Source organism: Moschus berezovskii, chromosome 25, assembly GCF_049115385.1.
Source record: "Moschus berezovskii isolate FMDL1 chromosome 25, NW_MosBer_1.0, whole genome shotgun sequence".
Lineage (NCBI taxonomy): Eukaryota > Metazoa > Chordata > Mammalia > Artiodactyla > Moschidae > Moschus > Moschus berezovskii.
Window position 1 is genome coordinate 2,867,863 of NC_142484.1, and position 1,136,708 is coordinate 4,004,570.

Consider the following 1,136,708-nt stretch of genomic DNA (forward strand, 5'->3'; position numbering starts at 1 on the left):
GAGGGAGACACGACCTAGCGACCGACCGAACAGCTACAGCAACAAGCCCCCGGGGTAGTGATTGGCAAGCTGGTGTTTGCCAAGGGGGAAGAGAGTTGAGAAAAGGACCAATAACCATATGAAAATGTGCTCAGCATCCTTATTGTCAGGAAGGTGCAGGTGAAACCACCACCCTGGGTGGGGGGAGTGAAGATGAAACGGCCCAGAAGCCCACCTGTTGGTGAGGCTGTGCAGCCTCAGGCAGTCTGCCCTGGATGGCGGTGCAGACTGGGACGGCCCCTTCAGGGAGGAGTCTGGCAGCATCTCAAAGCCCAACACCTGTGTCCCCTCAGAGTGACTCCCCTCGCCAGGGTGGCCTCCAGGGACCAAGCGTCTGTGCTCACAGCAGTGTTCACAGTGGCACTGCTCACAAACAGGAAGGAACCTGACAGCCTGTGGACAGCAGAGTGAGTGACCCGGGTAACGCCCTCCCCCAGGCTACAGCGCATGGGAGACTCATGTGCACGGGGCGGAGTGAAGGAAGCCTGACCCAGGAGGAAACACTTCCAGCAATTCCAAGGTCAGGCCGGCCATGTCATTGCAGCAGGAGACAGAGGGTGGTTACCTCCAGGGCTGGCAGGGCTGTAGCCAGAGTGGAGGGTACAGGGCAGCCCTTCTGGGGACTAGAAATACCTGAGTCTGTAAATCCGGTTACACAGGGACAGCGAACATCAAGGTCATCTCGGTGTGCCCGTAAACGCATGTACTCTGTTACCTGGACATCACATCTTTCCACAAAGAAAGAAAGGAGTCAGGCAGCTCCTCTGCATGGACACACAGAGGAAGGGCTGGTGCAGAGCCCCTGAGGGTGGAGAGATAGGCCATCCAGAGGCCTCCGGGAGGAAAGTGCCAGGCGAGCAGGGGGCAGCTGTGCTGCAGATTTTGGCAGAGACCCTCTGAGTGCAGTGGGAGGTGGTAAAGGGACAGACGCCCTGAGCAGATGGACAAGCGGGAGCCACAGAGCCCCCGTGCTGAACGGTGGCCGGCATTCATCACACACGTGCATTTAGAAGTCCATCCCTTGCAGCCACTCACTCACCCCTCACCTAACCAGGTGGGTCTGTGCATCCAGGCAGCCATTCCGAGGTGTTCATGGAGACAGCGTTAGGAGCAGATCATGGACTCAGGGAAGCTGGGCTGTTACAGCTTACCCCATTGGGCCCCCGTGTTTGCACCCCGCGTGCCAGAGGCTGTGCCATGATCCTCTGAGCAGACGTGTTCCAGGAGTCCCGTCACCCCTTGCTTGTGGGATCCCATCCTCTGGATGGGAGGTCCAGAGCTGCCCCGCTCCCTGCCTCACCAGATACGTGCCCCTTCAGTCAAGGTGCTGGGATGTCCTGCCCACAGAGAGGACTGCACTGCTTCTGCCCCTGCCTCGTCCAGGCCAGGACACGTGCGTCCGCCAGCCCGTTGCCTTCCTGCCCAAGGCTGAAGGCATCTCTGTCTAATAGTCAACTCTCCTCCAGTGCCCGAGGCTCACATCCCAGGGGCAGGCCTCGGGGGTCTGGCGGGGGCCTGCGTCTCCATTCTTCTGCAGCAGGGCCGATTCCTGGAGGGCCCCACACGCCAAAACAACCACAAGAGTGGATACAGGAAAAGCAGAAAGGAGGTCACAAACACTGGCCGGCAAGCCAGGACCTGGCAGGCTGGAGCTGACGTCAGGGCAGGACCCTGAGGTCACAGCTTTGTCACAGCACAGTGCGATTGTCCTGCATCATGGTGGCCCCAGGCCACCAAGACAAGGTCACCCCACAGCCAGCATCCTTGGTGAAGCAGGCAGGCAGGCTTGTGTGTTTGCAAACGTCTTGTGCACGAAGCTTCGCTTGACCAGATGGCTCAGCTTTTTGGCAGGTCTTCTCTTGGGGGGGCGGGGTGGGGCCGTCACTGGTGGGCTGCACTGTCTGACGGCCATTCGGCTCTTTGTTTCGGTATCTCTGGTTCGGCCTAGATGCTTTCACTGTTTAATTAGAGGACTTTGACATCTTTTTCCTAACAGAAAGAGAAAGGCTGCTGAACAAGACTGAGGACTCAGCACTGGATAAACGGGAAGCCCTCCCCTGAGAACCAGGCCTGCCCCGGCCACGTCTCTTCCCCAGGAGCTTGGAGGTAAGAGGGGGCTGGTCGCTTTCCAAGGAGCAATATGTGCTTGGGACTTCCAAATTTCTTGCTGACTAAGGTGCGTGGAGTTACGGCTATGGTCTTTCCGTAGTCATGTGCGGATGTGAGAGCTGGACCATGATGAAGGAAGAGCACCGAATAATAGATGCGTCTGAGCTGTGGTGCTGGAGAAGACTCGTAAGAGTCCCCTGGACAGCAAGGAGGTCCAACCAGTCCATCCTCAAGGAGATCTACCCGGAATGCGCATTAGAAGGACGGATGCTGACGCTCCAATACTTTGGCCACCTGATGCCAGGAGCTGACTCACTGGAAAAGACCCTGATGCTGGGAAAGATTGAGGGCAGGAGGAGAAGGGGGCGACAGAGGATGAGATGGCGGATGGACATGAACTTAGTTATTCAAACTCCGGGAGAAGATGAGGGCCCGGGAGGCCTGGCGTGCGCGGTCCACGGGGTCACAAAGAGTTGGATACGACGTAGCGACTCAACAACAGCAACAAAATGAATGGTTTCATGTTTTCTCTTTTCAAAAAACAAAAAATCAAAAATTTTATTTTTGGCCACACGGGGTCTTTGTTGTGGTGGGTGGGCTTCTCCCTGCAGCGGCTTCTCCTGCTGTAGAGCACGTGTCCGAGGGCAGGTGGGCACAGGAGTTGTGGCGCACGGGCTTAGTTGCCCCATGGCCTGTGGCATCTTCCCAGACGTGGGATCGAGCCCACATCTCCTGCATTGGGAGGCAGATTCTTAACCAGTAGTCCACCAGGGAATTCCTCATCAAGGTTTCTCTTGATGCTTCTTTTAATCTTCTTCCTTCAGATATATATATATATAAGACTTCTAAGCAATTACTTCTGAAATGGTCTGGAATTCAATTCTGAAACTTTCAGGAATTCCCCGGTTTTTGTGAGTCTGGGCATCTGAGCAGACTCCCAGGCCCCAGAGTCAGGGGCTCCTGTCAGGACACATAGCAAAGCAGCCTGGGTTTCTTCTCCTGTGTCCAAACAGCCCTGTGCATTCACATTTAAATGAAGATTCTGTTAAGGAGAAGAGTCCATTTGGGGCTGCTTATGGCCACTGGTAAATGAAAATACGTCAGCATTTTCTTCCAAATGTCTATTTAAAATTCACATGTGGAGAGAAGGGAACCCTCTTACACTGTTGGTGGGAATGCAAACTAGTACAGCCACTATGGAGAACAGTGTGGAGATTCCTCAGAAAACTGGAAATAGAACTGCCATATGATCCAGGGATCGCACTCCTGGGCATACACACCGAGGAAACCAGAATTGAAAGAGACACATGTACTCCAATGTTCATTGCAGCACTGTTTATAATAGCCAGGACATGGAAGCAACCTAGATGTCCATCTGCAGATGAATGGATAAGAAAGCTTTGGTACATATACACAATGGAGTATTTCTCAGCCATCAAAAAGAATGCATTTGAATCAGTTTTAATGAGGTGGATGAAATTGGAGCCAATTATACAGAGTGAAGTAAGCCAGAAAGAAGAACATCAATACCGTATATTAACGCATATATATGGAATTTAGAAAAATGGTAACCTGAACCCTGTATAAGAGACTGCAAAAGAGACATAGGCATTTAGAACAGTCTTTGGGACTCTGTGGGAGAGGGTGAAGGTGGAATGATTGGAGAGAATGGAATTGTAGCATGTATATTATCATAAGTGACCAGTCCAGGTTCGACGCATAAATTTTCCTCTGTTCATTTCTTTGCATTTGTGCTTTTTTAATAAAATTCTTTTTTAGAAAAAGAAAAAAAATAAAATAAAATAAAATAAAATTCACAAGCATTTGCATTTCTCATCAGTGACACAAGCCAGGGTGATACAGGTGAAGAAATCTTTAGTGGAGGTCAAAGGACTTCAGGGAGCAGAGCCTTGACGTAACAGCAGGTGCAAAGCCAGACCCAGGTTTCCTCTCCCTTTCCGCGGGCCCTGAGCAGGCGAGGTGGACACTTCATTGTTGTTCTTTCTGGAGGATGAGTTTGGCCTCCAGCACTGTCAGGGGACACACGTGGGTGAGGAGAGGGTACCTGTGATAAATTGCAGTCTAGCAGACAGGGCAGTTGTGTTGAACGGGTGAAACTTTGGTCCAGATGGTGGGCTTGGTGTGGAAGCTGAAAAAGAGTGAGATGCTGTTTTGGGTGGAAAATGCGGGTAACTGGCACGACTATTGTCCAAACTGAAAATACTGAAGCTCTCCAAGGTTGAAAACATCAAGCATCTTTTCTGACCAGAAATAATGCCCGGCACACAGTAGGTCTGCAATAATTTTTGGAACAAACTGATGAAAAGTCAAATCCACAGAGGAAACTTCTGTCCAAGCCAACCATAGTCCATTTTGCAGGTGTTGCCATGAACCAATGCACCCAGGAGTGGGCAAACGTTTTCCAGAAAAAGCCAACTAGGAACTCCTTTAGGCTTTGTGGGTCAGACAGCCTCTGTCACAACTGTTCAATGCTACTGCTGTAGTAAGAAAGTGCCAGAGATAATATGTAGACGAATGGGTGTGGCTGGGTGCCAATAAAACCTTAAGAAAACAGACAGAAGCTGGAAGCGGCCCATGGGCCAGGCGTGTGGCCCTCTGTACTAGATGGACTAGTCACTTCTACAAGATAGAGATGGCACCTTTGTATTCTTTCAGGACCCAGAACTGGATGTTTAAGTTAAGTACAAATGTGTTAAATTTGCCTCTCCCATAGGGAGCCCTCCTACACTGTTGGAGAGAAGGTAAGCTGATGCAATCACCATGGAAAACAGCATGGAGTTTCCTCAAGAAACTTAAAAAAGAGTTACCGTGTGATCCAGCAACACATTCCTGGGCATTTATCCAGACAAAACTCTAATTTGAAAAGATAAAAGGCTTCCAGTGTCCACAGCAGCATTATTTACAATAGCTAAGACATGGAAGCAACCTAAGTGTCCATCGACGGGCGAAAGGGTGAAGGAGGCGTGGTCCAGATACACACACAGGGCAGTACCGCTCGGCCGTGGAAAGGCGTGAAACAACGCCATTCGCAGGCTGGGCCTGGAGATGAGCAGACATGTGATATCACTTACACGTGGACTCTAAGATGCGACACAAACGATCGCCCCCGCGAGGCAGAGTCAGCCTCACGGACCAGAGGACCGGCCCGCGGCTGCCGAGGGGCAGCAGTTGGGGGCGGGAGCGGGAGTTTGGGGTCAGCAGACGCAAGCCATTCCACTCGGAATGGATAAGCAGCACGTCCTACGGGGCAGCCCAGGGAACTCCAGCCACGGCCCTGTGATGAGCCATAGAGGATAAGAGTGGGTAGCTGAATCACGGTGCTGTAGAGCAGAGACGAGAACTTTGTAAATCAACTGCGATTTTAAAAAGAGAAGCGGAAAAGCTGCCTCTCCTCTCCCCTATTGTACTTAAAATTGTTTTAATGTTGTCAAATTACTCTGCATTGTGTTAGAGGTCAGTTGGAAGGCTCTTGGCTCCGGAAGGAAGAACTTGTGAAATCTTTCCTAACTTGTATCTCAGAGCTGTGGTCTAGTGAGCGGCCACCAGGGGGCAGCCAGGACACACAGGAAGCAACTGCTCTGCAGGAAGAAGCGGAGCAGAACCCAGCGCCTTGGAGGGCCGCACCGTCCCAGGTCGCATTGTGTGCCCTCTTGGGGTGCAAGACCTGGGATCCAGGGTGGAAAACGCTGAGCCAGAAGCCTTCTTCTGTTGCCACCCTCTGCAGATGGTTTGCTGATATATATTAACTTATCCATGTGTGCTGCTGCTGCTAAGTCGTGTCCAACTCTGTGCAACCCCACAGACAGCAACCCACCAGGCTCCTCTGTCCACAGGATTCTCCAGGCAAGAATACTGGAGTGGGTTGCCATTTCCTTCTCCCAACTTGTGCATACAAATACTTAATTCTAAATAGATAACACTGATGTCCTCTGGACTAGACCAAGAAGCCTGGCATCCTAGGAGAGCAAGCCAAGATTGCTTTGGGCCTCATTACTTAAATAATTAACCTCAACATTTGTTTCGGGGAGAGGTCAAGTGCTGTGAGGGGCACACGGCGGTGCTGAGCCTCACCTGGATGTTGTTGTTGTTTAGTCACTAAGTCATGTCTGACTCTTTTGTGACCCCATGGACTGTAGCCCCCCAGGCCCCTTTGTCCATGAAATTTTTCAGGCAGGAATACTGGAGTGGGTTGCCATTTCCTTCTCCAGGGGATCTTCCTGACCCAGGGATTGAACCCATGTCTCCTGCATTGTCAGGTGAATTCTTTACCACTGAGGCACGGATGTATATCATCATAAAATAGGACAAAGAGAAAAAGAATACTCCCCCCTCTCCTGTGAGTCTGAGGGAGCAGCTCCTTGTCCAAGTCCTCCCAGGCCGACTTAGAACATTGCCTCCTATGCACAGCCCTTATCACATCACATTAAAGTGATTTTTAAATAGCTTTATTTAATTTCGCTGTGCTGTTGCTCTGTGGGCTTTTTTCTAGTTGCCGTGAGTGGGGGGCTACTCTCTAGTTGCGGTACATGGGCTTCCACTGTGGTTGCGTCTCTTGTCGTGAAGCAGCGGGCTCTAGGGTGCGTGGGCTTTGACAGCCGTGGCAAGCAGGCTCAGTGGTTGCAGTTCCCGGGCTCCAGAGCGCAGGCTCAGGAGTTTAGTTGCTCCTCAGCATGTGGGATCTTCCCGGATCGGGGACTGAATGTGCGTCTGCTGCACTGGCAGGCAGACTCTTTAGCACTGAGCCAGCAGGGGAGCCCCAGCCTCTTCTCCCAATGGTCTGAGCCTTTCCCTTCCAGTCTCCGTAACGCCCTTCGCAAACATCTCTGTGTTGATGCCGAATACTTAGACTCACAAGTGACCCCCGGCTCCACAAGCATTTGGGGTAAAGCAGGAGAGCGCCCCTTCGGGGACTGTTCTGTCCTGGGTTCAGCAGCCCTGCCCCATCGCCAGTGGCCAGCAGGCTCCGGAGTCGGCCGATTGGAGGCAAATCCCTCCCCTCTCTGAACCACTTCTAGGGTGGGATTTCCTTCTTTATCCTTCTCATGTTTTCCAAACTTGCCAAAACCTGGAAGAAGTTGTCTGGAAGCCAAGTGGAGGGGAGGGATTGATTTAGACCTGGGGCCAGGAGGTGCGGGAGGCCTCCCAGGAGAGGGGTTGGGGGTCTGGCCGTGACACCAACATGCAAACCACCAGGGCCACTGTACCTCCCAGGGCTCCCTGGCCAAACCCCCTGGCTGGGCGAACGGTGAAGGGGCTGCTTCAGGAGACCCCAGTGAAGCAGGTCACGGGCCTCATCCAGCAAAAGCCACATGGCTCCAGGGCGGCCAGTGCAGGTGGTTATTGGAGAGCCTGGCCGCTCCAGCAAACTGCCCAGTGCATCCAGACGGCAGCTCACCCCGCAGGCAGGCCAGAGCCGAGACCCTACCTGGCACTGCAGCTGCCCCTCAGGTGGGCACCTTGCAAATGGCACAAACAGCCACACCCTCTGTCTTCCCTGCAGCTGGCTCACACGCGGCGCCATGAACGTGCCCCTCATCTGTGACTACGGCTCGGGCTTCAGCAAGGTGGGCTTCGCGGGGACAGAGGCGCCCCTGGCCGTGTTCCCGACCATCCTCGGGAAACTCCGCCACGAGGTGAGTGCCGGGGATCCTCCCTGGGGGCCGCAGCCCCTCCCCAGCTAAGATTCAAAGGGCCTGAGCCTTGTCCTAAGACATCCCATCTAGAGGACCTGGCTCAGGACCGCTACGCACTGCTTGTCTTTTGCTTTGTGTTGCTTTGCTGGAGCTGCTGGGACAAAAGCCCACAGCTGGGGCAGGTTAAACAGCAGACAGTTATTCTCTCCAGCCTGGAGGCTGGAATCCCAGACCCAGCTGTGGGCGGGGCTGGTCCTCCCGAGGCCTCCCTCCTGGGCGTGGAGACGGCCGTCTCCTCCCCGTGTCCTCACAGGGTCGTCCCTCTGCATGTGTCCGTGTCCTGACCTCCTCTTCTTAAAAAGACACCAGTCCTGTGGGTCCAGGGCCCCACCCTCGTGACCTCATTTTACGGTAATCATCTCTTTAAGGGCCTGGCTCCCGATACAGCCATACTCTGAGGTCAGGGCTTTAGCACAGGGTTTGCTGGGAGGGCACGCAGTTCAACTGACAACATGCTTTATGCAGTAATGAAAGGTGTCCTCTCTTGGGGGGACAGGAAGTACCAGCCTTGCCCTGTCTGAGCCCCTTCTCTCTGAGGCCATCCCCTCCCTCCTTCTGCGTCTCCTGGCTGCCCCTCCATCCGTGTCCCCTGGAGCCAGGTGGGCCTGTCCTGTGCGTCCAAGAAGCAGAGAGAGGAAGGGCGGGGGGTGGGAGGAGGCAGGGCTGCCAGAGCCAGAGGCAGGGGAACCTGTCGGGTGTGCAGGTCTCCTTGGAGCCTGAGCCACCCGACCTCCCGGAAGAGCCGCCCAGGCTCCCCACGTCTAGCCTTTGTTGCTAGTGGTGGCGGCTGACTTCTGGTCCCGTAGGCTCCAGAGTCTGGGGATAAGAAAAGGCTGCGAGAGCCCCGCTTGATCCACTTACCACGGCTCAGCTGGGTGAGAGAGGGGTCCCGACACCCCTCCAGGCCGCCCTCCCAACGCACAGCTGCAGGCAGAGCTCTGGCCACCGTGACAGCTGTCGGTCAAGGCCGAGGAGGAGCAGGCTGTCCATCGGCCCCTGCCCTCCTCCCACTGCGTCCCCAGAAGCAGGGGCTCGGCCCGGGGCCTCCCCTGGCTCCTGCCTCCCAGAGGTTCGGGGCCTTCGAGCCCCTGTGCTGTCCACTCTCTCTCTCGGAAACTGAACTGTCTCTGAATAATTCCCCATCAGCCTCAAGAGGATGGAAATGTATTTACCCCCCCACTCGCCCACCCTGCTTTTTAGGGGTTTGTCTACTCAATAGTTGGGAGTGGGGAGTGGGAGTTAGCTGGGGGCGCGTGGAGGAGGGAGGCTTATGCTTCATCTCTCGTAACTGCTGCTGGGTTAGTGCCCTGGGGCGGCCATGACCGAGGGCTGCCGTCTTTGTGCTGAAACAGCACAGCTTCGGACCCTCCTGGTTCTGGAGCCCCAGGTCTAGAATCAAGGTGCTGTCAACGGAAGCAAAGAGTCAAACCAGCACAGCCTGAAAGCTGAGAATTCTGTTTGTTCGGTGGACTTGCTGAGGGACTTCGGTCCAGTAGACAGGCCCTCAGGTCGCTCTGAGGATCTGCTCCGAGGGGTAAGGGAGGAGCCAGGACATATAAAGGGTTTTGTGACGAAAACCAGGTAGTTGGTACATCACAAGATTGCTCTTAGTTAAGGAAAAGCACATATCTCAAGTCAATAAATTTAGCGGTCTTCTCTGTACGGGAAGAGGTAAGAGTCCGGGCTCGTTGGAATCTTTCTGTGATGTGCTTTTTGACTGTCTGACAGCTGGTGCAGAACCCGCCTGCCAATTCAGAGATGCAGGTTTGATCCCTGGGTCGGGAAGATCCCCTGGAGAAGGAATAGGCTACCCACTCCAGTATTCTTGGACTTCCCTGGTGGCTCAGACAGTAAAGAATCCTCCTGCAATGCAGGAGACCTGGGTTCTATCCCTGAGTTGAGAAGATTCCCTGGAGGAAGAAATGGCAACCCACTCCAGTATCCTTGCCTGGAAAATCCCCGTAGACAGAGGAACCTGGTGGGCAACAGTCCGCGGGGTCACAAAGAGTCGGACATGACTGAGCGACTAGCACTTTCAGCTGTCTGGGGCCAGCATCTGCTTTCCTCCATCCGGGGTCCCCTTGGGGCGCACAGTCGGGGCGCTGCAGTGGCTGGGGGCCTGTTGGCCGCGACACCCTCTGTTTACTTATACGGCAGGTGACAGCATGTCACAGGGCCACACTCTCCAGGGTCCGGGGGAGGGTCCTCCGGGCGTCTTCGCACTCCCGGTGGCGTTCACGGGCCTGAAGCTGGATCTCTGCGGCCTCTGCCTCCGTCATCCCGTGGCTCCTCTCTCCTCCTTCCGCTTCTCCGCTCACTCTCCCCTCCCTTCTCTCTCGGGCCTGCCCTAAATCCAGCCGCATGCCAGATCCCTAAATGAGTCACATGGGCAAAGACCCTGTCCCTGAACAAGGTCGCACTCGCATGGGTTCTGGGGGCTACACATGGACCTATCTCAGGGGCTGCCATTCAAGCCTCTGCTCTGCTCTGTGATGCTGGAGCCGGGGCTCCTCTACCAACCAGCCCCTGAGAGTTTCTGCAAGTAGGAGGCACCAAAGCCACACGGAAGGTGGCAGGCGGGGGCAGGCGTCCTGTTTTCCCATGCTGTTCAGCCCACTGCCCCCCAGCAGCAGGTGGTCCTCACCCTCCGTGGATCACCCTGCAGCCACAAGAGAGCCTCTCCCAGCCCCGAGGGGCCTCCTCTGAGCCCTTGTTCTGCAAACCCACTGCCCGGTTCTTCCCACAGCCAAGCGGCCTCCAGGGGTCCTACTCTCTGCCCTTTATGTGCTTTCAAACTCCCAGCACGGTGTGTAACCGCCTCCCTGTATTCAGTGCCTCTGTTTGAAACCCTTGATGTGACATCTCTTGCCCTGACAGGTGTGATCATTTGTCCTGCAAGGGGTGGGAAAGGGAGTTCCAGAGGGAAGGGTTATGTGTGGAACTAACGCTGATTCATGTTGATGTATGGCAAAACCCATCACAATATTGTAAAGTAAATATCCTCTAACTGAAAGAAAGAAAGAAGTAGCCTAAATCCTAAAAAAAAAAAAAAAAAAAAAAAGAAGAATTAACGTTGGGCCACAGAACAACATTCTACAGCCCCAGGGAGGATAGAATACCTACCTGTCCACTCCACAAAGAGGTTCAGTGAGAAACAGAGTGTAGGTTACACACCTGGGGAAGCACAAGATTACTGCAAAAAGTTCAGATCCCTCACCGAAATGGCAGCGTGTGACCAAGACACATGGCCGGGCGGCAAACCCTCTATCGGGGCTGCAGCCTCCGGGGGTCTCGGGCTTTGTGTTCTGCGAGGCATCTCGGGGCCGCCTGTCCGGGCTTCGGGCGAGTCCCTGGTGAAGCTTCTGCCTCCAAGAGGGGTCGGCACATGGCAGAATGCTCCGCGTGGACTCATGTCCTCTGTGCCAGCCATGCCACGGCCCCTCCCCGGCCCTTCTGTGTGGCAGCAGGAGGGCAGGGAGACCCCTTGTGGTGGACCTCTGGTCACAGAGGGGCGGGACAGGCTCTGCCCAGAGTCACTCAACCGCTGTAACCAAAGCGGTCGTCAGACCTGAGCACTGTCCAGGTCAAACCAGGACGAGGCTGCCTCTTCTTCGTTCCCGCAGGCACCCCTGGTCCCTCTCCCTCCTCACGAAGGTTGGGCTGAGCTGAAATCTGCCCCTTGCATCAATGGATCCTTTCGGTTTATAAAATGTGTTCCCAGCCACAGACTTACTAGACTTGATCCCTGGCAACCCTGTGGCCAGATGCAGGGCCGGCCGGCCATTGTCACACTGACCAGAGAAGGAGGCGGAGCTCAGAGAGGGCGGACTCCATGCGTGAGGCGCTCGACCTCTTCCGCCTAAAATACAGATTCCTGAGATGGAAGAGTTCTGTGCGGAGGAGCTGTGGTGCTCCCTGAGGGGGCCTCTCTCCCAAATCCACTACAGCAGGGCAGCCTGGCACCCCCAGGCCATTGGATCACCAGCATCACTGCCGCATGCACCATCGCAGCCTGGCACCATGCAGCATGACCCCACCACACCCCACCCCAGCCCTCCGCCTCCGCACCAGTGCCAGCCTGCCCCGGGACACCAAGGCCATGCTGCCCGCAGATGACTTGTAGCCAAGAACGGAGCACGGCAGGGACACCCAGGCAGACCCGCTTCTGGGAGACACGCATGGATGAGTGACCCTGGTGAATGTCCTCGGCTCAAGGACTCCTCCAGGCCGCCCATCCAGCCCACTGTCCTGAACCTGGCCTCAGAATCGGACAGCAGCCTGGTGTCTCTCCTCATCTGGCGTGTTCCCTAACAAAATCCTTGTACGGTTCATCTCGTCTTGGTGTCTGCTTCTGGGTGGACTCAGATTAACACACAGCTGACTCTCAGATCGTTTCCAAACGATGGAATGCATGGTTTAATCTGCATGAAAGTAGATTTGTCTTCCCCCAAAATAACAAATCATATTAAATTGGAGGCTCTACCTGCTTACTTTCCAAAGCAAAGATAGAAGCCACTGTGTCCGCGCCTCCACCTCCGGAGCCCCTTCCTTCCCACCCTTAGTCTCCTTACCTACAAAGTGGGCACGAGCCTGTCCCAACAGGGGTTCCTGGGTGCACCTTCTGCTTGCATCTTGCAGGTCATCTGCTGAAACCCCAGCAGTATTTTGACACAGTGTGGGGGTCTGAGGAGGCCACCAGCAGCGGTGCTGTGACCCAGAATGGTCCCCAGCATTACACTGGGGCTCCCTGCCGCCCGCTGTGCACCCACAGACCAAAGTCGAGGGAGATGCTGCTGAAGGCAGACGCGGCCTGGCCTGTGTTTCAGAAGCTGTTGGTGGGAGTGGAAGAGGAAGACTGCTTCATCGGAAACGAGGTTCCGAAAAACCGAGAGAAGCTCAACCTCTTATACCCCATCTCTCGGGCTGCCATCACCAACTGGGACGACATGGAGAAGGTAGGCTGCGGCTTCTGTTGGGTGGGATGCACTCAAGGGCCCCCACCAACGCCTGGGGTGGCCTGCTGCCCAGCACCTCGGCAGGGATGTACTGACAACATCCAGGGCTTTCCCGGCGTCTCCCAGCCCTGGGTCCCTGGAGACACTACATCACAGCACTCACCGTACAGGTTTTAGAATCACAGACCTGGACCTCAGTCCCGTCTCCATCACGCGTGACCTGCATCATTTTGGACGCATAATTTGGCTCCCTGGTCCTCAGTTTCCTAATCTGTAAGAAAGGGATCTAACTTTTCCTACCGTGTAACGCTGTTGTGAGAATTAAAGGAGACAATGGATTTAGAAAATGCAGGCACTCCACACCTATTAAGATGGCTATTACCTTAAAAACAAATAAACGCCTCAGCCCTCACCCTCCACCAAATGACAAATGTTGGTGAGAATGAGGAGTCAGAAATTTGGAGTTCTCAAACACTCCGGGTGGGATGTAAACCAGTGCAGTCTCTACAGAGAACAATATGGTGGTCCTCAGAAAGTCATGCTAGAATTATCGTGAAGGTGACCATGCTCGTCATCCAGTCGCGTCTGACTCTTTGAGACCCCATGGACTGTAGCCCGCCAGGCTCCTCTGTCCATGGAATTCTTCAGGCAAGAAGCCTGGAGTGGGTTCCCATTCCCTTCTCCAGGAAATCTTCCCGACCCAGCGATCGAACCCAGGGTATCCTGTAGATCAGTCAGTCTCCGGAAGATTCTTTGCTGTCTGAGCCACCAGGGAAGCAATCCCCCTTCAGAGTGAATCCCCAAAGACTTGGAAGCAAGGCCAGGAAGAGATATTTGTACACGTGTGTTCATAGCAGTAAGATTCACAACAGCTAAAAGGTAGAAATGACCTATGTGTCCTTCAGTGAATGGCTGGATGCTCACAATGTGGTCCCTTCCGCACGGTGGAATATTCTCTGGTCTTTAAAAGGAGGAAATCCTGACACACAGATGCTCAGTGAGACAGGCAGTCACAGAAGGACAAGAATGTGTGATGCCGCTTCCTGAGGACCGAGGGCATTCGGGGTCATAGAGACGGAGGGCTGGGGGTTGGGGACCAGGGGCTGGGAGGGGCTGGAGAATTAGTGTTTACTGGGGACAGAGCGGCAGTTCGGGGAGATAGAGAGTTCTGGAGATGGATGGAGGTGACGGTTGTACAACAGTGTGCATGTACTTAATGCCCCTGGACGGCACACTCGGAAAAAGGTTACAATCGTAAAGTTTATGTTCTGTGTATTTTTGTTGTGGTTCAGTTGCTCCGTTGTGTCTGACTTTTTGTGATCCCATGGATTGCAGCACACCAGGCCTCCCTGTCCCTCACTGTCTCCCGGAGTTTGCCCAAGTCCATGCCCATTGAGTTGGTGATGCCATCCCACCATGTCCAGTGCAGTAGGATGGGATGGACACAGCTAACCTGAACCACTCTCTCAGGAACTGAGGGCTCCACGTGTAGCTGAACAGGTTCACACTGCCTCGGACGATACGTTAACCCTCCAAGGCTTATGGTCATCCCGACATGGAGTGGCTGAAAACAGAGATGGTCACCTGTTACCTCCCACAGTTTCCGTGGGCCAGGAACTTGGGGGCAGCTTAGCTGGGTGGTTCTGGCTCGATTCTCACGGGGTTGCAGGCAGGTGTTGGCTGCGGCTGGGGCGTCCAAAGGCTCGACTAGGGAGATGTCGCTCTGCAGGGCCAGCAAGGTGGCCCCTCTCGACGTGGACTCTCTGTGGGGCTTCCCTAAGGTCCTCACGGCCCTCGGCTGGCCTCCTCCAGGGTGGGCAATGGTAGAGGCCGGGGTGGGGGCTGCAGGGCGCTGACAGCCGCACCCCCTCTCTGGTCAGGTCTGGCACTACTCCTTCTACCAGATGCTCCACGTCGCCCCAGAGCAGCACCCTCTGCTGTTGGCAGAGCCGCCCTTGAACTCCACGTCCAATAAAGAGAGACTGTCACAGGTAAGAGGCCAGGAGGTGAGCTCAGAGAGGGGTCAGAGAGCTGGCTGGTGGAGGGCAGCAGGGGTCCCCTCCCCAACCTTGGGGAGGACAGAGCCACCAGCAAGACCTGACCCTTTCGACATCAGCAGTAAGAGTGACAGCTTCCACAAGAGGGCTCACCAAACCATCGAGCACAGGTAAGCTGTTGAAGCTGAACCGTTTCATCTAGACCTGCAGCCACGCTATGTGCAGGGCGCTTATGTGCCCCTTTGGGCAGGCAGGGAAACTGGGGCTTCCAGGAGCTGAGGAGGTCATTGGCTGAGGTCACACAGTGAGTGTCCTGTGGACACACCCAGACCCCCGGGGTCTGTGTTCGCAGTGTATTCTCAGCATTGATGCCTGGTGTGTCCGGCCTGCAGGTCTAAGCCTGACTTAAAGCTCCAGGACCTCCTCCATCTCTAGGCCTCACCCCCGACTTGCCCCCCAACCCCAAAGTGTGGGTGGTGTGTGCTGGTTGGATTACCCCAGCTTGAACTGGGTTGAACTGGGTGACAGAGCCTATTAAGGCTGATGGGGAAAGGGGGGTGCACCCCCAGTGCAGATGGCAGAGCTCTCCTCAGGGCTGGCATGGGGTCCAGGTGGGGCAGGGGCCACAACAGCTGCCTAATGAGGACATCGGTGAGCTAATTAAGCAAGCAGCCAGGTTCTGCCACCTGGCTCGGACTCCCTGGAGCCCAGTGGCGTGTCCTGCTGTGAGCGGTGACCCAGTGGGCATGCCCAGCGGCCCGAGGCACCACCTGCCCAGGGAAGAGGCCCCCCCGTGGCCCAGAAACAGAGCAGCGTCCATCGCAGCACAGGTGTGAGCGCCGCCTCATTTAACACAGAGCTCGGGGTCGCCGACGAGTCCTCCCCTGCACGCGGACGGTGGGTCGCAGAAATGGGCCACGCTGGGCGGCACGTGGACCCGGCACCAGCCTCAGTCCTGTATGGCAGACAGCAGCCTCGAGAATGCCCAGTGCCCGAAGGGGCCCGTGAGCTGGAGCGAGAAGAGAGACAGAAGCATCCCTCCCCCGAGGGAACGTGCTGCTCCAGACAGTCCTGTTCGGGGCTCCCCAGGGAAGCAGAACCAGGAAGAGACACACAGAGGCAAGGGATTTAAACCCGTCACTCCTAAAGGAAATCAACCCTGAATACTCACCTGGAGGACTGATGCTGAAGCTGAAGCTCCAATCCTTTGGCCACCGGATGCGAAGAGACGACTCCTTGGAAAAGACCCTGATGCTGGGAAAGACCGAGGGCTGGAAGAGAAGGGGTGGCAGGATGAGATGGTTGGACGGCATCACCGACTCAGGATCCGGGAGACGGTGAAGGACAGGGAAGCCTGGTGTGCTGCCGTCCACAGGGTCGCAAAGAGTTGAAAGCGGCTGAGGGACTGAACGACAAGAAGGAGAAATGTATATTATTGTAAGGAGTCAGTGAAGATCATGGGAGCCGGCAAGTGCCAGCGTCTGCAGCCAGCAGGATGGACCCCACGACAGCCGTTGCTCTAAGTCCCAGTCCAAAACCACAAAAAACTGATGTCCCAGGATTTCCTGAGGGCTCAGTGGTAAAAATCTGCCTGCCAGTGCGGGAGACACGGGTTCGATCCCTGATCTGGGAAGATTCCGTGTGCCTCAGGCAACAAAGCCCGTGTGCTACAACTACTGAGCCTGTGCTCCGGAGCCCGGGAGTTGCACTTCCTGAACCTGCAAACCCCAGCACCTGGGCTCCGCAAGAGAAGCCACCGTAGCAAGAAGCTTGTGCTGGCCGCAACTGGAGAAAGCCTGGGCAGCAATGAAGACCCAGCACCGCCAAAAATAAATGCAACAATAATAAGGAATTAAAAAAAAAAAGACCGGATGTCCCAGCTCAAAAGCAGTCAGGCAGGAGGAATTCCCTTTCCTTCAGGCAAGTTCAGGTGTTTTGTTCTAGTCAGCCCTTCAGCTTATTAGATGAGACCCACATTCCCTGGTGGCTCAGGTGGTAAAGAATCTGCCTGCAATGAAGAAGGCCTGGGTTTGATCCCTGGGTCAGGAGGATCCCCTGGAGAAGGGAACAGCTACCCACTCCAATATTCCGGCCTAGAGAATCCCACGGACTATAATCCCACGAGGAGCCTGGCAGGCTACAGTCCATGGGGTCACAAAGAGTCCAGCATAACTGAGTAACTAGCACTTTCACTTTTACGTACTCACTTTGGGAAAAGCAATCTGCTTTGCTCAGTCTACGGGTGGCCCTAGTGGTAAAGAACCAGTGCAGGAGACTTAAGAGACACAGGTTCAATCCCTGGGTGGGGAAGATCCCCTGGAGAAGGAAATGGCAACCCACTCCAGTATTCTTGCTTGGAGAATCTCATGGACAGAGGAGCCTGGCAGGCCACAGTCCATGGAGCTGCAAGAGTCAGCAGCGACTGAGCACGCTTAGCACATGCACTTAATTGCCAGTCTCATCCAGAAACACCCTCAGACACACCCAGACCCGTGTCTGACCCAATGTCTGGCCCCCTGTAGCCCAGACAAGTCGACCGCCCTCATACTAACTGCAGTGACGGCCACAAGGCCTGGCTCAGGGGCTTCCCCGCCACTCCCAGACCTGCTCCCTGCCTTTCTGCCATGACTGTCTCTGAATTTACTCCCTAATTGTATCAGGATCCCAGCAGGAAACCAAAGGACGCCTACATGGGGTAGTGTTGGTGAGAGTTTATTGAAGAGCCGACATACATGGGTGAGCCCCAGTCTCAGAACAGTCACAGGAGAGGTGCAGGGCTCCAGGCTGGTAGCTGGAGCTGACACACGCCCGGGGCTGAGTGGGCAGCCAGTGGGCCAGCACCCAGACGGGCCAGGAGGAAGGGAGCGGGGACGTCAGTGATCCCCTGCCTTCAGATCCCAGCGGGTCACCCAGGACAGGGGAGCCTGCGAGTACAGCCCAGGACAGAGCAGTGCTGGAGGGCAGGGGCTTCTGCAGATAAGCAAGAGGCAGCCGGCCGTGGTGGCCTGCACTGAGGCCCCGGAATGCCACCTCCCTGCCAACAAGGGACTCCTCCACATCTGCGGCTCTGCGCTGAGCTCCCCGCCCTGCCCCGCCCTTCCAGTCAGTCCCCTCCCTGCAGCTGGCCCTCGGTTCAGCAGCTGATCCAACCGGGTCTCCTCCTGGAGACAAGCAGGCTGAGGACTGCGGGGCTGGTTCTGCTCTGAGAATAAATGTGTGTCTGGAGAGGATTTCTGGGGTCCAGGTCCCAGGACAGAAACCAGTGTGGGGAACAGCTCAGCACACAGGGAAGTGTGTGGGCTGGCATTGAGACCCCCAAGTGCTGGCCCCGCAACCTCGGGTGGGTGACTGGTCCTCTGGGTGTCCTGGTGCCCCCCTCAGAGGATGATAACTGTGTCACCCCGGGGCGCTATGGAAATGAGATGTGTTAACGCTGTAAAGCACGAGTCCCGATGCTTAGCACCATCAAGCACTCACTAAATGCTGGTTCTTGCCCCTAGGCCTCTGTTTTCTCATCTATGAAATGGGAGCTTGACCTCAGGATCCCTGAAGACCCTTCCAAGCTCTTGCCAGCCCAGGGGGAGTGGAGCTGGGTTTTGTCTTTGTGTTTTTAAGGGGGAGGGTCTCTAGGTGAATCATAAAAGCTGCCCTCCCACCTCCACTAGGATCCAAATTCCAGGATCCAGTCGAGGGGGAACCCAAGAATGGCACAGACTCCTGAGGACATGTGTTCTCACTGCTCTTGGTAAACCTTCAAGCCCCCAGACCCTGCTCTGTAATAACCCCCTTAGAGGGTAGCTTGCTTTGTGAGTAACACACTCAGTGGTGTGTGTTCTGTGTATCATGTTGTTTAAAAAGGCTGTCTTGACCTGGTTTGGGGTCTTGGCTAGAGGCTGGTTAATTTCCCTCTTGGGCAGTGGATTAAGGCCACACCCCAGCCACTCCCCTTGTGGTCCTGTCATACACCCCAGGGCACTAATCGTTTCAGAGCCGGGTACTAGACCTTTAGGGTCTGCTTCTATGCCCAGGAGCCCATGACCTTAGGCAGATGAGATCCAAAGGGTCTCTTGAAACCGGGCAGACCACCCCGCTGGCCGCCAGTGCCCTGTCCCCGACAGCTCCAGCTCACTCCTGCCCTGTTCCTGGGTGCACCTGCTGTCCCACCCCCATGGCGCCGCCTGGCAGTTGTCCCTGGTTTGGAGCTGCATGTGACAAAGTCTGCCTGCCATCTATCCGAGAGACACCACGTTGAGTCCCGCCATCGAAAGAACCGATACAATTTCCCTGCTGGTCCAGTGGTTAAGAGTCCTCTTGCCAATGCAACCATGGGTTCAAAGGGGACACAGGTTTGATCAGGGTCCAGGAATATTCCACACGCCGTGGGGCAACTAAGCCTGTTTACCACAAGTACTGAGCCCATGCGCCTGGAGCCTGGGCTCTGCAACAAGAGAAGCCACCGCCACGAAACTAGAGAAGAGCCCCCGCACCCAGACCAGAGCCACGCGCAGCAAACCAGCCCAGCCAAAGAAAAAGAAAAAAGCAAAAGTGGTTGCCTCTGGAGAGTAGAGGCAGGAATAGACTTAGGAAGGACTTGAGGGAACTTTAAAAAAAAAGAACCCGTAGTCCTGTGGACCCCAGTGTCACCATCTTGCAGGAGAATCGTTCACTTACCCTACCAAGGTCACAGAGACAGTGTCCCGGCGTGTCCCGCAGCCCGTGCTCACATCCCACTCCTGCCACCTGCTCCCTCACGTTCCTGCCCACTGGGCTCTCATGTGGATGGGGTGTGGGGGGTCCTACGTCACATCCACCAGGGGGCCGCCACCGTGGGCCATAAACACGAGGCTGTGCCTGCCCTGTTTGCTCCTTCCCCCCTGTACATAGCACCCAGGAGAGATTTCTTGACCAAGCCGTGTCTGGACTAAGTGCCTGGCCTATAGTTGACACACAATAGCTGTTAGCTTTCATTAGTCCACCGTGATGAAACAGGCGAGTTGTCCCAAATCCAAGTGTTGGAGTTTCGATGACGTCTGGAGACAGGAGGCCCTGGGACCTGGCTGTGGTGCTTGCACTGAGACACACCTCTCCTTGAGCGAAGAAACTCTACGACACCAAAATTAACTGCATGCCATGTGCAGTGGGGACAAACTCTGGACCAAAAGATACAGAGACCGAAAGACTCAACTGCCACTTCTGAAGAGCTGGCAGCAAAAAATAAACTGACGGAAGCTGGGCCCTGAGCGTACCCGCTGCTCTCAGGCCCTGAGCGTACCCCCTGCTCTCAGCACCACGGAGGGTGGGCGAGCCGCCTACACCAGGCCTGCTCAGCCCTGGACACACCCCGGCCCGCCCCCGCGCGAGGAAGCAGCTCGTCCCCACTCAGGGGGAGCCAGGCGCCTGTTACTTGTGCTTGCCACCCGCCTTCTGCAACATGGGCCCCAATCAAGCCTCCCTGAATGCCTTGTCTGGCCTCTGATTGATTTCTATTGATTGGGGAAAACCAAGAACCCTGGTCGGTATGGGTCTGCCCGCCCTCGGAGAGAGGAAAGAAGGGTGTACTCAGCGGAGGGACCAGCAATGGCTTCTCAGAGGCTTTGGGAATCTGCATTTTCCCCACTGTGAGGAAACGGTGGCTTACAAGACGGTGGGATGCTCTCTAGTCGGTCCTGAGACGGGGCAGAAGGTGCTCACCCTTTTGGTACCTGGGAAGGGTGCGGGCCCATTCTGCAGACGGGGAGACAGGGTGCCGTAGAGCTCCTCAGGGCAGGGCTGGGATGAAGAGTGGCATTTCTAGCCCACTGTCTGGATCCCTCGGGGGGAGTCTCGTGCCTCTGGCCAGAGGGACTCGTGTGCTCACAGAATTTAGGCACACCACCCCTGACTTTTCCATGCCTCTCGTAGATCCTGTTTGAGACCTTCAATGTGCCTGCCTTACATTTAGCCAACCAAGGAGTCCTTCCTCTCTATGCCTCCGGCCACACCGCTGGTGAGTGGCCCCGAGGAAGCCCGCCCCTGGGAGCCACACCCAGCCCAGCCCTCTGGCTGCCCACTCCCTTGCTGCCAAATAAGAAAAGAAAAATTCATAAAAGCCACTTACGAGCCCTTTCCATCCCTCCTGGTTGCACCTTCCCCCTCACCTTCCACGCTGAGTCACTTTTTTCCTGAGCATCTTTATTGAGGTATGATTGACATGTACTGAACTGCAGTGCGTGCAGCTGGATACACCTTGAGGTGTGGATACACTCTGAACCCACCCGCACAGTCAAGAGGGCAGACTTGTCCATCACCCCACACACTTCCCTCCCACCCCACACGCTGCCTCCTCTAGTCTGTGTCCAGACAAGCACCATTCTGTCCCCACACACGGGTCTGCGTCTTCTGGACTTTCGTAGCAGTGTCATTCCGAGCGGGTGCCCTTCCCTGCACCGCTGTTTACACTCACCATGAGTTCACCTGTGTTGTTGTTTGTATCAACCACTCATCCCTTGCTCCTGCTGAGTAATGCTCCTTTGGGTGAGTGCCCACACTGCATCCATCCCCCAGGAATGGACATTTGGGATGTTTCCAGTTGGGACCTTTATCAGTAAAGTTTCTGCGGACATTTGTGTACAGGTGTCCATCTGCGTACATTTGCACGGACACTGTTTTCATTTCATTTGGGTGAATACCTAGAAGGGAGGTGACTGTGTTACACGGTAGGTGGATGTTTAACTTTTAAAAAACTCGGCCAGACTAGTTGCAGAGTGGGGTTGCATGGGCCGTTCTGTGTGGTCCCACACAGCCATCGCGAGAGGCCCGGTTCCTCCAAGGCCTTTGGTGGGTCAGTCTTTCATTTCCGCTTTTGAACAGGTGTGCAGTGGCATCTCACTGTGGTTTTCATTGGCATTTCCCTGAAGACCAATCACACTGAGCATTTTTCACCTGTTTATTTACCATCCATAGATCTACTTCAGTTTGTTCAAATGTTTTGCCCAATTTTTTTTTATTGAGTTGTTTATCTTTGAGCTTTATGAATTCTTTTTGTATTCTGGGTACAAGTCTTTTATCAGACAGAAGTTTTATAACTATTTATTCCCAGTTTATTACTTGACTTTTCACCCTCTTCAAAGTGTATTTTGAAGAGCAGAAGCTTTTAACTTCAAGGAAGATCAATTTATCAATTTAGTTTCTGTGGATCTTATTTCGAGTGTCGTATCTAAGAAATACATGCTGAGCCCAAAACGTTTTCTGCTGTTTCTTCTAGAGACTTTGTCGTTTAGTTTTCCACTTAGATCCATTTCGAATAAATTTCTGTTTATGGTGTGAAGCATGAGTGAAGTGTTGTGTGTGTATAGAGGCCTCGTTGTTCCCACAGTATTTGTTTAAAGACTATGCTTTCTTCACTGAATTGCCTTTGCACATTTTTTAAAAACCAGTTGTCTGTGTGTGTGGGTCTGTTTCTGTGCTCTCCATTCTACTTCATCAATCTATTTGTGTGTGCGCAGTCGCTAAGTCGTGTCTGACTGTTTGCGACCCCATGGACTGTAGCCCGCCAGGCTCCTCTGACTATTGGGTTTCCCAGGCAAGAATACTGGAGCGGGTTGCCATTTCCTTCTCCAAATCTGTTTGTGTAGCTGTAGGATAACACTACATCGTCTCGATTGCTGTAGCTTTGAAAGGGTTAGTCACTCAGTCATGTCTGATTCTTTGTGACCCCATGGACTATAGCTACCAGGCTCCTCTGTCCATGGAATTCTTCAGGCAAAAATACTGGAGTGGGTTGCCTTTTCCTACCTTAATAAGTCTTAAAATAAGAAAATGCTGATGCCATGCCCTGTTGTTGTTCAGCTGCTAAGTCAATCCTACTCTCTGCGACCCCGTGAACTGCAGTGCGCCAGGATTCCGTCCTTCACCAGAGTTTGCTCAGACTTATGTCCATTGAGCTGGTGATGCCATCCAACCATCTCATCCTCTGTCATCCCCTTCTCTTTTCTTCTCCTCAATCTTTCGCAGCATCAGAGTCTTTTCCAGTGAGTTGCCTCTTATGATCAGGTGGCCAAAGTATTGGAGCTTCAGCTTCATCATCAGTACTTCCAATGGATATTCAAGACTTATTTCCTTTAGGACTGACTGGTTTGATCTCCCTGCAGCCCGAGGGACTGCCAAGAGTCTTCTCCAACACCACAATTCGAAAGCATCAATTCTTCGGTGCTCAGCCTTCTTTATGGTCCAGTTCTCACACCCATACATGACTGCTGGAAAAACCACAGCTTTGACTATACAGACCTTTGCCAGCAAAGTAATGTTTTTGCTTTTTAATAAACTGTCTAAGTTTGTCATAGTTTTTCTTCCAAAGAGCAAGCGTCTTTTAATTCCATGGCTGCAGTCACCATCCTCAATGATTTTGGAGCCCAAGAAAATTAAATCTGTCACAGTTTCCACTTTTCCCCCATCTGTTTGCCATGAAGTGATAGAATAAGATGCCATGATTGTCGTTTTTTGAATGTTGAGTTTAAGCCAGTTTTTTTCCTCTTTGGCCCTCATCAAGAGGCTCCTTAGTTCCACTTTGTATTCTGCCTTTAGAGTGGTATCATCTGCATATCTGAGGTTGTTGATATTTCTCCCAGCAGTCTTGATTCCAGCCTTTGATTCATCTAACCAGGCGTTTCACATGATGTACTCTGTAATAATTTAATTAAGCGGGGTGACAATATACTGCCTTGACATGGTCCACTGCAGAAGGGAATGGCAAACCACTTCAGTAGTCTTGCCTTAAGAACCCCATGAACAGTATGCAAAGGTTAATACCTGAATGTCTGATTTAATTAGAAAACCTACAGGCTTCCTCTCCAACACATTTAGCCATTGGTCTGACCCAGATTGGCACCATCCTAGCACATTCTCCTGCAGGGAAAGAAAGTTTTCTCCTCAGATCCCTTGTTTTCCCATCTGGTCACTTGCTCCTCTGCCATGTCTTCAAGCAGATTTGACAGTTGATAAGCAATGCCCTGTACCTGACATTATGACACCAGTGTGCTTTCTTGCCTAGGAATGACGGTTGAATCTGGAGAAGGAATGACATACTTGGTGCCCATCGTTGACGGCTGTCCTTTGCACCAGTCAACCTTCCACATGGACATTGCAGGCCAAGACCTAACCTTGTACTTCCTACATCTGCTGTCAGGAAGTGGACACTCATTTGTGAGCACAGGTAGGACGTGGCTCTTCTCAGCCAGGTAAGCCAGTCTTTGGGCTGTAATGGCCTCCTTAGCTTCCTCCACCTGCAGCCCTCAATTTATAAAGAAAAGGCTACTTTATCATCATTCTAGTTCTAAAAAGCAATGCCCTCTATGTTTCGGGACGTTGAGTACATTGATGTTGGCAACAAGGATGATGGTGCGGATGAGGATATGATGGTGGTGAAGGTGGGGATGCGGGGGCAGCGGTGGTGAGGAAGGCTGATGGCGCTGCTGCTGGCGGTGGTCATGACGATGATGGTGGTGAAGCTGGTGGGATGGTGCTGAGCTGATGCCGGCACAGACGGTGACGAGCTAAGCTGTCAGCTCAGTTCAGCTCAGTCGTGTCCAACTCTCCGCGACCCCATGAATCACAGCACGCCAGGCCTGCCTGTCCATCACCAACTCCCGGAGTTCACTCAAACTCATGTCCATCGAGTCGGTGATGCCATCCAGCCATCTCCCTGTGAAAGGCACCTGGCTAAGGAAATAGTCTGCACACATTCCCTCATTGCTTTATGCTTCAATACTCTGAGTAGAAACCATTACCTCCACTGCAAGAGGAGTAGGTTTAGGAAAGTTAGGTGACTTCAACTTCCCATGACCAGTAGGTATAACTGCTGGGAAGGGAACCCAAGGGCTCCAGACAAGGAGGTGCCTGTCCACTCTTCACCTACTTCCTGGACTAAGTTCCCAGCCTGTAGACCCTACATGACACCCATTCCCAACAAGCCTATAACCCGCCTTGTGGTTTCTAGTCTTTTCAGGCGAGAGGTCTATATCCAACCATGCAAAGTACGGAACCCAGAAGAATAGTGGCAATTAGAGGAAAGCAAAGGACAGTGGTAAGGATCGGCTGGGATAGACTCATACATTTTACTGACCCCTCACACTCAGCAAAGTCACATATGCATTATTTCATCTCATCCTTGTCCCGCTCTTGAAGACAAGGAGAGGGAAGGTTAAGAGGATAATGAGCTTGAAAGTGAAGTGAAAGTTGCTCAGTCGTGTCCAACTCTTTGAGACCTCATGGACTATACAGCCCATGGAATTCTCCAGGCCAGAATACTGGAGTGGGTAGCCTTTCCCTTCTCCAGGGGTTCTTCCAAATCCAGTGATCAAACCCAGGTCTCCCGGATTGCAGGTGGATTATTTACTAGCTGAGCTACAAGGAAAGCCCAAGAATACTGGAATGGGTAATCTATCCCTTCTCCAGAGGATCTTCCCAATCCAGGAATCAAACTAGGGTCTCCTGCATTGCAGGCAGATTTTTACCAACTGAGCTATAAGGGGGCTTGGCACTTGGTAAATGGCAGAGTTGGAAGAGGTAATTTGAACATGTACTTGTCTCACCAAAGCCCAAACCAGGCAAAGAAGGGGAAACTATATGTTGTTACCCAGGAGGCAAGGAAAGAGAAGGGTGTGACCAACAGCATCAGTTGTTGGAGGGAAAGAAGTCAAGAAAAAGTCTACTTTCAAATTTCACCTCTCCCGCTTCTGCCATTACCAAGTGACAGATTCATCATCCTGGTTTTGGTGAAGTGACAAGGTGGAGGTCAGATGTCCATGGGCTGAAGAACCAGTGGGATTTCCAGGTGAGCAGATGCAGGGAGAGCCCTCTGACCCAATCGCAAAAGCAATGATGGATGAAAAATAGAAGTCTAACACCAGGAGATGTAGCTGAGTCTGAAACCAGTTGACAGCAGTCCAGAAGGTGGGATGTTTCTGGAATAGGGGCTTCCGTTGTCTTGGGCAGTTCCTCAGAGGAGGGGGCAGTTGTGAACTGTTTGGAGGCATTATTCGTCACCTCCTAGATTAATAGATAATAAAGTTGAACTTGATTATCCAGCCCCCAAAGTACACGGCATATAAAATGAAGACACTTCTCAAACATTTGCATTTTAGTTCAGAACATCCCTAGTCCACCCTTCTCAAGCACAGACCTGGCCCCAACACATGTTACAGATCAGCAGGTACTAGAGTGTTGTTGTTTAGTCACTAAGTTGTGTCCAGTTCTTTGCGACCACATGGACTGTAGCCCACAAGGCTCCTCTGTCCATGGGATTTCCCAGGCAAGAATACTGGAGTGGGTGGCCATTCCCTTCTCCAAAGAATCTTCCCAACCTAGGGATAGAACCTGAGTCTCTTGCATTGCAGGAAAAATCTTTACACTTAGCCATGTGAAGCCCGGTAGTAGAATACAAGATGAAAATAGAAATTGCCGCTGCAGTGGTTCTGTCTGGTCCCCCCACCTGCAAGGAGCTGAAGCTTTAGAAGGAGGCTCCTGGAGAAACAAATCCTTTTGTGAACTCAACTTATAATCAGACCCTTTTCATTTCTTCCACAGCTGATCGGGAGTGTGCGCGGGACCTGAAAGAGAAAAATTGTTTTGTGGCTTTGGACTTTGAAAAAGAGAAGGAAGAAGCCAACTCTCCCTCCTACCCACAGAAGTGTCAGCTGCCTGACGGCCAGGAGATAGACCTTGGGAGGGAGAGGTTTTTCTGTCCCGAAGCGCTTTTCCAGCCAAACCTCATAGGTGAGTCTGTGGATGCGGACAGACAGATGAGCACATTGCAAGGCAGAAGGTTGCCAGGAGGGCATTCTATTTTGAGCAGCAAATAATAGCAAGCTGACACCTCATTTCAAAAGGTCCCCTGATATCAACCGTCACTTGTTAAGCACAAAACACAGTTTACCACTATTTAAGAAATAGTTTCCAGGACTCCCTTGGGGGCTCAGCAGGTAAAGAATCCACCTGCCAATACAGGAGACCTGGGTTCGATCCCTGGGTCGGGATCATCCCCGGGAGAAGGAAATGGCAACCCACTCCGGTATTCTTGCTTGGGAAATCCCATGGACAGGGGAGCCTGGTGGGCTACAGTCCATGGGGGTCACAAAAGAGTTGGATATGACAGTGACTAAACAGCAATTAACAACATACCCGTCACGCTGCTGACCATTTGTACGTGGCTTGTGTCCTTTCAGCCTTCTCCAGATCTCACATTATTTCATCTTACAGATGAAGAAACCTCCTGGAAAGTGTTAGATCATTCTTCAAACGTGATGAGATACTGCCCTGGACAGCAACTCTTTTTCATTATGTATCATTCATGCTCTACCTACTTACAAACTACTGTGGAATATAGAAATTGAGACAAAGCAAAGAAGCAAAACCCATGGGATTTGAAGGAGACTTTAAAAATCTGGCTGATCTAGAGATTTTAAATGAAGGCTGAGCTGACAAAGCTCTCTGGCAGACGTGGGAGAACAGCACAAAAAGTGATGTTATAAAATTCCCTTTGATGGGAAAACGAAGTCTGCAAAGTAGTCAAGGAAAGCCAGCTCTTGCCTGAAATCAAAACTTAAAGATAATTGGTTACATTAATAAGGGACAAAGGGGAATAAAAGAGAAGTAAACGTCCCCAGAATTAGTACCTAGTAAGGGCCCAGCGCTTTTATCTAGTACAGGTGCGCCGGGTTCTGTGTTCCCCGACAGGCTGTGTAGGGGGTGAAGGTTCAAAGCACGCACACACCTCCAGACACTAAGGGTACATGAAGAAGCCGTCGGATGGAGTCTCGCCGCAGTGTGAACGTCCTCTTCCGGGTCTAGGCAGGCTGCAGCTTTGACGGCTGCTGCTGGTGCACGTGTCTACACGGCTCCTGTGAGTCAGACTTTTCAGTCCTTATCCCAGGGTCACGCGGCAGGCACCATCGCAGCTGGGGACACAGTGACAGGCACCAGCCATCCCTCCCAGCACCTCACAGTCTCCGACAGACGGGACCACAGCGCACAAGCCCCTTAGGTCTGTTCTCACTGCATCTGAGGCCACACAGGCGAGGCGAGTCAGGAGAGGAAGGACGAGGATGATCTTTCCAAGGCCGCCTGAGCGAAGGCCCCGCGGCTACAGGAGTCCTTTCACCGGGCAGCTGGTGCCGACGCACTAAAATCGAATAGCTCGCAGACAAAGAGGACAGACACGGACAGCAAGGGGGAGGGATGCACGGGAGACGGGGGTTGACACGGACACGCTGCTGATGCTGCGTGTGACACCGACGACCACCGGGAGCCCACTGTGCTGCGCAGAGAGCTCAGGGCTCTTCCGTGACCGAAATGGAAAGGAAATCCAAATGAGAGGAGAGACAAGTATGAGCAGAGTTGATTCACTTTGTTGAGCAGTAGAGACCGACAAACAACACCGTAAAGGAACTATACCCAGTGAAATTTAATCTAAAGAATTTTAAAACATTAAAAATGAGTAACTGTCGGTCACATTTCGAGGCGCTGTCTCCCGGATGAGCAAGGAGGGTTAGCACTCATCTCTGTGGTCATGGGCAGTGGGCCCCACGACGGCACTGGGCAGGTCACGTACTTTGCTGTGTTGAACCCGTAAGGGCCTCGTGGTCAGCGGTGCTGTTTGTCCGCTGCACTCGAACTGCCTGATACTCGGGGGCCCCTGCCTCCCTGGTCCCTGCTGGGGAAGGAAGGAGCCCAGGGGTGCAGCCACTAGGCCTCTGGTCCCCTAAGTTTCTTCCTTGTTCCATCCACCCTGACAGAGCGGAACAACCTGGGCATCCACATGAAGGCATTTGAATGCATCAGCTCCTGCAACCCCGCCCTCTGGAAGGTCCTTTTTGGCCACATCATCCTGTCGGGAGGTACGGGCACCTGTTCTGGCCTGAGGTCCCGGCTGCAGAAAGAAATGTCCACCCTGGTCTCCCCGAAGATTAACGTGAAGGTAGGGCCCCTCCACCCACCCTCTGGAGCCCAGCGGTTTATTCCACAGATGTTCCTGGAATGCCTCCGTGGTGCCAGGCGCTTGCAGAAGCCTCAGTTAACAGGAAGTGACAAAACCCACGGAACTTACATTCTAGTGTGTGTTGGGGGGCGGTGATAAGGAGTAAGCAATACAGGTCATATGTACGGAGGTAATATGCTGGGAAGGGCTAGGAGCCTTGGGGTCGGGGAGACAGAAAGGAAGGAGAAGGGGAGAGAGGTCAGGGCAGGGGCACTCCTAGATAGGTGGTGTTGAGTGAATATTTGAAGGAGGAGAGGGGAGCATGGATATGTGGGGAAGAGCATTCAGGCATAGGGAACAGCCCACACAGCGGCCCAGAGGCTGGTTTCTTAAGGAAATACTGGGAAAGGTTGGCTGGGCTGAGAGGGAGTGGGGTAAACGGGGTCAGAGAAGCCACGCGGGATTTTACCATGAAGGAGACTGGAAACCAGCAGGCGGTGTGGGCAGAGCAGTGACAACAACAGGCCAGGCTCTGGAGCAGGGGGTCAGGCTGCTGCGTGGTGGGTGGGCTGTGCGGGTGCAGCTGGGAGGTGATGCTGGGGTCCAGGTGAGGGATGCTGGTGGCTCAGAGTCGGCAGCACGGAGGGTGTGGGGAGGTGGCCGAATTTTGAGCTCACACTCAAGGCAAAGGCAATAAGATTTTCTGGGAGATGTCAGGTAGTGCTGAGACAGAGGAACCCTGGGCGGGTCCTGAATTTCTACCTGAACAACTGGGGAGTCAGAGGCGCTGTGGCAGAGATGGCTGAGGTCACCAGAGGGGTTGCCAGGGGAAGTCTGAAGTGGTGTTTTGGACGCGTCCGCTTTGGGATGTCTCCTGTCTGTCGGGGAGCAGAATTCAGGAGGGATAGAGCTCAGAGGTGGGAGGAGGCTGGGCTCCAGCTCCACACCAGAGACTTCATCAGAGGCAGGATGCCTAGAGACCAGGGGCAGGGGTGCAGACAGGGTACGGGGCTGAGCTCCACACGCAGCCCCCTCAGTCCATCGGGAGAGGCTGGAGGAACAGGGGTGCCCCAGGAACCGGAGCTCCAGAGGACAGGCAGGAAAGGAGGAGAGTGGGCAGCCCTGCTGGTAGCAGAAGCTGGACTAGAAATCCTGCAACATTGGCGGGTGGGGCAAGGCTGAAGACTGGCCCCTGGGGGCCTGGGATTCAGCATCTTCTGTCCGGTGAGACAGACCACCTGGAGGGCCAATACAACCGATGTCTGGAGGGGACTTGAAGGACTTTTGCTGCAAAGAAGCACAGAAAGGCCAGGCGACAGCTGGGATGTGAGATCAGAAGGGGTTTTGCGGCTGTGATGGCGGTGGTTTTAAGACGGGAGAGCTACCTGCCTGTATGACCTCAGTCGGGGATTATCTGAGGGGAGACGAAGCTGACAGTCCAGAGAGAGGTCGACGCAAAGGCTCCCCCTCTTCCCCCACCCCCACCCCACTTCCTGGGTCCAGGTCTGCAAAAGGCAGGTCAGCTTCCATGCACCTCGGGCTTTAGGAAGCCAGGGACCCTTCCCTGCCTGGCCCTCCACCCCTGCCAGGGGGATTCCTGCCATGCTGTCACCACCATGTAAATGTTACTTGTTTACTTTCAAATTCACAGCCGTTACTTTTAAGAGCAGTCTTAGGTTTACAGAAAATCCGAAGAGGAAAGCGAGTTCCCGCGTCCTCCCCGTGCACCCAGTTGCCCCGTGAGCCCATCCGTTGCTTTCTTCTGGTGCGCTGGTTATAACCGATGAACCGGTTGTCACCTGAAGTCTGCAGTTGACATTAAGCTCCACCCCTGCTGTGTGTGTCTGATGGGCTTTGAGGAATGTAGAAAGTCATGCAGCCGCAGATACCCCATCCTGTAGAGGAAGTGATTCCACATCCACGGTGGCTGTCACAGGATAGTGCGTGTTAATAATGCTCTGGGCGCTGCCCACTGCTCCCCACCGCCCCCGTCCCCGAGCAACGACGGATGATTTTAACGTCCCAATAGATTCGCCTTTTCCAGAAGGCCATGTAGCTGGAATCAAGTCGTTGGAAGCTCGTGTGGTTGGAATCACAGAGCACGTAGTCTTTTCATGTGGGCTTCTTTTCGACGCCATTTTCAAACCTTTTCTTTCTTTTTTCCCCCCTGTTTATAAAAGTAGTTCTAGAAGCAATGTTTATGCACTGGGTTTTTTCTGCTTCTGTTAGGTCCATACCACTTCTGTCCTTTATTGTACCCATCTTCACATGAAATGTTACCTTGGTATTGAAAGGATGACAGGCAGGAAGGCCAGGGATCTCCAAACGGAGGAAATAGGCTGCAAGTATCAGACACTTTTTTATCTCTCTCTTAAGCAGCAGGAGGAAACAAACTAGTTTACATTTTTCCCCCTTCTCTACACAAATTTGAAAAGAGGTTTCTCTTAAAATTCTGTGTTGCTATAATGACACTTGGTTCCACCTGAACTTAACTTTTCTCAAACCTTGAGCTAACCAATGCATTTTTCTTATGGAAATGTTTGTCTTAAGCTATGTGAATGTGCTATGCCTTTACCCCAGACTCTGTCTTCAAGTCATAAAGGCTCAGAACTGACTTGACAAATAGTATGTTATACATTGTTCTCCTAATCTATCTATCAATAACCTCAGATATGCAGATGACACCACCTTTATGGCAGAAAGTGAAGAGGAACTAAAAAGCCTCTTGATGAAAGTGAAAGAGGAGAGTGAAAATGTTGGCTTGAAGCTCAACATTCAGAAAACAAAGATCATGGCATCTGGTCCCATCACTTCATGGGAAATAGATGGGGAAACAGTGGAAACAGTGTCAGATTTTATTTTTTGGGGCTCCAAAATCACTGTGGATGCTGATTACAGCCATGAAATTAAAAGACGCTTACTCCTTGGAAGGAAAGTTATGACCAGCCTAGATAGCATATTAAAAAGCAGAGACATTATTTTGCCAACAAAGGTCCATCTAATCAAAGCTATGGTCTTTCCAGTGGTCATGTATGGATGTGAGAGTTGGACTATAAAGAAAGCTGAGCGCAGAAGAAATGATGTTTTTGAACTGTGGTGCTGGAGAAGACTCTTGAGAGTCCCTTGGACTGCAAGGAGATCCAACCAGTCCATCCTAAAGGAGATCAGTCCTGAATATTCATTGGAAGGACTGATGCTGAAGCTGAAACTCCAATACTTTGGCCACCTCATGCAAAGAGCTGACTCACTGGAAAAGACTCTGATGCTGGGAAAGATTGAAGGTGGGAGAAGGGGACGACAGAGGATGAGATGGTTGGATAGCATCACTGACTTGATGGACATGAGTTTGGGTAAACTCCGGGAGTTGGTGATGGACAGGGAAGCCTGGAGTGCTGCAGTCCGTGGGGTCGCAAAGAGTCGGACACGACTGAGTGACTGAACTGACCTGACACACTGGGTTTGGAACTTCAGTTCCAATTTGGGCCATGAAGAAGCATCTTCCTGACTCTCCCTCTAACTGTAACGAACCTGCTCAGTGTGAGCCCAGGCTGGGTGGCTGGGGGTTGGAGGGATGGGCCTCCACGTGCTCCTGGTTATAGAGGGGCCTTCATCACCCCTCCGAGACCGAGGACCGAGGGTCGCCCCCAAGCACAGCAGTGCTCCTTGCTTAGAGTGTTCTCTCTGCCTCCTCCTCCAGAGCCATCAGGCCAACAGGGAAGACTCAGGAATTTCAGGGAAAGATAAATGTATCAGGTATTATATAATCAAGTCAGGCTCCCTTCCAAAGTCAGCAGCCCTCTTGTACAAACATTATATATATACTCCATTATTATTATACACACCCATGTAATACTGGAAAATTCATCCCATCCCTTCCGTCCTAAGACTGCAACCCTCATCATAAAATAGGGCCCACCAGGGCACACACTCACACTGAAGAATGGTGCCCCCGCCTTTGCGCTTCCTGAGGCTGCCGTCTTCTTCACACAGTTTCGTGTGATGCCACGTGAATACAGGCAACGTTGGAAAGTTGTTACTGACCCGCTTGCTCACCTCCCAAGGCTGCAGCCTCCTCCCACCGTCTCACACGAGGCGAGACTTTACATGATTACCAGAAAGCTCTCGTCTCACGCTTCTACTCTGAAGTCCTCCGCTTTGCTCAGGAATGCGCTTCCACTGCTCCTCCTCTTGACCCTCCGAGTTCCTACCCATAAAAACCTTGCATCAAACCAGGAAGTGAAAGTGTTGGTAACTCAGTCATGTCCGACTGTGTGCCACCCCATGGACTGTGGCCCGCCAGGCTCCTCTGTCCATGGGATTCTCCGGGCAAGAGTACTGGAGTGGGCTGCCGTTTCCTCCTCCAGGGGATCTCCTGACCCAAGGATCAAACCCTGGTCTCTCACATTGCAGGCAGAGTCTTTACCGTCTGAGCCCCTAGGGAAGCCCCTAAACCAGAAAGGAAGGCGAGCTTAGCCAGGATGGAAAACAAACAGAAATGTGTTCCAGTCTCTTTGTGTTTCTTGACCTCCATTGCAAACATCAGCCTTCACACTGTCTTGCACTGGCTTTGCCCACCAGCCTGTGGCTGGACTGAGGTTTGAACCAAACTCTCCCATCCCCACTTCTGAGCCCTCAAGTTACCCCCCAGCCCGAAAACTTCTCCATATGAAGCTTGAAGGCATCGCCGTTTTCCTGTAACCTTATTAAAACTTAGCTCTGTCTCTGCCCAAGTTCTCTCCCATCTAGACATCTCTGGAAGAGAAGGGAATGTGGGTTCACCTTTTGTCATCCACAGAGCTCATTATATTGTCCCCTAAAGAACAGAAGGATGCTCTCCCTAAAACAGACTCATCTCCCTTCAGAGAACAGCTGGTTTCCATGGGGCCAGCGTTTAAAATAATAGCTTCTCCTGACAACCTAAATCTTGCTATAATAATGTTCTTGTGCCGTGATTTCCTCTTATTTCTTTAGGAGAATTTTCCCCCCCTTAGAATCCATTGCCAGATGGGAATTTCCTGAGCCAGAACCATATGCACTGTTAAGGCTTTTGGAACCTATGGCCAAGGTGCCCCTGAGAATGGCCAGCCTCCAGTCCTGTCAATGCCGGGGAGACAGTGTCTTATGCATGCTGTTCCTTCAGCACCAGTTCAGTTCAGTCCAGTCGCTCAGTCGTGTCCAGCTCTTTGCAACCCCATGGACCACAGCACGCCAGGCCTCCCTGTCCACCACCAACTCCCGGAGTTTACCCAAACTCATGTCCATCGAGTCGGTGGTGCCATCCAACCATCTCATCCTCTGTCGTCCCCTTCTCCTCCTGCCTTCAGTCTTTCCCAGCATCAGGGTCTTTTCAAATGAGTCGGCTCTTCTCATCAGGGGGCCAAAGTATTGGAGTTTCAGCCTCAACATCAGTCCTTCCAATGGGGTCCATCATTTTTAAAACTCTTTCCCAAGTGGGTAGATGAAAAATAACGTTTAATTTTGTTTCTTTAATGACTAATGAAGGTGAGTCTTTGGCAGGTTTTCTAGTTGTCTATGGTTTTTCTCTTTTTTCCTTTTTAAATTGAAGAACAGTTGATTCTCAGCGTTGAGTTCATTTCCGCTATACACCAAAGTGATTCAGTGATACACGTGTATTCATTTTTTAATATTCTATCCCATTATGGTTTATCCCAGGATATTGAATATAGTTCCCTGTGCTATATACCTTCTTGTTTATCTTCTTTTATTTTAACATATTTTTGTAATCACTTATTCCAACCTTCTGGCCACTTTTTTCTACTGGGAGCTTTGCTCTCTTTTGAATGAACAGACCTCATTTTGTGTACACCTTTGCCTGGTTTTGTTTGTTTAGACAGGACATAGATGGGGTTTGTGGCTCATCCAGGGTGGCAGCTTATTGATGGAGAAAAAGTCAGAACACAGGGTCTCAGGCACCTGTGTCCAGCTCTTTTCTCAGCCTGATGCCTGACCCTGAATATGCTCTCCCAGGCCCTTTGTGACCCTTTTCCTTGTTTTTTTTTCTCCCCTTACAATTTTAGCAGTTTTTCTTGTCTTAACCAATAGTAGCAGAGGGTTTCAAAGCCAAGCATGGTTCTATGAAATAGAGTCAGAAACTTCCCCATGACTGACTCTGATAACTCATCTTCCCTCATTCCCACTTCCAGCTGGACTGCGGGTGTTTGGAATCCTCCTCCTAAATCCCTTTGCCCTGCAGTGGTGTGTTCACCCCGCTGTTCAGGAGAATAAACACGCTGTACCGTGACGTATCTAAGAGCCTGAAGGGAAATCAGTGACCATGTGAGGATGACTCCATCTGACCTGGAGCAAGTGAACTGTCCTTCAGAGCCTGGCGAGTGGGTGTGGAGACGGTTACCTGCTCCATCCAGGGGTGACCTGACTTGGATAAGAAACACCGCTATCTGCCACACGCGTGGCTAATGTCAGTCTAACAGTAAGAACAGAGCAAAAGCCAGAGAAAGTCTTGGGGTGATGCCCAGGCGGTAGACGAGATCTTCTCCACGTGGTCTGATTATTTGGATTTTTTTTTTTTTTGCTTAGTTGTATTTTTTCTGCACAGTAATGTGCGCCTTTTGCACAGTCTTCATATGCGTATTTCAGAGTGATTCCAAGAGTCAGCTTGCGTCCTTTGTGTCTTATTCCTTTTATCCTATAACTTTAAGCTACAAGCAGTGGGACGAGGGCCATGAAGCATCTTTAAAGGCTGGAATAGACTGTGCTTGCTGGGCGGGGGGAACGGCTGCCTGTGAAGTTCGCTCAGGTTGGCATTTTGTGTCCCCAGTTTGTGAGTATTTTGATCCAGATTTCTCTCCCTCTCTCCCCTCTGACCCTCCTCCTGCCTCACCCTCCTCCCTTCCCTCCTCCACGCCCCATCTCTGCCTGCTCCATCCCCATGCAGGTGTCCACCTGTCCGTATTCCGTGTATGGTGCGTGGGTAGGTGGCTCCATCCTGTGCTCACTCTCCACCTTCAAGGACATGTGGGTCACCAGAGAGGAATACGGGGAGATGGGCGCCTCCGTCGTCAGGAGGAGGACCCTCTGATCCATGGCTGTCTGGACCACGTCACCTGTCTCACCAGCTCCAGGCTGAGCCTCAGCTTGACTGAACTGATAAGAGCTCACAACAGACTCAAACGTGGGCCTGGCCCTTCCTCCCCCAGACTTCAATTAAAAGGGTCAATAAAGAACAGACAGCCTCTTTGAGCAAGGCTTGCAGTATTTTGGGAAATGCTCACAGGGCTCTCTCTGCATCAGAGCAGAGGCATGAGCGGAGGGGATCTCTGGCAACTGTGTATCAGTCTGAGTGGTTAAGCTGTGCTGCAGAAACAAACATCCCCCAAGACTCAGTGCCACAGAACGAAAGTCTGCTTCTCACCGGTGTTGCGAGCCCACTGAAGCTCCCAGGGACTCTCTCCTGCTTCCCCCTCACTCCCGAGTCAGGCTGACAGCTGACACCATCAGAGCACCGTCTCGCCCTGTAAGTGCATACGGTGCCCTGGAGGACCTTTCACTGGCAGCAAAGGTACACGCCGCATATCTACCCACAGTTAACTGTTCAGAGCAAGTCAGTGTGGCCCCAAACCACCATGGGGGCTGGGGAGGGCCACCCTGACATGAACTTGACCTCCAACATGGACGCTCTGGTTCCTGAAAGCACAGTTAAGTTCATGAAAGCATATCCTTAACGTATTTATTCCACATAAATCCCAGTAAAATTGCTTTGTATGTCTCCGAGTTAATACTTAAAATGGCACACGTCCTTTACCAACTCTACGGTTTCAAGTAAGGATTTGATCACCGTAAAACATTAGTTTTAAAACTGCATGATATGAGCGTGGTTAAAAATCACATGCGTTCGTATGTGCTAAGTTGCTTTATCACGTCCAGCTCTTTGCAACCCTGTGGACGGTAACCCAGCGGGCTCCTCTGTCCATGGGACTCTCCAGGCTAGAGTACTGGGGTGGGGTGCCGTGTCTTCCTCCAGGGAGGGATCAAGCCTGCACCTCTGTGTCTCCTGTGTTGGCAGGTGGGTTCTAGTGCCACCTGGGAAGCCAAACGTCATACGCTTCTTATTTCTGTTTGTTAATCCCACCTGTGCAGTGGTGCCAGTCTTTGCTCTGTGTATTGTCCTGTGTTCTCGCGTGCAGGATTTTTATTCCTTTAAAACTGTGTACATAGTATGTATGCGGTGGAAACAGTGTCAGACATTTTTTGGGCTCCAAAATCACTGCGGATGCTGATTGCAGCCATGAAATTAAAAGACACTTACTCCTTGAAAGGAAAGTTACGACCAACCTAGACAGCATATTAAAAAGCAGAGACATTACTTTGCCAACCAAGGTCCGTCTAGTCAGGGCTATGGTTTTTCCCGTGGTCATGTATGGATGTGAGAGTTGGACTGTGAAGAAAGCTGATCGCTGAAGAATTGATGCTTTTGAACTGTGGTGCTGGAGAAGACTCTTGAGAGTCCCTTGGACTGCAAGGAGATCCAACCAGTCCATTCTAGAGGAGATCAATCCTGGGTGTTCATTGGAAGGACTGATGCTAAAGCTGAAGCTCCAATACTTTGGCCACCTCATGCGACGAGTTGACTCACTGGTAAAGACTCTGATGCTGGGAGGGATTGGGGGCTGGAGGAGACGGGGACGACAGAGAATGAGATGGCTGGATGGCATCACCGACTCGATGGACATGAGTTTGAGTGAACTCCGGGAGTTGGTGATGGACAGGGAGGCCTGGCGTGCTGTGATTCATGGGGTCGCAAAGAGTCGGACACGACTGAGCGACTGAACTGAACTGAACTGAAATTTAAATATCAATATTTTAAAAAAGAATATGCGAAAGCTGGTGGTCATTGCTGAAGAGAGATATTACAGACTTTGCTTTCCGAGAAATAAGTCTGTGAGATTGGCTTATTCAAGCCAATTTCGTGGTGCAGGAGCCGAAGTTGAGAGAGGTTCATGAACTTGAGCAAGGTCATTTTGACAGGGCTGGGTTTAAATCGGTAAAGAAGCCCAAGTAGGGGCACCGGAGAGCAGGAGCAGAGAACTGAGGAAAGCAAGTCAGCACGAGCTTCCGGAAGCCCCACCTGGAGGCCGAGTTCCCCCGCCCCGTTAGCAGCCCGTTGCACCCTCCTCTCCCGCAGCGCCGGCAACCCCGCCTGCTCTCTGTCCCTGCGGGACTGCCCTGCGCATTTCATAACAATGCGGGTGCGCAGGGCTTGGCCTTCTGTGTGTGGCTTCTTTCAGGGGCTGTGTTTTCAAGGTGCATCCGTGTTGCGGCCTGTGTCGGCAAATTCATGCCTTTCGTCGCTGAAGGACATCCCACTGTGGCTGGACCGCGTTTCGCTTCTCCTCATCCTTGGACGCTCCCCGCTTCCATGTAGACACGTGAGCGCCACCCACACCCCCTCCTCCCTCCCTCCTGCCTAGATTGGAGCTGACCTTCAGCTGACCTTGGGAGCCCTGGCTTGATGGAGGCTGGGTCCTGGAAACCCTGCTCAGAGAAGAGGCACTGAGACTCTTAGATCACAATAAACAATAATAATCAATAATCAATAAACAGACTCACCTTGTGTTGGGTTAAGCTGCCAAGACCAAGGATCATCAGTTGAAGCAGCGGGTGTTTCCCTAAACGATATGTATGTGGAGGGCACAAGCAGGGGAAGGGGTTTCATCCTTTGGTAGCTGAAGCCAGCCAGCCCTCAGGTTTTCAGTTAATGACATAAGTCACACCCCGTTTTTGTTACAATTAAGCCTCAACTGAATCTTTCTTTATCTCTTGGGAGCCAAACCAAGTGTGCTTGATGCAATTCACAAAAACCAGTTAGAAAATAAAAGGATAAAGGGTAACCGAATCCTAGAGAAGAAAGTAAACTAACAAGAAACGTACGAGACTTCCACTAAGAAAACCGCAAGCTTCGATTGACTGACTGACTTACTAAAGAAGTTGCCAACACAGGCAGGAAATAACAGGCTTGAGGGTAAGAAACGACATATAAAATGTCAGTTCTCCCCAGTTCACCCAGAAAGCCAGTGCGACCCTAATCAAACCCCACTGAGATTCGAGTGGAATTTGGCAAGACGATCCAAGGGTCATTCAGAAGAGAAAATACCAAAATTACCAAGGACCGCCCCAACAGGCTCCTTCTTGGGGTGTCCAGAGCCGCCCCCTTCACAACAGCCAGCAGCACACCCAGACCATAGCCCAGCCGCACCCGAGTCTTGGTGCTTCTCAGAGAGCCACTGCCCAGCGCCCTAGGACGTGGTCCTGGCTGGTCAAGGTCCCCAGGGTACAAAGCACAGCATGTCGGGACAGGACTGATACATTCCTTGTCCAGCCCTCTTTCTCCCTCTGGGTCTTCCTTTGGGGGTGGCTTGGATGAAGTTTACACCTACTCTCTCCTGCAAGTGTGGGCGTATGACCAGAGCCTGGCTGACCAGTCCTAGTGGAATGTCACCCAGGCCAGGTCAGTGAGACTCAATTCCAGGACATTAGCTGTTGGAGAGCAGCTCCCATTGTGAGGGAGCTACCCTCTTAGAAGTCTAGAGCTGCTGACTACAATTACCCCAGTGGAGAGCCTGCGTGAGAACTAAGCCGTTGCAGAAGATCCTGGGGTGGGGAGAGGAGAAGGAAAGGGTGGAAGAGGAAGAGACACACAGAGAGAAACAGAAAGAGATTCTGGTGCCTCACAGCCCGGCTTGAACCAGCCAAGCCTGAAATCCGCCACAGAGTCATTGTTGGGAAGCCAGTGAATCTTAGTTTTATTTAATCTAGTCTGTAGTTAAAGATGATTCTTTAATACAGAAGAGGTCTGGGAACCAACCTTAGGTGTTGTGAATAAATTCATAAAAATAAAATCCTTTCCTTGTCAGTGTATTTGGGACAGAATTTTGTGCTGGGATTTAGACTTGGATAATCTTTGTGAGTTTGAGTGAACTCCGGGAGTTGGTGAAGGACAGGGAGGCCTGGCGTGCTGTGATTCATGGGGTCACGGAGAGTTGGACACGACCGAGCGACTGAACTGAACTGAACTGAATCTTTGGCAAGGAGAAGAAGGTGATGACAGGGGATGAGATGGTTGGACGTCATCAACCAGCACCAGCTCAATGGACCTGAGTCTGAGCAAGCTGCGGGAGATGGTGAAGGACAGGGAAGCCCAGTGTGCTGCAGCTCATGGGGTCACAGAGGCTGAGCGACTGAGCAGCAACAATCCTCCCAAATACCTGGCTGTGGAGCTCACTTCCTCCCGGAGGCGCATTATCCACTCACTCTCAGGCCCGCAGCCGCCCCACAGCCCCTTTCTCCCAGGAGTGGGCTGGGGAGGGTTGAAGTCAGGAGGGCCCCTAAAGTCTCTGTTCTTCCATCTGGGGAAGGGGGTGTCACACGGCTGGCAGGTTGGGTGAGGTCTTATTTTCCTGGGGAAAGGGCCTCGGTGCCCGCGGGTAGGGCTCTCAGTCCTGACAGCGTCACCAGCAGGGCTGTGCGCCCAGGCGGACTCTCCAGCAATGCCAGCCCGCAGCGGGAGGCCTCCGGCAGCTCTCCCTCCTGTCCCCGCGCCTCAGCCGCCAGAACAAGCACAGGCTGTGGACACGGGAGCGTCCTCACCTCCCTGGCCTTTCTTCCCTCTGTTCTCATCATCATACGGCCAGTGATTAGAGCAGGTGTCAAGTTGAATGCTCAGGATAGAGAAAAGCGTTGACCTTGCTCTCCAAACTCCCCAAATAGCCAAGAGGCTTCCAGTGCAGGTGTGGGGGGCAATGCTGGTGGGATGCTTACAGAGAAGATTCCCACCTTGTATTCCACGGGACAGAAGCAAAACCCACCCTGTGGTTGCAAACGGAGGGCGTGTCTGACTGGAGAAGTGGAAAGTCCATTCAGGGAGGTGAACCAAGGGGAACTTACGGCTTCACACACAGAAATCCGGCTTGCCTGGGGAATGTAGTTATCAGCATTCAGCAAGTGATTTACATTAACTCCTTGACAGTGAGTTTCTCCTATTAAATACACAACAATTAGTGATCCTAATAGTCCATTACGACTAAATTGGATGCTGAAAATGGCTTTGTTAAAAGCCAGTTGAGAGATTGGGGCAAATAACTGTAAACTCAGTCCCCAGATGACTCTCCTGCCCCTGGAGAGTTTGGGCTCTGCCTTTGGCTGGATTCTCAATCCGGGCCCAAGGAGTCGCGTGCCATGGGCAGCTCTTTGGAGCTCAGATTCAGTTCAGTTCAGTTCAGTTAAGTCGCTCAGTCGCCGACTCTTTGCGACCCCATGAATCACAGCACGCCAGGCCTCCCTGTCCATCACCAACTCCCGGAGTTCACTCAAACTCATGTCCATCGAGTTGGTGATGCCATCCAGCCCCCAATCCCTCCCAGCATCAGAGTCTTTTCCAGTGAGTCAACTCATTGCATGAGGTGGCCAAAGTATTGGAATTTCAGCTTTAGCACCAGTCCTTCCAATGAACACCCAGGATTAATCTCCTTTAGAATGGACTGGTTGGATCTCCTTGCAGTCCAAGGGACTCTCAAGAGTCTTCTCCAGCACCACAGTTCAAAAGCATCAATTCTTCAGCGATCAGCTTTCTTCACAGTCCAACTCTCACATCCATACATGACCACGGGAAAAACCGTAGCCTTGACTAGACGGACCTTGGTTGGCAAAGTAATGTCTCTGTTTTTTAATATGCTATCTAGGTTGGTCATAACTTTCCTTCCAAGGAGTAAGCATCTTTTAATTTGATGGCTGCAATCAGCATCCGCAGTGATTTTGGAGCCCCCAAAAATAAAGTCTGACACTTTTTCCACTGTTTCCTCATCTATTTCCCATGAAGTGATGGGACCAGATGCCATGATCTTTGTTTTCTGAATGTTGAGCTTCAAGCCAGCCTTTTCACTCTCCTCTTTCACTTTCATCAAGAGGCTGTTTAGTTCCTCTTCACTTTCTGCCATAAGGGTGGTGTCATTTGCATATCTGAGGTTACTGATATTTCTCCCGGCAATCTTGACTCCAGCTTGTGCTTCTTCCAGCCCAGTGTTCCTCATGATGTACTCTGGGGGGCTGTTTATGTTCCAGTCTGGACAACAGCAGTGAGGGAAGATGGTTCAGCTGGAGCCATCCCGACACTCCCAGGGCCTCCTGACTTGTGATCATTTCAAGTGAGCCCCCTCCCAGCTCACTCAGGGTGATACTGCCACTCTGGGAGCCATCCCTGGGCCAGCCCAGCCTTTATCTGTGTGCTTCATGTGCTGGGTGCTCAGGAGTAAAGAGTCCAGGCTAGAGGTGGCCCAAGGGCACTACTTCATGTTCTTTATTTGCATCCAGCTGGCCAGCCAGTCAGCCCTTCATCCATCCGTCCCCTTCACCCCTTGCTCCCTCCCTCCCTCCCCTCCTCCAACTGTCCATCCATCCACTCCTTCAACCATCCATCCATCCATCCCTCACGCATTTGTTAAATACTGAGGTCACACCTCATAAGTGTACAAATTTGCAGTGAAACGCTTGGATTTGAAGTCTGGTTCAAACAAGCTGTATGACCTTATGCAAGTTACCTAACTTTATAGCACACTTTCTTCTGCTGTAAAGTGGAGAAGACAATAGAATTGCAGTGGATTCAAAGAACTGACCCATATAAGGGGTTTAGAAAACTGCCTTCTGTGTAAAAAGTGCTCAGTAAATTTTTTGAGCACTTATTTTTTTCTGTCTTTTTTCAGCCTTTATTATTTTTTTTAACTGAAGTGTAATTCACATAAAAATTTGACAGTTTTCAAGTATACAATTCAGTAACATTTGGTACATTCAAAAAGTACAGTTACCTTTTATGTCTTTTTCTGCTCTGATTGCTGTGGCCAAAACTTCCAGAACTATGTTGAATAGTAGTGGTGAGAGTGGGCACCCTTGTCTTGTTCCTGACTTTAGGGGAAATGCTTTCAGTTTTTCACCATTGAGGATAATGTTTGCTGTGGGTTTGTCATATATAGCTTTTATTATGTTGAGGTATGTCCCTTCAATTCCCACTTTCTGGAGAGTTTTTATCAAAAATGGATGTTGAATTTTGTCGAAGGCTTTCTCTGCATCTATTGAGATAATCATATGATTTTTCAGTTTGTTAATGTGGTGTATTACGTTGATTGATTTGCGTATATTGAAGAATCCTTGCATTCCTGGGATAAAGCCCACTTGGTCATGATGTATGATCTTCTTAATGTGTTGTTGGATTCTGATTGCTAGAATTTTGTTAAGGATTTTTGCATCTATGTTCATCAGTGATATTGGCCTATAGTTTTCTTTTTTTGTGGGGTCATAAAGACATAAAAGGAATACAAATTGGAAAAGAAGAAGTAAAGCTTTCACTGTTCGCTGATGACATGATCCTCTACACAGAAAACCCTAAAGACTCTACCAGAAAACTACTAGAGCTAATCAATGATTACAGCAAAGTTGCAGGATATAAAATCAACACACAGAAATCCCTTGCATTCCTATACACTAATAATGAGAAAATAGAAAGAGAAATTAAGGAAACTATTCCATTCACTGTTGCAATGAAAACAATTAAATACTTAGGAATATATCTACCTAAGGAAACAAAAGACTTGTACATAGAAAACTATAAAACACTAGTGAAAGTAATCAAAGAGGACATGAATAGATGGAGAAATATACCGTGTTCATGGATTGGAAGAATAAATATTGTAAAAATGAGTATACTACCCAAAGTAATTTATACATTCAATGCAATCCCTATCAAGCTACCAACAATATTTTTCACAGAACTAGAACAAATAATCTCACAATTTGTATGGAAATACAAAAAACCTCGAATAGCCAAAGCAATCTTGAGGAAGAAGAATGGAACTGGGGGAATTAACCTGCCGGACTTCAGGCTCTATTACAAAGCCACAGTCATCAAGACAGTATGGTACTGGCATAAAGACAGAAATATAGATCAATGGAACAAAATAGAAAGCCCAGAGATAAACCCACGCTCCTATGGACACCTTATCTTCGACAAAGGAGGCAAGAATATAAAATGGAGAAAAGACAGTCTCTTTAACAAGTGGTGCTGGGAAAACTGGTCAGCCACTTGTAAAAGAATGAAACTAGAACACTTCCTAACACCATACACCAAAATAAACTCAAAATGGATTAAAGATCTAAATGTAAGACCAGAAACTATAAAACTCCTAGAGGAGAACGTAGGCAAAACACTCTCCGACATAAATCACAGCAGGATCCTCCAAGACCCACCTCCCAGAATATTGGAAATAAAAGCAAAAATAAACAAATGGGACCTAATTAAAATCAAAAGCTTCTGCACAGCAAAGGAAACTCTAAGCAAGGTGAGAAGACAACCTTCAGAATGGGAGACAATAATAGCAAATGAAGCAACTGATAAAGGATTAATCTCCAAATTATACAAGCAGCTCCTGCAGCTTAATTCCAGAAAACTAAGTGACCCAATCAAAAAATGGGCCAAAGAACTAAACAGACATTTCTCCAAAGAAGACATAAAGATGGCTAATAAACACATGAAAAAATGCTCAACATCCCTCATCATCAGAGAAATGCAAATCAAAACCACAATGAGATACCATTTCACACCAGTCAGAATGGCTGCTATCCAAAAGTCTACATGCAATAAGTGCTGGAGAGGGTGTGGAGAGAAGGGAACCCTCTTACACTGTTGGTGGGAATGCAAACTAGTACAGCCACTATGGAGAACAGTGTGGAGATTCCTCAGAAAACTGGAAATAGAACTGCTATATGATCCAGCGATCGCACTCCTGGGCATACACACCGAGGAAACCAGAATTGAAAGAGACACATGTACTCCAATGTTCATTGCAGCACTGTTTATAATAGCCAGGACATGGAAGCAACCTAGATGTCCATCTGCAGATGAATGGATAAGAAAGCTTTGGTACATATACACAATGGAGTATTTCTCAGCCATCAAAAAGAATGCATTTGAATCAGTTTTAATGAGGTGGATGAAATTGGAGCCAATTATACAGAGTGAAGTAAGCCAGAAAGAAGAACATCAATACCGTATATTAACGCATATATATGGAATTTAGAAAAATGGTAACCTGAACCCTGTATAAGAGACTGCAAAAGAGACATAGGCATTTAGAACAGTCTTTGGGACTCTGTGGGAGAGGGTGAAGGTGGAATGATTGGAGAGAATGGAATTGTAGCATGTATATTATCATAAGTGACCAGTCCAGGTTCGACGCATAAATTTTCCTCTGTTCATTTCAAAAAAAAAAAAAAGTACAGTTACCACCCCTATTTAGTTCCAAAACATTTTCATCACCCTGAAAGAAAATCCTGGGCTCATTAAGCAGTTGCTCCTCATTTCTTTCTCCCCCAGGTAATCACCAATCTGTGCTCTGTCTATATTTATGCACCTATTCTGGACATTTCACACAAATGGAACCATATACTATGTAGTCTTTTATGAATGAATTCTTTCATTGAGCATGATATTTTAAGGTTTGCTTACGATATAGCATTTATTAATAGTTTGTTATGTTTTATTGCCAAAGAACATTCTATGTATGAATAAAACACATTTTTTTGAGGAATTACTTGGCAGTCCTGTGGTTAAGACTGCCCCTCAATGCAGGTGGCATGGGTTTGATCCCTAGTCAGAGAGCTAAGATTCCCAAGATCCCACATGTCTCAGGTGGAGCATTATTATTAAATATTCACCAAGAGTTACTGTAAACCAGATTTAAAGAGAGGTTTTAAAGAGAAGTCCAGAAAAAGTTTTGGAGTTCAGAGAAGGTTTCACAGAGCTTGTGGCATTCTAAGGAATTCTATAATGCTCAAGCTTGCTCAGACTTTGCAAGACAAGGAGCTTGACTCGGGAATGTGGTAGTTAAATGCTTCCAGAGGAACGTTTTTGCTGCTTTGAAATAAAGACAATACTGTGATCTTATTCTTATGTTTTATTTCTGTTCAAGGCATTGTTGAAAACTTGATGCTTTTTTAATGCAAATCATGACACTGCATTAAACTAAAAACTTCTCGATGAGAAAGAAGACTGGTTTAACATACTGGTATTCTTAATTGCCAACATTTTAGTGAGCAAAGCAACTCACTGTTCTGTATCTCCATACAGAGACAGACCCAGATGATCTTCCAGATGTCTTCTAACTGTGGACAAAGTTGGGGTGCGTGTTAGATTTTCCAGCACCAAAGCTCACTGATTTATAGAAGATGTTGAAATCTGTGACTAGATGTCCCTTGAGAAAAAGCCATGATGTCAGGGGAAAATGGATAATTTAAAGATAAAAGCTGAGCTGTGGAGGAGCTGGAGCCACTTGGCAAGTATCAGGTTTGCTGTCTGCACCTCCCACCAGGTGGACCGACCGCCAGGCTCAGCAGTCAGAGAATGGGAGAAGGACGGGGAGCGGAGAGCTGGTCTACCCGGAGCAGCTGCAGGCTCAGGGCACAGCGCGCCACCACAGTCAGCGTGACTTGCAACCTCAGGCTCATGGTGCCGCTTTGGCTCGCCCTACGCGGGCTGGAAGCCTGAACTTTAAAGGAAAAGTCTACATAATGCAAAGAAGACACCACTGGCTTCTCCTCTCACACAACTCCCCCCTTTCTGGAGGAGAATGGCACGAGGGGGAAAGAGGACCTTCGCAGGCATGGCTGAGCTGCGACCTTGACCTCGGGCAGGTCGCATGATCATTCTGAACTTCCCCGACCCAGCATCGCCCTTTCCGACCTCCTGTCTCTATTCCTGTCCTTACTTCTGCGTCTGCCTCATCTCTTACGCTGGGGAAGGTGATGGCAGACACTCCAGAGCGTTTGCCTCGAGAACCCTATGAACAGTATGCTCTGAGAAACCCAGACAGCATGTTAGAAGCCAGAGACATCACTTTTCCAACAAAGGTCCGTCTAGTCAAACCTATGGTTTTCCCAGTAGCCATGTGTGGATGTGAGAGTTGGACCATGAAGAAGGCTGAGCGCCAAGAAATTGATGCTTTTGAACTGTGGGTCTGGAGAAGATTCTTGAGAGTCCCTTGGATAGCAAGGAGATCAAACGAGGCAATTCTAAAGGAAATCAACTCTAAATGTTCATTGGAAGGACTGTTGCTGAAACCAAAACTCCAATAAACTGGCCACCTGATGCGAAGAGCTGACTCATTGGAAAAGATCCTGATGTTAAGAAAGATTGAGGGCAGGAGGAGAAGCGGGTGACAGAGGATGAGATGGTTGGGTGGCATCACCGACTCAATGGACATGAGCTTGAGTAAACTCCAGGAGTTGGCAATGGACAGGGAGGCCTAGCATGCTGCAGTCCTTGGGGTCGCAATGAGTAGGACACAGCCTAGTGACTGAACACCCTCATCTCTGTCTCTATGAGCGGAGCTGTTACAAGAACGAGTAAGAAATGACATGTACAAATAGTAAAGCTGTCTGTAAGCACAAGGCATTGGAATAAACCAGGGGTCCTCAAACTGAAAACGTCTTTCTGGTGACGGCCGTTCTGGCAGGTGTGAGGTGATATCTCATGCTTTCGATTTGCATTTCTCCAATACAAACTCTTTTCTGGTGTTGAGCAACCTTTCAAGTACCTGTTGGTCATCAGTATGTCTTCTTTGGGAAAATGTCTATTCAGGTCTTCTGCCTATTTTTTAATCGACTTTTTAAAATATTGAGTTCTATGAGCTGTGTGTATATTTTGAATATTAACCCCTTATCTGTCATATCACTTGCAAACATTGTCTCCCATTCCATGGGCTGTCTTTTTGTTTGCTGAAGGGTTTCTTTGCTGTGCAAAAGCTTTTAACTTTAATTAGGTCCCATTTGTGTTATTTTTTCTTTTATTTCTTTTGCCTTAGAATATGGGACCAAAAAGATATTGACCTCAGATTTTAGGTCAAAGACTGTCCTACCTATGGTTTCTAGGAGTTTTGTGGTTTCGGGTCTTGTGTGTGCTAAGCTGCTTCAGTTGTGTCCAGCTCTTTGTGACCCCGTGGACTGTAGCCCGCCAGGCTCCTCTGTCCATGGGACGCTCCAGGCAGGAACACTGGGCTAGGTTGCATGTCCTCCTCCCGGGGGTCTTCCTGACTCGGGGACTGAACCTGTATCTCTCAGCTCCACCTGCACTGGCAGGAGGGCTCGTTACCACCAGCACCACCTGGCAGACCCTTCAGGTCTTACACGAGGTCTTTAATTCACTTTGAGTTTATTTGTGAATATCAAAAAGACCAAAACTAGCAAATGTTGGAGTGATGCGGAAACAGGGGAACCCTGTGCCCTGCTGGTAGGAATGTAAATTGGTGCAGCCACTGTGGGAAATGGTGTGACGATTCTTCAAAAAACGAAAACTAGATCTGCCATATGATCCAGCAATTCCACTCCTGGGCATTTACCTAAAGAAAACGAAAACACTAATTTGAAAAGATACGTGACCCTCAATGTTCATAGCAGAATTAGTTACAACAGCCAAGACATGGGAGCAACCTAGGTGACCTTCAACAGAAGGATGGATCCAGAAGATGTGGTGTATATGTGTACAATGGAATGTTGCTGCTGCTGCTAAGTCACTCCAGTTGTGTCCGACTCTGCGACCCCATAGCCGGCAGCCCACCAGGCTCCCCGTCCCTGGGATTCTTAGTCGTAAGAAGGAAAGAAATATTGCCGTTTGCAACAATGTGACTGGACCTAGAGAATATTGTGCTTAGTGAAATAAGTCAGGAAAGACAAATGCTGTATGTTATCACTTATATGTGGAATCTAGAAATTAAAGCAAAGGAGTGTACATAACACGCAGAAACATACGCACACATGCAAAGAACAAGACAGTGGTTCCATCTCTCCCGTCTCCTCCCGTCCCCAGCCGCTCTCTTCCTGGGTAAACTTAGAGAAAGTCTTTTTAAAATTTTTTTATTTATTTTAATTGGAGGCTAGTTGCTTTACAATACTGTAGTGGTTTTTGCCATACATTGACATGAATCAACCATGGGTGTACATCTGTTCCCCATCCTCGTTCCAAGCATCTTTTCTGGTCATAATGCAGTAAGATTAGATGTCAACTATTCGATGGACATGAGTTTGAGTGAACTCCGGGAGTTGGTGATGGACAGGGAGGCCTGGTGTGCTGTGATTCATGGGGTCGCAAAGAGTCAGACATGACTGAGCGACTGAAATGAACTGAACTGATAGGAAAAAAAACTATTAAAAATTCCAGCATATGGAGGTTAAACAACACGCTTCTGAATAACCAACAAATCACAGAAGAAATCAAAAAAGAAATAAAAATATGCATAGAAACGAATGAAAATGAAAACACAACAACCCCAAACCTATGGGACTCAGGAAAAGCAGTGCCAAGGGGAAGGTTCATAGCAACACAAGCTTACCTCAAGAAACAAGAAAAAAGTCAAATAAATAACCTAACTCTACGTCTAAAGCAACTAGAAAATGAAGAAATGAAGACCCCCAGGGTTAGTAGAAGGAAAGAAATAATAAAAATTAGGGCAGAGATAAATGCAAAAGAAACAAAAGAGACCATAGCAAAAATCAACAAATCTAAAAGCTGGTTCTTTGAGAAAATAAATGAAACAGACAAACCATTAGCCAGACTCATCAAGAAACAAAGGGAGAAAAGTCAAATCAACAAAATTAGAAATGAAAATGGAGAAATCACAACAGACAACACAGAAATACAAAGGATCATAAGAGACGACAATCAGCAACTATATGACGATAAAATGGACAACTTGGAAGAAATGAACAAATTCTTAGAGAAAATCTTATATCTGCCCTCATCAACATTTTGTGTTGCCTTCTTTAGGAAGGTTGTGAGCAGGAGGGTGGGCGTCCAGGAGGGGCCACTCTATGGAAAGATGCATAAACTCATTTCTCCAGAAACAAATACAAAATGATAAGCCTGACTCTGCTCTCTTTAAGGCACTGACAAGTTCAGAAATCCACCGTACTGCCTGCTTTGCCCTAAGGAAAGATTTCACTCTGATTCTGAACTCGTAAGAACTATTGGAATGGTTGCACCTTAAAGTTACTGACCTGGGGTTTGTCTCCTACAGTAAGTGGATGGGGAGCTGATATTGTCTGGGAAATAGAGAGATGCAGAGTGCAGAGCAAGGTTGTGAAGACCACCCTCTGGCTTAACCTTCCCCAGCATCTTCCTCGGAGAAGGCAATGGCCCCACACTCCAGGACTCTTGCCTGGAAAATCCCATGGATGGAGGAGCCTGAAAGGCTGCAGACCATGGGGTCGCTGAGGGTCAGACACGACTGAGCGACTTCACTTTCACTTTTCACTTTCACACATTGGAGAAGGAAATGGCAACCCACTCCAGTGTTCTTGCCTGGAGAATCCCAGGGACGGGGGAGCCTGGTGGGCTGCCGTCTATGGGGTCACACCGAGTCGGAGACGACTGAAGTGACTTAGCAGCAGCAGCATCTCCCTGGTTGCATTTCCCACACTCCCTTGCAGTGAGTGGTCCAGCTGTGATGTGGGCGTGACCCATGGATACATTTCCACCCAGCTGAAAGTGCATGTAAGGCAAAGGCTCTACCACCACCGCTGGATGTTCTTGCAGGTAAGCACAAATCTGTAGCTTTCCTATTGGCAACTTCCCAACCCAGGTGGTTTCTGGAAGTTTTCTGATGGCAGCAGTGGTGGCCTGATTCTAAAGCACAAAGGATGTCGCAGCAGCTTCCCAGCCAAGCAGGTGGCTTCCAGTGAGCAAGGAGCCGCTTGGTTGGCCCAGTTATGTTTTCAGAGTCATTCCTGAAGCCACAGCTCAGTATCTGTTTCCTCAGCATCTCCTATCACCCCAGTGCCCTGCTAATACCCCATGATGATCTCCTCCTGTCTAAATTCAGCTGGAGGGAATCCCGTTCTCTGCAAGAGCCCCAGTACATACAACATGGGAGTGTGCTTTCTGGGGAGAAGGCCCATTGTTTTCCTCAGCTTCTCAGTGGGGCTATGACCCAAGGGAGGCTGGGAACATTCCCCATTGGTGGTCCACAGGACGTGCCCCCGGGTCACAGCAGGTGTCCCAGAACACTGGTGGGCAGTCAAATTACTGTGAACTTGGCATCTAAAGGAATGTTCTGAAAAGCACTACTAATTTGCATGCTACCCATCTGGAGTTTCAGATCCTGAGTCTAATTAATACACTGCTCACCTGCAGCCATTTTCACTTTCAATTCCATTCAACAAATTCAATGGCTTGTTTAAAAAACATTTACCAAGTAAGACATAAGAGACACAGGTTTGATTCCTGGGTTGGGAAAATCCCCTGGAGGAGGGCATGGCAACCTGCTCCAGTATTCTTGCCTGGAAAATCCCATGGACAGAGGAGGCTGGCAGGCTACAGTCCATGGGGTCGCATAAGAGTTGGACACGACTGTGTGACTGAGTATACATGTGTAAGATGCATTTCCCCAGATGCTTTGCTTGGAGCTGCTGCTGCTGCTAAGTCACTTCAGTCGTGTCCGACTCTGTGTGACCCCATAGACGGCAGCCCACCAGGCTCCCCCGTCCCTGGGATTCTCCAGGCAAGAACACTGGAGTGGGTTGCCATTTCCTTCTCCAATCTTTTGCTTGGAGCTGGGCAAATGGATTGTTGTTGTTTAGTTGCTAAGTTGTGTCCGACTCTTTGTGACCCCATGGACTGCAGCACGCCAGGCTTCCCTGTCCTTCTCTATCTCTTGGAGCTTGCTCAAACTCATGTCCATTGAGTCTGTGATGCCATCCAACCGTCTGTCTCATCCTCTGTCGTCCCCTTCTCCTCCTGCCTTCAATCTTTCCCAGCATCAGGGTCTTTTCTAATGAGTCAGTTCTTCACCTCAGGTGGCTAAAGTATTGGAGCTTCAGCTTCAGCGTCAGTCCTCCCAACGGGTCTTGAGGGTTGATTTCCTTTAGGATGGACTGCTTTGATTCCCTTGCAGGCCGAGGAACTCTCCAGAGTCTTCTCCAACACCACAGTTCGAAAGCTTCGATTCTTCAGATGCCTGTGACATAATTCCAGGGGGACCTCCACCACCGTATAAGGAAGAGAAGCCCCAGAAAGGGAAGCCTTGCCATTATGGTCACAACAAGCATGTACCCACCGAGGATGAGGCAACAGACGCCCCAGGTCTTGTGAGCGCCTGTTGGGGCGGATGGCAAACCGGTCAGGGTCCTTCCTTGATACAGGTTGGTCATGTGACTGACGTGGGCCAATAGGTGGCGAGCAACAGCAAAGGGGACGCAGGCTTGAGAAGCACACGTGCGTCGGGCTTGCCCTTAGAAACGCTGCAGCCTCCACCTGGTAACTGGTGGACACACTGGGCTGATGGGAGATGCAAGGCCTAGGGACCCCCTAACTCCGGCTGACCGTCAGCCAGTCAGCAGCCGACCGTCAACTCCAGAGGTGAGCCACTGACCACCTGCTGGCCACAGACAGTGGGGGGTCCAGGGAGTCCAGCCCACATCCCTGGGGCACTTGTGCATGGGTGCTAAGTTGTTTCAGTTGTGTCCACTTCTTTGTGACCCCATGGACTGTAGCCCACCAGGCTCCTCTGTCCATGGACTTCTACATGGCAACAATACTGGAGTGGGTTGCCATGCCCTTCTCCAGGGGATCTTCCCAACCCAGGGACTGAACCTGGGTCTCCCGCATTGCAGGCAGATTCTTTACCGTCTGAGTCACCAGAGAAGCCCAGAATCTGAGTATTTTTCCAAAGACAGAGGCCACTCAGGACCATTTTCCCTTGAGGAGGGGCTGATTAGAACCAGGGCTCAGCCAGCTCCCTGAGAGACAGATTCATAAAGGAGGCAGATTTCAAGAGAATTCACTGCAGGCCACCAGCTCATGGTCCTCCGCGACACCTCCCACCGCTTCCTACAAGACAGAAACCCCACCCTCCCCGCATGGAGCAGGGTTGGGGCTGTGTGTGGGAAGGAGGGACGCTCAATTCCAAATTCCACCTGCTCCCTGGGGGACCGAGACCAGGACGAAAACCAGCTCTCAAGGCAAGAAGGCCGGCCACCCAGAGTCGCTGTGAAGGGCGCCGTGCCTGTGCTGGGGACTGAACCACGTCCCCTGCTGTCTCCCCCTCCCCGCCCCCTACGCACGCAGCCCCCGTCTCCCCTGGCCTGTGCGTCGGTTCAGGGTGCTGACTCTCTCCCGGCTTGGCTCGCTGTCTGTCGCTGGCTGAGTTTCTGCCCAGCTCAGCGAGGTCCAGAAGCACTAGCAGGACCCTCGGGCTTGTGGAAACGCAGATCCCCGGCCACCCCAGCCCAGACTCGGGATTCCTGGGCAGCGGCCAGGCCGAGAGTTAGCAGCACCCGGGTCTCTGGCCAAGTCAGGGCCAGGCCGGGCTTCCCAGGTGGCTGAGTGGTAAAGAACCCGCCTGCCAACGCAGGAGACTTAAGAGACGCAGGTTCGATCCCTGGGTTGGGAAGATCCCTTGGAGAAATGGTAACCCACTCCAGTGTTCTTGCCTGGAGAATCCTACGGACAGAGGAGCCTGGCAGGCTACAGAGCTTGGGGTCATACAGGGTTGGACATGACTGAAGTGACTTAGCAGGCACACAGGGCCTGGAACGCCATTCAGGGCGGTCCCTGAGGTTCAGAACTGACCAGCAGGTGTCGCCCGGACACCAGCCTGCATGTTGGGCCATCCAGCAGCTCTTGGCCAAGCTGCTGAAGATCGGTGGGCAATCACCTTCGGCTGTGCTGGCAAGGCTGGCCCTGACCAGGAGCAGGAGGGCGTCTGTGCCTTCAGTGAATGAAGTCACTCAGTCGTGTCCGACTCTGCGATCCCATGGACTGTAGTCTACCAGGCTCCTCTGTCCATGGGATTTTCCAGGCAAATTACTGGAGTGGGTTGCCATGTCCTTCTCCAGGGGATCTTCCCGACCCAGGGATCAAACCCAGGTCTCCTGCATTGCAGGCAGATGCTTTACCGTCTGAGCCGCCAGGGACAAGGAGGCGTGAGCTCCACAAGTGTGTCCTTGACAAACACCTCAAACCAGACCTGGGAGTGGGAGGTGGGGCAGCTCTCTGGCCTTGCTGCCCTGGTGAGCGCTGGGCACCCCGGGAGGCCTCGTGGGGACCCGTTTTCCCCGGGGGACTGTGGCTGCCCCATCACAGCGAGGGTGCAGACTGGCCGAGGAGGGCATGGGGAGCCTGCGGCCTCAGTGAACTCCAGTTCTGGTCACCCTGGTGGGGCAGGGGCATGTTTCATTTGGCAGACTCTCCAAGCACCCCTCAGGCACCAGGCACGGGCTCATTCAGAGCTGGAGAGACGCTGCCACCCGTGAGCTGGGGCCCCGAGGGGAGTGAAGGGACCAGGAGTGAAGCCGCTCGGAACTCCCTCCTGCCTCTGAGGCCCGGGTCCCTCCCGTCACTGCCTGGCATGGAGACAGTGTCCAGTCGCTGGTCCTTCCCGCCAAGGTCAGGGCACTGGGACCATTCCCGGGCCGGCTCCGTCTCCTGCTAGGACCCCATCCTAGACAGAGAGTGAGCCTGGCCAGGATTCCCTTTCAGAACCACTTTCCTGGCAGGAGGAAGGATGCGGGGGGGCAGGGCCAAAGCAGAGGGAGTTAGCATCCAGAGGTCAAGACCAAGGCCGTGTGAGCCAGCGGGGGTGTCCGTCCTGGGTGGTGGAGCTGGCGAACGTCTCAAGACCACAGAAAGTTCATCAAGCACATGGACCAGCACTGCTCCTGGAATCTTCCCTGAAACATGGAGAGGGGGCTGCTTATTTCACTGAACAAGCTTGGTCTGATTCATTCTCTGGCAGGAAATTCCAAGGACAGCGACCCTTGGGAGGGAGGGTGACCCCGCCCCCCCATCAAGGCATCTTCCTGCTGCTCCTGGCCCCACCCCAACATTGCACCAGGGAACCTGTCCCGGCCTCCGGTGGCTAGTTGATGAGGGTGGTGGGCAGGAGCCACGAGGAGGGCTCACCCCTTCCAGGAAGGTGACCAGGGAACCAAGGGCAAGGCCTGGACCACACTAATGCCTGTGCTACCCACCAGGGGTCTTGGCCCCTTAATCAGTAGAAACTGACTAGAGGCCAGACAAGAAACTCAGGCAAGGCTTTACTGGGGCCCCTGTTGCAGCATGGGGGTGCAAGAACAGAAACAGGTTCCCTTGCTTCCTCCCCGAAGGGGGATGGCTGCTTCCTGATATGGGGAGAGGGTAGGGGCATGTCCGGGGAGCTGGCCAGAAGGGTGGGTTAGACGGTCTGCCCACCCTTTTGCTGGTGCTGAGTGCAGGCACAGTGCCCTGCTCTGTTCCCAGCTCTTCAAAAGTGGCAGTTGGGCTTTTGGTCTCTTTGTGTCTTGTTGTCCAAAATTTGCCCCAGTTGCACGTAACTGGGCTGCCCTGGTGGCTCAGAGGGTAAAGAATCCACCTGCCAATGCAGGAGATGCGAGTTCGATCCCTGGGTTGAGAAGCCCCCTGGAGAAGGGAATGAACCCACTCCAGTGTTCTTGCCTGGGAAATCCCAGGGACAGAGGAGCCTGGCAGGCTACAGTCCACGGGGTCTCAGAGTCAGACACGAGTGAGCGACTGAACTGGCAAATGAACAGAGCACATGCACACGGTTATTTTTAGTCCCTTACAGTTTCTCTGTGCGCTTCCCTGTGGCTCCGACAGTAAAGAAACCGCTTGCAATGCGGGAGACCTGGGTTCGATCCCTGGGTTGGGAAGATCCTCTGCAGGAGGGCATGGCAACCCACTCCAGTATTCTTGCCTGGAGAATCCCCGTGGACAGAGGAGCTGGCGGGCTATGGTCCATAGGGTCACAGAGAGTCGGACACGACTGAGTGGCTAAGCAGAGTTTCTTTGTACTGTGTTGCTCAAGGATACGTTCTTCCAGGTGCGTGCACTGCAGGAAAGGGTCCCCGGTCCCAGCCTGCTCACCTGGAGAGCAGATCCTGCCCGTCCACCGTGTCGAGCCGTCAGGTGCGGTGCACATGGAACTGAAGGCTGAGAGGAAGTATGAAACCCTATCGTCACAGGCGGGGAAGCAGAGGCAGTGAACCCAGCCGTCCTGCATTTGACCTGTGACTTCACACACCGGTAGCCGGGTGTCTGGCATCCCAGCCCCTCCCGTCTGCAGGTTGGGGACAATGTCAGGCCCCTGGAGACTCACAATCCAGCCTGTGAGATGCCGGGTAGGGCACCCCCACTAAAGGCTCCTTGCCTCCCAGAATTGAAGGGCTGAGCCAGCAGAATCTCTAGGAATGAAAGAGGAAGCAAAGGCCCAGGAGAGGCAGGCGGGCAGCTGGTTGAGTGGACAGAGAGAGATGGCAGCTTGGAGGCCACGTTCGGCCCCACTGCTGGGCGGCACGGCAGGGCCCAGACTGAGCTGCTGGGCCCGCGGCCTCACTGGTGACCCAGGAACCCCGGGAAGGCCCTGCAGAGCTGGTGGGAGTGGGAGTCACATACGGAATGTGCGCCTGGCCCGGCGCTGGGTTCCCAACATCACTTAGGCACTAAGGACATGGGCACAGATGCCCCAGCCCCTTCTCACGGTCCAGAGGCCACAGGCAACTCGGAGCCGGACGGTGCTGGGTGCTTCTGAGCAGCCACCCCAGGTCGGGGGACCGCGGGGCTCCGAGAACTGGGCGGGCGGCCGGCTGCTCCGCCGACTACAGGCTCACCTCCACCGAGAGAGCTCAAGAACTTTCTCGATGGCTTGACGGTTTCCGTGGGCCCTCTGAGGGGACCTGCGGCCGTGGACTGAGCTTCGTCCTAAAGGACCAGTGTTTGTTACTGGAAGGGGCACGCACACCCACCCCTGCAGTCTCCTCCCGCTCAGCAGGCTACAGGCCAAGCCCAGCTGAGGTCTGCGCGGGCCCACAGCCCTTGACCGAGCACCTGGGCGTCTCGAGCAGGGCCCCGCATGCCCCGATCAGCGTAGGGAGCACCTTCATGGCTGTTGGCTCAGGTGGTGCAGGGACAGGTGCTGGGGGTGAACAAGTGTAGAAATCATGGCAGACGGGTGGTCTCTGCGAGCTCACCCAGCTGGTCCGAGGACGAGGGGAGCCTGTGAGGAGCAGGGGAGCCCGAGCCAGCCCTCGAATCGGGTTTCCACCTCTCCCCGCTCCACGTTCAGCTTGGATTCCCCTAAAGGAGCCCTGCACACAACACACAGCTGAGTTCTGAGCTCACAACACCTGCAAACAGCATCTCAGGGGTTTATCTCGTCTTCATTCAAGTCGGCATCCTCCAGGAGTCCAGAGGTCAGCACGGGGCTCTCTGTCCCCCTGTACATGTGGCCTCACTTTCTGCTCTGTGACCCTTTTCCCCAAACCAACATAGAGATGCCTCTGATGGAGGGCTAGATTGGGAGAATAGATGGATTAGCTAGCTAGCTAGCTAGCTTGAGAGAGTGGATGGAGGACAGGATGGATGGATGGGTGGATGGACGGATGGATAGATGGGTGGGCGGGTGGATGGATGAGTGGATAATGGGTGGCTAGGTGGATGGGTGGATGGGTGGATTAGATAGAAAAATAGATAAGAAAATATTGATAGATTATAGATAGAAAGGCAGACAAGCAGATAGATTGACAGATGAGCAGGCAGGCCTGTGGGCATGCATCATGAAGATCACCCAGCCCCCTCAGTGCGGGTTGCCCCTCCCACCCCGGCCCCAGGGCCCCTCCTCCAGCCTTTTCTGCAGACTCGGGATGTTCTTGTCGCCTTTCCCCTGGTGTGAGGCTTCTCTGTATGGATGTGATGATGAGGCCTGTGGTGGAAACTAATACAGGGTAATTATACTCACTAATGATGCCCTTTATCAAGCCCAGACTGAGAGCTCACACTAACAGAGCTAAGCAGGAAGCCCTCTTCCAGGAAGCCTCTGCGGCTGCAGTCCGAGCGAGTCCATGCTGACCAAGGCCATGGGTGGACAGTCCCCTCCGGGCTGCCCCGAGTCCTCAGGCCCTGGCTCTGCTGCGGCCGGCTGTGTGACTCGGGGTCAGTGACTCAGCCTCTCTGAACCTTGGTCCTCCCAGCACCTGCTGTGCTTCTCCAGCGTGCTGTCAGGAACCAAAGGAAACACAGCCTCTGCCAACTGTGCTGCTGCTGCTGCTAAGTCGCTTCAGTCGTGTCCGACTTTGCGACCCCATGGACTGTAGGCCTCCAGGCTCCTCCGTCCATGGGAGTCTCCAGGCAAGAATACTGGAGTGGGTCTCCATGCCCTCCTCCAGGGGATCTTCCCAACCCAGGGATCGAACCTGGGTCTCCTGAGTCTCCTGCAGTGGCAGGCGGGTTCTTTACCACTAGTGCGATTTGGCATGTTGAGAGATACTGGTTATTACTGCTCTGCTGCGCTCTTCAGCGATGTCCCGAGACCAGTTGTGAGAACAGTGATGCTGACAATCAGGTCTGGCGCTGGTGGTGACAGTGACAACAGCGACAATCCCGTCATCTCCCGATCGCCGATCGGTCCGTATCAGGGAGGGTCTCTGCCAAGCGCTTCCTGTGCGTGACTTCAGGTTATCCCCTGGGGAGGGAGCAGCATTGCCCCATCATTGGGATGGGAAAAGCAGATCTCCAGGAGGTGAATATGTGGATGATTGCGGGTCTCCAGACCCTGGCTCTAGAGGACACAGGCCCTGGACACTGGGGACAGTCTGGCTCTCCTGAGTTGGTCCCTCATTCGGATCCTTAGATCAGTGGGTTCTAGAAGTGACTCCCATGAGTCTTCCCATCCCTAGCCTTAGGATCTACCTCTGAGAGGAGAGCAGAAAGGACTGGCCCAGTTGGGTCTGGAGCCTCCCCCAAGTCTCCCCCAGAAGGGGACCCCACTCAGGCCACGCTTCACAGTCCTGGGAGACTGCTAGCCTTGCAGGTCCACCCTGACGGGGCTTCCTCTGTTTCAAGGTGGAGGGTGAAGTGCTGAGTGAGGTCACCATGATTAACTGGTGAGCCCGGCTCGTCCTAGAACCGAAGAGGAAACGGGTCACTCTCAGAGGACCCAGGTGAAAGCATGCGCACGCCACCTCTGAGCCTGCACATGTCCCCAGCCAAGGGGAGGAACTTCTGGAAGGAGTCGAGAAGCAGGTGGCTTTGAGGGGTAGTTGACCTGAAACCTCAGGAGGGTGGCAGGCGGCAGGCGTGGTTGCAAGTGGCTCCACAGAGTCAGAATGTTCCCTCTAGCTTACTCTGCCCACGGCACCCCATCTCGAGTAAGACTTGTCATTGCTGTTCTTCAGCTGCTCAGCTGTGTCCGACTCTTTGTGACCCCCATGGACCAGGCTCCTCTGTCCATGGGACTCTCCAAGCAAGAACACTGGAGTGGGTTGCCGTGCCCTCCTCCAGAGGATCTTTCCAACCCAGGGATCAAACCCACCTTTCTTACATCCCCTGCATTGGCAGGCAAGTTCTTTACTGCTAACACCACGTTGGCTTAGTCTGAACATGTTTATAGATCCAGATACAAAGAGAGATTCACGTATATATAGATTCAGAAGAAGTTTGAAATAAATGTTTGCATGAGACCCTTCAGCCATTGCCAAGGTGACATGGAGGTGGAAAGAGAGCTTTGGGTTTGTTCTTAAAGAGATGTAATCCCAACTAAACCAAACCAAAGTGGAAAAAACAAAGAGATTATGTTTTGTCTTGCATAAGTGAAAGGTCCAGGCATCAGTTCTGGGTATTAGTTAAGTTCAGGCAGATTTGTTGTATAACAAAGCATCTCTTAACTCCACGACCACCATGGTGTTATTGCTCATGAGGCTGTACGTCCACTGGACAGTGTGCCCTTAGCCGAGGCCATGAGACTGGGGACCGGTGGTCCAGGATGTCCTGAGTCACATGGAGGCCGGGTGGCTCTGGCGGTCAGTTGGAGCTGAGGGCCAGCAAGATGGTGGGGGTGACTGGGCCATGTGTCTCTCAATGCCTTGCAGGCCAGCCCAAGAGCAGCCCGACATCCAACCCCCTTCCTAGTCTCTGCCTGGGTCACAGTTTCCACTGTTGCGTTGACCCAGGCAGGTCATGTGGCCCAGCCAGCCCAGATTTTAGTGGATGGACGAAGGGACTCGACTTACTGGGAAGACTCTAAAGTCACAGAGATGGGAAAGATGTTTGGCCATGTTTGCAATCTACCAACGGGGCTTCAGGTTAAGCTGGACCCAGGAGCTCAAGCAGCATCTCTGCTTCTTCCTTGTCAGAACCTCTCTCAGGCTGGCTCTCCCAGTGGCTTGGCAAGCTGGCCACCAACAAGAGCAGCTCTGGACTCCACCTTCCCAGCTCAGATCCATGAGGATGAAAGACTCTCACGCGGGTCCAAGTCCTGGCCTTGCCTGACCCTGGCTCTGACTGAGTCACGTGCCTGTCTCCGAGCAGACTGTGTTAGAGGAATGTGATGCTCTGATGGCCTCTTTCAGGGACCAGAAGGGAAGTGACATCTGCTCAGCACGTGGACAGAGGGCGAGGCCAGAGTTTTCTTTTCTGGTCAAGAAAACCAGGGGCCAAGACCGGAAGCCTGAGGATGCTCAGTGGGCAACTGAAACTAACATCTGGGCAGTGTTGGGCGGCCAGTGAAGTGTCTGTTCACGTATTTTGCCCATTTTTATTCAGGTTGCTTGTCTTTCTATTGAGTTCTTTTGGGGCTTCCCAGGGGCTTCTTTTGCTAGCAGTAAAGAACACACCTGCCAATGCAGAGGAGGTAAGAGACACAGGTTCCATCCCTGGGTTGGGAAGATCCCCTGGGGGAGGGCATGGCAACCCACTCCAGTATTCTTACCTGGAGAATCCCATGGACAGAATCCCTGGAGCCTGGCAGACTACAGTCCATGAGGTCACAAAGAGTCAGATACGACTGAAGCGACTTAGCACGCACACAGGACTTCTTTATATAGGCTGGATACGAGTCTATGGTGAGATACGTATTTTGTGAATATTTTTTGACATTTGTGGGCGTTCCTTTCATTTTCTTTTTTTAAGGTGTTGTTTTAATTTTATTTTTTAAGTGACTTTATTTGCTTATTTATTTTTATTTTTTGATTGCTTTGGGCCTCCGCTGCTGCGAGGGCTTTTCTCTAGTTGCAGTGAGTGCGGCTTTGCTCTGGTTGTGGTGGGTGGGCTTCTCTGCTGCAGAGCTCGGGCTCCAGAGCACAGGCTCGGTAGTTGCGGCTCCCGGGCTCCAGAGCACAGGCTCGGTAGTTGCGGCGCACGGGCTTAGCTACTCCACAGCATATGGGATCTTCTTGGACCAGGGATCAAACCCGTGTCTCCTGCTTTGGCAGGTGGATTCTGGGAAGACCAACTTTCGTGTATAAGGTGCAGTAAATGATGAGTTTCATTTCTTCCAAATAGATCTCCAGTTATCCTGGGACATCCAGGTGACCTTCTGTGGCCACAGTGGAATTAAATTAGAACTTAACAACTGGGAGAAGAGTAGGAAAATCTCAAGTATTTGAAAGTTAAGTAACTCATTTCTAAATAACCCATGGATCAGAGGAGAAATGATAAGGGAAGTTAGAGAAGGAAAGAGACAGCCCTGATCGCCAGGACAAAGCTGGGACTCAGCACCTCCTGTCTCCATCCCTCCGTCCACACAAACTCTCCTGATGTCTCCTTGACAAAGAGGTGAGTGACGCGCCTTCCAGAAAACACAGCAGGCCTCCGAGAAGCAGTGCTGCAATGCAGTGGCTGGTATTTGAAAGAAGCATCTGGGGGTGAACTTCATTTTCTCGTAAGCCTTCTAATTTTTAAAATTCTAATCATGCATCCACCCATCCACTCAACAAATACATGTTGAGAACCTTTCTCGAGCACCAAGAAATCACAGCCATCATAATCCTTGTTCACAGGGAGCCTCCAAGCGAGGAACACAGACAAAAATAAATCACCAGGTAAATAAAGGGCTGACTGACTGGGAAAGACCCTGATGCTGGAAAAGGCTGAAGGCCAAAGGAGAGGGGGCAGCAGAGGATGAGACGGTCAGACAGTATCACCGACTGACTCGATGGATGTGAATTCGAGCAAACTGCAGGAGACAGTGGAGGACAGGGAAGACGGGCGTGCCGCAGTCCATGGGGCTCAGAGTCGGACACGGCTTAGTGACTAAACTGCAGCAACAAATAAAATAACTGCAAGAGTGCTGCCTTCTATTAAGGAAACCTGGACCTCCTTGCCAGGGAGCGAGGGAAGACAGGGCCGGCCCATATCCCTGACTTTAGGTTGAGCCTGTAAAAACACTGGTTCCTCTCTCTACCTAATATTTCAGAGGACTTTCTGTCTCTCCACATATACTAAGAACACAGACACCAGGGACTTCTTCCAAGTCTGCAGCGGGGGTCTCTCTCCCTCCCAACCCAGGGGCTGGTTCAGGGCCCCCTTGGGGCCTCTCATCCATCTATTTCTGCCTTAGATAATAAGCCTGTTGCCCAGGGCCTGGTTCTGGGGAGACAGTCGTTGCTGAATGTCATTGACTCCACTCCCCATCCTCGGGTCTGGGTCACTGAGGAACAGAGCGGGAGACCAGGAAGGGCAGCCCACTGCAGGGGTCAGTGGCCAGGGCGTGGACTGGGCGTGCCTGAACTTCACGCCTTCAGCCTCCAGCAAAGCTGAGGCCTCCAGGACTGGGCTTCCCAGGGGGCACCAGTGGTGAAGAACCCACCTGCCAATGCAGGAGACCTAAGAGATGAGGGCTCTATCGCTGGGTCAGGAAGAGCCTCTGGAGGAGGGCATGGCAACCTACTCCAGTATTCTTGCCTGGAGAATTCCATGGACAGAGGAGCCTGGTGGGCTACAGTCCATGGGGTCACAAAGAGTTGGACAGGACTGAAGCGAATGAGCACGCCAGGACTGGAGGGAATTTAGAGGCCATTTGTTCTGAGCTCTCAGCCAAAATTTGGGAGGCCTTTATCATGCTCACAAGCGGCCATCCAAACACCCTTCGATCACCTCTGCCATGGAACACTCTTTGATCCCCAGGTCAGCCACACCATCCTGGGAGAGGTGACGGGGAGCCTGAAGCTAGGGAAACAAAGTATTCCAGGTGGGGTAGATGCTTCATTAGACAGTCAACACTAGAGAAAAAGTACTTTATAGTTTTCCAAACATGCCTGTAACTTTATCAGAGAATTCTACATTTTCCGTGTCACTCAATGGATGAATCAAAAAAGCCAACTCATGTCTTTCTCCTAGGGTCCTGGGATGAACCTCTACCTCGAGTCTGGTCCTGAGGGTCTGGTGAATTCGGGAGGTGTCCCAGGCTCCTTGCATGGATTTGGACAAAGGCTTGAGTTGGAAGTCGAGGTAGGAACCCCCTGAAACCCAAGGGCCCAGGTGGATGATCTGGGCCAGCAAGTAGGCTCGTGCACCACCTATTTTGAGAAATGGGGCATCAAAAATAGAAAGGCCTTAATTCCACAGCCTGAGCGTCTCATCCGGCAAGCTGGTGATAAGCGGAGACAATAAGTCCCAATCCTGTGACACTGCACAATGGAACCTTTTTCTCAAGCACCTTGGAATCGTTGAGGGAAAAAATTGGCTAAATTGTCTTTAAAGACAGAACAAAAGTTGCCAGCAATCTGGGGGCAGAATAGCCTGGCAAAGGCATGAAGGATGGCCCCATTCACCCTTTCATGGTGAGGCCGCCGTTCTCCCGTCCCAGGGAGCCTCATGCCCCGGTTTGACATGGAAGCCTTGAAAACGCAGCAGGAAGTTGTTTGGGGGAAATTCTGGGAGAATCAACCGAGGTCAAGTGTTTCTATTGGTACTTGGTCAATACTGGCCCAAACCCAACCGGGCATCTCTTTACAGATAAGCGACAAATATTAAAGAAGAAGGAGGCGGGCGGACGGGGAGAAAGAGTCTACAAGCTCTGGAATTCAGGGAGTTCGAGTGGTTGTTTTTTCTCATCTCAGACAGTTCCTGGGAGGCTTAGTTTTGGCTGAGCTGAATCGTACACAGAGTTAACACGGAATGAAAGATGTTTGCCAAGATCCGTGAGAATAAGAGACATCCTTTATTTTTCCTGATTTCTGAGAGCACCATCGGGGTGGAGATCGGGTCTGGAGACCCCTCGCCACGACACTCGGGGGATGCCAATCAGTGTTTGTGAAATATTTGTCGAATAGGGGCTTTTGGCGAAGCATTGTGATGGAGGCTCCCTGGGTTGTCGGCAGTTCACATTCCAGGGGAAGGAAAGACTGTGGCGGGTACAGCGAGCTGTGTGCTGTGGTGGCAAGAAAGGGAGGTAGCAGCTTAAAAGAGAGCCGGTCGCGAAGGGGAAGAGAGGCAGAGGCTGCCTCGGCAGAGGGGGGCTGGGGGTTTCGCTGGCGGGGACGGGGTGGAGGGGCCGTCAGGTGGGGGGGAACACCGAGGGAGGAGGAGCGACAGAAAGCAAGCTGGGCAGTGGTCACAGGACGCGTGCCGTTCGTTCCCTGGAGTTACTCAAAGAGATGCTCGCTCGCGTCAAAGCTGAGCCTGGCCTACGGATTAAAACATGTTGCAAAAGGGAGGAACACGGCAGGGAACACGGCAGCACAGGTCTTCACCAAATCTGCAGGGCGGGGGAGACTCTGAAAGCACTGCCTCCAGTCCCTGCAGACGGAACGGGGACCCCTTTCCCCACCAGATCCCCATCCCCGCCCGTCCACAGTCCCAGATCTCAGGCCTCGAGAGCAAAGATCCAGAGCAAATCAAATGGCTGGAGGGACCCCAGAAGAAAGGGTGCAGGAGGAATGGAACTAAGGGCAGCCTGATGGGCTCGGCACCAGAGGAAACTTGCCTGGAGAGGCTGCTGGCGTGTGGGAGGACTTAGCCACAAGCGGATATGATTTAAAAAAAAAACCCAAACAACTATGGATAAAAAAGGCAAGTATTAACTCCAGGAAAAACAAAAAGTTGCGTAAGAAAAAAGAAAAATCAGTTACGCTTGACTCAAAAGCAAATGGCATTTACCTAGTTGCAATAATGAAAATGCAGAATAGTGATTGGTCCAAAATTTGGGCTGCAGCCACACTGAGGGACTGGGAGAGGAAGTGATAACTTAAAGAGAGGTAAGTACCTCAGCGTTCTGTAATACTGCCTAAAGCTGTTGAATCGAGAGACTGTGAGGAAAGCAGAGTATTTCTTTAAGAGCATAGATGACATGAGTATTCAATACTTACAGGCTTAACTGAGAGTTGGAAGCCGACGCCTCGGAGGAGTTGGGGTGGGGGTGGGGACGGTTGTTTATTTGCCCTTTAGCAACGTTTGACTTGCTGCGTGTTTGCTAAGTCGCTCCAGTCGCGTCGGACTTGGTGATACTACGGACTGGACCGTAACCTACTAGGCTCTGCATTCATGGCGTTCTCCAGGCACGAATGCTGGGGTGGGTTGTCTTGCCGTCCTCCAGGAATAGTTGACATATATGTCCTCTTAAATGTGTATCTGCATACACACACACACTCTCACACACATGTACACGCATGTCCTTCTTACAGAAATATAAAAAGGAGGAATGAAAAAGAGCAAGCCCCTGCCGTCTAGGAGGGAGTGTGATGAAGGGCAACAGTATGACAAGGAGCTTAGAAGCTGGCAAGGGCATCTCTGGAAGAGCCCAGATCTTCTCATCTAAAGTGGATCATGACATTTTAAATCCTCATTTTTGCCTTTAAACTTTCCAAAACCATGAAGGAAACCATGCTGCCCCTGGGGCAGGTGCCCGAGAGACTCAGGAGTCGCTGAAGATCTGAGCTCCTGATTTTGTCGGCGTGTTGCCTCCTTAGCTGAGAAGCCAGGGTCCAGCCCCTTTGACCTCTGCCCGCATCCCATGCCTGCTGTCGGGGGCTGGTGGCACCGTCGTAGCCGGCGAGGGGACGCGTCTGATCATCTTCCTCCTGAGAGCGGGCAGGCTCGCCAGGACAGCGTCACAGTCTCTCTGTTCATGGGAGGCGAGACCGTGATGTCGAGGGTGGGGGCGAGCACTGCTGGGCTCACCGTGGCAGGGGCCAGGGACTCCGAACCCCAGGAGGGTTTGGGGCCAGACAAGGACCCGTGACCCCTGTCCTTGCTCAAAGACAGGTGATGACATATAATCCCCACTAAAGACATTTACAGGGAACACAGCCCTTGGCCAAGGCTTCCCAGGTGGCTCAGATGCTAAAGAATCTGCCTGCCAATGCAGGAGACTCAGGTCTGATCCCGGGGTCAGGAGAATCCCCTGGAGAAAGAAATGGCAACCCACTCCAGTATTCTTGCCTGGAGAAGCCCAGGGACAGGGGAGTCTGACGGGCTGTAGTCCGAGCGGTCGCAGAGGGTCGGACACGACCGATGACTGACACTTTTTCACTAGCCCTTGGCCCTGCTGCTCGTTCTTCAACACCGTTATTTCCCACCTGCCGCCCGTCTCACCTTTCCGGAAAGTCTAACCCCGCTCCAGGTTCAAAGGCAGCACCGCTGACTCACGGCTCTGCTGGGAGGTAGTGATGGGACCAGAGCTGACATTTTGCAGCCACTCAGAAACGAGCGATTCCCAACTCAGGATCTTAGCAAACCCCCGGGGCCCCCAGTCTCCTCTGTGAAGTGAGAAGAGAACGCAGCTCCCGAGGTTTGGGCTGAGACTCTCTAAAGCGGGAGCTCGGAGATCACAGGCTCCAGAGAAGCCCCTGCCGGCCTTCCCCGGTGGCCGGCTGCCTTCCTCACGGTTTCTCTTGCCTCTTTTTTTCTCTCTCTCTCTCTAAGATAGTCCTCGATGTGATGGCGAATTCTCAGAGGCAAATGCACAGACAAAAATCGCACGTTTCCAAACACCACGTTTCACCTGGGGAGACGCACGACCGTGTTTTCTAACACGTTTCTCTCTCGGCAGAAGGTGGTAACGCAAGGACACTGCAGCTGAAAGAGCAGAGACTCTGGGCCCCAAGCCGGCAGGGCGCGCCTCCTACCGAGCCTCTTAATAGCTGTGAGCCTGGGAGCGGTGTGTTCACAGCCGCAGTGACTCAACAGTTGGAGGGAGGGGCAGGCAGGGGAGGAGAGCACAGAGCAGGACGGGGACCTGGAGCTGGGGGGTGGCGGCAGGGTGATGGGGGAGGTGGCACCCTGGTCTGGAGCCTACAGGACAGGGGCATCTTTTTGAATGCTCCCCGGTCTGGAGGGGGCTCTGCTATCTGCGTCCTCTGGGAGGATGTTCACACTAGCGAGTTCACACTGTTGGCATCCTCTGGAGCTAGCTCCCCTCTGACCCTGGGGCTGGTCTCTTTCTCCTGGGACAGGTGGTCTGTGGCCACTTGGATCTGTTTTCCCAAGGAAGCAGCAAGACCCCAGGGATGGTGGTGATAAGGACCACCCCCGGAAGAGCTATTTCTTCTAGCCCTTCTCTGCTCCGGGTCAGAGGAGTCTGTGATCACCGCTCTAGAGCGGTCTAGTCTCGCTGGCTCGTCTGCGCCACCTCCCAGTCTCCTGAACGCCCTCCGCCCCCATCGCAGCTGCCCTTCTCATCAATGGACCCAAATCACCCTGGTCACATCACCAACCACTGCATCTGGGCAAATCCAGGAGCCAACTCTCAACTCACCTTCCCTCCAGCACTTGACGCACAGATCATTGCTTCTGGAAACACTTAGCTCTTGTGTCTTCTAAGGTGCCATGGTCTACTGCGTCAGGAAAAATAGGTAAAGACTTTAAATGGGCAAAAAACAATCACCAAAACTCCCTATAAATTTCCTGAGTGTCTTGTCTACTGCACCGGTCTGTTTTTTTTCCCTCTATTTTTACTCAAGTTCTTTTACAAGTTGCACAAAACTGTTGTGGAAAACAGAATAATGAAAATGATTCGCAGGCATGGAAATGCAAATTAATTGCCGCTGCTGGAATGAAATTGGTTTTCGCCCTGTAGACAGAACCGCCAGGAGTATGTGTAAGTTTGATGTGGAATCCTTACGTCCTCTATAATGCTCTTTAAATTCTCCTGGCTGTACCGTCTGACTGATGTCTTGTTAATTAGCAAGTCAGAGAAGACCTTGGGGGTTCATTTCATACTCATATGAGCGTCCCCAGTCCGTGCTTTGTTTATTCTCTGCTCCTGCCTCCCTGGCTGTTGCTTCTCCTTCTCCGGGGACCCCTCCCCTTCTTCCCAGCTTTACCCGCGGCCCCAGTGTTGCACCCGGGTCTTTGTTCTCACCTATCAGCTCTCCCCGCCCCCACCCAGTGACGCTGTCCAGCCACTGACTTAGCATCCAGAGGTGTTAGAGGCCCTCGGATTCCACCTCCCAGCCCCGCCCCCTCCCACGGGCCCCAGACTATCAAATAGTGTCCCCCACATGGCCATTTGGCCACCTGCCAGGCTCCATCAAACTGGCCACCCTCACCTCTTCCTGGTCTTGGACGGCTGTCACCCCCAACCCCACCTGCCCTTTGACTCAGCCAGAGGGTGGGCGGCTCCACACACCTCCCCAGCCTCCCTGCCTCAGTCTGCCCGTTACTCACTGCTCTTCACACTTCCGGCCTTGGCACTGGCCTAAGCCATTTGTCTAAAGACACTGTTCCTCTGCACGTGTCCTTCCCTGCGCCATCTGCCTGGTGAACTTCTCACTTTCTTCAGATGTCAGCTCAACCGTCACCTATTCCCAGACTTTTCTTCCCCTTCCTCTGAAAACGGCATCACCTACCACCTACCAGCCCTTTCCCCAATTAACCTTTCTTCAGGGCATATGGCGAACCTCACAGAATTTGATGTCTTAATGTGCTTTTTCTTGCCATCTTGTCCAGTAGAATATAAATACTTCTGTCTGTTTTGCTCATCACTGCAGACCCAGAATCTAGAAACATGCTTGGTACATAATAGCCTCTCAATAAGTAGGTATTGGGTGATTGATGACTTTCCCTACAAGGCAGCTCCCTTCTGGGAGGGTATGCACATAATAGGGTTAGATGGGGACTTAGAAGATGAAGTAAACACTGCAAGCAAAGGAAGACGCACGAGCAAAGTCACACAGGCAAGCAGCCTACCACGGGTCTCCCGAGTACTTGTCTGTCTGCGTGTGTCCCATTTCAGTTCAATTCAACACGTCTTTTGAGGGTCTTGCATGTGCCAGACACTGTTCTGGAGCTGAGATCTAGAGATGAGTAAACCCTAATCCCAACGCTTGAGAAAGAGTGCAGTGAGAGGTCATGGTGTGCAGACCGCTGATGGCCAAGGAGCCGTTGCTCTCATTGGGGACGAGGCGAAGGAGAAAGGAGGCACAGGGCCCATTCATCCTGAGGAGGCCAGGACAGGCTTCCCAGGGACAAGCGACTGGAGTCTTCAAAGACAGACAAGTCTGAGAGTGGAGTGGACAAAGTATACGTAAGAAACTGTCTAAAATATTAAGTCACCTTGTGGGATGATTAATATGTATTGAGAAGAATTGGATCAGTCAGGGTAACCGAGGTTATGCTGAAGTAACAAGCATCCCCTAAGTCCCAGGGGTTTCAACAGCGCCGGACAGTTTCTTCACTCAGGTAGTGTGTCTATCACGTGTCAGCAGGATCGGGAACAATGAGCAGAGAGGCTGTTTGTTGTAGTCACTCGGGGCCCCGGGCTCAGGGAGCAGCTGTGTTCTCAAACCCCGCCAGCTGCTGTGCAGACGGAAAGAGCCCTGGAGAGCCTCAGGCCGGCACTCCAAATGCTTGACCTACTTCTACGCACAGTTCATTGGTCGGACTTGTTCCATGTCTCCCAGTCCCCACAGAGAAGACAGGACTGCAGCCCTGCAAGTCGAGGGGAGAGGGCCCGGCACACGGGGTGTGCAAGGCAGACTCTGGGGGTGCCCAGGACCCATCTTAATCTCCTCTTCACAGCAGAAGCCCAGTGGGGAGGGGGTGGCCTCCAGCCCAGCTAAAAGCCTGTGTTTCCCAGCTCCCGTCCCTCCAGCTACAGCCACATGAACAATGAGACATAGTGATGGTCTGGGGGAGCTTCTGGGAAAGGGGCTACGAGGGGTGGACCCAGCCGGCCCCTTCTCCTCTCCTCCTGCCTGGGCCACATGAAGGGGACAGTTAGCCTAAAAACGCACGACCACCAGCACGAGGACAAACTCTGCACACAAGATCTGGGCAGCTCGCTAGAAAGCATCCTGGTCACACACCACCCCTGGACGATCTGCCTGGCACTTCTCGTGACGTGGGGAGAATAGATCACTTCCTCATTAAGCCCGGGCTTATAAACCGGATCTCTGATCCAGCACCCGGAGATTCTGACTCATGGCTCTGGGGTTGGTCCAGGAGCCTTCTTCCCTAATAAGCTCCCGAGTGAGTGATGGGAGTGCAGTACTGCTGACCGTGGACCACACTTTGAGGTGCAAACTAACGGATGGGGGAGGAGCAGGGGACGGGCCTGAGGCAGAAGAGGGAAGCTCAACCTGGTCCTGGAAAAATCGTGTCCTTCCTGGTTATAAACCGATTAACCCATGAGCCCGCCCAGGTGGGGACCGAGTTCAGCTCATCACCAGGCTCAGTCACCGAATCAGTCTTTTCTTCTTCAACCCCCTCCCGAGCCCATGAGTGTGCTCGCCCACCAAACATGCGTGTCCGGGGAACAGAATGAGCCGCTCCCTCTGCAGCCCGTTTTTTAGAGCTTCTTTGTTTGTTTTTGGCCACACCACGTGGCCTATGGGACCTTAGTTCCCTTTAGTTCTCACTTCTCAGGGGCTGGCCCCAGGTCCTCGGCAGCGGGAGAGTGTGGAGTCCTAATCACTGGACCCCCAGGGGGTTCCCCTCTGTGGTCCCGTTTTGAATCCCACCTTGGCCCGGCACTGAGTCCTGTGCCTGGAGGTGGGGCCCGCATTCGTCCTTAGAGCAAGCGCCCAGGTGACGCCCATACGGCTGGTCCGCAGACCACGCCTGCAGTAGCGGGGGCCAGGGCGTCCCCTCCCTGGTCAGTATACAGGTCAGGATACAGACTGGGGCTGAGCCAGCGTGTGCCTGTCTGGGGCTGGAGGGGGGAGCATGGCAGTCCCTCCACGTGCCCCCCAGGCCAAGGCGCGCTGTCCAGGAAGCCCCCACCAGTCCCAGTTCCCTCTACCCGGCTGCGGCTGACAGCATCTGCGCGCTCACGGCAGTTCCTGAAGTTCATCTCTCAAAGCCAACCACCCAGGGCTCGTTCCTTCTTTAAGTTCCAGCACCACCCCCCCTCACCCCGTGCCCTTCGTGGGGCCCTGATTAGGAGGCTGCAGAGGAGAGAGCCTTCCAGCTGTGCAACGATGTCTGCCAGAATCGCTCGTGTGAACTGGACTTTTCAGCCCCAGCTCCCAGGATGGGAACCAGCACAGACGGGGAGCAAAGGTCTGGACCCCGGGAGAGTGAAGACACGAGGTGGGGCGGGAGGCCAGAAGGGGCGCGAGGTGGGACCCGGGGGCACCCCTCCGTGGCAGCTGTGTGGCCCTGCCTCTGCCTTTCAGGGCCGCTCCTCACACAGCCCTGCTGCATCTGCTCACTTCCATCATGCGTGGCCTGGAATTCCTCATCTGACGATCAACTGCAGCCCGTGGTCCCCCTCTGTCCCCTCCTCATAGCCGGAGCTGCCCCAGCCCCCAGCACAGGAGTCCTGGCGCGTGTTGGGGGCCCAAGAAATGTTTCTTGATTGGACTGATGAAAGAACCGCAGAACTGAGGCCTGAACGGACCTGCCCGGCCAGGCTCATGATGGGAACTCGTTTGGCAACTTTGAAATGGGCGGCAGTGAGGACTTTTGGGGGCGTGACCATCTATGTGTTTTGTGACTTATACTCAGAACCAGCATCACAGAGCCCTGTGAGCGATCACAGTAAATTAACCTCAATCTCGCTCCGGGACGGCCCCTGCCCGGCACTCCCTTTCAAGACTGCTGTATCTGCTTTGCAGGAACAATGCAGCACAGGAGATGCTTCCCCAGAGATGCTGACTAGCCTCCTGAAATGCGGTACCCGAGGCCCACAGTCACAATCAGGAATCCTGTCTGAGCCACCAGCTCTGCGGCCTCCGGACAGAGCCCACAGGCAGGGGGCGCCTCTGACCCAGGCACCTGCAGCTTTGTTCTCCACGCGGCTGGAGGTCACCACATAGCTCCCACCAGGCTCTGCCTTCCACGTGCCACTTTGGGAGGGAGACTCTTTTCCAGGCAGCTCAGTTCAGGAAATGGGCTCCCTCCCGGGGTGATGCAGTAAGACCTCACGAGAAGCATCCGTGTCTGTCTGGGGGAAGCAGACTAGGAGGTTGAGGCTTGTCGAGCAAATGTGTTCTTCTCTCTGGCCGCAGTGGACAGAGGGGCGTGCATAATGGACCTGGACTGAGCATCGCTGTGAGGGACGGGGCTGGGTTGGTGGGGGAAGGATCCCAGGCACCCGCTGAGAAGCAGGCTCTTTGGGATGCGAAAATGAGCCCTAATGAGCCGGAAGGGTGTTTATGCTTCCTACTGGACTCCCTGTGGTGAGGCGCGTGAGAGCGCTGGCAGTTTCATTATTGAGACACCATTGGTTCCGGAACACGGCCGTGGGTGCGCACAAGTTCCTCATTGCTGTCAAAATGGCCTGACCTAATACGCTCGGAGTGAATGCAACAGGCGTTCAGGGATGCATCGGGTAATAGCCAGTGATGGTCAGCAGAGCCCTTGCAAAGTGCAGGCTCAGTGAGGGTGTGGGAGATGAGCTCCCAAGGAAGCCAAGGTGCAGGTGGCGGACAAGCGCAGGGCAGCTGGGTACCCTGGCACTCAGACAAGCCACTAATATGCTTATAGTAGAAGTGTGTCCTGAATATCGCTTGGAACATACTTATGCTGTAAAAAACGGTTGTCTGGGGATTTCCTGGCAGTCCAGTGGTTAGGACTTGGTGCTTTCACTGCCGGGCTCTAGGTTCAATCCCTGATCAGAGAACTAAGATCCTGCAATTTACGAGGGGTGGCCAAAAGTAATAACAACAATAAAATTAAAATGGTTGTTTGTCAGAGAGTCCAGTGTATCAGGGTTCCTGTATTTTAGTTGGCAAACCTACCTGGGAAGCAAACCTCCTCACGTGGGCTCTTAAATGGACTGCAGCATGCCGGGATGCCAGCACACCAGGACCCCAGGGACTGCAGCAGGCCAGGCTCCCCTGTCCTCCACTACCTCCCTGAGCTTGCTCAGACTTGTGTCCATTGAGTTGGTGATGTCACCCAACCATCTCATCCTCTGTCGCCCCCTTCTCCTCCTGCCCTCAGTCTTTCTCAGCATCAGGGTCTTTTCCAATGAGTCGACTCTTCACATTAGGCAGCCAAAGTATCAGGTAACCAAATCCTCTTAAATAGTTTGACGTATTGTTTCTGATAGACATTTTTTGTTTCTGAAAATGTTAACCTCTGGACAGAAAGGCGATTAATAAGCCGGCTAACAAGCTGTTATTTAGCAAGGTAGCTTCTGCAGCTACACTTCTGTCCACACTGCTCTCATGGGTTCTCCAGACCATGCAGGTGGCCCAGGAACACACACACAGCACATGTCTTAACCAAACCTGCCAGGGGGTTCTCGTCCCATTTTACGAATACTCACTTAAGGCTCAGAGATTGGTAAGACTTACCCAAGCTCACACAGTGTATTTTGGTTGTAAGCAAGAAAAGCAATGACAAACCTAGACAGTGTATTAAAAAGCAGAGACATCATTTACCGACAAAGGTCTGTTCTGTCAAAGCTATGGTTTTTCCAGTAGTCATGTATGGATGTGATAGTTGGACCATAAATAAGGCTGAGCACTGAAGAACTGATGCTTTCAAACTGTGGTGTTGGAGAAGACTCTTGAGAGTCCTTGGACTGCAAGGAGATCAAACCAGTCCATCCTAAAGGAAATCAGTCCTGAATATCCATTGGAAGGACTGATGCTGAGGCTGAAGCCCCAGTACTTTGGCCACCTGACACGAAGAGTCAACTCATTAGAAAAGCCCCTGATGCTGGGAAGGATGCTGGAGGGCAGGAGGAGAAGGGAGCAACAGAGGATGGGATGGTTGGATGGCATCACTGATTCAGTTGACAGGAGTTTGATCAAACTTGGGTAGACAGTGGAGGACAGGGAAGCCTGGTGTGCCGGAGTTAGTGAGGTCACAGAGTCGGACACGACTTGGCAACTGAACAACAACAAAAGGGAGAAATGGATATGACAAATATGTGCAGAACAGAAATGGATCAGAAAAATGAGGCCCAGCACACGAGACTGCTAGGAGGAAGGGAATATGCTGCTCCAAAGGTGTGCAGACAGAGCTTCAGAACAGGTCAGGCGAGGGGACTGCGGCCAAGACCCTGAGGCCCGGATGTCCCAGCCAGGACACCTGCAGACTGGCCCAGATCGGAACAGTCACACCTGACTGGCCAAGTAATTCAGAGCAGGCACATCTGGTTGGGCTGGTAAGTTCAGGGGAAGTCTATCAGGTTGGCTGAGAAGTTTAGGACAGTTCCGTCTGATTGGCCACATGATTCTGAGCAGATGCAACTGATTGGCTAAGTAGTTCAGAGGTAGAACATATGATTGGCTGGATCAGAACACTTTGCACGCCCAGAGCCCAGGAAGCCTGGTAAAGCCTGAGCTTCCTTCATAGTATTCTCAGAGGGACAGTAGTCTTGAATCATCTTATTTCTCTGTCCAGGGATTGAACCTAGCCTCCAGTCCTCCAGGGGCTAGAAGCTAGAAGCAAAGTTCCCTGAGTCTTACTCCGTCTGAAACCAAGAATGTTTCAAGGAGGCAAAAATCTGCAAAACGGATTCCAAGTGTATTGTTAGAGATGAAGTACAATATTCGGGCGAGCGCAGAGAGAGACAGTTTCATTTACTTATGTCAGAGGCAGGGCAGAGACACGCACCAAAAGAGGAACCCAAGCGTCCTGAGTAAGGAGCCCAGAAAGGAGGTGATTTACATCACCTTTTATAGCACAGTCCTTCCGGGTCTTTTCCTAGCTGTGGCCGATTAACTTTTTCGTTCTCCACACCTGACTGGTCTTAGACCCTCCCCAAGATGCATGCGCAGCTTTTTTCTGAGATGGATCCCTCCGCAGAGGCCTATGGGTGCATGTCCACACTTACGGGGTGGAGCCCACTCCCTTTTCGACGCCCAAGGAGCCTTCCTGCGCATGCGCAGACAGGGAAGTCTTCCTTGACCTCAGGAGTGCATGCTTCATCTCTGTACTTTAGCAGAGCTCAGCTTTTGCCCCTAGCTCTGTCCTGGGAGTGTCCTTGGTGGGGCCTGTCCTCCCCGCCAAGACCCAGGAGGGCAGGAGAGGGGAAAATCCACGCCAGCGAACACCTTCCCCACTCGGCTGGTGCACTGTGGGCTGGAAACGGACTTGAACCCGGGCAGCCCATGTCCGAAGCCCTATCCTCTCCATTCCACCTGCTGCCTCTCTGCGAAGCTGGCTGCCGGGCGGGCACGCAAGCCACAGGTTGTCTCGCTGTGTAACTGCCCCCAGGCCACACAGCCAGAGCTCAGCTGCCTGTGGGATCAACGAACCGGCCACCACATCGCGGATCTCGGATGGCGGTGCTGTCCTGGTTTCCCAGCCCTCCTGTCCGTGTTTATCGTCCTTGCAAACTGCACCGACATCACAGCAGCCACAGGTCCTGGTTTGCCAACACCATCCCTGCTTTACGGGCTTCCCTGATGAGCTCAGCTTGTAAAGAATCTGCCTGCAATGCAGGAGACCCCAGTTTGATTCCTGGCTATATAGTCCATGGGGTCACAAAGAGTTGGACATGACTGAGAGACTTTCACTTTCACAGGAATCCAGACATACCCAGTTAAGGAACTGAGTGCTTTTCTGTGTATGGGAGGGCTTCCCAGCTGGCACTAATGGTAAAGAACCCACCTGTCAATGCAGGAGGCGTAACAGACATGAGTTTGATCCCTGGGTCGGGAAGATCCCCTGAAGGAGGGCATGGCGACCAACTCCAGTATTCTTGCCTCGAGAATCCCCATGGACAGTGGAGCCTGGTGGGCCACAGTCCGTAGGGTCGCACAGAGTCGGACACGACTGAAGCGACTTAGCATGAGGATGCGCTGTGTATGGGAAGATGCAAGTGTCTGGGCTCACTGACATCGTGCCTTCCAAACGCGTCAGCTTCCTGGGGCCAGGATCGTGTGTCTTTCACACCCAGAGTGCCTCAGTGCTCACCGCAGGGAGGGGCTGCAACTTGATGGCTGAATGCCCTGGAAGGCTGGAATCGACGATGACTCTGACACCCTTGTGCACTGATCGGGCAGGAGGGATTCCGTTTCTCACACCCTCCCTCCATCCGGCACTACGCTGACCTAATCGTCATGGTCCGCCAGCCAGCTCAGCTCAAGTTTACTGGACACTCACTGTGTGGCCACTGGTCCTGGTGCCGAAGAACCACCTCCTCTGTTTCTCCCAGTAGCCCCTGTCTAGAAGTTCTTGACCCCACTCATTGCAGGGAGGGAACCGAGGTTTGGAGAATTTGTAACTTGCAGAATGGGGAAGGTGGAGCCCAGGTCTGACTGCAGATCCTGGCTCCCCGTCACCCAGCACTCAGTGGCTCCCTAATCTGAGAGCAGTGCTGATGTAAGGAAAGGCCGGCCATTCGGAGCACAAACAGCCAGAGTGAGCGGAGGTGCACTGGCCTTTCCTGGGCCCGGCGGTGCCCAGCTCACCAGGTGGGGTTGACTGGTGCATTGGCCCATGGCCGTTCCAGCTGCCTTCTGGGGGAGCCAGCCTGTACTGCAGAAGCTGGGAAACTGCAAACTACATTCCCCAGGTTCTTCTCCCACGTGAGGTAGGAGGCAGACGGGCTCCAGTCTGAGCAGCTTGAGTTTCTCCCCTGCAGACAGATGCTCCAAAATAGCAGAAGTGAAGAGAGAAGACCTGAGCCTGCCCAGATAAGAGACAAAAGACCATATATTCCTCATTCTTTAGGTCCAGGAGCCCTTCCCGACTACCTATGCAGAAAGGCTCCTTGAAGGTCAAAAGGGGAGTGATGTCAACTACCCATAGGCCTCTTCATCAGAGTCCACCTTGGCTAAGAGCTGCATGCACGCACACAGGGAGGACCCTGAGATGAACCAAACACGGAGCAGAGCCAGGTAACGCAGACAACTGGACAGACCCGGAAGAAACGCCCCAAATAGGTGATCCAAACGACCATGAGGGCGTGGCTGCCACTGAGGCCGCCTCTGGCTGAGCCACACACACTCTCTTCCTCCCAGTAAAGACTTGACTGTGCTTCCCTGGTGGTTCAGACGATAAAGGATTCCCCTGCAGTGCGGGAAACCTGGGTTTGATCCTTGGGTTGGGAAGATCCCCTGGAGAAGGAAATGACTACCCACTCCAGCATTCTTGCCTGAAGAATCCCATGGGCAGAGGAGCCTGGCGGGCTACAGTCCATAGGGTTGCAAAGAGTCAGACACGACTGAGCAACTCAGCACAAAGATTACTTGTTTCACTACTTTCTGCCTCTTTGTAGAAATTCATTTTCTGCAAAGGTGACGGGCCAGGGCCTTTTCACTGATCACTGTCCCTGGGGGTCTATAGGCCAGGATTTAGCACCGTGACTTCATTCCCTGGCCAGGGAACCAAAATCCTGCTTCACGCTGCTGCAGGTTGAGGCCACCCGAGATCACATGCAGCTGGGGTTCTGAATGAAAGTTTTGCTGAGTGCAGATTTGCAATCTCCAGTTATAGCCACGTGTGAGCCATGAACGGCCTGTGTTTCTGCTGATGGACGCAGCTGTGGAGCTGTGGGTGCTGTGGCCTGGCCACTGGTTTCATGGCTGTTGAGGGGTGTCTGTGCATGTGGCAACAGCCGACCCCCACATCCCAGTCCCAGGGGACATTCTAGAAATCAGCACTTCCAAGGGCATCCTGATTGGGCTCTTCCGGACGTGCTCACCTAGAGGCCCAGCCTGGGACTGTGACTCCAGCCAGTCCAGGATCCTTTGTCTTAAAACCTAAATCAAGAGTGGTATTTGTTTCCTGCAACTGAAGCTTAACTGATGACTCTGGGAATTTTTCTAGAACCCGAGACACGGAGGAGAAGCAAAGGTTGACACTGTGTCCTTTTTTAAAAACATGTTATTTTTATTTATTTATTTGGCTGCACCAAATCTTAGTTGCAGCATCAGTGATCTTTAGTTGCAGCTTGCAAACTCCTAGTTGCTACCTGTGGAATCTAGTTCCCTGACCAGGCATCAAACCCGGCCCCCCCTGCATTGAGAGCTGGGTGTCTTAGCCACTGGACCCCCAAGGACGTCCTGAAAGTATGTCCATTTTATAGATTAGGGTCCCAGGCAAAAGAGGCTAATCAACCCAGAATCCCTCACGGTGCTAAGACTACTCATGGGCTCTTAACTCCAGGCCAGGAGGGGTGCAGTGCAGACTAGACTAAAAGGAAAACCTGCTGTCAGTATGTGGACCCCTGCCTGACTTGGGCCTCAAAGTATTTCTTCCCAGAGGAGCTTCGCTGGCAACTCTGAGCCTAGTATTCAGTGTGATCCCATTGTTGAGCTCCCAGATAGCGGGATTCATGTCACCTGCAAGAAACAATACAAATGCGGTGGGACAAAAAGCGATTGTTTTGGGTTGATTATGCAACTTACGATCCGTTATAATAGATGCATATAATATGCAAATGTATGCCCACACTTCCGAATGTGAAACTGACTAACGTCTTACCTCACCCTTCGAAATCTCTTTGGCAAAATGCGGTGTCGGCATCGGGGTCTGTTTGGACATCAAATTGAGCTCAAATAAGGAGATTAGAGAAAAGGGAACTGCCAGCCTGTCTTTTTCCATCTCATTTCTCGGTAATTTCATGGATCCATCTTCAGGATCAAGGCAGGATGCTCTTAATGCCTTTAATGCAGGCTAAGAGCCTAGAAAAGCACTAGGTGGTCCCATTTGCCGCTGCAGCCACAGGCTTGGCAGAAATGACCAGTGACCAGGGTCCCATCAGGCCTGACCCCTGCTTAGAGCCCTGCAGGGCAAGAAGCTCTTGGAGAGGGGGCTCTCCTCTCCCCTCAGCTTCAGCAGGTATCCAGGGTGGGGGGCGAGGCACAGGATAGGGGATGCCTGGCATCATAGCTGGATGGGGAGGCCCAGGATCGGGACTAAATCGGGTGCTACCCAGTCCTCCAGGGCCCCTGGTGGAGCCTAAGTCAGTGGGGGAGGGAACTAGGACTTGCCCCCCTCACCCCGGTGGTCCTGCCGTCCACTGCCAGGTGCCCAGGACAGTCCTGGAGCCTCCCCTACCACCCCTTGCACAAGAGCACTTCCCAGTGGGGCCCAAGACAGGAAGGGAGGGCGAGCCGGCCGGCCGTTCTGCAGGTGGGGAACAGGTCAGAGCAGAACGGCAGGCAGGCCTGCAGCGGGTCCCTGACCTGGGTCCACCCGCCATAGCTCCGGCCTGTTCCTTCCCCGAGACTGTACACCCCCCCCTCCCCGAGCTCCAGTGTGAAGCCTGACCCACTTCCCTGGCTGGTCCTGGCACACTGGCTACTTCTCCTAGCCTCTGTGCCCACTCCCCACTATTGACTGAAAAAAAAAAAACACAACCTAAACATGGCTTAAAGCTCAACATTCAGATACATTAAGATCATGGCATCCAGTCTCACCACTTCATGGCAAATAGATGGGGAAAACAGTGAAAACAGTGGCTGACTTTATTTTGGGGGGCTCCAAAACACTGCAGATGGTGGCTGCAGCCATGAAATTAAAAGACGCTTACTCCTTGAAAGGAAAGTTATGACCAATCTAGATAGCATATTAAAAAGCAGAAACATTACTTTGTCAACAAAGATCCATCTCGTCAGGGCTATGATTTTTCCAGTGGTCATGTATGGATGTGAGAGTTGGACTGTGAAGAAAGCTGAGTGCTGAATAATTGATGCTTTGGAACTGCGGTGTTGGAGAAGACTCGTAAGAGTCCCTTGGACTGCAAGGAGATCCAACCAGTCCATCCTAAAGGAAATCAGTCCTAGTTGTTCATTGGAGGGACTGATGTTGAAGCTGAAGCTTCAATACTTTGGCCACCTTATATGAAGAGCTGACTCATCTGAAAAGACCCTGATGCTGGGAAAGATGGGGGGCGGGAGGAGAAGGGGATGACAGGATGGCTGGATGGCATCACCGACTCGATGGACATGGGTTTGAGTGAACTCCAGGAGTTGGTGATGGACAGGGAGGCCTGACGTGCGGAGGTTCATGGAGTCACAAAGAATCAGACACGACGAAGCGACTGAACTGAACTGAATCAAAACATGGAGAGCTATGTTCTATTTGATGGACCAATCTGAGGACTTAAGCCCCCGACACAGCATCTCAAACAGTTCTGAGGGGCTCCTCTGATGAGCTGTGGGGGAAACCAGCATATACAGGGCTTTTTGCAACAAAGACCAGGTAGTCAGAACATCAAAAGATGACTCTTCGTGAGAGTCGGACCACAAAGAAGGCTGAGCACCGGGGAACTGATGCTTTCATACTATGTTGCTAGAGAAGACTCTTGAGAGTCCATTGGACAGCAAGGAGATCAAACCAGTCAATCCTAACGGAAATCAACCCTGAATATTCATTAGAAGGACTGATACTCAAGCTGAAGCTCCAGTACTTTGGCCACTTGATGGGAAGAGCTGACTCATAGGAAAAGACCCTGATGCTGGGCAAGATTGAAGGCAGGAGGAGAAGGGGATGACAGAGGATGAGATGGTTGGATGGCATCACCGATTCAACGGACGTGAGTTGAGCAAACTTCAGTAGATGGTAAAGGACAGGGAAGCCTGGTCTGCTGCAGTCCATGACGTTGCAAAGAGTGGGACACGATTGAGCCACTGAACAACAGACACCTCCAGGTAAGGAATTTAGTGCTTTTCTCTGAATGGGAGGATGCAAGAGCCTGGGCTGAGAAGACTCCTTTGATGCGCAATTCATCTCTTGGCCGCTTTCCTGTGCTTTCTCATCCTGAGTTGCCTTAGGGCTCACCTTCCAGCCAGGCGGGTGATGGTTTGATGGCTTCAGCACCCTCTGTTCACTGATGTGGCAGCAACAGTTTTCATTCACACCACCCTAACCTGGAACCCCCTCCCAGCCTCAGAGCCCGGGGCTCCCCTTCCAGTCCCAACTCTGAATGTCTTCAGGCCTCTGTTTCCTCGCCTTGAGCACCGAGAGATTAATCCTACACCCAAGAGATGATATGAGAGGGGAACCTGGGAGGAGCTTTACAAAGGGCGTGCAAACTCGGTTCTGCAGGATGAACGAGTGAGCCCTAGAGAGTGACTGCCCAGCACAGGGCCTGTTGACAGCAGAGCCGCACCATGTGCTTCCAGAGGGTTCGAGCCCTGGGCCAGGAAGATCCCCTGGAGAAAGGAATGGCTACCCACTCCAGTTTTCCTGCCTGCAGAACCCCACTGACAGAGGAGCCTGGAGAGTTTACAGTCCATGGGATCGCAAAGAGTCAGACATAACTGAGTGACTAATTCACACACACACACACACACACACACACACACACACACAGTTGCTCGGAGGATAGATCTCATATTAAGTGTCCTTGTCACAAAGTAACAACTCAGAGAAGAGGAAGCTTCAGAGGTGATGGGTGAGTTCATTGCGTAGATTGTGGCGAGGGTTTCTCAGGCGTGTCTTAAAGCTCATCAGGTTGTATAATTTATGTACAGCTCTTTGTATTTCAAAAATACTTACTTTTATTAAACAATTTTTAGAAGAGATGCTACTAGAGAAATCTTGCAGCTCCCGCCTGGCACACAGCAGGTGCTCATGAAATGTTGGGAACAGCGTGTCTCTTCAAATATTTTCGTGTGAATAGTTCGCTGCTGTTGCTTAGTAGCTAAGTTGTGCTCTTTGCGACCCCATGGACTGTAGCTCACAGGGCTCCTCTGTCCATGGGATTCTCCAGGCAAGAATACTGGAGTGGGCTGCCATTTCCTACTCCAGGAATCTTCGTGACCCAAGGATCAAACCCACATGTCTTGTGTCTCTTGAGTTGGCAAGTGGATTCTTTATCACTGAGCCACCTGGGATGGATAGGTTAAATTATCTAATAGACAGGTGTTAATAAATTGTCAAAAAGTGATAACCATAGAACAGAAGAGGGCTGTAGACGGAAGGCTTACCCCCAAATTCAAATATTGAAGCATTACACCCCAGTGTGGTGGTGTCAAGAGGGGGAGCCCTTGGTGGAGATGAGATGAGGTCTGGAGGGTGGGGTCCCTGTGATGGAATTAGTGCCCCGTGAGAGATGGTTGGATGGCATCACCGACTCGATGGACATGAGTTTGAGCAAGCTCCAGGAGTTGGTGATGGACAGGGAGGCCTGGCGTGCTGCAGTCCAAGGGGTCAAAAAGAGTCGGACACGACTGAGCGCCTGAGCTAAACTGCACTGAGAGTCACATGAGAGCTCGTGTCCCCGCGTGCTCTCTGCCCCGGGAGGACACAATGAGAAGAAGAGCTCCCAGACCACCTTACCACGCTGGCACCCTGACCTCGGACTTGCAGCCTCTAGACCGTGAGCTGTAAATTTCTGCTGTTTATAAGCCACGCCGTCTAGCATTCTTTTACAGCAGCCTGAGCTCATCAGACAGAGAGCAGAGTGGGGATGCTCTGGGGTGCACGCCTTGCTGGAGGCGGCATGTTTAAATGCGGGGTCATGGTGGGGGCGGCTCGTGGAGAAGGTGCTGTGTGAGCCCAGGCTGTGAGGCTGTGTGGGAAGAGCATGCTAGGCAGAAGGAACAGCCCCTGCGAAGACTCCTGGGCGGACACGTGAATGTGAAGTTCTGGCAAGGACTGGAGGCGGGGGCGGGCTGAGTTGGGGGAGGGAAGGAGATGAGATTGGGTGGGGGCTCTGCCGGTCCCCTCAGACTCGGGGTCTCTAGAAGCACGCTGACTTTTACTCAGAGCAGAGTCCCATGGTGTGACGTTTACCTTGAAGGGTTACCTGCAGAGCCACGAAGGACAGGCGCCGAGGCAGCCAAGCTGGGGGCAGACTCCTGCAATGGTCCAGGCCAGACACAAAGGCAGCTCAGCCCTGCAGGCCGTGGTTGGGGGCTGAGGAGTGTCCGGCTGGGGACTTCCCTCCAGGTCAGAATTAACAATCGGTGGACAGATCTGACGTGGGGCGTGACAGGAGGAGAGCGGCGGAGCCTGACAGTTCGGAGGTGTCCGTGCCCGGGATGGCGCGGGCCTGAGGAGACGGTCGGGGGCTGGGCCGGGTCCCTCTGAGCGGGCGGTGCTGGTGGACACATCCCCAGGAGATGAGCAGGTGGCTCTTTATAAGAAGGCCAGCCGGGCAGAGGCACAGAGATGCAGGGAGAACCATGGAGGGCAGGGGCTGGGGGAGGCATGCCCAGGGTGGTCGGCAACACCAGGCGAGGGCGGCCTCGACTGGAGTCCCCCTCACGGGACCAGCCTGCCGCTCTGTGACTTCCAGCCTCCAACTGCGAGGCAGGACGTTTCTGCTGATTTAAGCGCCTGGTTGGCGACGGTGTCCTGTGGGCAGGCGCGGTGGTCCTGCCGGACAGCCCGCCCTCTGGCGCCCCCGCCGCGGACCCTCCCCACTCCCAACGCCTCCCCTTCCACCCTTCCTCCACGGCCGGAGAGACTGGCCAGCCCCGCTTAGTGTCCGGCCTCACTCCGTTTGTCCAACCCCGCTGAGCACTCCGCCCACAGAGCCCAGCTTGACCTGCTCAGGTGGGAGATGAGGCAGCAGACTCGCTGGACCCCAGGGTGGAGCGCGGAGCAGCCGGCAGTCCTGGGCCCGGGCTGCGAATCCACCGCCCGCCTGGCGCTCCCTTCCCGTAGGCGGTCTGGTCGGCACACCCACACCTGCTTGTCTGAGCTTGGCTTCTGCAGATTTCTCCACACGGGGTCACCCGGGCCCTGGAGCCGGACCCCAGGCCCAGCTACGCGGTCCTTCCTGGCAGGCGTCTCTGACCCCGCCTCCCTCCTGCAGTCTGCGGGGCCCCTCTCTCCACCTGCAGCCCTGGGCCTGGCCCTGCAAGTCCTGCATCTCAGGCGGGCTCACTGCTGGATGGGGAAAGGCTGCTCGAGTCTCCCCCGCCCCGGCCTCACACTGACTGTCCGCCTCCTTCTCAGCTTTGGCCCGTCCAGTACCTGTGGATGCCTAAGGCAGAGTCAGGGCTTCCCTGGTGGCTCAGATGGTAAAGCATCCGTCTGCAATGTGGGAGACCCAGATTCCATTCCTGGGTTGGGAAGATCCCCTGGAAGAGGGCATGGCAACCCACTCTAGTATTCTGGCCTGGAGAATTCCTGGAGGGCTACCGTCCACGGGGTCGCAAAGTCAGACATGACAGAGTGACGAAGCACAAGTGCTTACACAAGGCAGACTCCGAATGAGGAGGGGTGGTGACGGTGTTCTCGCGCGTCACCTGCTGTTAGCATGGAAGGATGGAAGATGCTGGCCGCCCACAGAGGGGCAGGTGTCCGCACGCACTCCTGCACGGTGTGCGTTCTGCCCGGCAGACTGTTGGCTTTGTTTTCATGTCTGTCTGCCCTGCCCTCCACCCAGCCCAGCACAGACCCCTTTGCACCCCAAGCTCAGGGCAGGAATCAGAAACTGCAGGGTGTCCACAGGGAGACGTTTTGGAGATAATGAGGTCAGGCCAGGTGCCCCCTGCAGGGGATGGGGGAAGGGCAGTCTCCACATTAGGGTCTCCCCAGTGCTCTCCCCTGAGCCCCTGAAGACCTGCTTCTGGAGGCCGCAGCCCCAGGCCACCATGTGCCCTGGGAGATGGTGACGGGGAGGAGGGGACGGAGGAGTCTCAGCCCAGCAGGGCTTGCTTGCCCAGCACCTGGAGGCCAGGCAGGTTGGGGTTGATTTAAAGGACGTGAAGACACGTGATCTCCTCACACTTCTGGGCTAAGACCCGGATCTGCTGTAAAGAGTCAGAGACTCAGGTCAAAACAAAGGGGTATGTGTTTGCTCCTTGATACATCTGGACAGTGTCTGATGGAAGCTGATCCAGCCACGGAAGTCAGAAGTCCTTGAAAACACCCGACAGAAGAATCAAAATTCATGGTCCATTTTCGGACCCCTGGCTGGGGGCCCTTTCTTGGGTGGTTCTGCTGTCGGGAGGCACTGAACTCAGGACCCAGGGCCTGGCATGGGGGCCTCTGTGTGGGACCCACAGGTGGGGGTGCTGGGGCTGAGGGCTGGGAGCAGAGGCAGAACCTGAAGCCGCCCCAGTGGTCAACCCTGCCAGCCGGGGAGCGCCCGGCAAGCTCAGCAGAGCAGCTAATTACACCCGGCAGAAGCACACGGTCCCAATCGATGGCCCCGGAGTCTAATTCGACAGCCATCAACGGCGTCAGACGCATCCAGTCTGTGTGGCCTGGCTCCCGTGACAACTGGACCGAAGCTGGTAAGTGTGAGATCAGTGTGTTGCTTCCAGCCCTGTCACCAGGGTGAGTGCGCATGTTAGACTTGTAATTCCTTCCAGGCTCTTTGTACCTGGCCCAGCAGTCAGTCTGTAGATGAGAAGGGGGGAAATTACCTTCCATGTGGCCAAAGGCTCACTAGAAACTGTTGACACAAAGGGGCAAAAGATGGCCTGGTCACCCCCCGGTGGTCCCAGTGGACCAGAGGGAGACTCACCAGGTCCCGTGCAGCCTACGCTCGGCTGACAAGTCCTGGTCCTCAGATGGCCTGCGACGGGGTTGTTAATGACGCATACTTCGTGCACAGCCTGGCTCTAGAGACTTCGGTATCCAGGAGACAGTGGATCCGCTTTGAAGATGGGGAAACTGAGGCAGGGGGTGCGTGGCTTTCCCCAGATCAGCTGGAGGGTGGAGGGTTCTCATTGCAAACCCTTTTCTCCCCATGTCACCCTGCATTTTGACCTTGGCCTGGATGAGACCCCTGTCCGCCGCCAGCCTGGCTCCACCCACCAGCTGCCTGTAATCAGTGCACAAGAGCCTCCGTGCACACACTGCTTGTTACATGGCTTTGTTGTTGCTTTTTGTGTCTTTAATTCTTGGTCGCATCAGGTCTTTCTGGCAGCGTGTGGGGGCTCCTCTCTAGTCATGGCGATGGGCTTGGTTGCCCTGCGGCGTGTGGGATCTCAGTTCCCCAGGTGGAGTTGGAACCCGGGTCCCCTGCATTGGAAGGCGGAGTCTTAACCCCTGGACCACCCGGGAAGCCCCGCTTGTCACGTGTTATGGGTGGGATATTTGTGCCCCCAGTTTCATATGGTGAAGCCCTAACTCCTGAGTGGCGATTCAGAGCTGGGGAAGTACTGAGGTTAAGTGAGGTTGTAGGGGGGCCCTGGCCCGGCGGGTGAGTGTCTTTACCCCGCGCTCTCTGGCTTGCTGTCTTCTTTCCCTCTCTCTTTGCCCACGCGTGCTCAGAGGAAAGGCCGCGAGGCCGCGATGAGAAGGCAGCATTCTGCAAGCTGGGAAGACAGCTCCCTTCGGACACAGAATCAGCTGACACCTGATCCCTGAGTTCCAGCCTCAGGGTTGATGTCTGTTGCTTAAGCCCGCAAGTCTGTGATACTTTGTTACGGCAGCTGAGTTAAGACATGAGGCTTCGGATAACAATCTCATTTAAGCCACTTTATAAGCAAAGGTCACTGAGGCTGAGAGGGTAGGGGACCCCTGCATGCGGGGGGCTTCGGTGCTTTCTGAGAAGGCAGGTGCAGGCACAATGGCCCCCAGCTCCCCAGACCCTGGATTCTGTCGCTGTTCCCCAGCATGACCACTCCCAACACCGAGGCTCAGGCGTCCTGGGGGTTCCGCAGCTTCCCCTCATGTGTTTTGCCTTGTGATCATTTCCCACAGAAGCAGAGAGTGTAGGGCTGGGGAAGCAGCGGTGAACAAAAGCAGGCACTCCCCTGCCCTGGTGGAGCTCAGCGCTCCAGTGCAGAGAGGGGCTCAGAGACCCCAGTCTTGTGCGTCAAGGATTAAAGCCCTGCCGGCTTGTACTGAGCACTCAGGCTTATAATTAACACTATTATCATTAGCATTTATTGCATCCTTTTTAACATATGTTGAGGTGCATTGTTGGAATATTAATGTTTACTGAACATTTATGCTCCTAGAAGCAGGCTTTGGGAATTTAGTAGAGAGACTCTTTCTTTCTGCCCGGCCCGTTCCAGGGCTGGGTAAGCAGCTGCAGGCATGCTGTGATTTCAGAGCGTTGGAGACCTCGTGGTTTCCTCCATTGATGGCCAGAGCTGTGATAAAGGGTGAGGCAGAGGGAGGCAATGGCTCAGATGGACCCCAGGCTCCCTCCCCGCCCAGAGCTGGCAAAGCTCTACCCCTTCCCTTGCTCATAGGTGAGGATGCAGGATTCTGGGCTGCCAGCTCACCACTCCCTGTGAAACTGGAGTTACTTACTTGAACTTTGCTCATGCTTCAGTTTTGATGAAAGAGGACTTCTGTGTGCTGACTCTGATTCCCTTGGAATTTGTTGGAGACAAAAGAAGGGATGTCGAACACTCTCCTCAAAATGGAAGGGGCAGGAGTTTTTTTGTGTGTTTTCAGGTTTACCAGATGGCAAAATCGACCCTGTCAGTCCTGTGTCGGGCCAGGGTTCTGCCTGGGCTTCCCAGAATGTAGGAAGAAGGTCTCAGGCTGGTGTGGGCTGGCAAAGAAGGAGCAGAGTTGTAGCATCAGCCAGTGAAGTGAAAAGCCATTCAGTTGTGTCCGACTCTTTGTGGCCCCATGGAGATACAGATTCTCTAGGCCAGAATGCTGGAGTGGGTTGCCGTTCCCTTCTCTGCCAAGAAGCAAGAAAAAAACACAGCCTGAAAAGATAGAGCAACCATCAGAGCAAGACTCAGATATGGCACAGATGTTAGGATTTTCTAACGGGGGAGTTAAAACAATTGTGATTAATACGTGAAGGCTTTGACGGAAAAAGTAGACAGTACACGGGTAATGTCAGCAGAAAACGGATAATGTCAGCAGAGAGATGGGAAGTCTAAGAACCGGTCAAAAGGAAACACGGGAAACAAAACCCAGGGCAACAAAAATGAAGAGTGTCTCCAGTGGGCTCATCACGAGCCGTAAGGCAGCAGAGGAAAGAGCCTGAACTTGGAGAAAGGGCAAGAGAGCCTCACAAAACGAAGCTCAAAGAGAAAAGAACCGTGAAGACGCAGGCTATGTAAGAGCACGTGTGTCTGCCCAGTCGCGTCTGACTCTGCGCAACCCTACGGACTGTGGCCCGCCAGGCTTCTCCATCCATGGGTGTTTCCAGGCCAGGATACTGCAGTGGGTGTCCATTCCCTTCTCCAGGGGATCCTTCCGACCCAGGGACTGAACCCGCGTCTCTTATGTCTCCTGCACTGACAGGCAGGTTCCTCATCACTAGAGCCACCTGGGAAGCCCATGTGATCCAGAAAGTGTACTCTGGGGTGTTTCTGCAACTGATTCAAAAACGTATGTCCACACAAATCTCTGCATTTGAAAGTTCACGACTCTACTCATTATCACCCAAAATGGGAAGAAGCCAAGGCATTCTTAATAGAGAAATGAGTGAATGAACAGACGTGCGTCGGTGCCGAGCACCACCCGGCAATGCACAGGAGTAATCTACAGAGCCACAGAGAGATACGTGCATGCTGCTGAGCGGAGCGCAGGTCTAGAAAGGTGGGAAGAATTATCTCCTGTGTAGCAAAAGAAACTACCAACGGAATAGAAATGCAGCCTATAGGATGGGAGAAAGGATTTGCGAGCCATGCAGCTGGGACGAAGTTAACACCCCTAATTTATAAGGAATTCCTACAACTGAATAGCGAAAACCAGTAAATAAACCAGTTCAGTACGGAAGCTGTGGTACATGCACACGATGGAATGCCACTCAGTGCATTGAAGAACGCACTTGCGTCAGTTCCAACGAGGCGGATGAACCTGCAGCCTGTTACAGAGCGAGGCCAGTCGGAAGGAGAAGCACCAGCTCTGTGTGTTAGTGCATAAAGGTGGGGTTCAGACAGAGCACCAACAGCCCCGCATGCACGACAGCAAGACACGCGATGGAAAGAGCAGACTGTTGGACCCTGCGGGGGAAGGCGAGGGCAGGACAGTTGAAGAGAGCAGCATTGAAACGCGGATATTCCGTGTGTAAACTAGATGACCAGTGCAAGTTTGCTGCATGAAGCAGGGCACTCAAAGCTGGTGCTCTGGGATAAGCCAGAGGGACGGGGTGGGGAGGGAGGTCAGGATGGGGGGACGCATGTACACCCATGGCTGATTCATGTCAGTGTATGGCAAAACCCACCACAATACTGTAATTAGCCTCCAATTAAAATAAATTAATTAATTAAAAACAAAAAATAAACCAGTTCAAAACTGAAATACTTAAATAGACATTTCTCCAAAGAAGATGTACAAATGGCCAACATATGTGTGAAAAGACACTCAACTTCACTAATTATCAGGGAAGTGGAAATCAAAGCTACAATGACTCATTACCTCTAAGATAGCTGTTATCAGAAGAAAGGTAAGTGTTGTGAAGGTACGGAGAAACCGCAGCCTTCTGCAGTGTTGGTGGAAATGTAAAATGGTGCAATGGCTGTGGAAAACACGCAGCTGCCGTGAAATTCTCTAAAAACAAGATCGCCGAATGACCCAGCAATCTCACTTCTGGATATCTACCCAAAGTGTTAAAATCGGGATCTTGGGGAGGTCTTTGTACGTCCATGTTTGCTGCAGCATGATTCACAGCGGCCAAAACAAGCTCCCTCAGCGAATATATGCATAAATAATATGCAGTAACTGCTCAGCGGGGTATGACTCAGCCACGAGAGTGAAGGGAATCCTGCTGCGGACAGCAACGCAGATGAAGCTTGAGAACAGTTTGCTACGCGAAATAAGTTGGTTTTAGAAGAACAAAACCCTTATTATTCTACCTCTATGAGTTCTCTAAAATAGACTCAGTGATAGAGGGCAAATTTGTGTCACTGGGGTGGAGGGGAAGGGTAAACGGGGCCATGTCTAAGAGGCGTAAAGTTTCAGTTAAACAAGATAAATAAGTCCTGGGCGTCTGCTGTACAACACTGTACCTCCCGTCAATGATGCTATATCCTGCATGTGAAACTCTGTTAGTGGGTAGACCTCTGGCCATTTGTTCTAGATATCTTCTTTTAAAGGAAGAAAACGTCCATCATACATCAATGTGGTGGATTTTTTTAAAAGGAATCCTTAAATTCTCTACAATTTTTGCTCCTTTCTTGACCCAGCTACAGAGTGCCTAAAGGGCAGTACAGACCCACGCTTTCTGGAGTGGGCAGTGGTTCAAGTCCAGTGGCATCCGGGGTTAGAGGGCCTCTGCCCATCCGGGGTGCTGTTGGGTGGAGGCCAGTTCCCAGGGGAACTCTGGTGATTCACACTGAGGACTGTGGCTCCAGGCCAGCCGTCCACATTCCGGAAGCATCTTCTCAAAGTGCAAACCAAGGGCGCGTTCAGGAGGGCTCGCAGGCAGCCTGGGGACGAGAAGGAGCCTCCAGACCCCTCGGGGGTGTGTCTCAGCTTCCTCCCCATTCCCTTTCACATCCCACATGTAGAAAGCGACGTCGGGGAGTGAGAGGGCCTGGAGCCTGGTGGCCAGAAGCCGGAGACCTGCCTGAAGACCATGAGCCCAGGGAGACACGTCCCAGCGAGCAGCTCCTGGGTGCCTGGCACTGGGCTGGGTGCAGGCTGCAATGAAGATGGTACACTTCACGAAATAAAATCAAAATCTGAAATGCCCCTTGTTGAGCACCTGTTTTCTTCCTGACTGTCCCTTTTTTTCCCTTCTGCTGCCCCGCTCGGCTTGTGGAATATCATTTTCGCAACCAGGGATTGAACCGAGGCCATGGCAGGGAGGGCACTGAGCCCTAGCCACTGGCCAACCAGGGAGCTCCCTTGATGGTCTTTTTGCACACAGAGCCTGGTGCTATCAAAATGTCATTGAGTGTTTATGTTCCCATAAGGAAAGCCCGAGACCAGAAGCTTCCAGAACAAGCCCAGGGTCCCACGGCGGGCCAGTGCATGCCCCTCCTCCAGACCCCAGGCTGGTAGGCTGTTTCCACCATGCCTTCTGCAGCCCGGGGCCCACCACTGGGGGCAATTCTGCCCCCCAGGGGACAATGGCAATTATCGAGAGACATCGTTGATTGTCAGCATTGGGAGGTGTCACTCGGGTCTAGTGGGTCGAGGCCAGGGATACTGCTGAATATCCCCGTGCATAGGACGGCCTTCACTCCAGAGAATGACCCGGCCCCGAATGCCAGGAGGGCAGAGTTTGAGAAACCACTTTGCAGTTTAACGCCCCCCTAGCAACCATCTCTAAAGGCTTGAGGATGAACAGTATTTAAAAACAGAAAAGTTGGTCAGACTAGACAACAATTTTCCCAGCAACATCCAGCCTGGGAGTCAGAGCAGCTGTTTCTGGCACTGCTCGAGGGGCCTCTCCCTGCATGGGCGTGGCTGAGACCAGCTTCTCTGGCCAGAGTGGGTCTGGAGAGAGGAGTCGAGTCCTCCTCACAGGAGCATCCCTCAGTGAGCCGCTGATTTGGCAAGTTGAGTGGTAAACCCCCACCAAACACCCATGTCCTTGATGCTTTCCGACTGTGGTGCTGGAAAAGACGGTCCATCCTAAAGGAAATCAACCCTGAATGTTCACTGGAAGGACTGATGCTGAAGCTGAAGCTCCAAAACTTTGGCCGCCTGATGCAAAGAGCGGACTCATCAGAAAAGACCCCGATGCTGGGAAAGACTGAAGGCAGGAGGAGAAGGGGAGACAGAGGATGAGAGGGTTGGATGGCATCGGCGACGTGAGCAAACTCCGGGAGTTGGTGATGGACAGGGGAGGCCTGGCGTGCTGCGGTCCATGGGACTGCAAAGAGTCGGACACGACTTAGGACCTGAACAACAATAACAGCTCAGCCTTGAACCTGCCAATGTGACCTTGTATGGAGAAAGGGTCTTTGCAGATGCGGTGAAATTAAAGGTCTTCAGATACCATCACTCTGCATCGCTCGTGTGTGTGTGCTCAGTCACTCAGCCCAGCTCTTCTGCAACCCCAGGGACTATAGAACGCCAGGTTCCTCTGTCCATGGGCTTTCCCAGGCAAGAATACTGGAGTCAGTTGCCGTTTCCTCGTCCCAACCCAGGGATCTAACCTGTATCTATGGCGTCTCTTTTACTGGCAGGCAGATTCTTTACCACTGCACCACCTGTGTGGGCCCTGAAAGCAATGACCGGCATCCTAACAAGAGACGGAAGAAGACACAGGCCCACAGGGAGGGGAGGAGGCCGTGTGAAGGCAGGATAGGCTGGAGGGGTGCGGCCATGAGCCTGGGATACCTGCAGCCCCCAGAGGCTGGAAAATGCGGGAATGACCCTCCTGTGGAGTCTCCAAAGGAACCACGGCTCCAGGACTCCCCGAACTGAGGCAGGATGAATTTGTGATGGTTTAAGCCCCCAGTGTGTAGGAAGTTGTTGTGACAGCCTCAGAACACTTGTAAGACAGTCTTTGCCTTTTGGTTTCAAGTGCTTCAGGGAAACTGCCAGAGGATAGCAAGCATTCAGAAACATCCGTGAGTGTTTTCATCTAGGATCTCAGGTCCCGGCCCACCGTGTGTTCTCAAGCGCCTTTCAAAACCAGCCGCCACTGGAATGAACAGGTTGTCGCAGAATGAAAAAGGCTGTTTGTGAAGCACCTTCTCTGCTAGGTCACAGTCGGCAATGATCTGATGGAGACGTACCCTCCGCTCCGTGTGCACGGTTCTTGCCAGCCTTGCATTTAGCGGCTTTTCGCAGAGCCCAGCAGCCTTGCGTTGTCAGGCAGGGCGGGAACGCGGCATCTCCACCCCACGGATGGGAAATTGACACCCTGGGACCAAGAAGCGGGAGACGCAGCTCACAGTGGTTCAAAGCCAGTGGCTCAGGCGGCTGGAAGCTGAGAGCCAGCCAAGCACTGGAGGACAGTCAGTGAGTCTCCATGTCTTCTTCCCTGTGTATCTCCCGGCTCCACTCTGCGCCTCTTCTCAACGTGATCCTGGGGTTGTGACGTCCCTCCCTGGGCACACGACGGAACCCTGCCATGTGTTCTTATATCAAGGGCTCAGAGCTGGCACGTCTTAGAAGGGCCCCGCCTTGGTCATTGCTGACTTGAAATTCTCAAGAATGTGTCTTTGAATGTGTGTTTGGTAACTGAAGTCCAACGACACAGTGGAGCACGCGTGTGGCAAAGGAGACGTGGGCAACATGCCTGCCCACCGTCCTGTGTTGTCTCCTCTGACGTAGCATCTGTGATGGCCCCCGAGAGCTGGGGTCTGGTGGACCCGTAGTGAGGCGCAGGTGATGAGCAAGACTCAGTGAGAGGGAAATGGAACTGTGTTACATCTGGAGACCTGTAAGCGCAGCCGAAGAATTGATGCTTTCCAACTGTGGTGCTGGAGAAGACTCTTGAGAGTCCCTGGAACAGCAAGGAGATCCAACCAGTCCATCCTAAAGGAGATCGATGCTGCCCATTCATTGGAAGGACGGGTGCTAAAGCTGAAGCTCCAATACTCTGGCCACCTGATGCAAAGAGCCAGCTCATTGGAAAAGACCCTGATGCTGGGAGAGATTGAAGATAGGAGGAGAAGCAGATGACAGAGGATGAGCTGGTCTGGTGGCGTCACCAACTCAGTGGACCTGAGTTTGAGCGAGCTCCAGGAGACAGTGGAGGACAGAGGAGCCTGGTGTGCTGCAGTCCATGGGGTTTCAAAGAGTCAGACACGACTTAGTGACTGAACAACAACGCTTCCTTAAAACCTTTGGGATACCTTGGAAAACCTACCACAACCTTCATGAATCACACATCCACCTGTGTGTTTAATCTCCGTCTCCCCAGAGACTCTGAGTTAACGGGGGCAGAAGCATACTCCTCTGGATCACCGCTGTGTCCACAGAGTGAAGAGTGGTACCTATGACCAGGAAGCAGTCCATTCTGGAACGTGACAAGAATGGTGAGATTAAGATACTCAGGAAAGGTCACACCAAGGGCTACACCAGGTCTCCTGCCTAGCAGTCCAGCGTGTTTTCTCTCTGACCACCCTCTCCTCTTTGGTCTAAGATCAGGAATGCCTTTTAGGACTCCCTGGCACCAAGTGTCCACGTGGCCTGACACTGTGGACTCACCCTAATGGCCTAGCCCCCAGAGCAGGACCTGAATGGATGGCTTTCCTTAACCCAGCTTCTACCTTCTTGGTGATCCCACCAGTCAGCCCATTCTTACTCCAAATCAGTGTGTCAGGCCCCCATGCTGGGGGCATCAGGGTATCTGACTTGGCCGGGGGCAGGGAGCGTATTCACAGAGGCTGGATCTCAACCCCCCCGCGGGTGCTGCAGCGTCTCCTGAAACGGACTTTGTAGCAGAAAGTCTCCTGAAGCTGCTGTAGACTCACAGGCCGACACATTGCATAAGCCCCAAGTCATTTGGTCCTCCAATAATGCTCGTTTAGAAATTAGTCAATAATGATTAAAAAGTAGTCATTTGCTGGCCAATAGGCCAGTGTCAAGGGGGAAGAGTGCTGATTTCAGCAAACTGCTTATTACGCAGAGTGAACGGCGGGGGTCTGAGTCCCCTGGTTCCCCGCTAGGACTGGCATCCACAGGCCTCCACTCCTCTGCCCCCGCTGCCCTGCTCTGGTTTCCCAGCATCCTCCGGTCGCCCTGAGGGCCCTTCCGTGAGCAGCTGTTGCTGCCTGGGGTGGGCAGGGGAGCGCCCGCCCTCCGCTGCCTCCACGTGCAGGCTGCCCGGGAGTTCCTGCTGGGTTACGTAACCCTGACCTGGGAGAGGGAAAGCCGGGCCTGACCCTGCCGCTCAGCGCCCAGCCCAAAGCCTGCAGGAGTCCCCAGGGCCACTGCAAGCTGCAGGGGGAAAGACAGCTCTGGCTGTCGTGCCCGCAGAGCAGGTAACAAACAGCTTGATTTGGTTAAAGAAAAATCTAAGTATGAATGAAACTCTCAGGTATGTATGTTTAAACCTCAAGGAATACGGGGTCTCAGTGAAGATTCTGATGGTGTTGCAGGCACACGTGTGGGTTTGGGGGCAGAGAGAGTGGGGTTTGAACCGAGGACTCGTGCTCCCCAGCTCCACCCACCCTGCAGATGGGAAGACTGAGGCTCAGGGGCCAGGTCACAGGATGGCATCGCACTGACTTGTGGACTCTCCACTTCCTGGAGGCTGTTTCTGGGGTTCCCTCTGTGATCTCGAAAGGCCAGAGGTGACCCACCTCACTTCCTCCCAAAAAGCCAGAAGGAAAGGCTGACGGCTTAAACCATGACTGCGAATCCTTCAACGCCCCGCCGTCAAGACTTGGGACTGAATTTCACGCCCTGAATAACAGTCGTCTGAGCAACTCGTGTCTAATGAGCAGAATGTAGCGGATGAGAGGCTGCGTGGCTTCTGGGGCCAGAGGCTAGGTCCTGAGAGGCAGTCCAGCCTCTGCCAGCTCTCATCCCCGCTTGGGACCCAGCTGCCAGGCGGCCGGGAAGCCCGGGCCCCGTGGAGAAGACACAGGTTGGCATCACACACCAACCACACGAGCAAGGACGCCTCCGAGACGAGCCAGGGCAGCCCCCGGCCGTCCGCAGCACACGAAGGACCCCCAGTGAGCTCGGTCACCCCTGCTGATGCTCGGAAGAGAGGAATGAATGACGCTGTGGTTTTCGGACTCTACTTTCTGGGGTGGCTCCTTGCTCAGTAACAGATTCCTAGAACAAGGTTCTGATGAGCGGCTCAAGACCCTGCGGCCCGTGGGGGAGGGGCAGACACACAAGAGGGGCGCCATTCAACGGCCACCTTTTACGCTATGACCCTGGGCGCTGAATCGACCTTCCAGAGGCCCCACTGGCTTCCTGCTCACCCCCTTCCAGATTTTCATACATGCTCTGTCAACCTCTGACCTTCAAAGTCTTGTTGAAAAGGATGCCACATTTTAAAAATGCATTTACCACCCAACCCACAAGTGAAGAGCAGCAGCTCCCCTGAACTTGGCAGACTTCTGTTCTCCCCTGGGTGAGTCCGGACTGCTCGCCAAGCTCGCTCCATCGTTTTGCTTCTCAAGGGGCCTGAGACATGTGTGTTTCCAGGATAGCTCTTCTGTCCCCCACCCCCCACGCCCCTGCCCTATCCCCAACTGGCATCCCTTTCATATCCTTGCAGTTTCCTGATCCCTCCTTCTTCCTCCATGGACCGGAGACTTTCTGTATGGTTCTCGGCAGTGATGTCCTGCCTTTGAGGCTGTGGGGGCCTTCATTCTGGGGTCCACGCTGGTGGAAGAACCATCTTGTTTCTCCCATCCAGTGACTCTGAAGCCACAGCCCCTCCATCTGCTGGGTTTGCCGAAGAATCCTCCTTCCAGGAGGCAGGGAAGTCTGGCCCCACTTAGAGTAACAGAGTCTCTCATCCCGGGCGGGGGCTGCGGTGGCCCAGGCCCTCCCCTCCGGGGCCAGGTCCGTCTTAGCTCTCCTGACTAGCCTGAGCCGGCCCCCAGCAAGGAGGACTGCCCTGGACATAGCGTGAGGGGCGGGTCTTTCCTGGGGACGCAGCCCCCCTCCCCTACAGCCCTGCGGCCCCCCCCACCCCGCAGCCCCTGTGCTGCCCGAAGGCCCCCAGGATGGCCCATCCCTGTGCCGTTTCACCTAGTCTCGTGTCCCACGAGGCACGGGTATTCACTTTCTGTGTCTAGTTTAACGAATCAGTACAAACCGAGCGACTCAGAAATACCAGGAATCGGTTCTCTCACAGCTGTGAGCAGAAGTCCGGAACCGCTGGGAGCTGGCCGGGCTCCTGGAGGCTCCCAGGGGCCTTGCACCTGTCCCTGCCTCGTCCAGCTTCCGGGGCTGGCCGGCGATCCTCGGCATTCCTGGACATGCAGACCCACGGCTCCCGTCTCTGCTGCCATCCCCACCTTGGCTCCCTCTGTATCTCCGCATCGTCCCCAGTTCCCATGAGGACACCCATCATTGGATCTGGGCCCCCCCAGATCCAGGACCCCCTCATCTTGAGATCCTGAGCTTTATTACATCTGCAAAGATGCTGTTTTCAAATGAGGTCACATTCATTCATACCAAAGGTGAGGACTTGGGAGGGGTGACATTTGACCTCTCACGACATGCTTTGTGCTTTCACGTTTTCCTTCCTACCTTTTCTTCTTTTCTTGTTCTTTTTTTAAAATTGAAGTATCGTTGATTTACAATGTCATGTCAGCAAAATCATTTAATTACGCGCACATATGTATTCTTTTTCAGATTCTTCTCCATAAGTTACTACAAGATACTGGCTGAAGCTCCCTGTGCTGTCCAGCAGGTCCTTGTTGTTTATTTGGTATCCAGCTCCTTTCTACGTTTTAAAAAGCTGTTTACTTACTTACTCACTCTTTCTGGCCACGTCGGGCCTCAGTGGTGGCACACAGGGTCTCTGCGGCTGCGGTGTGCGGTTGTGCTGTCCATTGCCCTCATCACGTGAGATCTTAGTTCCCCGACCAGGGATCAAGCCTAAGTTCCCTGCATTGGAAGGCAGGTTCTTAATCCCTTTACCACCAGGGAAGCACCCTCCACCCCCCTGGCCTCCTGCTTTTTGATAGAGAACTTATGAACCAGTTCATACTAGGGTATGAATTCTTGATCACTGCTCAGCAAAAGCGGTATGAATATTCTGACTGCCTTATCAGTGACAGCAGTCCAAGAGAAAAACACGCCTTGGCCTTCAATGTGCTGGCTTTGGGCACATGGACCTTGTTCTGCTTGATTCCAGCGGGACGGCCCTCTCGGGCTGTAGACACAGCGCTGGTTCCCTGAACACTCACGACCAGCCTCCTGGGAGCAGCACGCCTGGGCAGGCTGCGTTCACAGAGGCCCATTGCCCTGCGCTTACTGCACATCGGGCTGCGTCAAGCTCTGGACAGGATTCTGGGGTTCCGAAGAAAGAAAGGTGAGAAAGATGCGGCATTCCTGGTTTTAAAGGCGGAGGAAGGACCCATAAGCCAAGAAATGGGGCGGCTGCCTCTAGAAGCTGGAAGAGATGAGGAAATACATTTTCCCCTGGCGTCCCCAGAAGGAACACAGTCCTGCTGCTCGGAGCCCAGTGAGATCCTCGTCAGACTTCCGAGTTCCAGAACCGTGGGACATAAATCCGTGCAGCTTGAAGTCACCTAACTCTGTGGCCGTGCGTTCCAGCGGCTGAAGGGAACTAGGACCAACCAGGGCTGGGTTTGAGAAATACCTGCCATGGCCCAGAGCGGGGGTGTGACCCCTTCCCAGAGCGCAGTGACGGGTGGGCTGGCGCAATTCCTCATTTTGGGGAGAGAATGAGAAAATCTTTACATGCATGAAGGACATCAGTTGCATGAAGGATGTCAGTTGCGTGAAGCTTTGTGAGCAGAAGCACAGTTTGTTTTTTCTTTCGGCAGGGATGTTGCGGATGTGTGTACAACAGACGAAGGTGAGGACCGAGCCAGTCATAAACCAGAGGGCTCCCAGCGCTTTGTGAAGCCGGGGCTGGGGCTCCGCCAACCACGCCATCACTCCCGGGAGGCTGTGCCCCTGGGGATACCCCAGGGGGGGTTGCGGGACTACAGGTGCTTTCTGCCTCTGGGTGCATCTCCCAGCAACGCTTCTGCCCTCTGTCTACAGCAGGTCCTTCCCGTGACACGGCTGGTGCGGTCTGCTGACTCCCGGGCTTCTGCAGAGCCAGTGACACTGTACCCCTCTCTGTGACGCCCACTGGGTCAGCCAGTGTTCCCTCCTCGGAGGTTGGAGACTGAGCTTGGAGGGGCAGCTGTTCTCCGTTTCCACCTTCCCCCGTTGGAGTAGCCTCAGAGTCCTCATGAGGCCCCCATCAAGCGGATCTAAAGAACCTGACCCCCAGGCAGCCTCCTCCCGCCTCCTTCTTGAGCCAGTTCTGCTAAGGCGACTGCTAGGTTTCTGGCTCCTGACTGGGCCTCTGCTGTGTTGTTCAGTCACTCAGTCGTGTCTGACTCTGAGACCCCATGGACTGCAGCACGCCAGGCTTGCCTGTCCGCCACCAACTCCCAGAGCTTCCTCAAACTCATGTCCTTAGAGTTGCTGATGCCATCCAACCACCTCATCCCCTGCCTCCCGCTTCTCCTTTGGCCTTCATTCTTTCCCAGCATCCAGGGCTTTTCCAATGGGTCAGCGCTTTGCATCAGGCGGCCAAAGTATTGGCGCTTCAGCATAAGTCCTTCCAATGAATGCACAGGGTTGGACCCCTCGCAGAGTGTTACGTGTGATAACAGAGGCACAAGTGCGTGTTTGGGGAGAACCATGGAAGAAGCGATTTATCCAGCCGGGCTCCCCGGAGAAGGGGGTTTCAGGACCACGGGGAGAGGAGAGCTCTTTGGGGTGGGTGCTTTTTGAGGTGGGCCATCTCTTATCCTGGCGTCTCCAGACCGACACGGCACTCCTCTGTCGGGGTCGCCCTGGAAACTTCCCAGTTGTGCAAATGTCTCACTGTAGAGGCAACGCCGACTGAGTCCTTTAGATGGTGGAGCAACACAAGAGGACCAGCAGGTGGAGGGGACGCAGCCCAAACCCCGGATCCAGGGCCTGGGGGCCTTCAGCCGCCCAGTGTCTCCAAGCATCCTGTGATGTCAGAGTCTGTCCCTCCCTCGCGAGGGGCCGCCATCAGCACTCCCCAGCAGAGGTGGGCTGAGGTCATCACCTTGGCAAATGGAGACATTCTGAAAGGCTGAGAGCGGAGACCTAACGTATCCTTAGAAATGTTCACGTCCCTTAAGAAAAAGCAGTTTCCGGGAAAACCAGTGGTGCAGATAAATTCCAACCCTTGCTCACACCTCCTGCCTGCGTTGGATTTGCCCTGTTGGCGCCTCTGTCTCTCAGTTTCTCGCAGGGAGCTGTGCCTGCCCCTCTGCCTGCCCCAGGGCCATCTGAACGGCCCGGGCCCCTCCCTCCCGCCGGGGTGAGCAGACATCCACAGTCTCGGGGGTTTCACTGACATCATTTGGAGAGCCGGGGCCACTAACTTGGCTGACCGGAAAGAGCTTATGATGATGCTGTTCTGTCCTTCTCTGGCCCCTAGAAACTTGAGCTTATGCAACATGTTCTTTTTTGGTGGAAAAAAGGAAAATCTTCATTGATCACCGTCTGGGTGGCAGAACAGGCAGAAATGTGAAACCCATTTTTGTCTGCACTGTGTGGCCGCTTCACCCTCCTTGTTTTCTGGTTTCCTGGCTGTGATGAACAGCTCAGACCTCGTATTCCTTGGTCTGCCCTCCAGAAACGGTGCTGCGTTTGTCCCATCCTGGCTGGCTCGTCTGGAGGGGCCCCGCGCACCCACACTTCACCTGTACCTTTTCCGTCTGGGGGTAGTTACTGTAGCCGCTGTGACAAATGACCACAAAGTGAGAGGCTTGAAATGACAGGACTGGATTCCCTCGCGGCCTGGAGGCCAGAAGCCTGGAGTCGAGGTGTGGACAGGGCTGCGTCCTTCCGGGGCTCTGAGGGGGTCCCTTCCGGCCCCCCGGGTGCAGGTGAGGGCCGGAGTTCCTCAGCTGTGCCCCTCCCCCCATCTCTGCCTGTCCTCACGTCACCTTCCCCTCTCTCCTCTCTAAGGACACTGGCCGCCGAACTGAGGGTCCACCCTAATCCAGGTGGATGGTGTCATTATACATCTGCCCAAAACCATGGAACGTGCAACACCCGGTGGGCCCTGAGGTGAACTGGGGGCTTTGGTGATGATGCCACGTTACTGTAGGTCCAGTCACCTACGAACTGCTGCTCTCCAGTCGCTAAGTCACGTCCGGCTCTTTGTGGCCCCATGGACTGCAGCATGCCGGGCTCCTCTGTCCTCCATTACCTCCCGGAGTATGTTCAGATTCATACCCAGTGAGTCAGTGATGCTATCCAACCCTCTCATCCTCTGCCACCTTTTTCTCCTTTGACCTTCAATCTTTCCCAGCATCAGGGTCTTTTCCAGGGAGTCAGCTCTTCACATCAGGTGGCTGAAGGATTGGAGTTTCAACTTCAGCATCAGTCCTTCCAATGAATATTCAGGGTTGATTTCCTTTAAGAAGGACTGGTTGATCTCCTTGCTGTCCGAGGGACTCTCGAAAGTCTTCTCCGGCACCACATTCCTCCTGGTTGAGGATGTTGATAGTGGGGGCTCTGTGTGGTTTTTAAAGACAGGGTGTGCAGGGTAAGAAAACCTTGTGCTTTCTGCTCATGTTTGCTGTGACCCTAAAATGAAACAGCAGAGGATGACGACAGGTAAAGATTTTTAAACACTGAGTGCACGGCCAGATCTGAATTTCAGATGAGGAACACGTGGCGGTGTGGTGCGCGCATTACCTGCCGTATCTGGGGCCATAGTCTACCTGCTGGCAAGCTTACTTTGGAGAGTGATAGACGAGGCTGCAGACTCGGGGGAGGGGCACTGTCTCTGGGAGGACCGTGGGTTTCCCGTCTCCAGGGTCGCCACCCTCCTTGCTGTCTGCTTCTCCCAGACGGAGGTTATAGGTTTCCGTGCTGACGGGACGAGGTCACAGCCCTGGACCTGACCTTAACACAGTGTCGGAGGTCTGCGGAGTCTGCGGAGGTGGGGAGGTCTGCGGAGTCTGCGGAGGTGGGGAAGTCTGCGGAGTCTGCGGAGTCCCACTCCAGCGACCTCAGTGGGTGCGGACAGTGTGCCCCAGCCTGGTGTCGGCGTCACCCACTCAGCTGGAGGGCGCAGCCCCGGGACAGGTTTCCAGAAGCAGCTGCCCCGGATTTCCTCCTTTTGTCATCCATTCCAGCACCCCTGAAGTCTTGGGGGATTCCTCTCCAGGCACTGAGCACTCGTTTTGCCTTTCATCATTGTGTTGACAATTTATTTATTAATTTATTTTTATTTTATATTGGACTGTAGCTGATTAACAATGCTGTGTTAGTTTCAGGTGGGCAGCAAAGTGCTTCATTTATACATATCCGTATATATATTCTTTTCCAATTCTTTTCCCAGTTAAGTTATTGCAGAGTATTGAGCAGAGTTCCCTGGGCTATACAGTAGGTTCATTTTGGTTATCCATTTTATTTTATATATTTTTTCTTTTAAAAAATGTTGATAGATAATTTCAATGTTGTGTTTGTTTCAGGTGTACAGTGAAGTGATCCAATTATATATGTATACACACACACACATATATATATATATATATAGAGAGAGAAGGTCACTCAGTCCTGTCTGACTCTGCAACCCCATGGACTATACAGTCCATGGAATTCTCCAGGCCAGAACACTGGAGTGGGTAGCCTTTCCCTTCTCCAGGGGATCTTCCCAAGCCAGGCATTGAAATCAGGTCTCCCACATAGTAGGCAAATTCGTTACCATCTGAGCCACCAGGGAAGCCCAAGAATACTGGAGTGGATAGCCTATCCCTTCTCCAGCAGATCTTCCCGACCCAGGGTCTCCTTGACTGTAGTCTCCTGCGTTGTAGGCAATTGTTTACCAGCTGAGCCGTCAGGGAAGCCCTATCTATCTGTATCAGATTAAACTCCACTATAGGTTGTTACAAGACACTGAACACACTCCCACGTGCTCTGCAGTAACTCCTTGTTGCTTGTCCGCTTCACGAATGGCAGTTTGGGTCTGTTCATTCCTGCTCCTAACGTGCCCCTCCTCCCTCTCCGTTTGGTAAATTTGTTTTCTGTGTCTGTGAATCTGTTTTGCATAGGGATTCATTTGTATTATATTTTACTTTTTATTTTTCAAGAAAGTCTTCTTCACAGCTGTGTGTGCATATCGGTCCCTAACTCCTAATCCATCCTGCTTCACCCTTTCCTCTCCACTGATAACTCTAAGTTTGTTCTCTAAATCTTTGAGTCTGTTTCTGCTTTGTAAATAAATTTATTTGTATCATTTTTTTTTAGATTCTATTAATAAGGGATCATATGACATTTGTCTTTCTCTGTCTGACTTGAATTTCACTTAGTATGATCATCTCCAGGTCCATCCAGCTTGGTGCAAACGGCATTATTTCCTTCTTTATAACTGTGACGACAATTTAAACTGGACGTTTTTTGAATCTCACTATCTGGTTGCTTTCAGATCCAGCCTTTAAAAATCCTGCACGAATCCCCCAGTGTTGAGAGCTGGGCTTTAAGGACCAGATGTGCCTGGCTGCCGTGATGGTGGCCGGCCAGCCTCCTGAGTGACTGCCCCATCTAGCTTGTCAACAGCTCAAGGAGCAGCTGGACTGACCACCAAGTGAGTTTAATGAGCCTCGCCAGGCTCAGGCCTGCGGCTCTGCCTGGGCAGGTCGTGGGGCGCAAGGGCCGTGTCATCCCACTGGCCGCCCAGCCCAGGCCCCTTCCTCGGCTGCATCCCAGAGGCCATGGACCAAGTTCGCACGCTTGCTGCTGTGACAGCACAGAACATCTGGAAAGACAGCTGTAGGGCTGGGCCTGACCTCCAGCTGCGTGTGGGACACTACTCCCATTGCAGGTCTGCTTTCGGTGACAAGTAAGCGGAGATCCTGCAGTTTCAGTGACAGAGGCATGGAGGGTGCTTTAAGGCTGATGTCTATGGGAGAATGGTTCAAGAAGGGAAGATGGCATGGAACACGTACCAGGGACGAGACGATCAAATCTACCCGTGCTCAGAGAATGCGAATGTGGGCTGGGAAAGCCCTCTACACCCGGCAGATCTGTAAGGCTTAGAGGGTGGCCAATGCCCAGCACTGGGGAGGTGGTGGGAGGCAGAACCCTCCAGAAGCGCCCACCATGGGGGCAGACCCGGAGCACAGCAGACTGGAAAGGAGGCACAGGACCCTGTGGGTCTGCGGTCCGGCAGTCAGGCTGGGCGAGAGGAGTCTCCCTGCAGCCTCCCCAGCAGGGCTCACACCAGGGACCCGCGCAGCCCCGCCTGTGGCAGGGAGCCCGTGGGCCAGCCCGGCATCGCCGTCAGCGCCAGGGCAGAACATCGCGACGCGGAAGATGGACACGGCTCCTCGCTCCCCGGTGCAGGTGTGCCCACAGCAACGTGGAGACAGTTCGTAACCACAGTACGTGCCCCTTGGCCAGCGTGTGGAGAAATCAGAGCCTTGTGTGCTCTTGGTGGGGATGGACAATGGTCCAGGCTTCCCGGGTGGCTCAGAGGGTGAATAATCCACCTGCCAATGCAGGAGACCAGGGTTCGATCCCTGATTTGGGAAGATCCCCTGGAGAAGGAAATGGCAACCCACGTCAGTATTCCTGCCTGGAGAGCCCCATGGACGGAGGAGTTGGCAGGCTGCAGTGCATGGGGTCGGACACAGCTGAGGGACTAGCACTTGCACTTTCACAGCCACTGTGGAGAACGGCATGGTAGTTTTTCCAAAAATTAAAAATGGAGTTACCATAGGATCCAGCCATTCCACCTGTGGGCAGGGCCCAGAGAAGACCCCACAGCCTTGCTTGGCCTGAGAAAGCCTCCAGGTGACAAGGCTGCCCCTGGGCTGCTGTGTGCTGCTGGCGAGGGGAGGGCTGGGGTCTGGGGAAGGGCTGACTTGTAGAATTTACTGATTCCCCACCACAGGCAACTTCAGGGACCATAGTGTCTCCCCAGAGAAACAGGACCAACAGGGTGGCTATATGTGCACATGAAGGTATGAATTAGAAGGAACTGGCCCGCATGACTATGGCTGCTGAAAAGGGCAGGCCCCAGAGAACCGATGGTGCAACTTCCAGTCTGAGTCCAAGTTCAAAGGCAGGAGAAGACCAATGTCCCAGCTCCGAGACAGTCAGGAAGAGAGAGTGTCTGCTCCCTTCCTCAGCCTTTAGTTCAAATCAGCACCTCCCTCAACTGATTGGGCCTGGCCCACCCACTTCAGGGCAGGTGATGTGCCGGCCTCAGTCTGCTGATCCAGATGCTAGTCTCGTCCAGAAACACTCTCCCAGGCAGACACTCATGTCTGACCCAATATTCGGGGCCCCCGTGGCCCAACTGAGTGGACACATAAACTTGACCCTCACATGTACTGGACCACAGTGCTGGGAAGAAAAGTGTCCAGCTGACTCTTGAGCCGGCGCCAAGCTGCCCAGGCACACGGCAGCCGGGCCCCATCCCTATGCCCTCCGGCCCGGCTCCTGCTTCCCTCTGGGTTTCCCAGGCTCTGTGCATTCCTGAGCAGACCTCTTGGTCCGGTGGGGTCTTTCTCACAGAGCCTGTCCAGCATCTCCGAACAATCCTGCCCTGTTTTATTGTTTGCAGTAAACAAGCTGGATTATGAAGAACAACTCCTTCTTCCTGATTCTTGCCCCACACAACCCACCCAACCAGCCGGGCCTGTTCCTCACGACACTGGCCCTGAGAAGCTGGCCTCCGCCTCCCCGCAGGGCTGACAACCCTGCAGCTGCCCCTCCTTCTGCGGGACTTTTGAGGTCATGAGATTCCTTAAGAAAGCTAGTTTCGGGGTGAGGGTAAATTAAGAGTTTAACAGATACACACTACTGTATATAAAATAGACAAATAGTAATAAGGACCTTCTATAAAACAGAAGGAACTTAATAATTTGTAATAACCTATAATGGAAAATAATCTGACAAAGAATGTATGTATGTATATGTAATATATATGCTGTGTACATATGGGCTTCCCTAGTGGCTCATTTGGCAAAGAATCTGCCTGCAATGCAGGAGACCTAGGTTCGATCCCTGGGTTGGGAAGATCCCCTGGAGAAGGGAATGGCAATCCACTCCAGTATTCTTGCCTGGAGAGTCTCATGGACAGAGGAGCCTGGTGGGCTATAGTCCATGGGGTTGCAGAGTTGGATACGACTGAGCGGCTAACACTTTTATTTTTCATATACACGTGTGTGTGTGACTGAATGATTTTGCTGCACAGGCTGAAACTAACACAACATTCCAAGGCAACCGCACTTCGCTAAAGAAAGGGAGAGTGGGAGAAAGAAAGAGAGAAAGAAGGCCAGCTTCGTCCCGCCCTCGCCGAGCAGGTGCATTCAGCACCCAGCGCTGGGCACATCTCTGAGCCAGACAATGAGGCCCAGCACTGAGGGTTCAGAAGTGGCCGAGACGCAGATGCTCCCTCAGTCTAACAGGGAGAGACCTCTGCCGGAGCAGGTGGAGGACTGGGTGGGGTGGTGGTCCCCAGGGATGCCACCCAGCCTTGGAACATCAAGGCAGGCTGCCCAGAGGGACCCCTGTCCCAGAAGAGTCCTGAGTCCCCCCTGGTTGCCCAAGGTCAGTGGGAAGGGCATTTTCAGCAGAGGAAACAGCATCGGTAAAGACAGGATCTTCCAGGGCGTGTGTGGTTCTCCTGGAGCTCAGCGGGCAAGGCTGGAGGGCTGGCAGCCTCAGGGGATTCCAGAACTGGTGCCAGGCCACTGCCTGCCTCTGTTCCGGGGGCCCAGGATTCATCCTGCAGACAGCAGGGGCCTCATGGTAGGTCCAGGGCATGGTCAGAAGCGCGGGCTTCTTTCTTGACTTCAAAGGACCAGAAATGTGCTCCTTGTTCCCAGAGGACCACAGGTCTGGGAAGGGGGGACATCCTGGAATTCCCTGGGGTCCACTGCCGCCCTGCCTGCCTTCTAAAAGATGCTGTCAGTTGCTGCTGCATCTTGTAGGGAAAGCTGACCTTGGGGGGTGACCAGCAGGTGCCTGAAGTCCAGAGGACACACAGCTCTTGGCACCCTCTGGGACAGAAGTGGGCCTGAAGGTGCCACGGATTGTCACAGTGGGGAAAGCAGCCCTACCCCCACCCAGCACTGGATTCTGAAAGGCCCCGGGACAGTGTGGGGACAGAGGTGTGGTGTTTGGCTGCAGCGGCGGCCTCCTGCCCTCTCCCCAGTGAACAAAGAGCTGATTGAACACTGGCTTCCTGCTTCCTAAGCCCTCTCCTATTTGTCTTCCTCAAGGTGCAATCGAATCAGGGAAAGGGAGGGCCCGGGGGGTAAAGCTGTGATGACCAGGTCTGAACTACAGAAATGTGCCCGGTGAGCAATCCTGAACGGGTCCTGCCAGGCACAGAGCCCAGACTCCGGGGCAGCCCTCGAGAGGGGGCCTCTGATCAGACCTTCAAGCTGCGTCAATTTCCCTGAGTGTTTTTGTGGCCGAAGCCCAGTGAACGATCATCTTTGCCAATGCGTAAATTAATCTTTCTCTACCTTAAATCATATCAGAGTCATTATTTCCTGTTGGGAGTCAGACTGAAAGTCAGGCCTCAAGGTCATCCCAAGGTCCTTGCTACGTACAGATGAAGGGACGGCCAGGGCTTCTCCTCTGCCCCCATGGGCCTGGGACCATCACCTAAAGACTCCTAGGTCGCTTTTACTGGGTCTGCTGGTTTCTGTAAGACTGGAGTCCAGTGAAAATGTCTTTTCCATGGATGATTTATCGAGTTCCTCCCCTGGTGGCAGAAGTCAGCTCCCTAAGCCTGAGACATGGAGCCGTTCAGTCTCAGGACCTTATTTCCTGCAAAGCAAAGCTGGGAGGTAAATTTCCTCATCGCCCGATTTTCAGGGCAGAGACAGGCACAAAGATCGATCCTGGGTGTTCATTGGAAGGACTGATGCTGAAGCTGAAACTGCAATACTTTGGCCACCTCATGCGACGAGTTGACTCACTGGAAAAGACTCTGATGCTGGGAAGGATTGGGGGTGGGAGGAGAAGGGGACGACAGAGAATGAGATGGCTGGATGGCATCGCCGACTCTATGGACATGGGTTTGAGTGAACTCCGGGAGTTGGTGATGGACAGGGAGGCCTGGTGTGCCGTGATTCATGGGGTCGCGGAGTGTCGGACACGACTGAGCAACTGAACTGAACTGAACTGAACTGAATGTCTCACAGCCGGCCAGTGGCTGGACAGGGCTCTCATTACTTTCCAACCTTATTGATGAAGATGATGTACAATAAACTGCCCCACCTTAATGTTGTACAACTTGGTGGGTTTTGACAAATCTACACAGCAAGGTTTTAGCCTCAGCACGATTGGCATTTGGGACTGGACCATTCTTTATTGTGGGGGAGGAGGGTCTGTCCTACACGGTATAGGATGTTCAGCAGTGTCCCTGGAGGCCTCTGTCTGGGAGACACCTGTCCCCAGGTGTGGCAACAGAACCATTTCCAGACAGTGCCACACAAGGGGCCACAGCGTCCCCACGTGAGGACCACGAGTGTGCTGCACACCCGTGAAACCAGCGCTGAAACCACAACCGTGCCCGTGGCCAGCGTCCCCTAAAGTCACGTCCCTGCCTTGTGGTCCCCTCTTCCCAGGTAACTGCCACCCAGACAGCTGCCCGTCACCTGCTGCTATAGATTTTTCTAGTATTTTCTAGGCTTCTGTATAAATGGAATCATACAGGATGGATTTTTTTCTTTTGATTCTGAGCTTCATTATTTTCAAACTGCCTATAGCTCACCCCTCTTTATTCCTGAGTTGTCTCCGAGGTGTAAGAGACAGCCACGCTTGGCTTTTCCATTCACCTGTTGGTGGATGTCTGGGTAGCTTCCAGCTTTCGGCGTTTACAAATTGAGCCATGGTAAACATTTACGCACACGCCTTTGTATAGACACGTGCCTTTGCTTCTCCTGAGAAAATACCTTGGGTAGAGTGGCTGCATCATGTGGAGTTTATTTTCTGTTTTAAACTGCGATTTCATTGTGGGTTTTCTTTTGGGGGGTGGTGCTGCGCCGGGTCTAACCTTTAGTGGTGGCATGTGGGACCCGGAAGCCCTGCATGGAAATGTGTAGTCTTAGCCACTGGATCACCAGGGACGTCCTCAGAGGGGTGAGTTTAAAGTTTCAAGAGCTGCCGCCCTGTTTCCAAGGTGGCCACAGCTCTGACTCCAAGTTCCTCACCTTCCACCTTGCTCCTCACTCAGGAGTCTCCAGGAGAAGGCAGACCTGGTGGGTGGGGTTCCTGGGGACCTGGAGACCTGCAGGGGATTACAGATCATCTAGAAAAATGCCAAGAAGAGGAGACTGAAAAGCCTGGTGAAAAGCACCAAAGACACCCTCGGCTGGATGGGCCAGCGCAGACCCCAACCAGGACCTGCCCCAAGCTGGACCCCACACCTCATTCCACAGGTCTTACCTCCTACATCCTTTATGGTGAAATTGCCTTCCTGAGAGCCTGGGGCTTCCCCTGAGCCCAAGACAGGTCATGTTCCTTGGATGAACTAGCCAGTTTCAATGACTTAAACTCTTCAAATCGGGAAATACGCTCCACTTAAAACACACGCTCCTGTCATCAGGGGAACCTACTTCTGGCTCGTCAATTTCACATGATCATTTCACATATCGATCGTGCCTGGTTCTATTTGAATTTTTCCCTTCGGTTGCTTCCACGAGCAACATATTTGGATCACAGAGATGAAGACATAGTAAACTTCCAGAGAACCTAATATGTCAAGTTACTTTTCTTTCCATTCACATGGCATCATCTCTTAACTGCAAATTCCACTAAGTGGAAAATTTTTTAAGCTACAAGGTAAGCCTGGAAGTGCTGGAGAACTGACCAGTCCTTATGAAATTTTTTCTTTTCTTTAAAATCCTTTACAAACTATTTCAAAATGGATCTAATGACACAATAGATAATCCTGCATTCTTGCATTAAATGAGATTTATTTTTTCAAAGATAAATATAAACCTTTCAACTCAGTAAACAAGTCAGAGTACAAAGAGTTTTCTTATTTCTAGAAACGTGGGGATTAACATTTGATCCTTAATTTTAATGAGAAACAGATTAGTTCTGTGTAGGACATTAAGAATTAGTCCTGGGTATAATATTATTTTAAACCATAAGTTCTTTCACTCAGACATTCTGGTGAAACTTTAGCTTTTTAGCTAGATAGTGAATCAGAGTCATTTGAAAATATGGCTACTATGGAAAATTTCTAGAATGACACCAAGAAATTATGATCTCTAAGTGAAACTGGGGGTCAGACTAGGAGAAAAACTGATTTTATTAATTGTATATCCCTTTCATTATGCTTGGAAATTTTTTTACCATCTGTGCAATCAATTTATAATTTAAAAAGAATGCAGAACACGGTTTTTGAGGCATCACCCATAATTTCCGATATTAAGAGGCAAATAATGTTTATCTTTTAGAATTTATTTTCCCAGGTGACTTTTTATGCATTTAAGTATACATGCATGTGAAGTTATGAACAAACATATAATAATCAAACATTTTCAAACACCAAGTTTCAAGCTACAGCAGATGGAAGAAGTGTTTCTGTATTAGCAAATCCATCTTGTTTAATGCAAATCTGGACGGTCAGCCTGGGATCCAGACATTCTGAGTGTGTCAGTCAGTTTCTTGCCACAGTCACAAGCAGCCCTGAACTCTCCGTGGCTGTCTGCCCCAGAGTGTGTGCTTCTTATTCCTGGAGCATGGGCGGTGGCCTTGGCTCCTCCAGGCCTCCTGGGCTCTGCTGGGCTGGGTCCAGGCTGTGGGTCGGATGAGCCCCAGGTTAGCTCTCCTCATTCTGGCACTGAGGCTGCGGGAGCAGCATGTGTGGGGTCTGTTCTCCTGGTGGACATCAGGAAGGTGGCGGGCCAGCAGGCACGCAGGCTGCACTTCCACTGTCAGCCCAAGATGACAGGCCCCATCACCCACTGGACAAAGCAGGACAAATCAGGAGGGTGGGGAGGGGTGCTCCACCTATGAAGGGCAGGGTGGGTGGGAGTAGCTGTTCACGGAACAAAACGACACTCCAGCACGCATTTGGAAAGCACGGACAGAGGAAGCTGGGGTTCTATGGGGTAAGCAGCTAGCCGTGACACTTTGTGGTTGGCACACCAGCTCTTTAAATCTTGTTCCATATTGGTTTTGGGGCTTGAAAGGTGAGCATGTTAGTGAGCAGAATATAGTTTGTGCTAATAATAATACCATCATGAGTAGCTAAGAATAACTCACCTTTTGAGCGCTTATTGTGAGCATTTTACTTGAATTATTCCAATCATGAACCAGATAAAATGGTCATCATTATTATTCCCATCTGAAAGATAAGAAAACTGAGGCTTAGAAGGTTAATTTAGTTGTCCAAAGTCACATGACTGGTAGGTAACAAACTCAGCTCTGTTTGGCTCCAAGACAAGCTCCTTGACGCTATAAATTCTGAGGCCACTGTTTAGAAGCATGTGTGTGCCTGTGAGTTTAATATTCTCTTCCTTACTGATATAGGAGGGGAGTATATTGCCTGCTCCCAGGGAGAAGAAATGACCCACGTCAGAATAATCCATTGAGTGGTGGATGCCACGAATGAAGGCTCGGTCCCTAAGAAGGTTGTTTCTGCATTTCTGTATAAGACATGGCCTCACCATAAGCACCGCTGAGGCTGGTCTATGCTATTTCTTGTTCTCCTCCCTTTCCTGAACACATCCCAGAGGGCTCTGTGTTTCCCAGCCCCCTTCAGGTTGGGCACGGCCACGTGACCAACGTTCCTTAGTCAACAGGGAACAAGCATCAGCAGATGCAGAGGAGGTTGAATGCTCGTGATGGCTCTCCCTTTGCGGTGACAACTTAGAGGCACATGAAGGACAGCTTTCCTGGAAAGCCGCCCAGACCCACACTGGTGATGGAGAAGCAGCCTGTGATTGTGTGAAACCAACTGGGGTTGGGGGATATTTGTTATCACAGCACAGCTCAGCCTGCACTGGCTGATGCAAGTTCCTCCTGGCTGTCTCCAGCGCCACACTTCTCTCCTCTTTTGAAGGCTTGATCTCCGACCAGGTCATTTAAAAGAAATATTTCTTCATCTATTATGTCAACAAAAAAATACGAGCCTACCCTGCCAGCTTCTTTCTCTCTGATCTAAACCCAGCTCCCTGCTGGCAGCCCTGTGTCTGCCTGCACTGTGCAGGATGGAGTCCCCATGGTAGGGATCTCAGTGGGGGCCCCCACCCAGCACTGCCATCTCTGGACAGGGCGGGCAGCTGTCCCTGAAGCCTGTCCAGCCCCACAGGCGGGTCCCTTTGTACAGCTAACAGGTCTCAGGCTTGTATTTCCAGCCACGTCTTAGAATTGGGATAACGATGCCCCCTGCTTTCAGGGGCCACTGGACTGTCAAGCCTCAGCAACCCAACGAGACCCCAGCTTTCCTCATGCAATAACCATCAGCTCTTCTCCACAATGTGCTGGGCATGCTGTTCCACAGCCGTTTCAATAGTTATTAATCCCACGACCCAGGGAGACATGTTAAAAATAAAGCAACTAAGAGCTGAAATTAAATCTTTGGAAGCAAGTCAGGGTTCCACGTGGGACGGTATTTCAGCCCCATGTCATGGCCAGTGGGTAGAACACAGCCTCTCCTTTGCCTTCGCACGATAGGACCCACCTCCCACCCCGGAGACAGCATGTGCCCTCCATCTTCCCCTAAGGTTCTGCCTGGGGAATCTTAAGCCAGACAAAAGCCAGCTCCATCTTGCTGCTTTAATTTTTTCCAACCAGGCCTTCCGCTTAATTTGCTATTTTTTCACAACACACGTGGCAACAAAAACTCATCACCTTGCAAGCTCTCATTATGGAATCAAAAATAAAACCGAATAAAAGAATTCAGGTATGGAGTCTATATTCAGTGCCTGTGAAAAGCATCAGTGGAAGCTCCACAGTTGCCTTTGCGTCTTTTGTCCGTCTTCACTTAGGTTAAAGCTCCTCTTTCTTTCGCATCTCTTATGGCGGCAAAATCCGGTCCTCTCCCAGCCTGTGATGCTCTTAATGTCAACCCTGCAGCTTTCACGCTAAAAGGCACTCAGGGAATCCGTGGGAAGGAATCATTAAGTGGAAGACACTGGTTATAATTCTTTGTAATGTGCCTTCCGTAATTAAGTTATTACTGGACCAATTAACCTTAATGCCAGGGCCTATCGCGTGAAAAGACTCGCGGAGGGAGCGCATTAATCATTCGTAATGAAGCAAGCTTGGGAGGACCTCTGGGTGGCCCAAGGATCAAGCTGAAACTCCTGTTTGTTCTCGGAGGGTACCGCCCTTGGAGGGTTAGGAAGCCCATCTGCGTTCCTTGCTGACTCCTACAGCCAACACGGGGAGGCCCGCTACAGCATCCGAACTGGGCCCATTTCACTTCCACCAGACCCTGTGCAGCGGTCCAGGGGGCTCCCCCAGAGACAGTCCAGTGCGTTCCTGAGGGGAGACTGACCCGGCTCCGCAGGGTCGTGCCCTGGTGGACCTCACACCTCCAGGAGGCACCCGGGAGACTGTCTCCAGCCCAGTGAATGAATGGTGACACGAACACTTTCCACCAGGGTGGGCACAGTCATGCACTGTCTTTCAGACAGAATCCAGGTTGGAATGGGCCTGTGTGAGGTGGGCAGCCAGCTACACGCACTGCGGACGAGAAGGAAGCACACGGCATGATTGTCCAGCAGCCATCGAGAAAGACCACGGCTCCCAGAATGTAAGACTGTGGCTTCCTGGGGCTGGGAGAACAGAGGGAACTGCAGTCGCCATCCTGAGGTAAACTGTAAAAGAAAAGAACATGAAAAAGAAGATGTGTGTGTATAACTGCACCACTCTGCTGTGCAGCAGAAATTAACACAACAGTGTCAGTCAACTACTGCTGCGTTCAGCCACTGGGTGGGCAGACCCAGTCTGCTTGGCAGAGACTTTGGCAAGAAGTGTAAGGGGAGATTTTACTACTGTTAAAAAAAGTCATTTACTTAAAATATTTTTTCTTTTATTTTTTGGAATTGAAAGAAAATTCACTGAAATATAGTTGACTGCTAAAGCTGAAACTCCAATCCTTTGGCCACCTGATGCTAAGAGCTGACTCACTGGCAAAGACCTGACCCATGGGCAAAGACCCGACTCATGGGCAAAGACCCAGATGCTGGGAAAGACTGAGGGCGGGAGGAGAAGGGGTGACAGAGGGTGAGATGGTTGGATGGCATTACTGACTCGATGGACATGAGTTTGAGCAAACTCTGGGAAATGGTGATGGACAGGGAGGCCTGGCGCGCTGCAGTCCATGGAGTTGCAGAGTCGGACAGGACTGAGTGGCTGTATTGCTATACAATACGACCTTGCTGTTTCTCCACCCTATATAAGGTAGATTTTTGCATCTGCTAACCCCAACCTCCTACTCCTTCCCCTAACTTTAATTGAACATGTAATTTAAGCGTCCGTTCACTTTACTACTGTTAGCAAACCAAATCTGTGTTCTCAGAATTCTGAAACATGCTTCTAAATCAGTCCCCAACGTCCCCCTATGTTCCACCCCAGATTCTTGAGTTTGAAAGTGGACCCTGAAGGCATTGCCCCAGGGACCCTTGACCTGATGTCAAGGAAAGTTCTTTGTACTGAACCCAAATTACGAGAGTGAGACAAAGCCCAACTCTGCTTCTACCAGCATCTCCTCAGTGACTCGATGGCGGCCCTAGCGCTTCCTTCTGCTTCTAGATCAAATATCTTTAATTCTAGCCGATTCTTCATAATGACACCAGCAGCACTGAAAGAGCTCTGTCTTTGTGGCAGGCTCTGTCTTAGCCACCTCCTGCGCCCAATTTCATTTCCCCTCGTAAAATGCAGTGAAACGCATACTCGTACCCACCGTAGCTGACACAAGGGCTGTGGGCTCAGCATGCATCAGTAAGCCCCCAGCCCACCCCGACCCACCCACCAGAAGCTCCCTCTCTTAAAGGCGGCTTCTGCTCTCCACCTCCGGGTCTCCTGAAATGTACGCTTTCACTGACCCTTCTTGTCAAATATGTAACAACCACACAATTTCACGTTGTTGATGGGCTGTGGATGGATGGAGTGTTTTGAGGTCCCCAAAGGTGCAGGTCACAATTAGCACCAGCTGCATTGTCCACCGGAGAAGGCAGTGGCACCCCACTCCGGTACTCTTGCCTGGAAACTCCCATGGACGGAGGAGCCTGGTAGGCTGCAGTCCATGGGGTCGCTGGGAGTCGGACACAACTGAGCAACTTCACTTTCACCTTTCACTTTCATGCATTGGAGAAGGAAATGGCAACCCACTCCAGTGTTCTTGCCTGGAGAATCCCAGGGACGGGGCAGCCTGGTAGGCTGCCAGAGTCTACGGGGTCGCACAGAGTCGGACACGACTGAAGCAACTTAGCAGCAGCAGCAGCAGCAGCAGTGTCCACAACGCAAACCAGAGACGTCCTGGAATCAAGGAAGTTTGTGTAGCCCACCTTCCCCCCCACGCCAGCTTCTCCTCCCCAGCTCCGCTGCCCCCACACCCCCTCCTTGGCTCCTATTGCTCCTCCTCCTTCCCCTTCCGAGACTCCTTCTCTCAAACTCAGGCCTCCCCCACGCTCAGAGATGCGCCTGGACCAGGGAGCCGGGGAACACATTCCGACAGGGCGAGGTGGTTTCCACCTGAGAGGTACTTTGTATCTTTCTTGTCTGCCGTGACAAAAATCTGCTGTTCTATTACTCTGTCATTTTAACTGTTGTTGTTGAGTTGCCAAGTCGTGTCCGACTCTTTGCGACCCCATGGACTGCAGCACGCCACTGTCTTTCATTATCTCCCAGAGCTCGCTCAAACTCATGTCCATTGAGTCGGTGATGACATCTAACCATCTCATCCTCCGTTGCCCCTTCTCCTCCTGCCTTCAATCTTTCCCAGCATCAGGGTCTTTGCCAATGAGTCAGTTCTTTGCATCAGGTGGCCAAAGCTTTGGAGCTGCAGCTTCAGCATCAGTTCTTCCAATAAATATTCAAGGCTGATTTCCTTTAGGATGGACTGGTTTGATTATTTTAATAATTAACAATAATGACAACAATGCATCAGTGTTAAAAACAGTGACAACAATATAACAAAGATAATCATGCAATAATAATGACAATCACAAGATATGCAAAAAGAAGCTTGACTGCGTAGCACCCTGTTCACAGCCCTGTACAGTTCCACATTTCCACCTCCCCGGGGAACATCAGGTCAACGCAGGAACAGTGCAATGGGGTAAGGTCATGGATCTCCTTTCAGGCTCCCTCCAACCTCCAAGCTTCCGCCATTTCTCCATTCCCACCTTGAAGGTCAGATTTTGAAAACTGAAAGTGTTGGTCACTCCGTCATGTCCAACTCTTTGCAATCCTGTGGACTGTAGCCTGCCACGCTCCTCTGTCCATGGGATTCTCCAGGCAAGAATACTGGAGTGGGCTGTCATTCCCTTTTCCAGGGGATCTTCCCGAACCAGGGGTCAAACCTGGGTCTCCTGCATTGCAGGCAGATTCTTTCCTGTCTGAGCCATTATAACCCATGTGTTTGGAGGAATTTGACAATCTAAGAAATGAGGTTTCAGAACCCACCACAGAGCAGTGTTCCCCAGAGGGGAGGCTCCCTTGGAGGGTGTGAGATGATTCTCGGGGTGCCCAGACTCCCTGGCTGCCCCTGACACCCGGTCACGAGCACTGCAGTGGCCCAGGCTTGTCTGGCACAGTGGGTTGCTGGGGTGGGGGCCTGCCCTGAGCAGGGGGGTGGTGCTGTTTCCAGTCCCCTGGGCAGCAGACCAGCAGGAGGAACTCAGACCCCTCAGGTGGGACTCTGGGGCTCCCCTGACTCCAGCCTGCGAGCCCTGGACATGGTCTCTAATTGGAGGCCCCCACACCCAGCCCCTCCCAAGTGGGTGAGATGGGGGGCGAGTAGCTGGCATCTTGTTTCCCTAAAACCCTGCAGATCCTACCCACACCCTGTCCTGTGTGCACACCGCAGTCCAGAGAGAGAAAATTCAATCATGTTAATAAAATGATTCCATAGTCTGCTTCCTTTGTCCTAAGGGTGGACCCTGGGTGGAATTAGAATACCCGGACCCTCCAATCCAGGCTGTCAGCGGAGAAGGCATCCATCTCTCGCCCAGAAAGTCAAATAATTCACCGCTGACATTTTCTTTTGACTTTTATGTTACCTCTTCCTTCTAGAATTAATTTCCTTGACTCTGACCGGGGAAGGGAGGAAGGAGAAGGCTTTGTTACAAGCGGGAAATCTACCAAGTAACTCCGGTTACTGCCCAGGCGGTGGCAACAGGCCAGATTCTTCGCTGAAGCCATCACTCACTTACCTGAAATGAAAATGTTTTACCCTTTTAAATATGATTGCCTTCAGAGTACTGGATGCCTGGAAGTGATCTATCAGCTCTGCACACTTGTGAAACTTCAGCTGTCATGGGACTTGCTTTCTGGACACGAGAACCCCAACGGTGCGGTCAGTAGGAACACTTCCTGGATGGCCCCACCCATCTGGAGTCCCTGAGCCAAGGTGGCCTGTCCGCTTTGTCGGGGCCTGTCTCCTCTCTGTGATGGATCGGGACCCGGAGATGTTTATGCTCGAATGGGTGAAGGGGAGCCCTGTCATCGACAGCGCCTCAAACACTGGTCCCTCGTAAAGCTCCATCACGCTTCTTACACTGAATGACTTCAGAGACCCGGTGGTGGGGGAGGTCACCCAGAGGGTGTGGCCGCAGGTTGGCCCATGAGTTAGTCCCAGGCAGCTGGCTGTCCCTCACCATCCCCTGTGCCTGAATGTGTCCTCCGCCCACCTGGCCCGCAGAGGGAAGGACTAGTCTCTGTGTGCCATCAAGGTTCTCTGAAGGAAGGGGCCTGTAAGCCAGGCTCTGGAGCAGATGGGGACAGAGGCTTAGGTCTCTGAGAACCTCACAAGGAGCCTAGAGCTGACCCAGGAGGTCTGGGAGCCTACAGGAGTTACAGCAGGGGAAGGTTCCCATCAACCCTCGGGAGGTGGTGAGGTGCAGGGCTGGAGGAGGCTCAGAGACAGCAGCAGGTGACGGAGGTCAGGGTTCAGGCACCTGCTGAGTTGGGGAAGCATGTTGGATGCAGGGCAGCTGAAGGAGAATGCGAGGGGCTTGGAGATGTGAGGGGCTGGGGTGGGGGACCAGGGGTCCCAGGGGCCTCCAGGTCCCCTGCCTGGAGCACTGAAGCTGCTACCAACATCCATACAGTAACATTTTCCATTTCTGTCGGGTAAATTTGTGTTGTTCAATCACTAAGTTGTGTCAGACACTTGTGACCCCATGGACTGCAGCACACCAGGCTTCCCTGTCCTTCACTGTCTCCCGGAGTTTGCTCAAATTCATATCCATTGAGTCAGTGATGTCATCCAACCATCTCATCCTCCATTGTCCCCTTCTCCTCCCACCTTCAATCTTTCCCAGCAGCAGGGTCTTTTCAAATGAGTCAGTTCTTCGCATCAGGTGGCCAAAGTATTGGAGCTTCAGCTTCAGCATCAGTCCTTCCAACGAATATTCAGGACTGATTTCCTTTACGAGTGACTGGTTTGAGCTCCTTGCTGTCCAAGGCACTCTGAAGACTTCTCCAGCACCACAGTTCGAAAGCATCAGTCCTTTGGCGTTCAGCCTTCTTTATGGTCCAACTCTCATATCTATACATGACCACTGGAAAAACCACAGCTTCGACTATATGGACCTAGGTCGAATATATTAAGTGTATGTTTAATTTCAGGAGGAGTTGCCCACATATTGTCCGAAGAGCTTGTCTGCTTTGACGTTGCCATCAGCAATGTGTGAAAGCTCCAGCCATTCCGTGTCTTCAGCACCATTTTTTTAGTCATTGTAATGGTGTGTAGTTTACACCTGTCTTTCTTCACTGGTTAATGGAATCGAGCGTCCTTCCAGGGCTCACGTGCCCTCTTTTCCCTTTGGTGAACAAGTTGTCTTCATCTTTTGCCCATGGTTTCCTTAGGCAGCCTGTTTGATTATTCCTGAGATTTTCAAGCTCTTATTTCAAATATCCGGATCCAAGTCCTTTGGCACATCTGTGACTTGCAGGACTCTTCTCCCAGTCTGTCTTGCTTTTCATCCTCTTTATAGTATGTTTTTCAAAGAGCAGAATTTAAAAACTTTGATGAAGTCCAGTGTATCCATTTTCTTTTCTTTTATAGATCATGCTTTTGTTGTCATAAGTAAAAACCCTTTGCCTAACTCAAGACAGAAGAGACTTTCTTCTAGTTTTCCTCTAAAAGTTGTCTAGTTTTATCTTTTATATTGAGCTCTGATCAATTCTGAGATCATTTTTATAAGGTGTGAGGTTCACTTTTCCCCCCATATGGATGTTCAGTTATTTCAGCACCATTTGTTGAAAAGACCATTTAAAAAACCTTTTAAAATAAGTTGTCCTTTTCTGTCATTTATCCATTTTTCAGTTAGTGTTTTTAAAGATTTCTACTCCTTTCTAAGCAGACATTTGGTCTGGAAAGAATCTACGTATTTATAAAATGTAGGCAGGATGGGAAACATGGCTGTGTATGTTTGTGCTCGTGTCCGACTCTTTGCGACCCCTGGACTGTAGCCCTCCAGGCTCCTCTGTCCATGGAATTCTCCAGGCAAGAATGCTGGAGTGGGTTGCCATTTCCTTCTCCAGGGGATCTTCCCAACCCAGGGGTTGAATCCGTGTCTCTTGCATCTCCTGCAACGGCAGGCAGATTCCTCACCACTGATGCCACCTGAGAAGCCAGGAGACTAGGCTAAGTCCACGCAGTTAGTAGCTCTGGAGCTTGAGCTGGTTTAACAGCCCCTGTTCTTAAGCAAAACCCTGTACCTGCCCTTTATTTAGTCTTGTGTTTTTTCATTCTCTCCAGACAGCTTTTCATTCCCCCCACCCCCAAGTCTCATGGTTTTTATTTCCAACTGCTTATTGTTCATCAACAGAAAAGTTGCAAGTTTCCTATCACCCCTTACTAAACTCTTTCATGAGCTTTCAGTTTATTTCCTTAGATTTTTCACCTAGAAAATCATAGCACCTCCCCAAATGGTAAGTTTCCCTCCCTTTTCAAATAGGTATATTGTTATTTCATTCCCTTATCCCATTGCATTGGCAAGCAATCCTAGAGAAATATTAAGTGCTGGTAATGTTAGCAAGCTCTCATATCTTATTCCTGAACCAAATGAAAGTGATTCCGTGTTTAACACTGAATGTCACCCTGGCTTTAGCTTGATGTTTAAAACAGGACAATATCAAAGCAATCTCAAACAGTTCATTTTTGTTTACTAAGAAGTTTTGTTTGATCAAACGTATCTCCTAATAGATTTGCTTATAGTGAAACCTTCCAGCCGTATGGGAATAAACCTCAGTCACAGTGTGTTGTTTCTCCAGAACCCTGCTGTATTCCGCCTGTAGATAATTTAAAAGGTTTTGCCTAAGTTGCCTGCTTGCTGAGCAAACCCTAAGAGCCTCTGAGCTGGTTACAGGGGGACCTTCCGACAGGCTTCATTTCCCAGTAACAGCCTCTGGCAGCGCCTGCTGTCGTGCATGGGGCCGGTCCCCTCCCCCTTCAGGGGACCTTTCCTGGCCTCAGGTCATGCTGCCTCCAGGCTGACCTCAACAGTCCCTTTGGGCTTCACCTTCAGGGACACCTCACGGGATCACAGACAGCATTCGCTTTGTCTGGGGTTTCCCCAGAAAGCTTTGTATGGGAGAAGGACTCAGACGAGGGATGCTGTCTTTGAGAGTTGGTACCTGGAGTCAGTAGTGAGGGCGTCAAGATGGGGAGACACAGAAAAAGAAATCCCCAGATAAAGGGGTTTCGTTGAGGTCCCAGCCGTAAGCATGGGAGGCCCCAACGGCACCGCTTAGAGGCCTCAGCATCCCCAGCAGGACGGGTCATTCTCTGGGGAAGGCAGAGACTCTCCATCTCCAGTCTCCCAGGATGCTTCTGGGAAGGCCGAGCACCGCCCTCTCCACCCCCGGGGCCGTAATTCCTGCAAGCTTCAGGCCGCACTGATGTCCGCAGGAGGCCCAGGAAATGCGCTGCAGCAGAAAGCAGGAAGACGCGGGCCTGGAGGAAAGCCTTCGTCCCCTTGCCCATGGCTCCCCCATCTTCCAGTCCAGCACGAAAAGCTCCTGACCAGCCTCTCTCACCATCGCAGGTTCCAAGGGGAGCCAGCTCCCCCTGGGTGCCTGCCACGTGAGCAGCCCGGACTCTCTGTTCAGACACCAGTCCCAGGAGGCTTTCAAAAACAAGTCCATGGAAAATAACTTCGTGGAAAATTAACAGAGAGTAATAAAACTCCTAGCTGAGATACAGAGGGTGCATGGGAGACATGTTGGCAGGGGAGTTAAGGGATGTGCGAGATCTGGGTATATTCTTATAGCATCAGGTTGGGGACCCAGCTAGAAATTGTCATAAAATTACAAAGAAATGAACAAGTGGTCCGATATTTGACGTGAGGGGAACATGAAGGAAGTAGACATCTTGTTATCTTGGAAAACACAGGGGAAAAAACTGCAGAAGTGTGGGAGTCTGGCAGGGATGGGGGAATGGGGAAAACTTGCTGACTGGAGCACCTGCCTCTACCTGGCTCTGACCTCGTCTTCTCCTGTGAGTCCCATAACTTCTTGCCCCCTAGTTTAAGCTGGAGGGCTCAGCTAGTTCCTTCTCACCTGGGCAGCCTAAGACCTCTTCTCTGAAGAAGGATTCTGGCCTGTAACATCCCAAAGCCAGGAACTTTTCCAAGTGAGGGACAGACCAGGCCTGCTGCTGAATGCAATGAGCATCTGGGTTAATCAAAGCCACAAAATAATTTATAATGTTTTTCCCCGGACAGAGGAGCTGGGTGATTTCGCATCTCTTCACAGTACGATGCCCCAGTTTCTAGTTCTCTGTAAAGCAGTTACTCTTTCTGGGAAATCCTGGCCTGCCTCGTGCTCAGGGGTACAACACAGAAATATGGCGACTGATAGCCAGATGCTTCATGTTTTACAGGGAAAAAGAAATGCTCAGAGGTGGAAAATATCACATCTTCCATTCACACATCATCAGACGTGTTGGGGGTGGGGGTGGGGTCCAGGAAAAGGCAGCTTCCAGAGACAAAAACAGGCAGTCCTGACCAAGAAGAAAAACAGTGACCTCCCTTTTCCCACCCTGAGATGGAGCTAAGGTGCTCTGAGACGTGACCACGCTGGGTCCACCAGGAAGAAGACAGCTTCCATGCGGGAAGTCTGGGGGGCAGACTACTGGCAGGCCCCGGCTCTCCAGGGCTGAGGGTATCCCCTACGCGTTCTCGGGGCACTAAGGAGTGAGGAAAGGCACCGCTGCATGGGTTTTGGGTCCCCAGTCTTCTCACAAGAGAAGCCTGGAAGGACATGGTCTCATCCGCGCGGGGCTGAACTGGGTACCGAAACGGACACAGAGAAACTGGGACGAAAGCAGGGCACTGCCCTTAAAATGCCGAAAGATGTGCTCGCACAGAGGCCCGCTGCCAAGCAACAAACAGGTCAGAGGGGCTGGAGGGGTGGCCGACAGGCGTCCAGTGGGGTGGACAGGCTGGTGGAGGCCTGGGCCCCCAGGGAAGTGTTTCGTGAACACAGACGGGTTCTGGCATTGGCCCCCTCTGTGATAACAGCCACTTCCCCTGCCATCTGCAGGGTGGTTCTAGAAATCTGGGCAGGAATCTGATTGGGGGGAGTGATACGGTAGGGCCTTGAGTCACAGTTGTAGGGCAAACAAGGCGTTAAAAATGTATTTTATGTTGAAGGGCTTCCCAGGCGGTGCTAGTGGTAAAGAACTTGCCTACCAGTGCAGGAGACTCAAGAGACACAGGTTTGATCCCAAGGTCTGGAAGATGCCTTTGAGTAGGAAATGGCAACCCACTCCAGTATTTTTGCCTGGGAAATCCCATTAGCAGAGGAGCTTGGCAGCGGGCAGAGAGTCAGACAGGACTGAGCAGCTAAGCACACACAGTTGATTAAGTTGTGTTAGTTCCAGATGTACGTGAAAGTGACACAGTTCTGCACATAAGTGGACCTACTCTTTTCAAACTCTTTCTGCACATAATTGGTACAGAATGCTCAGCAGAGTTCCCTGCGCTACACAGGAGGTCCGTGTCGGCTATCCATTTTAAATACAGTAGGGGCAAACACCAGTAACATGTTTTTTATTTGGGATGGGGGTGGGGTGGGTGGAAGAAAGCGCTCTCCCCACCCCCTCACTCTCTGTAAGCCACTTCCCAGAACTGAAGACCCACCACGGAGGAACCCAGAGAACAGGAGAAGGATTGGTGGGCCAACCCCACCCGCTAACACTCCCCTGCTTCCAGGCGGAAGACACTCCACCGGCAGGATCCTGCCAGGCCTTCATTCTCCCCGTTTGAAGGATCATTATTATCCGATTGATTGCCTCCTTTATTCATTCAGCAAATATTTTATTAGATCTCATGCTTAAGGGAGCAGAGGAGAGAAAGGAGTTTGCATCCGGCAGCTGCCCTAAAGGACTTCCAGTATTTTACCCCCATGTGTCCTGAACTATCAGGCCCGAAACACAACTTTTTAAAAAAATCTAAGTGCTTTTAAAGACTTCTTTGAAATGTGGGACAATTATGCAATCAGGAAAAAACAGATATCTAGAGCAAATATTTAACTTTGCCTTCGGTATGCTGAAGTCACTGGCCCATGCAGATCTCTCAGGCATGTCCTATAAAATTGACTTAAAAAAATATATGTATATATTCTTCACGGCGAGAAGTGGATTGAGGTTTGTATAGGGGAAGGCTTGCTGAACGTCACAGCCCAGATGCTGGGGTTTGCCAACCACCCACCCCCCTCCCCCAAAACGTGCGTGCACACTTTGGCGGGCGGAAATGCTTTCCCTTGGCAGAATACTGGCAATCTCACGAGTTAGAAACCTCCCTAGCGTCCTCAGAGACAGGTGGCGTGACCAGTGAATTATCAGGGTCTTGAGAAAAGTTTTGAGCCTGTGGCTTGGACCCCCAGGTTGGGAGGAGTAAAGCCACCTTCCTAGCTCGGAGCCGGGGGCTGGGGGGCAGGGGCTTAGGACACCCGCCTTGGGGTTTTGGCAAACCTAGCGCTGCCAGGGTCCTGGATAATAAAAGGATTCCCCGGAGGGTGCCTCCTCGGAGCCGCGGGCTGGCTGGGAGGGCCCGACCCTCCCGGCACGGAGGCGCCCATCCAGGCGGACAGCGGCGCGCTGCCCAGGCACAAAGTTTGCATCTGCCCCGCAAACCTCGGAGGTGCGGGCGGCTCTGCATTTCCGAGCCCTGTAAACAGGAAACGCTCCCGGGCCGGAGCCGGCCGCGCAGAAGGACCCGGGCTTTACAAAATCCAGGGACGTTCAGGTCCGCTGGCTTGCACCGGCTGGTGGGCGGCGAGCCACGCTGCCCAGGGCGGGGCGGGGCGGCGGGCGGAGGCGGCCCCGGGCTCCCGCCGGCCCCCCGTTGCTACAACAGACCCCGCACGTCGCGGCCGAGTCGCCACCGCGCGCTGCAGCTGGACGGGGCCCGGTGCGGAGGGGTCGACCGTCCTCCGCGGGGCGGCAGGAGGCCCCAGGCGAGGGGCGCGCGGGCGTCCCTCGGCGCCAAGGGGACGCCCCCACCCTCGCTGGCCCCGACCGGGGAGGGGCTGTCCGGCCGCCGCCGCCCGGAGCCCCCGGCCGCCTGCCGCGCGGGGCGGGGCCGCGGCGTCCCCCGCCCCCTCCCCGGACACCTGAGCGGCAGCGGCGGCGGCTCCCGCGCCCCGGAGCCCGCGGCCGAGCCCCGAGAGCGCAGACGCCCGCCCTCCCTGGGGGCTCCGACCCGCCCGGACTCCCGGAGCCGCGCCCCGAGCCAGGTGAGGCGGAGGCGCCGGGGGTGGGTGGGGGCGTCGCGGGGCGCTGCGGTTGCAGGGTGGGGGTGGCGGGGGCACCGTGTGCGGCCGGGAAGGGCAGTGGCTGGTCCTTTGGGAGCCCGGCCGTGCGGATCAGCTGCCCTTTGGGTGCTTGTGGCGAAGCACCATCCACTGGGTAAGCGCGGTCGTGGACTCACAGAGGCTGAGGGTGGGGGGTTGGGAAAGGGTCCTTCGAGTCCTGGTGGGACGCACTTCTCTGTAGAGACATCCCCACCCAGCAGCCCCCACCGTTTCGTTCGGGACTAGGGGTCGATTTAAACTGCTTTGGAAGCGGCGTGGGGGCAGAGCGAAGGAGCCTCTTCGTCCCCCGCACCCATGGACCCCCTTCACCTCTAGCGCCTCTGCTTGGGGCACCGCAGATGGACCTACCTCCGCCTCTTGCCCGGGGTCTCCTTGCCCTAGGTCGCCGCCCACTGGCGCGGGTACCTGGGCCCGCATGCCCGGCGGTGAAACTGGCACGGGGCCGCCAGAGGGCGCGCCGGGGGCGGGGATCCGTGCCGCGGTCGCAAGGTCTCCGGAGACCCTGCGTCGCCTACCCCGGCCCCGCACCGGTTCCCAGAGCCCCCATCCAGGTGCGCGCGGCCGGAGCAGCGGGCTCGGCGAGGCCGGGGCCGGTGCACCTGGCGCAGGCCGGGGAGTCGTGGATGGACCCCTGGGTCCCTGGGGTCGAGCAGAGCCCCCGCCAGATGCCCAGCCTCTGCCCGCCGCGCGCCCCAGCCGGGTTGGGGGGCCCGACTGAGGCAGGTGAGTGGCCCCCCTTGCTCCGCCGCCGCCGCCCGTGAATTATGCAGGAGGCTGGCACCGGCGCGCTCGAGTTGCTCAAGTTTCCCTGGCAACTTTCGCCCGGGCATCCCTCCCCGGCTGCCGGGCAGCTCCGCCCGCGCAGCGCCGTGGCCCTGGCGCCTCCGCAAGGTGTCCGGGGCGCGGGGGGCGCTTGGAGACCGCGACCGCGCACTCGCCGCCTGAGCCGGGGCCGCTGGATTTTGCGAGCAGGTATGATTCCGGTGGAGGGCCTCGCCGCCTCTGATCGGAGGGTGGGGGCGCCGAGGTGGACCTGGCCCCCCGTGTTCGGAAGGTGCCGGGGACGGGGTGGACCTCGCCGCCGGAGTCCGGAGGGTGCTGGACCGCCGCGCGCCTCCTCCCGTGCGTAGGTGCGCCCACACGGCGCGGGATGGGAGGGTGGGCGCGTTGGCGAGGTCAGTGTTTCCGTGGGGCTGGGGGTGTCCGAAGGGGGCTAGGCCGCTGCTGGTGACAGTGGGCTTTCCAGGCGGAGCTTTTAAAGCGACCCTGGGCGGCTGGATCTGAGAAGTCGCTTGGGCCCCCAGATGGGAGCTCAGCCCGGGGTACCTGGGGGCTCCCGTGGGCGGCAGCTATGGGCACGGTCCCAGGGGTCCTCAGAGAGCTTCCGAAAATAAAGCGGTTCCCGTGTGGAAGTTCGAGGTAGTAAATTGGATAGTTTCATGACCTCTTTTTGTTTGAAACTCAAGTTCCAGCGTTAATGAGGTCAACCCGCTAATTAAATTAAGCTGCAAGAAGCAGGGAGGTAATTTCGGAAGTCTTCCGCGGAGTGATGGCGGCTCGGTCTCTGCCTGGGACTTGCCCTTGGCTGGGCCGACCCGGCTGTGGGGAGAACCCCTAGGTGCTGGGTCCGGCCTGCATGCCAGTGTCGTGCTGGCCGCGGTCAGGAATCCTTGGTGACCACCTGTTCCGTGCCAGGGGGCTTCGGGAAGTCCTGAGAGCCCTCGGAGGTGGCTGCTTTTGGAGACCTGAGTTTTCAAACCATTTGACCGCGATAACAAGGGTGCTATTTGATAAAAAGGGTGAATGTCTGTGTGCCTGGAACTTTGTACCCACTGAGGGCTTGGCGGTGATTAAATGGGGAAGGTCAAGGTGGCTGTTCAGTCACTAAATCTGACTCTGTGGCCCCATGGCCTGCAGCACACCAGGCTTCTCTGTCCTCCACTGTCCTCTGGGTGTGTGTGTCTGTGTGTTAGTCGCTCAGGCGTGTCTGACTCTTTGCGACCCCATGGCTGTAGCCCGCCAGGATCCTCTGTCCATGGGGATTCTCCAGGCAAGAATACTGTCTTCTGGGGTTTGCTCAAATTCATGTCCCATTGAGTCGGTGGTGATGTTATCTAACCATCTCATCCTCTGCAAATGCCTTGCCCTAAGGGGGATTTATAAGTGGTAGCATGGACCTTTGCCCAGGAAGTCACAGTATCCTTAAGGGGGCCAGAGGACGACCCTGTCTTAATAGGAATTAGGCCGCTTTGCAAGTGGCTAGATGTAAAACTCCTGGGGTGTAGGCTTCTCCTGGAACCTGGTTCCATTATTGTGCTGGGGAATTTCTGCTTTTCCAAGAAGAAAGAATTGAGTGGAAAGCTGGTGCTTCTTTGGGCTCCTTTGGAAGAGGCTGTAATTCTTCTGGAATCAAAAGGAGTCCTTGATGAATAAAGTGATTTTGCTTGTAAAGGTGCTTCCCTGTGGGCACTGTTGACAGCACTTGGCTGCTCCGAACAAATCAGATCCCTTTGGGGGGTGGGGGAGGGGAGGGATTCTCTGCCTCCTGGCTCCCAGCACAATTGCTTTAGAAAGCTCTATTCATATGCAGGTGTGTTTCCCAGAGGTTTTCCCTCTTTAGTTTTTCTGAAGTGCTTGGGGCTGTGGGCACAGCCCCCCATACGGCATCCAGACCCGAGGGGTCACCTTGGGCAGGCGATTTGGTCCAGGCCTCTGGGGGACCCCTATGTAGGAGAAGCCCTGGACCGTGGGGTCAGGTGTGAGGCTTGCCACCAGGAGGAGGAGGAAGGCATTCCAAGATAGCGCTGCGTTTTGTATTTCATCAGTGATGGGGAAAAGGAGGGAAGAAAAAGCTTGAAATAAGAAAAAGGTGCGGGGAGTTAACCGGTGTGCAGGAAAACAGTAGTCACACTGATTTTTATTGAAAAATAATTCTTTATCTTACGGCCTCTATTTCCAAATGGTAGAGTTCTGGTGTCCTTGTCACCTCGGGTGAGTGCAGGAGGCTCTTCCAAAGTGGGGCTCAGTTTGGGAGGTGCTGAGGGAATTGTGGGGTGCCTTCACTGTGTATCTCAGCCCCTGGTTGCTGAGCTCAGTTCCCCAGGTTTCCAGATTCTGCCTGGTAAACCCAAGGCCCAACTTGGCAACAGGCTTTCGGACCTGGAGTTGATAGTTGCTCCTGGAGTCGGGGTGGGGAGTGTGTGGCTGGAAAAGCCTGGAGAAAAAGGTACAAGCACAGCCTCCCTGCGCCTCGCACTGTCCCAAGCCCCAGGGAGGGAACATTTAGGATCTTCCAGGTCACCCCCGGGGCCAGTGTATCGAATCTTCTGCTTTGAGGAGGAAAACAGCCCAAACACAGGTCCGAGCGTTTTCGTCTTGGAAGCCTCCTCGCCCTCACCTGGGGCTGACTGGGTGAAGGGCTCAGAGCCAGGCCAGGGGACCCTTGTGATCTGGCCGTGACTCGTCCACCCGAATAAGGGGCCGGGCATCACTCAGAGGTGATCTCGGTTATACTGGATTTTCTCTGTGTCTTGCAAACGTGAGCCCATCAAACAGTCATCTGGGGGCCTAGAACTGGTCACAGGGGGCCGCCCTGGAGGTTCCAGGCTGGAGGGGAGAAGGGAGGGGTCAGACAGTTAGTGCTGGCATTACAGGAGCCGTGATGGAGGTGACCATTGGGTGCCGTAGGGCACAGAGAGGGTCCCAGCCCAGTCTGGGGATCTCAAGGTGAGGGGGATCTAAGAACACCTGGACGAGGCTGGGGTGTCAGATCATGTTGCTGTGATGCCCCGGGACCTGGCAGGAGTGTTTTGGTTCTTATTCTGGCCGCTGTAATTTTCTCCCCTTCTGCCCCACACGGCGCTGTACCCTGCTGTAGATGACCTCATCCACGTTTCCTGAAACTCTAGGAAGAGAAGGAATCCCTGGTGGTCCAGTGGATAAGACTCCGCTCTGCACTGAAGGGGAGTCATGTTTAGTCCCTGATCTGGGAGCTAAGATCCCACATGCCTCCGGGCCAAAAGTCTGAAACATAAAGCAGAAACAATGTTGCTGCTTTTGGCTCAGTCCCCTGTCACCGGATGGACTGTAGCACGTCAGCCCTCCCTGTCCTGCACTGTCTCCCAGAGTTTGCTCAAACTCATGTCCATCGCGTCGCTGGTGCCATCCAACCATCTCATCCTCTGTCGTCCCCTTCTCCTCCTGCCCTCAATCTTGCCCAGCATCAGGGTCTTTTCCAATGAGCTGGCTTTTCCCATCAGGTGGCCTAAGTATTAGAACTTCAGCTTCAGCATTGTAACCAGTTCAATCAAGTTTTTTAAAAAATGGTCCACATCAAAAAAAAAAAACCCTCCATAAAGAGATTGGTGCAATTGGTTATTCCCATTTTACAGATCAGGAGCCTGAAGCCCAGAGGAGTGAAGCCACTTGCCCCAGACCACACAGCAAGGGAATATGGGAGCTGGGGTCGCACCAGGCAGCCTGGAAGAGCCCAGCCCTAAGCCTCCACACCGCACATGTCACCCAGCGGGAAAACTCATCCGTTAGAAGTTTATTTTTCTTGTTACTATGGTGTGAGAAAAACTGTAGCCAGTAAATGAAAACCAGAGTTTCTGATCACACTTCCTGATGTGATAGACCTTTTTTTTCTCTTTGAAAGCAGATACAAGAAATGCTTTGAAGGGGCTCAAAATGTTACTGTCACTGGCTCCCGTGGTCATTCTGAAATGGGTCTCTGGGCAGCAAGGATGCATCCAGCACAGCCCGGCCACCACTGAAGGGGATTCCAGCCTTGGTGGAAGGGGAAAGGGAGCCTGCGTCCCCACGGGGCAGACCTGAACCGCCGGCCTGGGGCTCGGGGCCAGTGGGCTGGGTCAGAGCAGACAGATGTGCCCCGGGATGGACCAGCTGAGGCTCCTGTCACCTCCTGAGGGGTAGTGGCAGAAGCCAGTGCAGGGAGGGGCGGGACAGGGCTTGACCAGAGTCCTGGGGAGGTTTCCAGGGTGCGTCCTTTGACTCTCGGGACTGAATGAAGCCACAGGCTCCAAGGTCAGAGCTGCCGAGTTCCTCCGTTCCTTCTTTCCTCTCCTTCCCACCTCTCTCTCCCCCTTCCTACCATCCAGCCTTCCCCGTCCCTCCCACTTTCTTCCCTTCTTTCTTGTCTTTTTTCTTAGGTGATGAGTCGTCTTTATTTTGATTCATGAATCCGTTCGAAACCGACACACACAAATCCCTTCATTAAGCCATCAAGATTCTCCCGGGCTTCTGCTTTCCACTCATTGAGAATCCACGGTTTTCTTGAGAATGGGACGTTGCCGGGGGAAAGGCCAACATCCGAGTGTCCCTATGACACGTCCCTACCCCGTCGGGGGCCTGAAGGGGCCTCAGGGCCTCCCAGGTCGCCACGCTACGATGTCGTCACACACCTGCCCACACTCAGGTGTCTTCTGCGATCCCTTGCACGTCAGTGGGCACCTGGTGACAGAACGTTCTGTTTCTCTGCTGGCTCTCGCTGGGCAAGTCCAGGGTTATATGCTGTACCCAACCTTAACGCCGTTCAATTATCCAGACTTATCTTCCAGAAAGAGAGTGTTACTCACTTTTGCCAACTCTCCCTGCCAAATAAAGGGCCCAGAGCATTAAGTGTATTTTGTTTTTGAAGATTTTTTGATGTGGATCATTTTTAAAGTCTTTATTGAATGTGATGCTCTTTTACGAGTGTTGATGCTTTGTCTGAGAGGCATGTGGGATCTTAGCTTCCCGACCAGAGACCTAACTCGCACCCACTGTACTGGAAGGCGAAGTCTTAGCTGCTGGACCACCAGGGAAGTGCCCCCACTGCATTTTCAAGTCAGCTTCTAAAGGTGTGCTTCGCCGGTTTAAGTATTTGCCAAGGACGCAGAGCTTGGTCTGGGGAGTAACACTGACATTTGGAGAGGAGCTGTCCCAACGTTAACCGCATCTGCTGCAGCCTGAAGTGTGGCTTGATACCCCCTTTTTCTTGACAGGTAACTGAGGGGATGTTCTTTGCTCCTCTCCTTTCCTGGATTTATACCCCCTGCTTCCCTGAGGCGTTTTACCCTGATGTCATAGACTCTTATCTTTGTTGTTGAGTCGCTAACTTGTGTCCAACTCTCTGCAGCCCCATGGACTGCGGCCTGCCAGGCTTCCCTGTCCTTCATTATCCCCAGAGTTTGCTCAGATTCATGTCCGTTGAGTAAAGGATGCTATCTGACCATCGCATCCTGTGCAACCCTCTTCTCCTCTTGCCTTCGGTCTTTCCCAGCATAGGGATCTTTTCCAGTGAATCGGCTCTTTGCATCAGGTGGCCAGCGAATTGGAGCTTCAGCTTCAGCATCCATCCTTCCAATGAATATTCAAGGTTGACTTCCTTTAGGACTGACTGGTTTGATCACCCTGTTGTCCTAGGGACTCCCAAGAGTCCTCTCCAGCTTATTGGTCTTTATGCTTGTCGGTCTCATGTTAACTGATCAAGCGTAGTTCTCTGCAAGGAAAATATCCATACATTGACTTTAAAATTTTCCTGTGACCTCAAGCTGCTAAGTATTAAAAAAAAAAACAACCCCTTTTGGATTGAGATAGCCCTGCGATCAAGCAGTGTAAGTGCATCGCAGATTTTTAGAAATGGAAAATGTTCCTGGAAATGCCTCTCTTAGCGATTAGGAGGTGGGTGTTTCAGGTGTTTGAATTAAAGCCTTTGTTTGGGGTTCGGGAGTCTGCTCCCTGCAAGATTCAGAGAGGGCTGGAAAGCTTTTCGTAGGTAAAAGGTGGGAGGGGCTGCTGGGGAAAGGGGGGTGTCCCAGGCCCTTCTGTGGCAGAGTGGTCTCGGGGAAGACTGATTCTCTTTAGACTGGGCCCCTTGAAAAGGGTCACTTTGGAGCCCCTGCAGGAGAGGAGGGGGGTGGGTAAGATTCAGCCCAGCCCTCCCGGTTCTGGCAGGTGGTTCCCCACTGCAGACAGGGTATCTTGCCCCAAACTGTGCTCACTCAGGGCTCCTCCCAGGGCTGCACAGGAGAGAGAGAGGCAGGGCCCATCGTCCCGGCCGGCTGGGAAGCGGCTCCCCCCAGGACCCTTCTCGGGGCTCTCAGGGGCCCATGGCGTGGCTTGAGCCTGGCGAAGGGCAGGACGGAGCCGTGGGACCGTGGTCTCCAGACTGGGTCCCGGGAGGGGCCCAGGGAGAGGGTCACACCTGCTGGGGCCTGGCTTGGAGGAGGGAAATGAGCCCTGGAGCCTTCCTGGAAGTTCTGGGCCCCCTGCCCTGCAGAGGAGGCAGGCTGGGTGAGTGGTGGTGAGGGGTGCTTCTGCCCGCTGGACCGCGCCCCTCAAAGCCCAGGGCACAGCGGCTCGTTTCTCGGGATTTTCCTGATCCCCATCCCCGTCACCCTGGATGGGGGTCTGGCAAGCTGTTGTGCTGGCCTGTGCTGCGTGGGGGACCCGTCACCAGGCAAGCAGGTTGCCAGGGAAGGACCAGGTCTTGCTTCTTGGTTGCCCAGGGTCGGGAGGGCACCGGTTCAGAGTATCCCTTGTCACGTGGCTGGATGGCATCAGCGGGTCCGGGCTTCCCCTCCACGTGGGTGCCCAGCTCCCAGGCAGGCCGTTGGCCACTCTTTCTTGGCGTCACCCTGACGATTCAGACCCGGCGACAGTCTGGCCGCTCCCTGCCACCTGCCTCCAGGATGCCGGGTTGTGGCAGGTGGCACGTGGATTTACGTCCACCCGGAGGATCGCCAGGGTGTTCACAAAGCTGGCGCCCGGGGAAGTGGGTGGGGGCAAACCTTCTGCTGTGGTTAAATGGTTTTGTTGTTGAACACGGAGTCCACGTGAAGCTGGGGGTGGAATTCCTGAAGACGGCTGTGGCGAGCTTGGTGTGTGTGGTTAATGATTCTCCAGACATGGGGTGGTAATTGGCATGCTCTGGGTTTCCAAGGGTTTCAAGGCTTCTTGGCTTTCCTGCAGGGAAATGGTCTAAAATTGCATTGGGGGCCGACTGCTGTGGGTGTGTCCTGATTCTTTGGGGTCCTTCTGGGTGTGTCCCGGGCCGGTGAGTGACGGCAGGGGTGTCTGGATTCTGCTGTCTCTCCATCAGCCTGTTTCTGGTGAGGTTTTTTTGGGTTGAGGGGGGTGGACACCCACTCAGACCAGGGTCAGGGGTGTATTAGGGGATCCAGGCTGTCACTGTCACTGCAGGGCCAGACGGGCTCCCAGAGTGGTCTTTCCCTCTGTCTCTCTTTCTCGGTGGCCCATCTTGATGACTTTATGTCGTGAAAATCAGGGATATATGTATACCTGTGGCTGATTCACGTTGAGGTTTGACAGAAAACAACAAAATTCTGTAAAGCAATTATTCTTCAGTGAAAAAATAAATTAAAAAAAGAGGGTAACAGTGAGTGTGTGGGCCTGCAGGGTTCCATGCGTGGACACACCCTGTCCTTGATGCAGTCCTGACAAGTGGGCACTTGTGTCTTCATGCCCATTCTCCGGGGAAGTAAACCGAGGTGGAGGGAGCCAACCTGGCTGCCAGGACCTGCACCAGGCAGCTGTCCACTCCACGGTGCAAAATTAGGGACCCTCCCTTCCCTTGACTCTACACATGGACATCACCAGATGGTCAGTACTGGAATCAGATTGATTATATTCTTTGTAGCCGAAGGTGGAGAAGCTCTATACAGTCAGCAAAAACAAGACCTGGAGCTGACTGTGGCTCAGATCATCAGCTCTTTATTGCAAAATTCAGACTCAAATTGAAAAAAGTAAAGAAAACCACTAGGCCATTCAGCTATGACCTAAATCAGATCCCTTGTGATTATACAGTGCAGGTGATGGATAGATTCAAGGGACTAGATCTGGTAGACAGAGTGCCTGAAGAGCTATGGGCAGAGGTTTGTGACATTGTACAGGAGGCAGCGACCAAAACCATCCCCAAGAAAAAGAAATGCAAGAAGGCAGAGTGGTTGTCTGAGGAGGGCTTCAAATAGCTAAGGAAAGAAGAGAAGTGAAAAACCAAAGGAGAAAGGGGAACATATACCCAAGTGAATGCAGAGTTCCAGAGAATAGCAAGGAGAGATAAGAAAGCCTTCCTCAGCGACCAGTGCAAAGAAATACAGGAGAAGAACAGAATGGGGAGAGTAAACTGGGGATACCAAGGGAACACTTCATGCAAAGACGGGCTCAGTAAAGGACAGAAAGTAGGGACCTAACAGAAGCAGAAGATACTAAGAAGAGGTGCCAAGAATACACAGAAGAGCTGTACAAAAAGCTCTTAATGACCCACATAATCATAATGGTGTGGTCACTCACCTAGAGCCAGACATCCTGCAGTGTGAAGTCACATGGGCCTTAGGAAGCATCACTATGAACAAAAAGCTAGTGAAGGTGATGGAATTCCAGTTGAGCTATTTCAGTCTTAAAAAACGATGCTGTGAAAGAGCTGCACTCATTATACCAGCGAATCTGGAAAACTCAGCAGTTTCCACAGGACTGGGAAAGGTCAGTTTTCATTCCAGTCCCAGAGAAGGGCAATGCCAAAGAATGCTCAAACTACCGCACAATTGCACTCATTTCACACGCTAGTAAAGTCATGCTCAAAATCTTCCAAGCAAGGCTTCAACAGCATGTGATTTGAGAACTTCCAGGTGTACAATCTGGATTTAGAAAAGCCAGAGGAACCAGAGATCAAATTGCCAACATCCGCTGGATCATAGAAAAAGCAATGGATTTCCAAAAAAAAAAAATCTACTTCTGCTTCATTGACTATGTTAAAGCCTTTGACTGTGGATCACAACAAGCTGTGAAATATTCTTAATGAGATGAGAATATCAGACCACCTTACCTGCTTCCTGAGAAATCTGTAGGAAGGACAAGAAGCAGCAATTAAAATAGACATGGAACAACGGACTGGTTTCAAATCAGGAAAGGAGTACGTCAGGCTGTATATTGTCACCCTGCTTATTTAACTTGTGTGTAGAGTGCATCATGCAAAATGTGGGGATGGATGAAGCACAAGCTGGAATCAAGATGCCGGGAGAAATACCAATAACCTCAGATATGCTATGATGAATCCACCTCAAATATGATACCACTTCAGTGGCAGAAAGTGAAGAGGAACTAAAGAGCCTCTTGATGATGGAGAGTAAAAAAGCTGGTTTAAAACTCAACATTCAAACAACTATGATCATGGCATCCAGTCCCATCACTTCATGGCAAGCAGATGGGGGAAATTGCTGGAAAATGATGGAAACTGTCAGAATTCATTTTCCTGGGCTCCAAAATCAGTGTGGACAATGATTGCAACCATGAAATTAAAAGATGCTTGCTCCTTGGAAGAAAAGCTGTGACAAACGTGGACAGTGTATTAAAAAGCAGAGACATCACTTCCTGACAAACGTCTGTGTAGTCAGGGCTGCGGTTCTTCCAGGAGTCACGTATGGATGTGAGAGTTGGACCATGAAGAAGGCTGAGCACCGAAAAATCGATGCTTTAGAACTGTGGTGGAAGACTTGAGAGTCCCTTGGACTGCAAGGAGATCAAACTAAAGGAAATCAGTCCTGAACATTCGTTGGAAGGTCTGATGCTGAAGCTGAAGTTGCAGTCCTTTGGCCGCCTGGTGTGAATAGCTTACTCTTTGGAAAAGACCCTGATGCTGGGAAAGATTGAGGGCAAGAGGAGAAGGGGTGACAGAGGATGAGATGGTTGGATGGCATTACTGACTCAGTGGACATGAGTTTGAGCAAGCTCTGGGAGATAATGAAGGACAGAGAAGCCTGGGGTGCTGCTGTCCATGGGGTCACAAAGAGTCAGACACGACTCAGAGACTGAATGACAACAGCAGCCCTTTCCACCCCCTGTCATCTTAGGGGTGATGCCCAAGCTTCCCTTTCTGCTCCTTGCAGGATGAATGCAGCAGGGTAGCACAGGGCTTCTCAAACTTTTGGTCTGAGGATCCTACTCCCCTATTGGAAGAGTTTTAGGGACCCCTGGGAGTTTTTTATGTGCATTGTATCTGTGGATATGTATCCTACTAGAAGGGCTTCCCAGGTGATGCTAGTGGTAAGGAACCTGCCTGCCAGCGCAGGAGATGTTAAAGATGCAGGTTCATTCCCTGGGTTGGGAAGAGCTCCTGGAGGAGGGTATGTCGGCGCAGTCCAGTATTCTTGCCTGGAGAATCCCATGGACAGAGGGGCCTGGTGGGCTACAGTCTATAGACTCGCAGAGTCAGACATGACTGAAGCGACTTACATGTACACACACATACTGTTAGAAATTTAAGAAGGTAATTTAAAAATATTTAACAGTGCATTTAAAAATGACAGTAGCTAAACCCGTACATGTTAATGTAATTAATGTCTTTTTATGAAAAAACAGCTATTTTCCGAAACAAGACTTAATGAAAAGTATAGCATTGATCCAGAAGGTCATCAGGTAGTCCCCGCCCCATGGGATGGGCCTGCTGCTGGTGGGATGTGGGCTCAGCCAGGCCAGAGCTGGTTCGATACACAGCTGGGGTTCTGTCTGACTCTTTTTCGACCCTGTGGATAGCCTTATGCCAGGCTCCTCTGTCCATGGGATTCTCCAGGCAAGCATACTACAGTGGGTTGCCATTTCCTCCTCCCAGGGATCTTCGCAACGCAGGGATCGAACCCTGCATTGGCAGGCAGGTTCTTTACCTCTGAGCCACCCGGAAAGCTAGATGGTGTGGCGGTGACAGTGGGGAGCCAGGCAGTTCCTTAGGTGAGAAGACTGTGTCTCGATCCCGCAGGGGGACCACGTGCAGAGGGACGGGTGGACAGAGGCGGCTGGGGGCCGGGGAAGCCCCCGGGAGGACGGCAGACTTCACCTGAGACGAGAGGTCTCCCCACACTTCTTCCTTTCCAACCTGGGTGCTTCTGTTTCACTGTCTGGCCCAGGTGCCCTGCTGGAACCCTCGGTCCACCGTTGAATGGGGGTGGTGAGAAGGTGCACCGACTCTGGCTCCTGATCTCGGGGAAGCCTCCAGCCGTTCACCGTCGCTTGCGATGGCAGTGGTGGGCGCCATGCGGGTGCCCTCTGTCAGGCTGAAGAGGGTCTCTTTTCTTTGCTAAGCATTTACGTCATGAAGTGGCGCTATGTTTTGTCAAGTGCCTTTTCTGTATCTCTTGGGACGATCAGCTGCATTTTGTCATTTATTCTATTAATGTGGTGTCTTACATTAATTGATATTTCGATGTTAAACTATGCATTCTTGGGATAAATCCCACTTAGTCATGGTTTATAATCCTTTTTATAAGCTGCCAGATTCAGTGTTCTAGAATTTTGCTTAGCTTTTTTGCATGTATATGCATAAGGGTTTGATGTTGTCTTGTGACGGTATCATGGTAATATCGGCCTCATAAAATTATTGGGGTGTATTCTTTTCTATTTTTTGGAAGAATTTGCAATGAGTTGGTATTAATTCTTTTTTTTTAAATTGAAGTGTAGTTGGTTTATGACGTCATAAATTTAATTTCTGCTGTACCGCAAAGTGATTCAGTTACGCATGTGTATAAATCCTTTTTGGTATCATTTTCCATATAAATATAGGTTATCACAGGATATTGAATATAGCTCCCTGTGCTGTACAATGTGTGTGTAGATGTATCATGCTCAGTTGTGTCTCTTTGCGACCCCGTGGACTGTAGCCCGACGGGCTCCTCTGTCCATGGGATTTCCCAGGCCAGAGTACTGGAACAGGTTGCCGTTTCCTCCTCCAGGGGATCTTCCTGACCCAGGGACCACCCTCGACTCTCTCGTGTCTCCTGCACTGGCAGCTGGGTTCCTGACCACTGAGCCGCCTTGTCTTCTCCAGCCTCTGTAATAGTTTGCGTCTGCTGACCCAGGCTCCGAGCTCCGCCCCCTTCCTCTTCGCCCCGCCCCCCCCCTCGGCAACGGCACGTCTGCTCTTTCTGTCTGTGAGCTGCTTTTGTTTCACAGGCACGGTCATTGGTGCCGTATTTTCCGCTCCGCGTGTAAGTGGCATCGTATGATATTTGTCTCTCTCTGACTTCACTTAGTATGATAGCCTCCAGGTCCATCCGTGTTGCTGCACACGGCATTGTTTCATTCTCTTTAATAGCTGAGCGATATCCTGTTGTATAGATGTACCCCATCTTCCATCTGTTCCTCTGTCAATGGACACTCAGGTTGCATCCGTGTCTTGGCCGTTAAGAATAGTGCTGCTGTGATAAGAGGACCTGTATGTTTTTGAGAAATGAATTCTCTAAACGTTTGGTAGAACTCACCAGTGTGGCCGCCTGGGCCCGAGCGGCTCCTTGTGTGAAGTTGTGGATTTGTTAACTGGCTCCCTATCTGGTCCGCGTGTGCCCAGCTCTTCTGTTTCTTCCTGAGCCCCCACGCTTGGTTTGCACTGACATCTGCCTGATTCCTCTCAGCACCTAATTCATTGTCCCTCCGTCATTCTTCGCGTCCCCTTGTCGTCCTCTGTGTTCCCTTGAGGCTGCTAAAAGTGTGCCCCCATCATGTCTGAGTTTGGCGGTTTGAGCGTTTCCGCCTCCTGAACATCCTAAACGAACAGTCTGTCAACTTTATTGACTTTTCCAAAGAACCCACTTTGGTCTCATTTTTCGCTCTGTTTTTCTATGTTCGTTTTCATTAGTTTCCACCCTCACGTTTATGATTGGCTCCTTTCTGCTCACCCAGTGTTAGCTGTAGCCGGAGGAGACAAACGATGAGAAGAGGGTTGGCAGAGAGGCGCCTGCGTGGCCCAGTGGGAAGCAGAGCCTGGGGAGGGGTTGGGATGGAGGGCGGGCAGGGTGAGCCTCCCTGAGGAGCCGCACTTGAGCCTGACTTGAAGGCAGGGAGGGAAGCAGTGAGTGAGAAGTAAGGAATTGGCTGGAAATCGATGTGGAAAGCACTTTTTTGCACTTAACATTTTTAAGTTCTGCTGCTGCTGCTGCTGCTGCTGCTGCTGCTAAGTCACTTCAGTCGTGTCCGACTCTGTGCGACCCCATAGATGGCAGCCCACCAGGCTCCCCAGTCCCTGGGATTCTCAAGGCAAGTTATGCTAAGATGTGTGTAACATAAAATTTACCATCTTAACTACGTTAAGACGCTTAATCACCATCTACTCCCCCAGCCCCTGGACCCTGCCATCCTGTGGTGCTGGAGAAGACTCTTGAGGGTCCCTTGGACTGCAAGGAGATCCAACCAGTCAATCCTAAAGGAAACCAGTCCTGAATATTCATTGGAAGGACTGATGCTGAAGCTGGCCACCTGATGCGAAGAGCTGACTCACTGGAAAAGACCCTGATGCTGGGAAAGATTGAAGGTAGGAGGAGAAGGGGGCGACAGAGGATGAGATGGTTGCATGGCATCACTGACTCAATGGACATGAGTTTGAGAAGCTCCGGGAGATGGTGAAGGTGGGAGATGGTGAAGGTCGGGGAAGCCTGTTGTACTGCAGTCCCTGGGGTCACAAAGAGGTGGACATGACTGAGCGACTGAACTGGCTCACTGACTGAACTGTGTTAGGCCCACAGCTCAGAGGCTTTAAGAGCATTCATATTGTCATGCGACCGTCACACCACCGTCTCCAGAGCCTCCCGTCGCCCCAGACTGACGCTTTGTCCCCGTAAACACTTACTGCCCGTCCCCTCCCGCAGCCCCTGGCCCCCACCATCCTGCCCCCTGTCTCTGTGGGTTTCATGACTGGAGTCCTCATACAAGTGAAAACATACGCTACCTCTCCTTCTGTGTCTGGCTCGTTTCACTGGGCATAGTGTCCTCCAGGTTCATTCGTGCTGTGGCTTGTGTCCGAATTTCCTTCCTTTTTAAGGCTCAATAATCCCTGGTGGCTCAGTGGTGAAGAATCCACTTGCCAAGCAGGAGACTCGGGTTTGATTCTTGGATGGGAAAGATCCCCGGGAGAAGGGAATAGCCACCCACTCCAGTATTCCTGCCTGGGAAATCCCATGGACAGAAGAGCCTGGCGGGCTACAGTCCATGGGGTCGCAAAAGAGTCGGATGGGCCTGAGCGACTGAGCAATAGCAACCGCCTTCCATTGTGAGGATGGCCACACTTTGTGTATCTGTTCATCCGTCCATGGACACTCGCTTGCGTCCACCTTTTGGTTGCTGTGAGTGGTGCTGCCGGGGATGTGGGTATTCAAGCCCCTCCCTTCAGAAGGCAGGTTTTAAAGTGGTGAGCAGCCCAAGGCCCGTCTGGTCTCAGGACGGCAAAGATGAGGCTCCCTCACCACTCTGCTTAGCCAGACTACTCTCCTACAGGAAGAGGCCCGCGTTTCCTCCTGAGTGTCTCCACAAGGTAGGGGTGACCTCACACCACGTCCAGCGTTCCCACCCCCAGGGAGGAAAGGTGCTTCTGCCTGGGAGTCTGGGTCTCCCCTCTGCAGGTCCATCCGGGACTAGGACAGGACCAAGGAGGGCGGGGACGCCTCCTGCGTGATGTCACTCATTCACTTCGTTGGTCAGTTGCTAAGTCGTGGCCAACTCTCTGTGACCCCATGGAACGCAGCACCCCAGGCTTCCCCGTCCTTCACCATCTACCAGAGTTTGTGCAAACTCATGTCCATCGAGTCGGTGACGCCATCCAGCCATCTCATCCTCTGTTGCCCCCTCTCCTCCTGCCCTCAATCCTTCCCAGCATCAGGGTCTTTTCCAGTGAGTTGGCTCTTCCCATCAGGTGGCCAAAGGATTGGAGCTTCAGCTTCAGCATCAGTCCTTCCAGTGAATATTCAGGGTTGATTTCCTTTAAGATTGACTCGTTGGATCTTCTTGCAGTACAAGGACTCTCAAGAGTCTTCTCCAGCACCACAGTTCGAAAGCATCAGTTCTTCAGTGCTCGGCTTTCTTGATGGTCCATCACATCCGTACATGACTCCTGGAAAAACTGTAGCTTTGACTGGACGGGTTCATTCGCTGACTCTGTGCCTTCTGATGCCCCAGGATTTCTCTGCTCCTTGTCATTCCGAGCCCGTTGCCATGAGACCTCCTCCTCTGCTCTCTTCTCATCGTTCCTGTGTTTTGCCGTGCACTCGTGTGGTGTTTCTTCCGTCAGGACTTAGCCCTTGTGTCTAGTACTGGTGTGGGTCCAGTTTGTCCGTTTCAGCACGGGAGGACCCGCCCCCTTTCCTGCTGGCTTTGCCCCTCCTGCTCTGTTGTGGCTCCAGCTCCTGCAGTCATTTGGGGATTGCTTTTCTATCAATCCGGCTCCAAGTCCACCATGTGTGTTTACAGTCCCTCCGAAGGAAGCTTTGATGCTTGGTGGTATGATCTCCTTTAGACCGCGCACAGCCATGTTGCAAGTCATTCCCTTTTGTGGTTGAGAAAAGGAGTCTGTTCAGAGGGATGGGTCAGCTCAGGGCTCCCCATCAGGGAGGATCAAGCTTAGACAGGCCGGACCCCCAGGCTCAGCCAGTCCAAGGTGGTGCCGGAGCGCTGAGCCAGTGTCTTACCTTGTGTGTCTGGGACCGTTGCCTCCTGGATGAGATACCCAGGTCGGCACTGACCAGCTCTGTCTGTTCAGTATGGTGGAGCCAGTCCCATGGGGCTACCGAGCCCTTGAAACATGGCTAGTGCCGCAAGTTGAAATGTCAGTATTTTACATGTTTTGGATTCCAGAAAATATAAATATTCATTTCAACTGGTTTTCTTCTTTTTTCTGTTCGAAACATGGCTGCTCGGAAATTGAAAATTATATTTGTGGCTTCAATTCTGTTGCTGTCTGCGCAGACTTGTAGCACCCGTCACTGCGGGCTGGGATCGGCTTCCTTATTTCCTTGTCCCCTGCCCCTCCGCCCCCAAGTCCCTCCTGCTTCCACCTGGCATCCCACAGTTTTGTTCTCAGATGGAGCCTCCTTTCTGCAGAGGCGATTCCTGGCTTTAGCAGTAGGACTTCCCTGGAGGAACAGGGAAGGAGTGAGAACTTCTGTTCTGTCAGCTTTCTGCTCCAGGGTGGGCTCAGTCCCACCTCTCAGAAAAACTGGGGGTAGAAGGGACCCCAGAATTAACTAGGGTGGATCAGGGTTCCAGAATGCTGGTGCTTGGGGGCCCAGGTCCCGCCTTTGGGAGAACACTGGGCCTCAGAAAGGAGAAGGGCCTCGCCAGGTCCCAGTAGGTTTCCTGCGGGACCCCGAGCCCCAGGGCTGAGTGGCTTCCCCTAAACCTTGAGGCCAGTGTGGGTTAGTGTAGACGCTCCACCCAGGCCAGGCCCAGTGAAATAGCTTTTGGGGTTTCTTCTCAAAAAAACCCAGAAATGCCTGGATTCTTACCGGAAGTGTCTGGGAATAGTAGTAGTATTATCTAACATTCATTGCTGCCCCTGGACAGAACAGGATTATTATTATGTAACACTTGTTGCTGCCCTGGACGCATGGACAGTTTGCTGGCCTCCACCGGAGTGTTCGCACAGCACTCTGTCGGGGTGTGCAGTCACCTGAAACGCCTGGCAGATTCCCCAGCAAAACGTGACCCGTGCTTGGCTGTGGGGTCAGTGACCTGCGGGAAGGAGGGGTGCTTTAGGGCTTTCCCAGAAGACAGGAAATACCTCCAGGGTAACGGACCACTCAGCCAGTTCCACGATGCTCCACGTCTTGAGGCAAAAATGGTTTCTTCACTGGGCTTATGTAATTGCATTGTAATAAACAATGCCATTACATAAAACAGAATAAGATAAAATAATAAAAAAGTTATGTATATCTTTGTGGGTAGCTTGATTATTATTGCTGCTGCTAAGTCACTTCAGTCGTGTCCGACTCTGTGCGACCCCATAGACGGAAGCCCACCAGGCTCCCCCGTCCCTGGGATTCTCCAGGCAAGAACACTGGAGTGGGTTGCCATTTCCTTCTCCAATGTGTGAATATTATTTGCATTTTATTGCCAGCTTTTGTCAGAGTACATGTCTTTTCCTACCTGTGCCATTCACTTCCATGTCTGTGATCTTGTGGCATCTTCACAATCCACCCTGGGGGTGGAGGAAGTATTTTTATACCCATTTTACAGAAGGGGAAGCTGAAGCCCAGAGAGGTGCAGTGACTGGGGTTTTGAGCCCAGCAGTTGCCCTTGTGCCTTGACCAGGCCAGCCTCAGAGCTGGAGGGACGTGAGTGTTTTGTCCTGCTTCTCTCCCCAAGTGTCTGTCCGTTCTGATGTCTCTGCTGACCACTTACTGTGAAATCTGCCCAGTGCCTCTGTGTTTGGATAGCCCCGTCCCCTGACCTCTGGGAGGAGGGATGAGGATGAAGGCAGGTTCAGCTTCTCAAACATCCTTCTGACTCCAGCAGGTCCAGACCCTACCTTTGTCCTGGCAGGAATGAGTGTGTGTGGTGATCCAGAGCATGCTCCTCCAAGGCTGTGGTCGGGGGTGTCCAGTGCCCATGTGGGGGCACCGCGGCCCCAGGATGGAGCAGGGCTCCAGTGGTTTTGCGTCTCTGTTCTTGCTCCTGAGTCTTTGCCGCTTTGGGAAGTATTTGACTGGCCCTCGTACATGCTTGTCCTCCAAGCAGGTGGTGCCTCTGCTTGGACATGTGACTGCTGTGTGACCTTGGGGCCAGCCAGCTGACCTCTCTGGGCCTCAGTTTCCTCTTCCTTAAAATGGGGTAATGACATATCTCTGGCGACGTTGACCATTAAATGAAATCCCCTACATAAAGTTGAGACTGTTGTTACTGACCAGGGTCCTTGGCCTCCTTAATCAATAAAAATTGATCAGAGGCCAGACAGGAAATCCAAGCAAGTCTTTATTGGGGCCCCTGCTGCAGCCAGGGGGAGCAAGAACAACCAGCATGTTCCCTTGCTTCTTCCCCGAGGGGGAAGGAGCTAGTTCCTTATATGAGGTGAGGGTTGGGGTGTGTCCAGGGGTCAGACGGGTGACTTGGGTGGCCTGCCTGCCCATTAGGCAGTGCTGGGTGCAGGGGCGTGCGCAGTGCTCTGCTTTTGCTCCCTGCTCTTCAGAAGCGGCAGTTGGGTTTTGCTCTCTGTATCTTCTGTGCAGAATTTGCCCCAACTGCCCATGCAGGGCTGTTTCTAGTTCCTGATGGTTTACTTGCTGGGGCAGAGGTGCGTCCAGGTGCAGGCACCATGGCAAAGGGCCCCAGGCCCCTGCCCGTCTCCCCATGCTCCGTCTGCGTGTGCCGTGAGCCGCTCCCGTCACCGTCGTTGGCAACACCTGTCTGTGCTCGAGCTGTTCTGATTGGACCTGGGCCACGTGTGGGTCGGAGTTGGTGAACTCCCTTCCCCTCTCCTGCCGGGACCTCCTGTGCAGGCCCCGTTGTGAGTTCCTGCCCCGTCTGGTCTCTGCAGAGCCTCTGGTCTGAGCTGTGAGTGCATTGGGTTTATGGGGGGCTCAGGGTGATGGGGTGGGGCAGGGACCCAGCAACCTCTCTGGGTACAAGTTGCCCCTGCAGGGGTCCTCAAAAGCCTTGGGGACCCACCCGAGCTCCTCTGCTCCCTGGTGCATTGGGGAGGTCCCCTGGGGGGCTCCCAGCGGGGCTGACACCCCCAACTCCCCAGGATCTCCAGGGAGAGGTGGGGACTGTTCCAAGTGGGTCTTTTTTTGCCGTGCTTTTGCTCATTTGAAACTTCATCCTGCCATTGTTTATTGAAGAGGGAGGGGAGGGCCTGGAAGGTGGGGGTGGAATATATATTAAATTAGTGATACGGTTAGGAGCCCTTTCTGGAAAGCCTGCACGGTGATGGGGTAGGGCCTTTGGTGTTGGACAAGCCACAGTTCCGTTCTGCTTTGTTGGCCGCTGCCTGCGTGAATCACCTGTGTGATCTTGGGCGTCAGCTGCTCCTCCACCGTGTGGGGCTGGTCACGCCGACCTAATCAGCAACAATTAGATGGCGGTCTGTCAGCTACCAACCTGCGTAACAAAAGCCTGCAGAGCTCAGGGTGAAATGACGACTGCTCATTTCAGGGCCAGAGAGTAAATCTTTTTTGCTTTATGCTGTGAAGTCTCCGCAAGGCAACAGCAGTCACAGACACTATGAATGCGTGGTCATGGCTGTGCCCAGTGAGACTGCTTAGAGAAACCAGCCAAGGCCAGATTCGGCCCAGCCCCTGCTTTACGTGTCTCACAGTTCAGGAAGTGGACCACTTGAGCAGGAGGACGATGGGTGGTTCTTGTGGTCACCGAGTTCAGCTGTGGGCAGCTGGGGAGCAGGCTTCACTCACGTCTCTGGGGTGGGCTAGCTGTTGGCTGGGGGTGGGCGGAAACTGCGTCCATCATCCAGCTCTCACCGCCCCCCTCTGGCAGGCCAGCCTAGTCTGGTCACTGGGAGGTCTCAGGGTCCCTGAGAACAGCAAGAGGAAGCAAGCTCCCATACGTCCCTTTGCTCTGGCCCGTTTGGCTGAAGCAAGTAGAATGGCCAAGTCCAGGGTCACTGGGAGGCGCTGTGTGGGTTCGGTGCGGCCCTGTCTGCATCGAGTCCCCTCGCTGCTGGTCGCCATCACGCTCACGAGCGGAGGGCCCAGCTGGGGTTTCACGCTTTCAGAGGTCGCAGGCTCTGTGGTTCTGCTGGCGGGCGTAATTAATATTTTAACTTCGTTCCTGAGTGATCTTATGCGGTAGCTGTTACGAAGCTGGTTTCCTCCTGCACTTTTGCCCTCTCTGTCATGGAGCCAGAGCAGAAGCAGAGTTCAGAGCGTTCTCTGGAGGTCAGGGACCCACAGGGTCTTCTTTTGTGATGAGCGATTTTCCAGAGGGAGCGGAGGGGCTGTGGCAGAAAGGTAGGAGTGGTGGTCCTGACGGGGCTGCTCAGCAGCTCTGAGAGCCCGGCCTCAGTTTTCTCTTCGGGAGAATGGGTAGCTCAGATGAAGTCACGTTGTCGCCTCCCCAGACTTTTAAGCCGTGGCACACAGTACGGAGACGAGGCGCTGTCCCCACTCTGGCACTCCTGGAGGGTCCGGAAAGGTCAGCCTCAGAAAGGTGCTGTGACTAAAGCTGAGGAGAAGAGACGATTTCCCCGCTTTCCTCCTCAGCCCTGAGAGTGTTGGCATTTCGCCTTGTTTTCAGGTTTTCTCTCCTCCCTCTGTCCATGAAGTGGGCTCTGAAACCTTGTGAGCTTTTGTGAATGCGGTTCCTTTTTATTATTGAGTGGGATACACATCAAACCAACCGTTTCCCGCTGTACAGCTCGGTGGCATTTTCTAGTTCTGTCTCCCACGAACAGGCCCATCCTCGCAGCCGCCCGTCTGCTTCCTTCCGTCTTTGCGGACTGACCTGCTCTGGACGTTGCACATAAGTGGCTGGTAGGACGGGAGGCCGTTTGTGTCTGGCTTCTCTCAGTGATTAGAGCATTTCCAGCGTTTGTCCACCTTGTGGCCGCGTCAGGGCGTCGTCCCTCTTGGCTGAGTTCTCTGCCCTTGTGTGGGTGGAGCACGTTTCCTCTGTTCTTCTGTTGCGGCTTCCCTGATGGCTCAGTGGTAAAAAATCTGCCTGCCAGTGCAGGAGACACAAGAGACTTGGGTTCGATCCCTGAGTCAGGAAGATCCCCTGGAGTAGGAAACGGCAACCCACTCCAGTGTTCTTGCCTGGAGAGTCCCATGGACAGAGGAGCCTGGAGGGCGACGGTTCATGGGGTCGCGGAGTCAGACACCGAGCAGCACCACTGGCCACCAGCTTCTGTCGGTGGACCACGGGTTGTTTCCACTTTTTGACTGTTGTGAATGATGCTGCTAGGAGCATTCATTCCTGTTCAGTTCAGTTCAATCGCTCAGTCGTGCCCGACTCTTTGCAACCCCATGAACTACAGCACGCCAGGCCTCCCTGTCCATCACCAGCTCCCGGAGTCCACCCAAACCCATGTCCATTGAGTCTGTGATGCCATCCAACCATGTCGTCCTCTGTCGTCCCCTTCTCCTCCCGCCTTCAATCTTTCCCAGCATCAGGGTCTTTTCCAGTGAGTCAGCTCTTCGCATCAGGAGTATTGGAGTTTCAGCTTCACCATCAGTCCTTCCAATGAACACCCAGGACTGATCTCCTTTAGGATGGACTGGTTGGATCTCCTTGCAGTCCAAGGGACTCTCAAGAGTCTTCTCCAACACCACAGTTCAAAAGCATCGATTCTTCGGCTCAGCTTTCTTCACAGTCCAACTCTCACATCCATCCACACACGTGTCTTTTTCAGTTTTGGTGTCTTCAGAGAATATGCCTAGAAGTGGTATTGCTGGGTCCATTCCTGTACTTTAGTTTTTGATGAAACAGCTTCTTTTCACCTTTGGCAGAACCAGGTTCTGCCCTCTCAAAAAGACCTGCAGTTATGGGGCCATTCCCACTGCCTTTCTGGATCAGAGAGAGATGGTGACATTTCCTCTGATGGGGACCCTTGGCGGAAGCCTTCTGTGCCTGCTCTGTTAATCCCCAGGGCTAGGGTGACTCGCATGCATTCCCATCTCACAGAATTAGCTGGAACATGGTCAGGGGTGGCTGCAGAGTAAAGCTGCAGACCAGGCAGCTGGATTCCAGGAACTCTGCTCGTGTGGAGGGGGTCCCTGGGGATGGGGTGGCCGGGTCTGTCCGAGGCACAGGCTGGTATCTCCTGCCTCGCAGCCCAGGACACTGGGCCGCTCTTTGCCCGGGGTGAGTCCTCAGGTTACAGAGCTGTTTCAGGGCACTTCACAATTATGATTTCCATCTCCCCAGGAATGATGAGCACTTCTAAAAATAGCTGCAGAATGCTGAAGGCTAGCATTTTAAAACAGTTCAATAATTTAGTTATTCTCCAGCAGGGACAGAGAGGATCACCGTAAAGCGGGTGCTTTTAAAATTTCCTAGAACCCAGTAACTGCTTGCTTTCTGCCCCCCAGCGATGTGAGATGTAGCTTGCATGCCACGCAGGCCACACAAAGGGTAGAATGCACTGCATGCTTAGTAGATTCCTGGCTTGCTCGGCCATTACCACAAGTAATTCTGGGACATTTTTGTCCCCCTTGAAACAAACCCTGTACCTGTTAACAGTTTGCCCCTGACTCCCGTCCCCACCTCCCCGGCCCCCCGGCAGCCTCCCGTCTGCTTTCTGTGTCCCCGCGTGTGCCTGCTCGGAGCACCGCTGTGACTGACTTCTTCACTTAGCGTCGTGTTTTCAGGTTCACCCAGGTGTGTGGTGTGTCAGTGCGTCGGGGCTGCGTGCGGCTCCGCTGCGTGGCTGGATCACATTTTATTTATGTTCGCGTGGGTTGGTGGACATCAGATTACTTCCACTTTTCGGCTGTCAGGGAGAGGGCTGCTGCGAAGATTAGGGGTCGTGTTTTGCTGCGGGCATATGTTCCTTTTTTAAGCTGAAATGTTTTTAAACTCGTTTTTGGTTGCGCTGGGTCTTCATTGCCACGAGGGCATTTCTCTAGTTGCGGCGAGCAGGGCCACTCTTGGGTGCTGTGCTTGGGCTTCTCACTGCGGTGTATCTTGCTTGTTGCAGAGCGTGGGCTCCACAGCTCATGGGCTTATTTGTTGCTCGGGGGCTTGTGGAATCTTCCCAGACCAGGGATCAAACCCATGTCCCTGTATTGGCAGGTGGATCCTTAGCCACTGGACCACCAGGGAAGTCCCGGACCGAATGTTCTCATCAAGTTTAGGTATATGCCTTGAAATGGAATCATGTATCTTTGGTCACATGGCAGCGCTGTGTAACTTCATTTGTTTTGTTTTCCACAATGTACTTTATAAAATAAAAAAGACCTCTTTATTTTAGCAATAATTGCAGTTGTAAGAAAGAATACAGAGCCGTCCTCCGTACCCTCTACGCTGTCTGCCCCACACGTCGTACCCTGCAGAACCAAATGACAAGATTTAGTAGGACGCTGACAATGTCACGGTCAAGGTACAATAGTAGGACGCTGACAGTGTCACGGTCAAGGTACAAGTATCGCCATCAGCACCAGGGTCTCATGCTGCACTTTTATAGCCTCACAGACTCCCTTCTGCCTCACCTGCTTTTCAGCCCCTGGCAACCACTAACCTGTCTTCCATCTCTATAATTTTATTCCAGTAATTATACAGAAATGGAATTATACAGTAAATCAGCTCTCTGGAGTTGGCTTCTCTGTCATCAGAACTCTGTAGAGGGACTTCCCTGGTGGTCCCCTGGAGTAGGAGGTGGCTCCACTCCAGTATTCTTGCCTGGAGAAGCCCATGGACAGAGGAGCCTGGCAGGCCAGAGTCCATGGGGTCACAAAGAGTCGGCCAGGACTGCGCGGCTGATGCTTCCACCTGCACTTTTCGAGCCTTCATGTTGTGGGTTTTGTGCGAACGTTTGTCCTCCCTTCTCTGGGACATTTGTGCACGCGTGCCGTCTCTGGGTGGCACAGTAGCTGTGTGTTTGGATTTGCACTTCCCTGCATCGCCATTTCATTTTGCACCCCGTCAGCCATAATTGTGCACGCGTGCCGTCTCTGGGTTGCACAGTAGCTGCGTGTTTAGATTTTTACTTCCCCGCATCGCCATTTCATTTTGCACCCCCGTCAGCCATAATTGTGCATGCGTGCCGTCTCTGGGTTGCACAGTAGCTGCGTGTTTGGATTTTTACTTCCCTGCTTTGCTGTTTCATTTTGCACCCCTGTCAGCCATAATTGTGCACGTGTGCCGTCTCTGGGTTGCACAGTAGCTGCGTGTTTGGGTTTGCACTTCCCTGCATCGCCGTTTCATTTTGCATCCCCGTCAGCCACGTGAGCTGTCCAGCCTCTCACCAGCGTCCGGCGTTACTGTGTCTCCCACGGGCCAGGCAGCTGTCGGGACGTCTCCCTGAGGTCTTGCTGCTGAGCTGAGTCACTTCAGTCGTGTCCGACTCTGTGTGACCCCTTAGACGGAAGCCCACCAGGCTCCCCTGTCCCTGGGATTCTCCAGGCAAGAACACTGGAGTGGGTTGCCATTTCCTTCTCCCTGAGGTCTTAGTTTGCCCCGTTTAGAGGCTGATGATGTCTTGGACATCTTCTCCTGTGCCCCTGTGCCTCTCGCTGCTTCCTCTGTAAAATGTCTCTGCATGTCTTTTGTCCCTGTCTTAGCTGCGTGGTCCGTTTTTCACTCCTGTTGAGTTTTGAGAGCTCGTTACACCCTGGACGGGTCCTCTGTCAGATGTGCGCTTTGCGGACATTTTCTCCCAGTCTGTGATTTGTATTTGTTTCCTCTTTTTCACAGAACAAAGGGTTTTGATTTTTTTGAGGTCTGATTTATCCGTTTTTCTGTGTGGGGCTCGTGCTTTTGGCATCCTTTTCTCATTCCTAACCCTAGAGCCTAAAGGTTTTCTCCTATGAGAATTTCTTTTCCAAAGTTTTATATTTTGTATTTTAAATCTAAGTTCATGATTCATTCTTTTTTTAAAAAAATAACATTTTATTAAAAATTTTTTTAAATTTATTGTTTACTTATTTTTAATTTTTTACATTGCATTGTACAGCATGTGAGATCTTATTCCCTAACCAGGGATTGAACTGATGCCCCCTGCCTCGGGAGCTTGGAGTCTTAACCATTGCATCACCAGGGAAGTCCCCCATGATCTGTTTTGAGTTGATTTTCTAAAGATTGAAGTATTGATGATGATTAACAATGTTGTGTTAGTTTCAGGCGTCCAGCACAGTGACTCAGTTATGCAGTATTGTTGCTTAGACGCTAAGTGGTGTCCACCTCTTTTGCGACCCCATGGACTCTGAAGCCTGGGGTCCAAAGCCAGGCTTCTCTGTCCATGAGATTACCCAGGTAAGAATACTGGAATGTGTTTCCTCTCCAGGGGATCTTCCCGACTCAGGGGTCGAACCTGTGTCTCCTGCACTGGCAGGCAGATTCTTTACCACTGAGCCACCAGGGAAGCCCTCAGTTATACATAGATGGATAAGATGGATATATATCTACTCTTGTTCAGGTTCTTTTCCATTATAGGTTATTAAACATATTGAATGCAATTCTCTGTGCTGTGCAGTATGCTTTCGTTGTTCATCTATTTTACTCCAGCATTCTTGCCTGGAGAATCCTGTGGACGGAGGAGCCTGGTGGGCTGCTGTCCATAAGGGTCGCACAGAGTCGGACACGACTGAAGCGACTTAGCACGCATGCATACATTGGAGAAGGAAATGGCACCCCACTCCAGTATTCTTGCCTGGAGAATCCCAGGAACAGAGAAGCCTGGTGGGCTGCCGTCTATGGGGTCACCCAGATTCGGACACGACTGAAGCGACTTAGCAGCAGCAGCAGCAGCAGTGTATCTGTCTCCCCTGGAGAAGGAAATGGCACCCCACTCCAGTGTTCCTGCCTGGAGAATCCCAGGGACAGAGGAGCCTGGCCGGCTACAGTCCATGGGGTGGCAGGAGTTGGACACGACTGAGTGACTAAGCCAGTGTATCTGTTGACCCTAAACTCCTGATTTATCCTCTCGCCCGCCCCTTCCCCCTTTGGTAACCAGTTTGTTTGCTGTGCCTGTGAGTCATTCTGTTTTGTGGATAAGCCCCTCTGTGTCATTCTTTTAGAGTCCACACGTGAGTGCTGTCAGATGCTGTTTGTGCTCCTGTGTCTGGCCTGCTTCTCTCAGCGTGTCAGCCTCTGGGTGCACCCGTGTTCCTGCGAGTGGCATTGTTTCCCTCTTTCTTGAGGTGAGTCATATCCCACTGCATGTATGTGCCACTGCTTCTCTATCCGCTCCTCCACTGATGGACACTTAGGTTGCCTCCCTGTATCTTTCTGAGTCAGTTTCGCCTGTGTGTGTGCCCAGGAGTGGGATTGCTGGGTCATCCTCTAAGCCTCGGGTTGGTGGTGGTGGTGTAGTCGCTAAGTCGTGTCCGGCTCCTGCGACCCCGTGGACTGTAGTCCGTCAGGCTCCTCTGTCCACTGGATTCTCCAGGCAAGAATCAAGGCTCGGGTTAATGGCTGTCATTTTGTCTGTCAGTGTCCAGTTGCTCCCGCACCCTTTGTTGCGGGGGCCATCCTCCCTCTGTTGAGTTGCTTTTATGTCTTTGTCGAAAATCAGTTGCATGTGTTTGTGTGGGTCTGTTTCTGGCCTCTCTGTTGAATTCTGTTGATCTGTGTCCCTGCCCGTCCTCCAGAACTCCACAGCCTTGATTGCTCTAGCTGTAAGTCTTCAAATTGGGTGAACTGATGGCTGTCACTTTATTCTTTTTCAAATTTGTTTTTAGTAATTCTAGAGCCTTTGCTTTCCTATATAAATTTCAGAATAATATCGTCTGTATCTCCAAAAAAAAAAGTCTTGCTGGGATCGTGTTTCACCCAAGTGTTTTCAATTTGGGGAAAGTCAATGTCTTGACTGGGTTGAATTTTCCAACCCATGAGCAGGGTTTGCCTCTCCACTACCTTGAAAAGTGAAAGTGAAATTGTTAGTCACTCAGTTGTGTCCGACTCTTTGCGACCACATGGACTGTAGCCCTCCAGGCTCCTCTGTCCATGGGATTTTCCAGGCAAGAGTACTGGTGTGGGTTGCCATTCCCTTCTCCAGGGGAGCGTCCCAACCCAGGGATCAAACCTTGGTCTCCTGCACTATAGGCAGATTCTTTACTGTCTGAGGGCTTCCCTGGTGGCTCAGCTGGTAAAGAATCTGCCTGCAATGCGGGAGACCTGGGTTTGATCCCTGGGTCGGGAAGATTCCCTGGAGAAGGGAATGGCTACCCACTCCAGTGTTCTGGCCTGGAGAATTCCACGGACTGTACAGTCCCTGGGGTCAGAAAGAGTCGACACGACTGAGCGACTTGCACTTTCTGTCTGAGCCACCTGGGAAGCCTCAGCCCTTAGATGTTCTTTGATTTTTCACTGACTTCTGTAGACTTCAGTACAAGTTTTGTTACATTCACACTAAGTACTTTTCTGAGAAGTTATAAATGGTATTGGATTATACACTTGGTTGTCCACATGTTCATTGCTAGTATAGGGGGATACAGTTGACTTTTATATGTTGGTGCTGTATTTTGTGACCTTGTTCAACTGATTTACTATTTGCAGGAAGTGTTGTCTTGGAGAGTCCTTGGGATTTCCTACAGTCTTCTCATCTGCAAATGGGGGCAGTTTTATTTCTATCTTCCTGATCAGGGGGCTTCTCTGGTGGCTCAGACAGTAAAGCATTGCAGGAGACCTGAGTTCGATTCCTGGGTCGGGAAGATCCCCTGGAGGATCCCACGGACAGAGGAGCCTGGCGGGCTGCAGTCCGCAGTGTTGCAGAGCCGGGCGCGACGGAGTGACTAACGCTGTCAGTTTCCTGATCTGTACGCTTTATGCCTTCTTGCCTTTTCTATCACCTGGAACGGCTCCTGCTGTGTTGAGGGAAAACCATCAGAGCTGACACCCTCATTCCTGGTCCCAGAGTACAGTGTTTCGTCTTTCCCTGTTTGGAATAACGTTAGCTGATTACATGAAGTTTTGCAGATGCTCTTGATCAGGTTGAAGAATTTCCCTTCTTCCTTTTGGGGGGGCGGATTTTGTCACAGATGTTGAATTTTGTCAAATGCTTTTCCTGCATTGATTGCTTTGACTGTGATTTTCCTTCTTTAACATATTGGTAGAGCATATCACATATATTAATTTAAAAAAAACCTTGAACCAGCCTAGCATTCCAGAAATAAACCTTCCTTGTCTTGATTTATAATTCTTCTCTTGTACAGTAATTGCTTTACTCTTATTTGTTAATATTTTGTTAAAGATTTTTTTCCATCTGTATTTGAGGGATATGGGCCTGTGATTTTCTCTTTGTATAGTTTTAGTGTCAGTCATATCGGTTCCATAAAATCGATTGGATTCTGTTTTCTGGAAGATACTGTACAGTGTGTATTCAATCATTCATCGTGTCTGACTCTTTGCAGCCCCATGGACTGCAGCCCGCCAGGCTCTTCTGTCCACTGAGTTTTCCACAATAATACTGGAATGGTTGCCATTTCCTGCTCCAGATATTGTACAGAATTGATACTAATTCTCTGAACATTTTGTGGAATTCTCTGGTGAAACTATTTGGGTGTGATTTCCTCTTTCTTACAAAAACATGCGTTTTATAATGAGGAACTCAATCTTTTTAATAGCTGTAGGGCTTCTCAGATTACCTATTTCATACAGAATGAGTTGTAACTGTTTGCCTTCTTGAAGAATTGGCTTCTTTCATTTATATTGTCTTAGTGTGTGGGGCTGTTTATCCTTTCAGTGCCTGCAGGGTCTATAATGATATCCTCTGTTTCATTCCTGGAATTGGTAATTTGAGCCTTTTCTCTCTTTTTTGGGTAGTTTTGTCAATTTTATTGACTTTTACAAAGAGCCAGCTCATCATTTCATTGATTTTCTCTATTGTTTTTTTGGTTTTGTTTTTATTTATCTTCACTCTTTTGATTATTTCCTTCCTTCCTTCAAACCTTAGCTTTGGATTTATTTTCCTCACCTTTTACTAACCTCCTGAGATGGGAACTTAGACTTTGATTTTCAATTATTCTTTTTTTTTTCCCCCCTCTGTGTTTTCTTTTAAAAAAAATTTTTACTGGAGCATCGTTGTTATTTAGTTGCTCAGCCATGTCTGACTCTTCATGACCCCATGGACTGTAGCCCACCAGACTCCTCTGTCCATGGGATTCTCCAGGCAAGAATACTGGAGTGGGTTGCCATGCCCTTCTCCAGGGGAGCTTCCCGACTCAAGGATCAAACCTCCGTCTCTTGCGTTGGCAGGCAGATTCGTTGCCACTGAGTCAGCAGGGAAGCCCTTCTGTTGGAGTATAGTTGATTTAAAACATCGTGTTAGTTTCTGTTGCACTGCAGCATGGCTTTCTGATGGTGTGAAAGTGACACATATTCAGTAGAGACTCTACTTTGAATCTTGAATTCTGATCTTTCTGGGTCTGTGACACGTGGAACCCTCCTCTGTCGTGGGTGGGAGCAGTGAGCCACGGCTCCCGCCAGCCACGTGGTCACAGGGGTGAGCGGCCAACACGCAGCCACTCTGTACCAGGATGACCATTCTGATTTTCACTTTCAGGACAGTTTTCAGTAAATGTAGTGAGACAGTCAGCATGTCCTTATAAAACAGGCTTTGTGTTAGATCACTTGGTCCAACCACAGGCTAATGCAAGTGTTCTGAGTATGTTGAAAGGCGAGACTGAGCTGTGATGTCTAGCTGGGTGTATTACGTGCATTTTCGAGTTACGGCATTTTCTACTTATGACGGGTTTACCCAGATGTCGCCCCATCATATGTCAAGGAAGACCTGTGTTTCCGTGTTGAGGCTTTCTGTTCTTTTCCCCACGAGGTTGTCTGTGTTTCCGTGTTTGCAGTGTGTGCACGATTAGCGTGTCGAGGCGTCTGTGCTTTTGCCGCTGCAGACTCCGTTTCAGCGCGGACGCCTTTCTCCCCCCAGTGTTGCCATCCAGCAGTTGTCCTTCACCCGTTTGAGATCTTCCTGGTTGGGGGATGATGAATGGTTCTCAGTGGAAATGGGCACAGTTCCGTATTCTGTCGTGGGTCTCACTGAGCCTGCTGGTTTAGCCTGTTTGTTTGGACATCGCAGGGAAGGCGTGCCGCCTTGTTCCTGCCAGCAGACGTCCAGGGTCCTCGGTTGACCCCCGCTGATACCCCAGTGGGGAGGCTCCTTGCTGTTGCTGTGGGGGGATCTGCTCCCACGTGGTCTCCACGGATACGAGGTGGGGGTGGCCTCACTTGCTGGTGGTGGGGAGGGTCCTGACTCCCTGTTAGCCCTCTCTGACCTCATCCACTGAGATGGGGGGGGTGCCGTGTGCGTGCAGAAATCCAGGCTCCATGCCGTGTCTGCGTTGATACACTGGAACTGGAGGAGGATGCGTGCCTGCTCGGCGGGGAAGAAAGGCCCAGCTCCTTGGTTTATCTGACCCCTCCCTCCCCGGGGAGGTTTGAGTGCCTGTGACGGCCACGCGAGGGCAGGTCCAGGCTCCCCACTTGCCCTCTGCTCCTGGGACTCAGGGTGGGGGCCGCAATTCTTCTGTGACATCCGGGTGGAGTAGCGGAGTGATTGAACGTTTTCTTCCTGTTTTGCTGCCATTTTCCTGTTTCTTTTTTCTGGAGAGAGTAGTCATTCTTTGCAGCTTTTTTCCCATGCTTCTACTGGTGTTTCAGCTGAAGCTCCAGTCCTTTGGCCACCTGATGTGAAGAGCCAACTCTCTGGAAAAGGCTCTGATGCTGGGCAAGATTGAGGGCAGGAGGAGAAGGGGGCGACAGAGGATGAGGTGGTTGGATGGCATCACTGACCCAATAGACATGAGTTTGAGCAAGCTCCGGGAGGTAGTGGAGGACAGGGGAGTCTGGGGTCTGCAGTCCATGGGGTCACAAAGAGTCAGATATGACTAAGCAACTGGTGTTTCCGGCTGTCTGGCTTCTTAGCTCCCAATCTGAGTTATGAGGCAAAAACCCAGCTCAGAGGACCAACCACTGTGCCATTCCCTGGGTCCCTGCCTTCTCTCTACCCCTCTGAGTTTTAGGTTTGTCTCTTGTACAGCATCCTGGGGTTTTCGTCGCGCGTCTTGGAGGAGTGGGGAAAGTGCGTCTATGCTATCCTTCACGAAGCAGAAATGCAGCTGCTGGTTTTCAGCTCAGGCATCACAGCGCCTCTAGTTCTGGGAGGAGTGGGGAAAGTGCGTCTATGCTATCCTTCACGAAGCAGAAATGCAGCCGCTGGTTCAGCTCATGATCACAGCGCCTGTAGTTCTGACCCTGCCTCCTTGGGGAGCCTCGGCCTGACCGCGTCCTGGTTTTCTCTCACAGCTCTGGTCGTGTCTCCTGTCTCCGTGCCGTGACCCATCGGAACGCAGTCGGTTCTGGTTCCGAAGCCTCCTGCGGGGCCAGTCTGCCAGCGCCTCTGGTGAGTTAGAGCATCTTCGGCGCCGTGGTGTGGGCCGCCTGCCCCTTTGGCACCCCGGCCAGAGGACGGCGGTTCCTCGTGGCCAGGGCCCCAGTGCCTGTGTCAGAGTTGGAGGGGGGTTGTCCTGGGTGCTGGAAGAACACGCCTGCCCTTGCTGCCCAGTTAGTGTGACCTTGGGGGGACTCACCGGGACTGCGGCTGAGACCCCAGTCTGGCTCTTCGTCTCTGCTCCGAGATGTCCTGGCTGGCTTCAGCTGGCACGGCAGGGTAGATGGTAGAGGAGGTGTGACAGGCGCCCTGCCTCCGCTGTTTCCTGGACCAGGGGACGCCTGCTTGTGTCTAGAGCGGGGACCACAGAGGGAAGCCCACAAGCTGCGGTTAGGCAGAGCTGAGACGCGCTCTGAGCTCGAGTCTGACGCCCGTTGCTGGTTGCGTGTTGACCATCTCCTGTGTGCTCCTCTGGTGTCATTTATCTGTAATATGTGTTTGTAATCAGCATTTTCTGAGTGTTGCCTGGATGTTGGGCTTTACTGTGGCCGACCTCGTGAGGCAGGGGAACTGACCACCGTCCTCGGGTGAGGGGCTGGGCCCCAGCGGTGAGACCAGCTGCTCCGGGCCTCGCTGTTCCCGAGGGGCTCCTCCCGGCCCTGGCTCTGCACACCCTGAGCTCTCTCTGCTGTCACCCCCGGCTGCCCAGCCTGGGGCCCAGAAAGGCAGGTCTGTGAGGTCCACTCCCACTCGGACATATTTTTCAGACTTTTGAAAAAAAATATATCGCCTATCTAAGGAGACGTTTTAGACCCTTGTTCAAAAGTGTCCATCCCATCAAGATGTTAATACATGGATGTGCTGTGTATCTTTTTATGGTCTGCCTGTATATCGCTGCTTTCTGCTTAAGAACACTGAGACTTGTTGCACCTTCCGAGATTCCGATGAGAAGGAGAACATCCTAGGGTCACAAATACCCCACACAGGAGTGGAATGTCGGGCCACTGCCCCAGCCCTGGTCACCTTCGGCTTGTGGGGGGGCACCTGCTACCCCTGGCTTTCCAGGCCTCCAGTCCTGCCTGGGATCCAGTTCAGCCCTCTCCCTGTCCTTGGGCAAGCCTTCCCGTGAGGCCATGGTCCCCTGTGTGCCCCACGTTGCTTCTCTGGTCCCTGTTCCTGGCCCCCTGGGTGCGCATGGGCACTGTCCTGGCAGGCGGGCGGTGACAGGGCTCTGGGAGGACCAGCCCCACTGTTCTGGCCGAGTGGGCAGAGCCTGTAGTCCCCTCGTCCTTTGTCCGTCCAAGAAGCTGGACGCAGTTCCCTTGTGGGGAAGCCCCTGGCACCAATCCCCACGGCTGCTCACTCGTATGGCTCTGCGGAGAGCTGACAGGTGGGCACACACCGCGGGTGACTCGAGCGGAGGCTGTGGCAACCCTTTCCTCTAGCGGCAGAGCAGGCTCAGAAAGGAGCTGTCCAGGTTTGCGGGAAGGTCCCGCACTCGGCTGAACTGCGTGGCCTTGTCCCCACCCTTGGGCTCTGGACCTGGGCCCAGATACCAGGCTCCTCTGTCGTTCACCATGAACCCTAAGGGTCCTGTGATGTACAGATTACCCAGGATTATCTCATTGGGCCTTTAATGCCATCACAAGAGGCCTTACAACAGGCAGGTCTGAACAGAGGAGACCCCGTGAAAGCAGGGACTGGGGGACGCAGCTGTGAGCCCCTGGAGGCTGGAAGAGGCAGGAAGGCCCCTCCCCGAGAGCCTTCAGAGGGAGCCAGCTCTGCGACGCCTGGATTTTTGTCCCGTGAACCTGGTTCCAGACTTTCGGCCTCCAGGATTGGGAGAGGATACGTTTGTGTTGCTCTGAGCAGCCCAGCCTGCGGCCCTTTGTCACAGCAGGCCCTGGACAGTCATACACCGCGTGAATCCCGATTTCACTGCGGTTGGGGACAGGGTCACATTTCAGTGAGGAGGAAGGGAAGTGGGGCCTCGCGTGTGGCTGGGGCTCAGGATTTGAACAGGCTTACCTCGATGGCTAGCTGGTCACCACGGGGAGACGTGATGCCCTTTCCCCAGGTCACCGTGGCCCAGCTGAAATCTTGGGGAGTGGGCTTCGCACTGGCATGGGCAGGGCTTCCACCCCCTGTCAACGTCTGCAGGACGCGCCCCCAGGTAAACCGCTGGCAGAGGCGTTCGGTTCAGTGGAGTTCAGTTCAGATCCTCTGTCGTCCCCTTCTCCTCCTGCTCTCAATCTTTCCCAGCATCAGGGTCTTTTCCAACGAGTCAGCTCTTCGCATCGGTGGCCAAAGTATTGGAGCTTCAGCTTCAGCATCAGTCCTTCCAGTGACTATTCAGGACTGATCTCCTTTAGGAAGGCCCTGAGCACCCCTGCTCTCAGCCAGACTGAGCCTGAGGGCTGCATGCCGGGCACACACTGCTGAGCCCCACGGAAGCACCCCGAGTGTTTAACACATTCAGAGTGTCCCCCACGAACATCCGCTTTTGGCACTTCCACCTGCTTCCAAGGCCTGGAGGTCAAGTGGGCATCCCAAGCCCTGCCCACACGCCTCCTGCCTTTGGTCTTTCTGGGTGGGTACATTCTGCTCCGGCTGCCCCAGGACCTTCATGTCTTACCAGGGCAGAGGGAGCAAGGAGGCCTGAGGGGTCAGGGAACATTCCAGGCCACGCCCACCCCTCATGGCAGCACGCGGCTCCACTGTCCATGGGCGTGTTTCCCGTGTCCAGTGGCTCCACCCCAGACACGTGGTTCTCACGTTTGCTCTGTGCGCCTCCCCTCCTGCTTCCCGATCCCTTGACTATCTGGAGACCTCACCTCCCAGGAGGGTTCCCCGTCTCCACCCTTGCACGCTCTCTGAGACCCTGGCCCCCAGCTCCCAGGGCCTGCACAGGACGCACTGCACCCTCGGGCGTCTCGGGGCCCTTGTGGGAATGAGCCCGGCGCCCCTGGTTTCCTTCTGCTCGTCTGCCCCCCGCCTCCTCCAGCCACGTTAGACCTGGTTGCCCACTGAGGCAGGTGGGGAGGGAAACATACCCCCGAGTCGGGAGGGGAACCCGAAGAGCTGATGCCGGAATGACCTCGGGCTTCACAGAGCCCCAGGTTTGGAGGGTGACATCGAGAAGGCCGCACGGGTCCTGGTGGACCAGAGTCTCCACGGGAGCGGCTGGTCTCCTCTGAGGCCGAGGGGGAGGCCCTGAGGCCTCGGGAAGGCGGTGCTGGTCGTTGTGCTCTCATGCAGATCCTCCCGATCTCTCAGCCAGGGACCGGACCGTGTCGTCACCTCGGCAGGCGGAGCCCTTCCCCCGGGCCGCGTGTGCGTGCGTGCCAGCCACACCTGCCTCAGCCCCTGAACACAGCACCTGGACCACCTCACCAGTGCTCCCTGCAGGGGTGAGGATGATCGAGGATGAGGAAGAGCTGGGTGTGTTGACCCAAATGGGTCCTCTCAGTCCTAGGAAAAGGGCTGTGTTATTTTGCTTTTGACTTGGAACCTGAGCCAAGGAACGAGAACTCTTGGGCGTCTTGTTGAAATCGCAGGTTCTAAGGCCTCCTCCAGTTCAGTAGAAATCTGCCTTGTTAGTTTACTAACCAAGTGATTCTGCTGAAGGCCCCACTGAGAACTCTGCTTTAGTGTTGGGTCACTCTGTGCTTAGTCGCTCCATCATGTCTGACTCTTTGGGACTCCGTGGACCGTTAACAGTGGGTTAAAGACCATTAAAACTCTGCAAAACCATCAGGCTGTGACCAGCTCCTGGGATGGCAGCGTGGCTTTGCAGCCACAAGTGTGCTTAATCTCTGAGCCTCCTGGCAGTCAGGGAAAGATGAGCTAGCGGAGCTGTCTCTTCTAGTGTGAGTTCACCAGAGGACAGGTTTTCTTAGTGTTCTAGTCTAGGAGGAATATTCTCAAGTGTTGTTTTCAGTTGGTGTTTGACCAAAAATGCCCCAATAGTTTTCATATACTGTTTGACCTCAGTGAAAGCTGAGGACATAATAAAACCTTTTCTTAATTATTATTTTGGCTGTGACAGGTCTTCATTGCAGTGCGTGGCCTTGCAGCCTGTAGGAAGCTTAGTTCCCTGACCAGGGATCAAACCCACGTCCCCTGCATTGCACGGCAGATTCTCAATTGCTGCACTGTCAGAGAAATCCCATAACAAAAACCTCTTTGAGATGGACACTACGCTGAGAGGTTCAAGTGTATTATAGTCTTGTATTTTGAAGTGATTCAGGCGTAGAATTCATGGAACCATGGGCAGTGCTATCTTTGCCCAAGGACAAGGCTTTTTGCAAAAGAGAATTGAAGAAAAGAGATAAAAGAGAGTTGACTGATTCTATAGCATGTGATTCTATTTTATATGAAATGCCCCCAAAAGGCAAATTTGTAGAGACAGAAAGTCATGGGTGGTGGGGCTGGGGGTTTGGGAGGTGATGGCAGAGAATTACAGTGTTCTTGAGACTGTGTAACTGTTTTAATATGGACACATGATCACAGGAGAGCCCGCTGAATTGTACCTTCCTGAGAAAACTGTATGCAGGTCAAGAAGCAGCAAAATCGGACATGGAACAATGGACTGGTTCCAAATTGGGAAAGGAGTACATCAAGGCTGCATACTGTCACCCTGCTTATTTAACTTATATGTAGAGTACATCGTGAGAAATGCCAGGCTGGATGAAGCACAAGCTGGAATCAAGATTGCTGGGAGAAATATCAGTAACCTTGGATATGCAGATGACACCACCCTTATGGCAGAAAGTGAAGAAGAACTAAAGAGTCTCTTGATGAAGGTGAAAGAGAAGAGTGAAAAAGCTGTTTTAAAAGTCAACATTCAAGAAATGAAGGTCATGGCCTCTGGTCCCATCACTTTGTGGCAAAAAGATGGGGAAACAATGGAAATAGTGACAGACTTTATTTTCTTGGGCTCCCAAATCACTGCAAATGGTGACTGCAGCCATGAAATTAAAAGATACTTGCTCCTTGGAATAAAAGCTATGACAAACCTAGACAGCATATTAAAAAGCAGAGACATTACTTTGCAGACAGAGGTCAAAGCTGTGTTTTTTTCCAGTAGTCACGTATGGTTGTGAGATATGGACCATAAAGAAGGCTGAGTGCCGAAGAATTGATGCTTTTGAACTGTGGTGTTGGAGAATACTCTTGCGAGTCCTTTGGACAGCAAGGAGATCCAACCAGTCCATCCTAAAGAAAATCAGTCCTGAGTACTCATTGGAAGGACTGATGCTGAAGCTGAAACTCCAATACTTTGGCCACCTGATGCGAAGAGCCGACTCATTGGAAAAGACCCTGATGCTGGGAAAGATTGAAGGTGGGAGGAGAAGGGGATGACAGAGGATGAGATAGCTGGATGGCATCTCTGATTCAATGGACATGAGTTTGAACAAACTCAGGGAGACAGTGAAGAACAGGGAAGCCTGGTGTGCTGTAGTCCATGGGGTCGCAAAGCATCGGACATGACCGCGCGACTGAATAGCAAGTGAGTTGTATGGCATGTGGATTACATCTTCACCAAACTGTTTTCAAAAAAGAATTGGTGACATGTTTGCGTGTTACACTGAGCCCAGGATTGTGTGCCGGAGAGTTGGAAAGAGATGCTTTGTCCTGACGGAGCCCCATGTAGCTTCTTTGGGGCTGCAGCTTCCTGGGAGGCCTCTAAACCCTGGCCCCAGAGCAGCAGGCCAGCCCTCAGGTCAGCGCGGCTCCCGCCCTGACCCCAGGGTGTGTGTCGTGTGTCTGAGGATCCCAGGTGCTGATTATGTGTTCTCACGCGTTGCTGTCTCTGTTCCCCGAGGTATTTTTACCTCCAGGCCCAAGGCTGCTGAGCGAGATCTTTGGTGCATGCTTGCCTACATCGAGGTGTGGAGGGTGGTTTCTCTGAGCAGAGCAGGCTGTGTGTCCTGGGTTCTCCCAGCAGAAGCTGGGTCTGTCCACTGAGCCCGTGCTAAGCGAGTGGAAGTAACCCGATGGAATGAGTTAGGATCTGGTCTCAGGGTGGGGCTGGATTTACTGAGGCTCATAGAGACAGCTTCCTGGTAGGAAAGAAGTCAGATGAGCGTGAATGCAAGTAAACTGATATTCATGTGACTGTAAATGTATATGTTTTTCACTTCAGTACTCTTGCCTGGAAAATCCCGTGGACAGAGGAGCCTGATGGACTACAGTCCACGGGGTCGCAAAAGAGTCAGATATGACTTAGCAACTAAACAACAGAGCACCGATGACAATCTGTTTCAGAAGAAAAAAGTCATGTAGCCAAATCAGGAATTTTCCAGGTTTGGTGACACTGGGCGTTAATCACACATTCACAAGGGGATGGTTTTTGTGAAACAGAGCTCCAAGGGGCTGTGTTGCGGGAATCCGATTGAGAACCTGGTGTCTGGAGCTCCCTGCTGTTCTACAGGCCTGGGATGCACCCAGCAGAGGGTCCCTCACTAGCCCCGGCTGGGCGGGGGGCTGATGGCAGCCTGTGGTCCAGTTCTCCAAGGGTCGGCTGCCGTGTGGCTTTATTACTGCGGGGAGTCCCCAACTTGTTGACCTCACCTTTCCTCGGAAGGAACAAGGGAGAGGTCAGAGAGAAGGTAGCTCACCAAAACAAGCACATCAAGCTTCCCCCGAATGAGGCCTTTCCTCTCTCGGACGGTTGGAAGTAAAACTCAGGTGTTTGCATGGATGCAGATTGTCCCCTTTTCTTTCTTTTTCCTTTCTTACTGTTGACATTTTTATTCTATTACAAATTATCGCCTGTGTGCCTAGGTAGCGAGCCAGTCTCTGTAATTTTGCTGTGGTCCCTTAGCCATGGCTGGAAAATAGTGCAATTCACCTTCTGTCAGAAGGAGGGAAGGGCTGCTGCTCCACGCTCTCTCAACGTTTACGCTCCTGTTCCTCTTTTGTATTTATCCCTTCCACCCGAATGGCAGGTACACAGTCGCCTTCCAGCGCTCCTTCTGCCTGGATGTTTTTAGAGAGAGTGGTTCCACTGGTCAGAGCTGTTTCAGAGTCACGAAGTGGATTCAAAGTAACATTTAGTCCAGCGACTAGGACGTTGCCATGTGGTTCAGGCCGGTTGGGTGTTTCTTTGCACGTCCTTTTGTTGTTTGGAACGTCCCTGGTTTGCGGTGCTGTGTTAGCCCCTGCCGCGCGTGGCGGGAGTCAGCCGAGTGTGCACGCACCCCCTCCTGTGGCCTCTCTCGCGCCCCTCCTTCCCGCTGATCTAGGTCATCGCAGGGCAGCGAGCTGAGCTCGGCGTTCCCTGCTGTCCAGCAGCCTCCCGCTAGCTGTCTGTGTCACACCTGGTAGCGTGTGTATGTCAGTCCTAACCCCCAGCTCACCCCACCACCCTTTCCCCTGCTGTGTCCACAGGTTCATTCTCTACGTCTGTATCTCTATTCCTGCCCTGGGACTAGGTCCATCTGTACCACTTTCCTGGATTCCACGTATATGCATTAATGTATGATATTTGTTTTTCTCTTTCTGACTAATTTCACTCTGATATTATGATAGAGTCTAGGCCCATCCACGTCTCTACAAATGATCCAAATTTCATTCCTTTTTTTATCGCCGACTAAGTCCCTTGTACTGCAAGGAGATCCAACCAGTCCATTCTAAAGGAGATCAAACCTGGGTGTTCATTGGAAGGACTGATGCTGAAGCTGAAACTCCAATACTTTGGCCACCTCATGCGACGAGCTGACTCACTGGAAAAGACTCTGATGCTGGGAAAGGTTGGGGGCGGGAGGAGATGGGGACGACAGAGAATGAGATGGCTGGATGGCATCACCGACTCTGTGGACATGAGTTTGAGTGAACTCCGGGAGTTGGTGATGGACAGGGAGGCCTGGCATGCTGTGACTCATGGGGTCGCGGAGAGTCGGACACGACTGAACTGAACTGAACTGAATATTCCACTGTGTATGTGTGCCACATCGTTATCCACTCATCTGCTGATGGACATCTAGGTTGGTTCCATGTCTTGGCTCTTGTGAACAGGGCTGCTGTGAACATAGGCCTGCATGTATCTTTCTGAATGAAAGTTTTCTCTGGATATACGCCCAGGCGTGAGATTGTTCGATCATACGATATTTCTGTTTTTAGAGGAATCTGAATTGCTGGGTCATGCGGTAACTGTTTTCTGAGGACTCTCCATACTATTCTCTGTAGTGGCTGCATCTCTTTGCATCCTCACCAGCAGTGGAGGGGGCTCCCTTTCCCAGGAGATGTTTCTGTGGCATCTGTATCCTGCATCCCTTGCCCAGGACTGGCTCTGTGGCTCCATGGCGGCATCCAGTTCGTGTGATGGGAAGCATGCCCCTGGGCTTGCTTCTGTGTCTCTGATCAGGCCGTGGCTGAGGGGTCCAGGTGAGACCTGAGTGGGGCTTGCCCTAAAAGTGCAGCGGTGGCTGGCGTGGGACAGACGCCCAGTGTGTGTCTGGAGTCCTGGGCAGCACCATGTCCTGTGTCTTCACGTGGGGAGCCCGTCACCTGAGAACTTGTCCATGGGAACCGGGTCCCTGCCTGCACAGGCTCACCTTCCCTGGGAGCTGGCAGTTGTTCTGGGCAGTGCAGATGGGAGGCGAGTTGGATCCCGTTACCTGCCCTGGGGGTGGGAGGAGGCATTGTTCTTGCAGCCACCTCGAGCCAGGAAACGTGCCCGTAAGCCAGGGCCCTTGCCCTGGTCCTCCGGTTACTCTGGGAGCAGGCTTCTCCAGATTTCCTCTCTGTGGTATTTGATTCTTTTTTTAGATTTACCTGTTTTACTTTTATGCAAGTGACCTACCTGCTGGTACAGGTGTCAGATTCCCCACCTCTCCCATGCAGCTCTGCTCCTGAGAACTGCAGTCGCCTTTAGAACTGGCTGTTCAGGGGCCTTCAGACCACCCTCAAGTTCAGCTATTCTCGAGGAGGACTCGCAGGGCTCAGCCAAGCTGAGGTAGTCACACTCATTACAGATAGCGGACACAGGTGAAATCAGCTGATGCAGAGGCTCATGGGCCAGGGTCCAGGGGACCAGGCGCCAGCTCCCAGCTGTCCTGTCCCAGAGGACTCTTGCAAACGACACTTGACTCTTCCAGAAGCCCTGTGTGACAGCACACGTCAGGTGCTGCCAGTCAGGAATCCCCCCCCAGGGAGCATTAGGGAGTCCAGGGGTTTCGCTGGGGGTCGGTCGCAGAGGCATGGTGGACCACCTGCAGCCTGAGCTTAGTCTCCAGCCCCTCCGTCAAGCCCGAGGCCCTCCCCATAAACCTTGTTGTTAGTATAAATGACCTGTTGTGGCCCCTGGCCTCATATAAACACAGTCTCTCTTCTCAGGAGGACGTTTCAAGGGCTCAGAGGTGCCCTCCCAGGAGTGCCGTCAAGGGTGTGGACGATCCTGACCAGCTGTGCCCACCCTTCACGGCACAGCAGTATTTCAGAGCGTGGACTCTGCGTCCAGCGTCGCGCCTCGCTTCTGCCGTGCCTTGGTTCTCTGGTTCTTGTTCTCTCTCTTTGTGTCTCTGTCTCCTTATTGGTGAGACGGGGGCGACACTGGATGAGCGTCGGGGAAAAGAGCTTGAAGACTGAGCAGCAGCTGATGAAGGAGAGTGGCTGTTGCAGCCACGCCGCTGACGCTGGAGAAGACGTGACTGCCCGTGGTGGAGGGCAGGCTGCAGGTCCTCACGCAGTGAAGCGGACCCAGCGGCTCCACTCGTGAGCACATACCCGAGAGGCATGAACACGTGTCCGCCCAGGAGACATGGACACGTGTGACTCTTCCCAGTAGCATTTCTTCCAGTAGATCCCAGGTGTCAGAGACACTGATGGCCGCCCACACACGGTGGACGAACACACTCTATCCATACGGGGGAGTATCACTTATCCATGGAAAGGTGTGAAGCCCTGACACTCGCTACAACAAGGATGAACCTCAAGAACGTTATGCCAAGTGAAAGAAGCCGGACACAAGAGGTCTCACACTGTGTGATTCCAGTTATGTGAAGTGCCCTGAATGAGACAGTGGGGTTCACGGTGGGGAGGGCCAGGATTGGCTGGGGCGGGATTTGGAGGAGGGAGGAATGGGGAATGAATGTGATGGGCTTGGGGGTCTCCATTTGGGTGATAAAAATGGTCTGGAATTAGACACTGGTGATGCTCGTACGAAGCACCTGAAAACCACTGAGCTGTCCTCTTTAAATGGTGAATTTTATTTCTGTATAAAAATTGCTAAAATGAACCTCAAATGCCACCACACGCCTAGGAGAATGGCCCAACCTGGAGTGTTAGTGCCAGATACGGGGAGGATGTCAAGCAGCGGGAACTCACTGTTGCTGGAGGGCGTGCACAGTGGTGTGGCTGCTGCGGAAGACAATTCGACGGCTTCTTACAAAACTAAACACAGTCTTACCGAGTGTTCCAGCGATCGTGTTCCTGGGCATTAACCCAAAGTTGAAAACTTAATCCACACAAAAACCTGAACACAGGTTTTATTTATAATTGCCAAAAATTGGAAGCCATGAGGTGCCCTTCAGTAGGTGGGTGGATGAACCGTGGTCCATTCGGATGATGAAATATTATTCAGCAATGGGAAGAAATGAGCTGTCATACCACAGGAAGACATGGAGGAATCTTAATGCTGTGACTGTATGGAAGAAGCCAGTCTGGAAAGGCTACCCACTGTGTGTGTGTGTGTGTGCGTATGTGTGTGTGTGCTCAGTCTTGTCTGACTCTGTGGCCCCATGGACTGCAACCTGCTAGGCCTCTGTGGTTTGCCATTTCCTACTCCTGGGGATCTTTCCAACCCAGGGATCAAACCTGAGTCTTGCGTCTCCTGCATGGGCAGGCTGATTCTTTACCACTGTGCCACCAGGGAAGCCCGCAATGTACAGCTCCGATTATATAAAATTCTGGAAAAAGGAAAACGGTGGAGACAGTGAAAGCATCATTGGCTGCCAGGGCTGGGAGTGTGGCGAGGGGTGAGCTGAGAGTCCTGGAGGGTTTTTCAGGGCAGGAAATCCTCTCCGTGATGCTGCAGTGGTGGATACATTAAACATCTGTCTGAACTCACAGAAGATACAAGACCAAGAGTGAGCCCTGGTTTAAACTGTGGACCCTGGGTGATGATGACGTGTCCCTGTAGGTTCATCAGTGACCGATGGGCCGCTCTGGTGGGGACGTCAATGGTGGGGGAGCTGTACCTCTGGGGGGGTAGGAGGTACACAGGAAGCCTCCCTTCTTTCTTCTCAGTTTTGTTGTGAACCCAAAACTGCTAAAAAAAAAAAAAAAAAGTTTAAAAAAAAAGACAAATGAGAAAAAAAACCCTGCATGCCTTGAGGAAGAATAATCTGTTTTGCAGTGAGATGCCGTTCTCTCTTTGGGGCGGGGGAGAGGCCTCCCCCGAAACTTTTGCTGTTTTCTCACATCCTTGGTGCCTGAGACACTGTTCCTGATAACACAGTTAACGGGCAACCCTTGCCCAAGGTCCGCTCGTCCTGGACGGGGTTGCTGGCTGTCTCTTTCAGCCACAGGGTGTTGGAGTTCCGCCCGGCAAGGCGTGACGTCCTGCCAGGGTTGCCAGTGAGCCAACCTGCTGTGGAGGCATCCTTGGAGGGCTGGCATTGGGGACCCTCGCTGGCAGTCACGCTGTGCCCCTCTTCCCCCCAAGCCTGTGCCCCCTGCAGGCTGTTACCCGGAGACCATGCCGAGGAGCCAGGTCACCTGTTGCTGCCTGGGGCTCGCTCCCTCCATGGAGCACCTCTTAACAGGGCAGGCCCGCGGGGCGAAAGGATGGCGTGAACTGCCATCCCCGTGGTTGGGGATGTCCGCAGGCCGGCTGCTGCCTGCCCTTCCGCTGCAGTCCATTCAGTGCAGACACCAGGCTTCCGCCCACAGCTGCGGCTGCTTTGACTTAGGGATAGCAATTTGTTGCCGAGGTGCTCGTATCCGGATAAGAGCTCGTTTTCATCAACTATTTACATTTATTTGAGTCTGACTTCCATGCTGGCCTTTGTGCTTTAGCCAGAAACAGAACTTGAAGTTTACAAAGCGACTCTGCAGAGATCGTCTGATGAACTCAGATGATCTTCTGAACTCAGGACAACGAGAACTACAGCTTCGTGTGACAGGTGAAGGGGGGAGGTTCAGAGAGGTCGAGGGGCTTTCTCAGAGTCACACAGCGAGTGGCAGTACCGAGGCTGGTCCCTGATCGTGACGCACAGGGAGCATGGGCCCCACGTTGGCCGTGGTGGGTGGGCAGGTGGCCGAGGCAGAAGAGTGGGGTGGAATTCGGGGAAGTGGTGCGTAATGGCCAGTGCTGGTGTGATGTCACAGACCGCTGCGCCCTGCAGGACGAGCCTGCCCCGGCCCGTGGCTGTGGGACCAAGAGCACAGCTGCACACCCCAGGGCTCCCTCTCCCCAGGCAGAACCTCACACTTCACACGAGCACTTTGTGGGCAAAAGCGTCATCACCTTGGGCGGTGCGCCCTGAGGGGCCAGAATGCTGACTCCTGACAGCTGAGGTTCATGTCAAAGGAGTGAGTTCAATGAGCCCAGACTCACAACTTCCAGTGCAGGGAAAACCGCTAAATTCATTAACTTGAGCTAATCTTCTGATGCTCCAACTACTCGATTTGTTGCAACGACTCCTGTATAACCTGGCTCTCCCTTACCTTTTCAGAGCAGTCCCTCAGTGATCTAAGAGGCTGTTTTTCCGGACGTAAGTCCTCAAAGTCCACCAAATAAAGCATAATTCTTAATTTTGAGGTGTGTTTTCAGGAGACGGCTGGCTTTCCTTGTTGGCAAGCAGTCTGCCCTTACGAATTTCCTTTTTTTTGCCCCAGCAAAGGTTTCCCATGAAGCAAAGAGAGCCTTCAGTTATTTGTGACTTTAGAATCAATATTGAGTTTATTCAAGGTGCATACCCTAAGACGTAGCTTTCCTAAAGCTCATGAATTTGGTTTCCAGCTGTTCCTCTATTTATGAATCGAGGTAATTTCACAATCCCTTACGAAGAGTGAGACTTTGGCCCTCCCCCATGGTCCGTGGTTAAGACTCGCCTCCGGTGCAGAGGCAGCAGCTTCAATCCCTGGTTGGGAGCTAAGGTTTCACGTGGGGTGCAGCCTAAAAGTTAAAAAAGAGTGGGCCTTTGATAACAGTGGGCTCTCACTTATAAACTCAGATGCCCATGAATTTTAACAGAAATTCTGTTTCAGGGATGAAAGTCGTTCTTTCATTATTACTTTGATTAGTAAGTGTAACCTAATTATTCTGAAAATTGGGGAACTCACATTCTCTGAAACATCCCAGACATTTTTGAACTTTCTTTAAATTATACTTTGGGTGCAAAGTCTTATGACTAAACCTGCTATTCTGTTGCCAATTTTGATTGGGATGACGAGTATAAACAGGTCCAGGGTGTAAAAGTAAAACCTTATTTCACTTTAAGATGATTTAAGATGTTACCAAAAAACCCAGACGGATTTAAAATGTTAAGAAAAACCCAAACAAACCTTTTGGCCAACCCAGCGTGATACTGGTTAGGTGCTTTTGGTATTTTTCTTGTCACCTATATGTTTAAGGCTTCTTGGGGTTACAGAGCATTGACCCACAGACCAGCCCAGCAGTGTGGCCCTTTCATCTCAGGCCTGGGGTTGACCATCACCAGGGTGTCGCTGGGACCAGGCCCTTGTGGCTTTGTCCAGTCCTACCTGACTCTGAGGCCTGGACCCTGCAGCCCAGCAGCCCAGGGCCAGCTCAAGTGCAGAAGGTGGGGAATTGTGAGCACTTTGAATCCTCCATCCTGGCTCCTAAGGAAGTTTGTGGCTAACTCCCTCAGTTGCTTGCTGCTATTTTGTATCTTTTTTTTTTTTTGCTCTCTTAAGCCTCTGATTACTTCCAACCTGGCTCTGAATGGCCATTTCTTCAGGTCCTTCACACCTGCGTGTAACTTACAGCTTTACTGGGCCTGGATTCCGCATTCTTCTGCATCTCTCTGGCTGGCCCTCTCCTTGACATCAGCCCCCTCCCACCCTCGTCTGCCCTTTGGATCCAGCAGTTAAGTGGTGTTTACTGGCTTGATTCTGGTTTTCCTTTTTGAATAAAATTTGAATTTAAAAAAGAGAGGTAATTCAAAGACGACCAGGGATTGAACAGCTTTGGGGCCTGAGATCCCGACAGTTTGTGGGTAGCTGAACGTGGAAGGTGGGGGCTGCAGGGTCCCCGAGTGAACTCCCAGCCCTGACTGCCCAGCGCCGTGCTGGAGTCAGGGCCCATGCCGACTCCCACGGTGCCTGCTTCTTAGGGCACTTGAGGCCCAGGCACCTGCGGACAGGCCTCAGATGCAGCCTTGGGGGCCACCTGGGGAAGCTTTGCCTGTGAATTGTCTGGACACCCACCCTTCCCACTCTCCCACCCTGGAGTTGCTGGGGATCTCTTTCGTGTTATAAGGCTTTGGGGTTCTCTCTGTGCAGTGACGTCCCTGTAATACAGAAACGGTGCTGCCCTTTGATCTGGTCACTCCGGGGACAGTGCTGTCATAGGCTGGACTGCGTCACCCAAATTCACGGATTAGTGTCCTAACCCCTGTATCCAGGAAGTGTTTAGTTGCCAAGTCATGTCTGACTCTTTTTGACCCCACGGACTGTAGTCCGCCAGGCTCCTCTATCCATGGGATTCTCCAGGCAAGAATACTGGAGTGGGTTGCCATTCTCTTCTCCAGGGGATCTTCCCCACCCAGGGATCAAACCCAGGTCTCCCTCTTTGTAGGGGGATTCTTTATCATCTGAGCCACCAGGGAAGCATCCCATCTCCAGATCCAGAATGTGACTCTGTTTGGAGCTGGGCTTTTAAAGAGGTGATCTAGGTAAAACAGGATCACTCGGGTGGGCCCTTATCCAGTGTGATTCCTGTCCTTATAAGCAGGGGGAGTTTGGAGACAGACGTGCCCCCGGGGAGAAGCCAGTTGAGCGTGAAGACGGCCGTCCACAGGCTGAGGGGAGGGACCTCAGCTCCTACTCTGTCAGGTCCCACGTGGAACCTGACACGGCGATCTTGGACGTGCAGCCCCGAAGCTGAGAGACAGGAAGTGTCCATTGTCACCCCGTCTGTGGTGCTTTGTCTTGGCAGCCCCAGCAAACTCCTGCAGGTGCCAAGGGGTCAAGAGATGGATAGGGGCCTCCAGGCAGAGAGCTCAGTGTGGAGGCAGGGACGTCCAGGGGCACGCTGGCGCCCAGCTGCACCGGGACCCTGGTCCTGATGGCCGGGCGGTGCCCTTTGACCTCGGAGAAACGGCAGGTATTCCCCAGCTCAGTTGTCCCATGTGATGGTGATCCTGGTCCCTCTGCCGTGAGGGTTCAGGAGGAGTCTCGCAGCAGGTCTGGCTCTGGGGGATGGACTCTCTCTGTGGACAGTATGTAAACCCAGGGAATGGGCATCTCTTTCTGACAAAAAAAAAAAAATAAAGTCCTTGGACTTGGGATTTCTGCAGGGCTGTGTGAAGCAGTATGGGATCTGTGCGCTGGAATGCTAGGGGGAATTCCCCATCCATCCCCTCCCGCGAGAGTCACTGTCATGTCCGATCCCAGCGGCTTGTGTGACTTGGCCGTTAAGTGTGTCTGGCTTTGGCACAGCCTCTGCTCCAGTGTTATCTCTCAGTATCACCCAGTGAGGCAGCCGTGAGAAGGATTTTATTCCTCCCTTTCTCTTTTCCTAATACTTTCCAAACAACCAGACTCCATTCTCTAGGCTTTTTAAGGTAGTGAGGAAGAGGGAGGGCTTCCCAGGTGGCACTGTTGGTAAAGAACTTGCCTGCCAGTGCAGGAAATGTAAAGAGACGCAGGTTCGATCCTTGGGTCGGAAAGATGCCCTGGAGGAGGAAGTGGCAACCCATTCCAGTATTCTTGCCTGGAGAATCCTGTGGACAGAGGAGCCTGGCAGGCTGTAGTCCATGGGTCGCAGAGTCAGACACTGAAGTGACTTAGTATGCACGCAGAGAAGAGTGAGCTTATACGGCTTTTGTTTGAAGTGGATGTTTACTTTTGGCGGAGCCTGTTCCCCCGCTGGAGGTGTGGTATTTTGGAGGAGGTGCTCTGTTATTTCCTCGGGCGCCCTGCACACAACTTAATTAGGCAGGCTTGATTGCCTTCTCTGGGTCTCATTTTTTCTGTCACCTTTATGAGCCGATAGCCTCCTGATGGCTTGATAAAAACTCCAAGAAAAAGAAAGCCTTAATGAGTATAGATTTCCTTGCAATTTGCATTTGTAAGTGAACATTCTAGTAATGACTGAAGGCGGAAAGTGTAAAAGTGGATTGACTAAGTAATTTTCCTGATCAAGGCGCGGCTCTTCCATTTCAGCTGGTGCAGCCAGTCCCATTAACCCTTGCCGTGAGTTTCCCTTTATTTATGACATCTTCGCAAAGGTTCGGGTTCCAGGGGGCAGCTTCGGAGGTCACAGCATTGTCTCGTTCCATTCAGGGGCACTGGGTTCCAGCCAGTGATTGGAGTGAGAGTTCATGTAGGTTGTTCTGGTACTTTCGCCTTAAGCATCTTTGCTCCACTTTCTTCCTACAAGTGATGGGCCATAGGGCAAATGTGCTGTAAAAGATAAAGGAGGGACACTGAAAGGGACGTAATGAAACAGGAGAAATGAGTAATAAAAAAGGCTTTATCGTGACACACAAAACATTTGAAGAAGAGCTGACTCACTGGAAAAGGCCCTGATGTTGGGAGAGATTGAAGGCAGGAGGAGAAGGGGACAACAGAGGATGAGATGGCTGGATGACATCACCGACTCGATGGACATGAGTTTGAGCACGCTCCGGGAGACAGTGGAGGACGGGGAAGCCTGGCGTGCTGCGGTCCGTGGGGTCACAGAGAGTCGGACACGACGGAGCGACCGAGCAGCATGTGTGTAGGCTCATGGCAGCGCTGCACGAATGATGGATTTTATCACGCTGGTTGTACCTGAGCTCTTGTCTTCCAGGTAGTTGTGTCTACAGGCTTTTTGCTTGTTAATTGTCTCCTCATTTGGCTTCGCAGAGTTTCTCTTCTCTAAACGTCTCCTTTGTTAGGAGAGGGGCGTGTGCATGCGTGGTCAGTCACTCAGTTCAGTTCAGTCACTCAGTCGTGTCCGACTTTGCGACGCCTGTAAAGAGACGGTTCAGGTGAAGTGAGGTCATGTGCGTGGTCATACATGAGGACTGATGTCCCCATAAGAAGAGGAGGTCAGGACACAGACACACAGGAGGACGACCCTGTGAGGACACGGGGAGGAGACGGCCATCTGCACGCCCAGGAGAGAGGCCCCAGGAGGACCTGCCCCGCCCACACCTGGATCTGGGATTCCAGCCTCCAGGACCAGGAGGAAATGGTCTGTAGTTTGAGCCACCCAGGCTGTGGGCTTTGTTACAGCTGGAGCAGTCTCACACGAGAACGGAGCCCACTGGGATGATACACACAGCTTCACTTCAAGTGCAACTAAATCGCAATCATTCAGTGAGTACCAGCTGTGCTGAGTGTGTTGCATACATTTTTTTTTTTAATTCTTGCCTTCTCCAGTACCATCGGGGCTGGCCGCCCACCTTACAGTTGAAGATGGTATGGCTGGTTCTCTCCGGCCACTTGGCCAAGGCTGGGGAGGTCAGCTCTGTCCAGCTTGAAGGCCGGAGCCATCTCCCTGTCCCTGAGTATTTCCTGTCCCCTGTTCTGTCAAGTCCTGCTGGAACGTCTGGCTGTCTGGACATCCGTGGTTGGAGAGGGGAGATGCCTTGAGGGGCCGTCTCAGCCCCACCGCCGGGGAGGGTGGTGACTGCACTTGGTTTAGAACTGTCGACCACCCTCAGGTTCCACCATCGCAGCGGCAGACAGCGGCCATGCATCATCCGTTCGCCGGAGAGGTGGCTAAGATCTCCCTTGTCCCTGCCGACATCCTGGCCTCTGGGGCTCCCTCACTGAGTCCTGACCCCACCCCCAGGGCCTGGTTGTTGATTAAATGCTGGGGGCACGCAGTCTTCCTGAGTGTGACTGCGGGCGCCTGCCTGTGGTGTTGACGAGGCTTTTCTCTAATGTAGAGAAAGACCAGACCAGAGCCTGGACTGGAGAAACAGCAGTGGCGGGTGGTGCTGACTCAGCTTTGCTGGCCGCGGCCCTTCTCCGCGTGCACCTGTGGGCCCCACCTGGACACATCTGCTGTCCCGGGGCTTAGGGTTGACCACTTGCAGCATCTTGGCAGACGAGGTCTGTGCTGGGCGGGGACAGAGAGCCGCCCTGCTGGACAGGCCTGGCCCTTCCCTGTCCTGCCCGAGGCTCTGCTTTCTGCCCTCTTATCTTTATATCCAGGCAGCCAGCCCCTCCCCCGGGCTCTGGGCATTGAAATCTGTGAGGTGGAGGAACCCCAGGCCTTCTCCAGCTTCCTTTGTCTCCCCAGAGAAGCAGAGGTCCATCAGTCAAGGGTTCAGAAGGGAGATCTGGGTTCAGAATCTGTGTCTCAGTTGTGTAGCGTTGGACACGTAACTCGCCCTCCCTGGGCCCCGGTGGGCTCGGGTGTTAAGCCAGGTGCTACTGAGTCTGTGCGCTTTATCACTTATGTGCATGCTCACAGCCCACCCGTCATGCCAGGCACTGGGTTAACGCTGCTGAATGGGAGGTGGGATTCGTCAGTGGCAGTGGGGGGTGGACGGTGCCTGGGAAACCCTTGGAGCCATCGGGGCATCTGGCAGGAGGCGGGGACGCCAAGGTCAGGAGGTGGCTCGGGAGCAGGCAAGGTGGCGGGAGGGTGGGTGGCTGATGGCCGCCTTCATCACCCAACCCGAGCGTCTTGTCCGTGGGACCGGAGACCTCGTCCACGTCTGCTCGTCCATGGTGACTGGTCCTGGTCTTAGCAGGCATGCCCCATGGTTGGCAGCTTCCGGGGTCTCAGCCTTCATCCAGGTGGGAGCCGTGCTCTGAGAAGCCCCTCCTGCTAGAGAAAAGCTCAGGGTCCCCAGGACACAGAGTGGACCCGAGCTCCATCTGGTGACATTGTCCGTCCACAGTCTCTGGGAGTGGGAAAGGCTCTGATAGGGGAACAGCCGACACTTGGGCGCCAGCCCTGTGCCTCCCGGCCCCAAGCCCGGCCCCTCCGGACTCCTGAGCGCCGTGCTCTCCGCGGCGCTACCTGGTTGCCAAGGCAATTCACGCGGCCACGGCGACCTCTGTCTTTCACTTATTCACACGCCTGTACGTCAGCTGTAATAATTGTATTTTCCTGTTGCCTTGCACAGGCGCCTCCCTCCCCGGAGGACCCCTGCGGGTCCCAGTTGGAAACCCTCAGCCTGCAGGGGCAGGGAGCGGGGACGGGGACGTGTTTGGGGGGGCGGGTGGAGAGCTATGGGAGCTTTTCTGGGCCTTCCTGATGGTTCAGGATGGGGAGGGAGTCTGGGGGCCCGGCATGGGGAGGCGTGCTCTGCTCCTGTTCTGAAGATGTTTTGATGCAACTTCTACCCCCGAGGCACCTTACAGAGGTGACGTGATGTCCGTCGAAGCCTTGGCGTGTTCTCTGAATGCACACGGTTGAAGGCCGTGCCCAGCACTGCCAGCAGTCAGCAGACTTGACCCTCCTCCTTTGGAGCGAATTCCAGTCTAGCCAAGAAGTAGATCTAGAATGTTCTCAGGTCACCTGCTGCTGCTGGAGAAGCAGCCCCGAGTGCAGCCGCTTTTCTTGCTCATGACTCTCTGGGCTGGGCTTTTGGGCTAGGCTGAGCTGGTGGTACTCTTGCCCCTCCAGAATGTGGTCCCTGTGTCGCGGGGGGCTCTCCGGGGCTCAGGTCGGTGGGCTTCTCCCGTGGGAGCTGACTTCCCGGAGGTGGGTTGTTCCAACAAGTAAAGACGGGAGCCACAGCTCTCAAGCTGCCTGCCGAGGAGCAGGATGAGGTCACTAGGCTGGGCCCAGGCCCGTGGGCCTGGTGTCCTTCTGAAGGATGTCTGGGCCCAGATGCAGGGGGCAGGGGGTGTGAGGAGGCGGGAGGATGAGCCCCACCTGTTCTCCGCACGTCCTTCCGGAGCTTGCTCTGGTCTGGCTGTGAGGTCCTTGGGCTGCTCTCAGTCGTGTGGTTACAGCGTTAACCGTCCTCCACCTCTTTGCCTGTTTGTTCTCCTTCCTGGAGATTCCCCCAAGTTTATCCGATATTGTGTTGGTTTCTGCCAGACATTATGAATCAGCCACAGGCATACCTGTTGAACCTCCCTTCCACCTCGACCCCAGGCCACGCCGATTTGAGCCCCTGCGTCACACAGCAGCTTCCCGCTGGCTGTCTGCCCTCCACGTGGAGACGCCCCTGCTCCCGTGCTGCTGTCCCCGTTTGTCCCTTCTGTCCCCACGTCTTTTCTCTGTGTCTGTCTGTCTGCTGCTGCTGCTGCTCAGTCGCTTCAGTCGTGTCTGGCTCTCTGCGACCCCACAGACGGCAGCCCACGAGGCTCCGCCGTCCCTGGGATTCTCCAGGCAAGAACCCTGGAGTGGGTTGCCAGTGCCTTCTCCGCTGTCTCTGTGGCGGCCCTGCGGATGGGCTCCTCAGTACCATCTTGTAGATTCCACAGGTGTGCGTTCGTACATGACATTTATTTTGCATTTATTTTGACTTTCTGACTGACTTCACCCTGTGTGGTAGACTCTGGGTTCATACGCCTCATTAGCACTGACTCAAATGCCTTCCTTTCCGTGGCTGAGAGATGCCCTCTGCCTGCACGCACCAGCGTCTTTATCCACCCACCTGGCGATGGGCGTCTGTGTTGCTTCCGTGTCCCAGCGATCCGCAATACTGCCGCAGTGAACACTGGGACACACGCGTGTCTTTTTCAGTTATGTTTTCCTCAGGGTTTATGCCCAGCAGTGGGATTGTTGGGACATGTGGTCATTTTACTCCTAGATTTTTAAAGGAATCTCCATATTTTCTTCCACAGTGGCTGTATCATTTTACATTCTCACCAACAGTGCAAGAGGGTTCCCTTTTCTCCACACCCTCTCCGGCATTTATTGTTGGTAGATTTTTTGAAGGTGGCCATTCTGATCGGTGTGAAGTGATATCTCAATGTAGTTTTGATTTTCATTTCTCCAGTAATGAGTGATGTTGAGAATCTTTTCCTGTGTTTATTAGCCATCTGTATGTCTTCTTTGGAGGCATGTCTGTTTAAGTGTTCTGCCCACTCTTTGCCTGGATTGTTCGTTTTTCTGATATTGAGCTGCTTGAGCTGCTTATATATTTTGGAGATTAATCCTTTGTCATTTGTTTTGTTTGTTATTAATTTCGCCCATTCCGAGGGTTGTCTTTTCACCTTAGTTTCCTTTGCTGTGCAAAAGCTTTTAAGTGTAATTAGATACCGTTTGTTTATTTTTGTTTTTATTGCCGTTATTCTAGGAGGTGGGTCACAGAAGATCATTCTGGAACTTATGTCAGAGGGTGTTCTATGTTTTCCTCTAAGAGTTTTATAGTTTCTGGTCTTACATTTAGGTCTTTAATCCATCTTGAGTTGATCTTTGTGTATAGTATTAAGAAGTATTCTAATTTCATTCTTTTACATGTAACTGTCCAGTTTTCCCAGCACCACTTACTGAACAGACCGTCTTTTCTCCACTGTATATTCTTGCCTCCTTTGTCAAAGATAAGGCGCTCATACAGGTGTAGGTTTGTCTCTGGGCTTTCTGTCTTGTTCCGTTGGTCTCTATTCCTGGTTTTGTGCTGGTGCCATGCTTTATTGAGGACTGTAGCTTTGTAGTATCGTCTGAAGTTGGGAGGGTTGATTCCTGCAGCTCCATTCTTCTTTCTCAAGATTGCTTTGGCTATTCAGGGTCCTTTGTCTTTCCATACGAATTGTGAAATCTTTTGTTCTAGTTCTGTGAAAAATCCCATTGGTAATTTGATACGGATTGTGTTGAATCTGTAGGTTGCATTTGGCAGTGTAGTCATTTTCACAGTATTGATTCTTCCAACCCAGGAACTGAGTTCACGAGCTGCACCAAGAGAAGCCATTGTGACGGGAAGCCCACACATTGCAACTGGAGAGTAGACCCAACTTGCCGCAACTAGAGAAAGCCCACACACAGCAGTGAAGACCCACTGCACCCAAAAATAAGTTAAAAAATTAAAAAAATACAGGTGCCGAGGCTCACCCCCTCGTGAGCCTGGGGTGGGGCCAGGCATTGGTTTTTCTCTTTCAGGCTCTCAGGTGGTCGGAGTGTGTCGTCATGGGATGCCTCTCCACCTGTTTATGTCATCTCTGATTTCATCAGAGTCTTACAGCTTTTGCATGTTGTATAGTTTCTCTTCTGTCTCCCTGCTGCTGCTGCTGCTGCTAAGTTGCTTCAGTCGTGTCCGACTCTGTGTGACGCCATAGACGACAGCCCACCAGGCGCCCCTGTCCCTGGGATTCTCAGGCAAGAACACTGGAGTGGGTTGCCATTTCCTTCTCCAATGCATGAAAGTGAAAAGTGAAAGCGAAGTCGCTCAGTCGTGTCCGACTCTTAGTGACCCCACGGACTGCAGCCCACCAGGCTCCTCCACCCATGGGACTCTCCAGGCAGGAGCACTGGAGTGGGGGGCCACCGCCTTCTCCGTTTGTCTCCTTAGGTCCGTTTATTCCATTTTATTCTTTCTGTTGCAGTGATAAAACAGAGTTTGTTTTAAGCAGAGATTGAGTCCTTAATTTCTCTTTCTGATTTTTCATTGTTAGTGTATAGGATGCAAGTGATTTCTGTGTATTGATTTTATATCCTGAGACTTTATTAATTTCACTGATTAGTTCTAGTAATTTTCTGATAGCATCTTTAGGGTTTTCTGTGTATAGTATCATGTCATCTGCAAACAGTGAGAGTTTTACTTCTTCTTTTCCAATCTGTATTTTAAAATTTCTTTTTCTTCTCTGATTGCCATAGCTAGAACTTTCAAACTATGTTGAATAATAGTGGCAAGAGTGGGCACCCTTTTCGGTTCCTGATCTTAGAGGAAATGCTTTCAGTTTTTCACTATTAGAATAATGTTTGCTGTGGGTTTCCCCACTATATATTGCACAGAATTCTCCAGGCCAGAATACTGGAGTGGGTAGCCATTTCCTTCTTCAGGGGATCTTCCCAACCCAGGGATTGAACCCAGGTCTTCCACATTGCAGGCGGATTCTTTACCAGCTGAGCCACCAGGGAAGCCCAAGAATACTGGAGTGTGTAGCCTATCTCTTCTCCAGGGGATCTTCCTGACCCAGGAATTGAACCAAGGTTGCAGGTGGATTCTTTACCAGCTGAGCCACCAGGGAAACCCTCTTATTGTATATGGCCTTTAGTATGTGGAGGTTCTTCTGTGCCCATTTTTGGAAGAGGTTTTTTTTTTTTTTTTTCTCCTCCACAAATGGGTGCTAAATTTTGTTGAAAACTTTTTCTGCATCTGTTGAGATTATCATATGGTTTTTTATCTTTCAGTTTGTTAGCGTGGTGTAGTACATTGATTGATTTGCATATAGTGAAGAATTCTTGCATCCCTGGGATAAACTCAACCTGAGGGTGGTGCATAATCCTTTCAGAGTGTTGTTGGATTCTGTTTGGTAGAATTAAGTGGAGGATTTTTGCCTCTAGTCACCAGTGATATTGGCCTGTGGTGTTTTTGTGACGTCATTATCCGGTTTTGACGTCAGGGCGATGGTGGCCTCCTAGGATGAGTTTGAAAGTGTTCCTTCCTGTGTAGTTTTTGGGGAGGGTTTCAGAAGCACAGGCATTAGCACGTCTCTGAATGTTTGACAGAATTCGCCTGGGACGCCTTCTGGGCTTTTGTGTTTGGGGAGATTTTTGATCACAGTCAATTTCAGTGCTGTGTTCGGCTTGTTCATAATTTCTGTTTCCTCTGGGTTCCATCTTGGAAGGTTGAACTTCTCTAAAACTCTGTCCATTTCTTCCAGGTTATCCATTTTATTGGCATAAGGTTGCTTTTAATAGTCTGTTATGATCCTTTGTGTTTCTGCATTGTCTGTTGTAACCTTTCCTTTTTCATTTCTAATTTTGTTGATTTGATTCTTCTTTTTTTCTTGATAAACCTGCCTAATAGTTTGTCAGTTTTGTTTATCTTCTCAAAGAACCAACTTTTAGTTTTATTAGTCTTTACTATTGTTTCCTTCAGTTCTTCCTCTTTATGATTTCTTTCTTTCCACTAACTTTGGGAGATTTTTGCTCTTTTCCCAGATGTTTTAGGTATAGAGTTAGGATGTCTGTTCGTTATTTTTCTTGTTTCTTGAGGTAGGATTGTATTGTTATAAACTTCCCTATTAGAACTGCTTTTGCTGCATCCCATAGGTTTTGAGTGGTAGTGTTTTCATTGTCATTTGTTTATAGGAATTTTTAAATTTCCCTCTTTATTTCTTCAGTAACCTGTTGGTTATTTGGAACTGCAGTGTTTAATCTTCATATGTTTGTGTTTTTTACAGTTTTTTTTTTTTTTTCTGTAATTGGTATCTAGTCTTACAGAGTTGTAGTCAAAAAAGATGCTTGATACGATTTCAGTTGTCTTAAGTTTACTGAGGCTTGATTTGTGACTCAAGATGTGGTCTGTCCTGGAGAATGTTCCATGGGCACTTGAGGAGAAAGTGTATTCTTCTATGTTTGCTTGGGATGTCCCGAAGAGATCAGTTAGGTCTGTCTGGCCTGATGTGTCACTAAGGTCTGTGCTTCCTTGTTTTCTGTTTGGCGACCTGTCTGTCGGTGTGAGTGGAGTGTTACAGTCCTCCTATGTTGTGTGACTGTCAGCTTCCCTTTATACCCGTTCCGTTCAGTTCAGTTGCTCAGTCTTAGGGTTTGCTTAATGCGTTGGCGTGCTCCTGTGTTGGGTGCACAGTTGTGTCTTCTTGGACTGATCCCTTGTTCATTATGTAGTACGCTTCCTTATCTCTTGTAATATTCTTTATTTCACAGTCCATTCTGTCTGTTGTGAGAATTGCCGCTCTGGCTTTCTTCTCCATTTGTATGAAATATCTTTTTCCATTCTCTCACTCCCAGTCTGTATGTGCCTCTAGGTCTGAAGTGGGTCTCTCGTAGACACCATATGTGTGGATCTTGTTTTCGTATCTATTCAACCAGTCTGTCTTTTGGTTAGAGCGTTTAATCCATTTACATTTAAAGTAATTATTGATATATATTTTTCTATTGGCATTTTCTTAATTGTTTTGGGTTTGTTTTTGTAAGTCTTTTCCTTCTTTTGTGTTTAACATTTGCTGGTTTGGTGGTGCTAAATACTCTTTTAATATTTGCTTGTCTGTAAAGCTTTTGATTTCTCCATCAGTTTTGAATGAGATCCTTGCCAGGTAGCATAATCTTGGTTGCAGATTTTTCCCTTTCAGTACTTTAAATATATCCTGCCATTCCTTCTGGCCTGCAGAGTTTCTGCTGAAAGATCAACTGTTAATTCTATGGGTTTTTCCTTGTATGTTAATTGTTGGTTTTCCCTTGCTGCTTTTAATATTCTTTATTTGTGTTCAATCTGTGTTAATTTGATTTGTATGTGTATCTGTGTGTTTCTCTTTGGGTTTATCATTTCCTTTCCCATGTTAGGGAAGTTTTTGACTATAATCTCTTCAAAAATTTTCTCAGACCCTTTCTTTTTTGTCTTATTCTGCTGCTGCTGCTGCTAAGTCACTTCAGTCGTGTCCGACTCTGTGTGATCCCATAAATGGAAGCCCACCAGGCTCCCCCGTCCCTGGGATTCTCCAGGCAAGAACACTGGAGTGGGTTGCCATTTCCTTCTCCAATGTGTGGAAGTGAAAAGTGAAAGTGAAGTCGCTCAGTTGTGTCCGACCCTTAGCGACCCCACGGACTGCAGCCTACCAGGCTCCTCCATCCATGGGATTTTCTAGGCAAGAGTACTGGAGTGGCTTGCCATTGCCTTCTCCGGGGCCCCTATAATTCAAATGTTGGTGCATTTAACATTGTCCCCGAGGTCACTAAGACTATGCTCAATCGTTTTCTTTCCTGTTCCTTTATTCTGCTCTTCAGCAGTTATTTCCACCATTCTGTCTTCCAACCTGCTTATCCATTCTTCTCGTTCAGGTATTCTGCTCATGGTTCCTTCCAGGGCTTTTTAATTTCAGTAATTGTGTTGTTCATCTGTTTATTCTTTGTTTCTTTCAGGTCCTCGTTAAGTGCGTTCACTGATTCTTGCATTATCTCCTTTCTGTTCTCTAGGTTTTGGATCATCTTCACTGTCACTGCTGTGAGTCCCCTTTCAGGCGCTTTGCCTGTTTCCTCTGCTTATTGGGTCTTGTGAGGTTTTGCCTTCTTCCTTCCGTCGTGCCGTGTTTGTGTCTTTTCACTTTTCTGACTTCCTGTGTTTCAGGCCTCCTTTCGCTCCTCTTTCGTGTTGTCTCCCTTTTCCCTTTTGGCTTCTTCCCTCAGTTGGCGCGGTCAGTCCAGTGGTTTGTGCAGCGTTCGTGCTGGGAGGGCCTTGTGCCTGCGCCCTGGTGGGCGGCGGTGAGCTCTGGTGGGCAGGGCTGTGTGCGGTGGCCTGTTTTGGGGTGTGTGAGCTCTGGTGGGCAGGGCTGTGTGCGGTGACCTGTTTGGGGTGTGTGAGTTCTGATGGGCAGGGCTGTGTGCGGTGGCCTGTTTGGGTGTGTGAGCTCTGGTGGGCAGGGCTGTGTGCGGTGGCCTGTTTGGGGTTTGTGAGCTCTGGTGGGCAGGGCTGTGTGCGGTGGCCTGTTTGGGGTGTGTGAGCTCTGGTGGGCAGGGCTGTGTGCGGTGGCCTGTTTGGGGTGTGTGAGCTCTGGTGGGCAGGGCTGTGTGCGGTGGCCTGTTTGGGGTGTGTGAGCTCTGATGGGCAGGGCTGTGTGCGGTGGCCTGTTTGGGGTGTGTGAGCTCTGATGGGCAGGGCTATGTGCGGTGGCCTGTTTGGGTGTGTGAGCTCTGGTGGGCAGGGCTGTGTGCGGTGGCCTGTTTGGGGTGTGTGAGCTCTGGTGGGCAGGGCTGTGTGCGGTGGCCTGTTTGGGTGTGTGGGCTCTGGTGGGCAGGGCTGTGTGCGGCGGCCTGTTTGGGGTATGTGAGCTCTGGTGGGCAGGGCTGTGTGTGGCAGCCTGTTTGGGGTGTGTGAGCTCTGGTGGGCAGGGCTGTGTGCGGCGGCCTGTTTGGGGTGTGTGAGCTCTGGTGGGCAGGGCTGTGTGCGGTGGCCTGTTTGGGGTGTGTGAGCTCTGGTGGGCAGGGCTGTGTGCGGCGGCCTGTTTGGGGTGTGTGAGCTCTGGTGGGCAGGGCTGTGTGCGGTGGCCTGTTGGGGTGTGTGAGCTCTGGTGGGCAGGGCTGTGTGCGGCGGCCTGTTTGGGGTGTGTGAGCTCTGGTGGGCAGGGCTGTGTGCGGCGGCCTGTTTGGGGTGTGTGAGCTCTGGTGGGCAGGGCTGTGTGCGGCGGCCTGTTTGGGGTGTGTGAGCTCTGGTGGGCAGGGCTGTGTGCGGCGGCCTGTTTGGGGTGTGTGAGCTCTGGTGGGCAGGGCTGTGTGCGGTGGCCTGTTGGGGTGTGTGTGGGGATCCTGTCTTCCGACGACCGAGCTTGTGTTCCTGTCTGGCTTGTTGTTTGAGTGATGCGTCTTCACTGGGTGCTGCTGGCAGTTGCTTGACACCTGGTCTTGGATGCAGGTGGAGGCCTTCCTGAGAGTGCTCACAAACGAATACTCCCTGGGGTCAGGAGTTCTCTGGCAGTCCAGCATCCTGGGCTGAGTGCTCCACTCCCAAGGCTCAGGCCTGATACCCGGCTGGTGAACCAAGATTCCACAAGCCTTTTGTTATGGCAATAAAGGGGATTAAAACAAACACAAAAACAGACAAAGAAACTAAACAAGAAACAAAAAATGCACCCTGACAAACAGTAAATACAAAATCAGACAAATAACAAAAACAAAGGAACACATACACACTCACACACACACACACGCGCACACACACACACACGCACAGAAAACAGAAAGAGTCCAAAGAAAAGAAAGTACAAGAGAGTGACCTGGTGAGCAAAGAAAACCAAAAATTATATCGACCAATTAAAAACAAAACTAAAACACAAACCAGAAAATAAGACCAAAGAAGAGTGCCAGCTGGGGAGGAAAGCAAAGAAAACAAACTAACAAACACGGTGAGATAAAGAACAGGAAGAAGAGAAAAGAAATAGAAAAGCAAAGTTAGATAGAACTATATTAAAAGAGCTATATATGTTAAAGAATAACTGCAGCAGGAAAAGTACAACAAGAAAAAGAACAAAAAGCCAAGAAATATTAAAGAAAAAACCCATAGAACTGCGAAAAGCCAAGGGAGAGGGGCTCAGTCGCTCAGTCATGCCCGACTTTTTGTGACCCCATGGGCTGTAACCTGCCAGGCTCCTCTGTCTATGGGATTTTTCTGGCAAAAAATAAGTTCTCAAAAGCTTAGAGTTAATAATTGTAATGCAGTCAACAACCACAGCAACAGAGAAAAGAAAAGCCAACCACAGAGCCAACCACAGAACATTGTAATCAAAATGTGAGAATAATCATAACTGTTCTTCTCAGATCTCAGCTATTAGCATCCTTTCCCTTGCTCTGAGTCACAGACCACCGCTGCCTCCCTAGGATGCCCTCCATCACTAGGCTCGTCCCTGGGCCTCTGTGGGGACAGCTCAGACTCTACTCTGGCCCTACCCCTGCGTGTTCTTTTCTCAGTGTCCAAAGCTGCCGGAACTAGAGCCTTTTCTCTTGCAGGAACGCTCATTGTCCTGTTACATGCTTCGTAGACAGTCTGCCTGGTTGCTGGTGTGAATTTAGTCTGCAGCCTGTACAGCTGGCAGAAGGGCTTTCGATCCTCTTCCCTAGCCACACTGCCCCTGGAGTTCATTTGTGGTTTTACCCCTACAGAGGTGTGGGCCATCCATAGGGGTTTGCTCCTGAGGCTGCCCTGGAGGACGTGGGTCTGCCCCAGTGAGGACCAGGTGTGGAGGTGGCACGGCCTTTTCGACTGCAGGGGCCCTGGCAGTGCCAGGTATGAAGGGGAGCTGGTGGCCACAGACACAGGAGATGCGGCACCGTTTTGAGTCGGTGCAGCCTTTAGCAGCTCTGCCCCAGTGAGGAGCCAGCGGGAGGTGGCCGGCTGCGTGGACCACAGGCGCCCTGCTGGCACCAAGCGTGCAGGGCTGCCGGCGGCCTCGGGCGTCTGCGCTGTGGCTCTGTTAGCCTTTCTGCAGCCTCTGGCAGCGTTCAGAGGGCCTTCCTGACCGGCCCTTCTCTGTTGCTTGGTGCAACAGGCCCTCCACGGCCGCCCAGCTGGGGTCCTTCTCTGCTGTTCAGCGTATCAGGTCTCAGCTGGCCATCCTCTCTGGAGTCTTTCTCTGTTCTCAGCTGCCAGTGCCAGGGGATTCCAGGGGAGAGAGAGGCTACAGTGGTGGCTTCACTCCCTGCGCGTGACTCAGCAGTATCTCCTGGCCTCCATGGCCGCTGGCCTTGCGTCCACCATCATCTCCCTCGTGTCTCCTCAGGCCGTCTCCCTGCGGTCGGGAGCCGACAGCTCCCAGCCACTGTGCTCCAGGGGACTCGCGTCCCTGCCCAGGGTACATAGGGCTGCAACAAGGATTGTGTGGTTCTCACTCTGCAGCAGCCTCAAATGCTTGCCCTGTGTCCCAAACCGTTGCCCCGTTGTGGGGATCTGACCCCTGCCCACCCCGTGGGTACAGGTGCAGGCCTGCTCACTCTCATCTTTTCTCCTTTCCTTCCTTTTGCGAGGATCTGAATATCCCTTGCTGGTGGTCAGGGACTCCTGCCTGCTCTCAGATCTCCCACGTCTGAGGATGTAACCCTGATGGACCCGTGGAGAGTCCACCCGCTCTTCTGCCACCTTGTCTTCTCTTATGATCTCACTTTTAATTTGCTCGAAGTCGGTCTGTCTTCAGCTGTTTATTTAAGGTGGATTATTGGCGATGTGACGGGAAGGAGGGTCGATGGTGGGTCATCCCACGTGGCGGCTCAGAGGAGGGGATGGACCGTGTCACTGGGGAATCCCGACATCTGGAAATGAATCTCTTCTCTTGGGTTCATTAAGCTCCTCAGAGACATCTTGAGTTCAGGGTTCCCAGTGAGGGGAAGGGGCCATGGTGGGGGACAGAAATCCTGCTGTTGCACCCTTGTTCCCTGCGTGGTCCCACCCCCGCACGTTCAGGGTCTTCCTCCAGAATGTCCACTTTCTCTCTTTCATGCGTTGGGGATAAGGACAGGCAGCCAGCTGCCCAGTGGGAGGACTGGACCTGGGGGTCTGGCTGTTACCTGACAGCCTTTAAACTGGTCTCCCTGCCTTCGGCCCACTGTGAGAAACCCTTGGGTCACTTCCGAGCCCTTCTGGAATTCCATGCTGCAAGCTGGTACCAGTTCGCCCCTGGTGCCAGCCACACTCACCAGCCTTCGGTCAGCGAGGAGTGTCTCCTTTGCTGTTCTCGGTGCTCCTTTTCTGTCTGTCTTTGTGTTCATGTGTGTTAAAAACAAAATCACTTTCCTTTTCTCGCGGGGTTTCAAGGGGAAGCAGGGGTGTGGCCAGTCTGCCCTTAAGAGTGGAGGTTTGTTCTGTAATGCGGACTAACTGGGCGGCCAGGACAGGGCTATGACGAGGGGTCCTCTGGAAGGAAGGAGGGGCTGTGTGATGATCCGTCCTCACCCCCCACCCCCAGGATTTCTCCTTTTTAAGTTTTCTCCTGTTTGAATTGAGGGATAGTTGGTTTGCAGTGTTATGTTAATTTCTGTTGTACAGAAAAGTGATTCAGTTATACGCATGTATGCATTCTTTTCAGAATTGGTTTCCATTGTGGTTTGTTTGCAGGTCGCTGACTAGAGCGCCCTGTGTTTTGCGGTGGGACCTCTACCCGTTCTACCTGTAACAGTTTGCGTTCTACCTGTAACAGTTTGCGTCTGCTAACCCCACACCCGCACTGCCTCCCTTTCCCCACCCCACCCCCTTGGCCACCCGGGGTTTTTCTCCAGCACTCCTGAAGTGTCATGGGCGGTGACTAGGGATTGTACCAACCCCATTGGGTTGTAGTTCCAGCACTTTCTAGAGGCTTGAACCCCTGGGCCGAAATTAATTTGATCCATGTTGGCGTGTGGGCGAGCGCGGTGTGGTTTATTTCTGCGGATTGACAGGCTTCTTCAAACATGCCATCTGCAGGGCTTTCCTAGAGGCATGTGTCTATTTCAGTTAGGCCCCGAGTTGTTTTTGTTTGTTTTTCTGACTTGGACTTGAGCTGTGGGCTCGTAGGTAGGAAGCGTTGTTAGACGGCCTAGGGCGGGAACTTGATGTTTTCTTGCCGTTCTTTGGCTCCCACCCTGGCAGGAAACGCTATTTTAACCGCCCAGACCATCAATTAGCCACACTTGTCACCTCCTCCACGTTCTTGCGTGGAAACCGCTTCCTCTGATCTCTTTACTTCCACCCTGTACCTGTTGATCAAAAGTACCAGTAGGCAGCATCCGTTAAATAAAGCAAAGAGCATCCCACGCCCTGTGGTTTGGGGTTGCGGCCACTGTGGGGCGATCTGGTGGGGGGACCTCTGGGAAAAGGATCCCCAGAGCCAACTGCTTCAGCGCCATGTTTTTCTGTAAAATGGAAATAACGACATTTGTTCCCAGGAAAGTCAGCTGAGCTCCCTGTCATCCCCACATTGCAGGGAAGCCCCGTGCTACCTGGTCCCTGAGCAGAGATTGGAGCAGAGATTGGTGACAGCCTGAACCTTGGGGCTCTCCCCTAGTGGCCGCCTCTGGTTTTCTGAAGTCTTCTCTCAGCGCTGGGTTGTCCTTTTGAGTGTGAGTCTTTCACAGCCTTTGTCAGGTTTTCCCCAAAGCACATCATATTTTTGGTCAGTGTTATAAATGGTATCGTCCTTAAGGTTCAATTTCCAGGTGTTCCCTGCTACTCTGTAGAAACACAGTGGGTTGTTTTTTTTTTTTAAAAAATATTATTTATTTTGGCTGCACCAGGTCTTGGTTGGGGCATGTGGAATCTAGTTCCCTGACCAGGGATCGAAGCCCTGTTCCTTGCATTGACTGTGCAGAGTTTTAGCTCCTGGACTACCAGGGAAGTCCCCACACGATTGTTGTATATTCATCTTTTATCCACGAATTTTGCTTAAATCACTTACTAGTTCTGGTAGTCATTTTGAGGATTCTGATGAATTTTCTGCATGGACCATGGTGTTGTCTGCAAATAAAGACAGTTTTATTTCTTCACATCAGGATGTGTTTTATTTATTTTTCTTCTTATTGAGCAGAAGCTGTGAAGTTGGGCATCTCTATTTTGTCTCTGATCTTTGGAGGACTTTTTTCAGTCTTTCACCATGAAGTGTGGTGTTTGCTGTGGGCTTTGCTGAGACGCCTTTTGTCAGTTTCTTTCTGGCCCTAGTTTACTGAGAGTTCTTGTCATGAATCAGTGTTGGGTTTTGTCAAATGCTTTTTCTGCAGCTGTTGAATTGATCTTATGGCTTTTATTTTTAGTTTGTTAATATGGTGAACTTCATTGATTGGTTTTTCAAATGTTAAATCAACCTTGCATTCCTGAAATAAATCACCCTTGGTTATGAATAAATCACCTTGATTTCCCACAGTTTTGCTTAGAATTTTTGCATCTACCTTTGTGAAGGATATCAATCTGCTTTCTGTTTAGTATCAGGGTAGTAATATTGACCTCAGAGAATAATTTGGGAAGCATTCTTCTTGTCAATTTTCTGGGGAAAAAAAATGTAAATTCTCTAGTTTTCTTTTGATTAGCATTAAACCGGTATGTTTTCTACTAGCTTCTTTTCCTCTGTTTTTGTCTTGATTTTTAATGTGCATTTGTTATCAACAACTTAGAGTCATATTTAATGTGAAAATGATAATAGTTTGATTTCAATCTGTCCTCCTGCTATTTGTGTTCTCCTTGTCCCATCTGGACAGGGAGGCCTGGCGTGCTGTGATTCATGGGGTCGCGGAGAGTCGGACACGACTGAGCGACTGAACTGAACTGAACTGTCCCATCTGTTTTCTCTCCTCCTCTTTCTGCCTTGGTGTAGAGTAGCAGAATTTTGTCATTCCGTATTATTTCCTTTGCTGATGTATTAGCTGTGACTCTGTTTTATTGTTTTAGTGGTTGCTTGGGGTTTCTCGCGTGCGTCTTACCTTCTCACAGTCTTCACTGATATCACACCGGCTCGTGTTTGGTGTAAGCACCTTGCGATGATGCACTGCCCTTTCCCCTTTGCAACTCTTGTGCTTTTGTTGTCATATATTTTTTCCTACATATTTAAAAACTCCTAAATGTGTATGTTTATAAATAAATACATATTTGTAAATACATACGTTTAAAGAGGTCTAAGCAAGAGAAACTCGTGTGTCTGCCCATGTGATTGCCGTTTCCTATTGTCTCCATTTTTTTGTGTAATTCCATTTTTTTCTGGTATCATTTCTTTCTGCCTGAAATTTCTCCTTTAACGTCTCTTCCAAGGAAGACTTGAGTTCTTTCAGCTTTTATACGTCTGAAGAGTCTTCATTTTTGAAAGGTGTTTTCCCTGGTTAAGTAATTCTCGTTTGATTTTTTGAGAAAATGCTTTAAAAGCTTTGCTCCATTGTCCACTCACTTGCATTGTTTCCAACCAGGAATCCGCTGTCAGTCTTAAGTTTGTTTTCTGAATGTAATGTGTGTTTATTTGTTTTTTCCTTTCTCTGTCTTTGTGATTTTCTGTTTTTATGATTTTATCTTTGGTTTTGATTTGTTATGATGTGCCTGGGTGTAGTCTTCTCTGCGGTTCTTATGCTTGGGTTTCATTGAGCTTCTTGAGTCCGTGGGTTTATAGTTTTCATCAAATGAGTATTATTTTGGGCCAAAATTTCAGATAATTTTTTGTATTCTTTGTCATCAGGAACTGTAGTTCTATATGTATCAAACCGACTGAAGGTTCATAGCCTTCTGATAATCTGTTCTCTTCTGCTGCTGCTGCTGCTAAGTCACTTCAGTCGTGTCCGACTCTGTGTGACCCCATAGACAGCAGCCCATCAGGCTGCCCCGTCCCTGGGATTCTCCAGGCAAGAACACTGGAGTGGCTGTTCTCTTCTAGTAATTCATTATTGTCATTGTGTTGGTTTTCTGCAATATCTTCTATTTCATCATCTTTTTATCTGTTGTCCATTTTGCTGTGAATCTTATCTGGTGTATTTTTCATTTCAGATATTGTCATTTTCATCTTTGAACACTTGATTTAGGCTGTTTTTTTTTAATCTTTCATGTCTCTGCTTGCCTTTTTGAACATGAAGAAATCAGTTAATATAATTTTTAATGCTTTTTCTGCTGATTATAATATCTGACTCAGTCTTGTTTTGACTGGTTGGTTGTATTCCTCATGGTTCGTACATTCCTGCTCCTTTACACACCTGATCATTTTTTATTGTTTCTTTAGTGTAGTAATATTTTTATTGCTAAGCTTTGTAAACTGTGGATTTTTTTGTTGAGTCTGTGTACTTTTGAATTTGGGTAAATGTTCTTGACCTTTGTTCTGTTGATTTTCTTTGTTAACATTCAGTTAAGTTGCTTAAAGACAGTTTGATCTTTTCGGGTCTTGCTTCCTGTGTTTGCTCTTTGGGGGATAGCAGCACTCGGTCTAGGCCTGGGTGTTTCTCACCGTTGAGGCCAGCTCTCTGTGTGTTCTGCGTCCCATAAGTCATGCGGTTTTCTGGTTTGTCCAGTGGGAGCCAGCGGTGTTCCTGGGCCTGTGTGACTCCTGCACGTTGTGACCTGTAGATCCCCTGGTAGGCTGTTCGCGTTGTATGGGCTGCTCTCATCCTTCAGAACGCTCCAAGGAGCCACTGCAGGTCTCTAGTGGCCTCGGTTCCCGTCTGTCCTCTCCTGTTCTCAGTCCTGGGGTGGTTGTAACCTTGGGGCCCCTGAGTTCTCAGCCTGTTGCCTCCGCTCAGGGAACTCACCCAGCATCACTTGGTCCCTTCTTGGACCGTGGCCCAGACACTGTGAATGCAGGAAGCTGAGAGCAGCCCCAGGACTCACCTGGTCTGTTTCCTGGCTCTTTTGCATCATGGTCCTGCATGTTTGAAAACCATTTATCATATATTTTGAGCACATTTTGCTAGTTTCAGGCAGGAGGCTAACCCAGCACCTGTTGCTCTATCTGCCTGGAAGTGGAGGGCGCTCTGTCTATTCTGCCTCTTCTGCACCTCCTGTGTTGTGTTCTTGCCTCCACCTTCCTCCATCTGGCCTGGATTCTGTTTCTCCCCACTTGCTTGCCTTCCCCTTGCTCTATTGTCACGTTCCCTCTCACTGCTCCAGCATCTGCATGACCGCCATTGGCAGCCTGGGCTTCCTGGTCACCCCACCTCTGAGGCTCAAGGGTAAGAGGTTTTACATTTTCTGGAGAGAACTGTCTTGCCCCAGTTGTGTTGATTGCAGGTGCTCCTACAGCCCCGGACCCCATCACTGTTTATTTATTATTCTTCAAACTTGTCCTCAGTTGGACTAGGTGCTAAAGAAGCAGCAGTACAAATAGCAGTCTCCATCCTGGCTGTCCTGATAGTGACAAAAAATAAAAAATACACAGGTTTAACAAAAACCAAGGTGTTAATTTCAGCCAGGGAAGCATGTGCTGTGTTTGTGTGTTTTGTAGCTTGAGAAAGGGCAGTCAGGGAAGGCGTTTCTGAGTGACTGGGAGTAGGAGCAGGGAAGGGTGTGCTCTAGGTGGAGGGAACAGCAAATGTAAAGGTTGATGCGTTCACTGCATCCTTGCCCAGGGGCTTCAGCGTTGAGACCCAATCTGTGCAACTCCCCCAAAGCCTGTCTCCCTTCTGCCTGTTTCCCGTCTCTGTGGCTTTGTTAGCCAGTGGCTTCCAAGGGCCTTTTGTTTTTTGGCTGCAAGGCACACGGAACTTCTTTGACCAGGGATTGAACCCATGTCCCCTGTATCAGAAGCACAGAGTCTTAACCACTGGATCACCAGGGAAGTCCAAGCGACTTTATATAAATGCCAGTGTGGTTATCTATTACTATGATTGTTTCCTTATTCTGAAGAGGTTACAGGGTGTGTGATTTTGGTTGTGTGGTTTGCCCAAAGAAGAATCAGTTGAGAAGAGTCCTGAATGGTGCTACTCCCCTGAGTATAAATCCTTGGCATATTAGTTTTCTGTGGCTATTGGAGTAAATGGCCGCAAGGTGGTGGCTTAAAGCAGCAAAAATTTATTCTCTGACAATTCTGAAGGTTATAGTCCAAAGTCAAGGGGTAATCATCTCACTCCAGGGGAGAATCCTTCCTCACCTCTTGCAACTCCTGGTGGTGGCTGGTAACCTTGACTTGACCTTGACCTGTGCACACATCCCTCCAAACCTCTGCCTCCATCATCCTCCTGGCCGTCTCCCTGCCTCTCCTGCCTGTGGTCTGTTTCTTCCCATGGCTTTCTTGTAAGACCCTCAGTAATGGATTTAGGACCTACTGTCTTCCCTGGGGCTTCCCTGGTGGCTCAGATGGTAAAGAATCTGCCTGCAAGGCAGGAGACCTGGGTTCACTCCCTGGGTAAGGAAGATCCCCTGGAGAAGGAAATGGCTACCCACTCTGGTATTCTTGCCTGGAGGATCCCATGGACAGAGGAGCCTGGTGGGCTGCAGTCTGTGGGGTTGCAGAGAGTCGAACATGATTGAGCAGATGGCAGATGGCAGGTACACTTTCACTTTCCTCTTGGCTTGTGGGTGTGAAGTAGCCTTTCTCTGGGGTGTTGGCCTGGCTGATCAGGGGAGAGAATTCCACAGTAGTCCCTCTTTGTGTGGCAGCCGAGCGGTCCTGGGGGATGACTCACTCCCAAGCATCAGGAAGTGGTACAAACGCTGAAACCAGCACAGCAGTCAGCCTGCTCTGCGGCATTTGGGACATTCATCTTCCTTCCGCTCAGAAAGCTCAGATCACAGTGGGCCCGCCCACCTGTGGTCCCAGCTAGAAGGAGAACCAGATCTTGAATTCTGGAATTGATTTCTTCCCTCTGCCACTCTTTTTTTTTTTTTTTTAAACTGTGTCCTCCATGAGTGTTGAAAATGATTTTCCTTTTATTGTTAGTGAAGTTGACAAAAGTCGAAATGCTTAAAAATTAATGAAGTAGATTTACTGTCAGACAAGTCACCATCACTCTTCCCACGTGGGAGTGACTGTGTGACGTTGGGTGGGGGACAGCGTGCTCCCTTCTCAGCCCAGGAGGCGGTGGGTGTGACGCGCAGCCCTTACACGTGTCTCTGGAGAGTCCCGAATCCGTGCGTGTATGCATTTTCCATCACGGTCTCCGTCTGTGCGGGCTCTGGGAGGCATGTGGAGGGGCCACTGTGCCCAATGCCCGCCTCTTCCTGCCTGCCATGCGGGGTCAGACCCTGACCTGTAGAGCTGTGCATTGCCCTGGTGTCAACTGGGCAGTTTTCTGGAAGGAGCCTGGCTTCATTCTCTCCTGGGGGAGCCCACGGAGAAAGGTATACGTGCTGATAACACAGCTCATCCGCTTGTAAGAGCCCTTTCCGAGAAAGCTATTCGAAATATGGGAGAGGATGCTTAAAAAGCGGTTTCTTTTTCTTAATATATATATTTTGTTGAAGTATAGTTGACTTACTGGAGAAGGAAATGGCAACCCACTCCAGTGTTCTTGCCTGGAGAATCCCAGGGACGGGGGAGCCTGGTGGGCTGCCGTCTATGGGGTCATACAGAGTCGGACACGACTGAAGCGACTTAGCAGCAGCAGCAGCATAGTTGACTTACAGTGTTTCAGTGGGCAGCAAGGTGATTCAGTAATGCATATACACATATATTATTTTTCCGATCATTATCCATTATAGGTTATTACACGATATTGACTAGTTCCCCGTGCTCTACAGTAAACCTTTGTTGCTTGTTGCATATCTGTTTTCTTAAAATTAGAAGTCTAGCATTCTATTCATAGTAAGTCAAACAAGTGGAATAAAAATATCATAAATTTTTTAATTAGGCAAAAATTCATAAGTTTTCTAAAATATTTATATTATGCATACTATAATATGTATATATAGTATGTGTGTATGCATACTATTATATATACATACACAAAAGCTTTTCTACTACGCTTGATAAGGCTTGAGAAAGAAATAAAAAACAAAGAGATGGAGAAATGGTCAAGCATCAACCAAATGAAATGGGAACACCGAATATGAAACAGAAAAGTGAAACAAACGAGATAAAAGTAAAGGATCCTCATATAGTCCAGCTGTTTTTAAACATGGCTGCTCATCAGAAACACATCTGGAGCTTTGGCGGGGGGAAGCAATACCTTGGCATTTGTATTTTTCAAAAAATTCCAGGATAATTCTGATCTGCATCTGGCTTTTTAAAAGGTAGTTTCTTTTCAATGAAGTTTCGGGAGAAGCTGTGCCCGTGGCCCCCCGTCTGTGTTCTTGGTGTCAGAGCCTCTCCTGGGCATCCTCCCGTCCTCGGTGTGAGGTCAGGCAGGAAGCTGGCGGGTGGGGATGGCGGCTGCCAAGGTGCTTGGTGAGCCTCCTTTGCTCCGGGGGCTGGTGAGTGCTGGGCTGGAAGTCCTGAGCGCTCTCAGCCCCGTCTGCCGACTCCGTCACCACGTCCCAGGGTGGCGTCGAGCAGGTGATGCTCGTGTCCTGTTGGAGCCTGGAGCACTCGTGGGGGTCCTCTCCTCATGCCTGCTCCTGCAGCCCTGAAACAGGCCTCCCAGCCTAGAGCTCCAGCATGGGCCCAGCGGGTGCAGGAGCTCGGGAACAGAGGTGGACCTTCCCAGATGGTGTGAATTGAACATTTGTGTTCATCTGTTGAAGCCCTCACCCCCAATGTGGCCGTGTTTGGAGATGGGGCCTCCCTGGATGTCATTGAGGTTAAATGAGGTCATGAGGGTGGAGCCCTGATCCTATAGAATTAGTGTCCTCCTCTGGGTTGGAAAGAGTCCCCTGGAGAAGGAAATGGCAACCCACTCCAGTATTCTTGCCTGGAGAATCCCATGGACGGAAGAGCCTGGCGGGCTACAGTCCATGGGGTTGCAAGAGTCGGACATGACTTAGCAACTAAACCAGCACCCCAAGAAGAGACCCAGAGCACCCCCCTCTCTGCCTGCGAGGATACGGGAGGAGACACCATCCACAGCCAAGAGGAGGGTCCTCACCAAGGGAGTGAGCGCACCAGCGCTGGACCCTGGGCTGTGTGCTGGGCACCCGTTTCCTGCAGCCCCTGAGACTATGCACAGGCCAGTCTGCAGTCCCGGAAGAAAGCTGCTCCCCTCTTGTTCCTGGGGATCTCCGAACTTTTACACGTCAACTCTGCTGAGAGCTCAGTGTGAGAAGTGGCCCGCACGCCACCTCCCAGCAGGTCTGTCTTATTATTCAGGGGTTGGAGCAGGACTCCAGATGGAGTTCGACAAGCCTCGTCCTTCCTATTTAAAAATCATAAATCAAGCTGGCAAGCTGTTAGATAAAATATGTTTTCTCCTTCTGCTTTTCACAGATTAACCTTCATAGTGACATAAATTTAAAAGTGTCGACATTTACCGTTTTATATGACTGATAGCTGGCAATATACCAATGTGACTGGAGTTAATTATTATTTGTACACTTGGGTACTGTGTTGATGCCCAATGATATTCAGATAAGTTATAAACATCATTTGTTAATTACTATATATTCCATAAAATGTAATTTTCTTCCCTTCTGTTTAGCAAAATTACTATGCGTGTTGTTACAATCCAGGTTTTTTTTTACATAATTTATGTTCCATTGAGAGTGATCATCTGAATAATTAAGAATTGGATATGTTCACAGTGTACAGAGCCTGGATGGATTTTCATAAAAATGTAAATTAACATAAATTTAAGCATTGAGCTTTTTTCCAAAGGGTTGCAGACACAAGAGCTCCTAAAATTTCTAATCACCCACTCGGAGGCAAAATACTTATTAACATTAATGACCGTGGTAATTTCAAATCACAGTACTTTAACCGGATGTATTTAAATTCAGATTTCTGAAAATTTAATGTCGTCGAATCTTTTTATGAACCTAAAAGGAGTCTCATTTCTGCCACTCAGGTGTCGTGTCTTTCAGTTGCAGCGTGTGAGATCTAGTTCCCTGCGTGTGTGTGCGAGCTCAGTTGTGTTTGCCTCTTTGTGACCCCATGGGCTGTAGCCGCCCAGGCTCCTCCGACCATGGGATTTCCCAGGCAAGAATACTGGAGTGGGTTGCCATTCCCTTCTCCAGGGGATTCTTCCCAACCCAGGGATCAGTCCCAGTCTCCTGTGGCTCCTGCACTGGCAGGCGGATTCTTGCCACTGCTGCCACCCGGGAGCCTCTGTCGTGTCTAGACTTCCGTAGATACGCATTTCGGACGCACGTGGAGTCTTCAACATTGTCAGACGTTCCTCGGAGGCCCCTGCACTGCTGTGACTGTCGTGTCCCTGTAGGGCAGGGATGGGAAAGGAAGGTAGGAGTCATGCCCAGCAGCTCTGTGGGCTGCCCCACCGTGCTCCCACCGCTTCCCTGCCGTCTGGAGAGACGTGGCTTGTGGGCCTGTCTCATGCCTAAGCACTTCCCCTGCTCACGTTCTCTGCAAGCTCAGACGTCCTGTCCATCAGTCTGTCTGTCTGTGCAGCACCGGAGGGTGTGGAAGAGCCGTCCTCCTGTGGAGGTCATCAGAGGACAAAGGGAAGGTGGTTTCCCGCCGGGGGTCACGGAGATGCTCCCTGAACATAGCTTCCTTCCAGGAGTCACCGAGACGCTCCGTGACCTGGCCTGGGCCCCGAGCAGTGGGTGGGTGGGTTGTTGGGTCAGCCAGAGGACAGCATTGCAGGGGGATGCTCACGGTGAGGGCTCTCTGCTCCCGGGAAAAAGCTGGATGACATCCTAAGACGTGCATGAGATTCTCCACCCTGGTCGGCATGAGTGCCTCCTGGGGGCACCTGACGGGGAGTGACTCCGGCACCCCAGGACAGCCTCCTGTTCCCGCATCTCAGCGAGGCTGGGAGCCCCCGGGACAGGCTGAGTGCAGGGGTTCCAAGGAGATGCTCTGTCGGCTGGGTGATCTCTCTGTGGGGTTCCACCAGGTTATGCTGAGGTGAGTCGGACCCAACTTCTGGGCTTGGTGTTTGGACCTCATTCTCCTGGCTGTAGGGGGAAGGCCCTTGGGCTGTTGGACACACATGTCCATTAGGGGGGCTTACCCAGAGAGTGTGCAGGACCAGCTCACACTGGGAGGGTGGCTTGGTGGCCTTAAACCCCTGGAGGGGAAGGTATTTCTTTAAGATCCTTTCCTGGGAAAACAGAAGAAGAAAATGGAAACCATGGTTGCAGGTTCCCTCAGCTTGGGATGATAGGAATTAGACAAAACCCATCCTCAGCTTAAACACTGTCATTACGGGGGATCACAGGACTGGGCTAGACGCAGCCTCACCCAGGGTGCAGCCATGGCCATCCCCCAACAAGTGACCACAAAGCTTCCCGCGGGGTCAGGGACTTGGCGCCTGGACAGAGTACCTCCCCCCAACCCAGGCAGCACCTGATGCCTGGTGCAGAAAGCTATTGGAAGCTCCCATGCTGGATCTGAAAAACTGAACGCCTTTCTGTAACAGACTCATCTGGGTTTTAAGATCTCAGGGACACTTCATCTCTCCAGGATGTCTCAACTTCGCAGCCTTGTTTGATGTGCCCGGTTCCCAGGTTCATTACCTTGACTGCTGCCGGTAACCCATAGTTTGGCTTCCCTGGTGGCTCAGACGGTGAAGAATCTGCCTGCAATGCAGGAGACACAAGAGACTCAGGTTCAACCCCTGGGTCAGGGAGATCCCCTGGAGGAGGAAATGGCAACCCACTCCAGTATTCTTGCCTAGAGAATCCCACGGACAGAGAAGCCTGTCGGGCTACAGTCCATGGGTCGCAAAGTGTCAGACACGATTAACCGAACTAACCCACAATCCATAGATTAGGAAGGGCCTCTGTCAGCCCTTCAAAAGCCAGAGCTTGCTGTTGAGCTGGAACTGCCTTCTGCCAGCCTTCCGTCCAGGGACTCTGCTGTGGTTTGTCCAGACTGAGTGGGCAGCTGGGAGGTGAGCCTGGCAGACTGTTGAGTCTGTTTCATGCCAACACCGTCAGCCAAGCTAGACGCGGCTCACGTACAAAGAGAAGGCTGGCTAATAGCAAAAGGGCACACACCGTGTCCTGGATTCTAAGAGCTTGCAGGCCCTTGGGGGTGCTTTGTCTGGGTGGGTGACGCCTCCCAGGGGAGCCCCAGGGTGTGCGGCTGCACTCCCATGGGGTTCCAGCAGGGGCAGCAAGGAAGGAGGTGCCCTGGCCCAGACCCCAGGCCCCTCACCCCCATCACAGTCTAGTAGCCAGAACTCCCCAGGGGGACCCACACCAGCTGCAGGAGCCTAGGGGCTGCAGGGCACCCAGTGTCTGGAGACCACCAGCCATGAAGGCCGCAGAGGCATGTTTGGATATTGCCTTTTGTGTTTGATCCTGAATACTCTTCAGAACCGGAGGAACTAGATGGGACTAGAGACCTTTGTCCTGACTTTCAGAACTTGGCCCAAGAGAAACTGCCCAGGAGGCTGGCCTGAGGCAGAAATGGCCCAGGAGTTAAGGAGGACCTTGCTTATCTGAGCAGGACCAGGGCAAATCCCTCTGTGCTCTCAGCCCCAGGTCCTCTCAACCTAGCGTGCTGCAAAAAAAGAAAATGTCACCCCAGAATATTATACATGTTTTAATATATATGGGTGAAAATTTTATGTTTCTTTCAGTAATATTTTCATAATATATTTGTTTCTACTGGGCTTCCCCGATGACTCACTGGTAAAGAAACTGCCTGCCAACGCAGGAGACCCAGGTTCGACCCCTGAGTCAGGAAGATCCCCTGGAGAAGGAAATGGCAACCCACTCCAGCACTCTTGCCTAGAGAGTTTCAGGGACAGAGGAGCCTGGGGAGCTACAGTCCATGGGGTTGCAAAAGAGTCGGACATGACTTAGCAATGAAAAAAATGATACTATTTGAGTGGTGGTGGTGGTGGTTTATTCGCTAAGGCCTGTTCGGCTCTTGTGACCCCATGGACTGTAGCCCACCAGGCTCCTCTGTCCCTGGAATTCTCCAGGCAAGAATACCGGAGTGGGTTGCCATTTCCTTCTCCACAGGGTTTGAATGTCTGTTAATACTTAATAGTATTATGTATGAATAGCATATGTAATGTATTTTATATAAACATGTTAGTATGTTTGCATAATACATTTTAATGATATATATTGCATGTATGTAACATTCTGCTTTCTATCCTTCGTCTTCCCTGAGAAATAGGATGGTGCTTGGTTCCCCAGGAAGGAGGTTATGAGACCATCACAGGCAGAGGTCATAGTCCTAAATTGTTTTTAAGTTTTTATCTTTAATTAGAAACATTATACACATGAAAAGTAGAAAAACATAGCAACAGTTCTATTGTGGTTGTTCGGTCATTCAGTTCAGTTCAGTCGCTCAGTCGTGTCCGACTCTCTGCGACCCCATGAATCGCAGCACGCCAGGCCTCCCTGTCTGTCACCAACTCCCGGAGTTCACTCAGACTCACGTCCATCGAGTCGGTGAGGCCGTCGTTAAGTCCTGTCTAACTCTTAGGGAACCCAGGGACTGCAGCATGCCAGACTCCTCTGTCCTCCACAGTCTCTCGGAATGAGTCGGTGATGCCATCTAACCGTCTCATCCTCTGCTGCCCTCTTCTCCTTTTGCCTTCAATCCTTCCCAGCATCAAGGTCTGTGCTAATGAGTCGGCTCTTTGCATCGTCAGGCAGCCAAAGTGTTAGGGCTTCAGCCTCAGCGTCAGTCCTTCCAGTGAATTTTCAGGGTTAATTTCCTTTAGGATTGACTGGATGGATCTCCTTACTGTTCCAGGGACGCTCAGGAGTCTTTTCCAACACCACAGTTTGAAAGCATTCATTCTTCAGAGCTCCGTTTTCTTTGTGGTCCACCTTTCACATCTGTTGATGACTACCGGGAAGACCATAACTCTTTGACTGTACGACCTGTGTTGGCAGAGTGCTGTCTCCGCTTCTTAATATGCTCTGTAGGTCTTTGGTCAGCTGAGTCTTGGCCCCCAAAGACACTAGGCTGTAATCTCTGGACCCCACAAATGGGACCTTATAGTAAATCCCCTGCGTACCAATGAGTTTCTGTACTGAGAACACATTTTTAAGTCCAATTTATTCCAGCAAAGTTAGCCTTGATACCCAACTAAAGCAATCTGTATATAGTCCTGTACTGTAATAGGTTTATAACACTCTTCACACAAATAATACATTAAAAAACAAAACAATAAGGAAAATATTTTTAATCCTAACAGTACAGTACCTTGAAAAGTACAGTGGTAGGGTACATCAGCTGGCATACAGGGGCTGGCGTCGGGCGAACAGGGAAGGAGAGTTACTGACTCAAGGAGGGGGGGAGGCGGGCGATGGCAGAGCTGAAGGGCGGCCAGAGCAGCAGGTGGAGGGCCAGCTGCGCTTTGACCACACCTGACGCTGATGGGCCGCGTGTCACATCTTTGGAAGTTTGCACCCTGACGGTTTGAATGGAGGGGACTTATATTAAGGCAGAGGGGGCTTTGTGAGTGTGATGAAGTTCAGGATCTTGGGGTGGGGGGATGTTTCGGACGATGTGGGGTGGCGCTGACTGTAATCTCAGGGGTCCTCATCAGAGGAAGGCAGAGGGGGTTTGGCAGGTATAGGAGGGCGAAGGCAAGGTGATAGCAATGCAGAGACTGTGAGCGGTGGAGTAGTGGCGCCCCAGAATCTGAGAAAGGCGAGGAGACAGATTCTTCCCTGAACCTCGAGGACGAACCAGCGCTGACCGCACCTTGGCATTAGCCCTGTGTGGCTCGCTTGGGACTTCTTCCTCTAGAACTGTGAGAGAATACCCTTCTGTGGTTTTATCCCAATAATCTGTGGTTATTTGTTACAGCAGCTGCAACACCGCATCTGTTGAGCATCCCAGATTCCTGGAATAAGAGATCTTGTATTTTTTCCTTCTAGACGTTTGTAGTTTTGTTTTTCCATGCTTAAGTCTTTAGCGTGTGTGGCGTTGGCTCATGTGTGGGGAGGTGGGCTCCGTTTCTTATACTTTGCGTGTGAACGGCCCTCGGTGTCAGCATCATGCGTTTATCGGTTCTTTTCCTTCCAACACATGGACACACGTTGCCTTCCCGTGTTTAGAAGGCCTGTCCTGAGTTCTCTGCTCTTCCCGTTGATCTGTGTCTGTCTCTGTAGCAAAGTCATCCTGATCTCGTATTGTAACTGTTGAGGAAGAGTTCGCATCACTTTGTTTCCAAAGTTAGTCCTGGTATTTTTAAAAAATTATGTTTTGACCATGCTGCAAGGCACGTGGAATCTTTGTTCCCTGATCAGGGATTGAACCTGTGCCCCCTGCCTTGGAAGGGTGGAGTCTTCACCGCTGGACTGCCGGGGAAGGCTCTTTCTCCTCTTCTGCAGACTTTACGACCAGAATCAGTTCTGTGAACAGTCCTGCCAGGGCTTCTGTTGGAAGTTGCCTCAAATCTGTTAGCAAATCTGATGTTAAACCCTAGCCTCCATGATTATGGTGGATCTCTCCATTCATCTGGTCTTCCTGTGAAGACCTGTGTCTTTCTTTCTTATTTCGTTGTTCTGAATAATGTCCTGTTAATTTTCTCCATAAAGGTCTAGCGTAGGTTGCTTTAGACACTTTTTCTTATGTGTCTGTGGCTATTGTTGGGACTCTGATAGAATTTTTAATGTTTTTAAGTTATTTATTGCAAATGTAGCAACTTAGTTTACTTTGTGTATTAATTTCTTATCTAGCACTTGCTGAACATTTTCACTGGTTTAAATAATCTATTTCCAAGCGCTCGTGTCTTTTCCATGCAGAGAAGCCCAGTGTCTGAAAAATGGTTCTCTCCCCGCACCTTTTTAACCTGAAACAGTGTATCCATGTTGTTGGCTTGTGTGTTGGTTATATTGATGGCTGCTACAGGATTGGGGCAGATTCACTGTTCCAGTTAGGGAAATGCTCCTTTGTTTTGATCTTCTAGATGTTTGGGGTCTGACTGAGGGGGTTTCCTTTCCTAGCCCCCTGACATCCACCCTGTGGCTGTCAGAGTCCAGGCCTCTGGTCCCCACGGATGCAAGGGCTATCGAACAACAGCTTGGGTTTGAGAGGGGCTGGGTGGGGCCGCTTCCCAGCAGAGAAGGTCGTGACCTGTTAGTCCTCGTGTCCTAATATCCCAGGGAGCCCTTTTCTTAAGTGTGAATGGATTCTTGCTTCTGCAAAAGTGTTCGATGAGTGAGCCACGTGTTTCGTGATGAGGTTAGGGGCGGGGTCACTGCTTGGTCAGAATCGCTTCATTTATGCTGGAAGAAAACCAAACTATGTGCCTATGATAGAAAGCAGGCCTTCGTTAGAATCGCGTGGCCCTGTTTACACTGGAAACAACCCTGACCCTGGAGAAGTTCGAAGGCAAGAGGAGGAGGGGGTGACAGAGGATGAGATGGTTGGACAGCATCACTGACTCAGTGGACAGGAATTTGAGCAAACTCCGGGAGAGAGTGGAGGACAGAGGAGCCTGGCGTGCTGCAGTCCGTGGGGTCGCAGAGTTGGACACAACTGAACAACATTTACAGCAGAAGCTCAGATGGGAGCCCCCTGCAGCCCCAACTGGAAACCCAGCTGGCTCTCTCCAGGAGGCGGGGAGCCGGAAGCTGTGGGAACCCCGCTCCTATAGTCCAAGGAGCACAGGCTCCTGAGGGAATTCTGCCGCGTGGAAGTGAAGTGAGTCCATCTTGTGAACGTTCCAAATCCCAGCCTTTCTGTTAACCCACCCAGAAGGCCTCTCGATACCTCGCACGCCAGTAACCACACAGAACACACCAGGAAGGCGCATGATCCTCCTCCTTACCGTCAGTGATCCTCAACGGAGACATTTTAATTCAAGCATCTGGCTCGTCAGTAGCTATTTTTCTGATCTGGGGAGGCCGATTTTGGCCCAAGGATATTGAGTAGCGGTAATACCCCTGGAGCCTTTTTCCTCTGGGCAGAGGGGTGGTTCCAGTTCCCTGCCGTCCAGGTCTTTACCCAGTAAGCGTCCAGGGCGGTTGTGCTCGGCAGGGAGCTGGGCTCTGCGGGACATGCCCTGGAGGCATGAGACACATCTGCTGCGGGAGGTGACATTTGTCCGCTTCAGGAACAGGTGATTCAGGGGTTAAGTGGTTTTGGGAAAGTATTGCATCAGCCAGTCTGAGAGATGACCACAGAAAGCACTCCAGTAAATTCTGCAGTAAAGTGATTGGGCTTCTCTGGTGGCTCAGACAGTAAAGAATCTGTCTGCATTGCAGGAGACCTGGGTTTGATTCGTGGGTCTGGAAGATCCCCTGGAGAAGGGAATGGCTACCCACTCCAGTATTCTCGTGTGGAGGAGCCTGGCGGGCTACAGTCCATGGGGTCTCAAAGAGTCGGACGCGACAGAGCAGCTAGAACTTTGACTTTCAAAGTGATTGGTGCATGTTTGTTTAATCTAGTTACGTTTCCCAAACTCCTGTGGCCGGGGATGGACTGGAGTGTCTATGATGGCGTGGTTTTCGGGACACTAGGTGAGAGCCATCGGAGGTTAACGGGGAGGTGTGGACAGCGGGGCTTCCCAGGAGAGAGGGAAGGAAGGTGTGTGTGGTCTGCTGAGCCAGGTGTGAAGGAAGGACTCGGGGAGCTAGGGAGAGACTCAGGGCAGACGAGGTTACCAGCAGTTCATGGAAGAGAGAGGACAGCTATCCTTCTTGGAGTTCATCCGCAGATGCAGGAAGGGACAGACATGGAGTTTATTCTAGACAGTGGTTTCAGAAGAAAGCCCGTCTGGATGGCGATTCTCCTCAGAAATGTGGTTCCTTCGTCTAGCTGAGAATGTCCAGAGGTCCTCACCCTGTTCCCATTCCCTGTGGTTGCCATAGCAAAGGCCCACAGCCTGGGGGCTTAGACAGCACACACTGCCTGTCTCCAGGCCTGGAGGCTGGAATCCCAGACCCGGGTGTGGGCGGGGCTGGTCCTCCTGAGGCCTCCCTCCTGGGCGTGTGGACGGCCGTGTCTTCACAGGGTCATCCGTGTGTGTGTGTGTGTGTGTGTGTGTGTGTGTCCTCACAGGGTCATGTGTGCGTGCGTGTGTGTGTGTGTGTCCTCACAGGGTCATCTGTGTGTATGTGTGTGTGTGTCTGTGTGTGTGTCCTGACTTCCTTGTCTGATAAGGACACCGTGTGTGTGTTTGTGTCTGTGTGTGTCTGTGTCTGTGTGTCTGTGTGTGTGTGTGTGTGTGTGCCCTGACTTCCTTGTCTGATAAGGACACCGTGTGTGTGTCTGTGTGTGTGTCTGTGTCTGTGTGTGTGTGTGTGTGTCCTGACTTCCTTGTCTGATAAGGACACCGTGTGTGTCTGTGTGTGTGTCTGTGTGTGTGTGTCTGTGTGTCCTGACTTCCTTGTCTGATAAGGACACCGTGTGTGTGTGTGTGTGTGTGTGTGTGTGTGTCTGTGTATGTGTGTCTGTGTGTGTGTGTCCTGACTTCCTTGTCTGATAAGGACACCGTGTGTGTGTGTGTGTGTCTGTGTGTGTGTGTGTCCTGACTTCCTTGTCTGATAAGGACACCGTGTGTGTGTGTGTGTGTGTGTCTGTGTGTGTCTGTGTGTGTGTGTCCTGACTTCCTTGTCTGATAAGGACACCGTGTGTGTGTGTGTCTGTGTCTGTGTCTGTGTGTGTCTGTGTGTGTGTGTGTGTCCCGTGTGTGTGTCCCCTGTGTGTGTGTGTGTGTGTCCCCTGACTTCCTTGTCTGATAAGGACACCGTGTGTGTGTGTGTTTCTGTGTGTCTGTGTCTGTGTGTGTGTGTGTCCTGACTTCCTTGTCTGATAAGGACACCGTGTGTGTGTGTGTGTCTTGACTTCCTTGTCTGATAAGGACACAGTGTGTGTGTGTGTCTGTGTCTGTCTGTGTCTGTGTGTGTGTGTGTGTCCTGACTTCCTTGTCTGATAAGGACACTGTGTGTGTGTGTGTGTGTGTCTGTGTGTGTCTGTGTGTGTGTGTCCTGACTTCCTTGTCTGATAAGGACACCGTGTGTGTCTGTGTGTGTGTCTGTGTATGTGTCTGTGTGTGTGTGTGTGTCCTGACTTCCTTGTCTGATAAGGACACCGTGTGTGTGTGTGTGTCCTGACTTCCTTGTCTGATAAGGACACCAGTCATTGTTAAGTCACTGAGTCGTGTCTGACTCTTTGTGACCCCGTGGACTGCAGCACAGCAGGCTTCCCTGTCCTTCACTGTCTCCCAGAGTTTGCTCAAGTTCATGTCCGTTGAGTCGGTGATACCATCTGACCGTCCATCCTCTGCCGCCGCCTTCTCCTTTGCCTTCCATCTTTCTAGCATTCGCTGGGGAGGGAATGGCAAACCCCTCCAGTGTTCTTGCCGTGAGAACCCTGTGAACAGTACAAAGAGGAACGTCAGACAGGGCCCACCCTAGTGACCTCATTTTACCAAGATCACCTCCTGAAAGTCCTGAACTCCAAACACCGCTGCCTTCTGGGGTGCTGGGGGTCAGGGCCCCAACATGTGAAGTTGGAGGTGGGGGGACATGGCTGCTGCCACGCTGGTGGGCAGGGTCTGCGGTCACACCTCCCCCTGGCCTGCGCTGTGGCAGAGGACACTGCCCTCACGGGTGGGGTGGCTGCCGTGTGGTGCCAGCTGGGCTGCAGCTGCGGTCCCTCTGCTAGGAGCAGTTGGGAGAGCGGCTTCCCGCAGGGGTCCTGGGAAGAGGCGGCGTGTGACCTGAATCCTGGTGTCTCCCCGCCCTCGTGGGTGTGGTCTGATCCAGTTACTGGGGGGCTGGCGCAGCAGAAGCTTCCAGGGCCGCCCCCACCCCCACCCCAGGAGTGCTGCAGTGCCTCCCGTCCCTTCTCAGTGAGTGTGCTGTGTGGGTGCAGGGGAAAGTGTGTGTGTGTGCTCGGTCGTGTCCGACTCTGCCACCCTGTGGACTGTAGCCCCCAGGCTCCTCTGTCCCTGGGATTTCCCAGGCAAGAACACCGGAGTGGGCTGCCGTTTCCTTCCCTAGGGGAATCTTCCTGACCAGGGGACTGAACTTGTGTCTCCTGTGTCTCCTGCATTGACAGGTGGGCTCTTTACCACTGAGCAACCTGGGAAGCCCGAAGGGAAAAGCAGTGCAGATTTAAATGAACACCGAGACACAGGCGTGATTTTCTCTCACCTCCCAGGTGCCTTCAGCCTCTGCCTGGCCCGCTGCCGCCGAAAACCCCCTGCTCTGCACCCCCAGCCCCTGTCAGCCTGTGTTAACTTACCGTCATCTGTTAGTGGCTTTCCAAGGGTGTGGCAGAGCCTGGGCCCCTCCCGAATCTAGTTCTAGACCTACCGGTTCTGGTGGAGGCTGTTGCCAGTCCTTGGCCATGACCTTGACCTGAGTTCTCACGTCTGCACAAAACCCCAGAGCAGCCCCTGGGAGAGCAGGGTTCCACTGCTGTGAGGACCAGCCGGTTTAGTATATTTGGACGTACAGAGTAAATGAATAGTCACAAAACCTCGCTTCCAGTATGTTAAAGATGTCAGGTGTCTGTTTGAGATTCCACTTGAATAAAAGCTTTTTTTTTTTTTTGCAAAAAACCACATTTGTGTGTGTGTCTATTAACCGTGGCCCACCAGGCTCTTCTGTCTGTGGAGTTGTCTAGGCAAGATTACTGGAGTGGGTAGCCATTCCCTTCTCCAGGGGACCTTCCCAAGCCAGGGATCGAACCCGGGTTTTCTGCATATCAGGCAGATTCTTTACTGTCTGAGTCAGCAGAGCAGCCCCATATATGTACACACACACATGTAAAATAAACCAGAGCTGATGGAACCTCTGCCTTTTTATCGGTGACCTTCACATGTGTGACTCTTGCAGCTTTGACCCTGGTAAAGTCCTTCTGTTTTTACTGTGTCTTCTGTCCCAGGTCAGCTTTCAGATTTTCTCTATGTCTGAGGAAGAAGCCAGGAGGAAAACTTAGCTACCTGTTCCTCACGGGTGTTAGGGGACTCAGGAGACAGTTTGAGATTTTATGTTTTCTTGGAACAATTGTGTGCTTTCTTGGAACATTTCTGCAGCAAAATGTGGAGTTTTTGTTAAAATTGCTTTTCCCACTGTTACTTTCTTTTGAGCTTATTAATAGTTGCCCAGCAGGGCCAGTGGAGCAAACACATTCCAAGAGATGTTGAACTTTATCGGCTTGAATTTGTATAGTTTGGTATTTTCCCTGAGAGGTAGTTACACTAGAAATGTCTGCCCACAGGTGGTGAGTGACCTTCCCTTGCGGGCCCTGCTGCTGACTTTTCCTGGGGAAGCTGGTTTCCTCTCCTCAGAGCATCTCCCCCCCGCCACAGGCTGGAGAAGCCCTTCCACCTGCCATGGCATTGCCTCATGAGATGCAGGACACCCGCTTCTGTGTGAATTTCAGATTGCTAGTGTTTTAGTGCGAGTACCTGATGGCTCAGCAGGTAAAGAATTCGCCTGCAGTGCAGGAGACAGAGGAGTTGTGGGTTTGATCCTGAGTCGGGAAGACCCCCTGGAGAAGGAAATGGCAACCCTCTCCAGTATTCCTGGCTGAAAACTGCCATGGACAGAGGAGCCTGGCGGGCTACAGTCCAATGGGTTACAAAGAGTCGGACACGACTAAGTACCTTGCACCCCATGTCCTGCCCGGTATTTAGGAAGTACTTAGGATAAAACGTATCCGTTGTTTATCCAAACTGCGAGAGTCCCCGGGTACCCTCTGTGTCACCCACGGCCCCAACCACAGTTAATAATTAAGCGTTTCCCCAGGTGTTTGCTTTTCCCGTGGATCAGCTGATCGAGTTACGCAAGCTCCTTTTTAAGGTCAGGACCAGCCTGCTGGGGCTTTTGGCCTGAGCTCCCAGGACGTCCTGGGAAGAAGTGGGCGCGGGTCTGCCTTTTCCCCTCAGACCCGTCCAGTGGGTTTCAGTGGCAGACGTGTCCATGCGTGAGCATCTCCCCTAAGCTGATGTGGTAGCAGCGGTGGCTCCTTGTGGCCAGGTGAGGACTGGGTGACAGGGGTCTGGGGGACACAGGGCGCCTTCCCCTCAGCTGTCGGATCTGTTCCCAGAGTTGATGTGTGTGTATTGATTTGTGTGTGACACAGACATCCTTAAACCACCCCCACCCCTGCCTTTGGTTTTCTGGAAGGAAGACCTGGGTCAGGTACACTTTACTGTCCAGACTGAGTGTCCACAGTGGGTCACCAGCCTGGGGGCCGCGGCTGCAGAGCCACCCTGGAGAAACAAGGCGTGGCCAGCGTCTGGACAGTCCCAGTGTTTGCCTGTCGTCTGACCTGTCTCAGAACCACCTCTGGACCTGGACCCGCGGGCTGTTCCCACGCCCTGTGCCACAGCAGCTGTTGGTTAGTTGCTCGGTCGTGTCTGACTCTTTGCGACCCCTGTGGACTGTAGCTGCCAGGCTCCTCTGTCGGTGGAATTCTCCAGGCAAGGACACTGGAATGGGTTGCCATTTCCTTCCCCCAGAGTTTGCTCAAATTCGCATCCGTTGAGTCGGTGATGCTCTCTGACCATCTCATCATCCACTGCCCCTCTCCTTTTGCTTCAGTCTCCCCCAGCATGAGTCTCGGAGCATCTAAAGGTCACATCCATCAGGGGGACTTCCCTGGTGGTCCAGTGGCTAAGGTGATGCACTGCCAGTCCAGGGGGCCTGGGTTCCATCCTTGGTCAGGGAACTAGATCTCAAATGCCCTAACTAGCACCTGGCGCAGGCAAATAAATATTAAAAAATAAGGATAATGTCGATATTGGGGCCTCACCTTGACCAGTTGAGTCAGACCTCCTGGCACCACCGTTTTTTAGAAGAAGATCCAAGGTAACTTCCTGTGCAGCCAGGATGAAGAAACACTGCCCTAGAGGATTGCTGTTCAGTTTACAAGTTGTGTCCGACTCTAACCCTGTGGACTGCAGCACACCAGGCTTCCCTGTCCCTCACCATCTCTTGGAGTTTGCCAGGTTCATGCCCATTGAATCGGTGATGCCATCCAACCATCTCACCCTCTGCTGCCCGCTTCTGCTTCTGCCTTCAATCTTTCCCAGCATCAGGGTGTTTTCCAATGAGTCGGCTCTTCGCATCAGGTGGCCAAAGTATTTGAGCTTAAGCATCAGTCCTTCCAAAGAATATTCAGAGTTGGTTTCCTTTAGGATTGACTGGTTTGATCTCCTTGCCGTCCAGGGGACTCTCAAGAGTCTTTTCTAGCACCACAGTTTGAAAGCATCACTTCTTGGGCGCTTGGCCTTCTTTATGGTCTGACTCTCTAGCCCACGGCAGTAAACGTGCAGAGTGGTAACCACTGGACCACCAGGGAGTTGGCCTGTTCTAGAGGATATTAAAACCTGGAAACCTAGTTGGAAATGATTATATGTATATATGCAACTCTATAATGGTACTTCCCTGGTGGCTCAGACGGTAAAGAATCTGCCTGCAACATAGGAGACTCAGGTTAGATTCCTGGGTCGGGAAGATCCCTGGAGAAGGAAATGACAAGCCACTCCAGAATTCTTGCCTGGGAAATCTCATGGACAGAGGAGCCTGATGGGCTACAGTCCGTGGGGTCGCAAAGAGTCATACATTACTGAGCAACTAAAGCAACACACACAATAATGTAGTACATAATTTATATTTATAATATATTATGATAATTGTGTGTATATAATTATCACAATATATTATAATAACATACAATTATTTCCATATTACAATTATAATTGTAACTGTGTTCTGTATTATATAGTATATATGTGGCATATAATTATGCCAGGCACTTATTTTTTCCTGTGTCAATGGTGAATGAGTGAAGGCAGGAATGGACGTGTTGGTGGAAGGCGCAGCCAGGCTGGCTGGGACCTCCCTAAGGTAGAACTCGGGGTGGCCGGACCCTGTCCTCGGCCTCAGACGCTCCCTGCTGTCTCCAGTCTGTGCTCTTGTATGGTTGGAAAAATAAGAAACTCAGATGGCAGAGGCGTTTGTCAGTGAATTCAGGAGTCACCGGGTGCTCTGAAGTTTCAGTGGAGGATGGGATGTACTTTGGAAATTTTAGGCTTCCCTGGTGGCTCAGATGCCAAAGAAGCCACCTCCAATGCAGGAGACCCAGGTTTGACCCTGAGTGGGGAAGATAACTCTGGAGAAGGGAATGGCAACCCACTCCAGTGTTCTTGCCTGGAGAATCCACGGACAGAGGAGCCTGTGGGCTACAGTCCATAGGGTCAGAGTCGGACATGACTGAGCGACTATTTTCACTTTGTATTTTACTTTAAGAAATGAAACCCTTCCTGGGTGATACTGGTAATCTGCTGTCTGAGATGTTTAACCGGGGACCCCTCACGGGAGGTGTGAAGTCAGAAGATCGAGGAGGAGGCCAGGCTGGGGGGTTGGGTGGATCAGTTCGTGGCTACGCAGACTTGAGGCCCGCGGGCCAGGGAGAGAGCTCACAGGAGGTCTGACTGTGCAGAGTGTCTTGGTTCTGGGAGGACCTGGGGAGGAGGGCCGGCTGGCCTGGGGAGTCGCAGCAGCTTGCTGCAGCCCCGGGTGCTGCATGGCCGACCTCAACCAGGCCAGATTTTCCTGGTGGTCAGGATGAACCAGATATTGGGCTTTTCATGTGAACCTTGGGTCAGGGCTCATTCAGCCCCCCTGTAGGTCGGGCATAGCAGTGTTTATGGACCCCATGTCCGAGGACGATCTGGGTGCTCTTGGCGGTAGGGGAGCCCCTGACCTAGTCATGCTCTTGCTTTTCCCTGGGTGTGGGGCGGGTGCATTTTCCGGGGTGGCGTCTGCACTTTGCTGGGCTTTGTGTGTCTAATCAGTGGCTGGGAATGTCCTGGGACCTGGTGGCCCAGCAGAGAAGCACTTCCATGGGTGTCCACTGACCTTAAATGAACTCTGGAGGTCAATGGTGGGCGTCAGCCTTCTCAGACTGGACACCGAGTTGGCCCTGGCTGAGCTGTGTCCTGCCTGGGACTTTTCTGAGGCTCATCACCCCAAAATGAATGGCTTCCGGGGGCCACGCAGCCCAGCCGCTGGGGTAGTTGGCCAGGTGACCATCTTCCTCCCCTCCCCTCCCTCTTGCTTCCCACCCCCCTTCTACTGTGAAATATTTCCAGCGCAAAGAGACGCATGGAGAACAGCGTCGCAAGCGTCTGTGGCCCACGCTTGTTGAAGTCTGGCTTTCTGTCTCGTCACCTGGAACCGTTTCAAAGAAACCGAAGTTACAAGTGACGTCTCAGGCGCTGTGACCCCCTTTCTGCTCCCCCCGCCCCCAACTTGGGCATTCCTATCGCTGTGGGTGCGTCTGCCCCGTCACTCACGTCAGGTGCACTTCAGGCTCCAGACGGGCCTGCGTCTTCCCAGCCTTTGTGAACAAGCCCACTGTGTCTGAATGGCCCTTTCTCAGGGTTCCATTCGGGGCCCTGCCTGGGTCGCTGGGGTCCATGCTGCTCTCAGATGGGCTGTCCGTGGGGAGAAGAGACCACACCTTGGGCAGGCAGACCTGGAATGTCTAGGGTGGCGTGTGAGCTGGGTTAGCCAGTACACCCCGTTTTGCAGGGAAGAGCCTGGGACATCTTTCTTGTTCACGTGAGCTTGAACTTTGACTTCCTTTACAGAGTTCACACAGAAGTGCCGTTGCTGGTTTGGCATGCACACCCCCCAGGACCCCTGGTTATCTCAGGTTTTACCCTGACCTTTCTGACCGCTGCCTACAGAGCTGGGGGTGTCCCATGGGCAGGTTTTAGCCTGACCTTTCTGACTCCTGCCCACAGACCTGCGGGGTGTCTCGTGGGCAGCCTGCCCCCCAGTTCTGTCCTGCTAACGCCCGTGGAATGAGGTAGCAGTTGGCCCCCTCACCTGTCTTCGCCGGGGGGCTTTGATTGCACTCGATGGTGAGGGAGCTGCCCCCCCAGCCTCTGCAGGCTCTTGGGGACCCCCCAGCCCTCCCCCATCAGCCTGCCCCCATCAGCCTTTGGGTTCTGCTGTGCTCCTGGGCCTGGAGATTATCTCATTTCTGAGCCTGGCCCTGCGTGCTGGGTCTATTTTTACACAGTACCTATCATTGCTGTGTTTGAAGCAGAGGGGGTTATTATAGCAGGAGCTCGCTACCCTTCTGACCCAAAGCCCGCATCTCTCTTCCTGCTGCTCTTCCTCCAAGAAAAACAAAGAGAGCTGTTCCTCTTACTCCCGAGTGTTGCAGACCGCCCCACCGTCCCTTTGGTCCGTCCCCGTAAGCTGTGGCTGCGGCCGCAGTGAGTTCGGGCTCCTTTTAAGCGCTGGGTTTCCAAGCGCCAGGGCAGGGCTCTCGGGGGCCCCCACAGGCCCTGACTTGGACTCCGGGAGGGGGTGGGGGTGTGTGGAGGTGTGTGTGTGTTACCCACGCAGGTCGCCCAGCCTGCGATCACGCCTCCGACACCGGTCTCCGCCACAACCCCGGCTTCCTCCTCGAGCCTCCCCTGATGTCTGTCTCCCTCCTCCCCTCTCCGTGCAGACACGTGCAGCCATGCCACGGAGCCCCACGTCCAGCGAGGACGAGATGGCCCAGAGCTACTCAGACTCCTCAGAGGAGTCGGACTCGGACAGTTCCAAGGAGGAGACCATCTATGACACCATCCGGGCCATGGCCCAGAAGCCGGGCGGCGCCAGGGTGGAGGAGGGCCAGGCCCACACGCTGGTGCTGCGCGTCATCATTGAGGACCTGCAGCAGACGGTGAGCCCACCCGCCCGCCGCCTGCCCGCCCTCCTGCCTTGCGGCCCACGGCAGGCGTGACCTGGGCTCCAGGGGCCTCTGCTTGCCCCTGCCCCGCCGGTTCTGAAGGCCCTGCTGCTCCTGCCCCCTCCCCACGAGCGCCCCGCCCAGCCCCTCCTGCTGGGTCCTCCTCCCCCTCCCTCTCCCTGCTCGCTGCACCTACTATGTGCAGGGACGGAGCCCAAGCCTCTGAGCACAGAGCCCAGCCTTGCAGAGGCAGCGAGCACAGTAGGCGCCTTAGTAAACGAGCTGCCCGCCCTGGGTAGGCCCTGCCGCCTCCCATGGCACTGGGGCTCCTGCTTCCTGGAGTCTGCAAGCTCTGCCCAGCATGCCCTTCCCTGCCCTGCCCGCTGGCAGCCCCTGAATCGTCCCTCGAGGTCCAAGCCCCGTTCTGCCTGAGGCACACAAGGGGGACATTCTTTCTACAGTGAATTTGCATGAGGCCCCTGTGGCCACAGTGGGCGCAGGAGACGGGTCTCCCTGGCCGTGGTGCTGTTTCGGGGGCCTTGGAGAACGCAGGAGAGGCTCCCTCTGGGGTGGGCAGGACAGGTGGCAGGGCGGCACGCTGAAGCTGGGTGGGCGGAGCCTGGCTGGGGTGGGGGGCTGCACCAGGCATGGGGGCGTACCCTTCGGGCTGGGCGAGCCTGTACCTGAGCCCCCTGCAGAGTCACGTCCAGGGTCTGGCTGATGGATATGGCGTCCAGGCCCGCTGGGAGGCTGGGAAGGTTTGGTGACCCCAGGAGGGGCCTACCAGAGTCTGGCAGGCGGCGCACAGACCCACAGTCGGGCCGAGTGGGCGCCTCCCGGTGGGGATTCTTGTCTCTTGGAATCAGGTGACTGGGGTCTTAGCGCATGCTGGGTGGGCTCCCCTCCGGGGCATCTCCTTTCTTGTCATCTCTGCTCCTTAGGTCTCTGTGGGGCTGGTGTGCCCGAGAGGACCCCTTACGTTAGAGTTTAGAGAGGAGGTGGGAGAGGCAGGGCTGGGAAGGGTGCAGACTGGGCTGGGGCGGGTGTAGACAGCCTCTGGGAGGCCCCAGTCTGTGAGCTTGAAGGCCCTGCTTGGAAAGGGCCTGGCTGGGATCGGAGGGACTGGGGAGGCCTGCGGCGCCACCTCCTGGCCCACTGGTGCCAGTGCGGCCCTTGGGCTCTGACCGCAGGCCCAGTCTCCTGTGCCTCCGGTCTCCCAGGAAACCCCTGCTCCAGGGAGGGGCCCAACCTGGGCCGCGGGTGCTGTGCCCCGGGGTCATCTCACGACCCCACCTTCCAGGGAGGGCTCGGGAGGACCTGAGCCCTAGAACTGGCCTGGCAGCAGGGCAGGCCCAGCGTTCATTCTTCCGTGTCATCTGACATCTCTTACGGAAGTTACGTGATTATTATAAAAGCTTCAGATCATATGGAAAAGCACAGACGCCAGCTCCAGGAGCGGTTGTCGCTGATGTTTCATGAACATTTCAGACGTGTCTCTCCAAAGGGTTGCAGGTAATGGGTATTCTGGATAAGCACAGACTCAAAGTACACACGCTGTTAATAAAGCAGCCTCATTAAGGTGACTTAATTTGAAAGTAAAAGGAGAAAAAGTCAATGAAGAAAAGCTGGACTTTAGTAATTTTCTTTTCCACAAGAGAGACTGTTTCCAAATGAATCTATCAAGTTAAAAGAAATGATTACAAAAAACACTGGAAGGCTGATCTCTTTATTGGTTTTTATTTTTGATTACAGTATTTTTCCTCTTTTTTTTTTTTGGCTGTAAGGAGCTTAGTGTTCTCTCCCTGTGTATTGGGGGTGGATTAAACTAATTGCTGTAATAAACAGCCCTCCAAACCTCAGGCACCTGACACATAGATGTTGTATTTCTCAGTCCCCTGGGGATTGGCAGGGATGAGGAGGGGGTGGTTCGCATCCATGCAGCCATTCAGGGACTCAGGCTCCCTGGACTCTGGAGTCCTTCTCGGGTCTCTCAGAGGGAGGGAAGGAGGAAACTCCTGGACCACATCTCTCTTCCCGTCTTCCTGTGCTCTTGACCTGCAGCTGACCACATGCTTCTGCACCTGACCCATGCTTTTGACCCATGTACCTGGCCGCAGAGGAGGCTGCAGAACGCAGTTGAGCTCTGAGGCTGGGAAGGAAAAGGTCAGTGTGTGGAGAACAAGCAGCTGTTTGCACGTGCCCACACACACACACAGACACTCACACACTCACACACACACACAGACACACACACTCACACACACGTACACACACACATACACACAGACACACACACTCACTCACACACACATACACACACACACAGACACACACTCACACACACACATACACACTCACTCACACACACACACACTCACACACACACTCACACACACACACACTCACACACACACTCACACACACATACACACACACACACTCACACACACACACATGTGGGGCCTCTCCTCCCCACCTAGCACACACACACACACACTCACTCACACACACACGTACACGTGGGGCCTCTCCTCCCCACCCACCGATTCTTGCTGGTGTGGAGCGCTCTGCCCGGGGTCACCGTCCACCCCACGTGACGCCTGTCCTGCTGCAGCCTTCAGAGCCCTGGGGTCTCAGTCCCTCTCCCAGGGTCACTGCTCATTGTGGGGTGCACAGCGGCCTCCTCTCGTCACTGCTCTGTATTCCGCCCCACCTCTTACGTGGATGGAGCTGACCATCCAGGGTTTTCCCAGGAGGAGGTCTTGGGGGCAGTGCTTCCCCAGTGACCGGCCCGCTGGTCTCACCGCTGGTGGTCGTGATGCTCTTTGAAGTCCATTGCCCGCGGGGGCTGCAGTGAGCGAGGGTCCCGAGTGCCTCTGGCTGCATCCTCTGTGGGCCAGTGCACAGCCCTGTTGCGTCTGCGTTTTTGTGTCAAGAGTATTATTTAATACATATGGCTGACTCAGGATTAGCTCCAGGCTCACGGCCAGCAGCCTCTGACTCACACCTGGAGGAGCTCACCTGACACGTGATCTCTCCCCAAGGCTCATCACTGCCTTCTTGTCCGTGGACACCAGACCCCGCTTCAGCTCTGTGCCTAGGGGCCATTTTAAACCTCAGAACCACCAACAAAAAGCCCCAAAATGCAAAACAGGGCCCTGAATAGACCTGGATAAAGACACTTGTTAATAAGATCGCAGCGGACACAGAAGGGAGCTAGCTGGTCCTCTGCTCAGACCCGGCTGGGGACCGGCATGTCTGCTCTGTGTCTGCAAGTGGTCACAGCGGTGCTGCTCATATCGATTTGAGGTTACCAGTAAATTTTAGCAAGTAGGCAAATCCCCAGATACATAATCCACAAAGAATAAGAACTGTGTACATGGACATGTCAGTTTGTATGTGGTTTTCCTGTGTAATCTTTGAGCCATAGTTCCTGCCCCATGTCACCCCAGACCTACAGGGACGATAGTCTGCTTGCCCTGAACTTGTGCTAGATGTATCTTGTACAGGACTTGATTTTTTTCCTTTACTGGATTCCTAAAGAGTTGACTTCAGTTACTAACCCAGGTGGCTCAGATGGTAAAGCATCTGTCTGCAGTACGGAGACCTCGGTTGGATCCCTGGGTGGGGAAGATCCTCTGGAGGAGGGCATGGCAACCCACTCCAGTATTCTTGCCTGGAGAATTCCATGGGCAGAGGAGCCTGGCAGGCTGCAGTCCCTGGGATCACAAAGAGTCGGACATGACTGAGTTGACAAGCGCCCAGGAAGTGTTTGGTGCCGGCCATTCTGTTTTTCCTGAAGAAGTCTGCTTCCCAGATTTTCCCTTTTTCCCCTTTCTCCCTCTGGGAGCTGTTCTCTGTTTTAATGACAGTTTCCCCTTTTTATTGAAATACAGTTGACTTACAGTGTTGTGTTAGTTTCAGGCTTATAGCAAAGTGATTCAGTTACACACATACATACATCAATATGCTTAAATATCTGTTCTCTTTCAGATTCTTTGCCCTTAAAGGTTATTGCCAAGTTGAGTGCAGTTCCCTGTGCTCTGCTGTAGGTCCTTCTTGGTTGTTTTATGTGTGTGTGTTGGTCCCAAACCCTTAATTTATCCCTCTCCCACCTTTCCCTTTGGTGCCATAAGTTTATTTTCTATGTCTGTGAGTTTGTTTTCTGTATGAGTTCCTTGGTATCTTTTTTAGATTCCACGTGTAAGTGGTATCCTGTGGTGTTTGGTGACTTACTCCACTTAGGATGGGCATCTCTAGGTCCATCCACGTTGCTGCACATGGCGTTATTTCATCCTTTTTGTGGCTGAGTGTATTCCATTGTGCGTCTCCTTTGTACATATATCTGTGATGGGCACGTAGGTCACTTCCAGGTCCCGGCTGTGGTAAATGGCTCTGCAGCTCACACTGAGCTGCACGTGTCTCTTTGAATTGTGATTTCCTCCAGACGCGTGCCCAGGAGTGGGGTTGCTGGATCACATGGTAGTTCTGTTTCTAGTCTTCTCGCGCCTCCGTCCTGTTCTCCGTCGTGCGAGTGCAGTCACTTTTGATACCGGCTTTCCCTCCCCCTGCTGTGTCATCTTTCCCTCTTTGCTTTGGTCGCCCAGCATTTCCCGTTTGTCCTTTCTTTATGGTATTTTCAGGCACACCCGTTCTGACTTCTGGTTGATCCCTGATCACTGTTTGTTTTTGTAGCCCCGCGCTTGCTCTTTTTGGAAATCATTCTTCCGAGTTGTTGTTTGTTTGGAGGAGGTTTCGCGGCTTATTATTTTCCCCTGGCACAGCGTCCTGAGCTCTCTCTTTTCCTAATGGGGTGTGTTTTCATCCAGAGCAGGTGAACCTGTGTCTGATTTTTACATGCCGTCCTTCCTTTTCTCTGTTTCTTTTCCTGCAACACCGCCCTTATTTCTGCAGTTTCTCCTGACCTGCCTCTGGTTTGTCAGTGACTGGAACTTCTGTTTGTTCTGGTCTCGAGAGTGAGTCAGACTTGGGGGTCTGTCTGTTGGCCCCTTTAGACACAAGGCCCGGGGGCAGGGAGTGTTGAGTCTTTTTAGAAGGTCCAGTCTCTCTTTTCTGAGGCTTCCTGGTGCAGGGAGCTGCCCTCTTCTTGTGGAGGGACACCCCGGACACTTCCACTCAGAAGCCCTGCCAGGAGGGGTCTGTGCAGGATAGTCAGCCCCAGGGGGCTCCTTTGTCCCGTCAACCCCTGCTCAGTCAGAGGAAGGAAGAGAAGGACCTTGGGTTCACATCGGTCAAGATTTGAGTATCGTAGTGCATAATGTCTGGATTTTTAGATACTTCCCTTGCAGTCCAGTGGCTAAAAATCCACACTTCCAATGCAGGGGGTGAGGGTTTGATCCCTGGTCAGGGAACTAAGATCCCACATGTCACAGGATGTGGCCAAAAGAAACCCCCAAGAAATACCTGGATTTTTGTCCCCGCCACAAACTTTGGGGGATTCTCCCCTCGGAGGGCTCGGTTTCCCTGGAGTATCCAAGGGGGGTTTCTGGCCATCGGTCATGCCTGTTTAGACTTTGGATACTTTCATTGTTTGGGGTCACTGGGTCAGACTGACTTCACCCCTTCTTGGCCCCCGGGTGCAGCCCTGCTTATCCCGGCGGGGCGCTGGAGTGGGGACCTGGTGACCCCTCCCCGCCGCCCCCGGCGTGGATGGATCCTCACACTGCAGGTTTAACCCTCTGAGCCCCTAGATCCTGTTACTGCTTATCGATACTGGAGGGTTCAGAGACTGGGGAAGCTCTCCCCTCAGATTTCAGGCTCCAGACCCGAGACTGAACGGGAAGGCCGAGGCTGGGGTGAGGACGGAGCTGCTAGGGTGATGTGCCCCTTCTCTGCCGTTTCCCCGAAGAGGGCTGCCCGTGGCCCTGGGCACTCAGAGTCTGCACGCCTGGGGGCCCCTGGCAGGTGTGCAGTGAGCCAGGCGGGCTGGACTTAGAAATGTCCGTGTCCTCCATGGCTTTCCCTGGTGAAAGCCCATCCATCAGCACCGTCCTCCCAGGGAGGCCCTTTTCCTCGCAGGGGGAGGGGCCGTCTGCTAGCCTGCCTGCTGAGAGGTTCTGAGGGCAGCCAGCCAAGCATATGGGACGTCAGGCCAGGCTGTCCCAGGCCTGCTGATGGGGTTAGAAGGTGTTCTGTCCTCAGGTCATGGGCTTTGGGGACCCATAGGGGGCTTCCCAGGTGGCGCTAGTGGTAAAGCATCTGCCTGCCAACGTGGGAGACCCAAGAGACTCAGGCTCGATCCCTGGGTCAGGAAGATCCCCTGGAGGAGGGAATGGCAGCCCACTCCAGTATTCTTGCCTGGAAAATTCCCTGGGCAGAGGAGCCTGGTGGGAGGTGCCTGGTGGGCTACAGTCCGTGGGCTCACAGAGTCAGACACGACTGAGCGACTAAACTGCCAAACCATCGGGAGTTACTGGTGGAGACACACCCTCTCTGCAAAAGGAAGATTTTCTCCAAAGGAAGATCCTTTCAGGGTCTGGACTCCACTCCCGGGGCATAACTGTTTCCAGAACCTTCTGCAGACCACTTCTCTTCTCTTTGCTTTGTCCGAGACAAAGGCCCTGGAGCCTGAGACTAGAAATCCCATGGGTGTGAGCACTCGGGACAGAGCGGCCCTTGTTCCCATGAGAAGGCCCTTGCTTTGGTGATTCCTGGAGGCGGGGACACGAGACCTGCCTGGAATTCCGCCCAGAGGGCTCTTGATGCTGCCGAGCAGGTTCCTCAGCCCCGCGCCCGCCCGTGGCTTCTCAGGGGCCCACGCGGCGGTGCCGCTTCTGCACTAGGTAGGGTCCCTCCCAGGTGGGATCTCTCCCCAGGTGGGGTCTCTCCCCAGGTGGGATTCCCTCCCCAGGTGAGGGTTCCTCCCCAGGTGGGGGTCTCTCTGCAGGTAGGGTCTGGGCATGCTTCTCGGCCCACGTGACCCCTCTTTCTGCATCTCAGTGGGACTGGAGTGTTGAGCTTTGGGTGGAGAGCACTGGTCCTCCTTCCAGGAATGCCCCCTCAGGTCGCTGCACACTCTTGTGATCAGAGTCCTGGGTGTAGGGGGTGCTCAGGTCACGCCGGGTGCCGTCCAGTGGGCTCCCGGGTGTGGCGGGCGGGCACTCCTGCTGTTCGCTGGAGCATCGCAGATGCACAGGGAGCCCACTGTGGGGTTGAGGGTTGGCACGTGTCCATTAACTTGGCCTTTTAAGCAGGAGGCGTGCGCCAACATCAATAGAAACTGTAGCTCTTGTGTTCTTTCTGTTTGGGGCACAGCAAACAGAGACATGGGACCAGCGCTGGCACCGGGGCCCTCACAGTCCTGCCCAGCCCTCCCTGAGTGTGACGTCACACGGACGGCGCAGAATGCAGAGGGCATGGGGATGCGCTCTCTGGGTTCCCCTGGATGTGTGTGGCTTTAGACCCCTTGCCCACCTCCACCTATCCAGTCATTCATCCGATCAGCCAACGATCCATGCATCCGTCTGTCCCTCCATCTGTCCGTCCACTCATTCTCTTTGCCCCGCTGGAATGTATGGTTTGGATGTTTCTCTCTGCTTTGGGCCACCCTGTTAGGTCCTTTGTAGTATGCATTTGGGTCACTGGGTGGGGACAGAAGCGTGGAATCTGGTTCTCTTTGTGGTTTCGTTAATTGGTTGCTAAGGTCAAGGAGAGCCCCCTCCCCCTGGTCCCTGACTCCCCCCTGCCTCCAGTTTCTCTGTGACGTGGTGATAATCAGCCTCACTGTCGTGAAGTGCAGTGGTTTACACCTCACGGTTTTAATCAGGAGATTGATGCATCATCGGTTGTTTAAATCGAAGGGGAAGGTTCCAGGGCTCTCTGGTGAAAGCCCGCGAGAAAGTTGGGCTGGGACCGAGCTGGTTGTCATTCACGTCCTGGGGCGGCTTGCTGAAGGCCGGGAGGACCTTTATTTTCATAATTTCATACGTATCATTAAAGAAATCAAAAGTCTGTTTAACCAGCCCCAGCTTTGTGTGTTGTAAGGATTCTGCACTGCCTCTTCCTGCTAGATGTGGGGCTCACGCTTTGTCTGTGAGCGTGATTGGTGCTGCTCTCGGGAGCTCTGCAGCCCGGATGGCAGATGTCTGGCGTGGTGGGCTCATCTTCTTAAGCTGTGTGTTAATGCCCATTTAAATCCCTTCAAGAAAATAATGCCTGGCTCTGGAATTATCGCACGTCCTGTCAGAAGCTTCGTAAATCCCACATCGTGGTGGGAACACTGTGGTTCAGAGACCACCCTGGGGAAGAGTGGAGCTCTCCTCCCCCACTGCGTCGTGTCCCGGGCTGAGGAGAATGGTCCAGAATGGGCAGAGAGAGGGCATGAACCATCAGTGTTTAATTCTGTGTCAAAGCCGAGGGGGAGGCCCTCGGATCTGTGGTTGGAGTTCTGTGGCTCCCAGTTCTGATGCTCCGCTCACACCCTCCCTTCTAGGTGGACGGACGGGAGCTTGGTGGGCGCAGCGTCTGGCCCCGGGCGCTGGGCCACGCCTCCCCCGTCTCTCTCTTTCCCCTGGAATCCACTTCACGCCCCCCACCCCGGGTGAACCCTCCCAATTCGCAGCTCCATCCTGTGCTGTGGGGCCAAGTTGAAACACCTCAGCCCTCAGGTCCCTTCATTCCAGCCCCGCCTCTGGCAGCTGTGTGATGCTGGGGGCAGCCCTGAGGGTCCAGGGTGTTCCCTTTTGGGCTTGGGGCTGCTGGTGCCTCTGCCAGGAGCATGCGGGGAGAAGATGATGGATTTGACGCAGTTTCTTCGCTGGGCTGGCAGGCACATGGGGAGCACTTTGTGTCTGCAGTCAGCCTCAATCCTCCTCCTTCTCTTAACGTTTCTCGGAGGACCTCTTAGCTGGCGTCAGATCCTCCACTTTGCTCTGTGCTTGCCGGAAATCATAGGGACCTACAAGGAAAATGAACTCACCTCCAGGGAGGGCGTGAGTCTCTGGCGGAGCCCAAGCGAGTGCCTCTCAGGTGCCGGGACCTTGATGGTGCAGGGGACCGTCAGCTGGCCCCTCAGAGGTCACCAGGTCTGCCCACCACTTCATCACCGCGTCAGGGGCAGCTCTCAAAGTTCTATTCTTTGAAAAACGTTATTCTGGTTGGAAATACCCTAACCCGTGGCCACTTGGGCCTTTCTTAGTGTTTGAACATTCAGAAGCACCAGTGTGGCTCCTGGCCGTCACCTTCCTTGGACCAGGCTGTCCTTCTTGGTCCAGGTCACCCACGGTTTTCCCCCTTCTGTATACATCCCTTCATGTGTGACCTGTGACAGCATTTGGCTGTTCTCCACCACGAGTCCAGCCTGACGGATCTTTGTCCACAGCAAAAAGCTTCACTTCATTTGGGCAATTGCATTTGGAAACCGTCCCAGTCACGGTCTGGGGGGCGGGCAGAGGTTCGCAAGTGGCAGGAGAATAGCTAGGCACCCCTTGATGCACCTTGAAACAACTCCTGGCAGGTTCTGTTTATTGAGAGTCTTTGAAATGCATCATGAAAGCATTGAGGAGGCCATGAAACGTGCTTCTTTTGCAATGAAAGACGTGCTCAGAAACAGGGATTTCTTTCAGAATATCCTGCTTTCTTGCTGAAAGCACTGGGCTCTGTTTCCAGCTCCGTATCCGGAATGGGGTGTTGCGGGGGCTCCCGCAGCATGATGACCCCCAAAGGCTTTGTCAGTTCCCCTTCCCTCCCCCTCCTGGCTTTTTCCTGGAGAAGGTCAAGAATGAGCTGACCTTAGTCTCACCTGAGGACTGTGAGCCAGCCGGGGAGGTGATCTGGACGGATACGTAATTCAGCCTGTGTTGTTGATGGTCTTCCCTTGGCCCCCAGACAGCTCACTCTAACGACGCATATTTCACGCAGTGTAATATTTACCGTTCTTTCAAGCTTTGTGTGTTTCAAGCTTCTTACTCCTATAACATCTTACACAACAACCACTGCTATCATCTCCGCTTCTCAGGGCCCAGGACAGATTTGCAGAGCAATTTACTGTCTTACATAGAATTCTCTTGCCACGTTTTTTTTTTTTTCTTTTTTTCAGTTTTGTCTGAGTACTTTTTATTTATTTCTAAAAAAAATTTACAATTTTTATTAGAGTATAGTTGGTCTACAATGCTGTGTTAGTTTCTGCTGTACAGCACAGTGAATCGACCGTATTAAGCATATATATATAATATATATATATATGTCTCTTCCTTTTTGGATTTCCTTCCCATTTACATCATCACAGAGCACTGAGTGGAGCTTCCTGTGCTATACGGTAGGTTCCCACGACTTATCTGTTTTATACATAGTTGAGAACGGTATACGTATGTGTCAGTCCCAATCTCCCAGTTCACTCCACCCCCTTTCCCCGCCTTGCTGTCCCTGCTTTTGTTCTCCACATCTGCATCTGCACTTCTGCTTTGCAAATAAGATCATCTGTGCCATTTTTCTATGGGCTTCCCTGGTGGCTCAGTGGTGGAGAATCTGCCTGCCGATGCAGGAGATGCCAGTTTGATCCCTGGGTTGGGAAAATTCCCTGGAGAAGGAAATGGCGACCCACACCGGTATTCTCGCCTGGAGAATCCCATGGACAAAGGAGCCTGGCGGGTCACAGTCCATAGGGTCTCGAAAGGGTCAGACACGACTTGGTGGCTGAACGACAACATGCCATTTCTCTAGATTCCACATCTGTGTGTTAATGTGCAGTATGATGCAGTATTCATTATCACCACCGTCACCACCATCATCACATCTTCACCTCCACCTCCACCCAGTATCGTCATGATCATCGCGCCCTACTAGATAGACTCGGAGCTCCTTAAGGAGTAGGAACCCTTATCTTTTTGGGGAGGGACGCAGTTCAGCCCTAACAGCACATATTATCTATGTTCTATGTGATGCTTACAACAGACCTCCAAGTTATGTAGTTGGGATGGTTTTCATCACAGAAACAAGGCAACTGCTGAGCGGGTGAGTTTGCCCAGGGTCACAAGGTTAGTGTATGTCGCTGGGTTGTAAACCCAAGCCTTTCCAAGCTCCTGTTCCTGCTAGCGGTTTCTCAGTGGGGCCCTCCTGGCATTTTTGGCGCAGGACAGCCTTTCGTTGTGCAGAGCCAACCCACACAGTGCACGGAGGCAGCCTCCCCAGCTCTGCCTTCTGAGCGGCAGTGGACACCGGGGATCTCTGGGACCACCTGCAAACGCCACACAGACCCCCGGCGCCTGAGTCCCAGCCTGTGCTCTGCTCAGCACCCCCCTGCTGGCAGGTGCCTTTCTGCCGGCCACAGGGGGACTCTCAGGCACTCTGGACGCTCGTGTCTAAGGGAACTGGAGGAGGCCAGCAAGGATTCTCCAAGCAGAATAGCGGAGGGATGCACAGCCCCACTTGGTCACAACTGGGAAAGCTCAGATGGGCTGGGATTTCACAGACACTCTTTTTCCTCAGCTGGAGGTGGCGGGGGGTGGCAGGCAGTTCCTGAAGTGAGCAACCGGCCCCCACCCATCTTGCAGCCCCAAGACGAACTCTGAGCCTTACTCTCTAGTTCAACCTTTGCCATTGGAGAGGGACAGATGGCACATTCATGCCCGTGGGGTCAGGTTTCCTGGCAGTGGGATTCCGGGCTGCCTGCTCCACCAACCTCATTGTTGAGAAGCAGGATCCTCTTACCTCCCGGGAGGCGCGGCCCAGGTCAGGGAGAGAGAAGGGCCTTGGTGCCGCCTCGGGCGTGTGGGCACCCCTGCGGAGACCTGGCTCCAGGCTCATGTGCTCGTCCTGTCCGAATGCTTTTACAGCGAGTAAGCAACGTTTTGAGCCCCTACTGATGGCAGTGCAGTAGAACATAGGTTTAATTCAGTAAAAACTAGAAGTTGCAGTCAGAAGTGGATTCGGCCCAGCACTTGTTTCCTGGCTTGTGGGCAGGTCTCATGGACGGGGCCTGGGAGTGTGACCAAGGCGTGTGTTCTGGTTCCGAGCAGTGCTGTCCTGTTCTTGAGAAGTGTTCACGGCCGGTCTGCGGGAACCGTCTGTACCATTTAACCTTTTCAAAAATTAACTTTCAGGGCAACAGATGCGATTTCTAAGTCAAGCCCTTTCTCCTGATGGCCTTCCTTTATGGTTTGGGAGGGGCTCTCTCAGTGCTTACAGCCCTGACGTTCAGAGTCAGGTGGGTGGGGCACAGACGCCGGTGCCCCGGGCTCTCCCATCAGTGAAGTGAGATGTCCACGGAGAGCCGTCGGTGTAGAAATTCAGCCGTGCTGTAATTTGCTCGAGCCGTGGTCCTCAGTCTGTTTCCTGGACCGGCCGCAGTAACATCACCTTGAAACTTGCAGCTTGTGGTCGGACCCAGACCCACTGCATCGGACACTCTTCTGGGACGGGGTGGGCTCATCCATGTGTTTTAACAGCAGGGAAGTTTGAGAAGCTCTGTCCAAGTGAGAGAACTGCCCAAGGCAGGCTGTGATGGTAAGTGATGACCAGAAAACACAGCTGGTCCCAGAGATTGGAGCCAACAGTGAGAGCCCGGGCCCTGGAATCGGTGATTCCCTCTGAGCTTTTCCACTTTTATATTTGCCAAGGAAACCAGAAGGTCATGGTTTTCACCGTAAAGCCAGGGAGTCCAGAGCTCAGAGGAGGCCCCAGGATGGAATGGAGGCCCCTTGGGCATCTCTGGCCACCTGCCCCGGGGTCTTCCTGCTAACCAGGGGTCTTGTCCTCCCCTGCAGAAGTGCATTCGATTCAACCCGGATGCGACGGTGTGGGTTGCAAAGCAGCGGATTCTGTGCTCGCTGAACCAGAGCCTGAAGGACGTCCTGAACTATGGGCTGTTCCAGCCGGCCAGCAACGGGCGCGACGGCAAGTTCCTGGACGAGGAGCGGCTGCTGCGCGAGTACCCACAGCCCGTGGGCAAGGGCATCCCATCCCTAGAGGTACTACTGCCCAGAGCCGGCGTGATGGAGCAGGGTGCGGGGGTGTGGGAGGCGCCTTCCCAGACTCCGGGTTTGACTCCTACCCAGAAATCACTCTTAACTCAATAGTTTGCATTCGTGAGCTCGCAGGTGATTCTGTCCTGGTCTGCAGACCAGGTGGCACCCGTGGTAAAGAACCCACCTGCCAGTGCAGAAGAAGACGTAAGAGATGCGGGTTGGATCCCCAGGTCGGGAAGGTCCCCTGGAGGAAGGCAGGACAGCCTACTCCAGTGTTCTCACCTGGAGAATCTCATGGACAGAGGAGCCTGGCGGGCTACAGTCTATAGGGTTGCAAAGAGTTGGACACGATTGAAGTGACTTAGCCTGCACACATGCCACATTTAGCCATTTGTTTTCTCACTGTGGATCGGACGAACCTGTTGGAGGGACGTCCTGCTGCAGGGATGTCTTGCTGTGAGCGAACCGTGGGTCTGACTCAAGCTTATGTCCCCGGGACCTTTGAGTCTGAGGGTGCAGAGTGGGGTTAGCTTCTGCCCCACTGAGTCTCTCCCTGGCACGGGGTGGCCGACAGCCGTCCAGCTGTTGTCAGAAGCATGAGTCTCAGGAGCGACCAGGGGCTGTTTGAGCCTCTGTGGCTGGTCAGGTGCTCCTGGGTGGGCGGGCTGCCTCGTGATGTTCGGGGGCATCCACTGGCAGCCTCACATCCACAGAAGGCGTGTCCCCAGACCCTTCCCCAGGGGAGCCCAGGTTTAATATGGAATTCCCACATCGTGTATTTTTAAAAATTTTTTAAATTATGAAAGTATGATAGCACATTTACAGGAGACTTGGAAAATACAGCACAAGGTTACATAGAGTTCCACAATATGTTGCAATTATTTTTTAAGTAGATAAGTTAAGATTTTTTAGTTGGAGTTTCAATATCAAGCTCTCAAAAATTAACAGAATGAAGACAGGAAAGTAGAAGGCTACAGTAAACCTGAAGAAAACCACGACCAATTCAACAGAATTAAGATTTATCCGATTTTCACACAGCAGCGGGATACAGATTCTATTCGAGTTTTTTAAATTGAGTTTTACTGAAGTACTGCTGAGCTGCGGCGCTGGGTCAGTCTCAAGTATACAGCAAAGTGAATCGGTTATTCATTGCACATACCCGCTCTTTTATAGTCTTTTCCTGCAGAGGCCGTTGCAGAGCGCCAAGCAGCGCTCCCCTACTGCGCAGTAGGCCCTTGTTAGTCACCCACTCCATGTACAGAGGTGTGTCGGTCAGTCTCCAGTGCACCCCTCCCCCCCAGTGGGAGGAAACGTGGGCGTCTCTACAGGCGCCACACGTCCCCCTCGTCATCACGTGATGGTGTTTTTCAGCCTGGTCGACTGTGGGAGCCGGGAGTGGCATCGTGGGTGGCATCTGGGCCACCATAGAGGTTACTCTGAAGTCACAGACTTCATGGACCGAGGCTGCACCTCACCCGCACGTTCCCAGGCCTGATGGGGACTTCAAAGCTGAGGTTGTGTGATCCCCAATGCGCCCTGGGCCAGGGAGAAGGTTTCCTGCAGAGGAAAAGCTGACATGCCTCTCAGGAGTCAGGTGGGCCCCTGTCCCGGCCTCGGTTTGCTCATCCATGAAGTGGGAATCCATCGACCAACCCCTTGTTGGGGGTCTGCCTGCTCAGTACCAGCCCTTTCTCGACACAGAACAGTCAGGGTTCTGGTCTGATGAAGCTTACACTCTGTGGGAGGGGACAGGCCAGGAACAGTAAACACACAGCTCCTTTAGGGGCTGATAATCCATAAAGACAGTAAAACAGGTGGGAACAGGAAGTTCAGAGCCTACTCTTGATCGGAAAGCATTTTGGAGAAGGCTGGCCCATCCCATCCCCCTGCCCCTGAATAAGAGGAGGCCCGGGAGAGCCTGGTGGAACTGGGCAGGGCTATGTCCTGGCTTTCAGAACAGCTGGCACCTGTGTCCTTTGGGGACCATGGGAGCTGGGGCTGTGACCTCAGACAGCCTGGGTCCCGTCCTGGCCGCTGAGGGACCCTGAGTGTTCCCCATGCCCAGCCTCTCTGAGCCGCGGATCCCCAGCTGTGAAGGCAGGGGACGTTTGGGCTGCCTTCTGCAGGGCTGTGAGGCTCGGGTGAGCTGCTCCGCAGCTCAGTGCTCTGAGCACATGGCCTGGGGACGGGCGAGCCCGAGCGGCGCTGCTGCAGCTGCCCCTGCTGTCCGCTCTTCCTGTCGTGGAAGTGTCATTCACACGTGCCTTCGTTCATCTCCTTGGACCATCGTCTTGCCGGGTGATCCGCTGTGCGGGGCTGAGCCGGGCCTGGCGGCGGACATGCCAGGGGCAGCGTGGATCTGAGCCTTGGATCGTTGCAGTGGGGCACGGTTGGCTGCCTATGACGCGTGGAGAGAAGGGCAAGAAAAGGACATGTGTTTCTGAGCCTGGGTCCTCTGTAGCCACACGTTGCAAACGATTGACTCTGGAAACGGGCATTCTCCTGTCAGCGCTCACCCTCCTGCCGAGAGATGTTATCGACCCGAGCGTGTTTTTTTATAACTGGAAGAAGCACCCACTGACTTGAAGTCCTACAGATCCACCAAGTTAGCAAACTGTTATATTCTCTCATGTCACTCCCAGGGGCTTCCCAAGTGGCTCAGTGGTAAAGAATCTGCCTCCCAATGCAGGAGACGTGAGTTCGATCCCTGAGTCGGGAAGATTGGAGGAGGAAATGGCCACCGACTCCACTCTTCTTCCCTGGGAAAATCCCACGGACAGAGGAGCCTGGTGGGCTACAGTCCATGGGGTCGTGAAGAGTCAGACACGACTTACTGACTGAGCAGAGGCACTCGCATGCAGCTGCGTCCCCAGGGCCATGGGTGAAGATGGCTGGAGAAAACAAGCAGTCTCCACTTGGGTGAGGATAAGCAATAGGGAGGTTTCACAGCCGTTCCCAGAACGTGGTGTCCCGGTTGACTCTAGAACCAGAGGGGCAGAATCCTAAAACGGCCTGCATCTCCTCCCACAAGGTCAGCTCAAGAGGATGGACGCTGACTGTTCTCGACAGCACACAGGATCCAGGAGCTGGGTGCTGCCTGCGTTTCACAGGATTTTCTGATTACACTGGTTTATTTTGGCACCTAAAAAAAAAGAACAGGTTTCAGTCTGTGGCACCGAGGACTGTGGTTTCTTACGGGATTGCTCTTTTGTTTGGAGTTGGGGGGAGGCCATAAAAAGGGGTCACTCTGGAAACTTGAATGGAATCAGTCCTTTAGAGTTAGCTCACCCGCTGCTCTGAGCCTTCATGTCACGTCCATGGTTATTTAAACTCAAAGGAACTGGGAGCGGGAAGGGTGAGACATCGCTTGCCCAGCTCTGGTTCTGGGCCAGGAAGCTCACGTTCCTTCCCCGGGCACCCTGGGAGCTCTGTGTGTGACCCCCGTGTGACTGACAGGGAAGCGGAGGTTCCGGTGAGGCAGGTGTTCCGCCCACGACTCAGCTGCTAGTGAAACGGGGCAGGACCGTGTGGTCCAGGCCCACATGTCCTCTGCCTGACCTTTGCCTGTGGAAACACTTTAGCCAAAGAATAAGTTTAATCAGAGACACGAGAACATGCGGAAGCAAAGGGACGCACTCAAAGGAGATCGAATAGTAAAGGTTAGTCTCTCGGGAAAGTCAGGGACTTTCCGTTCTTCCTCAAGGACTATAGATGCTGTTCTGAGCTATGTCCTGGGAGCTGTCTTTTAGGTACTGAAACCCCCACCAGGTGGAAGAAGTTAAGTACACGACGACCAGACTGTAGCCGTCACATTCATCCTTGCACGTGTGTGTGCTAAGACTTCAGTCGTGTCTGACTCTTCCTGACCCTCATCTGTAGCCTGCCAGGCTCCTCTGTCCGTGGAATTCTCCAGGCAAGAGTACTGGAGTGGGTTGCCATGCCCTCCTTCCCGACCCAGGGATCAAGCCCGCGTCTCTTACATCTCCCACACTGGCAGGTGGGTTCTGTATCACTAGCTCTGCCTGGGAAGCCCAGCTGTGACATAAGCTGCCACAGTTCCGGGAACTGGCCTCAAAGAAATGGGAACAAACCTACCCTTGGACAAAAGACTGCTGCTGCTAAGTCGCTTCCGTTGTGTCCGACTCTGTGCAACCCCATAGACGGCAGCCCACCAGGCTCCCCCGTCCCTGGGATTCTCCAGGCAAGAACACTAGCTGTACCAAAAACAACCAAGATGATGCTGGTCATCAAACAACCACCGATGACCCATTTCAAGATGCCTGTCAGAGCTGATTGTCCATGTCGCCCCCTCCCTCCGTTGGTGAAAGCTCTTGCCCACCGACTGTTCAGGAGGGGAGTCCTCCTTTGAAGAGGCACCTGGCCCCCACGCCCGGTTGCCAGCATCCAAAATCAAACAAACTCCCCTTTCCACCAGCCTGGCCTCTTGATTGGCTTTGAATGGCGAGCAGCTGGGCCCCACTTTTGGTTACCCTGGGACAGTGGTGGGGCTGGAATTGGAGCCATGTCTTGACCTAGAAACCTAATGATGCCCAAGCTGCCAGCATCTTCCCAAACCCACCCTAGTGCGTCTACTACAGAAGCGTCCGGGGCACCTGGGAGAAGCGGGGCATCAGGCGGGTCGCTGGGGATTCAGAAGCAGCCTGCAGCCCACTGTGCCCTCCTGGGCACCACCATTGCACCTGCCCAGGGTGCACCCTCTGTCCCGTCTCCTCCAGGTTAGCGGAGACACTGACGTTTGAGGGAGTGAGGCTGAGCTCAGAGGTCCCAGGTGGAGACTGCGCGCAGGCGGCTTCACCAGGCTGGGGATTCTGTTCAGTCGCTCAGTCGTGTCCCAACTCTGACCCCCATGGACTGCAGCACGCCAGGCCTCCCTGTCCTTCACCATCTCCCGGAGCTTGCTCAAACTCATGTCCATTGAGTTGGTGATGCCATCCAGCCATCCCATCCTCTGTCATCCCCTTCTGCTCCCACCTTCAATCTTTCCCAGCATCAGGGTCTTTTCCAGTGAGTCGGCTCTTCCCATCAGGTGGTCAGAGGACGGGCGCTTCAGCTCCAGCATGAGCCCTTCAGTGAACATTCAGGGCTGGTCTCCTTTAGGATGGACCGGACGGATCTCCTTGCAGTCCAAGGGACTCGCAAGAGTCTTCTCCAGCGCCGCAATTGGAAAGCATCAATTCTTCGGCCTTCTAACGTGTGTTTAATAAAGGTGGCCGATGCTGGGGACATGGCCGGTGTGAGAAGTAGGTCCCGATTTGGTGCCTCGCGGGCAGCAGGGAGACTGGCTCACTGACCCAGGAGGCAGAGGCGAGCAGAGAACACTGGGCTCCTGGGGGCTCGTCCCTCCGGATTGCTCTCCTTCCTCTTAGGGACTTTCCGGCAGCATCTCTGCAGGAGTTGCTCGTGCGCTGTTGCAGCCCCTGCGCTTCGAATACGAACGGTCTGTTTAACGCCGCAGGGTTTGCTCGGGAGCCCCTGCCGTGGGTGAGATGGCCACGGAAGAGGCCGGCTCTTGCTCTCTGTGGCCAGCCATGTGAAATCCTTACCTGGTTTTCTTTTCTTCTCCCTACCCTGCCCTGTTTCTTTGTCTGTGTCAGTTTCGCTACAAGAAGCGGGTGTATAGACAGACCAACCTGGACGAGAAACAGCTGGCCAAGCTGCACACTAAGGTAAGCGAGCGGTGTTTGTGTCAGCTCGTGGCGCCGTTCCTGTGGCATCGTCTTCGGAGATCAGGGCAGTTCTCGGACAGAGGTTCTTCTTCCCGGCAGATGTTGGGGCTGAAGAGGCCCCAGCAGCCGCCAGAGCTCCGTTAAACACCGCCGACGTGTCCTCCCGTGTGAGGCAGGCTCGGTAGATGCCCGTGCAGAAGGGAAGTCGCGTCATTGAGAGGAGACTGGGACCTGCTTTCCACCCACCTCCCCCTGGTGTTTCTGGAAGGTGGGGGTGGCCATTCCCTCTGAGCTGTTGCTGACCAGACAGGGGACAGACCGTGGTAGGTGTCTGCTGCTGCCGCCCTCGTGATTAAAGTGCTGTTTACATAAGCTGCTCGGAGGCCAGACTGCTGCGCAGGGGCGGCAGGGTAGAAGGAGAGAATTAGCAAAGATCCACGGGCTGCTGTGCAGACACGGCTGTGCCCTGCCAGGGATGCTGTGCGTGTCCAGGGTGCACAGGAGCTGGAGCGTGTGGCGGGCACGTTGCCCAGCACAGAGGACACAGTGTGATGCCCAGGGATGCCCTCCCCGCGCCCCTCCCCTCCCCAGGGAGTCTGGAGCATCTCCTGTGGAGCTCAGGGAAGGCCAGCATTGGGTCGCTGCCTGACAGCTTCCCCGAGCCGGCTCTGACCTGCCCAGGTGAGTTCACCTGGAGCCACAAGCACACAGGGGGCCTCCCTGCCCTTCTGGGTCCCCCGGTTTGTGTTTCATCCCCCGTTCGTGTCAGGCAGGACGTGAGGATTTTCACCATGTTCAGTGGGTTGTCGGCTGCCGGTTGGTTATTTTTGTGCTCAAGTTGTCCAGACGTGGCTGGTGGCCCTTCCGCCTGGCTCTCCACCCCCTGGGCGTGTCCCCACTATGCTTTCAGTGCTGGCGGTTTTCAGGCACAGGACAGTCAGGCTGCTCTTGGACTTTCTCTGCCCAGCCCTGGGAGCCACCCGCACAGGGGTGTTTAGGCTCCAAGTGTGGGCACTTCTGATTTTTTAATTACCCTCCAGTGTGTAGATGAAAGTGATGAAAATGTGTTTGTGCCTAAAATAATGTGGATTAGTAAACAGCAGTGAAGGTGTCCGTGTCACCAAGTGTGTCCTCTGTCCTTGGATATTTGTGAATTTGTATTCTCACAGTGTGCAGAAAGCGTCCAGGTGGAGATCCAGCCCGTGTCCCTGGGCTGAAGGGTCCAGGGGCTTCGGGGTGTTTGGGGGGGAGGGGTGTGGAGTGGAGGCAGAGGACTGGCCAGCCAGAGCCTTAGGTTCATCCGACAGGGCTATCTTGGATTCCGTGATTACGATCAAACAGCCGGGCTGTCTGCCTGATGGACGGATGATCATTATTTCCCTGCAGGTGTGGCTGGCGGCCCCGACAGGGCTGAGCCCCTGGTTGTTCTGATCTCTTGAGGAGTGACTGTCTCCTTCACCTTGACTTGCTCAGATTAAGCCAAGTGAGCTGTGTCCTTTTGCTCCCCATTGAGCCTGCCACTTTAGAGATTAAGAAGCGCAAATACCAGTCCCTGGGCCTCACTCACCAGGAACGAAGTCGGAAGACCCGGGGTGCGCCCTGGAAAGTGTTGTTTTCAAAGTGGTCCAGGATGCTCAGCCTTCTGAAAGTGAAGAAACGTCCTGTGACTTTATGCAAGGACAGGAATCGGTGGGGGGTTTCCAGAACATTCATCCAGGGTGAGCTGATGGCATTTTCCATGTACTGGGCTCTGAGCTTGGCCCTGGGGTTCCAGACACACAACAACACTACCTGGTGATCCTGGGGTCTGCAGTGGGGCCCCATCGAGCGGTATCTCTCCTCCCTGGCTAGGAGGCCAATGTACCCCCTAACAAGGAGCCTTCCCGTGGTCTGTAGAGATATTTCTCCGTAAAACCACTTTTACTTTTCTCTCCAGACCAATTTGAAAAAATGCATGGATCACATCCAGCATCGGTCAGTGGAGAAAATTGTCAAGATGCTGGACCGAGGCCTGGATCCGAATTTCCACGACCTGGAGACTGGAGGTAGGGCTGGTTGGAGAGACTTGGGGAAAGCTCCCTAAAGCGTGGGCTCAGGGAGACGAGGCGATGCTGCCGCTCAGGCTCCACGTGCACACGAGCGTCAGCCTTTACTGGGTCTTGATTGCTTTCTCGCCGCTCCAAGGGCCTGTGTTTTACCTGGAGTTGCCAGCAGTTGGGCAGCACCTGGCAGGCGGAAGGTGCTCAGTACGGGTCTGAGTTCAATAAGTGAATGAAGGGATAACAGAGCTGCTGTCTCCTGCCCTGGAAGACGGGCGTGCACTCACAGGTGTCTAGCTCCCCCCGCTGGAAACCAAGTCTGTATGCGTGGGGCCTCGATCACATGTGGGATAGAACCGTACAGGCCGCCACCCTCCAGCTGATTGACCTTGGGGCTGGACGAGCCTTTCTATTTTTTACCAGTTCCAAATGGGCACTTTTACTGAATCTTCTCTTTTCTCTTTTGGTTTCGGGCTTTATGGCTAAGCAATTGACACAAAACCTTGCATTAATTTTCAGTGTGAGGTGTAACGATTTGGTTTGTAGATACACTGGCGAATGATCACTGCAACACATCTAGTTAATATCCAGCCCCACCCACAATTCCACTTTTTGTTTTTCTTATGATGAGAACTTTTAGGAGCTACTCTCTCATTGTTGTTCAATCACCAAGTCACGTCCAGCTCTTTTGAGACCTCGTGCACTGTAGCCCTCCAGGCTCCTCTGTCCATGGAATTCTCCAGGCAAGATACTGGAGTGGGTCGCCATTTCCTTCTCCAGGGAATCTTCCCGACCCAGGGATCGAGCCTGCTTCTGCTTCTTCGGCAGGCAGATTCTTTACCACTGAGCCACCAGGGGAGCCCATCTGCTTTCTTAGCCACTTTTAAATATACACAGAGTGTTTTTTCTGAGCCGTACAATGCCATGTGGCATGCGGGATCTTAGTCCCCCAACCAGGGGTTCAGTCTGTGCCCTCTGCGTGGGGGATGCAGAGCCCTGACCACTGACCCTCCGGGGCCTCCTGACGGCACAGCATGATTAACTGTAGTCCCCGCGCTGCCACGGCATCCATGCCACTTACTTATCTTACAGCTGGAAGTCCGGACCCCGCCTGCTGCCCACCCCCGCCTCCTGCCCGGGGCAGCCAGCAGTCTGCTTCGTGTCTCTTGTGAGTTTGGTTGTTTTAGACCCCACGTGTCAGTGAGATTGTTCAGTGTGTGTCTTTCTCCGTCTGACTTACTTCACCACAGCGTCACAGCCTCACGGTCCATCTGCATCCTTGTGAATAGTGGGGTTTCCTCCTTTCTCATGGCTGAATAATATTCCATCTGGGGGCCAGGCAGTTTCTTTATGCTGGGAGCTATCCTGTGCATCGAAGGATGTTTATGGCTTCCTTGGCTTTCACCCATGAATGCCAGGAACTCCCCCACCAGCTGTGGCCACCAAAGATGTCTCCAGACGTTATGCAGCGTCCCCTGGGGGGAGGCACCGTCGCCCCAGGGAGAGCCCTGTGCCCACGGGACACGTGAGCTCAACCAGTGGAAGTGAGGCTGTTGTGAGAGCCGAGAGCAGCTCAGGTGAGGGTCTCCATGGCAACTTAGGGCTCCCCCTCCACCTGGCAGGTGGGTGATGCTGAGCAGAGAGCATTCGCCTTGGACTCAGCGAGCACGGCCTCCCTCCCCTCTCCTCCTGGGATGGGGCAGCGCGCCCTCCCCGTGTCAACGTCACATACACAGGTGGCCCTCACAGTTCCTGAAGCCACGGCAGGTGTGTTTGCCAGCCGAGGAAGGGAGCTTTCTGATCACTCTGGCGGCTCCTCTGACCCCGATGCTGGGCAGGACCCACCCCTGTGCTCCTCCGGCTGTGTCGGTCCCGTCCACACAGAGGTGTCCATGCTGGGACCACTGTCAACGCCTGTCCCCTAAATTTAGCTGCGCAGCGAGAGTGCAGGGCTGCTGGCTCATCAGTGACACAGCTTCAGTGCCCCAGTGCTGTGGGACAGGACAGCGGCAGTGGGTACTTGGAGGGGTCAGGAGATCGCAGGCCTAGACGGGGGTGAGTGCAGAGGCCTGGCTGAAGGTGAGCAGGTTACCAGCCCAGCGGACGTGGTGAGACGGCGAATCCCGGGGGGTCTGTGTGCTGGGGCGGAGGGCAACATGGACAAGCCGGGCTCCCGGCTGTCCTGATGGGTGATGTGGGCATGAGGCTAAGGGGGGCTCCTGTGGGTGGGGACCCCTGGAGGAGGAAGCTGTGCCATGCCAGCAGGGGGCTGACCTTCTAAGGGCAGGGTTGGTGAGGTGAGGCCCCAGGGCTGGGGAGAAGGGCGTGTCCCAGGCGGCAGGTGGGGGAGTGGCCTCTGTGAAGAGTCTAGATGGAGAGCAGGGGGCAGCAGGGGTGGGCATTCCATCCGCAGGGGAGGCAGGGCTGGCATTCCGTCCGCAGGGGCGGCAGGGATGGGCAACAGGAGTTCTGACTCCCAGGGTCTGAGCACCAGGCCAGGGTTGGGGGCAAACAGTAAGCACATGCTGGTTCTGGCCCCGTGGTGAGCGGACTGCTCCTCTGGGCCTGGTCATCTAGGCTGACGCCCAGCTTGTGGCGGGGTGGGGGGGTCGGGTCCATCATGGTGACGTGGTTCCCGGCACTGAGGCTTGGACCACAGACGGGTCTGTGGGTTCTTGAGCGTGAACCTGAGCCTTCAAGGACAGTCACAGACCTGAGCCAGGCCTGGGGTCTGTGGTCCCTGACCGGGCTTCTCTCCTTGGGTGGCCTTTGGCCCCTCTTGACCTGGCTGCATCCACAGCTGTTTCCTGATGGTTCTCTGGGCTGAGTACCACCCCTCCCACTGGCTCCTTCCCACCGTGAACCAAGCCTGCCAGCGTCTTGGGATTCCAAGAGTTTGAAGTGACTGTTATTCCAGAGCTGACCCTAACGGAGCTTCTAACAACATGTCAGCGTAGGCCCCAGATTGCTTCCAAACCGGGGTCAGTGGGCATTCTCTTGGCCTCCCGCTGGAGTTTAAAATGCTGTCCTTGGATTTCCCTGGTGGTCCCACAGTTAGGAATCTGCCTGCTGATGTGGGGGGGGGGGGCACAGGTTTAATCCCTGGTCTGGGGAGACCCCACGTGCTGTGGAGCAGCTAGGCCCATACGCCACAGCTGCTGAAGCCATTGTGCCCCAGAGCCCATGCTCTGTGAAGAGAGAGGCCCTGCATTGAGAAGCCCACACTCCAGGGCTGGAGAGAGCCCACGCCCAGCAACGGAGACCCAGCGCAGCCAGAAGTAAATCAAGGTTAAAAAAAGCAACCAAACAAACAAAAAAATAATAAGTCCTTGTGATGATGGATGGAGTCATCGTGAGAGCAGATGGATTGGAGCCTCGGGGACGCAGGAAGGAGGAAGACAAAGGGGGATATTCCCTACTCTCCCCTGAAATTGAAAAAGGCTCAACCTGCCTGCAGCAACCCATGGAGAAGGTGGCATTGGGTCAAATAAACGCTGGGGTTTCCCAAACCAGCCCCGTAATGACGGCCTCTGGACTCACTGAGCTGGAAGAGCCAACTCTGAGAAACCCGTTTTCCCCTCCAATCTGTATAAACTAGTGCCTGGAAAAGCACAGACTTAAGGGCAGGGGCTCCAGCAAAGGCTGAGACCAGGCTTCCTGCCAGCAGGTGGGGGAGCAGGGGCAGGACCCTACCTCCTGGGCAGACGGTCCTGTTCCAGGACGTTCCAGGGTCTCAACAGTAATCAGAGGATATGGGGTGGGTGGTTTCTGGGGGAGTCTGGGTAGATAAATTATAAATTTTTATTTATTTTCACTTTCAACATTTAAAGCAGAATTATTGCCCAGCTTTCACAGTGAGGCTGCCAAATGGTACCTTTCTACATCAGTTTTACTTCTTGTAGCTGCTAGTCTCTGTATAGCAGACTTTTCCCTTCCCCCAAAAGTGAGATTGTCAGTCGCTCAGTCGTGTCCCACTCTCTGCGGCCCCCTGGGCTATCGCCCGCCAGGCTCCTCTGTCCAGGGGGTTCTCCAGGCAAGAAGACTGGAGTGGGTTTTGCCATTCTCTTCTCCAAGACATCTTCTCAACCCAGGGATTGAACCCGGGTCTCCTACATTTCAGGCAGATTCTTTACTGTCCAAGCCACCTTAGATGTTATTTTTTAGAGTAGTTTTAGGTTTACAGAAAACTGAATGGAAGGGACAGGGGTTCTGTACAAGCACTCCCCTCCCACGGCCGACGTCTGCCATCAGTGTGGCCGGCTGATGAGCCAGTGTTGATGCCTTAGTGTTAACTCCAACCCACTCCCATCAGGGTCCCCTTGGCGTTGTACATTCTGTGGGTGCAGGCAAGCATGTACGCACACGTATCCACATCGAGCAGAGTTCAGTTTTACTGCCCGAAGAATCCTCTGCGCTCTGCCTGTCCATCCCTGCCTCCACTAACCCCTGGCAGCCACTGTTCTTCCTACTGAATCCGTAGTTTGGCTTTTTCCGGAATGTAATGTGCTTGGAATCGCAGAGTGTGTGGCCTTTGCAGAGCGGCTTCTTGCACTTAGTCACAGGCATTTACATTTCTTCTGTGTCTTTTCATGGTTTGATGGCTCATTTTTTTATTATAGTCTATTCACAATGTTGTGCCAAACTCTGCTCTCCAGTGAAGTGACTCAGCTTTACACATATAGACGTTCTTTTTTTATATTCTCTTCCATTATGGCTTAGCCCAAGATATCGACACAGCAAGAGCTCCCTGTGCTGTACAGGAGGACCTGGTCCACCCATCCTGTGTTTAATAGTTTGCATCTGCCCGTCCCACACTCCCAGTCCTTCCCTCCCTCCTTGGTGCCCTTTTAGTTCCAAAGAACATTCCACTGTCTGGTGCGCCACAGTTATTTATCCATCCACCTGCGGAGGAGCACCTTGGCGGCTTCCAAGTGTTAGTGATGAAAGTTGCTATAAACGTCCATGCAGGTTTCCGTGTGGACAGATCTGACGGTGATCAAGCACAGTGGGTTTCTGGTTTTTTGTTTTTTAAAGTCAGCGGTCTTAGGGCCATTTTTAGAAATTACTTGGTTATCTGATTTCGGCTGTGCTGGGTCCTCGGTGCTGTGCACGGGCTTTGCGCAGCTGCCGTCAGCGGGGGCGGCTCTCCCATGGGGGTTTGTGGGCTTCTCATTGCGGTGGCTTCTCTCGTTGCGGAGGACGGGCTCCAAAGCGTGGACTTTAAGTAGTCTCCGAGCTCCCGGAGCAAGTCATCCACTGCAGCCCCAGGGAGGCAGAGCACCCCCAGCCCCTGCTTTATTCCAGGTCAGATGCTGCGCGGTCGTCCTCCGCAGCTCTGATGATCCCAGGGTGAGCCCATGTCCTGGCGGCTCCTAGCTGAGATCTGTGGCTTCCTCAAAAGCAAGCCACCGAGAGGCAGAGTCCGAAGGAGAACCAGACTTCACTCCCGGAGCAGAGAGATGGACGCGGCTTCCTTCCCAAGTGCAGGAAGTGCAGTGAGGATGCCTGCTGCAACCTTGCACGTGGGCTGCGTGTCCTGGGGGCGCTCCCGGGCTGAGCGTGGGGGCCCGCGCGGGGCAAAACGGCACTTCTGGACCAAGGGACGCAACGGAGATAATTAAACCCGGAGGAACAGCCTGTCAATTAAAACAAAGCAGCCCGGGTTATTCCGACTGTCTGGTCCCCTTTCGGATGGAAATTTGATTAGCTAACAGTGAAAGTAGCCAAAAGAAATAGACTCGTCCAGTGGGATCTTGGCTCATCTCCTGCTTTGGTGGGAACCTCTGGGACGAGATGGATGGTGTTTCGAGCCCTGAAATTAACAACTGGAGCAAAACTTAGGGCTTTTATTTTGTGCTGTCTTCCCAAACTTGAAAGTTAGCCCAGGCACAGCGAAGATAGGGCTGTAATAAAGCTAGAAACGTCTCTCAGCCCTGGAAGAATCTTGATGAGAAGTAGAAATTGAATATGCATTGATTGGACTGGTTTTGTAGAGCCCCTGCGGTGAGTCCCGGCCTCATTTCTGAGCTCCAGTGATGACATTAGCTTCCAGGCGGTGGAAACTCATCATCTGGGCCAAGATGTGCCTGGCGCTGCCACGTTCCCCTGCCCAGCTCCCTCACGGCCCAATTAGAAGGTGCCTTGGGCAGTGGATCCTGGTTTAACAATGATGGTGGTCCTTCGGTCCACATTCCTGCTGTCTCGTCCTCGCCTGTGAATGAGTCCGGTGAAATTCCCCAGAAGTAACAGCACCTTGAGGACACAGTCCTGGGACCTCGTGAACATCAGTCCGCAGAGGGTCCGAGATGCACTAAGTACCCGGTTCCGATGGAGGCCGCCTGAGGGCCGCCGAGCCGTGACCCCGAAGACACCTGGATGCTTGTGGCTCGTCAGGTGCGGTTTCTGGTTCGGAGAGACCAGCGTTCAAGTGAGAGCTGCAGCAGCACATGTGACCCTTGCCGACGGTTCTCGTTTGTAACCCGCCGTGTTTCAGAAAGCATCATACGTGGGCTCACAAAGTGAGGCCTGTGCATTGCTCTTCTTCCCTTGGCAGTTACTGACTGTCCTTCGCGCCCCCTTGTGGCCTCCATAAATTACTTGGACTCCTTCAGTGTCCTCTTCTGTTTCCGGATCCCGCATGACAGCCTTCCTGTCGCTGTGGCCCCCTTGCTTATGGTGCTTTGCAGGGCTTTCCTTGTTTTCGATAACCTTGGCCACCTGGAGAACTCGTCAGGTGTTTTGTGCATGAGCCTCTGCTGAGGTTTGTCTGACGTTTGGGTCGTGATTAGACGCGGGCACGCAGGTTTGGGAGCAAGGCCACAGGCGGACCCCTTCTCATCACACCGTCTCGAAGGCACACTCGTCACTGGGATGTGGGCCTTGCTCCCCTGGCTGAGCTGTGCGTTCAGGCTTCCCCGCCCTGGTTCCTCCTGTGCCTCCTTTATCCGCTGTCTTCTGGAGAGTTACAGAGCCCCGCCCACACTCCAGATGAGGGGTTCTGCTCCGCCTCCTCCCGGGCAGAGTGGATTCCATCAACTGCTTGGAATTCTCCAGCAGATGAAATTTGTCTCCTCTCTCCCATTCATTTATTTTTACCAGCGTGGACGCATGGATATTTAATTCATAATTTGAGTTTTAATAAAATAGCACTTGGGCTTCCCCGGTGGTGCGTGTGCTAAAGAACCCGCCTGCCAGTGCAGGAGACGTAAGAGATGTGGGTTCGATCCCTGGGTCGGGAGGGGCCCCTGGAGGAGGGCCTGGCACCCACCCCAGTGTTCTTGCCTGGACAACCCTATGGAATGAGGAGCCTGGCAGTCCATGGGGTTGCAAAGAGTCAGACACAACGGAAGCGGCTTAGCACACAGGCACGCACGCACAGTGCTACTTTGTGTATTTTGCTGTTCGGATGGCTCCAGCCTTGGCCGCCAGGGGCTCTTGCATCTGGCTCCCTGTCAGCGTGGATCCTTCTCCTTCTCCTCCTGCCCCTCCCTCGGCCCCGCCTCGCCCTTCTTCTTCTGTCTCCTTCTCACACCACTTTCCTGCTTCTGGGCACCAGAAGGTGTCCAGGCTCATCCTGTGTGTTTCCTGCTCTAGTCATGGAACCTGCTGTTCCTTTAGCAGTCCTGGGAGGGTGGTCTTGGAGACCAAGGTCTGGGCGCTGGGTGTGCTCATCGCCTCTGGGGAGTCGCTGCTTGTGTCCTTTCTCAGAGGAAGGAGCAAGGAGATGCATGTGTGCGCTTGTTCGTGAACAGATCCAGGTCAGTTTCCGTGTGTACCCATCTGACGCTAGAGTAAACTCACCATGAAGTCATACTGATGTCCCCAGGCCTCATCGGTCGCCATAAGGATCATTCCAGTCCCCAGCCCTTGCTTTTCTGTAACAGCCCACACAGACAGTGAGAAACCTGGCTCTGTTCTCAGCCGTCTGTGTCTGTAACTGCTCTTTTCCAGAGTAGAGAGAGATACGGTGGTTCCCAGGTTGTTGACCTGCCCCCCACAGTGGAACACGGCTCCATCCACGAGAGAGCAGTGCTTGTGTGACGCTCTTTCTGCCTTTGCTCACTCCCGCAGTCACCTGAGGTCAGCAGTTAATTCCCCACCTCCTCCGGTGAGGTTGTTTTTTACGTTTTTAATACAGTTAGACTCTTGTCACATTCTGCATTCCATCCTGGGATCCCACATCTCCTAAATGAACTTTTAAGCTTTATTTTAAAAATTTGCATACCTTGAGCATCCCTCTTTGCAGAGTTTATGGTTTTGACAGATGTTTGATTCTCGTATTCACCATTACAGAATCATACAGAAAAAAGAAAGAATCATACAGAATGGTTTTGCAACTTAAAAAAAAAAAATCCCCTGTGCTTTTTGCCTCTTCAGTCCTGCCTCTCTTTAGAACCCTGGCAACCACTGATCTGTTGAGCATCCTCATAGTTTTGAGTTTTCCAGAATGTCTCGTAATTGGAATCAGGCAACACATAGCTTTTTCAGACTGGCTCCTTTTGCTTAGCAACGCGCATTTAAGATTGAGCTGTATCTTATTAGGACTTGATACACTTTTCTTTTTAGTCACTAAATAATAATTTGCTGTACAGATTTTCCAGGTTTGTTTATCCTGTCCACCTACCAAAGGACGTTTTGGTTGCTTCCAGTGTTTGGCGGTTAGCAGGTGTTCAGAGCAGAGGGTCTCAGACTCAGCTGCAGGTTAAAAGCCACTTGGGGAGGTTGTACCACCCACTTGGGGAGGTGGTACCCCCCTGATTCTTGGGTCATGCACCACAGTGGTTACATTAGTGTCTGAGGTGGGAACCCTTGACGTCGCTGTGTAGCTGAGTCTGGGAAGCCATGTCCTTCAGCAGAGCGAGCCCTTGAGCTCCTAGAGCTGCGGTTTCTCAGCCCTTCAGTCCCATCGCACCATTTCTGGGAGCGGAGCCAGTCCCCTTTGCATTAACGAGCCCTCTGAGTGACGCGCATCCCAGCCAGAGTCTGAGAACTGTTGCTCTAGGGGGTGAGCAAGGGCTTTCTGAATCCCACGTTTCCTCTCGCTGGTCCTGGGGAGTTTTGAGGAGTCACTGAGGTCCCTGGATTCGTCATAGAAATGCGGACATGTCCCCCTGTGATGTTGTGACATTTGGGGCCGTGTCAGTTTTGCTGGCATGGAGGAGAGATACGGGCAGAAGGGCAAGGCCAGGAGTGTTGCCCCCAACTCTCTGCTTTTTGGATTGTATGAGTTTCTCAGGTCTCCCCTTCCAAGGAGACACCTGCATTGTGGGGACTTTTAGGACATTCTAGGCTGCTTCTCCCCTGGGTTTGGCAGCCATGGTCTCAGATGGGAAGGTGTCCTGGGTCATTGTCCGCAGTTCTGCATTTGGGTGGCAAAATTTCAGTGTGACTTAGAAGGGATGTGTTGTGTTTTAGAGATGCGTGTTTTAACCAAATGGATTGTTTTAGGAAAGTGAGGTTGTATGAACGTGAGCAAAGGCAGAAGCCCCGAGTCCACTGGAGTACTGTGCCTCTTGCGAGTGTAGTGGGGACTCAATTTCCAGGTTAAACTGGTACCGTGATTCTTACCTGTCCCATCACCGTGGATCCTTTGCTCACTCAGGTGAAGCATGTTCAGAGCCATGGCTTCCTGTGACCCTTCGTGTGGGCGGGGCTTTGCAGAACAGACAGGGAGCCCATGGCCTGTAGGGCTCAAGCTTTCTGTCAGAGTCATAGCTGAGCCCAGGCTGGAACTCAGTGGTTCCATCCCAAGGTCAGGCTTTGCGGGCCTGTGTTGTTCTGCACGAGGCAAACAGGCCATGGAATGAGGTGGGCGTGATCTCTCAATTAGGAGTAACTCAGTAATGGGTTTTGTATTCAGTGATGGGTTAATTATTTACAAAGGTAAATCGAGTGCGTGGTTTACATTCCCTCAGTCTACCTTGAGACCAAATCTTAGCCCTCTGTTGTTCTGTTCAGCTCATTCTTAGCTGTGCACGATTGTGGCGTCTCTGTGTATGCCATCGGCCGTCACTTTTCTTTACCCATCCCTTCCTCCCACCTTCAGGTGTACCCACCTACTTGTCCATCCACCTCCCTGCCTGTCTGTGTAGCCGTCTGTCCTGTAAGAGTTTGAGGAGACATACCTGGTCCTCCCTGCTGGGGCAGCTGCTGTCCCCGCATGGGGCGGATCACTTAGTAGGTCTGGGAATGTTCATTTCACTTGGTCTGTGTCCTGGGACTCCACGACTGTCTCTCACTGAGAAAAGAAAGAAAGTCTCATGGGCTTTGTGCCTGTCCAGGGGGCGGGGGGATGTGGGGATAAGTATTGGCTTCACGGTTCATTTTAGAAATTACTTTTATGATTATATAATAATAAAGGCATTGCATAGGTTTTAAAAAACACTGAAAAAGGTGCTGTTGTTCGTCGCTCAGTCGTGTCCAACTCTTTTCCGGGCTTCCCTGTCCTTCAGCATACCAGGTTTGCAGCACGCCGGGCTTCCCTGTCCTTCACCATCTCCTGGGGTTTGGTCAAGTCATGTCCACTGAGTCAGTGATGCCATCCAACCATCTCATCCTCTGTCGCCCCCTTCTTCTCCTGCCTTCAATCTTTCTCAGCTGCTTTCAGTCTTTCTCAGCATCAGGGTCTTTTCAAATGAGTCAAGTCTTTGCATCAGGTGGCCAAAGTATTGGAGCTTCAGCTTCAATTGATTGAATATTCAGGGTTGATTTCCTTTAGGATTGACTGGTTTGATCTCCTTGCAGTCCAAGGGACTTGCAAGAGTCTTCTTCAATACCACAATTTGAAAGCATTGGTTCTTTGGTGCTCAGCCTTCGTTATGGTCCAAGTCTCACATCCTTACGTGACTACTGGAAAAACCATGGCTTTGACTAGATGGATTTTTGTTGGGAAAGTGATGTCTCTGCTTTTAATACCCTGTCTGTGTTTGTCAAACAATAATAAAGAGAAGAAAACCCATTTCTAGCCAAATCCCCTGGAGAAACTCTGACTGTGGGCCAAGTACTGCTCTAGCATCAGATGTGGCATCTGATCCTCCCAGAGCCCCATGAGGTGCCGGTCCCACTTTGACTCCCATCATATCGGTGTAGAAGGGCTTCCCAGGTGGCTCACTGGTAAAGAATCTGCCTGCCAGCCAGGAGACGGAGGTTCGATCCCTGGGTTAGGAAGATCCCCTGGAGGAGGAAATGGCAACCCACTCCAGTATTCTTGCCTGGGAAATCCCATTGACAGAGGAGCCTGGCAAGCTACAGTCCATGGGATGGCCAAGAGTGAGACATGACTTAGCAACTAAACAGCAGTAACATAGGTGTGGACACTGAGGCCCAGAAGGTTTGGGACACATGCTGGAGGCTGCCCAGGCTTTTGGGGAGCAGAGCTGGGTGGTGCTGCCCCTGTGGGAGGTTCTCACCAGGCTCCCATCCTTCTGAGGTCTTGGCTGTGCCCCCTGAACCGGGGCTGGTGCACACTGCCAGCTACGGGGGTTGGCAGCTGTCCCGTGCCTGCACAGTGTCCTGCTGCCTGCCTTCTACCCGCCGGGCCTCACCCCGCAGCCAGACAGACCGGAAGCCCTGTAGTTGGTGTCCTCCTTCTGGGCTTGTAGGCGCCACCCATGCTCATGGGCGAGAACCTGCCTTTCAAAGCATGCCCCGGTCATTCCTGGAGCCAGAATTCCATCAGGCAGTTTGTAGGTTTAGAGGGGATGCTGTCTTCAAAAAGTCACCTCCAAAGATGAGAGAGACTTGTCTCATGTGAGGTTATATTCACGGAGGTTCCAGTGCATTTTTTAAAACTTAGAAAATTTCAAAATGCCAAAGCAGAAATATTTTCAAAGAACCAGGCTGTCAGGCGATTGCCATTCCCAAGCGTGCTGGAGGCGGGAGCACAATCCCCGGTTATAGACAGTGCAGTCCTGTAGGGCCGCATGGGTGAGCTGGTTGACGAGCATCTACTTGGTGCCCCCATCCGCCCACGTGGGGTTTCACTGGACATCCCCTTCTGGAATGGGAGTCTAAGCTGGGGGCTCTCCTGACCTCACCAGGGTGGGTCCTGGCTGGGTCTGAACGTGCCAAGTCTGAGGTATCGGTCGACAAGGGGTCCTGAAATTCTTAGGACATGGCTCTGTGTCCCTCAGTGTCCCTGAATGGCATCCAAGGGCTGAGGTCACGTCTCGTGCAGGAGACACGCAGCCCCCGACGGGATGTCTGCTCCCCTCCACCTGCCTGCGTGCCCAGTGCTGGCCCCCAGGGGGCGGCTGGGCCAGAGGGCTCTGTAATTTGGAATGTCACCATTTACCAGCACCTCCCTCTTAGACAGTGTTCTCAATGTAAAGTGACATTGAGGTTGTCAGCTGTGAAAACAGTGCCGCAGAAGCAAAAAATTTCTCCTTTGCACCGCCTGGCTTTGGCATTGGGCAAGAGCAGACCGTCAAATAAGAAAGGAAAAGCCGAATCGTTTGGAAGGTTGACCTTGCCCTGGGCTCTGCTGGCTCGGATGTGCACTCACATCACACACGAGGAGCCTTGACTTTGGAGGGTGGTCGCTGGCGGCTCCTGACGACCCCATCCTCACGCCCTTCCCAGGTCACCCCTCACCCACACCCTCCTACAGGATCCCTTCTGTGCCGGGTGTGGCTGGGGTGAGGCAGTCTCCGGCGGGTGGGGGTCTGTCTCTGAGTCTGCTTCTCTCCGCCCGTTGGCCCTGTGTCCACACCCATGGATCCCAGCCGGTGACCCAAGCTGCCCATGATCCCAGCCGGTCTGGATTCCCAAACGCCCTCTCGAGTCCTGATTTCCTTGCCTTGCTGATGTTTTTGTGTAGGGAGTGTGCCCGCTGTCGCCACAGTCCTTCAGTTGTCCCTGCAAACTCCTTTGTTTAAGTATCTCTCCATGAGAGGGTGCCTCTGGTAGATCTTCAGCAGGGGTACATCTGTGGCATTTGTGAGTGTCATACCATTTCTCTTGGAAGAGAACACATAAGTTGTGTGTTCACACACTCTGGGGTGTGTCTGCCTGCTGCAGACAAGTTACAAGGAGCAGGTTAAACCCATGGGTGTCACCACGAAAAATCAAGGCACAGAGGGATTCGCAGTGCGTTTTAAAAGCCCCCCAAACAAAGCCCATTTGCGGATAGATCGATGTTGGAATTACAGAGAGAAGGGAGTCATCAATCTGAATCTGTGATGAAGTTGCCTTTTCTCAGGGTGCAGGGTGCTGTGACGTTGACAGGTGGTCCGAAGGGAATTCTGCCTCCGGGTGATAACCCACTTCTCTTACTCTCCAAACTTGCTCGAGGCTAGAACGACTCATTGTTAACTATCAGTGTTTCAGGGGGACCTGCGTGTTGTCATATTACTTTTTCCCCTTTACTGTAAGTTAAGAGCCTCTCAAATTAGCCACACCAGAGTCATGCAGTCTGCTCGACAGGGCTGATGGCAGGAACTCGAGGGACACTGAGCAGAGCCGACTGGTGACAAAGGCTGGTCCTCAGCTGCAGCCCCCTGCAGACTGGCCCACCTGCCCAGCGTGGGGCTCCTTCCTGACCCTTGTCCCATGCAGGGGGACTTCAGCCTCTGTCCCCGGGATTTGTAGATTGGTCCTTGTTTGCGTTGGTCCCCTCCCATCGTGATGACGGTCGGGGTCTCTGTGCTGGCTCAGTGGAGACCCCTGGGGGCACGAGCCTGTGTCTTAACCCACGTCTGTTTCCCTTTAGCTCAACCCCTGGCGTCTCCCAAAGTGCCTGTAGACGTCGTGAAATTGACATGAGAAAGGCGGGCGTCTGCCTTTCCAGTCTTTTAATTTTGTTTTTATTTACTTTTTACTTTTTGGCTGCACCCTGCCTCATGTGGGATCTTAGTTCCCCTACCAATGATTGAACCTGTGACCCCAGCAGTGGAAGCGTGGAGTCTTAACCACTGGACTGCCAGGGAAGTCCCTTCCTTTGCATGTTTACCTGCAGCCCTGACTGATGGCTCCTCCTATAGGACAGCGGTGGCTAGGGCTGTGGGATTCTCTGAGGGCAGAGGCAGCAGAGGCCGCTTCTGAGGCTCAGGGCCCACGAGGCGATGAGGTTGAGTGTTGCCTTTGCCCCTGTTGTAGTTTGCACGTGACCCGAGAGTCACCGCCATCATCTCTAGGGTTGCCAGAGCCAGGCTGGAACTGCACAGACGGCTGGGGTCGGCAGGTGGGTGGGGGCCGTGTTACTTTGGGGGAGTCAGTTTGTCAAGCTCTTTGGGATGTTTGAACTTGGCCGTGGGGATGATCTGACTTGGCTGGTTCTAACACATGTGTGTTTGGGCCCCCAGAGACTCCCCTGACCTTGGCCGCTCAGTTGGATGACCCCGCAGAGATGATCAAGGCCCTCCGGAACGGTGGGGCCCACCTGGACTTCCGCGCCAAGGATGGGATGACAGCCCTGCACAAAGCCGCCCGCACCAGGAACCTGCTGGCCCTGAAGGTAACACAGGGCCCATCTCACATGGGGATGCCCCCTCGCCTGACCCCCTATCCTCCTTCTTGCTCCACAACAGCCACCCCAGGGTGACCCCAAAGTCATGTTTCCATTGGAGCTTGGAAGTGCAAGCTGATCAGAAAAAGTCATCTTACCCTTCTGTTTCAGCCGAAGGGCTCATATTTTCAGCTCAAACCTACCTCCCTCCCTAGAAAGGGGGCTGCAAACCCATCCCGAGGCTGCTGAGCCAGCCTCGCTGCTGCTGCCAGTTTCCCAGACACTGGGAACCGATGCTGGGGGGCAGGGGGTGGACCTCAGCCCCATTTCACTCCCCACACTTATTTAAGCATGCTCTACCAGCCCAGGCTCTGTGCTGTGCCGTGGAGTGCGGGACAGCAGGGCTCAGGCCCCGGGCCCTCTCTCTGTCAGGGCGTGGAGGGGAGGGTACCCACTCCTGGGGGCGGAGGGCCCCCAGGTGGTGCTCTTCTATAAAGCAGATTTCTTAACTTCATAGCGGCTGCCCCTGTTCAGCTGGCTTCCTTGGAAATCGTGTTTATGACGACGCTGGCTCGTTTCGCCCCCTGCAGGACGCGCGCAGAGATGGTTTACACTGTACTTTTAGGTTCAACAGGACAACCCTTTCCTGCAAATGTCATCTGCCCCCTTACTCTCCACTGGTCCGCGGGGGTCTGCCAGGCAGCAGGTAGTACCTGTGCAGAGCGCCTCCATCCCCTGGGTGTGTAAGCGTGTGCCTGCCTGGCACCAGGTGCTATTTCAGTTCCAGGAGGCCAGGAAAAGTACAGGAACCCGGGGCTAATGGTCACCTTGGCCTGGGAGTGGGGAGCTTGACCCTCCTCTTCCTTCTTGATTGAGTCACTCCTGCAGGAGGGGCCGTAAGACCAGTGACCTAACGTTTGGTGTTTTTTTTTTTTTTTTCAGACCCTCCTGGAGCTTGGTGCGTCCCCGGATTACAAGGACAGCTACGGCCTGACCCCGCTGTATCACACGGCGGTGGTCGGGGGCGACCCCTGCTGCTGTGAGCTGCTGCTCCATGAGCACGCGGCTGTGAGCTGCAAGGACGAGAATGGCTGGCACGAAATCCACCAGGTGTGCGGGGCTGCCCTCACCTGCCAGCCGGGTGGATGGGACTGGGGTGCTGGGCGAGCGCCCCTTCATAGGAGCCATGGGTGCTCCGGCTGCCCCCCAGCCCGGGCTCCCTACAGAGCCTGGGACCCCAGGGGCTTTCTGATCCGGTTAAGGGCCCGATGTCCTTGCACGAGGCACACGTTTCCAAGATCCCCTTGCAGCAGCGGGGTTGGGGGAGTGTTGGCTGCGGTCGTGGCAGAAACCGAATCTACCTTGTGGCTCCGATGAAGCGTCGTTAGTGGATAGAGAGCATGGAGAGGAGACTGTGTTCAGGGAGGCAGGCGGAGCCTGCAGAGGAGGGCGCCGAGAGCTGGGCAGAGTCACGGAGGGTGTGCAGAAGAGGTACCTGCTGCTCCGTCCTCCCACCCTCCCATTGGCTGAGTCCCTCCAGAGGCAGCCAATCAGAGAGCCTGGTGGCGCAGGGCTGGAAGTGAGGGCCTCCCTGTGGATGGAGTGGGTACAGCGGATTTGGGAGGAAGGGTCAGGGATATCTTACTAAGAGGTCACAGAGTGGGCTCTGACGGTCCCATGCTCGGCCTTTACTTTGCAGTGACTTTCACTGCTTCTCAGGCTACCTGTCTTTCCCTTCGACTCCCTCGCTTTACACACCTGCCATCTCAGCAGGTTGACGCACCCACGCACTGCAGGCGGAGGGGTGCGGAGGTGCAGAGGTGGGCCTGCCCCGGCCTGCCGCGCCTAGTGTTCAGTTCTGGTGTGTCCGCGCAGTCTGGAGGAGCTCCCGGTTCCCTGCCGCGCCTAGTGTTCAGTTCTGGTGTGTCCGCGCAGTCTGGAGGAGCTCCCGGTTCCCTTCTGTAGTGTGAGCTGGGGGTGGCAGGCCTCTGAGACCCTGCTTACCAGGCCTCCATTTGCTCATCTGTGAAGTGGGCTTAGCAGGGCCTCCCACACCCTCAGGCAGTAGAAAGGATGGAATGCTGGCAAGAGCGGTGTTTTCCAGAAAGGTCCCGCCTTCCTTCTTTGCCTTCTTGGCTGAGGCAGTCGCTTCTGCTGGGAAAGTCATGACCTGGGCTCCCAGCTTTCCTAGCAAGGCTGTGCACAACCTCGAAGTCCGCGTTGCTGTGTTTGCAGAGTCCGTAGGAGCCGAGGGCCACGATTGTCCACAGTGACGCTGGGCTGTGCATGGCATTGTTCTGGGCTGGGGCGGGAGGGGGCCTGAGCTACTCAGTGGACATGAGGGTTGAGGGGGTAGCATGGACCTCGCCAGTGACTGGCTCCAGGGCTTCGCCTGGAAGGTTCGGGGAGGAGTCACCCCTCCCCTGGCAGTGTTGTCACTGGGCACCTGGCCTTTGGGCTGGAGGGCGTAGTCCTGGCACCAGAGCTCCCAGTGGGCGCGGCCGGCCTGGGCAGGTGGGATGGGCTGCCCTCAGGCACCCGTGTGCTGGAGGCTTCCCAGGCCTGGAAGAAGAGAAGTAAGAATGTGAGCCTCCCGCTGAGGGCCTCAGGGATGCCCGGGGTCACATCCCCAGAAACTGGGAACGGGTGGCAGGGAGGGAGGGAAGGCCGCGTCCGAGATACCCCCTCGGCAGACACCACCTTCTGAGCTGCTGCCTTCCTTTGGGTTTGGGTTTGTCCCATGAAAACACCGTGTTCTCAGGAGCCATGGGTCCTGTCATGTGACCCCCTTGCCCTTCAAGGAGGCACGTGTGTCTCTTGCCGGCCGGAGGGTCAGTTTCGGGGGAGCGAGGCTGCGAGGGGCCTGGGAGGCTGGGGGGTGGCCGGTGGAGCTGAGGGGCAGGCGGTCTTCACTGGGGGCCTTGCTGCTGGCGGGAGGTCTGGCCCCCTAGGAGAGGATCGTGCTCTGGGGTTCTGCCTCCTTTAACTCAATGAAGCAGACAGATGCTGGAGACCCCGATGCGCCCGGGACCTAGATCCTGACTGTCACGGAATCAGAGTTCTCCATAACCACTCCCAGGCCGTGGCGTTCGGGTGCCAGGCAGCCACCGTGAGCCCCTGAGCCCAGGGCCCTGGCTTTGCAGCCACACCGCAGACCCCCCTGCCCCCCCGCCGGCATAGGTGTCACCTCCTGTGTCGTGCCTGCCAGGCCTGCTCAGTGTCCTGGACGCTGAGCCCAGCGGTGAATAGTAACGTCCCATCCTGTGGGTCTTCCGTCCATGTGGCGGGGCCAGTGAGACAGATAGATGTGAACAAAGATCACAGACTCACACGCGCCCACTCGCACGCACACATCTGCCCGGCCGTGCTTCATGTCTGCCCAGGAGGGTTTGGGCCGTGCCCGGGCTGGGGCAGGCCAGCGGTCCCCCAGGCTCGGGCAGTGCTCCGTCTGTTCATCTCGGCTCATCACTGCGCTTGGCCCTCAGCTCCGTGTGTGTGTGCTCAGTCGTGTCCGGCTCTTTGTGACCCCCGTGGACTGTAGCCCGCCAGGTTCCTCTGTCTGTCGCATTTTCCAGGCAGGAACACTGAGCGGGGCGTGCCATGTCCTTCTCTAGGGGATCTTCCCGACCCAGGGATCGAGCCTGCATCTTCTGCATCGGCAGGCGGATTCTCTTCCACTGCCCCACCGGGGAGGCCCCCTCAGCTGCCCGCTGACCATTAAAAGACCAAGCCTGTCATCATCACTCGTGGACTTTGCTGAGGATGTGAAAGGGGACAGTTTCAGGCTCTGCCAGCAACTCCCAAGGGGGTCCCAGCCCTGTTGCCGAGGGCAGCCCTGGGGGCCGTTCCACCCCCGGGTGACCTGTGAGCAAGGAGGAGGTGCAGGGCCGGGTGATGGGGCCCCATCACCGCGGACAGAGCGCCCTTTCCTCCTCGTGACCCTCGGAGCCTCGGGAGAGCTGCTGGCCCAGGGCACCGGGCTGAGCTGCGAGTCCAAGGAGACAGGGTCAAGCGGAGTGGCCCCCAGGCCTGGCGCCCCCCCCCAGGCCCGTCCCCTGACCTGGCCCCCAGCCCGGCCCCCTGGCCCGTCCAAAGGAGGAACCGGGCAAGGTCAGCCCCACGCCTGACACTCCTTTCAGGGACGCATCCGAGAGCAGTCTGCCCATCACAGAGGAGCGTCCACAGAACAAGTTTCCTTTGTTGCCTGAGCCCCCCAGGACATGACAGGGGCCAAATGCACATACGACCTGGGAACCAGACCGTCCTACCTGAGAACGCTTGCATGCTTTTTCTGCCAGGATTTACCCACCCTTTAGACATCATTATTTCGGTGGTTTTGCAGAGTTTCCTTTTTGAACTCCAAAAATGTGCATTCAGAATATAAAGTCCTTAAATGAGGGACGCAGGGGGAGCGCATTTGCCCCGAGCGGTCACAACACTGGGGCAGAGTCCGTGTCCCTGGGGTGGCAGAGCCAGTACCCTGGGTGGTGGGATAGACCTTAGGCCTTCCCTGGCACATGTGCAGTTTTATCGGCGTGTTTTGGAAGACTCCCTAGGGACCCTGTATGTCCATGTGCTGGGCATCTGCTCCTCAAGCTGCGTTTCCCACCCCCCCATTAAAGTGTAGCTTTTTCTCCTGTTCAGGTCTGCTGAGGCCAGCCCATCGCAACGTGGCTGCCCATGAAAGATGGTTGTTACTCACAGACCTTAGAGGAGGGACACAGCCCGCCAGGCACCACCACGCAGGGAGGGCAGGGGGGCCTGTGGGCAGAGCCTTTACTGTGGTTTTCAAGGGAAGGATCGGGTGAGGTCAGACAAGCAGGCTGAGGGACCCCAGTGGCCCTGAGGCGCAGGGTCTGCCCTGGCTGTCTGGGACCCTCCCTGGGTGGTTAGGGCAGGGTTTGGGGCCCTGAGTGTGGGAGCCCCATGGAGGAGGGCCGGTGAGGACTCTGCACGGCGGCTTTGTATTTGTGCTCCTGGCTGCATCCTGTCCGTTTCCGGGAATCAGCTCTCCCTGGCAGGGCAGCCCCTCCAGTGCCCGTAAGACCCCCGATGCCAGAGCATCAGACACACGGAACCCCAGACAGCAGAGCGCACTCAGCTCCTATCGGCTACCCCTTGCTCAGCAGGCTGGCTCCGCCTCCCACCTTCCTCTCCCCTCCCGCCTCATCCGGGCAGGTGATCCACCCCATCCCTAGCCTGGACAGCCTCACCCTGAGCCCAACGCCTTCGTCAGACGCAGGGGACGGTTATGGCAAGCTCGCGTGTCTCCTGGGAGGGCTGTCCCCACTGGAGGCAGGGTGATCGTGTCTGTTGGTGTGGCGGTTCACTTCTGTGGTGCTGCCTCCCACACTTGTGGCCCCTGAGAGCCCCTGCGTGGATTCTGAGCATCTGGCACCAGAGGCCACCCAGCCTCGGGGGTTTGCAGCCCTGCCCCCAGCAGTGCATTTGGAAGGCGGAGGCATTAACCCCAGCCGTCCCATCCTGCTCCCCTGTCATCCGTCAGGGTCCCTACACCGTCCTCCGGTGGTGGCTTTCTATTCCATGCGAGTCCTGTGGAGGCGCCTGCTTTATTGGAGCTGCTGGCCATCCGCGGAGCCGTGGCCTTCAGCAGGGTTCGCGCAGGAGGCTTAAGCAAGGAGTTCAGCACAGTGTGGCCCTCCGTCCCCGATTATCATCCTCAGTCAGGGCCCCATTCACCCAGCAAACGCTGTCCTCCCCATCTTTTCACACCCCTCCTGCAGCCCTGGCAGAAACCTGCTGGGCTCCGAGTTAGCCGGGCCCAGACAGGGTGGGTGACCTGCCCAAGGTTCGCGGCGTGCCCCGCATTGGAAGCCTGGTGCTGTGTCCGGCCTCCAGGGCTCCCAGACGAAGCCACCCCTCCAGCAACAGTGCCCTGGTGGCAGAAGGAGGTCGAGAGCAGGCGGGTTTGCATCGCCCAGACTCTTGGAGAAGCACCACGGGTTTCTGGGGTCTACAGTCCCCTGTGCGTGGCTCCCGACAGCTCCTTTCCGCCTGCTCCCAGGTATTACCGGCGGCTCGGTTGCCGTCGGCTGACGGTTTACCTGCAAAGTGAGACCTTCAGATCCAGCCCGCGGGCCTCGCGACTGGGAACACACGCCCTCTGCAGGCTGACTTTGGAAGAGCACACGTTTTTGACGTGTCTGCAAACCTTTAAACTTGGGTTCACGTTAGTCTGATTTCCATTACTGAAGAAGTACGTGCTCAACATAGAATTCTGTGAAAATGTGAAGAATCATAAAGAAGTAAAAACCACCCAAAGGCATTCCCACAGCTCGGCTATTGGGTCGGATTAGGGGGCTTCAGTGCAGTTTTGTGTTAGTCGTTCAGTCGTGTCCGACTCTTTGCGACTCCATGTACTGTAGCCCACCAGGCTCCTCTGTCCATGGAATTCTCCAGGCAAGAATACTGGAGTGGGTGGCCATTCCCTCTCCAAGGGATCTTCCCTACCCAGGGATCAAACCTGGGTCTCCTGCATTGCAGGTGGATTCCTTACCATCTGAGCCACCAGGGAAGCCCACATTTCAGCGCAGTTTTAGTTGCTAAGTATTAGTACTTTCACGTCCACTAGTGCAGCGCCAGGCATCTTTCTCTGGCCTGAGTGATGGTGGGTTGGCCATCTCAGGACTCCAGGATGTGTTACTGGTGAGGCTGAGGGCCCAGTGAGAGGACAGCTGCTTCATGTTAACACGCACCTTCATGAGCAGCTTTGCCCACAGGACTGGCCCACGTGGGGCATCTCACTCTCTTCCTCCTTCCCTGATTCTGTCTGATTCTATTTGGGAGATGTGAAATTTCTTCCTTGAGCTGTCAGTACAGTTTATTCTGGGCTGGGATTGCAGACCCCCCTCAGCATGGCCTGGGCCACCTGAGCAAGTGGTTTACCCTCTCTGAAATTCTTTGCTAAATCTCTGAAGTTGGCTCAGTAACAGTTCATAGGTAAAATGACACGCTTCCCATAGTGCCTGGCATCTAGTAAGTGCTGGTAAGTGCTGGCCACGCCCCTGTCCTCATCATCATCACCTGTCCACGCCCCACCATCCCCATCATCATCTGGCCACACCCCCATCACTCATCCTCACCGTATCCTCTGGCCCTGTCTGGATTTGTCTCTAAGGAATGATACTTGACAGAGAGCACCTAACCCGTTTGCTCACAGGCCTTGACACAGATCTCATCTGATTTCCTGCAACAATTTTCTTAAGGATGTTTACCTTTTGGTCTTAATTTGTTATTGGTTGCTGTTTATTATTTATCATTTTCAAATGAGAAGCCTTAGTGTTAAGGAAGTTACAGTTCTGGGCCACCACTCCCTCCTGTCCCACTTCTTCACTGGGCTGACGCCTGCTCACCCTCAGACCTGGGCTCCGAGTCCTTGGTGCTTCCCCTGACCCCACAGTAATGGTGCAGGCCCCCCGGACGTTCCCCGATGGCACTCACAGCAGGGTGTGGTTCTGGGCTGTCTGTGTGGGCACTGCATTCTGACTGTTCTGCTGTCATATCTCCAGCTTGTCTTACAAAGCACATGCTGCAGGAGAAATGCCTAAGTGTGGTGTGGACTGAGGTAATTTTTCCTGTGGCACAGACCCAAGCAGAAGCGTTTGCAATGCAATCAACTCTGCACTGCTCTAGTTGCACTGCACAACCCCAAGCACTGTTCCACTTGCTGTAAATTTAGGCTTGTAGATGTATCACAGCAGGTGTCCAGCAGGTGGCAGTGCAGTGCCTGGAGGAAGGAGCAGTCTTTTCCCTCATTTACAGGTATCCTGTTGGCTGGTCGGGGGAGGGGGACGCTCAGCATAGGTGAGGGAATGCCAGATCTCAGATTCTGTGGGGAGTCGCCTCCAAATGCACCTGCCCCAGAGATTAGCAGGACGTGGTAGTGGGATGGAGCCCCAGACACTTGCATTTTCCAAAAAGCGTCTCAGAAGAAAATGGTTAAGCTACATGAGTGTAGGGGGTGCTGTTTTTCATTCTAGTTACTTTCTGACCTCTGTCAGTCCTTTTAATCTGTCTCCCAAGGGCCAGAAAGCACAACACCCTTTTCAAATAAAGGACAAAGGGTTAGCACGACTTATCTTGGGGGAAGACACATTTTTAATAAGCTTTGAGGTCTTTTTGTCAAACAAGTACTAATTTCTCTTTTTTAAAAAGCTGAGTGAATATTTTAGTTTCACACTTAAAGAGGGCTTGCAGGAGCAAATACAGACAAACCTATGTACTCAGAGACCACATCTGAGTTTTTCCCTTGTCCCAGTAGTGACCGGATAGTAAAAGGACACGGGGCTTCCCAGATGGTGCTGGAGATAAAGAACATGCTTGCCGATGCAGGAGACATAAGAGATGTGGGTTGGTCCCTGAGTCGGGAAGATCCCCTGGAGGAGGGCATGGCAACCCACTCCAGTATTCTTGCCTGGAGAATCCCATGGACAGAGGAGCCTGGAGGGCTACAGTCCACAGGGTCATGAAGAGTCAGACATGACGGAAGTGACTTGGCATGCACGGTAAAAGATCCAGTCTGGGACCCTGCAGGAACCCTTCTATCTGGCAGAGTTCATCCGTCTTCCCTTGGTTCTCTCAGGGGCCTCTTCCGAAGGTTACAGGGTGGTCGTGTGGAGACTGTCGCCTGGTGTGGACTTGCTCAGTGTTTCCTGGCGATGAGCTGCATGAGGGGCGTTTTTGCAGGAACATCATGGAGGGGACGTGTGTTTCTGGCGGTCCAGTCGGGAGGCAGTGGTGGCCATTTGCCGTCGCTGGTGACGTTCACTCTGACCCCCGGTTCTGGAATCTGCGCGGTTCTCCACCGCAGTTTTCTCTCCCCTTTGCAGTCAGGGAGTCTTTGAGGAAGCCTGTTTCCCCATATCCCTCTCGCCTGCTAGTTCCAGCGTGCATGGTATTTCTTGCCTGAATTAAGTAATCAGCTGCTAGATGGAGATTTTCCTACTCCCATCCTTGCTTCTCACACTAACTATCCAGCTTTCTGTTCTCAGAGGGAGCTTTCTCTTCCTGTTTATTTGTTCACTTATTTGTAGTAATGTGGTTTCGTGGATTTCTGTTTTTTCGAGAGGTCTGTTAATGTTATCCCCCGTCAGGTCCAGGGAGCCCCTTCAGGACGGCCCGTGTGTCCTGTGGACACATCCTCATCCTTTTTCCTTCTGGCTCAGCAAGGTATTCCAAGCTCACCTTGTTTTCTCGTGCCTCACCCCTCGAATCAGCCGTCTCTGTCAGGAGTCCCGATTCCTTTGAGTCCTGAGTGGTACTTAGAACCCACGGTCTGGGTATTAAGTGCTCTCTCTGCTCCTGGGCTGTTACTGACTCCAGGCCCTCTCAGAGGGGGTTCTTGTTTAGTCTCCCAGTCGTGTCTGACTCTTTGCGACCCCATGGACTGTAGCCCACCGGGCTCCTCTGTCCATGGGATTCCCCAGACAAGAACATGGCAGTGGGTCGTCGTTTCCTTCTCCAGAGGGTCTTCCCAACCCAGGGACTGAACCTGCACCTCCTGCGTCGGCAGGCGGGTTCTTTACAGCTGAGCCGCCAGGGAAGCTTCTGCCCTTCTGTCCCGCCTCTAAGTGGCGGGTGCCCAAGGCTCTGCCCCTTGTTCTCTCCCCTGTAAATGCCCTCCCTAAGCGACTGCATTCAGACCGCGGCTTTAAATATCATCTCTTGGACTGAACCAGCGGAACCACCATCATGCAGCCATTTTTGACTAAAAGTGACAATTTCACACGATTTCAGTCCACATCTGCCAACAGATTCCATAACTTGATTCAACTCTGACTCTCCTTGAAACTCCAAACTGGCACATGCGAATACCTAGGTGGCATCGCCACAGAGGAGTCTCATAACCGTGGGATGGCCTGTTTTTGTCAGAACAGAAAGTTTGATTTATCGTTTCTCCAGATCTTCCGTTCTCATTTTCCATGTGTAGGTTACCACCACCCTCGTCCAGTCTTCTGCCGAAGCCAGAAACTCAGGTGCGTGTGTGCTCGGTCATTTAGGGGCGCGTGTCCACTTACGTCCAGGTGTACCTACACAGTTACTCTTTTGGTTTTCTATTGAAAACCGAGAGCTCATGCTGAAGTACCTCCTGTGCCGGTCCAGCGCCACAGAGTTTCCTCTCGTTTCTCCTGCACTGCATCACTGACTCCCTTCTTTGACACTGGGAAACCCGCTCCCGTTTTCCTTCGTTTATCTACCTGTTTCTCGGCCCACCCCCCACACTGACTGCAGCCGGTCTGCTCACCCCTCTGGCCACCGCCTCGCCCAGATTCCCTCCTCCCTTTCCCGCGCGCCAGGCCGCTTCTTCAGCAAACATGGCTTCTGTTGCGTAACAGTTCAGTTGCTGAGTCGTGTCCGACTCTTTGCGACCCTGTGGACCGCAGCACGCCAGGCCTCCCTGTCCATCACCAACCCCCGGAGTTCACTCAAACCCGTGTCCATTGAGTCGGTGATGCCATCCAGCCATCTCATCCTCTGTCGTCCCCTTCTCCTCCTGCCCTCAGTCTTTCCCAGCATCAGGGTCTTTTCCAGTGAGTCAGTTCTTCCCATCAAGTGGCCAAAGTTACATAACAGCCAGTGGCTGAGGAGAAGAGATGAGGAAAGATGATCCTTTAGAAAAGTGATTATGGGAGTTTGTTGTTGTTCCAGCATGTGTCTGAATTTTCTGGTTTTGCTTGTTTTCAGACACTGGGCTCTGAGAAAGACAGGGGTGGGAAGGAAGCCCTTAAGGGGGTTCTTTCCCAGACAGTCTGCCCAGAGTCAGCGGCGCTGTTTGATCTCTTTCTGTTGATCGTGTCGTGACCCTTGGTGAGGAGAGCGAGACACAATCCCATGATGTCACATAAAACCTACCATTTCCGATTAACTGCGGGAAGGGGGGGTGGGTGTGGAGTGATTGTTAAGTGTGCTTTTTTTATGCCAATGCAGGTCTCTGCTTCTGACTATAGAATAGTTAAGCCGAATCCAGTCTTGCTTCCTGGAAGGCCTTTGGAGAGAGTGGTTTGGCAAGGGCTTCTTTAATTTGAGGATCAAAAATCTCAAACTGATAAAAGGAGAAAATTAAAATTATGCCTAGGTTTACGTCCTGAAGAACCCAGCAGCGTTTTAGCTGAGAGGGGTTCACAGGGTGTTACCTTGGCAATGTCTGTGTGTGCCTTTTTTTCTGTGTGTGTCTGTGTCTCTGTGTGTGTGTGTGTCTGTGTGTGTGTGTCTCTGTGTGTGTGTGTGTCTCTGTTGTGTGTGTGTGTGTCTCTGTTGTGTGTGTGTCTGTGTCTCTGTTGTGTGTCTCTGTTGTGTATGTGTCTGTGTGTCTCTGTGTCTGTGTGTGTCTGTGCGTCTCTGTGTGTGTGTCTCTGTTGGGTATGTGTCTGTGTGTCTCTGTTGTGTATGTGTGTGTGTGTCTCTGTGTCTGTGTGTCTCTGTGTGTCTCTGTTGTGTGTGTGTGTGTGTGTCTCTGTGTGTGTGTGTGTGTCTGTGTGTGTCTTATTTTCTCTCTCCTGCCTTCAGCTCCCACTTCTCCCTTCCTCTGCATTGGTGGCCCCGGCAGCTCTGAGCTTCTGTGGCTTTTTTTGCCGACCCTCCTGGAGGAAAGCGAGAACTTCATTACTCCGTCGTTCTGACAAATGTTTCAGCCTCCGTCTCCGCGGCTCCCGAGAGTCACTTGGGCATCCCCAGCCCACGCCCGTGGCCAGCAGCTCGAGAGTTCTGGGTGCGCTGTGGGCGTGGGGAGGAGCGGGCCCCCAGCCTCTGGGAGCAGGGTCGGGGCCCCAGAGGAAGAGGCAGGCGCTGTTGCCATGGAAAGGGAAGGTGGGCAGGCAGGTGGAAGCAACCTTATTCTGCTGACGATCTGCTCTATAAGCGGCGGCGCCGGGGTTGAACATGGGTGTTTCTCGGGGTTTTCCTTTTAAGCTCATCCGGTTACTAGTCCCCGAGCCCTCCCGTCCTCTCTCCTGAGTTAACTGGTGGGATGTGGCGCTCTTCTCTCGCACAGCACAGAGGTGGAGGCTCCACTCAGTGGGTCTCAGTTTTCAGAAAGGCAGGGCTAACAAGCTGAGAGCGCCAGCCCGACCCCGAGCCCCCGCGGCTGCCCATCCTGGCCGGGCCAGCCACCTGCTCTGTGCCCGGCGCTCCCTGGCCTCCGTGTGCGCAGTCCTGGGGCAGGACCCCGCTCTGTGGCCTCTCGTGTCTCCCCATCTGCATTGTCGCTCCGACGCAGGGACAGTGGGTCTCAGCACCTCGGCGCTGTGCACCGCTGGGTTTGCAGGAGGCGCTGGTGGATGGGGTGGGGTTAGTCGGATAGGACCTGCTGCCCAGGGTCAGGAGACCCCCGCAGCCTCTGAACGGCCCCCGCTCCCCCCCAATCTCAATGCCAGGCCTGCCTGCTTGCTGTGGGGAGTGGGGGGCTGGCCTGTCCCTGAGCATCACTGGGGGTCTTTTCAGGCCCCGTGTTCACGCAATTCATGAGAACCCCTTGAGGAGTAGGGTTTCTGTTGGCTCATGAAGACATAGGCTCGGAGTGAAAGTTCTGGAAAACCAAGCCAGATCTGGTTGACCACAGAACCCTGTTGGCTCATAAATCCCACGTCACCCCCTAGAAGGGCTCAGAAAAGGGTGATTCATGCTGTGGGGCCACCTCCCCTGCCGCCTGCACCCCTTCAGGGTGGGTTCATGTTAAAGTCTTAGCCGGGCTGCCCCTGCCCGGAGGAGGACAGGTCAGGTGGGCGGGGTCTCTCCCCAGGACACAGCAGGTCCTTGCCCACCCACAGATGTTCTCATGCGTCATCCTGGGGTCCAGGGGGCTTGGATTAGCAAGGCCAGGCACGGAGCATCCTGATCCGCGTTTCCTGGGGCCGGTCGCTGTGTCTAGGGGGCAAAGACATGCCATGGTGTCTTTGGGGTTCCCCTCCTGTGGGTCCAAATGAAAGGAATGGGTGGCCCCTATGCAGACCCACCACTCTGTTAAACAGCTGAGCGCAATCCTCAGTCCCATCATGAGCCCCTCTCCTGCTCCCCACCCCAGGGTCTGTCCTGTGTGGCCCAGTCCATTTGCAGGAGCAGGCTGTGCACTGTGCCAGCTGCACCATCGGTTCTGGGGACCCGGGCCAGATGCAGGAGCGGGCTGTGGGCAGGAATGGGCTGTGCGCTGTGCTGGGGCTGTGGGCTGGAGTGGGCTGTGTGCTGTGCCGGCTGCTTCATGGTTCTGAGGGGCCAGGTCCAGCTGCAGGAGTGGGCTGTGGGCAGGAGCGGGCTATGAGCAGGAGTGGGCTGTGGGCAGGAGCGGGCTATGAGCAGGAGTGGGCTGTGGGCAGGAATGGGCTGTGCGCTGTGCTGGGGCTGTGTGCTGTGCCAGCTGCTTCATTGGTTCTGAGGGGCCGGGTCCAGCTGCAGGAGTGGGCTATGGGCAGGAGCGGGCTGTGGGCTGGAGGGGGCTGTGCGCTGTGCCAGCTGCACTGTCAGTTCTGGGGGGCCGGATCCAGCTGCAGGAGTGGGCTGTGGGCTGGAGCGGGCTGTGGGCAGGAGCGGGCTGTAGGCTGGAGGGGGCTGTGCGCTGTGCCAGCTGCACTGTCGGTTCTGGGGGGCCGGATCCAGCTGCAGGATGGGGCTGTGGGCTGGAGCGGGCTGTGGGCAGGAGCAGGCTGTGGGCTGTGCCGGCTCCTTGTCGGTCCTGGGGGCCGGGCGCCCGGGCGGCTCCACTCAGTGTGGGCTCTCCTTCCAGGCCTGCAGGTACGGCCACGTGCAGCATCTGGAGCACCTGCTCTTCTACGGGGCCGACATGGGTGCCCAGAACGCCTCGGGGAACACCGCCCTGCACATCTGCGCCCTCTACAACCAGGTCAGTGCGCTGTGCTCGCGCCCCACACCCTCCGTAACTGCATGCCAGGCCGGGGCTGTGCTGAGCGCTTTGCAGTTGGGTGTCCAGCTCTAGCTGCTGTAATGAAGTCCCACACACAGGGCAGCTTAAACGGCAGATATTTATTTCTCACAGTCCTGGATGCACATTCCAGATGAAGGGGCCACCCTGCTTGGGTCCAGGGCAAGGCTCTCTTCCCGCTTTGGGTTTGCCTGGCCCCTTCCAGCTGTGTCCTCCCATGTGCAGACAGAAACAGCCCTCAGCTGTCCCTTCTGCCAAGGACGCTAATCCTATCAGATCAGGGCCCCACCCTCACAACCTCTTTTAACCTAATCACCTCTTAAAGACCCATCTCCAGACAGAGTCACACTGGGGGTTAGGGCTTCAAGGTAGCTCAGATACTCAGTGCTTAGCTGGGAGAGGTCCTCACCAGCTTCTTTGAGGATGGTTATCCCTATTGTACGAGCTTTCCAGGTGGTGCTACTGGTAAAGAACCTACCTGCCAAATGCAGGAGACATAAGAAAATCAGGTTCCATCCCTGGGTTGGAAAGATCCCCTGGAGAAGGAAATGGCAACCCACTGCGGTATTCGTGCCTGGAGAGTCCCATGGACAGAGGAGCCTGGTGGGCTGCAGTCCATAGTGTCACAAAGAGCTGCGCCCGGCTGAAGCAACTTTGCACGCACGACACGCATCCCCCTCCTAGAGGGAGAGCCTGAGCCGCAGGAAGTCAGAGGAGGGTCCTGGTGAGGTCCGTGCTGGGCTCAGCCCCCCGGGCAGAATCTGCAGGCACCGCGCCACATGGACCCCAGAGCGGGTCTCCCCTGGGCCGGGAGGGGGGCGGCTGGCAGAGCCCCCAAGATGATTTTGGCACCCACTGAAGGCTCACTGGAAAAGACTCTGATGCTGGGAAAGGTTGGGGACGGGAGGAGAAGGGGACGACGGAGAATGAGATGGCTGGATGGCATCACAGACTCTGTGGACATGAGTTTGAGTGAACTCCGGGAGTTGGTGATGGACAGGGAGGCCTGACGTGCTGTGATTCATGGGGTCGCGGAGAGTTGGACACGACTGAGCGACTGAACTGAACTGAACTGAACTGAAGGCCAACGGGACCGCCGTGTAACAACAGCAAGCCTACAATCACATGTACGCACACGTCCCCAGTGGGCCTTTTCTATTTCATTCCTTCTTGCTGCTAAGTCGCTTCATCATGTCCAGCTCTCTTGTGACCCCATGGACTCCAGCCCTCCAGGCTCCTCCTGTCCATGAAATTTTCCAGGCACGAATACTGAAGTGGGCTGCCATGCCTTCCTCCAAGAGATCTTTCCTACTCAGGGATGGAACCCACATCTCTTATGTGTCCGGAACTGGCAAGGCGGGTTCTTTACCCCGAGCACCACCTTGGAAACCTAATTCCTTCTTCACTGTGGTTAAGTAAGTGAAACAGAGCGAGTGTTTGACCGTCTTCACTGTGCGGTTACGGTACGCCTCTCAGCGTTAGGGGCTCTCACATGGCTGTACAGGCGTCGCCCGCGTCTGTCTGCAGAATATTCCACCTCCCCAGACTGATGCTCTGACTCCATTAACCTGCTCACTGTCCCCGCCCCCAGCCCCCACCGTCTGCGTTCTGTCTGTGAGCCTGACGGCTCCAGGGCCGTCCTCCGAGTGGAACCGCATGGCGTCTGCCCTTCTGTTCTCTGCTTCACTCCGTGTGCTGTGCTCAGGCTCATCCAGGTTTTAGCTGTGTCACAGTTTTCTTCCTTTTTAAGGCTGAGTAAGGCAAACCATTCAGTATTACAGTAATCCAAGCCTACACCCCAACCAGTAACGCTGAAGAAGCCGAAGTTGAATGGTTCTATGAAGACCTACAAGACCTTTTAGAACTAACACCCAAAACAGATGTCCTTTTCATTATAGGGGACTGAAATGCAAAAGTAGGAAGTCAAGAAACACCTGGAGTAATGGGCAAATTTGGCCTTGGAGCATGGAATGAAGCAGGGCAAAGGCTAATAGAGTTTTGCCAAGAGAACGCACTGGTCATAGCAAACACCCTCTTTCAACAACACAAGAGAAGACTCTACACATAGACATCACCAGATGGTCAACACCGAAATCAGATTGATTATATTCTTTGCAGCCAAGGATGGAGAAGCTCTATACAGTTAGCAAAAACAAGACCAGGAGCTGACTGTGGCTCAGATCATGAACTCCTTATTGCCAAATTCAGACTTAAATTGAAGAAAGTAGGGAAAACCACTAGACCATTCAGATACGACCTAAATCAAATCCCTTATGATTATACAGTGGAAGTGAGAAATAGATTTAAGGGACTAGATCTGATAGATAGAGTGCCTGATGAACTCTGGACGGAGGTTCGTGACATTGTACAGGAGACAGGGACCAAGACCATCCCCATGGAAAAGAAATGCAAAAAAAGCAAAATGGCTGTCTGAGGAGGGCTTACAAATAGCTGTGAAAAGAAGAGAAGCGAAAAGCAAAGGAGGAAAGGAAAGATATAAGCATCTGAATGCAGAGTTCCAAAGAATAGCAAGGAGAGATAAGAAAGCCTTCCTCAGCAATCAATGCAAAGAAATAGAGGAAAACAACAGAATAGGAAAAACAAGAGATCTTTTCAAGAAAATTAGAGATATCAAGGGAACATTTCGTGCAAAGATGGGCTCGATAAAGGACAGAAATGGTATGGACCTAACAGAAGCAGAAGATATTAAGAAGAGGTGGCAAGAATACACAGAAGAACACTGTACAAAGGAGATCTTCACGACGAAGATAATCAGGATGGCGTGATCACTCACCTGGAGCCAGACATCTTGGAATGTGAAATCAAGTGGGCCTTAGAGAGCATCACTACGAACAAAGCTAGTGGAGGGGATGGAATTCCAATTGAGCTATTTCAAAACCTGAAAGATGATGCTGTGAAAGTGCTGTACTCAATATGCCAGCAAATTTGGAAAACTCAGCAGTGGCCACAGGACTGGAAAAGGTCAGTTTTCATTCCAATCCCAAAGAAAGGCAATGCCAAAGAATGCTCAAACTACTGCACAATTGCACTCATCTCCCACGCTAGTAAAGTCATGCTCAAAATTCTCCAAGCCAGGCTTCAGCAGTATGTGAACTGTGAACTTCCAGATGTTCAAGCTGGTTTTAGAAAAGGCAGAGGCACCAGAGATCAAATTGCCAACATCCGCTGGATCATGGAGAAAGCAAGAGAGTTCCAGAAAAACATCTATTTCTCCTTCATTGACTATGCCAAAGCCTTTGACTGTGTGGATCACAATAAACTGTGGAACATTCTGAAAGAGATGGGAATCCCAGACCACCTGACCTGCCTCTTGAGAAACCTGTATGCAGGTCAGGAAGCAACAGTCAGAACTGTACATGGAACAACAGACTGGTTCCAAATAGGAAAAGGTGTACGTCAAGGTTGTATATTGTCGCCTTGCTTATTTAACTTATATGCAGAGTACATCATGAGGAACGCTGGGCTGGAAGAAGCACAAGCTGGAATCAAGATTGCTGGGAGAAATATCAATAACCTCAGATATGCAGATGACACCACCCTTATGGCAGAAAGTGAAGAGGAACTGAAAAGCCTCTTGATGAAAATGAAAGAGGAGAGTGGAAAGTATGGCTTGAAGCTCAACATTCAGAAAATGAAGATCATGGCATCTGGTCCCATCACTTCATGGGAAATAGATGGGGAAACAGTGGAAACAGTGTCAGACTTTATTTTGGGGGGCTCCAAAATCACTGCAGATGCTGATTGTAGCCAGGAAATTAAAAGACGCTTACTCCTTGGAAGGAAAGTTATGATCAACCTAGATAGCATATTAAAAAGCAGAGACATTACTTTGTCAACCAAGGTCCGTCTAGTCAAGGCTATGGTTTTTCCCATGCTCATGTATGGATGTGAGAGTTGGACTGTGAAGAAAGCTGATCGCCGAAGAATTGATGCTTTTGAACTGTGGTGCTGGAGAAGACTCTTGAGAGCCCCTTGGACTGCAAAGAGATCCAACCAGTCCATTCTAAAGGAGATCAATCCTGAGTGTTCATTGGACGGACTGATGCTAAAGCTGAAACTCCAATACTTTGGCCACCTCATGCGACGAGTTGACTCACTGGAAAAGACTCTGATGCTGGGAGGGATTGGGGGCAGGAGGAGAAGGGGGCGACAGAGAATGAGATGGTTGGATGGCATCACCGACTCAATGGGGGTGAGTTTGAGTGAACTCCGGGAGTTGGTGATGGACAGGGAGGCCTGGCGTGCTGTGATTCATGGGGTTGCAAAGAGTTGGGCACGACTGAGCGACTGAACTGAACTGAACGAATGTTCCCTCATCATAGCTTTCAAAAGCTGTGATAAACCTAGACACCATATTAAAAATCAGAGACATCACTTTGCAGACAAAGGTCCATCTAGTCAAAGCTATGGTTTTTCCAGTAGTCATGTATGGATGTGAGAGCTGGACTATAAAGAAGCCTGAGCGCTGAAGAATTGATGCTTTTGAATTGTGGTGCCGAAGAAGACTCTTGAGAGTCCCTTGAACTTTGAGGAGATCAAACCAGTCAATTCTAAAGGAAATCAACCCTGAATATTCACTGGAGGGGCTGATGCTGAGGCTGAAGCTCCAATACTTTGGCCATCTGATGGGAAGAGCTGACTCACTGGAAAAGACGCTGATGCTGGGAAAGACTGAAGGAAGAAGGAGAAAGGGATGACAGAGGATCAGATGGTTGGACGGCATCGCTGACTTGATGGTCGTGAGTTTGAGCGGGCTCCGGGAGATGGTGAAGGACAGGGAAGTCTGGCGTGCTGCAGCCCATGGGGTCACAGAGACTCGGACACGACTGAGCGACAGCAGCAGTCTTCCCTTGTGTGGATGGGCCACGTTTTATCCTCTCACCCATGAGGGGACACGGGCTGCTTCCATCTCTCACCTGCTGCCAACAGTGATGCTGTGAACACAGGAGTGCAGATCTCTCTTCAGGACCCTGCTCACTTCTTTTGGCTTCACGAGTGGAGCCTTGATGTGAGCAAGTTTATATGAAGCCCTTGCTCTCCCTGTGAGAAGGACTGAAAACTCAGGCGAGCTGGGTGCGAGCATGGTCAGAAAGCAGCAGGGGTGGGATGCCACCCCCGGCCGCCAGGCAGGACTCCTAAGTGACGGGAGTCACTTTGCCCTGGAAAACGCCTGTGCATTCTCCAAGACCCAGTTGAGATAGCTGCCCTCAGTCAAGCCTTTCCTTGATGAGCCCCTGGTAGAGTGAGTTGTGCTTTTCACTCCACAGCCCTTTGCAGTACAGCCCAGTGGGACTGCCCAGGGCCAGGCCGTTATTAGGCCTCACCTGTCTTCCCTGAAGGCATCCCCTTGCCCCTTGGGCCCACCTTCTCAGGGACACAAACCACCATCTCTCAGAGTGTCCCCTGCTCCTGGCACAGGAGAGCGGCTCGGCCAGATGAGGTTGGGGAAGCATTTCAGTCTGACTTCAAGGGATTTCCTGAAAGCTGCTGGCCAGCTCCTTAATGAAAGCATATTGATGGGATTTGCACACAGCTGGGGCCCTAGGTGTTCCAAGGCACGTGGATGCTGGAATGGATTTATGAGCGCGGGGATATCCTGCTCGACTGGGCTAGAAAAACGCACGTCATGAGACTTGGCTTTGGCTGGTAAAACATCTGTGCCAGCATGTGCTTCTTAATTATTGCCTTAGACGGGGAAAGCATTCCTTAATTTTCCCTGGTAGATTTTAAGCATATTTTATCGTGGGGAAAAAAAAAAAAAACCTAAACAGAAAACCATGTTTTCTGTCTCTTGAAATAATGGAGGACAGGATGATCTTTGAAAGTGTAACCTTCTTTATTAGAATGTTGGGAATCCGTATTCTGAGTTATTTGTGGGGCTGGGTTCCCTCTGTGTTCTCTGGACCTGTCCCCACCCTTGGCCGATGGCTTTGGGATGACCCAGAGCCGCCCAGGGCTCGTAGGAAGATCCTGACTCTCTTGCCTTGGATTAGAGAGGCCGGCAGACTTTTTCTGTAAAGAGTCAGTGAGTGAATATTCTGGCTTTTCAGATCACATGGACTTCTTCACAGCTACTACACTCTGCCTCTGCAGTGTGAACTTAGCCACAGATGATATGCAGATTAATGTGTGGCTATGCGCCAATAAAACTTTATTTATAAACCAGGCAGCAGGCCAATTTAGCCTGTGGGCCCCAGTTTGCCAGGCCCAGGCGTAGAAGGCTGCATCTAGTCTCTTACCAGACGTAAGTTAAGGACAGACTCCCTGCTTCCGGCTGAGTACCTTCCTCTCAGCCTGCTGGGGAGCCTGGCCAGGGCGTGAGAGCTGTCCCCTGTCCAGGGTCCTGGGACCGTCACAGCCCGCCTGCTGCTGTCCAGCCCTACCCATCTGACCCTCCACAGCAGCACGGGTAGAAATGCCTTTGGGGCCCCTCCTGTTTTGGATACCCAGCCTTGCGTTCTGTCCCAGAGGCCATCATGGAGGGTCACAGACTCGCTTGGTGGCCCGTGGGTTCTGGACAGCACGTCCAGTTGGGGGCCGGCGAGTGTTCTGGGATCCAGCCTCCTGAATCCCTCATGCCCCTCCCTGGGATACTAGTGTGACCTTTAATCTTTTCCATCAGCGTGCCCTCTCCCCTTCCCAACCAGTGAGAAAAGCTGGTTCAGATGGCATCTCAGTATAATTCAGAGACACTCGGCTACATATACACTAGCGTCCTTCTGATGAGCCGTCCTCGGGGGGACAGAGGGGTGGACAGAGGGATCGAGGGTCCCCCGGCCTCTGTCACACACACCTGGCAATTGTATTGATACCTAACCCGAGGCCCTGTCCTCCCCAAGTCACCGATGTGCTGGCCTCCTCGCTGAGTCCACTTCTTCTTCTGCACACATGGAATGTGTGAGGCCGGACTCTGGGCCAACGAGAGTAACTGGTTCAAGCAGAAGGAGGTGCTGTATAGGGCTCTCTGGAGAGTGATGCTGAGAGACAGACTCTCCTGGGGTGGGAACCTGGTGCCTTTGGGTCAGGACAGGAGCCAGGGAAAGGGATTAAGAAGCCGCCTCAAGATAGAGCTGCAATGCAGGGAGACATGGCAGTCTGGGTTCCAGAAAATCCCTCCTCTGTAATGTGGAGATAATTATACCTAGCTGGCAGGGCTGCTAAGAGGCTTAAAATAGAAAGCAAACATATGGTATGCCTGGCATGGGTTGATTTTTCAGTAACAGTGACTATGATGGTGATGATGGTGGTGGCTATGGTGATGCTAGTCAAAGCTATGGTCTTCCCAGTGGTCACGTGTGGGTGTGAGAGTTGGACCATAAACAAAACTGAACATTGAAGAATTGATGCTTTTGAATGGTGATGCTGCCGAAGACTCTTGAGAGTCTCTTGAACAACAAGGCAATCAAACCACTCAATCTTAAAGGAAATCAGTCCTGAATATTCATTGGAAGGACAGATGCTGAAGCTCCAATTCTTTGGCCACTAGATGCAAAGAACCGACTCACTGGAGAAGACCTGATGCTGGGAAAGACTGAAGGCAAAGAGTTAGAAAAGGGCGACAGAGGGTGAGGTGGTTGGGTGGCATCACCAGTGCGATGGGCATGAGTCTGAACGAAGTCCAGGAGACCGTGAAGAGCGGGGAAGCCTGGTGTGCTGCAGCCCATGGGGTCGCAAAGAGCGGACACGACCGAGCGACGGAACGAGAACACGTGGTGGTGCTGATGGTGGTGAAGGTGGCGATGATGGTGATACCACGCGCACTACTGTTAACTTGACTTAACAAACTTCTCACTAAATGTGAAAACATCAGCTGTATGGGCTGATTGCGTGTTTTATCAGTTTTAGGCAGACCTCATCGTACACTTCCAGTAAAACACACTGTGATCAGAATATTCTCTCGTCTTCTTTTATGAAGTCAACTAATTAGGGCTTTGATTGTCAGCAGCAAACTGCATCCCATCTTCCGGCTCCCTCAGTCTGTTGGCTGGCTTTTCAGGAGCCCCAGAGGGAGGCGGGGAGTCAGCCCACTGTTTGTTTTCTACCCTGGATAATGAAGGGAGGGAGGGAGGGAGTTTGAAATATCAAGTTACTAAGCCAGGCAAATTTGTCTGGAAGGTTAAAAAGTAAACAGGCCCTGCCTCTCTGGAGCAGGCCTCTTGAGACAGGCTGAGTTCTGTCTGGCCCGTGTGCCCATTCCACACCCCACCCCGTGGCTGTCAGCATCTGGTGGGAGTCTCTGCGGGGCCCTCACAGGGGCGGTCGTCCCCTGGGCGTTGAGGGTGTGCAGAAAGGTGTCCTGTAGTCCTTCCCCTTAGATTCCTCCCAGCCTTTGGGGGCTGCTCTTGCTTGTCATTCTCTTGTGCCAGGAGTCGCAGGCTTCGTCCAAGCGGCTCAGCTATAAACGCCAGAGCCGGGCTCAAAACCCAGCCTGTCTCTCTCCTCCCCCAGGTCTTGGGGATGGGTTCCTCTAACCCCTTGACTGGAGGTAGGAAGATGCTCCACTGGGCACAAGTCAGGTGAAGCCATGTGTCAGGGCACGTGTGTGATGTGGTCCTTGGGGCACTGCTCTTCAGAGCGGCTCGGTCTTTGGAGCCAGGTTCCCACCCTCGCCCTGGTGACAGCAGCGTCCCAGCTCTGCACTTTGCCATTTGATTGATTGCACACATCCGGGCCCTTCCTAGATTTATGTCTGTTGGGACAGACTCGTTTCAAAGGGATCATTTAAACTGGAAACAAATTCCTGACTCATAATTTGGAGTGCTGAGTAGTTCGTGTCTGTGACATTTAAGCGACTATAGTCACGTCTCCAAAAGTCATCCCTGGATAATAATTGGATATTCTTTGGCCCTCAAAACATGCAAGGTGCGTCTGTGTCTGCACTCGATGGACTCCTTTCAAATGAGGAAGACACACCTCAGTGTGTCCCACGAGATCCCCTTGCAAGGGGACTCACAGGGCAGCCAGCAGCCACGCTCTGGCACAGCGAGGCTCCCTCTTGCAGCTTCTCTGGGTCAGGACTTCTCCTTTTGCTCGCTTCCTGAAGCTGCAGGTTTTCATTCAAGCCTTCCTGGCCTCTGCTGCCTTACCTGTGAAATGGGCCTCCTACTACCTCTAGCAAGGATGCTCTGAGGGTGGAATCAAGGAATGGAGAGGTGTGTTTCTGAACTGCAGAGCATCCGTGTGTGCACACACATACCTGTGCTCACATGTGCGCACAAACACAGCCATCGGTACGTACACACACACACACACACACACACCAAGTGTCGTCGTTTGTCACGTGAACCACTTGCCCTTTGGTTTTGAAATCTCTCCCCCTTCCAAGTCTGGCAGCTATTAGAATGACAGGGTGTGTGCCTTGAGCTTGGTTAATATTGACTCAGAGCCGTCCCTCTGTGGGTGAGCGGAGGAGTTCTCTGGGATCCTGGCTGGCTTCCTCCTGGGAGGGTGTGACTGGCAGTGCCTGGCAAGGGTTATTCTTAGCTTTCTAGGAGATAAACCTCCCTGATGGGAGTTTTCAATGGAAGTCCTTGCGGAGCAGTGGGGAGCGGTTACACGGAATTGCCGGGTCAGACTCTCGCCGTGGGTTCTGATGGGCCCCGGTGGCTCCGGACATCTGGGACGGTCGCCTGGCAGGTCCTCCCCGGCCACCCTGGAGCCGGGCCAGGGCACACTTAGGCCAGTGTGAACTCAATTCCGAATGAGCCCCCAGGCAGCCTTCAGGCCCCCGGAGTTCATTCTCTTACCTGTTCCCCTCACATGCCGGGTGGTAACCTACTGAAATCCCACTCATCCGTGAGCCCCGTGTCCCCTCAGGGCCAGGACTTTCTCATATACCCTTTCCCCTTTTCTCTCTTTGCAGAATACTGCTCAATGAGGCAAGATAACACTGTTGTTTTAAGTAACTAACTTACTTCGGGTCATCATGAGTGAGCCCCAGTTGGTGGGGTGGGTTCTGGCGGCCCGACCAGGGGCCAGGAGCCTGGGGTGGGACCCAAACGCTCAGGAGCCCGAGTTCCAGTAGCAGCCGATTCACCGAATCAGCAGGGCAGGAGGTGAGACCCCGGAATCAAATGACAGGACCAGCTTCAGTCCGGGGCGTGTGACCTTGATCTGGGATCCAGGGCTCATCTGCCCTGGAAGTAACGTCCGGGGCTCTTCTTTTACAGCCTGGGATTAACTGTACCCCAAATGTGAAAGGTGTGTTTGCCAAGCATAGGTCCATCTTTAAAATTTTTCTTTCAAGTGTTTTTAGTTACTCAGAGCACCGCCTGAGCGCAGGCTCATGGAAGAGGTGCAGACAGTGTAGATGGAGACGGGTTTCCCTGCAGTTTCCACCCGTCAGCGTGGGGCGGGCCTGCCCACCGTCTGAACCGAGGGCACCGCATGCTCACGGCTGTGTCAGCGGCGGGCTCCCGGCCGAGTGTCCTTCCTTCCTCTTCTTCCCTCCTAACCGCTGTCTGCGCGTGTCCTTCTTGCCACCATGGAGCCTGCCCTCCCTCCCAAGGGCCCCCGTCTCTCTGCCTGCCTTGGGGACCCAGCCTGAAGTGGTCCCCAGGCCCTCTCTCCAGCCACAGCGGTCCCCGAGGGCAGCCTCCATCCAGGCCCTGCGGCGTGCACCCCGGGTCTGCAGTGACCCTCACGGCCACCCAGCTGTGCCACTGAGGCCCGGGGCCCCGGCCGCCCGACAGCAGTCTCTTTCCCGCAGAGCTCGGGGCCGTCCCGCCTGTGCCCGGTGGGTTTGTGAGCAGACCCCTCCCTGCCCCGTGTGTCTGCCGGACCGCGGCTCAGAGAACGAGGGTCCTGCTGCCTCGGCTCCTGTTTGCTCCGTGCACGGGTGTCCCCCCATTAATATTGTCGTCCTGCGGTAGAGGCCCTGGGGCCCTCTCCCAGGTCTCGGGGGTCGGGGCGGCCCCAGCGTGCTCCGGGCTGGGCCTGGCGGGCACAGAGCCAGCTTCCTGCCAGCGTCCTCCGTCTGTGTCTCCTCGTCTTTCTGACCCCGCGGCTCCCCTGATCTCTGTCTGTCGTGGTCTCTGACTGTGTTCATGTGACTCTGATTCTTTCCTACTTCTCTATTGATAATATTTAACACCGTTACTGAGATTTATCTCACACACCGTACAGTTGGCCTAGCTAAAATATACAATTCAGTGTTTTTCAGTCTGCTTACACATTGGCTAACCACCCCCGAGTTATTAGAATGTTTTCATTGCCCCAAACCACTGCCCCGCCCCGGCCCCGCTCCGGCCCCGCCCCGGGCAGTGCCCTCCCCTCCTGTCTCCGGATCTCCAGCCTCATCTCCAGACTGCTGTTCGCCCAGGTCCTCTGCCTGTGCGAGTGTCCTGGTCTCGGCCCCTGCCCCTCCTAGGGCAGCGGGTCCCCCGGGGCTGGGGTAGGACTGCTGGCCCGGCCCCGTAAGCAGGTCCCTGGGAGGAAACTCCCGTCGGTTGCCATGGACTCTTCATTCAGCAGTTACTTACCAAGCGTCCAGCCTGGGTGGCCATGCCTGTTGCCTCTGCTCTGGACTCTGTAGATGGCAGTGGACCAGGGCAATGGGCCTGGGGCGGGGGCTTGCCGTGAAGCGCCGGCGCCTGTGGGCACTTGAGCGTCTAAATACTCGTCCCCAAATGTAATCTGCTCGTTCGTAACGGCCCAGCCGCGTCCGTCAGGCAGAGGACTCCTGTCATCCCCGCTTCTACGTCAGTCTGCTTCCGCTTGTCTTTCTTTCATTTCACTTGGCCCTCCTTGCGGCTCTCAGGATCTCAGTTCCCCGACCAGGGATTGAACTTGGGCCCCAGCAGAGAACTCACGGAGTTCTCACCACTAGGCGACCCGGGAGCTCCCCTCACGTGTCTTTTTCTCTGTGAGTATTTGTCCCCACCCTCCCCATCAGGACTTCCAAGAGGGTTAGCCTCTCCAGGTGAGGTAGAGGCTCACTACATGGGCAGGACTAGATCCCTTTTCACTGTACAGATAACACAAGAAAAGAACATTGGCTGTCTCCTAAAGACATTAGAAAGTGTAAGCACAGAAAATAACAACAAAAGATTCCTTCTGTTTACTCCCTCAGCCTTTCTCCTTCCTGAGAAAGTAATTCCTGTCAACGGGTAACTTCTTTTCAGAATTATTCATTGCTTTCTAAAATATAGACTTTAAAATGGAAGTGAAATTAAGCTATATTGTAGTTCTGAGACTCATATTTCCTAGTTAGACATTTTGGATTTTTTTATAGTCAGTTTATTATTGGCGTATGTTGTTTTTCTTGTTTTGATTTTGCTATCACTGCCTCAGCAAAGAATTTTCTGTGGAGAATATTATGGAGGTTCCTTAAAAAACTAAAAATAGAGCTACCAAAGGATCCAGCAATCCCGCTACTGGGCATGTTTCTGGACAAAATGCTAATTGAAAGAGATCCCTGCACCCAGTGTCCACAGCAGCACCATTCACAACAGCCAGGAGATGGAAGCAACCTAAATGCCCATTGACAGAGGAGGGGATAAAGAAGTCGTGGTACATATATACCCTGGAACATTACTCAGCCATAAAAACAGTGAAATAATGCCATTTTCAGCAACATGGATGGATCTAGAAATTATCATACTAAGTAAGCCAGATAAAGATATGTATCACTTTTATCTGGAATCTGAAATGTGGTACAAATCAACTTATTTACAAAACAGATTCATAGATATAGAAAAAAACATGGTTACCAAAGGGGAAAGTGGGAGAGGGATAAATCAGGAATTTAGGATTAACAGATACAGGTCCTACTAAACATAAAACAGATAAGCAACACGGACCTGCTGTATGGCTCAGAGAAGTGTATTCAATATCCTGTAATAACCAGTGATGGAAAAATGTCCGGAAAAGAACGTGCGTCTGTGTGTGTAACTGACTCACGTTGCTGAGTACCAGAAACACCGTAAACCAACTGTCCTTCAATAGAAAGTTGCTTTGAAAACAAAGAATATTCCAGAATGATTCCCGCTTTTCCTGTTTTAGAGTATTTCTGCCATCTCCACATTTTCTCCTCTTTCCTTTTGTACTTTACTTGCGGTCCTACAGTTATTACATATTTTATGTGCATGTGCAAAGCTCTCTCTAAATGTGCTCACTTGCTCTGTCACGTCTGATTCTTTGCCACCCAATGAACTGTAGCCCACCAGCCTCCTCTGTCTGGGATTTTCCAGGCAAGAATACTGGAGTGGGCTGCCATTTCCTTCTGCTTGTATCAGTTCAGTTCAGTTGCTCAGTCGTGTCCGACTCTTTGCAACCCCCTGGACTGCAAAATGCCAGACTTCCCTGTCCATCACCAACTCCCAAAGCTTGCTCAAACTCATGTCCATTGAGTCGGTGATACCATCCAACCATCTCATTCTCTGTCGTCCCCTTCTCCTCCCGCCCCCAATCCCTCCCAGCATCAGAGTCTTTTCCAGTGAGTCAACTCTTTGCATGAGGTGGCCAAAGTATTGGACTTTCAGCTCCAGCATCAGTGAATATTCAGTGTTGATTTCCTTTAGGATTTACTGGTTGGATCTCCTTGCAGTCCAAGGGACTCTCAAGAGTCTTCAGCACCACAGTTCAAAAGCATTAATTCTTCCGCACTCAGCTTTCTCCATGGGTGAAAGTGAAAGTGAAGTCACTCAGTCATGTCCGACTCTTTGCGACCTCATGGACTGCAGCCCACTAGGCTCCTCCATCCATGGGATTCTCCAGGCAAGAGTACTGGAGTGGGTTGCCATGGGGTGTGTGTATGTGAAATTTTTACAGATTCTGCTGAATCGCTGTCCCAAGTCTTTGCAGCAGTGAAGGTTCAGCTGACAGCGTCCGGGCCATCTGCCCTCCTCCTGGTTGCTCCAGTGAGCAGAAACGCCCTCCTGTTCACTTTGCATTTTCACATCTCTGAATTCCTGCAAGCTCACCCTGTGAACAAGCTCCTTTGGAAGATGTATGTGCCATGATTTGCAAACATCTCTTCTTCCCTCTGCAGGACAGCTGTGCTCGCGTGCTTCTCTTTCGAGGTGGAGATAAGGAACTGAAGAACTACAACAGCCAGACCCCGTTCCAGGTAAGCAGGCTCCTCCAGCCCCTGCGATGCCCCCATGCCGTGGGCCCGCACGTCCCCTCCACATTTCGGCGAGCGCCCGGCCCTGGTGTCGGGGGCAGGGTCTGTGTTTGGAGCGTGACCCTATTTCAGTTGCCTGTCCACAGCGGCTTCCTTCCAATCAGAACGGACAGCTAAGGCAGACATGCCTCCGGGGGCGATTCATGAAGGCAGTTTGGGAAAAGCAGAAAGGCGGACGTTGTCGTTGCAGCGGTGGGCAGTGCTGGCTTCGCTGCCCATTGTGTGAATGGGGACTGTCTCTGGGGGCGGAGGGTGGCTCGCCATCCGTCCAGTGCTCCCACCTGGCCTGCTGTCATGGGTAGAGGGTCAACAACCCAGCTTGGAGTGGCCATGGGGTTGCGAAGTGGAGAATAAAGCCGGGTCCTGATTTTTAAATTGTGGTTAAAATATGTGTTACAGCAAATGAGCCATTGTAGTTGTGCAGTTCGGTGGCCGTGGCATGTGGCGCGGTGTGGCAGCATCACTTCTGTGTGGTTTGTCATCAGCCCACGGAAACCTCTGGACCCAGGAGAGTCACTCGCTGTTCCTCCCTCCCGCGGCCCCTGGACAACCGCTCACTGTGCTCTGTCCCTGGGGATGTGCTGCCTCTGGGCGTTTCAGAAGCGGAGGAGCCTGCACCATATGTGGTCTTTTGTACTGAGCTGCTTTCACTCGGCACGGCCTTTTCAAGGTCCATCTGTGTTGTCGGGCGTATCGCTGCTCCATCCCTTTTTATGGCTGAGTAACACCCCACTTTATAAACGTGGGGCTCATCGAATTTTGTTGCAGCTGACCGGATGGTTTAGGATGAAAGAACTTTTTATTTTTTGGCTAAACTCCTGAAGTTACAGAAATGCTTTTTCTTCCCAAACACAGTCAGCTCTCTCTCCTCAAACTGAACATCGAGGTGACTGATTTCTTTTCTCTGGAAAGAGTTTTTAGGCTTCCTGAGCAGAGAGGTCTCCCATTTCGACCTGGCTTCCACGGGCGACTTGGCTCATCCTCTCAGTCACTGGGCCAGTGCTCAGTCGTGTCCGACTCTTTGCGATGCCGTGGACTGTGGCCCAACAGGCTTCTCTGTCCGCGGGATTTTCCAGACAAGAATACTGGAGTGGGTTAACCATTTCCTCCTCCAGGGGGTCTTTCCAACCCAGGGATGAACCCGCATCGCCCGTGTCTCCTGCATTGCAGACTGATTCTTTACCCGCTGAGCCATCAGGGATTCCTCCACTCAGATAGTCATGTAAATGGGTTTGAGATCCTTTTAAAAATTATTTTTGGCTGTGCTGGGTCTTCATTGCTGTGTGTTTTTGTTTTTTGTCTGTGGCAGCCACTTGGTAACTGTGCTGTGTGGGCTCCTCATAGCAGCAGCCTCTCGCTGAGCGCGGGCTGTAGGCGCCCGGGCTTCAGTCGTCACAGCACGCAGGCTCTCAGGCAGACTCAGGAGTCACGGTGCCCGGACTTCGTTTCTCCAAGGCGTGTGGGATCGTCACAGCCCAGGGATCAAACCCGTGTCTCCCGCATTGGCAGGCAGATTCTTTACCACTGAGCCACTGGGAAAGCCCTTGATGGCTTGAAAATGAGTCAGCTCAATCCCCAAATGGAGCTGGGTGTTTAACAGTCGTCATTAGTAGGTTTGCTCAGCTCATGAGCAGCGGCGGGCTTGGGTTTTACTCTGCGTCTGTGGCTTAAAGGTATTTAATGTGAAACGGACCGTGGAGGCAAGTTCCTGGTGTGCTCTTGGGTCTACAGAGACTGTGCATTCTCCCCAAAGCATGTCCTCTTTGCAGTGGTGATATGAGGGAGCTGTCGGCTCTCGCCACTTCGTGGTGGGACTCATCCGTGGGTCGGTGGTCTGGTTTAAATATCTTGTTGCTATTAAGTGATATATTTCCGTGGCCCTTTTTTTTGACGTCAAACAGTACTTAAATTGCTTAGAAAACAGCAGCTCATGCCCTTGGCTGGGAAAGATTGAAGGCAAAAGGAGAAGAGGGCAGCAGAGGATGAGATGGTTGGATGGCATCACCAACTCAGTGGACATGCATGAGCTTGGGCAAACTCTGGGAGCTGGTGAGGGACAGGGGGGCCTGGCGTGTTGCACTGCATGGGGTCACAAAGAGTGGGACATGACTGAGCAACTGAAGATCAACAACAGCAGTGCCCTTTGCTTCGGGTTGGCACATGGACGCCACCACAGAGCCATTGCTACCCTTCTGGGCAGAGGTTTGTAACCACCACCTGACCCCCCTGGGGAGTGAGTCGTGCGTGGCATCCAGGACAGAAGGTGACTGTTGGCAACCCCCACCTTGAGTCCCCACTCCTGTCCTGTCCTCTCCCCACAGGCAGTGTCCACCTCACGGGAATGCCCCCTTCTTCCAGGAGTCCTGGAAGGAACCCTTGTACATCCGACCCCTCCCCCGCAACAGATCCACCCCAGCTCACACCCGAGGCCATCTGTGTCGATTTTGCTAACAATAATCAAACAAGAGCCCCAAATGGTTCGGGAAGACAATTACCCCTGAATAATAGGGCTTTGTGCCCTGCAGACATTGTTCATGGTCGGAGCAGAATCAAAGCCTGGGATGCACACTCTGCACACCCAGTATGGCTCTGACTGTGCGTGTGTGAGCTGGTCTCCCTGCCTTGCGTGTCACCAACTCCATGGTACATGTTTCCGTGGCACAAAAAGACTTACTTCAGCCTCTGGAGCCTCGCCTGTAAAACGTCCCCAGCATTCATGTTGCATTCATGATCCTTCCCCTCCGGGGGATGAAAAATGAACCCCTCACTGTTGATTTCGGGGGGACTATTACCTTGCCACTGCATTTAACGGGGCTCAAGTGTGTCCACCTGGGAAGCCTTAATGGTATTCAGCTGCTGTTGTGAGCAGGGGCTTTTCTAACAAACCGTGGGATATTTGACGGACTTCATCTGGCTGAACTTTGCTTGAGGATTTAATCCAAAGGCTGGAGCAACAGCAGCAGGACTCAGGAGCTTGAGAGAAATGCAAGTTCTAAGGCTTCCCTTTCGGTTCAGCTTCCCTGAATCCAAAGCTTGGGGGCAGGGCTTTGGGTCCTAAGTCCTCATAAGTCCCCTAGAGACCTCAGCATCTGCTCAGGTTTGAGAAGCGAGAGACAGGTGATGTTTTGAAGGAAGAGAAGGAAGAGCAGGAGAAGGAGCATCTACAACATTACTTGGATGTTTCTTAAATAGCAGCTGTCGTGATTGTGATGGTGGTGATTGTCTGAGTCACCCCGGGCCACCTTAACAAAGTACATGGACTGGGGGCTTGAACAGCAGACGTTTACTCCTCTCAGTCTGGAGACTAGAAGTCCAAGGTCAAGGTGCTGGCAGCTGCAGTTTCTGGGAGGGCTCTCTTCCTGGCTTACAGATGGGCACCCTCCCTGGCGTTTCTTCAGTGTACTGTGAAGATGGGGCGGGGGGGCTCCTGTTGTTTCTTCCTCTCCTCCTAGGAACAGCAATCTTATCCGATTAGCTGCCCACGCTTAAGACCTCATTTAACCTTACCTCCCTGGAGGCCCTGTCTACAAACATCATCACAATGGGAGCTGCAGTTCAGTCACAGCATTAATGCTGGTGAAGATGCTGGTGAAGATGCTGGTGAAGATGCTGGTGAAGATGCTGGTGCTGATGCTGGTGCTGATGCTGGTGAAGATGCTGGTGAGGATGCTGGTGAAGATGCTGGTGAAGATGCTGGTGGTGACGGTCTCCAGCATATTGATGATCATAGTGATGATGACTCTTCCCAATTGCACAGAATCTCAAAGCTCACAAATGCTCTTCTGCACATTTTCATTTAATGTTCGACAACCCAACGAGGTGGGATGTTTATGCCCAGTTTATGGGACACATGGACTTAGGGATGGATGCCTAGGCTTCCTGAATCAGTTAAGTGACCATGTCCATGACCTCCAGGCCATCTGAGGGCCATCCCGGGCTCTGTCTGGGGAGAAGGCAGGCACGTCCTCTGGCACGTGACTGCTCTTCCATCCTGGCATGGAGTGAACAGCAGCAGGGAATCCTTTGCTTTCTGGATCACTCAGTCCAAGGAAGTAAGCATGTCCTGCTTCCAAAGTGAAAGGGAAATGGGATGGAAAGAATTCTAAGGAGGTGGAAGGTCTAAGTGAAGACAGCGTGCAGCCACTGGGGAAGTGGGGAGAGGAGTGGGCTTGGCTGGTGGGATGGCTGTGGTGTCCGCTGGGTTAGGCTCCAGTGCTGTGAAGCTACTGTAGGTTCAGGTCGGCTGACTCAGTTGAGGAGGTGAACCCTCCATGATGTGGGTGGGCCTCTCCCATCAGTTGGAGGCCTTGGGAACAAAAGCTGGGGTTTCCCAGAGAAGAAGGGATTCTACTCCAGACTGTAATACAGAGACCCCCCCTGGGTCCCCACCACTGCCTGCGCACAGACCTCACACTTGCCAGGCCTCACCATCTCGCGAGCCAGTTCCTCAAAATAAATCAGTGTGTGTGTCTACACATCCTGTATGTCCTTCCCTGGAGAGCCCTGGCTGGTGCCCAGGAGGATGGAGTTGGGCCCTTCCTGCCCGCCGGTGGCTCCATGCCGCAGGGGCTCCGTGGTTCTGGAGGGCAGGCCTCCAGCCCGTGTGTGTTTGGAGAAGCAGCGTCCCCCCAACCCACGCGTCACTGATGTGTTCGTCCCCAGGCTGCCCTCTGCAGCTGCTCTCCGATGTCAAGAAGCAGAGAGGAGGAACAGGAGGGTAGGCCAGGCCGTGAGCGTCATTTCGGACATCGGACTCCGGTTCTCCTCCAGGGAGGGACTTGTGAGAAAGGCTCAGAAGCAGGGGTGGGTGGGGAATAGGGAAGGCCCTGCGGGGGTCTTTTCAGTGAAGGTCATGCGCAGGGAGCAGAGCTCTCGGCCCCACCAGACGCTTGGCCTTTAACACACGACACTCGTGATGCAGGTCTCCATCGGCCCCTCCGGATGAAGAGGCGGGCGGACGCCGGGGTCCACAGCTCGAAGGGGATGGTGAGGGTCGCTCATGGCCTCGGACCCCGAGTCTTTTCTCCACTGTCACTCGGGATGTGACAGGATGAGAAAGGCCAGCACCAGGAAGGAGGGGGTTCCCTCCTTGGTTCTCGGGCGGTAAATCACCGAGTCAAGCCCGGTGCTGGAAGACGGACCGTGAAGTCCATCTCCTCGAGCCCTTCCTCCTGTGACGTGCTGTCTGATGCCCAGGCTGTGGCCGTGGCACTGTGGGTTCTCGGGGGACACGTGGTTCATGGGAATGACCCTGGGTCCCCCCTGAAGTGTCAGATCCTGGCTCTTGTCCTTCAGACTTACGAGCATCTCCTTCAGCTCCAGCTTGGCTCGCTCATCCCGGGACACAGCCAAAGACGGACAGTCTCCCAGGTCACATTCGATGTTGGGCGGGGTGGTGACCCCTTGCGAGTGAGCGAGTCTCCTGTCCTTCTCCGTGAGCTCTGAGCCACTGGGTTGGGGGATGGCCCAGCACCAAAGGCAGCTTGACGTTCGGGGGGTGGCATCCGGGTTCCAGGTGCTGTATTTTTTCTGGGAAGTTGATGAAATCCACTCAGCAGGCACTTGGGTGCTGTTTCCTCCGGGCGCCTGTTCGGACGTCTTTCCTTGTTAGTGACTTGACAGTAGGACTGTTCAGCGGTGTGAAGTCATGTAGAAATCCACATGGACTGGAGTGCAAGGTCACGGTGGTGTTCTCCCCACAACCTGGCATTTCCCTGGTGCGGGTCGTGGGCAGGGTCCCAGCCCCTTTCCTGCGGGACTGCCTTCTCTGCCACAAATGGAATGAGGTGCCCTGGGGGAGTCCAGAGTTAATGTAAAACTATATCAAAGGCATAGAGACACGCAGACACACACGGACATGCACACACACACACACACGGACATGCACACACAGATACAGAGACTACACACACACGTGTATACGCACAGACACACATCAGCACACAGACACATGGACACACATGAGCACAGACATGGACATGCACACATAGATACAGACACACACTGCACACATAGATACAGAGACTGCACACACACGTGTATACGCACAGACACACATCAGCACACAGACACATGGGCACAGACATGGACATGCACACACACTGCACACACAGAGACACACATACAAACACAGACACACAGAGACACGTGCATGCACACAGACACACATGCACACACACCAACACATAGACACACACTTGCACACACACGGACATGCACACATAGATACACATATAAACACAAACACACACACAGACACACAGAAACACGTGTGCACACAGACACGCACACATAGATAAGGACACACTGAACACATGTTCACACACAGACGCACGTGTGCACACAGACACGTGCACACACACGGGCACACTCATAGACATGTACACATGGATACAGACACACACTGCACACACAGAGACACACATACAAACACACAGACACACACATGCACACACACAAGCCCTCTGGAGGAGCTTATCTAGTTGAGGGTTCAGAGTCCGTGGCCATGCCTGTAAATTCAACTCCGATGGCGTCCGTACAGCCTTATCCCCCGGGCACACGGTGGCTCCTTCCCTCATCCTTGGAGGTGGTCACGGGTCCTCCTCCTCCCCGTCCCCAGCTCAGAAGGACCACGACCCACGTGACCCCTGCCCACCACCCAGGATCGACCCAAAGAGCGATCCCAGCTTGACCTTCAGCTCACTGGGACCGGTGCCCCTGAGCCTCGGGGATGCCCTGGGTCTGGTGGGCAGAGGGCCAGGGGAGGGGCAGGGAGTGTGGTGAGAGGGGAGGGACCAGCCCCACGTGGGCACGGCCGCCCCTGGGTGAGGGGGGCACGTCACGGCAGGTGACAAGATGGGAAAGCAGGGCCGAGTGTGGGGCCCGAGGACCCCTGTGTGAGGGGACCCCACGTCAGACCCGAGCCGAGACGTGGCTGCCGCTGGGGAGCTGGCCCTGCTCTCCCGAGGACGGGGCAGGAGCCAGGGCCCAGGGCATGAGGTGACCTTGATGATTCTGGGCACGGGGTGCCCCCGAGAGAGGCACGTGACGGGCACTGCAGGGGGCCCACCCCACAGGGCAGGGGGCCTGTGCTGGGCTAAATAAGGGCCCCAGGAGAGGTGGGTCCTTACCTCTGGAACCTGCAGCTGTGACCTCATACAGCAGGGACTTACCAAGCGGCTAAGGATCTCGAGGTGGCAGTTAGTCTGGATTATCTGGGAGGGCTCAGCGTCATCTCTAGGGTCCTTCTACGGGGGTGAGCACAGGGGAAGGGGCCCCGTGAAGACAAGGAAGAGACTGGGGGATGCAGCCACCAGCCCAGAGCTCCTGCAGCCCCCAGAGGCTGGAAGAGGCAGGGAGGACCCTCGGAGGGAGCCAGCCCTGCCCACAGCCCAGGTCGGGCCCCGCGAGCCTAACTTTGGATTGTGGCTTCCAGAACGGGGTGAGGCTCTGCTGCTCGAAGCCCGCGGTGTGTGGCCCTCCACTCCAGCTGCTGCGGGGGTCTGCCACGAGAGCCCATTGGTGGTGGGCCAGCGGCCAGCTCACGGGATCCCGCTGCCCACGCCCTGAACTGCTCAGCCCGGTGCCCTGAGCCAGGCTCCCGCCTCGGTTCCCACGGTGTCCCCTCTGCCCTCTGTGGCGACGGTCACCAGCTCGGGTGCGTCTCTGCACTTTGCCACCAAGGAGAGCCACTGGGGACGCCATGGTGTGGGAGCTGGACCCCACAGCTGCATGATCACGGCCTTTGTGCTGCCCGTGGTGTGTCAGACTGCAGGGCCGCTCGGACAGGTCCCACAGACTGGGCGACTCAGACAGCAGGTGTTTGTTTCTTGCGGTGCCAGAGGCAGGCCAAGGTCAAGGTGCCAACCCTCCGGTTCCTGGTGAAGGCCCCTTTTCCGGGCTCGCAGATGGCCGCCTTCTCAGCCTCTCCACTTTGAAACCCCCTCCACCTGGGTTCTGTGAGAAGCAGCATTTAAACCCTCGCAGGATGAGTGATGAAATGCCAGGCTTCATCTGAGCCCTTTCCACGAGTGACAACAGAAAACTACGTTTTTCGGTCCTACTGGATTCTCTTCTTTCCGCTGTGCGTGTGTTTCTGGGGTGTTTGGAAGCAGCTCGGTGGGGCAGGGGCCGGCATCGTGGGTGCCCGCCGCATGGCTCGTGAATGCTGACCTTCCACAGGACTGGGTGCCCAGCTCTTGGTGGAATAAGCCACAGCCTGCAACCCAGGGGGTGGACCTCAACCCAGAGACTTAGACTGTGGCCAGGTCACATGGCATGTGGGATCTTAGTTCTCTGACCAAGGATTGAACCCATGCCTCCTACATTGGAAGTACAAAGTCTTAACCACTGGACTGCCTGCCCAGACTTTTTAAAAGCTAGATTCTTTGCCAATATTTAAATATCCTCCAATTTCTTATAAGATTCCAATTTCCAGCTACCCTCGAATAATTGGGAAAAGCGGGCACGCCAGGCAGCTGTCGTGTGTATTGGTGTTTGGCTGGTGTCGGGAGCTCTGCCTCTTTGGGAAGCTCTGCAGTCGCCACCACCCCCCCCCCCCGTCCCAGCCCCCACCGCTCCTGACTGCCCGCCCCCGCCCGCCTCTTCCGCTTCGCTGCCTGGCCCTCTGAGCACTTCCCCTGACTCCCGCTTAGGGCATGTGGTCAGGGAAGCCATTCATTTTTAAGTTGTTTCTTTTAAAAGTTCTTATTTGGGATTCAGACTCTTGAGTTTCCATAGAAACAGGGAAGAGGAAGTCGTGTTTCTGGATCAGGACACAGAAACCCGGGAGATTCAAGTTTGGGGCTGATGGACTGTGCTTACCTGTGATGGAAAAGGGTCAGGTTTCAAGTTCATTGCTCCAGAGAGCACACGCTGAGTTCCCGGGAAGAGCCACGCTCTCATCTAGGTGCCCGGAGACGCATCAGTGAGCAAGGACGCCCCTGCTCTCATGGAGTGTGCATTCGTCAGACTGATGATTAACAGTCAAACAGATAGATGTGTCCTGCGTCAGGGTTGCTAAACTTCTTGAAGAGAGAGAAGGCAGGGTGAGTGAGTGGGGACGGAGGGGCTGGAGCTCCTGGAGCCAGTGTCTTCAGTGATGGGGGCCTTGCGGGACCTCTGACGTTTCAGCGGAGGCCAGGATCGAAGGACGGAGGAGGCAGTGGGCCACGCAGACGCCTGCGGGCAAGAACTGGTGCACCCAAAGGCCCTGGCTTCAGCACGCACCTGGCCAGTGTGAGGAGCAGAGCGGATCAGCCAGCTGGCGGGTGGGTGAGTGAAGACCACGGAGGGCCCCCACGACTGGGGGAGGACTCTGGGCTTTACTCTGAGCGAGACGTACAGGTCCCACAGGACAGAAGGAAATGGAAACGGACATCCAGTGGCTCAGCTGGTAAAGAATCTGCCTGCAGTGCAGGAGACCCAGGTTCCATCCCTGGGTCAGGGAGATCCCCTCTGGAGGAGGAAATGGCAACCCGCTCCAGTATTCTTGCCTGGAGAATCCCAGGGACAGAGGAGCCTGGCGGGCTATCATCCATGGGATGGCAAAGAGTTGGAAACGGCCAAGCAGCTACCATGTACCACACACGTGATCCTGCATGAAAAGCAGGGCTGACATTTGCCCCTTTCGTGGCATGAGTGAGGGGCGCCTCATGAACTGATCCAGCCTGGGGTCAGGACAGGGAGATTCTCCTAATTAACTGATTGATTTGCAGCAGTGAGGGAGGGGTGATGAAGCGGAGCCCAAGGCTGGGAAGGAGCTGGCTTGAGGTCAGAGTCATCAAACGTGGGGACTGAGGGCTCCAGGGAGCCCCGGGTGGACGCCTGGTCTGGGTAGGGGAGGTCGAGTCCTCGGACCTCTTCCCTGGAACCCTCGCACCGCAGCTGAGGCGGTGAACCCGGGTCCACAGGTTTAAAGTTCCGGCACAGGCTGTCCCCCTAAACAGAGCACTGTGCAGCCGGCCTTGAGACCCCCAACCCGGGCACTTGGGCAGGGCTGGGCTGGACCGGGGGCTCGGTTTGCAGATGCTGCTCTTCACAAGCTGAGAAAAGTACCCTCAGTCGCCAGGGATCGTGTGAAGGTCAGGATGCATGTGGGCGTCTGACCCTGTTATGTAAGAACAAAGGAGAGGCGGTCGCCGGTCCTCAGCTCCAGGAAGGGGAGTGAAAAGAGGTGAAGAGCGTTGGGGAAGCCACACCGCTTGCCACCAGCGGGCATAGCTGGGAGCCAGCCAGACCTCAGGTCAGCACCCTGGAGACGCCGAGTGTGGGGATACAGGTGAGACTGGAAATGGTGTTTCGGTTGAACCTGCTATGCCTGAAGGCCCAGGCTCGTGGGGTCCTTGCTGACCTGGTGTGTGCTCAGTTGCTTCAGTCGTGTCTGACTCTGTGTGACCCTAGGGACTGTAGCCCACCAGGCTCCTCTGTCTGAAATTCTCCAGGCAAGAATACTGGAGCGGGTTGCCATGCCCTCCTCCAGGGGATCTTCTCGACCCAGGGATCAAACCCACGTCTCCTCCATCTACCTACATTGGCAGGCAGGTTCTTCACTGCTTGCGCCACCAGGGAAGCACACTGCTTACTGCTGTCACAGCTCCCAGCTCACTCCCTCTGCCCCAGACACCCAGCCTCCTGCTGCTCCTCAGGCAGCCAGACACACGCTTGCCCCAGGGCCTTTGCACCTGCTGTCACCTCTGTGAGTAGAACCCCTCCCCCAAGCACCCTGTGTTTCATTCCCCCCATGAGGGCCCCCCCGGGGCATGTCCTCCCACCGTAGGACCAACTCACCACATCCAAAGTTTCCATCCTGTATGCAGACACTTCAAACTGAAAATGGGAACAGATCGCTGAGCATCACCAGCCATTAAGGGAAAACTGCCATCGGGAAAGGCAGACACCAAACAGGCACGAGTAAAGACGCGAGATAGAAAGTGTGGAATTCAGAGAACAGGAGGGGACTTCAGAACGTGTACCCCGTATCCACAGTGTGATGGGAGGCTAGGGCATCGTGAAGTGGGGGTTCGGGGGGCCCATGAAGAGTCGTGATGCAGGAAAGCCGTGAGCCCAGAATCGCTGAGATGGACGGAGTCTCTGAGAGAGCAGAAGTCAGCAAAGAGTGTTCAAGACAGTGCTGCCAAACAGGGAAACGGGATCCCCCCTGGAAGGATCCCTCCATTTGCAGGTCAGATGGGGACAGTTGTCAGCAGCAAGGACAGGGCTCAGGAGAGCTCAGAACTTTGGGAAGAAAAATAAAACTACGGTTCTTAAGTTTCAAGAAGGAAAAAAGCAATTTCTGTGTAGAGGTCCAGGGGTCAGGCATTTCCGCAACGTCTTGGAAGCTCACGTACCGTGAATTTCATTCTCCAGGGTGCATGTCACCTGGAAATGAAGGCGGCAGAGAGGTGGCTGAAGTGTTTGCACCCGGAGAGGAGGCTGTTGTCAGAACCTGGTGACCCACTGACTATAGGTCATTAGAAAAGCAGATTTTTAAATGTTGCTCTTACTCACTCGAGGGAGAGAGACTCATAGTTGGCTGGCGCTTCCAACTGTGGGGAAGATAGACTTAGCCATCCTGGTGTAAACACAGGGTGATGATTAGGCAAAGCTGGGATCCGCCTGTGCTGGGTTGTGTGACAGGGGAGCTGAGCCTCATCTTTCCTGACAGGACATCGATAACTAATATTTAAATGGAAAGAAATCACGGCAGAGCACCAGGAGTGTGCTGGTTAGAAGCAGGGGGTCCAGGGGTTAAGACTCCAAATGTCCATTTCTGGGGGCACAGGTTCGATCCATAGTTGAGGAACTAAGATCCCACATGCCATGAGGTGCTGCCAAATAAAAAAAGAGAGAACTCTGAGGCTGAGGAGTGAGGACGCAAGCAGGTGTGGGTGTGGAGGGGGCGTGGGTGTGCAGGTGGCAGGTACGGATGCAGTGTAGGCGGTGGGGGTGTGGACAACCATGCAGAAGAGTCTGACTTTTCAGACCACCCTTCTAGCTGTGTGGCATTGATAAAAGCAAAAGGTTGATTTCATTTTTTAAAGACAGTCTTTCCTCCTCCCCGTTCCTCCTTCCCATGAGCTCCCCTCTGCCCGGTGAACTCCTATTCACCCTTCAGAACCAGAGCTCCTCATCTGCAAGCCGTCTCCCTGCAGCCTTGGGCAGCCCCCAGGGGTGCCTTCCTTTTGATTCTGGTTACTTGATACACGCCTGTCACACATTCTCAGCCTGCATGCTTTTGGCATCAGTCCCCCAGCTACACTGTAAAGTCCGTCTCTTCGATCTTTCAAGTCCGAGTGCCCAGCACCACCCCAGAAACAACCCAGCTGGAGAAGAAACGAGCTGTGATTGGTCTTTGTTTTTGTTAGTCAATGACCAAGTCGTATCAGACTCCTCGTGGCCCCATGGGCTGCAGCACGCCAGGCTCCTCTGTACTATCTCCTGAATTTGCCCAAGTTCATGTCCATTGCGTCCGTGATGTCATCCAACCATCTCATCCTCTGTCACCCTCTTCTGCTGCCCTCAATCTTTCCCAGCATCAGGGTCTTTTCCAATGAGTCTGCTCTTCCCATCAGGCGGCCAAAGTATCGGAGCTTCAGCCTCAGCATCAGTCCTTCCAGTGAATATTCAGGGTTGATTTCCTTTAAGATCAACTGGTTCAATCTCCTTGCAGTCCAAGGGACTTTCAAGAGTCTTCTCCGGTACCATAATTCAAAAGCATCAATTCTTCAGCACTCAGCCTTCTTTTTGGTCCAGCTCTTACATTCAGACCTGACTACTGGAAAGAAAATAGCCGCGACTGTGTGAACCTTTGTTGGCAAAGTGACGTCCTTGCTTTTTGACACGCTGTGCAGGTTTGTCAGCTTTCCTGCCAAGAAGCAATTGTCTGCTCATGTCATGACGGCAGTCCCTGTCTGCAGTGATTTTAAAGCCAAGAAGAGGAGATCTGTCCCTGCTTTCACCTTTCCCCCTTCTGTAGCCTTGAAGCGATGGGACCAGATGCCATGATCTGACTTTTTTTAATATTTAATTTTAAGCCACCTTTTTCATTCCCCTTCACCCTTATCAGGAAGCGCCTGTGGTGTAGTCCTTGTAATTCCCCACACTGGCCACTAAGTGGCAGTGTTGTCTTGGGACAGCTCGGTCCAGGAGTGCAGGTTGGGGAGCCGGGGTGCTCATGATTGATGTATTATTTCTGTCCTAAAGAAATATCGGGCTTCCCTGTGGCTCAGCTGGTAAACAATACTGCCCGCAATGCAGGGGACCTGGGCTCGATTCCTGGAGAAGGGAAAGGCTACCCACTCCAGTATCCTAGCCTGGAGAATTCCACGACTGTATAGTCCCTGGGGTCACGAAGAGTCGGACATGACTGAGTGACTTTCACTTAAAGAAATATCTGTCCTGAAAGTCAGTCCTCTGATTGTTCATCAGTTCGAGGTGGGAACGACCCCGTATCAGTCAGTTCAGCTGCTGTAACAGCGGATCACAGACGGGGTGGCTTAAAGAACAACATTTGTCTCTGTTGGCTCTGGAGGCTGCAGGTTCCAGACCAAGATGCCCGCCCCCCCAGCGCCTGCTGAGGGCACTCTTCCCGGCCTTCGGATGGCCGCCTTCTCACTGTGTCCAGCAGAGGGTGCTGGGGCCCCCTCTTATAGGGGCACTGACCCCATCAGGGGCCCCCTCCAGCCCTCGGTCCCTCCCGAAGCCCCACCCCAAGCACGCCCTGCTGGGACTTAGAGCCTCGGCACAGGAATTTGTGTGGGGAGGTCACAGTCCTTAAACCCGAACAGCAAGATGGGGAGATATTTTGGGCCAAGGCTGTACTAAGGCGTTTTCTCAGTTGGCTGTGATACTTCTGCTCCCTGTTGTCTCCCGGTGTCTGGACAGCACCTCGCTGTCTCTCTGCAGACATGATTCTGGGCGCAGACGTGCACACTCGTGTGTGTCAGGCTAGGAGACCCCCAGCCCGTCAGGAAGCGCCCAGCAGCTTTCAGGAGAGAGGGAGGAGGATGGAGAGGCTGGTGTTTACCGAGCGTCCTCTGCGGGCCACGTGGGAGCTCTTAGTGGGGGAGTGTCGTCCTCGGATACCCTGCGGGTTTAAATACCGTGAACGCCTTTTCCAGATCGGCTAGTAAAGCCAGAAGTGACATTTGGGCTCAGTCTCCCCATTTACATCTCACTTCAATCACCCCGTCTGCCTACTGGGAGTCAAGCTGATGTTCTGTTCCGTTCAGTTCAGTTGCTCAGTTGTGTCCGACTCTGAGACCCCATGGACTGCAGCACGCCAGGCCACCCTGTCCGTCACCAACTCCCGGAGTCCACCCAAATTCATGTCCATTGAGTCGGTGATGCCATCCAACCATCTCATCCTCTGTCGGCCCCTTCTCCCACCCTCAATCTTTCCCAATATCAGGGTCTTTTCAAATGAGTTAGCTCTTCGAGTCAGGTGGCCAAAGTATTGGAGTTTCAGCTTTAGCATCAGTCCTTCCAATGAATATTCAGGATTGATCTCCTTCAGGATGGACTGGTTTGATCTCCTTGCAGTCCAAGGGACTCTCAAGGGTCTTCTCCAGCGCCATAGTTCAAAAGCTGATGACCCCCTGATGACTCCCTGTTAACCTTGGCCTTGAATTTCCCTGGCGGTCCAGTGGTTAAGGCTCTGCACTTCCTCTGCAGGGGAGTGGGTTCCATCCCTGGTGGGGGGGCTGAGATCCCACACTCCATCATTGCATAGACAAGGAAATAAATAAAAATCTGAAAAACAAAAACAAGAAAGATGGGAATTCCATGTCAGTCCAGTGGTTAGGGTTCTGTGCGTTCACTTCCAGAGACCCAGATTCAACCCACTGTTCGGGAACTGAGATCTTACAAGCTGTACGGCACGGTCAGTAAATAAATAATTTAGAAGCATCTTGGCCTCCCCCAGAGTGAACGCAGCCTCACTGTGGCCATTGCTCCCAGGAGTGCCCTTGCAGGCGGGCTGATGAGCGAGGGGCCCCCACTTGCGCTTGTTCGTCTAAGCCGATGTTTCTCCCCTTTCTTTCCCGATCGCTACTCCCCTCTCCCCAGGACCTGTCTACGCCGTGGATGTTCTGTGAATTTTCTCAGGTGCTGTCCCTGTGGCTGCACTTCATGCGTGAAAAGAGGAAGGTATCTTTGCGCCCCTAAGAACCAGTCTTCACCTCCTCTGAGAATGGCTTAGGGCATCTGAGCTTTCTGTTTGGGGGAGAAAGTGTTTGTACTCAACCAAGTCAGTTCTTTTGGGGATTGTCACCAAAGAAGGAGGAAAGCAGGTGAGGGACAGAGACACGGGAGCTCCTGGGCTGATTCTCATTGCCGCCCGCTGGGCAGTTAGGAACAGCACAGGGCATCTTCTCACAGTCTGGAGGCCAGAACTTTGAAATCAAGGTGTTAGCATGGCCACACTCCCTCCCAAAGCTCTGGGGGAGGGCCCTTCCTGCCTCTTCCAGCTCCCAAGGTCTCCAGGTGTTCCCGGGCTTGTGGCCATGTCCCTCTGGCCTCTGCCTTCGCCTCATCTGTACTCAAATCCCCCTCTGCCTCTGTCTTAGAATGACACCTACGATGACCTCAGGGGCCCACTCGGGTCATCCTGTGTCCGCATCTCCGCATCCTCAACTTCATCGCACCCTCAGACCCCCTTTTTGCTGTGTGAGGTCACACAGGTTCCAGGAATTCTGACCTGGTATCTCTGGGGGGCACGTTATTCTGTCCACATGGGAGGGACGGGGTACCAAGTGGAGTACAGGCTTTCTGGGTGGACGAGGGCAGAGGGCCTCCGCCTTGGAAGTGTCTTCCCGGACCTGGAGGGGAGGGAACAGAGACACGAGAGGTTCTGTAGGTCCAGGTGCAGCAGGGAGGCCAGAGTGACCAACATCCAGAGGCCTCGAGGCGTGGATGGAGTCCCAGGTACTGGGGAGGGCCCCGAGGTGAGCAGGCTGCGCAGCGGCCCCTGGGGCTTTTCCGGGGAAGCCTGCAGCCAGGGATGGGAAGCGCCGAGGAGCCACCTGGGGCTTGGTCGTGTTTAGGACATAGAAAAATGCCCCTGGACCCTCAGAGTGCCTGCCACCCCTGGAGTCCCCTCCTAACGCCTCCCTCCTGCTGTCCGGGCTCTTGGACCCGCAGCCCTGAGCCTGAGTGTGACGCGCGGATTCCACCAGCCTCTGCCCTGCTTGTACCTCCGCCTCCTCCACCGCGCCCCCTCCCCGCCCCGTGCCCGGCCTCTCCGGAGGCACGCGGACCGGGCCCTTTGCCTCCCCTTCCTCCCTGGTGACGCTGACCTCTGGGACTTCGCAGCTGCTGTCCCCGCTGTCTGAGCTCCCCTCCGTCCCCCACTGCTCCCCCCAGGTTCATGTGCCCACGTTTCCCCCCGGGAGACTCCAGTCCTTCCCTGAAGCGGGGTGTGGTGCCCCCGGGGCCCTCCTCACCGGCATCGCCGCTGCCTCCGGGGTCTCTGTCTGCCTCCCCCGTGGGCAGAACCCTGTCGCATCCCTGTGGGTCCTCGGCTGACCCTCCCCGGGTGGCCGGGAAGTGTCTGCTGGTTGGTTGAGTGTCAGTGAACCCTGCTGACTAACCTGGGCTTTCACAGGTGCTCCAGTGGCCTCTGCCCTTTAAGCCGAGTGATACGCTGACCCACCCAGAGTGAACGTGAGTGTCCATTTTGAGGGACTTGCATTCCTTGTGGGGGAGGACGTCCTCTGTTTCAATAGGATCCCAGAGCGTTAGCTCGATTGATGACCTTCACGAGGGCTGCCTGCCTTCCCTGTTCCTGGTTTAGTCGCTCAGTCGTGTCCAACTCTTTACAACCCCCTGGACTGGAGCCCACCAGGCTCCTCTGTCCATGGGATTCTCCAGGCTAGAATACTGGAGTGGATAGCTGTTCCCTTCTCCAGGGGATCTTCCTGACACAGGAATTGAACCCGGGTCTTCTGCATTTCAGGAAGATTCTTTACCGTCTGAGCCGCCTTCCCTGCTCAGTGTCACGCAGTCTGACCGTCTCTTCCAGGCACGGGGGTTGCAGACGTGCCTGGGACTATCACCCGCTGTGATGCTGGTCTCCTGGGATTCTTCTGGGGCCCTGTTCTCACTCTTCCCCACCCCCCTCACACACACACAGCTGTTGCCTCGCGCAGCCCACAGACGACTGGCTGACTCGGGGCCAATTGGGTTTTGTCCCCTAGGAAACTGGGATGAGGGGGGCCCGGGCAGGGTCCTAAAGACCCCTTGGCAACCCTGACCCTCGGGGAGCAGCGGGAGGGGGCGGTGGGACACACCGAGTGGGGGAAAGCAGCCCAGAGATGGTGTGGATCGGGAGAGTAAGACGGACACACACACTCGCGCGTGTGCACGCGCTCCCGCACGCTCATGCAGATGAAGAGGTCAGGCGTCCTGCCCAGGTTTTCCTGGGATTCCCCCAAAAGCTCCCTCTCTGGCTGAGCCAACCCGTGGGCTTGTGTTCATCAAGGGCAGGCAGCTCCGGCTTGAACAGGGTGGCGCCTGTGGACCCAGGGTTCTTCCTCCGAGCCCCGTCTCCGAGTCCCGTCTTGGCTCCCCGTGCCCGCCTGTCCCTCGGCTCCCACGTCTTTCCCACGGCCGTCCAGCAAGCCACACCCAGGGCCCGGCTCGGAGGGTGCTCGGGGTGCGCGCGTTCGCCTGGGATGAGAGGTGAGCGCCAGGTGCATGGAGGCGGGAACAGGTGAGGCCGAAGGTCGGCCCCAGGCCCGTGCGGCCACAGGGAGCTCTTCCCCAGGGCGTGTCTGGCTCCTCCAGAGGCTCGGGGCCAGGGAGACACCCAGGGGCTGATGATGACCCAGCCGCCTGCGTCCATCCGGGGCTCCTCTGCGGAGGGTCGCGTTCAGGCCCAGGGGTACCACGCTGGGTCCTTGGCGCAGCCAAGCGACAGGTCTCGGAGGAGCTCTCTGCGTTTGGGTTTTAGACGCTTGGCCATGTGGCATCAGGACTTTTGTAAAATATCTGGGTGCTCCATCGCCAGTTCCTCTCGAGGGACGCTTTCTTCCGCCCCCTCTCGGGTTTGAAAGCATCTGGTGTGTGTTGTTTTAACGCCCCTTCCAGACGTAAGCAATCATGATCCTATTGCTTTATTAAAAGCCTGGAGTCCCTTTGCATAGCGTCTTAGCTCGTCCAGGGCCGGCACGTCCTGTGCCAGTGCCAGGCGGAGGAACGGGGTTTGGGCTGGACAGAAGTGCCGATCTAATGCTGAGATGCCAGCAGTTTAAAAGCTGCAGCTTGCAGCGACATTTCAGGAAAAGTCATACTGATCAAGAAATCCCGGGGGAAGAAAGGGACATTAAAGAGAGTTCCTACACGGATGGAGGTTTCTCCCAAGAAATACAATGTGGACTAAATCATCTCAGGGACCGACAGTGGGCACCGGTGTAACTTGCCTGCTGTTTGGGTTTTTCAGGGATTTTCACTTGCTCTTCATCTCTGGACCCTCTTATTTAGGGAGGGCTGTCAGGGGTGGGGGTAAGTAGCTGGGCCCAGGGAGGTGGAGGAGGACAAGACACAGGCCCCCCAGGGCTCACCCGGCCAGCACCAACGCCCCCGCGGTGGAGAACGGTTTTGGTCATGCCATCTGAGGACTGACATGGTCATCAGAAACCAAAAGTATTGCCGACAAAACAGATAAATAGCCAGGACAGACAGAGGCGGGGCTCTCTCCTTTTGCCTGTTGTTTTAAAGGTATTTTTAAAATCTCAGGTTGGTTTTCACACTAGGATTCTTCCCCTGACGGTTTTTAACGTTTTGGGAGTCAGCTCTAGAGAGTTGGCATTTATGGAAGGATGTTTATTCGAAAGAGAGGAAACTCAGCCAGCTGTGACACTGATAAGGCCTAATTGCTTTCGATTCGTGTGAGACTTCAGCCTGGGGACCCAGGAGTGAGTCCCAAGATGAGGTTTTGCCCAGTGACGCTGGCGGGGGGCCCTATTGCACGTCAGCCCCCAGCTGCCTGTGGTGGTGAACTCCAAACCTGTGTTTTATCAGGGACAGTTCACAATAGATGGGCCAGACTAAAATGACTGTTAGCATCACAAAGAAGAAACTCGGTATAAAGATTCATTCTGCTTTTCAGAACTAGCAGTTTTAAAGTTGTCTTGGAATTTTTGGGAAAATGCAAATGCCCAAGTATTAAAAAAAGAAAAATGTTAGAGAAAAATACAGTCTCACGTATATATAGGTTTTGTCAGCAAATGGTTTCTTTCGTAAGCATACGGTATTACTTCTGTTAATTGATAAATGATGTCTATTAAAAATGGTTCTCAACAGCACCTGTCACCATGCACTGAAGCTCAGTCGTGTCCAGCTTTTTGTGGCCCCATGGACCGTAGCCCACCAGGCTGCTCTTTCCATGGGATTTCCCAGCAAGAATACTGGAGTGGGTTGCCATGCCCTCCTCCAGGGGATCCTCCCGATCCAGAGATCAAACCTGCATCTCTTGTGTCTCCTGCATTGGCAAGTGCCACCTGGGAAGTCCACGTTCCCCCACAAATAAAGTTAAATTAAAAAAGGAAACAAAATAAGCTTTGCAAACAAGGATATCTTATACATCAAAGGGAGTATAGCCAACGTTTTATGATGATTATACATGAAATATAGCCTTTTGAAATTGTGAATCACTATGTAGTATATCTTAAACTTTTGTAATATTGCCCATCAACTATACTTCAATAAAAACAAATTAATTTTAAAAGGGAAAATAAATAAAAAGTATCATCAAGCTGCCTTCTCGTGGCTGGTTTTCTCATCTTAGAAAGTCACCTTCTGAGGCAGAGTCCGTGTTTTATTCGTCTCTTAATTAAAGCCAAGGACTCGGCTCAGGGCCCAGCACAGAGTAGGGTTCTTGTTGACTGAACCAATGAATAAGAAATAAGTTAGCTTCCCGGGTTTGGAGACGAGCTCAGGCCCAGACAAAGTAGAATTAGTTGTTGCTTTAGATTTTAGGGTTTTGGGAACATAGGTGTGACCCAGAGTGACCTGCTAAGATGGATTCTGAACAGCTCAGCAGTATCTTTGAGCCCATAGGCCTGGCTGGGATTCTTACTGTTGCCCCCAGCTAGCCATGTCATCAGAGCTAGTTACTAATGTGGGACTCAGTTTCTTTACCTGTGAAATGGGACTGGTAAACACTGGGGTAAGTGGAATAGGGCAGCTGACATGGGTTCACACTGCAGCTTCCTCCCTTTGGTTTATAGACCTGGTCCCAGCAAGATGCAGGCAGCTCGAGACAGGAAGGGTCTAGGTGGTCAGTCCAGTTGTCACTGTGACTGGCCTTTGCTGAGTCGGAGCAGCTTGTCTCCTTGGTAACGTGCGTGCGTGCGTGCTACCTTCTGAGTCATGTGCTGGGTCTCCTCTGTGCTAAGGGGTCCCTTCTCCCATTAAATCATTGCCATCGGTGCTTTTCGATTTAGCCTCTTTCCTGTCATTGAGCAGAAACTGATGAGCATCGTGCGGTCGGAGGGGTCTTGTCTTTGAGGAAACGTGGCCGTCACAGTGGCCGTAGATGCTGCTGGGGGCGGGGATGTTCGCGAGGCACTTGGTCTGGGGTCTCAGCAGGCTTCCCTGGGGAGAAGCATGTTCTCCAGCATCTGAAGCCTGAGTCGCAGCTCAGAAGCAAGAAGGCCGATGGGGGCTGTGTGTTTGGCGGTCCCCATCAGGAAGATGCCGGCTGTGCATGGCGGGGGTGGGGGTGAGCCTCCAGAGGAGGGGGCGCTGGTCCAATGCGGGGCGTGTCCCCTGCGGTACTGAACGCCGTGGGTGGGTTCGGGATTTGCAGTAAGGGGTGAACGCCTGGTTTTCATGTGCTGCCTTTTTGTTGTTTTGTTATGCCTGCTTTTTGAAAATTATGGTAAAACGCATCCAGTGTTGCTAGATCGTCCCGCTTTTTAAGGGAATTTAGAAATTCAGATTCTTTTCAGTTGTGGTAAAATGTACACAATGTAGAAATTACTGCCTTCACCGTCTCTGAGCACACAGTTCAGAGGCGTTCAGTACATTTACGTTGTTGGGCAGCCACCCCGATCGTCCAGCTCCACAGCCTCTTCATCTGTAGAAACAAACACTGTCCCCATGTCACAGTCACTCCCCAGCCCCAGGCACCCACCTTCCTACCATCTCTCTCTGAATTTAATGCCCCCTGGAGACCTCACATGAGTGGAATCCTATAGGATCTGTCCTTTCGTGTCTGTCTTATTTAACTTAGCATCATGTCCCCGAGGTTCATCCACGTCATGCCATGTGTCAGAATGTCCTTCCTTTGTAAGGCTAAAGTACTGTTTCTTGGGCTCCAAAATCACTGTTGATGGTGACGGGAGCCACGAAATTAGAAGACGCTTGCTCCTTGGAAGAAAAGCTATGACAAACCTAGGCAGCATATTAAAAAGCAGACACATTAGTTTGCCAACAAAGGTCCGTCTAGTCAAAGCTATGGTTTTCCCAGTGGTCGTGTATGGATGTGAGAGTTGGATTATAAAGAAAGCTGAGCGCCGAAGAATTGATGCTTTTAAACTGTGGTGTTGGAGAAGACTCTTGAGGGTCCCTTGGATTGCAAGGAGGTCAAACCAACCAATCCTAAAGGAAATGAACCCTGAATACTCATTGGAAGGACTGATGCTGAAGCTCGAATACTTTGGCCACCTGATGCAAAGAGCCAACTCATTGGAAAAGACCCCTATGCTGGGAAAGATTGAAGGCAGGAGAAGAAGGGGACGACAGAGAACGAGATGGTTGGATGGCATCACCGACTCAACGGACATGAGTTTGAGAAAATCCAGGAGATGGTGAAGGACAGGGAAGCCTGGCATGCTGCAGTCCATGGGGTCGCAGAGTCGATGTGACTGACCAGCAGCAGCAGTGACCCATGTACAAATGGACCTCATTTTGTTTCTCTGCCACCCATCATGGACACTTGGCTTGCTTCTACCCCTGGGCTACAGAGAGTAATGCTGCTGTGAACACAGGTGTGTAAGTGTTCTCGAAGTCCCTGCTTTCACGTCTTTGGGGTAAATATCCAGCAGTGGGGCTGCAGGGTCACGTGGTGATTGTATGTTTAGCTTTTTGAGAGCCCCCCATACTGTTTCCGCAGCCGCTCTGTTTTGTCTCCCCACCAACATTGCACAAGGGTTGTTTCTCCACACCCCTGCCGACACTTGTGCTGTTCTGTTTTGTTTATGTATCAGCCATCCTGATTGGGCTGAGGTGGAGTGCGACGTGGAGTAGTGATTTTGTTTCTGTGCCAACTGCCAGGATAGTGTCGTAAGGAGGCAAGAGCCGCAGCAGGGGGCCGGTTAGGAGACACCCCCAACCCCGGGTGGTGGACGCCAGGTGGGGCATTTGAGGGCCTGGTTACCTTTGTACTAACAGAAGACCATACACCTGTGAGCGGACACCTGCTCAGACCCTGGGGCTTGGTGGCCCAGCAGCCCGGCTGGGAGAAGTGGAAAATGGAGCTGCCTTCCTGGAAACTGGCAGGAAGTTGGTGATGCGGGAGAGCCATGCTCTCTGGCCAGCTTCTCCGCACCTGGGGTCCCCTGGCTGGCACAGCAGAGTCATGAGACGCATCAGAGCCTCGTTTCTGTGGCTAATTGGGTTTGCGATCCCTTCTTCATCCTGCTCCTGGGTGTCTAAGGTGATACCCCGCTTTGTGTAGGGGTTCTGGGGTTCAAGTTAAAAACTGGTGCACCTGGAAACTAATGTTTCCCATAGCTTCTGTCAGAGACAATGATTTGGTTTCCTGAAAGGGACTTTGCTTTTGTGGCTGAAGTCTGTCTCCAAAGCAGAGCCAACACTTCTGTTCTAGAACCAGATGTCTCCAAAATGTTCTCTTTTCTTCCAAAACATCACGATTTCAGCTGGAAAAAGCCATTTCTAATGGAAACTACAGTGTCACAGAGATTATGATAATTCTAGGATGTTTTGAGGGGCCTTATGGAAGCAGGTAATAAATATTGCATATAGAGACTCTTCCAGAGTTTTCTAAAAGAATAATATTTGTTATGGTAATTTTGAATCACCAGGGTTTCTGCTGGCTTGAAAACGGATGATGTTTTTCATTCTTTTGAAACTGTTAGGATGATTTTCACTTTGGAAAGATAATCAGCATAGTTGAGAGTGTGTATCTGTGCAAAGAGCCCTGCCCACCAGACAGGCAGCAGCTTCAGCCTGCCAGGGACTTGGGAGGTGGTTCGACGTTCGTGCCAGCTCCCAGGCCGGCAATAACCTTTTTAAAGATTCATTTGTTTGTTTATGTAACTGCCCCGGGTCTTAGTTATGGCATGCCAGATCTGTTTTTCAGTTTGCAGCACATGAGACCTTGAGTTGCGGCTTGCTAACTCTTAGCCGGGCCATGTGGGATCTGGTTCCCTGACCAGGTATCGAACCTGGGCCCCCTACATTGGGAGCGCAGTCTCAGCCACTGGACCACCAGGGAGGTCCCCAGTAGTGACCCTTAACTTAGCGGCTTCTCAGGATACTTTCTCTTCTAACTTTGAAAGATGTCGGTCTTAAAGATGACCCAGAAAACACTGACCCCTGGTAAAAGGCACCTGAAGCCAGAGCACCATCCTGACTTCTCCTGCCCTTGTCTCCACCTGCTGAGGCCGAGTCAGCCGTTTCATTGAGATGCAATTCATGTGTCGTACAACTCACCCGTTTACTGTGTATAATTCAGCAGTTTTCAGTATGTTCACAGAGGCCTGCGGCCCCCATTGTGGCCAAGGATGGATCACGTTCCACACTTGAAAAAGAAGCTCTTGCCTTGTCATTCTTAACCCCACCCCACCCCGAGTCCCTGGCCACCGGGAGCCCGCTTCCTGTCTGGGTGGCTCTCCCGCTTCTGGACTTTGCGTGTGAACCGTTCTCCAGGTTCCGTCCTTCTGTGTCTGTCTGCTTCATGGAGGGAGCAGCAGGTCCTCAGGGTTCATCTGGCTGTAGCCTGTGTCAGGGCTGCAGTCCTTTCCGTGGGAACAGTGTGTTATTGTGTTGAGGACCATAGTTTGTGTATCCATTCACGAGCTGATGGCTTCTATGCTTTCTTGCTGTTACAAAAACGCTTTTAGTTTGGCTGGATCAGCCTCCATGGACAGTGACCTCTTCCCAGACCTGCCAGTTACTTGGGAATGGTTAAGCCTCTGCATCCAGTGCTGGCCAAGTGGGATGACGGAAAGAGCCAGAATAATAAAAACAATAAGCAGAATAATCCTGACTAGCACGTGTTACTTGCATCGGTCAGCTTAGACTAGACACCCCCACATTTTCATTGGCTTCCAGCCATGGGGTGATGATGCTTAAAGGCTTCACCCCAGTTTAGCCTTGTCCCAGGATCCAGACTGAAGGAGATACAGTCATCCTCTGGGCAGAGGGATGGAGCACAGAAGGCATCAGAAGGGCCTGGAAGGATGTGCCTCCATTCCCGGGGGGTACCTGCTAGTCACCTGCGGTGGGCACAGATGTCCAAGCCTCCTCCAGGCAGAAGTGGAATGACTGGAAACAAGAAAACTCTACCCCAGGCATCGGGCCAACTGCAGCCACATCTGGCCCATTGCCTCCTCTTTGCCAATGAAGTTTTATTGACAGCTGCGCCCATTTGTGTGCGTGGGAGCTATGGCTGCTTTTGCCGTATGGCAGCCGAGTGGAGTAGTCGCGATGCAGACCCTCTGGCCTGCAGAGCTGGAGACGTCCACTCCTGTGCTCACCAGCCCCGTCAGCATGGCGTCCCCGTCGTTACTGGGGCAGGGGCAGCTCACACTTCTGCGGCCAGCCTGACTGTTTGGTGGTCGTGTTGTTTAGTCCCCTTGGACTCTAGCCCACCAGTCTCCTCTGTCCATGGGTTTCTCCAGACAAGAATACTGGAGTGGGTTGGCGTTTCCTCCTCCAGGGGATCTTCCCAATTGAGGGATCAAACCCAAGTCTCCTGTATTGACAGGTGGATTCTTTACTGCTGAGCTACCAGGGATATAAATATATATGGATCTGACTGCTGTATATGCTGTGGTCAGCCGAATAATGATCCCCCAATGATGCCTGCATCCTGATCCCCAGGCCCTGTGATGTGACCTTAACATGGCAGCAGCAGCTCGCCGAGGTGCTGAGGTTCAGGATCTTGAGATGGGATGAACTGGGCCGACTCAGCATCAACAGAAGGGGCCTCAGAAGAGGGAGGCAGGAGGGTCAGAGTGAGAGGTGGGGATGTGATGGTGGGAACACAGATCAGAGGGGAAAAGGGATCTGAAGGCACTGAGCTGCCGGCCGTGTAGCTGGAGGAAGGGGACCACAAACCAAGGATGCAGGTGCCTCTGGAGGCTGGAAAAGCAAGGAAACTGATTCTCCCCTGGAGCTTTCACCCGGATTCAGCCCTGATGATGCCTTGATTCCAGGACTTCTGAGCTTCAGAACTGGAAGATAATCAGAGTTGTTGCTTTGAGTTGCTCATCTGGGGTCCTTTGTCTCAGCTGCCACAGGAAACTCTTGGCCCGGTCACTGAGTCCTCACAGGCCCTTTGGGCGGGTCCTGTCCTTGTTCCCCTGTGACAGGGGAAGAACCAGCACAGGCACGTCAAGTATCCCCGTGGGGGCAGAGCTGTGTTCACACCCAGGTGTCTGCTGGCTCCAGGGCACCCCTCAGATTTCTCTGTAAAAAGTTACTTCCTCGTTATGATCCAAGCTGACGAACAGTGGCTGTGGATAAAGTCACACTGGAGAAGATTAAAGACATGATGAGCCCTTGGACACAGGGCTCCTCCCGTGGATGCCATTTCTTTTGAAAATGACTTTTAGCTCCTTTTACAAAAGTGCTTACTTTTATGTATGTATTTGGCCACGCCGGGTCTCAGTTGAGGCCTGCGGGATCTAGCTCCCCAAACAGGGATTGAACCTGCGGCCCCTGCTTTGGGAGCCTGGAGTCTTAGCCTCTGGACCCCCAGGGAAGTCCTGATGCCGTTTCTTTTCGCACCGGAAGCTCCCCAACCCTCTCCTTCTACTTTTCATCAGTGAGCTTCCCCAGGGCTGTGTTCCCCTTAGCGCCCCCGTTAGAATCCGTCTGCTCGCCCTTCCACCAGCCCCACCCACCCAGGAGGTACTGGGAGTCACTTTGGGGTCACCCCGCACCCTCTGTCCTGTGTGGGGTGTTCTGACCCCCATTTCTGGCACAGGCTGGGTGTGGGGGTGACGAGGGACCCCCTGGCCATCCAAGTTCGGGGTCACAGGCAGAGTCCCACCTGCCGGCATGTGAAACTTTGTGACGCGCCTATGAAGTTTCCCTTCCTTGCTCCCAATTCTGCCCTGTGGGTGACTTTGGAGGAAGCTGGTTCTTGCCCCAGGAAAGGGCACCACTGGTGCCCCCACCCTGTCTCAGCTCCTCCCAGGGATTGGCTTTGAAACAAACCACCTTCACCTTCTGCCGTGCGATTTCTCTCCATCTCGAGGCTCTGAGGTCCCATCCCATGTTCCAGATCAAAGCAGGCAGAGACCCCTGCAGCAGTGCTCCCCAGGAGGTCCCTTTCTGAAGGTGAGTTTGCCATGGCAACCACATGGCTTCCCATCTCGCGAGCACACCTCAGGCCTGCCCCAGCACGAGCCCTTCATCCGTGGCTGGTCCACCTGGGAGCTGGCTTTTCGCTGAATTAGATGTCCTGGCTCTTTGGCCAGCTGTCTCTGGCCTCAGTTACTCTCCCTGCAGATAGACAAAACTTTTCTTCTAGACACATTGGGAGCACAAGGGTTGGAGAGGACAATGCCAGGCTTCTCGGAGTCTCTCCCAAGTGACCAAGGAATTGTGGAATCTGAGCCATCCCAACTGTGGGGACGGCGTTAGTAGGAAGATCCTCATTCACCTGAGTCTCAGGACTTGTGATTCATTGTGGGTAGATGTCTTTAGGACCACCTGGACCTCCCTGGGTCTTGATGGCAATTACCATATCCTTAAGAGCCTTTCTCCCTCACTTGAACTCCTGCAGAGATGGGGCGCTCATGTCTTCCCCCTGGGGCCTGCAGCCAGGCTCTCATCCCTGCACAGACTTGCACTCTGCCTCCCCCGTTTCCCCCATCACTCCCACCTTGGCCCAGACTTGTCAGCCCCACGGGACAAGCCCACCTCCTCTCACACCAGGCAGCGCCATGACCCAGAACGCACAGGGAGAGAGAAGGCATAGCAGGAATATTTAATTGTGAAATCTTTTCTTGAGATGGAGTTCAGAATTCTCATGAATATTTAACTGGGATTCAGAGTCAGTGTTCAGGGATTCTTACTCATTTTAACACCGTGGGAAGTTTTAGTGTTTATAAAATAGATTCAAAGAATCTTTTGTCTCCATGTGTTTCTTCTGAGTCTATTTCTCCTTGTGAGCCCTTATTTTTTTAAAACAAAGAAGCTAACATATTGAGATGCCTTAACAAACATATGATGTGTACTTACCTGGGGCTCTCCTTCCCAACCACACAATGGAGCAGAGGCTTCCCGTCGTGGGTTTTTACCTCTAAGTGTTGTAGGCGGGTGGGGAGGAAACAACCAGGAGACAGAACAGAGACTAGTGATTGATAAGAAATAAGGATGAGATGCCTCCTTTCATCAGGATGGGCCAGACCAGGCGATCTTGAAAACCTCTGTGCCGTCTGTCTTGTTATTCATCAATTCCGTATTTGCAAATTCCCCTGCTTGCTAAAATTTACGTTTAACCCCCACATAAAAACTTGAAGCGCTTTTCTCATTTCTGTGCTTTTTGTTGGTGATGTGAAATGAAAGTCGCTCAGTTGTGTCTGACTCTCTGCGACCCCATGGACTATATAGTCCATGAAATTCTCCAGGTCAGAATACTGGAGTGGGTAGCCTATCCCTTCTCCAGCGGATCTTCCCGACCTAGGAATTGAACCGGGGTCTCCTGCATTGCAGGCGGATTCATTACCAACTGAGCTCCCAGGGAGGCCCTTTGTGGGTGATGGTGCTGCGTAAGATTGCCCCCCAGCTGTGGCGCTGAAGAGCTGTCTAGTGTCCAAAGTGCATGAAGCCTGCCTTGTGCCTTTTGGAGAAAATATTAACACGTGCATTAAATAGGCTTCGTCCAGGCTTGAGTGCTGGTGCTGCTAGCTGTGAGTTCAGTGTTAATGAAGCAACAGTGTGTATTAAATATGGAGTCTTTTAACAGAAACACACTTAAAGCTAGGCTATGTCATTATCAGCTGCTGAAGATGTGACCGTGAGCCTTTATCTCTGTGAGGAGCCCTGCTTCCAGGGTGTCTACACTCGTGTTCACAGGGACTTCACGGGACATAGCTGCCGTGAGTGTGTGACAAGGGACCATGTGTGACAAGGGACCATGTGTGCCCACAGCCCGGTGAGAATCTGGGTCTGGTCCACGTGGCCGGACAAGCAGGGGAAACCCAGCTCCCCCAGGTTCACGGTGACATCATCCCTGGTCCGCTCACCTGTTGAGAATCCAGCCTCTCTTCCCACCAGGTTCGATCCGCAGGGCACGTGATGTAGGTTTGCTTTTATTTTTGAACCCTCACACAGGCGCGTGGGCAGCAGGGGTCTGCCTCCGATGTTTCCTCTACCAGGTCTTACGTATCTGGCTTTCACACAGGGATGTGTCGGGATTTCTGCCGTGTTGACTGTAGGTGCAGCGGGTGGGCCCAGATGAAGCACACGATGGAAGGACACGTTCTGTGCACAGGCTCGCTCCTCGTTACGTGGCCTGGAGAGTTCTGCGGTGACCGGCACCTCATGTGCAAGTGTTCAGAGGGCCGGTGGGCAGCCTTCAATGACATGCATGCTTCTTAGGTTGGACTCAGAACAGCAGGATACCCTAGAAATGTTTATTCCAGAACGTCCCCGATGAAATGGGGCATCTGTTTAATCATTGCTTTCTTGAACCTACAGAGACAGCTTGAGGATGTTGATTCACGCAGGTATAAATAGTGGCCCCACTGTGAAGCCCCGCACGCCTTCCCTCTGGGCTGTGGACCATCATCTCATAGCTGGCTTTGTTGGCTTCCTTACCCACTAGTGGAGGGAAGCCTAGGAGAACAGCCTGGAATGGGCAAGGGTGTAAAATTCCAGTTGCAAAGATTTTGCCCTTCTCGGGGGCTGAGTGGCGGTGGGAGGGAGGGTTCAGTTGACCTTGTAGGATTGGGGGTGGGCAATGGCTAGATATCAACAACTCTAGAGAACACCGTGTCCCCAGAGTGTTGAGTTTGGGGGTAGACAGAAGCCAATCCCATAGTTGGTTGGGAGAAGTGCCATTTTTCCAAGAAGACTGCAGCCTGCCTGTGTGCATGGGATGGGGAGTGCTGAAGGAGGGAAAGAAAGAACGTGAAAGAGAGGCTGGTGCAACATTCTCACGCCGGAATCTTAAGGTGGTCTTTGAGAATCATGAGTCATCTCTGGTGACGTCTGCTTGGATGAAACTTCCTGGCGCGTCTGCCCACAGAAGCCACGTGATGGATGGAAAATGCTTTAGCCAAGAACCTGAGCTCCTCCGCCAGGCCCTTTTCCCAGAGCAGAAGCGGGAGGGACCCTGACCCTTGCACATCTAAAATCCAGTGTTTCTCAGCAGCACCCGAGACCTGCTGGGTGATTGGCCAGCTTCACGTCCCCTGACCCACCCACCGGGTGCAGGCAGAGCTCCCTGCACCTGTCACTGGGCGGTGATGGACGAGTCTGGCTTCTCAAGCCTGGGTATCAAAGGCTGGAAGAGAGGGGCTGCTGACTGAGCTCGTCAGAGTTCAAGCAAAAGGATGCTGGTGCTTGGGAATGTGAGTGAAAGCTGAGGGTCCAGGCAGGCAGCAGTGTGGGGATCGTGTTCCCGGCTGTCACGTCCTGTTCCGCCAAACACAGCCCACCTTCCATTGCATCAGCCCCTCCCACCACACTGTGCAGGCTTTTCTTCCCCCTTGGATGGTTCCTACCACCCATTTGGCACCCACTGACTCTTTGGTGTGGAGATTCCCCACTGAGCTTTGCCTGTTTTGGGGTTTGGGTTTAAGCCTCTTTGTTAGGTTTATAATCATGTAATAGGTATTATGCCTCTTACCAATCAAAGGTTATAGATTTTTTTTTCAAGTTAATGTTTTCCTTTGCCTTTCCTTGTCTTTTTCTTTAAGCTCAGAAAATGTTGTTATGTTTTGTTTATTTTTTAAATGTTTTTAAAAACAGTTGAGGAGAGCCGCTCCGTGTGGCATGTGGGATCTTAGTTCCCAGACTCGTGATGGAACCTGTGCCCCTGCTTTGGAGGTGTGGAGTCTTAACCAGTGGACCACCGGAGAAGTCCCTTAAAATTTTTTTAAGTTTGTTATTTTTTTCTGTCACCACTTTCTCCTTGTCTCCCAGCCCTGGTGACACATTCGGGAGTTTCCCACCCTCGCATTTGAGGGCTCTTTATCCCTTGCTCATTTGTTTCCCGTTTGCTACATTTTCATTCTTCCCTGATCCCCTGGGTTTCTTGTGGCAGCATTTTCCTTTTGCTAAAAGGAGTCCCTTTTTTATTTCATGCTACTTAATTTATTTTTATTTCAGTCCCTGTTTAATTTCAAGCAGAGATATAGACTCTCTGCTCTGAGTTTTCTGAACACAATCTGATTCTGTGTCGTTCCTAGAGGAAATCTTTGTTAGGTGTGGGTTCTACCCTGGCCATTGTTTTCCTTAAGTGTTAACTTTGAAAACTATTCTGCCAGCGTCATTGTAGATAATGGTCATTTGCTATGGCTACTTTAGAAACTTTTTCTTTGTCCCTAGTTTTGAGCATTTGTGGGTCAAGATGTAGTTTTTCCTGTGTTTATTTTGGTTTGAGATTCATACAACGTTTTGGGTCTTTGGGTTTGTGTGTTCCATCAGTTTCAGTTCAGTTCAGTTCAGTCGCTCAGTCGTGTCCGACTCCGCGACGGCTTCATGTTAAATAACGCTTCTGCCCCTTTTCTTCTTTTCTCCTAGGTCACACAAATGTCAGAGCTTTTCATGAAGTACGGATTTCCTTCCCTTCTATTCCATTCTTTCTTCTCTGTGCTGTAGTTTTTGCCTTTTTTTTTTTTGACCTGTTTATCCAGTCTCTTCATCCATCTTCTATGTGTAATCTGATTCTAAGTCCACCTTGTAGGCTCTTAATTAGAGATACTGAATTTTCAGGTCTGGAGTCTACAGTTGACTTTTTTTTTTGGTGCATTTCAATTATCTGGCAAAATTCAACCATCTTTTCAGCTGTTTTTTCTAGTTCTTCCTTTATTTTCTGGAGGATATTATTGTTTCCAAGTTCTCGCCAGGCCGTGCTAATGCCTGGACTGTCCACGGGTCTGTTTCTCTTGACTTTTTTTTACCTTTGTTTTCCAGTGTTGGTGCTGTCTCTGGGAATAACTAGTGCGTGTTTGTAGAGCATAGTACTTGCATATATTTACAGAACTATAGGGACTGCGGGGGACATATTTTCTTTCAGAGAGGATTATCCTCTCTTGTGCAGGGTGGGTGCTTTGTGGGCTTCTCACCTTCATCTGTTTGGAGACTGGTCTGAGTCAGGGCTGGGTTGCAGTTCTCCAAGGATTCATCCCTCAGCTGAGCCCTGAGATGTTCCAGCCGAGAGCCTGGGGTGCCTCCGTGTCACACCCCGGTGGGTCCTGGCCTCCAGCTCTCATAAGTGGAGTTTTAGCCTCTGCGCCTCTCAGGCTCAGAGTTTGCTGAGCATCTTGAACAGACAGCCGCTGAATGTCTCTTTCAGTTTCCCACTCGTCCCTTCCCACCCTGGCTTTGGCGCTTCAGGTCTGCAGTTTTGACTACTGGGCAGCCTTACTTGATGGCTGAAACCTTCACTGATTTCTCCGCACCCAGCAGGGACTGGCCCTCAGATCCTTGGCGGCGTTACTGAGTAGAATGTGCAGGTGCTTCACGTCACTGCCGTCCCCTCTCAGAGCTCTGCATTCTGTCCTCTGTCCTGTCTGCAGCTCTCTGATGCTTTCCAGAGATGTCCGTTGTGTTGTGTTTGCTTATTTTCTTCTGTTCTTGGCAGGCTCGTGCATCTGATGCTAATAGCTTCACCATAACCTGTCTGTGCTCAGTGGAGGCTTATTCAGATTATTTTCTGATTCCTTTTGACCTGACCTCATAGTTCTTGAGGGCATTCTTATTTTCTGGTGTGACCAGATGCTTCATGCTCCTCTAGTAAATTTCTTGTCTCAGACATTACATCAGCCATTTTTCTGCGAATGCCCCATTCCTTTTATTGCAAATGGGTGTTAGGAGCCATGTTCCAAGTGCCAGGAGAGCATTTTTAAATTTTATTATTATAATTTTTTTGATGTGGACCATTTTTAAAGCTTTATTGAATTTGTTAAAACATTGCTTCTGTTTTATGTTTTGTTTTTTTTGGCTGCGAGGCGTGTGGTATCTTAGCTCCACAACCAGGGATTGAACCCAGACCCTTTTCACTGGAAGGCAGATTCTTAACCACTAGACCACCAGGGAAGTCCTGGGGGGAAAGGGGGGTCTTATTTTAAAGATGATGAGTATTACTATATTGTAGTATTATATTACAGTATTATTATCATGGGCTTATGATAAAGGTCATGTATTTAAAGATACATCATGCGTCTTCCTACTGTTCCTGATCCTAATTCAGGATAAGTTTATACTTAATCTCCTTGAACCTCCATCTGTGTCTCCTTAAGCCACACCAAAAACTGCAAGTTTCATCAGTCACGTCCCTCTTATCCTGGTTTCTTCCGCCAGGTACACACAGAACTCTCCTGGTCATCATGCCAGCATTTCCACCAACGATATCATGCTCACGTGGTTTAAGATTTCCATTTGCAGTCAGGTTTTTTTTTATCTGAGTAGCTCTCGTTAGGGATGTGCAGTAAGATTACTGTGTTTAATCTCTATTTGTGTATGCTTTGCATATAGGTTCCTTTGTTTTTATTCTTTAATGATTGTTTTTTAAAGTTTTAATGTTTTACTAACTATATAAAATTTTCATATCAAGTCTATAAAACAAGGTAAATGCAAAGAAGTTCATCATTTCTCCCTCCCTTTTCTATTCTATTCTTTTTCTTCCCCTTAGGTAATGATTTTTTAAAACTTATCCTTCATTGTTTACAGACAGTGATTTTTAAACTAATAATTATTAAGTGCCTACCATTTATGGAGTACATATACGTTAGATGGCGTAGCCAATAGTCTGCAGGCACTGTTTCATTTTAATTGACAAGATACCTGTGAGGTGGGCTCTAATATTCCTCCTGTTTACAGATGAGGAAACAGGATCCGAGAGGTTAACGGACATAGACCGAGTCACCCGGCATACTGACCTCACGTGGAGCTAGAAGCAGGGTCTTCTCCGCGCGTGACCGCGGAGCTGAGTTTCCGTAGCTTCGGGCACGGTCAGTCCCCAGGCTGTAGCTGGTTGCTGGTGATAAATGCTGTAAAATACCCACATGGTCTTCGGACACGGTCAGTCCCCAGTCTGTAGCTGGTTGCTGGTGATAAATGCTGTAAAATACCCACATGGTCTTCGGACACGGTCAGTCCCCAGGCTGTAGCTGGTTGCTGGTGATAAATGCTTTAAAATACCCACATGGTCTTCGGACACGGTCAGTCCCCAGGCTGTAGCTGGTTGCTGGTGATAAATGCTGTAAAATACCCACATGGTCTTCGGACACGGTCAGTCCCCAGGCTGTAGCTGGTTGCTGGTGATAAATGCTGTAAAATACCCACATGGTCTTCGGACACGGTCAGTCCCCAGGCTGTAGCTGGTTGCTGGTGATAAATGCTGTAAAATACCCGCATGGTCTTCGGACACGGTCAGTCCCCAGGCTGTAGCTGGTTGCTGGTGATAAATGCTGTAAAATACCCTCATGGTCTTCGGACACGGTCAGTCCCCAGGCTGTAGCTGGTTGCTGGTGATAAATGCTGTAAAATACCGACATGGTCAGTCCCCAGGCTGTAGCTGGTTGCTGGCGATAAATGCTGTAAAATACCCGCATGGTCTTCGGACACGGTCAGTCCCCAACTGTAGCTGGTTGCTGGTGATAAATGCTGTAAAATACCCGCATGGTCTTCGGACACGGTCAGTCCCCAGGCTGTAGCTGGTTGCTGGTGATAAATGCTGTAAAATACCCGCATGGTCTTCGGACACGGTCAGTCCCCAGGCTGTAGCTGGTTGCTGGTGATAAATGCTGTAAAATACCCGCATGGTCTTCGGACACGGTCAGTCCCCAGGCTGTAGCTGGTTGCTGGTGATAAATGCTGTAAAATACCCGCATGGTCTTCGGACACGGTCAGTCCCCAGGCTGTAGCTGGTTGCTGGTGATAAATGCTGTAAAATACCCGCATGGTCTTCGGACACGGTCAGTCCCCAGGCTGTAGCTGGTTGCTGGTGATAAATGCTGTAAAATACCCGCATGGTCTTCGGACACGGTCAGTCCCCAGGCTGTAGCTGGTTGCTGGTGATAAATGCTGTAAAATACCCGCATGGTCTTCGGACACGGTCAGTCCCCAGGCTGTAGCTGGTTGCTGGTGATAAATGCTGTAAAATACCCGCATGGTCTTCGGACACGGTCAGTCCCAGGCTGTAGCTGGTTGCTGGTGATAAACGCTGTAAAATACCCGCATGGTCTTCGGACACGGTCAGTCCCCAGGCTGTAGCTGGTTGCTGGTGATAAACGCTGTAAAATACCCGCATGGTCTTCGGACACGGTCAGTCCCCAGGCTGTAGCTGGTTGCTGGTGATAAACGCTGTAAAATACCCGCATGGTCTTCGGACACGGTCAGTCCCCAGGCTGTAGCTGGTTGCTGGTGATAAACGCTGTAAAATACCCGCATGGTCTTCGGACACGGTCAGTCCCCAGGCTGTAGCTGGTTGCTGGTGATAAACGCTGTAAAATACCCGCATGGTCTTCGGACACGGTCAGTCCCCAGGCTGTAGCTGGTTGCTGGTGATAAACGCTGTAAAATACCCTCATGGTCTTCGGACACGGTCAGTCCCCAGGCTGTAGCTGGTTGCTGGTGATAAACGCTGTAAAATACCCGCATGGTCTTCGGACACGGTCAGTCCCCAGGCTGTAGCTGGTTGCTGGTGATAAACGCTGTAAAATACCCGCATGGTCTTCGGACACGGTCAGTCCCCAGGCTGTAGCTGGTTGCTGGTGATAAATGCTGTAAAATACCCGCATGGTCTTCGGACACGGTCAGTCCCCAGGCTGTAGCTGGTTGCTGGTGATAAATGCTGTAAAATACCCACATGGTCTTTGGACACGGTCAGTCCCCAGGCTGTAGCTGGTTGCTGGTGATAAATGCTGTAAAATACCCACATGGTCTTCGGACACGGTCAGTCCCCAGGCTGTAGCTGGTTGCTGGTGATAAATGCTGTAAAATACCCGCATGGTCTTCGGACACGGTCAGTCCCCAGGCTGTAGCTGGTTGCTGGTGATAAATGCTGTAAAATACCCTCATGGTCTTCGGACACGGTCAGTCCCCAGGCTGTAGCTGGTTGCTGGTGATAAATGCTGTAAAATACCGACATGGTCAGTCCCCAGGCTGTAGCTGGTTGCTGGCGATAAATGCTGTAAAATACCCGCATGGTCTTCGGACACGGTCAGTCCCCAACTGTAGCTGGTTGCTGGTGATAAATGCTGTAAAATACCCGCATGGTCTTCGGACACGGTCAGTCCCCAGGCTGTAGCTGGTTGCTGGTGATAAATGCTGTAAAATACCCGCATGGTCTTCGGACACGGTCAGTCCCCAGGCTGTAGCTGGTTGCTGGTGATAAATGCTGTAAAATACCCGCATGGTCTTCGGACACGGTCAGTCCCCAGGCTGTAGCTGGTTGCTGGTGATAAATGCTGTAAAATACCCGCATGGTCTTCGGACACGGTCAGTCCCCAGGCTGTAGCTGGTTGCTGGTGATAAATGCTGTAAAATACCCGCATGGTCTTCGGACACGGTCAGTCCCCAGGCTGTAGCTGGTTGCTGGTGATAAATGCTGTAAAATACCCGCATGGTCTTCGGACACGGTCAGTCCCCAGGCTGTAGCTGGTTGCTGGTGATAAACGCTGTAAAATACCCGCATGGTCTTCGGACACGGTCAGTCCCAGGCTGTAGCTGGTTGCTGGTGATAAACGCTGTAAAATACCCGCATGGTCTTCGGACACGGTCAGTCCCCAGGCTGTAGCTGGTTGCTGGTGATAAACGCTGTAAAATACCCGCATGGTCTTCGGACACGGTCAGTCCCCAGGCTGTAGCTGGTTGCTGGTGATAAACGCTGTAAAATACCCGCATGGTCTTCGGACACGGTCAGTCCCCAGGCTGTAGCTGGTTGCTGGTGATAAACGCTGTAAAATACCCTCATGGTCTTCGGACACGGTCAGTCCCCAGGCTGTAGCTGGTTGCTGGTGATAAACGCTGTAAAATACCCGCATGGTCTTCGGACACGGTCAGTCCCCAGGCTGTAGCTGGTTGCTGGTGATAAACGCTGTAAAATACCCGCATGGTCTTCGGACACGGTCAGTCCCCAGGCTGTAGCTGGTTGCTGGTGATAAACGCTGTAAAATACCCGCATGGTCTTCGGACACGGTCAGTCCCCAGGCTGTAGCTGGTTGCTGGTGATAAACGCTGTAAAATACCCGCATAGTCTTCGGACACGGTCAGTCCCCAGGCTGTAGCTGGTTGCTGGTGATAAATGCTGTAAAATACCCGCATGGTCTTCGGACACGGTCAGTCCCAGGCTGTAGCTGGTTGCTGGTGATAAACGCTGTAAAATACCCGCATGGTCTTCGGACACGGTCAGTCCCCAGGCTGTAGCTGGTTGCTGGTGATAAACGCTGTAAAATACCCGCATGGTCTTCGGACACGGTCAGTCCCCAGGCTGTAGCTGGTTGCTGGTGATAAACGCTGTAAAATACCCGCATGGTCTTCGGACACGGTCAGTCCCCAGGCTGTAGCTGGTTGCTGGTGATAAACGCTGTAAAATACCCGCATGGTCTTCGGACACGGTCAGTCCCCAGGCTGTAGCTGGTTGCTGGTGATAAACGCTGTAAAATACCCGCATGGTCTTCGGACACGGTCAGTCCCCAGGCTGTAGCTGGTTGCTGGTGATAAACGCTGTAAAATACCCTCATGGTCTTCGGACACGGTCAGTCCCCAGGCTGTAGCTGGTTGCTGGTGATAAACGCTGTAAAATACCCGCATGGTCTTCGGACACGGTCAGTCCCCAGGCTGTAGCTGGTTGCTGGTGATAAACGCTGTAAAATACCCGCATGGTCTTCGGACACGGTCAGTCCCCAGGCTGTAGCTGGTTGCTGGTGATAAATGCTGTAAAATACCCGCATGGTCTTCGGACACGGTCAGTCCCCAGGCTGTAGCTGGTTGCTGGTGATAAATGCTGTAAAATACCCACATGGTCTTTGGACACGGTCAGTCCCCAGGCTGTAGCTGGTTGCTGGTGATAAATGCTGTAAAATACCCACATGGTCTTCGGACACGGTCAGTCCCCAGGCTGTAGCTGGTTGCTGGTGATAAATGCTGTAAAATACCCGCATGGTCTTCGGACACGGTCAGTCCCCAGGCTGTAGCTGGTTGCTGGTGATAAATGCTGTAAAATACCCTCATGGTCTTCGGACACGGTCAGTCCCCAGGCTGTAGCTGGTTGCTGGTGATAAATGCTGTAAAATACCGACATGGTCAGTCCCCAGGCTGTAGCTGGTTGCTGGCGATAAATGCTGTAAAATACCCGCATGGTCTTCGGACACGGTCAGTCCCCAACTGTAGCTGGTTGCTGGTGATAAATGCTGTAAAATACCCGCATGGTCTTCGGACACGGTCAGTCCCCAGGCTGTAGCTGGTTGCTGGTGATAAATGCTGTAAAATACCCGCATGGTCTTCGGACACGGTCAGTCCCCAGGCTGTAGCTGGTTGCTGGTGATAAATGCTGTAAAATACCCGCATGGTCTTCGGACACGGTCAGTCCCCAGGCTGTAGCTGGTTGCTGGTGATAAATGCTGTAAAATACCCGCATGGTCTTCGGACACGGTCAGTCCCCAGGCTGTAGCTGGTTGCTGGTGATAAATGCTGTAAAATACCCGCATGGTCTTCGGACACGGTCAGTCCCCAGGCTGTAGCTGGTTGCTGGTGATAAATGCTGTAAAATACCCGCATGGTCTTCGGACACGGTCAGTCCCCAGGCTGTAGCTGGTTGCTGGTGATAAACGCTGTAAAATACCCGCATGGTCTTCGGACACGGTCAGTCCCAGGCTGTAGCTGGTTGCTGGTGATAAACGCTGTAAAATACCCGCATGGTCTTCGGACACGGTCAGTCCCCAGGCTGTAGCTGGTTGCTGGTGATAAACGCTGTAAAATACCCGCATGGTCTTCGGACACGGTCAGTCCCCAGGCTGTAGCTGGTTGCTGGTGATAAACGCTGTAAAATACCCGCATGGTCTTCGGACACGGTCAGTCCCCAGGCTGTAGCTGGTTGCTGGTGATAAACGCTGTAAAATACCCTCATGGTCTTCGGACACGGTCAGTCCCCAGGCTGTAGCTGGTTGCTGGTGATAAACGCTGTAAAATACCCGCATGGTCTTCGGACACGGTCAGTCCCCAGGCTGTAGCTGGTTGCTGGTGATAAACGCTGTAAAATACCCGCATGGTCTTCGGACACGGTCAGTCCCCAGGCTGTAGCTGGTTGCTGGTGATAAACGCTGTAAAATACCCGCATGGTCTTCGGACACGGTCAGTCCCCAGGCTGTAGCTGGTTGCTGGTGATAAACGCTGTAAAATACCCGCATAGTCTTCGGACACGGTCAGTCCCCAGGCTGTAGCTGGTTGCTGGTGATAAATGCTGTAAAATACCCGCATGGTCTTCGGACACGGTCAGTCCCAGGCTGTAGCTGGTTGCTGGTGATAAACGCTGTAAAATACCCGCATGGTCTTCGGACACGGTCAGTCCCCAGGCTGTAGCTGGTTGCTGGTGATAAACGCTGTAAAATACCCGCATGGTCTTCGGACACGGTCAGTCCCCAGGCTGTAGCTGGTTGCTGGTGATAAACGCTGTAAAATACCCGCATGGTCTTCGGACACGGTCAGTCCCCAGGCTGTAGCTGGTTGCTGGTGATAAACGCTGTAAAATACCCGCATGGTCTTCGGACACGGTCAGTCCCCAGGCTGTAGCTGGTTGCTGGTGATAAATGCTGTAAAATACCCGCATGGTCTTCGGACACGGTCAGTCCCCAGGCTGTAGCTGGTTGCTGGTGATAAATGCTGTAAAATACCCGCATGGTCTTCGGACTCGGTCAGTCCCCAGGCTGTAGCTGGTTGCTGGTGATAAATGCTGTAAAATACCCGCATGGTCTTCGGACACGGTCAGTCCCCAGGCTGTAGCTGGTTGCTGGTGATAAATGCTGTAAAATACCCGCATGGTCTTCGGACACGGTCAGTCCCCAGGCTGTAGCTGGTTGCTGGTGATAAATGCTGTAAAATACCCGCATGGTCTTCGGACACGTTCAGTCCCCAGGCTGTAGCTGGTTGCTGGTGATAAATGCTGTAAAATACCCGCATGGTCTTTGGCACTTTCCCCCTGATTGCTATTCCGCTTCCGAGCCTCCCAGGCTGGGTCTGGCGTGGACGATGAGCTAGGAGTGGTTGGCAGCCTGCTGGTTCTAGGACAGAGCTGTGTCAGTGAACTTGGTACTGCCGGCTTCTCCCCATGGAGAGAGGAAAGCTGTGACAATTTATCAAGAGTGCGTCTGAATTGTGTCCTCAGAGCTGGTGCAGGAGCCCCTTCGGGTGCCCCATGACCTTCCCGCCCGAAGCTCCTCCCCCGCCAGCAGCACTCCTCCGTCGTGTGGCTGGAGGCAGAGCCTCCTGCCAGCTTGGCTCTCGGTGGCGGAAGTGGGCGGGCGCCTGCCTGCGTCCCAGCACCTGCGTTTCTTTCCTGGTTCTCATGGCGCAGCAGTTTACAGTGTGGGCTGGCCCGACAGCTTCCAGGGCTCGCCAGGGGCGACCTCTGCAGCTGGCAGGACTGCTGAGCTGCCTGAGGCCCGCGCGGGACCAGCTCCCTCCCCCTGCCCTGCCCATGATGCGCTGCCTGCTCACCTTCCCCTGTCACCCTGCTTTCCCACTCCCACAAAAATGAAGTAAAGCAGCCCAACATGCTGGCTGGGTGTCCTGAGCACCCCCACCTCCACAGGTATGTGCAGATACCTATACACACACACACAAATACACCCATACACATGTATACCCCCTCACATACACACAACCCCTACACACACACACAGATGCACACATACAGATGTATACCCCCTCATGTACACACAACCCCTACACACACACACACACATACAGATGCACACATACAGATCTATACCCCCTCACGTACACACAGTGCCTACACACACACACACACAAATACACACATACACATGTATGCCCCCTCACGTACGCACAGCCCCTACACACACACACACAGAGATACAGATGCACACATATACACAAGCAAGTAAAAGTCACTCAGTTGCGTCTGACTCTTTGTGACCCCATGGACTATACAGTCCATGGGATTCTCCAGGCCAGAATACTGGAGTGGGTAGCCATTCCTTTCTCCAGGGCATCTTCCCAACCCAGGGATGGTACCTGGGTCTCCTGCATTGCGGGCAGATTCTTTACCTGCTGAGCCACCAGGGAAACCCAGGAATACTGCAGTGGGTAGCCTATCCCTTCCCCAGCGGATCTTCCCGACACAGGAATTGAACAAGGGTCTCCTGCATTGCAGGCAGATTCTTTACCAGCTGAGCTAGCAGGGAAGCCCACACATAAACATATACACATATACCCATATACACCATGCACACACGCATCCTACACACGCATACCCAAATACACATACACAGATGTATACACACCACACACACACGTGTACACACACCACACACATATGCACACACATACACACATGCCCATACACCTCACACACACACACCCAAATATACATACATATACACACACACCACACACACATATACACACATACGTACACACACCATGCACATATGCACACACATATATGCACACATATACACATATACACACATGCCCATACACCTCACACAGACACACATACACCCTTACACGTCCCACACACGCACACCCAAATACACATACAAACACACATGTACACACTACCCCCACACATGCATACACACCACACACACACACACACACATACATATATACACACATGCCCATACACCTCACACACGTGCACCCCCACATATACAAACATATACACACACCACACACACACACATACACGCATTTGCATGCATATCCACATATGCACATATACCCCCACACACATGTACACAGACACCACACACACATACACACCCCTTGCCCCGGACCTCAGGAACCGTGGGGACTTAGAAGCGAAGCCCCGCTGTTGAGGCAGACGCTGGGCTTCCGTCTCTCCCTGGACCCGTCGGGTCCCGGCCCCCTCTCCCCAGGCTGCCGCCCCAGACATGCATGTGTGCAGGCAGGGAGGAGGTGCAGACGCTGCCTCAGTCCTCCGCGCGGATAGCAGGGAGATGCTGAATGGTGTGCAGGCCGCGGGGGGCAGGGAGACCCTGCCGCGTGAATGACGCACGTGGATAATTATACCCTGGTCCTGCCAGTGACTCAGGCTCCATTGGAATTCGGGAAACCACTTCTGCAGTTTGCTGTGCCGGGGGAGGGACGGGGCAGCGTGTGTGTGCGAGTGTGTGTGCGGCTGACGCAGGATTGAGCATCCCTGGTCTCTGCCAGCCCTGTGTTCAGAAGCCCTGAGGATGTATGTGCCTCCGTCCAGTCTGACCACGTGACAGGTCAGCAGAGGAGATGTGGGTGGGCTCTTCTATTCCAGCTCCCACCCTGGCCCTTCTTGGTTGTGCTTACGTCCTCCAGCCTTTCCCAGAACAGCACCCGTGAGGATGACAGCCGGCAGGAAAGGCCTCGGGGCCAGAGCATGCCTGGCCCTGTCTGCCCTCTGCCCGGGGAGCGGTGGGTGGTGGAGGGGGAGATCTGTCCTGCAAGATCCGCAGGGAGGCGCCCCGCTCACCTTACAGCGCCCTCGGGCAGACCGCTGATGCGGTCGCATTGCTTTAGTTCTTCCTTTTCTGCAGAAAGTATTTCTGCACCACGTAGACCTCCCTGGACGTGTCGACTGCAGAGAAGGGCTACAGTGCCCGGCAGAGAGTGTGCAAGGAGGCCCAGTGGACAGAGAGCATGACACAGGTGTCTGTGGCCCAGCTGTGTGTTCTGAAATAACAGGGTACAGGCAAGAGGATGGAGTTTATTTGTTAGAAAGTGATTTGCTCCAGGGTGATCAGTCAGGTAGTCCACAAGGCTTTGCAGCATGACCTTGAGTTTACAACCTCCCTTTCACCCCATGCTGTGCTTCTTCACTGTGGGCCCCCTTCACCCCAGCAGGTGGGCAGGCAAGGTGGGAGCCACTAGAGGGGGAAGCCTCCATGGGTCTCCCTCCTTCCCAGCCTCCCGAGGCCCCACGCGGGCGCTCTCAGGGTTGGAGGACAGCTCACAGAGACAGGCTCAGAACCCGGACCTGCTGTTCTGTCCCGCCGGGTGCAGCGCCCCCATGGACCCGGACCCCGCCATAGGTGGGCTGCAGCTCTGCTGAGCAAATGCCTCGGAGCTATTCTTGGATCCCTGTCTCATTATCTGTCCGCAGACCGCACCGTGAATCATAACGAAGAATTCAAATGTGCAGCACCGGCCCGTTGTTGCTAAGGGATTTTATTTCTTGGGGTGGGGGGTAAGGTCTGCTAACACGTGCCGGCAGATATGGGAGCAGCAGCCGTGTGCATCTGAGACAGGAGTCCCAGGGGCAGCAAATGTGTCTCCAAGGACCGAGGTCTAGGTTTAAAAGAAGGCGTCCGGGTTTTGATCCGTAGCACTGAGACCAAGGATGGGCTTGTAATGCAGGAAGCAGTACCTGGACCCCACCCAGAGGTAGTGGTGAGCTTGAGCCGCTGGTGCGGAGAAGCCAGCTGACCCTGCAGCACGTCGCAGAGACGAAGGAGGCAGCAGCCAGTGCTCAGATTGCGATAGATGAAGGATGTTTCGAGAGTGGGCGGTGCTCTGGTCTCAGGGCTTCCCGAGCCTTGCTGTTGTTTAGTTGCTCAGTCGTGTCTGACTCTGCGACCCCTGGGACCATAGCCACCAGGCTCCTCTGTCTGGGGAATTCTCCATGCGAGAATACTGGAATGGGCTGCCATTTCCTTCTCCAGGGGATTTTCCCGACCCAGGGGTCGCTCCTGTATCTCCCACATCTCCCGCATTGCAGGCGGACTCTTTGTCGCTGAGCCACCAGGGAAACCCCATCTGAATGCTTTCAGTGGCCAAGTTTTCTTCCTTTTCGTAGACTCATCCTTTCACATTTGCTTGCAAGGTAGTTACATGCAGAGGCCATTTGGTGCCAGCTCGGAGTTTTCGATCTCACTCTGGGTTTTCTTGGGCCTCAGATGGGCAGGTGGGGAGATTTTCCTCCAGCCCTGCCCTGGGGAGCTGCCAACTCCCTTGGTGGCCGGTGACCACCAAAAGAGAGACCCAGAAAGTCAGGGAGAATCACTGTTGGAGCCGAGGATGTCTTTGTTCAGGTGGCCCTGTGTGAGCCGAGCTTCTGAGGCCGACAGGTGCCTGAGCGTCTCCAGGTCCCCAAATGGTCTCGGATCTCACACGGGCAGGTGAGTGGGGCTCCCGACGTAAACGCTTCACGGCCAGGGCTCCCTCCGTGGGCTGCGTGCGTGTGTGTGTGTGTCTGTGTGTGTGTGTCTGTGTCTGTGTGTGTCTCTGTGTGTGTGTGTGTGTGTTAGCCGCTCAGTCGTGTTTGACTGTTTGCAACCCTGTGCACTGTGGCTCACCAGGCTCCTCTGTCCATGGGATTCTCCAGGCAAGAATACTGGAGGGGGTTGCCATTTCCTTCTCCAGGGCAGCTGCACCCATGTAAATATGATAAATCAGATAATTGAAAAGCAATTAATTGAAAAGCAATAAACCCTCTGCTTTAGAAGTGTGGTGCTGGAGAAGACTCTTGAGAGTCCCTTGGACAGCAAGGAGATCAGACCAGTCAGTCCTAAAGGAAATCAACCCTGAATACTCATTGGAAGGACTGATGCTGAAACTGAAGCTCCAATACTTTGGCCACCTGATGGGAAGAGACAACTCATTGGAAAAGACCTGATGCTGGAAAAGCTGAGGGCAGGAGGAGAAGGGGCGACAGAGGATGAGATGGTTGAATGGCATCACTGACTCAGTGGACGTGAATCTGAGCAAGCTCCAGGAGATGGTGAAGGACAGGGAGGCCTGGCGTGCTGCAGGCCGTGGGGTCGTGAAGAGTCAGACATGACTGAGTGACTGGACAACGGCAACAAAACCCTCACGTGGCTGCTCTAACAATAGCGTCCTGATGTCCGCTGCTTTCCCTGAAGAAGCAGAGTGAGCATCATCTGAACACTTATCAGCGGTCCCCAGCCTTTCTGGCACCAGGGACCAGTTGCATGGAAGACAGTTTCTCCCTGGCCTGGGGGCATGGGGGTGGTTTGGGGTGATGCACGCACATTATATTCATTGTACACCACCTCAGATCATCAGGCATCGGATCCCTGAAGTTGGGAACCTGTGACTTGGATGCTGGTACAGTTAAACCAAGCGGTGTGTTCAGAGGGGAAAGGGCTGCTCTGACTGGGCCAGCCAGCAGTTACGGCAGGGCCCTAAGTGTGTCCAGTTCTTTCTTCCCAGCAGAAGACCCTTAGGGGTTATGTTTCAGCGTGAGTTCTGGGGCAAGTCTTAAAATGCGCCAACATCCAAACACAGAGTCATCTCTTTTAGACCCCAGACCCCAGTGTGGGAACATCTGAGTCCTTAGCTTCTCTGTTTAGGGGTTTGAAACAAGGCTTCTTCAGGGAAACCACCCCTTTCTTTGCCATCTTTCCCCCTTTCCTCCCTTCTGGCTGAGTCCTCTGTGTTTTTTTTTCCTTCCAGACTTTACCTGCTGTTTACAAAGAACCGAAACCACCACCCCCAGATTTTTCCTAATATCTTGTGTTTCATTGCTGTCTTGTTTTATTCCTAAAGGTATTTAAATACAATTTTCTGTTACTTAATCGTGTTGAATTTAATTCCCGTCCATCCCATACATTTAGCAGGTAGAGTCCTCTGGGTATTCAGTGTATCCTCCCCTGAGTGGTCCACGTTTTAATAATAGGAGTTGTCGTGTGGGATGCCTTCAAGAAAAGGGGGAGAAAGCACTCTTTATGTAATGTTTCTTCTGAGGCAGTGGGATTCTTTGTCAGTTGATGGCTTTTTTGTCTAAAGGACGTGACTTAGGCTGAATGTATCTGTAAACACGCTGGGAGGAGTTGAGGGAAGGGGAGAGGACAGATGTGAGAGTTTTGCTTCCTTTTTCGTTTCTCTGCTGGAGAGGTGGGGCAGCCCGTGGTCTGAACCTGGGACTTGCCTTTGAAGGTGTGTGATGAGACCACAGCCACTGGGGAGCTGAAGACAGAGGGCAGATTCCACCGAAGATCCTCAGACTTCGACAGGAGCACTTCAGTTCAGAGCTCAGCCCGTCCCCCGTGTGACACGTGACAGCAGTTTTAGTGGACATGTTTGTCTGGTTGTTTCTTGTAGAAGGTGAGCCAGTGAAATTTCTCCTGAAGACCAGAGCAGCGCAGTTTCCTTACAGCCTTCTGTTACCACACAAGCATGATTTTCAGCTTTTATAATTTAATTTGTTAACCTTTCTTCACATCCTTGAATAAAGTGAAACATGCCGTGTGTGTGTACGAGGTCACCTTGGACGTTTTATCGCCACCTTCATAAGCTGATCCTGCTACCGCTGCCCTCTCTTGTTACTGGAGCGGGGGGGAAGAAGTGATGTTTCTGGGGAAATAGTGGTGGCTTTTCTTTTATCGCACACCCCCTGGCCCTGTGGAAGCTGCAGGGACAGTTTTACTAGCAGCAGCTTAAGTGCCGTTGAGTTTTTCAGTTCTTGGTCTGAGTCTTGGAATCATCATCTTTTCAAACTTCTGGGGAAGTGGAAAGTTCTTGTTATTTTTACTGATGTATAGTTGATTTACAGTGTCGTGCTGGCCTCTGCTGTGCAGGACAGTTAGACATAGACAGATGGTCTCTTGTAAGTGTATTTTCTTTTCCATCATGGCTCATCACAGGATGTTGGCCGTGGCCTCCGTGCTGTGCAGGAGGACCTTGGTGTTTGTCCATCCTACACAGAGTGGTTTGCACCTGTGCCCAGACCCCCAGGCGTCCCTCCTCCACCCCTCCCCCTTGGCAGCCACAAGTCTGTCGTCTGTTTCATACACACATTCTTTTGTGCCGTGTTTACTGCTCAGCCGTAAACAAGGATGAAACGATGCCCTTGGCAGCAGCAGGGATGCAACTAGAGAGCATCTTATCAGTTCACTTCAGCTCAGGCGCTCAGTCATGTCTGACTCTCTGTGACCCCAAGAACCGCAGCACGCCAGGCCTCCCTGTCCATCACCCACTCCCGGAGTCCACCCGAACTCATGTCCATCGAGTCAGTGACGCCATCCAGCCATCTCATCCTCTGTCGTCTCCTTCTCCTCCTGCCCCCAATCCCTCCCAGCATCAGGGTCTTTTCAAATGAGTTAGCTCTTCACATCAGGTGGCCAAAGTATTGGAGTTTCAACTTCAGCATCAGTCCTTCCAATGAACACCCAGGACTGATCTCCTTTAGGATGAACTGGTTGGATCTCCTTGCAGTCCAAGGGACTCTCACGAGTCTTCTCCAACACCACAGTTCAAAAGCATCAATTCTACGGCGCTCAGCTTTCTTTATGGTCCAACTCTCACATCCATACATGACCACGGGAAAAACCATAGCCTTCATTAGACGGACCTTTATTGGCAAAGTAATGTCTCTGCTTTTTAATATGCTGTCTATGTTGGTCATAACTTTCCTTCCAAGGAGTAAGCGTCTTTTAATTTCATGGCTGCAATCACCATCTGCAGTGATTTTGGAGCCCAGAAAATAAAGTCAACCACTGTTTCCACTGTTTCCCCATCTATTTGCCATGAAGTGGTGGGACCGGATGCCATGATCTTCATTTTCTGAGTGTTGAGATTTAAGCCAACCTTTTCACTCTCCTCTTTCACTTTCATCAAGAGGCTTTTTAGTTCCTCTTCACTTTCTGCCATAAGGGTGGTGTCATCTGCTTATCTGAGGTTATTGATATTTCTCCCGGCAATCTTGATTCCAGCTTGTGCTTGCTCCAGCCCAGCGTTCCTCATGATGTCCTCTGCATAGAAGTTAAATGAGCAGGGTGACAGTATACAGCCTTGTTCCACGTCCAGTTCTAACTGTTGCTTCCTGACCTGCATGCAGGTTTCTCAAGAGGCAGGTCAGGTGTTGGTGGAAACGTGGAGTAACCAGAGCTCTCGTGTGATGCTGATGGGGCACTGAACGGCACCCTGACTTTGGAAGGAAGGCAGCTTGTGAAGCCAGAGCTGTGCTGCCCCCGTCTGCAGCCATCGCCCTCCTGGGAGGCTGTGAGCCAGGAGAGCCACAGCTGCGGCGCCCAGCAGGCTGAGTGGCGCTCGCGAATGGCACGCTTGGAACAGAAAGCAAAGCACAGAGCGGCCAGTAGGCAACGTGTGAGCTCACGCGTGTGGCGTCCGCCACAGACACGGGCAACATGCGGCCACCTGCTCCCTCGGTCGGTGAGGGAGAGGGAGGAGATTCACTAGAGAGGGGTGAAGGAAATGCCCTATTTCTTTTTTTAATCTGATTGTTATTTTATATTGGAATCTAGTTGACTTACAATGCTGTGTTAGTTTCAGGTGAGCAGCAAAGTGATTCGTATGTAAATGCTTATGTCCATTCGTTTTCAGATTCTTTTCCTACGGAGCATTGAGTAGGGTTCCCTGTGCTGCACAGTAGCTCCTTATTGTTTATCTGTTTTACACACGGTCATGTATGTGCTGATCCCAAACTCCTAATTTATCCCTCCCCCCTTTTCCTCTTCAGTAGCCGTAAGCTTGTTCTCTTTGCCTGTGAGACTCTTTTCTGTTTTATGAATAAATTCATTTGTATCATTTTTCAGATCGCATGTATAGGCGATGCCGTATGATACTTGGTTTTCTCTGACTTAGCTCACTTACCGTGCTGGTCTCCAGGTCCATCTGGAATGCTTGATTTCTTGACGGGAGTGCTTATGGGGTGTGTGTGTGTGCTCAGTCATGTGTGACTCTTTGCGACCCCATGGACTGTCGCCTGCTGGGCTCCTCTGTCCATGGGCTTTCCCAGGCGAGAGTACTGGAGTGGGTTGTCGTTTCCTCCTCCAGGGGATCTTCCCGACCCGAGACTGAACCCCTATCTCTTGTCTCCTGCAGTGGCAGGCAGATTCTTTACCACTAGCGCCACCTAGGAACCCCCGTGCAGTCATCAAATTGCATACGTACCTTCTGAGCATTTTGCTGTATGCACTTCGACCTAAATGAAAGCAATTTGAAAATTGTGGGGAAAGAGGCCCTTGGAGAACTCTGGGTATGGAGTGGTCTCTAGAGGATGATCTAAAATGAACGCCGATTTTCTGATCATGACCGTACGTGTAGGAGGAGGTCCTTTGTCTGTGAAGATGATGGGATTGTTTGGAAGGAGAAGCGTCGCGGTGAGTTAGCCAGAAAAACACTGCACATAGGTGCGGGTCCACTCGCCACGCCAAGCAACGCGGAGACCGTCATGTAACCGAGCTGCGTTACACAGTGGACGGATTCTTTGTGCAGGATTCCTTCAGCTTCTTAGATGTGTTTGAGGATTCTCTTAAGGTAATTTTGGGGGTGGGGGAGACAAAGGCTCTGTGTCAGAGAATGCAGTTTCTGCTCCTGCATTTCATCCCTGGCAGTCGTCCCCAGCCCCACCATCTGCATCCTAAACACAGACCACGTGCAGGGGATTCTCCAGCCGTGTGTGCCCCTCACACACCCGATCTGGGCATTTGCTGGGGGACCGTACATGTCCAGGTGGAAGGAAGAGACTCCCTGTGTGTGCTAATTAATCTAGGTCTTATGAGCTGAGCTGTGTCCCCTTCCCCAAATACCTGTGTGGGTGTCCTAGCCCCCAGGACCTTAGAATGTGGCAGTGTTTGGAGCTGGGTGTTTAAAGGGGTGATTCAGGTAAAATGAGATGACTAGTGTGGACACTAATCCTATGAGTGTTTGCTGTTTTAAGTTGCTTCAGTCGTGTCCAGCTCTTTACGACCCCATGGACTATATAGCCTGCCAGGCTCCTCTGTCCATGGGATTTTCCAGGCAAGAATACCAGAGTGGGTTCTTCTCGACCCGGGGATTGAACCCATGTCTTTCATACCTCCTGCATTGGCAGGTGGGTTCTTTACCACTGGGACTCCTGAGACTTATGTCCTTATAAGAAGAGATCAGGACTCAGACACACCTAGAGGGACCCTGTGAAGATGCGGGCAGAAGATGGCCGTCTACACGCCCAGCAGAGAGGCCTCAGGAGGGACTGGCCCTGCCCCACCCTGGGTCTAGGATTCTAGCCTCCAGGCCTGGAGACATGAACGCCTGTTGCTTTCGCCGCCCTGTCTGTGGGGCTTGGCTCTGATGGCCCAGCTGATTCATTCATGGGTGTCTGGTGGCCTCATCTGTCAATCCTTTCTTTGGTTGCTGACCTGTGGAAAATGGTGCTGAATTTCTGCTTCTGAATCAAATCTCATTATTCATCTCTCCTGGACCTCTTTTCAAGTGAGAGGGTGTTTCAAGTGAGTTGGCTAAGCTCCGGTGCAGAATTTTCTGGGATGAAATCCATGCGAGGCTGTGTACGGGCACTGGGCTACGCCCCAGGTCTTTGGGGTCAGACGATGAGGTCCGCCTTCCTGACAGGAACATGTCCGACTTCCTGGAGCTCTTAGAACCTGTCCCTTCAGCTGGGAAATAGAAGACACAGCAGCCCTCCTTCCCAGACATGAGGATTAAATAAGATTCTGCATTCAGATGCTCAGGCGAGTGTGTGTGTTGAATCAACGTGAGCCGACTTCATTGCTGTTATATTAGCTTGATCACTGTGGACATCTTTATTACAGCGTGGTAGAGGCCGATCTAGGAACATCTGTAATCCCCCAGATCTCAGATTCCCACCACACAGTGGTCCCATTCATTCTGCCCCATGAGTCGGGGACTGAGGAGACAAATAGGAAAAAATACACATACCCAGTGTGTTCGTACCTTTCCTTCCTGTGGTCCCAACGGGAGCTGCTCTCTTGAAGGTTTTTTGTTTTTCTTTTTCTTCTTTCAAACATTGAAGAACTGTTTGCTTTTTATCAAGATTCCTGGGAGCAGACGGTGTCCTTCACAGCCATTGCTACTTCAAAGAAGAAATTTGCATTTTATTGGCAGATCCATCTGGGAGAAGGACGATGCTCTGGGTCCATAGGAAGAAATCTTTGTGTGCACGGTAGACTTTTACACCTCGCTTCAGATGCCTTTCAAGTCTGTTTTTCCCTTGACGATCATGAATATTTAAACAGCTGAAGACTGGATAATCCTGCATCGAGGGTCTCTTGTGCATCAGAGGTGTTGGGGTCGCAGTCGCAGGCCCTACCCAGGTGGAGCCTGGCAGCTTTCTCCCTACTTTGGCATTGCCACAGCTGGCAACTGAGAAGCTAAAATCAAGGTAGATCAGTTGGATCATTGTTCCACCTCCCGTGTTGACTGTTAAGCTATAGACTTCTGAATGTTGAAGATGGGTTTTTTCCCACAAATGTGAATTCTCAGCACCAACCTTGGGGCTCAGAACCTCCCTTGTGAGGGGCAGTTCTGATGCTGGTCCTCAGCCTCCCTGGGTGACAGCTCACAGATGCCAGCGCCCTGATTCCAAACAGCTGTAACCTGCCAGCACTGTGCACAACACCGCGGAGTGTAGAATCTGGAGCCCTGAAGCTGATCCTGAATGGCTGTGTGACCTTGGGGACTTCCACCTGGTCTCTGGTGCAAAAGGACAAACCAGACCACCCCCTGCCAGGGAATGTGCCCATGCTGTGGTCACTGGCAGGAGTTGTTGTGGTTCAGTCACAAAGTCATGTCTGACTCTTTGTGACCACATGGACTGCTGCACACTGGGCTCCTCTGTCCTCCATTATCTCCCGGACTTTGCTCAAACTCATGTCCATTGAGTCAGTGATGCCATCAAACCATCTCATCCTCTGTCGTCTCCTTCTCCCACCCTCTGTCTTTCCCAGCATCAGGGTCTTTTCCAATGAGCTGGCTCTTTGCATCGGGTGGCCAAAGTATTGGAGCTTCAGTTTCAACATCAGTCCTTCCAGTGAATATTCAGGGTTGATTTCCTCTAGGATTGACTGGTTTGATCTCCTTACTGTCCAAGGGACTCTCAAGATGACAGTGCAGAGTGGAATTTTAGGAGACTGAGGAGCACGTCTACAGCGCCATGCAGCCCATCCCACAGAGAGGAGTGTATTTCCCCTCATGCCTAGACTCTGGTTTTGTGCTTTGACCAGTAGAACATTCCGGAAGCCATGCTACAGACTGACGTTCCAGAGCCTGCCCTCTGGAGGCTTCACGGCTTTAGATTTTGCCCACACAGAACACTGTCCTGAGGCCCCCGTGGAAGGGAGCCGGTTGGCTCTATTGAGGCTGGATGAGCTAGTGGGAGCAAACATGTGAGCCGAGGTCAAGGCTGAGGCACATGGTGAAGACATCACACCTGCTGGCTCATCTGGACCCCCACTTAAGGCACAGGGAGCCCACACTGGGGGTCCTTGGAGCCCCGCACCACTTTGCTTCCCAGAGGCTTCTTGGCCAGGGAGATCCTTTGTTGATGCGATGGCAGGTTGAATTCCCTTTTATTCCTAGTCTGTTAAGTTTTTTCATGAATTAAGTTTCATCAAATGCTTTTTGATAAAGTATCACAATTGATAGTCGCTGCAGCCATCAAGATGATCCTGTAGAAGGACTTCCCTGGTAATACAGTGGCTAAGATTCCGTGCTCCCAGTGCAGGGGGCCTGGGTTCAATCCTGGGTCAGGGAACTAGATCCCGCATGCTGTGCAACCAAGATCCAGCGCAGCGGCATTAATTAATTAATTTTTTAATTAAATAAAATTTTAAAAAAAGAAATAAACGCTTTTTAAAAAGATGACCCTGCCCCAGTTTCTTTGAGTGTGGTGGATTCCACTGATGGTTCCTTTATTCCTGTAAGAAGCCTGCACAATGGTGTGGTCCTCTTCTTTGAACAGATCCCTGCATTGATTTATGGGCTTCCCCGGTGGCTCAGTTGGCAAAGAATCCACCTGCAATGCAGGAGACCCCAGTTTAATTCCTGTGTCAAGAAGATCCACTGGAAAAGGGATAGGCTACCAACTCCAGTATTCTTGGGCTTCCTTTGTGGCTCAGCTGGTAGAGAATCCGCCTGCAATGTGGAGACCTGGGTTCAATCCTTGAGTTGGAAGATCCCCTGGAGAAGGGAAAGGCTACCCACTGCAGTATCCTGGCTTGGAGAATTCCATGGACTGTATAGTCCATGGCGTTGCAAAGAGTCAGACACGACTGAGTGACTTTCACTCATTCACTGCATTGATTGCTGTAGTTTGGTCAGGATGCCAACCTCTGCGGGGAGAGGACTCCTGCCCCTGTGGACCCCTGGGACTGGGGTCTTGTTGGCCTCGTCCATGGGGTTGGGGAATTCTCCCTCTTCATTCCTGGAGGAATTTTGGTGAGACGGGTGTTCCTGCTTATGTGCTTGGAGACTTCATCTGAGAAGTCTCCCCAGGCCTGGGTTTTCTTTGTGGAATGTCAGGCTCTGTTGTGCGCCATTTATCAGGATGAACGATTTTAATCCTCCAGGCGTCACAGAAGAGCTAGGCTTGCAGTGATCCCCAGTTACAGAGGAGTGGTGTGCCTTGTCTGTGGTCTCCATTCTGGAGGGATCACCCCCGGGGAGGCTGTAGTCATGACCATGACACCACACTGCCCGCATGAAGTCTGACCACTGCCTAGGGCATACCCTTCATTCCTGGGCTAGGGGACGAGGAGGCCATTTCATCCCCAGCCTTGGGGGTACAGCAAAGGCAAGGCCTCACCTGGGCAGGTCTCCCAGGAGTGCTCAGCATCCCCCTTTAGCCTGGAGAGACTATTGGGTCACCAGCATGGCACTGCCCATGTGGTAGCCTTGGCGGTGCCCCGGCTGCTTCCTCTGGCTTGGGGCCCAGCCCGAAGCCCCTGGAGACGGGCCTTCTGATGATACGGATGCTGCTCGCCTCCGCTGCCCAGCAGGCACTCCCTCCAAGCAGCCCACTAAGGTTGGTGTGGGGTCCCCAAGCTCCCGGGTAACACATCAGTTTGCAAAGGCTCCTGGCTCCCTGGGATTTGCCCAGGCCTCAGAGCTGTGGTCTGGAATCTGCACAGTTGCCCACTGCCTGTCAGGCTCCGGGTTTCAGTCTAGAGATGATGGACACCATCCTGGAGTTAGTCTGGTGGAGTTTGTGACCTCTGACCCCCTAAGCCTGGGACCCACTTCCCTCCCCACATGCTTGCAGGATGCTCAGAATTCCGACACCTTCCTAGGCTCCTGGGTCTCTGGGTGTCGGCTACTTCCCTATTTGTCATCAGAGCCCAGAGCAGGGGACGTGGTCATCTGGAAGGAAGACCAGAGAAGGGGCGGCCTGAGAGCGCAGTTTCCATCACTGCCGCGCAGAGCTGTTTTCCAGTTTTGGTGAGGACGTGCCAGGCTCTCAGAGCGCCTATAAATAGCTCTCTGTGTCGGGAGGCACATTTGGTTTTGGCGAGAGGAGGAGGCTTCATTCAGGGTGGGGGCGTGGGTTTCCGCCACATACTGGCTGCAGAGCCCAGGAGATGACGGTTTCACCAGTGATGAGAACAAAGCAGCTTCTCCTTCAGCCTGGTTCCAACTTCAGTGGGGTTACAGCAGCACCACACTCAGAATACACAAATCACACACACACACACACACAGATTTATTATGGGGCCAAGGAGTCCAAGATCTGAGGTTTTAGTGAACTGAAGGTCCAGCATTGCCAATGGTGTAATTTCCAATCCAAAAGCCAGCAGGCTCAGAACCCAAGAAAAGCTGATGTTGCTCCAAGACTGAAGGCTGGAAAAGACAGATGTACCAACTCACAGGTGGGCAGAAGTCTCCTGTTACTTGACTTTTCTGTTCTAGGCGTGTCATCAACTGATTGGATGAGGCCCACCCACGCTGGGAGGGCAATCTGCTTTACTCAGCTACTAATTCAGATGCTAATCTCATCCAGAAACGCCCAGGGTAGCTTTTGGCCAAATGTCTAGGCCGTCTGTGGCCCAATCAAGTTGACATGAAGAATTAACCATTAATCCTGCTTTCAGATCCCCCGGGTACAAATCCCCAGAAGCAGAGCTGCTGGATCATGTCTATGTAGGATTTTTTTGAGGAACTTCAACACTGTTTTCTACAGCAGCTGTACCATTTTACATCCCCACCCGCAATACACAAACCTTCCAATTTCTCCATATCCTTGCCAACACTTGTTATTTTCTGTCTTTTGATAGTAGCCATCCTGATGGGTGGGAGTGAGTTTTACCTTTGAGAGTTTGGCTGGAAGACAAGGAATGATGCTTTTTTTTTTTTTCTTTAACTGCGCTGTGCAGCTTGCGGGATCCTAGTTTCCTGACCAGGAATTGAACCCAGGCCTTTGCAAGGAAAGCGTGGAGTCCTACCCACTGGACCACCAGGGAATTCCAACAAGGAGTGACTCTGGCCAGTTGTCCCCTAAATGACACTGGGCGACATGTCATGGGTCACCCTGTAGACCCTTCCTTTTACGCTCACGTCATAAAGGGTGACAGACTAGGCCGCTGGCTGCTCAGGGCCTCTGTGGGCCTCCTGCTTAGGTTCCTAACCTCTGTCCTGTGGTGTTTATTTCTTTCTGATGTGGACCATTTTCACAGTCTTTATCGAATTTGTTACAGTTTTGTTTCTGTTTTACCTTCTGGATTTTTTTGGCTGAGAGGCATGTGGGATCTTAGCTGCCCAACCAGGGGTCAAGCCCACATCCCCTACGTTAGAAGGTGAAGTCTTAACCGCTGGACCACCAGGGAAGTCCCCCTGCTCTGTTTCAAGGATCCACCGTCTGAAGCCTGCATCCAGATGGTTGGTCACCCTCAGGAGCCTGGTGAATTTCCATTCACCAGGTGCTTCTAAACCTGCTTCTGCGTCTTCAGACTGTGTGTGTGTGTTGCTCAGTTGTGTCCAACTCTTTGCGACTCCACGGACTGTAGCCCACCAGACTCCTTTGTCCATGGGATTCTCCAGGCAAGAATACTGGAGTGGGTTGCCATTCCCTTCTCCAGGGGATCTTCCTGACCCAGGGGTTGGACTCTGGTCTCCCACATTGCAGGCAGATTCTTTACCATCTGAGCCCCCAGGGAGGCCCCACAGGGCCTGTTGCTGAAATGGCCTTTGCTGTCCAGCCCCAGGACCCCCGCCTGCTGCAGACAGGGCTGCCGTGGCTCCCCTGCGTTAGCAGACCGGAGAGGAGGCCGACTCTGTCTCCAGGCTGTTCTGGTCAGCGGCATCCTTGCTGGACACCAAGCATCAGGTGATGCCCAAGAGCTGCAGTCAGTGTCGCCTCCACGGACAGAGGCCTGGGGTCTGCGGCACCACGGCCCCCGGCCCCCACATGGAGCCATGTCAAGCAGGTTTCTCCAGGGAAGCAGAGCTGGCAGGATGGAGACACGTATGTTTAAGAAATTTCTTGCAGGAATTTGGCTCCCAAGACTGTGGGGACTGGCAAGTCTGCAGTCGGAAGGGCAGGCTGGGAACTCAGGCAGGAGCTAGTGGTGCAGCCTCGAGGCGGAATTTCTCCTCCGGCAAATCTCAGCTTTTGCTCTGAAGGCCTCCGAAGGATCGGGGAAGGCCCACCCACATTATCGCTGCCAGTAGACTGATGGTTGACATGTGTGTCTGCAGGCTTGCATCTGAACGCCCGGCTCATTTGAGGGCGGAGACGGCCACCCCCCTGGGCCCAGGACTACCCGTTATGGCACAGAGAGCCCTGCCCACGTGAGCTCTGCATCAGGTCTCCCCGGGGGCCCCGGGGCCACCCCCAGGGCCTTTGTCTTTGCCTGCCTGGCTGCCTCAGTGCATCACGGACCACTTGGCTTCTTCGCTTTAGTCACTGTGTCTGTGTGGCTTGAGCTGGACCCTTGCCTGTAGGTGCTGGTTTATGCTGTGCATAGGTGGAGTTTTTTCTGCTTCACTGAAACCCAGTGAAGAGCTGTGAGTGGTTTTTGAGATTCCCTGTCCCTCTAGCTATGGGGACCAATCAGAGGAATGGATGCCCTCCCCCCACCTCCAGGGAGCGTGTTGGGACCGGACAGGACTGGTGGGAATGCAGCACGCTGTCCGGGGGTTTCCAGACTCAGTCCCGTGATCTGCCCCCGCCGTGGCCTCCTGGGCAGAGGACTGTCTCACGTAGATTCTCGCAGAATGATGGTGTCGTGGTGGCAGAATGGCCAGGCCCCTGGGAAGGGGGCCGAGAGGGAGGAGGTGCCCCTGGTCGGGCTGCTGGGTGTGCTGGTCCACACCGTGCCTGGTGCACTGTACAGGCCTTGGGGGCCGAGGCTGCCCGAAATCAGACAAACTCTGTACCATCTCACTGTGTGGTGGCATCTAAACAAACTCCTAGAAACAGAGATCAGGTTTTTTGTGGTTCCTGGGGCGGGGGCTGGGGAAATGGGTGACGACGGTCCAGATTTGGACTTCCGGTTACAAGACAAACTGGCCCCGAGGACGTCATGTTCAGCACGGTGGTTGTCCAAAGCACTGCCACGTGGTTCACTTGAAAGCTGGAAGAGTAGATCCTTCAAGTTCTCAGCACGAGGGAAAAAGTTTTTTTTTTTAATTTTCTGGGTCAGTTGTTCACATTTGAAGAAAGTTTACTTATCTGGCTGCGCTGGGTCTCAGCTCAGCACGCGGGTTCTTTGATCTTCCTTGCAACACGCAGGATCCTTTTTGGCTGCAGCACGTGGGCTCTAGTTCCCCGACCAGGGATCAAACCCCATCCCCCTGTGTTGGGAGCGCAGAGTCTCAGCCACTGGGCCGCCAGGAAAGTCCTAGGGAAGAAACTGTGTGTGTAGCCGTATGAGGTGATGGACGTTAACGAAACGCACCGTGGTCATCGTTTCACAAAATAAAGTCCAAGTCAAGTCATCAGGCCGCACACCTTCAACTTAGTGCTGGCTGGATCTCAGGAAATCCGGAAAGGGGGGCTGTCTCCTATTTTGTCAAAAGGAGCTCTGATTGGACTTTCGCTCTCGGCCGTCAGCATGTGCAGTGTGTCCCGCACTTGGCGCTCTAACGTGATTTCCTTTTCTGGCAGGTGGCGATCATCGCCGGCAACTTCGAGCTGGCCGAGTACATCAAGAACCACAAGGAGACCGACATTGGTGAGTCGGCTGGCTGTCTGCCAGTGAACCACGCAGGGGCTCCGGTCGGTCACCTCGCCGGATTGGTTCGGAGTCTGCTTTTAGCCAAACTTAATGGGAACAGAGTCTGAGCATCTGCTCCACCTCTGTTGCTGCATCTTCTTGGTGCGTGGCGGGCTTGGGGTACAGAACTTAGATGTCAGGCGAGGGCGCTGGCGATGGCTGCAGGGCCTTGCCGTCCGACCGGAGAACCAGATCACCTTGCGACTGATTGAGATGGGTTTGCGGGGGGATTCTGTGACAACACGCGATCCCATTTAGAGTCGGAGGTGGCGCTGACCCGAGGCAGGAAGAGCCGGGGGCGGCCCCTGCCCCTTCCCGCCTCTGCTTCCCTGGCTCTGTCTGCTGATGACCACCCCCCTTTTCAGTACCCCTCGTGCCAACCAGGAGGACTGTCCCTGCGGCTCCTCCGCTGTCCCGTCGCCCTGCCGGTGGCTGGGCCCAGTCTTGCATCTTGGAAGAGCCCTCTGGCCTGTTCCCTCCGGCCCCGGGCTTACACCGGACATGCAGCGGGGAGCAGGCCCACTGGACCAGCAGCGGTGAGATTTCCAGATGGCGCCATCCCATCCAGGGGTGGGCCGCGGGACTCCAGGGCGCCTGGAGAAGTCGCCAGGTGACCTGTGTCTTGTTGCCTGGATCATTCCCCCCGTATTGGGCGCTGAGGGGGTGAGCGATCCCGTGTGTCTGGCTGTCTGGTCTTTTCCGTGTCGAATGTCTGGCGGGCACCCAGCTGCCTCGAGAATCACACAAGGATGTGGAGCTGGATGTCTCGCTTACCTCGTCCGGTCCCCTGTGCCGAGCATCGGGGCCTCCTGCACCCGATGTTGATGCGAGTCCTCCTGCGAACCAGGGCCAAACCTCCTAATTGCTCTGAGATCCAGGCGTCCTGCAGGGCTGCGTCAGCATCTCCCTAAGGACACTATGCAGATGGATGAGTTCATGTCTGCAAAGTACTTTAGAGGATGAGCTGAGCCCTCCCAACTCTTCTCCTCCCACCACCCCCTAATACGAGAGAGCGGTACACAAATACCAGTTGCCATGAAGGGAATTAGAACTCTTGTCGAGCGGGGCAGACTGCCAGGAGGCGGTATCAGGCCCCGCCCATGACCCCAGGGTGGTTAGTGATCCCAGGGATCCAGGATCTCTGAGTTCCTGCAATGGTGACAAACTTGGGGCTACCATCCTGATTTCCCCTGAGTCGTGAAGGGGCTTCCTTACCCCGGCTGGCTTCGGGAGGGAGACAGGAGAAACTAGAGACTCTGCCTCCCGTCCCCCCAGCCCGGCCCTACAGATTCACTCCCCTCCTCGCCCCAGTCACGAACTCAAAAAGTGCCGATTTTAAAACCCAGATCGAGGAGGTTTCTGTCTTGTCTCTCCTGTTCCTTATCTGGGATGTAAACGCCTCTCAACAAACATATCTTCTTATTATAAGAAGAATACCTGTTTGTTGGGAGAACACATCTTAATTACCACTCACCCACTCCAATCAATGATTTCTTTAAACTGTGAGGGCTTGCCCTGTCGAGAGATGGGATGGTCACGGCAGGCACGTGTGACATCCATGGTTCCAGCTGTGGGGAGTGAGGTTGGAGGCCTTCCTGCTGCACCTGTGTAGACGCCCGGGGCTCTGGGAGAAAGGGGGGTGGCGTTTACTACCAGCCCATGCTCTGTTACCTGCGCCGGGGCCTTTCCCCGGTGTGTCCTAAAGGGAAATGTTAGTACAGGAAATCTGTGCTCCCGCGCCGGGTCCTTTCAGCATCTCCAAGGGAGGGGGCCACGGAAAAAGGCTTCTTCTTTTCTCTGACTTGTCTGACTCAGCGTCTCTGACTGTGAACTAGCAAACTGTGCCATTTAAGTGGGTTCTGTCGAAGACCTCGCAGAGAGGTTGCAGGTCCTTCACGGGGGCAGACGTCACTCGGTGCGTTCATTCTCAGACTCACAGTAAATCCGTCCTGAGGTCTCACCTCTAGGTTTGAACTCGTTGTTTGCTCTGTGCCCTGTGGCCACCCCAGCTTTCCATCTGCCCTTGTTACCGGTGGGGCCGGATGCTGGGTGTGTGGCGGGAAGGGTCTGGCCCTGTCCTGTGCCCCGAGTGGGTCTTGCTAAGTCCTCTGCGGGGGTCTGTAGCCCCTGCCTCCGAGAGCCCCCCTGCCTCTGGGTGGATGAATAACCCCAGGCAGACATCCGACCCTTGCTGAGCCTGCATGCCCAGCATCTCATGGTCCGTCGCTCCTCCAAGGATGTGTTGCTGTCTCTGTGTGACCGAGGACAGATTTGATGTAGGACACATGGCATTTGGGTCGGGTTTGCCCAGAAGCAGACCTTGGAACAAGGATGTGAGGGGTGGTTTGCCATGGAGGGGGTGCCAGACAGCGGCGGGAGCACCGAATAACTCCAGGCAGACAGGAGGCCAACCTGGTGCTTTGGTGAGCAGGTGCTGCAGGCAGCTGAGGCCAGGTGTTGTCAGGACCCCAGGGGGTCATCTCGTCTCACCCTAGGGCACTGGTGTGTTTACCCACCGCCTCAAGTTCCTGTTGGTTCAGGCTTGCTCTGTGCTGGGGAGGACCCTCTTCTGGGCGGTGCAGTGCCTGTGGGGTCACGCAGAGCGCCAGGGGGCGTGGGCAGGGTCCAGGGGCATCTCACAGGCAGGAGTCCCCCAGAACCGTGTCCCAAGTGAGGGGCCGAGCCAGGCTTTGAAGCCAGGCCCATCTGACTCTGGGGGGCTCTGGGCTCTTCACCGCCAGGCTCCCCATCTCCCTGTGTACCCACAGAAACAGGGTCACACTTGAGAGCTTCAGGCAGCAGTGCAGGCTGGGGCCGGGGAGCTCGGGGGGTCTTCGCAGAGGCTGGTGTTGGAACCAGGGCTGGACAAGCGGATGGAGGGAAGGAGAGGCAGGGAAGAGGGTTCTTGGGTCCAGACCACTGACAGGAAGTCCCGCCCTGCAGGAAGCTCTCTGCTCCCCTGGTCCTGGCTCAGGACTCTGTGGTCACCAGAGCTGCGTATCTGTCTGCTGAACTCTGCTCCCCAGATGGGCTGAGAGGGCAGGGTGGGCGTTGGAGGAGGACACTTGGGAGACGGCTTGAGGCTGGGCCTGGGGCTGCAGAGGGGTCGTCAGAATCAGTAGGATTAGGACTAGGGTACAGGCACTGCAGGGGCTCCCAGGTGGCTCAGTGGTGAGGAACCCACCTGCCAATGCAGGAGACTTGGGCTCAATCCCTGGGTCGGGATCCCCTGGAGAAGGACCTGGCAACCCACTCCAGTATTCTTGCCTAGGAAGTTTCATGAACGGAGGAGCCTGGCAGGCTGCCGTTCATGAGGTTGCAAAAAAGTTGGACACAACTGAGTGACTAAGCGCGCACACACAGGATCCAGGGCTGCCGCCAGCCTGCTGGAGGCCACTCGTGGTGCTGTCTGACTGTCCCTCGGGACTGGAGGCCACTCACGGTGCTGTCTGACTGTCCCTCGGGACTGGAGGCCACTCGCGGTCTGACTGTCCCTCGGGTCTGTCTGACTGTCCCTCGGGACTAGAGGCCACTCGCGGTCTGACTGTCCCTCGGGTCTGTCTGACTGTCCCTCGGGACTGGAGGCCACTCGCGGTCTGACTGTCCCTCGGGTCTGTCTGACTGTCCCTCGGGACTGTTCCCTGTCTGCTGCATGGGGTTGTTCAGTCGGTCAGTCATGCCCGACTCTTTGTGACCCCACCCCCTGGACTGTAGCCTGCCAGGCTCCTCTGTCCTCGGGACTTCCCAGGCAAGAATATTAATGTGGCTTGCCATTTCCTCCTCCTGGGGATCTTCCCAATCCAGCCATGGGACCTGTGTGTCCTGCAGGTCTCCTGCATTGCAGGCCGATTCTTTAGCGCTGAGCCGCCGGGGAAGCCTGGTGCACAGTGGGGCCTTGGTACCTGTCAGCTGAGTGGGCGACCCCTCCCTCTGCCAGTGTGCCCACTCCACCTTCAGCCCCGCTCTCTCTCCTCAACATAAAATCCTGGCCTCGTGGCACCTGGAGCTGCAGTCGAGGACCCGAGTCTCGTGGGCACGTTGGTGCTGGGTTGGGTGCCTTTGCTGGAGTGTAAGGCCCTGATCTCCCTGAGCATGGTCTGAGTGGGGAGCACGGGACAAGCGGGGCGTGTGGGGCGTGGGGGCTGTGTTTCTGCCCACAGCGGGTCACTCTGGGGCTGTGTGAGATTGGGGGTCTCTGGTGGGTCGTGTGTGAAGGTCTGTGGCTATGTGGCTTTCCCATTCCAGCTTCTGTGAGTGTCTTAGCTCCGGACCCCACCTCCTCCGTGACCTGTGGGCGTGCTGTCCGTCTGTCTGGGTCAGGGTGACCTTTTGTCTGCCCCAGACTCTTGCGTGGTAGGCGTCTGGTATGATTGCGGGGGGAGCTCCAGGGGCCATTTGCCACAGCCTTGGAAATCATGGTGGGGTGCTGGGGAAGGGTGGGCGGGGGCTTCTTTCTACTTTATGATCTTCAGCAGATTTTGACTTCTGAGCTACACCGTGGTGTAGAAGGCACACAGCAGAGTGGGGTCTCCGGTCCTGCATCTGAGGCTTTGGGCTCTTTACTCTGCCAGGACCAGCCCGTGGTGCTTGCTGCCAGGGTTGTCAGACATGTGGTGGGGCTCAGTGGGGGCTGGGGCAGTGTTTTGGGGGACCCAGCTTTGCGTGTCACGATCCTGCACTCAGAAGAGATAAAGGTAAGACTCAGCATTGCCTCCGTGGTGTTGGGTTGAATTTTTGGAGATAAAGCATGGTGGAAGGATCCCTGGATTCCAAGTTGGGCGTGGGGTTGATTTTGACTCTTCAAAATGAGTCCATTAAAATGTTGCTGACTTTCTGCCTATAGCCCAATGAGGTGCCTTCCTGGAAAAGTCCCTTGAACTGCTCAAGTATTCCCCCTACCTCAAGCCGTGGAGCCTGTTTTCTAGACACAGAAGTGTCCCGCCGAGAAATCAGGGTACTTTAGAGGTTCTGGTGTGGCGTTGGGGGGAGGACACTAAACGTGTCGGGTCACAGTGAGCTGATGAATGGGCCCTCCGAGGTCTGCGGAATCCGGAAGTGGCTCAGGCTCGCCGAGTGGATGCCACCCTATCCCTTTAAAAGAGAGATTGCATCTTGTCGTGAAGCATTCTGTTCACAACCCGGCCAGCGTGCAGGTTGCTGCTCACCGGTGCTGTGCTGCAATTTTTTTCTTTTTTTTTTTTAAAAAAAAACAACTCCCTCCCTCTTTTAAAAAATTAATTGTGACCTCCATTGGGTGGTTTTATTTGCCCACTCGGAGAAAGTGATGGTTTAAAAGCGACCGTGAATACCAAAGTTAATCCTGCTTGTTGTGATCCACAGCTGAGCTGCGGCTGAGTCCATGAGCCCAGCAGGTCTTAAAAGCTTTTGCCATCGAGCGTTTGCGATGGCTTCTGTGGGATGGAGGTCCCCCAAAGCAAGGCTGTCGGGGAGCTGGGGAGCTCGAGTCCGAAATAGTCATGCAAAGATTAAGCGTGTTGCAAGCTGATAAGCTTTGGACTGAGATAACCTATTTTTTTTTTATCACCTTTGTTATTTTTGTTTCTGCCTGGCTCTATGGGGACATGCACTGTCAGATGGATTAAATGACATGGGTTGTTCTTCTTCAGCGGAACAAGGTTTGTTTTCCTATATCTTGTCCTTCCACAGCTACGGGGGAGAGAAGCGAGAGGTTCTGGTTTTTTTTAAATGAAGCCCATTGAGCTGATGTGTGAGTTTGGGTGTCTGATGAGCCGCCCGAGGATCGCTTGGATACTGTTGCTAGGTTTCGAGACCGAGTGTCTATGTAATTACGCTTTAGATATGTATAGATGATGAAGAGAGGGTGGTGTTTTCAAACAGATTTGTTAATGCATTATTTTGGGTGTGTGTGTGTGTGGCTGTGTGTTTATGTATGAGAATGTAAAATCCATGCTGATACGGAGCCATGATGCTTTGAAGGAAAAAAAAATACCTGTTTGGTAGCTGTCACCTGCTGTGAAATAAAATAGATCCGATTTGAAAGAAGTAATCAGGTTTCCTGGCTTTCGGGCTGTAAAATGTGCCACTTACCATGAGACGTAGACAGTGGTATTAAGTAAACACGGCATCCTTTGTTTGCCTGGAGAGCCAGCAGGTCCTGGGAAAACCCAGCGTTCTAACCTGCTTCATCTCATCAGATCGGCTCGTTTGGGGTCAGCACTGCTGTGTGTCTCCTCTCCAGGGAGTGAGGAGCAAGGCTTCCCCGGGCTGGTCTGTTCCCCGGGACGGTGTGGCCATCACAGCTGCAGCCCACATTCCCAGAGAATATTTTCAAAGCACGTTGCTGAGGGGAGGAGGTGTGATGGAGCCCCAGCAGACGCGGCTGCTGAGCGGATGTGAGCAGCCCGCCGTCAGCCGTCACGGCTCATCCTGCTCCGTGTCGCCTCCCTCTCGGGGCCAGGGGAGCTGTGGCGCGCGTGCCGGCCGCCCGTGCTGGCTGCCTGGCCACCCGTGGGCGCGTGGCTCCCTGTGTGCCGAGTCCCGTCCACCGCCGGGGTCTCCGCCGTCCTCCTCCTCCGGGCTGCGGTCATGTGTCTGCTGCTGTGGCTCCCCTCCCCCGCGCTTACCATCAGGTGCAGGAATTATCCCCAAATCCTGGGAGGTAGCTGCTGCCCGCTTGTGACCCTGTGCACCAGTCGCTCTTGAGTTCCGTTGGGATGAGGTTTTCACCGGTGGCTGATGGCCGGTGAGCGTCCAACTCGGGATGCACGGTGGCCTCGGTCTGTCCCAGACGCTGTGTTTGCCGGCCTTCCGGGGACGCTTGTCTCAGTCCCGAGAGGGCATAGCCGCGGCCATACGGCCTTGACCTCCTGTGCCCAGCGTGCGTATAGAAGTCACACACTGCTGGTGTCCTGCCTCTGAGGCTCCCCTAGGCCTCCCAAGCCACCCCTTCCCGTGCAAACGGCCTGGGAATGCTTCTGGAGGCAGGCCAGCCTGGGGACGCATCCCCCAGCACAGCGTCCCCCGTGCAGGGGACAAGAGCAGAGCGCCTATCCCACCAGAGGTGCCTGGAGGAGCCGCCCAGCGGCCCACACGCAGCTACTGCTTCTCGTTGTCTGGGTTGAACAGGTCCCCAAACCAGAGTCTTTCCGGGCTCTCTGCTTCCCAGTCCTCAGCTGTGTGGGCCCCTGGGGAAGACCCCTCCCCTGCTCTGTCCCACGAGGAAAAACGGCAGTCCCCCGTCTTCCGCAGCCTCAACCACACAGTCTCTGCAAGACTCCGTTCAAGGTGAGCCCGGCCCTGAGCCCCCGAGGCCCTGGCGCCTTTGACAGCCTGCACGGTGCAGCCCCACCTTCAGGGTCCTCCAGTGAGATTCACAGATGAGATAACCTAACGCGCGCGGAATTTGTAAAGATCAGCACAGCATCCTGACTGCCCAGGAACAGGAAGCGGAGAGGGACGGGTGGGCAGTGACCTGTGTGTCCCTGAGAGCGTCCCACGCAGGGGGGCCCAGTGTGGGGGCGGGGACCGGCCCCCTCCGAGCGCACTTGCCCTCAAATCCCAGAGTCCCCCCACCCCACCCCGGGCAGCTGGGACATCCCCAGGGCCCTGCCAGCCCCTGTGGTTTACCTGGCATCGTGTGTTCCGCTTAGCAAAATTCTGAACCAAACACCACATACGTGCTTTCACTTACGTGGCGTTTGCGTTTTGGGAGAAATTCTGCAAATACCTATGTGAAAGGATCTGTCTGTGAGTTGGAGTTGGGGGATTCGGTTTATGCTTTGCATCTACACGAATGTCTGGTGATCATTCATAATTCATCCAGTTGTCCTGTGACAGCTGGACATTTAAGGAGTCTGGCCCTTGCCCACCCCGTGACAAGTAAATCTTCCCACCCCCCAACTAAGGACACAGTCCCCAAGGCCCCCCACCCAGGTGGACACCAGCCTGTGTGGGAACCACAGCTGCGGGGTTGAGGGGGTGGTCCCGGCACAGGTCGGGGCAGCAGCTGACCGCAGGCTGCCTTGCCCCTGCCTTCCCACTGAAAGGCTGCCCTCCATCCCCAAGTGCCCGTGAGCGCTGCACCCCCCACAGGTCTGGTCCTCTGCCCGCAGCACGGCTAGGATGGCTGTTCTCCAGCCAGGGGGTCTCTAACCCAAGGGCCCGCCTCTGACCCCGTGACCTGGGGTCCCCATCCAGGGCCCTCTGCCTGTCACAGGGACGCCGGGATGCAGGGAGTGGACAGGGCGAGCACAGACACCTTTCCCGAGGGTGAGGTGCATGGTGGCTGGACACGGGTGGTGGCGAGTCCGTGCTCGCCCGCCTCCTGCCGCCTGGGACCCTTCATCATTTTCCCATCTGCCCCAGGGCCCAGCGCAGCCCCGGCAGGCCGGTCCTCTCCTTCTGCGACTCTGCCCTGGTTGCAGGTCCCAGAGGGGAGGAGGCTCGCCTGGGGCCCAGGCTGAGTCTCTCAGCTGCTTTCTGCTCCCTGCCCGCTCCCTGCCCCCTCCCTGCCCGCTCCCTGCCCGCTCCCTGCCCGCTCCCTGCCCCCTCCCTGCCCCCTCCCTGCCCGCTCCCTGCCCGCTCCCTGCCCCCTCCCTGCCCCCTCCCTGCCCCCTCCCTGCCCGCTCCCTGCCCCCTCCCTGCCCGCTCCCTGCCCGCTCCCTGCCCGCTCCCTGCCCCCTCCCTGCCCGCTCCCTGCCCGCTCCCTGCCCCCTCCCTGCCCCCTCTCTGCCCCCAGCCCTCTGGGCCTTTCTCCCCCACGTCATTCTTCTCCCGCCGCGACCGCCCTCCCGGTAGATGCCCTGGCCGGGTTCTGGACACAGTCAGGGCCAGGACTTTGTGTCCCAGCTGGAGGACTGGACTTTGGGTGGCCAGTTCCCTTAAAGATGGAGAATGTCTGGGCCTGTGGGAGGGAGTAGGGAGGGGCTGGAGTCAGCATTAAGGGGGCCATGGAATCCTAATTGGCTGTAGAGTTGGGACAGCTTCCTGGAGGAGGAGGCCACAGGCCACCTGTCTTGATCTCGATGGCAGAAACATGCTGTTTCGCTGCCTTTTCGTGCCTGGCTTGGACTCAGTGCTTTCGTGTGGTCCCTGCCAGGGAGGTGGCGCTATCCCCATTTTACAGGTGAGGAGAGTGAGGCTTCAGGCGCAGACGTGCGTTCCATGTCCAGGTCACGTGGAGCTGGGGTTTGGACCGGACCCCGCCTCACCTGGGCCCTACCCACCATGACGCTGGCCCCCAGCCTTTGTGCATCTCTCTCCTCACCACTTCATTTCCTGGACCTGTCCCCCACATTGCTGTTCCCCTGCAGTCCTGCCTCCTGGGGGGTCAGCAGGTGGCTCCCCAAAGCTTGGCACAGAGGCACTCTTCCCCGAGGCCAGGCTGCCCCTTCCAGGGGGGCCCCGAGGGCACCGTCCTCCCCGGCCCCCGGCCCGTGCTCTTGGTCGACTTTACCGGTGTGTCTGGGTTCTGCCGGCCGAGCCCACGCCCCTCAGCATACAGCAGCCCCGTTGCCTGACCCCTGTTGTCCTGTCTCCTGATGACTCCAGGTTACCAGGTCCCATCCCAGAGCCTACTTGGTGGCCATGAAACCTTCCAAGGAGAGCAGCCTCCCACCCCCAGCCACTTCCGGCCTGGTGTCTTTATCTGAGCCATTTTATCCAGGAAAACCGGTTTCCTGGCTGCTCCGAGATACACGGAGTGAGTGGCCTTAGGATGAACAGCAGTGCCGTTTACCCTGGGCTCACCGGCCCCCACCTGCCCATCCCTGGGGCTCCCCACTTCTTTCCAGGGAGCAACCCCTTCTCCTCCCCCTCCCCCATCTCCTCCATCTCCTCCAGGTCGGCTGACCTGTCCCCCAAGCCTGGTCTCAGGGTGTCCCTCTGGGGGTGGTTTCCAGACCCCCCATTAATGTGAGTTAAGCGCGTCTGTGTCATGGACGAAGGGACCAGTACATCGGAGGGAGACCAGGTTCTGGAAGTCCCTGCCCACCCTCGATCCCCACGTCCGGAGAGAAAGTCTGGCAGGGCCTCCTGGGAGGAGACGAGGCCAGTCTCCTGGGAGATGCGCCCCATCTTAAGATTTGTTCACCCCTTCCCCATCTTCACAGTGAGAGCTTAGAAGGCCAAGGTGTTTGGGGAAGTAATTGTCCCCTGAGGGGTGACAGTTGGTGACCCCAGGGAAACCCGGACTTCCATATGAAGGAGTCTGTGTAAACGCCTCCAGAACCCAGGCCGCCCGGGAAGGTTGTGGGCCCAGCCTGAGTGGGGGGACGGGAAGACCCCCCCGACAGGAAGCAGTGGGACCCCACCAGGTGGCCTCACCTTCTGGGGATGGGAACCTGCAATTCTGGGGAACAGGGCTCTCAGGAGGCTGCTCAATCCACGGCCCTGGGCACTGAGTCATTTCAACCTGCCCGGGGCACCCCTGTGGGTGGACGGACCAGCCAGACCAGGGCCCTCGAGCTGCCCTGGCCCACACCCCCAGGCCTCCCTAAGAAGACCCGTTCTCCTCCTGGTGAAAATTCCTCCGTGGCCCCCGCATGTGTGCCTTCTCTTCCAGGCCCTTCCACGCAGATCAGACGGCGGCTGCCCATCCGCCCGCCACCCTCTGTCCAAGCCGCGAGCTTCCCTGCAGCACCCAGCCCCCTCCATGGGTCACCTCCGCCTTCCCTGTGGGTCTCCCAGCAGGCGCCCCCCACCGTCTCCTTCAGTGTTCAGTGAGTGTGTTAGTCGCTCAGTCATGTCCGACTCTTTGCCACCCCACAGACTGTAGCTACCCAGCCTTCTCTGTCCATGGAATTCTCTAGTCAAGAATACTGGGGTGGGTTGCCATTCCCTACTCCAGGACATCTTCCCGACCCAGGGCTCGAACCTGGGTCTCTTGCATTGCAGGTGGATTCTTAAATGTCTCCAGTCACCTGGAAAGCCCATTCAGAGTAGAAGCTTGTTTCCCAGAAGTCAGGGTGCATGGTGCCCTGGACTGAATGGGGAGCCCCAAGAGCAGGCTCTGGACCCTCCCCATCCACAGCTCCTGGGACCGGACTTGTCCCTGCAGAGCTGCCTGGCACATCGTTGCTGAATGACGATAGAGCAGGTGGCGAGCAGGCAGGCGCACAGTGGGCGGCCGCTTCCCAAACATCTGGCGAGCCTCAAGCCCTGGAACCTTCCTCTGCCGCCACGGCGAGAGTGCAGGGTCCCATCCGGGCTCCGCTCCACCCTGACCCCTCACCTACGTCCTTTCATCGCGGGGTCCCTGACTCACCAGGTCTGGGAGTGGTGACAGGACCCCAGACAAGGCCCAGGATGGGCCGTCATCCTGATGCCCGCAGAGGGGGTCCCCGCCCCCGTGTCCTGATTTTAAGGACCCATCTGTCCCAAGCGAGCCTGGCAAAGCCCCATGTGGCCTTTAGGGAAGTACGCGCAGCCTGGAATTTTTGGACTTTGTTGCGTAGAACTACCTGGAGCATGTCCATCTCAGCTATGTCAGGAAATAGGTGCAGGAAGCTTCCTTGTCATGAAGGCGTGAAGGCGGCTGTGTAGGGAGACCAGGAAAAAGCATTAGGCCAAGTGCCAGAAGGATGTGGGTTCTATCTATCTGGACTCGTCCCCGAGATGCTGGGGGAGCCCTGAGCGTCTCTCCCATCTCAGCAGCCCCTGCAGACATGAGTGCTCTCTGCACTCTGCACCATGGCTGTGCCCAATGCTCGTGACTAGGCCTGGATTCAAATAGACAGAACCAAGCGTCTTTTCTTGAAGTTCCTTGGGGCTTCACAAGCATTTGAGCCTCATACGCGGGCCGAGGGTTTGGAAGACTATGTGGGGTGGAATTCAACTGAATGCAGAGAAGGTTTCTATTCTGGGTTTAATGAGCCTGAGCGGAAAGGCGCTGAGGTGGTTTTTGAGAAGGAAGAAGCCGTCCACGTGGGCACAGAAGTGTCGATTTTAGCCAAGCTGGAAGGGGCACGTTGAGGAGCTCAGGGAGCAGCAGGTGCGCAAAAATGAGGCCGAAGAAGATAAAAGTCATCCCGTCTTGGCTTGTGGGTGACGAGTGTCCGGTCCTTAGTCATCCAGGTCCAGGCACAAAACAGACACCAGTTTGCACTCATCTCCGGGGCCATCAGGCTACACTGACCAAGGAGGCCACCCAGGTGGGGGTGTCTCCAGGAAAAGGACCATAAGTAGCCCCAGAAAGTGTCTTCTAGGGAGGGCTATAGGGGTCTGGAAAGGGAAGACAGGACAGATACTGTGGCCTGGGAAGTGGCTGGGGCAGGATGCGGCTGGACCCGGGCTGGGGGCAGGACCAGCCCTTGTCTTAAACTGTGGTATCTTCATTCATCACTGGCCAGCGGCCAGTCCTATGTTCTGTGGTTATCCTGCGGCCAGCGGGGTCAGGAAAGGATGCTACGCCAGAGAAAGGCAGGTGACACGGTGCTGGGCACAGTAGGTGGTTCCTGGGGAAATTTGGTCCAGATAGCTCAATCGCTTGTCAGCTGGGGTGAGGTCGGGGTCCAGCCCAGGTCTCCCCACTCTACCTCTCGTCCATCATGGGCCCAGCTTTCTTGTAGATTTTTCCACCAAGTGGAAGACAGATTCGACATAGATGTGCTTCAGGGGGAAAAGTGCTCAGAACACTGTACTTTGCTCCTTTTTTTTGCAAATTTAGGGCTTCCCAGGTGACTCAGTGGTAAAGAATTCACCTGCCATTGCAGGAAATGCAAGAGACTTGGGTTCGATCCCCAAGTCGGGAAGACCCCCTGGAGGAGGAAATGGCATGGAGAACCCATGAATCCCTGGTCACACTGTTTCTCCCACCAGAGGAGCCTGGTGGGCTACAGTCCATGGGGTCACAAGGAGTTGGACGTGACTTAGGGACTGAGCACGCACGCACGTTACAACTTCATCAGTATCCTTTTCGGTGCCCAGAGCAGATGATGAAACAGCAGTGAGGAAGGGTTATGACGGAATTGTATGGCCAAGGGCTCGGGGTGGGGGTGGGGCGTAGGCGATAGTCTGCTCGTTTCTCATGGAGCCGTGCTGAGACTCCACTTGTGAGCATCTGTGCCCCTCTGCCAGGTGAACAGATCCTGGACAGCACCAAAACCGGTGTGAAGGACTGCTGAGTCCTTCTGGAACTCTCTAACGCTTGGGGGTAAGGGTCTTTGTCGGTGTTTGGATGGACCAGGCTAAGCGGCGGTCAGAGCTTTGGGGTGGCCAGGCCCGTGGCCCCGAGAGTGGAAGTCTTGCCTCTAAACACTTGCTTAGCTGAGCTGCTTCAGTAGAATAGCACCACTGTTGCTCAGAGCTGGGGACGCCTGTGGTTGGCAGCAAGGTCATGAGTGTCCTTTGCCTGCAGGGCTGGGGACAGAGTGGGCACCCGATAAATGTCGGGGGAGATGTCTAGACGTGTATTTTCTTCATTCCATCGCAAGCAGGCCTTGTGCTGAAGCCCCGCCTCCCAACCCCCTCCCCAGACCCTGCCGTCTTTCCGGGCACACGTGTCTCTGTCACGGACCATCCAGTGCTGGGGAGGACGGTTTGCCCGTCAGGCTGGCCACAGGTTGCAGATGCTGGGAACAAACCCGATTTTGTCTTCTTGTTGTCACCAGTTAGTGTCCTGATCCTGTGAGGTGCTCATGGAGAGCAGCAAAGTTTTATGTGAACTGGCAAAAAAGCTGGGGAGAACAGCGAGAGCAAGGCGTGATGGTGGCTCCATGGGCACTGCCCTCCATCGGGGTCCTGGCAGTGAGCTCCCGGGTGGTCCCGCTCAGTGTCTCTCATGAAATAGCCTTGGATATGTGCAGCATTTCCCACCTGCCCCAAGCCATTGGCTGAAGGGTCAGGGATCCTGGCCACTTCCGGCCTGAAATCTGCCATTTCCGTTTTCTTATTTTGCTCATTCCATGTCTGGTGCAGCTGCATCCGTTTGTCTCGTGAGCACAAACCGCTCCTGGGGGGCTTTGTGAGTGTAGAAAGACTGGAAGACTTCCCTCTTCTGGCTGCTCAGGGGTCTTGCTGCAGAGCTTTCACACTGCCGGAGCCAATCCGATCAGATGCGTGTAAAGGTAGAGCTCACGGCTCAGTGTCTCAGAATAGCCCCTGAGCTCTGGGATGCTACGGTTGTCATGGCAACGGCTCTTTGTTTGGGGAACCGCAAGCTATTAGCCTGTGAACAGCATGGATCCAAACTGCAGGTTTTGCCTTCCTTGGGGGCTGAGGTACCGAACGGACTTGGGGGGCTGTCTGCCACCTCCCCTTTCTGGAGGCGTCCGAGGGTATCTTCAGTCTGTCTGATGTTTGGGGCTGAATGGAGGATGGTGAGTGCAGAGGGGATGAACAGCAGAGGTGTGCTCGGCCTGCCCCAAGGGTTCTCTGGGATATCGTGGGTTCCCTTCCTGAACCAAGAGATTCCCACACTTTGCCAGCTCGAGTGTGGCCCCAGATTTCAAGACCAGGAGGAGGAGCCCACGCGCGACGCTTACGACAGTGGCAGTGAAAATGGCCACAGTTCAGTTTGAATTGGCCCTGCAGGGAGTGAGGACGAGTCAGGTGGTGTCTGGGGCTTGGAGGACACACACCAGAGGGCTGGTACGCGCGCGGACCAGGGACAGGTCACCCCTTCCCCGTGGCCTCTGCATGGAGACTGCGGTCCGTGCAGGGCGTCTGTGTGGCCCTCACCGTTCCTGCCGGGCCCTTCCTGGAGACGTCCTTGCCCTCCCACCCCGAGCCCTCAGCTCACTGCCTCTCCCGCTTGTGTTTCCTCTCCAGCCACATGTTTTCCTTCCCTTCTTGCTGTTAACGCTCCTCTGCGAGCTTCAGGGACCTCTAGGGTAGGGTGTCTCCGCTCCCACACCCTACTGTCCACTCCACAACCCAAGCTCCCTGCTGGCCAGTAAGGGACAGCCGTCAGAAGATACAGGGTCCACACCCTTCGTCCAAAAAAGGATCTCAGAAGTGAGAGCTTTGTTCCTGCCTCATCGGCAGTCAAACTTGAACTGATTTGAGGCTATTTATAGCCTTTATTTACCCTACTTAGGGTGACGATCCATCCGTCCACGCCCTGCAGGAGCCCGCCTGTGACTGATGAGGGGACCCGGCCCAGACCCACCAGGGGTGCTGCGTAACAGACAGCATATGGGCTGCACGTCATGACAAAGCAGCAACGGGAAGATACCCACACACGCCCGCCCCGCGCGGCTCAGCCACAGCGCCCTGGATCCGTGTCTGCTGAACGAACAAGTGTTCTTAACCTCAAAATCACCCTGGGTCTACCTTTGAAGGGTTTCAAAGGATCCTTTCAAGGTGGTGTTGCCTCCGAGGATGGGGTCGTCTTTGCTTTAAATATTAAAGGGAGTCTTACATGGAAATCGCAGAGGCCTTCAGACTCTCTCCGTCAAGGTCGGACAAGGACCTTGACTCTTCCCCTGAACACCCTCAGCCCCCTCTGGCCCCACGTGTCTGCAGTTTCCCATTAAACCCCGAAGGGCCCCGGGAGGGCTGGGTGTGGCTCCCTCTGCTGGGTTTAGGGTTTCTTCTCTTCCCATCGGAGACACTGTCATTATTTTTATTTCTTCACACGCCCTGCAGCCTGAACGCACTTCCAGCACTCAAATCCTGTCGTTCTGCTTGACCTGAAATCCCCTCCGTGGTGCCCTGGGCGTCCTCTTCCCGTTAGGACACCAGTCACGGTGTCAAACCGCATCTCAACTAATTACAGCGGCCAAGACCCAGTTTCCAGATAACGTCCTGTTACAGGTTCTGGGGGGACACAAATTTGGGGAGGGGGACGACACTGTCAGACCCAGTGCAGGAGTCAGCGTGCATCACGTGTGGGGGTTTCCTGGAGGAGGGGGCCCAGGGGCTTTCAGCAGAGGGATGGGATACAAACCACTGGAAGTGACAGGCGACCCCCCTGCAGCAGTGGCAGAGCAGCAGGGCCGTGGTGGAGCTCCAAGGGGAGCTCCTATCACTCAGCAGCCCGATGCCCTGCTCACCCACGTCCAAGGCGACGACTTGGGCATGATGTACCCAAGTCACTCGGCAGTCACTGAGCCCCGGCCACTAAACCCCAGATTCAGGGAGGGCAGGAGCTCTGTGCCCTGGAACCTGCGTGGGAGCGGATACCATGGGCATCCAGGTGGGAGAGGCAGGCTGGGTGGCACACAGGTCTGCACGGAGCTTGGCCCCTCACAGAGCAAGCCTGGTCAAGAAGCTTCAGTCCCACCCCCAGGGTGAGACGCGTGAAGCTGGGGGTCCTGACAGGTCTTGTAACTGCAGGGTGGCACTTCCCCTCTGTCTGTGCCTGGGGGCACAGTCCCCATCCTTCCTGCGGGTCCAGGACTAGCCCAGGCCTGGGGTTCTGTGGTATACCAGTCAGCTCCAGAGGCCACCCCGCGGCTCAGACTGGGATCTATCCCTCCCAGTCCTGGAGGCTGGAATCCGGCATCCAGGTGTGGGCGGGGCCGGTCCCTCCTGAGGCCTCCCTCCTGGGCGTGTCCTCCAGGTCATCCCTCTGAGTGTGTCTTGTCCTGACCTCTTCCTGTAAGGACCCCGGTCCTGTGGGTTTAAGGCCCACCAGAATGACCTCATAATTTACCCTAACCACCCCATCAAGGATGTGACATCCCCGAGTAGTCACAGTTGTAGGTACAAGGGTTAGAGCTTCAACAGGTGAATTTCAGGGGGTTCAGCCAGAAACACACTGTGCCCACCTGGATGCGGCCTCTGCCTCTGGGAGCCCCACCCCCCGGTCCCAGGACACTGGCACTTTGGGTGGGAGGAAGAGACTTGCCAAGGGTGAGAAGGAGCCCCCCCACGTCCAGGCCTGTCTGCCTCGGGGCCCCTGGCCTGCAGTGACGCCCCAGGCCTGGCACAGGCAGTTCCCAAGAGGTGGTCCTCCTCCTGGATGGGGGTGGACGCTCCCCGCAACCAGGCGTGGACACAGCACAGCTGGACTCTCGAGCTATGAGCACAGACTCTGGAGCCCGTCTTGTCCTTCTGCATCTCACCTCTGCCCCTTGGGGGTGTGTGACTTTGGACAAGCTACTCACCCCACCGGTGCCGCGGTTATCTCCTCTGTGTCTCGGGGATAAACAGCTACCAGCCCCCTTGGGTGTTGGAGTTGTCGGAGCCCTGCCTGGCGTGCAGCGGTAGTGTTGGAGGGACTCACCGTCGTAGTATAAGCCCCGCTTCACAGATGGAGAGACTGAGCCCTGAGAATTGACACGACTTGACTCCCCGTGGAGGGCGTGGGGGGAACCCAGGCTTGTCTGAGAGCAGGTCACACAGCTCTGGGATCAGGGCCCATGTCTGTGAGTCACCCTGACCCTGGGCAGGTTCTTGGCCACACAGTTGACAGTCAGAGAGGAACAGTCTTCGTGTCACGCTGGCTGTTTGTGTTTTCATCGTGCCATCCGATGCCCGCGGGCTGCCGGATCTGCATAATTAGCGTGGGGGGTGGAGGTCCAGCTGACAGTCCCACCCAAGTGCTCACCCAGAGTTGACATGGATGGAGCCAAGTGGTGACAGACACGCCGTCGATGTGGCAACCAGGTGGCGGGGAGGTGGAAAGGAGGGCCAGCCATCGCTGGCACCACCAAAACCCACCAGCCGCATCCCTGCATGTCCCCCAGGACGTGGTGACTTTCGGTGGCCGTCGGCAAGAATGGACGGTTAGGAGCCTCGTACCCGCCTGGTGCTCCCCTGGCCAGAACTGCCCATAGCGCACTGGAAAGGACTCGGGAGCTTCATGCTGCGCACTTCCTTTCTGCAGAAGCTGTCGGGTGGCAGTGGTGACCGGGCAGACCCAGGAAAACCCGCACCCAGAGGGACCTGCAGTGGGTCAGTTGGGTGGTTGGCTCCTGCCTCCTTTCATGAACTGATAAGACGTTCTTGCTCAGTGACTGTTGATGGCTTTTTGGCTGCGCTCGGTCTTCATGGCAGGGCGTGGACTTTCTCCAGCGGCAGCGAGCAGGGCTTCTCTTGCTGCAGAGCAGAGGCTCCAGGGTGCTTGGGCAGTAGTTGTGGCATGTCAGTAGTTGTGGCATGCGGGCTTAGTTGCCCCAAGGCACCTGGACCAGGGATCGAACCCGAGTCCCCTGCGTTGACAGGCGGATTCTTAACCCCGGGACCACCAGGGGTTTCATTGTCCCTCCTTGGAGGTCACTGCCCTCGAGCCCTCAAACCAGCCGAGGTCGGCAGCAAACTGTGATTGTGACTTTCTGAAAGTCCAACGTGAGGGAACACTTGGAACTCTTCGTAGCCAATTGTCAGCCCTGGATGTTCCCGGGCCTCATCTGCCTGCTGGTTTGCGTTTCTATCGCGTTGGCCCCGGAATGCTAATCGCCCACTTCTCGCCGAGGTGTGTCTCGGCTCCTCTGTCCCTTCTCCTGGTCTCAGGTCTCCTGAACCATCTCCCCACTCTGGTGCCAGAGGGAAGCATGGGGCTGTGGCCCCGAGTTCTCTCCTGTTCCTGCTTTCCCGTTGGCAGGGATCACGCAGCCCGGCTGTGCCGTCTGCGGTTGGTGCCCGTGTTTGGCTGAGAGGCTGTGGACCTGGACGGCTCCCTTGTGATGTGTGCCTCAGAGTCCACTCCAGGACACGGGCCGCCACAGGGACGTCACGCAAGGCAGGGACACATCATCAGTGTGGCCCCCTCCCATGGTAACTGCCGGGCGAGGGAGAGGGAGATGCCGGAGCCCAGGGGCGGAGCGGCTGCTGGGGGAGCCCCTCGAGGGCTGGGACCACCAAGGAGAGGCCCCCTGACCAGTGCTCCCAGGTGTTTTATCTGGTGAATAAAGTCTCAGGGCGAGAACCTTGGGCATCATCCTTGCAGACCCAGAGGGTCTTCGGGGCCAGGCAGCCCCTGGCCTGGTCCCTTCTGCCCCCAGACCCCGTCATCTGCCTTGGGAGCTGCCCTGCGCTTTGCATGGCGGCTGCCTGCCCGCCCTGCAGTCTCCTCCGGGTTGGAGCACTTATTTGTTTTTGAGCTTGTTCATGGTCTGATTCTCAGGACGGGGCCGCGTCCAGCTTGCTCCCCGCCCTGACCCCCTGGCATGAGTCAGCCTCCAGCGGGTCTCTCCGTGATGAACGGACATGCAGCTGCCCTTCCGGCCTGGGGTCTGTGTCCCACAGCCTGTCGTGGGGTGTGGCCCCTGCGGCGGTGCCTGTGCAGTGCTGGGTCTGCTCCCGACTGCAAATTCAAAGATGGGGACCCCTGGTTCTGAGCAGGGGAGAGTTAACTGTTGTCAAAGAGGCTAGTTCAGGGCAATTACTCCCAGGAGTGGCATTTTAACACCAATTCTAAAACCTATTTTCCACCAAATAAGACTTCTGATGAGCATTTTGATGGAATCATACATTCTAAGGTGCATTCAGGTGTGGGTCAGGCTGGCAATTTTTTCACAGTCAGAGGGCCCAATTATTCTGCGTATTTCAGAGCCCGTTTTGATGCTGTTGATGTAGGAAAACGTATGAATTTCTATCTCAATATACTTTTGAGGCGTCGGAGCCTTCCCAGACCTTATTTTGTGGTATTTTTAAAGCATTAGTCCTCACAACCCATTTTAAAAGGACGTTTGGAGGAGTAAAACCGTTAGTAGATTTGGGACCTATTTACTTCCAAGTGGAAGCAGAGGCTTCATAGCAGGGCTCGCTGCGAAACACGGTGCTCCAAGGGCAGGCTTGAAACTCGCAGGCGAGAGGCAGGAAGTATTCCCCCAGGGTCTGACCGAGATGCCTGGCGGGGTTGCCACCTCAGACTTGCAGGGCTTGTGGACTCCGCACATCGGCCTCTCCCCTGAGCATGTGGAGCCCAGAGGGCCCGCACTGTCCTCGGGGAGGCCCGCAGGGTAGGCGGCGCCGGCTGTGTCATCTCCCGGGTCCTGGGGCAGAGCCTCGTCTGAGCTGCACTCGGCCTCCCAGAGAAGTGAGCTGTCTGAATGCAGGGCATGGTTCGTGGGCCTGTTTTCCCTATTGGCTTTCACTGCCCCTCACTAGGGAGAAGGCAATGGCGAGCCACTCCAGTACTCTTGCCTGGAAAATCCCGTGGATGGAGGAGCCTGGTAGGCTGCAGTCCATGGTGTCGCTAAGGGTCAGACACGACTGAGTGACTTCACTTTCACTTTTCACTTTCACACATTGGAGAAGGAAATGGCAACCCACTCCAGTGTTCTTGCCTGGAGAATCCCAGGGACGGGGGAGCCTGGTGGGCTTCCGTCTGTGGGGTCACACAGAGTCAGACACGACTGAAGTGATGCAGCAGCAGCAGCCCCTCACTAGATGATATCCTCCTTGGAGGAGGTACCATTCATGACTTCATCCTGAGTGCTTAACACAGTGCGTGGCGCACAGTAGGTGTTGCTGGATGAGTGACGGACGGGTAATTAGGTGGACAGACATGGAGCTGGGGAGATGGATGAGTGGGTAAGTGGACGGGAAGGCGGATGCGAACTTGTATGGAGGGAAGGAAGGCAGGAAACAGACACTGCTGCTGGTTTAACCTGGTCCAGCTGGGCTGGAACACGGCTCCTTCCCGAAGTTACGGTGAGAGAAAGGGCTGGAGTGAAAGATTTAGCAGCTGAAGAACCTGGCCAGGCATCCCACACTGCCCCACACAGCAGGTCATAGGAGAGACTCGGCAGCCACAGTCTTGTCTCAATGTCAGCACCTTTCTGAAACTAGTGATCCACGGTTCCACGTCCTCAGCTTGACTCCGCGTAAGGGGTGGTGACGGCTCATCTGCGTATGCTTGTGTCCATCCACCTGTCCACTCTCCTGTCTCTCCACCCCCTCACGCATCCAGCCTCCTAACCACCCATCCGTCTCTTCATCCTCTGACACAGAGCAGTAGGTACTAAGTTCTGTTAACTGTGCCTGGCACCAGTGCTGCGCTGGGGGTGAGCACAGCTGGAAGTCACAGGCAGAGAAGACTGCTCCCCATTCAAACAGAATCCTCACGGAAGCCTTTATGGAGGGGCGCTGTGTGGGCTGGACGCTGTCTGGAGGGAGGAGTCAGCCGTGCAGAGCTGTGCAGTCCCACGTTGCCAACACCGTGGTGGGAAACAGCTGCCTGGGGCTGGCCTCAGCGCCTCGGGGAGCCAGGCGTGTGTGTTTGAGCGGGGAAGGGGTCCACAGTCCTGGGGGAGAGCTGGGTCCTCAGGGCCGCCTCTTCCAAAAGCAGTGGTCTGGGTTTCGTTCTGTACCTGCCGAGAAACCCTGGAGGGGTTTTGGTGAAGGGGTCACCCCGATTTGTATTTTCACAAGGAGCCCATGGGCTGCCCTGTGGACAGTTGGCCTTTTGGGAGGCGAGGGAAGCAGGGTCTGTGTCCGGAGGCTGCTGCGTCCCGGGAGATGAAGCGGTGGCAGGTTTGGAGGTGGGGAGTGGGGCAGGTTGGGAGTCTGCCTTGCTGCCTAGGATGGGGTGCGCAGGGTGACGTCTGGGCGGACTGCAGAGCCAGGGGAAGCGACGGGCTTGGCAATGTTTACAGGCACGCGTGTCGATTTAGACCCAAGTCCCCGCTGCCTCTGCCCACCCGACGTGGCAGGCTACAGATTCAACGCAGCAGCAGCCTGACCGCACAGCGCTATGCAAATTCCATGGCCCGGGCTACCGATCTTTTTTCCTGCGAACGTGATGCTGAATTCTGATGGCTGCATTTAAAGCACGTCCCGAGCAGGGGACAGGGAGTAGACGCTCCGGGTGTCTCCTGAGCTGTGCCTGCGTTCCCTCTCTCTCTGTCTCTCGACAGAGCACAGGCCGGGTACAAGCCACACCCTAATTTTAGCTCCTGGCACAGTTGGGCTGGGATGAAAGCTGAGAAGCACAGGTCATGGGTGTGCTCTGATTTGAATAACGCCCCCTCCCCCTGGCGTCTTGCCATCTGCCGTGACAGTTGAAATGCGGAGGTGGGTCGGTGGGGCTGCAGACATCCCCTGAGCAGACACGCTCTGGTCCAGGGACCCCTGTGATCGCTGGTTGCGGTCACGCAGTGCCGGCCCGTGTACGTGCCCCCTGGTTGTTACCTGCAGTGCTGCCTCCGTCTGACCTTCAGGTGAACTCGTGGAGCTCGGAGCCCGCCGTGAATGGGGTTCCAGAGTCTCTCCAGGGACGCACGTCGCCGCGGCTCACCTCTCCTGCCACGCCTCACGACTCCTCCTGGGGAGTCCCGACCACCTGGGCTCAGGTTTCCCCGCCATGCTCCATGCCGCCCTGGGCAGCGCATGCTGGGCCCCGGCCTGGACTGCAGTGCTGGGAGCCTAGGGTGGGGGGTGTTCAGGACCCCCGATTGCCCGCCAGTGAAGGTGGTGGGTGACCAGAGACCCCCAGGGAGACCGAGGACAGCAGGCAAAGTAGTGCTAGAGGTTCCGGGCACAGACAGACAGACGCGGGTGTGTCTGAACCCCAGCTCTGCCGGTGGCTTACTGCGTGGATTTTCTGAGCTCCTGGGAACAGTGATTCGAGAGAGCAGGAATCGGGTGCCTCATCGTAGGGCTGAAGGCACACTGTGCAAACAGCGGGGACGGGGGAAGCCGGCCAGGCAGAGGGCAGTGTTCCTCTGCACACACAGCTGCTCTGGGTTTGATTTTCCCTCCTTTGAGAGAGACGTGCAGGTAGAGTCTTTCCCTCTCCCTGATGCTCCAGATTGCGGAGGCGTAGTGAGAACCTTTCGGGGGTGGTCCCTGGTGCGCGGCTCTGGCTGGAGGGTGCCGTGCAGGAGCGTGGGCGGGGTGCCACCAGGTCGTCTAGTTGTACACGTGTGTCCAGAAGCATAGGCTTTGCGTATGGAATATCTCAATGTGCATGTATTAGTGACCTATTAAAATGAGACCCTTGGACTTGGCCTCGGGTTTCCTATCTGCAGCCCCTCTGAAAGATGTTAGCGTAGAGCCTGACAGAAACAACACTGTAATTTTTAAAGCACTCATCCTCCCACCTGCTCATCCATTCATCCACCTGCCCACCTGTCCCTCCATGTATCCATGCGTCCGTTTACCCACCCACGTACTCATTCAGTCTTCCAACCGTCCATTCAGCCCACACACCCGTGTGCCATTCACCCCTCCATCTCTGCTCCCACCCACCCACCCACCATCCATCTCTCCACCTGCGCTCACCCATCCACCTGCCTGTCCATCCCTCATCCCTCCATCCATCCACCCAGCCGTTCTCCCGCCCCTTCATCCATCTGTCTGTCCATCCACCCACGTATTCTTCCTGCTTTCCTTTCTCCCTTTTTCCCATCATCCACTCTCCCACCCATCCATCCGTCCCACCTCCGCTCTGAGCTTGTGGCCACATCTGCCAGGCCCTCTGCTCAAGGTTGAGGCCGTGGCCTGTATGCAGAAGGCAGCTCTCCTGCCTTCAAGGGCGGCCAGTTTATCTTCACCCACTGTCTGCTATGAGCTTGGGGGCCAAGAATTGAACCCAGGAGTTCCCGCACTCCTATTTTCTCACCGCTGTTCATGCCCAAGGAGCCTCCTCACAAGTCCTGTGCCCTGGACCAGCGGGAGGCTGGGCTGGGCAGTGGCACCCAGCATGTTTTCTGCACGCGGCTCTGCCCTCACTTTCCCAGCCAAGCTTTGACCTGTTCCACAAACATGATTCCCAAGATCTCTGCCTGTCAGTCTGTGTGGCATGCGTGTGGCCCTGCTCAGGCCCTTCAGGGGGGCAGAAAGAGAAGCCGGCAGGAGAAGGGCGCTGGGTCCCACTGGGCTGCGTGTTCTGAGGGTCATCCAAGGGCCAGCCACGGTGTCCCCTGCCAGGTCCTGTCCTGGTAGTCGTAGGGGGCCAGGGTCAGGGTCCGCTGAGCTTCTGTACGTAGAGGAGGGCACTGGGGACCCAGGTGGTGGGGACTTCTGCTTCAGTAGGTGCCGAGTACCTGGGACCCCCTCGTGGGATGGTGGAGTGTGGGGGTTGGGATTCACACCCGCCCCCCATGTTCCTACGAGGGTCAGTGCACGCGTACATGCTAGAGACGTGCCTGACCCACCGCAGGGCTCAGCATCTGTTACTGTCCCCGCAGTGTTCTGGGGTGTCCCCAGCTGGAAGGCAGGGCTCACTCACACAGGGTGGTTGTGGTGGGCGATGCTGTCCCCTCGTCCAGGGACCCATGGAGGATGGATGGCACCGTGTGTGAATCGGGGGAGGAGTAACAGGCAGGTGGGTGGGTGGGGCCAGGCTGCGGGAGCCCTGGGCGATTTCCGAAGCGGTGCCCTGGTTGGAGCTGCATTTGAGGGACTGTGGACTCAGTTGGACCAGGAAGGAATGTGGCCTGACTGAAGGGCCACCATCCACAGGCTGTTGGGATTGTTGGGAGGACGGGACCTGAGCCGGGGCCGTGGAGGGCAGAGGGGTCCTGCCATCATCTGTGACTGGGGGGGTCCGAGCCATCGGGTTTCCAAACTCCTGCCCCCGGAGCTTCCAGCGGCCAGGCTGACTTCTCAGCCAAGAAGAAGCCGCCAGTCTCCTGGGCTCAGAGCTCCTTGTTTGTTTCCATGGCACTTTCGTCACTTGACCAGGGTGGATGCAGGAGGAGGCGGGAGCAGGGCAGGCATTTTTAATTATCACTTGTAATGAAGTCGGTGGCAAGCAGGCGAGCCCTCCGTGCACACGGCCAGGGCCACAGGGCTGTCCTTTCCCCGAGACCGGCCACCAGAAGCGTACAGTGTCCCCAGACCTCAGCGCTGCTTGGATGGTAATTAGAACCTCCAGGGTTGGGTTTCCGGCGATGGGGGCTGACACGTGCTTCTGACCTCCTGCAGAAATGTGATTGAGTGTGGCCTGTGCCCCATCCCCCTCCTGAAGGGGGCCATGGGTGCAGCAGGTGACCCAAGTCCTGTCCCCTCTCTGGGCGGGTTGGCCGGGGATGGGGCTTGGCTGCCATGGCGCCTGCTCCCAGCCGGGCACGGAGATGGCTTCTGCAGCTGGACTATCCCGTAGTTGCCACTAGGGGGCTGGGCCTTGCCACCCACACTTCCTGCATCTCTCTAGAGAAAGGGCCCTTGCTAGCTCTGCCCTGAACGGGGGACGAAGGTTTGCCGTTGGGGTCAGAGCCTCCTCTGCCCTTGGGGCTTATTTGGGTAGTGGTGGCGGCCATGGCTCTAAGGCAGCATGCTCATCTGGTCACCTTCTCCTGGGTGGACTCATCAGGATTTATGCCGGCATTCCTGTGGGGGTGGGAGGGGGTGACTTTCCTTCAAGTCATGGTTTACAAAGGGCCTTGGGGACTTGAAACAATTTGGCTTTTGATAAAAAATGTATGTGTTTATTTAAAGAATTCATATGTGATCTTCACAGAAATTGCACAAAGATAGATTCACCTGAAATCGCCCAAATCCCCGCTCCTCTGAGATAATCATTGTCAATACTGAGATGTCTCATCTCTGGGAGGTCTCACGGGGTCGAATAGCGTGTGCGCGTTCAGTCATGTCTGACTGTTTGCAACCCCATGGATTGTAGTCAGGCAGGCTCCTCTGTTCATGGGATTTCCCAGCCAAGAATACTGGAGTGGACTGCCACTTCCTCCTCCAGGGGATCTTCCCGACCCTTGGGTCCAACCCTCATCTCCTGCAGTAGTGGAGGATTCCTTCCGACTGTGCTACCTGGGAAGCAGGTTGAATAGTGTGTCCCCCACCCACCCAAAAGAAAAATTTCTGTCTACCCAGAACCTCCGAATGTAACCTTATTTGAAAATAAGGTCTTTGCAGATTTAATTAGTTCAGTTAAAATTAGGTTGCACTGAATTAAGATGGGCCTGAAATCCATTCGCTGGCGTCTTCATAAGAGAAAAGAGAGGATGACTTCCCTGGTGGTCCAGTGGCTAAGATTCGATGCTCTCACTGCGGGGGGGCCTAGGTTCCATCCCTGGTCAGGGAACTGGATCCCACGCTGCCGCAGCAAAGACCTGGTGCAGCCAAATAAATGAGGAAATGTTATTTTAGAGAGGAAAGAGAGGGACTTCCAACTCAGAGACCTACAGGTATGCACACAGAGAAGACGGGACAGCGGCTGGAGGGACGCGGCCACAAGCCAAGGGACTCTGGAGCCCCCAGAAGCTGGAAGAGGCAGGAGGGCTCCTCCCCTGCACTCCCCCGCAGGGAGCTGGCCCTGCTGACACCTTCATTTCGGACTTCTGGCCTCCAGAGCCCGAGAGAGTGCATCGCCGCTCTTCTGCCCAGCTCTTTTGCCCGGCTCTCCATGGCAGCCCCAGCACGTCGATTCAGAGACCACGCCCAGATGTTAATGTTACCTCCTGCCTTGACTGGGAGTTGACGAGGACGCCCAGACTTCACCCCACGTGAGGCCAGCTCCAAGCTCACGGAAGCTGTTTGTGCGCCACACCTGCCTGCGTCCTGTGGGCCAAGGAAGAGCCGTGCGGGACCCGCCAGCCATAGAGAACGCGGGAGAGACGCCGCAGGCCTCCCCAGGCCCCGCTTTCATTCCCAGTCATCCTCCTGGGCAGGGAACATTCCCTGCGGTGCTGGAAGTTTCTGGAGCTCCCAATGCCCCGAGCAGCAGGGCTGTGGGAAGCGCTGGGACCCCTGGCCCAGCCCCACCCACCTGGGGTTCTGGAGTCCAGACCCTGAACAGTCTGGCTCTGTCATCCCCTGTCAGACCTGCCGAGGTTCCGTCCATCGGTGCAAATCCAGCCCCAGGCATCCGAGATTGCTCCTCCCCGCGACCTCCCTCATCGCTGGGCCAGGGGCCGTCACCGTCATCTTGGGGACAAGGATGCGGAGACTGGCCGGCTCTTGGCCTATCCACAGTGACCGCCTCCCTGGACCCCACGCTGGGTTCTTCCTGTAGACACACGTGTGCTGGCCGCGGGTCTCAGGGAAAGCACTGCCCGCCCAGAGCCCTGGGCTTCACAGATCGCAGCCTGCCCCGCTGCCGGCCTCGGGAGGGGACGCGGTCAGTCCTCTCTGCCCTCCGCGGCCCTCCTGCCGGCCCTGCATCATGCAGAGCCACGCCCTTAGCCCTCAGTGCCCCAGGTCCCAGGGGAAGTGAAAAGTCAAAGTGTCAGTCGCTTAGCCGTGTCCAGCTCTGTGACCCCGTGGACTGCAGCCCGCCAGCTCCTCTGTCCATGGGGTTCTCCCGGCAGGGATGCTGGAGTGGGTAGCCGTTCCCTTCTCCAGGGGATCTTGCCCACCCAGGGACTGAACCCACATGTCCTGCATTGCAGGCAGATTCTTTACCAGCTGAGCCCCCAGGGAAGCCCTAAAGCACCTTCTAAACCAGCAGTCCCCAACCTTTTTGGCCCCAGGGGCCAGTTTCACGGAAGACAGTGTTTCCATGGACCAGGGTGAGGGGATGGTTTCGGACTGATTCTCACAAAGGAGCGCACACCTTGGGTCCCTGGAATCCATAGCTCACAGTCGGGTTCACACTCCTGTGAGAATCTAGTGCCCCTGCTGACCTGAGAGGAGGCGGAGCTCAGGCAGTAACGCGAGTGACCGGGAGCGGGTGTGAGTACAGGGGACGCTCGCCCCCCGCTCACCCATGCTGTGCGGCCTGCTTCCTAACAGGCTGGGGGCCTGCCCTGGGGGGTTGGGGACCCCTGTTCTGCATCCTCTGCGAGCAGCAGGGTGCTGTGTCTGGGTGACAGTGCTTGTCTCCCCTGCAGACCCCCAGGTTTCCCTCACGGTCAGCAGACACTGCAGATTCCACCTCTCTGTGTGCAGAGTGGCCTGTAAGGTCTTGCTTTTGAAAGAAACTGTGTTTTATTACTTTCAAGAGTGTGTAGGAACTGGCGCAGAATGCCCGTTAGACCTCCCTCGGTCAGTGGTTCGTATTAATTGATCATATTGTGTTGTAATTATCTGTTTAGGACTCCATCTTTTCCACCAGACTATGAGGACAGTGGCGGACCTGACCCTTGAACCCACTGAGGGGAGCTGAGCCCCACCCTTGGGTCCAACTGGCCCCAAAGCACCTAATGACTCTACCCTTCCTCTCTTGGGTATTAGAAAATCAGTGTTTCCAGCCTCTAATAGTTGTGATGAGATCTGGCTATGAGTAACCATTTAATTCCAAAAGTTTCAAAAGTTTGTGTCTTTCCAGTACAAGTTCAGCTGTGTGTTCCAGCCATGGGGCAGTGTTCCATGGTGTCTGAGGTCCAGTTCCTTCTATCTTATTGCCCTGCTATATGTGGACTTCATTCCCAATTTCCCTCGTAGTCCAAAGTGGCTGCTTCAACTCCACCCATCACATCATTGTTCTAATCAGCCAGAAAGAAAAGGGAGTAGGAAACAGGCATGTCCCTACCATGTAATGACACTTCTCGTAAATAGGAACATTGCTTTTATTTGCATCTCAGTGACTAGAACCTTACCATACAGCTCCCTCCTAGAAGGGAAATACCATCTTTCTGGGAGACCAGGTGACCAACTGAAGGGCCAGGTTCTATTAGAGAGGAAGAGAGAAGGACAGAAACGGGAGAGACGGGCAGGAGCCTGAACCACGCCAGCCCTTTATTCTGCCTTTACTGAGGAGCTCCTTTCCAGAGGAAGGTCTGTCCTTTCCCAGTGAGGTTTTGTGGTTTGGATCTAAGGGTTGGAGAGGAAGGGCTCGGTAGGATGGAAAGTCTGGAGACCTGGGCGTGATCAGCAGGAGTTCTGTGCGGAGACTGGCAGTAGGAGCAGCCAGGACGTGTCTTCGGCAGCTCTGGGCTCTGGCTGGGGTGTGGGAGGCAGCCCTGTAAACCAGCCGCGCCTGCTCCAGCAAACGCCAGCGTCTCATTCACGGAAAATTCAGTGAGAACCGCTCCTCCTCCCGGTCCTCGAGGCGCTGAGGCTGGCCAGTGCCGGGTGCGGCTTGCAGCAGACGTTCCCAGGGTCCAATCCCAGATGGAGCTGGGTGACCTTGGGCATATTGCTTGACCTCTCTGAGCGACTCTGGCCCTCTGAGTATCAACCTCCTAACCCTGGTGTGAAGGCTCAAGGGGATCAGGGAGGAAATTCTGACGCCTGCTGCCACAAGACCTAGAGGACAGGCTGAGGGAAGCAGGCCAGTCACAGAGGGACAAGCCCTGCTCGAGTCCACCCGTCAGAGGACCTGCAGTCATCAGCTCAGAGAGACAGAAAGTAGATGGCGGGACCCCGACCTCCGAGGGATTTGTGTGGTTAGTGGCGAAAGGGGACAGAGGGTCAGTCTGGGGAGACGTCCTCCAGATGAATGGTTGCACGGCAGCGTGAATGTAATTAATGCCACCAAGCTGTACACTTAGAAATTGTAAAAATAATAATAATAAATTTTTGGACGTGTATACAGCTTTCGGGATCTGAGTTCCCCAAACAGGCATTGAACCTGGGCCCCAGCAACAAAAACCCGGAATTCTAACCACTAGGCCACCACAGGACTCCCAGAAATGGTGCATTTTATGTTGTGTACATTTGACCACTATTAAAAATAATTGCTTTAAAAGAAAATAAAGTAGAGAAGCTCTGGTAAAGAATCTGCCTGCAATGGCAGGAGATGCAGGTTCAACCCCTGGGTCAGGACGATCCCCTAGAGGAGGAAATGGCAACCCACTCTGGTATTCTTGCCTGGAGAAGCCCATGGACAGAGGACCCTGGCGGGCTGCGGTCCAGAGGGTCTCAGAGCCGACACAACTGAGCACCTGAGCCACACACACAGGTAGTGGAGCATTTACCCCATCATCGGCCGGAAGACTGGATAAATGGCAGCTGTCAGTAGCTTTGACGTGACGCTCCTGTTTGCATATTTTCTCTTTGGTTTCCTTCTGGCTGCATAAATGCCACAAGAAGAATGTTCAAAGGGAGGACGGAGCCAGTAATAGCTGACGTGTGTGTCCACATGTTTCATCCTGACTCGAGTGCTTCAGTTTCCCATTTGATGGAGGAGCAAACCGAGGCCAGGAGGTTGGTGCGCTCCAGTGGAGTCAAGGCCCTCTGTCCCCACAGTGGGCGTGCCGGCCTGCTCATCATCCTGAGGGCTCAGCTCAGGCTGTTTGCACCACCAGTCGTGACTCGGGGCCCCAGTCGTCCATGCTCCCAGGGCATGCACCCCTGAATGGGGGCCCCAGGTCAGCAGGCCCGTGTGTCTGCATGGCACCGGTCCCCAGAATCAAGTACCAGTTTGATTGCCTGGGGGTCTCCGACGGGGGCCGGGGTCAGGCTCATCCCATGGGGCAGGGCAGGGCTCTGATTCTGAAGTGAGATGTCTGCATCCCGGGGGGAGCCATGGGAGGGCCTGTGTCTGGGGGGCCCCCAGCCTGTGCCCTTGGTCACACGGGCAGAGTCCTGGCTTCTACGGAGCTCCCACCGGCTCTGCAAGACACAGGTCCACAGCAAAAGACTGCTGGAAACACTGCCTACTTTGTCCTCTTCCTGGACCCTCAGGACGTGTTTAGAACATCAAAGGCCCAGTTGGAGCCTGCAGTAAAGAAGACCCCAGCTTTGTTTGACCTGGTTTTTCCCGAAACTTGACTGCAGAACCTGTTTTGCACCATCTGCCTCCAGGGCCCTCAGGGTCCCCTGGAACTCACTTTGGGAAAGCCACGCGGAGTCAACACCAGAGTCACCGTGTGACTGCTGGGCCTGGGGGGCTGCCCGGAGGTGGGCTAGGGGACCCCCTTCCCTCTCCAGGGGTTCTCAGAGAGCGGGCAGCTGTCATTCAAAGCCCCAAGTCCCCAGATTCCCAGCGGCTCACGGCAGATCATTTCACCCGTACTGTAAGACACGTTTCGATAAAATAGTCACTCGTCGCGGCATTTGAAATGAGATTTTCTGTAGAAATCCAGGGTGCCGGCTTCTTTTTTAGGAAGTCGTAATAATACTGCCGTAGCTAAGAGACTCAGGGAAAGCGCTGTCCTGGGAGAGGCCTCCTTCTGCTCCGTGGGCTGGAGAGTGAAGCGCCTCGGACCTCACGCTCTTTTCAGCAGCTGAGGATGCACGTGGCGGCGCCCCCAGCCCAGCCTGCCCGCCTCCTGGAGCCCCAGGGACGCGCAGCCCACCCTGGCCGGTCCCCTCCGGCCCAGCACCCCACCCCGGGGCCCCCTGGGCATGTTTCCAGGTCCTGTCCTCAGCTTTGGTCCACACCTTCCCAGGTGACCTGCTTGGGGGCCAGACTATGAAGGCCTGGGGGGTTCAAGGGGTGGGGGTGCCCCCCAGGCAGAGCCAAGTTAATTCATTTATCTGAAGACCCCAGGGCGTGTTCAGATGGCTTAGACACGGCATCTGTGACCCGGGGCCCTGAGTTAATGGGGGGCTGGGCGCGGGACCTGGCGCTTGGCAGACAGAGATCAGGTGCCATATAGGGGGGGCTGCCAGGGCAGAGACGAGCCCCCATGGGGTGTGGGCGCCGGGCCCCTGTCTAGAGTAATTTCAGGTGGATTTGTGGCGCCTCTGTTGGAAGGGGTGGGGGCAGTCCTGCCCCGATGGGTGATCTGGAAGCCAGGCATGCCCCCCACACAGGTAACGCCAGCAGCAGACTCCGGAGCCCACCGTGCTCCCTAGGCTTGTGTTCTTGCTTAATAGCACAGAGAAGTCAAGGGCCTGAGAGACAAGGCCGCATGGCGGGACCCCCTCGTCAGAGTGGTGCTGGGGGAGGCAGGATGCCCCGCCCCAGCTGCCGGAGGAGCCCTGCACCCCTGGACAGCTCGGCTGAGGGTCAAAGCAGAGGCCAGTGCCTCGGTCTCCCTGAGGCCATCGCAGGACCCTGCAGGGGGTGGTGGGGTACCCCTCCTGCACCCCTCCCCCATGAAACCACGACTTCAGCCAAATGCTCCAGGACCCCGACGGTGCAGCCAAGGTAGAGCCCCTGATCAGAGCAGAGGAGGAGGCCTGGCCCTCTGGCTCGGAGCTGTTCAGCAAACTGGGATCATTTCCCAAATCCCATCCTGCTCCCTGGGCACGCGTGTCCTCCTTGCCGGGGACTCACCAAAGGCTCCAGGCTTGGATCATCCCCTTCGGTGCCCACGGCTCCCGCTGGGGTGGGTCCTCCAGGCACCGGAGCGCATGCTGGTTTAAGAGAGCAGACTCCGGGCCCCTCCTCGGCCTGCATCCCGGCTGTGTGACCTTGGGTGGGTTACTGACCCTCGCTGAGCAGGAGTCACCTTCCTGGTACCATGGGGCCGTGTTGCTCCTTGTCGCGCTGGTGCTGAGATGAGGCCTGCGTGGTGCTAAAGCCGGGCTGGGACTTGGTCAGCAGAGGGTCGGCGTCAACCAGCGTCAGCATCACCGTTGTTACTGTGACTGATTCACAGAGGAGCAGCCTGAGGCCCTGAGGGCTCAGTTGTCGCCCCAGGAGGCCCACGAAAGGGGGGTACAGTCCTTTTCTGCCCAGATAGGCGGGTCTCTCCCCTACTCTCTCTATCTGACTTTGTACGTGGCTACTGTCCTCCTGAAGGCCCGTCCCAGACCCCCCATCCCCCCTTCCTGCATCTCCACTTTGCAAAAGACATGAAACCCAATGTTGGAGGGTACCTGGCTGCTGCCCTGAGCCGCCTTTATCCTGGGGGAGACGGGGACCGTCTGCCCTTTGCTGCCCCGCTGTGAGCTGCTGGCAAGCTGGAAATGTACACCGTCTTTTCCTCCTTTGGTCTAGCCCCTTATTTTCCATCTCTCGATGGGATGTGTGGGAAATGTGCATTCATTCACTCAGGGCCACCTCTTTGATTCTTTTTTAAATATTTATTTATCTGGCTGCGCCGGGTCTGAGTTACGGCGTGTGGGAACACTGTTGTGGCGTGCAGGCTCAGTGATTGTGGGGCAAGGGCTTGGTTACCCCACGGCTTGTGGGATCTCGGTTCCCCGATCAGGGGTCCGACCCTCGTCCCTTGCATTGGCAGGCAGATTATCAGCCACCAGAGCGTCAAGGATGTCCCCATCTGTTTGATTCTTAATCTCACTGGGCATCTCTCTCTCTCTCCGTTGCCCGAGTCCTGTCTCCTATGGGATCTCAGGTTTATGGTGTTGCCCTGAATCCTGCCTCAGAGGCCTGGGAACGGTCTGTGTGGATGACTCGGTGGCGTAAGAACCCGCCCTTCCTGTCTATCCGTCTGTGCCCTTGGGTCCACAGCAGCCTCCTGCCCCTTCCAGTTCCAAGGTCAGAGTCATCAGCTCAGCCTGTGCTGACTCTGCAGAAGTCCATGAAGCCAAACAGGAAAAGCTCTGTGGACTTAGCTGATGACCTGGATGGGCTGGTGTTATCATAGCCCACGTCTCAGCTGGAAGGAGAGGCCTCTGGTTGTGATGGAGGAGCCCCTCCGCGTAGAATCACGTCTCATCCAAAAACCCACTCCGAGCGTGAGGGCTTTTATTAGCTGCTGGTGTTCTTGTGCTTCTTAATTTACTGTTGTCAGGTTGAGACACATTTTCTTTATTTCTCTCTCCAGAAATGAATTTTTTTTTTTCTTTTAAGAGAAAATTCGTTTCCAATGGCCCGGTTGTATCACTAATGTAACTCTTTGGGGAAAGTGGTTTAGCAAAAGTGTATCCATAACTGTAGAAACCTTCAGACCTTCCACCTGGCAATTCCACTCCTACGAATAGAATCGCAAAATGTTCTCAGCAGTGTTGTTTATAAAAGTGAAAAACCACCTCAGCCTGATGCAAGGGAGTTTGTCACATAAAATCAGGGCGTGTGGACTCGCTGGCATTCTGTGACACACCACGGCACAGCTCAGAATGCCGGGGCTGTGGGTAGTTGCTTTGAAGGGCAGAATGCAGGACCAAGCTCACCTCCCCACCTTTTCTACTAGGAGTGGACAAGTCTATGCCGCAATGGAAACACGTGCAGCATCTTAAACAACTCTCTTGAAGATGTAGCTACGGTGGGCTCGACTCAGAGTTTAAGGAGCAAAGTTATCATGGAAAAAATGTGTGACCATTTGAGGCAGAAACAGAGCTGTCTGGTGGTGACTCTGAACAGCTTGTGTTTGGTACACGGGAGCGGTTGCTGACCCCATTAGGAAAATGGGGCGTTTGCTGGGTTCTTTTAAAGCAGAGTAATAATGAACTGAACCAAGGCCGTGGAGGACGCGTTAGCTGGGATGACGGCGCTGGAGGTTCTGTCCATCCAGAGACATGGATGGAGGCCAGCAGGGCTGGGCGTGCATGGACCCTGAGCAGCTCGGGCTTCCTCCCCCAGCAGAGACTCGGGGGGTAACTGGGGGGCGCAGAGGCTTTGTGGCCCCTCCCAAGGAAGGCTGAGGGTCCCTGGGGAAGAGTTCCCAAGGCCCAGCCTCCCAGCCTCGGGCAGGATGAGGGTGGCACGACCACTCACCCACGGAATTGGAATCTAGGGACGAAAACTTGAAGCCCAGCAACATGGGGAGGGTCCCCCTTCCCAGGACAGGCCCGCAGGACGGAGCTCAGGGGGTGTGGCTTGGAAGGGCCTTACCATCTCGTGGGCCTCTGCAGTGAAGCTTCCTTCAGCTTTCAGGCAGGGCTCGGCCTCCTCCCTGAGCACAACGTGAGCCACTGGCTCCCGGGAGGAGCTGGGCTCGGTGAGAGAGACGCCCTGCACTCTGCTCGGCAAGGAGGACTGCTGAGGTGGCCACGGGGCCTCGGCAGGCAGGCTGCAGACCCCTCCCCTCCTCCCACTTCTTCCAGGGGAAGGGGCCCCTGAGAGGTCCTGTGTGCAAAGGGCATCATGGCTTGGCCTGTCCGTGGCTGCAGAGCCAAACCTCGGCACAGGTGAAGCCGGCACTTGGCAGATGGCAGGCCCCTTCCAGGAACTGTTGTGGCCTTGAGCCTTCATGGCTCACAGCTCGACCACCTCGGGATGGCCCATGGTGTCTCTTAGAGGCTTGGGAGCTGACCCAGGCTGCTCCCCTGGAATCCTGCTACTCAGCCCCGAGAACCCTCTGCACCTCTCAAACAAGGATGCTCCACAGGGCCCTCGGATTTGCCAGCCAGGACTTTCAGGGGACATTCTACTTGGCCCCTTGTGGACATAAGGGGAAACTGAGGCCCAGCAGAGGCAGGACCCACAGCCCAAGCAGAGGTGGGGTCAGGAGACACACAGATGATTCAGCTGGCTTCCTCCCTCATCACCCGCCTCCCAGGTGAGCCCCCTGCCCTCCCCCCGTAGGGTCCCACCCAGCTCTCACCCGTCTGGCGGTCAGGACGCCACCGCCTGGCATTGGCCCAGGCTCTTCTCTGGTTGTAGGGAGTGGGGACTGCTCTCTAGCTGTGGGGCGGGGGCATCTCTCGTCATGGATCACGGGCTCTGGGGCTCGTGGCCTTCAGTCGTTGTGGCTCGTGGGCTCAGTAGTCGTGGCTCCCAGGCGCTAGAGCACAGGCTCAGTACTCGTGGCGCACGAGCTTAGTTGCTCTGCGACACGGGGGATCTTCCCAGACCAGGGATCGAGCCTGTGTCTCCTACATTGGCAGGCAGATTCTTTACCACTGTGCCAGGGAAGCCCACCGTCCGGCTCTGGTGTTGAGATGGAGGTAAAAGTGAGGTCAGTGCTGCCCCGGAGTGACAGGCAAGGAAGAATTCAGGCAGTTCCTGAGCCTCGGTCTTCACATCTGTAAAGTGGGTGTGAAAGGGCCCACCTCACTGGGCTGCAGAGAGAACAGAAAGTGTAGCAGGTCCCGCCCTGGGCTGCACCGTATGGGCATTCAGAGTGGGGGCCACGGTGGTGACACGGGTTAGTGTTAAAGAACCGACCACCGCTTTGACCCTCAGAGCCCTCACCCTGCTCCTCCCCGGCTGCTCACAGGAGACAGCCGCCGTCCCCATCTCGTCACCCTGCTTTCCGAGGCCGCTGCCCACTGACCAGCTCACCATCCTGCTGCACACTGACTGCTGCCCACTGACCTCCTCTCCCCTCCTGCTGCCTCTGGACATGGAGGTCAGGGACTCACTGCTACACACTGTGTGTGCATGCAGGTGTGTGGTTGGGAAAACCCCCATGAAAGAGGGGGTCCCCTGACAGAAAGTGAGTTCCTCTGGGTTGAAGATTCAGCAGTTGGAGGTCACGATCAGGGCTGCATGAGGAGCTGGAAATAAGGGGAGAGTTCCCAGATCTGCACGTAAATCCCCCTAAATCCTTGAATGACTTCTGAACTACTTGTCCGAAATGAGAGTCCAGGGATCCCAGTGGAACACAGTAACTTAAAACTCAAAGAGCCAAGGAGAGACAACAGGAAGCTGAGCTCTGTCTTATTAAAGGAGTTTGGCAAACACTTGAGATTTTCTGCCAGAACCCCAGAAGGGCCCCAGAAGTCAGGACTTCCCACAAGGACCCAGCCAACAGAGATTCCCTACAAAAGCATCAAAGCCATGCCTTCACAGAACAGAGTGATAATTTTACTCCCTGCTAGAGAAACTCCACATTCTTCAGAGGAAGATAACAGAACCCAGAGTCTCCACAACATATCAAACACAATGGCTGATACAGAATCAAAAATAACTAGACAAGCAAAGAAGCAGGAAAACAAGACGTGTAACTAAAGGAAACAGCAATTAACGGACGACCCAAATACGAACGGACCCACATGTGAACGGACCCAAATACGAACGGACCCACATGTGAACGGACCCAAATGTGAACGGACCCAAATACGAACGGACAGGCAAGGACCGGAAGTATTAAGAAGTGGGACGTGTATTTCTAAGCTCCCAGTTTGTGCCAGGTCTTGTGTCTTTTGTAAGCCTCTGCCCTGCCCCATGCCTTCCAGCAGGTTCCAGCTGTGGGGAGGAAGTGTTCGTGGTGGGAAGAGTTCTAGAAACACACGCAGCGAAGGCCGCAGTGATGAAGTCCAGGAGGTAAGGGGGAAAGTGCATCCTTTTGTTCGTTCATTGACTGAATGCAGGTATGAAGCACAAATGCCCTGTGAGAGGCTGAGCTGTGTTCTGGTGATGGTGTAATGAATCGGACAGACTCGGGACCTCCTTGGTGGTCCAGTAGTTGAGAATCCACCTTCCAAGGCAGGGTACCTGGTTCGATCCCTGGTCGGGGAACTGAGATCCCACATGCCGTGAGGCAACTAAGCTCACACCTATGTCGCAACTGGAGAGACTGTGCGTGCCAGGATAAGACCCAGTGCCGCCAGAAATTAAAAGGTAAAAGAAAGACTTTAAAAACAAAAAAAATAAGGCAGACTCAGTCCCTGTGGATAAAATACACCAGTATAAGCAAACTCACAAGTGCTGTGATTTCAGATTTTGATAACTGCAGTGGAGGAGGAGTACCACAGGGCTAACAGAGGACTAAGAGGGTTGTCCTTCTAGAAAGGACAGTCAAGACACACTTCTGTGATGAGACGGCCTGGAGAGTGATGCTGAAGAGCTGGAGTTGGAAGAACCAGGGCAGGAGGGGAGGGTAAAGGAGTCCAGGTAGAGGCCACAGCAGAGGCGATGCCCAGAGCTGTGTACGGTGCGCCAGCAGGGCTGGGAGCACCCTGTGGCAGAGGGGTGTGGAGGAGCTGGGGCAGTGGACATGACAGCGTGGAGACCCCCGGGGCCTGCAGGGGAAAGGAACACGGTCGGTCCCGTGTGGTATCTTTGAAGGTCAGGCTGTCTCACAAACCACCACAGGCGGTGCCTCGAACAACATCTGTTTGTCCCTCACTGAAGCCCTGGAGGCTGGATGTCCAAGATGAAGGTGCTGGCCAATTCAGTTCCTGGCAAGGGACCTCTTCCTGGCTTGTGGATGGTGCCTTCTTGCTGTGTCCTCATGTGGCCGAGAGAGAGATGTCTCCCACATCTCTGGTTATAATTATGGGCACTAATCCCATCACCAGTGTGGCTCAGACGGTACAGAATCTGCCTGCAACGAGGAGCCACGGGTTCTATCGCTGGCTTGGGAAGATTCCCCGGACAAGGAAATGGCAACCCACTCCAGGATTCTTGCCTGGAGAATTCCCTGGGCAGAGGAACCTGGAGAGCTGCAGTCCACGTGTCACAAAGAGTCGGACACGACTGAGCGGCTAACGCACAGCTCGATCCCGTCACGGGGCCCCACCCTCATGGCCTCATCGTGTCATCTCCCAAAGGCTGCGCCTCCCAGTGCCGTCACCCTGGGGACCGGGTATCAGCACGTGAATTTGGGGAACGCAGCATTCCGTGTCTAGCCCATGGCCACCCTGGCTACCCCCCAGCCAGCTCTGGGGCTGCCTTTCAGCAAATCACCCTGTGTGTGGTTAGCTCTCCAGCGTGTCCAGAGACGTGGGTGCTCCGTGGCCTCGGAGGTTCTCTCTTTGTGGTCCCAGCACCTGTAGTCCAGACCTGACTGTCCAGGTGCCCGGAAGACTTCCGGAAGAGGTGTCCATGCCTGGCCTTGGTTGGTTGGTTCGGCGCCCTGAGCCCAGGTCCCTCTGTGGGACGTCCAGGCTTCCTCACCACTGGGCTCTCAGAGGGGCCACCAGGGTTGCCCTGGCATTCTGTATGAAGCCGCTGCCCTGCCCACTGCCCCACACAGCCGGGTAAGAGCGTTGGCCCAGCACATAGTATCTCTCCAGGACTTGAAGCTGCTCAGAAGGAGGAGATGGGGGGCAGAGTTTGGAGTCTGAGGTCCTTCCGGAATGCACCTGGGGGACCCTTATCCTCCCTGTGGTCAGCCCCAGTTCAGCCCTCCAAAGCCCCTCTCCCTGTGCCCGCTCTGACCTTGGTCTTGGCACTAGAGCCCTGTGTCAGGGCTGGTGCGTAGCCCCTGCCAGAGTCCCTGAGCTCTGCCACCATCAGCCCCGAGCCTGGCGGCCCTGGAGGGAGACCCCCACCCTGGGGGGCAGTTCTGCAGTCCCTTCATCGGTGCCCCTGCCCCCTACCCAGGGGCCTCGGCGGATCCTCCAGGAGCAGTACCTCCCTCCCTCTGCAGTCCCAGCTGCTGGAACGTTCTACCTCTCGCAGACACCTCCATGCTGGCTCAGGGATAACCCCCGCACTATTGCCGAGACGCCTTTTTATATCTTCTGTTATTTATAAACGTATGATTCATTGAACAATGATTGTGAGATGGAGAAATGTTGCCTACTAATATTTAAATCGCAGTTATCTAAAGCGACGCGGGAAGGAAGCGAGGTCTGCTGTCTTGGCTCAGGTGGGGAGTGGGCAGGAAGAATCCAGGTCTGGCCCCACAGACCCCCCCTGGGGACCCACTGCCTCCCTGCTCCCTTGAGCCGGGCGAGGAGCTTGCACACGTCGGCTGTCTCCTGCTCGGCAGTTGGTTGTCACTTCTGTAAGACAAGGCAGAGGGTGGGGCTGGTGGGCCACTGAGACCCTCTGGAGTTTCTTCTCTTTTCAGTTCCCCACGGGCCTCCTGTCTGACAAGAGGCTACAGCCGCCTCCGCAAGTTTGCATTGAGGCAGAAATAGACTCAGGGCCTCTCCTGCTTACCCAGCCTGTCTCTACCCCAGCCGGCTCTCCCTTCTGCACCCCGCTACCAGGAAGAGGAGGTGGGCCCTGAGTGAGTCCCCAGGCCACTCGGAAAGAGAAGGGGAATGGCCCCCATCTCGGGGACTTCAGGATCCTTGGCGACATTCACGCCCCAGCCCCACTGGCTTGTCCGAGGGGGTCTCATTGAAAACGTCGCTCTGGCTGTAGATGTGGGGAGGGATGGTCCTGAAGGACTTCTGTGGCTCCCGGGGGGCCGGGGCTGGGAGCTCCATGGCCAGCCTGGTGACCGGCCACACGCGGCAGCTCTGCGGAGCCAATGCTGCCCTGAGCTGGATCGGAGCCCTGCGGCCCGGCCAATGCACCCCTGGGTCAGGGCCCCGGCCGTGCGTCTGGTCACCTGGAGCCCTGGCAGCCCTCGAAGCCCTGGGATGACTCCAGCTGCCTGCACCCCCAGGTGGGCAGGACACAACAGGGATGCTGAGGACCGGGCCTGCCCGATGTCCGGCGTGCCTGCCCATCGGGTGAGGCGGGCCTCCTGCGGTGCCCGGCTGGGCGGCTTCCTTGTGCCAGGCAGGACCTGGGCAGATGTGGCGGTGGGTGGAAGCAGGATGGGGCACAGACAGGAGGAGGTCACAGCCCAGGAGACCGCCTGGGGGGCCTGGAACAGGGCCTGGGAACACTCCAAACAAGGCGGAAACCGGATGGGCCGCCTCCTTCTTCTCTGGTTCTTTCACTCACGTCCAGAGCTATGGAAGCACCACTCCCTTCCCTCATTTGCAGAGTGATGGGGAGCTGGACACTGGACCCGCCTGATGTCCCATGGAACCGAGAAATGCCCCCAGGGAGGACTGCTGGCCTGACGACCCTGGGTGGCGGGGCAGTGGGAGGAGTGTCTTTCCAGGGACTGGATCCCTCAGGGAGACTTCCTGGAGGAGGTGGCACCCAAAGAGACCGTGTAAATGCATTCTAAGGGACTTGCGAGGTCTTATCACAGACACGGAGCCGGAGTGGGGGCCAGGGAGACTGACTCGCTGTTCACGCACAGAATTTTTTGTTTTTAATTAAATGTGTTTATTTAGCCGTTGTTGGCAGCCTTCAAGCCCAGGCACTTACAGATGTTACCATTACTGATTTGCTCCTCGCCTCCTGTGTGGCAGCAGCATGCACTTCCCCATCAATGGAAGAGGAAATGGGGCAGAGAGAGGTGTGGTGCATCCCCCGGGGTCACAGAGCTGGGAGGTGGAGGCGCTGGGACTCAACCCAGAAGGCTGATCACCCTGCTCCGTGCTCCAGACACGACTCGTGCGATCCCACAGCTGACACTGGGAATGTGCTGGGCTGTTCCCACCTTGCAGGTGGGGAATCCGCGGGCTGGGGTGTCTGGCCAGCCCAGGGCTGCCGGGCAGTAAGACACAGAGCCGGCCCCTGGGTTGGATGCTGGCCGTGGCCCCATGTCTGGCGCTCGCCTGCTGGCCGGCATGGGGAAGGAGGTGGGCTGACTGTCCCCGCAGAGCGGCCTTGCAGACTTGCACCAGGCGTGTTTATAACACCTGGTGCGTCTTCCCTGCCAGGACTTCATAGCGTCTTGAGATGTTCTGATGTGCGAAGAGCCTTTTTTATATGAGAAATGAAATTATTTTCAGCCTGTTGTCAGGCAGTCGTCAAAAGACGTGGCAAATGACGGGCTCAGACAGTGAGGGCTTGGGAGGCGGGTCTGAGCGAGGGGTGGTGGTGGGAGGGATGCAGAGGCTGAAACTGTGCAGGTCCTTTGGGGAAGCGGGAGTGGACGGAGGTGCTCATGCAGAGTTTATTGTTGGTTTATCACCTCCTACCGAGGGCTTGGCACCGGACTTGGGCTGGCTGGGGCCAAGCTGATGGCTAAAGGGCTGGGCCAGGCGGCTGACAGTTTGGGGTTCATTCCAGAGTGACCTTCTTCCTTCCTGGAAGCTGTCTGGTTTGGGGAGGCTCCATCTAATTCTTCCTCCTGCTTTTTGTCCTTTGAACAGCCCCCCAACTCAAAAGATGCTCAGTCATCCTTTGGGGTGGGTGGGCGGGTGAGTAGATGGACAGACTCACCCCATGCCATCCCTGACCCCACCCACTGCCACTGCCCACCCACCCACCTTACCCCAGCCCAGCTCAGAACCAGAATCTTTGCTCTCCCTTTTCCCCCTCATTTGGAATGAAGTCCAGTTGAAACCGAACCTCAGCAGTGTGGCCAGCACAGCCTCTAGTGGTCACGTGGTTGCTCCATGAAGGACCCCGGCCACAGAACAAAGGGTCTAAGAGTTGTTGGGAGGAAAGCTCAGCCATCTGTTTGTGTCTGAGCTCTGACACCCCCAAACCTACTTTACTTCTTGGGATGAAGTCTGTGCTCTGAACGCCTCAGCCTTCCCTTCCAATCAGTATGTGGCGGGTGTGGAAATGGTGTTGGTGTGACGGGAAAGGAGACTGGTGTGTGTGGACCCAGAGCCAGTACATGGGTAGTGAGCTCCCCTTTGCTGGAAGTATTCAAGGAGAGCATGCCTGCCAGTGGGGAGGAGCTTTACTTGGACAAGGTGGGTGGAGTCAGGAATGGACCGCCTCCCTCCTGGCAGGATTTCTGGTCCAGGGCCGGGCACACAGTAGGTCTGCATGTGAACCTAAGCTCTTGCTGCTAATCTCGGTGAATTGTTTGCTTGGATTCCTGGAAGCAGTGATTGGGAAGGCTGTCTGCTTGTTAGAGGAGTGGTCATGGGAATCTTCGGGCTGAGTGCTTCCCAGGGCCCCTCACATCCTGTTATGTCCAAAGGCTGCTCTTACGCTCCCACCCTGCCCCTCTTGCAGCCTGGGAGGGAGCCGGGGTCTCCATCTTGCTCACTGCCTCGTCCCCTGGGCCTGCACAGCCCGGGTCCACGCGTGCCCCGGAACGTGGAACCTGGAGGCGGGGTGCTCGGGAGCCGGGGAACCCCCTCTTCCCCCGGCCGGCCGGCCTCTTTCCGGGTTCTGGGATTTGCCTCAGACTTGTCTCACCTCTTGGGCGAGCAGCAGGGGGCCCTGTCGTTTCCAGACAGCTCCTGCTGTTGCAGCCGCTCAGTCGAGCCCAACTCTTTGCGACCCCGTGGATTATAGCCCACCAGGCTCCTCTGTCCATGGGGTTCTCCTGGCAAGAATCCTGGAGTGGGTAGCCATGCCTTCCTTCAGGGCATCTTTCTGACCCAGGGATTGGACCTGTGGCTCCTGCTTGGCATGTAGATTCTGTGCCAGTGAGCCACCAGGGAAGCCAGGATTTGTCTCAAAACGGCCCGCCCTTGGGCCGGGCAGCCGGGGGCCTGTCATTTCCAGGCTCTGCCCCTACTGTGGGCAAAGGAACCGGGAGGAGCCGTCACTCTGTACAGAGGGCCGGGGAGGCGGGCTGGGAGTGTCCCCCCTGGGCCCCGGGTGGATGCTCTTTGGGCGTCTCCAGCTCTGCTCCCAGCTCGGGGGCTAGGGGTCCTCCTCCCTTGGAAGAGACGCGGGATGTTCGCGGGGCTCCTCCCCACCCGCTCCTCCGCAGGCCCACACAGGGAGCCAGCGAGGGTGGGGGCACTTCCGGCCTTGGGCTCAATTGCTGCCCGTCGGCCCTGGACCACATGCGCTCCCTGCAGACAGCAGAGGCCAAGAGTGTTGCAGGGGTTTGGTGCGGGAGGAGGCCCGCGCTCTGGGGTGGCATCGGCTCAAGCCTTGCAGAGCCTCCTGCCCGCTCCCCAGAGGGTTTCCTGGGGCCCACATGGCAGGGCCTCCACCTCCGGGGGGGATCTCCCCCAGGTCACTGTCACTGGGGCATCCTGTCAGATGCCTGGGGCAGACAGCCAGCACACCCCGATAAACTGGACATCCCCACCTTTAAGATCCCTGACAGTTCCTACACCGGGGGGGCACAGAGGCAGGCTCCCCAAGCAGGAGTGATTGTACCCTTGTTGGTTTCTGCATCTGAGAGAGATGCTTCTGGAAGCTTTGCAGCCTGGCACCCACTTCCAAGGACAGCCTGCCCCCTGCTGTCACCTCCTCTGTCCCCCAGGGATGCGAGCGGCACGGGGCAGGTCGTGAGGTTTTCGTGGGTGAAACGCACCAGCGGCTGAGTGTCTTAGACGTGGTCTGGGCTCTGGCGTGGCGGGCGAGGGTCACCCGGGGCGGAGTTCGAAGGCAGCTCTAAGCCCTGCAATGGGGCATCATGGGTGTGAAACAACGCCCAAGTGCTCGGCTGGTAACGGGCACCTGGTCAGTGCTCTCGCCACCCTGGATGCGTCCCGCCAGCCCCGGGCGTCCCATGGAGAGAGGCTCCCAGAGCTTCTGCCGCTGCCGCTCTTGTTGACACAAAGCGAGCCGACCAAATGGAATTCCACTTACAGGCTCCCGGTGCTTTGCCTCGTCTCGTCCCATCTTCCTCTCTCTCTCTTTTTTTCCCTTCAAATTTCAGAAGCAGCTCTCTTAGCAACCGAAAAAATGCACACTTAATTACAGCCCCAGCAGCAAAGGCGGCAGAGCCTGCTTCCTGGGATGCTCCGTTAAGCTTTCGGAAAGACCTTTCTCCTCGAGTAGAAATAACCCCGTGCCACCTGCTGTGGGGCTCCCCGCCACGGCCCCTCCCTCTGTGTTTGTCGCTCGGGCAGAACTTTTTCCCTGCCGCCTCTCCGTGTGTCTCCTGGACTCCTGTAGGAAATGTGCAGCCTGGCTCAGGATGGGCTTTTTATCAGTGGCCTGGAATTAGGGCGAGCTTTGGCTCGGCTGCAGTTTTAATTGTTTCATCTGTCTTTTGTTTCCAAAAAAAAAAAAAAAATTAGGAAGGGGGATGGAAATACTGTTTTCTCCAGGGTCATTACCTCCATGGGGGGGAGCCAGAGAAGTAATGGGTCCTTGTGTCTGATTCTTGCCAACGGAAATCTGGGTCACGTTCAGAGATTCCAGAAGACTGGCACTGGCTGCCCAGTTAACGCGGGTCTGGCTCGTGGCTTATCTGGAACCGGGACGTTTTATCTCCGGGACCGACTCCCCACATCTGCTGGCGGACAAACAGTGGCGGCGGCGGCAGCAGCGGAGAGCGAGGAAAAACTTGGCTTTTTCTTTTGAATGAAAATCAGCAAAGCACAGGTGCCGTGCTCTGTCGCCCCGGGCAGGTCTGAGCTGGAGCAACCCGAGCCCCAGCCCCAGCGCCTGCCCTTGGATGGTCAGGGCTCCGGGCTCACCGATGCCTCCCGCCTGCGAGCCTCCTCCCCGATGTACTGATCACAAAAGCAGGGGAGCGCGGCTCACATGACGGGCGCGGGGAGCGGCAGTGGGCTCTGAGAGCAGCCTCAGTCTACGCACGCTTGGTTCCCAGCTGACAGACAGAGTATGGGGTGGGCTCCGTCACCAGCGCGCTGGGTCTGGCCTGCCCAGCTATGCTCGGAGGCAGGCAGTGGCCAGACGCCCGCCGCCGCTCCCCGGGACCAAACTGCTCCGGCACCCAGGGGCCGGGCAGCCCTTCCCTTCCTCCCAGTTGAGAAGGTTATATAATGAGCGGACCGCTGCCAAAGTCGGAGGGAAAATGAAGTCTTTGTTAAATGCCTTCACCAAGAAGGAAGGTAAGCGGACAGCCAGCCGTAGGGCGCGGAGCCACCCAGGTGGTGGGGGTGGGGGAGCCGGGGACTCCGGGTCCTCCTGAAATTGCCGGTTCATTCATTCCTTCCTGCTGTGTTAAGGGAGTAGTTACTTCTGCTGGGCGATCAGGCTTTGTTGTAGTTGGTCTGGACTGTTAACCCACTGGAAGGTGCCGATTTCATTCTTTTTTCCCCCAAGTCTCCAGCCCCTTGCAGAAATGTCGCTTGCACATCGTTAGGGTATCCAGAGCCTAACTGTTAAAGAACTAAGTCCTGTGGAAAATAGCAAGTTTGGCTCTAATCAGTCCGCTGCCTGGAGGCTGCTGAGCACTCGTGCAGGAGCAAGGAGCCCCAGGACGCTGCTGGCTGCCCTGGCCAAGTGGGCGCTTTCAGAACCGCCGCTCGGAGTCCCTTGGCCATCCCTAGGTTGCGGTTTCGGGGAGCGGGTGGGAAATGCACTGTGGCAGACTTTGAAAGTGCATCTGCTTTTCTGCATGCCTTGTGTAATTTGTATTGTGAAAAAGAAATGTATAAATACACACATGGAAGGCTAAGCTAAGAAAATATCCACCCACTTAGAGTTTGCAGATTGCCTGAAAGAAGGAAACAGTTGGGTGGAATATTAATCATTTTCAGACAGGAAAAGAGTTATTTCTAACCCTTTGCACATTAAAAAAAAAAAATAAAACAGCAACAACATTTCCACGGCTGGTTCCGGTTAGTTGGTTGAGACAGGGAGCTCTCATTGTATGAAACCGGGAGGTTTATGAAGATGTGAGGTTAGAGGAATTAAGGAGATACTTCCCAGCCCAAGCCAAAAAATAAACATGGAAGAAATTTCCAATTACACCACACAGGAAATGAACTTAATGTGAATCTTGGTAATTCAGTGAGATAACGTTCATTAGAATGATCACCGAAACGTCACCTATGGGAGTCCAGCTGAATAGCTCACTGGCTCCTTGGGGCAGAACGTATTTGCAGAAGTCCCAGCTCTTTTATCCCTTAATCTTCCGAGGGCAGCCCCCCGCCCCCGCCCCGTGAATTGCTGCCACTCTCTGAAAGACCTCTTCTGCCTGGCTCTCAGGAACGTACAGAAAAGACAGCGTTTGTCTGAGCACACGATGAGCCCAGATTCACCTTCTGGGGCTTTGATCTTGGCGAAATGTGCTCAGCATGGGTGTTTCAGTTGGGGGCATGGCGTTCTGTTCTCTGTTCCCTTCTCCCCTAGACTGTTCTTCCCCTTAGGAGTCTGTCTTGGCTAGTGGCAGGGCTCTCCCCAAATTCCATCACTTTCCATTAAGGGCATTTGTACTCGCTTATATCTGTCAGAAAAATAGAATTGGCTGTAAGGTCAGGGGAGCTGGGAGCCTCAGCATGAGTTCGCATCATGGACTGCGGGTGTCTCCTGGTCTGGGGGAGTCCCCTCCGAGCTGGGGTGACCCTCCGCTCCATCTGTGCGAGCTCCGGCTTGCCCTCGGGTGGGGGCAGGAAGTTGAGGGGGCTCTGTCGCGAGCATCTGCTCGAGAGGCTGGCTTCCTCTCAGTGCCGTGGTCCTGCAGCTGACGATCTCGGCAGGAAGAGCATCTCTCTCTGAGATCCTGGATCAGCCGTCCTAGTGAGGTCTCTTGTCCCCCCGCCCCTCTGCCGGGCGGGGCTCAGGTCACCCTCAGTCCTTCCAGAAGTCTTCTGGCTGCCGTCTGGTGCTGACAGTGGGAGTGACACGGGGGTAGTTTCCCCGGTGGCCGGCAAAGACAAACTCGGGACTTTTCCCCAAAACAGACTTTCCCCCCAAACACTGGACTGACTCCCCAGGGGCCGAGCCCTGAACAGGGCAGCCCATCGGGTCCACAGAGCATGCCTTTCCTGCTCCCTGCCTCCCTCCCGGCCGGGCTGGCACTGAAGAGCTTCTTCGCTTAGAAGAATTTGGAGTAGAAACGATGGTGTGCCTTGCCCCAGGAGACGGGCTTCAGAGGAAGCAGCTTGGCGTCACTGCTGGAAACAGCGTGACCTCCCCCGTGGGTCACTTCCAGGTTCTCACGACCACACCAGCCAAGATGTGAATTCCGAGCGTGCATCCTTGGGAAGCTCCGTGCCATTTCCCTGCGGCTCCCCCAGGCTGGCTGCGTGTGTCTGCTTTCCCAGGATGGTGCTGCCTCCGGGGAGGCAGCGAAGGGTGGTCTGGGTCGCAGCTGTCCCGGTGGAGCTCTGCCAGCACCACCTCTGTCCCCGTAAGCCCAGCCCTCCAGCGTGGCTGGCAGCAGGGGGTCGCCCAGGTTCCGGGTGGGGTGCAGCTGTCCTTGGTCCCCGTGACGAACTTCACCACCTCTGACCTCGGGCAGCCGGGGCGGTGGACCATGGGGGACTCGGTCCTGAACTCACCTTTCTCCTCTGCGATGCTGGTCTTCCCACGTCCCAGTCAGCCCTCCAGGAGGGCGTGTGTCTGTCTGTCGCTCCGCAGTCCGGTTTGTGGAGGGCCAGCTCGAGGAGACTCGTGTTCTTTGCTGCCTGTCGTGGCTGCTGTGTTGCTTCCCTGCAGCCCAGAGGCTTGCGTTCCTTTAGATGCCTCTTCTTGCAAAGGACGGGCTTCCCTGGTGGCTTGGCAGGTAAAGAATCTGCCTGAAGTGCAGGAGATGTAGGAGACATGGGTTCCATCCCTGGGTCAGGAAGATCCCCTGGAGGAGAGCATGCAGCCGACTCCAGTATTCTTGCCTGGAGAATCCCATGGACAGAGGAGCCTGGTGGGCTACAGTCCATGGGATCACAGAGTCAGACACGTCTGAAGCAACCGAGCATGCACACACTTGGACAGGACACTCTATTTCTGGCTCCAGCCCTTGGAGAAACCCAGGGTGCTGACCACATGGGTTCCAGCCCTCGCAGTCCCCGAGGACCGTGTCCTTGTTCTGAGCCCCTGGCTGGGCTATCACAGAGCGAGGGGCTGCCTCTGGTCTAGAACTTGATGAGGAGCGTGGTGAGGTGTGTCCACCGCCTCCTGTTTGATGCTTGCTGCCAGGTCCCGGTTTGATGGGTGGGGAAAGGAGCACACTGGGGTTTAGGCAGACGGATTCCCACCGGTAGAACCAGGGAGCCACGCGTGTTTGCCCTGCCTGCTGTAGCAGCCCCCAGACGGGGCGGCTCAAATAGTCACTGTCTCCAGGCCTGGAGGCTGGAATCCCAGACCCAGGTGTGAGTGAGGCTGGTCCTCCTGAGAGCCCCCTCCTGGGCGTGCAGACGGCCGTGTCCTCCCTGCGTCCTCACAGGGTCGTCCCTCTGAGTGTGTCTGTGTCCTGATCTCCTCTTCTTACAAGGACCCCAGTCCTGTGGGATTAGGGGCCCCCCAGTGACCCCATTTTACCTTAATCACCTCTTGACCCCATCTCCAAAGACAGCCACATTCTGAGATGCTCGGGGTCAGGCCTCCAGCATAGGGATTTGGGAGGACACGATCCAACCCCCAGTGCAGGTCGTGGCGAGGAGGAGGAGGAACTCCACGGCTGCCTCTGTGTCCACCCGTCCTTGCTGTGAGCCGGGGCAGCCAGTCTGTCCACGGTCTCTGGGCTGCTGGAGGCGTGGGCGCCGCACGGATGGAAGTGGGACCCAAGCCCCTTCCATCTCGAGTGTTGGCTTGAGCCTCCATGCAAGGGGGTTGCTCCCCACCTCCACCCGTGTCTGCTTCTGTGTCGGGGCGAGCTCTGCACACGCGGGGGCCCTCAGGGGCTCAGCACAGAGCTCGCAGCGTCCGTGTCCTGGGCAGCTGAGGGGGGAGGGGGCGGGCACCCTTCCTGGATGACGGTGCCACGCACGCTCACCCGTGCATCTCTCTCTCTGACCCAGTGCCCTTCCGAGAGGCCCCGGCGTACTCCAACCGCAGGCGGCGGCCCCCCAGCACGCTGGCCGCCCCGCGGCTCCTGCTGCGCTCCAACAGCGACAACAACCTCAACGCCGGCGCGCCAGACTGGGCCGTCTGCGCGGCCTCCTCCCACCTCAGCCTCTCGCCCCAGCTGCTGCAGCAGACGCCCAGCAAGGCCGACGGGGCCGCCAAGACCCTCGGGAGCTACACCCCTGGGCCCCGCAGCCGGTCGCCCTCGCTCAACAGGCTGGGTGGAGCCGGCGAGGATGCCAAGAGGCCCCGGCAGCCCTGGCACGTCGGGTAAGGAGCGACCTGGGTGGGCGGTGGAGAGCGCGGGAGGGCAGGGGCTCCAGAGGTACCGGGGAGGGGGCGCCTCTGTGCACGGGGCCCTGGATTCTGGACCTCGGGGCGCCACGAGAGGTTGAGCAGGACGCCTGCTTGATTCCAACCTGGATGCTGAGAACACTTGAAAGCCAGAGCCAGCGACTGCACCGGGCAGGGTGGGCGCCCCACTGGGCTCCTGGGCAGCTTGGGCTGCGGCGGGTGCCCGGGGCTGTTTCCTTAACTTGTGCGTCGGCTTCGGAGTCTTAAAAGTGAAGTGTGGTTGGAGAAGGAGCTAAGGGCGCCGGCCCGCTCTGGGCTGAGAGCTCCTCCAGGGGCCATGTGGCAGGTTTTGTTTGAAAGAGTGGGTTTACAGCGTTGTGTGAATTCCTGGCGTACCGCAGAGTGGGTCAGTTATATACGTTCTTTCTGTATGTTCTTTCCCACTAACGTTTATCCCAGGAGACTGGGTGTAGGTCCCTGCACTACGCTGTAGGGCCTCGTTGTTTATCCGTTCTGTTTGCAACAGTTTGCTCTGCGAGCCCCAGGTTCCCTCTCCATCCCTCCCCTGCCCCTGGCAACCACACGTAGTTCTCTGTGTCTGTGAGGCTGTTTTCCTTTCATAGGTAGGTTCACAGGCGCCACAGTTTAGGTTCCACACGTAAGTGATATCACACGACTCTTGAGTCTGACACACTCCACTTACTGTGATCATCTTTGGGTCCATCTGTGTTGCTACAATGCAGAATCCACCTGCACTGCAGGAGACCCTGGTTCGATTCCTGGGTGGGACGATCCGCTGGAGAAGGGATAGGCTACCCACTCCAGTAATCTTGGGCTTCCCTTTGTGGCTCAGCTGGTAAAGAATCCACCTACAGTGTGGGAGACTGGGTTCGATTCCTGGGTCGGGAAGATCCACTGGAGAAGAGAAAGGCTGCCCACTCCATTCTGGCCTGGAGAATCCCATGGACTGTACAGCAACCAAGAGTCGGAACGACTGAGCGACTTAAAATAACAAATGTCCCTGCAGATGGCGCCCTTTCGTCCCTTTTATGACCGAGTAGCGTGTCACTGTGTGTGTACCGCATCCTCTTTACCTGTCCCTCTGTCGCTGGACACTTGGGTTTCTCCACGGACCAGGCTTCATCGTGCGTGGGCCTGAGCCTGAGTAAGCGCTCACATTCGTGGCCATGAGGAGCCCTGGCAGAGCTGAGGGTGTGACGAGCCCCAGCCGGGGCAGTGACAGCCCTGCCCAGTCCTGTTCTGTCTGCCCGCGAGCCAGGGGTAGGGACGGGGCGTGCGTCTCAGCAGACTCTGAAGCAGCCGGGGCTGGCAACCCCATTCTTGTCCCCTTTCTAGACAGGGAGATAAGGCCAGCAAAGGCCAGACCCAGCATGAACCCCCAGGCATCTCTCTGGGGCTCTGGGTTCTCCCTGTTCCATCTCCCGCGCCTGCAGGAGGCTGCAGTCCCACCCGGAGCTCCAGCTCCCAGGCACGTCCGTCCCCTCTTCACATGGCCTCCGGCGTTTGTCTGTCCAGGCTGAGACTTCCTGGGCGTGGACTCCTGGCCGGGGCCTCAGTGCTAGTCGGAGCAAGCAAGCAGCGCTGTCTCTGACCTGTCATCCCCACCCCCCGCTGTGTCACGTGGACCCACATGCTGCTCCACGTGCCTCGGCTCACCCCGTCGTCCTCCATGGAAGACCCTGCGTCCCCATTTCCCAGATGAGAGCACTGAGGCCGGGTCCTGGAGCCGGCACAGGTCGTGAGAGTTTGTCCTTCTCGAGCTCTGCCCTCACCCTTGGTGGTCCCAGGAGAGCAGGCACGCTGTGTGTGTGGCCTGGCTCGGCGTGTCTGGTGAGGGGCGAGTGCCCTCTCTGGTCCAGCCGTCTGCCCGGTGACGCAGTTCCCCATCCCGCTGCACACCATTGAGTTGGGCTCGCCTAGCCTGCCTGCGGCACCTCCAGCCAGCCGGGGTCCTTTCTGATGCCACCCCCCCAGCTCCGATCAGGGATGCTGGGGAGGGGGACCAGGAATCTGGGTGGAGGGGTCAGTGTTCCAGGCGGCCCTGGGGGAAGGCTGATTGCTGTGACCGGGAGCAGCAGGCCAGCTGTCCAGGCTGCGGCTGTGCGGGTGCAGGGAGAGCCTGCCCGTGGGGACCCCAGTTTCCTGGCCCCTTGGTGCCAGCACCCCCCAGGCACGGCTTGGCGCTGGGACCCATGCACGCCTCCCCCTGCAGCCTCATTCTCAGACCCAGGAGCCCTCCTGGCTCTGGTCTAGATTCCCGCTCCGAGTCACCCCAGGGAGAAGCGCCAGGTGCCGGGAACCGCTTAAAGCTGAATTAAAGGGTTCCCCAGAGGCCTCAAATTCCACTTCACACAGTTAGCTGGAATTATGGCTGTAATTTTAAAGAGAGTGGGTCCCCTTCCTCCAGGACGAAATCTGATAAGATCCTGAAGGCAGCGTGGCCGGGGACTTGCAGAAGCTGCCCAGGGAACACAGCTGGGGAGAGAGCCTGGCACCGCGTGCTGCCGCGCCCCGTCTGGTCGTCCCCGATGTCCCGTGCGGGGTGTGCCTGCGTGTGTGTCTGTGCGTTTGCACCGTGTGCGTCAGTGTGTGCATGCCCTGGCACGTCTGTGTGTGTGTGTGTGTGTCGCTGTGCGTGTGTGTTTGGGGGCCTGCATTTTTGTGTTTGTATTTAGATGCTTGTGTGTTTGTGTGTGTGTGCATTTTCCCTTTTTATGTCCAAGTATGTGCGTGTGTGTGTGTGTGATGGTGTGCGTGGATGCTCGCACTTAAGTCTCTGGGTGTGCCTTGTGCATGCCTGTGTGTGTTGGGTGTGATGCTGCACTGTTTGCATGGACGTGTGTGTCTGTGTGTGTGCGTGTGTGACGGTCACAGCCCCAGCCTGTCCTGAGTGCCCGCTGCGGGGCTTGCTGAGCACGCGCCCTGGACTCCTTCTGTACCCCTGGCGCCTCCTCTTCGGCGACTGAAATGAGAACCATAGCGCAGCGGCTCCCTGGCTGCTCCCAAGACCGAGCACATGACTGCACAGCGGTCCTCGCGTGTAACAAGCCCGCGGTCCGAGCCGCAGCTCAGCCATGTGTCCACCCGGGGACGGGGCGCCTGGCCCGGCAGTTCCTGTCGCCCCCTGCTATGGTTGCCCCGGGAGAGAGAGGCTGCCGGGGTGCGGGGCTCTCAGCGCTGACGCCGCTGGATGTCCATCCCCGTCGGGGAGAGCTGTGGTCCCTGCCCAGCCAGCCCCGCCCTCCCCGCTGATTCCCACCCTTCCCTCCCCAGCCGTCAGGGCCTGCCTGGCCCCTGTCCATCTGCTCAGGACTGTTCACTCATCCATGACAGCCGCTGCGTCCTGACAGGAGCCTGCCCCAAGACCCCCCTGTGCCCGTGGGAACCTGCCAGGCGCCCTGGCTCCTGGGGCCGCCAGGATGATGGTGGCATTTGAGCCGCGTGCAAGCTGTCTGCTTCCACGCCCGTGCTCAGATGTGAAAGTGGCCACACACGCCACCCCAGTGATGGAGAGCCTGTGCGCGGGCACCGCGGCGCAGAGCCCAGCGCTTTCCCGGGACAAATGGAGCCTCTGGAGGGAGGACTCGGCTCCCAGCGTCGGGGCGGCCCAGGCAGCCCCAGAGCTCTTTCTGGCTCTTGCGGAACCTGGAGGGGGCTGGGGGCACTCCCCGGCCGTGGTGGGGGAGCCCCGGGCCCACACGGACCGCTCTGTCCCGAGGTCCTGCCTCAGTGGGCAGCCGCCTGACTGCTGGTCGTGTCCAGCTCTGTCTCCTTCCTGCTGGGTGACTTCAGGCTAGTCGCTTGACCGTCCTGCGCCTTTGTCTTCTCGTATGTCCAGAGGGGCTAATGGGTTTGTGACGAGGGTGAAGCTGAGTGTAGCAGCTGCCACACACCAGGATGTGGCTCTCACTAAGTTATCCAGGAGTGCTGGCCACTTCGTGTCATCGTCACCAAGGACATCTTGAAAGACTCTCAGCCGCTGCGGGGCGGGCACAGGAAGGTCGTCCTGGTGGTGGCCGTGGCTTGGGCTAAAGGGAAGCGGAGAGCGGCAGGTCAGTCGAGTCCTAGCGTCCCAAGCACCTGGGGGTCCCCTCTGGCCGCCTCCCACCACGCCCTCTCCTTGCTCTCTTGCTGCCCTCAGGAAGGCTAGCCACTGAGCACCCCGGCAGGTACAGCCCTTAGTGCCCACTTGAGGCCCCGGAAGCCTCAGCCAGGCGCGTGACGGGGACCTCTGTGTGGCCAGCACCAGCTTCAGGCCCAACCTCAGGTGCAGACGGCCTCCCCCACCGACCCAGCCCCCCTCACCCATCCCTGGGCCCCTGCAGCTCTGACTGAGCCTCCTGGGCTGGGTCGGCCTCCCCGGGGAACCACCCTCAAGAGCCACTGGACCCTAGTGCCAGGCAGAAGAGGGAGGAGCTGTCCAGAGTGGATGGGAGCTGTGTACCCACTGCCCTGGCCGGCATCCTGCCTCACCTGGAGGCTCTGCGTGCACCTGCCCGAGACGCCCTCTAGCGGCGCCCACTGGCATGGCCGGTCCACGTCCCTGGGAACCAGCCTGAGAGGGGGCTTTGCTGGGTGGCTCCATCATCGCCCACCCTCTGAGCGTGGAGAGGAGTAGGACCCCTCCCAGCTGCCTGGTTCTCAGAGCAGCTCTTGATGCATTTTTGCAAAGCCTGGGCTCTGGTCCTGAGGGCTGCCCTGGCCTCACTGGCCCCGGGGAGCATGCGGGCCACCCTCCCATCAAAGGAGCCATTCCTGGGTGGGTTCGGCTCAGCAGAGAGGAAGCCCGCTGCGTGCAGGCCGGGAGGCTCACTGGCCAGGTCTCTTGCCCATGGGGAGACAGCAGCACCCGCCGGCCGCACAGGTGGGCAGAGCTGGCAAGGCTTTCACCGCCAGACAGATCCTGGCAGGGGCTGGGCCAAGTCCACCTCGCGTCTTGCTCTGTTTCCTTCCCTGAATTGGGCTGTGTGGGCCGAGCTGGGGCTCCCGGAGGTTTTGGGGTGGCGGGACCCTGCCCTGCCTTGCACACTCCTTCTAGGGGCTGTTCCCCCGCTGGGCAGGTTGAGGGGTGAAGGGCGCCCTGAGGTTCCTCTGGAGCACATTCTGTTCACCTGCTGGCACCCTCTCCCGCCTCCTGGGGACACGGGGACAGGAGGGCAGAGCTGTGTGCCCCTAGGGCGCGGGGGCCTGGTTTCCTCTATGAGAACCATGGGGTGCTCCCTCCCGCGGCCACACGGACCCAGAAACAGGGTGGGGAGCAGGCCAGGTGGGGGTGAGCCGGGCTGTCCCCTGACCTCTCTCTCTGCCATCTGGCCCAGGCTGCTAGGGGCATATCATCCACACATCAGGAGTAGGGGGTCCATGAGGTGCTGGCACCCTGGCACGGAGGCGGGGCCTGGGGAAGGGTTACCCCGGGGGAGCGGGTGGCTCCCGCCTGCTGGGGAATTGGGTCCAGGCGCCACACGGGCTGCCCTTGCCTGTCACTCGGTCACCCCGGCACGGCTGACACTCAGGGTCTGCTCTCACTTGGGGGCATGAACGCACAGGAAGGCTGGCCTCCAGTGCAGCAGTGGATGCCCCAGACAAGTCAGCCCCAGAGCTGTTGTCAAGGACGGGGAGCCCCTAACAGACCCCCCGGGAATCAGAGCTCATGCAGGTCACCCCTCCTGGGGTGAGGGGGCCACCTCCCAGGGTGAAGAGAGGGTCCAGCCAGGCCTCGGGGAGAGGCAGGGCATCCTGGGTGACTGGAGCAGACCAGGGGAAGCTTTAAGGGAAGAGGTACCTTCCAGACTGTTCCCATCCCGTGGGGGCTCTAGTGCCCTTCCCCTGCTTCCTGGAGCCGCGGTGGCCTTGGGGATGCAATCCGGCAGCACCCCAGGGCCGGTGGCCGGGGGGGCCCTGAGGGTGTTGGGCAGCGGGCCCCGAGGCGGGCGCGCCTCTGAGTCACAGCGGCCCCCGCTTCTCTGGAGTCCGTGAAAGCCTCCGATGTGCACGCGCGCCCCGGTCGCGGCGCCCTGGCCAGCAGGGGTGGGGGGCATCCAGTCACTATCCGTCCCCGCAGCACTCCTCCGGACTGCGTGGGGAAGCCGTGGAGCCGGGGTATGGGCCCCAGGGCCACCCCAGAAGCCCAGGAGGGCCCACGGGGCCTGAGGCCACATGCGGACTGAGGGCTCCGGCGCTTCTTCCCGGCCTGAAGGCGGGGAGGGAGACGATGCCGACGGTACAAGGGGCGGCGTGGGGTCTGAGCTTTTACGCTTCGGACACACTGTCAGCGGGGCCAGGGCCTTGTGCAGGAAGCCACCCTCTGACAGAGCCGCCCACAGGCCACCTCCAGCACCCTCTAATCCACCCATCTGTTGTGAGCCTGGAACCTGGGAGACACGCCGATGTCTAGTTCATCCCAGCGCAGAGTGGGGAGCCTGCAGGCAGCCCTGGGCTGCGGTTAGCGAGCCAGGATGTGAGGTGAGGCCTGAATCTCTGTGCCTCAGAGCCTCTGTGTTTTCACCTGTGAAATGGGGCTTCGCAAGGCCCAGATTCACCTGGCGTGCGAAGGTGCTTCAGCATCTGTGTGGGACCACACATCACTGCTGGTACCTAGAACCACGGATGCACACTGATCTTCAAGGACCAATTTCTTCCTGTTCTTAAGCAAAGGTTTCCTGGGCTTGGACTGATGCTCCCAGGCCAGAGCTGTGTTTGCTTTGACTTCTCTGCCCAGTAACACATACTCTGGAGCCGGGTGAAACCAGCTGGCTGACACATGCATCTTGTCACCCACTTTTCAGCTGAAGCAGAGTGGTAATGGCCCGAGTGTTCATACGACACCTGTGCAGAGTGGTTCCTGCTGACTCACTCTCGGGTCTCACCAGATCATCCTGTCTTATCAGATGGGGAAACTGAGACTTCCAGAGGTTAACTGACTTGTTCAGAATCTGATGGTTAGTGATCAGCTGGGCCTTTGGCAGGGTTCTTGAGAAATTTGGATGGAAGGGTGGATAGGTGGTGTTTGTGCAAGTGGTAAGAAGGATGGAGGGTGGTGAGTGAGTGGATGGATGGATGGTTGGATTCATGGTTGGTGGACGGGTGAGTTGATGGATGATGAGATGGAAAGCTGGATGGATGGATGTGCATGGATGATTGGATGCCTGATGGATGGTTGGATGGATGGATGGTTGGATCCGTGATGGAAGGGGTGGGGGGATAGGTGAACTGATGGATGGATGGCTGGATCGATGGCTGGATGGATGGATGGATGGATGGGTGGATCTATGATGGAAGGGGTGGGGGGATAGGTGAACTGATGGATGATGGATGGATGGGTGGATGGATGGATGGATGGGTGGATCCGTGATGGAAGGGGTGGGGGGATAGGTGAACTGATGGATGATTGGATGCCTGATGGATGGATGGATGGTTGGATCCGTGATGGAAGGGGTGGGGGGATAGGTGAACTGATGGATGATGGATGGATGGGTGGATGGATGGATGGATGGATCCGTGATGGAAGGGGTGGGGGGATAGGTGAACTGATGGATGATGGATGGATGGGTGGATGGATGGATCCGTGATGGAAGGGGTGGGGGGATAGGTGAACTGATGGATGATGGATAGATGGGTGGATGGACAGTCAGATGGAAAGGTGATAACTGCTATCGAGGTTGCAGGGATACACCTGGTGGGCGCTGGGGAGGTGGGCTCCATCTGTGTTCCCTCACTGATCCTCCCAGGAGCCCCATAAGGCAGACCCCACTTGGCCATCTCTCAGCACCCGTGGCAGGTGCGTCAGGGGAGATCCCAGCACTGCTTTTGGAGGCTGGGGCAAGGAGGGCCTCTGAGCCTGGTATGGGTGTCCTCACAGAGCCTCCACCCTCTGCTGACCCCAAGCCTCTTCCAAACCCTTGGATCTAGGTGGAAAGGCTCCAGGAGACGCTTCCCGAGGAATTGAGTCCCCTTGGTTACCAGGACTTGGTTACCATCCTCCCAGCTGGGAGCTGGAGAGCAGAGCCTGGTGATGCCCAGCCCCTCATAGTGAAGGCGCTGTCTCCCGCCTCCGGTCCCAGCCATGAGTCAGGCTGAGTTGAGGCAGGTTGGATGAATGGATCCGCATCCTAACGGGCAGGCCGGCGGGCCGTCCTCTCCAGAGGGAACTCTGAGAGTTCTGGCTTTTCCTGGGTTCTTTCCCGCCGCAGGCAGGGGGCCTAGTTTGTGCTTCCTCTCCGTGAGTCAGCCATCCTGCCAGCTGTCACCTGGACCAGAGGCGGTCACATAACCTGGCCCTTGTAGGCGTAGCTGTTCTGGGCTCTGGGGTGTTTGGGGTCAGTGACATCCGTGAGGAGGGAGCCTCCGACCCTCAGGGCGGGTCTTCCCATCTACCTGTCGACCTGTACCTGGTGGAGGGGGAGGAGGAAGTGAGGAAGTGCAGGGTAGCCGCCTGGCGCTGCCTGGTGCAGAGTTCCCGGGCGTCTCTTTCCAGGATGCTGTGACCTCTGTCTGTGGTTTCAGCTAGGTCAGAGAAGCCTGGAGTAAGGGTCAGGCAGAGGAGGGGCATCCCTGGGGACAGAGGGCATGCGGACACGGGGCTGCGGCTTGTCACCACGCTGTGTCCTGAGCCCAGGTGAGCACTCAGGAAAGGTCACGTGCCTGCCCTCTGCTCCCGTTGTTTAGGGAGAGCTCTGGGCTTTGGGGTCAGGCTGGCAGAGCCGGCGATCAGTCCTCCTCCCCTGACGAGCATAAATTGTGGTGTCAAGCGAGCACGTCACGTGTGTAGACATGGGCTCCCCGCTTGCCTAGCTCTCACAGTCATGACCTTGAGCGAAAACATAAGAAGCGCAACTAAATACAGCACTGTCACGCTTCCGTGAATTCTTGCAAGCGAAAAGCAACCTATGTTATTTATCAGGAATGCTGATGTGGGTAAAGCAAAGCCCAAAAGGAATCAGGGGGTTCACATTAAATCCCCGAAGTGAGTGGTCATATTGTATTCTAGAAGCTTCCCTGCAAGCCTGTTTCACACCTTGCAGAAAGCTCACGGTTCCGTCTGGGGGCTCCCAGGCTCCCGTTGGGGACCCCACCCTTCATGGTGATGAATCTGTGACATGGATAAACCCCTCCGGAGCCTCAGATGTGGCTCCCCAACATGGGAATCTTCCCCCAGGGTTATTAATCCTCCTTCTCCCCATCGCGGGTGGGGTGCCCTCTTGGGAGGACGCCAGCAGGACGTGAACGCTTTTCCAGGAACCTTTGTAGCATCCTCCGTAAACCCCTGCCCAGATTCATCCATGTGTGTGTGGCTCTTCTAAAGACCGCCGTCCTCACGGAGGAGAGCTCAGTGTGACACCTCAAGGTCACCCCTGATGAGCGCGTGCTCTCCTCTCCTCCCAGAAGTCAGCCCTGGTCACCCGTCACAGACATGGATGTTGTTTCGGAAGCCACTGTGCACGTTCCTCTGGGAGCTTGTGCTTCTCTCTCTCTGTCGTCCGACCACTGCGCCCAGTTAGGCAACCACTCTCAGTGTCAGGCCTGGAAGTTACTGTGGAAACACACACTCTTTGTGAAATCCATAAAACGGGAACACATTCAAGTCCCACCTGTGAAATGTCCCTGGGGCAGCCGGGCTGGGCCGCCTGCCCCACGATGGTGAAACCTTGTGCCAGCGGGTTCTGGGCGGTGCCTCGCCTGGCGTGGCTGACACTTACCGTGGGATGGTCAGACGGCAGACACCCGGGGCCCGCCTCAGTTGCCGCTCCACTGGAGTCTCCGTATTGGAAAATGCACGGGAGATTTACCACCGGAAGCATTTTCAGGTGTGCGGTTCAGTGGTGTTAAGTACATTCACGTTGTCACGCACCTGGCCTCCCCACCTGTTCCAGAACTTCCTCCTAAACCGAAACCCCGTCCCCACTGAAGGCTCACTCCCCAGCCCCTCCCTGCCCCGCCCTGTTTGTGGATCTGACTGCACGGGGTGCCTGTCGGGGTGGAATCAGGCGTCAGCTGTCCTTCTGTAACAGGCTTCCCTTAAGCAGCGTGATGGCCTCAGGTTCCATTCATGTTGTCGCCTGTGACAGAATCTCCCTGTTTTAAGTCTGACCGATATCCCACTGTCCGGATGGCCCGCATTTTGGGCATTGGCTCATCCGTCAGTGGACACTTGGGTCATTGTTTGAGAGTCATGCTGCTGTGCAGATATCTGCCTGAGACCCTGCTGTTACTCCTCGGGTGCCTTCCCGGAGGTGGGATTGCTGGAACTACCTGCGTCTTTTAACCACAAATGTGTCTTCATGGCTCCAGCCCCGCCTAGAACCCGGAGCTCTGCTGTGACTGCTCGGGGCTGGACACTTGTCCTGAACGGACGGGCCGCGGGTCTGCAGCGTCCCTGCTGTGTCTCAGGCCGTGACCCCCTCTCTCTCTGTCCCCCCTTCCCTGCCGCAGCCCAGCTTTCCCGCCAGGAGCCAACAAGGACGCGCTGACTGCCTTTGAGTACCCGGGGCCCAGAAGGAAGCTGTACAGCGCGGTGCCTGGGAGGCTCTTCGTCGTCGTCAAGCCATACCAACCCCAGGTCGATGGCGAGATCCCCCTGCACCGTGGCGACAGGGTCAAAGGTCAGTGTCCACTCTGCTTCTGGGGCGGGGTTAGGCCGGGGTGCCTTGGCCTCAGTTGACCCCCAGGGCATTGCTTCCGTGGGGCCCCCTGTGGAGACACGGAGTCCTGGGAGGGCAGAAGGGGATTCGAGTGGTCCTTGCAGTGCAGCCTGAGCAACCCTGATGCCCATTGGGAGGGTCAGCTTGTGCCCATCTGGCAGGGGGGCCACTGCAGAGACGGCAGGGAGGGACAGGCGAGGTGTCGACGGGCAGCCCCTTTCCATGCCCAGGGCTTCGGGAGCGGGTGGTGCGGGGATCGGGCTGAGCACCGGGCGGGCTCAGGCACGTCTCGGGGCTTCGGGAGGGGCATCAGGAGACCGGTTCAGCCGGGGGCCTGTGACATTCCACTGGGTAAGATGTAAGGATGCCCAAAGCAGAATCCTGGGAAATGGAGGTGAGAAGCCTCATGCGCGCCAAGTTAGACTCTGTTCCCAGGGTACTGGGGAGCCAGCGATGGTTCTCCAGGGAGAGGAGGTGTGTGAGGCCCTTAGGGAGATGGGTGTTGTACAGGCGCGAGTGGGAGGCTGGCGGTGGCGGTAGCAGAGCTCTGCTGTCCTGGAGACCACAGGACAGAGGGAAGGAGGGTCAGGTGTCCATGTGGGGGTGGCTGAGCTCACCGCGGGAACAGGAAAGGGCTCACCCCACCCCACCCCGTTGCTGGAGGACAGGCTTCCGGAAGACACGTGGCGGGCAGCAGAGTGTGCCCCTTGCGGGCTCAGTTGGTCAAGTTCAACCCATCTGGCCTTGACCAGGCGGTGACCTGCTTCCTCCTCCACGTGGTGCAGTAATCTGGCCAACATCACCTGGGTTTATACGTTTCCGAGGACAGCTGGAGCCCCGTTCTCCCTCTCCGCTCCTTCTGTTGATCCAGATGCGTGCAAACGTGACCATCTGGTGGCATCAGCAAGTCCCAGCGGCTCTGTTCATTTCATTCCCATCGTTTTTTTTAACCTCAGGTCATTCCTATTGGTCTGTTTTCAAGTTCACGTGCTCTTTCCTTCGAAATGCCCTCTTCTCTGTTAAGTCCATCTTGTGAATTTTTCAGTTTCGAAAATAACGTGTTTAAACCCTACGGTTTCCACATGTATACTTTTTTATAGCTTCTTTCTATTTGCTAAGCCTTCCTGTTGCTCTGTTGAGATTTTCACTCTTTGGAAGCACGTGGTGTTTAACCCACCCAGCGTGGGTGGGTGACATCGTCCCTCTGAAATCCCCATCTGTCGTCTCTCCATGAGGGTCAGGTCAGGTCCACCAGCTTTTCTCTTCTCCGGAGCATGGGCGCCATACTCTCGGGTCTCTGTGTCCGGTAATCTTCCGTTGCGTTCTGGACATCAGGGTGTTAAGTTGTGGCGACGGTGGCTTCAGTTCCTTCTCTTTCTTTCATTTTGGAGGGTTGCCTGGGTGACAGCTCAGGCCCCCAACTTGAGCTGAACCGCTTTGCATCTGTTCAGAGATGTGGGGGTGCTGAGCGTGCCAGCCCCTCTCTGGCTCTTTCCCTTGTGGGGACCCCTCCATTCGTTTCCAGTTGGCTGCTTTCCTGGCGTCCTCATTCTGCTCCGGCAGCCGACTCAGAGCGCGGCTTTCTCCTCATGTGTCCCCCGACAGCCCTGCCCTGGGGACCACCCTGAGTCCCTACCAGCCGTGCAGAAGGGCCTTCTTTGCCAGCTCCCCTCCCCTTTCTCCTCAGCGAGCATGCTTCCCACCAGGCCCATGTACTTCTATCCACATTCTGTGGTAAAGAACCCCCCTGCCAGTGCAGGAGACTAAGAGACAGGGGGTCGATCCCTGGGTCGGGAAGATCCCCTGGAGGAGGAAATGGCAGCCTACTCCAGCACTCTTGCCTGGAGAACCCCCTGCACAGAGGAGCCTGGTGGCCTACAGTCCATGGGGTTGCAAAGAGCCATACAGAGCTGAGCGCACACGCACACACACAGGGTTTATGGCTGCCTCCAAGGGTGGGGTCCAGGGGGTCTTTGAGCATTGGAAGTCCCTGATTGTCTCTACATAGTTTAACACAATAATTTTGCTAACTTTTAAGGTATAAGCATTTAAATTACATGACCTGCAATGTGGAATTTTAATACCAGAGCCCATCGCGGGAACACTTTTTTTCCCCTGCATGTGGACTAATTTTCAGTTGACCTCGCAACAGCCCCCCATCTGGCCAGCTCACCACCTGCCCACAGGGGACAGCCTTTGCCAACTGGTTGGCTGGCACCCAAGGAGGTGCATGCCCGCAGCTTCGTGCCGAGCGCAGGCGGAAGGCGGCTAAAAGGCCCTTGCTGAGCATGTGGCCATCCCTAGACAAGAGCCTCCTGACAGCGGCGTTAGTTCAGAAAGCTGCTACTGCCTGGGGAAAGGGCGGGGTTGGGGGGGGGCGTCTCTCTTGCTGCCCCAGCTTGCAGTCCAAGGGAGGGGCAGGTGTGGAAAGTGCCCGAGAGCTACCTTCCCACAGAGCTGGCAGGCCACAGGGTGCCAGGAGCCAGAGATGCCCGGGTCCTGCGGGCCCTCCTGCAGCTCTCATGGGGGGTCCATCTGCTGCGGCCGTGACCCCCACTACCCCGCCCTTCCTCCCAGGCGGAAGGCAGGCAGCGTTCCCCGGCCAGGAGAGCCGCCTCTAGGGGCAACCACTGTTCCGAGGAAGCCGGGAAGGGCAGGCCTGCGGGCTCACTGTGCTGAGCAGCTGTTGCCTGCTGACCCTTGGGCGGTGGTGATGCTAAAAATAACTGCATCTCTTCCTGGAGGGGTGACCCCTGAATCTGCAGAGTCAGCCGCCCCATGGGGTAGGGGTCTGGTGGCTCGTGTGAAGGTGAAGCGGCCCGAATGGGCTGCTCTGTCTGCACGCACCCCCTCAGCCGGGGCCCCCAGATACGGAACACTGGGTCTCCTGGCCCCGCCCAGCTCTAAAACTAGCTAGCCCGCAGCCCTGGGCTTTTACCCCACCGTGGGTCCATCCGTCCACCTCGCTGTCCCCTCAGGCCCAGGGGGGTGACCTGCAGCAGGCTGGACTGGGAAGGGCTGGGGAGCCCTCCCAGTGACCCAGGGGCCGCTCACTTCATGTCTGGGGGCCGTGTGTCCTTGTCCCCGTGTCAGAGGTGATAACAGAGGAGGTGATGCAGGTGGAGACTCGTCGGCACCTGCTGTCGGTCACGCTCACTGCTGGGGACAGCTCACGTTTTCCGTGTAAACCTCCCAGCAGCCGCGGGCCGCAGGCATCGGGCCCATCATTTGAGCGGCACAGGCCACTCTGACAACAGTCCCCAGACCAGGCAGACTCAGCCTCGGGATCCACTCTCTCCAGTTCTGGGGTCCGGGTGGCAGGGGGGTGGGCCCTGGGGGCCTGCTGCCCACCCACAGCTCTCATTCACAGCTTTTCTGCTCAGCCCTACAAGGCTGGTCTTAATGTTCCCAGTGGACACTGAGCCCGTGCCCCTGGGAAAGTGTGTCCCAACATCTCCCTGAACTGAGGGGTGCCTGGGCACAGGGCACTGTCCTGCCCCTCCTGGTGAAGGTGGCTGGAAGTCCTATCCGGGACTGGGTGCAGAATGCGGGCAGGCCTGCGGCTCTGCTTTCTCAACCCAGAGGCCGGCCCCTCCCCTCAGTCGGGTCCTTCCTCGGTGACCAGGCAGGGTGGGCTGGGGTGGGGGCGGGGGGCCTGTTAACTTTGCCAGCCTAATCCAGCATGACTGGTTATTATTGTTTTTCTGTTTACGAGGGAGGGTGCGTGTCTTTGGGGGACAGGGCCGGGCCTGGGGGCAGCTTTTGGGGCGGAGGCTCCCCGGCACCTTCTCCAGCCAGTTCATTTTAGCCTCCGGGAGCTGGCTGACCTGTAAAGGACAGTGAAGACCTTTGCTTCTCAGGTGTGACGTGTTGACTTTTCAGTGACTTAAAACTAGAATTCGTGCGTCAGCCCAACTCAGCTCCCTCTTCGCTGTACCAGGGTCACCTGGCCTGGAGAGTGATTAAGCCCCTCCCCAGGGGTGTGGGTGGACAGACCACCCAGAGTGCAAGCCCACGGTGAGGCCGGATGAGCCAGCAGACCCGGCTGCTGGACTCACCGAGGGACAGAATTGAGTCCCTCCCTTAACACACACCCTAGTCCAGACAGGACCCCACGCTCATTCCCTTCCTGCCTCCTGCCCCAGGAAAGAGGACCCCCAGCTACCATCGCTGAACCAGAGAGCCAGGACCAATCTGGGCACTTTCTCCCTCCCTCGCCCACAGGCTGTGGCTCCTCTGTCCCCCGAGGTCACTGGGAAGGGGCCCCGAGTGGACCACGTCCTCCCACACGCCTCCTCGCTCTCGAGTCAGCTGTCCATGGCCGGTCATTCTCTCCGCGATCTTGTACTAACGGTCACACCCAGAAGCATGTTCTCGATATGGATTCTACGTGGGTCTGGGTGTGTCATCCGTGTCAACCCTGGAGGGGGCCAGAAGCAGGCGGAGACAGTGATGGCTGGGGGTCCCTGCTGTGAGGTTAGCATGTCCTTTTCACACCTGGGGCTGCTCTGAGCTGGGGAGCATTTTCCTGCTCTGACAGGTAGAGAAAGCGAGGCAGGCATTCCGGGAGCTGCCCGGGGGTCTCCTGGGATGGCCCCTCCTCCCCCAGGCCTGCTCACGACTACCACAGAGGAGGAGTGTGGGTGGGCACTGTCCAGACAATGCCCTGTGGCAGGTCCCTGTCCTCCGCTGTCATCCGGGGCAGCGCTCCGAGATGACCCTCTCACGTCTGAGCTGGGCCCCCATGATGTATGTCAGCAGGGCTGCACGGAGTGCGAGTCCAGCATCGATTTTTGGAGAAAGTGGTCCGAGGGATTACCATCATCCTGGTCGGCGGGGAGCTTGCCCGTCTCATTCGTTCAGGCCGTTTCTTCGAATTATCAGGCAAGGACTTTAAGACTGATGTTCTCTGTGCTGTTGACCTTCAAAACTCTTGGGTCCAGGCACCCTTTATCTGGTCTCAGAGATTAAGATGAGGTGTGTGATCATGGTCCCTCCTCCACCGCCCTGGGGCCTGGGGCTCCCGGGTAATTTACAGAAGCTTCAGACGTGCAGAGATTATACTGACCTCCTGAGGCACAGCCGAGCTCTGAGGGAGCTGGGTGTTGTGGTGGGGCGGGGAGAGCCCCCAGCCCAGCATCACAGGCCTTAGAGACAAAGGCCCTCCCCACCCTCACCACCGAGCTCTTATCCCTGCCAACCCAAACATCTGTCCAGGCGGTGCCTGGGCCCTCTTGTCTTTGGATTTGCATTGCTCAGCATCGGTCACGTTTAGAAACAAATACGCTTCATCCTCGTCTGAGGCCTTGTACACCCAGCGCTGAGCCCAGGGCGGGGGAGCCAGCGCGCTCAGCCCTGCAGGCAGAGCAGCTGTGTCTGTCCCGCTGCCCTTGACCTTTGTTTTCACTGTGCACAGTGGCTCCCTCCTGCTTGTCAGTCAGCTTGGCCGCTCAGTCGTGTCCGACTCTTTGCAACCCCATGGGCTGCAGGACGCCAGGCCTCCCTGTCCATCACCAACTCCCGGAGCTTGCTCAAACTCATGTCCGTCAAGTCGGTGATGCCGTCCAACCATCTCATCCTCTGACGTCCCTTCTCCTGCCCCCAATCTTTCCCAGCATCAGGGTCTTTTCCAAGAAGTCGACTCTTCACATCAGGTGGTCAAAGTGTTGGAGCTTCACCATCAGTCCTTACGTTGGATATTCAGGACTTGTATGTTGTCCCCTGCTGCTTGTAGCACCAACATAATCCATAGATTCTTCATTAATAAGCCAGCTGAAGGCCCGGGACTGCCCGTGTGGGACATCGGCCAGTCCGCTTCAAGTCCGGGTGGTGTCTTGTAGACGCCAGGAAGGCTGCTTCTCCATCTTCTGCTGTGAATTCTGTTTCATCAAACTAACTTGGGACATCCTGTGAGCCTGGACTCTTGCTCCGCCGCCCCCAGCTCGGGACCTTATGGTTCCTTCTCTTCATCGGGATGGCCTGTCCCCCGACTCTGACACCTGAAATAAGTGATGATGAGGACTTGGAGGCCCCCACCCTCCTGTCTCAACTGGGACCCAAGGGACAGGACACAGGGGCCACATGCCTTGTGCTGCAAGATACGAGGACGCCGGGATGCCCCGTGCTTGCATCCTCACACCCAGGCCTAACAGGCAGAGGGGGCTCAGAGGCTCCGCACTGCCCCTTCGAGGGATGCTTTGCTGGGCCCCTGGGCCCCCACTGAAGGGGGCGTGGTCAGCCGGCAAATGGACCAGCGCCGCCCGTCCTTCCCGGCCTCATCCCCCAGCCCCACCCACTAACCCCGGCCCTTTCCGTGTGCAGTGCTGAGCATCGGCGAAGGTGGCTTCTGGGAAGGCAGCGCCCGTGGCCACATCGGATGGTTCCCCGCTGAGTGTGTGGAGGAGGTCCACTGCAAGCCCCGGGACAGCCAGGCAGGTAAGCGGACCCCGCCCTCGTGGTCAGCGCCGTTGGCGATGTCCAGTGCGCGGCAGGTACTCGCAGGAGGACATCTCTGACCCTCGGAGCGGTGGACGGCATCCCGCCCGCTTTTGTTCGAACCAGAAACCGGTGCGGCAGGGAGGAGCAGCCTGGAAGCGTGTAGTTAAAACGCCGCTCAGTGCACTTGGACCATGCGTTCGAGCCATTGGAAAAAGGCTTCAGGGGTTGATTAAACGCTTGAAACTATTCTATCGATCTCTCACTCCAACTTTCATAACAGACAGCTTTGCATTTCCCACCAGCTTCTGCCAGGCCCTCCCTGAGGACTTGAGGTTTGATGTCTCAATGAAAACTGCTAGAAAGAGGTCAGTGCTTACCGAAGCAAGTCATTCCAGTCCCCCGCCCCCAAGCTCCCAGGTACAACTCCGATACCGCCCTGAATGTGGTTGCCAAAAGAATGAGTGGATTAAAATGTTATGACGGCTCCACTTATATAAAAGGGTGCTGAGATAAAATGGATGAGCTGGAGTCACGCAGAGCAGTGGTTTCTTGTAAGAGCCTGGTCAACACATGCCCTGCCCACTTCTGGTAGAATCCCAGTCTTGGGACGCACATGGCAGGAATAGCCACATTTGCTTTGCAGCCAGTAGCTTTGCTGTGTCCAGGGGCAGTCTGGTGGCTCTGACCCATTCAAGGTTCCCAGTCCAGGTCTAGCTGGGCCAACCCGACCGGGAAATTAGCTGTCCTGAACAGGCGAGCTCGGAAAAGCGGGATGTTTCTCTGGTCTGCGGACATGGAGGGCGCCCAGCTGGTTCCCTTTCTGAGAATGTGATTCTATGAGCGTGTCGGTCTGTGCTAAGCTTCCCACAGTCCTGCTCAGGTTAAACCCAGATGGGGATGGTCACCTTTGCCCTCTTGTAGGGGTGTTGAGGTAAGAGCTGTCACCCACTCGACCCTGAAAGGGAAGACTGGTTGTGCTGGGCTAGGTGGAACGGCGGTCAGCAGGCAGATGGGAACATGTTTTCTTGGGTTTGGCGATGATATTCTGAGCCCCTGGTACAGGCTGGACTTCCTGACCCTTGCAGTGCCCAGCACCCGCTGGCCCACAGCTGTGCCCTCCTGTGAGCAGCCGCCCGGCCTCTCTGGTCTGGAAAGGGCAAGGTCGCAGCCCGTGAGCTTGACCTGCCTTCCAGGTTGCTGGACACCTCGCCCCGCCCCTCCTGACCAGGAGGGAATCCAGCCCTCCCTCCCTCTCCCAGGTGACAGCTTCGGCGCCACTGGCTTCCTGCCCCCACGCTTCCTCCGGAGTCTCAGCCATGTTGGTGCCTGGTATTGCTGGCGATCTCACACCTGGACGGAAGAGCCCAGAGCGACCACGTGTGAGGGTCATTTGGGCCTCCCTGCGCCCTGCGTCCTCCAGGAAATACCAGCTTCCTAGAGGGAGGGAGGGCTGTTATTCAGCCGCTCAGTCGTGTCCAGCTGTTGGTGGCCCCGTGGACAGCGGCGTGCCAGGCTCCCCTGCCCTTCACTACGTGGACTTGGCTCAAATTCATGTCCATAGAGTCAGTGATGCCATCCAGCCATCTCATCCTCTGCCACCCCCTTCTCCTCCTGCCCTCAGTCTTTCCCAGCATCAAGGTTTTGTCCAGTGAGTCAGCTCTTTGCGTCAGGTGGCCAAAGTACTGGAGCTCCAGCTTCAGCATCAGTCCTTCCAATCCATGCTATATGTGGATAGCCACATTAGTGTGTTAAAGATCCACACTATGGTTAAAGATCTTGGGAGCTGGACATTTTTTCCACGAACATGGTGGCTTCAAAGACATGTGTGATATCCTGTGGTTCTGGAGGTCAGGAGTGCAGCAGAGGGGATGGTGGTCTCATGGTGGTGTCAGCTGGGCTGTGTTGCTTTGTGAGACCTCTAGGGGACGGTCCATGTATTTGCCTTTTCCAGGTTCTGGAGGCCACCACATCCCTTGACTGGTGGTCCCTCCTCTGTCCTCAAACCCCCTAGTTGTGGGCTAGGTCTCAGGCTGTTTGTCTGTGACCCTCGCTTTGCCTCCTTTCCTTCACTTTTCAGAACTCAGAGGAACCTGGTGGGCTACCGTCCACGGGGTTGCAGAGAGTCAGACATGACTGAGTAACTTTCACTTTTCACTTTACTTTGGGTGGGGGAGTCCAGAGTGCCTCCTATTGGGTTCTCTTTGCCTTAGGCTTTCTGAGATTGTGATTTAGCAGCATCTTTTATAAAGGTGATGACTTACATGCAGTAAAAGTGCCCACGTGGTAGGAAAGTTCAGTGCGTTTGGACAAATGTGTACACATGTGTCTCCAACTGCAATCAAGAAAACATATCCATCGCCCCAAAATGGTCTCTCTGGCTGCATTCCTGCCACTTACCTGCCAACCAGAGGCAACCCTGGTTGTAATTCTTTTACCAAACCAAACTTGGGTCCACTCACCCAACATGCATCACAGCCAACCTATTGACACCGGGTTGTGGTTAGGGAAAATGCAGCGTTTATTGCAAGGCGTCACAAAGCAAGGAGAACGGGCAACTCAAGTTCAAAAACCCCACGTGTGAGGGAGAGGGTCGTGGGGGGCGTGGTCAGCTCATTCGCAGTTCTCTGATTGGTTGGTGGTGAGGTAACCTCATGATGTTCCTGGAATCTCAACCATCGATGTTATGGCTTCATTCACTCCAGAGTCTGTGTGCTTGTAGGCAGCAAGCAGTTAATGTCTTCCGCCTGGTGGGGGTTTGAGTATCTGCAAAACAGCTCAAGAATGTGGCTCGGAATGTCACCTGTAGCCCTTGAGGAGGAGCTGAAGGGCCTTGACTTTGTTTTACAGCAAAACTATTATTATTCCATCTGGCTTGACTGTTTCCCTTTGGTTTTGTATTTCTCTGAATTAAATTTGTGCTTTGGAACTTGGGGAAGGCCTGGGAAGCTAAAGCTTTCCTACAGACAAGAGGCCAGGTACACCAGGGGGGAGGGGTCTGTCTCCAGGAAGTCCCCACAGGGTTCTCCTCAGCTTTAGCTTGCCACCAGAGATCAGTGCAGCCTGCGGTTGTTTCAGAGCTGGAAGTTACAGCACATACTCCTGAGCCCGGCGTGTTTCCTGCTGCTGAATGCCGTTGCAGGGGTGTAAGTCAGGGCTCTGTAAATGTTACTGTTGGTGAGTGTTCCATTGTATATTTATGCCACAGGATGTTTACGCGTGCTCCTGGTGATGGACGTTTGGGATGCTTCTCAATCTGGTCTCATGACTGAAGATGCGACGCACATTTTTGTACAAGTCTTTCTCCAGATGTCTTTTCCTTTCTCTTGGGGAAGCACCTAGGGCCACAGATAGGAGTGTGTTTAGCTTTATAAGAGACTGTCAAACAGTTGTCCAAACTACTGTGCCATCTTGTACTCCAGCCAGGCGTGTGTGAGCATTCCAGTGGCTCCACTTCTCAGCAACATTTGGTAATATCAGTCTAATTTCAGCCATTCAGATGGGTGAGGAGAATATCTTACTGTAGGTATGAGTTACATTGTTCTGATGACTAATGTTATTAAACACCACGCAGGCCCATATAGTCAAAGCTATGATTTTTCCAGTAGTTATGTATGGATGTGAGAGTTGGACCATAAAGAAGGCTGAGCAATGAAAAATTGATACTTTCAAATTGTGGTGTTGGAGAAGACTCTTGAGAGTCCCTTGGACTGCCAGGAAATCAAACCAGTCAATCCTGAAGGAAATTAGCCCTGAATATTCACTGGAAGGACTGATGCTAAAGCTCCAGTGCTTTGGTCATCTGTTGAAAAGAGCCAACTTGTTGGAAAAGACCCTGATGCTGGGAAAGATTGAAGCAAAAGGAGAAGGGGGCGGCAGAGGATGAGATGGTTCGATAGCGTCACCGAATCAATGGACATGAAATTGAGCAAACTCTCGGGGATAGTGGAGGACAGAGGAGGCCGCAGGAATGGTGTGCTGCAGTCCAGGGGTCACAGAGCCAGACACGACTTAGTAGCTGAGCAGCACGTGCTTACTTACCTTACTTGGAGCTTCTCTCGAAAGCATCCGGTCAAGTGTTCTGCCCATTTTTAAGCGGGCTCTTTATCGTGCCATCGCCAGCTGAAGGGGGTCCTCTGCAGGCTCCAGCATCAATCCTTGGTCAGGTGGCTGTTGCAGAGGCTTTCCCAGTCTGTGATAGCGTTTTTACTTTCCGTGTCTGTTAACAAGCGGAAAGTTCTTTACGATTTTAAACGAAGTCCAATTTCTCCATTCTTTGCTTTCACAATTAGCACTTTTTATAGCGCCTGTTTTTTAATGTTGAAAATTATGTTGAGTATACATAGAATCCAGAAGACGGGAGAAGATAATTTTTAAATGTTTCCATGCAGCAAGCTCCTTCTGCACAGAGTTGGCTGGCTTGAGCCCTGAGAAGCTTTCTCTTTGGTGTAGGACCACTTTTATATCGGTCTTCGCTGGTGGTTCAGTGGTAAAGAACCAGCCTGCCAATGCAGGAGATGCCGGTTGGGACGATCCCCTGGAGGAGGAAATAGCAAACTGCAGTATTCTTGCCTGGGAAATCCCCTGGACAGAGGAGCCTGGTGGGTTACAGTCCATGGGGTCACAAAGAGTCAGACATGACTAAGTGACTAAACAACACTTTTGTATATTGTAAGCGAACATGTTGCTACAAATCTCACCCACATGCACTCAACGACAGGTGAATGTTTCGGGGAAGGAACAGCGCGATGGAGAACCCTGCTCAAGGCACTTTTTGCCTGTGAGCTGGACCGACTGATTTCTCGTCACCTAATGACAAGGGTAGCCGAGGCCAGACTGAAACGGTGGCCTGGGGTCGTTGGGTGGTTTGTCGATATTTAATATAAGCTCCACTCGGTTCCGTGAAGAGTTTGGTGGTTTATTTCTCTCACAAGTGCCGCACTTGCTCATCTTGACCTTGCTTCTGATTTCTTAGGACCGTGTGTGTTTCCGGCAGGCTTTTCTCTGTGGTCTCTTGTCTGGGCGGGGGCTGATCCTTTCAGACTTGTAACGCTTTGTGCTCTGGCATAACCCTGCATTCGGGCAGCCCTCCACTGGGTGCCCAGCGCGGAATCCCGATTAATCCCCATGTGGGTCCGCCTGGAGCGATGGGGACTCGGGAGTCCTGGCTCCTTCTCAGTCCCCTGGCTCCCGGCTGGCTTCTCCCCCAGGGGACGCACGGTGGCTCTGCGCGGGTTTCTTCACCCAGGAAGGATGTGAAGGCTCCAGGTGATGCGTGTGCAACATTGGAGGGGGGAGCACGGTTGCAGGAGGTCTTGTTTCAATGCGGGAGAGACAGGGGTGTGTCCCGACTTATACAGACACACCTGTTTGCATGCATCAGCCCAGAGAGCTGACAACTAGGTGCCATGGGTAGTGACGTTACCGTGCAGTGTGTGTGTGGAGGACGGCGATCTGGGGGACATGGACAGTTAATTAGGTACATGCCCGCCCCCCACACCAATCTCACATTTATCATCAGCGTCTACAGAGTCCGTGCCCCAGTAGCCATGATGGAGTGCCAACCCCTTCGATGCTCTGAGGGCACGTGATACTCTGGACGGCGGGAGAGGATCCATATCGTGCTGGCTCCCCCCACCTTCCCCCAGCCCCTGTGGGTCTTGGTCTAACCGTCCCTCCCCCCTGCATTCCAGAGGTGGCCAAGGTGACCGCAGGAGGACTGGCCGGCTCTGGGTTCCGTGAGGTGCCCCCCTCCTCCAGAGCTGTGATGAGGCGCAAAAAGCCGGTGGGAAAGAATCAACTCTGTGTTGTTAGCCTTGGCGGTGAGGGGCTGCTCGCCATCCCAGCTCTGTTTCTCCTTAGCAGTTACCCCGGTCCCGCGGCCCTGCCCCACTGCTGCGGATGCCTGAGTCCCCTCACCCTTAGGGGGTCACTCGGGCCGTGGTGCAGACCCATGCCCCAGGTTCTTCTCCAGGGCGGCGGGAGGCCCAGCCCACCGGGGACTCCTCTGCTGACAGCGAGACCCCTGCTCTTTCACCCCCCACCCGGAAGCCAGACGATCCCTGAGGCAGACGGGGCATTTGAGCATTTGTTTCCTTGCTCCCAGTAAACAGCAGTCCAGCTCATCTCTGGTTTCAGCTGCTGTGACCTGGTGGGAACAATGCCAAGGCCACGGCTGGTCACTGTCAGCGCAATTGCCCCATATGCCCCAGACCCAAATGATCCTGCCTGCAGAAGGTGTAGATGGAGCCCCTGGAGCCCCCAAACCCCTGGGGCTGCTCTGGGCCCCCAGTGCCCTCTAGAGACCTCCCTGTACACCACTGCAGGCCTGAGTTTGAGGGTGGGATGGTGAGCGGATGTGGGGCCCAGCACTCCTGGCCCAGGTGCCCCCAGAGTCTGTCCTGGCACAGAAGCCCCTTCCTGCAGCAGCGTGCCCTGAGGTCCTCCCTGCTGCCCTGTCAGGCCCATAGCCTGGGGCCACGCTGCAATCTGGGCTGAGCCGGGCGGAAACCTTCTGCATGCCTGGCGGCTTTCTTCTCCAGGCAGCTCACTTCTCAGCCTGGGCCTTGGCGCCCTGGGCTCAGTCCACCTCGGTCCCCGTCCAGCAGAGAGCTTTCGATAGGAGACGGCGTCTTCCTCCCTCCTCCTCAGCAAACGGCCCAGGCCTGGCCCTGGTTAGGTTGACTTGGCTTATCCGTAGTCCCCCACCCGGAATCGGTCACTGCGGCTGGCGGGTGGGTGTGACTGCGTGCCAGGCCTGGGCAAGGCTGAGGGAGGGGGTTGTGCCCAGGCCAGTCGTGTGCTCCACCAGCCAAGGGGCTCCGCGTGCTCAGCCGTGACCACCCCTTCAGCTGAAAAGCCAGAGTCTCTCGGCTCTCTGACCGGGAGAGGAGGCCATGCCGTGACCCACTGTCCCCCTGGGAGACGAGGTGGGAGCTGTCACCGTGTCTCCCCGTGGCTCTGGGTGCGGCCACGGGGGCAGGGCCCAACGCAGTTGCGCTTAAACGGACGTGCAAACCGTCTGCAACACGCCACATTGGGCACGGTCGGCTCCAAAATAGCATGTTTGTGTTATCTTTAGAACATTTAAAAATACAGGCAAGTGACTCTATTAGCACAACTGTAATCCAAAATATTAATAAGCGACGGGAGAGCCGGCTTCCAGTTACTGGCTGTTCCCTAACGGAGCATAAAACAAACATGCGGACTCATTGTCCTGGCTGCTAATATGATCGTGTTTTTGTTAAACAACCGTGGCAGAAGCACACAGCCTCCCCCACCCCCCACCGCCCTCTTTCTTTTACGCCATTTTATTAAAATACACTTGGAGCCTCGCCGCCTGGGTGTGTGCGCCTTGACTCCAGGCAGCTGCTCTGTGTTTTAAATACCAGTTTCCATGCTCGGGCTCGCCCCCAAAATAGAGCTCTGCCAGGTCTGTCTGCTTCTTTCAGGAGGATTCAGTCCTTGGTGTCACCCTGGGACCCAGGCCCTCTCCCCTCCCTGCGGCGGTGGTGGCCGGCCCTTGGTTACCGTGGCAACCTGCTGATGCGGGTACCAGCCCTGCCCTCCTCCACGGCCCCTCCTGGCGCCACTGGATGTGGCGTCTCCAGCTCTGTCCACAGTCCCCTCAGCCTCCTGCACAGTGGCGGTCCCTACTGGCCAGGCTTCTGGGGTTGGGGTCCAGGGTCTCACCCGGGGTGGGCGACAACTCTTGCTCCCACCCTGGGCCTCCTGTGTGGATGGCAGTGGGCAGAGAAGGGCTGCTGTGACAAAATGCCACAGACCAAGGGGGCTTAAACCGCAGCTGTTTGTCTTCCTGAGTTCCGGAGGCGGGACTCCGAGGGCCAGGTGCAGGCAGGGCGGATTCCTCCTGAGACTCCTCTCCTTGGCGAGCTGGCGGCCGTCTTGTCCCCATGTCCTCACGAGGCCTTTGTGCCGGCACACCCCTGGTGTCTCCCCTCTTCTCACAAGCACACCGATTCTGTTGGCTGAGGGTCCACAGTTATGACCTCAGTTCAGTTCAGTCGCTCAGTCGTGTCCGACTCTTTGCGACCCCGTGAATCACAGCACGCCAGGCCTCCCTGTCCATCACCAACTCCCGGAGTTCACTCAAACTCATGTCCATCGAGTCGGTGATGCCATCCAGCCATCTCATTCTCTGTCGTCCCCGTCTCCTCCCACCCCCAACCTTTCCCAGCATCAGAGTCTTTTCCAGTGAGTCAACTCGTCGCATGAGGTGGCCAAAGTATTGGAGTTTCAGCTTTAGCATCAGTCCTTCCAATGAACACCCAGGATAGATCTCCTTTAGAATGGACTGGTTGGATCTCCTTGCAGTATAAGGGACTCTCAAGAGTCTTCTCCAGCACCACAGTTCAAAAGCATCCATTCTTCGGCGCTTAGCTTTCTTCACTTAACTCTTTTTTTTTCCTTTTTTTTTATTGGAGGCTAATTATTTTACAATATTATATTGGTTGGATTAACTCTAATTATCTCCTTAAAGACCCTGTTTCCCAATGCAGCCATGTTGAGGGTTAGGGCTTCGACCTGTGAGTCTGGGACACTGTTCAGTCTGCGACAGTGGTGAAGACTGGTATTCATGAGCCGTGCTCTGCTCCGCGTGGGGCTCTCTACAGACGTTTTCCCTCCCTGCTCCCCCTCTTGCTGTACAAACCATTCCCCGTGGGGCCGTTCCATTATCTGAGTTTCAAGGACAGCAGCTGTGCTGTCTTGTCTGGAGACTGTTACCTGCCCAGCTTGCAAGCTGACCTGCCAGCATTTGGAAATCTCTCAGGGCCAGGCCCAGGGCCGTCCTCTGCTCTGGGGCAGATATAATCTGCGTACTTGGTGCCAGCCAAGGGGATGGAAGGAGCGGGCCTGTGAGTTAGTTTGTAAATATGATTTGTAAGGTGAGTTGACTGAGGTGTATTACCCTTCCACGAGGGCAAAGAACCAGGAGGATACAAGTAGTTCACAGCGGCATTCCCCATACAGGACGCGGGGTCTGAAACGGACCAAGTGCTGAGAAGGTACTCCTGGGATGGGTGAGTAGATGAGGGAGGGGCAGTCAGTGCACAGCTGGGTGAGGGTCTGGGAGGCTGGGCGGATGGGCGGATGGGTGGAGAAATGGATGGATGGGTGGATGAATGGAGGGATTGGTGGATGAAAAGATGGATGAGTGGATGTGTGGAGAGACTGGATGGATGGGTGAATGGACATGTGGGTGAAGGTTTGTGTGGGTAGATGGATGGATGGATGGATGGGTAGATGGACATGTGGGTGAAGGTTTGTGTGGGTAGATGGATGGATGGATGGATGGGTGGATGGACATGTGGGTGAAGGTTTGGGTGATGGAGCTTCTCTCACTTTAAATCTCTCCATCTCTACTGGATGAGGTCCCTTTAAAACCATCGAGTTTGTGGACCGCAGGGAAGGTGGTGGGCCACTCGGAGACCTAAGGAAGTACCAGCACTCCGGGCCATGGTGTCTTTGAGTCTGGCTCCTGGAGATTGTTCAGGGAGCTGTCCCTTTACTGACCCAAAGTCAGTGATCTCTCTCTCAGCCTGCCCTGCCTCACCCCAAATACAGGGAGCTGGACCCCTCTCCCCCTGCAGAGCTGGCAGAATGGTGCTGGGGCTTGGGCACCCTGTTTAGGTAACTGGCTGTCCCATCCTCATCATCCATGAGTGATGGCCTCTTAAGTGCCCCAGAAGATGGTGTTGTCATGCCCTGCAAGATGTGGGATGCTCCCAGGATGTGCAGGCGGACCCTGACCCACCATCTGTCATTCTGGAGAGGACAGACCTGCAGTCTCTCCCTCGGTACCCAGTATAGGGGTGCTTAGCCAGGCCGGGAACCCCCCTCTAGCTGGGGCACAGACAGGAGCCAAGGGCCGCCCCGCCGAGTGAGCCGTGGCTCATTTTGGAGAACGAAAGCCATCAGATGGTGCTCTGTTATTGAGTTAAGATGTTGTTTTTGGCTGCTCTGAAATAGACGATAGGAAACAGATCCGGGGATAATGAATAAACATTGGCTTATGGGGGCTGCATGCTGGGAAAGATGAAATCTCACATTGGCAGATTACATGGAAGACATGCATATGTAAGGAGACATGTAAGGGCCAGCTCCTGCTCCTGCAAATCGAGGAGCCAAGGAAAGCATCTGGGAGGACGCTGTGTGTCCCCAGTGCCTAGCCAGGTGGGGTCTGGGTGTGTGGGGGAGCCAGGAGGAGGATGAGGAGCCTGGGGTCCCAGGGGACCTGGCCCCGGACAGCCAAGGAGACAGGGCAGGAAGTGGCTGCCTGGGCACCACTCACAGACATAAATCAACAGTCAGCCCTCATCATCAGCAAATGTAGCTTCCAGAAGCTTCCAAGTGGTTAATCAAGGAACTTCCCTGACGGGTCCAGTGGTTAGGACCCATGCTACTGCAGTGGATGCGGGTTTGATCCCTGGTCAGGGAACTAGGATCCCACATGCCATATGGTACAGCAAAAAAAAAAAAGTGGTTAACCAAATCAGGTTGTAAGATTAGTGCTGGATGGTCAACTCTTTCCCATCTCAGTTTACTTCCCTCTACAAGCTGGAGGACTTCAGATGTGGCACCTTGCTTTCTGTCTCCTTGAGATAAACTTCTCAAACTGTAAGATTTACCCTTTTTAAGCATAGAATTCAGTGGTTTTAGTCTGTTCACAAGGGTGTGCAGACATCACCACTAATTCCAGAACGTTTGATCATCGCAAAAAGAAACTCATTCCATTAACAAGCACTCCCCATCCCCCACTTCCCTCGGCCCCCCAGGAACCATTCATTTCCTTTCTGTCTCCATGGATTTGCCCATCCTGGACATTTCCTACAAGTGAAAGACTCCTGTATGTGGTCCTTGGTGACCAGCTTGCTTTCGCATAATGTAATCAGGGTTCATCCGTCTTGTAGCCTGTGTCACAATTGCATTTCTTGTTCAGTTGGAGTAATACTCCCTTGTGAATATAGACATCATTTTGTTGATCCATCCATCAGTTGGTGGACATTTGGGTTTCTGTTTCTTGGCTTTAGCAAGTGCTGCGGTTCATGGGGTCACAAAGAGTTGGACACAACTCAGCGACTGAACTGAACTGAACTGCTATGAATGGGCTTCCCAGGTGGTTCAGTGGTAAAGAACTCGCCTGCCAATGCAGGAGATACGTAAGAGATGCTGGTTCAATCTCTGGGCCAGGAAGATCACATGGAGGAGGGCACAGCGTCCCACTCCAGTATTCTTGCCTGGAAAATCCCATGGACAGAGGAGCCTGGCAGGCTACAGGTCATAGGGTCGCAGAATCGGACATGGCTGAAACGACTTAGCATGTACCCACTGCTAGGAATATTCATGCACAGGTTTTTGTTTGAGTACTTGTTTTCAGTTCTTTTGAGCACACTTAGGAGTGGGGTTTCTGGGTCATGTGGTAGCCTTGTTTCACCTTTTGAGGAACCTCAAGACTGTCTTCCATTGTCCATTCCCTCCAGTGGGATATGAGAGTTCTGATTTCTCCACATCCTTGCCAACGCCTATTTTCTGTTTTTTTTTGATAATCGCCATCCTAGTGGGTGTGAGGTGGTATCTCACTGTGGTTTCCACTTGCGTTTCTCTGATGACCAGTGACGTTGAGTGTTGTTCTTCATGCCTCCTGGCCACTTGCATGTAATCCTTGGAGCGGGGTCCACTCTTGAAATTAACATGTTTATCATCCTCGTCGTCTTTCCTGATCGCTCAGTTGGTAAAGAGTCCATCTGCAATGCAGGAGACCCCGGTCCGATCCCTGCACTAGGAAGAGCCCCTGGAGAGGGGAACGGCTAGCCCCTCCAGTATTCTGGCCTGGAGCATCCCATGGACGGGGTCGCAGAGAGTCAGACACGACACTTCACTTCCCACACATCCATGCTTGGCCCTGCAGTGAATTTGGGAAACACAGAAAGGTATAAAAAAGAAAATGAAACGCACTCACAGTCCTGTCCCCATGTTGATAACCACCAGTCAGTCCTTCTTTGACTATAAATGCCTAGTAAACAAAATTGAATGCACCCTTTAAAATTCTGGATCTTACTTTTGCTCTTTCCCAAGTGGCAAAGGACATGGTGTCGTGGACTGAAAGTTGTCTTCAGAAGCCCTGTTTCCAGAGGCTCTCGTGCTGTCCTGGAGGAGCCACTGGTATACAGTTTGCATCGCTGAGGTCACCGATGTGACACTGACATGACCTTGGCCATCCAGCTGCCCGCTTTGCTAGCGCAGGTAGCACATCAGTGAGCAGCCTCTCCAGTTAGAGCTTCCGTGTCCGTCTCAGTATGCACCTCCTTGAATCGGCTCGCCGGGGCCCTCCCCACAGCTCGAGGCCACGTCTTTTCCGTCTTCAGCCCTAGACCTCCGCTGACGTCTGGGACAGACGTCTGGCTGCCTCCCATCTGTCTCCTCCAGGGAGTCCCCGAGTTTCCTCCCTGGGTGCAGCTCTCAGAGGCTCCCTAGAGATAGGACCTGCCCACAGCCCTCGGGGCAGAGGACTTGGGGACATACAGCACACCTTTCCTCGGATCAGCAGGGATTGTCTTCATGGGCAGGCCACACCCACCGGTGCACGGGCAGTGTGACACTCTCAAGTCACCGTCCTGGAATTCTTAGTCATTTTTGCGCCACCCCGTTTTCATTCTGCACTGGGTCCCGAAATGTTCATAGCGGCTCTGCCAACCTAGAGGTGCCACCCCCTGCCTCCACTTGATGCTTGAGGACACGTGTCTCGTGCTCACACTCAGAGGTCTTCACCCTCCAGAGAGTTGCCAGCTTTAAACAAACACACTTTGTTTTGAAAACTCACAGGGTTTCCTAATTCCTGATGGCACAGGCCCGGTGACTTGGGAGTTTTTCCTGTAGCTCAGCTGAAGCTTTGATTTGGGATTTGGCATTATTTATGCAACTGCCAAAACCCGAGGATGGAGCTCTAAACTCTGGCAGTGGCCAAGCTGACCACACTGGGCCAGTCTCACCACCTGCTGGCATGGGCACGGGCTGGCGTCCTCTCCCGCCCAGGCAGCCAAAGCCGGCGGTGCCTGAGCCCTGGCTCCAGTGCGCCTCTGCGGCGGGAGCCCCTGCCTCTAGGTTGTTTCGATAGAGATTCGTGCTGTGCAAATGCTGCCGAATGCAGCCGGATCCCCCAGGAGCGTGGTGCAAGCCGGCACAGCTGTTAACGGCGGCGAACGCGCCCCAGCAGCCTCTGCTTGTTTAGCCGAGATGTAAATGTGCCCTTCGCTCGAATCCAGGAGGTTCTCCATGTGCGCTCCCTAGGTGTGCGGAGGGGGCTCCCCTGGGCTTCTCCGTGGAGCCCCATTTCCCAGGCTGAGCACCTTCCGTCGGCGGGTGCCCAGGGAGCCAGCTGCATCTTCAGCATGGCCAGCGGGGAGCATGACGCCCACCCCCATCCCTCCCTGCCCGCCTTTCAGGACCAGCCAAGGGTCCCATGAGCCTGTTAGCTCCCGGAGCGCTATGTGGGGAGGAGGACCGAGCTCATGGCGGGGGGGTGGCCTGCACGTGGTTCAGTTCAGTTCAGTTCAGTCGCTCAGTCGTGTCCGACTCTCTGCGACCCCATGAATCACAGCACGCCAGGCCTCCCTGTCCATCACCAACTCCCGGAGTTCACTCAAACTCATGTCCATCGAGTCGGTGATGCCATCCAGCCATCTCATTCTCTGTCATCCCCGTCTCCTCCCGCCCCCAGTCCCTCCCAGCATCAGAGTCTTTTCCAGTGAGTCAACTCGTCGCATGAGGTGGCACGCGGTTACAGCTCCTCAAAGCGCCAGTTCTCTTTCCCAGTCTTTTCCTCAGGATGCAAGGGGCCAGCAGCCCACCTGAGGGGCTATTTTACAGAGAAGGACCCTAGCGGTTAAGTCACTTTCTGGTGATCACGCTGGAACCCAGGCTCTCTGGCCTTCTCACGCACGGTGACATCAGTCCGGATGGGTCTCTTAGGGCCAGCAGGAGTGGGGGAAGTTGTCAGATCATTTAGCCAAACCACTCCCCTCGACTGCCTGACCACGACCTTGATGGGCTCTGAAAGCTCCCTCCCGAGCAGGTCAGCAGACAAGTAAGGGGAGCGAGGCTGTAGCGGTGTTAGCTATTACTCCCTCAGCCTGATTGTCTTCCGAGGTTGTGTTATTGGAGGCAGGATTGGGCTGCCAGTTCCATTTCCGGGAAGGACTCCCAGGGAAAGAGCAGGAGAGACGGCCACATACTGGGTACTGGGCTAGAACTTTCTCACCCGGTAGACCAGAGCTTCATCTGACCCGATCTCTCCCGGCCCACTGTCCAGCAGAGATGGGGGCCCAGGCCACGCCACCCCACTGCTATGACTTGCCCCCCAGAGGTCACACCCTCACCGCGGTCCTTTCCACGGTCCCCGTCGGAAGCCAACAGCCTTGTGTTTCCAGCTTCCTGGGTCTACAGGAACCCGTGGGTATTGGAGCCTCTCCACGGGCACAGATCAGAGCCTGGAGGTGGAGGGGTCACGGACCTTCACTGAGGGTCAGATGAGGGCTGCCTACACATGTGTGCACACACACACATCTGCACTTGCTCACCTGAACGTGCAGCGTGCACGAGCTCATGGGGCTACATGTGTGTGCACACACGCGGTTCTGTGGGCTCTTCCGGAGGCTCAAGGAGCCTTCCCCCCTCTTGGGCCCTGACTGCACCATATGCCCCTTGAACCCCTGCCCAGGTAAGCGCGTAGCTCCTGCATGGCTTTGGGGCTGGGCTGTCCTTGAGCCGGGCCCAGGGACAGAACCCTAGCGACGATCTGACCTAGTTCCTGTTCCTGAAGCGCCTGGCTTCGCTTGTGGATGCTCCTAGAAGGAGTCTCACTGCCAGGGTGACCGTATCATTTATCATCCAAACGGGGACACTTCTGGGAGCAAAGCAGGGCAGCTGGCACCACTTGCCAGCTGCCAGGTGCCCGGGGCCGCCCTACTTACTGCAGGAGCAGAGGCGTGATGGGTCCAGCTGGGAGGAAGCTGGAGCCAGAGCCACTGGGCTGCTCACACACCTGCTCCCGCGTTCATTCACCCTGCCACCCTCGCACTGGCCGACACCTGGGGTCCCATCGAGGAGAGCCCGCTCCTGAATTCCAGGAGGGGAAGGAGAGACGTTTATCAGGGTGAACAAACCGCCCGGGGAGCCCCAGAGGCTAACAGCGTGACACCCAGCACTGCAGGCGCTCAGCACACGCCCCCACTCTGACACTGGCAGCCCGCCTGCAGACACTGGTGGGGACTGGGCACCGGTGGGACACATCCGGTTGGGATGGGACAGATCCGGGTCCTGGGGCATCGCTCGGGGCAGTGGGACCAGACGTGTCACCTCTGGATTTGTGTCCGATGACCCTTTGTGCCTGAGGGTGACACTGATGACCCCCCTACCCCCAGGGTCCGTCTGGAGGGGCACCTCACAGGGGCACAGTGGCTTGGGTGTCTGTGTCTCTGCACTGGGGACCCTGGCTTGGCCCAGGGACCTGGGGACGCCACCTGCCTTCTCTCTGTGCTCAGTCCCTTCGCCTGCACACAGTCCTGTGTCCAACCCGCCCTGGGCCTGCAGAGAACTCAGATGACGCCCGTAAAGGTACCCAACATCTGCTCGTGGCTCAGGGGCCCCGGTCCACTGCTGCCCGACAGTCAGGGTCCAAGCCCCGAGTGGCCTCCCAGGTCCGGGGTGACCCGCTGTACAGCGTGGCCAGGCCTTGCACTGTGCATGCTAGGGCGGGCCAGCCGGGAACCGGCTGGGGCCCTGAGGCCGGCTTTGCACTGCAGGCAGGAAGGACCCTGTAGCTTCCTCCCCAAGACGCATGCAGCCAGCCTGGGGCCTGTACCCTTCCCCCGGGCAGTCTCCACGTCTCCATCAACGCTGGCCTGGGGACTGCTGCCCCTGGAAGCTCTCCAGCCTCGCCCTATTGTGGCAACAAGCACAGTGCGTTTGGCTGTCTGCTGTTTGCGGTCTGTGAGCTCTGTGTGCAGGGCCAGGCATAGGCTTGCTAAATCCAGGGTGGGGAGTCAGAGAGGGCCAGGGGATGGAGGGAAGGCCCCCCAGGGGAGCACATGCCACCTCCGCAGTGCCCCCTCCCCATCCTAGAATCCCTCCCCACCCACCCCAATCCCTTCCGTTGCTTATTGACCCATCGGGAGTGCAGTATGGTGCCTGCTGGCTCTGCAGGGGCCGGGGGCCTCTCTCCTGCAGAGACCGGCCGGTCTGCTGGAATGAGGTCTGCTCAGAGCCCCGCCAGGGCGATCTCCCTCGTGCCCACACCCCTGCCTTGCCTCACATGTGCTGTGCTAGCTCCAGGGCCCTTCCGCCCGGCTCGCTCCTTCCCAGCCTCTGATCTTAGCGCAGACCCTGCATCAAGGGCCCACCTGCTCTACTCTCTGCAGGATTAAACTCCTTGGCTTGTTGGGGTCTGTCTTCATCCTCTGCCCCCGAGTAACAGCGGGGACCTCGCCGCCTCACTCAAGGCTTTGTCCCCAATCCGGGTCTTGTGCAGATCCTGCACTGGGTCACCATCAGCTCCATGAATGGACCCACCAGCAGGTGTGACCCTGCCCTTGGGGACAGGTGGGCAGGGAACAGTGTGGGACTTTCTCCACTTGACAAGGAGGAAAGAGGCTCTAGAAGCTCTGCAGCTTTTGGACGGACCCCCAGCTAGCAAGTGGCCACCCCTGGGTCTGAACAGGCCTGGGTATGGTGTCTCCATCCCCAGCCCCACCCCACCCCCACACTGCCTCTCGGCCCAGGGGGCTGAGCATCGTCAGAAGAGACCCAGATGACCCGAGGCAGTGACCCAAGGAGTGGGTGCTCAGAACCCCAGGTAGAATGTTCTGGAATCTTTTTTTTTTTTCTTTTTTAGATGTGTTTAAACTGAAGTGGAATTCACACAATGTAAAATGAACCAATTTAAACTGAACAGTTCAGTGGCGTTTAAAATACCCACCTACTTGTGCAGCCGTCACCACCATCTAATTTTGGAACATTTTCGGGACTTCCCTGGCCGTTCAGTGGTTAAGACTCTGTGCTTCCGCTGCAGAGGGCGTGGGTTCGGTCCCTGGTTGTCAGGGAACTGAGGTCCCGCATGCCATATACCACCAAAATAATATTATCATTTTAGAACATTTTCATCACCTGCTAATCTTCTTTCTGTCTCTGTAGATTTCCCTTTTCTGTACATTTCACGTAGAAGGGATCACAGAACGTGCGGGCCTTCGAGTCTGACTTCTGTCACTTAGCGTAACGTTCTGAAGGTTCATCCGTGTTGTAGCGTAGATCGTTGCATCGTTCCTTTTTAGGACAAAGTGACTTAATAGCCCACCGTGTGTGTGCGCGCTGCAGTTTGTCTATCCACGCATTCATCCCTCAGTGGACACTTGGCTTGTCTCCACTCCTTCAGCTAGTGTGAATGTGCCTGAGTGTCTGGTTGGGTCCTGTTTTCAGTTCTTTGGGGTCACCCCTAGGAGAGGAATTGCTGGGTCATATGATCACTCTTAGGAGCAGTGACTCAGATGATAAAGAATCTGCCTGCAATACAGGAGACCCAGGTTCTATCTCTGGGTCTGAAAGATCCAGGGAAGATCCAGGAAGGTTCCCTGGAGAAGGAAATGGCAACCCATTCCAGGATTCTTGCCTGAAGAGTCCCACAGACCGAGGAGCCTGGTGGGCTGGTCTGAGGGGTGGCAGAAGAGCCGGACACAACTGAGAGACTGACACTCCCACGATCACTCTATGTTTCATTTTCTGAGGACCTGCCAGGCTTCTCCACACTCTGAAATCTCGACCCTGCAGAGAAAGATCAGATGGGGGGTGCGTCATAGAGCGGGGGCAGGGCCATGGGCTGGGTGGCGGTGGGGATGCTCCCCCTACCCCCGCCCGGCCTGGCACCAGCACATGGGGCACGAAGCCCAGCCCCTGGGTGGACATCTGCAGTGATGCTTACCCAAGTCCGTGTCCCCATCTCCCGACTGCATACCACTCCCCAGGGCAGCGACCCTGCCTGCCACCTCCTAGTGACCTGGGTGGGTGCCCAGGAGGCACTCCACACCACCCGCCACATTGGAGCTGGCCGAACGGACAGCCATCGGAAAGAGTTTGTTATTTGCTAACGACTGTTAACCAGCCTGAAACAGATTTAGAATTCAGTGTGGTTAAAAATCATCAGTCTTATGCCGTTTAAAAATTGCTTGTCATTTTGTGTGCCAAGAACTCTTCTAGCAGCCTACTTTTCCAAAATGATCGCTGATTGGAACAAAAACATTGCCACTAAAATTAGAGTGACAAAATGGAGTTGTTATGAAACAAAAAGGAAATCGGCAGGTACATTTTAACAAGGGAGGCACACCCCCCCACACACCTGTGGGAGCACCACGGGGTTGGCTGCCCCATATGCTCCCCAGAGACTTCATTTCCACGTGTGGGCTGTAAGGTTTGACTGAACCCTCAACGAGAACCCATCCGGGAAAGGGTGGTTGCTTAGAAGTGGAAACTTTTAGTGAGTTGAACCAGGGCCTGGAGATGAGTAAGGGAGGCCTGGCTGGAGAACTCTAATAAATAGGATGCTTTTCAAATTAGCATCAAAATCCAGACACTCGTATCTTGAAAGAAGAGACCCTCCTCCGCACTGCTGTCTCCCTGCCCCTCCACGCGCTGCCCCGTGTGACAGGAGAGCACACGAGAAGCGTGGCTTCCGTGGGGTGGAGGTTTGTTTCCCTGTCGTGTCTGAGACAGAGGGAGGCGGTCCAGTGCTGGGGTGGGGGCTCCAGCCCAGCGTAGTGCCCGTCACGTCACATCTGGACAGCCTCCACCCCCATCTCTGCCACTCCAGGCTTTTCCTTTTTTGCTGCTCCATCATCCTTAACAGGGCTTCCCTGGTGGTTCAGATGGTAAAGAATCTGTCTGCAATGCAGGAGACCCAGGTTCGATCCCTGAGTTGAGAAGATCCCCTGGAGAAGGGAACGGCTACCCACTTAACAGTATTCTTGCCTGGAGAATTACACAGACAGAGAGCATGGGACTGAGAGCCCCGGTCCATGGAGTCACAAAGAGCCAGACACAACTGAGCGACTAATACATCCTTCACAGGCTGCCTCATGGTTCAGAGCAGCTGCTTAGATTCCATCCGTTGCATCCACATTCCAACAGAGGAAAGGAGAAGAAACAAACCATGGTCCCTCATTTTATATAAAGTGTCCACTACTCTTCCAACTATCAGCCACAGCATAATCTCAAAGATGTTTGAGAGCTGTAGCCCTTATTCCAGACAGCCTGAGGAAAAAGTGGAGAATGGATGTTGGGGGAGACAGCTGGCCACTTTGCCATAGTACAGTCGCTCCAAGGTATAGCCTTCTTCCTGTTTCCATCGTGCAGCCACATCTGGACAACCTGCCCCCTGACCCCACCCCCAACCCTAACCCTAACCCTAACCCTAACCCTAACCCTAACCACTTCCATCTCAGCTAGAGCAGCTTAGGATGCAAGGCATAAGGTTTCATTTAGGTAAAGATTTGGGATGCTGTAAGTAAGGAAATACTTTGGCCACCTCATGCGATAAATTGACTCACTGGAAAAGACTCTGATGCTGGGAAAGGTTGGGGGCGGGAGGAGAAGGGGACGACGGAGAATGAGATGGCTGGATGGCATCACCGACTCTGTGGACATGAGTTTGAGTGAACTCCAGGAGTTGGTGATGGACAGGGAGGCCTGGCGTGCTGTGGTTCATGGGGTCGCGGAGAGTCGGACACGACTGAGCGACTGAACTGAACTGAACTGAACTGAAGTAAGGAAAAAAAATTTATTTTTCACACAGGGGAGCGGAAGCTTGTAGAGTGGAAGGGACCTGCCCAAGGTGTCAGTGCCTGCACACTTACTCTAGCCGCCCTGGGGGCCCTGACTCAGATTTCAAAGTCCCCTCAGATTTCTCACCTTCTGAGATCCTGGACCTCATACCAGGTCAGAACCTGTGTCCCAAAGCCAGGAATATTGCCCCTTGTATCTGTCAAGCCTCTTGGTTACAAATGATAAAAATCAAGCTCAACCTGGCTGGGGTCCAAGAAGGAATAGAATAACTTGAAAGGTCAGGAATAAGGGCTTCAGGCATGGCTGGATCCAGGTGCTTAGTGAGCATCAGGCAGCTCTATTTCCACCTCTTTTCTCTGGTTTCCTGTGCATGAATTCTGGTTTTGGCAGCCTCTCCTCATACCTTGGGGAAATGGCCACCACAGCGCCAGGTTAAGGTTCAGCTACTTTTGCAGCCATTGAGGGAGAGTGCCTCTTTCCCAGTCATTATAAGAGAAGGCTCAGGGCTGAGTCTCGATGAGCTGATTTAAGTCATGTGACCAAGGGGGTAGGGTGGACCCACCGACCAGACCAGGATCCTATGCCCATCCTTGGGGGGAACTGGGCATGGCCCACACACTAGACTTGGGCTAAGTGTGTCTCCCCAGAATCAGAAAATGGACCCTGGTGGGCTGAGCACAGCCTTCCCTTCTACCCCTCCTCCTACACCCTGTGAGTCCTGCCCTGACTCTTCTCCCCTCAGTAAAAACAGAGCCGTCCTTGGCTCCTGCCCTCAGGGCCTTGCTCACAGGCTTGTCTTCTTATTTGTAAGGCTCTTCCTCCAAGTGCCTGAGAATCTAGCAGGATAAGGATTGTGATACCCTCTCTGGACCCTCAGTGCCTGCCCAGCCCAGAACTTGGTGTAGAACAGGTGCTACTCAGTGTACAGTGGCCAGTCGGTAGAAGGAAGGACGGGCCGGTGGATGGAGGGACGGGTGGCCAGAGTGATGCATGGATAGGTGGGTGGGAGGATGAAAGGATGGATGTTGGATGGATGGATGATAGTTTGGTGGGTGGTGGATGGATGGATGATGGATAGTGGATGGATGGATGGTAGATGGTGGATGGGTGGTAATGGATAGCGGATGGTGATGGATGGATGGGTTTGTGGGCGATCTAATTACCAGCTGGGAGAAGGAAGAATTTACTGGTGGATCACACAGGCCTGATTAACTCCATGCAGTTTGATGTGGTGATATCATTTCATACCAGCATTTAACTTTCAGACATTCAGTACTTTTAAAAAGCATTTGAATAGTGAAGATGTGGCAGGAGACCCAAGCCAGCCGAGCGTCCCTCCAGAGCCGGCGTGAACTGGAGCTGTGTTTGCACGGGTCCCTCGTGCTGACTCGGGTCCCTGGTCTTGCCCAGGCCCCTCCCACCTCACTAGGTGTGATCCTGGTGGGAAACACAGCGTCCCACCAGAGTGCCTTCCGTCCGAGTCCTCTCTGTGACGTGCAGCCCGGGTCCGTCACCAGGGATGCGTCCGTGTGGCCCGGCAGGGGGAGCTCTCACACCAGGTGTGTCCTGCTGTCTGGTCACCCCACGCTGTCCCCGAGGCCATCGTGGTGGAACTCGCTGACTCAGAGCATATGCTGTCCTCCCATGTGACTGACTGCCGGGCCTAGCGTGGGAGCAGAGGGTGAGGTGGGTGCCCTTGCACTGACCACAGGGAGCCTGGCTCACCGGGGGCTCAAGGACTCCTCCTGCGTGTGCCGGGACTAGGGCAGGCGTCATGTCACGGCCTCAGCTCGGTCCATCAAGACCCCCAGGCTCCGTGCTGCCTCTGCCCCTCCATCCTTTGGTGCCACGTAGACAGAGTGGTCCTGTCTCTCTGCCTTGTTCTGAGGGTTACTGAAACAATCCCATGATTATAAAGCCTCTGCACACAGTTGACACTCAGTGAACAGTGTCCCTGAGGGTTTAGCCTTGGTTGCAGTTGTAACTTAAACCCGCCATCCCACATCACTGGTCTCTATTCTCTGCACGAAGGAGTGGAGGCTCAGAGAGGTTAAGTGAGTTCCTTCCCATCATACAGCCATCGACTGGCAAAGATGGAGCTTGGCTCCAGAGCCCTCAGGGAGTTCCCTCTTCAGCATGAGAGGGGAAGTTGGGGGCCAGGGAGGAGCTTTCTTTCTGCCAGCTTCCTTTGAGCTGGTACGTGATGGCCCCAGGGCCTCCTGCACAGCCCAGGCAGGGTGTCTCTTGACCTGGGGCTCTCGGCCGAGCGGGGCCTCACGGTGGTGCCGGGTGGGAGTTACGTGGCCTGACCGTGGGCCTTGACTTCAGAAAGATGCTTCTTCCCTCCCCCTCTCCTTCTGCGCCCCTGAACCAGGCCACCACCGGTCAGCTGTCCCTTCCTCCTTTGGGGCAAAGTGAGGGCACGTGCTGGGGTGGCCCCTGCGGACGGCCGGGGTGACCGCGCCTGTGCTCACGTCTCACCTCCCCAGGCGAGCGTCATTGACCGAGAGGCCCTGGGCGCCCCTGCCTCTAGGGCAGACGGAGCCCCGGGCATCCAGGAGGGCACAGGCTGACAGGGCGTAGCCTCCGCCGCCCAGGCGCCCGCGCGCCTCTGTGGTGGGCTGCCCGCCTCGTATCCTGGACCATGGCGGGCACCTGTGGCAGGAAGGTGCTGTGCTCACACCCCCAGAGCCTGCTCAGAGCCGCGCGCCCTGGGACTCACAGCATGGCTGCCCGACACACCGAGGCAGGGACGCCTGCATCCAACTGACCTCTAATTTCACCACTCGGCCCCAACACCAGTGAGTCCCCCCGGGGACCCCAAGAGCAGTGATGCTCGGAGACCTGCCGCCTCTGCCCCTGCACTCGGAGGACCGTGATGGACGTGGGCCTGCTCGTCCCTCCACTTCAGAATAAGCCCGTTTAGGCCGCGTGTGGGAAATGGCAGCACTTGGATAACAAATGCGATGACTTGGGCTTCGCTTTGGTGGAGCGTTGCTCTGTATTGTCGGTTTCCAGATGAAAGATTCACGAGGCGCTGTGGGCAGGTGGAGAAGGAGAAGGCAGGAGGCATGTCAGGGGCTCCCAGGCACCCCCGCCAGGGACTGCCGGGTGGCCTGGGCCACGGCCAGCAGCTCTCTGGCTGTGCTCCCTGACGGGCCACCCCTGCAGCGCTTCACCCAGGAGCTTGTCAGAAGGGCAGATGCGGGACTTCCCCGTGGCTGAGCCTCCAAGCTCCCAGCGCACAGGATGCACAGGTTGGATCCCTGATCGGGGAACTAGACCCCGCAGGCTTCAACCAATAGCCCACGTGCAGTGGCTAAGACCCACTGCGTGCATGTGTTCAGTCCCTTCAGCCCTAGAGTAGCCGTGCAGACTACTGCTAACCCGCCAGGCTCCTCTGTCCATGGGACTCTCCAGGCAAGAACACTGGAGTGGGTAGCCATTCCCTCCTCCAGTGGATCTTCCCGACCCAGGGTCCAAACCCACATCTATTGCGTCTCCTACATAGACAGGCAGGTTCTTTACCACTAGTGCCACCTGGGAAGGCCAGGACCTGGTGCAGCCAATTTTTAGTGCAAAGAAAAGAAGAGAAAGAAATGCAGGTGCTTGGGTTCTGCTCCAGAATTGAGAATTCCAGGGTTCCAGGTATTCCTTGAGTCAGGTCCTGGCTTAACCAAGTCAAGGGCCATCGAGGAAGGTTCTGCTACTCAAAGTGTGGTCCACAGACCACAGCATGGGCATCTGATAGGAATGCAAGATCCCAGGCACCTTGGACCTACTGATGGATGCATGTTGACAGAGTCCCTGTGACTCGTGGGCACAGTGGGGTTGGGGGTGAGTTCAGAAGGCTTGAGCATCTTCTCTGGGGTCGGGGATGACGTGGTGGGCCCAGGACGGCCCAGGGACCCCAGCCACCTGCCCAGCTTCCCTTCCTGCTGACCCCGCTCGCCCTCCCGAGCCTCCCCTTGCCCTGCCCCACCCCATCCAGATGAAATGTGCCCCCTGCACACCTCACACCCCATCTGACTGCCTTGAAGAAAGGGGGTGAGCAGTCACGGTTCTGAGAGATTCTCAGCCTCTGTCTCTGAACCAGCTTTTGGGAACACAAAGCCACTTCCGCAGGATCACACAGGCTGCCCCCACTAAGTCGTCTGGGGACAGAGGGTTGCCCCCAAGCTGGCCAGGTTACAACTTCATCTTGTACCAGGGCACGTGTTGGGGTAGGCGGGGTCTGGTTATTCAAAACTCAGATAATCTAAAGCTGTTTTGTTACTTGGAAATAACTACCAGTTTCCAAACAAGGGGAAAGTGTTAGTGGCTCAGTTGTATCCGACTCTGCGACCCCATGAACATGACAGGCTCCCCGGTCCATGGTATTCTCCAGACACAAATACTGGGTGGGTTACCATTGCCTTCTCCAGGGGATCTCCCCCACCCAGGGATAGAAGCATAATGCAGAAGCTGCTCTAGTGTAACCCCACCTCCATCATCCTCCCAACCACCCCCTCCGAAGCCTCCGCGTTGGAGGGACCCCTGACCCAGTGACCTCACCACCACCCCTTGCCATTTCTCTGGACCTTTCAGGAAGTGGTTCTGGTTCTGTGTTCCCTGTCTCAGCCACTAGATGGCAGCGGTGGGGCGCAGAAGCCACCGAGAGGGGTGTGTGGGTCCCTGATCCAAGCGGAGCCCTGGGAGACTGTTCTCCAGGGAGTCAGGCAGCCCTCCACCGGGATTTCTGGGGGAGCACGTGTTCAAGGTTACTATTTGGAGCAGCTGGCGGAGTCAGAGGCCTGCAGGCACTCTGTGGGCTCTGCAGGGCTGGGCTGGGGACACACCAGGAGGCTGGCGGGAGGATGGACCGTCCCGACCCAGGGACAGGGCACTGGGGATTGGGGAAGAGGGTCAGAGCCAGCCCTTCCGCACACACTCACCTCCAGGAAGCCCTGGGGAGGCTGCATGTGGATTTTCTGTTTGTTCCAGACCCTCCGCGAGCTCGGGAAGCAGGCACTGAAACGCCCACACCACACAGGGCACGAGTGGCGGGGGGCTTTCATCTCAGACAGGTAGCGTGGGGTGAGGCCGTGGAGCCCAGAGCCTGCCCCCGCCTCACCCCTGATGGTCCCCACGATGTCACGGGGGCCAGCTGGGCGGCCCTTCTGCTTCTCAGTTTCCAGGTGTGTAAAAGATGGTGGAGGGGGCTTCCCAAGCGCCACTAAAATGGGAAAGAACCCACCTGCCAATGCAGGAGACGTGAGAGACACAGGTTCGATCCCTAGGTTGGGAAGATTCCCCTGGAGGAGGAAATGGCAACCCTCTCCAGCATTCTTGCCTGGAGAATCCCATGGACAGAGGAGCCTGGCAGGCTATAGTCCATGCGGTCACAAAGAGTTGGACATGACCGAAGCGACTTAGCACGCAGCTCACAAAAGAGGGAGGGCAACAGACCTTACCCTGTTCCATTGGTGGAATCAACCAGTCTTCAAAACGTAGAGCAGGGGGTTCCCTGGCTGTCCAGTGGCTAAGACTCTGTACTTCCGATACTGGGGGCCAAAGTTTGATCCCTGGTCCGGGAGCTAGACCCCACAGGGAGCAACTAAGACCCAGGGCAGCCAAAATAAATAGATAATTTTTTTTTAATATAAAGCTGTCGGCACAGCAACTGGCCCAGTGTAGGCAGGTGCTGTTATGTGTGATATTAGTAAATGTTGTTATTATTAAGGACAGGGAAGCCTGGCATGCTGCAGTCCATGGGGTCGCAGAGAGTCAGACACCACTGTGTGACTGAACAGAAACAACATTGAGTGTCACTAATTCACCAGCCACCGTTATTATTTACTGTCTTATATGGAAAACGGAGTTTAGGCTGACATAATTACAGACAGGGTCTTCACGTCCAGGGGGACTGTGCGGGACGTTTCAGGCACTTCGGGTAGTTTGCTTTTCTTATCCCTATCACTGCGATTGCATAACAGTAATTGCTGCTGTGATTATTATTGTTGTTATTTTCCTCTGGGGAGACCCGGCACCCCCTGTAATCGATGTCTCTCCTGTCCGGGGCCATTTTTTTGTTTTTTTAATTTGGCTGTTTTGGGTCTTGGTTGTGCATTTGCGATCTTTGTTGCAGCATCTGGGATCGAGTTCCCTGGCCGGGGTCAAACCCCGGCCCCCTGCATTTGAGAGTGCGGAGTCTTAGCCACCCACCGGACCACCAGTGAAATGCCCAGGGCCATCTTAGATCCAGGCATTTTAAGTAGGCCTTGCTAGCCCCGCAATTCAGCCAGTGTTTCCTGGGGAACTGCTGTCTCTAAGATGGTCAGCGTGGCCTCAGGCACCCTGGTTTTTCTCACCTGTGCCTTCCCGCTCCTGCCAGCGAGCCGTCTCCACTAACCCTCAGTGATCTGCACTGTTCAATTTACATGGAGGCCTTGGAGAGCCGGAAAGCCCCCATCTCCCCCACATCCTGCCTCAGCCTTTCCCAAGCCACTGGAAGCCAAAATATGGGAGTCAGGGACCTGGGTCCCAGGCCTGGCACACGCCCGTCTCTTATGGACACAGTGAACTTTGTCAAACACTTTTTCTGCATCCATTGGTGTCATTATGTGTTTTTCAGTTTGTATGGTCATTTGTGTCCATTGATTTTTCAGATATTGAACCGGCCTTGCATTCCTGCAGTAACATTCACTTGGTCATAAAATGTTAGTCTTTTTATACGTTGCTGGGTTTGGGTTCCTAGTATTTTGTTGAGGGCATTGTGAGGCATCCTGGCCTGGTTTTCTGATGCTGCCTTTGTCTGGGCTGGACTTCAGTGTAATGCTGTCTCCATAAATTAAGTTGTGATGTGTTCCCTCCAATTCTTTTTTCTGGGAAAGATTATGTAGAATTGGTGTTTGTTTGTTTGTTTGTTTTTCTTTTTTCTTGAAATGATTTGTAAAATTCAGTGAAATCATTTGAGTATAAAGACAGCTTTTTTACTGTTTTTTAAAAATTAGTAATTCAATGTCTTTAATAGATATAAGGCATTTCAGATTATCTACTGCGTCTTGGATGACTGGGCAGTTTGTGACTCTCAAAGAATCAGTCCGTTTTAAACTGTCAAGTTTATCTGAGTTGTTCATAGAGCTCCTCATTGTCTTCTCACCGTCCCTTCTGAAGTGATAGCACCTCTTTCTTTACTGATATTGGTAATCTGTGCCTCCTGTCTTTTCTTCTTTGCCAATTTTGCTAGAATTTAATCCATTTTATTGATATCTTCAAAGAACTAGCTTTCAGTTCCATTGATTTTCCTCCTTCCTTTTTCTCGCTCACCGATTTCTTGCTTTTATTATTTTCTTCCTCTTGCGTGCTTTGAATTTATTTTGCTCTTTTTCTAGCTTTATGACTCAGAACTTGTGTTCTCGTTGAATACTCTGTATGCATTGAAAAGACTGTGCATTCTGTGGAGTGTTCTATAAATGCTGGTTAGATCCTATTGATGTTATTTTTCAGAAATGTTTGTGCCTTTTGACTTGGCCCTGTACTAGCTCTATTGATTGCAAAGAGAGGAATGTTGACATTTTCTAATATAATTAGGCACTTGTCCATTTTTCACTTTCAGTTCTGTCAGAGTTTGTTTCGTGTGTCTAGAGTTCTGGTGTTGGGTGCATATTTATTCAGGACTTATGTCCTCTTGCTGGACTGATCTTTTTATTATCATTTAATGCTTCTGTTCCTCCCTAGTAATTCGCACTTGCAGGATGTATCTTTTCCATCCTTTCACTTCAAACCTGCCTGTGCTATCATAGAAGAAGCTGATTTCCTTGTAAGCTGTGGATCATTGGGCAGTTTATTAAAATTCCTTTCTAACAACCTCTTATCTGATGCGTCGAGACTAAATTTTATCTAATTATTAATACGTTTGTATCTACCATTTTAGTTCTTGTTCCCTCTGAATTTTGTTCTCTTCTTTTTCTTTCCTTTTTTTTTAAAAAACATCTGGATTGTTTACTTTTCCATTTTAACTTACTCACTGAAGCTTTTACTCGTATATCTTTCTGTGTGTGTGTGATTGCTCTGGTTACTTACCTTTCTGCAGTTTTCTGAAAGGTAATGTTTTGCTGCTACAAGTACAACATGAAAACCTGACCAGTGCGCTGTTCCTCCTGTTCGCCCCTTTCATGTTCTATTTTTCACGTGTATTAAATCTGGATGTAATGAAAACCCTACAGTATGACCTAATGACTGTTACTTTCAGCCATCCTAAATGTTGTGAAGACTGTCAGAAATGAAGGGCTTGTTGTTCAGTCATTAAGTTGTGTCCACCTCTTTGCCGCCCCATGGACTGCGGCATGCCAGGCTCTTCTGTCCTCCACTGTCTTCTAGACTTTGCTCAGATTCATGTCCATCGAGTTGGTGATGCCGTCTTCACCGTCAGAAGTGAAGAATATCCTATTACCGAGGTATTTACCAGTTTTATCACACGTCCTTTAATCCTGATCTTCAGTCTCTCTCTCGTATCATTTCCATTCCACGGAAGCATCTCCTCTAGCATTCCCATTAGAGCTGGCTTGCTGGCAACGAGTTCTCTTGGTTTTTCTTCATCTGAGAATGTCTTGATTTTGCCTTTATTCCTGAGAGATATTCATTGGATATAGAGTTTTGGGTTAATGGCACTTTAAACACACTGTTCCGCTCCCTTTTGACCGCCGTGTTTTCTGATGAGAAATTTGCAGTCTTTCAAATGACTGTTTGCCTACCTGAGATGAGTCACGCTTCTCTATCTGTCTGTGGCATCTGAGTATGGTGTGTCTGGGTACGAATTTCTTGAGTTAATCCAGTTGGGCTACACTGAGCTTCTTGAGTTTGTGTTTATGTGATCCTCTCTGTCAGGCTGGATATTTTTTATTGATCTATCTTCAAATTCTTGTTCACTGATTCTTCCTCCCATCTTCTGTTTTTGAGCCTGTCCAGTAACTACTTTTATTTCTGCTGTTTCCCTTGAGAGTTGGCGTATTTCTAGTTCTTTGTATGCCAGCTGAGTCCAGCGTGTATCGTGGAAATTTTGAATATTTTGTTGTAATACTCTGGGTCTTGTGTAAATCCTCTGAAAGGTTGATGTACCAGATTACTTGGTTGGGGTCAGAGCCCAAGTTCCAGCCACTTTTTCATGGGCGTGATTCCAACCTCAGTTTAGTTTTCAGAGCTTTGCTGTTCAGATATGCCTCATATACACACCAACAGGGACCAGTCTTGGAGATGGGTGACGGATCACCTCCTAGGCCCGTTCTCAAGATCCTTGACATGCTGGTTAAGGTCCGATCCACACATCCTCAACCTAAAGCAAGCCCAGAAGTTCATACACCACTTTACACAATCACGCTTCTGCTCCCCCCTCACCACAGTCTCCCTGACACTTTCCAATGCTCTGGGCAGCCTTGTTGGGTCCTCCAGACAGAAAACTGAGACCTTAATTCCCCTGCCTTGCCATGAACTCACTGCAGATATGTCTTCTTCTGGGGCCATGTGGCAGGAGAACAGAGAGAAGAAGAAAGTGGTGAAGATTCATCCCGTTTTGGAACCACAGCTCCTGTGGTCAGAGAAGGTCTGCACCCTCCCCGTGCCCCCTGCCACTGTGCCCCTGCAGGACTCCCTGGGGCCGTCAGTGGGAGAAAACGCAGTAAAGATAAAAAGGACGGTACGCACACACACACCCTGAGCCCCAGGATTCCTTTGTCCTACTCCTTGGGTCAAAAGAAAGTCTCATCTCGAAGCTCTTTTCATCTGTACTTGGTGTGTAGGCCTGGCCTTCAGGTGACCTTGGAGTCCAGCCAGCTTGTACCTGATGGAAAATAAGTGGAAAACTCACAGCCTGTTTATTGGTGCTTTGAAATCTGGCCTCCTTCCCCAGCCTGCCTGCTGCTATTTTTAGTCCACAGATAATTAGCCCAGCATCTGCTAGGTTTATAGCTGCATTCACTGGGGGGGACGCAGGGCAGCATGTGCTCACTCCTTCTTTCCAGGAACTAGAGCCCCTCGCTGAACTTGCACCTGTGTATAGTGGCATCGCCTGCGGACGGTAACAGCTTTACTTCTTCTTTTCCAGTTTGTATTTCTTTTTCTTCTCTGATTGCCGTGGCTAGGACTTCCAAAACTGTGTTGAGTAACAGTGGCAAGAGTGGACAGTCTTGTCTTTCTCCTGATGTTAGAGGAAGTACTTTCGGTTTTTCACAATTGAGGATGATGTTTGCTGTGGGTTTGTTGTTTGTGGCTTTTTTCTATATTGAGATAGGTTCCCTCTGGCCACTTTTTGGAGAGCTTTTATCGTATGGTTGTACATTGTACATTTATTTCTTTCATCAGCTTTAGGAAGTTTATATCCATTTCTTTTTTTCATTTTTTATTGAGGTGTAGTTAACATATGTTGTTGTTATTTAGTTGCTAAGTTGTGTCTGACTCTCTGCAGCCCCATGAACTGCAGCCCACCAGGCTCCCTGTCCTTTGCTATCTCCCAGAGTTTGCTCAGACTCACGTCCATTGAGTCAGTGATGCTATCCAACTATCTCATCCTCCGTTCCTTAGTGCCTTTCCAGGTGGCTCAGTGGTAAAGAGTCTGCCCTCAATGCAGGAGACGCAGGTTTGATACCTGGATTGGAAGGATCCCCTGCAGAAGGAAATGGCAATCCATGCCAGTATTTTTGCCTGGGAAATCCCATGGACAGAGGAGCCTGGTGGACACGACTTCGTGGCTAAACAGCAATAATTGACACATAACGTTATGTTGGTTTCAGGTATACAGTGATTCAATATTTACGTCTGTTGCAAAGTAATCACCACAGTAAGTCTAAAGTTATTATAACATATGGCACCACACATAGTGACGAAATTTTTTTTCTTTTGGTGAGGACATTATTTCTTGAAGTATTTATGTTTTTTGCCTCATTCTCTGGAACTCTGTTTACCCAATTATTATGTATCTTTTTATCTGTCCTTTGAAACCCTGATCCTCTCTTCATGGTTTTCAGTCTTTTTTTCCTCTTTATTTCATATCAGATAAGTTCTACTGACTGATCTTCAGCTTCACGCACCCTTTATCATCTCTGTTCTACTGTCTAAGCTCTCCATTGAATTTTTTCCAGATTTTGTATTTCTAAGTTTTTAATTTTCCATTTCATTCTTTTTACTGAAAATACCAACTTCATCTCCCTTTCCTCAGGGAAATGGTTATAATGATAACATTAAAGTTACTGTCTACCGATTCCAGCATCTGCAGCATCTCAAGATTGGTATCTATTGGTTGTCTTTTCTCTTGAGTGTGGGTCCTGTTTTTCTGGAGATTATTTTTCGCTCGACATTGTATGAGGTTGTGTAGACTCTGGGCTCTGTTGTATTCCTCTGAGAGTCTTTCTCTTCAGTTGAGAGTTACTCAAGCTTCAGCTGCCTCTCATCATCAGCGGGTCACGTCTTTGCTCAGCGATTTAATCTTTTGCTGAACTTATCTGAGTCTGACACACACGCTTGTGATTCAAGGTCAGGCTGAAACTTCTGTGGACACACCCAGGATTAGGGATGCCTTTTCTCTGGCTTTCCTCCCTGCGGGACTCTCTCCTCTGTCTCCAGTACCAGTTACAGCTGCCTGAACTTTCCCCGCGTTCCTCCAGCCAGGGAGATGGGCGGCTTTCTGTTAGCCTTCTACCTGTGTGTGCCTCCCAGCTTTGTGTCTGCAGCATGCCCCACAGAGTGGAAACTTACCCCTGTTCCAATCTGTTGTTTTTTTCTACAGAATCCCTGGGTCATTGTTGTAGGGTCGGCAAGGGGGCAGGGGCTGGGGGTTCATGTATCTTTATTGCCCAGAGTCGTGGCTGTGACCAGTGGGAGGGTGGTTCTGTAGCCGTCTCACGCCGCCGTGCTGAGAGCAGGGCTCTCCGGTGCTGGGGTTTCATCTGGAACTTGACCAGGAGCCTTCCTCCTCATCGGTGCTGACAGCAGCAGGGCCGCTGGGACGGACGTCACCTGCTTATTCTGCGTTTGTGGCTTCACATCCGTGGTGACTCTATATACAGGTATAGGGATTTCACATTGAAATGCCGATAATTTCACTGTGAGCTGCTTCCTTGTTCTAGTTCGCCTGAGGGTTACAGTCAGAAGGTGTGGATGGTACTGGGATTAGCGATACAGGAAAGGCGCATTGTCTCTGAATTTCACATCTGGAGGGTACAAGGGGTAGCATCGGTTTCTAAAGGTGGTCTGTAAGGTCTGAGAAGATCAGGGACTGATGGATCCGATGCTGTGCAGCAGCCCCCTGAGGACTAACCCCCTCTGATTCTGGGCTCTCTCTTCCTTCCCCTGGACCAGCAGTCCCTATGGGCAGCACTAGAGATTAGCACAGCGTCCACCCAATGCTATGGGGAGCAGAAAGGGAATGGCCAGGTTTTCTGGTGAATGAATGTTTGTTGTTGAGTTATTCACCCTTGTCCAAAGGACCCTGGGCTCCAAGGAATCCATCTGTGGGGCACGTGCTTCACCAGTAATTTGAGGAACTACAGGGCCTCGTGCGGGCTTCCTAGGTGGTGCTGGTGGTAAAGAACCTGCCTGCCAATGCAAGAGACAGAAGAGACACAGGTTCAATCCCTGGGTCGGGAAGATCCCCTGGAGGAGGGCCTGGCAACCCACTCCAATATTCTTGCCTGGGAAATCCCATGGACAGGGGAGCCTGGTGGACTACGGTCCATGGGGTCGCAAAGAGTCGGACACGACTTAAGTGACTTAGCAGCAGAAGCAGCAGCAGCAGTGCCTTGTGGGGACTTAATCTGGGTGAAGCCACCCCCGTGGGGCTGTTACATTGCAGCTCTGTGCGTGGCTGCGTCTGCTGGTGGGCGTCCTGAGAGTAGCTTGGGAAGGAGAAGAACCTCCCGGGTCGTGTGGTGCTGCTGTGGGTGGGGTGCCTGCCAGGCGCCAAAGCCTAGGATGCTGCCGTCTGCCGAGATCTGTGTCATCTTGGCCAAGTCACTGATGCTCTTTGGCTCTTCTGACTGTTGAATGGATTGATGGGCAAGGTGGTCTTCAGGCTACTTTCATCTCTCAGGACTTACACACTTTCTGTCTCCTTCCCTTCTTCCTTCCCTACACCCTTGGTACTTTCTGTGCCAGGCATGGTCCTGGGCTACAGAGAACCAGGCATGCATATCTATGGGTGATGAGGGTGGAGGTTTGTGGACGGGAGTCAGGTTGGCGTGCCCTCACGTGTGCTCTGAGCATCCCTGTTGGGATGGCCAGGCATGGATGGAGTGAGGCGTCTGAGCAGTCCAAGAGCGGGGTTGGGGAAACCCTTCCAGAAGGAGAAAACCCCAATCTGAAGGGTGCCTGGGTACAAGTCACGGCTCCAGCGTCATGCCCCGGTGCTGCCGGGATCTGGCTGCTCCTTCCCGGTTGCCCTCAGAACAGCCCAGAAGCGGCACAGACCCCGGGGCGACTGCAGCACACGTCTGTCGGGCACATCCTGGGCGGGCATGCCAGCTGCTCTCCTGAGACCCTGCAGAGCCCTGTCCTCAGCCCCACACGCGGGCATGATACACCCATTTCACGGGCTGAGCATTGTATGAATGATCAGCTGTCCAAGTGGTCCCTTTGGATGAGGGTCGGATCACACACAGCGCACACCAGGGGACCCGGAGGTTGGCCAGCCACCTGGAGAGCCAGGTCTTATTTCAGTGGACAGAGCAGTCCTTTCCCCACGGGGCTTCCCTTCCGCTGTCCCTGGCAGTCAGAGCAGGAAGCTGCAGGCACCAGGGTTCCTTGTCACAGCCCAGCAGGCCCTCTGCAGAGCCGGGGCTTGGCCCGAAGACCCCCAGCCAGGGTTCTGGGAGCTGACTGCCCTGGCAGTGTTCAGAGGCTGGCACCGGAAATGGGGCTTTTCGGGGGGGTGCCCAGGACCCCCCGTCAACGCCGAGCAGCAGGGGCGACAGTTCACGGTGTCCGTGTGTGTGTACGTGGCCGCATCGTGCTCGTGAGTGTTCATGGGTGTGCTGAATGCAGATGAGCGTGTGGGGGGTGTGTGTGCCCGAGTGCACACACTTGTGGCTGGGTCTGTCCCCCCTCCTGGCACTGCCCCCCGGTTATCTCACAGCCCTCGGAGGTCACCCCATCAGCCCCTGGAAGCCTTGTCTGTGACCCTGCCCTCTGACCCTGCCCTGGCCCAGGCATGGCGCGGCTGTCTTCTCTCCTCCTGTGACCTCTGCTGAAGCCCTCTTCAGGCCCCTGGCTGGCAGAGCGGGCGTGTGGACCCACAGTCTGGTCAGCAGGAAGGTAGGACAGCAGCACGCACGTGTTCTGCTTTTCAAAGACGTGTTTTCCGTGAATGTGCCCGCAGCTCTCACACTTAAGAGGTTTTGTGACCACTGCAGGATTGCAGCTAGGAGAGAGGCAGGCGGTGACCCCTTGCTTGAAAGCTAACATGTGGCAAATGGAGATGTGAGGCTGCCTTTTGAACCAAAATTGCATTCCCATCTTCAGAAGTGCCGGGTGCACTTGCACCCCCAAGGTTGCTGGTGAGAGAAGGCCCGCCCAGGCTGGGCAGTTCACAGGAGTGTAGGGAGAGGCTGCGGGCATCCTGACCCACCCCCCGCACCCAGCCCATCACAGAGGGAGCCTCTCTCCCTGGGGGGGCTGGAAGGGGGTGCGTCCGATGGATGTTTCAGGAAGATATCTCTGCGGGCGGGCTGGAGCAGGGCCTGTGGGCCTCGGGGGGCCGTGGAGACTCTGGGGGTATTGCTTGAATCCTGTTGCAAAGCAGAGAAGGGGATTTGGTGGAGAAAGACATTTTAGAGTGGGAATCCACCGGGTTTCGGGGCATGAGGCCCCTGGGAGAGCTGGGCAGAGCTGGCTGTCCCCTTAGTGTCCCCCGGAGGAGGGAGACGGTGGAAGAGTGCACCCTTCCCTTCAGGGCTCCCCGCCTCTCCTGCGGGCCGGCTGCCATCTGCCCGAGGGGCGTCCCCTAGCGCTTCGATTGTAGCACCTGCTTGTCCCAGACAGTCAGCATGGATGAATCAAGTGCTGGCTGTGAATCGTGCCTTGTATGTACGAGTAACAAAGAGCCAAAGGCTGCTGTAACAGTTCGCCAAAGACCAGGGGCTTCCACAGCAGGCTCTCACCGTCTGAAGGCTGGGAAGTCCAAGGTCAAGGCGCCAGCTGTTGGTTTTGGCGAGAGCCCTCTCACTGCTCTGCAGACGGCTGCTTTCCCTGTGTCCTCACATGGAGGAGAGGAAGCTTTCTCGTGCCTCTTAGAAGGACACTAATCCCTTCATTGGAGAAGGAAATGGTGACCCACTCCAGTATCCTTGCCTGGAAAATCACATGGCTGGAGGACCTGGCGGGCAGTACCCCATGGGGTCGCAAAGAGTCGGTCGTGACTGAGTGACTGACACGCAGTCCCTTCCCGGGTGTCCCGCCTTCCTGGCCTCATTGCTTCCAGAGGCTCCGCCTCCGAATCCCACTGCTCAGGAGGGTGGGGTTTCGGCATCTGAACTGTGGGCCCGTCCACCTCCACTCTGCAGTCCCATCTCCTGAAGCCTGTTTCCCTGGCCTTGTGCTGTTGGTGGGGGCTGGGAGCGCTCCCTGCCCCCACAAGCCCCCCCAGCCCTTCATACCTGCGTTCTGGGGTGCCCCCCACAGCTGCACGTGGCGTCTGGGTCTTTCCTTCCTTCCTCTCCCGGGTCCGTATCCCTTTCGGATCTGATTAGCTCTCCAGGTAAGACGTGTCTGAGGTTCCTGGAGAATCCCGGGTGCCAGGAGTCCAGGCTAAGACCTGACTAGGCTTGCAGACTGCAGGTGAGTCATTCAAGGCACGAATTTCCCACCGTCAGCCCGTGGCAAGAGTTCTTCCCGTTTCTCTTATCAGTGCCGCTCACACCTGGCAGGCAGACTTCAGAGCGCAGCTGTCCTTCCCACTGCCCCACCCCAGGCGCAGAGCACAGCCCGGAGCCCAGCGCCCTCCCCTCCCTCCTTATCTCTGCCAGCCAGGGGGGTGGCCGCAGCCTCTCTGCCGAAACAGATTAGGGCTCGTGTTGCTTCTCCTCCCGGGCCTGCCTGTCTGTCATCCGGGAGCTCTTCGCGGTGGGGTGACAAGACCAGCTGGTGGAGTGTGGTTTCTGAAGCTGGTGTCCCAGGCCCCCGTCCTACTTGGTCAGGGGTGATTTCTAGTAAGAGGAAGGGAATCTGCCCAGTACGGGGCCCAACCTGGGCAGGGAAGCAATGTTCCTCCCATAGGAAAAGCTCCCCAAGCTTTGCACAGCGGCTTGAGGGGCAGGGGAAACCCCTTGGCCTTCTTCATTCAGCCCAGCAGGCTCCTGGACAGCCGTGACCGCCCAGACAGGGTGACAGCCAGCCTGGGTTCTGAGGGGTGAACAGGAGTTGGCCAGGAGGAGAGGTTCTCCGTGTTGCAGGGAGAACTGCAAGCCATCTGCGTCTCTGGCCCCTGAGGCCCCCAAGGCTGTATGGCCTGGAGACAGAGCAGTGGTCTCCAGCGCTCGAGGCTGCCAAAACATGCAGCTGCCATGGTGGCCGGTTGAAGGGGCAGCAGGTAACGGTGGATCATGCAAGATGGTCTTCGTTATCCTGTGCTATGCAGGAAATGGAGTCTGAGAGGTCCAGCCCCTCAGCGGGGACAGCACAGGAGCCAGGGAGGGGATCTGGGACTCTGGACACTGAGTCTGTCCTTGAAACTGTCCTGAGTCCACTGCCACGAGGACTGCTTCCCGGGGGGCCCGCAGGGGGAGCAGACGGAACCCTGGGTGCGGAGTCCAGCAGGCATCCCAGGCCTTGGTCTCCCTTTGCCGGGTCTCCCGGGGAAAGCAGGAAGGACTTTGATAACTGCTTAGTGAGATAACGGAAGCAGCGTGTCCAGCACGTACTAGCTGCCCCATTAGCGCCCTTCCTTCTCGAAGGGCTGAGCGTCGGCTGCTTAAGTTAGGGTGAGGAGTGGGATGCGGCCGGGCAGGGGCCCGCTGAGGGGGTGGGGAGGGCCCAGAGACTCCTACCAGCACATACTAGCTGCCCCATTAGCGCCCTTCCTTCTTGAAGGGGTGAGCGTCAGCTGCTTAAGTTAGGGTGAGGAGTGGGATGCGGCCTGGCAGGGGGCCCGCTGAGGGGGTGGGGAGGGCCCAGAGACTCCTACCAGCACATACTAGCTGCCCCATTAGCGCCCTTCCTTCTCGAAGGGGTGGGCGTCGGCTGCTTAAGTTAGGATGAGGAGTGGGGTGCAGCTGGGCAGGGGGCCCGCTGAGGGGGTGGGGAGGGCCCAGAGACTCGTACCAGCTGGGAGCAGTGAGTAGGCACCCCATCTTAGAAAGGAACTGGATTTAGCGGGAGGGGAGAGATGTCCCTGGTGGCCCAGTGGTTCTGACTCTGCACTTCCAGGGCAGGGGCGGGGGAGTGACTTTGATCCCTGGTCAGGGAACTAAGATATCCACATGTCACACAATCAAAAGATAAATGAATTTTTTCCAAAAATATTGCGTAAAAAATGATAGGAGAAAGTATCTGGTGGGTGCTTAGCGAACAATAGGTGAAGGTGTGGGAAGGATTGGCGGAAAGGGAGATGGATGGGTGGGTGGGATGTTGGGATGATGGACGGGTTAGCAACACCTCTAGGAAGCTGAGTGGGTCTGATGGCGGGAGAATATGCCTGGTAGATCCACAGTGAACAACAGATGGATGTATGAGGTTGATGGTGGTTGATGAGAATGGGTGACTGGTTGGATAGATGAATAGGTGGCGGATGGGCGGATGGGTGGATCGGTGGACGGATGAACAGATAAAGGACTTTTTAGTGGTTCAGTGGTAAAGGATTCACCTGCCAATGCAGGAGACATGGGTTCAATCCCTGGATCAGGAAGATCCCCTGGAGAAGTGAATGACAACCCACTCCCAGTATCCTTGCCTGGGAAATCCCATGGACAGAGGAGCCTGGCGGGCTGCAGTCCATGAGGCCACGAAGAGTCAGACAACAGCAACACAGATGAACCTCCTCCGCTCGCCTTTCCTGCCCATCAGCGCTGTCTTCATCCGCGGCTTTTCATCCGTGGCTTGTCTTCCTGGCCGCGGCGAGAGCGCCACCTGCCCTGGGGCTGCAGGTCAATGAGGAGCTTTCCCTCCACGGTTCCCCCTCTGGCACCCCGCCTCTGCCTGACGGAGGCAGACTGGCTCTGGGTGCCTGGAGCACCCAGGGGACCAGCCCCCTCCACCTGCTGCCGCCAGGGTGTTCCAGCTGACGTCTCCTCCAGCAGCTCTGCTGTAGGCGGGCCACAGCTCCCAATTAAACTGTTGAAGTGACAAAAGACCCCGGGTGATCATGTGATTAAAAATAACCGGGGCTGGCTAAGGCTGTTGCCCAAGAGCCTGTCAGCGCGGGCAGGGGTGAGGGGGAGGAGAGGGAGGGCTTCAATCCCGGCCCTCTGCCGCCATCGCCCCGGGGGAGGGTGCTTCTGCCTCTCCCTGTTTATAGCCGCAGGATATGTGAGACCCAGAAACGACTGGGTTTAACCACTGATGGAGGGTGTTCTGGGGCGCTGGGTGCGGGGAGGGTGGTCCCAGCATGGAGGACTCCCAGGCCACAGTGACACAGAGCAGAGGTCAGGATAGGTGAACCCGCGTTCACTGAGCACCTTCTGTGTTCCGGGCCTGGGGTGTGGCCCTTTCCTAGGGGCTGTCTTAAAACTTCAGTGCGGTCAGACGTTAAAATGTTCATTCACACGAATGTGAGGCCCATAGAGTCATTTATCCAGCAGGTGTTCACTGAGCACCTAGGTGCCAGGTGCTGTTCAAGCTGTTGGGGATTGTTGCTGTTCAGTTGCTAAGTTGTGTCCGACTCTTTGCGACCCCACGGCTGCAGCGCGCCAGGCTTCCCTGTTCTTCACCATCTCCTGGAGCTTGCTCAAACTCATGTCTACTGAGTCAGTGATGCCATCCAACCATCTCATCCTCTGTCGTCCCCTTTTCCTCCTGCCTTCAGTCTTTCTTAGCATCAGGATCTTTTCCAGTGAGCAGGCTCTTCACATCAGGTGGCCAAAGGATTGGAGCTTCAGCTTTAGCATCAGTCCTTCCAATGAATAGTCAGGGTTGATTTCCTTTAGGATTGACTGGTTTGATCTCCTTGCAGTCCAAGGGACTCTCGAGAGTCTTCCCCAACACCACAGTTCGAAAGCATCAATTCTGCAGCGCTCAGCCTTCTTTCTGGCCCAACTCTACAAGACTACTAGAAAAACCATAGCTTTGACTATCCAGACCTTTGTTGGCAAAGTGATGTCTGCTTTTTGATATGCTGTCTAGGCTTGTCATAGCTTTCCTTCTGAGGAGAAAGAGTCTTTTAATTTCATGGCCACAGTCACTGTCCTCAGTGACTTTGGAGCCCAAGAAAATAAAGTCTGTCACTGTTTCCATTTTTTCCCCTTGTCATGAAGTGATGGCACCAGATGCCGTGATCTTAGTTGGGGATCAATCAGTGAGCAAATGCAAACACTCTGCCCTCAGGAAGCCCCTTGTCTGGCTGGTCCTGTGGTTGATCATCCAGGGTCTCCATCCAGGAAAAAAGGCCAGGCTGGGGTCCTGTGCCCCCTCCCATGGTTTGTTTCAGGCTCATTACCTGAAATACAGCACATTCCCTGGATAAGAGCAGCTCTGTTGTGACAGCCGGCTGCTTGGGTAGGAAGCCGGGGGAACTTTCCTTTCTGTGTCCTTAACCAACTAGGAACAGACACCAGGAACCAAATTGGCTTCAGGTCACAGGGTAAAAGTGGAAAGGGACCTTGTCTGGTCCAGCCTGACCCCGGCCTGTGGCTGCACACTTTCTGGCCACCTCTCAGGTCAGCCAGTTCCTCAATTCAACACTGAGCACAAATGTGCCTCCTGTTGGTTTTTACACGTTGGACACAACCTCTCTTCCAAGGTCATGAGCAAAGCACCATTTTCACAGAACAGACCACCGAGTTCATCTTTTAATTATGCTTTATTGAGGTGTTTTTCTTTCTCTAAAAATAGTACATTCCTCATAGAAAATTTAAAATATTAAAAAAAATTAAAATCGCCCATTACGCCACCATTAAGAGACACACATTGTTAACATTTCAGCATATTTTCCCCCGCTTTTTATTTCCCAACCAAAACTTCCCTGGTTCTTTCCACAGCTCCTCGTCTAAAAGGGTTGAAAAAGTGAAAGTGAAAGTTGCTCAGTCGTGTCCGACTCTTTGTGACCCCATGGACTATACAGTCCATGGAATTCTCCAGGCCAGAATACTGGAGTGGGCAGCCGTTCCCTTCTGCAGGGGATCTTCCCAACCCAGGGATTGAACCCATGTCTCCCGCATTGCAGGCAGATTCTTTACCAGCTGAGCCACCACGGAAGCCCTCTAAAAGCGTTTCCAGACTTTTAATCATGATGGCGAAAAAAAGTTTGTCTGGCCCTTCCTCACCTATGGAGGCCACTCAAAGTGAATATGACGTTCCCAGATTAGGGCCGAATTAAAGGGCGTTGGTTTTTTTCATTGGCAAATATTAAGAGAATTATAAGGTATCTGGGAACTCCCTGGCAGTCTAGTGGTTGGGATTCCACACCGTCTCTGCCGGGGGCCTGGGTTTTCATCTCTGGTCGGGAGCTAAGGTGCCGTAGCCGCGTGGTGCAGTTTTCAAAAGTTGCGATTTCGTGTGTGTGTCCATGAAAGGATCCCCACTCTGGGTTAATGATCCCACCCTTCACCTCACTTGTCTCCTGTGTGTCTCTTTTTCGGGTGAGAAACATCCGAGTTTATTCTCTTAGCAAATTTCAGTTTTGCAACAGTGTGATCAGCTGTGGTCACCATGCTGTCCGTTAGATCCTCAGAGCTGAGTCATCTCATTCCTGAAAACTGGTCCCACTGCCTGCATGTCCGTCTCCCCGGCCTAGTCCCTGGCAACCGCCATTCTCCTTTCTGTTTCTATGAGGTTTGTTGTTTGTTTGTTTTTTTTGTAGATTTCACATATAAGTGAGGTCTTGTGGTATTTGTCTTTCTTTGACTTATCTCACTTAGCAGAACATCCTCCAGGTTCACCCGTGTTGCCAAGTGGCAGGATTTCCTCTACTTCATGGCTGATTCGTACCCTCCCCTGCACGCACACGGCATTTTCTTTGTGCGTCCATCCATCTGCGGATGCTTCGGTGTCTCCGTGCCTTGGCTATTGTGGAAATTCGCCGATGACCTCGGGAGCGCAGCCGTCTCCCTCAGATGGTGATTCCGTTCATTTTGGTTGAATACCCGGCAGTGGGATTGCTGGGTGATACGCTAGTTCTCGTTTTAATTTTCGGGGGAATCTCCATACCGTTTTCCATCGTGGCCACACCAGTTTGCATTCCCACTGACCGTACACAGAGTTGAAAGGGAACTTTTCTTGGGCACTGGGGAAATCCAGGTGTTGAAGCTGAAAGACCGGGGACTCTGGGATACGACAGACCTGGGTCTCCACCCTGGTTCCCTTGATGTGTGATTCCTGGGCTCCAGGTGCACCCGTCTGTAAAATGGAGGTAATCACGTTTTCTTTGAAAGATTTCAGGAGGCAGATAGGATTGTATGCAGAGTGCTTGTGGCCTGGTATGTACAGATCAACAATTATAATAGTAGCTAAAAAAATAAAAGTAAACCAATGGCTTCGAGGCCCAGGGCAGCCTTACTAGGAAAGCTGGGTGGAGGGGGTGCATGGGGCTCTGCCCCAGTCCCCTCAGGCTGCCGGTGCGGAATCTCACAGTTAACGTCTGGTCGCTCAGTCGTGTCCGACTCTTTGCGAACCCATGGACTGCAGCACGCCAGGCTTCCCTGTTTTCCGCCATCTTCCGGAGTTTGCTCAAATTCATGTCCATCGAGTAGGTGACGCCATCCAACCATCTCATCCTCTGCCACCCTTTCCCCTTTCGCCTTCAGCAGACAGCGTGCGTTTATTTTCTCCCAGTCCTGGGGCCGCAGTCTGAGATCAGAGTGTGGGCAGCTGTGGCCCCTACTGAGGCCTCCCTGCCTGGCTTGTGACGCTGCCTCCTCGCTGTGTCCTCACGCGGTCATCCTTCCGTACCCGTGCATCCCTGATCGCCCTCTGGGTGTCCAGAGTTCCTCTTCTTGTGACCCCAGTCCTACTGAATTCAGTTCAGTTCAGTTCAGTCGCTCAGTCGTGTCCGACTCTTTGCGACCCCATGAATCACAGCGCACCAGGCCTCCCTGTTTAGACCCGTCCATGTGACCGTGTTTAACCTTTGTCACCTCTTTGAAGGCCCCATCTCCCAACCCACTTACATTCTGGGATGCTGAGAGTTTGACGTATGCATTCTGTGCTTGCGTGCATGCATGCTTAGTTGCTCAGGCTGACTCTGTGTGACCCCATGGACTGCACCCCACCAGGCTCCTCTGTCCCTGGGGAATCTCCAGGCAAGAATACTGGAGTGGGCTGCCATGCCCTCCTCCTGGGGATCTTCCCCACCCAAGGATCAAACCCATATCTCCTGTGTCTCCTGCACTGCAGGCGGATTCTTTACCTGCTGAGTCATCAGGGAAGCCTTATGCATCGTGGGTTGGTGGGCAGAGGGGAACACAGTTCAGCCCAGGGCAGCCTCTTTGGGATCTACATGGCACTGGTTGATGTCACCCTAAAAGGCTTAGTATCTGGAGCAGAACAGAACACACAGCCCCTCCAGAAGACACAGACCTGAAAGGGTGAGAGCTGGTGAGAAGGGGGCCTGGATACGGAGGCCGGTGCGTGTCCCTGCCCTGATGGCCGCACGGTCTCCCCAGGGGTCAGCAGGCGAGGACAGGAGGGCCTTGTTGCAGGTAGGCTCCTGCCTTCCTCTGGGAAGAGGAGAGAGGATGAAGGGAGACCAGCCCAATGTGGGCCTGGGGGTGTGTGCACCCCGAGTGCACGTGCCCTGATGCCTCGGGCCCCTGGTGGGCGTGGCTCCATGGGCTGCACCAAGTCACTGGGTAACAAGCCAAGTAGGTACATCCCGCCACCAGGTGTCCAAACCAAGATGCCAAAAGAGGCAGCGTCTTGGCTTAGTAGCCTTGCTCGTCAGCACCACAAGGGCTGTCGAAACCCCGTTCGGCCCCAGTTCTTGGGTTAAAAGTCCTTCGGTCAGGCCCCGGACCCCTTCACTGCCTTGGACCTGCTCTGTGCCCCCGGGTCCTGATCCCCATTTGGGGTGGTGGCGGGACGCCTGGGGGCTGATGGGCAGTGCGTGGACTTCGGAGCCTCCCAGAATCTGTGCCGTCCTGAGCATCGCTGGAGGGAGTGTAACGCTTACTTTACTGACGCTACTGTATTTACCACTTCCGCCAAAGAGCTGCATGTTTTCTGGCAGGTTGAGCCTCCAGCTCATCCTCCACCCTCCCTGCTTCCCATCTGTGTGGTCAGGATGGCGGGCTGATGAGCAGCCCACTGCGGAAAGACGGAAGGGGAGCACCCCATGGCTGTCGTTCACCGCCTCTTGATGTGTTGAAATAGGAGGATGAGTTTGACCAGAACGGGTGTGTACACCAGGTGTGCAGACTCCAGGGCTGTCCCTGCGCAGGGGACAGGCTGCCTCTCTTCACGTGTCCTAGGCCACACCAAGTGCCTTCCGCGAGGCTCTGGCTGTGGCCTGCAACCAGGCCGTGAGAGCAGCCCTCCAGGGGCTGTTGTCAAGATGACCAGACCGTGTGTGTAATGTAGAGGTCAGCACGCAGACGGTACATGCAGCTGGGTTTTCCTGCCAAGCCGCACCTGCCTCCCTCTGCAGGTCTGCTTGTTCTGCAGTTGAAGGGTCTGATCTGCCAGGTCTCTCAGCACTTGTGAAACCCGTGTCCTTTCTGTGAAGCCCCTTCCGGTCTGGTTGTCTTGCCCTTGGGGCGGCTGTGGTGTCACGACTTCCAGGATGGCCTTTGGACCCACCGCGCGTGTGAGCCGCTCCGTCCCTGGGCGCAGACATCCTCCTTGGCCCCCAAGGCTCCCGTGGCTGTGGCCTGGCGTGGTTCCCACATTCCGGGTGCTACAGGCCACTGTGCTTCAAGCACCATTCCTACACTTCTCTCCTGGCAGACCCAAGCAGGAAACACTTCTAGAAGGTTCCCTTCACGGGTTCTCAGCCTCCATGGCTCAGGTCAGAGTCACCTCCACCTCCAGCCCAGGTGAGGGTTTGCCGTGAGCACCGGGAATCAGGGCGCAGGGGCCCCCATCCAGCCCCAGCACCTCCCTGCTGGGATTGAGTTACGGCATCCGCTTCTCTGGACTAAATTCCTTTATTATTCCAACGGAGCTTTAATGAGTTTGGGAAACTCCTCTGTCATGCGCCCTTAAGACCACATGGCTTCATTTTGCGTGAAGACCGTGGGCAGGAGGAATGCGACCCCGAGGGCCGTCCCGGACCCCGGCTTCCGGCTCAGACGCAGCCTCTCCTCCGGACCGGGACCGGCTTCTGCTTGCCTGCAGGCACTCCTGCCTCCTCCACTCCTTGGATGCAGAAGGGCGCCAGGCCGCAGCCCCGAGGGTCAGCCCAGCGGAGGGTTCTGGAGAAGCTACAGCTCACTTCTTGCTTGGCGTCTGCGTGACCTGAGTCAGCAGCCCTGCTCCCAGGCCTCGGGTCCTGTCGTGTTGGCCAGGGCCGTGCCACTCTCCTAGGACTCGGTCACCAGGAGGTGCTCGGGCCCTGGCATCACGTGGGCCTCACACCCGGCGCTGGAAGTCAGGAGGCCTGAGCTCTCGTCCCGATGGAGACCCAGGCCCTCCATTCCCTGGGTCCCGCTGGGCATCCTTCTCTTTGTCCTGCCTGCTCTCCATGGAGCCTTCTTAACAGATGTATCCTTTGTCTTTTCGTTTTCGTGCCAACTTTTGTTACTGATGGGGAGCACGTGACAGGCCATCTCGCCATCTGCATGCGGGAAAACTGGCCCCGTGGGGCCCTTCCCCTAGAATCGTCGGTCCTCTGAGCACTGGAGCTGAAAGCGTGTGTGACTGGATGGCGGCCGTGCCTTCCTGGACGGGAGCCAAGGCTGCGGCCCCACCCTGGGCGGACTGTCCCCCGCAGGCCCCACCCGGGGCCGGCCGCCGCTCTGGCCAGTTAGCACCGAAAGCATTTACAGACGTCTCCTAGGAATTGGGACATGCCCTGTATTGGGTGCCCAACCTCTTCCCCACCCAGACCAGCTAAAAGAGCATCTTTGTCAGAGAGAAGAGGACTCGGGAGGGTGGGTGACCCCCTCGGGGAGGACCCCAGAAAGGACAGGTGCCCACCTCCAAAATGCTTGCCAAGGGTCCTCCCCATGCCAAGGGCCCCTGGAGCCTCCTCTGATCAGCAGGTACCAGGAGCCATGCTATCGGGGGCACCCCCTGGCACTCTGCTCTGCTGCACCCATCTCGCGCTCCAAGGCCCCACCCTGTGCTCTGGAGCTGTGATCTGGGAGAAGAGTGTCCGTTACGAGTCTGCTCCGTCCCCAAGATGCCAGGGAAAGGGAGGGTTTTTCTTAAGTTTTATTTATTTTCGGCTGTGCTGGGTCTTCGTTGCCGCATGGGCTCTAGAGCATGGGCTTCAGTAGTTGCGGCTCTTGGGCTTTGTTGCTCCACAGCGTGTGGAGTCCTCCTGGACCAGGGGTCGAACCTGTCTCCCCTACATTGGCGGGCAGATTGTCAACCACTGGAGCATGAGGGGAATCCTGAGATTTCTAAGCCACTATTTCAGAGACCCTGGTCCTTCCAGGTCACTTTCTGGGGAGCCCTTAGGCTCAGCTGCCCTCAGACACACTGTTGTCATCATGGGGATGTTGGTGTTGAGAGTCCGTGGCGTTCACAGGTCATCATAGGTCATTGCCTGGCCTGAGTCTGACTGTCTGCTCTTCGCCACCAACCCTCATGAGGCTGCACAAGTCGGTTTTCCCATCTGAGACCTGGGGGTACCGCCAGACCTTTCTCATAGGGCTGCTGCGAGGTGCAGGTGCGTTTCCAGTGGAGCTTTCAGTGCAGACCCCAGTGGGTGCTCAAGGTGGGCAGAGCTGACGCATTTCTGGCTGGGGCAGGGACAGTCTGAGCAGCTGAGTGTCACCATGTCCTGGTGTGGCAGAGAGAGAAAGCCCGAGCTCTAGTCTTCCTCCTCCTCTTACAAGGGCACTAACCCCATCCTGGGGGCCCCACCCTCATGACCTCATCTAACCCTAATCCAAATACCATCACGTTGGGGTGTATTTAGTACAGGAATTGTGGGGACAGGAACATCCAGTCCACAGATCAGTGACAAGGTTTCGGGGTCAGGGTGGGGCGGGCATGTGTCAAGGATGAACAGGAAAAGCTCAGTGAGGCCGTGGACTCAGAAAGACAGTGCATGTCATGGGTCCATGGCCCAGACCACTGTCCCCAAAGATGCAGCCTTGCTGTTTCAGAAACAAGAGCAGAGCAGCAGGAAGAGCGGGGAGGGGAGGGCCAGAGCTGGACATCCAGATGAGTGGCCACATCCGTAGCTGGCATTGCTGAGGTCTGAGCGAGGGCAGGGTGGCATAAAGCAGCTGCCCAGGCCGCCCCTCTGTGAGGCTCACCCTGGGACGCCCAGAGTCCCACGTGTGGCTCAGTGCCAAACAACCCCCTTCAGGTCCCCTTCTTCCTGGGGGTGTGTCCTTGGCACCAGAACCCCTGGGCGTCTCAGTCTGGAGAATGGGCTCAGTGATGGACATGCCCAGCAAGTCCTGCCTGTCAAGTGCCTTGACTGTGCCCGGCACCCACAAGCCCACTGCATCAGTGTCCTGGGGCGGCCGTGACAGATGCCTACACGCTGGGCAGAGAAATCAATTCTGCCACAGTCTGGAGGCGGGAAGTCTGAGATCAAGGTGTCGCAGGGCCACACTGCCTCCCAGGCTCTGAGGGAGGGTCCTTCCTGCCCCTCCCATCTCCTGGGAGCACAGGTGTCCTGGGCTGTGCCCGTGGCCCTCCAGCCTCTGCCTCCGTCTCCGGCTGTGTCTCTTCTGTCCCTTTACAAGGATGCTTGTCATCAGATTTAGGGCCCACCTGGCTCACCCAGGATGACCCCAGTTCAAGACTGTGACTTATCACAGCCGCAGACTTCTTTTCCAGAAATGGTCGCGCTGACCAGCAGCACCTTCCTCCTTTCTGGAGAAACTCTCAGTGACATTTACAGGTAGAGACATGAGCTTTCAAATCTGCCTGCGGTCACCAGCTGAGCTCCCACCTATCCTGGCCAGGGGCCTCTGCCAGTCCTTTGCCTCCAGGGTCAGCTGCATCCTCACCCAAGAGCCTCAGCCATGGACCAGCATGGGTCCATCTGGGGTCCTCTGATGAGGATGTACCATTTAACGAAGGCTGCCCTGTGGTGACTATGGAGGAAGACGAATGGCCTGGATCAGGAGAACCCAGCAAGCGGCAGAGTGGCCTGAGGTCATGTCATAAGGAGTATATGTCCAGGACAAGGGAGGTGAAAGGATTACATACAGCCATCACTCCCTCTGCACACTTTCTAGTCATGCTGGGCAGGAGCTGGCTCAGGGACCCCAGGATCCCCTGGGGTGGTAGGTTCCCTCTTGGAGCAGGGGCTCCCAGAGCAAGGGCCCATAAAGCTGCCCACTCTGGGCAGCCGTAGCCACCTCCACCTCCCCACCCTGACCCCCATGATGGATCCCTCCGTTGGCCGCTCTAGCCCAGACTCAGTACAGGCCTCTCACTGAGCATAGATGCTCTGCGGCCGCTGAGGCCTGCATCCACCCCATCTCCAGGGTAACGCAGATTTCCCCCGTGTGCTGCTTAAAATACCCTGCCGTTCCCAGCCACACAGCGTGTGCTCTGTTCTCAGCCGGGCCGCCTCCCCTAGGGCCCTGCTCTCCCAAGCAGTCACTGGGCAGGCCCCAGGGCCAGCAACCCTCCTCTCCCCTGTGTGGCTGTGTCCTCAGCCCCTGGGGTACAGTCCACTGTCCCACGTCCTCTCCTGATGGGAGGGTCGATGCTGGTCCTCCCTGCCACACCCAGGAACACCTGTTGTGTCCACATCCTCCTGGGCCCTGGCCCTCTAGACTCTCAGCAGGGACACAGCTGAAGGACTCCGTGTCCTTGTCACCCCAGGGTCCTGCTCCAGGTCGGCGGAGCCCACCTCTGTCTCACCAACCTCACTGTGGACGTGTCTGCGTTCGGCTGGGAGACTCAGGCTGTCTGTCACTCATCACGATATGGGCTTCTAGATACGCTTTTTAAGTGTGACCTTCACGCACATTGCTTTAACATCTCTCAGATTTTAATTATTCTGGCTCTTCAAAACCTGCTCAGAAGCATCAGGCCAAGACATTCCCAAGTAAAGCAGCTGCAGCACCTTTGCTCCCAGCCCGAGCTCTGTCCAGGGGCTCCCAGCCCGAGCTCGTCCAGGGGCTCCCAGCGCGAGCTCGTCCAGGGGCTCCCAGCGCGAGCTCCGTCCAGGGGCTCCCAGCCCGAGCTCGTCCAGGGGCTCCCAGCCCGAGCTCGTCCAGGGGCTCCCAGCGCGAGCTCCGTCCAGGGGCTCCCAGCCCGAGCTCGTCCAGGGGCTCCCAGCCCGAGCTCGTCCAGGGGCTCGCAGCCCGAGCTCGTCCAGGGGCTCCCAGCGCGAGCTCCGTCCAGGGGTTCCCAGCGCGAGCTCCGTCCAGGGGTTCCCAGCCCGAGCTCGTCCAGGGGCTCCCAGCGCGAGCTCCGTCCAGGGGCTCCCAGCCCGAGCTCGTCCAGGGGCTCCCAGCGCGAGCTCCGTCCAGGGGCTCGCAGCCCGAGCTCGTCCAGGGGCTCCCAGCCCGAGCTCCGTCCAGGGGCTCGCAGCCCGAGCTCGTCCAGGGGCTCCCAGCCCGAGCTCCGTCCAGGGGCTCGCAGCCCGAGCTCGTGCAGGCTGCCCTGCAGGGCCAGCCCCATGTCTCTGCCCGGCCGTGCCCACCTCGCCCCACCTCCCTTTGCCAGCAGTTCCCTCTCCTCCCCTCTGTACCTTCTGCCTCCTGCTGTGAGTGCGTCCGCGGAGGGAACCCAGCCCTTTCTGTTTCCATTCCCTTAGCCTGGCGCACGCCAGGCCCAGAGAGGCACCAGGGCTCCAAGTGTCGGAGAGTCACCTCCCCACGCCTCAGAGCCCTGCCCTGAATCCCGCTCTGCACCACCCCCTCTCAGCCCTACCCACCTACCAGGACCCCCCAACTCCAGGGACCCCACCTACCTCCAACCTGCCTGTCCAAGCTCATCTCCATCCCCTGGGCCAGGGCTCCCTGAAATCTGCCTTGAAGGGCCAGAGGGCAAACGTCTGTCTCTGAGGGCTGGGGCTTCTTTGGGGCAACGACCCCCTTGCATTGGAGCACAGAAGCAGCCCCCACACAGTACATGGAGAGTGGGGGCGACTGTCCCAGCAGAACGTCAGTGACAGAGCAGGCGGCCTCACCTGCAGACCCCAGGGTGGCCAGGAGTTCAGGTCAGGTTCCAGTCCCGGCTCTGCTTCCAGTAGTTGTGTAGCTTCCGGAAAGAGACAGATCCTCTCAAAGTCTCAGTGTCCCCGTCAAAAATTAAGATGGTCATTATACCATCACGCAGGGCTGGAGCGAGCCCAGACAAGGCGGCCCAGGGTGGGCGTTCGTTGCTGAGAAGGACCGTTATGATCAAGGCCGGCCCCGTGGCGCCTCGCCTTGTGAAGATGTGCCCTGTTTTCCCCACCTCTGTGTCTCTGCTTATGCTGTCCCTCCTGCCCGAGATGCCCGTCCCTCACATGTCTGTCTGCCAAACTCCTGCTCATCCTGCGAGACCCAGCTGGGCGAGTCCGTGCTCTCCTTTGCCATGTAGAGCACGACCCCTCCCCCTGCCACAGCCCACCCCTCTGCTGTGATGAGCTGTTCCGAGTCTGTCTGCCCCGCCCTCCCCCAGCCTGCGCCTCGCCTCAGCTTAGTCATCTCTCCGTCCCCAGCATCTGACACAAGAGATGCTCAGACTCATTCATTCAGCAAAGATCACTCCTGCAGGCTGTGTGTGCCAGACGCGGTTCCAGACATGGGGTTCCGGCAGCAGGCTGGGAGGTGGGGGGTTTAGCGCTGGGAAGCAGAGAGGCAGGCTGCGTGCAGCAAGGCCACTGGTCGCCGCATGGCGGTGGGGTGTTCAACCTGGAGGAGAAGAGGGGTGAGCTGTGCAGACGCAGGGTAAGGGTATTCCAGGCAGGAGCAGCAGGTGCAAAGGGCCTGGGGCAGGGACAGGCTTGTGTTTCAGGACCAGCAAGGAGGGTGTCATGGCTGCAGCATGGGTGGGAGGGGGATTCCACTGAGAGGTGGGCTCAGGAAGCCTGTGGGCTGCAGTAAGGACTGTGGGGTGTGTTCTGACGCACAGGGCCATTCAAGGGTTTGAGCAGGAAATGATGTGTTGGTGGAAAGTAAAGGCTACGTTATTCAGGAGGCCAACAACCTGGGAGCAGCTGGACTTACCAGAAAGCCAGCTCCCCAGTGCCAGCTGGGGCTGGAGCTTTTAAAGGGAGCGTTTCAGGGGTGCACAGCAGAGGGATGGGGCTACATGTAGAAAGAGCACAGTCAGCTCTGACAGGCATCTTGAACTTGTCGTGAGTGGTCTGACCAGCATCACTGACTTTTAGGTACAGTTCCAGGGTTGGTTTGCTCCCATTTCCTGGAGGCCAGTTCTCAGAACTGTGGCCGCTTTTGTCATGGCTACAGTCTGATCATCACTTAGGTAACTTCTTCCACCTGCTGGGGTTTCCAGTATCTACAAGGCAGCTCGGAATATTACCTGTAGCCCTTGAGAAGAAACTCAAAGTGCTTAACTTTCATGGCTAAAATGTTGTTGTGTTGTCCTGTTTGTTTGGCCACTTTTCCTTTGCTTCTGCATCTTCCCACTTCTCTGGTAACGTTTATTCTTTGGCTGAAGCTTCTCTACAGACAAGAGGCAGGTGGAGGACGTGCGGTTGGGTGCGATACTGTGGCGGGAAGGGCCTTCTCGATATCGGGGCTGCAAGCAGCGTTGGTGGCGAGTGCTCGGAGTGAGCGAGCTGGGGTGCAGTCCCCGCTTGCCCTTTGCAGGCTCCTCCCCTCTGCACGGGGTGGGCACCGTCCCAGATGAGGAGAGCAGGGCGTGGGGAGGCCGACCCGCTCGCCCGAAGCCTCAGAGCCGTCTCTGGCAGAGCAGGACCGGAGCTGAGGCCCAGGGCGGAGACACCCACGTGATCGATTCCTTAAAAAACAACAATATTTATTTAGCTGTACTGGTTCAGACGGCAAAGCGTCTGCCTGCAATGCGGGAGACCCAGGTTTGATTCCCGGGTCAGGAAGATCTCCTGGAGAAGGAAATGGGAACCCACTCCAGTATTCTTACCTGGAAGATCCCATGGACAGAGGAGCCTCTTAGGCTGCAATCCATGGGGTCGCAAAGCGTTGGACACGACGGAGCGGCTTCACTTCACTTCTCTGGTTTTAGTTGCAGCATGTGGGATCTAGTTCCCCGACCAGGGATCGAACCCAGGCCCCCCGCATTGGAGCTTGGAATCTTAACCACCCAACCCCCAGGAAAGTCCCTCTGTTACTTTCCTATAACAATTATTGAGACGTCATTCAAATATCATAATAACCGAATGCATGCATGCCAAGTCACTTCAGTAATGTCTGACTCTTTGCGACCCCGTGGACGGTAGCCCGCCAGGTTCCTCTGTCCACGGGGTTCTCCAGGTAAGAGAACTGGAGCGGGTTGCCATTTCCTCCTCCAGGGGATCTTCCTGACCGAGGGCTCAAACCGGCGTCTCTTACGTCTCCTGCGTTGGCCAGCGAGTTCTTTACCACCAGCGCTGCTCTTTGAGAGTGCACAGTTCATGGTAGTTGGTGCATTTACAGGATTGCACCACCATCACGCTGTCCAGTTCCAGAGCATTCTCCTCACCCCAGGAAAGAGCCTGGACCCGTTGGCAGGCTCTCCCGTCACCCTCACCTCCAGCCCCCGGCAATACCAGCTGGCTTCCTGCCTCTGGGTTTACCTGCTCTGCACCTGTCATGCCAACGCAGCCGTGCGTCTGGAGGGCACTGCCTCCCTCGGCGAGCATCACGTTCCATCAGGAGTGTGCATGGGGTGGCGTGTCAGTGTAATTGGAAGTGTTCCATTCAGTTCAGTCGCTCAGTCGTGTCCGGCTCTTTGCGACCCCATGAATCACAGCACGCCAGGCTTCCCTGTCCATCACCAACTCCAACAGTTTACCCAAACTCATGTCCATCGCATCGGTGATGCCATCCAGCCACCATCCTCTGTCGTCCCCTTCTCCTCCTGCCTTCAATCTTTCCCAGCATCAGGGTCTTTTCCAATGAGTCGGTTCTTCACATCAGGTGGCCAAAGCATTGGAGTTTCAGTATCAGTCCTTTCAGTGAATATTCAGAACTGATCTCCTTTAGGACGGGCTGGTTGGCTCTCCTTGCAGTCCACGGAACTCTCTAGAGTCTTCTCTTGGAACTTGTTTTTGTTTAACAAGGACCACAGAACAGCTGCATTACCCAAGTGCTCATTTGTTCTGGGCTTATGTGTTTGCAGACAGCTGTGTCGATTGGGTAGAAATTCATTTTCTCTGCCCATGAAGCTAACAAGCCCAGCCCCATTCTGCCCAGGTGACCTGGAGTCCTGGTTTTCATGGGGTTTCTTGGAGGCCTGGGTATTGACTCTACTTTTCCTGACAACTTGTCCGAGTCTGTGTGGTGAACAGGCCAGGGGCAGGCTGCCAGTTTGTCTTGAGTTAATTGGTAGTCGGGAAGGGCTGCCTTCTACCAGATGAATTCTGTGTGACTGCTTCAGAGACGCCGTGCCTCGGACCAGCACACTGGCTGAGGATGGATCGGTTCCCTTCTTGCTCATCCCAGGGGAAGGCTGTGTGATGCTCTGAGCATCCCGCCAGGTCCCATCTGCGTTTGTGGAGGCGTGCGGCTCTCCTGTGTCCTCAGCGAGCAGATGGAGTGGCCTGGGCACTGGCTGGGTACCGAGCCGAGAGCATCTTGCCCTACGTTGGTTACCAGGCGCTGCCCTCTCTCCTCCCAGCTCTGTCTCTATGGCGATAGTAAACAGCGAGCTGGGAGGGCGGTGTGGGCTCTGCCCGCACCTGCCCGTTCTCGCCCTGATGTGGAGCGCTCGGGCCGTCCTCTGTTCTTTCTGTTTAACGCATTCGTGGCGCAGAACAGGAAACTCAGTAAGAGCCCTTGTCAAGCCCTGAAATAAATAACTCTTGAAAAATGTCAGCCAACAAAATGGTCAGAAAACCTCTCTGCCTGCTTCCCCCACAAGAAGAGCGTCACCCCGTTGCTTTGCAGCTTTCCTTTCGTTCACAGCACCGTTCACGGACAGAAGTGGAGACCAGCCCACGGCCTGCAGGGGACGGTGTGCTGGGAGAGACGCCTGCTTCTGCCGGGCTTCCAGCTGAATGAATGTCTGCGGGCCCGGCTGGTCTTCTTAGGACCCAGGAGGTCACGTGTGGGGAGTCGTAACTCAGAGTGGTCCTGAGTGTTGACCTGGGTTTTCTCATCTTACTATACCTGTCCTGTGTGGGGTGCAGAGCTGGGATGGTGGCATGCATTTTAAAAGCGAGGAAACGGCTTAGCGAGGGGAACACTCTTGCCCAAGGGTGTCAATTATGAAGCAGCTCTGATTCTGCCTACAGAGCCAGAATCTAACACCTTCTCCATGACTGCAGCTCCCAGGGTGCACACTGCTCTGCCTCAGCGCCTCCTCCATCATAAAACACATAACCCGCCACCTTAGCAACCAGAAAGCATTGGAAACTCCCCAGAAGTCAGTGAAGACTCAGCATCCCCACAGCGGGCCCTGCAGGTGGCTCTGCCATTCACTGGAAGAAGACAGAGAATGTGGCAGTGTGTACATGAAGCATACCCAACCACCCACCCTGCGTTTTCCAGGCCCATCCTTGTGTTTTTTTTTTTTGTCTATGCCACGCAGTTTGTGGGATCTTAGTTCCCTGATCAGGAATTGAACCCAGACCTTCGTCGGTGAGAGTGCAGAGTCCTAACCACTGCACCACCAGGAAACTTCCCAGACTGTCCTTCTAATGCTAACGCTTCTCCCCTTGGTCTCCTCGAACTTTAAAATCTGCAGTGTGCTTCAAACGGCTCCCTGAAAGGGGCGTGACTTGTCATCCCTAGTGAGGTGGTGAAACCACCTCCAAGTGATGGAGTGAAAAGTCAGGTAACTAATGTAGCGGTCAGCAGCTGCTGCACAAGAAGCTGCCCCAAACTTAGTGGCTTGAAACAGTAACCACTTATGTCATGACTCGGAAAGTCAGCAAATTGGGCTGGGCTCTGCCGGGAGCCTCTGCTGTCATCACTAGATGTGTCTCGCATCTGTAGTACCAGTTGGTAAACAACAAGCAAGCTGGCAGGCATGCTGGGGCGCTAGTCTCGTGGTCTGGCGGTCCAGTCCAAGCTTCTCGACCTGGCCGCTGGGCAGCATTCAGGACAAGCAGAAAAGGCACAGCCTCTGGAAATCTGGACTCAGAACTGGTACAGCATCACCAACACTATGCTCTGTTGGTCAAGGTTGTGGGGCCAGCCAGGACTCACGGTCTGGGAAGATAAACCTTGACTCTCATGGCAGGAGCTCAGAGTCACATTGCAGATGGGTGTGGACACAGGGAGGGAATAATCGCAGCTATGTTTGTGAACAGTCTGCCACAGCCCACCGCCACCTGCCTTCCAGGGTGATCTTCGTCTCTTCTTCCCTGAAAACCTCCCATGAGCCTCATAGACAGAGACGCTCGCTCCTGCCTGCTGGTTCCTGTTGGCTTTATTCATACCTCTGTTCAATCTCTGATCCCAGAAGAGTCTGATTTTATCTGCCTGCCTAGCCAGATGGCAGCTGCTTCACGGCCAAGACCCTGTGTCTCCAACCCCTGCCTAAAGCCTAGCCACAGAGGGCTCCACGAAGCTCTGGTGGGTAGATGTGGCTAACCACAGGGGTCTGGGCCCCGGTCTGGTAGCTGGACCTCTGCTCTCCCAGCCTCCGAGACCACTGAGAGCCCTCACCCCCAGCTTCCACACTAGCCCCTGGAAGCCCAGGTCCCCTCAGGATGTCAGTGGGAGCTAAGTGGACTTCCTCCTTCACTTGCTCTGTGCGTGAGAAGCTAGGATTTCACCGATCATGGCAGGCTTGGAAGGAGATTTAAAAGTCCCCCATGAACTTGAAAGAAGTACAGCTCAAGGAGCTCAGGCGAGCCTGGGCAAAAACACATGCAGCTGAGACCAGCATGTCTGAGTTGGGTCTCAGCCCTGCAACTGCCGGGCACCTTCACACCCACTCATACGGGCGTGCGGCCCTTGGAGGTGACCACATTGACTGTCAGATGGGACTGGTTATTAGAACGAGCCCGCCTTGGGTGAAGCTGAGCATGGATGCCACAGCACAGGAGGGCCCTGCATCTTCCCTACATCCCTGCTCTTCCTGTGTGTCTTTTCATTCACTTCAGTTGTCTGCAAAGGATGATGGGAGAATCCGTTAAGATGGGGAATTCAGTACAGAGGGTGCCTGCCATGTGCTAGTAGGAAGTGGACCCCAGCAGCGGGCTGCACTCCCTGTTGTTATTGGTACTAAGATGTTTAAGCAGATCCTGACAGGTCTCGCCCTCGTGGGACAGTGGCCTGAATCCAGCTGAGGTGGCGTGAACGTGCCCACAGGTCTGAGTGATTCAGCCTGTAATGAGCCTTTTCAGGTGTCAGGCCCTCACTCTGACCCCAGCAGCTCGAAGCTCTAGCCAGCTGGTGGCAGCGGAGATGGTGCATCCGGCACAGGCCTTGGAGGGGTGTCATCCTGGGCCACTGCTCGCTGGCAAGCTCTCAGCTCTCTGTCACGTTACCCTGATATCCGACGAAACTCCTCCTGCGAACTCCGCTTTTAATAGTCCCCAAATGTTGCAATGTGATTCACGTTAAATATGGCACAGAACCAGCTGCAGATAAGTTAAATGTTGCTGGTTTGGGGTGTTAGTGGCATTTATGAATTTTGTAGGAAAACATTTACTCACTGAAATTCCACAGTTAAAAAAAAAACACTCCCCTAAGTACATCCTGCAACACTCATTTTTGCCTGTGAGGCTAATGACAGTCTTCAAATGAGATTCAGGATTTTTCTCCCCCAAAGAATCTCACTTTAAAGCACCATCTTACTTTTACGTTTCTTTTACTTTCTTACCTATGAAAGCTCATGACACGTGGTGAATCCGATCAGTCACTAGACCAGCTTTTCTCAGTAACCAACCCCAGCGTGTTCCTCACCTCTTGGTTAAATAAACCCTTCAGTCTCCTGAACCTTCCCTGAATTTCAGAAAGTCTGGCCCAAGGGTTAACGATCAGAGGAGAGAGACCACGCGGTGACGAAGAACAGCAGTCCAGCGGGAGAGCTCGTAACGGTTTAAACGCCAGACCAGCCACATAGCAGAGCTGCAGGACCTACAGTTCTTCCTGAAGGACCTGGAAACCAATGTCTGATGTGCATTCCTCAGTTGTTTTTGCAGAAACCAGACTCCCACCAGATGGAAACTGCTCTCCACCAGCAAGTAGACCCCAGACCAGTTGGAACCGGAAGGTTGGCTGGTGCCTAAGATTCCTGAATCTGCACTGTGCTGCCTCACCATCAACCAGCCAGAAAACTGAATACGAACTGACTGTGCACTCGGAATCCCCTCCCTCACCTTGTCTTTAAAACTGTTCCCCCAAAGCCAGCAGGGGGTTCAGGTCCTTTGAGCTTGAGCTGCCCATTCTTCTTGCTGGGCGCCTGCAATAAACACTGCCCTTTCCTTCACCACAACCTGGTGTCAGTACGCTGGCTTTATTTTGCGTGGTCGAGCAGTTTCGAGTTCGGTTCAGTGATGACAGCTGGCACTCAGCAAGTGTTGGTTTTCTTGCCTTGAGACTGAGTTTTTTCTTGAGTCTGGTTTTAATGATCATGGAGACTTTTTATTTCTGTCTCTTCATTCATCCCCTCTGAACTGCTCCCCTGTAAGGGTGCGTGGGCGTAAATGCATAAGCCACCCGCTCCTAACTGGTGCTGGCCACCTGATCAGCTCCTTATAGACCTTGACAGATCGCCGTTCCCAAATGCCGAGCTTGTGGGTTCTCTGAACCCAGAATTAGCCTGGCTTCTGGCTGCCTCTGGGCTGGTGTCTGGACTCAGGACTGCCCAGACTCGACCTGACCACAGGGGCCCCCAGTGCAGCTTGGTTTGGGGTGACTGGCAGCAGCTATATGGTCACCATGATTTCTTAGGGAAATTCCAGCCACTTGCATCCTCTGAATACATGTCATCTGACTTTCTAAAAGGCAGTGTTAAGAAGTCAAAGGAGAAGACAGCCTAGCTAAGATCTGGAAGGTCCTGGGGATGCTGAGGGCTTCTTCTGGCAGTTATAGGTCTTGAGAAAGTTTGTGCATATTCGTAAACATGCACTCACACACATGCATGGGCTTGCACACACATGTATACACAAACACGCACATGTCCACCCAGAAACTTGCACATGAGCGCACTCCTGCACACACAAACATCCCGAAACACACCCCCAAGCCTGTCTTTCTTCACTGACCAGGTGAAGACACACCTCTTGATGACGAGTCCAGGGTTGGCTATGAGTGTGGGGTTTTTTCCACGCACCCATTGATCGGGCCAGGGGTTAAGCCATGAGAAGGCTCTGTGTGCCACTGTGACCCCAGAGTGCTCAGAAAAGCAGAGGAGACAGCTGGCCCGTCGCCGCTGCTCAACAAGCCACCATTATTTTTGTCTCTTAGATTTGCTCCTCGAGCCCTGCCTGTCCGCCCCTTCCTCATCCCCACACTTACTATCGCCCTGAAGAGAGAACGGGACCTGAAGAACGTCTGTAGCGTGTTACCCGAGCGCAGATGTTTGGCTCTGAACTCTAAACGGCCTGGGATTTGTTGATCACCTGTTGCTGCAGGGCAGTGTCACCGCAGATCGCGAGGCTCACTGCTTGTGAGCTCACGGCCTCCGTGGGTTGGGCTGGGCACAGTTCTGCTGGCTCCTCTGCTGGGCTTCGCTTAGCCAGGTGGCCAGGCTGTATCCTCGTCCAGAAACTAGCCTGGGGAGGGGTTTCCAGCCATCTTGGGTTGTCAGCAGAACTGAGTCTCCTGGGTTTGTAAGGCTGAATGCTTCTGTTTCTTGCTGACTGGAGGCTCCAAGCCCCTCTCTACATGCAGAGGCCACCCCCTGCTCCTCCCAGGTGGCGTTCCCTGAGACGGTCACCTGCTCCATCCCACAGGCAAGAGAGAGGCTCCAGCGAAAGAAGCTCAGCAGCTCCTCAGTGACAGGCACATGCTCAGATGCAGCCTGTTCCCTTTGCCATGTTCTGCTGGTCAGAGGCACATCACAGGTTCCACGCTCACGGGGTGGGAATCTCACTGGGAGGTGGGATCCTCAGGGCTGCTTAATGGCCTGCCTGCCACAGAGACGGTCAGCGTATTTGTCAACCCCCAGTGGGGTCTGATGGTACTTGGTAGAGCATCCTGTCACGAGAAGGAAAGTAGGGACCAACAGAAGAGTGTCAGCCAGGGCTCTCCCGCGTCAGAGGCGGGGTGTTTCTCTGCCTGGGGTCCCTTGGGGAGCTTTGGTTATTCCAAGCCTGTGTGTTGGAGGCGTCGAGTCTTCCAGAGCCCGTGGTCCCCTGCTGCTGCTTTTCCTGTCATCGGTCCTGCTTTTGAGCTGAGAGATTCTTTGAAAAGCTCTCCAGGTAAAAGCCCCATGAGCCTTTGAGGTACAGCAGGGTGGGAGGTGAGGTTCTGACTCCTGTTTCCAGCTCGGTTCCTCTCAGTTCTTTAGGAGACCGTCTCTCACGGCAGCTCTGAGAGTCCCCAGCTCTGAGAAGCACGATGCACCCCTTTTTAAAAGCAATTATGTGCGAGGATCCCTTTCTCTTTCAATGAAATTCTTGTATTAAAAACCCATAATATACCTCATTCCAAAAAGATTCACATCACACTCTTTATCAGCCAAAGCCGGCTGGGAGCAAGGAGACACCTCGGCAGGTGCTTCAGACAGAGAGGGTGGAATACAGGAAATTGTTTAAAAAGATTTTTACTTTGATGTGGACGATTTTTAGTCTTTATTGAGTTTGTTACAATATTGCTTCTGCTTTATGTTTTGCTTTATTGGCCACAAGATCAGAGATAGAACCCGCACCCCCTGCACTGGCCCAGCAGGGAAGCCCCTGGAATGCAAGAAACTGATTTCAAAAGTGTTGCTGGAGAATCCAGTGTGTTTCTGTGACAAGACTGTAGAAAGGGCGAGAGGAAGAGAAGGGAGGAGGTGATGCCACCCAGAGACAGGTCACCGCAAGAAGCCACCGCTACCCTGAGTTAGGGCAGCGGAAAGACCCAAGAGGCGTTCCTCGGGGAGTGTGGGGCCCTCCCACCAGGGACATGCAGAGCAGTGGTGCCTCCCTGCCGCCCTGCACAGGGGTCCCCTCTCCAGAACCTGGCTGCCGCCCCGGCCAAGGCGTCTGGGAAGCGCAGTGTCCACAGTCACTCCCCATCAGGGTGCAGAGGGTGGGAGGGGCGGGGCCCCCGGGGGGCACACGTCCCCGCTGGGGTGGCAGCGACTGTGAGAGCGGCTGTGGCAGTGCAGCTGTTTCAGAGTGTGCGCGCTTGGGGGCTGCCTGTCGGATGGATGCTCCCGCCCAGATGTCGCCTGAAATGCTCACACCCCCTGAGGACCCCTGCCACCAGGGGTGTGGTATGGGGACTCGATAAGCATCATCAAAAAGCTCCGGATGAGCAAAGGATATTCTTCTCTTGATGTTGAAGGCACTGGCATTTCTGGAGAGTCCAGTGTGTTTCTGTGTGTCTCGTGTGATGAAAGTGTAGGATCTGCGCTCGGAGGGTTATGAGAAGGTCTTCCATCCACCTGGAGGTAGCTAAGGACTGACCGCACCCGGCCCTGCCAGCACTTGCTCGTAGGACCTTCCAGCACTGGGACCATGGACCTCCAGACCACGCCCAGACACAGGACTGCCCGCCATGAGAGCACCGCCAGGGGTCCTGCAACTTGCAGAGTGGTTCCCGGGGTCTGATTCCGCCTACAGCTGCTTTCAGAAAAAAAAAAAAAAGTGGCGCTTCCCTGGAAGTTAGAATTTGTACATCGTTGAGGTTCTGTCGACCTCAGACCCTATCACTCCCTACTGTCTGATGCCTGCTCCTTGACGCATGGCCTGCCTGGAGGCGTTTGGGTCTGGGGCTCCTGCTTATGACTTTGGTTTGTGTATTAAACCCAAGGGACATCGTATAACTCCTTGGGAACCGAGCCAGATGCCAGGGATGAAGTGTCAGAGATCGGGAATGCTGTGAGTGCCCGTGAGCAGCTCACATTCCAGCAAAACCCCTGACGCCCTGACACGCACAACTGTTGGCTGTGACACGCGTGAATGGGACTTGAGAGGGAGGCTGGGGCCCCCCGGGAATGAACATAGGACCTGCCTGGGAGACCGGGTCTGCACACGACGAGAAGAGACATTGCAATGTCCTGGGCAGTAACTGGAGCCAGGGAGATGCCAGGCAGGGTCCAGGGAGGCGTTGACCTCAGTCCTGCCTGGAAGAGGGGTCCTGACATCCCAGGAGTGTGCACTGAGCTCCTTTGGTTTCTGGAAAGGAGCTTTGAGTTTTAGGTCTCCTTGGCAAGTAGACGAATTCCAAATCCCCCGCCTGTGCTCTGTCCCCGCCACAGTGTGTGTGTGCGTGCGTGTGAATGTGTGTGCACACACAGACGCACCTGAGCCTCAAGAACGCACGACTGTCGGTCCTGCCGGGTTCTAAGTCATCAGAGGCCGGTGTTCGGCTGAGACGTGAACGCGTCTCGGTGTCCTCAGTCTCCCGCCCAGCCGATGCCGGAACACGCTTCTCTCATCTGCTGGGGCTGCACTGACCGGGGCTCACACAGCAGATGTTTACTTCTCACGGTGCCAGAGGCCGAAGCCCAAGGTCAAGGCTCCAGGTGAGCCCCTGGAGAGGGCTCTCTTCCTGGTTTGTGGGCAGCCACCTTCTCCTGGGCCCTCACAGGCTGGAGAGAGCCAGCTCTGGTCTCTGGCCTCTCCTTAAGAGTGAAAATCGCTCAGTCATGTCCATCTCTGCGACCCTATGGACTATACAGTCCACGGAATTCTCCAGGCCAGAATACTGGAGTGTGTAGCCATTCCCTTCTCCAGGGGATCTTCCCGACAAAGGGATCGAATCCAGGTCTCCCGCATTGCAGGCAGATTCTTTACCAGACCAGGGAAGCCCCTGCCTCTCCTTATGAGGACGCTAGTCTCCTGGTGGGGTCTCCACCCTCGTGACCTCCCTCTGACCTTCATCACCTCCACAGGCCACCCACAGGAGGGGCTTAGGGCCGCAACATATAAGTTTGAGGGGAGGAGGATACAGTTCAGCCTGTAACACGGCACAGAGAGCCTCAGGAACGTCCCTAAAGTCCCGGAGCCTCTGGGCGTCAGGTCGGGGGTGCAGACCGAGGCCCTTGTGACCGCATAGGGTGGAGAAAATCCTTTGTCATCTCTGGAGTCCTGGGCAGACGAACCCCATCTGCGTGTGTGTGACGCACGGGCCACGTCCACCTCTGTGATGGGCGGTTGGACAGGTGATGACCCCACATAACACTTTACAGTTTCTGCCGAGTGCTCACGTGTGCACTGGGCACCCGGGGGTGTCTGCAGGCCACAGGCCTGGGGATGCAGGGGCGTCCGGGTTGGACCGCCTCCGCCACCGGAAGCCGCCCCCCGCCAGCCAACTCATGATTTTCAGGTGGCCCTTCCATGAGGATGTGTTCTCACCTGCCCATTTTTCCTGAAGCTGAATCTCAGAGAGGGAGAAAAATCTGCGGAAGGTCACAGATGAGAAAGGGCCAGCCCTGCCTTCAGGGCCTGGTTTGCCCACCGAATGGGTCAGCGACCTGGCAGGAGTTGAAGCCGCGAGCGGCTCGCCCCCCAAGAGGGACAGGGCGCCTCCAAGGACACGAGGCTTTGAGCCACTTGCGGGAGGGGACATGGGGCTGAAGGGCGTGTGAGCAGCGTGGAGCGCAGAGAAGGGGCTGGGCTGCAGTGGGCAACCCGCACTGTTTTTACCCTCCTGTCTCCATGCTGCCTCTGAAGGGGTCCCTCCCAGGGAGTGGCGGCCGCGGCCCCTGGGCCTCCAGCGTGTCAGGCACAGGCTGTTTCTGTGACCCCCTGCTTTGCCCAGAGAGCGGTCAGAGTGCCGGTGGAGGGACGGGGCCCTGGAGATGCAGGAATCCACTTAGGTCTGGGCCCCAGGGGGGCAGGATCGGGAACCAGCATATCTTCCAGGACACCCAGCTGGGGACATCCCTAGCTGGGGTGAGGGAGGAAGCCCCCCTTGGTCTTCATCCCCGGCGGTCAGCTGAGAGCCCTGCGTCCCTGGGGGTGCGCGGCAGGAGGTAGGGATACGGGCAGGCACAGGGCTGGGTCGAGAAGTTGCAGGCTCCCCTCTAGCTGGCTGGGTGCCCTTAGGCCACTCACTTAACGTCTCTGGGCCAGTGTTCTCATCTATGAGTCTTCATGGGGCATCCGCCCCAACACGGCTGGGTGGACAGCACTCTGAGCGTGAATCACACCTTGAACCAGGAGGCGTCCAGCCTTAGGTCTACAGGGAGCAGAGGTTTTGTGTTCTTCACGTTGGCGCTGAAACAAAATTATTCACAACCCCAACATCCCATTTTAAAGATTTATGTATTAATTGTTAAATTAAGTAATAAGTAACTGGTTTAATTCATTGATAATTAGCTTTAGATAATTCATTATCATCACCCCATCTGACAAATAAGAGGCTGGACCCGGGCCATGCAGCTGGCGGGTATGGGACCTGGCTCCTGCTTGTCCGCTGGCCACATGGTCTGCCTCTCAGAATCCAAAGGACGTTGACTGAGAGTCACCAGCCCTTCAGACCCATGGAAATCCTGCAGCTCAGAGGTGAGGGGTCCTGTCTGGGACCACACCGTGAACTCGTGGCAGCTGTTTAAGGGAAGAAGTTGATGACAGAGGAGAAAAAGGAACTCTAGCCTGGCCCTACCCCACTGAGCCTTCCCAAGCAAGAGCCATGAGTGAGAGGGCGTCTCTAGGAAGGAGGCAGGCTCAGCCGCCCGCCCGACAGCAGGCCCTGCCTGCAGCCCGCTCCCCACCAGCCTTCATGCTGAGTGTGCAGAGTGTGTGCATGTCCCCCCAGTCCCTCCGAACACCGGAAGACCCCTTCCCCTCCTCCAGGGATACAGGGACCAACGGAAGGCCCAAGGGATGCCTTCAGCCAGACCCGCTTCAATGAGGCCCTGTCCCTTCCTTTGACCTTGGCTCCGCCGGGCGGTGCGGTCAGAATGGACTTCTCCACCCGGCCGGCTGCCCCACAGCACTCAGGGCTCAGAAACCGCTGGGACCGAGAAAACCCTGTGTGGCAAAGTGAGAAAGCAATTCCTCAGGACAAGGACGACAGCAGGCTCGAAGTTACCTCGGCCCCGTGCTAATCGCGGGGTTGAATCATTTTCCTCTCCCCGCTAATGGCATGCGTAATTGCACTGGTTTTCCAGGCGTCCTTCACCCGTACTTATTTAGACTAGTGACTGATGCGTTGCCATGGAAACCAGCACTAGAGGGAAAAAAAAACCATCCCCGGTACAGTGGGAAGTGAAAGGATGCGGGCTCCAGCCTGGAGCTTACAACTTGTGTCCAAGAGCCGGATTTTCCGCCGATCCTGGCTTGCGGTCTCCCAAAGTCGAATCGGAAAACCCCCCTGCGGATTAAACACTTGGAGCCATCTTTCTTCTTCCTCTTTTTTTTTTTTCCCCTTTTGTTCCGAAATTCTGACCCCAGAGGGCTGCAACTTTTTTCCTCTTGGATTAACAGACAATAGTAGATGAGGCCGGCCTTGCAGATGCGGGCTCCGCATGGACCCAGACCAGCAGCGGGACCAGTCTGAGTGAGATGGTCACACCCAGGTTAGAGACGATGGCTGAGAACTCCCGGTTCAAGAAGAAAGTTCATTTCGGAGGTACGGTGCGGTCTCCCGAACCTGCTCCCGGCGGCCGCGCAAGGCTTTGTTCTTGACCCGCTGGGGCTGGCGCTGGGCGAGACTGGGTGGCTGGCTGTGGAGGCGATGGCTCTGCGCTGGGTGTGTTTGAGAATTACTGTATGGCTGGTGGCAGTGTTTCACCAGGGAAGGCTCTTGTTTCCCTGACGGCTTTCTACTGCTCCCAAGATAGAAGAGTAAAAGCAAGGTAGCCGCCAAGTCACCCGGGCAGATGAGCATCTTGGGTACTGTTAGTGTCCCAGGGGCCTTTCCAGATTCTCCAGAGTCCTTTAGAGCTGCCATGGGGGCCGGGGGCGGGGGGAGCTGCAGGGAGTTAAGACCAACTGGAGCTTCTATTCCTAGTGAGCGCTGTTGTTAAGTTCCAAGGGCGGACGACTGCATTGTGAATCGCTGTGACTTAAAGGCATAGATGTGTCCAGGATTCCAGTGTGTTCCCCCTGACAAGCTGGATGGCCCGCCATCCAATTGGACACGGGGCAGCGCGCCGCCCAACCCATCCACCTTGCCCTTCTGCAAAGAAAGCATGGCTGGTGTGCTTTTTAGTTCTGTGTGTGTGTGTGTGTGTGTGTTTAAATCAAGTGAACTGGGTGCTTCTCCGGTACGGTAGCCTCTGAGACAAGAAAACTCCATCTGTATTTTCAGCCTGCATCGCCTTCTTCAACTTCTACAGTAGGTTGGTGCCAACTGTGCCCTCTCGCCCCCAGAAGCGGAGGGCAGGGGACACAGCTACCTTGCGAGGGCTCCGGCCAGGGCGCTCAGTGATCCTTGAAGGACCGCCCCCCTGCCGCCTCCCGGGGGTCCCTCCGGGGTTGTGTACGGAGACATTGAGCCATGAATGGCTGAGGCTCCGGCACGCCCGCCCCCCCACATCTCACCCGCTTTCCTTACCCCCTGCCAGTCTCAGTATCTCACAGACCCGTAGCATTTTTGGGGGGAGGGTTGGTGGGTTTCAGGGAATGCGCGCTCAAGAGGCTGGTGCCATGTGTAAGGTCACCGTCGGGGTGGGTCATCGTGTGATCTGTTGGCGCCACCTAACCCTGGATCCTCCTGAGCCCCCCAGAGCCGCCCTGGTCCTTGTCGGGGTGAATCCGGTTACTCCCTTGGTCCTGAACTGTGCCGCGTCCACGGTGTGTCTGCGTCGAGGCCGAGCTGGGACGTCTCAGTGACCTGCCCACACGATCAGGGCGGTTTCCTGGAGCTCAACAGGTCCCGTTTTTCTCCGTGTCCTATTTCCTAAGCCTCAGCTGCCAGGGCCCCTAAAAAAGATTTTAAGGAACTAAAAAGAATCCTTCCGCCCCCAGTCGGTTCCTGGGTTTAAATCCAGCTCTGCTGCTCACACCTTGTGTGTCCTTAGGCCTCTCCATCACCTTTCCGGGCCCCTCCAAGGGGAAGGGGGCCGAGAACCCTGCCTCGAGGGAGGGGTTGTCATCAGGATGGGGAGAGGGGCTCCACAGTGGGGGCTCCCGTGCACCTCGGTTCTCCGCCAGGCACTGCGATTGGCAGGGAAAGGCTGCAGTCAAGTGGGACCCAGGAGGAGGTGCTCCCCGGGGAGGGAGGGGACTTGATGGTGGAGGCTGTGGACTGGGGAAGCACCGAGGGGGTTGGTCCAGGTATCCTGGCTGGATGAAGGGAGGAGGGCCGCTGCCCTCCAGGGCCTGGCTGCCGGATTCGGTGCCAGGAGGCTCCCAGGTCCTGGAGTGTTTTCAAGCACCCTGCCCCTCCGCGTGGTCACGCCAGCCCTGGGCTGCTGGGCCAGGGCAGCTCGGTCTCTCCCAGCCGCCCGAGTGCTCCCCATGATGGAGAGAGATGAGGACAGCCTCCTTGGCATGGATGCTCCCGCCAAGCTTAGCAGCAACATGCAATCAGGCTCCGAGTCCTCCATTTACTGTAATTTCCACTTAAACTGCCTGTCTGGCTCCATGGATCGGTATAAATGCTTCCACTGAGCCGCCTGGGCTGATTTAAAAAAAAAAAAAAACCTTCTAATTACTGTAGAGCAGAGAGCGACTCATTGACAGCCAGCAGCTCTATTCATTTGTCCAGACAATTTGGGAGGCTGGAGACGGGGAAATGTGGCTAGGAACCCGGCTTACTCGGCCTCCCCCGAGTGGAACCTTGGCCCGTGGGTGGCAAGACAGGGAGAGAAGCGGGTAAAGCAGAGCCTCGGACCTCTGGTCACAGCACCGGGCACCTGGGTGGGAGGCATCCGCTCGGGTGTCCCCATGCCCTGCCCTTGAATGGGGCCGGTCCCACTCATCCTCAGACAGGGCTCCTGAATCTGAAATCCCGGGGTCCAGGTTTCCTGCATTCCCTAGTGATTTTCAAAGCGCAGCATCGTAAAGCATCTCCCTCAAGGAATGACTCATCTGGAAGGCTTGTCCTGTACAAACGTGATGAAAGGGACTCAAGTGTGAGCCATGCCCTTGAGCCAGGCTAGGGTCCCAGCTCTGCCACCCTCAGGCTGAGTGCCTTGAAAATGGTCCAGTTGTGTCTGGTGTTCTGGCCGAGCCTCGTGGAGGCTCCTCATGGAGCCGCTGCAGGCGGCGACAGCAGAGGCATTCAGAGAGCAGCCTAACAGCCAGTCCGGCTATCCCTTGAGAGCTGTGTGACTTGGGATTGTCACTTAACCTCTCTCTGCTTTGATTTTTCTGCCCCTGGAACAATAGCATCTGGTTCATGGTGCAGTGGTTGATTAAACCAGAGAAGATGTGGCCCTCGGAAGCGCTACCCTCATGCACAGGGCTTTCCGTGTCCTGCCCAACAGGAGGGCGGGTTCAGACCCGGCTTCTTCCGCCGGCTGTCCTGGCACCGGCCCCCCCCCCCCGGGAAGGGGCGGTGCGGCTGGACTTCCACAGTGCAGATGGGAAAGGGAGCGTGCCCTGGGGGGACCTGGTTTGGGGAAAGGAAGCCCCTCCCAGCAGACGCCAGCTCCCGCCTCATTGACCGAGACCGCCTCATTGACCGAGACCCGGTCACATGGCCTCCCCCGGGAGGAACCTGGGGACGACCTCTGTTGGCCATCCCAGTCCTTTGGAGGGAAAGGAACTGGGAAGTGGGTGTCTAGTGGCCGACAGAGAGCGCTGGTGAGGAGGAAGGCCATCTCAGCACGGGCAGAATGTGCTGGGCGGGGTGGGGCGGCGGATGGGACGACCAGCCTTTCCCTGTGATTCCCCGCAGTGGGCAGGGAAAGGCTGCAGGCAAGTGGGACCCAAGAGGAGGTGCTCCCTGGCGAGGGAGGGGTCTTGATGGTGGAGGGGCCGGTGGGGTGGAGGCCGCCAACTGGGGGAGCACAGAGAGGTCGACCCACCTAACAGTTCCTAACGGGGATTCCAGGTAGGAATCCCAGCTGCCGCTCAGCCTCGCCTGCGCGGTCGCAATGCGGGTACCACAGCTGAGGGCACAGGGTGGCTGCAACACCCCAGGGAGCTCGCGTGTTTTGCACTTCACGCGCGGCCCCTGGGGGTCACCTGTGATGGCGATGGTGGTGACGGATGTCCGCACAAATCAGGACTGTGATGGTGGCAGTGGCGCCCCTGGGATCCTCACGGCCCCCGCACACACCCCGTCCTCGAGCGCTGCTCTGGAAGTCCAGCCTCCCTGCCACTTTAAAGTCCCCCTGCCTGTACACCGAGCATCCTGGCTGAGCCACAGCCACAGCCCTTGCCCCCACCCGCCCTTGGCTCCCTGGCACGTGGGCTCATCTCTCCCGAGGTGGAGTAGGTGAATTTGGTGCTGGCAGGCCTTGGCGGCTGGGCCCCCCGAGCCCGGCTACCACTGGGTTCCGTGGAGGCTTCGCAGCGCGCCTGGCGTGGGGCAGGAAGGCCGCTTCCTGAGTCACCGCCGCACAAGCAGCCCCGCCTTCGCTCAGCCGAGCGACTGCTGCTCATCCCCCAGGTGTCCTGTCGTCTTACAGCCGGCAGCGGGCTGGGGTGACTAAGGAGAAACAGGCATGCTGCGTCCAGTCCTCTACAGGGCTCTCCGCTCGTCCTGGAGCTCAACACCAGACACGTCTCGGCACCGTCCTTTCCTTTGGGTTTTGGCGTCTGCAGGTCTGGCTCTCATGTGGTGCCAGCATGTTTTGGGGACCCTACGGGACTGGTGATGACTGGCACTCCCCATGCCCACCTGCCCATGCCGCTCAAAAGTGAATTCATGGCAAGTTTTTGAAAACTTTGGACGGCCCTTGCTGCTCAAGTCCTTACCCAGCTGGATGAGCCCAGGGCTGGAAGGGAGAACAGAGCTGAGGACACACGGCACATGTGTGCACCCTGGGGCACTCCAGGGAGCTGAGAGTTAAGAGAACCAGTGGCTCAGGTGTGTGTTGGCGCTGGAGCCCACTGTGGAGGCAGCCTGGACCGCCAAAACCAAGACGCTTCAGGGGTAGAGCACCTGACCCCAGCAAAAGTGGGGCTGCAGGCCTCAGGGGGAAGGGTTGTTGTTTGTCCAGAGGCTGGTCCTGTTCACCGAAGGGACCTCGGGCACAGGTCAAACCGTTTATCTCCCTTTACGTATTAAAAAGTAGAGACATCACTTTGCCAGCATAGTTCCATATGATCAAAGCTATGGTTTTTCGTGCTGTGATTCATGGGGTCGCGGAGAGTCGGACACGACTGAGCGACTGAACTGAACTGAACTGAACATGTACAGATATGAGTTGAACCATAAAGAAGGCTGAGCGCCGAAGAACTGATGCATTGAAACTGTGGAGAAGACTTGAGAGTCCCTTGGACTACAAGGAGATCAAACCAGTCCATCCTAAAGGAAATCAATTCTGAATATTCGTTGGAAGGACTGATGCTGAAGCTCGAATACTTTGGCCACCTGATGCGAAGAACTGACTCATTGGAAAAGACCCTGATGCTGGGAAAGATTGAGGGCAGGAGGAGAAGGGGCCGACAGAGGATGAGATGGTTGGATGGCATCACCGACTCGATGGACATGAATTTGGGTAAACTCTGGGAGATGGTGATGGACAGGGAGGCCTGGCGTGCTGCAGTCCATGGGGTCACAAAGAGTCAGACACAACATGGCAACTGAACAACAGCACAAAGGAGAGGCTGAGGGTCAGAGGAGCTGGTGCCCACCTGGGTCACCGAGATTCTGCAGAGCCAGCCATCGACCTGAGCTCGGTCCTGTACCTGCAAACAGAGAAATACCCTTGCCGCATTGTTCTTTCTCCTGGGGAGTGTTTGACCTGAGAGCGGGATTCTGAGTTCCTTAACTGAGGGGTTTAAACAGTGTCTGAGCAAGTTTGGCCCCACTGTGCTGTCCTGCAGGAACAGTCTCTCCGTGGTCATGGAGGGCAGGTGATGGCCAGAGACGTCTGTGTCCTGATCCCTGGAACAGGTGACTGTGTCCGGATACGTGGCCAAGGGCAAGGAAGGCCACAGATGGAAAGAAGGTTGCTAGTCGACTGACTTTAAGATGAGGGGAGATGGTCCTGGGTCCCAGGGGTCCTTAAATTGGAAGAGAAAGAGAGACAGACTTCAGAATCAGAGTGATGGGAATTGGAGGGTTCAACCCACAGAGCTGGCTTGGGAGGTGGAGGCAGGGACCATGAGCCAAGGAATGGGGAAGCCTCTAGGAGCCAGAAAAGGCAAAGGGACAGGCTCACCCCAGGAGCCTCCTACAGGCAGGAGCCCCGCCACACCTTGATCTTAGCTCCTGAGACCCCCAGCAGATCCTGACATATAGAATTGTAAGGTCATAGACTTCTGTTCCTGGCCAGTAGATTTGTGGTCACTTGTTACAGCAGCCACAGGAAGCTAGTCCCCAAACCTTAGTGGGGGCGTGGGATGAAGCTCAGCTGTCTTTGAGGAACAGGGTCCCTATTTTCCCTCCCCTCCCCCACAAGGCCCATATCAGGCTCCCGGAAGGTGCTGGATGCTTGGTCTGCTGCTGATGGAGTGACTGAGTAAGCGAGCCAGGCTGCTGCGGTGTGACCATGAGGAGTGGCTCCAGGTCAGAGTCACGCCCCTCAGCCAGTGGTCCTGGGAGGTGAGGCCTTACCCCCGTGCCCAGCGGTGGGGTGGGCACCAGCCAGCCGAGTGCGGTGACCGTGGTGGTGGAGCTGGGCGGTGAGCTCCCTGGCCCCCCCGCCCCCCACGCTGCGCGGGCTCACCAGCCCTTCACACTGGTTTGCCCGCTTTCATGAGTCCTGGGGTCTGGCCCCAGTGGGAAATGATGGTGAGCTCGAGACCCCGGCCCGCCCCCCATACCTCCTCTAGGCTGCCCGCCCGTGCCCACCGAGACGTCTTTCCACACGCCTGTCTCTGGTCCGCCACTGCATGGAGCCCCCGGGCATCGTCGGTTTTAAAACAGAGAAGTTCTTTCTGTCTCCATCCCCGTCGGTAATTTCTTTCCTCCTTGTGGTTCGGAGCCTGCCCTTGGCTCACCGGCCCAGGTGTAGCCTGTACGGTGTCTGATTTACAACCTGCTGGAGATGGTGGGAGCCTCGTGGGCAGGAGGTGTGTGGATGCTGCGGGCCCCGCGGCCTGACTCCGGGCCGGAAGCGCCGCCTCGCGGGCTGGCCGGGTGCCGCGTGGTGAGGGTGGGGGGCCCCCCTGTGCAGGGGTCCCCTTGGTCCTTTCTGCCTCTTTGGGGCGAGGGGCCGACACTAACAGCTGAAAAGACGTGGGGTCCAGGGGAGGGGGCGGGGGAGGCGTGGAGGCTCGAAGTCCGCTTGCTCCTCTGTGCGTCTGTCTCTCCCCGTGTGTGTCTCTCTGTCTCTCTCCCGCTCCGTCTCCCTGTCCCTGTGTCGCTGTGGACGTCTGTCTGCCTCTCTGTCCCTGCCTCTGTCTGACTCCCCTTTTGCTGGGCTTGAGGCTCAGCTCCAGGGGACACACCCAGACAGGACTCTGAAGGCAGCGGAGGCCCCCGTCTCTGAGTTTCTGCCCTGCACCGCGAGTGAGCTCAGCCAGTTGTCAGCTCACAGGCCTGCGGGGCAGCAGGGCAGGTGGGCACACCTGGGTTCTGGGCTCCCCTCCCTTGGACTCCACGCTGTCTCAGGCGCCTGGAATCAGAGTGTCACTGGGCTGGGCCACACTGGGGTCCCTGGGGAGCACACTGAGTTGCGGGGGGGGACGAACTGGGCAGCGTGACCTGGAAATGTTGCATCGTCTTTGCGCTGAGTCTCCCGTTCGTGGCCAGTCTCGACTCTCTCACAGAGCGGGGAGGTGTCTGGACCTCCCCATCCCCAGTGGCCTCCCTCTGGTCGTGCTGGTCCAGGGACGCCTGCCTGGGGCCAGGTTGGAGTCCTCCCTGAGGGCGTGCTGCCCCCGGGGATGTTAGGAACCCTGCACGTTATCACAGTCAACACAGAGCATAGGACCTGGAGGCAGGTGTCTGCGGCTGCCCTGGCCAGCTGCACCATCGTGGTGGACCCGCCACCCATCCGGACCCCTGGGTGAAATCCAGAGACGCTGCCTCGGTCCACAGGGGTGACAAGAGTTTCTGTCCAGGACAACAGAGGAGCTGGAAGACATGCAGGGCTCTTGTGGTTCAAGAGCTGTAAAACCCACGTGAGCCGAGTCAAAGGAGGAAAGCTTGCCCCCACCACCCCGTAGGGACACAGCAGCCTCTCCTGGAGCCCGAGGCAGAACGTGTGGCCCAGCGGGTCCCAGAAGCAGGTTCTGGAAGCAGGATGTGGGGGGCTTTTGGGAGCCAAGCCAGCTTGGCCGTCTCTCTAGGCCCACACGTGTCACCACTGCCTGAGCCTCCTGCCCCAACGTCCAGTCTTTCGTGGCCCCGATGAGGTGAGCCCACTGACAGCCTCGGCGCCCAAGCAGAGGCATCCTCTGTTTACACGGGGAACAGAGACTGGTCGCTCCTATTCCAGATCTTTCCTGGAGGGGCTCTGATGAGTCGGGCCGGCAGTTCTGGTCAGGGTGTGACGTTCTGAGTACAGACGTGGTTGGGTTCTTCCTCTGTCCCAGGGGCAGAAGGATGCTTTTAACAAGACAGCTTCCTGGAGAACAGCAGTGGCCGACAGCCCATCAGGAAGGGACTTGGACCCTCCCCACAGGCCGTAAGGTTCATTCTGCTGCTGGCCCTATTTTACAGATGAGAAAACTGAGGCTTGGAGAGGCTCTTTCCTGCCCAGGGCCGTGCCGCTCACTGGGACTAAAGCTCACATTGCCTTGTCCAGAGGCAGGCTTCCCTCCCTGCCTGTCCTGGCCACAGCAGCTCAGGAGCGAGGGGGCCACCCAACGTGGGAGCCAGGTGGGGGTCGGGGCCTGGCGCTCACGCAGCCTCAGCCCTGCTCTGGTGTTCTCACCCTCTCCCCATGGCCAATTCTTGCTCCTACAGCCCACCTCCTCCCCACGGCAGGCTTTGAGTCCTTTTTTGACCTTTCAGAGTCTTAATCGGTTTCTTTGAGAAGATTCCCCTGCTTGTTTCCTTTGCCAGAAACTCAGTGATACTCAGCGACACTCAAGGCCCAGAGGCCACGAGACCTTCCCCACGAGCTGGAAGGGATCCTCTCCCAGCAGCTCTACGCGAAGGGCTATTTTAGATGCTGACAATTTGAATCTCATCATGCAATCTGTCACTCCCTTTCACGAGTCGCAAGAGGTATAGGGAATGGAATTTCTAGGGTTGTTTTTTTTTTTCCTCTCAATGTAGATTTTTCTAGGCCATATTCCAAGACAAGCTTTCAGGGCACACCAGCTTAATCACTTTGTGGCCCTCTTCCGGGCCAAGGGTGGTGGAGGGGGATGGGTCACCCTGAGGAGGCAGGGCGGTTGTGGGGTCATTTCATCCAAATGTCTGGCTGGATAGTGGAGAAAACGAGAGCCCGGGACTGCAGGGAGCAGTCGCAGGGCGTTGCCCCCAAGGTCAAGACTAGGACTCCAGTTTCTCAGTTTGCAGGGTGGCCGCTTCCACTCATCAGCGTCAGAATTAAACTCACAGTCTTCTGCACAGTACCCTCAACTTGTTCCATTTGGCCGTGCCAACGCTGGAAAAGAACAAAGGGGCCAAGAAGCGTGGCTTTTTTCCCCTGGCTTGGTTACTCCACAGCTGTTGAGCACCTACTCTGTGCCAGGCTGTGCAGTAGGAGCTATGGACCCAGCAGTGCAGTGAACTTTGAGGTTGGGGAGGAATGTCTCAGAGAGAATCATGCAGGGGCAAAGGCCCCGGGGTGCCAGTGAGTTTGTCAGGTTCAAGGAAGAAAAGAAAGTGTTAGTTGCTTAGTCGTGGCCAACTCTTTGTAACCCCTATGGACTGTAGCGCACCAGGCTTCTCTGTCCATGGGATTCTTCAGGCAAGAATTCTGGAATGGGTAGCCGTTCCCTTCTCCAGGGGATCTTCCCGACCCAGGGATCGAAGCCCAGGTTTCCTGAATTGCAGGCAGATTCTTTTCCATCGGAGCCACCAGGGAAGCCCAAGAGGAGGTTTATAGAGCAGGAGGGAAGAGTGAGCGGAGAGGAGAGTTCAGAGGCAGACGGGGCCTCGTCGCTACAGACCTGTGTCCTCAGGGGCACAAGGAGGCAAAGGCGGCTCTGATTTCATTGGGAAACCGTCGGAAAATGGTAAGCAGAAAAGTGGCGTCAGCTGATACATTTTCTGAAGCTCATTCTATATAGAGGTTCGGGAGTTGATGGTCATTCAGACTAGAGTGGTAGTGACTGCTGGCCTCCAAGCCAAGTGGGACTAGACATTTCCATATGAAGCACTGAGCCTGAACCTGGCCCAGGAGGTGGGCCTGGTTGTGAACCATTCACTTCGAGAAGCTTCTGTGTGGTTTAGGAAATGTGAGTCACTAGTTCCCGCTTAGTTGGTCAGTGTTTCCGCCTCCCTTTTCATAAGCAGAGAGGCCTCCCTCTCCGATACTCAGAGGCCTGTGATGCCTGCCAGGCTCTCTCCGTGTCCAGTGGAGTGTGTTTCTATTGCATCTTGGGTGATTTTCCACTTTCTTCTAGAAAGAATGGGCATCCTCCCAGACAAGGGGCCAAACTCAGCCTCTGCCTTGATTTTTGTCTGGTCTCCCTTTCTACCCTTGCCAGGACTCTTGGTTGCCAGAGAGCCAGTTCTGCCGGGCTTGAGCAAAACATAGAGCGTACTGACTTGCATGACAGGGAAGACCATGCGTGGTGTGCATCAGGCAGCTTGTCGGGGAAGCTGCAGTAACAAACAGGCCTCTGATCTCAGTAGCCTGAAACCATAAAGGTGTCTCCTACTCACACCACCTATGTCTCATGCATCCCAGGGGGCACACGTGGGGACCCAGATTCTTACGACAAGCATCATCTCAGACATTTTGGTTGCCATGCCCATGGGCAAAGAAACAGTATGGAGGTGAAGGGGGATGGGGGCACGGGGAATCTTGGATTGGTAGCTATATGTTCCATCCATCCAGGAAGTGACATGAGTCAATTTTGGGAAAGCTCATTTGGACAAAACGAGTTTTGAGGATCCATCCAAGCTCACACCCAGAGGGAATAAAGCCACAAATCCTGAGTGAGTAGCCTTCATGACCACCAGAAGCGAAAATCCAGGGATTGTCAGTGACAGGCCAGCGTGTCCCTCTGTCCCCGGGCCCAGCTCTCAGCCCTGCCTCCCGCTATGTGCGGGCTGCATGGACAGGCTGGTTCTCCCTGTGACGTGCTGTGATGCCCACTGGCTGCCCACAGCCCGCGTCCTCCCACCTCACGGCCAAGATCGCCTTCCTCAGCCTCCAGACCTCAGAACGTCTCAGAAAAAGGCCAGTGCCCCTTTGTGGATCATGGATGGGTTGCTGGTGAAGATGCCTCCTCCCAGGGACCCAAGCAGATGCTGACCCACGAGGCTGTGACTCGCAGTGGCTTGGGTGAACCTCACCCTCCTTGCTTGTCAACCAGGAGCAGTACAGTATTGAGCTGATGCAAATAAAGCATTTAGAATGTGTGTGGATGTTTGGAAACACAGGAGCTGTTGGCAACTGTCAGCCAGGCTCCAGAGGCACAGCGCTGGGGGTCTGCTCTCACAGGATGTGTGACCTTAGAGGCCTCCTTGAGGAGCAGAGGAGGAAGAACCAGATAACAGAGTGCTTCCCACTTGCCAAGCACTGTTGCAGCATTTTCCATGTCTTAATTCATCTACTCCTCAACCACTTCCCTGTGAGTAGGAACTGTTGCCATCCCCACTTTACAAATGAACAGCCTGGCGACCTACAGCCAGTCGACAGCAGAGCTGGGCTCTGAATTCAGGCCAGTGTCGCCTCAGAGCCCACATCCCTCATCATGGCACTGCTGCTTCTGCGAAGCAGCGGCAAGAAATCCACTTAGCCCTGGCTGCTGCCGGAAGACTAAATAAAGTGAGAGACTTCATTTACTGAAAAAAAAAGAGCTAGTTTAGTAGAGCTGCAGTGATGAGAGTAATGATGGGAATGATGTTGATGGTGATGGTCGGGAGGTGCTGACTGATGGTGGTGATGAGGAGGAGGCCGCGGCGAGGCTGACCATCAGAGTGATGGCGGTGATGGTGAAGACGATGAGGCAGGCGGGGGTGGGGGTGGTGACGATGGTGGTGTGGCCCTGATGATCATGACGGTGGTGATGGTGAAGATGCTGCTGCTGCTATGATGAGGCCGATGGCAGTCGCTCTGGTGACGGTAATGGGGATGATGGGGATGGACCCCTTTGCTGTCCCTCGGGGCCATATCTCAGAGCGGCAGTCTCCCTGTGTCCAGAATCCAGAGGGCAGGGAATGTCCATGCAGTGGGAGTTTTTCACAAAGCAGTCAGAGATAATATGATCCCCAAAGCTCCCTCTTCTCTTATAAGACAATTGTGGTAGCGGAAGGGAACCCATTGTTTTTAAGGCCAGATTAAAAACTTGGTAAATCTCGTGTTAGTTTACATCCTTCTCCCTTTTGTCTAAATTCTTCTTGGTCCACAAAATCCCAAACTCTGGGAACCCCTGGCTAGCTGATCGAGAAACAGTCTCTTTCTGAAACATTTGTTTCCTCTGGTAAACACATGGACATGTACACACACAACACGCATACACATTGACTACACGCTCTGCTCCTGTGACCTGGAACCTCTGACCCCAGCCAGCGGCTGGCACCAGCCAGCTCTCAGAGCCCAGCAGTTCCCTAGACAACCAGCCCAGAGCCTGCACATGGGGCTTAAGCAACAGGAAATAAGCAATTGTAATAACAGTTAACAGCCCATCCCCACGGTCGTTCAATGGTTTCCTGAGCTGCGTTGCTTAACCCCACAAACGGGTTCCAATCCCACTTATCCTCCAGGGCCTGGGGAGTGTGTTGCCCCACTTGGATGTCACAGGGCTGGCCTGGCCAGATGTTCTGCCTGCCCCACATGCTCCCCCCTCCCTTACACAGTTATCTGACTCCTGGGGCCCTCAGCCCAGCCAGCATCCCCACCCCGCCCCAAGATCCTGAGCCCCAGAGAGCAAAGCCCCCACCCTCTGTGAGTCCTTCTAATCCCCTCATGTGGGGCACAGGGCCTGGCCTCCAGGTGGACCTGAATGGTAACTAGACATGAACATAAGTGTGGTGCAGGATGCCAGGGAGGAGGATGGGGAGCACCTAGGCACGTGCGGTCTGGCTGCCAAGCACAGCAGACATGCATACAGCCCGGCTGGACCAGTGGCCCCGGGTCCCTCCGACTGTGTGCAGCGTGTTTCTATTTGCTGATTTACAGTGGACTGTTGGGATTAGGTCTGCCAGCTTCGATGTCTGCCAAGAGTTAGACAGCAGAGGTGATGCACAGAGAACTAAGGCTACATCCCTGCCTTTAAGCACCGAGAGGGCACTCAGCCCTCACCAGGGACCCGTTGGTGTGGTCTGCTGGTTCTCAGCCTGGCCCTGGAGCCCGTCTGCTGGCCAAGGACCCGTCCCAGCCCTGTTGTTTGGCAGGCGTATGCCTCGGCCTCGGCAATCTTCAGCAGACACATGTGTAAAATGGGTCCAGCAGTCTTACCTCTCTCACCAGGCTTCTGTGACCAACAAGTGGGAGCTTGGAGGGGCACAAATCTGTGACCCAGGAGAGGGACTCAATAGATGCTAGTGAGGACAGAGATGTTACAGACCCAGGTTCTTGGACTCTTTAATCAACAGAAATGGATAAAGAGGCCAGATGAGGATCAGGCCAGGTGTTACTAGGACTCGTGCTGCCCCACGAGGGACAGAGAACCAGAAACTCGCTCCCTTGCTGCGCTGCAGGGGAGCGAGCTGGTTCCTTAACCGGGATGAGGGTAGGAGCGGGTCGGTGGGTTGGGCCAAAGGAGTGACTGAGGTGGTCTGCCCAGCCCTCGGTGGTGCATTTGCAGAGATCACGCGTGGCGCCTGCTTCTGTTCCCTGCTCCTCGGAAGGGGCTGTTGGGCCTTCGATCTTTTTGTACCTTGTCCAGAATCTTCCCCGACTGCACGTGCGTGTGTTGGTTTCCAGTTCCCTTGAGTTTCTTTACATCTGTCACTCGAGGAGACGTTTGTCCGGGTGTAAACGTTGCAGTGGCTGGTGCCGGCCACCCCAGCCTGTCCCAAAGGCAGTGATGGCGAGGACACACGGGGATGGGAAGGGCGGCATGAGGTGGACCAAAAGCAGGGGAGCACCCTTGGCTGGACTTGGTGGGACCTGCAGGGTGGGGGCCGTGATGGTCAGATGAGGGTTCAGGAGCAGCGCTTGGAACAGCGCCTGGGGCCCAGTCAGTGCTCAGCGTCAGGGACCACGATGGGGGTGCAGCTGTTACCAAGATTCAGGGAATTTTAACTTTCGTATCATTGGAGCCTCAAGTGGAATGACGGGAAAGGCTGGAGGAGCTGGTCCCAGAGAACCTTTAAGGCAGTGTTAGCTGCTGTGACACGCAGGTCCCTGGAGTGTAGCACAAGGCAGGACAAGTGTGCTGCCCACTTTGACAGCTAACGCACAACAACGCAGGCATTGCTAGGAACGCTTGAGGGCCCCATCCCCCTCTCAGGCCTGGGAGTCCTAGCTCTGAGCTGGGAGAAGCAGCAAGAGCGGGAATGGAGGGCTCCTTGGCCTCCGTAGAAGCCCAGCTTGGAAGGGACACACCCCCCTCCCCTCCCCGCCTGCAGTGGCGTGTGCTCAAGTTCCATTGGTGAGAGCTGGTCACGTGGCCATGCCTGGCTGCAGGGGGTGCTGGGAAATGTAGTCCTAAGCTGGCCACGTGGTCCGCTTGGGCCCCCACCAAAGGCAACACCACACTTTATATTAATAGAAGGGGGTGTGTATATTTGCTGCATCAGCTGCCTCTGGGCCTGAAAGGAGTCAACTGTTATCAGGCATACCCTTCTCAATGCCCTGCAGTTCACGTTTCCACTGAAAATGTGCTTTTGGGTTTGGATAAAATTACGTTTGCTTTGAAACGTGGGGTCAGGGAGACGGACAACAGAGTTACAAGGGTTTACATGAGATTTGAGCCATCCTCCTGAAGCAACCTCAAAATTTCTCTGTATTTTTCCCAGGGTTTGGGAAAGAGGGTATGCAGGAGGTTTGTGGGGAAAATATCTAAACAGTAAGTCAGAAGCAGCCGTATTTCTTGCATTTGTGCTATTGTGGGTTTTTTCCCCTCCAGCTCCGAGCTATCAGTTAAGTCTAACTACACCATTCATATAATTTCCCGTGAAATTTACCTCAAAATCTGCTGAGTAAGACAAGCAAGCAGAGGACTTAATTAGGAACTTAATCATATTTGTCTGGTTTTTGTTTGTTTTAGGAGAAAGTAACGATAATCAGGGGCTTCCCAGGTGGCACAGTGGTAAAGAATCCACCTACCAGTGCAGGAGACGTAGAGATGCGAGTTCAATCCCTGGGTCGGGAAGATCCCCTGGAGAAGGAAATGGCAGCCTGCTCCAATATTCTTGCCTGGGAAATCCCATGCACAGAGGAGCCTGGGGGCTACAGTCCATGGAGATGCAAGGAGTTGGACACGACTGAGCAACTGAACACACACACCCAATGATAATCAGCAAAATAGCAATAAACATTCTTTTTTCCCCAAAGCAGTCATCCATAGCTTCTCATGTTTCCTGGATGGCTGGACAGCATCACTTGAGAATACAGTTCTAGCAGATTCCATGTGCCGAGTGGGCTGCCACTGCTCCCGCTGGGACCTGCATGGCCCTGTCTTCTTTGCAGAGCTTGTCCTCTACCACCTGGGGACCCTGGGCCTCAGCCTCCACCGGGGACCGGAGCGCGGGACTCTCCAGCAGTCATCCTTGGCATTCATCGGCATCCCCCACAGTTTGCAAAGTTAGGCCACAGAGCAGGGCCTCAACTCTCTCTCCCAGATCTTTCCCCAGGAGAAGCGGGTCCCACACTTCCGAGGTCAGACAAACGCGGGGGCCCGGCCAGCCTCTCGTGGTTTCAGCGTTTGGGGACCGTGACTTTCTAAATGATGTCTCTCTTCCCTCTCTGTGCAGAAACTCGTGCAGACCGCAGCAAGAAACTCTTCCGGCACTACACAGTCGGCTCCTACGACAGCTTCGATGCCTCCAGGTAAGACGTGGTTCCTCCTGCCAGGCCCCCTCCGCTCAGAGATGCTTGTAGGTGTCAGGAAGGCGCTGGACCATCCTGCATGGAGCACTCGGGTCCTTGGCTCGTTCCCTTCTGTGTGACCTGTCACCCCGCCCCCGTCACCCTGTGCCCCCCACACCTGTGGACACGGGCTGGAATGCTGGAGACCACCATCTTCCAGAGGACCCTCTCGAGAAGTGGTTTCTGGGCCACCTGTGGCTTGCAGTCGGGCTGGAGCGCACGGGTGGGGCGGCCAGGGGAGAGGAGGAGGAGAGCCTGGCCTTGTTTGGGGGCAAAGCAGGACAAGTGGCAAGATGGCCTTGCTGGGCCGCAGGAGCCTGGAGGTGGCCCCACGTGGCAGCATCTTCCTGGGGGACATGAAGGTACCCTCCAACTTCCACCTCCTTTGCATCTTCCCTGCTTCTCCAGCCACTGAGCCATAGATTTGATCAGAGGAGGGCTCATCCTGGTGACCCGAAAGCCGGCAGACCTTGCAAGAGGGATGGGTTTGCTTTCTGGATCCTTCAGAAGTGGCTTGTTTGATTCCTGCAGAGAGCATTGTGGCATGGGGTGGGGGTTCTGATTTTCCAGCAGAAACACACTCGTGTAATGCAGGGAGCCCTTCCTTGGGTCCCTGGCACCTCTGCCTTTTAGCTCTGGGGGCCATGGAGGTGGCTGGGGTCCTGCTGGGCGAGGGGGAGTGCCGTTTTGGACCGTAACTCCAAGAAGAGCTGGGAACGAGTGGCACTTCTGGCCCGTGTTCCCGCTGTTGTGTCAGCTTCTCTGGCTCTGACTATCCCCAAGCGTGAAGTTTCTCTGTCCCCCAACCCAGACTAAGGGTTCTTACTGGACGAGGCAGGGGCAGGGCTCAGTGAGGACCAGCCTGGGAAGCAGAGGAGGCCAACTGGGGGCCCCTTCTGGCGCTCCCTGCCCACCCCACCTCCTGAGAAGCTCCGGGCTGGGGAAGGATCCGGACCCCCTGCCCTTGGTTCTCCCCGGACTCTCTCGGTGGGGTCTTAATGCTCGTCTGCCTGCCGAGGGGTGGAACCTGGTTTCATGTGTTTGTTTTTACTGAGTTAAAATTTCCGTAACCTAAAGTGACCATAAAGCGCCCAGTTCAGCAGCATTGAGTCCCTTCACAGTGTTGTGCAACCATCACCTTTATCGGGCTACCCTGGGGGCTCAGCGGTAGAGAACCTGCCTGCCAGTGCAGGAGACACGGATTCCATCTCTCATCCGGGAAGGTCCCCTGGTCAAGGAAATGGCAACCCACTCCAGTGCTCTTGCCTGGGAAATCCCATGGACAGAGGAGCCTGGTAGGGCTACAGTCCGTGGAGTCACACAGTTGGATACGACTTAACAGCTAAACAACACCACCTTTATCTGGTTCCAAAGCATTTCTGTTGCCCCGAAAAGAAGCCCCTAACCCATGAAGCAGTCTCCACCCTTCCCTGCCCCATCCCCCTGCAGCCACCAATCTAAGGATTTGCCTGTTCTGGACATCGCCCAGAAATGGAATCCTACAGTGTGTAGTCTTCTGCGAGTGGCTTCTTTACTTAGAATATTTTCAAGGTTCATCCATGCTGTAGCATGTGTCAGCACTTCATCCCTTTTTTTCTCTAATTTTTTATTGAAGTGAAATGCAAGTGGGCTTCCCTGATAGCTCAGCTGGTAAAGAATCTGCCTGCAATGCAGGAGACCCTGGTTCGATTCCTGGGTCAGAAAGATCTGCTAGAGAAGGGATAGGCTACCCACTCCAGTATTCTTGGGCTTCCCTGGTGGCTCAGCTGGTAAAGAATCCTCCTGCAATGTGGGAGACCTGGGTTCAATCCCTGAGTTGGGAAGATCCCCTGGAGAAGGGAAAGGCTACCCATTCTCCAGTATTCTAGCCAGTATTCTAGGACTGTACAGTCCATGGGGTCGCAAAGAGTTGGACACAATTGAGTGACATCCACTTTCAGTGCAAAACGCAAGTAACATAAAATTTTCCATCGTAACCATGTGTAAGCGTGTAGCTCAGTGGCATTGGGTACCTTCACATTGCTGTTGTTCAGGCACCCAGCCGTGTCTGACTCTTTGCGACCCCGTGGACTGCAGTTGCTGTTGTTCAATCGCTCAGCCGTGTCCGACTCTTTGCGACCCCGTGGACTGCAGCTCGCAGGCCTCCCTGTCTCCATCCCCCGGAGCTCGCTCAGACTCATGTCCTTTGAGTCAGTGACGCCATCATAACCGTGTCTGGGTGCGCAGCTCAGAGGCATCAGGTACATTCACGTTGTGCAGCAGTTACCGCCGTCCATTGCCGGAAAATTGTCATCTTCCCAATCTGACCCTCTGTCCCCATTAAACATTCACTCCCCGCCCCTCCCCCGGCTCACGGCCCCCACCATCCTGCTTTCTCTCTGAGAATCTGACTGCTCTAGGGGCCTCCTTGTAAGGGGAATCACACACTAGTTGTCGTTTACTGTCTGGCTTCTTTCACAGAGCATAATGTCCCCAGGGTCCATCTGTGCCACACCAGGTGTCAGAATAGCCTTCCTTTCTGAGGCTGGATAATATCCCGTCGTGGGGAGGGACCACGTTTTGTGTATCCTTTCATCCGTGGATTGGCACTTGAGCTGCTTCTACCTTCCGGCTGTTGTAAATAGGCTGCTGTGGACACTTGCGCACAAGTATTTCTTTTTGAACACCTGTTTCTAGTTCTTTTGTGCGTAAACCTAGGCGGGGAGCTGCTGGTTTTAGTGTTGCCCTGTCCCAGCCTCCCTTCTCTCATAAATAAGGTGTGCTGGAACAGAAATGTGATTCCAAACAGAGTAGCCAGTACCCTCTTTCAGGGGGCTTTTGGGCTCTTCAGACCTTACTGAGACTGCCCACCTCTGGACCTTAAAAGCCCAGGCTGTGATCCACAGCTTGGCCTCCAGCACAGTCCAGAAAGCGTGCTCAGAGAAGCAATGGTTTCCAGGGAGTCAGGCCTGCCCCTGGCTTCCGCCGATGAGCCTCTATCTGGGCCAGATGAGTCGTTTGTGCCTTAGCAGGAGGCCGCCCGCCAAAGTGGACCCTGGGCCCATGTCACGGTCAGTACAGTGTCACGCTTGGCTTCCGTTCTAGCAGGAAAACTCTGGGAGCTGTTGCCATGGTGACTTGGAGGGCTGTCCAGGCTGGGAGTGGGGCTTTGCGGGAAGGGGGCCTCTGAGAGCTGGGAGGGCTGGGCGTGGCTCACCCACAGGCTGTGGCCTTGGCAGAGCCGTGTCCCCACGAGATCTGTCACCAGCAGAGTAGCCAGCAGGCCACCCTCAGCATGTGTGTGTGTGTGTGAGGGCGGGTGTGTACGCACACTCAGTGCTCGAGACGGGCTGGGCTGCTTCCCCACAGAGGCCCCGTGGAAGGGCCTGACTTGATTGAGCTGGGAGGAGAGAAGACCCTGCGGCTGAGCGGTCTGGGCCACATGTTCTGTGACTGAGAACAGGTCCAGAGAGCAGCAAGGAGGTCTACCATAGCTCGGCCAGCAGAGGATGTGTGGAGCCATCCTGGCTACTGAGTGGCAGCACAGAGCCTCCCCCCAATCTGGGGAGGAAGTCAAGCAGGGTGGGCATCGTCTTGGTGGAATGTCACAGAAGTCTGGACCAGATGACCTCTGAGATGGGGGCCAGGTCAGCATCCCTGTTTTGGCCGCAGATGAAGGCTTGGGTTCTCCCTGTGTACTGAGCACCTGTTGTGGGCCAGTACCCGGGGTCGCAGAGGAGGACTGTAGGCCATGCCTGGGTCACATGATAGCTGCTTAGCAGATGGCAGAAGCTCTGGCCTTGACCACACTTTAGAAGCCAGCCCTCCTTTCCCACAAGGAGGAGTCACACAGGCCCCACGTGGGCCCCAGGTAACGTGGTGTTGCCACAAAAGAAATCAGAATGACAATCGTTCTGTTCGTTAACTTCCTGCCACGTGCCAGCCACCTTGCATGGATCACAGCACCACTGACCAGTAGCCCTGCCAACCACTTGGAACACTGGTGTCATTTTCTGCTTGGCACGAGGACTCTGGAGAGGAGATGGCTGGGGTGAGGGGCAAGTTAAGGACCTGGCGTTCAGCCGCATGAGTGTCTGAGTATCAGAGTACACAGTCCACGCCTTTATCACCCCTTCTTCCAGGGTGAAGCTGTTACTGCCCCGGGCCGGCCCAGAGACCAGCCTGGGATTGAGGAAGATGGGCGAGGGTGAGGCCAGATTTTCCATCAGGACAGAACCACTGCCCCGTGGTGGGTGTTGGGAGGTGGGAGCAGTGACGTTACCTTGGTTACCACAGCACCTCTGAGCTTTTCCATAAAGGGTGCAGGGGCCCACCTGTGGGATCCTGTCCCGGCCCCCAGCTGACCTTATCCAGACTGTGAGCTTGGCAAAGGCATTAGAGGGCAGGCAGTGATGCAGCCTGGTGCCTCTGGGTGCCATCGTCTCCCAGGCCTGGCAGGGGAAGCTCCAGAGTGGATGTTGAAGTGAGAGGCTGACCTCTGGTCCTCTGGGTGAGCGGCGAAGAGCGTCCAGGGGGCTTGCATGCCGTAGTGTGGCCTCACACCAGCTAGGCACTTGTTAGCCCGCTTCCAGATTCACGTTAGATGCAGAGGTCTGGGGGCCGCTGCAGCCTCCGGGCCAGTTACTCACGGTGGGCAGTGGGGTGGCAGCCTGGACCGGTGGCTCAGGGCTCAGGCCTCCCCTCGGCAGATGCAGATGTGATGAAAGAAAATGCCGCGGGAAGCAAGACTCAATGGAGACAGTTTCTGAATCAGTCAGGAGGTTTCTCCCCTTCCCACCCATCTTATGTCAGAAACTTGACTGGGAGGCTCAGAGCTGAGAGCACAAGGGCACAGACACACCCGGTCATGGCTGAATGTGTCCGGTCGCTCGAGCTGATTCCTGTCTCAGATTCCCTGCCATATACCCACCCTGCACATGACAGAAGGATCTAGAAACGTGGACATGTGTCCAGGTCAGAAGGCAGAGGACCTGGGACCTTTTCTACAACAGAACCTTAAGGTAGTTCAATGTCATAGTTTAAAACACTTCTCAACACAGGAAATAGGATCTGAAGTTCTCAGTGTTCTTAAATTGGATCCCCAGCCTCATTAGGGTGGGGCATCCAGGGGAGGTCTCCCTGGGAGAGGCAGGGGGGACTTCAGGGTCTCACCCCAGGACAGTTAGACTCCATCAGTCCATCCACCCATGTGCCCGCCAGGTATGCATCCATCCAGCTACCTGTCTACGCAGCCGAACAGCCAGCTAGCTGTCTTCCCAGTCATCTACCCATCCATCCATCCAACCACCCACCCGTCCATCCAGCCACCCACCCGTCCATCCAGCCACCCATCCGTCCAACCACCCACTCATCAATCCAACCACCTATCCATCCAACCAACCACCTATCCATCCATCCATCCATCCATCCAACCATTTACCCACCCATCCATCCAACCACCTACCTGTCCATCCATCCATCCATCCAACCACCCACCCGTCCATCCAGCCACCCACCCGTCCATCCAACCACCTACCTGTCCATCCATTCATCCATCCAACCACCTACCCATCCAGCCAGCCACCCACCCGTCCAGCCAGCCGCCCACCCATCCGTCCATTTGCCATTCATCCCCCCATCCATTCATCCCTCCATCCTTTGTCCATCTATCAGCCAGCACTCATCAAAACCTAACTATTCAGATGTTAAGGATATGGGAGTAAACAGGACAAGCTCAGTCTCTGACCTCGTGTAGCTTAAAGTCTAATTAGTGAAGAGAACAACAAGCAGAACAAATAAATAAGCCAAAAAAAAACACCCCCTTTGTGGTTATGCTGTGAAGCGGATCAGTGGTACCATCAGGCAGCCTCTTGGGCAGGTTGAGGAAGGCTCGCTCTGGCTAGGGAGCCAGTGAAGGGCTCTCAGAGGAAGTGACTTTTGAGTTGAAACCTGCGTTGTTATTGTTGAGCTGTTAAGTCACGTCTGACTCTGTGCGACCCCATGGACTGTAGCCCGCCAAGCTTCTCCGTCCATCGGATGCTCCAAACAAGAATACTGGAGTGGGTTGCCCTTTCCTCCTCCAGGGGATCTTCCCAACCCAGAGATCAGACCCGCATCTCCTACCTCTCCTGCATTGGCAGGTGGGCTCTTGACCACTGGGCCAATAGCAGGGGAGCCCGTGAAGAGTGAGGAGGGATCAGCAAACGCAGAGACGCTGGGGTGGAAAGAGCCTGATGGCGGCAGGGAGCCCGGAGAGGACGAGGTCAGGGCAGGCCTGGGGCTTCGTGGAAGGAGTGTGTGTTTCTCACACTTGCAGCCGGGGAGACTGGAGGGCTCCAAGCCCAGGAGGGACATGGTCTGGTCCACTTGGCCACAGGAAAGCAGAGGACGAATGGACAAGTTCTGAGACCTTCGCCGCCATTCTGGTGTGGTTTGGCGATGGTGGGTTGGGCTGCGGGGGAGGTCAGGGTGGAAGGGTGGATGGAGTCAAGGGACGGGGTGACACTGGAGTGGACGGGCCGCGCCGAGGCCCGGAGGTAGGAGTAACGGACAGCAGGGTGGGGGCCCGGGGCCCTCCCCCTTCCCTTGGGCTTTACAGGGAGGGGCCCCTAGAGGTGAGGGGGTCAGACCCAGTCCTTCCAGCAGCTCTGCCTCACGGGCAGCTTCTCACCCACTCAGAAGGCTCGTGCTCCCAAACAAGGGTCTGCAAAGGGGCTCGATTTCATTATTCGTCCCCCTGAATGAGACCAATTTGCTCCTAGAGATTGAATTAACAGGGTGGCAAATCTTGCCTGTCCACCAATTGAACATCATGGTCCGCAGCTACTTATTCTCATGGCTTTCAGACATCATAGTCCAATTTTTATCTTTTGAAAATGGAAATTGGAAATAGATACACACGTTAAAAAGTTCACCATCCCCACAAGTGCTACAGAACGCAGAGGGCGCCTGCCTCTCATCCTTACCACGCAGCCGACTCTCGCCCTGGGGAGAGCCTCTGTTACTGGTCTCCTGAGGCTTTTTGCAGAGACGGTCTCTGAGTGCCTGCACACCGTGTGCATACTCAGTCGCGCAGTCGTGTCCGTCTCTTTGAGACCCCATGACTGTAGCCCACCAGGCCCCTCTGTCCATGGGATTCTCCAGGCAAGAATACTGGAGTGGATTGTCGTTTCCTCCTCCAGGGGCTCTTCCTGACCCAGGGATCGAACCTGCGCTCGTGCACTGGCAGGCAGATTCTTTACCACTTGAGCCACCTGGGAAGCCCCAGGCGGTGCATATTGTCTGAAGCCCTTTAAAGCCCTTGAAAATAGAGCATCCTGAGTCTTCAATCTGACTTTCTAGCCAAGTCCCTGTGTGACCCTGGGCGACTCGCTGTCCAGCTCGGCGCCTCGGTCCCTGAGCCCTCCCCCAACCTGGTTCACAAAGTGCAGATCATGGTCCTGACTCGTGCCGTGTCCCCAGCGTGTTCATGTCAGGATGAATGAGGAGATATGTGTTTGGTGCTTGCAGCTCCTTCGAAGCATGTGCTATATAAATCCAGAGGGATGCTGGATGTGAACGCGTGTGTGGGTAGCTGGCTTTCCTTTGAAACCCTAGCTCTGTGTTCTGGAAGACTGCCTTGGTGTGTAGGTAGTAAGAACTGAATGGCAAGAGGCACTGATTTTCCCCCATTCTTCCTCCACCATCATTTTATATTTCTACATTTTTATTATACCTTAGACTCAAGAAGGAGGGAGCAATCTCTGAGGATGAGCGCTAGCTGGGTTCATAAGGAAAAACACTCTTGTTCTCCTCTTCTTAATTGATGGCTGGACCCAGGGGTTGGGCATGGAGCCTCTGGGGCAACTCCTTTGGGAGAGGGAAAGAGGTGGTTTTACTTTTCAGTTGGTACATATCTGTATTTTTTAATTTTTTAATTTGTACACATCTGTATTTTTGTGTGCATGCGTGAGTGCTCGGTCCTGTCAGACCCTTTACAACCTTGTGGACTGTAGCCCGCCAGGCTCCTTTGTCCATGGGATTTCCCAGGCAAAAACACTGGAGTGCATTGCCATTTCCTTCTCCAGGGGATCTTCCCGACCCAGGGATCAAACTAGCATCTCCTGTGTCTCCTGCATTGGCAGGCAGATTCTTTACCACTGGGCCACCTGGGAATCTCTACATTTTAATTTCTTAAATGGCATATTTATTTTGTAATTTTGTGAAATCAAGGGAGAGAGGGTTGCCTCTCGGGGCAAAGTCAGAAGTCACCCCAATTGCGTGTCCCTGCCCTTCCATCTCCCTCTCCCAGGGTGGTCGCCTGCGTAGGTACGGCAGCTGGGGGCCAGGCCTCCATCAGCACCAGTCCCAGCCCCAGGGAACATGCCCCGGTCTGAGCTGTTGTGAAGGGAAAATCGCTCAGTCGTGTCCGACTCTTTATGATCCCATGGACTATATGGTCCACGGAATTCTCCAGGCCAGAATACTGGAGTGGGCAGCCTTTCCCTTCTCCAGGGGATCTTCCCAATCCAGGGACTGAACCCAGGTCTCCCGCATTGTGGGCGGATTCCTTACCAGCTGAGCCACCAGGGAAGCCCGTGTAAGTGAAAGTCACTCAGTCGTGTCTGATTCTTTGCAACCCCATGGACTATGCGGTCCATGGAGTTCTCCAGGCCAGAGTACTGGAGTGGGCAGCCTTTCCCTTCTCCAGGGGATCTTCTCAACCCAGGGATCAAACCCAGGTCTCCCGCATTGTGGGCGGATTTCTTCCCAGCTGAGCCGCAGGGGACGTCCAAACCTGTTGTGATTCTGCAGCAAGCGCTCTTCTCTGCCATTGGCTCCTCCTCCCTTTCTGCCCGCTGTCCTCCTCACCCAGCTCATCACAAGGGACTGAGCAGCCTACCCTCCTCCCCACCCCTGCCACTGCAAGTCGGCCCCCCAGCACCTGTCCACCCTCTGACCCTCCACTGTCTGACAGCACAGAAGACCCGCTCCTTACTCCCTCTCAGGCTAAGATTTCCCCTCCCTTCACAGATTTTGCTTCAAGCGCTACATACGTATAACAAAATAAGTCACCAATGTAACTGAATCACAAGGCAGGGCTGGAAAAGGAAGGAAGTGTTGTCTTTCCACCTCCCCCAGCCTCATCCACACAGCCCCACATGGCAGAGTCGGACAGTCAGTTCACTCCCTCAGTCGTGTCCGACTCTGTGACCCCATCGACCGCAGCACACCAGGCTTTCCTGTCCATCTCCAACTCTGGAACTTCCTCAAACTCATGTCCGTCGAGTTGGTGATGCCATCCAACCATCTCATCTTCTGTCATCCCCTCCTCCTCCTGCCTTCAATCTTTCCCAGCATCAGGGTCTTTTCCAATGAGTCAGTTCTTCACATTAAGTGGCCAAAGTATTGGAGTTTCAGCTTCAGCATCAGTTGTTCCAATGAATATTCAGGACTGATTTCCTTTAGGGTAGACTAGTTGGATCTCCTTGCAGTCCAAGGGTCTCTCAAGAGTCTTCTCCAACACCACAGTTCAAAAATCAGTTCTTCACTGCTCAGCTTTCTTTATGGTCCAACTCTCACATCCATACATGACTACTGGAAAACTCATAGCTTTGACTAGACAGACCTTTGTTGGCAAAGTCATGTCTCTGCTTTTTAATATGATGTCTAGGTTGGTCATAGCTTTTGTTTCAAGTGATTTTGGAGCCCAAGAAAGTAAAGTCAGCCACTGTTTCCACTGTTACCACATCTATTTGCCATGAAGTGGTAGAACTGGATGCCATGATCTTAGTTTTTTGAATGTTGAGTTTTAAGCCAGATTTTTCACTCTCTCTTTCACTTTCATCAAGAGGCTCTTTAGTTCCTCTTTGCTTTCTGCCATAAGGGTGGTGTCATCTGCATATCTGAGGTTATTGATATTTCTTCTGGCAATCCTGATTCCAGCTTGTGTTTCATCCAGCCCAACATTTACCTGATGTACTCTGCATATAAGTTAAATAAGCAGGGTGACAATATACAGCCTTGACGGACTCCTTTCCCAATTTGGAACCAGTCTGTTGTTCCATGTCCAGTTCTGACTGTTGCTTCCTGACCTGCATACAGGTTTCTCAGGAGGCAGGTCAGGTAGTCTGATACTTCCATCTCTTGAAGAATTTTCCAGTTTGTTGTGATCCACATAGTCAAAGGCTTTGGCGTAGTCAGTAAAGTAGTAGATGTTTTTCTTGGTTTTTCCATGATCCAGCAAATGTTGGCAATTTGATCTCTGGTTCCTCTGCCTTTTCTAAAACCAGCTTGAACATCTGGAAGTTCATAGTTCACGTATTGCTGAAGCCTGGCTTGGAGAATTTTGAGCATTACTTTGCTAGTGTGTGAGATGAGTGCAATTGTGTAGTAGTTTGAACATTCTTTGGCATTGCCTTTCTTTGGGATTGGAATGAAAACTGACCTTTTCCAGTCCTGTGGCCACTGCTGAGTTTTCCAAATTTGCTGACATATTGAGTGCAGCACTTTCACAGCATCATCTTTTAGGGTTTGAAATAGCTCTACTGGAATTACATCACATCCACCAGCTTTGTTCATAGTGATGCTTTCTAAAGCCCACCTGACTTCACATTCCAAGATGTCTGGCTCTAGGTAAGTGATCACACCATCGTGGTTATCTGGGTCATGAAGATCTTTTTTTGTATAGTTCTGGGTATTCTTGCCACCTCTTCTTACTATCTTCTGCTTCTGTTAGATCCATGCAGTTTCTGTCTTTTATTGTGCCCATCTTTGCATGAAATGTTCCCTTGGTATCTCTAATTTTCTTGAGATCTGTAGTCTTTCCCATTCTATTGTTTTTCTCTATTTCTTTGCACTGATCGCTGAGGAAGGCTTTCTTATCTCTCCTTGCTATTCTTTGGAGCTCTGCATTCATGTGGGTGTATCTTTCCTTTTCTCCTTTGCCTTTCACTTCTCTTCCTTTCTCAGCTATTAGTAAGGCCTCCTCAGACAGCCACTTTGCCTTTTTGCATTTCTTTTTCTTGGGGATGGTCTTGATCCCTGCCTCCTGTACAATGTCACGAACCTCCGTCCATAGTTCTTCAGGCGCTCTGTCTATGAGATCTAATCCCTTGAATGAATTTGTCACTTCCACTGTATAGTAGTCAAGGATTTGATTTAGGTCGTACCTGATGATCTGGCGATTTCCCTACTTTCTTCAGTTTAAGTCTGAATCTTGGCAGAGAGACCACTTTCACTGTTTTCACTTTGCTCTCCTGACGGCTGCCTCTCTAACTCTCCAGTTACCCGCTGTGTCTTAACTGTGTGTGTGTTCCATCGCTCAGTCATGTCCAACTCTTTGCAACCCCATGGACTGTAGCCCGCCAGGCTCCCCTGTCCATGGGGATTCTCCAGGTAACAGTACTGGAGTGGATTGTCATTTCCTACTCCAGGGGATCTTCCAGACCCAAGGAGCCTCACGTCTCCTGCATTGGCAGGTGGGTTCTTTAACACCAGCGCCACCTGGCAAGTCCATGCCTTCACTGAACAATGTAAAGCGTCATTGCCTCTTTCCTATAAAAGATGAGACTTTCATCTACCTACCCGTCTTCTCCCCAGTTTTGAACAGTTGCTGTTGATCTGCTGATTACCTTTAAAAATCCATTCTCAAACTCCTCTCTTGCTAAATGAATTTCAGACAGGGTCACTTAACCCCTCTCTTACATTTATGTCCATATTTAAGTGTTCCAGTTTCTGTCTCCCAGTTGGATTCAAAAGTTAAAAGCCAGGACTTTGCTGGTGGTCCAGTGTCTAAGACTCTGCTCCCAATGCAGGGAGCCCAGGTTTGATCCCTGGTCAGGGAACTAGATCCCACCTGTTTTGACTAAGAGTTTTCATTCTGCAGCTAAAAATCCTGCATGATCCTGTTTGTTCATTCCTCACATCATTTGTGACTCTTTATGACCCCATGGGCTGCAGCACACCAGGCCTCCCTGTCCTTCACCATCTCCTGGAGCTCACTCAAACTCATGTCCATTGAGTCAGTGATGCCATCCAACCATCTCATCTTCTGTCGTCCCCTTTTCCTCATGCCTTCAATCTTTCCCAGCATCAGGGTCTTTTCCAGTGAGTTGGCTCTTCCCATCAGATGGCCAAAACATTAGAGCCTCAGCTTCAGCATCAGTCCTTCCAATGGATATTCAGGACTGATTTCCTTTAGGATGGACTTATTTGATCTCCTTGGTGTCCAAGGGACTCTCGAGAGTCTTCTCCAACACCACAGTTCAAAAGCAGTGAAGACCTGGTGCAGCCAAATAAATATATAAATAAAATGCTTTAAAAAGAAAGTTAAAAACAGAAAACAGATTATTATGATAACATTAACATTTATATGAGCACAGGAATGGGGCTCGAACTCCAGTTCTACTTTGTAGTCGCATGAGAAGGGTCTTTCTAGCTGCACAGGCAAGTGGATCCTTTTTCTTCCCATCCATCAGTTTGTTCCAGATCATGACACATTTTAGCTTAGTATTAGGGTCATGATGTTCGTGTTGCCTTTCTTCTTTTCTTATGGAAGAATTGTCTTCTTTAGTGTGTCATCAAAATATCATCCTGTTTCTCGTGTTCCACTGGGTCCCTGACACTCTTGTCAGAGCCCTCTGGCTCTTGGCTCTGATACAGACTTTCCAGTGTACAGTTGCTGTTCTGAGAGTCCCCTTCGTGAGCTGCTGGATGAGAGAGCTGTCTCTTGTTCTGATGGGATGTGTATTCTAGTAACAACCTCAAAAAAGGTACCTAAAGTATTAACTCTTGTAACGGAAGTCTCTGATTTTCACACGTGCTCAGTGTTGTAGAATTCCAGATTCAAGACGCTCATCCTGAAAGACACAGGCAGTGCCTGCTTTTCATCTCCCCTTTCCTTTTTACCAACGACAAGTTACAGTGCTGATTCTTTGCTTCTTCCCTGGAACTTGGTAGGAAAATCACTGTATCTATGTTCCCTGGATGCTCTGAAATGCCCTGGTGATGGATCTGGGTGTGAGTCTTTTTTTTTTTTTTTCAATTGGATATAGTTGCTTTACAAGGTTGCATTAGTTTCTGCTGTACAACGAAATGAATCAGCTGTGTGTGTGCGTGTGTGTGTGTGTGTGTACGAGCATTGTGTGTGTGTGTTCAGTCGCTCAGTCGTGTCCAACTCTGCAGTCCCACGAACTGTAGCCCACCAGGCTCCTCTGTCCATGAGATTTTCCTGGCACAGATGCTGGAGTGGGTTGCCATTTCCTCCTCCTGGGGATCTTCCTGACCCAGGGATTGAACCCAAGACTCCTGCATCTCCTGCATTGCAGGCGGATTCTTTACCATGTGCATTAACGTACGATATTTGCTTTTCTCTTTCTGACTTACTTCACTCTGCATGACAGACTCTAGGTCCATCCGCGTCTCTACAAATGACCTGATCCATTCAGTTCACCTCCTGGAGGCTCCTTCAGACTGAGGCAGCTTCAGATTTGTGAATATCCTTGCATTCTCCTCATGAATCCCCCCTCACTTCTCTGTCTCCATCTTTCTGGATTCCCGGCTGGACCGTTTGAGTTCCGTTCCCCTCGTCCCTCCTTCTTCCTCGTGTTTTCTGACTCTGCCTTTTCGCTCTGTATTCTGAGAACTTCCCTCAGCTTCCCACCTGTCCCTGTAACTTATCGTTTTGTCCATTGCATAGTGATGTTCCAGGAACTTTTCCTTTCAGTGATGGGATAAGCTTCCCAGGCTTGAGAAAGTGCTTTGGGGGTCTCTCTGGGGACAAACTGGAGAGCCGTGCGTGGGCAAGTCTTCTGTTCTCAAGGCAGAGGCCAAGTCCACTGCGTGTTCGTTCCTTCAGATCAGAGACCAAAAGGAGAGGAGCCAGAGGCCTGTTCCTTGCCCCACTCCTGCCGGGAGCTCAAAAGCAGACAGACTCTGGCACTTGCACGTGTGTGCAGGATCAGAAGTAGGGTCCAAATTGGAGGCTGAGGAGCCAGTGTGTTTTCATTCTGGAGTGAGCATGCACGATGGAGCCGGTGCCCAGGGGATGATGAGAGCAGGTCCTGGGGGTGCTGGGTCCACGCTGGGTGGTGGGCAGGGAGGGCGCCCTCTGCTCAAGGAGGGGTGCTTGGTGCAAAGGGCTAAATCCTTGGGCCCCCTCCCTGCCTCGCCTCACCAGCCCTGTGACCCAGACCAGAGCGTCACTCTGCTCCACCTGGTGTCCAAACCCAGTAATTCAACTGCTGAGACTCGGCCTGGTCACAGAGCCTTGAAAGTGGGGCTGAGCAGAGAGCTGAGCCGGCAGCATGGGCCTGGCTCTTGGTATGTGTCCTGGGTATGTGCTGGGTCCCAGCCCCTCGGGACGGCTAGGGGTCGCTGGCTTGGTGGGCCAAATGGCCTCAAAGCACTGGACTCAGGGCTTGGGGTCTTCCTGGTGTCCCCAAACCAAGCTGAAGTGAAGTTGCTCTAGCTGGGGAAATACCCAGACCCTCTACAAGGACAGACCTGGGGGCTGTCCTGACAGCTCGGAGGCTGCCCTGCAGTGGGTGGGGAGCCCTGGGCCCCAGGCTGGGGGAGGGGCACGTGAGCAAAATTGCTGAGCCTGGCCAGCGGGGACCCCAGGACCACCTGCTCCAGGGGCAGAGAAGCAGGGCTCTCTCCTCAGCCTTTGCAAAAAGGCCCTGGAACCTTTATTCTGGACCGGGCAGCCTCTTCCTGGGGGCCGGGAGGCAAGTCCCTCCCTACAAGGGAGGCGCCTGGCTCCACGCTCCCTGAGGCCACATTTAGAACATGCCCAGGTGGCCAGTGGGTGTGTGGGCCAGGGGAGTGCAGGCAGATGGGGGGACAGCGGAGAGACAGCTGAGGAGGAGCTGGGGGAGGCTGGGGTTCCGGCCGCACCCCGAGGCTGGGCCGCACCTGCCTGTCCTCCACAGGGGAGGAGCAGGTGCCGGCCGGCGCATCGCACGAAGCTGCCAGCCCCCATGCCGCCTGGCCGGTTCGCATCGGCCCTGCCTGGCCACGGGCTTCCGCGGTCCCTGCCGCCAGAGCAGCTCTGCTCTGTGCGTCCCTGCACCGTCTGGCCTCCACCTGCCCCTGCCCTGCCTCAGCCTGCTTTGCAGCTTGTGCCAAAGTCCATAGCGTGAATATTCCCTCCCAGGCCGATGGCAGGCTGCCAGTGTGAGGCCCCTGAAGGCAGAGCCAGCCCTGTAAGCTGGTAGGAGACCCCGCCTCCACCCCCAGCCAACATCCACGTCCTCCACCCTCCGCGGTCCTGGCTCAGGGTCTGAGACACAACAAGCCCTAAAATATGTCATCAGGCGCGCTAGCCTGAAGTCCTGGGGGCAGCTTCAAGCCCAGGCCTGCTGGGTCAGATGCCAGCATCCCAGTCTCAGCTCTGACACCGGCTGCCTGCCTGGGCCTTACCTTCCCCACCTGTAAAACCGCTGCATCATCCCCGAGGTGTCTCCTGGTTACAGACTTCTGTACATCCTGCCGGAAACTGCGGTCACCACCAGCCCGTGGGCACCTATGGGTGACCCTCCTGGAAACTGCAGGCCCCGAGGTGTGGGCACAGGCAGTCAGGGAGCACCAGGCCAAGAAGAAAATGAGGAGGCTGTTCCCTGAGTGTCCCCAAGGCTGTGTTGGCACCCAGTAGGCCCTCGGGAGATGCCTGTGCTGGGTGCCCACCTCTGGGCAGTGCCTGGTGTTTCGAGTCTTCCTCCAAGAAGCAGGGAGGATCCAGAAGAGAGGCAGTCAGACCCCCGTCACCTGAGCCACGGGGTGGAGGCTGCTCTGCCTTTGCCCCGTCCATCCTGCACCTGCCACGTCTGTCTTCTCCAGGACAGGACCGGGACTGACTCGAACCTGTCATCTCGTCCCTGGTAGCTGGTATGCTGCTGCTGATGCTAAGTCGCTTCAGTCGTGTCCGACTCTGTGCGACCCCATAGATGGCAGCCTACCAGGCTCTGCCGTCCCTGGGATTCTCCAGGCAAGAACACTGGAGTGGGTTGCCATTTCCTTCTCCAGGTAGCTGGTATAGAGCCTGGCAACTGCTTAGTCCTCAGAGAACAGGAGCAGGGTGGGGGTGAAGAGGGTACAGGGGATGCCGGGACGGGAAGTGGCTGAATGGATGAGGGATGGATAGGTGGGTGGGTGGATGGATTGGTGATGGGTGGGTAGATGGATGATGGATGGACAGATGGTTGATGGTGGATAGATGGATGGACAAGTGAATGGGTGGGGGATGGGAGAATGGAAAGATGGATGAACAGATGAGCGGATGGGTGAATGGATGGAGCATGGATGAGGGGATGGAGGGTGGATCGGTGGATGGGTTGATGGATGGTTGGTTGAGTGGATCGTTGGATGGGTGGATGGATGGATGGTTGGTTGGATGGGTGGATGGATGGATGGTTGGTTGAGTGGATGGTTGGTTGGATGGGTGGATGGATGGATGGTTGGTTGAGTGGATCGTTGGATGGGTGGATGGATGGATGGTTGGTTGAGTGGATGGTTGGTTGGATGGGTGGATGGATGGATGGTTGGTTGAGTGGATGGTTGGATGGATGGATGGTTGGTTGAGTGGATGGTTGGATGGGTGGATGGATGGTTGGTTGGTTGAGTGGATGGTTGGTTGGATGGATGGATAGATGGTTACGTGGATGGATGAATGGAAGTGAATGGATGGGTGGATGAGTAGATGGATAGATGGATGGGAGAGTGGATGGTTGGCTGGATGGATGGATAGGTGGATGGTTGGTTGGATGGATGGATGGTTACGTGAATGGATGGATGGAAGTGGATGGATGGATAGATGGATGGGAGAGTGGATGGTTGGTTGGATGGATGGATAGATGGATGGGAGAGTGGATGGTTGGCTGGATGGATAGATGGATGGTTGGTTCAGTGGATGGTTGGATGGATGGTTACGTGAATGGATGGATGGAAATGGATGGAAGTGGATGGATGGGTGGATGAGTAGATGGATAGATGGATGGGAGAGTGGATGGTTGGTTGGATGGAGGAAATGTATGGTTGGTTGCCTGAGTGAGTGGGTTTGGTGGGTGAGTAAATGGAAGGAAGGCAGGCAAGCCAGGGCTCTGGCCTCCTCATGTGGAGCACAGACATTCTCGAAGCAGAGGTGGCCGGGTAGCAGACTGCAGCCGCTGGCCTCTCCCTGGTAGGCAGTCAGCCTCAAGTCCTGTCAGTTCCCCTGGCCGGGCCCCCTGCCCCATCACTGCAGCCTGGGCGCCCCCCTCACCTGGACTGGGCCTCCACCCTCGGGCTCATCTCCTGCTGCCAGGAGCTCTGTCCCCTCACAGCGCAGCCACTCGCACAGTATTTCAGAAGCGTGAGTTTCCCGCAGGCTCGCAGCCTGCCCTGGACGCGGTACCTTGGGCAGCTTCGTGGGTCGTGCAGGAGCCTCGTCTCCCCGCAGGCCGCCTGCCCCCCGGGGGCCCCCGTGCCTTTGCCCTCGCTGGTCTGCTTCCCGCGCGCACGCCCCTGGCTGTCCGGGGACCCCCTCCCCGGCCTCCGTCCGGTTTCCTGCGGAGGTCTGCACACCCGCTGCGTGCAGAGCGCAGCCAGAGAGCTAGCTTCCAGTCCTTGCGCAGACGCGGAAGCTGAGGCGCGGCCATTCAGCGCAGCCCCAGCCCTGCTTCACAGCCTCTTCCCGGCACCTCCTCCGGGAGAAGGCCGGCGGCGGTGCCCCGCCCTGCGCGGAGGCGACCCTCCGCGGGGCAGCGGATGCCCAGCCTCGGCCCTGCAGGGCTCACAGCACTTCCCCCGGCTGGGCCTCCCCCTCGTCACTACGGCCTGGGCCCTTTTACAGCCATGGTTTTTTAACACGTGTCTCCGCTGTTGTTGGATTTCCTTCCCACCTAGGTCACCACAGAGCACTGAGGGGAGTTCCCCGAGGTATACAGTAGGTTCTCACCAGTTATCCGTTTGATGCGCAGTATCAATCCTGTGTGTGCGGCAGTCCCAGTGTCCCAGTTCATCCCAGCCCCGTTTCCCCCCGGCGTCCATGTTTGTTCTGTCTGCCTCTCTTTTTCTGCTTTGTCGATAGGTTCATCTGTACCACTTTAACTAGATCCCACATATGTGCGTTAATATCTTTACCTCTGTTTAATTCTTCACTCTGTATGACACTCAGTCCACCCATGGTGCCGCGAGTGGCCTTACTGAGGGAGAGATGCTCCATTCTATATATGTACCACGTTTTCTTTATCCCTTGCTCTGTGGAGCCCATCTTATGCCCAGTTCTGATATGTTACATTCTGCAGGGTCTCTTTCTTCCTTTGTGTCTTCAAGAAGCATTGCTGTGGGGCGTGCCCACCTCACAGGCAAGGTTTCCACTAGGGGTGATGAATATTCTGGAACTAGACAGAGCTGGTGGTTGCAATGCACGGTGATGCTCTAACTTCCACTGAAATGTTGACTTCACAGTGGTCAATTCCCCATTTTATATACTGCACCTTGGTGGTTTTGAACAGAAAATAATCCAGCTTTTTCTAAAGATGGGTTTAGTCCAAATGACAGGCAAGCAGGACTGGTCCCAGGCAGGAAAGCAAAGGCAAAAGGCAAGGGCCACGTCCGGGGCACAGCGTAAGGAAAGAGGCCTTCGGGAACCCCAGGCTCCTGGCTCGGCCCCCAGGACCCTGGCCTGTAGGAAGGCATGGCCTAGAAGCCCTGCAGCCTCTTCTCCTGAAGGTGCATTTCATGCTCAGCAGCCCCAGGGTGTCTGAACACGCTCCGGTGGCTGCCAGCTGGCACACATGGCTTTGCTGATTCCAGCCCAACTGATGAATCAAGGTCAAAGTGGAGGCTGGCGTGGCGGCCGGAAGCCGGTCTGGCAGATGGTGCCGTCATGCCCCTGGTCCCTGGCCTGGAGTCGGCCCTGTGGAGCCCAGGCTGTCTGTGGACGAGTGAGGGCTAGAGGCTGAGCTGGGGGATTCTGGGGGAGGGGTCAGGAGAGGTGAGCCCCCCGGAAGGTTGGAGCTTCCGAAGCTGGGTTCCGGCTGGCGGCCGGGAGGGTCTCCGGTCCTGTTCCTGGGGTGCGGCCTCTGCTGCTCACCAATCTCCTTTTTTGCCAAGCCTCTCAGGCAGGCAGGGGTCCCCCGGCAGCACCACCTGGGGATGTGACTGGGGCTGGGGTCAGGGACCTGAGGCAGGTACCGTGGAGGTTGGGGTGCTTGGCTCCGTCTTTCTGCATCACTTCGTCTCCCCTCAGGGCGTGCAGAGATGTTTAACCTCTTCCCTGACCTTCTCCTGTCCTGGTGCTCAGATTCCCTGATCTCCTCCCATCCTGGTGCTTAGAGCGTCTTTTTCCTGATGGGGATACTGAGGCAGAGAGGCCTATAACCCATCGGACGTGCCCCGGCCATCACCCCTCCCCTGGAAGGACAACAGGGGCACCCGTGCGTCCTGCCAGGCGTGGCATGGGGTGGGGGGGCGCCTGTGACCTGCCCCAGCGTTCTTTCCATGGCCTCACTTCCCTGACAGGGGAGAGTGTGAGCGAACGTGTGAGGCCGTCTTAGGAAGCCAGGGAGCAGGTCTCTGAACGTGTGCATGTCAGGCCCTGGGAACCGCTTCCCGCGTCTCAGGATGGTGAGTGGATAAGGCGATGGCTCCATGAAGACCTTGGGGAGGGGGCGTGGGTACTGAGAAAGGGGAGCACAGATGGGGACCCAGCACATCCTCCGTCTCTCGTTATGTGTTCACAGAGAAAACTTGTGTCATCCGTGTAGGGATTGTATTTGATGTAAGCGGCGTGTGTGGTCAGCTGAATTATGGCCCCCAAAGATGTCTGTGTCAAGTCCCCAGCACCTGTGAATATCACCCTATGCAGCAAAAAATGTGGGTCTTTGCCGGTGTGATGAAGGATGCTGAGATGAGGACATTTTCCAGGAGTATCGCGGAGGGGGGTGTGGGTGGTGTGCTAAATGCCATGACAGGTGTCCTTGTAAGAGGGAGGCAGAGGCATTGTGAATACAGACGAGGAGGAGGAGGCCAAGAGATGCTAGACAGCGGCTGGAAGGACGAGGTCAGAAGCCCAGGGTCGCCTGGAGCCCCCAGGAGCTGGAAGAGACAGGGAGGACCCTCCTCTGGGGTCCCTGGCAGGAGCGGTCCCAGCTAACGCCTTGATTTTGGCCTGGTGACGACTGACAATGAACTTCTGCTCCAGAAGAGTGAGACATTTAGCTTCTGCTGTTTGAAACCACCCAGAGTGTGGTCACCGGTCCAAGCAGCCCCAGGACACTCTGACCAGACCAACGGGAGGTGACAGGCTCTGCAGAAGCAACAGAAAGTGGGTGCTGGTCAGTGAGGATAGGGCCAGGCCTGCATCTAACAGAGGCCCCAGGTGGACTGCCGCGAAGCTGGGGGTGGACCAAAGACCAGGGGAGGGGGAGCCACAGCGGACAGACACCTGGGTCGGGCGCGAGGTTGAGCCACCCCTGGGCGAAGCCTCTCCTCCGAGCCCCCGATGTGCCCCATATGCTGTCTCACCTCAGACATGTCACCCTTGGTGCCTGGGTTTCCTTCCCTGCGGGATGACCCCTGACCTCCAGGCATATGGACTCCACCTGCCCTCTTGGAGCCCCTGGATCCGATTCCCCGGCATGGCTGGGGCGTGCTGACTTGCAGTGACATACCTCTCTCAGCCTTGAGGGAGACGATTCCCAGGGGGCCTAAGTTCCATCTTTATCTAATTAGTTTCTGTGCTGGGAATCTGATGGGCTCTTTAAGGTCGTGGTCCCCAGGGTACCTGGTGGCCTCCTCCCAGCGGGCAGCTCTGTCCCTCCCAGTCTGGGGCGCACAGCAGGGTCACCATCCTGCACCCGTCCCCCTGTGCCCTGGAGGCTGCCTTTCTCTCCAGCTGGTCCCTGAAACCACGTGCCTGCTCACCTGCCCTGCCGTCCACTTCTCCCCTGGAGACTTGGGTCTGCCTGTGCTCTGGGCAGCAGCATGGGGTCCGTTTCTCTCCAGGGAAAAGCAGCTGCCCACTCCTGGAGGAAGCCCCCCCGACCCCACCCAAGATGGGGTCCCCACAGGGTTCAACCTACACACGTCCACATCCTGCTCCCGTAAACCAAGGACGGTGAGCCATCAGGTCCTCCCGCGGTCAGCACAGAACCTGCGTGTTCAGGACAGCGGGGCGCGGCGGGGGTGGGGGGCTTCTGTCACTGTAGTCACGAGCTCCAACTGACAGACCAAGAGAGGACGGGTGTTCTCTGAGGGGCACGTGGGCACTTCCTGTCCTCACCCTGGGTCACCGTGGTGGCGGCCTAGGCTCAGACCACTTCTGAAACCAAAAGGACTGAGCAGGTGGGAAACGGTGCGACCTGGGCAGACTTCAGACCTGCCAGCTCCCCCGCACAGATGGGGTGCATCCCCCGCCCCAAGGAGGCGGTGGGAGCCCCTGGATCCGATTCCCCGGTGTGGCTGGGGCGTGCTGACTCGCAGCAATGTGCCTCTCTCAGCCTTCAGGGAGACGATTCCCAGGGGGCCCGGTTCCATCTTTATCTAATTAGTTTCTATGCTGGGAATCTGATGGACTCTAACCTTGCAAGATGAGATGCCCGCCAGCCCCGGCTGAAATTTGTCAGTGTCACACAGTGGCTTAGAGTTGGGTCTTACAAAGAATTTTCTTCCGAATTCTCCTCCTCTGGGGACCTGAGAACACAGACACACCTCCCCCATGCCAGCCATTCACAGGTCCTCTCCAGGGCGACCCCACTCCAAGGAGCAGGGGCCCCTGAGCTGCCCAGGTCACCACCCGACTCTCTTCCCAGCCAGGGCAGGTGACAGCAGAGCCAGTGGCAAATGGCACAGTCGCCGTTTCAGCAGGTAATTGCATGTGGTCTAATTACTGGCCTGGCTTTGTTCCTCCGACCCCGGGAGAGCGTGGCTTACAAGGAAAGAATGCATGAATACTTCTTCCGCGGTACCATCTGCCTGCTCCCCAGTGCCCATGCCAACCTGCTCCTCCCTGCTCCCCAGCAGCTCCCCAGGCAGGGCCTGGGACGCGATGAGTCAGCCCCAGATCTGCGGCAAGCTTCGGTGGAAACACCCCCGGCCTGCGTGTTGAGCGGGGCCGCTCTCGCCATCTCTGCGTGGGAGGGGAGGGGCGGCCTGGATGGTGTGGTGGTCCGAGTCCTGGCCCCCAGTGACACCCGTGTCCTGATCTCTGAGCATGACTGTGTCATGGCCAAGGAGGACTAAGGTTGCATGTGACACCTTGTTACACGTGGATGTTAAAGTGGTAGTTACTCAGTGGTGCCCGACTCTTTACACCCTAGGGACTGTAGTCCACCAGGTTCCTCCGTCCATGGGTTTCTCCAGGCAAGAATACTGGAGTGGGTTGCCATTCCCTTCTCCAGGGGATCTCCCGAACCCAAGGATCGAACCTGGGTCTCCTCCATTGTAGGTGGGTTCTTTACCATCTGAGCCACCAGGGGAGCTGTTAGCTATCAGCTGACCTTGAGACTGGAGCATGACACAAGCTTCTGGTGTTGATCGCGGGGTCCATGTTAGGGAGGAGGGACAATCAGAAGGAGGAGAGGGGAGGTACGCTCAAAGAGCAGAGGATGGAGTGATGGAGGAAGGGGCCAGGAGCCAAGGGGTCCAGGCGGCCCCCAGAAACAGAAAAGCAAGAAGCAGATTCTCCCCCGGGTGCTCCTGGAGGAGGCAGCCCTCAGACACCTTGACCTTAGCCCAGTGAGGCCTGTGACCTCCGGCAGCGTGAGAGAATAACCCTGCATTGTAGATGCTGCCCAGTTTGTATTAAGTTTTTCCAGAAGCATCAGAAACTAATACAGGTGTTTCGAGCCTTCAGAGTGCTGAGACAGAGCAATGAGAACAGGCCCTCTGATCCCCATTTCACCTTGAGACTGGCAGGGAGAGCCCATTCTACAGGTGGGGAGACTGAGGCTGCAGGAGTTCCAGCCGCTCTCCCCAGGCCAGGAAGGGACTCGTGATCCCGGCTTCTCTCCCAGACTCTGCCCACTGCACCCCTTCCCCCCGCTCACTGGCCTCCCCGTGACCCCCTACTCATCCCAGAGGCTCGCGGGCCAGGAGATGAGGTCTGGGCTCGTGTGCCTGCTGGGAAAACCCACGGGGGTCCCCCGGCTCTGAGGCTGTGCTGGGGTCCACCGAGGAGGAGGTATGTCTTGGCTGCCGCAGAGCCCACTGTGTCTGGAAAGAGGCGCTGGCGGGGGCCCAGGGCACGGGGTCAGGGCTGGACCACCAAGGCTGGACTTACACGGAGGCCGCCTGTGACCAGGGTGCCATCGGGGCGGCACCCAGCCTGTTCCTCACTTGGCATCTCAGTGCTGCCTCTCGAGGGAGCCGGCCACGCCCGAGCAGGGTGCCGGCTGTTCCAGGAGGCTGGGGAGACCGCAGGGCCCTGAGGGACCCACGGAGGCCCCTGCACCCGCACAGAGGTCTGTGTAGATGGAATGAGGAGTTCGCGGCCCCCACCCTGAGCAGTCTGCGGCCGCCTCGCCGAGACTCCCCCTGCATGAGTGGCCTGGGCCGTCCTGCGGGTGGCCGCGCCCTGGCTGACTTAGACAGCATACGTTTGCCCGATCCTGGCGGTCTGAGAGCAGCGTGTGGGCAGGGCTCACTCCCCTCCGAGCTCTGGCAGAGGGCCTCTCCTGCCTCTTCCAGCTTCTGGGTCCCCGTGTCCCTGAGCTTGTGCCCACGCCCCTCTAGCCTCTGCCTCACGGCCTCTGTCTCCTGCCTCCGTTTTTCTGGCCACACCACACAGCGTGGGGGATCTTAGTTCTCCTATCAGGGGTCAAACCCGCGCCCCTACCTTGGCAAAGTGGAGTCCTGCCCGCTGGGCCACCAGGGAAGTCGCTCTGTCTCCCCTCTTGTAAGGACTCCTCTCGTGGGTTCAGGGCCCCCCAGATTCAGAATGACCGCTCCTCAACCCTTCCCCTCACTACTTCTGCAAAGACCCCATTTCCAAGTAGGGCGCATGCCGAGTCTGGGGGGGATGCTGGGTCGGTGATAAAGAATCCACCTGCCAATGCAGGAGACCTGGGTTCAATCCCTGGATGGGGAAGATCCCCTGGAGTAGGGAACCCACTCCAGCATTCTGACCTGGAGAATTCCATGGACAGAGGAGCCTGGTGTGCTGCAGTCCATGGGGTCGCAGAGTCGGACACGACTGAGTGACTTTCACCATCCACTCTCTGTGCCCTCTGGCGTGGCTTTTCTCGGGCACACGTGTGCCCTGGACAAGTGTCCAGAACTGGGACCCACTGACCCCCACCCTCCGCTCTTCCAGCCCCTTGTGCTGAAGCCTGAGTCGCCGTTCCCACGGGGCTCTGGGTGAGGCCTGTGCACCACCCCCAGAGAGGAAGCTCACACCCTGGGTGGGCCCTGGGGGCTTGGAAGGGGGTCACCATGCGTGTTGGCGGATGGACAGCCAGGGGCCATAGCGCACTGGGAGGGTGGCGGGCAGTGGGCTAGGAAAGGCCTGGGGCCGGGTCTGGGCTCCGGGGGTGTCAGTGAGGTCACACGTAGATGCCAGCACCTTGTGCCCTGTGTGTGGAGACCCGTAGGCTCTTGGAGAGCAGGGACAACAGGAGGGACAACGCCCCCATCTCCCCCAGTGCCAGGGCAGTGGGGGTCTCCAGGGCCGTGGGGATGGTCCTCAGTGCCCTGGAGTGACGGGATCAGTCTGGGGACATGGGGCTGGGGGGTGGGGGCTTTCCAGGGAGGTGACATTAAAGCTGGACCTGCAGGGGGCCTGCAGGCCCATCCCTCCCGGCTCCCTCACTGCTCTAGGCCTGAGGCTCTGGTCCCTCAGCAGCCCCGTGTGATGGTCCTGGGGAGACAGGATGTGGACCCAAGCCCCCGAGTTCCGCAGGCCCTGGGGCTGCCCCGCATGTCCCAAAGAGGGTGCCGAGGGCCAGGGAGCAGCTCTGTGGTCTCCGTCCGCTGGCCGAGGGGGCTCTGCAGCCCAGACCCTCCACTCAATGCCCAGCTCAACCCCCACGGGGGCTGTGTGACCTCGAGCTAGTCATTACACCTCTCTGAGCCACACCATCCTTGCTGGAAAAGTGGGAGGAAAACCCGTGCCTCCCTCCTCTCCTGTGAGAGAGAGGGTGAGCGTAGGGGCTTCTGCAGACCCAGCGGGTAGAGAACAAGGCCTGGTCGCCGTGGATGTACTGCTGTATCATCTGCAGTTGCTCTGATAAATCCTGCGGTCACCGGTGGTTGCACTGTCTCCCTGTTCTCAGTAACGTGGGAGGAGGGAGGGTGGTCTCCATAAGTACTCTGGGCTGTGCGTGCTCAGTCACTCCGTCAGTCGTGTCCAACTCTTTGCGACCCCGTGGACTGTAGCCCGCCAGGCTCCTCTATCCAGCGGATTTTCAAGGCAAGAATGCTGGAGTGGGTTGCCATTTCCTATTCCAGGGGATCTTCCCAACCCAGGGATCCAACCCATGTTGGCAGGTGGATTCTTTACCACTGTGCCACCTGGGAAGCCCCTCGTAAGTATATTTCAGCAGAAATCTGTCTCGATAAACTCAGACAGCCTAGGATCCTCTGATGGATGCGTGTGAGTGATCTGGGGGAGGAGAAGGGAGAGTCAGTGGAGAAGGCACCAGGGTGGCCATCTTTCAGAAGACAAGCAGGAAGGGAGGAAAACAAATGCAGATGCCGCCTGGCCTGGCAGACAGGCGCCTGGAACCTAGCAGGTAACAGTCAGAAAAATGTCTGTTTGGGGCAAACTAGAAACAAGCAAATCATCATTAGACCTCTAGGAGGAGAGGTGAGCTGCCCCTGCACAAGGGAACGGCAAGACGGATGGGCCGGCACACAGCCAGCCATGTGACGGGACTCTGGCTTTAATAAAGAATAATGAGGAAAATAAGGGAGAATTAGGAGATCTTAGAGACCAGGGACGGGGAAGGGAAGGCACCAGCTGGGCCTGGAGCCCTAGGAAGCTGAAAACATCTACAGCCTGGTGACCTGGAGGCCCAGCCAGCTGTCCATCCACATCCCACAGCAGGTGGGCTGGGAGGTCCCGCCCAGCTGGGGACAGCACCTCCGTCGTGAGACGTGTGCAGATGGCAGGTGCTTGGGAAGTAGTGTGAACAGCAGTTCGGCTCACAGGGGGACCAGGGCATTTCCCCTACAGGAGCCGTGCCAGGGGTGTCTCTCCGGCTCAGAAGGAGCCTGACTTCTGGAGCTCCGTCCGTGTCAACCCTGAAGGTCAGAGGGCGCGTGGGGTTTGGTTCAATTAAGTGCGAGACCTTGCACCATCGTGGGGGCTGCCGCCTGGGAAGTGCCAGCACCAAGCCTTGGGCACGCTTGGAGGAGAGAGAAGGCACAGAGTCGCCTGCTGGCTTCAGAATAAGAAACGACGCTGCCCCACTGGGTCAGCTGGAGCGGAGATTTTCCTGGGCGTCAGGCATCAGTTTTCCAGAATGGAAGCCCCGCGTGTTGATGAGCTCGGTGGTGGAGGCGGGGGGTGTGGCGGAGGACACAGAGTCTTGGCCCCACGATGGCTTTGCCAGGTCCAGCCCTCAGCCCTCACCTCCCCTTCTCTAAGGCAAAGGATCGGGTCCACACTGCCGCCGAGCGCCTGTGTAGGTCTGTTGTTGTTCAGTCGCTCCGTCGTGTCCGACTCTTTGCGACCCCACGGACTGCAGCACGCCAGGCCTCCCTGCCCTTCACCATCTCCTGGACTTTGCTCAAACCCATGTCCATTGAGTCGGTGATGCCGTCCAACCATCTCATCCACTGTCGCCCCCTTCTCCTCCTGCCCTCAATCTTTCCCAGCATCAGGGTCTTTTCCAGTGAGTCAGCTCTTCACTTCAGGTGGCCAAAGTATTGGAGCTTTAGCTTTAGCATCAGTTCTTCCCATGAATATTCAGGGTTGCATTCCTTTAGGATGGACTGGTTTTATCTCCTTGCTGTCCAAGGGACTCTCAAGAGTCTTTTTCAGCACCAGAGTTCCCAAGCATCAGTTCTTCAGTGTTCAGCTTTCTTTATGGTCCAACTCACACTTCCGTTAAGTCTAAAATCCATCATTCTTTGCTTCGGTTCACTTTTTGGACATTCCCCAGCTCTGCCATTTCTTTCTTCCCTACCATACAATGCCCTTGTCATTGCCACTGTACGTTTTAAAGCATATTTATTTTTTTGGCTGCACCGAATCTTAGATGTGGCATGCAAACTGTTAATTGCAGCTTGTGCGATCTAGTTCCCTGACCAGGGATCAAACCCAGGCCCTTTGGGACCTGCAGTGGGGATTCCTGGCCAGTAGACCAGCAGAAAGTCCCTGCTGGCGTACTTTGGATCAGCCAGCATGTTTAGGGAGTCAGTGTTGTAATTACTGGGAAATTAGTCTTGGCTAAGACCAAGAAAAGTCACTTTTATTTTGCTCTCCGCTTCTGAACTGAGTTCGCCTGAGACAAGGGGCTGTCATCAGACCTTCCTTGGGAATTGAAACTTGGGCAGGACTTGAGGTCTGTTCTACCAGGGCTCCTGAGTCCTCATGGCCAGCCGGCAGTCCGCAGAGGAGTGGGGCCCAGAGGACTCTTTCTCAGCCCAGAATGTGAGTTGAAGGCCACTGGGTTTATCAGGAAGTTTTGCATCCTGATATCTACACATGGGCCATATCCTCTAACCTAATCCACCTCCCTCCCTTCCTCTCCAGCCTCTGAAAGTGTGAAAGCATTAGTTTGCTCAGTCGTGTCCGACTCTTTGTGACCCCATGGACTGTACCCTGTAGCCTGCCAGGCTCCTCAGTCCATGGAATTCTCCAGGCAAGAATATTGGAATGGATAGCCGTTCCCTTCTCCAGGGGATCTTCCCAACCCAGGGATCAAACCCGGGTCTCTTGCATTGCAGGCAGATTCTTTACCATCTGAGCCACCAGGGAAGCCCCTCTCCAACCTCTAGATGTCTATTAAGAAGTTTGGGCTGCAAATAATAAAAAGCTCACTAACGCTGGCTGAGACCACCCTGGTGAGTCTGGAGGAAGGCGTGGCCGGGGTTTGTCCCAAGGAGCAGAGGCATCTCTGCAGGCCTCCTGGCCCTTCCCTCAGGGCTGTGGATGGTAGCCACAGCTCCACCTGTCATATCCTCAGAGCAAATCTCATGCAGGAGCACAGGAAAGGGACTTCCCTGATGATCCAGTGGTTAAGACTCCACGCTTCCACCGGAGGAGGCACAGGTTCCATTCCTACTTGGGAAACTAAGATCCCACATGCCACAGGGCATGGCCAAATAAAAAAATAAAAATGGATGCAAAAAAATCCATCATGAACAGAAAATCGAAATTAAAACAAAAAGGAGTATATAGGAAGAAAGCATCAGGAAACACTCTTCTGATCTCTTAACGCACAAGTAAAATATTCTCTGCAGGGCCCCAGGAGACTCACCCTCAGGGCTTATTGGCCATAACTGTGTCCGGTGACCATCCATAATTGCAGTGGAGGCTGGGAAAGCAAGGATCTCACTTTTCCAACCTTGACAGTAGAAAGCAGGCTGGGGGAAGGAGCTGGGTGTGTGAAGGATAAGGCTCAGTGCCTCTAAGCAACAAGGATGCTGTAAAAGTGATGGCTGTTGAAGTGCGTTTTGAAGGATGAATAGGAGTCTGGCATATAGTGACAGCAAGCCTATAGAGTGTGTTCTGGGCAGAAGTAAGAGAATGAGCCCAAGAACAGCACACTTGTCAGCCAGGAAGACCTCATTTGGCCGATGGCCCGTTCACAGCAATTTTAAGGCACGGCACCTTCATAATTAAACACGCTATTCCGACACTGAACCTTCACCCCGCAGGTGTTCCTGCGCGTTTTCATGTGTCGTGCCTCCCCTTGGTCTTGGCCCTGCTCACACCACTGTGCTCTTCCTTGCTTGTGTTCAGCAAAGCGTGTGGACACCATTTCTGCTCTCACCCTTTCGGCGTAAAGCAGGATGTACCAGCAGAGTCTCCCCAGGGCACCCCTGGGGGCTCTCTGGGCAGCTCAGGAATTGACAGGAAGTCCAAGATGCCTTCTCCAGAACGTGCTGCTAGAACCAGCCCTCCCCCACCCCCTAGTCCTTCCCCACCGGGCCAGTGACCCCCGCCCCAAGCTGCTTGGTGTCCGGCCGTCCTGGGACACAGTGCCAGCCCCAGACTTCCCAGCTTCGCCTCCAGCTGTGTGTTCTCATGCAGATCAGTCCACCTCCCTGCGTCTCACTGGCCACATCCAGAGAGTGGGAGTAAGCACAGCACCTCCTTCCTGGGGTCGTCGTGAGGATTCAGGACATTTAGCACGGGAAGCGCTGGCAACCAGAAGTGCTTAAAGACTGGGCGTAGTACTTATAACATCTGCAACTTTTGTTGAAAAAGTGAAAGTGTTAATGGCTTCAGTTCAGTGCAGGCGCTCAGTCGTGTCCGACTCTCCGCGACCCCATGAATCACAGCACGCCAGGCCTCCCTCCATCACCAACTCCCGGAGTTCACTCAGACTCATGTCCATAGAGTTGGTGACACCATCCAGTCATCTCATTCTCTGTCGTCCCCTTCTCCTCCTGCCCCCAATCCCTCCCAGCATCAGGGTCTTTTCCAGTGAGTCAACTCTTCACATGAGATGACTTAGTCGTGACCCCATGTACCAGAGCCCACCAAGCTCCTCTGTCCATGGGATTTTCCAGGCAAGAATACTGGAGTGGGATGCCATGTCCTTCTTCTGGGGATCTTCCCAACCCAGGAATAGAATCTAGGTCTCCTGTATCGCAGACGGATTCCCTACCATCTGAGCCACCTTACTTATCCGTTATTACTAATTAAGTCAGAATTCAGACCTCCTCCCACTTTGACCCAAAGAAGCACAAAACCCTAGACACAGTAAGGGGGTGGAGGGTGTCTCTCTGCGTTTCAGAAAGGTTTCTCTGTATGATCCTTCTGAAACTTTCTAGGGCATCTCACAGATGACCCCATTTCTAAAGAGGTTTTTTTTTTTTTTCCCCCTTTTTAAAAGAAAAGCTCAGATGTTGTATCAAACCAGGCACCTTTGTGCGGTCATATAAGTGTTGCTTGTGTGGGAGAATTAAGACTTTTCTTAGCTTTTGTTATATGTACGTGCATGTGGGTTACATTGAGATAGTCACAGACGTGTATTATTTGTGTCAATTCGAATGTCTTTAGGCCATTTAGAACACGTCTTTATAACCAACGGCCCACAGGCCCAGTCGAGCCCACCAATTCTGATGGGAAGCTGTTTTTGTAAATAAAGTTTCGTTGGAACACAGCCCCGCCGAGTCATGTGCATAGTATCATGGCTGCCTTTCAACCACAACGAGCAGAATGCGTGCCGCGACGGGAACCATGTGGCCCAGAAAACCTGAACTGTCTGCTCTCTGGCCCTTCACAGAAAGAGTCTGGCAAACTCTGATCTAGAACATTTGCCGAGCTCCTTTCAAAGGGGCTCCATCCACCTGAAAATGTGCCTCCTTCCCCTTTTGAGGAACTTTTAGAAAAAACTTCCCCTTCAGTGATCTCTTATCTCAGCCACAGCACTTGGAACAAAAATAAAATGCTCCTGTGGTGGGAGGTTGGTGGTCCGTGGTGGACAGGAGCGATGGCCAGACCCTCCCCTCCAGCCAGGCCTGACCTCTGAGGTCAGTGCCCTCCCGATTGGGCGGGTGAGCCTGACGCAGGGAGCTGTGAGCTCAGGGTGAACCTCCAGCCCCTCACCCTGCTGGGGTTCCACCTCCTCTCCAAAGCCGGGGTCACTGAGCGACACCCACGCTCAATCTGATTCGGTGGCTTTCTCACTGTGGACAGCGCCCACCTCCCACAGAGGGACTCGGGGGTGGCCTTGCCAACCAAGCTCGGCATCTGTCCCCCAACCCATTCAGCGTGATCTTTGGGGGCAAACTCGAGGCGGACAGATGGGCGCCTGGTGTGTCAGTTGGGATCACCAGAGGAAGGGTCGTCACGGCAACACCTTTCTGCACTCCCAGAGAAATGCCAGGCGCTCGACCCGTTCCCCTGGTTCTGGTTTCTTCATGCCTTTCGTTTTTGCTTTGTTTTTTTTTGAAGAATATTCGGTTCAGGGTCAAAGGCCAAGGTTGACGAGTTGGCCAGCCCTGCAGCCCTGAGCAAACCCTTCCCCCATCAGCTTCATGGACTCGCAGAACGATCCCATGGGCCTGTAGCATGCTGAGGGTCTCAGGGAGCAGCAGCCTGGGGGAGCGGCTTAAACAGGGCCATGGGTACCACCCTCCCCCTGCAGATGGCTGAATGGGGGCTGGCCATCTCTTCCTGGTTTGCCTGGGACCAGCCTGGTCTTAAGACAGAAAGATCCCCATGTCTGAGGAAACCCGTCTGTCCCCAGGTGGCCCAGGACATGGGTCACCCTGTCGGCATTGCAGGCCAGACGCAAGAGCCGCGGACCTGGGTTTCATTCACTGAGTCAGTGAGCATCATTCACGTGGCTGCTGGCGTGGTCTGATCGTGGCAGATGGGGAAACCCCAGCCCAGAGTGGCTGAGCACCCTGTTCAGGGCCCTATTACCAGCCTTTGCCATAGCCAGGACTAGAAAGTAGGCTAGAAAATGAGGCGGGCAGGACCAGGCTTCAACCTGAGGGCACTCACTCACTCCTGGGAGAATAGGTCACAGTGAGGCCGGAACAGGGAGAATGAGGAGGAGCCCCAGGGTTCAGATCACAAAGGGTCTTGGCCACAGTGGGAAACTTGGGTTTTTACCCAATTCTTATGGGAAGCTGTGGGAGTATTTTAAGGGAGGAAGATATGACCTGATTTAAAGTTTTTATAATAAACAATGCATTCAGAGGAGACTTGTTGGCAAGCTTCTGTGGTCCTCGGGTGACAGATGCTGGGCCTCGGGACTTGGGGAGGTCAGGACAGGTGTGAATGCCAACTGTGTCCGTGTCCTTGTTGATGGCGTTTGCTGATGGGTTGGGAGGGAACAGGGGCTTCGGGAAGACTCCTCGGGTCGGGGTCGGCAGCTGAGTATGCTGCCTGCCACCTGCATGGGTACCCAGGCTCTTTTCCTCTGGTCCTGGAACCCAGAGCGTCTTTTCCCTGGGTTCCGAGGTGCCCGTCCTGCAGGGCTGAGCTCCCCTCTCTTCTGGTGGCACGCCATCAGCCATGGTTTGTGGGACAGCATGCAGCATCTACACAGGCAGAGCCCTGGGGGCCCCCACCACTCCGAGAGCACAGGGAGGTGCCTGGGCGTCCCTCCCCAGAGCACCCCCTTCCTCCTGGGTTCCTAACTCACCGGAGGGTCCTGCTCTAAGTGAACCCCCGTGGAGGCTGACCAGGTACACCTCCCTTTATTGCCCCTTGCCTGATTGTGTGTTTGACAACTTGAAGGTTTGCGGGCACTCTGTGTCCAGCGAGTCTGTTGGCGCCATCTTTCCAACAGCAGACACTCGCTCACTTCTTGTCTCCATGGTGGGTCTTCCCAGGTGGCGCTAGTGGTAAGGAACCTGCCTGTCAATGCGGGAGATGCAGGAGACACGGGTTCAATTCCTGGTTAAGGAAGCTCCCCTAGAAAAGGAGATGGCAACCCACTCCCGTGTTTTTGCCTGGAAAATTCCATGGACAGAGGAGCCTGGGGTGGACTGTGGTCCATGGGGTCACAAAGAGTTGGACACAACTGAGCGACAAACACTTCTGTCTTTCTGTCTGTCTCAGAGTCACCTTTTGGTGATTCTCCCAACATTTCAGACTTTCTCATGGTGATTACAGCTGCTACAGTGATCCGTCTTCAGGGATCTTTTCATGTCAGTATTGCAAAAGGATTACAGCTCTCTTGGCTCAGATGATGGTCAGCGTGCTTTAGTAACAAAAGTTTTTATTTGTTTCCTTATTTATTTATTTGACTGTGCCCGGTCTTCGCTGCTGCGGGGGCTTTTCTCTAGCTGTGGCGAGCGGGAGCTGCTCTCTAGTTGTGGTGAGTGGGCTTCTCTCCTTGTGGTGGCTTCTCCTGGTGGGGAGCACAGGCTCTGGAGCTTTGGGGCTTCAGCAGTTGCAACTCCTGGGCTCTAGAGCGCAGGCTCAGTAGCTGTGACACACGGGCTTAGTTGCTCCACGGCAGGTGGGATCTCTGGACCAGGGGGAGAACCCCTGTCTCCTACAGGGAAGTCCTAAAGTATTTTTTAATTAAGGTATGTACGTTGTTTTTTAGGCATAATGCTTTTACACACTTTGTGGACTGCAGTATCGTCTAAACATCACTTTTATATGCACCGGGAAACCAAGAGCTCGTGTGACTCCATTTCCACATACACTTTATTTCCGCGATCTGGAATGGCATCCCCAGTATCTCTGAGGTCTGCCGGTACCTTTAGAAGGAAGGAAGCCTGGGGGCGCTCTGCAGACGTCACCGGCAGGTTCTTTTATGTAGGGAGTGGGTAAAAATAATTCAGTTTACAATGAACGTTTTCAGAGTGAACGCCTAAGGTACCTTCTCACTAGCTGATCAAGTCTGCCACCCTCTCTTGCATGTCACCGTCTGTGCTGTGTGCTTTTTATTATTATTATTATTATAGTTGATTTACAGTGTTGTGTTAGCTTCAGATGTATAGCACGGTGAATCTGTGAAATACACACACACACTTTTCCAGATTCTTTTGCTTTACAGATTATTACAAGACATCAGATGTAGTTCCTGTGCTATACAGTAGGTCCTCATTGTCTGTTTTATATATACTGGTGTGTATCTGTTAATCCCAAACTCCTAGTTTCTTTATTTATCCCACTTCTTACCCCTCTGTGATGTTTTCAAGGCTGCGATTGACATCCAAGGTCACAGAGCTGGTTTGGTGAATCGGGACCCCCTACTCAGGCCTTTCAGGTTCCTGCGCGGCCGTTTTCCCGTTTAGATCGCATGTCTAACCCTCTCCTGGGAGCAGTGATCACCTCCCGTCATTTCCGCCGTCCCTCTCTCTCCACCAGCCACTTGGCAGGTAACATAGCCGAGTTGTGCTTGGGAGATGCTTTGTGGTGATTTATCACAAAACAAAGAGACTGTTTAATTTGAATCAAGTTCTTTGCACATTATTGCTTCTATTAGGAAACACGTGTCGCTGTTTATCATGTTAGTGATGAGCAGGGAGATGCCGCTATCCACTCGGGCTGGGATGGTTCTGCTTCAGTGTTCTGAATTTCCTGTCTGAGAAACGGCTCCCATAAGAGCGCATCTCTGCGGGTCGGGGCTGTGAGTTGCGCAGGGACGGCCCATCGTCCGCACCCGTGGGGCTGAGACAATGCCGCTCCGCGGGCAGGGCTCCCACAAGCCGTGGGCAGGGCTCCCACGAGCCAGGAGCCGTGTCAGCTGAGAGCGAGCTGGCCACCTTCATCATCACAGAGCAGTCGTGCGCCGCCCGCCTCTTAGAGCGCTAGGGTGGCACGGGCTTCCTTCCTGTCCCCTGGGAATGAGGGCGCTGCCTGCTCACACAAGTCAGGGAGGGAGGGCACCAAGTGCCCTCCAGCTGGACTGCAGGAAGCAGGATTCAGGGAGAAGCTGAGACGTGCCCCTCTGGAGGCGAGTGACAGGTGACTGAGGGACCCTTCGCACCCACTCATGACCCGCTCACCCTTCCCAAGGACTGGGACGTGGCCCCGCCTGCCCATGGAGCCGGCCCTCTGGGTCACCCCACCTCCAGGGAGCCAGGCCTCCCACCCACGCCTGGCGTCTCTGCCCAGCTGGGCCACCTGTTGAGGTCCCGGGCATCCCCCTCGGAAGAGCTGACGGGCTCTCTGTTTAGCCTTATCCTCCCTGATTGGCAGAGCCCAGAAATTTCTAGGACAGCCACTGCCATTCAGTCCCCGGAGGCCCCTCTTTCTAACAGTGTCCCAGTTCCCAGCTCCATCAGGCTCTGTCACCGGAATGTGTTTCCACGGGGAGTGATGTAGACAGTTTCTCTCGGGCTGGACTCGGCTTCCCTGCCCTGGACGGGGCCCCGCCCCCGACAGCTGCTCCAGGAAGGAGCTTTCGGAGACACCTCTCTCCCCGGCTCTCCCCAGGCACGGCTGCGCCCACAGCCTCCGCTACTTCAGAAAGACCCCCTCCACCCCCTGCTGGGGCCCTGCACCCTGCATTCCTGTTGCCCCAGCCCAGATCCAATCAGGTGTGTTCATCACACCCACAGCCCACCTTCAGCATACCTTCTTAGCACACGCACACGAATGCAGAAATGATCTTGGCAGTCCTGCCTTTGGACCCTTCTTCCCCTGAGTCAGTCATTGCAAGAAGACCCCCCCAGTGGCTTCTGGGTTTTCGTCGCCTTGAGCCACGTCTCTGAGAAGTCTCTCCCGGTGAGAAAATCCGTCTTGCACGTTGTTTTCACGTGCGAGGATGTGTGATGGATACGAAACTTAGCACGTAATGAAGTTGACCTCATGTTCAGTTTCAGAGACACTTCATTAAACACAGAATTATTTCCTTGTTGTTTGCTGTTTGGATTTGGGGGCAAGTGGGTTTTCCTTTCCAGCTTGCAGATATGCTTGTGGGGTCCTCAGAGCTTGAAGGCTGCTGGGGACTGGGCTGTAGGGCCCAGTGGCTGAAACCACCCTTCTGCCTGCACCCGGCCCTCACCACCCCTTTCCCTGCAAAGCTGAAGGGGGTCAGCGCTTCTGACTGAGACCCCCGCATCCAGGGCACGTGCCCCTCCTGCTGTGTCTCCTACAGCCCCGTGTGTGCCTATCCAGCGTCCTCTTCAGCCACAGGGCTCAGGCCGTCCTCACACCCTGTAGCTTCTGCTGGTGCCTGGGGAAAGCTGTGACATCAGCTATGGTGGACCTTTGTGTATGATGCACTGAGCAGGAAGCATGGCTGTGGGACACGTGTAAGCCGACCTTGGGTCATCCCAGCGGGATTCAGGCCTGGCTGGGAAAAGGCTAGCTTGGAAGTAGTGGATCAGCTGCTTGTTATCATTTTGGCCTTAGGTCATACTGGGGGAAGCAGGTGCTTTTCTGGTTCTGCCTGAAGCTGAATTCCAGCCTCAGGCCACCCCTGGACCTTGTCCTGAGTGTGCAGGCGGCCCTCAGCCATGGCCCGGTGTGATCGGCCCCTTCTGCCTCCCAGGTGGGCCTCAGGATGTTTATCTCCGAGGTTCTATCTCTGTCTGGAATGTTCTCCTCTTTCTCTTTCCCCTTCCAGCCTCCCAGCCCACTCACTCCTATTCATACGTTGGTCTTCCTCCTACAGGAAGCCCTCCTCCCCTGTTCTGGTTCACACAGCACCATGTCCTGCACATTTGTGTAATAGTTAGGTTCATATGTGACTTGCCACTTCTCCGTGTGTGAGTTTCCTGATGCTGCTGTAAAATGACCACAGACTGAGCAGCTCCAAACAGCAGAAATGTGTTCTCTCCCAGTTCTGGGGCGGGAAGTCCAAGGTCAAGGTGTCAGCCAGAACGTTGCTCCCTGTGAAGGCTCCAGGGGAGGCCCTGTCCTCCTCTCTTCCAGCTTCTGGTGTGCGCCAGCGGTCTTGGTGCTTCTTGGCTTGTGGCTGCATCCTGCCTGCCTCTGGCTGTCTTCGCACAGCCTTTTCTCCCCTGAGCCTATCTCCCATCTCCCTCTTTTCTAAGGACCAGTCATCAGGTTTAGGGCCCTCACTAGATGATCTCCTCTTGAGATCCTTAACTCATTACATCTGTAAAGACCTCATTCCCAAATAAAGTCACAGATGGGGGAGCTGGACTTCAACATGATTTGGGGGTCTACCATTCAACCAACACACTACCCTCGACGTGTCTACCAAGGTTAGACTAGGTGTGGCCTGTTCCCTCCAAAAATGCCAACTACCCAGTCTGTTGCCTGACACTTAGTAGGTATTCAGTAAGGAATGAAGGTGTCAATCACTCAATCGCGTCTGACTCTCTGTGACCCCATGGACTGTAGCCCACCAACCTCCTCTATGAAATTCTCCAGGCAAGAATACTAGAGTGGGTTGCTATTCCCTTCTCCAGGGGATCTTCTTGACCCAGGGATCGGACCTGGGTCTCCTGCATTGCAGGTAGATTCTTTACCATCTTAACCACCATAAAGAAATGACTGCATGGATTGATGAATTAACATGGTAGCTTACCCTTGGCCCCAGTTGTTTCTGAACTTTAATTCAAGACCAAAACCTAATCCCAGTAGAGTAGGAAGAAACAGAGCTGTTTGAGTTGTCCGAGTGAGGCCATCTGGTCTACCCCAGCGGTCCTTGTGTTCAAAATTCAAATGCCCACAGCGAGCCCTCCCACGTGGGACAGGGCAGACAGAGCCACCCGAGGGCCCACCTGCTCACACATCTTGGCTGCCAGGGCCTGGCTTCCTGTGGCTTCAGGTTTACACCTCCTCCAGGACCAGACACCACTGCCAAGGGAGCTTGTTCAGTGACTGACAAATCCTAAATGCCAGCTGTCATCACTGGCATCTCTACCATCTGGACCCAAGCGAAGAGCAGCCTTCCCTTCGTGGGGCCACAGTTAAGGCCACTTGAGGCCCAGCCACCTGCAGTCTTACAAGGCAGACGCCAGGGGAGTCTTCAGGCCTGCTGGTGGGGTGGGGACCCTGAGGCCCTCTCTGTGGCTGACCGTACTCCCGCCTCACTCCAGGTGTATTCAGCACTCTTTCCTGCCAAGTGCAGGACTGTCGGGGGTGGAAACATGAAAAGCTGGCACAGCCTCTGCTGTGTGGGTCCCAGGAGACTTACAGCACAGGGCCATGCCTCCCAGTGTTGATGTGGTTCTGTGAGGCTACCTCTTAACCTCCACAGCAGCCCGTCCCCCCAAGGTAGACATGCGTCTACAGATATCACGTGCATTCTGCACATCTGTGGCCTGTACTCCATCTTTGCATGAACTTGAAAAAGGTACCTGCCCCTTTCTCAAGGCCCTTTACTTGCAGCTGAGAGCCGAAATCACCACCATAAACATATGGTTCTATGACGGCCATGATCGAATGGTAGCCTCTGTAGTTGTTCTGTGAGCAACCCGCACATCTGTACTTGGCGGGGCTGAATGCCCACCACCTTTGCCTTCCACGGCACCCACTGCAAGCAGCTTCCAGAGGAGGGTCCATTTGGGGTATGTTAAAGTGCTCTCCTGCCCCGTTCAGAAAACACTTTTGAAGAGAGCACAGCTGGAGCACAGACTGTTTTCATCACACAGGATCTCACCAAGAGATCCTGTGCCCTGTAGGGAGATTCAGAGAGAATGGGCATGATGTTTGCCCCTGAGGAGCCCACAGGTGACAGCTTCGCAGGTGAGAAGGGCTCCACCAGAGGCTTGGGCGAGGCTGGAGGGGACCCCCGTGTAAAGACTGTGTGGGGGCCCCTTGTTAGGAGGATTTGGAAGGAAAGAGACTCTCATTTGGGGAAGGCTCCTTCTTGAGGCCCGGGGTGTGGGATTTCCCAGTTGGAGCCCATACCCGGGGATTGTACCATTCAGACAAAATCGGAATGAGCTCATTTTAAGGGAATGACTCTTGGCGTTGGAGTTTCTATTGCTTTTCACGGATTGCTGCCGAGATTGCGGGTTTCCATCAGCATGAGCCTGCCTTTCCACTTCCTAGGCCTAGCTAGCTGCATATAGTAGGCACTCCACAATGCTGAACGGCCCTGCCCTCTGTGATAATGGGGACTGACCCGGAGACCTCTTCACTTGAAACCCTGTGGTCTTCCTTCAGCCCTGAGGCTGCCACCCCTGTTCTCAACGCTGTGTTCCTTGCCCATTTTGCTCCACTCCACGCGGCTCCATGCTGGGTAACCCCCAGGATGCAGTCACGGTCTCCTGGGGAGATCCGCCGTGTGGGAATGCTGATGAGAGCACTTCTCCCTGTTGTAGGGGGGCACTGCCCTCACCTGCTCCGCAGCGTCCCTGCAAGGAAGGTATGAGTGCTCCCATTTTGCAGATGGGAAAAGTGAGGCTCTGAGAAGCTAAGCTGTTGAGTGCCTGGATCGGGATTCAAGCCCAGGTCTGTCTGTGAATGAAACTGAGATGGGTCATGATGGGCAGGGAGCCGGGGGCTGTTCAGTTCCTGAACTAATGCAGGAGAGAAGAGTTTGGGCCGTCCTTCAGATCAGAGACGAAGGAGTCTGGCGTTTTCTCAGAGAGCAGGGTGGCATAGACACAGGTCGGGGCAGCCTCGAGTGAGGCAGGAGTTGTTCAGTGACTTAGGAGCTGCTGAGAGGCTTAAGAGGGAACCATCAGCTGGGGGTACGGGGGTAGGTCCTTACAGGAGGAGGGGTGGGCACATGCAAATGATGACCCTCCCTTAGGATGGTTGGCGTTAACATGTGCTGCCTAACTGGGCTCAGGTGGGTTCTTTGCTAACCCCTCCTGAAGTCCACGAGGCGTGCCTTGCGATTATTCCCACTTTGCCAAGCAGGACCTTGAGATTCCAAAGGTCGGAGTGCCCTTGGGGTCAGAGCAGAGCCAGGATCTGAGCTGGGCCCTGTGTGACCCCCTCCCCCACTACGCCCGAACGTCCCTACCCTGTGAGGCCAGTAGGGAGGGTGCCAACAGCAACCAGACAGCCACACTGTCCCCAACAAGTTTCCCCAGTGTGGGGGACAGCTGAAAGGCTGTCGGCGGGGAGGGGTGGTGTCGTCTGTGTGGTGGACAGAGGAGCTGGCCCACGGTAGGGCATCATGAGGGAGAGCAGGACAGGTTTGCCTTGGAGAGGGGTGTCAGCGACCACATGGGTCCCCAGGGAACCACAGGGCTCCGGCCCCTCGGAGCGGGCATCGTCGTGGCAGAGTTTTGAAGGGCTTCTGCAGGGGGACGAGCAGGGGCAGAAGGCGAGGTTGTAGCAGCCTGGGGAAGTGGCTGGAGCAGGTGGCGGGCTTGTACCCGAGGAGCCAGGGTGCCCTCCAGCTTGAGGAGTTCGGAGGCGTGAGAAGGGGTGGTCGGGAGACAGTTGTGTCTATGTTCTGGTTGGGGAAGGCGCGGGATGGAAAGTGGAGAGGCTAGTGGGGGGTCCACCCCCTCAGAGCACCGCGTGCCCAGCTCCTCCACCCCCCTCCTGCAGGTCCCAGGTGCTGGCTCCCTGCCAAGTGGATGGCGGTTAACCCGATAGCTCCCTGGGGCTCTCAGGTCCCACCGCAGGCTGTGGGCATCCTCCAATCTGACCTCACAGGAGTCCCAGGAGGCCTGCGGCTTGTTCTCAGCACGCTGTGATGTGAGAGGGCCTGAGGCTCAGAGAGCCGGGTCTCTGACTAAGGCCAGGCCAGCACGTGACCTGCCCACAGGCTCCCAAGCCTGGACTCCTGGCCACGTTCAGCCCTCGTCTGGTGAGCCGCGGGGCTGAGCTCCCAGACCTGGGGCTCCTGTACCGACCCAACAGGTCGACCCTGGGGCTGGAGGCAGAGCCAGTGCCCAGGGATTCAACCCCTCCTCCCAAGTTCCTAGACCCCCCTGGACTGCGGCCATCCAGGATGGTGTGGTCTGCCCGTCGTCTAGGTGTGTGTCTGCCGCGCTGGCCCTTTCCTGGAGGTCAGGGTCACACCCATGAGCTCCTTCGTGCAGCCTCCGATGTGCAGGCCGAGGGCTCGGGAGTGGGGCAGGACACCTGTGCGTTCTCGGGCGCGGCCCCCCACCTCTCGGGAGCTCCCCGGCTCCTCCGTCCCTGCAAGGTGATGCTCTCCATTACTGCCCAGTGCTGGGTCCCAGCAGCCCTGTCCCTACTCCTCCTGACCGCCCACCCGGGTTGCAGGGCTGCTCCCGCAAAGCTGAGGCCGCGGGCTTCCTGCAGGTGGCAGACCCAGCGCTGGGCAGAGCTGACCTTCAGTGCTGGGACCTGGAGCCCCGTCCGAGCGTTCGCAGTCGGGCCAGGGCCCTTCCCCCTCACCCTGCCCTCCCACCAGCCCGTCCCTAAGGACCCTGGAGAAAGCCTCCTCTCCGCCCCCCACTGACTTACTTCCGGGGCAGCGGGGACTCCTGGAGGGAGGCAGCCCCGGAAGGTGGGGGGGCCGGGGGGTTCCCCTGTTCCCGGTGCTGGGTGTTGCGGGACGGCGATCAGCTGGCGACGCGCCCGTCCGGTGGATGGTGGGAGGCTTGGACCACCGAAGCAAAGTTGGAGCTTTGGGGTTTCTTTCCTTTAAGAAAAAAAACTGTGCCAAACGGCGGCTGGTGTGGCTGCAGGGGGAGCCCGCAGCCCCTTCCTCCCGCCGCCCCCCGCCCCGAGGAGGCCGGGCTGGAGTGAGCTGCCCGCTTCCGCTGGAAGCCCCCGCCCCGCCCGCCGGCCGCCCCCTCCGCCGGCCTGCGGTGCCTCTGCGCGGCCGCCGTGACGCCGCGACCGCCGGCGGCCTCGTGGGCTCCGCGCGCCCCCGGACCGGAGGGAGGGGTCGCCGCGCCTCCCGGGGCGGACGCGACCGCGAGGGAGCGCGGAGAGTCGGCGGCTTCTGTTAAAAAAGCACGCCCTCGGGAAGAAAAGAGAAGGGAAAACTGCCGCCTCATGTCCCCGCCGGCCGGGCCCCGCGCGCGCCGCGCCCCCCCGCGCCCCCCGCGCCCGCGGCCGCCCGCCGCGCCGGGGCGCCCGGGGCCCGCCCGCGCCGCCGCCGCCGCGCCCGCCGCCCGCCTCCCGCCCGCGCCCGCGCCGCCCGGCCGCCCGCCCCGCGCCCGCCCCTCGCGCTAGCCGGCCTCCGCGGCGCCGCGCCGGCTCGCCGTCCCCACGCTGCCTGCCTGGGCCGGGCGAGCTGCGGGGATTAATTGGCTGCGACGATGAACGTCCCCGGCGGGGCCCCGGCCGCGGTGATGTTGACGGGCTTCAGTAATGGGCGCTGTCCCCGGGACTCTCTCTACAGCGACTGCGTTATCGAGGAGAAGACCGTGGTCCTGCAGAAGAAAGACAATGAGGGCTTCGGATTCGTGCTCCGAGGGGCGAAAGGTAAGAGCCGGCGGCTCCCGGCCTGGCTGCCTGCACATGTGTGTGTCTGTGTGTGTGCACGCCTGTATGAAAACGTTCCCCTGCTCAGAAAGAAGCCCTTTTCCTGGGGGTACTCGGTTGCTAGACAACCATGTTCTTTCACATCCTGCCTTTTTAAACACCGGGGCTTCCTTTAGGAATATTTCCGATGTTCGGTACACAGTACTGCTCCGAACAAGCTCCTTCTCCTTTCTCTCTCCCTCCCCCCACTTTTTTTTTTTAAAAAAATTCATGGGTTTCATCTGTGTTTTGTGGCTTGGTTCAGTCCGGTTGTGACTGGCTTCAGAGCTCCTGGTCGCTGTCGCCCAGAATTACCCAGTCCCGAGTTTCCTTCAGGGATTTCCAAACTGCCCCGTTCTGGGAGTGGGCTTTGGCCCCCGAGTGCAGCAGGCGGCTGGGTGCCCGCCTCTAAGGTGACTTTGCAAAGGGAATGTGGCAAGATGGTCCCCTCCGCCGTGGCCCAGCCAGCGGCACACACGTCACGTGGCCCACAGTGGGGGTCTCCGAGAACCTGGTCCACGGCAGTGTGGCCCCCCCAACCCCTGAACTCGGGAGGGCCTCCCCCCCCTGCCAGAATGAAACAAAATGGCATCGCCTCCCCGTGAGAGGAGACATCTGTGCCCCGCGCGTGTGGGGAAACCATGTGCAAGTTTGATCTCGGAGCCTCGGGGCTGCGGTGGGGGCGTCCCGCACGGTGCTGCGGGGGGAGGCCTCCTGCTCCGGAGCCAGCCCCACCTGCTCCAGGCTCCAGCTGCCCAGGCAGCGGCCCGTCCACAGGGAGGGGGAGATCCCTCTGCCCCGGTGCGTCCATGGCTGTGTGGTGTCTCCCTCTCCAGGCCGAGGCCAGCTTCCTCCCCCTATGGCCAGCTTCCTCCCCCTATCCCCCACCCCCAGCCCCTGGGGACCACGCAGGAGCGTCCACCTCTTGCCCCAGAGTTTGGCTCCGTGGCTCTGGGCCCCCCAGAAGCCAACACTGGCTCTGCTGAGCAGCGGTACCCCAGCCCTCCCGCAGACGCTAGCCGCAGAGTGGCCACAGGGAGCCGGGCTCCCAGCAGAGAGGGCTCATGAGCGGATTCCAAATCTGCAGCCACCCACTGGGTCAGCGTTCTGTCCCGTCCACACTCCAAGTTGAATTCCCTTGGTTGTGAGTCTCTATAGATGTAAATTTGGCAAGCGGTTCAGTGTGGCGTTTCTGTATCTCCATGTGGTTATGGGGGGAACTTTTCCATTTTTAGAACTGAAAATGTTTAGTCACCGATGCTTTTAAAGAAAATGACAGGCATATGCATACAGACATGGGCCAGGGAGCACGGTGTCCGTGTGTTTTCAGCACAGAGGCCGAGAGGCACCAAGAAGCAGTTGGGTCCATTGCTTCAGTTGGTGTTGGCCCGTGACCATGAGTGTCAGCCCCTTCCCGGGGAGAGCTGGCCTGGGCCACCTGCATCCCACGGAGCCACAGGGCCTACTTCCTCCCAGGGTCCCATGGGAGGCCTGGGCTACCAACCTGCAAACATCTCCCAACCTTGTAACGAGGTATGCCTTGTCTTCCCAGCGGATACGCCCATCGAAGAGTTCACGCCCACACCGGCGTTCCCAGCCCTGCAGTACCTGGAGTCTGTGGATGAAGGCGGGGTGGCGTGGCAAGCCGGTCTGAGGACTGGGGACTTCCTGATTGAGGTAGGGACACCGGCTTTCGTCTCCTTCTGCCTGGGGAGAGCGCCGGCTCTCTTGGGGTTGGGTCTGTGGTCTTGGCGGCGTGGCCAGTGGTCCAGGCCAGGGCACGTGTGGTGACTGCCTTGGATGGGGGCTTCCTCAGCTGTTCCCACCGACGGTAGATGCCGTTTCCTGCGGACAGTGCATTGGGATTGTCTTTGAGGCCTTGGCTTTATCTCTCTGGAGGCTGGCAGTGTCTGCAACTTGGCTGTTGATCTTGAAGTAGAAGGTAGAAGTAAGAGGAAGCTGGTTGCCCTGATGTCAGGGACCTGTGTGGATCTGTGGGTGCCTTAGCTGTGACTGTATGAATAGAAACAGAGAAGCCACAGCCCATAGTTGTGGCCCGTGGGCAGGTGGAAAGCACGGCGCCGTGGGTCTCGCTCCCGTGAGGTCTGTAATGTTGGTGGTTGAGAGTCTTGATTTTCATGTTGAAGTAACTGGCTGTCATATGGGTGATGGTCTTCAAGGACTGAGGAGCCTAGGCAAGTCGGGTGCCTGGAGCTCATGGTGCCAAAAGGAAGCTTGTAAATTTAGATGCTGTGAAAACCAGCTTTTGCTAATAGGTGAATGGAGGGAGCACTCTCTTCATTTAAAAAAAATCCCACTAGACGTGAGTTCCAGCTGCTTCAAGTCTTACCTGGAGTTGCCATGTTGGTGTGCACGAGGCGCCAAACTGCTGGCACACCTGAGCTCCCTGCCTTTTGCGGGTTTAGGTGTTACTTTCAAAGGAACGCGTTACTCTTTGGAAATATCAATAATAGAAGAATATGCTGTGCCTTGAAAATGTCCTGAGACGCTCAGTAAGCTCAGATGGCCCCCAGGGAGTTCACGTTTCTGGGAAGAGCGTTCCTTGGGGCTCACTCTCAGCCCTGTCTCGTCTGCTCTGGAAAGGCACCCGCAGGTGGGAAGAATGGGTGCACAGTCTCCAGCCTGGCGCTCGGGGCCTCCGCCGTGGGGCCGGCCAGACACTTGTTCATTCTGGAAAGGAGGAGATTCAGGCCATTGGCGAGATGGCTGCTTGAAGCCATTCATCTCTGATATGCCTCCGCTTCCAAGAGTGCTTTCTGAGCTGCAGTTCTGTTCATCATCTCCTGGGTGCTTCTAAGGAGGATGTTTCTAAGGATGGAAATCCAGAAGGAAAGATGCTATTAGAAGAGAGACCCAGGTAAAATGGAGAAGGTGCTTTACCTTCTTCCAGGCATCGTGTGTTGGTGTCCCTTTATGTGCTGGAAAAAAAAAAAATGTATTTAAGTGCTTACTGACCAATCAGAGCCTGGCTCAGATGAAGACTCGTGCTTCTTCAGGTTTTTGTTCATTTAAACTGTGGAATGCATATCCAGCATGGTAGCGACTGGAGCCCGCGGTGATTTCACGGGTTAACTCGATTTGTAACCTCATGAAAATGCAGAGAGACTGCGTTGAATCATCTTCTGTAGGATGCAGTTGTGATGTAAGTTCCCTCCGTGTGTGTGTGTGTGTGTGTGTGTGAGAGAGAGAGAGAGAGAGAAGGTTCTTGGTTTTAAATTATAAATGAGGGGTGCAGATACAGGAGCATTCCTGGTAATGAGGCTTGTCGGATTGTTTCCTTGATAAACTAGTGAATAAAGAAGTGTGGGGCAGCCGTGGAGCGTGCGCTAGGCCCACCCCTCTCCCAGGCAGCAGAGCCGCGCTGGGTTGGCAGATGGGTCCGCAGCGCTCGCCTGGGCCGGGGGAGAAGGCGGGCCGCCTGGGTCGGCTGGAGGGCTCTGTGGAAATCAGGAGCGTGAAGAATCTGTGCCCTTCTGTTTTCAAAGCACCTCCTCTGACATTGCTTTTAGCCTCTGATATGCAAGCATGTTTGCCATTTTGGAACAGCTTTCATATTCCGGGTGACCTCTGAATTCCAGGATTCCAGGCATGGCTGGCCCAGAGCTGCCTTAAGGTTCTCTTGGTCTTCTTTTGACCTGAAGGAGGAATGGGCCCCAGACAGCCCCAGGCCCTACCAGTCTGCTCCCCAGGGGTCCTCCTCTAAAGAGGGCACAGGGCAGGGGCGGCAGGAGGCAGCACTGGGAACCCGCTCCTCCTGTTTGATGCCAAGGTTTCATTCATGCTGCTAAGTCACTTCAGTCGTGTCTGACTCTGTGTGACCCCATAGACGGAAGCCCACCAGGCTCCCCTGTCCCTGGGATTCTCCAGGCAAGAACACTGGAGTGGGTTGCCATTTCAGGCGCTCAGAAATTCTCCTTCAGGTGCTTGGGTTTGAAAGACCGAGGCTTTCCATTGAGTTACTTTCCTAGCTGCCCCATCCCACCCCTGGAATAATAAAATCACATAGAGCCCTAGAGGTGCATGTTTTTTCCAACAGAAAATTTTTCTGTGATTTTCAGTGAAAAGCTTCAGCCTTGGAAAGATTGTTTTAGACAGACTCACATGCCTTGGTGGATCTTTGGCTTGAATGGAAGCCGTGCTGGAGGCTGGGGTTTCTAGGCTCTTGGTCAAGTGCAGGGTCCTGGCTTGAAGCTGCAAGTGTGGATGAACTGGCCACATCTGTCCACATCCCTTCCTCCCACACAGAAGCCTTCCTTTCTCTCTGCTGTTGGAAGGGAGCGCAAAGCCTGTCTGATATTTATTTTCTCTATAAAGACCCATGCAGCAGTTTGAACTTCAGGACCGAGGGGCAGCTTCTGAAGTGAATGGCCCCTCTCTAAAGTCTTCAGTGCCTCCCGAGTGTCATTCTCCCCTCTTTGTCAGGATGCACACACGGTCATCTGGCCTGTGTTGACCACTGTCAAGAAGGGTTTCCTTTGTGCGTGCATTTCTGGGGTGCCCACTCTCTAAATTTTCTCTCTCTGCCCGACTTTTGGGAAGAAGGAGCCTTTCTTTAGCTGTTGGTACTGTTTCTTTGATGACCACGCCCCTCCCCTCCCGCCGATAAGCCAAACTCTTCAGTGGAGCTCCGTGGAAAAAGTCTGTCTTCCAGCTGGGGATGGATCTTAGTGTGAGCAGTGTGAAAAGTTCCCTCAGACTGGAGGACAGGGAGTGGGTGCTCCATGCATGGGGATGTTCAAACAGGTGGCTCTGCAGACCATGCGTGTTTGCCGTTTTCGGATCAGTTTGATGGGCCAGAGCCCCCTGGATGGCCAGTGACACTGAAGCTTCCCCAGAGAGCTCTTAGAGGTGGAGGGAGTAGGCAGAGTGGGAGCCGAGTGTCCCTTTGGGACCTGGGGGAGGTGATGCTCAGAGGGGTGGGCGGGGGCAGTGGACAGCTCAGAGAGGGAAGCAGGTGGCGGAGTCAGGGCACAGTTCCTTGCTTGCAGGTCAGATGTGAGGTTGGGGCCACCATCCGTCCAGGGATGATTCAGGCCCACATCTCTTTTGGTTAAAACAGGAAACCCAATTAAATACTGGCGAGGCTTGCTGGAGAGTTGAAATTGAAGAGTCCAGAGGCAGAGTCCGCCTCAAGCGCAGTGTGTTGAATATACTCTGTCTGCTGTTTCCTTGAGATTACACGAGGTGGGGCAGGAGGGGTCATCCGGAGGAGTAGATGGCACGGGTGACGGTTTCGCGTGCAGTAATTCAAGAGACTGGAGGTGGGGTGTCATTTGGATTCCTGCAGGGACTCAACAGACTGGAGCAACCCCCAGCCTCGCCCAGTGAAGCTCGGCTGGGCGCCAGGGTTACCTGCAGACCTCCCAGAGACCCTGAGACCTGGGCTCAGCCCAGACCTACACAGTCAGAATCGCAAGGCGGGAGCATCAGTGTTTTTAGGGTGCTTCAGTAATGATGCCCGGGGTTCCAATGGGCAGGCAGGATGAAGACCATCTGGCCTCATCGTGGTGGCTCTCTGAACCTTTTAATTTAGCATTCTAACAAGAAATTAGAAGCAGGCACTGTGCTTGTCTTGTCTCAAGACCAGGACTGGCTTTCTTCCACAGACCTCCCCGTTTGGAAGCCTGAGTTTTGTTTCCCGCTTTGCTTTAGTATAAACTGAAATATCTTATATCTCAAAACTTGCTCGTAATACAGCTAAACAGTAAACATCAAAAGTGCAAACAGTAAATACAACAAAAGACTCATATCCTTATTTATAGTCAAGGTTATGTCTGCCAGGCATTTCACTACCCGTCCAGCCTTCATAATAATCCCGCAAAATAGCATCTGTGTCATCTCCGTATTACAGATGAGACTGGGGCTCAGAGAGGTTCAGTCACTTGCCCAGGGTCACACGGCCGGTGAGCTGGAATTCCAGCCCAAGCGTCTGAGTCAAGAACACCGCTATTCAGAGACGCTGGGAGATGCTCTGATGCACTGGATGTGTGCATAGGCAAGCAGGAAGAAGAGGTACAAGCAGCGAGATGCCAGTGTTACTTTCAAATTAGCAAACGCTTTTTTTAAAAATTACTGTGCCCATCGCTGGTGACAGCACTTCTAGGTTGCTACACGAAAAAATAAATGGCCATAAACTATTTAGAAATGTACTCCGGGAGTTGGTGATGGACAGGGAGGCCTGGCGTGCTGTGTTTCATGGGGTCGCGGAGAGTCGGGCACGACTGAGCGACTGAACTGAACTGAACTGATGACCGTATGTAGTAAGAAATGTAAAGCTGAACCAGGAATTCTACATCTAGGAACCCATCCTAAGGGAGTGATCCTAAAAGAGAAAACCAGGGTGAGATCACCGTGCCTCAGAAAGAAAGGGGTGGCAGTCGCAGGGAGTGGTCAAGGGGGTACCATGCATCTGTTGTGGATGTATAAGAAGCATCAAAACTTAACTCTTGCAAGAAGTTCTTCCTACCAACAGGAAACAGTTGTCTTACATTGGGTGAAGAGGGAAGAATTAAAGTTATCTGCACAGCATCATCTGAATTGTACCGCCTCCCCCCAAAATAACCGTAGAAAAAATAAGGAAAGAAAATGTTAGCCCGTAGGTGATGGGATTGTGTGTGGTTATTTTCTGTTTGGCAGACTTCTATCTATTTTCTCAGATTTTCTAGAATGACAATATTAATTGTTGACAGGGATTCATTTCATAAACAGCAAATTATTCCTTCGAAGAAGCCGTCTCACGCAGATGAGCGCTGTCTCAGCCTCCATGCCCCAGGAGTTCTGTTTGCTTTCAGGGCAGCACTTTTCCTGGGCATTAATTATATTCCTGGGGCTACCCCTCCCCAGCTCACGCAGTACTGGAGACTCCCGTGGTTTTTGTGATTGTTGTCTTCGTCCTGAAGTGGCCAATCTCGGTTTTGTGTTCATTTCCCTAAATAGGTTTTCCCTTGCAATTAAAGCAGGTAGCAATATCCTTCATCCTTGAAAAGTGATGCTTGAGTTTGCTAATTACTTTTCCTTGTACTAAAGACGGCCTGGAACTGTATTATAATCTCGGTTTGCGTTGAAGTGAGGACGCTGAGGGAGGCCCTGGTGTTTTCCTTAGGGGCTGTTTGAGTACCTTATAAAATGTTTGTCAGACTGCTGCTTGAGAACAACGACTTGGAAAATGTCATGCAGACCCTAGAGCCTGTTTGTCCAAATCGTTACTTTCAACCCAGCTGGAGGTATAAACAATTGTTACAACCTGGTGATAATGGGTCAGTCTCCTCAGCTTGAAAATTAAGTATTACAGGGAGGAGAGTAAATAAAGTCCAGGTGATTCCTGATCGCTGGTTCTGCATGTCCGCAGTCGACACGCGTTCCCTGGGTCTCGGCATCCCTGTCAGCAAAATGGATGGTTGTGTGAGCTCGGTCAGCAGAAACCAACTACAGTCATCCCTGGGTGTGTCTGCGGGGAGCAGGGGGGTGTTGATTCTAGCACCCACCACAGATAGCAAAATCTGTCAGTGCTCAGTGCCATGGTCAGTCCTCTGTATCTGGATTCTGTATCCACGGTGTGGGACCTGCAGGCGTGGAGGGCCGACTGTATATTCATTGAAAAGAATACACGTGGACTCACACAGTTCAAACACACGTTGTTCAGGGGTCCACTGTACGTGCCACCTGAGTTCTAAACTTGCGGGCTGCTGTTAGCTCGTCTTGTTGGCTGGGAGATCGTGGAGGGCCAGCAGTGCTGGGCATCGTATCCTGTCAGGATTTGTGGCTGATCATCTTCTTGTCCTTCATCATCATTAATGATGCCTGACTCAGGAGACGAAGCCAGTGACAATGGGCTGAGCCGGTAATAACGTCATACACAGAAAACAAACACGGCTGCCAGGAGGGTGGGGCGGGATGAAGTGGGAGTTTGGGGTTAGCAGACGCAAGCTGTTATATATAGGGTGGGCAAATAACAAGGTCCTCCTGTACATTGGGGCTTCCCAAGTGGTGCTGGTGGCAGAGAACCCGCCTGTCAGTGCAGGAGACGTGAGAGACGAGAGTTCGATCCCTGGGTTGGGAAGACCCCCTGGAGGAGGGCATGGCAACCCACTCCAGTATCCTTGCCTGGAGAATCCTATGGACAGAGGATCCTGGTGGGCTACAGTCCATGGGGTCGCAAAGAGAGACTGCTGAAGTGACTTAGCACGGCACTGTACAGTTAGAGAACTATGTTCATATGCTGTGATAAACCATCATGGAAAGCATATAAAAAAGCATGCACGTATGTATATGTAAACGTGTATAGCCGAACTGGGCTTCCCTGGTGGCTCATGGGAAATGAACCCACCTGCCAATGCAGGAAGATGCCCTGGAGAAGGAAATGGCAACCCACTCCAGTATTCTTGCCTGGACAGGGAGCATGGTGGCTACAGTCCATGGGGTCACAGAAGAGTCGGACACAACTTAGAGACTAAACACCACCAAAATAACTGATCCACTTTGCTTCACAGCAGGAATTAACACAACCTTGTAAATCAACTATACTTCCAGAAAAAAAAAATGTTGTAATGATGACAGGTGGTTGTTACCGCTGTCCTTTCACACGTGTAGCCATTACAGAGCACACCCACCGTGGGCCAAGCACATACAGCTGGGCACTTCCGGCCAAAAGTGCACTGGCTGTAGCTTCCTGGTGCCTCTCTGTGGAAAGGATGCCAGCTAATGCAGGCACCTGCCCCGCCCCACCCCAAGCCCCAAACATCCTTGGCAGGCATACCTTCAGATTTGGCTTGAATTTCTGCTCCCCGGGCACTCACTGCCTTGCTCAATCCTGTTTTGGCACAAGCCTGCCTTTTAGGTAATCTTGGAATTTCTGCTCCTGATTCCCATTTTACCCTCTAGTGACAAATCCCAGGGCTGAGGCCAGAGCCCTTTGTGACTTCCCCAGTGCCAACACCCTTGTCAGCCATGCCACGTGGCTCACATTTCTCTATCCTGCCTTCCAGGATATCGTGAGAGGCTTTGTCACATGTCCTACTGGTGGCCTGCGTGGCCAGTCCAGGAACTCTACCACTCCCCTACCCCGCAAAATTCTTAATGTCTTATTTAAGTCATTAAAAATGGGTATTTAATTCAGTAAGTTGAAGAGCAAATCCCAGCTGATGTTAGCAGGAAGCTAGGGCTACTGGTGAATTCTTGACCTTGAATCACATCAGTACTTTGGTGGTCAAATTATGTCCATTTCATTTTAAAGACAAGCAGGCCCTGTGATTGTCCTGGGTCCCTCAGAGCACAGAGTGTTTCTGTTCTGAAGCCCTGCAGCTTCTTGCTCTGCTAGTTTTGGAAGAGCCCTGGGACCCCTGGTAGCTTCCCAGTCCAGCTCCCCAGCACCTGGGCTGCCAGCTCCTGAGCCACTGCAGGGGAGGAGGCAGTGGCCATCTTGATCTGCCTCTCCATCCCCTTGCCTGGCCTTTGGTGAGGTCTGAACCTCCAGTCATCTTCTCAGTGATGGTTGAGAGACATCCCTTTAGTAGCAAATAAAAGTGAGCACAGAGGAGTTCAGCTGATTTTGTTGTTTGCCTTCAGAAGATACCAGTGCCCAGGGCAAACTGCTGTCATCCCAGTCTTTGCCCTCCAAGGCTCCTACCACTGGGATCTTTGCTGTCTAAGGCCATAGCACTGGGGTCTTTGCTGTTAAGACTCATTGCACTGAAGTCTTTGCTCTCTGAAGTTTTAAAGAGGCCACTTCTCTAAGGGAAGTGCCTGGGAGGCTGGACCCCTTTCCTGCACATAGACGTAAGCCCCTCCTGTACTGGAAAATAGTTCCCTTTGTCCTCCATATTGGCTGAGAACAGGTGGTCCAGGCTGAAGAGCAGCCCAGAATCCTGCTGAGAAGGTGGATGCGGGCGGTTTAGCTATTGCAGATCTGAAGTCTTGGCTCGTTCATTTTGGGGTTCTAATTTGAAGCATCAGTGATTTCAATTTCAGGCTAAAAAAAGATTCAGAATCACTTCAGGGGACCACGGCTGCTGTGCTCAAGGCTCCGTGGGACTGGCAGATGGCAGTGCACGGGTTGGATAGAGCCAGAAAGGAGCCGCGGTCAAGGGCACAGGCTGTGCAGTGTGATCTGGGTTTGAATCGAGGCCCTGTTGCTCCTTCACTCTGTGAACTTGGGCACATCCCTTCATCTCTTGGCCTCAGTTTCAAGCTAAATAAAAATGTGTGTGGAGCATGCAGCTTCTGGCAGAGTGAGCTCTCAACAACTGGTGGCAGTTGTACAAATCATTTTTGCAACTTCATTCATTCATTTCTGCAGCACACATTGGGTGCCCATCAGGTGCTGGGCTGGCATGTGCTGTCGGGAGAAAACATATGAATCAGACACGGTTCCTCGAGAAACTCAGTCTGGAAGGAGGGCAAAAGGAGAATATGGTGACGGCCCTGATTTATATCAGGAAGAGGTCTTCATGAAAGAAGTGGTGATGGCTCAACACTTGGATGAATAAATGGGGTTCCTAAGGGCAGAACTGGAGAAGGCAATGGCAAGCCACTCCAGTACTCTTGCCTAGAAAATCCCATGGATGGAGGAGCCTGGTAGGCTGCAGTCCCTGGGGTCGCTAAGGGTCGGACACGACTGAGCGGCTTCACTTTCACTTTCACACATTGGTGAAGGAAATGGCAACCCACTCCAGTGTTCTTGCCTGCAGAATCCCAGGGATGGGGGAGCCTGGTGGGCTGCCGTCTATGGCGTCGCACCGAGTCGGACGCGACTGAAGTGACTTAGCAGCAGCAGCAAGGGCAGAACAGAAGAGGGCAGGGGGCTCCAGGGAAATGTCGGGAGGTCAGAAATATTCAAGGCGGGTTTGAGGAGCGCTCAGATATTGCAGAGCTGAAGGTGTCTGGGGCTTTCTTGTCCAGAGAAGGTCTGCAGTGTCAGTTTGAGTAGGTGTGACTGTATGGCTGGTCAGTGGAAGAGCGCAACAGAAGGAACGGTAGCATGGCCGGACCTGTCCAAGGTGCTGGAGCTCGCAGGACTTGGATCTGTCCAGGGTGCTGAAATATATCCGCGGGGAGGAGTGGGTGGGTGGATCTCTCCAGGGTGCTGAACCAGAGAACTGAGAGGATGGAGCCTCCCATCAGGAGGAGCCTGGTGAAAGGGCTCAGCACTTCCCCTCCCTCATTCTCCTCTCATCTCTGTGTCCTCTGTCCTTGGCCTTCCTGGACACAGCAGCTTATGATTCAGTCAGTGTGCTTGTCTGCTGGGTGGAGACCTCTCTTCTGTGAGGAGGGGTGAAGGGATCAATGTGATTAAGCATCTGTGCTGTTCTGTGCTCAAAGCCAACGTTCCCTTTACCACTGCCAGCTTGTCAGGGAGGGCTTCCAGGCTCCCTCTGGTTGCCCCCGACTCTAATGCTTACTCTCTGTGTTTCCTTCACTGTCAGAATCTTCTCATGTGTTGGGCGGTTGACTGCTGTCTGTCTTCTTCCTAAGACTACCTGCTCCCTCTGGGCTGGGCAGTCTGCTGACCTGGTCTTTACTGTGTGCCCAGTGCCTGGCATAGTATCTGATGTATAAAAGAGACCCCAAACCACGTGCTCAATGATGGACACTCCAGGGAAGTAGGTGTTTTATGCCCATTTTGCAGATAATGAAACAGAGATTAGTTAGCCTGCCAGAGCCCCACAGGGAGATTCTGAATCTCAGCTGACTCCAAGCTTGAGTCTGGATTATGTTCTGGGCTATTGAAATGTAATGTTATAATGATCTTTCTCAACCCATGAAGGATGCAGTACACCCATCCCCAGTGTAGACTGGGGTGAGGTTTGTAGAAAGCATCGTGAGCTGAGATCGCCACATATGAAGCTTCTGGTTCAGGCTTCTCTGATGGGCCTCTTGATTTGCCTGCAAGGAGCCCTCCTGGGTCTTTTCCACCTGCCCTCCCTCCTTCCCTTCCTCCCACTCACCCACCTCCCAGTGAGCTCTGCAGGCTCTCGTTAGCGTTGATTTGTCTCAGTCTGCAGTGCCCTTTTGTGGGGAGTCTCATGATACAAGTGGTTAGGTTGGCAAATGAACTGAAGGAAGGCCTGTGCTAAATACCTTGTAGGGTCTTTTAATTGACAGAGTTTGTCAGTCTTGGGAACGAGAGGGTGTGTGTGGCAACAGTAAGTAGAACTGAAGTAGGAAGGGGTGGGGAAGGGGATGCGGAAGGCCAGTTACTGTCTAATGCTGCGAAATCCTGAGAATGGTCTGCTTGCTTTAGTGACGTGAGACCATCCCCTGCCTGCCAGTTTTCCGCTTCTGTCTTCCCCGGGACATTCTGTTTCATACAGCACAGTTTCCAGTGTGCCTCCTCTGCTCTCAGCCCTCTGTGGGCAAGGCTGGGGGTCTTGGAGATGAAAAGAGGCCATTTCTGCCTTGAGGGGCAAAGTGTGGAGGGGGGCAGAGAGGCCTGTAAACCTGGCGAGGGTGTAGAGGGAGGAACGGATTACTCGGATGAGCGGGGAAAGTGGCGGATCAGCCTTGATCCTGGCCGTCTCTGCCTGGTCTTCCAGATGTGCTCCATAACCCCTGCCTCTCTCTTTCTCTCACCACCACTCCGCGCTCTCTCTCGGGGCATCTCCCCTCTTCCACCTCCTCCTCCTCCGCCAGGGCAACCTCAGCACACCCTCAGCCCTCTGCCCAGCGTCTCCTCCTCAGGGAAGCCTTCCCAACATTTCCAGGACATCCACTCTGCCTGGCCGGTCATCAACCCTGCCTGGCCTGAAAGCTCCATGAGATAAACGACCATCATGGACTGGCTAAATGCTTGGAGGCAGGAATGTGTGAGAAATATCAGTAGGCCCAGGAAGGATGAGGAAGATGGGTCCTGAAGAGCAGGGAAGGCCTTGAAGGCCAAGCTGAGTAGTGAGACTTCACTCTGTCATGGAAGCAAGTTACCTCGGGCGTTTTAGCAGGGATGACCGTGGCCTGTGAGTCCCTTGGCTGGGGCCTTGTGAAGAAAAGAGGTGAAGGTTGAGAGACAAGACTGGGGGCTGCTGCCCTTGAGAAACAGGTTAGAGCAGGGATTAAAAGCACAATTCCAGGAGTCGGCCCACCTGGATCCAAATCCAGCTCCTCTGCCTGTGTGATGTGTGGCCTTGGGCAAGTCACACAACCCCTCTGTGCCTTAGTGTCCTCATCTGCAAAGACCCCTAGTCTGCACAGGGGGAGTCATTGCTATTATTGTTGCTGTTGTTGTTAGCCTGAGGGAGCCTTACAGAGCCAAGCACCCCCCGCCTCCCCACTAGGCAGGGTCTCACTGCCTGGTGACCTGTCCACCATGGGACTCACCATGGTGAGGTCAGGTGTGAGCTCTGGGACCCCCAGTGCCCAGCACGGGCCCTGGAGAGCTGAAGCTGGGACTGGGAGAAAGAGGGCAGGAGGGCAATGCTCCACCCTCGAGCTGGCCAGAAAGTGACGTGTGTCCTGGTCACTCCTGGCTGCAGGCTGCTAAGAGCCAGGCTGGTACTTGGTGGCATGGTTTCTGGTACAGCAGCCCAAGCTTCTAGATTTCTCCCAAACAGGAACACTGAACTGGACACCCTCCCCGGCCCATTCCTGTGTCAGCTGCCATTGCTGACGCATATCCCTGAGTTTTCTGCTGTGTACCAACCTGTTTAGGCCTCATCAGAAACTTGAGAGATGGGTTCTCACACTGTCCCCATTTCTCAAAGCAGGAAACTGGGGCCCAGAAAAGTCACCATAGCAGGCTCGGAGTCCCAGAGCTGCTCCAACGTGAGGGGGCCCCAGTGCCACGCTGTGTCACAGTCCCGCCTCTCAGACGCTCCTGCCGTCACCTGGGGAGAGTCAGGTGATTCTGCCAGGAGATACGGTTACTGTAACAAGGTTTATTTCTTCATATGTATCTGTTAGAGATACGTTTTGTTACGTGTGTGCCGCGTGTACTTTATTCCTCGTGTATATCATTTTTTATTGTGGCCAAATACACACATCACTTTGCCGACAAAGGTCCACCTAGTCAAAGCTATGGTTTTTCCAGTAGTCGTGTGTGGATGTGAGAGCTGGACCATAAAGAAGCCTGAGTGCCAAAGAATTGATGCTTTCGAATTGTGGCTGGAGAAGACTCTTGAGAGTCCTTTGGATGGCAGGGAGATCAAAGCAGTCAATCCTAAAGGAAATCAGTCCTGAATATTCACTGGAAGGTTCTGAAGCGGAAGCTCCAATACTTTAGCCACCTGATTCAAAGAGCTGACTCATTGGAAAAGACCCTGGTGCTGGGAAAGATTGAGGGCAAGAGGAGAAGTGGGCGGCAGGGGGTGAGATAATTGGATGGCATCACCGACTCGATGGACATGAGTTTGAGCAATCTCTGGGAGATGGTGAAAGACAGGGAAACCTGGCGTGCTGCAGTCCATGGGGTTGCAAAGAGTAGAACACAACTTAGCAACTGAACAACAATAATTTTAAACATACAATCCAGGGACATTTTGGTACATTCCCAATACTGTGCAACCCTGACCTCAGTCTAGTTCCAGAACCCATTGTGTCACGCCAAAAAGACAATCGCATACTTACTTAGCACACACTCTCCCTTCCCCCACTCCCCTCAGCCTCAGGCTACTGCTGACGTGCCTTCTGTCTCTATGGATTTGCCTCTTCTGGACTTTTCATATATGTGGAATCCTGTGGCCCATGGCCTTTTCACATAGCATAGCGTTTCTAAGGTTGTGGCCTGTCTTTTCCTTCCATGGCCAAATAACATCCCAATGATGGATGAACCATGCTTTGTTGATCCATTCATCGGTTGATGGATGTTTGGGTTGTTTTCACCTTTTGACTATTTGTGAATAACCCTGCTGTGAATGTAAGTGTACACGTATTTGTCTGAGTCCCTATTTTCAGACTTTAGGTGTATGAACCTGAGAGTGGGCTTGCTGGGTTTGTCTGAGCTGCTCCCTGGACCTTGGGTGGAATCAATAGGTGTTCAGTGAGCACTTAGCGAATGACCATCTTGATGCTGGGCCTGGAGGAAGAAGCCAGGAGCAGGAGGAGGAGAGAAAGCCCCGGCCCATGGAGACAGAGCTCAAACCCGCTGGCAGCGTCACTGCTGGACAGCATGTGTGTGCTCAGTCAGTCAGTCGTGTCCAGCTCTTTGCAACCTCGTAGACTGTAGCAGCCCACCAGGCTCCTCTGTCCATGGAATTTTCCAGGCAAGAATACTAGAGTGGGTTGCCGTTTCCTCCTCCAGGGGATCTTCCTGACCCAGGGACTGAGCCTCCTGCATCAGCAGGTGGATTCTTTACCTCTTGAAACAACCGAGAAGCCCATTTTGGAACCAGTGTCCTGAGTACAGCCACCTGTATGACCAAGGGCGCTCAGCTCCTAACAATGTGAGCTAAGAGCTATAACCAACTTGGAATTTCTGGAAAGAGAGTTTGTACTTAGGTTGCATGTGCTGACCACGAGTAACACAAACAACAGTGTCAGCAGTGACAGTGGGAAAGGCGCGGATTTCTTGAGTCCTTCCCGGGCACGACAGGCTCGGTTTTCAGAATTTCACACGCATGAACCACCCTTAGCGCTCAGTTGAGTTTGGATATTCCAATCAGCAGCTTTTTCTGCACGGAGAGGCTGGGGCACAGAGGGAGACTCACTTGCCCACAGACACACAGTGGGTGAGTGGCAGGGCCGGGCTGTGGCCCAGGCAGTGACTGCTTCCAAGCCCACGCTCTGAACGCCTCCACCATGCAGCCTGGAATAAGGAATGGAGTAAAGGGACTCGCCAGAGGGGAACCGTGGTGGGCTGGAGGGTCGAGGAAGGCTTCCTGGGGTGGGAGAGAGGAACAGAACCTGCTTCCCAGGAGGGCGTGGGATGGTCCAGCCTCGCAGAGCATCTTAGCCAGCATCCCGAACACGACGAGCCGAGGGGCAGGGCCTCGGGAGTTGGGGGCCAGGGGGCCGGTGGGATGGGGACATCTCCCAAGGCTGACGGGGCACCCAGGCTGGTCATGCCTCACAGGGCTGCACCCGCCCCGGGCGCATTGTTTCTGCGAAGGAGGCCTGTAAGCCTGTAGCTGCTGGATTTACAGAGGCTGAGACTGGGGCTGGTAAGGAGGACGGGGCCAGAGGGACCAGATGACCGCCAGCCTGGGTGGCGAGGAGGACAGTGAGGACGGGATGTGAGGGCTGCAGACACCAGGTTCTGGGTGGCCGACCATCTTGGGGGTCATGGGTAGGCCGCCTGCCAAGAGGACCAGAGGTGGGAGAAATGGGCAAGCCGAGAAAAGGGACGCTTTGGATGATCAAGGCATGGGTCACGCGTCTGAGGGGACAGCGGTGACAAAAGCAGGGAGAGCCAGTGCAGCTTTGAGTGACGGACAGTCACCCAAACACGGGGTTCCTGGCTGATTGGTCAGCATATGTGTCTGCTGTTGCTGCTGCTTCTGGTCAGCTGTATGCAGAGGGTTCATTTCACACTCCTCCCAGCAGCAGGAGGTTGCTGGTCCCATTTTGTAGATGAGAACGTTGAGGCTGAAAAAGACCACGTGATATGCCCAGACTCACAGCTCTCACGGTGGGTCTAGGCTTGAACTCGGAGCTTGGGGTCAAGGGCTGCAATGCCCCTTGTCACATTTCCAGGGGTCCTACTGCCCAGCCTGGAGGCCCAACTGGAGGTGATGAAATAGTTCAGATCTTGAGGGGAGGTACCGGCTAAGCAGATTGAGTCCATGGAAGGCAAAGGTCATCACTGATTAGAAGATCCTGGGGGACTTCCTGGAGGAAGTGAGGGGAGCTACCTTACGGCATTAAAGGAAGTTGGTTAAGGATGGAAGCAAAGCAAAAGTGCTGCATCTCCTCCATCCTCCCCAACTGTGTTATTCCAGAACTTTCCCTACAGCGGACAGAACTCAATCCAAACTGGTTCAGCATGCAAGGGGTTTGAGTAATTGAAAATCCCAAAGAAGCTGGGCTTCAGGCCCGGCTGGATCTAAGTGCTCGGTGATGTCCCCAGGATCTCACTCCCTCTCTCAGTCTTCCTCCTGGGGAAGGCTTCATTCCCAGGTGGGTTCTCGCCACAAGGGTAGTGGGCTCAGTCGCTAGCAGCTGAAGGTTCTCGTCCTGTCCATCGAAGAACCCCAGCAGAAAGAGCATCTCATTGGCCTGCCTTGGGTCACATGTCCATCCCTGAGCCGAGGATTGGCTAAGCTGATGGAAAATGCTGATTGCCCAGGTTGGGTCACATGCCGTCCCCAGACACCTTGGGCAAGGTCAGCCCCCTTGGCCACAACAGGCAGGCATGGCAGGGCAGGCTCCCAAAGGAAGGTGAGTTTCAGGTGTGGACCAGACCCCATGGGATCAAGGGTCTCTGGGTTACATATCTACAAACTTATTTCGAGCAACCATTATGCAGGGCCAAGCGTAGTTGCTGAAGCTTCAGTAGTCTGGCTGCCTGATGCAAAGAGTGGACTCATTGGAAAAGATCTTGATGGTGGGAAAGATTGAGGGAAAGAGGAAAAGGGAAGACGGAAGATGAGATGGTTAGACAGCATCACTGACTCAGTGGACATGAATCTGAGCAAACTCCAGGAGACAGTGGAGGACAGAGAGGCCTGGCTTGCTGCAGTCCGCGGGGCCGTAAAGAGTTAGACAGGCGACCTAGCGACTGAACGACAGCAACAAGCCTGGAGGCCGGAGAAAACAGGGCCTGGTCCTTCTTCCCGAAGAGCCTGGAGTTAGACTCTCCCCAAGCCTCATGCCCGAGCAGAGGGCGTCCTTCACAGACCGTGTTTCCTCCACCAGTATCTTCAGGGGGGAGGGAAGAAGTGAAAATATGATCAGGAGGAATTGGGAGGGCAGACCTCCTGCTGCAGCAGGCAGAGATGAGCAGGCAGCCCCTGGGGACTCCGTGTTGGGAGAGAGAAGCTGGGCCACACTGGCCATTCATTGCGCGGGTGGGGGTTGAGCACCTGTGCTTGGCGGGAGGCAAATGTAATAAGTGAGTGTTCCGGTCAGCTTGCATGCGTGGCAGCTTCAGTCACGTTGACTCTTTGCGACACTATGGACTGTAGCCCGCGAGGCTCCTCTGTCCCTGGAATTCTCCAGGCAGGAATACTGGAGCAGATTGCCATGCCCTCCTCCAGAGGATCTTCCCCACATCTCCTGTGGCTCCTGCATTGCAGGTGGATTCTTTACTGCTGAGCCACCAGAGAAGCCTTTCGGTCAGCTTGACTGTTGTAAAAATTACAGTCAACAGGGCAGCTTACACAATCGACATCTGTTTTCTATGTTTCTCATTTATTTCTGGAGGCTGGGGAGGCCAAGATCAAGGTGTCAGCCAAGGGGACCTCCTGGGGGTCTAGTGGTTAAGACTCCACGCTCCCGATGTGTGTGTTGGGTGGGGCGGGTAGGGAGTTGGGGCAGAGGCCCCGAGGCCCCGTCCCTGGTCGGGGAACTAAGATCCTACATGCTGAGCCGCACAGGCAACAGCAGCAGAAAGGTGCCGGCCGCTTTCCCTCCTGGTAAGGCCTCTCTTTCTGGCTCCTGGATGGCTGCCTCCTTCCTTTGCCCTCACACGTTGGAGAAGGGAAGAGATCTCCTCTCGGGCACCTCTTCTTTGAAAGTGAAAATGTTAGTCTGTCATGTCTGACTCTTTGTGACCGCATGGACTGTGGCCCACCAGGTTCCTCTGTCCATGGGCTTCTCCAGGCAAGAATACTGGAGTGGGTTGCCATGCCCTTCTCCAGGGGATCTTTCAGACCCAGGGATCGAACCCAGGTCTTCCACACTGCAGGCAGATTCTTCACCGTCTGAGCCACCAGGGAAGCCTGGTAAAAACTCATCCTGTTGTGGGGGCCCCACCCTCATCTCACCCGAATCACCTCTTAGATGCCCTGCTTCCAAACACCATCACTTCGAAGTCAGGGCTTCCACTAAGGGTGCTGGAATAACACACGTTCCGTCCATGAGTGCATGTTCGGGGAATGAGCCCCTGGGACCTTTGAGCTGCCACGCAGAGTGAGGCCCCGTCTGATGGACAGTCTGTCAAGCCCGAGACTCAGTCAGCTACACCAATGGCCTCGTTCAGAGAGGGGCAGCCGCCAGGGAGACCAGAAACACGACCATTGTGGCCACTGGCCTCCAGCCCGTGAGTCGCTGGGGTTCACATGGGGCTGGATACTCCACCCTTCGCTGAGCACTTGCTTTGTCCTATGAGGGGGGTGACAGAGGTGCCCTTTGCACCGTAGGCTCTGGGGGCTTGGTCAGCATGACGGCCTTGAAAGGGAGGGGCCGGGCCGGACTCTAACCCACGTCCAGCTCCGCATGCTGTATGGCCTTCTCCCGAAGATGTGACCCTGAGCGCTGGCGGGAGCCGGGTCGCCTGGTGCAAGGCCCCAGGCTCTCAGGTTCAGGCCACCTCTTCCTGAATGGCCCAGAGAGGGGGCGTGTCGGTCCCTGAGCTTGAGGTGACTCAGCCTCGGGGCTGGGGGCGGGCACAGGCATCGTGACCTTGTCGCTGGGCAGCAGTACAGCCCTGCAGCGCCGAGTGGGCCGGTGGCGATTGGTTCCCATTCTCGTGTCTGGCCCGGCCTGGTCTATTCCAGGAAGAAATTTTGTTTGTTGTCAGTTAATTTCCAGGAGTCTTTTTTAATGAACCTTCTGGATGTAATGGCCCGATTTGGTTTGATTTGGCTTTTTTGTTTTTTGAGAACAGGCTGTGTGCCCAGCAGTACCCCTGGCCAGCCCTGTTCCAACCTAGAGGGCCCTGTCCCTCTCTCACCCAGACTTTCTGATGAACCTCTTGCTTGCCCGTCACCTCTGCTCGGTTGGGGTCACCTTCAGTGGCCAGTGACCTCCTTCTTCACTTGTTTATTGAGACATAGGTGCAGGTCTTGGCACAGGGTGTGGGCTGTTATCTGGGAGATAAAGGCCTGATGGAAGGAATTAATTCAATGATCACAGCAAAGCAGGGCTCGGCAACCAGGAGGCCCAGCCAGCAGGTCTGGGCACAGATTCTGATGCTGTGGTCTCTCTGGCTTTGCTCAGATTAAGCCTGTCTCTGGGAAGATCCCCTGGAGAAGGGAACAGCAATCCACTCCAGTATTCTTGCCTGGAGGATCCCCATGGACAGAGGAGCCTGGTGGGCTACAGTCCATGGGGTTGCAAAGAGTCAGACACAACTGAACGACTAACAGTTTCACTTCACTAACAGTTTCACTCATGTGTGGAAGGTGTGCCTTCACAGATCCCCCTCCTCTTTACTTCCAGCAGGAGGGAGCATGGCCCTCCTTCCAGCAGGAGGGAGCCTGCAGGCTCTGCCCTGGGATGCAGGTCCTTCTTTGTTCATCTCACTGCTTCCCCGCCCCCACCCTGAGGTGTCAAGGCTAGAAGGCTTCCAGAAACGGACGGGGACCAAGAATTGCCAAGTTGGGGTAAAAGAAAAGGAAGGCTGTATGATTCCATTCATAGCAGGTCCCTAGAGCTGTCAAACCTGTAGAGGGAAGTGGCTGCTGGGGAGGGGGAGGGGGATAGAGCCTGTTTGGGACCTGTCGCTCTGGAGATGGACTGGCGGATGGTGGCACAGCAACGCAAATGTCACTGAACTCTGCGCTTAGAAGCGGTTAAGATGGTGAAGTCTGTGTTCTGTGTACTTTACAATTATTATTTTTTTAATTGTTTATTCTTCTGGAAAAAAAGGAAAGCAGTATTGTGACTTTTAAAAAATACTTTTTGAACAATAAGTCTTTACTGTTTAGACCACAGGCATGTCATAGCTGTTCCTTTTGCTCTGAACCAGATCACCGATACCTCCACACTGGTGCGAGTGGTCCTGGGGTCACACGGGGCATGGAAGTAAGTGCTCTGTGCCAGAGCCTGTTCCCCCGGGGGCACCTGCCTCTCAAGTGAATAAGCACGTTCCCTCCCTGCGGCTTCTTTGAAATGGTGGAAAGATGGGCAAGACCGAAGATCCTGGGGGCCCCTCCCTCTCCCCAGACCCCATCTCAGAGGCCCCCAGAGGCCTCCCGGCTTGCAGCACTCCTCTCTTCCCCCACCCCCAGCCCGTTGACCAGCTTCCTGTGTATTCAGGGCACTCAGCAGCACAGGCATAGTTTGCATGCATATTTAATTGTGGGTCAGTCTCAAACCGTCAATCCTAAAGGAAATCAACCCTGAATATTCACTGGAAAGACTGATGCTGAAGTTGAAGCTCCAACACTTTGGCCACCAGATGCGAAGAGCCGACTCGTTGAAATGGACCCTGATGCTGGGAGAGATTGAGGGCAGGAGGAGAAGGGGACGACAGAGGATGAGATGGCTGGATGGCATCACCGACTCGATGGGCGTGGATTTAAGCGAACTCTGGGTGAGAGCGGAGGATGGGGAGCCTGGCGTGCTGCGCGCCATGGGGTCTTAGAGAATCGACATGACTTAGCGACTGAACAACAAAGGCAGGCTTCCTGGCCCCCGAGGGCGCTAAACTCTCAGAGGATGAAGCCTTTGTCTTGCTTGCTCACCTGGTGTGTAGGAGGTGCTCAATAAACCCTTGTCAGACGCAGGAGAACGGTGCAGAAGTTCAAAAGAAAAAGAGCAGCACAGTAAGTCCCCTGCATCCAAACGGACCTTCAGGGTGTGAACTTCCAAGGGCGCACGGGCGTTCCCTCCCCAGGTGAATGAGGTCGCCGCTGGCCCACTGCCTCCTGCAGCTGACGGCCCTTCAGCTCTGCCTTCTCCCACCTCCTCTCCCTCCCCCAGCCAGGAGGTCTCCTTGCCCCTTCACCCGATGCCAGCCCCTGTGTGCCGCTGTGCTCCGCAGGGCGCTGTGCTGTGAGCTTGAAAACGTTTATGTTTGTTTGTTATGTATCATTTGTATGAAAAGTATTAAGAACCCACTTCAGTACAGTTCTCGACAGCCGAGTATGCTAGTTGGGTGCCTAGGCTGGATTGGACTTAATAGCAAATTGGACTTACAAATGCACTCTCGAAACAGGACTTGTTCGTATGTTGGGAACTTACTGTACATACTCGCAGGCACAGGGCACCCCCCAAAACCTGAAAGACAGAGGTTTTAGGACCATCACTGTGGTGTGGAAATGTTCATACTTTCTCTAAAGTATGCAAAAATACACTATTTATTCCCCACACTCTGAATTTTCCTTGGGAACATCAATGTGTTTAAAAAGTTCCATGATTCTAGAAATTGCTTGCTAAAATTGTGGGAAGGTGGTTTAGAAAGGACTGGGAGGAAAGGGTTATCAAGGGACACGAGGAATCTGTTGATGGTATTGGGTATCTCTGTTATTTTGATGTGTGGCCTCATCAGATATACCACAATTTTTTTATTTTAATCCATTCGCCTGTTTGTGGATCTTCCCTGGTGGCTCAGACGGTAAAGCGTCTGCCTACAATGTGGGAGACCTGGGTTCGATCCCTGGGTTGGGAAGATTCCCTGGAGAAGGCAATGGCAAACCAGTCCAGAACTCTTGCCTGGAAAACCCCATGGACAGCGGAGCCTGGTGGGCTGCCGTCCGTGAGGTCGCGAAGACTGGACACGACCGAGCGGCTTCACTTTCACTTTCTGATAGTAGATGTTTGGGCTCTTTCCAGTTTGTGGCTGTTACAGATAAAGCTACTGTGAAGATCTGCGTGTAAGTTAAGAAAAAACAATGCTCCGTAGTAACCAGGTTACCTGGGAGGAAGGGACGGACGGGTCTGGGGCTGAGTCAGAGAGGCAGCCCTTAGGGAGAGTGAGTTTCTCTAAAATTCTTATTTGTTGCCTGACTAAAACTGAACAGTCCGGCCGGATTCCAGCTGCAGAGACTGAGGGTTGCTGCTGCGTCTCTCCGGTCTCTTGAAGGCCCTAGAATCCTGAGCCGCCTTCAGGGGTGCGACTCCTCTGCTGGCTGGAAATCCCCAGGAGATGGTTGCAGGCTCCAGTCACCTGCTGTTTCCCAGAAGACGGGGGAGTGCGGGCAGTGGTGGCCGGCTTCCCCGCCTGGCTGATGGGCGCCCGGAGAATGCTCCTCGGCTTCCCGAGAAGAGCACTCAGGAGGCCTTGGCCACGGCCCGCAGGAGTCAGCAGAACTTGACTCCATTCACAAAAGCGGTTCCCCCGGGATGTCCCAGGGAACCTCTGCACACTGGGGGTTAGTGCTAAGCTGTCCCTCTGTCGTCTGCTGTCTGCACCTGGTCATTTCCCCCCAGTGCTGCCATTAGGGATTTAAGTTTAAATCAAGCAGGAAATCACAGTTTTAAGGCCCGTGGCGTTTTCAGCCGCAGACATGTACCTGGAAGGCAGCCTGAGTGCCCGATGCTCGTCAGGATGGTTTGCGATCAGGGGATCAGGGCCCAACGCAGAAAGTATGGAGATGGCTTCTTCTGGTTTCCTTTTAGAGACCCTGATGGCAAAGCCTGTGAATCTGCCCACAGCAAAATACCCACGAAATAGCCTCCCTGAGAGGCACTGGGGACACACTGCAACCCTGGTCTCTGTTCTCTGACCCCCCCCCCCACCCTGACGTCCCGTCCCATCTGATCCTCCCCCCAGCCTGGGATCTCCCGAGACAGAGTGTGAACTTGGTCACCAGAACAGCCGGCCCCGATGTCAGCCATCATGCTGGACCCTTCCCTGGGGGCTGCCTTCACACACTCCAGCCATAGCTGGAGTTCTACCAGGCGCTGTAACTAACAGACCGCGGGATGAATGAGGCTGTATTTTGCTTTTTTGGCTGTGCTGGGTCTTCATTGCTTTGAGCGGGCTTTCTCTAGTTACAGCAAGTGGAGGCTACATTCATTGCAGAGCACGGACTCCAGGCCCTCAGGCTCAGTAGTTGCAGCTCACGGGCTCTAGAGTGCGGGCCCAGTGGTTGGGTTCTGGTGCATGGGCCTAGTTAAGCGTGTGGAATCTTCCTGGATCGAGGATCAAACTCGTGTCCCCTGAATTGGGAGGAGGATTCCTGTCCACTGCACCAACAGGGAAGTCCACGGTTGTGATTTGAACGATGGAGGTTATTTCTTGCTGCTTTCAAGCCCCTAAAGGGTGCTTCCAGAGGGCAGCCAGCCCTCATCCACGCTGTGGCCAGAGACCCAGGGTGTTACCTTCTCCTGGCTCCTCCATTCCTGACACGGGGACACCCTGGTCTCCAGGCTCCACTGTGTCTGGCTGGCCGGTTACTTCCACTCGCGCACCATTAGCTGGAATCAGAGTCCTGAAGGGGAGGGGGGCCCTGGTCTCACTGGGCAGTCGGTAGAGCGAAGGGTCAGTCTTCGCAGATGGCTGGGGAGTGACTTCTAGAGCCTATGAGCAGACTTGAGCATTTTTCAAAGAAATGCATCGAGGAAAAACTTAGCATTAAAAAAATATCTGTGCAGTAACTATTGATACTTTTCGCAAGGGAATGGCCAGTATGTGATTTTAGCTGAAATTTTATAAGTGAAGCAAGGAGGCTCTTCCAGACCCTCTCGGTCCCGTCCCAGGTGGTCACTCTATGGAGCTGGTCACTCACACTGTCGGATTAGCGTCCACATTCCCATTTTACTGGATTCCCTGGTGGCTCAGCAGGGAAGAATCCACCTGCCAATTCAGGAGACATGGGTTCGATCCCTGGGTTGGGAAGATCCCTAGAGGAGGAAATGGCAGCCCACTCCGTTCCTGCTTGGAGAATCCCACGGACAGAGGAGCCTGGTGGGCTACGGTCCATGGGGTACCAAAGAGTCAGACACGACTGAGTGACCGAATAAGGGCAACAACCCCATTTCACAGATGAAGATGACGATATTTCAGGGACCAAGCGGCTCACACAGGGTTCAGAGCCCAGACTCAAGAGCATTCTGCAGGAGGAGGACAGGGAGGCGACCCCCTGCATGGCGGGGGACCATCTCCTTCCTGACCTCCAGCCGGAGGGGCAGCTCTGTGGTCAGGCGGGCAGGGCAGGTGTCCCTGGGCCACAGTGCTCACGGGGCAGAGGGACAAGGCGCTCTCTGGGGTCTCCTTGATCAGGGCGCTGATCCCGTTGATTAGGGCCCCACCCTCGTGACCTAATCGTCTCCCCAAGGTCCCTCCTCTACCACTGTCACCCAGGGGGGTTAGGATTTCAACATAGGAATGTTTGGGAGCAGGGGACACAGGCACTCAGTCTATAGCAGCCGAACATCGAGGTTTGTCCGGGAAATCTCCCCACTGCTTTTGTTGGTAGTCGTTCAGATTGTCTGTTCTTATTATTACACAAGAAACTCAGCTGATGGAAAAAAAACAGAAAAACGGGCTCCCGTGGCCACCTCTGATTCAAGGGAACGTCTCCCCAAGTGGTGGTCCCTGTCTCCCGAGCCACCTGGACTCATTCTCTGCTTCAGTCGAAAGGGGAAGGCGGACAGGCTGACTCACCTTAGACCCCAGCTCCAGGAGTGGTCACTGGGGAGACCGGGGCCAGTCCATAGACCCAGCCTGAGTGTCCACATCGGTACGTGAGGCCAGACAGGCGGTGCTGTGGGGTCAGTGACCGCAGGCCCGGCCGGTCCCCCTCAGAGCCCGTCCTCAGTTGCCAGGGCCATTCTTACCCCAGCCTTGGCTTTGGGAAGTTCCCTTCCTGGCAGTGGGCTCTTCACGCTGGCAACTGGTGGTCTCTCCACCAGCCCACTCTCCCCAGACCCTGGAGCACAGACACTCCCGCTCAGAGCCGCGCAGCGATGATCAGTGTATTTACCAAATTATGGGATCAGCTTCTTTGCAGGAGAAAATTAGCCCCAGTTGCCATATGCATCCCAGCCCACCATGGGCTGCCGTTGACCCCAGGGCGCCCTCCAGGTTCCTCTGCTGGGCGGGGAGCGCTTACCTGCAAGGGGACCCACCCCTGGGGGGCTCTCAGGTGAGCTCCACAGGCCTGGATCCACAGGTAAAGGGTCTTGTGGCTTGCGGGCCCCACGGGAGACTGCCAGTCACAGAGCACAGGCGCTGGCTACCTGGGGGTGGACCCAGGCACCCAGGTCCCAGGGTGGCTACTCCTTGGCATTTTCCGGGTTGCTGGGGGCGCAGGGGGTCAAGGTCGGGGCACCAAGGCTGCTGGGATTCTGGAGTGCAGGGGGCCAGGATCTGGGGTGCAGGGGGCCAGGGTTGGGGCACCAAGGCTGCTGGGGTTCTGGGGCACAAGGGGCCAAGATCAAGGGTGAAGGAAGCCAGCATTGGAGCACCAAGGCTTCTGGGGTGTAGGGGACTGGAATCCGGGGTGCAGGAGCCGGGATCTGGGGTGCAGGTGGCCAGGATCTGGGGTGCAGGGGGGCCAGGGTCAGGGCACCAAGGCTGCTGGGGTTCTGGGGCACAGGGGGCCAGGATCTGGGGTGCAGGGGGCCAGGCACACTCAGTGCTCCGTCTTTCTCTGCCCGGCCCCCCCATCCCTGGCAGCATCCCCTAGAGCAAAGGCCCTGCCTCCCCGTCTGTGAAGAACACACAGGGCCCACTTCCTGTAGGCACTGAGTCTGATCAACCTAACTGCGCCGTCCTGCATCTGAAAGGGCTGGATTCCGGCTCCCTGGTTCAAGTGCAGAGCGTCCATGTGGGAAACTGTATCGAGAGTCAGTTCTTGCCCGATGAGGGGCTGGGCAAAGATCAGGAGAGCCCGGTGTGCCGGAGGACTGGAGCACACGGTCCACAAGCGCCAGGACGGGGTGGTGGTGATGGTGAGAGGGAAGTGGGTTTACACACACACACACGTCCTCATATGGGCAGACACACACACATGCATCCTCGCTCACAAACCCTGCAGTAGGGCTAATACGGGCACCCAGCGCCTGTATGCATCACCTTACAGGGAAAGGGGTCTTAGAAGATGTGATGGAGTAAAGGACCTTGCCGTGGGGGGATGACCCCAGATTATTCAGGGTGTTAGTTGCTCGGTTGTTTCCGACTCTTTTCAACCCCATGAACTGTAGCCTGCCAAGCTCTTCGGGCCGTGGGATTTCCCAGGCAAGAACACTGGAGTGGGTAGCCATGTCCTTCTCCAGGGCAACCTGCCCAACCAGGGATCGAACCTGGGTCTCCTGCATTGCAGACAGCTTCTTTACCATCTGAACCACTAGAGAAACCCCCTAGATTATCCAGGTGGACCCCAAAGGCCATCTCAGGGGTCCCTGTAAGAGGGCACAGAAGGTAGATTTGACAGATGAGGAGCAGGAGGTCCTGTGAAGTCAGAGGCACAGGCTGGAGGCACGCAGCCACAGCCACGGGACCTAAACCCACCAGAAGCCGGGAGAGGGAGGAAGCGTTCTCCCCAGAGCTTTCTGGGGGAGGTCCGCCCTTGATTTCTGAGTTCTGGTCTCCAGGATGAGAGAATCTATTGTTTTAAGCCCCCCAGTTTGGGGCAGTGTGTTGGCAGCAGCCCCAGGAAATGAATCGACACACACACGCGTGCACACACTCACGCACACACCTGCTGGGATGTGGTGACTCAGAAGAGTAGGGAGAGGGCCTTCACCCTTGGGTGGTCAGGAAAGGACCCCAGAGGGGGCAAGATTTAGGTTGAAACCTAGAGGGTGAGGGTAAGGCTCGGGGAAGGGCAGGCTGGGCGGAGGGGGTTGAGAGCTCTCTGGGAGGGGACAGGTGAGGTCGGAGGAAGATCCTAGGGGGATTTTAAGATGCAGTGAGGCCCAGGGTGCTGGGAAGGCACTGGGTCTTTGAGCAAAGTGGGAGTGGGGTGGAGGATTTCTGAAGCCCCACCTCTTCCCTGGTGGCTCAGATGGTAAAGAATCCACCTGTGATGCAGGAGACCTGGGTTTGAACCCTGGGTTGGGACGATCCCCTGGAGGAGGAAATGGCAACCCACCCCAGTATTCTTGCCTGGAGAATCCTATGGACAGAGGAGCAGGGAAAGGGGTCTTAGAAGATGTGACTCTGGCTGCAGTCCAGAGTCACATAGAGTCAGACACGACTGAGCTACTAACACACACACCTGGACACCTGGCCTTCCAGAAACCATCAGTTCAGTACAGTTCAGTCGCTCAGTCGCTTAGTCGTGTCCGACTCTTTGCGACCCCATGAACCACAGCATGCCAGGCCTCCCTGTCCATCACCAACTCCTGGAGTTCACTCAAACTCATGTCCATCGAGTCGGCGATGCCATCCAGCCATCTCATTCTCTGTTGTCCCCTTCTCCTCCCACCGCCAATCCCTCCCAGCATCAGACTCTTTTCCAGTGAGTCAACTCGTCGCATGAGGTGGCCAAAGTATTGCAGTTTCAGCTTTAGCATCAGTCCTTCCAATGAACACCCAGGATTGATCTCCTTTAGAATGGACTGGTTGGATCTCCTTGCAGTCCAAGGGACTCTCAAGAGTCTTCTCCAGCACCACAGTTGAAAAGCATCAAGTCTTCAGCGATCAGCTTTCTTCACAGTCCAACTCTCACATCCATACATGACCACGCCTTGACTAGACGGACCTTGGTTGGCAAAGTAATGTCTCTGCTTTTTAATATGCTATCTAGGCTGGTCATAACTTTCCTTCCAAGGAGTAAGCGTTTTTTAATTTCATGGCTGCAATCAGCATCCGCAGTGATTTTGGAGCCCAAAAAATAAAGTCTGACACTGTTTCCACTGTTTCCCCATCTATTTCCCATGAAGTGATGGGACCAGATACCATGATCTTCGTTTTCTGAATGTTGAGCTTCAAGCCAACCTTTTCACTCTCCTTTCATTTTCATCAAGAGGCCTTTGAGTTCCTCTTCACTTTCTGCCATAAGGGTGGTGTCATCTGCATATCTGAGGTTATTGATATTTCTCCCAGCAATCTTGATTCCAGCTTGTGCTTCTTCCAGCCCAGCATTTCTCATGATGTACTCTGCATATAAGTTAAATAAGCAGGGTGACAATATACAGCCTTGACGTACTCCTTTTCCTATTTGGAACCAGTCTGTTGTTCCATGTCCAGTTCTAACTGTTGCTTCCTGACCTGCATACAGGTTTCTCAAGAGGCAGGTCAGGTGGTCTAGTATTCCCATCTCTTTCAGAATTTTCCATAGTTTATTGTGATCCACACAGTCAAAGGCTTTGGCATAGTCAATGAAGCAGAAATAGATGTTTTTCTGGAACTCTCTTGCTTTCTCCATGATCCAGCGGATGTTGGCCATTTGATCTCTGGTGCCTCTGCCTTTTCTAAAACCTGCTTGAACATCTGGAAGTTCACGATTCACATATTGCTGAAGCCTAGCTTGGAGAATTTTGAGCATGACTTTACTAGCGTGTGAGATGCGTGCAATTGTGCGATAGTTTGAGCATTCTTTGGCATTCCCTTTCTTTGGGATTGGAATGAAGATTGACCTTTCCCAGTCCTGTGGCCATTGCTGAGTTTTCCAGATTTGCTGGCATATTGAGTGCAGCACTTTCACAGCATCATCTTTTAGGATTTGAAATAGCTCAATTGGAATTCCATCCCCTCCACTAGCTTTGTTCATCGTGATGCTCTCTAAGGCCCACTTGACTTCACATTCCAAGATGTCTGGTTCCAGGTGAGTGATCATGCCATCGTGATTATCTTCGTCGTGAAGATCTTTTTTGTACAGTTCTTCTGTGTATTCCTGCCACCTCTTCTTAATATCTTCTGTTTCTGTTAGGTCCATACCATTTCTGTCTTTTATCGAGCCCATATTTGCATGAAATGTTCCCTTGATATCTCTAATTTTCTTGAAAAGATCTCTTGTTTTTCCTATTCTGTTGTTTTCCTCTATTTCTTTGCATTGATTGCTGAGGAAGGCTTTCTTATCTCTCCTTGCTATTCTTTGGAACTCTGAATTCAGATGCTTATATCTTTCCCTTCCTCCTTTGCTTTTCGCTTCTCTTCTTTTCGCGGCTATTTGTAAGGCCGCCTCAAACAGCCATTTCGCTTTTTTGCATTTCTTTTCCATGGGGATGGTCTTGGTCCCTGTCTCCTGTACAATGTCACGAACCTCCGTCCAGAGTTCATCAGGCACTCTATCTATCAGATCTAGTCCCTTAAATCTATTTCTTACTTCCACTGAATAATCATAAGGGATTTGATTTAGGTCATATCTGAATGGTCTAATGGTTTTCCCTACTTTCTTCAATTTATGTCTGAATTTGGCAATAAGGAGTTCATGATCACAGTCAGCTTCTGGTCTTGTTTTTGCTAACTGTATAGAGCTTCTCCATCTTTGGCTGCAAAGAATATAATCCATCTGATTTCGGTGTTGACCATCTGGTGATGTCCATGTGTAGAGTCTTCTCTTGTGTTGTTGGAAGAGGGTGTTTGCTATGACCAGTGCGTTCTCTTGGCAAAACTCTATTAGCCTTTGCCCTGCTTCATTTCGTGCTCCAAGGCCAAATTTGCCTGTTACTCCAGGTGTTTCTTGACTTCCTACTTTTGCATTCCAGTCCCGTATAATGAAAAGGACATCTTTTTTGGGTGTTAGTTCTAAAAGGTCTTGTAGGTCTTCATAGAACCGTTCAACTTCGGCTTCTTCAGCATTACTGGTTGGGGCATAGACTTGGATTACTGTAATATTGAATGGTTTGCCTTGGAAACGAACAGAAATCATTCTGTCGTTTTTAAGATTGCATCCAAGTACTGCATTTCAGACTCTTTTGTTGACCATGATGGCTACTCCATTTCTTCTAAGGAATTCCTGCCCACAGTAGTAGATATAGTGGTCATCTGAGTTAAATTCACCCATTCCAGTCCATTTGAGTTCACTGATTCCTAGAATGTCGATGTTCACTCTTGCCATCTCCTGTTTGGCCACTGCCAATTTGCCTTGATTCATGGACCTAACATCCCAGGTTCCTATGCAATATTGCTCTTTATAGCACCGGACCTTGCTTCTATCACCAGTCACATCCACAGTGGCTCCATCCAGAAACCATAGCTTGAGCCTGATCCCTCCATCCCCTCCCTGTTTCTTTTTTTTGCAGTTAACATCCACTTAATGATTTTTAAATTGCGGTGAGATGCACATGGCAAAGTGCACCATGCTGTCCACCTCTCAGTGTGTGGGTCAGCAGCTTTCAGTCCATTCAAGATGTGCAGCCATGCCCTCCCTCCGGCTCCAGAACTCGTCTTGCAAAATGGGGAAGCTCAGTCCCCACGAAACTCTCATCCCGCCTCCCTCTCCTCCCGCCTGCCCCCAGCCTTGGAAACCACCATCCTGCTTCCCGTCTCTAGGAATCGGACTCCCCCAGGGACCTCCTAGAAGCAGGGTCCTGCAGGATTTATCCTTTCCCGGCTGGCTTCTCTCACTGAGCAGCATGTCCTCAGGGCTCATCCACGTTGTAGCCAATGCCAGGATTCCTTCCGCTTCTCAGGCTGGAGAGCATTCCGGTCGCGGGGATGGACCACATCCTGTTTATCCATTCCGCCGTCCATGGACACTTGGGTTGTTTCCACCTTTTGACTGTTGTGGATCATGCTGCTGCGAACATGGGTGTGCAAACATCTGTCTGAGTCTCTGCTTTCAGATTTTGGGGGTGCAGGCCCAGAGGTGAAATCTCTGCATCAGGTGGTAATACTGTGTTTAGTTAAGGAGCCACCGAATTATTGTCCACAGCAGTCGAGCCATTTTCCTCCCCCACCAGCAGCGCACAGGGTTCCGTTTCTCCAGCTGTTGTTATTCTGGCTTTGTTTCTCTGAAGCCATCCTTGGGGGTGTGAGGTCTTATCTCATTCTGGTTTTGATTTGCATAATGACTGGTGATGTCAGGGGTCTTTTCATGTGCTTATTATTGGACCTTTGTATAAATCCTCTTTGGAGAAATATCCATTCAGGTCCTTCCCTGCTTTTTAAATTGGATTTTGCTTTGGTTGTGGCTGAGTTGTAGTCTTTGTATATTCTAGATATTGTTCTTTGTATATTCTAGATATTGATCTCTTATCAGATAGACCATTTTCAGACGTTTTCTTGTTCACTGGTTGCCTTTTCGCTCTGTTGATTGTGCCCTTTGATGTACAGAAGGTTTTTTGGTTTTTTTTTATGTAGTCCAGTCTGTTGTTTCTTTTGTTGCCTGTACTTTGCTGTTATAGCCAAGAAATTGTTAGCGCCCATCCACCCCTTTCTTTTCTCTTCTCGGTTTTCTCGGCAAGTCCCAGGCGTCGCGTGACTTCCCCTGTAACCCTTTAGACCGAGTTTCTCCCCAGCACAGCCTCCTTCTCCTGAGGCCCAACCGCAGTGCCCACATGAGCCTTTCGGCACGGCCCCCACAGCCTCATGGGAAACCCGCACACTGACACCTTTCTCCGCAGTCGTATCGGAAACGTCCCGTCAAACAGCGACTTGGCCCAGGGTGGGGTGTGGCCCACGGTCCCTCTTCCCGGGAGTTTCTTTCAGTGTCATCCGTTTTCCCTCCTCCTCCTGCCATTGCTGTGTTCGGGGCCGGGGCCGGTTGCCGCGCGCCTGGATGTGCATCTCTGCCTCCCGAGCTGTCCCTGACCTGCTCTTCTCTGCCTCCCGTAGGTGGGCGGGAGCCCCGGCAGCCCGTGCACGGGGCCCAGCCGCCCACTGGGGCCACCACACACACGGTCCATGCGCATCCCATCAGCAGCCACAGCGGTCTGGATTCCCCATCCTGAGTGGCGGAAGCTGGGGTCAGGTGGTGGCAGCTGCCTCCCCCTTTGAGGAGCCCCCCACCTGATGGCTTCTTCCCGACACCAGGCGTCCCTGCCTGCGTGGCTGGGCAGCGTCCTCTTTCCGGCCGGGCCTGTGTCCTCACCCGGTTGCCTTCCAAATCACCACCTTATCTCAAAACATTTTAAAGATCAATAATAATTTTTTTTTTTTTTCTGAAAAATAAGGATTGCTGTACATTTACCCTTTTTGGTTTCTGTGCCATGATCATCCTAGTTGCTGTCTTTGTCGAGTGCCCACCATGTGTCGGACCAATACCAGTTGGAAGAGGGCTGTCTCCAGGCCAGCGTCAGATATAAGTGGGGGAGGGGGCAGTATTTGTTGTAAAAGAAGATTCTATAAAATAATCAATCTAGACTGTTATCAGTTAAAGAAAGGAGCCACTGGGTGAACCAAGAACGTGGGTCTGACTCAGAGGTGCTTTGCCACAACCGACCTGGGTCGGAGCCACATGGAGGGCCATTCAGACGTCAGAACAGAACCAGGAGGAGTGCACAGCGTGCGTGCCCGTGGTGAGGGCTGGTCAGTCCACTCCTGTCAGTGTGAAGAACAGATCTCACCAGAATAGTTCGTGCTTTAACGTAACCTCGCTCAGGAGAATGGACATTTCCATTGTGCTTTCTTTGGTTTGTTTATGTTGTAATTTTTATTTTATTTCGGAGTGCTGGGTGAACAGTGCTGTGCTAGTTTCAGGTGGACAGCAAAGTGATTCGGTTATACGTGTGTGTGTCCAATCTTTTTCAGGTTCTTTTCCATATAGTTTATTATAGAGTAGCGAGTAGGGTTCCCTGTGCTAGACAGTAGTCCTTGTTGATTATCTATTTCATATGTATTATGTTGATCGTCTATTTTATATAACAGATAGTCATAGATGTACAGTGTGTATCTGTTCATCCTGAACTCCTAGTTTAGCCTTCCCCCACGCCTTTCCCCTGTGGTTACCCTAAGTTTGTTTTTGAAGTCTGTGAGCCTGTCTCTGGTTTGTAAATGAAAACCACTTTAGCCTCTCAAACTCATAATTTTTTTTTTTTTTTCAAAAATAAGGGGAAATCTAATTAGTCAACTTCCCCACGTGATGCTGAGAAATATAATAGAGATAATTACCTCTGGAAGCAGCCTTCCTTTTCGGAGACTTGTGTTTTCCACAATGGGTGCAGACGGGCGGTCAGAACGAGCTGGAGGGTGATCCAATTACCCGGCAGATTTCAGCTGGGTCTCGGGAGGCCTGGTGGTGAGAAGGGCGCCTGAGAGAGGCTGATTAGATCAGGGGACTGGCTCCGTCCTGCTCAGGATGTGCGTATTGACAGCCCCACCTGCCCATCCAGGAAGCGCCCCTGCACGCCCAGCCTGTGTCCCCACTGCTGGGGGCCCCCGCACTGCCCTCTCCCTGCACCCTTTCCAACCACCCGCCTTGCTCGGAGCTCGGCTGTGTGCCTGGCTCCCCGAGCCCGGGAGGTCAGTGTCCACCCAGCGACCTCGCTGCGCTGATGAGAAGCCCAGGCCTCAGTGGCCTTCCCCACGACGGGGACGCCGGTACTGAGCAAAGGGGGCAGCACCGCGGTTTTGTTTGGAGAGGGTGGGGAGGGGTGTGTGCCCGCCTGCATGCCGGGGAACAGTCTGATGACAGGGCCTCTCTCGGGTTGCATCTAGATGTGTCACTTGCACAGAACCTAAGGGCCCAGGGAAGCCCTCGATGTCCTCCCCTCCTTGTGAGACTGGGCCGCCTTGATTCTGAAGAAATCAGCCCTTCTCTGTAAAGGACCGGCAGACGGGACCTGCCTGCTGCTCCTGAGTTGGTCGGTTGGTCTACAGTGTTCCTCCTCGTAGCTAATCCAAAGTGCTGTTCTTGCTGGCGACTTGCTAAGGCTGAAGCGACTTAGCAGCAGCAGCAGCGTTCTGTCCTGGGCTGACTGGCCCTCTGGGGCTGACCTGCGGGCACCCATGTGGTCAGAGCCAGCCCGCTGGGGTGGTTTCTCTCACTCCAGGCACAGGCCCCCGCCCCACCCCTCGAACCTCGGCTGACTGCCCAGCGTGGTGGGGGAGCAGGATGTGAACCAGCGCCCGCTGTGGTCACATCTCAGGCTCAGGCTCGCCCAGTGTGGCCCTCTGTCATTTTAGCATGCGTTGCCTTTGGTCCCGTCATGGACCAGGGGCGGGCCCCCATGGGGTCTAGGGTCCCAGCAGGGACGATGCGGGATGCTCTGGTGTCTGCTGGTCAGCCGCCTCCATCACCCCTGCCCCAGGTCTCCCTGTGAGGTCTCAGAGCCACCCTTCCCCCAACACACTCCCGATCACCCCTTTGCTGGGGACGCTGCCACGGTCCCCTGCCATCCTTAGGACACACCAGGCTAGGGCTGGTCCCTCATCTCCCTGTGGGCGGCGGGGATGACAGAGCCGGGGGCAAGGAGGCCAGGAGGCGCTGTTCTTAAGGCATCTTACGGTGTTGTGCAGGCATCACCACTGTCTAGTTCCAGAACATTCCCATCCAGTAAAGACACCTCGTGCCCGTTAGCAGTCACGCCCCCCAGGCCCTGGCAGCCACCAGTCTGCTCTCTGCCTCGGTGGACTTGCCTATCGTGGGCTTTTCCCACAAGTGGCGGCACACACCCTGTGACTTTTTCTGTCCAGCTGCTTTCACTTAGAGCTGTTGCCGTTTGCCCTTGGAATGAAGCCCTTTCCCCAAATCGGGGTAACTGACCCCCCCATCTCTCAGTCCCATCTGTGAAATGGATGTAGGAGAAGGCTGGCCTCACGTTACTATTGTGGGATGAGATCCTGAGAGCTGAAGGCTCAGAACAGTTGCTGCCTTAGCAATAATAACACAGTTGTTTTATTACCGTCTCTGTGCAGAGCTTGCTTTGCTTAGGAGTTGCATGCAGTGGCCAGGAACACACCTCAGGGTCTCAATCCACAGAGGGAATGCATGGCTCTCATGGGGCCAGAAACCCGGGGACAGTACCGAGGTTCCGTGCTGCCACCAGGATCCAGGCTCCTCCCGGCTGCTGGCATGTTGCTGTTGTTCAGTTGCTAAGTTGTGGCCGACTCTTTGTGACCCCGCGGACTGCAGCACACCAGGCTCCCCGTCCTTCACCATCTCCCGGAATTTGCTCAAACTCATGTTCATTGATTCAATGATGCTATCTAGCCATCTCATCCTCTGTCACCCTTTTTCCCTCCTACCTTCAATCATTCCCAGCATCAGGGTTTTTTCCAATGAGTCGACTCTTCACATCAGGGGGCCAAAGTGTTGGAGCTTCAGCTTCAGCATTGGTCCTTCCAGTGAATATTCAGTGTTGATTACCTTTAGGGTTGACTGGTTTGATCTCCTTGATGTCCAAGGGACTCTCGAGTCTTCTCCAGCACCTAACGGCTGTTGGCATGGCCATCCTCGGCGTGGGGCCGCCACGAGTCCCATGATGCCCGTTCCACCCCTGCAGGTTGTGGGTGTCCAGGCAGCAAGAAGGGGAGGGCCAGGGCGAAGAGTGAAGGCCAGGTCCAGCCTGGGAAGGTAGGCTAGGAGAGATCTTGAGGGTCCGTCCACTGCCCCCACCCCCAAGATGAAGCTGGGGGTTCCTGGCGTGAAGAAGAGGAGAGTGGAATGGGTGTCACGGAGTGGTCTGCCACAGCTCTGGGGAAACTGAGGCCCAGAGGTGGGGTGGGCTTCCCAGTCAGGGGTCAGTGGGTCTTCAGGCTCAGGGTGGAGCGGCAGAGCGTCCAGGGAAGGTGCACGAGGTGGTTCTGTTTGCCCCACCGCCCTGCCCCTGCCGCTCTGCATCTGGTGGGTGGGTAGTGGCCCGGCAAGGTGGTGTGGGTGGGGGACATTTTAGTAGGAGGACGGAGGGGCCTGGGGAGAGGGACCAGCTCAGTGGAAAGCACGTCCAAGACCTTCTGGGCAGGACGAGAAGGCCAGGGCCTCTTCCTGTGCCGGGATGTCGGAGTGGGCTTGGGGTGCTAATGGGGGAGGGTAATGCTGCCTTGGGCATCCACTGGGCTGCACGTCCCCCCAGATTCAGGCTGCAGTGGCCACGTGAGCAGCGGCACACACCTGCCACCCGCCCTCTCCAAGCGTTGGCACTTCCCTCCCAAGCTGGAATCCACTCCAAGATTAAAATTAATTTCTCTTCCGCTTCACAACAACAACTGCTCGGCCTCTCCCTAGTACCTTCTGTCTTTGATTGCACAGAACACGCTCTGTCTTGTCGCGCTGGGGTCCGGAGCCCCAGAACCGGGATTATATGCCCAGCCAGAGCCTCAGGCCGGCCGCTTGTGCTGCCACCCCTGTTCACCCTGCCAGTCAAGCGCTTCTCCCAGGACTCATCCTGGGTGGGGGGGGTGGCAGGCAGGGCGCTCCGCAGCCTCTCCCCACCCGGAGACCCCACCCATGGCTGGAGGGAAGGCAGAACTCAGGGACCTGCAGCTCAGGAGATCAGAGATGCCACGTGTGAGTTCTGCCTGCAGTGGGCTTGGTGACCCCAGGCTAGCCACCAGGTCTCTGTTACTTCTGCGAAAGCAGCCAGATACTCACGTCTCAGGGGCTTCCCAGGTGGCGTTAATGATAAAGAACCTGCCTTCCAATGCAGGAGACACAAGAGACAAGGGTTCGATCCCTGGATCGGGAAGATCCTCTGGAGGAGGATGTGGCAGCCCACTGCAGTGTTCTTGCCTGGAGAATCTCACGGGCAGAGGAGCCTGGCGGGCTACAGTCCATGGGGTTGCACAGAGTCAGACACGAGGGAAGTGACTTAGCACTCACGCACTCACTCACCTCTTGAAGCTCCTGCAAGACTGAACAAGATCCCTGTGAAACTTGCATATTTGTTTACTGAAGCTCCTGCAGGACTGAACGAGATCCCTGTGAAACTTGTATATTTGTTTATTGAAGCTCCTGCAGGACTGAACGAGATCCCTGTGAAACTTGCATATTTGTTTACTGAAGCACTGCCCTGTGCTGTGCGTCAGGTCCTCGGTGTACAGAGTCCTCCCACTGGTCTTCACCAGTCACTGTGCAGGGCAAGGGTGACTCTGCCCATTTTGCAGGTAGAGAAACTGAGGCCCAGAGAAGCATGGCAGGGAGCAGCCTGGGTAGGAAAGAGGAAGAGGGGGAATGTGCGTTTGCTACCCACCTACCTTCCTCCTTCCCTTCCATCACGTAACAAGCATCCCTGCCGTGTCTGCCCCTGGTGTCCACCTCCTGCCTCTGCGGCCACCTGCTCTGGAACAGCCCCACTGGCCCCCTTCAGGACTCAGCTCATCTCCAAGTCCCCTTTCTCCTGCTTATCCTGTGGCCTTCCCCACACACACCTGGGCTTCAAGAGAATATCTTCAGTTTTAAGAAATCACCCCTTTGCCAGGGATGTTGGCATTTTAAAGGGTGCCCTTGATGTATGATCCCCACCTAGCCTGTAGCAGTTAGCACAGCTAGGTCTGGCTGCAGTAACAACAGCCCCAAGATCACAGTGGTTTATTTCATGCTCGCCCTCATGGCCTGATGGCCCTGCTCTGTCCCACAACATCCCCGACTAGGAGCCCAGGTGGGTGGAACCCCTGCGCACTGGCCGTCACCAGCTGCTGGTGGCCGGGGCGACTGGAGGGGGAGCCTGGTGAATGGCATGGTGACTGCCTAGGTGGATAACTTTTCACATCAGCTCCGCTCTCGTTGGCCACACCTAGCCTCAGAAGGGTATGTGCCTCAGGAGGGTAGGGCCTTGCATATGCCCAGGTGGAGGCAAATGGGGATTCTGGTGAACAGAGCCCCAAAGCAAGAAACTTTTGTGCTAGAATTCCTGGCCAGATGGAGGGCTGGGGATTGGAGACGCTTCTGGGCAAAGCTCCTCACCACGGCCGTGCCACCGTCCTAACCTGCGAGCATCTGTCTGACTTGCTGTCTGTGCCAGCTCCCTGGGGTCCCCTAGGTTGAGGGTTCCCAAAAATGCAATATGTGCAATCAGAGGAGCTGGTGACCAGCATCTCCCCCTTGCTGGCAGTCTCAGATCTCATCCCGTGCCTGCTCGGGGCCTTGAGGTGTCAGGATGGGACTCGGAGAGAGATGTTTCTCCATACAGCAGCGGAGACACCCCCAACCCCGCCTTGCTCCAGGGTGGGCGCTGCCAGCCTTGCTTGGTTTTCCGTGAATCTGCTGAGTGTTGGACTCGGTGGCATGTAGCTTTCTGCTTGGGATTTGATCGGATGAGACAAAGTCCTAAATCAGCCGGGAGTCCCAGCCCGCCCGTGATGAGAAGCGGATTCTCCGCCAAGACGTCTCCCTGCGTCTCAGTCGCAGCCTTCATGCTGTATTCGGTGCAGACATGGTGATTACTGTGTTTGTTTCACAACTACCCCCTAAAAACGGAGCGCCTGCTACGTGACACCGCGGGAGAGAAGACCCTTCAAATGTTTGCACAAAGGCTGAGGCCTGGAGTGGACCAGAAAACATGACTAAATGAGCCCGGCAAATTGTGTTGCTGGGGGTGTTCTCCATCGCCAGCTAAGTTGTGACTCTCAGCAACGGTCTCCTAGCAACCAACCACGGGTGCGGGGTACCACGCTCAGCCGGGATGGGGGACTGGGACCGAGGCTGCCAGGCAGGAGATGCTGGCAGGGTTGTAGGGAGGAGGGGGCGGCCCTGGCGGCCTGGGCTCTGCACATGAGCAGGGGTCCACTGAAACTCCAGACCCCCATGGACCACTGGTCTCCATGAGGGTGAGCGGTGGGGACCACTCCCTCTGCTCCTCATCCTTCTGTGTGGGCATTTCACACACGAGCATGTCCTACTTTTCCATTTTTACACAAAGGGCTTTTATTCCGTTTCCTGGTTTTGTTGGCAAGCAGCGGGGCTGGGGTGCACCAGCACGGGTGTGATGGAGTGGGGCCTGGAGGTTTGAGGGTCCTGCTGAAAGGGCAGTGGGGCTGAGCCGTCAGAGCTCACTTCCCCTTCTGCTAGGACTCTGGGCAGCTTCCCTGATGTCTGGGCCTCAGTTTTCTGACCCAAAGAGAGGTCCGGTCCTTGCCTCCCGCTCTGGGAGGGCATCTCTGGGACCCAGGAGCGTCCTGTCCTGCCTGATACACGTCTTTGTCGGCTGGGGCTTCAGACACATGATCTGACAGTGTGGTCTGTGATGGGAGCTTGGGGCCACCCCACTATCAGTTTTGACCTCTGGGAGAGACTGGAGGGTGAACATGTTAGCCTGAACCTCAAGGGATGTGGGTTCGATCCCTGGGTGGGGAAGCTCCCCGGGAGAAGGGCCTGGACACCCACTGCAGTACTCTTGCCTGTAGAGTCCCGTGGGCAGAGGAGCCTGGTGGGCTACAGTCCAGGGGGCCGCAAAGACTCGGACATGACTAAGTAACTGAGCACGCCATGGTCACCAAGGAGCCGTGTGTGATGGAGCCCAGGATGGACTCCCATGCGCTGATGGGGACTGTGTCTGCATTGGGGGTCTGGGTGGGCGTGTCCTCCAGGCAGCACGCAGACAGAGATGGCTCTCGGCTGGTGGTACTTGCTGGAACTGACCCTCACGTGGGCGCTTAAGGACCAGGGCAGGAGGGGGTTTGTCCAGAAAGGCATCATTGGAGCCTGAGCCGGGGCAGCCCTTCCAGACCCGGGAGAGATATTGCCGGTGGAGGGAACAGCCAGTGCAGAGGCCTGGAGGCAGGCAGGGGCTCCCAGGGCGTGTTCTGGGGACCAGGAGCCCTGCGGGAAGCCGGCACGTCGTGACAGGGACAGCGGGGGGTGACACAGGGGAAGCAGAGGCAGGAGCGGGGCGGCCCGGGACCTCATCTAAGCTGGGGGAGGTCCGCTGGCCGTGGGTGGGGGGCAGACTACAGGAGAGCCCACCGAGTCAAGTGCAGGCGTGGGGAGGACCGGTCAGAAGGATGGTCTGGAGGGAGAGTGGACGGGGCTTGTGGACGGTCTGAATCTGGGGGCGGGTGACAAAAAGGGGAATCAGGGTGACTCCTGGGTCAGCCTTGAGTGGCCGGGAGGATGCTGGGGCTTGCATGCTGTGAAGGTGAGGCCAGGACAGGTGTGCGGGGAGTGTCAGGGGAGACCCGGGGCCCCACTCTCCAGCTGTGTGGCTGGAGGTGCTTCCTGGGCCTCCAGGTGAGGGGAGGGTGCCAGGCCCCTGGGTGACTTAAGACGTCACTGGCTGGGCAAGAGGACAGCGGCCGGAACCGAGGGGTTCGTGGGAGAAATGGAGGCGGCATCCACAGGGCCCCTGGGTCAGGAGGACGGGGAGCAAGGGGGGACGGACTGCTCGTGGGGATTCTCTTTGTAGAAAAGACCAGAGAAACGCGGCCTGGTGGCTGGGAGGGCAGTGGCATTGGGCAGCCTCTCTACACCGAGACTCTCTCGGCATGTGGGACCAGTCCCACAGCGTGAGGTGTCAGGCCCCTCCTGATTGTGAGAGCAAGACTGTCTCCAGGCGGTGCGTGGTGTCCCCTGGGGACAGGCATGGGGGTTCCCTGGGCCAAAGACCCTGCGTCACGCAGGGGTGGGTCCATGTCCACTTTTGTTCTTCATCAGGCTGTGGGCCACGGGGCGTCTACTTGAAGGCAGGACTGGGTGCTGAAGGGAGAAGCGGATGTGGGTCCTGCAAAGGTGGGGGCTGGGGGGCAGGGGAGACCATTGCTGCCCGCTGGGAAGGGTGGTGTCCACCGGGCCCCCCAGGGGGACCTCTCCCGGGAAGGGGAACCTCTCCCGGGAAGGGGGACCTCTCCCGGGAAGGGGGACCCAGTGTTACCCTCCTCAGGGACCATTTGTCTCCTGGAGAGGAGCAGGACGTGCACCTCCTCCACCAGGACTCGGGCCGCCCCTCCCCCATGGGGCCTCTGGTCACCCCCTCCCCTCCCCCATCCATTATTCTCAGCTCTGGGGGCTGCACATCCCCCCACCAACATCCCCATGCTCGCCCCTCTGAAGCCTGGGAGCCTCAGGGGAGGGGGCCTGCCCGTCTGGGGATAGGATGGGCCCAGGAGGATCTGGGCAGGCAGAGGCCGGCCTCCCCTGTCCCCCACCCCTCCCAGGGCACACCAGGTTGTCCTGCCGAGGCGACCACACACTCCTTCCCTTTCCATGCAGGAGCAGAGGCCCCGTGGTTCCCCTTTCCGGGACGTCTTCCCCTTTCTTGGTGATCGGTCTCAGTGTCTGCCCCCTTAGGACTGAGGCTGGGGACTGTCCCCTTAACCTCAACGTCCCGCACAGCCCAGCAGTGTCTCCTCCACGTCCAGCCTGGCTCCCACCTGCCTGGGAGGGAAAGGAAGTTTGGAAGACAGGCCCAGGGCCCCTCGAAACACTGACGGCCTCTGATCCTCTCTGGTTCATGGGTCTGGAGCAAGGCGGTCCAGCGGAACTTTCCAGAGATACGCATCTGCGTGATACAGTGTCACTGGCCACCCATAGCTGTTGACCTCTTAAAGTGTGGGCATGTGAGGAACTGAATTTTTATTTTTGTTTCATCTTAAGCAATTTAAACTAAAGTATGGGGAGAGGGTGGGGGAGGAAGGGAGGTCCAAGAGGCAGGGATGTCTGTGTTCATCCAGCTGAGCCATCTCGTTGTACAGCAGAAACCAATACGACATTGTAAAGCAATTCTGCTCCAGTTAAAAACAATAATTTCTGAAAAGCGGGAAAAAATAGAGTATCCACAAGTAGCTGAGTTACTTTATTGGACTGACATTCAGTGATGCCTTGCTGTTGTTCAGTAACTGAGTCGTATCTGACTCTTTGTGACCCCATGGACTGCAGCACACCAGGCCTCCCTGTCCGTCACCATCTCCCGGAGCTTGCTCAAACTCATGTCCATCGAGTCAGTGATGCCATCCAACCAATTCATCCTCTGCCAGCCCCTTCTCCTCCTGCCTTGCATCTTTCCCAGCATTGGGGTCTTGACCGGTGAGTCACTCTTAAGGTCATGGTTCTCTTAGAAGAATCCCCAGCTGCTGAGCTGAGGCTGGCGGCTCCCCATCCCCCAGGGAGTGGCCGCAGGGGGGCCCAGAGGTGGAAACTGGCGAGACCTTTGGTGGCAGGAGGCCCAAGTGTGGGGACAGAGGTGGGGAGAGTGGGAGAAGTGGGCACAGACCCCTAAGGGCAAGGTGAGGAATTCAGGTTTCATTTTAAGGGCGGCAGAGTTTGGGATAGACGGTCACACAGGGGTGTGTGTGTACATCTCAGTCTGGCTGGCTTCCATGAGAAGAACAGTTTGAGGGGTGCAGTGGGTTCCAGAGTGTCCCCCCAAACCTCACTCTGCTGGCAACCTCATATGGAACTAGAGTCTTTGCAGGTGTGATTATAAGGGTCTTGAGATGAAATCGTCCTGCATCTGTGGACCCTAAATCCACGACTAGCGTCCTTCTGGGAGGAGAGACCACCTGATGCGAAGAACTGACTCATTGGAAAAGACCCCGATGCTGGGAAAGATTGAAGGCGGGAGAAGAGGACGACAGAGGATGAGACGGTTGGATGGCATCACCGACTTAATGGACTTGAGTAAACTCCAGGAGTTGGCAACGGACCGGGAGGCCTGGCGTGCTGCAGTCCATGGGGTCGCAAAGAGTTGGACACGACTGAGCGACTGGACTGAACTGGGAAGAGGAGACACAGGAAGTGGGAGAAGCCCCGCGTAACTGGGAGGGGCTGCGACCCGGCTCCTCAGCGCCTCCAGAAGCTGCGGTTTCAGGCCTCTGGCCTCCGACTGTGCCCTGTGGGGGAGGGATGCCCGCTAGACGGCCCGCTGGCTCCAAGAAGTGCCAGGGAGCCACCAGCAGTTGTTTTTGTCAGCGGGCCCCCTGCCAAGCCCGGCAGTGTGCTTTACCCTGACTCGCCTCGGTGCACCGGCAGAGCAGGCCAGGGCCCCTTCTAGGGGAAGCGGGCTCAGCTCCGGGAGCTCCCAGCACGGGGTTGACAGATCCAGGAAGTTTGTTTTAGCTCCAAGAAACCAGAGGTCAGACGCTGATCTTCGCCCAGGTTGAGGGAGGGGCTGCAGATGACCTTGGGCAGGGGAACCCCCACCCCTCAAATCCCTTCCCTCTCCCCAGCAGGGACCGCAGGCTCCTGAAGCCTGGGTACAAGCGTGCCTTCCCCTGGCAATACTTGTCAGGCAGTTTATCACGTTCTGCCATGAAGTCATATGTCGTGTGTGTCCTGGATAGTTTACGGGTGTTGCCAGGAGAGTCATAGCGGCGGTGGTCCTCATCCATCTCCAGACTGCCTCTAAATCCTCCTCACCCACGTGATCTGGCAAAGCTGCCTCCATCCACGACAGTCGCCACCCTGGGTTGCCTGCTTGTGTTGCAGTCCAGACCGGCCCTGGACTGGAGCCAGGTCTGTGGATTCAATAGGTCTGGGTTTGAGTCCCGCCTCTCCGGGTATTCCCGCTGTGACCTTAGGCAAATTCTTTTTCCACTCCTGCTTGTTTCCTCGGCAGTAAGTTGGGGATTGGATGGCGGGACATTAAGAGAGCAGAAGTCTCAGAGTGACCTCCGGCCTCCTGGGAGGGCACAGGCACAGCCTTGCTGCACCGCAGTGTTGGATGGAAGCCCCCTGTGGGTCTTCCTGCACTGCCATGTGAACACTCAGAGGGACAGTCGGAACATCTCATTCCCCTGCAGCCTCTAGAGCAGGTGCTGTTCCCACACCCCCTTACAGATGGGGAAACTGAGGCCTGGCAGGTCTCACACCTGCCCCCGCAAGTGTCTGCATCAGCTCAGGCTGCCTTAGGCTGGCAGCTCAAACAACAGACATTTCTTTCTTCCAGTCCTGGGGGCTGGAAGTCCGAGATCCAGGCGCGGGTAGGTTCATTTCCTGGTGAGGGGTCTCGTCCTGGTTTACAGATGGCCACCCTCTCACTGTGTCCTCGAGTGGCGGGGAGGAGCAGGGAGGACTCTGCACTGATGTCTCTTCTCACTGAACGCTGACCCTGTCAGATCTTCTCACTGGACGCTGACCCTGTCGGATCTTCTCACTGGACGCTGACCCTATTAGATCAAGGCCCCACCCTCGTGACCTCAATTAACCTTAATTACCTCCTCAAGGAGTCCGTCTCCAAATGCAGTCACATTGAGGGCTGCTGCTGCTGCTGCTAAGTCACTTCAGTCATGTCCGAGTCTGTGTGACCCCATAGACGGAAACCCACCGGGCTCCCCCGTCCCGGGGATTCTCCAGGCAAGAACACTGGAGTGGGTTGCCATTTCCTTCTCCAATGCATGAAAGTGAAAAGTGAAAGTGAAGTCGCTCAGTCACGTCCGACCCCTAGCGACCCCACGGACTGAAGCCCACCAGGCTCCTCCATCCATGGGATTCTCCAGGCAATAGCACTGGAGTGGCTTACCACTGCCTTCTCTGCATTGGGGGCTGGGACCTCAACAAATGAATCTGGGGGGACACACACATTCAGACCATAACAAGCACCCTTTGCCCTTAGCCTGAGGGCAAGCTGAGCTCGGATGAGCAGCCCAGCTCCTGATTTCAGAGCCACGGGGAAAGAAGAACCCCACGATGGAGTCTCTTGGGGGCGGGACAGGTGCCCACAGGTGGTGGCAGCACCGCCCAGAAGAGGCAGGTCTCTGAGTTCCTGGTGACCCTGATGGGGTTACCTGTTCTGCTTAATTCAGTCTTTCATTGACAGCCCCTGAAATCTGCTTTTCTCTCAGCCCAGCAGAGGCTTCTTAAAGGCAGAACAATTTGTTGTTGCTGTTACAAACAAAAAAAGGGGGCTACAGCAGAGAAATGATGCTTCTGCCATAGGAAGGAGGGCTTCCCAAGTGGCTCAGTTGTAGAGAATCTACCTGCAAGGCAGGAGACGCAGGACATGTGGGATCGATCCCTGAGTCAGGAAGATGCCCTGGAGTAGGAAATGGCAACCCACTCCAGTATTCTTGCCTGGACAGTCCCGTGGACAGGGAAGCATGAGGGGCTGCAGTCCGTAGAGTCCCAAAGAGTCGGACATGACTGAGCACGCACGCATGCACACAGCCATGGGAAAGACTGAACCGTGTCTCAATTTGGCTGGCTAATGTTATCTGGGAGGCTGTGATTTATTAGAGAAGTTTACAGTTTAGGCTCCCAAAGTGCCAGGCATTGTGGGAAGATCTTAACTTGCCTTCTCACCTGGAAACCCCATGCCACCCCATGTCACCTCTGGGGGATCGAAGGTGAGGTGGACGTGGAGCAGGTGCACTGGTGACCCCAGGGTGTGAGTACCTGTTCCCACCCAAGCATGGGCACCAGGGAAGAATGAGCTGAAGGCAGGTGCATTCTGGACCAGGCAGATCCTCACATTAGGGAGTTTTGGTGCCCAGGGACCGAGGCCACACCAAGCCCAGCCCAAGGGCCAGTCCCAGCAAATATTACCAGCCCTAGGACCCTAGGGGGTCCCCCGAATAGAACAGCTGTGTATCCCTGCGGGCGGCTGAATCACGGTCCCCAAGTCATCTGTACCCTCATCCTTCCAACCTGTGAGCATGTTGCCATCCGCAGCAGCAGGGACCACAGATGTGATGAAGTCCAGGATCCTGAGACGGCAAGATGATCTGGGATTATCCATCGCAGGCCCGGTGTCATCACAAGTGTCCTTCTAGAGGGAAGTGGAAGAGGATCTGAATACAGACGGGGAGCCAGCAGAGGTGGGGTGTTGTGGCCACAGCCAAGGGACAGCTGGAGCCCCCAGAAGCTGCAAGAGGCAGGAATGCTCCCCCCGCTGCCCCTGGAGGAGCCTCCAGAGGGAGCCAGGCCCGCCCACACTTGGGTGTCACTGACAGTCGAACCTACAAAGCTCTAAGATGAGTTTGTGTTAAGCCACTGAATTTGTGATCATCTGTTGGAGCCTCAATAAGGAGCCTAATGCCCTGGCATCTGGGCTGAGAGGCCTAAGTGATTAGGCCTAACATTCTGCAAGAGCTTAGAGAAGCGCCTGGGGCGGGTGGCGGCTGCTCTCTCTGAGGCCTGGTCGCATGGGGGGCGTGGAGGACGCTTGATGGAAACCCAGGAAGAGGCAGGATGGGGACGACTGGGCAGGTAGGCAGGAACCCCTGCCTTGTCCATCTCCTGGCTGTTGCTAGGGTGTCCCTGGTCCCCACAGAGCTCACCACTCTGATATGTGTAACCGGCATCCATGCTTCCAGGCCTTTCTGCCCAGTTCCCCAGGCCCGGGTTTGTTTTTGCCAAGTTCTGCATGGTGTTGGCATTGAGATGTAGGCTCACGTACCCCAAAAGTCTGGTCCTGCTCTATGACCCTGGGTTAATTATGCTGGAGAACGGTGTTCGTAAACTGCATGCCTTGCAATTCTCGGAGCAGCCAGACTTGTGCTCTGGGACTTCATTACAGTCCCAGCCCCAGGCCTGGGCTTGGGTCAGGGGCCCTGCCGCTTTGGGGGATTCTAGCGGGAGGATTGCCTAGGAATTGTGCAGCTCTGTCCGTGGAGAGCAAGGCGGGATGTGAGTGCCTATTAACCTGGGGACCTGGGTCCTGAGGCCCAAGGACTTCCTCCTGTGGGTCATTTTCACTGTGTCAGCACCGAGTAGAATCTCCCCCGCCGTCCAGCACTTCAGCCTCACACGTGCCTGACCCGGTTGACCTCACTGTGCGATCCTGTGTTCTGGCTTGGGTCGTGTTTGTGGACGGTGACCCCCACCCCGGTACTGAACATCTGGTCTCCGTTCCGGCCGCTCTCTCAGTTTCCAAATCCACCCTGAACTTGAACTTGCTTCGGGGGCTCATGGGTCCTGGAAACCTGCAGGGGCTACTGCGTTGCCTCTGGCTTTAGATGATACCCCTCCCCTTTGGGGGCGGGGGAGCTTCCCTGGTGGCTCAGATGGTAAAGAATCCACCTGCAATGCAAGAGACTCAGGTTCCATCCCTGGGGTCAGAAAGATTCCCCTGGAGAAGGAAATGGCAACCCACTCCAATATTCTTGCCTGGAGAATCCCATGGACAAAGGAGCCTGGTGGGCTACAGTCTGTGGGGTCACGAAGAGTTGGAGACTACTTAGTGACAGACTTTCACTTTCTTTTTTACCCAGCCGCCCAGGAAGGTCGAACTGGCATCCAGAGTCTGTAATCCAGAGTAAACTGGCATCCAGAGTACACGTGTGTCCCGTCCAAACAACCCTTGGTTTTGACGACCTGCTCAGTGCCTGGTTCTTTAACAGTTTTCTTTTATGGCATGTTTGGCAAACTGTAGTGCTTCCCAGGTGGTGCTAATGGTAAAGAACCCACCTGCCAATGCAGAAGATGCTAGAGATGTTGGTTTGATCCCTGAGTCAGGAAGAGCCCCTGAAGAAGAGAATGTCCACTCACTCCAGTATTCTTGCCTGGAGAATCCCAGGGACAGAGGAGCCTGGCGGGCTACAGTCTGTGAGGATGCAAAGAGTTGGACACGACTAAGGGACTCTGCGTGTACGTATTGGCAAACTTGTCAGCTTTGATCCACCAGGCGTTTTGGTGCACCCTGCAAGCAGGCAGGGTCTTACATTCTTAAGAGTTGTAAACACACACACAGAAGGATATGCAACCTTGACCCTAAAATACCTAACCTCTGGCCTTTGCAGGTGACGCCTGCATCCCTCTTGCATGACAGCCGCTATGTGAGTTTCCCTGCAGGAGAGGCGGGCTCCTCGCCTAGGGGCCATTCGTGTGGTGGTCTTGGCAGAAGGCCTGCCTGGAACCCATTCAGACTCTGGGCCCCTTGGGCCTGGAAACGCATTCCAGCCCCGACCCAGCAGCCCCGGCCTCCCTCCTCCCAGTACCCCCCCATCTCAGGTGTAATATCTTTACTGGAAGGAGTCGCCTGGGACCCAGAGCTGGGTGCTGAGCGCCCGACACTGGACCTGCAGGAAGCAACGTGCGCCCTCCCACCCTTGCGGTCCGGTCCCACCTCCTGTCTGTCCCTTCTCCCCCCGCATCTGCCTCCGAGTCACGGCCCAACCTCTCTCACGGATTCTCGAGTCTCATTCCTCTGCTGAGCTCACCCTCCAGGGCGGGGGATGACCTCCTCTTGGGGTCCCCCGGGCCCGTCCCCAGGTCTCTGCCAGAGCTTGGCCCTACATGGGGGTCACCGAGGGCCTTTCTGCCACAGTGGGCAGGGCGTGGCTCATGCTCTCTGGGGCCTCCGTGTCGATTTACTGGGGCAGCGCGCTGGGTAAGGCGTCTGTTAGGCTGAACCTTTTCTGGCTGCCCCCATTTAACCAGCTGAGCTATGACAGCGGCGCTTTCCTGGGGTCCCACCCAGGGAGAAACCGACGGCCTTCCCGGTGCAGGCTCCGATGCCCACACCATCCTTCATCCTGAGATGCGCCTTGGCCTACAACAGGCACCAGGAAACACTTCTCTTACCCTCCTGTCACCACTGACCCCTGAGGGGAGCCCACTCCCCCATCTCCAGCCCCTGGGTCCCTGGTCAGGCAGGGACAGAGACCTCCCTGAGCACCCACAAAGCTGGCACCGCGGGTCTGCGAAGCTGAGCTCGGTGGGCAGGCGGCAGCTGCTGCTGCTGCGGAGCCCAGAGCTGAACAGGCCAGTCTGACGACCGCCACCCAGGCAATCAGTCCTCACTGTGGGGGGCAGACGGGGATGTCCCAGCCCCACTTCCCCTCTGAACCCACCCCGTGGCGGGCCATTCCTCCCCTGCCTCCTGAGCTCTGGGCTCAGAGACAGGCCAAGGGCGTCCAGCCTTCCGAAGGCCTTGTCTGCAAAGGGCTGCAGGCAGCACGTGGGTGACGGCCCTGTGTGCGGTGGGGATCGAAGCAGGCTGTCTTTCGTTCCTCCCTTCTGCCTCACCAAACTTCTGGGACTACAGTCCCCCAGCCAGGAGCAGAATAGTTGTCCCTGTCCCTTCTCGGGAGCCTCTGATGCAGGGATGGGAAACACAGGCCTTCGTGCTGCTAAGATAGAGCAGTGGAGTCCAGCGGCTGCAGAGCTGTGTTGGGAAGGATTCCGATGCTCACTGCCTGCTCGGGGGACGTGCAGACCCCCGTGGATCCGTGGAGGCTCCTACCATCCTTGCTTTCACTGCACTGGACCTGTTTGGTCACAAAACAACGACTGAACTGCAGGGCGGGCCGGGAGAGGACTGGAATACTGCATGTGTTAGTGTCTCAGGGGCTGTAACAAAGGACCGCCAGCTAGGGGCTTAGAACTCCCGAAATAGGTGGTCTCGTCATCCTGGACGCTAGAATTCCCAGTTCGAGGGGTCAGCAGGGCCGCATGCCCGCTGAGGTTCAGGTGAAGATGCTGTCTTGGCTCTCCTGGCTTCGGGGGGCAGCTGGCCATCCTCAGCTTGTGGCTGCTTCCCTCCTGTTTCAGCCTGTGCCATCGCATGGCCGTGCCCCTCTGTCTGTGTCAGCGTCCACATTTCCCTCTTGTTATAAGAACAGTGATTGCTTCTGTCTGTGCCAGGTGGCATTCAGAATCTTAGCTCTCCAGTCAAGGATCAAACCCATATCCCCTGTGATGGAAGCACAGAGTCTTAACCACTGGACCACCAGGGACGTCCCCAAGAAGAGTCATTTTGGACTCAGGGCCCGCCCTAACCCAGTACAACCCCATCTTAACTTCCATCCTCATTACATCTGTTAAGACCCTATCTCTAAGGAAGGCTACGTTGACAGGTACTGGGAGCTAGGACTTCAGAGTATCTTTTCGGGGGAGACATTCCTCCACCCACGGGCTTCCCTGGTGGCTCAGCAGTAAAGGATCTGCCTGCCAATGCAGGAGACGTGATTTCGATCCCTGGGTCAGGAAGATCCCCTGGAGAAGGAAATGACACCCCACTCTCGTGTTCTTGCCTGGGAAATCCTATGGACAGAGGAGCCTGGTGGGCTGCAGTCCACAGGGTTACAAAGAGTCAGACACGACTGAGCGACTGAACTACACCAACAATTATCTCCATCCACAGCACTGTCGCACAAAGCCAGGCCTTTCAGAGCCTTTTCTGGTTTCCATACTTTGTTTTGGGGGAAAAAAAATACATGAAAAAGACCCCAAATCGCAAAGTCCTTGGGAAATAATTGTCATTATCCACGAAAATTGATAATGTACCAACTCTAAGGCAGCGGTTCACTCTGGGCACACATACGAACACCCGGTACCACACGCACACACGAGCTCGGGGGACATACACGAGAAGGCTCCGCGCCGCTCCACTCACAGGGGCAAGAAATGGGGAACGACACATGAACGTGTTAACAAGAGAAACGATCGAGAAGCTGTGATGCGGCCGCACAGGGCCTACCATCAGCAGCGAGAGTCTGAGCGTCAGCCGTGCCCGCCCGGGGGAAATCTCAGAAGCAGTATGGAGGGAAGAGAGCCGGCGAGGGACGCATGAACTATGATCGTAATCTGTGCAAGCCTCTCTAAAGTGGCGGCAGAATGGATCCGTGGGTTGTTCGCGGATACGAACATGTGATCACACGCGGCAAACCCAAGTGCAGCATCCCAGTCACCTTGGGGTGGAGGCGAGGCTGGCTGGGGAGGCACCTGGAGGCCTCAGTGTTTTCACAGTGATCTGATAGGGAGCGAGGCTTTGTCAAAGTGTGTGTGTGTGAAGTCCCTTCAGCCGTGTCCGATTCTGCGACCCCGAGGACTGTGGCCTGCCAGGCTCCTCTGTCCATGGGACTCTTCAAGCAAGAATACTGGAGTGAGTAGCCATGCCCGCCTCCACTGAGTCTTCCCACCCCAGGGGTTGAACCTGTGTCTCTTACGTCTTCTGCATTGGCAGGCAGGTTCATTATCACTAGTGCCATCTGGGAAGTCCTCACAAAAGTATGCATTTATCTAAATAAGCTTATAATCGTGGAAAGGAGGAGAAAAGTCTTTGAGAGTCCCTACGCGTGTGTGTATCTGTGTGTGTTTGAGTAAAGGCATCTGAGCAGCCACAGATGGACCTGAAGGCGTCAGAACACAGACCCTGCTGGCGTCTCCCTGGCCACCGGGGAATGGATGGCCCCGGCTCTGGCCCTGGCGGTGGGGAGGCAAGCAGGGTCCCAGGAGGCAGGGTTCTGTGCTCCCTGGGGCTTTGCGTTTGCACCCCTTTCATTGCACTTTCCACGGGCATGTGCCCGAGCAGCGACTGCTTCCTGAAAGTTCACAAGCTACAGCTGCGCTGTTTGGTCCTTTCTCGAGTTGCCTCAGCACCCACTCGGGGCCTCGTCCTCAAAGAGACCCCCACCCAAGCCAGGGCTGCTGCCTGGGCTCCTTGCAGCTAGGGGCTTGGGAACCTGCAGCACCCGCCCGTGAAGCACGCCTGGGAGTGCCCAAGCAGGGCCTGAGTCAGGACACCACGCGTGCGAGAGGTGGGCGTCCAGGGCTCTTTAGAGGGCAGCCCTCTTGGCTCCAGGCCTGGGTCTGTTCTTGGTGAGAAGGTGCGTCTTCCAGACCCTCCCTGCCGTGGCCTGAAGCCCCACCTGGAGACCCGGGCCCGGTCGGCCGGATTCCAGGTGCTCACCAAGAATTGTACCACCAGGGTCAGAGCCGGGGGCGTCGAGAGTGGGCTTCTGCAGCCCTCTGGGTCATCCTTGCTGGCCCACCCCAGTGTTCTGTCACTCAGAGCCTGTGTCAGGCGGGAGGGGGCACCTTCACGGCCCTTTTTAGAGTATGTACCCCAATAGCTGACACAGGAAGCTCCCCCCAAACCGGCACGGAACCCGGGGTCCCCAGGCAGGAGTCGCAAGTGGCCTTCCCGTCCCCCATCCGCCCTCCCTGCGTCCACTCACACCCAGCACCCCCTCCTTGGATGCTGAGTAAGACGCTCCCCCCAACAACCGTCTCAGTACTCACGTCCCCGGGGTGTGGGGGTCGGGGGCTTTAGCAGCATGCAGGCGAATTTGGGATGAGGCTTTTGGTTCCCTTTCAGCAGCAGCCTAGTTTCATGATACTTAGGTGCCTGGGAAAAGAACAGAAAATTGCCTTTTTTCACCATTTTCAGTAGAAATGAAGACAGTTTTCTAAACTCCTTCCTTCATCCTGAAAGGCCCATCCTGGGTTCCCAGAGACCTACAAGTTCTCCCTAAAGAGTTAAAGGAGTAAAAGAACCTCAGATGACACCTCCCCCAGAATGCCCTCCTGAGTTGCCCCTGGCCAACAGGTCCCCTCCCTCTGTGGGTTTTTAGCTTTTCCAAAACCACGGTCTGATGTGGAACCAAAATAAAGTGCAGGAAGATAAACGCAGAAACGCCCTCAGACCTGAAGTGCTCTGTCCCTCTCCCACGCAACTCTGCTCTGTGGTGCTGTCCAGGGTGGGGGGTCCATGAAGGATGAGATACAGTTGGTGATCAAGTGCCTCGGGCCGCTGAGGGACCAACGCAGGGCAAACCGGGGAGGCCAGGTGGGGAGCTGCTGGGGGTTCCAGTTGGACCTGTGGATTCAGGGGTTATGATGCTCTCTGGATCGACCCTGGCCTGTCTCACTGTGCCCTCTGAGAGCAGGACCCTGACCAGCACCTGTGAACTTGCCCTTGGCAACAAGTTCACTCAGAGCCTGTGTGCAGGCGGGAAGGGGCACCTTCACTGCACTTGTTAGAATATGTACCCCGACAGGTGACACAAGAAGCTCCCCCCAAACCAGCACAGAACCCGGGGTCCCAAGGCAGGAGTCGCAAGTGACCTTCCCATCCCCCATCCGCCCCCGCCGCGTCCACTCACACCCAGCCACCCCTGATGAAAGTGTGGGAGTCTGTGAAACAGCCCTTTCCTGCCCCGTTTTATTGTTTAATATGTATTTTTTGGTCTGGGCCGGGTCTTCATTGCAGCTTGTGTAGTGAAGGGATCTAGTGCCCAAACCAGGGATCAAACCTGGGCCCCCTGAACTGGGAGCTCGGAGTCTTAGCCACTGGACCCCCGGCAAGTCCCTGCCGTAGTGTTGCGGTACCAGCCCTGGGAAGTGGTGTCTGTGGTTTGAGAAAACTCATTTCAGTTCAGTCGCTCAGTCGTGTCTGACTCTTTGCGACCCCATGGACTGCAGCACGCCAGCCTTCCCTGTCCATCACCAATTCCCGGAGCTTACTCAAACTCATGTCCATTGAGTCGGTGATGCCATCCAATCATCTCATCCTCTGCCATCCCCTTCTCCTCCCACCTTCAGTCTTTCCCAACATCAGGGTCTTTTCCAGTGAGTAAATTCTTCCCATCAGGTGGCCAAAGTATTAGAGTTTCAGCTTCAGCATCAGTCCTTCCAGTGAATAGTCAGAACTGATTTCCTTTAGGATTGATTGGTTGGACCTTGCAGTCCAAGGGACTCTCAAGAGTCTTCTCCAACACCACAGTTCAAAAACATCCGTTCTTCGGTGCTCAGCTTTCTTTATAGTCCAACTCTCACATCCATACATGACCACTGGAAAAACCATAGCTTTGACTAGATGGACCTTTCTTGGCCAAGTCATGTCTCTGCTTTTTAATATGCTATCTAGGTTGGTCATAACTTTTCTTCCAAGGAGCAAACGTCTTTTCATTTCATGGCTGCAGTCACCATCTGCAGTGATTTGGGAGCCCCCAAAAATAAAGTCTGTCACTGTTTCCTCTGTTTCCCCATCTATTTACCATGAAGTGATGGGACCAGATGCCATGATCTTAGCTTTCTGAATGTTGAGTTTTAAGCCAACTTTTCACTCTCCTCTTTCACTTTCATCAAGAGGTTCTTTAGTTCTTCTTCACTTTCTGCCATAAGGGTGGTGTCATCTGCATATCTGAGGTTATTGACATTTCTCTCTGCAATCTTGAGTCCAACTTGTGCTTCATCCAGCCCAGCATTTCACATGATGTGCTCTGCATATAAGTTAAATAAGCTGGGTGACAATGTACATGCATGATGTACTCCTTTCCCGATTTGAAAACAGTCTGTTGTTCCATGTCTGGTTCTAACTGTTGCTTCTTGACCTGCATACAGATTTCTCAGGAGGCAAGAGGTCTGGTATTCCCATCTCTTGAAGAATTTTCCTCAGTTTGTTGTGATCCACACAGTCAAAGGCTTTGGCATAGTCAATGAAGCAGAAATAGATGTTTTTCTGGATCTCCAGTGTTTTGAAGATCCAGCAGATGTTGGCAATTTGATCTCTGGTTCTTCTGCCTTTTCTAAATCCAGTTGGAACATCTGGAGGTTCACGGTTCGCATACTGTTGAAGCCTGGCTTGGAGAATTCTGAGCATTACTTTGCTAGCGTGTGAGATGAGTGCAATTGTGCGGTAGTTTGAACATTCTTTGACCTTGGTTTTCTTTGGGATTGGAATGAAAACTGACCTTTTCCAGTCCTGTGGCCACTGCTGCGTTTTCCAAATTTGCTCTCATATTGAGTGCAGCTCTTTCATAGCATCGTCTTCTAGGATTTAAAATAACTCCACTGGAATTCTATCACCTCCACTAGCTTTGTTTGTAGTGATGCTTCCTAAGGCCCACTTGACTTCACATTCCAGAATGTCTGGCTCTAGGTGAGTGATCACACCGTCGTGATTATCTGGGTTGTGAAAATCCTTTTTGTACAGGTCTTCTGTGTATTCTTGCCACCTCTTCTTAACATCTTCTGCTTCTTCCATACCTTCCGTATCTTCGTAGGTCCACACCATTTCTGTCCTTTATTGAGCCCATCTTTGCATGAAATGTTCCCTTGGTGTCTCTGATTTTCTTGAAGAGATCTCTAGTCTTTCCCATTCTGTTGTTTTCCTCTATTTCTTTGCATTGATCACTGAGGAAGGCTTTCTTATCTCTCCTTGCTGTTCTTTGGAACTCTGCCTTCAGACGGGTATATCCTTCCTTTTCTCCTTTGCCTTTCACTTCTCTTTTTTTCTCAGTATTTGTAAGGCCTTCTCAGACAACCATTTTGCCCTTTTGCATTTCTTTTTCTTGGGGATGGTCTTGATCACTGCCTCGTGTACAGTGTCACAAACCTCCATCCATAGTTCTTCAGGCATCCTGTCTATCAAATCTAATCCCTTGACTCCATTTGTCACTTTCACTGTATAATCGTAAGAGATTTGATTTAGGTCATACCGGAATGGTCTAGTGGGTTTCCCTACTTTATTCAATATAAGTCTAAATTTGGCAATAAGGAGTTCATGATCTGAGCTTCAGTCAGCTCCCGGTCTTGTTTTTGCTGACTGTATAGAGCTTCTCCGTCTTTGGCTGCAAAGAATATAATCAATCTGATTTCAGTATTGACCATCTGGTGATACCCATGTGTAGAGTCTTCTCTTGTGTTGTTGGAAGAGGGTGTTCCCTTCCCTTTGGGCTTCCCTTGTGACTCAGCTGGTAAAGAATCTACCAGCAATGCGGGAGACCTGGGTTTGATCCCTGGGTTGGGAAGATCCCCTGGAGAAGGGAAAGGCTACCCACTCCAGTATCATGGCCTGGAGAATTCCTCCATGGGGTCACAAAGAGTTGGACACGACTGAGCGAAAACTTCAGAGCTCTTCTTAAAAGGGCGCTGCTTCTTATAAATTCCAAAGCCTCGGCATTTGTGGATAAGCTGGTCTTGGATTATAGATATCTGAAAACTCCAAGTTGCCTATTAGTCACTATGGCGACAGGTTCAACATCCTTCTCAGGGTGCCCAGAGGTTCCATTTGGAAGCAGCATTCATCTTTAAAGAACCATTTGTTTTTCAAAATCAAGGAGTTTTAAGATGAGAGAGATTTCAGTTGTTCTTAGCTAGCGTCATATGGATCCCCAAGGGGCCCCTCGCATAGCCCTGGGATTTACAAGCTGCTTTAAATATTCAGAAAGCCTAAAGGAGCTGGAAAGGCTGCCTGGGTACCCCAGGATGCCAGCTCTGTGTCACATTCCTGTCTGGGCAAAAACCACATCTGCTAACTGGAGAGTCTCTGGACCTGTTCTGTCCACTGGCACTAATCAGCAGCTCTGGCTGGCAGTTAGTTTGTCTTTAATTAATATCAAATGGAAAATTAATTATTTGCAAATGCAGCCTGCTCGGAAAGCCATCGTCCTCGAAATCAGGGAGCAAAGGAACTCCTTGGAGCCTGGTTCAAGCTTCAGTGTTCACCTTTGAGAAGCCTGAGGCTGAGACTCCAAGCCCAGTGGGGACTGCCCCGCAGCCCCTCTGGCAGGGCGGCATCAGACCAGACTCGGGCATGGAGTAATTCTTTACCAGTCAGGCTGCAAGAGGGGCCTGGGAGCCAGGTGCAGGGCTCTGTATGTTGGAGGCAAACATGTCCACTTTCCAAATGTTAGAATGAGCCAAGCTGATGGAATTTTGGGAACAGTGAAGCACCCTTCTAAGGCCCCATGGGTCCTGTAACTGGTTGGTTTTTTTTTTAATTGTGGTAAAATACATATAAAATTTCCACCTTAGCATTTTAAAGTGAACAGTTGCAAATGGTATTAACTACATTCTTTTTTGTCTTTTCATAGTGCAAAAAAGAATTTTTACAAAAGGAAAAGATTGAAGGCAAGAGGAGAAGGGGGCGGCAGAGGATGAGATTGTTAGATAACATCACCGATTCAATGGACATGAATCTGAGCAAACTCCGGGAGATTAGATAATGAAGGGCAGGGGAGCCTGGCCTGCTGCAGTCCATGGGGTCTCAAACAGTCAGACACGACCGAGCGATGTTAAGTGCATTCACAGTCTGGTACCACCATCACCACCATTCAGCTCCAGAACCTTCTCATCACCCCAGAAGAAAACCCCATTCCCATCAAGCAGCCCTTACTTGCCCCTCCCCCAGCCCCTGACAACCATGTCTCCCATCTCTGTCTCTCTGGAGACCCCATGGGCTGTAACCCACCACATTCACATGGAAAGTCCATGGGATTTTCCAGGCAAGAATACTGGAGTGGATTGCCATTTCCTTCTCCAGGGGATCTTCCCGACCCCGGGATCAAACACGCATCTCCCGCATCGCAGGTGGATTCTTTACCTCTGAGCCCCCTGAGAAGCCCGTACCTTGTTGCTTATCCATCCTAAAGGGTTGGCTAACCCCAGACTCCCACTCTATCCTCCCCAAACCCCCCACCTTGGCAGCCACAAGTTTGTTCTCTATGTCCGGGAGCCTGTTTCTGTCTTGCAGATAAGTTCATTTGTATCTCTTACAGCCAAACACTGTTCCACTGTGTGGCGGGCCCCTCTGGCTTCTGTTGTTCTGGTGATGGACACATGCGTTGTTTCTCCCCGTTGTGGATCGTGCAGTTCTGAACACACAGGTGCACACGTGTTTGGACGCCCACTTCCGGATCTTCGGGGGCACATCTCCCAGGAGCGGAGACCTAGGTCCTGAAGTGACTCTGCAGTTATCTTACTGAAGACCCGCCAGACTGTACCTGGTGGGTTTCACGCCCCCCGTTGCATCTCTCTGGGGGCCCGACTTGCACAGACAGAGCAGCCTGCTGGGAACTCTCCCCACAACTTCTGCAGCCCGGCCCCCAGATTTCTCTTCTCTTCTTTCGCTCGGAAGATCATGTGCTCAGTGACCCCGTGGACTGTAGCCCGCCAGGCTCCTCTGTCCATGGAATTCTCCAGCCAAGAATACTGGAGTGGGTTGCCATTTCCTTCTCCAGGGAGTCTTCCTGACCCAGGGATCGAACCTACATCTCCTGCATTGGCAGGCAGGTTCTTTACCTCAGAAAATATCCGCCTTCACAGGCAGTCCAGATGCTTTCATTTCTGTGTGTGTGTGTCTGTGTGTGTGTGTCTGTGTGTGTGTGTTTAAACGCCCTCTGAATCTCTCCCCATCCTGAGGCTGAGGGATGAGCAGGCTCCTGGCCCCTCTCAGTCTGGTCTATAAACAGCCATAAAGCTGCTCAGTGCATTGGGTTTTCCTGATTGAGCCCCACTGACCACAGCCGCCCTGGGGCAGCATCCTCTTCAAGCAGTGAAATTCATTAGCATCAATTTGAGTTTCCATTACCTCGTATTCAAAACCAGCAGCTTCCTTCCGGAGGATTCCTGGGGTCTGTGTGCTGAGGGTTATTTATAGCCATCCAAGTGAGGTTGTGCGTACTAAACTGCAGTGAGCTGAGTGGCCTATAATTTGAGATCAAGTTCTCTCGTCTGCTGTAAACAGACGAGACTAAACAGAACAGACTATTTTTTCATGCTGAATGGGCCTCTGTGCATGGTGGGGGCCCGTGCCCAGGTGGCCGTGTGGGGAGCTGAGTCCTCAGAGAGAGGCCAGGGCAGGCGGAAGAGCCCAGAGCTGACTGACGGGGTCGTGGCTGGCAGGAGGAGACGGAACAGCCCTCACTGGCTCCCTCCGCCAAGCATGGGCTGGGTCCTGGCCCTCCCTCGACCCATTTTCCTGATGTAGAAACAGGCTCGAGAAAGGATGGGTGATGTCGACCGAAATGAAAGACGCACAGCATGAGCACTGTGGCCTTCCATTTCATTCAGGGACTTACTCAGGACCGCAGCCCAGGAAATAGCAGCTGAGAATGCCCCGAGGAGCTGCTCTGAAGAGCTGGGGGGAGCAGCCGGCGTAGACTTGATTTTAGCCAAGGGAGTTCATGCAGTTAAGCTCAGGTTTCCTTAGAAGGTTTTGACTAGCACAAGGAACAGACATGTCAGTTCATGATTTTAGTGCTTTTCCACATATGCGAAGGTGTAAGGATTCAGGTTTGTGAAATTTTTTCTGAAATACAACTATCCGAGGGCCTGTTTTGCCTTTTGTCCCAAAGCACAGAGTCCCTCCCCCTGCCCTCCATGCTGACCTCCTTTCAGGGTGTGCAGTAGGTCAGCGCCCGCAGTGGTTCACAGCTTGATCCTCATAGACCCGGATGGTGAGACTCGTTCCTGGCTTTGCAGTGACCTGCCCACAGCCCCCGGGTGTCAAATCTACAGAGCTGTGCTTGAACCCAGCCCTCCTCTCAGATCCGTGGGCCCCCTCACCATCCCCAGGTGGCCCCCTACCTGGCCAGCTAAGTAAATCCTCATGCAGCCCAACCAGTGGCTGAAAAACTAGCAAGAAAAAGCCCCTTGCACATCAGAGAAGATTCCAGCCAAAGCTGGAAGTTCACCTTCAGCTCTTCTTTGTAAAATGTGGTGGGAAGTGGTCAAGATACCTGCTGCTGCCTTTGCTGTGTGACCCTGGGAGAGTCGCTCAGCCTCTCTGGTCAGAGTCAAGTGGACAGTAGGCAGCTACTCACCCTGCCCCACAAGGACAGACCAGAAACGGATTTTTCTTTCTAGGAGAGGGGCTGCTGCTGCTGCTGCTGCTAAGTCACTTCAGTCGTGTCTGACTCTGTGTGACCCCATAGACGGAAGCCCACCAGGCTCACCCGTCCCTGGGATTCCCAGGCAAGAACACTGGAGTGGGTTGCCATTTCCTTCTCCAATGTGTGAAAGTGAAAGTGAAGTCGCTCAGTCGTGTCCGACCCTTAGCGACCCCACGGACTGCAGCCTACCAGGCTCCTCCATCCGTGGGATTTTCTAGGCAATAGTACTGGAGTGGCTTGCCGTTGCCTTCTCCAAGGAGAGGGGTGGAAGGGTTTAAACCCTGTCCAGCAAGAAGAACACTGGGCGACCTCCTCCTGACCCGGGGCTCTTTTGCTTGTTCTCTGAGCCAGACGCTGGCTTCCTAAGGAACAGGCCAGGCTGGGGGCACATAGTACAGCTGCTTCCGAATGAAGCGTGTGACTTCGTGGGTGTGGGCCCGGGGACCACTTGAGGGCCACCAGCCTCTCCTCCAGGCCAGTCTGCCCAGTCCCCTGGTGGCTGCAGGCTTTCTCTGAGAAGTCTCTGGACCAGTGGCCCAGCAAGGGCGTGTGTTCACTGGGGGTGGGGTGGGGGGCGGTGGCACCAAATGAGAGCACCAGGAGGGGGTTTGATGGTGACCAGGTCCCCAGGGCCTTGGCATCTGCTAGTCCACCACCTCTGACCTTCCAGGGAGGCCTGGCCCAGAGTTTAGCCCAGAAACCATTTCACTCAGTAAAACACCCCCAGGCCCGTGCTGTGGGGCCTGGGCAAGTTGCCAGTACCCTGAGCCTGGACCACTTCTTTTCCGGCTTGAGGAAGGCGCGTTGCCTCGTGGTCTCGGGATGCGGCTGGACGCCTCCTGGAGAGTCGTCTCCCTCTGAGGGGGATCTTACGTCCTGGTGTGAATGTGAGACCCATCTGACCCCAGCTCTGCGGAGAGGCTGGTGTGCGAGCTGGTGCCCTTGCTGGCCGCAACCCCACCCAGGTGCCTCATCGCCGAGCTGAAACTCAGGCATCGCAGCAGGGACCTGGGGAGTCACTAGCCAGAGGCTGAGCCTTGCCATCTCCAGGGCCAAGTCCAGGGGTAAGGACGTGGCGAGAACAACTGTTATGCCCTGAGTCCAGTCCCCCCATACTGGTAGAATAAGACACTCGCAGCAACGCAAAAGCAAGAATGGGGTTTATTTCTAGCTCGAGCTAGGGCTCATGCCTCCTCCAGCGCAGTGGATTGCGGACAAGAGCCCCGAGCCCAGGTCACAGCGGTTTTTATAGTCTCAGATTACAGAAGCACCTATTTTTGTTCAAAAGATCAAGCTGGCAGAAGCTCATTGGCCAGTTCATGCACGCACAGGGTTTTTCTGGGGGATTTCCCTTTTTCCTCTGATTGGCCCAATTTTTGGTGCCGGCGGGACTTTTCTAGGGAGGAGTTTCTTATTTTTGGCGCCGGCGGGATCTTCTTAGGGAGGAGTTTCTGTGAACTTAGCCTCCACCCTGTCTCCAGGAAATCGAAACTTAGGCCTAAGCAAGGTCTCAGGCCTCTCCTGGCTACTCAGATGTTAGGGCTCCTAACACAAGGCCGCTCCTACTTGCTGCCTGGCCCTCCTCCCTGCCAGTGTCTTGCTGCTGCTGCCTGATGGGTCGGGGCTGGGGGAGTACCTGAAAACTGGGGACACGTGAGGTCTGTGCCACCTCACCACACCTGGCTTGGGTCCAGGGGGATCAGAGAGGCAGCCAGGACTCGGCCTGGCCCTCAAGGATGGGAGAAGGGGGCCACATGTTGTGGGTAATTGTGGTGCCGCCTGGTCTGTGATGTTTGCAGGCAGGTCCGTGGAGGAACAAAGTAGCCAAGCCTCTAGAACCTCGGACTCCAGACACGGCTCTGGGGAAGCAGCCTCAGCATCACTCTGGAGCCTGATTGAAACATATGACTCAGTTCTACCCAGCACCTGCTGAATCCCACCCTGAGTTCCAACGAGATCTCAGACAGTTTGCTTGAACATTAAGGTGGTAAATGCAAGCTAAGATCTCAAGAGAGTGGGTAGGAGTCCCTTAGATGGAAAAGGTGGGCGGAAGACATTCAGAGGAGTCAGAAGAGCAAGTGCAAAGGCACTGGGGCAGGAGGTAGTCAGACTTGCTAAGGCTGTTTCTGAGACCCTCAGTCCTGGTGGAGAGCAAGGAGATGCTTTACAAATAATGGATGAGCTGGTTTTCAGATGAGTCTTGACAGTCATGGGGTAGCTCAGATCATTCTTTGGGTGCCTCTGGCCAGGAATACTCCTTGACAGTGGGGCTATAAGAGGCAGCCCCAACTTATTGTGGCCCATCTGGAGCCCCCAAGCTCTCTGGTGTTTTTCCCCCAGAGTCTCTGCATGATGTTATTTCACAGTGTGTTTTTATCTCAGGGAGGACGGGAACAATAAATGATTTCCAAGGGATCCTTTCAATTCTGCGTGTCCTCCTGGGGCTCCGTGTTTCCTGCAGAGGATGTGGGGAGAGGTGAAGTCGCTGAAGCAGTGGTTGCACTTCTTCCCTTCAGTCCTGTTCCAAAGAGGAATGTGGCTTCGGTGCCAGGCTCGCACCAACTGCGGTGGTGACCGTGGACCGGAGCCAGCCTGCCTGCCGTCTTGGGGCTGGTTGCCATCAAATTTCCCAGCTCCCCTTTGCTCTGGTTCCAGGAGGAGAAACAGTGAGAAATGGGCTGGAAACTTACATCTGTAACTCGGGCTGTGTGAGCTGGGGCCAGGAAACTGGGGGGTCCAGTTTAGTACCCTCTTGCCTCTGCCTGCCTCTTTGGAAGAAAGTGCGGGATGGAAAAGTCCTCAATACATCTGCACTGTCGCCGAGCAGTAATTGGAGTGAAAACCGCTAAAAATATGGTGACTGGAGGCCGCAGGCCATTAAGAACCTGGCAGGAGCTTGCGCCACCGGTGTGCTAATCGCTGGAAGGGGAGACACCAGCTGCATTAGGAAAACTCAAGGGTCGAAGAGAGTGTGACCCAAAAATGAGTGGAAGTGGGGCCATCCCGAGAAGGGCCCGTGCCAGGCGGGCACCCAGCTCACCCTTGGGGTGTGCCGTGCTTGGTTGCCCCCACGACCTCCCTTCTCACTGAGGGTGCACCCACCCCAAGGCACCAGACCATGTACCGTGTGACCGTGTGACCAGGCCGCCAAGCACAAAAGCATCCTTCTGAGGAATCACGCTCAGCTAAGATTGGAAGTGGCCAGGGTGGGGGGGCATTTTTATGGACAGAGAAATGGGGCTTGATGGAAAGAGGCCATCCAGGGAGCAAACGCTGTTTTCCATTACATGGACTGTCCACTGTCCCCTCCTTGAAGCCTCCAGCCGGGTCCTGCCCAAGACCGACAACTCCCTGCCCGCCGGCTGCCCCGCCCTGCCCCACCCCGCCTGAGGACCCTCTAGACCCCAGCTGCACGAAGGGCCTCCTGCTGCCAGGGTGATGCCTACACACTGGCTGCCAAACTACTCAGCCCGCCCTGCATCCCTCTGGCCTCCCACACGCATGTGCAGTCCCGTGGCTGCCGGGCTCAGGACAGCTCCATTCGTGTGTTACTGTGCCAGGCCGTGTGTCTGTATGTGCACGCCTGTGACCGGACACGTGGCGCCCGCACAGCAGGGGAGGGTCTCCTTCCTTCCAGCAGCTGCGTCATCATCCTTACGCCGAGGACCCGTGTCCGCAGAGTAATGGGAGCTGATCGGCTCAAGGATGGCCTGTCCAAGATATCAATAGTGGCGCAGGGCGCAAGCACTGACAGCTGGTGCGCAGAGGTGGTTGGCGCGTGCCTCAGTAGTGAGTGGTGTGTGGGAACGTAAGTGTCTGATTGCAACACCTGACGTCAGAAGAGAAAAAAACTGAGACCCTCTTGACTTAAAAAACTATCAGTTCTCAGCCCCCCATGCTACAGACTGCAGCAAGCACTGCTGCTGCTAGTCACTTCAGTCGTGTCCGACTCTGTGCAACCCCATAGACGGTAGCCCACCAGGCTCCGCCGTCCCTGGGATTCTCCAGGCAAGAACTGGAGTGGGCTACCATTTCCTTCTCCAATGCTTGAAAGTGAAAAGTGAAAGTGAAGTCGCTCAGTCATATCCGACTCTTCGCGACCCCATGGACTACAGCCTACCAGGCTCCTCCACCCATGGGATTTTCCAGGCAAGAGTACTGGAGTGGGTTGCCATTGCCTTCTCCCGCAGCAAGCACAGTAGACCAGTATTCCCTCGATTAACAACACGTTCCCGAGACTCAGGGAGCACAGTGATCTAAACAGTCTCTTCCGTGTGCACCAAATGCCCAGTGGCTCCATCAAATTAATTTTGATAGGCAAGATCCTTGCACAAAAAAGAAATCTAAATTTAGTTGATTTTAATTTACAACGTAGAATAGGCACCCCCTCCCCACCCAACTAGAGAAAATTATGAAAGAACTACTAGAAAATGTAAAAGACCAGTGAATGTCAAGTGCGTAGTCAGACATGTGAAGGATGCGAAATTATGAGAAGAATACACTCATCCAGGAAGTGACGGGCAGTGGAGCTTGGCAGTGGACCCGGGGCTCTCTTAAGGACAGAAGCTGAAGGTCAGCCCAGACTAACTTCGCACAGATCTTGGCTGAAGTCACAAAAATCAGACTGGATACCAGGACAGCTTGCACACCCTGCCTCTTACTCCCTTGCACCGTGTCTCAGACCACCGGGTCAGCCTTCTGTCTGCCCACCAGTGCCCAAGCCCCAGCAGAGCCGGTGGCAGGGGATGCACTGCCTGTCTCCTTCCCGACATGCCTGCAGGAATGAGCAAATAAAGCTCGTCAGACATTCCCCTGGTCAACTAAGAGCTAATAAGCGTTACTGAAGGATCCTGACTGTACCTTCCTCCGCAGCCAGCCAGCAGGCCCTGGTCATGAGCTCCCTGTAGGCTTCCGTTCTCCAGAGCCAGCATGGGGGGTGGGGGTGGGCACTGAGCTGCCCCCGACCAACCTCGTACCTGCCACAGGCAACTGCCCATTCTGTGACTTTTTTCAAACTCCACTGCAGACCAGCAATGAGCCAAGTACTGTAAAGACCTTGAGGATAGATTGTTAGTTACATTATGATTCTTTTCCTCTGAAAATCTTCCAGGAAGTAAACTTTGAAAGGCCATCTTTTAATTGCTGACTAGAGGACCACCAGTTTCCCTCTCAGTCGGTCTTTCCCATCAGGAAGCTTCCATACACCTCTTCTCCTCCTCCATCAGAGGGCAGACAGACTAAAAACCACAGTCACAGAAAACTAACCAATCTGATCACATGGGCCACAGCCTTGTCTAACTCAATGAAACCAGGAGCCACGCCATACAGGGCCACCCAAGACGGACGGGTCATGTTGGAGGACAGAATGTGGTCCACTGGAGAAGGGAAGGGCAAACCACTTTAGTATTCTTGCCTTGAGAACCCCATGAACAGTATGAAAAGGCAAAAAGTTATGATACTGAAAGATGAACTCCCCAGGTCGGTAGGTGCCCAATATGCTACTGGAGATCAGTGGAGAAATAATAACTCCAGAAAGAATGAAGAAATAGAGCCAAAGCAAAAACAACACCCAGTTGTGGATGTGACTGGTGATAGAAGCAAAGGCCGATGCTGTAAAAGCAGAGACATTACTTTGCCAACAAAGGTCCGTCTAGTCAAGGCTATGGTTTTTCCAGTAGTCATGTATGGATGTGAGAGTTGGACCATAAAGAAAGCTGAGCACTAAAGAATTGATGCTTTAGTAGTGTTGGAGAAGACTCTTGAGAGTCCCTTGGACTGGACGAAGATCAAGCCAGTCAATCCTAAAGGAAATATCAGTCCTGAATATTCATTGGAAGGACTGATGCTGAAGCTGAAACTCCAATACTTTGGCCACCTGATGCAAAGAACTGACTCACTGGAAAAGACCCTGATGCTGGGAAAGATTGAAGGCAGGAGGAGAAGGGGACGACAGAGGATGAGATGGTTGGATGGCATCAGCGACACGATGGACATGAGTTTGAGTGAACTCTGGGAGTTGGTGATGGACAGGGAGGCCTGGCGTGCTGCAGTCCATGGGGTCGCAAAGAGTCGGAAACGACTGAGCGACTGAACTGAACTGAACTGAACTGGTTCCAACTGCAGCCCAGAGTGCTGGTAATCCCTCTCCCAGGCCTCTGAGGGCCCACTGGACTCACCATCTAGGCCATTCTGAGGGGCCTGAGGGCCCCAGGTAGCTGTGTGCCCATCAGGGTCCCCAGTCCAGACTGGACAACAGTGCAGGAGGACTTGGGGCAGGGGCTTGGGGGCTGGCATTAACCAGGGGACAGTCTTCAGGAGGCTCCCTCTCCCTGGAGAGGGGCCCCTCGGCTAACCGCCCGAGGCCCTGGGCATCCTTCCAGCCCCACTGCACCTCTGGAAGTGACCGCTGCCCTCGGGTCAGGCCAGGCCGCCCCCCAGGAATGCTCAGAGTACCACACCCGCCTCCCCAAGGTCACAGTTTTGTGCTCACTCAGTTCACTTTTGTCTGGTTGCTCTGAAGTCCCCTTCCCGTGGATGGTAGAGCCATTGAGGGTGTTTATTGAAGGAGGAGACCGGGATGGGGGAGAGGACTGTCTACAGGAGCACTGGGCACTCCCGCCCGTGGGTTAAGTGTTTGCATAAGTGGTGGTCCGGGGCTCTTCTGCTTCCCTGACCCTCTGCTGGGCGCTGACCTCCATCTGCTCACATCACTGCGGCCCCCAGCATCCGGGTGGGTCACTGCATGTCCCTTGGGACGGGGGAAGGCTCCAGGTACATCGCCTCACCTGCCAGTTGGGCTGAAAAGGGAGGACAGTTGCGGAGGCAGTCTAGGAGCCAACCCCTAGCTCTCCCGTCTTCTTCCAGGGTCTTTCTAGTTTTCATGAAAGCATCAAGGTTTAGGGGACTGGACGAAGGGGTTAGAGGAGGCCTGGCCCGAGAAAAAGCTGCACAGCATGGAGGAGGCCACTTCGGCCGATCCCAGTTCTAGGCCTCACTGGCTGTGTGACCTTAAGGAAGTTGGTCAGCGTCTCAGTTCCCTGGTGTCATTATCATCTCTCTCAGTGGTTCGTCTGCTCAAGAGTATTTGCAATCCTCCTGAGAAAAGGCTCTGTTGGACCCCGGCTTCACAGCAGAGACAAACGCAAGTACTTCCATACTTGTTCAGTTGCTCAGTTGTGTCCGACTCTTTGTGACCCCATGGACTGCAGCACGCCAGGCTTCCGTGTCCTCCACTGTCTCCCGGAGTTTGCTCAGACTCATGTCCATTGAGTCAGTAGTGCCATCCAACCATCTCACCCTCTTGATTTCCGTACTTAGCGTATCATTTAAGGAGACAAAAGATTGAAGTGTAGTTGATGTAGAGTATTGTGTTAGTTTCAGGATGGCTACCTGGGTTTATATCACACAACAGAGCTCAGCCTGCTTCCCAAGTTTATGTAAGTGGAATTTGGACATCCAGATTCTTGGATGCCCTGCACCTTTGACCCTGCTGATGCATTTGAGGTTTATCCTCAGAGAAGTGTGTGCCTTGTCTGTTTGTTTTCCCAGGAAATGTAAAGGATTCCATGTAGTAGACAGGTTTTTAGTCCCTCATCCACAGTCCTTGGGGCCAGGCTTTTTTAGGAGCAAAGGTGATAAAATAAGTATACATTGCGTGCTGTGTGCTAAGTTGCTACAGTCATGTCCGACTCGTTATGACCCCAGAGACCATAGCCCTCCAGGCTCTTCTGTCCACAGGAGTCTCCAGGCAAGAAAACGGGAGTGAGTAGCCATGCCTGTCTCCAGGGCATCTTTCAGACCCGGAGAGCGAACCCGCATCTCTTAAGTCTCCTGCATTGGCAGGTGGGTTCTTTACCACTGTTGCCACCTGGGAAGCCCAAGTATGCTTCCCAGTGTATTTATTTTACACTCTAAGCTAAATTTTAAAAAATATAAGGTTCTGTGTATTCTGTATAATCCCAGGGATTAGCACCATGTAATCAGCACACTGACTTTTTGGCCTGGGAACATCTGGATGTTCACACCCAGAGGGTTAAATGAGGCTGATAGATGCCTCTGTTTCTCTTGGGACCAGGTTTTCCCACTAATTAAACTACACAAAAGAAGGAGAAGCTCTTTTTGTTTCCAGGGCCATTCTGACAGGGAGTTTGGGAGGTGGTGTGGATCTCTCATTGTGTAGATGAGACACTCCTGCTGGAGTGGACGTTGGGTGGCCTCCCGTCTTTTGCAGCTGTAACCAGGGCAGTTTTCCCAGGAGGTGGCACAGAACCTTTCCGTAGTGGCCATTCCGGTCAAATCCCACCCCTCCACTCGTCACACTGGGCGGCAGGTCTCAGAGTGGCACAGCTGTTGCCCAGACCTTGTTATTGTTCAGTCGCCAGATCGTGTCTGACTCTGCAATCTCACGGACTGTAGAACGCTAGGCTCCTCTGTCCTCCACTGCCTCCTGGAGTTTGCTCAGATTCATGTCCGTGGAGTCAGTGTTACTATCCAGCCATCTCATCTTCTGCTACTCTCTTCTCCTTTTGCCTTCAATCTTTCCCAGCATCAGGGTCTTTTCCAATGAGTCAGCTCTTTGCATCAGGTGGCCACAGTAGTGGAGCTTCAGCTTCAACATCGGTGCTTTCAAAGAATATTCAGGATTGATTTCCTTGAGGATTAGCTGGCTTGATCTCCTCAAAGTCCAAGGGACTCTTAAGAGTCTTCTCCAGTACCACAATTCGAAACATCAGTTCTTCGGTGCCCAGCTATCTTTATGGTCCAACCCTCCCATCCGTACACGACTAGAAAAACCAGAGCATGTCTTGACTTTGTAATATGCTGTCTAGGCTTGTCCAGGAGATAGTGGGGGACAGAGGAGCCTAGCCTGCTGCAGTCCATGGGGTTGCAAAGAGTTGGACATGACTTAGTGACTCAACAACAACAAAAGGTTTGTCATAGCTTTCCTTTCAAGGAGCAAGTGCTCCTTGCCCAGACTTGTAGATTTTGCCAGCCTAGGAGCATTCGATGTTTTTTCACTGGCATTTCAGTTCATGTTGCCTGATCACCAGTGAACTCTCGGGAGCATCTTTGCATATTTTATGAGCCGTGAGGGGCTCCATTTCTAGGAAACGCTTGTTTTCCTCTTCTGCCTGGTTTTCCTGTGGTCATTTGTCTTTTTCTTGCTGATTTGTGTTCTTTGTATATTCTGCTTTTTAGCAGAATACTGCTGCTTTTTAGCTTGCCTCTGTCATCTTTTTGATGGTGAGCTCTTCTTAATGTCATATAGATGAATTTATCCAACTTTTCCTTGAAAGCTTATACTTTGTTGTGATTTAATTAAGAAATTATTTTCCACCAAGAGGTCATCAAAATATTTTTACCATTCTTGCTTTCTAGGAATTTTATGTTTGCCTTTCACATCTAATTCTTTAACCCAAGAATGTGTGTGTGGTCTCTGTGTGTCTGTGTGTGGTGTGTGTGTGTCTGTGTGGGTGTGTGGTGTGTGTGTGTGTGTGTGTGTGTGTGTCTGTGTCTGTGTGGGTGTGTGTGGGGGGGGGTGTGGGTGTGTGTGTGTGGTGTGTGTGTGTGTGTCGTGTGTGTGTCTGTGTGTGGTGTGTGTGTCTGTGTCTGTGTGTGGGGTGTGTGTGTGTGTCTGTGTGTGTGTGTCTGTGTGTGTATGGTGTGTGTGTGTGTGTCTGTGTGTGGTGTGTGTGTCTGTGTGTGTGTATGGTGTGTGTGTATCTGTGTGTGGTGTGTGTGTCTGTGTGTATGGGGTGTGTGTGTGTCTGTGTGTGTGTGGTATGTGTGTCTGTGTGTGTGTGTCTGTGTGTGTGTATGGTGTGTGTGTGTGTCTGTGTGTGTGTGTGTGGTGTGAGGTATGGATCCAGTCTCCTCTTTCCCCGGGTGGGAGCTCTGTTCTCCCAGCACCCTCTGAGCAGTGAGAACCTTTTCTCCAAGTGCTGCGGTGCTGACTCAGTCCTACACCGAGTGTCCACGTGGATGCAGGTCTGTCTCTGGGCCGGGAACTGACGCCTTTGTTGCGGTCGCCTCTAAACACACCTTCCTTCCCCGACCCAGCCCAGCTTGTTCCTCTTTAGCTTTATTTTTTTTAGTTTTTTTTTTTTAACGTGGACCTTCTTTAAAGTCTGTATTGAATTTGTTGCCTTAATGTTTGGGTTTTTGGCAATGAGACACGTGGGATCCTGGCTCCCCAGCCAACGATCACACCCGCGCCTGCTCCGTTTGAAGGCCAGGTCTCAACCCCCGGAACACCAGGGAAGCCCCAGGGTTATTTTAGCTATTCTTGGATCCTGACTCTTCCATATACTTTTTTTTTCAACTGGCAAATCAAGTTACACCAAATAACAAACAAAAACACCCTGTTGGGATTCTTACTAGAATTGTATTGACTCAAAGTAGACCAGTTTCGGGAGAACCCACACCTTCATCTCCCTCTCAGGGATGTCTCTATTTCTCCATCTGTTAAGGCTGCCTTTTTTTCTGTCATTCATTAACTGTCCCATAAAGAGCAACGGCAGCAGTTTTAAACTTACTCCTAAGTGGTTTCTTTCTCTCTTTTTTTTTTTTTTTTGGTAGTTTCATGGTATATTTTTTAAAATTACATTTGCTGATTACTGCTGGAGCGTAGAAATGCAGCTGACTCTGGTATATTGATTTTTTCATTCTGCTACCTTGCTGAATTCTCTTATTAATTCTCATTTTTGTCTGTTGGTTGTGTCTTTTATTCTTTTTCTCTCTCTGCTGACTAGGGCCCACCTGCCATAAAATGTTAAAGTGGTGATACAGGACCTACTTGTCTTGATCCTGCTCTGAAAAGAAATGCTTTCAAAATTTCTGTTGACCTTGGGTGTTTCTGGACACGCAGTTTATCAGGTTCAAGTATTGATATTTCAGTCTCTTCCCAGTGTGCCGAGGGGGTTCAGTTTAATTGCAAATGGATATTGAATTTTATCAAGGGCGTCTGTGCCTACTTGATACAGTCGTGTGGCTTTTCCCCCTTGCTACTTCATTACATAAATCGATCTTCTGGGAGACTCGTCTTAGGCTCCTCGGATAAACCAGCTCTCCACGATGAAGTGATCTCTTTGAATCGTTGCTAAATTCCATTCACTAATGTTTCATTTAGGATTTTTGCATCTAAGTTCATGAACAAGGCTTCCTGTAATTTTTCTTTCTGAGACTTTTTCTTTTCTGATCTGAGAATCAAGTCAATCCCAAGAGAACAAGCTGGGAGGTGGCTTTCTCTCTTTTTACCCTGGAAGACGTTATTTGGGTTAGAATTGTTTGTTCCTTCTGTGAGGGTTCGACCCTGCTCCGATGGCCAACAGAGCCTCATGCTTTCCTGGTGAAAAGCGGTGTAATTGCTGGTGTGATGTCTTTTGTGGTTACCGGACCATTCTGGTTTTGATTCCTTCTTGAGTCATTTGTGCTAACTAGGGATCCATTCTAAACTCCTTCCACAGATATTTAAGGCCCCCGAGCAGACATTTCCAGCCTCTTCCCCTGCTTTCTCTACCTTCAAACAGCCTACACTCCAGCCGAGCTTCATTCAGCTGACAAACACAGATCGAACACCGCCACCGCCTTCCGGCCTCTTCCCCCCACAGCGGCCCTGGGCTCTGCTGTCCCCGCCCCCCACCCCTGACCCACAGCGGGGTGGAGAGGGCCTTGTCCACTGCCAGGCCCCATCCAGGCAGAGGGAAAGAGCAGACACCGAGGCTGGGGCGGAGGCTGCTTCTCGGCGGCCTGCCTGGAAGGCACCCTGCGGGAGGTCATCTCAGTTGCGACCTGCAGGCAAAGGGTGATGGTGCCCAAGTGAGGGAGCTCCATAGTCCCAACCGAGGCCGGCGGCACCTGGCTTTCCAGCAGACCCCAGACCACCCACAGTCCAGAGAAGACTGCCCCTTGGCTCCTTCTCCTTTGTCTCCTGGAGCCATGATTCTCCGTGACCCAGTCTGAATCCTCGGGGTCATGGAGGCTCTGAAAAGGACAAGCCCCAAGAAAGCAGGGCAGGGAGTGAAGCCAGGGCAGGACCCGGGAGCCGGCAGCCTCATGCCCCTATGTGCCCCCAACGGCCCCCGCCCCCCACTACCGCTGACCCCCTGGCTGGAGGGAACGGCCACACCTGGCAGCACGTGCGTTTTGTACTCAGGATTCTTCAGAAGGGCCGGGGGGTCGGTGTGGGGGCCTACTCAGGGCTCTCGACGTGGATATAAATACAGCTACAGACAGACCTCACTCACTGGCGGGGGGCGGTGTTGGGGGAGCTCGAATCCATGCACAGTCATGGGAAGACTGAAATGAAATAAACTAAAATATTCACAGAGTGTCGGAGGGGCTGGATGGTGGCCCCTAAGATTCATGTAAATGTGACCTCGTTTGGGAAGAAAGTCTCTGCAGGTGTAATCAAGGTTAGCATCTCCAGACCGGGTCGTCCTGGCTCAGTGGGTGGGCCCCAAAGCCAGTGGTGTCCTCATAGGAGACAGACAAGGCCGCGTGACGACGGCCAGAGGCCGCGGTGAGCAGGACTTGACCCCAGATCGTGGAGGGCCCTGGGAAGCCGGGTGGTAGACCTGAGGGTCCCCACCAGGTCGGAGCCCCCTCACCCGGTTGGTCTTCTTGTCTCCCCCTCAGCAGGATCTCAGAGAAAGGGCCAGGCCCTGCCCGGGCACACCCTCCTCGGTTGTGGGTGGGCACAGGGGGGACCAGTGCCAGCTGCCCAGCCTGTCCACCTTGGGCAGACGACACGCCCTGTCTGCTGTCCCTGGGCCTGGGGGCTGCGGCTCCATCTTCCCGCCCCACCCCCACCGCCCTCCACCTCTAGGCCTGCGTCCACACTGTGCCCCAGGCCTCCCAGGTCCCATCCCAGCCTTCAGTCTGCAGTGTGGACCCCACTTCCTCTGAGGAGGAGCCTCCTGTGACCCCCAGGTCGGAGTGAGGGCCCTGCTTCACATCCCCAGTGCTCTGCGCGCGTGCCAAGTCGCTCAGTCATGTCCGACCCTGTGACCCTATGGACCATAACCCGCCAGGCTCCTCTGTCCATGGGATTCTCCAGGCAAGAATACTGGAGTGGGTTGCCATGCCCTCCTCCAGGGGGTCTTCCCCACCCAGGGATCGAACCCGCCTCTCTTTTGTCTCCTGCACTGGCAGGCAAGTTCTTTACCGCTTGCGCCACCTGGGAAGCTCCCAGGCACACCCAGTAAAGAGCCCGTGACCCTGGGCTAGGCCAGCTGTCTGTGGGGCCCCCGTGGGCAGAGCCTCCTATTGACTGCCGTGCTGCAGCAGAAGGTGCCTCATAACCGCTCACTGAGGGAATGGAGGGGCAGGATGGAGAAGCAGCGGCCCCACTGCCCGGGCAGCACCTGCCCGCTGGACCCCCGGCTCCCTATTTGGATCCTACTCTGGGCATTTTTCATTTCCATCAAGTTCTATGGTTCTTTGGGTCCCACGCCAGGACCCCCCAGGCCACGTCTGAATCACAGTGCTTCTCCCACCTCAGAAGCTGGAACCCTTGTGAGCAGAGCTTCCGAAGCCCCTGCCCCTCGCTCCTTCTCAACCCTGGCCTATCTCTCAGAAGCCTCCTCCCCACTCCCCACATCTTGTGGTTTCTTCTGGAACCGCCTGCAGAACCTGCCCCATCCCCGTGGTCTCCAGGTACCAGGTCAGCCAGAAGGAAATCCAAGTGGGCGTTCTGCGAGCAGCAAGGTGTCCGGCTCGGCCATGTGCCCTCAGGCCTTCCATAGGTTTGTGGCAGGACCAGCCGTGTGCCAGGGGCCAGGGGCCTGTCAGCGCTCGGGGGCAGGGAGCTCCCCAGAGTGGGAGGTCCTGGGGCGGCCAGGATGAATGACCACACACTGGACTTAAACACCAAATCCACCCTCTCAGTCTGAAGGCCAGAGCCTCAAAATTAAGGTGTCAGGAGGCTGAGCTACTCCGGACGCCCCTGGGAAGGGTCCTTCCTGCCTCTTCCAGCTCTCAGAGGGTCCTGCTGTTCCCGAGTGGAGTGAGTGGTGTCCACAAGCAATGGATGACTTGAGGGGGATAAGCCCATCGGGTTTGAAGCCCTTCTCAGCCATCCTGGGTTCAAGTTCACTTTTTAAGCCTTTTATTGAGATGAAAATTAACGATTTTAAAGCATCCAGGTCAGTGGTGTTAGCATCCAGTGTCGTGCCAGCACTCCCTCTAGATGATTCTAGAATATTCTCATGTTCCCCTCCCAAGGAAACCCTAATCTGTCAGCTGTCACTCCCCTCCCCCTTCCCCAGCCTGGATTTGCCCGTTCTGGATGTTTCGTGCACATGGACTCGCCCGGGATGTGGCCCTCAGAGCCTGGCTACTGAGAGCAGAGTGTTGTGGAGGGTCATCCGTGTGCTGGAGTGTTTCCTGCTTCATCCCTTCTTGGGGCTGAAAAACGTCCGCCGCGTGGCTGAACACTTGCGCTTTGTTATCCGCTCATCCATCGGTGATACTGGTATGTGATGGGCATCCAGCTCCCTTTTTAAAGGGACCTATTCTCTGTTGATACAGAGCACTCGGGCCCCTGAACAGCATCCTTCCTGTCTTGATGGGCAGGGAGGCAGGGCCAGGCCTCTGAGGACGAGGGGATTTGGGTAGGACAGTGTCACAGGGCCCTCCTGGTCATGGTCCGCTGACCACGAGATGTCAGGGGTGTCCGCATGCATCAGGCCTGGGGCCTTGGCCAGGATGGCCCGGGAAGGTCAGTTTTAGGCCAGCCTCGCTGCCCCCGGGTGGGTCCAGGCCACGCCTGACACCACAGGCCCCCATGGGAGCCCTCATCAGTGTATCAGAGGGGCCAGAGCCACGTCTGCTGTGTGCCTGCCAAATGAGTGAGGGGACAGAAACGGCTGCACACACCCCCACCCAGCTTCCATCTGCCCGCCTCCCTTCTTGCTTCGGCAGTCCCTTGAACTGTGAGGCTCTGGGAGCTGGCCCACCCTAGGAGGCGGAGTGGTATGTGAGGACCCCCATCACAGGGTGCGGGAGCGGTGTATTTCCTCTTGGCTTTTCTGGTTCCTTCCTTCATGGGCAGGATCCTGGAGAACACTTGACTTTGTTCTTAGGCTCTAGGGCACTTCGGAGGGAAGCTTACGTTGGAACGACTTTCTGTCCATGGAGGTTGGAGAGGGGACCCTGGTGGTCCCCACCATCTCCGCCTTCCTCGCCTGGGCACCTCCCAACAGCCTGGAGAGGGCAGCCCCTAGCCAGCAGGCTCGGGAGCTGTTCAAAGAACAAGGTCACCCCTTTGTCCCTCCAGAAGGTGGATGTTGCGCTTGACCACAAAGTAACCCCCCACCAGGCTCCCTGGCCCTTAACATCCGTCTGCTCACCCACTCTCTCGTTCAGGCGACAGCAGTTCATGAACACCCGCTTTCTGGTGGCCTCTGAGGACTTTGGAAGCCCCGTGGGGCAGGCAGATAGACAGGGTCAGTGGGCCCGGTGATGAAGCAGAGGCTGGGGACAGTGGGTCAGTGGTCCAGCACCACAGTCCTCCAGGATGCCTCTGCCAGGAGCTGAGCACTGGAGAGCTTTGCTAAAGCAAAGAGATCTAGAAAAGATCTCTCTTTGAGGCCCCAGAATTTAAACGATAATAAAACCACTGAAATGAGTAAGTATTTAATTACCGTAACCAAACTTCAGTTACTGTTACAGGGAGTGTTCATTTTAAACTAATTCGTAGGTGAGATTTCTCACTGGGCCAGAAGTCTCAGGGCAGCTGATGACGACCGAGAGGGGATGGTCCATAGCCAGACAGCTGTCTCCCGATCATTCACAGTCCATAAGTTTTATTTGCTGGGCTGTGCGCATGCTGATATTTGAAACAGTGTTGGTGGGGGGACTTCAAAAAGGCAACAGAAGTGGCCTGGGGCCTCCCCTGGGCTGTGGGCATCACACGTGATCCTGGGCCTGCTATGTGGGGTGACAGCCCCAGCCCCTACTCATGACCAGCACCCCAGAAAACCTCTGGCTTCCTGAGTGAGTCTGACTTCCTTTCACCCAGGTTTCTCTTAGCACCTGTTTTGCGGCAGACCAGGGAGGGAGCGTGGCTGGACCTGGGTTGTTACCACAGTGAGACGGACAAGCCTGGTCTCCCTGGTGGGAAGTGGGAGCCGGAAGGTGCTCATTTCAGGCAGGCGTGGCTGCAGGACGTGGTGATGGAGGCTGCAGGCACACAGTTGTCGCCACGTTGGCCCACAGCGCAGAAACGTGGGGAACGGGGAGAAGGAAGCTGTGGGCCCCGAGAAACGGGGCACGGAGCTCACCCAGCAGGGTCGGCTCGGCCCGGGTGCAGATCACTTCCGCTCCAGAGGGTGGGCCACGGGCCTGTTCACCCCTCGGTGGAGGGTTTGGGCTGTGTCCACGAGAAGGTGCACAAAGAGAGTGTCCACCCTGTGGCAAGCCGGGCCGTTCTGCCTCGTTATCCGGCCCAGGCCCAGTCCCCACTTGAGGCAGCCCGAGACCAGGGCCCCGAGGGCCCCGCTTCCCCCACAGCCTGCCCGCAGCGGTGGTCTCCGCACGATGAGGGAGGCGGGAGGCCACCCTCCCAGTTCAGCAGGTGTTTCCTGGTGTCGCTGTGACCTGGCTTGGGCCCACTCCCAGCGGGGGTGACAGGGACAAGCCAGTGAGCACGGGACAGTGTCTTTGGAAGAGAGAGGATGACGTGTCAGAGGAGGGTGCACTCCGAGGTCTGCAGGGCCCAGCACTGGGTCCCCCTAAATTCACGTGTGGGAGCCCTAACCATATGTGTGGCCATTAACTCAACACATCTCGAAAACCAGTACTCAAGAGACGAGCGTTGGTAGCAAAGAAAGGTTGCCGGCACCCTGGGGAGAAGGCCAACCTGTGTGCAAGAACCAACTTCCTCCTGCCAACCAGGGGGGCAGGAGCTTCTAAAGGGGAGTTTCAGAGGTGCACAGGCGGAGGGAGGGGGCCACAGGCAGCCCCAACAGTCGTCTTGAAATTGTCAAGTGTGGTCTGGCCAGCATCATCCTGATTGCTTTAAGTACAGTTAACCTTCAGTTCCAGGGTTGGCTTGTTCTGGTCTCCTTGAAGTCATTTCTTGGAATAGTGGCAGCTTCCGTCATGGCTGCAATGTGGTTGTCACGTGGCTAACTTCTTCCACCTGGTGGGGGTTTCAGTATCTGTAAGATAGCTCAAGGGATATGGCTCAGAATATTGTTTATAGCCCTTGAGGAGGAACTGCAGGTCCTTCCCTTTGTTTAAGGGCTAGACGATTATTTTGTCTTGTTTGACTGCTCTTTGCTTCTACATGTTCCTGCTGTTCGGATTAAGCTTATTCTTTGGCTAAAACTCTTCAACAGTCAAGAGGCAGTGGAAGACATGGGCAGTTGTGGGGACAGGGTGCACGTCTCCTGGGAAGGCCCCAGGGGGTTCTGCATAGTTACAGGGGTATTTGGAGACGGGGCCTTGGAGAGAGAATTCAGGTTGGACGCAGGTGGAGGCCCCCCGCCCCACCACCCCACGATGGGATCAGCGTCCTTCCAGGAAGCGGAGGGTGTACCAGAGCTCTTCCTGCCATGTGAGGACAGGGAGAGGGTCCTTAGCAGAGCCCAACGGTGCTGACATCCTGGTCTTGGACCTGCAGCCTCCAGACTGTGAGACCATCAAGTCCTGTTGTTTAAGCCCCTGTCTGAGGTATTTCGGGGCTTCCCAAGTGGCACTGATGGTAAATAACCTGCCGATACAGAAGACATAAGAGGCGTGGGTTCAGTCCCCGAGTTGGGAACGTGCCCTGGAGGAGCGGGCACGGCACCCACTCCAGTGTTCTTGCCTGGAGAATAGACAGAGGAGCGTGGCGGGCTCCAGTCCGTGGGGTCACAGAGTCGGACTCGACAGAAGCGACTGAGCACACGTGCTCGCTGCGTTCTTTTGTTACACGGCTGAGTCTCCTGAGCTGACTCACACAAGGTCTGACCGAGTCGCGTTTGAACCCTAGCTCTGATGGGTCCGAGCTGAAGGGCTGGGACTGCTCCCAGCCGCCCTCAGGCAGAGGAGGTGGAGGGTGTCATGGTGGCCAAGGTGCTGAGTGGTGTTCAGAGCCTCTCCAAACGGCACCTGTGTGCCATGAGGCTGGCGGTACAGAGCCAAGTTCATCTTTGCCTGTGTCAGCTCCACCAGGCCGCCAGTGGCTCCTGACCGCAAATCTGCATGTGGAACCCCAGACTGGCAGAAGTCCTGCCTTCACTCTGTGTGGGAGCCGGTGACAGCCTCTCCTCCCCAGTTGGCTCAGAAAGGGTTCTGTTTGCCTCCTGCGGTCACCTGCACCAGCCTGCCCCAGGGTCAGGCCCCTTCTCCTGTCCTTGCCTCTTCCTTCTCTGCCTTACTTCTTTCATCGCATGCTAGTTCTGGGCCTTCTTCCCTCCAGTTCTTTGTCTTTTCCTTTTCAGTCTTCTTGGTCACGCAACACAGCATGTTGGATACTACTTCCACGATCTGGGATCGAACCTGTGTCCCCTGCACTGGAAGCTCAAGAGTCTTAACCACTGGACCACTGGGGAAGTTCCTGTCTTTTGCTTTTTAAGACTTAACATATATCAGGGGCAGGGACACTTCTTACTAGAGTAATTTTTCAAAGGGAAACAGTCTTGCTCCTAAGAGGGCCCTCCTCAGCCCCAGAGCCCCCTTGTTTTCTGCAGGTCTTCTCCACAAATAGCTCTTCTCTCTGAATTACGGACTCGTCACGTTCTCCATCGTAACCTACCCTTTTTCAGTCAACGCAGGGAGACCGTTTTTCTGCATCAGTATCTGTGATCTGCGGTCTCGGTGGCCGCACAGTCCTGCACACCTGTTCGTCTCCCTGGCTCTCGCTGCTGGGGTGGTCCTTCAGGGACCATGCTGTTGATGCACGTTTCCCTGGGGACTCCTCGCCTCCCCTCCCACTGCGCAGTCTCAGACTCTGGCCTGGCAGGACCACCTAACGGGGGTCTCGATGGCCAGTCTGCCTTCAGAGGGACAGGGAAGTGTACTGTTTTGTTCTCTGGGTGATTTGTGTGACATGGCATCCTTGGATGTGTGAGGAAACCGCTTCCATGAACCCTGCCACGACTCTCCGTGGAACCCAGCACAGCCATGAGAAGTGATGCTGGAAACCCAGTATCTCTGCCAAGATGGCTGAACTGTGAGAGCGAGTGGCAGCCCCAGACTCGAGAGTGACCCTGTTTTATTGAAAAGAACACCTCGTGTTTCTGTAATTGTATAAATGCCCAAAGATGCGTGTTTGCAGTGCTCCTGGGAAGGGGTGAGGTTGGGGAGGGGAGACTTGTGCTCCCCTGGGTTATTCGGCAGCAAAGCATTCTGGGATGACGCGATGGAAGCACCGCCCACTCTGGCAGGTGAGGCTCTCGGCAGTCCCGGGTAGCAGCCTGCAGGGCCCACGCCCACCGTCAGCGCCGGCTGTGAGCTGTGCGTCCTGCGCTATTCTGAGAGAAGGGTCCGGAAGAACAAACAGGAGGAAGGAAACTCCCTGTTCAAAATTGACTGGCCTCGTGGTCAGGGTTGCCAGTTGGCCTCCAAGGAGATGGTGGTCGAGGTCAGTGATGGATGCTAAGGGCCCACACCTGTCCCTTCCACGTGCACTTGGCTGGCCACCCGGGGGCCACCGCCAGGATCCCGCGGAGATGCGCTGCCTGGCTCTGAGGAACCACCTGTGCCGTTGGTTCCAGCTCTTCCTCTGGAGAAGCACAACCAACAGACAAGCACAGTGACCTTCCAACACCGTCCCTGCCCCGGGCGCCTCCCTCCTGAGACCCTGCCTCCCCATGCCTGCAGGTGGCTCTCTAACAGCAGGCGGGTCTGATGGTCACGTGCTCAGAAAAGCCTTCTCTGACCTTGCTTGATTAGAATAGCTCCCACCGTGTTACTCACCTCCAGGGCAGGCACCTGTGCCACCCTCCAAGAACATTCACACTGGTTAGTTGTTCAGTCAGTGTGCCCACAGGCTGGGAGCACCATGCTGCTGCTGAGTCGCGTCAGTCGTGTCTGACTCTCTGTGACCCCATCGATGGCAGCCCACCAGGCTCCTCCGTCCCTGGGATTCTCCAGGCAAGAACACTGGAGTGGGTCGCCATTTCCTTCTTCAAAGTGTGAAAGTGAAGTCACTCAGTCGTGTCCGACTCCTAGCGACCCCATGGACTGCAGCCCACCAGGCTCCTCCATCCATGGGATTTTCCAGGCAAGAGCACTGGGGTGGGGTGCCATCGCCTTCTCCACGGGCCAGGGTCAACTCTGTGGTGTTCCTCGTCTCCCTGGGAGTAGATGCTCATTCAAGCGTTCAAATTGCTTTTGAATGAATGGATAGAGGGATGGATGGATCCATTGATGGAGAGACAGACGGATGGATCTGTGGGTGGAGGGATAGGATGGATGGACGATGGATGGATCTGTGGGTGGAGGGAGGGAGGGATAAAAAGACTGAAGGGTGGATGGAAGGATGAAAACACTCCTGTACTTAACAACAAAGAACAGGGACAGATTCTAGCCAATTTTTGTTAATGGTACTTAGGGTTGGGGAGTGAGTGTTGTAGGGCCCTGGGTGTCAAGTCTTCGGGACTTTGTGCAGCTTTGCTGACTGGCCGCTACCCCGTCCCTCTGTTGTGCTGTCCCAGCTCCTCTCTGCTGGTCTGTTCTACTGTCACTGGCCTTGAATTCTCTGATTCTAAAAGTAGCCAGTCCGTCGTGTTCCACCAGTCATCCTTGACCCATTGGGGAATGCCTTTTGCCCCAGACCTTGGCAGCGGCCCCTGGACAGCCAGTGGATGAGCCACCTCTGGGTCAGGTGCCTCACTTGGGTCATGGGGCTGCCAGGGCACAGATTACGCTGCCCAAGGTGGAGGGGGTGGCCTGGGGAGTTCCAGCGAGGAGGAGCTGAGAGGTGGCGCTCACCAGGTCCCCATCCAAAATCCAGGATGACCTCTGCAATGCTTACATCAAGCCCCAGGCCCCATTGCTGCCCCCAGGGGTTGTGGCAGTGAAGCTAGGGGGCTTGTCCTCAACCCTCCGACCTCCACATCTCTGCTGACCCTCTGCACAGGCACCAGGTCAAGCTGCAAACAGTGGGCAGAGCCATGAAGTGAGCAGTCTGGGTGGGGAGCAGTGGGTAAGGATGGCCTGGATGGGGTGGTCGCCGCATTCAGGACAGTAGTCAGGGCAGCCCACCTCCAAGGCCAGAGAGAGAGCCTTGTAGACGTCTGGAGAGTGAGTCCAGACCCCACAAGCCATGCCCAGAAGCTGGAGGAGGGGAGGGAGGTCTTGGACTGGACTGAGTAAGCTGGGAGAGTGGCCGCTGGTGGACAGAAGGGGTGTATCTGGGCCAGGTCAGGTCACTGTGCAGGGTTGGCTGGCTGTAATGCCCTGTGTTTTGTGCCCTGGGCAGTGAGCTGTTTGGCTTCCTGGCTGAGGATAGACTGCAGAGGAACAAGGGCAGCTTGGGGAACCAGTTCTGAGGTCCCTGCCCACATCCACATGCCAGTGTCTTGACAGTGGGCATGTGGACTCGAGGTCAACTTTGGAGCAGGTGGGACCTGGTTTGCTGATGGTGGGGGTAGGGGATGAGGAGAGCCCCCAGGAGGTCGCCAGGGTTTTATCCTGAGTGACTCAGCACAGAGGGGGCCAGCCCTGGGGACCTGGGCGTATGGTTAACCAGATCATCTGTCCGCTGCAATGTCTGCCCGTGTTTTGGCTGAAAGAAGAGGCGGACATGGGGTATAAGTTCCAGCCTCATCTGCCTTAGCCTAAGAGACGGGCATCAGGACCTTCTCTATTCAAGAGATTAAGTGAAAGTACTGAGAAGTCAAATGGCCTCACGAGGGTCACACAGCGTGGAGATGGCAGAACAAGGATGGCGGCAGCTTCCTCCATGAAGATGCTGGTCTCTTCGTACTCCACGTGCCTTTCCGGATACCAGCCTTCCCCCAGATTTGGTTTTTTGGTTTTTTTTTTTGCCTCAGTTAGCTTAAAAAACCCAGTGAAGTTATGCTGTCAGTCAGAGGTAAAAATAAAGAAAGCCCATGCAGCCCTCAGGCAACGCACGTGTGTTCTTTAGATAGAGGACCTCTTTGCAACAACAGCAAGCCTTTCCTCAGTTCAGTTCAGTCGCTCTGTTGTGTCCAACTCTATGTGACCCTATGGACTGCAGCACGCCAAGCTTCCCTGTCCTTCACCATCTCTCAGAGTCTGCTCAAACTCATGTCCATTGAGTCAGTGACACCATCCAACCATCTCATCCTCTGTCATCCCCTTCTCCTCCTGCCTTCAATCTTTCCCAGCATCAGGGTCTTTTCCAGTGAGTCAGCTCTTCGCATCATGTGGCCAAAGGATTGTCATGTGGCCAAAGGATTGGAGCTTCAGCTTCAGCCTTAGTCCTTCCAATGAATATTCAGGGTTGATTTCCTTTAGGATTGACTGGGTTAATTGCCTTGCTGTCCAAGGGACCCTCAGGAGTCTTTTCCAGCACCACAGTTGGAAAGCATCAATTCCTCGGCGCTCAGCCTTCTTTATGGTCCTTTCCTAGTTTAATGGAATAACTGATCCATTTGCAGCTTTATTTCAGTGACCACAAAAGTTTTTCCTCTTCTGCCCCTCCTCCCACAAAAAGAGTCTATTTCCCAGCTGTGTCCCTCCCTCTAGGTCCTCACGGACAGCTTTCTGGGAGACCCGTGAGCCTGGCTTATTATTCACTCGCACTCCTCTTGCCCACAGTCTGGCATCTTCCTTCCTGGGTCATGTCTCTGGGGTAATGTAACCGAGGATGGACACTTGCCAATGATGGCAGAAAAGCCTGGAGCTTTGAGAGGGCCCTGGACATGGTGGTGTCCAAGACAGGGCAGGGCAATGGAAGGGGTGCTCCAGGGGTTCACAGAGGGGACACGAAATCCAGCAGACCAGGCCCCAGGTCTGCCTTCACCTGACCAGCCTGTCCTGGCCGCCACAGGCAGGCCAGGCCCTGAGGCCTCCCACTGGAACACAGACTTGGTGCTGGATCCACTGGCCTTGCTCTGCCCGGCCCAGCCCCGGCTCTGGCGGGTTTGCAGGTTCTCTCTGGCTGTCCCAGGAAGCCAGGCCAGGCAGCCAGTGGTGCCAAGGATGGAGGTGGATGGGGGCCTGGAGAGGGAGGAACTAGCTTGTGTGCAGGGTCTCCTTGAGCAGCAGCCAAGGAGCTGTCCTTGGTCCTGGCCGGTGACCTGCTCGCCCCTCTTCATCTTGAGCCCCACTAGGTCCTGCTGGCCGCAGTGAGTGAACCCCCAGGTGCCCCGAGGGAGGTTGTGTCACCAGCAGCCCAGCTTGCTGACTTGTGCTGCCTGTCAGCTGTGGCTAGACTTCCTCTTGCGGGTGGGGCATGGACGTGGTTGACTGTTCTGGAGGCAGATGGAGTCTCTGACTCAGAGACAGTCCACTGGTGCCGCATGGACACCAGGGCATTTCAGGGAGCAGGGCTGAGCGCTATTGAGGGGGATTCAAGCACAGCTGGTCCCCCATCAGGCCCACCCCACAGCCGACGGGGAGGAGCTGGTCTGGGAAGGCCCCCCACCCGTCCATCAGCCCTCAGTCCCGTCCTCCCCAGCTCGCTCTGCCTCGGCCTCTGCAGGAGCCAGCTGTGCCCCTGCCTGACTTCCCTGCAGCTGCTGTAACACGTGACCCCGGTTGTAGCGGCTTAAAGCAGCACATTTTATTACCTTGGAGCTCTGGAGGTGATAAATCCAAAACGGTCTCACCGGGCTGAACCCGGTGCCAGCTCCACGGGAGAATCCACTCCTGGCATGTTCTTGTCGAGTCTTCTGGGTGGCGATGTGTGGAGGGGCCATCAGGTCAGACAGCGCACAGTAGGTTTCAGCTGATGATTGCTCCCCTATCCCCCAGTTCTGCCCACTCTCCAGAGTCTCAGGTGCCCCCCCATCCTTATGGCTCTGACTCCCACCCACCCCTGCCTGAGCTGTTCCTTCTGCCTGGTGGACTCTCTCCTCCTTCCCGCCGCTGCCCCGCCCCCACCAGGACCCACTCCTCTGCTCCGTGTGCTGGGCCCCTCCCCCCACACCCATCCCTATCACATGGCTGCCCCACTACTGTGGTGTGGCCATGTCTGTCTCCTTCTCCATCAAGTCCCAGCCCAGGCACAAGGCTGGCACAGAGGCCCCACGGAGACCGTGTGGGATGCAGGTTGCCATGGGAGAGTCCTGCACCGTGGGCCAGGCTGGGAGACTGGGTGCCACGTTGTACCTCAAAGCCCTCTGCATCTTTTCAGGCGACACTGAGGGGGTCTCCTCTCTCTGGCACAGTCGGGGGCTGGTTGTAAGATTTGGCTCAGAGAGCCCACTGATGCCCAGGTACAAGCCTTTGCCTGCAGGACGAATGCGAGGGACCCCCAGACTCAGCCTTTCACACAGGATCCTCAGTGGCCAATTCTGGTCACAGCCACACAGCCCCATTGAAGAGCCAGCCCAGGCTGCCCCACGCTCAGCTGCCCCGTGACGGGGGTGGAGCTGTGCCAATACGGGTCAGTCACCAGGCAGGAAGCAGGGCCAACCAAGTCTGAGACTCTGGCCCCCAGGCCTGGCACGAAGCCTGCACACCCTGGGTGCCCCATATAGACTGGCTCCTTCCTTCCTGGGTGCCCCATATAGACGACTGGCTCCTTCCCTCCAGCCTCTGGTCAGTGGGTCCCCCCAGGTTCCCAGTCATAAACACAGGCCTGGGTCTCGCGGGGCCTCCTTGAACTGAGATGCGTTTAAACCCAGCCCTGCCTTGGATGCTCCCAGGCAACGGCTCCCACCCTTCTGCCCTCTCCCAGCCGCGCAGTGACCAGACCTTGGTGGGGCCACGTCCCACCGCCTGCCATCACGGGGGCCACGCCGGGGCCTCCCTCGGCTTTATCGAGAAGTCACACCTTTGTTGGTCGTTTAGATGCTTGGTCACGCCTCGTGGGTTCACTGGCTGGAAATGAGGGTCTTGAACAGTAGGAAGACCCCGCTACAGCTGTTCAGAGCAGTGTCCACAGCCTTGGTGTCTTCACACAGCAGTGGTGGGTGGGTGCGGTAGTTTGAGAAGAGCCTCCATTGTTTTCTTCTCCATTGTGGTTTATTGCAGGATGTTGAGTACAGTCCCCTGTGCTGTACAGCAGTCCTTGTTGTTTGTCTCTTTTTTATATAATATTAATCAGATGACACTAGTGATAACCTGCCTGCCAGTGCAGGAGACATAGGAGCTGCAGGTTCGATCCCTGGGTCAGAAAGATCCCCTGGAGAAGGAGATGACTGCCCACTCCAGTCTTCTTCCTGGAGAATCCCATGAACACAGGGACCTGGCCGGGTATGGTCCATAGGCTTGCGAAGAGTTGGACACGACTGAAGTGCCTTAGCACAGCACCTTAACCATTTGCATCTGTTAATCCCAGAGTCCTAATTTGTTCCTTCCTTACGTCTTTCCCCTTTGGTAGCTGTTCATTTGTTTTCTATGTCTGTGAGTATATTTCTGTTTTGTAAATAAGTTCTTTTGTTTTTTAAAAAAAAGGTTTTTTAGGTTTCAGAAAGAAATGATATATGGTATTTGTCTTTTTCTGTCTGACTGACTTCTTGTAGTGCAGTAATCTCTAAGTCCATCCGTGTCGATGCAAACAGCCTCATTTCATTGTTTATTATGGCTGAGTCGTGTTCCGCTGTGTATACGTACCAGATCTTCTTTATCCATTCATCTGCCGATGGACACCTCGCTGGTTTCCATGCCTTGGCAAGTGTGAAGAGTGCTGCAGTGACTATGGGGTTCCATGTATCTTTTTGAAGCAGAGTTTTGCCGGTTGTATCCCCAGGAATGGGATTGCTGGATCATTTAATAGTTTTGTTTTTAGTTTTTGAGGACGCTCCATCCTGGCCTCCATAGTGGCTGCACCAGTTTACATCCCCATCAGTGGTGCCGGAGGATTCGCTTTTCCCACACGCTCTCCAGCATTTATTATTTATCCTGACTGGTCTGAGGTGGTCCCTCATGGTCGCTTTAGTTTGCATTGCTCTAATAGTGAGCAGTGTTGAGCATCTTCTCGTGTGCCTGTTGGCCATCTGTGTGTCTTTGGAGAAATATCTGTTTAGGTCTTCCGCCCATGTTTTGATTGGGTTGTTTTTTTCTGTCTGTGTTATGTGAGTTATGTGAGCTGTTTGTGTATTTTGGAGGTTAAACCCTTGTTCATCACATCATTTGCAAATATTTTCTCCCAATCCGTAGGTTGTCGTTTCAATTTGCTTATGGTTTCCTTTACTGTGCAAAAGCTAATAAACTTGATCAGGTCCCATTTGTTTATTTTTGCTTGTATTTCTGTTCCCTTAGGAGACTGACCTAAGAAACATTGCTGGATTTGTGTCAGAGAATGCTTTGCATGTGTTGACTTCTAGGAGTTTTATCGTGGCATGTCTTAGATTTAAGGAGAAGGACCTACTTTTAATAAATCAGAGTAAGAAGAATATTTAACATACACTTACCTAGTGTTAACACTTGTATTCAGCAAAGGCCTCACACGCACCTGTGTTCACACGCACCCATATTCAACACAGACAGAAGAGAAATGGCAGGTGTGACACCGCTGTGGTCACGGGGTCAAGGCAAGAAATGGGCTGGCAATCTCCAAAGTAGATGACCTCTGAGCACATGGCATCCTGAGGTTCTGAACCATCCCAAACGAGCAATGTTTTCTTGGAAAGAACAGTCACTTTCATTTGAGAACAAGATCCATCCCTCAGTTATCTCTGAGCTGGGCTAAGAGCCTTTGGCTGGCTGTTCCGATTGCTGCAATACTGGGAAAGTCAGCAGGTGGAATCGTGTGGCAGGGCACTTGGCTTGGCTGGCAGGCACTGGTGTGTGACATAGAGGCTCGGCCTGTGACCCTCAGGGCCCCTCAGGCTGTGGACACCACGCCTCCCTCCTCTCCAGAGGACATGCTGTTGTCGCATCTGTGGACGGACCACGGTCCTGCCCTCCTGTGGCCTCGTCAGTCTCCCCCATGTGAGCACGCAGGGGTCTGGGGACACAGGGCGGGAAGTCCGCGTCTTCTCTGCGCGTCTCCCTGCTTGCTGTAGGAGCGGGTGGTGTGTCTGCGTGTGACGTCACCATCCCCAGTGAGCAGGCTGTGCCCACAGCCCGAGTGTGGCTGGAATACAGACTCAGAAGTAGTGTCCACCCCTCCTTCCTCCGGGGCCAGGGCCCCCTTTCCTGGCGGCCTATCGTCCTTCTGAGAATGACAGGCACGTTCTGCAGGCAGAGGAGGGTGAGACCCCCCGGCAAGCGAGGGCTTCGGGCGCCAGCCTGCCAGGGTCCTCCCCCCTGGCCGGGGCCGTACACCCGCCCTGCCACCCTCGGCTGGTCTGTGAGATGGGAGCAGAGTGTAAGCGCGGGCGGGACACTGTGTCACCGAGTGTTTGGGTTTGTTCAGGCTGCTGACACAAAGGCCCGCAGCCCAGGCACCAAGCAGCGGAAATTCCTGTCTCCAGTCCTGGAGGCCGGAACCCCAGACCCGGGTGTGGGCGGGGCTGGTCCTCCTGGGGCCTCTCTCCTGGGCCTGCAGACGGCCGTCTCCTCCCCGTGTCCTCACAGGGCCGTCCCTCTGAGTGTCTGTGTCCTGAACTCCTCTTCTTACAAGGACCCCAGTCCTGTGGGTCTAGGGCCCCACCCTCCTGACTTCATTTTACTTAATCACCATTTAAAGGCCCAGCTCTAGATACTGGGATCAGGACGTGGGTATTTCAGGGGACGCCGTCCAGCCTGTGTGGGTGTTTCTGGGCACCGTTAAGTGCCTCATGCTCCATCCTTGAATCCCCCGAAGCCCTTGGAAGGTGAACTGGGAGGAATCAGGAGGCCTGGGCAGCTGACCTCTGACCCCCATCCTGGGTACTCTGCCCCCCTGCCAGGCCTCCCCAGACCGTACATCATGCCCAGAGAGGCCGCCCTGAGCCCACCCAGCCCTTCCCGAGGCATCCTGGTGCATCACAGTCCTGCAGCCCCACCGCCACCCTGCCAGCTCCGTGCTGGACGCCGACGTATCTGCTGCCGCTCAGGCATCGAGATCAAAGTCCAGGGACCCCTCCGACCTCAGCTCGTCACTGGAGCCAAATTTCTGTCCCTCTTGGTTCAAGATCTTTGCCAAGCTCAGGGGAAGGACCCTGGTGACATGGGCCATGTGGGGGCTCAGCTTGTCTCTGGGGCGGTCACCAAAGCAACAGGTCCCAGGGAGCTTCAGGGTGTGGGAGCAAAGAGAGCATTCTGGGAAATGGAAGGTTCCAGAGCAGAGCTCCTGCTGCGGACAGGGCCACGTCGCTGTCCTCGCCGACCACGTGCCCTGTGATGCAGTGTTGGTCAGGCTTCCAGAAGCTGCACGGCCAGGCAGGGCGCCCCGGGCTCTGGCCACCGCGTGCCGTGCACTGGGAGCAGCCGTGGTCGGTCAGCGTCCGTGCTGCCTGCCCCTGCCCAACCCCCGCACGCCCATCACCCAGCTTCGTTCTGGAAATCGGCCTGTGTGCCGTGAGTCCCTGTGTGTGAACCCAGGGCTCTGGGAGGCCTCATGACCCCTGCCCCATGAGCCCAAGCAGTGCTGCCCCAGAGTCTGAGCCTGGCCTGTCCCCTGTGGCCACCCCACAGGGAGCCTGGCAGCCACAGCTGGGGCCTCCTCACCCCCATACTGTCCAGATTACCCCCAGCCCAGAGCCCTGGGGTCTAGGACCTAACGACCCCTCTCTGTGCTGCAGAAGGTCAGTGGGCACCCGAGGGGTGGTTCGGAGTCACTCCTCCTCCCTCCAGCAGGTGGGAACTGCCACTGCCCTGGGGGCTTCTGGGCTCCCCTGTGTCCATTGGAGAGAGCCTGGTCAGTCCCAGGAGGGTGCGGAGGGCAGGGCTCTGCCTGGCCCAGGCCCTGCCGCAGGGGGAGGGGCAGCCCTCACTGTCACCGGGGGAGGGGTGCCCCCAAATCCTCAGCGTGAAACACACTCTGCAGGCAAAAGCTTCGACAGAAGGTGGGAATGGTCTTCCCTGAATTCGCGGGGTTTGAGCAGGAGTGTCAGTTAGGGACCCACTTCCTGTCCTCACCCCAGGAGCCGCGGGGCTGGCAGGGGACACAGCTTCAGACACCAGCTCCCAGAACTTTGAAACGCGGGCTGGCTGACGTCAGAGGCGCCGATGCGCGGTCACGCTCTGTCTCGGTCACACTCTTGGGTATTTTCTTCCTGCTGCCGCCATGTCCCCCACGCGGGGCCACCTCCCTCGTGGTCTTCCGCAATAGGGTGCGATGGTTTCTGTTCCCCGAGAGCTTCATGGGGCTTTAGTGGACATCACTACACTTCACATGCTCGCGTTCCGACATATGTGCTCGCAGCTGAAAGCATCACCAAGGTCAGGGTAATCACACACCCACCGCCCCAGAAGTTTCCCGCGGCCCTGCGTGACCCACCTCCTGCTGGCCACCATCGCTCAGCTGGCTGCTATGGCAGAATAGTTTGCTTTTTCTGGAATTCTACATAAATGGAATCACACTGTCTGCGCTCTTTTTTTGGTTCCTTTCGCTCAGCATAATTATTTCAAGGTTTGCATTTTACGACCATCCTCTTCCCCGGGTTTCTGACTGAGGGTCCCTTCTAGGGTGAACCGCGTACATGGCTGTCCATTCACCTGCTGATGGGCATCTGACTCTTAACGGTGCTATGAATATTCTTATGCAAGTCTCTGTGCAGACTTGTATTGTTGTGTCTCGTAGAAAAATATCTTTGTGTCTCTTCTCAGAGAGGGAAGGGCCAGGTCATGTGCTCTTAATAGATAAACGTTCAAAGAGATTGCCACCCTGTCTTCCAGTGCCCCTGCCGAGTTTTGCGTTTGTGCCTACCTTTGTGAGAGTTCCCGTTCCTCCACGCCCTCGCCGCTGCTCGGTGAGGTTGATCTTGTTCATGCGAAACCTTCTGATAGATGTGCAGAGGTGTCTTGTGGTTTTAACTTGCATTTCTCTTACGATCCATGATGCTGTGCTTATTAGCCACCTGTGAGTCTTCTCTGTGAACAGAACTGGAAAGTTGTGGGTGCACACCAGGTTGGGGGATCCCCTTGTCTTATCCTCCCTCATTCTCTCTCCCCCTGCCCCGTCGCTTGGCACCTACATCTTTGGTTGTGTGACAAGCAGGTTCTGTGTCCCTGGAACCACACTGATAGATCCAAAAAGGAAGTGCATTTGAGGTCCCAGTGGATGGGGGACCCTGGGGGTAAGTGGGCACAAGTATCTGGGTGCCTTGATTGCCCTGCTCCCCACTCCATGACTCTCCAAGTTCTGCAGCCTATTGGTTGAGACAGGCTCTGACAGTGTTCCCTCTCAAGAAGCCAGCCCAGGTGAAGTGACCTCGGGAGGGGGTGGTGCTGTCTGATTCTGGGCCCAAGCTTTCTGCGGAACAGACCGAGTGCCAGCCCTGCCCACAGAGAGAGGCAGGCTGCTCCTGGGTAAGGCCTCCATGGGGCGGCTGGTGATGAGACCCCGGCCACGGATCCCCAGGAGCAGACTCGGGGGCGCCCTTGACCTCAGCTTCTAAGGAGAACCAAGGAGCTTCCCTCTGGGTCAGGGCCACCTGGAGAGCATGCCGCAGGGAGGCACTGGGGCCTGAAGTTCTGCCACCAGGAACTTGAAATAAAGTTGTTTCAACTCCTGACCAAGGACAGGAGTGTGCAGTGCCCCTCGCGAGGCCCGTAAGATCTAAAGGAAGGAAGGGCTTCATAGGGCCAGGCATTGCAGCTCAGCAGAGCAGCCAGCTGAATCCATTTTTATTCTGGGTCCTTTCAACTTCCAGTGACACAAGCCCCTTCTCTCCCGTCAAAGCTGCCATTCTTTTAGGTCAAAAGACAAAAAGCGGCAGTGTATATGGTCCAAGTGAACAGCTGAGGCGAAACTGGCCGCTAATGTGCGAGTGACTGAGCAGTCGGGGACGTGCCCTGAGGCACAGGGCTGGGTGCAGGGCGGCACCGCACTGTGCGTCCATCGGCCCCTCTCGGCCTCCGTCTCCCTCGCAGGGTCTCTCCTCTGTTGCTCTGCTGCTTTTCCAGGTGCAGGTCTGTCTCCCCCACTGCTGATGACCCCCTCCCTGTTCAGACCACCCTTCCCAGGAGATCTGGCAAAACCCAGGCAGGATTCTTATGGGTCTGACTTGGGTCACACGACCATCCCGGAACCAACCACGGTGGCCTGGGAAATGTAAAGCTCTGATTGGCCAGGGCTGGGTCATGTGGGTGTTCCCACTGCCAGAGATGGCTCTCCCCCACCACTGACCATGTCCAGGACGTTGTGGGGAGGCCGGGGAAGTAAAGCTGCAGGGAGGGAGCTGGAGAGCCCCTGGGCGAACGGAGCTCGGGCCCCCGTCTCCACCACCTGCAGCCTCTTCTTCCTCCTGGGGCCTCATCCCTGTGTCAGCCCACCTTCCACTCCGGCCCGAGGCAGGGACCCAGGAGTTCCCTCCAGCCCCTTCACAGGGGCCCAGATCCTGCCTCTCCACACTGGGGCCAGGCAGACTGACTTCCCAGGCACAGCTCCCGAGTCCCACCATTCAGGACTCCCACAGCTGTGGCTGCCCAGCCCCACTGAAGCCAAAAACGCAGCCTCCGTGCTCCAGCGCCGAATCGGATCTCGGAGAGAGACTTTTGGATGAAGTAGAACAGGATAAGTTTGTTGCGCTGCCAGGTGAAGGGGACAGAGTGGGCTTGTGCCTCAAAACTGTGTCTTCACCCTGGGGGTGAGTTTTATAGCGGTGGCTCAGGGGTGCGGTTGCTGGTAAGGATCAGCGTGTGTTCGGGGCTTGCACTCGGTTACTCTGGCCTCAGGTGGTCTCTTGATAAACAGGTTTTTAAACTGCAGCCTTCTCTGGAATGATAGCTTAGCTGGTAAAGAATCTGCCTGCAATGCAGGAGACCCTGGTTCGATTCCTGGGTCTCTGCTGGAGAAGGGGTAGGCTACCCACTCCAGTATTCTTGGGCTTCCCTGGTGGCTCAGCTGGTAAAGACTCTGCCTGCAATGCAGGAGATCTGGGCTTGATCCCCTGGAGAAGGGAAAGGATACCCACTCCAGTATTCTGGCCTGGAGACAGTCCATGGGGTCGCAGAGAGTCGGACACGACTGAGCAACCTTCACTTTCACTTGCACTTCTCTGGAATGAAGAATGCTAACATCTTCCATTTGTTGGTGGTTTTATTTCGGTTAATGTTAGCTGCTCAGTCGTGTCCGACTCTTTGCGACTCCATGGACTGTAGCCCACCAGGCTCCTCTGTCCATGGGATTCTGCAGGCAAGAGTACTGGAGTGGGTTGCCATGCCCTTCTCCAGGGGGTCTTCCCGACCCAGGGATGGCACCTGGGTCTCCTGCATGGCAGGCAGATTCTTTACCCTCTGAGAGCACTCGCAGTATAGTTCTGTATGTTTCTTAAGGCAGAACCGAGGCCACACTGTTGTTTCTTGGCTGCTTCTCCTCCGTCTCTGCGTCCCCGTCCCTTCTCTGATTAGCAGCTGTTTGAACTTACCCATTGGAACTCTGGGAAGGTCACGAAGGGGAATGAAACCCGTTTCCTGCAAACAGGAATGTGGGGCCATGGAAAGGCTTCCATGCCCAGGAGCCCCAGAGTCCAGCTCGGTGTCACCACCACCTCGGACCCCGTGGTCACAGCTCCCCAGCCCCACTGCCTAGGACCCCCACAGCCATCCACCATGGAGGCTCAGCTGCTTGGAGGGCAGGGACCCCAGAGCTGGACTCACTTTCCCCTGGTGCCTTCGCCCGAGGGTGAGAGGAGGCAGTGCAGGCCACGCCCGGTGTGCCCAGTGCTGGAGAAAGGGCAGACGGGGGACTTAGAGCTTCCTCGGGGGGCGGGAGCTGTGGCTCGGCAGTGGCTCTGTCGCTCACCGCCCAGCTGCACTCTGAACACACAGCCAGGCTTCCCAGGCATCTGGTAACTAGCTGGAGTGGGGGTACCAGGGCCTGAGGCCCCAGGAAGGAAGGAAGGATGCTCTGCAGTGAAGCTGGTGCCAAAAACGAAAGCCTCAGAGGCCACGCCCTACAAACAAACCGTGGTTGCCCTGCTTAACTGCCTCCCCACCAACGCCACACACCCGTGAACCACACCCAGACCACTCCATTCTGCCGTTTCTTCGTTTCTTCGTTGCTTTCCCGAAAAGAACAAACCCCTCTCCTCCCGGAAGAAGTGGGCCGCCCGGCAGCAGTGTGCTGCCCACACGCGGGAGGAGGTGCTGGGAGGATCCATTCTCCAGCAGGAATGGGGGGCTGTCTTCCACTGCAGGCTGGCTTTAGGGAAATTCAAGCCCTTTCCCTCCAGCCAGAGGTTCTACCCAGAATAAGGTGTTCCCCAGCTCCATGGAGCCCTGAGATTTCAGCCGCCTCCAAGAGACCATCGGCTGTGTTCTCCGGGATCACTTTTACTGCTTTGTCTAGGTGGTGAAGCTAAGGAGCTCCCACACGGACTTTCCAAAGGACTGAGAAGGGGAAGGGAACTTAGCTGTCAGTGTTTCTCTCACGGCGCTGCCCTTTCCTGATATTCTTAAGCTCATGGCCAGGATGAGTCTTTGTTTTTGTTTTGTGTTCTGTTTGGCCACGCCAGGCCTCAGTTGAGGCACAGGGGATCCTCCATCTTCCGGGAAGCAAGGCGGATCTTTAGTTGCAGCATGTGAGATGTCGTTCCCTGACCAGGGGTCGAACCTGGGCCCCTAGCGTTGGGAGCACAGAGTCTTAGCCGCTTGACCGCCAGGGAAGTCCCCGTGTGGAATGTTTTCAAAGAGAAAGTCAGGATCTATCCCAGGGCTGCAGACAGCTCCTCGCCCCATGGGGTCCCCACCTCCAGCCTGGTGACTGTCTCGGGGTAAGAGGCGGCAGCTGCAGTCACCCATTTGTTGTTCTTCAGTGGCTCAGTCGCGTCCAGCTGTTTGTGACCCCATGGACTGCAGCACGCCAGGCTTCCCTGTCCTTCACCGGCTCTCAGAGTTGGTTCAAACTCATACCCATCACGTCAGTGATGCCATCCAACCACCTCATCCTCTGTCGTCCCCTTCTCCTCCTCCTTCAGTCTTTCCCAGCATCAGGATCTTTTCCAATGAGTTAGTTCTTCCCATCAGGTGGTCAAAGGATTGGAGCTTCAGCATCAGTCCTTCCAGTGAATATTCAGGGCTGATTTCCTTTAGGATGGACTGGTTGGATCTCCTTGCAGTCCAAAGGACTCTCGAGAGTCTTCTCCAACACCGCGGTACAAAAGCATCAATCCTTCGGCACTCAGCCTTCTTTATGGTCCAGCTCTTACATCCATACATGACTGCTGCAAGCTGATTTCCAGATTCCCCTGTTGCGAGGTCTCCTGTGACCCCTTAGTAGAAACCACCCCACCAGGATGGAGGCCGCACTCTGACCACTTCCCCTGGCCTCCTGGACCTCTGTGAATGCACCCCCAGCCTGCAGCTGCCTGAACTAACTGTCTGAACATTTCCCTTCAGGGGCCGTTGCTCACTCCTCTGTGGCCTGTCTGCTCAGTGTGTTTTGGTTTGGATTCAGTTTACTTCAGTTCAGTCGCTCAGTCGTGTCCGACTCTCCGCGACCCCATGAATCACATCACGCCAGGCCTCCCTGTCCGTCACCAACTCCCGGAGTTCACTCAAACTCATGTCCATCAAGTCGGTGATGCCATCCAGCCATCTCATTCTCTGTCGTCCCCGTCTCCTCCCGCCCCCAATCCCTCCCAGCATCAGAGTTTTTTCCAGTGAGTCAGTTCTTCGCATCAGGTGGCCAAAGTATTGGAGTTTCAGCTTTAGCATCAGTCCTTCCAATGAACACCCAGGATTGATCTCAGACCCGTCCAATTTAAGCTGCTTGAGTTAGAAAATGCACACCCAGCATGTGTAGCCTCCTGACCAGCCCTCCAGCCAGCGCTGGGCTTCGCACCTGACTTAGCTCGAAGTGCTGTGGTCAGACACCGTGACTGAGCGGCTTCAACCACAGAAATTCAGGTTCTCACAGTTTGCAGGTGATGGACAGGGAGGCCTGGCGTGCTGTGATTCATGGGGTCGCGGAGAGTCGGACACGACTGAGCGACTCAACTGAAGGGCCTCTCTCCTGGACTTGCAGACGGTTACCCTCTTCACCCAGCCACCTCTCTGTGTACATCCTGGGATCGCTTAGAGTGTCCCACTTCCCCCTTCTTGTAAGGACACCAGTCAGGTTGGATTAAGGTCCACCCAACCAGCTTCACTGTTATCTCCTTAAAGTCTCAATTTCCAAATACAGTCACATTCTGAGGTACTGGGCTGGGGTCAACACTTTAACATATGAATTTGGGGGGCACATAATTCAACCCATCGCAGCACCCCAACAGAAGTTGCTCTGCAGACCACCTTTCCATTGGTCATAACCAAGTGTGCCTGGAGTAAGTTGGAAGGGCAGCCCCCTTCCAGGGGCCAAGGGGAGGGGGTGGCAGGGGGCTCTTGGGGATTCAGCAGCCTGTGCCCCAGTGAAGGGGACCCTGCATCCTGCAAACAGAGGAACCGATCAAGCCAGGCAGGCTGCTTTGATCGTGGTGGGCAGGTGTGTGGCCGAGCAGAGTCTGCCTTCTGTCCAGGTAATTAATGAGCCACTTCAAAAGCTTGAGGCTTTCCTGCTCACATCAATTATTCAGAATGTTGCATCCAGAGGGCCCCAAACAGGAAACAGGCAGGAAGGAGATTGCTCAGTGGTTGTGATGGAGACTGACTGACTGACTTGTGAGCGGCCAGCGTCACACCGCACAGCGTCTGTGAGGCACTGTCGTGGCTCGGTGCCCCCTCTCTGCCTCCTGGTGGGGGAAGGGGGCTGGGGAGGGCAAGCTGGGGAAGGCTCGGGTTCTCAGGAAACCAGTGACAGTGTTAGTCACGCAGTCATGTCCCACTGTGTGCGACCCCATGGACTGTAGCCCTCCAGACGCCTCTCCGCATGGGATTCTCCAGGCAAGAATACCAGAGTGGATAGCCATTCTCTTCTCTGGGGGATCTTCCTGACCCAGGGATTGAACCTGGGTGCGCTGCACTGCAGACAGATTCTTTACTGAGCCACCAGGGAAGCCCAGTGAGACCAGTAACTTCTTCTGTTTTGAAGATCAGTTGTCAACCTGTATCTTTGTCAGCAGTGGCCGCGGACGCCGGAGTGAGCCCAAGTGGACAGTTGCAGTGTTCATTCTGGCGTTTGAGCTGCGAGCACCGCCTTGCCCTGCAGTGAGCCTGGGGCAGGGGGCTGGTGTGGATCTTCTCAGCCCGGGGCTGGGGTCAGGACAGGAACAGTCCCTGTCTGGGACGGATCGCAGCGTCACTTGTCCACTCCCCTGGGAGGTTAGCTCCTCACCACACGGTGAGAAGCGAGGTGGTGTGGATGCAAGGCAGGGAAGTGTGGTTTTGCTGTGTACGAATAATGCCATGAAACAGATGATTGTGAACGTTTTGGGAAAGATTACAGGATTTCCCATGGTGCTCTGCATTTGCTTATGTTTGCAATTTTCAAAAAAAAGAAACTTTGAAGTTTTTAAAAGATAGTAATAATGCCTACTGCTATGGCTATTTCTATTGCGGCCGTGATGGGAAAACAGAGGCTGGATTTACCTTTCCACAGGCAACAACCAAAGCTCAGACAGTACAGGAAACAATAGATTTAAGATTCGGCATCAGACAACAAATGGCTGATCCCTGAAAGACGGGAAACAAAAGAGATTGTTACCGAACTCAGGTTTGGCTGCTCGTGGCTCAATATTCCAGTGAGAAGCAAGTGGTTAGTAGAAGGAAAGACAGCTTTTTTGAGGAAGTCGGCAGTCCTGGGGAGGGGTGGACTCATGTCCCAAGGACCACCTTGCCCCGGCTAATCAGAGCTCTAAAGGGGAGTTTCTGGGGTGCGCAGATGGGAGGAGGGGGCTATGTGCAGAACAGCACAGTCAGCCCAAAAACTGTCTCAGAGGGGCTCATGTGTGGTCTGATCAGCGTCATCTTGGTTGTTTTAAGTACAGTTCGTCCTCAGTTCTAGGGTTGGTTTGTTCCCCTTTCCTTGAGGCTAGTTCTTGGAATTCTGGCAGCTTATGTTGTGAGTACAATCTGGTTGCCATGCAGTTAACTTCTTCCACCTGCTGGGGGGTTTCAGTATCTGCAAACAGCTCCAAGCATGGCTCAGAATACCGTCTAGAGCCCTTGAGAAAGAACTGAAGTTCCCTGACTGTTTAATGGCTGAACTATTGCTGTTCTGTCTTCCTTTAACCTTTTATTTGTTTGTGTTTTGGCTGCCCTGGGTCTGTGTTGCCTCATGCAGGACGTGTCTAGTCTCAGCGGACGGGCTTCTGTTTTGAGGCCCTGGGGCTGCTTGTCTCAGAGCACGGGCTCAAGTGTGTGGGCTCCATTACGGCGTGCAGGCTTCCCATTGTGGTGCATGGGCTTAGTTGCCCGGAAGCATGTGGGACCTTGGATCAGGGATCAAGCTTGTGTCTCCTGCTCATGTTGGAGGGTCTCCTACGGAGGTGTGGGTCAGCAGTGGCTGACCACAGGGCCGGGGGCACTCAGAAGCAGTTCTGAGAGATGCCACTTGGCATGAGCCCTCCCGGAGGTTGCCTGTTATTTTGTCTTGTTTGACTGCTTTCCTTCATCTCTGCATTTTTTTCATCTCTCAGATTTATCCTTTTTTTTTTAAGCTTTTTTCTTTTTTTTTTCCACTATCTCTCCCTCTCTGATCCTCCAGCTCCACCTGTCCTAGTGTTTCTTTTTTTTTTTCTTAATATTTATTTTTATTTATTTATTTGGCTGTACTAGGCCTTAGCTCTGGCATACGGGATCTTTAGTTGCAGCGAGTGAAATATTTAGTTACAGCGTATGCGATCTAGTTGCCTAACCAGGGATCAAAGGCCGGCTCCCTGTATTATGAGGGTGGAGTGTTAGCCACTGGACAACCAGGGAAGTCCCATCTCTGGTTAGATTTATTCTGTGGCTCAAGTTTTTCCGCAGACAAGAGGCAGGTGGAGGACATGGAAGCAGGGGCGGTCTGTCCTGGGAAGGCCCCAAAGGGCTCTGTTCTGTTATGAGATGAGCCCTCTGACTGCCAGGCTTCCTGCACCGAGAGTTTCCAGGCTCAACTCAGGGAGTGAGAACCCCAGCAGAGGCCGGAGGGGTGGTCAAGTAGAAGAAGAGGAGCTGAGAGCCGGGGGCCTGTGGCAGGTAGTGTTGGCAGGATAGAGTTCGAGAAGGGCCACCGTGGAGAGTTCAGCAGAGCTTCGATCAGCACACGTGTGGCAGGAAACTGCGAGGAGCTGGAGAGAGTCTCACTCAGAGGATTGGAGAACCAGAGTCTGGAGCTGGCTCAGGATGGGGGAAGGTGGGAAGGACCTCATCCCGCCCACCAGGCTGAATTCACGGAGCATCGCAAAGAATCCTCAGAAGGGTCTCGCTTCCATACTGAAGAATTAGCCTTGAATTAATCATAGGTCAGATCTCCACCAGTCAGTCAGTCAGTTCAGTTGCTCGGATGTGTCCAACTCTGTGACCTCATGGACTGCAGCATGCCAGGCTTCCCTGTCTGTCACCAACTCCCGGAGTTCACTCAAACTCACGTCCATCGAGTCGGTGATGCCATCCAACCATCTCATCCTGTGTCGTCCCCTTCTCCTCCTGCCTTAAATCTTTCCCAGCAGCAGAGTCTTTTCCAGAGTCGGTTCTTTACATCAGGTGGCCAGAATATTGGAGTTTCAGCATCAGTCCTTCCAATGAATATTAAGGACTGATTCCCTTGAGGATAGACTGGTTTGATCTCCTTGCAGTCCAAGGGACTCTCAAGAGTCTTCGCCAACACCGCAGTTCAAAAGCATCAATTCCTCAACGCTCAGCTTTATTTATGGTCCAACTCTCACATCCATATATGACTATTGGAAAAACCATAGCTTTGACTAGATGGACCTTTGTTGGAAAGTAATGTCTCTGCTTTTTAATATGTTGTCTAGGTTGGTCATAGCTTTTCTTCCCCCATCTCCCCCACCAAATCTTAAAACCAAAACCTGAAAGAATCAAACTGTTTCCAGGTTATTTAGCCACACCCAGAACAAAGTTCAGGAATGTCTGTAAGACTACAAAAATATCCAGCACCCATAAAGTGAAATTTGCAGTGTCTGGCATCCATTTGGAAATTCCCAGACATGCAAATGGTAGGAAAACACCACCAGTGGTGAGGAAAAAGTTCAGTTAGTCAAAACTGACCAGGGATGGATACAAATGTTAGAATCCACAGGCAAAGGTAGTAAAGAATCATTGTAACTCTATTCCACATGCTTAAAACATTAACAGAAACATGGACTTTTTATTAAGTCATTGAACTGTACACTTAAAAATGTGTAAAATGACAGATTTTATGTTATGTGCATTTTACTACAAGTAAAAATTTTAAATTTAAAACTCAAGGGCTTCCATGGTGGCTCAGCTGGTAAAGAATCTGCCTGCAAGGCGGGAGATCTGGGTTCAGTCCCGAGGTTGGGAAGATCCCCTGGAGAAGGGAAAGGCTACCCACTCCAGTATTCTGGCCTGGAGAGTCCAGTATTCCATGGACTGTATAGTCCATGGGATCTCAAAGAGACTTTTTTTTTTAAGTCACTGAACCGTACACTTAAAAATGTGTAAGATATCAGATTTTATATTATGTGCATTTTACAAGTAAAACTGTTTTAAGTTTAAAACTCAAACTTCTAGAGGTGAACAGCAGCCGGTATCTGAGACGAAACATACACAGGCTGGCATCTGGGGCAGATCGGAGGCTGCAGGAGAGAAGAGCGAGCGTGCAGAAGCAGGAGCAGAAACACCACAAAGAGAAAAAGAAGTGTCATTAAAAAAAACCGAAACAGTCTCAGTGACTATAGAACAGCTACAGACAGCCTGACACGTACATAGAGGGGATTGAGGTGAGGAGAGGGGGAACAGGGAGAATCGTTGAAGACGTGTTGATGGAAATTTGATGTCCCCAAATTCAGAGTGGTCTGTGAACTCCCGGAACCAAGAAGCTCTATGACTCCCAAGCTCAGCACACATTGGGAAAAAAACATAAACCAAAGTATGTAGTTTTCAAATTGCTCAAAACCAGGGATAAAGATAAAAATCTTAAAAGCCACCAGAAAGGGAAAAAAAGCTGCGTTACATGAAGGAATAAAGACATACATGACAGCAGATACATCTTCAGCAACAAATCAAGTGAGAAGGCAGGGGAGAGGTCTCTGAAGCGTTGAAAGGGAAGGAAAAACAGCTATTTCAAAAACAAGGCTTCTTCAGAATAGACGAGCTATGACACTTCGTCACCAGCAGACCTCTCTGTAAGAAATGTTAAACGACGTTTTTCAGGTAAAAGGAGAATGACAGCAGATGGAAAAGCCCAGAGGGCCGAGAGGCGCCGGAAATGGTGCCTAAATGAACATGCAGAGAGATTGTCTCAGTATTCAGGGCCTCCCCGGTGGCTCAGACGGTAAAAAACCTGCCTGCAATGCAGGAGACCCAGGTTCCCTCCCTAGGTCAAGACGATCCCCTAGAGAAGTGAATGGCTACCCACTCCAGTATACTTGCCTGGAGAATCCCACAGACAGAGGAGTCTGGCAGGCTACAGTCCATGGGGTTGTAAAGAGTCAGACACAACTAACGCTTTATTATTTCAATCCCTTTAAAAGTCATGGGTGTTAAACAGAAACGGTAACAGTGTACTTTCGAGTTATGACATGGGAAGGTTATGTGTAGGCTGCCAATAGCAAAGAGGCTGGGAGGAGCGGAGCAAAGAGATTCTTATCCTGTTTGTGAAGTCAGAAAACATCACTTGATTATATGTGAAGGAGATACACCATAAGCCCTAAGGCAACCACTGAAATAGCCAAATCATAGCTCATGAGCTGACATAAGATATAAAAGGGAATCATAAGAAAATTCTCAAGAGAAGGCAGAAAAAGAGGGAGGGAGTACACACCAGACAAATAAAAATAAATGGAAATAAGACAGAGCTCAACCTAGTCATATCAACAATCCCATTAAATGTAAATGGTATAAATACCCTCCAATTAAAAGGCAGAATTATCCAGTTGGATGAAACAGCAAGATGCTTGCCTCCAAGGCACACACTCAAATTATGAAGACACAAATATGTTAAAAGTAAGAGGATGAAAAGAATATACCGTGTTAACACTAATCAAAAGAAAAACAGGGTGGCTAGATTAGTACCAAAGTAGATTTCAGAACAAAGAATGCCAGGAGAGTTATGGAAGGTTATTTCATAATGACAAAAAGATCAGTTCTGTAGAAGGATATAAGAACCCTAAGTACCTAATAAAGAGCTTCAAAATACAGGCAACAAAAACACAAGAAGAAATAGAAAAGACCCACAATTATAATCAGATTATTTCTGTACCCCTCTTTCAGCAACTGGTAGAACAAGCAGACAGGAAATCAGTGGATAGAAAATTTGAACAATACCAATTAACTAACTTACCTGACATGTATAGACCTCTTGATGCTTTCTTTTCAAATGCACTTGTAATGGTTATCAGATAAACCATATTCTGGTTCATAAACCAAGTGTCAATAAATGCAGAATTATTCAAGCCATAAAAATGTGCTCCCTAACCACAAGGGAATCACATTAAGAATCAAGTAAGAGAAAGATGTCTATAAAATCCCTGACTCTTTGGAAACTGAACTATATTGTTCTTAATAATACATGGGTCAAAGAAGAAATCCATTGGGAAATTAAAAAGTGTTCAAGCTGAGTGAAAATGAAAACACAACATATCAACACTTGTAGGATACCACTAAGGCAGTTCTTCAATGAGACATTTAGAGCAGAAAATACCTCTAATAGAGGAGAAAAGGAGAAAGCCCTCAAATCAGTGACCCCAACTTCTACTCTTAGAAGCTAAAAGAAAAAGCAAATTAAACCCAAGTAAGCAGAAGAAAGGAAATAATGAAAATTACAGCAATCCATGAAATAGAAAATAGAAAGATGATAAGGAAAAAAAATGATGCAAAATCTGGTTCTTTGAGGACATCAATAAAATTGATAAACCTCTAGCCAGACTAACCCAGAAAAGAAAGAAAGGAGAATGGTGCAGTCTACCAGCAGCAGACGTGAAAGCTGGGAACAACTTCAAGCCTTTGTCAAAGACCAGATGTTCGCATGCACGTGTGTGTCCAGTGCCAAGCGCTCTGCTGTTCCATGTTCTAAATAGCTCTCTGCCTTAGACCACCGGCTCGATTCCTGCCTCTCCATAATAAGTCTCCAGATCAGGTTTTGTTAGTTTTCCAGCTCTTCTTTTTCACAAGTGTCTTGGCTATCCTCAGTATTCTGCATTTCTCTGTGAATTTAGCCATCAGATCATCATTTCCTATAAAAAAAACCTGCTGGGATTTTGACAGATCAAGCTGGGGAGAACTGACATCTGAAGACAATCTTGACAATACAGGTGTGGGAACTCACTCCTTGCAGTCAAGCCTGCCACCTCTCTCTGCAGTGTTTGACAGGGCTGCACACCTTTGGCCAGATTTATCCTGAACTGTTTCATAGTTTTTTGAAGATGTTGTAAAGGTAATTGTAAATTTATGTCTTGGTGGTTTGTTGCAACTGAGGTCAGAAAACCCAGAATTTCTCCAAAGGGTGCCATAGGTTCTGCCCATGAGGTTTTCGGCCCTGGGGGCTGCAGTGGGAGAGGTCTGAAGAGAGAAGAGAGAGGACCCTTCTGTGTCATGATTCTTTTTTTTATCTTAGTGCATCCAGCTGTCTGCTGTTTGTCCTGTTGTTTACTGTTTGGGCGAGCGCAGGGGTTGGCAGAGGTGCTTTCTCACTTTCTGGGAAGAGACCACCTGGACCCAGGGTCTCCTGGCGGACGGCCGGGCCCAGTGATGAGTGCCAGAGACAGTGGACCCAGGGCACTTCCGTGGTGTCACTTCATGACCTAGCTCCACATGGCATTTCTGTGGTTGAAAGACGAAGGATGATCGAGTTCCCGGTGGCATTTTGTCTCGATTGGTATTTAATGTGTTTGCCAAGTCTGTCCGTTTGAAGGGAGAGATGTTCAAACAGTGGCCGTGACTCAGGCCCCGGCCCTGCAACCGAGTCTGCAGGCCTCTGTGTCTCCACCAGGGGCAGGCGGTGTGTGCTGAGCGTCCCCCCCATCCCAGGAGCACAGTCAGACCGACACCAGCCGCCGTGCAGTCCAGGGTGGCGCTGCACCCCTTGGAGTCGCCGGGCAGCTGTGCGGCCACAGGAAACCGTGGGCCCACCTGGGAACTTCCTTGGCATCACTTGGGATTTAACGCGGGGCAGGGGGCGTTCCTGCTCTGACCAGGGACAGACCGAGTGGGGCCTCCTGCTTGCCTGGGGGGCAGTAATGAGCGTGCTGCGGGGGCCCGCGGTTGGCAGACGAGGGCTCCTCTTCCAATCTGCCTGCAGCACCGCCAGCCCCCACCCACCCACGTGCCCCCCGCCTGGCCGGTCCCCAAGCTTGCCCACACCCGGCGCCCGGGGCCACATCGGGCCTTGGAGCCAGGGCTGCTGACCAGATGCATCCAGGGCTCCCTCACCCACCGCGCCTCCAGAACAGGCTTCCAGAAGCTTCTTTGTGGAAGCCCTGACCTATCAGTCCCCCTCCCTTCTGGGTGTCCTGTTGAGATTTGAGGGTGGGCGTGCCTGGGCACTCACCGTGTGATAGTGGCTTTGGTCGCTTTTCACCTGTAATGCCTGAGCCGGACACGGTTGGCTGCTCTGCCCCGGCTCTCGGACACTCCTGCCTGCAGGAGGCGCGCGGGAAGCGAGGGGTGGAGGAGGTGAGCAGTTGAAGTACGCGAGCTGTTGGGACTGCGTGAGTCACAGCTGCGATGCCAGGGCGTCTATAGCCGTGACTTCGTAAAATCACGATGAGGGGCCAGATGAGGATTTCCAGCGACTTTATCCCTAGTCTCCAGAACCCGGAAGTGAGCAGGACGTCCTTCGGTAAAACTGCGGTACCCCCATTCAGTAGACCATCATTTGGTGATAAAAAGAAATGAGCTGTCAAGCCACACAAAGACGTGGAGGAACCTTAACAGCATCTGACTGAGGGAAAGACGCCAGTTTGCAAAGGCTACATGGTGTGTAATTCCAGCTATATGACGTTCTGGAAAAGGCAGAACTCTGGAGACAGTCAGAGGATCAGGAGTTGGGGGAGAGGGGAGTGACTCTGCGGACCACAGAGAATTCTTAGGGTACGGACACTCTTCTGTAGGATGCTGCCATGGTGGGTACATGATAGTATGCATTTGTCCAAACCCGCAGAATGTACAAGGGCTTCCCAGGTGGCGCTAGTGGTAAAGACTCTGCCTGCCGATGCAGGAGATGCAGAAGACCAGAGTTCCATCCCTGGGTGGGCAAGATCCCCTGGAGGAGGAAATGGCAACCCACTGCAGTACGCTTGCCTGGGAAATCCCAGGGGCAGAGGAGTTTGGTGGGCTGCAGTCCGTGGGGCCGCAGAGAGTGGGATGCGACCAAGCGCACATGCGTGCATAGCACGTACAGCGGCAAGAGGGAGCCTTCCTGTAAACTGAGGTTTCAGTGAGTGATGATGTGTCGCGGCTGCTTCACCGATCATAATGTGGCACATCAACGCGCGATGGTAACGATGGGGCTGGGGACGTGGGAGGGTCCATGAGGTCTCTCTCTCATAGCTGCCCAGTGTTCCAAAATATAAGCTCTCAATTAAGACGCAACGCCATCACGCACTCCGTCCCACGTTCTTACTTGCGGCAGAGGGGGCTTCTTAGGGAACCCCTCATCTGAAGAGGACAGAGAGGAGAAGCAGCTCTGGAACTGTCTGCAGAGTTCCGGGGGGGTGAGGACCAGATCGTGTCGCTGGCCTTGCCGTCCAGCAGGGGGACGACCCCCTCGATCCCATCAGAGCTGAGGTCCCGCAAGGAAAGGGGGGCGTCTGGAAGTGGCTGGTGGGTCGGGGAGGTGTGTGTGATCGCTGGTCAGGGACTTCAGGCAGGTGCAGACCTGGCATTTTCTCCTCCCCGCGCGGCTCTGGGGAGGCACCCGGGAGTCCCGGGCACACGAGCACAGGCAGCTTGCCTCCCAGACGGAGGTCCTGGGGCTTCATCGCCCACATGGAGGGCTTCCTGCCCCCAGCGTCCCCACTCCCTGTGGCCCCAGGTTGTTGCAGGTTCTCCTTCACACTTTCTTTTCCAAACTAACCTCCCTACCACGCTCAGCCTGCTGCCCTCTAGGCCTGCAGTCTCTTCCTCTGGGGCACCCAGCCGACACCACTGCCCAGGGGCCCATATTCTGCCATCAGGCTTGCCGGCACACCTGAGCTCTTGTTCTGTGGCCGGAGCTCCGGGTACCACTTCCAGGTCCTCCATCCATCCGCCACGCGGATGCAGACAGACCCCAAGCCCGGAAGCCCCCTGTGGAGAGCAGCAGCACCCGAGCCCTGAATCTCTCCTTGGAGATGAGCTGCCACCTCGAGATGAGAAATGACTTCCCACGGGACTGAGCTCCTACTCATCCGAGAGTGTTGGTTTGAGCAGCGGGTGTGAACTAGTACAGGGACAGCACATAAGTACCCCCGGTGACCTCTGACACCCAAGTGCAGTAGAGCCAGAAGGGACCTTCGTACTGTCTGTCTTATCCCACGTGTTCCCCAGAGAGGGCGCGTGTCTGGCCGAGGGTCGCAAGTATGGGTGTTAGTCGCTCAGTCGTGTCCAACTCTTTGCGACCCTGAGGACTGAAGCCCGCCAGGTTCCTCTGTCATGTGGCCATGACCTCCAGCACCCAGGGGTCGGGAGAGGAGGTCGGGTGGGCGAGCACGATGGGAAAAAAGAGCGGTTCTCCTTCTTCCCTGGCGGAAGTTCTCTGTTCCGGTGCAGGGGACACGGGTTCAGGCCCTGGTCGGTGCTCCCAGCACAGCCCCAGAACAAAGGCTTGTTGGAACTGTCGCGGGCTGAGCCGTCCCTGAACTCACATACTGAAGCCCCGACCCCTAGCACCTCGGATGTGACTGTATTTAGAGATGGGCCTTTAAAGAGGTGATTAGGATAAAGTGAGGTCCCTCGGGTGGGCCCTAATCCCACAGGACTGGGGTCCTGCTAAGAAGAGGAGGTCAGCACACAGACACGCACAGAGGGACGACCCTGTGAGAACACTGGGAGGAGACGGCCGTCTGCTCGCCGAGAACAGAAAAGAAATTGCCCTGCCAACACCATGATCTCAGAGTCCGTTCTCCAGGACTAGGAGAAGTTACATTCCTATCGTGTGAGCCGCCCGGACCGTGGGGGTATACTCCAGCAGCCAGAGGCGACTCACACAGAGATGGCTGGAACGGGGTCCAGGCAGAGGTCAGCTGGACCCCAGAGCATCCTGTCTTAACCCCAGGGGTGATGGAGACACACCCTAGTCCATGGGGACCTGGCCAGCCCCTTGCTCGTCTTGCATTATGAGGGTGTCTGCTCTCAGGCCGCTCATCCAGCGGGACCCTTTGGGCCACAGGTTTAATTCACACCCAGCGACAGGCCTCAGGGCTGCCCAAGGTGACCTGGTGTTTGCCCAGAGGCAGCCGCCACCCTCGTGGGCCAGGCGGGAAGTGATGAATTGCCTTCCAGGAAGAGCGCCTGGAGACCGGGGCCTCGGAAGTGAGGCGTCCCACCTTCTCTGCAAGTTCATCATTTGCTTTAAGGATTAATGTCTCAGTTGCTGCCTTTGAGTTGAAGCACTCAATAAATTCATCATGATGTGGGACACGCAGGAGCTAGGCTGAGCTGGAAGTCCCCCTGGCTGGAAGTCCCCCTGGCTCTGCCCACGTTCCGTCCAGGAGGCGGCGCTCACGCGCTCAGCTGGGAAACCCGCTGCTGGGTGGTGCCTGCCATGGGCCCTGCAGCCCGAGACGGCCTCCTGCCCTCGGCCCGGGCCGAGTGGTCCTGGTAGGTTTTCCTAAATCCCCTTCCTTCTGGGAAAAGCCAGCACAGACCGCCAGATGAGGGGGCTAATGGGGGTGGGCACCCGTGGTGGGTGGCACCGTGAACTTCATCACAGCCCCCAGACAGGAAGAGGTCCTGCAGCCTTAGGGCCCGTGGGCTGGCCACCCCCAGGCAGCCGAGGGAGAGGATGGTCTGCATCCTCGGGCAAACGCTGCGTTTTCCACCACTGACTCCCTTCTCCATCCTCACCGCGGTCCTTCCATCTCAGACAGAGAATATTTTCCACCCCTGTAGCTGCGAGTCTGTGTCAGTTGGTGGGCGAAGGTTTCTCTTAGGAAGGAAAATGCAAGTCCTGGGTTTAGGCTCACTCTCGGTCATACCTAGACCCCCGTGAGCCAGCAGGGCAGGAACCGGGCAATGTCGTTGGCGCACGTGGGTGCGTGCTCTGTCGCTCCAGTCGTGTCCAACTCTTTTGCAGCCCTATGGACTGTAGCCCACTCTGTCCACAGGATTCTCCAGGCAAGAATACCAGCCTGGGTTGCCATGCCCTCCCCCAGGGGATCTTCCCGACCCAGGGATCGAACCCACGTCTCCCACATGAAGAATCCGCAGGAGGATTGTTTACCACTGAGCCACAGGGAAGCCTAGTGTTGTTGGCACTGGTCCCGAATCAGGGACAAATTTGGGGAAGGGTGCAGCAGGGACCGGGAAGCCCACACCCTCCATCCTATGAACGGCTCCATCAAAGAGGGGAGTCCTGATCACTAGTGACGATGGACAGTCCACTGTCTCCCCGGCCGAGACTGTGTGCGCAGTTCCCTGAGCCTGTGTCCAGGGTCCCAGTGTTGTTGTTCAGTCACTTGGTCGTGTCCGACCCTCTGTGACCCCGTGGACTGCAGCACGCCAGGCTTCCCTGTCCTTCCCCATCTCCCGTAGTTTGCTCAAACTCATGTCCATCGAGTGGGTGATGCCATCCAACCACCTCATTCTCTGTCGTCCCCTTCTCCTCCCGTCCTCAATCCCTCCCAGCATCAGGGTCTTTTCCAATGAGTCGGCTCTTCACGTCAAGTGGCCAAAGTATTGGAGCTTCAGTTTCAGCATCAGTCCTTCCAGTGAATATTCAGGGTTGATGTGGGTTGATTGCCTTTAGGATTGACGGGTTGGATCTCCTTGCTGTCCAAGGGACTCTCAAGAGTCTTCTCCAGCACCACAGTTCAAAATCATCAATTCTTCAGCTCTCGGCCTTCTTTATAATCCAACTCTCACAACCATGTATGATTACTGGAGAAACCATAGCTTTAACTAGACAGACCTTTGTCAGCAAAGTAATGTCTCTGCTTTTTAATATGCTGTCCAGGGGTCCCGGTGGGTGGGCAGATCCTAAGAATGTGATGTACGGGCACCACCAGGAGGGGGCAGGCTTTACCGTCCTGCCAGATTTGGCCAAGAGGTGGCCTGGTGCTTCTGGGTCTTTGCAAGCCTGTACCTGCCAGGGAGCCTGGATTTCAAAATGTCCTGAGAATAATGCAGAAAATGCAACTCTGTGTCCTGACCCGTTCATGAGGCTGTTAATGATGCATGAAAATGGGCTGCCTTCCAAAGGCATGATTTTCTAGGGAATTCTTGGACGGTCAGCTGTACGAGACTCCCCTGTGTTCCTCTTGGCTGAAGCAGCCCTCTGCAGGGGTTCTGCAGTCTGGGGGTCCCGTGTGAGCTGCCCCACTCCCCAAACAGTGACCTCGGGCAGAGTGCATCCCAGCGAGGAGCCAGCTGCCCTCCTCCCAGGGGACAGCGGCCATGGACTCGATTTGCAATGTCAGCAAGGGTCATCCTTGTGGCCTGGTGTCCAGCAGCTCAACGGGGCAGGAGGCTTCCAGGTCCTGAGTAAATGGGGCATCTTTCCGGGCCATCGCAGACCTCATTTTCAGGAACACACGTGAAGGGGGCCGAGTGTGATTGTGGACATGGTCTGAGAGAACCCCCTGAACAAAGTAGAAGCAACAACTGAGGGCTCACTTCCCCGGAGTCATCAGGGAGGGAGGATTTTCCTTCACCTTCTAGGGCCCCCGGCTGGCTCTAGACATTAAATTGACCATGATTGAGAGGAGAAAAGCCTACAAATCTTAAGGAATCCTTACAAGGACGTGGGAGTCTTGCCGAGAGAATGAAGACCCGAAACAGTGACGGAGCAGGAAGGCTTTATTCCTTTTAGACAAAGAAACGGGGACTGTGGGGAGGAGTGACAAGATGGGGACTTCCTGGCAGTCCGGCGATTAAGACTCCGTGCTTCCAGCACAGCGGGCGTGGATTGGATCTGAGGTTGGGGAACTCAGATCCCACATGCCAGTCATAGCAAAAAAAAAATAGAATTGACAAGACCCAGGGTTTGGGGTAGGCCATGGTGAAAGCGTAACCGGGAGAGCAGAGTTTAACGAGGTTTGTTTGTGCAGATTTCTCGGCCAGCTCTGGGGAGCTTCCTGCCTCTTCTGGTTTCTGTGCCTCAGTGTCCTTGGGCTGCGGCCGTATCACACCAGGCTCCTCCTCTGTGGTCACACAACCTTCTTCCCTATGTGAGTGTCCAAAGTCCCCTCTTATAAGGACACTAGTCATTGGATTAGGGCCCACCCCGTGCCCTCATCCTAACCTGACTGCATCTGCCAAGACCCCGTTTCCAGGTAAGCGCCTGTCCACAGGGTTAGCGTGGGACACACCTCTTTAGAGGACATGCTTTTCACCCACAAGGACGCCTGACCCCAGAACCCAGGGCATGGCATCGCAGGCCTTTCCTGAAGGCTACGCCCAGGGCACTGTAGGGATGCAGCCCAGCTGGATGCCGTGGAGCACCCACCTGCCCACAGGAGGAGAAAGATAAGAGGATGGTGCTCCCGGAGCGTCTGCCCAGCGCTGTCCCTGCTGGTCAGAGGGGCTGACTCCCAGGGCCGGGCCTGAGTGGGCCACGGCCCCACTGCATCCTGTGAGGCTGGCAGGCACGTCCAGTTCCAGGAGTGCCTCCTGGCCTGAGTCCATAACAAGCTTATCTTCCCTCTCCTGCCGTGGAGTTCAGATGTGGGCTCCCAGGGGCCAGAGGAAAGCTTTTAATTCTCCATTTTCATTTTGATTGTCCGTCTAAACCGTTAGGAGGGGACTTCCCTGGTGGTCCAGTGGCTAAGACTCTGTTCCCAATGCAGGGGGCTGGGGTTCAATTTCTGATCAGGGAACTGAATCCCACATGCCGTAACTAAGAGGTCGCATCCGCAACTGAAGATCCCACGTGCAGAAGCAGAGATTGAAGCTCCTGCCTGCCGCAGCTCAGACCAGATGCAGCCAAATAAATTAATACTAAAAAAAAAAAAAAGTATTCAGAGGACAAAGCATCCCCCGAGCAGATCATTTGCACCAGAAAGACCTCGAATAAGTGCTCTCTTTCAGGTCGGTTATTCTGCCAGCTGGGGTTTCCAGGACGTTTCTCTTTTCTGGGTGGGTCCGTTCCATCCTCAAGGCTGAGAAGAGGCGGGAAAACTCAGGCGTGCCCCTCGGCCTGGGCCCCAGCGGGGTGGGGCAGGTGCAGAACCGCTGAGGCAGGATTTGCCCAGAAGTTTCCACAGCTGGAGGGACCTCAGGCTGGCAGGAGAGGTGCCTGCTCTGCACTCCGCTGGGCAGCCCAGGGAGGGGGCCGGAGCAGCCCAACAGCTGCAGAGGAGGACAGACCCCGGGCAGACCCCGCTTGGTCTAGCACAGGGTCTGCCCAGCCCCGCCCTCGGGAGGGCTCGGACAGGGTCTTGAGAACCCCGAACGTAGAGTGATGCGTGCCCAGAGGGGCCTGTTCTGAAGGAGAGACTGCAGAAGCAGGCAGAGTATCTGGGCAGGTGGCAGCTGTACAGAATGACAAATAAATGCAATGCGTGGCCTCAGTTCTGGGTGCGAGCTCTGAAGACCCTTGGGATTTATTGTGTTTCGTGTGCTAAGGAGATGCCTCTGGGGGTCAGGGTGGGGGAGGCCACCCCAGAAGGCTTCAAGTTGGGGGCTGGTCACCCAATAGACCCTCCTCTGGGCAGGGGAAGCTGGAGATTGGGGTCAGTCACCATCAGCCGGTGATTCAGTGTCGCCCCTACATAATGCAACTTCAGAGAGCAGGACTGGGGCAGGGGGGCTTTGGGGTTCTGGGGGGGCCCTGAGAGGGTGTGGAAGCTCGCCCCGTGCCACTCTTTGTCTTGTGCGTTTCTTCCATCTGGCTGTTCCTGAGTCGTGTCCTTTATAATAAACAGGTAGTTTATTATAGTAAGTAAAGCACTTTTGTGAGGTCTGTGAACCATTCTGGGCTTCCCTGGTATCTCAGCGGTAAAGAATTTGTCTGCAGTGCAGGAGACGCAGGAGACACCGGTTTGATCCCTGGAGGAGGATCCCCTGGAGGAGGGCATGGCAACCCATTCCAGTGTTCCTGCCTGGACAATCTTGTGGAAGGAGGAGCTTGGCGGGCTACAACCCACAGAGTCGCCAAGAGTCGTACATGAGTGAAGCGACTTAGCACGCATGCACGCCCATGAACCATTCTAGCGAATTACTGAACCAAATAAGGGGATCGTGTGAACCCCCAGCTCCTAGCCAGCCAGTCCGAGGTGCAGTGCGTGTGGCCTGGATGGGCGATATCAGAGTGGAGAGGGGCCGTCTGTGGGACCCTGAGGGGTCTGCAGGGACTCAGCATTGAGTTCGAGTGAAGGCTGGTGTGCGAAAGTCGGAGAACCGTTGTTGGACTGTATTTGGTGTTCTGAGAAAGCCCACAGGAACACAGTAGCTGTTTCTTGAGCACCCACTGCTTGCAGGTTTCACACGTGATCCCCTCCTGTCTCCCCAGCAGGCTTGCGAGCCGGACGCAGACACTCGGCCACACTGTGGTAGGGGCGGGGGTCCTGAGACTGGGATGCTAGGACTCAGCTCTGCCACGGGCTGGGGGCAGAGGCGGCCCAGGAGGGCGGTGTGGGGCCCTGCGGTGGCCGAGGCCCCAGGGCAGCACAGGCTGCCGGTGAGCGGAGGAATGAGTGGAGGCAGGGGGCGGCCTCGAGCCCAGGAACGGGAGCTCAGTAAGGTGACCCACGCAGGGAGAAGCTGATCGGCCTCGCCAGGCTGCTCTAGATGAGCAAGATTAGTGGCCCTGGACGGCCCCTCCATCCATGGGGGTGTGGCCACACTCCCCAACAGGCAGCAGAGCAGGTGGGCCAGGCCTGTGATGCTGATCACCTCTGCCCAGCAGGCTGCCCATCCCAGACCGCCTTTCCCCTGCATTGGAGAATCGTCTCCAGCCCTTCCTCCTCCTTCCTCCTGGGCCCACCCCCATCCCTGAAAAAGCCCGTGGCATCTCTGGACCTCAGGCTGGACAGTCAGCCCCAAGGCCTGTGGACAGCCCTGAGCGCCCCCCTTGGTCTCCAAGGGCTCAGGAGGACGTGGCCCCGGCAAGGCTGTGGCAGGGGCAAGACAGCAGAGGTGACAGCTTGGCCCAGGGCTCCCCCGACCCGCGCTTCCAGGGCCCCCTTCTGGACTCAGCCAATCTCAGAGCTGAGGTCTTGAAGGGAGAATAAAAAATAAACACTTGGCCCCTGTCCTCAATTAATGACTCGGGGCTCCTAAAACTCCTGAAATTGAGGTCACTAGGGCAGTTGGCGCCCCAGTCATCTGGGAGAGGGGGTTGGCCCCACCTCATCCTGAGCCCATAGCCACCCTGCTGGTCCAGGCCAGGGCGGAGGCCTTGGGGGGCGCTGTCCACTGTGAACTAAGGCGGGGTGACCCCTCCTGCCCTTGCCCTGGGGGGCCTCTTCCCGGCGGGCCCTCACTGCATGCTCACATGGTGCTCTCTCCTAAGGGCACTAATCCACCAGATCAGGGCTCCATCCACGTGACCTCCTGTAACCTCAATCACCTCCCAAAGGCCTCACCTCCAAACACCGTCCCCCTGGGGACAAGGGCTTCAACATGTGAATATGGGGGACAGACACGCTCAGTCTGTAACAAGAGGAAGTCACTTCTGGCTGTTGCCGGCCGGTCCCAACATTAGGGCTCCACCTCTGGGGCCTCGTTCTTTCCCCCACAGCTGCTCTGAGATGGGCACTGTGGTGGCCCCATTTTACAGATGAGGAAACCAAGGTACGGAACCATACCATGGTCCCGGGCCTCTCGGCCAGACACGGAAAGCATGGCCGTGAACCGGCCCGTCACCCTCAACCCAAGGTCCCCACTCCCCTCCTCCCCCAACTGAGAGGGGGCAGCCAGGCCACATTTCCCACCCAGCCTGTTTCTCGGCTTCTTCCAGGGAGGGGTCCTTGCCCGTTCACCACCTCCCATCGACTGCAGTCGGGCCCCTGTTTCCTCCGTGCCTCCCTCTGAGCGGAGTCGAGAACTGCAGGCCCTTGTCTGCCTGCCCTGGGGAAGCTTGGCTGGTGCCCCCGCCAGGCCGCGGGAGGGCTCCAGACAGGGCCCTCCAGCCGCCTCGCACCGGCTGCCCGCCCACCCGCTTACCTGTTTCCAGTCATTACAAACACGATTGGTCAGTCGTCCTTGAGAAGACCCCTTCCAGCAGACCCTGCGGGGACAGTTGACCCACGAGGCCCTGAGAAGCCCCCTGGGGACACCCTGCTTGCCCTGCTCCCGGGGTCGGGGGTGGGGGTTCACTGGCAGGCTCACCAGACATGCCCCTGGGTTCAGGTGTCTGCTCTGAGCTCATCATACAGAAGAGCCGCCACAGGAAACGGTCTTCTGGGGGTGACTCCGAGGCATTTGCTAGTCTTTCTGGGCCATTGTGGGGGGGCAGGGGCGGCTGCTGGGGAGCTGCTGGCTGCACTGGAGGAGAAGGGAGGGCCGGGCTGGCCCCCGGGGGGGCACCGAGGGCAGCCTGCCTGGGCTTCCTAGGGCAGCCATAACAAAGGGTCACCGACTGGGTGGCTTCAGACAGAAATGCTGGCTTTTTCCTGGTGGTCCCGTGGCTAAGATTCACCCCTCCCAATGCAGGGGCCCCAGTTCCACCCCCGGGCAGGGAACTAGATCCCACATGCTGCAAGAAGACCCAGTGCAGAAAATACTAATAATAGTAACAATTAATTCACTTACAAGAAAGTTTTGTTTTGCCCCTGCTGACCCAGCAGTCCCTCCAGCTTAGTCCACAGCCGCCCTGCGGGACCGCTCCTCAGCTGACCTCACGCTTGCCCACTCAAGCCTGCCAGCCCACCCCCTCAGTGCAGAGGTGACTGGGTCAAAGGGCATGCCAGGGAACTGCTGGGCTGAGAACAGCCCCCGTCAGTTCTCTTGATGAAGCTGAGGGCAGCAGGTCAGGGGCAAGTGATGCCAATGGAGACTGTTGTTTTTTTTTTTCTTTTTTGGCCACACCCCATGGCATTTGGGACTTCAGTTCCCTGAACAGGGATCCAACCTGGGCCCCTGCTTTGGAAGGCAGAGTCTTAACCACTGGACCACCAGGGAAGTCCCTGATGGAGATGTGGAGGCTTCAGTCAGGCTGGGTGGGAAGGACAGATGTTCTCAAATAAAGCGCCGGCCCTGCGGACCTCCCTGGTGACCCACTGGTTAAGACCTCATGCTCTCAATTCAGGGGCCCGGGTTCAACCCCTGTTCAGGGAACTAGATCCCACATGCCACAATTAAGACCCGGCACAGCCAAGCAAGTAAACACTTAAAGAAAAGAGCCAGCCCTGGCCTGAGAGTGCGTCCACAGTGAGCGGATAAACAGGGTGTGGTCTGTTCATCGGTGGACTGGGATTCAGCCTTAGACAGAAGGGGTTCTGGCAAAGGCTGCAACAGAGATGAGCCCTGAGAACACTGCTGAGTGAAAAAAAGCCAGTCCCAAACGGATAAATCCTGTACAATTCCACTTACAGGAGGCCCTTGCTGTTGTTCAGTCACTAAATCACGTCTGACTCTTTGCGACCCCATGGACTGCAGCACGCCAGGCCTCCCTGTCCATCACCAACTCCCAGAACTTGCTCAAACTCAGGTCCATTGAGTCGGTGAGCCATCCAACCATCTCATCCTCTGTCGTCCCCTCTCCTGCCTTCAATCTTTCCCAGCATCAGTCTTTTCTGATGAGTCAGCTCTTCACATCAGGTAGCCAAAGTATTGGAGCTTCAGCTTCAGCGTCAGGCCCTCCAATGAATATTCAGGGATGATTTCCATGAAATTCACAGAGACAACAGGAGGGAGGGGGCTGGGGCTGGGGGAGGGGGCTTGTTCGATGGGCAAAGTCTCGGTTATGGGTTATGCCGGATGAAAGTTTGGGAGTTCTGTTTCACAGCCACGTGAATATACTTATCACAATAGAACTAAATATTTTAAAACTGCTCAAGTGGTCAATTTTAGGTTGTATGTATTTTACCATAATTAGAAATTAAAACATGAAAGCATGAGCTTCTGGGGTGTTTCTAGATGGTGGATGGAACCGTTTCAAGGTCTCCGCAGCCTTGGCTTCTCCTCCCGTTTCTAATCGCAGAGCGGCGGGCCCCCTTTGAGCCGCGTGTCAGACTCTCCATGGGGCACCTCTCACATGTGGTGTCCAGCATGGTCGCCTGCAGCCCTGGAGAGGGTATTAGGGTCGGCGTCAACCTCCCCACCCCAGCTGCACAGAGAGGGGAGCAGCAGGGCTGGGACCTGACCGGTTTCCCCCTGGCCCCAGGGGGCTGTCCGGCCCACCCCCGGGACAGGAGCGGCCTGGCTTCCTGCTCTCACATCTGCCTCTTGCTTTTGAAATGCCACCCAGATCCCTCTTTCTGTCCCAGCTCAACACTGGCCAGGGCCAGGACCCTGGTCATATTATGGGACAGGGGGCGTGGCTCCCCCAAAGCCCTGTCCAGCTGTCCACTGTCCTCGCCCCCTCCTGAGCCAGCCCAGAGGCCCCACCAGTTGTCCACGAGAAGCCTGGGCAGGCGGCTCTGCTCCGCTGGGTGTCCTGGGCCCAGTCCCTTGGGGCAGACTGTGGCCACGGATCCCTTGACAATTCTGGCTACAGCTGAGCCTCCCAGGGGAGACTGGGAGAGACGGTCTGGGCCTGGTGGCTGTGTTCGCGGAACGGGGGTGTCACTGGACCCCAGCCCAGCACAGGCCTCAGCCCAGCGGAGATCAGGGGACTCATTGATTCCCCCCTCCCCCACCTCCTTGCTGTCCCTGCCCTGCCCGTGGGCGGCTGGCCCCGGGACCAGATGGGTGAGCGAGCGTTGGGCTGTAGCGCCGATCTGAAGTGAGTCAGCCACTTGGCAATCAGTCTTTCAGGAGTCGCTGAGTCCTTCACCTGCCCTCTGAGTTGGAAATCCACCGAGCAGGTAACTCGTCTGAGAGTCACACGAGGACGCCTGGACCCAGGGCTGGGATCCAGGGCACCAGACCGGCCCCCTCCCCCGTCCCTGCTGCCCAGGGAGCCCCCAACCCAAGCTGGCAGGGTCTCCGCTTCATTCGGCGCTCCTGTGTGTGAGCACCGTGGGGCTGCCCCCGCAGATGATGCAGCCGGGCGCTACCAGCCACAGGCGTCTGTGCTCTCACAGTCCTGGAGCCCGGAAGTCCTAAATCAGGTTCACTGGGCTGAAATCCAGGTGTGGGCAGGGCTGGTGCCTTCCTGAGCTTGGGGAGGGGGTGGGGTGTCCTTCCTGCCTCTTCCAGCTGCTGGAGCTCCTGGTGTCCCTGGGCTCGGCGGTCACGTCCCTCCAGCCTCTGCCTCATCTTCCCGTGGCCCCCTCCCCTGCATCGTCCCCTCTTCTGTCTCTAAGTACATCCGTGATTAGATGTAGGGTTTGCCCTAGTCAGTCAGTCAGTTCAGCGGCTCCGTCGTGTCTGACTCTTTGTGACCCCGTGGACTGCAGCACGCCAGGCTTCCCTGTCCTTCACCATCTCCCGGAGCTTACTCAAACTCATGTCCATCGAGTCGGTGATGCCATCCAACCATCTCATCCTGTGTCGTCCCTTTCTCCTGCCTTCAGTCTTTCCCAGCATCAGGGTCTTTTCCAATGAGTCAGTTCTTTGCATCAGGTGGCCAAAGTATTGGAGCTTCAGTTTCAGCATCAGTCCTTCCAATGAGTATTCGGACTGATTTCCTTTAGGGTTGGCTGATTGTATCTCCCTGTAGTTCAAGAGTCTTCTCCAACACCACAATTCAAAAGCATTAATTCTTCGGCGATCAGCTTTCTTTATAGTCCAACTTTCACATCCATACATGACTTCTGGGAAAACTATAACTTTGACTAGACAGAGCTTTGTTGGCAAAGTAATGTCTTGTTTTTTAATGTGCTGTCTAGGTTGGTCATAGCTTTTCTTCCACAGAGCAAGCGTCTTTTGAATTTCAGGGCTGCAGTCACCGTCTGCAGTGATTTTGGAGCCAAGAAAATAAAGTCTGTCTCTTTTTCCATCATTTCCCCACCTGTTTGCCATGAAGTGATGGGACCGGATGCCATGATCTTAGTTTTCTGAACTAGATTTAGGGTCCACACTAGAGCCAGGGTCATCCCATCTTGAGACTCTTCTTACAAATAAGGTCACATTCATAGGTTCCCCAGTTAGGGCACAGACCTGTATTTAGGGGGACACCCATCATCCTATGAAGTCTAAATTCTGGGTGTTGTCAGGGAGACCCCTGCAAGGGGCTTCCAAGGAGGGATGCTCAGGGGACATGGGGGCAGGGTGTGCTGGCTGCTGAGGCTGGCAAGTTCAGATTAGAAAGCAGTTTGAAAAACCTGTTGCTCCCTTCCCAGCCTACCGTCCACTGCATTGGTCCTAGCTTCGTTCATCTTCCTTGGGCCCCCTCCTTATGCACTCTGCCACCACCCCGTCTGCCCTGGAAACCCTCCCCTTCTGCCTGCCACACACAGGACAAGGTCCCAGGCTCCTCATCCCCAGCCTCTGCAGGGCCTGGCTGCCCCAGCCCTACTCTTTCTGGCCTTGCTCGAGCTTTGCCTTCACTCTGGAGGCTGCCCCACTCTCCCCAGCAAGGCTCCATCTGCAGTGCCCACTATTAGCTGCCAGGCTGCCCCTCTGACCTTCCGTGTCTTCATCACCTTCCCCTGGCACTGGGTCACCTGGGCACACATGCTGTCTACATGCTTCCTGGACCAGGTTGCAAACAGGTCCCTCCCAGACACTCACTCAGCAAATGTGTCCACTAAGGCATGCCTCGCCCAGCGGAGCCGGCTGCATCCAGGGGGCAGCAGGGATGGGAATGTGTCTACACGGGGCCATCACTTGGGTTTCCTACTGGGGGAAGTGGGAAGGAGATGCAGACAGACTGGCCCCCAACTTACACGCCATGTCCCCACCTGTCCTGGAGGGCTGGGTGTCCTCTCCTGGCTGAGGAGGCAAGAAAGTCCAGCCTTCCTGAAGAGCTGGTTTAGGTAGTAGTTCATCCTTCTGGCTCCTTGTCAGGGCTGCAGGCATAACGTCACAGAGACCAGGACCCAAGGGCATAGGGATGGGATCTCTGAGTTGGACAACACCTCACCAGGTTACTCAGTGAGGGACTGGCTTCCACTTTAAAGATAACAGCAGTTTTAAAACAAATAGAAAGTTATTTGATCTCTGAATCTGTAGTTCACTGTTAGTCACTCTGTTGTGTCCGACTCTTTGCGACCCATGAACTGCAGCCCACCAGGCTCCTCTGTCCATGGGATTCTCCAGGCAAGAATACTGGAGTGGGTAGCTATTTTCTTCTCCAGGGGATCTTCCTGACCCAGGGATCAAACCCAGGCCTCCTGCATGGCAGGCAGATTCTTTACCATCTGAGCCACCAGGGAAGTCCAAAAAGTTTGTGGAAAGTGTTAGTCACTCAGTCATGTCCAATTCTTTGGGACCCCATGGAATGTATAGCCCCTCTGTCCATGGAATTCTCCAGGAAGAAACACTGGGATAGGAAGAAGGGAGTTCTTCCTGACCCAGGGGTTGAACTCAGGTCTCTTGCATTGCAGGCAAATTCTTTACCACCTGAGCTTACAAGCAGTAGTTCAACAGGTCAAGCATCCCGTGGCTTGAATTAGCGTGGCCATCACCTCGCTGTCACAGAATGGCTGCTGAAGGTCCAGCCTTAGCATCCACATTCCAGTCAAGAAGGCCAAAGGAAATGTCTGATTAGCACCTATATTAGAGAAGCCAAACTTCCCTAGAATTGCCAGCAGATTTGCAGCTGCATTTCCTTGGCTAGAACTCTGCTGCACGTCCCCCAACAGTTTAAAGGGAAACTGGGAAATTAACCACTTTAGAATCTGGGGACATTGCTGCCCCAAACCACATCAGGATTACAATGAAATGGAAGAACCTGCTCATTGGCTGGGTGCTGGGCAGGCCTGGAGCCAGACATTTCCAAACCCTGTCCCCTAGAGCCCAGTGCTTGAGAGCCCCTGAGAGAAGGAGAAGATGAGCAGACCATGCTCCAGCCCCTTCCCCAGCTTAATCTGGGGGGCTCCTCCTGTTTCTGGGCCACAGCCCGAAGCCCTGCCCTTTTTAAAGGGGCTCAGGAAAGGCCATGTTTGTCTCCTTGTGGGAGAAGCAGCGTTTTCTTTGCTCTGCCGCGCCCCCTCCGGGGTGCCTGGCTCCCGAGCCACATGGAAGGCTCAAACTCCAAGTGCTCACTGGGAAAGCTGAGTGCGGGGAGCAGCCCCTGGGCTGTGCATCCTTGTGTCCACCAGTCTCCCAGGCTGGGACCAGCTTCTCTGCCCTTGGGCTCTCGGGAGGTGGCAGCTGGCCTCTCCCGGGGGCGGGGAGGGGGGAAGCGCTCAGCTGGCCTGGGTGGCAGCCCCCTGGGGACCGCACAGCAGCATGCCGCCCGCAGCCCCCAGCCTCCAAGGAGCGGCCTCCAGCCTGCAGAACCAACCCACACGCTGACGCAGCTCCGGTTTTATTTTAGGCCCAGCCTCATGCTCAGCACAGTCCAACAGACTTGAACTTTAACAAAAAAAGAAGCATGACGGGCCCAGCTTCGCCCTGCATTTACAGCTGGCCCAGCCCCCCGGCTTCCGGCCACGTGGGGTCGGATCAGCCTGAAGCCGGACAGAGGTGGGGTGTGCAAAGGGTCTCCTGGGCTGATGTCCTCTGGCAGCTGTGGGTGGCCTTCAGCCCTGGTGACCAGACCCATAGGTCTGATGGTCTGATGCTGAGGTCTGATGGCCCAGACCCGGGGGTGCTGGGCGTGTCCTCAGGGCCCCAAAGGGGAGCATGTGTGTCTGTGGAGTCGGGCCCAGCACCCTCCTCGCTCACATAGCCTCACCCTGGTCCATGCTCCTTTCCTTGGGTCCCTGGCCAGTATCCATGTCTTCCCCTGGCTCTCCAGGGCCCGAGGTCCCTGCCCGTTCTTCTCAGGCTTTCAAGCCCCCTGAGTGTTGGGCCGGGCTGCCCACCTGGCTCTTCATACAGGATTTGGAGACCTTCCACATCCGTGCTGCGGCGATGGCCCAGGCTCCCCCGCCAGTCGGCCATCCTCATAAGTGGTCCGTTCACAGCGTGTAACCCCGTGCTCAACCTCACAGACATCAGCTGGTCCAGTGGATGGAAGGATGGGTGGATGGAAAAACAGGTAGATAGGTCGATGGGAATTATATGTGGGAAGATAGAACAGGAGGACGGGCTGGGTGGATAATGCATAGGTGGACAGACAGACGGATGGAAGGATTGATGGATGGGTAACAGGAGCGAGGGAGCGTATTTGTAGGAACGGTATCGGCTTCCCTGGTGGCTCAGCTGGTAAAGAATCCGCCTACGATGAGGGAGACCTGGGTTCGATCCCTGGGTTGGGAAGATCCCCTGGAGAAGGGAGCGGCTACCCACTCCAGTATTCTGGCCTGGAGAACCCCATGGACTGTGTTATGTATTTACAGTCCATGGGGCCACACAGTCGGGCATGACTGAGCGCCTTTCACCTTCTCAGGGCTGAGGCAGCACTTTCTTGCCTTTTGTCTGGCGGCTCTGGTCTTCCCTCCAGCGTCCGCCCTGCTGCATTCAGTCTGGGGGTGGGGGGTGGGAGGGTGTGGGTTCCGCCGGCCCCCCTGCTCAGGGCCCTGGAGTCGCCCACCTGCAAGGCACCCGGCTCCCTGACCCGTGCACAGGGGCCCAGCACCCCTCCCTGCAGGTGTGAAACCTGGTGGTCTCGGCCCCGTGGGCTCCTGTACATGAACATGACGGGACCTGCCTTCCAGGTGCAGCGAGGATTCGGGGCTCCTGCCCCCCGCCCCTCAGTACAGTGCCCGGCAAATGCTGGCCCTTCTTCCTTCTCCTCAAAGAGGCAGAGCAGGAGTCCGGGCAGGGGGCCCAGCCGCCTGGGGCTCCCGTGAGAGCCCACGGGGGTCCCTGCGGTGGAGCAGCCCTCCCGCGTAACAAGCGATGAAGCAACGACACACGGAACAGAGCGGAGGAACCGTGAAGACGCGATGCTGCTGGGGAAGGCGCCCAGGGGCCACCTTCTGTATGGTTTCACGGCTGTGAGGTGTTCCAGGATGAGCAAATCCATGGAGACGGGAGGCATATAAATTAGTGATAGCCAGGGCTGCCCTCACAGCTCAGTCAGTAAAGAATCCTCCTGCAGTGCGGGAAACCCAGGTTCCATCCCTGGGTCGGGAGGATCCCATGGAGAAGGAAATGGCAACCCACTCCAGTGTTCTTGCCTGGAGAATCCCATGGACGGAGGAGCCTGGCGGGCTGCTGTCCACGGGGTCACAAAGAGTCAGACATGACTGAGCAGCTAAACCAGCCCCCCAGAGGCTGGGGGAGGGGAAGTGGGTCTGACAGCTCATGGCTGGGGGTTTACACTGGGGGCAGCGAGAACGTTCTGGAAGCAGCCGGAGGGGTGGGAGCACAGCACTGTGGGTGAACTAAATGCCACTAATTACAAAGGGGGACTTTTACTTTACGTGAATTTCACCTCAATTTTTTTTTTTAATTTTATTTACTTTTGGCTGCGCTGGGCCTCCGTTGCTCTGCAGGCTTTTTTCCGGTTGCGGGGAGCGGGGGCTGCGTTGCTTGCACGTGCAGGCTTCTCTTGTGGCGGCATCTCTTACTGCAGACCACAGGCTCTAGGGCACTTGGGCTCACTAGTTTGGGGCACGGGCTGAGTGCTGCAAGGCATGTGGGATCCTCCGGGATCAGGGGTTGAACCCGTGTCCCCTACACTGGCAGGCGGATCTTAACCACTGGACCACCAGGAAGTCCCTCAATTTTTCCTAAGGTCTACATACTCAAAAAAAAAAAAAAAAAGCAGAGGAACAGGGAGGGGCCGGGGGCTGTTGCAGAGAATCCCAGGGGTGGGGGTGCAGGGCAGGGTCCTGGGCCTCGCGTGGAGCCGGCAGGAGGCTTGAGCAGCCCCACGCATCTGTTTCTTTGGCTCCCTCGGCTTCAGGGGAGACATGAGCTATGGGGGGCCAGGGTTCTTCCCTCAAGGTCTCTGCCAGGCAGCTCACCTGTGGGGTCTGCTCTCCCGGCCACAGTGAGCCACCAGCAGCCACCCCCCTCCCCGAGAGGCATTTGGTGGCTCCACGGCTCAGCCATGGCTTTGGTGGCAGGAGACACAAGCAGGTGGCAGGGGCTGTGATACGGGCCGGACACCACCCGATCTGGGGGCCAGGGATGCCCCCTCGTGCCCCTGATGGAGCCAGCACATCTGGGGTGTTGAAAGCTCACTTTTTTGTTTTTAAGCCCAAGAGGCATGTGCCAATCACTCATGCCAACCGCAGTTTCTTTCTTTTTCTTCATCATCTCTTTCTCCGGTGAAGGGCGTGTGTGCCCAGCACTGGGGTCCTCAGAGGGCCTGTCCACGGGCTGGCCCTTTAATGAGGGGCCCGCCAGGGCAGATGATCCAGCCTGTGCTCACAGGGGCCTGGTGTCTGTTCTGTTCTGTGCTTCTCAGGAAAGCAGTTGGCCAAACACTGTGTCATTCTACAGGGGGTCGTGGTGGCTCCAAGCACAGGTCGGCACGCAAAGCTGTGCCGGAGCCAGAGAATTCCCAGAGACCTTGTGAGGACGTGACTGTGCTGGGATCCTGGGAGCAGAACTGTGTCCTCCACAAGGATGTGCAGTCCTGAACCCCTAGCCCCTCAGACGTGACTGTGTTTGGAAAGAGGGTCTCTAAAGGCATGATTATGCTGAAGCTCCAATCCTTTGGCCACCTGACTCAAAGAGCTGACTTATTGGAAAAGACCCTGATGCTGGGAAAGATTGAAGGCAGGAGGAGAAAGGGACGACAGAGGATGAGATGGTTGGATGGCATCATTGACTCAATGGACGTGAGTTTGAGCAAACACCGGAGATGGTGATGGACAGGGAGGCCTGGCGTGCTGCCGTCCACGGGGTCGCAAAGAGTCAGACACGACTTAGTTACTGAACAAGGGTGTTTCCGCCACCTGGCTGTTGTGAAAATGCTGCTGTGGACGTGGGTGTGCAGACGCCTGTTGCAGCCGCTCTTTTCCCGTCTTCGGGGGACACACCCAGGGTGGTAATCGCTGGGGCGTATGGTCATTCTGTGTTCCACGTTTTATTTATTTGGCCGCGCCGGGCCTTACTTGTGGCATGCGGACTCTTTAGTTCCAGCCTGTGGGCCCTCGTTCCTTGACTGGGACCAGACCTGGGCCCCCGGCACTGGGAGCACAGAGCCCAAGTCACTGGGCTGCCGGGAGAGTCCCTTGTGTTCCCCTTTTTTAAGGTATTTATTTATTGGCTGTGCTGGGTCTTCGCTGCTGTGGGCCCTCTCTGGTTGGGGTATGTGGGCTTCTCGTTGCAGTGACTCCTGTTGCAGCTCACGGGCTCCGGGGGGAACCAGGGCCGCCAGGGAAGCCCCTGTGTTTCACTTTTGAAGGCCCCTCCAATAGCTTTCCACAGCAGCTGCCGGTTATCCATGCCCATCGAGCACTCACTGTTTAGCGTGGGAGGTGGACTGTACGGGCGGAGGGATTGTTAGGCTGGGCCTGCCTCCCTCGTAGGGGGACTCTTCACCTCTTCTTGGGTGGGGCCCCACTTTAGAGTCTGATGAGGACGGGTGGCCCTCGCCCTTAGAAAATGCGCACAGGCCCCCAGTGTTGTCCACGACCTCAATGCAGGTTGGAAAAGGCACCCTTTGCTGGAGGGGGTCCCAGCAAGATGAGTGGACTGCAGGCTGGGCGGGGGCCCCATCCAGGGGGGACCCTCGTGCAGTGCACAATCTGCATGGCCGTCCGGGGCGGCCCTGCCTGCCGACACTCAGAAGCGTGTTCACCCCCTTATGGTCTGGAGATGTTCCTGAGAGCAGTGCCCAGGTGGAAACGTGTGTTCAGCCAACGCCAACGCAGCCTCTCACTGCCAGGCAGGGCCTCCTCACGCCCAAGTGCCGTGAGCTGTAGGGAGGAGGCCCAGGAGGGAAAGTGCTTGGAGCTCCGTGCCAGCCTCTGCCCTGGGTGTGCAAGCTCAGGATTCGGAGCGGGGCAGCCTGGCTTCCAGGGCTGCAAGACAGGGATGGGACACCCAGGTGGACAGCAGGGCCAAGGAGCCTCTCGGGTCAGTGTGGCACCAGCCAGCCAGTGAGCCAGAGTGGACGAGTCGCTTTCAGCCCCCGTGTGACGTGCAGGCCTCTGCCGAGCTCTCACCCGGTCACACCACCCAGGGGTCCTGGCCCCAGCAGGGGTGGACCAGCGTGAAGTACAGTGTCCACCACCCCTCAGGTGGGACCTCAGCCTCACGCTCATGCCTGCAGCTGTGCTCTATCCCGTGGGACCCTGGCCTGCCCAGGTCCCCACCCTCCCACTGAGTCAGGGGAAGGGGCGTCCATTCATGGGAAATCAGCCACGGGTCACCCCATTGCCTGCCCTGGCACAAGCTCGGGAGGCACTTGTGTGCATTTCCTTGGTCCTCTGGGACCCTATGAAGTCACCCACTGTTGGCCCGTTTTAGAGATGACACCGTGCCCCAAAGGGCAGCTCCCAGGGACCAGTGGAGGGGCACGGAGCTGGGACCTGGTTCCCGGACCTCAGATCATGTATCATTTTTTTTTTAACTGTGGCAAATGCAGGTAACGTGAAACTGAACGTCTTCACCGCCTTTAGGTGCCCGGTTGAGTGGCGTTGGGCGTCATTTGCACGGTCGTGCACCCATGCCCCCGTCCATCCCCGGACGCTCCATCTCCCCGGACTGACGCCCCGCCCCCAGCAGACACTCACCTTCCCTCCCTCCTTCAGCCCCGTCCCTGCCCCCCACCCCATGAATGTCGATCCTTCTGTGAGCAGATCACCCAGTGGTTTTCTTCTGGCATCTGGCTGCTTTCCCCGAGCCGAATGTGCTTGGGGTTGGTCCACGTTGCAGCAGGTGTCAGAATTTCCTTGCTTTTTAGGGCTGAGTGACATTCCTTGTATGGAGGGATCACCCTTTGTCCCTTCATCCATCCGTGGACACTTGGGCATTTTACATGATTTAGCTGTTGGGAGTCACGACACCACGAACGTTGGCACATGGGGTCTGTTCAAGTCCCTGCTTTGGGGTGCATACCCAGAAGAGGAGTTCCTGGGTTGTATGGATATTCTGTGCATTTTTGAGCAACCTCCACCCTTTCTCCACTACCCGATCCCGCGTCCCCACCAAGCTCTTTTTGGCGTGCAGTCCGGCCGTGTTCCAGGAACGTTTACTTGAGACCAGGCGATGGGAGAGACAGCAGCAGGACAAGTGTGCTGGGTCCCCAGCGTGTCTCTCTGGCCACGAACCTGGAAATGTGTGCGTGAACTTAACCTGCTCTGGTTATGCCGGGGGATTACAGCGACAGACACTGGGGTTCCCGCGTGTCCCTGGGGTGCTGAGTCCCCCGCTTTGCCGATGAGGAAGCTGAGGTTCCATCCTGGAGTCCGGTGTCCTCAGGCGCCTGGCCTGGCCCTGGGGACAGCGTGGTGCAGCCACCACCCCTGAGCCAGCAGAGTGGCCGCTGGCCCAGGAGCCAGCTCGGCGGGGCAGGTGGGTGCAGCCCAGCCCGCGGGCTCGCCCGGTGCCTCCAGACTCCCTCCTCAGGGACAGCAGGGACGCAGGAGGCCGTGAGGTGGCACAGAGGCCCCCGTAGGGCCTCCACCAGCAGCGCCACTCCTTTCAAGCCCGAGTCGACCGTAATTACACCTGTCGGTGCCGTGGGCGACGCGGCTGGAGGGCCTTTTGTAGCAACTGCCCTTCTGCGTTAAGGGCAAAACGATTCATTTAAACACACCACCTACGTCAGCCACGTTAGTATTCCCCAACCTGAGTCAGGCCCACCTGAGCCCACACCCTCCCCGGGGCCCTCGGGCTGTTCCGGGCCGGGCAGGGTCTCCCCCAGAGGAGCGGGCCTGGGTCAGCCCCTGCCCGTCCCCAGTCGGGGGGGGTGTCACCAGAGTCTCCATTGGGCACCCTCTTTGGGAGGCTTAAGGCGAGGGGTCCTGGGAGGGTGGGGGAGCCCAAACAGAGGAGGGGCCAGAGCAGCATCCCTCCCCTGGGGCAGCTGAGGCCCTGGGACATCTGGCATGCAGCTGAGGAGGGAGGTGGTTGGCACATCGCGGGGGGCGGGGCGCGGGCAGGGCTGCAGGGAGGGGCACACGGGGAAGCTGCCCCTGGAGGGGCAGGAGGGGGCAGGGGCACGGAGCTGGGATGCACGGGGTGAGATGGCTCAGGCCCCCACTGAGGTTGTTCTGGAAGCGAGGGTTCCCTCCTGCTTTATAGGAGGGGAGGGACCCAGCCCCGCCCTCTCCCAACCCCCACCCGGTGAGGGGAGGTCCTGAAATTCAGGAGCACAGGTGGCTCCTCGCCCCTGGGGTATCAACCTGTGTCCCATGAGGAAAGAGATTCCTCCTCCTCGCGCCCCGGGCCAGCACACACACCCCCCCGGGGGCGCGGATGCCTGTTCCCTAACACCCTGGAGTCGGACAGGGACGGGGACCCTTCAGCCCAAGGGCCAGGGCTCTCAGGTCACAGGGAGACACCCTTCAGCCAGCTGCCCCCAGGCCACAGAGATGGGGGGGAGCTCCATGTCCCACCTTCTGTCCTGCCCGGGGGCCCCATGTGCCTTCACCATCACCCCCAACCGCTTTGTTTCTCCCAAGGCCGCTTTGTCTAGCTGTTGTCATGGTGTGACCAATGCTCTGGACAGGAAGTGGGGAAACAGGGAGAAATGGCCTCCTCCCAGCCCGCCCCCAAGCTGCCGACCTGGGGCTCACGGAGCAGGAGGGCCGTGCTGGGTGCTGCCCTGGCCTCGGGGCAGGCCGCTGCCTTTGCCTTTAGTCATCTGCTGTGTTTGGGACTGGCTCAGGACGAACCGAGAAGTCCGATGGAAGTGGTCCCTCCCCCCGATCACGTGAGTCTCGGCAAGCAGCAGCACCACTGGGGCAGGCCCACGAGCCAACAGGTGTTTCTCAAAGGAAGTCACATGCAGGGCGGGGCATCAGGCAGCTCCAGGGTCCCCAAGCTCTGTGCCCGCCAGACGCTCCTCAGAGCATCCCCTTTGCTTGGACACTCAGCATCACTGGGCCCCTGGATGGTGGCCGAGTGGCCTGCCCTGCAGCCGGGGACCTGCTGCGGACCATCGACTCTCTCACCCTGGTCCCCACTCGGCCACAGCCTCACAGGGGGCTTTGTAGGCGGGTGGGGAACACATGCTCCAGCGTGGCACACACGGCCTCCAGACTCCAAAAGGGCTGCCGGGCCTCCTGCATGTGCGTGTGCGTTCACCTCAGCCCATGCAGTGGAGGCCTCCGCCCACCCGACACAGAGCCTCCAGGGCGTCTCAGAGCACCTTTCTGGGCTTCACCTCCCCACTTGCATTTGCGGATAAGGCATCAGGAGTGCCTGCTGCTTCCGGCTTATCAGACACACACCCCACGATGTCATCCGCACAGGACCAGTGAGGCGCTGCATGGAGAGCTGGGCTGGTCGGCTCTCTGCGGCCGTGGTGGGCAGAGTCACACCCAGCGTGGTCCTGAGGCCAGGCCATGCAGGGGGCGAGGCTGGGGGGCTGCTGGCCTACTGCCCACGGGGTTCAGTGATGTAACCGCGGCGGGTCCTCAGCTCAGCGACACCCCACTGGTGCCCACTCAGTGTGCGCTCACGTGAGGACGTGGAGTCGTCCTTCACCTGCTGGTGTGCAGGCCCCGCCCCTGCTGCACAGGGAGCTGTGAGGCCCAGCGGGGGACACGCCCTCCACGGGCGTACACAGCCGCACGCCAGCCCGAGTGGACATGGGCATGCGTCCGCGGCCCCACCACACACCTTGATGCTCAGCCAGGGCGGGGAGGAAGCCGCTGGCTCTAAGCCAGTGCTGAACGCTGGGTCCTCGGGTTCACCGGGACAAGGAAGCTGCCTGCTCCCAGCCCAGGGTCTCGCCTGCAGCATCTTTACAGGGAGTGGGGACAGGGCTGCAGGGCTGGAGCAGGCCCCCAGCAGGAGCCGCTGGACCATGGCAACCCAGGCTGCTGAGAGGGGCGCTGGGGGGCTGGAGCACCCTCTCGTCTCCCAGAGTGGTCCCAGGAGGGGTAATGCAGAGTCACCCTGGACGAGGGACGGTGCCTCGCTCCCTCCTATCTCCTGGTCCGACTGAGGTACAGCTGAGGGAATAGATGCACTCCCGAAGGCCAAGGGGGGGCTCAGGGCATCCTTGAAGGAGCACAGCAGGGGTCCGGCCGGCCTGCGTCTGAGCCCAAGCGGGGCCCTGCCTGGAGCTGGGGTAGGGGCCCGGGTCTAGAGGGATCACCTTCTAATCAGGAGGAGACAAGACTGGGGTGTGAATAAACTGTGGTTGGAGACAAGTGAGGACGTGATCACGCCCCAGCTCCTGCATGTGCTCGCAGCCCCCGCCAAGACCCGCGGGACGTGGCCTGCAGCGTCTCCCGAGGGCTGGGCAGCAGCCCCACTCAGTCAGGGGTCTGCCCGCCGGTGCCTTTTGGGTCCTGTCCCGTGTGCGTCTTTGCTGCGGCAGGGCTTTCAGGGGCCTGACTCGTGAGGCCCAGTGCAGAGCCGCGCCTGCACTGCCTTCCCCTGGGGCAGGGGGGCGGCAGGCGGCACAAACGCTGAGGGTGCGGGGCCGCCGCAGCAGCACGGTTTGGGAGCCTGAGGGCACAGGGACTCAGAGGCCCCGGAGTGCAGGATCCTGGGCCGCAGCTGGAGAGCTCGCTGAGACAGACACGCCCCTTGGGGCCCCACAGGCCGAGGCCCAGCAGCACCCGGGTCCCCAGGGTCCAGCCAGATGGAGGGACCGGCGAGGACCACGGGGGCCGTCAGGGAGCCAAGGGTCTCTGCACACGGCCTGGCACCCCAGGTCCTTGCCAGTTCCTGCATCTGGCTGGACCTGGGTGCCCCCGCCCCGTCTCCAGGGGACGCGGGTGCTGCACACGGCCAGGCACTGCCTCTGGGGGCGCCTGGTGACGTGGAATAGAGAACGCGAGAGACACGTGACCAGAAGGTGAGGAGTGGACACAGCGGTGCACACGCACACACGTACACGCTCTCGTACACGCGCATGTGGGGACGCACTTACGCTCACACAGGTGTGTGCTTGTTTCTTCTTTGTAACCAGAGGACAGTCCTCACGCCGAAGTGTTGTGGGGTTTTTTTGCATGTGCTGGTTAAGAAAGAAAAGAACCACATTTATTTTACAAGGTCGTATTCTCTTAAAGTATTATACAGGAACGTTTTTTAAGTTAGTGTTTCCTCGGGGAAGAGCACAGGAAGAGAAAAGACTTTTCTGAGGACAAACTGCTGTAGATTAGATTATGAAATTGGGTGAATGCTTCACAATTAAGTCGACATTTTTAAAACCCAAGTGATATAAATGAACATCACCACGAATGAAACTAACAGCATTAACAGATTATTTCAGGTGCCAGTTTGTGCCACCACACAGTGACACAAACCTTACTCTTCAGTAACTTATTGTTAGTGACAACACTGGTGATGTTCGCCTGAAACTGTCTAATGACAGAGATGACAGGTGACAGATGGATGCCAGGTAGATGGAGGGACAGAGGGACGAATGGACGGACAGACAGACGGGTAAGAGGGCAGGGAAATAACTCATTACCTTGCTGTTCTTCAGTCGCTAAGTCATGTCCGACTTTTTGAGACCGCTTGAACTGCAGCACGCCCAGCCTCCCTGTCCATCACCAACTCCCGGAGCTTACCCAAACCCATGTCCGTCAAGTCGGTGATGCCATCCAACCATCTCATCCTCTGTCCTCCCCGTCTCCTCCCGCCTTCAATCTTTCCCAGCATCAGAGGCTTTTCCAGTGAGTCATTTCTTCACATCAGGTGGCCACAGTATTGGAGCTTCAGTCATCAGGAACCCAGATTTTTTTAGCAGAGATAAAGAGATACAAATATAAAATCAAAGAAGGAAAACCCCGCCACTCTAAAGCTCAGCTGAAATGATCTGTAAACTCACAAAGAGCCTTGAACACGTCTCATCAGCAGGCAGGGGCAGTGTTGCAGGTCCTCAGGGTCACATGGCTGAGGCGCAGGAGTGACTTAGACACACCTCCCGAGCTCAGGTGGCACAGAGGCGCCTGGGAGGGGGAGGAGCCCAGAGCCGCCCATGGGGCCAGAAGCGGGGACGCGGGGACCAGAGGCCTCGGGGGTACGGCTGCTCCCGACGGCACGAGCTGGGACGCTCTGAGCCGCCACGCAGAGCGAGGACTACACGAGGAGAAGCGACAGGCTCCCGGCAGAAGAATCCCCGAAATGCATGTGGACGGTCCAGCCCTCAAAGAGCCGGGGCCCAGGGCCCACACTGTGGGGGTGGCTGTGCCCAGTGACCTCCTTGACAGTGTGGGCTCAAGAGAGAGACCAGCCTGGCACACTCCCCTCGTCCAGGTGTGTGGGGCAGCGGTGCCCGCAGCAGCCAGGAGCCCCGAGCAGGTGGAGGAGAGGCACTTCCTCCCCAGACCTGCTGCCCTCCTCGCTGGGGAGAAACCCCACAAACCCCTGACGCTACTCAAAACCATCCAGCTCATCAAAAGCAAGGCGGGTCTGCGCTATCACAGTCCAGAGGAGCCTAAACGCCACGTGTTGCCCTGGGTGGGACCCTGGGGCAGGAAAGGGATGCTGGGTAACAAGTAAGGAAATCTGAATTACATGTGGGCTTTAATTAGTAACAGTATATCAGTATTGGTCAACTGATGGTGACAAAGGTACCATCTTTAGATAACGTGTTTGTAACAGGGGAGACGGGGTCAGGGGCGAGGGATTCCCTGCTCTATCATCACAGTTTTTCTCTAAATCTAAAACCATTCTAAAATCAAAAGTGTGTTTAAACACAAAACATAGTAATTGCAATGGATTCAGATGTATTAAATACGTTTTTGTTAAACAGCCCTGAATTCATAGTTTTTAGAGAATAGATCGCTTTCTTTTTACATTTCGGCTGGAGTGTAGTTGATCCACAGCGTGTGTTAGCTTCAGGTGTGCTGTCAAGTGGTTTAGTTCACGTGCATACGTTCCTTTTCAGCCTCTGTTCCCATGTTGGTCGTCACGGAGTATTGAGTAGAGTTCTCAGTGCCAGGTCTCACAGTAGGTCCTTGTTGGATATCTGTCTTGTGTATAGCAGAGTGTGTGTGAGTGTGTGTGTGTGTGTGCGTGTGCAGTGGATATCTGTCTTGTGTATAGCAGTGCGCAGTGTGTGTATATGTGTGTGTGTGTGTGCAGTGGATATGTCTTGCCTGGAGAATCCCAGGGACGGGGGAGCCTGGTGGGCTTCTGTCTATGGGGTCGCACAGAGTCGGACACGACTGAAGTGACTTAGCAATAGCAATAGCAATAGCAGTGTGTGTGTGTGTGTGTGCGCGCGCGCGCAGTGGATATGTCTTGTGTATAGCAGTGTGTGTGTGTGTGCGCGCGCGCGCGCAGTGGATATCTGTCTTGTGTATAGCAGTGTGTGTGCGCGCAGTGTGCGTGTGCAGTGTGTGTGTGTGTGTGTGTGTTTAGCACAAGCTTCTGATTTCCGCCCCCAGCCCCGTGTTTCCCTGTGGTGACCGTGAGTTTGCTTTAGAGACCTGTAGTCTGTTTCTGTAGGTGATAAGTTCGTTAGTTTCATTTTTTAATTAGGTTGCACATATGAGTGCTGTCATTCGGAGCTTGGCTCTGTCTGACCTACGTAATTCCCTTAGCATGACGGTCTCTAGGTCTGCCCGAGCTGCTGCAGACGGCATTGTTTCGTTCTCTTATGGCTGAGTAACGCCCGCTGTGTGTGCCTACGCACCGCACCTTCTTGATCCATCCATCCGTCAGTGGACACGCAGGCCGCTTCCGTCGTGGCTGCTGTGAGTGCTGCTGCAGTGAGCACTGGGGGAATGTCTCTTTGGATTATGGTTTTCTCCAGGTATATCCCCTGCAGCAAGCCTGCAGGGCCACGTGATGGTTTTTAGGTTTTTAAGGACTCTTCATGCTGTTCTCCACAGTGAGAATGGGTCACCTGAAGGAACAAGTTCATTACTCAGAAAACTGGCAAACAGAAAGAGCGAAGCATGCATCTTGCCCTTCTCAAGGAAACTGTCCCTCAGGGCAGTCAAACAGTTGAGAAGGGGAAGTTTCTCTTTACAGATTATTCCAAATGATAAATGGAGAAGGAAACACCCTAAGTAGAATATCACCATTTTGCAGCCCCTGGGCAGTAAATGATCCAGGCAGTGACCGTGGGCGGCTGCTAGAAATGTTACTGACCAACTAACGGGGTGTGGATCAGGCTGACCATGTGCAAACCCATCCGTAAGTCTTAACATCCCAGAAAGCCTCGAGCCGACACACGGGGGCTCCGACGGGGGCACACAGCCCCACCTGTGACGTCCGCCTGGCACAAAGCAGACCTGAAGCGGGTCCCAGCCTCCAGCCCACAAAGGACGGACACACGGAAGACAGGCCCACGGTCAGCGAAACCACGAGCGGGGACGGCTTCCCTGCATCAGCAAGTGGACGGGAGGGAATAAACAAGGAGCGGGGGAGGCGGCAGAGTGAAAAAGGCTTCGTGGTCGCGCCAGCCGGCACAGCGTGCGGCTCGTGTTCTGCTCCTGCTCCCAGTGAAGCGGCGGTCGTCTTGGGGACATTTAGGAGACAGCTGGGCAGACCTCCAGCTGTGATGGGGTCCTTCCTGACCCGAGGGATGAGGGCTACCGTTTAGGTGTGATAGCAGTGTTGTGGCTGTGCTTTCAGCACGAGACCTTGTCTTTTCACACAGAGCTGCCCGGACTGCTCTCAGGAGGGTGAGGAGGCTGGGGCTCGTGCCAGGAGGACCTGTGAGGGTGAGGGGGCGGCTTGCAGGCACCGGAACCGCCCACCCGATTACGCTGCCACTGGCTGACGAGGCCTCGGTGATACGGAAGACCAGTCTCTGCTCTTGCTTACTCGTGGGACAACATTCCATAATAGAAACTGTAGAAATGAGCTTCCTTTTTAATTAAGAGGCTATTTCTCCGAGCAATATTTTCTTTAAAGAAATTATTGGAGTATAGTTGATTTGCACCATTGTAACAGTTCCAGGTGTACAGCAAAATGAGTCAGTTATACAGATACATGTCTCCACGCTTAAGATTCTCTTCCCACATAGGCTATTACAGAGTGTTGAGCAGAGTTCCCTGTGCTGGACAGTAGGTCCTTATTAGTGATCTAACGCATGGGCTTCCCTGGTGGCTCAGACAGTAAAGAATCCACCTGCAATGCGGGAGACCTGGGTTTGATCCACGGGTTGGGAAGATCCCCTGGAGGAGGGCCTGGCACCCCACTCCAGTATAGTACTGGGTATTTGTCAATCACCGTCTCCCAATGTATCCCTCCCCTCTTCACCCCCGGGTAAGCCTGTTTGTTTTCTACATCAGTGACTCTACTTCTATTTTCAGCAGGTTTTGAATTTAGAGGGGAAACAGCAAAAGCGCAGAGCCCCCTACCCCCTCTCTGCTCCTCACCTGCCCGTTTCTGTATTTTCAACATCTTGGTCCGACGTGGTGCAATGTTACAGTTGGCGAACCAGCACTGATGCAATACTGACACGTCATTATGAACTGACGTTTACGTTAGGTGTCCTTCTTCCCCAGTACATTCTCTGGGTTTGGACAGATGTCGCCATTGCAGTCCTGTAAGAGGAACTGTGTCATGGCTCTGAACATCCCCTGAGCTCCGCCTGTGTCTCCCTCCCTCCTCCCGAGCACTGGCAGCCCCTGATCTCTTTGTGGCCTCCACAGTCTTGGCCTCATGCAGCATGCAGCCTTTACAGACTGGCTTCCTTCACTTCGCAGGGGCCCTGAAGGTTCCTCCGCGTCTCTCAGGGCTTGAGAGCCCGTTTCTTTTTATCGCTGTGTAACAATCCACTGTCGGGAGGTACCAGTTTATTCATCCGCTCACCTACTTAAAGACTTCTTGGTTGTGTGTAAGTTTTGGCGTCTGTGAATAAAGCTGCTGTAAATGTCCACATCCAGGGTCTTGCGTGGGCAGGAATTTCAGCTTATTTGGGTGAATGCTCACCAAGGAGCCTGACTGCTGGGTCATATGGTAACAGTATGTTTAGTTTTATGAATCACTGCCAAACTGTCTGCCAAACAGCTGTTCCTTTTAGCACTTAGACCAGCAAGGAGAGTTCCTGTTGCTTCATATCTTGCCAGTATTTGCTGGTGTCAGTGTTCTGGACTTTGGCCATTCAAGTAGGTATATACTGGTATCTCATTGTTGTTTTAATTTGCATTTCCCTAATGTATGGATGTGCGAGTTGGACTATGAAGAAAGCGGATCGCCGAAGAATTGATGCTTTTGAACTGTGGTGCTGGAGAAGACTCTTGAACTGCAAGGAGATCCAACCAGTCCATTCTAAAGGAGATTGATCCTGGGTGTTCATTGGAAGGACTGATGCTAAAGCTGAAACTGCAATACTTTGGCCACCTCATGCGACGAGTTGACTCACTGGAAAAGAGTGATGCTAGGAAGGATTGGGGGCGGGAGGAGAAGGGGACGACAGAGAATGAGATGGCTGGGTGGTATCACCGACTCTGTGGACATGAGTTTGAGTGAACTCCGGGAGTTGGTGATGGACAGGGAGGCCTGGCGTGCTGTGATTCATGGGGTCGCGGAGAGTCGGACACGACTGAGCGACTGAACTGAACGGAACTGAATGACATATGATTGGAGAAGGAAATGGCAGCCCACTCCAGTGATCGTGCCTGGAGAAGCCCGTGGACTGAGGAGCCTGGCAGACTGCAGTCCGCGCCGTCGCAAGGAGTTGGACACAAGTGAGCAACTTGGCAGTGACACATGACGTTGATCGTCTGTGTGTCCTCTTTGGGGAGATGTCCGGACACTTTGCCTGGCTTTCATTTGGGTTAAGCTCTTTGTGGAGTCTGGATGCCAGTCCTTTATCTGATTCGTGTTCTGCAAAAATCCCCTCCCCATATCTGGTTTGCCTTCCCTTCACGGTGTATTTTGCAGTTTTTCGTTTTAATGAGGTCTTGTTTATCAATTCTTCTTTCATGGAGAGTGCTTTTGCTGTCTTATCTCAGAAGTCGTTGCTAAATTCAAGGTCACCTAGGTTTTCTTTTACATTATTTTCCAGAAGTTTTATCATTCTTTGCTTTACGTTTAGGTCTGTGACACGTTTGAGGTTAATTTTTGCGAAAGGTGTAAGGTAAGGTCTGTGTCTAGATTCTTCTTTTTCTGCATGTGGGTGTCCCATTGTTCCAGCACCATTGTTGAAAAGACGATCTTTTGTCCACTGAGTTGCCTTTGCTCCTTTGTCAGAGATCACTTACTGTATTTGTGTGGGTCTATTTTTGGGCTCTCTCTTCTATTCCATGGATCTATTTGTCTGTTCTTTGACCAGTACTTGATTGGTGAAGTTTTATAGTAAGACTTGAAGTCAGGCAGTGTCAGGCACCTGACTTTGTACTTCTTCAATACTGCATTAGCTATTTTGGGTCTTTTGCCTTTCCATGTAAAGTTTAGGATCAGTTTGTCAGTATTCACAAAATAACTGGCTAGGACAGAGTCAGGTCTTTGGCGGGGCGGGGGCAGGGGGGCGGCGTTCCCTTAAATATGAGCTTCCTGTCAAGGAGCACCAGACCTTGGTGAAATGTGAAAGACAATTAATATGAAAGACAAAGCCCAAAACAAATACATTGTGAAGGGAAGAAAAAGAGGAAACAGATTATGCAGGGAGAATGAGGTCGTGAAAAGATATTATTAATATGATCAGTGAGATAAAAGATATTGCATCTTTTAAGAACAAAATGCTCCTTTATAAAGTAACAGAGAACAAAAGAGCTCTTGGAATTAAAAAATATTATAGCAGATGTGAACATTGATAGATTGAAAAATAAATTGAAAAAGAATCTTCCAGAAAGAGAAAGATGTGGAAAGTTGGAGAGATAATTTAGAAGGTCCAGTGTGTGCTAAATAAAGGTACCTCAAAGAGAAAATGAAAGAAATGTTCAGGAAATAATTGAAGGAAACGTTCTAGAATGGAGGGGTGCAAGTTCTTGATGGAAAGGGATTGGTGAGTACCCAGTATGAGAGATGAAAACACACAGACCAAGGCACGTCATCAAAGTCCAGAAAACCCGGACCAAGAAAATACCTTCTCTTCTCTGGGCGGGGGTGGGGGGCAGGCTTTTTAAACGTTTTTGTCTGTTTCATCAATTTGAGGAAAGGGTATTAAAGTTTCCGACTGTGTTTGAAGAGCTGCCTGTTTCTTTCATTCATGAAACTGGGCTCCATCACACCGAGGCTGTGTTCCTACGTGCGGGAACGTTTATGACTGTTGCGTCCTCCTTGTGAATGACCTCTTGTATCATTGTGAACTACCCCTCTTTATTTCTGGAAATGCTTTTTTCCTTAAGTCTGTTTTTTCCCCAGCTTTGGTGATATATAAATTACATACCATAAAATTTCAACCTCTTGAATTACACAGCCCAGTGGATTTTAGCATATTCAGAGCTGCGCAGCCATCATCGCCTGCCTCATTGGGGAACGCTGTGTCACTCCAAAGAGGAGTCTCCTGAAAACTGAGGAGCTCGTTCCTCCAGCCCATTTGGCTACTGTGGATAATGCTGTTATGAGCTTTCGTGTACAGGTATTTGTGTGATTATGTTTTCAGTTCTCTTGGCCATATACAAGGCCTGGAGTTTCTGGATCGTATCATAAGCTCTGTGTTTAACTTTTTGAGGAATTGCCAAAACACTTTTCGAAGTGGACGAAGTCTACTTTGTGAGATATTAATGTAGCCACTCCGTCTATGGGAATTTTTTTCCACTTATTTCCTTTCAACCTGTGTTGAGTGCGCCAGCAGCATATTTGGGCCCTTCTTTTTCATGGTGTTTTTTTTTTAAACAATGTCTGCTTTTCATCTGGAGTCTTACTGCATTAATTTCTGATGCTGTTCAGCGCAGGCATAGCAGCTTGCCTTCCGTGTCCCTCCAGCTCTCCTCCCTTTCCCGCTTTCTTTTGGGTTATCTGACTGCTTTCAAAGCCCCACTTTTCTGCGTTGAGCTCCGTCGCTTTCCACCCTCTTCGGTGGTGGCTCTGGGATTGGAGTGTGCGTATCAACTGTTTCCATCCGCCCAGAATTCATAGCGTACGCCTCACATGAAGCATGAAAGCCTGACAGCCTTAGAGACTCATCTGCCCACGTTAGAAACCCCACAGAACAGTATCGTTTCTGCCTGAAACAGTCGCATCTGTTTAATAAGGATCGAATAACGCTTCGTATTTTGCCCAGGTATTTATCATTTCTGGTATCTTCAGGCCTTCTAGCGATGCAGCATCATTTCCTGCAGCTTAGAGAGCTTCCTTTACCTTTGTCTGCAGTGCAAGCCAGCTGGCAGCAGCTTCTGTTGGTTGTCATTGATTCGCAAAGGTCCTTACTGTGCCCCCATTCTTTATATTTTCAAGTGGTTACAGAATTCTAGGTTGACAGTTATTTTTTCACAGGTCTAAAATGTTGTCCCAGACTCTTGTCTCTGTAGTTTCCGATGTGAGGTCCACACAGTTCCTGTGTAAATAACGTGTCCTCCTCTGCCTGCTTTAATAAGATTTCGTGTTATCTTTGGCTTTTGGCGGATTGACTGTAACGTGCCTAGGCCTGACTTTTTATATTTATCCTTTTTGGGAATCACTGGGCTTCTTGAATCTGTACATTATTGTCCTTCACCCAGCTGGGGAACTTTTCAGCCATCATTTTTTCTCTTTCTCCCTCTTCTGGGACTCTTGACTTTCTCCCCTTCTGGGCCTCTAGGGCTCATCATCTTAGACCTTCTGATGTCGTCCCAGAAGTCCTTCACACTGTGTTCACTTTTGAAAATCTCTCTCTTCATATTGGGTAAGTTCAATTTCTGTATTGAAGTTCACTCTTCTCTGTCATGTCCGTTCTGCTGTTAAGCCCATCCAGTGTGGTCTTGCAGATTCCCTGGTGGCTCAGGCAATAAAGACACCTGGGGTGTCTGTTGCACCTGCGAAGGCGCACCACGCTGGCGACGCTGTGGCTCCTCTGCCCTGACCGCGTCGAAGGAATCCACAGCAGACCGAGAAGCAGAGCAAAACGGGGCCGGGCAGTCGCAGGGGGTGCTTCTTACTCCTTGATCGCCGGGGCGGTGCTCACAGGCTTCACCCTCCGTGCCCAGCGCTCACACCAGGACCTATCGGGGAGGGGACATCAGGGGACAGAGCCCACCTGGGTGGTGTGTCGGTGCCGGGGGCATCGGGGAGGGGGCCGGGCTGGAGGCGTGGAGCCTGAGCGCTGGAGATCAGGGGAGGTGGTTCAGGGGCAGCTCGGCCCCCCGCTCTGAGCTGGGTACGCCTTCCTCTCAGCAGTGGGCTCAGGAGAGGTGGCGGGTGGTGGGCACAGGGACCTGCAGCCCGGCTGAGCCCTTGGAGGTGCCCAGTGCGGGGGAGCTCAGGCCCCACCGGCCCACCGGACGTCGCTGGGGGCCTGTGTGCCTTCGTGCCGCGAGTGCTATCCTAGCAGGAATGGATGGGGGTCAGAGGGCACGAACAGGCTGTGATCAGCACCAGGAGCTCACGGCCGAGGGGGCTCTGATGGACGGCGTGTCGGCCAAGGTGGTCCTGGTGACCCTAGGCTCAGGGTCCCGGGAGTGGTTGTCCCTCCAAGGAACAGAGTGTCCCTCCCATTGGCCTTAGCACCTCCCCAGCCAAGCTGCCTGCCTTTTCTGGCCTCTGGACCAGAGCGGAGGAAGGAGGGAGTGCCTGGAGGAAACGATGGTGTCCGGGCGAGGGACGAGGCGGCCAAGTGTCGTGTTCCCTCCTGACTGCGCACATGGAAGGCCCGCTGGGCAGGGAGCCTGTGCTGGGCTTCAGCGTGAAGCTGGCCCCCGGCAGCTGCGGGGACGTTCACTCCAGGAAAGCAGCCCTGGCTGGCGCCCAGCTGGAGGCCCGGTCTCACCCTCCCGGCTTCCCCGAGGACACCCCTGGCTCCCTCAGGGTCCGCCCGCGTGCAGCCCCTCCCGCCGGGCGCCGTGCTCCCCCAAGCTCACCGCCAGCCTCTCTCCCCTCAGGTGAACAACGAGAACGTCGTCAAGGTCGGCCACCGGCAGGTGGTGACCATGATCCGCCAGGGAGGGAACCACCTGGTCCTCAAGGTGGTCACGGTGACCAGGAGTCTGGACCCGGATGACACCGCCCGGAAGAAAGGTGCCTGCCCCCAGAGCGGGGCGGGGGGCCGTCTCCCTGTCCCCTGGGCTCAGGAACCTGCAGGGTGCCCCATCGCTCACCCTCTTCAGGGCTCCCAGTCCCCCACTGAGAGCAGGAAACAAGTCGGAAAGGGTGCCTCAGGCCCGGCTGTGCTCAGCAGACAGATGGGGGCCTGGGGCTCGCGCTCCAAACACTTGCATTGGCCACTGCAGCAGCTCACGGCCTAGGCCCGGGGATGGCAGAGGTCCGAGGGCCCACCCCGCCTCCCCAAGAGCGGTCATAGCTGGGGGACACCGGGCCTTAGTGAGGCCTGCAGAGGGGGGCCAGGAGCAGACCAGACAAAAGGAGGCTGGAGACACATGTGAGAACTTCCAGCACTTCCCGTGACCACTGCCGGCTCCCCGTCTCGGGGCAAGGCTCCGTCTAAGTCTTCCCAGCAGATCAGGGCCCTCCTGACCCTTCTGGAAGGGCGAGCAAGAGCAGCATCCCGGGACCAGGCTCTTACCTCCATCTCTCCCACCCGACCCCCCCAGCTCCTCCACCTCCAAAGCGAGCTCCAACCACGGCCCTCACCCTGCGCTCCAAGTCCATGACCTCGGAACTGGAGGAGCTCGGTAAGTGTCGGCTCCCGTCTGCCCTGGCCCAGCGCCCCGCACGCCTGCAGGCTGGCCTCACAGAGCCCCAGCCTGTGCATGGTCCCCCCCGCTTTCCCGCTTGCCCTTCTCCCAGCCCCAGCACCCAGGAGGGTGTCAGGAAGCCTACCTGAGCGTGGTCTCCCACGCTGGCCCCCTGCGTCCCTCCTGGGCTTGGGGGAGCTTTGCCGTTGGGCCTCCTCTCTCTTGGTTCGTCTAACATTGTTTTGTTTTGAATTTTTGGGCCTCTCACTAGTGGATAAAGGTAAGCAGACCCCTGCGGTCTAGGGTGCCCGCGAGGTCTTTCCTCTCGCGCGTGGCTCGGTCCAGAAGGCCGTGGCCCCGGGGGCAGGTGCAGACAGCAGTGGGCTGGCGGGCTACAGGCCAGGGCGTGGGGCTTACTAGGGCCTTCTCGAGAGGACCACAAGGGACAGGGCTGTGTCCACTGGGCCCTGGGGCATGGCCTAGGGAGGGCGCGCAGAGCCACGTGGGCCCCGGGCCTAGCCGCTGCATGGCTCGTGACAAGGATGGTACCCGGTGCTGGAGAGCTGCCATTCTGGGGGGTCACCACAGCTCAGGGACACGTCCTTGAGGTTGCCCTGACCACACAGGAGCGGCCAGGGGCTGAAGGCTCGCTTAGCTGAGAGGGCTTGGTGGGCAGGGAAGAAGGGTAGCATCTGTGATTTGGCACAGGGCAGGTTCCAGGGGCACGAAACCAGCCCTGAGCCCGGGAGCCCACCCCCACAGGCCCAGGCTGTCTAGGGGGCGAGGTCTGAGCGCCCTTGCTGGTCTGGGACTCTCCGGGGGCTCCGACCGGGCCCCGACCTTAAGGGAGAGACCCTTGGACCCTTCTGTCCAAAAGGACACAGAGGCCTCTCCCCCTTTGTGGCTTCTCTGACACGGTCTGCCAGGGCCCAGGCCAGCCCCCGTGAGCCCTCCTTGCCCGTCGCTGCATCCTGGGGCTAGACCTGCAGCTGGGTCGATGGCCATGGTCTTCTAGAAACCAGCAGCCCTGTCATAGGGCCTCCCAGCCCCGCCCAGAGCCCCCTTCCTGCAGCCCCTTCTGGACCACACCTTGTCTGTCCAAACAAGACTCTCCAGAAACCACCCCCTGCACCCCAGGCCTGGCCCAGCCCCCCGAGAGGGACAGCGGGGTGACTGTCCATGTGAGCTTCCCTAAAGCTGGGTGGCGTTTGCCACGAGGGCTCCCCCAGGAGGACCCACAGGCGGGCCAGCTCTCAGGGGGGCTCCAGCTGCATCAGCCCAGGGCTGAGGGTCCTTCCTGAAAGCTGTCGGCGCATGACGCCCACCGCGGCGGGGGGGCAGGGGCTGTGAGAGGAGACCCCCTTGTCCTCCACAGACAGGGCAGGCTCCCAGGTCCGAGGAGAGTGGACCGCACCCCCTCACCCGCACCCCCTCACCCGCCTGCATCTGCCTCGGACCACGGGCCCCCGTGGTGGGGTGGGCGGTCGTCAGGCCCTCAGCGAGGGAGCCCGGCCTGGGCCCCAGGAATCGCTGCCCCACCCCCGCCGCCCTGGGACTCACACTGCCCTTTCTGTTTGCAAGCCTCCGTCCGGAAGAAGAAGGGTAAGGGGCGAGCCCCCCGCCCACCACCCCGTGGCCCTCACTCGGTGTCCAGAGCGTGTCGTGACCTGTATTGTCTTCTCCCTGCTCGGGGTCCTCCGGGGGAGGCCGAGCCCGGGACACGTCCCATCTCAGTGTGACGTCTGCCCCGCCTCTCCCCGTCTGTGGTTGCCCAGCGTGTCTGCGTCTCCCCGAGTCGTGTCCACATCACCGACGTGTCCCCCGTCGTCCAGTGGGGCCTGCCTGGGTCGGGGCTGGGAGGCCTTCCTGCAGGCTGGTGGTCCGGGTGCAGGCTAGCAGGGCGTCTGGCAAGCGGATCGCTGCCTGCCCTTTGCCGTGGGCAGGGACCGCTGGCCCTTAACACCCAGAAAATGCCTGCCCTCCAGGAAGCCCACTCTCCACGGGCAGGAAGACTGCCCTGGGACTGGAGGGCAGGGGTGCTGCCAGGCCACGTCACGCCCTGCCCCCGGCTGGCGGTGGCACAGAGGACCCAGCGTGCGCTCTGTGAGCAGCCACCCCGCCCCCGGCAGCCGGGCCCCCATGGACATGCTCCTTGCCAGCAGTGCCCACGGCAGGGTGATTCTCACCTGGCCGCTGGAGCCTTCCCATTGCAGGGGAAGGAGGGGACCCTCTCGCAGGCCCCGGGCGTTGCCACTGAGACACGATACAGCACGCAGATGCCTAGATGCCGGGGGCGGGGCGGTCCTTGGAGTCCGGCAGGACCTTAGCTGGGGTCTCGGGTCCGGAAGCACCAGGACGCACCTGTCTCACCCAGTCTCCTGAGGCAGGGCAGCCCCGACAGCCTCTCTCTGCAGCGGTCCTGGGCCCCCACCCCCCAACCCTGCTCGAGACTCCCAGTGGGCTTTCCAGGCTCCAACACCCTCTTGACTGTGGGGTGGATGCCCAGGGCACAGAAGTTCCCTGGAGTCACCTTACCCTCTGAACCCACTTCGGGCCAAGACCAGCTGGCATGAACTGCTGTTTCTGCCCACTGCGCCTTCCAGAAGAGGCCCCACACGTGGGCCGCGGGAGCCCCGTGGCCGTCATCGGGCTGGCGGGGAGGGCTGCCACCAGGGAGCAGCAGCTCAGACTCGGGCTGGCCCAGCCTTGGGGCACGTGTGGCCTGCCCCCACCCACCCCAGGGGCCCCAGCAGCCAAACATCCTGGGCTGCAACAGGAGGGCAGGTTCCGACATGTGGCTCACGTGGTCTGCCGGGGCTGGGGCAGAGTCGCACAGAGGACAGGCAGGACTCCTGGAGAGGGGGCCCAACCTTCCTTTGCACAGTGGAGAAGGATGAATTTGAATTTGAGCTTCGATGCCCCCATTGAGTCCCCGATAATTGCCCGAGGCCCTGCTTCACCCCCAGAGGTTGTCTTCATGACTGCTGGGGGGAGCCAGGGCCACCGTGAGGGCCACACTGGGCCGGGCCAGAGGGGAGGGACCAGCTTTACCGCTGCCTTTGGGCCTGAGGCGGCCAGAGCGCCCCGCCCCACCCCTGGCACTCCCGTACAGCCTCCCCTGGGAAGATTAAAGAGATGGGCAGCTGGCCAACAGCTGCCGCTTCACCAGGAGTGGCTGGTCTGTGCCATCTGGTGCCACCAGCACTTAGCTTCCTCAGAAACTGTGTCATGGAGGAAACCCTGCGCGTGTACCCTCTCACCCAAAGATACAGCGAGGCTGGCCGCCCCCCAAAGGGCCCGGCAGGACCCCCTGTCACAAGGAGGGACAGGCTTCCTGGACGTCCCCGAGATTACGATGCGTTTCATGAAGCGCCCACCCAAAATGCCATAGGATCTGAGAGTCCGAATGTCAGCCATGCCAGGCGTTTCCGGAGCAGCAGGGGTCGCCCTCCCGATGGTTCTGAGGTGCGGGGGTGCTGGATTCAGCCCGGAACACGGCCCCGGACAGATGGAGGCGCAGGGATGGGGCGCGTCTGCGGTGGGTGGGCGCCCATTTCCCCTGGGGGAGACTCAGCCCCCAGTGCACGGTGTCGGCCTGGCCTCGTCTTCCCCTACTTGCCCCAACTTGGGGGGTGTCATTCCACTCCTCGATTCGACACCTCCCTCCTGCAGACCAAGCCAGTGACGTCTGCTGAACAACCTGGGGCTTCCCCAGCAGGAGAGCTCAGGCATGCAGGCAGTGCGGCCTGTGCTTGGGGGTGTGCTCATGCATGCTGGCTCCGGGGTTAGGCAGGAGCACCCCACTCATGCTGTGGTCCCCAAGAGAGACGGGGCTGCCTGCAGCCTACCCCCCCATGCTTGACATCCACACCCCCAGCCAGGAAGGGTGCAGCCTGTGGACAGTGGGCCCCACGCCATATGTTTGCTTAGAAAATTAAACTACAGGGTCACTTCTCGGGTGTTTGCATCAGCTTATTCCTAGATTGTTTCTGAAGACTTCACAGTTTTCCAGCCTGTCGGCAGGGTGGCCTTTGGCCTCAGAGTGCTTCACTAAGGCCGCAGGGCTGGGCTCACTAATCTCGGCACCGACAGAGACCCAATCCCAGGCTTGTGTAAACGAAGCAGAATAATCCTCGCGAGCCTAGAGGCAGGAACAAAAACCCAGTCTCACAGCGTTCCTGAAAAGCCTCCGTGTGCCAGTAAAGAAGCCCTGCACCGCGGGTCTGAGCCGGCTTGAGACGAGGCCCGGAGGGGCCCCGGGGGACATGACCCAGGGCTGCCCTCTGCATCTGAATTGAAGAAACCACACTAACCCACCCTCACTGAGAAACAGGATAGCAGCCCCCAACACAACCCCCGCAGGACAAGATGCTCTCGTGTGTCCCGGCTCCAAAGAATGTGTAGGGGACATGGAGACCAGAGGGCAGAGGTTTACACAAAGGTCAGGACTGTCCACTTCCAAGTCACCGTGGCTCCAGCGGTACACCCCCAAAGCACCCATCCAAATGTGGTGTGTGAGCACGATGCTGACTTCTCAATCAGCCTGATCAGGCAGGCCGTTCCAGTGGCAAGCCCGGCTTTCCTCTCGGCCAGGTCTTGGCGAGCCCCCGCCCCGGTCCTGGAGTCCTGCAGCATGAAAGGTATCGGCTCCTCAGCTGTTCGGTCTGCAGGATGGGGACAGTCCCCACTACAACCAGGCTCTTGTTAAGATGAGAAACAGCATGAAGGCGCCTCGAAGTCCCACCAGGGTCGCCTTTGCCTCCCCTGCGCACACCCAGCATCTAGGGGTTTTGGGAGTGCCTGCCACATGCCTGGGACCCCAAGACCACGTTGTTCCACCAGCTCGGTCCAGGCCTGTGAGGATCCTGGCTTGTGCTCCAGCCTGCTCAGTGCAGGGTGGACCAGCCCTTGAGCCGGGCAAACCCCAGACGTGGACTTGCAGGGTTCCACAAGGGACAGGAGGCCTCAAAGACCCAGCTGTGTCACTGTCTGTCAGGAGCTCCGTCCTGCTCTGGAGCCCCTCACTGGGCTCCCCATGGCAGGCCCTGCAGGCTGCAGTCACTCGGCCTTACCCTAACGGGGGCATCCCCTCCCCTGAGGGAAGGGCAGCGTGCCTAAGCTGCACGGGCTGAAGCTGAGGCTGGGCCCAAGAAGATGGCCAGACCCGTGGATGGACATCCCCATGCGGGAGCTGGCCCTGACCCCCGCTATCCCTGGAGAAAGAGCCTTACCTCGGCAGAAACAAGGCTGGCGGCCAGCGTGAGGGGCCTCGATTCCGGGGATGGGCCGGGGGGACCTGCGGTCACCACAGGCCTGCCAAGGGGGCCACCCGAGGGGCCCGGCCCAGGCCCGAGGGCGCCGGCGCTGCAGAGGGGGCGCACTGCCGGGACGGGGGTGGGCGCAGGGCCTCGCAAGGCAGGACGGTTCCCAGCCCCAGGAACGCGGGCGGGAAGAACACGGTGACCGTGGCTGGGGGTTCCCCACCGGACACGGTGCTTCCGACTCCCAAAGGGCGGACACTTACTACGTCCCACACATCCATGCGGGAAAGGCTGGGAGAGCTGCGGGTCCCAGAGCGAGGAGGATCGGTGGGGGGTCACCCCCATGTGGCTGCCGCCTGAACCCCTCTGCCTTTCTGGGCCAGGCACGCTGGCACTGTGGGAACCTGGCCCTGGTCCAGGATGAGGTCCCGAGAAGCCAGTGTCTTGCCTGTTGGCGGTGGGCTGGCCCCAGCGGGCCCCTCTTGTTGGGGGTCTGGGGGAACTTCTCCAGGGGCTGAGCGCCTCCTGGATGGCCCCCGCTTAGGGCAGCTGCTGCAGCAGCTTAAACCAGGTACCAGGGTACCAGTCCTGGGACTCTCAACGCCGCCCTCGCAGCTTGGGGTCTGCCAAGACCCAGAAGCCTGGGCCTTTCTGACAGCACGAGCTTCGTGGGGTGTCACAGGACCCCAGAAGGGGCTAGGGTTCAGCTCGGAGAAGACCTCAAGCCGTGGACATGACGCTGGGGCTGTGAGGACAGTGCGGGGTCTCACCCGGCCCTCCTCACACTGGCTTCCCACTCCCCTTGGGCGCCTCCTGTCTCAGCAAACCAGGGTTCCCTTCCAGACACTGTTGCCTGAGTGCAGTTGCTGGGTTCCCCCCCGCAAAAAAGTTTACATTTTCAAATAATTTCTTAAACTGTAAGCATCACTAATAACTGATCCTCAACTTGCTTATACACAAGCCACTTTCTTGGGGGAAGGGGACCCCCACACACACACAGCAAGGCCCAGACTTCCACTGGCTCCTGAGTTGGGGGGCTGCCTCCACTCCCCAGCCCCACCCCTGCCTACACCCACGCTGCCCAGTCACCTCCATCCTTGGGTGATGGGTCCTGAGACCATAGGAACTGCATTTACAGAGGAGCCACACCTCTGTGCTCTTAGAAAGAAATTTACGTTGATTTAGCTCCCACCTCCCAGGATGAAAAGCACTAGTGTGAACAAAGCAATACCCTCAATTCCCAGGGCCTTGGGGGCTGTGTTGCTGTTGGGAGGCTCTCCTCTCCTGTCCACACGCGGGGCGGGGGGCCGGGTCCTGTTGGTGTCCATGCTTGTGGCTGAGACATGCATGCTCCGTACCACTTGCATGAGAAAAGCTTTCTTCAAACGCAAAAGGCAGGTGGACACCTTGCTAACAGCCCCCTGGCCCATTGTGTTTGGGGGCCTCAGTCACTGACGCCCGTCCTGACAGTCCTGTTCCCATTGCAGATAAACCCGAGGAGATCGTCCCGGCCTCCAAGCCATCCCGGGCTGCCGAGAGCGTGGCGCTGGAGTCCAGGGTGGCCACCATCAAGCAGCGGCCCACCAGTCGGTGCTTCCCCTCCGTCTCGGACATGAACGTGAGTGGTCAGGCCGGGGAGGGGCCGCAGGTGGGTGTGGGCAGACCGCGCAGTGCCGGGCCACACTCCTTGGCCTCCACACCTGGAGCCCTGATCTGAGCGCACCAGCCGGGCACCCCAGTCTGGGTCAGACCAGCAGCAGGGGACAGACCACTCACCATGGACCCGCTCCCTTGAAACTGAGGGTCCTCCCACGGGACACCTGGAGCAAAGCGAGCCTCCAGGTGGAACAAGCTGAGTCCTAGCACACACGGGGGACCCTGCCTCTCTGAGGTCTCGGGCCCCCTGAGTCCCAGGGGCAGAGTCCTGCCCGGGCAGTGGCAGAGACCACAGGCCACTGCGGCCGCCAGCGCCAGCCGAGCCCAGCAGGCTGCTTCTCTCAGGCCCCAGACACAGCCCTCTGCAGCCCTAGCCTCAAGCCTGCGGCCAGAGCTGAGCGCAGTCCGTGACACTTAAGTATTTTCTCTGACTCCGCTCCAGGCTGACTCACTCCGTTTAACCTCGCCTTAATAACACCAAACCGGCACACCTCAGGTGCAGAGACTCTGCCTGCAATGCCGGAGACCTGGGCTCGATCCCTGGGTTGGGAAAATTCCCTGGAGGGGGGCATGGCAACCCACTCCAGTACGCTTGCCTGGAGAACCGCACGGACAGAGGAGCCTGGCGGGCCGCAGCCCAGGAGGTCGCAGACAGGTGGACACGGCTGAGCGACTGACACTTGCAGTGTGTCTCACCTTTCTTAGTAACACTCCTGAGTGCTGTTGACATGCCAGTTTTCTGTAATACACCTTAACGGTAACAGGATGTTCATGCTGCCCCCCATCTCAGGCACTCTGGGGGTGACTACCCTTCCATGGTAGCCCCACACCCACCCTGTCCCAGAGACTCCAAGCCCAGCACCTGGCAACAGAGCAGCACCGGCTGGGCGGAGGTGTCCTTTGGGCTCTAATCCATCTGTGCCCCGAGTTGCCCTCCAATGCCTCCGGGTGGGGGCCGGCCAGCAGCCTCAGCTTCGCAGTCCAGAAGCGGCAGGCAGGGTGGGGGCCAGCCAGGGGATCTGCTCCCAGCACAAAGGAGGGGCGTGCCGGGCTCCTCCCAGGCGGGGGGAGAAGGGCAGCGCCTCCGCGCGTCCCACGCGCTTGTTCGCTCTGCACCGCACTCGGCAGGCCCTCCACCGCGGCTGCTGCTGTCTGCTGCCCTCGGAGGTGGACGTGGACGCTCTTTCCTCCAGGACACGCGTCCTGACCCTTCTCTCGCTCAGTCAACATCAGGCAGACCTTGGCTCCACCGAGCAGGGCCCACCAGGGTTTTGAGGGCAAGGAGGGCCCCTTTCTGGGTCCTGGATGCTCGGGTGCTCCCAGGACAGCTGGGGGAAGCCAGGTGGCAGGACTCCGAGGCCCAGGTTCCGCCCGTGTCTGCCGGCCGCAGCGGGGCTGGTCCGCCGAGTCTCACTCGGCTCTCCGGTTTGCAGTCCGTGTACGAACGCCAGGGCATCGCCGTGATGACGCCCACTGTCCCCGGGAGCCCGAAGGGCCCGTTCCTGGGCCTCCCTCGAGGTACGATGCGAAGGCAGAAGTCCATAGGTAAGCAGCACGGCCGTGCCCACAGAGATGGCCCTGGGCCCTCGGCGGGGCCCCTCAGTGACCCCACGCCTGCCCACTGGAGGGCTGGCCTCCAGCCTCACCCCAGGGAGCCCCTGACCCTCTGAAACTTCCCTACCCTCTGGAGTTCAAATCCAAGATGACTTCCGACCTCACAAGCCAAGCATCCGTGATGATGGCAGCAGGGGGAGGGTCCACAGCCCAGACGGGGGATGGCGGTGGGCAGGCAAGGCTCTGGGATCCCCTCACCCCCACCCCCGTGGTGAATGGCCGGCAAGGTGGGCCCACACCCCGTGAATGGCCACGGCCGCGTTCTGGGGTGGACTCAGTGGACACACGACTTGGGGTGAACGGGCCGGCTTCTTGCTCCCTGAGGGGACGGCACTGTGGAGGGGAGGGGACTGATGCCATCTCGTTGGCATCACATGCTTCCTACCAACTTGGTTCCGAGCGAGGTCAACTTGAACCCCTAAACCCAGGCCCTGTGTGTGACACTCCAGCCCCGCCTCTGCCACTTGAATTCCCAGAGGCCCTCCGGCCACCTGCGGACACTGGGCGTGTCCAGTACTGGGGGCTGCAGCCAGCAGCGCTGTGGCTTGTTTGAAGGGGCCACGGCAGGCAGGACCTGAGTGATGAGGGACGGCGGAGGTGGCGTCTGCGGGTCCTCAAAGCCCCCCGCCCCGAGGAGCTCGGGCACGCCACCTCCTGGCCCGGCTCTTGAACTGGTCAATAACAATCGATTTCCTCCTGTCAGACAGCAGAATCTTTCTATCAGGTTAGTGATCCTTACAGTTTGGAGTCTGTAACGTGAATGTAACGGTTCCCTCCATAAGGCGTATTCATAAATCACTCCTTGGGAGGCACACAGGGCCACGGCCACGTCCCTGCCGTGCCGGGATGCCCTCCCACGGAGAGCCGTGTGAGATTTGGAATACCCTTATCGAGCAGAAGTTTTCTTTGGGATAAGCTACCAGAGTCTGTCCTAGGAGCTTTTTTGATTTGAAGCTCTCTATTCCGTTGCCGCTTTGAAAACCCCGCATGGCCTGCCCCACTGGGAGCCACGTATGTGCCGTCTGTCCGCGTCTGTGTCCTGCTTCCCGGGTCCAGAGTGCCTCCTGTTGATGTTTTTATATCGTGAATTGTCAGCCCACCTAAAGGGCACACTGGAGCTCTGGGCCCCAACACGGCCGTCTCCCCTGCGGGTCCCCAGGACCCTCTCACCCAGCCCCACAGCCTTCATTCGGCCCAGTCGTTGAGTGGGGACCTCATGACGGACCCCCAGTCGTGCAGTCGGACCATGATGAGTGGGGACCATGGTAAGCCGCCACGCCCATCAGCCCAGCCCAGAGGGTCTCAGGACCCAAAGGGGCTGCGTTCGCTCAGGATGCTACTCCTGGGGCCCTAGTTAAGAGGGTCAGGGCTGACCAGCCATCCTCCTCGGAGCCCAGGAGCTCCGGGACACTTGGGGGGCCCCAGATAAGTCAGGCAACAAAACGGGCCCCTGTCGAGCAGATGAGGCCGGCCCAGGCCCGCACCCCCACAGGGCTCTGCCCAGGGCGCCAGGCCTGCCCGCACCCCCGCAGGACGTTGGTGCCCTGGTGCCCCCGGGCCGCAGCCCCTTCCGCCACCTGCAGCCGGTGCAGTGGCTGGTGTGCCCTTTGCTCTCGCCCCCAGTGGGCAGCTTCACAGCCTCAGTCCCAGACCCCAGAACGGGCACCCTGGCCAGGTCTGATGAAATAGAAGCCCCCTGATCCCGGCTGCCCCGTCCCCCCCGCCACCACACACACACACACACACAGACACACACGTGCAGTCCTGAGGAGTGGGACACCTTCACCACCCCGGATCACACTGCTGCCCTGGGGACCCTGGAGGGTCGCGCCCAGGGGGCGGGCGGCCCCCATGCCCACAGCCTCGTCCCCCAGGTCTGTGGACAGGAAGGCCAGGGCATTCCTCCTGGCCTCCAGCCGCTTCTCCCAAGTTGCGGGCGGCCCTGGGGAGACAGAACACCCCGCGAAGAGGAGGGCTCAACAGCACGCACTCTGGGCCTCCCGGTGCCTGTCCTGTTCCTGGCTCAGAATGGGCCACGTGACCTCTTGACATTGTGGCTTGTGTGCTGTGTTCCGTGAACAAGTGTGCATCGTGATTCCTTGTGTTTTGAGGAGACTTAGCGTGTCACAGCACCCTCAGAGCGTCACGGGGCTGTCTGTCCTCACCGTGACGTAAATCTGAACCGATCTTCTGCTTGCAGGGATAACGGAGGAGGAGCGACAGTTTCTGGCCCCGCCGATGCTCAAGTTTACCAGAAGCCTGTCCATGCCGGACACCTCCGAGGACATCCCGCCCCCGCCACAATCGGTGCCCCCGTCTCCGCCGCCACCCTCCCCCACCGCCTACAACTGCCCCAAGTCCCCGACTCCGCGCGTCTACGGGACGATCAAGCCTGCGTTCAACCAGAACCCCGCTGCCAAGGTGTCCCCGGCCGCCCGCTCCGACACGGTGGCCACCCTGGTGCGGGAGAAGGGGCTCTATCACAGGAGGGAGGTTGACCGCTACTCCCTGGACTCCGAGGACCTCTACAGTCGCGGCGCCGGCCCCCAGGCCAATTTCCGTGGCAAGAGGGGCCAAATGCCTGAAAACCCATACTCTGAGGTGGGGAAGATCGCCAGCAAAGCCGTGTACGTGCCGGCCAAGCCCGCCCGGCGGAAGGGCATGCTGGTGAAGCAGTCCAACGTGGAGGACAGCCCCGAGAAGACATGCTCCATCCCCATCCCCACCATCATTGTCAAGGAGCCCTCCACCAGCAGCAGCGGCAAGAGCAGCCAGGGCAGCAGTGTGGAGACCGACCCGCAGGCCTCGGAGCAGCCCGGCCAGCTGCGGCCGGACGACAGCCTGACCGTCAGCAGCCCCTTCGCCGCCGCCATCGCCGGGGCCGTCCGCGACCGTGAGAAGCGGCTGGAGGCCCGGAGGAACTCCCCGGCCTTCCTGTCCACGGACCTGGGGGACGAGGACGTGGGCCTCGGGCCGCCCACCCCCCGGGCCCGCCCCTCCAGGTTCCCCGAGGAGGGCGGCTTCGGCGAGGAGGATGGCACGGAGCCGCTGTCGGCACCGGCGCCCCGGGAGCCCGAGAACCACTTTGTGGGTGCAGGCGAGGCCGGAGCTCAGGGTGAGGCTGGCAGGCTGCCGAACGCCCCAGGCCAAGCCAAGGCACCGGAGAGCGGCCCCACAGCCCCCCCCCGGAGCGGCAGCGCCGCCGGCCCCGAGAACTACGTGCACCCGCTCACCGGGCGGCTGCTGGACCCCAGCTCACCGCTGGCCCTGGCGCTGTCGGCGCGGGACCGGGCCCTGAAGGAATCCCAGCAGGGCCCCAAAGGGGAGGCCCCCAAGGCCGACCTCAACAAGCCTCTCTACATCGACACCAAAATGCGGCCCAGCGGGGAAGCGGGCTTCCCTCCGGTCGGCAGGCAGAGCGGGCGGGGGCCTCTGCGGCGGCAGGAGACAGAGAACAAGTACGAGACGGACCCGGGCAAGGAGCGCAGGGACGACAAGAAGGGTGTGCTCGTCAACATCGTGGACGCGTCCCAGCAAAAGTCAGCCGGGCTGTTGATGGTCCACACGGGGGACGCGGCCAGGCCAGAGGACTTCCTGCAGGAAGAGGACGAGAAGGCCGACCCAGAAACGCAGCCAGACCATTCGCCACCCGAGGCGCCCGAAGGCGCCCCTGAAACCGAAGGTGCTTTCCCGACCCCCGCAGGCCCTGAGCCCGCGGCCGCCGCGCCCAGCAGGACCATCGTGGCGGCAGGCTCCGTGGAGGAGGCAGTGATCCTGCCGTTCCGCATCCCTCCCCCGCCTCTGGCATCCGTGGACCTGGACGAGGATTTTATTTTCACAGAGCCATTGCCTCCTCCCCTGGAATTTGCCAATAGTTTTGATATCCCCGATGACCGGGTTGCTTCTGTCCCTGCTCTCTCAGACCTGGTCAAGCAGAAAAAAAACGACACCTCCCAGTCCCCTTCCTTGAACTCCAGCCAGCCAACCAACTCCGCAGACAGTAAGAAGCCGGCTGGCCTCTCAAACTGTCTGCCCGCCTCATTCCTGCCGCCCCCCGAGAGCTTTGACGCCGTCACGGACTCCGGGATCGAGGAGGCGGACAGCCGGAGCAGCAGCGACCATCATCTCGAGACGACCAGCACCATCTCCACAGTGTCCAGCATCTCCACCCTGTCCTCCGAGGGTGGGGAGAACGCGGACACCTGCACAGTCTATGCAGACGGGCAAGCCTTTGTGGTTGACAAACCCCCAGTACCTCCCAAGCCAAAAATGAAGCCCGTAATCCACAAAGGCAACGCCCTCTACCATGACGCGCTGCTAGAGGAGGGCGTGGACAGCCTTGTGATCCCCCCGCCTGCACCCCCGCCGCCGCCTGGCGGGGCCCAGCCCGGCCCCACGAAGGTCGTCCAGCCAAGGACCTCCAGGTTGTGGGGGGACGTCTCGGAGGTCAAAAGCCCGATTCTCTCAGGCCCAAAGGCAAACGTGATTAGTGAGTTAAACTCAATCCTGCAGCAAATGAACCGAGAGAAATCTGCAAAGCCAGGGGAAGGACTGGACGCGACGCTGGGAACCAAGGCCGCTGGCCTCGCCCCCAGGTAAGTGCCCGCAACGGGCAGTCCTCGTCCAGCGCTGACCAGGAACTGCTCCGGGGAGCAGAGGCACTCCCGAAGCAGACGCCAGGAGGGCACGCCCAGAGCCGGCCGTGTAGGCCTCCTCTCTCCCGGCCTGGACTCCGGTGCCGCGGCCCCCCCACGCAGAGACAGGCCGTGAGACCCAGCCACACGAGCCATCCCCGCCGTGGCTTCCAGGGAGGAGTCCTGCTCTCTCCTCCCACGTCCTCCAGATCCGCCAGAACCCCCCAGGAGGTTTCGGGGTGGGGGGTGCGCGCCATCCAGGAGACATGTGGGCAGCCGGTGGGCAGCGTGCGATCGAGGGTGTGTCAGGGGCTCTGCTCCCCTCCCCGCTGATCTGAGGCTGGGGAGGGGCCGGTTCTGGACCCACTGCCCCGAGCGAAGACCCCAGGGCCCACCCTGAGCAGGGCACACGTCGTGGCAGAGGAGCATGCAGTCGTGCCTGCGTGGGCGCCCACGGTGTCGGGCGGAGTGTGAAGTCCTGCCTCCTTGGAGCAGGGGACGCACAGGAAGCTGGTCCCAGACCCAAGCCCTGGGGCTCCGCCAGGCCCCCACTCAAGCCTGCGCCTCCAGCCCTCATTCTCTGTGCTCGGTTTCCCTCGCCCGAAACACACACCTCTTCCCAGGTCCCCTGGGCGGCGTTCTCCTGTCCCCGCACTGGTCTTTACTCCTGGGTTTCACTGTTGGAACTAACGTACTAACAACTCTTCGTACACCCGCTGGGCAAGGCGTTTGCTTGAACACCCAAGGCCATCCATCAGCAATCCCGCAGGAGGGTGGGTCCCCAGCGCCGTGACTTCCCAGCTCTCTTTCGATGTGGGTCACACAGGTCACACGGCTGGCTCACGGCCTTCCTCGGGGTGCCGACAAGCCAGCACCCACCGAAAGCAGGCCGACCAGTGCCATTTTCGGGGGCCTCACTGGTAACTGTGGTGTCCAGAGTCCCTACAGGCCCACTTCTGGGAGCCACGTGGACACACACGTCCTAAGAGGCACCAGGAAACGTCGTGCAACAGCGCCGCTCTTTAGTTGCTAGGTTATGTGACAATACAACAATCATGATGCTTTATCTCTTTCACATTTGACAAAACCCTTCGATGTGGGTGAATAATGTTTCTAACAGCTGCTGGGGAGCAGGTGATAGTGACACTCATTTCTTGGAAGGGGCAGTGGAGACTCTGAGAGGTGGGCAGCCTGTCCACGGGCACAGGCAGCGGCGGGCAGAGCCAGGCCAGGCCGAGGGCTTCTGACCGGCACTTCCGTTGCAGTGATGTCCACGGTACAGAACATGTAGAAGGCATCTTCTCTGGGCGGCGTGGGGAGGAGGTGTGCTCTGCAGGACACTCCCCCCAGAGGCCAGGGCCTCTCTCAGGGCGTCCAGACTGCTGGCCTCCCCCGCCCCTCTCCTGGCTGGGTGAGCTGCTCAGGGCTTATGGCAGAGGGGTCTCAGCGGCAGGTATCCCTGGGGTTTGCCTGGGTGGGAGGGGCCTCAAAGCAGGGGTCAGCTGGTGGAGTCCTGATGGACTTGAAGGGTTCAGGCCCTGCCTGTGATCGACCCCACAGTCTTTTCTATTATTTATAACCTGATGCCCACACGGCATGAGCAGTCACTGACTACGCACTCCCAGATGCGGGGCCCTGGTCAGCACGGGTCCAGAGGCAGGGCCTGAACACATTCCCAGGGTGCAGACAGGAGAACCGGGGTCAGAGGGCGGAGTGCTTGGCCATGAGCCCTCAGCACAGTAGCAGACCTCCAGCCTGGGGAGCTGCCTCAGGGTTCCACTTCTCTGCTCTCTTGGAGCCATGGATCAGCCTGGAAGGAGGGTCACCCAGCTTAACGCCCGCAGGGCCCAGCTCACCAGGGCGGGGCTCTTCTGAGGCCTCTGGAGCCCCTTGAGTCCAGTTGATGCCTGGAGGTCTTCCATGCATATCTGGTACTGAGAACCTGCAGGGCAGTGCCCAGGCGTCTCTGCACGCTGCCCCCCGTCCCCAGGGCAGCAGCCGCTTCCTCCCTGCTCACTGCCAAGGGCTACAGTGAGTGGGACCAGGAAACTGAGGGGCGTGGGCTTCCGCCAGCCAGGCACCAAAGCCCAGGACCTTCCCAGCCAGGGTGCGTCTGCCTGGATGCCTCATCCCTACCTTTAAGTGCGCCTAAAAATTGAGAGCTGTGCGCCGCCCTGAGCAAAACGAGGCACCAAATTAGATGAAGGGAGTTCCTAGTGAGGGAAATGAAACGAGCTTTGCAGGGAAACGGAAAACCCTCCACGCCCTTTGAAACGATGGAGGAGCAGAGGTGCACACGCATTCCCATAGAAACGGTCTGGCCACCGCAGAGCTGCCCCACGAGCCTCTGTCCGCTGCGAGGGCAGAGACCAGGGGCAGACTTGCCCTACGTTGACCCATGGTTCCTCTGTCGCTCTGCAGTGCTGCAGCACAGGCCCGGGTCGGGGAGAAGACGCTGAGCACCCAGGCCCTTGCTCACTGGGGGCCAAGAAGAACCTGAGCCCTGAGTGTCTCTGCGGCTGCGATGAGTCCCCAGAGATCAGGGATGACGTGGGTTCTGCCACTGTCTTGATTGCAGATTCGCTGGCAGGACGGCAAGGACCGTCCGACTTGCCCTTGTGCTCCCCGCACAGCCGCGGCTTCTCCCCAGGCCTCGTCCAGACAGAAGCACCCCCTGGGGGGAGGCAGACAGGGCTTCCCTGGCCGCCCGGGCTGAGCTCCCCAGGAAGGATCTCGTCTCTGGACAGAGCGTCCACCAAGATTGAAGCAGAGCTCTGCTCAGGCCAGTGCCGCCTCTGGGGGAGTTGGCCACCCTCCGGCTCAGTGCCGGCCCATGCCCTCTTCCGAGGAGTGCCATGCTAGGGGCAGGGGGCGACCCAGGGGAGCCGGAGAGATGCCGACACCCCAAGGATGACCTCCTCGCCCGGGCGGCCCACTCTCGGAGCCCTTTGGTACTCCAGACACACGGGTGCACGCCCCTCGCCTCAGGGCACGGGATGAGTTCCTCCAAGTCACAGAGCTGAGAAGCCAGAGGGACGACACTCAACCTTTGGCCCCGGAGCCACAGCCCAGCCCCGTGACCTCCCGAGGGGCTCACTGCAGGTCCACAGTCGAGGTGGCCTGGGCCCTCAGGAGCTGATCACCCCGTGTGTGCCAAGCACCATGCCAGGCCCCAGGACTGCTCGCTGAACAAGGAAACATCCAAGGTCTCTGCCCCTTTGAAGAGCTCCATTCTCAAGGGGGAGCGGACATGAAGTGACAAGACAAACCCAAAGCGCACGGCACTAACTACAGAGGGTGAAGCCGTCCTAACGGGCCACGACCACGGGCAGGGTGGAGTGACCCTTCTCAAGGAAGTGGCATCTGAACCACCTGAGGTACAGCCGGGCGAAAACCCAGGAGCAGAGCATCCAGGCGCTGGGACCAGCGAGCGTGAAGCCGGGGGCCAGAAGGCGTCCTCCACCCGCAAGAAACTGGCCAGCGCAGAGGGAGGGGCTGCGTGGTGGGTCTCGGAGCACCTCACGTGCCGACGGGGAGGGCTGTGTCTGAGTGGTGGCAGCCCTCGAGGACTTAAGCAAAGGCTTGGCACGACCTGACGTTTTGTTTCATGAAGCTGACCCAGCAGCTATTTATTTGGTCAGCGGGTCACGGTGACGCAGGGAAACCCAGGAGCAGACCCGTGTGCAGTCCCTCTGGAGACCCCAGGGAGATGGGCGTTTGACACGTGCGCTTTGACCTGAAACAAAGGGGCTCCAGCCAGGAGACCATCCTTTTTTTAAAGCAAGACAGCTCTGCTTTGTCCGCACTCCCACAGGAGCGGAAGGTCAGTGTGGGTTTGGCTTTCGTTCTCTGTCCATTGGGAGGAGGCTCAGAGCCGTGAGTGGATGCTTGCAGGGGACCCCACTGGCTTCCATCCAGGAGTCCCTCTGGATCCCCTCACTCTTCCGGGTCCTCCGGAGGAACCTGGGATGGGCCATCACCTCCTGGAGGCGCCGATGTAGCTCCAGGTCCCCCGGCGGAGGTGGGGTTCGGGCTGCCTGTCGGGGCAGCACTGCCCAGTTCCCAGGGGGTGCCCGCCTTGAGCACCCACACTCACTGCCTGGCCCGGCCGGCGCCTCCCGCTCCTCACTGGGCTCTCAGCAGTATCATCCTGAGAGCCTCTTGGTTTTAAAATAAATCAATTTGGGTTGTTAAAAAATTATCTCTGGCCAGCTGGTCCCAGAGCACAGACTTCGGAACTGACTCGATAATGAAAGCCGCTTAATGGCCCTTTCATCACCTCAGCGCCGTCACAGAGGTTTTATCATTTCACGGCAGCAATTGAAATGTTAAGGGAGTGTCAGTGACTGAAATTGTGGGTAATTAGGTGAACGCATGCTGCCGTGTTTCCTCATACATGGTACGTAGAGAGGCTGTTCTGGTCCGGCTGCAGCATCTTATCCTTCAAGTGCCATCCGCAATCCAGCCTGGATGCCAGGACCCCTCAGCCTACATGTGTCGGGGGGTGGCCACTGCCCCCTGAAGACCGGGTGCCTTCTCAACCTGCTCAGGTGTGTCGGAGGGGCTGCTGAACCCGAGGCAGCCTTGCGGCCCCCACGTCCGGCTCCGTCTGCCTGCCTGGCCAAGTCGCGTGACTTCCTGACCTGGGCCGCCAGCTGCCCACATCCATACCCCAGTTCACTCCACAGTTTTCAGTTGGACCCCCATGCAGGCCAAACCCAGGACACAGACCCGCCGGGGCCCTCCTGGCCACCTTCCTGGTCCTTTTAGTGCCCAACCTTTAGAAATGTTAATAAAGACAGAACTTAGACCAGTTTGGAAATAAGCGCCGTTTTACACACACGACAGGGATTATTCAGCCAAACTTGATAGTAACCACACAGGACACAGGGGGCCAGCGGAGCACGCTGCGGGGTGGCTGTGCGGAGAGGGCTCAGAACTCCAAGACCACCTCGCTGGGCAGACTCCGGCCCACAGCCAGTCACTGTCCAGGGGCCGAACCGCATCTGTAACCACAATAAAAAGGCCCCTTGAGCACTGGCTTCCCCTTCCCCAGCCAACTCGTGCTGACTGATAAAATAACAGCGCATCTCTGAGTGTGTCATTAACTCTTGATGTCTGTTTTAATCCTCATGTTTCCATATGGATTGGACTGAAGAGGCAGGATAGAGAGTAATAATCCAAGAGAGGGCGTGTGTGCGCGAGCGTGTGTGTCTCTGTTTCTAAATCGGGGCAACAGATTCTTGTGTGTTCCACCCGGGAACCCAGTGGTTGCTTAGCAACGAAACGGTCTCCGCAACCAGGAGATCCAGTGAATAATACCCGTCTGATTAATGGAGAGTAAATCAAGCCACTGAGGAGGAGGGCAGGGTGGACCAGCCCTGGGCAACCTCCAAGCAGCACCTCCAACGCTCTGGTTCCTCTTTTCAGTAGCGACGTCCCATGGGGCCGTGGGCAGGCCGCAAGCACAGAGCCAGATCTGACGCCCCCTTTATTAGCTGCCGGCCTCTCAACCCTCAGTGCAGACTTGATGCAAAGTACGGCCTCCCTGAGCAGGCGTGCAGATCGCTGCCTCCTAGGCTGCGGAAGACAGAGGGCAGCTGGGAGCCCAGGTCTGGGCACCAGCGGGGAGCTGGCTCCTGGGCCTGCTCGGGGAGGCCGACATCCCCCTCTCAGCACCCTCCTGGTCTGTCTGTGCTCACACCCCCGGCCATGCCGGGCAGACGTGTGAGCTTCCCCCGCTGAACACGCAGAGTCAGGCCCCTCTGACGTTCTCCTCCAGGCATCCGTGTGCACTGCCCACCCCGCTCTGCAGCCAGAGGGGGTCCAGCGTCCAGGCCTCCGCTTTCATGTCATCCATCGAGAGAAGCTGCTTTTTTTTAATTGTCGTTAATTTTGCAGTGTTGTCTCAACCCATTCCCTCTTGTCGTTTCCATCTGCTCCCGTGATGGGTGGCAACAGAAGAGGGTCGTGCTGAACAGACGTAAGTGCCACGTGCAGAGCCCCCTTCTTTCTGGCGTGCTGTCCTGTCCCTCGGTCTCACTGCCCACCCGTGGGTCTGTTTCTGACCACGCACACAGCTGCCTGCAGAGCTTTCTTTTTAAAGAGCATCCCAGCTACCTGGGAACCGCTGGGGTGTTCCCCAAGGGAGGGTGGTGCTCACGCCCACCCTCTGGCTCAGAGAGACCCACGGGTAAGTGCGGCCTGGGTCTAAAGAGCTGCTGTCATCGTGTGCCTCCTGGAGAAGGGAATGGCAACCCACTCCAGTGTTCTTGCCTGGAGAATCCCAGGGACGGGGGAGCCTGGTGGGCTGTCATCTGTGGGGTCGTGCAGAGTTGGACAGGACTGAAGCAGCTTAGCAGCAGCAGCACTTCACAAAGCCAGCAAGCAAGGCCACCCTGGCAGATGGACCTGGTCAGGGCCATGGGCGCAGGAGGCACAGTGTGTGCCTGTGAGATGCTCGCCCACTGCACAGAAGGCCCTCTGTGCCCAGAAGAGCCCTCTGGGTAGAGCTGCTCCACCCCGCTCAGACATCCCCCCGGCTGCCTGGCTGCTGTGTCAGAGGTCAGAGTGGTTCCAGTGAGCCTTACCCCGGGAGAGGGGAGACAGGCCCCCTCAGTGGGACCTGCAGTGCATCTTCCAGTCCGACCTGGGCCCCAGAATCTGCAGGTTTCTTAACTCCTTGCCGTGAGCACGGCACACCTCTCTCCCCATGACTGGTGTCTGGGCTGGGGGCTGAGGGGCCTCCTGCTCCCTGCCTGTGATGCCCTGGACCAGCAGGGCTCCCATTTCTTCATTCTGAGTAGGGGGGTCATCCTCAGAGGCCCCCTGGGGTCGCCCTGACCTGCTGGCGCGCAGTACACCAGTGCAGCCAGTAACAGAGGCCCCTGGAGGCTCTCGACAGGGTCTCCTGTGTGCAGCATCCAGCCCTGGAGCCCCTGGCCCTCCAGGAAACCGCATGAGGCCGCGGGGGTGGATGGGGGTCCCAGCCGCAGGCATCGCCCGGGCCACGGAAATGCTTCTCCCGAGAACAGGATCAAAGCCCGAGTCCGCCACAGGCCCCTCCTTCAGACCACGTGTGGGTTCCATGCTTGACACAGCACCCAGTGGGGAAGGGCCAGGAGACTGAGAGGCACCCTGTAACCCACTGGCCGTCTCACTCACATACACACACACACACAGGGCAGAGAGGACAGCTAGCCACACAGCGACAGAACCAGGCGCAGCCAGACTAGACCCTGACCCCGACCCTTTCATCGGACAGGGTAGCGCCCACGACCGCCCCCAGGAGCCGTGGGGGGTCCCACTATGAAGCGGCCGGCCTGCTAGGCGCCCTTCCCTGCCCTTGTCCTGTGAAGCCAGAAAGCCTCGGGGCTGACCGGTGATGAGGAAGGGTCTCCTAACGGGTGCCCTTCCTGCTGAAATGGAGGCAAAAGATGCCGCTCCTTAGGCAGCGTGGTGCCACAGCGGGACCGGATTCTGGCCGCCCCCGCCCCTGGCCTGGCAGGGGTCTGCTCTCTGCCGGCACGCTGGCCCTCAGACGCCCTGCTGTGGTCTGGCTGTCTCCCCCTCTCTCCCCAGAGACCACGGCCTCGTCTGCTTTGTGACCGGACTCGTAACGCTTTTCTCTGTTGCTGCCATTTCAGGGGCCCCGAAGTCATGAGCACCGTCTCAGGCGCACGGAGCACGACGGTCACCTTCACGGTTCGCCCTGGGACCGCCCAGCCCATCACGCTGCAGAGCCGGCCCCCGGACTACGAGAGCAGGAACTCAGGACCCAGACGCGCCCCCAGCCCTGTGGTCTCGCCAACAGAGCTGAACAGAGAGGTCCTGCCCGCCCCCCTGCCCGCCGCCACTGCAGCCCCCTCACCTACTCTCTCGGATGTCTTCAGCCTTCCGAGCCAGCCCCCGCCCGGGGACCTGTTTGGCTTGAACCCAGCGGGACGCAGCAGGTCGCCGTCCCCCTCCATCCTGCAACAGCCAATCTCCAATAAGCCTTTTACAACTAAGCCTGTCCACCTGTGGACTAAACCCGACGTGGCAGACTGGCTGGAAAGTCTAAACCTGGGAGAACATAAAGAGGCCTTCATGGACAATGAGATCGACGGCAGCCACCTGCCAAACCTCCAGAAAGAAGACCTCATAGATCTGGGTGTGACTCGAGTCGGGCACAGAATGAACATAGAAAGGGCTCTCAAACAGCTGCTGGACAGATAAGGGTGGCTGCTCCTCACCGTCACAGACTCCTTGTTATAAATAGAGATGGGCTTGCACTGAGATGTTTGGATGGTGAGCGCCAACCCCGTTCCGCGGGCTGGTCTCCTGGGGACCCAGAGAAGCGTGTGTGTCTGCGGCGTGGCTGAGCCGAGGCCTTCCGGCCCCGGCTCTCTGTGTGGGCTCCTTTTGTTTCTGTCAAAGAGGGGACCGGGGAGGGGGTCCTTCCGAGGTGGAGAGGGACGCGTGCGCGTGCCTCCTGCGTGCATGCGACCTCGCCTTGCCCGGCCCAGGAGCTGCCCAGTCCGCGCGGGCGCCATGCTCCAGCAGGCGGGCGCCCCTGCACTCTCGACACATACCTCCCACAGCCTCCCTGTGCGCCCGGTGGCCCCCGGCCTGGTGCCAGGGCCCTCCTCTTGTCTGCGGCCTCTTGAGGGCACGCGGTGCTCACGTGCTCCTTTTCTTTCCTGGACGTGGCTCGCAGCGAGACGCCCACAGACGCGCATACCCGGTGCCCTTTCTGGAAGGCGGAGAAGCATCTCCCCTCTTCCGTGGATCCTTTCCCGCCCCTCCGATGTGCACCCGTGCTTCTCTGGCCCGTTGAGGCTCTTGGCGGTGATGGGTTGTTCTGAATGGGATCGTGCCCAGCTCTGCTTAGCTTTCCTTCTTTCTGTAAGTCTATTAGCATAATTCCAAAGTGGCCAAACGGATGTCACGTGGAGTTAGTCGAAGCACAAAGTCACGATTCCAGGGCGGAGGGAGGCCCGGCTGTCCAGGAGCGTGGGAAGGAGCTTCTCTGCCTTTCAGCATTCTTTAAATTGAAAGGTGTGTTGAATTCTGCAGACCTTGGAGCAGGTGAGCATCCACTCTGACATGCAGGATGACACAAGGTCCGCGGTGGGCATGGCTGCTGCTGGATGCTGAGGGGGCCCCGCCCCTTCCAGCTCTGAGCCCCACCGAGGGCAAGCATCACTGCTGAGATGGCCCTTTCGTCCTCTGAGGCCAGAGAAGACGGTACTGAGGGGCCTTCCCCCTTTTCCTGAGTGTCCAGGAATCCCACCAGCTTGTCTTAATAGTGCAGCAGGTGTTCAGAAAACCCAGTGGGCGTGGCACACACACAGGACCCAGGGTGAGGGTGCAAAGCAGAGATGACAGAAGGACAGAGCAGGGAGGGCTCGTGGGCAGCAGGCTGGCCTCAGGCAAGGCTTTCCTGGGCCTTGCACCCTTCATTCTCCCAGAGAGCCCCCTTCCTTGTGACTATACCTCTGATTTCCACGGGAGGTCGCCAGCGGCACCCGAGTCACAGAACAGCCAGTCAGGAGTCAGCATGTCCTCCCACATATGGAAGAATGTCAAGTTTTTGGCTTTTATTATGATTTCAGAACTAGCCTAGCCCATCTCTAATTATAAAAACATGATTTTTTTTTCCTTTTTTTCTTTATGCTCACAATCAAGTGTCTGATTAGGTCTGGAACAGCTCTAGAATGAACACGTAAAATTTAGCAATTTAAAATCTTTCTTTACTGCAAGTTTAAATAGTTGTACAGATAGTTTATAAGCACAATATTTTAAGGAAAAAAAAAGTGGCTGGTCTACTAGGCAGCCTTTGTGCCACTTCAGTGCTAGAAAGTTAAAGAAAAACAAACTTTTGTGATTTAATACTACTATTTCTGTGGAATAATTATAAAAGTATGACCTTTTTAAATCAACCTTATTGGATGCATCTGAACCAGCAGAGCTGTGTTATATTTTCTATCTTTGCTAGAACTTCGTCATCGAAGGACAATTATTTCTTCAAAAGTGGTTGTAATTCACAATGCAGCAGTTTTCTGCAAAAACAAACACTCACCACCTACACAGTTTTTCCAGCCACATGTCCCCAAATTGGAAACTGAGCTTTGGACCTTCTGTTCCAAAACCTATTGCAGGTCAATCTTGGTATTTGAATGAAATCAATTTAATATTAAGGTGTTTTACTTCCATGTACTTTCAATTTTTCCATCATGAAATGAATATAACCCCAGAGAAGTTTCAAGCCAAGATACTGTGGGTGGCCTGCTAAGGCTGCTGACAGTTTGGAAAGTGTAAGATGGTGGTTTGGCCCTTATCTGTCTTCCATCTGGTGATGTTGCGAGACCCAGTAAGCACAGCGCCCCACCACGGCTCGCGTCCCCTGTGCCTCTGGCCGGTCTCACCTCTCTGCCCAGTGCCAGGCAACATGCTAGGCAAGATGAGAGTGAAAAGAGCCTCAGGCAGACGGTAACCAACGGCAGCGTGGGGCGTTAGGGTTACTGGCCTTGGGTAGCCAGGAGGTGAGGCTTGGCTGCATCTCCCTTTCTGAAAGAGACTTCCAAGTCACATGCAACTGACCAGAAGCAAGCAAAGCTGACAGCATTGGTGGTTCACACTGTCTTACTATAGAGAAGTAACAGGACCCATAGAACCTGCACTGACCAACAACATACACACGTTGCCAAGATGAATCGGTCTCTAGCTCTCCACCGGTTTTGCGACAGAAAGCAATAGTTCCTCATCTGACCCACCGCCCGCTGTTCTCCCCCTTGAAACACGTCAGGACCAGGCCCTACCCCACGCCCCTCTTCAACGGTGAAACAGATGTTAAACTGCTCATATAAAGATTATGTTAATACTTATTCCAGGTTTTAAACAGATCCACTTTTGTTATATACTGTAATTTAAATAAATTGCATTTACATGCCTAGTTTCTGTAATATTGTGTATACCAGACCAAAATTGCTCAAGATGTAAATTATGTATACCTGCCAAGACACCTTCTCCAGGGCGTCAGTGCACATTTTAAGTTAATCCAGAATATAAAAATGACTCAATGTGACTGTTGATTTGCTGAACTTTACATATCACAAAGTGAATCATTTGTGATACTTTAGTTAATGGTGATTTTTTTTTTCTGAGTTATTTAACAAGCATTACCCAGGGTGATCGGGCAATGACTTTCTGTGTGGACCACAAATATTGGTTTTTCCCATTAACAAAATTTTTGTTTTTTTTAGAAACTAATATGTTTCACACTATAGTTTGTGTAACACGTGTTCGCATTATCTATGTTTCTGTTACTTTTGTGCTTTTATTCTTTTTAGACCTTATTAAAATCATAAAGAGAAAAACAAGCTCCTGTAATTTGCACTTTCTCCCAATTCTTAAATCTCTTGTATGGCAACCAAAATTACTGTAAAAAAAAAATAAATATACTATTGCACTAAGGTTGTGGTTCTGATTGCAAACAGTGAGAACTTTCTGAATTAAAAAGTTGCCAAGCTTACAATCCAGCCACTTGACCTCTATGAAACTGACCAGATAATGTCTGCCCAAAGAGTGACAATTCTTTCAGTGAGCTACTCTGCCGTGGTTCCATCTCCTGCAAGGTTTCTCACTGTACAGGTGGAAACGAGCATTAGTTTAGAACTGTGAGCACAGCGCCACGGACGTCTGTGAGCACTGCTGTGAGGGAGCTGAGGCCGGCTCTCCTGTGTCTGGAACAGAAGCAGAAGGGCGTGACGGGCGAGCCAGGTGCAGACCCCGCTCCTCAGAGCAGAGGACCCCGCACACGCGCAGCTGGCTGTCTCCTTGCTGCCGGGCACGCAGACTGGGCAGCCTCTCTGGCTGACGCAGAGCCAACCATGTTTTTGTGAACAAGTGTGCACTAAGGCTTGGGGCAAGAGAATGTGTCTTCTGGCAAAGAACTGAGCCAAGAAGACATGGGCTGTTCCTTCCACTGCAGGGAAGCGTAGTTTAAACGCAAATATTGAACCTCTTCTTGGGTCTCACCAGTGAAAACTCATGGCCTTTCGTTCCGGAGCAGTTTCTTCTACTTTGGCACATTCTCCCCTTGAACAGCAGCCACTGTTTTCTATGTTCATGACAAATTCTCGGCCTCACATCTTCTGTAGTTTACGCTCCCCGAGGTCCACTTGCTACACCACCCAATGGTTCCTCCCAGATCTTCACCGCCCCCCAGCCCCACTGTCCAATGGCTTCTTCCAGATAGATGTATCCGTCTGTCTTGTTAAGGAAAAAATAGATACTGGAAGACTTTTACCTTTATTTGTACTTCACCTGAGGCATTTCAATAACCAGTAAACGGGGGCATCCTGTGTATTTGTAGTGATCCGTGTACACACGCAGCAAGTTGTCAGTCCCACAGCAGCTAGGTGTCCAGCCAGCCACATGCAGATGGGCCTGCCCCTGCTTTTGGGCAAGTGAGCGATTCCAGACCGGTTTCTCAAACTTCAGCAGATCCAATCACTTCCATTTTTAATCCATGCTGTACCAGTGCTTTTGTGTTAGGTTCTTTACTGTTCCTGTAACATGTTTCTACAGTTCAGTCTTTACCGTGTTATGTTTAAAATTACAACAATTATTGTCCGTTTCTTCTCTGGAACTCTTTGTTTATAGCAATTCTGAAATTTTACTATGAGCCTTCAAATAAATACAGAAACAAAAAAGAGGAAAAAAAGTAAAGTGTGTGCCTTGGGTGTTTTGAACCTGATCTGCATAAAACCATATTGTATTCAAATGCTGTATATTTAATGAGAGGGTAAATACACCTTCAATGTATTAATGTAGCTGATAAAATAGTTATAGTGCCTTGGTTTCTGAACTGAGAAGCCCCTATCAATGCACAACGAAAAGCGAAAAAACGACTCAAGAAATGAAATGTTGAGAAGACCTGGACATGATTCTGGAGCCTTTCTCATCATAAGACTGTGGAATATACACAGTCATTTAAGTCAAAAATAAACAGAAAATTGAAATAAGACTGTGTTATCAATTAATTTTCCATTAAAAGTGCTCTCTGCTATACTACTTTCAGTATTTTCATTTAGTTAAAAATACAAAAACATGGTTGAGAATTTGGAAGGAAAAGAAAATGACATCTTTGAGACTCATGTCCCAGTGTTGTGTCGCCCCCCAGTGGTCCTTGTTGGTCATGCTTATCCAGTCAGCAGCACCTCCATCTCCACATTTTGTTAAAAATAAAAATGCTTGTTTTTAATAACTGAAGCCACTCATCACAGAACTACTTCCATTTTTTGTAAGCTACAGGCATGGTAACCAACACACAGTCTGTTTTTTAAAAGTGTGAGAAGTCATCAGACTATTCTCAAGGCCGTGGTCTCCACTGACTCAGTTAAAACGTTAAGCTCCCCTGCACAGCCTCAGTCATCTTGGAAGATGGGTCTGAGGTGTAGAAAGCGTGTCAGGAACCGCCGGCCTGCCTGGGACTAGATTAATCCCAGCAAGAGTGGAAGTCCACGGGGCATGTCCACCAGGTCAGAGCAGCAGCAGCCCATCTTCAGGGACCCTCGGCAAGCGGGCAGAACCCTCCCAGAGGCAAGGCAGATGCCACGTGCTGGGTCCACAGCACGTCTCTGGGTTCTTCTGCCACGTGTCTGGGCTTTTTCACCTGATAAGATCATCAGCGGTGCTATTACCAGGCCAAGGCCCACCAGATACGCAGATGTTTCATTTCAATCCACAGATGTAGCCCACATCTGAGAATCTGAAGCGGGTGGTAGGGGATGATGGCCAGGTTTCTTAGGTGGCAATACTGCACACACCACCGCAGCCTCTGCTGGAGGTGTGCATGAGTCCAAGAACCAAGGGGGTGAGCCAGTGACCATGGCCGCTGGGCAGGGCAGGCAGGCAGGCCCTAGTAGGCCCTGTGTGAGATGGACCCTTGGAAACGGCCAGGTCAGCAGGACAGAGCGGGGGACATCTGACTACTCGCCAGCACCGGCCAGTCTGCAACCTCTCCCGGTGCCCCAACACCTCAAATCCTCCTGCCACCGCCCGCTCAAAGAGTCTTCCGTGCCAAGGGGCTTAAACAGAACTAAATGTGTTCTTCAAAACCCAGAACTCAATAGAGCAGGAAGGGAGCACAGTCCTGGAAGCTCCGGGAAAGAGACCATAGCACACGGCAGAAATCAGTGATTTGCAGGCATGGTCCTGAGAGGTAGTGTAGCGCAGCCTGGAAACAACAGTCAATCTCCTTGCGCCAGGCACCACTCAGAGCGCTGCCCGCACCGAGTGTCTCACAGCGCTGAGACAGGAACAAACAGCCCCACCCCACCGATGAGGAGGCCAAGTCTCACCAAGATCCACAGCCAGCACAGGAGGTGCACGAGAGCTTCCTCAGCCAAGGCCAGTTGTAGGAAAGAACCTAAGAAGCACTGCTGGTGCCAGGAGCCACCCCTGACGACAAGGACACATCACTCTGCTCCCCTTCAAACGCCTCTGTGAAGCGCCAGCGGCCCAAGACACTGGGCAAAGTGGGGGCTCCTCCCAGCTGAATCACTTGGGGTCATGAAAAAGAGACATTTAACTCAAAGGGAATCTGGCTCCCTCATTTCTTCGGCTAGAAACAGGGAAGCCTGGACCTCAGGATCCCAGGTTTTCACAAAGACATGGTATTCGTAAAATAACCCTTGGCTTAGAGATGGGTAACACCTGGTTTAACTCCCACCAGAATCGCACAAGGTGAGTATCGCAAAGCTGGTTATCTCCTTTACCCAGCAGGAAACGGAAGCTCAGAGAAAGCAGAGGCCACATCCCGTGGAGTCCAACAGCTGGAGACTGAGTCCTACCCAAGAAGCGGTCCGGCCATCCTCCCATGAAACTCTCCCGCCCCCGGCCTGAGCTACCACAGCTCTTCCCAGCACGCTCCTCTGTGGCCCAAGTCAGTCCACGCCACCTTCTGCAGCTTGCAACTGCAGGTATCTGGCTGACCAGCATCTGACCCCCACGCCAGAGTGTCTTCTCCCACCCCACACAGCCTCCTTCTGCAGTGAGAACTGGGGCAGCTCCTTCCTCCCCGCTTCACGACCCCCTCAGTGGCAGAGAAGAAAGCCAGCTGAACGAAAGATGAGATAAGGAGTCAAGAAGCCACAGAATGAGTTTGAAAAGGAGTCTAACAGGCCCCACAGCTTTGAAGCTTCACATGAAACCAAAGGCAGGGAGCAGCAGCTGCCTCCCCGTGGCCTTGGCGCTTGCCATCTGGGCAAGCTAAAAATAAAGACTCCATTTTCCAACAAGAGTTTATAAATGTGACTACAAAGGCCCTGATAAAGACATCAAGGCCTTGGGAAAAACACGGGGCCTGAAACCTTTAACACCCCACCAGCGCGCCAGGAAAGCCCAGCTCTCCCTCTCCCAACAGGCACCAGTGACCAGCTTTTTCTGGCAGCAACCAGAATGGAGTGTAGGGAGCGTAGAATGGCTCTTCGTGGTGGGAGAAAAGGAGGCCTTAAGAGAAGACAGGATTTGGCACAGAGCGCGGGCCATGGTGTACTCAGGGAGGCCACACAGAAACGGCCACACCCATCCCAGCTCTGCCTACAGCGGCCAAGTGACCAGACCCTGCCCATCTCTCCCAGCACTCCCTTCCTGCTCACCTTGCTCCCTGCCACATTCCCGCCTTAGGGCCTCCTCCGTACCTGCTGAACCTGGAAGGCATTCTTCCCCTATCTGCACAGCCTGGGCCACCTGGTTGAGAGTAGAATCACCCTGATCACACGGTGGCCCCTCCCCGTTTTCTTTGGTAATACTTCAGACTGCCTCAAGTGGGCTTATTAAGGGACTTGTTTACGATCTGCAGCCCCTCCCACGAGGAGGACGGGAGCTTTGCCTATCTCAAGCGCAAAGGCAGTGTCTACAGAGGCAGCCCCTCCTTCTTCTCGAGCCTCAGGGCCCACCGCAGAGGCAGCCAGCCACCCTGCACGCCAGAGAAGCTGCCGTCTGGTCCTCAGTTCAGTTCACTTGCTCAGGCGCGTCCGACTCTTTGCGACCCCTCAGGTACCTGGGAAAGACGAGACTTCCCCTAGAGCCTCTAGGCACTTCTCCTGAGCCCTGCCTCCCCAACCCACGCCCCTCTTCTGATCGCCTGGTCTGGAAAAGTCCTTGGAAGCTTCCCCTCGGCGCATCCACCTATCTGCGACTCTTGGCATAACCGCCTGCGGCCCTGCCTCCTCCAGGAAACCAGACACCTCCTCCGTCCAGAGCTTCGCACCTGTCAGGTCCTGACCCGGGGCGGAAATGAGAGCCAGGTGCAGGCGGCAGGGGGCACCAGTGAGGAGAGAGGCACTTCCTGGATCCCCTCACCAGCGGCCAGGCGGGCCGCCCTGGGCACACACCCGGGCGCGTCGCCTCCTGGCCTCGCCCTCCCCCGCCTCGGGCCCGCCACCACAGGCAGCTGGAAAGCGCCAGCACCACGGGCGCGCTCCGGGTGACTGCAGGCGCGGCGAGTCTCCCGGCACCGGGCGCTGGGAGGACTCACCTCGGTTCCCAGCTTCCAGAAGAAGAGAGGCGGACCACAGAGGCGGCGGCGGGTGGCGAGGCCTGCGCCCTCTCTGTGCGCCCCCAGGCGGCCCGGGAAGCTGCCGCCCGCCTCTGCGTGGAAAAGGGCGGGCAAACGCGGTGCTGTGGGCCCACGGGGGCCAGGCCGGGCGTCGAGGGACCTCGCACGCCATCTTGGCAGCGGCCCGAACCCCTGAAGCCTGGGGCGTGGCAGGCGTCGAAGCTGCCTCCAGCTGGGGAAGCCTGCCCCCACGGCCCTAGGCCTCAGCAGAACCAGCAGAACTGCAACCCGGACCCACAGCATCGCCTCACGGTCCAGCTCTCTCGCCACGAGCCGACGCCCAGGTAAAGCGCAGAGGATGCTGGGCCCTCGGGCCACGTGCCCCACGTGGACCAATCACGACAGGCAAAGGTCCCGCGGCACGTGACCCACGTGGACCAATCACGACAGGCAAAGGTCCCGCGGCACGTGACCCACGTGGACCACTCAAGATGGCTTAAAAAAGACCGCAGAGACACGTACCCTGCTTGGACCAATCAACGTTGGCAAAGCGACTGCAGGTCACATGCCCATAGGGACCAATCACGATTGGCAAAGAAGCGCGGCTTCATGGATAGCCCAACCGAAGCAGGCAGGGCAACTTCTGACCAATCCGGAGGCTAGGAGGCAGGCTGTGGGCGAGGCGGCCCCGCCCACGAGGACCCTGACTCCGGAAGTTGTAGACATTACATCTGCTGCGGGGCCTGGGAGCAGACCCTGGAGGAAGCAGGGAGAGCGGCTGCGGAAACTCAGAGCTCAGCCCATCAGCCTTTCCTCGGAGAGGCCCCTGTCCGCCCTGACATGTCCCCACACCTACTCTGAGCTGCCGGGCCGGGGAGGCAGCTTTGTCGTGAAGCTCAGGCACCCGTGGAACCCCGCTGCTTTTCCATCCGGAGCCCACAGCTGAGGGTCACAGCTGTCTTAATACACTTGCTGTTCGGAGTTTCAGGACTTCACCACCACAGTGCGTGCGTGCGGAAAAAGAATTTCCGCAGTCCTACCACCAGACTTTCCGCATCTAGGCGATGCTTTCTTTTTATTGCCACACTGCGAAGCCTGTGGGATGACAGCTCCCTGACCAGGGATGGAACCTGGGCCACGTCAGCAATAGCCGAGAATCCTAACCACGAGGGTACCAGGGAACTCCCTGGCCTTCCTCTCGTAACACTCACTCCCTTACCTTCTTTCTGATCATGAGACGTGCTCGCCCTGTACTGCTTCCCTTTACCGCAAGCCTTTGTCACAGGGTTGCAGTGTCACGGCTTAGTCACGATGGTGGTGCAGTATCCTTCCTGAATAAACTTACCCCAACCCTCCAGCTGTGCAGCAGGGTACCGTGTGGCTGCGTGGCCCTGAGTGCGTGCCCCACTCTCCCAGGGGGAACTGCGATGCCTCTGAGGACAGCCCATCTGGCCATGCCTAAAGCCCAGAAGGAGGGGCACCCCCCCTCCTCATGAGTCGAAGGACTTGGTGGTTTTGTCCTGGGTGCCCCCCACAACCATGTTCGCTGTCCAGGATGGGACCTCCTCATCTGAAAACCAGCTGCCCCATTCCCACCTGCACCAACCACTAGTCACTGAACAAAGCAACCTCTGGGCTTCTCAGTGTTTCCATCCGAAATATGGGCTGACAATCCCTGCAGCCCAAGGAACTCTGTGGGGGCAGATGCAATTATTTGGCAGCGCAAAGTGAAAGTAAAGTCACTCAGCTGTCCGACTTTTTGCGACCCCATGGACTGTAGCCTGCAATTATTTGGCAGCACAAAGTGAAAGTAAAGTGGCTCAGTTGTCCGACTTTTTGCGACCCCATGGACTGTAGCCTACCAGGCTTCTCCATCCATGGGATTTTCCAGTCAAGAGTACCAGATTGAGTTGTCATTTCCTTCTCCAGGGGATCTTCCCGACCCAGGGACTGAACCCAGGTCTCCCGCATTGCAGGCAGACGCTTTACTTCTGAGTCACCAACACAAAGAATGTATTTAAACACAGGCTGAATTATCTTTTTAATCAGGAAAGTTAAAACACATGTGGTACAAAATCCAAAAAAGGCAGGGGAAGGAGGGAGAAGAACGAATTGAGAAACAGCATTGACATATATACTGTCATGTGTAAAATATGATAGCTGGGCAAAGCGGCTGCGTAACACAAGGGGCCCAGTCTGGCACTCTGTGATGACCTAGAGGGATGGAATGGGAGTGGGGAGGGAGGCTCAAGAGGGAAGGGGTACATATACACGTATGACTGATTCATATTGTTGTGCAGCAGAAACCAACGCAACATCATAAAGCAATTATCCTCTAATGAAACAACAAAAACTCAAAAAGAATCAGGAAAAAGCATGTCTCCCTGCACACCTGGGGTCCCCAGATCCTGGCCCCCACCCTGAACCCCATTAAGGGTTCCCTGGGATTCATTCCTGGCCTGGTGCATACATCCCCAAGCATATGCGTATGAATCATTTTAAAAACACAAACATAGCTTGCACTACACACTGCTGGGTAACAGTCTTGCTCTTTTTAAAATTATTATGAAATACATCGGGCACGGCAAAAGGATGAGGGAAAAAGAGCACCAAAGTTGCCACCCAAATGAAGACACCAAACACTACAGAGCCCCCTCCTCCTGAGTCCACTTCTTCCCTCCCACCCAGAGGTAACCACTACCCTTGAACTTGGTGTTTATCATTTCTATGCACGTTTTTATGTTGACTGCTAGTGTACGTGTCCATAAACATGCAGTGTCATTGCACATGTTAAAGCCCATGTAAATGGTCCCTAATTCATGCATGATAAAGCTGCCATCTTATACAGAGAATGGTGCCCAGCATTCGTTCATCACCCATTTAAGTGTCCACTACCATTGTCATCCACAGTATGCTGATTCTTGGTGTTTGTGAACTCTGCAGCTGGCTGATTTTTTTCAACATGACTCTATTCATCAAAGACAACAGATGTATCGCTAAATCATTCATGTTCAGAGTTGAGTATTATTTCATTGTATGAATATATAAAAAATGTATCCATTCATTTGTTGATCCATCTTTAGAGTATTTCCCTTTTATTTTTTGGCTATAAAAACAGTGCTTTCAACATTATGCTCAATGAGAGAAGCCAGTTATAAGTCACCACATGTTTTATGGTTCCATTTACATAAAATGTCCAGAACAGGCAGATCCGTGGAGACAGAAAGCAGATTAAGGGCTGCCCAGGAATCAGGGGGAGGAATGGGGCATGACTGATAATGGCATGGGGTTTCTTTGGGGTGATGAAAATGTTCTAGAATTATACAGTGGTGATATTCCCATAACCCTGTAAATACATTAAAATCTATAGATTGTATACTTTTAAGTAGGTGAATTATATAGTAGGCAAATTATAGCTCAATAAATCAGTTTTTTAAGGGGAAAAATGCTTCTCTAAATGTAACGTGGGAATCCCAGAGCTGACCGAGGAACAGAAAAAGGATGTTTATGGGAGAATTTATGAAATCCAAATAAATCTCTCATTTAGGTAATAGCATGGCAGGAATGCAAATTTCCCAGCTTTAATAAATGGACCATGGCTAAGTAAGAGGTTAATTTTAGGAGAACTTGGTAGACAGTACACAGGAATTCTGCATTTCTATTTACAACCTTTCTGCAAGTCTAAAATGATTTGAAAATTTTACATTTATTTTAAAAATGTAAAAGGCAGTGCCGCTGGAAACAGCCACATGCATCTATGTGCGAGTGTCCCAGGGAGCGCTCCCCGAGGGCGTGGCTCCCCCACCCCGGCCTCCACAGAACCATGCTGCCCTTCGTCGGCTGCTGTCGGCTCCCCTACAGATGTTCCACACCACGTCTGATGGCCACTGTGCAGGGAAACCTAGGTCATCTCCTTAACGCACGTGTGTAAGCACACCCACATTAAATCTGCAGAAAGAGAACTGTGGAGTTCACAGGCATCTTATACATTTTAATTAATAGTTGAAGGGCCCAAACACCGGACCCTCCTGGATGGCATCAGGGCACACCTGTCAGCCCAGCAGCAGTCTCCATGAGCGAGGCCAGGCCCCCTCTTTGGTGGATTCAAATGAGAAATTCAAACATAAGTAACATACATGCCTTTTAAGTTAATGCCAAAATTTAAAGAAAGCTGCAGTAAACACTGATTATCTTGGAGGAGGATGAATTAGAAGTTTGGGATTAACATATACACACTACTATATATAAAATGGCTAGCCAATAAGGACCTACTGAATGGGAACTGTATTCAATATCTTGTAATAACTTACAATAGAAAAGAATCTAAGAAAGAATACATATTTATGTATATATTTAATATATATGTATATACAGATATGGAGAAGGCAATGGCCCCCCACTCCAGTACTCTTGCCTGGAAAATCCCATGGATGGAGGAGCCTGGTAGGCTGCAGTACATGGGGTCACTAAGAGTCGGACACGACTGAGCGACTTCACTTTCCCTTTTCACTTTCATGCATTGGAGAAGGAAATGGCGACCCACTCCAGTGTTCTTGCCTGGAGAATCCCAGGGACGGGGGAGCCTGGTGGGCTGCCATCTAAGGGGTCACACAGAGTCGGACACGACTGAAGTGACTTAGCATATACAGATATAGGCATATTTATATATATATTTAGTAGGTATGTATATAAATATAAGTATATATGTACATATTATACCTACGTGTATACATGTATGTACATTATATATGTATATGTATGTCATACATGTATATATAACACATGTATATAACATATATTGTATCTGTACATATAACATATATATATAAAATACAGGGGCTTCCCAGGTGATGCTTGTAGTAAGGAATCTGCCTGCCAGTGCAGGAGATATAAGAGAAGTGGGTTTGATCCCTGGGTCAGGAAGATCCCCTGGAGGAGGGAATGGCAACCCACTCCAGTAGTTTTGCCTGGAGAATCCCATGGACAGAGGAGCCTGGTGGGCTACAGTCCTTGAGGTTGCAAAGAGTCAGACATGGCTGAAGTGACTTAGCACTCATATATAGTATATGTATATATTATATATATGTTTATATACAACTAATTCACTTTGCTGTATACCTGAAACTAACATGACATTGTAAATCAACTATGGTTCAATACAAGTTTTAAAATATCTCAAACTGTTTCCCGAGGGCAGGAATGGAGGCAGGTCAGCTGCATGGGTCTGGCTCAGGCTCTCAGTCCAGGTGTTGGGCAGGATTGGCTGTGCTTGGAGAATTCGCTTCCAAGGCGACACACTCACACAATGGGAGACCTCAGTTCCTTGCCCCCTTGGCCCTCCAAAACGCTCTCTGAACTTCCTCATGACTGGGGGGCGGGCTGGCTTCTCTCAGAGCAAATGATCTAGGGCAGCAAGGCAGACAACGCAGCACCTCTTAGGTTCTCTGCCATTTCCACAGTGTCCTATCGTTATGCAGTTCAGCCCGATTCTGTGTGGGAGGGGGCTGCACAAGGGTGTGGTACTAGGAGGCCAGGACCACTGGAAGCCATCTCAGAGGCTGGCTCTAAAGACATCACTGCACAGTTTATGGATGAAGGTAGGACTAGAGGAAATATTTCAGTCAATAATATTATAAAGGAACAGGGTAAAGGGATGTAAGAAGAGGCAACAGGAGGGATTAGCATCCTCAAGTTAATAAAAAGCACGAACAGGATGAATACAGAAGGTGTGGTTCATGTACACAGTGGAATACTACTTAGCCGTAAGAAATGAAACAATGCCATTTGCAGCGACGTGGATGCAAGCAGATTATCATACAAAGTGAAGTAAATCAAAAAGACAAAAAACAAATACCATATGACATTACTTATATGTAGAATCTAAAATATGACACAAGTGAACCTACCTACGAAACAGAAACAGAGTCGTGGACATCGAGAAGATACTGGTGGTTGCCACGGGGGTGGGGACTGGGGAAGGACAGCAGGGGAGCTGGGGGTTAACAGATGTAAGCTACTATACAGAGAATGAATAAATAACAAGGTTCTCCTGTACAGCACAGGGAACTATATTCAATATCCTGTGATAAGCCAAATGGAAAAGAATTTTCAAAAGAACATGCATGGACGTATAACTAAGTCATTTTGCTGTGGAGCAGAAATTAACACAACACTGCAAATCAACTATAACTCAACATATATAAATAAATAAACAGCATCTACAAACACCACACTCACTGGAGAAAAACTAAATGATTTCCTCCTAAGACCGGGAACAAGAATATCCACTCTCAACACGGTGTCAGAAATCCTAGCCAGCACAATAAGGCAAGAAAAGAAAACAAGAGGCACACAGCCTGGCAAGGAGAAATAAAGCTGCCCCACTTCTCAGATGATGTAATTATCCGTGTAGAAGACCCCAAGGAATCTACCAAAAAATATTCCTAGAATGTATACAGGAACTCCGCGAGACTGTAGGATACAAAAGAAGCCTACATAAGTCAACTGTACTTCTGTAGACCAGCAGTGAATATACACAATGAAATAAAAAATGCAATGCCATTTATAGTTGTTAAAAAACAAAGCACCTTAATAAAACGCACACAAGCGCTGTATGTGGAAAACAAAATGCTGATGAAATAGGTAAAAGAATATCCAAATAAATGGAGAGAAACACTGTGTTTTGTAATAGAAGGCTCTTCAGAGTGAAGATGTCAAATCTCCTTCAATTGATAAATTTAACACATTTCCAATCAAAAGTCCCAGCAAGATTTTTTGTAGCTACAAACAAAATTATTCTAAAACGTATATGGGAATCAAAGGGATTATAACAGCTAAAACAATTCTGATTAAAAAAGAAGAAGAAAAAGTGAGAGAAATCAGTCTGCCCTATTTCAAGACTTACAGCATGGCCCCAGTGAAAGAGACTGGGGGCACCGGTGAGAAGACAGGCAGCCAGACCACCGGGACAGAGTGGAGAAGCCAGGACCAGCTCAAACCCCACGTTCTCACCGCAGGGAAGAGAAGCTGTTTAGAAATACAAGTAATACTGGAGTTTCTTTGTTTTCAGTGATTTAAAGACGAGGGCATCTTTCTTCTTGAGCATACACATGGAAAAAGGTAACCCCAAAATACAAAGGGTTAAATTCCAAAAATTGAGTTTTATTTCAGACATTCATCTCTAAGGACTTTGGTGCTGAGAGGTTAAGTATCTTGTGATGTCCAGTGTCTGAAGGATCCTCCTGGTGCTGAGAGGTTAAGTATCACGTGATATCTAGTGTCTGAAGGATCCTCCTGGTGCTGAGAGGTTAAGTATCATGTGATGTCCAGTGTCTGAAGGATCCTCCGAGAAAACACGAAGCCCTTTTTGATCTGGCCCTCCCTGTCTCCACCCTTACTGCTCACAGTGCTCCACAAACACCTGAGGTTTCAGCGGGACTGATGCCCTGTTCACACAGCCTCTGACCTGCTGGTCCTTCTGCTCAGAACACCCTGCATCTCTAAGATGCTGCCCAAGCCCAACCTCATCCCCGAATCCTTCCCTGACCCCATCCACTCGCTGTCCTCTGGGTGCCCAGGGCTCCTGCGCCTTTCACATGGTATCACGGGCGTCTATCCCTGTATCTGTCTGCAACCTTCAGGACTGAGACATACTCTCTGTCCTTTAAAAAACTGTTCACCATTTTAGCATACAATTCAACCAGCACCTCCATCCACTGTGAAAACATCTTCATGACCCCTCAAGGAACCCAGTGCCCCTGAGCAGTCATTCCCAGCTCCCCCTAGTCCTGCAGCCTCTGGCAACCACTAGTCTTTCTATGTGCAGATTTACTGAGGCTGTCTCCTTTATCTCTACATTACCAATTCTTATGAAAAAGAAAAGAATATAGTCAGCCCTCTGTATTACTGGGTTCTGAATCCTCAGAGTCAACCAACCATTGATTTAAAATATTTGTGGGGAAAAAATTCTGGAAAGTTTCAAAAAGCAAAGCTCAAGTTTTCCATCCACCTAGCAATGATCTACATACCATTTACATCACATTAGGTATCATATGTAATCTAGACAGGATTTAAAGTATCTGGGAGAATGTGCATAGATTATATGCAAATACAACATTTAACACAAGCCACTGGAACATCCACAGATTCTGGTGTCTGCAGAAGTCCTGGAATCAACCCACTGGAAAACCACGGGACGCCTGTAGTAGAGAATCACCACTGCTCAGAGGGAAACCAAGCTGTGCTGCGTTGCTGACGCCACCTAGGGGCCAGTGATAGGAACTGTCTTGCTTAACCTCCTTCCCTTCTGTATTCTATCCCCGCCCCCTAGGACCCTGTCCAAACTTGCCCTTTCCACCTCCTTTCTTCCCTCATTAACCTCCTTTAGGGAAAACCTCCACTGAATATCAAACCACCTCCCCACTACCCCCACACAGATCTGAGGACTTGATAGACAAGTTAGGTCAGAATCTGCCACTGGGCAGATATTCACACACCCCTACCCCTTCCTGGAGGCAATGTCCGCTCGAGGTCCCAGGCCTTACTCAGGTCCTCTATTGCAGCTGCACACTGGCTGGACCTAAACCCTCATCCCCTGCTCCACGTGCCTAACGACACCCCAGGCGCTGGGTCCAGGTACTGACAAACTGCTGACCTCATGGTCATCAGGATGTCAGGGCCGCCATGCTGTTTCTGCCTCCTCGTTTCATCTGCCCAACCCACAGATGTTCCTTACCTTCGCACAGGCGTCACTCTCCACTGGAAGACACTTGTTAAAATTAAACACTCTTCGTGTTTCACGGCAAGAGGGTTTTCATAACGTCTAGTCCCAAATATTTCCAGAATTAACAGCTCCTGTTTGAATTTTCCCATGAGCTGCTAAAGAATCGTGTGTGTGTGTCATACTGATTTACTTGGCTCTGCTGGGTCTTAGTTGCGGCATGTGGGATCTAGTTCCCTGACCAGGGATGGAACCTGGACCCCCCTGCACTGGGAGCACAGAGTCAACCCTGGACCAGCAAGGAAGTCCCTCACTTGTGTGTTTTTTTTAAAAACAAAGCAAACAGAAGAGGAGAGAAGGACAGAAAGAAGGGGGCCATGCACTGGAAGGAAAATTAAACACAAGCAACAACAAAAATATGTTTCCACTCGTTAGATTGTCAGAGATTTAAAACTTTTACAATATGCGTATCTGGCAAAAAGACAAAGAAACACCCACTCCTGTGTAAGTTCCGACTCTCCTGCAACCCCATGGCCTGTAGCCCACCAAGCTCCTCTGTCCATGGGATTTCCCAGGCAAGAATACTGGATCGGGTTGCCATTCCCCTCTCCAGGAGATCTTCCCCACCCAGGGACAGAATCCATGTCTCCTACATTGGCGGGTGGATTCTTCACCGCTGAGCCACCAGCCCCCTGTGTAAGGTAGGTCAAACCTATTTGGAGGGAAATTTCCTACTCGACTCAGTCAATCAATCAGACCCAGCAGAGCCAAGTAAATCAGTATGACACACACACACGATTCTTTAGCAGCTCATGGGAAAATTCAAACAGGGGCTGTTAATTCTGGAAATATTTGGGACTAGACGTTATGAAAACCCTCTTGCCGTGAAACACGAAGAGTGTTTAATTTTAACAAGTGTCTTGGGAATTGTGTTTGCAGTTACAACAGGTACTGGGGGGAAAAAAAAGAGCTGTGAGTTGAGTTTGACTCAGGTTCTTACTGAACCACAGTCTAGAGACAACTTCCTAGACAGCTCTGAAGAACTGCTCAAAGGGGCAGGAGGAATGACCAGTGTATTTAAGAATGACAAGAGAATACATGCAGCCAAGTTTACAGCTTAATAAAAGCGCACTGTTGGGAATCCCCTAGGGATCCAGAGGTTAGAACCCAATGCTTTCACTGCCAGGGACACATATTTGATCCCTGCTCTGGTAACTAAGATCCCTCAAGCCACATGGCAAGGCCAAAAGTATTTTTTTAATAAAAAAACAAAAAGTCACTGTTAGCCATGAGCAACAGGTACCTCAGTTAATAATTCCAGTGTGCTTTTCTCTATGTGTGGGAAGACGTAAGAATCTGGGTTCATTAACATTTCTCTGAGGCACCTACCTACCTAGGGACCTGTTTGTCTGGAGTACAGAGGACTCTGTTTTGTTCTTTGTCCCCAGCTTCCTCAGGGTGCACTGTCCGTCAGCAACTGAGAGCACCGACGATTCGGTCCTTGGAGGACTGGATGGTGGGCAACATTCTTTGCCTTAGTTTATTTCTCTGTCTCATCAAAAAGAAAGTACTGAAGCAGGCAAGACTGGTGTGGCCGCTCCACGATGGACTCAGGCTCCACCTTCTGCTCCGCCGTCCTCCAAAAGTACCTTCCTCGTGTCTCAGTCCAAAACAGCTGGCAGAGCCCATACCATTACTCTCACATTCCTAACTACAGAAAGGAGAAACAGGGCAACGGGGACTGCCTGCTAATGGGCACAAGTTCAAGGCTTCACCTCTGAGAATCACTGGCTGAGGAGCGCGACTCTGACCTGAAGCCACTCCTCACGGTCACACCGCAGCAGCTTGGCTCGCTCATTCCGTCACTCCATCAGCAGCAGACCACGCATCCAGCACCTTCTGGGAGCCTGATATGGGCCTTGTGGGGGAGGGGAGGGAAAATAGGGACCCTGCTCCTCAAAGACAGCTGAGCTTCATCCCACGCCCCCACTATGGACAGCAGATTAGCTCCCTGTGGCTGCCATATGAATGACCCCAAGCTTGCTGGCCCAGAACAGAAGTCTATGACCTTACGATTCTGTAGGTCAGGATCCGGGGAAGGTCTCAGCACCTAAGATCAACTTGTAGGCGGGTCTCCTGCCCACAGGAGGCTACAGGAGTGAGCCTGTTCCTTTCTGCCTTTTCTGCTTTCTAAAAGCTTCCCCATTGCTTGGCGCCTCCACCTCTCAAGCCAGCACCGGCGGGTCGAGTCCTTTCCCACGTCATCACTCTGATTCTAAAGTCTGTTATCTCCCTCTTCCAACTTAAAGACGCCTGGGATTACCTGAGGCCCACTGGACAACCCCCAACCAAGGCCAGCCCATTAGAGACCTTACTTGCCCTTGGCTGTGTAGGGTGACAATCACAGGCTCCTGGGACTGGCAGATGGACATCTTTGGGAGATCACTATTCTGCACACCTGAGGGTTATCAGACCTACAGAGATGTTCACACATCTCACACAGCCCACCCAGGAGGCGGGCTTCCCTGGTGGCTCAGACAGTAAAGAATCCACCCACAATGCGGGAGACCTGGGTTCGATCCCTGGGTTGGGAAGATACCCTGGAGGAGGGCCCATGAGACAGTGTTTCTGTTTGTAACGGGAGGTTTAATTAAAAAATACTGACATTAACTCTTGAGACGGTGCGCGTCAGAAGGAAATCTCTACAGCTCACCAACAGCAACCGAGTTCTCCTGGATGATTGGTTTTTTTTCTTCAGAAATTTTCCATGTAGGGAGGGGGTCTAGATTCCCGACCAGGGATTGAACCGGGCCCTCTAAACTGGGAGATTGGAGCCTTAGGCAGTGGCGCACCAGAGAGGTCCCCTTGATAGTTTTAAATGTAACTGAATAAGCGATATTACAACTGATAGTGGGAAGGAAAACAAGCTTCTTGCCCAGCCTATTCCTACCGCCTATTTGCCTAGTTTCCTTTCCACTGTTATTTCCACAGTTGTACACATAGAGTGTGTCTTCCCAGGGGAGAACAGACAGGTGAGAAGAAATATCCAAAAGGGTGATGGAAAAAAAAAAAACCAGACTTTAAAACACAGGTCTGAGATGGTACGATTAGGGCATCCTAATGTTTCAGGAAAAACAAACTCCTAAACTGAACTGTTCTGTCTTACGTTAAGATGCACACGGTTTCCCCATCAGAGGACCCTTAAGGTGCATCCTGGCACAACACTCCAAACGAGTCCAGAATGACCCCTGGGGCCCCCTGTCTGGGAGGCAAGAGGACAGCTTTTACTCCTGTTTTCTGTGGAAGAAAGTGGTCAGCCAGGCAGTACAGGTAACAGAACATTCACGTGGCGTGTTGGGGGACGGACCAGCAGATGAGTTGTCTTTCTCGGACAGCCCTCACCTGCCCGCCAGGCTCTGTGGTCAGCAGGGCACACAGACATGGCCAAGACGCATCTGCTCCTGCCGATGCCCGCCTTCCTCACGGTCTGCCCACACCCCATCGTGGGAAAACCTCACCGGCCCATTTCTCCCGGACCAGCGCCCCCTGCAGGCAGCTGTGGGCAGAGCAGCCCAACCTGCAGCACTGGGGCCGCCTATGCCAACCCCACCCCCTGACGTGGGAGGAGGGCTGGGCACGCCCAGACCTGGATCCTGTGAGTAGAGCTGGCCAAGAGGCAGCACCAGTGTCCAGGGAGCACTTGGGGGCACTGGCGTCACCCTCAGGTTTGATGGGGGTCAATGAGGCGACTCAGCAGAGCCAGAAGGTTCTGTAGGGGGTCTGGCAGGAAGAAAATGAGCCCAGCTGACCCAGTCTTCCAGCCCCACCTCCAGCGCCTGTGAACACCGAGGACATAGGTCAGCTCCTGCCAGATCCAGGGAGACAGGAACACGATGGGGTGCAGCCAGGGCCAACTCCTCAATTCCTGAATTTTCAGAGAACACCACTCTAACCACAGACCAACCCTGGCTGACTCAGCAGCAATCTTCCTCCATTTTTAGCTTGCAGACAAAAGGCAGCCCACCAGGCAAGGGTCCTCAGAGGGGCTGGCTGCTCTGAGACACAGCTCACCCAGGAGGGCACAGGGGCCCTGGAGGCAGGGGAGCTGACCTTCCATAACCCTCGAGGTTCTCAGTGGCCACATGAGCCGCCCACAAGGGGAGACCTGCCTACTGCCTTGGAAACTGGGGGGCTGGGTGAGCACAGTGGACCCCTGCCCCTTTGGGGTCTCCAAATCAGAAACCGACAGGACCAGAAGCAGATTGGGGCAACCAGGATGTGTCGTCAGAACACTTCCAGTAGCCACATCGCACTCTCCCCCACCGGGTCCTCCCGTGCCCCGCCCCCAGGCCTGCCCATCCTCCTTCCTGAAGGGGGCTTACTGTGCCCCAGGAAAACGATACCTTTGGCTACCTTGCAACCACCACTTGACTTACTTTGAGAACTATAATTCAGAAATGAGTTTTAAACATGCGTTTTCTATCTTGCATGGAATCCTTGTGCAAATAATTGACAATTTGGAGTTAAAACATTTCAACTCCTAAAAAATGTACCTTTTAAGAAGTGTGCCTCTTCAAAAGGGAACCTGGTTGGCCTGGAGATGATAAACACAGGCTTTATCCTGCTGGGTGCTGACAGCCAGGCCGGCCCCCGCCGGAGAATAAAGTGACCACATGTAGAGCAACTCCACAGCAAGTGGATCAAAAAAAGTTTATTTTGAATATTTAATTTAAAAAAACCATACCTATGAGGTGTGCTACAGAAACTTAGATACAAGGACTGCGTATAAAACCCAACCTAACTGTGGTAAAGCAAATGCACTTCAGGAAAGAAAACGTGTCCCTTGTGGTCACTGAGGTCCCAACACCCGAGCAGTTCCACATGGTCACTCGGGAGGGTGCTGAGCGGGCCTCCCAGCCCCTCCCAGGGGACAAGCTCCCCACAGCAGCCCAGGAGAGCTCACGCTTGTTCACTTCACATTCTCAGGCAAGTCGATCCATCATTTTGCTGTCGTTTAACATGCTATTTTGGCAGAAAGAGTGCAGCTCCCTTGATGGGAAGTGTTTCTGCAGTTCACGGTGGGAAGGGACCTGCCTTCCCACAGCATCCAGGACAAGAGGAGAAAGGCGGGGCTTTGCGAAACCCAGCAACCACTGCAGGATTTCACAGCGAGAGTAGCGCCTCCACGCGACCAGAACACTCCAGTACTTTCTAGAGCTTTCCCGCAACGCTAACTTCCCATCAGGCCCTTCCCTCTTTCTCCAAACCCCTGGGACGAGGCCCCCACCACAAGAGGTGGTCCTGCCTCCCGACAGCGGGGCACAGACAACCCACACTTGGGACTGAAGGTTACCGAAGTGGCTCCACGCCACAGTCGATTTGGCAAAGAAAGAAAATACCTTAAATGCATAAAAACAATCAGCGGGTCCTCCAAGGAACATGATTACAATATATTAGCAAGTTCTGGGGCGTAAACATTTCCAAAAGCATCAGCAGAAGTATTAAATAGAAAAGCAGGAGCGTACACGCCCCTCCGCACCCTAAGAGGCGCCAGGCCCGGCACGGCCATGGCGGGGCGAGGCGCCTACTGCCGCAGCTCCACGTAGTTGGCGGGGAAGAGCCCGTACCTGCCCTTGCACAGCCCGCGCCACCAGCCATCGTCAATCATCTCGATGTTGGTGATGATGTCGTCAGGGTCGAAGGAGATCTCGTCGTCGCCCGCTGGGGAGAAGGCCAGAGAGCAGAGGTCACCCTCGGTGTCTCCGGGTCAGCCAACCGCCAGGAGGAAGACTCACCAGCAGCCCCTCGAGCTGGCGGCCTCCCACGGAGGCTCCATGGGGGTGCAGGGTGCTGGGGTGGAGGATCCACGGGGCTGGAGGGGTCCTGGTCTCCCCTGCTCAGCGAGGGTGGCTCTGCACACACGAGTAGCTACAGAGATGCAACAGAGCCCTTCATACAAAACCCTAAGCCAGGACTGCCCTGGTGGCACAGTGGGCAACAGTCTGTCTGCCAACACAGGCTGGATACCTTATCTGGAAGATTTCACGTGCCATGGAACATCTAAACAACTAAGCCCCAACTACTGAAGCCCAAGCATCCTGGAGCCCACTCTCTGCAACAAGAGAAGCCACGGCAATGAGAAGCCCTCGCATCAGAAAGAAAAGCAGTCCCAGTTCCCCACAACTGGAGAAAGCCCGCATAGCTAAAAGATTCAGCACAAAAAAAAACCCTAACCCATAACAGATGGAATGGTACTGAGGAAGACACAGAACTCCCTGTGTTGCATCTGCAATTTTTCTATAACCTTGCAATTGTTCAAATATAAATTCTTCTTAAAAACTGTAAATAGCATTCCAAGAGTCACAACTCTCGAGAGAGGAGTCACTGGAAGCCCCCAGTCCTGCACCCCCAGCCCTCCTTCTGGCCCGCCAGCGGTTTCTCACCAGCCTGGTAGTCGTAGAGGGCGATGGCAGTGATTCCAAGGTCGTTTTCATATTCATCGTAGGTACCTTCCTCTAGAATAAACCAGGGCTGAGTCAGAGAGAACCAGAGCTCTTCCCAAGGTCTGGGAGGAGCCAGTCGGAAGTCAGCAGCCCCAGGGCACTGAGGGCCGCCTGCCCTTGATACCAACAGGAGGAGCCGCCCCGAGTGAACCCACAGAGGGATCATCTAAGTTGAGACTGGGACAGTTGTCAGGGTATAATTTTTTAAATTTCAAATATTCAGCACTATTTTCTGGACACGTCCATATTATGAACAAATGAACAGTGAGCGGGAGATAGCTGTTAACACCTGCCGCCGTGCTCAGGGGAGGTGAGCGCTCTGCCCTGGGCAGGTTCTCGTGCTAATTTCCACGTCACTCCCTGAGGGAGAACGGGCCCAGACATATAGAAGGGAACCTCACACTCATCCATCCACTACATCTTCAGGGTGCCAGGGACCTCCACCTTGTGACCTCCAGACACCGGGGCTTCCCCTCAGGGAAGAGGACAGCAGGAGCCCCTCCTCCACACCCGCCCCCTCAGAGCCCCCCACATGGGAAGGGGTCTCCCTGGAAGCCCCCAGGGGTGGGGCTACAGCAGAGTTGGGGCAGGTCAGCACGCGGGAAAGGGGAGGTTTTCAGAGGAAAACAGCGGAGGGGACATGACGCAAGAGACCCTGCACCTGCTTGATAGTGGCCTGATGCCCCAGTGCTTTCGTAGACAGCATCGGAGACGTAGGCCTCCGGGTACTCCGTGGTCTCCACGCTGTAGCCCAGCTCAGGCTCGCTGCTGGGGCTAGGCTCAGCCCGGAATGGAGCCGCATCCTGGGAAGTTAAGGACAAGTTCCCGTGGCCCCACCACCCAGAGCCACACGGAAACCCGGCAGCCCTGGCCAACACAGCACAGACATGGGGGGAGGCGGGTCACCCACCGATGCCCTACGAGTGCCTGTGTGCTGACGGGGCCCCTCCCTAGGATCCTCTCTCACCCCGACCCCAAGTCCCACCATCACTAAGGACCTGCCGGACACGAGAGATGCACGTTCCTGGGGGAGGCCTGGCCTGCTCCTCTTCGGACCCAGACCGCCAAGGCACCCCAAACCCCCAGAGCCCCCAGCCCTCTGAGGCTCTGATGATCCAGGGCGGCACCCCAGCCCTCCAGCCAGAGCAGATGAGACTGCGTTGGTGGGGTCCCATCCCCACCAACGCTGCAGAGATGAGGCATGGGAGTGACCACCAAGCCACGCACAAGAGCACAGGATGCTCTGTTTACAGCCCCAAGCCAACCACCAGCCCGACCAGGGTGGGCCTAGGGCACCCTCACAGGTCAGAGCAGCAAGGTGCCTGCGTGGAGCAGCTCCAGGAAGAGAGAGAAGTCAGGCCCCAGCCTTCCAGAGGGGGCAAGGGTACAGGCAGGAGGGCTACACCTTGGCCAGACACAGGAGCCCTTCGAGAGCTGAACAAAGCAGCGACAGATTCCTGATGGCAGCCTCCCCTGAAGGCAGGGGAGACAGACCGGAAGGCGAGGAGTCGCTGTACTGGGGGGTCACCCTGAGCAGGTCAGTGGGGTGGGGGCAGTCTCCCCCATCAGCGCCCCCTGCCTATCGGGTGGTTCAGGCAGGCTGGCCTGGCTGTGGGACATGCGGGGGGGCCTACACAGGGCCCCCTTCCATGGGATTAGTTATAAAACCCCACCCACCAGGCCAGCCCCGCCCACAGCTCTCCCAACCCCCGAACCATTTTCTCTGAATCAAGCAGTGTGTGTGTCTGGGACTCGGCAAGTCACCGCTGACAGGTGGCGTCTGAGGTGACAAGGGGAGGCAGGGGAGTGGATGGGACTTTGGGGGGGAGTGGATGGGACTTTGGGGCAGAGAGGGCGCTTGGGGGTGGGGGTGTGGACGGCGGGGGCCAGGCTGCTCTGGGAGAGGGGCCACGGGGGCCTTTGGCAGGGGGGTAGGGAGGCCACTCAGTGACCAGGGATCAAAGGAGCAGGTCCCAGGGACCGAGGACTCTGGAGAAAGGGCCAGGGAGAGGGGAGCTGAGGAGTGGTGGCAGAGAGAGCAGGGGAGGGAAAGGCGGCAGACTGCTGGCTCCCGGGTGTCAGGAGATGCAGTGGGGCAGGGGGAAGCTGAGGGGGTGCGAACCCTGCACATAGGAGGACTGCTCTCTGGGTCACCGACAAGTTCAGGGAGAGACCCCATCCACAGGGTGCTGGGCTGGGAAGGGAGTCTCCAGGGAGTCAGAAAGTCACTAGCAAACCAAATGACAACACCAACCTCGTACACGGGGCTCGATGACGGCCTCTCCTGAGCCGGCTGGGGCGTGGGGGGCGTGGGGGACGCGGGCGGCGGGGACTTCTGGGCCCGGGCCTGCTCCTGAAACACAGAGACACACAGTCCGCATCTCCTCAGGCCACTCGCTGCCAGAGGAAGAAGCAGAGACGGGAGCGGAGACTTCAAGGGCGTGTCTGCTTTGAAGCCATGGTCATCTGTACTAGCAGGATGGTCACAAGTCCTCCAGGTGCTGGAACCACCCGCAAGGAACACCCCCCAGGCAGCGAATGTCCTTGAAGGGCTGGAAACAGAGCCATTCCTTCCCAGGGGCACGCTGGCTCCCAGAACCTGGGGGTCAGGCGTCCGTGGCCCCGCCCAGCAAATGCATGCGGCCTGTATCCTGCCTCTGGGGTGCCACTCACAGCCCAGAAGGCTCTTGGGCGACAACGCTGTGCTAAGGGGGCTCACACGGGGGAGGCAGGGGAGGCAGCGGGACGGGGCTGGATGCAGCGAGGGACAACTCGGCAGAAGGGACAGCAAGAGACCCTCAAAAGCAAAGAGGGACAACCGCCACCAGAAGCCTCAAGTCTTCCGACTCTTCTGCACCTTTCAGATCAGATCGCAGGGGTTACACTCCAGAGTCGTGAGAAGAGGAAGGCATTATATAAAAAGGAGCCCAAACTACCAGGAAAAATGCCTCAGAGTGTGGGCCTACAACAAAGAAAAACTTACAAACGCCTAGTGAAAAACCTGAAGGAGAGCTTTAGGTTCCTGGCAGTTAGGGAACAATGGTTATCCGACTTCATCACGTGTGACAAACCATGTGTCAGGGCATCTGGAATCCCCGCCCAGCACTCCCTGCCACTGCACGGCACCTGCCTCCGCCCGTCACCTTCCCCCGATGGGGTCTTCAGAGCCCTAGCCACCAATGTCTGTGGGTTTAAATAAAGCTTTACGATCTATAAGACACCACAAGCATTACTGCAGATTCTCCCCTTCCTCACCACCCCAGAGTCGAGGGTTTCCACACCCGCTTCCCAGGCGAAGATGTGGCTGTGGCTCCCTGAGCTGATCTGCCTCCGGTCTCCTGGCTGGGGGGTGACAAATTGGCACAGAGCCATCGGACATCAGTCCACCCAGAAGGGTTTTAGGAGGAGAAGGGCCGCCCCATCCTTCTCACCTCTCACGGCTCCCACCTCTACTTTCCCTCGTGGAAAAAGTCTACAAAGCATCACAAAGCAACCTGCAGAGCCGGCTCCAAAAGCAACAGCGATAAGAGCCTGCAGACCCGCTCCTTCACAGGGACTCCTCCTGTGTCCCCCGCCTTCTACCGAAGGAGCTGGTGGGCTCCCCAGGGGCATGGGTGGGGACAGAGTGCCAGGGAGATGTGGATGCGGGCTCGGCTGAGGGTGTGCGGGCTGCCTGCCGCACAGGGGAGGTCAGGCAGGCAGTCACCCTGGGCTGGGTCAGCATGGCTGTCAGGCGGGTCAGCTGTCCCGTGTCCGGGGACAAGAGCTTGGGCCATCTGTGCGGCTGAAACCATCAGTGCGAGAAGGCACCGTGTCTACAATAACCCCACGAACTGGAGACAGGAGCAAGCCGCACCCAGGGCCCGCGGGTTCCGGGTCCCCCCAGCACCGCCCGCACTCACATCCAGCTGCCGCCGCGCCTCCTCCTGCTCCTGCCGCTCCTGGGCCATCCTTTGCGCCCGCTCCGCCTCGGCCTTCCGCCGGTCCTCCTGTTCTTTTTCCTTCGCCAGGTTTTCAAAGTTCGCTCTGATGTTACTTGTTTTGCTGTTCACTACAGAGGAAGCAGAGACTTACACAGAGCACCGCCATCACCCCCACACCAAGCTGGCCCGGGGGACCTTCCCCGGGGACCCAGGGGCCGGCGGAGCGGGGACGCACCCCCTCGGCTGCCAGCCCAGTCTCTGCCAGGGATGAGCCTTCGCTGCTGTGTCTGCTGCATGTGCAGTGGGAAAGTGGGCAGAGCCCTGCATCTGGAACATTCTTCATGCTCCAAACATCACTGTGTCCTTTACCACCAGACACAAGGAAGATATGCCCCTAGAGAGGCCCTCGATCGAACAGTCAGAAGCACTGACTCTGAGCTACACCCCCATAATGTTTCCTGTGACAAAACAGGATGGCCGGGCACCCCTCGAGGACCCCGGCGGATGGGCCGGGGGGCCTCCAGGGAAAACACCTACCACGGGGTGAGAAGCAGACTGATCTGACACTTCTGGGATGTGTTTTTCCCTGAATTTTTATTACAACGGGTAATCCACCTGCCGTCCCCCAAACCCACAGATAACCTGGTTCTCCATTAACGCTCCACCGGCTCCTGTCAACCCTCCTCTTGCCCTTAGCACCGTCCTGCAACGCCACACAGCACAAAATGTCTCCCGGGAAAGCCCTCGGGGCTGCCGGGGGTTTGCCAGGACTCACCTGCTTCAACAGGGATGGTCTTCTGGTAAGAAGAGGACACTGCAGCAACGTCCTCAAAGGTGGAGGCGTTCTGCCGAGACACGAGCAGGGGTCAGGGGGACCCAGCTTCCCTCCCCTGCAGCCGGCACAGGGGATGAACCTGCACAGGTGCTAAGCCGGCCCCAGATCCTCCCGGGGAACCAGCCCGGGCCCAAAGATCTCGTACCCACCAGCCCACACACTAACGGAGACACAGGAAGTGTGCCAACTCATCCCAGCCAGTGACCCCAGAATCAGCGTCAGAGAAGAGACACGTGTGTGGGGAATCAGTAGGGCCAGGGGTTTCAGAGCAGGGAAACTACTGTGCAGGAATTTGGAGCGGTGAACGGAAGTTATCACATACGCACCCAGACCCGCAGGACGCACAGCCCGGAGGCGAATCCCAATGCCGCCCCCGGCTGTGGGTGACTTGAGACACAGGTTCAACACAGGTTCACGGGGAGGGGAGTGCATGTTGGGGAGTATATGGGAAATCTCTGCACCTTCCTCTCAAATTCGAGAAAACTGCTCAAAACGAGCAGAAAAACCAACATCCCAACTTCACGACCGTAAACCCAGCATGTCTTCCTCCTGAGCGCTCACCACCGAGAAGACCCAGTGTTTACAAGGGAGCCCAGAGGCCTCTGCTGTGCAGGGAGGGAACATGGCCTCCCCCACCCCCAGGATGGTCTCGGTGGCACCCCCCGCCTTGCCAGGCGCCCTCCCGGTCTCCTCTCCCGCAGTCATCCCACACACACGGCCTTTGCCCGCACTCTCTGCAGGCCCCCACCCCACTGGCACTGCTTGCCCCGCCTGGCGGCCCGCCTGGGCTGTCTCACCAGCACTGCCTGCCCTCCCAGTTCCCCAGCCCAGCAGATGCCCCGACACCCACCTGGGGGGCCCTGCTCGCTCCGTCTCCCTCACCCCTTACACCCAGGGGCATCAGCACCCACCCCAGCCCTGGCTGGAAGCACTGGAAGCCCCATCTGGAAGTGGTCAGACCACTGACGCCGCCTCCTATCTGGGGCCAAGGCCTGGCAGGTTCCCCGAAACCCGCTCTCCACCCTGCAGCCAAGGGGGTGCTGGCTGCACACCTACCCGTGTCCCACACGCTTGCAGTGCCCCGACTCCAGGCCCTCAGTCCCCCAAGCATCAGTGCGCGCCGGCTCTGCTTCCTCAGGACACCGTCCGCCAACAGAACCCCGCGCCCAGGGCCACACTCACTCACGGGACGGGGCCCCAGGGGTCAACCAGGAGCCTGGTAGAAGGGAACTTGGAGGGGACAGGCCCTGTCATCCAGACTCCCACAGGCAGGGCAGCCACAACCTCCGGCCACTGAGCCGACAGGTGCCCAGTGGGGGCCACCCCACATGGCTCGTGAGTCCACCCCTCTGATACAGCTGGAGTTTAGACTAGACTCCCAACCAACTGATGTGCTGAGAACTAGATGACGAAGACCCTAAGAAGGGTCAGGAGGGTGCCCCTGGGAAAGCCGAGAGCAGAGCCTCGCGGTCACTCTGGCTCTGGGTAGACCGTCACAAGCTCCTGCAGTGACAGAAACGTTCTGGACCTGCCTTCTCCAAGACGCAGCCGCCACCAGGTGGCCAGAGTGACCAAGGAACTCAACTCCCAACGTGGTTCAAGCTCAGTACTTCCAACACAAACAGCCACCTGGCCGAGGGGCCCGCGCCCTGCTATACAACACGACAGGGACCGCAACCGCCTCACCCTGCAGCCTCGGGAGTCCAGGAGAGGACCCCGGGACGCCAGAAGGGAAGCCCAGCACTTGGGTCAGCTACCCCCACCGCCACGGGGATGACATGCAACTGCTTGGGGAGCTTTTCAAAGATGCGCCAGGCACGCCCCTGGAGACCAAAGACCACACACGTAACAGTGGCCGACCCCCCCCCCCACCCCTCAGCAGGACACACCGAGCTAGGAGAAGCAGCACTCACCTTATCCATCCGATCCTTCTGCACCCCATACTTCCCGCCGAAGCCCTTGGAGTAGTCTGCAACGTGACAACACGGCACTCAGTCCCAGGCTGGGGACCAGCGGCCACCGACAGCAGGTGCATGCAGACGCAGACACCCCGGAAAGCGCGCCCAGAGCAGCACACGAGGGTGCGGCGACACGAGCCCTTGCCCGCGAGGTGAGTGCACCTCCACCCAGGGTCCCGGGGCAAGCAGGGGAGGGGGAGGAAGCGGTGGGCATGCTCCGCGTGCTCCCGGGACGAGGGTGCGGGTGCAGATGGCAGGCAGGGCGCACCTCCCAGCACAGCCTCCACCCAGCCTCGCCCACTGCTGCCATCCTGCCCTGCTGCTGCTAAGTCACTTCAGTCGTGTCTGACTCTGTGTGACCCCATAGACGGAAGCCCACCAGGCTCCCCCGTCCCTGGGATTCTACCCAGCTTCAAAGAGAGGCTCTGAGGTGCAGTTTCTCTCGTTCTTTTGAAAGAGAGAAAACTCCCATGGACATCTATCAGCCACACTTATGCCATGGTCACACAGGTCCATGAGACCGTCACAGCACTATGCAGTGTCAACGCCACACAGAGTCAAGGCCACATCCATGTGGTTTGTGAGGTCAGACCCAGGTGATTCTCTGCCTCCCCCCGGAACATGGGCTGAGGGCCTCTCAGGACACAACACCTGGCCAACTGCATGTCCGGGTCCTGAGGGAACTGAGCTGAGCAGAGGCAAGTCTGCATCTGGACTCCCAGCACCATCAGAATCCCTGTGATCCCAGCTTCCTGTACCTCAGCACACAGCCAGACCCTCCTGTGATTCCAGCTTCCTGAACCTGAGCACACAGCCAGACCCTCCTGTGATTCCAGCTTCTTGAACCTGAGCACACAGTCAGACCCTCCTGTGATTCCAGCTTCCTAAACCCAAGCACACACCCAGACCCTCCTGTGATTCCAGCTTCCTGAACCCAAGCACACACCCAGACCCTCCTGTGATTCCAGCTTCCTGAACCCAAGCACACACCCAGACCCTCCTGTGATTCCAGCTTCCTGAACCCAAGCACACACTCAGACCCTCCTGTGATTCCAGCTTCTTGAACCTGAGCACACAGTCAGACCCTCCTGTGATTCCAGCTTCCTGAACCTAAGCACACAGCCAGACCTTCCTGTGATTCCAGCTTCCTAAACCCAAGCACACACCCAGACCCTCCTGTGATTCCAGCTTCCTGAACCCAAGCACACACCCAGACCCTCCTGTGATTCCAGCTTCCTGAACCCAAGCACACACTCAGACCCTCCTGTGATTCCAGCTTCCTGAACCCGAGCACACACCCAGACCCTCCTATGATTCCAGCTTCCTGAACCCGAGCACACACCCAGACCCTCCTGTGATTCTAGCTTCCTGAACCTGAGCACACAGTCAGACCCTCCTGTGATTCCAGCTTCTTGAACCTGAGTACACAGTCAGACCCTCCTGTGATTCCAGCTTCCTGAACCTAAGCACACACTCAGACCCTCCTGTGATTCCAGCTTCCTGAACCCGAGCACACACTCAGACCCTCCTGTGATTCCAGCTTCCTGAACCCGAGCACACACCCAGACCCTCCTGTGATTCCAGCTTCCTGAACCTAAGCACACACTCAGACCCTCCTGTGATTCCAGCTTCCTGAACCCGAGCACACACTCAGACCCTCCTGTGATTCCAGCTTCCTGAACCCGAGCACACACTCAGACCCTCCTGTGATTCCAGCTTCCTGAACCCGAGCACACACTCAGACCCTCCTGTGATTCCAGCTTCCTGAACCCGAGCACACACTCAGACCCTCCTGTGATTCCAGCTTCCTGAACCCAAGCACACACTCAGACCCTCCTGTGATTCCAGCTTCCTGAACACGAGCACACATCCAGACCCTCCTGTGATTCCAGCTTCCTGAACCCGAGCACACACCCAGACCCTCCTGTGATTCCAGCTTCCTGAACCCAACTGAGCACACAGTCAGACCCTCCTGTGATTTCAGCTTCCTGAACCCGAGCACACACCCAGACCCTCCTGTGATTCCAGCTTCCTGAACCCAAGCACACACCCAGACCCTCCTGTGATTCCAGCTTCCTGAACCCAAGCACACACTCAGACCCTCCTGTGATTCCAGCTTCCTGAACCCGAGCACACACCCAGACCCTCCTATGATTCCAGCTTCCTGAACCCGAGCACACACCCAGACCCTCCTGTGATTCTAGCTTCCTGAACCTGAGCACACAGTCAGACCCTCCTGTGATTCCAGCTTCTTGATCCTGAGTACACAGTCAGACCCTCCTGTGATTCCAGCTTCCTGAACCTAAGCACACACTCAGACCCTCCTGTGATTCCAGCTTCCTGAACCCGAGCACACACTCAGACCCTCCTGTGATTCCAGCTTCCTGAACCCGAGCACACACCCAGACCCTCCTGTGATTCCAGCTTCCTGAACCCGACTGAGCACACAGTCAGACCCTCCTGTGATTCCAGCTTCCTGAACCTAAGGACACACTCAGACCCTCCTGTGATTCCAGCTTCCTAAACCCGAGCACACACTCAGACCCTCCTGTGATTCCAGCTTCCTGAACCCGAGCACACACCCAGACCCTCCTGTGATTCCAGCTTCCTGAACCCGACTGAGCACACAGTCAGACCCTCCTGTGATTTCAGCTTCCTGAACCCGAGCACACACTCAGACCCTCCTGTGATTCCAGCTTCCTGAACCCGAGCACACACTCAGACCCTCCTGTGATTCCAGCTTCCTGAACCCGAGCACACACTCAGACCCTCCTGTGATTCCAGCTTCCTGAACCCGAGCACACACCCAGACCCTCCTGTGATTCCAGCTTCCTGAACCCAAGCACACAGTCAGACCCTCCTGTGATTCCAGCTTCCTGAACACGAGCACACATCCAGACCCTCCTGTGATTCCAGCTTCCTGAACCCGAGCACACACCCAGACCCTCCTGTGATTCCGCTTCCTGTACCTAAACACACCCAGAAACCTCCTGTGATTTCCAGCTTCCTGTACCTACTGTCTGCTTCGTTGTGAAGAAATTACACGCAAACAGGGTCATCAAAAAACAAAATTCAAAGAACACCCCCACAACTGAGACCCAAAAGCCCTGTGGACACACCTGCCCTGTGCCCCTCTTGTCCAAGGCCAGTAAGCGCACTGAAGCAAACACATTTCTCCCGGCCTCGGGGCAGGAAGGCCCAGTCACAGCAGCCGTGTCAACAGCGAGAGCTGCCAGGAAGACCGAGGGAGGCCAGGCACCCGCTCCAGAGACCAGTCACCTGCAGTTCATGCTCCCTTTGACCAAGCACACACCCCAGAGCTTACAGGTGAGAAGACAGTGAGTGGGGAAGACAGTGCGCAGGAGGTTCCGCTCCGCAGAGCAGTGCGGGGAGAGCCAAGCCCTGCGGTGACAGCGGTGACCAGAGGCCAAGCCTGAGGTCTGTGCTAAGCGGGGGCATGGGAAGGGGAAGGTGGGGCTGGGAAGCAACTGTGCCTTGCTGGGACCCGTGTTTGGCCAGTTTCTCCTTGTAATCAAACCCCACAGCACAGGAGTCCTGCCTCTCGGACTGAACACCAAATCTGCCTCCGAAACCAGTCTTATAATCTGAAAATCCACAGATGACCGTGGAGAAAACAACCAAGACATGACATAAGTTTGGTTAAAATCGTAGAAGGTTTGCAGGAATCAAACACATCGCTTCAAGAAAACGAGAGCCCTGCTGAGTGAGGGAGCCACAGAGCCCGCTCCTGGCATCACCGATGGTCATAAGGGGCTCAAAAGGCTGAAGGACAAATGAAATCTGAACGGGTCAGCCAAGGCCCGAAAGCAGGCTAGGAACTGTCTGTGAGCTGGTTGGGAAGAGCCATGCCAGGCTCCAAGCTTCATCTCGATGGTCCTGCCTGCACTGCAGACAAGAGCATGCGTCTCTGCACATGTGAAAGGGACATATTACACACACGGCCAGTCCCCAGCCCTGCAGCAGCCCCGCTCTGGACCCACTGGCTGGCAGCACAGGGCCCTTAAGTCACCTGTGCGGGCAGAAGCAGCCGCTGGGAAACTGCGACAGCAGCCACGGCTCCAGGGAACAGAGGCCTCACCACAACCCCCAGGGGATCACTACAGGCGGAGGGGTCTTTTCAAAGCTGAGGGAGGCAGAGGGACCCTCCCCGCCCCAGGGAAGACACGACAGCCCCCGGGAAGACATGACACCCCCCAAGAAGACATGACACACTGCAACACAAGTACCGCGAGGCCCAGCGTGCGGGAACCCCTGAGCAGAGCTGGACTTCGGATGGCCACGGGAAACGCACCTTTCTGGGACTCGTGCAGCTGGGGCTTCTCCTGGTGGTCCCAGCCAAGGGCACACTTGTCCTGTCTGTCCGTCTGCACACCGAACTTCCCCCCGAAGCCTTTCACGTAGTCTACAGACAACACAAAAGGCCACAGTCGAGGGTTAACAGGCAGCCTGCATAACACAGAGAAAGCGGGTTCTCCACAAAGTTACACACTGCTCGCTCAACCCGTCCCTGCTCCTGCATGTGGACTTGCTCCAGGCCTTTGGTAAAACTTCCAGTGACCTTTGTACCATGTCCAGAAAACACCCTCAGCGACAATCTGGGTCTCCTGGATAAACAGAGATGGGACCCCACGAAGGAAGACCCAAGGCGTGCTGTTCAACCAGCACTGCGGAGCCAGCAAGGTCTCTTCCGCACACAGACGGGCAACTTGAGGGCTGTTGCCAGCTGCTCTGCTGAAGCGTCAGAGCTACAAGATGGCCACGGGCTGGGTTTCTAAGTTAACAGCACTGCTCTATATGTGCTGCTTTCAAGTTCCGTGTTTAACACAACATCTGCCCTCAGGCAGCCTGGTCGTGCCTGGTTCTCCGTGTCTGATCCGATTATCACCCAGCACATTAACAGCTGCTGGCTGGAGAATGAGGGAAAACTGGGGCCACCTTTCTGGGACTCGTGCTTCTCGGTTTTGCCTTGATACTCGAAGCCGACTGCACTCTTATCCACCTTGTCCTTGTCGATACCGTACTTGCCACCAAAACCTTTGGAGTAATCTGCAAACAAGAAAAAGCGCCGTTCACACACCAGCCACAGGAACAGCAAGCACACTGTGAACCTCAGAAGTCTGGAAGGAAGGACTTCTATCATTCCATTAAAAAAAAAAAACAAACCAAGGGGGCTTCCCTGGTGGCTCAGTGGTAGAGAATCCGCCTGCCATTGTGGGAGACACGGGTTCAATTCCAGGTCCGGGAAGATTTCACACACTGCAGAGCAACCAAGCCTGTCACCACGACTACCAAGGCTATGCTCGAGTCCAGAACCCTCCAGCTACTGAGTCCACACGCCCCAGAGCCCGCGCTCTATGACAGGAGAAGCCACTGCACGAGAGGCCCATGCAATAGCAACTAGAGCAGCCCCCTGCTTGCCGCAACTAGAGAAAAGTCCTCGCAGCTACAAAGACCCAGAGCAGCCAAAAACAAATCAAATTAAACAACAGCAACAACCAGGGGGACCTCCCTGGTGGTCCAGAGGCTTAAGACTCCACGCTCCCAAAGCAGGCAGCCCAGATTCAACCCCTGGTCAGGGATCTAGATTCCAAAAGTTGCAAAAAGGATCCTAAATACGGCAACTAAGATCTGTAGCAATCGAATAGTAAATAACTGAAAAAAAAACAAACTTTTTTAAAGCTTACTCTAAGACTGCAAATGTGGAAAACACTTAAAAGTATTATCTATATGCACAGAAGAACCGCAAAAAGCAGTACATATAGCAAATGAATAATTGTAGCATCTCTCCTTTACTAAAAAAGACGGCATGAAGACAAGGTTGACATGAAGCTTCTGAAATCAAGGATGAGCAACAGGAGCAAGCTTTTAGGTCACCCTAGGCAGGGACTTCGTTGGCAGTCCCGGCAAAACCGATGCGGGGGGGCACGGGTTCAGTTCCTGGTCTGGGAAGATCCCACCCGGTGCAGGGCAGTTAAGCCCATGCAGCACAACTCCTGAGCCTGTGCGCTGCTACTGCTGCAGCCTGAGCGCCGAGAGCCTGCGCAGAGCAAGGACGGGCAGCCAAAAAGAAAACACTGAGTCACCCTGCCTCCTCAACCCCAGCAGAGACGAGATGGGGCACCTCCAAAGCAGCAGCATAAACGTGGAGCCCCTTCTAGGAACGTCACTTCCGCTCCTGGCTAAGTTACTATAAATACTAGACAGCTGTTTTTACACAGCGGGCTCCGTCACAGACCCGTGAGCGGGGACTCAACCCCACCCGTGCAGCTGAGCTGCCAAGAACACCTGCGCTGCTGCAGGTGCTTCGGCCTCTGCACCCCAGCTTCCTGGAGGCGTAGCTCTTCTTCTGCAAGGGCAGCTGGGGAGAAAGTCTGGCAAAGTGAACAGGATCCAACAGCAGGTCCTGACGAGCATATGCACACGGGGCAAAGGCGGACAGGTGTGTTCCCAGTACAGGGAGGCACCCCGGCAGGTGGGCCCTTGGGCAGAAGGGAAGCGACGCCCTCAGGTCCAGCAGCCCTTCCCTCGGAGACTCCCAGTCACTGGTGCTGCCAGTGGCGGCTTTCATTTTTGATTCTTAAAAAATCTGGAGATTTACAAAACTATGTGAGCTCTCAGTTTCTCTGTTGCCAATGATTCAAAAACTTGAATGCACAGGCCAAACAAAACATACCATGCGGAAGAACCAGCCAATCTCAACCTCTGCAGCAGGGGTCGAGTCTTTGTCCAACTCCATACACACGCGCCTCAGTGGGCAGAGGGCTGTACCTGACCTCCAACAGGGGGCACCACGGCGAAGGGAGGGTCAGGCTGGCTGCTAAGGACAACCTGGCAGCATCCAGCAAAATTTTAAGTTCAACATCCTTTGACACAGCAAGTCCACTACTAGAACTTATCTTTTAAATAATCACTCGTATACGTAAGATACAAGGACAAGAATATTCATGGTAGTCAGTTCTTAACATCCAAAACTGGAAACAAGCTCAATTCCACCTTCCAGAGAGGAGCAGTTCAGGGACTACACAATCTGCAGACAGCGGACGACCGAGAGTCATCGAACCGACGACAAACCCCCTGCACCGACCAGGTCAGAATAGGGACGTCCAAACACTTCAAGTTGAGAGAGCTGTATCAGCAGAACATACACCAACTGGGCGGGGAGAGGGCGCTCCCTGGGTTTGCGTCAGTAACCGCACAAGCGACGAGGGGCCGTGCGCGCCCCGACAGTCAGCGGGGTGCCCGGCGGCCCACCAGCCCACCTCTCTGCGACTCGTGCTTCTCCGTCTTGCCCTGGTAGTCGAAGCCCACGGCGCTCTTGTCCACGCGGTCGGACTGCACGCCGTACTTGCCACCGAAACCGCTCGAGTAGTCTGGGGAGACAGGGTGGTAGCAGGAAAAACGTGTCAGGGCAAAACGTCACTCTGGTTAAAAGCAGCAGGAGAAAAGTCTTGGGCAACAGTGCACCAGGAGATAAGAACGCGTGTGAAGAAGCACAAGCAGCCGCCCGCCATCAGAAGCGACGCTGCATGTCGTCTCTTGTGTCCCTGCAGTCTGGCCCCTGCCGATGGCTGGAGGGCAGAGGTGAGCCACGGGTGCACTTTGGAAAGTAACCATTCAAATAAAGCTCAGCATATGAAAAAAGGGACGTGGCCACGTGGGTCTTTCTAGAAAAGGTCGGAGCCCTCCAACACCCTGGGCTGGGTGGACCAGACAGACCTGCCCCTAGAGCGCTCCCAGGCCGGCTACTTCCCTGGTCATCGGATGCCCTGAGAGAGGCATAAGCAAACAAGCTCGCAAAAAACACCTCGAGCGCTTTGAGGAAGTGATGTACTTTCATTTAAAAAAGGGCTTACGAGGGAACATGCGCTCACGAAGACCAGCCAGCACTGTGTTCAAGACGGCTCATACACTGTGCAAGCCATCAGCAATGAAACGGCTCCGGTTACTATCCTAAGGGGAAAGCCAACCAAGCTTAAGAGCAAACTGTGCCCAAGGCAACGAAGCTCAGAGGAGAGGGAAGCAATGAGCAGACACAAGACACCGGGCCCACGCGCTGCCTGCCAGGGGTCCCGCCACACCACACCACCCCCGAAGCCTGAGGGGAGGGCCGTGTCCTGCCCCCTCCGTTCGAGGCTGCAAGAGACAACATGCTCCTGCCCTTCAAAAGCGGGGGGGCGGCTTTCTGCATCTTCCCAGCTCACCTTTCTGCGAGGCGTGTTTCTCGGTCTTCCCCTGGTACTCGAAGCCCACGGCAGACTGCAGTCACAGAAAAAGAGGAGATCCAGATTTCAACGTCTGGATCCACGACACGTGACATTTTAAAAAACATGAACTGTGTTATTGGTATTTCTTGATTTTTTATTTTCTAAGCTACTAATGCCCAAAGCACCAGTATTTTGAATCTGCACACCTTGAAACACTCATTGAAGCCCGGGGGCCGCCCCAGCCAATGAACAAGGCAGTTCTCAATGCTATGACGTAAAATGAGGGGACTGCCGGCCCGGAGCCAGGGCCTCGGACCAGAGGAACAGCATCAGACGCTCAGTACAGCCCTGGCAGTGGGTGTGAGCGGGGCCCTCTGTCACTGTGACACAGGGGGTCCCCACTGTCCCCCAGGACACGTCGAAGGCCATCCCAGGGCCACTCAATGAGCAGGCACCAACATGAGGGTTTCTACAGCAATCAGGGGAAAACCCTCCCACCTCTTAAACAGCCAACCATCTCAGAGACTCTGAGAAGCAAGGGCGGGAGGGGCCTCAGAAGCCTGTGCTCGGGAACCCCACCTTGCACTCCCACAGTCCAAGGCAGCTCTGCAACACTCCGAGATGCCCAGGGGACACCCGGAGCGAGCTGCGCCTACAAGGCCACCCGCGGTGCCTCACTCACCTGGTCCACCCTGTCCGCCTGGACACCGAACCTGCCTCCAAACCCCCGGACAGAGTCAACCTGCGAGCAGTGCTTGGAGAGCTTGGACCGATACTCGTGGCCGACAGCCGACTGCAACAGGGGCAAAAGCGGAGCGTTAGTCACCCACCGGCTCTGCCACACTGCACCCGCCCCCCACCGAGGCAGCCAGCCCCAGCCAGCCCAGTGGGAGGTGACTCCAGGGGCATCACCACGCCAGGGCCCCCAGTCTGGTGTTCCTGAACCCTCTCCACACCAGGCTCCCCAGAAGTCACCCGAACCCCAGGCACAGGGGGCCTCCTGAGGTGCCTGGGCATGAAGAATCAGGAGGCCAGGCCCCAACCAGCACCAGAGCCAGCAGCCTGCCAACGACTCCTGAGACCGCTTCCAGAAGACTGCCGGCAGTGATCACCCTCCCCAGGCAGGACACTGTCAAAGCACGTGACCCAGGAATCAGGTCACAAACCGGCACACGGATGGCACGCTTCAGGCACACCACATGCTCAGCGTCGACACCTGCCACCCAGCCAGCCTGCCCTGGTGTGGAGTGGGGCCTGCCTGGGGGCGGTGAGGCGGCTCTGGTGGCCTCTGAAGGCCACATGCTGACCGAGCAGTCCACCCCCAGCTTTCCGCTGTGTGGTCAGCAAGCCAGGGCCTGCGGCCCACGTCCAGCACCAAGCTTCTTTGTAAATAAAGCTTTCTGGAACATACCACATCTGTTCATTTACAGGAAATCTATGCCTAACTTTGTGTCAAGACAATACAGCTAGTTCAGGAGCCACCTGAGACCCTGTGGTGGCCAGGAAACTAAAATATTTACACCCCGAACTCTGAGTGGCCCCATGCTGCTCCAGTCACCCAGGCCCAACCCTCAGAGTAAGGCTCCAGGCGCCCTCGGCAGAATGGACCGTGGTCACGGACCTCTTTGTGGACAGAGGACACAGGACAGGTGACTGATACTTGACCCAGTGCCGGGCGAGGAGGCGGCTCGTCCAAAGCCTAGCTCCTCCTCAGGGAGTCACCCCCACCTTGGCCCTCTTACAATACAGCAAGGGGCCTGCCGGCGCACTACCAACTCCTCTCCCGCTTCTTCATCTGGAACTTCAGAGGCAAGGTTTAGGGTCCAACCCCCACAGGGTCACCACCACCGCTGATAGCTCTGCAGGCAGCTCAGGGCACGCATTCTTCCACAGCCGGGGAGCAAAGCAGGTTTTACTTTCCAGTCCGAAGCTGTTACTTTCTCTCCCTCCCAGGCTGGATCCGATGCCCACAGCTAACACCTGATCCAGAGCACCGCAGCCTCGGAAAACCTGTGGCAAAGACCACCCATCTGCAGCTTTGGGGGGGTCTCACGCAGAAAACATTAACAAGGTAACATGGAGGCAGCAGCATGCCCGAAGGATCCCCCAGCGTGACTCGTCGTCACTAAGAAGTCAGAGAACTGTTCCAAAAATATGGCCAGAGTGAAAGCTTAGAGACTCTCCCAACTTTCTAATCAAAACAGCTTTCTCCCCGAGACTGGCCTTGGTCCTACACTGACGAGCCTCTATTTCTTTTCAGACAGGCAGCGCCAGGCAGAGCACTGCAAGAAGCAGGGTGACACTCTGGTCGTGGGGGGCGCCCCTCTCTCAGGCAGGTGCTGGCCCATGAGTGCAACAAGCCCTGTCATTCCGAGCTGAGTCTGATCCGGGCACAAGGGGGACAGGGTGGAATTACAGAGGAACCCGCCCCCAGCTGACACCTCAGCACAGAGCAAACGCAGACATCTCAAGTTACCCAGCCTGGGAAACACACACCCACTTCCCTGCACACGCAGCACACCTGCTCCAATCTACTGTCTTCTCTGCAGGGCGGACACAGCCCCCAGAGGATCCAGCCCCTTCTCCAAGTACCAGCAAAGGATGCTGCTCTGTTAAGAGCTTCAGTCCCACCTTCCTAGACCTGCCTGTCCTCAGCCTGGTGGGCCACGGCTTGACGCCAGCAGCCAGGGTCTTCACTGAAGGTCACCAAGTGCAGGAAGGACAGCAGGTCAAGCGGCTGACCTTCCAGTCTCGACGTGAAACCAAGCGCTGAAACTCGGCTCTGGGCTGCAGATGGGAACCACTAAGGCTGCAGCCCGAACCACAGGTGACGCCCAGGGAACAGTCCAGACATCTGCGGGCCTCCGTTCCGGTCAGAGCCGGCCTCATCTCCAGCTCCAAGCTTCCGAGCACACCACTCCCTCCCCAGCAACTCAGACTCTGAAGAGAGCTTCCAGAAACCGCAGCCCTTCTTGGCTAAGATTAACTGAGAGAAGGTGACTTCTGGCAAATCTTGTCTTCAACAAGTGGACTCCCAACTTTTCGATGGAGGGGGAGGGCTGAGTGACGACCCTGCTGACCCTGGCGAGGTCAAGCACGCCAGGACCCTGACACCACGTGGGCCGGCACTCACCTTGTCCATCCTGTCCTGCTCCACGCCAAACTTCCCTCCGTAGCCGTGTGAGGCTTTGGGTCCCGTTTCCAGCTCCTTCTCCTTGAGGGTCTGGTGTTCTTGAAACACATTCTCCCGCAGCTTGTGGATGCTTGGAGGGAAGAGATGGAAGACGAACAAATCGGTCAGCCAGCCAGCCAAGACATGTGTCTGTGCTTTCTGGTAAGACAGACAAGGACGTCATGTCTGCATTCTGTTAGGTTTCGTTCCCCGGTGGCTCCCCGGCCCAGCCTCCCTTGTGTTCACTTTATTGCACCTCCAGCTGCCCCCAACTCCAGCAGTTCTCGGAGTCAGATGCAGGTTAATGGGAAAAAAAAACCAAGTCTGAACACACACAGTGAGTCATCTCCAAGCCCCTACAGAAGCTGGAGTATGATGGGGACAGCATTCCACCAAGTGGAGGACAGCTTCTCGGGTTCACCAGACACCTGACCCAGGAGAGCCAGCTCCATAAACATCACCAGAGGCAAACGGGAGACAAAGCCCACAGGCGTGCACCCGGACGACCCTGGGCCAGGAGCCCAGAGATGTGGAATATTCAGACGGCTTCTCGCTACGGGAAGCACCCTGGCTTTCCATTCAAAGCTGAAGTGAGAGGCTTTCAGAACTTAAGATGTAAAAGCCACTTTTACTTTAAGCGCTAGGAGCAGCGGGACAGACCACCAGATGCAGCCAGAACCGGGCAGGCCGGGCAGCTGTCCCCCAGGGCCGCTGAGGTCACCTCATACCACAGCCACATCTCCACATCCGGATGGCAATCCCGGACATGCAGCATAGAACACCAACCAGGCCTGGCCACCTCCCGAGCCCCTGACGAGATGGGGAAGAAGACCAGCCTCCAAGCACCACGGAGGGACCTCAGGACACCGAAAGCAATCCTGCCTTGGGTGTTCTCTGAATTCTAACCCACCCACAGGCTGTCTGACCAGAGAGAGTTCCTTTCTTCTCCAATCTGCCCTCCCCAACGTGTTTTGAAACCACGGGGAACAACCGGGCTAAGAGGCCTGGATGACAAAACCAGGTCAGCACTCAGCCTGACCCCAGAGCAGGGAACCCGAGGCAGCTCCCAGCACCAGCTCCTCCGGCCGGTCCCAGGCCCTTCCTCCGAAGAGCTGTGAGGTGGAGGTGGCGGGCTCAGCGAGTCAGGGAGGGAGGAACACTTGTGTCTAAAATGCCCACACTGCAGACTTTACCCACTTTTCTGGATGGACGGCTGAACCCTTCTCAGCCAATAAGAGCTTCATTTCACTGCAGAGTTCCTAGAGCCAAGACCAGCACTTTGTGAACGACCCAACCGGTCACAACCAGGGCAGGGGAGCACATGCCCGCACTGAGGCCAGGGCAGCCAGAAATAAAAGTCTGAGCACATTCTCAAAGGCCCTTTTATCTACACCCCCCAACAAGAAAACAAGCTGCCCCGGAGGTGGCGAGTTAAGACTGGCCAAGTCAGGGACAATCCCTGCTTCCTGCAATTCCCCCATCTGGACCTTCATGAGAACAAGAAGTTCAGGATTCAGCTCATGTTATCCAACTGACAACAACAGAATGGTAACATTGTAACAAAACAATACAAATTAAGGAGGGAGTGTTTCTGATCTCATGTCTTCAAACACAGCCCACGTTTTAGAAACCTCCCATCTGCAGAGAGAACAGCTTAGGTAACTGTGTTCCCGGATGAAAACCGCAGCTTCAAAACCAGACTGGAGAATTAAAAGTACAGGAAAGACCAGCAGTGAGAATTTTCACCCACTGAGCGCGTCTACACAGATGCACATCCACAGACGCCCAAGAGCATACAGGCCAGCCCGCTTTTCACCCCCTGCGTGAGCCACAAGGGGCCAGACGACGCGGAGGCAGGGCCCTCGCGGGGAGCAGGCCCCACCTCGCCCCTCGCGGGGCAGAATGTCTCTGTCACGCAAAGACCGAGAACAGCTCTTACTCGATGTGCTCCTGGTGCCCAGATCCTTGGACGGTTTTGGCCCCCCATCTCTGCTCTTTTTCACTTACGTCATTCTGAAAAGAAAAATAAAGAACAAGTACACCCCACACCCTGGACTGTAAAACAGCCCCCCACCCACCCACCAAACCAAAAACCTGGGAGGATCCACTTCAGGAGACGGGAGAGGCAGGCAGAATGGCGGCTCCTACCACAAAATCAGGGTCGGTCTCCCAGTCATCAGCTCCCCCGTCGTCCGGGGTGATGGACACGGTGTGGCCGGCCGAAGCTTTCCACATCTGGAAGAGCAGCGCTGAGGGTCACAGATGCCGGCAGAGCCCTGCTCAGAGGCCCACACAGACGCTCTGCCCAGGACCCCAAAACCCTAGACGGCACAGGGAGGGCAGGGAGCTATGTGCTCAAGAGGTCCACTCATGGGACTTCCCTGGGGGTCCAGCAGCTAAGACTCCCTGCTCCCAATGCCAGGGGCCCAGGTTCAATCCCCAGTCAGGGAACTAGATTCCTGCAGCTCACAACCAAGACCTGGCACGGCTAAACAGATTTTTTCTTTTTTTAAAAAGAAAAAAAGGTCATGCATAATCCCCGTGCCTGAGTGACACCAGAAGGGATCAAAGGGAACCTAACATGAGAGCTCTAACATTGCAGTCAAAGGGCAGAAGCACAGAAGAAATACTCTGGGCTTCAACTCAAGTGAGAACATGTCCTAGAAAATAAAGTCACGTGTGCTACTTCACTCAATGGGAACCTCCCCGACTAAGTCTCCTGACAACAGTGCTGTTCAACACTGGGAATGCACTGTCGCCAACTGTAAAGTCTGCTCTATTTTATCACAATTCTTCTTTTAAAGCATCCATTTTGACTTAAAAATAATTACTGGAAACCTAACAATGATTTTCTTAACTTAGACTCTGACAAGTCAATAAATCATTCAAGGGCTGCTTTGCCATCTACTTGGGGAAACGCAGGGCACACAGAATGCCAACTTCTGTGCCGGGCAGCCCTGAGGCAGGGCCCTGAAACTCTGTAATCGGCTCGGAGAACAATGACACAGCCTCACAGCCGAACCACACTGCTCTTTCCGTACCTGCAAAGGCAAAATCTAGCCTTTCAGGACTTCAAAAGAAAGCAATGAGAAGAATGGTTCTGTTCTCCCCAGAAGTCCCCATAAAACTGCTCACAGGCCAGGAAGCAACTGAAGGCTTGTTTTCACTCAACCAGAAGCCCACACCCTGGTGTCTGAGCTGAGGACACTGCCCGCCTCACGTGATGGGGCCACACGCTCTGTGCTCTGTGTGGACCCAGACAGACGGGAGCCCTTTGAAGGCCTGAGACCCCCCAGTCGGGTCCACCTGCACCCCGGCTCTGCTAGGTCACAAGTCCAAAGTGGTGGCAGGGTGGATCGAGGGGCACGGCTCTCAGGTTCCCAAACTGGACTCCTGCCACGCCACCTGGGCAGGGAAGCATGCGCCACCAGGTGGGCAGGACCAACACAGTCCCCTGGACCCTGTCCCGCTGGGACCCGTGCTCCCCTCTGACTAGGTGAAGCAAGGCAGGAAGCGCCCTGACACAAACTGCTTTGGACACAATCTTCAAGGGACGACAGACCAGGCTCAGCCACGGCGGGCACAACCAGCATGCCCATTCACAGATGGAGACACAGCTGTCTGAAAGCCAAACACTGCCCGAAACCTCTGCCTCCCCGAGTCAAGACTGCCCGTGGAACCACACTGGCATGAGAAGGAGCCGCCCACCCACAGGACTCCAGCTGCCTAGTGGTCTCCTCAGCCAGTGAGGGGACGGCCAGTCATGCAGAAGGACAGGGTCTGCAGCAAGACTCACTCCCCACCCAAGACCAAGGTGAAAGCCACGTCCTGGCCTGTGGCTTCTCCATACTGGCAGTGCAGAAATCACAGGGCCCACTCTCCAGAAGCCAGCCTCTCTCGTGGGCAGGTGAGCACTGGCCAGCTTGCCCCAGCATCATGGCCATGGGCTCCCCACCACCACGGAACAGGAAGAAGGGGCCAGGGGGCTACCAGGTGGGAGGGAGTGCCCTGGGTCCTCCACTCCAGGGTCGTGTGGAATCCCCTCCACTTTCTAGACCACAGGCAACACAGAAATTGACTTTATCTTTTAAATAAGAAAATTTCCTCCCAGAAAGTTATCATCCCTATCTCTGCAAACCCAGGGAGAGAACACCCCTCACATTCCTTGTCACAGGGGCTCCCCTGCCTGCCCAGTAGACCGTATGGGCACGATCACAGTGCACAAACCTTTCTTCTCCAGGCGCAGACGCGAGACGCTCACAAAACTCTGCTGAAAACACAGGAATCCAACGAGGAATTCCCAGGCATTGGGGAGAGCTTCTGTCTGTAAAAAGACTAAGAGTAAAAAGCTCAGAAGGATATGTGCTGACAGGCACCCTGGGCAAATCTTTGTGCACTGAGATCCTTTTAGAATACCTCTGAAATCCTCCCCAACATAACAAGGTTTTGTAAAGAAACGTGAAGAGGGTGGGAAGATTTGCATTTCCCTAACCAGAGTTCAACTGACTTTCAGCCACAGTGAGAAACTACAGGAAATAAAGAAGTTCCATACGATTCACAACTGTATGAAGTTTCTTCTTAATGCAGACGGAAATCATTGCCTCAATTGCTAGCGTACATTTCTGTTTGCTATAATCCCGAGAGCTTTCCATTTCTGGTTCATCCTAATTTATTCTGCAATAAAATTGTGTGTGTGTGTGTGTGTGTGTACATATATGGCTCCCCCGGTGGCTCAGACAGTAAAGAAGCAAATTGTGTGTGTGTGTGTGTGTGTGTGTGTACATATATGGCTCCCCCGGTGGCTCAGACAGTAAAGAAGCAAATTGTGTGTGTGTGTGTGTGTGTGTGTGTGTGTGTGTGTGTGTGTGTGTACATATATGGCTCCCCCGGTGGCTCAGACAGTAAAGAAGCAAATTGTGTGTGTGTGTGTGTGTGTGTGTACATATATGGCTCCCCCGGTGGCTCAGACAGTAAAGAAGCAAATTGTGTGTGTGTGTGTGTGTGTGTGTGTGTGTGTGTACATATATGGCTCCCCCGGTGGCTCAGACAGTAAAGAAGCTGCCGGCAATGCAGGAGACCCAGGTTCGACCCCTGGATGGGGAAGATTCCACTCCAATATTCTTGCAGGCAGAATTCCATGAACAGATTAGCCTGGCGGCTATAGTCCATGGGGTCACAGAGTCAGACATGACTGAGGGACTAGCACTCTCACCCTTTCACATATATATGTATATATGAGAAGCACTCCCCAAAGGGATGGTTACATGGCTGGGCTAGAACTCAGAGCAGTGACAGCTATCGGAACGTGAAGAACGGTGACTTGGGGGAGCAAAGGAGAAGCAAGTTGTGTCTCTAACGAATGGGTAGGGTTACTTCATAAAGACCAAGACTCCAATCCTGTGACCCACCAGCTCAGCAGCTCTTACCTAAGACCACAGGACAGCCCTGACTAGACACAGCACTGCTAGACATTACCGATGACTAGAATCCCTTTGTTCCCCAGAATAGACCAGTCACAGGCACACACCGTCTGCGGTGACATGTGGCCTGGCATGCATTAGCAACCAGACAGAAGATGCTCTGCTGGCCTTCCTCTATTCTGTCTTTAGAAATCTTAAAATTGTGTAGGTTGCTTAGTACATTCTGGGTACTGCAGTTATCATCCAGCATCTACGAAAATATTCCCAAGGGTAGCTAGTGATAGGGTCAAATCTATAATAATTTATTCCCGCTCAATATTTTTAATTAAAAAAAATCATGAAAACAACTCTTTGAAAAATTGAAGGCTTTTTTTTTTTTTTTTTGATCCGAAGATTATGCCCCTGGACTCCTAATTCACACCACACACAAAAATTAACTGGAAAAAATGGATCAAAAAACCTGTGTCTGAACTAAAACTATTAAATTCTTAGAAAACAACATAAGATTTTCATCACCTTGAATTTGACAACAAACCTTAGATGTGACACGAAAAGCACAAGTGAATACAGAAAAAAAAAAATTGGACAAAACTTTAAACTTTTTGCTTATAAAAAAAGACACCCATCAAAGTGAATACAACTTACAGAATGAGAGATACTGTTTTCAAGTGTCAATGATCTATCCAGAATATATAAAGAACTCTTCAGTTCAGTTCAGTCGATCAGTCGTGTCCGACTCTCTGCGACCCCATGAATCACAGCACGCCAGGCCTCCCTGTCCATCACCAACTCCCAGAGTTCACTCAAACTCATGTCCACAGAGTCGGTGATGCCATCCAGCCATCTCACTCTCTGTCATCCCCTTCTCCTCCCGCCCCCAACCTTTCCCAGCATCAGAGTCTTTTCCAGTGAGTCAACTCGTCGCATGAGGTGGCCAAAGTATTGCAGTTTCAGCTTTAGCATTAGTCCCTCCAATGAACACCCAGGATTGATCTCCTCTAGAATGGACTGGTTTGATCTCCTTGCAGTCCAAGGGACTCTCAAGAGTCTTCTCCAGCACCACAGTTCAAAAGCATCAATTCTTCGGCGATCAGCCAAGTCAATAATAAAAAGGACAATTAACCACATTTTTAAATGGTGAAAGGATCTGAATAGACATTTCTCCAAAGACATACAAATGGATGATAAGCTTGTGAAAAGACAATATCACTAACCATCAAGCGAATGCATATCAAAGCCAACTTTTGAGATACCACTCCACACATATCAAAGCCAACTTTTGAGATACCACTCCACACATTGAGATACCACACACATTGTCTGTTACCAGACAAGTTTGGTAAGGGTGTGCAGAAATCAGAAGGCTCTTATGTTGCTGGTGGAAATGTAAAATGAAAGAATCTGTCAGTTCAAAAGGTTAAACAAAGAGATGCCATATATCCCAGCAACTCCACTCCTAGGTATACAGAAAACTTATTCACAGAGCATCACTCCTAACAGCCCAAAGTGAAAAATAACCCAATATCCGTGTGAAACGACAGACGCGCAGCAGGTGGTCCATCCATTCAATGAAATGTTACTAATACCTGACGATAAGGAGTGAAGTACTGTCTCCCACTACACCATGGACGACTCTTAAAAATCTTACACGAAGTAAAAGACCCGGACACAGAAGCCCATATATGATACAGGCCCATTTCTGTGAGTGGCCAGATCTGCTAAGTCTACAGACAGAAAAAGCAGACTAGCGGCTGCCTAGTGCTGGGGGCTGAGGGAACCCCATAAGGTTTCTCTGAGGTGATGAAACCACCCACACTAAGTAAGCCCATCTATTCGCCCACCCTCTCCAGTGTAGCAGAGGAAACAGGTCTCACCAGGCCCACTCTCCACACCACCGTTACTCAGAGGACTCCCCTCCCACCCCTGCCTCCTGCACAGTGAAAGACAAGACCCCTGATGAACAAGGGGCCCAGGACGGGGCCCATTGCAACACAGGGCAGACCCCAGGGCTCCCAACTGTCTCTCTCAACCATGCGCTTACCCAGCCCCTGGCTGCACTGTACTGACCAAAGATCTGAATCACCAATGACTCCAAGTTAAGTTTTTTTACAGATCTGTCTCTCAAAATGCTTCAAATAAAAGATAGTGGGGGACACACTGCCAGTTACTGACAGGGGTGTTGAGCAGAGCATAAAGGACAACCCCGCACACCCCTCCTCGCTCCTCTCTCGGTCTGGGAACACTTTCCACCCCGAGAGGCGCGGCGGGCCAGCCTCTGGCACCAGCGCGGTGACTCACCCGCCGTCAGGCCCTGCCCAGCGCCAGCCAGCGGGGCGGCGGGGCGAATCACGCGGTCGGCCCCAGCGGGTTAAGCCCCCACGGAGCTCCGGGGGCCAGGTCACTGCAGAGCCCAGCGGGGCGCTCGCCCGGGACGCCTCGGAGCTCCGTCCAGCGGGAAGTGTGTTCCTCACCCCTGCTCCCCCGGGCCTGACGCGGCCAGATTCCACGGGAAGGAAGCCTTGTCCCCTTCGCCCCAGACCCTCTGCAGGAGCACCAAGCTTGCACGAGAGTGACTCCCTTCCAGGTGACTTCCAGCTCGCACCCAGAGGAGGGGCTGGTCCCAATCCAGAGCCGCTCAACTCTGCTGCCGCGCCGGTCGCTGCATTTCCAATGACCTGATTGCAACATCTCCCCGTAGGTGTGGTGGGCCCGGGAGCTGGGAGTGAGCGGCCCGCCCTGCCATAGGGAGACCCCGGACCCTCCCCCCTCAGCCCTCCGCCCCCTGACCTCCCGAGTCCGGGACCTCCCCTTCCGGTAGGGCCCCTCTCTGTCCCTAGACCCTGTCGGCTCTCCGCCCCCTTCCCCAACCCTCCAAGTCCTGGACCACCTGCCCGGCGGTCCCCGCTCTTCCCAGGACCCTCTGAGCCCTTGTCCCCCTTCCCCTAACACTCGGGGCCCGGCCCCCCGCTTCCTCCCGACCCCCAGGTCCTGCACCCCTTCTGTAGGGCCCCTCTCCTATCCTAGACGCCCCCCTCAACCCTCTGGCCCCTTCCTCCCAGGAGCCCGGGCATCCTCCGCTCAGACCCTGGACCCTCCTCCCAAGCCCCTCAGAACCGCGTGCCCTGACCCCTCAGGCCCTGACCCTTTCCCCTTCCCCCAGCCCGCCCCTCTTTCTCCGACCTCATGCCCCTCCCCAGGACTTCCCTCGGGCGCGGCCCCTTCCCTCAGCCCCGGCCCCTTCCCTCAGGCGCGGCCCCTTCCGTCAGCCCCCGGCCCGTCCCCTCAGCCCCCGGCCCCTTCCCTCAGCCCCCGGCCCCTTCCCTCAGCCCCCGGCCCGTCCCCTCAGCCCCCGGCCCCTTCCCTCAGCCCCCGGCCCCTTCCCTCAGCCCCCGGCCCGTCCCCTCAGCCCCCGGCCCCTTCCCTCAGCCCCCGGCCCCTTCCCTCAGCCCCCGGCCCCTTCCCTCAGGCGCGGCCCGTCCCCTCAGCCCCCGGCCCGTCCCCTCAGCCCCCGGCCCGCCCATCCCCTTCTCTGACCTCGGCCCCTTCCCTCAGCCCCCGGCCCGTCCCCTCGGCCCCCGGCCCGCCCATCCCCTTCTCTGACCTCGGCCCCCAGCCCGGGGAAGCCTCGCCCGCGCTCCCCCCGCGCGCGAAACCGCGAGCGGAAATGCGGCGAGACCGCCGCGGCCGCCACTTCCTTCCCGTTTCGGGACCTGGCTGCGCCCGGGGACCGCAGCTGAGGAACCGGCCCGCTCCCACGCCCGGCCCAGGCCGAGCTCGCTCACCGCCGCCCGCGGTCGGTCTGGTCCGGCTCGGCACTGCCCGGCCTCCGCCGCGCCCGCAGCTCCCAGGCGCCCCGCTCCACTTCCGGTTCCGCGGACGGGGGCGGGGCCGCATCCGGGTCTCCGAGGCACGCCCCGCCGGCACGCCCCGCCCCCGCTGCACGCCCCGCCCCGCGGGTCCGCCGGTCCTGCTGCTTTCCGTGTCCACGTGGCGCCGGCAGTGCCCACCGCTGGCGCAGGCGCGAGCTCCGCCCGGTGCCCGCCTGCGGAGCCTGCCTGAAAGTGAGATGACGCTAAAGGGTAAATTTACGGAGCGCCCGCTACGCGCGGGCCAGACTGTGCTCACACGCACAGTCCTAGGTGGTCGCACCGCATTCATAGCACCGCCCGAGGTGAGAAAGGGAAAACGACCGGAGAGGGGACAGTGCCAGGTTCTCTGAGCACCGAGGACGCAGACCGTAGCTGACGGCCAGTCACCGTGCGTCCATCCATTCATTACCTAGCCGTACTTCATCCATCCGCCCATCTGCTCCTTCCATTTTCCGCCAGTCAATCATCCGTCCACCCACCCGTCAATCTCTTCGTCCAGAGAAGGCCAGATATGTATCAGGAGTAGAGGTCAGCAGAATAAACGTGGACTTTGCCCGTAGAGACCTTTCAACCTAGAAGAGGAGTCAGACATTAATCAAATACTAAGGAAATAAGACAGATGCTCTAGAAAGTGTCAAGGTTAGATTGGAGAGAAGGTAGGATCCCAGCTCCTTCAGCAGATCAGAGGCTTCTTCCAGCGATTAACATTGGAGCTGATATACGAATACCAAATAGAAGTAAACAAGGAAACAAAGGAAGAATTTTCCAGGCAAGAAAAGAGTCTGTGCAAAGGCCCTGAGGCAAGAGAGGAATGAGGTCCTCTGTGCTCTGGGAAAAACTTGGAGAGTAGACCTTCAGATCATTAGATATTTTCAGGAGAAGACTTTCTGAACCTAATTTCTTGCATCTTTTCATACCCAGAAAAGCACTAATTTTATTAACAGGCACATCTGTTCCTTGTGACTAGCACAGTCCTCTGCCAAGGTGTGTATTTGACTTCACATACCCACCCTTTTCTTAAAATGGGCTATATACTGACTTCCCTCCCCACTTTGGAGCAGTTCCTCAGAGATACTTAAAAGGCTGTCTCCTGGGCTTTAGTACTCACTTTGCCCCAAACTCACAACTCTCCCAGTTTTTTTCAATCATCATCACCAAGAATGATGCCTGACCACACACAGTGTTACTGTCATAATGATGGAAGTGAAAACACTTGTGTTTTATCTGTCTGGCCTCCATGCTTTGGATGCAGACCCCATTCTTTCCTGCCTCTGTGCCTTGCTGGAACCCCTCCCTCTTCCCCAATAGCCTTCCGACCTTTCTATGTCCTCACCTTGCATACTCCTCAACCTCCAGCTCAAAAGCCATCTCTCCAGCACCTCTTCTTGGAACTCACCTTGACATGTCATGGGCATCTCAAAAGAACCAAGTTCACAGGCATATTCTCACTGTCCCACTGCAGTCTTGGTGCGTTTTCTCCCCCACCCTCCAACCCTCACCAGCATACCCCCCACCATCCCACCACTCTAAGGCATCACAGAGCACCAAGCTGAGCTCCATGTGTTATACGGCAGCTGCCCGTTAGCTCTCTCAAAGAAAAAAAAAAATCCATACTTTAGAATGGGAAAGGGATGATTAGATATTCTTTCAAGAGAACACTGAAGGCTCTGATAATCATGATTCTTTGGGGTGTGTGCCTTTAAAATAAAAAAAAATTTCGCCTAGATTATTCCACTCCTCTATAGAGGTAGAAGTTAACCTGTAGAAAACAGACAGCAATGCAAATAATTCTTGTCTGTAGAAAGGCCAATTAGCTGTGTCCAGTAAAATACAACTGACATTGCCCTATGGATAGACTGCTTTTTTGCAAATTCATTTCGGCATCCCTTTCACTTCTCCTTTGAACAAGTTGTAAGATCTTAGTGCTTCATTTATTATTAAGTGAAATAAAACCTTTGATTTTATGCATTCATTTCATATGTGTAGAAAATCATGATTTTTATCGTTCAGCAGATTACCCTTTCACCTCTGACATCGCCTTGCCCACCCCATACCCCCATCCGCCCTCAAACCCGAGAATTCAACTTTGTAAATGCGTCCTGTGTCTACTCGGCCCTCTCTATCTGACCTGCCACCACCAGTCTGCCTGATATGTCCATCCTAGGCTCCTACCTGGCCCTCTTCCCATTCAGCCTCGACTCAGCAGCCCGAGGGATCTCGTTACAATATAAGCTATATGACTTCTCCCCACTGCTTAACCTCGTCCAAGGACTTCCCACTTATTTTATTTATTTTTTTTAATATTAATTTATTTGGCTGCACTGGGTCTTGCTTGCTGCCTATAAGATCATTGAAGTTCATTGCAGCATGCAGGATCTTTTTTTTTTTTTTTTAATTTCGGCATGCAGAATCTAGTTCCCTGACCAGGGTTCAAACTCGGGCCCCCTACATCGGGAGTGCAGAGTCTTAGCCCGTGGACCATCAAGGAAGTCCCGCCACTTCTTTGAGAAAGAGGACTAAGGTCCTTGCAGTGCCCTCCCACTTTCTACGTGACCTGGCTCCATGTCGCCCACTGCCCCGCTCTGACACTCACCTCTGCTGCACTGAACTTCCTTCAGTTCCCCCTGGACTGAGGAACAAAGTGTCTCTTGTTGTATGAATGAGGTTATGTTGGAAAGCACCTACGGATGGGGCTGGTTGCCAGGACAACCTTCTGTGTGATTAGAGGGCTGGAAATTCAGTCCCACCCTTGAGCCCTGGGGAGGGGAAAAGAGAAGGACTGTGGGTTGAATTCATCACCAGTGGACAATGAGTTCATCAATCATGGGTGTGTGATGAGCCCTCCATAAAGACCCACAAGGATGGCTTCCGGGAACCTCCAGTTCGGTGAACAAGTGCAGATTTGGGGAGAGCGGTGCTCAGACAGCATGCGAGCTCTGAAAGCCTCCTCACGCCTTGCCCTGTGCCTCTCTTCCGTCTGATAGCTCCTGAGTTTGTAACCTTTTAAAATCAACCTGTGATCTAGTAGGTAACATGTTTCCCTCAGTTCTCTGAGCTGTCTGGCAAATTCACCAACCCTAAGGGGGTTATTAGAACCGGACATGGAACTGACTGGTTCAAAATTGGGAAAGGAGTACGACAAGTCTGTACATAGTCACCATGCTTATTTTAACTTCTATGCAGAGTACATCATGCGAAATGCTGGGCTGAATGAATCACAAGCTGGAATCAAGATTGTAGGGAGAAATATCAACAACCTCAGAAATGCAGATGATACCACTCTAATGGCAGAAAGCAAAGAGGAACTAAAGAGCCTCTTGATGAGGGTGGACGAGGAGAGTGAAAAAGCTGGCTTAAAACTCAAACTTCAAAAACCTAAGATCCCATCACTTCCTGGCAAATAGAAGGGAAAACAGTAAAAACACTGGCAGATTTCCATGGGCTCCAAATTCACTGCAGACAGTGACTACAGCCATGAAATTAAGACACTTGTTCCTTGGAAGGAAAGCTGTGACAAACCTAGAGAGCGTATTACAAAGCAGAGACATCCCTTTGCTAACAGAGGTCCATCTAGTCAAAGCTATCTATAGTTTTTCTAGTAATTAGGTACAGATCTGAGAGTTTCACCATAAAAATGACAGCACCAAAGAACTGATGCTTTTGAATTGTGGTGCTGGAGAAGACTCTTGAGAGTCCCTTGAACTGCAAGGAGATCAAACCAGTCAATGCTAAAGGAAATCAACCCTGAATATTCATTGAAAGGACTGATGCTGGAGCTGAAGCTCCAATACTTTGGCCACCTGATGTGAAGACCTGATTCACTGGAGAAAACCCTGATGCTAGGAAAGACTGAAGGCAGGAGGAGAAGGGGATGACAGAGGGTGAAATTGTTGGGTGGCATCATGAACTCAATGGACATGAGTTTGAGCAAGTTACAGGAGTTGGTGAAGGACAGGGAAGCCTGGCGTGCTGCAGTCCATGGGGTCTCAAAGAGTCGGATACGACTGAGCGACTAAACAACAGTCAAGTTGAAGATTCAGTGCTCTTCCCCAAACAGGGATCAAATTCATGCCTCCAGCAGTGGAACCATGTAGTCGTAACCACTGGACCGCCAGGGAAGTCCCCTTGTATGGATTCTGAATAGAGCATTAAAGATCGAGCCCTTGCGATGCAACGCTGCTGTGAAGAAGTTCAACATAGCCTTCTGGAGTGAAAGAGATGCCGCAGGATGAGAATCCAGGCCTCCCAGCCAAAAGCCGGTGCCAGCTCTCAGGTCCTTGACTGAGGCCATCTCAGACTTTCCAGCCCCAGAAGGGCTGTCAGGTGACTGCCATCACATGAGTGGTTCCAGGGAAGAGGGGCAGGAGAACCACCCAGATTGCCAGTCCCCCGAATCAAAAGAAGCAAGAGATCACTGTTTTTTATTGCTGTTTTGGGGTGGATTTTTACAAAGCAACAGATAAGATAGCAGATGGTGATCTTTTAGGGAACTGTGGAATCAATTTTCTGGGGGAGGAAAACAGCATAAAAATGTATATAAGACGGCAGAATAGAAAATATGAGTTCATTTCATACATAATAGTTCCAATTGTCTATCGCTGTGCAATAAGGCATTCCAAACGTTCATAGTGGAAAACAACCACCATTTTATGCTGAAACTTCATGGTTTGGGAATTTGGAAAGGGCAGGGGAGACTTGTGACTCAGCGGTAAAGAATCTGCCTGCCAATGCAGGAGATGCGAGACAGGCAGGTTCGACGCCTGGGTCTGGAAGATCCCCTGGAGGAGGTCGTGGCATCCCACTCCAGGGTTCTTGCCTGGAGAATCGCACGGACAGAGGAGCCTGGCGGCGACAGTGGGGCCCCTAAGAGCCCCACGGCTGAGTGACAGCGCACAGCGCAGCAACTGGGATCGCTCTCGGCCGCTGACGCCTCGGCCGGGATGGCGGGCTGTGACTGGAGGAACTGACTGGGGCCACGTGTCGGAGGCCTTGGCTCTGGCTGCTGGGTGGCCCCTCATTTCTTCTCCCCCCACCATGTCATCAGGAACAGGAACGTCCAGCTTGGCTGGTTCGCTCCCAGTCCGGGGCTCTCACTCTGCACAGCGCTCCATGCGGCTAGCTGGGGCTTCCTTACATCCCAGCGGTCCTGGGTAGTTGCACTTCTTACTTGGTGGCTGGTTTCTGCAAGGCTTCTGCTGACTTTGCCCCAGAGGTCCGTGAACATCCCACCTTCTACATTGTTTTGGTCAATCAGGTAAGTCACAGACCAGCCCAGGCTTAAGGGGTCGGGGGTAGAGGAAGTATTAAGACTCCACCTCTCCATGAGAGGAGATAGAATCTGCAGCCTAGCCAGCCTTTTGTCACACACTGTGTTTCTTTTCTATCTTTATTTATTTATTTTTTGGCCACGCCCCAAGACGAGCCAAAGAATTGCTGCTTTCAAATTGTGGTGCTAGAGAACTCTTGGGAGACCCTTGGACTGCAAGGAGAGCAAACCAGTCGATCCTAAAGGAAATCAGCCCTGAATATTCACTGGCATGCTGCAGTCCATGGGGTCGCAAAGAGTCAGACATGACTGAGCAACAGAACTGATTCATTGGAAGGACCGATGCTGAAGCTGAAGCTCCAGTATATTGGCCACCTGATGCAAAGAGCCGACTCACTGGGAAAGACCCTGTTGCTGGGAAAGATTGAAGGCCAAAGGAGAAGGGAGTGGCAGAGAATGAGAGGGTTGGTTAGCATGACTCAGTGGAGATGAATTTAAGCAAACTCCAGGAGATGGTGAAGGACAGAGGAGCCTGGCACACTGCAGTCCACGGGGTCACAAAGTCAGACACGACTTAGCAACTGAGCAACAAATAAGACTTGTGGGATCTTAGTTCCCCAACCAAGGATGGAACCCATGTCCCCTGCGTCGGAAGCATGGACTCTTAAACACTGGACCACCAGGGAAGTCCCACATACTAAGATGTCATTGTTTGTAAGACACAACCTGACTTCATGAGTAAAAAATGTGAAATAAATGGTCACAGTAGAATTCATGAAATGTGTGTATACATGCTGAGCTGTGGTATAAAATGTTTTCCACTGTGGGTTGCAGATAAAAGTTTAAAACTGGGCTAAATTACACTCCAAAGTGAGGGCCAAAAGCAATTCCCAGACATCTAGTCCAGACTGAGACTGTTCATCACCCGGAGAGCACCCCCCAAATTTTAAGGTTTTGCTATTATAAAGCATTTCACACAAATGCAAGAATAGAGTAATGTGATAAACCCTCATGAACCCATCACCCATCTTACAATTATCCACCCACACAGTCAGTTTTGTTTGATCCGTATCCTGACCTATCCCTGCCTCAAGATTATTTTAAAGCAAATGCCAGGCACTGTGTTATTTCATCTCTAAATACCTCGGAATACAGTCTTACCACACGCCTTTGTCTTGTTGTAATCATGGTAATCCACTTGACTTGGCAATAAATAAAATTTACAGCCTTATTCATGGAAACAGTGAACATGGATTTGATCAACAACTTTGATTTAACTGTGTTGGTGTTGGTAGGTTGGGGGCGTGGGCATAGGAATGCTTCAGTTTCCATCTATAAAGAGTTGGCAATAGGCAAAGTTTAAACTGGTATAGGGACTTTGCTAGGGGTCTGGTGGATAAGACTCCACGATTGTTTCTTGTTGCAGTGGCTTCTCCTGTTGCGAAGCATAGGCTTTAGGGAGCACGGGCTTCGGCAGTTACGGCACATGGGCTCAGTAGTTGCGGCTCCCAGGCTCTGGAGCTTGGGCTCAATAGCTGTGGCTCATGGGCTTAGCTGTTTGCCGGCATGTGGGATCTCCCTGGACCAGGGATTGAACCCGTTTCCCCTGCATTGGTAGGCGGATTCTTACCCACTGAACCACCAGGGCAGTCCCAAATATTTTTTTAAAAATAAAAAAGGAAAATTGTGACTCTGAAAATTGTGGATCAAGAGGTCACGTTAAGCACAAATTATTTAGCGGTAAGGAAGCAAGCAGAGGAAATAGTTAACCCAGTTGCACATGGACCAGAGAAGCAGAAGTAAGAGTGGGGTCGTTGTGTTTTACTTTAAGTGATGTACATGCTATTACTCTGATTAAATAAAACATTACAAGAAGATAAGGTGTTGGAGAATCGACTAAGATCTCTTAGGCCCTTTCAGTTCAGTTCAGTTCAGTTCAGTCGCTCAGTCGTGTCCGACTCTTTGCGACCCCATGAATCACAGCTCGCCAGGCCTCCCTGTCCATCACCAACTCCCGGAGTTCACGCAAACTCATGTCCATCGAGTCGGTGATGCCATCCAGCCATCTCATTCTCTGTCGTCCCCATCTCCTCCCACCCCCAATTCTTCCCAGCATCACACCCTTTTCCAGTGAGTCAACTCGACGCATGAGGTGGCCAAAGTATTGGAGTTTCAGCTTTAGCATTAGTCCTTCCAATGAACACCCAGGATTGATCTCCTTTAGAATGGACTGGTTGGATCTCCTTAGGTTGTGTAATAACACAATCCCTCAGTTACATTGTTTTCATTTTAAAATAACGTTTTATTTCATTAAAAAACACTTTTGTCTGTGCCACACGGCTTGTGGAAATCATTTTATTCTATTTTTTATCTGATTTGTAACATCTTTGGCTGGGCCACACAGGCGGTGGAACTTTAGCTCCCAGACAGGGGGTTGAACCCCAGCCTCAGAAGTGAAAGCACTAGAGTCCGAACCCCTGGACCACCGAGGAGTCCCCAAATCACTCTATCAAAGAGCAGAGCACCCCCACCTCCCTCTGCAGCTTGCGCTGCTCTGCACGCTCAAGTTGAAAGATTAACTCTCCTACCAGTCAAACCTGTCGGCATGCGAAGGGTCATTTTGTTTATTTTAGAGTATTTTCCGCGTTCTTTGGCCACACCCACCATGTCGTCACAGTGAGTGTTCTGGAAGCTCCTTCCCCTCGAGTCCCAGCCCGGCCCCTGCTCTCACAGTGCCCTTCACGGGATGAGTCCCCGTCCCCACCAGAGGCAGTCCCTGGGAGGGGCCAGTCCTACCCATCCCAGGATCTCTAGGGCAGGGTCCCCTCCAGAACTTCACATGGTGGTGGCCCCACAAAGACACCTCGAGGTGCAAATCTCTGGAACCTGTGGATGTGCGTTAATTTGGAAAAGTGGTCTTTGTAGATGGAATGAAGAGAAGGCTCTTGAGATGAGATGGTCTGGGATTACCGGGGTGGGCCAATGACAAGTCTTCTTATAAGAGACAGAAGATAAGACATGCAGGGGAGAGGCCAGGTGAAGACAGATCAGAGGAGAGGAAACGCTGGAAGAAGAGAGAACAGATTCTCCCCTTGAACCTCCGCCAGGACCGGGCCCTGCTTCCTTCCCCACTGCATGTTGGTCTGCACAGAGAGCTGGCCTGGACCACAGGTCTTGAAAAGATGCCCCACTGAGGCCAGGACATGAAACAGCAAAGTCACCGGCTACTCATTCTCACCAAGGGATGAAGCCAAGGATGTGTAAGAGATAAAAGGGTTTGAGACACTCGGAAATGTACTGAAGGACGTGTGGGTGGTTAGACAGCAGCTGTGGACCCGCACCTACCTGAATGCCAGGATTTCAGGGAAGACAGACCCTTCTTGAACCCTGAAAACCCATCCTGGGGGAGGTGAGGACTTAGCAAAAGGCAAAGATCAAAAACCAAAACCACAGTGACCTCAAATATGGGCTTCCCTGGTGGCTCAGCGGTAAAGAATCTGCCTGCCAATGCAGGAGACTCAAGTTCCATCCCTGTGCCGGGAAGGTTCACTGGAGAAGGAAATGGCAACCCACTCCAGTATTCTTGCCTGCAGAAGGACAGGGGAGCCTGACGGGCTATAGTCCATGCGGTCGCAAAGAGTCAGACATGACTTAGCAACTAAAAAAACAACAGTCCTCAAAAATGCATGATGTGAAATTTAGAGAACCTTACAGGCAGCACTTACGAGGATATAGTAGCCTAACATCGTTTTTAATGGTGAGAAGTTTTTTAACGAGACCACACCTGGACCGCAGTGAGTCCCCTCCCACCTCCATGGTGGGCAAGGCCTGGGCACTGGCCGTGAGCGGAGCAGACCTAAGATACATGGCTAACGAGCGTTATTAGAAAAGCGAATCTACGGTAACATCTCCTTATTGCTTTCTTTCAGAATTTCTCAATTGACATATTTTTAAGGCATAAGTGGAATCAGTGAATCAGTTGTAATAAAACACCCGCAGCTTATGAATGATGGATGACTGTTTCCAGAAGCTTTCAGATACCCAAGGCTTTCTTGGCTTTGGCCAGGCAAAAAGGGAAATGTAAGATGAGAAGGACACTCCATGGTTTTAAATTTCACACTTGTTAACCCTGCGTGAAATTTAAATTCTCTAAATTCTTAAAGAGATGGGAATACCAGACCACCTTACCTGCCTCCTGAGAAACTTCTTGTATGTGGGTCAAGAAGCAACAGTTAGAGCTAGACACGGAAAAACAGACTGGTTCAAACTGGGAAATGAGTGCGACAAGGTTGTATACTGTCACCCTGCTTGTTTAACTTCTACGCAGAGTACATCATGCGAAATGCTAGGCTGGATGAAGCTCAAGCTGGAATCAAGATTGCCAGGAGAAATATCAATAACCTCAGATATGCAATGACACCACCCTTATGGCAAAGAGTGAAGAGGAAGAGCCTCTTGATGAAGGTGAAAGAAGAGAGTGAAAAAAGTTGGCTTAAAGCTCAACACTCAGAAAACTAAGATCATGGCATCTGGTCCCATCACTTCATGGCAAATAGATGGAGAAACAATGCAAACAGTGACAGACTTTATTTTCCTGGGCTCCAAAATCACTGCAGATGGTGACTGGAGCCGTGGAATTAAAAGATGCTTGCTCCTTGGAAGAAAAATTATGACAAACATCGACAGCGTATTAAAAAGCAGAGACATCACTTTGCTGACAAAGGTCCTCCCTTGGACAGCAAGGAGAGCAAACCAGTCAATCCTAAAGGAAATCAACCCTGAATATTCATTGGAAGGACTGACGCTGAAACTGAAGCTCCAATACTTAGGCCACCTGATGAGAAGACCTGACTCATTGGAAAAGACCCTGATGCTGGGACTGAGGGCAGGTGGAAAAGGGGGTGACAGGATGAGATGGTTCTATGGCATCACTGACTCAATGGACATGAGTTTGAGCAAGCTCCAGGAGACAGTGAAGGACAGGAAAGCCTGGAATGCTGCAGTCCATGGGGTGGCAGAGTTGCACACGACTGAGTGACTGAACTGAAACCTGTGTGTGTGCCAACTTGCTGCAGTCGTGTCAGACTCTTTGTGACCCCAGGGACTGTAGCCCACTAGATCCTCTGTCCAGGGGATTCTCCAGGCAAGAATACTGGAGTGGGTTGCCATGCCCTCCTCCAGGGTATCTTCTCGACCCAAGGATCGAACCCACGTGTCTCGTTATCTCCTCCATTGGCAGGCAGGATCCTAACCGCTAAGCGCCACCTGGAAAGCCCCTGTGAACTAGGAAATGCAGAAAATAAGGGCTGCTCCTAAGTTAAACTGGAAGAGCAGCAAGCACAGCTTGTAAACAGGGAAACACGATGAGCGACAGCAGTGCCAACAGAAACAAGCAGGGACACGCTCACGTGCGTAAAGAAGGCATCTGTGCCATTCGGAAGGGCAGCCCCTCAGCCCTCGGAGGGACAGTTGGAACCAGAATGAAAACCGAGGCCATGGTCAGCAGTGCCCACCCACACGGACCGAGCAGGGTGGTGTCACTCGCCGGGCTTCCTGCATCCCCAGAGTTGCTGGCGGTAACCTGAGTCCTGAGGCCGGGCAATGTCCCAGGTGAGCCAAGGCATCGCTGCTCTCCTTCCAGTGCTGCTGTGGGGCCCTCTGTGGGCACCACCCTCATCCCCTGCCCTGCCACCCACTGGGGCCCAGCTGTCCCCCTGGGATCCTTTCAGCCCTTAAGCTTGGGTGTTCCCAGACCTCTGCCATGCCAGACTGGGACACGACTCAGGACTTGGCTTGAGATAGAAAGGAGACCATGAATCTGGAAGGACACAGCACTGGGGCCCTCAAGTGACCACGTGTGAAGAGCAGGAGAGCAAAGCCCCCCCGGGGAGGAAGCAGAGCAGGGGAACATGCTCACACCCGTCACTGCCTCTGGCACAGGTGCCTCTTTTTTGCCTCTCCTTGGCCTGAAACAGACCCCAGCTGCTGCTGCTCCGCAGGTGATTCCTAAAGATGCATCTCCTGCAAGAGCTATTGTTCCTGCTGCTCTGGGGCTGCCTGAGTGTGCTCAAGAGCGTCAGACAGGTGGGGCTGCCACAGCTCATGCTGGGTGCGGTGGGCCTGATGCCGGGGAGGGCCTGACGCTGGACTAGGGTCTGATGCCTGGGGGACGGTCTGATGCTGGGAAAGGGTCTGATGTTGGACTAGGGTCTGATGCTGGGGGAAGGCCTGATGCTGGGGGTGGGGGGGAGTCTGATGATGGTGAGCAGCCTGCTCCCAGATGTACACGGAGTATAAATCTCTGAGAATGATCTTTTTTCACTTTCCTGACCGCCTTGCTATACCCTTTTTAACTGAAGCACAGCCGCTGTGCACTATTGCTCTGGTCTCCACCGCACACCAGCATGAATTAGCCACAGGTGTGCACGTGTCCCCTCCCTCTCGAATCTCCCCCCAGCTCCCCTTGCTGCATTTCTGTTTCTATGGATGGATGAATAATAGACTGTGGACTAAAATAACACAAAAACCTCCCCGCACAAGCGTGCACACGCACACTCCCTAGTGCATCATTCGGGCCACCCCGCCCTGGGACCCACGGTGAGCATCACGCCTGCACTCTGTCCCCACCCTCGGGCCGCTGCCCACGCCTCAGCAGCAGAGAGGCCTGTCCCCACAGATGCCGAAGTGATGAGCCTCTCGTCTCTGGAGCCAAGGGCATGAACACCGCGTCGGCCGTCCTTTGGGGACACCTACGCTCCCGCCTTCTGGCCTTTCCATTCTCTCCATCCGTTTCTCTTAACAGAATGTCCATGTGATGACACGGGCTCCCATTACCAGCTCTGTCTGTTCTCACTGAGAGGACAGCTTACCCTCGGTACTCCTGATTGGCAGTGGGAAATTTTGCTTCAGTACTTTATTGAAAGAAAGCAATAAATAATACTGTGATAAAAATAGTTCAAAAGTAGACTGTACATACTTTGTTACATATTCAGGAAGTTCACAAAAGATTAATAGAAAAACAGAACGGTAACAATGAATTGTGCAAGTAAATTAAAGGCGGGACCCACATGGAAAGAGACAAGCCGTCTCTGTCTACCGAGATCCAGCTGCATAATAAATAACGCACCGTGATCTGAACGCATCTCCTGCTGGCTTTTTTAATGTGCCGCTGAAAAAGTAAAAGTTACATTTGCTACTTATACAATCCAAAATGGCTATGTCATCAAAATCTAAAAATGTACGCCTAGGTCCATTCTTTAAACATGTTTACAAACAGATGTAAAAAGATGATTTACATAAGAAAAATAAGGCCTTTGTCAGAGCTGCACCACGCTGTCTGTTGGGGGTGTGGCGCCTTCATGTCCAGCACGCCGAGCTGCTCCACAGCGGGTGCAGGGCACCGGGATTGGTCCTCGAAGAGTCGGCGCCCCTGACCCTGCCCCCTGGGGGGCAGGGAGGGCGAGCACAGCGGGCTGTGGGTGCCCAGACCCCACCCCCCCACCCCCGCCAAGTCTCTCTTCCCCAGCTCGTGGCTTCTGCCAGTCACCCGAGACGAGGGATCTGGGTCCACAGAGACGAGGTTATGGAAGAGATTTTCATAGTTTTCTTCTAGTCATCCTTTCAGCCCAAATTTGATTAGAAGCTCACATTTAACACCCAGTACTTTTAAATCTCTTCACGCTGCAGAGAAAAAGCATTTCTTGCTAGAAAAAGTACAGTTAAGGTCAGTCGTTAAAATACAACAACAATTGGTTGAAATTAAGTTTGCTCATTTCAGAGTGATTGTTGGAGAGCTCGGTTACATTCTGGAAGGATAATGCACACCGTGTCATGATGATTTTACAATCTCAGTAAAACCCCTTCTTTCATGGATTATCATTTAAAAATTAAACAAGAATAATTACAATAAATGCATCATTTACAAAAGCCCTATATTTGTTCATAGGATTTATACATACAAGCATTACAGTACATTCATTTGAAAGACTAAAATCAGGTATCAGAACATGAATTGATCTGAAAGGATATTTATAGCCTGGATATACAAGAAAAAGTAAGTAACTATATAAATGAAGTCATAAGTTTACATAAATATAAGAAACATTAAATTCTAAAATATTTTCTCTATGGTATTCATGAATTTTTTCACTAATTAAAAACTCTGTAATAAAATATCTTCGGGTCCATATAACAAGTATCAACAGATTAAAGGTTCCATCGAGTTCAAAATGTAGTCTCTGTCGTATCCTGGACGCTGTCTAATCACCTGTAGAAGTAGTGCGGGTAAACTGCAAACAAACAGAACGAGTCAGTCCTGGGACGGCGGCTGGTGCCCGAGCCCCTGCCCCTCCACACACACACCACCCCATTCTGGGCTTCAGGGGCTTTGAGAATTCAGAGAAACATGAAGGACCAAGCAGATCAAGGAGAGAACTCCGTGGCTGACTTTATTCTGACATATAGCTAAAAGCTGCTGCTAAAAAAAAATTAAGCCCCAAGGGAGCTTTCTAGCTGAGACGTGATCAGGACGGCAGACGGCCTCCTGCCTTCAGAGCGGCTCGGGCAGGGCTGGGCCCCCGGGCCGGCCGCACCAGAGGACCGCCCACAGCAGCACCTGCAAGGGAAGCGGCCCCTCAGCGGCGGCCGAGCCCCAGATGCGGTGCCCTTCCATGTCAAACGCTGGCCTCCGGAAGGAGAGGCCAGGGCAGGGCAGCCTCGCAAACCCTGACGCTCTGGGGTCCCGCCAAGAGCGTGCCCACGGGGTGCGGCCAGCAGCACCGCCGCTTCGGGAGGGACACCCGCGCACACAGGACCGAGGGATGCTCGGGCTGTGCTCTGACCACAGCAACGGCAGTCAGGCGCCATGGTCACATTCTTTGCTGCTGAGGGCTCTCCCGGGCCCGACCTCCGGAGACCCGCAGACCCTCCACTGCCAGGGAGAGGCCTCCGTGCCCCTGCGGGCCAGGCTGCCCTGTACTCACCCCGAAGCTCAGCAGGAGTAAGTCCTGACTGTGGCGGAATCCAGCCTCTGCGTTCCCGCCACGCTGCCTGGTCCCACGAGCAAGGGAGGAAGCGTGCAAACACAGCGTGCGGTTAGTTGTGGAACATCACACGGGACACGGGGACACACACACTCACACCCGCAGCAGCGCCCACTCCTACTGAGAGTCTGGGGAACCTTCTAGAGGCTGGATGAGCCGGGGAGAGCGAGCCTGGAGCCCCGCGCTCTGCTGTCCTGGGGGCCGGGCCGCTCTCCCCAGGCGGCGGCAGGGAGGGCGGAGGACGGGGCTGATCTAAGAAAGCGGAAACAGTCTCAGCCGCCCTCAGAAATGGCACCACTGATGTTGGGTCACCCCGACCCCCCTCTCCAAGTTGAATAAGAAATAGCCATAACCCCCTAGCAGAAACCAGCTGCTCCCAATTCAACGTTTTCTGACTTCCCTTGGGCCCAGCAGGAGCACATCTGACGAGTCTCCGGCCAGCGTTCCAGAGAGGCCTCAAGACTGGGGGCTGCCGAAGGAGCAGGTCACCGGCCTGAACCCTTCTGAGTCTAAGAGCCCCAGAGACCTGCTGCACTGCAACTTCAAAAGCCACGGAAACCAGCAGTTACACAGTTTATGCCCTGCCTATCTCACGCGGTGTGTAAAAGGTCATCTCTCATATACGACATTCCCAGCACCTCTTTCTAGGACTGTTTTTAATTTATCTAAACTCTAATGTCAACGTCACTATGTGCATCTGACAGGGAAATGCTGTATTTATAATGAGAATGGAAAATAAAAAAGGCAGTTAGACTCTACAATCGACTGAAAGCTAAGCTACAGTTAAGATTTGTAAAAAGAAGCTGCATGCTCCTTGGAAGAAAAATGCTCTTTAAAAAAGAAGAGAACCACTGGGTCTCCCCCACCCCTGGTTAAGCGTATTATTGAGTTCTGGCGAAGAGACAATGCAGCTTCCCTGTAAGCCCACTCACCGAAAGTGTCCAGCTTAGCAAAGGCTTTACCTAAATGTACTTTGCTCTGTGACAGCAAAGGTTATAAATCTACGCATGGGAAGGTCTAATAACAGGAAAAAACGGCACCACAGACGCCCTCCAGGCCCGCTCCCACGGGCTGAGCGCACCCTCCCTCTGGAAGCCCCCAGTGTGGCCGGCACAGCCAGTCGGGGAGGAAGGAGCCGCTGAGTTGCCCCGTCATAGGACACGGGGTTGGGGGGGCGTGCACAAGGCACCTTCTGAGCCCCAGAGCCCGACCCTGGCCCAGGCTGTCTGGCCGTCTATCTGGCCATCAAGTGGGGGACATAGCGTTCCTGAACACTCAGCCTGAACTAGCGGTGTTCTCTGGCAAGGAGGCTGTCAGAGGGAAAACCAGAGCTGGGTTTGAAAGCACAACTGCAAGACCAGTGTATTCACGGCCCGGCCGAACTCGGGGGAGGACCTCTGTGGGCCTCAGCTTCTTCCTCCGCCCCATTGACTCACAGCATGCAAGGAACTGACAACGGTGGGGACGGGGGAGGCGGGAAGGTGGACGCCGCTGTCACTCGGGATGGACTTGGCCATCCTCCCAGCGTGGAGAGTTGCGGAGGGGCGACTGGTGTGGCCTGAGAGAGACCCTACTGTTTTACGGAAGAGCTCTTGAGCGCTGCCGGCCACACACGCATCTCTACAAGCACGGGTGTCAATCTAATGCTCTGAGAACACACACAAGCCTTAGTTTTATTAGTTGGAAGAATATGCTAATATTCAACTAGACAAGAACTTGGGGGAAAAAAAAGCATGACCGTTAAACATTTATGAACACATGTTAGGATTCACTGGAGAACATGGGCCCTCGGGCATGCAAAGGCACTGACGAGCCCCGTAACCGGGGCGGGAGGCCCTTCCAGCTCGTCAGCATTTTGGCCCGGCTGCGCCCGCCACCCGACCTGTCACCTACCGTCCGGCTGCATCTTCCTCGGCTGCACCGAGGGTGAGGACAGAGAGGATGGGACCCGGAAGTTCGCGGGCAGCGTCTCCGCGGACCCGGCAGCTAAGCCACGGACATCCTTTGGCCTGAATTTTTTCCTCCAGGAAGGTGCTCTCCTAAAGCTTTTATCATCATCCTGGGAAATTACAGAATGGGAAAAAAACAAGACAAATTTTAAAACAAAGGACAAAACCAAAAATCCACCAGCCCTTTAAAATGGCTGAGTTTACTACTGCACTTCTGTCTACGTTTATTTGACCCCGTTTGTGATGACCATGTGTGACTGATTTGCCCAAATTGGGAACAGCGGAGCGTGGCACAGGGTAGGGTAACATGCGTGCCAGGACCCTAACTGGACTGCCCTGGCCGCCCGGGTAGACGTTCCTTCTGACAGTTAGCAGGTTTCACTTCTCATCTTGGAGAAATCGCCTCTTGCTATATGATACAACACACTGTCATTTGCCATGGAAACAGTTTCAAGCCGTAACCAGTTCTGTCTCACGCTGGGGTAGAGCCAATGGATGCTTCTTCACGGGTCCGATTCTTCCTGTCAAACTCAAGTCTCCTTAAGTTTCAATGAAGAGAAGAACTACAGTGTGGGAGTGATCTAGTCACGGGTGTGTCAGGGGAAATCAATGTTTTGTGTGTTTCCAATACACTTAATGAAACAGCCCCCTAGCACGTGGGCCCTGGAATAGGGTAAGGCCATCCAGTTGCTCCCCAAAACACAACTCACAGACACCATTCCTAAGTGGAAACCAGTGTTCTAATATAAAAAAAATATTTGAGGGGTACTAAAACTTAAATAGCAAAAAAAAAAAGCCAGCCCCGAAACAAAAGATAACCCGCCCTCTATCTTAGTGCAGAATAGCCCGCCCTCGATCTTACTGCAGACACTAGTTTTTTAATGACTCGTCTGTTTGAAAACTTACTTCATCGAACCTTCTGTCAGTCCCCATGACCAAGAGGTTGTTAAACTCTCTTTCCAAGACAGCACGAGCCTGAAAGTATAAACAAACAGTACCCTAAAACTTTCGACAATCTCATTTGAATATCAGCACATCACAGTTGCTTTTTAAACCAAGATGTAAAAAAAAAAACCTCAACTGTGATACTGCTTGAAGTCAGGGGTTTAACGTGGTGTCTATGGAGGGGGTGTTGAGAAGAGGGAGCCGTGATCTCTTGGAAATTACACACAGTGTGCCCTGTGGGCTGGTGCTGGTGGAGAGATCACGGTACTGACTCAAGATACACAGCCTTCTGGAGAAGAACAAAAAAGTCCCCTCATTCTCAAATGAGCCCACGAGTCAAAAAGAACCACACAGGGCAATTACCCCTGGAAGCAAAATTAATAAAACCTTCATCTGGCACACAAAGAGGACATCTCTTTCCATGTAAGAACTGACCACATGTCACTGACAGCACACTGCCTTCAGTCAAAGTTCCCCTTATTGTATGAAAGACTCTCGTGCCTCCAACAGAGAACAAGAAGTGGACAGGCATGAACACGGAGGCACGAAGCATCTCTGACTGTGGACTATCCCGAGAGGGACAGTGAGCATTGAGGGCGCCAGCGGTCTGAGGGGTCAGGTTTGGGCTCCATTTGGGGAGCATCTGCATCGGGGGACGGCCTGCTCACTGGGCCCGAGCCCGGATGGTCGCACCTGTGTGTTCTGCGTGGGGATCTGCAACAAGAGGGCCAGTGCGCTGAAGTCAAACGTCTCGTCCAAGGCCAGCAGGGCGCCGTGCACGCCACTCTCGACGAGGTTGTTCGCGTACTCCTTGAGGCCAATGGAGAGGATCCAGCGGATCACTCGGTCGTTGCTCCACACCAGCACGTCTGCAGGGAACGACAGTTCGGAAAGGAGCCTCAGAAGGCTGTGTTCCCCTCGTGCACCTGCAGCCGCAGCAAAGGAGTCCCACGTGCCGCTGACCCTCAGCTCCTGACAACAGCCAGGACCTCCCGAGGGCCGGGGCACACGGCTCAGCTGGCAGCCGACCTGCTGTGCTCGGACATGGCTGTCCCGGCCCCTCTCCATCCTGACGGAGACTGTCCTGCTAGGACTCATTCTTCAAGAGAGTCCGAGAGCGATGACGCGCTCATGTACATTTCCAGGGAACAAAGAACGAGGGTCCAGGGACCGGAAAGGACAGGACACACAGGACGTGAACGCGCACCGGCCCAGACGTGTTTCAGGCACAGCCTTGAGTGTCGTCTTCTTCTTTCCTTTCTTTTCTTTCTGAGTGTTTGTTGATGTACTTCCCCAACACAAAAAGGACTCAGCACCATATCTGGACACCTTGCTCAATTCAACATAAACCCCTCTTTCATAATCTTGGAAGCCTTTTTTCTTTAAGTCATTTTTGTTGTCTCATTTTAAAAACAGAGAAACATAAAGACACTGTCCAGCATATTAGAGGGATTTGTGTGTGGGGGGTAAGATCTGAGTTAACTCAAGTAGAAAGTTAGAAAATTTACTCTAGTAGAGTGCTAAAAATAGCCACTCTGTACAAATACACCCAGCTGATCACCAATGACTTTCAAAGACAGTGTGTGTCAAGTGGGAAAGGTCTGAAATGGACTCAGAAAACCGACGAGACAGACGCACAGCTCTCACTTGCAATGCCCTTGTCTGCGCACAGGGACGGAGACTATAAACGCTGGCTCCCGGTTTTCTCGTGATTCAGATGAGCTCAGTCACAGCTGCTGCTGCTGCTGAGTCGCTTCAGTCGTGTCCGACTCTGTGCGACCCCACAGACGGCAGCCCACCAGGCTCCCCCGCCCCTGGGATTCTCCAGGCAAGAACAATCACAGCTAGAAGAGCCTTAAAATGGGCCATCTCTCCAACCATATTTTTATCTTTACTTTCCTTCTTAGTAAAAACTGGAGATGAAAACGGCACTTACAGGCACAGGGCGATAGCAAGGATTAAATGAAGGAGCCTATGAAGGCACCTGGACTGGTTCAGTAAGTCTTGTGATTGTTACTGTTATCAGTGATCTATTTTCTGAATATTCGGGGAGGTCTTACCCTGAGTTTAATGGCTAATATCCTTTTTGAAAATTTATTTTATTTAGTTTTGGCTGTGACAGGTCTTTGGTGCTGTGTGCAGTTTCTCCAGTTATCATGGGTGGGCTTTGCATTGGGGTGGTTTCTCTTGTTGTGGAGCCCAGCATCAAGGGCATGAGGGCTTATCTGCCTCGTGGCCTATGGGATCCTCCCAGACCAGGGACTGAACTGATATCCCCTGCATTAGCAGGGGGATGATGTAACCCACTGGACCACCAGGGAAGTCCTACAGCTAACAACTTCTTTAAAATCGCTCCATTGTACTCAGGTGCTTAGAGGCAGTCCCCCAGGGCAACCCTGCATGGACAGCCCGCAGCCACCGCTGTGTAACTGAAATTCCTCCCCACCGTCCTTCCCGAGCTGAGAAGCTCCCATCCAGCTTCAAGGCCACTCCCTCCAGCCTGGGCACAGAACCACGCTGCCTCAAGTCCTTTGACAAGAGGTCAGAGCAGTGTCCTTCACACTTAAATGCGTCAACAGCAGGTCTTGTTCTTCTCAGCTCTGGAGTTACCTGCAGTGTGCAGCAGCATTTGTGCGCATAACAGGACACATGGCACAGCAACAGGGAAACCTCTAGAGTCGTGGGGAAATGCTCGCACCTCGAGACACACAACCTGCAGACCGATGTGAGCCCAAGGACAGGGCACAAGTTCCCCAGCCACAGAGGACGATCTCAGAGACACTCCCTTCCCTCCCTCCCTCCTCTGTGATGATGCGAGCTGGGTTTTCTCCACGGAAAGCATGTCCTGAGTTTTTCTTTCTAACAGGAAATCACTGAGGCTGCTTTTACACCGGGAAGCAAGAAACAGGACTGTACTAGCCTTTCAGTTCACTCTGGCTTTCTTCTCTTTTTCTTTCCAGTTCTTTTCGGTCATAATTCAACCTTCGCAGGCACATAATTCCACACTGGAAACTGTTTCTGTGTCCAAGAGAAAAAGAAAAAATTTAGACCTGGCCATGGGCAAACGTCTCTCAGCCAACGAGTAAGAATGACTTGCAGTGACTGACCTGTGAAAACTATCAACCATTTTCAGTTGCCCACGAAGGTCTTTCTTGGTCAAGTGGTCCAGCATCCGCGCGTCCACAAGGCACTCCATGAAGTAGCTGCGGTACTGCGGGAGCCCCAGGCTGGGCAACCACTCGTTGCCGATCCACTCGTGGTTCATGTCCCCGTACGCGAGGGTCTGCTTTCAATAAGTAAGGACGGTCAATTCAGGAACAAAACCCATGGAAGCAGTCACAAGGGCCATTTAAATTATCTTTAAAATGCATTTTTAACCAATTACATATTCTCAAGGGCTAAAGACAAAATTGTTGCTTGTAACTTCAAAATAATTTGATCTTTTATTTGCTAACCTTTTAAATTTGCTGGCAAAGTTTTACACAAAAAAATTATACCATTAAAATTCTATGAGTCATTTGTGTTAATAAATTTAACCTATTTACCAAACCATGATAAAACTGTAATTGACTACACATTAATTTTCTGAAACAGCTTTTACATAGAATAATATAATAATATATCAGCAAGGGACAGCCACGACTCATGAACAAGTTTGAAGGATCAACCTAACTCTGCTCACTAAAAGTATCTCTGGCTGGCTTTAATTTTATTTTCAACAGTTTTGTTTTCTAAATTTCTTTAGCAAAACATCTGCTAATTTCAAAGTCAGTTAAGTGAATTAAACAGGTTGAAAAAAAGAGATAAAGAAAACAGAAACTAAACGGCTGAAAGAAGAAACAGACAAACCCACAGTTACAGTCAGGGACCTCAATCCTCCTCTGAATTACTCAGTGGCTGACTGAACAAGGAAGCCAAAACGGAGAACCAACCATGGTCAGGAAGGATAGCGAAGCCTTTAAACAGTTCTCTAGGCAAGAAAACTGCAGCGGGCGACCATGCCCGCCTCCAGGGGATCCTCCCCACCCAGGGGTCAGACCCAGGTCTCCCGCACTGCCATCTGAGCCACCAGGGAAGCCCTCCTAAATAGCACTGTCAACCAACCTGACCTAACTGGCATTTTATAGAACTCTCCCTCCAACAGCAGCACGATAACGTTCTTTTCAAGGGGATATGGAACACTCTTCAAAAGACAGACAAATCCCAGCATACTTAAAGTGACTAAAACCACACACAGTACATTTTCTGATCTCAACAGAATTAAATTAGAAACTAAACCCCTCCTGATATCCAGGAATCTCCCAAACATCAGGAAAATGGCACATTTCTAAATAATTCATGTGTCAAAGAAGAAATCACAAATGAAATGGGAAATATTTTGAAGTGAATAAAAGTGAATACACAATACACTAAAAAGCTACAGGACATAGCTAAATCAGTACCTGGAGGGAATATTTAAATTAAATAATATTAAATACTTACACAAATGAAGAGAGATTGTGACTCAATACTCTAAGACTCTATCTTAAAAAACTTAGAAGAAAATGAAAGGGCAAAAATCAATGAAACAGAAACCAGAGAAACAAAATAAATGAAAAAAATAAACTCAGGCTCTTCATAAACATCAGTACCACTGACCGAGCAGAGCGATCAAGAAAAAGAGAGAACACAAACTACCCACAGCAGCAACGGAAGAGGGGCATCAGCACGATCCGACAGACGCTGGGAAGGCGGGGTGCTGTGAGCAACTTCAGGCAGCGCAGACGAATGCCCAGGAGGAGATGGGGACGACGGAGGGGGAGGTGGCGGGATGGCATCACCGACTCCATGGACGTGAGTCTGAGTACACTCCGGGAGTCGGTGATGGACAGGGAGGCCTGTCGTGCTGTGATCCATGGGTTCGCAAAGAGTCGGACACGACTGAGCGACTGAACTGAACTGTCTTGAAAGACACAGCCTCTGAAAGCCACTCAGTAAGAAACAGATAACCTGAATCCATTAAAACTCGAATCTGCAGTTAGAAATCTTATCTATCCACACGCATAAAATCTCTAACCTAAGTCGCTTTACTAGTGAATCCTAACAAGCGCTTGTGAAGAAAATACTTGTTATACACAAACTATTCCAAAATAGTGAAGGAAAAAAAACACCTAACTCATTCTCAGGCCAGAATTCTCTTGATACCCAAAACCAGACAAACGTATTACAAGAATATCAATATCCCTCACAGACACAGATGCAAAATGCCTTAATGACACATCAGGAAATCAGTAATCAATTAAAAGTACAAGGTATCATGACAAGTAGGGTTTACCCCAAGAATATAAGGTTGGGCCAACATTTGAAAAAAAATCAGTGAAATTTACCATATCAATAGGCTGAAAATAAAAATCACAGTATCACCTCAAAAGATAGAGAAAAGGCATCTGACAATATTCATCATTTATATATGGAAATCTTAGCAATCTAGGAATGGAAGAAAACTGCCTCAACCTCATAAACGGCATCTACAAAAAATGTAGAGCTGACATCATGGTGCTTTCTCCCGAAGATCAGGAACAAAGCAAGGATGTCTGCTCTCATGGCTTTTATTCAACTCTGTACTGGAACTCCTAGCCACTGCAAAAAAACAAGAAAAAAGAAATTGAAGTCATATGCATTAAAAAAGCAATACAACTGTATTTGCTGATGACCTGATGATTAACATGGAAAACAAAATGACAAACCAGTTACAAGCATGAAAGTGAGTTCAGCAAAGTTGCAGGATACGAGGTCAACATATAAAAATGCACTGTATTTCTAAATACTATAAATAAACCAGAAATTGACATTTTGAAGACTACCCTTTATTATATCATCAAAACCAATGAAATCCTCAGGGATAGATCTAATGGAATATGTGCAAGGTCTGCACAATGAAAATAAACACCTGACATGTATATACACACATACCAGAGAAGGCACTTGATGTTCTTCAGTCCAAGAAGACTAAGGCATGTTCTGAGGAATTCTGTACATTATGGAATCCTTGGAAATAATACTTCTTGACTACCACCATGTTCTGTCTCAAAAATACGGCCTCTAATCTATTATTTACACCAACAAAGCCAGAAGGAATAGCTCAAATTCCAACAAGAACACTCAAGTTCTAATAGAAAAAAACAAAACTTTCTAATAGAAAATAAATTTCTATAAATAATCACGAGTGGAAATAAAACATGAAACATTTTTAGACATCAACACAATATCATGTGTTTTCACTCTTTAAATTGCAACTCTCATCTCATAAGCCCGACATTTATAGCATGAATATCTGGTATTATTTTCCTACTTGCTGATTATGTATTTTTAAATAGACACAATATGCAAAGACGTTTCTAAGTAGAGAATTCCATGGAAGCAGAAGCCTCCTTATTTTTGTTCACTCATTATATACTCTATTCACACTTTAGTGTCAATAATATAAGTTATCAGGGAGGAGCAGGCTCAGTCCCAGGGAGACCCACATCTCCTGGGCTGTCATCCCAGCCTGGGGAAAAGAAGCACACAACAGGGCTCTCTCATGATCAGATAACATCTGGGGTAGAAGAGACTCTGCAGGGTCTATTTTTCCATCACTGAAATGGTCACAAACACAAATCAGTTCTCTGAACTCTGAAAAAGGTGAGAGTGATGATGGCATGGATCCTGTTCAATCCGGTACCACACTATTGTGGGTAGCAGAGTCCTATGCAGACACCTGGGAGATGCTACTGGCTAAATTAAGACATCGAAGGCTCTGACCACACCTTGATCTCTTCTTCCGAGAGTCCAAGGCCACCTCAAACTTCCCCTCCAATCAGGAGCAGGTCAGTGTGCCAGCAGAGGGGAGACGCACACTACACCATCTGCCCTTGATGGCATCCCAGAAAGTGGTCCTTGCTTACGCTGAAGACCAAAACTTCGCAATTCTGGCATGGCTCATCCTTGTCTGTATTTCCATCACAAAAAGCAAACGCTCAGCTTAATTTATATGTCAGTTTAACTCCCACGATGCAGGCAAAGTTCTGCCTCTTAGTGTAAAATATACTGATATTTAAGTAATTGTGAAATGCGCTCTTTTAAATTCACTGATGGTCAATCCTGACTGGGTTAAATAATTAATGAGGATATTTATCTGGAGCAGTGGCACAGAATACCTAAGTCGGGGGGTGGGGGAATTCACAGAATCACATTATAGCTACTTTCCTCTTCTGTTAAAAATGATACAATTGACTTTACTTCAGAAGCCCAAATAGAGAGAAATGGGTGTTTCAACTGTCAACTTGTAGTCAGGAAAACTCTGATTCAGAACTCCTTTGCTTTTTTGGTTACACAGGTACCTTCTCAGGGTCCATACGCAGCACTGCCACTAGTAAGCCCCTCAGGGAAACTCCCATCCATGCCTGGCAGAATTTGAATTATCATGTGTACAGAACAAAGTCAGTGGGATCACAGGTAGGAAAATCACTGTTTTTAACCAAACTGTCTCAAAGCAAGGTTGCAAAACAGTTGTGACAGAGTTTTTGTTTTTGAGTTCAACTGGGGACCTAAAAATTCAACATGTGCATTAAGCAGAAGTGGGCTCAATTTCTGAGAATTCCATCAGCAGGAAGGACTCTGGAACACACAGGATGAGGACAGTCCATGGTAAACACCAACAGAGGCAGAGTCTCTATGGCAACTCTTGTGTTGGAAATTTATTAAAACACGATTTTCTCATTAACTGATCTCATAACTAACGTTACCCCACCAGGGACTGAAATACATCACCCAAGTAGCTGCTGAAGCCACGGGGCTTTGAAGGAAAGAACATGTGTCAAACAAAGTGATTTATGCCCCCGAGAATTAACCACCAGAAATGTTCAAAATTGTCCATGAGACGTACTCTTTAATCCTGTGCTTTGCTTTGGCTAATGCTTTCAAACCATTAACAGTATTCTGACTAAATCAAGATGTTGAAAACGTCAAGAAAAGTAAATTACAAGTTCTCATCTTCCAACTCTTTTTGTTGCTGTATATATAGTGAGGAATACATTACAGAAAGTCTCCAACCTGAGCCCAGCTTCCCTCCTCATCCTCCTGATGTTACGTGGTTAGGGATGCAAAAGAACAGAACCATTAGTGCTGGTGAGCGGGGGACGCAGGCACGTTCACTCTGCAGGGGAGGGCAACCGCACTAGGAGAGACAGGGGTCACAGAGGCAGAGCAGCAGGCAGGAGTCATGCAAAGGCCACAACCCAACGTCTCATGCAAAGAGCGCCCCCCCACACCCCCGGCAAGCACACCCACAAACGAGAACACTAGGCCCCAGGGCTCGACCGCGGTCTCCCGCAAAGGAGACAGGCATCGGGTCTATTCTACAGGGAGCAAGTCTACCAACTTAAAGTTCCTGAAACAAATACAACATGAGACAAAATATGGACTGTTCGTACGTTTAACTGATACCTAACAGAGGTACTTATCCAGAACAACTGAATGTGAAATGACATTTCTGTTTTTCCACAAAAGGGCCGAGAATGGCGCCGCCCTGACGCGGGCCGCGCGGGGAGGGAGACGAGCGCAGGGCCGGGACTGACCGTGTGCGGCGTGGCCGTGAGCGTCTCCATCTCCTCGTGCGTTAACCAGACATTTCCTGTGGTCTAAGGGGGCCCGTGGCCAGCCACATCCAGGCAAGGACGGCAGTGAGAGGGAGGAGAGGTGACAGACACGTGAGCCGGGGCGGGAGGCGCGGGCGGGGGCAGAGGCCAGCCCCCCACCGCCCGCGTCAGCCCCCCGAGAACACACCGGGCCCGGCGCCTGGAAGGACCCCCCCTCAACACTGTGCCACAGCCACACGGAGAGGGGCCCCAGAGCTTCGCCTGCGTGCTGACCACCTGAGCCACAGAGCACGCTGCCCACGTCTGAGAGCAGCAGGAATTCTCAAGCAGCTACTCATGTGACGTGTTTAAAGGGCCTCACCCAGACAGAGCTCAGCGGCCAGCTTTGGGTTCTTGGGGGATGGCTCTGAGCAGGCGCCCGCCAGGGACTGGATCTCTCTCTGTCAGAAGAAGCTGCGGGGGCCCCAGCGATGGCACCCCGTGACATCACCGGCCGAGACAGCCGAGCCCCCGGGTGGGCTCCTGTACCCATCCCATGGGGGGCAGGCTCTTCACAGTGAGGGCACCACCTATTAAACTCAACTCCTAAGAAGTTCCCTTTACTGAGATACTTTATAGAACCTCCAGGGAACCCTCAGCGCCTTCATTTCTAAAAAGGTGGCTCTGGTGAACCCTCTGGGGCACAGAGAGCAGAACAGATACGCTGAGAACAAGCGCATCTGTGCACGGTGAGCTCACCACCATCACGCTCACACTCGGAAGACAGACAAAGAGAAAACCTTCACACTTTTCGTGGAAAATAACCATGAGTCTGAATCAGGCCCCACCTGCTCCTCAGGGCAGGTACGTCTGGGAGGCCGTGTCTCCTCACCAGGGCTCCTCTCCAGAGTGGACACATCAAGCATGGCTGCTGCTAAGTCACTTCAGTCATGTCCGACTCTTTGTGACCCCATAGACGGAAGCCCACCAGGCTCCCCCGTCCCTGGGATTCTCCAAGCAAGATGGAGACTGAGCTACATCCTGAGTCTGCACTCGAGAAACGAGGAGCTGGCTGGCCCTGATCTCCTGGCAACAATCCATGTTTCCACCAGATTCGTTTTAACTTTTCCAACCGGGAGGACCCTCTTACAGGATTTTCACGGTCTTCCCACATGGAGGAAACGTGGATGAGCATGATACGACTTGGTATGAACCAGCAGATTTATGGACTCTTAAAACCCTGAGAGCCCAGGGTCTGAAGCTCCCGAAACGGACAGGCTGGACAAGTCAGACAAGGGGGAAACAAGGCAGCCTTGTGGGCTCAACCTTTTCTCTTTCACTTTCTTGACATTTATATTTACAGTTTTTTAAAATATATTTTCAAAAACTTCCTTTTTTACAATTTTCTCATTTCAAAAAGTCCCTTTTTTATGTTTTCAAAAACTCCCATTTCTCTATTACAAAGCCACTGCAGCCCAGCTGTTTACAAAAACAATCCATCTAAAGTATTCAATAAATGAAAAGCTGTCATAGTTTTGAACGTTAGAACTTTAAGCTGTAACAGTGGATGTCTGAATAGAGAACCCTGGAAGCGAAGCAAACAGGGGGTGAACCCTCCCTACGGGAGGAGGGAAGCATACCGTTCTGGACGTGGGCGGGGCGGAGGGGCTGGTCAGGGACATGATCTCCTGGATCGCCAGCCGCAGCTTCAGCCGATGCAGCGGGTTGCTGATGCCGATCTCCCGCTGGATCTCCGTGTCTGACAGGGCGGACATGATGGCGCCGCTCTTCACGTTGGCTCGGCAAGCAGCCACGTACCAGGCCGGCATCCCGACCCAGAGCTGGGGACAGGGGACACGGGGCGGGAGGTGAGGCGTGGTTGCAGAGGGACGGACACACCCGACCCAGGACGGGGGTGCGGGCGGGGGCGGGGGCAGGGGGCGCTCACACACCTCCAGCCAGACCACAACAGTGGGCCCGTCCCACTGTGCGAAAGGCAAGCCTTGCCTCCGGGCTTCCTCGAGCAACTCGTGCCTGCAAGTAACGAGACATTCAAAATTCAAGAATCACCACTACGCATAGATATAAAACAAGTTAGCCTAAGCATTTATTCTCTTTATACACTTTTCAAAAGTGAAATAGTACGTATCTCATCATGTTCCTTTAATCTTCTAAACCATCTACTTAATGGCAGTTCGGACATATTATAAAGAACACCTGAGTCATTAAATGCTGAAGGAGTCCCCGCAATTCCCTACAGAATCACCTCCTTCCAGGATGAAAAAGTTACTGCCAAGCTTAAAGAATTCAGGAGTCTGCACAACCAAGGTAGGGTAGTCAAGGAAAAACATATCCACTCTTCCTTCGCTAAACAGTGAGGACAGGTATGTAGGAGAGGAAACCACACCGGGGTCTGAGCAGAGAAGCCTGTCCCTGAGTGAGCTGCAAGGACGCACAACCTTTCAGAACAGACACATAAAGAGCAACGCAGACTTTCAACACAGAACACTAACTCAGCAAGCAAGGAAAGGGCTGGATGGGGGCTGTTTCCATCCTACACCGCTGCTCAGCTAATCAGCTATGTGCTAAATTAAGACACTGGTTCTTCGTTTTTGGCTAGGCCGCCATGTGGCTTGCCGGACCCCAGTTCTCCAACCAGGGATCAAACCCCAGACCCCCTGCAGGGGAAGTACAGAGTCCTAGCAACTGGACTGCTAGGGAATCCCCTAAAGATACACAGTGGCTTTTCAATATACTCAAATAGCATCAGACTTTACTTAAGACTATGGGTGTTCATTGGAAGGACTGATGCTAAAGCTGAAACTCCAATAATTTGGCCACCTCATGCAAAGAGTTGACTCACTGGGAAAGACTGTGATGCTGGGAGGGATTGGGGGCAGGAGGAGAAGGGGATGACAGAGAATGAGATGGCTGGATGGCATCACCGACTCGATGGACATGAGTTTGAATGAACTTCGGGAGTTGGTGATGGACAGGGAGGCCTGGCGTGCTGTGACTCATGGGGTCGCAAAGAGTTGGTCACGACTGAGCGACTAAACTGAACTGAACTGATGAAGTCTATGTATGGTTAAAGCTCGAAATGTTTCACATAAAATTTCAAGTAACCGTTCCTTTAAGTCAACTTTAGGTTTCCTAGAATAGTAAATATTGTATTTTCTAGGAATAATTATACCAGAAAACACGACATGTACGTTAATAGCTCAAAAGATGAAAGTGAAAGTGAATTCACTCAGTCGTGTCCGACTTCTTGGGACTCCATGGACTGTAGCCTAGCAGGTTCCTCCGTCCATGGAATTTTCCAGGCAAGAGTACTGGAGTGGGTTACCATTTCCTTTTCCAGGGGCTCTTCCTGACCCAGGGATCAAACCCAGGTTTCCCACATTGCATGCAGACGCTTTACTGTCTGAGGTACTAGGGAAGCCCCTTAATAGCTCAAGGAGAGTTTTTAAAAAAGGCAAACTTTAAAATTCCCGTATCCCAGGGGAACGAGGCATATACCACGTGCCTGGAGTTCACGTCCCAACCACAACCACCATCCAGAAGCGAATGGAAGACTCGCCTGGTGTCTGCTGGGGTTTATTTCCTTCCTTGGCTATAAGATACGGCATCATTCTGCTGTCACCGGCTCACTCTCACCTGAAACCTCGCTTTACAAAGCCGGCTTGGCAGACGAGCCTGGGGGGCTGCATGCTCTGCGGAACATTGCGACGACCCTGCTCGGGCCGCACAGCGGGGCTACTGAGCTGGGACTGCCTCTGCCCCTCGAGGATCAAACTCAAGACTCCAAGTGCAACTCATTAAAGCACTTGCTCTAGCAGTAAACTGAGGTGGCGGGCTTCCTCGCCTTGAAATGAGAGTAACAGGAGAGAGACATCGGAAATATGGTGAATTCTATGGGGAACAGACACGCCCGAGAGAAAGTCATGCCATCTGCGGAACAGGCACGGTGAAGCAGGACCTGAGCACCACCGTCAAGCTGTCTTTCCTAGCAAGATGGACGTGGGAGCTTCTGCTCGTCAAATGCTACACGCGTGGCACCACCCGGACAACAGGTGTGGCCCTGTTTTCTGAGCCTGACCGTCCACCCAGCCCAGCGCCTTCTCTGAGGGATCGCTGGGCTCCCCTTTGCCAACACCACTTCGGGCCCCACTCCTGCAGTGCTGCGCAGCTCAGAGCCTGGAGCTGGGGTGAGCCCCGTGGGGAGGCTTCGGGACACACACAGCTCAGCACTCCTGCTGTCTCAGCTTCCCCTGCGAGCTCGCGCACGACAGTGTCCCCCAGGGGGAAGAGGAAAGACAGCATTCAGAGCAGGGGAGTCCCTGCATGCCCAGGACGCTGTGGTGACCCACAGGGACGTGGATGGTCCCGACGGCCGTGGCCTCCACTCCTCGGAGCACGGCCAGCGCCTGCTGCGCCCACTGTGAGCACTCTGGTAGTTTCCACAGAACGTGAAAACGTGAGATTCACCAACCCTCAAAAACTCTCTGAAAGTGGATGCACTGGCTGCGTAAATTCAGCAATTAAAAGAATACCTTTGAGACAAACTGAGGCTTAATAGAAAGAGAATAGTTTTGAGAAACAAACTGCTTCTCACATCTATAATGCTATAAATGTTAAACTATATGCAAATGATATTTTTCCTGGAAAACTGAAATTTTTTTTTTTTCACATTTATAGATGAGACATTTTCCCTGAAGTCAGTGTTCTCTCTGATTGACTGATGGAACTGAGATTACCTACTGTGGTCAGAAAAACCTTTGTCCTTTGAATTGTTCTCTATGAAGCCACCAGAACATCCTAGAACTTGCCATGCGTGACAACAGAGCAAAGGACAACCCACTTGTGCACACACGCACACGCACACAGTTAGATGTTCACCTTAACACCCAGCTCCAGGGAAAGCTGCCTACCAGACAACATACACACACACCCCTACCCGACACGTAACTGAATCACATGCTGGGGAAAATAAGCCAACAGAACTCTCTCCTCATACCGTTGAGGGCTCAAGCATACCTCCTGAGAATGACACGGTAAGTGCATGAAACATGGTGACACATTTTGGCCAACTGACACTACTCTGTATCCCATGGGAAATACGAACATTTGGGAGCAGCGGGGTAGGGGGACCAGAGGGCCACAACTCAGTGTTCCTGTGACAGTTAAATATAAGGATGTGAAATAAAACACATCAGCAAATTCTAGAGGACAGATTTTCCTCATGTGGTCCCAGGAGGCAAAAGGCCTAGTTTGCATATTAAGTTTCATAAAACCAAGCGGCAATGACCCCAAGTTATTTTAAAGCATTTTAATGCAGTTCAAACACAGCAACATTCATGTCAGATTTTGCTGTTAAGTGGCTTCCTCAAATTTCCACTTACAGGAATCAAACACTGAGTGTCCCTTCCTACAGTGTCATAAGCAACCACAGAGATGTTTCACTTGGAACGTCACCAACATTATTTCAGGCAAGGAAACTGGGGTTTCTGAGAAGAGAGCTAAAATGAGGCACATTTCACAAAAGAAAACTAACAGGCACCTCCAGGGCTAAAGGCAAGCTGGCCTCTGCTGGAGGGGTCCCGTGGGCTCCAGGCCAGTGCTGGTTCTCAAGGTGCCCGACGGCAGCCAGACAGCCCTCCCCGCTCTCAGACTGACCACAGAGCCACCCAGCGTCCCCGTTTCGAGGCCCAGGACTTCCGCCTATTCATCACCTTCCCAATGCACAGGTTCACTCTCACCTGAGGCTACAAGGTGCTCAGGCTTCTCGCTCACCTGTCAACTCACTAGCACAGGCTCGGTCACCTCCTGAGCTCTGGTCAGGGAGGTGTTGCCCGACACGCAACCTGTCCTGGGCCGGAACACGGTCTGCACCCCGAGACATGAGCTCACGTGATGTCCCTGCCTGACACGGGGGCACTGACACGCCTGGCTCCTTTGCAGGAAGCTCTCCCCCAGTACTGCCTCCTTCAGGACCATGACAGCTCAGAATCAAAACTCAGAAAGACTACAAAACAGTCTATTTAAGATGAAAATACAGAACCTGTCAGAGAGGAGAAAAAAAGGGCAACACAGCGACTACTTCTGTCGGCCTGCGGGCGTGAGGAGCAAACCCGAGAGCTGGCGACAGGCCCCTGGGCCACCCTTGCCCCCGGCCACAGGCACCCCTGAGAGCCGGCGACGGGCCCCTCCAGGCCGCCCTCGCCCCCGGCCACAGGCACCCCACTCGCCAGGGGCCGGCGCCTCATCACCTCTACACAGGTGTATCTGCACAGCGGACGCTTATAAACGCCGTCGAGGACGCACTACGATAACTCCCATCTCACAGAGGGGAACACTGAGTTGCATGGAAGCTGAGCTTCCCAAGCCCCAGAGCTCACTTGTGAGGAGCCAGGATTCAGGCGTGAACCACGACCCATCCTCATCAGACAAGCTCCCGAAGCGGACCCGAAGTCCGTGTGTGAGTCCTGCCGGACCCCAGACGCTCTGGGTCCTCTAGAAAGCACAGTTGCAGGAGCTTTGGGTTCAGCGCTCAGAAGATAATACACACACAGAGCAGGACGCCATGCTCATCAGCAAACAGTTCAAAACGAGGAGCAACCGAACACTGCTCAGCAAGGTTGACAAACGAAAGGCTTACTTTTTCTGAAGTTTCCGGTTTTTCTCAGCTTGTCCTCCCAATTTGCTGAGCCCGAGGGCATCCTGAGATGAGTTTTCTGTCTCTGAAATACCAGCTAGAAAGAAGCAGAGTGGTCGAGACATTAAGAGGAAATCAGCACGGCCGACGCAGGCATTTCTGTGAACAGCTGGAGGAGAGAGAAGGGAGTTCCGGAGGCTGACTTTCCGACCGGACGACACCACATGGGAAAGCGCTCCAGGGCGGCAAGCTCCGCCGCCCGGGAGACCCTGAACGACGCGGGGCGGACGGACCCAGCGCAAAGACAGACGCCTCCTCCGCTCCTGCTCCAGGAGGAGGCCCAGCATGCGTGACAGGAGTCTCGTGAGGTTGGGGGCGGGGGCCTTGTGGAAGGGACGCGCTGCAGCCCTCCCCGCTCCGCGGTGAAGCACCCACCAGGCCCCAGCGCCTCCTTGCCAGGGTGTCCGGGCCGGCCCTTCTCCTTCTTGCCAAACAAGCGGCCGATGGAGGACTTGATGCCCTTCTTCTTCGGGGCTTTGTGCAGCGAGTCCTGGCTGCTGTTGCTGCTGCTGGGGTTGCTCACGGGGCCGTCCTGAGAGCCTGTCGAGCTTCAGGGAGAGAGAACGCCCGTTAACCGGAGCCCTCGTGCAGACACACACCCCTCCACACAAGCTACTGATGGAACCGGCCTCCCAGCCACACCCGCACCCCAACCTCGCAGCAGACAGTGGAGCCTCTTTCACCAAGCACATCCCACACGAGCAACGCAGGCTCCCGGCCACAGACAACCGTCCCGGGGAGTTGAGACTCCCTGACTCGAGCTCTCCCCAGAGAAGGCCTTGACTCGAGACCCGCTGGGGCAGAAGGTGCCCCAACCCTCCCTCAGGGTCCCTGCTCAGCGGGTGACGAGGCTCCCGGAGAAGGCGTGTGCCCCCCCGCCTCCCTCAGGGCAACCGGGAGCTCAGCAGGCGGTGGTCTGAATGCGGACAGTGTCAGTCCCAGGTGTGACAGATAGGCTCATGAGAGGAGACCCCTGAGGAAAAGGGAGGGACCCTCAAGAGCGCATCCGAGAGGCATGGAGCCATCACCGCCAGAAACGTGCCCAGGGTGGGGCAGACCTCTGGCAAGAGCAGGAGGAAAGCTCCCACAGGAGTCAATCCATAGAGACAGAGGTTTTCTAAAATCACTGAGGTCACTGAGCTCTTCTCCCCCGGCACCTGAAGGTCACCACTACACACAGGCACCGCACCCAGTGGGATGCCTTTAAAACCATCCTTCCGGCTCTTTCAGGCCGAGTGGCGCAGGGCCCCTGAGCCTGATGACGCGCAGGCCGCTTACTTGCGGGCGTCCCTGATGTCCTCGTGGCTGGCCGCGTGCAGCACCCCCGGGTGCAGCCGGTCCAGCCGGAGGGACCGCGGCGAGGCGGGCGGCGAGGTTTCACATTTGATGGTGGTCTTGTCATCTCGTACCTCTTCCCGGGAAGCTGGCAGCTGAGGGAGTGAGGTAAGTGTAAAACTGGGTAACAATGGACTGTGTCAAAAAAGGCAATCACACAGGCTTTAACAATATAACCAGAAACTTATTTGAAAATCTATTAGATATGCTGTCTGCCAAGTACAAAAAAAAGCCTTGTTCTAGCTTAACACCATCTTAAAGGACTGTCTTCTTCAAGAGAAGCGGGGCTGTGGGGCAGCGGGAGCCCCTGACTGAGTGCAGAGACCCCGGATGGGAGCCTCCCTGGAATCCAGCGAGCGGACGGCCCCGCCGGGCAGGACAGCAGAGCCATGCCAGCACCATGAGCCCTGCACAGCATGAACTGCCCTGATGAAGAGGACCATGCTCATTGCCAGATGCAGCTCAGAAGGACCACTGGCAAAAGTAAGATACCTCTCAACAAAGCCATCCAGGCCTTTCTGCTTGAAGGAGAAAAGGAAACAGCTTGCACCACCACCCAAGATCATCTTTAGTGATGCTGCAGGTTCCTGGAGCCCATGACAACAAGTGAAAACACAGAAAAGCTACCTAACCCCTTCCTGCGAGCACCACGTGTCTGGCTTGGGTTTCTCGGGAACACACATACTGAACAGCTTACACGCAGTTCGAGCGTAATTCGCTCACTCTGGTTTATATAAAGCACCCCTAGGTCTTCACCAAGAGATGGTCTCGTATCAACCTAGAGGGGTGGGGTGGGGAGGGAGATGCGAGGCAGGTTCAAAAGGGTGGGGATACATGTGTACCTTATGGCTGATTCATGTGGAGGTTTGACAGAAAAGAACAAAATGCTGTAAAGCAATTATCCTTCAATTAAAAATAAACAAATTAAAACCAAAAAAAAAAAGACGGTCTCTCCTGGACTCCCAGCTTTTCCGCTGGTCCTGGGTGTGAGGACAGGAAAGACGGTGGTGGCAACAGTGTGGGGGGCCCCAGACAGGCCTCACTGATAGACCTGGGTGTGTGGTTAAGCCAGGGGAGGTTTCACGAAACATTCATGGCAAGCATGTTTATAAACAATGGGTGCGCTGCTTTAAGCATCTAACCTGTGCCTTTTTAAAGGGATTCTGTAAAGAGTACTGATCCACTGCAGCCCCACAGCAGCTTGGTGACAACAAAGTGACTTAGTGCAAAATCCTGCCGAACTCATTTAACAGCAGTACCCTCCCCTGATCTCTAACGACAACCCTCCGACAACAGAAGGCTACAAAGGCTAGAAATGATCAACGTGGGACTGAACAGGGATCAATCTCAAATTCACGTTAAAATAAGCATTTATAAAAACCAGAAATCAGTAAAGGACAGAGCAGGGAGGTGACACACCTGGGTTGACTATGGACTCAATGGAGACAAACACCTGCCTCAAAGTCAGGGCCCACGGCCAGTGCTTCCCCTGGGCCTGCTCCTGAGGAAGGCCCCTGGTCCCAGCCTGGCCGCCCTCCCCCAGGATGGGAGCCCGCCCCACTGGTGCCCACGTGACTAGGATGGGCAGTACCGTGTCCTCACTTAACAGGAGAGCAAAGCAGGCCACAAAGTGGGCAAGCGGCACAGCCAGGTCACCAACCCCAGGGTGATGGAGCTGTTCCGCTGTGCCTGGCAGAGTGGCTCCCAGGCACTGAGCTGCCTGGGCTGGAGCACGGCTGCCCGAGTCCTGCAGGAAGGCCCCATGAGTGCTCGATCAGTGGGCTGGGAGCAGGAAAAGGACAAGGAAGGCCAGCCTTCAGGGCACTGGACTCCAACAACAGGGGCTCATCCAAATGACCCGAGGGGAGAGGCCCCGAGCTCCCTCCTGAGGCTCCCTCATCAAGGATGCCGTGATGGAGACGGGAGCTTCTGGAGGAAAGCGGGCTGGACGGCTCCATGGTTCAGTGTCCAGGCTCTGTTCACACCAGTCTGCACTGTGCTGCTGGGTGTGCGAGCCTGGGCACATGGCCCGGCCGCTCTCAGCCTCAGTGTCCACGTCTGCTGAATGGGGATGACAGCAGCCTCGACCTCACCTGGGTTCTGCGGGATTAGATGACAGACTCGGAAAGCGCGCAACATGGTGCCTGGCCCATGGAGTCTCCTGCATACTGCTACCCACCATCATTAAATTGATTTCCCCCAAATCTAACATCTATGGCTCTGATTCAGTCATTTCTTTTAAAATTACACTAAGCAGAAATTCCATGTTGGTCTAGAGGTTAGGACTTGGCACTTTCACTGCCGGGACACCGGTCTGATCTCTGGTTGGGGAAGTACGATCTCAAGCTGTGCAGCATGGCCAAAAAAATAAGTAAATAAAAATTTTAAAAATAATAAATAATACTATGTCTATTATAAATAAGCATGAGAAGATTAGAAGGCAAACAAGTGGGAGAAAGGCAAACTGTTACAGCTGTCCCAATGAATGACCTATTTCCAACAGAACCATCAGCATATTTTAAGTGGTGGGTGAGTTTCATCACTTCCATTAAAATGTCAATTATTCACCAGTACATAACCACATAGTGTTCATTCACGTAAAACGATAAGCCTCTTTAATACCTCACAGAGAAACAAAGGCATGCTAAATTACTAAATATTTTACCTTTCTACGATGTTTCCTTAAATCACTAGGCTGACAGATGCATGCAAAGAAATGAAAAGAAACCAGATTTATTGTGACTTTGAAGCTAAAAATTTAAGAATCAGTATAGGCAAATACAGTAAAGCAAAAATGACGGCAAGCATATAAGTGAGATTAAGATTTAGAGAACATGTAACTGGAAATAGAACATTTTTTTGACTACAGAAGTTAAATAAGCTATTCAAGATTTACTAGAGAAACACTATGAAGTATTACTCAGGAAGATACAATTCCATTACAACATCATGATTTAATAAAGCACAGCATTCTGTACAATAAAGGGCCTTAACAGTTGTCTATTCTCAGCCAAACTTCTCTATAACTTAAGTTTCTCTTAATAAAAAACACATTATACTTTAAAATAGTAATTTAACTGAGGAAGTTACCGTAATACCTATTTTAACACTGAACAAATCTAACCACCTATTGGACATTAATGTAAAATCCTTACCTAGAATTTGATTTAAAACTTCTCAAAATAAATTTATTAAAGCAGGTACCCTGTGAAAATATGTAAGAATGAAAGCTAGCAAAATAGCAGGTGGAGTCTTTACATTTTATGAACCATAGAAGATACTTTTTAGAAGAGTCTAGTAGAGACATTAACCGTGCAAAAGCTGACGAGATTTACAGTCTTAAATACAAATACCAACACAGAAAGGGCATTGTGTCAAAAGTCCATTAAATCTACACTTAAGAGGATCATTTCTTTATGTAAGCATAATCTCATTTATGAATTACACAGGCTATGTAGTGTACGGTGTATCTACATTATGCTTGTAACTGTACGAAAGTGAAAGTGAAAGCCACTCAGTCGTGTCCGACTCTTTGCAACCCCATGGACTATACAGTCCATGGAATTCTCCAGGCCAGAATACTGGCGTGGGCAGCCTGTAACTGTACAGTGACACACTAATTCAAACTTTCTGCTATGGGGGAAAAACAGTTTAATGAGAAATGAACACAAAGCAGAAACCCCACTAAGGGGACACGCGCTGTGGACCACAGCAGTGCTGTGACCAGAGCAAGTGGGAGGACGGGGGAGGGGAGATGGATGGGCAAACTACAGCCTCAGGGGCGACGGGGTGGGAGGCTGGGGTCTGGATTGACGACGACTGAACAGACCACAGGATGAGACAGGAAATCAAAACCAATGATGAAAGCAGACACAGCGTCAGAGAACTCCAACAGCAAGGAAAACATATACAGAACTGTTCTTTCACAAACACTCGGAAAGAAATCAAGCATGAAACCACAGTGAAATCATCAACAAATTTTAAATATCAGCTAATTAGCCAATGATGCAAATTATAAAAACAGCATGTCAAAAGACCACAAAATGGACTAGCTGCCACTTCACATGCCACTAAAATGACTCACAGTTAATTTAATTATACGCTGGCTAACAATGCAACTAAAATGAAATGGGTGGTGACAGAAAAAAGTGACAATACAAGTGCAGTACAAAGCAGAGAGTTGTACACGTTATTTCATGAGGTGAACAGCAATGCACTCGGAAAACCTAAGCTAAACACCCAAGAAAGCCGGAACATGTGCCTTAGAGCCGCACACTCTGTCACTAAAAGCCCTAGGTCGTCATCCTGTTTTTAGACTCGGAAGAGTGAGCCAGCCCGACTTCTTCCCTGCGGCCCTGGGGCGCCGGGCTTTTAACCTGGTTTCACACACAGAGCTGGCCTGAGCACACAGCTAGGTTCATCAGCAAGCAGACCATTTTAGATTTTTGGTTTTGTTCCCACCGCATGCCCTGCACCCTGCAGCCAGGCATCCCCAATGTAAAATGTGCTGTGCAGTTTTCACATGCCATGAGAGCTGCCTATGGTTACTTTCACGAAGCTGTCTGCTCCCTGAGAACAGAAACTTCCCCGCAGCTGCTGCGCCCAGCACAGGCCAGGCCCAATGTTACAGAGGAAGACTCTGGGTGAGTTGATGACTAAGCCGGTGGTCCAAATATCAAGACTAATTTGTCACTGTGCGATTACGGAATGATTAGAGACCGCTGCTGCTGCTGCTAAGTCACTTCAGTTGTGTCCAAGTCTGTGCAACCCCATAGACGGAAGCCCACCAGGCTCCCCCGTCCCTGGGACTCTCCAGGCAAGAACACTGGAGTGGGTTGCCATTTCCCTCTCCACTGTGTGAAAGTGAAAAGTGAAAGTGAAGTCGCTCAGTCAGTCCTGTCTGACTTGCAGCAACCCCGTGGACTGCAGCCCACCAGGCTCCTCTGTCCATGGGGTTTTCTAGGCAAGAGTACTGAGTGGCGTGCCATTGCCATCTCCGGGATTAGAGACGAGCCAGTTTTAAAAATCTTATACCTCTGAGCGTAGCAAAAACGTACCTAATTTTCTTCTGGGAAAAAGAGAAAAACCAAAAAACAAACAAAAAGAAAACCAGCCTGCTGGGGGAGGGACGCGGCAGGGAGGAGGCAGACACGTACCAGAGTCATGATGCCCAGCCGGTCTACTTCCCGCGCCGGGCTGTGTGGCATCCTCCGGGGCGTGGAGCGCCCACTGCTGGGCGGGGAGGAGCCGGCCAGTGAGGAGGCGGGGTAGGGGGGGATGGAGCTCATTGATCTAAAACGACCAAGGTTGTCTAAGCTCCCGCTGCCCACCCTGCTCTCGATCTCCTCCGCCCGCTGCTCCGTGTTCTCCTTCTCCTCCTGGATCAACCTAAAATAGAGTAAAACCTGTCACCCGCCTCTGTCAGCAAAGGAGCGTGTCTGGACAACACATTTGGGAGCTTGCATTCTGTGTCACAATTAGCAAATTCCAGGAACAGTTGCTCAATTAACATCTCAGCAAAAAGGTTCGACCTTCCCTCTTTTGAAGATTCTCAAACTTAGAATAGCTTATCTTTGAGTCTTACAAAGGGGCCCCTGATCATTCACGTTTGATTTTCCTTATTTACTCTAACATTCTGACGGGGCCTGGGCGGTGACTCTCTCCCTGTGAGGAGATGCCTGAAGTCGACAGCCTTTACCTTCCCTGCTCTCAGGGCAGAGATGCACGTCGGAGCCTCAAGTCTTCTCCACTGGGAATCGGGAACTCTGATAATCAAAACAGTGGTTCACGAACAAGCTGGAGTTCTAAATACAAGTCTCCAGACCAGATGCAGGGCTGAGTTGATCTTTTTTTTTTAAGTTGTATTTGAACAAACTCATCACTTGATGGAGTTCTCCACCAGCTTCGTGTGAGTTTCTGGATTCACGTCAATTATGCTGCATTAAATCTATGATTCACGGTTGCTGCTCTGCTCCCCTAATGTGTAGTGGATGGTTTTATACAGCAGTTTAAATACACGATTATGCAAATAAAATGATTTTCATATTAAAATACAAAGTTCTTACAGGTCATAACCTCTCCAGTTTCACTTCTACTTACACATCCTCAAAGTTTTTCACTGTTGATAACAAGCTGATGGACAGAACTTACCACTTACATCAAGTCAACTTGTTACATAAGGGAAAATCACTTCTACCTGACAACATGCTATAAAAATAAAAACATTAATACATAACTGTTCCCTATTTCCTGCGGGGATGGGGACGACACCTCTCTGAGCCCGTGTGGGCGCGGCCCACGAGCAGCCGGTCTACGGCATCAGAAGTGCAGGCAGCACCACCTGCGTTTGCTGGTTGTGCCCTTCCCCCGCTGCCCTTCCCCCGTGCGCCTTGCGCTCGGCCGACAGGAACGGCAAATTCAGCCTGGGCTGACGTGACGAGAACAATCTGAGCAGCAGCTCTGCCAGGTCCCATGCAGGGTCACCGGCCTGCGGCCACTCTGAGCATGGACTCGGGACAGGGGCACGGCTGTGTGGCACTAGGCAGGTCTCAGGGCCCCCAGCCACCCGGCTGCACCCAGACCCGAGGCCCCCTGCTCACCACGAGGCGGCCCTTTGGATTCTATCCTGTTTTGTAAATTGTTATAACTGCCAAGATGGTGTCTAAAGAAAACATCTTAAATATACTGATGAGATGAGAAAAACTCAAAGACATGTCTGTGGAACACCGTCTTACAACAAGCCAATTTTCACACTGTGTTAACTTAAAAATGAAAATGCAGATCTGAGTAGGATTTTGCCAACCCCCAAACTGCAGCTTTTCTGTTCCAGGCGGCTTTTCACACTGGAACGTGGGAGTCGCCAAGGGGCACACGAGGCTGAAACCTCAGTGCCGGAGGGTGCACGGGCCGCAGGGGACACCACCTCAGCACCTCACCCACCTTGGGGTTCAGAGCTGGGGGGGGAACACCCCACGACCCCCCACATGGAGTGCTGCTACCACACTGTGTACAGAACGCCCTGGCTGACTGAGCTCTCTAATCAAGGGCAATCTCGGAACTGAGAACTCTTAAAGCAGACCTGAAGTCAGTTTTCTTCCTGTGGAACACTCAGACTTCTGTGAGGACAAGACAGGTCCTCAGAGGAGCCGAGTTTCTGGGGCGCTGGGCTCGGCCACACCCACCGGATCTCTTTGTTGATGGCGTCCAGCTGCTCCTGAAGCATCATGGCCAGAGTCTGGGCGTCGGCCTGCCCGCTGGGCGACAGGAGAGCGGCCGAGCTGAAGAGGGCGTCCCCGTCGCCCTCGCCGTCAGACACGTCCACGTCGCTCTCGAACGCCTGGGCCACGTTGGCCAGCACGCTGGCCTGCTGCGCGCGCTGCCAGTCCTGCTCATTCAGAGTCTGCACCTGGGCACAAGAGGACCACGGCTCGTCAGCGACACTCGGGGCGGCTCACGGCAATCGGGAACGGAGCACAAGGTTACATGGAAGCCCTGACTGAGGACAAACGGGTCATGCTTACAAGCCACGGCCATCTCTTAAGGCCTGGTGACATTCAGGTCTTAGCATGGAAGGGAGGCAATCCTATGAGGTTATTCACAAGGGTGGGCTGATGGGAGTCAGAAACAAAAACTGAAAATTAAAAAAATACACCCATGCCACCATCAGCCAGGCTGAAGGAAAAGAAACCCTTCAGCTCTGCAGCCGCTGGGTCCACCTTGGCGGTCATCACTTGGACTAGTTTCCCGAGGAGCGCACTCCTCATGGGTTCCCAGCCCTCCATTTTCCAGACTGGTCTGAGCATACATAGACGGGTGAGCGGGCGCCGCTGGGGGACGGGAGGGCCAGCGCCCCGCGCTCTCCTCCCAGGGCGCAGGCACTCGGGCTGTCCTTGGGGATGGCCCCTCACACCGCAAGGCAGCTCTGTCATCAGGGACGCACAGAGAGTGCCTGCTGGGCCCCGTGCCACCCGCCCCCTCCCACAGCTCACACCCTTCTCTGCCTACAGGTTCACCCCCATCTGCTTGGGCGGCACGTCCTCTCCCTTCTCCTGCCTTAAAATCGCACCACGGGAACCAGCAGATTCTCCCTCCAGGGCTCCCTGCAGTGCCCACCGCGAGTCTCTGAGAGCTCCCCGGGAGCGGCCTCCACTGTCCCCCTACCTGACCAGTCTCTGCCAACAGGTGGTGTGCCCACCCCACAGGGCAGCTCCCGGGGGCTCCGAGGACCCCGTTTTACCAAGCCCCCTCCCCACCCCCTCAGCATGTCTCTCCCTCGGCTCCAGGCCCCACCCTCCCTGGGGCTCTTCCTCAGTCCCTTGCACCCTTCTCAACCTTAGAACGTGAGGTGCCCCCGGCTCTACCCTTGCACCCCATCTCTCTCCACGGGCACCTGCCTGGTGATTTTATCTTGCTCGTGCCTTTAAACACCATCTGTAAGCCCATGACCCCAGTCCACCTTGAGCTGAGTGAGTCCTCTCCCGGATGCAGGCCGGAAGACTCAGGTGCTGACTGGGCACGTCCCCTGGATGGGCCCGTCCACCTCCAAAGGGCAGAGGCCGGGCTCTGAGCTCCCACCCGGCAGCCCTCCTCACCGCAGCAAACAGGCTCCGGCCTCGAGCTGCTCAGGCCTGAGCCCAGGGTCCTCCCTGCTGCGGCCGCTCGCTCCCTTGTCCCCGCTGGTCGACACGATCCTTAATCTATCTCCGAGTGGCTACTTCTCTTCCTGCCTCTGGGTCTCTGGTTCAAGGTCACCCTCCTGGTGTCAACTCGCTGGCCACACACAATCGTCCCCTCCTCCTCAGACAACTCGGGCACTCTGGTCTCCTTTCCCTGCTCATTACTGTCTGACAGGTTGCATGGGTTTAAAAATGTGTCCACAAATCCTTCCATCCTTCTCCCTTCAAGAGGCAGAGGGGCAGCTCACGGCCGCAGACAGGAGTGAAGGTGCGCGGCTTCCAGGCAGGACCGTGCAGCTCACGCTCGCAGACAGGAGTGAAGGTGCGCGGCTTCCAGGCCAGGGCACGGAAGGCCGCGGGCTCCACCCCGCACTCCCGCTCTCAGAGGAAGTTCCAAGGAAAGCCAGGCCATGCAGAGGTCCCCACGGCAGGGACCTGGGCCTGTCCCCACCAGCCAGGTGAGTCTGAAAGCCTGCCATCCAGCCCCGGGGGCCCTTCCCAAATCTGCGCCCTCAGGAGGCCCTGAACCAGGCCCACCTGCGACAATGCACAGAAACTGTGGAGTGTGACCTGCTCACTGCGAAGTCACTAAGCTTTGCAGTGACTCGCTGCGCAGCACTGGATAAAGAGCACACACGGTTTTTAAGTCACTGCTGGAGTCCTAGTTCTGACGACATCTCGCCTAAACTAGCTGCCCACTGAACGTGGAAGCTCAAAACACAGAGACGTGAAAAAATACACGCCACAAATGAGGCGAAAACATGAAGGCACTTAAACTTCCAACGAGAATTCTTCTCATTAAAACATGAGGGATGTGTGGATCCATTTACTCGCACGACGATTTAAAAAACTATGCTAATTAGTACTGTGCTGGGCCTCACAGTAAGCCACAAGTTATCAAAATTGGTTCTTAAAAAACAACTATGCCTTAAAAGTAGACTCTTAGCCAGAAAAAGGAAAATGGGAAGATGTAAAGTGATCTATCAACGCTTGGTTCCAAACCACATCAGGACCACAGTGTGAAGGAGCAGGTTCTCACAAGGTGCTCACCAGGGACGGGCAGGGGGCGGGGGGGGGGGTCCTCACCTTGGATGGCTCGTCACGCAGCGCTGCTAGCCGGCCTTTCTGGGGGCGCCGCAGGACCGCCGCGCCGCTGAAGGAGTCTGCCGGCCCGTCAGCCACAGGGAATCTGAAGTCCGGGACGCTGCCCAGGTGCGGTCGGCTGGAACACGGGAAAGAATACCGCTGTTAGGAGAAAGGGGAGCTCACTCTGTCAGTCAAGCCAGAGCCTGTCGATTTGGAAAACAGGCAATTTCATAGAAAAGGGGCCCCGGGGCGGGCTTTGCCCTCCTGGCTCCAACAGCAGCAGGCTGCCCGCGGCCCTGCGAACACTCAGGTTTCAGGCCACCAGCTGGGAAGCTCCTTACATGGGGAAGGCAGTGCTAACGTGAGGGTGTGGTCGGCTGCCTGGGGCGGGGCTGCACCTGCTCCACTGACTCCTGGGCCCCTGCACCGCCCTCCGGCCCGTGCCTGCTCTGCCCTCCATCTCCTGCGTGACATCCATGGACCACAAACACCCGTCTCCCTGGAACATTGTCTACACCACTTTCAGCTCTTCTAACGGCGCCTCAGACAGCCCAAGACACAAAACCCTGGGACCCACAGCTTGGAGCTGAGCCGCACTGGTGTTTCCCAGGAGATGCAAGTCTGGAACCTCCCTGAGCCACACCTGTCTTCCCTCCCATCTTCCCTCCCTCCCAATGGAGCCACCCCTGTCTCTGCTCCCCCTCTACCGCAGCGCACCTGGGAATCAGGTGGAAGCTACGACACAGTCCCACTTGGGACTGAGGACACTCGCGGGTCCTCTGAAGGCCACAGAGGCCTCCGGGTCGGGTCGCCCCCACCGTCACCCCCCAGGCCCCTCGCGGAGGGCAGCCTCCATCTCGCTCCCCCTCCTCACCCGAGGCTCTGTCCTCCGGGAGAAGGTCTCAGGGACAAAGTGACCAATTCCACTGGGAGGTCCTGCCAAATACACCGAGCCCGCCCTGCCCCTGAGCCAGATTTCAGTCCCGCTCCCTGCCCGCTGAGCCAGCCCCCCGCCCTGCCCGCAAACCCGGCCCCAAAGCCCGCTGAGCCGCTGACCCCTCCCTCACCCAGTCGCTGCGGCCCCTCCTGCCCCGCAGCTGCCTCCTCTTCCCATCTCTCTCACTGACACGCAGGGGACTGGTGGCCAGGCTTCTCCCTCTGAGCCCCCAACCGCACCAGGCCTTTGGGTCCCGGCACCAGCGCCCCCCTTGTTACCCAAACCCCCAGAGCAGGAGGCCGTGTCCGCCTCCTCTTCCTCCACTGTCCGCACAGACCTCCGCACACTCGCCTCGTCCACCCCGGGAGCAGGGGGTCTCCCCCTCTGACAGCACCAGGCAGTCACCCTGGAGGAGCTCTGCGGGCAAGGCCGGCCATGTCCCCCTCCGTCCCACACGGCACGTGCTCCCCTTGAACTCCACCTGCCGTGGTTTCGGACACAGGGCCAGTTTCTGGCTCTGTCTTTGTCTGCAATGATATCCCTTTTCTCTAGAAGAAGGCTGGGCGGGGGCCCTGACCACAAGGATCCCCTGAACATGCAAACGCAGAAATATGCGTGTGGGCTCCAAACTGTCTCCTAAGTCAGGATTCAAGCGGGAGTTGATTTCCTACAGATGAATGAATGTCACCAGTTAAGCACTTTAATAACCTTTGCTAAAGTTTAACTCTCACTTGTGCCCATTTTCCAAGAAGAAGCCAAAGAAAAATCTAAACACTTAGTAAGAGTTACTGCCCCTATAACAAGGAGTAAGAGAAAATCAGGATGCTGAGTAATCTGCTCGTCTCATTCACAGCCTGGTGATTCCACCCACGGCAGCCAACGGCAAGGCAGGTCTCAGTCTCCGCACACGTGAAATGACTACAGGCCATCAACCTTCTGCGGTTCTTAAGAAGCGCCCGTGTCACAGTCTGTCCGGTCCCTCAAATGAATAACCCAAATATCAGCTGGTCGGCCCCCACTTCCAAACCTCCGCCTCTGGTTTTGAGTTCTGTCAGTACTGTGACCACCACTCTCCCTGGTCCCCAGTTCTACCCTAAGGAACGAAGCTTGTCTCTTCCCACTCGCTGGCCACTAAGCCACAGGCTCCTTGAGGTGTGACCGTGAGCGACACCCAGTCATACTGTCCGCACAGCAGACGGGCCCTTGTCACACTTGACAGAGCCGAGGGGAGCTGCCTGGGGGAGCGGCCTACCCGTGGTGGAGGGGAGCCCCTCGCAGCCTTGTCTGCTCCAGTTCGGTTCTCAGGGTTTCCAGGTTTAGAATCAGCTGGTCCTACGAGACAGCAAATGACACAGCCTGCACTGCTTGCTTTCCGGATGTAAAACGACTTGCACCAAAATGGGTATAACAGGTTACATTAGTAGTTATCAATTCCGAACATTTTAATTCTGAGAAAATTTTCTCTAAGAGTCCCATGCTGCTGCTAAGTCACTTCAGTCGTGTCCGACTCTGTGTGACCCCATAGACGGAAGCCCACCAGGCTCCCCCGTCCCTGGGATTCTCCAGGCAAGAACACTGGAGTGGGTTGCCATTTCCTTCTCCAATGTGCGAAAGTGGAAAGTGAAAAGTGAAAGTGAAGTCGCTCAGTCGTGTCCGACCCTTAGCGACCCCACGGACTGCAGCCTACCAGGCTCCTCCATCCATGGGATTTTCTAGGCAAGAGTACTGGAGTGGCTTGCCATTGCCTTCTCCCTAAGAGTCCCATAGCAAACATAAACTCTCAGAACAATATTAAACCTTATAAACCATAATGAATATGAAGTTCCGCCTCAGTTGTAGAAAAGCTTCTGGAGGAAACATGGCAAGCCATTACCAGCGATGACATCTGCAGAAAGAAGCTGGACTTGGGGCGGGGGTTGGGGGGCAGGACTCACTCTGCTCCCCTCGCTCCTCTCATTGCTTTAAACCGTCCCCACGGAGCTCACACTCACTCCTCTGCACCCCACTTCACTTCCTCACGGGGTAAAACAAGTCACACAGGCCAAGTTTCCAAGTCACTCGACTCAACCCAGCAGCTCTGTGCTGTCGGCCAGAGCAGTCACACGCCTCGTGCCACGGAGCGTGTCGGACAGGCCAGTGCAAAGCTCGACGTGGAAAGCACACAGGAGATTTCAAGACTCATGGTGAAAAACAGAACATAAAGTAGCCCGTCGGTTTTTAGGAGATTTTAGACTGTGTGTGTGGCTCGTGTTATCTTTCTGACGGACAGCGCTGTCCCCATGAAAAGCTCACGCTTTGTCTTAGCTTTCGAGAGAACCCGGAAAGGACTACTCAGAATTCTGAACCACACAGGACAGCCACACACTCTAAATCCACCTATAATGCAAACACATTCAATGTTCAAAACCAGAAACGCTACACACGACACAGCAGTGGATGAGCCATAAAGAAAATGTAACTCAACTTCCGCTAAGCATCTGTTGCAATTCAGGTGAATTCCAGCTCAATTCAGCTCTTAACAAATTTCTGAACGATTTAGACATTTAAGTACCTTGTCGTTTTGCATTTCTTCTAATTGTTTTTTCGCATTTTCAACTTCCCGTAGGAGAGAATTCTGGAAAAGATACAAAGAGTGCTTTAGTGTCAATTCTTACAGATCCTGCATGGACCGTGGGACGGCTGCACTTCTGTCTGAAAGCATAAAGCCCCTTGAGATTAGTGGCGGGTCTCGTGCCCAGCGTGAAGTGCCGGCACGAGGCCAGATGACAACTTTTAACACTGACTTGTACACAATCTTCTCCTTCCCCGACTGATCTTCTAGATGCAAGGAGGACAGCTCCCTGGGGTAAGTGAAACTGCTTTAAACTTGCTTTCAGCTTTGCAGTTCAGTGGTCACTCAGGAAGCTGGCGCAGGTTTCACATGCCAAATTCAAACTTGAGACAAAACTGCCCCCGCCTCAGGGCCGGCCCACAGGTCAGGGTGCAATGAGGGGACCGCCCTGTGTGGTCTCTAGTGAGGTGTGTGTTTCATCTCGGGTTTTGTGGGGGAAAAACGTGCTGCAGAACTTGTAGCGATCACTGGTCTCTCTCAGACAAGCGCCACCCAAGCACTGACCTCGGGGAAGGTTCTGGGCCTCGGGGAAGACCTTGGGGAAGGTTCTTTCGGGCAATGGTGCAGCTGGGTCAGGTTTTCACCAAACCTGAACCAGACTGTTGCCCACTGAGCTGCTCTGATGGCGGTTCTCAGACATTTTCCAAAGCAAATGAAGAGAGAGAAGGCTGGAGTTGGATTATGAGAATGCTTGCTTTTAGCTGATTCAATCTTTTCTATCTCATTATATAAAAGTTACTGAACTAAACTCATTGATTGGCTGCGATAGGCCTTGGCTGCATCACGCGGGTCTCCTTTGTCATGGTCGCCCCGTGGCATGCAGGACCTTAGCTCCCCAACCAGGGATCGAACCTGCGTCCCTGAGCTTGCAAGGCAGACTCTCAACCACCAGACCGCCAGGAAAGCCCCAGAAATAAACTTCTAAGAACAAAACGAAGGGGTGAGGGTGAACCTAGAAGAAAGTTCTAGCACGGCGGCTGGTAACCTCGGGGCCATCAGTGGATCCGGCTCACGGACGCTTTACATAAGGGTTGCAGGCACACGGCTACATCTGTTCCTTTACACACTGCCTGTGGATGCTCTCACACTTACTGAGGAGCATGAAATGCTGCTACTCAATTATTTGTACCCAGTAAAGACACTCACTGTGGGGCCCTCTAGGAACAAGTTTCCAACTCTTATCCTGGAGGTTCCACCCCACCACAAACCAGGCCGGGCTGGGCCAGACGTGCCTCCTGGAAAAGTGGCCGCGGGGCCGGCTCACCTTATCCTCCAAAGCAGCCATTCGCTCCTTCAGATGAAGCTGAAGCCTCTCGTTTGATTCGGACAGAAGCTTATCCACGGTATCTGATAAGCGTTTATTGTGTTCTTCATTCATTTTTTCTCTCTGCCTTGCCTAAAACAGGAAAAACAAAAACTCGTCAAGAACAAGTACGGTCATTATTTTAAAAGCACTGGGGAGCTGCGACGTGAGCGGCCCGTGCCCTGGTTCCCGAGGGGGTCCCTCCCACGCCACCTCTGGGGGGCCCTTGAGCACCACCAGAGCAGACAGGCAGGGGCAGAGTGAGGCAGGGACCTCACTGGTCAAAGGTCACTCCCAACGCTTCTCTGGCAGAGCACCTGGGGGACCTTAGTGTCACCAGCCATTACCTGTGGGAGGGGCTCTGGAGCAAGCAGATTTACACCCAGAAACAAGCAGACTCTAAAGGGGATGGGCTTACACACATTGGTGGAGGAATTTCCCAATATATAAACAGAAGCTTGAGTCTGGATTAAGGGGATAAAATGAATTCAATTTATAAAGCAAAAGGTGAGAAAACGCATTTTGAAAAAAAAAAGCGAGTGGAGACAGACTTTCACGTATTTTTCTCTACAATCCAACATCACTTGAATTCTTTGTAATGACTGCTGTTGTTCAGTCACTGAGTCACGTCTGACTCCTTGTGACACCATGGACTGCAGCATGCCAGGCTTCCCTGTTCACTACTTCCCAGAGGTTGTTCAAAGTCATGTCTGTTGTCAGTGATGCCATCCAAGCACCTCGTCCTCTGTCGTACCTTCTCCTCCTGCCCTCAACCTTTCCCAGCATCAGGGTCCAATGAGTCAGTTCTTTGCATCAGGTATTGGAAAAAGTATTGGCCAAAGTATTGGAGCTTCAGCTTTAACATCAGTCCTTCTAATGAATATTCAGGACTGATTTCCTTTAGGATTGACTGGCTTGATCTCCATGAAGTCCAGGGGACTCTCAAGAGTCTTGTCCAACACCTCAGTTCAAAAGCATCAATTCTTTGGCACTCAGCCTTCTTTATGGTCCAACTCTCACATCCATACATGACTACTGGAAAAACCACAGCTTTAACTAGGTGGACCTTTGACAGCAAAGTAATGTCTCTGCTTTTTAATATGCTGTCTAGGTTGGTCATAGCTTTTCTCCCAATGATAATTCACGTTCAGTTCCATTCACTTGCTCAGTCGTGTCTGACGGTGCGACCCCATGGACTGCAGCATGCCAGGCTTCCCTGTCCATCACCAACTCCCAGAACTTGCTCAAACTCATGTCCATTGAGTTGGTGATGCCGTCCAACCATCTCATCCTCTGTCGTCCCACTCTCTTCCTGCCCTCAATCTTTCCCAGCATCAGGATCTTTTCCAATATGAAAATTAATTCATATTAAAAAACTTGAAATAATTACCTCAAGCAATTTTTAAATGTAAAAACAGAGTGGGCAAGTCTGTGTTTTATAAAAATGAACATCAATTTCATGATTTAAAAAGCTGTTTTAGGACCTACTGTATTAAAACAAAAATGGAGAAAAGACAAAAGAACGACAAAAGAATGATACATCTGCGATTGGCCCTGTGTTGGAAACTGACGGGTCACGGGTATTTATTATACTACTACTTCCACTTCTGGGCACGTCTGAAGTTATCCATCACAAAAAATAAAAAAAACCAGATTATTTTCTGTTAAAATAGAGCCTTCTCCAGCAACACAATTCAAAAGCATCAGTTCTTCAGCGTTCAGCCTTCTTTATGGTCCAACTCTCACATCCATATGTGACTACTGGAAAAAAACAATAGCTTTGACTATATGGACTTCTGTCGGCAAAGTAATGTCTCTACTTTTTAATGTGCTGTCTAGGTTTGTCATAGCTTTCCAAGGAGCAAGCATTTTTTAATCTTGTGGCTGCAGTCACCGTCTGCAGTGATTTTTGAGCCTAAGGAAAGAAAACCTGTCACAGCTTCCACAATAAGGCATTCAAATATTTTTAAAGCAAAACAAAAGTTTACTTTGACTCGGCTTAGTCATAAACAGCATCCCAATTTCAACAGCCTCTGAGCAGCAGTTCTGAAAGTAAGGAAGTGCACCCCTGATCGGGAGACACTGAGCTCTCTGCCGAGGCAGGGAGGGTGCCTCACCACGGGTCTCATGATGGGAGTCAGAATCACTGCCCCCAGGAGCCCGTGTGTGAGGCTCTGCAGTCCAGGCCCAAGAACACAGGTGCGGTGGGGACAGAACTGACACCTGAGGCTGGACCTGGGAGCCCGCTCCATTTCCCGATGCTCCACACTAACGTGTGGCCAACCCCTCTGGGAAACCTGAGGCCTCGGTGATGCGAGCTCCACCACCGCCCTTTCCTGATGCGCCTTTTGTCACCATGCAGCTGCAGTTCTCCTCCTGCCCAGGAGCAGCCACCCTACACATACACGGTGCCTGGACCAGCAGTCTGGCACGGGGGACTCCAGCGCCTCCTCCGAGGCAAGCAGGCTGCACACCTGGGCGCCATGCCTTCAGCTTCATGGGCCCCAGGCTGGCACCTCAGGTTTGTCTGAGGGGCACCCTAAGAGCCACCTGTACCCCGAGCAGCTCCCCCAACAAGCAGCCTCTTTGGATGTGGGGGTCCCCTGGCCCCTGCCCATCGCCTATGGGCGACCACCTCTGGACCTGCTCCCGAGGAGCCGGGTGCCCGGGTCAGCAGATGGGGTCACACACGCACACACTCAACGGCAGAGACGGGAGCGGCGGAGAAAGGCAGCGCCGACCCCCGCCCAAGCCGCGTCTCAGGGCCAGACGCGGCCTCCCCGCCAGCACACGCACCCGCTGCAGCTCCTGGTTCTTCTCCTCCAGTTGGGCCTCCATCTGCCGCAGCCTCTCCTCGATGTTGCCGTGCCTCTCTTCTGCCTGTCGGCCAAGAACAGCGTCAGTCCCACTCGCAGCACCCCGTCCTGACAGCACGTGGACTGGGACCACAGGGGCGGCAAGCGGGCCATGCTCTGTGCAGACCACTCGCCCTGGGTTCGCTGGGGGCACGCCCGCACGCCTGCTCACGCAGCCTGCGCAGCTTCACATGTGACACGAGGGTGACGGAGGGTGCTGTGACTGGCTTGTGAGAGGAGACGTGCTCCCCCGCCCCGGGCCCCACACCCGCAGCCGCTGCGCCCCCTCCTCAGACTGCGTGTGGCGAGCCAGCGCGGGCAGCAGGCAGCGGCAAGCATGGGACACGCAAGGCACTCGTTCTACCTTCCTAAGCTGGGAGGTAAGTTCGAACAGTTTAGCCTCCTTAGTGGTAGAGCTTCCGGAAGACAAAAGGTCAGACTACAAGGCCGACCGGGGACAGACAGCAGAGATGCCGGGGGAGAGAAGAAACCAAGACTTGAGAGGAAGGTCACAGGCAGAAGGGCGTCCACTGCAGCTGTTAGCGACCCTGCCCGGGGGGTCTGCGAGCACCCGGCACTGCCCGGACGGCCCTCAGCCTCTCACCGAGCTCCGGGCAACACTCCTGACAGCCGCGCCAGCACGGGCCCGGCTCATCCCTCCGTGCCCAGCCAGTGCCCACCGGAAGCACGGGGCCACGCCTTTCCCACCAGAAGGACGGGGTGGCCGGCCCGCAGTGGGGACAACGCCCCCAGCAGCGCTACGTCTCCGGGACGCGGCCTGTCACCCGCGGGCTCCTGGGGATGGCAAGTTGGGAGCGGAGCCCCGGGTCTGCTCGTGCCCCGCCGTGACCTATTCAAAAGTGTGTGAATAAAGACTTAAGAGTCTCCTAAACGAGAACGGGATTTTCCTAGTTCTGAGAAGAACTATCCTGCTAAGGCTTTGAGTTGCTGACTGACTGAACTCTTGAGCAGCAGTGACTCGGAGCTGAAGCGTCCTGGAGACACACAGAACACGGAACAAAACGGAAGAAAATTAACGTAGGGATGACACAGAAGCAGGGATACTGTACGACATTCAGGGAGTGCTCCCATCTCAGATGGGCAGCACGAACGCCGTGTCTGCGCTCCTGCATGGACTGAGCAGCAGGGGCAAGGGCACGGTGGGACGGCACGGGAACAGGCCTTCCCCGTGGCCACCCCCCGGGGACCCAGAGCGGAGCCTTGGAGAGCCTGGCCACCTCATAACGCGCCTGCCCCCCGTGGGACCCAGAGCAGCACCTTGGAGAGCGCAGCCACCCTCTGCGCCAGCTCAGCCTCCACCTCAGGCAGCGTCTCCGCCCTCCGCAGCGTCTGTTGCAGCTTCTGCTCTGCCAGCTCCAGGCGCTCCTGCAACTGGCGGTTCTTATCCTCCGTCTACAAAGGGAGAGCAGAGTGTCAAAACGGGCCGCATCGCTGAGACAAAACCTAAACGCACATGTCTACTGGATTAGTTCTGTTTCAGCAGCTGCGTCACGGTAAATTTTCTCTCAGTGTTCCTGGGCTTAGTCTCACTGGGCAGAACAACCTCCCGCCAGAGCATTTACTTTTCCTAAACGTCCCCAAAGATGTCTTTAAAAAAAAAAAAAGTTCTTGTATATTAAAGCTCAGTTTTCTGCAGAAGCTTATTCATTCTTGTTGACAAGTTAAGGGAAGAAGGGTTCAGTTATGACCCTTCTTAAAACGTCACCAGAATCATTCCACACGGGCATGTGAGTCCAAGTACAGCTTTCATCTCCTCTGCTAAGAAATACAGACTGCTAAGAGTGTGCCTGGTGAAATGCCAGTCAACTAATATTTGTAAATGCATGATTATTCTTTTAAAAAGTTTTGTTAGTCTGAAAAACTTTCAATGTAGAAAATTTAGACAGATTCTTTTTTAAAAAAGAAAACAAAATTAAATTATCTATAACCTCAGGTTCCTGAGAGGTTAGCATTTGTTTCTAAGCAGCTTTCTTATTTTTTCTGTGTGTGTATTACTCTGTGTACATACACAAACAGCACAATATGCTTCAAAACCCTCAGAAAACAACAGCATATGGTACATGGTATTTTCTGATCACCTTTTACAGCCATTATTTTGTATATCGTAATGCCCTTAATTAGCATTCCACATCATAAATTTCAATGGCTTTCTAGTGTTTTATTTCTGTGGTGGGGTCAATGATACCCTTTGTAACACACGAGACCGACTCACTTTGCTTTGAGAAGCCAGATTTGGTTCTCCTGGTTGAGTCCTGATTATCTGAGACCACACGGGAACATGAGCGAGTAAGGCTCACCAAACCACAGGAGGTGCAAACCCTAAGCAGACTGGAGCGCTGAGCCCACCTTTCGTCACAGTGACCCCAGTTACCAGCAGGCAGCCTGCTGCCGTGAAGCTCCCTGCTGCTCTCTGCTCTTTCAGTAAAAACGCTAACAAGCCAACAGATTCACATTCAAGTAAAACAAGAGTCTGGAGAGGAATTCCACAATATGGTTACACCAAATCCCAAATAATTCAAACCCATAAGTTGCAGTCACCCCCAATTTTTAAAAATGTATTTCAATCCAGTACAGCTGATTTACCATGATGTACATCCACACTTTTCAACACAGTATTTTAGGGTCATAAGAACTTTACACCGGGACTTGACTTCCAACGTGGGAGTCACATGAAAAGGTCTTTACCCTCCTCAGTAATGCACTACTATAAAAGTCAGACACGGTTCGGTAAAAGCCATTACCTGCCGATGCATAGAATCCTTATTTGCGATTTCATTTTCAAGTTTATCATTGAGGTCATGCACAGAGGTGGCTTCACGCTGTGCAGCGAGGTAGCGTTTCTCAAGGGTAGTGATTCTCTCCTCCATGTCCTCCTTCTGGGCCATGGCCTACACCAGGCATTGCAGAGGAGAAAAGGTAAGTCGTTATCATGGAACGCTCCAAAACACTTAAAAGTAAAAAAGCTGGGCTAAATCCTAAGTTTCAAATCAAACATAAAGTTAGCGTCCTCAAAATTAAAGTCCTAGATGTGGTAGTTTTCTCGGACGTGAGCAAAAACGCGCCTACCTCAAAGGTCACGTTTGCCACCACTGGCACCCATCTGTCAACGTTCTGTCTGGCCACTTGGTTTACCAAGTTTCTTTTCTACATAATAAACCCAAACAACAAACAAAAAGTATATAAACTACCCTGTTATTGCAAGAATTCCAGGAGAGAAGGTATCTGGCATGAAGTCAGGACCTCGGTCTGCTACACCATATAGGCGGGTTTGACCCAGAACAGGGAGGGAAGAGGGAGCTCTGAGGCTCGTTTCCTCAGGTAAAAGTTGGAAAAATCTCATGCAATTTCCTCAGAATTAAAGTAAGAATATTAATGAGTGGAAAGAGAAGTCAAAGTTTAACACAACTGGAAGCAGCCTTCTCAAGCCTAATTCTTCTAAAGCAGAGTTACACTATGTGTATGAAGCGCTCAAACCAGGACCAGAACTTGCTGCTGGTGCGACTCCTGTCCGCCAGCTCAAAATCCATTTCAGGTTCCTCCGCAGTCACTAAGTAAGCAATGTGGGCCAAGTCCTAACATTAAAAGTGAAAGGTCTTAAAAACGCTTTTTCCAGAATTCTCCACGTATTGAACTCTGCCACCTAATCTCCTCCTATTGCCAAAGAGTAGTGTGAAAAGGTTATACAAACACATGCAAATATTTCTGTTTTGAGTTCTCACACAGAATTCCTCACACCAAGCTACTAAACAAGGACACCTGCTGGAACACACGCTGGAGGGGCTCTGTCTGAGACGGTGTCATGGGGGAGGGGTGGGGCAGGGTGGGCGCTGTCTGTCTGCATCCAGAGGAGAGGTGAGGCTCACAGGAGGAGGCCGGAACCCCCAGCACTCTTCTGCTTTCACAGTGACCGTAAGGTAGTTTCTCATAAATCATGAGGCACACAGATACGTCCGCCAGAAATGCCGTGGTTCTACACGGTTACACAGCGCAGGCCTGAGGACCTGAGGGTGAGCCAACGCCACTCGACTGGTCTGGCCGCCAGGATCACCGGCACACAGCCCTGCAAGGCGTGGAACGTCAGCAAACCAGAGAAGACGGCCAGGCAAGCTGCCTCGGCAGAGCCCACACGGCACGCTCCCCTCTCTCCGAGAGAATGGGCTCCACAGACGTTCCAGACTCGCCTGAGAGAATCAGAAGGAAACTCCAGCATCGTCAGGAACACAGTCCACAGGCAGGTGGGGGCTGAAGTGGGAGACGAGGGCTGACACGTCCTCACCGCTGATGCCATGCGTCAGATCGGCAGTGAGTGAGGCCCTGCTGTGCAGCACAGGGAACGGCACTCCGTGCTCGGCGGTGAAGTAAACAGGTAGGAAACCCCAAACAGAGGGCCGTGTGTGTGCACACACAGCTGACTCACTTTGCTGCACAGCAGAAGCTGACCCAGCAGTGTGGAGCAACCACACGTCACTGAATGAATGGATGAACCAATTTTTAAATGGACACACTGGGCCCCAGAACTTGTAGAAATGCGGAGTCCACACCCAGGGTGCAGCACAGCGCAAGGGCCGCCCTCGTGTCGGTCCACTGCCAACGGACCGCCTGGACCAGGCCCCTTCTACCCCAGAGCCCATGGCGCAGAGGCGGGGAGGCAGCATGGTCTCGCCGCTGCTCCGCTCTTGCTCACACAGCCATCCCGAGGCTGAGATCCCTGGGGGACCAAGGGACCCACAACCACCTCAGGACAACGGACTTGGCCACCGCCACTCACCTCGCGGACGTCCCGCTGCAGTTTCGTGTTCACTTCCTCGGACTTGATGAGGTCCTTCCGGGCCGTGTCCAGGTCCTCCTCCAGCTCCGTCACATGGGCAGACAGGGCTGCCAGGCGCTCCTTCATCTGGCTCTGCTCCCGCGACTGCGTGTCAATGACTTCCTGGAGCTCCATCACCTTGGCCAGGTCTTCCTCGTGGCTCAGAGAGCCGTCGGAGGATCTCTAAGGGGAGAGGAAGCCTGAGACGGCTGCGTTTCGGGAGGGAGGGAACACAGCACTTCCGGGAAATCGGTGAGGTCAACACTGCCTTCTGCGCTCTGGGAGCTCAGACGACCCTCACGGCCGCTCCGACCTACGTGGTGCGTTGGTGAGAGGTCCCAATAGCCCCGCACAGACTGGACAGTAAGGCGAGAACCAGACGGAGCGCGAGACCGAGACTTGCCTTTCCGTTGGCGCTCGGCGTGCTCTCCTGCTCGTGGTTTGCATCAAGCACCCCGTCCGTTAGTACCTTTTTCTGGTTATTCTGCTCTTTAAGAATCATCAGCTGAAACCAAAAAATTGAAGGAGAGTAAAGAAATAAGACAGCAAAACTCCACTTGGAAAAACTCAACTCTAAACTGAAAACACAACATAAAAGGAAAATACGTGGTGATGCTATCCATTCCAAATACAACCAGGGGAGTAGAGTCAGAATTTATCTTCTACTGGACAAATGGGTACTTGAGAAATTCTGCAGCTCTGAACCAGAAATCGGGTTTACTAGTCATTAAAACAACCCAGATGGGCAGGTCCTCAATCAGAAAGATAAATAACATCTGATGGCCGCCACTACAGCCTTCATACTTTTGTAAAATGAAGGGTAAAAATGACAAACCCTTCACTGAAATTATACGATGACTGACCAAGCTTACCTCTTTGTGTGTGGCACCTAATTCCTCTTCTAATAAACTACACCTTTCGAGCGCGACTCGCAATCGCTCTCTCACCTGAAACGAAAGGCGCCGAGTCACTGGGTGTTGCCGTGTGTGTGCGTCAGAGCACTCTCATTGTGCACGCATCCTGACACACGGCTACCATAACAGAGCACCTTTAATGTCTCTCATTGATCTTAACATCAAGAAAATCTGCTTGTTAACAGCTTTCAATTCTAAGCTTGAGAGAAAAAAATGTTATCCTAAATTAATTCTATTAACCAGTTTTTGATACACAGAATACAATAAATCTTGAGACATTTATGCCAACTAATACTTTTTAACTGGGGGCTTCCCAGGTGGCTCAGTGGTAAAGAATCTGCCTGCGAATACAAGAGGGCAGGTTCGATTCCTGAGTTGGGAAGATCCACAGGAGTAAAAGACGGCCACCCACTCCAGTATTCCTGCCTGGGAAGTCCCATGAAGAGAGGAGTGTGGTGGGCTACAGTCCACAGGGTCACAAAGACTCAGACACGACTGAGCATGTACACAGGCAACGCTTTTTAACCATATAAAACTCTGACTTCTTACAGAAAAAATGTATTTACAAGAATACAAGACGCTCAAAAGTCAACTAGTTACACAAACACACGCATCGTCCACATCACAAGGCAGCATGTGTGCAAATCCAGGAGGGCCGGGAGGCCAGTACCTTCTCGTCCAGGGCCTTGTGGTGCTCGAACAGTGACTTCAGCGCCTTGAGCACCTCCACCTCACTGGACACGCCGGCTGGGGACTGCGCTTGCCGCTTGACCACCGTCATCCGCAGGGACCGCTCGTGCCGGGAGACCAGGCACTCCAGGTGCTCCAACAGCAGCTGTAGGGCGGGGCCAGAGGAGCACCTTCAGCCTCACGCTTGAATTCGGGGCCGGTAACTCCTCTCAGCCTCATGCTAAGACCAAAACCGCGCTAAGGCAAGTCGGAATCCTGCCAGTTCAGTCTAAAGTTAGAGTGGACTTCCCTGGTGGCCCAGTAGTTAAGCCTCCACACTTCTGCCGGGGTCATGGATTTAATCCCTGGTTGGGGAACTAAGATCCCACACAAAGTGAAGCGTGCACAAAAATGTAAGTTAAGAGAAACCCCGCTCAAATGTACTAAAATTACATTAGCTCTCATCATAAATTTGAAGCAAGGTATGAGAACCCCGAACTGATCCACCCCAGTCTGCTCAGTGGGAAAATGTGGAAAATGGATTGAAAACCAGACAGAATTTAAAGACAGCAACACGGAGCCCAGCGGTGACCCCCGCAGGGCAAATGCCAACACGTGAGAATCCCCCTACTGACCCTGGTGTTGTTCCTTTCCGCTTTCAGCTCAGCGATTTCTTCTTCTCTTTCAAGAAGCTGCTCCCTGCATACATTTAGTTCTTTAGTAAGTGCTGCAAACTCCTAGAAAACAGTTAAATGAGTAAGTAACTAAATGTAAACACAAATTAAAAAAGAGAGTGAGAATCTGCAGACTGACCCTGTCAAGCTTCTCCAGGCTCCACACAAAGGATCTCCCTGCCCCTCCAGAGAAGAGGGGGTCCTCTGATCCCAGACCACCACAACTCAGCCCAGCCTCCAGCTTCCACCTCGACCTGGCAGGCCCGCGCCAGGGGAGAGTCCGGAATCCAAGCCTGCCTTCTCCAGACCCAGGGAAGTCTGAGATACTCTCCTAAACATAAATCCTAACAACAAAGTGGATGAAGAGACTCAAACGACACACAGACAAGTGACCCGGAACCACTGGGGAGAGTGAGGAAGAAAGGCCAGCAGGCTCTGGAGTGTTCCTCTGGGACAAAGGCTGATGGCACCCCAAGGCCATCTGTTAGCCTGACTCCACTGAAGTCACCCAGTCATTCAATAAACTGGCTAAAATGTTAAATTCACGTCATATGTATTTTATCACAATTTATGCGCGTGCGCAGGCGCGCACACACACACAACTCTTTGGAGACAAGGTGGCTCCTAAAAGCATCGATCAGCTACAGAACGTGAACAGCCCTTCACATCAGGATTTCAGCGCAGATCGCCAAACACAAAGCTCCAGTCCCGCCGGGGAGAAGCAATCCAGCGTGTCCTCACACCAGACAGGCTCTGCCCACGCGGCCCAGGCACTGGGCATCATGGTTGGGAGGCGGGCAGGGAGGGGAGCCACAGGGACTTGGTCTCCTCTCCATGGCCCCCCAGGAGCAAGGGAAGGAGGCAGGCGCTGTTCTCCGAGGGGGGGATGTCTACGGGAAGAGCAGGCTTTGGAGGGAGTGCTAAACGTCCAGTTTCAGACAAGCTTAATCTGAGACGTACTCAGGCCTTCAAGCAGCAGTGTCAAGTCCAGAGCCTCCCAGTCTGGAGTCCTAGGAGACAGGGGCAAGGTGAGACAGAGCAGCAAGGCGCTGAGTGTGGGTGAGAAGAGACGAGGCTTGAGCCCAGCCAGAAGCCACTGCTGGGTGGCTAGGGAATGAGAGGCGCCGGCCGGGGAGGCCAGGGGAGGCCAGTAGGGAAGGGGACCATCTCGGGCCTCAGGAGCCCTGGGAGAAGCAGCCACAGAGTCAACGGGTGCCAGGAGAGGGAGTTAGCTGGCTGGTCAGTAGAGGGTCTGCTGAAGTGGAGGCCAATGGCGGCCGGGACCACAGCAGGTCAGCAGCCCTGGCAGGGTCGAAAGTCCAGTGGACAGAGGGTAGAGGGGGGAAGACAGCAGGGAGCACAGGCTTGCTCTCGTGAGGGACTCTGCAGTCAAGCACTGAAGGCAATTGGGCAAGGGTTTCAGGAGATGCAGGGTCAGGAGAGCCCTGCTAGAGGATGCGCTGGGGCTCACAGGCTGACGGCGGGGTTCCGGGGCAGGGTGGGTGCTGAGCAGGCAGAGGGCGCCTTTCCCGGGCGCACAGCTCACCCAGGGTCAGGGGACAGGCGGTCAGATCCATGGGCCCAGATCCAGATGAACAGTGAGCTGGTGGGGGTGTTTTCTGGAAGTCCTTGTTTAATCTCTTCCAATTTCACTGAGAAAACAGATGCCTCTGCACGGAGTGGAAGGGCGGGTGACACACTGGGGAGGGCAGGAGGCAGCCATCATGGAGCAGGGCGGACGCCCGGACCGAGACTGCAGGTCTTTGCATAGGCCGCGTGGACGGGGAATGGACTGGACAGGAGTAGGTTCCCACCAGGTGAGGGAAGCGTGCGTGTGTGGGAAAGGGTGCAGAGGTTGTGATGCTGGTGGGCCACGGCGTTTCAGCGGGGGAAGACAACAGGCGAGGGACCAGGCATCGTGGGGGCTGCGAGCAGACCGCGTGGCGTGGCGTGACTGTGCTGCCTGGAAGAGACCCTTCTCCACCTTCCCGCCAGCTCCTTTTTCCTTAACCCCTTCAACACCAGACGCAAGCCTGTATCTTTTATACACAAAGTTTCCTTAAGTTTCTCCTAACAGCGCCAAACTGTCTTCACTCACCTATGATGAGACTGTCTAATTCCCATCATTTTGGCTAAATGTAAGTGCTTCTTACAATGAATCCAACAGTTAAAACCATTCTATGAAATACCGCTTTGAATACAGTAGAAGACAAATGTATACAACTTCACAATTATTTTTACTCCTTAAAGAAAAACTCTTCTCTGCACAAAAGAATTCAACTGAAAAAAAGTATCAAAGCAAATTATATTTAGGAGTTGAGATAAACATTAGACAGGAAATTCCAAAGTTTAAGATTCCCAAAGCATGTTCATATGTACACTGCATTTGTATTATTTTTGCAGAAAAAAACTAGTAGAGCCTGGATAAATTCCAAATATGTGCAATAAGTGATCTACACTATCTCCATGATAGGAATTGTCAGCATCCGAATTTTTTTCTCTTTAGGAAAAAATGTTTGTTTAAAAAATACTGTAAGCCAGTTAAAACTGACATTCTATTTACTGTAGTTAAAGTCTGAAGTTCACTCTTTGAAAGTGAACAGATACAACAGTCACTGGAATATTTTCTGGTTAAAATGTAAGTCTGTACAATACAGATTTGCATTTCCATTTGACATTTTCTAGGATTGAGACCAGGGAAAACAATATCCAACCATTAACATCAGTTTTAAAAACCTGATTTCGCATAACGTGTTAAAAAGCCAATACTCATCATTTTTGGGTCTGGACAACAGGATCAGGTTGGTCAAGGCCAAGGTCCACAATCAAGCGGATTTTACAGTAAGTCCTACAGATGGGATGTGACATCTGGCTCTGGAGGTGACGACCATACTCTCTCCCCAGGCACCGCAGGAGGACTCAGGGGCGGGTGGGGGTGGGGGGAGAGTGGCAGGGTCTGGTCAAAGGCCACCCTCAGGGACGGGGTCCCAAACCCTCCCCCTCCCGCCCGCAGCCCGTGGGCATCACCTGACCGCCCCATGTTACAGGTCTATACCTTCCAATCTCTGGAATCTCCATCAACAGTTCTGTTTTATTTTGTAATTACTTATTATTTTTGCTAGCCTGCTGAAAGAAGAATAAAGCTCCACTAGAGGCACCAAGCGTATGTCCTCTTGGTGGAGGGATGGGGGGTGTAATGAAGGATGGAAATGGGGCCTACTTCTTAGGAAACCAAAACGAACAGCCGCAAACTGACCTGCAGAGCTCACTCAGACAGTCTACCAGCCGCAGCTATTTGCCGCGGTCAGCTGTAAAAGCAGATTAAAGTTTGAATTAAAAGATAATTAGAGGTTTATATATTCAAATGAACCAGCAAATCACATATTTGAAACTCCAATGTATTGACTCAAAGTTGCTGAGAAAGGTTATGTGTAACTATTTCTATTGAGACCTACTGATGGGAGGAGGACAGAGGGACACTTAGACAGAAAACAGCCAACTTGACACCTGTGCAAAATGTGAGTCACAAGTTCACGAGACTTATCTGAAGTCATGAATGTGACAGCACTGGATTTTCAATCACTGATTCTTTGTAAGCAGAGAAAAATGCATAAGCAGTTCAAAGGTCCCAATACATGTGATTTATCTTTTCTTATTTCTAAGAACTGTTGTTGCCGTTTAGTCGCTCAGTCATGTCTGACTCTGTGACCCCATGGACTGCAGCACACCAGGCTTCCCTGTTCTTCACTATCTCCCAAAGTTTGTTCAAACTCATGTCCATTGAGCTGGTGATGCCATCCAGCCATATCCTCTGTTGCCCCCTTCCCCTCCTGCCATCAATCCTTCCCAGCATCAGGGTCTTTTCCAACGAGTCGGCTCTTCGCATCAGGCGGCCAAAGTACTGGAGCTTCAAGTTTGACATCAGTCCTTTCAATGAATATCCAGGTTTTCCAAGAATAGAGACTGATAAAAGTTATGCTCATACACAGCATTTGGCAATTAAGTAATGGAGACTGTACACTCTGAACCTAAAGAAACATGGTGTGGAGCAGTACTGCAATGTGATCTCAATTCAGTTAAATGCAAACACAATCTTTTATATGTATACATATTTCTTATACATATATATAAGAAATACAGATGGATACCCACCAAATTGCTATGCAGATTATCTGCTCTGGCTGGGAAAGTAGGCTGGAAATGAGTCTTTAAACTTCTATTCTTTTTTATTTTCAATTAAGTAGGCACTCTCTTTGTAATATGGGCTTCCCTTGTGGCTCAGCTGGTAAAGAATCTGCCTGCAATGTGGGAGACCTGGGTACGATCCCTGGGTTGGGAAGATCCCCTGGAGAAGGGAATGGCTACCCACTTCAGTATTCTGGCCTGGAGAATTCCATGGACTACACTGTCCACGGGGTCGCAAAGAGTCGGACACAACTGAGCGACTTTCACTTCACTCACTCTTTGTATTAAGAAACAAAAAACAAGGCGTTCCCTAGCGGTCCAGTGGTTAGGACCCCGTGCTTTCGCTGCTGAGGACCTGGGTTTGATCCCTGGCGGGGGCGCTAACATCCCACAAGTTCACAGCCACAGACAAACTAAGTATGTAAAGCAAAAGAATGGAATTAATAGCTTTACTCACCCCCACCCCAAAGGGCATTCCTCACTTCTTTTTTCCCTTTAAACAACGCTAAATGCAAGGCACGAGCAGGGCAGGGACCACCCGCGTGGCCATGAGTCGCCCAGACCCTCCTCTGGCCCCTGTGTCTCAGTCCTGCCGCGCCCCTGTCCTCCCGGGGCCACTGCACAGGGGTCCTCGGCCTCAGCCTCACTGGCCAGGCTTGGCAGACGCCCAGGCCGGGCTCCGCCCTCATCCTGCTGCCCTCCGGGGGAACACCTGACCCCGTCTTCCCGCTCTCTCCCCCTCGCCCTGGTCCCTTGCTCTCCTCGCTGGGGCTCCATCTGAGGGCCCCTGTTCTCCCTACACACGCGGTGCCCATCTGGCCTGCGTCAGGCTTCGACCCCCAGGCTGGGCAACCGAACCCCCCCGGCCCCTGCGAATCTCCGGGCGGCTGTCTGAAGGGCCTTCCTCATCTCCCTCCCGGCCCCTGGGAGCACCCACATGGCCTCCCCGCCCACCCCAAGTGGGCTGGCTGCTGAGACTGCTGAGGCTGCTGACCAGACCTCCACCCGAAGCTCCCAGACCGCGTGCCGCCGCCGCCTCGGCTTGGGCCACCATGCCCTGCCCCCCAAGAAACTCTGACCTGGTAGAAGTCACTAGCCGTCACCCCCTCCCTCCAACCTCTGGCAGCCACTGGTCTGCTCTCTGCCTCCAGGACCCGCCTGCTCTGGGCATCTCACACAGACTGACGTGTGTGTCTGTCCTTTGGGGTCCGGCTCCCCTCCCTGAGTGTGATGTTCTCAGGGCTCACACGTGGCATCGTGTGGGCCTCTGCTTCACGCATCGTCACGGCTGGATGGCGATTCATCAGGTGGGTGCAGAGTGTTCTGTTTGCCCACTCAACTGTTAGTGGGCATCTGGGCTGCTCGCGCTTTCCACTACGCGGTTGGTACAAAAGTAACTGTGGTTTTGGATCATGAACGTTCAATCATTACAACTAGGCTCAAACACACCTTTATTAATAAAATAGGAACCATTACAATCAACATTTTTGCCAATGAGAAATAAGTTTGTTTACTCCTGTAGGGTAAAAATCCATGCTGTGGGATTCAACGAACTCTTGGAAAGCATTTTCTGCCTCCTGCTGGTTGTTTAAGCATTTTGCCTGCAACATGTTATTGAGACGCCTGAAGAAGTGGCGGTCGGTTGGCGACAGGTCAGGTGAATATGCTGCATGAAGCCACACTTCGCAGTCCAGTTTGTTCAGTGCTGGCCGTGCGGCGTGCAGCCGGGCACTGCGGTGAAGAACTGGGCCCTTTCTGTGGAATGCCAGCTGCAGGGGTTGCAGTTTTAGGTGCATCTCATTGATTTGCTGAGCATAGTGCTCAGAGGTACTGGTTTCACCAGGATTCAGAAAGCCGCAGGGGGTCAGATGGGCAGCAGACCACCAATCAGGGACTATGATCTTTTTCGGTCCAAGTCTGGCTTTGGGAAGTGCTTCTTATCAGGCCAAAAGCTGAGCTGGTCTTTGCCAGTTGTATAAAATCCACTTTTCATCGTACATCACAATCCGATCGAGAAATGGTTGTTGTTGTGAAGTATAAGAGAAGACAACACTTCAAAATTTTTTTTTTTAATTTTTCGTCAGCTCATGAGGCTCCCACTTATCAAGCCTTCTCACCTTTCCAATTTACTTCAAATGCCAAACAACCGTAGAACAGGCGACACTGACTTCAGTGACAACTTCTCATGCAGCTGTAAGAGGATTCGATTGGACGATGCTCTCAACCGGTCGCTGTCGACTTCTGATGGCCGACCACCAGGCTCATCTTCAAGGCTCTCGTCTCGTTTACAAACTTCAGCAGCAGCAAAGGCGGCAGCAGTGGAAGGGGGCTTGGGACAGGGGACACACACACACACCTTTGAAGCAGTGACAAAGGTGCACACAAGAAGAGTCTCCCTTCCAGTGTCCTGCTTGCTCCTCCACACAGCAGGTGATTAAAGCTGTGCACTTCTTGCGTACGTATGTATACATGTATGCCAACAAATACATCCATTTCCCCTTCCCTTTCTACAGTTAAGGACATCACCCAAAGATGTTTCCCCATCAGTCCATCAAGTTCTCCTTTTTCACAGCTGCAAAGACTGTATATACCAATGAATTCAAAATCGGTAACTTTTGCTGACGGACATTTATGCTTTTGCCTCCGATCTTCTGCTGTTACAAATAACATGACAACAAATGACCTTGCACATATGTCATTTTGAATGTGTGACAAGTTTATCTGGAGGATAATCTGAGAAGTCCTCAGTCAAAGGACATTTATTATTTTAATGGACACTACTAAAGGATTCCTCATGGGCCAGCAATGTGTGAAAACATCTGTTGCTTTGAAGTCCCGTCATCCTGGGTGTTATTAAACTCTGGTGTCAACATTTCTTTTTTGGATCCATCCTCCTCCTTTCTCACCCATGACACACAAGTCCACAAAACCTTCTTCTGTGCTAGACACTGGCTGCACGGCCGCCATGGGTGTGAGCACTCCCGCACCCGACGACCCTCTCCGGGCAGGGGATTGGCTGGCGTGTCTCTCGCGGGGAAGGCGCACCGGCTGGCGTCTCTCTCACGGGGAAGGCGCACCGGCTGGCGTGTCTCTTGCAGGGAAGGCGCACCGGCTGGCGTGTCTCCTGCAGGGAAGGCACACCGGCTGGCGTGTCTCTTGCGGGGAAGGCGCACCGGCTGGCGTGTCTCTTGCAGGGAAGGCACAGCCCGTCTGCAAGGTTGTTTTGCGTCCTCCTTTTGTCACTGGTAACGTGTAACATGAACGTCACTTCATCCTCGTTTCCATTACTGTTAGTTTTCTTTGATCAAACACAAGTGAGGTTGGTCTGTTTTTACTTATCCTAATATATCTGGACGTTCCTATACTGTCCTAAAGAATGGCTTCTGACCATCTTCTCTTAAACTGAAATGCTCATTGGCAGGAGTACACACATCTGACTTAGATGGTCTTCCACTGCAGTCATGCCCAAACACTTAGATAACAAAATATTTTGCTGTAAACAAATGCTAAAAATTCACTTTATGTTACAATTACAGCATGTACTGATTTCTTGAACTCATGTGTTTAGGTAGATTTTTAAACAAATATAATTTTACGAGAAGACAAATTATAATTTACAATATGATGGGGGTGAGGATATATGTTTATATGCAGATGATTCACTTTGCTGGACAGCAGAAACACAACACTGTAAAGCAATTATGTGCCAGGAAAAAATAATGAATGAAACAAAAATATTATAAAAAGGTGCTGCTGGGTTGCTCTGAGACACACACAGAAGCAGACCTGCTGGCTCAAAGGGTTAGATAGTTAACTCTCAATGTTTCTAATGTTACACCTGACCGCGTACTAAATAAATGCTAGTTCTGCCGCTTCTGTCATCCCTCTGGACATTCTGTAACTTACAGGGTTTTGATGTCTTGACGAAAAAAAAGTAAAGATCACAAACGACTATCATCACGTCCCCTGATGATGGACTGTTCTGCACAGGTTCAGTTGGCGTGGCCCCTTTACAGTCCTGGGTAGATGAGGATGGCCTCACTGCTTTTTAAACGTGAAACTTCATTTGCAAAAGAAAAAAGGCATTAATTTTGCTCAAATGTCACCACCATTCTCCATGTAGAATCTTTGCCTTTTCTAATCTCCCCACAGCAATAAAGGACAGATTAAAATATTATGCTATTATAAAACAGTAAAAATAACCATAAACCTTTGATTATTTGGTTGGCTATCCAAATTACTTATTATATATTACATATATAGTATACATGCCCAAATAAATATAAGGCGATTTCAAGTACAAGGCAACTCCCCTAGCTTCCCATCAAGACAACTGCCAACCGGCTGGCCACTTTAACATACACTTTTAGGAAGGCAGATTGAACAGTCAACTCTGACTCAGGAACAGATAAAACGACTTATTCTAGTTAATGCGAAGTTTTCGGGTCTCAGTTCAGTTCAGTCACTCACTCAGTCGTGTCCGACTCTTTGCGACCCCGTGAACCGCAGCACGCCAGGCCTCCCTGTCACATCGCCAACTCCCAGAGTTTACCCAAACTCAAGTGCAACGAGTCAGTGATGCCATCCAGCCATCTCATCCTCTGTCGTCCCCTTCTTCTCCTGCCCTCAATCTTTCCCAGCATCAGGGCCTTTTCCAATGAGTCAGATCTTTGCATCAGGTGGCCAAAGTACTGGAGTTTCAGCTTCAGCATCAGTGCTTCCAACGAACACCCAGGACTGATCTCCTTTTTGTGTCTAGCATGCTTATATTCTTCCTGCGGTCACATCACATGGACTGAAAACATCTCCGAGAGATTCTTTATGCTTCCTACTCTTTGCTGTGACCACAGCAATTCTCCTTTTCGGGAGCCATTAAGGAAACATGTAACACTGACCACCACGTGGGCACCCCCACGCATCTTATGTTAAGTCAACAACGTGGGGCGCTGCATGGGGCTCGAGCTGCAGGACAGCAGGCGCTCACTGCTCCCTCACCCCTACGGCCACGTTCCAGAGCCACTGGGGGTCCTGCCACAGCCTCCTGGCAATGGCACCACCATGAAACACAGGCAGATAAACGTACGGAAGGGATGGGAAGGACAGCGTCTGAGCACCCTGAACTTGGAGAGGAAGCCGACGCCACCTCGAGGGAAGGACCGGGCTCGGAGGAGCAGCCCCGCCTGGTGGTAAGGCGCTGTCAAGCCGCCCTCCCCGGCACCACTCCCAGACTGCCCAGGAGGCCACAGCTTAGCAAGTCTCCACAAAGCTTTGTGGTATGTTCCAGGTTTTTCTGATTTAGTCACAATTTTAGAACATTTCAGGCTTGTCATTAGACGCCTCAGGGCCTCAATTTTGTACCCCACCAAAGAAAAGCCACAATCAATTCTTTTACATGGGTTGAAGTAGGAGAAGGGGGCAACAGAGGATGGGATGGCCTCACCGACTCAATGGACAGGAGTTTCAGCAAACTCCAGCAGACAGGGAAGGACAGGGAAGCCTGGCGTGCTGTAGTCCATGAGGTCGCAGAGTCGGACACGACTTAGTGACTGAACAACAACAAAACACTCCGTGAAATTACTTTATGACGTTATTAAACGGGAATATCTGAAACATGTAGGAGCCTTCGGACCCTGCCTTCCCGGGCCCTCACAGGTATCGGCAAGCAACTGCACAGAAAGGCTTATAAGACAGGACCTGCTCTGTTGCCCTGTGAGACTGCAATGTTGGCAGGAAGATAAATTTCTACCAGGTTCCCAGCAGGTAACCTGAAGAGCAGCTCTCTGGCGTGCAATGGGGTCAGCGAGCGCTGCGCCTGGCTGTGTTCTAGAGCGGCAACGAGACCCTGGCCAGCACAGAGCGGACACACAGATCATGACGGGACGCTCAAGCCTCAGAGCGCAGCAGACTGAGGATGGCTGAGCGGGCCGCTGCCCGGGCCCACCAGACGGAGTCAAAGGACGCGGGGCAAAACCATAACCCAGAGGGCTGTGTTAGGGAGTTCCTCCTGGGCTTTAGAAAAATGCAAGTTTAAAAATGAGCAGCTTCAGAGGATGCATGGCTACATTTACAGCATTTCCTGAAATTCTGCTGACGAGTCAAAGAAACACAAACGCTTCAGTGTTTTAAGGCCATATAGCCAAGGCTGAAAGTAATAAGTACAACTGAACTTGAAAAAGGCTTTTGACTCTCTGTCATGCAGTCTTCGTAACAAGAATGACATTGGCTACTGGAAAACCATGGAGCTGATTGGTGGAAATAGTACAGATAAAAGGTTTACTGTCCACACAGCGTCTCACTGTCCGCAGGGCCGTCTCTCGAGACCCTGTCCGTCCATCAGGAGTCTCCCCGAGAGGCTGGCAGACGACCGGTTCTGCCCCTGGCCACCCCTTTCCTGGGAGTCACACCCGCCAGATCTTGGTCAGCAGATCTCCCCCCACCCCGTGTCACAGCCGCACACTCTCCTGCAGCCTGAACCGGGGCCTCGGGCCAGACTGGACCACTCACCTCCTGCTCAAGGCTCTCCCAGGCCTCCTGCAACACTTCACTGCAAGGACCCTCATCTACCCTGGGGAAGACGGATTCCCCGCACTGTTGAAATCTCAGCCCCTGCGAAGAGATGAGTGCCATGCAGGCGTACAGGCGGCAGTTCTACACGAAGTCAGGAACACAGCATCTCCGACAGCAAGGATCCCTACTTTGTAACCTTCATCTCCTGTGGGTCTGTGTATCCCTGTCCTGCAAACCTGTCTGACAGGAGTCCCCTGTTACAAGTTTTACCCTTTAATTTAACAAGAGGATACCTCAGAATGAATCAAAGGCCCAGGGACACAACCCTAACTGAAGTTACAATTATGTTAACAACATAACCATAGGTGTACAGTTTTCTCCCTGGCTCTATTAAGCTTAGTAGATAGAAACACAGCCTGAAGAAGGAGCTGCCCTGTTAGTTCAGACGAATAATTTACTGAACAACGACAACAGCTTCTGAGGCCCTACACTAAGCACACAGAGGTCAAATATTACAGGCAATAACTTTATTTTCGATTAATGCTTTATGGTTTTCAAAGCATTTTCATATATTTTATCACATTTTATTCTCAGCCACCCAGTAAGGCACTCATAGTGACCTCCTTTTAAAATCAGAACACACAGACCCAGGCAGGTTAGAGAAGTGCAAAGGTCACTGGGTTAATAAGTGGCTTGCAACTGAGAACTGAATACAGACGTTATGTTATCTGCAGGAGGAGATAACCCGGTAAGTACCGACAGAGCTGCCCCACCTGTGCTGGGGGTGGGGGTGGGTGCACGGTAAGGGGCCTGCAGACAGACGTCACACCTGTGCTGAGTGCCGCCAACTCCGTGCAGTTATCACAGCGGATGCGCCATTCTACTTCTCACTACGCCGTAACAGTGGGAGACAGAATCACTATTTTATACATGACAAAACAGTCTCAGAAGTGAAACACCGTGGCTGAGATGGTATGTCATTGAGCTGAGGACGCGTAACAGGAGTGGGGGTGGAGAGAAGGAAAGACTGGGTGGAAAAGAATCACTCGACAGTGCAGAGGAAGGGACTGTCACAGCCAAGCAGGAACGCCACAAGGAGAGCGGGAGGGCAGCCACACACCCCAGGAGGCGACCGCGTGATTTCTCCTGCTTCCTCATGCATGGCCTTTATATATACCCAACCCTGCTGCTTCATCTGATTTTTTCTTAAAGTTGAAGGCATTTTAAAAACTGGAGATTGGAGAAAAGATAAAAAGTAAAGCCAGCCCCAGGCAGCAGACTCCATCATCTCTTCTAGGCGGGGCAGCCCCCTGAGGCCCAGCAGAAATCAGAGGTGTGAGGAGACCACCCAGGCCTGGTCTCGGCCATGAGACAAAGGTGGGGTTTTGAACGAGGGAGCATGAAAGGCATTTCGGGAGAAGGGACGTGTGCAGGCCATGGTTTGAGGGCAGGGGAGCAGGCTGAACAGACTGGTTCGGCCAGCAAGGACAGGCGTTTATGGAGGAAAACGGTGTGGGAGCTGAAGGAAGCTGGGACGCGAGGCCGGGAGTGCCAACAAGAAGCTGAGCCTTGGCCTCTGCTGCCAGGGAGGGGCACTGCGTGCGCACAGCCGAGGCTCAGGCTCGCCCGGGAGCTGGGCGGGCGGGCGGGCAAGGAAGGGCAGGAGGTGCCCTGCGAGGCTCAGCACGCAGGGCCCACACTGGGAAGCCAAAGAGCAGTAGTGTTAGCAAAGAGAAACCGAGACTGTGCTGCGTGGTCCTGGAGGGGAGAGAGGGCGGAAAGCAGAGGCGGGCAGCGAGGAGGTCGGGTAGCCGGGCGGCATGGGGAAGCGGCTGGCACAGCTCTGTACATGGGCCGCGTCCACAGAATGGCCAAGCCCAGAGCCTCAGCGGGAGATGCGTCCTGACCTCGGGGCTGAAGACACAGCTGCGGCAGTCCCCTTTGAGGGGGCACGCCGGCCGCAGAGGTGGACCACCTGCCCCTGACTACAGACAAGGAGCAGGAGGCCAGGATGCTCGTGTGTTTGCCAGAAACGAGAGCAACACTTCTGTCCTAATGAAAATAATTATCCCACTGCCCGGGGGCAGCAACGGCTTCCTTTCCCTCAATTCTTTCCACAGAGGCTTTCCTAACATGAAGAAAGGGAACTTAACACCTGCCATTGGGCACGGGAAATACACAAAGATGGGAACAGGAGCTCCCTCTGAATTACTGACAGTATTTAAAGGGACCACAAATGCAGTTACTTGTGTCAGTGGCTTTATTAACATGCAACTTCCAGGGAGATAACCTCAAGATGAAGTTCCCTGTAGCAACACTGGTAGGGTTTCAAAGGACAGGAAAACACGCATTCCAAGTCGACACCAAGGAACTTCACTTCTTTCTTGAGGGAAATGAAACCGTTTGAGCAGCAAGATGAGCTATCATCAGCCTGAAGTTGCTTACTGAACAGGTACACCAGAAAATGTCTCACTTCCTGAAAATGCCTGGCCCTTTTAATACTAATAGAAAAAACACCTTGGTGAAACAAATAGGCAAGTACTGGACATCCAAGGGTTTGTACAAAGCACGCACAACCTATCAACAGGAATGCACTTTCAAGCAATCTTTTAATTCATTGTTAAAGTTTTTGGGGACCAAGAATTTCTATGGTTTGCACAAGAAAACAACGTTGGAATGTACATTCTTTCCAACTTAAACCCTTTGTTCTAACCACCCACGACTTTTTCCCCCTGCATGGGCCTTTCGAAGGCTCAGGTAATCAGCAGGCACCCTGCTACACACACCAAAAAGGCAACACTTCGAGATTGCGAAACTGTCTCCTGGAAACGGAGTAAAGGTCGTCAGGAACAAGAAACAAAACCAGAGAGTGATGGAAACAGAAGGGCTGACAGGAGGAGGAAAACCCCAGCCCTGATTTCAATCTCTGTTGACTGGACTCTCCTCTCTCTGGCAGGAGGTCAGGGCAGAAAAGAGCTGGACACGGTCACTGTCCCTGAGACCTCCTCCCAGGAGGAGGCCTCACCATCTGCCGCCGAAGCAACTGTTTTCTTCCACTGTCAGTACTTGTGGTCAGGTAGTTGCTGCCTGCCATCTATTTTGGCCACCCAGCCTCGGAGCCCCCATCCTCTGGCCAGGAGGTGCTCTGCCCTTGAGGAACAGCATGTGACCCACAGGAGGAGCTGGAAGCATCAACTGCCTGCTGTCCCGGCCTCTCCCACACCTGGGGTCAGCGCAAAACAGCCTCAGACTCACCCATCATGGGCCTGGAGCCCAGACTCCAGCCAGAAAGCTGCAAGCGACGTCCAGAGGCGGGCGGCCAACTGCAGCTTCGGGTAGTGATGTGGGCAGCTCGGGTGCGGTCTCCGGATAAGCGGCCTCCCCAGAGCCTCGCGCGGCAGCACAGGGCCCGTGGCCTCCAGGACTGGCCCTCCCCACTTCCCCAGGACACTGGGGAGGCTGCAGAGTCCACACAGTGACTGACCTCCTGGGGGGACAACGCAGGCAGTCTCATGTCACCCACCACAGAGTTCACCCACGTTTCTCAGCAAGAAGTATGAGGGCACGCTGAACACGCGGCTGCGTCCCCGACGTCGCCCCTCGAGGACGCGCTGGGGCAGGGACGGCTGCTGCACACACTGTGCACCCTTCCCCGCTTGCACTCTTTGCTCGCGTCCCTCTCTTTTCTGCCAACCACAGCTGACCCCCATCGTGGCCACAGCTCCTGGCAATCCTCTGCAGCAGCCTGCAGGAGGCCGGGCAGCACTGCCCGCCCCGAGTGCCCGGCTCTGGGGAGGCTCAGGGCAGCCGCGCAGCCCAAAGAGAGGGCCCAGCCCTGCCCCAGCTCCACATGAGGCACAACCTCTGAGCCACACGGATATAACAGCGGCTCATTCCACACAGGCAAAAACAAACGCGGTTAAGACAATCCTCGCAGGCTCCCTCCCATCACTGGATTCCTGGCCCTTCTCACAAAACCCCCATCGACACCCACAGCGCGAACCACACCCCATCCAAGTGTGTCGGAACACTCCCCATGGGCGCCTGAAGGACCCGGCCCCGGGGAGAGGGACGTCCGTGCCCAGCATCACCCCTCGCTCCTTCAGCCTGGCCACGGCCAGCTGTCAACCCTGCCCTCTGCCACAGCAAAGGGCGGTGCGGGAACCGGACAACAAAAACAGTCACGGGGCCAGAGGGATGCAGAAACTACCCAGGGCTTCCCCCCGCCCCCCAGAACCCCGAGGGCGGTGGCCCTGGCATAGGAGGCCCCTCGAAGATCCTCCAGACACGGGCTTCCATCTAGAAAGCTTTGCGCTGAGGCAAGTCTCCCCTTACTCTACAGACAAGCACCCAGAGGTTCCAGGAGGTGACCTGGGGACGGAAGCAGAGCGGAAGGCACGGGAGGGCTGTGCCGCAACCGCAGTCACGGCACAGGTGAGACGGAGGACGGGGCCGCCCGCCCCGACACGCGCGCCGCTCCAGAGCCACAGCTCTTGCCTCACTCACGGCCGCAGCGGCCCGGCCGGAACCTCACCAGGCGCTGAGCAACGCATGAGCTCCAGGGCTGCGGGCACGCGCCGCGGGAAAGAGTGTCTGTGGAAAGCGGAGAGCGATGCGGGACAGCGGAGACACTGTAGAGAAACAGAAGCGTCTAAACCCTAAACGCCTGATTCATGAGGAGAAAGAGCCTCAGGAAGAGTCAGAACCAGACCAGACGTCTGAGGGGGCCGGCCGCAAAGACTCGGGGCGTCAGAGAAACCAAGTGCCAGCGTCAGGAAACCACTGTGTCGGCGTCACAGGGCCCTGCCAGGTGCTGTGCGGAGCGCCAGGGCAGAGCAGCTGGGCGCTGGGCTCCGCAGGGACCACTGGAGGGCCCCGATTCCGGGTGGGGCCCAGACACCCACAGGCAGGGCGTGCGTGGAGGGGCCGGGGCTGAGCCCGCAGGGACCCTCCACGGAAGAAGCAAACCCCGGCCCTCCCCGGACCAGCCCCGCAGGCCCTGGGGGCACCCTGCCCACCACCATCTCCTCCTGTGGGAGGAGCCCTGGAGTCAGAATGCCTGGGGGCCAGCACTGGCCACCAGCGTGGTCTGCCAGCTCCTGGCACCTGAATCTCTTCTCCTATAGAATGGAGTACATAATAGCAGCCTGCTTTCTGTTAACAGTGCTGTTCGAAGTGCACTCTGGCATCATTACGAGACTTCGCTGAGAGAATTCACACAGAGAAGCGTAGAGGCTATCATATATCACTTACAGGTGGAATTGAGAAAAAAAAAAGACACGGGAATTCCCTGGTGGGCCACTGGGTCAGACTCCACGCTTCCACTGCAGAGGACACGAGCCCCATCTGTGGTCCAGGAAACTAAGACCCCATGCCCTGCTTAGCACAGCCAAAAAAAAGATACAAATGAGCTTGTATACAAAACAGAAACAGACCCACAGACAAAGAAAACAGTCTCACAGCTACAAAGGGGAAGACGGCGGAGGGGCAGATGAGGGGTCTGTGACTAACACACACACGAGTACATGTGAAACAGGTAACCAACAGGACCTGCTGCAGAGCACAGGGAGCGCCATTCGGTGGTTTTTAATACCCTACGTGGGAAAAGAATCTGAAAAAGAATATATATGTATGTATGTAAACCCCATCGTTTTGCTACACACCTGAAATTAACAGAACATTGCAAAGCAACTGTCCTTCAATTCTTAAAGGGTCAGAGGCAATAACTGTTGGCTATTTCTCACCTAATCTCCCTCAACGTGCATCCACACAGCCCTGAGACAACACCTAACCCACAGCAGACATTAAGAACCGCTCAATGAAAAGGAGCAGTTACTGTCCCTCTGATGAGAATGCTGAAGGCTCACCTCCGTGAGGTGACCGACGAAGGAGACCAGGGAAGTCCCACTAACCCTGCCTGAACAGGCTGCTTTCCTCGGAAGTGCACCCGCCCTGACTCTGACGTGGGTGGGGGTGTGTGTGCACGCGCGAGTGTTGATCTACCTGAACACCAGGCCCAAGTGTGAGAGGCCCGTGCACACCCGCAGGCCTGCTGTAAACCCTTCCTCCAAGCCCCCGTCGCCAGCTGGAGGACACAGACATGCCGTGTTTGGGTGAAACGCCTGCAGACAGCGCGGCCAGGGGCGAAAGGCCAGGTGGCCGACAGGCAGAGGGAAAGGAGCTGAGCCACCAAACAGCAAAATAAAACTCTACACGGACCTTCCTCAACCCTCTGCCCCACCTGGCTTTCACATGCAGTCACAACTGAGGTCCTATTTTACGCTGTGATGTGCATGAAAACAAAGGCCATCCACAAGAATACTCAGACTACTGGAGACGTGCGCCCAGCCACATCGGTTTCCACTCCAGGGAATGGAGGGCCTGACCTTACCTGGCATTCATGTTTCCCGTGAACCACTTTACAGGTGGGGAGAGCGGGGAGCCCGGCTTCCAACAGCACCTTCTGGTTTTAAGAGAGATTAATGGCTCTGAAGATCGATCAGTCTCGAGCAGAACTCAAACTTCTACAAAGATGACTGGACAGCTTCAGCATGCCACCGCCTGAAGTCGATGTTCCTGCCACTGTTGGCAAAGGCTTCAGATTACACAGGCAGGGCGGATAATTGGCCCACGTGCAAAGCGGAAAACCTTGGTAATTCAAGGGAGGCTTCAAGTTCCCAAGTTCATTTTCAGAGCAAGATGAAACCTCCCCACAGAATAAGAATGAGACTCGGCTAGCCAGGAATAAGAACTCCCTGGGTGGACCTTCCTTGCCAAGGACCCATGATCCAAGCTGCCAACCTCAGCCAAGAGCTCACTTTCAGCCACAGGGAAAACCTACAAAGTGGAAACATTTTGTCCGCATCTCTAATTAGCAACAGCAGGCAACAAACCTTCACTGTTTGCTTTCGGAGGGTGAGGGGGGCACCACTGCTCACTGCTCCACACAGGCAGAACCCAGGACAGCTCACTCGGCAAGGACACTGGCGCCTCGCCTGCAAAGGGCTGGGTGGGACAGGAGACACCAGGTGTCTGAGGGTGCCTTTTCCTACCACTCTGAATTTTGAGCCAAGTAAACACTTTATGTATTTGAGAAACATTAACTCCAAAAGAAAAATGCAAAGCCTAAAATTAAGAATAAACAGAAACAAATGAACCTAATTGTGTATCAAATTTTATTTGTGTGGTTCATGTTACTTCACATTGCTTTAAAATCCGTTATTCTATCTATACATTCTTCAGATATGTTTATTCTAAGGCCCAAATCAATTGCAAAGAAATTCTAAAGCTTCATACAGTAGGGTCATTATAATAGTACGGTAATAAAATGTTGAAAATATTTCATGTATATCATAGGACAAAGAAAATAATGCTAATATCATTAGACATCAAAACTCAGTGTAAAATAAGAATAAATGTAAAATAAGTGGAAAGGCTCCATTTTGTTAGAAAATAACAATGTGAAATTGGGGTTTTTAGAAAATGAGTTTTCTATCTAGCTCTGTTCCCCAGAAGGACCTGAGAGATGCTCACCCCTGTGACAATGAGCACACCTGGGCCCCAGGTACTGACTCCTAAACCCTTCCCCACAGGGACGAGTCTAGACCTGAGGCAGGAAAAACACAATGTGGGCCTGGGACAGGTTTTGTGCCGGAAAACAAGATGTTCAGAGACTAATGGGGCCTTGGCCCAAGGCCGCAGGAGCCAAGCCAAGGGGGTCAAGGTGAACATCTCTGGAAAGCGAAGACAGCTGACGAACATGCCGGATAAACACCAATGCCAGCGCCCACAGGGGCCGGGAGAGAAAGAGCAGCCCGGGTGCTCCCTAAGAGGCGAACCAGTGAGTAAACGGAGGACTGGGCATCAAGAAGTCTCCACCCTGCAGCCTCCAACGTCAGAAGCAAGGTGGCAGGACATCACGTGGTCACAGGGCCCGCGGAGGCCCCCAGGGAGCAGCAGGGAGTGCACAGAGCATCAAAGAGGGCTCTGAAGTCACCGCCGCTGCTCAGCGAGCCCGCCGTCCACCGCGAGAGCAGGGCCCTAGGAACCGCTCTGTCCCGAAGCGAGGCCAAAAGCGGGAGGCCAGCAGGAGCCACTAACCCTGTGAAGCTCGAGCTGCACATTGTTTCTACTTTAAAAACTATTTCCTTTGCGGAAATAAAACTGCTGTCGGAATATGAGCGTTTTTGAGGAGTTTTATACACAGGGTAGACATGGTTCCTTGAAAAAGTTAGTTGCCAGATTTCTTAGCAGGAGATAAGAGTTAGCAAGCAGAGGACAGGGTCAGAAGAATGGCCTCCTGAGAGAACTAACATATTCGCAAAGGCAAAAATATGTCATGTGAGGGATGACCCCTAACCCAGCGCAGCTGGCGGGGCACGGGGGTGGGGACAGAGGGCCCGCCAGGCTTGAACCCTCCCTGAGTCAACCTGTGTGTGAAGACAGGGCCCAGCTCTCACCAGTGGACCCCACAGGCGGCTCCAAGACTCAGGAAATCACAGGCCCGCAGCCCACCCACAGGAGGCAGGCCATGTGCGCCAGGCCAGGACCTGAGAGAGCGTACGTCTCCGGGACCCGGACCCCACTCCGGCACAAGGGCTCCATGGGAACGGGGGGTGGGGCTCAGGCCAGCATCCAGGGTGCAGAGAGGGGATGGGCCGCCAGAAGGATGGCAGGTGAGTGTGGGCTGCGGGAGGGCGTGGGCTGCGAGTGCGCGTGGGCTGCGAGTGCGCGTGGGCTGCGGGAGGAGGAGGGCCGTGCCCACAGCCCAGGGCCACCGTCACACAGGACCCTGCAAGGATACCAGGTCGCAGTCGAACCCAACAGTATAAACGGCTTCGAAACCACCACCGCTAGGAATGAGCACATCTTCTGCCCCCTCCACCCCCTAAACACGCCTCCAGTGAGGCCACTGAAAGGGCACCCCTGAACTTGAGTGCCCAGAACCCACCCGGGTGAGGAGGACTTACCGTGCAAGCTGTCCCTCACTCTGACCCTGAGCTCAGTCCTCCCTGACTGACTCACTCACTTCACCCAGCTCGCTCCAGGCACTGAAAATGAACCCACAGTGGGGACAGGGGTTCACTCAACCTGCCCTCTTCACGTTGACCCTGAGCTGCCAGACAACTCTGCCCCATGGGGGCTGCACGGCAGAGGTTCAGGGGTGGCCCTGCCTCGAGCCGCGACAGCCAGCGCCCCCCAGACCCTGCTAGGTGCTGCCCCTCGTGCCCCCCAAGGCACCCCCCTCCTCTCCTGGCCCCTCTCCCACCCTTCCGGCTCTCCACTCACCGGGCACAGTCTGCCCTGCTCCTGGCTCAGCCTGACCTCTGCTGTCACTGGAGGACCTCAGTCCCGAGGGTGCCTGGGGTCCTAGATCCACCCATCTAAGCAATCACAGACTCTGGGAAAGACAGAATACAGTCGGGGGTCCCGCCCATAGTTCACCCTGAACACGTTCTCTGTTTTTTGGCTTTATCTATTGGAGTTCTCTGAGATGTCTTTTTAAAATTTCAATTGTTGCTTTCAAAAAGACTGTAAAATCACTGCGCTCAACTTTAAGAATAAAATCTTCATTTTCAAGCTTCAAGTGAAACTGGAGGGAAGACTAAAAGCAGTCATTTTTTCAAACTGAAGAAGAAAACCCCCGCATGTGACCACGTCACAGAATACAGGTCCTGGAACCCCTCCCTCCTCAGGCTTCTCCTCCACCACCAGCGGCTCATCACAAGGCCACCCTGGGCCGGCGCCTCTGTCCCCAGGCCGATGGCTGTGGGCTCCACCTTCTTCCCAAGTTCAAGCGGCACTGAAGCAGCCCAGGCAAGCTGGGGATTCTGAGTAGAGACACCACCGTGGGTACCAAGTAAGGACCGCGGTTCTTGTTTTCTCCTGGATCAAATACAGAGGATCTGTCGAATTACGGTGACTGTTACACGTGGCTTCCTTTGGTGGCTCAGCTGGTAAGACTCTCCTGCAATGCAGGATCCCTGGGTCGGGAGGATCCCCTGGACAAGGGCATGGCAGCCCACTCCAGTCTTCTTGCCTGGAGAATCCCACGCACAGAGGAGCCTGGCGGGCTGCAGTCCACAGGGTGGCGAAGAGTCGGACACGACTGAGCGACTCTCACACTCAGTTACATGCGCTTCAGAGAGAGACCCCAGGGCTTCCCCGACGTTAAGCAGCTTTAGGTCGGCCTACCAAGAGCTAGAAAAGCTAAATACATTTTAAAAGACGTCCTAAGGCAGTCACAACCTAAGATTCCAAAAAAAAGGGAATTTTATTTTGGCAGGCTGTGCCTTCCCTCAGGGCATCTGAGCAAAGCCGGCTCTGGGAGCAGACGCAGGGGACAAGTCCATCAGAGGGGACTGGCTAACACAGCTCTGGACGGTTCCCTGGGCTGGGAAGACAAAAATTCGAGTGCAGGCCTGACAAGTCAGGCTGGATGTTAGAGCCCAAGCTCCCCAAGAAAAAGGGAAGCACAGAACGCATGCCCAACACTCTGCCCAGACCAGCTGGGCGCTGAGCATCAGTCACCTCATGGTGCTCAGGAGACCGGGGGCTTCAGGACCTGCCGAGAAGGGGGGGCCCTGGGAGGCACCCCAGGCCTCTAGATGGAGACGCTGGAGGGCTCCTCCCTGGGGTCAGGGGGACGGTGGCTGAAGGCTGCTGAGACTGAGCTTCCAAGGACCACCAGCCTCAAGGCACTCAGGCCCCGAGTGAACAAAGAGCTCTGTCCCCACTGGAGGTCTGCATCAGAGGAAACTAGAGAGGACAGCATCACCAGAACCTCTAGGGTTTTCCATACAGAATGTTCAACATGCAACCAAAAACACAAAAAAGGGGGTCAAAACGAACACGACCAAGAGACAAAGAACCGATACAGACCCAGAGGCGTCGATGCATATCAGCACAGCAGAGGTGCCAGAGCGACCAGAGGCAAACGCCACCTGTTCAAAAACACACCTGACAAAAGGAAACATTCCTGAGATTCAAAACTGATTCTAGAACTTTACAATAACAGGGACTGAACTTAAGAACTCAGTCTCTGGGCTTAACATCAAACTGGAGGTAGCTGAAGAGAGGATCAGTAAAACTGAAGGACGGATCAGTAAAAAAAAAAAAGAAAGAAATGGAAAAACGTACAAAATGTATCGAAGGAGCCTGCTGTTAAACTACACTGTTAAAAACTATTATCGGGCCCCTCACGGTGGAGAAAAAGGGGAAGAAGACAGAAAGGGGAATAAGAAACGCCTACAGGGATGGAAACTAAAGAGCCTCTTAATGAAAGTGAAAGAGGAGAGTGAAAAAGCTGGCATAAAACTTAACATTCAAAAAATGAAGATCATGGGATCCAGCCCCATCGTTTCATGGCAAATAAATGGGGAAACAATGGAAAAAGTGACAGACTTTATTTTCTTGGGCTCCAAAATTACTACAGATGGTGAAATTAAAAGACGCTTGCTCCTTGGAAGGAAAGCTATGACAAACCTAGATAGCACATTAAAAAGCAGAGACATTACTTGGCCGACATAGGTCCATTTAGTCAAAGCCATGGTTTTTTGTTTTTTTTCCAGTAGCCATGTATGGATGTGAGAGTTGGACTATAAAGAAAACTGAGCGCCGAACAATTGATGCTTTTCAACTGTGGTTTTGGAGAAGACTCTTGAGAGTCCCCTGGACTGCAAGGAGATCCAACCAGTCAGTCCTAAAGGAAATCAGTCCTGAATATTCATTGGAAAGACTGATGCTGAAGCTCCAATACTTTGGCCACCTGATGCGAAGAGCTGACTCACTGGAAAAGACCCTGACGCTGGGGAAGATTGAAGCAGGAGAAGGGGACGACAGAGGATGAGATGTGTGGATGTCATCACCAACTCGATGAACATGAGTCTGAGCAAGCTCCGGGAGATGGTGAAGGACAGGGAAGCCTGGCGTGCTGCAGTCCATGGGGTTGCAGCGAGCCGGACACTGAGCGACCAAACTGACTAACAGCGACAGTGGCAAGAGTTGGTTAAAGAATCAGACCATTGACTCAAAACTGAAAACCACACATTGGTTTAAACAGCTCTGCGGGTGCCTAAGGCAAGAAGAAAATGTCAAAGCGCTCAGAGGAAAAAAGGTGTGGCTTTTAATGGCACAGTAACACTGAGAGCTGACTTTTCAAGAACAAGGAAGTTAGAAGATAATGGACTGGCATCTGCAAAATGCTGCAAAACAAATAACCACCAACCTGGAATTCTATACCCAACAAAAACACTCTTTGAAAGTGAAAGCAAAATAAAGACTTTTAGGGCAAATGGAAATGAGACAACTCATCACCCACAGACATGAACTAAAAAAATATTAAGGCAGCTCTTTGGGAAAAAGAAAAGTAGTCTCTGACAGAAACATAAAAAACAAGTGAAGACCGACAATGAGGGTAAATATCAACTCTACAAAACGATGGTAACACCGAAAACATATCTAAAATTTCTAAGTATAACAGTGACAAAGAGGACACAGTCGTGTCAGGGAGGCAGTGAAAGCACTAAGTTAGACTTGAATGTAAAACACACACTGTGTCTGCGAATGGACACCCAGCAACCCGACAGAAGAGTGCAGAACCAGGAAAGCACTTCATACTTCCCAAAGAAGGCAAGAGGAAAGACCAGAGACTAGGTGGGACAAACGGAAAACAACCAGTAACACGGTGTCTACAAACTGAAATATCGAAACCGCAAACAGAGCAAATACTCTGACTAAAAGACAAAAAGCGTCAAACTGATTAAAGTGAAAACTATACACTATTCACAGAGGTACCTGTTCAGATGGAAGACCACAGACAGCTGGAAGTAAAAGATGCCCAGGCAAACAAGTACAGAACACTGATGTGGCAATATCACTGTCAAATAGTGTCTAAAGTAAGGAGCATCTCATACTGATACAAGTTCAGTCTAGCAAGAAGACGAGGATTCTACATCTGAATAAGCCGAATAACATAACCTCAAAATATCAATACATAAAAACTGACAGAAATAGCAAAGGAGTAACAGCCAAGTTCATAATCACAGTGGGAGACATTAAAGACACGTCTCTCATGGAACTGGGCTCCCTGGTACGTAATCACCTGCAGCCACGAAGTACCTGAAATGCAGCTGGCTCTACAATGAGATGTGCTGCAAGCATGAAACACACCCTGGATTTTAAAGACTTAGCATGAAAAAAAGAACGTGAAATACTTCATTAGGTTTCATCATGCTGATTACACACTAAAATGGCAATATCTTGGGTGTGCTAAATAAAATATATTACAGTTAATTTCACCTGTTTCTGCTTTATTCAACGTGGCTACCATACCAGAATCTGAATCACATGATTAACAAACCTGATTAACTAATGCAACGCGGGCCACTGCATTCCCACTGATACAGGTTACTGTCAAGAGGCCAAGGAACACATAACAAACTGAAAACGCATTCGGCCACTAGGAAAACCTGAATCATCTCAAAGGACTGAGATATGCGGGGTACACCAGGGACTGCAGTGGGCTGACGGTTTACGTGCCCGCAAACTTCACCCCACACACGGTGATGATCCTAGGAGGCAGGGACTCTGTGAGGGCTCAGGGCAGCAGGGAATGGGCTGCCGTGCTGAGAACAGGGAGAAGCGGGCAGTCTAGGAACCAGGAAACAGGCCTCAGCAGACGTGGCCCCTGCTGGCACCTTGATCTTGGGGCTTCCCAGTCTCCACACTACAAGAAACAACTTTCTGTTGTTCACCAGCTAGTCTGCGGCATTTAAAACAGGAGCCCAAAAAGATTAAGACGGGGTTCTTCATGGAATTAAGCTAGAAATCAAAAAAGGGTAACTAGAAAAACCTCCCCAAACATTGGGAAGTTAAATGACACACTTCTTTAAGAACTCCATGAATAATAATTTTAAAAAACACAATGAAAATTAGAAAATACTTTTACATAAAAGATAACAAAAATTTAGCTTATTCAAATTTGTGTGATGCAACCAACTGTGTTTAGAGAGTAACTTAAAGCCTTAAACACATATACTGGAAAAGAAGGAAGGCTGAAAATCAATTAAGCCTCTATCCCAAGAAACCAGAAAAAAAGAATAGCAAACGAAACACAAGGCAGATGAAAGATAAAGGAGCAGAAAATAAGGAAACAAAACAAATATGAAGTTTTTTTAAAACAGAGCTGAAAGTTGGCTCTTTGAAAGGACTGATAAAACTAGTGAGACTAAGAGAGACAAAGCACAAATCACCAGTATCAAGGATTTTTAAACGGGGAGACAACACATCTTGCAGATAAGAAAGATATTAAGAACCACAGGACACTTACTAATTGGAGAGTCTGCTGGCCTCAGTAAATTCCTAGCAGGGGGGAAAGGCTTTACCTAAATAGACCCAAGAAGACATACAAAGTCAGAAACTTTTATTTGCATGAAAAAAATTAAATCTGAAATTAAAAGCCTCCCCACAATGAAACCAACTGGTTTTGCCAATCAATTCTTCCAAAAATCTAGGAAAGAAAACAGCAATCTCACAGGAACTCTGGGGGTAAACAAGGAACACTCTCCACCTTGTTTTATAAGGCTAGTATAACCCTGATACTAAAACCAAGAAGGAAAAGTGGTACCAGAAAGTAACATTACAGACTCTGAGTATAGATGAAATAATCCTAAATAAAACACTAACAAATAAAGTCCAACAAAAGGAGAATACATCAAGATCAGGTTGGGATTGTTTTAGAATCACCTGTTTCAAAATCTTCAGGAAAAAAACTTAAGAAAATTTAATATAACAGTTTTAGTTCATGACTTTAGTTCTTATCAAACTAACAGAAGAATTTACATATTTTGATAAAAATATCTACAAAAAAGCTAACATCATATGTGACAGTGAAACACTGAAAGATTTCCTCTGATGACGGCAACGAGACACGGACACGTGTTCTCACTACTTCTGCCCACCGCTGTGCTCGGAACTGGACACCCTACTCAGTGCAATAAGGCAAGGAAGAGAAAAGGGTTATCACAGTTGGAAAGGGGGAAAAAGCACTTATGTGCAGACATAATTGTGTATACATAAAAAAAAAAGAAGAATTATTTGAAATAAATGGAGTCAGCAAGTGAATATAGAAAAATCAATTCTATCTCTACATATTAGTAATTTATAATGGCATTAAAAATATCAGATATCTAATTAAACACGTACAAGACATACAGCTAACTATAAACTCTTAAGATAAATTAAACAAGATCTAAAAAAACGGAAAGCTATCCATACTGTGTTCATAGATCATAAGAACAACATTAAAAAGATGTCATTTCTCCCCATACTGGTCAACAAATTAAATTTAACCTTAATTAAAATCCCAGCATTTTCTGGGGAAAGACGGCCAAGTGGATTCTAAAACTTATCTGAAAATGCAAAGAGTCAAGATTAGCCAAGGTAATACTGAATAAGGACTCAGCAGTAGGATATAAATTACCAGATATGAAGACTAACTAAATCAACAGTAATTTAGACAGTGTGGCATTTCTGCAAAAAAGACAACAAGATCAATGAAGCAGAGGGGAGTCCAGAAACAGACCCACACGTTTACAGTCACTTGATTTACAACAGAGATGACACTGGGGAAAGAATAGCTTAAAAAAAAAAAGGTACAACTGGACACCCATACCCTGAAAAGATAAAAAAGGAGTCAAGGCCCCTCTCTCACACCACAAACAAAAACCAGCTTCAGATGGATTACAGACCCCACTGTAAAAGATAAACAATAAAGCTTTCACTAGATAGTATCTTCATGCAGCTTCAAGTTAGTATCTTCCAACGGCCACAAGTGCATTAAATATCACTAAAAAGACCGGTCACCTGGGACATGTTAAAGTAAGACTCTGCGTTCTTCAAAGGACACCACTAAGAGTCAAGGCAAACACACTCAGGAAAATAAAAACCCTGCCGTACATGCACGCACTCAGAATATCCAAAAAGAACTCCACGGGCAAAAGACAATCATTTCATCAAAAAAGGTATGCAAACGGCCAACAAACGCCCACAGAGAAGCAGCGGCTCTGCCTGCTTGGGGATGACAGGGAGTAGCAAGGTCCCACCCCACCGAGCTGCCACTGTTCAACACCCCCGGACAGTTACAACCAGAGCCCAAGACAGCAAGGAGTGGAACCACCGGATCCTCACCCGGGGCGGGGGTGGGGCGGACAACCGTCATCGTCTCCACCTTTCGTAGAACACACTCCATCCCCTGGCAGTGCTGCGTCTTTGAACACACCCAACAGAAACACATACACATCCGCACCAAAAAGCAAGTAAGAACATTCAGGGCAGCATCTGTAAAACCTGGAAACAACTCAGATTACCCACGAACAACAGAAAGGATAAATTACAGTTCATTCACGTGTGTGCGCTCAGTCGCTCAGTCATGTCCAACTCTCTGCGACCCCATGGACGAGATAGCCCACCAGGCTCCTCTGTCCATGGAGTTTTCCAGGCAAGAATACTGGAATGGGTTGCCATTTCCTACTCCAGGAAACTTTCCCAACCTAGGGGTCAAACCTGCATCTCCTGGATTGGCAGGTGGGTTCTTTACCACCAAGCCATCTGGGAAGCCCTATGGTACATTCATACACTGGGTTACATAGCAGATGAGAACAAACAAACCGACATGGACAGAGCTCGCAAAGATAATGTTGAATGAAAGAATCATGAAATAAAATATACATATTGCTTTCATTTATATAAAGTCAAGAACATGTCAAAATTACTCACTGATGAAAAGACTACGGTTAGCTCTGGGAGAGATGCTGGGAGCAGGTGGGAGGGGCTCCTGGGCAGCCTGAGAATGTTCTTTTCTTGATCTGGGCAGTAATTACCAGAGTGTGTTTGCTGGGTGAAAAATTCACTGTAACGTACACTTACGATGTGTGAATTTTTCTGACCTATGTTCTGTTACAGTAAAGGGTTTTTTTTTTAAGTACATTGTTACTTCCTACATAATCCGGCAGTAGTTAATTCACACACCCACCTGGTCACACAATTAGCCACCAAACAGACTACAAATGCCAAGAAAGGGAAGGATCCAAGTAACGCTTACTTTCTGCTTCCCATGTTTCTACAACACTGGGCTCAGGCGCTCAGTAGGTGAACGGTGACATCATCACATTCTTCACCCGACAAGGCATTTCCAGGCTACACCACAGAGCAGCAGCTGGAAACAAACCACTGAGCAACTGTTGCACTGCTGGCGTGACAACCTCCACTGCACGAGACTGGACTTGACAAAACTCCCGGCCCTTCCCTGTTTCGTCCCTGTGCTTATCCTTCCAAAAACTACGCGTCCGTGGATGCACCTCAAATTACAATAAGAGAAACACGATTAAGAAAAAGCAAAAGAAAAATGCCCAAGTACTGAAAAGATTTACAAATACTACAATGAGATCCCAGTAAAGCACAATTTGGGCAATCCTTCAAAGCTTGTGATGGTGGCAGTGGCTGTTCAGTCTGAGTCGTGTCCAGCTCTTTGTGACCCTGTGGGCTGCAGCACACCAGTCCTTCACTATCTCCTAGAGACAGTGGTACTAGCGATAAAATTGGGCCCAAACAAACCCGGTAATTTATAAGACTCAAATGGGAAAAAAACTTCCATGATTCTCAAATCTGACAGAGAAGGAACATTATAGCACTGACATCAAATTCTTGTTGCTCAAGAGGAAATCCAAATGTTTGGCTTATCAATCTTTCAGGAGACTTGACTAAAGCCAAGAAATGCATTAAAGCTAGTAATTATTCATTTACTAATTTACCACTGCAGACCCATCACGAGAGAATGCATGCATGCTTATTCAGGTCTATCTGACAGCACCATAAAGGCACCTATTATGAGTAAGGCAAACGGCACCTCCGCAGTCATAAACACCCAAGGAACCTTTGCGTCTCCCGCTATGCTCTGTGCCACCCACCTCACAGTCTTCGGCTGACACCTCCCTGCACCTGTCATTAGATCCTCACTCAGCGCCACAAGAAAAGGCCTGGAGACACAGCTCCAAACGCAGTACCCTTAGGTAAAAAACCTTGTTGTGATTGTGAGCTTTATAAGTTTCAGCTGCTAAAGAGAAAGTGCCGAAGGAAGCCATCTTCAGTCTTCTATCTCCTGAAACAAACTTGACGTACAAAGCACCTGGCTGCTGAGAAAGGCAGACTGTAAATATACTCTTCCTGGGAGATCCATTCCATTTGTCCAGGACACTGCATTAGGGAACTGGAAACACGTGATATAACCCACGGAGCCACACGATTAGCAGGGAAAGGCTTACAGCAACAAAACGGAAGGCACCACAGAGATGGTTTACTCGGTGGCCCTTTTTCCAAAACACGGCAGCGCTCCTCCAAATCTAGGCGGCTCCTTCTGCTGCCCCCCCAAAAGAGACAAACAGGACTGATAAGGTGTCTTCACAGGACTTGACAGTACACCACAGTCTGCTCTAGCTAAGAAGTTTAATCCCTTAGGAACTTTATCTGTATGTGACTTACAAATAACAGAACCACCATTGCGCAAGTGATGATGGCAAAACACACATATAAAATAGCAGCATCCCCCCCCAAAAAAAGCGTTTAGACAAAAACCTGCGGGGGAAAGTCATCCATACCTGTGGAAGGGCGGTATTGAGCTGCCTCTGCAAGGAATCTCTTTCGTGACCAACCTCGTGCAGTTTCCCTTGGGTTAATGCCAGCGTTTCTTGGGTCTCTCTCAGCGTGTCGAGAAGACGGTCCCTCTCTTCCAGCATGGAGACCATCAACTGTTCAAAATGTGAATCTGCATCTGGCTGTGAAGGGGAGCTGGACCCTTGGCTCCCACTTCCTCCCGGGGGGCCTTCTGCTTCACTGATGGTCGGCATCACCTCGCACATCATCTTGAAAAAAAGAGATCCAGACCACCGTCATCAGGCAGTTCTAAATAAAGGCTTCTACAAAGCTGTGACTTTCTAGCTATCTGGAGCCGATAAATGAAATGCTGTGCTAATTCCCAGATCTGACTGTTGGGCTCTGTAGAGAGAAGTATGCTGGGAAAACACACACACAGGCCTATCCGAAGTGGAAGGCACACCCAAGATGAAGACATCAATACTTACAATAATTAGTGAAGAGTTAAAGACCAAACAGACTACCCCTCACAGAAAGGACAAACCCTGTGGCATTTTGTCTGCAAAGTCGTACTTTCTGATTGTTGAAAAACAAGTGTGTTTCTGTAACCCTTTTTTTTTTCCTTCTTTATTTCCCGGTGGGGGGGGGGCGGGAGAGAGAAAGTCAAAACACGTGCCACCCAATCATGTTCAGGAAAAAGCACAGAAGGAGCATACAGTCAAAAAAACTGACAAGTACAAAACCCATCAGGCATCTTACAGGAATGTGTGCAGTCAGCTCCGGGGAAGGACTGACTGGCTCCCCGAATTCTTGGGCTGGATTTGGTGAGCGCTAAACGGGAACCAGGCTCGTTAAGGGCTGCGAGAAGTGCTTTTGCAAAGGCTGCGACGGCTGGTCAGTCAACCTCACTTATGTAAGTTCACAGCCTCTTCCCCCCGACCTCACTCCCGCCCCCCAAAACTATTCCAGAGTGGAAGTACAGCGGGTCGAGATGGATGGATAGGAGGGGAGGAAAAGTAAAGGGTGAGATTCCGAGAGGCTCCTCTGTCTCAAATGCACTGACGGGGCGGGGGGCGCTGCTCCGGGCTCGGCGGACCCCCGGGACGGAGGTGCCCAGGCCCGCGCGCCGCACACCCGACGAGAACGACGCCTCTGCCCGGCTCGCACCCGCGCCCCGGTGCGGCAGCAGCGGGGACCCCAGGGCGCTGGGGACCGGCTTTCACGGAGCCCGGCCTGGCCCGCGGCTTCCTGCGGCCCCGAGTCCCCGTGCCCGCGCCCGGGGCTGGGTCACCTGGCGCGGGGGTCAGGGAGGCGTGAGCGCGGGGGGCGCACGGCCCCGCGAGCCCGGCCGCCGGGGGTCCCCGCGGGCCGCGCTCGCCGCTCCCGGGGGCGCTGACACTGAGCCGCCGCGCTCCGCCCCGACCCTGCCTCGGTGCCCCGCTGCCTTACCTTGCTCGCCGGCGGGAGCGGGCGAGGACGTTCCGCGGGCGGCTGCTCGCTCCGGGCGAGCTCCGGGCCCGACGAAGGCCGCCCGCCGCCCGCCCCGCGCCCCGCGCCCCGCGGCCCCGGGCCCGCCGCCCCCAGTCACTGAGGCCGGCCCGCGGCCGGACACTGGCGGAGCGCAGGAGGAGCGGGCCCGGCGGCGCGTCGCCGGCGTCAACGTGCCCGACGTCGGGCGCGTCGGCGCAGCGTCAGTGCCGAGCGCCGCCGGCACGCCCCGCCCCGTCCCCCCCCGACCGGAGAGGCGCGCGGGGGCGGCCCAGCGCGCAAGTGCCTCCGCCTGCTCAGTGGGGCGGGCCGGCCTCTCGGGCTCAGACCGGCCGGGTGCAGCCGGAGCCCCGCCCAAGACCCGCCCTAGCCCCGCCCATGTGGGGGTGTGCCGCTATCAAGCCCCGCCCAGGTGGGTGTGCCACCATCGAACCCCGCCCCGAGCCCCGCCCAGGTGGGTGCGCCGCTGCCAAGCCGAGGCTCTGGGCTCCCGAGTCCCGGGTCTGTGCCGCGTCCCGGGCAGGATCTTCCGCCTGGGGCTGTCTCCAGATCTCCGCTGACAGCCGCGGGAGTTCACCAAAGGCCGTCACCGAGCGTCCACTGGCGTCACGTTCTGAGCCGGACACTTCCCGAAGGTCACCGCTGCATACACACCTGATGGTAGAGCGCGCCCCGCTGCAAGTCACCTGCTCGCAGCCTGCGGATAGGCCTCCGGAGCCTCCCAGGAACCCATCCTTGCACGACTTGGAAGGACGCGGTCTCAACGCAAGACCCGTTACCGAGCTTCACCTGCAGCACCCGGGGAGACAGAGGTGGCAGTGGGATGTGGACGCTCCTGGGCGCTTCGCCGAGAAGGCAAACTTTGGAGCCAGACGCTCCAGCTTCAACTTCCAACAGACGCTTCTCCCTGCAGTGTGGGCCTGAGCAACAGGGGAGCCCACCTGCAAGATGGGGGAGTGAATGATACAGACCCACCCCAGGGCTGTTCTAAGAAAAGGAATTTGTAGGGAGCCACCTAGTCAGGAACCTGACTCGGGAAGTATTCAGCGAATGACGGGCGTTTTTATCTTTCTCAAACATTGTTATCCTTTTCATATCCACATGTCATCCTTGCTCAAACGTTTAAAAATGCCTTCTATGCACCAAGTCCTGTGCTAGACCTTGCAGATACAGATATTAATAAGTGTGCTTTAAATAAATTAAAGCAGGTGCTCACCACTCAAGGTCTGTCGCCTGGATCACAAGCAGAAGTGTCTGGGCATTGTTGCCAAGTGATGCGGTTTCGCCAAGTCTAAGCCACCAGGGTATCCCTTTAAGAAAAGGCTGCGTGGGAGAGGGGACCGGAGAGGGGAAGTGTGAAGGCTTCCCAGGTGGATTCCTTGAGTCCCTGTTGTAAGCTCACCAAGAACAGGTGCTAAGAGGTCCAGGACCACACCTTTCATTTATGTATTTGTTCATTAGATAAATATTGGAATGACTCCATATAAATATGAATTTGCACCCCTGACCCTGGGTCTTGAACAGAGGTAAAGATCCAGCTTTCCCCAAGTTGCCAGCTTAATTTATGCAGCCCATATTGCAGCCATGCTCAGAAGGTACCTGCATCCTAAGAGATCAGCAAAATACTGAAATTGTCCACAGGGTGAAATGTTCATTCATTTCATGAACATTTACAGAGCACTGTGAACCAGGCATGGCCTAGGTGTGGGGAACAGGAGACTGCCAAAGATTTCAACTTTCGCCCATCTCAGAGCCTGGAGCGGGGAAGAGAAACCGACTATCACAATGCCTGTCCTATAGAGTGTGTGACTGGCTGTCCTGGGACCACAGAAGAGGGGGAACCAACTCTCCATCTGGCATCACGAGGGCTTCACAGAGGGGAGCATCTGGGCTGGGTCTCAGGATGTGCAGTTTTCCAAGCAGAGAAGGGAGAAGCCCAGCCCGTTGGTGGAGCGGCAGGAAAATGTGAATCCCAGATTTCACTCGCTTTCATTCATTTGTTTCATTCCCTCAGATCGCCAAATCAGTGAGAGGAAAATTGTAAACAACCTCCAATGACCAGCAAAAAAAAGAAGAGACTGGTTAAATCGTTGCCCTGCAAATGACAGAACGCTTGATGGTATATTTTAGATGACCACCAAATGAGAGGCAAAATTCCTTATCCTGATTGTGATGGTAGTTACGTGACTACATGTGCTGCTAAAATCTCACACAACTGTACATTTTCTAGATATTTTATTTTTACTTTATTATTTATTTATTTGGCTGCATCTGGTCTTAGTGGTCCAGCAGGGAAGTCCCCAGAACTGCACATTAATATGTTATTTATGCCCTGATTTTTTAAATGGGAAAAAGCTTTAAAAAAAAATAACAAGTTACACCCAAGAATATACAGTATGAGCCCATATTTAAAAAAAAAAAGTTTGTGTTTAGATAAAGTATGTATTATGTAAAATTTGTTATCTTGTATCTGAAAAATTCTAAATATTATTAATCGAACTGATAAAATTTTAATAAAATGAGTTTTACATGGGATCAAATATTTTGGAAAACTAAAATTCAATTTTCATCTTGAGTTTGTAAAAGGAAACGTATGTCCATATATGAAAACACTGTTACTGTATCCAGTTCTTTTATGTTTCTCTATATATGCCTGTACATAGATACTCCTGGAAAGAGTTAACTCAGCCTGTTGGCAGTGGTTGTCTTTGAGGGGAACTGTGGGTAGTTTTCACTTTCTTTTTGTGCTATCCAGATACTTCATGAATGTACATCCTTTTTTTATCATTAGTGGAAAACCCCCCCACCAGTGTTGCTTTAATAAAACCTAGGCAAGAACAAACCATGGGAAATTGTTTTCAGGAAGCTCAGATGACATTTCAATGTAGTAATTTATATCACTCAACTAAACTCTTTCCCAGAAGTATCTACCTGAAAAATATTTCAGAGGCTCAGTCCGGAAAGCAAAGAACATGGAAAATGTTTTATCTCCAATTCTTCTATTAAAAGTCAATAAAATATTTGGGGTACAGGTGTGGAGAATGTTTTTGTTTTTTTCACTGTGGCCAGAGTTGTGTTTTCACAAATGTGCCTGACAGCTTGACTCTTCGGATGATGTAGAGATCAGCTTTGAGCGTGGCCTGGGCCACCTCCCCTGCCAGAAATGTAAGGGGCTCGGGAGGAAGGTTCCTGTTCTGAGTGCGTCCCAAGTCTATTAGAATAGCAAAGCAACCTAATGAATGGTGTGTGTGTGTGTGTGTGTTAGTTGCTCAGTTGTGTCCGACTCTTTGTGACCCCATGGACTGTAGCCCACCAGGCTCCTCTCTCCATGGAATTCTGCAGGCAAGAATCTGGAGTGGGTTGCCATTTCCTTCTCTCGGGGATCTTCCCGACCCAGGGATTGAACCTGGGCTCCTGCATTGCAGGCAGATGCTTTACCATCTGAACTACTAGGGAAGCCCCACTGAATGGTGGTAGGCGATACTGCTGGAAGGGTAGGGGAGCACAGGTCCAAACTGAGGGCAGGTGGTGGAAGCTGTGGTTCTCCGTTCAAGAGGAAGGGAGCTGAAGCTAAGAGACGCAAAAAGCATTTGCCCAGCAGCATCCAGCTAATTTGAGAAGAGCTGGGACTGGAACCTTGAGGGAACTGGGGGCTTCACTCCTGATCTAGCCACTGTGCTTGTGAGAAGGAATGGTCTCTTGAAGGGACTACCAAGGACTAAGCATTTTATCAGTGGGTCTCAGTGCTGTCCCAGTAATCTCATACCCTGCAGAGGAGGCGGGGGCCCTGGGCTTCACTAGCTCCATGATTTTAACCATTTAGAACCAACCCTATTTGGCTTTCCCATGTATCCCTGCCAATGGGGTGGGAATGGGGGAGGTGGGGGATGGCTGGCAAACAAGGAGAAAGAAAAAGAAAGAAGACTGTTTTTGTCTATTTATTCTGAAAGTCATTTCCCACATGGCTGCTCCTGTAGCCTTCCCACTACACACATGAGGAAACTGAGGTCCCAGTGGCCACCAAGCAGGGAAGATCACGGGCCTGCGTGCTGCCGTTTCCATGGCAACTCTGTTTCCCACAGTCAACTAGTTAGCCGAAGTTCTGGTCCATGGCTGAGCCTGTCAGGAGCTTGGTTGGTGCACATTCATCCCCAAGAGCCTGAAGGAGAAAATCCCCTTTGCAGAGCATTTACAGGGAACCCCTTACCCATAGAACCTCACTGAATCCTCCCTCATGTATCCTTCCTTTCATGGAGATGAACACTGAGGCGTGGAGGTACCAGATCACCTGCCCAATGCCTGCAGTTCATGATTCAGTAGAAGCTGGGACTAACCCCAAACTGACTCTAAAGCCAGTTATTGTGATGTTACATCAGAGAGTCCCCAGACCCCCAAAACTGGGGACAAAATCCCTAGACCAGTGTCTAGATCAAGGCACTAGGTCTGGCGCGCGTGGAGACCCCATCCTGGTCTGCGACGCACCCCGTTGCCCCAGCAGTGCCACTCACAGGGAAGCACTAGCTCCTTGAGGATCTCAGGGCTCCCACATGGGCACGAAGACTTCTGTTTCTTTCATCCGTGTAATTATATTTTAAAAGCAAGTCGTAAACTCCTTGCAACTTGCTTCTCTTTGACAACTTCATTATGTGCTTCAGATAGAGCCGATCCAATAAAAACACACAGCAATTGGAGGAAGAAGGGTCCAGGCAGGCAGTTCAGACTCTCCAAGGGCTCAGGTGGGGCCCCAGCACTGACCTCTACCTTAACCTTGGGTGAGGTCCATACCCATGCTAAGCCTCAGTCTCTTCATCTGTACACAGGAATAATTACAGTGGGACATTGTGAGACTCGTGGATGGAGACGAGACATGACTGTCCTGACAGTCCCATTGGCTGCCTGCCCAGGCCAGTCATCAGGCTGCTCTTTGAAAGATACTTTTGCACAGTAGTTACAAATGTAGGCTCTGGAGCCCGGTGAACTAGTTCAAGTCTTGGCTCTGCTTTTTTGTGCCGTGGCTGTGCATTCTTAGACAAATTGCTTGACCTCTTTGGGCCTCGATTTCCTCATCCCTAAAGTGAAGATGATAGAACCACCTCATAGGGTGGCTTTGAGGGTTATGCAAGTTGGATAGGGTGATCGCTATTATTCACAGCAAATAGATGAGGAGAAAATGAAAAGAGTGACTGACTTTATTTTCTTAGGCTCCAAAGTCACTGCAGATGGTGACTGCAGCCATGAAATCAAAAGACGCTTGCTTCTTGGAAGAAAAGCTATGACCAACCTCAGCATATTAAAAAGCAGAGACATCACTTTGCCAACAAAGGTCCATCTAGTCAATGCTATGGTTTTCCCAGTGGTCATGTATGGATGTGAGAGCTGGACCATAAAGGAGGCTGAATGCTGAAGAATTGATGCTTTTGAACTGTGGTGCTGGAGAAGACTCTTGAGAGTCCCTTGGACTGCAAAGAGATCCAACCAGTCCATCCTAAAGGAGATCAATCCTGGGTGTTCATTGGAAGGACTGATGCTGAAGCTGAAGCTCCAATACTTTGGCCACCTGATACAAAGAGCTGACTTAATGAAAAAGACCCTGATGCTGGTGAAGATTGAGGGCAGGAGGAGAAGGGAGTGACTGAGGATGAGATGTTCGTATGGCACCAGCAACTTAATGGACATGAGTTTGAACAAACCAAGGGAGAGAGTGAAGGACAGGGAAGCGTGGCGTGCTGTAGTCCATGGGGTCGCAAAAGGTCAGAAACAACTGAGAGACTGAATTGTCACCCGAGGTGGTGCCTTGCATCCACGCCATGCCCATCCACCCTGGAGAGAGTCAGGATTCAGCCGAGTCTTCTGGCATCTCATTGCCCTTTGCCCCTGAAAGGCTAAGAGAGTGATTGGACCCTAATCTCTTCAACACCACATAAAGGACAGTGCAGGCCTTTGTGGGGTTTCCCTCTCTGTCATCAGGCTTCCCGAGTGGTTCAAACAGTAAAGCATCTGCCTGCAATGCAGGAGACCTCGGTTCAATCCCTGGGTTGGGAAGATCCCCTCGAGAAGGGAATGGCTACACACTCCAGTATTCTTGCCTGGAGAATCCCATGGACATAGAAACCTGGCGGGCCACAGTCCGTGGGGTGGCAAAGAGTCAGACATGACTGAGCAACTTTCACTTCACTTCTTCTCCCTCTCTGTCAGGAGAACACTGTGGGGAGAAAGCCTCGTGGTTCTTCTTCCTGTCCGCTCCCTGACCTTCAGAACATATGACCAGAAGCTGGGGCAGCTTCCTGAGGCCACAGGGGGAGACACTGCCATTGGGTTTCCAGGCAGGAATTCCTTCCCACAATTTCTCAGGAAAGTTACCTTTTAGTCAATCCCAAATAGTGTGAAAAACGAGTTGATACATGGAGACAAAGGGAAAGCCATTCTCTTTAGAGAATGAAATGGTCGACATGAAGAGGATACTTGTTGGAAGGAGTTCACTGATCAGGTCAAAAGCAAGGGCAGGCAGCTCCAGCGGGGTGCGGAGTTTGGGATGGCGGCGGAGGGGCGACTGTGGAGGGTGGGAGGCAGCCCGTGGGCACGACAGCGACCTCTCGCTGCTTGCCTCCTTTTATTCCAGCCTGGAGATGTGCTTCGTGTTTAGCGACAGGTATAAATTCCAGACCTGGCGGCAGCTCTGGTTGTGGCCGGCGGAGGCCAAGCAGACACTGGGTTTGCCTAACACAGATGAACAAATCCAGGAGGTGAAATTAAACCTGGACAACACAGACTTCTAGATGGCAGCTGAGGAGGAGAAACAGTTACCACGTGCTGTGATGACTCCCGTGCACGCGTTGGCCACTGCTTGCCCCAAAGCCGCTGGCATTATCCATCCTGGCGCCACCTCCTGCTATGTGGGAGACAATCCAGACCTGGTTGTTCTTAGAAATGCATTTGACCTGATTTTGCCAAAGCTTGCCTTGGTGATCTCTCGGCTTGCCGACTTTGCCAAGGAACGAGCCGACCTTCCCACCTTAGGTTTCACACACTTCCAGCCTGCTCAGCTGACCACAGTTGGGAAACGCTGCTGTCTCTGGATTCAGGATCTGGGCATGGATCTCCAGAACCTGGAGTGTGTCTGGGATGAGCTGTGCTTCCAAGGCGAGAAGGGCGCCACCAGCACCCAGGCCAGCTTCCTGCAGCTCTCCGAGGGAGAGCAGCTTGACAAGATGGTGACAGAAAAGGCAGGATTCAAGAGGGCTTTCATCATCACAGGGCAGACCTATACACGAAAAGCAGATGTTGAGGTGCTCTCTGTGCTGACTAGCTTGGGGGCATCGGTGCACGGGATTTGTATCGACATATGACTCCTGGCAAACCTCAAGGAGTTGGAGAAACCCTTTGAAAAACAGCAGATTGGCTCAAGTGCAACACCTACAAGCAGAACCCTACATGCTCAGAGCGGTGCTGCAGCCTGGCCCGTCACCTGATGACCCTTGTCATGGAACCCCTGCAGACAGCATCTGTGCAGTGGTTTGAATGCATACTCAATGGCAGTGCCAACTGATGAATCTGTTTGGCTGAGGCATTTCTCACTGCAGAAAGTGAAAGTTGCTCAGTCGTGTCCGATTCTTTGTGACCCCACCGACTACAGCCCACCAGGCTCCTCTGTCCCTGGCATTCTCCAGGCAAGAGTACTGGAGTGAGTAGCCAGTCTCTTCTCCAGGAGATCTTCCCAACCCAGGGATTGAACCCAGGTCTCCCGCATTGCATGCAGATTCTTTATCAGCTGAGCCACAAGGGAAGCCCAAGAATACTGGAGTGGGTTGCCTATCCCTTCTCCAGGAGATCATCCCAACCCAGGAATCAAACCGGGGTTTCCTGCATTGCAGGTGGATTCTTTACCAATTGAGGTAGGAGGGAAGCCCTTCTCACTGCAGATCCTGTATTAAACACGTTGCAGAACATTCCTGAAGGATTGGTGGGATACCCCAATGTAACCGAGGAGCACGTTCTGCAGGAACTGCCTGTCACGGTCGCAGAGAACATCATTATGGCCATGGTGAAGGCCTGGGGCAACTGCCAGGCTTGCCATGATTAAATCAGAGTGCTTTCACAGCAGGCAGCTGCCGTGGTCAAGCGAGAAGCGGGTGGAAATAACCTCACTGAGCACATCCAGCCTGATGCGTACTTCAATCCAGTCCACTCCCATTGGGCCGCTTACTGGATCCTTCTTTCACCGGTCACACATCCCGGCAGGCACAGGGATTCTTAGGAGAAAAGGTGTGTCCCCTGTGAGAACCACATGAAGGTGTGATGCAGGTGAAGGCATAGCTGTGTCTGCAGAGTTGGAAGAGAATTAAACAAAAAGCCATTGTTGGCTCTGTTAACTTTTACTGCAGAGTCATAAAAACTATTACTCTAGTGCCGTATTTTATCTCAAGAATTGCTACCATAAATTAATACAGCACTTTTTTTTTTTACCATGGTGCTTTCACATTTCTCAGGTTTGCAATGCAGAAATAAACTGCATTTTAGTTGGACTCTGTTTTTCACAGAAAAAAAAAAAAAAACAAACAAGGGCAGGAAGCACTCTCATGTGGAGTTGAAGGATAAGGTTGACATTAGGGAACCAGGTCAGAAAAACAGGGGCCAGAATCAGGCACCATGGAGCCGGTCTGGCTTATGGCTGTGGCACATTGTAAGCGCTTGCCCAGGGCTCTGACTCTGCCAGGGTGAGTCATTCTCATGAATAAAGTAAATATGATTGAGTTTATATACACAGGATACTTCACACACATGCTATGAGTGGTGTTCTAAGGAATGAACGAACAAGTCCTTAAACGTGATTTTAATGTGTGATTCTGTGTGAGATCAGAGTCATGTGATTTGAGTCCCACCCAATAATACCTTGTGCCGTGTCTTACTGTTTGAATACTCACTGTAAGCTACGGTTTTGTGAAACAGATGAAATTTGTCCACTAAAAAAGTGACCTCATGGAGATGGAAACAGGTATTCCATTGACGATTGAAATCAAAAGAATGCTGGAGTAGCAATACTCATATCAGACAAAATAGTCTTCAAAATAAAGGCTGTTACAAAAGACAAAGAAGGACACTACATAATAGTCAAGGGATCAATCCGAGAAAAAGATAGAATGATTGTAAATATATATACACCCAACACAGGAGCACCTTAACATATAAGGCAACTGTTAACAGACATAAAAGGACAAATCAACAGTAACACAGTAATAGTGGGGTACGTTAACATCCCACTTACAGCAATGAACTGAACATCCAGACAGAAGATCAATAAGGCCAGATGACTTAAACGACACATTAGGCCAGATGGACTTAAGTGATATCTACAGTGTTCTGTCCCCAAACAGCAGAATGCACATTCTTCTCAAGTGCACATGGAATATTCTCCAGGACAGATCACAGTGGAGGCCACAAAGCAAGCCTTGGCAAATTTAAGAAAAACTGAAATCATAGCAAGCATCTTTTCTGACCACAACACTATGAGATTAGAAATCAGCTACAGGAGAGAAAAAGCTGGGAAAAAGTGACCTTGTGCACGAACTTTGAGGACATGACGCTGAGTGACACCTGCCTGTACAGAAGGAAGAACTCCACACACAGGAGTCTCCTCAGGCGGTCAGTCAGGTCAGTCCCTTACTTGTGTTTCTCTCCTTTCAACCCCGTGGGCTGCAGTGCGCCAGGCCTCCCATCCATAACCAGCTCCTGGAGCCCGCTCAAACTCAGGGCCGTTGAGTCGGTGATGCCATCCGGCCATCTCATCCTCTGTCTTCCCCTTCTCCTCCTGCCCTCAATCTTTCCCAGAATCAGGGGCTTTTCCAAGGAGTCAGTTCTTCGTATCAGGTGGCCAAAGTATTGGAGCTTCAGCTTTAGCATCAGTCCTTCCAATGAATATCCAGTGTTGATTTTCTTTAGGATAGACTGGTTTGATCTCCTTGTAGTCCACGGGACTCTCAAGCGTCTTCTCCAGCACCACAGTTCAAAAGCATCAATTCTTCAGCATTCATCTCCTTTATGCTCCAACTCTCACATCCATACATGACTACTGGGAAAACCATAGCTTTGACTAGATGGACCTTGTTGGCAAAGTAATGTCTCTGCTTTTGAATATGATGTCTAGGTGGGTCATAGCTTTTCTTCCAAGGAACAAGCGTCTTTTAGATGAGTTAAATCCATAAAGACACAAAGTTGAATGGTGGGGACCCAGAACAGGGCTATGGGAATGGGGAGCAAGTGTTTAAAGGGGACAGGTTTCCAGTCCAAGAAGATGAAAAAGTTCTGAAGATGGGTGGTGGGGTTGGTTGTACAACGATGTGAATATAATTTATGCCTGTGAGCTATACACATAGAAAGGGTTAAGATGGTAGCTTTTATGTTCTATATATTTTATCATAATAAAAAAAGCAACCTCTCCTCTTGCCCAACTTGAAGAATGCTTTGGACTCCTTAATATCTGACCCACAACATCAAGTGAAAGAAGTTTTACCACAGCTGGAATATTTGTCATGAAACAGAGGCTCAAGACTGTCAGACAGAGCAATTAATCTTTTAAATATCATGTGTTTGTGGAATTATCTTTAAACTTTTGATAACTTATTTTTTAAATAGAAGAATAGTTGATTTACAAAGTAGTATTAGTTTCTGGTATATACAACCCAGTGATACCCTTTTCCATTCTAGGTTACTAGAGGGTATTTGAGTGGGGCTCCCTGTGGGTACGTAGTTCCCTGTTGTTCATCTGTTTTACATATAGCAATGTATATACATTAAACTCAAACTCCTAATTTATCCATCTCATCTTTCCCCTTTGGTAACCATAAATTTACTCTCTGAGTCTGTGAGTCTCTTCCTGTTTTATAAATAAGTTCCTTTGTATCATGTTTTTTAGATTCCGTATATAAGTGAGATTATATGGTATTTGTCTTGCCCTGACTTAACTTCACTTAGCATGACAATTTCTAGGTCCATCCACGTTAAAATGATTTTTAATTGGCATTTGGCATTTGCTAATATTCCCTTCTTTTTATGCCTTCTGTTATCCAGTGTCTACATCAGATAGAGATCCTTTCCACACACTATTAAAATATGCAATATCGTCAAAATCTATTAGTTTATGATAATCAAAAGCTACAAGTATATGATTTTATTTTTTTAAAGAAAACCTCTGAACCTGCTTATTAGGGTCCATCATTATTGAAATCATGTAACTACAGTGTTTGGAGAAATACAAGGTAATTAGGGTTTGGGGAATTCTAATACCTCGTTCCCAAGTCTCAAAGATGAGTATCTGTTGGGAATTTGGACTCCGTGAGTGCTGACTTAGGAACAAGAGGCTGTGCCAAGCGGCGCCCGCCCCCACGGCCCCAGGAGGCAGACCGAGAAACGGGCGTATTGTCTGAGCTCTTTCCTTGAATGAGTGAATGATCTCATTGCAGTTGGGAAAGCTTTTTCTTCCTCCCCGACACCTCCTTAAAAATCACTCTAACTTTGACGGATGATATGACAACTGTGAGACGTTGCCATTTTTACCCATTCCATTCATTTATTCAATAGACGTGATCACGTTGAGCCACTTTATGCCAGGCACCGGGCCAGGCGCTGGAAACACATCAATAAATCAGGTCGGCAGGCTGAGTGTCCAGGCAGAGAAACAGACGAGTAAGTGAAAAACTGCATCTGGTTTGAAAATTGCATGTGCTGTGGCCAGGAATGGCTCTTGAGAAGAGCTCACATCGGTTGGATCCCCTACACTGAGATTCAGTGTTGAGGTCGCCCTGTGGCCAAGAGTCCCTCTCTGCCCTTCTGCTCCCCCGACCCCTACCATTACATGGGAAGGTCAATAAGCTTCCATGGGGGAGAAGCCAGAAAGAGGTGGACAGACGTGCAATTGGTGTCGACCAACTGATGCATCCATGTGTCAAGCTAAGAGCTCTTATGTGCATTTTGGATCTTTGCCTTGGAGTGACTGGTGTCCATCTTTACCAAGTTAATTAGGAACCAAAGGCTTGGCATTTCATGCAAAAAAGAAAGGGGGGGGAAGCTGAAAAACGTTTTGCTTGAGATTGGCATGTATATTTGTTCGCTAGGGCTGCTGTAACAACATTCCACAGCCTCAGGAGGCTTAAATAGCAGACAGCCACTGTCTCCAGTCCTGGAGGCTGCAATCTGAGCTGGTGTGAGCAGGGTTGGTCACTCCTGAGGCTTCTCTCCTTGGTGTGTAGACGGCTGTCTTCTCCCTGTGTCCACACAGGGTCGTCCCTCTGTGTGTACGTCATGCCCTAACCTTCTCTTCTTATAAGGACACCAGTCCTATGGGGTTAGGACCCACCCCGGTGACCACGTTTTATCTTAATCAACTCTTGACGGTCCCCATCTCCAGATTCAGTCACATCTGGGCTGCGGGGGTGGGGCGTCAGGACTCCGGCCCCTGATTTGGGGAGGGACATAGTTCGGCCCGTGACAACTGGCCTCAGCCGCATCCTTGGCCATCTGTGATGTAGATCCCCTGGTCATCTCCCCACCTGCAGAGTTAATTTCCTGCTCATCACATTTCCATTTACAAGCTCTGACCATTGACTAGTCTAAGCTGGACTGGCCAGGGCCGACTCAAGGATCACAACATGCCTTTTACCCCATTGAGAACCTTCTTTTAAAAATAAATCTGAATTTAGCAATTAATAATGTTATGAATCCTTCAACTTAGGCTTCAACAGTATGAGAACTGAGAACTTCCAGATGTGCAAGCTGGATTTAGAAAAGGCAGAAGAACCAGAGATCAAATTGCCAACATCCGTTGGATCATCGAAAAAGCAAGGGAATTCCAGAAAAAGCATCTACTTCTGCTTCACTGACTATGCTAAAGCTATGCTATGCTGTGCTATGTTGCGTGGATCACAACAAACTGTGGAAATTTTTTCAAAAGATGGGAATACCAGACCACCTTTCCTGCCCCCTGAGACACCTGTAAGTAGTTCAAGAAGCAACAGTCAGAACCGGACATGGAAAAATGGACTGGTTCCAAATTGGGAAAAGAGTACATCAAGGCTGTATGTTGTCACCCTGCTTATTTAACTTATATGCAGAGTACATCATGGAGAAATGCTGGACTGGATGAATCACAAGCTGGAATTAATATTGCTGGGAGGAATATCAGTAACCTTAGATATGCAGATGACACCACCCTTATGGCAAAAAGCGAAAGGGACTAAAGAGCCTCTTGATGAAGGTGAGATAAGAGACTGAAAAAGCTGGCTTAAAACTCAACATTCAGAAAACTAAGATCACGGTATCCATCATGGCTTCTGGTCCCATCAATTCTCGGCAAATAGATGGGGAAACAATGGAAACAGTGACAGACTTTATTTTCTTGAACTCCAAAATCACTGCAGATGGTGACTGCAGCCATGAAATTAAAAGATGCTTGCTCCTTGGAAGAAAAGCTATGACAAACACAGACAGCTTGTTAAAAAGCAGAGACATTACTTTGCCAAGAAAGGTCAATATAGTCAAAGCTATGGTTTCCCCAGTAGTCATGTATGGATGTGAGAGTTGGAACATAAAGAAGGCTGAGCGCTGAAGAATTGATGCTTTTGAACTGTGGTGTTGGAGAGGACTCTTGAGAGTCCCTTGGACTGCAAGGAGATCAAACCAGTCCATCCTAAAGGAAATCAGTCCTGAATATTCATTAAGAGGACTGATGCTGAAGCTGAAACTCCAATAATTTGGCCACCTGATGTGATGAACTGACTCCTTGGAAAAGACCCTGATGCTGGGAAAGATTGAGGGTGGGAGGAGAAGGGGACGAAAGAGGATGAGATGGTTGGATGGCATCACCGACTCAATGGACGTGAGTTTGAGCAAACTCTGGGAGTTGGTGAAGGACAGGGAAGCCTGGCGTGTTGCAGTCCGTGGGGTCGCCAGGAGTCGGACACGACCGAGCGCCTGAATGACTAAAGACAACAAATATTATGTAATGTTATTCCCTCCCCCACCTCCCCAAATAAAGACAATAACATTTAGAGAAATATAAATATGGAGGCAATTCCCTGGCAGTCCTGTGGTTAGGACTGTCTACTTGCACTGCTGAGGGCCTTATTTTGGTCTCTGGTGAAGGAAATAAAATCCCCTGAGCCACACAGCCACAAAAAGGAAATAAAACTCAGAATCTGGAAATACCTGAGATTCTCATTTCTAAATGATGTCCCTACTTTTTAATTATACCCTTACTACCACACCTGAAGAATACCTAGAGTCATTTCTTTATGCCTCATTGGTGGAGCTGCAAGGTGTCAATGACCATTTGCCTTTCTTTGTGGCGGGAGGCAGATGTGTTTATCCTGGCTTTTAGCTTTGTCTAATTGTGTACTGATACCGTGTTTAGGGCTTCCCTGGTGGCTCAGATGGTAAAGAATCTGCCTGCAAAGTCAGGGACATGGGTTTGTTCCTTGGGTAGGGAAGATTCCCTGGAGAAGGGAATGGCACCCCACTCCAGTATTCTTGCTTGGAAAATTCTGTGGACAGAGGCGCCTGGTGGGTTACAGTCCATGGGGTCTCAAAGGATTGGACAAGACTAGGGGAGGCACCTGTGATTTTCTTGTGCCGCCCAGATCTTCACATCTGCTGCTTCTTACCAGCTACTTCTCTGGAGGGCGGGCAAGTTTAGGTCACAGTAGTAGGATGAGTCAGACCCAGTGTGAAAAGCAAAGCATCTCCCACGTACGAGGTAGACTCGCTTCCCGTGAATGGAACCTGGGCCGCCTGCTCAACACCCGTGGGGCCCGGCCCCTCCTACCCTCCTCACCCAGCCCTGCCTGACTCCACCACTGCCCCTGGCTGGGATGATGGGATGGTGACGGCAGGGGTGGCCCACGACTTGGCAGGGGCTGACGGGGAACACCACCACTGTCCCCTGCCACCTAGAGTTCTCGGAACCTGCTGGCTGTGGTTCGGGATGAAGAAAGGGAAATGAGGCCCATTTCTTGGGTACTGGGGGCGGGGATTTTTTTTTTTAATGTCGATCAAAATATTTAGCCCTGAGCAACGCCTCCCCTGACCCAAGGCCACAGCAAAGCCTGTGAGCGCATGAAAGTTCCAGGTAGCTGGAGGAGCAGGGCGCCCGGAGCACAGAACCGCCCATGCTGTGCCTGGAGGTGCCGCCCCAAGGGATTTCCGAGAGCTGGTTCCCAAAGCTGGGCTTCTGGGAACCACCCAGCCCCAGGCCTGGCCCCATAATTCACAGCAGTGGCTGGTCTGGGCTTCCACACTGGGCAGGATGGGGATGCGTGGTTTCTTTTTACCTGGCTTTGCAGCGTGGAAGTTGCGACAGGTCCTGTGTGTGGGGAGGACAGAGGGGGAGATGTGGCGGAGCCTGGGGTGCTCTGGGCCAGCAGGCAGGACCTGGCGGCACTCTGTCCGCCTGCCTGTCACTCTGCCTCGATCCCCAGCATGAACTGGGTGAGCAGTCCCACCTGTGGGCTGACCACTGCCCGGGGAAAGGCCCCTGGGAGCCCGCAGGGAGCAGTTCCTTCCTGCTGGACCGGTCAAGCGCTGCACTGGGACTCAGCCACTCTGCAGGCTCCTCAAACGGGGCTGGAAGGGCCCGGGTCGCCCACGCCGACCTCATTCATTCAGCGCTCAGGGATCTCTTCAGGGCCTGCGAGCAAGAAAGGGGGGAACAGGACAGGCAGGATCCTGGGGAGGAGATAAGACTTAAGGAAGGGATTACCTGTCATTTCTTCAATCACATGATGAGACATGCCCCACAGGAAAGGAAAGGGAGCCAGGAGAGCTGAGAGCAGTGGCAGCGCTGCCCCGAGCTGGTCTGATGGGGAAGGATGGTGGGTGAGAGCTCGGTGCTGTGGCAGCCACGTGCAGGTGGTGAGACCTGGCTGCCCCCCAACTCCACACTAGGCCTGTCTGAAAAGACCTGCTCGGGCACCTGAGCGAGCTGCCAGCAGCCCCGACCAGACCTCATCTCCTCCATTCCACTGAGCAGTGGGGGACCCCAAGGTGTTTGACGTAATCTCACTCCGAAGGAGAGGCCATGCCAGGAACAGCCCCACTTGACAGGGCGCCCTAGACTTTTGGACCAGCACCTCCACCCCTAAGTACATTTTGAGTACCTTCCTGTATGCGGTGGAGGGTAGAAATATTCATGTCCCACCCCTGGTCCCCGTGAAAATCTGGCTTGGCAGATGTAATCCAGTTATGGATGTCACGGTGAGACCGCCCAGGATTTAGGGTGGGCCCCACATAGAGTGAATGTGTCCAAGAAGGCGTGTGAGGACGCAGGCAGAGGGCAGAGGGACGCGGCCGTGGCCCAAGAATGTGCGTGTGTGCGTCCCTCAGCTGCGTCCGACTCTTTGCGACCCCATGGACTGTAGCCCGCCAGGCTCCTCTGTCCACTGGATTCTATAGGCAAGAATACTGGAGTGGGTTGCCATTTCCTCTTTCAGGGGATCCTCCCCACCCAGGGATCTCCTGTGACTCCTGCATTGGCAGGCAGATTCTTTACCATTTGAGCCACCAGGGAAGCCCTTGGGCCCAGGAACACCGAAGAGATTAGGCCACCACAGGAAGCTGAGGGAGCAGCACGGAAGGGAATCTTTCTTGGAGCCTCGCAAAGGAACCAACCCTGCTCACACCTTCATTTTGGATTTCTGGTGATGGAAGCACTTGGTCAAAAAGTCTAGGGTCCCCAGAATAGGAGAGAATACATTCCTGCTGTCTCGAGCTGTCCAGTTTGGTGGTGGTGGTGGGGGTGTTCCTTGTTGGCTCAGTGGTCAAGGATCCACCTGCGATGCAGGGGACTGGATAGTTCCAGCCCTGGTCCAGGAGGATCCCACATGCTGCGGAGCAAATGAGCCCACGCGCCACAGCTAGAGAGTAGTCTCCGCTCGCTGCAACCACAGAAAGTCCTTGCAGCGACGAAAACCCAGTGCAGTGAAAAATGTAAATAAATAAAATTATTTTATGGAAGAAGCTATCCAGTTTGCTACAGGAAACTAGCATCAATATAATGAACAATCCCTCTTAACATCCCATGTGGCTGGAAGACCACGGAGCAGCAGGGACAAGGCAGGAGGAGCACAGAAGATGGAAAGAAAGGTGAGGCCCTGGCTCCTGGTGGGCGGCGTGGGGGGAGCTGGGAGCAGGAGTGCTGGGGGGTGTGACCGGTTCCGGTGCGTTTTGGTCCTCCGGTGGGCGGCGGGACCTGGGCGCCCACGGTACCGTATTAAGACTTCCTCTCTGTTCTCTTGTATAAATGAACTGTTTCAGGATGGACATCTTTTTCAGAGGGCCCAGGATGTGGAGTCCGGCGTCGAGCTTGTTTTCTGTACATTCCTGCCTGAGGTTCAGGCTGCTCACACGGGGATAAGCGATGCTGGGGAGAGGCAAGCGCCTGGCCCAGGTGGGCATGCCTCATCAGACCCCCAGGAACCGGAGAGGGATGCCAGCACCAGTCACATGGCCGGTCCCGAGACAGTGCAGGTCACTGCCAACAAGAGAGGAAAAGAAGGGTCCTTTTCATCAAATGACTGAACACCGTTGACAACATAACTTTGACCTCTGTGTAAATATCTTAAGACAGAAGACACTCTGCCTTTGCCCGAAGGCTGGAGCCCTCTATGCACCTGGAGATCTATCCCTGTGGGTGGCCGAAAAACAGGTTTTCTCTCGCCCCTGACCGATTTCTCACCATGCAATACTGATATTGCCTCTGGGGGCCGGAAGCTGTGATCCTGCCTACCCCCACCCCCACCACACACACACACACACACACACACGGATGCTTTCCTCCTTGCTGTGTCTCCTGGGAGTATCTTCAAGTGATGGCCAGCGTCTGCAGGACGGGGTGGCCGCCGGGGTGGAGACCACCGTGAATCCCCCTGGAGCCCCGTCCCTCCGTTCAATGGGCACCCTGACTCCAGAAAGCCCGCCCACCGAGACACAGGCTGAGTCAGAGCTGGTTCCTCCCCGGCTTCTGACACACCTGGGCTGGGATCCACAGCTCGCCCAGCAGCACTCACACTGGCCGCCCTTGTGGGCCTCGAACCTGCCAGGCTGGTTCCCACCTCTGGGCCTTTGCACTGACTGTTCCCCTTTTCCCAGAACACCCTGGCCTCGCCTCTCTCACGGCTGATGTCTCCCTGTCACTGAGTTCTCACACCGTGGAGTCACCTCTTCCAGGAGGTCACCCCACCAAGTAGCCCCTCTCGCCCTTCCCAGCTTTCGAGGTTTCAGTGCAGCTCCTGGCCCTGGTCCCAGTGGGAAGGGGGAGGCCAGAGCCTCAGGCAGTGGGACGGTGAGCCTGGTGTGAGAGAGGAAGGAGGCGCAAGGTCACCAGGCCACCTCCTGCCTCAGCCACTGCAAGCCCGTGATGTTCTGTGGGGCCAGGTGACGAGGACACAGCGGGGGAGAGAATGCAGCCTCGGCCCTCAAGGAACCTTATTTCCATGGGAGCAGAAAGAGTGCAGAGGAAGGGAGCCTGGGGGGAAAGCACCACCCTTGGCCCGAGAAAAGCAAGGCGGTCTTCCTGGAAGAAGCAGCGTGGAAGGCGGGACAGAAAGGATGAGTAAGAGTTAGTCATTTGTGGAGAGTCGGGGAGGAAGGTCCAGGCAGAGGGAGCAGCAGAGCAAAGCCTGGGAGCAGAGCCATCACTGAGGCGGGGTGTCTACAAGACACTTTACCCCTTTTTCTCAAAGAAAGGGGGGAACAGGCTCAGCTATGCCAGAATTCCCAGAGAAGCGGGTTCCTCCCTCCCACCCCTTGTCTGGCCCCCCTCATTCCCCCGGAACAGTGAGGGGACCCCCAAGCCAGGCTGCTGGGAGGAGCGGGCCACGCCCCTCCCCACGCCTGCAGGCTCCTCCCCCCGCAGCTGTGCCCCAGGGCTCAGGGGGGCGTGGGAACGGAGCCGCGGGCTCCCGCCCACTGACCAAGCAGCAACCTGCCTGGAGATGTCAGGCTGTGGTATCTCATGAGAACAAGGATGAGGACCCCTAATAAAAACAAGAAAACAAACCCAACCAGACCAGCAAACCTCAGTGTTACAGTGCGGCCAGCCAGGCTGAGCTGGGGGGTGACTTCTCTGGACTCGTGGCTGAGCTAAGCCCGCCTGGGGCGGGAAGTGGAGAAGAAAGGGCAGGCTGACGGGCAGGGGCAGGGCTAGGGTGCGGGGCCCGGAGGATGCCTGCTGGGCAAATATAAGGACCCTGGCGGCCACACGGAGGTCTGGAAGCTCCTGGCCTTCAGAGCCCCCAGTGCCCCGGCCCCTGGCCTGTCCTTGCTCAGGCACATGGAGACCAGGGCACAGGCCCCAGGAGAGCCCAGACCCGAGACGACGGCCAGGGAGCCCGGAGCAGGCGCACAGCCCAGGACAACACAGCCTCCACAGTCCCCCTTGAGATTGGCCGTCAGCCCGTGACACTCCAGCCCACACGATGGTGGCAAGTGGCAACGGCCAGCCTAAGCCTCAGGCTCTGTGAGGCGCCGCGTCTCTGGGCCAGAGCACGGGGGTCTGGATCTGGATCCGGGCTTCCTCGCTTGCTGTGTGACTGTGGGTAAAAGCCTCTCCCTCTCCGTGCTTGGCCTGCTTATCTGCAGTGTGAGAGGAGGAGGGCAGTCCCGCCACGGTTCTCCAGAATCCGCCCCTCCCCTCAGGCGTCACGACCAAGGCCACAGGAGGGAGGGCGAGGGGCGACTCAGGGGAAGGGGTCTGAAGTCGTCGACGGAAGTCGGGTCTCCTGCGCTTCTGGTGCTTGGGGACGACGCTGAAGGCCATGGGGCCAGGAAGGCAGAGAGTGGAGGCCGGACACCCTAGAGGCCCAGCCTAGGACCTTCAGACTCCGCTGTGGCCAAGTCAAAGGGAGCCCTCGGGGGTCTGGGGGCTTGCTGAGCAGAAGCAGAGACCACACTCCCCAAAGGAAAGTGGTGGACGAGGGGCAGCGCCCCCCGCGTGGCGTCACTGGCGCCTCCTGCGCCTCCTTGGCTGTAGTCTCCCCGCCCCTGTGTGACTGTGGTGGTTACCAAGCAGTCTGCCTCCTTCCTCCCACACTCAGGGGCCGGGGCCGGGCAAGTCTCCTTCCTGGGGGCTCCATGTGTGCCCCCGTCCTGGGGATGGGGCAGGAAGGTGATGATCACTGGGGTGAACAGCGGCCGGGAGCCCCTTCTCCGGCACTGAGGACCTCGGACGGCTCAAACACCCAGCCGTAGCCAGGAGGCCGGCCCCAGTCGCCTGCTCACTTCATGTGCCTCCCCTCTGGGCCCGTTACAGCCAGCAGGGTCCTGGGGGCTGGGCACGTCACAGTGAATGGAAGCAGGCATGGGTCCCTCACACGGAGGGCCTTCCCATCCTACGGGGAGAACTGACAGAAGAAAGACAGAAAGAAAAGAAAGTGAAGTCGTCCAGTCGCGTCCGACTCTTTGTGACCCTGTGGATTGTAGCCTATCAGGCTTCTCTGTCCATGGGATTTTCCAGGCAAGAGAGAAATGCATAAACAGAGCCACTTCCCCCTGACCTCAAAGAAGGCTCCAAGGCCAGTATTGAAAGTTAAAAACAAAATCCCGGGCCATCTAGGTTTTCCCCTCAAACTACTCTCTTTCCGGAACCCAGAGCCCCCAGCTCGGTGCAGGTCTTACTCGGTAACCGCTCAGCCCTGCCAACCCCATACCCACTACCCTTCCCCGCTGTGGCCAACCCCTGGGCTCCTTTTGTTGGGCTCCTCACCCTAGGGAGACCCCCTCAACCATCGGGATCGCATGGGGCTTCACCCAGGGCCTGCCCCTCCATCTGTATCCCCAGGGGCACCTCATCCTCTCCTGACCGGGCAGTGACGTCCCTGGAATGGGTGAACCGTGTCCTCCTAATATCCAGGTCCACCCGGAACCTTGGAATGTGAGCTCATTTGGAAACAGGGTCTCTGCAGATGTAATTAGTTAAGATGGGGCCACACTGGAATGTGGTGGACCCCAAGTCCAGTGACTGTTGCTCTCATAAGAGGGCCGTGAAAACACCCAGAGGAGATGGTCAAGTGCCAGAGGGGGGCAGAGACCGGGGGGTGCAGCTGCAAAGCAAGGGACACCCAGGACCACTGGAAACACCAAAGGCTGGAAGATGCAAGAAAGATCCTTCCCTGAGTCCACGGGGGAGCTCAGCCGTGCTGACACCTTGACTTCAGATTTCTGGTCTCCTGAACCAAGAGAGAATAAAGCTCGTTTGCTGTAAGGCTCCCAGTTTGCGGTCACTTATTATGGCAGCCTCCAATCTGTATCCCACTGCAACCCTGAAGGTCACCCCGGCACATCCCCCTGCCTGCCAGACACTCCTCTGTGGACATCTGTCCCCATTCCAGAACTCCTCATCCCGGGAATCTCATGCGGGCCGCCCAAACCAGAGCCCCTGACTCCCCCCGCCCTCCACCCCGACGTCGAAATCTAGTGCCTCACCCAGCCCTGCACATTCCACCTCCTGAAGCTTCCTTAAAAGCTCAAGAGATGCAACCAGATGCAATCCCGAAGACCTTCCGACAGGTCCCTGGATCTCAAAACAAATAAAACCCAACTCCGAAAGACATTCTTGGAATAACTGCAGAAATCTGAACTCAGACTGGACAGCAGATGCCGAACTGTTGATTCTGCAGTGTGATACTGGTCTTGTGGTTCAGGGGGAAGATGACCTAGAGCCAAGAGGTTCTGCTGAAGGACTCATGACGTACTGCCAAGTGGTTCAGAGAAAAGAAATCGACCTGTCTCGCTATCTATCTACTGAAGGAAGGCAAAAGGGGGGAACACGGTCATCATTGTTGAGTCCAAGTGGAGGCCGTGGTCGCCAGTGGTTCTTCCAACTTTCCTGCAGGGTGAAACACTTTACGATAAAGAGTTGGGGTCAGTGGGTGGTGGGGGGGAGCGGTATGTCCCTGATGGTTCAGTGGTTAAGAATCCATCTGCCAACTCAGGGCACTTGGGTTCGATCCCTGGCCCAGGAAGACCCCACGTGCCATGGGGCAACTGAACCCGTGTGCCACAGCTACTGAGGCCCAGGCACCTAGAGCCCCTGCGTCAAGACAGGGCAAGGGGAAGCCGCGCCCCGCAACCAGAGACCAGCCCCTGCTCCCTGCGACTAGGGAAAGCCCGCGGGCAGCAGTCCCCGCAACCAGAGACCAGCCCCTGCTCCCTGCGACGAGGGAAAGCCCGCGTGCAGCAGTGAGGACCTGGTGCAGCCAGAAAAATAAAATTAAAAATAATTATAAACAAGCAAAAAGAGCTGGGGGAATCTTCTGAGCTCATCCTGTTCTCGACCCGCTGCCCCTGCCCCACCCCAGCTCCCGGCACCCTCTCCTGCCTGGGGCATCTCTGCTCCAGCTCTCCAGAGGCCCCCCAGCACCATCACCGCCCATCCCTGACTCCCATCCCCTCCAGCCCACTGTCCAGGCTGAGGTCAGACTTAGGGCTCCAAACCAGAACCTTAACCTGCCCTCCCGTGCTTGACGCCCTGCAAAGCCTGCTCCTCGGGACAGAGTTCAAATCCCTTACGTGACCTCGAGGTCCTTTGTCGCCTCTCCAGGACTTCCCTGCTCTCAACTTCAAGCTCAACGTTCCATCACACTCTCTCCACTGACCTTTCCTCTCACCCTTCACGTGAGTTTTGTGCAAGTCACGAGCCACCGCCATGGGCTCTGTGGAGCACATTTGCTCTGCACACAGTCTGGCGGCTGGGGTGCCAGGTAGCACTGACCTTTTGATGACCTCTCCCCCACCTGCTGGTTGTCCCCAGGAGGGGAAGACTAGGGCTGCACTGTCAAGAGCTCCTACCCTCCTGGCGGAGAACACCGCGCATTGTGGGTGCGCAGTAAATAACTGACGAGCGGATGGCTCTATGGGGGCTGGATGGCGGACGGATGGGTGGGTGGACGGATGGACAGATGACTGGATGGGTGGATGGATGGATGGATGACTGGATGGATAGATGGACGGATGGATGGATGGGTGGATGGACGGATGGACGGATGACTGGATGGGTGGATGGACGGATGGACGGATGACTGGATGGGTGGATGGATGGACGGATGACTGGATGGATAGATGGATGGATGGACGGATGACTGGATGGGTGGATGGATGGATGGACGGATGACTGGATGGATAGATGGATGGATGGATGGATGGGTGGATGGACAGATGACTGGATGGGTGGGATGGATGGATGGATGGATGGGTGGATGGACGGATGGATGGATGGATGACTGGATGTGTGGGATGGATGGACAGACGGATGGATGGATGGGTGGATGGATGGATGACTGGATGTGTGGGACGGATGGACAGATGGATGGGTGGATGGATGGATGGATGGATGGATGGGTGGATGGACGGATGACTGGATGGGTGGGACGGATGGACAGACGGATGGATGGATGGGTGGGTGGATGGGTGAATGAACTAGGACAGACACAGGGGTCCTGAGACCCTGGAGGAGTGGGGTCGGGTTTAACTGCGGAGGGCCTGGGGAGGCACTGAGAGCGCAGCACTGCAGGTGAAGCTGCGATTTGGTGAGCACGGCCTCTTTTCTGGACACTAGACCTGGCACCTGACTTGTGTCACCTTCCTTCATCCTCAGCACAGCACTTGGAGTGAGACATCTGCCCCTTTTCCAAGTCTGGTTTCAGTAATAATTATTATTTTAATAAAAAGTTTATTGGGAATCACATAGACACGCGGCTATGAAAGAGACAAACAGCAAGGACTTAGCTGTCTAGCACGGGGAACTATACTCAGTATTTCGTAATAACCTAAACGGGAAAAGAAACTGAAAAAGAATAGACATGTATTCATATACTGAGTCACTTTCCTGTACACCTGGAACTAACACACACTGCAAATCAACTACACTCAATAAAACAGCTACAAAAACAATCACCCAAAATCATTAAAAATTGTTTCTAAAGAAGTATCTGTTTTATTTGGCTGTGCCAGGTCTTCGTTTGGGCACACAGGCTCTGCCATCCTGTTGCGGCCTGTGGGATCCAGTTCCCTGACCGGGATCAGCTTGGAGGGCCCTGCGGTGGGAGTACAGTTTTAGTGACTGAACCATCATGGAAGTGCCGTAAAACTTTTAATTAGCCAATATTTGCATATAATACAGCATTTAAAAGGTACACAAGGATGTGTGTGTGTGTGTTAGTCGCTCAGTCGTGTCCGACTCTTTGCGACACCATGGACTGTAACCCACCAGCCTCCGCTGTCCATGAGGTCCTCCAGGCAAGAATACCAGAGTGGGTTGCCATGCCCTCCTCCAGCGGGTATTCCTGACCCAGGGATCGAGCCTGCGGGCAGATTCTTCACTGTCTGAGCCACCAGGGAAGCCCGCAAAAGGATAGGCAGCGAAAACTATGTTTTCCCCACTGCCAAGTTCCCAGACTGCTGTGGACACAGGATTTCAATAAATATGAACTGAATGACATGCTACACGTGAAGAAACCGAAGCTCAGAGAGGTTTGGGAACTTGCCCAGTGTCTCACAGCTTGTTACGCCGGCAAAGTCAGGGTTATAATCAGGGTCCGGTAACTCCTGACCTGCTGTCTCAGCCTAGGATGAGAAGTGGGGGGACGGGGCAGGCCTGGTGGGGACCACAGACAAGCGCTCAGAGACAGGAGCACCAGGATACGTTTCGGGGACGGCAGCGGGGAGGGGGTTCTGGCCAGAGGAGTGGGCTTGGGTCAGGAGACAGATGAAGCTGGGCTTGGCACCAGGTCTTCAATGCCAGGCTCAGGAGCAGGCAGGGGCAGCCAGCTCCAAAGGGCAGGACTGGGAGCAGGAGAGCCAGGTGGAGGGCCAGGGCAAAGGTGGTGTTTGCGGAGCCAGGAGGGCAGGAGGCTGGGGCGAGGCAGCAAAGCTGGTTTTCCCGAGTCGGGTGAAGACAGCTGCTGAGAAACGAGCCAAACAGAGGAACTAGCCAGGCTACAGTGCCTGCACCCGGCCCTACCTGCTTATCCTCACCGCATGGTCATTAGTCACCTCCTGGCCCAGGGAAGGAACATGCCGCCCTGCCCACGCGGCCAGCCTGGTGGCCATGGCAGTACCTGGCACAGAACGGGCCGCACCAGGGCTGCTGCCTGCTCCGAGCGCTGACTCACATGCTCAGGGCGAGCAGCCTGGGTTCAGCGGCTCACAGGGGCCCTGTGGCCACCGTGTGTAGGGGCTGTAGTGGTCTGAGCGCCTCTGCCCTTCTTCACATAGGCAGGGCGAGGCTGTGCTGAGTTAGGATTAGGAGTCCTAGCTGGCTTTGTCACCAGAAAGCTTTGTGACGTGCCCCAGAGCCAATTCCTTGGCTCTCTCTGAGCCTCAGTCTTCCCTGCTGTGAACTGGGGTGATGGCTCCCCCAAGGTCTGCCGGGAGACACACTGTGCGGCACTGGGGAGACATGCCCTGAAGGCCACTCCCAGGTTCTCCTTCTCCTGGGCCTCAGTCTCCGTCTCTTTGAAATGAGGGTGAGGGGTAAGGATGGTGGTGAAGCTGCGGGGCGTGACCAGCCGAGCCTATGCAGAGGTGGAGGGATGGGTCTGTTCCATCCTCGGGGCCTTGCACATGTGTGATTTGTTTCTGAGGATGAAATCTGCAAGGCAGCGGGGACCATCATAGGGGTGTTAGGGTCTCAAGACTTGGGGAGTGGATGAGAAACAAAGAGCTCTGGGCTCCCCAAGGGCCAGCGTCATCTGGGACATCTGGGTGTTCTGGGTGGTTGTCGGGGGAGGCATGGCCCTAAGGAGTGTCAGGGAACTACAGGGTGATGGGTGGCTTGTTGTGGATGGGCGGTGATTGTGGGTCCTACTGGATATTTGGGGGGGCAGGCGCAAGGTGCTGATCACTCGACACACTGCATGTCAGGCGCATGAAACGGGCTTTAAGAAGGGAGGCTCGTTAAAAAAAGAGTCGGACATGACTGAGGTGACTCAGCGCACACACAGGCAGTGTGCATATACACACGTCAATGCTGCTTTCTCCATTTGCCCTACTTTCCTGGTGGCTCAGACGGTAAAGCATCTGCCTGTAATGCGGGAGACCTGGGTTCGATCCCTGGGTCGGGAAGATCCCTTGGAGGAGGAAATGGCAACCCACTCCAGTACTCTTGCCTGGAGAATCCCATGGATGGAGGAACCTGGCAGGCTGCAGTCCATGGGGTAGCAAAGAGTCGGACACGACTGAGCGACTCCACTTTCACTTCTTTCTTTCTCCTTCCCCTGCTGGGTCCCCAGACCATTCTCTATGTCTGCGTCCCCACTCCTTTCCTCCCTTGCAAATAGGTCCACCAGCACTGTTTTCCCAGATTCCATATGAGTGTGTTAACACACGGTACTTTTTCTGACTTACTTCGCCCTGTGTAACAGGCTCTCGGGTCATCCACGTCACTACAACTGATCAGATCCGTTCTTTTTTATGGCTGAGTAATGGGCATTGGAATTCGTACACAGGCTACGATACGGATGAACCGGGAGGACCCTGTACTGAACGAATTAAGCCAGGCAGGAGGGACAAATCCTGAAGGATTCCTCTCCTACGAGGTCCCCAGGGCACCAAATCCACAGGGAGAGGCAGTAGGGTGGTGGGGCCTAGGGGAGGGGACGGGGGGCGAGTGTCTCAGGGAGACAGAGTGTCAGTTTGGAAGGACAGGAGGCTCTGGGGATGACGGCGGTGATGCTGGGCAACAGTGTGCGTGTGCTGGCTATCCCTGAGCTGTGCGCTGAGTTTAGGAAGGTGAACTCTGTGTCATGCGCATTTCACCACGATCATGAGGCGGGTGGGGAGGCTCAGAGCGCTCGGTCCTGACCCTCGAGGTGGGGCTGGCAGGGAACCGTGGGAAGCTGTTGCCTTTCTGGCTGACAGCACTGTAGACAGTGTCCGGGGGAATCAAGGCCCCCACGCCCGGGTGGCTGGGGAGGGAGACAGCGTGAGAGACACTCGCAGAGGGGTGGGGGCACTCGGGGGTCTTCCCCACAGCTCCCTGCGCCACCCACTCAAGCGGAGTCCTTTCCCTGATTCTCATTCCCCGACAAACGCAGCCGAGACCCGAGTAGATGAGAAGGTGGGCGGAGCAGTCATACTTGGAAATGTTAATACTTGGTACAGTATTAATAAAATAAAACTACACTTTTAATGTTGTAGATTAACTTTTTGAAATTTATCTTACTGAGGTGTAGTTGATTTACAACACTGTGCTAATTTCTACTATATAGCAGAGATTTAATTATATATATATATGTATATACTTTTCCATATTCTCTTCCACTACGGTTTATCTTGGGATACAGTTCCCAGTTCCCTGTGCTTCACGGTAAGACCTTACTGCTAACCCCAGACTCCCGCTCCAGCCCTCCTCCACCCTCCTCCCCCTCAGCAACCACAAGTCTGTTCTGTGTGCCTGTGAGTCTGATTCTGTTCTGTAGATAAGTTCACTTGTGTCATATTTTACATTCCACATGTGATGTATTTGTCTTTCTCTGTCTTACTTCACTGTAGCACAATCGTCTCTAGATATCAAGCACAATAATTTGTAGGTCCATCCATGTTGCTGCAAATGGTATTCATTCATTCTTTTTTACCACTGAGTAGTATTCCATTGTGTATCTGTACCATATTTTCTTTATCCGTCTGTCCACGGACACTTACGTAGCTTCCCTGTCTTGGCTAATTGTGGATAGTTACATGTACTTAAAAAAAACATATTCATTAATTTGTTTGACCACGTTGGGTCTTAGCTGTGGCTTGAGAGATTTTCGCTGCAGCCTGTGGGATCTTTGGTTTGTTGCGGATGCTGAGTGCAGCCATGAAATTAAAAGATGCTTACTCCTTGGAAGGAAAGTTATGACCAACCTAGATAGTATATTAAAAAGCAAAGACATTACTTTGCCAACAAAGGTCCGTCTAGTCAAGGCTATGGTTTTTCCCGTGGTCATGTATGGATGTGAGAGTTGGACTGTGAAAAAAGCTGAGTGCTGAAGAATTGATGCTTTTGAACCGTGGTGCTGGAGAAGACTCTTGAGAGTCCCTTGGACTGCAAGGAGATCCAACCAGTCCATCCTAAAGGAGATCAATCCTGGGTGTTCATTGGAAGGACTTATGCTAAAGCTGAAACTCCAATACTTTGCCCATCTCATGTGACGAGCTGACTCACTGGAAAAGAGTCTGATGCTGGGAAGGACTGGGGGCAGGAGGAGAAGGGGACGACCGAGAATGAGATGGCTGGATGGCATCACCAACTTAATGGACATGAGTCTGGGTGAACTCCGGGAGTTGGTGATGGACAGGGAGGCCTGGCATGCTGTGATTCACGGGGTCGCAAAGAGTCGGACACGACTGAGCGACTGAACTGAACTGAACTGAACTGATGGGCTCTGTAGCCCCGTGGCATGTGGGATGCTTCTAATGAAGGATTGAACTTGCATCCCTGTATTGTAAGGTGGATTCTCAACCACGAGACCACCAGGGAAGTCCCTGTACTCTCTTTAAAAAGAAATCTTTTTAAAGATTCTGCCACAGTTGATAAGTCAAGAGAGAGGAGCTGAATGGGCACCTGAACCAGGGTGGGTGTGGGAAGAACTAGAAGGGCATTAGGGCGGGTGTAGCTAGGAGTGCAGTGTGATGTGTGTGTGTGTGTGTGTGTGTGTGACGTGCAGCTATTATAACAAATGGCCCCCACAACTGAGCGGTTTAAAGCAACAGAAACATGTTCTCACACAGTCTGCTGTCGGCAGGGCTGCTTTCTTCTGGAGTCTCTGGGGAAAGAGTCTGCCCCAAGCCCCTCTCTGGCTTCTGGCGGTTGCAGAAAATCCCTAATGCTTCCAGGCTTGTAGCTGCAAAGCTCCAGCCTCTGCCTCTGTCCTCACTTGGCATTCCCCACCATGTGTCCCTCTGTCCAGATTTCCTCTTCTTAGAGGGACACCAGTCGCCTGACTGCAATATGATGTCATCTATTAAAAAAATATTAATTTTGGCAGCCCTGGGTCTTCGTCGCTGCGCGGGCTCTCTCTAGTCACGGTGAGCGGGGGCTACTCTTGGTTGCGATTCACGGGCTTCTCATCGCGGCGGCTTCTGCTGCGGAACGCAGGCTCTAGATGCTCAGGCTGCGGTAGCTGTGACACACGGGGTTAGCTGCCCCGCGGCATGTGGAGTCTCCCTGGACCAGGGATCAAACCTGCTACTCCCCTGCATTGGCAGGAGGATTCTGAACCACTGGACCACCTGGGAAGTTCGACATGACTTCATCTTGATGTGATCACATCTGCAAAGACCCCCACATCCAAACAAGGTTCCCTTTGAAGGTCGCAGGTGGATGTAAATTTACTTGGAACACAGTAGGGGGGAATCACGGAAGGGACCCCAGGCTAGGGTCCACTTTCATGGTCCAATCAGACCATGAAAGGTCATGGTATGATTGCCTCTTGTGGGTAGAAGTTTTAGCTTCCAAGGCCTTTTCTGAGTTCCAAAGAATAAATTTAATCAGAGAAATGAGAAAATGCAGAAAGGAAGGAAAACAGTCAAACAAGGTGAAATAGTAATAACTTAGCCATTGTACAAAGTCAAGGACCTCCAGTTCCTCCTCCAGGGCTGTAGGCAATATTCTGAGCCATAGCCATTGAGCTGCTTTGCAGATACTGGAACCCCCACCAGGTGCGAGATATTAAATGTGTGCTGCCCACGAGCACAGACCCCAAACTGGCTGGAACCAGAGGGTTGATGATGCTGACTCCCAATTACCTCACTATAAACCAATCAGAAGAATGTCCACGAGCTGGTCTCACACGCCGCACCACCCTCTCCGCAGCATGTAGCTTCTCCCTCTTTTCCCCATGAAATCTCTAAGCAAAATCTGGGGAGGGAGGAGCTGGTTCTTTGGGTCATGAGTCCAGTTTCTCCCCAGACTCCTGGGTTCCTCAATAAAGCTGTCTGTCCTTCTTCCCAGCACTTGCCTCTCAGTATTGGATTCTTGAGTGATGAGCAGCTAAACCTGAGTCTGGTAACAAGGAGAGCTGGCGAGAGGGGTGATAGAAAGGCTGACCAATAAGTGCACACTCTGGGCCAAACTGTGCAGTTCCCTGGGAGTAGAAATTCTTAACTCAGTGCTGCTGTGCTGGAGGGGGAGGAAACCAAGCCACAAGGCCCTCAAGATCTGGAAGGGGCTCGTCTATGGGGGGGCTGCCTCACACTGATGGACGATGGAGGCTGAGCCCTCTGGTTGGGCATGTGTGGCCACCACGTGCTCACCTGGCACGATGGGCAACGCCCTTGCAAGTGCTCAGCTCCCAGGCAGTTCTGCCGAGGCTCACTCGGCCTGGGCCACGTGCCCCGTGTCTGGCAGATGGCCACTCCAAGTGAACCGACAGGTCCTTACTTTTTCCAGCTGTCCCCTGGGAGTTGACTCCTGTGAATTATGAACAGGGTGTAAGCTGACCAAGGAAGGGGAGGGGAGGAGCGGATAGACCTTGGAAGTCAATCAATCACGGCTGTAGTCACTGTGGAGATCGCGCATCTGCTGTTTCAAGTGTTCTCCTCCTACAAACCCTCCTCTGACCCTCTGAGGCTGGCGTGTCATCTGCGGTGACTGCATTTTCCAAAAGATGGTTATGACAACATCTCCAGTCCCACATGATCTTTGAGAACCTTCCCACTGCCCCACCAAGGAGTGGGGTCTAATTCTTCCAACTTTGAACCTGAATGGGATGCAGATTCACGCTGGCCAGGATCCCTGAGCCACTCGGAGCCACCAGTAGGTGACTCGGCTGCCCTCGGGCCACCATATTGGGAGGAGGCCCAACCTGGAGGCCTGGATCCAGAACCGGCTGTGAGCCCTGCTGGGTCCCCAGCCCACAGGCGCCCCGGGAGACAGGACATGGTTGGTGTTTTAAGCCGCTGCGTGTTGCGGCCGTCTGTTATACAGGAATGGATCACGGCGTCGACAGCCAGTTTCTTAGTGAGGAAGATGAGGCTGAGAGAGCTCGCGTCAACGTGCCCCGGGGCCGCACAGCAAGCCAACAGGAGAGTCTGGGTTCAAACCCAGTTTGATGACTTCCCAGCCCAGGGTCTACACAGCTAACATTTTCTCCACCCGAATGTATGCACAAAAGCATGTCACTGCGGCTGCCTGGGCCAGGAAGAAAGCCACTTAGGGGACATTCCTGGTGGTCCAGTGGTTAAGAATCCACCTGCCAACGCAGGGGATGCAGTTACGATCCCTGGTCTTGGAGGGTTCCACATGCCACAGAGCAACTAAGGCTGGGAGCCACACCTACTGAAGCCCGTGCACCTAGAACCCGTGCTCTGCAGGCGGAGGAGCCACCGCAGCGAGAAGCCCATGAGCCGCAACCAGGGAACAGCCCGTCTGCCACGACGAGAGAAGGCCTGTGTGCAGCAACGGAGACCCGGTTCTGTCAAAAATGTAATGAGGAAACAAACAAAATTTGAAAAAGTCACTCAGAGCCCTTGGTGCCGGCGCAGAAGGAATGGTGCTGGGCTGGGGGCAGAGGCCTGGGCTGGGAGGCCGCCTTGCCCTCAGCCCCGTCTTCACCCATCTGGTGTCTTGCACGCTCGCTCCTCTGTTGATACCGCTTCCCGCAGCACCCGCTGTGTGCAGGCTCCCGCTCAGCCAGGCGCTCAGAGTCGAACAGGAGTTGAAGTTCCGGCCGCCACACATCCCTGCTCCAGTGAGGAAGGCAGGCCCCTATCGGTCCACCACCATCCAGCCATCACGGGGGGACACACTCAACACGGAGGGCGAGTTGTGCTGCCTGCATGGCTGACGCTGTGTCTGTGGGGCCTCTGGAAGGGACCCCTGCCTCCCCAGGAGGGTGGACTCCTTGCCTGGCTGCTCATTGCTGCAGCCCCCTTGTGTGACGTGTAACAGCAGCAGCTAATGTGTCCAAGGGAGTGGGTGAGTGCTGGCTCTGTTCCAAACACGTGGCATGTACTGATCGGTCTAACTCTTTATGCCCATCTTACAGATGAGCTGGACTGAGGCAGGGAGGAGCTATGTAACACGCCCAGGTCACCCAGCCAGCAGGGACAAGGCCTGGCTGTCTGTGTCTGGAGCCTGTGGTTGGAGCCACAGACAGTGAGTGCTTGAGAAACGTCTACGAAAGGCTGACCCGGGGTGATATCTGCGTGGTGGCTGGGTGTTGAGCAAGGCAGCAGGAAATGGAATTCCAGAGGGTGATAAACATCGTCTGTGGCTGCTAGTTATGGCGGAGCCCGTGAGCCCCAGGGGAGGGAACAGAAGGCTGGTTTAGGCTGGGAGCACAGGTGTCAATGGGCTTCATTCCCTCGAGTTGCGCTGTCGGCCTCCAGGGCGTGTCCAGTGGGATGATTTCAGGCAGCAGTGAGGGAAGCGACCTTGTGCTAAACAGCGTAAGTCACAAGGTGACAAAGATGTTCCCCTCCCAGTTATCCAGCAGTCCTGAGTAAACTGAGATTCAGTTTCAAGGTCATGATGACCAATTCCTTTTATTCTTTTTTTTTTTTTAAACAAAAAGAGCAGCTCCTGGGTTCAGAGCCTTGAAGGGAGGCTGAATCTTGTCAACGGTTTTAGAATATTATTTCTCACTGCACTCATTGTTATAGTCACCTTCTGCTCACTCCAAGTGATGCCGTCTTTCAGCCAGTACTAGGTTTATGGCAAACATCTGAAATCCCCAAGTCACAGAGGTTTCCGTGCATTTTTCTCATACAAATACAGTCCTGAGGTGACCTTTCCAAGGCTGGTAGGGAAGTTCCATGACCATCAGGAACCTGGCCTTTTTCTATCTTGTTGCTGTACTCCCTCATGGTCCAATATAGCTGCCCATGCTCCATCTATCATGTCTGCATTCCAGCTAGAAGGAAGAAGGGGATGCTGAAGTGCACATCCCCCTTAAAAAAAAATACTTCTAGGAAGTTCCAACCACCACTTCTGCACATCTGTAGAACTTCGGCTGAATGACCATACCTTGCTACAAGTCAGGTTGGGAGATAAAGTCTGGATCTGGGCAGTGAACAGTTAGGGCTGCGGTGTAAAGGGGGAAGGTCTGAACGGATACTGAGGGCCCCGCCATGTCTGCCATGTACTGCTTTCCTTTTGTGATGGAGAGATTACGTTCCTTTTCATTTAAAATTCAGTGAGGAAAGAGTCACTTTTGAGGAAAAGATAAAAAAATAAAAGAACAGGCGGCACAGAGCAAAGACTAAACTTGCCAAGCTGGGGCTTCCTTGGTGGCCCAGTGATTGAGAACCCACCTGCCAATGAAGGGGATGAGGGTTTGATCCCTGGTGTGGGAAGATCTCACAGGCCACCAGACAACCAACCTGTGCACCCCAACTACTGAGCCCACGCTCTGCAGCGAGAGCCGTCACCGCTCGCCGCAACCAGAGGGAGCCTGTGCAAGAGACCCAGTGCAGCGCCCCGCCCCCAAATCGCCAAGCTGGCCCTGGAGTTACTGACGCTTGGGAAACCTGCTGTGAAGACAGAAACAGGAAATGTGTGTGTAAGCTCAGGATCAGGTTGGCTCTCAGGCCGGGGTGTGTGTGTGTGTGTGTGTGTGTGTGTGTGTGTGTAGAGGGATCTGCAGCAGGGGAGACCCCAGGGGGGAGTTGGGGAGGAAGTTTGTCCCAGAAGAGAGGCTGAGAGGGTCTGAGCCAGGCTGGGGGCGGGGGGGAGGGGTGGATACTGGAGTGGGGGGTTAAGTAGGGGATGGTGGCCACGTGCCTGCTGAGAAGGCCCCCCCAACCCCCACTCTGGGTAAGCCTACCCAGGAAGGGCTGCAGGTTCCTGCTGGCCTGCCTGTTCACTTTGGAAGGAGGAGCTGAGGTCGGGGGCTTGCGATGGGGTTTAAGAAGAAAAAGGTGGCTTGGAGCTGAGGTGGTGAAGTTAAAGGGGGCCAGGTCAGAGGCTGCCGGGGTCCGCTAGGCTAAGCCCGGGGCGGTCCTGAGTAAGTGACGTCCTGGTGCACCGATGCGGCGGGACTAGTGACCTTGTCCATGTCTGCTGCCCACAGCCCCACAATCCCGGGGCCCCCTGCTGCGCCCTGATGTCAAGAGCAGGGCCTGGCACAGGAAGGCCACAACAGTGGGTGACCGACCACCCGTGTCTGTGCCCGGACTTCCCCCTGGCAAGCGTTCCATGGACGGAGGCAGCTCCAGGTGGCAAGGGCTTGATCGCCCCAAATGAAAAAAGGGGTGGTGACAGAAGCGTGGCTCTCCTGCTCTGCCCTAGTCCCTGGGCGGGAAGCCAGCGGATGGGCCTATTTCCAGCACTGCAGTGTTTTGAGCAGAGTATTTTTGGAGCACACAAGCCTTATTTTAGCTTTTGGGGTCACTCCCACCCTGTGGTAAGATGGCACAGCCTTCCCCGGGAGCCCCTGGCTTTGCTTTCCACTCCAAGCTGGGCCACTTTTCCCAGGCCTGTGTGGGGACTAGAAAGTTCTGCAGGCCAGGCTGACTCGATTGGTCTGGCAGAATGACGGGAAACCTCACTTCTGCCCCTCTTGCTTTGAGACCTCGTGCTGATCACCAAGCTCCTCCGCTTGGGGGAAAACAACCTCCTGTGACACAGTTCAAGGTTCTGCGAGACGAAAACAAGAGGCAAAGCTGCCATATAGCCTTAACCAGTGCCACCTTCCTCCTAAGGGACAATTCCCGTCAGCACATTTTTTTCCCTTGTAACTTTCCTGATCCTGCCTGGAACCAGACCCACTCACCTACATGCTGCCTCCTGAACAAGCCCTTCAACTTCTTGCCTGCTGGCCTTTGCACTCGCTGTCCTGTGCCTGAACCACACACCCTCTGGAAAACCCCTATTAATCCTATGAAACCCAGCTCAAAAGGCCCCTTGTCTGCAACACAGTTGGATGTTGGACGTTGCAGGGGCCTTGGAGTCAGGAAGCTTGGGTTCTCGCCCTCTCTGCCTTGGGACCTGGCAGATCACCTTGACTCTCAGGACTTCACTTTCTGCACCTGTAATTGTTTCTGTGTCTGAACGTCAGCACCATGTTTTATTCATCCCAGTCCTCTCTTTCCACCCCAGTGCCTAAGCCAGTCACTATGCCAGGGTAATAAATCAGCACTAACTTCTCGATGACCCTGTCCTCTGGAAGCCCCAGGGGAAGACAGAGTACTCCCAAGTTTACTCACAGGAAATTCAGGGTTGAGAGTTAAATACCAGTAAGAAGTGCGTGCCTGTAGGCAAAGGTGTGACCCCTTCCTCTGCGAGGCTTTGTCCCCTGTGTGGGTCCAGACATTGGATGCTCAGAGTCAAAAGGACTCAGAGCTCAGCTTTGGGGACCCAGCGGGTGTTGGAGGCAGCTCAGGGTCCCCCTCCGGGGAGGGGTCTGGGAACCATGTCTCTCCTGCTGGAACAGAAGCGGCTCCCGTCCTGCTAAAGTCTATGTCGCACACACTGGGTGCTCACCAAACACGTGCTGGCGAGTGACTGACTGACTGGCGCTGGGCAGGCTCTTCACCCCAGACCTCACTTCCTTTAGCTTTTAAAGCTTTATTTCCTTTGAAGACAAGAGGCCGTATCTTTAAACCATCGTATCGGCTTCTCTGGTGGCTCCACGGTAAAAGAATCTGCCTGCAATGCAGGAGACTTGGGTTCAAACTCTGGGTCAGGAAGATTCCCTGGAGGAGGAAATGGCAACCCACTCCAGTATTCTTGTCTGGAAAATCCCATGGACAGAGGAGCCTGGTGGGCTGCAGTCCATGGGATTGCAAGAGTTGGACACGACTTAGCGACTAAAGAACATACACGTGTGTGTGTATATATATTTTGGGCTGCCCTGGATCTCTGCTGCTGTGCTCAGGCCTTCTCTAGCTGTGGCAGCATGGGGCTGCTCTCTAGTTGCAGTGCTCAGGCTTCTTGTTGCAGTGGCTTCTCCCTACGGCCTGGGCTCTAGAAAGGGTGGGCTCAGTAGTTGCAGCACGGGAGCTTAGTTGTCCTGTGGCATGTGGGATCTTCCCGGGCCAGGGATCAAACCTGCGTCCCCTGCATTGGCAGCCAGTTTCTTAACCACTAGACTACCAGGGAAGCCCAAAAGTGTCTTATGGTATTTTTTGACAAGTTGACATTTTTAGTTTTTTAAGCTGTCAAAGCGATTGATTGATCAGTCTTTTAATTTATAGCCCTCTCGTTCTTCAAGATGATAAATTCTCCTAGGGTTCATTATTAAAAAAAAAAAAAATCCAAATTTTGTCTGCACCTGGGATTTATCTTGGTAGAAGGAGAGACGTAAGGATGCAACAATCTTTCCCAGTTGTCCTAACCCCAGGGACTGTATTTTTTTCCCTCACTGATTTGACACACCATCATTATGTTCTAAATTCCCGTTTGATCACCAGGATGCTTTTCAGGGCATCAGAAAATCCAAAGCGTCTTCAAGGATTGTAAACAGAAGGGTTAGTGCGTGTGACGGAGCTCAGAGGTGGAGCGAGTTGATTCAGACACTCAGCGGCGCTAGCTGCTCCTGGCTCTGCTTCTGCTACAGAAATGCCCGTGTGGGCGTGAGGCTGTGCAGGTGTCCCTGTGCCTGCCCTGTGCTCTCTGAACTCCTGGCAGAAGCCCCAGCGCCCGATCCCTTTGAGGCAGGGCGTGTACGAATCCATCTTGTAGGTGAGCTCAACGTCTCAGCACCGCGGAGCCACTAATCAGCAGAGCCGGGGCTCGAACCCGGGCCGTCAGCTCCAGGGGATTCCACGCCTCTCGGCGGCACTGCTCTATTAGGTCGCTCCTGTTAACTGTTGTCCTTGGCCTCCACAAGGCCCCCATCGTGTGAGGAGGAGTCAGTCTCCAGTCTTGTCCAGTTCTCTCTCCCTGTGCTCTGTCGTGTCCGATTCCCTGCAACCCCGCGGGGCTGTACCCCCCACGCTCCTCTGTCAAAGGAATTTTTCCTGGCAAGAACACTGGAGTGGCCTGCTGGTTCCTTCTCCAAGGGATCCTCCCCGTCTCACGTCCCCTGCATTGGCAGGCGGATTCTTTACCACTGAGTCACTTGGGAAGCCCATATTGCCCCCCTACTTACGTTCACCTGTATTTCCACAGTTCTCTGGCTTATGGTCTGGGCTGCAGATGACATCAGTGCGGCCAGAGGCCAGAGGGCTCGGGGGCTGGGGCTGGGTCACATGTCTCTCGGTGAGAGGCATTGCAGCCGGTTCCCCAGGCATCAGGTGATGCCTCCAAGGACCTCAGGGAATGACTGTGTGATGAGTTTTATACCGAGACAAGTTGGTTTAAACGCAAGTCACGTGAAACACACACAGTCACTTGGGAATCATCCCAATAATGACACTGTGACCTTGACCACACGCCAGTAACTTCCAGCCACTTACACCACTTGTCTCCTTGGACCCTGCGGCAACTGGTGGCGGGGAGGGGGTGCTGTCAGGGAGACAGGGAGCTGGGGCTCCACTGGGGGTGTCACCAGCTAGAAGGGAGCAAGTGGGCACCACCCCCCCACCCCACCTGAGCTGTTGGCCCTTTGCTGAGAACCTATCAAGCGAAGGCTTGGGGTGTGGGTGGGTGTGTGAGCAGATCACCCATCTCGGAGCACTCAGACACAAGACGTGTGCGTTCTTCTGCACGTGCCATCAACCCCGCCTGGGGAGGGGACCCTTGGGGTGGCCAGCAGCAATTCAGGGGGTGGGGGGCCTCCCTGGGGTCCCAGGCTGGACTTGCTGGGACTAGGCAGTGTGAGGGGTACCTGCTGGGTCTCCAGCACTGCAGGGCCCGACGGGCGGAGCGGCCCCTGCACTGGGCACCTGGGCCTGGCCTTTCAGCATCACAGCAGACTGACTCACCTGCTCAGCGAGCACAGTGAGCCTCGGAGCTCTGGAGAAGAGGAAGCACGTCTGGTGGGAAGGACACCGCAGCAGCAGCGGTCCACTGCAGGTCAGGGGGGTGGGCTGGGCGAGGCCACATCACACTGGGTGTTGGAGCTGGGTCTCAGGCCCCTGGGGACCCGGGTGGGCGTTTAGGGGACAAGCTGCCTGGGGCTGGGTGCCCCTTGTTTCTCACAAAGCTGGGACCAGGACCCAGGGGCCCTGGAGAGCGGTTTCTCCAGCCGGAAACGCCTCTGGAAGGTGCAACGGGGACCCAGACCCCCAGAGACGGGTGGGTTTGTTTATGATGACGCTGCTTTGATGCACACATAGGCCAGATACAAACTTACGCTTCTAGCCCTCGAAACTTATAAAGGGACTGCAAAATTCAAACTAGAAGCTTGAAAAACAATTTAAACTAATAATGTAACTAAATGGTTAAAGTGAAGGAGGACTTTTAAAGCTGCAGTTCAGTAATACACAGAGAAAGTTCACCCTCTTTGTTCACAGCGTCGTCAGCATCACCCCATCCATCTTGAGAACTGTCATCTCCCCAAACAGAACTTCTGTCTCATGGAACAACACATGAGCTGAAACAAAATCGTCGCCTGTGTCCAGACTGTCACCAGGCAGGTGTGGACGGGGAGCGTGGCCCCGCCTGGGTGACCACATGGCCCATGCTCTTCCAGGACGGCCTTCACTTGATGGGCACCCGGCTCACACACTGACCTGGCCTCTGTCCCCTGTGACAACGAACATGGTTGGCACCCACGTGGGACTTTGCCACAGTCCTAAGTGTCACTGACTTAGGGAGCCGAGGGCGTCTGTGATGCAAATGGTTTTCAACTGCAAGTTCTCCTCAGAAGAGCTCTGCCTTCCAGCAGATGGAGAGCAACTGGCCACTGTCGCGTAAGCACGTGCCACCCTGCGTCAGGCTTGCCTGACTTGGTTCCAAAATGCAGTGCACACAGAAACCCTGTGGTTAGGAAGCAGCCAGCAAGATGACTCAGTTATCATGGAAATAAAAATACACAACTGAGAAATGTGTGGAGAGCCCGCCATTTCTCAGAATACAGAGAGGGGTCTGTAGGAGGGCTGGGCCGGGGCTGTCCTGAGAGGGGCGAGGCTGTGCTGGGGGAGGTGGGAGCAGCTGCAGGGACAGTGCGCCCCAGGGAGGGGGCCTGGGTGGGGCAAAGGGCAGCCCACTGAACTGTGGTGCCAGGCACAGAAATGGGCACATGCCTCAGGCGGGGTGCAGAGTCCGAGGTAGGCAGGCTGGCCCCGTGGTGCCCACGTCCTAATCCCAGGAACCTGTGACCTGCCCCCTTGCACAGCAGGGTCAGCCCTGGGACCTTGAGAAAGGGCCGGTGAAGGGGGGCTGGGGGCCTGGCTCTGCGGTGCGGTTTCGGGGTGGCTGTGGGGCTGCCAAGGAGGAAGGGGAGCAGGGGGGAGCAAGACGATGAGGGACTGTCAACCCCCTGCTCCCAAGAGAAGAGTCTGGAGGGCAAGAGGACCCTGGGTGGTCACCGACAGCTGTGTACGCCCAGAAGCAGGGCTGGGGGCTGCGTGGTGAGGAGGGCCGACGCCGCCCGGGGGCTGGGAAGCCAGGAAACCGTGGGGCCAGGAGACAGGTGACCCTGCATCCCAGCAGACACTTGTTCAACACCCCTTCACTGCCGGTAGTATCTCTGGCGGAGCACACACACTTGGACCCTTTCCCTCCTCAGGGCACAAGGACTGAGCAAAAGCTGCCGCTTTCACTTTCAAGTCAGCCGTATGCCGTGCGTGCTTTGTGTGCGTGCATCGGAGTAAGTTCACATGACAGAAGACTCATTTTTCGTAAAGCTGCCAGAAATCCCTGCAGCAGCTCCATCAGGTGGGGTGTCGCTGACTGGCCCCCAGGTCCCAGTTCGGATCAAACATGTCTGTCTCAGGAGGGATAGTGAGAAGACCCAGAAGCGGACTGCCCTGGCGGTCCAGCGGCTGACTGTGCTCCCCCTGGAGAGGACAGGGGTTCGATCCCTGGCTGGGGAACTAAGAGCCCTCTATGCACAGCAAGGCCGTGCAGAGCAGAGCAGCACCTGACAGCCCTCTGGGGGCTGGGTGACATCAGTGTCTTCACGTTAAGAACAGCACTGCAGACATGGACAAGCATGTCCGATTTACCTAAAGGCCTCTTCCCAGAGCGGTGGAGCCAAAGGGGAAGAGCTCCGGGCGCTCCACCATGGTCCCTGTGACACCCAGGGCCTTACCTGGTGGACACCTGAGAGCCACACCCCAGAAGTGGGGACACAGACAGCATACACTGTCCAGAGAGCTGCCCTCTGACGCCGGCTGTATACTTTCCACCCCCAGGGCCCGCACTGTCCAGAGAGCTGTCTTCTGATGCTGGCTGTGTACCTTCCACCCCTGGGGTCTGCACTGTCCAGAGAGCTGCCCTCTGACGCCGGCCGTGTGCCTCCCACCCCCGGGGCCCGCACTGTCCAGAGAGCTGCCCTCTGACGCCGGCTGTGTGCCTCCCACCCCCGGGGCCCGCACAGGCCCTGCTGCTCTCTCTGCGTGCTTGCACTGTCCTTTCCTGTCACCATGCTGGGGAAGCTCAGTGCTGCCAGCCTGCGTGGTCTCACCTCAGTGCCTGGAGGGCAGCTACGGTGGAAGCCTCCTGACTGCTGATGGTGGAACACGGGGATGCTTCCACCGGGCCTGGAGCCCCACCTTCTTGGGGCAGTATCTTGTGCAGGTTCACCTGCTGCCAGGCTCTGTGGCTTTGCCCCAGTGGCCCACAGGCACCAGGGCAGGCCACCTCTAGGCCCCGGGGAGGCTGGCAGCGGTGTCTGTAGGAGGCGCCTCTCTGCTCCCACCTCAGGTCTGTGCCTCGAGTAGTGTGATTAGGTCACATGACAGGTCTGCTGAGGCTGTTCCAACCGCCTCACTGTGCGGGGCAGGAGGGCAGTCCCAGATGTCAGTCTGCGGGACAGTGCTTCACCCCTGAGGACGCAGCATGGGAGTGAGCCAGTGGCAGCGCCGGGCCCAGGCAATGGAAAGCTCTGAGTGCTGTAAGCACATGTTGTCCAAATGTCCGTGAGAACACCTGGAGTGACAGAGGGGCAGCCCCTCCCCGGTGTGAGGACCACGCGGGGATGTGGGCCAGTCTCAGGATGCTCAGTATCCTCACCCACTGGTAGTAGCATTGGCCATAAACCACGAGGGACAGGCACCATCTAGTAGTCTGCCTCTGGTCAAGACACGTGGACACATTTCCCAGACCACCCATCAGCCAAGCCCTGCCTTTATTGGTGGTGATGATGTTACTATCATACCCAGACTCGCCCTGACCCAAAGCCTCTTCGGCACATCGCCCTGGGCCGAGCCACATGGCTCTGGGGCTGAACGGGCTCAGCTCCCAAACTTGCGATGCGTTGTTAACGCCCGTGTTCCCTGCCAGGCTTTCGGAGTCAACCGAGCAGGGCCACCTCTGTGTTATCTGCTGCCTGGGCTCAGCTCCGAGCAGTGCCCGTTGCAGTCAGTATCTGCTGAAGGCTGGGCCTACAGCCGGGCGGGGAGTGCTGCGAGGGTCTTGGCAACCCAAGGTCAAGGTGGCACGGCATGACGTCAGGAGCTTTCCCAAGGTCACAGCTAGAAGGCACGAGGCTGGGCGCTCTGATGCCTCCTGCAGGGAGGCGGGGCCCACGGCAGGTGCGAGCTGCCCTCTGGCAGATCACGGCCCAGTGGGGGTAAACGCCCCTCTTGGCAGTGGCTCCTGGGCCTGGTAGGAAACACTGGCACCCTCCTCACTGGCTGGGCCTGTGACAACCTTCAAGGCACACTGAAACTGGCTACAGCGGGGCTTCTAAGAATACGTAGAATAAAACCACCATCAGTGGGAAGAGGAAATTCCTTGTCTTGTCAAGGTTTCCTCTGTAAAGGCACTTGCTTCAATAGGATTACCTTAGAAGCAGGAAGAAAAGTTGCTTCTTAGAATCAGAGGATTCAGCTCCCTTGCCAATTTTGTGATCAAAAAAAGTGACTTTTAGCAATCCATCGTGGAACTGGAGTCCCGATTCATCTGAGAACCAGCACGTGCCGAGCGCTCGCTGCCTGGCCCCAGGGCAGGGGGCTCGCTGCCCTGAGCTCTGAGAGCCTGGGCCGCCTCCCAGCCACGTGAGGGCACGCCCCACCCCGCCACCCGCCCTGGAGACGGTCTGTACCGCCAGCCTCCAAGCCTTTGGCAAGGGCAGGGGCAGGAGAAAGAGCCAGGGCTTCCAAGTGTGGGCTCCGGAGCCCAGCGCCCCCAGCACAGTGACCTCCAGCTGCTCGACGCTGTGCGTCCTCTCACGTCCGGGAGCACCAATGACAGTACCGGGTTTCAGACCCCTCCTTCGTACCGGGCACGGTGCCACACGCCCTCCAGGAGGAACTCCTTTAACGGGGACGACGGTGTCGCCCTCCTGGGGTGAGCATGGTGCCCCCCGCCTGGCTGGCACAGAGGAGTGCGGGCCCACAGCCGCCTCCCTGAGTCTTCACGGGGCTGGTACGGACAGGATGTGGCCAGAACCATGCAGTCGCCCTGGGCCCCTGCAGAAAAGCTGCGGGGCTGTCAGGAGGCTCCCGAGTCCCAGGCTGTGAGGGACCCGGGGTCGGCGCCCCCACTCTGGCGGGCCTGGGCCCGCTGGTCCTCCTCGATGAGGTCCGCCACCACGTTCAGCTGGCAGCCCCGGAGTGCACCCACCAGGCGGGACACAGCCACGTCCTCCCTGGAGCTGGTCTTCCAGACCCTCAGCAGCTCCCTCACCTGCTCCGCCAGGTTCCGAGGGTACTTCTCCTCGATGGCTTCAATCTTGACGTCGGACACTCTGAGGTGGCGAGCCAGCCTCTTCCAGTCCTTCCCCACGTTATCACAGATGATCTCCATTGCTGCCCGCAGGTCTGGTGGGGGAAAAGGGCAGGGTGGTAACCCGCGGTCTGGGGAGCTGTTTAGAAAACAGGTAACCACACAGTGGCTGACGGGCCTCCTGGTGCTGACCCAGGTGCTGGGGACCCAAAAGGCCCTTCTGCAGAGGCGGACCCCACCCCGCAGCTGAAGGGCCAGGGAGGGCACAGAAAGCTCCATCCTGCCCCAGCCAGCCACACCCTGAAACACTGCCCACATGCCGTGGCCTGCTCTGAAGACTTACTGGTTGGGTGTCTTGTGATGGAGACGCCCACTCAGGCCAGAGTAGAGTTGTGCCTCTATCCCACCCTGCAATGGGTTTGAATAGGGGGCCCTAAAAGGTACACGCATGTCAAATCTCTGGAACTGTGAATGGGAACTTACTTGGAAAAGTCTTTGCAGCTGTGAGAGTAAGCTGAGGATCTTGAGATGAGGGGATCATCTTAGAATATTCAAATGGGCCCTAAATTCACTGACAAGACCATGTGCCACGGAGGCAGAGGCTGGAGGGGTGTGGCCACAAGCCAAGGAAGGCGTGGAGTCCCCAAAGAGGGGACCACAAGAGGGAGGAAGGACCCTCCCCTAGAGCTCTCAGAGGGAGCGTGGCCTACTGACACTTGGATCTGACTACCGGCCCAAGACTCTAAGAGCATCAGGTTCTGCTGCTTTAAGCCACCGAGACACAAGTCATTTGTATGGCAGCCCTCAACAGCCCACCTGCTACTCTGGAAGATGCCCTGACTGACGCGAGTCCTCAGTCTCCGGCTACTATGTCCTCATTTGCTGAGAAGTCGCTCCTGAGATCAGACTACGGACAACATAAGGTGGGTAGACAGAAGGACAAAACGCCTCTTGGAAGCAAAGCTTCACCTCGAGTCACAAAACCCTGATACGCTGTCAGCCTGTGTGCCAACTCCTCCAGCCCCGGGAGGTGGGCACCTGTGCTACTGACCACTGGTAGAAAGCAGGAAATGGAGGCCCAGGGAAGTTAAGTGCAAGTCACTTCCTGAGGTCACACAGCCAGCCACAGAGCGGCGGAACCAGGAAGAGTCCGCTCTTAACCCTTATACAGAAGCAGCGCCTTATCAACCCGTCCTCCCTGCTGAGGCTCTTCTGGAGTCCTTTCACCCCTGTCCCGCCCGGGAGGTCAGCAACGTCTTCTTCTGTCCAATAACTTCTAATTTACCCGAAGGGAGGGGGTGGAGAAGAAAGCACTGAGGCCGGATGGGGCGGGGGGCGGTGGTCGTCCACGCTCCGCAGCTTAGGCAAGGTTAACTTCTCTGAGCTTTGGTTCTCCTGTCCGCAAAGCGGGCACGTTCCCGTCTCCCGGGGCTGTTCAGGGAAACCCCGCGGAAACCGAACCCGGAAAAGGCTGGGCGCCCGGAAGATGGACAGCTGACCCCGCCAACCCGCACAGGGCCCCCAGGCGCCGCTCTCCGCCCGGACCCCGCTCCCCGGCCCCGGCGCCCACCGCTCCACGCCCGGCCCCCACGCCTCCCGCCCGCGCCCCGGCCCCGGCCCCCGCGCCCACCTCGCTCCTCCGGCGCCGCCGCGCCCGCCGCGCCGCGTTCGAAGTCGTCCAGGCGGCGCAGGAGGTCCTCGCGCCGCAGGGCGCCGAGCAGCTCGCGCAGCAGCACGGTGTGCCCGGCGCTCAGCTCGTTCTGCTCGAGCAGCACGGCGAAGAGGTCCAGGCCGCTCTGCGCCAGCTCCAGCTTCCTCTTGCTAACGCGGTTCCGGCACAGGAACTTGAGCTGGGTCAGGTCGCTGCTCGACAGCCCGGCCGACACGGAGTGCAGCAGCACCAGGAACGGGTCCATGGCGGCGGGAGCCCCCGCGGGCCGGGGCCGGCGTCCCTGCGCACCCTGCGCGCAGCAGCCTAGCGGCGGCCGAGCCTCTATGCCAGCCCGCTGTCCCGTCGCCGGAAGTACCCCGCCGGGCTGGTCCCTCTCGCGGGAGCTCCCGGGACTCGCGCATGCGCTGCAAGCCCCGTCGTAGCCATTTCCGCCCGGGAGGCTCCCTGCTGACGCCAGGCGCCGCCCCCGACCGGGGACCCGGAAGACCTCTGTCAGTGCGCCCTGACGACGTTGTCCTGGGAGGACCGGCAGCTTTAGGGGTCCCAACCCCTAAACTCAGAGCGCAGTCGCCCTCTGTTTCTTTTGGAACGTTGCGCAGCGGGTGCTCATAATAATAAGTGGATTTATTTATTAACATTTGTGAGAATGCATGTCGTTTGGGCTTCCCTGGTGGCTCAGTGGTAAAGAATCGGCCTGCCAATGTTGGAGAGGCGGGTTCGGTCCCTGGGTCGGGAAGATCCCCTGGAGAAGGACATGGCTCCCCACTCCAGTGTCCTTGCCTGGGAAATCCCGTGGACAGAGGAGCCTGGGTGGGTCATGGTCCATGGGGTCGCAAGAGTCAGACAGGACTTAGCGACTAAGCAACAAATATCCTTTAGTGCCTCCTGCAGATCTGTGTGCAGGAAAGACTATTAAGAACTTTATTTAGTTTTTAAAATTAAAAAAAAAAAACACTTAATTTCTAAAGTTATCGTCGTTATTGCGTAGAAGGCTTACTAGCGTTTCTTGACGCCTAACAAAGGTCCCTCTAGTCAAGGCTATGGTTTTTCCCGTGGTCATGTATGGATGTGAGAGCTGGACTGTGAAGAAAGCTGATCGCCGAAGAATTGATGCTTTTGAACTGTGGTGCTGGAGAAGACTCTTGAGAGTCCCTTGTACCGCAAGGAGATCCAACCAGTCCATTCTAAGGGAGATCGATCCTGGGTGTTCATTGGAAGGACTGATGCTAAAGCTGAAACTGCAATACTTTGGCCACCTCATGCGATGAGTTGACTCACTGGAAAAGACTCTGATGCTGGGAAAGGTTGGGGGCGGGAGGAGAAGGGGACGACCGAGAATGAGATGGCTGGATGGCATCACCGACTCTGTGGACATGAGTTTGAGTGAACTCCGGGAGTTGGTATGGACAGGGAGGCCTGGCGTGCTGTGATTCATGGGGTCGTGGAGAGTCGGACACGACTGAGCGACTGAACTGAACTGAACTGTGTACTACAGAGTAGGTCCTGGAGACAAATTCAGGAATGAAGTGCGGAAGGCCGCACCCGCCCGGAGCTTGCAGCGTCAGTGCGCAAGGTTACATCATGCAGATAAGAAAGTGCAGTTAAGCCTGAAGTCAGTGCAAGCCAGGGGCCAAGAGCATGGGGGTGGGGGACGGGGAGTGTGGAGGTGGGGGTCTCTACACGTTGAGAAGGCGGCTTTGGAGCAGGCCCCCAGTGTGCAGGCGTGAGGGGCCAGGTAGAGAGGTGTGGGGGCCGTAAGGGCGGGCCCACGGCAAGAGCAGAAGCAGAGGAGGGCGCAGGGTGCTGGGGCAGAGCTGGGAAGGCAGGGGGTGGTCGGTGAGGGGAGGGGGCCAATAAGGAGGAGCAAGGTCAGAACCTGGCTTTACCTTCCCTGAGCCCCTGCAGAGGCTGAGTGGAAGCCTGAAGCCATCTGAGTTACCTTGGAAAAAAATTGAGGTATAATTCATATTCCCTGCAACTCACCCTTTTAAAGTGTACAATTCAGCTACTTCACTCGTGGTGCAGTGGTTAAGAACCTGCCTTGCAAGGCAGAGAGCGCTGGTTGGAATCCTGGTGGGAGAACTAAGGTCCCACATACAAGGAGGTGACTCAGCCTTCGTGCCACCACTAGAGAGCTCGCAGTCCGGCAGGGAATATCCCACATGACGCAGCAAAGATCTCTCTTACTGCAACTTAGACCTGAGTCAGATAGATACATCAGTATTTTAAAACGTGTACCATTGAGTGGTTTTCAGCATATTTATATTGTTGTGCAACCCCTACCATTAGCTAATTTTAGAATATTTTCATCACCTTTGTAGAAACCTGGTACTCATCAGCAGTCCCTTCCTCCCCCCTCTCCCACTCTTTCTCCAGCTTCTGGCAACCACTAGTTGACTTCTGTCTGTCTGGATTTGACTGTTACGACGTTTCATGTAAGCGGAACCACACACTGTGGGACCTTTTGTGCCTGGTTTCTTTAACTGAGTGTGACGTCTTCAAGGTTCGTGCATGTTGTAGCCTGTAACAGTGCTTCATTTCTTTTTATTTTGTGTGTGTGCTCAGTTGTGTCTGACTCTTTGAGGCCTGGACTGTAGCCCCCCAGGCTCCTCTGCCCATGAAGTTTTCCAGGCAAGAATACTGGAGTGGGGTGCCCTTTCCTCCCTGAGGGGATCTTCCCTCTCCAGGAATAAAAACCTATGTCCCTTGCGTCTCCTGAATTGGCAGGTGGATTCTTTACCCCTAAAGTGCCACCTGGGAAGCCCTCTTTTTACTTTATTTATTTTTGGCTGTGTTGTGTCTTCACTGCTGTGCACGAGCTTTCTCTAGTTGCTGTGAGTGGGGGATACTCTTTATTGTGGGCTCTAGGCACATGGTGAAGAATTCACATGCAATGCTGGAGACCAGGGTTCGTTCCCTGGGTCGGGAAGATCCCCTGGAGAAGGGAATTGCAACCCACTCCAGTATTCTTGCTTGGAGAATTCCATAGAGAGAGGAGCCTGGTGGGGTATAGTCCATGGGGGTCTCAAAGAGTGGGACACGACTGAGTGGCTAACACAAAAATAGGCACATGGGCCTCAGTAGTTGAAGCACGTGGGCTTAGTTGCCCTGCGGCATGTGGGATCTTCCCAGATCGGGGATTGAACCCACGTCCCCTGCATTGGCAGGTGGATTCTTAACCACTGGTATTAGGGAAATTAAAATAGAGGAAAGCCTTGTTCGGGCTTCAGAAGCAGGAGACCAGGACTCTGAACTGCTTCTGACCTGCCCGGATACTGCCCAGATGCTGTGCCTGCACGCACGCACAGCCAATCAGGTGGCCCTTAGGTAAGAGAGGGAGTGGGTCCTGGAATCTCTTGAGCCCCTGAGGGTCTGGCCTAGCCCCCCAGGGTCTAATGAAATCCTGTGACTCACAAAGTGAAACAAACCATATTGTAAAAAAGTTAAAGTAAAACCAGAGCTGCAGTTTTGCAGGCAAACTGATGATGATGTCTGTTTACTGAGTGGGATTATAAGCGGGAGCCCCCTCAAACTGGAATTTGAAGTCTCATCCATGGGATAGACACACTGCCCAGGACCTTTTCCCAGTTGGGACTCCAAGTTGTTTTTAAGGAGGGGCTTCCCAGCACTGCTCACATCCAGACGTGGGTTGTTGGCTCAGTTTGGTGATGGATGTGCTGCATTCTTTCTTCTCTCTGTTGTTTCTATTTCTTGTTTTTTAATGACCGTATATTGAGATTAAGCTAAATATCTATCAAAAAATGGAAATTGTTTATTTGTGTGTAACGAGTGGTTTCTTTTGTTAATGAATCTTTTGAACCTAAAACAAAAAACTTTCAGCAAAACAACTGGTTTTCTTGTTGTTGCTGTTTAGTCACTAAGTTGTGTCTGACTCTTTTGGGACCTTGGAGACTATAGCCCCCCAGGCTCCTCTGTCCATGGGATTCTCCAGGCAAAAATACTGGAATGGGTTGCCATTTCCTTCTCCAGGGGATCTTCCGGACCCAGGGACTGAATCTGAGTCTCCTGCGTTGCAGGCAAATTCTTTACCACTGAGCCATCAGGGAAGCCTCAAAACAAATGAATCAGCAGAAAAGTCACTTTTTATGGGTAATGGTACCCCATCGTGCGGGTGGGTCACCTTTGTCTATTCCGTCGTCAGTGAAGAACCTTTCGGTTTTTTCTTTGGCCTTTTTTTGTCATTATGAATAATGCGACTGTGAGCTCTGAGCTACATTTTTAAAGAATCCCCAGGTAGAATCCAAGGGACACCTCAATAATCCAGATGAGAGGTGAGGGTTCTTAGACCGGGTGCAGTGGAGGGGATGAGAAGGCAGTAGCCTTCTTTTGATGTGGGGTGCATGTAAATGAGCAGCATTGAGGATGCTGGTCAGGTCTGAAGGGTGGAATGTCGATTAGCTCACCTGGGGAAGGTGTGGGTGGGTTTGAGGCAGGAGATGGATGGGTCCCAGTTTAGACGTTTACCTCTAGCCTCCTGTTTGCATTTGAAAAACAGACATAATAACAGGAACGGGATAAGCAGCCGGGCTTTGTCTCCCATGCACACTTTAAGATAACGGGAATGGCGGGAACAGCGAGGGGCTGAGCCCTGCATAGGGAAGAGACGAAGAGACCACATACTTCTCACTCTTGGGGTCACGGAGACCCCCCAGACTATACACGCACAGAAAGGGTCCTCAAGGGAGGGGATGCTAGGCCATAATATGTTCTATCAACTCCCCAGAGACCCTTGCGCGGGAATCCATCTTGGCTAAAAGATGCGCATGCGCACAGGGGAGGACCCTGCCTCAGGCGAGGTATGGACTCAGGGCCCGACAAGCAAGATGATCAACTAGAGGAAACCCAAAAGAACTCCCCCAGTAAGTGATTTGTTGTTGCTGTTTTTCAGTTGTTAAGTCGTGTCCGACTCTGCAGCCCCATGGACTGCAGCACGCCAGGCTTCCCTGTCCTTCACCATCTCCTGGAGCTTGTTCAAACTCGTGTCCATTGAGTCAGTGATGCCATCCAACCATCTCATCCTCTGTCGTCCCCTTCTCCTCCTGCCTTCAGTCTTTCCCAGCATCAGGGTCTTTTCCAATGAGTCGGCTCTTCACATCGGGTGGCCAAAGTATTGGAGCTTCAGCTTCAGCATCAGTTCTTCCAATGACCTCCCGGGACTGATCTCCTTTAGGATGGACCGGCTGGATCAAAAGCAGTCAATTCTTCAGTTGAGTGGTTTACACCGCTCCAGCGTGTGCCTCTCAGTCTGCTTGTGCTTCCCTACATGTGTCTTCGTCCGTAATAAACAGGTTCCCTGCCTCACTGCTTTCGTCTCTTTGCCGAGGTCTTTCTTCAGGCAGGCAGGCGCCAGGGCCCTGCTGCTAGCCACTAGCTCCTGGTGGTCTAACGATCAGGGTCTGGCACTCTCTCTGCCGTGGCCTGCGTTTGATTCCCGGGGAGCCGAGATCCCACTTCAAGTTGCTGCTCACTGTGGCTGCCCGAGCTCAGGGAGGATGTGGGCAGAACCTGTTAGACATGTTCACGGAGAATGGGACGCACAGGGCCAGGGTTGGGGACAGAAATCTGGGCAGGAGATGTGAATTTGGGCGGGTGAAAGGCGCTCAGTCCTGTCCGCCTCTTTGCAGTCCCGTGGACTGAGGCCTGCCAGTCTCCTCTGCTCATGGAATTCTCCAGGCAAGCATTCTGGAGTGGGTTGCCATTCCCTCTCCGGGGGATCTTCCTGACCCAGGGATCAAACCCAGGCCTCCCGCATTGCAGGCAGGTTCTTTACTGTCTGAGTCACCAGGGAAGCCCGTGAATTTGGGAGTTTCCTGCAAATAGATGTTGCTTCTGATGGTTAATCATGTGTTAACTTGACTGGGCTAAGGGCTGCCCAGGGATCTGGTAAAATATTCCTTCTGGGTGTGTCTGCGAGGGTGTTTCTAGAAGAGATTAGCACTTGAATTGTCTAAGAAAAGAGAGTGACCCTCCCAAGTTCAGGTGGCATCATCCAAGTGGGATGAAAAGGCAGAGGAAGGGAGGATTCCGTCTCTACTGGAGCACCATTGCCCCGTGCCTCTCCCCCCCCTAAACTATCAGGCCCGCAGACTGAATTACCCACCAGTTTTTCTGGTTCCCAGCTTATGGATGGCAGACGGTGGACTTCCTGGCCTCCATCCCTGTCACGTGAGCCAGTCTTAGAATAAAGCTTCTCATTTGTCTCTCTCCATCCTATTGGCTCTGTCTCTCTTGAGAACCTTGACTAATACAGTGTTTAGAGCACCCACAGGATGAGGCCACCAATGGAGGGAGAACTGAAAGAGAGCAAGGTCTGAGGCCACGGGGTATCTAATCGTGAGGGAGACGTGACGGAGCTAGGGGAGGAGGCTGGGGCAGGAGGTGGTCCAGACCTGGTTCAGCCGTGCTGCCCCTGCCGCACCCCTGCCGCAGTGCTCCTCTGTCCCTTGCACGGACTATTTCTTGACTCACATTTTCCTTCCTACTCTTTTCTGCCCATCTCCCCCACAGAGTCTCCAGGTGTTACAGTCCAGGCTACAGTCCATAGAGTCACAAGCAGCCGGACATGACTGAGCTGCTAAGCGTGTACACATGGCCGGTCAACAATATTGTGGTGGTTTTAGGTGAACAGCGAAGAGACTCAGCCATACATATACATGGATCCACTCTCCCCCAAATCCTCCTCCCATCCAGGCTGGCACATAACAGGTAGAGCTCCATGTAAACAGAAAGAGACTCACAGACTTGGAAAACAAACTTATGGTTGCTGAGGGGGAAGGGATAGTCAGGGAGTTTGGGAATCTCACGTACACCCTGCTGTATTCACAGAGGATAACCAAGAAGGACCTACTGAGTAGTTTATCTTTTCATCTTTACAAGACATTTCACAAAACAAACATTAAACTTTTATGGAATTTTTGGGCTGTGCTGAGGCTTGGGTGCCATGTGGGTTTTTCTCTGGCTGCGGTGAGTGGGGCTGCTCCCCCGCTGTGGTGCTCGGGCTTCTCTTGCTGGGAGCACAGGCTTTACAATGTGCGGGCTTCAGCAGGTGTGGCCTGTGGGTTCAGTAGTTGCAGCTCACAGGCTTATTTGCTCCGAGGCAAGTGGAATCTTCCCGGACCAGGGATTGAACAGGTGGATCCTTATCCACTGTCTGGCATTGGCAGGTGGATCCGTATCCACTGAGCCACCAGGAAAGTCCAGAATTTAACTTGTGATGAGGCCCAGTTTGTCAAATTTTACTTTTACAGATTTGACGGTTATAAGGCTATTCAAATTGTCTCCTTCATCTTGATTGAGTTTTGGTAGTTTGTGCAGTTTTGAGGAATTGGTCCATTTTTCTAAAGCCTTAGAATTTATGAACATAGTGATTTGTGGAATTCCCTTATTTTATGTCTTAGTCCATTAGCGCTGCTGTAGCAAAATGCCATAGCTTTCCCGAGAAACCTGTGTGCAGCTCAAGAAGCAGCAGTTAGAAATGAACATGGAACAACGGACTGGTTCCAAATTGGGAAAGGAGTAAGTCGAGGCTGTATATTTTCACCTTGCTGATTTAACTTATATGCAGAGTCCGTTCCATTCAGTCGCTCAGTCGTGTCCGACTCTTTGCGACCCTATGGACTGTAGCCTACCAGGCTTCTCCGTCCATGGGATTCTCCAGGCAAGAATACTGGAGTGGGTTACCATTTCCTTCTCCAGGGGATCTTCCCGACCCAGGGATCGAACCCGGGCCTCCCACATTGGAGGCAGACGCTTTAACCTCTGAGCCACCAGGGAAGCCCATATGCAGAGTACATCATGTAAATTCCAGACTGCATGAAGCACAAGGTGGAATCGAGATTGCCAGGAGAAAGATTAATAACCTCAGATATGCAGATGACACCACCCTTATGGCAGAAAGAAAAGAGCCTATTCAGGAAAGAGGGGAGTGAAAAAGTTGGCTTAAAACTCAACATTCAAAAAAACTCAGATCATGGCATCTGGTCCCATCACTTCATGGCAAATAGATGGGGAAACAGTGGAAACAGTGAGAGACTTTATTTTCTTGGGCTACAAAATCACTGCTGATGGTGACTGAAGCCATGAAATTAAAATATGCTTGCTCCTTGGAAGAAAATCTATGACCAACCTAGACAACATATTAAAAAGCAGAGACATTACTTTACTGAGAAAGGTCCGTCTAGTCAAACCTATGGTTTTTCCAGTAGTCATGTTTGGATGTGAGAGTTGGACCATAAAGAAATCTGAGCACTGAAGAATTGATGCTTTTGAACTGTGGTGCTGGAGGAGACTCTTGAGAGTCCCTTGGACTGCAAGGAGATCCAACCAGTCCATCCTAAAGGAAATCAGTCCTGAATATTCATTGGAAGGACTGATGCTGAAGCTGAAGTTCTAATACTTTGGCCACCCGATGCGAAGAACTCACTCATTCCCTGATGCTGGGAAAGATTGAAGGCAGGATGAGAAGGGACGACAGAGGATGAGATGGTTGGATGGCATCACCGACTCTATGGACATGAGTTTGAGTAAACTCCGGGAGGTGGTGATGAACAGGGAGACCTGGCCTGCTGCAGTCCATGGGGTCGCAAAGAGTCGAACACGACTGAGCGACTGAACTGAACTGATTGACTGGGTGGATTATACACAACAGAAATTTATTTCTCAGGAAATTGGAAGCAGGAAATCTGTGAGCAGGTTGTCAACTGGTTTGGGATCTTGTGAGGGCCTGTGCCAGAGAGCAGACTCTGAGTTCTCACTGTGGAGAAAAGCAGAGAGGGAAGCAAGTTTTCTCCAGATGTTTTTAAGGGCACTCATCTCATCATGGGGACCCCACCCTCAAGCAGCATCACAAAGTGGGAGGGTGGAGTTTCAACATGAAGTTTGGAGGGGTACGTTCAGTCTGTGACTTCCCCGGTGGCTCATCAGTAAAGAATCCACCTGCAATGCAGGAGCCACAGGAGACACGGGCTTGACCCCTGGTTGGGAAGATCCTCTGGAGCAGGGCACGGTAACCCACTCCAGTATTCTTGCCTGGAGAATCCCCAAGGACAGAGGAGCCTGGCGGGCTACAGTCCCTGGTGTCCCAGAGTTGGATGACTGAGCAGCGACTCAGCAGGAGTTTCTGTCATTGGTTCCTATTATAGTTTGAGTCCATTACAGTCAGAGAACACACTCCGGATGGTTTCAGTTCTTTTGAACTTGTTGAGCTTGTTTTAAGGCCCAGCATGTGGTCTGTCTTGGTAAATGTTTCATGGATGCTTGAAAAATTGTGTCATCGGGTGATGTGTCTATAGAGGTCAAACAGCTCCTGGAACAACTCTCCCCCAGCTCTCCCAGACCTCTTCTCACTCCTTCAGGTGTTCTGACTGAAGCGCTGCCCACTGGGAGGTTTTCTCTTTCTCCACTGTCCCTCCGGGGTGCTCCAGAGAGGGGCTGTAGTGCTGTGACCATGCACCTTTGGGGGGCTGTCAGTGTCTCATGTAAAACCACCCATAAACCGCGCCGTGGTCTTCTCTTCCTCTGTGAGCTGACCATCGGGAAGTCCCTGTGAAGCCACAGGGGAGCATGAGTATACCAGCGTGCGTCCCTGCTCCAGACTTTCTCGTGTATGGACCCAGAAGGGAAATCACTGGATCATGCGGTCACTCCATGCTCTGTTTTCCTGAGATCATCACAGTCTTATCCATAGTGGTCGCACCGGTTTACACTTCCGCCAGCAACGCACCAGGGTTCCAGTTTCTCCACACCCTCATCACGTCTGATTGTTTTCTGGCTTTGGATCCTCGGCCTCCTAGGGGCTGTGCAGTGGTGTCTTGTGGGTTTGATTTCTGGTTCCTGGGCAACCAGTGACGCTGAGCGTCTTTTCATGAGCTTGTTGACCATTTGTGCGTCTTCTCTGGAGAAATGTCTAGTTAAGCTCTCCGTCCGCTTTTAACTGGGTTGCTGGTCTTTTTGTTGCTGAGTTGTAGGGGATCCTCGGATATTCCAGATATAAGTCTTTTATCAGAAATATGATTTGCAATTATTTCCTCCCATTTTGTGAATTGCCATTTCATTTGGTTGGGTATCCTCTGACATACCCCCCCCCAATTTTAAATTTTGGTGAAGTCTAGTTTTTGTATTTTCCTTTCACTTAGCATTGCCTCTTTAAAAAAAGAAAGAAAATAGCATCTTTTTCTGGTTTCATGGAGGAACGCTGGTCTTTTTTTTTTATGTTCCAATAATAGTTTATTCGTAGATACTGAAATTTGAATTCCATGTAATATTCTCATGTCACAAATATTCTTCCCTCTCCCACAACCATTTCAAATATACAAGTCATCATCAGCTTGTGAGCCGTACAAAGACAAGCAACCAGTTGTCCTAGAGGAACTGCTGCACGCACAGTGACAGGCTCGTGCAGGAAGGCCTCAGCAGTGTAACTTGGAGTTGCAATAAGTTTACAAGCAAAGCACGCGCGATCAGCGACGGCTGAGTTTCACTCACAGGGTGGAGCACTGCACGGCACTGAAAATGCATGAGCCACTGCTACACGCGTGAGGGCTCAATCACGTCTGACTCTTCTGTGACCCCATGAACCATGGCCCCCCAGGCTCCTCTGTCCATGGGCTTCTCCAGGCAAGAATACTGGAGTGGGTTGCCATTCCCTTCTCCAGGGGATCTTCCTGACCCAGGGATCGAACATGTGTCTCCTTCATTGGCTGGCAGATTCCTTACCACTGTGCCACCTGGGACTCCCATACACATTGGTCTTTACTCCCAAGGATGATGAACAGAGTTGCTTTTCTTTCTTTTTCTCTTGTGTCATCTCAGTGTCCCCCCAGGCTCCTCCTCCTCCTGTTTGTTTTAATCTCTCTCATTCCTGATGAAGCCTTTCCATAGATATCTGGGGACTGTGGGCTTTGCTTGGAGGTAGTTAGTTTTTTTTCCTGGGAGCAGGGGTACATGGTGGACAGAACAATGGCCCCAAGGTGTCCAATTCCAGTTCTCGGACTTTGTGAATAAGTCAGTTTATGTGGCGGGAACAACTTTGCAGGTGTGATGAAGATGAAGGACTCTGAGGTGGGGGGAGGTCACCCGGGGTCATCCCAGGGAGTCGACCCAAGCCAAGTCCTCATGAGCAGAGAGCTGGAGAAACAGCTGCAGGAGAAAGACTGGCTGCTGTGGCTGGAGACGGTGGGAAGGGTGCTGCCCTGCCCACACCTTCATCTTAGCTCTGTGAGGCCTGTGTCAGACGTCTGGCTTACAGAACTGTGAGACAGTACGTTGCTGTAGTAAGTCACTAAGTTCACGGTCATTTGCAGGGCAGCAAGCAGAACACCAACACAAGGCCTCAAGTGCTGGATCTTGTCCATCCCCAAGTGCAGCTCCCATAGGTAGCCAGCAGAGAGCAGCAGCCACCCACAAGTGAAACCAGGCAAATTCAGTTCAATTCAGTTCAGTCCCTCAGTTTTGTCCAACTCTCTGCAACCCCATGGACTGAGCACACCAGGCCTCCCTGTCCATCACCAACTCCCGGAGTTTACTCAAACTCATGTCCATCGAGTTGGTGATGCCATCCAACCACCTCATCCTCTTTCATCCCCTTCTCCTCCCGCCTTCAATCTTTCCCAGCATCAGGGTCTTTTCCAATGAGTCGGTTCTTCGCATCAGGTGGCCAAAGTATTGGAGTTTCAGCTTCAGCATCAGTCCTTCCAATGAATATTCAGGACTCATTTCCTTTGGGATGGACTGATTTGATCTCCTTGCAGTCCAAGGGACGCTCAAGAGTCTTCTCCAGCATCACAGTTCAAAAGCATCAATTCTTCAGAGCTCAGATTTATGGTCCAGCTCTCACATCCATACGTGACAATTGGAAGAACCATAGCTTTGACTAGATGGACCTTTATTGGCAAAGTAACGTCTCTGCTTTTTAATATGCTGTCTAGGTTGGTCATAGCTTTTCTTCCAACGAGCAAGCATCTTTTAATTTCATGGCTGCAGTCACCATCTGCAGTGATTTTGGAGCCCAAGAAAATAAAGCCTGCTACTGTTTCCACTGTTTCCCCATCCATTTGCCGTGAAGTGATGGGACCGGATGCCATGATCTAGTTTTCTGAATGTTGAGCTTTAAGCCAGCTTTTTCACTCTCCTCTTTCAGACCAGCTGCTGGAGTCAGGACGGTGGGTAGGGACCAGGGTCACAGTTGGGTGAGGCGAGGTGACCAGAAGGGAGCCCCTCGGAAGGCCCCTGGGGTGCCGACTATGGAGTTGTGTGCATTTTGTGGCAGTTGATTGTATACTCAAGATCTGTGCCGTTTTCTCTATACTGAAGAGTGAAAACATCAGTCACTCAGTCGTCCGACTCTTTGCAACTCCATGGACTGTAGCCCACCAGGCTCCTCTGTCCATGGGATTCTCCAGGCAAGAATACTGGAGTGTGTTGCCATTCCCTTCTCCAAGGGATCTTCCCGACCCAGGGATCAAACCTGGGTCTCCTGCATTGTAGGCAGATTCCTTAACCGTCTGAGCCACCGGGGAAGCCCTTTTTATGTATTAAATTAACTAAGAAAATTTAACGAGCACTGAACCAAACAAGGTGTCTTAGGCTGGTTGCAGCTCAAGGCGGCCTTCATCTTCAGGGTCAATCACTGGCATGAATGACCCTGCCCCAGGCCTCAGGCCCCCATGAGCCACCGTCCTTCACTGTCTGTGCTCGGGGCTCAGCCCTGCCCCGCTCCCGCCACGCCACTCCAGGGACCGGGAGCAGAAACTGTTCGGCACCGGGTCTCAGGGGCCTGGGTCCGAGGGGTGGCTGTGGGGCCAGCTTGCAGTGAGACCAGAGCGGAGCCCTGACCCTCTCTGGGCCCCGCCGTGCCCGTCTGTGAAACGATGGTGCCATCTGCCCTGCTCATCTCTGGGGCCCTTTTGCTGCCAGAGCCCAGGTCTTCGTGAAGTTGATCTGGTGGCTCCCCCAGCCTCCTCCCACACTCGTCCAAGGCCTACATCGCTCACCCGAATTTCTGCATTTCTCCTCCCAACCCCTCTGCAGTCTCCACCCAGCTCCACCAAGACCTCGCGATGTGCGAGTCAGCTCCATCCCTGCCCTGGTGGAGGCCACCAGCCCCTGCCGTGGACTTACCGCCAAGGTCGAAGTCCTCAGGGAGCTGGGGCGGGGGCAGGGGGCTGGTATGCGCTGGTTCCTGATTCCCCACCTCCCGCCCTGCGTCCCCCAGACGTGATGAACTTCTCGCTGCTCCTACAACCCGCCCAGCACGCCGCTGCCTCAGGGCCTTTGTGTGTGCTGCTGCTGCCAGAACCACCAGCCTTTCTCCAGGCTTTTATATTCCGGCTCCTCCCTGCTCAGACTCTAGGGGCCTTTCTGTTCCACTTGGGGTCACTCTGAGTGACCCTTGGCCACACCCCTATTATATTTTCATCAGCAGCCCTTCCTTCCTCTGAGACAATCCTGTGCTGGGGTGCATTTTCTCGCTCTGCATCTGATGCCTGCTGCAAGAGTTCGCCCCCGAGGGACAGGCCTGTGTCTGCCTTGCTCACGGCTGCTTCTTGAACGTTGCAGGGATGCGTGTCTGTAAGCTCTGGCTGTCAGGGAGCCCTGTGCTCTTGGGGGGGTTACCGCCCCACTCTGAGATGTTTCCTCACAACCTGGCGGGACTAAAGGTCCCCTGTAAGCCTCTCAGGCCCCTGGGAGGCCCCATGAGAAGGGAGGTCTTCTGGTGATGCTGGCCCTGGGAGCCGCCCGCAAGCTTTAGAAGGACATTCTTGACGGTGGGGCAGCCAGGGCCTCTTGGGCTCGGGTTTGCTGAGACTTCCTTGGGGACACAACAGCACCAGGGCCTACAGGTTGAGGCCTCACTGATGTTTGGATGCAAAAAGAGAGTCTTTCTTTCAAGAAACGATGGGGATTATAGGTGATGGGTTAAAGAAAAAGTGTCCCCACTTGCCCAAATGAAAACACTGGCAGGACTTCCCTGATGGTCCAGTGGCTAAGACTCCTTGCTTCCAATGCAGGGGGCCTGGGTTTGGTCCCTGGTCAGGGAACTGGATCCCACATGCCGCAACCAAGAAAGACCTAGCGAAATCAGTAAATTAATAGAAAAAAAGAAAACACACTGGCAGTCCTGGGATGGTCCCCTCAAGGTCTGCGGGCAATTTTAGGTCCATGAAATCTTCACTACTACTTTGTTGGGTTGGCGGGGCCAGGGGTCAGGATTTGGGGATCACGGAAGAGGCTGCTGGAACGGTGTGTCCCCCCACATGCGTGTACAGGCATGCACTGTCATTGCTCAGTCGTGTCCAACACTTTGCGACCCACTGCAGCGCGCCAGGCTTCCCTGTCCTTCACCATCTCCCGCAGCTTGCTCCGACTCATGTCCAGTGAGTCGGTGATGACATCTAACCAGCTCTTCCTCTGCTGCCCCCTTCTCCCTCTGCCTTCAATCGTGCACAGGTGTAGACAAAGCAACACAGAGACGCATACACAGGCACACGCGTGCACGCACAGACCCACACAGCCACGCACACGCACATACTCTAGGACAAAGCCCCAAGAACAGCAGAATGGGCCCAGCGCCCCGCGTCGAGGAAACGGGGGCTTACGAGTTCCCCGAGTTTGCAGGTTCAGTCACGACGGGGCTCTGAGGTTGGCCCCTTGAGTTTCTGGGGGCAGAAGTCACGTGGACAGTGTCTGAAAGGACGATGTCGTGTATACACATTTATTCAGATGCAAGTTCAGTCTCTGTGAATCTGTGTACATTCACTTTTTTAAAAAAGAAATGGTTTCCATAAAAGGATATTCGGTAATCACCTTATTTTTAATACAATGTTTATATACAAAAACCCCATTTCAAACTACTTACTGTACAAGAGAAAGCAGAAGCATCAGACGGCATGGTTTTAGCAAATAACAAAAAGCTATGACACCTGCGGACGTCCCTCCTAATCGACAGCTTACGGGAACGTCCGCGCTCACCAACCAAACATGTTTGTGTTTTCACCCCTCCCTGTGCTGGAACATCTTACGTTTCTCTGCGTGCTTGAGAAATTTCAGATCATTGGTTAGTATAATGGGGCTGCAAGTTGAGACCATTCCTATCAGCTACGAGGTTTGTTTTTACAAGTTTTTTAAAATGATAATTTCCAACAGTAACATTCCTGTAAGTAAAAATATAGAGAAGTGTTACCAAAATAGAAGCCTTTATTAATAAAAATCTTTGGTAGTAACAGTAGTTTAAATTCCTCTCAATGATATTTGGTTAGCTAATAAAATGAATGCCTTCCACCTTTGAGCTACAGAGAAAAAACCCTTACATCCACTGTAGAACTGATTTAAAAGAACAAACCCAATAAATATGCTGAAGCTGCAAAAGTACCCCTGGAAGCCTTAAGACTTCTTGAAACCCTGAAGCTGTCTGCAGAAATGCCTCCGAGGTCATTATCTCTCACTGCTCATTTTTTCTGTCACCCTGTGGGTTTCCCTGGAGGCTTAGATGGTAAAGAATCTGCCTGCAACACAGGAGACCCGGGTTCGATCGCTGGGTCGGGAAGATCCCCTGATGAAGGGAACGGCAACCCACTCTAGTATTCTTGCCTGGAGAATTCCATGGACAGAGGAGCCTGGCAGGCTACTGTTCATGGGGTCTCAGAGTCAGACGCCAACTGAGAACTACCATTCTCTCTTTCACTGTGGTGGGGGAGGTGCATGGCTGACGGTGGGGACCCCAGAGGTGCCTGTCAGCGCTCACTCAGGACACCTGCACCCTGCTAATTCTCTAGGAGTAAATTCGGGGCTCCCAGGCCGTCTGAGTGACACAGCCAGGGCATCTCTCATTTTGAGCAGTGTCTCGGTTTCTGAATCCATGGAAGGAAAAGGCGATGAAACAATCTGACTTCTTCAACCTAGAGACAGGTGACGTCGTTTGGAACGGGCAACAACATCGTTATCCCTCATCCATTTCTCTGTTTGCCCTCAAATCTCTCACCAGCTTTTGCCCGATGCCTTGGAATGCCACCTCACCTTTCTTAAGGCATCAGGAGGGCTCAAAGAAGATGACTTCTGGGGGCTCACCTCCCAACTGCCAAGGAGACCCCAGACTCCAAGCATCGTGTCCACAAAATACCTGCATCTGCTGCATGCCACCCTGTCCCCAGCAATAATTTTGATTAACGCTGAACACTAAACATAACAGGATTCTCTGCATAATGGTTTTGTGCAAAAACAAGAGAAAACAAAACAAAGTAGAAAAAGAAGGAGAAACGCTGTCCTACTAGAAGGCGGTTTTCCAGGTCTGCCACAAACCCAGGAGCCCCCGGGGCCAGGTGGGTGTGAGAAGCCGCCTGCCCGGAAGGGAGAGTGTGCGCGTGGCTGGGCTGCCCCGCGGCTACAGGGAGCCTCCGGGGAAGTCGGGGCCGGCCGGGGGCGGGGGCGGGGCGGCGGGGGCGGGGCTGTGGTTGTTGCAGGGCTCCGCCTTCTTCCGGTCCTTCTCCATCCACGTGTCCAGCAGCTGCTGCTTGCCCTGCTCCTCGCGCATGAACAGCTCCACCATGAGCACCTTCTCTTTGTGGATCTGCTGGCTGATGTCCTTGGGGATGTCGGGGATGACCCAGTCCACAAAGTCGCTCATGAACATGACCAGGTTCTGGAAGGAGAGTCAGCGTCGGGGGGCTGGAAAGGGCGACCCCGGAAACGCTCCCACCTCCCCCTATGCCCCGACAGACAGCACCCTGCCCCGCCTGTCACCCCGCCCTGTGACCTCAGATACACCCTGCACCTCCCCGGCCTTGATTTCCTCGGAGATCACAGACGAGACAGGAAGTGGGCCCTCTTAAGCAGGAAAACTGTCTGCATGGTTCCGAGTCTCCGGGCTTAAGAAATGATCTGATTGGTTGGCTTAGTCACTCAGTCGTGTCCGATGCTTTGGGACCCCGTGGACTGTAGCCACGGCACCCTTTTACATTCCTTCCAGCGGTGTAAGAGGGTTCCTCTTTCTGTCCATCCTCAATGCCTGCTTAGTCACTCAGTTGTGTCCGACTCTTTGCAACCCCAAGGACTGTAACCCATCAGGCTTCTCTGTCCATGGAATTCTCCAGAATACTGGAGCGGGTTGCCATTTCCTCCTCCGGGGATCTTCCTGACCCAGGGATTGAACCCAGGTCTCCCGCATTGCGAGTGGATTCTTTACCATCTGAGCCACCAGGGAAGCCCAAGAACACTGTAGTAGGTAGCCCATCCCTTCTCCTGGGGACCTTCCCAACCCAGGAATCAAACCAGGGTCTCCTGCATCGCAGGCAGATTCTTTACCAGCTGAGTTACCAAGGAATTGGTTCGGTTCAGTCGCTACCCATCATTAAATACAACAAGTGCTAAGGCTTCAAGGGAAAGTAGTTAAAGTGCAAAGAACACAAAACAAATGGAGCTTAAGCCGTCTCTGAGGACTCCACAGGCCCTTCTGCCCTTTGTCAGGCCTCCCAGGATTGCCCTGAATCCATGCCAGCCGCCTCCCTGCTTACATTTCTGGTCTGTAGAATGCAGACGAGTTGACTTTCATCGACTGATGGAACTGTCTAGTTTTCAAACTTCCATCTGACCAGCACTTGTGAGCACATGTGACTGAGTTAGTTTACTGGTCACAGAGGGTGCCGGTTCTCCCCCATCCCCCATCATCTTTCTGACGTTCCCAGCCCCCAGCTGTGGCTGCTGACGCTCACAGATGCCTGTCTGCGGGGAACTGCCCCCTTCCGTCTCCCTGGTCCCAGCCTGAAGCCAGTGAAGGGCCACGTGCGCAGACCAGAGGCACTCTCCTGCATCAAGGTGGGCCCACTTGTGTGGCAGGAGTCACGTTCTGGCCCAGGCCCCCTTCCTGCTGAGCACCCCCTTCCCCCACCCCACAACAAGGCCTTCCCTCAATAACCTGTTTGCACCAGAGTCCTCATCTCAGGCTCAGCTTCTGGGGAACTGGGCCCCAGACACTAGTCTGGCTGCAGTGGGTTGTGGAAGGCTGGTGGTCAAAGCAGGGGGACCTCAGGGGCTGGGGGTCCTGGCGGGGGCCACAATGTGTAGAAAGGGCAGGGCTGGGGCTTGAGCCCAGTTCCTGGGATCCCAGGGCTAGGGGGACACACCGGAGGCAACCCCAGCACGGCCGCCCCAGCTGGGATCTCAGTGCCGTGTGCGCTGGCTGGCTTCCTGGTCTGCATCTTGGCCACTGGGAATTGCTCATGCCTCAGGGTTAGCTCCCCTCCCCGGAGACTGGGCCTGGCAGGGCTGGGTCCCCTGCCTGCTGGAGGTGGGGGCTGGTGTCAGCGGGGACCCCGCCAGCCCTGACCGCGGGGGCATCTTCTGCTGCACAGTGTGGGGGTCGCTCAGGGGCTTCCCTCTCGTCTCCTTCAATAAGGACCACTGTGTTTCACTAGACCCACCTCCGTCCTTCCGGCTCCTCTCTGCCCTCCTTTAGCTCAGGGGTTCTGGGGCCTCTCCCTGCCCGGGGCCTGGGGTCGCCAGCACCTCATACCCCGCGGTGACCAGGGTGGGTCCTCACCCCGGCCAGTTCCTGTCCCCCTGCCCCTTTTCTGGGCAACAGCGCATCCTTGGCGCCTCAGCCCCCCACCCTTCCCGAAGCCGAGCAGGCCCTCGCACCTGGAAGACGATGACGAAGGCCAGCCGGGCGGCCAGGACGGCCCAGAAGTCCTTGGAGATGTCGTACTTGTGCTCTGACCACGGCGGCTCCCGGTAGTCTTTGTACCTGCAAGAGCGAGGCGCGTCTTCGGGAGGAGCTGGGAGCCGGCCTCGATGCAGCGCTCGTGTCAGGAGAGCCTGGGCCGCCTGCAGGACAGCCCCCAGCCCCGCTGGCTCACACAGTGTGGGGGGCTTCTCCCCACACCGGAGGGGCCCCGGCACCCGGGTGGGCTGGGCAGGCCTGCGGGGGTGTCCCCATAAGCCCAGCTGAGGGCTCGCAGCAGAGATCTCTGGGACCCTCTTGCCCTGGGGTCCCAAACTCTGAAGGCAGTGCAACCCTGGTACCAAAAAGAACCCCCGCCGGAGACTCCAGTGGGTCACACGCAGGAAGCGGGGCCTTCCGGGTGGAAGGGGGTGGGGTCCCTAAACCGGAGCCTCTAACCAGCTCCCCGCCGCAGCGTCCACAGAACTCCAGGCCTCGTGCTGTGAGATCCAGTGTGATGACCGCTTCTCCAGGCTTTCCCCTCTCTGTGGGGAAACTACTGGGAAAAAATGAAACGTTCTTGCAAAGTAGCCTGTGTATGAGGTTAAACACACGGTTGGTGTGGTCAGGTCCACCCTGTCCCCTGCCACACTGCCAGCCCCAGTACCTGAAGGGCACCTCCCCCCAAGTGTCACCTCCTTATCTCCGTGGGATAAATATCTGCACACCCCTCTTCTTCCGGCTTCTAGACGTGGATCCCGATGCGCTGCTGGGAGCCAGCGCTCAGCCCTGCCTCTGCCCCTCATACAGCGGGCGCGTGGGGGCCTCCCCGGCTCTAGTTCTGCCTTTTCCTCGGAGGTCCAGAGATGCCCAAGGTGGAGGCAGAGGAAGGAAGAGGAAGGAAGGGAACCCGGGGTCCTATCCCCACCCAGGCCCCCCAGCTGCTCCCAGATTTGGGGTGCCCGGGTTTAACAGGGCCGACCCTCTCTGTGTGGGAAGAGCGTCCCCAAAGCCGTCTGCGAGCCCCGGTTTCTTTCGAAGAAAGGGCGGTTTCCAGGTGCAGGGCTGCAGGTGCACTCTGCCGGTCACTGAAAAGCTGCGGTCCCGCTGCGGGGCCAGGAGGGGAGGCCCCGGCTCCGGGGGTGTGGGCCTGGGCCGGACCCAGACCCGGCTCCCGCCTCGCTGTGTGTCCCTGTGGCATCGCTTGGCCTCTCTGGGCCTCGGTCTGGCATTCCCTCACTTAGTCACGTCACAAGGATTTGCTGAGCAGTACTGCACACCAGGCCCCATTCCAGGGGCTAGGGCTGGTGGGGCACAGGCAGGGCCCCTCATCCACAGAGCTGTGTGTCTTCTGAGGCAACAGGACAGAAGTCTCAGAGAGCCTGCACAGCACTACGTTGCCCGTCCCAGAGATAGGATCGGGCGGGGAACGCTCACTCTGGTGCCAGCTGCTGAGCCGTGCAGAAGTTGTACAGACTGATCTCCTATGGGAACAAGCGGCCACTGCTCTCCCACCGGCAGCAGCCATCCACCTGCTCCTCCCTCTTCCTTCTGTGCTCAGGACCAGCCACACTAGGATGCTGGGAAATGTGTTTGTGCTCCCTGGCAAACTCCTACACATACCTCAAAGCCCACTTATACACATGTCCAGATCCAAGTCCCCCCACCTGCACTGACCTCTGTGAGAGATGATCTTACTGTTTTCCTGGCTCAGCTCTTGCATTCAGCCTGCAAGCTCCCCCGACCAGGGACGATAATGCCCTCTCTGGAGCTGGCTATGAGCATTCAATGAGACTATGCTTGTTTCAGTGTAGTGATAAATGGTAGCAGTGATCACAGCTCTCAGCTACTTTTTTTATACCCACAGCTGCAGGCCGGGCTGGGTGCTGCTCCACCTGCAGCTGACTACTCTGGGAGGTGGCTTGACAGGGAGCAGCTAGCAGCGTGGAGCTCACAGCACTCACAGGACTTAATCGTGGCCAACAGACGGTGGGCCTGACTAAAGCCAGAGTCCCAGGGGGCAGAGAGGGCTGGCCCATGACCTTCCACCTCTGTGGGGGAAAGGTAGCAAGGGTCTCACTTAAAAAGGGGGTGTTTGGGTGGTCCAGGACCTAAGAGTCTGTGCTTCCAGTTCACAGGGCCTAGATGCAATCCTTGGTCAGGGAACTAGGCCCCACATGCTGCACTTAAGAGTCGGCACGCGACAGGGAAGACTGACGATCCCATGGGCCTCGACTATGACCCGGCATGGCCCAAAACCAAAAACACAACCCCCACAAAACCCCAGGGTCTTTGCCCTGTTTCCTCAGCCCTCCTGCTGCCCCCCCGCTGCATGGCCAGGACTCCTGACCAATGCTCAGATGGGGGCTACTTCAGAGGGCTGCGTGCCCGGGGCCACATTCTCAAAAACCAACGCTTACCCTGTAAACACCAACACTGACCTTTTGAGGGGATTTATAATAAAATGACCACCTATCTCCCTGCCTTCTTTCTTCTAAATCATTCTCTGAAATCCACTGTGAGTTAAATAGGTCAGTCTGAGCGTGTTCTTGACATAGGGCATTCAAACAAAGCAAGAGAGGCGAGCAGGGGGCCTGGACTGGAAGTTTGGGGATCTCTGGAGCCCAGGCCTGCCGACGATGGGGAGGAAGGGACCCCCAGCTCTCCAGGCCGACCCTGCCCACGGTGGCCACGCGGGAGTTGGAGCAGCTCACCCGGCCTCTTCTTGATGTATCTGCTCACATCTGTGTGCCCTGAAACATGCGGTGGGTGGGCCTCTAAATAGCAGGCAACGTGTCGTGTTGTGTATTTGCATGTCGTCTGCCCTCTCTCATTGGCAGGCCTGGCTCCAACTTGTTCATTTTCACCACTGTACAGGCCTCAGAGTAAGTGCCGTCCCTGCGCTGACTCGGAACACACAGCGTGTCTTGTAATTTAACCCTCGGGGGGGGGGTCACCGGGGCACAGGTGCTGCTCACAGTCATCAGCTGCACCTACAGCAGGTCGGCCTGCCTGCCGGCGCCAGTGACCCCAGGTGGGCTGGTTTCCAATTCTTGGACCTGTTTTATTTTTTTGCTGTTATTTGTTTTGCTTTGTGTTTTGTGTTTCTTCTGCAGCCACGTGCTACTGCTTGTTGCTGTCAAGACCAGGAGCTGACTGTGGCTCAGATCATGAACTCCTTATTGCGAAGTTCAGACTTAAATTGAAGAAAGTAGGGAAAACCACTAAACCATTCAGATATGACCTCAATCAAATCCCTTATGATTATGCAGTGGAAGTGAGAAATAGATTTAAGGGACTAGATCTGATTGATAGAGTGCCTGATGAACTCTGGACGGAGGTTCGTGACATTGTACAGGAGACAGGGACCAAGACCATCCCCATGGAAAAGAAATGCAAAAGAGCGAAATGGCTGTCTGAGGAGGCCTTACAAATAGCTGTAAAAAGAAGAGAGGCGAAAAGCAAAGGAGAAAAGGAAAGATACAAGCATCTGAATGCAGAGTTCCAAAGAATAGCAAGGAGAGATAAGAAAGCCTTCCTCAGTGATCAATGCAAAGAAATAGAGGAAAACAACAGAATAGGAAAAACAAGAGACCTCTTCAAGAAAATTAGAGATTCCAAGGGAACTTTTCATGCAAAGATGGGCTCGATAAAGGACAGAAATGGTATGGACCTAACAGAAGCAGAAGATATTAAGAAGAGGTGGCAGGAATACACAGAAGAACTGTACAAAAAAGATCTTCCCGACCAAGATAGTCACGATAATGTGATCACTGACCTAGAGCCAGACATCTTGGAATGTGAAGTCAAGTGGGCCTTAGAAAGCATCACTACGAACAAAGCTAGTGGAGGTGATGGAATTCCAGTTGAGCTATTTCAAGTCTTGAAAGATGATGCTGTGAAAGTGCTGCACTCAATATGCCAGCAGATTTGGAAAACTCAGCAGTGGCCACAGGACTGGAAGAGGTCAGTCTTCATTCCAATCCCAAAGAAAGGCAATGCCAAAGAATGCTCAAACTACCGCACAATTGCACTCATCTCACACGCTAGTAAAGTCATGCTCAAAATTCTCCAAGCCAGGCTTCAGCAGTATGTAAACCGTGAACTCCCAGATGTTCAAGCAGGTTTTAGAAAAGGCAGAGGCACCAGAGATCAAATTGCCAACATCCGCTGGATCATGGAGAAAGCAAGAGAGTTCCAGAAAAACATCTATTTCTGCTTCATTGACTATGCCAAAGCCTTTGACTGTGTGGATCACAATAAACTGTGGAACATTCTGAAAGAGATGGGAATCCCAGACCACCTGACCTGCCTCTTGAGAAACCTGTATGCAGGTCAGGAAGCAACAGTTAGAACCGGTCATGGAACAACAGACTGGTTCCAAATAGGAAAAGGTGTACGTCAAGGTTGTATATTGTCACCTTGCTTATTTAACTTATATGCAGAGTACATCATGAGGAACGCTGGGCTGGAAGAAGCACAAGCTGGAATCAAGATTGCTGGGAGAAATATCAATAACCTTAGATATGCAGATGACACTACCCTTATGGCAGAAAGTGAAGAGGAACTCAAAAGCCTCTTGATGAAAGTGAAAGAGGAGAGTGAAAAGGTTGGCTTGAAGCTCAACATTCAGAAAACAAAGATCATGGCATCTGGTCCCATCACTTCATGGGAAATAGATGGAAAAACAATGGAAACAGTGTCAGACTTTGTTTTTTTGGGCTCCAAAATCACTGCAGATGCTGATTGCAGCCATGAAATTAAAAGACGCTTGCTCCTTGGCAGGAAAGTTATGACCAACCTTGATAGTATATTAAAAAGCAGAGACATTACTTTGCCGACCAAGGTCCGTCTAGTCAAGGCAATGGTTTTTCCCGTGGTCATGTATGGATGTGAGAGTTGGACTGTGAAGAAAGCTGATCGCCGAAGAATCGATGCTTTTGAACTGTGGTGTTGGAGAAGACTCTTGAGAGTCCCTTATACTGCAAGGAGATCCAACCAGTCCATTCTAAAGGAGATCAATCCTGGATGTTCATTGGAGGGACTGATGCTAAAGCTGAAACTCCAATACTTTGGCCACCTCATGAGACGAGTTGACTCACTGGAAAAGACTCTGATGCTGGGAAAGGTTGGGGGCGGGAGGAGAAGGGGACGACGGAGAATGAGATGGCTGGATGGCATCACCGACTCTGTGGACATGAGTTTGAGTGTACTCCGGGAGTTGGTGATGGACAGGGAGGCCTGGCGTGCTGTGATTCATGGGGTCGCGGAGAGTCGGACACGACTGAGCGACTGAACTGAACTGAACCCTGGACCCTGGCAGCCTCCTCCACATCCTGCTGCCAGGTCAAGGGTATGAAGACAGACAGGTGGGCTTAACAGAGCTGGGTGCAGAGTAAGAGTAGACAGGCTTGGAGGAAACACCGCCCCACGCAGAAAGGGCCGGGTTTCGTCACTCCGGCTTTGCGACACGTGTCTTGATCCCTGTGGTCTTCCTGTTCTGAATCTCAGGCAGTTTAGACTCAGAGGATACTGACTGAGCTGTGGTCACACTGTCTCCACTCTGCCCTCTGCTCTCAGCCTTATCTCAGCCCATGGCCCATCATGCCACAGTCCTGTTTCCTGAGCTGGGATATGGGGCCCTGACCCGATCCCGCAGTCTCACTGTCCACCACGCTAGGCCTTTACGTTCTACACTCCAGAGCCCACCCGTGCCCACCACCCTGCTTTCACCCACATGCCCTCTCCCTGGAACGCCCCCATGCCCCCACCCTTCCCCTAGGCTTCCAGCTACTATTACCCCTTTAACTGGATCTGTTTACGCTTCTGCTGCCCCCTGTACAAGGTCCCTGGACAGCAGGGTTCACGTTGACCATTCCCGAGTCCCCAGACCTGAGCCCCCAGTCCCTACCCCTGCCAGACTGGCCCACGGAAGATGCACAGTGAATGGCCAGGCCTGGTTGTGCCCCTCGCCCCCACCACCCACACCCCACCCCTGCCCCCATCTCTTCTGGGGCTCTCCCTGCCTGCTCTGAATGACTGTCTCAGGAATCTGCTGCTTTTGCCCACCCAGCATCCACGACCCCTTGTTTGAAAACCCCAGTTTTCTTCAAGATGCCCCCAAATCTATGGCCACAGCCCCACACCCTGGCACACAACCCAGACCTAGCCAGAGAGAGACCCCACTCTCTGGCAACAGTGATTGGTTCAAGGAGGGGCCTGTGACTGAAGGCTTGTCAGTAAGACTCAGTCCTAGGACTTATGCTGACTAGTGGGAAAGAAATAATCTTCCCACCAGGACTTTTGAGTCGAGAGGACTGCTGGGGGATTCCCTTCTGCCTGCCAGAAAATGATGCCAACGTGCAGGAGGCATGTTGAGAGGCAGTGTCAGAATGGGGCTGGATGACCAGTGGCAGCCCCTGGATCCAGCCGTGCCTGAAGCTGTCATGGACTTCTTAGTTAAAGGAAATGATAAATCGCCTCCTACCTCCATCCGACGGTGAAGGAAGGGAAGCTGCAGTCCACGGGGTTGCCAAGAGTAACACACGAATGAGCGACAAGCAATATCAACAACCTCCAACCCAGGAATCTTGCTTTTTTTTTTCTCTTTCTCTGAAGCAAGATTGAGCTGTTCTGTGATTTGCCCGGAAAGAATGCTGGCTTGAATTGGGGTTTCTCCAGAAGCCCGCCAGATGGGGCTCTTGAAAGAGAGTTGTTGGGGACTTCCCGGAAGGCCGGCAGCTCGGGCTCTGAGCTGCCAATGCCGGGGGCCTGGGTTTGATCCCTGGTCAGGGAACTGGGTCCCACACGGCGCAGCGAAGACCAGGCGCAGCCAAATAAACAGGTTCAACAGAGAGACAGGAGTGGGCGGTACCTGCAGATCTGCACCTCGTAGCCCAGGTCCAGGGGGTCGCTGGGGGCCGTGCCGTTCTGGAAGTCGCTGACGTTGAAGGAAGAGAGGGTGTGGTTGACGAAGCCGTGCATGGTCCCGTTCTCACTGTACATGTAGAGGTACACCAGGCGAGGGATGAAGTCAGACGTGAAGGAGATCACAAATGCCTGGCCGGGGAACGGAGCGGTCAGCGTGGCCTCCAGCGGGGAGGGGGCCCTGCCCCACCTGACCCTGGGCAGCGCTGGCCCTGGGGCCTGGCCAGTGACCCAAGTTGGCAAACATGACCCCCTGGCCCCGGCTCGCCAAGCGAGCAAATGAAGGGTTGGGGGCACCCCTCTCAGCGCCTGCAGCATTCCGAGGAGAGTGCTGGGGATGGGACAGGGAGGCTGGGGGATGGTGCCGCTGCCTCTTGCTGGTTGGGTGGCCCTGGGCAAGTGGCCTGACCTTTCTCTGCCTGCATTTCCTCTTGTCAGACAGGGCTAACTGCGCCCACGGTAGGCGCCTCTCCCTCCTGGCTTGTTTGAAAGGGAATGAGGCAGGGAGAGAAGCTGTCTTGTAGACTGTAAAGTCTAGACCCAGCTCCCCCAGGCTGGAGCAGCCCCCAAGGTAGAGTGGTGCAATGCCGGTGTCAGAGCAGGGACTCGAAGGCCTGGGTAAAGACCAGCTCTGCCTCTCGCTGGCTGTGTGACCCTGGGCAAGTCACCTGCCCTCTCTGTACCTCAGCTGTATCCTCCGCAAGACGGGGCAATACCCCTGCCTCCAGGGCCACGTGTGCACGGCCTGGGGGTCTATAGAAAGGGCTTAGCAGCGTCTGGAGCATTCACAATGCCGCTGCTACTGTTACTGTTGCAGCTGGCTGTTCTCACGACATGCCCCATTTGTTCCCAGCTGCTCTGGTCACAGCACCCCCATGCTTATGCTGTACACAGAGGGGCTGTGCCACGGTGTTTCCAGTGTCTCCTCATTAAAATGTGGCCCCCGGCTCAGCCTGGATGGGTGGACGAGCTCTGCCCCCAGCTTCCCTTTATGGACAGGTTTCAAAGCCTTAAGCCGGCAGGAGTGGGTGGTTGATGGGGCGGCCTGCCCGCAGGGACAGCGGGTCCTAGGGCTCTGAGGGTCCCTGTCTGGGCTGAGCATCATTTCCAGTGCTATAGGGACCAAGTCAGCCCCATGACTGTGACCATCTGCTCCGGGGGCTGTCTGCCTGGCTCCCCCACCCCCGCCAAGATGCAAGGTGGCAGCTTCTGGGGGCTCAGGCTCAGCCGGTGGGTGGAGGGGTGAGGGCCATAGGATTGCAGACATTCCTGAGGTGCCCATACTTGGGGTTCATGTGTCATGAAGGTGTGGAACAGATGCGAAGCGGGGAGGATCATGGGGGGGGTGCTGTTCCCAGCAGGCTCACGTGTGTGTGTGTCTGTGTGTGTCTCTGTGTGTTTCTATGTATATGTGTATGTATGTATGTGTGTCTCTCTGTGTGCGTTTCTATGTGTGTGTGTCTGTGTGTGTTTCTATGTATATGTGTATGTATGTATGTGTGTCTCTCTGTGTGTATTTCTATGTGTGTGTGTCTGTGTGTGTATGTCTGTGTGTGTCTGTGTGTGTTTCTATGTATGTGTGTATGTATGTATGTGTGCCTATGTGTGTGTGTCTGTGTGTGTCTCTGTGTGTTTCTATGCGTGTTTCTGTATGTGTGTGTCTGTGTATGTATATGTGTGTCTGTCTGTGTATGTATGTGTGTGTCTGTGTCTCTGTGTGTATGTCTGTGTGTCTCTCTGTGTTTCTCTGTGTGTGTGTCTGTGTGTGTATGTATGTGTGTATATGTGTGTATGTATGTGTGTCTGTGTATGTATGTATGTGTCTGTGTGTGTATGTCTCTGTGTACGTGTGTGTATAAGTATATGTTTGTCTGTGTATGTAGGTGTGTGTGTGTATGTGTGTTTCTGTGTGTGTCTGTGTATGTATGTATGTGTCTGTGTGTGTATGTCTCTGTGTACGTGTGTGTATAAGTATATGTTTGTCTGTGTATGTAGGTGTGTGTGTGTATGTGTGTTTCTGTGTGTGTCTGTGTATGCATATGCGTGTTTGTGTGTGTCTGTCTGTTTGTGTGTGTGTATTTGTCTAGCAGGTTCCTCTTCTCATGTTTCATTTCCCAAACCTTCTTTAAAGAGCAGGTGTGAGCTTCAAATAAAGGAGAAATAATGAACTGTTTTAAAGAGCAGAAGAGTTGCTGACGTGGAATCGCTTTCTCTGGGTCTCCCTTCCACCCTGTCTGCCTCTATCTCCTTCTGTTAGAACTCTGGGGAGAAGGGGGACTTGGGGCCAAGGTGGCACTGTGGAGGGTGTTGCCCGGGTTGCGGGGAGCGGCTGAGGAGCTGTGTCATTCCCGCCCGGAACTCGCCCCACTCCTCAGTAGAACCAGGAGACGCTCCTTCAGCGGAGCTGCCCGAGGCTGCAGGCGGAGACCAGCTTCCTGGAAGGGCCCCCCATCTGTGTGGCAGCTCAGCCAGTTGAGGTCCCCACATCACTTACGTTGATGATGACAGCAAGCTTCCCGACGCCTCTGAGGATATTGTACCAGATTCCTGGGGGAGGGGCAGAGAAGCACCGGTTCAAGACCCCCTTTGCTGGGGCTCTTAGTAACTTGAGCAAGCCCATGCAGCAGGCTGGACTTAGCAGGGGCTGGTCTGGCCCTCTTGTGGGGCAGGTCAGACCCGTGGTAACTGGGAGTCGTTTGGGGAACACCCGGGGTAACCTGGTGAACAGCAGAGCCCACAGCTTGTACTGGCTCATTGGCTGTTTGTAAGCCAACTAGCAGAGAAGGCAATGGCAAGCCACTCCAGTACTCTTGCCTAGAAAATCCCATGGATGGAGGAGCCTGGTAGGCTGCAGTCCGTGGGGTTGCTAAGGGTCGGACACGACTGAGCGACTTCACTTTCACTTTTCACTTTCCACTTTTACACATTGGAGAAGGAAAGGGCAACCCACTCCAGTGTTCTTGCCTGGAGAATCCCAGGGACAGGGGAGCCTGGTGGGCTTCCGTCTATGGGGTCACACAGAGTCGGACACGACTGAAGTGACTTAGCAGCAGCAGCAGCAGCAGCAAGCCAACTAGATTCTCAGAGGGATGCTTAGAAACACCTGGTTCCGGGTTCTGAACAATCTGCCATGAAGCTGTGTAAACTACTGACTGGTTTTTCTAGAGAGACAAAGATTCAATTTAGATGTAGCTTCCCCCTCCCTAAAGAGTCTATGCAGTAGTAATTGGATGGAATCCACAAAATTTGGCGTCCAGAAACTTCTACACAGCTCTGGTGCTAGGAGCGCCTGCTCTTTGGAAGGAAAGCGATGACAAACCTAGGCAGCATATTAAAGAGCAGATACTACTTTGCCAACAAAGGTCCATCTAGTCAAAGCTATGCTATTTCCAGTGGTCATGTATGGTTGTGAGAGTTGGACCATAAAGAAGGCTGAGCGTTAAAGAGTTGATGCTTTTGAACTGTGGTGTTGGAGAAGACTCTTGAGAGTCCCTTGAACTGCAAGGAGATCAAACCAGTCAATCCTAAAGGAGATCAATCCTGAATATTCATTGGAAGAACTGATGCTGAAGTTGAAGCTGAAGCTGAAGTTCCAATACTTGGGCCACTTGATGAGAAGAGCCGACTCACTAGAAAAGAGCTTGATGTTGGGAAAGATTGAAGGCAAAAGGAGAACAGGATGACAGAGGATGAGATGGTTGGATGGCATCACCGACTCAATGGACGTGAGTTTGAGCAGACTCTGGGAGATGGTGAAGGACAGGGAAGCCTGGCGCACTGCAGTCCACGGGGTTGTGGAGTCGGAGACGACTAAGTGGCTGAACAAGAACAGTGCCAGAAAAACCACAGTTAGGAATAGGTCAGATGCCGAGCCAGGGTCAGGAGCAAAGCCAGGGCCCCCTAGCTAGCAAGGCCAGGAGCACATGCTGGGTATCATGGCTGGACAGCAGTGAGGTACAAACCATGCCTGTCTGGACACCCCCTTGGTCCATCACCAGGAAAAGCAGGGCAGTACTTAATCACAGGGGAATGCGGATGACCACACAGCACTTGGAGCATCTCCAGCTGCCCCGCTGGCCTCGCTCCCAGCAGAGACGAGAATCAGGAGGCCCAGGAAGGAAGCCTGAGGGCCCAGAGTCGGCCCCGCTCCTTAGGGCCCTAAGGCTATGGCTCCTGGAAAGGGGCCCAGCATCCCAGGCCACCCCGTCCCCACCCTGACAGTGTCTTATCAGACCAGGAACACATCATCGCAGACTGGGGGCTGAGACTCTGTCCCACTCACCCTCCTCCCCTGCCTGGAGCCAGATCTGAGATGGTGACAACAGAAAGGGCTGGTGGGACAGTGGCAGGGTTGGGGGGGTCTCCACCCAGGACCCATAAGGCTGTGCATGGGTGTTCCTGCCCTCACAGTGAGCGCCCATTTGCAGGGTGCATGCTGATGGTCGGCAGAGACAGCAGGAATTCAGCCCCACGTGCCCCAGAATTGGGAAACCACCAGCTCAGACCCAGCCCCTGAGGGCAGGTGTGAGGGTGGGTTCCCAGCCCTGGCCAGGGACCACTCCACAAGGGCAAGCGTTTCCACTGCCCCAAATATGGACCTTTGTTGGCAAAGTGATGTCTCGGCTTATTAATATGCTGTCTAGGTTTGTCTGGGAGAGTTTCCAAAGTTTCCCAGAGCTTGCTCAAAGTAATATCCGTTGAGCTGGTGATGCCACCCAAACATCTCATCCTCTGTCACCCCCTTCTCCTCCTGCCCTCAATCTTTCCCAGCATCAGGGTCTTTTTCCAATGAGTAGGCTCTTCACATCAGGTGGCCAAAGTATTGGAGCTTCAGCTTCAGCACTGGGTTAGTGTTTGCTGAGTGACTATATGAGCGTAGAAAGTCCCTCCAACTAGACTCTTCATGCCCAAGCAGAGGTTGCCACATCCAGGTGCTGGGGAGTTTCATCAATCTTGCCTGCTACTTAAAAAATGCTGTTGCGGTTGTTTACTCCTTTAGTCATGTCCGACTTTTTGCGACCCCAAGGACTGTAGCCCACCAGGCTCCTCTGTCCATGGGATTCTCCAGGCAAGAACACTGGAGTGGGTTGTCATTTCCTTCTCTGGGGGATCTTCCCAACTCAGGGATAGAAGCTACGTCTCCTGTACTGGCCAGTGGTGAAGCCCCACAATGTCAATGGGTGTATACAAATTGGGATGATGTGTTTTTTAAAAAAATTGAGATTAGCTGCTTCTGCAAGAGCCTGAGCTCCCAGCTGGCATCTCCGTGACAATAGCTGGTGGTGGCTGGCAGTGGCATCCCCTTCAGGCCACACCATGCATTGCAGCTCTCTCTGTACCAAGGCAACGCTCTTGATCACCACAAGTGACTTCAAGAATCACATTTATCCAAACCCAGACCCTACTAAAGCCTGGAGAAGAAAATCGTCCAAGGGCAGGGTGTTTCAAGGGAACCAAGAACAGGCAACCCTGTCCACTCATTCATGGGGTCCCGCACAATTTGATCTTGAGAACTCCGAGCGGGGTGCTGGAGTGCTGGCCAGTCCGGCAAGTTGAGGTCTTCTGGCAGGGGGCTCCCTTGGGAGGTGGCTCCTGAGCCCAGCAGGAGGAAACGAGTCTGTCAATGAGCTGAGAGAGGTGACAGCAGGAAATGGGGATGGCGCGGGGGAGATGGCTGGGCCAGAGAGAGCGCCCCACGGCGGGGCACCGAGGCTGTCTGACACATCCTGCGGTGTCTCTATGCCTGGGCCAATGGTTCTCTGTGTGACCCCCACCCCAGAACCCTGGGCTCCAGGACGCTGGTCCCAGCCCACGGGATTGGTGTCTGCTGGGGTCTTGACCCGCTGGATTATCCGAATGTACGCCGCATGATGAGAACCACTGTGCTGACGACCTCTAGGTAAGTACAAGCGGCTGAACCTGCCTGCGACAAACCTCAGCCTCCTTGTGACATCTCGCAAGGCTCCGCCTCACTTCACCTGTCTCCTTCAATGCCGAACCTGGTTCTGAAGAACAGTCTAGGGAGGTATTTGGATGTGCCTGCCGACTGGCAGCTCCCAGGAGCTGAATGCAGGAAGGGTTTCTCACCCAGGAAGCTCTGAAGAGCAAGCTTGAGAGGAGGAAGACGCTGGCCCTGGGTGAAAGGTCAGGCCTAGGAGGCTGGAGCCGGTGCCCAAGTGCGCATGGGGCTGGGTCCCCTCAGTGGCCTGCCACATGTCCCCCTCCGTGGCCGAGCAGAGCAGTGATGGCACTGTGCTTCCTCCACACGCTCTTGGCGCTCTGGGTGTAGGTCGTTGGGGCCATGGGGGCCCCTGTCCCTTCAGGGCCCCGCACGGATCACAGGAGGAACACAAAAGCCTCTTCAAGGAAAGGTTACGGTGGAGGAGCCCATAAACAAACCCAGATTATGCTTTGACCAACGGGGCAGGAACCAGGAAGTCAGCAGCTGATCCGTAAGCAGAGTTGGGGGGCTGTGAGCAGAGACCCTGAGGACGTGCTCCAAGCCCTGCTGGTGCTGAAACAACACCAGGGCCAGGGAGGGCTGGAGGGGCATCCTGGGACTCGCTTCCATCACGGGGGGCTGCGGGGTTTAGGGTGCTGCAGTAGGGCGTGACCACGGCTCTGCCGGGCACAGGATGCCAAAGCAAACAGTGGCCGCTGTGGACTCACCTGGGGCCTCCGGGTGCCCGAGAATTGGGCCTTTGTAAGGAGCAAATGGCAGGAGTGGCCCTCTTTTTTTTCACGGCCACTGGGCACGGGCTCAGAATTCCCAAGGACCGTGCAGGGAGTGCCTGGCAGGCTGCTGTGTCTGCCCCGTCCACGCTGCAGGTGTGCCCTCATGGAAGTGTGCCAGGCGGGGCCAAGGGCTTGAGCTAATCTGGCCCAGCTCGGCTCTGCTCAGCACCTGGCCTCAGTCTCCCCATCTGGAAAGTGGGACCGAGGATTCACCCCAGCGTCCTCACTGGGTGCCTGGGGGACACGACAGCAAAAAGCCCCAGAGGAAGTCCAACAGCTCCGCGGCCGTCCTCAGGGCAGGGCGCGGGGCACCTCAGAGAGCCCTGGCTTCACGCCACCTTGATCTCGAGGTTGGCGTTGTTCAGTCGCTCCGTTGCGTCCGACTCTTTTCGACCTCATGGACTGCAATCCATCTCCCGGGGTTTGCTCAAAGTCATGTCCATTGAGTTGCTGATGCCGTCCAACCATGTCGTCCTCTGTCGTTGGGGGATCTGCGGATCCGGCCGGTGGCCCAGAGTGGTGCCCGGCCTGTGTCTGGATGGCCCAGGAGGGAAGAACCCTCACATGAGAAAATGTCACATGAGAAACTTCGCCTTTCGGTGAGAATCCTGCACATTGCCTCACAGTCCACAGAGACAAGAACGTTTCCTCTCCAGTCCTGCGTGGAAGTATGAGCTGGGCTCTGACCCAGCACAGCGGCAAGCTCACTGCTCTGGACGGCTCTTACCCGGCCCCGCGGCCCTTAGAGATGAGGTGTGCGGGGCAGAGGCTCACTCGAGGGCAGCATCAGGGACCCTGGGAGCCAGAGAATTCACAGCCTTTTACATCCTTCAAAACCACAAAGTCTGGTGGAAAAGGCATCTCTTGGCTGAGTCTTTACTGGTTGTCCGGGTCACCCGGACAGGAAGGAGACTCAAGTGTCAAAACACAGGGCGATGACCTCTGTACAGGAGCTGAGCTCAGACGTCCCTCCTGGTGAAACAGCAAGTGTTCCTGGACACTCTGAAGCTTGGGCCTGGCAGGTCACACCATGGATTGCAAGGCACAAACAGGAACCAGGTGAAATCACCGATATTTGAGCATGTTTGAATTGTGAAAGTGGCAGTTTCATCTGGTACAACCTGGGAGGGTGCACTGTGTACAGCAGAATCCCAGGCCTCTCGGGACTGATGGTGGAGAGTGGGTGGGCCTGGCACCATCAGTCGGTGGGGGCCACTCCAAGGATGGAGCACTGGCCAAGGAGTCCCTGGCCTGGGATGCGATGACCTAATGCCATGGGCAGGAGAAGCTTTTGGAAGGAGTGATGACGGCCCTCCATGTCTGCAGGATTATGTCTGGGCTAGACAGTAAAGAGTCTGCCTGCCATGCAGGAGACCTGAGTTCAATCCCTGGGGTAGGAAGATCTCCTGGAGAAGGGAATGACAACCCACTCCAGTATTCTTGCCTGGAGAATTCCCTGAACAGAGTAGCCTGGTGGGCTACAGTCCATGCGGTTGCAAAATGCTGGACACGACGAGCAACTAACACAAAGGTCCAACCCAAAGATCCATCTCTCTGGTGTGCAGTCTTTAATCTGGTAGAATGACAGATAACACCCCTAACACACGATTCAGTCTTGTTTGTTTGGGAACCAGCACAGAACTGGCACAGGTACTGTTCTAACTAAAATTGTATCAGTAAGAAATAAAAAGAATACATTTTGTAATTTTCCATCTCATTTTCAAGATAAAGTTCCAATAAAGACTTTTTTGTTTTCACCCTGAAAATTGAATCCTGGTTTAAGGTGATTCTGTTTAAGATAAGATGGGCATTGTCCTTGCTGACAAGGGCTGGCTCTGGCCGGGGCATGCGTGGGTCTCTAAGCCCCGACCACTAGATCCCCCCACTCCTGGACAGATGGGCACCCACGTCTGCTTACATGCCTTTGGTAACAGAGAGCTCACCACTGCACAAGGAAGCTGGCTCCATTTTTGAGGTCTCTGAGTATTTGAAAGTTATGCCTCAGGTTCAGTGTACAGTCCCACAACCCCCAGTGCCTTAGTGACTTGGGGTTAAAAGCACCAGGCTGCTTTTGACTCTGACCCACCAGGCAGGTTACACAATGCTCTTCCTTCATCAGTAGAAGCGGGCTCCCTCCTTTATCTTTTCGGTGAATATTAAATGACTACATGATACACCCTAACACTGTCTTTCCCAGTGGTCTGGCTCTGTGCTCTAGGCCCATACAGACATTCGGAGTCGGGCAGGGGTGCTGGGGACCAACAGAGAAAATGCATCTCATGGACTTGCTGGAGCAGCAGGCTGGGCAGACACCCAGTCATCCGAGACCCGAGCTCTTCCCTAATGTTCTCTGTGGCCTGCCCATCTCAGGAGCTGGGGGGTCGGGTGGGGTGCAGAGGGGCTGGAGTCCTGCATCTCCCCACCCCTGCCTCGTGTCTGAGTCTCCTTCCAGGGCAGGTACAGTGAGGAGTCAGGGCCCTACTTGGCCAGCTCTGCCTCTGGCTTCCAGGGAGTGCGATCCTTTCCCCAAACCCAGGGTCTCCGCTCCCAGGGCCCAGGCACTCACCAATGTCCTTGGCTCTGACAGCCACTGGCCTTCGGAGCTCAGTGACGAACTTTTTGGCATCCAGGCGGATCTCAATGATGTTGTTCAGGAGCGCGAAGAGTGGGGCCAGCGGGAAGGATGCGACAAACAGGGTGACGAAGCCGAACTGGATGACTGCAGAGAGGTGTGGTGGTCAGCACGCGCGGCCCCCGGCCCAGGGCTGCGGGACCCTTGCCCTGGGCCAGATGGCACCCTACCTCTGTGTGTAAGAGGGGATCTTGGGATGCCCCGCAGCCCTGGGTGACCCCAGGCCAGGAGTCGGGTTCTGAACCTTCACATTGCGTCTTGAATAATGGGCGTGTACTCACTTATAGTCTGATCGTGAAAAAATTTACCAGTGATGGGGAAAGGGTGCCTGTGAGCACAAAGGCCCACTCAGTCACTCTGTGTCCAGGAGGGGAAAGGGCCCGAATGCCTCCTAGGACCCGGGGGGCCTGCCAGCATCAGTGTGCCTCCAACAGCCCTCAGCGTCTATTCCGTCAGGCTTTGGGGAGCCAGTGGGGGACTGCCATAGGCTGTCCTGGACAATCTCGCTCCTCTGTCTCCTTCCCTCTATCTTTCTCGTCATCTTCATCATCAACCAGCCGACTCCGGGGCACCTTTGGCCTCAGAAGTTCTAGCCCAAGGAGGGCCAGCTCCCGGGGAGGTCAGAGAAAGGTTACTGATTGGAAGCAAGTGGGGGAAGTGGGTTCAGGGATTGTACAGCCAGATGCTGTCCAAGGGCGCTTGGTGCCAGGCGGTAAACAAGGAAGCCGGCAGAATGTCACCCAGGTCGGCGGGCTGAGTGTGACCATTGTTAGCGGGTGGGCGGGTGGGGTTCCCGTGAGCCTTCATCCCGGCGCTGGGTCACTGGCCCCTTGCGCCCCACAGGCGCTCTGCAGGGTGCTTCTGGGGGCAGTGGTCTTGTCTGAAGCCTCTGCAGATGGTGGAGGTGATGGAGGCCCCCCGGGCGGCCAGGAGCCGCTCAGCCCTGAGGCTGCAGGTTCTCTGACTCCGGAGTGACACCGCCTCATCTTAGACAGACAGGCTGGGGGAGAGCTGTGGGGGTGCGGGGGAGGGGCCGGGGAGAGGGCTGGTCAGGCCCAGCAGGGACGTGACTTCCTTCGCCCCCTCCCAGCCAAGTCAGCCTGAAGGCAGAGACCAGCGGGCATGGGGTGGGTGCTCCCTGGTGGGCGGGGTGGGGGGCTGTCCCAGGAATTTAATTTCACCAAACCCCAGAGGACCCTGAACCCTCCAGCCACCAGGAAAATGGAAATCTGGGGAAACGACCGACCACGGTCTCCCAGTTGATCACAGGCTGCAGTTCTAGGTGTCTATCTCCCACGGGGTCAGGTGGCCGATGGTGGAGACCCTCCTCCAAGGCCCCAGGCAGGCAGGGGGCAGGCCTGGGTGGGTGGGGGGTGCCCGCAGGGCAGGGAGATGCCTGCCTGCCTCTGATTCAGCCCGGAGTCAATTTTGGGCAAAACGGAGGACGCCACGGGACCCCACGCGGTCTCCTTGTTGGGGGTCTCAGGGCTGTTTCTACACTGTCATCTGAGAAGCTGGGAGCGACTCACTGACCGCCCATGGGGCTAGAGCATGTACTACTAAACGGAACCGCTCCTGTGCTCCGAGGCCACCCGGCCCCAACCACCTCACCCTGCACAGCAGTCCCTGGCTGGCTCGCCTGTTAAAATGCAGAGTCCTGGGTCCCGCCCCAACAGACGGGGAACGGGCCCCGGGAACCTGCATTTAAGATAAGCTATCCATGGCGGTCAGGGAGCACGACACTTGGGAAGCCCCCTACACGAGTCTCCGCCTTCGCCTGTCCATTCACTCAGCGAACACGCACTGAACACCCACTGTACACTGGGACCTGTTCTAGGTGCAGGGGGTACAGCAGTGAAGAGGGAAAACAATCCCAAAGGCTGGCTTTCGCAGAGCTTCATTCTACAGGAAAGACAGACGGAGCAGGAGCGAGAGAGTGCCGGGACTAGAGACATCAGCTGTGGGGAGAAGCAGAGAGCAGGGCTGGGCTGCCCGGACACACGCTGTGGGCAGACCGCCGTGGTGGGGGACGTTCTGAGCAGAGCCCTGGAGGAAAGGAGTGAGTGATGCACCAGGGGAGCGAATTCCAGGCAGGACTCAGCCGGTGCAAAGGCCTTGAGGTAGGAGTGACCTCTATGCGTTTGGGTAACAGAAAAGAGAGGGCTTCCCTGATGGCTCAGCAGTAGAGAACCCGCCTGCAATGCAGGAGATGTGGATTCAGTCCCTGGGTCGGGAAGATCCCCCGGAGAAGGAAATGACAACCCACTCCAGTATTCTTGCCTGGGAAATCCTATGGACAGAGGAGCCTGGTGGGCTACAGTCCATGAGCTCGCAGAGTCAGACACGAGTGAGCGACTGAACAGCAGCAGCAGCAACAGCAGGAAGGCCAGTGCAGCCCGGGTGGGGGAGGGGAGGGCAGGGAGGTGGTGTCTGGGAGGCTCCAAGCGGCTGCCAGGTGGCCGCATCTGGCCGGCTGGCTCTCTCTCTTGCCCCAGCCCTGGGATTCGGGGGCCACCTGGGCACCTCCCGTCCAGAGACACAGCTGCAGGCAGTATAGCTCGGTCCTGATGTGTCCCTGGAGCCCGGGGGCCGCGGGCCCGTGCCCACCCCGCCCCAGGCGCCCGTCACTCACTCATCTCCATGTACTCCGGGGTGAGGCCGGCGAAGGGCTCCAGCGTGTAGTCCACCTCGTACCGCTGCTTCTTCTTCGCATGCTCGTCGTGGTCCGAGGGGCTCTGGTGCTTCAGTCTCAGGTAGCGGATGAACTTCTTCATTTTCCTGGGGGATGCACGACGTCGCCTCGGTTAGGCTTCCAGGAAGGTGGGCTCGGGGCTGTGACCCCCCAGGTTGTTTTAAAGCCTCAGCTGACGTGTCTGCGATGCCCGCTCTGTTGATGGGCGAGCTCCTTTTGCCCTCTCCCCCAGGGGCGCGCGGGAGGCAAGCCTCACCGCTTCGTTTGTGGCACGGGCAGTGGTCCCCAGACGTTTTGGCACCAGGGACCGATTTTGAGGATGATTTTTTCCCAGACTGGAGGTGGGGGAGATGGCTTCTGGATGATTCAAGTGTGTTATACTTACTGTGCATTTTACTTCTAATCTCAGCTGCTGCTGATCTGACAGGAGGTACCAGTCCTCAGCCCCGAGGTTGGGGACCCCTGACATGAGGAAACGCAGGCTGGGGACGGCCCCAAGGTGTCAGGGGTCTGGATGGGCCCGAGCAGACTTGGATGCCTTGGACCACAGGGGCCGGCACTTGGATTTGGGGGCACTTATCTATAACCTTTTCCAATGAGTTGAAAAAGACACTGATGCTGGGAAAGATTAAGGGCTGGAGGAGAAGGGGACAACAGAGGACAAGATGGTTGGATGGCATCAGCGACTCAATGGACATGAGTTTGAGCAATCTCCAGGAGATGGTAAAGGATGGGAAAGCCCTGTGTGCTGCAGTCCATGGGGTCACAAAGAGTCGGACATGACTGAGCAACTGAACAAAAACAATCTGTATCCTGCATCCTCGGCCACTTGGGAGAGGAGGAGTCACCTGGCCTTGTCCCTTTCCTCGTCCACCAGGCAGTCGCTGCTGCTCATCTTCCCCGTGTTCTCATCACCTCCCTGTTTCTGGTGCCCCCACCCTGGTCCAGGCCCCGCGTCAGCTGACGCCCAGACCACTGCGAGGCCCGCCCCCACCCCTGTGCTCACTGAGACCCGAGGCTGGAAACTACTCACGGGATGCCGATCTCAAACAGGTTGTTCTGGATCAGCTGCTTCCCCAGCATGATGATGCTGAGCTGGATGCAGAGCTCCATCAGGCAGCCCCCCGGGGCGCACTGCAAGAGAGGGTCGCATCAGCCCCCACCCTGCCCTGCCCAGCCTCCTGCGAGGGGAGGCTGGACCTCGTGCCGAGGGCTGAGTGAGTCCTCCATGTCCCAGCCCCTGGAACCTCACAGCGGGACCTCATTTGTTAGCAGGGTCTTTGCAGACATGACCGAGTGAAGATGCAGTCGTGATGGTGTAGGATGTTCCCTGCTAAAGTGGCTGGTGTCCTTTGAAGAAGGGAAAACGCACAGGCGCACGGGAGCAGGGGTAGGAGGCCCCCTGAGGATGGAGGCAGAGACTGGAGAGGCACATCTGTCAGCAGGGGGACATCAAGGACGGTCCGTGGCCAAGAGAGCTGGGAGAGGCCTGGAGGAACCCTCCCTAGAACCTTTGGAGGGAGCACAGCCCTGCTGACACTGTGGCCTCCAGAACTATCAGAGCTTAAACCTGCTGCCTTAAGCGAGCTGGTCCACGGTGTCTCGTTACAGTGGCCCTGGGGTTGGTACAACCTGACTGACAGGCTGTACAGGCTGGAACCAGGCCTGGAGACAGAGCCCACTGGCAGGGGTGGGCAGCAGTCTCGCAGGCTGGGGCCCGTGCAGCTGGAAAGCTGCACAGTGTGGCAGCCGGCCACCCGTTAGGCCTAATGCCCTGTGCCCTGTGGGTTTGTGTCACCATAGGCTGGTGGGGGCAGGGGGCATGAGCTTAACTTGTCCAAGTGGTGGGAACTGAAGGGATACTGGGTGACACTCCAGGGCACAGCTGGCCCTCTTTGAGTCCTGGGCCAAACTTCATATACCAAAAATTGCCAAAAAATTTATCTGGAAGAGCCACCATCTCATTAAAAAAATAAAGATGTTCTGTGCCTTACTTTATGAAGACATTTCCCCCAACTTCTCCAACAGTTAGAGAGCAAGACAAGGTGTCATCCTAGGTAAAGGACGTGTCAGATAGTGGGGGAACAGTTGGAGGGCTTTTTACAAACATCCGCTACTGTGGATGAGGCCTTGGGATGTTCGGGGCCAGCACTTAGCTGGCTGGAGCTCTAGACTTCACCGCAGGCAGCCAGATCACCCAGCACCTAATCCTCTCCACCCTGTTTCACATAGTCTTATCAGGAAGACCTTTCTTTCTCAATAAAATGAATTATTCTGGGAATTGGAAAAGCCGATTAGCTCCCGTGAGACCTGAACTGCTGATGGGCCCTGAAGTCTGGCTTGGTCTGATGGAGCCAGTGGAACAAGTCTGGGGGCCAGGACTCAGACACATGAACTAGACCCACAGTAGATGGAACCGCTGAGCAGAAGCCGAAGATCACCAGCACTGTGTTTGGCGGGGCGAGAGATGAGCATTTCAACGCTGAAGTGAAAGAATTGTAACTGAGTTTTTTTTTTTTTTCTCACTAGTTCACCTTAACCAAAGAGAAAAACATTCAAGGTCTCACAGAAAAAGAAGAAGAAAAAAAAAGAATTTTTTTGGTTTCCATGACCCCGAAGAGATATTCTCCTTTAAAGGTGACACTATATGGACATACCACAGAAGACGGAAGCCAGCCCCAGCAGCTGGATAACAGAGCCGGGGTCTCGTGGGCTGGGAACTGAGCTGTGCTGTGTGAACAGAGGGGAGAAAGCAGAGCGGGACCTACCTCCTCCATCCGGAAAGATCGGAAAATGTACACGTAGTCGCCTGGGCGTCCGACAAACCTGCAATGATATGGGTCATTTAGAGTGGGGCGAGCAGGCTCTGGGAGGCCCCGAAGGTGGGAGCTGGGCCGCGTCGCAGGTCCCCAGGTCGGAGCCAATGATGGGGGTCAGTTAGAGTGGGGTGAGTGGGCTCTGGGAGACCCCAAAGGTGGGAGCTGGGCCGTGTCGTGGGTCCCCAGGTTGGAGTGCTGTGGTCTCACAGGCTTTCCCCCTGCCCACTTCATCTAAGAACCGACCACAGTGGCTTTCTGTTGGTCGAATGTTCATGTGATTCCCAAACCCGCAGGTGGGTAAGAAGACGTGGCTTCAACAGGAAACCAAGAAGCCGAAGGGCAGATGGAGGGAAGGGAGCCCAGGAGGGGAGAAGGCAAAGGGGTCTGAGCCCAGATAGTGCCACGCCCACCACGGCAGGGTCTCGGAGCCACGCTGGGGACCGCAGACAGACTGGGGTGGAGGTGGTCCCTGAGGCCGCCTCTCAGTTTCCTGTGGGGTGTGTGGCCAGGGATTGTCTGAGAGCCTGCTCCACTGCTGTGGGCGCTCTCAGGGGGGCCTGGGCACTTTGGCCCAGCTCCGGGACCCTGGGATAGGCAGATGGCTGCGGCATTTGTAAATCGCATGATGCGAGGATGGAGGCTCTGGAAGGGGTTCTGGGATCTGACCAGCCCTGGTGGGGGCAGGGGCAGTGGGGAGTCGTGGTGGGTGGGCCACAGGCCCCTAGCAACCCAGGACAGCTCCAGAGGGTCAGGGTGTGGGGTTCACCCCATCACTGGCCCAGGACACTGGCAGCTGCCCTTTCATACCTACTCTGGCAGCCCTCACCTCCCCGGTGTGGGAGCCCCTGGAACTGGCTGCCTGGAGTCCCTGCTATCTGGAGTCCCCAGCACCTGGGGTCGCTCCTCCCCAGGGTCTCTGCCCCCTGGGGGCCCCGCAGGAGCCAGGCCTCTGCCCTACCGCAGCAGCAGCAGGAGCTCGCTGACTGCTCTGCCTTGGACCTGGGTGCTTCCTGCCTGTGGGGAGATGGGGGTGTAGTGGTGGGGAGCCTTCTATTGGACAGGGAGGCGCAAGCTGGGGAAGGCGGTGTGTCTGAGTCACCAAAGCAGCCCCTACCGGCCTTTGAAGAAAGCCACGTAGAAGATGGGGGTGTAGGAGTTGACGAACTTGAGCAGGAAAGCCTTGAAGATCAGCCTCTCCTCAAAGCTCTTCTCCGTCTTTGGAACCTCTAGAGGGAGTGAGGTGCAAGCCGCTGAGCCACTGACCCGGTCCAGGCGGGTCACTTCATTCGGCCGTCAGAGGGGCTGAGTGACCAGCCCAGCCCCAGGGCAGGCAACGTGCGGCCGCCTGGCTCCGGGGCTCGGCCGGGGCGCTCACCTATCTTGGTGAGCCATCTGGCTATGCAGCCGTACACCTCGTCCAGGAGGATGATGACCACCAGGTTGATGATGACTGCGGTGGCCGTGACCGTGACCCGAATGTTGGACCGCACGGACGGGGAGGAGTTCATGGCCAAGGCGGCGGCCGTGGAGATTCTGTAGATGATGACGCCAAGGACGATGGCAAAGGTCACAGCGATCTGTGGGGGGAGGAGGGGACACTGTCGGCTGGACCACACCCTCCGGCTCCCTGGGCCCTGCTCTCCCCAACCTGGGAGCGCTTCAGCTTCAAAACAATGACAGGCGTTTCTTGTCACCCACCAGATGCCAGGGGCTTTACGGTGTTAACGTCACAGACGAGTGAGGGGCCAGGCTCTGTTTTATAGAAGAGGAGACTCATTCTCAGAGAGGTTGGGTAACCAGGCCAGGTCACCCAGCACACGAGCTGGGGCTTTCCTGGCGGGTCCACCAAGCCTGGAGTGCACAGCTCTGCGGCTGCCTGCTGTGAGAACCGTGACCGCCTTGCCCACTGTCCCCAACAGGACACAGGGCGGCTGCAACCCCAGTAACTGGCTTGTGCGCAGGCAGGCTGACTCTGGGGTGGGCTTCGCCCCCAGCCTGGGTGACCCTGAGTGGAAGCAGTGACGTTCTCGATGCTGCTGTGGGAGGCAGGTGGGGCAAGCGGTGGTCTGGTCTCCCCAGCAGTGCTGCAAGCCTGCCTGGGTCAGATGGATGGGATCCCTTCTCCTGATCTCCCTGGGAGACCCCCACACCCCTCCAGCTCATCCTCCATCTTGCCAAACCCACCGTTGCCCCAGAACATTCCCTACAGCTTGGACTGGCGGCTGCTTGAGAAACAGGGGTGGGCACTGGCTAGGATGACGAGTCTTCTGCGTGGATCTATCTGTCTGCCTGCCTGGGCTCCTCTTCCTTACCCTCAAAAGCTCTGACTCACCTGGGAAGACCCTGTCCGCACCCTGTCCTGCCCTAAGGGTGAGGACGCCTGCGGATTCCAGTCCCGAGGAGGCCCTGAGGGTGGAGGGCAGCTGTGCAGGGCCGTCACCCTGCCGGCTGTGCTGTGCTCTCAGCGTGCCCTGGTCCCTGCCTCTCACTTCCACGGAGCGTGTGCAGGGGACCTGCCCTTGCCGAGACAGCCCCTTGCGGCTCCCGGAATAGCCCTGGAGGGCAGGGGCTGCGCTGTGTGCCTCCAGGATGCAGCTTGGCAGGCTCTGCCTGCTTCACTCCAGAGGAAGGCTGCAGTGATGGGGATCTCAGGATGCTCCTATTTTAAATTTCCAGCTGATGACTCCACTGCTGCCCACGTCTGTGGGCGACTGAATGGCGACCACACCCGCCCAGGGAACGTCCGCACTCCACACCACACCCCGAAGAACAGGCTGCCCTGTGGTGAGGTGTGGGTACCACTCCTGCCAGCTCTCAGAATGAGGACTTTCCTGGGAAACTCCCGTGCCCCTGCCAAGAGGCCCCACCATCACCCCCCCAGGGGAAGGCATCGCCCTGGGCTTGGAGACGCCCCTCCTGCCTTGTGCGGAGGTGTAGATGGGGCACTGGGCCTGCAGAAACTCAGCAAGGTGCCCCCTTGCCCTGTTGGTGCCCCCCATGACCACCCTATAGCTGTGTCCCCTCCTAGGTGCAATGCCCGCTCTGGAAGGAAAGGTCCTCAAGGGCCAGGGTTCGGACGCAGTGTTCACATGGGCACCTTCAGGACCAGGAGCATGGGGGCACCTGGTAGGTGCTCAGCTGATATTTGTTCAGAGAATGAAGCTCCTATGTTCAGGACAAGACTGATTCATCTGTGATGGGGACCCCAGTCCCTCAAAGTCTGCTGGTTCCCTCCCTACTATCCCACCTGTGCTGGGAATAACAACGTGCCCATTTCCCAGTCTCTGTGCAGACAGGGCTGGCCAGAACCATGCAAGCAGAGGTGTGGGCAGGCCCTGGGGGAAAGCACTTTCAAAGAGGGGCTGCCTCCACTGGCATACATCTCCTTCCCCTTTCTCCTGCCTGGAAAGCGGAGGTGATGTTGGAGGTGGAGCAGCCATGTTGTGACCAAGAGGATACTGGCACAGACCAGAGAAGTCAGTGCCTGCTGGCATCATGGAGGTGCTGGAGCAGCACCTCCACTGCCTACACCTTGATTCTTATTACGTGAGAAACTCAAAACTCCCTGAAGACTATTCACAGAAGTGACATGTAACCTGAGGGCTCCCGTCCAAACTTGCCGTGGTGCAGAAGGGTCCACAGCCTCCCTCCTCCTCCATCCCCGGAATGGACCTTCTGATTCTTCTCTGCCAGGAGGGGCTGAACCTTGGTGCCTGAGTCCCGTTTCCTGTACCCCATCCCCTGCTGGTGAGCTCTGGCAATGCTGTGGGCAGGGACCATATTGTCCTAGGTTACCCCTCAGCACCACTCAGGTGTGTCTGGGACATGTGTTCCAGGGCTGGGCCCACTGCCACTGGAGTCATCTACAGACACAGGAGCCCTCCCCGCACTGGCCCCATGGTCTTGGGGGTCCCCACTATGGATTCCTTTATATCAGGGATGTCCTCAACCATGCGCGAGATCGTGAGAGGACATGGAGTCCTCACTCTGCTTCTAACTACCCAGCTTAGAGGACCTCAGCTGCCGCCCCTGACGCCCGGTGGAAAAACAAGCCCATTGCATGTCTCCAAGTTCACATACAACAGCGAAGGCCTCGGGGTGGACAGCCAGCCTGGCATACGGCCTGCAGAGAGGGTGAGACCTCGGGCCTCTGTGTCCTCACCAGCAGGTTGGGGGACAGGCAGGTGTGAGCCCTCGGGCCACTGGGCACAGCCCAACCCTCGGTCCACAGTGGTCACGAGGGCCCCCCACAGGATCGGGGGCTAAGACCCTAACCTAAAGTTCCGGGGCTGGATGAGGGGACGGTCATTTCTACAGTGACCATAGCTGGCGCTGACCTGTTGGGGAGCACGGACTGAGGCCTTCCAGAGACGCAGCCCAATCATCTGGGCGTTAAAACCTCCAAAGAGAGCTGGCCGTGGTGTCGCTGATTTATTCAAACCCACAGGGTCCGGATGAATCCAGCATCACAGACCTGTCCTGACTGTTTTCCTGTCTCTGTGTTATTTATTTTGTGGCTTTCTTTAAAACCCCTCCGTTTTGTCTTAATACCGTGAACTCCTGGGTGTGAATGACAAGGTACTCACATGTGTCACTCTCAAAACAAAAGATGTATGTCAGGGACCATCCCCCAGGTGTAGAGAGCCCCCCCAGGGGTCACTGCAGAACACTGGCCCCTTCCCATTTTAGGGTGGAATCTCCCCACCTCTGCCTGGCCTGGGATGAAGACAGCTGCCACGTGGACGGCTGACCCCATCCAGGTAAATGCCGCGTGCCTCGGCACACGGCCCCACCGCGGCCTCCCGGGACTCACCATGAAGACGATGGAGACCAAGTTGGTGAAGTAGGCGGGGAAGCGGTCTCTCCAGGTCAGCTTCACCTTGTCCGTCTACAACATGAAACAGGGCTGGGTTAGCAGTGGGGACCGTCCTGGTGGACAGGTGTGGGGTGTGTGTGTGTGTGCGCGTGTGTGCATGCGCACACGTGTGTGTGTGTGGGCGTGAACAACGTGGACCCCAGAAACGCGGTTGGAAACACAAAGACCCTCAGGTGATGAACGAATGCAAACACCCAGGCTTTATCCCTGATGAAAGGACGCCATGAAATGACAGGAATAATAGCTGTCTGCAAATGTGAGTCTTCTCTGTACAAGGTGTGATGGCGCCAGAGGCTTTTCTAAATGGGACGCTCAGACCCCCCCATCCGGGAGAAGCCCAGCCTCCGTCTCCTGGCCGAAAGTCTCATCTGCACGGCGAGAAGATCTAAGCTGTTTTCCTCCGCCACCTAGACCATAATAGTTATTTTTCTTTGCAGAGCAAGTTGAGACAAGCCACCAGCACTACAAGTTCAAACGCTGCCCGCCGCACGGCAACGGCGGTCGGTGGGGACACACGGCCCCAAAGGCACTGGCGCAGGGACTGGGGGGTCTGGAGCGACCGAAGTAGATGCTTGTCACTAACCTGGGATGTTTCTAGAATGGGATGGATCTTTAACGCCAACAAAAACAATGCATGGATGAGGTCAAAGGATGCTGGCAGGCCTGACCCCTGAGGCCACGCATTCCAGGGAGGGTGGCATGCATGTTAACGAGACCAGGGACCGCTGGCAGGCAGCTGTGGCAGGCACGATTCACAAGCCCCAGAGAGAGCCGAGCTCCCGCCCACGACCCCACGGTGGCCATGCAGAGACACCTGGACACACGTCACAGCCCGAGGGTGCGGACGAAGGCAAAGGAGCGTGGGTGTGGGTGTTAACACAGCAGCCAAGAGTCGGCTGAGGACACACGATGAACTCGGGTTTGTCTGCACACACTGAGGACGCACGACGCCCGGTGACACGACATGTACCAATTTCACCCCCGCCATGGCGGTCTTAACCCTCTGCCTCCATTTGTTTGTTGGCTCCTCCGGAAGGTGCCGGCGCTTCTGGGGCGGGTGGAGGGAACAAGAGAGCACCGTGGCGTGAGACCGCGGCCCAGGCCCCGCCAGGCCCCGGGGGGGCCAGCGCCTCCCTGGCTGTGCCGGCTGCCGGCTGATTCAGGCTCCGGGCGTCTGAAGCCCATCGGAGACGGAGAGACCCACATCCTGAAAGAGCGCGTGCGTGCCAAGTCGCTTCAGCCCTGGCCCGCTCCGTCGCCCTGTGGACCGCAGCCCGCCAGGCTCCTCCCTCCAACGGCTTCTCTGTGCCAGAGCACTGCAGTGGGCTGCCGTGGCCTCCTCCAGGGGACTCTGCCCGCATCTCCTGCATTGGCAGGCGGGTTCTCTACCATTAGTGCCACCTGGGAGCCCGTTCTAAAAGACAGGCTGCGAGGAGGTAATGAAACAGCCCGGAAGCTTGGCAGGTTCCGCGGGGCCCCCTCGCCAGACGGCGGCCGTAGTTCAGACGGGGCGTCTTATGCGGACGCGGTTACCCTGCGCATTTGACACCAACATGAAGGAAGCCACACTCCGCAGCCTAACACCCATGAAAGGGGGGATCTCTTATTTTCCCCCTAAATGAATTTGGTGCCATATCCAGGGGAAAAAATTAAAACCATAAAGTTGGGAGACAGTGAAACAGTGGAAAAAAATCAAGGGTGTGGCCCCCTGGAGGCCTTCAGGGCCTGAGGCCACCATCGGAGGCCGGCGAAAATGAACCCCAACCTTTGCTGCTCTTGTGGTCAGACAGCTCGGGTCAAAGCCCAGGAGCCGGGTGACGGGGAATCTGGGCGGTGCTCGGGCACGGTGCAGAGCTCGAGTTTGGGGGAGCCCCTGACTTCAGTGGCTGTGACGCGGGCCACTAAGCCCCTTTTCCCTAGGAAGGGGTGCAATCCCATCCTTTCTCACACTAGGAGGGGCCACTGTAGAACTGTGGGGTGGACTGTCTGGGGGTGTGGATGGCACACCTCAGGTGGGGCATGGTGGCCTTCAGCGGGGGCCTGGGGGCTTCAGAGCAGCAGCACCCATGCCTCTCCCTTTAGGAGGGGAGCCGCAGCCTGGGGAGAGGGTGCTGACAGAGCCGTGGGGTCAAAAGCACAGGGTGGCTGCTCCAAAGGCAATGGGCACGCGACGGGCAGATGTTCCGATGGGTTAAACGAAAGGATGGTCTCCTCATCATGGTGAAGGCTCACGCTTTTGTGGTTATTTCGTCTGCGCCTCTGGTCCCGCTTGGACTCTGAGTTCCAGGATGTGTGCCCGCTTTCTTGCTGTGGGGGGCTGAACTGGGCTCTCTGTGCTATGAGAACTGGGGTCTGAGAAGGGGTTCTGCTGCATCTGCTTTGCCCACCCCCTACAGGGGGACTGTGGTAACTGGGACCCCTGGCCACGTTGTACCAGCAAACTCTGTCCACGGAACACAATGACAAGAAAAGACAAAGGCAGGGGTTTGCTCTGGTTGCTCCCCGAGGCCAAGGAACACCAGGATCTGAAAAGAACACTCTGCCCTTGTTCCCATCCCTACAACGACTGACCTTCCAGCCTCAGAGAGAGGTTGACAAGGGCCTGGGGGCTCCTGCCCCATGTCATATATATATAAAAAAAAACCTCTGATAAAAAAATAACCGAGCATCCCTTGAGGTTTGTGAGAACATGACTGCCGATTTAAACGAGAGGTTCTGGGGAGAAAGGAAGGGATTTACTACCTATTAAGGAAAGGTGGTGGCCTCAGGAGGATCACAAAACACTTCTCTTTCTCATCCTCCTCCTCTATGTGTGAGGCAAGGAACTGACCGTCCGCTCAGGGGCCCTGTTGGGGCAAACCCTCCATCCGCCATTCAGTGCAGAGCATGAGGGTCGGTCAGGACCACCCAGAGCAAGAAACGCTGCAAAACCATTGGTTTCCTGGATGCTGAGGTGTTGGCTGAAGTGTGAGGTCCCCTCAGGACAGAACGGGGAGGCTGACCTCTGGCAGGGTGTGACAGATCTCCCCCCAGCCTCCGCCTGTTTTTTATAAATAAAATTTTATTGGAGCACGGCCAGACACATTTGTTCACCTGTTGTCTGTGGTCATTTTCCCCCTACAATGGCAGAGTCGCTGTGACAGAGGTCTGGACGGTCTAGAACACGTACTCTCTGGCCCTGTCTGGGGGCCGCCCCTCCATCCACACAGCATGTGCTGACCCCTGGCCTGTGATGCTGATGGACATACAATGTTTGGCTACTGGGAAAGCCAACTGGCAGCGGCCACCGTACCTCTTTGTTTTTGGATTCTTTCCTAAGAGACTTCTCCAGAACTCGGGCTTCATATTCGGCTCTGGGGTGGTCCTGTGAAAGAAACCAAGTCAGCAAGGAGTCCTGTAAACTGCGAGTCTGAGACCCTTAACAGGAGCATGTGTGGCAAACCCACTGCTGGCACTCCCTCGGGGTACCCGTTGGGGCCAGTTCCTAGCTGGCTGTTTGTACCATTTCCCATTCAAAGCTCCCTGCATGAGGTTCATTCTGGACTCTACCCCTTGTTGGGAAGCCCAGCCCACTGGGAAGTCCACAGAGTCAGGCTCCGTGGTCCTGGAGGCGGGTCAGTCTGCGCTGGGATGCAGCCTGTCCTGCAGCCCACTCTGAACAACCAGCCGTGAACTGGCCCCTGGGGACATCCCATCAGGAGCTACGGGGTCGGAAGAGACGGCGGTTAAGTGTCAGCAAGCGCGGGCAGACCAGAGGCACCAGGCCTCAGGGGAGCCCCGAGCAGGTCAGCGAAGGGCACTGGAACAGGAGAATGGGGGTTAAGAGAGACCCGGAGGCGGCGGAGAAAGCAGAGGCCCTGCCCGCCGTGGAAGAGGTGCGGGGAGCCGCTCAGCGGAAACAGACAGAGCAGGTGTGCCAGAAGGTCCCTCTCCCAGGAGACAGACGAGTGACAAAAAATTCCAAACCTTGACAGCCTCCTTCCGGGAACCAGAAATGTAAAACAAAAACAAAAAGATTTCATTACTTGTGTTTTTTTTTTTTTTTTTAAGAAAAAAGTCCTCTTAGAGGTGATATTCTTAAAAAGTGGGATGAAGGCAGATGGACACAGGTGGACAAGAAGGGCTTGCCAAAGGCTGATGCTACCCTAGGGTGGCTGCGTGTGTTGCTGTTTCTGCAGGTGGAGTGTTCTAGGCGATTCCTGATGGTGTGCTGGGCTGAACCGTCTTAGACTCAGGGGAGGAGCCTCAGGCCAGACGGCTGGGCACAGGCTTCCTTCTGCTCTGAGAGTGGACACCTGGGGTTCACGTCATGGAGGGGCTAGCCCTCTGTCTCAGGTGACCAGCGCCAGAAGAGGCCCTATGCAGCGTGGGGGTCTCACTCTTGGGGACTCACTCACGCCCCCTGGGGCCCACATCCAGTGCTCTGATCACTACCCCACTACCTAGTGCCTGAGTGAGCCACCAGGGTGAAGACTTCATGGGACGGGCTCCCAACAGGTTGAACTGTCCCAGCCCCAAGGACACCATGAAAAGGGCACTCTCAGTCTGCTCCAAGTTAGTAAGATGACACTACCCCTATCTGAATCTATTACATCTGCTCAGGCAGACAGCTGACCCGGGGCCCACCGTGGGGGATGGAGCACCCATCCCATGCCCCTCTCTGCCCCTAAGGAGACATGCATCTCTGGTCGCGTCAGCCTTGGTCCTGCCATTTGTGAAACTGGGTGATGAGACCCGCTGCGGGAAGAGGCTGAACCTGGAGGCGGGAGACCCGCTGGGGGCACTCACCGTTGCCGGACCCTGCTCAAGGTGCTTTGCATCTGCTGCCCTACCGAGACCCCCTCAGACCCTACTCTCCCACCCCTATTTGTGAGGACACGAGGCACAGAAAGGTTAAGCAACCTGCCCCAGGTCACACAGCACGGGCAGCGCTGAAACAGGACACCCTGGCCCCGGAGGTCGTCTCGGCACCACGAAGCTGGTGCCTCTTCCAGCAAACTAGCACCCATGTCTGTTGACAGTACAGTCAGCTCAGAACCCACACAGCCACACATTTGGCTGAAGAGTGATCCACCAACTCAGTCCTGGAGGTAGCGCGTGTGTGGGGACACATAATAAGGCGTGAAGTCGCTCAGTCGTCTCTGACTCTTTGCGACCCCGTGGACTGTAGCCCTCCAGGCTCCTCTGTTCATGGAATTTTCCTGGCAAGGATACTGGAGTGGGTTGCCATTTCCTTCTCCAGGGGATCTTCCCGACCCAGGAATTGAACCGGAGTCTCCCACACTGCAGGCAGACTCTCCACCATCTGAGTCACCAGGGAGGCCTAATATATAATAATAGGGATATAGTAATATAGAATATAATAATAGGGATATTTGAAGAGATGATGAAAGAGGCTTTCACATTACAATGAAAATGCACGAGTGGTTTCTCTTTAAAAGAGCTGAGCAAAAGATTCCGTAACACGAAGCCACGGTCAGCATGACCAAATCTAACGGCTCTCCTGTTCGGGGAATCTTGTGCCTTTTCATTCCCTCTCATTCCGTGGGGATTCTGCTGGAGCTGGCAGTTCAGGATGGGGCAGCAGCAAAGCGTCTCCTGAGCAACCCCAGGGAAGGGGGTTCACCCACCACCTCAGTGGCTATTCAACTCGGAATGTCCCTCTCCTGGCGCACAAAGATGCCCAGCACATGGCTTCCCAGTGAAGGATCAGCCCCACATCTCGGCCGTGCCTGACTGCAGGCTGACAGCTGGCTCCGGGGATTGCAGGTTTGGCACCCAGGGTGAAGGCTCATGGCCGCCTCTGGGGACTCAACCTCGTGGGTGGCGGCCACCCCCTCCCCAGACCTGTGGTGCAGTCCCCAGACTGGATGAGATCAGCGTGGTGAGCCTTGGCCTGTGTCCCCGACCACATTTCTGGGTGGTGTGTCCATGTGAGCATGGAGATTTAAAACACTAGAGTGGACACTGAGCAGTCACCCTGGCAACCGCGGGGGATTCAGACATCAGGGACATGAACTGAGAAGCAGGCAGTGGCGTCCTCGCCTGGACTTTACGACCTAGTGAGTCCCCCCCAGAGGAACGGGGTGGGGGTGGGGGAGGACACAGGGGCGCGGCTGCTGAGCCCACTCACCTCCTCCTCCTCGAAGCCTGTGAGGTCCCAGCGGTAATTAAGCCGCATCTGTTTCCGCTTCCAGTGCTCCATGAAGGTGGCGGCTGAGGGCAGAGAGGAGAACCAGGCGGTTAGGGGCTCAGAAGCCCCACGATACTGGGTGACCCGAAAGCATTCTCCTCTCCTGCACCATTTGGAGAGTGAGGGCAACAAGTGCTGGGCAAATACTAAACTGCTCAGTTCTCCCACTGACTCTGAGAGGGAGGGATGGTCTATCGCTCATTTTACAGATGAAAAAAAATGGAGGTACAGGGAATCTGAGTCCCGGGCAAGGTTACTGTGCCAGCCAGTGAGGGGCCTGGGCAGGATGGTCCCAGAACTTGTGTTCTTAATCATCCTGCTCCATTGATCTTGGGGACCCCAAGTCCCAGGAGGGGGTCCTGAGGTCAGAAAGAGTGAAGGGTGAGCCAAGGTTACTCACTCAAGCTTCAAACCCCTACAGGTGTTCTGCCTGCTGAACTGTGTCCCGAGGTGCTACGTCCTGCTTTGTTTTCCCAACAGAGTAAGCACAGTGCAAACGCCACCTCCTCCAGGAAGCCTCTGATCAATGCCCTCAGTGTCAGGAAAAAAGCAACTCCTCCTGGGACCTTTCATGCTCGTGGTGCCCATGCCACCTTGCATTATGGCCCCTGTCCCATGTCCTGTGGCCTCTCTGGGGTGCGGGGGCAGGGATGGGGTCTCGTCCTCCGGGTCCTCCGCAGAAAGCCCAGTGTCTGGCACAGAAAAGCTCCTCAAGGGAGCTCACTGACTGCATAAAGCGCTTTTAAGAGCTCACGCGTGCAGACGGGGACACACTGACACAGGGAAGTCGGCAGAGTCCGGGAGCTGGAGGAATGATACAGGAGACCATAAAGGTAACCCGAGCTCTGGATTCTTGAGCTCTTATTTGGTAGGCCCTGTTCAAAGAGCTCACACATGAAGTATTCAGTTCAGTTCAGCCGCTCAGTCGTGTCTGACTCTTTGCGACTCCATGGACTGCAGCAGGCCAGGCTTCCCTGTCCTTCTCCATCTCCCAGAGTTTGCGCAAATCCATGTCTATTGAGTCGATGACGCCATCCAACTGTCTTGGCACTGATCTCATTGAAATCTCACAGTGATCTCTGGAGGGAGGTGCTATAACGTACTGCCTTTTACAGATGAGGAAACTGAAGCTCAGAGCAATTAAATGACCTGCATGATGAATGGTGGTGTCAAGACAGAAATTCAGCGAGAACTTCAGTGCAAATTCCCTGGTGTCATTCTTCACTAGGAAAGAATGCAGGCTTTGGACCTGGCAATAGACGGGCCTGAATCTGAGTCATTTCCTGGTTCAGAGAACACGCCCACCCATTCAGGTGAGGTGAGAACAGTTTCGCACATATCTGCACATAATGGGTACATGTCTAGTATCAGCTACCACCCCAGCCAGGTCCAGCCAGGAGACAGGAATCTCTTAGGTCTTTTGGACTGGGGTAATTTCATCCTGGGACTTGGCCACATAAACAGTGGAAGAGCTGAGACAACAAGCAGGGGATGGTGAGACCACCCAGAGATTAGCAACTGCAAGAAGCTGCTGTCAATTTAGGGGTGGCGGGACAACGCGAGCTGGTGTTACCAGGGTCAGACACTGGAGCTGCCCAGAAGCAGCTAGGATCACGGAGGGAGGGGCTTTCCAGTGGGAGTTAGAGCCACGGAGGGAAGGCAAAGCCTCTGCCAGACATGTTCCTGGAAGCACGGAGAGAGAAGGAGAAATACCCTGGTTTCTCTCCTCCTCACGCCTTCGGATCCCCATCGGGGCCTCCCATTGGCTGACAGCCTTCCAGGCAACGGGACAGCAAGGGAGCCTGGGAAATGTAGTTCCCTGAGACACAGCGCTCTCTCAGCAGAGGCATGGTGGTGGCGGGGACTCCAGGAGGAAGCATGTGGCCGGTGGGGCAGGTCCATCGGCAGCCTCCTGAGAAGGAAGGTGTGAGGATGTTCCCTTCCACCTCTCAGTGTGCCCTTGGCTTGCTGCAGTGGAGGACCCTAGTCGGAGCCCATCCCCACACCCCCACCAGTTCTGGAAGGCCTGCCTCTCCTTCCCTGAGTCTGGGCAGCTGTGTCTCTCTGACTTCTGCCTGCGCATGGCAAGGCCTCCTTTGCGACCTCGGGCTGAGTCGGGGAGGAGGGCTGGCTCTCTGCTCAGCGGGGAGCTGGCCCGGTTGCATCCCCTGTCCCCGGCCTCCTCCATGCCTCCCCGGTCCCAGCTCACTGACCCACACCTCTGCCTCCTAGACCTCCACTCCTTCCACTCACCAGCCTGCAGTGTGGTAACCCCTACCTTTTAATGAGGACTCAGCCTACCGCAGGCTCTGTGCTAGTGGCTTACTGCCATCAAGAACCCTCAAAACAATGCGATGCACTAGACAATGATTTCCATTCACACCTTTACATGTGAGGACAGAGGCTCAGAGGACGGTATGCTCTGCCCATGGTCGACTGCAGGTTAACAGCAGGAGTGGGATTTGAACTGACTTCTGCTTGACCCCAGAGTCTACACTTAACCATTACATTGGCTGACCTTCTGCATAGATATTTAACGTTCTTTAAATGGCAAGCCACTCCAGTACTCTTGCCTAGAAAATCCCGTGGATGGAGGAGCCTGGTAGGCTGCAGTCCGTGGGGTCGCTAAGGGTCGGACACGACTGAGCAACTTCAATTTCACTTTTCACTTTCACACATTGGAGAAGGAAATGGCAACCCACTCCAGTGTTCTTGCCTGGAGAATCCCAGGGACGGGGGAGCCTGGTGGGCTTCCGTCTATGGGGTCACACAGAGTTGGACACGACTGAAGTGACTTAGCAGCAGCAGCAAAGGAGCAACAACTGTAGTTGTAGTAAGCCTGACGGTTACATCCATTTTATGGATGAGGAGATGAAGGCACAGACACGGTAAGTAATTCGCCCAGGGTCCTACAGTTAGGCAGCCGGTATTGAAACCCAGGCATTCTTGCTAGAATGTTACTGCTAAGTGTCTTATGATAGATGCAAAGGCCCTCTCCCAGGGGTATTTGCAGTTTGACCAGGACCAAGGCTGGACCTGAGGTCACAACCTGGTGACCAAGGAGATGGTGCATAGACAAGGCTTGTTGGCCTCAGCTATGTTTAAGAAACGCAGACATTTTATATTAATCATGAGCTTCCTGTGTCTCCTTTAAAAGTCTGAGGCCTCCTTAGCCAAGGTTTGGGCATGCCTTCTCTGCTGGGCCACAGACAGCACTGTGCCCTATCGCCTGGGCGGACTCCGTGGTGCTGAGTTTGTCACTCTTCTGCTCTGGAGCAAAGGGGTGGGGCTGTGATGTCAGGCTTGGCCAGCAGCATGGGCAATGGGAAAGCTCACACCAAGCTGGAGGCAGTCCCGAGATCTCAGTTCGGAATCAGGCATGGCGAGCAGGGTGAAAAAACATCCGCTACTGGGTTAGATCTGATAGATGCCTGAAGAACTAAGGATGGAGGTCCGTGACATTGTATAGGAGGCAGAGCTCAAGACCATCTCCAAGAAAAAGAAATGCCAAAAGGCAAAATGGTTGTCTGAGGAGGCCTTACAAATACTGAGAAAAGAAGTGAAAGGAAAAGGAGAAAAGGGAAGATCTACCCATCTGAGTGCAGAGCTCCAAAGAAGAGCACGGAGAGATAAGAAAGCCTTCCTCAGCGATCAGTGCAAAGACACAGAGGAAAACAACAGAATGGGAAAGACTAGAGACCTCTTCAAGAAAATTAGAGATTCCAAGGGAACATTTCATGCAAAGATGGGCTCGATAAAGGACAGAAATGGTAGGGACCTGACAGAAGCCGAAGATATTAAGAAGAAGTGGCAAGAATACACAGAAGAACTGTACAAAAAAGATCTTCACAACCCAGATAATCACGATGGTGTGATCACTCACCTAGAGCCAGACAGCCTAGAATGTGAAGTCAAGTGGGCCTTAGGAAGCATCACTATGAACAAAGCTAGTGGAGGTGATGGAATTCCAGTTGAGCTATTTTAAATCCTAAAAGACGATGCCATGAAAGAGCTGCACTCAATATGACAGCAAATTTGGAAAACGCAGCAGTGGCACAGGACTGGAAAAGGTCAGTTTTCATTCCAATTCCAAAGAAAGGCAAGGCCAAAGAATGTTCAAACTACCACGCAATTGCACTCATCTCACACGCTAGTAAAGTCATGCTCAAAATTCTCCAAGCCAGACTTCAACAGTAAGTGAACCGTGAACTTCCAAATGTTCAAGCTGGATTTAGAAAAGGCAGAGGAACCAGAGATCAAGTTGCCAACATCCGTTGGATCATCGAAAAAGCAAGAGAGTTCCAGAAAAACATCTACTTCTGTTTTATTGACAATGCCAAAGCCTTTGACTGTGTGGATCACAAAAAACTGGAAAATTCTTGAAGAGATGGGAATCCCAGACCACCTGACCTGCCTCTTGAGAAACCTGTATGCAGGTCAGGAGGCAACAGTCAGAACTGAACATGGAAAAGACTGGTTCCAAATAGGAGAAGGAGTACCTCAAGACTGTATACTGTCTCCCTGCTTATTTGACTTATACGCAGAGTACATCATGAGGAACGCTGGGCTGGATGACACAAGCTCGAATCAAGATTGCAGGGAGAAATATCAATAACCTCAGATATGCAGATGACACCACCCTTATGGCAGAAAGTGAAGAACAGGCTCTTGATGAAAGTGAAAGAAGAGAGTGAAAAAGTTGGCTTCAAACTCAACATTCAGAAAATTAAGATCATGGCATCTGGTCCCATCACTTCATGGCAAACAGACAGGGAAACAGTGGAAACAGTGACAGACTTTTTTTGGGCTCCAAAATCACTGCAGATGGTGACTGAAGCCAGGAAATTAAAAGACGTTTGCTCCTTGGAAGAAAAGTTATCACCAACCTAGACAGCATATTAAAAAGCAGAGACATTACTTTTCCAACAAAGGTCCGTCTAGTCAAAGCAATGGTTTTTCCAGTAGTCATGAATGGATGTGAGAGTTGGACTATAAAGAAAGCTTAGTGCCGAAGAATTGATGCTTTTGGACTGTGGTGCTGGAGAAGACTCTTGAGAGTCCCTTGGACTGCAAGGAGATCTAACCAATCCATCCTGAAGGAAATCAGTCCTGAATATTTATTGGAAGGATTGATGCTAAAGCTGAAACTCCAATACTTTGGCCACCTGTTGTGAAGAACTGACTCATCTGAAAAGCCCCTGATGTTGGGAAAGATTGAAGGCAGGCGAAGGGGACGACAGAGAATGAGACAGTTGATGGCATCACCGATTCAATGGACATGAGTTTGAGTAAACTTTGGGAGTTGGTGATGGATGGGGAGGCCTGGTGTGCTGCAGTCCACGTGCGAGCTCTGTGGCTGGCCCTGTGCACACACGCGTCTGGATGCACTGACCTACCCACCATCCACCCTTCCTTCCACCCACCTCTCTGTCCATCAGATGAGCTGTCAGTCCGTGCTCCAGCTACCCCGTGTCTCTGGTTCGGCTCTCCTCCCAGGCCGCATCCCGTCCCACCTCCCCTGGGCTCTGCTTGAACTGTCCAAACTGCCTTCACTCCTAGGCCTAACCCTAATCCCCCAGTCTCTGGACGCCTCCTCGGCTGGCTGCTGGCCCCTTTCTGAGACCTTCCTCCCCTGAAGCACGGCTCCCGACACATGGCACGATCTTGGATGCATCATTAAATGCTCCTGGTTCCACACCCTCCCACTGTCTTTTTTTTTTTTTTTTTCTGTAGGATATTTCTTTTTTTTTTTTCGGCCATGCCTTGTGGCACGTGGAATCTCGTTCCTCCACCAGGGATTGAACCCGCACCCCTGCAGTGACAGCCCAGTTTAACCACTGGGCCACCAGGGAAGTCTCCTACCCATTGTCTTCTGTTGGAACATCACAGAGGCCTTGGAGGGAAGGCTCTGACCGAGGCTGGGTGCTTCTGCAGCTGCCCAGAGAACGGCCCCGTTTCCCCTGCGCGGCCCAAGCTCCCTGTGGGCCGGGGTGCCTCAACTCCTGAACCTGGACCAGGCACTCCTGAGCCACGAGGGCGCCGGGGCAGGCAGGGCGTGCCCTTCTTAAAGTGCAGTCCCCGAGAGCAGAGAACAGCTTCGCCAACCTCTGGCTCCTGACGGTGCATGTTCTCCGCACGTGGGGAGCAGCGATGGGTCTCCTCGGGCTGCAGGGACCAGGCGATGGCGTGAACCTGCCTGTCAGCCCACAGGGGAGCTGGGGCTCCCGCCCGCACAAAGGCCCTGACCCTTCACAGTCTCACTGATTTCACTTATTTATCCCCTGAACCAGTGTCCGCTCACGAGCCCGCTGCTGGCCTTTGGATTCCAGCAGAGACTAAGTCTCACTCCGTCTCCGCCCCGCTCCGGTGACTCAGCCGCTGACCTGCCAACTGCATTCAGAGCCTCGGGCGCAGACCCCGGGAGGGGTTTCAACCACACCTGTCATTCCACTGACGCTGGGACCATCTCTCTACAGCTCCTTGCAGCCGGGCTCAAATCCAATAACTCCCTTTGTTCTGCCTGGAACTGACAAGCCTTGAAAACTCCATTATTATGCTATAATTTCAGAAAATTGATCCTGGTGCGAACAGCTAAATGGAGCTCAAAGTTGCTTCGTCTTGACACCTTACTGCTGCTGCTGCTGCTAAGTCACTTCAGTCGTGTCCGACTCTGTGTGACCCCACAGACGGCAGCCCACCAGGCTCCCCCGTCCCTGGGATTCTCCAGGCAAGAACACTGGAGTGGGTTGCCATTTACTAGAGGTTTTGAAATGTTATAAATCCCAGGCAGTGGAGCGCTCAGCCAAAGCGCAGGGTTCCAAGACCAGCGGGGTCACCCCCTCGGGCAACCCAGACCCCATGGCAGAGCGGAAACAAGATGGAAACAGCGGCCACAGCAACTCCTGGGGCGGTGACCCAGCCCCACCAAGGGCAGAAACAGGTTTGGGGTCACTCTCTGTTACTGAGCGAGAAGAAGCGTTCACAGCTGGAGGACAGGAAAAGTAAGGACCCAGTGGGGGAAGAAACACCAGTGGGAAAATGATCCTTTAGAGGGGAATGAACAAGTAACTGAATAAGGGATAAAAAAAGATCCTACTCAACAACGGCAAGCTTGCTGCTAATCACACTGACAGCAAAGTGTGAAAGGACTGGGGACAGAGGGGCTGTGTCTCCTCCACCCTGCGGGCAGGGGCGGGCAGTCAGCGCGCACCTCCTAGCCCAGCAGGCCCCTTCCTGTTGATTTCGTCTTCATTTATAATAAGCTCCTCTTTCCCTGAGTGCTTCCTGGGAGCGGTTTGGCTTTTTTGCTTCCCCCTCCCTCCCTGCCAAACAGGAACATGTAGACTGAACTTGCCCTTGACAGACAGGCACCTTTGTGGTCTCCCACAGCGGAAGTGGAGCTGGAGGAAGGGGGGCGGACAGTGGAAGCACAGGCTCGCCCGTTTCCCTGTATCTTGGATAGAGGAGGAAAGGACGGGGCTGCTGGTGAGTGCTGGCCGGCACCTTTGAGGGTGGGGGGTGGTACCGCTTTGCGCACAGTATGTGCTCAATACACAAGCATGCTGTGAGCAAACTGGCTTCATGGAGACAGTGCACAAAATCCAACCAGCTCCTTGCCATGCTGGTGGGCTGAGCAGCATTGCTGCCTGTCTGCCCCTCACCACTGGCTTGTGGTGAATCTCTGCTTCCCCAGGAGGGCACGGAAGAGGCACAGAGAGTGAGACCAGGACACTAGCTTGGACCATGGAGGCAGGCGGGCCAGGGCCCGGGCCTGCCATAAATGTTACGGATCTATTAGCTGTGTGACCTCGGGCAAGTCACTTAACCTCTCTGTGCTCCCATGTCCTCATCAGAGAATAACAGGGTTTCTCTGCAGGGCTGCTGTGGGGACCAGTGAACTCTGTGTGAACCTCTGCAGGGGGAAAGGAGCCTGTCTGCCTGGAGGGAGGGAGGAAAGCTAGTCCAGGCGAGAGAATGAATTTAAGGTCATCCTGCCAGGAATAAGGGCACACGTTAGCCAGAGCTGGTTAGTACCACTGGCAAAGGGAGTGGAGCCCAGGGGTCACATATGTGGGACTGGGGAGCCAGATTGCTGGGGTTCAAGGTCTTGCCTCTTCCCCTTTTAAAAACAAATTTGGGTCATGCTGCACCACAGGGCAACTGGGATCTTAGTTCCCAGCCACGGATCGAACCTGTGCCCCTGCAGTGGAAGCAAAGAGTCTCAACCTCTGGGCCGCCAGGGAAGCCCCTGGCCTCTGCCTGTTCGCTTGTGTCACCCTGGAAAGTTGCCTCAGTGGCTCATCTGCTAAACGAAGGAGCAGAGCCTGTCTTCCTCTAAGTCACCGGGAGAATGAATGAGTCTCCATACGTAAGAGGCTCAGGACAGTGCCCGGCGCGCAGTAGCACCAGCCAGCTGAAGCCAGTGTTCTTTTCTGAAGGAGGTGAAGGGACCCAGTTCACAGAGCCCCACAGGCGCCATGTGAGAGTTAGAGCTGAGCGCCAGTCTCACAGGGTCTATCTAGGCCATTTTCACGTTTCCAAAAAGCAAGCGCTCACCAATCGGATGTAACGGCTGGCACGCGTGACGACTAGCCCCAGGCTCAGCCCTGAGACACCACGAGGTGTGACTCATTCCCCATTCCCAGCCGCTCTTGGAGGTGGGCTGGGTTCCTAGCTGCATTTCACAAATGGAGACCCGGGGCCTGGAGAGGTGAAGCAACTTGCCTGAGGGTCACACAGCTGTGAGGTGACAGAGCTGAGATTTGAACCTGAGTCTGGCTGGTGGCTGGCGCTGTTACCCTCTGACGAGCCATCCTGGCACACAGCCAACCTAGCGGGGCTTTGAACTGGACCAAACCACCCAGCCCGCAGCTGGCAGGCAGGCTCCCCTGGGTGCCTGCTGCAGGGCCAGCCGCCCCACCCTGGAGCAGGGGAACTGGGAGATTTTGTGCTCAGCTAGGAGGTTCTCCAGGCTCAGCTCAGAGCCGCCTGGGCCCTGATCAGAGAAGAAGGAAGGGAGCCGATCAGAGATTTTGCGGAAAGTCATGCAGGCTGGTGATGAGCAGAGGGCGGGGGGCAAGGGATGGGGAATGGTTCTGATGGACGTGGGGCCCAAAGAGACAGGGATGGACAGGGGAGGGACACGGGCTCAGGCTCAGTGGAGCCCCACTTTCATAACCTGTGAAACGGGGACAACTTCTCAGCTGCAGGGATGCAGTGAAATGAAGCACGCGGAGCATCAGGCCCCACGTCAGACACAGACACGTCAGCACAGTGACCGATGGCCATCAATCCTACATTTATAGTCAGACTGATCCCAGAATTAAGCATCAGAGCTAGGGTGTGGGGCCAGGAATATTCTCATAAGCCACTTTGAACCACACACAGACGTCACTTCCCCATGTTCTGCAGCAGCCTTGGCAAGCAGTCCTTTGACCTCAGCTTGATTGCTTCCTGGAATGAGGTGCTCACCACCTGTCAACCCAGCCTGGTCCAGCACTCTCTGTTGGAAATCTCTCCCTTGCACTGAGTTGGTGACCTGTGACTCTCATTCTCGGCCTCATTGGGAGGACCAGCCTGTGCCATGATGACAGAGTTCATGGTGAAGCTATGCTTGGAGCTCCCCAGAGCCTGGGGGAGGGACAGTTCTGGTATGTCTATTACCCGAGTGTCCACGGGCTACAGGCCATTGCTGAACCAATGAGGGAGGGACGAGTCTCACCCTAGCCTCTTCCCAAGCAACCAGGGCACTGACTAACCGGGTCTTCTCAGACTCAGGACAGCACAGGAAGGGGCTCTGAGGACCACGCTCGTCCTGTGGGTGCAGCACCCAGGAGTGTCCTGAGTGACAGGGATGGCAGGTGACAGGGATGGTGTGTGACACTCCAGGATTCTCTGAGACATGGGCAGTGGCCAGAATCCAACTGAGCTCTCAGGGCTCCTGGAGCAAGACCACCCCTGGGGCTGACCGTGGAAGGTCGTTCTTGAAGCTGGAAATGGGGTGATTAGTGTCCAAATGGCTCGTGACTATCGGCTCCCAGGCTCTCAGCTGAAGCGAGCTCTGATGGGAGGAGGAGACGTTTGCAGAGGAGAAGGACAGAGAGCCTGTAAGCCACGTGCTGCCCAGAGATGCTTGCAGAGGCGAACGTGTCTGGGCCGCGGCGGGTGGATGGCAGGCAGGGGACCCTCTGGGCCATGGGTCATGCCCAGGTGGGCAGGATGCGGGGTGATGTTCATGTGGGATGGGGAGCTTGTACCCCTCGACCTCCAGGTGACCCCTGCTTGGCCAAGCTCAAGGCATCTCCTTAGCTCACAATAAGGCAGGCAGGAGAGCCCTTTGGGATGGTCAGTGTCCTCCGTCAGAGGCCCTCAGTTTGGAGAAGCAGTTCCCAGGCCTCTGGGCAGGACAGTGGGAACAGATGGGACACTGCTGGGGAGCCCGGCGCGGTGGGGGGCGAGAGGCCCCTGACTGCTTCTCTTGCGCGTCCCCACAGTCCTCCTGTCTGCTCTCATGGAGACCGGCTTCTCGCTGTCACCCGCGGGCGCGGGAGGGTCTACCGTGGAGCTCGGGTGGCAGTGAAAGCCCCCCGCCGCCCCCCTCAGAGTCAGGTCAGCCTCCTCCCACCACCTCCCCAGCTTCTCTGTGCATCAGTTGCCATCTCCAACACAAGTTTAAGACGAGAAAAACTCTGACACGGCAGAGGCCGCACTGGCTCCTTAGTCCTCCCGGTGAATACGAAGTTCCCTGTGGCCTGTGCTGGCCTCCTGGGTCCCGTCTGCTCCTTGCACCTGCTCCGTCAGCAGGCCTGCAGCCTCGCCACGGGGCCTCTGCCCCTGCTGCGTCCTCCTACAGCCAGGGTGAAGGCAGTGGACACGGCAGTTTTCACCTCCTATGGTTTCCCCAGAGCCCAGAACAGACACTTAACTAAATACCAGCTGGAACACGCCCTACACACCAGGCACGTCTACCCGGTCTCACACTCCTGCAGCGTGGCAGGCAGCCGCGCCAGTGGTCCGCGGTCACAAGGGCAAGGCTATTTATTGAGAATCAGCCACGTACGTGCTGAGTGTTGGTTGAGATTTTGTGCCCGCTGTAAAGATCCTTATCCTACACCCATTTTACAGGTGAGGAAGCTGAGGGCTGAATGACAGGATGGGGAAGTGGTAGGGCTGCACTGGAGTCCCCTGGGGATGTGAAAGTGCACACGTGGACCAACCGGATAGGTGTCCTTGAACATCCTTCCAGGGGCTTGGGCGCTGAGCACCGTATGTTCATGCCTGCTCGTGGGTCACCTGGAGACCACAGTAGGTGTTGGCTTGGCCACCACCCAGGCCGATGGATCCCAGATGAGGGAACAGAGCTGGCTGGTGGCGTGTGGAGGCTGCTGCTATGAAAACTGGGTCCCCTCAGCCATGCAGGCAGAGGCGCGCCGTGCCCAGGGCACGAGGCCTCGGTGGAGAAGAAGCCCAAAAGGGGCCTCTGATGAGGACACCAAGCGCCTCTTCAGATCTGAGGATGGGGATGGGATGGGAGTGAGGTGGTTGGTGCATGCACGTCTTCTAAGAGGAAGTGCTGCAGCTCAGACCCTCATCAGGACTCGTCCTCCCAGGTTTCCAACGAGTGTAGAAATGTGCTTGGGCAGTGATCGGACACCAGACAACCCAGCTGGTGGTCCACGTTGGAACAGGAGCCCAGGGGACAGGCCAGGCTCTCCCCCTCTCCTCTGACCCCTGACTCAGCCCTCGGCTCCTCTGCACACTGGCTTCCAGAACCCCACGCCCCTGGCTCCAGGAAGCCTTGGCCAAAATGGGACAAACCCCAGCCTCCTGCCAGCACCTAGTGCTTCCTGGGCTCGCTGAGCCCCTTCAACACTGATGAAGTCTGAACACAACCACGAGGGCGGTGGGGAGGCTGCGGGGCCACGCAGGGTGGGCTCAGGCCCGGAGAGGGTTCCGAAAGCGTGCGGGCCTGGAAGCCCACCGCCTGGGCATCAGCTCTGCTCTGCTGCCCGCAAGGCTGGCTCTTCTCTCCTGTTACCACCAAACTCTCCCTGGCTTGCAGGGGAATCCAAGGCCCCAACTCAGAGGATTCTGAGGTTCTGAGGGGTCCTCTTCAGGTCGAGGGCGGGTCCCCACTCCCCTTCGTAATGGAGGCTTGTACTGAATTCTGTTTGACGGGATCCTCACGGATCTCAATCGCACTGACAGGTCAGAGAAGCACACCTGGCTGGCAAGTGGCACCCTCCACCTCCTGGCCCACCAGGGCCCACTGAGCACCAGGACACATGGAGCATGTGGGACACGGGGCTGCCATTCAGCAGGTGACAGCACAGCCCTCTGTGTGTCTACGGTCTGTCTGTCCCACATCTCAGCAACCCTGCCCCTTATATCTCCAGAACCCAGCTCAAGAGGCTCACGCTTCTTCCAGGCAGCCCCTCCTGACTGCCCTTTCTCAGAGGTCCTGACCCTTCCCTTTTCTGCTGTCTCTGTGCAGCTCCATCTCATACTATCTGGGACCCCTGAGCACAAATATGGGGGCTCTGGTGCCTGGATGGTGGCTCAGCACATGGGTGCCCAAGCCCCGAATCCCCTGCTGGCAAAGGCTGTACACAGGGTTGCGGAGGAGGAGGTAGGCTTGTCGGCTAACCCAGAAACGGAGGTGCATCTGTTTGCGGAGTGTGTGGAGATTCATCCAGCCACCACTTACCCACCTCCCACGTCCCCTCAAGCCCGAGATGGGTACCAGGTAGGACCTGCATTCGGAAGAACTCTGGGGAGGAGCCATCTGCCCTGGACTCCAGGTGACAATGCAGTCCAGGGGTTAAGGGCACAGGCCATGGCGGCTCAGGAGGTGGGTGATCCCAGACAACTCACATCCACTCTCTCTGGACCTTGACGTCATCACCTGTGAAGTGGGCACCCACAGGGGTGCTGAGGGGTGATGAGAGATGCCCCAGGGCCTGGCCGGGGTCAGTTTCCCCACCATCATTGGGAGGATGGTGGGAGGAAGGCAGGCCCCTTGGCCCTCCTCCTTCAAAAGCAGCTGCCCTTCCTGAGCCAACAGAGCCCAGCCCTGGGAAAGAGCTCCATTTCCGGGAGAAATCACCCTCCGAGACTTTTCATGAGGGACTCCTGGCCCGGTTGGACGCATCTACGGTTGTGTGCATCTGTGACCCAGCACAGCCCCGGGTTCAGCCCCGGGTGCCCAGCAGACGGAATGGGAGCTGACTGTCCCTCCTGTGGACATTCCTGGCACACGCCCCCGCAGGTAACCTCGAGGAGAGGGAGAGAGGGAGGGAGGGCCGGGACACACCTGAGGCCGCCCCTGCCCCAGAGCGGCGCTCGCTTACCCCAGAGGGCCATGAAGACGGAGAAGAAGACGGTGGCGGGGTTGTCGAAGAGGTGGCTGGCGCGGGCGGTGGCGCACGCGGAGCTCATCTTCCAGTAGCTGCAGGTCTTGTCGCAGAGCGGGCACATGGTGATGTTGTGTCTCTGGTCGCACATCTCCATGCTGGAAGAGAGGACAGTCCGGAGTCCCCCGCCAACGGCCAGGGCCCCCGCTGGCCCCCGTGGACCAGCACCTTTTGGAGCCATGCCGTCCTTGCCGGAGTGGACATGGTGTGGTCGGCTTGCCAGCGGGCTTCCACCGGGGCCCACATCCCTCTTCTCCACCCAAGGCCCCAGCTTGGCTTCCCACTCTCTGCTCCCCTCACCGCATGGTCTTACTGACTTTTGAACAGGGTCCCACACTGTTTGCACCCAGCCTGAAACTTCTGTGGGTGACCTGGCTGTGGACCCACGGGACTTGCTGTGTGGCGGGACAGGGTCGTGTAAGCGTTCATCTCTGGGGTGGCCCCGGGCAGTGGGACGCACGGCTTGCCCTGGAGCTGACCCTAGAAGTCGAGGTCCCTAGCAGCCTCCCTCTGATGACTGGGCACCATCAAAGCTGTGCTAATAGTGAATGCCGTCCAAGTCCTGACGTGACAAGGCCCGGGAGACCCAAAAGAGGAAAGCAGTCAAGGCATGAGGATGCCATGCCCTTCCTGAGTGCTGGCCTTGCACCCAGCACCTGCTCAGTGCCGTTCCTGGGGGCTTCAGTCCACCCCTGTGGGGGTGCCCTGGGTACCAGCCTGAGGGCCTCGCTGGGCACTCCGGACCTATAAGAAGATGAAGACGTGGTCCACCCAGACCTCCTCTCAGGAGGCAGGTGGCTAGGTCGGAAGGAACACACCCAGAAGCTGCCTGGGGTTGTGGTCCCACCAGGCCGGGCTCACCCTGGAAATGAGGGGTGGCCCCTGAGCAGGATGGGGCCCTGCTCAGGGCAGGCTTTCACTCAGCTGAGCGGACGCAAAGTCTGGGGGCCGTGGGGAGCTCTGCGATGCCCAGGGCCCTCCTCCTCCACCCTGACAGTTCTCAGACTCTCTCTTACTGACACTGAAAAGTGTAATATTTAAAGGCCATCAGCCATGCGAGCAGGAGACCGCACCGAGTGTCCACCCGGTCTGGACCAACTTTGGAGCTGTTAGAATCCCAGCTTCACAGAGGGGACACCACCTGTCCAGGGCCACACAGCAGAGTGGGGCTTGCGCCCAGGGCTCTGTCCCTGTCAAGCCCGTCTGTCCCTGCCGGGCTCTCAGCTGCCGCCCAGAGGCCAGGCTCCCTGCTGAGGCCGGGAGGCCTGGCTGGGCTCCTTGAGGGGCAGTTTCTGTCCTCTGTGAGGCCGGGGCTGGTCCTTGAGCCTCGGACTCGGGTCCTGCTTCTGGAAGAGGAGGAGCGAGACCAGCAAAGGGCCTCGCAGCGGCGCCCTGCCAGGCCCCTCTCCTCCCTGCTCACTCGGACAAGACGCTGAGCCATAATCAGGCACAGGCAGGGGCGGCCTCCCAGGGTCAGACGGCTTTCTGGGCGAAGGGGGGCGGTGGATGGGGTGATTACTTTACAGCTTTTAAGAAAAATGTCTGGATGCACACGAGCTTATGCTCAGGATCCTGGCTGGACCACAGCCACTGGGGAGCATTTGCCAAGAGGTTGTGGGGGCCCCTCCTCTGGCAGCACTGCAGGCATCCCACTCAATTCTCTTCTCACAGTCGCTCTCCCCAAACACTTATCAAAAAATTGCGTACCTGCTGTGTGTGGCAGGCACGGCGTCAGGCACGGTAGATGGAAAGACAGACGGTGGGCAAGGCTATTGCCTCGGAGCATGTGGGGAAGCATGTGTGTGTGTGTGTGAGCACACATGTGTGCCTGTGTACATATGTATGTTGGGAGGATCAGGTACACACAATTCGGACGGCAGCAAGGACTCGGGAGCCAGCCAGCTCTGCATGTGAATTCCAGCTCCACTGCTCGGGATCTGTGTGGCCTTGGGCAAGTCGTTTGAACTCCTTTGGCCTCAATTTCCATATCCATAGAATGGGCATGCTGAGACTACAGAGCTCTCTTTTTTTTTTTAAAGGGTCATGGGCATTTTATTTAAGTATATTGGGTTTTTTTTGGCCATGTCGCATTGCTTGCAGGATCTTAATTCCCCGGTCAGGGATTGAACCCCGGTCCACGGCAGTGAACACATGCGCTGAGTCCTAACCACTGGACCGCCAAGGAATTCCCCAAGAGCCCATATTATTGGGTTGTCAGGAGGCTTAAACAAGGGAATGTACAGGGAGCCCTGGGAACGGCACTGGGTTATTTAAACCATCCTCCCATTCACCATCACTACTGCGGGAAGAACAGAGCGATGGCAGCTGCAGTGACCAATAGGAGGTACAGGCACCAACTCGAGGGGCCCATTTCTCGTCCTCCCTGAGCTTCCTCTCTTCCGGGGGCTTCTCCCGAAAGGCAGAGGGGCAGGACACCCACCCGTGCATGACCCCGGCCCTCTCAGGGGACCAGTGGATGGACACACCACTGTCAGCGTGTGGTCTGGCACCACTGGGTGGGGGGCCTGGAGCCTGAGGGTGGGAAGGGGCCAGGGAGGCCAGGGCCTGCGTCTCTGCCTGCTTGTGAGCCCCACGGCTGCCCAGCCCTCCGCCCTGCCAGCTTAAACAACGCCAGCCAGACAAAAAGCCTGTTTCTGCTGGTTTTAAACCCTCAGCCTCTCCCTTCACTGCCTTCAGCCAAAATAAAGACGAGCAACAGGCGCCTGCTCTTTGGAGCAGACAGAGGGACGGGTGGTGGGGCAGCATGGTGCGGGGCATGGGGGCACTGGCCATCCTACAGACTTGGCCGGGCCAGGCTCCAAGGGGAACACACACCTCACTTGGTCCAAGGCGCCAGGCGAGCGGAGGCCGAGGTCAGACGGGGCCCCAGAGTTCCCAGTGAATGCTGTCCATAACCCTGGCCACGTGACAGCGCTGGCCTGGCCCGGCCCGGGGCTGTCAGCGCCCTTACGGGGGAGCCTGAGCCTCCCGAGGGAGGCTGTCCAGGCCAAGGCCGCCAGCCCTGCCCTCCCTCCATGACCGGGAGGGAGGTGGATGGAGCAGTCCCCATGGGGGTGCCCCGCTTTCCACTCACCAAGTCTCTTAGACTTTGGAGTGCAGTCCCCTCCACGTCTAGGCTACTCTGATCTCTGCCTTCATTAAACCCCTGAGCACAGTGAACTCGTGTCATTGGCAAACAAAGGGACAAGCTTTCTCCTGCCTGCGCCCAAAATAACCCTGGAGGGGACAGAAGCCAGATTCCTTTAACTTTCTGGTTCCGGGTGGGTGGAGTACTTTATGGTTATTCACGTAGGTGAGTGCATGGCTTCACCGACTAAATGGACAGGAGTTTGAGCAAAATCTGGGAGATAGTGGTGGACAGGGAAGCCTGGCAGGCTGCAGTCTATGGGGTCGCAAAGAACAGGACATGACTTAGTGACTCAAAAACAACATGTATTCAAACATCCATCGTACAAAACTTCACCGCAAGCGGCCTTTCTACACCACTGAGTGGGTCCTAAGGAGCCAGTCTCCCCCCCAGGTCAGAGACTCCTTCATCGGCCCTTTTCTGACCAGACCCATGGATGAATTTCCTAAACCAGGGCTCTGCTTCAGAGATGCTGCGCTGAGCTGTAAGAAGGGTAACCTGCCCTATGTCCCAAGACTGTCCCCACAGACTGACGGCTCCCGGGAGGCGGGCGGGGCATCCGCCTCTCTAACCAGCACTTTGCCCGCAGGCACAGTGTTCCCGGTGGAAGTCAGGGCTGGCGTCCTGAGCTCACATCATGAACCGCTATCCCTGGGTCGAGATTGGCAAGTTCCGGGAACAGCAACCAAAGAGGGGAGATGCTGTTCTCAGACTCCCGCTGCCTGAGTCACGCTCTGGCTGCCAGTCTGGGAGAAGCGCTCCTGGCGCGAGGCCAGGCCATCTCTGGGGTCTCGGCCTCCTTCCCGCAGCTCCCCACGCCTGGCCTGCTCCCTGGGGAACAGCGGCAGGACTGTTAGCCTTGCGGGCATGGGCCGGGGTCTGCTGCACCGGGCCAGCCCCTGCAGACCAAGCTGCTGCTGCACGATTTCCCCACATCATGGGGCACGGGGGTACGGTGCAGACGGGGCCCGGCCGGCGGAGAGCACTGCCCAGAGGTCTCCGAACGCTCCTGCCTCACTTCCTGACCTCACAGGGAACCAGTGAATTTTCTTGTCACATAATGACTAAGGACTGAATGGGAAAAAAAGCTTCAAAGGACGAAAAGGAGTCGGATATTTATTTTATGTCTTCCTCTCGACAATAAAATGTCTCCTAGGGCGAGCGTGCCTGCAAAGGCCGCCCACGATCTCAGACGGCTATTAAAGCCTTCGGACGGGGCGGCTCTGGTCCTGACAGTGCCCGGCCTGGCCTGTGACTTCCCGGTTTGGAGGGGGGTGGTGGTTGCTGAGCGGGGCACCGGGTGTGGGGTGAGGGGCCCCAGTCCCAGGAAGCTCTGTTCCTGCAGTAAGGGGAATGTGACTCCTTAGTGAGGTGAGGCTGTCTTTGGGGAGAGGGGCTGCCCGCCTACCTGGGGATGTTGTCATCGACAGTGGCCCATCCGTAGAGGAAAACAATGATGCCGACCACGGAGGCCGGGATGAGCATCTGGGTGTAGACGCCCAGCCAGGCGAAGTACAGGCCAATCTTCTCTCCAAAGTACTTTCTGCACCGCAGGGCAAAGCCAGACAGAGACACGCTTACTTTCAATCCACAGCAGGGGCAAAATTTACGCCACGCCCCCTCCCCAGCAAGAACAGCTCACATGGGGGCCCCGGGTTCTCAACCAAGCAGAGAGTGGGGGGGCGGTTCTGAGCCATGTTGTCATGTTTTGGGGGGCTCTCTGCTTTCACGGTGCCCCCCTTCCTGTGCTGAGCCCCAAGGATGGGAGCATTTCCTCCTGTAATGCCCACACTGCAGGGCGAGATGCTGCCCAGAGGCAGTCAGCTGTGTTCCAGCCTCGTGCAGCCTAAAAACAGCAAACAACTCCAGCCCGGAGGCAGCAGTAACTCCATATATTAAGCATCTCCGTCTTCCTCACGGGCTGGCTCTGATCTGCATGTCCCCACAGCACACACATTGCTGGTCTGTCCGCCCTGGGAGGGTGGTCCCTCAGGAGGGGACACGGTGTCCAGAGGGGCAGTTCTTACAGATTCCCAGTCAGCTCTTTTCTTCCTTTTGACACAGAAAGAAACCCCACCAGAGGCCCAACTGGGTCGAGCCAGACTGTGAATTTAGGGGGAGACAGTGAGCATGACAGGCGCGAGCCAGTCCTGTGACGAATCTGAACAAGCTGCTCGATCCGGTCTCTGCTGGGAGACCTCAGCTCCCCTGCACAAGCTCTTCAGGTTCGAGCAGGGGCCCTCGCTCTGTACACTCAGTGCGGTCGAGACGCACAGGGATGTTTACCCACCCAGGCCTGCTGTCAGTGTCCCCACTTACCTGACGAGGTCGATGGGCTGGTACTTGTAGAAGACCCCGTAACTCGCCCACTCTTCGTACAGGAGCTGGGAAAAAGGAAGTGGTGAGGGAAAAGTAAACTGCTCCCAGGTCCCTCGCCAGAACACAGAGCCTTGATAGGCACTCAGCTCACGGCTACATCATTCATTCAACCAGCTCATATAGAAAGTCAGCCTTGTGCCAGGTACCGTGCTGGACACAGGACTGTGAGCTGAACACTGCAGACACCCCCTTGCGCCCTGGAGCTCCCATTCTGGGGGAGGAGACGAACATGGAAAAATGGGTCAAAGGTTTCAGCTCTGGTAAGGGCTCCAAAGAACCCGTGGGCAGTGGTGGCATCCCCGAGCAAGAACAGACCTATGCTTTTAGGTGACAGTGGGGATGGGAAAGAAGCTTCTGGCATCATTACGGAATCCTCACTCTTCACCATTTGATCTAGGGTTTAAAATGGCCTGCCACTGTCAGACACCGCACTTTCTTTGTTAAAGACAGTCCCACCAGGCTTTGGAGCAGAGAAATCCCAGTGGTATGATTTTAACAGATCTCACAAGGTGCAAAAGAGCCGGGGTGGATCTCCCGAGACAGGCTGTCTGATTAACATAGCCGAGTGAGATGAATGATATCCACAAACCCACTACGCCCCAGGCTTGGGCAGGATGGTAATGAGCTTGGCCTTGTGGGAACGTGTATATTCATATGTCTGTATGAACACGTAGGGTTTCTTAAAGAAGATGCCGGGTTAGGACTGCTGGTTTTAATAAAGAGATCCCATGCACGTGGGTAATTAATGCTCTGTCAGCCTTAACCCAAAGCCTACGGTGACCCTGCTGGCTGGGGGGAAGCTGGTCCCAGCTGGAAGCCTACTCCTTGGCTGCCCGTCTCTGCTGGCATCATTCGGGGAGTGGAGAGGAGGCCAGCGTGGGGATGCCTGGGAGGAATCCCAAGGTCTCTGGGTCTCTCCTGTACACTGAAGCTTGACTTCTGTCCTCCCCTTTTCTTAATGTTTAAATTTAAAACTTGTGAGCGCCTCTTGCATTCCGATTCTGCTGTGGCCCCAAATACATCAAACACAGTTTTCTACTTTTTCTTTTTTAAAAAAACACAGCTTTTTATATCATCGCCAATACCCTATACTATGGAATGAGTGTTTGTATCTCCCCAGACACAAATGTGTTGAAGCCTTAGCCACCCAATGTGACTGTGTTAGGAGGCTACATATTTATGGAAGTAATTAAGGTTAAATGAGGTCATGAGAGCAGGGTTTTGCTCTGACAGGATTTGTTCAGGTGCTAAGTCATGTCTGACTCTGCAACCCCAGGCTCGCCAGGCTTCCCTGTCCTTCACTATCTCCCAGAGTTTGCTCAAAGTCATATCCACTGAGTCGGTGGTGCCATCCAACCATCTCATCCTCTGTTGCCCCCTTCTCCTTTTGCCTTCGATCTTTCCGAGCGTCAGGGCTCCACTATGACCCGTCTGTCTTGGGTGGCCGGGCACATCACAGCTCATAGCTTCATTGAGTTATGCAAGCCCCTTCACCACCACAGGCTGTGATCCATGAAGGGGATTAGAAAAGACCCTGACAGTACTTGTGTCCTTATAAGAAGAGGAAGAGACACCAGCGCTGGCTTCCTCCTCATGCACACATGGAAGAGAGTCTACACAGCGGGAAGGCAGCCGTCTGCAAGCCAGGGAGAGAGCCCTCACCAGAATCCAACCCTGCCGGCACCTGGCTCTGGGACTTCCAGCCTCCAGGAAAAAATGTTTTCTGTTCAAGCCGCCCTGTCTGGTACTTTGTTACATCAGCCTGAGTGAGTACATTCTCCCCCACTGACGTGGAAGACCCACAACAGGTGGGATGGTTTTCCAGGCACAAGGATCCCTTCAACTGAGCCTCTGAAAATTAAAAATGTATAAGAGGCTCACTCAGAGGGGTCCAGCTTCCACAGACCAGGGACTCAGGGGTCCGTAGAAATGAACCTTTAGCAAGTTCAGTAAACTTTCCTTATTTTTTTTTCCATTGCCTCTCTCCTTCTGCAGCTGGAGCATAATCCTCAGGAGAGCACGGGCACTGTATCTCATCAGAAGTCAGCACACAGGGACAAAACAAGCAGGGAGGAGAACAACAGAGAACAGCTAAGTGCATTCTTAATAAAGTATAAGCAAACCTTGCTGTCAAAATCCTGGGCTTCGCCTACTCTGATCTCTGTAAGAGGAGCTTTCTGTGGATTTTAAGTCTTTCTGTAAGTGGCATGAACAGGATGTGTTCAGCATGACTGCAAGTCCTGAAAGACTTAATGGCAAGTCTGGCTGCTGGTGGGGGAGCCTTTGGAGCTTCTGCAGAAGGGACTAGGATGCATGGGGCCAGCCCCATCTCAGAGGAGAAGGGGTCCAGGAATTAGAGCCAGGCTGCCGGGCTGGGACGCTGGCTCCACTGGGTCTGCAATGGAGCCTGTCCTTCCTCCCAAGTCATGGCGAGGACTCAGACGGACCCAGGGCTTTGTGGAGTGGAGTGCTGGGGGCTCGTTATGTGTCATCTGTCTGATTATGCAGAAAAGGAGGAAAGCCTACAGTTTTACTCTAAAGGGAGAGGTCTGAGCCAGCAAACTCCGACGAGATGGCACAGCACCTCTGGATAAACAAAGCAGCCGTCACCAAAGGCAGCTTCCTACCCTCAGCTGAAATTTACACCCTAGATGCGCTGGAGGTGGATCAGAGGGAGGGATGAGGAAGGGGAGGCACAGAAGGACCACTTGAAGGCTTGGCCTTGTCACACTGGCCACCCTGTTCCCGGGCCGGCCCAGCGGGACTGGTCGCAGCAGGCCAGCCATTACCCACCAGCAGACATGACAGATGGGGGTACGGCCCAGCTTTCTACATAAACCACTCTATCTCGGTGGACTTCTCTTCCTGACAAGAAGAGAACATCAATCACCCTGCAGCCAACAGCACAAGGAAATCAAACATCAGATTTCCTGGCTAGGGTTGGCAGAGCTCTGCTGAGCCCTTCGGCCTGTGAGCAGATGGGAGGTGTCTGGGGCCCCTGGGGCAGACTGGCTGGGGGCTGGTGGCTCTGGTCATGGTGACCCTGGAGCCTTCCAGCACCTGGCCTCAGAGAGATCCTGGCTCCACCCACTGGCATCTCTCGGGCCCAGACCTCCCACCTGAGCCCCCACGGCTTGGGCGGGGGGTGGGCTGCCACGGCACTGAGGTGGTCCGTAGTGACCGTACATGGACTTGTCCCTTGCCGTCTCCCCCTGGGATGGAGGCACCAGAGGGCCAGGCCTGTCTGGTCTGCATCATCCCCAGCTTCTCAGACCAGGCACATGACAAGTTTCCAGCAAGCAACTGTTGAATGAATGAGTGAATTATGGGCCAGGGCCCGCGGCTCTCAGCACAGCACACCGGAGGCCACCTCGGTTCACACCTGGAGTAACCCTTACATCCCCTGATCCCGGAGGAGGGAGCTCTTGGATCACGGGTTTGCAGTCCAAAGATCAGGCCAAGAGCTGTGGCTGTGCTCGGCCCAGCTCCGGCCCGCCTCCCCTGAAACACTCCTGCTTGTGCCCTGCTCCGGCAGATCAGCACAGGAAAATGGCCTTGGCTTGGCTCGCCCCCCTTTCTGTCCTGTGTCCTCAGCATGTGGGGATCCTGCCACTGACAGGATGCCACAGACTTTTTCACTGCAAAAGCAAAATACTCAGAACCAGATCACTTAGGGCGAAGTGGTCATGGGAGAATGAGTTCTCTGAGCTGAGACCCAAACACGTGTCTGGGGCATTTCCTCTTCCTCCCATCCACCACGACTCATCACCTAGCCATCCTTCCACTCGTCCATCCACCTGTCCACCCATCATCCAGCCACTCACCCAGTATTCTCAGGCCTTGTATTTGTTGCTGGGACATACAATTAAATAGGGAGAGGTGGGTGGAGGGTAGGCAGCATTCCAGGCAGAGAACACGGCTGGGTCTGGATAAACCTGGAGCTGTCTGCTGGGCTGGCACACAGCAGTGCCAAATAGTTCCTAAGTAATAACTGAATGGTCTTGGCACTGACGTGGCCATCAGTGAAGTCTCCTATGATTAGAAAGGCGGTCAGTGAGGCTGGAGCGCGGGGAGGAAGGTGGGAGACTGGGGGGAGGGCCGGGGACCTGGAGGCTGAATGGCCAGAAAGGGTGTCAAGGAGAGGCAGGGGTGCAGAGGGACGTAGGAGGCTGGGCTCCAAGGCCGGGGTTGGTGCAGGGCAGGCCTGTGGACTGGATCGGGGAGGTCTGCAAGTCACGGACTCTCAGACGAATGCCAGATGTTCCACTAAAAATAACCAAATATGTAATTTTTGTGCTAAATCAGATAGCATCTTCAGTTGGATTCCCAGGCGGGCAGGCGAGTTGTATCAAGTACCAGAGAACTAAAAGCACGTATTGGGGGCTGGAGGGAGGTGGGAGCAGAGAGCATTTCACATACAGAGGCTCAGGGCCCTGGTGATTGGGGACAAGGCCTCCATTGTGAGGTTCTCAGGGAAGCGTCTCCACCGTCATCTCAGCGGGATCCACTCTCCAGGAGCAAGAGGCAGGGCAAGCAGGGGGGTTGAAGGAATGCAGGGCGGGATGGCTCCCTGAGGTGAGGGAGGGCTGGGCTTGTTGGGGAGATGGGAGGAGTTCATCTAGAAGCAGAGAAAGTGTTAGTTGCTCAGTTGTGTTTGACTCTTTGTGACCCCTTGGACTGTGGCCCTCCAGGCTCCTCTGTCCATGGGATTCTCCAGGTAAGAATACTAGAGTGGGTTGCCATGCCCTTCTCTAGGGGATCTTCCCGACCCCGGGACTGAACCAGGGTATCCCTCATTGCAGGCAGGTTCTTTAACCGTCTGAGCCACCAGGGAAGCCATGTAGAGGCAGGGAGGCTGGTGTCTGGGAGTAGGCAAGTGAGGGAAGGAGACGCCGCTGTGGTGGTGCAGGAGCGACTGTCCTGAGAGCACGCGTGGGTGGGGTTAGGAGCCAGCGGAGCAGAGAGGGTCACTTGGTGTTTCCCAAAGTGTGTCCTGCAGAACACTAGCTCCATAACTTCCCCATTAAAAAGGGTTCCAGGACAGGTAAGTTTGAGAAGCACTGGTTTGACCACCATCCATGGTGTCCCCTACTGGAGTGATGCTGGGGGCTGGGGCACTCCAGGTGGCTGGCCTCGCTGCTCCTAAACTGATTTCCCCGGAAGCTGGGGTGATTAGGCTAAATGTCAGCAAAGAACCGTGGAGGTTCTGGCTGCTCCAGTGAGATGCAGTCGGTGCATGAAGGAAGGATGGGGCGAAAGGGCAGGCTCGGGGGCACTTCCCTTCCCCTCACATGCTCGGACGACCTGCCAAGGATGCTTCTGAGGATCAGAGTTCCCTAATGGCTCAGGAGCCTCAGGAGACCGGGTTTCGATCCCTGGGTCGGGAAGATCCCTCTGAGGAGGGCATGGCAACCCACTCCAGTGTTCTTGCCTGGAGAATCCCATGGACAGAGGAGCCTGGCGGGCTACAGTCTGTAGGGTGGCAATGAGTCAAATGTGACTGAAGCCACTTAGAACGCACACAGCATGAGGAAAACAGTCCAAGAAGGCAGCTTCACCCACCTTCTCCACCAGCTGTGGGGCTGCCGCTCTGCGACCCTGCACCCCTGCCCCTTGCTGGCCCCAGGGCCCCTGACCCCAAGGAGCGGGCTCCCGGGTCTGCACACCTACCTTCCTGTCGTTGAACTCCACGTTGTCCCCTTCATAGTCTCCCTGGAGAGAGAGAAAGGCTCTTATTGTCCTGAGACCTTTCCACAAGGCAGGTGGGCTCATCCCAGGAGAGACCCTCGTATAGTGCGCAAGGGTGCCCAGGTCCCCTCCTCCTGTGATAACAAGTGCTGCGAGCCCTGGGCTGTCCCGCCTGCCCTCCCTCCACTCCCAGAAAGCCTGAAGCACCTTCCCCTTGATATAGAGATGATACCCGGGAAGGGCAAGCAGTCAGTCCCTTGGAACTGGTGACACAGAGAAAAGGGGCTTTGGGGGCTGGAGGGATCCCATCCTGCCAGGGGGTGTCCTGCTGTCTTGTCCCAGGCCCCACCTGGGTGGTGCCCCTCTCCCTCTCAAGTGTTCCAGGAAGGATGCTGAGTTAGATCAGTGAGGCCAATGTTTGCATTGTACAGAGGGCAGCACCGGAGCTCAGAGGAGCATGCTGACCTCCCTGGGAGAGACGCGAGATCTGGTCAGACCTGGGACTTGGATCCAGGTCTCCAATCCCAGCTGAAAAGGAGGAGGGCCTAGAAGTCAAAAGGGAGCCCAGTTTCCCAGATGGGTGACACAGACGGATAGCAGCATGGGAGGGACGGGCCGAGGGGGTCTGCCTGCTGCCCGCTCCACGACCAGCTCCTTCCACGAGCCCCACCAGCCCAGTCAGCCCCCTCCAGTGGTGAGAACGTGATCACCAGACAGACCACTAACTCCCGTGGTCTCGGAATGAGGATACTCTGGAAGCAGTTTAACCAAGGTCCCCTCAGACCTTAGGCACCAGCCCCTCCGCACCCCGCCGCCCGCCTCAACCTTTATGCCTCCCTAGTGCTTTCCCTCTTGGCTGAGACGGCCCCACGACTCCAGGAGCACCTCATTTCCACAGAGGTCAGTTAGTTGGTGACCTGGAAGGGGGCAGTTGCCAACCAGGAAGGAAGCCAAAAAGCTGTCCAGCAGCAGCTGAAATGCCAAGTCCTTCTCCGGAGTTGAACGCCGGTTACGGATCGGAAGGCTCTTCCTCCATCCTCCACGCACAGTCATAACTGGCTGTTGTCTGGTTGGCCATGACCCAGAGCCTGGTCTGACGGATGGATGCTCTTGCTGAATGAACGGACAAGTGAGGCCCTGGAGGGGGTGGGGTGCTCCGGGTCACGTACTGAGATGCGACCTAGCACAGCTCAGGGGTGAGAGGCTGATGGTGAGACCCATACACGCACAGGAGGAGTCTGCCTCCTGCCAGAGGCTAAGGAGCAGCTTCAGTGCAGCCAGCATCCTCTATTGAAGGCATGGGGTCCACGGGGCTCCACTCAGAAGGATTTATTGCGACAAATATTTGTACCTCAGCTTCAGTACTCAACGGTGTGCCTGTCCATCAGCTGCACGGAAAATTCACGGATGGAAAACCTCATCCTCCCTTGAGATGACTGAGGTCCATCACCCGGCTGGAAAGAGCCCGGGAAGCAGAGCCAGCATCTAGGCTCTGCCCCTGGGCTGTGTGTCCCTGGGCAAGTTGAAGAGCAGCTGCAGTCTCAGTTTCCCCATCTGTAAAGTGGGAACAGTCCCCACATCACCGGTTTCCCTACTTCCCTGTCAGGTGCAAAGATGATGATGCAAGAGGAATTTCCAAGATACGGATCTTGGAAATGCTTTGTGTGGGCCCCGTGGATAAGATAGTCTTGTACTCGTTGGTTTAAACTACAGTGAGAATCCATTCCTAAGACAAATGTAGCAGCCAAGCCTGAGAAGAGGAGGTGCGTTGGCCTCCAGGGAAGGTGGAGGTGGTTGTGCAGCTGGGAGTGGAGTAGCCTGTCAACCACGTCTGTCTTCTGGCCCCAGTTCCCCAACAGGGGTGCTGTGTGACCTTGGGCAAGTTGCTAAACCTCTCTGAGCCTTCGTGTCTGCACCGGATTAAATGAGATAAAGCTCCTACTAAACCATGTTTACTATACAGTTAAGTGCTCAGAAACGTTGATTTCTCCCCTTTCCCTTTCGAGACTTAAAGGGCTGAATCAAGCAGGCAGGGAGGCCCTGAAATGTTTTGGCTTCTGTCCCTGACCTCTTGGTAGGGGTGACCAGCTGGAAGGCCATGCAGGGCTGTGTTCCTGGTGTCCGTGGGGCTGAGCAAACCCAAGGGGCACCGGTGGGGTGGAAGAGTGAGCCCCCTTCTTGGGAGGAGCCAGGAGCTCCAGCTGGGACCTGCGGGTCTGAGCCTGGTCCTGGAAACATCTATCCAGCAGTAGGTCAATTGTCAAGACCACCTGACTTCATCCCACACAGCATTTACTGAGTACATAGGAGGCGCCACACGTGTAACGAATGGCGCAAACAGTGTTTTCTTAGTGGAACAGAGAGCAGGCAGGCCCAGAGAGGGAGGGAGGACTCAGTCGTGCAGGGGAGGGGAAAAGGCAGGCTCCAGGCAGTTGCTCTGTCTGCCCTGGGCGAGGGTCTAGGCAGAGAAGGTGCGAGAGCATTGCAGGCAGAAGGAACAGCAGGAATAGAGGCACAGAGGTGGGAACGTGGGATGGGCTGATCCCCAAACCCCGCAGTGAGTGGCAAGGGGGCGGTGGCAGGTCGGCTAAGCATCCTTGCCTCTGGGTCAGCAGTCCGGGTGGACGGCCCTTTGCTGTCTGACCCCCTCTGTTTGTCCAACCCAGTGTCTCACTGAAAGCCCTCCCATATCTGTATTCCCATCAACACCCTCAGCAGCCCTGGCAACTGGACAGGACAGGCATTATTTCCGACTTGCGGAGGTGGGTGCTGGGGCTCAGAGGGGACCTGGGCTGCCTCCAATCAAGGCCGCAGAGGAGGCAGTGGCCAGGACCAGAAGCCGGGTCCTTGGACCCCCCCAGGCCTGCCCCCCTTCTCTCCTAGCCTCTGCAGTAACACACATTTAGAAAGTTCCAGAGATCCTCCGTCTGGAGTTCCCATACTGCTCAGGCCCCACGGCCCATCCCCAGTGCCCTGCTGAACTCTAGTCCCTGTTTCCATGGAGACAATAAGAGAATCCTCTTTCTCTCCATCGGGAGCCAAGACAATGTGGCTGTGGCCACACGCTATATTTGTCAGGGGTAGCAGTGGGATTCGGCGATGCAGCTCAGGAAACTGGCCACTGGCTCTGCAGCATCAGATACACGACGAGCTCTGGCCAATCTGCCAGAGCCCAGCGGGGCAGCGGGCGGGACCGGGGAGACCAAGCTGGCTCACAGCTCTTGTGGAGCAGCTGGCCTGAAGATCAGATATGCCTGGGGCAGAGTTGCTGCCATAGCGCCCTTGTCCTGGAGGAATGGTTCAGTGAGAAAAGATGGCTCTGCGTGTAAGTATGGTCCCACCGGGGGGAACCAGGAAGGGCTGTGAGCCGGTGACGTTTTTACAGGAGTGCCAAAGCAGGAATCTGGGACAGCAGGACAAGAGCTCCGGGGAGCTCTGGTGTGGTGTGGCCCTGGGGACTCAAATGATGCGCAGAGGTGGACAGTGTGGGTCAAGGTTACTTACATCATGCAGGGGGTAGGCCGCCGAGTAGACACCATTGGCCAGCAGGCTCGTGATGCCTTGAAAATAAAGGCAGAGAGAGGATTACGGACCACTCATGTCTCCTGCGGCTCCGGGTTCAGTTAGAGAGGTCTCAGGACTGTCTCAATCATTGAGAATTTTTTCAAAGTGAGCCACACCTGGCCTCACAGAGCCCGGCCACCTTTCTGGGGTTTCCTCCCCGGGTTCAACTGGGAGATGATAAAAACATGCTCTGTTGGCAGAATTAGAAAGACAGAGAGGAAACCCCAAGAGGAAGTGACACCTGGGAGGAAGGAGGGACCCCCAAACCTGTGATTCACCAGCTACCCCCACCTGCTTGAGGGCAAGCCTGCAGATGAATGAGGGAAGTGGAATGTAAGCGGTTAGAGAAGCTGAACCATGAGAAAAATATGGATGGGAAAATTGATGGTGTCAGAAAACACACATACAATTTGGAATTAGATTTTAGGTTGATTGGAAAGCCGAAGAGGAGGCCTGCAGGCCCCACGCAGGCACAGGCACTTACCGTGTCTATCACACTTGCGCCTCTTATTTAAAAGGGCAGAGTCCTTCTTTCTTCCCTCTCCTTGCCCTGTTTATACATCGGCTATTAGTTATACATGAATGAGGCCCCGAAAGGATCAAAGCTGGTCTGGGGGGGCAAGGTGCTCATTCTTGCTGTCCAGTGCTCCTGGGGGGCAGTGGAATGACGGCCAGGTCCTAGTTTGTTGCTCAATGCCCCGCACTGGGAGCAAGAAAAACATAACCACACCTGCACCTCCCAGAGTCCAGAGGTGTGGATGCCCAGCCCCAGAGTAAGCGGGGAAGGCAGAGCCCGGCTATGCACAGGGCCTGGGGTTCTTGGAGCTAGAGCTGCCCAGGAGTTTCCATGAAGCCCTTTGCTGGTCATAGAGCCCTCCACCTGGCCCAAGAGCCTTTCTAGGCAGTAAGTGGGTCAGACGCTTCAGCGGCCTGGCTGTCCCACTTGTGACTACTGTGGTCTGGCATGGATGGGAAAGTCCCTCCGTGAAAGCCACTTAGAAATAGACCATCTCCTCAGCTAGTGATCTGGGGTGGTCAGGGCACCTGAGGACGCTTGGAAACCCAAAGTAGAGTGAGGTGGGGGCACGGGGCCAAAATCCCCTGGCTGGAAAGTTCAGCTACGATAAAACGTGGAGGAGGGGCCTGATTCAGGTTCACTGGCTCCTTACCGTCCCCAGAACTCTCTCAACACCGTGCTGCCACAGGATCTTTGCACAGGCCGTGCTCTCTATGTGGAAGGCCTACCCCTCTAACACCACCTCATCAGAAAGACCACTGATCACTGATTCTAAATCCCCCCTCACTCCCCAGCCCCTTCAACCTGCAAGACTATGCTCTGGTTTACCTGGTTCTCTCTGATCCGTCTCCTTCCTCCAGAGCAGAAACTTCCTGAGGGTGGGGTCCTACCTGACACAGAGGCTAGTGCGTAACAGACCCCATCTATGAATCTGGAGGTCCGGAGGGCTTTCAGACAAGGTGCCAATGTGGAATGGGGAGCAGAGAAGGACCATCTGTCCTGTTGATGGGAACTGCCAGCTGTCACTGTTGATGGGAACCAGCCCCACCATGGAACTTGGCAGAAGACAGAGACAGCCCCCCCACCCCCAACCAGGATGGCCTGGTGTGGGGTCAGCTCTGGCTGAGAAGGGCCCAAGCCTGAACTCTTTGCAAACCTTCAGAGCAACCACACACATCTTCACCAGCAGGGACCCCGTGCTTTTAGTCACTCAATCGTGTCTGACTCTGCGACCCTATGGACTGTAGCCTGCCAGGGCCCTCTGTCCATACAGGGACCCTACAGGGAGACTGAGGTCAGAGACGCATCGCTGGGGCTAGACCCATGCTTGTCCCACCTCTGGTGGCCTGGGTCACCCTGGAGGATCTCGCTCCATCGGAGGCTGGGCTACGGGGTCAGTTTTATTGGCTTACTCTTGACTCCTGAATTCCCCCTGGCCCAGTGACTTAGGACACAGGCTTAGAGATTCAGTCCCAGAAGGGTGGCCCTGTGACATTGGCCACACATGGCAGGGGACATGCACCCACCTGACCCTGGAGGCGGCATCCTCTCCTATCCCTGCATCCCGGGCCTGCCCCAGGCTTCAGCTGAGAGTATCTCACCCCTGCCTCCACCCCCAAGGAAGCCAATGGTAGGGGGTCTCCTCTGGTGCACAGGCTCTTACCAGACCCTCCCCACACCCTTGAACCCCAGCCACGAAACTTCAGACGCTTCTAGAGCATGAAGGACTGTGCTGTGAGCTCAGCTCTCAGCAGTCGTAAAACAGCTCCAGGAGAAGCTAGGAAAGGCTGGGGAAAGGCGTCCCTTTGTCTTGAAATGATTTTCTTTAGCAAATTCAGCCTGGGCTGTGGGCAAGGGACCCCCATGGGGAGAGGGTTCCCTCTGCATGCTTTGATCAGAAAGGTTTTGCACCTGTGGTTGAGATGTTCTGTAAACTGGTACCCGAGGAGCCCAGCGGCGATGGTTTTGTGGCAGGTTCCACATCCAGGCACCCCTTCCAGCAGGGCCACGGCCCGGGGTGGGAGGCAGGGGAGGAGGGCACCTTCTAGGCTGCGTGTGTGTCTGGCTACTGGCTGAGGACAGTGCCCCCACAGGAACCCTAACAACCTCCCCTTGGACTGAGAGGGTCAAGAGCAGGGTGAGGCCTCTTGGGGGCCCCTTCAGTTTCCCGCAGGCAGGATTCACTGCCTCTGCTGGGAGAGGCACCTCAGGCTACCGCCGAGGCCTCCAGCCAGAGACCAGGATCCTTTGGTGCTTAAAAGAGCCGTAAAACCGCCTTGTGGTCCTGGAACGGCTCTCCTGCCTTGAAATGGTTACACAGGCTTGAATCAAAACCCTCTGGGAAGCCCCGGCCCGGCTGCCCAGCCCCCACAGAGAAGATGGGGAGGAAGATCACACAGCGAGGCAAGTGCTGACCTCAAGCCCCAAGCACGCCCTTACCCATGCTGTACTTGGCCTTCGTACACGTTGTTCTTTTCAGGATTTCATAGACCTGTGGTGGAGACAGGGGCGGGGGCCGCAGTTACTCCATCGAGGGTCGCCGGGAAGGGAGTTGGTGACCGTGAGCAGCCTCCCGCGTCCCCCTGGGGTGGTGTCAGGACAAGGTCGCCGTGAAAGGCCCTTGCCAAGCTGGTGCCCAGTGGAATGGGCATCCAGTGCTTGGCATGTTTCTGCCTCTCCAGCTGAGAGGTGAGTTGGAATTCAGAGATGTGAGGCCCCTGCCCATAGGACCGCTCTCTGATGTGGCCTGCATGTTCTAGAAACTCAAGCTCCTTTCACTTCAGTTCAATTGCTCAGTCGTGTCCGACTCTTTGCAGACCCCATGGACTGCAGGCTTCTCTGTCCATTACCAACTCCCGGAGGCGGCTCAAACTCACTTCCAGCAAGTCAGTGATGCCATCCACCAATCTTTACTAACAAATTACTTCACTTTGATCCTTGGGAGCCCAGGCCTGGGGGTCTGCCTGTCTGCATTTGAGTCCTTGAAGCTGTGGGGTCTTGGGCCAACTCCCTTGTGCCCCCAGCCTCAGTTTCCCCATCTTCAGAATGAGATGAAAAGAACTGACCCTGCACTGTAGGTGTTTGGGTCAGAGCACTCCAACCCCTCGACACCCCCAAGGTCCCTCCTCCCAGTGCCCCTCAGGCCCTGAGCCGTCTGACTTCTGCTCACCTGCCCAGCCCTGTCCCAGCAACCCAGCCTCCTGTCTGCCCCTCACTCACCGGCCCTCTCCTGGGACCCCAGGGTCTTCACCCTGGCCACTCCTTTCACCAGAAACACTTGTCCCCCAGGAGCTAAGTGGCTGCAGGGCCACCTTAACAAACAGGCGACCGAGGAGCCGTGGTCCCACTGCCCACCTTCGAATTTTGCTCTCTCTCCCTTTTAGGCTGCGTCTCATAGCTTGTAGGATCTCAGTTCCCCGACCAGGGGCTGAACCCTGGCCCCGGCAGTGAAAGTGTAGCATACTAACCACTGGATTGCCAGAGAGTCCCCTAACTCTGCTCTCTCGTCCTGGATCCCTCCACAGTTGCCAAGTGTCAGCGTGCCTGTTGCCTCTCCTCTCCCGCTTGTCTTGGGAAGACACCAGGTGCTCAGCAGCCGACCGATGAGTGAATGAATCAATCACCCAATGAGCTGGCCCCCTCCCCGGTGCTTTCTGAATCTCATCGGTGGCCTCGTCCTGACCTTGCTGCTTCTCCCGTAATCACCTCTTCCCTTCCACATGCAGTTACAGCCCTGGCTCACAGCCACCACTATGACCCTATATCCACCCTCTGCCATGTCTGGCCACTGGTGGTGATTTTTCTAGGACCTTGCTCCACAACCATCTATGGCTCCCTAGCGCCTACAGGCTGAAGATTCAAGTCCCAAGACCAGCACCTCTGGCCCTTCCCCATGGTTCTCTGATGATCCTGGCTCCTACCCACCTGCTCATTGGGCTGTCCTAATGCCAGGAGCACAGGGAAGGAGGCAGGAGGAACTGTCATAGCCTTGTCTAGAATGATGCTAGGTCTCTGAGACTGTAGGATCGAACTAACCAAGGACAGAGCTTTGAGTCACCAAAGAGTCTCTCTGGTGCGTTGGTGGTTTACAAACTGACTTTCAAGGTCTCCGAGAGGCAGTGACCCCCACCCCTAGAGGTAGTCAGAGTCAAGGATGATTCAGCTAACACTTAACTGGCTCTAACAGAATAGTGTTCTGTGACTTGGGGATCACATCTGAATTCAATTATAAAGCAGATCCTAAACAAGATGGGGCCCAGAGCCTTCATTCACATATGCCCCCAAACCTCGGGCCACCTCCCCGACAACAAGAATGAATTTACAAATTTACACCCTGCCCTTGCAGGAGCGTCCTGGTGATTCCCAGTAATATAAAACCGGGGCGCACGTACATCTGGAAATGGCAGGTTCCCAGGTCTCCCCACTGGCCATTCCAATCCTCCCTCATCCCAAAATGACAAAGAAAAAAATGAAACCATTCAGGTTCAAGTGGGTCCAGTTCTCTGGAGCAGGCAGTAACCAAGAGGAAGTTACCTCTCCTGGACACGTATCGACCCCAAAATACACTGGCCGCTGGTGTTTTTGCATAAATGAATTCCTCCTTGTTTATTATAATGAGATTGAATTTCACCAATAACACAGTCAATAATAACAGTAGGCCCTGCATCCAGGTCACTCTCGTGGGGGCACAAGGCATCCCTTTGAGCAGGAAGCCACCACGGAAGCAGCCAGGCTGGGAGGGGACACAGGGTGGATGGGACCTGGGTCTGTCTGTCCAGGCATTGGCCTGAGCTCCCCATGCCAAGGCAGCGTGCACCACTGTCATGCCTGGTGCCTGCCAGCCTCGAGATACGGCTGTGAGGGGCAGCTGTCTGCTCAAGGTCAAGTGACTGCCTGCTCTCTGCCCTGCCCCTCTCCTCGCTGGGTTGGGAAGAGAGAAAAGCAGCAGCTTGGCTACTAGGTTAATCCTTTTTTAGATAGAAGTTGGGTCCCAAGCTGGGCACAGCCCAGCATGGCTGGTGGACAAGTTGGTGGCTGCTGGATAAACATTAAAGCAATACCTGGAGGAGGGCAGAGTGGCCTGGTCAGATTTCAAACCACAGTTGGCTCGTCTGGCAAAGCCCTGGAAATCTAGCCCCAACCCTCATGCCTTTGTCCGCGCCACACCATCAGTCCCGCCTGGCCGGTGTGCTCAGAAACCTCCAGGCAGAGAGGAACGCACAGATTCCATAAGGGCAGCGGCAAGGAGGCAGGAGAGGCATGCGGGGAGCCGAGAAGACACGGGAACATTCTGAAATAACCCGCGGGGTCTGGAGTCCCTCTGCCTCCTTCCCGCGGATCCACCCATCCTTCCCCTGGGCTCCTCACAGCCCGCTGGTTTTATTATTCTCATTATTTCCATCACAGACAATTAGAGCCCCTCCACCCAGGGGAATTTAGCTGAAATGAAATTATCATCCCGTTTCCCAGGGGCCACCTTGCTGGGGAGCTGTGGATTCCCATGAGTGAGCAATACTTACTATCGTGCTCCGGGTTTTGCTGTCGAAAAAGGAATCCTTGTCAGACAGGTCAAATCTGTTGAAATATTGGGGAGAAAAAAGAGACACAGCTCACTGGAGTTGGCTCTCCTGGTTTTCAAGGCCCTAAGGGGCCACATTACTCCTGTCAATGGTGAAAGTGAAATCGGCAAAGCTCAGTCCGCCTGCTGGGTGTGACCTAACCCTGGACGTTTGGAAGGGTCTGTCTCGTCCTCACCCCTGGACACACACGGGGTCATGGTGTGGGCGGGGGAGGTGATCCTAGCAGCAAATGTGGTCTTCAAGGACCCTGTTTCTTTCCGAGGACACCCTCAGGGGGCAATTTCACTTCTGCTTCAGTGACACAAGGGCGATCACACTCTTGGATACTTTAACATTTGAGAGAGCCTCACTGTAATTCCCAAATGGTTTCAGTCCTGAGGTCTTGGGCCACACAGATGTCTTAGGGCTAGAGGGCAGAGGGACATGTCTGGAATGTATCACCCACTCCCCAAGACAGTCAGGGTTGAGCTGGGGAGGGCTACTCGGGGTGGGGGTGGCCCAGAGCCTAGAGGAGAGCCAGGCCTGCAAGACAGGGTGTCGCGGGAGGTAGCCGGGCCAGAGCCGAGGGAGGCCGGGGCTCTATGGGCCGTGGAAGACGGGTGTCTCCCTCTCATGCCTGGGGGCCTGGGGCCTGGGGCCTGGAGCTGGAGGAGGAAGCTGGGCTGGGGCACTTCCTTTCTCTCATGTCTGATCCCCAGCAGGACTGAGAAACAGTGATGAAGCATGTGGCCCTTGCCCTATGACTAACGCCCGGGCCAGAGCAGAAGCTCCAGTTCTGAGCCGAGGCCCAGTTCTGTGGGTCCCATGGGACAAGGGGTGTCCAGGGGCCTCCCACCCCCCACAGCTTTGTCATCCCAACCCCACAGGATTCCCAGACTCCAAATTTTCTATTCCCACTCCCGCCCACGCTCAGCTCTGCCCAGCGAGGCTGTGCAGCCTCCACTGACCCAGGTGGCTATGCCCCACTGCCCATCAAGAGTGGGAGGAGGGAAGGTTCCAGAAGAGGTGCAGCCCTGCCAGGCCGTCCTGCTAGCTGCAAGACCTGGGCCCCAGAACTCTGGTTGGGGGGCTGCTTTCCAATTCTCATCTCCCAGAGCTTGGCAGACTTCAAGGGCTACAGTCGATCTTGCCCAGTTCCTCAGAACACAGCCTGAGAGGGAAAGAGTCAGGCAGGGGAGGGGCCCAGGCCTGCCCTCACTGGGGCCTGCGCTAGTTTTCCTAAGTGTCACCCAGCAGAAGGAGAGGTTTTTGTCCTTTTAATTCATGGTGACCTCGGAGGTTATTTCCAGGGCCCCTTATGTGCTCAAGAACCACAAGCTGTTATGGGAATGTGCTCCAGGGGCTGAAGTGGTCACTGATTTGGGTGGGGGGAGGGATGGAGAATTCTGGTTGGTCCTGCAGACTGTATCATTAGGGCAAGTCCAGCGTGCGGTGGTGTCACCACACAGCAGGCCCTGCCCTCCCCGGGAAGGGGTGGGCAGGTGGGGCCCCCACTTACAGGTGCTGCTTCTCCCGGGAGAAGGGGTAGGAGAGCCTCTTGGTGGTCTGGGGCCTGTGCTCTGCCACCTTGGGCTGGATGGGGTCCGTGATCTTCTGGAGCACAGAGTTGATCTTCTTGAGGAGGCCGCGGGTCTCGCTGATGTGATACAGCTGCGGACCAGGTAGGGCAGGGGTGGGGTGTCATCTGCTGAGCCCTGACCCTGGGCATCTCTTCTGAGCTGGTTGGGGAGGCAGCCCCTTCCCCCCCTACTCCCGCCACCCCCCCGCCCCGCCCCCTGCCCCTGGAGCTGGTAGGCCTGGGAACAGGAGGTGGGGATGGGCCAGGATGCTTCCTCCATGCCTGGGGTTTCCTGAAAGCTCAGAGTTTTGGGAGATCCCAGCCAAAAGGGCAATTCTAGTACATTCCAGGGAACTTCCCCCAACTTTGCATTTGTTTAAAAAGAGGCAATCCAAAGGATGCTAGCGGATTTGAGAAGCTGGGAGTTGACATTCCTGAGAACAGAATCCCTCTCCATGCTCACAAGTAAACCCTGAGGCCTCCCTGAGCTCCTGGGACACATGGGGTTCCCAGCTTGAAGCTGTTGGAGATCAAGAAGAAAAGCCCCAGCAAGCCAGAAAACGTAATCATATAAAACGAGTTCTGATGAACCAGCTGAAATACTGAACATAGGAACAGTGGAGCAGGAAGTTTCCCTGTGTTGGTGTTTGTGAGAAGTTCCCGGGCCCCTATGCCATCTCTGTGGGGCCCAGACCGTAACTCCTGCCCTCCTGGGGGACCCCGGAACCCTCCTGCCCTCCCGGGGTAGGGGCGGCTGAAGCTCCCTTGAGCTTTTTCCTAACAACCCGGACCGTCCTGATGTTGTTCTCCTGCTGGCTTCCCTGACACACAGACCCGGGGACACAGCACTCAGCAGAAGCATCATCGCTGACCTTCTTTGTCGGCATCTTCAGCTTCAAAAACTCGGCCTCTCGGCACAGCACGTTCCAGGGTGCGTGGATTTTTACAAATCCAACCCCGTGAATTTTTGTCTAGAAAGAGGGGAGAGGGCCTCAGTCAATGCGGGCGGATGTTTGGGGCTGAAAACCGTCTTTACCTTCAGGGCAACTACAGTTTACAAGATGGCAGCAGGTGGGGCTCCCTCTGCTCATCAACTCTGGGCTCCTCTGATGATGCTCCCTGGCACCCTTAGAATCCCCTGCAGATGGCACAAGAAAGCTGGTGGTTGGGTGGGCCCCTGGCATCCCACAGGAATGCTGAATGGGGAGGGGGGGTGGTGCCTGGAGGGAGGTCCTGACCCCACAACACCTGGCAGGTACCTGGGGGGAAGCCAAGGGCCCCCAGAACAGTCTGAGCCACGAGAGACCTTTCACATACAAGACTCCAGGCCCTTCGACTGAAGGGGTGTATTCAGTGTCCCCAGGGTCCCCAAGCAGGGCTGAGGAGCTGACAGTGAAGATGGTCCCCTCCGGGCACCTCTGTGGGTCAGGACACACCTCTGGCCGGACCGGCCACCCCCCCACCCCCACCCCCCATCCGCCAGCTTCCCTGGGCCTGCACTGCCTTTATCCTAATGTGAGAGGGCTCGAGACCGGCCTGTGTGCAAGTCCATCACCCTGACTAAGCTGCTGCGAACTTGGACAGTCACTTCTCCCTGGTCCAGCGTGTCTGAATGACAGGATCAGGCAGCAGCAGATCACTGAGTGCCCTTCGGCCAGGAACCACACAAGCTATGATAAGAACTTTGAGGACCGACTCCCGTGGGAATAGCCGCCTCTCCCTGCCACCCCAGCCCAGCTCGAACTGGACGCGTGATGGACCGTTCCTTCCACTCTCCTTGGCGCCGGGGGCCGCTCCGCCTATACTTTTCCGGCCCTAGCCCACCAGGACGGCCGCTCCCGCCGTCCACCCACTGTGTGAGCGGGCCATCTCATCCGCGTACGAGCTGAACGGTAGGGCCGGCGGCAGGCTGAGCCCGCTGTGCCCGCCGTGCCCGCCATCTCAGACAGTGATCCCAGTACCAGGGTGGCCACCGTGCTCTCTGCCGCCTGTGGGCCTCTCTCTGCCGAGAGCCGGGGGACGACCTTGCTGGAGTGGCTGGCACTTCCTCAGACCTGGAAGCTTTCTGGTGTCAAAGCTTTCTGCCTGGGTGCAGTGGCAGCAAGGCAGGCTCGGGCTATCGCGGCCCCGCTCAGCCACTGGCTGGCACCACAGCGGGCCCTTTCCCCAAGCAAGTGACCATTAGTGAGCAACTGTCCACCAGCGACCGTTAGGGGTCCTGCTCAGCCACTGGTCAGTGCCATAGTGGCCCACTCCCTCCCTCCTCTATATAAACGGAGCCCGAATTTGGACTGAGGGAAGATGGTTTTTTGAGAGGCTAGTCTGTCATTCTGGGTTTACCAGCTTTTTGGTTAAAGTCGTTATTCCTTGTTCCAGCAACTCGTCTCCCCATTTATTGGCCTGTCCTGTGGCAAGCAGAACAAGCTTGGGCTCGGTAATACAATGAGCTTGACGGGGAAGGCAGGACCACTGCTCCCTTCATGGATGGGGACTGAGGCTTGGAGAGATGAAGTCACTGCCTAGGTTCCTCAGAAAAGTAAAACGAGAGCCCCCATCTGACCCAGCCATCTCACTTCCGGATAGCCAGCTCAAGACAATGACATCAGCATCTCGGAGAGACAAGCGCACGCCCACATTCTCTGCAGCCTGACTCAGGACAGCCAAGACACAGAGACGGTCTAAGTGTCGTTCAGTGGATGAGCAGATCAGGGAAGTGTGGTAGACAGATACAGTGGGGTATCGTTCAGCCATGTAAAGAAGGCAATCCCACCATTTGTGACAACACAGACGAGTCTGGAGGATAGTCTGCTCAGTGAAACCAGTCAGACAGAGCGACAAGTATTGTATGTATCACTTATGTGTAGAATCAATAAAAGCCGATCTCACGGGCATGGAGCAGAGTGGTGGGTGCCAGTCGCTGGGTCAGGGGCATGGGGAGGTGTAGGTGAAAGGGACCAACTTTCAGTTATGAGATGAGATTCTGAGGACCTAATGAACAGCAGGGTGACAGTAGTTAGCAATATGGTATTGTGTACTTGAGCGGTGTTGAGAGGCCAAAGCATCCTCACCACACACACACACACACACACACACACAGCTAACTGTGTGAGGCGATGAGTATGTTGGGCAATCATTCCATGACGTCTATGGGCATCAAGTCATCAGTAGACTTGAAATACAAACTGTATCTGTCAGTGACTCCTTAGTGAAGCTGGGGGTCTAAAGTCAGCACCTGGCACCTGGTGGCTGGCGGGTGTGGGAACCCGGGTTCACGTGCAGGCTGCACACACTCTTAATCACAGGTGAGACCTGAAGCAACCCAGCCACTCTCCATTTTTCTGTTTCTGTTTTTCTCTGTTCCCCTTTGCCGTTTCTGTTGAACAGATTCCCAGTATCGAGTGAGCAGCGTCAATGCAGCGTAATGTTTCCCCATCTAAGGCGGGAGCATGGAACCCCAGCAGACCTCCCAATCACCCCGAGATAACTGGGGTGCCCCATCACAACAGAAAGCAAAGAAACACGACATTCCCCGAGACAGAGCTGCCCGGCAGCAGTGGGGACTATGGTCCACCAGACTTCCCAAGGGAACCCCCAGGGGCTTAGAGCCCACGCTGGGCCCCCAAGCTTGAGGCCACACTTGCCTTTCCACCATTCTGGGGATCCTGGCAGAAGAAAGCCAGGCCACGGAAGGGGGATGGTGTGGCCAGCCCATGGGACTCAGGGCAGGACTGATTTGGGTCTGTGCTGGGCTCCACGTCCAGTCACCACCCTTGGAGTGTACAAAGTTCTTGGGATCACTGTAGGTTTTTGGCAAAAAGCAATGGAGCCAAAGTCACTTAGGATGGTTTTTAAGAAAAAATCCTCAGTGAGCCAAACACATTCACTCAGCGCCAGCCTTGGCCCCTAGTGAGATGCAGACTCCTGGTCATCTGTGGCTTGCCCGCAGTCCCTGGGCAAGGGGAGCCTCCCAGACTCCAGGTGCCACGTGGGGTTCTTCCCCCACTTTGAGTGAAGGGCTGCACCCCCCTGGATGAGCCCGGCTCTCCCCTCCACCTCTGATGCTGAGACCCCTGTGCCTCCCACGACCGGAGGATCCAGCCTCTCCCGGGCCTCCATGTCACTGCACAGGCCGTGTCTGTGCGGCCCCAGCAGGCAGGCTGAGTCCTGTGCGGAGCCTCCCAGCTCGCTGGCCCCGCTGCCCACCTCGGGGCCGGGCAGGAGCAGCGCGTGTCCGCTGAAGGAGCGGATGAGGGCCCCAACAGTGCCAGAGATGATGACGAGGGGGAGGTGAAGGGGGCTGAGGTCCAAGTGTCAGTCCCCGCTTCAGGCATCCGTGCGTCTCGACTCATTTAACCTCAGGACAAGACTGTGTGTGGTGGGGGAGGGGTGGGGGGCAGCTCCCGCCACTGTTCTCACTTTGGAACCAGCAAGTTCACTGTCAGTGTCCAGAAGCAGCTGCAGCCACTGGCCACAGACTGGACAGCTTCAACACGAATTCATGCTCCCCCAGTTCTGGAGTCAGAAACCTGTGATCAAGGTGTGGGTGGGGCTGAGCTCCCTCCAGAGGCTCCAGGGGAGGGTCCCTCTGGCCTGGTCCAGCCCTTGGGGGACCCCAGGCCTCCCTGGGCTTGTGGCCACATCACCCCGACCTCTGCGTCCATCTGCACAAACCTTCTCCCCTGGGTGGCTCTTGCCTCAGATCACACCCTCTTCTCTTCCAAGGACACCCGTCATTGGATTCAGGGTCCACATGCATCCCGGGTGATCTGGTCAGGAACTTACTTCCATCTGCCGAGACCTTTCACCAGACTAAGGTCACCTTTGCAGGCTGCAGGAGGATGGACAGCTTTTGGGGCCACCACTCAGCCCACCATACTTGTCATGAAGCTACAAGGAAGAGCCTCAGTGGGCTTGGTGCAGGGAGCTTCGGAGAAGCAGGGCTTCAAGCGCTCAGTCCTGAGGCTGCTTCAAGAAGAGGATCAGGACGCTCAGGCACAGGGGCCAGATGCGCAGGGCTTAGAGGTGTGCTGGTGGGCACGGGCTTGCCTGCAGGGAGCCTAGAGCCTGACATAACGGCCCAGGGCTGGGGGACACAGCGGCTGGGTTTGGGAGTGGACACATCCCCGGGGGCTCCGGCCAGAGGAGCCCAGATCTTGCTGCTGCCCTCCAGGGGCCGGTCGGATGGGCACAGGGGGAGCCGTGGTTTCAGCGACCTGGGTCGGAGTCCCAGTCTGCTGCTGCGCTGTCTCTGGGGAGTGACTCAGCCTCTCTGAGCCCACCTTTGGCTCCTCTGCAAATCTTTGCCATACATGACTTGCTTCACAGCTGGGGGCAGTTCTTGGTGCTCTCAGCACCCCTGCCCAACCCTGTGGCTGGGGCCATGCTGCCTCTCCATGACCTTGAGGCCGCTAAGACCATCGCTGCATAGACTGTCTTTGCCAAGAAGCTGGAAGCCGCTTCCCCTACCCTAGGAAGCCCTGGGGCGTGGAGACCCAAGAGGCAGCAATGCCTCTAGCCTGGGGGCTCCCAGGCGTGGGGCTGACCACAGGGGGCACTGGGAGTGACCGTGGATGGCCCCATACGGCCAACCCCATCTTTCCTGTTACAGCCCAGGTTTATTTCTGTGCGCTCTGCTCAGCCGCACGCAAAGACCCAAAATATATTCCTCCGAGTCCGCGGAGATTTCTCTTAACAGTGGTCAAGAAGCAGTGCCCGGGCTGCATCCCTGGGAAAACACGCTCCGCTGTTTACGTGAGTGACAGGATCCCTCCCAGTAAAACATCTGGCCGGATCGGGACAGGGTCGTGGGACTCGTTGGATGGGACACATATGGGATGTTTTAAACCTTGGTGCCCGGCCTGACAGCAATCTGCTCCCAGTGGGAAAAAAACGTGAGACACTGGTCCCCTGTCCCAGCCGGACGGCCCAGAGCGGTGGCTTCTGTCCGGACTGGCCCCTCGGGTGGGGAGTCTGGGGGCCACAGAACCCCGGGGGCCTCGGCGTGGGTGTGGGCAGGGCCAAGGGGCTCGGGGAGGGGACGGGGTCAGGGCTCTTGCCAAGGACTGCCACCAAATGCTGGATGAAGACAAGAAATACAGTAAGAAAACAAACGTCACACCTTAAAGTTGCTGAAGAGCCAGGAAGGCCCAGAAGAGTGACCGGGACTGTGCCATCCAAGGTGGGGGAGGGGAGGGGGGCGGCTCGCCCAGCGCAGACTGGACAGGGTTAAACATCCGCTCCTGGCTCAACTCACAGGAACGGAGACCTCACCACAGTTGCTCCTGGCACTTTCCTTTTAGAAGGAAGAAGGGAATCAGAACAAGCAAAAACGTCCCCGGTAGGGGGGATTCCTGGTGGTCGAGGATGCCAAGGGCCTCCTTCATCCCCACGGCTGCCTGAGCCTGCGTGTGGACGTCACGGTCACCCGTCTCCGCTGAAGGGCGGGCTCCGAGCTTGTTGGAAGGTTGGCCTCAGTGAGGCCGAGCTGGGGCCCCTAGCTGCCCCCAGAGGGCTCCCGGGCAGCGCACCTCCCCAGCCTACCCTGAGCCCACAGCTGCCGCCCACCCCAGAGGGCCCCATCACTGCCATCAGGGAATTAGGGGGTGCCAAGTGCTCAGGCCCAAGGGTGGTGGGGGCGCCTCCACGGCATCCTGTGTGCACCCCTCTCCAGCTCACGGTCCAGCGGGAGCTGTGGGGAGCGTGTGAACACGGCAGGGGCACACAGGATGCCTCCAGAGCACCGCCAGGCCAGGAAGCCCTGGAGCCCCGGTGGGAGGCCTGGGCCGGATGTCTGACCACCACTGGGGCCTGGTCAACCTCCCCTTCTCTGTGCCCTTGGCTTCCTCAGCTCCAAGGATAACACCACCACTCGGACGGCCTCTGATGCCAGGACTGCTCTGCGGGAGGGGTCGTGTTCTCCCCGAATGTGTTCAAGGCACGTGATGCCTGGTCAGTCCCTAATGACTGCGTGCATTCTTGGCAGCCCTGGTGCCTGCCTGCTCTTCCTGTTGGCACCGGGGTCCCGCGTGGGTGTGAGCTGGAAGGTTGGTTCCAGGCCGGGTCTGTCTGCTTAGCTGCCTGACATGCCCCCCGGGAGGGAGGGCGTCTGGCCTGGGGTGGGCCTCGTCCCCTCCTCCTCCTGCTCGGCGCCAGGATCACTGTCTTCCTCCCAGTTCCCGGAGTCGGAAGACAGGGGTCCCTTCTGGGTCACCTGAAAGTGTAATCTCACGGGAGTCCAGCTTGATGATATTTGCTGAGTGACCCCTGGGGGCTGGGGGGGCAGTCCCTGCTAAGCTCCTACTGTGTGCTGGCTGAGGATGCTCCTGTGGTCCTTCCCCGACCTCTGGCAGCATCCCTGGGTTCACTTTAACACTCGTGGACGAGGGGGCAGGCTGGGACCGCCACTGGGGGCTGACCCTGACTTGCTCACGCCCGCCCTCCAACTGGATGGCTCTCGGAGGGGACAGGAGGGCGCTCTGTCTGTGGGCAAGGGTTCGCATGGAGGCATTTCTGCACTGTGGTTCCTGCTGACCACATCTGCAACGCCCAGGAGGAGCTGTTGCGGTCACTTGGGTGCGGTCACATGGTGCGCTGGCACAAGCATGCCTTCTACACATCCTGGACATGGTACACTCAACTGTCTCCAGTGAGCCAGGACCCAGAATGCGGTCTCTGAGGGAGCTGGGGCTGCAGGACTGGCTGGAGCGGATTTACCCCTCAGCTCTCAGCATAGGGTCTGGCTCCCAAGACCTGGCTTGTTGAAGGAATAAAAGACATGTACTCATTCACAGTCCTGCTCTGATGATGGGTGGGTAGGTCACTCAGATTCACACTCTCATGGAAAACAACAACAACAAAAAGAAGACGGCCCAGAGCAGCAACTGCCCAAGATGGGGAGTCTAACAGAAGACCCCTCCCTCCCCATGGAGCCGGACTCCCAGGAGACGACACTTTCAGGTGACCCAGAAAGGGCCTCCCTCCTCCAGCCCCAGGAATTACCAGGAAGGTGGTGTTGGTGCCGAGCAGGAGAAAGAGCAGGTGAGGACCCCAGTGGGTCCAGCCATGTCAGCCCGTGACCTTGGTTCAGGGTGGTCCTATCCATAACGCCCTCGGATGAGTAGAGAATGCAAGTGCCAAGGCTTTCTGGATAAGGGCACCTTCTTCCTGGACTTGGGAACTGCCCCGTGGGTTATGGAAGGGTGGTGGCCAGTGGGGAAGAGCGGCAGGCCCACCAGGATGCAAGACAGCTGGAGGAGGACCAGCAGAAGTGACCCCCTCGGCTTCGGGATTCTGAGAGGATTAGATGGATAATAAACCCAATAAATCAGCTAAGCTCACCTCGTTTAGAGAAATAAACCTCAAGATAGAAAGGTCCTGCAAAGGACAGGAAACCATTAAAGAAAATGACACAGCCAACTTGGAAAAGAACCAAACAGAACTTGCAGAAATAAAAAGTGTCATAACGAGAAGTGAAAATACAACAGACATGTTTGAAGACACCTGACCTCTTCAGGAAAGGGCAACGCAAGAGGGCACAGAGCAGGGGCATGCTGATAACGTATGCAGCCCCCTGCCCAACCCCCTGCTCTCCAGGAAGAAAAACCAACCCTGATCAGTAGCTGCATCATTTGCCAATTTCCGTGGTGTAAATACTCCCGCCGTGGCCTGATTCATGTACCAAAGGGTTAACACCCTGCTAGCAGAATTCCCGATGAGCCAGAAAGAGCTGACTCTGGCACAAAGCCGGCCTAGAGACATGGGAGGACATCAGAACCGCAACCCAAGGGGCACAGATTTCAGCCCGACTACCTGGGACCCGGGCAGAGCTGTCCTTGGGGAACTTTAAAGACAAGACTCTTAAAACAAGTCCAGAATTCACTTGATAACAAGTACACTTCCACAAAACCAAGAGAGGCCCAAAGGAAGCCAGGTGGGGTGTATAAAAGCCTCAGCACTTAAGACTCAAGAGACATAAAAACTTTACAGCCAAAGAAATGAATGTGTAATGGGGGAACTATGAATAGAGATATGAATAGCTTCAGGACTCGACAATGGCCCCTGACACCTCGCTGCAGGAGAGGCTCATGGCATAGGCACTTGGCCTAGAGGTAGGAGTGAGATGGGGCTGAAGACCACATTTCGTTGTTCGGTCACTAAGTCACGTCTGACTCTTTGCGACCCCATGGACTGCAACACACCAGGCTTCCCTGTCCTTCACCATCTCTCAGAACTTGCTCAGGTCAGTGATGCCATCCAACCATCTCATCCTCTGTCGTCCCCTTCTCCTCCTGCCTTCAATCTTTCCCAGCATCAGGTTCTTTTCCAAGGAGTCAGTTCTTAGCGTCAGTGGCCAGAGTATTAGAGATTCAGCTTCAGCATCAGTCCTTCCAATGAATATTCAGGGTTGATTTCCTAGAGGATTGACTGGTTGGATCTCCTTGCAGTCCAAGGGACTCTCAAGAGTCTTCTCCGCACCACAGATCAGAAGCATCCATTCTTCGGTGCTCAGTCCTCTCTATAGTCCAGTTCTCACGGCTCAGGGCAAAGAGTGTGAGATGAGGACCCAGCACCCACGTTCAAGCGCTGGCTCTGCCCCTGCTGGGCCTAGTGGCCTTGATCTCCTTGCCCCACCTCTCAGAGTCTCAGCTCCTTCCCTCTGTAAAGGGATCTGACCCCTGCACCATAAGGCGGGTCAGGGTGCCCACACAGGGTGGGGTGGGGATGGGGGTTCGCATCCAGGCTGACAAGTCCCCGAGAACCTCTGTTGCTCCACTGTCCTGACATACAGAGTTGTTGAAATTAGACTTCAGGTGCCTCAAAGTGGAGAACTCCCACCCCAATGTCCAGGCCATGAGGAGAGACTGCCCAGCCCCACTCCATGCCCATCGCCGTGCTTAGCCAACTGTCTCAGACACCAGCTCATGCCCACAAGACCTCAGCTGGAAACTGCAAGAAACACACTCCGCCCCTCTCCCCTGTCCCGTGTCCTTGGCAACCCTGCCCACTCCCCCGGGAGGAAGGACGTGCCATCACCTCCATTCTAGAGATGGAAAAACTGAGGTCCCGAGTGGGGAAGCCACTTGCCTGAGGCTGCTCAACCCCCAGAAAGTGGCTGGGCTGGGTCTTGACCTGCACACGTGGCCTCAGAGGGTCTGGGCGGGGTCTGAGCCTCCCTGGGAGCTCAGGTACCCTCACCATGGCCTGACCGTGTGTCCTGGAGTCTGGTGTGGAGGTGGCTCCCATCCTCCTGCAGGCAGCTTCTCTCTTGCTCTTCAAAAAACATCCACAAAGATGGGAAACAGATGCTGCCACGGCCCACACCAGCTCCAGGGAGGAACGAGGAGAAACTACAGCCTGCCAGCCCTGGGGTGCGACGGCGAGCCCCGAACGGCAGCATGAAAGCAAACTGACCCTGTAGGGCTCACGTGTCTGCGGCCTTAACAATTCTGCCAAAGCCGGAATCAAGTTCAACATCAGGGCAGTGCGCGCCTCGGTCACCCCCAGTACTCAGCCGGGATTTTACTGTGTGGCCTTCTCGGCAGTGACCACTGGACATAAATAATGCTCTGGCTTTGAGGTTGGACTTGAAAAATGCTGATTGGTTTCAGTTACAAGGAAGCATGCTGGCCCACAAGCTGCTCTTGTCCGTTTACTGGGAACCCTGGCCGCTGACCCCAACGCCATCGGAGGGACAGAGGAGTTGGGGGTGGGTGGAAGAGGCGCTCCTGCAGAAGGAAGGCCTGGGCCGCCTGCCTCCGGGACCTTCCCCCACCATTTCCATCCTGTCTGCTGCCCCAGGGGTCTCTGACATGACACTCCTCCTGAACCCTCATGTGTGAAACTGACTTCGGGGGCCATCTTCTGGATCAAGGCGTCAGATCCAGATTTGACAACCAGGGCCCCTCTTGTGGGTGGCTGAGGAAATAATTTTTAAGCTGAGTTCCTCTGGGCCCAAGGTGCCTGGGGGAGGGTGGGGGGCAAGTGGGTCACCTGTGATCACAGCCAGTCAGCCAGGCTCAACCTCCATGTGTCCTATACGCGAAGTTACGAGCACGTTCCTTCCAGACCCTCCACTCCCACCTCCACTGGGCTCCTGGCCCGGGGCACCCAGTGTGTGTGCGGGTCTCTGTCTGGGGTGCCTCCGGGGCACCGGACAGTGGATCGGGGACTTGCGTGGACAGTGGGAGGGAGGGCCTTCCTTGGGGACGTTTCTGATTGCTTCTGGGGAAATGGGTCTGCATGCTCCTCACACCCCCAAGCATGGGCCAGGGCGAGAAGTGCAGTGTGGGGCCCACCGAGACCTGCCGAGTCAGAGCCTGCATCCCGGTGACCTCAGGGGCTTCCGTGCACACCCTGGGACTCTGTGCCGAGGCAGCCAGGCCAAGGCCTGGTCCCCACCAGACCACCTGCCCTGCTCAGCCCTCCAACCACTACCTGTGCCTCCCCACCCATGGCTGCACCGCCAGGGCTCCTGTGTGAGCTCCCCCTACTCCTGGGATAACTGCTCATGTGTAAAGGCTCAGCTCTGAGGCAGGGTGAATGGTGCCCTCCAAAAGAGACACCCACATCCCAACTCCCCATATTTTCGAGGGGGCTTTATTTGGAAATGGGGTCTTTGCAGATGAGATCCAGTTAGATAAGTTTACAGTGGATTAGGCAGGCCTTACGCAGAATGATGGGTGTCTCTCCTCTTCTTATACAGACACCCAGAGAGGAGGAGGCCGTGTGAGGAGGAGGCTGAGGCTGGGGGGATGTGGCCACAAACCCAGGAACACCTGGAGTCCCAGAAGCTGGAAGAGCTGGGAGCGACGCTCCCCCAGAGCCTGGGGGCAGCCTGGTCCTGCTGGCGCCTTGCCTTTAGACTTCTGGCCCCCAGAACTGGGAGAGAATCAGTTAGTATTGTTTTAAGCTCCCCGCAGTCTGCGGTCATGGGTATCAGAAACCTCACCTGGGACACTCAATGTTCTGTGTCTCTAAGATCCAGCCCCCCACTGTGCCCTCAGCCAGGCCAGTCTTCCCCCGGTCATCACGGGATGTCTTCTCAACAATAAACCTCCTGACTCGGGAGAAAGGCTCGCGCTGCACACAGGGGCCCCATCTGTGTGGGGCTCGAAGCCCATGTTGCCCCAGAGTGGCTCAGCCTCACACACCCGCTGGCCCTGAGGGAGCAAAGGGGGTCACACACCTCTGCCCCCCTGTGACCTGCACACCCTGCCCGGTCACAACTGCAGACGACCGGGCCAGCAGACACCTCGCGGGGTGCGGGGGGCGGGTGGGTACTTGCTCATCTGCCCCCATTCCTCTTGCATCACTGTCCTTCTGCATCCCCCCATCCCTGCTGCTGGGCTTCCCTTGGGCTTCCCCTGTGGCTCAGCTGGTAAAGAATGACCCTGCAATGCGGGAGACCCGGGTTCGATCCCTGCGTTGGGAAGATCAACTGGAGAAGGGAAAGGCAACCCTCTCCAGTATTCTGGCCTGGAGAGTTCATGGACTGTGTAGTCCACGGGGTCGAAAGGGTCGGACACGACTGAGTGACTTTCATTTCATTCACCTCCGCCCCTGGTCCAGCCTGTCCAGCTGGCCCTCCATGTTGGGGCCCAGGGGACACTGGTGACATTTTCGGTTGTAGTTAGGAATGCTTCAAGATATCAAATACCAGCAACGCCAAGGCTGAGAAATCCCACTTTAAGACTTCATCTTTTGGGGGTCATTGAGTATCCGATGGAGTCCATGGATTTCTCTCTCCCCGGGGAAGCACGCATAAAGCCCAGTTTTGTTTCGCAGTGGGCAAGGCTGTGTGGCTGGGCTTCTCCGGGGCTATCTTGTTCCCCAAACCCTCTCAGTTCTTGTAATCAGAGCACACCCGGGGGTGAGTCATACCGGGCGTCTCTCCGCTAATCGTGCTGGCGTGGACCCGCGCACACCCCGCACGCTGCCTCTGCCCAGTGGCCCCTGAATGACTCTGGTCTCGCGCAGGTGAAGCAACAGGCTGCCTGACTCATCTCAGGGGGAAGCCTGGGGTTGCAGGGGCCATGGAAAAGTTGGTTATGCTCTGAAGACACCACAGGCAGATGGCTCACGCTCAGCTCCAGCTGCTTTGAAATCTTGACCTGTTGAGTTTATGCCACAGTAACATTTTCATCTAAAAGGGTCCAATCAGGAACTTCCCCTGTGGTCCAGTGGCTAACACTCTGTCTTAAAATGCAGGGAGTGTGGGTTCAATCCCTGGTTGGGGAACTAAGATCCCGCATGCTGTGAGGTGTGGCCCAAAGTTTTTTTTAAAAAAGGTCCAGTCAACTGCTGAAACCCTTTTAAGGCTATAGAACCAAATTATCACTGAAATTTGGAGTCACTGTGACCTTGTGATTTGTATTAATAATAAGAAATACATTTTTGGTCTTTGTTCCCTGGTCCTGGCACAGAGCTCCTAAAACTCTGGGAATTTCCTAAGTGGGGAGAGCAGTCAAGATGTCTCTTGTTAGGCAAATGAGGTGACTTTTTGGACAGTGCCTCCTTTCCAAAGGCAGCGGGTAGGGGGACTGCTTGCCAGGGGAACCAACCACATGGTTAGAGAATTGGAAGTCCAGTCCAGTCCCTCCCCGCCACCATATCTGGGAAAGTGAGATGGGCTACCGGTTGAAGCAATCACCAACAGCCAGTGATTAATCAATTGTGCTTGTGTGATGAATCCTCCATAAAACACCCCACACCGGGTCTGAACAGCTTCTGGGTTGGTGAACACGTGTAGATTTGGGGAAAGTGGGGCTTGGAGAGCGTGAAGTTCCGTGCCTTTCCCCCACACACCCTGTCCTGTGCATCCCCTTCTATCTGCTGTTCCTGAGTTTACTACCTTTTACAATAAAGCTGTGATCTAGTAGGCAACATGTTTCTCTGAGTTCTGTGAGCCACTCTACAAATTAATAGAACCCAAAGTCGTTAGAACCTCTGAATGGTAGCCAATGGGTCAGAGCGCAGGTGATCATCTGGGCTTGCAAATGATGGCTGAAGTCAGGGGAGGGTCTTGTAGGGCTGGGTCTTTAACCTGTGGGGTCTGGCACTACCCCCAGATAGGCAGTGTCCACACTGAGTTACGTTGCAGGACCCCCAGCTGGAGTCAGAGAAGTGCTGGGTGGTGCTGGGGAAACAATGCATGCATGTTGGAACTGGGAGAAGAATCCTCGCCACTTAGTGGTGCAACTCGATCTTTTCTGGTGGCCATAACTGCTGTCTTTATGTTTGCTGTTTATTTCAAAGCCAAGAAGTTTTTATAAAGATATGTGTGACAAAGGATTTAACTGGACTTGGAAAGGCTCTTCTTTCTCCTTTGTGAGCATGGCCATCCCATTTTCATATGAGCAATAATGATAGATGACTGAGTATTCATATCACCAGTGAGAATTTCCCAAGTGCCAGACTTGAAGTTAAGTACTTTAGGATAAACCAGTGATGTAACGACTTGTTTCCCAGATGGCTCAGCAGAAAAGAACCTGCCAGCCAGTGTAAGAGATGCAGGAGACCTGACTTCAATCCCTGGGTTGGGAAGATCCCCTGGAGGAGGAAATGGCAACCCATTTCAGTATTCTTGCCAGAAAAATTCCATGGACAGAGGAACTTGGGGGCTACAGTACACAGGGCTGCAAAGAGTTGGACATGAATGAGCCACTGAACATGCACACGGTCATGTAAATACTCTTGCTATCTCTGTTTGACAAATGGTGAAGCTTTGTTGTTGTTCTTGTTCAGTTATCAAATTTTGTCTGATTCTTTGCGACCCCATGGATTGCAGCATGCCAGGCTTCTCTGTCCATCACTATCTCCCGGAGTTTGCTCAAACTCATGTCCATTGAGTTGGTGATGCCATCCAACCATCTCATCCTCTGTCGTCCCCCTCTCCTCCCATCCTCAGTCTTCCCCAGCATCAGGGTCTTTTCTAATGAGTCGGCTCTTCGCATCAGGTGGCCAACGTACTGGAGCTTCAGCTTCAGCATCAGTCCTTCCAATGAGTATTCAGGGTTGACCGCCTTTAGGAATGACTGGAAGGGACTCTCAAGAGTCTTCTCCAGTACCACAATCTGAAAGCATCAATTCTTTGGTGCTTAGCCTTCTTTGTGGTTCATCTCTCACATCCGTACATGATTACTGGAAAAAGCATAGCTTTGACTGTATAGACGTTTGTTGGCAAAGTGTCTCTGCTTTTTAATACACTGTCTAGGTTTGTCATAGCTTTCCTTCCAAGGAGCAAGCATCTTTTAATTTCATGGCTGCAGTCACCATCCACAGTGATTTTGGAAATAAAATCTGTCACTGTTTCCACTTTTTCCCATCTACCATTTATTTGCCATGAAATGATGGGACCAGATGCTATGATCTTAGTTTCCTGACTGCTGAGTTTTAAGCTAGCTTTTACACTATCCTCTTTCACCCTCATCAAGAGGCTCTTTAGTTCCTCTTCACTTTTTGCCATTAGAGAGGTATCATCTGCCTTATATCTGAGGTTATTGGTATTTCTCCCGGAAATCTTGATTCCAGCTTGGGATTCATCTAGCCTGGCATTTTGCATGACATACTCTGCATATAAGTTAAATAGGCAGGGTGACAATATACAGCCTTGACGAACTCTTTTTTTCATTTTGAACCAGTCTGTTGTTTCATATGCAGTTCTGACTGTTGCTTCTCCATGCAGATTTCTCAGGAGACAGGTAAGGTGTTCCTATCTTTTTAAGAATTTTCCACAGTTTGTTGTGATCCACACAGTGAAAGGCTTGAGCGTAGTCAATGAACCAGAAGTAGATGTTTTTCTAGGATTTCCTTGCCTTCTCTATGATCCAAGAGATGTTGGCAATTTGATTTCTGGTTCCTCTGCCTTTTCTAAATCCAGCTTGTACATCTGGAAGTTCTCATTTCATATACTACTGAAGCCCAACTTGAAGGATTTTGAACATTACATTGCTAGTATGTGAAATGAGTGCAACTGTACAGTAGTCTGAAGCTTTATGTCTTGCGAAGGACAGGCAGAAGGTCTGGTATATGGCGAGGAGGGTGTGAATTATTGGACCCTGGGGTGGGGGTCCTTTCAAACTTGAGATTTTAAAGTTGTAGTCAGGAAAGAGTGGCACAGACAGACAATGACTCCCTGGTGAATAGACAAGGCACCCATCACACCGCACCCAGGATCACAGCTCCAGGGACAGGCTCCACCACCAGCCTCCCTCTGACCTCTCCTGCCTCTGATGGAGGCCACCGGTTCTTCCAGTTATAAAGGACATGCTGAAATCAAGCCTCTATAGTAGCCACATTGTTCCAACAAAAGGCCGCGGGGCTGGCTGGGTGGGACTTGGAAAAGCCAGCGTGAATGTCTGTCCTCTCTCCTGAGCGGCCCCAGCTCAGGTCTAAGACAAAGCACGACAGAAAACGCTGAAGGACCAGCTTATGCTTGTCTGCGGCTGCTGCCTTCAGAATCGGACAGACAGGCTCTCAGCCACCCAGTAAGGATCCATCCTTTGCGTCCAGACCATCAGAATGTTTTAGGTCCCTCACATCCTCACGGCTCCAGTGGGAACCAACCCTACAGCTGAACTCACCGAGACCTGCCAGGGAACCAAAGCCTCACCAGAGGGGTGGTCCCTGCTGAACACAAGAGGCCTCGACCTTGGGGTCAAGGTGGAACGAGGGCCGTTAAGCATGTTTGGTTGCTTTCATTCGAAGTAGCATCAAAGTATGAAGGCGTGTTCATATCTGCTCCCGGGTCACTAGCTTTCTAGTCTGAGTACCGCGAAAACCTTCTCATCACCAGACCTAAAGCGATCACCGTTTGATAGGGCGGTACTCATCAAATAAAATACCAAACTAACACCACCTTCTATTTGGAACATTCTCGATGGACTCCCAGCTGCCTAAGTCAGACTGCTGACTGTGTTCTCTGCTCCAAACGTGCTGTGGAGACTTCAGCTGATTCTCGGTTAGCCTGCTCAGTGACAGTTCCCTGGGCTGGGGTCCTGACCCCCCAGTGTTCACGGGAGGAGGGCCCCCACCCCCTCCTGCACAGAGGCTAAGCAGGTGGTGCGGGAGCCCCAGCAAGTCCACCAAGAAGCTGAGGGGGTGGCCTGATGGTCCCCAGGGTCACCAAGGTCATCTCTGCACACTGCCGTGCTTTTCTGCCACCAGGGCAGCCTGCAGGCCAGGTGAGGTGACCTTCTGCTTTGCCTGGGAAACGTCCCCTGAGAAAGACTCTCCGGCTTTGCCCAGGAGGGGAGCTCTGGAAACCAGTGTGACGGTCACCGAGTTCAGTGCACAGGGCCCCCGGGGAATCAGCCTGGCCAACCTCGTCACTTGACAAGTCGAGAAACCGAGGCCCTGAGAAGCTGAAGTCCAGCTCCAGGGAGGCTCCCGGGAGAGCTTCGTCCTCGGCCCAGCTTCCCAGGGGAGGAACTGACCGGAGCAGGAAATGACCCCACTGGTCAGGACGGAGAAGCCCAGCCCCTCCTCTGGGGCAGCGCTGGGGGCATGTGTGGGTTTGGGGTGTCAGCACTGGCCCCGCTCTGAGAACAGCTGAAGGCGGGGGCCTCCTGGCGGCCGCCGTCCCGCCGCCCCCCGCCCGTCCAGGAGCGGGGCCACTTACGTCCTCGTCCCGCTCCAGCTCCAGGCCGGCCTCCACCAGGTTGCCCTCGTACTCCTCCCGGCGGAAGCGCTTGTCATCTTCGTGGTAGTCCAGCGGCGGCTCGGGCTCGCCCGCGCCCAGGGGGCCCGCCTTCCCGGGCAGGGGCTGGTCGCCGTGCTGGGCCCTCCTGGCCAGCGTCCTGCCGCCCGAGGCCCTCTTGTGATGGTACACCAGGATGTAGTCCACCTTGCGCTTGCCGTCGCGGAAGTACAGGCCGTACTTGCACTCGGCGTCCGGGTCCACGGACAAGGAGTTCAGCAGCTGTGGGGAGGAGACAGCCGCTCACCGTCAGGGGCTCGGGAACGGGCCTGCGGAGGGGAGCACGTCGCCAAGCCACCGGCCGGCCAACCGGCCGCCACCCCGTCCTGCTCACCCTCTCCACTGCCGCCCTCTGACAGCAGGGGCCCAGACGTCTGAGGACATTGCAGAAGGCCCTGCCTTCCAGGGCCTGGCATTCAGGAGGAGCCATCCCTGCTCACAGCACATACAGATGCCAACCGTGGATGCTCTCACGCAAGGGCATCCGGCTCCGCGGAGAAGGGGGCCGGGTGCCCGGGGAGGATCAGAGGCTTAAATAGGGTGTGGAATCTGCAGGGCCAACCCCTCGGGGGTGCTGCTCTCACACAGCGTCCCGGGCAGAGCGGAGCAGACCGCGTCTGCTCGTCGTGACTCCGATGGCCAGTGCGCCTGGCCACGGCGCGTCAAGGTGACCGCCGGCCTGTTGTAGCCCTCGCCTGGCCTGGCTCTGCCACTAACGAGCCGTGCGGTCAGGGGCCAGGCACCTGCCGTGTTAGTCTGAGGTCTCCCAGATCGACTCCCAGACCCCGAGTTGAGTATTTGGGCTCAGCAGGTGGTCTCAGGGGCCAGAGCGAGGGCAGAGGAGGTCGAGGTGGGATCAGGGATGCGGGGAGCTGCACACGCAGTCCTGCCTTGGTTTCCTCCTCTGCCTGTCCAGGAGGCCAAGGAGATGGAGCTTGCGGGGCAGGACTCACAGTCCAGGCACCCCCACGGGCACCACAGTGCGTGGCTTCTGTGGAAATCACACCCAGCTCTCAAACTCCCACGGGAGTCAGATGGTTGTCAAGGGTATTAGGGTCCCCAGCAAGCTGGTCTCGGAAATAGGAGAAAATAAATAAAATCATGCGGGGAAGAGGCCTCACTTTGCACCATTCAGAGTCCTCGTAGCTGGGCTGGGGCTGAGAGGCCGGGTCCACGGCCCGTGCTGGGAGGGCCGGGGGGCTGGGGGGTGGAAGGAGGCCCATCTCCCCTCCCCTAGCCAAGGACAGAGACCACGGACCACCCCAGCATCTTTGGTGGGTCATGAGGGACAGGCGGGAAAAAGTTGTTCACCTTCATTTGTCGGGGAAATTGAGGCCAGGTGAGGGCCGCCTGAGGCGACAGTGCAGGCAGGCTGAGTCCAGCCTGGAGTCCTGGCTGCACCCAGGGACCCCCACCCAACAGTACCAGGGACCCGGGGTGACACTCCTTCCCAGCACGGCTCCACCCTCTCATGCAGTCCCTGCTCGAGGGCCACTATAATCAGAGTTACTGGATCTGGAGGCAGTTGGGGCTCTGGCAAATGAAATGGTGAGCCCCCAGTGCCCTTGCTGACCCCTCATGGCCTGCTCCACTGGACACCGTTAGCATCAGTGCAGCCCCCCAGCAGGGCCACGGTTCCCACGCCTCTGCTCCCATAACCACAGGGAAGGTCAGGGTGGAGGGGGTTTGGAGCAACGAGAGCCCTCAGGTACATCCAAGCTTGGTCCCTCTCCAGCTGTGAGCCCTGGGGGACACTCTGCCTGCTCTGGGCTTCAGTTTCCACCTCTGTAAAATGGGTGGATAACAGAAGCTGCCCCCACCAGCAGCCAGGAGGACTCACTGAGTTAAAGAGCACCTGGTCTGGGTGGACTCTCCCTCTAACTCTCGGGACAGGAGCCCGGAGGCCGTCCCATCTCCCAGCCCTCCATCCCGGTGCCGACAGCAGGCACTCATTCCCCTGGAAATCCCAAGAGGGCAGAGAAAGGCATTGTCACGGAGAGTTGGCAGAGAAGGGGTTCCTCTCCTCGCAGAGGGGGTGGGCAGAAAAGCCAGGAGGCCGCCCAGGGAAGGCTGAAGACACTGGCCAGTGCTCAGGAATGAAGCTGCTGCCGGCGGGCAGGGTGAGCGCGTGGGAGGTGGTCAGGGCCAGGTGGACACGCGGGCTCCAGGCAGGCAGGGCTTGAAGGGCACACGGCCTGCTGCCAGCACCCTGGGCACACCAGACTCCCAGCGTCTCTACAAGGGGTTCCTCCTTATTTTCCAAACGGGCAACTCAGATCTTCTGAGCTGACCCAGGGGCCATGTGCGGCACCCGAGGGCGGGAGTGCTCACCCTGGCCTCCTGCCTGCACCATCCTCCCCAGTTTCCTCCCCCGCCTCCCCCCACGGGAGTCAGGACGCCCCATCCCCTCTTCCCTGTCTTTTTAGATGCTCGGCACTAAGTGCACGGGTCTGGGATGAGCGTATGCGTGTGTGAATGAATGACACAGGCATGGGTTTTGCACGTTACTACTGGTAGGGGCCACGAGATCAAGCATACGGAAGCTGAGGCCCGGCCAGACCAGAGTTTAGACACTACAACACCCCCTCCTGAGCTCCCAGACTCAGTTTCTCCATCTGCAAAATGGGGACAAAAACCTCTCCTCAACTGAGGTCGTGGGATGCTTGTGAGGACCGAGTGTGGCGGGAGAACTGAATGGATTTTGAGGATGAACCCCTGAGCTGCCCCAGGAAGAAAAGTGAAAGTGTCAGTTGCTCAGTCACGTCTGACTCTTTGGGACCCCTGGACTGTAGCCGGTCAGGCCCCTCTGTCCATGGGGGTTCTCCAGGTAAGAATACTGGAGTGGGTGGCCATTCCCTTCTCCAGGGGATCTTCCTGACCCAGGGATCAAACCTGGGTCCCCTGAATTGCAGGCAGATTCTTTACCCTCTGAGTCATCAGGGAAGTCCAAGGAAGGTAGAAAGATGGGCCAAAGTTCTCCTTCACAGTGGGTGTGCCCTGACCCAAGCACCACGAACAGGGAGAGGACAGTCTACCTGCCTCTCCAAACTTCCTCTACCTGCCTCTCCAAACTCTTAAAAAAGGACAGAGGAGGAGAGTGGAGCCCTGAATCCACACCTTGGTGGCTGCACTGGGGCCCATGTATTCTTTCTTTATATTTATTTTTGTATTGCAGTATAGCTGTTTTACAAGGCTGTGTTGATTTCTGCTGTACAGCAAAGTGATTCAGTTATACATATATACAGTGTTTTTGCAAAATACTATTTCCCATTGTGGTTTGTCATAGGATATGGACATAGTTCCCTGTGCTCTACGGTAGGACCTTGCTGTTAAAAACCTACACCTGCTAACCCCAGTCTCCCACTCCATCCTTTCCCCTCCCGCTTGACAACCACGTCTGTTCTCTATATCCAGAACCCAGTGCATTCTTTAATTTGGCGTCTTACCTGGAGTTGGAGCTCCAGGAACTGAATTCACTCATTCGTGTGTGATAGATCAAGTCAGGGCATGTCTCAGTGATCATTCTAAGAGAACCTGCTATATTCACTTTTTCCAAAAACGGGGAAAATGAAATCAGTGACCTTCAAAGTTTCTTTCCATCTTGGGACTCTCTGAATTTCAACTCCAATCTGAACATCACTCTGAAACACTTTTACTCCAAAAAAATTTAAATTAAATCATTCGCATTGCATATTAACTTATGATTAATGGGCTAATTCTGTGACCCATAAACAGATCGTCTCCAACAGCAGATAAAGAGGACGCGCTCTTATCTTGCAGGCAGGCAGATGCCAGCATCAGGTGCCTGTCTCCGGGGTGTCTGGGCTTGTTGAGACATAGATTCAAGGCCACTGACAGCCCTCAGCATGAAGGAAGAAAGTAGACACACTCAAAGAGTAACAGAAAGAAAACTTCATGAAGTGAGTTGTACCCACCAGTCTGGGCTCTAGCTTTTGAGTTATCTCTTGTACCTCTTTCTACAGGAACAAGGAAATGACCTTGACCCTTGAACTTGGGAATGAGTATGAGGAGAGGCACAGACACGGAGGCTGGGGCAGGGTTTACCCCGATGGCCGATGCGACTGACGCTGGCACCCCCAGGATGGGCTGCAAGTCTGGGAACCCGATGGGGACTTTCTGAAAGGCAGTCCACGCCCTCTGGGCTTCATCTGCACGGAGCCGCCTTCTCTGGGTGACTCAAGGTGGTGCCTGAGCAGCAATCGTTGGCATGAGCAGTCTTGGGGATGCCCGGGGAGGCTCTCCCTGGCACAGCGCCTGCCCAGCGGCACGGACAGGCCCCCGGCTCCCGGAGCCACTGAGTCCAGCCTCCCTGAGGCCCTCTCTCTCTGGTGGGACGCTGCTCAGCCCACCTTCCTGTGGCCATGTGCCCCTGATTCACAGCCCTCCAAGCCCATCATCCCTGGAACCTCCCCATAATAAGAGTTGTGTGCAAAGGAAGACTCACCAGTCTCCTCTGGGCTTATCTACTTGTTTCTGGAAGTGGAGACCTTGAAGGAAGGGCCGAGTGGCCTCTCTGCAGACTTTGAGATTTGGGGGGAGTGAAGAGCTTCTAGATGGGGGGGGTGGGCCATGGATCCCTGAAGTAAAGCTCCAGAGCCCAGGAGCCATCTGTTAAGAGCTCCATTTTTCACTTCACAACCTCTCTCAAGCTGAATCTGGTCAGCCTCTGGAATGTCTGTGTCTCTTCACTATCTTGGCTGCCACCCCTATCTCAAGCCCCCTAACCTGTGCACCCTCCTTCCCACCTACGAGTCTTCATCTAGGCCTTTTCTTTGTACAGAGGCCCCACCCCACCCAGTTATGGACATAAGCTGCCCCCTCGCCTCCAGAATGTTTGTCCCTCCGGCAGGCTGTCCGTGGAAGCCCGCCTCTGTGTCTTGGCTCTTCCGAGCTCACCTCCCAGCTGGTGAGTGGCACAAGACAGTCATCTGCCCCTCTCCGGCCCCCACTTTTTCATCTGTAGGAACGACACCTACCCTCCATGGTTACTGAGAGTAAAGTGAGCTAACACACAGCGACTGGCCTGTCGCCCTGGAAGCATCCCTTGTCGCTGTCCTGGGTAACCTCCACTACTGCTCCTTGAGCCCCAGCTGGGCGGGGTCCCCTGTCTCATCCCCTCTGGGGGTGCCCAGGATCCCACAGGGCCTGGCACACGGCAGACACACACATTGTGGGCTGAAGCGATAACCCCTAGGCTTTCAAGGCCACCACCAACAGCAGCCCCTACCACTCCCAGCATTTTGGAGCAGACCCAGCTGTAAAAGACGCCCCAAAGCCCATGGAAGCCCAGCTGTGATCTGAGGCTGGGGGTCTCTGCCTTTCCTGGAACACACGGCACAGACACCTCCCTGGATGCCCCCATGGACTCCAGCAGAGGCTAGAGAGGCAGGCAGGAATAACCCTGGACTTGGTCAGAGCAGAACAGGGCGGCTGGGGCTTCTACATCTCCCGGGGAGGGGCCCCGGGCGGTGCTTGGGGGAAGGGGGTAGACAGGGGAGTCTATTTTCTGGCCCCAGAGCCAGCAGAGTCAGCGGGGCTCCCTGGCTGAGGCACTGGTCTCGGCCCTTTTCTCTTCTGGCAAACTTTGTTCCAACTTTAAGCCAAAACCCTCACGGGCGAATTCTGACCTGGGATCAGAGGAGACCCCGCTAGGGTCTCGCGGTCACCTGGTCGGGTAGGTGCTGGCCCACGCGGCCTGGCTGCCATCCAGGCCAGGCGCAAACGTGGGGTTGGGGACTCGGGCCAGCGCGGAAAGACCGACCGGCCCCGGCGCCTGCTGCCCGGGGCGTGGGGAGCTCCCAGGCCCGGCGCCCCGCACGGAAGCGCGCGGCTGTGGCCCGAGGCTGCCACCCTCCCCGGGCGAGGCGGCTTCCCCACCCCCACCCGTTGCCCCAAATCGGCACCGACGCGAAGGGAGCGTCCCACCCGGCGCCGCAGCCGCGGACTCGCGCTCGAGCTGGGGGCGAAGCGGCTGCGGGCGGGGACTCGGGCCGCGGGGGGTGGGCGCGTGCCTGCGGCGGGGCCCACGTGCGCCGCTGGGCGCCCCCCAAGCGCCTGGAGCCCCGCGCACCCGGCGCCTCCGGTCCCGCCCTCCCGGGCGCGGCGCAGGTGCGCGGCCCTCCCTGGCGATCGCGGCTCCGGCCGCCCGCACTCACCGTGCCCTCGGACGGCAGGTAGCCGATGTCCTCGATGGCGCAGATGTTGATGATGTGGACGCTGCGGTCCTCGGCCGGGAGCGTCGAGTACTTCTCGTTCACCCTCATCGCGGCCGCCTGTGCGCCGGGACCGCCGGGCGGCGCGCCCTCGCCATCCACGGCCCCGGCGGCCTCTGCAAGCGGACAGGCGGCGTTCGCGCGCGCTGGCTCGCAGGGGGCCGGGCCTCCCGCTCCGCCCGCCGCCCGCGCCGCCCGGCCCCGGCCCGGCCCGGCCCCGCGCGCCGCGGTGCAGCAGCGCCCACCCTGCGGGGCCCGCGCTCGCTCGGGCCTGGACGCCCCGCCGGCTTTCTCTGCCTTCAAGAAAGATAGCAGCGCTGTGCGCTCGCTTATGCCGGGGCGGCGGCCACGCGGGTCAGATTTTCCGTAGAGATTTAAACACAGGAAGAAAGTATTCCATTCCTGCGAAGCCCCACCAAGTTTTATTTTTATCCGAGGAAAGTGCCCCTCGAGCTGCTTTTGAGGGAGGCCAGGGTGTCACAGCGGGGAGGGAACGTCCACCAGCCCCCACCTTCAAGAAAAGGCTCGGATCGTGGCAGTCCTGCTGCGGGTCACCTTACAGCCGAAAGAGACGCTTCTGAGGTTGGAGTCACGAATGCTCTCCCTGCCTCTTCCCGCTCCACCCCTGGCTGACTCCTGGTGGCCACTCAGCTCTCACCTCCTCCGGGGAGCCTCCCCTGCTTGCTGCGTGCCCGCCCTGTCCAGCTCCTCCCCGGAGCCCCCACTTACCGAATGTTTAGTACTCTTGTGCCCAGGCATGAGCAGAGTCTGGAACACAGTTCATCTCATTGAACCCACAGCCCGGTCCTCCTGTTGCAGAGGGGGCTGGGGGTTTCAGAGACGGAGGAAGGGGGTGGGCCCCTGCAGAGCTGCCTGCACTCCTTGTGTGATCTCTGCTACCTCCCTGAGGGATGGGGAAGGTGGCTTTGATCTCTCTCCTCCCTGGGCTAGCAGGGGCCCGGCCCATGGTAGGTGTTCCTGGGTGCATTTTTAATCCTCCGTCCCTGCAGGAGGGGGATGAAGGTCTCCAGAGGCAGCCATGCTCCAGTTTAGCCTTTGGGATTCACGCTAGCAGTCCTGCCCAGCGGGGATGATGCCTCCTTTTTTCTGCCTCTGTTCCTCTAGGTATGTACCGAATGACACTTCCTCCAGAAAGCCACCCTGGACTGCCCCTCACTTAATCACTCAGGCCCAAGAACGTGTCTGTACCTTCACAACAGCACTTTCTTTACTCCACTTCATTTTGCAGTGGGTTCCTACTGTGACACAGTCCATGGTGTCAGAGTAGGCCACCACTGAGTGACTAGCACTTTCACTAGTTTCATTTTTCGTACAACCAGTTGATGCTCAATAATTGCACGGCCACTGAGGAACATTCGGGGTCTACAGAAATGATGACAAGCTGCCTTCTAAGGTCCTGGTGCCAGCAGTCTCTTTTGGCTTCAAGAATGGATTCTGGGATCAGCAGGATGGGGTAGGGGAGATGGGGTGGGGTCTGTTCCCGCTCTGGCACTGTCTAGCCCTGTGACCTTGGGCCAGTCTCCTTAACCCTCACGGAGCCTCCGTCTTCTCCCGTGAACGTCTAGCCGTGTGTGAACTCAGTGCTGGGCTGGGGGCGGGGGGGCGCTGGGTAGTTGCGGCCATGGTCAAGATCACTACTCCTGTCATCTTGTCATTGCCATGACCTTCTCCCCTCCCCCATTCAGGCTCAAGTCTGTCAATTTCTTGAACTTGGAGAAAAAGCAAGAAGGTTACTCCATCCTTGGGCTGGCCTTGCCAACAGGAGCTGAGTGGCCCTAAAGGACTCTTTGTCTACCACACCCTGGACAGCTAGAGTTGGTTTGGAGAAGTGCACTAGGCTGCCCAAGGTCCCACCAGAAACAGTTTTCCACAGTCTCTGCCACACTTGAGAGATCTTGCCCCTTAAAGTTCAAATTTTTGGGGTTGGGAGGACTCGTCACACACACACACACACACACACACACAGAATTATGTAACTTCATTCATCCTTGTCGGTAAACCACCAAGATTGTGTAACCCTAATGTACCATCTTTCTAAATTTATTTTCAAGTGGCAAAGAGTCTTGCTGAAGTCTATGAGATATAGTTTGTGAAGAAAGAGTGAAAAGGTAGTTCCTCAACTCTGGGGACACTGACATTTCCAAACGTTTGGGAGGTGACACTTGACCGCTGACCCTGGACAGGCTCTGGGGCTTTGTGCCTGAGACCTGGGGCTGCAGGGAAGGGACCGTGTCTCAGGCTTGGCGGCTCCCTGTGTCCTCCCAGGACAGCGCTCCCTGAGGCGTTGCCGCAAAGGCTGCTTCTCCTCTTGTTTCTGCGGTTCATGCCTTAGCATGTTCAAGCTATCTGCTTGCCTGTAAAGCATCCTTTTCTCCGCTGCACGTCAGTAGATTTCCCTCTTCTGCTCCCCTCCCTCATCTTCCCGGGAGGACGGTGTAGAGGTGCTTCATCAAGAGGAAGGGAAGTGCCCAGAGCAGGCACACGGATGGGTCGGCTAGGACCAACTCTGACTCCGGGCCGCTTATGGCCTGGACCAGGGGTGGGGGTGGGGTCGTGGTTCTTGGATCTGGGGATCCCAGGGAGCAACAAGAAGTAAAAATAACATTCCCCTCACATCAAGAAGGTGGGGATGGGATTCTTCTAGAGATACCTCCAAAGTAGAAGGACTTCACACGCGTGCATGCTAAGTCACTCCAGTCGTGTCCAACTCTTTGCAACAACCTGGACTGTAGCCCGCCAGGCCCCTCTGTCCACGGGATTCTCCAGGCAAGATTACTGGAGTGGGTTGCCATGCCCTCCTCCAGGGGATCTTCCCGAGCCAGGGGTCGAATCCGCATGTCTTATGTCTCCTACACTGGCAGGCAGGTCTTTACCACTGGTGCGCCCCTGGGAAGCCCAGAAGGACTGTAAAGGGTGCCTTGTGTCCTGGTGGTGGCTCCTCCTTCTGGGTTCGCTGCCTTCCACCATCTCGCGGGCCGTCGCGTTGGGATTCTGTCTCCCCTCTGAGCCACTGGCTGCTCATAGACGGATTCTCTAGATCAGCTGCGGCACCAGCTTTGCGCTTCCTCCTTCTTGACTCAGTGATTCTCGCGGTTAAAAGCCCACGGGGACCGGTCTCGCCAGCAGGGTTAATTCTCGCCCATGAGTTTCTGAAAACCGGCCTCATCAGCTCTGATCGCGGGAAGTTCTGGGCCTCCCGGCTCGCTGCGCCCCTCCACCGCGCTGCGCTTTCTTGTCCCCGCAACATCACCACAGCTGGCACTTTGGGCTTTGCCGACGCTTCTGAGAGTCCCCAGGAGTGCAGGCACAGAGTGACAAGGGACACGGCAGAGGAGATGGGCGTGCGGCCGGGCGAGTGTCTGCTCCATAAGCAGCTCTAGAGGGGCTCCTTTCCGCTTCGTGACGTCACTTTCCTCTCCTTGCCGTCTGCCTGCCTAGTGCACGTGTCTGAGCCTCGCCGGGTGAGCAAATCAAGCTTTGCAGAGCAAGCAGAAGAGGGCATGGTGAGCCCGGGGCAGGGGTCAGTCCCGCCAGGGTCTCTCTGATACGGCGCTCTGCTGGGATGGGGTGGGTGGGGATGGGGTTTTACCGCTTGGTTCTGAGCACAGCTGGAGCTGGACCTAATATGTTTGGGGGCGGTCCTGTGCCCTGTAGGATGCTCAGCAACCTCCCTGACTCTCTCCCACCCCTCCCTCACTCTCTACCACCCCTCCCTCCCCAGTGTGACAACCAAACACATCTCCAGACACTGTCAGGTGTCCCCTGGGGGCAAAACCACTCCCTGTTGAGAACCCTGCTCCCAGGAGTCAAGGGAGACCCAGGAGGCTGATTTTCCCACCTCTATTTCTCTGATGAGAACGGAAGCTTAGTGAGGTGCTTGGTTTTTTATTAGAGGCGCACGAGGTGGGAGTTTGGGCTTGTTTTTAATAAAATACACAGGTGCCTCCCTGCCCCCCAGAGCTGCTCTCATTTGGTGGAGGGGCTGGCAGAATCCAGGGCACGCCAGTCTGCTCTGCCCCTCAGTTCTGGCCACGCCTGCTCGGGGAGCCTTCTTCCCAGGATGGATCTCTGCGCTCAGTGGTGCTAAATAAATGCTGTTGAGTCATGGGTTTCCCGGGTGGGAAGAGGAGCATGGAAGAAGTGAGAAGCTCATGACTCAAGGCTATTGTAAGTGCAGGGCCCCCCATCCTCGGCTAGCTGGGCCCCTCGCCCCCCTTGCCGTGGAATATCCGGTGGGCAATCCCTGCAGAAAGAAATGAATGTCCTACAGGTATGACCTCACCTGCTAAAACCGACTCGGATGTAATTATCCCCAGGGGAGACATGCCTGGGGCATTTATAACTGAGATATGGTGGGCGGGAGACTGGACCCCTGTCATTTCCTTCCCTTGAATGATGTCAGAACCCTGAGCAGAAGCTGGCAAGCTGCAGCTGGACGGGGACACTCTGCGGGCATGGAGGCTGCCAGCTCAGGGCTCTGGACCGCGGCCAAAGCATGAAGTTCTGTCTGGGGGATTTCCCCCCACAACAGAATCCATGGATGTTGTTTCCATCAGCAGGTTTTCAGACGTTTTAAGTGTTTTGTTAACCCAAGGCCCGCCTTTTGAGAATTCCTAGGAACTCTAAAAACACGCCCAGGGTAAGTTAGAACCCAGCCCCTCACCTCCTCCTGGAAGCCCTTCTGGCTTGACTGGCATTACTCATCTCTGTTCTGCTGCCTCCTTCCAGGCACTCAAGCCCATTTCTGATCCACCCTCCTCAAGCCTTCTGCTTTATTTCTGCACTCTTCACCACCCCTCCTGTCTTTGGCACAATATAGATTTCCCTCTTTGTTTATTTATTTAACAAGAAGTGGGGCAGCACTTACTACAAGCCAGCGGCGTGCTATGCTCTCCGCAAATATTAACTCGCATTCTTAGTGATTACAGCCAGCTGCAAGTGGATTCACACAGATGTATCCCCTCCCCCCAACCCCGACCCCACCTGGGGCCCTTTCTTTGGAGATTTGGGGAGAAGCCCAGACCAAGTTTCCAGCAGTCCCCTTCACACCAGTGATCCTACAGGTATCATGACCCGAATCCCCATGATGATGAAGCTTGGGCATCAGAAATCCCACCCAGCAGGGATAGGATGCAGGATGCGACCAGGCCAGCCCTGGACCACCCTGCCCAGCAGAGTGTGGAGACTCTGCTCACAGTATGCTGATTGCCTGCTTCTTAAAATGAAAGCCCCATCCAAAGGCCTAATGTTCCTTCTTGGGGCTTAAAAGAATAAAATAGCTTCAGCCTGCCCTGCTCTAAGTAGCAGCCATTTCCTTTCATCAATGATCCACAAGAGAACAAAGGATTTCCAAGTACCACGCACAGGTCACCCTCATCTGGGCTCACACCACACCAGGCGAGCCTTTAGGATCATGGAGCCCCTGAGAGATGAGAACAAGGTGCTCCGGGCAGAAGGTGGCACGAATCCCCAGTCTGCAGAGCCGGGATGTTGCTCAGCCCGTGCCCTTGGAGTGTGTGGACCCGGGGAACTGCTCTCACCCACACAGCCCAGCCGCCGGCCTCTTCCCCATGCACGTGTGCACGTGTCAAAGTGCGTCACACACGCATTACTGCCTCCTGCGTTCAGTGGCCACACACGACCCTCTATTTCCCTAAAGACCCTTATGCCACAGCCTGGGGTGGCTACCTGAGTCTCCTTCTAGAGCAGATCCTCTTTGGACTACCCTGTGTGACCTCACACGGCTTCCCCAAAGATCAAGCAAAACCAAAATCCTTGGACGGAAGACCAGGCTTAGCTGTCGTTATGGGAAGATTCTGGAGCTTTCCTGTGAGATTTCAGAGTCAGAATAAAAGATCTGGGTTTTGTGGGGCCACGACCTTTCCCAGGAGAGCACGCTGTCTCTGTGTGAGTGGTTCAGTGCAGAGCTTCTGTTTTGTGTCATGACCTCTGCTAGGTCCAGAGCCTCCATCCTGCAGCCGAGCTGCAAGCTTCTCCTGGGTACAAGCTCACTGCCTCCTGTGTTCTGGGGCTTGCCCGGCTGGACACCTAGCCCAAAGCAAAGACCTGATGTTTCTGGGAGGTGTGAAAGAGCGGATGAACAAGGGCACCAGCTCTTCCTGTCCCAGTGCTGGTGGTCAGAACTCCGAACCTCCTCTGGGTTTGGCACCCTGGAACTCATCCTCCTGGTGTAAACTTCTGGTACACTAAAGGAGTAGATTTTTGAGCCTCACGCAATAGCACTGTCCAGTAGGAACATGGTGTGAGCCGCTGGCAATTTGCAACGCTGAAATAGCCATGCAATATTTCAGTCGCTCAGTCAAGTCCGACCCTTTGCGACCCCATGGACTGGAGCTCGCCAGGCTTCCCTGTCCTTCACTATCTCCCAGAGTTTGCTCAAATTCATGTCCATTGAGTCGGTGGTGCCATCCAACCATCTCATCCTCTGTTGTATTACAAGAATAAAAATCATCAGGGGAAACTGATACAATACTGTATGTAGTTTGTTTCATAAAAGGTTATCTTTTCAACAGGTGATCAGTATAAAAGCTGCTGAAGAGCTAGTTGACATTCTTTTTGCCCCATAAGAATTCGAAATCTAACATGTGTTTTATGTGTACACAGCATATCGCAGTTCAGACAAACCCTGTTTCAAGGGCTTGAACAGCCCAGCTATGAAGCCTTTCCTTATTATGCAGGACAACTGTGTTGGATGGCTGTTATTTCTGCTTTATGTTTTCTAAGATTTCCGTGATGAACACAAATTAGTTTAATCACCAGGAAAAGGGAGACTATTATGAAAAACTCTGACATACCATACAGCCTGTAGGGTTATATCAGACCCTTTTGATTGTTTGAGGAAAAATGGCCACTTTAGAAAACCACCTTTCCTAAGGCCAGTTGGAGACACATTCCTAAAATATTTTGACAGTTTAGTCTTTAATTACAAACCTATCTGATTACACGGCGGGCCACACAGGCTTTCTATTGGAGGAGGAAAGAGAACTCTCTATTTGGAGACCTGAAAGGCATCATCTGACCCACCTGAGGGCATCCTCCATGGTCCTCAAGCTAAGCACCAGTTCAGCCGTGTGGGAGCTGTCTGTGCCCCCTACCCGAGCATGGGAGCAGATGTCTGAGATGCTGGCCCAGAGCATGGGGTGGGGAGTCTTCTCCTGCTGCCCAGAGGACTCCTCCACCCTTGGGCTCCTGGCCCCTGGCTCCTCTGGTAGCACGGCCTGGGCTGAAGGGGGCAGGGGTCATTCACTCACTCACCCATGAGGCCCCCACTCCTTCATCCTCTCACGCGTTCATCGTCCGCTCACTCACGCACTCGTTCAAATCACTCGATCGTCCACTCGCTCGCTCATTCCCAGATGCCCTCACTCATTCGCTCAGCCGCTTGCCCATTCCTGCGCTCGTCTCTGGTTGCCTGCCCCATCCATCCACTTCTGCCTCTCTCTGCAGATTTCGCCCCACGCCCCACCCACTGCATAACTCCCCGCATTGTCTCGGCTCTGGTCTGCCCCACCCGCTCTCTTGGCTAGAATGTCAGCTCCAGGCTATTTTGTCGTGATTCAGTGACTCCAGATTTCTGTGCCTGAAAATGACACCAGAGAGTAAGCCACGAGGACCGAGGGCAAAGGAACAGAACTGAGCTGGTCGTTCAGTGAGTGTGGGCCCCGAAGCATTTTCTATTAAGACGTGAAATATTTGGAGGAAGGGGGAGAGTGACAGAGAGGAGCGTCTGTGTGACCCACGAGGAGTTCACTCGGCCCCTTCAACCTCTGCCCGCGCACATGCACGCACGCACGCTGTCACACAGAGACCAGCTCATCTGGAAGCATTAAAAATGGGCCCAGTGTGTAACCTCCCCCAAGGCGGGAGGTCGACGGGCCACCCACCCCGGAAAGCAGCTGACGTTCACTCCCCGTGGACAGAAACTCCAAAATATCAATTGCATGACAATTGAAAGAGGAGGCTGGGCCCTGCCCCGGTAAAAGATAAGAGACCACCTATTTCTCATTCTCAACGTCAAGGAGACCTTCCCAACTAGAAAGTTCCTTGGAGGTCAAAAAGAGAGGGGACACCACCCTGCAGTAAGTGTTGTCAACTACCCATAGGCTGCTTCGCCAGAACCCATCTTGGCTGAGAGATGTTCACGTACACGTGGGAGGTTCCTGAGGTAAACCAAATATGGACTCAGAACCAGGCAAAGCAAGATGATTGGCCAAAGGAAGTGAAGCGAAGTTGCTCATTAGTGTCCGATTCTTTACGACCCCATGGACTGTAGCCCACCAGGCTCCTCCGTCCATGGGATTTTCCAGGCAAGAATACTGGAGTAGATTACCATTTCCTTCTCCAGGGGATCTATCCAATCCAGGATTGAACCTGTGCCTCCCACATTGCAGGCAGACACTTTACCATCTGAGCCACTAGAGACGCCCCAAAGGAAACCCAGAAGAGATGTCCCATAAAAGTGATTATGGGGCATGACTCTCCCTCTGAATTCCCCCGTGTGTCTATACACATACTGTATCCTTTTTCTTTCTGATAAATTCTTAACTTGTGTCTCTACTTTTCACCTTTGTGGGAATTCTTTTCTGCAAAGCTGAAGGGCCAGGGCCTTGTCACTGACCACTGGTCTAGTGGCTAGGATCTGGGGCTCCTACCACTGTGGCCCAACCTCAATCTCTGGCTGGAAACCAAAGCCTCACTTCAAGTCGCTGCAGGCCAACGCCACGGAGGTCACTTCCTCACACTTACATGGTCTACCCAGAAGCTTATCCCCACCACAACCCAGGTCCTTCAGGATCTGCAGTCCTGCAGATCTCAGAGGGTCCAGGCCCGCCCCCTCCGTGGTGCCTGCACCCCGGCCTCCAACACCATCACTTCCCAGAGCGGTGCCTGAGAGCCAGTTTCTCTGCGTGGAGTGCGAGAATTATTACATCTGAAATCAGGCTTTCTGAAAAACCAAATGTCTTCTTTTTTGCCACCTGCCCTGGTGAAAGTCCAACACTTTGGCCACCTGATGTGAAGAGCTGACTGCTTGGAAAAGACCCTGATGCTGGGAAAGACTGAGGGCAGGAGGAGAAGGGGACGACAGAGGATGAGATGGCATCACTGACTCAATGGACATGAGTCTGAGCAAGCTCTGGGAGATACTGATGGACAGGGAAGCCTGGCGTGCTGCAGCCCTTGGTTTCCCAAAGAGTCAGCCATGACTGAACAACAGTGACAACAGCTCCTGCCACCCACCCTCACGTGGCAAGAGAACCCCTTGGAGGAGGAATTTTTAATTAACTGACGTCTTATTCCACAATGCTATTCTCAGGGCAAGCTCCTTGAATTGTTTATAACTACCCACCTCTCCCTCCTGCTTTCCTCCCTATTTGGCAGAGAGGCTGACCTCTGACCTCAGCCCCAGACCCCTCCTCTTCCTGGAGAAGTCACTCCTGGTTCCTTCCAGCCCCTTTCGGAAGAGAAAGCCCACCTGGTCCTTTGTTGGGGAGGACATCGGTGCTTCCAATTCCTTTTGTTAGGCAGTTAGAATAGAAAAAAGGAGTCCAAGATGGTGGTGAGAGGAAGCTGTGACTAGAAGAAGCGCGCAGAGGACAGAGCGGGAAAACCCAGAGAAACAGACGGCAGGCCAGAGCAAGAACCTCCGGGGGAAGGCGTGCCCAACACACCCCTTTGCCTGATTGGCCTTGAACGCACGCCTTATTTACATTCCCTTCCCTGATTGGTCTTGGGTACAAGCCCTATTTTGCATGGGACAGAGCCAATCAGGGCTCGGGGTCGCTTAGGGGAGGGAGCAAAGGACATAAAAAGGTACCTAGCCAGCGTGGGACCACTCCCGTGGGGGTTGGTCTGCTCTGGTGTCTGGAGCGTGTACTTCTTGCTGCTTGCTTAGCAAATCTTGCCTGCCTGAACTGTACTGGTCTGTCGTTTCAAATCTTTGCTAAGATGAGAAAAGAACTGAGGGAAAAACACCGACCTGAAAATTTCAAAACAAAAACAATGGGAAAAAATAGACTCCAGATGGTGTCCTGAGATGGGCCCAGGCCCTCGTGAGCAGATGCACATCAATCGCTTTGTGAGGAAAAGTGTATTGAGAGGGGCACTCTGCCATCCAGGGGGAGACCAAACCACTTGGCCCCCACAGCCTGAGAACAGACATGGGCCTGTGGCTTTAGGCTGAGACCCCGGCACACAGCCTCCTGCCTTGGAGCTGGACAGTCCTCTGCGGCTGCCGTGACATTTGTGGTCAGCTTGCAAGGAGGAACCAGGTGGCAGGCCCCACCTCCTTCTCCCATCACAGCCTTGTGGACTTCAGGGACCGTAAGAGGAGACTGCTCTTCCTCAGATGAGGGCTGGATCCCCTCTGCATGGCCAGACACTTGCTAATGGCTTCACAGGAGTGATCTTTCCCCCTCGGGTCCCTGCTCAGGCATCACCTTTCCAGAAGGCCTTCCGCATCCCCCAACCCCACCCCTTTGCTTCAAAGCACTTGTCACCCCACTGTCGACTTTCTCTTTATGACAGAGAATCAGGGCCTTTATCTGTCACTCTCTGAGGTGTTCCCAGCAAATCACACATAGCAGGTTGTAAAAACATTCGTAGAAAGTGTGAATGAGTATGTGCTTTGCTGGCATCCACAGACCCCAGTACCATGCAGAGCAAGCACGTTGCGACTAACAGGTGATTCTAATCTGATTCAAACAACCCCTGAGTCACCTGCCTTGGCTGCAGGAGGCCTGGAATCTTCACAAATGGGTTCTCCCCCAGGAGCCAGGAGGATGGAGGGGCCGTGGAGAGAGTCCTGGGGCCTCTGGTCCAGAAGCTCCAGGACCCCGGGGAGGAGCCCTCATCAGACCTGCAGGAGGGAGGGAGGGAGCAGGGCTGGGCTCCAGGCATCTGTGCTTCCAGGTGGCGCTAGTGGTGAAGAACGTGCCTGCCAGTGCAGGAGACGCTTGAGTTGTGGATTCGATCCCTGGAGCGGGAAGACCCCCTGGAGAAGGGAATGGTAACCCATCCTAGTATTCTTGCCAGGAGAATCCAATGGACAGAGGAGCCTGGTGGGCCACAGTCCACGGGGTCGCAGAGTAGAGCACGACTGCGTGACCGAGGACCGCCAACGTCCCGCTGTGTGCGGCCAGGGAGCTGTGAGCCCCAGACCCGAGCAGGAAGACAGAGCTGCCCACACAGAGCTCTGCGGTCACCCAGGGAAGTCAAAAAACCCGGGGAGAAGCCCGAGAAAGAAAGAAAGATCATGGTAGGTTCTGGAAAGTTCTCCAGAGCCAGTGGTTCTCCGCTGAGCCCTAAAAGGTGACCGGGAACCAGGAGGATGAAGAGGAGGGGATGGCTGCTCCAGGGAGTGGGAAGGTCTACAGGTGAGGACGCCAGGAGTCTGGGAGAGGAGGTGGTGAAGCCTGGAGGGGAGGGAGGGCGGTGGGGAAGGCTGAGGGCTGCTGGTTCATCCATCGTTTCTGTGTCCCTCCACCCCTGCTGTAGTGTTGTATCCCCGTCCCCCAGAAGTTACGAGGGGACACACACAGAGAGTGGGGTGGGCAACTTCCCATGAGCGGCCACAGCGGCCTCACCACGAAGGGGACACACGCAACCACTCAAGAGAGGGAGACCTTGGGAAGACTTTGACAACCAGACTCTGTCTTCATGCAAATAAAAGGATTTCTAATGATTGCCTTGCTGCTTCCTTTTTAAGAGCAAGGGGATGGGGGTTGGATGCGGGAGGGACCAAGCCAGCTGAGGTGGTGTGTGTAGTGGGTGGGCACCTCCTCCTTCCTGACCGTGTTGCAGCTGTGCTTCGGGGGTCCCTTCATTCACCATCCACCATGGCGGGGACCTCAAGATGATGGGCTGGCTTCATCCCTGTGCCTGGAGGGTTTTAACATTCAGACATCTCTGCTTCCAGGCTTGGGAGACCCACAGAATCAGCCCATCATGGGAATGATATCCAAGATTTAGTTGGCCATCCAACAAAGCTCCCGCATCTCATCATTGCCCAGACAAGCAGCCACGCTTCTCTCTACTCCCTGTCCTTGATTAGGCCATGAATCACTCTCAAATGCATATTTTCAAAATCTTCTGTTCTGGGACATGGACAGATGCAAGCCAAGTGAGGACTCGGGGTCAGCAGCTCGGTGTGTGTGAGTGCTCGGGCTCTAGAGTGTCCCTCCTAGAGCGCATCCTCCTCCACCCTTAACTCCTTTTCTCCTGTAACCACCTGAATGTTTGCATTGCAGCCCTAAGCTCTTCATTGAGACAGCAAATCTCATGAGAACAGGCAAACTACTGATCTATTTCATGCAATTTTTGTTACTGTTCAGTCACTCAGTCGTGTCCGACTCTCTGTGACCCCATGGACTGCAGCACGCCAGACTCCCCTGTCCTCCACTGTCTCCTGGAGCTTGCTCAAACTCATGTCCACTGAGTTGGTGATGCCATCCAACCATCTCATCCTCTGACATCCCCTTCTCCTCCTGCCCTCAATCTCTCCCAGCATCAGGGTCTTTTCCAATGAGTCAGCTCTTCGCATCAGGTGGCCAAAGTATTGGAGCTTTAGCTCCCAAATCAATCCTTCCAATGAATATTCAGGGTTGATTTCCTTTAGGATTGACTGGTTTGATCTCCTTTCAGTGCAAGGGACTCTCAAGAGTCTTCTCCAACACCAAAGTTCAAAAGCATCAATTCTTTGGTGCTCAGCCTTCTTTATGGTCCAGTTCTCACAGCTGTACATGACTCCTGGAAAAACCATAGCTTTGACAATTACTAAAGTGTAAATGACTTTTTCTTCCCACAGAATTTTACTAGGTGAACAGAGCAACCAGCATCAGGCCCACAGACATCTGGGGATGGGGGAAGCGGAGGAAGGGAAAATACTTCCCACGGCAAAGGGGAAGAAAAGATAGAGAGAAGAGGGAAAAAGGAAAACGTTTATTTTCTGTTGGTCTGACCTGGACCCAGTCCTTCACTGACCACTGCCTCAACTCTGGAGGCCAGCATAAACAGGGAGGGGCCCGCATCTGTCTGACCTTTAGGGGCAATTTTAAAGCTCATCTCAGTCCAGGGCATCCCACTGAAAAATCTCTCCAGAGCAGAAATAGGACCAAGAACAGAGAAAAAGTGCTGAAGCCCAACAAACAGCTCACGATGGGGATGAGGAACCTGTTTCTCAGATAAGCATCTGGCCTTGAAGAAGTGTTCCTTCTCATCTGTGGGGCTGAGGTCAGAGAACCAGCCCTGGGGCATGGGCGAAGGAACCACGCAGGGGTCTTCCCAACGACGGATGACGGATGGTGCCCGAAGCATGGCCATGCTTCTGCTCCATGCATACAGGCTGTGAGACCCTACCCTGGCCCGGATCTACCCCCCAGGCTGGGGCTCCAACCCACCCTCCCCGCCAGCAATAAATCTGCCACGTACCCATTGTGGGAACAGCCTCCCTCTGAGTGCTGGGAAAGTGCTCTCCACCTGCACGCACCAATCCACTTCTAGAGTGCGGAGGCTTCCGTAAAGAAGAAGGAGGAATGAGGAAGGGAGTGGAAGGAAAAAAGAGACAGGAGAACAAGGGAAATAAAGAGAACACAAGAGTCCCTGGAGGCGCGAAGGCCTGCATGTCGGAGAGGAGAGGTGGGAGAGCCCTGAGGTCGGAATCAGGACCCTGCCCCCGCCCCCTGCGTCATATTAAATACAGCTACGGTGGTGGCTATGAAGACCTACAAGACCTTTTAGAACTAACACCCAAAAAAGATGTCCTTTTCATTATAGGGGACTGGAATGCAAAAGTAGGAAGTCAAGAAACACCTGGAGTAACTGGCAAATTTGGCCTTGGAGCACGGAATGAAGCAGGGCAAAGGCTAATAGAGTTTTGTCAAGAGAATGCACTGGTCATAGCAAACACCCTCTTCCAACAACACAAGAAAAGACTCTACACATGGACATCACCAGATGGTCAACACCGAAATCAGATTGATTATATTCTTTGCAACCAAAGATGGAGAAGCTGTATACAGTTAGCGAAAACAAGACCAGGAGCTGACTGTGGCTCAGATCATGAACTCCTTATTGCGAAGTTCAGACTTAAATTGAAGAAAGTAGGGAAAACCACTAGACCATTCAGATATGACCTCAATCAAATCCCTTATGATTATGCAGTGGAAGTGAGAAATAGATTTAAGGGACTAGATCTGATTGATAGAGTGCCTGATGAACTCTGGACGGAGGTTCGTGACATTGTACAGGAGACAGGGACCAGGACCATCCCCATGGAAAAGAAATGCAAAACAGCGAAATGGCTGTCTGAGGAGGCCTTACAAATAGCTGTAAAAAGAAGAGAGGCGAAAAGCAAAGGAGAAAAGGAAAGATATAAGCATCTGAATGCAGAGTTCCAAAGAATAGCAAGGAGAGATAAGAAAGCCTTCCTCAGTGATCAATGCAAAGAAATAGAGGAAAACAACAGAATAGGAAAAACAAGAGACCTCTTCAAGAAAATTAGAGATTCCAAGGGAACTTTTCATGCAAAGATGGGCTCGATAAAGGACAGAAATGGTATGGACCTAACAGAAGCAGAAGATATTAAGAAGAGGTGGCAGGAATACACAGAAGAACTGTACAAAAAAGATCTTTACGACCAAGATAGTCACGATAATGTGATCACTGACCTAGAGCCAGACATCTTGGAATGTGAAGTCAAGTGGGCCTTAGAAAGCATCACTACGAACAAAGCTAGTGGTGGTGATGGAATTCCAGTTGAGCTATTTCAAGTCTTGAAAGATGATGCTGTGAAAGTGCTGCACTCAATATGCCAGCAGATTTGGAAAACTCAGCAGTGGCCACAGGACTGGAAGAGGTCAGTCTTCATTCCAATCCCAAAGAAAGGCAATGCCAAAGAATGCTCAAACTACCGCACAATTGCACTCATCTCACACGCTAGTAAAGTCATGCTCAAAATTCTCCAAACCAGGCTTCAGCAGTATGTAAACCGTGAACTCCCAGATGTTCAAGCAGGTTTTAGAAAAGGCAGAGGCACCAGAGATCAAATTGCCAACATCCGCTGGATCATGGAGAAAGCAAGAGAGTTTCAGAAAAACATCTATTTCTGCTTCATTGACTATGCCAAAGCCTTTGACTGTGTGGATCACAATAAACTGTGGAACATTCTGAAAGAGATGGGAATCCCAGACCACCTGACCTGCCTCTTGAGAAACCTGTATGCAGGTCAGGAAGCAACAGTTAGAACCGGTCATGGAACAACAGACTGGTTCCAAATAGGAAAAGGAGTGCGTCAAGGTTGTATATTGTCACCTTGCTTATTTAACTTATATGCAGAGTACATCATGAGGAACGCTGGGCTGGAAGAAGCACAAGCTGGAATCAAGATTGCTGGGAGAAATATCAATAACCTCAGATATGCAGATGACACTACCCTTCTGGCAGAAAGTGAAGAGGAACTCAAAAGCCTCTTGATGAAAGTGAAAGAGGAGAGTGAAAAGGTTGGCTTGAAGCTCAACATTCAGAAAACAAAGATCATGGCATCTGGTCCCATCACTTCATGGGAAATAGATGGAAAAACAGTGGAAACAGTGTCAGACTTTGTTTTTTTGGGCTCCAAAATCACTGCAGATGCTGATTGCAGCCATGAAATTAAAAGACGCTTGCTCCTTGGAAGGAAAGTTATGACCAACCTTGATAGTATATTAAAAAGCAGAGACATTACTTTGCCGACCAAGGTCCGTCTAGTCAAGGCAATGGTTTTTCCCGTGGTCATGTATGGATGTGAGAGTTGGACTGTGAAGAAAGCTGATCGCCGAAGAATCGATGCTTTTGAACTGTGGTGTTGGAGAAGACTCTTGAGAGTCCCTTATACTGCAAGGAGATCCAACCAGTCCATTCTAAAGGAGATCAATCCTGGATGTTCATTGGAGGGACTGATGCTAAAGCCGAAACTCCAATACTTTGGCCACCTCATGAGACGAGTTGACTCACTGGAAAAGACTCTGATGCTGGGAAAGGTTGGGGGCGGGAGGAGAAGGGGACGACGGAGAATGAGATGGCTGGATGGCATCACCGACTCTGTGGACATGAGTTTGAGTGTACTCCGGGAGTTGGTGATGGACAGGGAGGCCTGGCGTGCTGTGATTCATGGGGTCGCGGAGAGTCGGACACGACTGAGCGACTGAACTGAACTGAACTGAACGGTGGTGGCTTGACTTTGATTGGTCAAAGAGCCACCAAAAGAAGGGGAAAAAAGATGTGCTATGAGCTGGTCATATTTCTCTAGAACCAAGGGGTTTCCAAAGCCCAGGGTGGGTGGGTACAGAATGCCCGATTTTCATTATCACATGTAACGAGACAGCAAGAAACTGGTGGCTGAGACACTTGGGGGCGGCTGGGCTTCCCAGCAAAGGGTACTAATGCCAAGTGGTGTGGGAAGACTTGCATTAGCATAACTGTAACCTTATCTTTGAGAAAGGCAGGACTTGCTCAACTAAAATGCCCATTCCTGCTGCCAGGCTACTGGGCAGCAGACCAGCATGGAACTTGCTGGGATTAGAGGGGCTGAAGGCTCCTGGTGCTCCCTCCCTCCCACCACCCCCTGACCCTCTCAACAAACGTAAAGCACCAGGCACACTTGGGCCTGTGGCAGTGACTGCCCCAGGGAAGTTCAGTGCCTTGACTAACGTTTAGGTCAGGTTTCACATTCTGAGATTCTCAACTGCCCTCAAGGGCTCAGGGGGCAGCTGGGTTTGGGACCCACCTGGTCTCAGGGGACAGGCACGCACACAGGTGCCCGTGGTGCCGTGGGACCAGTAACCCTTTATGGAGAAGGTGCGGAGTCCACAGGAGCCCCGTGGAGGGGACGCGGATGGAGCCCAAGAGGGATGGCGGCTTCCGGGACTCTCTGCCCACCTCGCTCCAGCCTGATCCCTTCAGGATCGTGCACATTTGTTCCTGGGGCTCTGCCTTTGCTTGCAAGATTGGGAAATGTCTTTAGGGTCTTCTGGAAGATAGGTCCCTGGGGAAGGATATCTGGAGCACACACCCGTCCTTTGCAGACGTTTATACATATCTCTCAGGAACTCCACACGGTGAAAGGTTCTCATCCTGATTCTGTTCTCAATTCAGGGCCCACTGCACCTTCTTACTTAAAGAAGAAAAAGTCACGTCTCTCTTGTCAAGGTACTCTTGGCTGCATTCCCTATGGCTCATCCTCACACGAAATCTATGAGCTCCATGGCACAGGTATCATCAGACCCATTTTGCAGATGAGAAAACTGACGCCTCAACAGATCCGGTGACCCACTCAAAGGTCGTGCATTTGGAAGCAGCAGACGTAGGGACCCTCCCCTGACCACTTGAGCCCAAGAGCAGGCTTCCTTCCCTGCTGTCAGTCTAAAACAACAACTCTCACGCGGTGTGCATGCCCCTCAAAGGCATAAAAGGATCTGCAGGAGGCGGCTGGTAAGATGCAGGATGGGAACTCTGCTTCTGGCCAACAGTGTAGTGACTGTGTCAGAGTCATCCTCTGCCAAGGACAACTATGGCAACTGGATAAAAACAACCGGAAAACCCTCTAGGCATTGGGAGAACTTGGAGGACAACCGAGGCAGACGGGACTCAAGGGCTAAGGTCCCAGAGGGGAGGATGCCACGGAGAACCGGGCTCAACATGCTGCTCAGTTTGTTCCCAAGCTGTTCACGCACAAGGCTGAGCAGCTGAGATTGGAGGCAGAGAGTGACAGCTAAGAGCATGCAAAGGCAATCAGAGATGTGGGCAGTTTCTTGATTCTGGGAAAGCAAAAACTGCAGCTCAGGGTTCACCAAGGAGGTCAGGGGGTGGGGTGTTTCTGGTAAACTGTCCAGGTTTCAGACGAGAACCCTGAAAGGCTACAACATTTCAGAGGGAGACCAGCCTTCCCAAATCCTGAAGTCCAGCCTAAGTCACCTCCAATGCTGATAGCCAAAGAACCTGAAACCCTCTTTGGAAGAAGCAAACATCATTCAGAGCCACCCTATTTTTCACACATAATATCCAGGCGTCAATGAGACATTATCACAATTGCCAGGACGCAGGGTCAAACCATTAAAAATCAAGCAATATAAACCAACAAAGGAGTCGGAAGAGAAGAGTTCAACCCAGAATTTTCCACAGTGCTGACAGATACCAGGCCACCTTTAATTGTAAGTGTGAGAAGCTCCATCAACCTCAAGTGGAGGCATACAAAGGAAACCACAGGTAGCCACAGGCACACCTCGCTTTATTGTGCTTCACTACCATACTTTGCAGACACTGCATTTTTTTATTTTTACCAACTGAAGGTCTGTGGCGACCCTGCATTGAGCAAGTCTGTCAGCCCCATTTTCCCCGCAGCATTTTCTCTCTGTGTCTCTGTATCACAGTTTGGTTATTCTTAGACTATTTCAGGCTTTTTCATTATTCTCGTGTTTGGTATGGTGATCTGTGGTCAGTGACCTTTGGTGGTACTATTGGAAAAGATTATGACTTGTTGAAGGCTCAGATAATGGTTAGCACTTTTTAACATTAAAGCATTTCTTATGAGTAAAACAAATATTTATTAAATAAATCAGGAAATACTAGAAAGAAGAAAGCACTTCGAAGATAACTTTTGACACTTTTGTTTTTTACTTCGTATAGGTTAGTTCCATGAAATAAAATGTTAAAAAATGTTTAGTTGAACGACTGTGGTTGCTTTAGTCTCTAAGTAGTCTGACTCTTTTCTGACCCCGTGGACTATAGCCCGCCAGGTTCCTCTGTCCATGGGATTTTCCAGGTAAGAATACTGGAGTGGGTTGCCATTTCCTTCTCCAGGGGATCTTCCTTCTCCAGGAACTGAACCCACGTCTCCTGCATTGGCAGGCAGATTCTGTACCACTGAGCAACCCGGGATAGTTGATAGTAAATCAAAATATGTACAGTGTTTCTCAAGACATAATGCGGTTTCACTCCTAAAAGACTCTATTACAGAATAAACACAATTTAAAACGTATTGGGGACCAGACAGTTCTGTGACTCACTTTACTGGGATACTGACTTTATTGCCGTGGTCTGGAGCCAAACCTGGAGCGTCTCTGAGGTGCGCCTGCATATAACAGTGAAACTGGTGAGCACGAAGGACAAAGCAACAGATTCTTAAAAGCATCCAGAGGCGCTGCTATTGGTCAAAAGATCAATAATAAGGTCAGTGGCTAACACTTCCACAGAAACAACGGAAGCTAAAGACAATAGAATGGCATATTCAAATTGCTGAAAGAAAACAACTGCCAACTTGGGATTTTATATCCTAAGTATCTTTCAAGGTGGGCTGTAAATATATGGAAGATATAATGGAAAAGTAAACTTGCTCATGACGCCATGGAAACTCAAAGAAAAGAAAATATTCTTAAAGTATTACTATAGGTATTTTTTTCTATGAATAAAGACTGGATTTAAAGTTGATTTTGGGGTTATGCATCCTGTCCCATTACTTCATGGCAAATAGATGGGGAAAAAGTGGCAACAGTGACATTTTATTTTCTTGGGCTCCAAAGTCACTGTGGGTGGTGACTGCAGTCAAAAAATTAAAAGACGCTTGCTCCGTGGAAGAAAAGCTATGACAAACCTAGACAGCATATTAAAAAGCAGAGACATCACTTTGCCATCAAAGGTCCGTATGGTCAAAGCTCTGGTCTTTCCAGCAGTCGTGTAAAGACGTGAGAATTAGATGATAAAGACAACTGAGTGCTGAAGAACTGATGCTTAAAATCGTGGTGCTGGAGAAGACACTTGAGGGTACCTTGAACAGCAAGGACATCAAACCAGTCCATCCTAAAGGAAATCAACCCTGAACATTCATTGGAAGGGCTGCTGCTGAAGCCGAAGCTCCAGTAATTCGGCCACCTGGTAAGAAGAGCCGACTCACTGGAAAAGACCCTGATGCTGGGAAAGGTTGAGGGCACAGGACAAGGGGGCGGCAGGGGATGAGATGGTTGGATAACATCACTGACTCAGTGGACAGGAGTTTGAGCAAACTCTGGGAGACAGTGAAAGACAGGGAAGCCTGGCGTGCTGCAGTCCCTGGGGTCACAGGGAGTCAGACATGACTGAGCGACTGAACAACAACAAATAAAGATTTTTGAAATAAGTTAAAAAAGAAAAGCATGAGGGTGGAATAAAGATGTCTTCTGATGGAGGAAAACTAAGGGAATTAATTGTCTGCACGTCTGCTTGGAAACAGACACAAAAGGGAGTTTTTAGACAGAAGGGAAATAATTCCAAATGGAAGTAAAAAGGAGTCGATAGCACAGGGAAGGACAAGTCTGAATAAGTACTGATTGTTTAAAATGAATGGTAGCGTCTTGCTGGCCACAGTGGGGGAAGGAGAGGGTGCGGCAAACTGAAGGAGCAGCATTGACATATATATTCACTACCACGTGTAAAACACACAGCTAGTCGGAACCCGCTGTATAGCACAGGGGGCTCAGCTGCGTGCTCTGTGATGACCTTGAGGGCTGAGATGGCGTGGGGGTCAGGAAGCTTAGAGGAAGAGGATATTTGTATATATATCGCTGATTCACGCTGTTGTACGGCAGAGACTAACGCAACACTATAAAGCAATTATCTTCCAACCAAAAACAAATTAAAAAAAATCACAGTGTCTTGTGGGGATTGAAATATAATTGTATTATACAGATATAATTACATTACATATAAATACCCCAATTAAGTGACAAAGCTATCAGATTAATTTATTTTAAACTTCAACTCTATACAATTCAGAGAAGGCACACTTTAGTGTCAAGACTCAGAATGATCACAAGTTGAAGAATGGAAGAAATTATACATGCAAACACAATCAGAGAGAAAGCTGGTGTAGCTATATTCATATGAAATAAGGTAGATTTCAAGGTAAGAAGTTTTCCTATAGATAAAAAGGGGTGTCTTATAATGACACACCAGTTCAACAGAAAGACACTGTAAACCAACTATCCTCCAATGAGACTGGTTCACGGTGGTTCAGCGAGGGCCCAGCAGGCTCCGGAAGGGGGCTGGGGGCCATTTGGGTAGGATCCTTGGAGTCTGATGTTTAAGCACGGTATCAAAAGCGGGTGTGGGTGCAGGGTGGGCAGTGATTTCACCCCACGGGGAGGGGCGAGGAGGAGGAGATGCAGAGAAAGGCAGGCGCAGAAGAAAGTTCTGAACAAGGTTCCTCTCGGGGGCATAAGGAGAAGGAAGCCCATGATTACTAACAGGAACGAGGCGGCAGTTCCTACAGACACGAGAGATAATACGAGGGCACCATGGACGCAGAAACACGCTGAAAAGTTACATTCTGGAAAAACACAACGTCTGAAAGTATTCCTACTAAGAGATCAAACAACCCCTATATCCTACATCGATAAAATACATTTGACATAAGATTTAAATCCTTTTCACAAAGAGAATTCTGGGTCCATATGGCTCCACTGGTGACATTTTCTAAATATTTCAGGAAGAAATAACATCAATCTCCCACAAACTCTCCAGGAATAAAGAAAGAATATTTCTCAATTCATTTTAACCTAAAAATGACATTACAAGGCACAATCTCTCTCATAAGCACATATGCAAAAACCTTAACAAAAATATTAGCAAATAGATTCCATTAACAAGGGTAATATATTATGGCCAAACTGAATTTATTTCAGAAATGTAAAGTTGGTATAATATTTTAAAATCAACAAAATAAAGAAATAAGCAAATGGTAATCTTCCTAGGTGCTGAAAAAGCATTTGGTAAAATTTAACACACTTTTATGATAAAAAAACTCCTAGTGAGTTAAGGATAAATGTCTAAATCTGCAACAAATAACATACTAAATGGTGAAATATTGAAAACTTTGCCCTGAAAATGGACGTGAAACACATTTGCCATTTCCACTTCTATTCAATGTTTCCCTGAAGGTCCTAGGAATGCAATAAGGCATTCAATAAGGAATGCAATAAGAAGATAAATACAAAGCTATGGACTGGAAATGACAAAACAAAACAGACACTGTCCACAGACAAAATAATTCTGAATGGAGAAAACCCAGGAGTATCTACAGATAAACCATTAGAATTAAGAAATGTATTAGGCAAGGTCATTGATTATATTATTAACATTTAAAAGCTTATTATTTTTCCATATTCTAGGAACCAACAAAATCTTAAAAACTTTTGCCTTTTAAGGCACCATCAACAAATGAAGTAGCTAAGAACAACCATGATTTTAGCATGATTTCAACAAAGGAAACCAGGAAATCCATTCTGTGTTTATGAACTGGAAGACTCAATATGGTATATGTTGTCAATTCTCCCCAAAGTGACTTATAGATTCAATGTGATCCATGTCAAAATGCCAGAAGGTGTGTGTGTGTGAGAGAGAGAGAGACAGACAGACAGACAGACAGACAGACAGAAAGAGAAAGAAGAATGACAGGTTGAAAAGCTGATAGTGGAACTTAGAGAAATGTAAAAGGCCAATAATAGTAGAGAAAATCTGAGTTCAGGTTAGAGGACCTATCCTATCTGACAGAACACTTGTCTACTGTTATTTGTAAATTTACTACATGGTTGCTGCTGGGAGAAGGGTTGTTCTTTCCAATACATGGTGTGAAATCAGCAAATGGTGTGACCAGCCATGGGGAGAAAGATGAACGCTGACCTCTCATCACACCAAGGAGAAATGGCACGGCACAGCTCCTAGAGACAGCATTGGGGGCTAGCCTTATGACCTCGGGATGGACAGGCAGTCCCTGAACAAAGCAGCCAGCACAAAGGAGAAGCTTACTGCCCTGGACTCCACTAAAATGAAGGACTTCTGCTGATCAGAAGACACCGTTAAGTCAAACGGTGAGTGACAAAGTGGGAGAAGACACTTGCAATACATACATACCTCAGAGGCCTTGCATCCAGTGTACAGCAATATGTCTCACAAAGGGATTAAAAAGACAAACAACCCAATTAAAAAAACAAACTTATATAGGCTCTTCCCCAAAAGAGGCTTTCCAAATGGCCTGTATGCATGCGAAGTAGTGATCGCCACCACTGGTCCTCAGAGAAACACAAATGAAAGCCGCAGGGAGATCCTCCTGCACGCTCACCAGGTAAGCTGAAAGCAAAGCAAAACAAACACGCCTCACCCCCAACTCTGCAACTCCGTCCCAGGTAGGAACCCAACGGGAAGGCGTGAGACCTTCACCAGGGCCACCTCTGTTGCTTCAGGTACAAACCACGTGTGTTTTTGCAGACAGCCAGGGGGACATATTGCTCACTCAGTCAGCCAGTCACTTCCTGGGATTTTTACCACTTGTTGCTGCTGTACAGTCGCTCAGGCGTGTCCGACTCTCTGTGACCCCGTGGACGGCAGCGTGCCAGGCCTCCCTGTCCTTCATCATCTCCCAGATCCTGCTCAAACTCATGTTCATTGGGTCGGTGATGCCATCCAACCTTCTCATCCTCTGTCACCCCCTTCTCCTCCTGCCCTCAATCTTTCCCAGCATCAGGGTCTTTTCCAATGAGTCGGCTCTTCGCATCAGGTGGCCAAAGTTTTGGAGCTTTAGCTTTAGCATCAGTCCTTTCAATGAATATTCAGGACTGATTTCCTTTAGGATAGACTGGCTGGATCTCCTTACAGTCCAAGGGACCCTCAAGAGTCTTCTCCAGCACCACAGTTCAAAAGTATCAATTCTTTTACCACTACCTTTGTCTGGTGAGCTAAATTCAAGACTAATATTTAGAAAACCCTTCCCCAGTGTGCATAAGAGCGCCAGGAAAATAGTAAGTGATCAAAGCACCATCTGCAGAATGCATGAACGCGCTAGCATTTATTCCATACCAACTATGTGGCAGGCATTGATTACACTTTGTACCTGTTGATTTGTTTATCTTCAGGAGAATCTCTAGTCAGGAACTCTTAGCCTCATTTGACAGATGAGGTAACTGAGGCTTCGAGAAGCAAAGTAACTTGGTCAGGGTCAGGGCTTGGGACTGCAAAGCCAGACTGGCAGGCACAGAGGTTCCCAGGGTGCCACTGCTGTGGCTTGGTGAAAGAGAAGGTACAGACAGTTCGAGCTGACGTCCCTGATCCTATTTCCTGCCGGGTTGTGGCTTACTCTGCTGAGCTGGATTTTGGCACCTTTTCAGACCTGGTATTTTCACCTTCCAGGTATTGCAGCCAACTCCCAACATAAGCCACCAGAATCAATCAGGGGCTGTCACCGGTGGCGACTCTTGTGAAAAACAGTCGTGGTTCAGGAAGAAAACATATCCTGCTCATCCGGGAAGCATATGCCCAGGTGTTCACAGGACACAAAAACCAGCCCGAAGAAACCAGGCATAGCCCTTGACATTCAAGAAGAACCTGTTTCCGCTGGCAAACACAGCGCTCAGAATCCCGTCCGTCCACTTTGTGGTGTGGCGGCGTTTCCCGGTGAATAGAGTCCCGCTGCCAGTCTGGCGGACTCCAGGGTGCGCTACGCAGCACCTAGCAGCCAGCAAGGTGACTGCCATCTGTGCCCCCCCTCTGGGGAAAGGGAGAGGAGGAGAGACAGACAGGAGAGGGAGGGAGGGAGGGAAAAGCAAGCGCAAAGTTTATGTCAAGTCCTGGAGCTCCTGATGTTCTTGGAGGTCCTGGTTAGATCTCACATCTAATCAATAAACCACTCTTCACTCCTCGCCTCACCTCAAAAGCTTGATTAAACACAAACAGAGACAGCCTCCACAACCATTTTTAAAGCAAGATGGGGAAGAATATAAACTCATCTTAAAAAAAAAATTCTCAGCAAACCTTAAACTTTATTCAACCTTCAAAGAAGCTAAAACATCTAATAAATTGATACAGTTTATAGAAACGAGATAGATTATCAAATAGGAAAATGTTTACTATGTTTCAAAAATTCAAATCCACCAGTTCATCCATTGGGTAAATGTTTATCTAAAAGTTCAGGGGCAAAGTTAAACAGTTGGAATAAAATGGAATTAAGCCTTAATATTTTGTTTTACTTTGAGTACAGAGGGGAGACAAAAATAATATCTCATAAAACGGAAAGTTTCTATTTTCACCAAAATATTTGGAAAAGTTATTTTATTTTTAATTTGGATTACCTAGAGTCCATGTAACTTTTGCAAGGGAGGTTTCAGCAGAATCCTGGGAGCTGGAGCCGGACTGGAAACTGGCTGTGGTTATTATTTAAAACATTCATTCCACAAAGATACAATTTATTTCAAAAAATGTCAAACCAGCCAGAAACTGCCTGTAAAGGCAGTGGTTGTAAAATCTTAATGTCTCCAGGGGAAATTCCATCCTCCCTTCCTTTCCTCTGGCCGTTATCTCAGGTAAAAAGGCTCATCCAACATCTTTACACCTAGGGTACCGCCCTGCTAGATGCTGAGTTCTTCATTTCTTTCTTTTTCCTTTCTTTGGTTGCGCCCCACAGCATGTGGGATCTTAGTTTCCAGAGCAGGCAACAAACCCATGCCCCCTGCGTTGGAAGTGCAGAGTCTTAACCACAGGACCTCCAGGGAAGTTCCCAAATTCTTCAATCCTGAGTTTCCCCCCGACCCCGCCCTCAGCCTTTCACTTGTGATGATGATTTTATATGCAATCACCAAAATTATTTTAAAAAGTGGCGTGGAAATGCTGAATTACAATAAAAGGTCCTTATTAGTCAAACAACTGTGCTGCAAATGTCATCTTTGTTTGTTTCCAGTTGAGAAGAAGGTCTTCAGAGACCCAAAAGTAAACAGAAGTTATTTTTAATAGAAAGTCCTTCTTTTGTCTTTTTTCCCTCCACCCTCAACTGCAGAGAAAGAATTAATTTTTGCCTATTTTTCTGTTCTCATACTATATCAACTGGCCTCAAGCATGTAAGCTTTCTCTTTCACTCTGATCATTCATGGGGTCATATATCTTTAATGTCTTTCAGTCTATTGTGGCCATTCTTATTTTTCCATACATTTTTTGTTTGTTTTAAAATAGCTTCAGATTTACAGAAAAACTGAGGAGGTAGTACAGAGTTCCCTTGTATACCCAGCACCAGGTTCCCCTGTGGCTAACAGCTTGTATTAGTAGGGTATATCAGTTATAATTAAAGAACCAATGTTGATATATATAAGTCCAGACTTCACTTAGATCTTCTTTGTTTTTACTTAGTATCATTTTTCCTTTTTTAAAATATATTTTAATTTGTTTATTCGACTGCACTGGACTTTGGTTGCAGCATGAAAGTGAAAGTCGCTCAGTCATGTCCGACTCTTTGTGACCCCATGCACTATACAGTCCCTGGAATTCTCCAGGCTGGAATACTGGAGTGGGTAGCCTTTCCAGGGGATCGTCCCAACCGAGGAATCGAACCCAGGTCTCCCACATTGCAGGCAGATTCTTTATCAGCTGAGCCACAAGGGAAGCCCAAGAATACTGGAGTGGGTAGCCTATCCCTTCTCCAGCAGATCTTCCCAACCCAGCAATCGAACCGGGGTCTCCTGCATTGCAGACAGATTCTTCACCAACTGAGCTATCAGGGAAGTCCATATGGTTGCAGCATATGGAATCTTTAATTGTAGCATTTGGGATCTAGTTCCCTGACCAGGAATCGAACCTGGGCCCCCTGTATTGGGAGTATGGAATCTTAGCCACTGGACCACCAGGGAAGTCCCTTAATATCTTTCTTTCTATTCCAAGATTCCATCCAGGACATCACATGACATTATTCTTCTTTCTGATGCTGTTTCTGACTCACTCATTCGACTTTGAACACTTCTTTGCTCCCTGGCAAATCAGGTGCATCAGGCTTACTTTAGTCCTTTCTAATGTGTGCATCTGGAATCATCCAGTTCTCACAGGATCCCAGGTGGTCTCATTTATCTTGAACTGCCATATTGCTGGAAAAACTGGAAATCACAATAAGCCAGGTTGTGTTTACATCTTCCAAATGTCTGAGCTGCTTTTGCAATATTCACAGCGTGCTCTTTGCCCAGGTAATTTCTGTTAAGCTCTCGGGACTAGAGGTCCCAAAGCTGCACACATTGTTGGAGTGTTCCCAAAGATGGTCTTGGGTGGGCATCAGGTGACACCAGCTCCTGTGTGTACCCCTCCGCTCCCGCCACATGGGGCATCCCGATGCTTGGATAAACAGAATCTGCTTCACCAGGGATGGCATGTGCTTTTACGACATTTAAAAGAGTAGAAAGTTGCCGCTGCAACACAGGCAGGCACTGGGCATTTTCTGCTGCATCATTTTCTTTTTTCCTGATTATCCATCACAGCTTTCTTGTGCATGCCGAGATTTTTGCTCTTCCCTGGGTGGCCCATGTTGGCTTGTGTGACGGCCAGACCGGCTCGTAGATCAGCTCTCTGACCTGGGAGCTGAGCTCACCCCCTGTTCCTCTCCTGCACCTGGTCTTGGAACGGTCAGCAAAGCTGACGTCACGTATTCCCGAGCAAGTGAAGACTGGACTTGGGGGAGGGAGGAGGAGCATCGCTTTCCGACCAAGGCCAGTCTCAAGTGAACAAAAAGCTCACCATTCTGCATCCCCACTGGTCCAGATTCTGTATCACACACACAGGAGGCCTCTTTCCATCTGAAGCCAGTCAGCATACTGTTTTGATCCTCATATGTGTGTGTGTGTGTGGGGGGGGGTGCCTATCCAGAAATACTTTTTCTCAGGGATAGAAGTGGAGGCGAGAGAGCTCTGGAAAGCTAAGCTCTTCCCGAAAACCTCTCACTCATAAGACACTGAAAACAATCCGTTGTGTAAATCATGCTCGGCTTCACATCCGGTAAATTAGAAGCCCCATCAATTCATTAGTGACTGAACCTTGACCCGGGTGGCCTGGATTGGAATGCTTGTTGATTCTTTTGCTGGTGCTTTCTGGGTCTCATTTATGAAATCTTAGGGCCAAGTAGAGGACGATTAAATCTTTTGCTCTAAAATAGCCATATTCTTCAGATTTGTTTTCTTTCTACATGAACACGGCTTCTTAACATTAAACCAGTTCCAGAAATTCTGCTTTCAGAGCACATCTGGGGTGAACCATTTCTTCCAAAAAAGGAAGGAGTCAGTCCCAAAGGGCTGGATTTTTTTTTTGGAAAAAAGTTGAATATTGATTAATTTCAAACACATAGAGGAAGTTTGAAGGATGATGGTACAAGGAACACTTGAATATCTTTTACGAAGACTGACTGGTCATTTCTGTCCACCCTGTGTGTTTATCACTCTCCACTTGCTTTCATTTCTATTTCTATTTCTGACTGTGTGTATCTACAGAGTATTTCTTTCCTGAATCATTTGAAAGTCAGTTGGAGACTAAATGCTTCCGCATGTATTTCCTAAGAATAAAGACATTCTCTTGCATAACCATAGTACAATGATAAAAATCAGGACATTTTTACATGAATACAATGTTATCTAATCCACAATATATATTCACATTTTGTCACTGTTTCAAAGCTGTCATTAATAGCATCCCCACCTCCATCCCAGCAGATCCAGAATTCAATCTAAGACCAAACATTGCATTTTTTTGTCACATGTCTATAGTGTCTTTTGATCAGGAAGAGTTCTCCATCTTTCTTTGTCATTCTGGATCTTAACAGCTTTTAAGAATACAGGCCAGTCACTATTTCCCCCCTGCTAATCACTGGAAAAGACTCTGATGCTGGGAGGGATTGGGGGCGGGAGGAGAAGGGGACGACACAGGATGAGATGGCTGGATGGCATCACCGACTCGATGGACATGAGTTTGAGTGAACTCCGGGAGTTGGTGATGGACAGGGAGGCCTGGCGCGCTGTGACTCACGGGGTCTCAAAGAGTTGGACATGATGGAGCGACTGAACTGAACTGAACTGAAGCAGGAAGAAATTTGTGATGAGATAACCTTATGACTTTGTAAATGCTATGTTCTTTATCAGGCATTCAGTGTCAATAGTAGCTTCAACTACTTCTATATTTATTATTCGGTATTCAACTATAAGGAAGATCTTCCTTTCTCTCTTCTTCTCTATGGACTCACAGTTTTCTATTTATGTAATGAACTCTATGTTTTATATTACTATAGTGTTAATTTTGATGGTCCAGTTGTTCTGAATTTGGCCAGTGATACTCCCTTCAAGCTGATTCCTCTGTCCCTTTTATCAGCAACATACAATTTAGTCTTGTTTTTTGATCCAAATTGATAATCTCTGCCTCTGGAGTGGAGTGTGTGTAGACAACTTATATTTAATGTAATTATCGATAGAGTGTAGTATAAATATACATCTCATTATGTATTTATTTTTTCTTCTGAACGCATTGAATATTGTTTTATAATTCCATTTACCTGCACTATTGGATTTCTAGCTATATAATTTTGGTTTATTTTACTTTTTGAAGTGGTTGCTCTTGGGTTTATAATAGGCACTTTAAAAAAGATTTATTTATTTATTTTTGGCTGCCCTGAGTTTTCATTGCAGGTTTTCTCTGGTTGCGGTGAGCAGGGGCTACTCTCCAGTTGCAGTGAGTGGGCTTCTCACCGAGGTGGTCTCTTGTTGAGGAGCGCGGGCTCTCGGTACACGGGCTCAGTAGCTGCCACTCCTGGGCTCTCGGCACGCGGGCTCTTGGTACACGGGCTCAGTAGCCGCCACTCACGGGCTCTCGAGCACCAGCTCAGCTGCTTTGCAGCATGTTTGTGTGATCTTCCTGGACCAGGGATAGAACTCACATCCCCTGCATTGGCAGGGAGACTCTTAGCCACTAAGACCACAAGGGAAGCCCTACAATACTCATGATAAGGGCATAGCAGTATGCCTGCGAAGAATATTTTACCCCTTCAGACACAGTTAAAGACCCTCCAACTCCGTATCTCCGTTTCTCCCTCTCACCCTCTGTGCTAGTGCCATCATACGTCCCGCTCCTGTGTGTACTGTATAACGGGCTTTCCTTGTGGCTCAGCTGGTAAAGAATTCGCCTGCAATGCAGGTTCATTCCCTGGGTTGGGAAGATCCCCTGGAGAAGGGAAAGGCTACCCACTCCAGTATACCGGCCTGGAGAATTCCAAGGACTGTATAGTCCATAGGGTCGTCACATTGTATAACAGCCAATTATTTTTCAGGGAGATAAAAAATATCTTTCAGTAGATAAAATATCTTTCAGAGAGATAAAAAATATCTTTCAGCCAATTATCTTTCAGGGAGACAAAAAATAAGAAAAAAGTTTAACGTTAATCTACATATTTGTTATTATTTGTGAACTACGGTGCTCTTCATCCCTGACTGTAGATCCACTCTTCATCCATTATCATCTTTCTTTTGTCTGAAGGACTTCCTTCATCATTTCTTGATCTCCTGTGGATGAGCCTCTCAGCTTTTGTTTTTTGGGAAAAGTGTTTATTTCGTTTTTAATTTGAAATCTATTTTTGCTGAGTGTAAACTGTAGATCAGCAATTTGTTTCTTTCAATACTTTAAATGCGCTGCTCCACTGTTTTCTGATCAGCATATGCTTTGATGAGAATTCTGCTAATTCTTAACTTCGTTCTCTACGTAACATGTTCTTTTTCTCTGGCTGCTTTTAAGATTTTGTCTTTGTCATCTCTCTTCACTGGTGGCTCAGTCTCTAAAGAATCCACCTGCAGTGCAGGAGACTGCGTTTGATCCCTGGGTCGGGAAGCTCCCTGGAGGAGGGCACGGCAACCCACTCCAGTATTCCTGCCTGGAGAATCCCATGGACAGAGGAGCCTGGCGGGTTACAGTCCATGGGGTCACAAAGAGTCGGACACGACTTAGCGACTACATCACCACCACCACACTTGTTTTCAGCAGTTTGACTAGGATGTGCCTTCATGTGCTTTCATGTTTTTTTCCACTTGAGATTTGCTAAATTGTTTAGATCTGTAGGCTTGTGGTTTTCATTTATGATGGAAGATTCTTGGTCATGACTTCTTCAGTTGCCCGCTTCTCCATTTCTCGGACTTTGGCTTCACTGTGGCTTCACCGCCTGGTGTTGCCCCACAGATCACTCACGCTCTGTGTTTCCCTAGTCCTTTCCCACTCTGGGGTGGGTTTGGAAGCGTTTCAGTCACTGCATCTTCACCCTCTTCTGGCCTTTTCTTCTTCAGCTTCTCGGCTGACATTCATCCCACTCTGGGTATTTTTCAGAACTGGACGTTCTATTGGGATCTTTTTTTATATCTTTCATTCTTTTCCTTGTCTGCTAATTTCTTGAATGTATGGAGCATATTTTCAACTGCTGTTTTCACATTCTTATCCTCTAATTCCATCATTTGTACCATTTCTGGGTCTTTTACTCTTGATTGACTTTTCTCCTAGTTATGGATCATGTTTTCCTGCCTCTTTGCTTGCCTGGTAGATTTTTTTTTTATTGGATGCCAGACATCATGATTTTATGCTGTTCGGTGCTGAATTTTGCTGCTTATTCCTTTAATTAGTGTTAGACTCTGTCTTGGCATGCAGTGACGTCGCTTAGAATCAGCTGAATTCTTTCGAGGTTGGCTTTTATGCCTTGATTGAGCAGGTCCAGAGAAGCCTGGAATCCAGCTAACACCCTGTGATGTGATGTTCTGGGTATCACGGGACCCCCCACTTCAGCTGGTGGGAACATGAGTCATTCCCAGCCACCTGTGAGTCCTCAGACACGCCTGACCTCCTGTTTCTGGCAGTTCTTCCCCAGCCTCAGGTAGTTTCTTCTCATACCTGGGAAGATTAGTATTCACCAAAGACTCAAGGACACCCTGTAACTTCCTGTGTCTCTCTCTTGCGTCCTGTTCTCCATCCTCTGCTTCGTGAATTTTAACTACCTTGGCTCCTTCACCTCTGATCGTTGTAACCTCAAGTCAGTGAGACTGCTGGCTGTTTGGGCCCCCCTCCCCACGCTGCAGCCTCATCATGGCCCCCAGGAAGGATGATACAGCATTTATCATGGGTTCAACCCTGCTTACTTCCTTATTATGAGGAATCATAGTCCTGAAGCTATTGGGGCTTCCCTGATAGCTCAGTTGGTAAAGACTCCTCCTGTAACACAGGAGACCCTGGTTCGATTCCTGGGTCGGGAAGATCCGCTGGAGAAGGGATAGGCTACCCACTCCAGTATTCTTGGGCTTCCGTTGTGGCTCAGCTGGTAAAGAATCTGCCTGCAACGTGGGAGACCTGGGTTTGATCCCTGGGTTGGGAAGATCCCCTGCAGAAGGGAAAGGCTACCCACTCCAATATTCCAGCCTGGAAAATTCCATGGGCGATATAGTCCATGGGGTTGCAAAGAGCTGGACATGACTGAGCGACTTTCACTTTCAGAGTCTTGAGCCGCCTGTTGTCCAGCATTTGAAAGGCACTGCTTCCCAGATTAAAAAAAAAAAATTTATTTTGTATTGGAGTAAAGTTGATTCACACTGTTGTGCTAGCTTCAGGTGTCCAGCAAAGTGATTTAGCTGCTATGCATCGTAGATTTTAATGGCTTTCTAGCTGTTTAAGGCAAGGTGGGGGCTGACGACTCTGAGCCTTGTCACTCTATCGTGGTCGGCATCATGAGTCCTGTCCTGTGTCTTTTTAACGCCCTCCTCACCTTAGAGCATGTCCTTGCCCTGGTCTCACTGTGTGCTTTCTCAGGCCCAGCGCTGGACTCCTCTGTCTCTCTGAGAAGCCCAGACTCCTTGTAGTGGAGAAAGATATTTAGAAGCCAAGATCTAGGTAACCAGGTGTGTTCATTGCTTCCGGTTTGTTGGTAGGTTTTAAAAGATAGAAACAAAACACTTATGTGAGAAAATAAGCAGGAACCTCAGGGGGAGTTCTATGTCCCTTTTTCTTGAAATGAAAATGAAATGTCACCGAGTAAAGAGACTTCCTTCCGCTGATAAGAAAGGAAGGTCAGGGAAACTGCTCTTTCAACAAACCTGCGCTGAGAGCTACTGGATACTAGACTCAGTTCTAGACGCTGAGGATTCAGCAGCTACCAAAACCCGACCGAGGTTCCTGCCTTGGTGGTGCTTACAGATGTGATCACCATTACTGTGTGGCTGTTGTCGTGTCTCCTGAGGTCACACCTTTTTTATGACAGTAAATGTGGCCATTTGTATAATACAAAGCTCCAACATCTGCATGAAAACCAGCCATGGTACCCACTACTAGCTGCTGCTGCTAAGTTGCTTCGGTCACGTCCTACTCTGTGTGACCCTATAGACGGCAGCCCACCAGGCTTCCCCGTCCCTGGGATTCTCCAGGCAAGAGTACTGGAGTGGGGTGCCATTGCCCTCTCCAAACCGTTACTTAGTGCATGATCGAATCATTTAGATATGTGTTTCACTGAGACGAAATAGCTGGATGTGTGTGAATTTAAATTTCAGATCTCAATACTACATTTGTAAGTGTCCTCCTGAGAAATCAATGACACGAACCTAGATGTTAAATACCAAGTAAAAAGAGTAAATCCTGCTGTGGGGAACAACCCCGCGCTCTGTTAGGAAGGTCAAGGTTCCTCTAAAGCATTAATGTCTCATGTTTGCCACTACAGCGTGGCACTCACAAAAATCCACAGTTTTTACAGAGATTGAATTGTGACGTGAAATTTGCCTTTGATTTAAGGGGTCACCTTCCCTGGTGGCTCAGTGGTGAAGAATCTGCCTGCAATGCAGGAGAGGCAGGTTCTATCCCTGGGTCGGGAAAATCCCCTGGAGGAAGAAATGGCAACCCACTCAGGTATGCTTGCTGGAGAATTCCATGGACAGAGGCGCCTGCAGGGCTACAGTCCACGGGGTCGCACAGAGTCGGACCCGACTGTCAGTATCAGTACGGAAGTGTGCTGGAGGAGGCGGAAGGAGTCTTCCACGTTGCTCACTTGCTCATCCACTTGTTCACTGAGCAGGTGTGTGCTGAGCGCCAACAAAGCACGAGTCATTGCCTGAGATGCTGGACTTACAAACATGCCTGAGAGGGGCTCCTGGGCTCTGGGAGAGAAAGGTCAAAAACTAGGTGCAGTCAAGTGTCAGAATTGGGGCAGGGCAGAGTACGGGGAGGGTCCTCAGCCCTTTCTCTCTTCATTCCCAAGAGAAAGAGTCACTGGCCACACCTCAGTCACTGGTGGGCAGGGGCATAGACCGAATGGTGTCCCCCAAAAGACATGTGCACATCCTAACCCCTGGGACCTATGAAAGCGGCCTTATTTGGAATAAGGGTCTTTGAGGACATGGTTAAGAATCTGCAGGTGAAGTCAGCCTGGATTATCCAGTGTCAGGTACCCTTATGGGAGGACACACGGGGGCAGACACAGGCGAAGACGAGATAGCAGCATGGCGACAGAGGCACAGGCTGAGGGGTGCGGCCACAAGCCCGGGGAGGCCCGGAGCCCCCAGAAGCTGCAAGAGGCAGCAAGACCCTCCCCTGCAGCCTCTGGAGGGAGCAGGACCCTGTCAACATCTTGACTTTGGACTTCTGGCCTCCAGAATCCCAAGACAATAGCTTCCTGTTGTTTGAGCCCCCGCTTGTGGTCATTTGTTCTGGCAGTGGCCCCAGGACGTGCACACAGCAGTCGTCATGAGTGAAAAGGTCCTAACTGGCAGAAGGACTTGCCCCTGTGTGCCCTTCACAAGCTCAGCCCTCGGTTGGCCTCCTAACCTGGTGATGCAATGTACACCCCGGACACAAGCTTCCTGTGGATCTGGACCTAAGACTCCTACTCCCATCTAGCTGCCAGGGAGCTCTGCGGGGGGCAGAGACCTTGGCTGGCTGGAAGGGGGACCCATTTCCCCCTTGCCACTGTCCCTCTGTGCGTGGCTCTCTTGGGAACTCATGGGGGCAGGGAGGCTCAGTCAGTGAGGTCTTGCCCTGCTCTGACCATCAGAGTATCTAAGAGCACAGGGTCCCCTAACACCCCTGCATTAGGCCACTTGGGTGCAGAGAGGAAGCTGTGGCCACTGGATCCTGTTGTCTTGCCCCTTCCTGGTCTGGGATGCAGCCAGGACAATGCATCTGTCAGTTCAGCAAATATTGACCAAGCAGCACATACTCTGCTGAGCCTGGGCCACTGCCCACTGCTTGGGCTTTTGGCTTGGGCTTTTCTGGTTCTCGCTTCACTTCTTTAAATTTATGTTCTATTAGATGCAAAAGCCCCAACACTGAAAAAAATTACTTATGTGGAAACTCTTTTTCTGCAGACAGTTTGCATTGTCTTTGCTCCCTGTCCATCTTCTACAGATTTGTTTTCCTCTTCTGATGTGTAACCCTCGTCTAGATCTGTCTACAAAAGCAGTGGTCCTGGCAGCACCCTTTCCTGTAGTAGAGACACCCAGCCTGTGGCTGTAGATGGCAAAATAAATGCTGGGGGAGGTGGGAGGAAATCAATATGTAATTGCTTCCTTTTTCTTGTACAATGAATAATTTATGTTGGTTATGGACACTGCACTGATCAGGGAAGAAGGAAGGTTGACTCCCTCTTGGCAGAGCAGTGCCCAAGCTGACCTTGTTCTCTGCGCACATTTGTCTCCCCACCCAAACTCTGATGCTGCAGGTGCCAAGGGCCCATAGAACTTTCTAGGTCCTTCGGCTTGGAGGGACTTCTGTGCCCTCTGAGCTCCAGACACACCATGCCTGCCCTCCCAGATGGCATGTGACACTTCTACCTTGAATTTGCCCTGAGTTGGGTGCCTATCTTACCAGGACTGGACAATATTTTCTCTAAAGGACCAGACAGCAAATATTTCAGGCATCGTGGGTTAATTGATGGCACTTAGAGCAGAATGAAAATGCAAGGCCTTTTGTAAAAAGTTATTGGAAATTTTAAGATTGTGACATGGGGAACTTCCCTGATGGTCCAGTGGCTAAGGCTCCACACTCCTAATGCAGGGGTCCCAAGTTCCCTCCCTGATCAGGAAAATAGATCCCACACACTGCAATTAAGAGTTTGCATGCTGAAACCAAAGATTCTGCATGCTGCAAGGAAGATCTGGTGAAGTCAAATAAATAAATAAATTAAATAAATAAATATAAAGAAGACAAAAGAGCTGTAAGCAGAAAACTATAACACTGATAAAAGAAATCAAAGATGGCATAAATAGATGGAGAAAGATACCATGTTCTTGGACTGGAAGAATCAATATTGTGAAAATGACTATACTACCCAAAGCAAACTACAGATTCAATGCAATCCCTATCAAATTGTCAATAGCATCCTTCAGAGAACTAGAACAAAAAAATTCACAATTCATATGGGAACACAAAAGACCCTGAACAGCCAAAGCAATCTTGAGAAAGAAGAATGGAGCTGGAGGAATCAATGTTCCTGACTTCAGACTATGCTTCAAAGCTACAGTCATCAAGACAGTATGGCACTGGCACAAAACCAGAAATACAGACCAATGGAGCAAGATAGGAAGCCCAGGGATAGACCCACACACTCACGGGCACCTTGTCTTTGACAAAAGAGGCAAAATATACAATGGAGAAAAGACAGTCTCTTCAACAAGTGGTGCTGAGAAAACTGGACGTCTTATAAAAGAATGAAATTTGAACACTCCCTAACACCATACACAAAGGTAAACTCAAAATGGATTAAAGACCTAAATATAAGACAAGAAGCTATAAAACTCTTAGAGGAAAACACAGGCAGAACACTCTTTGACAAAAATCACACAAGATCCTTTATAATCCACCTCCTAGAGTAAAGGAAATAAAAAGAAAAAATAAACAAATGGGACCTAATTGAATTTAAATACTTTTGTATAGCAAAGAAAACCATAAACAAAATGAAAAGACAACACTCAGAATGGGAGAAAATGATTGCAAATGAAGCAACTGACAAAGGATTTATCTCCAAAATATACAAGCAACTCACGCAGCTCAACATCAGAAAAACAAACAACCCGCTCAGAAAAGGGGCAGAGGATTTAAACAGACATTTCTATAAAGAAGATATACAGATGGCTAATAAACACATGAGGCTATGGTTTTTCCCGTGGTCATGTATGGATGTGAGAGTTGGACTGTGAAGAAAGCTGATCGCCGAAGGATTGATGCTTTTGAACTGCGGTGTTGGAGAAGACTCTTGAGAGTCCCTTGGACTGCAAGGAGATCCAACCAGTCCATCCTAAAGGAGATCAGTCCTGGGTGTTCATTGGAAGGACTGATGCTAAAGCTGAAACTGCAATACTTTGGCCACCTCATGCGACGAGTTGACTCACTGGAAAAGACTCTGATGCTGGGAAAGGTTGGGGGCGGGAGGAGAAGGGGACGACCGAGAATGAGATGGCTGGATGGCATCACCGACTCTGTGGACATGAGTTTGGGTGAACTCCGGGAGTTGGTGATGAACAGGGAGGCCTGGCGTGCTGTGATTCATGGGGTTGCAAAGAGTCGGACATGACTGAGCGACTGAACTGAACTGAACAAACACATGAAAAAATACTTAACTTTGCCTATTATGAGGGAAATGCAAATCAAAACTAAATTAGCTATCACCTCACATGGGTCAGAATGGCCCTCATCAAAAAGTCTACAAACAGTAAATGCTGGAGAGAACGTGGAGAAAAGGGAACCCTCTTGCATTGTTGGTGGGAAAGTAAATTGATACAGCCACTACGGAGAACGGTATGGGGATTTCTTTAAAAACTAGGAATAAAACTACCATGTGCTTAGTTGCTCAGTTGTGTCCGACTCTTTGCAACCCCATGGACTGTAGCCCGCCAGGCTCCTCTGTCCATGGGGATTCTCCAGGCAAGAATACTGGAGTGGGTTGCCATACCCTTCTCCAGGGGATCTTCCAGACCCAGGGATCAAACCCAGGTCTCCCGCATTGCAGGCATATTCTTTACTGTCTGAGCCACCAGGGAAGCCCATATGACCCAGCAATCCCACTGCTGGGCATGCACACTGAGAAAACCACAATTCTAAAAGACACATGTACCCCAATGTCCATTGTAGCCCTATTTACAACAGCCAGGACATAGAAGTAACCTGGATGCCCGCTGACAGATGAATGCATAGCGAAGATGCAGTATATATATACAATGGAATATTATTCAGCCATAAAAGGAACAAACCCGAGTCAGTTCTAGTGAGGCGGATGAACCTAGGGCCTGTTATACAGAGTGAAATAAGTCAGAAAGAGGAAAGCAAACATCGTATATTAACACGTGTATATGGAACCGAGAAAAATGGTACTGATGAACCCATTTGTAGGGCAGCAGCAGAGTCACAGAGTTGAACAGACGTGTGGGCACAGCGGGGGTGGAGAGGATGAGATCAGTGGGGAGAAACGGGCTGAAACACACACATTCCCACAGATAAAGGAGTGGCGAGTGGGGATTTACTGTGTGACACAGGGAGCTCACACCTGGTCCTCTGTGACAATCTCGAAGAGTAGGACGTGATGGGAGGTGGGAGGGAGGTTCAAGAGGGAGGGGACACATGTATACTTATGGCTGACTCACTCTGGTGTACAGCAGAAAATACAACATTGTAAAACAATTACCTTCCAACTAAAACAAAGTTAATAAAGAGAGAAATATATTCACAAAAAAGACTGACACGGATGATGAAGATGGTGACACTAAGCGCAGAGCCTCATGAGCCTGCGCAGGTCAGACTCCGTGAGGCGGTCCTGTGGATGGTCTCTGCTGCAAAGACTCGACTTTGCAGAAGTAGCTGGAGATGATATGTGAATGACTGTGTGTGGCTGCGTTTCAATAAAACTTTATTTACAAAGACAAGAGGGGTGGGAGGCAGATTTGGCCTCTGGATAAGAGTTTGCCAAGCCTTGCTCCATAACAACTGCATCTTGAAGGTAGGGTGTCACCCACCCATACATTCAACCATCCATCCATCCATCCATCCAACTGTTCAAACACCCAGCCACCCACCCACCCCCTCATCATGCATCTGCCCACCCACCCATCTGTCCACCTCTCACTCATCAAACAAAGCATTACTGACCACCTACTGTGCTCCAGGCATGGTGCTAAGTGGGTGGCTACAGGGAGAAGAAGCTCTTCCCTGCCTTAGGGGCATCTCAGACATGTCATCTCAGAAGACATGATCATCCTGGTGCAACCTGCTGTCAGAGACCTGTGGTAGAATGTGAAGGGGCCCTAAGGAGGGATTCACCATTGACTTGGGGTAAATGATGCTCGGAAAGATTGAAGGCAGGAGGAGAAGGGGACGACAGAGGATGAGATGGTTGGATGGCATGACTGACTCAATGGCCATGAGTTGGAGTAAGCTCTGAGAGTTGGTGATGGAGAGGGAAGCCTGGTGTGCTGCAGTCTGTGGGGAAGCAAAGAGTTAGGCATGACTGAGTGACTGAACTGAACTGAGCTGAAGTTTATTTTTTCTGTTGTTTTCCCTTCAACTTTGACCCTCAGGTGCTCTTCCTCTGTCATGGGAGCCTGGCAATTCAGCATTGAGTCCTTGCAGCTGTCTGCCCCCTCCCTGCCGCCTCAGATACCCATGCGGTCACTGGTAGCCCCCTGGTATTCCTACCTCTGTGTAGGAATCAAGAGACCAATGTGTGGGCCAGGTCCTGCTCTCCAGTGGAGGCTGCTCTGGCCACGGGACTCACCCAGTGTTGACCCGGCTGTCAGCTGAGCCTGGGTTTCTATGCAGAGTGATCCCACTGGGCAGATGCAGCTCAGACAAGACACTGGTCATGTCGGTGGCTAAGAACTTGGGGTCCTGGGTCAGAATGGATGTCTCTGGACCTCAGTTTCCTTCTCTGTAAACCAGGAGGCAGGCCGTGAACCCTGACCTCCCAGGGTTGTTGTGAGAATTAAAGCAGATGGTGTCCATGAAGCCCCTAACAGAGTGCCAAACCTGTCAGACCTGAGAAATTTGAGTCATTATATTTCTTTTGGCCACTGTCTGAGGGACCCCTTGAAGAGAAGTTATTTTCTATGGGGTGGACCCAGCCTCCCACATGAATGTCCTTGGTCAGCTTCTATTCCCTGCCTTTTGCATTGACAGTCTGGTTTTCCTTAAGGAACCACTACCGCCTCTCAGCCTACAAGGTTCAGGGTCAGTGGACATCCCCTCTACGCTCCCCCATACCCTGAACCAGGACTCCAGGAGTGGCCACAAGGGTCTGCTTCTGGCCAGTCACAGCTTAGCATCCCCCAGGCCATGGTGACTCATTCAAGAATGATCATAGACCCAAACCAAGTCAGTACAATCAGAGCTAACCTTGGAACTCTTGCTGGAAGGCCCAAGGGACAAATGTTCTCAGTCTTCCAGAACTGTACAAGGTGGAGGTCAGGAGATGTGCCTGTCACGTGGTCACCAAGAGAATCTTCCTCTGGGTGGACCCAAAGAACAGCAGAACCAATAGATCGAGAAAGATGGAGCTTTGGCGACATTGAGGCCCTGGATCCGGCTTTGCCTAAAGCCGGTTTTCTTTTACTTATAACCCAAACAGTCCCGAATAGTACGGATGGGTTATACTCACCCACCTGTGTTCTTTTGAATAGTCTCTGTCTGCTGGACAACCCCAAACTTAAAGCACAAACTAACTGCAGCCCTGCCTCCTCTTCCTTCCAGCAGCCACTTTATTTCGCTGACTCTCAGCCCACAGACGGCCTGGGGCAGAGACACACACTCCTATGAAGACGCTGGGAAAGAAAGTTCTACATGAATTCATTAACAGAGCCTTTATTATTTTAAGCCATCTAGTGATGGTTTAAATATTTGGCATTTCTTAAAATAAACAGATTTTCCCAGCTGGGTTGTCTTGCCGTCTGGGCATGAGGCTGTGACTCCATGTCCAGAGAGAACAAAAGCCGACCTCCCCAAGCCCTGGTGCTGGCAGCAACCAGGCCATCTCAGTGCTGGCCCAACCCTACCCTGGAGGAAAGCAAAGTGACCCCGTCCCCACGTAAAGTGTCCCCTGGTCACCTAACAGTGGGCACATCTGCACTGCACCTTTGCCGTGGGCATTCATCATGTACGTTAGCATTTGAGAAGACACGATATCCAAAGACTCGATTTGGTTTAATGCAGGTGTCCTCAGACTGGCTAGCTCCTGAGGGTGGGGGTGGTCTTCCCTGGGGCATAAACTCTGCGCTGAAGCCTCAGAACATCTTTCCTCTTAATTTCTAGTGCAACGTGAGCTTCTTGCAGCTGTTGTAACAAGTCACAGTAAAACAATGCACATTTAATAGCTGACATTTCTGGAAGTCAGCAGCCTGAGGTGGGTCTTGCTGGGCTAAAATCGAGCATGAAGTTCTAGGAGAGAACTTGGTTCCTGGCCTTTTCTGGCTTTTAGAGGCTCCGCATCCTTATCTGTGGCCCCTTCCTCCATCTTCAGAGTCAGCCACGCTGCCCTGCAACCTGGCCTCCATCGTCACACCTCCTCTGGCTCTGACCCACCCTCCCGCCTGCTCCTCTTTCTGCACTGAAGGACCCTGGGATTCCATTGGTCCCAATCTCATCATCTAGAACAATCGCCCCCCACCACCCCAAGGTCAGCTGATCAGCAGGCTCTATTCCACTTGCAATCTTGACAAGTAATGACAGATATGCACAGGCACTGGAGATCAGCACTGGCATCTTGGGGAGGTCACTATTCTGTCCACCCCACCTGTGAAGGGTGAACATATCCAAGCGTGAGTAAAGAGGAAACTGGAGCTGGTCTCGAGGGCCATCCCTGCGTCGGCTCAATCAATAAATGTTTACTGAGCAACTGCTGTGTGCGGGGGATACAAGCAAAAGGCAAAGGGGAAAAGGAAAGACACCCATCTGAATGCAGAGTTCCAAAGAAGAGCAGGGAGGGTGGATGGTTGGATGACACCATCGATTCAATGGACATGAGTCTGAGGAAACTCTGGGAGACAGTGAGGGACAGGGAAGCCTGGAGTGCTGCCGTCCAGGGGTCCCAAAGAGCCGGACAAGACTGAGCAACTGGAAAACAACCACAAATCAGACGATGGCCCCAGTCTGAAAGGGTCACAGAGGAAAGCTGGTGTCTTGACCAGCCGTAAGCCACGCGTGGTCCAGTCTCAGAAGCCCCGGTGTTTCCCTGGAATTCTGTCTCAAAGAGAGACGAAGGGTCAAAGGGCCGTGAAGGCGCGCCTGGGCTGGACCCTGTCCCCTCGCTTCTTCTGGCATCCAGTCTTTGGGGGAACAGCTCTCACGTGACGCTGCTTGGGTTTTAAAGTACTCGGCGCAGCCCCTGGGATTTGGTTCACACGCCCCTGGCTTTCGACGTCAGCGCCGCACGGTGTGCGGGGGCCGCAGTTCCACGGGCTCCCACTTCCCGTCTCTGGAGCCTCCCTGGGCAAGAGCCGGCTCCAGGGGCCTCGCCCAGCCACTGGCCGGCGTTGGGTAAATCTCCCCGCTGGGACTCTTCAGACGAGTAACATGGGAAAACCGAGCGGGTGAGCAGGCCGAGGAGGTGGGTGCATTAAAATCAACAAGGCTGCTTAAAACGGACGCAGGCTCCGGGGAGAGTGTGAGCCAGGCTGCTGGTTTATTTTAAAATATACTTGGTTTTCCATCCTGTCTCTGTGTAATCCCTTCTGATAGAGCTAACAACAACAACAACAACAACACAAACCCCTCCCTATTCTGGAAGCTGAAATTTATACATAGCTTGAAAAATAAAATGTAGGGGATAAAATATAGGTCAGAAGAGCACCATGTGACGATGGGGCTTCCCTGTGCCCAGTGGGGCCCAAGAGACGCTGACAGTGAAACTGACAATGAAGCGGAGGGTCTCGGCTTTAAGCGGGATGTCCCATCGCTGTCCTCGACCATGGTGACATGTTGAGTTCAGTTCAGTCGCTTAGTCGTGTCCGACTCTCCGCGACCCCATGAATCACAGCACGCCAGGCCTCCCTGTCTATCACCAACTCCCAGAGTTCACTCAAACTCATGTCCATCGAGTCGGTGATGCCATCTCATCCTCTGTCGTCCCCTTCTCCTCCTGCCTTGGATCTTTCCCAGCATCAGGGCGAGGGTAAACACTAACCAGGGAATCTGGAAGATCAGGGTTTGAATCCCGCTCTCCCTCAGCAGCTGTGTGAATCATTTGACTTCTCTGAAACATAAATACTGATTCCCACAGGGATGTCCTTGTGTCAGGGCTGACATGTGTGTAAAGGAAGAGGTCAAGGCCACGCCTGGTGCAAGGTGCCTGCTGATAAACAGACCGTCAGTAAGTCGGGAGCAGCAAACCTTCCTGGAGTGCTGACTGTGACCTCGCCTGTGAGGGCAGCCCTTGGCTTCTTGGAATCATCAAGCCTTTCAGTGCCCCTCGTTCTAATTTAGACTAATGACATGCTCCATCACTCGCCGAGGAGGTGACCAGGACAGCTTGGGGACACCCAGGGGGACACCGTCCTGCAGGCTAGAAGAGGGCTGGACTTACTGTGGGCAGGAACAGAGGGCATCCTGGGGGAAAGCTGTCTGAGTGAAGAGGAGTCCCCTCGACCGAGGCTGAGGGGACACAATGAGGAGGCCCCACGGGGGGCGTGGTCAGGTCCCTAGACTTGGGGGGAGGGTAGACCAGAGTCTGACTTGTGCTTCAAGGTGTCTCTGGCAACAGCTTGGCTGGAATGTCCTGGGCAGCAGGGCGTGAGTCGGGTGAGGATGTCAGAGAGTGTCTACAGGGGTGGGGGGTGGTCTGAGTGGGATGCCTTCATTACACCAGGGCCCCAAACCCACAAAGGCAGCCTCAAGAGTCAGCTTCACATACAAGCCCAGCCAGGGGCCCCAGGGGTGGGGGAGGCCCCAGGGAAAGGAGAGAAAGCAGAGGCGGGTCGAGGTTAGTGAAATCTCACAAGGGACTGGACACTTTAACTATTCTCATGAGACTGTGTTTTTGTGACTCAACAGGGCTGGGAAAGCTTTTCTTCTTACAGGGACCAGAAAGTCACGGGGCCAGCCCGAGAATTCCCCGGGCGCTGGAAAGACTGGCCTCAGACAGTGGTGGGTACAGGCTCCTGGAACCCAATGGATCAGGCCTGATTTACAGTGTTTGCTGACGGCCGCGTGTAAACATTCCCTCTGCTGCCGAGTTCAAGGTTCCGCGTGACGTCTCCGAATGCAGAGGTGGGAAGAGGCACAGAGAGTTGGCTCTTGTGAGCAGGTGAGTGTGTGTGAGCAGGAGTGGTGGATGTGAGCAGGTGTGAGTGTGAGCAGGTGTGAGTGTGAGCAGGCATGAGTGTGAGCAGGCGTGAGTGTGAGCAGGCGTGAGTGTGAGCAGGTGTGAGTGTGAACAGGTGTGTGAGCAGGTGTGAGTGTGAGCAGGCATGGTGGGTGTGCACAAGTGTGAGCAGGTGTGAGCGAGAGTGAGTGGGTGTGAACAGTTGTGATTGGGTGTGAACAGGGGTAAGCCAGCCCCAGTACACCAAGGCTTGAAGGGCCTGTGGGAAGAACACAGGACCTCTCCTGCTGTCCCCTCTGGAGTCCTGCTCCTCTAATGCGATGCTTTCCCTGCTTTATTTTCCTTCAGACCCCACCCTGCCTTACATGTTCTGCATGCACCTGTCTATAGGGGTGGAGGGGGGTCTTCCTTGTCTCCCTCACCACCCCAAAGTGTGTGTGAGCAGGTGTGCTCTTTTGATCATGGTGAAACCTCCACCGCTCAGGCCTGTGCAGATCTGGCTCTCCTCCATGTTTACTGATGAATGAATAAAGTAGTGACTGGGGCACCTCCTCCAAGAAGTCCTCTCCAGCCCCCCCAGTGAGGACAGGTCTCCTTGCCACACACGGGCACAAGGCCATTGATGTCACAACGCTTGATGCAGAGGCATTTGACAAGTCCTTGGGCTCCAGGTATGCACGACCTGCCATAAAAGAAGCCCCTTCATGGCGGATCCCGCAGTGTTCTCATCAACAGCCGTGTCCCCAGCACTGGCTCCGAGTCCAGCACTTAGCAGACCCTCCATAAATATTCCTGAACAGATGACCAAGGGGATGATTGGCGTGTGGCATAAACACAATGGACGAGGGTGTCGGGGGAGCTTCAGGAGGTCCTCAGTCTCCTGACCACTCTGGGGCTTCATCAGACAGGCAGGTTCCGCCAGCGATGAGTGAGCCGTGGCCCAGAGCTTCCACACCTAACCCGTACGGTCACACGGGATTCGCTGCCCCCAAACATTGCCAGGCACCGGTCAGAGCGGAGTCTAGAAGCGGAAATGCTGCCGCGCAGAAGGACCCGTGCCTCCTCCACTCACTCCCTGAGCCAGACGAGCCCACAGCCAGGAAGCCCCACACAGCTTTGTCCCGGGAGGAGGGCGACCTGCAAGTGAGCAGCTCCACAGGCCACCTGGCTCATTCCTGAAACACGGGCAGGATGAGCAAGTGTGGGCACAGTCCAGAGCAGAAAGCACCAGGGAGCACGGGGAGCCTGCGGCCCTGCCCAGCGCCGCCCACGAGAGGCTGCCAGGCGGCACCAGCCGGGCGTGCTGTGGATTTCATTCTGGGGGTGCATTCTGCACAGGCTCCCGGCTTTAATTCTCTGCTGTTGTCATCTTAAAATTCTTCATCATTTTTGAACAAAACCTGACATTTTCACTCCTGAATGGGCCCACTAATTATGGAGCTGGTCCTGGTCGTAAGAGCTGGGGTTTCATGAAGCAGGTGAAGGAGGGTGTCTTGCAAGCATGGGGATGGGTCTGCCCTTGACAACGGCAGAAAACACGGGGGCTGGGGTGGGGAAAGGGGCACAGAGATGCTGTTTTTACATGCAAACAGCTTCATTCAAGTGGGAAACAGGCTCAGGGTTTTAAAAGAAGTGCTTTTGAATCCTATAGAATTAGCTTTTATGCTCCAGTGGGGGGTGCTGTGCTGTCTCCTGGGGTCGGGTTGGGGGGGTACTTTCAAGGGAACATATCCGAGTTATGGCTTTATACAGCAGCCACACCCCTCTCCCTGCATCAGGACCCAAGACACACCTGAGCCCGTGTGTTAATTCATTTGTCGGACAAAGATTTGACACCAGGCTTCTTTCTAGGGGGGCTTCTCAGATGGTGCTAGTGGTAAAGAACCCACCTGCCAATAATGGAGACGTAAGAGATGCGGGTTCAATCTCTGGGTCAGGAAGATCACCTAGAGGAGGCCATGGCAACCCACTCCAGTATTCTTGCCTGGAGAATACAATGGACAGAGGGGTCTGGCGGGCTACAGTCCGTGGGGTCGCAAGAGTTGGACATGACTAAAGCAGTTTAGTATGCACACACACACATCTTTCTAGGGAAACAGGCAGTGAATCAGACAAAAGTCCTTGCCCACAGTGGCGGGTGTTCTAGTGGGGAAGAAAGACCAGGAAAAGAAAGTCAGATGTACAGTGTGAAAGGCAGTGGGCTCAGCGGGCAGAGGCCGCTGTTCAGAAATGTCCTGACCACTAACAGAACACCATAGAGACTGCACATTACAGGCCCCATCTGCTTCTTCTTTGCCCGCAACGTCCAGAGCACTGCTAGCCTGGCCTGGGCTTTGATCCCCCTCAGATTGTCCACCGACCCGACAGCCGGCCAGAAAGCCATGAAGGAAGGTGAAGGAGGCTGCCGCTGGAAGGTACCCCCGGCTCTCTCAAGGGCACAGAAGGGGCGGAGCTGGGCCCTAACGCTGTCCCAGTTTTGCTCTCTCGTGCCATTTTCTGTCCTCAGCATCCCCACCCTGCCTCCATCCTTCTGCTGAGATCAGATGACTAAGTGCAGCAGAGGGGTGCAGGCTCATACCATCTCCTCTCTATGACTTCAAATCCAGGGTCAAAGGCACAGACAAGCCGGCACAGTTTCCCATCGCTCTTTCTGCTCCCCAGAGCCCTGTCCTCAACTTCATCTTATTTTTGCTAAAATTCAAATCGGGAAGGCAGTGAAACCCAGGCATCCGTCCTCTCTGTCATTATCACATGAGCAGTGCTTGGAGGGGATATCTGGTCACCCTCTTGTTGCTGCTCAGTTGCTAAGTCCAGTCCATCCCTTTGTGATCCCATGGACGGCAGCCTGTGGGCTTCCCTGTCCTCCACCATCTCCTGAAGTTTGCTCTCGTTTTGCTGCTGGTAGTGCTTCCTAAGGCCCACTTGACTTCACACTCCAGGATGTCTGGCTCTAGGTGAGTGACCACACCATCCTGGTTATCCCAATCATTAACATCTTTTTTTTTTTTTTTTTTGCATAGTTCCTCTGTGTATCCTTGTCACCTCTTCTGAATCTCTTCTGCTTCTGTTAGGTCCTTACCATTTCTGTCCTTTATCATGCTCATCCTTGCATGAAATTTTCCCTTGATGTCTCCATTTTTCTTGAAGAGATCTCTAGTCTTTCCCATTCTATTATTCTCCTCTATTTCTTTGCTTTGTTCATTGAAGAAAGCCTTCTTATCTCAGGTCACCCTCCTGTCTCCCCACAAAAAGGGGGCAGGGTGGAAGGGAATGTGTTCTTGTGAGAGAGTCAGTTCCTGGGTAGGTTGATAAGAAGTTCAGGGTCCCCAAGGAGGAGAAAGGGGTCTGGAGCCCTTGAGAAGGAAAAAGGGGTCTGGGGCTCTCAAGGAGAAAAGAACAAAGTTTTTCTACATTGCTTGGTCTTAGTCCGCGACGAGTTGATTCACTGGAAAAGACTGATGCTGGGAGGGATTGGGGGCGGGAGGAGACGGGGACGACAGAGAGTGAGATGGCTGGATGGCATCACCGACTCGATGCACATGAGTTTGCGTGAACTCCGGGAGTTGGTGATGGACAGGGAGGCCTGGCGTGCTGTGATTCATGGGGTCGCAAAGAGTCGGACACGACTGAGCGACAGAACTGAACTGAACTGAGTCAATATAACAATGTATCTTGCTCGAGGATATGTTTCTTTTTAACAAGAACCTTCTAATTTTGTTATCTTAAGATAACATCTTCTTATATTGTGGGAGTGAGTCTGGTAAGACCTTTCTATTGTTAGTTCTAATCTTGTTAATTTAAGATGTATGTTCTGGGAGTGGGTTTGATAAAAGTATATCAGGCCTTGCTAAAATGCCTTGCAAAAGTAGGAAGTCAAGAGAAGCCTGGAGTAACAGGCAAATTTGGCTTTGGAGAACAAAATGAAGCAAGTCAAACGCTAATAGAGTTTTGCCAAGAGAACGCACTGGTCATAGCAAACACCCTCTTCCAACAACACAAGAGAAGACTCTACACATGGACATCACCAGATGGTCAATACCAAAATCAGATTGATTATATTCTTTGCAGCCAATGATCGAGAAGCTCTATACAGTCAGCAAAAACAAGACCAGGAGCTGACTGTGGTTCAGATCATGAACTCCTTATTGCCAAATTCAGACTGAAATTGAAGAAAGTAGGGAAAACCACTAGACCATTCAGATACGACCTAAATCAAATCCCTTATGATTTAGAGTGGAAGTGACAAATAGATTCAAGGAATTAGATTTGATAGAGTGCCTGAAGAACTATGGACATTGTACAGGAGGCAGTCGTCAAGACCATCCCCAAGAAAAAGAAATGCCAAAAGGCAAAATAGTTGTCAGAGGAGGCCTTACAAATAGCTGAGAAAAGAAGAGAAGTGAAAGGCAAAGGAGAAAAGGAAAGACAAACCCATTTGAATGCAGAGTTCAAAAGAATAGCAAGGAGAGATAACAAAGCCTTCCTCAGCGATCAATGCAAAGAAATAGAGGAAAACAATAGAAAGGAAATACTAGAGATCTCTTCAAGAAAATTACAGATACCAAGGGAACATTTTATGCAAAACTGGGCTCAATTAAGGACAGAAATGGTATGAACCTAACAGAAGCAGAAGATATTAAGAAGAGGTGGCAAGAATACACAGAGGAACTATACAAAAAAGATCTTCACGACCCAGATAATCACGATGGTGTGATCGCTCATGTAGAGCCAGATATCCTGGAATGTGAAGTCAAGTGGGCCTTGGGAAGCATCACTATGAACAAAGCTAGTGGAGGTCATGGAGTTCCAGTAGAGCTATTTCAAATCGTGAAAGATGATGCTGTTAAAGTGCTGCACTCAATATGCCAGCAAATTTGGAAAACTCAGCAGTGGCCACTGGACTGGAAAAGGTCAGTTTTCATTCCAATTCCAAAGAAAGGCAATGCCAAAGAAAGCTCAAACTACCACGCAATTGCACTCATCTCACAAGCTAGCAAAGTAATGCTCAAAATTCTCCAAGCCAGGATTCAACAGTACATGACCTATGAACTTCCAGATGTTCAAGGTGGATTTAGAAAAGGCAGAGGAATCAGAGATCAAATCACCAACATCTGTTGGATCATCAAAAAAGCAAAAAAAAAATCTACTTCTGCTTTATTGACGACACCAAAGCCTTTGACTGTGTGGATCACAACAAACTATGGCAAATTCTTAAAGAGATGGGAATACCAGACCACCTGACCTGCCTCCTGAGAAATTTGTATGCAGGTCAAGAAGCAACAATTAGAACTGGACATGGAACAAGAGACTGGTTCCAAATAGAGAAAGGAGAACGTCAAGGGTAAATATTGTCACCCTGCTTATTTAACTTCTATGCAGAGTACATCATGAGGAACGCTGGGCTGGATGAAGCACAAGCTGGAATCAAGATTGGTGGGAGAAACATCAATAACCTCAGATATACCGATGACACCACCCTTATGGCAGAAAGCGAAGAAGAACTAAAGACCCTCTTAATGAAAGTGAAAGAGGAAAGTGAAAAAGTTGGCTTAAAACTCAACATTCAGAAAACTAAGATCATGGCATCTGGTCCCATCACTTCATGGCAAACAGATAGGGAAATAATGGAAACAGTGACAGACTTTATTTTGGGGGCTCCAGAATCACTGCAGATGGTGACTGCAGCCATGAAATGAAAAGACGCTTGCTCCTTGGAAGAAAAACTATGACCAACCCAGACAGTGTATTAAAAAGCAGAGACATTACTTTGCCAACAAAAGTCCATCTAGTCAAAGCTATGGTTTTTCCAGTAGTCATGTATAGATGTGAGACCCGTGGACTGCAAGGAGATCAAACCAGTTAGTCCTAAAGGAAATCAACCTTGAATATTTATTGGAAGGACTGATGCTGAAGCTGAAGCTCCAATATTTTGGTTACCTGATGCAAAGAACTGACTCCTTGGAAAAGCCCCTGTTGCTGGGAAAGATTGAGGGCAGGAGGAGAAGGGGACGACAGAGGATGAGATGGTTGGATGGCATCACCGACTTGATGGACATGAGTTTGAGTAAGCTCCGGGAGTTGGTGATGGACAGGGAAGCCTGGTGTGCTGCGGTTCATGGGGTCACAAAGAGTCGGACACGACTGAGCGACTGAACTGAACTGAAGACTTGCAAGGGTGGCACTCTCTGTCCCCCTTCTCATGTCTGTTTCAGAAACTTTCTCTGTCCTTTTAAGACTTTAACAAAAGTCTGCTACACAAAAGCTCTTGAGTGATCAAGACTGGTTCCTGGTCCCAAAGCTAAATCTTCTTCTTTGGAGATCACGAATCCAATATCATTCACCGTAAGCTATCACTTGGAAAGTCTGTGCAGCTGTGTGGCCGTGGGCATGTCTCCTGACCTCTGTGGGGTCATGTGGCTCCTCCCTTATCCCATCCTTCCCCTTTCCCTGGTCCTCAAAGGGCTACAGGGCAAGTGGACGGCAGGGACCATGAGCCGGGGCTGCCCTGTGGTGGAGTCACCTTCTGGATGATGAACAGGACCACGGTTGGAGTGACAGGAGCTTGCTGGGTGGCCGCGTCAGCGGTGTGGGAAGCTGTGTCCGGGTGTCACCAGGAGCCAGAAGTCATAGTGAGCTCGGCAAAAGGGGCAAAGGAAAGCAAGGTCCCATCCACCTTTGGAAGTGCCAAGACCACAGTCTTCTCAACCTCCAGCCAGGGTTCTGCTCCTCCCCCATAGTGACAGAGCAGCAAGAGAAGGGGCTCAGCGCCTCCTGGGCCACATCCTGGTCTGGGCCCAGCGCCCCACTGGCATACATGTGAGTCCCCCAGATCATCCAAAAGAGCCCTGAACACAGCACGCCTGCAATCCATCAACGTCTAGGAATTGGGCCTAAGTAGGATGAGGGCCTCGGAGAAGGCAATGGCAAGCCACTCCAGTACTCTTGCCTGGAAAATCCCATGGATGGAGGAGTCTGGTAGGCTGCAGTCCGTGGGGTCGCTAGGGGTCGGACACGACTGAGCGACTTTACTTTCACTTTTCCCTTTCACACATTGGAGAAGGAAATGGCAACCCACTCCAGTGTTCTTGCCTGGAGAATCCCAGGGACGGGGGAGCCTGGTGGGCTTCCGTCTATGGGGTCACACAGAGTCGGACACGACTGAAGTGACTCAGCAGCAGCAGCAGCAGCAGCAGGATGAGGGCTTCCCTGGTGGCTCAGAGGTTAAAGCGTCTGCCTCCAATGCAGGAGACCCGGGTTCGATCCCTGGGTCGGGAAGATCCCCTGGAGAAGGAAACAGTAACCCACTCCAGTATTCTTGCCTGGAGAATCCCATGGATGGAGAAGCCTGGTAGGCTACAGTCCACGGGGTCGCAGAGTCGGACACGACTGAGCGATGGAACGGACGGAACGGACGGAGGATGGGGAATAATTCCCTCAACGTTAACTCACTGGCATGTCTCCTGCTTTCCCCCTTGGCTTGAGGATTTTAAGCCTTTCAGCAAACAATTACAGCGACAACAGCCACAAACACATAACCGAGGCTCCAAGAGTGAAATGATCAAGAGACAGGGATGGAGCGGAGCCCCGAAGCTTTATAAACTAAAGGGACTGCAGGCCTTTCATGAAATTAGGAAGGTCTGCTGAGCCCTGGGCACGAGGCTTACAAACTGTCAACGGTCCATGTGTCTGAATCCCCTTGGCCCCTGCCCCCTCTCCTCTGGACTCCAGGCTGGCTCCTCGCCCGGCTGCCCACTCCCCACAATGCAGCCAGTGCTTCTGGGAGCGTCACTTAGAGAGCGATCTAGAAAGAGTCTAGGTGCAACCTACTAGAACCCCGCCCATGCATACCTTTGACCCAGCGGTTCCCCTCCCTACAGAGATGCTCTCACGTGGTCACCGAAAGCCCGGAATAGAACACTCAGAGCAACTCTGCTCCCCGCAGCCCCAGAGCAGCCTGACTGCCTGCAGCAGGACTGTTAGCAACATACGGTGTGGAACGAATGAGCTACACGACGCGTGGGATCCGAGGACGGCACTCACAGCACACACTGAGCCAGAGAGGCTGGAAGCTAGAGTGGAACTGGGCTGCCCAGTTCCACTGGTACGTGATTCAAAACCAGGCAAAACGCTCCTGGCGTTGGAAGACATGGGAACTGCTGGGGGTGTGGTGGGGGACGGAAAGGGGTGAGAAGTGCATCTAGAGGTCCATTCTTTCTCTCCCCTGAATGTGAGTTACCTGGGTGTGTTCCCTTAATGAAGTCCACCGAGTTGTACCGCTGTGGATGGAATTGCATCTTTCCCAAATTCGTTAGTGGAAGCCCTAACCCCTAGCCAGAATATATTTGGAGATAGAATCCTTATTAAGGAGGGAATTCAGGGTAAATGACGTCATTAACCAAGGGTGGCGCTCTAGTCCTGTAGGGACACCAGACACAGCAGAAAGGCCACGCGAGGACACGGCAGAAAGGTGGCCATCTGCAAGTCAGGGGGGGAACACGCACCAGAACCCAACCCTGCTGGACTTTGATCCTGAACTTCCAGCCTCCAGAAATGTGAGAAATAGATTTCTACTCTTCAAGGTCCCTGGTCTCTAGCATTTTGTTATGGTGTCCTGCGCTAATTAGCGTATCTGGGATTCGTGCACTTTTCTCCACTTACGGTGTATTCTATCAAAACTTGACTTGAAAAGCAATAGTCCTAGCCCTCCGCTATTTGTAGTTCTTCTCTGGTTTCTCATCTGCTCTTAAGATCAAGTCCAAATTCATAATTTGATCTTGAAGACAGCATCATCGAGGCCCTCTTGGTCTCTTCAGCCTTCAGTTCAGTTCAGTCGCTCAGTCGTATCCGACTCTTTGCGACCCCATGAATCACAGCACGCCAGGCCTCCCTGTCCATCACCAACTCGCGGAGTTCACTCAAACTCATGTCCATCGAGTTGGTGATGCCATCCAGCCATCTCATTCTCTGTCGTCCCCTTCTCCTTCCACCCCAATCCTTCCCAGCATCAGAGTCTTTTCCAGTGAGTCAACTCATCACATGAGGTGGACAAAGTATTGGAGTTTCAGCTTTAGCATCAGTCCTTCCAATGAACACCCAGGACTGATCTCCTTTAGAATGGACTGGTTGGATCTCCTTGCAGTCCAAGGGACTCTCAAGAGTCTTCTCCAGCACCACAGTTCAAAAGCATCAATTCTTCGGCGATCAGCTTTCTTCACAGTCCAACTCTCACATCCATCCATGACCATGGGAAAAACAATAGCCTTGACTAGACGGACCTTGGTTGGCAAAGTAATGTCTCTGCTTTTTAATATACTATCTAGGTTGGTCATAACTTTCCTTCCAAGGAGTAAGCGTCTTTTAATTTCCTGGCTGCAATCAGCATCTGCAGTGATTTTGGAGCCCCCCAAAATAAAGTCTGACACTGTTTCCACTGTTTCCCCATCTATTTCCCATGAAGTGATGGGACCAGATGCCATGATCTTCATTTTCTGAATGTTGAGCTTCAAGCCAAACTTTTCACTCTCCTCTTTCACTTTCATCAAGAGGCCTTTGAGTTCCTCTTCACTTTCTGCCATAAGGGTGGTTCATCTGCATATCTGAGGTTATTGATATTTCTCCCGGCAATCTTGATTCCAGCTTGTGCTTCTTCCAGCCCAGCGTTCCTCATGATGTACTCTGCATACAAGTTAAATAAGCAGGGTGACAGTATACAGCCTTGACGGACTCCTTTTCCTATTTGGAACCAGTCTGTTGTTCCATGTCCAGTTCTAACCGTTGCTTCCTGACCTGCATATAGGTTTCTCAAGAGGCAGGTCGGGTGGTCTGGGATTCCCATCTCTTTCAGAATTTTCCACGGTTTATTGTGGACCATGCTATCTCACCTACTCTGACTTTGTTTCAGTTGATTGAACATGCCGAGTGCTTATCTGCTTCAGGGCCTTTGCACTTTTTGGTCCTACCACCTGAAATACTTTTCTCCACCTTTTTCCTGGCAAGCTCCTACCCATCCTTCAGGTTCCAGCTTAAACATGTTTTTCCTTGGGAAAGTCTTTCTTGATCCCGAGCTGGGTGAGATTCGTCTGGTATAAACTCTCAGAGCACCAGGCTTTTCTTTCATTACACGGCTTCCAGTTGGAAATGTATGAAATATTGCTGCCTTTTGTCTGTCTTCCCCACTAGACTGTGAACTCCTTGAGGGCAAAGACTGGTCTTGTTCTCTAGTGGGACCACAGCACCCCCTGTGAATGAAAGGGTGGCCGGATGGAGGGATGGATAGATGGGTGGATGGATACATGAATGGATGCATGGTTGGATGGGAGGATGGATGGTTGGATGGGTGGATGGATGGTTGGATAGATAGATGGTTGGAAGGGTGGATGGATAGTTGCATAGATGGATGGATGGATGGATGGATGGGCAGATGGGTGGATAATTGGAAGGACAGATGGATAAATCTATGAACAAATGGATGGATGGGTAGATATCAATCCCAATAAAAGTATCTCCAACAGGCAGCAATTCTATTTACAACAGAATCCAACTGTTGAAACTTCAAGGTGCGCCGATGAGTCAGGACTCTGGTGCCCTGCTGATATTTATAAAGTGATCTAAGAATACATCTCTCAGCATTTCATCGATGGGGCACATGGTGAACCTCTTTAAATATTTATGTTTTTAAAGCTCTAAAGCTTGGAAACACCTAAAAAATACTCCAGCTATGTGGAAAGGAGAAAGAATTTTTTTTTTTTTAATGGATAAAGGACATTTCCCAGCACCTGTGTGGGGGAAGTAAGAAGACTCTGGCTCCTGCACCCTGGGTGTGTGTGCAGCAGGCACGTGCCAGGGTGCTGGCTGCGGTGAGTGTCAGAAATCCATGGGTGCTCCTCTGTGAGCTACAGGGTCAGACAGACAGAGGCGGGATGGCTGATGAGGCAGTGGGTGTTGCAACGTGTGCTTCCCTCTTCAAGGTCGCCTCTCCCACTGCCCTCCAACCCGACTCTGTGTCTTTAAGGTCCTTCATCCTCCTCTCCCCGCTCCCGGCTTCTGCATATGCTGTTCCCTCCACCCAGAACACCCTTCCAGCACCTTTCCGTCTGACTAATGCCTACTCAGCCTGGAAACTGTCACTTCCTCCAGGAGGCCTTCCTGGGATTCCCCCAACACATTCCATCAGAGTTCCCTCCCACTGCTCACCCCACACATTCCTGCTCCTGTACATTCACAGAGCACCCACTACATGCAGACAGGTGTCAAGGCACTGAGAGCGGGTATGAGCAGGACAACCCCTGACCCAGGGGGCTGACATACCAGTGGAATAAACAGTAATATCCGTGAAGAACGCAGAGTGCGTGTGCTCAGCCGCTCAGTCACGTCTGACTCTTTGTGACCCTGTGGACTGTAGCCCGCCAGGCTCCTCTGTCCATGGGACTCTCCAGGCCAGGATACTGGAGTGGGTTGCCATGCCCTCCTCCAGGGGATCTTCTCAACCCAGGGGTCAAACCTGCATCTCTTGTGTCTCCTGCACTGGCGGACAGGTTCTTTCGCACCAGTGCCACCTGGGAAGCCGCAGGGTGTAGTGAAGAGCTATCAAACAGTCAGTGGGCCCAGGAGAAGGGGAGGGCCTTCTCGTGGGTGGGTGGTAGGGGAGATGGCTGAGCTCATGCATCTCGACTCAGACAGGAGGGACAGAAAGGACCAGGGCCTGAGACGGGAGGGGTCTGTGTTGGAGGGATGGCCAAGCAGCCTGTTGTTTCTTGAGTGTCTGTCTGTCTGTCTCATGACGGTGCAACTTCCTTGAGGTGCTCAGAGCAGCTTCTGGCAGGTGGCCGGGGTTTGACCGGCCGAATCCATATGGCTGTGCTGGCCACCCGCCGCCACCTGCAGAGGGAAACCAGAGTGCCTTTGCCCCGGCTTGTCTAATTCCTCTTCCCCTCCTGTGACCGTGCAGTGTAGACAGGCCCCTGTGAAGATGGAGAAAGACGTCCCCAGCCTGGTCACATGTTACCCGCAGCTCCTGCAGGAGGACCCGGCGCAGCCGGCAGAGACTCCAACCCACAAACACCAAGAAGCAATCCGGGTGAAGGGGCAGGAACGGGGAACAGCAGGGTCCCTGGCTGTGGCTCAGGTGAAAGTTCCCTGTGTGGGCTGAATTTTTATAGTTCAGTCGCTCACTCTTGTCTGACTCTGTGACCCCAGGGACTGCAGCACGCCAGGCTTCCCTGTCCATCACCATCTCCTGGAACTTGCTCAAACTCATGTCCATCGAGTTGCTGATGCCATCCAACCATCTCATCCTCTGTCACCCCCTTCTCCTCCTGCCTTCAATCTTTCCCAGCATCAGGATCTTTTCCAATGAGTCAATTCTTCACATAAAGTGGCCAAAGTATTGGAGCTTCAGCTTTAGCGTCAGTCCTTCCAATGAATATTCAGCATTGATTTCCTTTAGGATTGATTGGTTTGATCTCCTTGCAGTCTGAGGGACTCTCAAGCGTCTTCTCCAACACCACAGTTCGAAAGCATCAATTCTGTCACCTCAAAATTCCTGCCTTGGGGACTCCCTGGTGGTCTAGTGGTTAAGACTCTGCACTTCCACTGCAGGAAACAGGGGGCACAGGTTTGATCCCTGGTCTGGGAACTAAGATGCTACATGCTGTGGTGTGCAGCCAAAAAAAGAAAAAGAAAATTCCTGCCTTGCAGTCCTGACCCCCAGCACCTCAGAGTGTGGCTGTATCTGGAGTCGGGGCTTTAAAGAGGTGATTGAGTCAAAATGAGGTCCCTGGGGTCAGGCCCTAATTCCACAGGACTGGGGTCCTGATAAGAAGAGGAGGTCAGGACACAGACACACTCAGAGGGACAACCCTGTGAGGACACGGGGAGGGGACGGCCGTCTGCTCGCCCAGGAGAGAGGCCCCAGGAGGACCAGCCCCGCCCACCCGGGTCTGGGAGTCCAGTCTCCAGACTGGAGACAGGGAGTCAGGCTGTCTAAGCTGTCTGGGCTGTGGGACTTCACTATGGTGGCCCTGGTTGAGTAATGCATTTTCCTTTAAGGTGAAAAACAGGCAAGACATGTAACCTTCCCTAACTCCTATGACGTCTGAGGAAACTCTTAAGGCTCCAGTCTGTGGATATGGGCCGCAGGGTGGTTCCCGGATCTTCTGGAAGGCTGAGTAAGCAGGGGGCTTTCCACAGTTCTGGGGAAAGTATTAACAAAAGCAGGATTTATGGAGTTTGCGCATCTGCACTCATTTTGCAACCAACTCACTGGAGGGGTGCCCTTTGACCCTACCTCTCACATGGGGACCCTGGAGCACCAGGAGGGGTGCCCACCGGTCTCCCTGCAGGAAGTGGCCCCATTCCCTCCCTGGGGGCAGCCTGTGTCCCTTCTGGAGCCTCACTGAGATGGGTGAAAATTCCTAGTGACGGTTCTGGGGGAGCCGTGACTCCCTCCTGGGAAAGAACTGCATCCAGGGATGCTCAGAGGCCCTTGGATGAAGTCCCCACTGGAACAAGGCCCTGCCCATCACTGGTCCTGGCCTGTCAGGACTCACACTGGCTGCTCCACAGGGCTTTTGTCCTTCAGTCCCCAACTGGCGTGAATTCTGGCCGGGTGTTAAGAGAAGGAAATAATGAAATCTGCCAGGGCTGCGTCATCTTTCCAGACGTCTGGGGTGCATGTGGGACATGCCGTGGCATCTGGACCCAAGGGGGCTGTCTGGGCGCCAGGGGCCCGTGGCTAATCTGTGGAACGCGACTTCGTTTCACTGGAGACTCTGTGGCTGGATCAGGCTCTCCCTCAGTTCCTGAACATCCCCTCGCAGAGATGTGCAGGACACAGGGTGCTGAGGACTGTATCCGTGTGGGCTTCCTGGAGGTGGTGTCTCAGATCCCAGGATGGGCGGGGAGGTCACTCTGGATAGGGACCCGATAGCGCTTAGGGTGGCGCTTGGCACAAGTCTCCATGGTCATCACCAGCCACCGAATCTAAAGGGCACTCGCTTCATTCAAAGTTGAAGGAAGGGACTTCCCTGGTGGTCCAGAGGCTAAGACTCCACGCTTCCAATGCAGGGGGCCGGGGTTCGATCCCTGGTCAGGGAACTATACCCCACATGCCACAACTAAGCATTTGCATGTTGCAAATAAAGATCCAGCTGCAACGAAGATCGGAGATCCCACGCACTGCAGCTAAGACCCGGCACAGCCAAATGCGTTAAAAGTCAACGAAGTTCGAGGAAAAGTGGAAGCTGCTTAAAGAGCATACCGCCAAAGATGAAGGCAAGGCTTACGAACAGGGTGGTAATGGCAGAAAGACAGACATACAGACAAAGGGGAAAGAAGAGAGACTCAGAGATCACTCTTGCATAGACAGCCAAACTACCTTCAACAAGATCATTTGGTGGAACCACCAAATGCTATGGAGCAAAGGACAGTTGTTTCAACAAATGGGTTGGGGAAAACCGATCTCCCCAAGTAAAAATGTGAACCTGGAACCTTACTTTTCATTACATACAAAAATTAACTCAAAATGGATCAAAGAGCTGAACAGAAGACTTGAAACTATACAATTCCTAGAAGAAAACATAGGGGAAATCTTGACGACACGGGATTTGGCAACGATTTGTTGCATATGACACCAAAAGCAAAGGCCACAAAAGCAGAAATAAACAGGGGGGATTTCAGCAAACTTACAGCTCCTGTGCAGCCAAGGAAAGCACCAATAAGGTGAAAGGCAACTTACACACGGGAGAAAATATTTGCAAACCTTGCCTCTGATGAGGAGTTCATATCCGGATGACAGAAAGAACTCCTCAATGCAACATCCAACCAAAAAGTCTGATTAAGATTGGCAAAAGACTTGAATACACATTTCTTCAAATAAGATACACAGATGGGCAATGAGCGTATGAAATGATGCTCAACATCACTAATCGTCAAGGAAATGCCAATCAAAAGCACAACAAAGTATCACTTCACACCCATTATGGTGGCTGCTATCAAAAAAAAAAAGGAAAATAACACAGGTCGTCAAGGATGCAGAGAAATTGGAACTCTTGTGCACTGATGGGACTACAAACCAGTGCTGCTATGAAAGACAGTGTGGAGGTGCCTCACAAAATTAAACACAGAACTCTACTATGATCCAGCAATCTTGCTTGTGGGTGCACCCCCAAAAGAAGTGAAAGCAGGATCTCAAAGAGGTGTTTGCACCCCCGTGTCAGGGCAGCACTATTCACAACAGCCAAAGGGTGGAAGCAACCCAGAGTCCAATGACAGATGAACGGATGAAGGCCATACGGCCCGTCCGCTCAGTGGAAGGCGAAAAGCGAGGGCGACAGTCGCTCAGTCGCGTCCGACTCTCTGTGACCCCATGGACTGAAGCCCGCCAGGCTCCTCTGTCTGTGGACTTCTCCAGCCAATAATACTGGAGCGGGTAGCCATTCCCTTCTCCAGGGGATCTTTCTGACCCAGGGATCAAACCCAGGTCTCCTGCATTGCAGGCAGATTCTTTACTGTCTAAGCCAACCAAGGAAGACTATGGAAGGTAATTCAGCCTTGAAAGGGAAGGACAGGCTTCCCTGGTGGCCCGGTGGTGAAGAACCCGCCTGCCAATGCAGGAGACACAGGTTCGACCCCTGATCTGGGAGGATCCCACGTGCTGCAGAGCCACTAAGTCTGTGCGCTGCAACTACTGAGCCTGAGCTCCAGAGCCCTCAAACCACAACAGGAGAAGCTCCGCAAAGAGAAGCCTGTGCACGGCCACAGAGAGTAGTCCCCGCTCGCCGCAGTGAGAGAAAAGCCCGTGCAGCAACGAGGACCCAGCGTTCGGTAAAATAAACCCGCCGCAGAAACACAAGTACTGCACCATGCCACGTCTACTCAAAGCACTCAGAGGAGACAAACTCTCAGGAGCAGAGGGTAGTGTGGCGGGCACCAGGGGCAGCGGGGAGGGGAAAGGGAGAACTGTCCAGTGGGTTCAGGACGAAAAGTTTGAGAGATTTGCTGCGGGGTGTATCCAGTTAACACTGCCACAGCATGCACACAAGGATGGGCAGGAGGGGAAGTTTGATGGATCTGCTGTAACAGTAATGTCAGCAGAGCTAAAGGCTCTTCAGAGGATCAGAGTGTGTAGAAAGGACGGGTGCACTGGGTCAGGGCAGAGAGAAGTGAGGAGACGGGTACGCGCGGGAGATGCGTGCTGGACTCACTTCCGAGGTCAGTGTGGACATTGGTGGTGCCCCACCCCATGCTGTCCTTGGACTTGGCAAGTTCACTTCAGGGAGCTAGGGTCACACAGGGGTTGAGTTAATACACGGAAGACACAGGCAGGCAGGAGGAAGTCACGAGGGACGGAGGGAGGGAGAGAGCAAGGTTGGCAACTGGGACACACACGCTGGTAGGAGAGCATTTGGGTACCACACTGGATGCAGACTCCCAGAGCATCAGCCACGTGCGGGGCTCGGAGCTCAGGTGGGGCGCAGCTGCAGGGAGAGAGGGGGTGGCTCGAGGGGTGAGTAGGCGTGGCGAGGGACCAGGACTTGTCTCCATCGCAGTACGAACTGAAAACGCTGGGTGTAAATCGTCTCCAGAGGCTTCTCTTCCCAAGAACACCGTCTCTGGTTTCTTAACTGGTGGCAATGCGAGGCAAGAGCTCCTGTAAATGTCTCCTGTCACACGTGTTGAGAGTTTGCACAGGGTTTTCCGCAGCCGTGGTGCCAAGGGGGCTCGGGGGCTCAGTATGGGGAGGGTGATCCCTTGTGGGCCTGACCTCAGATCCCCGGAGACTGGAACTCAGAGCAGCGCAAGTCTCGGGGGCTCTGGGTACTTCGGGACCCCATACTGGCGCCAGCCATTTCACAGATTGAAAGCTAGACATGGATTTATCACTTGGTCGACAATGCTTTCCAGTTCAGAAAGTGGGTTGCTTTCAGTTAAAAGAGAAACATTCCTTAACTAGTACTCGCATCACATAATTATCATTAAAATGATCAGATTGCACCCCCGGCTGGCTCTTAACCAGGCGTGGAAAGCCACCTCATGGTGCTCCAGACAGAGAAGCTCTTTAATGACTGAGATGGTCCTTTCACTCACGGGAACTTTCCATTTTGAGTTCTTTGGAGCTGGTAAACTCATTTGATTGGTCAACTCACTTGTGAATCGTCCACAGGAAGTAAAATGGGGTGGGGGGGAGAGCCAAGGTTTTATTTATAGAAACCTCATCTTTGCTATCCATCAGAAAAATAAACACAACCCACCTCACACTAAAAATATGCTTCTGAAGATCAACAACGAGGCCATGTTTAGCTGACTCCATAGAGAAGCAGAGATTTCAAACCATAGCAATTTCTCACAGACTTTCCTAGAATAACCCTGGACAGGGTGCCAACAAGCATGTTTTTCTCATTGACGTTTTAAGCAATGTCACCACCTCCTTGATTCTGAAACTGGCAAAGAGAAGTCTCCTGCTCTGAGAGATTGGTGCAAGCTGTGTGACCTTTGCCAAGTTACTTAACCACTCTGAACTGCAGTTTCAGTGTGGAAATGATCTCTGCCTTTCAGGGATGCTGTGAGGAGTAAACTAGATAATAAACCCATACTAGGGTTCTGAAGACAAGAGATACGCTCCGTAACCAGTGGCAACAATCATAAGCACTCACGGTGAGAATTTTTCCCTACCAATTCTGATTCCACAAGTCAAGGGCCATTCACAGACTTGCTGGTGAAAGTCGGCCTCCCTTGGGACCATATGGTAAACCTCTCCCAGGAGCACTGAAACATTTCCTAGGTTTAAAAGAAAGCAGGGAAGTCACCAAAAGGATAGTTCTGTCTTTCCATGATATATTTTAAGAAAACAACGAAGAAGGAGAAGTTACAAGCCTTAAGTCCCAGAGGATGCTACATGACATCTTGACAGGCGTTATTCCTGTTGCAGCCACCGGAGAGGTGGCTGGAGCTCGGCAAAGTGCATGGTCCCACTGCGCGGGTGTGACCCTGCCCTCACCACTCCCTAACCACGTGAACATCACTGTCTCCTCCTCTGTAAATCAGGAGGTGGCAGCACCTGCTCGGAAAGGGGTGCACACAGCATCTGCTATGTAATCGATGCACCAGCCCTCTCAGCGCTGTGTTTATTAGTAAGAGGGACAGCATTTATGATCTGCTCCTTTTCCTCCCTTGTCCCTTAACTGTGCTCCAGACCACATCTGCTTTACTTACCCCTGCAAATCCCACACCCAGCACAAACAAGACACTCAACAAATTTCTGGCTGAAGAGGCAGGAACATACCCTGTCCTCAAGGAGACGAAGCTGAGCGAGATGGGGGGCTGAGGATAACACTGTGTGGTGAGGAGACCCCAGGAGACCTGCGTGGCTGTGGGGTGGGGTGGGGGCGTGAGCAGAACCCCTGATGAGCTCCTGGGGATGGGGAAGGTGGCAGGAGGGAGCGGGGGGCTGTTCCTTGTGGGGTGTCCACAGATTGTACCTCACCCCTCACTGATGAGCACTTAGCCGTTTCCAAACACATGTCACTGTTCTGGAGGAAACAATCACTGCCCAGCTCCTACTCAATCAATTATGTAGAATATGTTTTTAGAATTGGAATGTAAGCATCTGTTTTATTCACTCCATCCTCTGTTCAGCCAGCCAGCCATCTGTCCATTCAGCCATCCACTCACTAATCCACCCATCCACCCATCCATCCATCCTCCATCCATCTGTCCATCAATCCATCCGTCTATCCAACCACCCATCCACCCACCCATCTGTTCAGCCATCCATCCACCATCCACCCATTAATCCACCCATCCACCCATCCATCCATCCTCCATCCATCTGTCCATCAATCCATCCGTCTATCCAACCACCCATCCACCCATCCACCCACCCATCTGTTCAGCCATCCATCCACCATTCACCCATTAATCCACCCATTCACCCATCCATCCATTCTCCATCCATCTGTCCATCAATCCATCCGTCTATCCAACCACCCATCCACCCATCCACCCACCCATCTGTTCAGCCATCCATCCACCATTCACCCATTAATCCACCCATCCACCCATCCATCCATCCTCCATCCATCTGTCCATCAATCCATCCGTCTATCCAACCACCCATCCACCCATCCACCCACCCATCTGTTCAGCCATCCATCCACCATTCACCCATTAATCCACCCATTCACCCATCCATCCATTCTCCATCCATCTGTCCATCAATCCATCCGTCTATCCAACCACCCATCCACCCATCCACCCACCCATCTGTTCAGCCATCCATCCACCATCCACCCATTAATCCACCCATCCACCCATCCATCCATCCTCCATCCATCTGTCCATCAATCCATCCATCCACCATCCACCCATCCACCCACCCATCTGTTCAGCCATCCATCCACCATCCACCCATTAATCCACCCATCCACCCATCCATCCATCCTCCATCCATCTGTCCATCAATCCATCCATCCACCATCCACCCATCCACCCACCCATCTGTTCAGCCATCCATCCACCATCCACCCATTAATCCACCCATCCACCCATCCATCCATCCTCCATCCATCTGTCCATCAATCCATCTGTCTATCCAACCACCCATCCACCCATCCACCCACCCATCTGTTCAGCCATCCATCCACCATCCACCCATTAATCCACCCATCCACCCATCCATCCATCCTCCATCCATCTGTCCATCAATCCATCCGTCTATCCAACCACCCATCCACCCACCCATCTGTTCAGCCATCCATCCACCATTCACCCATTAATCCACCCATCCACCCATCCATCCATCCACCATCCATCTGTCCATCAATCCATCCGTCTATCCAACCACCCATCCACCCATCCACCCACCCATCTGTTCAGCCATCCATCCACCATCCACCCATTAATCCACCCATCCACCCATCCATCCATCCTCCATCCATCTGTCCATCAATCCATCCGTCTATCCAACCACCCATCCACCCACCCATCTGTTCAGCCATCCATCCACCATCCACCCATTAATCCACCCATCCACCCATCCATCCATCCTCCATCCATCTGTCCATCAATCCATCCGTCTATCCAACCACCCATCCACCCACCCATCTGTTCAGCCATCCATCCACCATTCACCCATTAATCCACCCATCCACCCATCCATCCATCCTCCATCCATCTGTCCATCAATCCATCCGTCTATCCAACCACCCATCCACCCATCCATCCATCCATCTGTTCAGCCATCCATCCACCATCCACCCATCCATCCATCCTCCATCCATCTGTCCATCAATCCATCCATCCACCATCCACCCATCCATCCATCCACCATCCACACAAACTTCCCTCCCTTCCCTCCCTTCCTTTGTTCCTCAGTGGAAATTTACATTTTTGTGCTTATTGGTCTTTTATCCTTTTAAGTTTATTCACAGGGTATTTCTCTTCTGGCCCCCTTTACCTTGCTCTTTTGGATTGCACCCTTTCTCCACTGCAATTTCCAGCAGTTACACTGATTGTTTTGGCCACACAACTCTGGAGAGTTGTTAGCATCTGACTCCCTGACAGAGCTGTCCTACTAATTATCGCCATGTTTCAGCTGACACTGTCGGGTTTTTCAGGTAGGCCATCATATCATCTTTAATAAGTAGCTGTTTCATTTCCCTCTTTCAACAACCACAATTATTATTGAATTTTCTTGTCTGATAGCGCATTGTAGAACTTTCAGAGCATTGATCATTGACAGAGGTGATCACAGCATCCTTGACTTGTCCCTAACTTTAATGAAACCACTTGTAACATGTCACTATTCAGTGTGATTTTGGCTCTTAGCTTGAAATGGATGTTCCTAACCCTGTTTCAAAGCTGTACTTTTTGATTTTTTAAGACTTTTTAGTGGGAAGATGGGCTTCCCTCACAGCTCAGTTGGTAAAGAATCTGGTCAAATGGGAAGATGTTGAGTTCTATCCAATGAAGTGGGCAACAGAGGATGAGATGGTTGGATGGCATCACCGACTCAATGGACATGAGTTTGAGCAAACTCTGGGAGATAGTGAAGGACAGGGAAGCCTGGGGTGCTGCATTTAAAGGGGTTGCAAAGAGTTGGACACGACTTAGCAACAGAAAAACAACAACGGCGGGAAGATCTTGAGTTCTATCCAATGTCTTCTTCAGCATCAAGTCAAGAAAGCCACATGTGTGGATTGTGGGAGGCCATGATCCTCCTGCCCCAGCCTGCAGCTGCCTGCTTTGCCACACCACTTTGCAATGTTTCCCTTCAAGAGGCAGAGTGTGTCTCTGCAGCTTCTGGGCCGGCCTGGTGATTTGGTTTGGCCAACAGAAAAAGGCAAAGTGACAAGCCTCACAGGGCCTTGAGAACACTGTGTTCTGTCCTGGACCTGGCCACTGCCCTGTGCACAGGCCCCGGCCAGCCTGCTGGAGGACGAGACTCCCATCACCATCCCAGCCAACAGCCAGCTTGTCCATTGTGAACCGCGGCTACCCTTGAGCAGCCAAGCTCAGCTGACCCACCAGCTGACTGTGGATGCAGGAGGGTCCCCACTGGAGACTGACCACACATCTGGCCCCAGTCAGCCCCCGACCCACAGCCTGATGAGAGATCACGGGTGGCTGTTTGCAGCCGCTGTTCTGGGAGCTCAGCGTGCGACGGCGCATAACCACACAGTGGCTGTTCTGCTTTGGCCGGTTGAACAGGAACCGATGACCCTGGAAATCACAGAATGAGCCTGCACGTGTGATTGGGCCCAATTTTTCAACACGCTTCCGAGTCGCCAAAACTCAGCAAATGTGACCAGGCGTGCTTTATCAGAGCTGGCTGAAACTTCGTAAGGTCGAAGGCTTGTTTTGTCTCATTGCTTCAAAAAACGATGCTACTGCGATTTCCCTAATGCTCCTGTGGCTAAGACCCCATGTTCCCAATCCAGAGGGCCCGGATTCGATTCCTGCTCAGGGAATTAGATCCCACACGTCATGACTAAAGATCCCATATTCTGCGACTAAAAAATCCAGCACAATGCAGCTAAGACCCAGCGTGGCCAAATAAATTGATATTTAAAAACGGGTGCTGCAGTCAACTCGTGGTCCCGAGGATGGATGGGTTGCTCAGGATGCTGGGTTCCGGGAGTGTGATGCTTAGAGGAGAATGAGTATGATCTCCAGAGTGAGGACATGGTGGCCGACACTCAGAGGTCTTGGGCCCTGTAGACATGGCCAGCCAAGGCCACTTTCTGCCTGGGGAGGGGGAGGGGCGCTAGAGACAGTTGGTACCATCCCGTAGTTGGTCATAGAGTCCAGGCCAAAAGAAGCTCCCAGAATACTGCTGTCCCTGGGGTTTTGCTGTGGTGGTTTTAAATTACGTCCTCAAATTTTGGGGTGTCCCTCTGCTCAGAAGGGAGCCCAATCTTCCTCCTCTTAAGTATGGACCGAGCTTAGTGGCTCGCTTTGAATGGATAGAATAAGGTAGAAATGACAGCATGTAACTGAGGGAAGGCCGTCAGAAGCATTTCAGACTCTTCCTCACTCTCTCTTGGACCTCCTGCCCCCGGTGAAGCCAGCCGCCATGCTGTGAGGACACTCACGCAGCCTGAGGAGAGGTCCGTGTGCTGAGGAGCTGAGGCTCCGCCAACAGCCCTTGGAGGCTGATCTTCTAGCCCCAGGACAACCTTCAGATACCTGCAGCCCTGGATGACATCTTGACGATAACCTCATGAGGGACTCCCAAGCCAGCATCGCTCAGCTAAGGCATTTCTGACTTTCTGACCCCACCGAAAGAACATGAAATAATAAATATGCATTGTTTCAAGGCACTCAGTTCTGAGCTTGCTTGTTGCACAGCACAAGCTAACTAATACACTTCTTATGGTGGCTCTGAGAGGTGAGTTCATCCATGTTGACTTATCCTCTCTCATGGACTCAAGGCTCTGTCACAGTATTCTCCGTTCTAAGATCCCACTAGCATAGACTTTAGTTTACTGGATACCCTACTTAAAACGTGTGCCAACTCTTTGCTTGATAAGGAGTGAGCTTGTGTTTCTGAGACTGGTGTTGTACCTGAGAAGCAGGTCTCTGACCAAGGCTCTGCTATGAACCTCTGCAGGAGAAGCCCCCAGAAGCTGCCTGAAATCTGTCCTAACCACCCTGCTGTTGGTCTGTCACCCTTGTGTAGGGATTGGCGGCAAGCTCAACACAGGATACCCCGTGTAGACAGAAGCCATGCTATGCATAATTCCAGTGGGATTACTTGGACAGCGAGAATGCTGAGGCAGCTTGAAGCAGGGGTGTGTTCCAGCACTGTCGTCTCCTGAAGTCTTAAAACCATCTCATGGGAGTGTCACACACATGCCAGAGAGAGGCACACACGATGCCTTTTTGGTAACGAAGCACTCACATGAGGCCAGCACCCAGGAACCCCCTTCCTGACCCCCAAGGGGAAACCACTACCCCAATTCTTGTCTGCTCAGTTGCATTTTGCTGTTGTGAGTTCTATAACTGGGGTCAGACGCCGTTCTGCTTGTTCTACAAACAGGATCCCACAGCGCGTGTCCTTTTTGTGTCTGGCATCCTTTGTTCATCGCGACCTTGGTGATTCCTCCCCGATGTTGGGAGCAGTTGTGAGCAGTTCACCCCAGGGCTACAGAGGGCTCTGGGGTGGGAAGGGACCACGTGTGTGTATCTGGCCCAGGGTTGGTGGGCATCCGGGGGCTCCCATTTGGGGGCCATCGCGTGCACTTCTGCAAGGAATCTGCATGTGTGTCTCCAGACGACCAAGGCCGGGTGTCTCAAGGGAAGAACAGCAGTCTGCTTGGTACAGTGACTCCTAACTCTTGAGTTTCCGGCATCCGCTCCAACCCCCGCAGGCAGTCTGTGAGAGTGCCATGGCCCCGGGCTCTGGCCTGAACTTGGCATCCGTCTGCGTTTTGCATTTTAGCCCCTCTGGTGGGCGTAGGATGGTATCGAACTGTGGTTTCACTTTGCATTTCCTGATGACTAATGAACTTGCGGGCTTTTTCATGTGCTTACTGGGCCCTTTCTTTGAAGATGCTCATCAATCACCCGATCTGATTTTGGGTTCTTGGGAAGCAAGCCTCTCTCCTGAGAACACACTGATAAGCTTTCCCCCAGGAACGGTGCATGTTTCATTTTCTTCCTGCAAGTCTAGCCCAAACACACAAATGGGACTTTGAGCTGCTTGTGCCAATCCACTTTCTCCCCATGGGCTCACTGTGCGATGCTCTGACCCCACTGAATATCCCCGTTCAGCCTGGCTGGGCTGGGCTACAGTTACAAAGGTTTGGTCATGGAGAGCCCGCCGGGAGTTCCCTGTTAAGTGCCTTTCTGAGACTTCGATTAGGCAGAGGGGCGCATCTGGTTACACCTGGCCCCCGGGCCTTTTCAGAACACAACAATGGGGGCTACAATGCATGCAGGACACTTGGGGCTCCCTGCCCTCTGTCCTTGAGGAAACCCTTCGCACTGTTATCAGACACCCACCCCCAGGTGTCTCCAAGTGGACGTGGGAGTGCCCTCACTCAGATTCTTTCACAAAAGGATGGGGGCTCAGGTCCACTTGATCCTCAGTGAGCCACACAGGTCCTGGACAACCAGCAGCAGAGAAGAACCGGGAACGCATTCATCCAGCAGAGGTTTACTGAGCACCGACTGTGTGCCGGCCCTGCGGGTGTGCTGAGGATTCAGGACACACAGAGAGACTCTCCTGGACCACCCGGCGTTTACATCAGTGGAGGAGGAGGGGCAGACAGGTGTTGTTCAGTTGCTAAGTCGTGTCTGACTCTTTGTGACCACATGGACTGCAGCATGCCAGGCTTCCCTGCCCTTCACCATCTCCCGGAGTTTGGGCAGATAGTAAGTCAGTCCAATAAATCAGATCCAATTACAGTTTTCAGACCCTGCTTGAAGGGGCAGAAAACAGGAAGTACTCTAGCCAACCAGCTAGCATTTTCTTGCTTCCCTGGTGCTTCCCATCTTAGGCTTTCCTGGTGGCTCAGATAGTAAAGAATTTGCCTGCAATGCAGGAGACCTGGGTTCCATCCCTGGGTCGGGAAGATAGATCCCCTGGAGAAGGGAATGGCAACTCACTGCAGTATTCTTGCCTGGAGAATCCCATGGACAGAGGGGCCTGGCGGGCTACATAGTCCATGGGGTTGCAAAGAGTTGGACACTACTGAGTGATTAAACAACTGGCAGTTTCTTAAATAGTTAAACACACTTTTATCTTATGACCCCTGTATTTCAGTTGGAGGCATTTACTGGAGAAATGAAAACATGACCACCATAAAAAACACTGTTCCTTGAAGCTCCATTCGTAAAGGCTTCAAACTGGAAATAACCAACCTTTCTAGGAGGATGGACACGCAGCCTTCGGTCCATCCACACGACAGGACGGACCCAGCAGTAGGACCGCTACTGCCCTGCACAAAACATCGTACTGAGCACCAGAGGCTGGACGTGGGGGGTTCTCACCCTGTGCTTTCATTTATAAGACGTTTAGAACAGGCAGAATTCGCCCACGGCGGGGGTGGGATGAGGGGGTTGATGTGTGAGGCCACTGTCTGGGGCAACAGGAATATTTCATGTTTGTTTTAATTTCACTACATTGAGTCTTGGTTGTGGTGGCAGGCAGGCTGAGTTGTCCTGCGGCAACTGGAAGCCCAGTATCCCCACCAGAGATGAACCTGTGTTGCCCGCACTGGAAAGCAAACTCTTAACCACTGGACCACCAGGGAAGCGCCTTAACACTTCCTATCTTGAGGGATATGGGTTACAGAGGTGTAGGCAGCGCTGTTAAAACAAACAGCACTTGAGATCCGGCATCTCACCCTATGTTCTCGTTGTTTGGTCGTTAAATTGTGTCCGACTCTGTGACCCCATGGACTGGAGCCCATCAGAGCCCTCTGTCCATGGGATTCTCCAGGCAAGAATACTGGAGTGGGCTGCCATTTCCTCCTCCAGGGGATCTTCCCGACCCAGGGATCGAACCTGTGTCTCCAGAAGCTCCTGCATTGCAGGCAGATAGATTCTTTACTGCTGAGCCGCCAGGGACGTCCTTAAACTGGTGATAATCTTTTGTTTGAGGGGTGGGAGGACAGAGGAGAGTGTTTTTTCCAAAAGGCAGGATTAAGGGTAGAATGTGAAGCAGCAGAAATGTGGGGGCCATCCCCGCTCCCCTGGTGGGTTCGGCAAACTCATCAAGATTCAACTGTGACGGCTATCCCCTCGTCCCCACCCGAAAGAACAGCAATAAGAGCAAACGTTCAAACATGGCAGGTCGTCCCACCTACCACCCACCTCCAAGGGAGCCCGAGTCCAGGGAGGTGAACCCGCTGTTCCCTGTTCAGGTCTCGTGCCCTGGTGCCTTTCAGCGCGTGGGCATCATCCACCCTCCAGGACCCCAGACCCAGAGGAGCCAAGTGCATTCTCCAGAGTCGCTGCACCATAGAGGCTGAACTTCACCTGGCACCAGCCAAAGACACCGTGTCCCTTTTAAAGCGGCCGGAGACACAGCTGACGCCAGGCTTTTCTTAAAGACTGGTCCCCAGTGCAGCCTCCTGAAGGGACTTTCAAGGCTAATTATTTGTTGACTCTAACATCCTCCTTAGGTTTGGGAAGAGGGGAGAAAGCACTGGACTTGGAGTAAGCCAACAGGAGCTCTGGCCCCACCTCTGTCACAAAACTGCTGTGTGACTTCAGGAATATCACGCAACCTCTCTGATCCCTGTTTCCTGGCTTTCTCATTGCAGGGTCTCTGGAGGGGATCCAGGGCATTCGTTAGCCTCTTTAGGGGCAGAAGAACACCTGTCCCGATGACTATTTATTAAAATCAAAGACATAATTACTTAAAGATTTCCCCTTCGAGATGGAAGCTGGAGAGCCTCTGTGGGTGAATGAGGTGGTCAGCTGAGGTCAAGACTCAATTTATGGCTCAGCTGGACACTTCTAACAGCTCTTGGAGCTTTGGCTGAGTGAGAGGTTTAAATTGTTTGTATTCTTAGTCACATATTGTTTAATTTATAACCACAACCAACTGTCGGTGGTGTAAGGCATGCTGATGTTAAAATACGAATTAAGAAAGAGTCTGCATATGATAAAATGTAGTAAATTCAGCTCATGTTGGTTTCATAAGTTGATGGCTACGATCTAAAATCTATAGCCCAGGGGATTTCACTGATGGTCCAGTGGCTACGACTCTGTGCTCCCAATGCAGGAGGCCCAGGTTTGATCCCTGGTCAGGGAACTAGACCCCACATGTTGCAACTAAAGATCCTACATCCTGCAATGAAGACTGAAGACCTCATGTGCCCAAACTAAGATGTGGTACACCCAAATAAAGAAATATTTTAAAAAATAAATAGAATCTGTAGCCCATGAAGAAATCTCCAGAACTTCAACCAACAATGCGTAAAAGAGAAGTAACTTCACACAGGAGAAGCCTGATGCCTTACCTTAGCCAGGCGTGTGTGTGTTAGTCGCTCAGTCACGTCCGACTCTTTGCGGCCTCATGGACTGTAGCCCACCAGGCTCCTCCGGCCATGGGATTTTCCAAGTAAGAATACTGGAGTGGGTTGCCATTTCCTTCTCCAGGGGATCTTCCTAACCCAGGGATCGAACCCGGGTCTCCCACATTGCAGGGAGACTCTTTACCATTTGAACCACCAGGGAAGTGACTGAACAACAATATAAAGAGATTGTGTATATTGTACAAAACACATTCTGTAGAGCTATGTCTGTATCATCTGCCTAACTATGTGCACCTGTCTATCATCTAGCTACCTATCAATTAAGGGGAAACCTTCCCGGGGCTTCCATGGTGGCTCAGTGGTAAAGAATCCACCTGCCAGTGCAGGAGATGAGGCTTCGATCCCCGGTCTAGGAAGACCCCACATGCCTTGGAGCAACAAAGCCCGTGTGCCACAACTACTGAGCCTGTCTGTGCTCTAGAGCCTGGGAGCCGCAACCACGGAAGCTCACACGCCCCAGAGCCCCAGCTCTGCAACAGGAGGAGACGCCGCAAAGAGAAACCCTCACAGCACAACTAGAGAAAAGCCAGCGCAACATCAAAGACCCAGCGGGGCCAAAGTTAAAGAAATTAATAAAATGATTAAAGGGGAACCTCCCCATGCTATACCAACATCCACAGTGGAGTATTTTTTTGCTTAAAATGACTCCCTTTTCCTATAACACACAAATGAACTACACCGAACTCCCAGGAGGCCGCCTGAGGCCATGAACACTGTGCAAAGGATCCTGAGCTGGCCCGGGCACCTGCCCCTCCCAGCCTCCTCCAAGTTCTGGTCTTAGGGGTTTAAGCTCAAGCAGAGGGTGTGTAAAACCAAATTGGCAAAATCCAGCTCAGGCCTGGCCTTCTGGAACTCTGCAGAGCGCAGGGAGAGCCATGCTGATAGAATACCCTTAGCAGCAGGTATAGGGGCGACTGTGTCAGTGGTCAGGGGGGAGGTGCTGAGACGCCGCTGGCCATTGGAGTCAGGGAAGGCCTCCAGGAGGAGGTGATGGAGCTGGGAGGGAGAAATGGCCAAGGGCCCAGGGAGCAGGAAAGAGGAGATGAAGGACCAGAGGCAGGTCAGTGAGGCTGAACAGCGCGGGGAAGGGCTGGGGGTGAGAGGGAACCTAGAGGGGCAGGTGGGCTTCAGCTGTAGGCCAGGCGAGGGCTGGCGGGGCCCAGCGCATGGGGAGGCGTGGGCAGCACAGACACGGAGAGCCGGGGAGGCTGGGAGGGGTGCGTGGGAACTGCTAGCAACCGGACCAGGTAAAGGGAGGTTGGGGAGTGCCGGGCGGAAGCGTGACAGCACCTTGCAGAGCTGCGTGACCCGCATGAGTCCCTGCGGGTGGGAGCGACCTGAGCCCCCCAGACTGAGGACAGGGCTGGGGCTAGGAAGGAACGCTCTGCGGGCCCCTCTCCAGCCCGGAGCCCGACGTCCTCAACAGCAGAGTTTGCAGTGGGAACCCATGGACAGACCGGAGCTTTCACTCACTCTCCTTCCCCCGGAACCCCCAGTCCCCAGCCATTCTCTGATCAGGAAACAAAGCAATAAAAAATATGCCCAATTATGCCTTATTCTAACAGCTCACATCAGTAGCTCCATTTCCATCCCAAACGGTGCGTTCAGACTTCTCCAACGAAGTGCCATGTAAATGCATTAAAAAGTCATTATACACCCAAGGCCGTACGTGGGCAGCAATCATTCCGGTTGAGTGTGAAAAGGAAAGGATTAAATCTTGGGTGTCAAGGGGAACGTTTGCCCTCCACGCCCAGAGGCAAATGGAGGGGCAGCTGGAGGGAGGAGCTTTTGGCTGCCCAGCGTGGGTGGCGCCTGGGGGGTTCCCCTGTGCATGTGGGAACCCAGAGCCCAGCGGGGTTGCACCGAGGTGCAAGCCCCCTAGGCGGGTGAGGGGACCCCTGGGCTGCAAACGAGCAGCCTGGCCTACCAGGCAAGACATCTACTGTACACGCAGGCCCTCAGAGGGCTGAATGCATGAAACTAGCAATTTGTCTACCCAGTGACCACGTGACCGTGGTCAAATGGATTTCTGAAGGTTGGAAAGCTTTTGATACTTCATTATGCAGTGTGAAAACCCTGACACGTGTGCCTGGTGCTGGAGGTGGAGAGCCCTGCCGGCTGCTGGGGTGGGGGGGGCGCCCACGCCAGGCAAAGCCAGGCTCGGGAGAGGAGGAGCTGATGAGAGACACCTGGCTCCCTGCAGGGGCTCCAGTAGCAGCAGGGCCCCCGTCCCCCAACCCCAAGGACTGCCTCCCGGTCAGAGGGCTGGGAAGGCAGCAGCTGAGTTGGGGAGGACCCCACATCTGGAGCTGGGGACCCAGATTGGATCCTCATCCAGCGGCCGCAGCGCTGACCTGAGTCTCGGGATCCCCCCACCTCCAGCCACCCTGACCGATCCCCAGGGCACCCTCGGCTGTGTGAGCTTGGGCATGTTACTTGGTGCCTCTGTGCCTGGGTTTCCTCATCTGCCACAAGGGGCTCGTGGTAGTACTAATGCGTTACCAACTCATTAAGTGAATATTAAAGGAAGTGATGCACTTAAAGGGCCCAGAACAGCGCCTAAAGCAGGATGAGTGGACAGGAACCATCAGGTATCCTCCATTCCCTCCGCCAGGTCCTGTGCCAGGGTTACAGAATGGACCCATCGAGTGAGGCAGACGTGACACATGCAACCCGTCGTGTGTCTGACGGAAGGGACAGCTCAGGTGAGGCAGGCGGTGGGACACTTGGGTGGATGGGTCCTCAGCACACAGGGCTTACTTAGCCCTAATCAGGGCCCTTCCACAATGAACATCACAACATAAATCAACACAGACTGTAAACTCCATGACAGCAGGACCATGGCTACCCGGTATCTCCAGCTCCCGGCACCGTAAATGGCCCCCAAACGGAGCATCATCTGCCTCTAAGTTGAATTATGCATCAAACTGCAGGTACCAGGCAGGTTCCTCCACGAGTCACATGACAGCACAGAAGAGAAACTCACTCACTGTATGTGCAAGTGTGTCAGAGGACACGATCCAGAGAAGGAAAACGCCAGCTATAGGAGGAGTGAACATATCTGCATATCTTATAATTGGCAAGGATTGAATACCCAGAACATAGAAAGAGCTCCTACAATGCAACAACAAGAAGACAGACAACCCCTAAAAACTGGGCAAAGAAATTGAACAGATAAACAAAGGCTTTAAGGGCTTCCCTGGTGGCTCAGATGGTAAAGAATCTGCCTGCAATGCAAGAGACCTGGGTTCAGTCCCTGGGTCAGGAAGATCCCCTGGAGGAAGGAATGGCAACCCACTCCAGTATTCTTGCCTGGAGAATCCCCATGGACAGAGGAGCCTGATGAGTTACAGTCCATGGGGTCACAAAGAGTTGGACACAGCTGAGTGACTAAGCGTGCATTGAGGATGGGAAGAAAGAGGAACCCTCTTACACCGCTGGAAGGAATGTAAAAGGGTGCCACGGCTGTGGCTTTTCAAAAAGTTAAGGATACGATCCAGCTATTCTGTTTCAGAGTACATATTCAAAATAACTGAAAACTGGATTCAAACAAGGCTTCCCAGGTGCTGCTAGTGGCGAAGAACCCACCTGCCAATGCAGGAGACTTAATAAACATGGTTTGATCCCTGGGCCTGGAAGATTCCTTGGAGGAGGGCATGGCAACCCACTCCAGTATTCTTGCCTGGAGGAGCCCATGGACAGAGGAGCCTGGCGGGCTACCGTCCATGGGGTTGCAAAGAGTCAGACACAACTGAAGCGACACGGACTCAAACAGACACTTGAAAGCAAATTTTCGTTGCAGCTTTAATCACAATAGCCAAAAGGGGGAAATAACTCACGTGTCCATTGAACGAATGGATAAGAAACACACTCCACTCACATTCAGTGGAGTGTTATTCAGTCATAGAAGGGAATGAAATTCTGATACCTTGAACCTTGAAAGCACGTGAAATGCAATACGCCAGACACAGAAGAACAGATACTGTGTGGTCTCACTCTTCTGAAGTACCTAGAACAGTCTAATTCGTCGAGACAGAAGGTAGGGTAGATGTTGCCCTGGCCTGGTGGTGGGGGAGGAAAATGGAGTTATTGCCTAAGGAGCACACAGGTTCTGTCTGAGGATGATAAGAAGAGTTTTAGAAATAGATGGTGGTGACGGCTGCACAACATTCGAAAGGGACTTGAATGCCACTGATTTGTATGCTTAAAAACGATGAAAACGTTATGTCTGTTTAACGTCAACTAAAAAAACCTAAAACGGTGAGCCAGTCACCTACCCTGACCCACACCTGTTTCTCCTGCTCAATCCAAAAATCTTGCAGCTGCTCTTTAAATTTTCCCTTACTGTCAGACCCTCCATGCGATGCGTGGCCGATTCTTGTCTGCTCTGCTCTCAGAACACACCCGGAGACTGCTCTCCTTGTGTCACCAGCGTCTCACTCCTGGATTACTGCAAGAGTCTCCGGACCAGCTTCTGCCCTCCCCACCTCAGCCTTCCCCTCTTTCCCCTTCAAAGCAGCCAGACGGATCCGTTCCAGACCCTTGCAGAGGCTCCTGTCTCACCCAGCCCCGTGACCAGGGGCCCATGACAATCTGGACTGCCTCTCGCACTCCCTCTGGACTCTGTGAGCCCACCTGGTGTGTTTCGGGCACTCCAGGCGCGAGGCTTTGCACCGGCTGTTCCCTCTACCCAGACTGCCCTTCTTCCATCTCTTTGAGGCGTGCAGTCCCATGCTGCCTCCCGATGAGGGCTTCTCTGGCACCCTTTCTAGGATATGTGCTGCCCAATCCAGCACATGGCCACCCTTTTGAAAATCGCCCCCTATTCTGCTCGACTTTTCTTCATGGACTCCTCACCAGCCAACATATGAGATATCAAATTCTTCTGTGTGGTCAAGAAAGCTTTACGAAGGGCAGGACTGCATCTGCTTTGTCCCCTGCTGTGTCCCACGCCCAGAGGGTGCAGTGCTAGACACCCCGCAGGCCTTGCATAGCTGTTTGCTGAACAGACAAGTGAAAGTTTCAGGGGGCCAGTCCTCCCATCCTCTCTGAGTGGGGAGCAGCGTGTGGTGACAAGGCGCAGCCAGGCTGCCTGGGGTTCAGATCTTGCGTCTGCCGCTTCTCAGCTCTGTGACCTTCAGAAATCTCTCCACGCCTCGGCTTTCTCATCCACCAATGGGGAGACAACAGGGTCCACCTCACAGAGTGGCTGAGGCTCACTGTGATGATGCCCGGCCCACAGCGAACTGCTCAGCCAACAACCGTCTTTACCCACCAGCCCTCCCTCCTGCTCCCCATGCCCAGGGCGCCATCAGTGGAGACAGGCACATGGCCTGGTTTCCAAGAGGACGGGACATCCCGGCAGGGTTTTGAGGGATGAGCAGGAGTGAGTTGGGCAGACATGTCCTGGGGGAGGGGTGCCTGCGTCCACCTCGCCCTAACTCCACCTGCCCTCGTGGGAGGTGCAGACCATGGGCTTGTGAATAAGTAGCTTACTAATAAACAACTATAAGGGAGCTTATAAAGAAGGCAGAGAAGGAGGTAGCACCTGTAACAACTGTTGCAGGGAAGCAAGACTGAGCTGGTCCTGGGATGAGTCTCAGGACGCTGGGTGGGACGTCACGCCTGGGGCTATGGACTGAGGCGTGTAGTGATGCGGGGGGAGGGGCGGTACTCAGCACACAGCAGCGCAGGAGTGGAAAAAAGGCTGTAGACTCAAACCCTCCAGGTCGACAGCTAAGACACAGAGAGGTCGGGTAGGTTGAGCAAGGTCACAGAGTCGCACGCAGCAAGCTGGGATTCAGAATCCGGTTCTTGGCAGCGGCACCCCCGGGAGGATGTCTGTGGTCAGGGCCTCAGTGCCCTGCCCGGAGACAAATAAGAGGACTCAGGCCTCTTTCCATCCTCCGCCTCTGTGGCTTCATTACTTCCTATTGACCTGCGCGCACCAATGCGGCCTCCGGGCCTTAACTTTACTGAGACGGCTAGAGAGGAAGGCTGATGCTATCAGAGTTCACCCACATTCTTGCATGCTGGCTGTGGCAGAACCGGGTGCCCGGTGGCAAACCCAGGAGTGGAGGTCGGAGCACTAGTCCTAGGGTCTTAGACCTGTCACTGCTGAAGCCCAGAGCAGGAGAAGAGGGGCGAGACCCCTGCCCATCACATAGAGCGGAGACGCAGGTGAAAGGAGCAGAAAGCCTGCTTTATGGGTGGAGTCTGTCTGAATCACACCCTCCTGAAAGCCCCCAGATCCTAACATCAGAGATATGGCCCGCCCCCAATTTAAAGGCTCTCCAAACCAAAGAGCAAGTCCCCCCGGCCCCCAGCTAGTACACTCCTGTGTGCAGGAATTACAGCTCCAGCTGCATCACTGGGTGACTCTGCCTGGTGGGGGGTAAGGGAGGACCAGAAATCTCATGGGATCTGGACCCAGGCGTCACCCTGGGCTCCAGTCTTGGTAGCCCCATGGACTAACCGTGTGGTCTCAGTTTCTTTGTCTGCACAATGGGGATGATTCTGCTCCCAGCTTGCAGGGCTAGGCTGAGGGTTAAACGTGTGAAGTGCTTAGTTGGGTGCCCAGCAGGAGGCAAGAGCTTGCTTAGCCGCTCACAGATGCTGAGTTCGGGACTCATGAACGCATCATGTCCACAGGGAGTGGAGGTGGCCTCTCGTGCCAGCACAGCCAGGCCCTCCTGGCTGACTTCCTCAAGCCTCCCTGTTTCCAGGTCTGGCCTCCCCTCTCTGGCTGGTAGTGACTTCTCGCTTCCTCCTGGAAAGACTTTGATGGGTATGGTGTCATTTCTAGAAAGAAGTCCAGTTGGGGCTGTTTAAGAAACAGACACCAGGATAAGTTTCTCCATGGGCATCCCCCACCTCCAGAAAAGGTGAAGACTGGGGGAAGGAGGAGGGACCAAGGAACAAGTTGGAGGGCTTCCTCCTTAGCTGCTCCTGGGTGCAGGTGGCTTTGACCACCGGACACAGCATACCGACCAGGGCGCTCCCGGTTGGAACTCGGCTGTGTGATTAAAGCCAAGTGCCCGCTCTAGCTCCTCGTCAATGTCCCTCTCTGAGGTTTATTTAATAACCTCTGAACTGGGAGGGGAAGAAATCATACAGGAAACATGGCTTGGGTCATTTATTTTAAAATTATTGGTACAAAAATAGCCAGGGTCGTGATTTATGAGCAGGGAGGGGCCGAGGAAGCCAGGGACTCCCCCTCCCAACTGGCGTCCAAGTCTCACTCGTCTCCCCCTCCGAGTTTCACCGCAGTTTCCATTATGACTTCAAGTCATAGCAGTTACTTTATATCGCAAATAAATCTCCGGAACAGCACGGAAATATTATGTGTATTAATAGCGCCTGTAAAAACATCCGAAAACCTTCCATCCGCCTCGGGCTTGGACGATTCTGTCCCGGGAATGGGAAACCGCACGGCCGGCCTATGCAGCCCCCAGCCCGCCCAGCTCGCGGTCTGTCTGTCCGCTGTCGGTTTGTCTGTGAGTGCCCTCAGTGACCCGAGGCCGACAAAGTCCCCCCACCCAAAAGCCCGCGGGGTCCCTGTCTCCTGCTCCCTGCACGCCCCTCAGCCCCTGGGAAGCCGCTGTCCCCGAAAGACCCCGATGCCGCTGCCGCCACACCCGGGTCCCTCGCCCCCCGCGCCGGCCCTGGATACTCACCAGCGGCGGGGGCTTCCTTGGGGGTCAGTGCCTCGAGGCCGATGTCGCCCTCCAGCATGGCGCGGCTCACTGCTCGGCTCCGGTGCGCCCCGGACCGCGGGATCCAGGAGAGGAGGGGCGACCAAAAGTCGCCCCCAGAGGTCTGAAGCGGCTCTGAGCGCCGGGGTCCGAGCCCAGCTCGGGAGGGGACGGTTCCCCCTCCGCCTCCCCAGACGCAGGACACGAAGCCGCGCGCGCCGGAGCCAAACTTGCCGCCCTCGCGCGCGGCCGCGCCGCTCCTCCCCTCGGCTTTGCGGGCAGGGGGTCCCGGCCCGCTCCCCGCCCCCCGCCCCGCGGGGCTACCTGCCGACCCCGCCCTCCCCCGCCCAGTGCGCGGCGCGGCCGCCGGCCCCAAGGAGCGCGCGGGACGCCGGAGACCAGCAGCCACGCCGGCGATCCGCCGCGGCTCCCGCCCGCCCGGCCTCCCGCTCTGCGGGGCGCGTCTCCACCCGCTGTCTGACCCGCTTATCAGTCGGGGTGAACAGTGGAGCCCTGAGCCGCTGTGCTCGGCGGGCCCCCAGCCGGGGCCCCGGGGAAGGGGGTGCTGCTGCGGTGCAGGGAGGGGGACGGAGAGGAGGCAACGACCCAGTCCGGAGAGACCCGCACGGCGCGGGGCCTCAGCGGAGAGCGCGCTACCCCTTCCCCTAGGCAGCGGAACCCCAAGTCATCACTCTCAACTTGTCAGAGGAGGGAGGTAGTGAAGCCCAGGGAAGTGAAGGCGATCAGGAGGTTACAGGGCAAGTGCCTGGCTTGAACTTGAACCCTCACCTATGCAGAACTTGGGAGTCTGAATAAGGTGAGAACTGTTCCCAAATAGGAGAAAACTCTTGTTATTTGAGGGTTCTAGCCTGCGAGGCTAAGAGGACTCAGCCACGGGTGCCCACAGCGGCTTCCCCACATCCTGCAGGCTGGCTCAGGGCTGGGAGCTGGAGGTACCACTCTCTAGCCCTGATCCTGTTTAGAAGGTGAGGTCTGGACAGGCCAGCATCCTCCCGGGCACCAGGAGCGCACAGAGCGCCTCAGGCAAGGCGCCTCCTGTGTCTTTGCAGACCTCACATCCCTGACATCTCAGAATAAATACCATGAATTCTGAGGCAGAACTGCCTTAAACAAAACGTTCACTTAAGCTGCTCCCTGATCACTGCACGGCAGTGGTGGGACGGGGCAGACCGCTTCACCTTTTGAAAGGCCACCTCCCACTTTCTGCACCCCGAGGAGCAGCCAGGCTGGTGCTGAGAGCCCACTCACCCAGGCTGGGGACCCCTAGCTCCCCTGCCAAATAAGCACTCCGTGAGCCCCCCGGCTTTGGCTGGCTCAGGGAGGAGACTGGATCTGACCCCTCTGTGGGGACAGACCACATCCACTAGAAAGCCGTCTATGCCTCCTTGAGAATGGGTGACCAGTCCTCCCCAATGGACCCCCCCAACCCCGCCAGGCCTGCTGGGATTGGTACCCATGTGTACTGACTGGTAGTAACGCTCTCAGTTCAGTTCAGTTCAGTTCAGTCGCTCAGTCGTGTCCTACTCTTAGCGACCCCATGAACCACAACACGAAAGGCCTCCCTGTCCATCACCAACTCCCAGAGTTCACTCAAACTCATGTCCATCGAGTCGGTGATGCCATCCAGCCACCTCATTCTCTGTCGTCCCCGTCTCCTCCTACCCCCAATCGCTCCCAGCATCAGACTCTTTTCCAGTGAGTCAACTCATTGCGTGAGGTGGCCAAAGTATTGGAGTTTCAGCTTTAGCATCAGTCCTTCCAATGAACACCCAGGATTGACCTCCTCTAGAATGGACTGGTTGGATCTCCTTGCAGTCCAAGGGACTCTCAAGAGTCTTCTCCAGCACCACAGTTCAAAAGCATCAATTCTTCGGCGATCAGCTTTCTTCACAGTCCAACTCTCTCATCCATACATGACAACGGAAAAAACCATAGCCTTGACTAGACGGACCTTGGTTGGCAAAGTAATGTCTCTGCTTTTTAATATGCTATCTAGGCTGGTCATAACTTTCCTTCCAAGGAGTAAGCGTCTTTTAATTTCATGGCTGCAATCAGCATCTGCAGTGATTTTGGAGCCCAAAAAAATAAAGTCTGACACGGTTTCCACTGTTTCCCCATCTATTTCCCAAGAAGTGATGGGACCAGATGCCGTGATCTTCGTTTTCTGAATGTTGAGCTTCAAGCCAAACTTTTCACTCTCCTCTTTTACTTTCATCAAGAGGCCTTTGAGTTCCTCTTCACTTTCTGCCATAAGGGTGGTGTCATCTGCATGTCTGTAGCAGCAAAATCACGAAGAAGTGCTTCCTGCCGGAGATTTCTCCCCTGCCCCTCCCCCAAGTGCTGTGTACAGAGGTGGGACTCAGGCCTCCTTCCTCTCAGGGGCTCAGGGAGAGAGGTGACCTGGGATTGTCCTTGGTGTTTATCTCGTTATGGTCTGGACTGAAAAACTGGGTGTCGAGGCACCTGGAGGGGTGCTGTGGAGGGTCACTGTGCAGAGGCTGCCCAGAGGCTGTGTACCCCAGATGTGTACCCAGGAGGGCAGGGGAAGCTGGATGGAGGAAAGGCACTGCAGGGGCCCTTGCTGGGGCCACGTGAATTTCCCAGAGCCCTTCCATCTGACCCAAACCACTGTTGTGTGGGAGTCCAGATACGAACTCATTTTTCTTGGAAAGGTCTGATAGCCAACGTGATACATAGCAATAGCTCCGTTGTGTAAACACACAGAGAAAATTTTAGAATTCTAACCCCTGGAATGATGAACTATAAACCAAAAAACGCTCAGGAGGAAAAAAATGTAAATAGGTCCTGGGGCTATTTTTAACCATCATTGTTTACCTTTTGAGGGCAGAGAAGAGCTATTGTCTAGTTAGCCAGGTTTAAAATGCACATTATTTAACGTATTATTATTAGCCGAAATATGTTAAACAGCCATTAATAGATGTTGATTCATTCTGATCGAAGCCATTTTTCTTCTTTTCATTTCTTGGCTCCAATTAAGCTGCATTCTGATGAAACCCTTCAGCTGTGTCCAACATATGCAAAAGAGCCCGTCGGAGATCCAAACCCTTTTAAAAAAGATATTTCATCCTATCAAGTTTTAAAAGATATTTCAGTAAATACCCAAACCGGCTCATTTTTACAAAGATTGGTTTCTGCTGCTATTTTGGTAAATGTTGCCAGGCTGGGCTCCCCTGTGGCCTGGACAGGGAGTGAGTGCCCTAGAAGAAGGGGTGCCGGGGTCCCAACTCCTTTTCCTTCTGGGGAGCCCCACCACCCACCCCCTGCGCAGTCAGGAAGATGTTGATGGCAGAAGCAGAGTGGGGCCAGTGGACTGTCCCGGGGAGGGGGCACGCCTGCTGTCACAGCCATCATTATGGAGTACAGTAATCACGCAGCACAATGCTTGTAATTATGGAAAATGGTTTCCCTTTTCGGCGAAGCGGGGAAGGGAGGGAGGGAGGGAGAAAAGGCAGTGTGCAGCGAGGGCCAGCACTCAGGCCCTGGGCTGGTTTTAAATAGGCTTTGCAGGGTGAGGCCAGGGCCCCGCTGGGACAGGCTCAGCCCTCCCCAGACCTTATCAGACTCCATTCAAGGTCTCCACTGCCCCCCAGATTCTGCTCCGGGGCAGGTCAGAGGCCAGAGCTGCCTGGACAGGCGGTGTCATGGGGCCTATGGCCACCCACCCCCCAACCACCGCAGATCCCTCTGTGTGTCCCCTGCAGTCACCCAGGCCCCTCCGAGAGACCGGGAGGTGCCCAGCCTGTCACATACACCCTGCTTCCACTGTCACTCATCCCTGGAACACGTCCGGGGTCACAGGGCACCGGAATACTCTCTTCTGAGAGTCTCGAGAAATCTGTTTTCATTCCAGTCCGATTCTCTGAGCATCTCTCGCTCAGGGCCTAGGGCCCCTGCTCAGGGCTGGCAGGAGGTGAGGGTGCAAGGGTGTCCCCCACCCCCAAGCACAGTACAGTCTGAGGAGATAAGCAGGCTGGCAGAGGCGTTAAGCCCCGGGCCTCACAGGGAAGGAGAGGGGCCCACCCAGCCTCAGACAAGTTGCTTCTTGGCCCCTCAGCGTGTGTATCTGTGAAAAGGGCCTTGGCAGAAGTTGCCTCTCGAGGGTTTGGGGAAGCTGGAGAGAGACACTTCCAGCCCAGAACCTGGCGCGTCCCAAGCCCTGGATTAGAGGGTGTTGTTTGTGTTCCCAGATGAGTGGGCAGGGCCACGTTGGCCCTGAATTGAACAAGCAAGTCCTTTTTTGGGGGGAAAAAAAGTAGCATTGGGGTGCATTTCACATAATATAAGATCAGCCATTTTAAAGTCCAGTTCACAGCGTTTGGGACTTTCCTGGTATTGTAAAACCATCACCCCATCGCCACAGTGTAGTTTGAGAACGTGTCCATCACTCTGAGCACCACCCAGGACCCTGGGGTGGTCACTGCCCCTCTCCCAGCCCCGGTAACAGTCAGTTTGCTGTTTCTCTCTTGTGGATTGATCTACGACACTTCATACCAGCGGAAGCGTACCACCTGTGGTCTTGTGTGTCCCATCCCTTTCACAGTGCTTTTCTTTTCTCATAATTTTCTTTTTCTTCAAAATCCATGATGTTTTTGAGGCTCATTCACATTAGAGCGCATTTCAGACCGTCCTTTCTCTTTGTGATTGAATGATATTCTGCAGTCTGGCGAGGCCACATTTGTTTATCTGTTCATCCATTGATGGCCCTTCGGGCTGTTTCCAAGGAGCCTTTTGAAAGGACTTGAGGCGGGGGAGCTTCCCTGGTGGTCGAGTGGTTTAAAATTTGCCTTCTAATGCAGGGGACATGGGTTTGATCCCTGGTTGGGGGACTAAGATCCCACATTCTCTGGGGTGACCAAACCTAAGCCCCACAACTCCTGAGAAGCCCCTTCGCCACAGTGAGCGCTGCAGCGAAGACTCTAAGACCTGATGCAGACAAAAATAAACCCACAAATTAATGAAAAGAAAAGGAGCTGAAGTGTCTCACGAAAGTGCCTGCAAGGACTGAGGGGGTCCCAAGATGGCCCAAGGCCCTGGGCAAGGCTGAGCAGAGTTCAGTGGCTAACAGGAGGAGGGAGCAGGGGCAGCGGGAGGAGGCGGAGGACTAGAGAGAGGACGGTGAGCTGGGAGAAACCGGCCCAGCCTCTGGGCAGCTGGGGACTGGAGGCAGCTGCTTGCTGCTGATACCAGGGGCTCCCGACTGTGGCACGCAGTCGCTGGGGCGAGCCTGGGCCCCTGCATGGATGCAGAGGACCCACAGCTGAAGCGCGTCTGTGTCTGAGGCCTTAACCCATGCCGGGGGCCTGCTGACAGAGGCAGCCACCTGCCTGGCGCTTCCCCTGGGGTGTCTGTTTATTTAACAAGCACTTCCATAGCACTTACTGCGTGCTAGGCCCCGTTCCAAGCACTTCACAATTATTAGCTCTATGCCGTCCATTCTATTATCATCCCCACTTTGCAGTTCAGGAAACTGAGGCTCAGAGAGGAGCAGTCCCTTGCCTGAGGTCACGCAATGGTAAGAGCTGGAACTCAAACCCTTCCTTCTTAGAGACTTATCAAATGTATTTTTAAAGAACCTCGATACTGTGGTTGGAAATGGAAAATCGGAATCACCAGCCATGAACAGAAGGTGACGGTTTAAAAAAGGACAATAAAAGTACAACCATGTTCAGGTCGACCTGGGGCCTATGCCCTGGGGACCCTGAGCCTGACATAGTACCAATCCCGGGAGACCACTTGGTAAAGAGGGTGTGGAGCTCCAGGCAACAGATTAGGATTCCTTCCTGACACGCCCCCAATACCTGACAGGGGAGCGAAAACCACACTGTGCTCTCCCCATGCCCTCTTCCCATGCTCCCTTGGCACTCGGGCGGGTCCGTAGAGGACTTGTGGCCCAGGGGAAACATCAGAAATAACACTGATGGCTTCCGGGCATTACACACGCTTTGTGAGCCCACGCTGTCCATCTTCCCCCTCAGATGCAGGAGAGCAGCCTTGGCCTCAGAGATTTCAGGCAACACAATTCGCTGGAATTAAATATTCGCTCAGAGTCAAAGCTATGGTCTTCTCAGTGGTCATGTACTGATGTGAGAGCTGGACCGTGAAGAAGACTGAGCGCCAAAGAAATGATGCTTTCGAGCTGCAGTGTGGAGAAGACTCTCGAGAGTCCCTTGGACTGCAAGGAGATCCAACCAGTCCATCCTAAAGGAGATCAACTCTAAATATTCATTGGAAGGATTGATGCTGAAGCTGAAGCTCCAATCCTTGGGCCACCTGATGCCAAGAGCTGACTCATTGGAAAAGCCCCTGATGCTGGGAAAGATTGAAGGCAGGAGGAGAAGGGAACGACAGAGGATGAGATGGGTGGACGGCATCACCGACTCAATGGACACGAGTTTGAGCAAGCTCCAGGAGATGGTGATGGGCAGGGAGGCCTGGCGTGCTGCAGTCCATGGGGTCACAAAGAGTCAGACACGACTTAGCGACTAAACAACAACAGTTATCTTTACCTATGCGACCTCAACCACATGAGGTCTGAGTTACACTTCCCATTCATGGCTAAGGAAGCTGACTCCCAGAGGGGACCAAGGCTTGCCCAAGTCCACACAGCTAGTAAGTGGCAGAACTGGGAGTCATATCTGGGTCCAGTAGGTTCCAGAAATTTCTAGTCAACTCCAGAACTCTTTGCAGTGCACCGTACCAAACTCCCGTTTGTTTCTCTAGAATTTGGAATTTGCGTGGATGGACCCGCCACACTCCTTGCAACACATTATTATGGGTCGAGAAGGCCACAGAAACAAAAGAAAGAACCCATAATCAGCCCTTTTTATTTCCTACATCCAGAGTTCATGCTGGGGCCTTCTTGGCCTCTCCTCAACCTTAGTCTATTTGTTTGTTTGCAGAATGAAGTTGGTGAAGGGCCGGAGGGAAGACACTCAGCTAGTGATCTTCCAGGTATGACTAACATCTTGTGACCTGTTTACCCTTAAAGGCTGCCCATACTGTTTGAGTTTGGGGAATTAAGCGGACTCTAATTAATGGTGCAAATATTTATGTTTGATGCCCCATCAAAGAAAACAGCCTCTTCTTTTTTGTTTCAGAGTAAAGAGTATCGATGCCAAGGCTCTTGGCTATAAACTGGAGGTGGGTGGGGGGTGATGGTAGGGAGATGACAGGTTCCAGATGGTTTCAGAGTTATCTGAGGGTGGTAGATGTGTCTGTGATTCAACGCACCTGGCGCTTTCCCGCCCCGCAAGGCCCGAGGACTATCCAGTGTGGCATCCCAATCCACTATTCCATCTCACTGACAGAGGAACCTGGTGGGCTACGGTCCATGGAGTTGCATACTACTGAGTGACTAGCACACACACACACACACACACACACACACACACAGGAACCTGGTGGGCTACGGTCCATGGAGTTGCATACGATTGAGTGACTAGCACACACACACACACACACACACACACACACAGGAACCTGGTGGGCTACGGTCCATGGAGTTGCATACGATTGAGTGACTAGCACGCGCGCGCGCACACACACACACACACACCCACGCACAAACCCAGTTGACACATCAAGCTTTTACTCAGGAGTCCAGGGTAAAATGGTCTCCAGAGAAGTATCGCTTCCAGTAGAGTTTATTTTAAAAATAAAACAATCAAGAAGGCATCTGTCATTTCCCAGGGGACCTGTTTCTTAAGGCTCAGCTGTTTTCAGGTACTTGGCCTGCAAAAACATTAACTCTACCATCTGATCGTCAGTACTTGTGGGCAAGTTGGCACTTCCGATGGCTGGAGGACTGCCCCGCCTCAGAACCACAGGGCAGCCCCGGTGTCACTCGGGGTCTTCTGCACAAGGGGACAGATGTATCCCAAAGGACAGCCCCTTCTTCAGAGTTGTCTGGGAGATGATGATTCCCAGAAAAAGAACACATCAGCGGCGCTGCCCCTGGGGACACTGGCCACGTCCTCCCAGAGCAGGGCCCCTTGAAGCCCCTGGGGGGATTTTCTTCCCCCTTTCAGCCACATGTGCAAATGATAGCCACTCAGAGAGAGGACTGTTCACAGACCCTCAAGATAATGCTTTCCCAGACTTGGGAGGGAATCTGAGAAGGAAAAGCGAAACTCTGACCCCAGCTATCTCCAAAGGGCTCAGGGCCTTGACAACACTCCGCCCACGAAGGCCTGGCAACGGAGCACAGGGCCGGTCATCTGGGGGCCAGGCCAACGGGGAGCCGGCCTCCTTTGTCCTTGAAAAGCAGAGTAAGTTGTGTCCCCAGGCCGCCCTCATACTCCCCTTACGAAACTTTTGATTTAAAAATCAACCGAGGTCAGCCTTTGAGGCTTGGGGCCATGCTGGCTGGAAGGAGGGCGTCAGATGGAGGCCTGGCCTGCTGGTCGGGTCCGCCGTGCAGGCTGCTGGGCTAGGCTGCATCCTATTTTTTTTTTTTTTTAATCTGTTTGGCTGTGCCAGGTCCCAGGTGCAGCACTCAGAATCTTTGCTCGTGGCTGCAGCATGCGGGATTGTTAGTTGTGGCACGTGGGATCTAACTTCCCTGACCAGGGATCCAATCCAGGCCCCCCGCATTGGCAGCGTGGAGTCCCAGCCCCTTGACCACCAGGGAAGTCCCTGTGTCCCCCTTTGAAAAGGTAGCCCTGCCGCCCACCCCGCCCCCACTGCAGCTGTCAGCAAGCTCCCGCCCACAGCACAGGTAGCCTTGCTGTGAGGGGCAGGCCTGGCCCTCAGCGCCCTGCATGGTGAGAGGGGTGCTGGGGGCAGGGCGAGCCCTCCGACGGCCACAGTGCAGGGTCTGGAACAACATCCAGCTGTTGGCAGCATGTTGACCAGTTCTGTGGCCTTTGATCACTGCGGCCGGAGTATTTGGGGATGGAAGGACATCTAGCTGTTTCCATGCGCACGGGCAGGACCCTCAAGTCATCACCTGTGCCAGGGCTGGTGAGACAGGTCAGGAAGAAGTACCCAGAGCTGTGTTCCAGCCCCTTGTTTTAATTTCAGTCTAAGAATGTAGGACCATTTTGGGTGAATCTGGGGGCTGTGTTTTCACTCTGGGTCACATGTCCTCTCGTGGTCAGAGAAGTGTGGTGTGGATGAGTCCAGCGGGCACAGGTCCCAGCCGCACACCCTCTGGAGCCTTCTCGGGCTCTGCTTCAGCATCTGCTCTGTGGTTTGGGGTAACAGGGGCACCAACGTGCCCGTCTTCGAGGGTGGGGACAAGGATAAGGGAATCCATGTAGGAAGCACCCGGCCCCGCACCTTCTAAGCCCTTGATATGAAATTGCTGTGATATGTATTAATAGCATTTAGGGCCTGGTCAGAGAAGGCAATGGCAACCCACTCCAGTATTCTTGCCTGGAGAATCCCAGAGACAGAGGAGCCTGTTGAGCTGCTGTCTATGGGGTTGCACAGAGTCGGACACGACTGACGAAACTCTGCTAAGTTAGCAGCAGCTTAGCAACTTAACAGCAGCAGCAGGGCCTGGTAGCCAACAGCCAGCTCCTTCCAGTGAGACATGGGCTTCGCTTAAACAACAGGATTTCCTGTCTCCAGTCCTGGAGGCTGGAATCTGAGACCCCAGGGCAGGGCTGGTCCTCCTGGGGCCTCTCTCCTGGGCGAGCAGACGGCTGTCTCCTCCCCGTGTCCTCACAGGGTCGTCCTTCTGAGTGTGTCTGTGTCCTGACCTCCTCTTCTCATGACCCCAGTCCTGTGGGATTGGGCCCACCCTAGTGATCCCATTTTACCTTATTTATTTCTTTAAAGGCCCCGACTCCAAATACAGCCGCATTCAGAGGAGCTGGGCCTTAGGGTATCCATTTATGAATTTGGAGGTGGGCAGACACAGATCAGCCCAAAACAAGTTTAAAGAAAGAACAGTTTGCAGAGGCATGGTCAGGTTAGAGGAAATCATAAGGGCTGGAGAGGCACTTGGATGCTGGCAACAGGCAGAGTCCCAGAGATGACAGAAGGGCAGGGCCCGGCCTCGGGGTCAGGCTGGAAGAACGGGCTGCCTCTGGGCACTGTGGCCTCAGCAGCGGGCCCAGCCTGGTGGGAGTGGCTGGGAGAACAGACATCAGCGTTCCCCTCCTGCCCTCTGGTCTCCGTGGCCTGCTGCGTCCAGAATCCAGAGGGTGACGGGGCAAGTGGACACAGTCTACTGGCCCCTGCCGTCCTCTCTGGGCACAGAGCGGAGCGGGCAGCGAGGGAGACGGGCGGACAGAGGCTCGCACGGCACCCTGTACGAGTGCTTTGACCCCAACCACGTGGACAGCTTAACAAACCAAACAAAGCTGAATGAAGTAAAACAAACAAACGGGTCAGCGGCTCCGTCCCTGCCAGCCCATAGGTTTGGACTGAACGATGTAAAATGCAAGTCACCCCCCCTGGTAGACAACTCCAGCTTCGCACTGGCCTGGGGGGTGATTCTGGTTCTGGGACCAGACAGGCTGTTTAGGGCAGTTGGTCCTGGAGAGCGGCGGGGTGTGGGGGGTGTGCAGAGGCAGCACCCTAAAGCTGCCGAGTTCTTGATAAATTCCATAAAGATGCTTTTGCAACCACCGAGGACCGAAGGACCCCCAAGCACCCACAAGCCTCTGTGACGAAGGGCCCAAATTGCCCCTGAATGGGGGTCCTGGGCCACCTCTGGGTCTGCTCAATTTCCCCACCCCTTCACTGAGGACCTTCCTTGACACAGAAAGGCACCAGCCCCTCACCCCTGGCTTTTCCAGCAGTTAGAGCTTGTGGTTCTCAGTAGACCCCATGGGAGGCTGTCCTGCGGGACTCCTCAGAGAGGATGCGGTGGTTTTGGTCATTTTGGGGAGAAGGGGCTGCTCAGCACCCAGCCTCCCTTCCTGTTGGGAGATCTTCTGGGTGTGGTGTTGATGGATAAAAAGCCACCCCTATGGAAGCAGGTGGGAAGTCCTCCGGGTCTGTCTCCCTGGCAACTGGGCCATGCTCAGGTGACCCGGGCTCAGCCAATCAGACGTGCCCGTGTGCAGCCTGGCCTCTGGACCAGAGAGGCAGGGTTAAGATTCCCTGGGAAGGCTGCGGCATTGCTCTCCGGGGGCTGTGGAAGCCGTGTGCAGTGGCAGGACGTCCTGGTGGCAGGGGTGGGGGATGGGGAAAGACACGGGCCTTTCCCATGCGTGGCCTCCCAGCAGGCCCTCACTCTGTCTCCACAGGGCCTAGCATCATGCTTTGTCCCAGATGGAGAACCAGACTCGGCCTCTGTTGCTTGCAGCTGGGAATCCTGACCCACGGAAAGTGGAGCTTTCACTCATGCCCACAAGCAGCTCATCTTGAGGTCCCCCGAGCGGGCGTTTAGGGCTCTGCAACCCACAGGTGGTCCCACATTCCTCAGTTCAGGCTTCAGGGCCAAGAGCACAGGGCCAGGGGAGGGGTGTTCCCATGTTCTGAGAGACTGCGACTCCCACCTTCCTGCCTTTTGCCAGCGCAGTGATCTTGGCAAAGCCGTCCTCCTTCTCGGCCTCAGTTTCCTTATCTGTGAAATGGGACGCATCAGCAGCATCATGGAGAATAAGTGAACCAGAGCCGGGAAAGCCGTGTCTTGCTCACAGCTGCCGTTCAGTAAGCGCTGAAGGTTATTTTTAATTATCGTACTTCCAGAACCTTATTTTCCCCGTGCTTCATTTTCCTTTGCAAACTTTCAAATTATCTTATTTCTGAGAAATTTTACAGATCTTGGTAAGCTAGCTTAAAGTCCTTTAGGGACAAGATGGAATCTAAAAAGCTTACGCTCAGGTAGACCATGTGCTCTGACCGAGCACGAGAAGAATCTGTACCAGCCAAGAAGAGCCATGCCCTACCGCTGCTGGCGTGAAGGATTAAAAGCATTTTCATCTTCAAGATGCTCATCATCACTAATTATTAGAGAATTGCAAATCAATGCTATAATGAGGTACCACCTCACATGGGTCAGAATGGCCATCGTCAAAAAGTCTACGAATACAAATCCTGGAGAGGGTGTGGAGAGAAGGGAACCCGTCTATACTCTTGGTGGAAATGTCTGTTGGTGCAGCCACTATGGAAAACAATACGGAGGTTCCTTCAGTTCAGTTCAGTTGCTCAGTCGTGTCCGACTCTCCGCGACCCCATGAATCACAGCATGCCAGGCCTCCCTGTCCATCACCAACTCCCGGAGTTCACTCAAACTCATGTCCATCGAGTCGGTGATGCCATCCAGCCATCTCATTCTCCGTCGTCCCCTTCTCCTCCCGCCCCCAACCTTTCCTAGCATCAGAGTCTTTTCCAGTGAGTCAACTCGTCGCATGAGGTGGCCAAAGTATTGGAGTTTCAGCTTTAGCATCAGTCCTTCCAATGAACGAACACCCAGGATTGATCTCCTTTAGAATGGACTGGTTGGATCTCCTTGCAGTCCAAGGGACTCTCAAGAGTCTTCTCCAGCACCACAGTTCAAAAGCATCAATTCTTCGGTGATCAGCTTTCTTCACAGTCCAACTCTCACATCCATACATGACCACGGGAAAAACCATAGCCTTGACTAGATGGACCTTTGTTGGCAAAGTAATGTCTCTGCTTTTTAATATACTATCAAGGTTGGTCATAACTTTCCTTCCAAGGAGCAAGCGTCTTTTAATTTCATGGCTGCAATCAGCATCTGCAGTGATTTTGGAGCCCCCAAAAATAAAGTCTGACACTGTTTCCACTGTTTTTCCATCTATTTCCCATGAAGTGATGGGACCAGATGCCATGATCTTCGTTTTCTGAATGTTGAGCTTCAAGCCAACCTTTTCACTCTCCTCTTTCACTTTCATGAAGAGGCTTTTTGGTTCCTCTTCACTTTCTGCCAGAAGGGTAGTGTCATCTGCATATCTGAGGTTATTGGAGGTTCCTTAAAAACAGCTAAAAAATAAAGTTGCCATTTGAGCCAGCCAGCCTGCTCTCGAGCATATATCCAGACAGAACTCTAACTGAAAAAGATACATACAGTCCTATGTTCACAGCAGCACGCGTCACACTTGCCAAAACAGGGAGACAATGTAGACGTCCATCGACAGAATGGATAAGGAAGATGTGGTATATGAACAGTGGAATAACACTGAACCATGAAGAAGAATGAAATAATGCCGTTTTCGGCAACACGGATGGACCTAGAGATTGCCATACTGAGTGAAATAAGTCAAAGAGAAAGGCAAATACCATATGAGATCACTTACACACAGAATCTAACATACCACCCAGATGAACGTATCTGTGAAACAGAAGTGGACTCACAGGCCCAGAGAACAGACTTGTGGTTCCCGAGGGTGAAGAGGGTGGGGTGGACTGGGAGTCTGGGGTCAGCAGAGGCAAACCATTATATAGGACGGATAAGCAACAAGGTCCTCCTGAACAGCACAGGGAACTATATTCAATATTCTGTGATAAACCATAGTGGAAGAGAGTATGAAAAAGAGTATATGTATAACCGAATCACTTTGCTGTAGGCAGAAATTAACACACCATTGTAAATCAACGATACTTCCATAAAATAAATTTGAAAGGAGATACCCGCAAACAACTGTTTTCATCTTTAGTGGAGTCTCTCTCTAAGGACTAACAGAAAAATATTTAGAAAAGCAGATGACGTGAGGTGATAAATATTCGTTGAGCATCTGTATTCCCCAGGCACAAGTCCTAGCTGCTGAGGATAGAAGGCTTTGAGAAAGTCCTTGCTGCTGAGGAATCTCACACTTACGCAGGAGAGAGAGTAAACAGATGATGCTGTGCTGGAGAAGGAGGGGTTTTGAAGAAAAATGAAGTGAAGGGAGGGCAGTGAGAACGACAAGATGCCACAGGCAGGAGACAGGCAGGGGTGTCTGCGTGAGGCCTGAGCGAAGAGGGGAGAATCGTGCAGGTATTTGAGGAAGAATATTCCGGAGAAGAGGGCAATAGAGGATAAGATGGTTGGATGGCATCGCTGATTCAATGGACATGAACTTGGGCAAACTCCGAGAGATGGTGAGGATCAGGGAGGCATGCATGCTGCAGCTTCTGGGGTCACAGAGTTGAACATGACTTGGCGACCGAACAGCAGTAACAAGAATTTGGGGCCCAGGGAACAGTTGTGCAAAGGCCCGGTGGGCAGCTCACCTTATTCTCACAACTGGCCTGACTCTCAGGGGTTCTGAGGAAGAATAAGGAGTGGAATCCTCCCGCATTTATGAACCACGTCCTCAGGCATACTGCAGGTAAGTGTTGATACTGTGTATTTACATGGAAATATCTGATCGCAATACAGAGTGAACACAAGCGGAAAATCCAGCGGGCACACGAATGGTCATACAGCTTCAGGATGAAGACACGTGTGATGTGTGGCTGTAAAATGACAGCGTTTTACAGTTTCCAAAGCAGAGAGAAACACAAGTGTGTGCGCATTCCTATCCAGGAAACGAGGCGCTTCTGTCACTCGTGAAGCTTGTCTCATCACGGATTCGGGGCCTGCTGCCCGTGCATTTGGAATAACACTCATATTTTGCCAGAACTGGAAAATATGTGTCCAAATGTCTATGTACTCACTTGAAAAAAAGCCTGGGCATGCTCACTCACTCTGCACTGGAGACTGAGATAAGCTGGCATTTCCAAACACAGCCTACCAGTCAAATATTCCAGCGTTTCTCTGAATTCACCCTCACTTTTGTTTCAAACAGAGTCACTTATGCTAGGCAGAGGCCATTTGGGACCAGCTGTCCCATTTTGCAGATGAGAGACCAAGGGTCAGAGTGAGGAGGGGACGCCCAGGTCCCTTGCCAGCTGACGGCATGTCCCTAGGACTAGGGATTTATTCCGAACCTCGTCTCAGACTCCCAGTTGCCTCCCAATATTTGTTCCAAGCCTTTTTCTCAGTAAGAGAATTCCTAGTTTTTTGACTAGCATGTGTTTGCCCAGAAAAAAAGATGGCATGCCTAGGCTTCCCTTAGAGCTTGGTATGACTAATGGGAATGAGTCAAAATGTGTGGGTAACTTCCATGAAGGGAAAGTACTTCCCTTCTCTGCCATTTCTCTTTCCTGTACTGGAATGCAGATTTGATGGCTTGAGCTCAGGCAGTCATCTTGGGCCATGAGGAGGATGCCTTTGCTGAACATGGCAGAGTGGTCTGAGAGAGGGACCCTGGGTCTCTGATGAGTTTATTAAGCCTCTTACCAACCCTTCCGGACTTCTCTTATAGGAGAGTCACTTTTTAAAGGGAACTTTTTTTGTCCCTTACTGTTGAACCAACAGAGACTTCCCCTGGCTCTCCTCCCCCTGCCATGTGGCTGTTTGTGCAACTCTCTCATCGTGATCGAGATGAAGAACAACCCCAGGAGAGGGGGCATGAACTGTGCGAGGTCACAGAGCTTCTCTTGTATAAACACTCACTTCAGGCCTGCACAGGACAATCGCTAAAGCAAACAGGCCCTGCCTCCGGAGCGGCGGCCAAGACCGTGGCCTGAAGAACATTTCCCAACAGGGTGTTCACGTGACCACTAATCGATGAGGCTGGTGACACCTTGCGGGCCTTTGCCACTGTGGCTGCTGTCAGCCCAGCTCTGCTCCACCCTCCCCGGGGACACTTCTCTGGAGGACCAGCCTCTGGGGCAGCTGGAGACGGCGATTCAGCATGCTCTGGCCAGGCTTCTGCTGCGACGCCTCACCCGCCCCCGGGAGCAAGGAGGTCCTTAAGCTCTCCTCCTCCCTTCCCTCTCTCCCTCCTTACCCACGCTGCCTGTTGGCAGAGATTTTCTCTGAGCCCTTAAGGGTGCTAGAGCGCACCCGCCTCGCCGTAATCACCTCTGACCTTCAGCGACTCCTCCCTCCTCACAGAGACCCCTCCTCTGATTGCTGAGGAGTGATGTCATTCATCCTGGCCACACATTCCTGCCGTCGGGGCCTCCCAGAGCTCCCTAGCTGCCTTTCTCCTTACCCTACGACCCCACAGCGGCATTTCACAACCTCTCCACTTAGTGGAAAGAGAGACACAATTTCCCAGATGCTCAGGGCGTCAGATGCTCAGGGCCTCACTCTAGAGAGGAAATGGAGGCAGCAGACAAGTGTGGTTCTTCCTGGCTCCAGTATCAGACCATGAGCATCGCCCGGGAAAATGCTGCCATTGACGTCCTGTCCTTCGAGGAGGCCTGTGCGGTGGGACGTGCCCAACTCACAGATGAAGATGCTGGGAGCTGAGAGTTTGACTCGTGCGTGCGAAGTGGCTTCAGTGATGTCCAGCTTCATGTCACTGAATGGACTGGAGCCCGCCAGGCTCCTCTGTCCATGGGATTCTCCTGGCAAATATACCGGAGTGGTCTGCCATTTCTTCTCCAGGGCATCTTCCCAACCCAGGGGTCAAAACCCGCATCTCTTATGTCTCCTGCATTGGCAAGTGGGTTCTTTACCACTTGCACCACCTGGGAAGCCCCAGGTCACACCACCTAGGCAGTCCTGGCACTAGGATTCAGCCCTGACTCAGACCAGATCCCCTGTGGCCCTTCCCAGCCTCCACTCTGGGAGGAAGTCAGCACACATGGCCCTGAAAGGGAAACCCTGGGTCTTTGGTGACAGCTGGAGAAGGAAAGTTTCTCACTGCCAGTCATGTACCTCCACCTCCTGCCAGGGACCCTCCCCACAGCCCCACACTAGACGGCAAGATTGTCCCTCAGCTGTCTAATATCCTGCTGCTGCTGCTAAGTCACTTCAGTCATGTCTGACTCTGTGTGACCCCATAAACGGAAGCCCACCAGGCTCCCCCATCCCAGGGATTCTCCAGGCAAGAACACTAGAGTGGGTTGCTATTTCCTTCTCCAATGTGTGAAAGTGAAAAGTGAAAGTGAAGTCGCTCAGTCGTGTCCGACCCTTAGCGACCCCACGGACTGCAGCCTACCAGGCTCCTCCATCCGTGGGATTTTCTAGGCAAGAGTACTGGAGTGGCTTGCCATTGCCTTCTCCGCTAATATCCTGCAGTGATGCCCATTTCCACACAGCCAGTAGTTACCAAGAAAGGCTGGCGCTAACTTTGTTTATACTAGGGTGTGACTGACTGATACATGTCCGACTGTTCTCCTTTGGAGATACCCGCTTTCTAATGAAGGTCTCTGAGGACCTAGAGCTTAGTGACAAAGGAATGGAGATGGAAGGATGCAGTTTCCAAAGCATGACAGGAAGTCTTCCCATGGAACCCTTTCAAGTTACAGCGCTGTGCTGCCAGCAGGAAGGTAACTTAAGGCCAGGTCACAAATCCATGGGCTGTGTAGTTAGCATAGGAGTATTACTCACTAGGCAGCTGCTGGACAGAAATTCTACCCAAGAAGTGTTCCTGGCAGAGTGGAGGAACCCCCAGTGAGCTCATTTCTAGATGTAGTTGGAGCAGACCACCACATCTCAGCCCTTTCCTGACAAGGCCCCAGTGGCAGCCCCTCCTTCCTGCCTTTGGTGTCATCCATGATCTCATCTGGCCTCCCACGCTGAACACGCCTGATCTCGTCTGACCTTGGAAACTAAGCAGGGCTGGGACCAGTTAGTACTTGGATGGGAGACAGCCTGGGGATACCAGGCGCTGCAGGCTTTTGGGGCTTCCCTGGTGGCTCAGATGGTAAGGAGTCCACCTGAGGTGTGGGAGACCCAGGTTTGATCCCTCGGTCAAGAAGATCCCCTTGAGAAGGGAATGGCAACCCACTCCAGTCTTCTTGTCTGGAGAATCCCATGGACAGAGGAGCCTGGTGGGTGACAGTCAATGAGGTAGGAAAGAGTTGGACACGACCGAGTGACTAATTCTTTCTTCTTTCTCTATCAAAAGTCTCCTGTGCTTGCTCTGAGAATCGGCATTTCCCACAGTTCCTGGATTGGACGCCCCCTGCTCCTCTGTGGGCATCAGGCCGGCCCCTCCCACTGGGAAGGCAGAGCGAGGAGGCAGCGGGTCTCGGGTCAGCCTCAGGGCAGGGATCTCCACGGCCTGGTGACCCTTGGCAGTGAGCTGAGGGCCCCTCTGAACATCCGATTGCTCAACTCACATTCCTCCTCCCTCTGGCCTGACTCTCAGACACTCTGAGAACAAACCAAAGATAAAAATTCGTCCTTTTCCAGCTAATTCGCTCATTTTTGCAAAACCTCACCCCGTCCCCCTCTGCCCTTGCAACTTGCCTCCCACAGGAGGCCAGAGAGCCATTGCTGCAGGGGGTGTTCCAGCTTTGGGCAAGGAAGCCCTGTAGACTGTGACCTCTGACCCTCCCGCGGAAGCACGGAACGGGAGCCACTGAGAGCCACTTGCGCGCCCTCTGACCTGCGGGAGCGGCCGCCCCAGCTCGGGTCCTGGGCTCCCCTGAGGGCGGGGCAGCGAGTCCACCGTCTCACTCCTTGTCTCTACCTCCTTCCTTCACTCAGGACAGAGCGATGTTATTCATTCATTCACTAATCCAAGGATGGAGGGGTGCTGGAAGGACGGACCCAAGGCTTGGCTTCGCTGGCTCGTTTCCTATACAGCGGGAAGAGGACTCTGTCTTCAGAGAGACCCTCCACCCTCCCCACAGCCATCTGGCTAGTCCCTGGTTGCCAGGAAGGCCTCAGCACCCCGGCCCCACCAAGCAGGCCCTCCCTAAGGACTGCCGGAAGGACGCCCATGGCTTGAGAGGGTGGGGTGAACCGTCCTTGGTCTTTGCCCACCAGGTGGGGTCTCGCCAGGCAGACGAAGCCCCTCCAAGCACAGGAGGCCTCGAGCGGGTCCCTCATAGCCCCGAGGCCACGAGCTGTGTGACCCACAGGCCAGCGACTTCACCTCTCCGGGTCCAGCCTTGCCCTCTCGTGGGAAAGGGGCTCACGACAGCGCGTGGTGGGGCCGGGCCCCGTGCTCAGTGCCCTCTGCACATATCCACTCTAGTGTTTCCCACCCCAGGGAGCCGTGGGGCGGCTGCTCCTGCCGGGCCCATCCTGCTGATGAGAGAGCCAAGGCACGGAGGGTCGGGCGGCGCACAGCGGGGCCAGCCTTGTGGGCCTCAGTGCTCAGCGGAGCGTCGGGGGCTCGGTTAGTGCTTCATACCGGCAGCACAGTGGCTCAGTGGGGACGCCGGGCCACATCTGGGGATGTTTTGGAGGCGTCACCACACAGGCAGATGCTGCTGGCCTCCAGGGGGTGGAGGCGGGGTGCCTCTCAACGCCTGGGAAGGCCCAGGGCAGCCCCCACAGCCAGAGTGACTCAGCCCCAAGTGTCAACAGTGCCAGGCGGAGAAGCCAGGTCTCTGCTCCCTGTTCTTAAGAAGGGGCTTCCCACCGAGAGAGTGTCTTGCACGAACATTCCCACTGTCGTCTGCCCACCCTGGAGGCGCACCCACCCCCCACCCCCCGAGTCGGGCTGGGCTGGGCACCACAGGAAGCTGGGGTCTGTGGGACCTCCCTGGACCTGCACAGGGTCTCGGAGGGCACGACGGGGTGTCCAGCCTGGGCCGGGCAGGGAGCAGTGTTCCCCAGCCCCCATCCCGTGGGGGCCCCCTCCTTACTCGCTAGCAGGAGGTCCACCACCGTCTCCTCCATCCGAGCGCGTCCCGGGCACGGGCCTCAGGTGGGCACTGGCTCCCCGTGGCGGGTCGGGGCACCTCTGTCCTGGAATCTCAGGTGAGGGGGTAGAGGCCGCCCCGGCGGGCCAGCGGAGTTTGCAAAATGAGTCATCTGGCGAGAGGGCTCAGAGCGCATAGGTTAATCATTAACACGCAGCTCGACACGTCCCCGGGATCCCAACGGACCCCTGCCCCATGGCATCCAAAAGCCCTGACCGTCTGCGGTCCTGGGTGACCCACCCGTCAGGGTCCTCTGGGTCTGATTATCTGCTCAAGGGGAGGACTGGTGCCCAGGGGTCCTGTCCCTTCACCCATTCATTTTCAGCTCCAAAGAGGCAAGGTTGCTGAAGGAGAGCAGTGCTTTCTCTGAGTGAACACTAACCCCGGCCAGCAGCAGCGCCTCCAGATCACCCAGCTGTGCTTCCCTGAGCGTCTGCTCTGTTCCCCGCACTGTGCCAGGCACTCAGCAACGACGTGCCCACCCTCTGTGAACACTCTCACCAGCCCTACAGATGGAGGGCTGTGTGTCTCTGTTTCACAGGGGAGGGGGCGAGGTCCAGGCAGGTGGCCGTCCAGCGACAGGTCTGGGTGAGAGCTGGGGAGAACGGTGGTGCCGTTCTCTGCTGGTGGTGCCTCTGTTTCCCAGGGGCGTCTTGGCAGTGCAGGGCATGGTGAGGGTTAAGAGGGGCAGAGCAGGAAAGATTCTGAGCACCCAGCAAGCACTCAGTAAGTGTTGGCTGCCTCTCACGTCTCAAGGCCAAGGATCCTCGCCTGGCTTGCTGACCGGCATGTCTGTTCGTGGCCGTTTTGGAGGAGCACTCATGTCTGGTGACTTGGCCAAAGGCACGGTGCAGGCTGCTCTTCACCCAGGTGGGTCTGACTCTCAGGGATGAGATCTCTAAATAGGCTGCATTTGGCCCCTGAGAGTGTACTCATCATCTGGGAGTGGGAATTACACTTCCTTTAGGAGGGCGGGTTTGAAAGCAGCGGTACCTGGGGGTACCAGAGGGCTCCACCCACGGGCCCTAGGCTGGCTGCCCGGTGTCCCAGCTCACCGTCAGCGCAGACCTCGCTCAGAGCCGGGGCCGGGTGATGGTCGCTGTCCTAACTGGAGGGCGGGCGTGAGGGTGTGGACGGTGGGGCAGGCAGGGGGGCAACGTGGGGGTGGAGGGGACTGGGACAGCAGGGGGAATCTCGGGGGCGGCAGGGCGGGAAACTGAGGACCGAGTTGGACCAACTGAGGACCAAACTGAGGACCGATTTGCTGTTGGTCTCCCCAGAAATCAACTTTGGGCTCAGGCTGGCCTGGCCGCGCACACCCATCCGGTACTAGCTCACGTGAGACTCAAGGGCAGAAAATCGGAGGCCGCGGCCGCGAGAGACGCAGTAGTGAATTTCACTGATTCATTCTGCACTCACCCGCTCACCCATTCGTTCTCACTTGATCATTCTTCCTTCCAGGAAACATTCCCTCCTGCGTCCAGAAAGGCTACTTTGGGGTAGAGAAAAGAGATGAAAGTAACCTTGTTCCTGAGAGCAAGCAGGGTGTGGGGGCAGTGCAGGGGGTCTTGTGGGGAGGACGTCAGGTTCAAAACTTCCCTTTGGGGGGTGAGACTGATGCTCTTCTGTTGTCCCCGTTTCGCCAGAGCCATGCCCCCATCCTGGGCTCTAAGCGTGTTCTACAAGGACAGCGCCGGGTCAGAGCGATGCTGCAGAACCCCCCAGGGGTCCAATTTTCTCAGCTGTAGGTCAGATTGGTCCACACGCAAGGTGCAAATGCCAGCATGTTGAAGCTTTGCTTAGCACTTAAAGCCTCCTAATGGGTTTTCAACATTTACACTTGTCTTATTATTAATACCAATTACTAAGACTCAACCCTGCCAACCGCGTGTCTCCTTTTATAAATACTGTCGGGACAAGGAGGTCACTCATGGCTCTTTTGCTGCAGCTGAGGTCTTACTGGCAAAAGAAAGTCTGAAATAAATTCTCAGGGAAGAAGAAGGCACCTCAAGCATGACGCTCTGAAGCTGGCTCTTTAAGAAGAGTCTCTGTTTTTGCTCAGGCCCTGGAATAAAATTTTTAGAGGACCTTTAAATCATACGCGTGGTGGTTCAAAGCAGGGTTCCACCACCCGGCTGCCTGGAGGCGAGACGGGGTCACCTCTGGGGTTTGTTAGTGTATTTAAAAAGTGACAAATGGTTGTTTCTATAAGGAACTTAGAGCTGGCTTTGGACAGGGTTATTGGATGATGAGGACGGAGGGACAGGGCGGACGGCTTCTCCTCATGCCCTCTGAGCCGCCCACTTCACGCTGCTGTAAACAGTGAAATGTAATATTGCCTTATTTGGTCACAGAGCCAAGGAATCAGCTGCAGAGGCCTCTTTGCTTTTGACTGTGTGAGAATCAAAGTCCTCGTTCCACCCAGCCCTGGATGTAGGTGCCAGCTTGGTCCACCTGTGGGCCTCAGGATCCCTACTCGGGGTGTGGCCCTGATGGGCTTCTGGTGTAGCTTTCAGAGCTGCTTCCTGGGGTGCTGCCCGAGTCAGGGGATGTGCTCCCCAAACCTGGGGACCCCTGGGCTTGCAGTAGGCTAGGTGTCAAGGTGTAAGGGACCAGGTGTCAGAAGAACTGCCTGTTTCTCTAAAGTCATATGGATATGGGTGGATGGCCTCATTGACTCAACGGACATGAGACTGGGCAAACTCTGGGAGATAGCAAAGGACAGGGAAGCCTGGTGGGCTGCAGTCCACCGGGTCGCAGAGTCGGGCACGACTGAGTGACTGCACAACAAAACGGATACACAGATTTGAAACAACAAAACAGATTGTTGCCCAGCAGGATTCAGGAAGGCTGGGTGTCCCTGGATTTCTGGGGTGTCCAGTGCGGGCTGCATGCTCAATCACTTCAGTCATGTCCGACTCTTTGTGACCCCTTGGACTGTAGCCCACCAGGCTCTTCTGTCCATGGAATTCTCCAGGCAAGAATACTAGAATGGGTTGCCATGCCCTCCTCTAAGGGATCTTCCCGGCCCAGGGTTGGAACCCACATCCCTTATGTCTCCTGCATTGGCAGGCAGGTTCTTCACCATTAGCACCAGGTATTCAGGGCGTGCACCAAAGGCAGGGTGGCAGAAGACTAAGAGTGAGCTGCTGGCTGTGGCTGATGTCTCTGGGGTGCCAGGCTTGGGCTCAGCACTGCCGCACATCCTGGACGTTGAAGAGGGGTGGCCCTTGTGCTCACTGAGGAGAGGCTGGACCGCAGGCTGGTCTGCTGGTGCATGGCTGGCTGGGGTCCTGGCCTTCAACCAAGAGCCTGGTGACAGCCACACAGGGGACTTCCGTCAGAGCAGCCTGGAGGAAGTCCCCCTGCAGAACCGGCTGGCTCATCTCCTGGTGCAGGGGGTGGCCCCCATGGTCCCTCCGTGAGACTCTAGCCTCCACGGAAAAGGCGGCCATTGCTGGAGGCCATCTGCTCAGTCACCGCTCTCCATACCTGGGTGTTCCTTCCAAGGAGTGACCTGGAGTGGACCCGACAGTGTGAATCACGAGGAAATGAAGAGGAAACCCAAAGGGGCGGTGGTGACTCACAGGGTGGCCCGGAGCGGGAAGGAAGCTCTGGTGCCTGGTGTGGCGGGTGGGGTGGTGGAGCCGGGCCTGGCATCGGAAGGCCCTGAGCTCTGGCTCCCAGTCTTGCCGTGTCTTCCGGGGAGGGGGAGCAATGCAGGCAAGGCAGTTCCCTCCTTGGTTTCCCCAGCTGTGAAACAGGCTTGCTTACCTGCCTTAGAGGGTTGTTGGGAGGAATACGTATGATGCATGTATGTGGAGAGGCCAGTGGCACAGGGTAGGTGATAAAACGACACTGGTGGGGCTAATGAGCTAACTGAATGTCACTGTTGCACCTACCATGTACTATGATGGTGCGCAGGAGTGCGGCCGTCGGGGAGGATCCTACAGAGAGGGTGCCCTTCCCCTTTCCTCTCCCACTCCTACTAGCTGGCAGACAACTGTGATGGCTGGAATGAAAGCAGCTATTTTAGACTATGAAGCGGCTTGGGGAATGCAGGCTTCACATAGCAGGGCAGCAAAATGTAAGAAGCCTGGGTCTCTGAAAACAGGGAGCATGGTTTCTTATCACGTACGCACGACTTTTACATGAAAAATAAAACACATTTCCATTTCACTTAAGAAAGTATTTTGTGAACTAGGAAGACGGTTGTTGTCGTTCAGTCACTAAGTCCTGTACAACTCTCGGAGACACCAAGAACTGAAGTATGCCAGGCTTCCCTTCTTTCGCTGTCTCCCAGAGTTGGCTCAACCTCATGCCCACGGAGTTAGTGATGCCATCCAACCATCTCATCCTCTATGAAGACCCCGAGCTCCATTATCCAGAGTCAAGGATAAGTTAGTTAACTTTCTGCTGCCTTTTTCACCTTGAAAATGGGTCCAGCTTTTATTATTTTGATGACTGGTTTTGTTTTGCTCTTACCCTGCAATCATTCCTTTAAGTTCACTGTCATCATTTAATGCTCTATACTCCTGGGTGCCCGCCCTCCACACCCCAACCCTGCACTGTGCCCTCTCCACCTAGACCGATGGTCTTCTGTATGAAGAATGGGCCCCTTATAGAACCCTGGGGCTCAGGGGACCTTAGACTGTTGATTGCAGCTCTTACCCAGCGTAGGCTGACCCTACCACACCCCTCCCTCCAGCCTCTCTGCTTGAATGCTCCCAGGGGTGAGCTGATGGCCACCTCCCATGCAGCCTGCTCTTCATGCCAAGAAGCATCTCCCAGAACTGAGCACCGACTGTATGCCCTGGGACTTCCCCACCCACCCAGGACTGTCCTGGCTTTGGCCCTGCAATCTCAAATCTCGGGAAGCCCTCCACTCTGGGTAAACTGAGGTGCTTGTCCCCGTAGGGCAGGCTTTCCAAGTATATTTATTTCCCACGGCTGCTGTAACAAATGACCGCAAACTGGGTGCATTAAAACAGCAGAAACGGATCCTTACACAGTCTGGCGGCCAGGAGTCTCAGATCAGGGCGTGGACAAGGCTGGCCCTTCCTGGCAGCTCTGAGAAGCCGTCCACGGCCGTACCCCGCTGAACACACCCGATCTCATCTGCGTGAGAAGCTCTTCCAGGCCTCTCTTCCCGTTTCTGGGGGCTGCCGGCAAGCCTTGGTGCTCTCGGCTTGTGGCTGCTTCCCTCCAGTCTCTCTTCTGTCTTCTTGTCCCCTTCTTCTCTGTGTCTTCTCCTTTTCTGTTTCTTGAAAGGCCACTTGTCATTGGATTTAGGGCCCAGCCCATCCTGAATCCAGAATGAGCTCATCTTCTGGTCCTTATCTCGATTACAACTGCAAAAACCCAACTGCTGGGCTTCCCTGGTAGCTCAGTGGTAAAGAATCCACCTGCCCATGCAGGAGATGCGGGTTAGATCCCTGGTCTGGACAGATCCCACGTGCTGCAGGGCAACAAAGCCTGTGCACCGCAGCTATTGGGCCTGAGCTCTAGAGCCGGGAGGCCGCAACTGCTGAAGTCTGAGAGCCTCGGAGCCCATGCTCTGCAACAAGAGAAGCCTCCGCAGTGAGAAACTCGTGCACCACAAGTAAAGAGTAGCTGCCGCTCGCTACACCTAGGGAATAGCCTGCACAGCAGCGGAGACTGAGCACAGGCAAAAATAAATAAACATTAAAAATTCCCTTGTTTAAAACGCCATTGCTAAATAAGGTCACCTTCACAGCTACGGGGTTAGCCCTTGGGCATGTCTTTCGGGGGACACCACTCAACATCTTGGACTTCCCTGGTGGCCCAGATGGTAAAGAATCTGCCTGCAATGAGGAAGATGTGGGTTCGATCCCTGGGTTGGGAAGACCCCCTGGGGAAGGGAATGGCTCCCCTCTGCAGTATTCGTGTTTTGAAAGCCCCATGGACAGAGGAGTCTGGAGGGCTATAGTCTGGGGGTCACAAAGAGGTGGACGCGACTGAGTGACTTTCACTCACTTCCTTATTCAGGATCCTACACCAAGGAATGGAGCTGATGCTGGCGCTGAAAGGCCAAATGTGGCTTAACTAGGGGGAGAGGAGATGACGAGAGGAATACCAGCCCACAGAAAAGGCATGTGCAAAGGCCCTGCGGCCAGGAGGAGCTGACGCATCAAGGGATTTGCCTGAAGGAAGCCCAGCATGACTGCAGCTGGAAGAAACGGAGACAGCACAGGGGGACCCAGGCAGGGCCGTGCAGGCTGTGGGGAGGACTTCCCGTGGGAAGGGAAGTCCCAGTGAATGACAGCCTTGACTAGCTGTCCATGTGCCAGGTTGGCTGCTTCAGTGCCCAAGCCTTGGCTACTTTCTCAGCTCCCCAGTCACTGGACCACGATGGATGAGCCTGGGCAAGCAGACAAAGCTGCCTGGGCCACCTGCCTCTTGTCCTGGCCCCTGCTGTCCTCCACCGCAGATGGAGCTTGGCTCTCGAGGCCCTGCAGGGAGCAGCCATGCTACTGGCCCCCCCATAGACCAGGGACAGGTTTCTCCTCCCTGGACAGGGGTTTCCTCTGCAGTACAAGGTGATGTGATGGGACTTATTCCTAGGGACGCGGTCATGACAAAATGAATGAAGCACCTTAGGACGCAGCTGTGTGCAGAGCTGGGGCCAGGTGAAGAGTGGAGGGGGCAGAGTGGCCTGCAGGTAGCCGCCCCTCCCGCCACCGTGCGGTCTGGACTGGCTGTGTGAGATTTGCACAGAGACCTGCTCGCGGGACCTCTGTATGCGTCGAAGCAGCGAGGCAGCCCAGATGATGGCAAAGATAAAGGGTGATGGTTTTCCATGAGCTCCCCATGTACTCAACCCTCTCAGAATCTCATTTCCTCATTCAAGGGTGAAACCCACTTGCACCAATTTAGCTGGTGAGAAAGCTGACCCCTGAAGAAATGAAGCAGTTTGGCAGAAGTCGCCCCATGGGTCAAAGGGGGTGCCGAGACCTGGAGTTGGGTCTCCTAGGCTGGTTGTGGAGCTAAGATGTGGTGGAGAGTCAAAGCTGGGGAGGCCAAGGCCACCTGGCCTGGCCTGGCTGGGCTCCTTCCAGAAACATCTCTTTGGAAACTTAAAAAAACATCCTCATTATTAGATGATTAAGTGGAGGGGCAGGCACCATGCAGACACCTGATCTGAGAGCGGTTTCTTCTCCACAAGTCCTTCCAATAACCAAGAATAGTGGGTTTCCTTCTACCCATTAAACTTGAACCCCGCTTATCACTTTCTGACATGTTATGGGGTTATTTTGAATTGTCAGCAAGGGGCTCTGAGCTGCAGGAGTTGGCGGGCGTCCCATAAGTGCTTTTGTTTGGGCCCTGTGATATGATCGTGGCCGTCTTATAAAGAGAGACCCGAGAAAAGAAGAGTGGCACTTTTTTTCGCCTTCTAAGTTGTGTTTCGATTCCGCCTTCTGGGCTGGGTTCCTGGAGAAACACATAGGAGACCATATTTGGGATTATTGAGTTCCTTGAATTTTATGAGCATTAAAGACTTGCTCTCGGCACGGTGTCTAAGGTTCCATTTCTGCGGTGGGGAGGTTGCATGTGGCTGGGGAGAAGCCGGCAGACCTGGCTGCTTGTGGCTGGGCGGGCGCCTCAGCCTCTCTGGGCCACCTCCCCTCCTGCTGAGATGAGACGTGTGAGCTGAGAACAGACCTGAGGCTTGCCGAGCACTAGCTGTGCGCCCGGAGCGAACCGGGACACTGCCATGTTTGTTCAGCCCTCGAAACAGCCTGGTTGGACGGACCAGGAAAGTGAAGCTCGGAGACTCTGAGTAACTCTCTCAAGGGCACACAGCCTGCAAGTAGTCCCACCAGAGTTCGTGTGTAGGTCGTGTCTGTACAGATTGTGCTTCTGGCCACCTCCCTTTTATTTATATTTTTTAAAGATTTTTTTGATGTGGACCACTTTTAAAGTCTCTGTTGAATTTGTTACATCATTGCTTCTGGTTTACGTTTCGGGTTTGGGGCCCTGAAAACAAGGCATGTGGGACCCCTGACCAGGGATCGAACCTGCACCCCCTTCATCGGATGGCAGAGTCTTGACCTCTGGACCGCCAGGGACGTCCCTCCCTTTTCACTGTCCAGTGGATGCTTACAGGTGCCAGGGACTTATAACCTTACAATAGCCAGCTTTTCAAAACCCCTTTCCAGGGTGATAAAATGTTGTAGCCGCTACAGAAAAAAGTTTTTAGTTCAGTCACTAAGTTGTGTCCTTCTCTTTGTGACCCCGTGGACTGCAGCACGCCAGGCCTCCCTGTCCCACACCACCTCCCGGAGTTCACTCAAGTTCATGCCCATTTGAATTAGTGATGCCGTCCAACCATCTCGTCCTCTGTCACCCCATTTTCCTCCTGCCCTCGATCTTTCCCAGCATCAGGACCTTTACCAATGAGTTGGCTCTTTGCATCAGGTGGCCAAAGTATTGGAGCTTCGGCTTCAGCATCAGCCCTTCCAATGAATATTCAGGGTTGATTTCCTTTAGGATTGACTGGTTTGATCTCCTTGAAAAAAGTTTGCTTCCTCCGTTAAGTTAAACATGGAATGACACACGGACCCAGCAATTCCACTTCTAGGGTGTTGCTAACCACCAATTCACCCAAGGCCAACTCATCTTGGACCAGTTTGGGCCACCTGGCTTACCTGGACCTGCCGCTGTAGATCCAGACTGCTGGGGTTCAAGGCTGCCTAGGGGGCTGCCCTCCCAAAGCTGAAGAGAGAAAGTGGCCCCACCTGGGCCTCATGACCAGAGTGGAGAAACTGGAAAAAAGCTGGGACCCAAGAAGCAAAAGCCGTGCCTACACTCCTGAGACCCTGCACACAATCTGGTCCAGGGTTTAGTTGGCCCAAAGCTAAACGTGTTCAAACAAAAGATCTTAGACAAATGTTCACTGCAGCCTTACTTACAATATCAGATGGTGGAAACAACCCAAGTGTCCACCAACAGAGGAATGGATGAACAGACTGTGGTGTTTCCATGACACGGAAGACTCTTCATCCATAACGAGGGCTGATGTTCTGACATGGGCTACACCATGCATGAACTTCGAGGACTCGACTCCCAGGGAGAGAAGGAGATCACCAGTCTGCAGACTGTACCATTCCATTTCTGTGAAATTCCAGAATAGTCAGAGCTGGGGAGACCGAAAGCCGATTAGTGATTGCCAGGGTTCAGGACGAGGGGGAATGGGCTGGCTGCCATGGGTGCAAGGTTTCCTTTTGGAGAGAAGCAGATATTCTGGAACAAGATGGTGATAATGGTTGAACAACATAGTGGATTCATCAAATGCCGCTGAATTGTGCAAACGGAAAAGCCGAATTTTACGTGTGGTGGTCTTTGCCACAAGTTAGCAAATCCCTTGGAGGCATGAGGAGCCTGAGGCTGGGTCCACACCTGCAGCAGTCTGGGGGGAGGATGGGGAAGGCTGGCGAGGAGGGCCCTGTAGTGGGCTGTGGGTGAGAAGCCTAGGATGCAGACACGCGTCTGCTGGACTTGGCAGGACACACCCCTGGGTGTGAGATGTAAGCACCCCCTCTGCCTGGCCCGAGAAACCTTCCACAGAAGGGTCTCTCTGCAGATTCTCTGATGCGAGTGGTCTTGTCATGAGGGGTGAGAGAGTGGGGTCTCGAGGTCAAGGCTGGCGTGGAGGAGAAGCGGGTGATGTCGGCGGGAATGGCTGGGGGCCTCGCCCCATCTGGCCTGTGCCCTGCGGAGCTTCAGTAACAGCTGGCAGCGAAGGACTTTCCGAGCCCCTGTCACGGGCAGCGGTCACTCCTGGTCCTTCCATGTCTGCCCAGGCTCACGGCGGGCAGAGACCGTGTGCGGGGTCTCAGGGGTGGCTTTTTTCCGGTCTCCCCACTCCGATCATGAGGTCCAGGTGGGGCCAGTTTCTCTCTCCAGCTTTGAGGGGGGCCGGCCCCCTAGGCGGCCTCGAGCCCGGCAGTCTGGAACTATGGCGGCAGGCCCAGGGAAGCCAGGTGGCCCGAACTGGTCCAGGGTGAGTTGGCCCTGGGAGTGTTGCTGGGAGCCTGGGTTGCTGGGAGTCATGGACTGGAGATCCTGGCGTATCTTTGTCACCCGCCCCTTGGGGATGAGCAGGGGGTGACTGAGAAGAGATACAACTTCCTAGCCAGGTCCAGCGGGGCGGGGCTCAGTGGACGCCCTCACGTCCGCAGCAATCTGACCTGGTGGTTCTCGTCTCTAAGATTTGGTTAAGTTTCTGTTGCTTGCAATCAGAGGCACCCGGGGATGGCAGGGGCTGTTGGAGATTTTAGCTGCCCCGTGGACCAGGGTGGGAGCTGTTTGAATTAGCAGCAGCTGATGGACAGGGAGGAAGGGGAGATGGGGTCTGCCCGCTAAGAGAAAGCATGTGGGGGGGTCCCTGAGAGGGCAGTGTGGGATCATGCTCCTCTGCCCTGTGGCTGGGGGTTCACACCTCTTTGAAGGGCAAGCCCTCTCTACCGGCCAGTTGGCAGTCCTGGCCTTGGCATCAGCCAACCGAGAGTGTGGCTCCACCTGTGTGACCTTGGGCTGGACTTGTGGCCTCGAGGCCTCAGCCTGCTCACCTGTAAGTCAGGGGCCATGTTTTCCAACCCCAGGCCCATGGGTATCAGGTGTCCCACTACTTACTGGCCCTGCCTGCCTCAGTTTGCCCATCTATAAACTGGGATAATAAGGATGCCTCCTTCCCAGGGCGACTGCACAGCAGATGATTTTGTCAGTGGTCAAAACAGTGCCCGTTTTTTTTGAGTTGTCGCCGGTCTTTAGCAGGGCTGTGGTAAGGACACAAAGAGCCTGGCAAGGCCACAGAGGTGCCTGCTAACGCGGGGCCCCCGCTGCACTCCCCTCCCAAGCTATTCCAGGAGTCAGAGGTGGCTGGTGCTGGCCTGCCTCCAGGGGGGTCCCATCTGTCACCTGGTGGCAGCCGTGCCTGCAGCCCTTGCTTGCTCCTTAGAGGTGATGCCAGCGTCCAGGAATGCCTGGACCTTCAGTCTCTTCTCCGGGAGCTCATGCATTATGGCTGAAAAGATAAATAAATGCCTCAAGCCTCGCCCGCCGCTGGTGAAGGCCTCTGCGAACACAAGGCCCCACACAACCCCGGCCCAGGCTCCTCATTAAAAATGGGGTGTGAAGGAGGCCCAGCAGGGGGTCTGGCGGGTCCCGCTCATCTGTCCTGCTGGGAGCGGGCTCTGGCCTGACCTGGCCTGACCCTGGGCGAGTCTGGGGCTCCTGCAGACCCTCCATGACCCTCCCTCCTGCACCAGGATCCCCGTGGAGGCCCCTCCTCACTCTCTCCTCCCTCCCTCCCCACCCTCCGCTTCAGTTACCCCGAAGCTCCTATAGATACCACCCGGCCCCATTAGCTTTGCCCAGGTGGCTGCTGGAGGGAGACAGAAAACTGAAGGAGGCTGACATCGCTCCTGCCGGTGGTCTTTGGGGATTTGGATAAAGGCAAATTTGAATTAAAATGAGACCTGGTTAGAGCTAGAAATCTTGATGTTAAAAAGGGAAGAAAAAAAAAAGGAAGATGTTAAATTAAATCTGTGCCCCTGATTTTACCCCTTTGGGAAGGAGCTGCTCTCATTAACCAGGGAGTGGATCATTTATAGGATTTCTGACCTACACAGGACCCGGGGGCCTCCGGCCTCAAGCACTGAGCGCAGGGCGAGTGTTCCCAGAGACGGAGCGGAGCGGGGCCTGACGCCACCGCCTGCTTCGGGGTGGGGCCCACGGCCCCCGAGCCGCCAGCTCAGAGAGCCTGAGCTGTGCGGCCTCTGTCTTCCAAGTCTCTTTCTCTTATTGAATCCGGGCTTTTAGGCGAAGTCTGATGGAGCGTGTGCTCGCGCAGAGGCCCCGGATGCCGGCTTGCCCTTCCCTGTGGGGCGTCTCGACAGGGAGGCAGGCGAGGCCCCAGTGAGCTCGGGGTCACCCTGTTGTGAGCAGGTGGGACCCTCACCATCCCGGGAGCACAGCTTCCATCCGATCACAGGAAACACACGTGGCCAAGGCCCGTCGTCCGCTTCCTCCACCGGCCACCGCCCACGTCAGCCCGGCGCTCGCTCCGACACCCTGGATGAACAAGGAGAGGGGGAGAGGGGAGAGGAACACGTCAGACAGCGTGAGCAGAGTTCCCACTGCCCGGGGGAAAGCAAGCACACACACGCGGCATGAGCTGTGAGACGTGAACTATGCCATTCGCGTGGTTCTGCGCGCGTGTGAACGCACACGTCCCCTCCCAGTGTATATAATTTCACTGAAGTGTAGTTGATTTAGTGTTTCAGCCGTGCACCAAAGTGACACAGGTGTATATACATGTGAATTGCATTTTCAGATTCTTCTCTATTCTAGGTCATTACAAGATAGTGACTGTAGTTTCCTGTGTTACATGGTAGGTCCTTGCTGCTCATATGCATATATATACATATTTAAGTCTTTTACTTTTATATTGGAGCATATCTAACAATGCTGTGTTAGTTCAGGTGTACGGCAGTGATTCAGTCATACGTGTACATGCGTCTATACTTTTTCGGATTCTTTTCCCATATAGGTTATTACACAGTTCTGAGTAGAGTTCCCTGTGCTAGACAGTTGGTGTTTAATCGCTAAGTCCTGTCTGACTCTTTGTGACCCCGTGGACTGCAGCCTGCCAGGCTCCTCTGTCCATGGAACTTCCCAGGCAAGAATCCTGGAGGGGGTTGCCACTTCCTGCTTCAGGGGATCTTCCTGACCCCAGGGGACCAACCCTCATCTCCAGGCGGATTCTTTACGGCTGAGCCATCAGGGAAGTCCCAGCTGTCCAGTAAGTCTTTGTGTAACAGGCTCTCATTTTTGAATTCAAATCTGGCCCCGCACAAGATCGCACAATAAAATACATGCTCATAATTTAAAATTCTAACTCTGCTTTACAACAACGTTAAACAGCAAGGGAAAACACGACAGGCAGAGAAAGACACTTTGGAGGAAAGACACGGCTTTGTGGTTTGGTACCTCCGAGGGCCTGTCCCTTTGCTTTTTGACTAGCACCTGCAGATCCAGCTGATTTCACGTCTGTTTTCCTGGTGGCTAGCTCTGTAGGGACAGCATGTGTTCACTCCCACCATGATGCTGAGGCCACTTTGCCCATGGGTGCCCCTCGCACAGGCAGGAATGCTGAGGCCTCTGCTGCCCCCACCTCTCCAGTACCCGGGGCTCATGGCCTTTACCCTCCAAGACTCAGCCCCCTTCCTGCCCCTGGGGCCGGTTCCTGCTGCATCTCTGGCCCTGGCGGTCGCTCACTGTGGTCTCTAGAATCTGTCCAGCTGCAGGGCCACTGCTCCCAGCTGCAGGCTGGACCTTCCAAAAGGCTCCCCCTGACCACAGTGTCAGTGCTGTGCTGTGCTAAGTCATTTCAGTCATGTACGACTCCATGCGACACCCCCACTAGGACTGTAGCCCACCAGGCTCCTCAGTCCATGGGAGTCTCCAGGCAAGAATACTGGAGTGGGTTACCCCTCCTCCAGGGGATCTTCCCCACCCAGGGATCAAATCTGTGTCTCTTGTGTCTTCTGCATTGGCAGGTGGGTTCTTTACCACTAGTGCCCCCTGGGAAGCCCTCACAGTGACTCCCCACTATCTGTGGGATTGAACTCACCCTCCTGGACAGGCTCCAGGTCCCCCCAGCCCTCAACCCCCAACGCCAGCCTCATCACCGTGCTGACCTCTGTGGGGCTAACCTCCTTTCTCTCCCACTGGGTACCCCTTGCCATCAGAACACACCCTCTGGACTTTGTTTCTGCTGTTCCCTCGGCCCCAAAGACCTTCCTGCCTCCTCCACTGGCCTGTTCCTTTGCAACCAGAGCTTTTCAGAGAGAAGAGCAGCTCTCCTTGGCCACACCCATCTAGGAAGCTGCTCCTGCTCTGGCCCTGGGCTCCCACAGCTCACCAGCTGTCTCTCTCTCACCGTCTCCTCGTGTTGTCACAACCGAACTATGCCTTTGATTTGGCCCAGCTGTGATGCCCTCTAGTTAGTGAGCTCTTAGGCTTTTTTATTATTAATATTTTTAATTAATTAATTTTTTTTACTTTACAATATTGTATTGGTTTTGCCATGCATTGACATGAATCCACCATGGGTGTACGTGTGTTCCCCATCCTGAACCCCCCTCCCACCTTTGATATCTATCAGCCACTGTCACTATAGTATAAATGAGTTTGTTCAGCATGCTTTCCTTCTAACACCCCAAAGCACCAAGAGGGCAGGGTCTCTAGGGGATCCCACAGCCCTGGGGAGGGTGGAGCAAGAGGGCATTGGGACAGATGAGCCTGCCCAAGCCTTCCCAGGTGGTGCCAGTGGGAAAGAACCTGCCTGCCAATGCGGGTCCCATTTCTCTCATTTCAAATGGTCCTGATGGGCCAGACCCGAGTTGAAGACCGATGAGGAAAAACCCATCTTTCTCTCCTCCCCAAAAATGCTTACCCCCAACTCTGCCCCATACTCAAGGGCCCCCTCTCAGTGCCTGGAATTCGAACAATTACATTCTGCACCGGAGTTCAGGGTGTCAAGTGGGGTGAAATGCCACTCTTTATTGCTATTAAGGCGAGGAAAGTGCCACTTGTTTTCTGATAACGTGGATAAAGAGGGCAGCCGTGTAGACAAGTGCTCTGTGAGTGGGGTCTGGAGTGGATGGGGAGGCTTGCCCATCTCCCTCTCCAGTGCCCCGAGGAGTGGTGCTGAAGGGGAGGTGGGCAGACATGTCCAGGGTGCAGGAGCCTCCTGGGGGAGAAATGGAAGCCCTGCCCCCTTGAAGATGCTCTCAGGTGGATGGGGTTGGTTCCAACCGAGGTCACTGGCAAGAGAGGGACCAAGGACCCCCCCCCCCCCGAGGTGTCAAAGGGACCCCCATCTGCATTCTCCCCAGCTGACCTGAAGGTTAAGGGAGCTGGTGCTGCCACAGTGGGACTCCAGCTGGGGGGAAGTGACAAGCCCTTGACTCCATGGGCTCCTGAGTGTGGGACCCGCCAGGACCTGAGCAGGGGGACTCCAGCCCAGGCAAGCAGCAGGGATGCTCTAGGACAGTGCTCAACAGCGACACCATGTGGCAGCAGAAGAGGCCGTTGTTCAGTAGCTCAGTCGTGTCCAACTCTGCGGATCCGTGGCCTGCAGCCCACCAGGCTCCTCTGTCCTTCCCTGTCTCCCAGAGTTTGCTCAAAGCCATGTCCACTGAGTTAGTGATGCTGTCCAATCATCTCATCCTCTGCCACCCCCTTCTCTTTTTGTCTTCAACCTTTCCCAGCATCAGGGTCTTTTTCAATGGGTTAGTTCTTCATAACAAGTGGCCAGAGTACTGGAGCTTTGGCTTCAGCACAAGTCCTTCCAATGAATATTCAGGGTTGATTTCCTTTAGGATTGACTGGTTTGGTCACCTTGCTGTCCAAGGGACTCTCAAGAGTCTTCTCCAGTACCCCAATTTGAAAGCATCAATTCTTTAATGCTCAGCCTTCTTCACGGTCCAACTCTCACATCTGTACATGACGAATGGAAAAACCACAGGTTTGATACACTGACCTTGGTTAGCAAAGTGATGTTTCTTCTTTTTAATATACTGTTTAGGTTTGCCAAAGCTTTCCTTCCAATGAGCAAGCATCTTTTAATTTCACGGCTGTAGTCATTGGCAATTTTGATGTAACATGGGCTCTGTGTGCTGAGTAAGATGCAACACTTCGGGCTCGTGAGGTTCTTGGACTTTCACATCGGTGGAGGAGGATTCAAGAGGAAGATTCTCGGCTTCTGGCTAAGACGGGGGATGATGGGACAAAGAACTGGAAACTGCAAAGGCAGTGAGTTTCGGTATCTAGGTGGGTGCTGGCACATCCTCTCAGGGGACACGTGTATGGGCCTGGGCTGGCAACTCCCAAACAGTTTGGCACAGAAACAGAGATGGAATTTCCTGCTGGCGCAAACAGCCCTCTCCCAGTAGAGCTCGGCCCGCCCTCTCCAGGGCTCCTGACCTTCCAAAGAGCCCTGCGGGACACCTCAGCCCCTCACCTGCCTCACGGCGCTCAACTGCAGTCTGACGCCCGGCCTCCACCAGCTCTCCTGGGGACTGCAGTGGGTGTCTCCCCTAGCCTCCCAGCTCTGCAGCAGCCAGACTGGAGTCCATTTGTGGTCAAGGCAAGGACTTACCTCGCCTCACACTTGGAGGGGAAATCCATCCATTCTCAAGAATGCCAGCCCCCAGCGTCTGGCTGTTCTGCCCTGGTCTGTCCTCCACAGACCTGTGGTCCCTCTCCAGGAGAGGGGTGGTCTGTCTGAGTCCCCTGTGGGGTGTCTGACCCCCGGCCCTGGGGGCCACTGCCGTGTAACAAGTCTGAGCCAGCCTGCGAGCCCTAATGGCAGATTGCCCGATGGCCCCAGCTTGTATTCACCCATGGAAGTGGGTCCTATGCGGGGGCCCCAGGCATCCTATGTCTCAGGGAGCAGGACTCAGCAGGCCCCTGCTCCTCCACCAGAGGACACGGCAGGTCACAGGGACCAACACAATCCTGGGGGCCGGGGGCTCCGTTCTGAATGCCAGGTGGGCGTGGAGCAGACTCCCCACAGCCCCTCAGCGCCTCTCTGCACCCCTCTCAGCCCCGGGTCCGGGGGGCTGACCTGCAGGGGCGGCACGGGGCTCCCCCATCCCATCTTTGCCTCTGGTCGAGTTGAACCGCTGGGAGAGGCGAGGAATTAGTCCCGTCTGCTTGCTGTCCGCGGCCGAGTTCCTCTCCCCAAGCGGCCTGCCCCACTGCTGCGGCTGTCTCTGGTTCTACCCGTGCCTCTCAGACCTCTTCGGTCTGAGGATACGGGCTCCCCACCCACTGCTGCCTACCCTGGGGGCCTTGGGCAGCTCCCTGAGCCCTGCTGGTCTCTCTTTTCAGTTCACACCTACAACAAGTTTCCTTCATTAAATGTGCTCAGATTCCCCTTCCGCGTGGGCCGTGTCCTCTCCCCCCATGGGAGGGGTCTCAGCCTTTGGAGAGTCTCAGCCGGGCGGTGCAGGTGTGAGACAGCGCTTTCTCTGTTTGAAATCTGTCGCTTATCACAGCCACTCCTTGCCCTGCGGTCAGCCCAGCCTGCCCTACTCTCCCCGCGGTGACTCAGCCACGCAGCTGCCAGAGAGCCGTCCAGCCGCCATCCCCGCAATCCACCCTGTGTCCCCATCCTCAGCAGGGCTGGGGGCGGGTCCTCCTCTCCATTTGTTCGCAGAGGGGAGGGGAGCAAAATCTGGAGGCCTTTCCACCCTGACTGTCCAGAGGTCGGTGGGGAGAGGTGCTTCCTGAGACTTCCTCTGTCGACTTGGAATTCCCCGCTCAGCTGAGATACACAGCCCACCACGTGAGGAAGAGGCTGGCCTGACAGTCAGGAGAAACTGCAGCCTCACCCGGGAATCAGCCAGGCTGTGAATCAGAGTCATCGGGAGAGATTTTAAAAGTACAGGTGCCCGGGGTCAGCTTAGGGAGGATGATGGGATGGGGTGAGAACACCTGGGTCAGCTGGGCTCATCCTTACTGAGCTGAAGCCTGAGGATATTTCCATGAATTGTGATGCTTGGAACACCAGCAACTGGGGTTCCAGAATGTTCAACATGCCTGGCAGGGACCACAGACCACCTTGGGTTTTCATCTCTTTTTGTAACTGTAGAGCGTGGAAATGCTTGCGTCTGGATGTGTGTCCTCTCGTCCAGCTGCGGGGTGCAGTGGTGGGGGCCTCCAGGCCATATGGTAGCTTTATACAGGTCAGTTGGAGGTGCCCCATCCACCCATCAGAGCCGAGCGGTGTGCAGACCTATGATGCCGGCACCATGGATGGTGCCGTGAGCTGCAGGCCCTCGCACAGCACATAGAGGGCATTTGATGTGGGCACGGGGCTTCCGGGGAAGGCCAGGAGAACACTGAACTTGGTGGTTTTATTTCTAGGCTATTTGGACAATTTCAACAGGGAACAGAGGAGAGATACCCCCATGTCCCCTCAAATTCACATGTCGGAGCCTGACCCCCAGTGGGATGATGCTGGGGTCTCTGGGACGAAATTAGGGTTATGGGAGGTCATGAGGGAAGGGCCTCACTCACCCAGAGCAGACAGCCTCCAATATCCCCTGAGACACGTCTTTTCTCTGCCAGACGCTCTTGTCGAGCTGCCCATGTCGGGGCCGTGAGCTGAGCTCTGCCTCGTCTGCCTGCCTCCCAGCTGAAGCCTCTTCTCCCCTCTTAGCAAAGATAAAGGCCTCCGACCCAGCAGGACAGTGAGCAGCTGTGCTGATCCTCATCCTACTCCTGGGGTCCTGTCTTGTTACACATGGAAGAGCTCAGAGGGGAAGATCAAACCACACACAATCTTGCCACCTGAAGGCAACTTTGATTAGTCTTTTGTTCATCATTGTCATGAAACATCTTTCTATAGTATTGGGGTTCCCCTCTCTGGAGGTCCAATCATCCACTCACCTCTCCAACCACCCACATAAGCATCCACCCATCCATCATCCATCCATCCATCCACCCACCCACATATCCACCCATCCATCATCCATCATCTATCCATCCATCCGTATATACATCATCCATCATCCATCCTCCATCCATCATCTATCCACCCACCCACATATCCATCCATCCATCATCCATCCATCCACCTACATATCCATCCATCCATCATCCATCCACCCACCCACATATCCATCCATCCATCATCCATCCACCCACCCACATATCCATCCATCCATCATCCATCCACCCACCCACATATCCACCCATCCATCATCCATCATCTATCCATCCATCTGTATATACATCATCCATCATCCATCCTCCATCCATCATCCATCCACCCACTCACATATCCAACCATCCATCATCCATCCATCCACCTACATATCCATCCATCCATCATCCATCCATCCATCTACATATCCATCCACCCATCCATCCATCCATCATCCATCCACCCACCCACATATCCATCCATCCCTCTTCCTCCCTCCCTGCCTCCTTTCATCATTCCTTCCGTCCATCTAGCTATCCATCTACAAGCCAGCCTCCCTTCCTCCCCGCCTTCCCCTTTCCTCATCTCCTGCCCTTCTTGCCTCCTTTCCTCCTGTCCACTAAGTAGCTGCTGAGCACCTGCCATCTCTACTATCCCTTATTAGCTTCCACAAGGAAATGAGTCTTTCCTGATTGAGGCCCCTTGAGGCCAGAGGCCTGCTTCCCAGGGACCAACCTCCAGGAAGTGGTGAACAACACGAGCCTGCCCCAGTCCTATGACCTCTGAAGATTCTGATTTGGAATTGTCTTCCTGTGGCTCCCGTTTGCTGAGTTGCTTCATTCTTTGGGTTCCTTAGGGCAAGAGCCAGCCTTGCTGGGAGTCTTAGCCATCTAAGCTGTGGTGAGTTGAGGTTTCATTGGCTACTCAGCTCCTGCCAAGTGAGGTTTGAAAGCCAGTGGGTACAGCCAGCCTGATCCCGGACCGGAGGTGAAGCCTGAAGCGGGCGGGAGGAGGTGGCCTAGGAGAGGGTGTGGGTGGGTGCCAAGGAAGACCCTTCATTATGCCCCCCGGGGGGGGTCCTGCCGCTTGGCTCCGCAGAGCAGGGCACCCAGAGAGGAGCAGGCGGGGGTCTTAAGAGCAGATTCCTCCCTGGTCTGGGGCACAGGTCCCCAGCCTCTGGAATCTAATGCCTGATGGTGTGTGATGGAGCTGATGTAATGAGAATATAAATAAAATAAAATAAATGTAATGTAAATTAAATAAATGAAAGATGGCGGAGCCCGTGGACTCTGGTCTAAGGAGTCTCAAGAGTCAGACTCAGTGACTAACAAAAAAACGAATGTAATGTACTTGAACCATCCCAGAACCATCCTCCTGCTCCTGGTCCATGAAAAAATTGTGTTCCACGAAACCCATTCCTGGTGCCAAAAAGGCTGGAGACTGCTGGTCTGGGGGCCTCTGTCTTCTTCCAGCTCCAGGCCCCTCTGACCGGGGAGGCCAGACCTGCAGCCCTGGCCACAGTCGGGGGTGGCATGCCCCGTGCTGCCTTGAATTAGCACAGGCAGAACTTCAGCCGCCGCAGCCACGGAGAAGGGCAGCCTTTACCGCGACTCCCCAGCCTGTGCCGGCCTGTTCTGCCTCAGTTTCCCCTGAGTTCCAGCTTCTCCTCCCACCTGGGCTGGGAGCCCCTTGGGCCCTGTCTAGCCACGCGGGGACCTAGGGTCCTCATGCCAGCACTTTCCACCCAGGCCCCGCCTGGTCCACCTGCGTCAGGCCCCCGAGGAGAATTCAAATGAGGGGCTGTGCTTCCTCTCCGGGTGCTGGAGACTGTGTCAGCAGGGAGCCAGCGACTCCCAGGAAAACGCTTCCCCGTCAGGCGGTGGACACGCTCCAAGTGTCTTCACCAAGAGTCTGCACAATAGGGCAAGATTAGATTCCTTTCTACCAAGATGGATTGTAATCTGCCCCCGCTCATGCAAGAAGAACAGCATGTCTCCACGAGGTCACTGACCCCTTTGCTGATGCTGGAGAATCCAGAAGGCCTCTTGCCCGGATCCACCTTCAAACGGTGGGGCCTGGGTGATGGGGAAAGAAGGTCTCAAGTTTCTTTAGTGACAAGCCCAAAGATGAGAAACCAGGAGGGGCTGTCCAGGATCCATGAGCCCTGGAGGGCCCACCCGGGGCAGGGTCCCCCACCCTCCCCACCAGCCTGGGGCACATGGCAGCCTAAGCGGCCAACCTGAGACTCTCAGGGGGAGTCTTCTGTTGTCGGGGCCAGTCCTGGAGAGACTCCCAGGGCTGCCTTCCGGGTCTGGCCTGGGTCAGTCCCTGTAATAGCCTCCCCTGGGGACCTGGTCTCTCCACCGCAGGAGGCAGCGTGGGAAACGGCCAACGCGCTGATATGGACTCCCGCCTCCCTGCAGCCTAGTCCCGGGGGGTGGGGGGGGAGGGCCGTGGGGGCTGAGCAAGGCTTCTGTCCTCTGCATCCATCACGTGCCGGGTGGGACTGTCCACTCCCTGCAGCCAAGTCCATGGTCCTCTCGGGCTCCTCCAGACCCTGCTTTCCTTAGGAACTCTGCTCGCAAAGTTCTACTCTTTGGGATCCTTTCAAGGACCTGAATCCAGCCTGCAAGACCAGCCTGACCCACATCCCGTGGTATGAGCAGTGACCGGACTCACCTGGTGTCCCAGTGGTCAGCAGTGGCCTGCCCTTCTCTGGGGTGGGTCCTGTGTGTCCTCACCACCCCTGGACCTTGCCGGCCTGACCACTGGTTCCCGTTTGTCAGGGCCAGCCTTTGGAGGTCACCAGGTGTCACTGGCAGGTCCGTCTTCACCGTCCAGAATAGAAGCTGCTTGGGCCGGGGGTCAGTGGCCAGGCTGGGCAGTGCCTCGATGGCCACTGCAGTCTGGAATCTGTCTCTCTGCCTCTAGAAGAGAGACCACCCTTGTCTGTGTCAATTTCATCCATTCACCTGTCAGTGAAGAAGTCACTCAGTCGTGTCTGACTCTTCGCGACCTCATGGACTATAGCCTGCCAGGCTCCCCTGTCCATGGGGATTCTCCAGGCAAGAATACTGGAGTGGGTTGCCGTGCCCTCCTCTAGGGGATCTTCCTGATTCAGGGATTGAACCCAGGTCTCCTGCATTGCTGGCAGATTTTTTTTTTTAACCATCTGAGCCATCCTTTAGGAGCTATACATGTGTCCAAGCCCCGCAGCCTTGGCCTCTTGGGGATAGATAGGGGAGATGGATGATGACCCGAAAAAGCAGAGACCAGTGAACATTGTTGTCTGGGACTTGAGGCGATGGCAAGGCCCCTGGAGGCAGGAGGGTGCACCACACGGCACTGGTCCTTGCCAGGGAGGCTAAGGAACACCTCCCAGAGACCGTCTGCTCGAGCTGAGATCTGAAGGCTGCCTGGAGAATGGGAGACAAGCCACCCAGGGCTTCGGCCCAGGGCATGGCTGCTTTGCTTTCCAGGTGGAGCAAAGACTGGGTGGGGGTGTCCAGCGCAGGTGGGGAGAGCAAGTAGGAAGCCAGGGAGGCTGTCCAGCTGCCCAGACGAGAGGCGATGTTCCGCGGGGCGGTGTGCAAGCAGACGGCAGGAAAGGACACACCTGCGGCATCTGGAGGTCGCTGTCCTTTCTAAGGTAAATCAGGTCATGGCGGGTCACTCCTGAGCTCTGGTCTCCAGCCTAAGTGCCGCCTGGGCCTGGCCGCTGGCTTCCCACTCCTCATTACCCTGACCTTTGCCCTGCTGGTTTCCCCCAGGTCTCTGCCTGTGTGGATTTGGACCTGGGATAAATCGCTGTTCTTCTATCTCATGCCCACTGGCACTGCCCTCTGGGTAGGCCGGGAAGCCTGGCACCCGCTGGAGTTTGTTTCCCAAGCCCGTCTTCCTGCAGCTGGCTTCCATGAGCCTCTGTGCAGTAAAGCTCTCTTATTCCCCGGATGATCCTGTCTGAGTCGACCCTTCACAGGAGGGAGGTCACAGGTGGGTGGGGTCAAGGGCGGGATTCATACCTGCTCCCAGCAAGGAGCGCCTGGCCCCGCCCCGCCCCACCCGCCTCTGGGAGGCCCTACCTTGGTGAGCGGAGTGGACTGTAACACGTGGCCAGCCGGGTGTGGGGAGGGGAGCTTGACCTCAGGATGGACCCTCTTCTCTCCCTTCTTCCCTGTGGGCGTCCTGGGGGGCAGGGGCAGGCTGGCTACCCTGGGGCTGCGGTTCTCAGCGAGGTGGGGGTGGGGTGGGGAGCCTGGAGATTTTATCCCCCAGGGACACTTGGCGATGTCCAGAGGCATTTTACTGGGAGTGGGGGTGCTACTGGGGTCAAGGCGGGGCAAGGCCACAGTTGCCGCTCACCTTCCTTCAGGACACAGGACAGAGCCCACAACGAAGGCTGTTCTGGCCCCAGATGTGAGGACCCTCCCCTGAGGGAAGCTCAGCCCAGCCTCACTGGTTCATGGAGCTGGGGCCCCGGTGGTCCCGACACTCACTCTAGTCCCTCTGGGGCTGAGAACACTGCTCGTAAGATTTTTTCCCCCCGTCCTTAATAAAGATCTGCCATGGGCACTGGGCTTCAGTTTTGGAAAGTGTTGAGTCCTGCCTCCCAGGCCGCAGGCCTTGCACCAAGGCCACAGAACCCAGCTCACCTCCGAAGCGGATTGAGCCTCTTTGTAACCATGGCCAAAAGCCCCCCACTGATCATCACTAACAAGCTTCCTGACCCCTAATTAGACAAAGATGCCCACTCCAGCAAACACCCTATAGCACCCCAACCAGTCACCTAACACCACCCTTCCAGCAGGAATTTTCTTTGTCTTGAGGCTATAAAAATTGGCTTCTAATCCATGAAAACTGTCAGCTTCCCTCGGTCGTTCGGGAAGTCAGTCTGCTATGCTCGCAGTGCCCACATTATCTCTGCTCTTTGTTCTTAATAAATTCACTCCCATCTGAAATGCTCTCTGTCTGGAAATTCTTTTCCAACCTGCATACGGACTGCCTCCACAGAAAGAAGCCAGAGTAAGAACTGAAACCCAGGCAGGAAAGGCTCCTGCAGCTGGGACAGAGCCAAACCCTGCACAGTGGCAGCCTCACGCGGTCCCTGCTGCCCTGGGGGTCTCAGAGGGCGGCCTGCTGACCTGGATCACCCCGGGAAGTGGCTTTGGGGTGGGCCAGGACAACCAGGGCAGAGGGCATAGCATATGCAAAGGCCCTGGGGACTCACTGCGGGATGGGTTAACACCCACGTGTCTGAGCTGAGAAGACAGAAGAGGGAAAAAGCCCCTCCTGCGCGCTCAGACAGCCCTGCCAGGCACCCTTGTCCCCTTACTCCGCCGGGGGCACCCTTACCCCCCAGCACACGTTCGTCTTGCCCTTTTCTTCTTCTGTCTCTGGGGGAAGAACATTGATGGAGTTAGGTCATCAACATGCACTTTCAATGTGAGAAATGGCAAATCCTGGGATCTCTGCCCCACGGCGTGGGGAGGACAACCCCCATTCTCGCACTGTGCCCAGAGACAGCCTGAGGTGGCTGCTCTCAGAAGCCTTGGGATCTGCCCAGCACCCTGACCGTGGCCGCCCCGCAGTCTCTCCCAGGACTGAGTGACCCATGCTCGCTGCTTGGGTGGAAGGGCTGGGAGGGGGCAGTGCGAGGGAACAGCTTGGGGACCTTTCCCCCAGGGACCCACAGCCAAGCCCACCCTGGTATTCAGGGAAGCCGAGCCCTGCTGCGTTGTCCTGTGGGCACCCAGAAGGTCCAGACACCCCGGGAGGGCTGGCTGGAGGACAGGACGTTTGTTCTGTGCGGATCTGTCCACTTTCTGTGCTGTGAAACCACGCTGTTGGTCTTCAGACTTGGCGGAGAGACCTCCCGCCTGAGATAATATCCTAGCAACCTCTCAGGGTGACCGGGACACACTCGTGGTTAGAGTTGCAAAGCTGTTTACATTGAGTTTTATGGCATTTGAGGGAACTTGGTGATTTCAAAGCTGGGAAGATGGTTGTTCAGAGCTTCCAAAAGTTGATCCTGGGGCAGCGGGACCTGAAAATGCATGGGCTGACTTTTCAGGAACGTGAACTCTAAACTCTCCGCTCACCCCTGGGAGTTTGGAGGCTGCTGGACAGGGGGAGTCTGCGTCTTCTCTGTGGAGTGCATCTCCAGCTGGGGGAGGGCACCAGCTCCGCCTCTGAGCTGTAGGTGTCAGGCTGCTGGCTGCTGGGGTATTGCTGGGAAATGTGTGTTTGTGTGTCAGGGAGCGGGGCATGCCTGGGGTTGGGTCAGAAAAAGAAGCCAAAGATTTTGAAAAACTTGTTATACTGTCTCTTTTTTTAAATTGAGGAATAGTTGATGTATATGTGTTTCAGGTGTACAACATAGGTGTTCACACTTTTTAAAGGTTATGTTTCGTTTATATTTATTATAAGATACTGGCTGCATTCCCTGTGCTATACAGTATATCCTTGTAGCTCATTTATTTTATGCACAGTAGCCTGTCACTCTGAATCCTCTACGCCTGTCTTGTCCCTTCCCTCTTCCCGCTGGTAACCACTAGTTCCTTCTCTAATTAAGAGTCTGTTTCCCTTTTGTTATATTCGCCAGTTTGCTGTATGTTTCAGATCCGCATATAAGCAACATCACACAGTATTTGTCCTTCTCTGTCAGACTCACTTCTCTTAGCCCTCCAAGGCCATCCATATTGCTGCATGTGGCAACACTGCATTCCTTTTATGGTTGAATAATATTCCATTATGTATATATCATTTTCCACTTTTTTAAAAAAAATTGAGCCATCCCCTGGGGGGAGGGGATAGTTAGGGAGTTAGGGAGGGACACGTACACACTGCTATATTTAAACTGGATAACCAAGAGGGACCTACTGCATAGCACAGAGAGCTCTGCTCAATGTTATATGGCAGCCTGGACGGGAGGGGGGATTGGGGGAGGATGGATACATGCGTATGTATGACTGAGTCCTTTCTCTGTTTACCTGAAACCATTTTATTTCTTTTTCTTGCTTATTGTTCTGGCTAAAACCTCCAGTACAATGTTGAGTCAGAGTCTTTGTCATTTTTCTGATCTCAAGATTCAGTTGATGTTAGATTTGAGTTTTTCATAGATGCTCTTAACATGCTGAGGAAGTTCCATTCCTAGTTTGTTGAGTGATTTCATGATGAAAATGTTTTGGTAAATGTTCTCCCCACATCTATTGAGGTGAATTTGTAGTTTTATCTTTTATTCTAATAATATTATATGTTATGTTGATCGATTTTCATATGTCAAACCAACCCTGCATTCCTGGGATAAAGGCCATGTGGTCATACTGTATAATCATTTTATATATTTCTCAATTTGATTGATTATTTCACTGAGGGCTTTTGTCCCTAAATGAGGATTTGTGGTGTTCAGTAATATTCTATTTCAGGCTCTTGCATGCTCAATGGCTCTCAAATTTTTCTTCTATCTTTATTAATTTGGCACCAGTGTTGCACTAGGTTTTTCTAAAGGTTTTTTGAGACTTCTCTACTTTTTCCACGCCCTGGAACAGTTTAAATGGTATTGGAATAATCTGTTCTCTAAAACTGTGTTAGAATTCCCATGTCAAACCGCACAGCCTGGTGCTGTTTTGGCATGAGCTAGAACTATCTATTTAAGATGTCATTTTTTAACGGGAGTTGGGTCATTTTCTCCTTTCTGCCTCTTCTGGGGTTAAGTCTTCTAATTTACAGTTTCTTAGAAAGAATCTGTTTCATCCAAGTCTAGAGATTTATTGGCATAAAGTTGATCAAAGCATTCTTTTGTGGTTCTTTTCACTTTCTCTGTTCATGTTTGCTTCTCTATTTTTACTGTCTTAGTCTGCACACGGGGCTTCCCAGGTGGCGCTAGTGGTAAGGAACCTGCCTACCAATGCAGGAGACATAAGAGACGTGGGTTCAGTTCTTGGGTCAGGAAGATCCCCTGGAGGAGGGCATGGCAACCCACTCCAGTGTTCTTGCCTGGAGAATTCCATGGACAGAGGAGCCTGGTGGGCTCCAGTCCATGGGGTCGCAAAGAATCGGACACGCCTGAAGCAGCTTAGCACGTGTGCATTCTGTATGTGTATGTATATATTCTCCCTTTCCCCTAATTTTGCTGGTTTTAATTGCCTTTTCCCTCCAAAAGGTCAGCTTGGTTGACCCTTTCTTGGAATGAGGCTGCAGTTGGGGACCCACCCTGCGTGGTCCTCTGGTCCTCCCCTCTCCTTCCAGAGGTGGCGGTCCTGCGTTGTGTTCTGAAGGTTCTTTGCTCTGTCTCCTGCTGGTTCCATCGATAAACCCCTTCTGTGTCAAACCGTATGTTCGCATCTGGCTGTCAGCAGACCCAAACAAGCCGCAGGCATTCCCTGGCTGCAGTGCGGAGAATGCCCCGGAAGGGGTGGGAAGGGAGGTAAAGCCTCTCTGCCTGGCTGCTGCAGTGGTCTGGGAGCAGAGGGGACCCTGGTCTCATCCTGGAAAGTGGGGAGCGGGAGGGGGTGTACAGTAAGGGATGGGTCTACGAGCTGTTTGGGATCAGCGGGACTTGGGCATATAACTGCATAGCTAACATTTCACCATTTATTGCTTTCAACATTCCTTCCCAGGACCATAAGAATCAGACAAAGCTACAAATCTGAAGGCAGAGTTGAAATGTTTATTCACAACCTCTCAACTTGGCCTTAACCCCCACCCCTCACTGGATCTCAAGATCTTGCACGAGAAAGAAAGAGACATGGTTCTAAAGGGGACAAGCAAAGGTTACTAAAGAGCCTGGAGGGGCCAGGACCCCAGCTGACCCTGCTCCCGGCCCTGCACGCAGAGGCTGGGGGCAGGGGCAACCGTCCTTGGCCCTGGATGCAGCATGAGGTCTGGCCAGCTCTGATAAGGTCTGGCCCTGCTCAGGAGGCGACCAGGGAGGGCTGGTGGTCAGCAGCCCACCTTCCCCCCCAGATGCTAAAAGAAGGAAAAATCAAGCAAACCTGGACACTTTTCAGTTGGGTTTTGTGCTGTCCGTCTTTCGCTGGGGGAGCATATTATACATTCTCTCTTTTAGGAACTAGAATGTTCTGCTGAGAGAAGGCCTCAGAGATTATGTCAGCAGAAAAGGGAAGGAGGAGGCCAGGTGGCGGGTCTTCTGGCTGCTCAGGACCTTCCACCTGGCAACTCCAAGTTCATCTATGTTCTACCTTAGACCCTCTCCCCAAATCGTGCTTGAACCCAAGAGCTCTGGGTCTACACACTGTTTTCATACCCTGCATCGTGCAGATAAGAAAACCGAGGGACTGTCTGAGGTCCAAAAGCGAGTGCTGGGCTGAGCTGGGAAGCTCTGTGTCCCGCCTCACCACCTCACCTCCCCAGTCGAGGTATACAAGCGCAGGAGTGCAGGCTCAGGCATGGCTCCTGCACGGAAAGCATCACCACCTCAGCTCCCCCAGCCAAGGTGTGCAGGCGCAGGAGTGCAGGTGCAGGTGTGGCTCCTGCACCGAGAGCAGACTCCGCAGTCAAGCAGGTATGTGCCTGTCCCAGGTTCACCGGGTATGCCCTGCTCGCAGCTGAAGTTAAGCCAAGGAGGTTGAGCTCGTTGCAGGCAAGTGCCATGTGCGTAGCTCTGGGCCCCTTTCAGGACTTGGGGAGCAGTTCAGGTGGGTGGCCCTAATCTGGTGACCAGGGGCCCCACAGGACTCCTCCTGGGGAGACGCGCCTCCCCTGAGGTCCCACCCACGCCTGGCTTCTGACCAGCCCTCCTCTTCCTTTATCCGTTATCCTGCATTCACTCTGCAGGTGGCCTGAGCCGCCTGCTGGGTTTCTGGGTGAACGTGCCCACAATAAGGGGCCAGCCAGAGCTGAAAACTGAGTATACATCATAGTGGTGAGTCCCTTCAAATGCTGGGGTGCCCTGGGGCTGTGCTTGCACAGTAGGCATCTCCTGGGCTCTTTCTACATACTGGGTCCTGGGGACCAGCAAGGAGACAGCCACAGAAACCAGCTTGGTGAACAGACTGGCCTCCAGTTTAGGGCCCCAGGAAAGGACTTAGTTCTCCCCAACTCTTGGCTTCACACAGCCCCATCAGATGTCCCCTCCCTGACCCACCATCAGGGGTGCCCTTTTCGTGAAGCTAATGCAACTTCAATTTCAGGTCATCTTCCTTGCTGGGAGCTTCCGAGGGCCCAGGAGGGACTTGAGAGTTGTGTTTACAAGGTCACGTGTTTTTGTAAAGTTTGCCAAAATAAGCAATTTTTATGTGGTGGACACACGGTAAGGTGACCAGTGTGGCTGAGGCGGTCCTGATGAGTCACGCCCTTGCCCTCAAATGTTCTTTTCCTTCTAGAGTTCTCCCCTGCCAACAGTGTAAGCTTCATCTCCATAAAATCCTTGAGGCCGTAGCTTTCTGGTGCCTTTTGGTCATAGGAGCAGTCTTCCTTCACCCACGATGACTGCCTTTCAGAGATGGAAGTCTCCAATCTGGTCCACAGAAAAGGTCCAGTCTCACAGGCAGCTCAAGTCTTCTTTCCCCAGATTCATGCCCAGGCCCCAGCAGGGAGGGGGGCAGGGCTGTGGCCAAAATGTTGAAATAGCAGGTAAAGCTCTACTGGAGTGTCCCGGGGATGCTGCAGCAGACAACCAGTCTGGGGCTAGTATACAGCAGATATTGATCTGTCAGTTCTGGAGCCAGAAATCCATGAGCAAGCATCGGCAGCGCTGCCTTCCCATGGGAGGCTGCAGGGAAAGGGCTTTCCTGCCTCTTCCAGCTTCTGCGGACTCCAGGTGACCCCTGGCTTTTGCCTGGATCTCTTCAGTCTCTGCCTTATCAACACCTAGCCTTCTCTCCTGTACGTCTGTGTCTCAAACCTCCCTCCTCCTTCTCTTATAAGGATCCCAGTCCTCCGATTTGGGGCTCACCTTAAATCCACCATGATCTCAGGATCCCTGACTTAATGATGTCCTCGAAGATCCTTTTACAAATGAGGTCTCCTTCACAGGTTTTGGGGGTAAGGCTGTGGACAGATCTTGCGGGGTCACCGTTTTCAGCCCCCTACAGTCATATTCAGAGTGCTTCCTGCACGCGAGCAAGGAGCCAAGTGCGCAGCAGGTGAGGTGGGAGGCAGGGAGGCAGGATTGGACAAGGGGGTCCAGAGGGAGAGGATGTCGGGGTGACCCTGCGAGGGCGACGTTGAAGCCCGGGCCGGATGGCTGAGAAGGGCCCACCCCGTGGAGATGAGACGGGGAAGCAGAGGGGCCCTGGTGTGAGAGCTGAGGGCCCGGGGAGCCTGGAGGGTGGTGCTGGGTGGAGCAGAAGCGGGCAAGGCGTGGACGGCGGGGAAGGGCTGGCCAGTTCAGACCATCCAGCAGGGGAAGCAGCAGATCACCAGGCACTGGGAGGCCAGGAGGGGCGTTTCCAGGGACGAAACCCTGTGCTGGGGCGGTTGGCCTGATGCCTTGTGACCCTGGATACACTCCCCCCCTGCCTAGATCTGATCACTGGGCCTTGTCCCCACTAGGTGTGGGGACCAGGGGAGTCAGCTGTCCTGGGAGGGTCAGGCAGGGCCCCCCTCCAGCCGCCTGGAACTCTGATGAGAGCTGCATAAAGCCGTGCATGAAGCCAGGCAGCTTTATTGGGTGTTTGATGAAGCTTTTAAGGCATCGGAAACCATCATCAGAGGCACGGCCACCTGCTCCGTGTGGCTCAAGATGCAGTCTCGTGGGGGCCTCTGCTGGATTGCAGGCCACATCTGGGGTGCCTGGAGCTTGGCCAGGGTGCTCCCTCTTCCTTTGACCTTTAACCACCGGGTCATCCTGCCAGGCACGGCTGGAGCCCTCCGAGTACAAGGTGTGTCCAGAGCCCTGGTCCTGGGCCCTGGCACCGCAGAGGGCGACGTTTACAGGGTAACGAAAATGGTGGCGATTTTAACAGTTTCTTAGACAGGAGATGCTTGGCACATGCTTCTTTGTTCCAGGGATCGGGTCCTGTGGCCACATCACAGCGAGAGACACACAAGGCTCCCCACATTGAGGGGCTCACGTACGGGGGGCAGTAGACCAGCAACCAGAGAACCCGCTGGGAGACAGCGGGCCTGGGGGTGAGAGAGCTGACGGTACCACCACGCGGGGTCAGGAGGCCTCTCGCAGGTGACAGAGCGGTGGTCTGTGGCATCTGGGGGGACCGTCAGAACATTCCAGGCAGGGATGCTGTGAGGTTGGGGTGGGGTGCGAGTCACCACCATGTGGAGGGAGACGAGGTGGGCAGCACGCGGGAGAAGCGGAGAGAGCGGCCCCGGCCCGGCCCCTGAGAGGGGGCCCAGAGGAGGCTGAGCCTCCACCCCGCAAAAGTCCCTTTTTCTTGAGGTGCCCCAGTTGCTGTCTGAGCTGAGATGAGCTGGACTGGGGCAGTGGGAGGGGAGGGGCGGCGCTCCCCAAGGGTTTGGTGGCTCAGATGGGCCAGCAGTGAGTCCCTTCCCCTGGCCAGGACGTGGACTCAGGAAGAAGCTGGCTGTGTCCTCAGCATGTAGCTCTGTGGGCACAGGGAGGGGCACCCATGGAGCCAAAGCTGCTGTGGGAAGGGGCCTGGCTCTCTGGGATCCCGCCCCTACTGGGAGTGCGATCATCCCCAAAGAGACCTTTAGCTGGCCTTGGCAAGGTGGGGGCTGGTGCCTCCGGCTCTGAGACCCCTCCCCAGGTTGCACAGTAGTGGGGGGGCTCAGGCTACAGCTCCCATCTCCCTCAGCAGTACAGCAAGTTGTCAGGGTCATGGGCTCTGCCCCTTGCTCCCCAAGAACGACCAGCTGGCAACCTGGGGTGAGCTCCTTCGATCCTGCTGAATCTTGCTCTTCTCCTCTACTGGGGAAGCTGAGGGGTCAAAGGTGGAGCTCACAGGCTAGCCTCCCCGGCTCCCAGCTTTGTGGCTTTGGGACGTTTACAAGGCCTCCTATCTCTCTCCAACCTCTGGGGCTTTGTTTTCTTGGCTGGGTATTGACTGCATCAGTATACCAAAAGCACTGACCCCCTTGCTCACAACAGCACTATTAACAAGAGCCAAGACACGGAAGCAACGCAAGTGTCCATCAACAGATGAATGGATAAAAAAGATGTGAGATACGCACACACACACACACACACACGCACACACACACACACACGCACACACGCAGTGGAGCATTACTCAGTCATGAAAAAGAATGCAATAATGCCATTTGCATCAGCAGAGATGAGCCTAGAGATTATCACACTAAGTGAAGTAAATCAGAAAGGGGAAGACAAAATACCGTATGATACTACTTGTGTGTGGAATCTAAAATATGGCACAAATGAACTTACCCGTGAAGTGGGCTCACAGACAGAAACGGGCTTGTGGTTGCGGGGGGCAGGGGGTGAGGTGGGGGTTTGGAATTAGGAGATAGAAACCGTAATCTGCAGAATGGATAGACAAGGTCATACTGTGTAGCACCGGGAACTGTCTTCAACATCCTGTACAAAACCACGGTGGGAAAGAATCTTTTAAAGTTTGTATTAATGCACACTAGAAGTGCTCGGGACTGCGTTTGGTGGTGGTAAGAGCTTGACCGCTTGTAGCTGCGATCACCAGTTCACAGGGTGAGAGAGCCGCCGCCTCTGACATTCCAAGCCCAGCTGTGGAGGGCTTAATACAATGACGGTCTCTCTCTCCCAAGTCACGGTCCAGTACAGGAAGGGGAGGGGCCTGTTCCAGGAAGCCACTTGGGGATCCAGGCTCCTTCCAGCTTGTGGTCCTCTTGGGGCTTCACAGTCTTTCTCTAGGATGGTCTACAGATGGGGGACCCCGGGAGGTCAATCTGGGCTGGGCCTGGGCCGTCTCCATGCACAGGCAGAGGCCACACTAACCACAGGGAGGCCGGGACACGGGGACTGGCGCTGTGTCCAGGAGGAAGGAGCTCAGTCTGTCTTAGTGTTATTGCTCTTACCTCCTCCTGGAACAGCTGGAGCACCAAGAAAGGTGAGGGGTAGGAAAGGCTTGCAAGGACCTGGCAGATGACCATGCTAATCATCCTGGTTACATCCCAGCCGGCTTTGCCACCCATGACCGAGGCTGCAAGGGGGAGCTGGGCCCTCCCTGGGGCCCCTGGCAGCTCCTCCCACGAAGAGTGTACATGTGTCACCAGCCACCTCTTAAATCCCTTAATCTTATTATCCCTTGGCGGGAAGGCTCTGAACATTCCTTTTGTAATTTTTAAAAAAATTGCCTGACAGGTTTCTTAAACAGAATTCTTTTATTTTCTTTAACCCTCAATCTCCGGGAGGATCGTTTCCTGTTGGGGCCAAGGATGGGGTCCTGCTGAGGGTCAAGCGAGTGACAGCATTTCTCAAACAGGGTTCCTGGAGGCCTCTTCTGGCCCACTTGCTGCCGGCCCAGGGGACAGAGCTGTCCGCACAGCTGAAGTCCTAGGGGACGCCATGTACCCTCCAGTCTCCCTTCCCACCCGATTACAGAAGCTTCCTGAACCTGGTTGTGCAGAAACACTTGCTCACCTGTAGATTGCAGACCCCACCCCAGCAGCCCTGCTGCTGGCCGTCAAGCAGGAGAGGAATCTGAACTTTCAGCAGGAGTCTGGGAAATGCTGACACGGTCTGCCTGTCCGTGGCCTGGAATTTGGGAAGCCAGGCTGCGGGGGACAGTGAGATGAACCAGACACCACCCCGTCTCTGGGACTGTGGCTGTCTGGCAAGGAAGGTAAGACAGGACCCTTGCTGGCTGAAAGAAAAAAAGAACAGCACAACCTAAAAGTTGTTTATGTTTTATTCAGACAGAACTCAAGGCAGCCTCTCAGCTCAGAGGGACTGCTATGAAGAGACAAGAGAGGAGCTGGGATATATAGGGGGGGTTTTGCAGCAAAACTCAGGTAACCCGTGGTCATAAAGATTATGGTAAATTAAAGAGAAACCAGACATCTCGTGTTAATGGATTAGCGCTTGTCTGTGTACAGGAAGAGGCAAGAGTCTGGGCTCACTGAAATCACTCCTCTGATGCGCACCTCACCGTCTGGGGCCAGCAGCCTGCTTTTCTCCCTGCTGAGTCCTTTCGGGGTGCACAGTGTGTGTGTGTGTGTTGGGGGGTGACCACGGTGGCTGCCGGCTGGCTGGCTGCAGCATCCTTTGTTTATGGATATGGCAGGTGACACTGTTCATCTACATCCCAATCAGAAGCACCACCTGGGAGAGAGGCTAGCTGACAGCAAGGGCCTCACTAACAGCTGTGAGCAGAAGCCAGCATCACAGCGGATCCGGGGCCCTGGGCTTTCTGGCGTTGCATCTTGGCGGATTCTACTTTACAGACGTGGAGACAGCTTTCCAGAAGTCCACTCACCTGGCTGTTTCCCAGCAGCAGCGGAGCTGGCTCTGAGTACAGAAGTACCATCGTCTCTCTGGCCTAGAACTCGGATCATCCGATGAGTGAGGGGCTGCCAGGAAAGGTGGTCCTCTGTGTGTCCTCTGCTCCATGGGCTGCACACGAGGCTCCCTGTCCAAGCCAAGGAGGCTAAGTGTGCCCATGCAGGAGCCTCCAGAGGCCATGCTGACCCACGCCTGCATTAAAAAAACAAACCGGAGGTCAGATTCACATAACATGGAAGGAATCGTTTACAGGTGAACAGTTCAGTGGCATGTCATGTGTTCCCAGCGTGGTATGACCACCCCCTCTATCAGGTTCAAAACATTTTTATCATCCCGAAAGGAAACCCTGCACCCACTAAGTAATCACTCCCCGTTTTCTCTAACCCCAAACTCCGGGGACAACCATCAGTCGGCATTCTGTCTCTACGGATCTGCGGATTCTGGAAATTTCATATAAACGGGATCGAGCGGTGTGAGGCCCTTGGAGGCCAGCTTTCACTGAGCGGAATGGTGTCCAGGGTCATCCATGCTGTCGCGGGGTTGGTGTTTCACCCCTTCCCATACACGCCCCTGCTTCCTCCCGCTGCTGAGCTAGAAGCTGTCCTGGGACAAAGGGCTCGGCAGGTGGGACACTGTCCCCGGGGGAAGGGAATGTTAAGACCCAGGGGTCCGTCCTGCCTCCTGTCCACCCCCAGGTGAGCCCAGGAACCAGAAAGCACAGAGGCTTCTCCGGTGTCCAGGATGCCTCGAGCCAGGCTCCGCCTCCTTCCGCTCCTCCAGCCCCAGAAGGCGGTCCATTGGCCAGCAATTTGGCCTTTTATAAATAACCTTGTTGGATTTTTGTTTGAAAGCACCGTGTAGGGTGGGGAGGCAGAGTGGGGGTTGCTCCAGGTTCCGCTTAGTCCTCCAGCCAGTTTCCCCCTGAACAGCCCCGGCGGGGGCTGCGAGGCCCGTCTGGACGGCCTCGTCTGCTTCCCGACCCCTCAGACAGGGCACTAAGACTCCAGTCAAAGAGGGTCCCTGGCCCTGGGGAGTCACAGCTGGCTTCTCGCTTCCCCAAGGACGGCCCAGAGCACCCCACTATCCATGGAGTGAGGGAGGTGGCCTCCCTGCACCCCAGTGCATTTCCTTCTAGAATCTTGTGCTGGGAGGCCCTTCGATCCCACAGTCCTGGCCCCAGGCAGGATGTCAGAGCTGCAACCTCACCTCCCTCCCCCACCCCCCACCATCCCCCCGCACGTTCCGGTGTTTTGAGAATTGTGGGGGCTATGGACAGAGCAAGGCGGCATCCGGGTGCCTGGAGACAGGCTGGGCTTCTGGGAATTCTGATGCAGGAGCGTCTTCCTGCCGCTGCCCTTTCCGGGGCCTCTGCCGGACCACAGGTTCTGGCCAGTGGAGAGGCGTGACCCCCCGCACTGATGGCAGGAAGAAACCGTTTATCATCCCGGAAGGATCTGGCCGCCGGCGTGTTTATCGGGAGGAAGGAAATAAGCTCTTTTCATCCCTTCTGAGCGGCGTCTGGCCCGCTGGCCATCCGATCTGTCAGCTGGGGGAGCTGTAAATAAGTCCTGCGTTTGTCGGTACCTGCTTTGTGTCTGCCGCGGAGCTCTCAGCTCATCACTTCCTGGGTGTCCTACTTGACTGTCGCTTCCTCCTTTAAATAAACTCGGTCATAAATTTAATGCTTGTCAGAGCCGAGTTTAGAAATCTGGCCCAGCAACACGGGCCGGCATGGCGGGGTTCTCTCCTTGGGCCGCCTTCCAGAGCATCTGGCCTGGGACACCTGGCGGAGTGTGGGGTGCCGGCTGGGGTGCCTGCTGAGTGAGGAGAGGCTTGCAGCCTTGGGGAAGCTGCGGTTTGTTTCTCCATGTTTCCCAGACAGGGGATAAGCAGTGAAAAATCTCACCTGGCAACTGGCATGGAAATTGCTGGAGGGCAGGAGGTGCCAGTCTGCATACTCATGGCCAGCAGTGTTGTTGGGCCAAGAGGGCCTCCCATGGTGTTTGCATCCTTGGGGAAGTGATGCAGGAGTGAGCCCGTAAAGCTAGCGTCTCCCATCCAAACATCCATCCATCCATCTGTGCATCCATCCTCCAAACGTGCATCCATCTACCAAACATTCATCCATCCATCCACCAAACCTCGATCTATCCTACTACCAAACATCCATCCGTCTACCATCCATCCATCCATCAAGCATCCTTCCATCCTTCCACCAAACACCATTCATCCACCAAACATCCATCCATCCATCCACCAAGAATCCATCCATCCACCAAACATTCATCCATCCATCAAACCTCTATCCATTCATTCATCTACCAAGCATCCATCCATCCATCCATCATGGATCCATCCATCAAGCATCCATCCATTTATCCCCTATACATTCATCCATCCATCTACCAAACATTGGTCTATCCTACTAACAAACATCCATCCATCTACCAAATATCCACCCATTCACCAAGCATCCATCCTTCCACCAAACATCGGTCCACCCATCTATGCATCCATCCACCAATACCCATTCATCTACCAAACGTCCATCCATCCCTCCCTCCATCGTCCACTGAGGCAATGTCATCTCACATGTCCCTGTGGGCTGGACACGATGCAGCCCCAAGAAGACAATGCCCCAGGGAACCCCTTGGCTGTGGGAAGTGGGGACTTTGGTTTTGGGGGTTATTGAGGGTCTTGGGTATTTGGGGGTAGCCTCTAGAAGGAAAGAGAAGCCCCTTCTGCTGGAGTCCTTAGAAGAGGGCAGGGTTCAGAGAATGAATCCCCTTTCTGCCACCCCCCCCACCGCCTGCTGTCTCACAGTCTGGGGTGACCAGAGTTAAAGGCAGAATCCCCATTCCTGCTGAATTAGTGTCGTGGGACTCCTGGAACAAAGAACCACAGATGGAGGGGCTTAACCCACAGAAACGTCTTCTCCCGCAGTCCTAGGGGCTGGAAGGCTGAGGTCGAGGTGTGGGCAGCTCTGGAGCTTCCCCTCAAATGCAGGGGTGGCCTGTCCAGGTCGCCGTCCTGGCTCCGGTGGGCGTTTGGCTTGGGGCTGTGTCACGCCAGTCTTCACACGGGTTCTCCCTGTGTGCGTGTCTGTCTCCGCTTCCCCTTGTTATCAGGATGACAGTCATCGTGGACTGGGGGCCACCCTACCCCAGTGGGACCTCAACTAACTATGTCTGTAATGACCCAGTTTCTAAATAAGTCTGTATTGTGAGGTGATAGGGCTTAGGACTTTAGAGTATGAATCTGGGGTGAGGGGAACACAATTCAGCCATATCACCTGCCGAAGCTAAAACCCCTCCTGGTGCGGAAAGCGGCCGCTGAGAAACCTGACCCTCTGTTGCCCTCTGATGTCCCCTCACGTGAGCCCTGAGGGGATGGTTGCCAGGAACCACACAACCGTGCTCAGGTTCAAGGTCGGGGTCTGGATGCCCGGATCCTCTGTGGGACCTCAGTCCAGGTGCTCTGCTAAGTCCAGAGGCTTCTCGCAGGCATGGTGCCAGGCCAGGGTCAGGTCACCCAGCGCCACCTTGTGCCACCCCGAGGCCATTCCCAGGAGCCTCAGGTCCCCCGGACCTTCTGGGGTCCCCAGGTCCCAGCACCAACCTGAGAACGTGTGGCTGGAGCAGGTTTTTCGGGGCACACTCTGCCTGGTCTCAGGCCCACCTCCCCTGCCCAGAGGCCGTGCGGCTCTGGGCGCCCTGGAGGCCAGGAGCTGTGCCTGGAGCCAGCCGCTGCCCTGAGACCCCGCGGGCTCTTGGAGAAGGAGTTGGGGGTGGTGATCGCGATGAGGCTACAAGGGGGCTGCTGGGGCAGGGGACAGTTAGAGGTGCTGCTGGAGCTTTGCTTTCAGTCTCCCCAGCAGGCACTGAGCCCAAACCGAGCCCATGGAAATTAAGACCGGCTTTGCACACACCCTTATCCGGAAAGGATTGCTCAGCCTGGTCCACGCTCGGGCGGACAGGGCGATGCAGACACCTGCTTCTGGCCCCACTCCCTGCTCCCCGATCCCTGGGCACACCCGGGACTTACTGCCCCTGGGCCCTGGTCCATGCGGTGCCCTGCCCTCCCTGGGCGTGTGCTGTCCCGGCCCGTCCGTGTTTGAAGCCGCCCGTCCACCAATGAGGAAGCCCCGCCCAGGGCCCTCTGCTGACGCACTCATCCATCTCGTCTCCCAGCCGAGGGCCAGGGGCCTGGCTTACCTCCCTGGCCTCCCCCCACAGCCGAGGGGGCCCACGGCCAAGAGGTGTTCAAAGGCCCAGTCAAGGGCTCCGGTGGTCCTGGAGACCGGGAGGCCTGCCCTGTGTGGGCAGAGGATCAAGACCAGAGAGGCCGCGGGAGGGCCAGGCTCGCAGGCCCCTGGGGCGCTCAGTGCCCCTGGCCCGAGCCCGCCTCCCTCCCTCACCCCGCCGTCACCCCCTTTGTTTCTTGTGGGAAAGACATTTATCTTCAAACAAAGGCTGTTGTGACTCTGAGGTCCAGAGAAGCCAGGAGGCTGTGGGTGACCCAGGAACCCACAGGAAGTGGGGAGGGGTCAGGATCTCGGGGGCAGATCCCACCTGACACACATCTCCTAATGGGAAGTCAGCCATCAGCCGGCCTCCTCGGGGCCCCGCGGAGGGAGCTTTGCCCCTCTCCTGGGAGGGGGCCAAGTTCAAGGCCAGCAGGGGCCCCTCAGGCCGGGCCCTGGACCTGGCTGAGCCTCTCCTGACCTCCCCACCGTGGTGTGCTGTGGGTACAGCAAGGAGATGGTCCATCTGAGAGAGCCTGAGGACGCTCCCTGGACACACCCCCCGGACACCCCCCTGGACAGCCCCCCGGACAGCCCCCCGGACAGCCCCCTGCCTTCTCCCACTGACGCGCAGGGCCTGGGAGGCTGGCTGGCTGCAGGCTCTTTGCAGATGCACTTCGTGGGGCAGGATTCGTGCATCACGTTTCCGGGGGTTGGAGAGGGCAACCGCTCCCCCGCCCCGCTGCACCCCTGCTCCAAGGCCGCTAAGGAGACAGTCCAAGAGGAAGAGATGAGCCCACGCGGGCCTGCTGTGGGGCCCGGACACGCGGGTTTACTGACAGCTCTGGAGAGGCTCCATGGAGGCTGAGTAGGGGAGGCCCCCCAGGGAGGAGGGCTCACTCCCAGATGGGGGCTTCACCCCTCAGGGGGGTTCAGGACACAGGGAGCCTCTGGGTGTTGAAGGAGATGAGGAACCTCCTGGGGTGACAGTGCAGAGGGGACCCCACAACAGCAGGCTGCCATGTGTGTGCATGTCAGTGGGTGTGTGCACACGTATGAGTGTGCTGTGTGTGCATGTGTGTGAGAGCACCAGGGAGCCACACTGGGGGGAGTGAAGGGGCTGTGAGCCCCAAGTGGCTCAGGAGGGCCATCACCCTTGGAGGCTCCACCATCCGAGCAGAGGGGACCCCCCAGCGCACTCTGGGTGAGGACAGGAGTGAACCAGGGACAGCAGCCTGGGGACGGGGGATTCCAGGCTGGGTCAGGGAAGGGGGCTCCGGAAGGAGGTTGACAAGGGGTCGGGGAGCATAAGGACCAAGGAGCATCGGCGGGATTTCTCAGTAGGAATCCCGGCCCGGAGGCCCACCTGTCGTGGCCTTTCAAGGTTTGATCAGTCTTGGTGGCCACTGCTTCGGAGGGAACTAGGAGGTGAGGTCTAGGGGAGGCCAGGCAGGCTTTCAGGCCCCCAGGCCATGAACCCAGAGGCCTCTGCCCTTGGGGGTCGGAGGTGCAGCGGGGTCTCTGAGGAAGGCTCAGCGGTGAGGGCCAATGCTGCCCCCTGGTGGTGGAGAGAACACCATCGTTGGTCTGTAATGAGACATTTTCCATCGCACAACTTTTTACTTTTTAAACAATGTATGATCTTTGGCTGTGCTGGGTCTCTGCTGCTGGCAGGTTTTTTCTCTAGTTGAGGCAGGTGGGGACTACCCTCTAGTTGTGGTCCGTGGGCTTCTCACTGCGAAGACTTCTCTTGTTGCAAAGCACAGGCTCTAGGACCTCAGTAGTTGCAGCCCCCTGGGCTCTAGAGCACCGGCTCGACAGTCGTGGCACTCGGAACTAGTTGCTCTGAGGCGTGTGGGATCTTCCTGGGATTGAACCTGTGTCTCTTGCATTGGCAGGAGATTCTTTATCACTGAACCACCAGGGAAGCCCTCCGTGGCACAGCTTTGCATCAGGGCCCTTGGAGGCTGAGAAAGAACATGGGTTTACATGAGACCTCCCTAGTGAGGCTGAGTGTCCCAATGGCCTTGTGTTCAGAGTCGGGGGGAACATTATTACAAGGCCCCCAAGGCAGGGCTGATAGTTAACAGACTCCAGACCAGACCCACCTCCCACCCGGTCCCGTAGCCCTACTGCTCACATTTACTAATGGGCAAAGTGAGGTTCATGTAGTGGAGAAACCTCAGAATGTCTCCTTCCCTCTAAGAGTTCACCCCAATGGTCCAGGGCCCTGGGGGACCCAAGATTAAGCAGACGTCTCCTGGGGGGGGGTGTCTCGTGGGGTGCGGGTGTGCAGCAGTGGGCCCCCAGCAAAGCCCGAGGAGGGCCTGGCTCGCTGAGCATCTGTGTTCTGGGAGCCAGTGCCCTGGGACCAAAAATAATACCACCTGCCCCGGAAACTGGTGTCAAAATATGTCCTCAGCAGGGCGAGACCCCCAACATACAGTTGGTGCTTATTATTGTAATAAGTACCCTGGGCACCAGTGGTGTGCAAGGTCTGTGATAGACTGAAAAATGGACCTAAGCGATGTGATAGGCTAAAAAGTATGTGAACTTATGGGGTGAAAGGGACTTTTCAGATGCGGTGAGCTTGAGGAGCTGACGGGGGAGATTTTCTTGGATTATCTGGGTGAGCCACACGCCATCGCGAGGGTCCTTACAACAGGGAGGCAGGAGGGACAGTCAGAGAAAAGATACGGTGCTGAAGAGAGGTCAGAGAGAGGGTGAGAGATCTGAAAGTGCTGTGCCGCTGGCTTTGCAGACCGAGGAAGGGGCCAGGAGCCAAGGAACGCGGGTGGCGCTCGAAAAGCCGGAAGAGGTGAGGAACGGGCTGTCCCCAGAGACCCCCTCAAAGGACCAGCCCTACTGACTCTTTGGTTCTGACCTCTAAAAGCACAAGAGAATAAGTCTGTGTGGCTTCTGACAGCGGGGTAGGAACTCGTGCAGGTCCCATTCTAGGAAATGGCTTCTGTTGTTCAGTCACTCAGTCATGTCCGATGTTTTGAGACCCCCAAGGACTGCAGCACACCAGGCCTCCCTGTCCTTCACCAACTCCCAGAGTTTGCTCAAACTCACACCCATTGAGTCGGTGATGCCATCCAACCATCTCATCCTCTGTCGTCCCCTTCTCCTCCTGCCCTCAATCTTTCCCAGCATCAGGGTCTTTTCCAATGAGTTGGCTTTTTGCATCAGGTGCCCAAAGTACTAAAACTTCAACATCAGTCCTTCCAGAGAATGTTCAGGGTTGATTTTCTTTAGGATTGACTGATTTGGTCTCCTAGCAGTCCAAGGGACTCTCAAGAGTCTTCTCCAGCACCACAATTCGAAAGGAAGTGGTTTACTGTCCTCTAAATGGACGGGGTCACGCGGGTCTATTTCCGAAGCACTTACATCACCCAGTGCCTGTTGGGAGGGACTCCATCCCGAAATCTGCCCAGACCCCAGAGCTGGCTGGAAGGACCTTATGGGGACATGGAAGCAGACTCAGTTCTCCCTGGCTGCCCAAGGAGGGGGCTTAGGCTCAGAACCCCCAAAAAGACCCAGACAGTGCAATGGCCTCAGCACAGCCCTGCCCTGTTCCTCCCAGCTGGAGCCTGCCAAGAGAGACCCAGTGGGAAATGATAGAATGGCCTTCTGGACATGTGTCCTCCTATTTTTAAACTGTTGCTTGCCTCTCCCTCCCATAACTCGTCTCCTGTTGAAAAGGAGCTGGGAGCAATGGTCCCCAGTCCGTCTGCAATTATCTCAGGGGGGACAGGGTCCTGCCCCTTTATGTTAACTCTCTCTCCCGGCAGGTGAGCCCACTTTATGGAGGGGAACACTGAGGCTCAGGAGTGGAAGTGACTGGGCCAGTGCCACCGGCTCGTGAAAGGGCAGGGCCGAGATCTAGACCCAGGTCACCCAAAGCTTCTGGCTTTTTCCCATGACACCTTGCTGCCCCCCAGCGGTAGGTCCGGTTTTCTCAAGAGTGCTAAGCTGGCTGGGAAGATTCCCCTGGAGGAGGGCTTGGCAACCCACTTCAGTATTCTTGCCTGGAGAATCCCATGGACAGAGGAGCCTGGCGGGCTATGGTCCATGATGTCGAAGAGAGTTGGACATGACTGAGTGCCTGAACACGCACACACAAACTGGCTGGGGCTCCCTCAGTCAGACCCAGAGCTGGAGACAGGACTCAATCAGAAAATGTGGTTTGCAATATGGGTTCCCCCATGTTGGGGATGAGGGGCTGGAGCAGGGGAAAGCCCAGGAATCTAGGATCTGGGTTGCAGTTTAGTTCCATTTGGGGCCTTAAAAGTGTAACAGTGAGTGTTTTGTGTCTTTGTTCTATGAAAATGCACGAGTCCTACTATGTGCTGGGTACAGAGCTAGAAAGGCCCCACCGTGGGGGACAGGTACTGCAGAGGCGGTGGGATAAAGGCTGAGAAGTAGGAGGGCGGCTTTTCCAGGGGAAACAGTCCAGGCAGACCGAACAGCAAGTGCAAGTGTCCTGAGGCTGGAACGAGCTCAGCACGCTTGATGCACACGCCAGTGCAGCTGGTGCCGGGCGGAGGGCACGCGGAGGGAATGTGAGGTCATGCAGGGGTCGGCAGGGGCCAGCTGGAGTGGGGCGGGCTTGGAGGCCGTGGTGAAAGTTGGGAGCATGCGGGGTGAGGGCTGTGGTTTACAGGCTGTGTCCATGTGGTCCAGAAGGTAGCTGGAATCACACTGGAAGAAAAGCTATGACCAACCTAGACAGCATATTAAAAAGCAGAGACATCAATTTGCTGACAAAGGTCCATCTAGTCAAAGCTATGGGGGATGTCTCCTAGGTGCCCCCCAGGCCGTGGAGCAGAGTCCTCACCCATACAAAACCCTCTGACCCACACATCTCCCTTTCATCCCCCAAATCATCCTGACACAGGACTGAGAGCCTGTGCTGGGCCTGAAGTTTGGGAGGTAACAGAGCAGAGGACACTTTATGCCCCATGTCAGACATGGGGGGGATCCCCAGAAATAGCCTCGGTTCATGGTTTCTGTGCCCACGGCACACCCCAGACCCCAAGCTCAGCACCTCGCCTGTATTAGCTGCAGAATTCTCACTGAGACGGGCTGGGACCTGGGACCCTTTGCTGCAACGCTTGCACCTGGACACACGTCTCCTGGAGCAACAGAATACAAGAAACTATCGGGGATGAAGCACAGCCGTGTGCATGCACAGTTGGGACAAATTCTGGATAAAAGATACAAAAAGACCAAAGAATGCAGATACCGCTTCTGAAGAGCAGGGAGCAAAAGCAGGCTGCCGCACCACCCCCCCCCGCCCCCGCACCAGCCCACACACAGGACCACCCCAAAGAGGTGGGCAGACCACCTACGCCACCCCTCCAGTCCGACCCCTTGGTACAGCCCTACCCTCACCCCATATAAGGAACTAGCTCATCCCCCTGCCCTGACACCCCGGGAAACAGCAAGGGAAACTGCTGCTTGTTCTTGCTCCCCGCTGCTGCAGCAGGGACCCCAGTAAAGCCTTGCCGGAATTTCCTGTCTGGCCTCTGATCAATTTCTGTTGATTAAGGGAGGCCAAGAACCCTGGTCAGTATTTACACATGCTCTTCTTACAGACGAGGAAACTGGGGCACAGAGCTGAAATGACGGACAGGCGTCCGGCAGCGGGTGGGGCCCTCAGTCTGCACGGAGGGGGCGCGGGGCTGTTTGGGACACAGGCACCCCTTGCCCGGGCACACGTCTCCGGGCCCCGGCCCCAGTCCCCAGCTGCCCAGGCTCCCGACTCTGATGCAGGCCCAGCCTGGCCCTTCTCCGCCCTGTCCTCTCGCTTCGCCTGTGCCCGGACTTGGCTCCTCCAGGTCTGAGGAGCAGGCGGCAGATGCTTAATGACACGTGATAGCTTCTCTGCATCATTTGTTGGCCATCATCTTCCTTTGAGATGGGGGGGTCCTGAGGGTCGGGACCGCAGCCTCAGGGGTTAGGACCATTCCTGCCTTACTGACCGCCATCTCCCTGGCACCCTCCGCAGGCCTGGACACCATAGGTCCCAGCAAGTGTCTGCTGGGTGAAAGGATGTGTGAACAGCCGCATGGGGGTGCACACGCCTGCCCCACCATGAAGCGTGACGTTTGCTCTGTCTCGTTCTTTGGGAAGACGATTCATGTCGGGGGAGGCAGACGGATCAGTGAAAAGATACCACCTGGGGAACGTTCCAGGCTCTGTCCATCAGACCCGTTTCCTATTCTCCTCCACCTTCCTTCGATGATTTTCCCATTTGCCTTGGCTGCCAGGAAGCTCAGAGCCAGCTTGTGGGACCTGGGACGGAAGCAGCTCCTGGAGCCCTGGAAAACCTTGCCTTTCTCCTCCAGCCTACCCTCTCAGCTCTCCTTCCTAACTCTTGACACGTCAGTGCCGTGGGTGCAGGCAGATGACACACAGAGCCAGGCGGAAAGGCCTCCTGGGGAGGCGGGGACAGAGGCCCCACCTGCGGACAATCCTTGGCACCTTGATCGCCCGCCCGGGGCCTCCTGTACCTCCAGGAGCCAGCTCCAGGACCCGGAGGACACGCAGATAAAATCTCGCCAGATAAGGGTCCCTTGACCTGGGCATGGAAATCAACCGCAGGGCCTTAACCACGTTCTCCTGGCATCAGACTTACATGGGAATAAAAATACCAGGTGTGGCGGGCGTGGAGGTTCCCAAGAGATTTCCCAGCCTGGCACCGCCTGGCCTCAGACACCACTCCAGGGTAAGGAGCGACAGGAAATTCCAAGCCTGGCCCCACCCCGCAGGGGCCTGCACCTGCCCGCCCTGCCCTCCCCGCTGCCACCTTCCTCCCCACCTAGTTCTTACACAGATGCCTGGCTGCCCTGGGCCTCAGTGTCCACATCTGAAAAATGGAGCCACGACAAGCCCACCCCTACCCCCGCCTCCTCCAGTGGGTGCGAGGCTTGGAAGACATGGCCCCTGGGAGGTGCCTCATAAACTGTAGGGTGCGGAGTGCCCGCTGCAGGCCCCAGGCTTGCTCTCTCTGAAGACCTTCTGCTCACTGCAGCCTCCCTGAGTAGCTCACCCTATCCAGGATGCCCGCTGCCTGCATTTGGGCCAACAGAGGGAGCCCATGTGCTGAGACAGGGGCCTCCTGGCTGCGCTGGTGGGCTCAACTGTCCTCAGACTTGTTCCCTGGGGCGGGGGGTGCTCTGGACACCGCTGTCCCCTTCTGGAGCCGGGCAGGAGGCGAGGCTGCCAGGGACCAGGGCTCAGGCTGCAGGCAGGCTGCTGCCCTTAGAGTGGGTGGCTCTTCGTTTCTCCTGTCCCTGAGACCGGTGCCTGGAAGGGCTTTCTCCCCCACCGGCTGGGCCTTCCTGGTGCCCAGTCCCGATGGGAGAAGGGGAACCTCGGGTCCTTGGCCTGGGTTGGAGACACACCTGCTTCACCTGCTGGCACAGGTATGGGTCTAGCCCACATTCCCACACCTGAGCAGGGACCCAGGTGCGGGCTCTGGGGAGGGGAGTTCAGAAAGGGGGCTGCTTTCCTGGTACCTGGCCCAGCACTGAGCACCTGGTGCAGGCGAGCAGCCTCTGCTTGGCGTGAGTGCAGGACATTGCTGGCCACCCTAAGACCCTGCCCCAGAGAGGGGGCTCTTGGACTCCTTCGAGGGCCCCTGGCAGGTGAGTGGGCCTCCAGAGCTTGCCCGGGAACCCCTTGGGCATCCGCTGACACCCTCCGGCCCCAGTAGACAAATTCCAGCAGGGTCCTTGCTTGGACAAGGGCCCCCTGGGGGGCAGTCTGTCTGGGGCCCTAGCAGAACTGGAGAGGCCCACCCTGCGGTTCCAGGGACTGTCCGCCAGGGGGCAGCGCCGGCCTGGGGACTGGAGTCCCCAGAGGGCACCCCTCACCCTCCCCACTCACGGATGCCACTTGGGGACAGTGACGGGGAAAAGGGAGCAGCAGCTGTTTTTGGCTCTCAGTCAGGCCAGAGGCGGAGAAGGCAATGGCACCCCACTCCAGTACTCTTGCCTGGAAAATCCCATGGATGGAGGAGCCTGGTAGGCTGCAGTCCATGGGGTCGCTGAGAGTCGGACACGACTGAGCGACTTCACGTTCACTTTTCACTTGTGTGCATTGGAGAAGGAAATGGCGACCCACTCCAGTGTTCTTGCCTGGAGAATCCCAGGGACGGGGGAGCCTGCCGCGCTGCCGTCTGTGGGGTCGCACAGAGTCGGACACGACTGAAGCGACTTAGCAGCAGCAGCAGGCCAGGGGAGTGAGGAAGTGGCCGCCGGGCTGGTCTCCACTGGCCGGAAGGCTGCCCAGAAGCTTGCTGTGTCCACGGGGTCTCCGTGGGCAGACTCTCCTTCATTAGACAGGTATTGAGCGCCACTTGTATGCCCAGTATCCCAGAGAGGCGCAGGCTCTGTGGTCAGCCCCCCGTGGGGTCCCAGCGCGGCTGCTGGCAGGGGTGCAGGCAGGACAGAGTCCAGGCTCTGGGAAAGGAGGGTCAGAGGTGGAGGCCTGACAGCACGGAGGGTGACACTCAGGTCTCCCTGGCTTTCGGCCCACTATCCACTTGCCCACTGGTGGCTCCATGTGGTGCCTGCCCCAACCCGGCTGGGACGTACAAAGCAGAACCCAGAAACCGCCCTCCAAACCTGCTTCTTCCGGGTCCCCTCCCAGCAAAAGACCCCCACCCATCTCTTCTCTCCAGCCAGGAGAGATCTTAAAAACGTCCCCTGCTCATGGTCCTTGAGGCCAGCCCCAGGCCAGGCACCCTGCCTTCAGGGCGGATTTCCCACCCCCTCGTGGGCTCCAGGTCGTCCTCCTGGTGCAGGGCAGTGGGCCTGGGGGGTGCCATGAGGTCGGGGGGGAGGAAGGAGAAAGCAAAGGAGGGCAGGGACCCCGGCAGAGGGGCGTCTGCAGTGGGCGCTGCACCCCCAGGCCAGCCCAGTTTGTCCCCATCCCAGCCCCGGCCGGAGAGTGGATCAAAGAAAGTGCTTCTCCATCCAGGGGTGGGTCGCAGGGTGAGGTGAGGACCAAATAAGGAAGGGCCAGCGGGACCCAGCGTGGCACCCGGTGAGCGGTAAGGGATGGATGATGCTTCACAAGAAACTGATGACCCCAGGAGGTCATCATCTGCTGTGGGGGGCAACCAGGGGCTGAGAGCGGCTGAGGGAAGGGGGCAAAGGGGCCGGGACTGAGCCTGACCTCCAGTTCTTCGCAGTGTCTGGCCGGATGCTGGCCCCTGCCCACCAACGACGCCTCTTTCCTGCCCACTGCCTGCCACTTCCCTGAGGGCCTGACCCACACCATCTGCATCACTAATTAGCACCAGACTCTCGCCTCCTCTCGTGTCCCAGTTTGGGTGACAATCTCCGTCAGGGGCTGTCAACCCAGCCTCAGGTCAAATCCTCTTCCACCTTTCTCGTAGAGCCCGTGAGCTAAGAGTGACTTTTACATTTTCTAATGGGCAAAAACGATCCAAGGTAGAACATTCACAGCCCACAAAAGCAACACTGCCTTGCGAGTTGGTGTTCACCAGCGAGGGTTCTTGGCGTCCGGCTGCCCCTTCCCCGACTTGTCGAGGCTGCTTTCCTGCTAAGTGGCGGGAAACCGAGAGATGAGACGGGATCATGCAGCCAAAACTCTTCCTTCTCTGGCCCTTCACAGAAGGTCCGATGAGCCCTGATCTCATGCGCGCCGGGCAGGGCCTGGCCTTCCACGTGGGTGAGTGGAGAGAGCCGTCTGGACGGTGGCAGGATCCCTGGCATCTAAACACGAGACGTGGACAGACACACCTTCGCCAGGCGACGTTTGCCCAGCCCAGGAGGAGCTAGGCTCACCTCGCACGCAGCCAGTGGTCTCGTGGTCAAGCCCCCAGGCTCTGGATTGAGTTGTGACGCTGTGGACACCCTGTGTCTCAGCCCCTCCATCCTGAAAGTGCGGATGACTGCACCTCCGTGGCAGAGAGGATCCTGGGAGTCAAGGGTGTGTGACGAGCCCTGTGAGGGCTCGGGGCTGTGCTCCCCTTCCTGTCTCACCCCACCAGGCGCATCCACTGGCAAACCCCGCTCCGTCCCTGCAAAGACCCAGCCTGCGCCCCTCCCGACAGCCTCTCTGCTACCCGCTCCCCTGCCACCTGCTCCTGCTCACGCGGCGCAAGAGCCTCCTGCTTAGGCTCCCTGCTTCTGTCCTCCCCTTTCATCTGCTGTTCTCTCAGTGGCCAGGGGGTCTTTCAAAAAGCAAGTAGACTATTCTCTCTCCTGGGCTCAAAATCCCCCAGGCCCCTTCTCGCTCAGAGTCAAAGCCAAGTCCATATGCTGGCCCTTTACCTCTCTCGTCTCCTCTTCTGGCCTTCTCATTGACCCCCGAGCTCCAGCCCTCTGGCCATTCTCCGCATACACAGGGCTCCTGCCCCAGGGCCTTTGCACGAGCGGACCGCTGTCCAGACCACTCTTCCCCGCCTCTCCAAGTCTCATTTCCCATTGCCTTCCATCTTGACTTGGGGGTCACGCACCTGGTGAGGCTTTCCCTGGCCACCCAATAGAAAACCGAGGCTCCATCCCCACCACAGGCATGCCCATCATCTGGATTTTCCCGTTTAGCTCTCAACACCACACAACTGAAGAAGACCCTTGAGAGCCCCTTGGACTGTAAGGAGATCCAACCAGTCCATTCTAAAGGAGATCAACCCTGAATATTCATTGGCAGGACTGATGCTGAAGCTCCAATGCTTTGGCCACCTGATGGAAAGAACTGACTCACTGGAAAAGACCCTGCTGCTGGGAAGGATTGAAGGCAGGAGGAGAAGGGGACGACAGAGGATGAGATGGTTGGATGGCGTCACCGACTCAATGGACGTGAGTTTGAGCAAGCTCCAGGAGATGGTGAAGGACAGGGAGGCCTGGTGTGCTGCAGGCCATGGGGTCGCAAAGAGCCAAACACCACTTAGTGACTGAACAAGAGCAACAGTCCCCACCCAGGACACGCCTGTCCTCTGGAGGTTTCCTGTTTAGCTCTCATCACCACACAGTGGACCATATAGTCTCTACATCTGTCACATTTAACATCTGTTCACTCCCACTGGAGCCTAGAGGTGGTGTCTGCACTGGTCTCTGTTGGGTCCCCAGCCCGTCTGGGTGTGCCCCATAATAGATGAGCAACGTGTTATTTGTTGAATGAATGAATCCAGGGTCCTGGAGTTAGAAACTTCTCACCTGATAGAACACACAATCCCTGGGGCTCAGCCTGACCCACGATGATGGCCTCAAGAGGGCAAACATCCTGTGGGGAGGGACCAGTGGATCAGTTGGACCTCATGGGCTGGTTGACAGAACTCTCAACACTGCTCTGTTCTGTGGGTCCCCACGGCCACCCTGCAAGGTGGGGGCCCAGCATCTTGTGCTCACTGAGGCGGGGAGGAAACTGAGGCTGGGAGGATGATGGACACCGAGCAAGGGCATAACCCCGGCCTCCAGGCCCGGGGCTTGGCCCATCGTCCCCCAGGCTCCCGCAGGCAGGATCGTGGTGGGTGGGCTGGTGGGATGCAGTTGTGTCATGAGAACCAGGGGACAGAAGCGGGAACAGGAAGGGCACTCCAGAGTTCTCCCTCCTGGGGGGTCCCCTTCCGTCACCTCCCCCGGCTCTGATTCTCACGGTGGGGCTGCTGACCCAGGTCCTCCCTGCCCTCTGGGGCCTCCACCCCTGCCCCCACCCTGGGTTCCAGGGGGCCCACACAGCTGCTGAGCCAGGGCTGGCACAGGGCTGTCGCTTTACAAGGAAGAAACTGCGGCCCCCGCCACCCCCACTCCCAGGCGCCTCCGGAGACTGCGCCTCTTTCTCCAGGAGAAGCCAACAGCCCTCGTAAAAGCATAAACCAGCGACTGGCAGTGAGGGGCGGCTGGAGATAAGGCAGACCTTTACAACCAGAGCGCCGACAACAGCGTCCGGCCCCGTGAGTTCCGTGCAGCACCAGGCCAGGCGGAGCGGACGCCCAGCCAGGCTCGCAGAAGATAAGCGGAGAGCACGCTGGGCTTCCTGGCCTGGCCCTGGGACGGGGGCGCCAGCGGGGCGCCTCTGCAGGCCTCTGTGCTGGGCTGGCTGGGGAAGGGGCTGTGAAGCGGGTGACGTTCCTGGTGACCTTTCCAGTTGGAGGGACTCTGGACAGGGAGCTGTGTGTCTTGTTCTCGTGGGTTTTTTTTTCCCCCCTTGGTTGCAGGGGAAGAAACCCCTTCAAAGTGGTCATAAGGGCACCCGGGCCCTGCAGCTCGGGCGAGTGACTCTGGTCCCTGCGGTTCTCACATCTGGTCTCTGTGTCCCTCTGGGCAGTGACAGGCAGCCCCCTCCCCCGTCACCCTATGACGCCCCGGCAGGTCCTAGCTAGCTTCTCCAGCCTGAGTCCTGGGAAGGAAAGCGGGTCCCCCTTCCACATTTCTGCAGGAAACAGGGCACCCCACTGACCTCAAGGCCAGGAATGTATCCTACCCAAGACACACCTGGAGCACGTGTCTAATGAGCCAGGGGCAGGACAGGTGGGGCCACCCTCGGTCTTCCGGAGGACCTGGAGGTGGGAGGGAGGGCTCCCTGAAGGACAATCTGGGCACAGGAAGGGGCCGGCCCCTCTGGATACTGAGTGTGTTGACCTCAGGCTGAAGTGACTGACACAGAGACGCCCCACGGAAGTCTGAGGCTGGAGCAGCTAGTGGACCCTGGCCCAGAGTTTGAGGTGCTTGTGGGTCACCCCTTGCCGGGCAGCACTGGGTAAGGGTGGTGGCCTTGAGTGACCTGGATTTGTCACCTGCCCTATGGTTTGTCTTAGAGCCTGGGGTGGTTCTCAAACTGGTGTGCCTTGGAACCCCCGGGCTCTCATTCAGCTGCAGGTTTGGGGTTCCATCCTGGGGGGTGGTGCGGTGAGGCCTCTGTGCTAGCATCCCCCAGGGGGTGCCCTTGAACTACCTGTGAGGGTTTCTGCCCTAGACATCTTTGCGTTTTCTTTCTTCCTAAAAGGGGAGCTGGAGAAGACAAGGGAGAGTGAGCTGGCAAGTAGGAAGCCTCTGCCACCGCTTGTGGGACGCATCTGGGTGAGCACGGACACAGGACCACAGTACGTGCCCTGTGGGGTGGGGTGGGAGCTGGCTCTGGCCCCGCGAAGCCCAGGAGAGATGGCGAGTAACCACCGCCACGTGGAGGGTCCTCTGTCCTTCTTCCAACATCCCGGGAGGCAGACTCATTGCCCCCATTTTTCAGGGGAGGAAACTGAGGCCACGAAGGCAACCTGGCTTGCCCAAGGCACCAGTCCCCCACTCCCCGTTGGTACAGGGAACCCCTGGGGCTACTCCCCAGGCCACTGGGGAACCTGCCTAGGCACTGACTGTGCCAATCCCGGCCCTCTGCCCACCCTCTCCATTGGCGCCACTAAGAAAGCCTTTCATGGGCTGCCAGCCACCTTAAGCTGGCTCACCGTCCCCAGGGGAACACACCTGCGCACAGTGCTCAGGGGATCCCCCTAGAGGAGGTTGAGGGAACAGCCTTGCTGGAAGTCGGGCTCTCCACAGGGGACCCCTCATCCCCAAGGCAGCATTGAGGTGGAAAGCCTCCTGGAGGTGAAGGGGCCCCTACACAGATCCTCCGGATGAAGCCTAGTTGCTGTTTTCAGTGTGTATTTCATCGTCCTTAAATAAAAGTAAGTCATGCCTGCATAGTTAGGAAAAAATAATCAAACAGTCACAAAATGTAAAGTGAAAATTGTCTCTTCTCCTCGTGCCCTGACCTGAGACCTGCCTTTTGTTCGCTTCTTCTGGGCCGTCAGAAGTGTGGAGCCACCCAGGGCCCTGCAGCCCCCTGGAGTCACCTGACTCACTGAGAGCTCTCTGCATCTGCTCAGACAGAGCTGGTTCATTCTTGCTGATGGCTGCATAGTATTCCGTCCTCGCACCATCACAATTCGTGGGAATGTTGTTTTCTGTGAGCCATGCAGTGGCAGCAGCCTGAAACCTCAGCCTGGGTGTACTGGAAGGAAGATGAATTCCCAGACCCATGGAAAGCATGTGGGTCCTTGTCCAGGTGGGTGGACTCAGCCAGGTTGCCCTGGTGGAACAGGAAGAGTCTGGCTTCTCCCCAACCCTAGCAGAGAGGCACAGCAGGGACTGTTGTTCTGGGAGGAGCAGCACACACAGTGTGATGCCTTTCAGGAAAAATAAGGGGGAAACCCACCCCAAACTGTGCTGTAGGTCGGCAATAGGTATTTTTAAAAGAATGGAGAGATTCCCAGAATAAGTAATGGCGATCTCTCTGGGAAGAAAGAGGAAATTTGAATGAAAGTGAGGGAGGTAGGGAAGGTGCTTTAGCTTCATCAGTAATATAGTCTTTGGCTCTCTCTTCTTTGTAAGAAATAAATATATGTTCATTTTATCCTTGATGGATAAAATGGGTCTGGGAATTCATCTTCCTTCCAGTACACCCAGGCTGAGTAAATACATTTTTCAAAAGACTAGAGGAGAAGGCAATGGCAAGCCACTCCAGTACACTTGCCTGGAAAATCCCATGGGCGGAGGAGCCTGGTAGGCTGTAGTCCATGGGGTAGCAAAGAGTCGGACACAGCTGAGCAACTTCACTTTCACTTTTCACTTTCATGCATTGGAGAAGGAAATGGCAACCCACTCCAGTGTTCTTGCCTGGAGAATCTCAGGGATGGCGGAGCCTGGTGGGCTGCCGTCTATGGGGTCGGGTAGAGTCAGACACGACTGAAGCGACTTAGCAGCAGCAGTTAGCAGAGGTAAATAAGTCTGTTCAGTTCAGTTCAGTTCAGTCACTCAGTCGTGTCCGACTCTTTGCGACCCCATGAATCACAGCACGCCAGGCCTCCCTGTCCATCACCAACTCCCGGAGTTCACTCAAACTCATGTCCATCGAGTCGGTGATGCCATCCAGCCATCTCATTCTCTGTCGTCCCCTTCTCCTCCCACCCCCAATCCCTCCCAGCATCACACTCTTTTCCAGTGAGTCAACTCGTCACATGAGGTGGCCAAAGTATTGGAGTTTCAGCTTTAGCATCAGTCCTTCCAATGAACACCCAGGATTGATCTCCTCTAGAATGGATTGGTTGGATCTCCTTGCAGTCCAAGGGACTCTCAAGAGTCTTCTCCAGCACCACAGTTCAAAAGCATCAATTCTTCGGCGATCAGCTTTCTTCACAGTCCAACTCTCACATCCATACATGACCACTGGAAAAACCATAGCCTTGACTAGATGGACCTTTGTTGGCAAAGTAATGTCTCTGCTTTTTAATATACTATCTAGGTTGGTCATAACTTTTCTTCCAAGGTGTAAGTGTCTTTTAATTTCATGGCTGCAGTCAGCATCCGCAGTGATTTTGGAGCCCTAAAAGATAAAGTCTGTTGCTGCTGCGGCTGCTGCTAAGTCACTTCGGTCGTGTCCGACTCTGTGTGACCCCATAGACGGAAGCCCACCAGGCTCCCCCGTCCCTGGGATTCTCCAGGCAAGAACACTGGAGTGGGTTGCCATTTCCTTCTCCAATGTGTGAAAGTGAAAAGTGAAAGTGAAGTCGCTCAGTCGTGTCCGACCCTTAGCGACCCCATGGACTGCAGCCTACCAGGCTCCTCCATCCATTGGATTTTCTAGGCAAGAGTACTGGAGTGGCTTGCAAGTGGTTAATTCTGGGTGGAAAATACAAATGATTGCTACGTTTTACTTGGTTCATTTCTGAAAAAGTCAGATTTTTAAAGTATTACATAAAAAACTCCCTGTCCACCTTCTCTGGCCCTGAGGTAACCCTGGCATGTGAGGGAGCCCCCAGGCTGGGTTCTTCAGGCATGCGACCAGCAGGTGACTTATTAACCAGGCCGCCAAAACAGGGAGCCCTGGAGAAGGAGTTTCCTTGTAGTTTGGCCCAGGAATATCTCACTCCTATGACTCAGCAGCAGGTTCTAGGCACCTCAGTCGTAGCCATGGAATGTGCCCAGCTGGTTACTGACCCTGGCCAGCACCCAGGAGTTCACTGTACTCTCCCAGGCCCCTCAGAGCCAGTTGTGAGTTGAATCCAGGCCCCCACAGCCACCGTGGTGTTCTTGCAGTTTTTAACATCTGGCCAGGGGTGGCAGGCAGTAGGGGGTTGGTCCAGGCCCAGGCAGCATGGCAGAGGTTGGCTGGTTTCCAGGCTGGGACGGAAGGACATTTCTGTAGAAATGAGATGGCAGTCACATAGGCAACATCAAATTCTCTACCAGCTACGTCAAAAAAAAAGAAAATGAGGGGTTTCACTGGTGATCTAGCGGCTAAGGCTCCACGCTCCCAGTGCAAGGGGCCTGGGTTTGATCCCTGGTCCAGAAACTAGATCCCACATGCTGCAACTAGTTCACAGGCTGCATTAAAGATCCCACATGCTTCAACTAAGACCCGGTGCAGCCAGAGAGAAAGAAATATTTTTAAAGTAATGATAATAAATATTAGTTTCAAAAGTAAAGCTAAGCAGGCAGAGTTAACTTTAATAACATATTCTATTTAATCCAATATACCCAAAATGTTCTCACTAGACATGCAATCTACACTACAACATTATTAACGAGCATTTTGCATTCCTATTTTTGGTGTAAGTCTTCAGGATCTGATCTTACACTCAGGCACATCTCAGGTGACTTGCCACAGTTCAGAGCTCCATAGCCACTGGTGGATGAGTGGCCACCATCGTGGACCGCACAGGTGGAGCTAATCCCTGCCTGAGGAGGTCATTACCACCGCTCAGAAAAGAGCAGTGGAGCATGTTTATAACAGAAGGATAGATCTAGGCCTCCTCTTCCAACTCTCTTGTCAGCTAAAAGTCAAGTGCATGTCTGCTTTGTTAGGTGTGAAATCAGTATTGGTTCTTGTGTGTATGAAACACATGTATGACATATATGTAATTCAGTTCAGTTCAGTTCAGTTCAGTCGCTCAGTTGTGTCCGACTCTCTGCGACCCCATGAACCACAGCACGCCAGGCCTCCCTGTCCCTCACCAACTCCCGGAGTTCACTCAGACTCATGTCCATTGAGTCGGTGATGCCATCCAGCCATCTCATTCTCTGTCGTCCCTGTCTTCTCCCACCCCCAATTCTTCCTAGCATCAGACTCTTTTCCAGTGAGTCAACTCGACGCATGAGGGAGTCCCCCAAAACAGAGGGGAAATAAAGGAGAAATATTTGAAGAAACAATGAGTGAATTTTTCCCAAAGCTAATAAAAAGTATAAACCCACAGATCCGAGAAGCTCGATGAATCCCAAGCATAGGACACATGGAGAAAATTATTCCAAAACACATTATTATCAAATAGGTCAAAACTAGTGATACAGAGACTTCCCTGGTAGCTCCGCTGGTACAGAATCTGCCTGCAATGCAGGAGACCCTGGTTCAATTCCTGGGTCAGGAAGATGCCCTGGAGAAGGAAAAGGCTATCCACTCCAGTCTTCTGGCCTGGAGAACTCCATGGACTGTATAGTCCATGGATTTGCACAGTCAGACATGACTGAGCGACCTTCACTTTCATTTTCAGTGATACAGAGAACATCTTATAAGCAGAGAGAAAAAGATATCATGCGCGGGAGAGCAAAGATAAGGGTGACAGCAGATTTCTTGTCAGAAACAATTTGAGCAAGGGGACAGTGCAGCCACGTGTTGAAAGCATGGAAAGAAAAATCCATCAACCTAGAAGTCTCTACCTAGTGAGACGTTTTTCAAAAATAAAGGCGAAATATGTTTGTTTGTTTTTCAGATACAGACAAGCAGAAAGAATTCATCACAGGCAGATCCACCTTCCAATAAATGCTAAAGGAAGTTCTTGAGGCAGAAAGAAAGTGACACCTGGTAGAATTTAGGATCTAGATAAAGGGGTGATAAGCGCCAGAAAAGATAACTAGCTGAGAAAATGTGTGACTTGTTTCTTCCTATTTAAATACCTTCAACAGACAGCTGATGACGTAGCAAATGTAGTAGCAGCGCAGCGTGGGGTTTGTACGCAGACGCGTCAGGAGCATAAAGGCAGAGGCAGGGCAGAAACGCAGGAATGCATTTTGACGGTAGAGATACGGCCAGATTTTTATATTAATACTGCACATGAAACAACATGGTAGCCATTGAAAGCAGACTGTGGTGAGTTTAAAATGTACACGATAAGCTGTAAAGCAATCACCAAAATAACAAAACAAAGAGTTATTGCTGGAAAGGCAGCAAAGGAGATAAAAACCGCATTGTGAAAAGCACTAAATTAATCCAAAAGAGAGCATAAAAATAGGGAAATGGGAACAAAAAAAATAGATGGGACGAACAGAAAATAGTAGCAGGATAATGGGTGTAAACACAAGTGCATCAAAGGTCACATTAAATGTAAATGATCTAAAACACTCCAGTTAAATGGAAGAGACTGTCAGTCTGAATAAAACCCCAAGCCCAACTACGTGGCATATACAAGAAACTCACTTTAAATGCAGAGACATTATTAGATTAAATGTAGAATGGTGGGAAAAGACATATCATGCTTACATTAATCATAAGAAAGCTGAAGTGCTGTGTTAATATCAGAACAGATACATATAGAAGATTCATGAAACACTGGATAACCAACGTGATGCAATTTACATTTGTACAATGCTCCATCCCCCCGAAACGGAATATAGATCATTTTCTAGTGTCCATAGAACATTTGCAAAGTAGACCATACACAAACCCATGAAACATATCTCAATATATTAAAAAAACTTTGTCACACAATGTATGTCTTCTGACTACATTAAATGAGAAATCAGTAATGGAAAGATTAACTTGGAAAATCCTCCTATATTTGTAAATAGATAAGACGCTTTCAAGTAATGCTGAGTCAACAGAAATCATCAAAGAAAATAGAAAGTATTTTGAACTGAGTCAGAATGAACACACCATATACCAAATTTTACAGACACATGATGTGAACTGTCACGGTAGGTGAGTGTTTTGGGGGGCGCCGAGGAGGGCATCCTGGGGGGCTCACTCTCACAGACCGACTCTGTGAGGCCCTTGTTCCCTACTCAGAGCACAGGTGTGGAGACTAGAGTCTGGGGCCCTTGAACGTATATAAAAATACTGTGTCTATGCACAAAGCCTATTGCCTATTTTGAGTGGAGGTTTTGTAGCTTTCATCAGATTCTCAAGAGGATCATGACCCTTAAAGGGCAAGGACCACAGCCTCTGGGGAAGGGGATTGCCTGAACCAGGTCACGATCTCCTGGGTGGGGTGGTTGTCACAGCCTCCAGCTTTGAGGCCGATCGGTGCATCTCTGCAGCGCCTCTGGTCATCTTGGGGAAACTGTTCTGCAATAGTCGAAAATTCAATTTGCACCCAGCTTTGGTGGCCTCTGGTCATTAGCATGAAAGGCCAGAACAAAAGTCTCCATCCTGCAAAAATGGTTCCACGCGTGACTCTTCCAATGGCAAAGTGACAGCAGGAGCAGCTCAGAGTCTAATTTCTAACCGCTTTTCAGCTATGGTTTCCCCGGAAGTCACGTTTACAGATGAGGGAGTGGGACTACAAGGAAAGCTGAGCACCAAAGAACTGATACTTTTGAACTGTGGTGTTGGAGAAGACTCTTGAGAGTCCCTTGGACAGTGAGGAGATCCAACCAGTCCATCCTTAAGGAGATCAGTCCTGGGTGTTCATTGGAAGGACTGATGCTGAAGCTGAAACTCTTAACATTTGACCATCCACTACAATGAGCTGACTCATTGGAAAAGACGCTGAGGCTGGGAAAGATTGAAGGCAGGAGGAGAAGGGGTGACGGGGGTGAAATTGCTGGATGGCGTCACTGACTCAATGGACATGAGTCTGAGCTGCAGTCCATGGGGTCATAAATAGTCAGACACGACTTAGCGACTGAACAGAAATTCAGCACCAAAGAGGGACGTGGGGCTAGAGGTAGTCACGGCTCCAGCCTGGGTGTATGGGATGAGCCCTCTGGCCTGGGCCCACCTTCCTTGGGGATCCCAGGGAAGCTGTCTGGGTGCCTTGACCAGACAGCAGCTCCTGCTACTTGCTGACTGCCACATTCTTGCTCAGTAGGTGTTGACTCAGAGCACAAAGCCCTGCTTCAAAAGGTCAACATCCACTATAGTTCATCCCAAGGCTGACGACCCAGCCTGTCCACACATGTCCCGGGCGCAGGGAGCGGCCCGCCTGGGGGAAGGAGAGGCCAGGCCTGGGACCCCCTGGTCCACAGACTTCAGCTTCCTCAGACCCAGGCCCGGGGTCCTCTGGGCCTGCGGAACCTGGGGTGGCCAGGCACACGAGGGCCCCGGCAGCAGCGCTGGCCACTGTCTACCCGCCCAGGTCCAGCCATCCTCCGCCTGCAGCCCTGTTTCTCTGCCCCAGGAGGCTCACGGCTATCGGCTTCCTGGCCTCTGGGTGACAGCTGAGCTCGGCCAGTGGGAGACGCCAATGACAGATGAGGGTGAGGAAGGAGAGAGGGGCTGGTTTTCTTCCTGCTGGGCCCCGGGGGGCGGCAGGGGCCCACGTTTCCCCAGGGCCACGGCTCCTGTGCAGCCCCCTCCCACAGCCCCTCCTCTGGGCTCCGTAGCTGCTCCCTCTTGGCCCCAGGGCAGCACACAGGTGCTTCACCGTCTTCTACCTCTGTCCACCCCCACTACAGAGGGCTACGGTTGGGGTTAGACACCCGGGGTGTCTGCTTCCATGAAGGCGACACGCGTGTTTCTGTGACCAACATGGGTGACGACAACAACAGTAAGAACTGTCTTCCCTTGCAGGGTGCTTACCATGGGCCCGGGGGCCCTTTAGTTAATGCTTTGACCAACTGACTCTCACTAACCCCACTTTACAGATGTGGAAAGTGAGGCACAGGAGAGGGAGGAAGCAGCGCAGCAGGGTCAGGGTTCAAGGGCTCTAAGACTAGCAGGAAGCTGGGGCAGGGCTGCTCTGAAGTTGGGGGGGTGTTGGGAGCATACCCAACCTTGCACAAAATGTCACACCTGGAGCTCACACAGGTGTCCTGTTGGGGCCCAAGGCTCCAGGCTTGGAGAGATGATGGTACTGACCATTCCGGTTCTGGACCCTTGGTGGTGGGCCCTGGACACCTGGATCCTCGCCTCCGGCCAGGCCCCACGCAGCTCATACACCATCTGCCAGCCGTGGCGGGGTTGTCGTTGGCAGAAGCTTGACCCCGGTGGCCTATAAAACGTTGCCCGAAAGTTACCCCGGCCTTCGAGGGACGTGCGTGTCACTCCCTGTTTCCTTTCTACTCACACGGACTGAAAAGGAAAGTCGGTGATCCCGGGAGCAAGAGTACAAGCTAAAAATGCTCCCAGGAAACAAACAAATCGGGCCAGGGATCAGCAGCCCTTGAGAAAGCAATTCTGGGGGCACAAAGGCCAGTCATTTATGGCCTCAAATTTGGGCTCGTTGCCCAAAGAA

At 54.2% G+C, this 1,136,708-nt stretch overlaps 6 protein-coding genes, 1 long non-coding RNA gene and 1 pseudogene across 33 annotated transcripts; 3 read left to right on the plus strand and 5 right to left on the minus strand.

Annotated features, from left to right (window-relative positions):
• The first annotated feature begins 7,688 nt into the window (after positions 1–7,688).
• On the plus strand, positions 7,689–35,825 carry LOC129548326 (actin, alpha skeletal muscle-like). Its single transcript, XM_088832466.1, has 9 exons — positions 7,689–7,802; positions 12,689–12,817; positions 14,698–14,808; positions 20,716–20,800; positions 23,843–24,011; positions 25,484–25,496; positions 26,307–26,565; positions 28,584–28,765; positions 35,682–35,825. Exons 1-9 carry the CDS (start codon positions 7,689–7,691, stop codon positions 35,823–35,825), a joined length of 1,206 nt encoding a protein of 401 aa, XP_088688592.1.
• Positions 35,826–123,501: 87,676 nt separating this feature from the next.
• On the plus strand, positions 123,502–687,102 carry SHANK2 (SH3 and multiple ankyrin repeat domains 2). Of its 9 annotated transcripts, XM_055415280.2 has the most exons (26): positions 124,115–124,238; positions 138,442–138,633; positions 150,776–150,898; positions 156,015–156,111; positions 212,695–212,913; positions 225,642–225,845; positions 231,458–231,529; positions 233,466–233,574; positions 247,869–248,020; positions 248,954–249,121; positions 261,747–261,863; positions 275,914–275,991; positions 333,485–333,551; positions 333,959–334,129; positions 382,314–382,629; positions 393,103–393,272; positions 399,633–399,746; positions 479,027–479,102; positions 520,877–520,959; positions 522,551–522,675; positions 660,181–660,316; positions 660,850–660,930; positions 667,682–667,812; positions 669,284–669,395; positions 671,665–674,059; positions 681,745–687,100. In XM_055415280.2, exons 5-26 carry the CDS (start codon positions 212,707–212,709, stop codon positions 682,313–682,315), a joined length of 5,655 nt encoding a protein of 1,884 aa, XP_055271255.2. In that variant the 5' UTR covers positions 124,115–124,238; positions 138,442–138,633; positions 150,776–150,898; positions 156,015–156,111; positions 212,695–212,706; the 3' UTR covers positions 682,316–687,100. The 9 variants fall into 9 exon arrangements, 8 of the variants coding, with proteins under 8 accessions (XP_055271253.2, XP_055271252.2, XP_088688351.1 ...); XM_055415281.2 differs by lacking the exons at positions 138,442–138,633; positions 150,776–150,898 and having other exon boundaries at positions 124,197–124,238; XM_055415278.2 differs by lacking the exons at positions 138,442–138,633; positions 150,776–150,898; positions 156,015–156,111 and having other exon boundaries at positions 123,502–124,238; positions 669,284–669,368; positions 681,745–687,101.
• On the minus strand, positions 196,060–203,164 carry LOC129548656 (uncharacterized). Its single transcript, XR_008684377.2, has 5 exons — positions 203,033–203,164; positions 197,796–197,858; positions 197,291–197,380; positions 196,673–196,750; positions 196,060–196,528 (listed from the first exon to the last, which is right to left on the minus strand). It is a non-coding gene; the product is annotated as an uncharacterized LOC129548656 (long non-coding RNA).
• Positions 687,103–704,059: 16,957 nt separating the features above from the next.
• CTTN (cortactin) lies at positions 704,060–733,261 on the minus strand. Of its 6 annotated transcripts, none has more exons than XM_055415283.2 (18): positions 733,185–733,227; positions 728,210–728,306; positions 726,131–726,217; positions 725,922–725,995; positions 723,944–724,073; positions 721,493–721,603; positions 720,808–720,862; positions 719,866–719,976; positions 717,542–717,652; positions 716,898–717,008; positions 716,080–716,190; positions 712,541–712,596; positions 710,568–710,637; positions 709,772–709,920; positions 708,124–708,222; positions 706,531–706,672; positions 705,810–705,881; positions 704,060–705,087 (listed from the first exon to the last, which is right to left on the minus strand). In XM_055415283.2, exons 3-18 carry the CDS (start codon positions 726,215–726,217, stop codon positions 704,951–704,953), a joined length of 1,626 nt encoding a protein of 541 aa, XP_055271258.2. In that variant the 5' UTR covers positions 728,210–728,306; positions 733,185–733,227; the 3' UTR covers positions 704,060–704,950. The 6 variants fall into 6 exon arrangements, with proteins under 6 accessions (XP_055271258.2, XP_055271261.2, XP_055271262.2 ...); XM_055415286.2 differs by lacking the exon at positions 733,185–733,227 and adding an exon at positions 733,004–733,157; XM_055415287.2 differs by lacking the exon at positions 733,185–733,227 and adding an exon at positions 731,874–732,126.
• Positions 733,262–745,436: 12,175 nt separating this feature from the next.
• On the minus strand, positions 745,437–822,666 carry PPFIA1 (PPFI scaffold protein A1). Of its 7 annotated transcripts, XM_055415290.2 has the most exons (30): positions 822,461–822,666; positions 821,017–821,280; positions 791,633–791,734; positions 790,999–791,163; positions 790,287–790,361; positions 789,818–789,919; positions 789,376–789,597; positions 787,349–787,495; positions 785,865–785,999; positions 784,951–785,025; positions 784,528–784,611; positions 781,693–781,824; positions 780,369–780,431; positions 779,070–779,149; positions 776,881–777,016; positions 774,301–774,524; positions 772,276–772,507; positions 767,063–767,214; positions 766,160–766,332; positions 765,728–765,821; positions 761,022–761,103; positions 760,710–760,910; positions 759,070–759,132; positions 753,580–753,755; positions 753,393–753,490; positions 751,166–751,341; positions 750,434–750,502; positions 749,472–749,637; positions 747,519–747,585; positions 745,437–746,825 (listed from the first exon to the last, which is right to left on the minus strand). In XM_055415290.2, exons 2-29 carry the CDS (start codon positions 821,278–821,280, stop codon positions 747,527–747,529), a joined length of 3,747 nt encoding a protein of 1,248 aa, XP_055271265.1. In that variant the 5' UTR covers positions 822,461–822,666; the 3' UTR covers positions 745,437–746,825; positions 747,519–747,526. The 7 variants fall into 7 exon arrangements, with proteins under 7 accessions (XP_055271265.1, XP_055271268.1, XP_055271267.1 ...); XM_055415293.2 differs by lacking the exon at positions 784,951–785,025; XM_055415292.2 differs by lacking the exon at positions 759,070–759,132.
• Positions 822,667–828,948: 6,282 nt separating this feature from the next.
• On the plus strand, positions 828,949–830,318 carry LOC129548327 (adenylosuccinate lyase pseudogene; annotated as a pseudogene).
• A 9,196-nt stretch (positions 830,319–839,514) lies between these two features.
• On the minus strand, positions 839,515–867,334 carry FADD (Fas associated via death domain). 4 transcript variants are annotated; one of them, XM_088832442.1, is made up of 3 exons: positions 866,812–867,330; positions 865,143–865,276; positions 839,515–840,014 (listed from the first exon to the last, which is right to left on the minus strand). In XM_088832442.1, exons 1-3 carry the CDS (start codon positions 867,095–867,097, stop codon positions 840,012–840,014), a joined length of 423 nt encoding a protein of 140 aa, XP_088688568.1. In that variant the 5' UTR covers positions 867,098–867,330; the 3' UTR covers positions 839,515–840,011. The 4 variants fall into 4 exon arrangements, with proteins under 4 accessions (XP_088688568.1, XP_088688567.1, XP_088688566.1 ...); XM_088832441.1 differs by lacking the exon at positions 839,515–840,014 and adding an exon at positions 846,440–846,573 and having other exon boundaries at positions 866,812–867,332; XM_088832440.1 differs by lacking the exon at positions 839,515–840,014 and adding an exon at positions 846,590–855,375 and having other exon boundaries at positions 866,812–867,334.
• Positions 867,335–881,570: 14,236 nt separating this feature from the next.
• Positions 881,571–1,057,832, minus strand: ANO1 (anoctamin 1). 5 transcript variants are annotated; one of them, XM_055415298.2, is made up of 27 exons: positions 1,057,523–1,057,831; positions 978,114–978,286; positions 971,860–972,159; positions 955,115–955,213; positions 954,183–954,334; positions 952,625–952,679; positions 949,545–949,596; positions 947,073–947,138; positions 946,529–946,584; positions 943,007–943,048; positions 937,277–937,341; positions 936,366–936,500; positions 931,747–931,907; positions 918,338–918,420; positions 915,497–915,568; positions 913,175–913,252; positions 912,142–912,216; positions 908,704–908,905; positions 908,443–908,554; positions 907,278–907,335; positions 905,543–905,643; positions 904,450–904,595; positions 901,752–901,904; positions 894,945–894,997; positions 892,398–892,582; positions 885,502–885,607; positions 881,571–883,507 (listed from the first exon to the last, which is right to left on the minus strand). In XM_055415298.2, exons 1-27 carry the CDS (start codon positions 1,057,578–1,057,580, stop codon positions 883,250–883,252), a joined length of 3,096 nt encoding a protein of 1,031 aa, XP_055271273.2. In that variant the 5' UTR covers positions 1,057,581–1,057,831; the 3' UTR covers positions 881,571–883,249. The 5 variants fall into 5 exon arrangements, with proteins under 5 accessions (XP_055271273.2, XP_088688318.1, XP_055271277.2 ...); XM_088832192.1 differs by lacking the exon at positions 1,057,523–1,057,831 and adding an exon at positions 978,682–981,606; XM_055415302.2 differs by lacking the exon at positions 947,073–947,138 and having other exon boundaries at positions 1,057,523–1,057,832.
• Positions 1,057,833–1,136,708: the final 78,876 nt, after the last annotated feature.

Coding starts and splice junctions, on each gene's coding strand:
- LOC129548326 (XM_088832466.1), top strand. CDS start 7,689: ATGAACGTGCCCCTCATCTGTGACTACGGCTCGGGCTTCAGCAAGGTG. Junction 7,803..12,688: donor TCGGGAAACTCCGCCACGAG/GTGAGTGCCGGG, acceptor CCTGTGTTTCAG/AAGCTGTTGGTGGGAGTGGA. Junction 26,566..28,583: donor TTTCCAGCCAAACCTCATAG/GTGAGTCTGTGG, acceptor CCACCCTGACAG/AGCGGAACAACCTGGGCATC.
- SHANK2 (XM_055415277.2), top strand. CDS start 212,707: ATGCCACGGAGCCCCACGTCCAGCGAGGACGAGATGGCCCAGAGCTAC. Junction 393,273..399,632: donor CCGTGGCGACAGGGTCAAAG/GTCAGTGTCCAC, acceptor TTCCGTGTGCAG/TGCTGAGCATCGGCGAAGGT. Junction 660,317..660,849: donor TGACACCGCCCGGAAGAAAG/GTGCCTGCCCCC, acceptor CGACCCCCCCAG/CTCCTCCACCTCCAAAGCGA.
- CTTN (XM_055415288.2), bottom strand. CDS start 726,217: ATGTGGAAAGCTTCGGCCGGCCACACCGTGTCCATCACCCCGGACGAC. Junction 717,653..719,865: donor GAAGCACGAGTCGCAGAGAG/GTGGGCTGGTGG, acceptor TCTTGTTTGCAG/ATTACTCCAAAGGTTTTGGT. Junction 705,088..705,809: donor CCTCTACGACTACCAGGCTG/GTGAGAAACCGC, acceptor CCTTCTCCCCAG/CGGGCGACGACGAGATCTCC.
- PPFIA1 (XM_088832343.1), bottom strand. CDS start 821,280: ATGATGTGCGAGGTGATGCCGACCATCAGTGAAGCAGAAGGCCCCCCG. Junction 784,612..784,950: donor TTACCTCCCAGCTTAGGAAG/GTAGAACGAGTG, acceptor CTTGGCCGACAG/GCAGAAGAGAGGCACGGCAA. Junction 747,586..749,471: donor GAGGAAGATGCAGCCGGACG/GTAGGTGACAGG, acceptor TCGTGGGACCAG/GCAGCGTGGCGGGAACGCAG.
- FADD (XM_055415296.2), bottom strand. CDS start 867,097: ATGGACCCGTTCCTGGTGCTGCTGCACTCCGTGTCGGCCGGGCTGTCG. Junction 865,277..866,811: donor GGCGGCGCCGGAGGAGCGAG/GTGGGCGCGGGG, acceptor TTCCCCCACCAG/ACCTGCGGGCAGCAATGGAG.
- ANO1 (XM_055415298.2), bottom strand. CDS start 1,057,580: ATGCTGGAGGGCGACATCGGCCTCGAGGCACTGACCCCCAAGGAAGCC. Junction 943,049..946,528: donor CGGCCTACCCCCTGCATGAT/GTAAGTAACCTT, acceptor CTCTCTCTCCAG/GGAGACTATGAAGGGGACAA. Junction 913,253..915,496: donor AAGAATCCAAAAACAAAGAG/GTACGGTGGCCG, acceptor CACCCGCCCCAG/AAGCGCCGGCACCTTCCGGA.